Source organism: Schistocerca gregaria, chromosome 6 (assembly GCF_023897955.1).
Source record: "Schistocerca gregaria isolate iqSchGreg1 chromosome 6, iqSchGreg1.2, whole genome shotgun sequence".
Classification (NCBI taxonomy): Eukaryota; Metazoa; Arthropoda; class Insecta; order Orthoptera; family Acrididae; genus Schistocerca; species Schistocerca gregaria.
Genome location: NC_064925.1, coordinates 193,818,058 through 194,971,490, shown reverse-complemented (window position 1 = coordinate 194,971,490; position 1,153,433 = coordinate 193,818,058). Strand labels below are relative to the sequence as shown.

The 1,153,433-nt window shown below is 43.6% G+C and overlaps 1 protein-coding gene and 2 pseudogenes across 2 annotated transcripts; 1 reads left to right on the top strand and 2 right to left on the bottom strand.

Annotated features, from left to right (window-relative positions):
- Positions 1-310,250: 310,250 nt before the first annotated feature.
- Positions 310,251-944,807, top strand: LOC126277948 (hemicentin-2). 2 transcript variants are annotated; one of them, XM_049977544.1, is made up of 14 exons: positions 310,251-311,161; positions 897,930-898,371; positions 899,688-899,884; positions 920,395-920,734; positions 923,766-923,952; positions 924,269-924,645; positions 925,873-926,165; positions 926,747-927,065; positions 927,545-927,803; positions 928,265-928,676; positions 930,915-931,089; positions 932,358-932,557; positions 937,445-937,804; positions 940,685-944,807. In XM_049977544.1, exons 1-14 carry the CDS (start codon positions 311,110-311,112, stop codon positions 940,852-940,854), a joined length of 3,783 nt encoding a protein of 1,260 aa, XP_049833501.1. In that variant the 5' UTR covers positions 310,251-311,109; the 3' UTR covers positions 940,855-944,807. The 2 variants fall into 2 exon arrangements, with proteins under 2 accessions (XP_049833501.1, XP_049833502.1); XM_049977545.1 differs by lacking the exon at positions 937,445-937,804 and having other exon boundaries at positions 310,317-311,161.
- On the bottom strand, positions 518,585-518,702 carry LOC126279184 (5S ribosomal RNA; annotated as a pseudogene).
- A 193,221-nt stretch (positions 944,808-1,138,028) lies between the features above and the next one.
- Positions 1,138,029-1,138,146, bottom strand: LOC126279194 (5S ribosomal RNA; annotated as a pseudogene).
- Positions 1,138,147-1,153,433: the final 15,287 nt, after the last annotated feature.

Below are 1,153,433 nucleotides of genomic sequence, written 5' to 3'. Positions count from 1 at the left end.
ATTCTGCAGGTAGCTGCTTGGATCTTTTTGATGCGGCAATAAATTGGTTTTTTATTAGATTTGTTAATGGAATTATGACCCAGTATTTTAAACTAAACAACAGTTCCCCAACGCCTTTGAACATTGTCGAACGCTTTTTCCAGGTTGACAAATCCAATGAACGTGTCTTGATTTTTCTTCATTCTTGCTTCCACTATCAATCGCAACGACATAAGTGCCTCTCTGGTGGCTTTACCTTTCCTAAAACCAAACAGATCGTCATTTGACAGGTCCTCAGATTTATTTTCCATTCTCCTTTGTATTATTCTTGTCAGTTACTTGGACGTAAGCTTATTGTCCGAAAATTCTTGCACTTCTGGGCTCTTGCAGTCTTGGGTATTGTGTGCGCTGTTCACTATCGCAGTAGCTACAGCCTCAGAGAAATTCAGGTGCATCTCTTCGTTCGTTGATACTTGCGTACATCACTTCTTTGTGCATTGGTTCTTCTTGACTAGTCTCTTGAACTTTAGCCTACTCTTCATCAGTACCAAATTGTAATCTGAGTCTATATCTGCTCCTCGGTAGGGCTTACAATTCAGTAGCCCGCATCTCGTGGTCGTGCGGTAGCGTTCTCGCTTCCCACGCCCGGGTTCGATTCCCGGCGGGGTCAGGGATTTTCTCTGCCTCGTGATGGCTGGGTGTTGTGTGATGTCCTTAGGTTAGTTAGATTTAAGTAATTCTAAGTTCTAGGGGACTGATGACCTAAGATGTTAAGTCCCATAGTGCTCAGAGCCATTTGAACTATTTTTTACAATTCAGTATCTGATTTCCGAATCTCTATCTGACCGTGCTGTAATCTTCCTCGATATCTCGGCCTTTTCCAACCGAAATTTATTGCAGGACTCAATCGCCTTTCTCCTCTCTCAATACTGCTACCAAGCCCACATCTTCCGTAATCCTTCCTTTTACTCCTACCCCTACAACTGCATTCCAGTACCCAATGAATATTTGATGTACATCTCTCTTTACGTACTGAATTACGCGTTCAGTATACTCCATCATCTTCAGCTTGGTCTGTATATATACCTGAATTATCGTTTTTGGTGTTGGTTTGCTGTCGATTCTGGTGTCGTCATATCAATCCTTAAACCAGGCTAAACCCAAACATCCACCGACAGCTACCAATTAACCTCATCTACGTGCTATATATCTAAGAAGGTGTGTAGCCCAGCGGTAATATTGGGTTCTCGAATCAGATGGCGTTTCTTCTGCCTATCATTGTGGTTTTCGTGTACGACCATCGTGAATTGAACATCCGGCTAGGTTGGACAAATAGGCTTTTCTAAACGTCAACAGCTCATAACAACTATTGTTACCTACTTATCATACACGTCACCACTTGGCGTCATCTCGTTTTGCTTATTTCCATGACTCAGGTTTCGAGGCTCTTAACCGATTTTCTTTCGTTAGTTTTTTATTTGACCTATTGTTTCAAGTTAGAATTGGTACGCTATTTAGCTCCCCGTAGGAGTACGCGTTCGTCAGATTTCCGTGCTGGGTTTGCACCCTTCATTACCGTCAATGGGTTATTGATGTTGTAACACATCTTTTACGGGCCACGACCATCGGCAAGTGCTGACCGCTACCGCAGTGACAGCGTCCGTTTGCCATTGTCCGTGGGACTGTGGCTGTTCTGCAGTCTGAAGGCTACAGGCTGAGTTCCATAAATCCAGCTAAATGGTGGGTGCCGCCCCGACTGGGTGGTCTTCAAAGGAGAAAATTCTTAGCAAAGAATGGCTGGCGTTTCCTGGTACCGTTCTGGAAACAAACTTCTGAAAGCGTTGGCAAGCAGCAGCACTTTACAGATTTTTGGAATCTGGTTTCCTAGGACAGAGCAGATCAGCTTGTGGAAAGGGGTACAAATCAGTTGCTGCTAGTTGCACAAACATACAAACTTTATTTTGTAAAAACCCCTTATCACATGCCCTTAAAAGAATTCAGAAAGAATACGGCTGAAGGCCAGAACAGATGTTATTAAAATTGCGTTAAGGAATACACACGTCTGAAGGCCTCAGGTACAAAATAGAACAACTGAGGGCTTAAGGCCTGGATAACAAGAACTCCAGTAACGAAATTTTAAAGGGTTCTAGACAAAGAACTTCCAGTTAAAACATCTGGGCTGAGAGGCAGTGGTCGATGTATAAAATTTCCACCCAACGTTTCGTCACCATCTGCGGGAGACATATGCTGAGGTCGTCTGGGTACTGCCAAGGAGGCTCTAGGCACTCTCGCATTTATAGAGTGCATAGAGGGCACCACCGTTCGTCACGTGATGCCGACGGTATGCCTATCTTTGGAAAGCATCATCATTCTCGATTAAGAGTAATCGATTGTCATTCTGCTGGCGCAACGTCGACATCCATATTTACTCCAACTTTAAAACTTCCCCTTTTCTATTAAAATTATTATGGTGTTTGTAAATCTCTATTGCTTCTCTATATATGTCCGTATCATAATGATATGTTCGTGATAGAACGGTTGTCCCATTAAATTTAAGCGTACATCGTATGAAAGATCTTTCAAAATTTTTATTTAAGTAGGCTGAAGGCCTAATCTTACAATATTTCACATAAGCTTCTGCCGAAGTTTACATACTGAACATTAAAACAAACTAAATTAATTCACTCCTGGAAATTGAAATAAGAACACCGTGAATTCATTGTCCCAGGAAGGGGAAACTTTATTGACACATTCCTGGGGTCAGATACATCACATGATCGCACTGACAGAACCAGAGGCACATAGACACAGGCAACAGAGCATGCACAATGTCGGCACTAGTACAGTTTATATCCACCTTTCGCAGCAATGCAGGCTGCAATTCTCCCATGGAGACGATCGTAGAGATGCTGGATGCTGTGGAACGGCTTGCCATGCCATTTCCACCTGGCGCCTCAGTTGGACCAGCGTTCGTGCTGGACGTGCAGACCGCGTGAGACGACGCTTCATCCAGTCCCAAACATGCTCAATGGGGGACAGATCCGGAGATCTTGCTGGCCATGGTAGTTGACTTACACCTTCTAGAGCACGTTGGGTGGCACGGGATACATGCGGACGTGCAATGCCCTGTTGGAACAGCAAGTTCCCTTGCCGGTCTAGGATTGGTAGAACGATGGGTTCGATGACGGTTTGGATGTACCGTGCACTATTCAGTGTCCCCTCGACGATCACCAGAGGTGTACGGCCAGTGTAGGAGATCGCTCCCCACACCATGATGCCGGGTGTTGGCCATGTGTGCCTCGGTCGTATGCAGTCCTGATTGTGGCGCTCACCTGCACGGCGCCAAACACGCATACGACCATCATTGGCACCAAGGCAGAAGCGACTCTCATCGCTGAAGACGACACGTCTCCATTCGTCCCTCCATTCACGCCTGTCGCGACACCATTGAAGGCTGGCTGCACGATATTGGGGCGTGAGCGGAAGACGGCCTAACGGTGTGCGGGACCGTAGCCCAGCTTCATGGAGACGGTTGCGAATGGTCCTCGCCGATACCCCAGGAGCAACAGTGTCCCTAATTTGCTGGGAAGTGGCGGTGTGGTCCCCTACGGCACTGCGTAGGATCCTACGGTCTTGGCGTGCATCCGTGCGTCGCTGCGGTCCGGTCCCAGGTCGACGGGCACGTGCACCTTCCGCCGACCACTGGCGACAACATCGATGTACTGTGGAGACCTCACGCCCCACGTGTTGAGCAGTTCGGCGGTACGTCCACCCGGCCTCCCGCATGCCCACTATACGCCCTCGCTCAAAGTCCGTCAACTGCACATACGGTTCACGTCCACGCTGTCGCGGCATGCTACCAGTGTTAATGACTGCGATGGAGCTCCGTATGCCACGGCAAACTGGCTGACACTGACGGCGGCGGTGCACAAATGCTGCACAGCTAGCGCCATTCCACGGCCAACACCGCGGTTCCTGGTGTGTCTGCTGTGCCGTGCGTGTGATCATTACTTGTACAGCCCTCTCGCAGTGTCCGGAGCAAGTATGGTGGGTCTGACACACCGGTGTCAATGTGTTCTTTTTTCCATTTCCAGGAGTGTACATGACTGAAGGCTTCGCACAGTACTCGATACAAAAGAAAATCACAATCCCAAACAATAGAACAGTGGTGCTCAGAAGTGTTCCAAGGGTTGGCCAGGGGAGGAAACTTTAACAACAGGTTAGGTAAGACAGGCAACCTAGCATAACACTAAATAATCGGGTGGCAGCACGACCTAGGGATAGCTGAAGAACCAACCAACAACCTAATCAATTCCCTTCCACCCAACCAATGGCATGACAACCTGTAATGACACATTCCGACGCAGAGACATACAATACCTTAAAAGGTGCGCCAAAGATTAAATTGAAAGGTATGTAGACTATAATCTTTGTAATGTTCACATTGGATTCTCTTTTGTTTCATACTCCAAGAAGGAGCTAAGGGACATTTTCGATTGTTGCCTCGTGGAGGATGGACATAATTTTTGGTATGTGCGGAAAGGTAGCCATATTGTTAGTAATTATGGTTTATGCGACGAGCAAAGCAAGTCTTATTGTCTTATGAATAAAAAAATTGTGAGAAGTATCGAAGTGCTACGAAAATTATTTAAAGTGACGTAGCATTGTATTTCCTTGGTTTCCACCGTCTTCGTGAAGTGAACTGATGCCGACTTAGGAAGATACACACGGTCAATAAAGAGAAGAACACCGATGGCGACTAATGAATTAAAGCTGTGGCAGAAAGACGAATTTTACGTCTAAGGTGGAACTCTGAATAAATCAACAATGACGTAGAATTTAAAAATGTAATTTATCGGAATGGTAAATTATATTACAGGCATATTTCACGCAGCACTGAATTTGTCCGCATTCACCTGGTCAATGCAGTCCGTAAAAAAGCCCTTCAAGAATTCTAAAGTTACAGTTCCATCTCCGTAATTTTTCCTCTTTTCGAAAAACCAATAATTTTTTTTTTATTTATTTCACCACACTGGCGACCGTGACAGGACAGTGCTGGTGGAACAAAGAGTAAGTACTTGATTTTTGTACTACAAACGTACTAATTACTGTTTCTCTGTAACATGACGCACATGGAAAATGACGAATAAGGTGAAACAATATTAACTGTATAAACGGATGCCACAATAACCTGAAGGAACAAGGACAAGGATTTACAAAACTAACGTAATCGTGAGTGACGCAGCTCAGCCGGAATTAAGGTAGGAAAGCGCAAACGCAGGCAGCGGCTGCACCTTGGCTTAACTCCGCTTAAAGCAGAACCTTTTCCTTTCCATATTAAATTCCTGGTAGTGTTTCTGGCAACACACAATAACACTTTGATAATTACTTGTTTATGTTCAACAATCGCATAATTAGAAGACGTAGTGCGCCATCTTGTAAATTTGCGACGCGCAACAAATAACAATCGCGAGATATTTTTATTAATTCAACTGCAAGATATTTTAAAGATTTAGATTAACAGTAAAGTACAGATAAAAATAATATCTTCACTATGGAATCGGAGAATTTTAATTTGACAACATAATGTAGAACATAACACATAATGTAGAAGTAAATACAATTCAATTGCACTCCACAGGGATTAACAACAACGAACCACTTGCAAATGAAACCTTGTACACAGTAGATGAAGCATCGATTACCAGATCAGATGAAAATATTTCGCGTGAAATCAGTGAACCTAGCCCAGTTTCGATTCAATCAGACTGTGGTAGAGAAACAATGGTTACAAATAAGGGCATAAATACAAACACACAAGCTTCGTCAGTTACGCTTGAGGCATTATACAGTCTGATGTCAAACGTGAGCGAGCAATTATCTGATTCAAAGATCAATCACAACACAAAGAACACAAAACTGTCGAATCTAGAAATCGGCCACAACACAACGAACACAAAACTGTCGAATCTAGAAATCAGCCACAACATGACAAACACAAAATTGTGAAACACGGAAATTGGGTTCCAACAGCAGTTTTCAAGTGTAAACACGCAATTTGAAGATATGCCCAAACATTTTGATCAACGCTTAAATAAACTCACCAATGAAATCGATCAAAAGATCGAAGACAAAGTCATCAAAACAGTCAAAATGTATACAATGTATTGGCAAATGATTTAGAAGAGAAATTATCAGATCTTACAAACAAACAGGAACAGGAACTGTCAGAAATCGTAGAAACACACAATCAAACAAAAACGGTACAAAAAGAAATACATGAAAACGTACAGGCTATTCAATTAAATTTAACCAGAGTACAGTCCGCGTGTGAAGAAATACCTGACCAAGTTAATAAAGTTAACGAAGAAGTCTGTCTTCTGAAGCAAGAGACTCGACGTATCAACGCGGACATTCTCAAAATAAATGAAACTTTAGATACCGGTAATATAAATGAATTAATAACTGACCGGGAAGCAAAACTTCTTGAAAAATTAGGTAATGAAATCAAAGTAGCCGAAGACAGAATACGCAAGGAAATTGCTGGTAGACTGAATGTTTCAAATGACTTACCTGCGTCAAGCAACAGGCAGCCTGACACTTATTCGCCCGTGCCAGATTACGATGTCAATAACGCAGAACATGACGCGCCCAGTCCGGCGTATGTGCACGCACCGGCGCAGGCAAACAATGGCTATTCGCCAAACGCGGTGCTGCAACAAGCAGTAGGCGTGTCGCCTTGCATCTCGACGATTCTAGTCGATGAGAGCCTGTTGAAACATAGACAGTTTCCAGTTTTCTCCACACAAGCCAGAAAAACCCATCCAGTCGTATTCGTAAGAGCATTTAAAAATGTCTTACCAAGCAACTGGACTGAGGCACAGAAGATTAGATATGTAGTAGGCTTCACTCAAGGCGACGCACTTTTGTGGGCCACAGACATGGCTGAACAGTACGTCACCTACGAACAATTTGAACGGGCTTTCTTGGAGAAATATTGGTCTGTTGGGGTCCAAGAAACACTGCGACGTAAGGCATTCAACCCACAACCGTTCAACCTCAAAAACGGCGGGTTGAGAAAGTATTTCGAAAGTGTTTGAATAAGACGCGCTATTGGAACAATCCAATACCGCACGTAGATGTTCTCAAAATTCTGAAAAACAGACTACCCGCGAACTCAAGCGAAAAATTAGTAACCATACCGGAGAACGACCTTGAATACTTTCTTTCCGTGCTTGACTCAATTGATCTAATATATGAAGCAGAGCCGAGCACAAGTAATAGGAATGAACACTACGTAAACAATAAAAACAACGATAACGGGAAAGATTTTAATGGCAATGGACTAAACCAACACAGTTGGCTTCCGTGTGCGACAAGGCCAAATAATGGTAACTGGAATTACGGAAATCGGAGGAATTCGGCGCCACAGACGTTCAAAAATGGTTCAAATGGCTCTGAGCACTATGGGACTTAACATTTGTGGTCATCAGTCCCCTAGGACTTAGAACTACCTAAACCTAACTAACCGAAGGACATCACACACATCCATGCCCGAGGCAGGATTCGAACCTGCGACCGTAGCAGTCGCACGGTTCCGGACTCTGAACCGCTAGACCACCGCGGCCTCGGCGCCACAGAGACGTGGAGACCGAAGATATAGAACAGATTACGGTCCACGCCGGTACGGAAATGATAGAAATCACGTGAATGATTGGTCGGGTCCGCATTATGAAAGGCGGCACACAAATGAAAATTACAATAGTTACGGTAATAGGAATGACCGACTAAGGAGAAACAGCGACGACCGGCCGCAAGAAAATGTTGCACGCAGCAGTCCGGAAACTACTCGTAATTGGCGACAGAATAACCACTCAGTACACTTCGTAGAGGTAACGGACAGTAATGAAGCAACGCCGTTGTCTCCCCCGGTAAACAACAATCGGTCGCAATGAGCCCCCGCCGGCCGACCGATTTGACAACAGGGGGCACAAACAAGCACACATTACATCTTAAACAATTATTTTTAAGATATGATCGGGATGCTGCCGTAGAAGAAGATCTATGTGAAGAAGAGATGAAAGCACTGAACAAGGTAAGTGACCTCGTGCAGGCTGTAATAACAGCAAAGATAGGAACTATAATTACCAACGTAATTTTAGATACAGGCGTATCTACGAATATTATTTCTAACAGTTTATTAAAAAAGTTTCGAAAGCATTTAAAGTACCAGTGTTGCCAACGGAAAACTGTAAAATCGTGACAGCTGTAGGTAACAAATCAAAAAGTATTAAGTGGCAGTTGTTGTATGATGACCCTTTCATTATAATAGACAAACCTCACCCAGGATGTAATCTGTTAGGTAACACACGAACGGGCAAGGTGAAAGGGTTATACCCCCACAAGAATATCAAGGAATTTTTTCATTAAAGGTTATATGTTATTTTAGCAAAATTGAAATTATACAACCTTGGATCACATGGTAAAATTGCTGTCATTAACCTAAGAAACTTGCGAACACGAAAACAAAAGACAGTCAGTTAGTGAAAAACATGCATTAAACTAGAAAACATAACTGAAATTTCAGTTAAACATCGAAACTATTAATCAACTGGGGGCATATGCCAGCTAAAAAACGCATAGTTAACCACACCTAATGAAACATGTGTTACTGTGAGTCTTAACACTATAAAATAAACCATACGATACTTCTGTAGCCTAACTCAGTTATTTAAGAGAGAGGAAAAAAGACAAATTAGCGCGAAGGTCAGAGTTTGTTCGTTTGAGACGAGCAACAAACCACGCGTCTAAGTTGCAATACAACGCTGAGCTGGCGAGCACACGATAGTGGCATGGCAAGACGAGGGCATTGGCCGCGCTGTAGGCAGCGAGCCGGGGAGCAAACTTCCCCCTTCCCTGAACGATCAGCTGAGTGTATATGAAGCGCGAAGGCGCATGCGCGGTCGAGTCCAGACGACACGTGACTCATATTACACGATGGCGGCTATCACGAATAATGTTCACCAACAATGCAGAGTTTTCTCCGCGCCTGCAATCCAGTCATGGTACATAAGTGCGCATGCGCGGAACGTTTAAAAGTTTTGAGACCACGCTTACTATGCGACACAGTGACGAGAGCCATTCAAAAACAAGAAAGAAAAGGGTACACAAGTCTTGTAAATAGTAGCTTAGAAAATTTAATTATAAGCTGGTATTACGTAATAAAAGTGAACATACAGGTACATACTGGTCATGGACGGTATTGTCATATTATATTATATTGAGTAAAATCTTAGCTTGTAGGGAAGGAGAAAGAAAACAGCACAATAGAAAATAAATAAATAATGCAGATATATAACCGGAAGAAAGGTTATGTACACGAGAACAACACACAGTTACATATAGGGAAAAAGCAGCAAAGAGGAAAGCAAAGAGATAACGCATACATTTACGTTACACAGTAGCTAGCGATTTCAGAATGAACAACAAGGTAAACGCGTAAATTTTTGTGACTAAGGAAAAGGATGACACAAGCTTTAAAACAGGAAAATAATAAACAGATCTATGCAGCGTGAGTAATGAACTGAATCGCTCTCAAAACAAATACCTAGGATTTATAGAGAGAGAAACACATTAACGTTAGGAAACACCTAAAGCACTCAGCAAATAACTTTGTAGAATATATAAGCTATACACGAGTTTACATGTACGAAAGCTAAAGTGTAAAGGAGGAAAATATGGAATGATTGCGCATTAATGGACCGTAAGACAATTGTGTATGTAAGAAGAAATATTTAGTTGTAAGTATTATTAGTATGATGGGACGATGCTCAGCACACCCTGAATTATTTTGGAATATTGAGGGAATGGTGCAGGATACCGAAAAAGGGCCCCACCAGCAAAGTGTATATTATAGTGGTAGATAATTTTGTGCGTATAAACGTATGTATGAATGTGTGAAAGGCGAAAGAAGCTCTGTACATGTACGGAGCCTAAACAACATAGAAGTGTTTAAGGAAAATTAAACTCTAAGACAACCTCGTATAAAAATGTACACCGAACGTCAAGAAATAACTTAATTAAAACCGTAAGACTCTACGAGTTTACGAGAAAATACGAAAAACCTGATACACAGGGCAGCATTAGCGATGCTTCATTCATGTATGCAGAAGGAAGGTATGAATTACTTTACACACTTGAAATATGAAATGATAAATCATGTCAAAATTATATCTTTCATACATATAACGATTTACAGTCACAAACGATGAAAATTATATCGCCGCTATACGAGAAACAGGTAAGTAGCTTGATCGACGACCTGTAAGCAAAGGAATCGTCTATAAAAAAAACTATAAAAAAAAGTCATACAGAATTTTATGCTGCGCTGAAGCTATGAAAGTCGGATTATTCGTGTACATAGATTTTCATGACAACCTATGCATTAAAATGTCTGTATTTTTTCTCCCATGATAACACGAGACGCCTACAAGCGCACTTTAATTGAAGATGATACACGCACACAAGGGCGTGCCGCTATTATGAAACACTGTACATAATAATAGTAGTTACACACTGAACTTCAAAATTTTATGTTTATATGTCCATGTTAATGTAGGAAGTTTTATTAGGGTTAACGATTTGCAAGCACACCAGAATGTGCTTACGCCCAAAACACTGTACATATTAGGGTTAGGCTGCATATAAATGATTATTTCGTGCATTTTCAGGTTTTATACGAAAAAACCGTAGCATACACGTAGTCGTTGCAACTACCCTAAGTAGAAGGTAGAAAATTCCCTTCCCAAGCTTCAGTGGAGCGGCTACAGGTGTGTTCTCTGCATGCTGATGCATGTCCTTGCGTATGAAGAATACGTGACGGAGGTAAACCTTAACTTATACTCGAGTTCAAGAAGGAAAACAAAGGACTTGTTCCTTCTAAAAGATTAATGGAAACAGGTGTGTGTGTCAGTAAAATCCAAGACGAAGAAGCCACTATGAGTGGTCAAAAATTTTTCAATTTTAGTCGATAGTTTTTTCCTGTAATTAATGTAAACAATGTATTGTATGTGTTCAGTGTTATTCCATTGTATGTGATGTATTTTGTATTTCATGCCAAGTCCCGTGACTTACAAATTTGTGAATACTTATGTACATTGACCAGAAGTATTGAGGGGAATGAATCTCGGTACAATAGGTAAAAGGGGTTAATGCGAAGAAAAAAGTGTAGTGGAAAAGAAAGTTTCGATCGCAACACTCCCGGTTAAAGTGGTGTGTGTAGAAATTAAAATTGTGCAAAGCAGTGCTATGTTGCAAGTGTCAGCGAGCCTAAAGAAGTGACATCAAAAACTGAAGCTTGTATCGTCAAACGACCCATGGCGTCAGAATAGGAAAGGACAGTGCCAAACAAGTTTGACATGGTACGCTTCTTACCTGGAGCTGCATCGTCCCCCGCCTCGCACATAGTGTGGTGTGTTCTTCGAGGCACATATTCCAATGTACCTCGTCGTATCCAGTCTAAGTACTGGAAGGAACTACAAACAGCACACGCATACTGAGGTTCGGAAGTCTCGACGGTACCCGCACGTCGGTGTATATTCAGTGCACAGGCGCGAGCATTCAACAGACGTCGCCCGTTAACGGACGACGAAACAATCTGGCGCGCGTATCACCCGCCCATATTCAACACTGGGGCTAGCGAACAAAGCACGTCGCCCCATAATAAATACGGAAAGCAATACAAGGACTTAATTTTCACCCCTGATGAGGAAGGAAGCATTTGTAAATAACGTTGTATACATTGTACACTCCTGGAAATGGAAAAAAGAACACATTGACACACAGACCCACCATACTTGCTCCGGACACTGCGAGAGGGCTGTACAAGCAATGATCACACGCACGGCACAGCGGACACACCAGGAACCGCGGTATTGGCCGTCGAATGGCGCTAGCTGCGCAGCATTTGTGCACCGCCGCCGTCAGTGTCAGCCAGTTTGCCGTGGCATACGGAGCTCCGTCGCTGTCTTTAACACTGGTAGCATGCCGCGACAGCGTGGACGTGAACCGTATGTGCAGTTGACGGACTTTGAGCGAGGGCGTATAGTGGGCATGCGGGAGGCCGGGTGGACGTACCGCCGAATTGCTCAACACGTGGGGCGTGAGGTCTCCACAGTACATCGATGTTGTCGCCAGTGGTCGGCGGAAGGTGCACGTGCCCGTCGACCTGGGACCGGACCGCAGCGACGCACGGTTGCACGCCAAGACCGTAGGATCCTACGCAGTGCCGTAGGGGACCGCACCGCCACTTCCCAGCAAATTAGGGACACTGTTGCTCCTGGGGTATCGGCGAGGACCATTCGCAACCGTCTCCATGAAGCTGGGCTACGGTCCCGCACACCGTTAGGCCGTCTTCCGCTCACGCCCCAACATCGTGCAGCCCGCCTCCAGTGGTGTCGCGACAGGCGTGAATGGAGGGACGAATGGAGACGTGTCGTCTTCAGCGATGAGAGTCGCTTCTGCCTTGGTGCCAATGATGGTCGTATGCGTGTTTGGCGCCGTGCAGGTGAGCGCCACAATCAGGACTGCATACGACCGAGGCACACAGGGCCAACACCCGGCATCATGGTGTGGGGAGCGATCTCCTACACTGGCCGTACACCTCTGGTGATCGTCGAGGGGCCACTGAATAGTGCACGGTACATCCAAACCGTCATCGAACCCATCGTTCTACCATTCCTAGACCGGCAAAGGAACTTGCTGTTCCAACAGGACAATGCACGTCCGCATGTATCCCGTGCCACCCAACGTGCTCTAGAAGGTGTAAGTCAACTACCCTGGCCAGCAAGATCTCCGGATCTGTCCCCCATTGAGCATGTTTGGGACTGGATGAAGCGTCGTCTCACGCGGTCTGCACGTCCAGCACGAACTCTGGTCCACCTGAGGCGCCAGGTGGAAATGGCATGGCAAGCCGTTCCACAGGACTACATCCATCATCTCTACGATCGTCTCCATGGGAGAATAGCAGCCTGCATTGCTGCGAAAGGTGGATATACACTGTACTAGTGCCGACATTGTGCATGCTCTGTTGCCTGTGTCTATGTGCCTGTGGTTCTGTCAGTGTGATCATGTGATGTATCTGACCCCAGGAATGTGTCAATAAAGTTTCCCCTTCCTGGGACAATGAATTCACGGTGTTCTTATTTCAATTTCCAGGAGTGTATATTCTATTGTACAAACTTTACCACATGATGTCGTTTTCTCAGTATTAACCAAAACTTTGTATATTAGGATTAAGGTTTGTAAATATTAGCATAAGTACACCAAAAAAACTGACACACACTCAGTAATACCAAAGAATTCACAGTGCCATGAAAATGAGACAATAAAAATGAAGCTTGTAAATAAAAGAACCCCAAACTTATCAATTGCAAGATCGACTAGTATATCCTGTCAACCAAATAAAATTTTCTAGTGACAGTATACAGTAGGGGGCAGTTGTAATGACACATTCCGACGCAGAGACATACAATACCTTAAAAGCTGCGCCAAAGATTACATTGAGAGGTATGTAGATTATAATCTTTGTAATGTTCACGTTGGATTCTCTTTTGTTTCATACTCCAAGAAGGAGCTAAGGGACATTTTCGATTGTTGCCTCGTGGAGGATGGACGTAATTTTTGTGTTCTGCGGAAAGGTAGCCATATTGTTAGTAATTATGGTTTGTGCGACGAGCAGAGCAAGTCTTATTGTCTTATGAATAAAAAAATTGTGAGAAGTATCGAAGTGCTACGGAAATTATTTAAAGTGACGTAGCATTGTATTTCCTTGGTTTCCACCGTCTTCGTGAAGTGAACCGATGGCGACTTAGGAAGATACACACGGTCAACAAAGAGAAGAACACCGATGGCGACTAATGAATTAAAGCTGTGGCAGAAAGGCGAATTTTACGTCTAAGGTGAGAACTCTGAATAAATCAACAATGACGTAGAATTCAAGAATGTAATTAATCGGAATGGTAAATTATATTACAGGCATATTTCACGCAGCAGTGAATTTGTCCGCATTCAAGCCGGTCAATGCAGTCCGTAAAAAAGCCCTTCAAGAATCGTAAAGTTACAGTTCCATGTCCGTAATTTTTCCTCTTTTCAAAAGAACCAATAAATTTAATTTTTTTTATTTATTTCGCCACAAACCGAAAATATCAAACAGGACGAAGATCGCAGCAGCACTACGTCTTGATAATAGGCATCTAAACAGAGTCAAGGCACAACAACCACTCAAAGAAAGAAAAGGAGAACAACATCAAGCTGTCGAACTAAATGCCGTGCTGGACAGCATCAACATGGCGAGGAAAACACACTGCCGGAAAACTATGCTAACGTCCAGGGCAGGTAACCAGAACGTTAACGGCCACAAGGCAGAAGATACCGCTGGTGCACTTCACTAATAAGTTACGATCATTTTAATAGTTAAACACCAAACAGGAAGATGGCTGCAAATTTGCCGACCAGCACACGACACCCAGGAAGCAGCAACCAGCGATGAACGAAGAGACGTCACAGCAGTTGAAGTTTCGCAACAGGCTCACTGATTGCTCAACTCCAGTATCCAGGTTCGCTGGGCGACGAACATGGCAGCTCTCGCAGCTAGTGCCTCACAGCTCCGACCCCGCATGCACACCGCCAGCTGCCCCTGCCTGACCACCCGTGGCGGAGACTGCCTCGCTGCTCTCTCGCAACTGACCGACCCCTCACACACACCACCACACGGAAAAACTACGGTCATACCAAAGATGGTACAGCAGTGCTAGTATCGATAAACCTTGCTGCTGTCACTGGCAGAGGCAAGCGACCAACACGTTCAGGTAGTAACTGAAGCAGCAATAAGGCGCCACTCGATGGTGAGAAAATGCCAAAAAGAAAAAACGACATCAGCGCGAAACGGAAACGGTCAATTTTCTTCGAGCGTTAGAAGGAAGTAGCCAACAGTAGTGACTACTTAATTTTTTTTTTTTTTTTTGGAGACTGATTGGCCGAAATGTTAGCTTGCGAGCTTTGGGCAGCTCAGTCGGTGGCAGTGGTTGGGTCCATGAGGCGAGTTGAGCCCTCTGGGGTGGATGTGGTGTGGAGTTGTATTTTGGAAATTCCTAATCTAAGAACAGTAAGATTGTTCTCTAGATGAGGAAAGCTAAGCAGCCTTTGGAAGGGCATTCCTTTCCCCTCAAATGGCAAATGTATTAATCTAGTGCTGGTTTTCGAGGTAGGTGTTGATGTTAGCTAGCGAATACGGACTGTTAAGTAACAGGCCACCTAACAGAGTACGGAGAAACTGGCTCGTTGGAGGCGTTGTCCAACGAACGAAGCAGGTTGGCGTGGGTTGATAGAAGAAGAGTGAATTAAGTTTGGTCCAACAGAAATTCTACATCTGCATCTACATCCATACTCCGCAAGCCACCTGACGGTGTGTGGCGGAGGGTACCTTGAGTACCTCCATCGGACCTCCCTTCTATTCCAGTCTCGTATTGTTCGTGGAAAGAAGGATTGTCCGTATGCTTATGTGTGGGCTCTAATCTCTCTGATTCTCCTTATGGTCTCTTCGCGAGGTATACGTAGGAAGGAGCAATATACTGCTTGACTCTTCGGTGAAGCTATGTCCTCGAAAGTTCAACAAAAGCCCGTACCGAGCTACTGAGCGTCTCTCCTACAGAGTCTTCCACTGGGGTTTATCTATCATCTCCGTAATGCTTTCGCGATTACTAAATGATCCTGTAACGAAGCGTGCTGCTCTCCGTTGCATCTTCTCTATCTCTTCTATCAACACTATCTGGTACGGATCCCACACTGCAGAGCAGTATGGAGTACTCATGTATGTCCTTACCCTCTTGGAATTTACACCGTTTTCCCGTGTTGTTTACAGAAGGGATAGGAGAAATCGGTTAGTAAAGGAGTGGTGACTCATTGCGATATTACACTACTGGCCATTAAAATTGCTACACCACAGACGTGCTCCAGATGCGAAATTTAACCGACAGGAAGAGGATGCTTTGATATGCAAATGATTAGCTGTTCAGAGCATTCACACAAGGTTGGCAGCGATGCTGACACCTACAACGTGCTGACATGAAGAAAGTTTCCAACCGATTTCTCATACACAAACAGCATCTGACCGACCCTGCCTGCTGAAACGTTGTTGTGATGCCTGGTCTAAGGAGGAGAAATGAGTACCATCACGTTTCCGACTTTGATAAAGGTTGGATTGTAACCTATCGGGATTGCGGTTTATCGTATCGTGACATTACTGCTCGCGTTAGTCGAGATCCAATGACTGTTAGCAGAATGTGAAATCGGTGGGTTCAGGAGGGTAATACGGAACGCCGTGCTGGATCCCAACGGCCTCGTATCACGAGCAGTCGAGATGACAGGCATCTTATCCGCATGGCTGTAACAGATCGCGCAGCCTCGTCTCAATCCTTGAGTCAACAGATGTGGACGTATGCAAGACAACAACCATCTGCACGAACAGTTCGACGAGATTTGCAGCAGCATGACTATCAGCTCGGAGACCATGGCTGCTGTTACGCTTGACGCTGCATCACAGACAGGAGTGCCTGCGATGGTGTACTCAACGACGAGCCTGGATACACGAATGGCAAAACGTCATTTTTTCGGATGAATCCAGGTTCTGTTTACAGCATCATGATGGTCGCGTCCGTGTTTGGCGACATCGCGGTGAATGCACACTGGAATCGTGTATTCGTCATCGCCATACTGGCGCATCACCCAGCGTGCTGGTATGGGGTGCCATTGGTTACACGTCTCGTCACCTCTTGTTCGCTTTTACGGAACTTTGAACAGTGGACGTTACATTTCAGATTTGTTATGGCCCGTGGCTCTACCCTTCATTCGATCCCTGCGAAACCCTACATTTCAGCAGGATAATGCACGACCTCATGTTGAGGTCCTGTACGGGCCTTTTTGGATACAGATAATGTTCGACTGCTGCCCTGCCCAGCACATTCTCCAGATCTCTCACCAATTGAAAACGTCTCGTCAATGGTGGCCGAGCAACTGGCTCGTCACAATACGCCAGTCACTACTCTTGATGAACTGTGGTATCGTGTTGAAGCTGCATGGGCAGCTGTACCTGTACACGTCATCTAAGCTCTGTTTGACTGAATGCCCAGGCGTATCAAGGCCGTTATTACGGCCAGAGGTGGTTGCTCTGGGTACTGATTTCTCAGGATCTATGCACCCAAATTGCGGAAAATGTAATCATATGACAGTTCTAATATAATATATTTGTCCAATGAATACCCGTTTATCATCTGCATTCTTATTGGTGTAGCAATTTTAATTGCCAGTAGTGTATCTGTCGAGTTAGATATCGGATTTGGAAGCTTTTGAACGTGGTCAGTTGGTTTCGGGGCACTGAATAGTGGTAGAAGGTACTGTCCCGGGTGTCTAAGGGGGGCTAGCGATCCTTATTTTGCTTTATGGTGTAGACCTATAAATTACCCTTGTCCACCAACAAATGCTTAGGAGGAAGTCTACGGAGCGATATGTTGCGAGGTTTCTCTCTCGGCCGCGACAGTATTTCACCAGACGACGCAGAAGCTCCGAGACGAAGGACGAGGAAGAACGTTTCAGTCTCCGCTTGAAAAAGAGGTTATCCCTATACCGTATGTCCACGGATTATCCATTTGTTGTAGTTCCCAATCTGGCAGTTCCAAGGAGCCATCTGGAGAGCACCAGCATAAACCCTTTCCCATTGCTTGCAATTTCCTCCCATGAAAACTGAGTCATGCGTTTCTGCCGTCGTGCGACAGTTCATCCTGATCCAGAACTCTACTTGGGTACCTAGCCAAAATACCGCTTGGATTTTCTGCAGAGTCCCGATTTTTGAGACCCTCGCCGATAAAAAGCTAGCATTACTGTCCCGCACTCGTCAGCTAAAGACTAGTAGCATTCGAGAGCTTTAAGCTCTCTGCTTCATTCCCCGAACCTCTAGGATTGCGGGTCGCGCTGCTGTACTTCAGATTTGCTGCACCTTAGTCTCATCCGAACGGCAATATGGTAGCGACGACAGTTCAACAGAGCCTTCCCCTTAAAAATTATTGAACACAATGCATAATCGCGGAGTAAGACTGACCAATGACGCACATAGAAGTAAGCATCTTACTTCTTGAGTTCCGACAGCACCATGTCTTCTTCACTCACGAAATCACCATGCAAAACTTCCTAATTAACTGTCTTTTTTCCTGCTAGATCGACTCCCTGACACAGGCTTTCGAGTGAAATGACCAGATGGAATGCACTTCGAGTCCCTCTGCCGGAACCTCCACATATCGCCCCTGGAATGTGCTCCCTGTGTGTCTCCGCACATTCTCTCTTGGTTAGAGCCCCCATCACGAATTAAAAGCGAGCTATTGCCTTAGCTCCAGCCTAAAGGATTGTTTGCAGACTAAATTCTGAAAACGATCCCTCACGATAGGGTGGTGATGGTGGTTAGTGTTTTTAACGTCCTATAGACAACGAGGTCATTAGAGACGGATCGCAAGCTCGGGTTAGGGAAGGATTGGGAAGGAAATCGGCCGTGCCCTTACAAAGGAACCATCCCGGCATTTGCTTGAAACGATTTAGGGAAATCACGGAAAACCTAAATCAGGATGGCTGGAGACGGGATTCAACCGTCGTCCTCCCGAATGCGAGTCCAGTGTGCTAACCAATGCGCCACCCTCACGATAGGGAAAAAGAATTTTTCCAGAATATCTTTTCTACTTGGAGTGTTTGTCCCGCAAAGTTCGCAGTGAAGTGCGGAAGGGAGGAGACGAGGCACTAGCGGATCATGAGACGTGCTTCGGTGGTTCAGTGGGTGGAGCTCTTACCCAAGAAAGCCAAAGGAGCCAGATTCGAACGTAGATCCGGAATACGGTTTTGGTCTCCCAGAAACTTTGAAAATAGTGTCCACTCCACTGCAGAGTCAAAATATTGGATACTACAGGTAGTTTTATGAACCGTGACCACTACATGAACATTTCTCTATTGTTGTGACAGTACACCGTAGAATATTTATTTGAAATAACGCAAATATTGTACATTTAAGTTCTTGATCATTGCACCACGCTCTGTTTCTTGAAGTATTCCTTTAGCTTATATACTGAGTGGGAAACGGGTAATACGCATTGTTTGAGATTTAAAGAGACTATTGACCAGAATGAGAAATATTTGACTTCCAGTATGATATTTGTTAAGAAGCTGCTGCCTCACCATAGCTAAGGCACATTAGTAAAAAAGGTCTACTATTTGCTAAACAAACCATAATATCAAGTGTGTGGCTTAGCCAAGAAACAGTTATATACAGGGTGTTACAAAAAGGTACGGTCAAACTTTCAGGAAACATTCCTCACACACAAAGAAAGACAATATGTTATGTGGACATGTGTCCGGAAACGCTTACTTTCCATGTTAGAGCTCATTGTATTACTTCTCTTCAAATCACATTAATGGAATGGAAACATTAATGGAATGGAAACACTCAGCAACAGAACGTACCAGCGTGACTTCAAACACTTTGTTACAGGAAATGTTCAAAATGTCCTCCGTTAGCGAGGATACATGCATCCACCCTCCGTCGCATGGAATCCCTGATGCGCTGATGCAGCCCTGGAGAATGGCGTATTGTATCACAGCCGCCCACAATACGATCACGAAAAGTCTCTACATTTGGTACCGGGGTTGCGTAGACAAGAGCTTTCAAATGTCCCCATAAATGAAAGTCAAGAGGGTTGAGGTCAGGAGAGCGTGGAGGCCATGGAATTGGTCCGCCTCTACCAATCCATCGGTCACCGAATTGTTGTTGAGAAGCGTACGAACACTTCGACTGAAATGAGCAGGAGCTCCATCGTGCATGAACCGCATGTTTTGTCGTTATTGTAAAGGCACATATTCTAGTAGCACAGGTAGAGTATCCCATATGAAATCATGACAACGTGCTCCATTGAGCATAGGTGGACGAAACTAAAATGAGGTCTAACATGGAAATTAAGCGTTTCCGGACACATGTCCACATAACATCTTTTCTTTATTTTTGTGTGAGGAATGTTGCCTGAAAGTTTGGCCGTGCCTTTTTGTAGCACCCAGTATATGTCCATACACGTTCTACACAATTCAAGCTCAAATCTTAGTGGATCAGATGACCAATCTTTGTAGTGTTTCCAACAGACGTAAGAGTCTCCCTTCTGACTGCAAAGAAAAGCCGCCTAGATCAAATTAGTTCAACAGCCTACTTCATTAAATATAGACTCGTTGTTATTTGACATTGTCAAATGGTGGGACAGGCAATCTTTCATGTTACTATATGTGAATAGAATCATTAGTCAAGATCACAAAATTTCCTTTACTAATAACTAGCTACATTTCACTGAAGAACCCTCTTCAGATCAACAAGATTAATGAGTTGTTCTGTGGAAAATTATGAACTCTTTCAATATTATTGGAGTTGTTTTACGAGGATACTTCTTGGGAATTGCTCAAACGAAAGCCTTAGAATGACTTCTCCATTATTCTATTACTTTCGTTATTATCTCTCTCCTTCTAATTGCCCATAGCTTCATGGCAATTCCTGTGGAGCATTTCAGCAACGTATCCATGCACTTACGATGTTAGTGTCACATATTACTACGTTATTCTGATTCATTTTTACTACCGTTTCGTGATTAATTTTATGTAGAGTCTACTGGGCGTGTTTGCCAGAAGAAAAGTGTTGTGTTTTGTCAGTGGGAAGATGTCCTTCCGGTGTCGTCTCAGGGCCCCCTTTGACGACAGGAGGCAGTCAGTGAACTCATTAAGAAGGACGAAGGCCGCCCGGAAGCTGGGCAGTTTTCACAGAGGAAAGAAAGTGGCTTGCTTTGAGAGTTTCCAGCACAGCCGATTCCTCTGCTAGCCTGAGCGCGAGGCGCCGTGCCACCAGTGCGATCCCCAGAGAATAACTGAATACGACATTTTTGCCTATTCTGTTTGGAAATCTAAGGACGAGACACCGAGGCGACGCCCGACCAACATAGGAGAGTTCACTGCTTTCGCTCCAAAATTTCGTGAGTTGTCTCGCCACTGTTCTCTGCGTGATTATCGGGACAATACTCCATCACAGGACCAATCCCTTACCTGTTTAAGTGCATTTTGCAGTGTTCCCCCCATTTTTTCATGAAGTAAGTGATATTCTGATCTGTCACATAGGGTACAGCATTGAGTTGTCTCCTACATCAAGAATTTTTTCGAAATATAGAGTTCTGGAGGGCTATCTAAGTTTTGTGGTCATTTGATCACCACACGCCATTCCTTTCCCAGCCACCATTCAGCACCAATAAACAGTCCACCGATTTGGGGAAAATGTATCACAGTTGTGGTATAGTGGTAGTGCGATGCATTTTCTGAGCAGCTCGCTGCTTGCTTTCTTTGTCACACAGGTTGTGATATCATGATTCATCATTAACTTTCATTTCGCGAGCTGCTCAGATGAGCAGCTTCTCCTTACTGTCCTGCACCCTTTTTGACCTCTCCCCACAGCGTTAGCGTCATGTTTCAAACGTAGTTAGAGTTTTAGTGAAATTTGTTCTCTGTTAATTTTTACTGTATTTTTTTCAGTCATTAGAGTAGTGATGAAGAGTAGGCTGAAGTTCAAGACATTAGTCAGGAAGAATCAATACGCAAAGAAGTGGGATATGGAAGTATTAAGGAATGACGAGATACATTTGAAGTTCTCTAACGCTATAGATACAGCAATAAGCAATGGCGCAGTAGGCATTACAGTTGAAGAGAAATGGACATCTCTAAAAGAAGTTGGGAAGGAAAACATAGGTACAAAGAAGGTAGCTGCGAAGAAACCATGGGTAACAGAAGAAATACTTCAGTTGATTGATGAAAGGAGGAAGTACAAACACGTTCCGGGAAAATCAGGAATTCAGAAATACAAGTCGCTGAGGAATGAAATAAATAGGAAGTGCAGGGAAGCTAAGACGAAATGGCTGCAGGAAAAATGTGAAGACATCGAAAAAGATATGATTGTCGGAAGGACAGACTCAGCATACAGGAAAGTCAAAACAACCTTTGGTGACATTAAAAGCAACGGTGGTAACATTAAGAGTGCAACGGGGATTCCACTGTTAAATGCAGAGGAGAGAGCAGATAGGTGGAAAGAATACATTGAAAGCCTCGATGAGGCTGAAGATTTGTCTGATGTGATAGAAGAAGAAACAGGAGTCGATTTAGAACAGATAGGGGATCCAGTATTAGAATCGGAATTTAAAAGAGCTTTGGAGGACTTACGGTCAAATAAGGCAGAAGGGATACATAACATTCCATCAGAATTTCTAAAATCATTAGGGGAAGTGGCAACAAACGACTATTCACGTTGGTGTGTAGAATATATGAGTCTGGCGACATACCATCTGACTTTCGGAAAAGCATCATCTACACAATTCCGAAGACGGCAAGAGCTCACAAGTGCGAAAATTATCGCACAATCAGCTTAACAGTTCATGCATCGAAGCTGCTTACAAGAATAATATACAGAAGAATGGAAAAGAAAATTGAGAATGCGCTTAGTGACGATCAGTTTGGCTTTAGAAAAAGTAAAGGCACGAGAGAGGCAATTCTGACGTTACGGCTAATAATGGAAGCAAGGCTAAAGAAAAATCAAGACACGTTCATAGGATTTGTCGACCTGGAAAAAGCGTTCGACAATATAAAATGGTGCAAGCTGTTCAAGATACTGAAAAAAGTAGGGGTAAGCTATAGGGAGAGACGGGTCATGCACAATATGTACAACAACCAAGAGGGAATAATAAGAGTGGACGATCAAGAACGAAGTGCTAGTGTTAAGAAGGGAGTAAGACAAGGCTGTAGCCTTTCGCCCCTACTCTTCAATCTGTACATCGAGGAAGCAATGATGGAAATAAAAGAAAAGTTCAGGAGAGGAATTAAAATACAAGGTTAAAGGATATCAATGATGCGATTCGCTGGTGACATTGCTATCCTGAGTGAAAGTGAAGAAGAATTAAATGATCTGCTGAACGGAATGAACAGTCTAATGAGTACACAGCCTGATTTGAGAGTAAATCGGAGAAAGACGAAGGTAATGAGAAGTAGTAGAAATGAGAACAGCGAGAAACTTAACATCAGGATTGATGGTCACGAAGTCAATTTGAGGAAGAAATTTCTGAGGATGTACGTCTGGAGTACAGCATTGTATGGTAGTGAAACATGGACTGTGGGAAAACCGGAACAGAAGAGAATCGAAGCATTTGAGATGTGGTGCTATAGACGAATGTTGAAAATTAGGTGGACTGATAAGGTAAGGAATGAGGAGGTTCTACGCAGAATCGGAGAGGAAAGGAATATGTCGAAAACACTGATAAGGAGAAGGGACAGGATGATAGGACATCTGCTAAGACATGAGGGAATGACTTCCATGGTACTAGAGGGAGCTGTAGAGGGCAAAAACTGTAGAGGAAGACAGAGATTGGAATATGTCCAGCAAATAATTGAGGACGTAGGTTGCAAGTGCTACTGTGAGATGAAGAGGTTAGCACAGGAAAGGTTTTCGTGGCGGGCTGCATCAAACCAGTCAGTAGACTGATGACACAAAAAAAAGAAAAAAAAAGAAAAAGTGTCAGTAAATATGTGCAAATCTTATTCTTGGGTTCGATTTCAAGATCCTATTATAGTTGTGCACAATGGCCAACTGAGCTATCAGTTGTATTAAGAATTCAGAGAAACGAACGGGCATTGTCCACGCTCATCTTGTACGATCAAAGATTTGTTTATAATGAGCATTGCACTTCCGTTCCCCGAGTCTGATTCATAACATGGCCGCAAGTTTAACACTTTATGCCAAAACATATTCCAAACCACGTACATTGCAAATTAACCTTACCGATTTCAACATACACAGTTCTAGAAACAACCAAGTGAACCTTCACACTGAACTTGCATTGGAGAGGAGTGAGGTCCAAATCTCTGCCCATCCGGCCTAACTGAGATTTTCCTTGATTCCTCTAAAATGGTTCAAGTAAGTGCAGGAACAGATCGTCTGGAAACGACACTGCAAATTTCTTTCCTTTCGCTTAATCTAGCAGTACTTTCTTCCTTCGGTAATTATCTCGTCGACAGTAATCTCTCCTTAGGAAAATTCTAGAAGTGAGAATTATTTAAGTGTTACCTCATCCGTGCTGGACTGACTCTGTTTTGCCAACGAAGCTCAGATCAGCTTGTACTCTGATAATCGCAGACAACCTGTTTTCAGACAACCTGGCAAAATTGAACGGCTCTAACATTGTATCCAACAAGTGCAACAAGGTGATGAAGAAGTGATGTTCTGGGATCCCATTACATGCGTCCACTGTACACCTGCCATGGTTGTTGAGGATAATCTCTCCACTCTACGATACAAGTACGGGGGTCACCCAAAAGAAATGCACACTATTTTTGAAAAAAATACAGTTTTCATTATGCATGTGTGAAAGTTTTACAGTGTGTAGATACGTCCTTCCCGGATGTTTCCAAACTTAGTTCAACCAGTTCCCGTGAGTGGCGCCGTTACAGCATGTCTTCAAGATGACTGCTACAATTGACGTTCGTCAGAAGCAACGTGCTGTCATAGAATTCCTGTGCTGTGAAAACGAGACAGTGGGAAACATTCACAAGAAGTTGAGAAAGGTGTATGGAGATGTCGCTGTCGATCGCAGTCGGTGGGCAAGCAGGTTACGCGATGAAAGCGGGCATGGCAACATTGAGGATTGTCCTCGTAGCGGCAGGCCTCGTACTGCACACACTCCAGACAATGTGCAGAGAGTTAACGAATTAGTGACTGCTGACAGACGCATCACAGTGAACGAATTGTCACGCTACGTTTGGATAAGGGAAGGAAGTGTTTGCAGAACACTGAAAGTGTTGGCGTTAAAAAGGTTTGCGCCAGGTGGGTTCCCAGGATGTTGAAAGCAGCTCACAAAGAAACAAGAAAAACGGTATGCAGCGAACTTTTGGAACAGTACGAGAATGTTGGAGATGTATTTCTTGGAAGAATTGTGACAGGTGATGAAACATGGCTCCACCATTTTTCACCAGAGACAAAGAGGCACTCAATGGAATGGCATCATGCAACATCACATAAGAAAAAAAATCAAAACCACACCTTCTGCTGGAAAAGTTATGGCTACGGTGTTTTTCGATTCCGAAGGACTCTTGCTTGTGGACATCATGCCAAGAGGAACCACCATAAACTCTGATGCATATGTGGCGACACTGAAGAAACTTCAAGCTGGACTGAGTCGTGTTCGACCACATCCGCAAAAGAAGGATGTTTTGCTGTTGCACGACAATGCATGGCCACACGTCAGTCAAAAAACCATGGAAGCGACCACAAAACTAGGACGGACAACACTCAAAAATCCACCTTACAGTCCTGACCTGGCTCCATGTGACGATCATCTCTTTGGGAAACTGAAAGACTCTCTTTGTGGAACAAGGTTTGAAGATAATGACTCCCTTGTGCACGCTGCCAAACAGTGGCTCCAACAGGTTGGTCCAGAGTTTTACTGTGCAGCTGTACAGGCACTGGTTCCAAGATGGCGTAAGGCAGTTGAGAGGGATGAAAATTATGTGGAGAAATGAAAGTATTGTTCCTAAAGGATGAATCTACACACTGTAAAGCTTTCAAACATATAGAATACAAGATGGATTACAAAAAAATAGTGTGCATTTCTTTTGGAGTGACCTTCGTACGAAATTTTACGGACCCATAGTGGGGCCGTATCGTTAACATTTTGGTGCTCATCTTGTTGTTCTCTGGAACGCGTTCCTTCAGCATGCTTGAATCACCAGAGCGGAGTAAGTTGGCTGTTTCCTGGACTTGAACCCAATCGAACACTCGTTGAATCGACTGAAACGAGTTAGTGTTGGGCGTCGACAACGACGACGATTACGCACTCTGTGTGACTTGTGCAGAATCGACATTGAAGACGGGGGCAATTCGGACCAACTCATCGACGGTATGCCACGACGGATTGAAGCCTGCATTCGAGCAAGGGGACGTTCCTCCGCGTATTTACGTTGCTCGGGAGTCTGTGATAATTCAAGCCATCTTCACCCCCGTGCGATTTTGTTGTTATTGAAATGTTCTTTATTATTGACTTATCAATTTTCTGGTGTCCAGAACACATTGCTGTGTATAAGCATGTCTCTTTTTTCTGTCCCATGAATTTTGAAATAAATTGGTGCTGAAAAACGTTAAATGATGTGTCTATGTAGGTGCATATAACTCGTAAACTTTAGATCTTATCAAATGCAGGCACATTTGCAGATTTTTTAGGTCCACGGAACATATAAAATGCCCTATGTATTTATTCTTATACAGGTATAGTGCAGGTGCAGAAGTGGGTAACATGCTACCGGCGAATACAGTACGGCAGTGGCAAAAGTTCGCAATCTGAAGATGGGCATGATACTCTGAAACCGGAAATAGCAATAGAGTAAAGCTTTTTAAAAGTATTTTGCATTCTTCAGCAACAATAATTCTGTTGGAATTAAATAAATCGAAATAAAATTCATTCTAATGACAATGTTGTTGGAATGCAACATCGCCGTGAGAGGAAAGAAGGTGGTGGTACATATTACGTCGAAACAGTGCCTAAAGCTAAACACGACATCAGAGAGAAATACTATCTTTGCGGCAGCTATTTTTACTGTATTTTGACTTTATACATTACGTTCGGTAAAAATTTTCCTTCGCTCTCTCCAACTACCCAGAAATTAATATCAGTAATCAGCGCTTCATTAACAGTGACGGTACAAGGGAGGATTTGTGAAAACAGCATGCATCACGTCAAACGTGCTTCAGCAGAGGCGTAACGGTGTTGGATACTTGCTGAGTTTACTGCCAATAAAATGATAAATCACCTGTGTATCGTTTTAACTAAATTGAAACAATTATCGCTGACAACCCAGATTGCCAGCAGGTTTTCCAACACTGGGTATCCAGCTAAAACATCGCAATTTGCTAAATGAACTCCAGCGAAAGCAAGTTTTGGCAATGCCAAAGCCTCACAGTCACGCAGTGAAACGGCTGATCAACAAAGAGCAATATACAAGCTTTAAGTTCCCCATATATCCGCAACGTTGAGAGCATCAGACGATATACAGCCTCGCTAGTTCAACGTGGTATACAATTGGGCAACACATCAGTCAGAAACTCTCTTAATTAATAGATAGAAGCGGAATTTAGTCTCGTGGAACAAAAACGATCGCTATGGATTGGAGATACGAGCCATAAAGCAGCATTACGTTAGACATATAAAGTAGGGCACTGCACGTCCTTATAACTAGTTTTCATACTTTTTGATGTGATGATTCTTTGAAACGCATTCACGCCACAAACGTTAGTATCGGTGTAGAATGCAGAATTTCTGAGATTCATGCTACTGTTGTACCGACAAAAAAATTGGGATATTAGTAAAATGCAATAATTACAATTAAAAATAAAAGGTCAGAAAATCTGCGATTTTCTGAAGTAAAGACATTTGTTTAATCTTGTGAGTCAAACCTCGTCGTTCCGGATTAAAAATAGGCAACGAAACGTTTTTTAATTTGTAAAACATTATATTTATATATAATCTCTACAATGAAACAATATATGAAAGAACAGAAATGGTAGTTTATTTATTTCCTGACTATGGTAACAATAGATTGCCATGAAATAAAGTTCCCCTGACGGATAGAATACCTTCGTCCGAAGCTATATTTCAGAAAACGTTCTTTGTGTTATATTTAGGGCCCGAATTGTAACGACGAGCAATATCTCTCTCCTGAATTTCAGAGTAAATTTTACAACAATTTACCCTGATTTTCAGGGTAAATTTTCCAACAATCCAGCTAAAGTCCTATTTACATCGTATTTGAGCAGTCAGTTTCATCTTCAACCTGGTAATCATTCTTCAAGCACTTGTGTGAGATGGTGTTTTGCAACATCCCACTGGAAAAGCTGAAGAATTCACGTTGCTAACAATCATGAAGAAGTACACAGCACATCCAGTTCCAGATGAATCTATATCGAGAAAAAATATTTCTCTATGTACTGTCTGTCCACCTCATTCTTGCACCTTTATCTTCTTCACCCATTCATTCCCTATATATTTATCACCTCCTGTCCTCTCTTTCTCCATTTCCACCGACCGCTGTGGCGGAGCGGTTCTGGGTGCTTCAGTCCGGAACCGTACTGTTGCTATGGTCGCAGGTTCGAATCCTGCCTCAGGCATGGATGTGTGTGATGTGCTTAGGTTAGTTAGGTTTAAATAGTTCTGTCTAGGGGGCTGATGACCTCAGATGTCCCATAGTGCTTAGAGCCAATTGAACCATTCTTTTTCTGCATTTCCTCCTCCCCTCGCTGCATTCAACCTCTCCTCTATCCATCTCAACTTGTCCCCAGGCATACTTATTGGCATGTGTAGCGCCCTGCAGTACAGAGCAGGCAAGCTGATACTATTACCACATCATTCCTGTAATGCAGGGCAGGCTACACACCAGGGTCTTGACAATTGTTTATTTGCCTATGGCGTGCAGGTTGTCAAATAAAGCAGGTCGATGAACCTGACCGATACTACTCCAGTACAATATGCATGTGTTACATGGCAGCCTACATTTTTTTGCCATTGACTTGTAGACTGCCCTGCAGAGCAGGTTTTCTTGGCAGATTGATACTGTTGCCTCACAACATACCTGTTGTGCAGGGCAACCTATAAGCAGGGGCTAGAAAACCCACATTTTCGCTGAGGCCCCATTTCTATTGGAGCTAAGTGGTTATAAACACTGCAGTGCTAATATTTGTGAGGCATGCTGTCTCTGTACCAAATTTGAAATGTGTGTGTCAGAATTTTGAAACTTGTCAGCCTGGTGGCTGCTGTAGTGGCTGAAGGTAGGAAAACCCCTACACAAGAGGTATCGAAGAGACTGCCTAAACTTTTGGCGCTTGAGCAGCTGCTAGGTTGATTTGGTATCGAATTTTCAGAAGGTACACTGCTAACATGTTCAAGGTGTATGGGTAGCACCAAGCGAGCTGCTGAATGGGATGGGAGAGAGAGGGAGGGACTGAGAGGTACCATTTTCCATTTCACTCAAGCAATTGTTAACGTTGCACTCCCGCGTGATTACGCCACAGGAGGGTGGAAAATAGGAGAATTGAAAAAGAGTAAATATCTTATGCTGATTCTGATCACGTTAAAATTTCGTCAAATGGGCCGAAGATGTTCATAAGAGCAAAAATTGTGGTTCCACTGCGATTACGTTCACATTGGAGATTAAGCCCCAGAATGTCCTTAGAGAAGGATTGAAATGTCTAAGAGTATGAGCAGTGAAATGAAATGATCAAGTGGCATTGATGACCAAGTGGCCCCATTGGGGAAGTTCGGCTGTGAAATTGCAAGTCTTATTTCAGGAGACGTCACATTCGACTTGAGGGTCGGCGATGATGAGATAATGATGAAGGCAATATAACACCCAGCCCAAGAGCGGAGAAAATCTCCCATCCGGCCCGGAATCTAACCTGGGATCCCTGCATGGTAGGCAAATACGTTCACTCAGCTAAGCAGGCGGACAGTGTGAACAGCGCCAAAGACTGTCAAGAACATCTTCCCATTGCTCATCACTCTGGGAATTGTCGCTTTCGTGCGTGGGAATGAAAGAAACAGGGACATGGGTGGTTTCATTTATGCCACCTCCTGAAGCCTTTTCATGTCGGTTCTGAGTGGTAGAGTGTGTGAAATGTTTTCGTCGACCACCGATAAAAAAAACCGCTTGATTTCAACGCTGGGTATCGCGGTTCTGTATTCCATCAGAGAGACGTTAAAAGAAGGGGTAGAATGTGGGGAAAACTGTCTGTTACGACCTTCTTATCGTGTGACACGTGGACGGTGGTGTTGGGTGGAACTGTGGTGAAATTTGATGCCAAACTAACCTTACATGAACTTCCAGGCTGTGTCTTTTGTTTTTTGGACAACATGGTTGTGGAGAGAAGCAGCGATTAGCATGATTAATCAATAATTCAATAACAGTCTTAATCGCAGTTATTATTGTTATAATACCGCCAACCGGTTTCAACCCGACGTAGGGGTCATCTTCTGGGCGTTTACACCATGGCAGTTATGTAAACAGTAGTGACACCACTAGCAGTCGACCAATGGTGTAAACGCCAAGAAGATGACCCCTACGGCCGGTTGAAACCGGTTGGCGGTATTATAACAATAATAAATGCGATTAAGACTGTTCTTGAATTATTGATGTGTCTTTTGTTTTCTCTCTTTTGGAGACACCTTGCACCTTGCTCTCGACACCTTCAACGAGCCCGAGGGTGACTCGCATGGCGTCATGGTTTTGCATCATTACAAAGGATAATTGTGGTCACCTTTCAGCCAAATTTCAAACTTAATCGTCGCAATGAGAGGCAATTACGAGGTTTCAAAAAAGTGATCCTTTACTCCTATTGTGCAGCATTTCTATAACAGATTAGCGTGAAGCGTTGCCCAGTTTCGTTGCCAAATGGAACAGTTCCTATCATAGGAGTGGTGCAAATCAGTCAGGATTTATGTGGAACGTTCCCCAGAAGTAATCATGAAGTTTTCCCTGCCTCAGAGAGTTCATATTACCTTGTGCAAACACTCGGCCAGTTTCCATATACGGCAGGCGTATGGGCCGACGACAAGTAAGGCAGGTTACCCTTCCCAGAGCAGGAGTGCGCGTCGTATCAGAGGCGTCCGCATCCATCATGAGAGCGTGGGAAGGTGGCGGCTGCCCCGGTCATTAAGGTGGCCGTCGGGGCATCGGCGCCCGGTGCGCCGCTTTTTGCCACAACAGCGGCAAGGCTGCGACACAGCGGCGTGGCGCCTTGTTCCATCCCAGGCACCAGCTACCAGCTCTAAGCCGCAAACCGGTCCAGCACCGCACGTCGCCACGACCTCGCCAGGAAGATGTCGTTGTTAACTGAGATATCCCATTATGCTGTGATTAGAAAGTTGGCTTACAGCACTACTAACTCTTAATAACCTGGCAGCTAATCACTGAAGTTGCATATAGAGTGAATCAAAATTGGCATACACGGACGTCACCAGGCCATTCTTTCCATACTAATCTCTACATAGAGGGTGTTTCAAAACTACACTTGTACACTTCTAGGGGATGTAGACCGTGGTTGCCAACCTTTCTTAGACCATTACCGCTCAGTGCAATTAGACAATAGTTAGTGCCCCCGTCCTTCTGCCTCCAGCCCCCTCCCCCCTCCACCGTCTGTTGCTGGCCCCCTCCGCCATATTATCATCAACTTTAACAACTAACTTTTCTAGTAACACTTTTATTCTTAAAATTATAGAAGGTTAATAATACACCACTGGCCATTGAAATTGCCACACCACGAAGATGACGTACTACACATGCGAAATTTAAACAGCAGGAAGAAGATGCTGTTATATGCAAATGATTAGCTTTTCAGAGCATTTACACAAGGTTGGTGCGGGTGGAGACACCTACAAAGTGCTGACATGAGGAAAGTTTCCAACCGATTTCTCATACACAAACAGCAGTTGACCGGCGTTGCCTGGTGAAACGTTGTTGTGATGCCTCGTGTAAGGAGGAGAAATGAGTACCATCACGTTTCGGACTCGGATTATAGCCTATCGCGATTGCGGTTTATCGTATCGCGACATTGGTGTACGCAATGGTCTAGATCCAATGACTGTCAGCAGAATATGGAATCGGTGGGTTCAGGAGGGTAATACGGAACGCCGCGCTGCATCCCAACGGCCTCGTATCACTAGCAGTCGACATAACACGTATCTTATCCGCATGGCTGCAACGGATCGTGCAGCCACGTCTCGATCCCTGAGTCAACAGATGGGGACGTTTGCAAGACAAAAACCATCTGCACTAACTGTTCGACGACGTTTGCAGCACCATGGACTATCAGCTCGGAGACCATGGCTGCGGTTACCCTTGAAGCATCATCACAGACAGGAGCGCCTGCGGTGGTGTACTCAACAACGAATCTGGGTGCACGAATGGCAAAACGTTATTTTTTTCGATGAATCCAGGTACTGTTTACAGCATCATGATGGTCGTATTCGTTTTTGGCGACATCGCGCTGAACGCACATTGGAAGCGTGTATTCGTAATCGCCATACTGGCGTGATGGCATGGGGGTGCTTTTGGTTACACGTCTCGGTCACCTCTTGTTCGCATTGACGGCACTTTGGACAGTGGGCGTTACATTTCAGATGTATTACGACCCGTGGCTCTACCCTTCATTCGATCCCGGCGAAACATTACATTTCAGCAGGATAATGCACGACCGAATGTTGAAGGTCCTGTACGGGCCTTTCTGAATACTGAAAATGTTCGACTGCTGCTGTGGCCAGCACATTCTCCAGATCTCTCATCAATTGAAAACGTCTCGTCAATGCTCGCCGAGCAGCTGGCTCGCTACAATACGCCAGTCACTAGTCTTGATGAACTGTGGTATCGTGTTGAAGCTGCATGGGCAGCTGTACCTGTACACGCCATCCAAGCTCTGTTTGACTCGATGCTCAGGCGTATCAAGGCCGTTATTACGGCCAGAGGTGATTGTTCTGGATACTGATTTCTCACGATCTATGCAAGCAAATTGCGTGAAAATGTAATCACATGTCAGGTCTAGTAAAATATATTTATCTAATGAATACCCGTTTATTATCTGTATTTCTTCTTGGTGTAGCAATTTTAATGGCCAGTAGTGTACTTAATGTGTGTGTGTGTGTGTGTGTGTGTGTGTGTGTGTGTGTGTGTGTGTGTGTGTGTGTGTTTTAGAATGAATGACGAAGGAATTCGTGGTGTAGCGCAAATGCTACTCACAACTCCTTCTCAGCTAAGAAAGCTAACTCTCCACGGTGAGGGTAGGCCCTTGTTACAAAACATCTTCCCCTGCAGTACTCCTCTCCACTGCAGCACTAGCTTGACCTGCACACTGCAGCCCCACTTAACATCAACCACCTTAAAATGGGTGCAGTGTACTTACTGTTCGTAAATCACTTGACTGCAGCACTCCTTATTTCTGAACTAGCGCAAACTGCAAGACTTCAGGCTGCCAATGCTTTGTTGCTGGACATAGCCACTAATAATAATAATAATAATAACAATAATAATAACAATGATAATACTGGGTGCAGCACTATAGTGCGTGTATGTGGTCGCTGCAATGTTGTGGTGTCAATTAATTCATTTATTTTTTTTATAAGCGAGTAAAGAAGCAATTTCCGAATTATTGCAGGTACTGTCTACAACTTGGAGAAGACATTTTCTTGAGATAGCTAGAATTTGTTACGTACCCGTCTCACTTTCATCATCAGCGATGTACGGGATGAAGCACAACATACGAGTGTAGTGGGTAGACTACGTGAGGTGAAGAACCTATAACCTACATTGCATGTTACTGATCGAGAAAAAGTAATTATGACAACTTGCATAATCAATATTAGGATCATTACAAAATTATGATAATAGTAATGATCTTTCGAAAATGATTAATTTTGTGATTGGAACAGAAGCGAATCGTTTAGTTTTCACCCCTTAGTAATTTGATTTCACCTCTCAGGGGGTAATTATGTCAAAGTTGGGAACCACTGATGTAGACGGTTTACTGAGGAACAAAAGGAGGGCACAAACCCGTGCCCAAAAAAGTCATCCAACGACGCTGCAGAGCGTCAAAGTTGTAGGCTCCAGCGCCTATATATGTATGTATATGTAAGGTGATTCTCTGATGATGTTACAAGCTTTCAGGGATGAGGAAGAATGAATGTACTAACATCGGGAAAGGGACCATCGTTTGGAAACGAATATCGTTCTGATACCGGTGCTGTTGTTGCTCAGGCTGTCGGGTAGGCAAATTTCATAGGCTTTAGTATAGACCAAAACAACGAAATATGTCCATTTAACATGGGCTCTGAAATGCGTTACTGAGGAGCTACGAGCACTTGCTCATCTTCGTTACTGCAAAACACATCTCCTCCATTCAACTAGAGTTCATAGCTCTTAAGGCAAGCATTTTAAAGTTCATGTTCGATATTTCTTTTCTCGTTTCGTTCAAGTAGAAAGTTGCCAGCCCAAGTTTTAGCAACAGCAGTACCGATAAGTGTATTCTACAGTCATATGTAACAGAGCGGTTTTCGCTCATAACTTTCGATTCGTTCGCTTCCGGAGCAGGGTCCCATGTCTCACACTGATACATTGTTCCCTCATCGTTGTTGGGCGGACCGGCCCTTAAAACTTCGATGCTCTGAACGGATGGTGGATGACGTTTCCGGACACGGGTTCCTATCCTCATTATGCTTCTCCAGACACGTTCTGCAGCCCTTCAACATCTGTCGGTGTAATTTTGAAGCGCCGTGTATAGAAGGCTGTGTCCCGACTGAGTGATCGACTGACTCATCATAGCCCAGCCCAAACCACCAAGGATAGAAAACTGAAATTTGCATTAGGTGTTGATATTACACTGCAGGCGGCGTTTAAGAAGGAATTTTTAGAAATTCCACCCCTAAGGGGTGACATAGAGAATGAAATGAAACAGGGGATGACTCTTTTTTCTTTTAAATATGTCACTATTAAGACAGTTTTGGTGCTAGACCTGCGAAAATGGATATTTGGTTTCTCGGTCAGATAAAGAGATCCTTCTTTTTAACATTTTTGTAAATTTAACCCTTACGTAAGCGAAATAGTGGATGAAAGTTTTCACGTAAATAAAGAACATTAAATAGCTACGAAACATTTTGAACCCACATCTGTGAAAACCGATGTTTGACTTCTCGATTACAAATTAAAAAATACTGTTTTCAGTGTTTTTGGAAATTCAACAACTTTAGGGGTGAGATAGGGATGAAGTGTTTTATGAAAACATATGTATGGCAACACCTTGCTCCAAACATGTTTTTGCTTTTTTAAATCCAATGCATTTTTCTCCAGATAATGCCGTTTTGGAACTCAGTTGTGTTGTTTGTCTATTTCAGCGCCATCCATCGCGCAACGACAAAGGTGTTACACACAACAGTTACGTATTTTTATCCAGTACAATTCGATTCTATAACAAAAATGGTATATTTCTATTTAAGGTATGAAAGTTGTCTCCTCCACGCAGGCAGATTCATTGATATCGAAGGATAGCATTTAAAAAAAATACTGAACGTATACGTATTTCTGCATTTTTTAATCTGATGTATAGATTTTGAGATACGTCGTTGTCTGAAGATAAAAAATCTCTCCCATCGTCAGTGAATTCATTTGTTTGCTTAGTGTAATATATCAATATCGGCACTATAGCTGATATTTTGCTCTAGTTTGTCATGTTCTCTTGCGTCCTCTTCTTCATCCTTCTCTTGGTTCAAATGGCTCTGAGCACTATGGGGCGTAACTTCTGAGGTCAACAGTCCCCTAGAACTTAGAAGTACTTAAACCTAACTAACCTAAGAACATCACACACATCCATGCCCGAGGTAGGATTCGAACCTGCGACCGTAGCGGTCGCACTGTTCCAGACTGAAGCGCATAGAACCGCTCAGCCACAACGGCCGGCATCCTTCTTTTAAATTGTGTACTTCAATACGTACTGTGTCACCATTCCGCCATCTTATATTAAATAAGAAGAATTTGTGTTTGCTTATTGTAGAACCGTATCTACACTGAAGGAAAAAAACTCGCAACCCCAGTAAGCAGTTGGGTGACATAAATGAAAGTTGTTAAGGTAGCTTCTACATCTGAAAGATGATGTCTATTCAAACTTCGTACTAGCTGCATAAGAGCGCCGCTAGTAGAGCCCCTATGACGATGCAAATCAGCTTTGCTTTAAACACACACTGTAACGTCGTGAGCGTTAGTTACTTCTGAAACTGGACGAGGTGAGTTGATCTAAGAGCAGAATACCTTTAAGGCGACAAAGCCTCTACAGAGACAGACCATCCTGTTCGGCGTGTGGCTCTGGATGGATCTGCAGCAGCAGTCGGAGCAGCAGATGGCACCACAGTGACACAGCGAACTGTTACAAATCGATTACTTCACGGACAGATCCGAGACACACGCTCTGTAGCGTCCACTCCACTGACCCCAAACCACCGCCTTTTGCAGCTTCAGTCATGTCAAGTAATAATTCATTGGAGGCCATGGTGGAGGTTTTTTGTTTTTTTCTGATAAAATCTGTTTCTGCCTCGGTGCCAGTAATGGCTGTGTGTCGGCTAGAATGAGAGGGCCTGCAACCAACATTGCAGTGTGCTATATTCACTGGACCTATACCTGGAGATATGGTTTGGGGTACGATGTAGTGTGATTCCAGGAACACTCTCGTGGTTATCACAAACACCCTGGCTGCTAATCTGTATGTCAGTCTGAAGATTCGACCTATTGTGTTGCCTTTCATGGAGAGTTTGCAGGGGTATTTTCCAGCCGGATATCACTCGCTCACGTATCGCTTTTACTACGTGGCATGCTGTAGAGGGTCGACACGTGGCCTTGGCTTGTTCGAACACCACATCTTCTCCAGTCGAGCACGAACAGGACATCATCTGAGGACAACTCTACGTCATCCACAACCAGCGTTAACTGTCCCTGTATTAACAAATAGCTCTGAGCACTATGGGACTTAACTTCTGAGGTCAGCAGTCCCCTAGAACTTAGAACTACGTAAACTTAACTAACCTAAGGATACCACACACATCCATGCCAGAGGCAGGAATCGAACCTACGACCGTAGCGGTCGCGTGGTTCCAGACGGTAGCGCCTAGAACCGCTCGGCCACTCCGGCCGGCTGTATTAACAGAGTGCAACAGGTACTTGAATCTGTTCTACAAACTGACATTGACACGTGTACAGGCAGTGGATGCGTGTCTGCTGCTTGCATTCAATATTCTGGCAGTGACTACAGCTATTACTGTACCAGCATTTCACATTAGTAATGGCATATCTCACGCTTGCATTAACCTGTGCTCTTGCAGCGTTAATCATTAAAGTATGTTGCTTGCACTAATATATTCTCGAAATGTCATTTCACTAAATTAACTATTTTTTGGTACTGTTATTTTTCCCCCGTCAGTGTATTTAATGAGGATAGTGATCTGTCATTCTTGATGCAATTATTTACCAACAGCCGTATGTATTGTAGCAATTTATTTTATTTTATGAACTTCTACAGCGTGTTTCAAAAATGACCGGTATATTTGAAACGGCAATACAAACTAAACGAGCAGCGATAGAAATATACCGTTTGTTGCAATATGCTTGGGACACCAGTACATTTTCAGGCAGACAAACTTTCGAAATTACAGTAGTTACAATTGTCAACAACAGATGGCGCTGCGGTCTGGGAAACTCTATAGTACGATATTTTCCACATATCCGCCATGCTTAGCAATAATATGGCGTAGTCTCTGAATGAAATTACCCGAAACCTTTGACAACGTGTCTGGCAGAATGGCTTCACATGCAGATGAGATGTACTGCTTCAGCTGTTCAATTGTTTCTGGATTCTGGCGGTACACCAGGCCTTTCAAGTGTCCCCACAGAAAGAAGTCACAGGGCTTCATGTCTGGCGAATAGGGAGGCCAATCCACGCCGCGTCCTGTAGGTTTCGGATAGCCCAAAGCAATCACACGATCATCGAAATATGCATTCAGGAAATTAAAGACGTCGGCCGTGCGATGTGGCCGGGCACCATCTTGCATAAACCACGAGGTGTTCGCAGTGTCGTCTAAGGCAGTCTGTACCGCCACAAATTCACGAAGAATGTCCAGATAGCGTGATGCAGTAATCGTTTCGGATCTGAAAAATGGGCCAATGATTCCTTTGGAAGAAATGGCGGCCCAGACCAGTACTTTTTGAGGATGCAGGGACAATGGGACTACTACATGGGGCTTTACGGTTCCCCATGTGCGCCAGTTCTGTTTATTGACGAAGCCGTCCAGGTAAAAATAAGCTTCGTCAGTACACCAAATACTGCCCACATGCATATCGCCGTCATCAATCCTGTGCACTATATCGTTAGCGAATGTCTCTCGTGCAGCAATGGTAGCGGCGCTGAGGGGTTGCCGCCTTTGAATTTTGTATGGATAGAGGTGTAAACTCTGGCTCATGAGACGGTACGTGGACGTGGGCGTCATTTGGACCGCAGCTGCAAAACGGCGAACGGAAACCCGAGGCCGCTGTTGGATCACCTGCTGCACTAGCTGCGCATTGCCCTCTGTGGTTGCTGTATGTAGTCGCCCTACCTTTCCAGCACGTTCATCCGTCACGTTCCCAGTCCGTTGAAATTTTTCAAACAGATCCTTTATTGTATCGCTTTTCGGTCCTTTGGTTAGATTAAACCTCCGTTGAAAACTTCGTCTTGTTGCAACAACACTGTGTTCTAGGCGGTGGAATTCCAACACCAGAAAAATCCTCTGTTCTAAGGAATAAACCATGTTGTCCACAGCACACTTGCACGTTGTGAACAGCACACGCTTACAGCAGAAAGACGACGTACAGAATAGCGCACCCACAGACTGCGTTGTCTTCTATATCTTTCACATCACTTGCAGCGCCATCTGTTGTTGAAAATTGTAACTACGGTAATTTCGAAAGTTTGTCCGCCTGAAAATGTACTGTTGTCCCAAGCATATTGCAACAAACGGTGTATTTCTATCGCTGCTCGTTTAGTTTTTATTGCCGTTTCAAATATACCGGTCATTTTTGAAACACCCTGTATGTGCTACCAGTCTCGGCATTACATTGATGCCATCTTCAGGCCTCACTCGTCATAGTCGTAAAATCGCAATACACGGGAGGAGCCATATAACTGGATCCGTGAATCAAATCGTCCTGCAACAGCTCTTGGTGGCCAGGCGACATGTGTCATGTGATTACAGTTTTTACAAACTGGTTATCTTTGACGTACAGTTTCCATTGAAAGTATTTGTAGGATGACATTTTGATATATGGATTTTTGTACTATTAATATACAAGGAATCTCAGTTTGGCGTCCGAGTGCGCAATTCTGGTTTGCTATGTATGCTGGGATGCTTGGGCGGAAATCAGCGCTTCGTCTTAAGAAGATTCTTGTCAGCAAAAAGCACCAGTGCCAGGTTTCAGCTGCGTAGCGCTAATAGCTGCAGGCCAGAAATATATTCTATAACTGCGTTAATACTGAGGTTCTGCCATACAGATGTTTACAAAATCACGTGACGTGATTGGTCGAGATGGACGAAGGTAACTGTCACACTGAGTCTACTGCTGTACTCAAGGAACTTCTCATGCCGACGTCGCCATAACAGCCGCATAAATTTTCATTGATTGAATCTACGAACACGACTACGCACCGAGCGTAGTCGTAATTATTTGTCACCTAGAAAAAATCTAGCTGCGGCCATGAATCTTGGTAATGTGTTAGTCAGGCTCCAAATACACTCAGATGACAGAAGCCTTTGGATAGCGACGTGCACATACGCAGATGGCGGTAGTACCGCGTACACAAGGTATACACTACTGGCCATTAAAACTGCTAAACCACGACGATGGCATGCTACAGACGCGAAATTTAACCGACAGCAAGAAGATACTGTGATGCTGACATGAGGAAAGTTTCCAACCGGCCGGCCGAAGTGGCCGAGCGGCTCTAGGCGCTGCAGTCTGGAACCGGAGAACGCTACGGTCGCAGGTTCGAATCCTGCCTCGGGCATGAATGTATGTGATGTTCTTAGCGTAGTTAAGTTTAACTAGTTCTAAGTTCTAGGGGACTACTGACCTCAGAAGTTGAGTACCATAGTGCTCAGAGACATTTGAACCATTTTTTGAAAGTTTCCAACCGATTTCTCATACACAAACAGCAGTTGACCGGCGTTGCCTGGTGAACAGTTATTGAGATGCCTCGGGTAAGGAGGAGAAATGCATACCATCACGTTTTCGACTTTGAAAAAGTTCAAATTGAAGCCTGTCGCGATTGCGGTTTATCGTATCGCGACATTGCTGCTCGCGTTGGTCGAAATCCAATGACTGTTAGCAGAATATGGAATCGTGGATTCAGGAAGGTACCCTTGACGCTGCATCACAGACAGGAGCCCCTGCGATGGTGTACTCAACGACGAACCTGGGTGCACGAATGGCAAAACGTCATAGTATTGAGTGCCATTGGTTACGCGTCTCGGTCACCTCTTGTTCGCATTGACGGCACTTTGAACAGTGGACGTTACATTTCAGGTGTGTTACGACCTGTGGCTCTACACTTCATTCGATCCCTGCGAATCCCTACATTTCAGCAAGATAATGCACGACCTGTGCGGATACAGAAATGTGCCGAATACAGAAAATGTTCGACTGCTGCCCTGGCCAGCACATTCTCCAGATCTCTCACCGATTGAAAACATCTGGTCAATGGTGGCTTTCCAACTGGCCTGTCACAATACGCCAGTCACTACTCTTGATGAGCTGTGGTATCGTGTTGAAGCTGCATGGGCAGCTGTATTTGTACACGCCATCCAAGCTCTGTTTGACTCAATGCCCAGGCGTATGAAGGCCGTTATTACGGCCAGAGGTGGTTGTTCTGGGTACTGATTTCTCAGGATCTATGCACCCAAATTGCGTAAAAATATAATCACATGTCACTTCTAGTATAATACACTCCTGGAAATGGAAAAAAGAACACATTGACACCGGTGTGTCAGACCCACCATACTTGCTCCGGACACTGCGAGAGGGCTGTACAAGCAATGATCACACGCACGGCACAGCGGACACACCAGGACCCGCGGTGTTGGCCGTCGAATGGCGCTAGCTGCGCAGCATTTGTGCACAGCCGCCATCAGTGGCAGCCAGTTTGTCGTGGCATACGGAGCTCCATCGCAGTCTTTAACACTGGTAGCATGCCGCGACAGCGTGGACGTGAACCGTATGTGCAGTTGACGGACTTTGAGCGAGGGCGTATAGTGGGCATGCGGGAGGCCGGGTGGACGTACCGCCGAATTGCTCAACACGTGGGGCGTGAGGTCTCCACAGTACATCGATGTTGTCGCCAGTGGTCGGCGGAAGGTGCACGTGCCCGTCGACCTGGGACCGGACCGCAGCGACGCACGGATGCACGCCAAGACCGTAGGATCCTACGCAGTGCCGTAGGGGACTGCACCGCCACTTCCCAGCAAATTAGGGACACTGTTGCTCCTGGGGTATCGGCGAGGACCATTCGCAACCGTCTCCATGAAGCTGGACTACGGTCCCGCACACCGTTAGGCCGTCTTCCGCTCACGCCCCAACATCGTGCAGCCCGCTTTCTGCCTTGGTGCCAATGATGGTCGTATGCGTGTTTGGCGCCATGCAGGTGAGCGCCACAATCAGGACTGCATACGACCGAGGCACACAGGGCCAACACCCGGCATCATGGTGTGGGGAGCGATCTCCTACACTGGCCGTACACCTCTGGTGATCGTCGAGGGGACACTGAATAGTGCACGGTACATCCAAACCGTCATCGAACCCATCGTTCTACCATTCCTAGACCGGCAAGGGAACTTGCTGTTCCAACAGGACAATGAACGTCCGCATGTATCCCGTGCCACCCAACGTGCTCTAGAAGGTGTATGTCAACTACCCTGGCCAGCAAGATCTCCTGATCTGTCCTCAATTGAGCATGTTTGGGACTGGATGAAGCGTCGTCTCACGCGGTCTGGACGTCCAGCACGAACGCTGGTCCAACTGAGGCGCCAGGTGGAAATGGCATGGCAAGCCGTTCCACAGGACTACATCCAGCATCTCTACGATCGTCTCCATGGGAGAATAGCAGCCTGCATTGCTGCGAAAGGTGGATATACACTGTACTAGTGCCGACATTGTGCATGCTCTGTTGCCTTTGTCTATGTGCCTGTGGTTCTGTCAGTGTGATCATGTGATGTATGTGACCTCAGGAATGTGTCAATAAAGTTTCCCCTTCCTGGGACAATGAATTCACGGTGTTCTTATTTCAATTTCCAGGAGTGTATTTGTCCAATAAATACCCGTTGTCATTTGCATTTCTTCTTGGTACAGCAATTTTAATGGGCAGTAGTGTAAAAGAACAGTTCATTGGCTGAGCTGACATTTGTACTCACGTGATTCATGCGAAAAAGTTTCCGGCGTACTATGGCCACAGGATGGTAATTAACTTTGAACGCAGAATGGTAGTTGGAGTTAGACGTGTGGGGCATTCCATTTCGGAAATCGTTAAGGAATTCAGCACTCCGAAATCCACGATGTCAAGAGTATGCCGAGAATACCAAATTTCAACCATTACGTCTCACCAAGGAAAATGCAGTGGCCGACGGCGTTCACTTAACGACCGAGTTCAGCTTTTGGGTAGAATTGTCAGTGCCAACAGACAAGCAATACTGCGTGGAGAAAAACGCAAAAATCAATGTGGGACGTATGACGAATGTATCCGTTCGGACTGTGCGACGAAATTAATCGTTAAGGAGCCATGGCAGCAGACGTCCGACGCGAGTACCTTTGCTAATAGCACGACAGCGCCTGCAGCGTTCCTCGTAGGCTGTTGACCCTGTCGGTTGGACCCTAGACGTCTGTAAAACTGTGGTCTGAGCAGGTCATACTTCATTTGGTAAGAGTTGGTAGTAGGATTCTAGTGTGGCGCAGATCCCACGATGCCACGAAGTCACGTTGCCAACAAGGCACTACGCAGGCTTATGGTGGTTCCATAACGGTGTGGGCTGTGTTTACATGTAATGAACGCGTTTCACTGTTTCAACTGAACTGATTATTGACTCCAAGTTGTTGTGTTCGGCTACTTGGAGATCATTTGCAACGATTCATCGACTCCATGTTCCCAAACAAATATGGAATTATTACGAGTGACAATGTGCTATGTAACCAGACCACAATTGTTGGCGACTTGATTGAACAACATTCTGGACAGTTCGAGGGAATTATTTGGCTACCCAGCTCATGCGCCATGAAGAAAAATGGTTCAAATGGCTCTGAACACTATGGGACTTAACATCTGAAGTCATCAGTCCCCTATAACTTAGAACTACTTAAACCTAACTAACCTAAGGACATAACACACATCAATGCCCGAGGCAGGATTCTAACCTGCGAACGTAGCCGTCGCGGTGTTCCAGACTGAAGCGTATAGAACCGCTCGGCCACCACGGTCGGCACGAGCCATGAATCCCATCGAACATTTATAGGACATAATTGAGAGGTCAGTTCGTGCACAAAATCCTGCACAGGCAACACTTTCACAATTATAGACGGCTGTAGATGAAGCACGGCTCAATGTTTCTGCACGGGACTTTCAACGACTGGTGCAGCCCATGACGCGTCGAGCTGTTGCGCTCCGTTGGGCTAAAGGAGGTCCGACATGATATTAAGAAGTATCCCATGACTTTTGTCACCTCAGTGTCCTTGAAGATTTGAAAGTCATGCGCTCTAGAAAATTTCTCCGCCACTGTACACGTAATGAGCAAATTGAGTCCGCAGCTCGTGGTCGTGCGGTAGCGTTCTCGCTTCCGACGCCCGGGTTCCCGGGTTCGATTCCCGGCGGGTTCAGGGGTTTTCTCTGCCTCGTGATGACTGGGTGTTGTGTGCTGTCCTTAGGTTAGTTAGGTTTTACTAGTTCTAAGTTTTAGGGGACTGATGACCATAGATGTTAAGTTCCATAGACATCATAATACAGTGGCGAATTTTGATTGCCTCAACAGAATTAACTAGCACATTTATTTGAATACATTAATTTCCCCTTTCCTCTTCCCCTTCCCGGAAGCTCCCCCCCCCCTTTCTCATGCCCTTCTTTCTTTATTATCTTTTTTAGCTTTTCTTGGCCGTCACATACCGCCGCGTACTATCCCCCAGTGCGCCTGAGTGTCTTACTGGTGGGCTTGTCCCCTCTCTTCTTTAACGATTTTTAAAGTACTTTCACTCTTTGTCGTTAGTACACACTTACAATACTGTCAATAAATTCGTTCTCTATTCTTGTATTAATAATTGTCGAATTTGACCCGGCCAATTTCGGACCGCTTTGTGTTCACGTGCCTTACCGTGGCCGCGCACGCTCACTTGTCCATAGTACATGAGTTTGACTTCTTAGCCAAGTGATTACTTTTACTTAGTATCAGTCGTTAGAAGTTGTGTCCGTTGGAGCTTGTTGAATCGAGTGCCTCAATAATGGTGAATTTCCTCAACGGGGTTCGTCGTTTTTGTTGTTCCTTCCTACCGTCACCACTGTTATTTTATTTCCAGGTGCTGGTTTTTCCACTGTTGAAATCCAGCATTGGATCTGCCTCTGGTTTCCATTGTTTGTCTTCAGAACTAGTTGACAGTTATACAGTCAAATCATAATTGTGTGTGAGTCGTTTCTGTCTGATCCTAAATTATCTTGCTATTTAACAACATAATTTTGACGTCTTTTCGTCGATAGTTACACTGCATTTCATTGTGTTTATTAGCTCTTACCAATCGATGCGGGTCTTACCAATTAATACGAGATCGAATTGCTACGTGCGGCATTTGTTTTTGGCATACCACCTCTCTATTGCTTTAGTATTTACTCTAAACTGACGAAAGACGGTGGGTCTTGCATATAACCTCACAGTTGCTCATGTTATGACCTGAGGTATACGAGTACCCGCTATTACAGATACATTCTAAGACTGAGGACTTATACCATAGGGTAAACATTATAGTTATGTTTTTATATCTATATGATCACCTGAAGATGTCGCTGTAAGGTCGTGAGACAATAAAAATTACTTTGATACGGCTGAAGCGGTTTTCTATTTTGCAAGATACAGATTCGCAGTTGTTGTTGCCCTAACTATACAGTATTTTGTATTACCAAGTTGATAATTTCTTGATGCACCAGAATGTGGCCTATCATACGACCCCTTTTTTGGGTGTGTTCTGCAGTAATTTTTTTCTTTACCTTCAGTATCACCTCACTTCTTATTCCATCAACCCATCCAGTCTTCAGCATTCTTCTCCAGTGTCAAATTGTCTGAACCGTTTATCGTCCACGTTTCACTTCCGTACAAGGCTACACTCCGGACAAATACCTTCAGAAAACATTCTTACTTCCTAACGCTTCAATTACGCTCTGTTAAAAAAGCCCCGTTGTTCACCAATTCTTTCCTTCCTCTCTTCTTCGGCCATCGGCATTTACTCTGGTACCAAAATAACGTAACTCATCTACTACTTCTAGTATATCATTTCCCAGTACATCCCTCAACATCACCTAATTTAATTCGATATATTCTATTACTTTTGTTCATGTTCGTAGTATAATCTCTTTTCTAACACCGTTCAATAGCTGTTCCAAGTCTTTTGCCGTCTTTTACAGAATTACAAACTTAAACCTTTTATTTCTTCCCTCTGAACTTTGATTCCCTTGTCAAATGTCTCTTTTATTTTCTTTACATTTTGCTCAGTGACTAAAAAATTTCGAGGGTAGATCAAAATCGCGTCGCATTACCTTCTCAACTACAGTTCCCCTTTCGTGTCCTTAGACCCTTACAACCGCAGTGTAGTTTCTGTACAAGTTGTAAGCAATTATTGGCGGCATGTATTTAATACCCGCTATCTTCAAATTTCAATGAATTTATTCTAGTCAGTGTTGCCAAAAGTTTTCTCTAAATCTACAAATGCTGCAAACGTAGATAGTATGTCTTTCTTCAGCCTATCTTCGAAGATAGGTCGCAGCGTCAGTATTGTCTCGCGTATTCATACTTTTATCCACAGCCTAAACTGGTCTACTCTGAGGTTGGCTACTACCAGCTTCTCTGTTCTTTTGTAAACAACGCATGTCAGTGTTTTGTAACAACAAAGAAATAGTTCGAATGGCTCGGAGCACTATAGGACTTAACATCTGTGGTCATCAGTCCCCTATAACTTAGAACTACTTAATCCTAACTAATCTAAGGACATCACACACATCCATGCCCGAGGCAGGATTCGAACCTGCGACCGTAGCAGTCGCGCGGTTCCCGACTGAGCGCCTAGAACCGCTAGACCACCGCGGCCGGCTTGTAACAGCAATTTACGCAACGGACGGTTCATTATTATTCATAACTACCCACCTTGTTTGGAATTAGAATTATTATATTGTTCCTGAAGCCTGAAGGTGTTTCACCTTTTCTTACACATCTCGCACAACCGTGGGATGCTTCTGCCATAGCTGGCACTCCCAAGAACTTCAACAATTCTGGGAGAATATCGTCACTCCAGGGACCTTGTTTCCACTTAGGTCTTTCAGTGCTCTGTCAGATCCTTCTCAACGTATCGCAGGTTCCATCTCGTTTTTACCTACTTCCTTTCCCCTCTTTACAATATTGTCCTCAAGATCGTTTTACTTATGCGGACCCTCAGTATGCATTCCTTTCACCTTCAGCTTTGCGTTCTATCCTTAGCTGGCCATCAGGGCTCTAGATATTCATAGAGCTACTTCTCTTTTCTTCAAAGGTCTCTTAAATGGGAACATCGTATTAATAAATGAAAAGCACCAGTTTGCTTTTGTTCTACAACATTACTTTTATTGTTAACCGGTTTTCGGCTTACAAGGCCACGTTCAGACATTTACTGAGTATTATCACCAAAGAAATTAAATGTTAGCAGACAACATCGGAAGAGAATTAACACATCTAGACTGAAGTAGAAACATATAGTAAGTAACATATTTGCAATGAAAAAGTAAAAATTGTACTGGACATAAATAACAATGGAGCAGACAGGAAAACCTATAGCACAAAATAGGAATAGCATGCCTACATTACAGTTTCTATTAATAAACTAAACTAATAAAATAAAATAAAATTAGTACTAGACAAGGCATCAGGAGGTATGAAACATGGAAAGTGATACACAACCAGTTAAAAGAAGAGACAGTTATCAATGTAAATACAGAATACATAACGAACTTAAGCAATATCAATAAGATAAACAGAAATAAATAAATGCAGGAAAATGGAGGTGTTTAAGGAAACCTACAGTTTGTGAGAGTGGTGGTACTGCATTTTAACATTAACATTATAAACAAAGCAGTGGCTGTGAAACAGTTTCCATTAAATAAATGAGCAAAGTAAAATATGAATGTACGGTGATGAGACAACTACAAGGCGTGTTGTAATGGACAGTAATACAAGTACCATTTAAAAGAAAGCCTTAACTATTGAAACTACAGTCTATGTGGAATAAAAAACAAAACAACTTAATGAATACAGGAAAATGGGAATATGTAGGAAGAGAAAGTGTGGGAAGTAATGAACAAGTTTAGGAGAGGGGAAGTGTTGAGCTGTCTAGTCATTTAGGATGAGATCTGGACTGTGAGCAAGATGTTTGTCAATTTCCAGGGCTTCCACCAGGTTGAGTTTATGGGCTTTGTTTGCTAAGTGAAGTACACGGGACACTGGCTGGTAGTTGTGACCCTCACTCAGTACATGCTCAGCAAATGGAGAGTCTGAATTCTGCAACCTCCAGCTGTGTATTAAATTTTCATGTAGGCCGCATTTATGTGTCCTCTAGTTTCGCAGCTTCTACGGTCTTACATTTGTCCTGTGGCCATTCCCACTCATCCATTTTGAAAATGCTGTCACTCTTTTTTTTTTTGCCTACCTTAACAGCTTCCTATAATTACTTTCGGTAGTAAAGTCCTGTGATAGTCTGATCCTTATGGCCGAAATCGACACTGTCTAGTCACATTAATGTGACCATCTGTCAGAAGCCTGAACATGGTGCCCAAGGATAGATGGATGCTTTTGTTGACTCACTGTGCACTAGAGAATGAAGAGATCTCCCGGAGAATGCCTCGAAAACATTCCCCAGACCATAATGCTTCGTCCTCGTATCTGGACCCTTCTGACAATTGTTCTACGGTATTTGCTTTCAGACGTTTCACGGCATACGCGCCAGCAGTCATCTGTCTGATGAAGTATAGAACGTGATTCATCTGAGAAGAACAAGTATCGCCACTCAGTGGACGTCCAGATATAGCACTGGCGTGCAAATTCCAGCCTAAAGCCTAGTTTACACGACGACAATAGGTTGCAGGCAACTGCTCTACCAGCCACTGCGCATGCGCGCCGCGCGTTTGCGCTACTCGTTGGTGAAACTAAACACTTTCGGCGTGTTCCAACTTTGGCGACACTAGTTGCATGAGTTTTGAGGTTATGTGTGTTCGTAGAGCGTAGACAAACTGAAATATGAAGTGGGGAACGGAGAATAACGTTCACTTTTTGGATGTCTGTGCTTTGCATAGGTGTTTGTGGGATTACAAAAATAAGCAACATATTGCTGCCGCTGAGACCGTCATGTGCGATCGTAACATAGATGGTTTGACAATATCTGAGCTGCAGGACAAAATTTATTGAGTTAGGAGCACATGCACAAATGAATTAAGAAAAATACAAGCAAGTATAATTCTAGCTGTGGCAATTCTTTCGTCTACAAGACTAAAATGCCACAATTAGAGTTGGCCAACTCTTTGTTAAGGAATATTGTTGACAGGACGGAAGGCTGTACAGGTTCAAGAAGCTCCATTCTTTATTCAATATTCATCTATTTAAAACGTCGCTGCAGTGCTCCCCACTCATATATGTTAGAATTTTGAAATATTGCCACTGTAAAGATCTCTGTTCAAGAGAGTAGTTTTCTCCTTTTAATGCGGCCTGCTTCGAGTAATTATTGTTGCTATGTTAATAATTATTACTGTTAATGTTAATAATTAATGGTGTTAATGAAATAGCGTCATCACCAACTAAAACCATAGCTTATAGCATGCCGAGTGTTCTCAATTGTAATTATGGTGTGCGTACTGTAAGACCTCCGGTACACACACCATCAGATTATTTGACTTGTCGCTCTAACGAAGTAGGCGAGTGTCAGCAATATGTCTCGTGGTCTTATCGTGGCGTGTTTGTCTTCTGTCGTTAGGTCAGACGATAGAAATGCCACTTGCACGCTTAGAGTAGCAGATTGACAGATTGACGGTTAACAACTTTAAACAGAACTTGATTAATTTTCACACACATTTATTAAAATAATAAAAAGGAGAGACATTACGGAACTTGATTCTGGATGCTGTTTACAATTGACAATCGGAAGTTCCTTTGGTCTTGGTACGTTAATCTTATTCTCACATATCTCTGATACTTGACAAAGTGTCTATTCATTTATCTTCATGGCTATATACAGAAGTATGGTAATCTTATTAAGCGCAGACTGAAACTTGACTATAGACTGGTACAGACTAATGTAAACTGGTACAGACTGGTGCAGACAAATGCAGACTGACTAAACGGAGGTCTGTACATTCATTATAATACCACACACATTCAGGTATCACTGCACGAGTGTGATCTGCTACGTTAGTAGAAATCTCATAGGCTGCGTTACATATTAATAAGCGAATCGGTTGAAGCGAAATTTGGTCTGTCTCTAAGGCAGCGCCATCTCGTAGTGCGGAGACGTACGAGCGCTGCGCCTGCGCTGTTGTGCTTAGTGGGGCGCGCTCTAGTGGGAAAGTTGTGTACGTGCTGACTACGCGGAACTATGTACACAACAGTAATGCACGCAGTATAACAAGTAATTTTAGTTCTGGCGGCAGTGCTTCATGCATTACCGTACCTTTATTCCTTATCGCCTAATTAACTCTATTTAGAAGAAACGTGAACAGATCTGGCGACATTCTAAGATAATTAAAAGAACTTCTTGGATATTCCGTTATAAATTTTTTCAGCAAGCATGCTAAGCAACCAAGCTGACGTCTTTTCTTCATCCAGTCACGAATCTAAACACATTTCTTTTTTTTCCCTATGCAACGATTCCACGCAACAAGATTTAATTCCATCACAACACGTGCGATGTGCAGCTGCCAAAACTTTCATTTCAGACACGACTCAGTCACACAAAACGACGAAGCTGTAGTGTATACTGGTGTCGCTGCGTCTACAGTCATATATGAAACCACTTGTGTGCAAACTCATTCCACGCAAAGAGTGGCGAAACCCAACGTCTTTGTGTAAACTAGGCTTTAGTTGACGATGAATAGCAGGCAGCATGATCCAGGCGCCTGATGCAGAGATCCGTATGAAGCCACGTTCGCTGAACGGTTATTTGGGAGATACTGTGTATTCTGTAATACTGAAACCGTGTTTCGCAATATATGGCTCATCAAATAAAAGGTGAGAAATTTTTGTATTGGTAGACTAGTTCTTGGCGCCCTGATTAATGAAATTTATGTGAAATTCAGAAAGGTTCACTAAATACGTAGGCTGGAACTTAAATACTGGCAACACTGCTGTGGAGGCACTATGCAATGGAATCTACTATTGTTGCCGATAGCGCACGTTGTTGACATTCCTACCTTACCTCCGAGCAAATGGATTCGCCCGTCCCACGACACCGACGTGCACACAATCGAGGGAAACGTAGTTCGTTGTGGCGAATGGTCTAACGTAACGGTGTCACTATATTTTCGAAACACGAGCAACGGAGTTGGATCAAGTCTGAATGTGCCAGAGGTCGTACAGCACGACAGTGTCATCAAGGTCCTCAAGAGGCGTGCAGAGAATCGGCATTGCCGTACAGAACAGTGGCTCGTTAGGTAAAAGCCTTCAACGAAGGTAGGCAAACTGCCAGACATGCATCGGGACGGTCGTCCTGTTGTTGTTGTCTTCAGTCCTGAGACTGGTTTGATGCAGCTCTCCATGCTACTCTATCCTGTGCAAACTGCTTCATCTCCCAGTACCTACTGCAACCTACATCCTTTTGAATCTGCTTAGTGTACTCATCTCTCGGTCTCCCTCTACGATTTTTACCCTCCAACGCTAAATTTGTGATCCCTTTATGCCTCAAAACATGTCCTACCAACTGATCCCTTCTTCTAGTCAAGTTACGGTCGTCCTAGCGTCTCTGAATAGGAAGTGCATGCTGTTGGCGCGTTAGTGGACAGTGATCGACGCCGTACGATTCGTGAGCTCGCCAACGAAACCGAATTAGCGCATACGACTGTGCTTCGCATCCTGAAGGAACACCTTGGATTGTGAAAAACTGCATCACGATGGGTTCAGTATGACATGACGGAAATGCAGAAATGGATGCGTTACGACGCTGCTCAGACGCACTTGGAGCGCTATGAGCGCGAAGGAGAGGCTTTCTTACGCCCTATCTTAACACTGCATCAGACATGGGCCACATCGTACGAGCCAAAACTGAAACTCAATCCAATAAATGGTGTCACTATGGGTCGCCTCGAAAGTCGAAAGTGCGTCAGAGCCCCAGTATAGTGAAAGTTATTGTGATTCTTGTGTACGACTGTGATGAAAAAAAATGGTTCAAATGGTTGTGAGCACTATGGGACTTAACATCTGTGGTCTTCAGTCCCCTAGAACTTAGAACTACGTAAACCTAACTAACCTAAGGACATCACAAACATCCATGCCCGAGGCAGGATTCGAACCTACCAACCGATCCCTTCTTCTAGTCAAGTAACGGTCTTCCTAGCGTCTCTGAATAGGAAGTGCATGCTGTTGGCGCGTTAGTTGACAGTGATCGACGCCGTACGATTCGTGAGCTCGCCAACGAAACCGAATTAGCGCATACGACTGTGCTTCGCATCCTGAAGGAACGCCTTGGATTGTGAAAAACTGCATCACGATGGGTTCAGTGTGACATGACGGAAATGCAGAAATGGATGCGTTACGACGCTGCTCAGACGCACTTGGAGCGCTATGAGCGCGAAGGAGAGGCTTTCTTACGCCCTATCTAAACACTGCATGAGACATGGGCCACATCGTACGAGCCAAAACTGAAACATCAATCCAATAAATGGTGTCACTATGGGTCGCCTCGAAAGTCGAAAGTGCGTCAGAGCCCCAGTATAGTGAAAGTTATTGTGATTCTTGTGTACGACTGTGATGAAAAAAATGGTTCAAATGGTTGTGAGCACTATGGGACTTAACATCTGTGGTCTTCAGTCCCCTAGAACTTAGAACTACGTAAACCTAACTAACCTAAGGACATCACAAACATCCATGCCCGAGGCAGGATTAGAACCTGCGACAGTAGCAGTCGCGCGGTGACTGTGATGATATTATACTAATGCATTACGTTCCTCCACGGTAGACCGTCAATGCACATTATTACTGTTCGATTTTGGAGTATCACCTGCGACCAGCTTCGCGAAAGAAGCAGCGACAATTTCTGCGCAACCTACCCATTTTGCACGAAAATGCGCGGGAGCATACAGCGCAAGCTGTGGCTGCTCTGTTCCGTTGATGGGACTGGGAAGTACCGTACGATCAACCATACTCCCCGGACTTAAGTCCTTGTGACTTTTATTTGATTCCAAAGATGAAGGGACCACTTCGTGCCATTCGCTTCAGAACTGTCCCAGAGATTCGACGGGCAGAAGACCGCTCCATTCGCACCATCAACAGAACAGGCTATGCTAACAGTATACTACGCCTTCCACATCGCTGACAACTGGTTCTACACAACGCTGGTGACTACTTTGAAGGGCAGTAACAGGTGCAAACATGTAACTCTTTTGTATCGGTTGTGAATAAATAGTTGCCACTATTTAAGTCCCAACTCTCTTACTTAAGTAACTTGTAGTGTTCCAGGTAGTGCTTAACCTTGCAGTGACCTGGCTGCCGCTGTCGTTATTTGTTGTTCTAGTATTGACAGATCTTTTGTAAATACAGGAGTATGACTAACTAAAGATACCTTTGTAAACTTGTATCCCTCGTGTGTTTTGTATATTTTTAGCTGCTTGTACTAATTGCTTAATGTTACAGCAACTTGTTGCATATTTGTTCCGCTCTGTTCAAAATATTGCAGATTTCGTCTGAACTATAGGAAGTGGGAGACTCCCATGACGGTGGCCACTTTGATATAGGGCCAACTCTCGTCGTGTAAATGGGGGAATACGGTACCATCCGTATAATTTGAGTAATCTGTCGTTAACGTCATGTACTCTCTTACGAATTTCGTAATTCTGATCATTAACCGTTTCCTGCTTGCAGCAAGCTTGGCTCTTGATATTATCTCTAAGCATTAAGATTAGGCTTTGAGAAGCAGACGCTTCTTACGTTTGTGGGCTATTTCAGAACATCTTACTGGGTACTAAACAAATGTGGAAATTTAAATTTGTTGAACAGCACCTTCTTTTGTTATTTCTAGTTCAGGCTTTTATCCAAAAACTGCAAAGTCTAGAAATTTTACGTAACTACAGTTGCAGGCAACTAAGATTGCATTTATAGAAACATTTAAGTCTCAAGTGAATGACAGATTGTACTGAGGGTTCATTAATTTTCCACACTTTGGCCTTAAATTCCACCAAGTGGTTCGCCACATTAAACTGTTTCCCTTTTTTTTATTCGCTTTATAAAACAGAACTTCTTTCAGAATAGAGTGGTAAAGTTTTAGTTCGTAAAGAAACTAGCTGGAATGTTCAAGTCAATGATTGGTCATTTTATGCAAAATTTTTAAAACTATCATCTGATCAGTGTTCACTGTGCTTTGAAACTGAGTCTAAAAAAAACTTGGTCAAAATAACCATTTAATTTCGACCCTGCACTTTACCAGTCCCTGCCCTACTGCTACAGAATAACTTACCTTTATTTTTTCGAATGATAATTTTATGAGTTTATGAGTAACTTTCACACTAACGTCCCACAGGATGCACAGCAATAAAATATTTACAGTATAAAAATTCAAAATCTCGGTACAGACAGCTAAAATTCATGGAAAGTACTCGATCGATTCCCGTTCTGAATGCGAAATATGCTGCAAACATTCAGCGTTCAGGACAGACCACAGCTGAGTGCCACTCACGATAAATTATTCAGTACACTACGGTATCGTCAGGTATCTACGAGCAGGATTTCCCATAACGTGTACTCCGTAAATAGGATTATGTTGCAACACGAGCAAACGGAATACGACCCACTAGGCCGGTACTACCGGCTACCGGGGGAATATTCCTGCTGCTGCAGCGATACAGCGCAGGCGAGAGGGACTTAGGGGTCCGTTATTCAGCTCGTAAAAGTGAATGCAGTAGCGTGGTATCAAATAGCTAGATGTAGTGCGAGTTCGTAAATCTGCCAACAAGAAGCTTACGGCTTGGAAAAAAAAGTTTGTACGGTATCAAAATAGTTTTAACGAGTAAAGTGCTGAACTATTAAAAAATCATTGTTACAATAAAACTGTTTCCAAGATAACTACATAGCCCTCTCAGTAAATATTAACGATACCTCTCACGTTTTGACCGTATACTATTATTTTGTGTATCTTCTATTTCCATATGACTCACAGTTGGATTTTTAGGAGAAACGTAAGCTTCAAAATAATTTATTACAGAATACTTTTCGATAACTCTGAATTCAAGTTGATACATACATATTGTAAACGCTAATGCCTTGTCCATGCAACCACTCTCTTGTCACCAGTTGATCGTTTCAGTTCCTTATAACAATACATCCTATCTTGTTATCGATGTCTTCCAAATACGAGGACTATCCAGAAATTAGATTACGTTTTGGTGCTTAAAAAATGAAAAAAAGATATTTTATTGATATTAAAGCAGCGTTTAAATATTACTTTTCGACACTGCCTCCACACATTCTACCACCCGAGACTTTCCCGCAGTTTGTGATAGCCTACCTTCTGTGAAACGATTTCATGCAACAAACTTCGTGAAATTTATGGAAAAGTAAACGGGAGCTCCGTTATTGCGAATCGCCCGCTTTCTTGAATAACCTGATCGACTTCTGTTAACAGTTCATCAGTCACAACGCTAGGTCGTCCACTACGCTCTTCATTGTGTACACCATTCAGGACACTTTTAAACCTAACGCACATTTCGCGTATTCCGCCTTCAGTGATTACGTTGTTCCAATACACTTCACATAGTTGCCGGTTAAGTTCAGTCGGTTTATGGCTTTGGTCAACAAAAAGCTTATTACTGATCGCACGTCACAACTCGAGAAATTTTTAATTGGGGCACACATTTTTTAAACTTTTATTGTGGACTAACAGGTAACGACACGAACCTCACCCTGTTACGGCTGGATGCCGACTGAACGGAAAGACGCTGCAGGCGGAAACGCAGTCTACTTTCTGGGTAGCCCTTGATTTCTTTCTAGGCTGCACTCTTCCTTTCTTCCCCAACATTTTCCCTTCAAGAATGTAAGTGATGAAAATGTTTTGTATCATGACTTTTCAATAAATATTATTTTCCTCTTTTCCATTTTCTTTAATAATCTACTCTCTTCGGAGACTTCAGATTTCCAGGTCGGTCTTTCTTTCCAGCCAGATTGTTCTTGTCATTTTACGCCACATCTACATTTCAGCAGCTTCGATTCCATTCCAATTTACTCAGAGATCAACATTACCTTCCTAAGAGCAAAGTACGCTATCCAAATGATTTTCAAAGAGTTGCACTTTCTGACTGTACTGCCGAGACGACAAAATTGTTTCAGTTGATTACTATTTATATAAATTTTAAATTATTCCAGGTTTCTCGTAACACCGTTACCTTCGTCTCCCATTTGTCAGCTTTTAATTTCTACAGTGCCTAATAGGACCAAATATGCACTTGAGTCACAGGCATTCTTGTCTTGCGGTTGATAATGGAAGGAAGAGTAGGGAAAAATAGAGACACGTTCATAAGATTTGTCCACCTGGAAAAAGCGTTCGACAATATCAGAGCCGACCGGTGTGGCCGTGCGGTTCTAGGCGCTTTTTTGACAATCTCAGATGGTTCAAGATAACGGAAATTCTGAGGAAAACAGGGATAAACTATGGGGACAGACGGGTAATGTACAACATGCGGAAGATCCAAGAGGGAACAGTAAGAATGGAAGACCATGAAGGAAGTGCTCGCATTAAAAAGGGTGTAAGACAAGGATGTAGCGATTTTCCCCTTCTGTTCAATCTGTAAATCGAACAACCAATGATGGAAATAAAAGAAAAGTTCAAGAGTGGAATGAAAATTCAGGGTCAGAGAATATTTGCTGATGGCATTGCTACCCTCAATGAACGTGAAGAAGTATTACAGGCTCTGACCAATGGAGCGATTTGTTTAATGAGTACAAAATATGGGCTGAGAGTAACCCGAAGAAAGACGAAAGTAATGAGAAACAGGAGAAATGAAAGCAGAAATTCATAGTCTCGAAGTAGACGACCTAGGCAGAAAAATAATCCATGACGGACGGAATAAGGACATCAAAAGCAGACTAACAGTGGACAGAAGGGTATTTCTAGCCATGAGGAGAAGGCTGCTAGAATCAAATTATTAATTAGAGGAAGAAATATCTAAGCAATTATGTTTGGAGCACAGCATTGTATAGTAGTGAACTGTGGGAGAAACAGAACAGAATTGAATAGAAAGATTCGAGATGCGGTGCAACAGTAGATAGTTGAAAATTAGTTACACTGATAAAGTAAGCAATGAGGAGGTTCTGAGCAGAATCAGAGAGAAAAGTAATGTATGCAAAAAGCTGAGAATAAGAGGTGACGGGATGTTAGTTCACTAAGACATCAGGGAATAACTTGTATGGTATGAGATGGAGGGTAAAAACTGTAGAAGAAGACAGAGGTTGTAATACATTCACCAAATAGATGAAGACGTAGGTTGCAGGTGCTAATCTGAGATGAAAAGGTGGGCACAGGAGCGGAATTCGTGGCGTTCTATTCACTTCTCATTCGGAGTCTACGACAATCGTCATCAGCATATCTAATACGATGTATCCTTTCAGCACTGGCGTTTATTCCCTGTTTTCGTTTCCTTCAGCACCTAAATTTACTGAAGAGCCAAAAAACTGGTACACCTGCCTAATATAGTGCAGGGCCCCCGCGAGCACGGAGAAGTGCCGCAACACGACGTAGCATGGACTGGACTAATGTCTGAAGTCACGCTGGAGGGAACTGACACCATTAATCCTGCAGGGTTGTCAATAAATCCATAAAGGTACGAGGGGGTGGAGATGTTTCTTGAACAGCACGTTGCAAAGCATCCCAGATACGCTCAATAATGTTCATGTCTGGGGAGGTTTGTGGCCAGCGCAAGTGTTTAAACTCAAAAAAGTGTTCCTGGAGCCACTATGTAGCAATAATGGACGTGTGTGGTGTCGTATTGTCCTGCAGGATTTGCCCAAGTCCTTCGAAATGCACAATGGACATGAATGGATGCAGGTGAGCAGACAGGATGCTTACGTACGTGTCACCTGTCAGAGTCGTTTCTAGACGTATCAGGTGTCCCATATCACTCCACGCCATTACAGAGCCTCCAACAGCTTGAACAGTCCCCTGCTGACATGCAGGGTCCATGGATTCATGAGGTCGTCTCAATACCCGTACGCGTCCATCCGCTCGATACAATTTGAAACTAGATTCGTCCGACCACGCAATATGTTTCCAGTCAAAAAAATTCCATTGTCGGTGTTGACGGGCCCAGGCGAGGCGTAAAGTTTTGTGTCGTTCACTCGTCAAGGGTACATGAGTGGGCATTCGTCTCCAAAACCAGATAACGATGACGTGTCATTGAATGATTCGCACGCTGACCCTTGTTGATGGCTCAGCAGTGAAATATGCAGCAATTTTCTGAAGGATTGCGCTTCTGGCACGGTGAACGATTCTCTTCGGGTGTCATTCGTCCAGTTTCTGCAGGATCTTTTTCCGGCCACAGTGATGGAAATTTGATGTTTTACCGGATTCACGATACACCAGTGAAATGGTCGCAGAGGAAAATCCCCACTTCATCGCTGTCTCGTAGAGGCTGTGTCCCATAGCTCGTGCGCCGACTGTAACACCACGTTCAAACTCATTTAAATCTTGATAACCTGCCATTGTAGCAGCAGTAACCGATCTAACAGCTGCGCAAGACACTCATTATCTTATGCAGCTCTGTATTCTTCCTGTTTACATATCTGTAATCGAATGCCGAGCGGTCTAAGGCGCTGCAGTCATGAACTGTGCGGCTGATCCTGGCGGAGGTTCGAGTCCTCCCTCGGGCATGGGAGTTTGTGTTTGTCCTTAGGATAATTTAGGTTAAGTAGTGTGTAAGCTTAGGGACTGATGAGCAGTTAAGTCCCATAAGATTTCACATACATTTTTAACATCTGTTATGTTAATGCTAGAAAGTTCTGGTTACAGCACGTGATGAAACCTATTAAATAATAGGGTTGGTTCAAATGGCTCTGAGCACTTTGGGACTCAACTGCAGAGATCATCAATTCCCTAGAACTTAGAGCTACTTAAATCTAACTAACCTAAAGACATCACACACATCCACGCCCGAGGCAGAATTCGAACCTGCGACCGTAGCCGTCGCGCGGTTCCAGACTGTAGCGCCTAGAACCGCTCGGCCACTTATGCCGGCAAATAATAGGGCTGTACCAAGTTTCAAAGCCTGGGTGTATATAACAACAAATACAAGGTCTCCCACAGTCGTAGCCCAGAGGTCATGTTCTACTGTCAGTACTGTTCTAAAAATTCTAGACGGAAAAGTTTATATGTAAGCCAGCTAAAACTTTTTCTGCGATTTTAACAAACTTAACAGCATGCGTATATAAATTACGAAGATTCTAAATTTATTCATTGTTATAAAATATTATGTGTCCAAGAAAGCTGCCGTCTAGAGGCTGCTACCGTGTGCATAGAGCGGATGACAACAGGTGTTCCCTTGGCCGTCCGCTGCCCCAGTATATAAATACAGCCTAAGAGGCAAGACTTGTCTTCACTTCGCACCCAGCTATCATATGATACTCGTCCGTCAAACTCCGGAGTACGAGATGCTGATGACCTTAGCAGTTAAGTCCCATAAGATTTCACACACATTTGAACATTTTTGTATTTGAATACGCATGCCTATACCAATTTGTTTGACTTGGCATTGTAGATTCTTCATTGACCACATTAAAGAGACACAGAGATAGAAGATATCGTTGTCTAACTCTTTTTTGCCAATCCTGGTCTCTTTCCGTACGTTATTGATGTTGATAAACTACTCAAAGTTTTCATCTGCCCTCACGAGTCGCATGACTTGCTCGACTTGTTTTCTTTTCTCATCTCAGCGACTGTTTGCCGACAGGGGATCGCTCCATACAGTAAATCTGTATTCTTAGTGCAGTTAAGTAAAACACTGTAGTCACGAGTCGTGAACGGGGCAGAGTGGCCCCTGTACGCTGTTCAGTCTGTCAACGCGTTATCACTTTGTTGCAAGAAGGGTTACGAGCACGAAGCTCTTTCGGAACAGCGGAATCGTCTCCTTCGACCAGGAAGCTGACAAACAACGGAACAGGCAGATACAGCCACAACTCCCTCCACGGGGCCCAAGAAATTGGCAGGGCGTGTCTACAGACCGGGGAGTGATGGTGTCCACTATCTGTCATAGCTAGATTTGGCAGTATGTGTAGTTTTTATTCACAGTAGTAATAGTTTTTTCGTGGCGCATTTACGCAGAGCATTTTTCTCGGGAGCCATTCTTGCTAGAGCGCTACCGATAGTGGAAGATTAGTACCGCCATCTACTGAAGGCTCTCACAAATCTCACGGCACCAGCTGAGAGAATGTGTTAGCACAAAGAATGCATTTCCGTTTTTGCACAAGACGAGTAAATTTTGTTACCCAAATATCGAAGCTTCTTGGGCGCCTACCTTTTAGAACTGAGAATAGATAAATACATGTTCGATTATAAGAGATTATGCTACTTTACAAGGTGCAGTTGTACAATCGGAAAACATGAAAGATATTACGTAGTTCCGAAAGTAATTCAAATAGGAACGTCTACGTTGTTTCTTGGGGCGCGTTTACGTAGTCGAGGAAACTAAGACAGCAGCAGTTGGAAACGCAGCCTACAAAAAAAGTAAATAAATAAATAAAAAAGTTGAAGACACAGCAGAACATAAGGGAGAAAATTTATAAAGAAGACAATGGAAACTGACGGATCTGAAGAAGAAGGAATTAATTTTACCAAGGCAAAGAGAGTTAAGGGCAAAAAATTGCTAAAAACAAAATCAAGGAAAATATATATATAGGTGTACTTCTGAAGTCATTAATAATGATCTGCCTTAAAACAGGTTTTCACTTGGCAACTTTCAATTCTCTCCTGTCTTCTGCCATCCTTTTCAGGTCCGGGTATAGTTGTCTTTGATCTTTTATATCCTCCTTCCTCTCAGCCTGTTCTCACAAACTAGTCTGTTCCACAACCTTTGTTAGCAAGCACTCTTGTATCATCGAATGTACCATCTCGTTCTCCTTCCTTTCTGATGAAGAAGATAAACATAGGTTTTTTTTATTTACTGCTCGAAACTACACAACCCATCACGAAGAAATCATGAACATGTCCAGTACCTTAGATGTACAAGGTGGGCTCATGACGACTGCGTCACGGCAAGCACATTACTTTTTGCGTGCTTGGATTGTAACTCGGACAATGATGAAGAGTCGGCCTTTGATTAACATTCAAAGTTCTGTATAGGCTGTTTTATTCTATAGGTGGAAGTTCGCCCAAAAATTTGCCGATGAAAGACGTTTTCAAAAGTTAAATTGTGTGGCTTGCTTGCTCATTATTGTGTTGTATGATATGCGTAAACGTGCCTCATAGGTGTGTAAATCAGCCCCGTATTCGGGACACGTTTACGCACTCAACTTGAGCCAACAGGAAATTGTTTTTCACTTTTAAATTTAATACTGAGGTAGAAGCAGGTACTTCTAGTTATGCTTTTAATTCCAACGTTATAAACTAAATAGTTTTGAAATTGATAAATGTAACAAAATGTTTAAGAAATTCCGAACAGTAATCCATGTACATGCGGGCAGATCTTCCCTCTTATTATTATTAATGTGACGGAATAGGGAGTGTTAGGGCTAGGTTGGTGATCGTCATTACTATAACTATCATTTAGTAACGTATCAGGAAACTAAATTTACTATCAGTGTCACAGTTTAAAAGAGCACTGTGCTGCAAAACAAAACAAAAAATAAACTTTGTTTCAAAAGTATAGCCTTTCAGTCAGTCCAAAATTCAAAAACAGATAAAATACAACGAGAATAATAAAATTACAGAGGACTGCCAATCAAAATAATTGCAATAAACAAATAACAAAGAACTTAACAGATTAGGTCAGAACGCTTACATGAAAGCTTGCTCTAAACAAAGATGCACGCATTTTGGCAGATAACACAGTTACAATTGACTGGCAATATTCCCAAGCATTTGAAATATCATGATGATTTAAAATCAAAATAAAATGAGCAAACGTTTCCAGAAAACTTCGAAAAATAGTTTAAGCGCTGTATCACAATTGAATTAATGGCAGCCACATTGACAAGAAAAAGCAAGGCTCCTACACATTTTTTGCAAAGGAAACTAAGACTGTAATGCAAAAACGCTAGAAGATAATATGTCATGGGTTAGTTTCATTTAGCCGTCGCCATGTGATCTGACAGCAAGTACAATAACACATTCGGTTCACCGAGTAATAAGCGCGATTGCACTGAATAACCAGGATGCCGTACTTAGAAACAGGAGTAACTCTGTGACAGACCTGATCAAACATGCAATAGCCATTAATCGCTCTACCACTGACTAGTTCAGTATGCACACAAGTGATATACGTATCATTTACTGTGTGGAAAGAACCAATGTGAGGCTAATACTCACATCCCTCTCAAAGGGATGGGGATACAGTGAAACGGAACTTGTTGTCTCGATCCATATTTTTTCCAATAAATTCCGGCACAGGAGAATTATAGCCAGAGTGTTTGGACTTTGCAGAAGTGAATTCCGTGTATAACAGAAGAGAATGGACCAAGTGGCGTTTATTTATTTATTCACTTTATGTCATGTGTGCCAGGCTTCCTTGTATCCTTTCCCATATGCGACCTTGGACTGTATGAATGTGACAGTATGTGAAGTAGCAGAAAGCTCTGGTCAGAGGTCGTAGCACTGCATGTGTAGAGTCCTTCTGTGGTAGGATACTACCAACCCCTAAACGTGAACAAGTTTGGCAAAGATGGTGGGCAAATCAGGTCAGAGAGGTCGCGAAGGCACGAGTATTGGCTCTGTTAGGATGGCGAACCATCCCCTCTCCCACCTTTAAACGTAGAAAGGTTACGCGAGGTGTCCGGATGTCTACTTGTTAATGGGTAGCGGCACTGAACAGACGTGGAGACGCAGCTCTCTATTTTGGTAATGTTAACAAAGGTATCAGATAGTCTGAAATCTGCTTGGTAATGAAGTCCAGATGTTGAAATCAGGTGTGAGATTACCACTAAACCCCCATAATGGGCGGTTCTAGGTGCTACAGTCTGTAACCCCGAGACCACTACGGTCGCATGTTTGAATCATGCCTCGGGCATGGATGTGTGTGATGTCCTTAGGTTGGTTAGCTTTAAGTAGTTCTAAGTTCTAAGGGACTGGTGGCCTCAGAAGTTAAGTCCCATAGTGCTCAGAGCCATTTGAACCCCATAAGGGAATTTATTTTCATAATTTATTCAAATTTTAGTAGAACTTTGCGTTTGTGACTTGGTCAGGCCACGCACCGTGGGCCTTAAGCTCATGGTCATATTATTGCTCTGTGCTTAACAGAAATTCACTCAACCAATGTATTTTTATCTCCTCGTTCACTTACAGTAATATTTTGGAGAATTTTTATTTATTTCCCACATGTTTCCTTTGTGAACTTGCTTTCACGCCATGTGATCCGTTGGAGCAAACGCCACATTGATAAATTGTAGTTTCGGTCTGAAAATGTATTTACACGATGAATAGTCATACTATAGTGGGCGAGTGTAAAATAGGGAAGGAATAATCTTGTGTGTCGGTATTTTTCTGCAGTTCTGTTGGCTACCGAAACTTGACCACGCGTGTTGAATAGCACTGAAGCGATAATGTTTCTTGTGCTCCCCCATAACTATCTGATTTGTTGGCAATGCTGTGCGTTAAGGAAAATACACGGTTTAAACTCGTGCCACTAGGAAAAGTATCAGATTTTAATGCCCATTGATTCGATAAGGACTTGCGAAACACTCTTCCACCCTGACCTAGTTTGCTTGTAATGTCTTTGCTCAACTTGTTCTGAGTCACCCATAGCAACTGAATGTAATAAGCATGGGTTTTGGCATAACTCTATGCTTGTATAAAGTTACACTGAAGCCAGGTCTGCGCTCCCCTATCCCATTCCATATTTACGTGGCGAAGCTGAACCATGTTAACACGAGAGACAAGTTGTGATGATGCAAATTGCAACAGAAACATAACTAGTTGTTGAAATGCCATCGGTATTGAATAAATATCAATTAATCTCTACTCTCGACTGATTATTTGCTCCCTGCATCATAAATAATAGGTGAAAGTCAGTACCACAGTCGAATCCTGCGTCATGAAAGCAAATCAAAGCTAGATACTAACAATTAAGCCCTGTATAGGTGCCGACTGTAGTGGTTCAAAAAAATATTGCGTTATCCGTTGCCTTCAAATTTTTACCTGTTGGTTAAAAGCTTCCCCTATAAATTGTTAATACCCGACAATAACTCGCAGGGGCCAATAATTTCGTGGACCACCCGAATTTAAGGAACCATTTACTACAGAAGGAAGCTTTCAGGAGTTGTAAGACATGCCAAAGCGGCGGTAATCTTCCTACTTAGGTAGAGTTTTACCACCAGCAGTACTGCAAGGTTACGTTGCAACGGATGGGGATGAATAACCATTGTAGCTCACGATGCGCGCCTAGCCAACATACATTCCTGTATTTGAGAAAGAGTGCACTTAGCGACTCCCAACTAATTTCAAAGATGGTTTAAAATCTTTAAGAGACTTTTTCTCGCTGACACTCCCCGTAAAATGACAGAAGGAAAAAAGTACATCGGTTCCTACATTTTTCCTGCTGGTGCAGTAAAATTACCGCATCAGGCATGAGGTTTTAATTTATTACGTTTCAGTACTTAATCTATTCGCAACACATTTTGCAAGCAATATTCACGTACAGCTCTGAAGGAACCTCCAAAAATATAAAAACTGATATGCGACAAAGAAGGAGGTATGGCGTCATAAATTTTGAATAAAAATAATCAGTAATGGCGGCTGAAGACGTCCTGCGAAATAAGTCAACCTCTTTCAGCCAACGGCCTTTTCAAAGAAGGAGGAAGAGGACAGATGTTCAGGGCGTTTCTTGTCTCTGGAGTGGAAAACTACTCCTAAAGGCTGAAGAATCACCAATGATGGCATGAGGGTACAGAAGACTATGGAAACCACTGCACTGAAGACACATAATGCTGTCCACATAACATGTGGCCTGCAATTTTAAAAATGTAATGCAATCTCTCTCTTGGAAAAAGACGTCGAACTGGAACCCCATTGGGATCTCTTGTATGGCACTGCGAGGAAGGGGGTGACCATGAGAAAAAGATTGGATAAACAACTAAAAGATGACGATATTCTAAAAGTCTGGGCGTGGAAAGTCAGAAGTTTTAACGTCCTAGAGAAGATACAAAATCTGAAAAAGAAAATGCTAAGGCTCAGTCTGAAACGGGAGGGTAGATGAGTGCAGGGTAATATCAGCAGAAGCAGAAAATGTTATAAAGGAACTAGGATTCATTATGAGTAGAAAGGTAGGGCAAAGAGTGAGTTACTGTGAACAGTTCAGTGATGCGGTTGTTCTCATCAGTACCGATAGCAAACCAACACCGACAACATCAGTTTAGGTGTATGTGCTGACATAGCAAACCAAAGATGAAGACGTAGGGAAAGTATGTGAGGATACTGAATGAGTAGTTCAGTACACATAGCGAGATGAAATTCTGATAGTTATGGGGGACTGGAATACGAATGTAGAGGAAAGAGGAGAAGAAAGGGTTTGCAGGATAATTTGGGCTTGATACTAGGAGTGAGAGAGGAGAAAGGTTAACTGACTTCTGCAATAAATTTCAGCTAGTAATAGCGAATAATCTGTTCAAGAATCACAAGATAAGGTATACTTGGATGTAGACTCAGGATGTAGACTCGGATCACACACACAAAAATAAAAATGGTCGTGTGGCATTGATGGTCGGGAGGCACAATTTAGTAGTTATTAAGAGTAGGCTGAAGTTTAAGAGACTGCTCACGAAGAATCAATGCGCAGAGAAGTGGAATACGGAAGTATTAAGGAATTAAGAGTTGTGATGACGGTTCTCTAAGGCTCTAGATACTGAAATAATGGTTAGCTCAGCAGACAGTTCAGTTCAAGAGGAATGGACAACTCTGAAAGGGCAATCAGAGAAGTTGGAAAGAAAAACATAGTTGTAAAGAAGGTACCAGGAAAGAAACCCTGGGTAATGGAAGAAACGCTACAGCTGATCGGTGAAAGAAGGACGTACAAAAATGTTAAGTGAAATTCAGTAATACAGAAATACATGTCACTTAGGATTAAAATAAATAGGAAGGGCAGGGAATCTAAGGCGAAGTGGCTGAATGAAAAATGTGAACAAATCTGAAACTAAATGACTGTCGGAAGGACTGACTCAGCATTCAGAAAGGTCAGAACAACCTGTGCGGAAATTAAAAGCAAGGGTTGTAACATTAAAGGTGGAAAGAGTACAATGAATGCATCTACGAGGGGAAAGACTTGTCTGATGACGTGACAAAAGAAGAAACAGGAGTCGATATAGAAGTGATAGGGGATCCAGTAATAGAATCAGAATTTAAAAGAGCTCTGGAAGACTTAAAATCAAATAAGGCAGAAGGGATAGTTAACATCCCTTCAGAATTTCTAAAATCATTGGGGGATGTGGCAATAGAACGACTGTTCATGTCAGAGTTTTAGAATATATTAATCTGGCGATATAACATGTGCCTTTCGGGAAAACATGATCCACAGAATGTCGAAGACCGCAAGAGCTGACAAGTACAAAAATTGATAATGCATCCAAGATGCTGACAAGAATAATATACAGAAGAATGGCAAAGAAAACAGGATATGTTAGAAGGCTAAGGCGTTCAATATGCTTTAAAGAAATATAAAGGCTACAGAGACACTGTTCCAAAGTAGTGGTTGATAATGGAAGCAAAACAAAAAAACAAAACTAAATTAAGACACTTTCATAGAATTTGTCGACCTGGAAAAAGCGTTTGAGAATGTAAAATGATACAACATGTTTGAATTCTGAGAAAAATAAGGGGTAAGTTCTAGGAACAGTCTAATGAGTATACAGAATATGGATCGAAGAAACACAAAGGAAACGAAAAGTAGGAAAAATGAGAACAGCGAAAAACTTAACACAACGATTGGTGATCACGAAGAAAATGAAGTTAAGCACTCTACTACTTAGGCAGCAAAACAACTCATGACGGATGGAGCTAGGAGAACATCAGAAGCAGACTAGCACTACCAAAAAGGTCATTCCTAGCCGAGAGAAGTCTACTAGTATCAAACATAGGCCTTAGTCTGAGGAAGAAATTTCTGACAATGTACGTTTGCAGCACAGCATCGTATGGTAGTGAAACGTGGGCTATGGGAAAACCGGAACAGAAGAAACTCGAAGCATTTGAGATGGGTTCCTACAGAAGAATATTGGAAACTGGGTGGACTGATAAAGTATGCAGGAGGCACTCTGCATAATCAACGAGGAAAGGAATATATGGAAAACACTGACAAGAAGCGACAGGATGGTAGGACATCTGTTAAGACGTCACGGAATAACTTCCATGGTATTAGAGGGAGCAGTAGAGGGTTAAGACTGCAGAGAAAAACTAGAATACATCTAGAAAATAACTGACGACGCAGGTTACAAGTGCTACTCAAATACGAAGAGACTGGCACAGGAAAGGAATTCGTGGCAGCCCACATCAGACCGGTTGGAAGATGAATTGAGAGGCATGAAACGAAGCTACTGCGCGAAATTTCCTATAGATAGAATTACAAAATGTGCATAAATATAAGATAAATATATTAAATGTGTGTGAAGTATATGTGGCACATGTGTATGTGAGCAGTGAGGCACGTGTAATGCTCTTACTGAACCTGTGGATAGATTTGAACGAAACCTAATACACATATTACTTATTAGGGTATCTGGAAATAAATATTGTGCGGATAACAACCATCAATCTCATATTTGTGTGGGGATGATCAAGTGAAGAGAGAAAGGGGTGGAGGAGTTGGACAGATGGAGATGGGGGGGGGGAGGAGGACATAAATATGGCGGAGGAGGAGATGGACAGAGAGAGGGTTATAAGTTACCAGAGAAAGGGAATTGGAGGAGATGGAAAGGGATACAGAGAAGGAAGAGATGGGCAGAGGGATGGGGTTGAAGGAGACGGATAGAGGGTAGGGCAGCAGGAGATGGACACAGGAAGATCTCGACAGAAATGAGGGGAGGTGAGAACTGATGGGAAAAGCGGGAGGAGAAGATGGGCAGAGAGGGAGGACAATAAAGAAAGGACGACAGGGGATGGGGAAGTGGGCAGAGACTGGTGTCTGTAGTAGGACAGAGAGAAGGGAGAGGGGAGGAAGAGACGGGAGGAAGCGGTGGACAGAAATGGGCGGAGGAGGGAACTGACAGGGAATGGGGGAGGAAAAGAAGGATAGAGGGGAGGACAATAAAGGAGGGAAGAGGATGCATGACGAGATGAGCACAGACTGGTGTCTTTAGTAGGACAGAGAGAAGGGAGAGGGAGATGGAAGGAAGATAGGGGAAGATGAGATGGACAGAAATGAGGGGAGGAGGGAACTGAAAGGGAAAGTGGGAGGAGATGATGGCCAGAGGGGGAGGACAATAAAGGAAGGAAGAGGGGGTTGAGGAGATGGGCAGAGTCTGGCGTCTGTATTAGGACAGAGCAAAGGGAGAGATAGATGGAAGGAAAAGTGAGGAGAAAGAGAAGGACAGAAATGAAGGAAGAAGGGAATCGAAAGGGAAAGGGGGAGGAGAAGATGGGCAGAGGGGGAGGACAATAAATGAAGGATGAGTGGGGATGAGAAGGTGGGCAGAGACTGGTGTCTGTAGTAGGACAGAGAGAAGAGAGAGGGAGATGAAAGGAAGATGGAGGAGGAAGAGATGGACAGAAATGAGGGGTGGACAGAACTGACAGGGAAAGAGGTAGGAGCAGATGGACAGAGGGGGAGGACATAAAGGATGGAACAGGGGGATGAGGAAATGGGCAGTGACTGATGGTAGAAGTAGGACAGAGAGAATGGAGAGGGAGATGGAAAGAAGAGAGGGTAGGAAGAGATGGACTTAGAGGAGGAGGAAATTGACCAGAAGAGGGGGGGCGGAGAAGATGGACAGAGTGGGAGGACAATAAAGGAAGGAAGAAAGGGATGAGGATATGGACAGGACTGGTGTCTGTAGGAGGACAGAGAGAAGGGAGAGTGAGATTTAAGGAAGAGAGGTGAGGAAGAGATGGAATGAAATGAGAGGAGGAGGGAATTGACAGGGAAAGTGGGAGGAGACGATGGACAGAGGGGGAAGACAATAAAGGAGGGAAGAGTTGGGTTGAGGAGATGGGCAGATTCTGGTGTCTGTAGTAGGACAGAAAGAAGGGAGAGGGAAATGGAAGGAAGAGAGGGGAGGAAGAGATGGACAGAAATGGTGGGAGGAGAGAACTGTGGGGGGAACAGGGGAGAAGATGGACAGAGGGGGAGAACAATAAAGGAAGGAAGATTGGGGATGATGAGATGGGCAGAGAGTGGTGTCTGTAGTAGGACAGAGAGAAGGGATAAAGAGATGTAAGGAAGAGATGGAAGGAAAAGATGGATAGAAACGAGGGGAGGACGGAATTGACCACAAAAGGGGGAGGAGAAGATGGAGAGGGAAGACCATAAAAGAAGGACGGGAGGGATGAGGAGATGGGCAGGGACTGGTGTCTGTAGTGGGACAGAGTAAAGGTATATGGAAGGAAGAGAGTGGAGGTGGGAACTGACGGGAAAAGACAGAGGAGAAAATGGACCGATGGGGCGGACAATGCAGGAGTGAATAGGGGGGGTTGAGGAGATGGCCATAGACTGTTGTCTGTAGTAGGACAGAGAGAAGTGTGAGAGAGGTGGAAGGAAGAGGGGAGAGGAAGAGATGGATTTAAATGAAGGGGGGAGGGAACTGACAGTTAAAGGGGGAACAGAAGATTGACAGAGGGGGAGGACAATAAAGGAAGGAAGAGGTGAGATGAAGAGATGTTCACAGACTGGTGTCTGTAGTAGGACAGAGACATGAGAGAGGGAGATGGAAGGAAGAGAGGGGAGGAAGAGATGGATAGAAATCAGGGGAGGATGTAACTGATGGGGAGAGGGGGAGGAGAAAATGGACATAGGTGGAGAGGAATAAAGGAATGAAGAGGGGGGATGAGGAGATGGGCAGAGACCGGTGTCTGTAGTAGGACAGAGAGAAGTGAGAGGGAGATGGAATGAAGAGAGGGGAGGAATAGAGTGACAGAAATGAGGAGAGGTGGGAACTGACAGCGAAAGGGGGAGAACGAAATGGACAGAGGGGGAAGACAATAAAGGAAGGAAGAGATGGGATGAAGAGATAGGCAGAGACTGGTGTCTGTAGTAGGACAGAGAATGGGGGAGGGAGATGGAAGGAAGAGAGGGTAGGAAGAGATGGAGAGAAATGAGGGGAGGAGGTAACTGACAGGAAGAGTGGGAGGAGAAGATGGGCAGTGGTGGAGGAGAATAAGGGAAGGAAGAGGGGGATGAGAAGTTCGGCAGAGTCTGGTGTCTGTAGTAGGACAGAGAGGGAGACGGAAGGAAGAGAGGGGAGGAAGAGATGGGCGGAAATGAGGGGAGGAGGGAATTGACAGGGAAAGGGGGAGTAGTAGATGGGCAGAGGAGGAAGACAATAAAGGAAGGAAGAGTAGGGATGAGATGTGAAGGGACTGGTATCTGTAGTTGGACAGAGAGAAGGAAGAGAGATATGGAAGGAAGAGGGGGGAGGAAGAGATCGACAAAGGTGGGTGAGGAGGAGATGGACTTAAAGGGCGTGAGGAGAAGGCAGAGGGGAGGAAGAGTTGGACTTAGATGACATGAGATGGGCAGAAGGGGAAGGTTCTGGTGGACAGTGGGTAGGAGAAAATGGGATTACAGAGGTGGGAGAAGCAGATGATGAGAGAGTGGGGAGGAGCAGATGTGTGGAGAAAGGGGACAGGAAGAGATGCAAACATAGTTGGGGTGGATTACGTGGATAGAGAGAGGAGGAGGAGGCGACGGACAGAGAGTGAAGGATGAGGAGATGACAGAGAGGGAGAGGGAGAAGATGGACTAATAGATGATTGGAATACGTACATACTGGGGAAACGTCGTGTACATAGCTAGTTAATGAATAAGTAAGTCCACAGCACGTGTTCTAGTGGTTAGCATCAATGCCTCTAAATGCTGGGTTTCGGGTTCAATTCCCGGCCGGGTTGGAGATATGGGACTGGGTTTATGCGTTGTCCTAGTCATTTCATCCCATCTTCATCAAATAGACATGCAAGTCGCCCAAGCATTGTCAATTAGACAGCCTTGCACCAGTCAACCGAAAACATGGATGGACTCTTGTAGCCAATAACGCCATACCGTCATTTCACGTCTCACTGATACGTTCGTAGTTACTCCGAGCAAAATGCTAACAAGTGTAAGGTCTCCATTATCACACAAGTGGAAGGACTGTGTCGAACCAGTTGCTATGCAACCTTTTCCATACACTGAATTTAGCCCCCAGGCGTCCATTACAATCCCTCCACACGATAGTACGCAAAAAAGTTGGGCGAAGGAGAAACCTGGAATGAAACTATAGCCGACAAGGGCGCCGAGTTTTCTTTCACGACGAGTACAGGCTTTTCCTGACACCCAATGACCGTCTTAGCAGTTTGTGGAGGCCAGCAGTTGTCAACATACGTCTCAGGCATGCAGAGCCAGTTTCAGCAGCGAGTAAGGTTACTCAAGCTTTGGACAGGTATCCTGTATGGATGTCGAACACGTATCATCTTAATCAGTGGTAATTTGAGGGCTTTGGAATATCGGGACAGGATACAGTAACCTATTGTGCAGCTGTACAGTTAACATTGTGGCCATGGATTCGTCTTTTAACACAGTAATGGAGGGCCACACCGTGGCCACCTCGCGAATATCTTTCTCCAAAAGGCAGCAACGAAAAAAGTGGTACAGCCTGCTCTACCTGCAGACATTAAATCTATTGAAAATATATATGGATTATTTCAGGCTTGTGAAGCACAGTTGCAGTCGCCCTCGTCACAGACTGAATGACCTCAAGAGTGAGAGAAGTTTGAGCAACAATGTTTCGACCACCTTCTGATGGCATACCAACGAGAATACGAGCATGTTAAATTTCACAGGTTGAAGGAATACAGCAGTGGATTTTACCCAATAGCGGATTTGGTGGAGATAGTGGACTTTCAAACAGACTACCTTGATTCTCAAATCATCCACATGATACAGGTACACATACAGCACTTCATAACTGATCAGTGGGAGACAATGGCAGGCCGTCTCCACTGCGACCTTCCACACATGGCCTACAGTGCACCTCTTCTGAATCAGGGACTGATGGGAGCTTAGTTTCTCCAGTATGACAGACCGTAAACTCTAGGAAAATTTCTTGTTATGACATAACTGCACGTAATCAATCTCATGTTTGGGCTTCTCTCACGTATGTATAAGAAACTACGAAGATTTTATTTATTAATGCGTCATAAAATTATCAAGAAATTTTCAACTGAAGCATTTGGCCCAAGAGAGTATATTGGTATGCCACACTGTTCCCACACATTCGAATATTTATGATCAGTACTACAACAAAGCCCATGAGACCAATTATCAATTTCAAGAGTGTTTCCACAAACTACATTTCAAGGTTTGCGTGCCAATACTCAACTGAATATTACAAGCCAGAGAACAACAGTAACATTAAAACAAAAGATACACAAATCACACTTACTACAAAACCGATATCTTATTATGTGAAATAAATGTAAACTTCAGTCCTTTTTGGTGATGCAGCTAACATCATAAAAGAAAAACTAAAAACTGACAAGCCGGCCGAGGTGACCGAACGGTTCTACGCGCTACAGTCTGGAACCGCGCGACCGCTACGGTCGCAGGTTCGAATCCTGCCTCGGCCATGGATGTGTGTGATGTCCTTAGGTTAGTTAGGTTTAAGTATTTTTAAGTTCTAGAAGACTGATGACCTCAGAAGTTAAGTCCCACAGTGCTCAGGGCCATTTGAACCATTTAAAGCTGACAATTCTAGAACCCCAAAACACCAATATAGAAGAACTGTTACAAATCATAAAAGTAATCACCGAGCATAACTACTTGCAACTTAACAATTATGTTTATGAATCAGACGTCTCCTATTGGGAAGCCCCGTTTCACACAAATTAACAAATACACTAGTGAATCATACAGGAAACAGAAGTTTTGGAGAAATAATAGAAAAACTGTATTGTCTCACACAGGCACAGATATATACACGATATGATATGCAGCACAGATGAACCACAGAAGCACATAAAGGATCGCTAAATAACATATTCCACAATAATCAGTTAGCTATGGAAATGGAAAACCTCAACATCACAAAATCCAACAACAGACACAACTTCACCATTTTCAAAAAACAAACAGCAGCAGACATAATAATACACAAGAAATCAAACCACACTCTCTCTCAAAAGATGTCCATTAGATATATGGAATGGAGACTATGTAGAACTCTTCTAAGCAAAAATGACTATCAAGAGCAGCGAAACGTTATCATCAAAATATTTTGCTACAGCTACAAGATAGCAAATAACATCATTAAAAAGCGAATACAAACAGAAGACAGTAAAAAAGAACAATCCTGATATATTGACACATAACAGTAACGCCCAACACATATTCACATTGGAAAATTCATCCCACAACACAAACACAAAAGGCGCATCATAAAGTACCACAACTAGCTCACACGCCAAATTCGTGTTAATATGTCCTCGAAGAAAAGCAGCATACAATAGAAATTAGAAATTATAAGAAGAATAAAGATAAATAGAATATTTTAGAAATATGTGAATTGAAATACAGTAGTTGCATCTCTACATACTTTGAGTTAACTGCAAGAAATTTTAATATCAAAAACAAATAACATGTAAGTGCTTTGAAGGACGAATATTCCCACTGAACATATGCAGAACTTCTAATAACATAATATCACCAACTGTTTGGGATAAAGAGAGAAACAGCAGTCTTATGCCATAATAACAAAGGAAAGGGAAAGCTCACTCTCGAGGAAGAGTATCTGATACAGATGGCGATAAACAAAAATTAAATATGTTCAATGACCGAAAAACCAATAACAGAAAGAGAAACATATCCTAAGTAAGTTCAGCTTACCAACAGTCTCTCTCTCCCTCTCTCTCTCTCTCTCTCTCTCTCTCTCTCACTCACTCACTCACTCTCTCTCTTTCACACACACACACCGTACCCCCCCACCATCCACCCTCCCTCTGTCACCATCCTCACCCTGAGTGGCTCTCATGATCCATCAGTCAATCCTTCAGAAAGTGAACAAGTGAAAAAGGTAATGTGCAGTGTGGAACAGGAGCTTTATGTGATCTACTGTCAAGTAGAAACGTTACTGTGTAATCTAGTTGTTGTTGTGGTCACGAACAGACACATGAAAAAAAACAGAGAAATGAAATCAGTAGTGAATCACACCCCTATACATCATTTAAATATGCTTCCAGTAATCACTAATGATCTCCTAATAAAATATGTAAAATGAATTTCTCCACATTACAGACCACTGATGATGTCTAGTATGAATGAGCGAATCATGTATGGCAATTTTTTTTTTTTTTTTTTTGATGACGTTCAGTTGTAAATGACGCGTTGTTGTTATCTACATGAGAGTTGTAATTGAAGGAAGAATGGCTGCAATCATTAACAACATTAACGAAATATATAGTTTTGTTGTCACTGAAGCATGTCTTTTTCGGCTAAAGATACACTAAAACACATTGCACTGTATGCAGTTAAGAAGAGAGAGTCAGAATTTGTAATATTTGCGTCTCATTACAATGTTGCAGTACTTACCGTATCCTGAAGAGCGACACTGAAAGTTTGCAAGCTGTTTCGCGCGTTTATAGTGAAAACCTTGCAAAACATCTATAACATTTCTCGTAACGAGAAATTTAACTGACACTGTAATTGGTGAAAACGAAAACAGAGTATCAGAAACGGAATAATATCACGTAAAACACGCTCTGCAGGGTAACACTGTTTGAACTGAAGTCAGGGAGTGGCAGTGTGTACAGAAAGCGGTTATTTACATTCAGATTCACAAATAGCAAACAACCTGACAATAGCCACTAAACTCAGATTTGAGCGAGGAGGACTATTTGGCTTACAGAGCAGTAATGTATCATCCGTCGTAAAAACAATGTAAATAGAACGTGAACGGGCAGTTTGTTTTTTACGCCCACATTCAGAAACAAAATAGAGATCTGCAGGGAATTTATGATGGTACGACGTGGAGATTCCAGAACGAGAGAAATAAAATGTATGGTGAAAGACATTCTGAAATAACAGTGTCTTTTTTATGTTTAACTTTATTACTTGATGGATATTCTTTTTATGTGGCAGTCTTATAGCTGGTCACAAAAAAGAATGATTTCAGAGCAGCCTTGTGCAAGTATTTCACGCGGTTCTCTCTTGAGGCAATGTAGCTGTCTTCCATACAACTTCATTTACATACCGGTGAGCATTTGCCAAGGAAACGCTCTAAGACGCTGACATAAAGAGGATACTGCTACTGATGAATACTGTGTCGGAAATCCTAGCGAAGATGGGGTACAATATGAACATTTTTATTAGATGTTTTCTTAGCTAGAAGCTTAGAGCATTCCTTAAAAGCAGACGACCTAAGCGCCTGCAATACCCCTTATTTCCCATAAATGCTATCGCAGTTCATCAAAAATTATTTAACTAGCATCTCCCTTAGCCTATTTTATACTTTTAGTCATCAATTCACGTAGCTATCACAAAGGCAGTTACAGGTATATTCAGGGCACTGTACATCTTAGTCACAATAAAAGAATGACAAAGTACAAGTCTAACAAAACTCATTAGAGACAGTTCAGTAACTTACCTGGAGAAGGATGGAAAAAGAAGCGATCGTATCTCTTCTGAGAAACGATCTCACCTACCATCAATCAGCCTGTGATGAATTTGAACGCCATTACTGCCAAAGTTCATAAGCTCAACTACCGAATCAACTCGGTAGAGTATAAAACTAAGTCTAAACAGGCCTCGGCAGGCCCAATGGCACCGACCGACCGCCGTGTCAACCTCAGTTGTTTGACATCACTGGGTGCGGATATGGAGGAGCATGTGAACAGCACATCACTTTCGCGAACGTTGTCAGTTTTTATGGTCGGAGCCGCTACTTCTCAATGAAGCAGCTCCTGAAATGGCCTAACAAGGGCTGATTGCACCTTGCTTACCAAGAGCGCTCGTCAGATCCGGACGGCGACCCATCCAGGCGCAAGCCAAGCCTGACACCGCTTAGCTTCGGTGATCTGACGGGAACCAGTGTTACTAATGCAACAAGGCCATTAGTCTCGGTGGTACATAACATATCCAATGTAGGTCTTCCTATACTTCTACGAGATCGGATGTACCATTGGAGAACGGAATTATCAAAAAAATCGAGGTCTAAAGTTGTGCGCGGGATCCATTTCATACGTCGTGCAATCGACGGAACACTGAGTATAAACGAATTGTACTCCTACATGTCAAGTCTACACGTAATAGAGTCCGAGAATTTCAGCAATGAGTCTTCAAAACAGGCGATCCGTTTCATCTGTTGGGAAGATTTCGCCGTGTATTTCGTAGGCGCAAAAGCGCTTTTCTTGTGATCAGGGAAGGGGTGGAGTCGTCAGTATTATGACTGGTTTTCTGAAACTAGCCTCAACTTCCTCTCAACTGCGGCAACTTCTTCACCTAAGAGTATTTTTGTGTCAACTCTAATATCTTTCTTCTACGGTTTTCGCGCTCTACCTGCCCCTCTACAACAGAGGAAGCTATTCTCCAATGTCTTAAAGCATGTCGTACTCTTCTATCCGTTCTTGAGCACATATTCCTTTCTTCACCAGTTCTGCGGAGAACGCCCTTATTCCTTATCATTGCAATTAATTTTCAGTATCTTCCTTGTAAGCGTACCGCGTACGTTCTCATAGACACTTAAGGGAGTATCCATCTGCAGCTTTGCTGCTACGGGGACAGTTTCGGTCAGGGCTACGCCAGACACAGTCCAAGCTACCAACGGCGCTGGGACTAATTTGGCCTTAAAAAGGAAACTCACTGAAGGAATACCACCGTCTCACAATAGCGGTGGCTACCATCGATCACATCCGACTCCACTTATTAATAGCTAAGTTACATACAGCAGGCAGTTCAAAATGGTTAAAATGGCTCTGAGCACTATTGGACTTAACTTCTGAGGTCATCAGTCCCCTAGAACTTACAACTACTTACACCTAAGTAACCTAAGGACATCACAGACATCCATGCCCGAGGCAGGATTCGAACCTGCGACCGTGGCGGTAGCGCGGTTCCAGACGGAAGCGCCTAGAACCGCTCGGCCATCCGGACGGCTAGCGGGCAGTAACAACACATAGGAATGCGGTGTGATACATACGTATGCGGTGAAGGGGCTTTAGCGAAACAAGCGCTATATCATTTGAGAGGTACAGAGGCGATCGAGTGTGCCGTGACTTACCCGAGTTCACTGATAGTAACGCCACGTCACCACAACGAGTCTGTACGTAGCACACAAGTACTGCCCATAATTTAATAATGGAAATAAATGTTGAATTTACTTTTCCTAACTTTATCAGCATGTGCTTTAGTATATAAATGTTTAAACTGTCGAATCTCAGACTGATGAAATGAATATTTTCTCTAAATTCATAGTTTTAAAGAAAATATAAGTGGCGCCAAATCTTAAAACAAGGAACCCAAAAATTGGTCAGAGTGTGCAGATGTATGTCAAAATTAACTGATACAAGTCTCAACGTGATTAAAGCAGTATTTGGTCAGATCCACGTTTTTAACAAAAATTGAAGGCACTAAATATTAGACTTAGAAATATGAAAATTTGTATGAAGCTTCTGTTTAGTATAAAAACATTAATTATGTAACCTCATTGAACTACCTCTAATGGTTTTCGAGTAATTTGATGAAAAATAAATTTGGAACAAAAACGTCCTTATTTGTAGTAGCTTAAGTGTCTGTTATAGCCGCGTGGGATTGGCCGAGCGGACTAGGGTGCTGCAGTCATGGACTGTGCGGCTGATCCCGCCGAAGGTTCGAGTCCTCCCTTGAGCATGGGCGTGTGTGTTTGGCCGTAGGATAATTTAGGTTAAGTAGTGTGTAAGCTTAGGGACTGATGACCTTAGCAGTTAAGTCCCATAAGATTTCACATACATTTTGAACACCTGTTATGTTAATGCTAGAAAGTTCTGGTTACAGCACGTGATGAAACCTATTAAATAATAGGGTTGGTTCAAATGGCTCTGAGCACTTTGGGACTCAACTGCTGAGGTTATCAATTCCCTAGAACTTAGAGCTACTTAAACCTAACTAACCTAAAGACATCACACACATCCACGCCCGAGGCAGGATTCGAACCTGCGACCGTAGCGGTCGCGCGGTTCCAGACTGTAGCGCCTAGAACCGCTCGGCCACTTCGGCCGGCAAGTAATAGGGCTGTACCAAATTTCAAAGCCTGGGTGTATATAAAAACAAATACATGATCTCCTACAGTCGTAGCCCAGAGGTCATGTTCTACAGTCAGTACTGTTCTAAAAATTCTAGACGGAAAAGTTTATATGTAAGCCAGCTAAAACTTTTTCTGCGAATTTAACCAACTTAACTGCATGCATATAAAAATTACGAAGATTCTAAATTGATTCATGACATTGTTATAAAATATTATGTGTCCAAGAAAGCGGCCGTTTAGAGGCTGCTACCGTGGGCATAGAGCGGATGACAGCAGGTGTTCCCTTGGCCGTCCGCTGCCCCAGTATATAAATACAGCCTAAGAGGCAAGACTTGTCTTCACTTCGCACCCAGCTATCATATGATACTCGCCCGTCAAACTCCGGAGTACGAGATGCCTCGGATGATGTGACAGCCAGACCGCAAGTAAACTCTTGTTTTCGGAATAGGAAGTGAAATCACAACGACTGTACACCGTCATGGATCGCTTAGATTTCGCAGTAGTAACCTTAGTGTTTCGCCCGTAAGGTTAACAAATCTGCGTGGGGAATGGTGACAGTTATTTTCCACTTCTGTGGCGAGCAATTATTTTCGTTAATAGAAGTCAGACCAAAAGACAATTTAATAGTAACTTACCGCAGAGGTCGCCTCTGAACTCCTCGTAGTGCTGTTTAGGATAGAGAGATTTATTATTAGTATTAACATAATGAATATTACAAGGTTATGTGTGTGAAACTTTACCAAATATAGAACTCAAAATCTTCATTTATAATTATAGTCCTGATCCTGCTGAGCAAATAGAGGATAGAAACATTTCTTTCAGTGGGCTGGACAAGAATGTGGACATGCAGACTGAGAACTATGGTCAGTACGTTCTCCATCGCTTTCTGGCTGACCTCAAAAATACACTCCTGGAAATTGAAATAAGAACACCGTTAATTCATTGTCCCGGGAAGAGGAAACTTTACTGACACATTCCTGAGGTCAGATACATCACATGATCACACTGACAGAACCACAGGCACATAGACACAGGCAACAGAGCATGCACAATGTCGGCACTAGTACAGTATATATCCACCTTTCGCAGCAATGCAGGCTGCTATTCTCCCATGGAGACGATCGTAGAGATGCTGGATGTAGTCCTGTGGAACGGCTTGCCATGCCATTTCCACCTGGCGCCTCAGTTGGACCAGCGTTCGTGCTGGAAGTGCAGACCGCGTGAGACGACGCTTCATCCAGTCAGAAACATGCTCAATGGGGGACAGATCCGGAGATCTTGCTGGCCAGGGTAGTTGACTTACACCTTCTAGAGCACGTTGGGTGGCACAGGATACATGCGGACGTGCATTGTCCTGTTGGAACAGCAAGTTCCCTTGCCGGACTATGAATGGTAGAACGATGGGTTCGATGACGGTTTGGATGTACCGTGCACTATTCAGTGTCCCCTCGAAGATCACCCGAGATGTACGGCCAGTGTAGGAGATCGCTCCCCACACCATGATGCCGGGTGTTAGCCCTGTGTGCCTCGGTCGTATGCAGTCCTGATTGTGGCGCTCACCTGCAAGGCGCCAAACACGCATACGACCATCATTGGCACCAAGGCAGAAGCGACTCTCATCGCTGAAGACGACACGTCTCCATTCGTCCCTCCATTCACGGCTGTCGCGACACCACTGGAGGCGGGCTGCACGATGTTGGGGCGTGAGAGGAAGACGGCCTAACGGTGTGCGGGACCGTAGCCCAGCTTCATGGAGACGGTTGCGAATGGTCCTCGCCGTTACCCCAGGAGCAACAGTGTCCCTAATTTGCTGGGAAGTGGCGGTGCGGTCCCCTACGGCACTGCGTAGGATCCTACGGTCTTGGCGTGCATCCGTGCGTCGCTGCGGTCCGGTCCCAGGTCGACGGGCACGTGCACCTTCCGCCGACCACTGGCGACAACATCGATGTACTGTGGAGACCTCACGCCCCACGTGTTGAGCAATTCAGCGGTACGTCCACCCGGCCTCCCGCATGCCCACTATACGCCCTCGCTCAAAGTCCGTCAACTGCACATATGGTTCACGTCCACGCTGTCGCGGCATGCTACCAGTGTTAAAGACTGCGATGGAGCTCCGTATGCCACGGCAAACTGGCTGACACTGACGGCGGCGGTGCACAAATGCTGCGCAGGTAGCGCCATTCGACGGCCAACACCGCGGTTCCTGGTGTGTCCGCTGTGCCGTGCGTGTGATCATTGCTTGTACAGCCCTCTCGCAGTGTCCGGAGCAAGTATGGTGGGTCTGACACACCGGTGTCAATGTGTTCTTTTTTCCATTTCCAGGAGTGTAGTTTCCAGGTTCTCGTAAAAGACGGCGAACGATATTCTAATTTTTTTTTCCTATTACTTATGATGATTATTAATTACCGTTGTTATTAACCCGCCTCCCCACAATACATCGAAAGCAGCAGAAGGACTGTGGTAATACCAGAGGAGCAGGTTTTGGTATGCCCCTCCATGGCAAACTATTCCTCGCGGGTGGGGGAAGTGGAGGAACAGACGTTTGCGGATTCCCAGGAGATGTCCTAGCAACCTACCCATATTTTCAGAAAATAGTGTCTCGTTGTACTCAGTGTACAACTCAGTCGTAGCTATCACCACCTGCGTCGAGCACTGCCATTCAGATGGAACAGAACAACCGGAATTATTAAACAGTCAGATATTGCTAAATAATTCAGTGTCTTACCTTGGGACAGAATATTTGCCTACCAGCAACTATAACATAACTTCAACTTGAAATCTAACGTATCATCTGCTGTATCAAACCAATAATCGTTTTGGAATCCTACCAGCGAGAAACCTAACTTTCCTCAATCTATCAATGATCCGGCCATATTTAGTTTCCTCGTAGCGAGTTAGCAACACAGGATGGACGCATTTGCGCAAAAAAGTTGCTTCAGGACATTGAGGAATAGCACAGTGTACCACGACTGAGCCATGGTAATAGGAATTTAAAAATGGTCGTCGCTTTTGAAGCCTACGGCCAGCGGCGGAGATCCATCCATCCAACCGATCTCGCAGTCCATTAGCTACCGATCCACTGGATCGACTACAGATTTCAACCGAAGTGATGAAACATTGTGTGTACCAATCGCCTTATTCTGTGTGAAGGAGAATGCAGAGAAGAACAGGCAACGCATAGTGAATAGTGGTGTGGAAAAGGGTGAACTGCAGGGACAGGGGGAAAACTGCATACACAGTAGCAGCATGTTGCTTTAGTACTTTACGAGTTTAGCAGCAGCCTGGAATTCCAAGGACCGAGTCCTCCAGCCTAGGCATCAGGCACACGCCCACAACCAGTCAAGCGATATGCGAACGGGCTACCGACGTAATTCTGCAGATGATCGCTGCAACTACACTGCTACAACACCAGTCAGTGGTTGACTTTTTGAGACACGGTTTAGGATAACGAGGCGTTTCCACAACCGAGTACACGACGGGAGTCCATCACTTTTCATAATGTACCCGGCTGGAGGGAATAAAAATGTTTATAGCTCAACCGGTAGCATCATCATTTTGTAGTCGAGCATTTGACGAGTGCAGTGTTCATGAAACGGTAGGGAGCTTGTTGGGGCCTGGTATTTTGTTGGAGCCATCAAGTAAGGTATTTCTAGGCAACGAACTTCCAGCATGGCGGAGTAGCTTGGGTCAACAACTTCTGTTAATCGGTAGAACGAAAAGCCAAGCCAAGCTGCAGATTTTTACTTTTTATTCATTCGATGACTAGTTTCGGGTCGATATCCGTTTTCAAATCATCATAACATTGCCGAAAATGGCATTTACAAAGATGTGAGAAATGTGCAATGAACATATACAGTGCATACAGGGTTGTCTGCATGCAGCATCCTCTCGTTGCCCAATAACGGCCACAACCAAAGCTAGCGTGACTGGAATCGATACCAGCAAAGATATCACACGCGTATAGCACACTTCACACCAATCGTAGGTCGAGTATTAGGCTAAGATAATCCAGCCTCATCGAGCAGTGCCGCCAACTAGCTCCATGGGCTAGCAATTTACACCGATTGTTGTGGACTTGGAACTGCATCTGCTAATGCAAGGCCGCTCATGGGTGCCAATGTCAGACACTCCATCGAGTCGTTGAGGATCCTGGGTTCAACGTGTGGCATACATACTTCCTGCCAACATCGCCCACAGATGTGGATATTGGACCGCTGCCTGGCTTCCCTTTCGTCTCCAAGGTGATGAGTTACATCAGCAAGGTCACTACATACCACCAGTCGCCGGTCCATCTGCTTAATTAGCAAAAGCTAACGTCATATTAAAATACCTAGTTACACTGCTCAGCAAAATAGAATACGAGGCAGGTAAAGTAATGCAACATATTAATTACATAAAGTAAATGAGTGAAAGTGGGGGAGTATGTTACCAGAGGTCTTCCTGTTAGGCACAGAAAGCTGGACGTCACATTTCATGAGATCGAGACTATGGACCCAAATTGGGCTAGCGCTGCAACAAGAGGCAGCTGAAGGCACGAGAAAATACAGTGTCTGTCAATCAGCGAGTGGTTGTGTTCTTCATTACAACATGTCCTGGATAGACCATCTGGATGTCTTCACACGGTAAAAACTGCAAGAAGGACGAAGTATGACGGATGTTGCTAGGAGTTTGGTATTGGCTCTGAACACTATGGGACTTAACATCTGAGGTCATCAGTCCCCTATAACTTAGAACTACTTAAACCTAACTAACCTAAGGACATCACACACATCCATGCCCGAGGCAGGATTCGAACCTGCGACCGTAGAGTTTGGTATTGCTCCCTGCGTTATTTCACGTTCATGGGGAGCATTCAGAACGACAAAGGCGCTGCTGCCTGAAGGGCAGCAGGTGGCCGGCGACGGTCAATTACAGCAGCTGATGAGCGCTCCATTTTACAACAGCCAAAAAGGGACCCACGTCAAACAGCAGGTGAATTTGTAACCACAACTGCAAGGCACGCATCTCACTGTGCACAGTGGCATGGTGAGTGCATGAGGATGGTCTCTTTGGCCAAAGACAAGTACGACTCGTTCCGTGCACACCTGCACTTTGGTGGCACCCATTTGAGACGGTGGCAAAGGCATAGGAACTGAACCAATGAGGTGTGGTTTCGCGTTCTCTTCTCGGATGAGAGCCCATTCAGTCTATCATGAAATGATGATCTTGACAGATATATCAATGATGGAGCAGTTTACCCCTTTTCTGAAGAGGAGGTGGCTGCGCATATTAAATCTCTGAAGGGAGGAAAAGCCCCCGAGCCACATGGCATCGTGACGGAGGTGGTGTAATTTTTAGCCCCTTAGCTGGTAACATCACTCAACCAATTATTCAATGAATACCTTAGACAACAAAAATTTCCCGAAGATCTGGAAAGTTGCAAACGTTGTAATCATCAAGAAAGGACCTGACAAAGACCCAGCTGAAATTAAATCGTACAGAACGATCTTTTTGTTGAACTTGTTTCGAAAATTACTAGGGAAACTGTTGGCTTGCAGACTGGCTGCACATCGTGTTGGGTTGAGTTGTTTTGTGGGAAGAGACCAAACTGCGAGGTCATCAGTCTCGTCGGATCAAGGAAGGACGGGGATGGAAGTCGGCCGTGCCCTTTCAAAGGAGCCGTCCCGGAATATGCCTGGAGCGATTTAGGGAAATCACGGGAAACCTAAATCAGGATGGCCGGACGCGGGATTGAACCGTAGTCCTCTCGAATGCGAGTCCTGTGTGCTAACCACTGCGCCACCTCGTTCGGTGCACATCGTGTGCTGTGCGGGATGAGTTACAGGCAGTTCGGCTTTAGACCTGTGCGGTCAGCATCTGATGGGATTGCCCTGGCGTCTGGGGTCTGTGACTCAGCATCATGCTTGAAAACCTATGGTGGCCTTCGCTCTTCTCCTGTCTACTAGAGAAATAGTGTCCAGGGCCGCTATACGGTTGCCTGAGAAGCTATTGCGAGCATCGGGAGATCTGGCTATCATCCCCCAGAAAGTTGGAAAAACAATAACAAAGGGATACCCCGAGGGTTCCGTGTTAGGCCCCCTGTTCTGGGACATCCGTATGGAACTCCTACTGGATAATCTACAGCAGAGCGAAGAGGTGCTAGAGGTGATAGCCTAAGCAGATGGCCTCCTCCTGTTGGTTGGCAGCCGTAGCCGCGAAGATATACAACCAAAGATAGAAAGGGCAATGGAAAAAATACAACTATGGTGCCGGAATACAAAAATAACAATTTCACCGAATGAGTCTACATATGTTTTGCTAAAAGGACATTTCATCTTCCCCCTGATTGATCAAACAATATCACAACAGTATATTAATGTCAATAGTGGGTTACAGCTCTGGAGTCAGAGAGCACAGGCTCACGAGGGTGGTGCCTGCCATGTCAGTGAGAAGAGTGCAGAGGAATATGATATTAAGGACAGTGGGGGCCTACAGGACGTCTCCGGGTGAGGTCCTGTTAGTGATAATGGGGCTCTGCCCTCTGGACATCAAGATTAGAGAGCAGGCAGCATGGTTCTGGACCAAGAAAGGGAACACTGAGAAAACAGAGGACATTCTAGCTGTCCAGGTTGGGGACAAGGGCGCGATTAGGTGAAGAGGCGAGGAGCTGTGGCAGGAATCGTGGGAGACTGATGATACTGGCTGTAGAACGTTTCAGCTTCTGCCGGACGTGAAAGAAAGGTTAGGAATGAAATACTTTGAGCCAACTCGGGGACTGTTCCACTTTCTCAATGGTCATGGATCCTATCGGAGACTGGGAGGAGGGCTAAGCCTGCGTGTGACTGTGGCGAACTGGAGGGTACTCCCGACCATGTGGTTTACGAGTACCCCCTTTTCAATTATGAAGCAGCTGCGTCACGACTTCAACTACCAAACAATGACACGTACTTCCTACTGAGACGTGAGGAGAGATTTCGAACTCTGAACAACCTAGCAAACGAGGTATCACGTAAAGTTCTATCAGAATATCTGAAGGACAATCGTGAATAGCAGTAAATAACGAAATGTGTCCCAGTAGCCTCATCCAGTACCGCCTGTGTGTGGATAGGTCGACTTACAATGCAGCTGGAATCCGTCGCGTGCAGGACTAGGAGGATGGGGTACAACAAAACGAACTGAGACATGCACTGCAGGGGCACGCCCGGTGGGCAAGGGCGTGCAGTAGGTTTATACATATCACTGTGACACTGCAGGCAGTAGAGGTTTAGTCATAAGTAGCCATTAGAACTAAGTAGGGTACTAATAGATTATAAATTGCTCATTGTAACACTGGACTGTAGCTCACCTGTAATTATTGTACTTAGCTGCTATCAATAATGACATTGTAATACTATGGGGCCCCACTGATGATATTAGGTAGTGGGTTGCATATGTATAATAAAAAAATGAAATAGTGATTAAGCTTAGGGACCGATAACCTAAGCAGTTTGATCCCATAAGACCTTACCACAAAATATTTCAAAATGTTGACTGTGGCTTTTTGTTAATCTGCTGTAAGTAAGATAAGAATTACATGTGGTAAAATGAAATGAAATGATCGTGAGACATTGTTGGCCGGACAGCCCCATCCGGGGAAGTTCAGTAGCCAGTTGCAAGTCTTATTTGAGTCGACACCACATTGGGAGACTTGCTTGTCGGTGATGATGCTGAAAGGATGATTAGGATAATGCTATACCCAGTCCACGAGCGAAGAAAATCTCCAATCCAGCCGTGAATCGAACCTGGGCCCTCTGCATGTAAGAAAACACGTTACCACTCATCCAAGAAGGTGGTGTGGTATAAACGATTCAAATAGGGTCGAGAAGTAGTCGAAGATGACAGCGTCCCTGTATACCCTAGCACATCAGTTACTGACGACAATGTGCAAGAAGTAAAAAAATTGTTCTGGAAAATCCCCAAAATTACTATCAGACATCGGCTCGTGCCAAGCAATTTTTTCGGATGTTTAGAGCATGAAACGCGTTGCAGCTAAGTTTGTTCCAAAAACGACGTCTCATGAACATAGCTCAGGAACTGCTGAGTGACGTCGACAACGATCCAGAACTTCTGAAGAAGGTTACAACGTGAGTTTACGGGTATGACGTCGAAGCCAAGGCTTAATTTTCCCAATGGAAAGTACCTTGAAAAGCCAAGACAAAAAAAAGAAATCGGTAAGTTAATAATATGTGAAGGTTTTTCTCATTGTTTTCTTCGATTCCTGCCTTACTTTCATACGGTTAATAAGGAATACTACCTGAAAGTTATGCGTCGTTCGTGTGAAGCATTCCGAAGAAAACGACCAGAATAATGGCAAAATCACTCGTAGAAATTACGATATTGCTCCCACTCGCACCTCAATGCTTGTTCGTGACTTCTAATTGGTTAAATACAGTCTTGGTTGCAATTTTAGTTTTTTATTTTTCAACGACTCGTTTCGGCTTGTTTAGGCATCATCAAGTTATCTTTTCTAGATGAACGGGAGAGGCACCAAGATCTGCATAACGCGATCCCCTTCACAGGAGCGAGTAACAGAGTATTAACAGAGTATTACTCGCTCCTGTGAACGGGAACGCGTTATGCAGATCTTGGTGCATCTCCCGTTCATCTAGAAAAGATAACCTGAAGATGCCTAAATAAGTCGAAACGCATAATTGAAAAATAAAAAACTAAAATTGCAACCAAGGCTGTATTTAACCACTACTGTTAAGCACTGGTTTTGCTGTATGCCACAAATGGATTACAAGAATTTCTCGTGATTTTTACCAAAAACCAAAACCGTTAAGTGGCCTCACCCAACCTAATCGCGGGACATAGCCCCCGCGACATCTGTCTATTCCTGATGCGGAAGAGAATCATGAAAGAACGTCGTTTTCCCTCCATTGATAAAAACAGAATAGCTGAAGGAACTACGAAAAGTGAGTTCCAGAAGCTCTTCCAAGTGGAGAAAACGGGGGCAAAAATGTATTGTATCTGAGGGGGACTGGGGGGTCACTTCCATGGGGACAAAGTTGATGAATAAATAAAGATTCACTAAGAAAAACTAAAATTCACGTTATTTATAATCACACCTTGTATACTGATGCTAATGGCTTAAAGTTCCGATACTGCACAATTGCCGTGTGCACTTGGTGAACATTATCTGCGTCTATCGTACTTTACCTGACCTTGTGTATTCTAATCGATGCGGAGCCACTGCAGGTAATTTGTGTTAAGTGTGAGTTTCTCATTAATGAAATGCGTCAGAGTTTATTGTATGTGCTTTCAGACAGTGGGTTTAATCTCTGTACGTCCTTGTTTCACGCTATCTTGTTTGTGTTAGGGGGTGCTATTGCTGTGACGGTTGAGGCCCCGTTGCCAGCCTGTAACGTATGTTCACACTCGCGTTTGGGTGCAGATAAACTCTCACCAAACCTGTATCGTTATTTGTAGTGAAGCTGAGTGAGTTCACCTGACTTTTATTGGTTCTATTTATTGGTTCTTTTGCCAAACTGTTTGTTACTGTGCTGCAAGAGGCTGTTGAAAACTACCTTTTTGTTCATCCGAATCATCAGCCTTCTGACTGGTTTGTGGGCTCGCCATAAATTCCTCTCCTGTGAAAGACTTTTCATCTCATAGTATCACTTGCAACCTCCGTCCTCAATTATCGGCTGGATGTATTCCAATATCTGTCTTGCTTGACAGCTTTTACGGTCGCCCAGTGTGGCCGAGCGGTTCTAAGCGCTTCAGTCTGGAACCGCACGACCGCTACGGTCGCTGGTTCGAATCCTGCCTCGGGCATGAATGCATGAATGTGTGTGATGTCTTTAGGTTAGTTAGGTTTAAGTATTTCTAAGTTCTAGAGGACTGATGACCTCCGATGTTAAGTCCCATAGTGCCCAGAGCCATTTGAACCATTTGACAGCTTTTACCCTCTACAGATCCTTGTAGTACCAAGGAAGTTAACCCCCGCTGTCTCAACAGATGTCGTATCATATGGTCCCTTCTACTTGTCAGTATATTCCGTATGGTATTTTCCTCGCCGATTCTGCGGAGAACCTCCTAACACATTACCTTACCATTCAACATTCTTCTGTAGCACCACATCTCAAATGCTTCAATTGTCTTAGTTCCAATTTCCCACAGTGCATGTTTCACTGCCACACAACCTCCCACGGAGCTCACGGCAATTTCGTGAGATCGTGCTTGGGCCTACGGGATCCATAGTTACTGCAGTCCATTCTTCCTTCCTTGGCAGCATTTTATTTCCCGTTCCCTCCCTCTCCGTTCCTCCCCTTCTGCCCCCTCCTTACCCTTTCTCGGTGTTCTTACTTATGTCCACCTGCCTTATCACCTTGTCTTCCGTTTTCCTTGTGGTTCTGTTCCCCTTGCCTTTTCTTGTTCTTCCTTCCTTCTTGGAGTTTTGGCCCCCTTTGGGGTTTGAGCTCCACTTCTAAATTTTCTCTTCGTCAAATGAGCCATTTTAGAGAGAAATCCCTCCCTAGCACCTATCACGCTGATACCTCTCGCCATCCATCCCCAACGCAGCCGTCTTCCGCCCCACCTGTGTATGTAACCAGTCCGTGTGGTTGGACTGCTATGTACCTATCTGGCTGAGCCCCCTGATAACACAGGGATCCCAGTTCTGATACCTCAGCTGTCGTCTCCCCATGCATGCCTCGGAATGGTTGCTGGTTGGAGTATCAGAACTCCCATCAATGGTCGCGTGCCGGACAGCCCTTACTGTGGCTGTGTGGCGCCCATGGGGAGAGCCACTGATCAGAGTGGGTTGTATCAGAGCTAAAGCTTCGCTTATTAGACGTATCAAGCTCCAAAAAAATCGGCCATTTTTTACGACCTTCTCTTCGGTTGGTAATGCATCATTTAAAGTTCCTTTTTATGACTCTGCAGCCTTCCCTTCCTTGGCTACACCCTCGGAGTAGGGTTAGCGTCTCCAGCTTGTGGTGAAACACCATTACCTGGTCTCCACTAGCACAGACGGATACACGTTTACCGCCACAAAGCAATTATGTTTTATGAAAAATATCAAAGACAAGTTCGGCGAAGTGGAGTCTCAATCAGACGTGTTCGGATTCATTGTTTATCAAAACTTCTTCTGCCGACCAATCTGCAGCTCTTCGTGCCTGTAACCATCTTGGCGACGTCCTAGTGTCCACCACTCCTCACCAGCCTTTGAATATGGTTCAAGGACTCAATTTTCATACGGATCTCATCCTTCAAACTGATTAGGAACTTCGGGCTAATCTGCAACAGAAGTGCGTTCATTTTATTCGGCATGTTCAGGAAGGAATGATAGTCGCACAAACACTGGTGCCTCTTCTCTGGCATTTGAGGGAGGTAACCTCCCAGAGAATGTCAATATTATGTGGTATCGGTGTGATGTGAAACCATATGTCCCACCATCCATGAGGTGCTTTCAGTGCTTGCATTTTGGGCACATCTACTCGCTGTATGACACACCCTCTATGCAGTGACTATGAACACCTACTCCATAAGAGGAGCTCCTGTGGCTGTGTTCCACTGCCGTGTGTGTTACTTGATCGGCATTCTCCACGCTCTCCACTCCTCGCCTGTAGAAGAGGAAAGAAGAAGCTGGAATATAAGTCACTTGATCTTTTGTATTGCACTGAGGCTCGTCAGAAATATGACCAACTTCACCCAGTATCTGTTACTTCTATCTTTGCCTCTGTTACACACTTTCCCTCTCTGCCCTCTTTCTTACCGCATTGCTGCCCCTCCTCTCCTCTCCCCTTCCCCTGCGGTTCCCATCCCATGCCCTCCCCTCCGAGTGCTGCTCCCGCTCCTCGACCGGAGAAGTGACCACCTTCTTTGGCGACCGCCGGTTATGCGACTCCCTGCTGGGACCCCTACCTCTGGCAACTCTCCGGCCAGAGGCCTGCTATCACAACTTGGCCGTGGGACACACTGTCTATGCGGCTCAAGGTCGCCTCTTTTGGTTCCGTATCATGCAGAAGCCTGCTCTCCCTCTATGCTCTGCCCTCCTCAAGCTATGAAAGAGAAGAAGAAGAAGAAACGGAAGTCTAGGGACAAGCCCCCCCCCCCCCCCCCCACTGCCCCCACAGGCGCCGACTGCCCCCTCATAACCTGAGTCTGGCCACTTATTTATCGATCTCATCCCATCCTGGTTGTGACCTGGCAGTGTGATTGGCTCCACACATTCAACTCCCACTTGGATACCCACTCCATGCTTATTCAGAGGAACTGTAATGGATACTGCTGTCACATCCCATGGTTGCAATTCCTATTGCCTTTTACCCAGTAGCTTCTGTGGTTCTTAGGTTACTGATACTCACTCGCCCGCATCTCGTGGTCGTGCGGTAGCGTTCTCGCTTCCCACGCCCGGGTTCCTGGGTTCGATTCCCGGCGGGGTCAGGGATTTTCTCTGCCTCGTGATGGCTGGGTGTTGTGTGTTGTCCTTAGGTTAGTTAGGTTTAAGTAGTTCTAAGTTCTAGGGGACTGATGACCATAGATGTTAAGTCCCATAGTGCTCAGAGCCATTTGAACCATTTGATACTCACTCACTGATGCTTCGTGCATTCCATGCTTGCTGTCGGAATGAGGGCTTGTGGTGGCGTTTGCACGTATGGGCATTGTTAGTACATGGATCCCCCTTGGTAACGCTTTGGAAGAAGTTTCCATGTAGGTTCACTTGGACTCTGAGATCACGCCTTGCAATCTCTCTCCTGACAGGTCATCTGCCCCTGCTGACCTAACTTCTCTCCTTCAGCAACGTACCCCCTCCCCCCCAACTCCTCCTCCTTGGGGATTTTAATGCCCATACCCATTGTGGGGCAGTGTTTTTCATCTAGTCAGAGTCCACTCACTGACCTAGTTGTGGACCACGACCTGTGCTTACTTAATGATGGTTCCCGTACTCATTTTATGCTGCATATAGCACTTTCTCCGTTACTGAACCTTCACTCACTCTCCCTCCCCTTCTTCTTTCCTTACACTGTTCACCACATTATGACTCTGTGACAGAGACCCCTTTCCATCGAGTCTGTCTTTCCCTTCCCTTCTCCCAATGACCAATTTACCCCACTGGGTTCAGCAAACCTCCAAGGTCGTTTTCACACCTTCTTCGTCAGGCTGTATCGATGAATTCATACTTGATCTGCCGAAAAGATAATCCATGGTGCCAGCATTGTCGTTCCTTGTTCGACAGGACTCATTTACTTTGGGACAGTTCCAGAAATAGTACATCTGACTTAAAATCAGAAAGCTTGATATAAATCAAGGAAAAGCAATCCTAGTGTTGGAGCACAGCCACTGCCACCGCCATTAGTGATCAGTATGCTGCCTTGCCACATCTTAAGTGGCACCCATTTTCTGCCAGTCTCATTAACTTTAAACTTCTCTGCGCCAAAGCCTGTTGTTTAATCAAACACGGCAAGTGTATATATTGGGAATGCTTTGTCTCCTGTCTAGGTTCTTCTGTCCCTTCATCAAGGTTGTGGGGTACACACTGCAACGTCATCACCAGCAGTTTTCCATTCCAGGCCTTCCAGATACCCTTTGCACAGATCCATCAGTTCTAGTGGAACACATAGCGACGTATTTTGCGATGATACCTGTACCAGCCTCCTTTCCAGAAGCCTTCTGAACCGTGATTTATTTTCAAGGAATTTTCTTGTGGATTTATTCTACTTACTAGCGATTCATCAAGAACACTAACACATTTAATCACACTATGTGAGCGTGGAAGTAGTTGCCAGGGAGTAACTGATGAAATCATAAGTAAATTCCTTTTTAACAAATGGTAATTTATTCACTTTAATAGTGCCTAAAGCCATTTTTAAAAGAAACAGATTTAAAATTATAATCAGAAAGCACCTTCTAAATATCAAGTTACAATTTATTCAGAGGCAGAAAGAAACAAACTTTTGACTGTATGAGTTTTCGGGCTGAGAACCTTGCAGCTCCCTTTTGACACGGACCCAACCATGCAGAGGAAACACGCCCACTGGCAAAACGACATCCCTGCACCAGAAAAGGACCGAACCAAGCTCCACAAGATGGTAACTGAAGGGCCCCAGAAGCGCCCGGAGAACCAGTTGCACCACAGCGTCGCAGCTCGCACCGGCCAGACTGATGTCGTGGGTTGACTCCTGTTGCTCTCGTGTCGACCGCGACGTCACTACCCCTCGCTATACGCCGCGGCCCACTGGACTCACGTGGCGACCTCACATGCGCCGACGCTCAAGACGGACAAGTCGTCTTGTGTCTCAGTGTGCGACCGACCAACCGATCGATCCAACCACCAATGACCATTGCCTGAGCAAACTCGAGCAGACTGGCGGCCTAACGTGCAGACTCAGATGCACGAACTAAGCCCCGACCTGACGACCACTCGCTGAGTTGTCGTACTGGCGGAGTGGAAAAACTCTCATTTTTCCGGCTTTAAATGTTGATCCGACCGACAGACACAAACTGCCTAACAAATGCAGACGAGAGACAAACTAGTAAGCTTAGTATGAAGCAGCCGCCCTCCGTTTCTGGCGGTGGCGCCGCTGTGGCAATCGCAGCTTTGGTCTCTCCTGGAGGCAAAGGGAAACGATTGCCTGTTCACGTGCATTTAAGGGGCGCTATGAGTTCGTCTGTCGGTCAGTCGCGATCAGTCTGGGTCAGTCTCTCGTCTCCAGCTTACTAGTTTGTCTCTCGTCTGCATTTGTTAGGCAGTTTGTGTCTGTCGGTCGGAACATCATTTAAAGCCGGAAAAATGAGAGTCTTTCCACTCCGCCAGTAAGACAACTCAGCGAGTGGTCGCCCGGTCGGGGCTTAGTTCGTGCATCTGAGTCTGCACGTTAGGCCGCCAGTCTGCTCGAGTTTGCTGAGGCAATGGTCATTGGCGGTTGGATCGATCGGTTGGTCGGTCGCACACTGAGACACAAGACGACTTGTCCGTCTTGAGCGTCGGCGCATGTGAGGTCGCCACGTGAGTCCAGTGGGCCGCGGCGTATAGCGAGGGGTAGTGACTTCGCGGTCGACACGAGAGCAACAGGAGTCAACCCACGACATCAGTCTGGCCGGTGCGAGCTGCGACGTTGTGGTGCAACTGGTTCTCCGGGCGCTTCTGGGGCCCTTCAGTTACCATCTTGTGGAGCTTGGTTCGGTCCTTTTCTGGTGCAGGGATGTCGTTTTGCCAGTAGGCGTGTTTCCTCTGTATGCTTGGGTCCGTGTCAAAAGGGAGCGGCAAGGTTCTCAGCCCGAAAGCTCATACAGTCAAAAGTTTGTTTCTTTCTGCCTCTGAATAAATTGTAACTTGATATTTAGAGGGTGCTTTCTGATTATAATTTTAAATCTGTTTCTTTTAAAAATGGCTTTAGGCACCATTAAAGTGAATAAATTACCATTTGTTAAAATCTTCAGAAGAATCCGAAGGAAAAATACAGTGAAATGTCGATGAGTGTAATGATCTGATATCACCGCTGACCAACATGTAATGATGACGAATGACGAACTATAGCTGATAACATGTCTGGCCCTTTATTTGAGAGTCAGAGAGCACTCTTTTGTTCATTTTAGCGATCTCGTCCAACGAGAGCTAGTATTCGGATCAGGGTTCTAATTCTCAATCGGCTATCTTTTTGTACACATTCGATTGTTCCCGTCAGTCAGTGAAGACGAATGCGAGAATGTTTCCTTTAAAGTGGCAAAATGTTATTCCTTCTCTTTCACTTCTTTAGCTGTACTATTGCTGCTTTCTCCGTGACACCTATGTCGAAGTCTAATTGTTTTCTTTTTCTTGATCAATAATGAGTTGAGCTTCATACGCTCTTCAAAACAGCAATTTTAGCACGGCTCACCTTCCTCCTCCAGAAACAGCGGGCTAAAGCTTCTTGCTTATGTTTTACCCAAGGTCAAAACAAATTTAATTTAAAATCGGCTGAAGGCCACTAACGTAAGACTAAAAAAAAAAGGAATTTGAATTTAAACGGCAGAAGGCTTTATCTCAACACATTTCTCAAAATTGGGCTGAAGGCCCAAGCAATCTCGCGCCCTGAAGGCCAATAATTTAAGGCTGAAAACAGGAATTTGAATTTTAAAAGGCAGAATGCCTTATGCTAAAATTTCTTTAAATCAGGCTGAAGGCCCAAACAATCTCACGCCTTAAGAGAAAAACTTCAAACATTAACGCTCGCTTAGGTGAGACAGGCAGTTGGCCCAACAATTCTCAATCCGACAGCAACCCAACCAACAGACAGTCAACGGACCAAGCGACAGGATAACTTCCGCTCCAGCTGACCAGCACACAACAGGGAGCTCAATGGAACAACGGGGAAGGTATCGGCGCCCACAACGAATTACACATTCTGCTGTCAAACTACACGCCGTGGTGGACAGCCACAACACGTCGAGGAAAATACACTCCCTGAATTTATATCAACGGCCAGGACAAGTAACCGGAGCTTTAACGGCCACAAGGCTGAAGATTCCGCTGGTGCGCTTCAATTCCAAAATAATCAAGCTAAGTTAAACTCCACAGGAGGGTGGCTAGAATTTCGACAACTTGAAAAAAAATGGCTCTGATCACCTGGGACTTAACATCTGTGGTCATCAGTCCCCTAGAACTTAGAACTACTTAAACCTAACTAACCTAAGGACATCACAAACATCCATGCCCGAGGCTGGATTCAAACCTGCGACCGCAGCAGTAGCGCGGTTCCGGACTGAGCGCCTAGAACCGCTACACCACCGCGGCCGGCTCGACAACTTGGGACGCCGCCAGCGGCACCCAGCTAGACACGCGCCACGGAGACTTCCTCGCTGCTCCACGACAACCGACCAACTGCCCAGGCCCAGAAACGGTGAAAGGACCAAATATACTTCGGCCGCTGAGGCGACCAACCGAACGAGCAACCAGCGATCGTCATGCTCGGACCTCCTTCCGTCGGACAGTTCATGTGTGTCGCGAGCGGTCGGCGAGCACTTGCTATCCGCGCCTCACCGGCGCTTCGTCCCCGACTTCACTGCTACTGCGTCCCGACTGCACTGCTGGTCTGTCTCCAACTGACTGGCAGACACACCACGACCCTGAAATACTATCGGTCGCTCCAGAGATGGTACGACAGTGCACTTATCGATACGCGCTGCTGCTGCCGCACACAGGAAAGTAAGGCAGGAAGTGAGTGACGCCAGTAAATGGAATAAGAAAACGAGGCGGCATTACAGTAGTTGAAGATGACTAACAATAAATGGCCTACACACGAACCGTGCACGGCTCAGCCAGCAAGGTTGCCGAATCTGTCCCTGACTGAGAATGTTGGTAACGTTATTGGCATGGCCATCCAACCAGCTAGGGATTTTGAGGATCTTATGCGACATTCGGACAGTATTGGCCACATACAACAAATCTATCAAGCAGTACCAAGCCAAATTACTGTTTCTTACACTGTATATAAGCCACTGTTGACTTAAAGCCACTCGCATAAAACAGATCAAAGGCACTGAACTCAAATCAATGGTGACAGGTTAATTCCCAGTATAGCTCTCCTAATAAAGGTTTCTGTGGTCTTGCTAGTTTAAGAACGTCTAATACAGAAAGTATTTATCGCTCATATTGATTGTGCTGGCTTTCCCTTGTTATCCGTTGTTGAGGGAAAATAGAAAAAAGGGCCATAAGCTACTTCCTTAAGCACCAGAATATGGAAGTGGATTAAAGTGATAATAGCAGACAGTAAGACAACTCCATCTCTCATTTGAGAAAGCGTAGCGTAACCACCAATGATTGACGGACCGTTAAGCAGGCAGCAAGGGGCCGTCGTTTCCATTTCACATAATGCTAAATGTCTTTATGACTTAGCTTTATGCTTCACGTCTGTTCTTGCTCCTGGATATGAAATTGTGCCTGAGCACTCTACTCGCCACTTGCATTGCTTGTCTAGAAACTTAATGCGTGACATAAAAGTTTACGGCCTCTTAACGTTAATGGAAGCACAAATATAAGTACTGTCACGAATGAGAGTTATGGTTTCTCGGATAGTTATATATATCTAACGTATTTCGGTTTCATTTTTCTAACTGCTCTATTCGCGTAATGAATCATGTTGTCGCCGTGTCAATGACTAGAACTTAAGAAAAAAAATCGTATGAATCTCAACTCATTATTGATCAAGAAAAAGAAAACAATTAGACTTCGACATAGGTGTCACGGAGAACGCAGCAATAGTACAGCTAAAGAAGTGAAAGAGAAGGAATAACATTTTGCCACTTTAAAGGAAACATTCTCGCATTCGTCTTCACTGACTGACGGGAACAATCGAATGTGTACAAAAAGATAGCCGATTGAGAATTAGAACCCTGATCCGAATACTAGCTCTCGTTGGACGAGATCGCTGAAATGAACAAAAGCCTGCTCTCTGACTCTCAAATAAAGGGCCAGACATGTTATCAGCTATAGTTCGTCATTCGTCATCATTACATGTTGGTCAGCGGTGATATCAGATCATTACACTCATCGACATTTCACTGTATTTTTCATTCGGATTCTTCTGAAGATTTCCACTTCACTTCCTCGGGCGTTTCCCGCCCACCACTACATTAACCCATCGTTCCAATACATTTAGTGCCTCCAAAGGTTTTTTTTTTTTTGTATATCTGTCATAGCGTCAGTAAACCTCCGTCCACCCTCTCCCCGCAGAAAACGACCGTTTAAAGAAACTCACACGCAGCTCACAGCTCGGTCGAATTCTCTTCAACTCTCTCTGCTATTCCTTACGTTGTTATCCGCAGGTGAAATGTTAAAATAAGAATATTTTATACATATAAAATCTAATAACTAATACTTTCTCCTGTCGCAACCTGTTTTGACGTAGCATCATCATCTGTCTCAACGTGATATAAATAACATGAACGTGAATACAATGCATTTCAAACATACAGGGAGCGGAAAAAAGTATTAAAACACTAAAAAAACCATTACCATGTCTAATACGGAGAAGGAAATTTGTTAGCATTTGAAATAACTCCCATTCGTCTCGGAACGGACGTACAGAGGGCCTATTTGGTTTCCAAGGGAATCTTTTACCGTTCTTCCTGCAAAATAGTGGCAAGTTCTAGAAACGATGATGAAGCCTCAGTAATACCGGTATCAGGTGACTTTGGTGGCCAGGGAAGGTAGAAATCTGGGGCACGGTATCTTTTGAAGCGCCAAATACTTCGGGTCCTTTCGTTACGGAAGCGTCCACCAGTACGATAACCAACAATAATCAAGATTTCGAATTCACTTAGCTCCAAACCTAATGCACTCACAGATACACGAAACACTGGTCTGATCACGAATGACACCTGAAACGTATGGAGGACATAGCGCAGACGCCGTTCGTAGTCAAATACAACAGCACAACCTACCGGCTCGGTTAGCATCTTCGTTTACGTTCAATCATGCCACTCCCTCGGTGTTTCCACACTTTTGTCCGGCCCCTTCATATTTAACACAAAAGCAGTATGTGTGGCTGGAGTATGGCACAATCTTGTCCAGTGTGCACCCAAAACTGTTTTCCTACAAGCTATCGAGACCATAATTGAATGTTTAAAACAGATTGTAATCATGTTGCTGGGAAACATTCATTGCATCTCTTTTTGTCATCAGTCTACTGACTGGTTTGATGCGGCCCGCCACGAATTCCTTTCCTGTGCTAACCTCTTCATCTCAGAGTAGCACTTGCAACCTACGTCCTCAATTATTTGCTTGACTTATTCCAATCTCTGTCTTCCTCTACAGTTTTTGCCCTCTACAGCTCCCTCTAGTACCATGGAAGTCATTCCCTCATGTCTTAGCAGATGTCCTATCATCCTGTCCCTTCTCCTTATCAGTGTTTTCCACATATTCCTTTCCTCTCCGATTCTGCGTAGAACCTCCTCATTCCTTACCTAATCAGTCCACTTAATTTTCAACATTTTCTATAGCACCACATCACAAATGCTTCGATTCTCTTCTGTTCTGGTATTCCCACAGTCCATGTTTCACTACCATACAATGCTGTTCTCTAGACGTACATACTCAGAATTTCTTCCTCAAATTAAGTCCGGTATTTGATATTAGTAGACTTCTCTTGGCCAGAAATGCCTTTTTTGCCATAGCGAGTCTGCTTTTGATGTCCTCCTTGCTCCGTCCGTCATTTGTTATTTTACTGCCTAGGTAGCAGAATTCCTTAACTTCATTAACTTCGTGACCATCAATCCTGATGTTAAGTTTCTCGCTGTTCTCATTTCTACTACTTCTCATTACCTTCGTCTTTCTCCGATTTACTCTCAAACCATACTGTGTACTCATTAGACTGTTCATTCCGTTCAGCAGACCATTTAATTCTTCTTCACTGTCACTCAGGATAGCAATGTCATTAGCGAATCGTATCATTGATATCCTTTCATCTTGTATTTTAATTCCACTCCTGAACCTTTCTTTTATTTCCATCATTGATTCCTCGATGTACAGATTGAAGAGTAGGGCGAAAGGCTACAGCCTTGTCTTACTCCCTTCTTAACGCGAGCACTTCGTTCTTGATTGTCCAGTCTTATTATTCCCTCTTGGTTGTTGTACATATTGTATATGACCCCGTCTCTCCCTGTAGCTTAGCCCTACTTTTTTCAGAATCTTGAAGAGCTTGCACCATTTTATATTGTCGAACGCTTTTTCCAGGTCGACAGATCCTATGAACGTGTCTTGATTTTCCTTTAGCCTTGCTTCCATTATTAGCCGTAACGTCAGAATTGCCTCTCACTTGCCTTTACTTTTTCTAAAGCCAAACTGATCGTCACCTAGCGCATTCTCAATTTTCTTTTCCATTCTTCTGTATATCATTCTTGTAAGCAGCTTCGATGCATGAGCTGTTAAGCTGATTGTGCGATAATTCTCGCACTTGTCAGCTCTTGCCGTCTTCGGAATTGTGTGGATGATGCTTTTCCGAAAGTCAGATGGTATGTCGCCAGACTCATATATTCTACACACCAACGTGAATAGTCGTTTTGTTGCCACTTCCCCCAATGATTTTACAAATTCTGATGGAATGTTATCTATCCCTTCTGCCTTATTTGACCGTAAGTCCTCCAAACCTCTTTTAAATTCCGATTCTAATACTGGATCCCCTATCTCTTCTAAATCGACTCCTGTTTCTTCTTCTATCACATCAGACAAATCTTCACCCTCATAGAGGCTTTCAATGTATTCTTTCCACCTATCTGCTCTCTCCTCTGCATTTAACAGTGGAATTCACGTTGCACTCTTAATGTTACCACCGTTGCTTTTAATGTCACCAAAGGTTGTTTTGACTTTCCTGTATGCTGAGTCTGTCCTTCCGACAATCATATCTTTTTCGATATCTTCACATTTTTATTGCAGCCATTTCGTCTTAGCTTCCCTGCACTTCCTATTTATTTCATTCCTCTGCGACTTGTATTTCTGTATTCCTGATTTTCCCGCAACATGTTTGCACTTCCTCCTTTCATCAATCAACTGAAGTATTTCTTCTGTTACCCATGGTTTCTTCGCAACTACCTTCTTTGTACCTATGTTTTCCTTCCCAACTTCTGTGATGGCCCTTTTTAGAGACGTCCATTCCTGTTCAACTCTGTTGCCTACTGCGCTATTCCTTATTGCTGTATCTATAGCGTTAGAGAACTTCAAACGTATCTCGTCATTCCTTAGAACTTCCGTATCCCACTTGTTAGCGTATTGATTCTTCCTGACTAATGTCTTGAACTTCAGCCTACTCTTAATCACTACTATAGTGTGATCTGAGTCTATATCTGCTCCTGGGTACGCATTACAATCCAGTATCTGATTTCGGAATCTCTGTCTGACCATGATGTAATCTAATTGCCATCTTCCCGTATCTCCCGGCCTTTTCCAAGTATACCTCCTCCTCTTGTGATTCTTGAACAGGGTATTCGCTATTACTAGCTGAAACTTGTTACGGAACTCAATTAGTCTTTCTCCTCTTTCATTCCTTGTCACAAGCCCATATTCTCTGGTAGCCTTTTCTTCTACTCCTTCCCCTACAACTGCATTCCAGTCGCCCATGACTATTAGATTTTCGTCTGCTTTTACATATTGCATTACCCTTTCAATATCCTCATATACTTTCTCTATCTGTTCATCTTCAGCTTGCGACGTCGGCATGTATACCTGAACTATCGTTGTCGGTGTTGGTCTGCTGTCGATTCTGATTAGAACAACCCAGTCACTGAACTGTTCACAGTAACACACCCTCTGCCCTACCTTCCTATTCATAACGAATCCTACACCTGTGACTACGAAGGCTTTCCCGGCGTAATAATTGATAATATTCTTCTCGGGTATGCAGCCGGATCGTAACGTCTTCAAGACACAATATTTCCGCGGTCCAACTGGCCGCTATCTTCAGGTGATAGTGCTGGTGCACGATCTCGCCAGAACTGACTTCCCAGCGCAAGCGGCGGCCTCTATATAGGCCGCAGAAGACCCACAACGCGTGCGCGAGAAGGTGCCGTAACCGCCCTCTAGCGCAGTAGACATACCCCGCCGCCAGTGATGGAAAGAGGCGAAATCGAGATATCGCTGTCAGAAATTAAAAAAAAATATAATAAAAATAAATTAAAATGTTATTCCGACGATAGAACCACAGACCGCTGTTTTTTAATGTCAGACAACACTGGGTCCCAAGTCTTACTTAAAAGAAAACCCTTGTCTCTATTAATAAGATTGTCAGATAACCGAATCTCTATGGGTTCTTTTAAAATACAGTCCCAATAGCGAGATGCAGGGGCAACCATTTGTGACTCGTCATATAGTATTCTGTGTCCCTCGGTGAGACAGTGTTCCGCCACTGCAGACTTCTCAGGTTGAAGCAGCCTTGTGTGCCGCTGATGCTCAACACATCGCTCCTGAATGGTCCGGATTGTCTGACCAATATAAGTCTTTCCACAGTGGCAAGGGATCTTGTACACACCGGGCTTCCTCAAACCCAAGTCATCCTTAACAGAGCCAAGGAGCGCTCTAATCTTGGCTGGTGGACGAAAAATGCTTTTGATGTGATATCTTTTCAGAATCCTTCCTATCTTCGAGGAAATGCTCCCAGCAAAAGGCAGAAAAGCTACCGATTTGCAGGTATCTTCTGGTGGTTCAGGCGAAGGTCCAAACAGGAAAGCACGACGGATCTGTTTATCTGTATAGCCATTCTGCTTGAACACAATCTTAAGATGGTCCAATTCTTGTGTCAAGCTTTCTCCATCTGAAATGGCATAAGCTCTACTCGCCAACGTCCGCAGGACCCCCGTACGCTGGAACGTTGGATGACAGCTAGAAGCATGTAAGTAACGGTCCGTGTGCGTAGGCTTTCGATAAACGCTGTGTCCCAGTGTCCCATCATCCTTTCTGTACACCAGAACATCCAGAAACGGAAGCTTTCCATCATTTTCCACCTCCATGGTAAATTTGATGCTAGGATGCAGGGAATTGAAATGATCTAGGAGGCGGTCCAGAGCTTCTCTCCCATGAGGCCACACCATAAGACGCTTTCACTGTTGAAGAAGAGTTCTTTACCTGACGACGTTCTCAAAAACTTCGTCCTGGTGCTGCCGTGCCACCGAGATTATACGGTCTACCCAAGATTCATAAGAAAGGGGTCCCGCTTCGTCCGATCGTGAGTAATTTGGGTGCTCCTACCTACAATCTAGCCAAGTATTTAGCATCTGTTCTTGGCCCTCACGTCGGTAAATGCGAACATCACATTTCAAATTCTATGGTGTTTATTCAGAGATTGAAGTCCTTGTCTCTTAGTCCCTGGGATTTGCTGGTGAGCTTTGATGTCGTGTCGCTTTTTACCCGGGTTCCTCTGGAAGAATCCTTGCAATTAATTGGTGAGAAACTGGATGAGGAAACAACCAGGCTTTGTCACCACGTGTTAACGTCGACGTACTTTTTATTCAATGACAAATATTTTGAACAGACTGACGGAGTGGCTATGGGGAGCCCTTTGTCCCCAATAGTCGCCAATCTTTTTATGGAAGATTTTGAGGACATGGCGCTGAAGACGGCGTCCTTAAAACCAACCTGTTTCTGGAGGTACGTTGACGATATGTTTATGGTGTGGCCTCATGGGAGAGAAGCTCTGGACCGCCTCCTAGATCATTTCAATTCCCTGCATCCTAGCATCAAATTTACCATGGAGGTGGAAAATGATGGAAAGCTTCCGTTTCTGGATTTTCTGGTGTACAGAAAGGATGATGGGACACTGGGACACAGCGTTTATCGAAAGCCTACGCACACGGACCGTTACTTACATGCTTCTAGCTGTCATCCATCGTTCCAGCGTACGGGGGTTCTGCGAACGTTGGCGAGAAGAGCTTATGCCATTTCAGATGGAGAAAGCTTGACACAAGAATTGGACCATCTTAAGATTGTGTTCAAGCAGAATGGCTTTACAGATAAACAGATCCGTCGTGCTTTCCAGTTTGGACCTTCGCCTGAACCACCAGAAGATACCTGCAAATCGGTAGCTTTTCTGCCTTTTGCTGGGAGCATTTCCTCGAAGATAGGAAGGATTCTGAAAAGATATCACATCAAAAGCATTTTTCGTCCACCAGCCAAGATTAGAGCGCTCCTTGGCTCTGTTAAGGATGACTTGGGTTTGAGGAAGCCCGGTGTGTACAAGATCCCTTGCCACTGTGGAAAGACTTATATTGGTCAGACAATCCGGACCATTCAGGAGCGATGTGTTGAGCATCAGCGGCACACAAGGCTGCTTCAACCTGAGAAGTCTGCAGTGGCAGAACACTGTCTCACCGAGGGACACAGAATACTATATGACGAGACACAGATGGTTGCCCCTGCATCTCGCTATTGGGACTGTATTTTAAAAGAATCCATAGAGATTCGGTTATCTGACAATCTTATTAATAGAGACAAGGGTTTTCTTTTAAGTAAGACTTGGGACCCAGTGTTGTCTGACATTAAAAAACAGCGGTCTGTGGTTCTATCGTCGGAATAACATTTTAATTTATTTTTATTATATTTTTTTAATTTCTTACAGCGATATCTCGATTTCGCCTCTTTCCATCACTGGCGGCGGGGTATGTCTACTGCGCTAGAGGGCGGTTACGGCACCTTCTCGCGCACGCGTTGTGGGTCTTCTGCGGCCTATATAGAGGCCGCCGCTTGCGCTAGGAAGTCAGTTCTGGCGAGATCGTGCACCAGCACTATCACCTGAAGATGGCGGCCAGTTGGACCGCGGAAATATTGTGTCTTGAAGACGTTACTATCCGGCTGCATACCCGAGAAGAATATTATCGAATCCTACACCTGTTATACCATTTTCTGCTGCTGTTGATATTACCCGATACTCATCAGACCAGAAATCCTTGTCTTTCTTCCACTTCACTTCACTGACCCCTACTATATCTAGATTGAGCCTTTGCATTTCCCTTTTCAGATTTTCTAGTTTCCCTACCACGTTCAAGCTTCTGACATTCCACGCCCCGACTCGTAGAACATTATCCTTTCGTTGATTCTTGAATCTTTTTCTCATGGTAACCTCCCACTTGGCAGTCCCCTCCCGGAGATCCGAATGGGGGACTATTCCGGAATCTTTTGCCAATGGAGAGATCATCATGACACGTCTTCAACTACAGGGCACATGTCCTGTGGATACACGTTACGTGTCTTTAAATGCAGTGGTTTCCATTGCCTTCTGCATCCTCATGTCGTTGATCATTGCTGATTCTTCCGCCTTTAGGGGCAATTTCCCACCCCTAGGGCAAGAGAGTGCCCTGAACCTCTATCCGCTCTTGCGCCCTCTTTGACAAGGCCGTTGGCAGAATGAGGCTGACTTCTTATGCCGGAAGTCTTCGGCCGCCAATGCTGGTTATTTATCAAAATTTAGACAGTGGCGAGGATCGAATCGATTTGATTATGAATCAAAGACGCTACCCCTAGACCACGGGTCTAGCCTTGCTATCAGCTTGTTATTGTCGCTAATCACTTATTAAGTTCAGCTTTACAAAGATATACGTCTTACACCGCAGTCCTTCCTGGAGGTTGTTCTCTAATAGCCGTGCCGATCTTATGCGGTGCTAGCAGGTGGAAAGTTCTCTGATTCCGTGTGGTCTTGCCATCGCTTAATTATCACAGCGTTTGTGGTGTGATCTGCAGCGCGTAGTTTTTCATCATCTTACTGGATTTGTCATTTGGTACCCTGGTAATTAAGGATGTGTCGACAGTGATTACCTTTCTTGCCAAATACTATGGAGGATTCAGACCAGTCCTGTTATCATATCCAGTAGCTCTCCGCAGTTTCAGGAGTCGAAGTGTTACAAGGATCTCGAGAATTGCTTCGTCATTTGACCTCCTGCCACGTCGTCTACGGCTACGTTGGCATCAATGTGACCACCAAAAATAAAAGCGGGAGTCATCATCGCACACGCTAGAATGTCAATCAATCAGTGTCCCATTTGTCTCTGGCTGTACGCCATGTACGTCTGTGTTGTCTATAGAATGGTGTCAGAGATAGGCGACACTTGAAAAGTCGGGATCCCAACTTACACTCCAGTAATACGGTAACCTCTGCCCGGATTTCATGCGTAGTCATCAGTTTGTTCGTCAGAGCGATCGAAAGTTCTACGATCTCATCTGGCTGTAGTCCTGTAACAACCCGTGCCTGTCCTTCTTAGCACAGTGTTAATTCTATCTCGTCACCAGTCGTTTTCTGAACTAATCGTACTCATGTAGCTGCCAGTGTGATCTGTCGGTATGATTCCCCCATGACCCTCGCGTCAGGGTTTCATCTTTCTCAAAGGATCTTTCTCACTTGCATCTCTGAACCATGCTCTCTTGTTATCTATACCTGAAATGTTCCAGTAACGTTAGATACAATTAACAGCCCTCATGTTCTCACTGTTCTTCATCGTTAGACAAGGCCTCTTTCTGTACTGAAAATATGCTCCCATAAAGCTGAACTTTTAATCAACTTGTTCCACATAGACGGAAATACTGGAGTATCAGTTTCGCAGCGTTTGTCAAGATGTTCAGGGTGTAACATTCTCCATTCTCAACAGAGTAGCTACGGTGACGACAGGCGACCAATAATGAGATTTTCGCTGCTTTATTTTTCATATTCCTTAGATGTCACTACTTGGATAACGTGTTAAACAACCTGTCGTAACAGTTAAAAGTTTATCAACGACTTTTAACGCTCACAGTGACATTCCCAGGAATAGAGAGTCAACAACTGGTATGATCACCAGGGTAAGAGTTATACTATAACACGTAATTATCGAGGACTGACTGGCTGCACTTATCTAGATCTAAATCGAAATGATTATTTTGCAATTCACAATTAAGATCCTGACAGGGGGTTCATCTAGCTATTTCTCTACCGTTCCACTCTCGAACAGCGCGCAGAAAATAGACCATTTAAAACATACCTTGAGAACTACGATTTCTCTTATTTATTATGAAGATCATTTCTCCCTACGTAGGTGCGCGAAAACAAACTATTTTCTCCTCCGAAGAGGATATTTCACAGAAGTTTTGTGAGAAGATGCTGCCGCAATGAAAAACATCTTTGTTATGGTTACCACCTCAATTCGCGTATCATATCCGTGGCATTCGTCTATTTCGCGATATTGCAAAACGCGCGAATCTTATTTGAACTTATTCGATGTCCTGAGTCAACCTTTCCTCGTAAATATCCCACATTGCGTAACAATAATCCAGAAGAGGATGGACAAGCGTAGTGTTGGCAGTCTCTTTTGTAGACATGTTGCTTTTCCTAAGTATCCTGCCAGTAAATCGCTGTCTTTGGTTTGCTTTCAGCACAGCATTATATATGTGATTGTTCCAATTAAAGTTATTCGTAACTGTAATCCCTAAGCATTTAGTTGAATTCACAGCCTTTAGACTTGTGTGATTTGTTGTGTAACCGAAATATAGCGTATTCCTTTTGCAACTCGTGGTTGACTCAGACAACTCATTGTTTGGAGTCAATTCCACTTTTCGCGTATCGAGTCTAAATAATTTTTCAATTGGTTTTGGTCATCCGACGACTTTACAAGACGGTAAAGGGCAGCATTATGTGTAAACAATCTAAGAGGGCTACTTAGATTGTCTCCCACATCATTCATATAGGTCAGGAATAGCAAGGGGCCTATAACACTTTCTTGTGCAACGCCAGAAATTACTTCTGTTTTACTCGATGACTTTCCGTCAGTTACTATCAACTGTGACCTTTCTGTCTGTAAGTCACGAATCCAGTGTCATAACTGAGACGACATTCCATAAGCACGCAATTTTAACAGAAGGAGGAATTGTGTAAAAAGTCTTCTATCTACGCTGTTGCTACTGCAAAGATATCTGGAGAGGAGCGTCTGATTAGATAGAACCATATGCTTAGGACCACCTCTTGTCGGCTTTTGTTTGGGATAGGAGGTAAATGAGGAAGACGGAGGCGAGTGTGGAGGAAAACCATTCACACCTGGACGAGGTCTGTTTCAGATTCCCTACATTTATTCGGAGACATATTACAAAGAAGACTGACAGTAAGATCTACCGCGAAGTAACAGTGTGATTAATCCACAAGGAGAACGCCGAAGTCCACAACAAACAGAGGTATTTAGCCGCAACAGTGTATGTAATTCGCAGAAAATTAGTGAAAGGGACAAGTAAACAGTTATTCCCATGGTATACACACGTAGGCTTCAGTTCCGCGAAGAAATATAAATGTCCAGTAACGATTTTATAGCACTTTGAGATAATACTAGACAGAAAGTTGCTGAAATAATTAAATGACTTGCTTCCTACTGAAAGAGACTACGCACACCGTATAGAATAACAGATAATGAAAGACTGAGTGAATATTGTAAGGGAGCCATTAACGATACACTTACTACAGGTCGATATTAGTGGCTCATTTCCGTTGTCTGCGATATAGTTGATGTTGAAAGAGGTTGTGCAAGTTACAGTTACATTGACATTGGTCAGAGAATCGCAAGGAGATCACACGCAGGTTGGAGTAAGTCAGTGTATAGTGTCCCTTTCCACATATTTGACATGAACAATATAAATAACGACAAAAGAACTATACATGCGTAATGTTGTGTGAACTTTAATGCCTTATTGTGATACGGACAAAGTGACAAAATAACTTTAAAGACAATTTATCGATTCTGATAATAGAAAAAAAGACATTATTCTCCGTGATATAAGATCATATGTGTAAACTAAAGACCTGAACACTATAATCTTCGTTATATTATAAAAAGACTGGAAGACAATGAACTTAGTCGTCTTCTGATGTTTCCTTGTGTGTTAGCTATTGTTTGAGTGCAGAAGGTACGATTGTATTGCGATAGCTTTTGTCTTGCTCTCGTTTAATTACTAGAACATAATTGATGTGGAAAAGAGTTACAAAAATATAATATTCTACCCTGGAGTGCAGAGTAATCATTTAAGGAATCAACGCCACATTTGTTATGACACAAGAGTTTGTGTAACATTTTTTGCGGCTGCTGCGGAGCTAGCTGCGATCATCTTTGACTGAGAAAGTTGGCCGCCATTACGCGGCGCATTTAAACTTATTATTCCCACAGGAAATACGACGAAGCCGGAGCAGAAGAATTTATTTAAAATACTATCAAAATTAATTAGCATCAAATCACGAGATTTATTTTATTATAAAGTTACTATTTTCAGTGATACAATTTATTATGGGTCAGTTGCCTCTTTGCATAAATTTTATTACGCTAAGGCATCTGATATTATTTGTAGGGAGTCTGGCGCTCGTTTTCAATCAGAATTTAAAGTTTAGTTTGCCAACGTGCAAATATAATATTGCTTATTTGTAATTGTTTCTTACGAGGTTTTAAGAAAGATAGCTTTACAAAATTTAACTTCACGAACTTAATAGAACCCTCATATAACGTATAGCAGAAAGAGACATTTCAAGTGGTTAGTGGTGACGGGCAATGGCCGGACTGCAGTACGGAAGGGCGTACAAAACTGTAACACTGAGGTGTGATGAGGCTCAAAGTGACAAGGAGAAGTGAGTCACAATCGTAATTGCAAATTAGTGGAAAGTTTACCTGAGATTACCTGACTACTGGCTTGTAGCTATAACTTCCGGAATCTTCTAGAACATCTCCGATGTCACAGCAGATGGAGATGAGCCATTAACATCGATCTTCATTGTAAAAAAACTTGGAACAGGACGGTGTCTTAAACAATTTCGGGTGAAGCAGCAAATAACTGAAATATTCATATTGTGGAATAGTTGAAAGAAACTTACTTATGCGGTTAAGCAGTGTGAGCGGTGTCTGACTGAGAGAGACTCGTGAGGACCCATAAACTTCCTACAAGTGAACAAATGACGTCTTGTTAATTCGACTTTTTATGGTTTCAAAACAATCATAGAAACTTGTTTCCCGTACCCATGGGATGCAGTGCGTCGTTGGTCCAGGCACACATTCCAGTTTAAGAGGCGTCTGCATATCTCACGTAACGACCCCCTTTCACTCGTCCGATTGCCGTAAAACTTGACTAAATTGATAGTTCCAAGAAGTCGGTAAGAGAGAATTTTACACTATCCTTACTCACATGGTGTCATCCTCAAATTCATCTGCAAATCACCGAATTCTGGTTCACGTGAGCTGCCAATAAATCAACGCATGAAAGAAACATTAGAAGAATAATGACTTGTTGTAAGTTAATGTAAAGAACTACTATAGCAATGTGTTCCATGCACACAAGAGTGTCGTATGACATCACCAAATACAGCTGCAGTTCGTCCGCGCTTCAAGAAACTACGCAAGACATTATTGCTATCCTGCCATGTGTCAGTGCAAAGATAGTCACATAAAACTTACTATTGATTAGCCACATGATAATAACTGAAACCAACAGCTGTATTGTAATCCAAAGTCGTTTATTCAAAACACACTACCAGTTCTGACGCCAGAAAGCGTCATCTTCAGGTCCCAAGTTTGATCTGCCATCTATGTGGGAACCATAATCACAAAGACCAACGGAGTCTTCAAATGGAAACAGTACAACATATTAAGCTTGCTGTGCCAGCATGTGCAAGCAACGAAGTCGAGTACAGCGGGGACAGAATCAACAGCATTCCGTATCAGTAACAAGCCCATCAATGATCACAATTTTATTTTTTAAAATTACTATATTACTAAGCGCTTATGGCTGATTTTACTCATCCGTCCATCCAGTCTCAGACTTCAAAAACTCTAAATACAGCAACTCATCGACTGGTTCTACCATTTCATTATTAATTTGTCAACTTTTTTGTCGATTTGTTGCTTATAAATCACCTTAGTATTATTGACACCGATTTTCAGACCTATTTTCGAACTTTCCATGTAAAGTTCTTCCATTAGTAATTTATTTGAACTAGACTCTGGTAATTCGTGTATGTTCCATTAATTTGAATTCATTAAAACTCCTTGAGAACAGTTTTTGAAATGCAGGGCCTTTTGCTTCACTCCTCTTTCAACTTGGATGGTTTTTCTTCCTAAGATGTCAAACAGAAGCATCAGCATACTTGTTTACGTACTTCAGTGCATTAAATTAAACAGAATACCTTTTTTTAAGGAATGTCAGTTCAGATTTTCTTGAGTCAAAAGTTCGCACGAAATCGATGAGTTCAACACGGAGCGGTAACCACAGATGACTGCTACAGCTGTTGATGGCGAAAGGACACCTGATGCCTAAATGAGATGAACTGTAGAACTGTAGAACAAAACATGTCTCTCGATTTAAAAATGAAAGAGCATATTGTTCACTTGAGATAGGAATAATTCCTGGGTTTACTGTAAATCGGTCCAGATCCACTCTTAAGCCTGGCTGTGGACGTAGACTAATAATAGTAGAAGGTCAAGAACGAAGCGCTAGGATTACAAAGGGTAAAAGTCAGACATGTAGCCGTTGTGCCCTATTTCTCAGTCTATCCAGCGAAGAAGCAAAGACGAAAATTAAAGAAAGGTTCTGGAGTAGGACTGAAACTCAAAGTGAAAGGATATTAATGATCAGATCCGCTTACGGCATTGCTATAATCAATGAAAGTGAGGAGGAACTGTAGAATCTTTGTAGTGGAGGGATCTAGTTGAGAGTTAATCAAAGAAAGACGAAAATAAGGAAAAGTAACCGAATAGAGACTATCGTTAAACATATCAAAAATTGGGGACGACGAAGCAGGCGAAGCGAGGGAGTTCTGCAATCATGAAACACACGACGGACAAAGCAAGGACAATGTAAAGAACAAACTAGCACCGACAAAGAAGGCATTCCTGGCCAAAAGAAGTCTGCTAGTGTCTAATATTGGCCTTAGAATGTATGTTTGAAGTACACTGTTCCATGGAAGTCATTCATGGAATGGGGGAAACCGGAAAAGAACGGAATGGAAGATGGTTCAAATGGCTCTGAGCACTATCGGACTTAACTTCTAAGGTCATCAGACCCCTAGAACTTAGAACTACTTAAACCTAACTAACCTAAGGACAACACACACATCCATTCCCGAGGCAGGATTCGAACCTGCGACCGTAGCGGTCGTTCGGTTCCAGACTGTAGCGCCTAGAACCGCTCGGCCACTGCGGCCGGCCGGAATGGAAGAGTCTGGGGTGTGATGCTGTAGAAGAATGTGTAAAAATGGGTTGACTGAGCAGATATGACGTTAGGAGTTTCTGCTTAGGATAGGTGACGAAAAGAACATATGGAAACACTGACCAGAAGAAGGGTCAGAACGATGGGACATGAGTTCAGATACCAAGCAGTACTTGATGATCTGTAGAGGGTTTGTAAGTAGGCTGTTTAGGTTTTTTTATTGGTAACGCCGCCGCCACGTAGCGCTCTGTATAAAAATCACTGGCTGTGCCATGTGCAGTCTGTGGCTGGTTTGCATTGTTGTCTGCCATTGTAGTGTTGGGCAGCGGTAGCTGGATGTGAACAGCGCGTAGCGTTTCGCAGTTGGAGGTGAGCCGCCAGCAGTGGTGGACGTGGGGAGAGAGATGGCGGAGTTTTAAAATTTGTAAGAATTGGTATCACGAACTGATATATATATTATGACTATTAAGGTAAATACATTGTTTATTCTGCATTAAAATCTTTCATTCGCTAACTATGCCTGTCAGTAGTTAGTGCCTTCCGTAGTTTGAATCTTTTATTTAGCTGGCAGTAGTGGCGCTCGCTGTATTGCAGTAGTTCGAGTAACGAAGATTTTTGGTGAGGTAAGTGATTTGTGAAAGGTATAGGTTAATGTTAGTCAGGGCCATTCTTTTGTAGGGATTATTGAAAGTCAGATTGCGTTGAGCCAAAAATATTGTGTGTCAGTTTAAGCACAGTCTTGTAGAATTTTTCTAAGGGGACGTTTCAGGTTGACAGAGAACATATCCAACAAATAATAGAGGACGTACTGTATAAGTGCTATTCTTAGAGGGAGACTGGCACAGGAGAGAAATCCGTAGCGTATCGCATCAAACCACTCAGAAGACTGATGATGCAGTCAATAAGTAATTTAGCACTGGTTAATACCGTTCTGGTAATACGGAATTCACTCTGCTAATTCTGTTGGAAAAAGAAGACCAAATTCGCGACGTATCTGTTGAACACGTACACTGTAGAGCAAATGTTATAAAATAGTTGCCCCCTCACAATATGGACAAATAATTTAAAAAATTCTGCCATCTGCAACGGTTAGATTTCTTCATTACTCCTTCCAAACACACTCAGAAATTTTCATTTTTGTTTATCATCGCTAGCATTTGTGGTTACGTGCTATATGTAGGCTACAAATGTATCCTCACTCTGCTTCAGGCACAACAAAGATACGCATTGCCGCTATTGACAGGGCAAAAAAAAATTACCTCTAGGGTATTGACAATCAGTGTTGTAACGAGCACGTGTGGTCTGATTTCACGCTATAGAAATAATGTTATCCACGCAGTCCTCTTCGGTTACAATTGAATAAATTTTAATTATTCCGCTATATTCCAATTTTAAAAATCGTTACGGCTGAATATCAGTGAATTCTCTTAATGAAAGCAAACCCTATTAAATACGAGTTGAGTTGCGGTGTTCCAGCCAGTCTCGACGGAACATTAAACAGCATCAGCCAGTTTTTAACGATTACAAAACGTTCTAATCGGCTGAAATTAAATAGAGTCCGAATTTCCGTAGTCCTCAGCATGTGGCCTGCTTATGAAACACAGCGGTCACATCAGTGAAGGATCATCTCCTCAGGTCTCACAGTTCCCCTTTGTAAAATGTTTTATTACTATGGAAAAGTTCGCGGTCTCGCGGTAGCGTCTCGCTTCCCGAGCCCGGGGTCCAGGGTTCGATTGCCGGCGGGGTCAGGGATTTTCACTTGCCCCGAGATGACTGGGTGTTGTTGTGTCATCATCATCATCATTCATTCCCCATTACGGTCGGAGGAAGGCAACGGCAAACCACCTCCATTAGGATCTTGCCTGGCACGGCGGTGCGGGCCTCCCGCATCATTCCCCTACACTCTGTCAACAAGCATTGGCCTTCATTTCCTCCCACACTGGAAAACTGGAATTACCATTCCTTACATGTTAGGAAATAGTCCAGTAAATTACCCTTTAAAGCCTTCACATTAAACATTTGCATTTCTAGAGGTCTCCGTTATGGGAGTTCCCTCCTAAACAAGCTACGTCTCACCGCAACGCCTGCTGAAAATATGTTCTGTTATATATCCTAATAAAAATAACCACGCACCACGAAGGAATTAGCCGAATGAGGCGGAAATCGGTAGATGTGACGCACATGTACAGACGAATAAATTATTATAGTTTTAGAAACATTGGATGATTTATACATGAGAAAGACCTTCATTAACTGTGGAAGTCAATAACGCACCGGTGCACCTCTGGCCTTATGCAAGCAGATTTCCGTCTTGGCATTGATTGACAGAATGAGCCTCGGGGTCGTCAGTGATCCCACTTCGAACTGAACCCTGATGACCACCTCCCTCACCTCAATGCATGTTCTTACGTTTCATCTTGATATTGTACTGTCAGTAAAGCAAAGTTATTATAAATGACTGCAGCGGTATCAAGGATTTGCTGCGGCTATATTATTTGGCGTATTGTCGTAGGTCTTTGCACACACATAGAAAAACTCAAAACGTTTTTTTTCACACATTACAAGTGTTCCATATGTGCCTCCTGTTGACGCTGCCGATATCAACTCGATAATCAAGTTCTTCCCACTTTCGACCCAGCATGTCCATATCAATTTGTCAAAAGCACTGATGATTCGAGCTCTGAGATCTAGGAGGTCTGTTGGTAGAAGCGGCGTAAACACTGAATCTTGTACATAACACCACACAGAAAAATATTGCATGGGGTTTGATAGGGAAGTGTGATGGAGCACCAACCTGTCGGTAGATGAAGTCCACGATGTAGATCTCCAATTGTGTCATGAGCCAGTTATTCATTATGTACAGAAACACTTGTCCTGCAACGGTCTTTTTGCAGAAGAAAAAGGCTCATAAACTTTAAAAATTGATTTTTTGAGTGATGCTGCCACTATTTGCCTGTAATAATCTTTATTATATTGTTTTACGATCCAGATTTCGACCTTATGTCTTCTTCAAGCACAAAAATTTATTTATACCTCAAACGACGGCCACATTCTGCTTAGAACACATTAACTTTTGATGAAATTCGAATGCTCTGCACAATCGGACATTGTGCCTATTCACTCCACCATTCACAAAAATTAATTATTGCTTCATCACTGAAGACGAGTTTCTCACCGAATTCATCCTCTTATATAAACATTTGCAACTGTGCCGAAAATTCAAAGCGTCTTGTTTCGTCATAGGGAATCAGGGCTTGTAGCGATTTGAAGTTGCCTGCCGCTGGTGGCCGAACGGTTCTAGGCGCTTCAGTCTGGAACCGCGTGACCGCTACGGTCGCAGGTTCGAATCCCGCCTCGGGCATGGATGTGTGTCGTGTCCTTAGGTTAGTTATGTTTGAGTAGTTCTAAGTTCTAGGGGACTGATGACCTGAGATGTTTCGTTCCATAGTGCTCAGAGCCATTTGAACCATTTGATTTGAAGTAGTAAGGCTTCAGCTTCCGTCGTTTTCTCAAAACCTTCCAAACCGTCGGTTGTGGCGTGTCTAGCATTCTTCTTGCTATGTTCATCCGCTACTGTGGGCTACATGCGAAACCCAGCCGCTTGGGGTCAGGTGTTCTTCACTCATTCCAGGCCGACCGGTATACTTCCCCTCACTGAGACCTGCTGAAGGTTTAAACTGTACATACCATCACCGGATGGAGTTGGGAGTTGATGGATCTAGAAACTTCTACGTTTCTACTTAAATTGCTGAATGCTTACTCAATGTTCTTAAACTGCTGAGTGAAACCTTATCATCTCAACACTGACCCACGATATCCTTGTGCAACGCAATCTGACTGCTCGAAAATGATAACCTGACTTCAAATAATTAATACAGAAGAAAGGCCCTGACTTAGAGGAAATCCTAACAATAACCTACACATTTCATGAGTCACTTACCTCACAAAAATCTTCATTACCCGACCTACAGCAATGCCGCAAGCACCAACTGAGCCGTACTGCTAGGTTGGCATCGTTTAGTTTGTATAGCTACGGTTGTCGTCTTGGCGTCATGCATGCACTGTCGGATGGACGGGCTGTTGTCGCGAAGGGCACAACCTTGTTGTCAACCAGACCCAGGAAGTTTAAGCTGAGTGGACCTTAATTCAAGCAGTGAAACCTCCACCATTGTGAGATCTCACCATTTGCTTGCGTATTGCTGCTCGTAGTGTCGCCGGGACGAAGAGCAGCGAGTGGAGCGTTTGGGGAAGGCGAACCAAATTAGCCTTCTTGCACTTCTTATTATTAATTGTTGCATTCTATATGTTATTATTTGCAAAGTTCAACCAGTGGTATTTTTCCTGCCTAGTGACCGCTAACGCCCCAGTCACCTGCCCTGGAGCTTAGTGTATGTTACGGCAGTGTACATTTCATTGCCTTACCGCTGCTGTCCAGTAGCTTCCTTGATTTGTGGGCCGTGTGGTGTTTTTCCATAATTTGGTAGTAGTGGTTCCTTTCTGTTTCCGGATGCTCTAAACAAAGGAGTCCGAAGACTTAGTGCTGACTGCCGGTTCCGGCTTGGGTGTGTTATTCCATCGTTGCTTAGGTCATCGGACGTTAGGTAGATTTGGCAAATTATTATTGGTCATGCATTTAAGCTGCCATCTCGTGAAGTGAATGCAACACTTGGCTTCCTGTCTAATCGCTTGCAAAGTTTTGAGGGACTTTCCCAGGTCGATCCTTGGAACAACGTCTGCAGCCTCTCTCCCCCCTCCCCCTCCTCCCCCCCCCCCCCCACTTTTCCTTAGTTTGGTCAGATTTGATGATTTTTTAATTAATAACTGTAATTTCAAGTTTGACGATGTTTCACTGGTTCTTAAAGGATTGCTAGTCAGGCCTTCAGCTGTGAAACAATTTTAAAATTATTACTATTGGAGCCTTCGGCCGAGGAGTAATTTGAATTTGTTGTCATTAAGGCCTTCAGCCGTGAGTGTCATTTGTCTTAAAATTTTAATTAGACAATTGTATTCTTGCAGTGAGATTCTGATGATTGTTCTTTTAAAAATATTTTAATAACTGTAATTGCAGGTTAAAGTCGTTTAACTGGTTCTTAAGATTGCTATTCAGGCCTTTAACCGTCAAACAGTTTTTAGATTATCACTATTGGGGCCTTCAGCCGAGAAATAGTTTCGAATTTGTTGTCATAAAGGTCTTCAGCCTTGGAACACTTCTTAATTTATTGTCACCATTTATTTGTTGTTTTTTTCAAAGAAAGTGTACGTGATTGGAAAAATAAACTAACCATCAGTAATTGATTACTACCCCCTCCAGAATCGAAACCCAATCCTGCTTTCCTTGGTACCAGGTCCCACCTATACTGCCAGCTAAATAAAAGATTCCAACTACTGAAGGTTCTAACTACTAATAGGCATGTGATTATCAAAGGAAAGATTTTGTTGCAGAGCAAACAATGTATTTTTTACTTAATAACGTGACATCCAGTTCAAAAAATATAATCGTCCGTGACATCCAGTTCCAAAAATTATATAATCACGAATATTATTCTATTTGCAAGTCGGACACGTCCCGATGGCCAGTTTTCACTAACACTTCAAACTCCTATCCTCCATCAATGCTAACCACTCGCTTCCAGCCTCCATCACTGCTGGCTGTTCAGCTCCAACTGCCAGTCCGACCAGCCACAGAGTCTCTAACAGAGGGCGCACAGCGCTGTCAGAGTTATTAATGCAGTCTATCGCGCTGCCAACATATAAAAACACACACAGGATACTTAAATCTTTGTTGAATTGCCTTCTGAAGTATTGCACTGACTGATGGGAATACATTTCGAGCACAGCGTACACTTTCTCAGTGCATGTTGCCTGACTGCTCACTATTTCGCTCTCGTGGCAGAAACCCGAAGTGCGGCTGCAACAATGCAAAACTGTTTGAGGTTTTCCGTACGAGTGTTGAGTTTTGTGAAAATGAGTCAATTAATGCAGATACAGTGATTTTATGAAATCGCTTCAGTCATTTATAACAAACTTGTGTTTTGCCTTTTATACCTTTTTAGCAGTTGAACATTGAGGGTGTATTCTGTAGTGATTGGGGGTGTTCCAGCTACTGCGGAAATTGCTAATTAGACCAGAGAGGGCTGAGGTGAGGGTAGCTTCAGACCAACACACCTCTCCTACATCATTGCAGTTCATTACCTTCCTTCTTTAACCTGTCCCTCTGCCTCAGATGCCGCCGCAAAAATGAGACTGGCAATCAAGCCTCTTCTTCTCCTGGAAACCTCTAGGCTTCGATTACTGAGTGAAGAAAGGAACTGATGACCTCGATCTTTAGCCCTTTCACACTCGTCAAGCCTTCATTCATTGATAATTGGCTGATAGGAGTGGGATGGCCATATCACCTCATAAATATTAACTAGTGGCGTTTACTCGCAAACGTGCACAGAACGTTGTTCCCAGATGAACCTGGGATACCACACGATACCTTGATTGTGGGAGTCATTGAACTAATCTATAACTCTTGACCGACTTTCTACGCCCAGATATGTTTTATTGCAAAGATTAGAGCAAGCGATAGTGAGCCACGTTTAGGTCCACACTTACTGTGGACGCACAACCTACCATAATACTCAAGCTAGATCGCTAATGTGGTCTCAGTTCCAATACTATGTGACCGTTTACGAGAGTGGCATCGCGTGACCATTCATCAGATTACGGAAAATAAGTTAGCGCATGTTAGAATCTATAACAGGGCCATGCTTCTGTACACCAGGTGCTAGATCCTGTTAGATAAATTGATGGTGCAAAGAATCCAAAGCGCGGAGTCTTTAACTATTCGAAAATTAACTGACCCAGGGGAGCTTCCTGTGACCAACCATAACATGTATACTGAAGCAAAATGTGTATTGCTTAGTACTAAGCGCTACTGAAAAGGAACCCTTTCTCAACTACTCCTGTAACGTCCACGAAACCTGGAAGTGAAGGGAAGGCAGGATTCGGTTACGATTGTGGACGGGGCAGTAATCAGTTACTATTAGTTGCCTTTTACAGTTAAACACAATTTATTTTAAACCAGTAATTCCAGACTCAACAATAAATAAAAATGCCACACGTTATTAATGAAGGAGTAAACAACAGTATAAATAATAGTGTTTTCAGTGAGTTTACAATTTAGCAAATCACCATTTATATTGATACAGCAGAAAAGTTTTAAAAGCAAGCCATTATGATCTGGGCAAAGGGCCTTACGCGCCAATAACGGCAATTAACTAAGAATTGTTTAAGAACTCACTGCAATTTACAATTTACAGGTACTGAAATATTAAAGGCAAGTTGCCAAAACACAGCAGAAGGCACCAGACGCCAGAGATGGCAGTAAATAAGGTTTTAAGGCTCAAAAACGGTTCAAATGGCTCTGAGCACTATGGGACTTAACACCTATGGTCATCAGTCCCCTAGAACTTAGAACTACTTAAACCTAACTCACCTAAGGACAGCACACAACACCCATTCATCACGAGGCAGAAAAAATCCCTGACCCCGCTAGGAATCGAACCCGGGAACCCGGGCGTGGGAAGCGAGAACGCTACCGCACGACCACGAGCTGCGGAAGAAGTTTTAAGGCTTACTGCAAAAATACAAATAGCAAATTAGAATATTAAGGCAAATGACCACAATCATGGCTGTAGTCCTTACATGCCAGGTACGGCAATAATATAAAAAATTTAAAAACCTGCTGTGAAACGGCAAATACGACGGCAAAGGTTAATTAATAAACAAGCAAATGTACCTGCAGAAGGCGTGGACTGAAGGAGTGTTACACTGAACTACTGTCCATCACACCTCCTTTTAGAACACACAGCCGGCCGGTGTGACCGAGCGGTTCTAGGCGCTTCAGTCTGGAACCGCGTGACTGCTACGGTCGCAGGCTCGAATCCTGCCTTGGGCATGGATGTATGTGATGTCCTTAGGTTAGTTATGTTTAAGTAGTTCTAAGTTCTAGGGGACTGATTACCTAAGATGTTGAGTCCCATTGTGCTCAGAGCCATTTGAACCATTTTTCAGAACACACATGTTTTACAAGAACCAAGGGGCCACAGACGGTGCTGCAGGAATCGACCTCTGAGAAGGTCCGGCAACAAACACTCTCACGAGCAACGAGATAGGCAGCCAAGAGTTGCAATCACTTCACAAGATGGTAAATCAGACTAGTGGCACTCTAACGAATGACTAATGATAATCTTGCTGAAGCTACCTTTCGTCCGGTAAACCAAATGCAACGATGGAACAATACGCCAAAGCCAGAACCAGCGGTCTTCACTCCGTCCCCAGAATACTGTGTTTAGAGCGCCTCGAACGAGCAGCAACACGAACCCAAATCACTGGAGAATCGCGAGATATCACAATGATGGAGATTCCTCTACTTAGATTGAAAGGGACTCATCTTAAAGCTTGCTGGATCCGATTTACGACGATGTCGTGCACCCCTGTGACCACAGCCCTTCCATTCGACAGTCCATGCGTGCCGCTAGCGGTCCCAAAATGTTTACATACTGCGCGGACCCGGTTCCTCCTCAGTCCCCAACCAAACTGGCCCACTACACGACCCGGAAAAACAACGACGTTGCCCGAAAGATAGGGCAACAGTTACTACATATCGGTAACCGCCGCTGCTGCCACTAGCGGACAGGCAACGCTTGCGAAACCGAGTGGCGCCAGCCAACACCAGAAGAAGACAAACAACCGCCACCATGCCAACTAAATGATACAATCTGATCTCCAACAGAGGGCGGAAACCTACAAACAGCACCAACGGCAGCCGCAGCACGGCTCAGTCCACTACTGCCCCAGATGTAAAACGCCAGACGTTGACAGTATGGGAGGTCAAGCTACGTAGATGCCATCACTGCCTATGTTCGACGTCAAAGAGCAGTAACCACTTACAGACGGCTGATGGCAGCACTAGCAGTGCAGGGAGTACAACGCTAGAGAGGAGGTGCGAGAAACAGTTGTCGAATGCTGAAACGGGGCGATTTGCCTGACGTCCAAAAGGGTATGATCGTTGGCTTTCAGGCCAAGGGTGGAAACACCCTCGAAAACGACTAATAATTTAAACTCTCTAAACGTTGTGTGTATGAGGCTCCGCAAGTTGTACCTGATTCATGCATCCATGCTGACTGTTGTTCATCGGTGATGAAGACATGAACATGCATGCCAGTATGGACGTCTACTGAATGCCCATAGGTGGCCTTTTCAGATGAATCACGTTTTATGCTCTGTCGGACAGATGTCCGATAGCCGGCAACAGTCGTCGGAAGGGTCCAGGCTGGAGAAGGGAACACCATCGTCTGGGCATGGCATTCCCTTGGTGATCACGTAGTGTACTGGCGTGGTTCGAAGAGCTCTAGAATGACTCTACCGTACTCCCCTGATCACCATACTTCCCAGATTTAAAGCCAAACAAGAATTTCTGGCGCCATTTCTATCAGACTGTTCGCACTATCGATCCTCAACACAGAAACCTAGCGAAGCGGACCACGGTCCTGGAGTCTGCGTGGCTCCACATATTTGTTGGTACCTTCCAGAACGTCATTGACTCTTCCTGCACATATGGCAATGGTCCGTGCTACAAAAGTTGGTTACTCAGGATTTTGAGAGGTGGTCAAATCAATGTGACAGGACAGTGGATATTCACGATAACAGTGCAAATGCAGTGACCGTTCTGACTTAACTTTTCATTACAGGTCTAAAACACGTCAAGAAGGTCATATACAGAGTGTTACAAAAAGTGTAACGTTGTTGCATTAATTTGTTATGAAGGCGGTGCTGATAGACAATAAAATCTGGTTAAAAGCTGTGAGCTATGTGGGGAAGTTAACCTGGCAGTACTGCGCAACTGTTTCACCAGGTATCCAGTCTTGCCTACCAAATTCCCAACCAGACTAACATTAATTATAATCTTTTAATCGTCATACGATAACCGGTGATATATATATATATAAAGAGAATTTAAATAAAAAGAAAGAAATCAGTTTATATTTGAAAATTTGTTTTAACATTGATCATTGAAATTTCACCATACTAAACTTGATTCATAACACAGAACTGGTGCCTATTCAGGATTGTGAAAATGTGAGTTTGTAATCTTGCAGAACACATCAAATATGGAGCCAAGATTGGGAGACTGCATACAACACTGCATTCATAAAACAACACACGAAGAACATTGAAACATATGCAAGAGGAAGTTAACCACAACCAAGCGATTCAATTTTCACCCAAAGAAGTTACGTTTGTAGCGCAATCCTGCCCGTCATGTAATTACCACATACTCGTATACTAAATCCATACTAACTCTCTGTGAAATCTTCCGAAAAAGAATAGATGAAGGCTACTTTGATGATTACACCACATGCTTCACGTGGTTAACTTGGTTTACACAAAGAGTGTAACTCCACGATAAATTTGATAATTAAAATAAATTAGATCGAAAATCAATTTACAAAAGAAGAACCTCGAACTGGTTACTATCGTCTTACTATTAACCTGCTGGGTCAAACAATTGTATAAGCACGTGGTACTGGTCTCACAAAGTACACCCCACGTGGGTTGAACATGGAGAAAAGTTGCTATATTGAAAAATATTGTCAAGACGAGACGTTATAATCTCACGCACAAAGTAGTGACAAAGCAACTACTGGAAGACATTCTGAACTTCACACTCGAAATACACCGCGTTGCAATTTAAGATAAGATTAGATATTTTAGAGCTAAACCTGAAATAAAGGTGATTAAATTTTCAGTTAGGCTGAACTTAAGAAATCTATTGTCGTACGGACTTAGCAGACACGTGCTTAGCCGGAGATATTACCACTTCAGACACTCGCCGCAGACAGACTGAATTGGATCCCCTACCTAGGGTGCTTCCTGATACAAAACGGAAGTGACCAGAGAGGCAGCTTCCTATAACAACATGACAAGGGACGGACGGGACTATACTCAGAATAGAAACCTCTTTGCTTCTAGAAAGCATAGCTACCTGTTCCGACGTTGGTCCTACGGTTCTCTAGCAGACAGGCTACCATCAAGCATGCAACTAGAAATACATTTGCTCATTCATCCTCTCACACAGAAGGGAAGGGAGATGACAGTATCTTATCATCTACAGTATATAAAAGAAAGCGGATGTAGGTTCCGTATGAGACTGTGTGACATGAATTACATATAAACTGTGTTTTAAAGTGTGGTAGTGTGACAGACCGTTCTTGTTTATGTGTAAAAGTAACACTTTCCACTACTCAGTCTCCTCCCAGATAGTCAGAAACACAACAGTAAATTTAGAAGAGGAATTTATGCCGTAAATGACAACAGATTTAAGAAATTAACATGAAAGGAATCCAACAGAGACCTTTCAAAAGGTACGGCCAAACTATCAGGAAATATTCCCCACACACAAATAAAGAAAAGATGTTACGTGGACATGTGTCCGGAAACGCTTAATTCACATGTTAGAGCTCATTTTAGTTTCGTCATTATGTACTGTACTTCGCTCAATGGAGCACGTTATCATGATTTCATACAGGATACTCTATCTGTGCTGCTAGAGCATGTGCCTTTACAAGTACGACACAACATGTGGTTCATGCACGATGGAGCTCCTGCACATTTCAGTCGAATTGTTCGTACGCTTCTCAACAACAGATTCGGTGACCGATGGATTGGTAGAGGCGGACCAATACCATGGCTTCCAAGCTCTCCTGACCTCAACCCTCGTGACTTTCATTTATGGGGGCATTTGAAAGCTCTTGTCTACGCAACCCCGGTACCAAATGTAGAGACTCTTCGCGCTTTTATTGTGGACGGCTGTGATACAATACGCCATTCTCCAGGGCTGCACCAACGCATCACGGATTCCATGCGACGGAGGGTGGATGCATGTATCCTCGCTAACGGAGGACATTTTGAACACTTCCTGTAACAAAGTGTTTGAAGTCACGCTGGTACGTTGTGTTGCTGTGTGTTTCCATTCGATGATTAATGTGATTTGAAGAGAAGTAATAAAATGAGCTCTAACATGGAAAGTAAGCGTTTCCGGACACATGTCCACATAACATATTTTCTTGATTTGTGTGTGAGGAATGTTTCCTGAAAGTTTGGCCGCACCTTTTTGTAACGGCCTGTATAACAAAGGCCCCGAGCTGCTGAGGACATAAATCTTTATCTGTTTCCTAGACCCACACTGAACTGTGCGTTTCTCACAGTTCGATTCCTCTCCCTCTTAATGCCGCTTGCAGAGTTAATTTCAATTCCCGCCACGCGCAATCTTTTGTTTGCTAGTGATTCCAAGGAGGCGCTGTGTACTCTGCGCGGAGCCGTTCCTAATTGCACGCGCACCGGGTGGTGACCGGAAGGCCAGCAGTGGGGAGTAGTCGCGAGTAATGCGAGCGTTGTCGACAGTCTGTGCTTAGTGTGGATGTGGCCTCGATAAGGCTACTGGCTTCAGGACATAATAGAGGTGTCTGATTCAAGAAGTTATGGAATTTATATAAGTTCTGTTTTCTCTATGTTGCCGGTGTGGAAGCAAGACTGTGTCTCGGTACCGGTAGCTATTCGTCAGAGTGTGCATCAATCACAGTAAGACCTACTGAGGAACGAGTGTCTTTCACACCAGTAATCAAAGAGGGACTCTCAGTAAGTAAAGCAACACACTCTCTTATGAAAGCAGTTTGGTTTTATTCAGGACTCAAATACACCATATTATTCCCCGCTCTTTTGGCTACAAAACCGTATTTTCAAATATAATCTGTGGTGTCACCGCCAGACACCACACTTGCTAGGTGGTAGCCTTTAAATCGGCCGCGGTCCGGTAGTATACGTCGGACCCGCGTGTCGCCACTATCAATGATTTCAGGCCGAGCGCCGCCACACGGCAGGTCTACAGAGACTTCCAAGCACTCGCCCCAGTTGTACAGCCGACTTTGCTAGCAATGGCTCACTGACTAAATACGCTCTCATTTGCCGAGACGATAGTTAGCATAGCCTCCAGCTACGTTATTTGCTACGACCTAGCAAGGCGCCATTATCAGTTACTATTGATATTGTAAATCATTTACCGTCAAGAGCGATGTTCGTCATTAATGGATTAAAGTTAAGTATTCCACCCGCTACGTCCGTTGTTTCTAAATTCTAATTTCCTTATCCTGTTCCAGGCCTCACACCAGCCTGCGTGAGCTAAAACGCTTGCCTTTCGGCCTCCTCTAGTAACACGGTGTTGGCTCTCCTGCCAACCACAACATAATCTCCATTCAATGGGACGGCCTTAGGCCAATGAGCCATGCTACGGCTCACGTTGGTGCTGTTTGTAGGTTTCCGTTCTCTGTTGGAGGCCAGGCCGTATCGTTTAGTTGACATGGTTGCTGTTGTTTGTCTTCTTCTCATGTTGACGGACGTCACTTGGTTTCACAGGCGTTTCCTGTCCGCTGGTGGCAGCAGCAGCTGTTATCGATATGTAGTAACAGTGGCCCTATCTTTGGGGCGACGCAGTGATTCTTCCGGGTCTAGTCAGTGTGCAGTTCGGTTGGGGACTCAGGAGGCAAACACACCGGGACTGCTGGCGACGTGCATGGAGTGCCGGATCGGAGGCCTGTGGTCACGACGGTGCACGACCTCATCATAAACTGAATCCTGCAAGCTTAAAGTTGAGTGTATTTGGTTTATAGTAGAGAAACCTCCACCATTGTGAGATCTTGCGATTCTCCAGTGACTTGGGTTCGTATTGCTATTCGTAGTGTTGCCGAGGCGAAGAGCAGCAAGTGGAGTGCTTGGGGAACGTGGGTCTGATTAGCTTTCCTGGACTTATAAAGACTATTTATTGCGTTCAGTTTGTTACTATTTGTTAATTTCAGCCAGCGGTATTTTTCCTGCCCCGTGGCCGCTAACGCCTCAGTTACCTGCACTGGGAGTTAGTGTACGTTTCCTCGCCTTGCCGTTGCTGTCAGTGAGGCGTGTAGTTTTGACAGCTTTCTCGATTGTAGGTTGGTTGGCCATTCTTCTACTCTGGTGGTAGGAATTCCTTTCATGTTCTGGGCGCTCTAAGCACAGTATTCTGTGGACGGAGTCCAGATTGCCGGTTTCCGCTTTGGCGTATTTTTACATCTTTGCATTTGGTTTATTAGACGTCAGGTAGCCTCAGCAAGATTATCATTAGTCGTTCGTTACACTGCCACTAGTCTGAGTTACCATTTTGTGAAGTGAATGCAACTCTTGGCTGCCTATCTCATCGTTCGCGTAAGTGTTTTTTGCCAGACCTACTCTGAGGTCGATTTCTGGTGCACCGTCTGTGGCTGGTCCTTGTGTTTTGTTATTGAATTTGCTGTTTTTTTTGTGTGTTTCTAATTCTTTTAATATAATTTACGTTCTTCACGTTACAGCAGGTTTAAATGATTGTGCTACCAAGTTTACCATCATTTTGTCTCACCTTTTTGCAGATCAGTTGCTTGTCCTTTTAAATTAGCCTTTGCTGTTGTATTTGCTGTTTTACTGTTTTTTTTAATTTGTTTATAATTGCCATTCTTGGCATCGAAGGCCTTCAGCTGTGACTGTGGTTACTTGCTTTAAAATTCTAATTGGGATCACACTGGCTTGCTATTAAGACATTATTTACTGTGTCTCTATTTTATGCTCATTTGCTAAATAGTAACGCACTGAAACCACTATTAATTACACAGTTGTTTATTCTTTCATAAATAGCATGTGATATCTTTTTTTACTGCTGAGTCTGGAATTACTATTTTAAAATAAGTGTGTGTAATTGCAAAAGGGAACCAATAGTGACTGATTACGGCCACGTCCACAATCGTAACCGAACCCTGCCTTCCTTGATTACCGGGTTTGAGCCAACTTACTGAGGGGGCCTGCATGTCTACACAGTACCACTCTACTGATCAACATTGGAGCCAGCTGCATCAACAACCTCATCATCATCCACGTATTGCCTGCGAAGTGCATCCTTCATTGGGCCAAACAGATGGAAGTCGAAAGGCACGAGATACGGGTTGTAGTATGGATGTTAAAAAAAGTCCAATGAAATTTTTTGAGATCCTCTCAGGTGCGCAGACATCTGAACCTTTGCGGAGACATTCGTTTCCATTTTTGTGGCGATGAACATGCTGAAGTCGTTCCTCTAATTCCATGGCTAGTAACCACAGCGAAAGTGAGAAAGAACTGGAGTCATCACTTAGCACTTCCATGCTGACGTGCTGTGGTCCATATGTAAGACTCTCCCCTGATATTTCACCTTCGACTCCGGAAGGCATCCTCCGAGAACAATCGGCGATTGTCCTTGGAGGATGCATTCCGCAGTCCAAGGCGAATCATCAGCGGAGAGTCTTACGTATGGACCACGGCATCTCGGCCCGGAAGTGTTAAGTGATGACAACACCTACCGTGAAAGCCTTCATTCTATGAAGGACTGCAGTATTTTCTGAATTGAATGAACAGCCTGCGAAAACGGATTAATACTGGACCTATGAAAGACGAAAGTAATGAAGACCAGCAGAAATGAGATTACCGTTAAAATTACCAAAATTGGGTAGTAGCCGACCGAGACAGACGCGACAACAGGGAAGTAACCGCTTTTGTGACATTAAGCGTTCCTAACCAAGAGTGAATTTTATTATATCATCTGTGTGCTTCAGAAGTTTAGTTTCTTGAGTTTCTGCATGTAAATTTAATATCTAATAGCTGTAGTTCTCGCGTTTTCGTTTGCGTCGGAAGGTAAACCGATTTTGTGACATATTACAAGTTCCTAATCAGGGGCTAATTATTTAGTATCAACTGAGTGCTTCAATAGTTCCTACGTTTTCGTCAGGGTCTACAGAGGAGTTGGGCAGCATGTGCTGATATCCCATTTATCTGCACAGTTTAGTTTTCCATTGTCTGTAGTTTGGACAGGGAATGCGATTGTTGTGTGCGGATGCGGGATGAGTCGGTGACATTTCGCTCTCAGCTTCAGGCTGTGATGGCTTCGGTTACACAGCTTGAGGCTGCAGTGAATGGGCACCAGTGTTGTGGGTCGGGCGTGGGGATCTAACAAAACTCCAGCACGTCTGAGATCTCCGATTGGTCATCACCGGTGACCAAGCCAGTTGCTGCTCGCATGAGGCTGACCCCTCACCTGAAGTCGAGTGGGAGGTCGCCCAGGGGCGAAGCAGGCGGCGAAAGACTTCCCAGGCGGCCGCACATAAGGCCGCCCCGATTTGTCTGACAAACAGGTTCCAGGTGCTGTCTCTGGCTGACACTGTCGCTGAGCCAGATGCTGTCATCTACCCTGTTTCATAGGAAACCACTCAGTCTGCAAGATCCGGGCAATCGCAGAGGGTGGGACAATTGGTAGTTGGGAGTTCCAACTTTAGGCACGTTATGGGACCCCTTAGGAACTTGCCTGACAAGAAGGGTAAGAAAACCAATGCGCATACCCCATGGACTCATTCCAGATGTGGAAAGGGTCCTCCCGGATGCCATGAGGAGCACAGGGTGCAGCCAACTGCAGGTGGTGACTCACGCCGGTACCAATGATGTGTGTCACTTTGGATCAGAGGAGATTCTCTCTGGCATCGAGGGGCTAACTGAAGTGGTAAAGGCTGCCAGTCTTTCTTGCAAGATGAAGGCAGAGCTGACCAGTTGTAGCATAGTCGACAGGACCAATTGCGGACCTCTGGTACAGAGCCGAGTGGATGGTCTGAATCAGAGGCTCAGACGGTTCTGCGACCGTGTAGGCTGCAGATTCCTCGACTTCCGCCAAAGGATGGTTGGGTTTTGGGTTCCACTGAATAGCTCAGGTGTCCACTATCGCAGGAGGCGGTTACACAGGTAGCAGGGGCTTTGTGGCGTGGACTGGATGTTTTTTAGGTTACAGGGTCTCAGGAAAGACAAGAAGGGCTTCAGTCACAAAGCATCCAGGCTGAACACAGGAAGAACGTAGGTACAGGAAACATTGGTATAAAAGTTGTAAATTGTCGTAGCTGTGCTGGAAAAGTACCAGAGCTCCAAGCGCTAATAGAAAGCACTGATGCTCAAATCGTTATAGGTAATGAAAGATAGCTAAAGCCAGATATAAGCTCAGACGAAATTTAAGCGAAGGACCTAGCGGTTTTCCGAAAGGATAGGCTAAATACATTTAGCGGTGGCATGTTCGTTGCTGTTAGAAGTACGGTAGTTTAACGTGTTGCGAAATTGAAGTAGATACTTCCTGTGAGTTAGTATGGACAGAGGTCATTGTTGGCAACCTGAGTAAAATAATAATTGGATCCTTTTACCGACCTCCCAATTCAGATGATACAGTTGCTAAGGTTCAAAGAAACCTTGAGTTTGATTTCAAACACGTACCCGACTCATACGATAGTAGTTGGTGGTGACTTCAATTTACCCTCCATATGTTGGCGAAAATACATGTTTAATTCTGGAGTTACGCTTAAACTATCATTCAAAATTGTACTAAATGCTGTAATGTGGCGTTGTCTTCTGACCTTCATTTCTTACATATTCCATCCTCACAATTGTATTCTGCACATCACGACGCTTCATTCGAATCCAAACTCGATAAGGTAGAGTCAATATTGTATGAATTCATGTAAGCAATATGAAAATATAATAAGTACACCACTGACAATTAAAATTGCTACACCAAGAAGAAACGCAGACGATAAACGAGTGTTCATTGGACAAATATATTATACTAGAACTGACACGTGATTTCATTTTCACCCAATTTGGTTGCATAGATCCTGAGAAATCAGTACCCAGAACAACCACCTCTGGCCGTAATAACGACCTTGAGACGCCTGGGCATTGACTCAAACAGAGCTTGGATGGCACGTATAGGTACAGCTGCCCATTCAGCTTCAACATGATACCACACCTGGGCATGGACTCAAACAGAGCTTGAATGGCATGTAAAGGCACAGCTGCCCATTTAGCTTCAACATGGTACCACAGTTCATCAAGAGTAGTCACTGGCATATAGTGACGAGCCAGTTGCTCGGCCACCATTGACCAGACGTTTTCAATTGGTGAGAGATCTGGAGAATGTTCTGGCTAGAGCAAGCTGTAGAACATTTTCTGTATCCAGAAAGGCCCGTACAGGACCTGCAAAATGCGGTCGTGCATATTCTCCTGAAATGTAGGGTTTCGCAGGAATCGAAGGAAGGGTAGAGCCACGGGTCGTAACGCATCTGAAATGTAACGTCCACTGTTCAAAGTGCCGTCAATGCGAACAAGACGTCACCGAGACATGTAACCAATGGCACCCCATACCATCACGCCAGGTGATGCGCCAGTGTGGCTATGATGAATATATGCTTCCAATGTGCATCCACTGCGATGTCGCCAAACATGGATCGACCATTATGATGCTGTAAACAGAACCTGGATTCATTCGAAAAAATGACGTTCATAATTGAGTGCACCATCGCAGGCACTCCTGTCTGTGATGCAGCGTCAAGGGTAACCGCAGCCATGGTCTCCGAGCTGATAGTCCATGCTGCTGCAAACTTCGTCGAACTGTTCGTGGAGATGGTTGTTGTCTTTGCAAACGTCCCTGTCTTTTGACTCGGAAATCGAGACGTGGCTGCACCATGCGTTACAGCCATGCGGATAAGATGCCTGTCATCTCGACTGTTAGTGCTACGAGGCCGTTGGGATCCAGCACGGCGTTCCGTATTACCCTCCTGAACCCAAGGATTCCATATTATGCTAACTGTAATTGGATCTCGACCAACGCAAGCAGCAATGTCGCGATACAATGAACCTCAATCGCGATAGGCTACAATCCGACCTTTATCAAAGTCGGAAACGTGATGGTATGTATTTCTCCTTCTTACACGAGGCATCACAACAACGTTTCACAAGGCAAAGCCGGACAACTGCTGTTTGTATATGAGAAATCGGTTGGAAACATTCCTCATGACAGCACGTTGTAGGTGTCGCCACTGGCGCCAGCCTTGTCTGAATGCTCTGAAAAGCTAATCATTTGCATATCACGGCATCTTATTCCTGTCAGTTAAATTTCGCATCTGTAGCAAGTCATCTTCGTGGTGTAGCAATTTTAATGGCCTGTAGTGTAAAACGCAAGTGAGCACCAAGGTTGAAAAAGTCGAGGCTGGCATACACAACAAGATGGCCACAGGAATTTTCGTTCTATAGAGGCAACCATCCCGCTGGAAAGCCCGTTCCTTCACAGGGGTGGGTCAACACACGTATTTCGGCCGTAGACCGCTCAGAGAGAGGACAGCTTTTGCCAGAGTGAAGGGATAATGACCTCCATGTTTGACTTAAAAGCAAATTCTGCTACATCGTGTGGGAGCGCCCAGAAGACGCATTTTTTCATGGTCCGACTGCGTAGTTATTGAGTTTTCAAAGGAGGACAGTACACGCCTAATGGAGATGCTACATATTTCGGCATTGGTCGACTGAAACGAAACGTCACTCTCCCGTTTAAAAGAGCAACGCTTATTGGCAGAATATTTATGACGCAACTTTTCCAGAAAAAGGGGCCGTTCCGTTGTCGCTCTTAGAGCGGTAACATGTAACGAGAGCGAGTGCGCTCGTACGTGTACGCAAAGAGCGAGGAACAAAGTCTCTCCTCAGTACTTCACTGGGAGAGCATCTCTGTCGTTAGCGAATCAGAGTGATTATATTAAGTCGCTCGCAATTAATCGTTGTTCACTGTGTTGGTTACCACACTTATTGTGCAGTATGAACACGGACAGAGTTATAGTTAAACGCCTACAAGCGAATATTGAGTGGCATCGCAGTGGACTGTTTATGTGACCAGTGTACCACGCCAATAGTTAGACTAGGGGCGGCTAGGAGTCCTTGACTTCATCAAGGCGTAGGGAGAATTTGATTGGCGAAGGTCAAATCAGATAGAAAGAGATAGTTGCGTTACTTGTCAGCAGCAAGCGACGCAGGCAGCAGTCGTCGCAGCTCACGGTATTGTGTGCTACAGCGTATGCGATCCCCATCTGTCCCCCATAACACTGCACTCCATTACATGTCTCACACGACAGCCTTGACCATACCTACAACAGTTATTGAAGTTGTGTAGGTGCGGCTCACAGCCATTCTGCCGAGTAAATAACATTCTTAAAGAAAAAGGAGAAAAAAATCTTAACATACTTTGTAAAATAATAGCATTCATATCCATAAGAGGCAATCTACTGTTCCAAAGAGAACCTGGAAATTTATTAATTTATAAAAAAATGTTTCACTTGATTTCTCAGAATTTTTTGCAATAAATATTATTTTTCATTTGTTTAATATTTTTCTTACAGTAATTAGCAAAACTCCAGTACCCATGTATTCCACTAGATACGTAATAATATAGAATACTTTGTCTTTTCCTTACAGCGGACGACTCCAGAAGATATTTGTTGCTGAATGTTTTTCAAGCAGTTCTTGCTGCTACATTAGGAGCGTCTGTCTGACTTCTATAGTAGTGTGAGGTGGAGATTGTTTCTTGCAAGTCAAAGGGTACTTGTTGGTTCAATCCATTGCGCAACTTGACAAAATAAAACCCACACACTCACAACGCTTTCTCTGAAAATTATTTCGAACACTTAGTTCATGAGCCCAAGCGAATAGTAAACGGTTGTAAAAACGCACTTGACCTCTTAGCAACAAGTGTTCCTTAGTTAATAACGAGCATCAAAACCGATTCAGGTATTAGTGAACACAGGGTTGTCGTAGCGATATTGCATAAAAAGAAGTAAAAATTCACTTGGCGCCTTCCTGAGAGATAATCTCCACTCATTACAAATTAATAATATAAGTGTAGATCAGATGTGGCTTGAATTCAAAGAAATAGTCTCGGCAGACATTGAGAGATTTATACCAAATAAATGAACAAACGACGGAGCTGATCCTCCTTGGTACACAAAATGGGTTAGAACACTGTTGCAGAAGCAACGAAACAAACATGCCAAATTTAAACAGACTCTAAATCGCCAAGATTGGCCATGTTTTACAGAAGCTCGAAATTTAGCGCAGACTTCAATGCGAGATGCTTATAACAGTTTCCACAATGAAACGTTGTCTCGAAACCTGGCAGAAAATGCAAAGAGATTCTGGGCGTATGTGAAGTATGTTAGCGGCAAGAATCAATCAGTGCCTTCTCTGCGCGATAGCAATGGAGAAACTATCGAAGACAGTGCTGCCAAAACAAAGTTACTAAACACAGCCTTCCGTAATGCTTTCACAAAAGAAGACGAAGTAAATATTCTAGAACTCGAATCGAGAATAGCTGCCAACATGAGTAACGTAGAAGTAAATATCGTCGGAGTAGTGAAGCAACTTAAATCACTTAAAAAAGCAAGTTTTCTGGTCCAGACTGTACATCAATTAGGTTGCTTACAGAGTATGTTGATGCATTAGCTCAAGACTTAACAATCATATACAACCTTTCGCTCGACGAAAAATCCGTACCCAAAGACAGGAAAGTAGCACAGGTTACACCGATATTCAAGAAAGGTAGTAGGATTAATCCACTAAATTACAAGCCCATATCGTTAACGTCGATATGCAGCAGGATTTTGGAACAAAGATTGTGCCAGAACATAATGAATTACCTCGAAGAAAACGGTTTATTGACACACAGTCTGCATGGGTTTATAAAACATCGCTCCTGTGAAACGCAACTAGCTCTTAATTCACATGAAGTGTTGAGTGCTATTGACAAGGGATTTCAGATCGATTCCGTGTCTCTGGATTTCCGGAAGACTTCTGACACTGTACCACACAAGCGGCTCGTAGTAAAATTGCGTGATTTCTGAATATCGTCTCAGTTATGTGACAGGATTTGTGATTTCCTGTCAGAGAGGTCACAGTTCGTAGCAATTGACGAAAAGTCATCGCGTAAAACAGAAGTGATTTCTGTCGTTCCCCAAGGTACTGTCATAGGCCCTTTGCTGGTCCTTAACTATACGAACGATTTGGGAGACAATCTGAGCAGCTGTGTTCGGTTGTTTGCAGATGACGCTGTCGTTTATCGACTAATAAAGTCACCAGAAGACCAAAACAAACTGTAAAACGATTTATAAAAAATATCTGAATGGTGCGAAAAGTGGTAGTTGACCCTAAATAACGAAAAGTGTGAGGTCATCCACATGAGTGCTAAAAGGGATCCGTTAAACTTCGGTTACGCGATAAATCAGTCTAATCTAAATACCGTAAATTCAACTAAATACCGAGGTATTACAATTACGAACAACTTAAATTGGAAGGAACACATAGAAAATGTTGTGGAGATGGCTAACCAAAGACTGCGTTTTATTGGCAGGACACTTAGAAAAAGTAACAGACTTACTAAGGAGACTGCCTACACTACGCTTGTCCGTCCTCTTTTAGAATACTGCTGCGCGGTGTGGGATACTTACCAGATAGGACTGACGGAGTACATCGAAAAAGTTCAAAGAAAGGCAGCACCTTCTCTATTACCGCGAAATGTAGGAGAGAGTGTCACAGAAATGATACAGGATTTGGGCTGGACATCATTAAAAGAAAGGCGTTCTTCGTTGCTACGGAATCTTCTCACGAAATTCCATTCACCAACTTACTCCTCCGAATTCGGAAATATTTTTCTGACACCGACCTACATATGGAGTAACGATCACGACGATAAAATAAGGGAAATCAGAGCTCGTATGGAAAACTATATGAGATTGGTATAATAGAGAAATGTAATTGTGGTACGAGGAACCCTCTGCCAGGCATTTGAATGCGATTTGATGAGTGTCCATGTAGATGTAGATGAGAGGACCACGACGTAGACGAAGAGAAGGATTATCTTCTATGTTGGAAGAAATATATGCTGGAAGAAACGAGAGGGACATAAAAAACAGTCTAGCACAGACCAAAAAAGTGTACTAGTATCAAATGTTGGCCTTAATCTGTGGAAAAAGTTCCTTAGAATGTGCATTTGGAGCTTAATATTGTGTTCCAACGAATCGTGGACTACGGGAAAATAAAAAGAAGAAAGTCGACGCGTTTTAGTTTTTGAGCTACAAAAAGATGTTAAAAATTAAGTGGACTGATCAGGTAAGGAATGAGGAGGTTTCCTGCGGAAACGGCGAATAAAAGAACATGTAGAAAACAGTGATCAGTAGAAGAAACAAGATGACAGGACACGTGTTAAAATGTCAAGGAATAACTGCCATGGTACTAGAGGGAGCTGGTGGGAAGACAGAGACAGGAATGCATACAACAAATAATTGAGGACGTAGATTGGAAGTAATATCCTGAGATGAAGAGGTTAGCTGTGCAGGCACGCGTGTAGCGTCCTGAGAAGTACGAGCTCCAGTAAACGATAATGATTATATTGTTCTAGAGTGGAAAATAATTCTACTTTGTTTCCAACGGAAAGCCAACTGCAAACGCCAGTGTTGTCTTTTCTTTATTTTTCTCTTTAGCCCTTTCAGACCTGAATTTTTTCTGGTGGAAGGAAAATTTTTCTTTGTACTCTAATGCTCTTAGGCAATTCTTTAACGGTTTTAGTTGCTAGGTTTATACACATATATGCACAATTTCAAAATATGCTTTGTACACTTCCCTTCATTTTACAGATTAAAATAATTAATCTTGAAATATGCACTGTTCTAATAAATAAACTGATCATTCAAGAATTACTACGCAAAATTAAGATATAACATTCAATTATACACTGGAATATAACTTTACGGACCACTTCCGTGTTGTCTGGCGGCTACAAGCTGCTGCGTACTGCTACATTCACTTATTGATAATTTTATGGTTATGTCCAACAGGCGACAGCACTTGTGCATGATGAAAAGATTGAACATTCAAAAATGTGTACATGAGGTTTCCATTGAGGAAAAATATTTCTGTTGCAGATAATATACAGCAAACATTAATGTACGCAGTTGTAACCAGAGGGTCTGAAAGGGTTCAATGTGAATTATTGATATCCTAATTTGCAGTGGCACAGTGTAGATTTGAACTATTGACTGAAAAATGGAAGTTCATATTCTTTAGGCAACAGCTGACCTTATTAACAATTGTACGTTTGAGACTTCCCAAACAGGGAGAAAATGATCGAATACTGACTAGCTTTTAGCAATGTAACAAACTTCAGTTATATTTGCTAAAGAAAGAGAAGATGACGAGGTAAATAAGTATTTTCTTTCAGATACGTTGTAATGTCAAAAGTAGTTACATAATAGAAACTTGGGTCATTTTTTAGATTTTGCAGTGAACAACGAATTAAAAAAGCAAACCGACTCCTTAGCGTATTTTATGAAGATATCATTATATGATCAAATACACATAAGCTAAAGAAATCATTATTAACGAACCAAACAAACAGTTTCCGAGCTCAGGAAGAGGTTTTTAATCCATAATTACTTTTTTTTTATTTGAGTATCCAAGTGTAAATTTCGCGTCCACTGCTCAACGACATGCGGGTGACAAAACATACAGCAGCTTTTAATTTACGCTCGCTGAATCCGCTCCGCTGTACACTCTCCACTGCACACACACAGCTTTTGAGTAACGGCAACCCGTCCCCCTATAATGTCTGTTATCCATCAGAAACATTTACTTTTAATAAAGCATGAAAGTAGTAAACCATATTGAATGACCTTCCTTTCATTGCATAAGAAATGTAGCGACCATTTACATCAAGACCGACATACGTTCTTCACAGCCCACTGTACAGTCTGTGTGGTAGAGGGAACAGCGTACATGCATTATTCCTTTTCTCTCTTGTTTCATTCACATATAAACTAAAGATCCAAAGACACTGGTACACTTGCTCAATATCATGTAGGTCCTCCGCGCGAACCCAGAAGTGTCGCAACACGACGTGGCATGGACTGAACTAATGTTTGAAGTAGTGCTGGCGGAAACAGGAGCCATGAATCCCTCAGAGTTGTCCATAAATCCGTAAGAGTACACGGGGGTGGAGATCTCTTCTGAACAGCACGTTCAGGGCATCCCAGAAGTGTTCATGTCTGGGGAGTTTGGTGGCTAGCAGAAGTATTTTAACTCACAAGAATGTCCCTGGAGCCACTCTGTAGGAATTCTGGACGTTTGGGGTGTCCCATTATCCTGCTGGAATTGCCCAAGTCCGTCGAAATGCTCAATGGTCATGAATGGATACACGAGATCAGATAGGACGCTTACGTACGTGTCATCAGTCAGAGTAGTATCTAGACGTTTCAGGGGTCCCATATGACTCCAGATGCACACCACATCATTAGAGACACTCAACCAGCTTGAACAAACCACTGCAGTCACGCAGGGTCCATGGATTCATGAGGCTGTCTCCATACCCGTACACGTCCATCCTCTCGATACAGTATGAAACGAGACTCGTCCGATCAGGCAACACGTTTCCAGCCATCAACAGTCCAATTTCGGTGTTGACGGGCCCAGGCAAGGCGTAAAGCTTTGTGCCTTGCAGTCATAAAAAAGGTTCAAATGGCTCTGAGCACTATGGGACTTAACTTCTGAGGTCATCAGTCCCCTAGGACTTAGAACTACTTAAACCTAACTAACCTAAGGACATCACACACATCCATGCCCGAGGGACGATTCGAACCTGCGACCGTAGTGGTCGCGCGGTTCCAGACTGTGCCGCCTAGAACCGCTCGGCCACCCTGGCCGTCGTACAGTCATCAAAGGTACCCGAGTGGCCTTCGGTTCCGAAACCCAGTATCGAAGGTATTTTGTTGAATGCTTCGCACGTTGACACCAGTTAATGGCTGAGCATTGAAATCTGCAGCAATTTGCGGAAGAGTTGCACTTCTGCTTCATTGAACGATTCTCTTCTATCGTTGTTCACCCGTTCTTGTATTATTTTCCGGCCGCAGCGATGTCGAGGATCTGATGTTTTATCGGATTCCTGATATGAAATTGTCGTATGGGAAAATCCTGACTTCGTCGCTCCCATCGCTCGTGCGCCGTCTATAACATCGCGGTCAAACTCACTTGAATGTTGATAAGCTGGCATTGGAGCAGCAGTAACTGATCTAACAATAGCGCCAGACACTTGTTTTCTTATATAGGCGTTGCTGACCGTACCGCCTGTTTACATATCTCTGTATTTGAATAGACATGCCTATACCAGTTTCTTTGGCGCTTAGGTATAGAACAACGGGGAAATTGTTTGTTTATATGGCTCCTTAAGCACCTTCACGGTACGTACGCGAGATGTTCCATTGTGGCGACAGTAAGTTTCCGATAGACTCTCTGGGATACCGGTTCTATAAATTTACCCAACACAGATTCACGGGAACAATGTTGTACACTGCACAAAGTAAAGGATCGTTTTTTTCCAAACCCCGTAATTGTTTTCCATTGCGACGTAGAAGTTTGAAATTTGTTTCAAAGGTGCCGAAAAGCTTTCTCTGCTGTGGTGCAAGAGCGTGGCGCCCTGTGACCTCGTCCTCAGGCGCGAAACAAGAAGTTAATGTGAGGTGTAACGTGGGTTAATGATATCACACTGACACCAAATTCTACCACAATTCTACTCGACACCAAAGTGTACGTGTCACACAAAATTGTCACAAGACGTCTTACACACATTTCACCCCTTATTTTGACACCTCTGGGATGAAGGTCAGATCTGCGGCTCCTAACTTTGGAATCACTCGGTTTCCTTCTGCATAGACGAGGAAAACATTTCAGAGGCACCGCCGTGCGGAATCTACGCGAAAAGACATCAGGACTGGCATAAAGGGCGTCAATGAAACCATCCCTTTCCCTGGAGCGTTTATTTCCATGCATTTAGTGGTGAGATACGACAGTTCACAGTGCGATCGAAGTACGACGTTCTTGAAAACATTTGACACCTCGAAACAATTCCAGTCTTCTCTAAGGACTCTGTGGGCCTGCAGCCTCAATGAACGTGATCGCATCCTTTCGGAGGGCAGTGCGATCGCAATTTCTGCACTCATGTACAAGATGGAACACGAGGAATCGTTCAAAACTATTCGACGAAATATCTGGTTTCGCAGGACAGAGCGGATGAGGTTATAGTTGTGGACAGGGGCCAAAATCAGTTGGTGTCAGTTGCACAAAACACACAAACTATTTTCCTAAAAACACTGTATCACACATGCTCTTAAAAGGATTCAAAAACAATATGGTTGAAGGCTCGACCACAAGTTATTAAAATTGCATTAACGAATACACACGGCTGAAGGCCTTAATTACCAAAACTTTTACATAAATACTCGGCTGAAGGCCACATACTGAACATAGAACAACTCAAGGCTTAGGCCTGGATAATAAGGATAGGAAAAAATTTAGTTTAAGCAAGAATCTTCAAAGTTTAAGACTGATGAAGGCCTTATCTTAACATTAAAACAAACTAAATTAATAGATGGCTGTATACCTGGCACAGTACTTGAGTCTAAAAGAGAATCACAATCTAAAAACAACAGAACAGTAATACTCAGAAGTGCTCCAAGGGTCGACCGGAGGAGATAACTCTAACTTAACGTTAGGTGAGACAGGCAGCCAAGTACAAGATTAAGTAATGAGCTGGCAGCCCGACTAAGGGACGGCTGAAGAACCGACCAACGACGTAATCAGTTCCCTTCCGCCAACCAACGGCAAGACAATGGAAAATATCAGCCGAGAACGAAGATATCAGCGGCACTACGTCTTCAAAATTGGCGTCTAAAAAGAGCCAAGGCATAGTAACCACTCAGAAATATTAACAACCCCAAAGGCTGTCGAACTACACGCGGTACGCACAGCATCAACATGGCTAGTAAGAACACACTGCGGAACACTACGCTAATGACCTTACTGCGGAGACTCCCTCGCTGATATGCCCCAACCGACCGACTGCCTGCTCTGGCATCAGCATAACTGCTCAGTCGAAATTACACAAGCTAGACACAGTTCCATGAAAACACTTCCACAAGAACTCGAACAATCGTAAATGCAATTACTGTGGAACAACAAGGACATATGACTAATCGACATACATGTCGTCCGATGAGAAGACCGACCTAACGACGAACCAAGGTCGTCTCCACTCAAGTCATGAGTGTGAGCATCGGTCAGGTGAGTCTTGACTGTCTGAACGTCTCTGCAGCTCCATCCCGACTCAACTCCATGCCCGTTCGTAATTCGGAGACACACTGGCTCGGACCCAACCATGCCATTGGCCACCTGACATCTCTGCACAAGGAAGGAATCGACCCACGTCCGGTAAGATAACCAGCTGACGAGGCCCAGAAACGGTCACGTCTCCCGATGAGACGACCGACCGAGCGACCAACCAGCGGTCGTCCCCGCTCAAGTCTCCTTCTGTCGGACACTGCATGTGTGCCCCAGCGGTCAGGCGAGTGCTGGCTGTACAGATCTCACTGGAGCTCCATCCCCACTGAACTCACCGGACACCACGACCCGGAAATACTAGCAGTCGCATCAAAAATAAGACGACAGCACTGTTATCGATAGTGCTGCTGCTGCTGCCACTCACGGGCAGGCAGGCCAACAACTTAGTGACGCCAGTATACTCGAATAAGAAATGAGACGAAGGTACCGCAAAGACAACATGTCAAATAATAAACGGTACAAACAGGAGTCGCGCACGGCTCAGTGATTCGAAGCAGTGAACGGTTCATATGCTTTTTCAGCCCTCCTGTATCTCACTAAGGAGCAAATTGACACACTGACACACGCTCCAATACTACGGCAAAGGGTCTCGCTATGACCGCCGAGTTCAGAAACACCCTTGATGCCACCCCCCCCCCCCCCCCCCTTTGTTGAGCACCTTAAAAACCTAACTTACAGAACCGATTCGTGAGGGAGTCCTAGGCTCCTGACACACTTCCAGTTCCGCATGCCCTCTGTCAGGGGCTAGTGCAGCAGCGTAGCCTGCCTGCAGGCGCTTAGGACTCCATCGCGGCACATCACATGAACTTCTGAGCTCTGGCCTTTTTTTCTCATGTCTCGACACCATCCTGTTTGAAGCGTCACCGAGGGTGTCTTTGCAGGGCGCCACCATTTTGCACCATTAGAGAGCCAACTTGCGGACACCTTTGAGCAAATTTCAAACTTCTACATCGCAATGGAAGATATTTACGGGGTTTCGAGAAAGTGCTTCTTTAATCTATAAAATGCATGTTTGATCAAGTATTAACTAGTTTCAGTCGTGGACGATCTTGATAGATAAGGGTCAAAATGGTTTAAGCCACAACATTACATTTTTCATTGCTCAAATAATGTGTAGAGCATGTCAGGACTAGTCCTTATCTTCTCTGTAGTACTGCTCTGTGTACACTTAGCATCAGTATGTCTGCTTCTAAAATTCTTATATTGAAATTCATGACATGCTCTACAATTATTTATGTAATGACAAATGTAATGTGGTGGCTAAACCATTTTGACCCTCGTCCGTGAAGATGCTCCGAGACTGAAATTTTAAAAAAAGAGGTTGGGCCCCTCCACGCCCACACCGGCATGATGGCCAACTGAAAAGGTCTACTGCCATCTCTGCATAAGAGTTAGTTTTCGCTAAAGTGAGGTGTCGCAGGTTGTCGGTACTGCGATGTTTCCGTACGTCTGGTTAGGGTTAACCATCTGGAGATACACTGGGTCGAAGTCGAACGAAGGGTAGCGGTTTGAAGGTAAAAGGAAAAAAAGAAGTGCCAAAGAAAAAAACATCTGCGAGGAGAAAAACCTCTGCGACGAAACTGGTTGATATTTGGGTTTAAAATAAAAACAGCTGATAGTCAAACATGCATTTTCTACGTTACTTGACGACTGTTGACAGTCACCTTTCAAAAATGCTCCTTTAATTGTTGAATGGTATTGTGCAGTGTCATTCATTCGAACATTCGCACTAAAATCCCACGAATACCTCTGTTACATCTGCATCTTAATATTTTGGCGTCGCCCTGATTGTTCCATAAAAATTCGAGCGTGCAGCCGCATAAATTTCACTTCTTCTGGTTCTGATATTTTGACTGTATGCCATGATGCCGGGTGCCCTATGATCCAGCACTTGATCTGTTCTTTTAAACCTGTGGATCGCGACACTACGCAAGTCGCCACATACACACAAGGCGCCAGAGACGTTGATTCGCGGCAAAGAGATACAACATATGCATGAAATTATATGTATGGTAGGTGATACATCGATATCACTGTGAGCTGCATTGTTACGACGTCTTTGTTTTTTTACTAGAGAAAATGCCGAATTCCATGATTTGTCCAAGCTGAAGTCGATATCCCTGTAAATTAAATTCGTCGTCAACCGAATTTCATTTGCTTCTTTCATTACAGACTCACAGAAAGATGAAGTCGAGGCTAAAACTTCGACTTTGTCGTAAACTATGGAGTGCCCAGTGTAAATAAAGCGCACTGCCTCCACCAATTTATTAGTTTGTAAGACCCGGGTGTATCTGCGTTGCTCTGTGCATCTCTAATGGTCGACTTGTAAAAGTCAGGCTTCCCAAGCACTAAATTATCTTTAGAGTGCTGATTTCTTTGGAGGGGTGTGAAAAATCAGTTTCACTTTGTGTCTGCTGAGAATCCGACCTATTTTTTAAGATAGGCTTCCCACACAAGGCAGAAAAGCCATGGATTTAAAACTTTCCGTGCCTTCTTCTGCATTCCTTATGCCCACTGTTGGTTTCATTTGTAGTGCTTTAGACATCTACTATGGAGAATACCCGTTGGACTCAAAAGCTCTTCTCATGTGCAGTAGACGCTCGTCCTCCACACTGCTCTCGTTAGCAATTATGTGTGCTCTGTGTACCATAGTACTGAGAACATTCATCGTCTGCGAATGACGGTGGCAGCTATTTGCATTTAAATATAAATCCGTAAGCGTCGATTTGCGAAATGTGCAGGTCCCTAAATGTCACCATCTTTGTGTCGTACCAAAATATCCAGAAATGAAAGGCATCCATTTTTTTTAGATTTCAATTCAAAACCGAATTTGGTTATGGATGGATTTCGGGATTAGCTGAGCGGTCTGGGGCGCTGCAGTCATGGACTGTGAGGCTGGTCCAAGTGGAGGTTCGAGTCCTCCCTCGGGCATGGGTGTGTGTGTTTGTCCTTAGGATAATTTACGTTAAGTAGTGTTTAAGCTTAGGGATTGATGATCTTAACAGTTAAGTCCAATAAGGTTTCACACATATTAGAACTTTTTTTTAAATTCAGATGATTTAAAAATTATTTTAATTTTGTTTTCACTATTGGGGCCATAAGACAAACGTGTCATCAACATACCTCCAAAATACTGTGGGCTTCGAGCTAGCAGATTCCAGGGCCTAGTCCTCGAAGTCCTTCGTAACGAAGTTGGCCACCAAGGGTGGCAAAGGACTACCCATGGCGCTGCCGTCAGCCTGTTCATAAAATTCTTATTGAATGAAAAATATGTCTAGGTCCAGACACGTTTACACAAATGTGAAATCTCTTTATGAAAGGGTTTGCCAAAGAGAAATAATGACTCTGAAAAAGGAACGTCTGTGAGCAATGACACTACACCGAAACTGACTAATATATCAGAACTGTTCAGTTTAAATAAATGCAGTTTGCCAATGAAATCCGCAGAGTTAGGTAAATGATCAGAACATTTTCGCACAAGAGGACTTAATAGCGACGCTGTTTGGCACAGTCATAGGTTGGAGAGCCAATGTCACTCGCTATCGGACGCAGAGGAAAATCTTTCTCATGGGTCTCTCAAAGGCCGTACAGCCTCGGAGGAGCGGCATTGTTTGCTTTCAATCTTCGCAAAACTTCTGGTGGAAATGGGCAGGCGTTCAGTAGCGAAGAAGTTTTCCTTACTACCTTGCTGGTGGGGTCCTGCCTGACCTTTCAGCATGTACTATGTACTGTCACTCACGACTTGGCATCCCAGCGAAGATTTGAGTAGTGGAGTACCCTCTGCGACAGAAATGTTGCTTCTCCGTGGACGAGCCTTCATATCTGTACGACAAGTTTCGCGTCTTATTTATTCCGCTGAATCAATGGAAAGAGATGGAACAACGTTCGCAACCACAGATTTTAGGGATTCGTCGCATTTCAAATCACTTCTTAATCTTCCCCATCTTTTTCCTGTGTTTATACGGTGTCGGCGTCGGCGTCGGCATGTTAACCCTAGTGGAATAATTGCACCACAGTCGACAGCTTTTAATGGTCACTTCCCTGGAGTTTGCAATCGATCACGAGGCTCCAAACGCATGCAGGGCACAACACCAACAGGGAGTGCCCACTGCAGCGGCCTGTGTGCATTTTCTGCCGCAGGACCGACTGAAAACTTCAAAGGAGGGACTGTTAAGATAAATGTACCCAACAATATTGAGGACGCTGGGTGCAAGTGGTAATCTGAGATGAAGAGGTTGGCACAGGAGAGAAATACGCGGCGAACCCCGTCAAACCAGACAGACTAATGACAAAAAAGAAAACGCATTATCCTGTGTAGTTTAGCATCAAAAGAGTCCACACCTACAGCTGCTGGACATTACACATTGTAAATGGCGTGGTAGGCCTTTGTTAGGCCAGCGGTCTGTAGGATCTTCGTTTGGAGGTGACTGCAAGGATCCGAATCCGAAATCGAACCAGGAAGAAGCAATAGGAACTGTCGGAAGAATGAATCCTACGTCAGAATCATCTACGTTATCTCCCCCTTCCCACTTCTGTCCTCCCACACCACTGTCCAGCTAACACACCGACGAGACAGTTCGTCTGCTCGCAGATGCCACGAGTTGAAAGGACATCAGCTGAAGGACAGAAGTGAGCGATGTCGGCAAATACTGGTTCGTGAAACACAGTAACAAGAGCTACACAATGTCAAACGGCTTTCCATAAAAGGAAACAGCTGTTATCATGCAAACAAATAAACCTTAAGTCTATAACAAGTACAATGCTATGTTCAGAGCGCAGCTGAGTACGGTTGCAAAACTCGGACAGTGTAACACCCCAAATATGGAACCCATAATGATCATCCTTCTGTTGCAAAATAAATAGCAAAATTAGTCATTCTGACAGTGACGGCAGCTACTGACAATAGAATTTAGACTTCTCAGTTTGATTAACATGAATGTTATACTGTATAAATACTAATGTTTATCATAAAGAAAGGACTGAATGAAAGAATACCATATGATGCAAAACAGAAAGTTTAAAGAAAGAAATGAAAAATTATTATTTACGAAGGTTAAATTACAGGCCATAAATCGACCAAAGATTTGTCTCAAATGGCTCTGAGCACTATGCGACTTAACATCTGTGGTCATCAGTCGCCTAGAACTTAGAGCTAAATAAACCTAACTAACGACACATCCATACCAGAGGCAGGATTCGAACCTGCGACCGTAGCAGCAGCGCGGTTCCGGACTGAGCGCCTAGAACCGCGAGACCACCGCGGCCGGCGACCAAAGGTAACATTTATCCTGGAAGAGAGTTGTAGCCGCATCGAGCTGTAAGTTCACTATGACTACAATGTAACTCGGTAATGGAGATGTTAGCTTCACTTCTCTCTTGTACTCGGGCAACAGTACTAACCATGTTAAGCGCTGCTAGATTCTTTCAAAACTGATTTGAAGTTAAAAGTCTTACGATATACACTGTAAATATTAGTCAGAAGTCGAACTAAAGTAGGATCATTTTTAACGTTAGACAAATAACGGGATTTCGATGTATGTGACAGAAAAGTGAATCGTGTGATTACTGATCTGTGATGGAACTTCGCCTTCGTGATACTTAATAGTCAAGAACATCAAAGCACACATAAAGAGACTGATCCCCGACATGAAGGCTTGAGTAGGGTACAACTAAAAGCAAACACGAAGAAATTACGGTTTCGCCGTGTTGTCAGAAGTTAACATCAAGGTCAGGATTACTGATATTAACGGACATAATTCCCTGAATGACATATCGGTGTGCGTGCTCAGCGTAGGAACAAACAATGATTACGAAAGACAATAAACCTTAAGTCAACATTGATTCTTCGTGTCGCCTAAATCATTTAAAGGACATTTGAAGAGTATTTGTGGAACTGACTGAGTCTTCTGATAACATAAAAGTGCCAAGTGAATTAGTGATAATTTAAATGTGAACAGCAATAACTTTATACCAAAATTACGACGCATTCTGAACATTGCTCGAAGGTATGTTATCTCGGGAGCTACGTCGTGCAGTTGTTGAATACGCACGTAGCGACGCCTTGACTACGGAATAATAATTAACAACTTAATATCCTCGCAAAATTCATAATGTGGTTTCGGCTTGGGTGATGGAATGATGATTCAAGACATTATTTTTCAACGTTTGAATAACCATTCTCAAATCTGGCACAAGAACTATAGCCAGCAAGTTCGCGTAAACTGAAGGGTCTGCCGCTAACACGCAAGGGACTTATAGTTGTTTAAGGTCAATGAAGGCATTGCGTTATCGAGTGGTGCAGTCGCTACATTTATAAGTGAAGAAGATCGACAGAGAACGAACACAGTTGCTTTCATTACAAGTAAGGGCGGCGCACACACTGCGGCGTGCTGCTCCATCGAGACAGTGATATCATTTTCGAGATACAGTATCTGAAAATAACCAAATTACGCGAGGGGTTTTCTTTTTCTAATAGTTACAGATTGGCGTTGTGATCGACGGACGTCGTTCCACGTCATATCGACTGGGACAACCATCCCATCTAGCCGAGAAGAACAGCAATAAAGCGATGGGAAGCGTTAGAAATGTGGAGTTACGACATGTCATCTACTGGCCACTCACGTCTGCTCGTACTGTGGCTTTTGTGCACGCTAGCGCTGGTTCCCGGCATCCTCGAGAAGAAGGCTTTCTCCACCCTGAAGTGAAGATCCGTTCTTACCCCACCACGCCAAATGAGTTGTACAGCGGTCGGACAACTGAGTCGCCGTGACAGCAATCAGGTAGCAACATGGTTTTCATTCTTATCGGGAATGTGAAGTTTAATCCCATCTCACGGGTCAAAGCGAGGCTGCCGTCCCTTATTAACGCTGATTTTAATAGCGTACCACTGCGGAAAATTAATCTCGGTCCGCCAATAAACATTTCCGAGTAAATTTACGTAGCAGTACGCTGCGTTATTTGCCCCGCGCTCCGCACATTTATTGTGTGACTGCAGGCCGCGGTAGCTACTGAGATTTCACACGACGCAGCGTAAGCTTCGAGGCCTGAGAAATCAGCGCTTCACACTGTTGGAGATCATTTGGATGGTTTCAGTAAGGTCTGAAGGCGTCTCGCAACAATTAAAAGAACATAAATTACTTATCAAGGACATCATTTATTTCAGAAAGAAATCACATGGGGCTAAGTCCAGTGAATAAGGTGGATGCGGAACAGCTTCAAAGCCGAATTCATGCACTTTCGCTAGTGTTAACGCTGATGTGAGGGATGGTGCATCATCCTGGTGACAGAGCACTATTTTGCTTGCCAGCCTTGGTCTTCTTTGAACCGCCGCAAGTTTCGATGAATCAAACTAGAGTACATTTCTGATTCTGCCTTTTTCCAAGTAAGCAATGGAGATGATTCCCTGAGAACCTTAAAAAACAAAATGGTATTCTTCTATGCACTTACACCAGCCTTTTAACCAGTGTTTTCTCTGTCGTTTGGATGCTCGTGTGTAATGATGGATCCTATATTCATCAACAGCCACAAATAGGCGCAAGAAGTCTGGTAGACTGCGATTAGACGTCGCCAGATAGTGTGTTGAAATGTTGTGCCACATGAGCGTTTGGTCGACTGTGAGAAATTGCGGTAGCCACCTCGCACATGGTTTCTTCATAGCCAGTCCTCTGTGCAGAATATTATGCAGTCGCTTAGCTTAGATGCCTACAGTCTCGGGAACCACACGAAATTTTATTCGGCGGCCTTTCACTATCGTATCACGGATTTTGTCAGTAGTTTCCTTTGCAATGACCTCAGTTAGACGGTTGGGGCACACATCGCTTGTCCGATGACATGTAAACAGGTTAATCCAAAATGAAGAAAATGTTGGCGCAGAGTCCGTGTAAATTCAAACAACTCTGTTGTGATTTGTGTGGCAGTCCAAAACTTCAGATGAAACTGTTTAGTAATAGCAGGAAACTCGGCTTTTTTACATTTTCAATCGCGGTCGGCACACTGACCAATTCAGATGGCTGTCAACAATGAGCTGTACGCTGTACATTGTTGAAATTCTTCAGGAGACCCGTGGAATAATCAAGCTTATCAATCATGAAAGCACAGCAAAAATGTTCCATTCTTTCTACATCTACATCTACATTTATATTCCGCAAGCCAACCACCAGTGTGTGGCGGAGGGCACTTTACATGCCACTGTCATTACCTCCCTTTCCTGTTCCAGTCGCGTATGGTTCGCGGGAAGAACGACTGCCGGAAAGCCTCCGTGCGCGCTCGAATCTCACTAAATTTACATTCGTAATCTCCTCGGGAGGTATAAGTAGGGGGAAGCAATATATTCGATATCTCGTCCAGAAATGCACCCTCTCGAAACCTGGACAGCAAGCTTGAAAGGTCTCTGTTGAATTCCATTCATATTCGTTTCTTAAATCTATTGTCATTTACAGCATAAATTTACTGTGGTGTTTCTATCTGGCAGGAGACTGAGCAGTGAAACGTGTTACTTTTACACATGAACAAGAACTATCTGTCACACTACTACATTTTAAAGCACAGTTTATACACTCCTGGAAATTGAAATAAGAACACCGTGAATTCATTGTCCCAGGAAGGGGAAACTTTATTGACACATTCCTGGGGTCAGATACATCACATGATCACACTGACAGAACCACAGGCACATAGACACAGGCAACAGAGCATGCACAATGTCGGCACTAGTACAGTGTATATCCACCTTTCGCAGCAATGCAGGCTGCTATTCTCCCATGGAGACGATCGTAGAGATAATGGATGTAGTCCTGTGGAACGGCTTGCCATGCCATTTCCACCTGGCGCCTCAGTTGGATCAGCGTTCGTGTTGGACGTGCAGACCGCGTGAGACGACGCTTCATCCAGTCCCAAACATGCTCAATGGGGGACAGATCCGGAGATCTTGCTGGCCAGGGTAGTTGACTTACACCTTCTAGAGCACGTTGGGTGGCACGGGATACATGCGGACGTGCATTGTCCTGTTAGAACAGCAAGTTCCCTTGCCGGTCTAGGAATGGTAGAACGATGGGTTCGATGACGGTTTGGATGTACCGTGCACTATTCAGTGCCCCCTCGACGATCACCAGAGGTGTACGGCCAGTGTAGGAGATCGCTCCCCACACCATGATGCCGGGTGTTGGCCCTGTGTGCCTCGTTCGTATGCAGTCCTGATAGTGGCGCTCACCTGCACGGCGCCAAACACGCATACGACCATCATTGGCACCAAGGCAGAAGCGACTCTCATCGCTGAAGACGACACGTCTCCATTCGTCCCTCCGTTCACGCCTGTCGCGACACCACTGGAGGCGGGCAGCACGATGTTGGGGCGTGAGCGGAAGACGGCCTAACGGTGTGCGGGACCGTAGCCCAGCTTCGTGGAGACGGTTGCGAATGGTCCTCGCCGATACCCCAGGAGCAACAGTGTCCCTAATTTGCTGGGAAGTGGTGGTGCGGTCCCCTACGGCACTGCGTAGGATCCTACGGTCTTGGCGTGCATCCGTGCGTCGCTGCGGTCCGGTCCCAGGTCGACAGGCACGTGCACCTTCCGCCGACCACTGGCGACAACATCGATGTACTGTGGAGACCTCACGCCCCACGTGTTGAGTAATTCGGCGGTACGTCCACCCGGCCTCCCGCATGCCCACTATACACCCTCGCTCAAAGTCCGTCAACTGCACATACGGTTCACGTCCACGCTGTCGCGGCATGCTACCAGTGTTAAAGACTGCGATGGAGCTCCGTATGCCACGGCAAACTGGCTGACACTGACGGCGGCGGTGCACAAATGCTGCGCAGCTAGCGCCATTCGACGGCCAACACCGCGGTTCCTGGTGTGTCCGCTGTGCCGTGCGTGTGATCATTGCTTGTACAGCCCTCTCGCAGTGTCCGGAGCAAGTATGGTGGGTCTGACACACCGGTGTCAATGTGTTCTTTTTTCCCCTGTGGCACGCCAGAGGTTACTTTAACGTCTGTAGACGTCTCTCCATTGAGAACAACATGCTGTGTTCTGTTTGCTAAAAACTCTTCAATCCAGCCACACAGCTGGTCTGATATTCGGTAGGCTCTTACTTTGTTTATCAGGAGACAGTGCGGAACTGTATCGAACGCCTTCCGGAAGTCAAGGAACATGGCTTCTGCCTGGGAGCCTGTATCTAATATTTTCTGGATCTCATGAACAAATAAAGCGAGTTGGGTCTCACACGATCGCTGTTTCTGGAATCCATGTTGATTCCTACAGAGTAGATTCTGGGTTTCCAGAAATGACATGATACACGAGCAAAAAACATGTACTAAAATTCTACAACAGATCGTAGTCAGAGATATAGGCCTATAGTTTTACGCATCTGCAGGACGACCCTTCTTGAAAACAGGATCTACCCGTGCTCTTTTCCAATCATTTGGAACCTTCCGTTACTCTAGTGACTTGCGGTACACGGCTGTTAGCAGGAGGGCAAGTTCTTTCGCGTACTCTGTGTAGAATCGAATTGGTGTCCCGTCATGTCCAGTGGACTTTCCCCTGTTGAGTGATTTCAGTGGCATTTCTATTCCTGGGACACTTATTTTGATGTCAGCCATTTTTTCGTTCGTGCGAGGATTTAGAGAAGGGACTGCAGTGCGGTCTTCCTTTGGAAAAAGATGTTTAGTATTTCAGCTTTATGCGTGTCATCCTCTGTTTCATTGCATTATCATCCCAGAGTCTCTGGATATGCTGTTTTGATCCTCTTACCGATTTAACGTAAGACCAGTACTTCCTAGGATTTTCTGTCAAGTCGGTAGATAGAATTTTAGTTACGAATTCACTGAACGCTTCACGGTAGTTTAACAGATTATCAGACTGCCTTCGTAACCATATTTTTCAGTAATTAGTTTCGTGTACCTAGACTCTACACTACACACAAGCAGAGCGCCAAAGAAGATAAGCTACGAATGGTGTCACTTTTTGCCAACCAAGACTCAAGTAATTACAACTGCTTATCAAAAAATATTGGGGAGGGAGTGTCACAGCTCCCCCCCCCCCCCAGTCGTGTTCCCTAACCCTCCCCCTCCCCTGCTAACATTCTGCATGGTGTCTGTTTGTTCTAAGTCGTGTCTCCCTACCACTTTCGCGCAACGGCGCTCTGAGCGTGTTTTTTAGGGGACTAGTTTGAACCTGGGACCTGTTGCTGGTTCAATGGTTCAAATGGCTCTGAGCACTATGGGACTTAACATCTATGGTCATCAGCCCCTAGAACTTAAAACTGCTTAAACCTAACTAACCTAAGGACATGACACAACACCCAGCCATCACGAGGCAGAGAAAATCCCTGACCCCGCCGGGAATCGAACCCGAGAACCCGGGCGTGGGAAGCGAGACTGTTGCTGGTAAGTAGACGCAAGACCACACATGACTTGTAGAGTTCAGAAGAGTTCAGTGAGACTAGCGATGATATAATCAAATACTTAAAGGCGTTCAACAAAAATATGAACGAATATTCCCGAAATGGGTTTCCAAGTTCTATAATGGATCAAAGGATGACCTACGCCATATCACATCTATAATCTAGGTTTAAGTTAAGTTTCATAAAAGAGAAAACTGTCAAAATAGTCTACAGTGACCCTCAATAATCTTTAATTACTTATTTAACTTGTCATAAATTACTGTGGCTGATGTGGCTTCTCAATAACTATATAACAGAAAAATCATCGTGTTTCAGATTTTAACTTCTAATAGCAAATGTGAATACATGAAGTTTAATTGACGATCGACGATCGACGTGACGATTACGTGAAAAGGGGCTGTAACAGTTGAGACTTCTGCAGTTCTGAGTGAAAGCTTATGACTATGCGACACCACATGCGTTCATTACCTTGTCGTTGGTTAGGCAGCGTCAGGGGGCGGCGGGTGGCACAGCTCCACACACCTCGCCGTCTCGGAAGCAACTCTCTCTAACTTCTCCTTACTACAATTTACTGAAGTTGGTTTAAGGAAAAGGTATCTGGCTGTGTTTGCAACTGACCAATCAGTGTCTCAGTGTTAACCTTAAGCTCCACCTACAAAAATTCTGTCTATCCAATGAGAAAACTTATACTTTTTGTGGTGGGGCAATGTTTTTAACATTTGCAACATAACAGAGACGCGTATAGTCTCACGCTAAAACTTGCAGCTGGTGTGGCCCTTTTAGTGTTATCGTAAGATCTATACTGTTCTTCTGGAGGGCTCTATCTTTTAACATGGGCTGGGGGTGGTCTTGGCGGTCGGCTGGCGACGTGGGTATCCGTCCCTTATCGTAGGGCCTCCTAGCCTACACGACTGTGCTTTCGGCTTCTGTTCTCGTTTCTCCCCTCGGAACTGCGCCTGTTTCACGGTGGGAAGGTAAGACATGCATTTAGGCGTTCTTGTGTTCATCTGTGGTATTTCATTTGCTCACTCGTTGATAGTATTATTTTGGTTAGTTTAATGTCAGGATTTATTCGGAGCTATGTGACATACTGTCGGATTTGCTATCATATCAGGGTTTTCATGGAAGGTGTTGGATTTGCCTGACACCTTACACGCTTCCCCCCACTCGCCGACTCTTTGACGCCTATGTCTGTGAATTCAAGGTGGTAGCACCAAGCATTGCCTGCAGGCGACTTGTCAGTTTGTCTTCGTGGCTGAGGAGCCCGGTGCTGTGGGATTTAGGTGAGGGCGGTGTTAAAGCTTACAAAGAGGAGCGGGAAGTGGCGCGCTGGAGGCGGGCAGCGCTTGTTAGCCCTCTGCCGTCCTCTCCGCGGTCGGCCGTCTCGCGCAGGGCGGAAGGAACCCTCGGGCCCCCAGTCCGCCTCCTGCCTGGATAATGGCTGGTGTTTCCGCAGAGGCGCCCTCCTCCTTTCCCCTTCCCCCCGCGGCCGCTCTGCATACCAAACGACCCAAGCTCGCTCACTTTTGACGTCACTCTCCAGCAGGAAATACTGCCCGGACAGTGGGCGACTCCCTGAGATACTGTGTGTGTTCAGAGACAGTTACCACCGCTAACAAAAAGACCCACCCAGTGACAGCCGCATTTCTGTCTGGAACATTCACTAAAAGAGTGAGAAGGTTCAGCTCAGCAGCCACCGATTCTTGCTGTACCTGACCCAAACAGTGTAAAATGAAAGTAATGTCAGTTGGAACAATACATCGTCATCCTCTGCTCTACATCTACATCTACAGACATACTCCGCAAACCACCATACGGTGCGTGGCGGAGGGTACCTCGTACCACAACTAGCATATTCTCTCCCTGTTACACTCCCAAACAGAACGAGGGAAAAATGACTGCCTATATGCCTCTGTACGAGCCCTAATGTCTCTTATCTTTGTGGTCTTTCCGCGAAATGTAAGTTGGCAGCAGTAAAATTGTACTGCAGTCAGCCTCAAACGTTGGTTCTCTAAATTTCCTCAGCAACAACTGATGGGCTTCATGTACAAATACTTGATTCAGATGGTTCAAATGTCTCTGAGCACTATGGGACTTAACTTCTGAGGTCATTAGTCCCCTAGAACTTAAAACTAGTTAAACCTAACTAACCTAAGGACATCATCCCTATGGAGATACATCAGCACATGGGCTGATGTATGTATCCCTGCTAACAGATGGCATTTTGAATATTTCATTTAGGAAAGAGCTTCATGCTGTGCTGATACGTTCTTGTCTACATCTACATCTACAGCCATATTCCGCAATCCACCATACGCTGCGTGGTGGAGGGTACCTCGTACCACAATTAGCTTCTTCTCTCCTTGTTCCACTCCCAAACAGAACCAGGGAAAAATGACTGCCTATATGCCTCTGTATGAGCCCTTATCTCTCTTATCTTATCTTTGTGGTCTTTCCTCGAAATGTAAGTTGGCGGCAGTAAAATTGTACTGCAGTCAGCCTCAAATGCAGATTCTCTAAGTTTCCTCGAGAGCGATTCACGAAAAGAACGCCTCCTTTCCTCTAGATACTCCCACCCGAGTTCCTGAAGCATTTCCGTAACACTCTCGTGATGATCAAACCTACGAGTAACAAATCTAGCAGCCCCCCTCTGAATTGCTTCTATGTCCTCGCACAATCCGACCTGATAGGCATCCCAAACGCTCGAGCAGTACTCAAGAATAAGTCGTATTAGTGTTTTATAAGCGGTCTCCTTCACAGATGAACCACATCTTTCCAAAATTCTACCAATGAACCGAAGACGACTATCCGCCTTTCCCACAACTGCCATTACATGCTTGTCCCACTTCATATCGCTCTGCAATGTTACGCCCAAATATTTAATCGACGTGACTCTGTCAAGCGCTACACTACTAATGGCGTATTCAAACATTACGAGATTCTTTTTCCTATTCATCTGCATTAATTTACATTTATCTATATTTAGTGTTAGCTGCCATTCTTTACATCAATCACAAATCCTGTCCAAGTCATCTTGTATCCTCCTACAGTCACTCAAAGACGACACCTTCCTGTACACCACGCATCATCAGCAAACAGCCCCACATTGCTATCCACCCTATCCAAAAGATCATTTATGTAGATAGAAAACAATAGTGGACCTACCACACTTCCCTGGGGCACTCCAGATGATACCCCCACCCCCGATGAACACTCACCATCGAGGACAACGTACTGGGTTCTATTACTTAAGAAGTCTTCGAGCCACTCACGTATTTGGGAACCAATGCCATATGCTCGTACCTTAGTTAGGAGTCTGCAGTGGGGCACTGAGTCAAACGCTTTCCGGAAGTCAAGGATTATGGCATCCGTCTGATACCCTTCATCCAGGGTTCACAAGATATCGTGTGAAAAAAGGGCGAGTTGCGTTTTGCATGAACGATGCTTTCTAAAGCCGTGCTGATGCATGGACATCAACTTCTGTGTCTCAAGGAAATTCATTATATTCGAACTGAGAAAATGTTCGAGAATCCTGCAACAAACCGATGTTACGGATATTGGTCTGTAATTTTGAGGATCCGTCTTTCTGCCGTTCTTATATACAGGCGTCACCTGCGCCTCGGGACTTTACGTTGGGCAAGAGATTCGCGATAAGTGCTCTCAGAGAATTGTCAGGAGATGCAAAGTTGTATAGTACATAAAGACCTGAAACACCCCCTGTCTTCCGCGCTTCCCCTCTCTATCTCCCTCTCTCTCTCTCTCTCTCTCTCTCTCTCTTTCTCTCTTTCTCTCTTTCTCTCTTTCTCTCCCTCTCTCTACAGGCTACTTCAAAGGCTTTACATCAAATGGCCAGGGGTGGAAGACCGCTGGCGCTTCCTGGAGACGTTGAGAAGAACACGGCAAGTGACATAACCCGTTTACCAAGAAACTTCGCTCAGTGGAGGGTGGGTCAAAATACGCGTACACGTGTTCCGTAGATGTTCGACTTACTGAGAAAAGGACAGTCAGAGTTTTCCAAGTACTCCTTGTGTTTATTAACACAAAGCAAGTTCAGCCAACACATTGGCACCGCGACAAGTATTGCACTTTCACGCTTTTGCGCCCCGTGGTTGGAAAACAGATTATTATTCTTATTTTTTTTTATTTATGTACACATGTCCAAAGAATATTAGTACACGAATGTTTGTCACCAAGTTAGTTTATCGAATAGTGTTATATACAATTTGATTTCATAATAAATGTCACATATGTGTGTATAGAATTCTTAGTGGCTACAACCTTTTTAAATTCTCATATTCTTGTAATTCATTCTTTTATCAGTTCTTATATGAATGCTTAAATTTTATTCTTATGGTTATTCTTCAGGAGGATTTGATGAATTCTTTTATCGTTCTACATATTCCTGTAGTAATATTCTGCCGACATGGACAGATAAACGGAGACAAATTAAAAACAGTAACGGGGTTGAAGCAGCGATGTTAGACACTGTACCACCGCGTCAGTCAAATTTCCTATGCGCTATGAGGCATATAAAGTACCTCGAACACATTGACTGTCTCACAATTTGCGACATTGTCGCAAATAAAACAGTGACCCGTATATATAATAAGTTCCCTTAAATATACGTCTATGGTCACAAAGGTTTTGTTAACAGATTACCGGTTTCTGTCTGTAATGACTATCATCAGATCGGTTTATAAAAACAAAGTCCTAATGAGTCACTTTTTGTCAACTAAGACTCAAGAGATTGCAACAGTCACTATGGCTGCAGTACATTAGGACTTTGTTTTTGTAAAACAGATCTGATGATGGTCATTATAGACCGAAACCGGTAATCTGTTAACAAAACGTTTGTAACCATAGACGCAAATTAAAGGAAACATTGACTGTCGTTTTCTCAGGAAAAGTCGACTACTTACAGATAAACCGAGTCATGTGTTCGCTTACTTTGACTCCTCTTCCACTGAGCGAAGTTTCTGGGAAACTCGGTTGTGCCACTTGCCACGTTCTGCTCTTAAATATCCTTTTCTGTAGGTTATATCCCTACGTGACGAAAGCACGTAGGCACTCTGCGGTTTATGTACGCCTTGTGTGTTACCCGTAATCCAGTCATCTGCTCCGTATAAAAGGGGTAGGCCCAGCAGAGTTGTAGTCCCTTATCTGCTTATGAAACACTTTCCGCCATTTAGGGACATTCTTAAGTTTTTCCTGTTGGAAATCACTATGTCAGTTTGCCTAGGTAGGTAGTACCCTGCAGTAGACCCCGCTGGTTCGCCAAAATTACGTCTTTGCTGGGCCAGCGAATACTAAAGGCTGCCTAGCGCCATGGGGAAGCATCAGCGAACATTTTGTCTCTAGCAAACGTTGTTCCCTATGACGTGATCTATCACACACCTGACATTGATGCAATGGTTTCGAAACATACACACATGTTCCACAATAATGTTCACGTTGTCTACAATGCCATCAGGATTGCTGTCAGAATATGTAGCAATCCAAGTACCATTAATATTACTACGGACTATCTGTATCATTCATGATTTATATCTTCCTTGACAACGTTGGTATTTTCCAGCAGGATAGTTGTACATGTGACAAGTCTAGAATCATACTACAGTGACTGCGCTGAGGAGAGTGATAATGAAGTAACAGTCATGTCTCGGCCGCAAAATTCACTCATGAACCTTATGGAACACATTTCGGACCCCACAGGACGTCGAAATTTGCCCCCACTAACCATCAGTATCTAATTTATGGGAACTTCGAGACCTGTGCTTAGACATGTTCTGCCACATGCCACCAGAAATCTACCAATAACTTTTTGGATCTATCCAGACTTTGAAATGGTTCAAATGGCTCTGAGCACTATGGGACTTAACATCTATGGTCATCAGTCCCCTAGAACTTAGAACTACTTAAACCTAACTAACCTAAGGACAACACACAACACCCAGCCATCACAAGGCAGAGAAAATCCCTGACCCCGCCGGGAATCGAACCCGGGCGCGGGAAGCGAGAACGCTACCGCACGACCACGAGATGCGGGCCAGACTTAAACGCAAGGACCTCATGTGTCAGGAAATACACCGTCACAGTTGATGACACTAACAAATGAAAGTTCCTCCTACCATGTGCCGTGTGTTTCCTATATGTTGCAGGCAGTGTGACTAACGCGATGTACTGTCAACAGCAGAATGGTCCGGTATTCATGTCGGGAACAAGACTAAATCGTGTACGTGCACCGCCAAGCAGGTGGAAAATGTCAAGAGGTAGTACGGCTGTACCAAAACAAGTACCTTCACAGACACCAACCACTTCATACAAGATTTCAAGATCTTTTTGAGCGTTTGTGTGACCATGAGTCTTTTCAGACAGATGAAGGTGGAGGGTCGCGGCGGACTGTGCATACACCAGATTCGGACAGAGTTCCGCAGGATACTGAGACTATCCGAGGCAAGTTGCAGGGATGTGACCCACCAACATGGTGTAAGCGAAAGTACGATTGTATGGATCCTTCATGACAACCACTACTATCCCTATCACGTGCAACGAGTGCAAGGATTACCAGCTACGGATTTCCCTCTACGGGAAGGAATTTGACAATTTTTTTTCCCACCAGACCATCACAATTTATGGGAGTTCTGTCAACAGTAATCTTTACCGACGAAGCAATCTTTAGCTTAACTGGCGTCATTAATCTGGATAGTCATCATCTGTGACCTACAGATATGGTACGTCGTCAGAGAAACTTCATTCGTTAGAGCGATCTACCGTGGCAATGATGGCTCTCTGGACACGTGTTCGTTGGAGCATTTGTCCATCGTTCCCAGTCAAAAATTGGGCCCTGCAGTTGGTCTATTTTATTTACGTTCAGCCTGCATTTAGGAGGTGTAGCTGAAAGGAATGTAGAAATTGAGAGTGCTGGTAGATAGCCCATGTCGTCATCATTTAGCTCAGGGCATCGCGTGGCGCCAAGTAGGCACACAACATCCTGTCCGAGACATCGTGGTAGCAGGTGTGCAGAGTAATATTTTCAATGTATTTCTGTCGTCAAGGTAAATGAGAAGTCGGGGAGAAGTTTTATAAGCTTTATTTGAAAAAAGTTACATAAAGTGCTCGGACTTACACCCTCGTGCTTGAACACACACGACGCTGGAGTGACCGTCGCACTCTTTTAAACCCTCCTGGCAAAGTAGAAACTGCATCGGAGGCTGCCATAATGTGTGCTATCAGCTCTTCATCAGTATCGATGGGTGTTTCATAGACAACAGGTTTCAGGTGTCCCCAGAAGAAGAAAATCAATGGACATCAAGTCGGGGGAACGTGCAGACCATCCCAGCAGCTCACCTCGCCCCATCCAGTTCTCACCAAAGGTTTCATCCAAATGGTTTCGCACTGTATGTGGGAAGTGTGCAGGTACACACCATAATGTACGTACCACATTCGCTTTCGCACGCTGAGTGGAACACGTTCCAAGAACTCTGGTGGAGATTCTCGTAAAAAAGATTAACTATCTGATTGTATTCAGTCGACGAGGGAACACGTATGGACTGATCAGATTGTCGTCTACCAGGCGAGCCCAAATGTTGACAGCGAAGCGATCTTGGTGACTACGAACAAAGGTGCGTGCGGATTTTCCCGTGCCCATACATGTTTATTGTGGCTATTGAACGTATCCTCTCGTGTAAAGGATACCTCATTAGTATAAAGTACACCATTCGGAAAGTCCAATTGAGTGGGAAGAAACTTCCTGGCATATTAAAACTTCATGCCGGACCGAGACTCGAACTCGAGACCTTTGCCTTTCGCGGGCAAGTGCTCCGCCAACTCAGCTACCAAAGCACGACTCACGCGCCTTCCTCACAGTTTTATATCAGCGCTCACTCCACTGCAGAGTGAAAATCTCATTCTGGAAACATCACCGAGGCTGTGACTAAGTCATGTCACCGCAATATTCTTTCTTTCATGAGTGCTAGTTCTGCAAAGTTCGCAGGAGAGCTTCTGTAAAGTTTGGAAGGCAGGAAACGAGGTACTGGCACAAGTAAATTTGTGAGGACGGGTCGTGAGTCGTGCTTCGGTAGCTCAGTTGACAGAGTACTTGCCCGCGAAAGGCAAAGGTCCCGAGTTCGAGTCTCGGTCCGGCACACTGTTTTAATCTGCGAGTAAGTTTCATATCAGCGCACACTCCGCTGCAGAGTGAAAGTCTCATTCTGAGTGGAAGGAGTTTGCAAAACCCGCTGGCATGGTTCAATTTGACGTGGAAAATGGGCTGGGTTAAGGGCGCTTGCCACACCCGCAAATTGTGGAATGGCTACCACCCTTTTTCCGAGGAACACGCTGCGAGCTTGTTGCGGTCGTGTCTTCCAGTAGTGCTAACGCCTCCTCTTCAAACCTTGGTGTATGCACTGTGCGTAGACGACCGTGTTCGTCAGACCTTCGCACCTGTAACACCAAATGAATACGCCGGGTTTCGGAGCAGACCTTAAATGCAACATGTGCCATTACGAGAAAGTGATAGTGGAAAACTTCTCAAATGATCTGACTCTCGTAGGGACCTGTGAATGGCAGTAAATGCGAGTGGACCTGGCACCCGAAGATTTAGTCCAGTAGAATTAGCAGTCAAATCGGAAATAATTGCTACAAAAGGTTTTATTGTTTTCATGGCTTTGTTTATGTCCCAGTATGACTATCCTAGGTTTTCTCATTTCAAAGGCTCTGTGACAGTTGATTCATCTCCTGGTAACTGCGCACTAACATTATGCACAATATTCTAGTAAAGCAAAAGCTGCTCTACGAAATTCTGCATTTTAAATTAAAATCAGAGATGACCTACATAAATATATTTGTCTCCAAATTTGGTCAAAAGTAGGGTTATGATATTTTGAAGGTAACTTTATGGACGATTACCTTAGGAATTATAAAAGATAAACTTTTGTCATTATTATACTGGCTTGCCAGGCAGAATAGCAAGACAGAATAACAAGGTGCAAAAAGGCTTTGCCGTTTAATAAGGAACTGACAAAATTGCCCTTAAATTTCTTGTCACGCAATTTACCCCTGAGTTTGAATAGTTTTTAAATTTTTTTTCATTCTTTACTCATGATAATGTTACTTTTGAGTTATCTGCATAAAACTGATCTAATGACCTAGATTTTTAAATGTGAAGTACCTTATATGCATAGCAATGAAAGTACAAACTGAGCCATACAGAAACGGGTGGTCCATTTCACTTTTGGTCTCATCAAACGCAGAATTCATTACTCTATATCGTTTGTATGAACTAATTTATTGATTGGTGGGTTAGTTTCAACGATATTGCCGGCCGCGGTGGTCTAGCGGTTCTAGGCGCTCAGTCCGGAACCGCGCGACTGCTACGGTCGCAGGTTCGAATGCTGCCTCGGGCATGGATGTGTGTGATGTCCTTAGGTTAGTTAGGTTTAAGTAGTTCTAAGTTCTAGGGGACTGATGACCACAGATGTTAAGTCCCATAGTGCTCAGAGCCATTTGAACCAGCCATTCAACGATATTACCAAAACACAGAAGTTAAAAGGAAAATTTTTCATGAACATGTAAAACTGGTTCAATTTTGTAGAGCACTAGCATGGAAACTGGTGGTCCAAAAAATATTCGGATGGTCTCATCAATGCAGAATCTCATGCCCTAAAATTTTTTAATTCTACTATGTTTTCGATATTGTGAGTCATTTACGAGATATAATCACTTAATCGAAAAAATACCCCTTTTCCGGTACATTTTTGCTCCCCCACCACTTTTCCACAACTCTGCTGAGGGGGAAAACCTAGGATAGTCGTATTGGGCCACAAATGGAGCCATTAAAATAATAAAACCATTTGTAGCAATTATTTCCGATTTGTCTAATTTTTAGGTTTAACTAATTAGGAAACCGCCGAACGTACAAACGTTGGGCAACGTGAGTATTTTCATCCACTCCGTAAGCGTAGTACATGTCCTCCAGAATACTGTTCCATCTCCTGTCCTCTCCACTCATTAACAAACACAAGAGTGACGCAGGGTGAACCATACTACATAATATGCACAGGCGCCGCTCTCCATGCAACACCTACCAAATGGGCATTTGCACAGACAAAAGCAACGCGTTCGCCTCCCAGTAAAAGGTGGAAAACCCCTAGTGCTGTCCCGCCTGGAATATCTGCAACTACGTCAGTTACAGCGTTTGCAGATAAAGGTCATAAAACTTCAACCTGACGTCTCTTTTACAACTACGCTGAAAGCCTTGCCTTGCAGACCTGCTACCATGACTCCACGATGGCCTAGCGTGTGCCAATCCTCTCGGAGGTGCGCGACGCTGCTCAACGGCGCCTAGAGTCGTACGCTATGGGATGCGGTCTTGATGTGCTATGTGAAGTATGGTTGTTATGGCCCACTCTGTCACCCCTCTCATTTCCTCCATCCATTTTATATACGTCCTGAATACATCCAAACACGGATGTCTCGATTATGTGACGTCCGGCACAATTTTCTCTGGTGTATCCGCCGATATCTGCATTCAGTTTCTGCAAATGTTTAGCTGGAGTCCGCCCAAACAAATACTGCTCATCAAATGTTTCATGCGAAGCCCAGTGCCGACAGAAAGTCCCCGTTTGTTTCCAGGTATTGGTGGAATTTAGCGTGCCCATTCGATAGAGCGGTCCCAAATTAGTCTAGTGTGATGTTCGATTAATGTACGTGTATTCACAGGGACAGTAAAACACGAAGAATAATCAATAGGGACAGCAAGGCCCAGGTCTGCGCTGACTGCTGTCGTCACGCCGCTGCTGCAGTACTGGTTTTTTCTTCCTGTTTCACTGTCCCTGTGAATACACGTACATTAAACTAACATCACACTAGACTAATCTGGGAGCGCTCTATCGAATGGGCACGTTAAATTCCACTTTAAAAATCTGTTGCTACTAATAGGAAACGAACCGGCACTTTCTGTAGTCGTGGAGTTGTGCAAGAAAACACCTGATAAGCACTATTTCTTTGGCTGATTCCAGCTACACAATGGACATTGCAAATATCTGCCGAAACAGTAGAGAATGTTATGTTTTTCATATTATAAACCTAACAGGATTATATATATACTCGCCAGGTAGATGGAATATCTAACATGGTTCTGAAAAAAGTTGTGAGGGCATGGGAAAAGGAAATGAAAGGAATTCAGCTTGGAATTAAAAAAAGAGCAGAGAATTAGGATGAAGTATCTGGCTTTTGTGGACGATCTTGCCATTCTAACGAACAATAGAGAGGAAGCCAAACTTGCATTGGAAAACTATACGAAATCTCACAGAAAACTGGGCTACAAATCTCCTACGAGAAAAGACAGTATATCGAAAACAAACCTGTAGATAATCTCCCCATTACTACTCAATACGGGAAAGTGGCACAAGTTGCCCACTTCAGATAACTGGGAGAGATAATCCAACTATCAGGACTGAACTCAATAGCCAATAAATATAGAATCTCCAGATTACCAAAAGCATAAAAGCTCACTGTGAATCACTATAATAAGAAATCTATTTCTGTCAATGCGAAACTAAGGCATTACAACACAGTAGTCCTACCAGAAGCACTTTATGCTGCAGAAACTACAGTGATTTATGGTCATAATAAGATCAGAGAGATTGAAAAGCAGGAAAGAAAAATTCTGAGGAAAATATATCGACCAGTGTTTCGGGAAGGAATTTGGATGAAGATTCCAACTACAGAGATTTACAAAGACACAGAAACAATAACAGACACCATTAGAAAGAGAAGAATGAAATTTTATGGACATACCAGGAGGATGAATAAAAGCAGGTTCACAAGACAAATCTTTGAGATAGTAAACAAGATCAAAAACAAGACAGAGTAGATCACTGAAGCAGAAGAAGACATTAAAGAACTGGGGATCACACAAGACAACATAAACAATAGAGAACATTTTAGAAACACCATACAGAAACACACACTTAAACAAGAACATACGGAGAACAGAACGGGAAAAAGATGGTCGGAAGAGCGCAAGAGAGAATACAGTAAACATATGAAGAGAATTTGGGAAGAACGAAGAAAGAAGAGATCATGACTACTCAGGTTCAGTCGCTCTCTCAAAAGGGAATAATCGAAAATAATAATAGTGTTGTTTCACATTTCAAACAGAATACAGCACGGTTATGTGCGGCATGGATTTATGACGTCCGGTGGTATATGGCATAACATAAATGTGGACGCAAACCTGACACCATTTGGCTACCCTTATGTGTTCTATAGCGTTCAGCAGAAATGAAGAGGTAGGCGATCAGGATAGTGAACTGGTAACTCAGTAAGTAAAGGGAGATGAAAATCTAATAGTCATCGGAAGGTGGGAGACTGATCGTGGAGTGGTTGTAGAGGAAGTAGTAGAAGAAAGGGACACGGGAGAGCATGAGCATGAAGAAAGTATACTTGCAAAAATGCCAGGAGCTACAGGAAGATTTCAGTTAGATTACAGCACGGACAGGCAGAGATTAAATCTGATATTAGACTGTAAGGCGTACCGAAGAGCAGATACAGACTCGGATAACAATTTAGTAGAGATCAAAATTGGACCGAAGTTGACAGGACTAGTCAGGAAGTCAACGCTCAAAGAAGTGGGATACGCAAGTTCAAGGGAATGAACAGAAATGTGTGAAGTTCTCTGAGGCCATAGATACTGCGATAACGAAGCACAGTTGAAGAGGAACGGAGAGCTCTAAAACAGCAATGGCAGAATTTGGAAAGAAAAACATATGGACGTGGAAGGTTATTGCGATAAAACCATCGGTAACACAAGAAATACTTCACTTGATCGACGAAAAAAGGAAACACGACAATGATAATGAAAATCCAGGAATATAGAAACGGAAGTCCCTTAGAAATGAAATAGATAGGAATTGCAGGGGAGTTAAGGCGAAGTGGCTGCGAGGAAAATGTGAAGAAATCGATAAAGAAGTGATTGTCGGAAAGACGAACCCAGTATATCGAAAGGTAGAAACAACGTTTGGAGAAATTAAAAGCAAGGGCCGTAACATTAAGAGTGCAATGGGAACCCCACTGTTAAATGCAAAGCAAAGAGCGGATAGTTAGAAAGAGAACACTGAAGGCCTCTACGAGGGGGAGGACTTGTCCGATGACGTGATAGACAGAGAAAACAGGAGTCGTTATGGGAGAAAGAGGGGATCCAGTATTAGAATCAGGATTTAAAAGAGCTTTGGAAGACTTAAGATCAAATAAGGCAGAAAAGATGAATAACATTCCATTAGAGTTTCAAAAATCATTGGGGAAACTGGCAACAAAACGGCTATTCACTCTGGCGCGTAGAGTGAATGTGAAAGGCGATATACCATCAGACTTTCTGCAAAATATCATTCACACAATTTCGAAGATAGCAAAAACCTAGAACTGAGAGAATTATCGACAATCAGAGTAACTGTTCGTGACAAGTTGCTGACAGGACTCGAGAAAGATCTAGACACATCCGCAGAATTTGTCGATCTGAAGAAAAGCGTCCGCCGGCCAGGGTAACCGAGCGGTTCTAGGCACTACAGTCTAAAACCACGCGACGGCATGGATGTGTGTGATGTCCTTAGGTTAGTTAGGTTTAAGTAGTTCTAAGTTCTAGGGGACTGATGACCTCAGAAGGTAAGTCCCATAGTGCTCAGAGCCATTTGAAATTGAAAAAAGCGTTCAACAACGCAAAATAGTGCAAGATGTAAGAAACTCTGTGGAAACTAGTAGTAAGTTATAGGAAAAACGAGTAATATGCAATATACCGAAGAACCAAGAGGGAACAATAGGAGTAGGTGACGAATAACGAAGACTTCAGTTTAGAAAGGGTGTAAGACAGGGATGTAGTCTTTCGCCCCTAGTGTTCAATCTCTTAAGTCGAAGAAGAATGACGGAAATAAAAGAAAAGTTCAAGAGTGGGTTTCACTTTGAAGAGTGGAAGGAAATAAAAGAAAGGTTGAAGAGTGGGTTTCACATTGAAGAGTGAAAGGATATCAACGACAAAGTGTAAATGTCGTGTGACTAGGGCCTCCCGTCGGGTAGACCGTTCGCCGGGTGCAAGTCTTCCGATATGACGCCACTTCGGCAACTTGCGAGTCGATGGGGATGAAATGGTGATGATTAGGACAACACAACACCCAGTCCCTGAGAGGAGAAAATCTCCGACCCAGCCGGGAATCGAACACTGCCCTTAGGATTGACATTCTGTCTCGATGACCAATTTTTTTTCTATATTGTTGGTTGAATTTGTTCGGGGCGGACGTCCAATGACACCTGTTTAGGTTCTTAGTTGATCCATTCACTCAGTTTTTTATTACAGACGGTAGCTAACCCTCTGACCAAAAACGCTGACCTACCGTGCCGGCGTGGTTTTACCAACCACACATTTCAAAAATTAATTTGTACATTTCAAGTATGTAATCGTTGATGACATTGCTGTTCAATGCAAAAATGAAAAAATAACTGCAGGACATTCTCAAATGGATGAACAACCGACAGAAGGCATGCTGTGTGTTAAGAGAGAACTAAAAAAAGATGAAGGGGAATAGCAGAAATGAAATTATCGTTAAACTTACCTCTATTGGGTACCATGAAATAGAAGAGGAGCAGGAGTACTTCTACCTTGGAAGAGAAATAACATGGACAGAAGAAATCGGGTGGACATAAACAGCAAACTAGCGCTAGCACCAAGGACATTGCTGGCTAAATATAATCTACTACACGGAAAAGTCACATTAATACACGGCCACGGCGTGTCAGACTTCACGTGTGTAGCGTGTACTGGCCGTGGTCATGTCAAGGCCCACTCTGCCACTCGGGTTTGCACGGCCTTCTCGGAAGTACCCAGAGCATTGCGACATTTCATGTAGCATTACCGTGTCGATCCAACTCACTGAGTTCGGCACAATCGTGGAGTCAGCTATTTGTTCTTGGTATGAAGGACGTTCACAGGTTCAATAGCTGTTTGCACAGAAAGAAGCAGTGTAGCGATCTACCGTCACAATTCTTTAAAATGAGTGGGAATGGCAGAAGAGTCTGGTGCGAATTCTCAATTCGCATAACTGACAGCTGCTTCTTATTTGCTATGAAACGACATTACAGTAGCACTGTAACTTATAATCCGTCTTGATTGCACAAATATTTATTCACATGACCGGTTTCGGTTCCTCTAGAACCATCTTCAGATCTGCAATTTCGGGTACAGGAGTAACCCGTCCACACTCAGCAAACTTCACATACTGCGTGAAGTTTGCTGAGTATGGGAGGGTTACTCCTGTACCCGAAATTGCAGATACTGCGTGAAGTTTGCTGAGTATGGACGGGTTACTCCTGTACCCGAAATTGCAGATCTGAAAATGGTTCTAGAGGAACCGAAACCGGTCATGTGAATAAACATTTTTGCAATCAATACGGATTATAAGTAACATTGTATAAAAAGTGATTGCGGTATCAGTGCAGACATTGTCTGTTTTTGCAAAATTACAGTATCATGCGAAGAGAATTTAAACATTTAGATGATAACGAAAGAGCAAAAATTACAAACATTAACAGACAGGATTCATTTTTCTGTTCATCAAGAAGTACTTTGCGCTAAATTTGCACTTGAAGAAACTGGTTGTACGAATTCCTCCCGTTATGCCATTGTCAGTTGTAACAGTTTCCAACGGAACTGAACGAAGAGTATTGAGACGTCATATATTAGTGCAAAGTACATTTTATAGGTGAAGGGGCTTGGCTGGAACTCGCTATTGTTGAATTTATGGAGGAAGGAGGTGTGTAGGAGCGAAAATTAGAACATACAGAATGGACTGCAGACTTCGCATTTTAAGTGAACTTGACCTCACAACGCCCACAGTAAAACATTGTAAATGTAACTACTTTCTGATACAATGGGGATGCATTTAAAAAGAAAATCGCATTATAGAAGGGACACACACACTGACAAAGACAGTCCAGTTCCCTAGACTCGCTGGCGTTAACGAAAGCGCGAGATCTGAAGAATTCATTGTGGCCTTGCAAGAATTAAAAGGATTTTTTTTAAGGTTTTGAGGACATTGTTCGTCAGACATCTCTTTTCGAGCTATTTTCAACACAGCTCTCAAATTTAACTTGAAAGCGTGCTGTGCATGTGCAAATGTAACTGACTGATATGTAAGGTAATTCCTGTTTTAGTGACAAATCTTTTTACGTTAAAACTGATCAGGACGTTTCCATTGCTTCCCCGAGGTAGATTTTCCAAGTCTCCATAATGAGGTTCCGCCACTGCTACAATATTTCGATCGACGTATTTGTGTATGAGAACTTTTTTTCGATCATGAAACTAAACAAGTCACAATTGCGTAGTAGCTTGACTGCGGAACTCTGTGACATTGTCTGCGTTTGTCTAAATCTCGACAGTTCGTACTAGGCAACGATTATATTATGTTTGCAGCGTACCTAAAATGATTAATACTGTAAACTTGTTTTGTTAGTGATCTATTTTGCTGAGAAATGTGAAATATAAAACCAAGTCGCATGCGGTGCTACTAGGTTGCCATTTAAATGCGGCGCGTTCGCTGTTTTGCCCTCTTACCCTTCCACGAGGAAGACAGCATGGCTGGCGGTGGGGGAAATGTGAAGTGAGGCTGAGTGCTTTGGCACTCGGGTCTGAGCATGGACTGCGAGCTGAAATCTTGGCCATCCCTACGTTAATATGACTACTGCCTATGACGTCAGCATGCAATAACCATAAATGGCAGTTTTCAGCACTAGCTATTTATAGAAGGTATATAAAACATGTGCAGGGGATGCGCAAACAGTGCAGTCGTTGTCATGAGGTGAACACAGAGCGATTTATCTGAAGTCCAAAAGGACATGATCATTGGCTTTCAGGCCAGAGATTGACGCATTTCCGAAACGTGTATGTTTGTCAGTTGTTCACGTGCTGCCATGGTTAAAGTATACTGTGCACGACAAAATGGCAGTCAAAAACTGGCGCCGAAGCAACTGTAATGCACCACAGGCCACAGATGACAATGCTGAACGACGGCTGTGGAGATGGGTGTGGACGAATAGACATGCGACTGTTGAGCAGCTGATGTCCCAGATGAACCAAGCAGCTAGCAACAGTGTCTCGCCAACGATCGTTGACAAAGGCGCCTGGTTTCATGCACTGCTGCAATTTGTACGCCACTGGAAGTTCATTGCATGGCGGAAAGGAAACGTTTCACTTGAATCTCGTCATAAATCTGAGAACTTCCTTGTCAGGGCTTGTTTTGGCCTATAACCTGTTCATTTCCAGTGTTAAGAAATGATTCTGGAGATGTTTTGTGTCCAGTCACTCTGAACCTTAGCGATTGTGCACAGTAGCAATGTGGTACTTTGGCTAGTCATAATTGAATCCTGCCGGCCGGTGTGGCTTCAGTCTGGAACGGCGTGACCATTACGGTCGCAGGTAAGAAACCTGCGTCGGGCATGGATGTGTGTGATGTCCTTAGGTTAGTTAGGTTTAAGTAGTTCTACGTTCTAGGGGACTAATGACCACAGATGTTGAGTCCCATAGTGCTCAGAGCCATTTTGAACCATAATTGAATCCTGATATCCATTACCGCTATAGCTTATTTTTGTACTGAACATGTAAATGTGTTACAGGTTACGGGATTTATATTTCGATCAGATGAAACATTTCAGCATTCATCGTATGGGAAAAAACATGAAGAAGTTTGAATTTGTCACACTATAAACTTATCATGTTGTACTACTAACTTACGAAAATATTACATGATATCGCCAAATTTTTTTGAACATTGTTTTCATAAGTCGTTGACAAAGGAAAGAACGTAAAACTATTTATCGCATTACAGTTAATCTAGTTGCAGGTTTTCTGTCGTGCAGTTGTTACACAGGGACATTCAAATTTTGCAGCAGTGTATCGGTGCGTCGTTTTCTCCAAAATTCGCGAGTGTGAACTAATTCTATCTCTAATCGTATTATAAATAGGTGCAAACACACGTGCTAAAAGAATTCACAACTGTCAAAGTAACGAAGCTTGCAGTTGCTGCTGACTACAGTGCACAGGAATTTGAAACCGAAGTGCTTTATACTCCTGATAAATCAGCGGGTCTTTGTAAATGTTCAAATAGCAGAAATTCATGGGCGCGAGAAGACAGTATTTCGACACATGTGCAGTCTGAAAAAACGTGAGGGCAACAAAATGAAGTACACCCGTTTGCCAACAAAGCGCAGTTTCAAATTAGAAGCGGCTTTGAATCTGCGAAAATGAAGAAAAGCAATTTTGGATGTCTGGCTGAAAAAATTGCAGAAATATTTTTGAAGGCCAAAATTCCATTCCACACACGGCAAAATTTTCGACAGTAGATGAACGAATTCATTGAAGATGAACAGCGTCTTGTTGACAGTATAATACAGTTTGATCTTCATGTTATTAAAAGTTAAAATATTTAACAAAGTAATATATTTTGGTCTAGCACAGAATCAGTTTATTTTACAATAGATAATTAATAGAATCATTGTTCCCTTTTATGTGCAGGTAAAACCCACCAGTAAAAACAATGTGCCTAGCAGAGGGCTCATCGAAGTACTTTCACAGTATTTATCTATCTTTCCACTCGAACAGCGCACGGGGAAAACGAAAACTTAAATATTTTTGCCCGAGCTCTGATTTGTCTTATTTTATTATATGATCGCTGCTCCCTAAACAGGTAGGCGTCAACAAAATGTTTTCACATTCGGCGGAGGACGTTCCTGATTGAAATTTCATCAAAAGATCTCTCAGCAAAGAAGAACGCTGACTGGCACGCCAAGAAGAGTATCGTACGTGAGACACTCTCTCATATATTTCGAGATGGTACAAAACAAGCTGCCCATCTCTGAACTTTTTCGGTGTCAGTCCTATTTGGTAAGAATCCCATTCCGCCTAGAAGTACTGTAGCAGAGTACCGACAAGCCTACTCTAGCGAATTTGTTGTGTCTTCTAAGTGATCTGTCAGTGGGACACAGTCTTTGGTTCATCTTCACCACAACATTATTTCTCTGATCGTTGCAATTTAAATTGTTCGTAATTGTTATTCCCAGGAATTTAACTAAAATGACAGCCTTTAGAGTTGTGTGGCTTATCGCGTAACCGAAATTTAACGATTTTTTCTAACTGCTCATGTAGATTACCTCACATTTTTCATTATTTAAATCATTTTGTAATTGGTTTTCACCTTCCGATGACATAACTAGATGGTAAATGACATCATCACTTGCAAGCAATTTTAGATGGTTGTTCAGAACGTCCCCTAACTCTTTTATACTGTATAAACTAGGAACAGCAGAAGGTCTACAGCACTTCCTTAGGGAACGCCAGATATCGCTTTCGATTTTCTAGATGGTCTCTATGAGTTATTACGAATTGCGATCATTCTGATTGAAAATCACAAATCCAGTTATACAGCTGTGACGATACTAGATACGCACACAATTTAGTTGGAGAAAAGGTATCCAAAGCCTTACGTAAATTTAGAAATACGGAATCAATTTGAGATATCATCTCAATACTACTCATTACAAAAAGGGAATAAAGACCTAGTTGCGATGCACGAGAACTACACTCCTGGAAATTGAAATAAGAACACCGTGAATTCATTGTCCCAGGAAGGGGAAACTTTATTGACACATTCCTGGGGTCAGATACATCACATGATCACACTGACAGAACCACAGGCACATAGACACAGGCAACAGAGCATGCACAATGTCGGCACTAGTACAGTGTATATCCACCTTTCGCAGCAATGCAGGCTGCTATTCTCCCATGGAGACGATCGTAGAGATGCTGGATGTAGTCCTGCGGAACGGCTTGCCATGCCATTTCCACCCGGCGCCTCAGTTGGACCAGCGTTCGTGCTGGACGTGCAGACCGCGTGAGACGACGCTTCATCCAGTCCCAAACATGCTCAATGGGGGACAGATCCGGAGATCTTGCTGGCCAGGGTAGTTGACTTACACCTTCTAGAGCACGTTGGGTGGCACGGGATACATGCGGACGTGCATTGTCCTGTTGGAACAGCAAGTTCCCTTGCCGGTCTAGGAATGGTAGAACAATGGGTTCGATGACGGTTTGGATGTATCGTGCACTATTCAGTGTCCCCTCGACGATCACCAGAGGTGTACGGCCAGTGTAGGAGATCGGTCCCCACACCATGATGCCGGGTGTTGGCCCTGTGTGCCTCGGTCGTATGCAGTCCTGATTGTGGCGCTCACCTGCACGGCGCCAAACACGCATACGACCGTCATTGGCACCAAGGCAGAAGCGACTCTCATCGCTGAAGACGACACGTCTCCATTCGTCCCTCCATTCACGCCTGTCGCGACACCACTGGAGGCGTGCTGCACGATGTTGGGGCGTGAGCGGAAGACGGTCTAACGGTGTGCGGGACCGTAGCCCAGCTTCATGGAGACGGTTGCGAATGGTCCTCGCCGATACCCCAGGAGCAACAGTGTCCCTAATTTGCTGGGAAGTGGCGGTGCGGTCCCCTACGGCACTGCGTAAGATCCTAAGGTCTTGGCGTGCATCCGTGCGTCGCTGCAGTCCGGTCCCAGGTCGACGGGCACGTGCACCTTCCGCCGACCACTGGCGACAACATAGATGTACTGTGGAGACCTCACGCCCCACGTGTTGAGCAATTCGGCGGTACGTCCACCCGGACTCCCGCATGCCCACTATATGCCCTCGCTCAAAGTCCGTCAACTGCACATACGGTTCACGTCCACGCTGTCGCGGCATGCTACCAGTGTTCAAGACTGCGATGGAGCTCCGTATGCCACGGCAAACTGGCTGACACTGACGGCGACGGTGCACAAATGCTGCGCAGCTAGCGCCATTCGACGGCCAACACCGCGGTTCCTGGTGTGTCCGCTGTGCCGTGCGTGTGATCATTGCTTGTACAGCCCTCTCGCAGAGTCCGGAACAAGTATGGTGGGTCTGACACACCGGTGTCAATGTGTTCTGTTTTCCATTTCCGGGAGTGTATATTTGCTGAATCTGTACTGTGTGTCAGTGGATCGTATTCTTCGAAGTAATTCATATTGTTTGCACTCAGTACACGCTCCAAAATACAACTGTAAATCGACGTCAGTGATATGGATCTGTAATTCAACAGGTAACTCATATTTCTTTCTTGAGTATAGGTGTGAACTATGCAACTTTTCAGTGCTTAGGCACGGATCTTTTGTGGAGCTAGCGGTTGTATGTGATTGCTAAATATGGAGCTACTGATCAGCATACTCTGAAAAGAACCTATCTGGTATGCAGTCCAGATTAGAAAACTTGCATTCATTAAGTGATGTGAGTTGTTTCGCTACACTGAGGATATCTACTTTTAAGTTACTTATGTTTGATGCAGTTTTGGATTTGCATTTTGAATGAGTACTTTGTCTTATTTGGTGAAGTAATTTCGGAAAACCGTATTTAGTAATTCGGCTTTAGTGACATTGTCATCACCAACATTACCATAGCCATTACGCAGTGTAGCTATTGATTGTGTCTTGCTGTTGGTGGGCTTTACATGCGACCAGTATCTATCTGGATGCTCTGCCAGATCTCGAGACAGGCTTTCGTTGTGGAAACTGTTAAAAGCATCAAAACGACGGATAAAATATTAATGGGACAGATAGCAGGAAAAGACGTGTTTATGTTATGTTTCAGATGTATTGTTGACAACCGTGTAAGTGTGAGACGAGCAGAAACTTCTTGTTGCACATGTACAGATTCACGGGACGTCAAACTCAGTGTCTTGTGCTCGTGCATTTTTCCGGGCTTTTCAGAAATTCCGTACACAAAACGACAATGTGACTGACAGTGCTAGACAGAGGAATAAATGTGTTGACTGCTTTGAAAACATCATAGGTGAACAGCTAAACAAGAGACGCACAGACCGCAGACCGCCATGGATCTAATGTTGACCTGCCCCTCACAGTTCGTTGTTATCATTTTTCATTCCCGCTCGGAAAAGAGAAGGTGGGCCCAATTGGAAACTACTAAATGGTCCATCCACCAGGATAACGTATAAGAAATAAATGATGTAAGCTTTTTTGGGGAGCTTATGTGGTCACCAGTGAGGCGTTTACGACACGCGTTTCTATGTGCGTGTACATCCCTGATTTGGACTATGTTCCGTGCTAGGCACATAAACTGAATTTTTCTGTGAACGTTTTTCCATAGCAACTTAGTAACTTGAACATTACGGTAGGCAATTAAAGAGTGCATCCTTATAACCAGGAAGAGGAATAATGTGTATCTGCTAATTCCTGAAGGGAAAGCGCAGATACGCAAAGGTTTTTTCTGTATCAGTTTTGACACACAAGATGTCTTGCTCTCCAGTCAGAATATTTTGGAGAAATGATTGAATTCTTCCACGGTGATGACGTGTTGGACCTGTCTCTTACACGTGTTAAGTGTATCGATTTAGTGTTGGGTAACGATGTGAACTGGTTCCTTGTGGAGGCCACGTTCGTATAAAAGTCACTGACTCAATTAACACGATTGTCTTCTTAGAGACTTAGAAATAACCCATTTATCATGGAATTTGTTCAAAATTAAAACATCTTGAAGAATGTTTCAATTTTGTGGGGAAAGGAATTTTTAGTGATGGAGCAAATAAGAGCTTTTAAAAAAAGATGAAGTGTCAGGTATTTCATGCAGAAGTTAAGGAGGAATTGAAGGGCACAGGGTTGCATATTCCGTCGAAGTTGTCAGCTGTCAACGCCATATATCCAAACAGATCACGGTGAACGTATTGGACATAGCAGCGTTCACAATAAACAGTAAGAAAATATTAGACAGAACGGTCTTGATCGCATAAAAACACTTCTGTTCGAAAGTAGTGACCGGTTACGTCTTGATGTGGTTAATCTTCCGACCATACTCTGTAACTTAGAGTACACTGTACAACAAAATGAAGGGAAACGTTATATAATACACATTAAGTTAAATTTAATCATACGATGGCGTACTCAGTGAGTTTGCGTGGAGATGATGACACATAGCAGGTGCTTTGGATACTACCCACTGACGTCGGCGGCTGACTATGTGACGGTGTCGTGCACTTAAATAGCAGATGCCCCGCCCCTTGCCTATCGTCCGATCATCTTCTACGAACAAGACACAACGTATGTGATAAATGTCAGAAAGCATAACTATAAAATTTAATACTATTCTGGATATGAAACTTCCTGTCAAATTAAAACTGTGTGCCGGACCGAGACTCGAACTCGGAACCTTTGCCTTTCGCGGGCAAGTGCTCTACCAACAGAGCTACCCAAGCACGACTCACGTCCCGACCTCAAAGCTTTATTTTCGCCAGTACCTCGTCTCCTACCTTCCAAGAGCACTTACCCACAAAAGGCAAAGGTCCCGACTCGAGGCTCGGTCCGGCACACAGTTTTCATCTGCCAGGAAGTTTCATATCAGCACACACTCCGCTGCAGAGTGAAAATCTCATTATATTCTGGATATGTTTGTAAGTTATGATTAAATAACAACATACGTTGCACAGTTAAAACTGTATACAATGTAACGTGAAAAAGTGTAATTGATCAGTCAATGGCGTCAGTTAACAAGATAGTGGACTTCCCTCTGTGGGACTTCGTGAAGACCAACGACGGGCTGCAGTACATCGCTACATAGCTTTTAAAGCTGCTATGCCACTGACGTGCTGCATTCGATCCGGCCTCGCATGTGGCGTTGGTTGCAAACGTGCTTTAGCGCCGAGCATTAATATTGTAAGTCTCGTCATGCCCTGTAGAAAACTTGTGTAACAATTGCCCGGCATCACCAATAATCTAGACATTTTAATACTAAGTGCAGAATGATGTGCAGTCCCTGACTTGAATTTAATTATAAGTAGCTCTTTGAAAAATATTTCTGCTCTAATGGCTCTGAGCACTGTGGGACTTAACATCTATGGTCATCAGTCAAAAAAATATTTCTGCACTAGGGCTAAAATTGAAGGGAGGCTACTGGGACACACTTATAAGAGGCACGCGAATATGATAATAATACTAATGTAAACTGCAACTAAACCATTATATTATAAACGATATACAGTATGTCGCTGATAGGTTTCATAAAGCTGATCTCTGACTGTGCACGACCGCAGAGCCAAAGATACTGCTTGTGGTCTGATAATGTAGCGTCGGAGTAAGAGCGCGCTTGGCGCAAATTTGTGGGTAGCTGTCGGTGAGCGAAAACGATGCAGCAGGCAGCTTTTTTGGTGTGCTCTGGGATGCCACCAGGTGTTAGATTAATGTAGGAATTACCAGAACAGTAAGCAGAAGTCTTCCCTCAAGTAAGGTAAAGATGTTAAATATTTACCCTGCCGAAGTGGCCGAGCGGTTCTAGGCGCTACAGTCTGGAACCGCGCGACCGCTACGGTCGCAGGTTCGAATCCAGCCTCGGGCATGGATGTGTGTGTGATGTCCTTAGGTTAGTTAGGATTAAGTAGTTCTAAGTTCTAGGGGACTGATGACTTCAGAAGTTAAGTCCCATAGTACTCAGAGCCACTTGAACCATTTGTTAAATATTTATGACTCTCGTCTTGCCAGGGCGTTAGTGTAGATACATTTTGGAGTAACACCAGTATGTAAGTAAACTGATTTGATGAAAAGGCTGGTTAGATATTTCAATGTTGCAATCTTTCTAAGACTTGTTAACACAGTACATCTAATTTGGTGATTTGTATTTACGCTTTTTAGTGCCGTAAAAGTTTCATTGTTTGTCAATCAAATAGTAAAAAATACGTAAGTTTCTTGCAATGTAATTTCAATTTTCAGATGTTTTGAAAAGCAAAACTTAACGTGGAGTATAATTTCACCAAAAAATCAGTGTTAGTAATTCACCACAATCAACACCGCCTCCCAGTACATGTCATGTTTTTCAAAGACTTTGTATTTTCCTTAAATGCTTTCATTTATCAGCCAAAAAATTTCATATGCCTTTCAAAGTATTACGCCCAGCATTGCACACCGCTGACCCAAGAGCCAGTAGCCAGTAGCTGACTGACCAGAATATATCGCGTTCCACCGTTGCTGCTTTAGAGGTAAGGAAATATATATATTTATATGCACACGCAATCATCCAGTGTATTAAAAAATAAGAAGAAGAATTTTTTAAAGAACGTAGCTAAGCCATGCCAGGCGTTCTATATAATATATATATGGCGCAATGCAATTTACTAACTAGTACAACATTTTTTCACAGTTCATCGACATTCTTATGCTCCTCATTCCTTTTTCATTGATTTGATTGTTGAATTTTTGTCTTTGGATTTGTACTCTGTATTTAATTTAAGGTGCAGCGCAAAAGTGTCAAGGTTCGGGCGCGTAATCTGACAACGATACCGCAATGGACGATTTTCCGATGATTCACAACAATGTTGAGAGTAATAGTAATCACCCTGCGGTGCAGGAGTAGCAAAGCATCACAGGAAACGTGAGTTCTGTTTAATAAAATGATATACAGTTTTCTGATAAGAGAACCTCCGCATCGCACCCCCCCCCCCCCCCCCCCCCCCAGATTTAGTTATAAGTTGGCACAGTGGCTAGGCCTTGTAAAACTGAACACAGATCAATTGGGAAAACAGGAAGAAGTTGTGTGGAACTATGAAAAAATAAGCAAAACATACAAACTGAGTAGTCCATGCGCAACATAGGCAACATCAAGGACAGTGTAAGCGCAGAAGCGCCGTGGACCCGTGGTTAGCGTGAGCAACTGCGGAATGAGAGGGTCTTGGTTCAAGTCTTCCATCGAGTGAAAAGTTTAATTTTTGATTTTCAGACAATTCTTATCTGTCCGTCCAATGTAGCGAACAATTAACTGCCAGCCAGGGAGCTTCGTTGGCAGGAATACTCTCTCTTCTGTGCGCTGTAGTCGACTGACGTGTGTTTCGATATTTGTTTAGGTATAGCGTCCCCATACTACGGCGCAGTTACCTCGCATCGGACGGACGATCTGACAGATAATAATTGTCTGAAAATAAAAAATTAAACTTTTCAGTCGAGTGAAGACTTGGACCAAAGACCTCTCGGTCCGTAGCTGCTCACGCTAACCACGGGTCCACGGCGCTCCTGAGCTTAAGCTGTCCTTGATGTTGCATATCTTGCACATTGACTACTCAGTTTGTGTATTTTGCTTATTTTTTTCATAGTTCCACACGACTTCTTCCTGTTTTCTCGATTGATCTGTGTTCAGTTTTTCAAGGCCTATCCACTGTGCCAACTTATAACTAAATCTGACGGGGGTGCGATGGAGAGGTTCCCTTGTGAGAGTACGTTTTCACCTAATGTACCATCTGCTCAGACTGTCGATTCCGTTATAGTAGACGACGCTGAGGTAGATATTGCTAACACGAACGTGTCAGAACACAATTCTTTACCGAATCAGGTCAATGAACTTCCCAATTGTAGTACAGTCAATCAGATCGCCAATAGTGTGCCGGAGGAAACAGTAGCGCATAGTAGTCAGTCTGTTCTTAAAAATCCGTCTTATTTCATTAACCGGAATTATGCAGATAATGCAACAAATGAGACGTCCATTGTGGTAGATGGTGTCTCCACGCCACAAAACACAGCGCAGATTACACCTGACGCATCAGCTGAACAGAATACGGAAGCGATGCCTCAAAATATCGTGCAAATGATGGTTAAACAGCTTACTCAGTTTAATGAACGATGTAATAAAAATGATGAACCATTTTCCATCACACGAGAAATGCGAGAAAAACAAAATGACACCCCTGCTCAGTTCAGTGAATCAGTTAATAAAAACGATGACCAATTTTCCAGCATTCGTGACGAGCTTAAATCATACCAGGAACGAATGATAACCCTTTTAAACAGGTAGATTCAGACATTAAGGCCAGTGAAAAACGTCTTTCCGATAAAACTGAAGCCATAGCCGGGCAATGCGCGGACAGTACCTAACCTTTGAGAGATGACATTAGTGCTATAAGACATCAATGTAGTGAGACCTATAAAAAGCTTGCAGATTAAAACCAGTCAGTTAATGAAAGAATAGATCTACAAGACATTCTGTTAGATGTACATCTTGAAGTTTATACAGTGACCTCCGAAAAGAGATACAAAGACTTTGTCCTTAAACACACAGAAAAAAACAAAAGTTTTTACACTCAATTGCAGGACAAAGACAGGAAGTCGAACGGCAGTTGCCCAGTAGTCTTGCAACCCATGTGGACGATAATATAAATTCCGTTACAGACGAGGTTAATACAATAAAACACTCACAGGTTCAAACACAAATAGATGTAACTGATTTCAAAACCTCCATTGACACACGAATCCAGAAAGTCGAAGAAAAATGCACAGATGACATTGAGTCGTTAAGCTACAGCCTCGAAGAAATAGAGCTGGCGCACGACCCTAACACAATTAAAGTATTTTGTAAAATATGAACAAAGCTACACGCAAACTACAGAATCAAGTCGAAGCTTCAGATTCAACTAATTCCACACACATTCTTACGCTCATGGAAAGTTGTGGTGTGCTATTAGCAAGATTAGATACACTTGGATACCAAACCGAAAATAAATCGGACGGCAAAACTCCCATTCCATTTACTAAATCTCGGCAAAATCAGTCCATGCAGCAAATATTGAACCAACTTGGTTTAACAGTTTCAGTCTAACATGCAATAGCAACTGCACCTACTTTTCAACCCCACAATAATATGAGCAGACTACAAAAAGAGCGTGACATTGATGAAAACCAGTCATGTCACAATCAATTTTTCACGTCGCCGAATCTACACAAAATCTACAACCCGAAGAACTCGATTATAAACATTTCGTGTCTGTAAATAAATGGTTCAAATGGGTCTGAGCACTATGGGACTTAACTTCTGAGGTCATCAGTCCCCTAGAACTTAGAACTACTTAAACCTAACCAACCTAAGGACATCACATACATCCATGCCCGAGGGAGGATTCGAACCTGCGACCGTAGCACACAGCTGCATCCGCTTGATTGGGTGCAGCAGTTTTCACTTTCGCTGTCACTAATCTGGCCAGTGACACATAAACTCGAATTTATCGGCAGGTTCGTAGAGGGAGATCCTTCGATGCATATGAGACCCATAGCAAGGCAATGTCACTCCGTCGAAGAGTTCCAAAATGCTTTTCTATCTGCCTATTGATCGGAAACAACTCTTCGAGGCATTAAAGACCAGCTAAGTGGTTTAGCCAGTTTTGAACACACCAGTTTTCCCACTGTCGCCCAGTTTTTTGAGTATCTGGTCCAATAAAACCAGTACCTGATCGAACCGTACAGTGATTCATACAATTATGCATCTCAAAACTTCTGCGTCATTAAGAGTTTCCCTTCTCCCTGGACAGCAAAAGAAAATAATTAGAGCATTCAGGGAGTTATTACAATTATTAGAAATTCAGCAATCGGACTAGTCATTTGTCGATAAGAGCTTTAATAACAGCAATGAGTTGTCATTCGGTTATAACAAGCAATCCCGCCCATTTCATAAAAAGAGAGATAAAAGATTTGGTTCCGATAACGATTTCCATGGACATTTTAATAAGAGACAACATTTTAACACAATTATATTCAGCAGCAGAGACAACATAAAGACATCGACGCCAACCGTCACAGTTCCCGGCAGCAATTCTTGTCCTAGCCGGAGCAGCCCGGAGATATTCAACAACAATACGGTCTACAAGCTCAACAGAAAGGCAATGTGCCACCGCCCAGCTTTGCCAGTACAGCCCAGTCTAATAATTTTTTGCGACCGCAAGGGAATAATTTCTCCCAGAAAAACCACAGTCACATCGAAAAGATCACCAGCAAAGTAATTTTTACCACAAACATAAAGGGAGTAATCACCAATTTAAGCGTAATTTTAGTAACAGCAACGTTCATCAGAATCAGCTTCAGCAGTCACAGTTCGTTCTTAATGAACCTAATGTTCGTTTCCATCTACCGCAGCATTCTGCAGACCACACCAACCGAACAGGACAAATAATTGAACTACCACAGCAATCTCCTGCCACCAATCAGCTCAGTAGTGTTGCATGACTAGAAACTAACGACGCTGCTCAATCGGAAAACGCACAATGTCATTCTGCTACTCATGATACAGTTCAGCAAAACGTCATAACTTTCGACGACATTAGGGCCACACTGTTACAAGAAAGGCACCACACTCAAAAGAATATGTCTCATCCAATAGCTGAAATTTAAATTGGCTTTTATTTATTTCCTGCAGCGATCGACTCTGGTTCACCAGAAAACAGTGGTAGATTAAACAGCATTCAAAAATGTGACGCCGACAAAACCTGTCCTACATTTCCAATTGGTAAAACAAAAGTTAGAGGCACAATCTCCAACAAGGGAATAGATGTGAAACTGCAAACCCACCTATCTTTTATACTTGCTGATCACACATTTCATGCTATTTTATAGATTCCCTTGTAGAGCATTATGCTGTTATCAACTTTAAGAAGCCATTGCTTGTATTGAAATCTGATACGCAACAACTAGCTGTCACTGTCCAGAATACTTTGTCAGCTGAGGAGCAAGAAATTAACAGAGTAGAGGTCATTTCAGCATCTAAGAATACTAGTTGGCTTACAACAGTTTTTACACACAATATCCCTTATAAATTTGACAACGCCGTTGTGCAGACGATCAACAGTAAAGTAAAAGAACATAAAGCTTCCTTTTACAGCACTCTGAACTATTTAACAATATATACCAGGAACCGTGTCCAGTTTTGTTTACGTATTCCAAGTAAATCCGCATGATGCATTTAAGGTAAAACATTATTCCAGTCCGTTCATCTTTAGATATCAAGTTAAGCAAGAACTTCTGGCTATGTATGACCAATGTATCATAGAACCAGCCGTTACTCACTTTATCTTTTTTTGGATTCACGTCAGATCAACAATTATTACTGAAACCGATCATCCGCAAAGTCTGGAAGAGCACTTGCAAAAATTTCACGGAACGTTAGTGTATTCTGCTTTCGACCTAAAACCTGGATTCTGGAAAATCCAACTACTTCCTGATTTCCGAAAATACGCTGCTTTCCACATTTCGTTAACTGCTACCAATTTTGTAAATTACATTATGGTTTAACGATTAGCTCTGTTGCACTCATCAGTGTGATGAATTCTATTCTTTCAAATGAATTAAAAGACAGAATCACCACACACATTGGCGACATTCTAATTGCAGAACCTTCTTGATCGGAACTTAATTCTGTTCTTCACATGATATTGCAAACTTTTCTTACAGAGGTCCTACCGTGAACCTCAGTAAATCTCATTTTGGCAAAACTTCCATTAAAATTTCTAGGTCACGTAATTTTGGCAGACGGCATTACGGCCGATCCCGACAAACTACAAGCCATCGTGAAATTACTATTCCGTCTACCAAAAAACAACTTCGCAGCTTCCGCGGTTTGATCTATTTTTCGCCGTTTCCTACACCGCTCAGCACTAGATACCTCTAGAGTGTGTCATCTTAGTGGTAACAACACTATCTGGTTGTGGATAACGAAGCACGGTCAGAGTTTCTCAATCTAAAGAATGCTTTACCTAACGCTCCACTTCTGTCACATCCCCCATTTTCGATTGATACAGACACCTCCAAGACTGCTCTTGATGTCCATGTATTTCAGGAAATAGAGGAAAATGGTACAACTGCTAAGAAAATCATCGACTTTGCTGGTCGCATCCTCACATTGGCTGAAGTAGATTATTCTATCACCAAACTTGAAACATTACGTGGTGTTTGGTATTTCACTGAGTTTCGTCACTTTCTCTACGACAGACACACAACAGTTTACACAAATCTCAGAGCTATTCAGTTTCTTTTATCAGATAAATTCACACATGACAGACTTAGTCGTTGGAAACTTTATTTGCAGTAATTTTATTTTGCGATTGCCCACATCCCAGGAACCCAGAATACTACAGGGTGTTACAAAACGGTACGGCCAAACTTTCAGGAAACATTCCTCACACACAAAGAAAGAAAATACGTTATGTGGACATGTGTCCGGAAACGCTTACTTTCCATGTCAGATCTCATTTTATTACTTCTCTTCAAATCACATTAATCATGGAATGGAAACACACAGCAACATAACGTACCAGCGTGACTTCAAACACTTCGTTACAGGAAATGTTCAAAATGTCCTCCGTTAGCGACGATACATGCATCCACCCTCCGTCGCATGGAATCTCTGATGCGCTGATGCAGCCCTGGAGAATGGCGAATTGTATCACTGCCGTCCACAATACGAGCACGAAGAGTCTCTACGTTTGGTATCGGGGTTGCGTAGACAAGAGCTTTCAAATGCCCCCATACATGAAAGTCAAGAGGGTTGAGGTCACGAGAGCGTGGAGGCCATGGTATTGGTCCGCCTCTACCAATCCATCGGTCACCGAATCTGTTGTTGAGAAGCGTACGAATACTTCGACTGAAATGTGCAGGAGCTCCATCGTGGATGAACCACATGTTGTGTCGTACTTGTAAAGGCACATGTTCTAGTAGTACAGGTAGAGTATCCCGTATGAAATCATGATAACGTGCTCCATTGAGCGTAGGTGGAAGAACATGGGGCCCAATCAAGACATCACCAACAATGCCTGCCCAAACGCTCACAGAAAATCTGTGTTGATGACGTGATTGCACAATTGCGTGCGGATTCTCGTCGGCCCACACATGTTGATTGTGAAAATTTACAATCTGATCACGTTGGAATGAAGCCTCATCCGTAAAGAGAACATTTGCACTGAAATGAGGATTGTCACATTGTTGGATGAACCATTCGCAGAAGTGTACCCGTGGAGGCCATTCAGCTGCTGATAGTGCCTGCACACGCTGTACATGGTACGGAAACAACTGGTTCTCCCGTAGCACTCTCCATACAGTGACGTTGTCAACGTTACGTTGTACAGCAGCAACTTCTCTGACGCTGACACTTGGGTTATCGTCAACTGCACGAAGAATTGCCTCGTCCATTGCAGGTGTCCTCGTCGTTCTAGGTCTTCCCCAGTCGCGAGTCATAGGCTGGAATGTTCCGTGCTCCCTAAGACGCCCGTCAATTGCTTCGAACGTCTTCCTGTCGCGACACCTTCGTTCTGGAAATCTGTCTCGATACAAACGTACCTCGCCACGGTTATTGCTCCTTGCTAATCCATACATCAAAAGAGCATCTGCCAACTCCGCATTTGTAAACATTGCTCTGACTGCAAAACCACATTCGTGACGAACAATAACCTGTTGATGCTACGTACTGATGTGCTTGATGCTAGCACTGTAGAGCAATGAGTCGCATGTCAACACAAGCATCGAAGTCAACGTTACCTTCCTTCAATTGGGCCAACTGGCGGTGAATGGATGAAATACAGTACATACTGACGAAACTAAAATTAGCTCTAACATGGAAATTAAGCGTTTCCGGACACATGTCCACATAACATCTTTTTTCTATTTGTGTGTGAGGAATGTTTTCTGAAAGTTTGGTCGTACCTTTTTGTAACACCCAGTATAGCAGATGCACTTTCACGCTCACTGTGCGGTAACCAGCATGAAATCGCCGCTGATTTCTGTCAAACCAGTTTCAGACTTCTGTAAGTTTCAGAATCATTAAAAGACGTCGCCAGAGACCTGAGCAAAGACACGTCTGGGAAGAGACCAATCTTCTGTGTCTTCTGTGACGTGACTCGAGCCAGGCAACAATCAGAACTTACCACGCCGTGCACAATAATATTCTGTTTCGTCATTCTCGCCCTGACAGCGATGATTGGACGGTGTAGACTTGAAGAACTTGTTAACAAATTAATCTGGTATACACACTTCAGTTAACGCCCATTATGGTGCTCGCAAATGCTTTTTGATACTACGACAGAACTGTTATTTCACAAAAATGGAAAAATGTATTTGATGTGTCATGGCGACTTGCAAAATTTTGCCAAAAAGCTAAATCTTCTAGAACCTCACACTGCCCCTCCGTACCCCACTGTACCCATAAAATTAAGACATATGGCAGCTGTCGATCTATTTGGACCCATTCCAATAACTACTAAACGTCTCTGTTACATATTCGTAGCTGTAGAACTAACTTTGAAATTTGTATCTTTCATTCCTTTACGAAAAGTCACAGTTAGAACTGTTTCTAATGCTTTCACTAAACATTTTTTGCCTCATGTTGGACATGTTCAAAAGGTGGTCTCCGACAATGTACCGCAATTTCGATCAGTAATATGGCAAAGCACAATGCAAGCTAGAAATATTACACCCATTTTTATCTCCAGGTAGCATGCTTCTTTCAACCCATCATGGAAGAGACTGGAAAATTTTGTCGGATCTACTGTCACAAAAAAAAACACTGATTGGGACAAGTTTATAGGAAGTCATCCATACCATATCAAACATTTCCATCATGCTTTCGCCGTATCTTGTGTGAAAAATATAGAGCCACCTAACAAAATTCGTGAAATTTTTTACTTTCATACTAAAAGAAGATTACGTCACCATCAAATCATAGACATCGCACTTAACAATATAAAGCGTTTATCACAGCGCCGCGAACGTCAACAAAAGCAAGGAATTTCGCATAGGACAAAAGGAGTTGATATGCACTCACTACCTATCCAACAGAGGAAAACGTCGTTGCAGTAAATTTGAACTTTTATACTGTGGACCTTTTAGGATACGTAATATTCGTAATATTTCCCATTCCAATGTTGTTCAAATTGAAACTTTAAGGACGAGAAAATCGCGATGCAGTTATCACATCAGCAACGTCAAGCACTTTATAGGATAACTTTTGCTTTAGTTCGTTTCAGGTAGCTAGATAACGTTTTGATGATCACATACCACAACTATTTATTTTACCACCTTTCAGCCTGTTATATAAATATATAAATATTTGGCATTTGCCTTGCAGAAGTCGTTATTTGCATTACCAATAAATCTCAATTTATGTTTATTTCTGTTCTACAAGCGAGTCCACATACCTACATAACGCACCAGATCTTTTACTTGACTTATTTCCCATGTCTATACAAAACCTATTGGTACCTTGTTTTCACATTCCTTGATTTTCAGCATTTTACAAGGTGGCGAAGTGCCCAGATGGAGAATCTTTCAAGTCAGTTCTCTTACCGTAAGTTTAGGCATTGCACATATTTCTGTTTTCAGACACATGGTCTGACCGCTGCAAACTGTAACTAAAACATTTTTTTTCATAATAAGAATTTGTATCTTTTAGATATATCGCCTGTATATATATTACGTTCATTTATTTCTGATGCTATTTTGTCTTTACTTATACCAAGCAATGTGCTATTTTTTATGATGCTACACTTCTCCAGTTTGCCATGGTTGCAATCCCTAAGCAAGATACTATTACTACTGACATTTATGCTAGTGTCCGATGAATTATTATTACAATTTTAGTCAGGTTAGTCACTCTTCGTACTTTATAATGTTTCATTTATGCCCATATTTGTGCTCTATTTTGCTATATGTCTCTTTCACTTGCTGATTCACTAGCTTACTTGCTATCACCTATGTAAATTTAGCAAATCAGTGTACCCTGTAACTCATTTCCATTTCATATACTCATACATTTCGTATATTTTGCACAACCAAGTCTTTTTGTATCCGAATGAGCTATTATGCTCATAAATGGAAGCATATGAAAATGTGAAATGTGCCACCCTTAAAGGTGTGCAGGAAATGCATTACATAGAAAGCATGACATTAGCAACTTATATGGAATACTAAACATCATTGACGCTTCTTACACTGTTTCCTGGCAGTCTTTGATAACCATTTCCTGTTAGTGTACTAGGCAAATTAGGCAGATTTCCTATAAAGATTTAGGATCAAGGATATTTTTTCTCTGCATTTTTTGTTAGGTAAAAGAGAATTGTTAGAATATTTAATGAGTGTTCATTCTCTGAGCTGCAGCAATTTTATGGAATAATGATGGAATGTTGATGTTAATGAGTGTTCATGCCCTCAGCTGCACTCCAATAATAATGATTATATTGATTTTTATGATTCTTCTGTAATGATACCGTATGACGTTAATACGTGCTTTCTGTATGTTGTGTCCTTTCGAGAAAAATCTGTCTTACCTTGTACCACATGACTGGAAGTGTTCGTAGGAGACTGTCAGAGAAGCGTTGCACCTATGAGGACGCATATGATACTGCCTTCTTCTGTTAGCGTGCATGACTGCCTTTTTTTTCCAAGTTATAATCACATTTTCAGATTCCACTATTTCTGCAGTTCACTCTCATCTTTGCATAGTTATCTCATGATTTACTGTGATATGTTACATATACCAGTCAGTAATCTATATTGCACTTAGTACTCCAGTCTTTAAGCTTACATATACTATAGTCACCTTTTTTGTTTTTGTTTGGCCATAGTAGTTCTTGCCTCAAGACGAATGACTGTTTATCATTTTCTTTACAGATGAAGAGCACTGTACTTATCAATCACTCCCATATCTTTCCCTGTAAATATGTGCAGTGTTAGAGATGTAGGTCATTTAAAAGATTGAAATTTTTGAAGCCTCGAGGGTGCTGCACAATCTATAATCGTTGTGCCTTCACTCATATACTGCCATACTTTGATTTTATGATGCTATTTGTCTAAATGTACTCTTACAGTCCATACAGAGCCATACTTTCATGCAAATACTGCTATTTATGCACTTTGTTCTTGTAAAAGCCACATCGAGTTACATCTTCTCAGTATGAATTATGATTAGGCATCTGAATGCTACATAAAGCCATAGGTAAATGATATTTTATGATACTTTCTAAGCTTTGATGTTTATTCTGAGTAAGGCTAGACCACTTTGAGCCACAAAGATGACTTCTGTCACATTTTTAGCTTCTAAGGTCAGCATTTATTTCATGTAAAACTTGGCTACTTTGAGCCACAAACATGATTTCTGCATTTATGTGTGTAGAAAGGCCACTTTAAGCCTCTGATTAATATTTGCCATTCAGTTGTTTTAGAGATTGAGACTTGCATGTATTCCAAGTACAAGGCCTCCCAGAGCCATTCAGTTCTTGATTTTACTGTTAATTTTTCTTCATTAATTATGTCACAATGTTACATATACAAGGCCACTGAAAGCCAGAGTATAATGTTATGAACCAGTGATGTTCTCTGTCAGTTTATTCTATGCCCAATTGGCAGCCTGATACCACAATTATTTATCTTGTCTTATTCAGAGTTCACTTTAAATTTTGCCTATTCACTCTGATGTAAAATACTGTTGCTTCGTCCATTCTCTAATTTCATTTGGATACTGAATTTTTTTCTGATCAGATAGTTTATTCGATGTTGAAGTAGGCAGAACTGGTCTTGTTCCACTACGCTACCTTTGCTACCTTTTCATACCTTCCATTATCCAGTCTCCCATCTCTGTTCATGGTATTGAAGCAATTTATTGCTGGTATTCATACTTCAATATGTGTTTGGATCTGAGAAGAAACTCTACTATGAATAGCAACAATGATTCTCGTCATCACATTAACAACTATGGTTGTTGGTAAATTGTTGCTCAGTACCTATTGTATCTCTGGACAAGGCTGAGGAACATAATAATGAATTCAGATATCTTGGTACACTGAATGCAGTCTACATTGGTCACAACTAAGTTGTTGAACATACAAAAAAAAAAAAAAAAAAAAAAAAAAAAAATGCAGTCACTTCAACATGCTCATAGGTTTCAGACATAATTCTTCCTGTCCCTTGACCAATCCTATACCATTATCTTGACGATTAGGTTTGTATACTGATTGTGCCTTATATGATTTAAAACTATAAATAATGTAGCAACGAGTCGTGGAAACATAATTTATTTATCTTGTTGCAAATCGATTTCGACTAGTATCAGTCATCATCGGTGCATTTTTCTAATCTATACATGCCATAAGTAAAAGTACTGCCCTTGGCAGACTTCTATCAGGAATAACGAATTCAGATATCAGTTAGAAAAATGCACCGATGATGACGTTCTTTATAATTTTATATGCCAAGGTCGCTGCACAGAAAGGGAACATTATGGAGCCCAACATTCAATTATATGATTTACTTGTCAGCAACCTTGCTTAAGAGATAATTTACTCATAACATAACCACATTATGATTCATACCAGTGCACTTGATCACTATCAATTATTCGAGTTTAATGATGTTATACAGTTAAATTTCTTTGTGTGTAATGTCATGATATGTTACTTTATAATGGCTCTTAGGACTGCACGGTAATGGTTCTGTACTACTCCATATTTCTGAATATCAGTAATAAATCTTATTCACTAAACATTTATTGTACAAGGTACTTCCAAATATATGAAAAACTTGTTAAACCTCGCTGGAGGATTGTGAGAGACGTCACCTGGGGCACACTTATATGAGGCACCCGAATATGTTAATAATACTAATGTCAACTATAATGAAACTATTATAAACGAAGTATTTCCCTGATAGGCTTTATAAAGTAGATCACTGACTGTGCGTGACCTCAGAGACAAAGATACCGCTTCTGGTCCGAGATAGTAGGCTGAGAGCAAGAGAGTGCTTAGCGCACATTAGTGGGTAGCTGACGGTGAGCGGAAGAGGATGGAGTAGGCAGCTTTCGTGGTGTGCTCTTGGTGAGCTGGGGGAATCCACCAAGTGTTAGATTAATGTAGAAATTACGAGAACATGTAAGCAGAAGTCTTCTCACAAGTAAGGTAAAGATGTTAATTATTTATGACTCGCCGGCCGCGGTTGCTGAGCGGTTCTAGGCGCTCTAGTCCGGAACCGTGCTGCTGCCACGGTCGCAGGTTCGAATCCTGCCTCGGGCATGGATGTATGTCATGTCCTTAGGTTTAAGTAGTTCTAAGTCTAGGGGACTGATGACCTCAGATGTTGAGTCCCATAGTGCTCAGAACCATTTGAACCATTTATGGCTCTCGTTTTGCCAGCGCGTTAGTGTAGATAATTCGTAATTTTTTATGAAAAAGCTAGTTAGATATTTCCCTATTGTAATGTTTCTAAGCTTTGTTAACATAGGTATATGTAATTTGATGATTTGTATTTATGAGGAACTGTGGATGGTGACGTCGTTGTTCGGGAAAATGAAGTCCATGAATGCAGATTGTCTCCAACTACCCGAACATATATTTCCAGCCAATTATCGGTTCATTTCAACCAGAGAACCCAGCCATTCCACGTAAACGCAGCTGACACTATTAAGCAGCCCGCACCAGCTTGCTCAGTATGTTGTTGAAAACTTGAGTCCATGGCGTCGTGGAATCTACACCACACTAGAACCCTTTGGCTCTTTACAACTGAAATCGGGACTCTTCTAACAAGGCCACACTTTTCCAGTCATCTAGGATCTAATCGATATGGTCACGAGCCCAGGCGATGTCGTGCTGTTGTAGCCCTCTAATGCAAATTTTGCCGGACTGTCCTAACGTATACATTCGTCGTACGTCCCACATTGATTTCTGCAGTTATTTCACGCAGTATTGTTTCTCTGCCAACACTGACAACAACGCAAAAACGCCTCTCGGTTGTTAAATGAATGCCGTCGGCCACTGCGTTGTCCGTACTGAGAGATAATGCCTGAAATTTGGTATTCTCGGCATACTCTTCACGCTGTGGATCTCGAGATACTGAAGCCCTAACGATTTCCGAAACGGAATGTTCCAAGCGCCTAGCTCCAACGACCATTCCGTGTTCAAAGTCTGTTAATTCCCGTCCTGCCACCATAATCGCGTCTAGAACTTTTTTTTATGAATCATCTGAGTTTAAATGATAGCTCCGCCAATGCACTGCCCTTTAATACCTTGTGTACGCGATATTACCGCCATTTCTATAAGTGCATTTCGCTCTCCCATGACTTTTGTCCCCTCATTGTATTTTAATTTTACAATAGTTGATTTTCGGCCTTCTTTCAAACTTGTTGCTTTAATTTCTTCTTTTACTCTTTGAACATATAGTGCACCTGAGCCTAATATTGTCACCTCTCCGTAGCTGAGCGGTCGGGCGTGTATAACTGCCATTTGGAGGGTCTAAGTTCAATTCTTGCTGCTGCCTGGAATTTATTTTTAGTGGGAGGTCTTGATTGAGGTGCACTCAGTCTCAAGCAGCCAAACGAGGAAATATGGGAATGAGAAGTAGCACTGAAACATGGGACTTAGGGAAAGCAGGATTTGTTGTGCATGGGGCCTTCCTCACTTACTGTTGGTTGCTGCGTTTCTTTTTAAATCATGTAATTTATTTGAAACCAATTGCAAATAAGGTTGACAACAAGGAACAATTGTCGACACAGCCAGACACAGCAGCCGGCCACTGTTAAGTGATTTTCAAGGCCTAATAAATCGTCCCATGAATATGTATTCCTGCTTCGTTTCTGCAGTCGAAGATCTCAAGACTTTCTGTAGAACTGCTGAGAACATTTATGGTGACATGGAATCTCGTTTTCTGCCCCCTGCAGGTTTGATTTTATGACTATCCTGAAGCACTGACTTACAGGAGGTGGGCAAACATATGTCAACACCTTGCCTAATACTGTATAGGAAACCGTTGGTCTTCAAAACTGGCTTCCGATTGTTTCGGAATGGATGACACAGTTGCTGTATGGTTTTCAAGAGAATGTTACACAATTCTTCCTGTGAATTAGTTGCACGTTCAGGTCGCGGGGTGGGGGGGAGAACGTTCTTGCCGCAGTGGGTACACCGGATCCCGCGAGATTAGCGCAGTTAAGCGCTGTCGGATGTGGCCGGCACTTGTCTGGGTGACCATCCAGGCTGCCATGCGCTACTGCCATTTTTCGGGGTGCACTCAGCCTCGTGATGCCAATTGAGCAGCTACTCGACCGAATAATAGCGGCTCCGGTCAAAAAAGCCATCGTAATGACCGGGAGAGTGGTGTGCTGACCACACGCCCCTCCTATCTGCATCGTCAACTGAGGATGACACGGCTGTCGGATGGTCCCGATGGGCCACTTGTGGCCTGAAGACGGAGTGCATTCTGGTTACGTAATGGAGGTGGGTAGCGATCATGCACCGTTTTCTCCACAGCAGCCTGCAAACGATCAATAATATTGAGATCTGGTGACCATGGGTGCGATGGATATGCGACAGTTCTCACAAAACCAGTCCTGGAGTGAACTGTGTGAACAAGGGCCCTGTCGTCTTGGAATGCAACATCGTCATTAGAGAACAGCATTTGTATTAGGATGGATTGGATCAGGCAAATCGACCACTTAGTCCTTGGTTGTAGCACGACCTTGCAGAGTATTCTTTGGCCCATGGAATGCCACGATTTCGCTGCCCACATCATCACCGAAATCCCGCCAAGTCTCACTCATGGGAAGTGAACTCGGTCAATCAAACACTTTCTTTCATTGCTCCACAGACCAGTTTTGTGGCTTCGACACCACGTTTGCATATTACGGCCGTTTGCATCACTGGTTTTGGAATTGCAGCTTGCCATGTTATTCCCAGCTTATAGAACTCCCTTTCGTGTTCTTTTGGAACATAGTACTCGAGTGCGACATTAAGTTCTTCAGTGACTTTTGACTTTTCGTCAAATTCCTCTCCAGTAACCGTCTGTCGATCACTCAGTACACACTTTCGTTTGCGTTGTGACTTAGCGGATGATGTTTTCTCGCTTTCCTTGTATAATTCGATACGGTGCCTCTTCAAACACTTAGACTACCTTGGTTTCTCACGACGAGTGACACTTGAACTTACTAAGGACATTCCATAGGTGTCGTTCGTGAGCAAATACAATCTGCAGGCTTGGCTATCATTTGCAGTTATCCCTATGTTCCAGCATGCATTCCTTGCGGTGTTTCCATTGTCCATCCCCTGCATCTCTCATTGTTCGGCGCACTAATATATGTTAAAACAGTTTCCTGTTTTTCAATTGTTGTTAGTACACATTTCGTTGAAATCAAGTGAAGCACTCTCTCAAATTTTCTGCATCCGAGACACAGCGTAAATCGTAATAATTGCTGCGTCCCACAATTTCATTCACGAACTGAAAATACAGTAGTACATTATCCTGTACCCGTTTCAAAAGCAATGTTGTAACCTGGTCAACTCTGACCCATTCGTCATGTATGCTTTGTACAGATATACTTACGTTTTTAAGGTTTTTGTTTAGTCTAAGATGTTTATGATATTGCCCATTACTTATTTAGTGGTGGAACTGTACGTTACCTATAGGGTTCTCCGGTTTTCTTACCTTCTGCGACGTGATAAAGGAATAGACGAACTCATATCGTGTATGCAAATTAGCTGACCGTTCGTAGACATTAATGGTAATGAACATAAAAATAATTTACATCCACCGATGAGCAAAACCATCATTAGTTACTGTCCAGCGGAATCCGTATAACGTCTTTTGGCGTTCCAGTCATGTGAAGTGGTAAGGCTGTATGGAAATATCAGGAAAAGCTTGGAACAGTGTTACAGGGTAGGCTGTGCTGTGAAATAATTGCTAATCAAAATATTTGGTACGTTGGGCCATTTCCGAGTTTATTAACATTTAAGTCAGCCAATCAGTGTGCTCGCGCAAATTCAATCGGTCCTCCATAACCGGTGCCACCAAACGTGTTCATCGTTTGGTATCCTAAAACCGAACAAGAGAATGATAAAAAAAATTGAACATGGGGCGGTAGTAAGGATCGAACCCGAACCAAAGATTGAGCAAACTCGTTCGTTTTCATCTACGCAGTGAGAACAGTTGACACTTTCCGATTAAATTTGGATGATCAACGGCTTGAATGTCTGACTTCAACGTTAATTAACTCATGAATAGAGCAACGTATCGATTTTTTTCTTAATAATCATTTCTCAGCACAACCTACGTTGCCATATCTTACAAGTTTTTCACACTGTTTCAGCGTGTAGCGGAGCAGCATTCTAGCACCGATACGGGCAACAAACGGTAAAATCCAGTGACACAAGTCACTTTGGCAGAGGTCGAATTATTATTACCCGGCGCCTCGAGAAAGGCAGCAAGGATACGGTTCGCGTGCTACTGTGGTGAATGACTACGGAAAATGGCTGAAGAACGGTGAAACCACAAGAAGTCAACAAGGTGTTGAAAGTCCACAGCTCATCATAGAACATGGTGGTTGTTGACTTGACCGCCCTGTAAAGCAGGATAGGCAGCATTTTGTGACAGATCTGTAGACAGAGTACATTGCACGAGTGTTTCAGAACACGCAGTAAGTGCAACTCCACAGCGGACAACCTGTACATGTTCCCACGCTGACCGAACAACATAGTATAATCATAGTAGTCGCGAGATCAATGAGAATGGACCGTAGATCAGTGCAGGAATCCATAATTTGTTTTGGTGCGTGGGAGTTGATGCTTGACGATAATGGCTTCAGTGCTAGCAGAGGTTGCTTCCTCCAGAGCACCGATGTTAGTACATCGATCTTGTCATTTCATCCTTAGGATCCTTCGGAGGTAGCGCTGATGGTACTTTTCCAGACATCGTAAGTGCCTTCGGTAAGTAGTCCAAGCTTCGCACTCATGTATAAGAGATGTTATAACACTCTAACTTTGCACAGGATGGAATAGCATAGAGAGCTGAATCAAACTAGTCTTCGGAAGAAAGAGCACAACATCTAGAGGTAAATGAAGATGGAAGAGGCAAAGAAGACATAACAGAAAAAATTAGAGAAGCAGATGCAATGTCCATGAATGAAAGAAAAATGCTTTGCTCATTATAAATAATGACATTCGGAAAAAGATGGTTAATAGCAGCATTTGGAGCGTAGCACCTTATGGCCGTGGAATGTGGATAATGGGCAACCTCTCGCTCCCTGTATTCTATCCCATCTACCTTCAGAAAGACAAAATTGGATTCAAGTCAATGTTGTCAAAAGCTTTCTGTAAATCTACAGATCCTATAAATGCAGATTTGCTTTTCTTTAAGCTTTCTTCTAAGTTCAAATGGTTCAAATGGCTCTGAGCACAATGGGACTTAACGTCTGAGGTCATCAGTCCCCTAGAACTTAGAACTACTTAAACCTAGCTAACCTAAGGAAATCACACCCATCCATGCCTGCGGCAGGACTCGAACCTGAGACCGTAGCGGTCGCGCGGTTCCAGACTGTAGCGTCTAGAACCGCTCGGCCGCCCCGGCCAGCTTTCTTCTAAGTCGTGGGGCCAGCACTGCGTCGCATATTTGTACATTTCTCAAGAAATGAAACTGATTTTCTCCAAGTGCGGCTTTTCCAGTCTTCTGTAAATTATGCGTGTCAGGATTTTACAAATCATAACTTATTAAATTGATGCTTGGATGATACTTACACCTGTCAGATCATGTCTTCATTAGAATCTAAATTATTACTTTCTTTCTGAAGTCTGGGGTATTTCGTCTCTCTCAAATATCTCGTATGCAAGGTGGAAAAACATGTCTGTGACTTTAAAAGATCTTGTGTACAAGGTGGAATAGCCATAGCTGTGGCTCTCCCAAGGTTCTCAGTACTTCTGAGACAATATCATATGCTCTAGAGGCTCTGTTTTGACTTAGCTACGTCCTCTACTGTGCAGAATATGCTGGAAAAACAGCTTTGATCATCAGGTACTACGTTGAAACTATAGGCCCCTAACACTAGGTAACTAACGGGACGTTAAGGCTCCTCCACAACAGCGACGGGGTGGGTGCGAGTCTGGCAGCACGCTGAATCTTCGCCTGGCGGCCTGCAGTGGACAGGCATTGTCTCTTCCATGCAGCCGTCCCACCTGCAGCGTAAAGGACGACAAGGTACTACGACGGGCGTTGAGGAGAACGGGGCAGGAGGCGGATCTCAATTGTACAGTCTCGCTGAGTGCCACAGCCTCTCCCTCCCGTTATTTTTCGTACACCTTACTGGCCAGTGTGCACATATCAGTTTAAAGACCTCTCACACATTCCCGCCAGAATTTCAGTTTCAACCAGCAATTACAAACAACGCTTGTATTTATCGTCTCAAAATTACTCTAAGGCGCCTCAGCAATTAAGTACTCTTCATTTTATTATGCCATTATCGATTTCGATGCTCCCACCGTCGTCGTCAGATGTACCAGTTCACAATAAACAAAACGCTTCACCGTCTCAACAGATAGTACAGAACATTACTGTGTATACTGTGCATGTGTCAAATAATTTATTGACCTCTTCCAGTCGTGAGATCAGCAGCCCTTCCATCGGTTTTATCCTTCTTTCTTTTTTTTTACTCTCAAAATCAGTGGTGATCACAACTTATTTATTACGGTGTCCGGTTTCGACCACTACTGTGGTCATCTTCAGACCAATGAGTAAGAACCTCCTTCTGTGGTAAATCCCTACTAGCTGTGGTGTCACCGCCAGACACCACACTTGCTAGGTGGTAGCCTTTAAATCGGCCGCGGTCCGGTAGTATACGTCGGACCCGCGTGTCGCCACTTTCAGTGATTGCAGACCGAGCGCCGCCACACTGCAGGTCTAGAGAGACTTCCTAGCACTCAACCCAGTTGTACAGCCGACTTTGCTAGCGATGGTTCACTGACAAAATACGCTCTCATTTGCCGAGATGATAGTTAGCATAGCCTTCAGCTACGTTATTTGCAAGGCGCCATTATCAGTTTCTATTGATATTGTGAATCATGTACCGTCCAGACCGACGTTCGTCACTAATGGATTAAAGTTAAGTATTCCACCAGCTACGTCCGTTGTTTCTAATTTCTAATTTCCTTGTCCTGTTCTAGATTTCATGCCAGCCTGCGTGAGCTAAATAGCGTGCCTTTCGGCCTCCTCTAGTAACACGGTGTTGGCCCTCCTGCCAACCACAACATTGGCGACGAGGCAAAACCGCGTTCTTATCGATATTGCCCTGATTTACTTGTGTAACGGCTTCACCACAATCTCCAGATGTACTGTCCGAATTTTATCGCTTACAGAATCAGCAGGCGCAGGCCTTACTGGATGCCCTTGGACAGCTCGTCTAGGGTCAACGTCCGATGCAAAACAATGCGGCAGCCGCCGCTCCACCACTAACGAAGCCACAACACGCTGTTGCACCAACTTTTCGACCTTTTGATGCGGCACTGGAAAGCTGGACGGAGTGGTCACGCAGGTTTGGATTCCATCTCGCGGCCTACAGAATTCAAGGTAACGAGCAGCAGCCTTTTCTCCTTTCATCCGTCGGCGTACAAACGTACCGTGTGATAGTCAAATTATTTGCCCGACGCGACGTAGCCACTGTGTCCTACGAAGAAATTTTGTCTGCATTAGATGCATATTTCAAAGAATCAGTCAATGTAGTTGCCAAACGGTATACCTTTTTTCGTACAAAACGTACGGCAGGTTAGACTAATCGGGAGTGGGTTGCAACCTTGCAAGGCCTTACTAGGGATTGTGCTTTTGAGTGGACTCCCTTATTCAGATACTATGGTACGTGATGCAATTGCACAGAACGTTTCTGATGTTCGTATAAGGGAACAGATTTTGAAACTAGTAAATCCCTCCCTTCAACAAGTGATGGACATATTGGATCGGCAGGACACACTTGACTTTGCTCAGGAATCACCTGAAATTTCACCAGCCGTGTGTCAGGTTACCCGGCCCGCCGGGCGTGCTGCACGGAGCAGTAAACAGCCCTCGCGCCCGGCCGCGCTGCTGCCGCCAGGCTCTCAGCCACGTGTACCGCGACGGCAAGCTAATGCAGTGATCAAATCATGCCCGCAGTGAGCTACTAAACATTCGCGTGAAAATTGCCCACCACGCCAAGCTATTTGCTTTTATTGTAATACAAAAGGACATGTTCAGAGTTTTTGCCAGAAGAAGCTCAGATCGGAAGCTCAAAGCCGTTCCAGGCCCTTTGCTTCGCGCCGGAATCGCAACCGAACCAAGGATACTCAGCCTCGCGAAACTTCGCCCATGGACATTCATGTAGTTCATTCCACTCCGCCCAGTGCCACTCTCTCTAACAGTGACTGTGTTCGTCCCAAAAATAGTGTGCGTCGACATCGCCGGAACTCCCGTCAAGTCGCAAGTGATTCTGTACCAGTGTCAGTTCACGTTGCACGAGACAGTCGCTCTTGTCGTCAGCAGGACAATAAACTTTTTGTAGACTTGGACATTAACGGCAAAGTGATACCATTGCAGCTCGATACCGGAGCTGCAGTTTCACTGATCAATCAAGACGCTTACAAACTGCTGGGCACACCTCCGTTGCGTGCCGCAAATGTTAAGTTAACTAGCTATTCAGGTCAAGAGATCCCTGTGTTGGGACAGTGCAACCTGCTTGCAACATACAAACGACAAACAAAACTTGTGTCATTTTACGTCCTTCGTTCTCCTTCTGCAGTGAACTTGTTTGGTTTAGATTTATTTCAGTTGTTTAACTTGTCTATAGTAAATCAGGTCCTATCAGTGAACCAGACGGTGCCTTCAGACAGTGTTTCTCGTCTGTGTGAAGAATTTGCAGACATTTTTGCACTGCTTCTCGGCTGCGCTAAGAACTATAAAACACATTTGGAACTGAAAGTAAACGCGCAACCGAAATTTTTCAGACCGCGCCATGTTCCCCACGCATTGCGTGATGAGGTTCCAAAAATATTACACGATTTGGAATCGCAAGGTGTAATTGAACGTGTACAGGCTTCTCTCTGGGCATCACCCTTAGTAATTTTGCCAAAACCTTCCGGAAAGTTGAGACTTTGTGTGGACTTCAAGGCAACAGTGAATCCACAACTAGTGATTGCAACTTCTCCTTTACCCCGCCCGGAAGATCTTTTTGACAAACTGTGCCCGGGTAAATATTTTTCGAAGTTGGACCTCGCAGATGCGTACTTGCAAATACCGATGGACAAAGAATCCCAGCGCGTTTTGGTGGTTAACACGCATCTTGGTTTGTATCGATTCAAACGACTGCCATTCGGGTGTGCATCCGCCCCTGCATTGTTTCAGCAATATCTGCAAACTGTTTCTGCGTCGGTCCCTACTGCAGCAAATTATCTGGACGATATTGCGACCTCCGGAAAGACGGAAGAAGAACATTTGGCCAATTTCCGAACATTATTTCAGGTCTTGCGACAAAATGGTCCGCTTGCGGAAGGACAAATGTGTGTTTTTTGCTCGTGACTTGCCCTACTTGGGACATGTACTCAATGCCCAAGGCATACATCCCAGTCCAACGCACCTCAGTGCCACACAAGACTTGCCGTCGCCGCAGAATTTGAAGCAGCTACAGAGTGTGCTGGGAAAAATCAACTATTATCATAAATATGTGCAGCATGCCTCTTCATTTCAGCTCCGCTTCATCGCTTACGCCGTAAGGGTGTTCCGTTCGTCTGGACGACGGAATGCGAACGCGCCTTTCGCCGGTTGAAATCGGCGTTGCTTTCCAATACTTGCCTTACGCCATTCGATCCCCAGAAGGCCCTTTTGTTGATGGTGGATGCATCGGATTTCGGGATCGGTGCTGTGCTTGCGCACAAAGATGGATCGCACGATCGCCCTATTGCCTTTGCGTCCAAATTGCTCTCGTCTGCTCAAAGAAATTATTCACAGATCGAGAAAGAAGCATTGGCTCTCGTCTTTGGCGTTACAAAGTTTCATGATTTCTTGTATGGTCGTCACTTTACCATATTCACAGACCACAAACCTTTGACATCGCTTTTTCATACGACCAAGCCTGTACCTCCACGTACAGCGCAGAAATTCATTCGCTGGTCTATTTTCCTCTCGCAGTACCGCTACCATATCTTGTATCGGTCCACTGCTAAGCACGGAAACGCCGATGCGTTGTCCCGCTTGCCTGTTGCTGAGGATAGGGCATTCGATTCCTCCGAACTTGCTTGCATGTTCATTGATGCGGAAATCGATGACGTGGTCGAATCGTTTCCGATTGATTTTCGTCGTGTAGCTACAGCCACAGCTGCTGACCCTGTCCTTGCTCCCGTTCTGCGTTTTGTTGCTACGCAATGGCCCTTGTCAAATTCACGGATCGGGAACCCGTTGTTTCGCCGACTTTGTGCTCACAAGGAGTGACTTTTTGTACGATGTATTGTTTTTCTGTTGCGTTCTGATAATGTTCAGTCCAGGGTCGTGGTACCACGTTCGTTACAGTCCTATGTCTTACAGCTTCTCCACCAAGGACATTGGGGTATAGTGAGGACGAAACAACTTGCTCGTCAGCACTGTACTTGGTTCGGAATCGATGCCGCGATTACGAATATGTGCTCTTCTTGCATGGTGTGTGCCGAACAACAATCAGCACCACCGCGGAAATTCTTTGCATGGCCAAACGCCACTTCCCCTTGGCAACGCTTACACATCGATTTTGCTGGTCCATTCTGGAACGCTCGATGGTTGGTTGTGGTTGATTCATTCAGTAATTTTGCTTTTGTTGTCTCGATGTCTTCCACGACGTCATCTGCCACCATCCAAGCATTATCCGCTATCTTTTGCATTGAAGGTCTTCCACAGACTATTGTTTCCGACAATGGACCACAATTCATGTCCGCACAATTTTAGTCATTCTGCAAGGCCAATGGTATTCAACATCTGACGTCCGGGCCGTTTTCGCCACAGTCAAACGGTGCCGCTGAACGATTGGTCAGGACTTTCAAGTCACAGATGTTGGAGTTGAAAGAGTCGCATTCTCGGGAGGACGCGTTATTGCTCTTTTTGTCCTCGTATCGCTCTCAGCCCCGAGATGGTCGCTCACCGGCTGAGTTGCTCCACGGTCGTCATCATCGAACGTTGATGTCTTTGCTACATCCGCCGCATCAGGTTCCTGTGCAGCGGCAGGCACCTGCTTTTGCTCCAGGCCATGTTGTCTAGTATCGCCACTATCGAGGTTCACGGCGTTGGCTCGAAGGGCGCATTCTTCGCTGCCTCGGCAGCGCTATGTATCTGGTTTTGGGGGCCTCTGGTGAGGTGCGCCGGCATCTCAATCAGCTGCGCCTCTGTCGCCGCACGGGATCTGCCGCTCGCCGTCTGCTTTCAGCGACGGTGCCGTCCGGTCAGCGCCCTGGGGACGCATCTACTGGCTCGCCTCAACCCCAGGTGTTACCGACGCTGCCTTCCATTTTGCTCCATGGCGACGCGCCGCCGCCGCCGCCGCCGCCGCCTGTTACCCCGCCGGTGACGCCTGCAGTGGACGCGTCGCTGCAACCGCCGGGCGCCTCCCTGGGTCACGCGCCGCCGATCGCTTCCCGTGACCAGTTGTCCTCCGCCATGGAACTCTTGACCGCTCCGGACCATATGTCGTCTTCGCCCGTCGGGTGCCCCGGCCCGATGGAGGTCGACCCTTCGGCCCCTCCTGTCTCTCTACGGGCGCATACACCGCATGTTGGCGTGCACCCTGGAGCAGGTTTTCAGGCGTTTCCTAGCTCCCCGCGCTCCGAATGGCAGGGTGCGGGTGGCACAGCCTCGCCTGTTGTTAGGCTCCCCACCTCGTCGCATACGTCAACATGGGGCCCTCCCCACGGCGACCGGAAGCCTTATGCCACAACCGTCAGCCGATTTGCGGGGGAGGAATGTGGTGTCACCGCCAGACAGCACACTTGATAGGTGGTAGCCTTTAAATCGGCCTCGGTCCGGTAGTATACGCGGACCTGCGTGTCGCCACTATCAGTGATTGCAGACCGAGCGCCGCCACACGGCAGGTCTAGAGAGACTTCCTAGCACTCGCCCGAGTTGTACAGCCGACTTTGCTAGCGATGGTTCACTGACAAAATACGCTCTCATTTGCCGAGATGATAGTTAGCATAGCCTTCAGCTACGTTATTTGCAAGGCGCCATTATCAGTTTCTATTGATATTGTGAATCATGTACCGTCCAGACCGACGTTCGTCATTAATGGATTAAAGTTAAGTATTCCACCAGCTACGTCCGTTGTTTCTAAATTCTAATTTCTTTGTCCTGTTCCAGACCTCGCGCCAGCCTGCGTGAGCTAAATCGCGTGCATTTCGGCTTCCTCTAGTAACACGGTGTTACACAACACTAGCTACTAGTTACTAGTGATTTACCACCAGAAGGAGATTCTTACTCATTGGTCTGAAGATGACAACAGTAGTGGTCCAAACCGGTGACCGTAATAAATAAATTCTGATCAAGACTGTTTTTGATAGTAAATATTTCTAACACATTGATCCCTGTTCACTCCCACAATGTATTCCTTCCATTAGTGTTATGAGTGTACATAAAGTACAAACGTGAATAGTAGATGTTAAATCGGATAAAGACAGAAATGTTGTCTAACTTGGGTGTTTGTGAATCACAATGTACTGGCGCTTTGTTTGTACCTGAGCTTAATTGGAAATTATGGTGCATGTCACACTCCTGTGTCGCCACGGGTTTATGTCAACATCTACATCTACATGGTTACTCTGCAATTCACACTTAAGTGCCTGGCAGAGGGTTCATCGAACCATTTTCATACTACTTCTCTACCAATCCACTCTCGAATGGCGCATGGGAAAAAAGAACACCTAAATCTTTCCGTTCGAGTCCTGATTTCTTTTATTTCATTATGATGATCATTTCTTCCTACGTAGGTGGGTGTCAACAAAATATTTACGTATTCGGAAGATGGTGACTGAAATTTATGTAAACAGATTTCGCCGCAAAGAAAACCGCCTTTGTTTGAGTGACTGCCACCCCAGCTCGCTTATCATGTCACTGACACTCTCCCCCTATTGCGCGATAATACGAATCAAGCTGCCCTTCTTTGCACTTTTTCGGTTTCCTCCGTCAATCCTACCTGATAAGGATCCCATACTGCGCAGCAATATTCCAGCAGAGGACGGACAAGTGTAATGTAGGCTGTCTCTTTAGTGGGTTTGTCGCATCTTCTAAGTGTTTTGCCAACAAAGCGCAGTCTTTGTTTCGTCTTCCCCACGAAATTATCTATGTGGTCTTTCAAATTTAAGTTGCTCATAATTGTAGTTCCTAGGTATTTAGTCGAATTGGCAGCCCTTAGCTTTGTGCGATTTTTCGTATACCCCAAATGTATCGGATTTCTTTTAGTACCCATGTGGAAGATCTCGCACTTTTCTTTGTTTAGTGCCAATTGCCACTTTTCGCAACACATAGAAATTCTCTGTAGATCATTTTGCAAATGGGAGTGATCGTCTGATGATTTTACTAGACGGTAAATTACAGCGTCCTCTGCAAACAATCTAAGAGGGCTGCTCAGATTATCACCTAGATCACTGACGAGTCGGATGTCGAAGAACGGCCTAAATACCGTGGAAAGTGGGCGTAGTCTGGATTTCACGTGATAGCACAGATGAACCTGGTCCAGGATAAAATATAACTGTCGATCATAGTACGTCAAAGATAAAGAGTCGGGAAGATTCCGCACAACCAGGAGCACCTCCTAAGATGTCCAACGCAGCTTTGGACGAAACGTGAGGGATAGAAGAGTTCCATGGACCACCGCCATACAACCCGGAAGAATGACCGTCAGCTCGTCACGGAATCGTTTAGTCGGCACGAGAACGTTTCATGGCACTTCGTCATTTATTATCCAATGGCAGATGCTACAATGGAGGCGTTGTGCATGACGGAAAAATTAGTCTTTGGAATTTCGGAAGTGTACGTTTCAAGAAGAGCCGCAAAATTACTTTCTCCCACATATGAACTGCTTACTGCAGAAATGCAACATGTCGGCTTATCCTACTTTTGCTTCTGAATAATATTTGACGTTTTGGGTAGTGACATTACTGAGGTACCTTCATTTGCATCACGAGATGCCGTTTTTGTCCGTCCTGATGTAACTGAATCTCAAAACTGCTTCTTGCCTTGAGGGATGTAGATCACAGATTTCTTGATGTCATCTATTTTGTCGTCATTTGCTGGCAGTACAGATATGTAGACTTCCTTTGAAGGGAATTCCGAAGGTTGTATAACTTTTCTCAATTTATTTATTATTATTTACACGTCAAGTTCCGTAGGACCAAATTGAGAAGCAAATCTCCAAGGTCAAGGAAAGTGTCAGTACATAAAATTACAACATAAAAGAAATAACAGATAAAAGTATATGTTTATGAACCCAAAAAGTCAGTCCATAAGTTTAAGTAAGCGCAATCAACAATACAACAAGAATCAGCTTAACTTTTCAAGGAACTCCTCGACAGAATAGAAGAAGTGACCCATGAGGAAACTCTTCAGTTTCGATTTGAAAGCGTGTGGATTACTGCTAAGATTTTTGAATTCGTGTGGTAGCTTACTAAAAATGGTTGCAGCAGTATACCGCACACCTATCTGTACAAGAGTTAAGGAAGTCCTATCGAAATGCAGATCTGAGTTCTGCCGAGTATTAACTGAGTAAAAGCTGCTTATTCTTGGGAATAAGCTAATGTTGTTAACAAGAAGTGATAGTAGGGAATATTTATATTGAGAGGTCAGTGTTAAATACCCAGACTCGTGAATAGGGGTCGACAAGAGGTTCGTGAACTTAGACGACTTATTGCCCGAATCGGCGGTTTCTGAGCCAAAAATATCCTTTTAGAATGGGAAGAGTTACCTCAAAATATAATACGAAATAAGCGAATGTAAATAAGCAAAGTAGACTAATTTTCGTATCGAACGATCATTCACTTCAGATACCGTTCGAATAGTAAAAATGGCAGCATTAAGTCTTCGAACAAGTTCCTGAACGTGGGCTTTCCACGACAGCTTACTATCTACTTGAACACATAGAAATTTGAACTGTTCGGTTCCACTAATGATATGCCCATTCTGTGGAACGTCGGGTTTTGTTGAATTGTGTTTTAGAAACTGTAAAAACTGGGTCTTACTGTGATTTGCGTTAGTTTATTTTCTACAAGCCATGAACTTAGGTCACGAACTGCACTGTTTGAAACCGAGCCAATGTTGCAGAGAACATTCGTTACTACCAAGCTAGTGTCATCAGCAAACAGAAATATTTTAGAGTTACCAGTAATACTAGAGGGCATATCATTTATATAAATAAAGAACAGGAGTGGCCCCAACACTGATCCCTGGGGCAACCCCCACTTGTCCCCACTCAGACTCCCCATTACAGCCATTCTCAACAATCTGAGTAATGATGTTTTGCTGTCTTGCTAAAGTAAGAGGTTGAAACGTCCCCTTAGAACAATTATTACAAGACTGTGCTTAAACTGACTCACAATATTTTTAGCGCAACGCAATCTGACTTCCAAAAGTCCCTACAAAAGAATGGCCCTGACTAGCATTAAGCTATACGTTTCACAAATCACTTACCTCACAAAAATCTTCGTTACTCAAGCTACTGCAATACAGCGAGCACCACTACTGCCATCTAAATAAAATATTCAAACTACTGAAGGCACTAACTACTGACAGGCATAGTTAGCAAATAAAAGATTTTAATACAGAACAAACAATGTATTTACCTCACTAGTCATAATATATATATCAGTTCGTGACACCAATTCTTACAAATTTCAAAACTCCGCCATCTCTCTCCCCACGTCTACCACTGCTGGCGGCTCACCTCCAACTGCGCAACGATACGCGCTGTTAGCATCCAGCTGCCGCTGCCCAACACTACAATGGCAGACAACAATGCAAACCAGCCACAGACTGCACATGGCACAGCCAGTGATTTTTATACAAAGCGCTACGTGGAGGCGGCGTTACCAATAAAAAAAACTAAACAGCCTACTTACATAGCCCCCATGCTCCCCACAAAAAAATTTGCAAGTTGTTTTGGGCAGTGGCCAATACAGATTTGAAATTTTTTTTTCATAATTACAATAACAAAGAAATGAAATGCACACACTTATCGATACAATGTTGGTCAAAAGCTAAAATTTTCTCACAGTCTATAAAGACAGTCCTGATCGTTCATCACAGTAAAATTACAGTGTTTTTTTTCTCAAAGTCTGAGTATTAAAAGAGAATGCACACGGAAGTAGTGGATTTCCTTGCCATCTTGAAGAAGTAGTGTTGTCCTTCCAACTGAAAGACAGTGATAACTCTTGACATGCTGACAGGTAATGGGCGACAAAAGAGCAAACCCACAGCAGAGTCAGTCGAAGTTTTGAAGAATATTGGTAGGTTGGTCATCACAGAGCAGACCCACTGTATTCCTGGTAGAGATTAGGGTATTGGTGGACCACCAGAGGTACAGACCCACTGCAGTCCATGTAGAAATAATGGTATTGGTGGGTCATCAAAGGTGTAGACCCACTGTAGTCCTTGTAGAAATAATGGTATTGGTGGGTCATCAAAGGTGTAGACCCACTGTCCGCTGCCCAACACTACAATGGCAGACAACAATGCAAACCAGCCACAGACTGTACGCGGCACAGCCAGTGATTTTTATACAGAGCGCTACGTGGAGGCGGCGTTACCAATAAAAGGTGAACCAATTGTGAGCTACTCCTCATACTCCGTAATGGTCCAGCTACTGGGGCAATATTTTGTAAGCAACACAATCAAATGTCTTAGTTAAATCAAAAAATATGCCTAGCGAAACATTTTTTTAACCCATTCAGTACCTCATAGAGAAAAGAGAATATAGCATCTTCAGTTGTTAAACGACTTCTAAAGTGAAAATGTACATTTGATAGCAAATCGTGTCATATGAAACGACAAATTATCCTTACATAAACAGCCTTTTGAATAACTTTTGTAAACACTGATGGTATAGAAATAGGTCTAAAATTATATACATTATCCCCTTCTCCCTTCTTAAAAAGCAGCTTTACTACTGAGAACTTTAACTGTTCAGGAAACTGACCATTCCTGAAGGAAAAATTGCAAATATGGCTAAATATAGGGCTAACAAGTGTAGCACGGTACTTCAGTACTCTGCTAGGCACTCCATCATAACCATGAGATTTCTTAGTCTCCAGTGATTTAATTATTGACTCAATCTCCCTCTTTTCTGTATCGCAGAGGTGTATACCAGACATCAATCTCGGAAAGGCATTTGCCAAGAAGGTTCCCTGTAGAAAGTAAATTTTTATTTAATCAGATAGTGTCCACCAGTATGCCAGCAATATTCGTGCTGCATGTAACATGACGCGGTTTTCAGCTACAAAGAGCATCTCATGGTAATTAAAGTAGTTATTTCCGGTACGAATGCCCGCACAGTGGTGAAACGACTAGAATGTTTTGCAACAATTCAGAGTATTTAGGAAGTTCAAGCTGTATCCTGCTACGTAGCTACAAGGCCTTAGACTTGTCTTGCAGCGCCATGCAGGTGATTTTCGTATCACTTATGGTAGCCAACACACAGTACGCGAGTGAAGAGAAACTCCGACCCGGGCGGGAATCAAACCCAGGCACTTCGGTTAGCAGTCTGCTGCGCTGACCTTGCAGCTACCTTTCCGGACGACAAATTAAAGTTCGAAGGGAGCTTTACTAACAGTCAGGGGTGGTGACAAGAAGCACATCCGACTACTCTCTGCCACTAACATTGCCAAATCCAGATTAACACGCCGGCCCGATGAAGACGCGGAATAGGGCCAGCAAAAATAAAAAAGAAGGGAGGTAAACAGTACTGCGACAACAGAGCGTGGGTATCTGTCTTCACCATATACAGTCTCTTAAAATTTTTAATTTAGTATTCCTTCAGGTAATAGTAAGTAATTGACATCCTTGAGCTTGACAACATTTCAGCGACATTCTTTATCAAAAAAATGGCTCTGAGCACTATGGGACTTAACTTCTGAGATCATCAATCACCTAGAACTTAGAACTACTTAAACCTAACTAATCTAAGGACACCTTACACATCCATGTCCGAGGCAGGATTCGAACCTGCGACCGTAGCGGTCTCGCGGTTCCAGACTGTAGCGCCTAGAACCGATCGGCCACCCCGACCTCCCATTCTTTATCAACTGAAAATATTTATGACGGCAGTTCCATCTCTTCTGTCAATTCAATATATTCAGCATTCAGAAGTAGGAAAGATGACTGGTCGACTTCAGTTAATTGGGAGAATTTTAGGAAACTGTGCATCATCTGTAAAGAAGACCGGATATGCAGGGTAAGTCAGGAGGTACATGTTTTGACTAGTGATATCATTAGTGATTCTGAACAAAAACATTCCGAATGGTTTCCGAGATAGAACACTTTTAATGTACATTTCTATTTATTTTATGTATTACTTATTGTCGTTGTTTACAATGTACCACAGCAGTGTGGAGGAAGTTGAGACGAAAATTTTGATACAGGACGCTTGTGGTCTGTAAAGTCGGAAAACTACCTCAAACTGGCCTACAAAAAATACCTAAGCCAAAGTGCACACGCATCGCGCGAGGTTTCCAATATTCCCGCAATCTCTTTGCGTGATCTGTTACTCCTATACAAACAATAAATAGGACCTTTTCTTGTTGCAGATTTAATTTACTTCAATTGTGTACTGAGACACGTTTTCATTGCAGTGTGCGGGTTTCGAATTATTAAAGAAAAACGTAGAAAAGTGATATCAAACGTGTTCTATCTCGGAAACCATTCGAAATAGGGCATATGTCCATATCAAATTTGTTCAGAATCATTAATACTACCGCGTCTCAGAGTGTGTACCTTTCCCGCTGACTCACCATCTATATGACGCTAGTGCAACCCGTTCTTGAGTATTTAGGACCCGCACCAGGTCGGATTAAAGGAAGATTTGTTACCGGTAGGTTCGAACAACACTTAAGTGAGAAAATTTGGAGAACCGGCATTTGAGGCTGACTGCAGAACTATTTTACTGCCACCAACATGCATTTCGCATAAGGACCACGGCGATAAGATACGACAAATCAGGGCTCACACGCAGGCATATAGACAGTCGTTTTTCCCTCGGTCTGTTTGAGAGTGGAACAGGAAAGGAAATGACGTACTGGTACGGAGTACCTTCCGCCAACGACCACACGGTGACTTGTGGAGAACATATGTACATGCAGATGCAGATATAGACACAAATCACAGTAATACAATAAAACGCTAATTTTGTTTGCGGCAATAAATATGCCACACCGCAGAAAACACAGGATCAGTAACGTCGAGACAGTCTCATGAATAACCCTCAAGAAGAAGCTCCTCTCCTTCTCAAATGAATAACATCTTTTCAGAATTCTTCAAATTTTTACTTCTTTTTTAGTTTCATATAGTCAAGAATGAGAAGAAATAAAAACTTTGAGGTTCGCAGATGAGATTGTAATTCTGTCAGGGACAGCAAAGGACTTGGAAGAGCAGTTGAATGGAATGGACAATGCCTTGAGAGGAGTATATAAGATGAACATCAACAAAAGCAAAACGAGGATAATGGAATGTAGTCGAATTAAGTCGGGTGATGTTGAGGGAATTAGATCAGGAAATGAGACACTTAAAGTAGTAAATGAGTTTTGCTATTTGGGGAGCAAAATAACTGATGATGGTCGAAGTAGAGAGGATATAAAATGTTGATTGACAATGGCAAGGAAAGCGTTTCTGAAGAAGTGAAATTTGTTAACATCGAGTATAGATTTAAGTGTCAGGAAGTCATTTCTGAAAGTATTTGTATGGAGTGTAGCCATGTATGGAAGTGAAACATGGACGATAAATAGTTTGGTCAAGAAGAGAATAGAAGCTTTCGAAATGTGGTGCTACAGAAGAATGCTGAAGATTAGATGGGTAGATCACATAACTAATGAGGAAGTATTGAATACGATTGGGGAGAAGAGAAGTTTGTGGCACAACTTGACCAGAAGAAGGGATCGGTTGGTCGGACATGTTCTGAGGCATCAAGGGATCACCAATTTGGTATTGGAGGGCAGCGTGGAGGGTAAAAATAGTAGAGGGAGACCAAGAGATGAATACACTAAGCAGATTCAGAAGGATGTAGGTTGCAGTAGGTACTGGGAGATGAAGAAGCTTGCACAGGATAGAGTAGCATGGAGAGCTGCATCAAACCAGTCTCAGGACTGAAGACCACAACAACAACTACATAGTCAAATATCATATCATTGTGACAGACTAGCTGATACCCAGTCATAAGTAAATGTGTACTATCCAAGAATGAATTTTTCACTCTGCAGCGGAGTATACGCTGATATGAAACTTTGTCTGTTTAAAACTCTGTGCCAGTCTAAGTAGGACCGGGGTTCGAGTCCCTGTCTGGCATACAGCGTGCACACCGCTACAGAGTGAAAAATTTATTCTGATAACAATCTCACAGGCTGTGGTTAAACCATCTCCCGGCATATCCTTTCTGCAGTAATAGTGTATGCTACGCTGAAATTCGGAAGGCAGTAGATGAGGCACTGGCGAAGTAAAGCTATGGGGACCAGCTGTGGCTCGTACAACCCCGGTAACTCAGTTTGTTCATCAGTGGGCTGATCATCTTGTGCAATAAGAATGAGTGAAGTTTTAACGATTAAGTTTAAGAGGTGTCATGCGACATCCGCACAGACGAAATAGTGGAAACAGTGCAGAAACATATGGTAGTTCTAATCCAAACGCCACAGATTCGAGTCGAGGCCTGGCATACAGTTTCAAATTCATTTTTTTCTTGTATTAATGATCAACAGCATCTCAGGAAGCGTTACATCCTTTTAGCGACAACAAAGGGCTGCTTCTGTAGGTAGTATCATACTTTTGTAATTATTCCTGTGTGGAACAACCGCTGACGTGGGATAACTATAAACAAAATCGTTGTCAATTAAAATCCTCACTCGGTGTGTGGGGCACATAGCAACGTTCCTTTCATACTTCCTCTAAGTACAGGTGATTTTTTGCAATGATAAACCAATAGCGGCTCGAAGTTAGTAGCATCGCTCTAAAGTATCACAACAGAGCAACAGGCGATTGCTTCAGGCAGAGAGGGAAAATATAGTTTGCTTGGTAGGTTAACACTGCAGTTCGCTCTTCCACATCTGAATGTTTTCAGGTAATCTGCCGGCACATATGTGACTGGCACAGCACACGTATGCAAACATTCGGCGAAGAGTCATCGCCGGCCGGTGTGACCGAGTGATTCTAGGCGCTTCAGTCTTGAACCGCGCGACCCCTACGGTCGCAAGTTCGAATCCTGCCTCGGGCATGGATGTGTGTAATGTTCTTAGGTTAGTTAGGTTTAAGTAGTTTTAAGTTCTAGGGGACTAATGACCTCAGATGTTAACTCCCATACTGCTCAGAGCCATTTCTGAGCAGTCATCATAAGCAGACAAAATAAGACGAGTAGTTTGAGGCGAGCTTTCGTAGCAAGCACTTCCTCGTTCACTCAGAGTAGAGCAGTCGTTCGATCGATTCGCTCAACTAGTGTCTCGATATTTTTTTATGTGTTGAATTGTCGTTAGGCTGCTCGGGAGCAGCTTGTTACTGTTCCAAAACTGACATCTGTGATACATCAAGAGCAGCAGCTGATACGGAGAAGGAAGTGATCACCAGTATCCCTATTTATGTGCACTGATCGGGGGCCTCTTCTTGTGTTAATTGCCACTTAGCTTTCCATTGTAAATAGTCCTTTTGAGGATATAATCAGTATGAAAGTTCGGCTTGTAACCGAAAGTAGGACACAGGCCAGTGAGGTTGACAATCGGCCCATTAATGAGTAAAGGTCGCTAGAGACAATAGTCTCGTAAGTATAGCAACTAAAGCTGTTCCCTCTTCAGATAATTATATACGATCTGATGCACAAATGACTGAAAACTGTTGTTAGTAGGCCAGCCACTGTGGCCAAGCGGTTCTAGGCGCTTCAGTCCGGAACCGCGCTGCTGCTACGGTCGCAGGTTCGAATCCTGCTTTGGGCCTGGATGTATGTGATATCCTTACTTTGGTTAGGTTTAAGTAGTTCTTAGTCTAGGGGACTGATGACCTCAGACGTTAAGTCATATAGTGCATGTAGTCATTTTTTGCTGTTATTATAACCACCAACGAATTGTAAAATCCAATTACAAACAACTGGTGTAAACATAACTACTGTAACCCTTCTTAAATTTAGGTTGAAAACCAGCCTTTTTGCAACAACTTCACCTGCATGTACGTTCGACACGTAATTGAACACACCTCCTAATCGCCCTCTCAATGACTGGCTCTTTCTCTGTCAATCCACCACATCCTCCCACCTCAGTCTATCTCTTTCTGCCCATTTGTCTCTTCATCTCCTTCACCCCTTCTCTCTGACCAAATCTTCCTCCCCCATCCCTCTGATCATACCCTCCTTCTTCCATCTTCCCACTATCCCTCTTGCACCTTCCACATGTATCTCATGTATCTCACACTACTCCCTCTCTCTCTGTCCCTTTCCTCCTCCCTCTCACTCTGTCCATCCACATCAACCCATCCCCGTGCAATATAGCTTTCAATGGAGCAGGCTTGCCGAGCAGGGCTACACATTAGGAGCTTAAAAATCACATATTTGTACCTGATGTACAGGCCACCATGCAAAGCAGATCGATAATTCATGCAAATATTACTGCAACTGAACATGCTTGTCCTGAAGAGCAGCCACATGTTTGGATCCAGAAAACCATTTCTAACCTCTGACATGTAGGCTGCCCTCCAAATCAGGGTGATCTGGTAAGCTGACACTGTTCCCCCACAATATGCTTGTCATGCAGAGCAGCCTACATGCCAGGGGCTAGAAAAACCATGTTTTTGCCATTATCTCTGCTCCTGTTGAAGACAGGAGGTTATAAACACCACACTACTGACACAAGAACTGCTGTTTCTGTGCCAAGTTAGGTTGAAACCAATATAGGGCACTCTTTTGATCATATACAGGAGTCTTATCTGCTATGTTATAGATTATGAATGCTACATCTATATCACAATGCTTTGAAAAATTTGTCACAGTAAAATTTCGATGTTTGTGAATGTGCCTTGGGACAAGAAAATTGACTCTGATGAATGTCTTACAAGTAACAGAAGCTGAACCTCTGTGAAATGTTCAGGATCAGAATCTGGAAGCAAAATTAATTTTCCACTAATCAGTCATATAGTGGGGTAGCCATCCTCCAATCTTCCACTCACTGTACAGTCATTTTTAATTCTAGTATTAACATAGCCAAATGGAGCTGTAAGTGACATTAATGCCAGAAGTTGGAACGTATATTTACTCTGTATTACGTGACCTAAGATTATTGGCACTCACACCAATGGAAATATCCTACCTGTAAAGAATGAAGTCACATGAAACAATATGCAATCAGTACATGTGCACCTGAATACAGCAACCTGTAGCTGAAGCGCTTAGGGCTGAAGTAAATATTGATTTTAAATGTGACTCAAGCAGGAATTTGTGTTGTTTATAAAATTCATCACTCAGATCCATACACAATACAGATAAATTTAGGTTACAAAGGATGAAAGGTTCAAAACAATTTTCCCAGGTGGGCTATGTGACAGTACCATCACGATATGATTCTTATTTACTGGTTATTGTAGGAAGTGGACCTTTTAAGGCTGACATTAGTAATGCAACATCCTCATGATAGTTACTTGCAGTAGTGAGCGAAATGTGGGCCCCTGTCACAATATAATGACATGAACATATCCCTGGAAAATTTTTACTATTGCTTCCAGCGTACACGAAAGCGTATGCTTTCACAAGAAAAGTTCGAAAAATAACGTACCTAGATGGTACACGCTGGACTAACTCTCAATTGCACGACTAACAGCAAGTGAAAAGTTAGCAAACAACACAATGATTCTCACTCTTTAGTGGATGAAGAGGATTCCAAGAATCTTTTCACCTTAGATGGCGACACAGCAGCTCTTTACACAGGTTTCTCAACGCTTAAAAGTCGGTGCGTATAGTCAAATAATAGTTTTTTACATGTTACAAACTAGATAGTGTTCTTTGCAAACTCCCATCAGGCATCAAAATGGCTCTGAGCACTATGGGACTCAACATCTGATGTCATCAGTCCCCTAGAACTTAGGACTACTTAAACCTAACTAACCTAAGGACATCACACACATTCATACCCGAGGCAGAATTCGAACCTGCGTAAGTAGCGGTCGCGCGGTTCCAGACTGAAGCGCCTAGAACCGCTCGGCCACTCCGGCCGGCCATCAGGCATCTGTGGAAATTTTAATTCCTGCAAAAACATTATATCATTCCCTTTACCCTCGTTCCCCCTACCCTCCTCCCTTCCTGTTCACTAAATAACCAATAATGATGACGCTAGGATGGCTTTTCTATCAAATTCAGCTTGCTACAGCAAAAGTGTACAGAGTCATTGATCACCGATTCTCCTATTGTAAGTAACGACCTGACTTGGCATGTGTTGGATACCATTTCTTGTCGTTTCCTCAAGCAAGCACTCGTATGTAGCTCGATTGTCTGCCTCTCTGCTTGCAAAACTGGTTTACTTCCTTTCACACATGTCCCAGCAGAGTTTATTCCTTGATATAGACATAGCTTGCGATATTAGGAAATTACTTGATGTGTTTTACAGATATCTTAAAAACCTTACATATATCTTAAAAATTCATTGGTCTTATTGACTACGAAAGAAACCTACGGTTAGAACCGTAATTCCGACTGTGAATTCAAAACAAAACCTGTAATCAGAGATTTGCAGTTACCCCTAAATCCCTCCGCTCTTTCTCTGTTTCGTTATTTATGATCCCAGTCGCCTTTCTGGTGATGATTACCACTAAAAAGCATGCTCATATTTTACCACGAATGGCGTTATACAGATAATTAATCTGAGTACGCCACTGAACTAATCATCAGAGCTGCGCTACAAGGAGCTCTAAAAGCGATGAAGACAAATTATGGATAAGAACATCAAACCTGTGCCGACTTAAAATGTACATACACATCACCGCCAAATGATAAAATAGACTAACATGAAATGGCTATGTTGCCCTGAGTATTGGCAACGCCACACTATCATCTATTCGTGTTGTGGGCTCCTACAAGTAAAGTAAGTTTGATGTAATTGGCGATACACTTACTCCTCACATATGCCTTGTAAATAAATTTAAAATAGCCGTTTTTTAACCATTTTCGCTGAAGACTCTTGTACTTAGTGTGACGTTGACAATACTCAGGGCAAAATAAGTGATTTCATTTTAAATTTATCGGTTGATTATGATATATGTAGCTTAAGAAGACATGGTTGCAAGGGAAGTAGCCCCATAATTGTTTTAGACGTTCTTGTATAACACTTCTGATGCTGAAAGCTTAACCTTTGAAACGCATAAGATTTTAGTGCTTTTATGTGGCAAGTAGCTAGCTGAGCCAACATTTTAACATTGATTGTAACAACCATGAAGGATAAAATCAAATAATCTCAGTGCCGTATGCTTGCCAGGCTAAAACAATATCTTATAGCGAATAGGTGTCAGATTTTAACTACTGCCTCACCCGAATATTTATTGTATTGTATGAAGAACAGTGGTCTTCTAAGGGCATTAGTAACGCATTTTTATTGAGTATAAATGTAACTAATCACATTAAAGGTCAAATTTTCTGTGTTGTTAGGTTTTGTCAGGCTCCTCTTCAGTTTCCTGTTGCATGGTAGACAACATCGTCGCAGTGAAACCAATGCGTGAAAAACGCTCGAAAGTTAGGTTGGAGAAGCATGTTGCATTGATTGTCCTCGAGGGAGCATATGATAATGTACCCAACAACAAACTGCGGGAAAAGTTGAGAGTTAGATCAAAGATTACTACTTAAATGCTTTTATGACATTATATGAAAATAACACAGCGAGATTAAGGATTGGGAATAGTTGAACAGAAGAATTCGAGGTGAACAAGGACCTGTGAGAGGGATACGAGCTGTCATCGATTATCTTTAAGCCTCACCAACGAGCAACCCGACAGTCTTGGCATAGAAAATGTCTGTTAATGGGAGTGACAGTAGAGAACAACAATATATTTATTCTGTATGTTGTAGGTGCTGAGACTGTACTAGCAGAAGATGAAGATCTGAGGTCTATGATACGAGAGCTTAAAGAGGAATACATTATGGTTCAAATGGCTCTGAAAACTATGGGACTTAACACCTGAGGTCATCAGTCCCCTAGACTTAGAACTACTTAAACCTAACTAACCTAAGGACACCACACACATCCATGCCCGAGGCAGGATTCGAACCTGCGACCGTTGCGTCGCGCGGTTCCACAACAGACTAGAACCGCTCGGTCACACCTGCCGGTGAATACATTAAGGCTGGGTTGAAGATGAACATTAAGAAATGTGAATACGTGTCTCTTGGAACGGAAAAAATAAATAATTTGGAGATGGATGGAGAAAAAATTGTAGTTTTGGAAAGGCAAAATATCGCTGAGTATTATTTGATAAACAATGCACAAGCAATGATGAAATCACTAGTAGTACTAATAAAGGACGAGCTGCAACAATGGCAATGAACTCTGTTCTCTGGAACAAAAGGGTAAGAATAATGAAGAAGAGAATGTGTACGACTGTAATCCAGAGTGTAGTTTTGTAGTCAGCAGAAGTCTGGGATGTTAACAAAAGAAATAACAATAAACCACTTCCCTATGAGATGAATTACTTAAGAGGAAGCTCAAGCTGTACTAGGACAGATAAGGTAAGAAATGACGTATTCCGCCAAAGAGTGAAAATGGATAGGGATATCCAGTAGGATATGCAGTAAAAACAGCTGATGTGATTTGGCCATGTGAATAGGGTAAATGTGAACAGGATTCCAAATCGGATACTGCGATGGATACCTTCCCAGCGGAAGAAAAGAGGTCAACGCAATTGGTAAAATGATGTGTAAGACGCAACGAATATGAACGTTGAGGAAAGTAAAGACAGAAGAAGATGGTGCCTGGGGCAGAGAATCGGTGCCAGCCGTAGATGATCCGCAAGAAGAAGAAGAAGACTCACGTAGTGACTTCACTGCTGTGACCTTCAGAATCTTGTGGTGTTCTCGGCTAGCTGAACGCTGTCAGAGGCCACTGTCGCGTTCACTTATGAAAGCTTTCCCGCGCATGTCCTGAAGAAGTGGTCTTATTGGGTTAGATTTTTACACTTTTTCCGGCTACTATGTGTAGGCTATGTCATTGGATAGATGACGAAACAGGTAGGGCAAAGGAGGTGGAAGGGGGAGGAGGAATGGTTTATTAAAATATTACTGCCCTGCCGCAGAGGTGACCTCCTGATGGTTGTTTGTATTCCTCGAGCACCGTGTATTTGTCTCCTTGATGGCGGTGGGCGGAGGGGAGGTGGGGGAGGGTGAAAGGGGCTGAACATCGACTGATATTACAGATATTTGCATACGCACGCGTCCACCATAATTTACTACCAGAATAGACGACGTTTTATAAGATCTGAAATAGGTCTAAAGATCGGCAACTTCCTTCTATAAATATAGCTTTCCTAGGCTATCACTCCTTGTTGTTGAAACCTTTAGCTTGGCCGCAGATCTCCAGACGTTCAACCACCACAGGTTTCGCACTAACTTTTAACCACGTGTAGTGTTCATGTTCTTTAAGTCGTTCTTGCACTGTCCTTCCCGTTTCTCGTATATAACCTTTGTTACGCCCACATGTCACTCCAATGACTCCGCAGTGTCGAGCTACTCACGTTCGTCCATTTTGTGTTAGGAAAAGTCTTATTTTTGTACTCACTGGAAAAAATGACGTCTTTATAGCTTTTTTCTAAGAATTATGCTTCTACCTTCACTGACCAAGGGCACGAAAGCCTGCAGACTTAAGTGATTAATTACACGCTTTTATTCGCGTGGTCACACTCCTGGTGACTCTGTCACAATACATGATTATTAATGTTACTGCCACGTTCGTAGCCAACTCCCTCTTCTCAAGTGTCAGTGGCTGTGTACTGAGAACAACATAGATATTTGCATACGCACGCGTCCAGCATAATTTACTACCAGAATAGACGACATTTTATAAGATCTGAAATAGGTCCAAAGATCGGCAACTTGCTCCAAAACAGAAGTGTATTAGCGGTGATCAAAAAGTTTCCGATGCGGGTGTATAACCACCGACATGCATGCAAAGGATTAGTGCGGCATTCTTGTCGTTCCGACATGCGTGCAGTAAATGCGTAAATGTGACCTATGGCGACGTTATTACGAAATGCCGTAATTCTTTTCTTGGCTGCCGAATGACGATCTCCCGTAGATGTGAATAATGTGTATGTGGCAGCATTTCTGTCGAAAACCACAGTTGTGGAATGGTGTGCAAAAAAAATACTCCAACCCAAGTGGGAGACATTCGAGCATCCGTCCTACAATCGTCGTATCTCCCCATGCAATTATCATGCCTTCGGTCCCATAAAGTGTCGCCAATTGCATGTGCAGTAGGCAGTTACGGTCTTCTCCTCGCCACAGGACACGACCTTCTATCAAACAGATGTCTTCAACCTGGTGCTCGATTTTGCCTGATTGGCATACCAATTCTGAACTGTACGGCCTGCGAACTGAAATACACTGAAGAGCCAAAAAAACTTGTACAACTGCCTGATACCGTGTAGGGCCACGCGAGCACGGAGAAGTGCTACAAGACGAAGTGGCTTGGACTCGACTAATGTCTGAAGTATTGCTGGAGGGAACTGACACCATGAATCCTGTCCATAGATCCGTAAGAGTACGAGGGGGTGGAGATCTCTTTTGAACAGCACGTTGCAAGGCATCCGAGATACGCTCAATAATGTTAATGTCTGGCCAGCGGAAGCGTTTAAACTCAGAAGAGTGTTCCTGAAGCCACTCCGTGGCAAATTCTGGACGTATGGAGCGTCGTATTGTCCTCCTGGAATTGCCCATCGGAATGCACAACAGACATGAATGGATGCAGGTGACCAGGCAGGATGCTTACGTGCGTGTCACCTGGCAGAGTCGTATCTAGTAGCATCAGGGGTCCCATATCACTCAAACGGCTTACGCCCTATCAACTTGAACTGTCTCCTGCTGACACGCAGGGCCCATGGATTCATGAGGTTGTCTCCATCCCCGTAAACGTCCATCCTCTCGATACAATTTGAAACCGGACTAGTCCAACATGTTTCCAGTCCTTAACAGTGCGATGTCGGCGTAGACGGCCCCAGGCGAGGCGTAAAGCTTTGTGTCGTGCAGTCATCAAGGATACACGAATGGGCCTTCGGCTCCAAAAAAACCACCCATATCGATCATGTTTCGTTGAATGGTTCGCACGCTGATACTTGTTGATGACCGAGTATTGAAATGTGCAGCAATTTGCGTGAAGGGATTCACTTCTGTCACGTTGAACGATTGTCTTCAGTCGCGTTGGTCCCATTCTTGCAGGATCTTTTTCTGGCCTCAGCGGTGTCGGAGGTTTGATGTTTTATCCAATTCCTGATATTCACAGGACACGGTCGTACGGGAAAATCCCCACTTCATCGCTACCTCGGAGATGCTGTGTCCCATCGCTCGTGCGCCGACTGTAACACTACGTGCAAACTCGCTTAAATCTTACCTGCCATTGTAGCAGCAGTAACCGATCTAACAATTGTGCCAGACACTTTTTGTCTTCACAATCTGCGTCATTGCCGCGAACAAAACCGTGACCCGTATATACAATAACTTCCCTTTAATTTAGGTCTATGGTCACAAACTTTTTGTTAACAGATTACCGGTTTCGGCCTATAATGACCATCATCAGATCTGTTTTATAGGACTTTGTTTTTATAAAACTGATCTGATGATGGTCATTATAGACAGAAACCAGCAATCTGTCAACAAAAAGTTTGTGACCATTGACTTAAATTAAAGGAAACTTTTTGTCTTATCCAGGCGCTGCGGACCGCAGCACTGTATTCTGCCTGTTTACATATCTCTGTATTTGAATACGCATGCCTGTACCAGTTTCTTTAGCGCTTCAGTGTATGTTAATCGCCCCGTATAAAATAATGTGTTCCACAAAAAAAACGTAGTACCCAGATACTACAACAACGAATTCCGAATCAGTGAACTCATGGAATTACTTGCATGTAAAAATTCGTATGAATATGAAATGGAACGATTACATAAGCTTAGATGTAGGCAAATAAAGGAGCAGACTTAGGTTCATTGGTAGGATGCTAAGCAAATACAATCAGTCTGCAAAGGGGTTTGCTTCCAAAATATTCGTCCGATAGATCGTAGAATACTACTCGTGGAACGTATACCAAAAGGATTAACAGGGAATTTTTAAGGTATATAAAGAAAGGCGGCAAGAATGATGACAGGGTTGTTTGAGCTACTGAAGGGCATCAAGGAGATGCCAAAGAATCGGAACTAGCTGGCTCCTGAAGATAGACGCAAGCTATTCTGTGAAAACTACTTAGTAAGTTTGAAGACGTAGCTTTAAATGAGCAACCTAGAAATGTACTGTATCCGGTGCGCATCGTATTCATATCGCGAAGTACAGATTAAACTAGAGCGGAAAGAGGGGCCTAAATAATCATTGTTATAATAAAAATGACTCCAATAATGCTTGTTGGTTGCTGATTTTTTTTTTTGTTTGTTTGTTTGTTTCACAGTCACAACATGTTTCGAGCCCAGGCCATCCTCTTGTGACCATACGCAAATATACAAGCTCAAGCTCAAGACCAGTTGTAACAGTATGTGAGGAAATCCAAATGCCTGCATCTCGAAAGGAATCTTGTATCGTAATTCAGAGCAACACAGGCATTACAGTATGGTGTTTTATATAACTATCTGTGCCAAGAGGCGTTTCCTGTTTTGGTCACCTTCAATTGAAGTAATACATATGCATTACAATCAAATTTATGTCGATTGCGTTTTCAAAGCTGCATGCTTTTTGTTTAGTATTTTTTCGCTGACAAAATCTTCTCAGGCTTCCATCCGTGTGGCTACCTCGAAATTCCGCGACGCAGTGCTATGATGAGATTGATACTCATCGACACGTCCCGAAATTTCAAAACAGCGCCCGGATGGAATCACGAGAAAATTTCGTCAGAAGTATACAACAGTAAAAATCTACATTGCTTATTTCGCGTTTGTAGAAATACAAAGTGGTTATAAATTAGTTACTCAAAAGTAAGCTTTAATAGTGAAAAATCTAATTAATTTACACAAATGTTTCATACAAAATCTTCGAGTCTTTTTTTCTTTTTTTTTCACGCCTAACACTGTTAGTTTTCGACGTTCCCGCTAGGTGGCGTGTGCGAATGCGTTCTTCCAATAGTCATCACGGAGCCTATAACGATGTAGAGTGTGCGCATTGTTGTTTATGGTTTCATGAATCCAACTCCGATGCTACAGTTCAGAGATAATACAGGGCTAAATATTGCAGGACACTACCTCAAAGACAAGCTATTATTAATTGGTACAACTGTTATACCAAACCTGGCAGTGTATCGCGTAGGGCGCCGGGTCAGGATTCCCCAGCAGCCTCTGATGCAGCAGTTGAACAATTTCGGCAGTCGAACAGTCATAGTCCGGGCAAATCAACGAGGCGATCCAGCTTAGAACTGACATGCCTGATCTTACAGTGTGGAAGATATTACGGAAACGGCCGTCATTCAAACCCTACAAATTGAAACTGTTGCAAACTTTAAGAGAAAGTAACAAGGAAAACGGGCAGAGTTTTGAGTAAAATTGGTTAACGAAATCCAAACTGAAGATGTATTTCTTAATAAAACAATGTTCAGTGATGAAGTCACCTTCCCTTCCTGCGGTAAAGTGAATCGGCACAAAGTTCCGATTTGGGGTAAATAGAAACCACATGGTTGCGAAAGCATATTTGACCTCTTAGCAACAAATAATCCTAGACAAATAGTGAGTATCGTGGCGAATACAGAGATTAGCGACTACAAGGCAGTTGCTGCTAGGCTGAATGCCGTAACGCCTACAATCATCAAAAAGAAACGCAAAGTATATCTATTTAAAAAGCTGATAAAAATGCTCTTAATGCCGTTTTAAGAGACATTCTTCACTCCTTCCGATCTGATCACGCAAGCGTAGAAAAGTTGTGTAATGATTTCAAAGATATAGAATCGACAGCAGTTGAGCCATATATACCACATAAATTAATAAGTGATGATACTGATACCCCATGGTGGACAAAACGTGTCAGATCGCTGTTGCAGGAGCAGCGCAAAAAGTATGCAAAATTTAAAAGAAGACAAAATCCCCAAGACTGGCGAAGTTTTACAAAAGTTCGAAATATAGCGCGTACTTCAATGCGAGATGCTTTTAATAATTGCCATAACGAAACTTTGTCACGAAATCTGGCAGAAAATCCAAAGGGATTCTGGTCATACATAAAGCACACTATGGCAAGGCGCAATCAGTATTTTCACTGCGCGGTAACAATGGTGAAGTCACTGATGACAGTGCCACTAAAGCAGAGTTATTAAACACGATTTCCGAAACTCCTTCACCAAAGAAGACGAAGTAAATATTCCTGTTTTCCAATCAAGAAGAACTGTCAAAATGAGAAACACAGAAGTAGACATCCTTGGTGTTGCAAGGCAGCTTCAATTACTTAATACAGCAAGGCTTCTGGTCCAGATTTTATACTAGTCACATCCCTCTCAGAGTATGCTGATACAATAGCTCCATATTCAGCAGTTACATACAATCGCTCGCTCACAGTAAGACCCGTACCTAAAGACTGGTAAATTGCTCAAGTCGCACCAATACCCAAAAAGGGGAGGAGGAGTAATCCGTTGAATTACAGTTCCATATTACTAACGTCGATTTGAAGTAGGGTTCTGGTACATATACTGTACTCGAACATTATGAAGTACCTCGAGGAAAATGATTTATTGACACATAGTGAGCACGGATTCAGAAAATTTCATTCTTGCGAAAAACAACAAGCTCTTTATACTCATGAAGTAATGAGTGCTGTCGACAGGGAATGTCAAATTGATTCCATATTTTTAGAGTTCCATAAGGCTTTCTAAACCGTTCCTCACAAGTGTCTTCTAACCAAACTGCGTGCTTATGGAATATCCCCTCAGTTGTGCGACTGGATTGTGATTTCCTGTCAGAAAGGTTACAGTTCGTAGTAATAGACGGAAAGTCATCGAGTGAAACAGAAGTAGTATCGGGCGTTCCCCAAGGAAGTGATATGGGCCCTCTAATGTTCCTGATCTGTATTAACGGTATAGGAGACAATCTTAGTAGCAGCCTTACATTGTTTGCAAATACTGCTGTCATTTACCATCTTGAAAAGTCATCAGATGACCAGAAAGAATTGAAAAAAGATCTAGATAAGATATCCGTATGGTGCGAAAATCGGCAACTGACCCTGAATAAAGGAAAGTGTGAAGTCATTCACATGAGTACTAAAAGAAATCCGCTAAATTTCGATTACGCGATGAGTCACACAAATCTGAAGGCTTCTAAATTCAACTGAATACTTAGGGATTACAATCACAAATAACCTAAATTGGAACAATCACATAGATAATATTGTGGGTAGAGCAAATGAAAGACTGCGATTCATTGGCGAAACACTTAAAGGGTTGCAACAGGGCTACTAATGAGACTGCTTACACTACGCTTCTCCGCCCTATTCTGGACTACTGCTGTGCGGTGTGGGGTCCGCATCAGGTGGGACTGACGGTTGACGTGGAAAAAGTACAAAGAAGGGTGACTCGTTCTGTGTCATCGTGGAATAGGGGCGACAGTGCCACAGACATGACACGTGAATTTGGGTGCCAAGCATTTAAACTAGGGCGTTTTTCGTTGCGACTGGATCTTTTCATGAAATTTCAATCACCAGTTTTCTCCTCCGATTGCGAAAAATTTCTGTTGGCACCCACCTACATAGGGATAATTGATCATCACGATAAAATAAGAGAAATCAGGTCTCGCACTGAAAAAAGTATGTGCTCATTTTTCCCCTGCGGTTCGGTAGAGAGACAGCTTGAAGCTGGTTCAAAAATGTTCAAATGTGTGTCAAATCTTATGAGACTTAACTGCTAAGGTCATCAGTCCCTAAGTTTACACACTACTTAACCTAAATTATCCTAAGGACAAACACACACACCCATGCCCGAGGGAGGACTCGAACCTCCGCCGGGACCAGCTGCACAGTCCATGACTGCAGCGCCTGAGACCGCTCGGCTAATCTCGCGTGGCGAAGGTGGTTCACTGAACCCTCTGCCAGGCACTTTATTACGAATACCAGAGCTATCACGTAGATGTAGATGTAGACATCACGTGATCGAACATGTACTGGACTCCCCTAAGGTAAATGTTTTAATTTTTTTTTCCTTCCTGAAACTGTAACAGTATTTGCTGTCCTTTTTCTTGCCGAGTCACTCCCCTCGTCTTCCTCTACAGTTTTTGCCCTCTGCAACTCCCAGCAGTACACATACTTTAAGATTCACTTTTAGATTCACTGATGTAGCCCCACATACGCTGATTTTCTGTAGACCACAATAACGACTTCTGGGTATCCTCCTCTCTCCCCATGTCCCCGTTTCACGATTATGCTTAATTTATGTATTCTAGCGTAGGGTAGAACCCTTTCTCAACGATCAAATTTTCATCATTTAAATATGAAATTCTTATATTTTCGATACGGTAATAGCATCAGGCGAAGAGCCGTTCTCGAGACGAAAAGAAGAACGTGAACACTGGTTTTACGTCCCGTTGACGGAGATGTAATTATGGACGGGGCACAAGTGCGGATTAAGCAATGTGGGAGCACGGAAACGGCCCCTTACATTTCCAAACTAATCGACCTGTAAGTATAGATGACGTAAATGTGGCTCTTTTGACGGGAATACGAATCAAGTGCCAGCCATATGTAACTCCCCTTCGTAGACCTACGTGCCAGTCGCTCTATGCTCTCAATCAAATCAAGTGATATTTTATTCCCCACAGCACTCTGTGGCCGACGTGGTACAGAAATTTAGTTTTCAATAAAGAAATATATTGTGCAATACATGAACTATTAAGTCGACTGCTATGTATATTCTCCCGTAAATCGTATAATAATTTCATTGTCACAATGAAAAAGTAATATAGGGCAATTCAAAATGAATACTGTTTAATGCGTAGCGATACATCGATAATCGAGTTTCGGAGAATACCGAGATCGTTGCGCAAGCGCAGAGAATTGCAATACGGCGCACGCGCGGTGATGCATGAATGAAAAGTCCCTTCCAATAAGTAAAAATGCCAGATGCCGTACTGAAGGCAATCTGCGTGTTAGTTTAATAGTTGCCGTCTATTCATCACAGTTCAGAGAAAATTTTAGCAGCGACACAATCAAGCACTTTTAAAATACCATAGGGTCGCACATTTTTAAACCATGATCACCCGAACCGGACGTACTGGACAAAGCGACGATATTTTGTGCTCTTGATCTCAGATCTGACACGAACGTATTTCTTGAAAGGCATTGTGCGTGTACCTCCTTCGCTGAAAACATTTTCAAAACTCAAAACGCACGTTTACAGTCGTGTCTGTATCTCTACATACGAGATGTGGCTATAAAGTAACGGAGCTGAGCAATTACGGAGCAAGTACGCATGAGAAAAGATGGACTAATATCTGTGAAGCACGAAGCCTTCTCGGTAGAATGCGGTATTTCTGGTGTCTATAGACAAATAAGTGCGGCCATGGCCTTCGTTTGTGTAAGAGCTTTTATTTGGTTTTGCCGGAAAAATGATACGCGTAATAACAGAACTTCAAATTGTCTTGAAGTTTCACATGAAACTTGGAAAAACAGCTGCTGAAACCTGTCTCTTTAAATGAAGTGTATGGCGAAGACTGTTCATCATGGACGCGAGTTTTCCGAAATGAACGAGAAGACGTTCCAGATGACTGACGCCCGGAACGCCCTTCAACATCAAAAAACGAATGAAAATATGCAGAAAGTAGGCAATCTGATTCACTCAGACCATCGGTTGAGTAATCAGTTGACTGATGCAACTATAGGAATTAATAAAGTATGTATAAGGCAAATTTTACCTAACAAATTTAACATCAGAAAAGTATGTGTGAAATTTGTGCTTAACATTCTAATGGTCGAACAAAAAGAGGCTCGTGAAAATGTTTGTACAGGCACTTTGAATCCACGGAAAATGACCCTAATTTCTTGGAAAGAGTTGTATCATGTGAAGAATACTTGTTTTTCACTTACAACCGAGAAAATAAGCACCAGTCCAGGTACTAGAATGGCCCAACTTTTACTGAGAACGAAACAAGTACGAATAAGCAAATAAACGTTCAAAGTGAAGATGACTTTTTTTCATACTCGCGGAATTGTGCATCTTCACTGGTTTCATGGAGGACAAACTATATTAATCGACATTACTACCTTCAGGTTCCTGCTCAACCTCCTGAGAAAATAAGAACTAAAACGACACGAATTAAGAAAGAATATCATGGGTCTGCATCAATGCGTACCGCATTGTCCTTTAACAGGTTTCTAGCGAAGTACAGTAGCCCCGTGTTAGATCACCTACCTTACTCGACTAACCCATGCTGTATGACTTTTATCTGTTCCCAAAGGTACAACTACATTAAAAAGAACAGGATTTCAATGCAAATGAAGCAGTGGAGCTGACGGAGAAAGCCTAGCAGCACAGTTTCCATTAATGGAAATTCACATGGAGCGTTGAAGGGACAGAGGAGGGGAGTATATTAAGGATAACAATAACTACATTACTGGCCATTAAAATTGCTACACCAAGAAGGTGACGTGCTACAGAAGCGAAATTTAACCGACAGGAGGAAGATGCTGTGATATGCAAATTATTAGTTTTTCAGAGCATTCACACAAGGTTAGCGCCGGTGGCGACACCGACAACGTGCTGACATGAGGAAAGTTTCCAACTGATTTCTCATACACAAACTGCAGTTGACCGGCGTTGCCTGGTGAAACGTTGTGATGCCTCGCGTAAGGAGGAGAAATGCGTACCTTAACAGTTCCGACTTTGATAAAGGTCGGATTGTAGCATAACGCGATTGCGGTTTATCGTATCGCGACATTGCTCCTCGCGTTGGTCGAGATCCAATGACTGCTTGCAGAATATGGAATCGGTGGGTTAAGGAGGGTAATACGGAACGCCGTGCTGGATCCCAACGGCCTCGTATCACTGGCAGTAGAGATGGCAGGCATCTTATCCGCATGGCTGTAACGGATCGTGCAGCCACGTCTCGATCCCTGAGTCAACAGATGGGGACATTTGCAAGGTAACAACCATCTGCACGAACAGTTCGACGACGTTTGTAGCAGCATGGACTATCAGCTCGGAGACCATGGCTGCGGTTACACTTGACGCTGCATCAGAGACAGGAGCGCCTGCGATGGTGTACTCAACGATGAACCTGGGTGCACTAATGGCAAAACGTCATTTTTCCGGATTAATCAAGGCTCTGTTTACAGCATCATGATGGTCGCATCCGTGTTTGGCGACATCGCGGTGAACGCACATTGGAAGCATGTATTCGTCATCGCCATACTGGCGTATCACCCGGCGTGGTGGTGTGGGGTGTCATTTGTTACACGTCTCGGTCACCTCTTGTTCGCATTGACAGCACTGTGAACAGTGGACGTTGCATTTCAGATGTATTACGACCCGTGGCTCTACCCTTTATTCGATCCCTGCGAAACCCTACATTTCAGCAGGTTAATGCTCGAGCGCATGTTGCAGGTCCTCTACGGGCCTTTCTGGATACAGAAAATGTTCGACTGCTGCCGGGGCCAGCACATTCCCCAGATCTCTCACCAATTGAAAATGTCTGGTCAATGGTGGCTGAGCAACTGGCTCGTCACAACTCGCCAGTCACTACTCTTGATGAACTGTGGTATCGTGTTGAAGCTGCATGGGCAGCTGTACCTGTACACGCCATCCAAGCTCTGTTTGGCCCAATGCCCAGGCGTATAAAAGCCGTTATTACGGCCATAGGTGGTTGTTCTGGGTACTGATTTCTCAGGATCTATTCATCCAAATTGCGTGAAAATGTAATCACATGTCAGTTCTATTATAATATATTTGCCCAATGAATACTCGTTTATCATCTGCATTTCTTCTTGGTGTAGCAATTTTAATGGCCAGTAGTGTAAATATGTATGTTTTTGAAATTAAATGTTTTACAGCAATGGTCCCGTTATTTTATAGCCACACCCCGTATGCCTCAGACTGTATGGTATGAAATTCCCATGTGGTCTGGAGAAGTCATATATTAAGGCGCCCAAAAAACTATTAGCTTTCTTTTAGTTTCTCTTTAATTCTTATTGATTCATGAAGTAGTTATAACCGTTTGAAATCTCGATATTCATTTTGTATTCCTCTCTTATAATAACTCACAGAAGAAATGTAATATTGCGTAAATTCTCCTTCGGAGTGAAAAAGCCGCTACACCGTCCATGACATTTAGCTTCGTCATAAATTTCCATACTGTCGCGGTCCCCGCAGCGAGCGACAGTATTCTGCACTACAGTGTCGTTTTCTCTTTGTAACACAGCAAATTCCAACAGGTAGAACGCTCAGTGCCGGGAACACCCAGCCGTCTAGCTAACGACGACAACTCAGGGAAACCTAACAGTGTTGGCCTGTGCAGGCTCGCACGACCTGTTTTACCTCTTCGCCAGTGACGGTACAAGAAGCACTCGACGGGATCCTTTCGCTATCCCGGCGGCCTTTCCCTGTTCTCCGTCCGAAGGTCTCGCTTTCACATTCTGCACAACTCTTCGAAAGCGCTGCCGCGTTACTTGTCGCCGAATGCAAGAAATGCTGTGCCTTCTTGCCGTCCTTTGACTAAATTGCATCTCGTCTTCCGTATTCCAGCGACTGGGAAGTCGAGCATCACGAAATGAGTGCAATGCTCCAGCTTACGCTTCCTACTGCCAGGGGTAGACGCGCTTTGTTAAATTAAGACCTGTGGTGTGGTTTTAGCTACAGCTGTCGGGTATAACGTTGAAGTTTTAATCATTATGATCTGGAAACATTGTTTCTATGATCATTAACGTTTCAGTTGAAGCGATCTCTTGCTTTTGACTCTGAAGCACGGGTACTGGAAGAAATGGGTGATAGATTAGCAGCGGATGTAGCGTGTCACTTCGAGCTTGTAAACGATAATTTCTTCAGTCAGTTTTTCCTTCAAGAACTGGCTGCCTCCATTATGTGATAAACATGAGGCTGCCTTAGCTGAGAAAGATTTTCTTACCAGACAATCAATATTTGCAGCCATCTCATATTCTCTCCGTATTCATTAGCAAAGCGGTGGACCATCCCTAATGACAGAGTACTTTTCAAATGGCTCTGAGTACTCTGGGACTCAACTGCTGTGGTCATCAGTCCCCTAGAACTTAGAACTACTTAAACCTAACTAACCTAAGGACATCACACACATCCATGCCCGAGGCAGGATTCGAACCTGCGACCGTAGCAGTCGCACGGTTCCGGACTTCGCGCCTAGAACCGCGAGACCACCGCGGCCGGCCAGAGTACTTTTCCGCTGATCTAAATGCAGATACCCACATCGTCATATACAGTCTCACAGACTACTGCAATAATAGAGTTGCAAAACTGTCAACGTCCAAACTTCTAATGATAAACAGGAAATGTATTTATTATGTTATACAAATAAACGTCACTGGTTTAAATCTTCTACTATAGTTATTATTCTTTTCTTGTTGGAGTTACTTATTGCAGCCAAGTTTTATACATCTCCTGCACTTGAGAACTACAATATTTTCCACATTTATCTATTAATATGGTTATACCGAGCCACAGGCAAATCAAACAAAAAAAAATACGAATTTGCCACCGCCACTTTCCGGCCAATCAAAAACAAAATATTTAAGCCACTTCTGGCATTGAGAACTAGTTAACTTTGTATCTCTGAGTAGCTTGGTAAATGTGAGTGGAATCTCAAACCAGTTCTCTTTTGACAACCCAACACCACGCTTGAAAGTAAATTAATAGTATTTCTAGAGAAATCCAATGAAATCACACACACTGAGTTAGACGGCATTACTGTCTTAACCTAACTGAACTGTACGCGTACTTCCGTAACACGTCCACTACCAACAACTCCTGCTCAGTAAACCTGACGATTTCACAGAAACCTTCCTCAACAGACTGATAGAAGAGCGAATGAACACCGTTATTTCTTACTGTGTATGGTTAGTTTCGACATTTCATCTTTAGCCGGTCAGCTTTCCGGATCCGAGACCATCGGTGCATTTAAATTAGAGTGCGTTCTCGTATTTTGTGCATTTGCTGTCGCGGCACTTCCTCCGCCTCCTCATACTTCTATAATATAACAGCATAATGTTATAATAATACATAATACACATAAATAATTATATATTTAAAAATCAAAATTATTTCTGTTTGGACAAAAGGCTGCATGTACGGTAGTCTTCTAGGTGATGTCTTTGTGGACCATTACAGCAAAGAAGAATTGTAGCCCCTGTGCTAATACTTAATCCACACTGCACGGTAAGAAAAGCTTCCAGAATTGGAAGAGACGATGAAATAAGAGACGATGTTTTGAGAGGATATATGATGTTATTTCAGTCATCAGAAAATGAAATTTATAAAGAACTGGGAAGTACGAGACAACTTACCAGTATCATTTTGCACCCCCACCGGCCTGTACGCATGCACTAATTGGATGGAGGGGGGATTTTACCCTCTCTACAGGCAAGCTGGGCCACAACTGTCATAGCTAGTCCTTGATATTCTACGTACTGGCACAGAGATGGAGTTGACGTGCAATGTGGTCTCACACACGTTCTATCGGGTACAGATGTTTGGCTCTTGCTGGCCACCGAAATCCATTAACATCACACGGACAGTCCACGGAGACACATGCCATCTGTGGACGAGCACTTTTGGAAAATAGCACCACAGTACTTTCGTATGAGAGATAACACATGTCGGTTAAGCGAGTATCGTGACGTACCATTGCCCCATCAAAGTTCCCTCACCCACTGCTGGCTGTGTCCTACAGTCATACCTGATGGCTGCCACATCATGACGCCAGAAATAACACTGTTGTGACCCTGCAATGTATTGGAAGAGTGGGACCTCTCCCCAGATCGCCTCCAAACTCGCTCATGGTCACCCGGGATAGTACAGAACCGCGAAAAATCGCTGAACGCAGTGTGACGCCATTCATTAGCCGTCCGTACTTCAAGGTCACGTCATCAGTCTAAACACAGTGATCTGCGTTGTAAAGCTAACGGGATGATAATTAATCCTCTTACTGCTAGTCTCTGATGAACGCTGCGGGATGACCAGAATGTTGCAGGGACTCCATTACTAGTCAGCAACGCCAGGTCTAAATTCGAAGGAGATACGATGGGCTTGTTGCGCAATGTGGCGGTCCTCCGTTCTGATGGTCAGAGATGGTCGGTCCGAACCTTGACGAATGTGACTGCCCCCATTGTGCGAATGCAGTCTAACATCAGGTCACTGTCACATCCCAATGGCCCACAAATCTGGATACGATTCAACCAGCCAGCCAAAGGGAGACCCACAATGAGGCCCCTGTCAAACTCTGTCAGGTGCTGAAAACGGTGTATACACGAATGCATAGTTTCGCTGCGATGTATATTTATAGAATTTTCTCAGTCTTCCACTCGCGTCCAGTGGTTTAAAATCCACGAGCTTTCGACCCAATTTGCCTCGGCCATTGTCAGGTGGCGACTGTCGAATGATTGTTGCTGCCGTCCTTATATAGCCACGCTGTCTTCAGTGACGTCACTGGTGCTCACTCCAACGCCCTATATGGTAATGTTTTCATTGTGCGCCTGCCGCGCCCGCTTTAACTGTGCTTAGCTGCTGGCCGCCGTCCTTATTGAGGGTGTTGTCAGAAATTTTTAATTCTATCACTTCTTTTATAACACTGTCCCAAAAACTAGTAGTCCGCTTGGTCACAGATGTCTTGACAACTGAAATACGATGTCCGTTTTCTAAAGCATGTTCCGCCACCACTGATTTCTCAAGATACCGTAGAAGAAAACATCTCTCGCGTTCCACACGGCGCTGTTCGACAATACGCACAGTCCGATATAGAACTGTCCACACCCACATCGTATTTTATATACTCCTGGCGTTTTTAGTCCAACACCGTCTTTCACAGACCTCATTAGCTGTCGAATTTTAGCGCTGCCCTAAAAACCGTATCGATTTTATGCTTCTTTAGAAGCCGGCTAATCTTTCCCGTTATTCAGCCACAGAACGGCAAGAACGCAAACTTCTTCGTGCCTCCTCAGAGGTCTTCTGCTTATGTTTCTTCGACAAGATGGCTTGCGAAATCTCACGGTTGTTGTAGCCGTTTTCTTTGAAGACTTTCCTTCGGAAGTCTTTCAGCGTCTGAAACGGCTTCCGCTTGATGCACCAATGTAGTCAGAACAGAACTTTTCTGCGAAGGGTACTGATAGCTGGTAACATGCAGATATCGGTCTGTGGGCGTAGTGTAGTAACAAATATACTGTTGAAGATGTAGTGAAAATTTGTGTGTAACTTGGCAACAGAATCAGAGATTGATTGTTTTGTCTTATCGTAACAAGTCACTGTAACGATTATTTCACCTGATAAATATTTTTTTAAATACCTGACAATTTTTGGACATAGAGTAGCAGACTAATGTATTTGAGATTGGTAGGAAGCAACATTACCATTTCCGCACTTTTCCATGACCGGGGTGCAGTCATACCCGGGTCGACATAAGGGACCAAAAGAAGAACAACACTACACAATTAAAAAAGATTCATTCAGAAATGTTAGGAAACCGATAGCGTTCCTCCTGCCTCAGTGCTGCATTCGGTCCATCAGCGTGATCGTAAGTCCTGGAGATAAACTGATACAAAATGATTAACATTCCAGTAATCAGGAGATGGAGATACTTACGGATAATTTGTCTAAATAAGCCCACTTCATATATAACTCACGTTTTTTTAATGCTATGTACCTTTTTATATTACAGTTACAATAGTGGGGCGTATTAAGAAAAGCCTTGCACATAACAGGCAATACTTGAGATTATGTCCTCTTGATGGAGCCTGCTCATAATTAACTACGTAAACATATATGTTCCCTGATTGAGAAGACAATTAGCACATTTATATAATATTTTCCACAAATTATAAAACACAGATTACGGAACGCAAGAAGTCCGCATCCGCCTTTCATGGAATAGAAAGAGTAAAAGTTGAAGAGCTCAAGGCCTCATTTATCTTGAAACAACAGAACTTTTTTCATATCATTAATAGATAAGCATACATAGAGATTTACAGCGGCCGCGCAGGAGCGGGAAAGATAAAGAACAATAGATTTTGTCCCTGCTATGTGACAGTTAATTTCTTTTACATTACAATTGGTTGATAACTTCAGGCCATCAGGCGTTTATTATTGAGCATTTGCTAATGTTTCTGAGGTGAAAATTACCAATATTACATGGGGTGGGTTTCAGATAAACACTGTGGCAGACACCCCATTTTCTTTCCGGCGGACGAGGAAGTCTAGAAGAGGCAGGCATCTGTCTCTACGTCTATCGTGAATCTGACGTTTTCATGGATGCTGCTGATGTGGTTGAAAAATTCTCCCAGCTTTGCACTCTCATGAGGCCAGACAACGAATGTGTCGTCGATGTAACGAGAAAAGCAACTAGGCTTTGTAGAAGCCATATCCAGGGCGACGTTTTAAAAGTCGTCCGTCCAAGGTAGCAGAGTGGTAGCCGGCACGGTAGTTCAGCGTGTTCGGCCAGAGGGCTGCTCGCCCTCTATAATAAAAAAACTTAATAAGAAGCAACGATCAACTTTAACGGATGTCTTGTGACGTCCGCCCAGACCAAATGAAACGAACAATACCGAACAAAATGGAAAAAAAGTGGTCAGCGCGACAGAACGTAAATCCTAAGAGCCCGCGTTCGACTCCCGGCCCGGTCGGAGGTTTTTTACGCTCAGGGACTGGGTGTTGGGTTGTCCCAATCATCATCATTTCACCCCCATCGACGCATAAGTCGCCGAAGTGGCGTCAAATCGAAAGACTTGCACGCGGCGAACGGTCTACCTGTCGCGAGGCCCTAGTCACACGACATTTATTTAATTTTCTCAAAGTACTCCATGAAGAGGTTGGCTATAACTGGAGCTAATGGGCTTCCCATCGCGACGCCGTCCGTCTGATTAAAATAATCTCCATCATACAAAAAATTCGATGATGTCAGTGTGTGCTTAAATAAATCCACAACAGTATCGTCAAATAACTTCTAACGTTCTGTGTGGTGCCTCTTTGTTCTATGTCGTGTCTCCCTATCACTTTCGCGCAACGACGCTCTGAGCGTGTTTTTTAGGGATTTGACTAGTTTGAACCTGGGACCTGTTGCTGGTGAGACGCCAGACCACACATGACATGTAGAATTCAGAACAGTTCAGTGAGACAAGCGATTATATAAGCAAATACTTGATGATTTCAGCGTCAGCTCCACTGCACTCCCTGTAAAAGAATCTTAATACTAACTAAATTTAATGTAAGGGGTTCAAGGCTTTCATATTTTTAGTTAGCTGGTAAAATAACGTGGAAAAAGCAGTTAAGTTTACTCACAAAACATTGTTTATAAATTTGCACTATTGATGAAAGGAAATGTTTTAATACAGGATGGTAAAAACCAACTGTGTTCAATAAAAATGTGAACGAATATTCCCTGAATGGGTTTCCAAGTTCTACATTGGATCGAAGGATGACCTATGCCATATCACATCTAAATCTAGGTTTAAATTAAGTTTCACAAAAGAGAAAACTATCAAAATGGTCCACAGTGACTCTCAATTATTTTAATTACTTATCTAACTTGTCGTAAATCACAGTGGCTGATGTGGCTTCTCAATAACTATATAACAGAAAAATCAACGTGTTTCACATTTTTACTTCAAGTGGCAAATGTGAACACTATGAGCTTTACTTGACGATCGACACTAGTATTACGCAAAAAGGGGGTGTAACAGATGAGACTTCTGCAGTTTTGAGTGAAGCTTTATGCGTTGTTATGCGGCATCACGTCCGTTTATTACCTTGTCGGTGTTCGTCAGGGGGCGGCGGGCAGCACAGCTCCACTCACCTCGCCGTCTCGGAAGCAACTCTCTCCTAACTTCTCCTTACTACAATTTACTGTATTTGGTTTAAAAAAACTATCTGGCTGTGTTTTCGTCTGACCAATCAGGGTCTCATTGTTAACCTTAAGCTCCGCCTACAAAAATTCTGTCTGTTCAATGGGAAACAATATACTTTTCGTGGTGGGGCAATGTTTTTAAAGTTTGCAACATAACAGAGACGCGAATAAGTCTCACGCTAAAACTTGTGGCTGGGGTGTGGTCCTAGCGTTTAGCTGGTGACGTGGGGGTCAGTCCCTTATTGTAGGGCCTTCTAGCTTAACACGGTTCTGCTCTTTGCTTCTGTTCTCGTTTCTCCCCTCGGAGCTGCGTCTGTCTCACGGTGGGAAGGTATGACATGCATTTAGGCATTCTTGTGTTAGTCTGTGGTATTCCATTTGCTCCCTCGTTACTCGTATTACTTTGGTTAATTTAATGTCACGATTTATTTGGAGCTATGTGACATAGTATTGGATTTGCTTATCATATCAGGGTTATCATGGAAGGTGTTGGATCACCCTTCGAACTTAATTTTTGCACTGAAGTTAGGCAATGATTGAATCGTTGTCTAAGCCAGTCAAAAATTATTCCGTTATCCAAAGGTTGTTGCCTACTGTTCAGCCACGTTATTCTGATCAATGATAGTTTGTATTACTACTTTATATTTTTATATTCATCCATATTATTATCAAAAATATGTTTATATTGACAAGGGAAGAATATTTTTATTCTCGTATAATTATTATTTTTTAATTATTTGCTTTCTTTATTTAATTGTGTAGTTTGTTTTTTAAGAAGTTTGTTATCAAAAGTGAGTAGTCTTTCACATCGATTTTCTTAGAAATATTGTTTTTATAAATGTAGTAATTAAGTAAAATCTATTCCTAACACATTTTCTAAATATCATGTACAAGTAAAATGCTTTTGTTTCTAGACACTCATTTCAGCATTGTTACACTAACAAATAAGAACTATTTCCAAGAATTGCTTTGACAAAGAAATATTCATACACAAGTATTGAGATATTATCCTAACAAATGGTACAAATGTTAAAAAAAGGGAAAACATCCAACAAGATAATTTTTTGTTCTTTGTTTTTATAAGGAGAAAATAAGTAAAATATAGTTATTCTTTTATTTTTATGAGGAGAAAATAAGTGGCATATAGTTTTAGTGATTATTATGCCTTACTTTTGTTCTTTATATACTGTCCATTTCAGAACTAATGACTTATTTTTATCGATAGTCTATTTTTTACTTAAGTCCATAGTCAATGACTGTTATTTTGTAGTTTATTAGCTGTCTGGTGGGCTTAACTTATTTAGTTTTTTCACACATTCTTTTGCACAATTCCTACATCACATAATTTGATTTCACACATTCAGACAATCCTATGAGCATGAGGTTGGCGAATGTTTTTTTGCACGAAGGTGATGGACTTGAGCGAGATGGATGTGGGCAAGTATTTGATGTACAGCTTCGTTTGTCGTTCCTTGTTGGCTTACCCAGTGTGTGTTGCTGTTGTGGAGGTCCCATAATGGAATGGAGCTGTGAGTGCAGAATCTCGTGGTTTACTGGCTTTGTATGCGTGAAAGTCATCGTTATGTGTCGCTGAAAGCGGTCATTTGTCGTTGTAATACTTCACAAACGACTAGTTTACAATAGGATAGGGATTTGGGAAGGTATGTCATCTATTCTTCACCCATCTTCTTTCTTGGTCTCAATCTTGCGAATCTTCAACTTCTTCCTGCTTTTTCTCTGCTTCTTACTTGATTCTTGGTTCTTCTCCATGTAGGATATGGAAATATTTATTGATAACTAGTCGCTCTGAAGTTCTCCTCTTAGTAACAGTTTGATAAATTGTTTGTGCGTCTCATTTTTACTTTGTGAAAGTTTTCTTCAGTTTCTACATCAGTGTGCTGTTTAATAGCGGTAGAGTGACTTTTACACATATTTTTTGCCAGTGGTGGCTTGCCCAAGACGTCATCTCGTCGGGCCTTTTTTTGCTCGCTCCTTTGAGTGGGGGCATTCCGAGACCCTTCTGGCGTCCGGTGTCCTATCGTTTCTCTGCAGGGTTCCGCAACCGTGTGGTTCAGTGTTCTGTCCCTGCAAGGTTCCGCTTAGAGGCCAGATTTATTGCCCACTTCTGATACAAGAGCCCTCTGTTGGTCTCTCTGTCCTATCCCTTTTCTCGACGCTTCTGCCTTGTAGGAATTGTATCGTGCTAATTATCTCCTTTTCTTTCTTGATACTTCTCACGTTGCAACTTGTGGGTCGTTACATCTGGTCTTTGCTGGATTTTTTACAATGGTTCTTACAAAAAGTTTTACTTATGTTCCTCTAACATATGTCCAGTATCTACATTGTTTTACGCATTTTTAAAAAGCTTTACAAGATATTTTGAGTCTTAACTTCTACAAAAATCCTCAAATTCGTTTTTTTATTTTTTGTGTAGTGTCGTCGTGTTAAGCATTATAGTATTTCATGCTGTTAGACTATCTACGCTTTAATCCTTCACCTTAATCTATGGTACTATTGGTGTTATTTTTGTTTTTGTTTTTATTGAAACTACTTTCTTTTTCCCACCTTCCTCTCCCTTCATTCTTCTTTCTCCTGACGATCTTATCTGCAACATAATCTTGAAATATTGTGCTGATTATTTACCAGTAATAAAATTAATCTTCAAACTTGTACTGAAAGTGTTTAATACTGCCAGTCTTAGGTAAAAATACCTCTGCTTTATCTCGTAAAATACCCTCTAACCCTCTTTTACTGTGTTCCAAAATACCTTGAACTTCTTACAATTTTTCGTCGATGATAGTTTTTATGGACTTCTAACATGAGTTGAGGCGATTCCTTCTTTTGTGCATACCATTCTAATTCTTCAACCTCTTTATCTCGCGTCATTCTTAATTGTTTGTTTATAACTGGTATTTCTTCTAATTTTAGCTTTTGCTCAAAGAGAAGTGTGACATTCCCGAACTTTACACTACCTTTTCTCATATCTATTATCGCTCGTCTCTCATTAAAAAATCTGCACCTATAATCAAATCTACATTTAGGTTAGGTATAATCACGAAGTTGGCTTCGATCTTTTGACCTTAACACGAAAGAGTGAACCTTGTTTGTCTCGTAACTTCCGCAGCATTTTTTCTAATAGGATCTCTTACTTTAATCTTATGTGTTTTCAGGACTGGCATTTCCTCATTGGCATTACACTGCATGAATAAATTTTCTGAGATCGCAGTCAGTTCACTTCCGCTATCAGTTACAATATTGACTGGGATATGCAATACATGGCCTTCACAACTGGTTGAATTTGAAAGGGTTGGTTCTGTCTTCTTCTTCTTGCATCAACGAATCCTCCACTGAATCATACATGATCCCTTTCAGGAATTTCCTTTGTGAGTTTGAACTTTCTGTAGGATAAGGTTCGACTGCTACTTCTCTCTCTTTTATTTCCTCTTCTCTATATCTTCCTTCATTTACGCTTTCTTCAACATCCTCTACTTTTTCCTCATCCTCGTCTATCTTCTCCTTCTTCGTCGCTACTTCCACATAATCGCATCTAAATGCTCTAATTATCGGTTCATAACTTCCTTCATTATATACGTTGGGTTGTGTGCCCACTAGTAACTTATTTGCAACTTGTCGACTGCGCATTATCCTCATTGAATTCGCTTTCCCTGGTTTCCATCTCAAATAGCTCTGCAATACTCATTACTTCGTCCTTTACACCTACATTCGTTGCCCATGCCTCTGGTAATTCATCTTCCTCGTCAGTATTCTCCCAATTAATTTCGTCCCAACACGATATTGTTATTTTCTTGTCTTCGTTTTCATCTGGTCCCTGCGGATTTGTTTCTTCCTTCTCCTCTTCTCGTGATAAGATTTTTACTTCACTGTTCATGGTGCTGCAATTGTCCTGGGTTGGTGCGTCATTCTCCTTGGCATGGGCGCTCAGGTGTCAATTCGAACGTTTATCGGGGTTTGGTCGTCTTACCTCCACCTCTTCTGTCTGTATTCTCTTTTCTTCTTCAGCTTGTTGATGGTGGTTTCTTTGTTGATAATTTGTCGGTCTATTGGTTCTCCAGTACCCGTTCCGGTTGTCGTTATTTCCTCTGTAATAGTTGCCGTTCCTGGGTGTATTATAGTTATTGCCATATTCTCTTCTAAATCCATAACCGGTTCTTTATTGAAATCTATTGTCGTTTCTTGGTGCGAAGTTATCACGTGGTTCGTAATTATTGTTTCTTCGTACTGTGTCTTGTGGATTCCACTGCTTTTTGCTTTCGTTTTCACGTGCGCTTCCTCTTTTTCTTGGGTCATCTTCCGAAAATATGAACTCTAGTTCCCTTTGAATACCTTCAAATGCTTCGACGTCATTGCCTCCGCGACCTACTAATGATTGCTGGTATTTCAATGGTAGCTTTATGGTGCATAATTTAATCAACTCTCCGTCACTGTATGCTACATCTAAGCACTGATTTTTCTTTGCCATTAATTCGAAAAATTGCACGGGACTCTTCTGTCCTCAATTTTCAAAATATGGCTCTGTAATAATTCGTACTTCACTCTGTTCTGTGCTTCGCTGGACCAATATCGTGAGAGAAACTTCTCTCTGAAATCTTCGTACGATCGGCATGTCACTGCAACATTCTATATGGTTTCTGCGACTGTTCCTGACATGTGTGCATATATAAAGTCTAATTTGCGTGCTACCGTCCAGTTTTCTGGTAATCCTACTCGGAATTGATTAATGAAAGTTCGTGGATGTAATGAGTTTCCTTCTCGAAAGCGTTGAAATTTTCTGACTGTGAGGAAATGATCGTTGTCGCACTTCGTCATAGTTCCATATGAGATTCGCGATTCTTCGCAACTTTTCTTTCTGATCATTTCTCCCGTCGTTCTTTCCGGTTGTGGTAGATCCATTGGATATTGTGCACTGTAACTTTCGCCTACCCTTGCGTAGTATCGTTGGAGTGGTACGCAATAATTTTCTTCCATCGGTTGTGAACGTGTAGCTGAATGCATTGCACTGTACTCTTCGCGACCTGGCTTTCCATTGTCACGTATTGGTTCGGAATCTTGTCTGGCTAACCTTGCCACTTCATTGCACGATCCAGACTGTCTTGAAACATACATTTGTGGTTCCACATGTGTTTGTGATGACGTTTGTTCATCAAGAATTTCGAAACGTGTTTGTTGCTGTGCAGGCTGTCAGATTTCACGTATGTTACTTTCCGCCTGTGACTGGAATCGCAAATGCTTAATATCTTCGTTAATTGCTTGTTTTTCCGGTGCTGTTACAGATACGGATGTGGTTGCATACTCTGTGCTTGTTCGATCCTGTTCACTACGCTCTTCATGGTTTGCAACAACTCTGTTCGCAATTTCTGAAATTGTCGCTTCGTTTGCGCTTCTATTTTGACTATGCGGTTATCATATCTTTTTAGCGCTGCTTTGTGATACGTTTGTGTAACACGCTGTTTTCAACAAATTTACGCGCTGTACCTGCTACTTGTCCAGTAATTACATTTATCTGTTTCTCTAGTTTCCTGACTTCTCCCTGGCTGTTGTTACGCAATGTTTTGATCTTGTCACGAGTGTCATTACGCAATGTTTGTACGTCCGCTTGTACCTTGTCAATGTCTGTTCTGAATTGATTGTGACATGTTATTAAGTTTCCTATCACTTCTCGAGATCCTTTTGTCTCGTCTTCAATACGACTTAGGTGTAACTGGTTTTTGTTATGTTTTGTTCTTTAATCTAACGCATTTGTCTCGTAGTTTCTGCATTCTGAATTTGAATTTGGTTCACTGTGTCTTTATTTTGCCTTGTCATGGTTTCCGTAATTTGATGTAATAATTCTGCCAGATTGGTGGGTCCAATTGCGTTTTCTTCCGACGTCCTACGCTCAAGAGTTTTCGCCCAAGTGTTGGTTAGCAACCGATTGCATTGAACTGTGCTGTGACACGTTTCCGCTCGAATTCCTTGTACTCTGTGGTGAGGGAGCTCTGATTACTTGTACTATGGGTTCTACGTATTCAAGATGCAAGTTAGAATCCTCATCGCCCTCTCTACTTTCCTGCTCCTCTGTAGTATGCGGACTTACGTTTTCTATGCCTTGACGTACATTATCCTCGTTGTGGTGCGTTATATGTTCTATTTCTCGCGATACTGCATCGTCTATTGTACTGTCCTCTATTCTCTGTCCATTTTCATGCTGGATCTCTACCTCAATTCGGTCAAGGTCTCGATCTGCCATTGCTAATCTTACCGAATCCCTTATTTTCTGTTTTAAAAGCACTTCACGCGCCCTACTTCGCGTCAACATGCGCTCATAAGATCTCAGGCGTTTCATAAACTTTTTGCACACACAACTTGACAATCAATTCACTTACTTGTTGGGTCAGAACCAACTTGTCAACGATGTATCCGCTACCTGTGCGCTTGTATTGGAGACAAAACTTAATTCTAACAATTTTTAAAATTCATAACTTAATTATGCTCTTGTCTCTGCTAGAATGTGGCCCTTTTTATTGAATACATTATTATTATCTATCGCTGCAGCTACTGTTTTCGACTTTTTATACTTTTCAAAATTATTTTTTTTAATTACGAAAATTTTTTAACAGGATATTTTTCTGACCTAGTTAGGCATGTGGTCGACCTTCAATCATGGTATTTTACCATCCTGGCAGGGTCGCCATTTTCTAACATTCTGCGTGGTGTCTGTCTGTTCTATATCGTGTCTCCCTACCACTTTCGCACAACGACGCTCTGAGCGTGTTTTTTAGGAAATTGACTAGTTTGAACCTGGGACCTGTTGCTCGTAAGGAGATGCCAGACCACACATTACATGTAGAATTCAGAAGAGTTCAGTGAGACTAGCGATGATATAACCAAATACTTAATGATTTCAGCGTCAGCTCCACTGCACTCCCTGTAAAAGAATCTTAATACTAACTAAATTTAATGGAAGGGGTTCAAGGCTTTCATATTTTTAGTTAGCTGGTAAAATAACGTCGAAAAAGCAGTTAAGTTTACTCACAAAACTCTTCAGTGTGCACTATCCGGCGTATCGGTGAAATACAGCTGCTGTCACCAGTGGCCTGTAGTACATTCCCACAACCGTAGACCATCTTCTGGACGTCCACGCAGTACAGATGCACGTCAAGACAAACTCATTGTGCGAACATTGGTAGCCGACCGAACATCACCCAGGGACGCGTTACACCTGCTGTGTCAGCAAAGACCATTGAGAATCGTGTGCATGCAGCAGGACTAAGACCACAAGTGCTTCTGGCCAAGCCACCACTGACACCACGTCGCTGCCAAACGCGGTTACTCTGGTGTCTGATTCCATCCGTACGCAAGTGATCGGCACACACGTTTACGGCGTACACTTGGACTTGGTGAGCGGCCTATTGCGGAGTCATATTCGCCTACGACACGCAGGTCCCAGCTCAGGTTTCGTGTTGAGGGGGGTCCGTCCGTTACAACTCGCGGTCACATTTGGTGTTCATGCAGGGTGAGGTAGTCAGTACCCGCTACATTGCACAGATTATCCTCGTGCTACTGCCATTTCTTCTAATGGAAGGCGATGAACATTTTCAGGAGGACAGTACACCTCCACATACGAGTTACTGCGACGTGACGTGCCCTTCGTGGTGTACAATAACTGCTTGTCCAGCAAGGTCTCCATATCTCTCCCCAGTTGAACACATATATGGCATGGTGAAGGGGAAAGCACTCGTTATCCAGAGCGTGCAAGAACCATTGCCGAACTGCTGCAAGGTGCTTGGGACAAACTACCACCGAATGTCATTACACACATTTATAATATTCGACTTCGAGAATACACGAGTTCGCTGACGCCAATGGAGAGTACACTGGGTATCGATGCACCTGATTGAGTACTCTTTACTGCGACATGTTTCTTTCATTTCGCTGAATGTGTTATCATATACTCCTAAAATGATGAACTACCTGTCAACAAAATTACCTTTGTGGAAGACATAATTACGACAGCAAAGGAAATGAAATGGGCATGAGTGAGACGTGTAGCCAGGCGAATGGACTGCAGATGGACGGAGGGAGTTCTATCTTGGATTCGAAGGGAGAAGAAAAGACCGACGTGATGACCTTATGAAAGATTGCTGGATGACTAGTAAATATCAGGTGGCAACGTGGATAAGTATAGCTGAAGACTGAAAATCATAGGGATGATAAGAGAAGACTTTCGTCCAACAGTTTATGTGAGACACCTGACTGCGATGACGTGGGCCAGAATATAAGTGGCCGTGTGTTGTGAACCACAGTCCAAAGACAGATTCTATGCAACTTTCAACACTAGTCTAACCTGTGCAAGCCTCTTCGTCTCCTCTCATTATGATACTGATGACTTAATAATGCCTCAGGATACGTTTGTAAGTAGGCTGTTTAGGTTTTTATATTGGTAACGCCACGTAGCGCTGTGTATGAAAATCACTGGCTGTGCTGAGTGCAGTCTGTGGCTGGTTGGCATTGTTGGAATATTTGCTATTGTATTGTTTGGCAGTTGGATGTGAACAGCGCGTAGCGTTGCGCAGTTGGAGGTGGATGTGGGGAGTGAGATGGCGGAGTTTTGAGAGCGGATGATCTATACGTGTGTCCATCAGAGAGAGTAAATCTGTAAGACTGGAGGTCATGAACTGATTTTTGAACATTATTAAGGTAAATACATTGTTTGTTCTCTATCAAAAACTTTCATTTGCTAACTTTGACTATCAGTAGTTAGTGCCTTCAGTAGTTTGAATCTTTTATTTAGCTGACAGTACTGGCGCTCGCTGTATTGCAGTAGTTCGAGTAACGAAGATTTTTGTGAGGTAAGTGACTCATGAAAGGTATAGGTTATTGTTAGTCAGAGCCATGCTTTTGAAAGGATTACTGAAAGTCAGATTGCGTTGCGCTAAAAATATTGTGTCAGTTTAGTGATTATCAGTATAAGTAGCGAGAAATGTCTGAGTACGTTCAGTTCTGGTCAGCTGTTTGAAAATCAAATAATGTAAGAGGTTTATCAGCACAGTAATTTATTAATTTTTCTAAGGGGACGTTTAACGTTTTGCCAACTGGTCCCTTGTTTTTATGCTTGTTTGACAGCAAATGTCTCTACTCTCATTTCGATTCAGTACCTTCTCATTAATTATTCGGTCCACCCATTTAATTTTCTGCGTTCTTCTGTAAGTGTACATAGTAACAATGCCCACAAAAAAATTGTGGAATTACATAGAAGCGTACAAAGCTGGATTTGGTTTCCTTCATTATATTTCAATCTACTGTTGCGGCTGTAGAATCCCAACAGATTCTAAAAAAATCGGTGCTTATGGATAAAAAACGAATGCTCTTTGACTTTATTGCATCACAATTACATTAAAAAACTGCGGTATTCTGAACTGGATTCATAGTATGTCACTTCATTTTCGCCTCATTTTTCCCAGATATCTTCGACATAAATTTTGCTTCCTTTAAGCGGTCAAACGAATTGATGGGAACATCAAATCAGTGTAACTATGATTAAGAATAACATTACAGACACTAAAAATTAGTAAGTTTGCTAAATTTTCTTATGTTAAGCGAAGGTAATTATTTGTAACACAGAAAATCAGCAACAACAAGAAAAGAGTCACTTTATGGGGTGTAAAACTTCAGTCAGTAGCTCACGGGAATGTTCTTCCTTATCTCTTCTTCTTCTTCTTCTTCTCCCTTTCTTCCTAGGCTAAAGGTTGTGTCCTTCAGTACCCCTCAATCTAAGCTGAGGTTGTCGTACCATCTTTTTCTCGAATAGCCAATATTTGTTTTATGAGTTGGTCATTTATTTCTTACGATTTTCACAGTTTTCCGCTCAGCCATCTTGTCTATGTATTCGCTCTATTCACGCTTTCTCTTACGTATCCACCAATTAACAGAGTCTACTTCCCATCCTTATCCAATGCTTTCACTTTTCTCTCTATCTCGCAGTGTCTTCACTGCAATCTTTCACAGAAATTTTATTTCCGTTGTTTCCGAAAGTGTTTTTGGTTTTCATGTTTCCCTGACTCCAAATTATAAATATAAAGGTCCTCCATATTCACAAGACAAATTGACTCTTTTTCAAGGACTATTGACGGATTTAAATCGCATACTGCATGGAAATTAGAGGTAAATTATAGGCTCTTATAGAACACGCTTGAGAAAGCAGCGGTTCGTTGTCTTTTTGTAGAAGCATTCTCAGGTTTCGCTAGAAACGCCTTAGGAAAATCATGAAAGATGTAGGATAACCTTGGCTCTTTGCTTTATGATATTGTCACGTAGAAGAAGGTGCAATTAGATGAATGACGAACACTAACTTCACTTCACGAAGGTTTATTCAGCACTTGCTTATACAAGAGCGCGGAGCGAACTGCCTCCTGCCAGATCACATACGGTATTTATACAGTTACGGAACATTCCAGTACAATTATTCTTGATATTTGTGGATACTTCTAGAATGAACTCGAATCCAATATAGAAATTAAAATTTTACAGTTCAGGTGAGTTTTGAAGTCACAACCCTCCATGCAGTAGTTGACTAGCACAACCACTACACCACGGTGACTGTAACACTGGTCTTTCGCTGCAGTATTGCTCCCACCTTAAGAGAACAGCGTCTCGGTGTTACATCCTCCTAGTCCGAGAACGAGTCATCAGTCCTGCATACCCCGACTCCCGATGACTGATATTCGACCTGGCGGTGATCTTCTTAGCACTTTCTTTGCCGCTACGCTCTTCGTCACCTTTCCGCTTGTTGCCTGTCGCTGGAGTTCGAATTTATCCTGGATTGCAGGATCCTTACAGGGCTTCATTCGAAGGACATGAACCGTATCTCTGACCTTTCGTCGTCTTGTGTCAGGGTCGAAATCTTCAACTTCATAAGTAACATCAGACAAGTGTTTTACAATCTTATAAGGTCCAAAGTAGCCCCTGAGGAGCTTCTCAGAGAGACCAACCTTCCGAACGGGAGTTAAGATCCAAACGAGGTCACCAGGCTAGTAGACAACAGGTCTGTGGCTCGCGTCACACTTTCGTCGATCGTTTTCTTGAGCCTGCAGCGTGCGGAGTCGACCTACCTGCTGAGCTTCTTCAGCTCTGGTTAACACCTGGCCGATGTGGTCGTCGTCCACGTCATCAGGATGTAACGGAAACACAGTGTTCATCGTCGTAGTAGCCTCACGCCCATGCACCAGGAAAAATGGCGTAAATCCTGTGGTGTCTTGTTTGACAGTGTTGTAGACAAACATCACAAAAGGTAGCGCATCATCCCAGTTGCTCTGCTAAACATTGACGAACATTGATAGCATGTCAGCTAAGGTTTTATTAAGGCGTTCAGTAAGCCCGTTAGTTTGCGGATGGTAGGCAGTCGTCACGTGATAAGTAATGTTGCACCGATGGTTTATCTCTGTTACAAAATTCGATTGAAAAACTTTCCCTCGACCTGCAATAAACAACCTTGGGGCACCGTGTTTTAATACAATGTCTTCTACGATGAATTTGACTACCTCGAATGCTTTGGCTGTTTCCACGGCTCTTGTAATGGCATAGCGTGTCAGATAATCAGTGCAATTACTAATCCATCTATTGCCATTATCAGACGTTCGATTAGGTCAATCCCAACACGCTGGAAAGACGTTTCAGCTGGTGTAATAGGTGTAAGTCGGCTGTTTCTAAGGAACTGCCTCCCCCTCTGGCACTCCCAACAGTGCGGCACATAGTGACAGACACTCCTAAATAAACCTGCCTAGAAAACTCTCTTGCGTATCCTATTGTATGTCTTAATAAATCCGACATATCCGGCCTCAGGTGTGTCATGGAATTTCTGTAGAACATCTGAGCGCATGTCTTTAGAAATCACTGGTAGCCACCTCTTTCCAAACGGATCAAAGACTTTCTTGCAAAGTAATCCATTAACAACCTTAAATTGTTCTTTCACATCCTCTGAACGATTTAAGTCAAGCATCATTTGAGATATCTTGGCGTCCTTCTTCTGCTCGTCAGAGAGATCCTGGAGTGCAGCGAAAAAGTCACAATCTTCATCAAAGTCTTGATGGTCTTTCACAGGGTTTCTTGAGAGACAGTCGGCATCTTGGTGTTTTCTTCCACTTCTGTACACTATGGTAATGTCATACTCTTGAAGCCGTAGTGCCCACCTGGCGAGTCGTCGTGTTGGATCCTTAAGACCTGTCAACCAACAAAGTGAATGACGGTCTGTAACAACTGTGAATGTCCTTCTATAGAGATACTGTCGAAATTTGGACATGGTCCAGTCCACAACAATACATTCTTTTCTGTAGTTGAGTAGTTTCTCTCGGCTTTTCTAAGAGTCCTAGAAGCATAGGCTATAAGCTTCTCTTTTCCACCCGAAATTTGCGCCAGAACAGCACCGATCCCATACCCACTGGCATCTGTATGTAGTTCTGTAGGTGCTCTCTCATCATACAGACAGAGTACAGGGTTGGTCGTCAGAGCTTTTCGCAGCACATCGAAAGAATCTTGTTAAGCACCACTCCGAACAAATTTAGCATCGGCTTTCAACAACTCTTGGAGTGGCCTGACTTTGATACAAAAGTCTTTGATAAAACGACGGTAATAAGAATATAACCCCAGGAAGCTTCTCACATCTCTAATACTTTTAGCAATAGCAAATTCCGTTATGGATGTCACGTTTTCCGGGTCTGGCCTCACGCCTTAGTTTGACACAAGGTGCCCAAGTATTTTGACTTCTTTTGTTCCAAAGAGACACATTCTTGGTTTAAGTTTCAGTCAGCCTTGTTGGAAACACTTAAGAACGGCGCTTAGTCTTTTTACATGTTCATCAAATGTCTCTGAGAACACTATAATGTCATCTAAATAACAAAGAAACATCGCCCACTTCAGGTGCCTTAGAAGATTATCCACCATCTGTTCAAAAGTTGCTGGTGCATTACACAAAAAACGGCATTACCTTAAATTCATACAGGCCCTCAGGGGTGATGAAAGGAGTTTTCTCGCGATCAGCCTCATCTACTTCGATTTTCCAGTATACTTGTACATGACCATGACGAGAAAAACTTAGCCCCCTTAAGACAATCTAGTGTATCGTCAATTCGTGGAAGGGGGTAAACGTCCTTTTTAGTTATCTTATTAAGCTTCCTGTATCAACGCAAAAGCGCCAACTGCCCTCCTTCTTCCTGACGAGAACCACTGGTGACAACCATGGGCTCTGCGAAGGCTGAATGATGTCAATCTTCATCATTTTTTCTGCCTCGTCGTGAATTATTCGACGTTCCGTTGCTGAAACACGGTATGCTCTCTGGCTTATTGGCTGATGGTCTCCAGTGCTAATCCAGTGCTTCACCGTCGATTTGTCCTATTTGCTCTTCACCTGTGAATTGAAACATTCAGAGAACTCTTGAAGAATGGCAAGTAGCTTCTAGCTCCTTCTGTTGAAACTTCCTGGCAGATTAAAACTATGTGCCGGACCGAGACTCGAACTCGGGACCTTTCTTCCAGGAGTGCTAGCTCTGCAAGGTATGCAGGAGAGCTTCTGCGAAGTTTGGAAGGTAGGAGACGAGTTACTGGCGGAATTAAAGTTGTGAGGACGGGCCGTGAGTCGTGCTTGGGTAGCTCAGTTGGTAGAGCACTTGCCTCGAAAGGCAAAGGTACCGAGATCGAGTCTCGGTCCATAACACAGTTTTAATCTGCCAGGAAGTTTCATATCACTGCATACTCCGCTCCAGAGTTAAAATTTCATTCCAGCTTCTTCTGTTGATCCGTAGTGAGATCTGGTGATAGTCGAGCTAGAAGATCTTGTCTCGTAGTGGCAGCGCTAATTTCGCCCACAGACTCTGCATGGGAGGTTTCTATGACGCCTAGCTGTTCGGCAATTAACGGCTCAGCGTTTGCTACGCACATGCGTCTTGGAAGGATCTGCGGTTCTCGGCAACATTTAACTTTCCACAATTAACCGAATCCGTTGTTAAATGAGACGACAGAGGCTGGGATGACCAAGTTATACTTCAGTGGTATGCTTCTCTTACATTCCACTACAAGATCCATGTGCTGATGCATGGCATTACACATGACAATTACCTTTCTAGCGCTGACTGCAGGAATGGTCACTTCATCCAGCATACATAGTCTCCACACACTTGGATGCGCATCTTCCTGTCCACAGTATCTCATTTCGTCTAGCATAATCTTCGAGCAAGCATAGTCTATAATTGCCTGAGGAGCTTTCAAAAAGTCCCATCAGAGAATCAATTCATGACTACACTCTTGTAAGACAATGAATTCTAAGGGCTGTGTATGGCCACTTATACCCACACGAATGACACATCTTCCTGTACGTCTTACATATTTCCTTTAGCCACCTTCAGCACTGATGTCTTGCTGCCAACGAGTACGATTTTCTGCTACTGGCGACGGTACTTCTCCGAAATGACTGAATATGATGCTGCAGAGTCCACAAGAGCTTGGGCTGGTTGGGATATCGACGCAGGTTCCTATCATTTTTGTAGTGAACAACAGCGGAGGATTTTTCTCTTCGGCGGCGTCACCTCCAAGGAGGGTCGCACCCTTTAGTTTTCCAGAGTGTGGCGGATAGATGATCGGCTGGAGCTTCTAAACGCCGATAGAGACCTTGATAGTGGGGAGCGTTCTCTCCAGCGGCTAGCTTGCGGCGATGGTGACCTATGTCGTCATGCACCCACACCTTCTAGTTCATCTTCATCGTTCCGGAGTTGGCGTCGGCTAAGATTGGTCTGCTGTCTTCTGGCGCGGGCGTCAGCACATATCCGCCGCCTTTCTCGACAATAGCGCACCACATGTCCCGGTCGTCCACAGTGGAAACTGGTTGGTTATCCTGAGTCCTGCAGACGTCAGTCTTCCTTGGTGGCCAGACAGGTTCCTCATGCGGCAATGTAGGTACGTAACTTCGCCTGGGTCTCGACTTTTTCGCAGTTTTAAAGGGGAATGAAGGACGAGAGATTGGGATCAATGTCTGTTCCACTTCCTCCCTTATGACCTCATGAAGCGTCTCGTTTTTTTTTTTTTTTTTTTTTCCCTATCTGTCGAAGAATAGAAATCAGTTCCTTCCTCCATCACAGACATCGATATTCGGAAGCCATTCAAACTTCTTGCGTGTTTTTTTTTATGCAGTGTTTCGATATACTGGCACCATGTTATGAAGTCGTCTGCTGTCGAAACCTCCTTCAGGAGTAGGGCTTGATACATGTCCTCAGCAACACCCTTCATGAGATGTGAAACCTTATCTTTCTCCTTTATTCTAGGATTTACTATTTTACACAGCTCCAAGACCTATTGAATGTAGGATGCTGTCGTTGCTCCTGGACGCTGTGCCCTGCACTTTAATTTATCTTCAGCCTTGCACTTCTGTCCTTGTGTGTCGCTGAAATACTTGCGCAGTTTCGTCTGGAATACTTCACAGCTTGTGAATTCTCCTAGTTGTTCTCATACCAATGCTTGGCAGTGCCCTCTAAGTAGAAAAATACGTTAGCCAAACACACGGTGTCACACCATTTGTTAAATTTGGCTATACGCTCATATATCTTCAGCCACTTGTTTTGATCTTGGCCATCGTCACCAGAAAACTCGGAAGGATGTCTCATGTGGTGGCACACAGTTGCTGTCATCGTAACGTCTTCTTCTTCTGTTCCTGATAGATGGTGATCTGTTGAATTTGGCTCTAACTCGGGTTTTTCGCCACTTCAACAGCGGCTCTGTCGTGGTCTGATGGGAGCCACTGTGTCGTCGATAATGTGCGCTATCACAAGTTCCAATACCCAACGTCTCCACCAGAATAACGTCACGTAGAAGAAGGTGCAATTAGATGAATGACGAACACTAACTTCACTTAACGAAGGTTTATTCAGCACTTGCACATACAGGAGCGCGGGGCGAATTGCCTGCCTCCAGTACAATGATTCTTGACATTTATGGATATTTCTAGAATGTACTCGAACCGAATATAGGAATTAAAATTTTACAGCTCAGGTGAGTTTCAAACTCACGACCATCCATGCAACAGTCTAGTATCATAACCACTACACCACAGTGACTGTGCTGCTCATCTTTTTCTCGACAATATATCATGCGATATGTTAAATTGTATCCATCATACCATACTCCATAGTACATTTTATTATTTTTAATGGTTTTGTACAAAATAGATTATTGTACATCTAAACCATTTTGTTTAGATCTGTGATTGTATCATTCAGTATGAAAATAGTGTACACCTGGACCGCCTGTCAACTACAGTTGTGTTTTGAATAAGACATGCAGCAACACTGAAAATACAGCATTAGTTACAGCATGTGTTCTTACACAGAACCTTTCAAATGTAGTATACACTTGGCATAAAATTGCTTCTCTCACAGATTTTGATTATGGCACAGACCAAACAGCGTAAAGTTATATTACACAAATAAAAACTCACAAAGACGGAGCCTTGTGTTAATTAGTGCCATAACTATAGCGAACTGATGGTCGGATTTCATATACTTTATATCGAACAGTGTAAAAATCGACAATACTTTTTTACGAGTACTCAGCTAGCACGACGTAGTAAAATGAGAGAGACAGTTTATAATCTCAAACTTATTTCTCCATTTCAGTTATATTTCACTTGAAACGACAAGCATTTAAAAAAGTGTCCGATATTAGTGCAGGGCATAGTGCTTGTTGGATCTTGCCCACTCATCGCTTTTAGTGTGCCTAAAGGATACTGCGTTCTCAGAATTCTATACAACAATTCAAACAAATAACATTAGTAGTTTTATTTCTACAAGCAGAACTTAACTAGCAGAGCTTAACTTTAATTACAGCAAATGTCGCTGGCGAGAGGCGACATGCAGACAGCATTAGTCTTCGCTATAGACAGAGTCCAGACTAGTAACTGATAACAGACAAGTAACTCCGCAAATACGTTCCACTACTGTCAGTACACTGAGCCGATTTCATCGTCCGAGGCTGGCAGTAAGGGTGCTTATGTTCATTTCTTGCAGGGAGCGCTCCTGGGGCGGCGCTGTCCTTGTCAGCTGTCTAATGGCTGCCGTTTCCTCACTGCCTTCTATAGTTTTCCGTTCTCCGTCTTCGTTCCGGCGCTTGTGGTTACGCCAGAACAGTGCCCGTCAAGACTTCAAAGATACCATAAAAAGTTCGGTTCCATGAAGGTAGCAGGCAACAGATATTATGTGTGCTGCATGTTTGGGTATCCAGATAATTAGGATTTCTATGCAACTGCACAAACCACGTGGCAGTAACACTGTTTTTTTCTACTTTTTCTATGAGCCTTTCGACTGGTTTGATGCGGGTCGCCACGAATTTCTCTCATGAACACTATGTATGCTTCCATATATAAAGAAAGATTGCATAGCTGTTTTCTCATTCAGAAATGGTATTTGAATTTTGATTGCCTGTAAGAAGACAGTGTTACGTCTCATGTAAAGAAGAGAAAACGTGCACCAGCGAGTGTTGTAATCCGACGAATATAGGTTGGTGGCCTATGAAAACTACACCTGCAAGCTGCCTGTTCTGTGTTTAATCTGTGTTGACATAGCAACAATTCCCAAAGACATTAAGGCCTGATTAAAATGCCCTTTTCAAATCTATGATATTGACCAATGAAAGACTGAATATAACGCAATCTCATCTCAATTATAGAATAAGTGAACAAAGGCTTGCTTATAAAATGCAGTGGTTAAACAGACCATAGGGGGTACTTCATTCTCTTTAATGATCAAGTTTCGTAAAAAAAGAATTACTGTTTGAAGCAGCTTAATGTGTTCCACCTTATCGGCAAAAGACGTGCAGTGGGCATGCTTGGTTCATAAGTGTGATTCTAAACATCTTTCGAGAAGAACTTCAAAATATCGAACATTCCAAGAATATCACCTGGGAGAGTGTAATTTTACGCTGGCCGGATGAATTCTCCACATCAAAAATAATTCTTGGTGAGCAAATAACCATGATGAAGGCAAATGACCTCAAAAGATACCTATTACTCAATCATTTATAAGACCATAGCTTTATCGGTTCTTGAAAATGTAAAAATGAACATCAAATAATGTGAGTAGTACAACAATCTGATCGCTGTACAAATTCAGTGCTCTAAAACGGTGGGTGCAAATGAGAATTGACCGCTGTAAGAATTCTTTGCGATCATTGTAAATAAGAGCTGTAAAATTATTTTTTCTATTTGTTTGTGTAATGCTACAGCAGCCTAGGAATTATTATATGCACCTGTGACAAGCCCATTTATTGCCTTTTAAATGGAAGTATGTTTCAGATTTCTTTAACTTACTCGTATTCCACATCTATGACCATTTCGCTTGGGATCTCAGAAACGTGGGTCAGCATTTTCATGTCGTTTTTAAATACGAGTATTTACACATACTGGCTTTCATATATACTGGAGAATCTTGTCACTGTGGATCAATTAGAACGAAAATAACATTTAATTGTTACTTGGGCATTGTTCTCAAAATTTTCCCCTAACTAACACAAAATCACAGTTAAAAATTATAATCATGTTAAAACAATTAATCCCCACAAACTAATGAGATGTAAATGAGAACTTTGTATAAACTCTAGTTACATGCATTCTGAATACTGAAAATGGTGCAACATATATCAATAAAATATTCATCATGGCGTTACATTGCCTATTGCCAAGTGACGCGATGATAAAACCAGTTCCATTTGCTGACACGTGACGTGGCTGTACGATCTAGCATTGTATGACGTCACCGTTGCTGCATATTAATCGATAGGAGAACATATGGAACCTCTGTGATGGGTCACAACGCACGGCTAAGTATGTCTACTTGTTTTTGAGCTCAGTGGTTAATACAGAGTCTTCAAACGTTGTCGGGCATGAGCACTCGGTCGGAAGAAGTATTCGAAAGAAAGCCAAGTAGCGCACAGAATTTTACGGTCTCGAGTCTGAAGAATGTCGAACAGAACTTCGCAAGTAGGGAATGTCACCCAACATTCATAAACGTTGAATTTTTTATTCGAATCCGGAATATGATTTTGTTAGTATGATTCAGTAATATCTTTCCCCAAAGAATAGACAATAATGAACTAATAGTGACTTCATAGTAACAATCATCATCGACAAAGGAGACAGTAATTAAAAGGAAGTGAGCAACCAGGAGGAACCTCAAAACTACTATCCGAACAATTCCGAACAGTATATTTCTCGTCTCGGACGCTAGTTGCGCGTGTCTCTAGATATCTTACAAGGCATTATGATCCTCCTGAAGCATTTTTGGGTCATCGGCCCAAATTCCTCTCTCCTGCCAACCTCAACCGGGCGACTGCTACGGTCGCAGGTTCGAATCCTGCCTCGGGCATGGATGTGTGTGATGTCCTTAGGTTAGTTAGGTTTAAGTAGTACTAAGTTCTAGGGGACTTATGACCACAGCAGTTGAGTCCCATAATGCTCAGAGCCATTTTGAACCTGCCAAACTCGTTATCTCGGAGTATCACGTGCACTTAACGTACCCAGTTAAATGCTTCATATACTGCATTTTCTCTCTCCCCCTACAGCTTTTGCCACTACAGCTACCTCAGGTATCTATTGGTTCAAAATGGCTCTGACCACTATGGTACTTAACTTCTGAGGTCATCAGTCCCCTAGAACTTGGAATTACTTAAACCTAACTAACCTAAGGACATCACACACATCCAAGGCAGGATTCGAACTTGCGACCGTAGCGGTCGCGCGGTTCCAGACTGTAGCGCCTAGAACCGCTCGGCCACTCCGGCCGGCATCTATTGGTTCCCCATTCGTATTTTCATTGTGAGACCCCAAACAACGCAAAGACCGATAGACTGTGAAAGTTGCCTGTTAGAATTGTCAGCTTCCACTTGCTCATGTTGTACACATCTGTGAGCACGACACTGCTCCCGGTCGTTAGTGAAGGCTGTCGGCCACTGTGTTGTCCGTGATGAGGGGTAATGCCTGAAATTTTGGTGTTCTCGGCACATTCTTGAAATTAGAATGTTCATTTCCCTTACGGCTTCGGAAACGGAATGTCTCATGTATCTAGCTTCAACTACCTTTCCGCGTTCAAAGTCTGTTAATTCCTTTCGTGCGGACACAATCACGTAGAAAATCCTTTCATACGAATCACCTGAGTACAGCTGTCAGCTTCGTCAATGTGCTGCTCTTGTATACCTTGTGTAAACGATGCTACTGTCATCTGCATACGTGCACATTGCTATCCCGTGACTTGTCGTCTCACAAGGGAACCTCCCCAGCGCACCCCTCTCAGATCCTCAGATTTAGTTATAAGTTGGCTCAGTGGTTAGGCCTCGAAAAACTGAGCACAGATCAATCGAGAAAACAGAAACAAGTTGCGTAGAACTATGAAACTTTTTTCATAGTTCCACGCAACTTCTTTCTGTTTTCTCGATTGATCTGTGCTCAGTTTTTCAAGGCCTAACCACTGAGCCAACTTATAACTAAATCTGAGGATCTGAGAGGGGTGCGATGGGGAAGTTCCCTTGTCAGTGTAGGTTTTTGTATACTTTTGATCAGGTAGTGTACGGTAAACGTCGGGGATGTACAGAGTAGCCCGGCGCGTAGAAGAGCGAACCCATTGGCTCTGCTGCCTTTGCCCGTCCGCTTCGACGCGGCAGCGCTGCAACCGTGGCTGAGTAGGCTGCCTCCATAGTGGGCGGCTGCGTCGCCGACGGCCGCAACTAGGCATTTCGTACTCTATTTCGGGAGTACGAGTGACACAGGTCACGCGTCACGCCAGACGTCGCTATGAGGCATGCACGGTCCATCGTCATCTGACACTGGACACTGCCGAGTTGGAGTGCACCATCTACACACATCAATAAAAGTTTTACATCACCTCCGTTCCGTGAGTTCCGGAACCTGTACAGAAAATTGGAATAGAGATCAACATAAACATCATTTCCGCCCTTTGTATTGCTCATAAAAACCACACATTGCATGTTGTACCACCATACAGCGAGACCTTCAAAGGTGGAGGTCCAGATTGCTGAACAAATGGATCTGGGCACTACGGGAATTAACATCTGTGGTCATCAGTCCCCTAGAACTTAGAACTACTTAAACCTAACTGACCTAAGGACATCACACACATCGATGCCCGAGGCAGAATTCGAACCTGTGACCGTAGCAGTCCCGCGGTCCCGAACTGAAGCGCCTAGAACCGTTCGGCCACCACGGCCGGCGATTGCTGTACACACCGGTACCTCTAATACCCAGTAGCACGTCCTCTTGCATTGATGCATGCCTGTATTCGTAGTGGCATACTATCCGTAAGTTCATCAAGGGACTGTTCGTCCAGATTGTCCCACTTCTCAATAGCGATTTGGCGTAGATCCCTCAGAGTCGCGAACTGTCGTCCATGACGACGAATGGCTCGCCAGTATGCTGCCGATATTTGCACTATCGGTCGGCGCCTTCCATGACCATCAGCGGTGTACGTGGGCCCCACATAATGCCACCCCAAAACAGCACGGAACCTCCACATTGCTTCACTCGCTGGACCGTGGGTCTAAGGCGTTCAGCCTTAACGGGTTGCCCCCAAACACGTCTCCGATTAGTGTCTGGTTGAAGGCATATGTGACACTCATCGGTGGAGAGACTGTGATGCCAATCCTGAGCGGGCCATTCAGCATGTTGTTGGGCCCATCTGCACCGCGCAGCATGGTGTGGCTGCGAAAATGGGCCTCGCCATTGAAGTCGGGAGTTAAGTTGCGTATCATGCAGCCTATTGCGCACAGTTTGAGTTGTAACACGACGTCCTGTGGCTGCACGAAAAGCATTATTCAACTGTCAGGTTTCCTCCGAGCCATAATCCGTAGGTAGCGGTCATCCACTGCAGTAGTAGACCTCGGGCGGCCTGAGCGAGGCATGTCGTCTACAGTTCCTGTCTCTCTGTATCCTCAATATCCGAACAACATCGCTTTGGTTCAGTCTGAGACACCTGGATACTTCCCTTGTTGATACCCCTTCCTGTCACAAAGTAACAATGAGGATGGATTCGAACCGCGGTATTGACCGTCTAGGCACGGTTGAACTACAGACAACACGAACCGTGTATCTCCTTCCTGGTGGAATGACTAGAACTGATTGGCTGTCGGACCCGCTCCGCTCATGCACGGTTGTTTACATCATTGGGGGATGGATTCGAACCGCGGTATTGACCGTCTAGGCATGGTTGAACTACAGACAACACGAACCGTGTATCTCCTTCCTGGTGGAATGACTAGAACTGATTGGCTGTCGGACCCGCTCCGCTCATGCACTGTTGTTTACATCTTTGGGCGGAACAGTGACATCTCTGAACAGTCAAAGGAACTACAGGATGTCTGTGATACAATATCCACAGTGAACGCCTATCTTCAGGAGTTCTGGGGACCGACGTGATGCAAAACGTTTTTTAATGTGTGTATTTGAAACACTCTTTTATTTACAAATATCTCCATCGAAATTGTTAGACATTTTTAAGTGACCATAGTGCGTGCTTGACTACTTCTCCATGTGGGACTTTCGTAACTTGTTACTGGATTTTAACTCTGATTATGATTCATAATGGTCGAAACCTGTTACCACTAAAATGTATCCAGGGTGAATCACTAAAAACTTGCACCGCAAATATTACGGAAATCGAAAGCGCTGTTGATGTTCGGTTTTCACAGTATGGATTGGTAGTCATGCACTCGTACTGTTAGATAATAAAAAGATTGTAATAATACATAGAATGTGTATTTTTTGTGCAAGCGAACAAGGCCTATTGACATTAACAAACTAAAAGCCGTGTAAATTAGAATGGGGTTTGTTGCAGGAATATAGTGAGACTCGTTTAGAAATGATCCCAAACCGACACTTATTTGTGCCATTCAGCCTGTGTGGTTGCTAGGTTGGATGTTGTAGTGTTTGTTTACAGTGTGCTTTCGTGTTCCTTGAGTGCTCTGTGACTTGCTAGTCACTTACTGTGTGAACAGTCCAAGCAGTATGTTGCGTGTGGACGATGGGATTTACCAACACAGAAAAAGCTGACATTTTCATGGTGTATGGTGAGTGTAGGAAGAATGAACTTCGTTCTTGTATGGTGTACGCGGCGAGGTATTCCAATAGACGCAAAAATCTCGGAAATTATTTATCAACCTCTTCAATCAGTTACGTGGAAGTGAGAGTGTAATGGCAAAGTAACAGAAGGAAACAAGTGACGATAAAGAGGGGGAAATTAAAGTTCTTGGTGCTGTTGCAGTGACCCAGATCAACACCCAGGCAACGGCACGAGGAAATGGCATGAGTAAGGCAAATGTCCTACGAATTCTCCGTCGACATAGTTTCCACTCCTATCACAACCCTCTCGATCAAGAACTGCATGGAAACGAATATGAGAATCGTGTTAACTTCTGTACATGGGCACTAAGACAGGATTGTCCAGATGTGTCATGTATTTTGGTTAGTATAGAAGCCACATTTACTAACCATAACCAATGACAGAACATTTGGCAAGACTACACACTGAAAACACACGTATGTTGATCACAAATATGGAAAGTGCAAGTGATATGTGATGTGTCAAATGTGGGCGAAAGAACGTCAGAAATCAGCCAACTGGAGCGTCGAAACTAAGGAATACATATCCAGGACCACACGCATGAGTAACAGAGCTGGAAATCGCCACTGACGATGCTTCCCAAATAAAAGAAGCGAAACACATATGGCAATAAACAAACTGCCTTCAATTAGTTGCAATGATCAGAATAATGCATTACTCTACAGAAATTTAATGGCTCAAGAAATAGAAGCAATACGAAATTTTGTCGGAACCTCATTGCAAACTGAATTTAAAAACATAAATAAAACAGTAGGTTGAATATAAATATCTCGTACGGATTACAGAAAATAATTTAAAAGAAATGTTACTGAACACACCAAGAAAAAAAATTGGTAATTATCTGACAAGTGACAGTAACCGTGGCACTGAATGTTTTGAAGTCTGATTATACATCAATAGCAAACCACCGAGAAAAATTATCTCGTTACTACGATATTGAGTTATTGCTTTCCAGAGTTCTAGTGCATCACAGCGACTTGGAATTAGGAATTTGTAGACTCCGACGAATGAGTGCCATTCAAATTCAGTCTCTCTTTCATTCACTTTACAGAGTGGAACCAAAAATGTGAAATTGCTCTCTGCGCTAAATACTGGCTTACCTATTCATATCACAGTGTAAAGTGGAGGCATTATGTTACCTCTCTGGCTCTTTGTTCGAGCGCGAGTAAACTTTTACTTTTAATATAAAATATAGAGTAATCCAACCGGATATATCTTTCATATCAGGTCGCACAAAGAACCTTTTCTTTTCATTTAATGAAAGGCACTGCGACTGGCAGACTTGGCTTGTGCCTTATATAACAAAACCCCAGCATGTGAATATTTTCAGTCAACCTACGAAATGGGCAGCGGTCGGGAATAAGGTGTTTTTTTTTTCTTTTTTTGACTTACACGTTTCCATTCAGATGCTGTCAAACCGTTCGTTTATCTACGTTGCCCACTTCACTTTAGTTCATCTCTTGAGTCTATTTGTTGTTGACCACTGTGAGCGAAAAATGAAAGCATAGTTTATGATTATGCAAAAGCTTTTTAAAAACAAGGAAACAAAAGGGTAAGAATATATAAACGAAGTACTTTTGTGCTGGTTGATAAAACCTGAAATATTCCTGTAATCTATTATCAGATAATACCTAAGATTTATTTCAAGAACTGCATTTAACTACTCTTTCGTAACAGCTTCATTATGCGTTGTGAATTAAACTCGGTACTCGGGCTGTGTGTGACACATGTTATCGTGTTCTTGTTTAGCAGCCATTGTGACCTGTTGTATACGGTGGCAAATATTTTGCCTTTTAGAAAATGTTTCTCTGTTTAACAAGGAAACAAAACTGTATATACAGACAGGGTGGTCCACTGGTAGTGACCGGACCAAATATCTCACGAAATAAGCATCAAACGAAAAAACTACAAAGAACGAAACTCGTCTAGCTCGAAGGGGGAAACCAGATGGCGCTATGGTTGACCCGCTAGATGGCGCTGCCATAGGTCAAACGGATATCAACTGCGTTTTTTAAAATAGGAACCCCCATTTTTTATTACATATTCGTGTAGTACGTAAAGAAATATTAATGTTTTAGTTGGACCACTTTTTTCGCTTTGTGAGAGATGGCGCTGTAATAGGCACAAACGTATTAAATACGTGGTATCACGTAACATTCCACCAGAGCGAACGGTATTTGCTTCGTGATGCTTTACGCGTGTAAAATTGGACCGTTTACCAATTGCGGGAAAGGTCGATATCGTGTTGGTGTATGGCTATTGTGATCAAAATGCCCAACGGGCGTGTGCTATGTATGCTGCTCGGTATCCTGGGCGACATCATTCAAGTGTCGGACCGTTCACCGACTACTACGTTATTTAAAGAAACAGGAAGTGTTCAGCCACATGCGAAACGTCAACCACGACCTACAACAAATGATGATGCCCAAGTAGGTGTTTTAGCTGCTGTCGCGGCTAATCCGCAACGTCGTGTACAGTTCTGCCACTGGGCACAAGAGAAATTACGGGACGATGACAGATTTTTTGCATGCGTTCTATTTAGCGACGAAGCGTTCATCAACAGTGGTGGCGTAAACCGGCATAATATGCACTATTGGGCAACGGAACATCCACGAACATCAGAAACCATGGCGGGTTAATGTATGGTTCGGCATTATGGGACGAAGGATAACTGGCCCCCATTTTATCGATGGCAATCTAAATGGTGCAATGTATGCTGATTTCCTACGTAATGTTCTACCGATGTTACTACAAGACAGAATGGCGATGTACTTCCAACATGATGGACGTACGGCACATAGCTCGCTTGCGGTTGAAGCGGTATTGAATTGCATTTTTCGTGACAGGTGGATTGGTCGTCGAACCACATACCATGGCCCGCAAGTTCGCGGGATCTGTCGTCCCCGGATTTTTTTCTGTGGGGAAAGTTGAAGGATATTTGCCATCGTGATCCACCAACAACGCCTGACAACATGCGTCAGTGCATTGTCAATGTATGTGCAAACATTAGTCCGCAGCTCGTGGTCGTGCGGTAGCGTTCTCGCTTCCCGCGCCCGGGTTCCCGAGTTCGATTCCCGGCGGGTTCAGGGAATTTCTCTGCCTCGTGATGACTGGGTGTTGTGTGATGTCCTTAGGTTAGTTAGGTTTAAGTAGTTCTAAGTTCTAGGGGACTGATGGCCTCAGAAGTTAAGTCCCATAGCGCTCAGAGTTTTTTTTTTTTTTTTTTTTGGGGGGGGGGGGGGGGGGGGAACATTACGGAAGGCGAACTACTCGCTGTTGAAAGGAATGTCGTTACACGTATTGCCAAATGCATTGAGGTTGACGGACATCATTTTGAGCATTTATTGCATTAATGTGGTATTTACAGTTACTCACGCTGTAATAGAATACGTTCTCGGAAATGATAAGTTCACAAAGGTACATGTATCACATTGGGACAACCGAAATAAAATGTTCAATCGTACCTACGTTCTGTATTTTAATTTAAAAAACATACCTGTTGCCAACTGTTCGTCTAAAATTGTGAGCCATTTGTTTGTAACTATTACAGCGCCATCTATCGCAAAGCGAAAAAAGTGGTCCAACTAAAACATTCATATTTATTTACGTACTACACGAATATGTAATAAAAATGCGGGGTTCCTATTTAAAAAAAACGCAGTTGATATCCGTTTGAGCTATGGCAGCGCTATGTAGCGGGCCAACCATTGCGCCATCTGGTTTCCCCCTTCAAGCTAAACAAGTTTCGTTCTTTGTAGTTTAGTCTGACCTATGGCAGCGCCATCTAGCGGGTCAACCATAGTGCCATCTGGTTTCCCCCTTGGAGCTAGACGAGTTTCGTTCTGTGTAGTTTTTTTCGTTTGATGCTTATTTCGTGAGATATTTGGCCCGGTCATTATCAATGGACTACCATATACGGGAATTTAGACACTTTCGGCGAATCTCGATGAGGAAATCGTCTTGGATTATGAGCCCAGTCAAGGCGTCGTTCTGCGGCAACGTTTCAGCTAGCATTCTACTGTCATTTTCAGGCGAAGTGTGCATATGCACCAAACCAAAGACTAACACGGCGCAAATATCGATACACATCACTGCTGCCACACGTAGAAGCAAGAAACATTATGAATAACCTTGAAGCGAACGATCTATTGATACGTAATCAGCATGGTTTCAGAAAACATCGTTCTTGTGCAACGGAGCTAGCTCTTTATTCGCACGAAGTAATGGCCGCTATCGACAGAGAATCTCAAGTAGATTCCGTATTTCTAGATTTCCGGAAAGCTTTGGACACCGTTCCTCACAAGTGACTTCTAATCAAGCTGCGGGCCTATGGGGTATCGTCTCAGTTGTGCGACTGGATTCGTGATTTCCTGTCAGGAAGATCGCAGTTCGTACTAATAGACGGCAAATCATCGAGTAAAACTGAAGTGATATCAGGTGTTCCCCAGGGACGTGTCCTCGGACCTCTGCTGTTCCTCATCTATATAAATGACCTGGGTGACAATCTGAGCAGCTCTCTTAGGTTGTTGGCAGATGATGCTGTAATTTACCGTCTAGTAAGAACATCCGAAGACCAGTATCAGTTGCAAAGCGATTTAGAAAAGATTGCTGTATGGTGTGGCAGGTGGCAGTTGACGCTAAATAATGAAAAGTGTGAGATGATCCACATGAGTTCCAAAAGAAATCCGTTGGAATTCGATTACTCGATTAATAGTACAATTCTCAAGGCTGTCAATTCAACTAAGTACCTGGGTGTTAAAATTATGAACAACTTCAGTTGGAAAGACCACATAGAGAATATTGTGGGAAAGGCGAGCCAAAGATTGCGTTTCATTGGCAGGACACTTATAAGATGCAACAAGTCCACTAAAGAGACAGCTTACATTACAGTCGTTCGTCCTCTGTTAGAATACTGCTGCGCGGTGTGGGATCCTTACCAGGTGGGCTTGACGTAGGACATTGAAAGGGTGCAAAAAAGGGTAGCTCGTTTTGTACTATCACGTAATGGGGGAGAGAGTGTGTCAGATATAATACGCGAGTTGGGATAGCAGTCATTAAAGCAAAGACGTTTTTCGTCGCGGCGAGATCTATTTACGAAATTTCAGTCGCCAACTTTCTCTTCCGAATGCGAAAATATTTTGTTGAGCCGAACCTACATAGGTAGGAATAATCAACAAAATAAAATAAGAGAAATCAGAGCTCGAACAGAAAGGTTTAGGTGTTCGTTTTTCAAGCGCGCTGTTCAGGAGTAGAATGGTAGAGAGATGGTATGATTGTGGTTCGATGAACCCTCTGCCACGCACTTAAATGTGAATTGCAGAGTAATCATGTAGATGTATATGTAGATGTAACCGCGACAAGGGCGGGAAACGAAACACAGATAGATAGCGAAGTTCAAGAAAACGCATAGTTGAAAGACAGCACGGCTCAGTTATAATATAAGGACGCGATCACGAGTGCTTGCCGCTGTTCCCACCGAGAATCCCTTGGAGTCCAGGCAGCCGCCGCTGTTTCTCTTTTTACAGGAAGAAGACATCTCATCCCGGCTACCACCTGTGTGTGTAGACAGTGCAGGGAGATTACGGACCCCGAATGGTTTGATCGACGTGAGCGCGTCATTCCCTTTCACAAAAGAGTAGAAGTGTCAGGCTTTCAATGAAAGAAAAGTGTCGTGATCAAGGACGACAAAAACCCATGGCGGGGTAGCCAGAAGGGGAAAGTCGCGTTTGTGTCACTAGCGGTGTGGAAGATCGGCGCTTAACGGAAACTATCCTGCCAGCGCCGCCTTCCCGCTCCCAACCTTCGAATCCCACCAAGTTGTCGAGGATCGCTCTGAGCAATCAGGAGGGGGCGGGGGGGGGGGGGGGGGCGGGGGCTGGCTGCCAGTGCCAAATGCTGTGACGGTAGGTAACCTGAACCGCTTCACAGGGGATGAGGTTCTCATCACGGCGAAGGACAGGTACACAGCGAGCAGTGAGTGACACCTGCACATTGACCACCGCAAATTGCTGTCTGTGAAGTGAGTGGCAAAGAGCCAGTCGCACAGGTTGAGACCTCTGTCGGTGCGACAGCAGCAGCTACTACGGCCGCAGCCGCGCCCAATGTGGGTGCGACAGACGCACCAGCCGCGATCGCCAACGACGCACCGGCACCGGTGCACACTGGCAGAGCCGTTGAGCTCCAGCAAGTGTGACGTGCTGGTGTGGAGACTGCGAAACGGTATGGCGGCATGCCGGAAGACGACGAAGCCACAGCTGAAGGAACTGCCTCGTCCACTGTGAGACGCCCTGCAAAACCCGCAGGACAGGACAAGTAGTAGCAATTGTGGAAGGGGGGCAGAATGAGCGGCTGTCAGTTACACTCCAAACATAACACTTTATTTAGTTGTCCAAACATCACAGCGCAACTTCTAAGCTTGACTGTCGACATAAAACGTCTTTAATTCTAAAACGGCAGAAGGCCCAGGAATTAAATATAAAGCTCTAGGCTTTATTGTATTTAAGGTCAAGCGATGTAAGACTTGACTAGTCAGATAGAGTAAGTTTTAAAAGTAGCTGAAGGCCCATGAATTTAAAACAACATAACTACAACAACCTTTCAATAGGCAGAAAGGTCAAGCTTTATGAGCAATAAGAAATCTTACTTCAAACGACTGAAAGCATTTTTTTTTAAAAAAAAAAAACTGAAACCAATTTTCAAAGGCAGAAGGAAATGGTTCAAATGGCTCTGAGCACTATGGGACTTAACTTCTGAGGTCATCAGTCCCCTAGAACTTAGAACCGCTTAGACCTAATTAACCTAAGGACATCACACACATCCATGCCCAAGGCAGGATTCGAACCTGCGACCGTAGCGGTCGCGCGGTTCCAGACTGTAGCGCCTAGAACCGCTCGGCCACTCCGGCCGGCAGGCAGAAGGCCCAAACCTTTTGACTGAAAGTATCTAACCTAGATTTTATCCTTTTTTAATGAAAGTATCATTGATAAGATTGTTCTAAATTAATTATTCAGCAAACCTGCATCTGACTGCGTCTGTGAACTTGTTTCTTGCACTCCGCCATTTTGCCAGAAATGCAACATGTATTTGACTCAGCAATAAAATTTAAGAGATTCGGCTGAAGGACGATGCTTTTAAAAATAATACAATAAATTTTCAACAGGCAGAAAGCCCAAGTTTTATCTTGAGACAATGTATGACTTGACCAATTTAGAAAAACTTACTTTTAAAACGGCTGAAGGCTTTCGACTTTAAAAACACGATTACAAGTATACAAATTCCAACCATCGACTATGAGCCATTAAAAATACACAATTAAACGACAACAAAAAAGGCAGTATAGGCAACGGCAGTCAGAAGTTTCCAGGGGGTTCGGTCTGCCCTTGAAATCTTAACGTTCGCTTAGGTGAGACAAGAAGTCGACCGAGCTATACTCGATCCGCAGGCAACACAACCAAGAGACAGTCACGGACCCACCGACAAGACGACTTGCTAACCACCGGCCAGTATACGAGAACTCCAAAGCCGAAACGTTACAGACATAGCCGCCCACAACCAAAAATACATTAAACTGTCAAAATTACACACCATCTTGGACAGCGACAACAGGTGAAGAAAAGACACTGCCTGAATTTTCATGGCAGGTAACCGGTACACTAACAACCACAAGGCAGAAAATTCCGGTGGTACACTTGAATTTCAAACCATACAAATTAGTTAATTACACCACATGGCGGCTAAATCTTCACCAACTCGAACACTCGCTGTCGCTCCCAGGAATACCGCCAACAGCGAACCACCAACCACGGGGACAACTTGAACAGACTTGGCTTCGGTAATCAAATCACCACTCAAACTTTCATGTGCTAGGTCAGTGAGCTACCAGCTACACACACAGTTTGACAAACACCTGCACGAAGACTTGAACGACACTCAGCAGTGGTTCTGCAATCACGAAGACAAATCGTACACACACACACACACAGCCAACCCATAAGCGATCGGCGAGGCAATTCACGTCGTCCAATAGGACGACCGACCGACGAGCCACGAAGACCATCCCCGGGTCAAGTGATGTGTGGTGGCAACGGTCGGGAGAGACATGGACATCTAGGCCTCACTGCTGCTCCAGCCCGACTGAACTTGTGCAGCGTTCCAACTTCACGACTGGCAGATCAGAACTGAGAACTGCCCCCCCCCCCCCCCCCCCCCTGGCGAGTTCCAACTGACTCCACCACAGACGACAACCGGGAAGTGACAGCAGTGCAGCAAAGATAACACATGAGGGCTATATCGATAGGCGCTGCTGCTGCCACTGACGGGCAGACAAAGCAGATACTCACTGACAACAGAAACTGAAACTAACACAACGAGGTGGCAACACGAAAGTAAAACAGGATGTAAAATAAGCCACACAAGCGCGAGCCATTCACGGCTCACACAGCAATCACCATCCGGTGTTCAGGAAGCCATGCGCCCTTGCACGAGAAGATACAGTCTGTCGCCAAACCCCGCGGTGTTCGCTAGAGAGGTTCCGACCTGTACAAGGTCCAACAGGTGAGTATTGGTGACTACCCCAAACTCGTAAAGCCTGTGCAAGAAGAAAAATGGAATTGTTTCACCTAAAATGCCGAGCCGCAGAAGCAGCTGAAGGTGGTCTTCCGTCACCTTCCAAGGAAGATGGAACCGGAGTTCCTGAAGCAGGAGCTCGTAGTTTAAGTCTTCCCAGTCTGCTCCGCAGGTCTGATGAAGTCGCCTAGCACACACAGGAACATGTTCCTGCTCCTGGTTGTCCTGGCCGATAACATCGAAACTCGAAAAATATTCGAGGTATGAAAGGTCGCGGACTTTTCGGTGAAGACTGAGCCCTTTCGCGCAAAAAGGTACTGCCAAGGCATGGCACATTACAGCCACATGCCAGCCCGCTTCGCGAAGTGCGCCGGACCGCACCAGACCAGGGATTGCAGCAAGAAGAAGGAAGACGCAGCGACTTGCTGCAACTATGGCGAGCCACATGTTCCAAGTTACTGCAATGCCATCCGCCGCAAGACAGCCACCTTTGAGCCATCCACGTCACCTGCGCCGCAGGCCGCAGGAAGAGGACGCTGACGTTAGACGGAGCAAACGCGCCACCTCGCAGCGAACAGAGCACATGCAGCAAACAGCAGGCACCACCCCAACGACGAAGAACATCGCAGCCACCAGAACGAAGGCCACAGAACTCAGTACGTTTGCCGGCCGCTGTGGCTCAGCGGTTCTAGGAGCTTCAGTCCGGAACCGCGCTGCTGCTACGGTCGCAGGTTCGTATCTTGCCTCGTGCATGGATGTGTGTGATGTCCTTAGGTTAGTCAGGTTTAAGTAGTTCTAAGTCTAGGGGACTGATGACCTCAAAATCTCAGATGTTAAGTCCCATAGTGCTCAGAGCCATTTGAACCATTCATTCAGTACGCTCCTGCGACCACTGAGCCAGCTCATGCGACAAATTAGAGCACTTGTCGAAGCAGCAATGGCGGCCCTCCAGGCCAACGCAGTCAAAATCCAGGGACATATTGGATAATGTCCAAATCCATGGTTTGATCACATGAGCGTGCTATGCTGACGGACTGTGTCCTCAGCAAGCCAAATTTGGCCAATTCCTACGAGGATTTTTACATCTGTCTGGTGCCGGAAACATTTCTTAAACGTGGCGTGAACGTGGGAGCAGCGAACTACTGCTGCTAACGAGTTGACCGAGATACCCACAACGGCGCACTGCCATCTACGTCAAGAGGTCGCTGCGACATCATCGAGTCTACCTGCCTGAGCTCGCCATGTTGGAGGCCACGAGTGTGGCCGTCAACATCACCCACGAAAGATTCTCTTCATGTCGGTATGTCGTCAGCCCGACAGACCGATACACGAGGAAGATTTCAACTCTCTGCTGTCACTGGAGGGTCGACTTTTAACTGTGGAGGATTTCAGGCTAAAAAGTCCTGAATGCAACTCTCACCTCACCAACACCATTGGGGTCGGCTCTCCCACATTGTTCATCAAAACGGCGCAGTGTGCCTGGGGCATTTTGGTCCCACGCACTTCCACGCCAGAGGCCGACCGGATGTCATCGACTTCGTACTACTAAAGGACGTCGAGCAATGCACATACGCCGAAACGCGGAACGTTCGATAGTCTGACCATGTCCCAGTCATCTATGAGATGACGTGATTGGAGCCTCCCTTCCAGATCAGCGCCCAAGTTACAGAAATTTGGACTGCGATCCTTTCCGAGGGGAAATACTAGACTCTTTAGAGGGCACTGCAAACCCCTAAGGAATAACAATTAAATCAATACCAACCCAGCTCACAGTCGTTGATATACACCAACGCGGGAGTTGAAAATGTGTGCCGCGACCTGGACTCGAACTCGGGATCTCCTGCTTACATGACAGACGCTCTATCCATCTGAGCCACCGAGGGCACAGAGGATAGTGTGACTGCAGGGATTATCTCTGGCACGCTCCCCGTGAGACTCACATTCTCAACTTATAGTCCACACACTACACTCGTGGTGGCCCTGCCACTATACGCAGTCAGCAGCTCGTGGTCGTGCGGTAGCGTTCTCCCATCCCGCGCCCGGGTTCGGTTCCCGGCGGGGTCAGGGATTTTCTCTGCCTCGTGATGACTGGGTGTTGTGTGATGTCCTTAGGTTAGTTAGGTTTGAGCAGGTCTAAGTTCTAGGGGACGGATGACCATAGATGTTAAGTCCCATAGTGCTCAGAGCCCATTATACCCATTACTCGCGGCAGACAATCCACCGAGTCTCTTAAGAGTTCAGGCAATTCGTGTGCATCCGCACTGAAGAAGGTTATCAGCCGGTTAACCTTAACGATATGAAAAGGGATCCGTTCTTTCAAACGTGTCCGAAAGAACAGATGCCATCATCATAAATCCTAAGGAGTCGGGGGCGACACAGCCCTAATTTTCCTCAACCAAAGGATACTACAAACAGCACACGAAGCAATCCCGAGACGACCTCTCAGACCACGAGACTTCTAGAGGCAGTTACCGCCACGCATCCTGGCAGCTGTCACCAGAAGAACCGACTGTTCCGTGAATAGCAATTCACTTGCCAACGCCACTCCAGACGCCGTGTGAACCGCATGTGACAGGATATAGAGGCAGCGTCGAAGAACATGGGAACAGGGAGTCGGTAGATTTAGTGTCTACGCTCAACACAGGCGACGGCAGCGCCTCGGAAACCGTGAAGCACCTCCTGCGCCGCCGGCAGCGCACTCCACCGCTACAAGTCGGCAACGATTGCTTCAGTTGAAAAACCAGCGTGCCGGCCGGCGTATTCGTCGCAAACGTCGTGCCACCGGCCGACGTTGCGGACGAGGCGCACAGCTTGAAATGAAAAAGGCGTAATCGAACCGATTACAGAGGAAGAAGTCGCGGCGCAACTTCATTCCCTGAACACCAGGAAAGTAGGAGGTAGCGGCGGAATAAACAAATAACTACTGAAGAACCTCCCACCTGCAGCACACCAGCATTTAGCTGACGTGATCAACGAAAAGCTTCGCACAGCAGCTACCCGGCAACGTGGAAACACGCTGAAGTGGCGGCCATATATGCACGTCAGGTCCTCAGCTGCTGACCCATCTGCCTGCTCCTGTCCCCCCCGAAAGTTGTACGAGAAAAGGCTGATGGTACACGTCACCCTGGAGAGTGTTATTCCAGACGAGCAGTTTGGTTTTCGTAGCAGTCATTCTACGTCTCACCAGCTTCTGGGACTGGTAGAGCCGGCGATGAGAACACTGGAAACAAGATAATACCTTTGGGCAGTGTTCCTCAGTATCTCCAGAGCCTTCAATTGCGTCTAGTGTACAAATTTCTTGTACTTGAGATACCGTCGTCGCACGCTGTCCTCCTCAGATCCTACTTAGCAGAACGAACGTTCCACGTCAGGGCAGACGATGGTACATCCACATATCGACAGATACGTGCTGGGGTGCCACAGAGTTCGCTGCTCGGCCCCTTGTTGTACTCACTGCACACTGCTGAAATAACGCGGGTGGCGCGCGTGGAATCGTCACTTTACGCCTACGACACAGCGCTGTACACCCGCGGCATGAACGTGCACACGATGCAACGCCGTCTTCACCTCGGGGTGCGGCGCTATGGGTTCAAGGTCAACGAAATGGCGGCTGAAATTCAACGCAGCAAAGAGCAAGGCAGTGATCTTCAGCCGAAGAACGCTGCCGCCAGGTCTCCCGTCGTCGAAATCCTGGGAGCACCTATCCTATGGAGCAAGACGGCGAAGTACCTAGACATCATCCTAAACCAAAGACTCCTGCGCGCCTCATGTCCGAGACGTCAGAAACAGAGCCGTCAGTCCGAAGAAATTATGGTCGTATGTAAAATACACAAGCTGCAAGACGCAGTCAATACCTTCGCTGGGCAGTGCCGATGGTACTGTTAGCAACGACTGTGCCGCTAAAGCGGAGTTATTGAACGCAGTTTTCCGAAATTCCATCACCAGGGAAGACGAATGGAATATTCAAGAATTTGAAACACGAACAGCTGCTAGCATGAGTTTCTTAGAAGTAGATACCTTAGGGGTTGCGAAGCAACTCAAATCGCCTGATACCGGCAAGTCTTCAGGTCCAGATTGTATACCGCTTAGGTTCCTTTCAGATTACGCTGATACAATAGCTCCCTACTTAGCAATCATATACAACCGCTCGCTCACCGATAGATCTGTACCTACAGATTGGAAAATTGCGCAGGTCGCACCAGTGTTTAAGAAGGGTAGTAGGAGTAATTCATCGAACTACAGACCTACACTCCTGGAAATTGAAATAAGAACACCGTGAATTCACTGTCCCAGGAAGGGGAAACTTTATTGACACATTCCTGGGGTCAGATACATCACATGATCACACTGACAGAACCACAGGCACATAGACACAGGCAACAGAGCATGCACAATGTCGGCACTAGTACAGTGTATATCCACCTTTCGCAGCAATGCAGGCTGCTATTCTCCCATGGAGACGATCGTAGAGATGCTGGATGTAGTCCTGTGGAACGGCTTGCCATGTCATTTCCACCTGGAGCCTCAGTTGGACCAGCGTTCGTGCTGGACGTGCAGACCGCGTGAGACGACGCTTCATCCAGTCCCAAACATGCTCAATGGGGGACAGATCCGGAGATCTTGCTGGCTAGGGTAGTTGACTTACACGTTCTAGAGCACGTTGGGTGGCACGGGATACATGCGGACGTGCATTGTTCTGCTGGAACAGCAAGTTCCCTTGCCGGTCTAGGAATGGTAGAACGATGGGTTCGATGACGGTTTGGATATACCGTGCACTATTCAGTGTCCCCTCGACGATCACCAGAGGTGTATGGACAGTGTAGGAGATCGCTCCCCACACCATGATGCCGGGTGTTGGCCCTGTGTGCCTCGGTCGTATGCAGTCCTGATTGTGGCGCTCACCTGCACGCCGCCAAACACGCATAAGACCATCATTGGCACCAAGGCAGAAGTGACTCTCATCGCTGAAGACGACACATCTCCATTCGTCCCTCCATTCACGCCTGTTGCGACACCACTGGAGGCGGGCTGCACGATGTTGGGGCGTGGGCGGAAGACGGCCTAACGGTGTGCGGGACCGTAGCCCAGCTTCATGGAGACGGTTGCGAATGGTCCTCGCCGATACCCCAGGAGCAACAGTGTCCCTAATTTGCTGGGAAGTGGCGGTGCGGTCCCCTACGCCACTGCGTAGGATCCTATGGTCTTGGCGTGCATCCGTGCGTCGCTGCGGTCCGGTCCCAGGTCGACGGGCACGTGCACCTTCCGCCGACCACTGACGACAACATCGATGTACTGCGGAGACCTTACGCCCCACGTGTTGAGCAATTCGGCGGTACGTCCACCTGGCCTCCCGCATGCCCACTATACGCCCTCGCTCAAAGTCCGTCAACTGCACATACGGTTCACGTCCACGCTGTCGCGGCATGCTACCAGTGTTAAAGTCTGCGATGGAGCTCCGTATGCCACGGCAAACTGGCTGACACTGACGGCGGCGGTGCACAAATGCTGCGCAGCCAGCGCCATTCGACGGCCAACACCTCGGTTCCTGGTGTGTCCGCTGTGCCGTGCGTGTGATCATTGCTTGTACAGCCCTCTCGCAGTGTCCGGAGAAAGTATGGTGGGTCTGACACACCGGTGCCAATGTGTTCTTTTTTCCATTTCCAGGAGTGTATATCATTGACGTCGGTTTGCAGTAGGGTTTTGGAGCATATACTGTATTCAAACATTATGAATCACCTGGAAGGGAACGATCTATTGATATGTAATCAGCATGGTTTCAGAAAACATCGTTCTTGTGCAACGCAGCTACCTCTTTATTCGCACGAAGTAATGGCCGCTATCGACAGGGGATCTCAAGTTGATTCCGTATTTCTAGATTTCCGTAAAGCTTTTGACACCGCTCCTCGCAAGCGACTTCTAATCAGGCCGCGGGCCTATGGAGTATCGTCTCAGTTGTGGGACTGGATTAGCGATTTCCTGTCAGGAAGGTCGCAGTTCGTAGTAATAGACGGCAAATCATCGAGTAAAACTGAAGTGATATCAGGTGTTCCCCAGGGAAGCGTCCTGGGACCTCTGCTGTTCCTCATCTACATAAGTGACCTGGGTGACAATCTGAGCAACTCTCTTAGGTTGTTGGCAGATGATGCTGTAATTTACCGTCTAGTAAGAACATCCGAAGACCAGTATCAGTTGCAAAGCGATTTAGAAAAGATTGGGGTATGGTGTGGCAGGTGGCAGTTGACGCTAAATAACGAAATGTCTGAGGTAATCCACATGAGTTCCAAAATAAATCCGTTGGAATTCGATTACTCGATAAATAGTACAATTCTCAAGGTTGTCAATTCAACTAATAACCTGGGTGTTAAAATTACGAAAAACTTCAGTTGGAAAGACCACATAGATAATATTGCGGGGAAGGCGAGCCAAAGGCTGCGTTTCATTGGCAGGACACTTAGAAGATGCAACAAGTCCACTAAAGAGACAGTTTACACTACACTAGTTCGTCCTCTGTTAGAATATTGCTGCGCGGTGTGGGATCCTTACCAGGTGGGATTGACGGAGGACATCGAAAGGGTGCAAAAAAAGGGCAGCTCGTTTTGTATTATCACGTAATAGGGGAGAGAGTGTGGCAGATATGATACGCGAATTGGGATGGAAGTCATTAAAGCAAAGACGTTTTAACGTTGCGGCGAGATCTATTTACGAAATTTCAGTCATCAACTTTCTCTTCCGAATGCGAAAATATTTTGTTGAGCCCAACCTACATAGGTAGGAATGATCATCAAAATAATATAAGAGAAATCAAAGCCCGAACAGAAAGGTTTAGGTGTTCGTTTTTCCCCCGCGCTTTTCGGGAGTGGAATGGTAGAGGAATAGAATGATTGTGGTTCGATAAACCCTCTGCCAAGCACTTAAATGTGAATTGCAGAGTAATCATGTAGATGTAGATATAGATGTAGGGCGCCTCCGCGCTCTCTACCACCTGTTAAACCCGCAGTCGACACTGCAGCCGCAATATGGCGTTACACTGTACCTAAAACTTGTCCGACCAGTGTTGGAGTGCGCAGCTGTAGTGTGGGGAAAGGCCGCAGATTTGTTCATCGCAACGCCGCAAAAGATCCAGAATCGAGCTCTGAAGACCACTCTGCGCCCTCCGAGGGATTACTCCACTCGCCTGCTGCACGAGGTCAGGCATCCCGCTCCTGCAGGACACATTCAGGATCATCGAGAGATGCTTCTACGAGAAGGCGGTGCAATCTCGCAACCGGCTCGTCCGTGACCTGAGCTACCAACCACACCATAATCCAAGAACACGTTGGCCTCACCTTCTGCGACAATAATTTTCTCGCAGCGGACACAGGATAACATCACCACATCACCCAAGGACAATTCGCATAGGTAAGGTTCCTTCCTTTTGTTTCACAGGACCAGCATCTTTATGCTTACACTGCTCAGCATCCAGAGCAAGGAAAGCTCGCCAGCGGAGCGACAGCGACAGAGAACCGGACACTTCGTCTGAAGGTGACAAGTAAGAAACTTGTTGAAACATTGCTGCAGAACGACACCTTGACTCGTCTGATAACCTGCAAAGAGTTCATCATCAAAAGTGTATATACCTACACAGCGTCAGTCGCTCTAACCACTTGCAGCGAACATGTGACAAAGCTTAGTTTGCTGACAGGTCACCAGACGAGGGAGGGGTCGAGTCCGAAGTCATGTTGTGAATCTGGAATTTAAAAAATCTCCAAAAGCAGCTACGATAGTTTTTCTTTAACCAACAAGCATTTGTAGAGTATATTTTATTGTGTCATGGTTGCCTACTTCCGACAGGAATGTCAATGCGAAATAAATTTTATCAAACCTTGCTGGGAGAGGAAGGAAGTCAATGCACTTTATAAAATGAAGAGGTGCATTATGTCCAGTCAGTTAATAATTAAGTTCAACCAGTCTTGCTTGTATCAAGATGTGGTTCCTGCATGTGCTTAGATATGTGTACATAAGTTCTTTCTTTACACAACTGGTAAAATAGATAAGTGAGATTTTTTTTATTTCTTGGGGCCTTTGTCCAGCGTCAAGTGGTATCGGCGGGGTTATTATTGATTTGGCAGTGTTAGTTAGATGCAGAGGATGGCCGGATGCCCTCCTGCTGCCACCCCGAACCCCCAGGGACGGAACTACTGTACCCCAGCTGTCTGCATCTAGTGTAAGCCATTGAATTGTGCGAACGAGTTCAAATGTCTGTGAGTCGTGTAACTGAGGCGGAATGTGGGGACCAGCCCATTATTCACCTAGAGGGATGTGAAAAACTGCCCAAAAACCACATCCAGGCTGGTCGGCATACCGGCCCTCGACGGTAATCCGCCGGGCGGATTCGACCTGGCTCTGGCGCAACTACCCGAGTCCAGGAAGCAGCATATTAGCGCTCTCTGATACCCTGACGGGTCAAAAAAAGAAAAGTGAGTTATTATGGGTAAAATGCGAGGTGAGACAGTATGTTGCTTTCGAAGGTAACGATATTCGAGTCCGACAAAAACCCAAGATTCATCAGCATCAGTCTAATGGGCGCCTGACTTAATAACAACTATGTAAGAATGTCATCTCACCACGTGTGTTCAACCTCTCTCGTTTGACGCTATCAGATGGTGAACTGAAACTCTTAGAAAAAGGTCAAACTTCGTGTCATGGCCCTCATCACACCGTCTTTGGCTAAACCAGTCTTTGCAGAGGTGGAAGAAAGCTGTGAAATTTTGAAACTGTCCAAGAAGTTTAGGATTAACTTTCAGTTGTTACCTACGATGCTTTGTCACTAGCAAGAAGCTCTAGTTGTTCATAGACACTAGTTAACCAAATAGCTAAATGGTAGGTTGAAAGAAAAAAAAGGTGCCGGCTAGGGTGGCCTAGTGTTTCTAGGCGCTACATTCTGGAACCGCGTGACCGTTACGGTCGCAGGCTCGAATCCTGCCTCGGGCATGGGTGTGTGTGCTGTCCTTAGTTTAGTTAGGTTTAAGTAGTTCTAAGTTCTTGGGGACTGATGACCTCAGCAGTTGAGTCCCATAGTGCTCAGAGCCAAATCTGCACTTGATTTCGCACAGACAAAGCTGCTGTGCAGGGCGAACGGGTTTTGGAATTCGGTCTTTAAAGAGGCGCGTGTGATGTCCTTAGGTTAGTTAGGTTTAAATAGTTCTAAGTTATTGGGGACTGATGACCTCAGAAGTTAAGTCACATAGTGCTCAGAGCCATTTGAATCATTTTGAAAATAAGGTGATTGTCACGAAGGCAGTCAAGAACACCTCCCTACTATTAATAAACGGTAGCGTTATATTAGTAAGACTTTGAATTTCTTTAATGATTGTGGTACTATGGATGTCGTTAAAAATCCGCTGCCTAGGTTCATTAGAGTGCTGAAATCGGTAGTCAGTAACTCCGAGGTTGTATGTAAAACCACAAGAGAGGAGTAGTGTGCTCATGATATACCCTAAAACGTCTATTTCAACGTCAGAAGTAAGATAATTCCATCGCCGGAGGTTAGCTCCTGTCGTTTTCAGCAACCAACAAAGATTTTTAGAGTCCTTTTTATTATAAAGTATCTCCAGTTATTTGCTGGCAAGCTAGTGAGGCTCTTCTTTGGAGACGGTCCACATTAACATATATTCTGCTGGTACACAATCTATTTTATGCAGCCCTGCAAACAAAAGCGCCTTTGTGTGTGGGCTGGTAAGTTGGGTGACAACTCCACCAAACCCCGCTGATGAATTTGGTGTCCGGGGAACTTTAGTCGGCGATGCTACCTCGTCTTGTTGGAAAAATGCAGAGAAATCGCCTCGACTGACAGGACAATGTGTTTTTCAACATCTCAAGGTAAGTAGTAGTGTGTCTACTGTTCTTGGCAAGACTTTTTCTGGCATCAGCATCAGCACTTCCTTATCAACATCAACACTTCCTTATCTTTGAAGTCACGAAATCGTCGTGTTACTGCCTTGTAAAGGTCATCCCCAACCACCGCCCCCTTACATCCCTCAATACTCAGCCGCACCCTGTAATCGTCTCCCACACACCTCCCAGTGCCCTCCCCAAGATCCCCTGCTCGTTACGCTGTCAGCCAACTGAAGGCAAGTTCAGCTCCACACCCTTCAAGAAGTAATAATTTGCATGCCAGTTTGCGGTAGAGAAAGTGTGAGCTGCGAAGCATGTGACTGTGACATCGCATGAATAACTTAATATATATGATATTTGTAACAAACATAATGCTAACATGAGTGCCGTCATTTCTTCATTTACATATATTTAGGTCTCAAGTGTTCGCTGAGCAGATACTTGCATCGAGCAAAGAAGAATTTAACAAGTCTCTCTGTTGTAAATATCTATCAGAGCAGCAAGAAAGGAAAAGTATGATAATAGAGTAGTGTATAACTGTAGACAGGAGGAATATTGTTCAACAAAAAATGTCAATGTGACCGAATGGATCCGTCAACACACCTTGGTGAACGTGGTAGAACTGTGTGTTGTTGTCGTTGTGGTCTTTAGTCCAGAGACTGGTGTGATGCAGCTCTCCATGCTACTCTATCCTGTGCAACCTTCTTCATCTCCAAGTAAATACTGCAACCTATATGCTTATGAACCTGCTTGGTGTATTCATCTCTTGGTCTCCCTCTACGATTTTTACCCTCCACGCTTCCTTCCAGTACTAAATTGATGATCCCTTGATGCCTCAGAACGGGTCCTGTCGAACGATCTCTTCTTCTACTCAAGTTGTGCCACAACTTCCTCTTGTCCCCAATTCTGTTCACTACTTCCTCGTTCATTTCGTGATCTAACCATCTAATCTTCATCATTCTTCTACAGCACCATATTTTGAAAGCTTCTATTCCCTTCTTTTCTAAACTGTTTACTGCCCGTACTTCACTTCCATACAAATACTTTCAGAAAAGAATTCGTGACAGACCTACACTCGAGGTTAACAAATTTTTCTTCTTCAGAAACGCTGTCCTTGCCATAGCCATTCTACATTTTATATCCTCCCTACTTCGACCATCATCAGTAATTTTGCTCCCCAAATAGCAAAACTCATCTACTACTTTATGTGTATTATTTTTTAATCTAATTCCCACAGCATCACCTGATTTCATTCGACTACATTCCATTATCCTCGTTTTACTTTTGTTGATGTTCATCTTACACCCTCCTTTCAAGACACTGTCCAATCTGTTCAACTGCTCTTCCAGGTCCTTTGTTGTCTCTGACAGAATTACAATGTCATCGTCAAACCTCAAAGTTTTTAATTTCTTCTCTATGGAGTTTAATTCCTTCTGCATATTTTTCTTTTGTTTCGTTTACTGCTTACTCAATATACAGATTGAATAACATCGGGGATAGGCTACAACCCTGCCTCACTCCCTTCCCAACCACTGCTTCCCTTTCATCCCCCTCGACTCTTATAACTGCCATCTGGTTTCTGTACAAATTGTAAATAGCCTTTCGCTCCCTGTATTTTATCCCTGCCACCTCCAGAATTTGAAACAGAGTATTCCAGTCAACGCTGTCATAAGCTTTCTCTAAGTCTGCAAATGCTAGAAGCGTAGGTTTTCCTTTCTTTAATCTGTCTTCTAAGCTAAGTCGTAGGGGTCAAAATGGTTCAAATGGCTCTGAGCACTATCGGATTCAACTTATGACGGCATCAGTACCCTAGAACTTAGACCTACTTAAACCTAACTAACCTAAGAACATCACACACTTCCGCGGTCGCGGGGTTCCATATTGTGGCGCCTAGAACCGCTCGGCCACCCCGGCCGGCTCGTAGGGGTCAATATTGCCCCACGTGTTCCAATGTTTCTACGGAATCCAAACTGATCTTCCCCGAGGTCGGCTACTACCAGTTTTTTCCATTCGTCTGTAAAGAATTCGTATTAGTATTTTGCAGTCGTGACTTATTAAACTGATAATTCGGTGATTTTCGCATCTGCTTCTTTTTGTTTTGAATTACTATATTCTTCGTGAAGTCTGAGGGTATTTCGCCTGTCTCATACATCTTGCTCACCAGATGGTAGAGCTTTGTCAGGGCAGGCTCTCCCGAGGCTATCAGTAGTTCTAAAGGGATATTGCCTACTCTCAGGGCCTTGTTTCGACTTAGGCCTTTCAGTGCTCTGTGAAACTCTCCACACAGTATCATATCTCCCATTTCGTCTTCATGCATGTCGTCTTTCATTTCCATAATATTGCCTTCACGTACATCGCCCTTGTATAGGTTCTTCTATATACTCCTTCCATCTTTCCGCCTTCCCTTCTTTGCTTAGAACGGTTTTTTCATCTGAAATCCTGATATTTATAAAAGTGGTTCTCTTTTCTCCAAAGGTCTCTTTACTTTCCCTGTGGGCTGTATCTATCTTACCCCTGGTGATATATGGCTCTATATCCTTACATTTGTCCTTTAGCCATCCCTGCTTAGAGATTTTGCTCTTCCTATCGATCTCATTTTTGAGACGTTTGTACTCCTTTTTGCTTGTTTCATTTACTGCATTTTTATATTTTCTCCTTTCATCAATTAAATTCAATATCTCTTCTGTTACCCAAGGATTTTTATTAGCCCTCGTCTTTTTACCTACTAGATCCTCTGCTGCCTTCCCTGTTTCATTTCTCAAAGCTACCCATTCTTCTTCTATTATATTTCTTTTCCCCGTTCCTGTCCATCGTTCCCTAATGCTCTCTATGAAACTCTCTACAATCTCTAGTTATTTCCGTTCATCCAGGTGCCATCTTCTTAAGTTCCCGTCTTTTTGCAATTTTGTATACTCTGTTAAAAACTGTGCTACAACGATGTCAAACCTGATTTTCATGATTTAAAGAAGTATTCATGATATTAAAAATGTAATTATAATTTTATTATTTTCATTATTGTGCTCAGTGTATCAAAGACTTTCTAGTGCACGGAAGAAATTAGCTTTGTTTGTGCTACGAAACTATATATGATTGTTAAGGGTTAAGAATGTAATAATTCGATGTAAGACATTTTGTTCAGTCTGAATTTTGTTCTCGTACTGGTCGGTAGAGAAGGAAAAGTTCCTTAATCGATGTGAAGGGCTAAAGGCTGTAAAAAGGAGAGAGAAAGAAGGTAAATACAAGTTATTCAAAACAAATATCTCCCAAGTGTACGTCTTGTCATTTTCTATAACTAAAAATTGCAAGGGCTAATCTGGACCAATCCTGAATAACAGCGAAGAACATTTATGTTGTCATATATTTTCTTCCTTTGATCACGGTTGTGATTCGCATGTTTCTTTTTGTTACGCCATGCGTTATGAATATTTTCATTTTACGCGCAAAAGCGCACAGAGCTTTAATCAAACCTGCTTCTTTCGGAAACGATGACTTTTAATCATAGCATCCGTGATCGCAAAAGAGTTTCCTCGACCAAATAATTCTCGTACTTTCCAAAGCACTGCATCGTCTTCTTAGGAAGCTATAACAGTCAATTATATTTAAATAACTGCGAGAAGGATCATTAAAATACAGCATCAAGTGTTTTCAGTAGAGGTTAACTGAACGAGATTGGAACTGAATTTTAGTCAAATGAAAGTGGACATTTATAGTACTGATTCCAATCTGGTGCAGTGTAATAATTACTTTATGTTTTGTGTGACGGAATAATTGATGTGTTGCGTGTGACGTTTTCCCGATTAGACCTGCACCCAAACATTTGCGAAAATGGTGAAAACAGTGCGACGTGTAAGAAAAGCTACACAGCAGGAAGTAACTGTAGAACATTCAGAGGAGGAAGCAATAACTAGTGATGTAGAAACTGATAATATTTTTTCAGATCAGACAGAGGATGTAGAACAGCACACTATTATTAAAGTCAGTGGTCCATCTGCTGTAGAACACTCAGGCAGAATACAGACGGTAGTTGAAGTGCACACTGAAGCAGAACCACATGAAACACCAGCTACAGTCAACTTACCACCGGTAGAGCCAACACAAGCAGTAATGGATCCATTTTCTCTCTTAATGATGAAAATGGAACAAATGTTTAAAATATAGGAACAATCACAGATAGAGCGTGAAACTGAGATTAATATTAATTTAGATAAACGTATTAGCAGAGTAGATGAACGGATTAGGACCTTGGATGAACGCATCAGTCAATTAGACGAGCGTATGCAGTTAAGCTTTTCACAGTTCTCAAAAGAGATAGATCAAAAGCTTGAAAACCGGTTAAAAGAACACGATCGCCAGCTGCGACAGCAAATAGATGCCCAGTTGTCTGCTATGCAGAACAACATTTCATGTATGCAACAAACATACCATGACTTACCACAGAATGTAAAGCATGTAACCCAGGGTGTGGACAAATTACAACAAACACACACTTCTTTGGAAGCAGAAATACGCAACATAAGTACACGTATAGAAAACCTTACGGTTGACAATCAAAACGTAGTAGTACAAAAATGCAAAGAACAAGAAGAACGCGTTGTGACCATATTCAACACATGGCTAAATGACAAAGACAAACAAATTAGTACTGTTATACAGAAGGAACTACCTGTGATGTTACAACGAGCAGGAACACAACTGATACATGAAAACAACACAAAGATTCATGAACTCCAGACTGAATTACAAAACGTGCAGAAAGTGCTTAATGAAACACGTATGCAAACATCTCATAACATTTCACCGGAGTGTGTTAGTATTGCAGAATCACATCCTGATCATTATGAAACGCCTTTAACTGAAAGTATGGGGCAGACGGGCAATAATTTCAATCCAACACATGGAGTAACATCCGTTTATCAGGACCATACGAAATCATTGGTGACTCAGGATGCTTTAATGAAGAATTAACAGTTTTAGAAGTTTACCAATGATAAGAACGGACCCCATCCAATTGTGTTTATCAAAGGGATCTGCGGAATAAGGCCAAAAAGTTGGAACGAAAGGGAGAAAATTGTCTTTACTATTACCCATATTCAAGGTGAGCCAGCGCTGTTCGCGACACAGAAAGCTGAACAATGCAGCTCCTTCGATGAATTTGAACAAGCTTTTCTAAACAAGTATTGGTAACGTGGGGTACAAGAGCGATTAAGAAAAGAAGTTTATAGTCCTGAGCCATTTAATAGAGAAGGCGGTACTTTGCGGAAATATTTCGAAAAGTATCTGGACAAAGTGAAATATTTATCCACACCAATTCCTGAGTGAGATGTTTTAAAGATATTAAAGGAGAAGTTACCGCGTGATCTAAAGGAGAAATTGTTTCACATTCCTGAAGACAACGTGGAACATTTTCTATCTGTTTCGGTGACACGAGAGTCAGGTTAGACTTGGTAAAGACCAAAGAATTGCATGGCAAATATTGTCAAATTTTAAAGACAGAACCGATTCGCGCACATTTACGGCGGCTTCAAGATAGTTTCAATTGCAGTACATTACCGCTCATGGAAGATGTGAAGGACGAGGAGAATATCCATCTCTCTGAAATAGTAGAAAAAGTACAACAATCCTCTGGTCTTGACAGTCTGCAACAAAAGCAATTATTATACACACTTACTATTTATCGTAAAGTATTTTTGAAAAAAAACCTGGACTAATTAAAGGTTACGTGTACGACATGCAAGTGTTTCCCCATGAAATTTACTGTCATCAGACGTACTGAATACCCAGCGCGAAAAGGGAAGCAGTAACAGGATACCAATCAGTTGTAAGAAAATTTCAGCTCCAGCTCGACGGAGAAAAGGACACCGAGCTGCAGCAAGGAGAAGAAGAATTGCTTCAAGATGATTCCACCCTAAGACACTTAATCAAACATAATACAGACTTACTGAGATTTAGTAAACTTTCAGGAACTTATGCGTGTGAAACTACGAACAGTGAACAGAACTCCATATTTCACACAACTGTAGGATATAGTGACTTTAGAAAATAAATATGTCATTTAGTTGATTGTTAACTATTTGGAACTCACGTGGGTGAGCAGGTTATGTTCTTTTTTTTCAGACTGTGTACAGGATACACTTACAACATGTAAAGTTTACGCGAGTTAGTATAGGTTTAACAAATTTTCCACCGTAAGCTAGTGCTCGGACTTGCATGAGCTATAAATCAAGTCGAACAAGATGTTGTCCATGACTGAACACATCATTACACAGACAAACATATACAGATTTGTGTTTATCACTGCACAATGCTTTGTAAGTCCAGGAGCACCTTTTCGATAAAATATATGACTTATGATTTGCTTTTATATTGTAAATGACTACAACTATGTACTTCATTTGATATGTACACTCATTCAGTTATTTATCATTATATAACTAGGCTGTGTAAAGACATTCGTATAGGTAGCACAAGGACTTTACCTTGTCAGACTTGATAACTGTGATCAAGTGACTACGTGGTAGAGTGAACATGTCACAGATGATCTATGAACAAAGACTTCCTGTGAACATTATCCTCTGTGCGTACGAACTTTATTTCACTGGCGAAGGAGTGGAATTTAACACAAAAGTGGACGCTCAATGAGAGCGTTGTGTTACCATGATTTCGTTTTCTAATTTTGTGCTACGAGTGTTTAGTAATGGCAAATATTCAGAGTGTTATTGGAACCACATGCGTGGACGTAACATTCCAGGCAAACTAAAACTCAAGGGCAAGTGTTTTTATTGATCAGTCAGCAACAGTGGTGTGTCGTAACAGTGTTGGGAACTGCTACTAACTATATCATTAAACCCGTTGCAGAACTGTATCAATGTTGGAACGTAATTACATGAACCTTTAATTGCAGATAGTCAGTTACGTCGGAAGGACGAATGGACTTGCATCATGATAAGGAAACTCACAAATAGTAGAACACCTCACAAAAAAAATCACATTCTTCTTGTTGAGTGAAAGAGTGCGTAAAATATGATGTAATTTAGATGTTAATTTAAGGAATTGATACTGCAGTTTGAATTTCATGTGACTGTATGCTGGGATGCTGAGGGCAGCATACTGCAGCGACATCATACGTCATCCCTTGCCGCACCCTGCCACGTCATCGCAGTCCATCGCAGTCTTACCTGATGGGACGAGACATCGGTGTTGCAGTACACCAAGTCGCCAGCCGTCGTCACCAGCAGCACTATCACAAAATTGTACCATTATTAAATGTCATACGAAGTGAATATTCAAATGTTGAAAATTAAAAAAGAGGGTATGGAAGATGTACTCCTCCCGCCGTTTTCTTTCCGGGGTTTTTCCCATTGGCCTTTGCCCGAATGGGGGAGCGGAACTCAAAATCTCTGAGGCTTAAAAGTAAACAAAGCACATGCTTCCAAGTGAAAGAACGCAGTGAACTTTAAACAGAACAGACAAGGAAAATAAGCCTGCTTGGATGTCCAGTCTAAAAAGTGAGACTGTACATCCAAAGGGGGCAATGTAGTGCTACAACGATGAAAATTAATATTACGACAATGTCAAACCTTATTTTCATGATTTAAATAAGTATTCATGATATTAAAAATGTAATTATAATTTTATTATTTTCATTTTTGTGCTCAGTGTATCAAAGACTTTCTAGTGCACAGAAGAAATTAGCTTTGTTTGTGCTACGAAACTATATATGATTGTTAAGGGTTAAGCACGTAATAATTCGATGTAAGACATTTTGTTGAGTATGAATTTTGTTCTCGTACTGGTCGGTAGAGAAGGAAAAGTTAATTAATCGATGTGAAGGTATAAAGGCTGTAAAAAGGAGAGAGAGAGAAGGTAAATACAAGTTATTCAAAACAAATATCTCCCAAGTGTAACGTCTTGTCATTTTCTATAACTAAAAATTGCAAGGGCTAATCTGAACCTGTCCTGAATAACAGCGAAGAACATTTATGTTATCATGTATTTTCTTCGTTTGATCACGGTTGTGAGTCGCATGTTTCTTTTTGTTACGTGACGTGTTATGAATATTTTCATTATACGAGTAAAAATGCACACAGCTTTAATCGAACCTGCGTCTTTCGGAAACGATAACTTTTAATCAGTACGATTAAGCGAATACCGTCTAAATCGCAACCGTGATCGCAAAAGTGTTTCCTGGACCAAATAATTCTTATAAAATTTTTATTCTCCAAAGTGAGCACCATTGCACTATCACTGACTCGCAATAATCGAAAGAGTAAAATCGGTGGCAGAAGGAACAAGACGTCTGGTCAGGTGAATACAGGGTTATAAATAGAAAATCAAATAGGGCTAATGCAGGAGTATGTTTAATAACGAATAAAAAAATAGGAGTGCGGGTAAGCTACTACGAACAGCATAGTGAACGCATTACTGTCGCCAAGATAGATACGAAGCCCACGTCTAACACAGTAGTACAAGTTTATATGCCAACTAGCTCCTCTGATGATGAAGAGATTGAAGAAATCTATGATGCGATTTAAGAAATTATTCAGATAGTTGAGGGAAATGAAAATTTAATAGTCATGGGGGACTGGAATTCAATAGCACGGAAAGGAAGAGAAGGAAAAGTAGTAGGAGAATATGGACTGGGGTAAGGGATGAAAGAGGAAGACGCCTGGTAGAATTCTGCGCACAACGTAACTTAATTATAGCAAACACTTGGTTTAAGACTCATGAAAGAAGGTTGTTACATGGAAGAGGCTTGTGATACTATAAGATTTCAGATAGATCATATATTGGTGTGACACAGATTTAGGAACCAGGTTTTAAATTGTAAAACATTTCCAGGGACAGATGTGGACTCTGATCACTATTTATTGGTTATGAACTGTTGATTAAAACTCAAGAAACTGCAAACAGTAGGAATTTAAAGAGACGGCACCTGGATAAACTTATAAAGAACTACAGGTTGTAGAGAGTTTGAGAGAGAGCGTTAGGGAACGATTGACAAATACAGGGGAAAAAATAGAATAGAAGAAGAATGGGTAGCTCTGACAGATAAAATAGTGAAGGCAACAGAGGATCAAGTAGGTAAAAAGACGAGGGCTAGTGGAAATCCTTGGGTAACAGAAGAGATATTGAATTTAATAGACGAAAGGAGAAAATAGAAAAATGCAGTAAATGAATCAGGCGAAAAGGAATACAAACGTCTTAAAAATGAGACTGACAGGAAGCTCAAAATAGCTAAGCAAGGATGGCTGGAGGAGAAATATAAGGATTTACAAACATGTATCACTAGGGGTAAGACAGATACTGCCTACAGGAAAATTAAAGAGACCTTTGGCAAAAAGAGAACCACTTTTATGAATATCAAGAGCTCGGATGGAAAACCAGTCCTATGCAAATACAGGAAAGCAGAAAGATGGAAGGAGTATTTAGACGGTCTGTACAAGGGTGCTGTACTTGTTATGGAAATGCAAGAGGACGTAGATGAAGATGTAATGGGAGATATGATACTGCGTGAAGAATTTGACAAAGCACTGAAAGATCTAAGTCAAAAAAAGGCTCCAGGAATTGAGACATTCCATTAGAGCTACCGACAGCCTTGAGAGAGCTAGCCCTAACAAGACGCTACTATCTGGTGAGCAAGATATATGAGACAGGCGAAATACCCTCAGACTTCAAGGAGAATATAACAATTCCAATTCCAAAGAAAGCAGGTGTCGACAGGTGTGACAATTACCGAACTACCAGTTTAATAAGTCATGGTTGCAAAATAATAATCTTCACAGACGAATGGAAAAACTGGTAGAAGCTGAACTCGGGGAAAAACGAGTTTGGATTCCGTAGAAATGTTGGAATACGCGACCCAATACTGACCCTACGACTCATATTAGAAGATAGATTAAGGAAAGGCAAACCTACGTTTATAGCATTTGTAGACTTGGGGAGAGCTTTTGACAATGTTGACTGGAATACCCTCTTTGAAATTCTGTAGGTGGTAGGGGTAAAATTCAGGGAGCGAAAGGCTATTTACAGTTTATACGGAAAACAGTATGCAGTTATAAGAGTAGAGGGGGATGAAAGGGAAGCAGTGGTTGAGAAGAGAGTGAGGCAGGGTTGTAGCCCATCCTCGTTGTTATTCAATCTTTATACTGAGCAAGCAGTAAAATAAACAAAAGAAAAATTTGGAGCAGGAATTAAACTCGATGGAGAAGAAATAAAAAAAATTGAGGTTGGCAGGTGATATTGTAATTCTGTCAGAGACAGCAAAGGACCTGGAAGAGCAGTTGAACGGAAAGGACAGTGTCTTGAAAGGAGGATATAAGGTGAACATCAACAAAAGCAAAACGAAGATAATGGAATGTAGTCGACTGAAGTCAGGTGATGCTGAGGAGATTAGATTAGAAAATGAGACACTTAAAGTAGTAAAGGAGTTTTGCTATTTGTAGAGCAAAATAACTGATGATGGTCGAAGTAGAGAGGATATAAAATGTAGACTGGACAAGAAAAGCGCATCTGATGGAGAGAAATTCGTTAACATCGAGTATAGATTTAAGTGGCACGAAGTTTTTTTTTTTTTTTTTTATGGAGGGTACCCATGTTTGGAAGTGAAACATGAACGACAAATAGTTTAGACAAGAAGAAAATAGGAGCTTTCGAAATGTGGTACTATATAATAATGCTGAAGATATGTTGGATAGGTCAGGTAAGTAAAGGAGATGTACTGAATAGAATTGGGGAGAAGAGGAAATGGTGGCACAACCTGACTAAAAGAAGAGACCGGTTGGTAGGACATGTTCTGAGGCACCAAGGGATCACCAGTTTAGTATTGGAGGGTATCGTGGAGGGTAAAAATAGTAGACGTAGACCAAGAGATGAATACACTAAGCAGATTCAGGAGGATGAAGGTTGCAGAAGTTACTCAGGTATGAAGAAGCTTGTACAGGATAGAGCAGCATGGAGAGCTGCATCAAACCAATCTCTGGACTGAAGACCACAACAACAACAACAATAGGCATAAAAGACAGCGTTCTGCCAATAGCGGGCAGTAATTCAGAGTGTGACTTTGTTTGTGTGGTTGCCTGTTTAGTGTACCACTTTAGGCATCGTTTTTTCGTGTAGTTACAGTCTTCTTCAGGTTCGGTTTGGTATATCACACTCTGTCTGGAGGATATAGGAGTGTAGAGGAGAGGTTCGCGGGGAGTCATATTATGTCATTGAAAGGAGACATCTCATGTCACATGATGCCATGTCACAAGATGATGAAGATAGTGATGATGATGTTGACATTATTGATAAGGAGGACATGGTTTGTGACGTCATCGGTAGTATAGCTAGAGAGTTTATGGATCAAATGCATTTTTCAAGGTCATGTAGTTACAAAGTGTATCAGTTTGCCCACAGATATATTATTTATTAGCAGGCCAAATAGTTCAACAGTTGCACGGTTCTTTAAAAGGGTCCACTGACATGAAATATGTCCTCACAGTACTTCTTTGCATCACCATCAGTGTCGTGTGTCCTCCAACTCTGAAACTGCCTCCACTACCCCAATAGGACCATAAGGTGCAACAATGGCGATGGTCCTGTCTTTTTTATATACTTTGGTCAGTACGCAGTAATAGGAGGGGGCAACATACCTGGTGTCCACAGAAGTTGGAACTCCTGGCACTCCCCAACACTTTTGAAATCGCCACATGCAGCTCAACATACATCTATACTACGGTCGTCTTACATTTTTTTATATAGTTAATTTTTTAGTGATTCCATGTTTCTCTACTCTTTTCTGTGAAGATACATCTCCATCTCTTTCCGAGATAAGTTTTCTGCTATTTTGTTTAAGCCGTGCCAGTTTCATTCATGCCAAGTACCAAGGGGTACTGTTGCATTCACTGTTTCAACTCCTTTGTTATCTATTATGCCTGTGAAATGAACACCATCTTATATAATATGGTACTGCAAAAAAAAGAATACGTAAAACTTATATTGATAGTCCCTCACAGATGAATGTTGCAGGAAAGTACCGTCCGATTATGTGCGTGTTTTGTTGAAGCACCCTGGTGTCAATAAATATACACTCCTGGAAATTGAAATAAGAACATCGTGAATTCACTGTCCCATGAAGGGGAAACTTTATTGACACATTCCTGGGGTCAGATACATCACATGATCACACTAACAGAACCACAGACACATAGACACAGGCAACAGAGCATGCACAATGTCGGCACTAGTACAGTGTATATCCACCTTTCGCAGCAATGCAGGCTGCTATTCTCCCATGGAGACGATCGTAGAGATGCTGGATGTAGTCCTGTGGAACGGCTTGTCATGCCATTTCCACCTGGCGCCTCACTTGGACCAGCGTTCGTGCTGGACGTGCAGACCGCGTGAGACGACGCTTCATCCAGTCCCAAACACGCTCAATGAGGGACAGATCCGGAGATCTTGCTGGCCAGGGTAGTTGACTTACACCTTCTAGAGCACGTTGGGTGGCACGGGATACATGCGGACGTGCATTGTCCTGTTGGAACAGCAAGTTCCCTTGCCGGTCTAGGAATGGTAGAACGATGGGTTCGATGACGGTTTGGATGTACCGTGCACTATTCAGTGTCCCCTCGACGATCACCAGAGGTGTACGGCCAGTGTAGAAGATCGCTCCCCACACCATGATGCCGGGTGTTGGCCCTGTGTGCCTCGGTCGTATGCAGTCCTGATTGTGGCGCTCACCTGCACGGAGCCAAACACGCATACGATCATCATTGGCACCAAGGCAGAAGCGACTCTCATCGCTGAAGACGACACGTCTCCATTCGTCCCTCCATTCACGCCTGTCGCGACACCACTAGAGGCGGGCTGCACGATGTTGGGGCGTGAGCGGAAAACGGCCTAACGGTGTGCGGGACCGTAGCCCAGCTTCATGGAGACGGTTGCGAATGGTCCTCGCCGATACCCCAGGAGCAACAGTGTCCCTAATTTGCTGGGAAGTGGTGGTGCGGTTCCCTACGGCACTGCGTAGGATCCTACGGTCTTGGCGTGCATCCGTGCGTCGCTGCGGTCCGGTCCCAGGTCGACGGGCACGTGCACCTTCCGTCGACCACTGGCGACAACATCGATGTACTGTGGAGACCTCACGCCCCACGTGTTGAGCAATTCGGCGGTACGTCCACCCGGCCTCCCGCATGCCCACTATACGCCCTCGCTCAAAGTCCGTCAACTGCACATACGGTTCACGTCCACGCTGTCGCGGCATGCTACCAGTGTTAAAGACTGCGATGGAGCTCCGTATGCCACGGCAAACTGGCTGACACTGACGGCGGCGGTGCACAAATGCTGCGCAGCTAGTGCACAAATGCTGCGCAGCTAGCGCCATTCGACGGCCAACACCGCGGTTCCTGGTGTGTCCGCTGTGCCGTGCTTGTGATCATTGCTTGTACAGCCCTCTCGCAGTGTCCGGAGCAAGTATGGTGGGTCTGACTCACCGGTGTCAATGTGTTCTTTTTTCCATTTCCGGGAGTGTATGTAGCGAGAGGATGGTCCCATCACTCCAAATCTTTTTCCGTACAGTTGAAGGAACCCTCCACAGAAATGAGATGATCCTCGTGTAGCTAGAGCTCAGTTCTACTGCTGAGGCTTTGAACCACCTTCGACTGATCTCCCTGATTTCCGAGCGACGACTGAGCAGTCGTGGATCATGATGACTTCCCAACGCCTTGTCTCCTTGACCCCATGTCATTACACGTAGCCCACGTAACATGCCTAATGTATGGTGCAACATACTACTATGTGGTCCCTCTAATTAAAATGCACATGAGTTATATGTACAATTTCTAGATGTCATCTTCGATATGGTGATTCCTATCCACTAAGACTTTAGTGTGGATCTACAATGCCCACAATCATTTGCATCTACAATGTGTTCTTTTTCACATAAAACACTTACAATGCTCTAAATCTTTCAACTAGCACATGATACAGTTTTGGTAAATGTTTTATACCGCTTAATTTCTCTCACTGGTCCACTTTATGGCTTTTAAGAATGTAATACATTTTCAGTTCGAATTAAACTAACTCAAAAGTTAAATTGTTTAAGTGGCAATGTTTTCCTTACGGAAGCATTATTGCAATTTCAGCTGTGTTAAGCGTAATTAATAACAGATTCTGCAATTAATGTAAATATTTCATCATTAATAGAGCTCTACTAAACGTTTAACATGCAAAATTTTACCGATTGCACTTCAAATACGTAACATACCATTATTGCCCTTTCGAAATCAGTTACAGATTACACGTCAAGAAAATCATATTCATTATCTGCCTGTGCAGGGATCCCCATGATAATGTCACTTATTTGCTACGTTGTAATATGAAAGTATTATGTAGGCAGGCGATAATGGCTCACAAAGATAAAAGATAATTCTACAATGACATCGTAAGTACATCATTGTTAGTTAGGTCTTCAATAGCGTTGCTAGTAACGTGATATGATACCTCTCAACTTTACTAATCACCAGACATGTACCAACTGAAAACGGGATCTTGACCTTTTTTTATTAAATGGCGGCAATTACAAATGCATCCTACATAAGTAAGACGAAGATCCTAAGGTGTATGTCATAGGATTATCACTTGTAAACCCGTATAGCTGTATTCTAAGACCAACACATTCTTACTACAGGTTATAACATTTTGTCAGTGCATCCTCTAATGGGATAACTCAGGAAGGTGGGACGGGACAGGGGAAGAAACCAAAACAGGAAGGACACTAAATATGTCAGACGTTAAGGCTGATCGAAAATTATACAGAAAGCTTTTATTCCACAGTTCAGACTGGTTGTTTGACAGTTCATCCGAAATGATATACAAGCAGTTTCCGTACGTTTACCAGCTTGTTCTGAGGAAATACAAGTAAGATGTTCAAAATTTCCATGAGTAACCCCTTATCCGTTGGCACTTCAATGCTTTCCAAATTTAGAACTATCACCTCTGGTCTGACGTATTCTTCAAATCTTTGCTTCCAGTTTATGCAACATACTTCATAGGGCATGAATCACGTTTTACCTCACATACATCTGTTCTACTCATCGGACCGATCTTCTCGATTTTGCCTCCGAAGACTTCATAAGTTATTACGTGTGTGGAACATGTGAAAGTTACAGAAAAGACAGAGAGAAATAATTACTGAGATGTCTATGTTGCCATTGACAGTACAAAATTTATTTTTAAAATTTATGATGTGAGCCAAGTACACCATACCTATTGTAATGTCACATGAACAGTCTCCGAAACGTGTAATACAGACGATCCTGTGTGTATGAGTAGCGCTGTGAGCTTCATATTGTTAAACACAGGGGTGGCCAATTACACCAACGCTCAGACAACTGAGGCTAGACAGATGTTTTAACCACAATGATTACAAAAAAAAGGAGTACAACTCTTAATAACTCTCCAAGATTCCAAGCAGCATCTTCCTCTTCCAATCTCACTATATTTAATAATAATAGCTGTAATTATTAGAAATTAAAATTACGAATTTTAAGGAAGAAAAAAAAGAGAGAGAAAGAGAGAAAATCTTAGAAGCCTTCCATCGTTCAAACTCGTATTGACTTTAACTGATCAGATTACCAGTCTTCTAACTCATTCGATGAAATTGTGCCTCTGTTGGCGGTTTTAAAGGTCGTAGAAGTTCGTTCCGCCTAAGGCTACTGCCGTTAAGTGCGAGGCATAAAAATTCATATTTTTCTGCAGTTAAACGAAACGAATACTCCGGAAAGTTACTGATAACGAACACTGCTGTCTGAAATATAATTTAACTATCTTTCTACGTATACTACGTATTATGTTCCATATTTTATTGTCAAATTTTCAAACGAAAACTCATCCTCAAATTACAGTGAACAATTTCAGAACACCACATCTTCTGCATGTTTATACCACATCAGCACACCACATTTTACATTCAGACCATTTGCAGATTTGGTATATCTCTGCTTCAAAAATAGATTGACCATAATTAAACTATGTATGCATCAACGTCGATCCCTTACCTGTAGGAGATACTGGGCAATGTTTGTCTCCAAAAGAATTTTCTATATTTGAGACCGACCCTTGATTTGTATTTCTACATTATTTTATGCTTATCACCCCCAATTAATAGTTAAAACTAATTTTGGTAGCAGCATTCTTCCTCTTATGTTTTAACTGGTCAGGTAAATTTAATTATTATTAACTCTCATTTATTTTACCCAGTTTGTTCTACATTATTACTTTTAATTAAGGTGTATACTCAGGGCCATAGTGGCTGCAAGTAACGCTGTTCAGATTGTGCATAAAGAGAGAAAGATACTCTTTCACGTCAGTACATCAGTTACGTTAAAGTGAAATGGCAGAGACCGTGGAATTAATAGAATCACTGTGACATCATATTGTGTATTTACGTTTAAAAGAATGTGACGAAATGGTCCAAATGGCTCTGAGTACTATGCGACTTAACTTCTGAGGCCATCAGTCGCCTAGAACGTAGAAATAATTAAACCTAACTAACCTAAGGACATCACACACATCGATGCCCGAGGTCGCTCGGTTCCAGACTGTAGCGCCCAGAACCGCACGGCCACTCCGGCCGGCGAAGAATGTGACGATCTGTGTTATTAAGCGCTATGTGAAAACCTACCCTTTGATAAGGAAAGTTAAGTACACGGAAGACATGATCACTTTCCAATGTATTTTGTACATGTACACACCATTGGTAGGCTTTTAATGGTCAGAGCTGCAGTTCTCTGAGACGTGTGGAACAGCTGCCAAAATGCATTAGTGTTGTTTGCTTTTAATTTAGTTACCCGATGTGGTGTATAAGTGGTCACTCCACATCTGACACTGTTTAGTGTCAGATCTTGAGTGACTGCTGTGGAGTACATGGAGATCATCGTACTCCTCGAGACAGCATTATCAACACTTAACAGAGTTTGGAATTAACTCACTGTGGGCTTTCGTTTGTCGAATTATTCATTGCCCAGATTTGCAGATAATAGCATAGCAATGTATTATCCAGTTATTTTTGCACTTAAATACAGTACTGAGTTATGTGATACCACTGATGTCACAATCAAAGGTAATGACCACTTGGTCTTGGAAAGTGCTAGTGTAGATTATTTACACGCAATCTCATCATTAATATCATCCATATCAATGACATTATCAAGACATGTCCCCCTTCTTTCTCCAGCCAGTCATGGCCTGGTATTAAAATAAAACAGCTAGTCAAAATCTAAGATATCTGAATTAGCATAGTCGCGTTTTGTAGCCCATACTGTCCCTTTTCCTCCATGCCAGCCAATCGGATTGTAGTGTGAAACGATAGATACAAATCGTGCCCAGATCGAAAATACGCGGTATAAAATCACATAACCTTCAATCAAGGGTGTGCATTATGTCTGTGGAGGTCGAAGATAATTGTTTGCACATGTAAAGCTCGGTATTTCATCAGCATTGTATTAAAATGTATTCGTGAGGGCAATGATGGTCATTTTACAGTGTGGCTTCCATTCCCCATAGGTAGATATTATCCGCATTGACACCAAAGATGGTCGTTTTGTACGATGGCCACTATTCCCCCTTGTGTGAACACTATTCTTCTTGAGTAATCACCACTCACCTCCTGGCTCACCACCACACCCCATGGGTGCCACAAAGTTTGGTGGTCAGAGTTCAAAAAAGATGGAATGGGTCATCAAAATTGCTCTCCAAGTCACAGAAAGACTGCAACAACTTGCCCCAGAAAATATATTAGTTGGTCCCCAAACTGAATAAACTTGCCTATCCCCCCACCCACCCTCCCCAAGAACGGAAAATGTTACAGACTACCTCAGACCGATCAGCTTGCCCAAAAACTGTATCAACTTTACACTAAACTGTCTCACACAACTGTAATAAACTGTCCTGCAATTGCAACAAATTGCCCCAGAGCTGTACCAATTTGCCTCGCAATCTGCATCAACTTGCCCCAAAATTGTATCAGTTTGCCCAAAAAACTATTAAACTTGCCTTCAAACTGTATTAACTTGTCCCTCAAACTGTATCTACTTGCCAACAGTCTGTGCAAATTTACCGCCAAACAGTGTCAAATTGCCCCCTCGACTGTGTGAACTTGTCCCCAAACTTTATCAAATTGCACTGTGTCAGTTTTCCTCCAAAACCGTAAATTGCCCTCGAAAACTGTGTGAACTTCCCGCCAAACTATATCACCTTTCCCATAAACCGTGTCAGCTCCTCCCTCCCTCATCCCCTAATTCTTTGCTGGTTCACCTTGACCAAGTCAGGCGAAGAAAAAAAAAATGAATCCCAGCACAAAGAATATGAGGTTAATGCTATCTGTAATTAGTGATGGTTGTGGTGGTTGATATCCAACTATTCTCAATGAGACGCTGTTAAGGAAACTTGAAACTTTTCAAGAGAGAGAGATTCAAATGGACCTTGAAGAAAATAATTCAGGTACACATTAGCATACGTGAACATTAGGGTTTAATGCAGGGGTATACAAAAACTTCCCAATGCAGTAGTAAATGGACATGCAATATTAAATGTTCATTCAGATGACAATGCCTGTATCCAGTGGCCAATTCTGCCAGGTTTATGTCCCATATAGAATCACACAGTGTGTGTCTAAATATTTTCGATTTGTAGACAAATTAAACGTTGCCAACGTATCGTTTCATGCATAGCTGAAACATGTTCACATTTTTGAAATGCAGAATAAAGAAGTTTCTACAACTGCCTATGGCATCCAGTATTCTGCTCACATACGATTTCAAGTTGTACTGGTGTGTATCATAAAACACTGCTGTAGGGGACAGGTAAATCTATTGATACTGCAGATTGGTAACACAGGTAAGTACCATTTCCATTGCATAGGAAATTTGAAAAGTATGTGAATGTTGTCTGTGCTACTTTCATTCCCAGAAGAAATTGATGCACAGTTATTTGACAAGAAAAATATATGACAAAAGGTAAATTGTAGCTCCACATTCCCAAAGTGTAAGATATTGTTAGCTGTGCTAATTCTCATTGCACAGTTAAGTCCTCAGTAGAATCACGTACGTGTTTTGTAATTTTTATCTATTTCATGTGTGGTACAGGAATCAATTTATAGTCATCTGCTAACCTAGAAGTTATTTAAATACTCTCTTTTTTTAAGATAAAACAGCTTCATCTGTATATACTTTGTTTGTAATGACGACTGGCTTCACAGAGTTTTAGCTACATCATCATATGCTTACTATATGAAGTAATAGACCAAAACTCAGGTAAGGCAATAAAATGTAACTGAAATGATAAGATATATTGGGTGAAAACACTCACAAAATAATTTCATGTCCTAATGAGAAAATACAATGGGATGATCCAGCTTTCATAGTCAGCTATCTTTTACTAAACAGTGGACGTCAATTATAAACATTATAAACTAACATAAAACAATATAGAATACTCCTGTGCTGCCTTACATGAATTTTTGTCTATTACTTCGTAAAGATTGCACTTGATGATGCACTTAAAGTACTGAGAAACTGATCATGATTATAAATACTTACAGCTGAAGCAATTTTATCTACAAAATGATATATCCCACCTGTGCCAATAAGTAAGCTCCGTGAATTTTCGTGTGTTATACAGACGGTTTACAAGTTGAAACATTTAAAATTTAAGCAATAACAGCCCTTGGTCGCAAAAATGAAGTATTTTTGACCCAGTTATCGGCCACTACTAAGAGAGCCATCATCAGAAATAAACATTTAAGCTGGCCTGTAACATAAGTACAAAGTTTTAGGAAAAAATCTTAAGTGTATTGAGTAGCAGCATAAAAAGAAAATGTATAGTACTTATAGGTCACGTATGGAACAAATATCAAGCGGTAACGCTTTAGTCAGATAATTTTAAAATAGAAAACAGAAGGCAAGGCACTATGGGCTGCTCACACATGTCGAACTGCGGTAGCATTAGACTAAGGCTCCCGCCTTAGCAATTGAGGGCAGGTGAATATTACACCAGAAGTGCCGTCAAGTAGCCGCAATTATAAACAGGCTACTTAACATTCAAAATTTAGACAGACGAATATTATATGAACATTATTTAATCTATGAAGTGAGAGGCAATATTTTATCTGATAGTAGCAAACTTGGTAACAATTTGTCTACATAAGATCTTAGAAGAACAGTTTAACCGCTGAAAACGCCATTACAGAATTGGAAAAGGAGCTTAATGACTCATCGAGTAGAAAAACTGTATAACATGAAATGTAATTAATATAAATCATGTAATGGACAAAAAATTATGAATCGACTTAAATAGAAAAAATATTTCGGTAACTGCACGAGGGAACACGAAATCAAATATCAAGTAACGGCTTTATACTGTTGAAGAAGCTTTCATTACGTAATTGTACTTGCTCATTAGGAACGAGGCCGTATTTCGAGAAAGACATTTAAAAATTTCTAATTCTTCGAAAACATCTAATCTACACCCTTCTTTCTCAGTGTGCAAAATGTTTATAATGTGAAGAGCTTTAGGCGCGTGACATGTAATCAGAAGGTGGTCGACAAAAGACGAATTTAGGGTGCTAGTACCAATTTTGGTACCAGATGGTACCAGATCGAGTTGACGCAGGAGATAGAGAAGATCCAAAGAAGAGCCGCCCGTTTCGTCACAGGGTTATTTGGTAACCGTGATAGCGTTACGGAGATGTTTAGCAAACTCTAGTGGCAGACTCTGCAAGAGAGGTGCTCTGCAATGCGGTGTAGCTTGCTGTCCAGGTTTCGAGAGGGTGCCTTTCTGGATGCTTGCCCCTACTTATACCTCCCGAGGAGATCACGAATGCAAAATAGATTCGAGCGCGCACGGAGGCTTTCAGATAGTCGTTCTTCCGGCGAACCATACGCGACTGGAACAGAAAAGGGAGGTAATGACAGTGGCACGTAAAGAGCCCTCCGCCACACACCGTTGGGTAACTTGCGGAGTATAAATGTAGATGGAATAAATGTAAATGTACTGTTTGTCCTACGTAGTAAGAAGAACAGGTGTCGCAAAGAATCTTATAGACACCAGAGTTTTTCAAAGGGAAAGGGGTCGACTTTAAATTAAGAATAAAAATTTTTTTCAAACTATTTCTGGTTGAAAAGGTGACATTACAGCTCTATTTCTTACGAAGAAGGCGTAGAATCTGATACATGCCTGTCAAGAAATGGCCTCATTCTTAATGAGCAGCTATAATTACGTAATAAAAGTTTCTTCAACAGTATAAAGACGTTACTTGATATTTGATTTCGTGTTCCTTCGTGCAGTTACCGTAAATTTTTTTCTATCTAAGTCGATTCATAATTTTTTGTTCATTACATGATTTACATTAACTATATTTCATGTAATACCGTTTTTCTACTCATTGAGTCGTTAAGCTCCATTTGTAATTCTGTAACGGCGTTTTCAGCCTTCAAACTGTACTTCTAAGATCTTCTTGTTGTTGTTGTGGTCTTCAGTCCTGAGACTGGTTTGATGCAGCTCTCCATGCTACTCTATCCTGTGCAAGCTTCTTCACCTCCCAATACCTACTGCAACCTACATCTTTCTGAATATGCTTAGTGCATTCATCTCTTGATCTCCCTCTACGATTTTTACCCTCCACGCTGCCCTCCAATGATAAATTTGTGATCCCTTGATGCCTCAAAACATGTCCTACCAACCGATCCCATCTTCTAGTCAAGTTGTGCCACAAACTTCTCTTCTCCCCAATCCTATTCAATACCTCCTCATTAGTTACGTGATCTTTCCACCTTTTCTTCAGCATTCTTCTATACCACCACATTTCTGATTTAATTTGACTACATTCCATTATCCTCGTTTTGCTTTTGTTGATGTTCATCTTATATCCTCCTTTCAAGACACTGTCCATCCCGTTCAACTGCTCTTCCAAGTCCTTTGCTGTCTCTGACAGAATTAGAATGTCATCGGCGAACCTCAAAGTTTTTACTTCTTCTCCATGAGTTTTAATACCTACTCCGAAAATTTCTTTTGTTTGCTTTACTGCTTGCTCAATATACAGATTGAATAACATCGGGGAGAGGCTACAACCCTGTCTCATTCCTTTCCCAACCACTGCTTCCCTTTCATGCCCCTCGACTTTTATAACTTCCATCTGGTTTCTATAGAAATTGTAAATAGCCTTTCGCTCCCTGTATTTTACCCCTGCTACCTTCAGACTTTGAAAGATAGTATTCCAGTCAACATTGTCAAAAGCTTTCTCTAAGTCTACAAATGCTAGAAACGCAGGTTTGCCTTTTTTAATCTTTCGTCTAAGGTAAGTCGTAAGCTTAGTATTGCCTCACGTCTTTCAACATTTCTACGGAATCCAAACTGATCTTCCCCGAGGTCGGCTTCTACCAGTTTTTTCCATTCGTCTGTAAAGAATTCGTATTAGTATTTTGCAGCCGGCCGCGGTGGTCTCGCGGTTCTAGGCGCGCAGTCCGGAACCGTGCGACTGCTACGGTCGCAGGTTCGAATCCTGCCTCGGGCATGGATGTGTGTGATGTCCTTAGGTTAGTTAGGTTTAAGTAGTTCTAAGTTCTAGGGGACTAATGACCACAGCAGTTGAGTCCCATAGTGCTCAGAGCCATTTTTTTTAGTATTTTGCAGCTGTGACTTATTAAACTGATAGGTCGGTAATTTTCACATCTTTCAACACCTGCTTTCTTTGGGATCGGAATTATTATATTCTTCTTGAAGTCTGAGGGTATTTCGCCTGTATCATACATCTTGTTCTGCATATGGTAGAGTTTTGTCATGACTGGCTCTCCCAAGACCGTCAGTAGTTCTAATGGAATGTTGTCTACTCCCGGGGCCTTGTTTCTACTCAGGTCTTTCAGAGCTCTGTCAAACTCTTCATGCAGTATCTTATCTCCCATTTCGTCTTCATCTACATCCTCTTCCATTTCCATAATATTGTCCTCAAGTACATCGCCCTTGTATGAACCCTCTATATACTCCTTCCACCTTTCTGCCTTCCCTTCTTTGTTTAGAACTGGGTTGCAATCTGAGCTCTTGATATTCATACAAGTGGTTCTCTTCTTTCCAAAGCTCTCTTTAATTTTTCTGTAGGCAGTGCCTACCTTACCCCTAGCGAGGTAAGCCTCTACATCCTTACATTTGTCCTCTAGCCATTCCTGCTTAGCCATTTTGCACTTCCTGTCGATCTCATTTTTGAGAAGTTTATATTCCATTTTGCCTGCTTCATATACTGCATTTTTATATTTTCTCGTTTCATCAATTAAATTCAATATTTCTTCTGTTACTTAAGGATTTCTATTAGCCCTCGTCTTGTTACCTACTTGATCGTCTGCTGCCTTCACTATTCATCCCTCAGAGCTACCCATTCTTCTTCTACTGTATTTCTTTCCTCCATTCCTGTCAAATGTTCCCTTATTCTCTCCCTGAAACTCTGTACAACCTCTGCTTTAGTCAGTTTATACAGGTCCCATCTCCTTAAATTCCCACCTTTTTGCAGTTTCTTCAGTTTTAATCTACAGTTCATAACCAATAGATTGTGGTCAGAGTCCACATCTGCCCCTGGAAATGTCTTACAATTTAAAACCTGATTCCTAAATCTCTGCCTTACCATTATATAATCTATCTGATACCTTCGAGTATCTCCAGGATTCTTCCATGTATACAACCTTCTTTTATGATTCTAGAACCAAGTGTTAGCTATGATTAAGTTATGCTCTGTGCAAAATTCTACCAGATGGCTTCCTCTTTCATTTCTTCCCCCCAATCCTTATTCACCTACTATGTTTCTTTCTCTCCCATTTCCTACTGACGAATTCCAGTCACCCATGACTATTAAATTTTCGTCTCCCTTCACTACCTGAATAATTTCTTCTATCTCATCATACATTTCACCAATTTCTTCATCATCTGCAGAGCTAGTTGGCATATAAACTTGTACTACTATAGTAGGCGTTGGCTTTGTCCCTATCTTGGCCACAATAATGCGTTCACTATGCTGTTTGTAGTAGGTAACCCTCACTCCTATTTTTATTCATTATTAAACCTACTCCTGCATTACCCCTATTCCATTTTGTATTTATAACCCTGTATTCACCTGGTCAAAGGTCTTGTTCCTCCTGCCACCGAACTTCACTAATTCCCACTATATCTAACTTTAACCTATCCATTTCCCTTTTTAAATTTTCTAACCTACCTGCCCAATTAAGGGATCTGACATTCCACACTCCGATCCGTAGAACGTCAGTTTTCTTTCTCCTGATAACGACGACCTCTTGAGTAGTCCCCGCCTGGAGATCCGGATGGGAGACTATTTTACCTCCGGAATATTTTACCCAAGAGGACGCCATCATCATTTAATCATACAGGAAAGCTGCATGTCCTCGCGAAAAATTACGGCTTTAGTTTCCCTTTGCTTTCAGCCGTTCGCAGTACCAGCACAGCAAGACCGTTTTGGTTAATGTTACAAGGCCAGATCATTCAATCATCCAGACAGTTGCCCCTGCAACTACTGAAAAGGCTGAAGCCTTTCTTCAGTAACCACATGTTTGTCTGGCCTCTCAACAGATACCAATCCGTTGTGGTTGCACCTACGGTACGGCCATCTGTATCGCTGAGGTACGCAAGCCTCTCCACCAACGGCAAGGTCCATGGTTCATGGTGGGGTCTAAGATCTTATGTAGACAAATTACCATGTCTACTACTATCAGAAACAATGTTGCCTCTTACTTCATGTATTAAAAGTTCATCACAATATTCGTCTGTCTATATTTTGAATGATAAGTAGTCTGCTTGTATTTGCAGCTACTAGATGGCACTTTTGGTGCTGTGAGCACCTGCCTGCAATGCTATGACTGGCGCCTTAGTCTGATACTACCGCAGTTCGACATGTGCGAGGAGCACATAGTGGCTTGCCTCCTTCTATTTTAAAATTTTGTGACTAAAGAGTTATCGCATGATATTTATTTTATACCTGACATGTAAGTACTATGCCTTTTCTTTTTATACCGCTAGTCAGGACTTACATTTAAAAAAAAATTCCTAAAACTTTGTTCTTACGTTATAGGGCAGTTTAAATGTTTCATTTCTAATGAAGCCACTCTTAGTATTGGGCGAAGCTTAGATCAAAAAGACTTCATTTTTTTACGACAGAGGGCTGTTATTGCTTTAATTTTACTTTATAACGGTCGCTGACAACGTGGCCAGGTTTAAAAATTTGAAACATTTAATTTTAAAGTCCAATGTGCTTGCAAAGTGTGGTACAGCAAGTAAACTATCGTTGCTAACAGGTGTTGCTTAACCCAACAGTTTTGCTCAGTAATGACGTTATGCAAATTGTGTATATTTTAGTTGGCTCGGAGCACTATGGGACTTAATTTTTGAGGTCAACAGTCCCCTGTATATTTTAGTAAGTTATACTGACAAGTTAGATGAGTAAGTATATAATTTGAAGGCTAATAGTGTTTGAAAAGCGTATCTTGTGCCATTTAGTTTGGCGACGGGTTGAATTTTAATGGAGTTCTGTAATTATACTTGTGCACAGCCCATATGTCTTTTTTTGTACTCACGAAATGATAAACAATTGTACGTTAGCGATATCACCACTGCTCTCTTCCTTCGAGTTGATACATATCCGTCACTCTCTTTGGTCATAAAGCAGGCGATCACCAGTTTAAGTGATACAGCATGAGAAAAACATGTTGCAAAAATCGTGTTCGGCGATGTTGTGTGTGTGTGTGTGTGTGTGTGTGTGTATGTGTGTGTGTGTGTGTGTGTGTGTGTGTGTGTGTGTGTGTGTATTTGTGGCGAAACTACATCACGTATTTTTATTACATGTTGGTGCTGATTATGGGAAATACAGTCTGTAAACATTTTAGGCTGCCATAGTTCCAACTGCATCAGTTCATTTTGCATCTCGACAAGTCCCAACCAGAAATAAAAAAGTCGATAACTGCCATCGATAATATTTTTTTCTAGTGATACATACCTTTACTCCTCCTAAATTGGTTTGGAGAAACGTTAGATGGTGACAGCGCACAGCATCACTTTAAAATGGCAACACTCATTAAGTGTTCAGGTAGTGATATAACACTTACAGATGCGGAAATATTTAAGTAGAGAGTCTTACACCAAGACTAGATCAAAATAATTACATTCAGAATATCTATTTGTTTGTGTATTTGCCTAATGTTTTAGCCAACATGTGGATCAGTACCGATCTTTTTTGGCCTAACTTCAAAGTCAACTACCTGTTATTTTTTGGCCTGAAAATAGCGATGAGGCACTTAACATGAAACTCCATAGTGATGTTTTTGACGGCAGTGCGAATGATGAATAACATTTCACTTTTTCGGACATTGACAAGTGCAGCCATCTGTTGACGATGGCAAGCAACAGAGGCATAAAGCAGCAGTCGAATTTATTTCACATTTTTCAAGTTTTGCAGAGTAGTATTTAAAATAAGATTCATCTTATAACCAGTGTCCTTCAGTACAACGATACCAATACAAGTGAAGTGATAGAGTGAATGTTTCTATTCAGGTTGCTGGTCTCGACGCTTCTGTAGAAATGGGCAGCCACCATTCGGCGCCGCGCATATGTCCTCTTCATGGACAGGGCGCTACCGTCGCGTTTTCGTCCTGGAGAGGGGTTGGTCAGCATGCAATTGGCTGACATCTTCTTCTCAGCCCTTTCTGCTCTGACGGTTCCGGCTGCCATTCCGCCATTTGACTTTAGTATGTAACATACTGAATAATGGCGTACCACAGGAGTCCGTCTTTGCTTCTCTCTTGTTTAATCTGTATATATCTAATATAGTGATATCCGTCCAACACAGTCTAGGAAGTTTGGCTATGCAGATGACTCGGCAATGGCTACCCAACACAAAACTTTTGAAGGAACTATAGAAATCCTACCTTCTGATCTATATATGTTAGGCACTATTTTTGCAAATGGAGGTTACGACCAAATACAAATGAAACAGAAGTTTCATATTTTCGTCTGTCCAACAGACAGGCACACAGAGCACTCGATGTTTATTTTGAAGGAGACAAACCTCATCACAATATGCACTCAAAATACCTTGGGAGCACTTGTCACGAATATCTGCAAAAGCTCAAAACCAGAAACAACATTCTCCATAAACTCTACAGCTTTCACTGGGGATCGTCATCAGACACTCCCCAGTCATCAGCGCTCGGTTTGGTATACTTAGCAGCAGAGTACTGTGCACCTGTCTAGCTTAATAGCCCCCATGTAAAAAAGGTAGACGTACAACTTATAGAGGCTATCCGCATTGTTAGTGGTCAATATGATCCACTCCCACATAACTGCCTGCCTACCTTGAGCCACATTCTACCTCCTGATATCACACGGAAGAGCGCGCTACTGCAGGATCAGATGATTGCTAATAATATCGATAGAGGTCTGCGCGGATGCGGATATCCCCGGTATTTGTTACTTGGCGGATAAAATCGTGACCGTCGCAGATATCCGCGGGTCATCTGCGGTTAATGAGCAAGGCATCTGCCCAGTACGTATGTTTCAATGTTAGTTCAAAACTTGAAGTCTTGACATTCTTGGAATCTTGCAGGGCCCGGGTAGAGCGGATGTCTGTTGTCCTCAGCCCCTGGCTATGACCGACGTAGCTGTACCCAAGAGACCTGCGCCTAATCCGTTTCCGCGACCGTGTCTCTCATGTGGCCTGTGAAGTGCTCTCTGGGTGGCAAACCTGCCCACTGTCTACCAGACAGGTGCCCGTTGCAATTTTCCGCTGACTTCAGTTAGCGCTTTGTAGCGACCGAGTGACAACGTGCATCGTAGCAAATACCAGTGAGAGATCTTTCTTCAAATGAACACCATACCGATGGATACAATTTCGTGTAAGGTAAAAAAATGTGATTTTACATTAGTGAAGGAAAACAAATTGAAATCGTCAATTTGGAAAAAAATTCGCATACGTATTTGATAACAACGAAAATATAAAAGATATAGTGCCTTGTTTTGCATGTAACAGAGTATATTCCTACACTGGACACAAAAGTGGAACTTCAAATTTGCTAAACCATTCGTGTGAGGCTTGACAAAGTAGCATAATTACTTATTTAAATACCAAGAAAGACGTGAAAGTTCCTGAAGTTCCGCCAAATCTGAAGACAGCCGCGACAGAAAAACTTATCAATCTTGTCAGCAAAGACATTTTACCATTCGAAGTTGCGTGTGGATCTGGGTTTCTCGAGACGGCACAGTTTCGTATTGATGTGTGGGCCAAGTACGGTGCAGTGAGTGCTAAGGAACTGCTACCTCATCCAACCACTCCTAATTTCTACAACCACTGATTTTGATGTCATTCTTCGGAAGACATTTCTTCCAGACAACGCCAATTATTGCTGGCAGTTTAACTTTTTCACAGGTGCGGCAGCGTTTTGCAGCGTAGGCCTAATGCTATAAATATTTTCCCTTGGAAATGACAAGGACTGAACGCGTAAACTACACTCCAGGAAATGGAAAAAAGAACACATTGACACCGGTGAGTCAGACCCACCATACTTGCTCCGGACACTGCGAGAGGGCTGTACAAGCAATGATCACATGCACGGCACAGCGGACACACCAGGAACCGCGGTGTTGGCTGTCGAATGGCGCTAGCTGCGCAGCATTTGTGCACCGCCGCCGTCAGTGTCAGCCAGTTTGCCGTGGCATACGGAGCTCCATCGCAGTCTTTAACACTGGTAGCATGCCGCGACAGCGTGGACGTGAACCGTATGTGCAGGTGACGGACTTTGAGCGAGGGCGTATAGTGGGCATGCGGGAGGCCGGGTGGACGTACCGCCGAATTGCTCAACACGTGGGGCGTGAGGTCTCCACAGTACATCGATGTTGTCACCAGTGGTCGGCGGAAGGTGCACGTGCCCGTCGACCTGGGACCGGACCGCAGCGACGCACGAATGCACGCCAAGACCGTAGGATCCTACGCAGTGCCGTAGGGGACCGAACCGCCACTTCCCAGCAAATTAGGGCACTGTTGCTCCTGGAGTATCGACGAGGACCATTCGGAATCGTCTCCATGAAGCTGGGCTACGGTCCCACACACCGTTAGGCCGTCTTCCGCTCACGCCCCAACATCGTGCAGCCCGCCTCCAGTGGTGTCGCGACAGGCGTGAATGGAGGGACGAATAGAGACGTGTCGTCTTCAGCTATGAGAGTCGCTTCACGGTGTTCTTATTTCAATTTCCAGGAGTGTATAATATAATCATCAGCTGACGTGAATGGCTTCAAAATTTGACACATCCAAGCAGTGAATACAAAAAAACTGTCGGTAAATGATGGAGTGCGCTAGTAACAGTTTAAAACCATCGTTATTTTCAGCTGCCCTGGCACAAGAGCAGCGAAATATAATTATTTCTATACACGTATTTTCATAATTTAATACTATTACATTGAATTTTATTTTTTTATATAGCGTTTCCAATCTCACGAGATCCGAGGCGCTACTGTGTGTTCTCCGGAGCGCCAATGCTTTTCTGTTTGGAATGGTCTGCTTTAGAGTAGGTATAGAGCATTTCCTGTGATTTAAGAAGTCAAAAGTAGGTAAGCTGTCGCAGAAATGGCACCCAAACAATAACTATGCCCCTACATACCATAATTCTAATTACTACTGTCTGTTACTGTTAATTACGCATTAAAAACTGAAATATATGCGGATGCGGCTAAAGAACTTGCGGATGCGGATTGCACTTTTCTTATCCGCGCAGACCTCTAAACATCGACCTTCCAATAATGGACGAAGTATTCCCGGCGGAGCGAAAAAGACTGGATCAATGCATCCCACACTCATCAGCCAGGATTCTCATGGAAAACTCCATCCTATCGATGAATGGAAACGCTGCTGTAGACAAAACTGTTCCCCACAATGCCTGTAGCTGCCTTGCATCCAGAAGAAACTCCTTGGATTCGACCAGTCTCGGGCAATTTGGACTACCTTGAACCGCAACCAAATGGGCAGTGTACGATGTGCAGACAATCTCTACAAGTGGGGCAAATCTTCACCATCATTCTGTGACTGTTGTGTGGAACGACAGACAGTTGCTCATATATTATCGACATGTCCTGCATTTTCGTACAAGGGTCCTTCCCTCACAGTGACAAGTGATCTTATAAAATAAAAAAAAATCTTGATATTCATCTATAGCTGCCGTGTTTTGTGTTATTTTACGGTGGAGAGCTGTACTCAAATTTTGACATGTAACATTTTTGTAATTTTTGTATATGTATTGTCATACGATGTATAAATAAACTTAACTGCTGACTTCACTTCATGTAGTGCATAACACTCGGTCTTTTTCTCTTTGTCGTGTGACCTAGATTTCGGTTTCAAACCTCAAGACGATAGAGATAGTTCCGTGCACGCTCTATATGTGTCTATGGCCCAAGCTGCCTAAATAATTAATGTAACTTCCCCCTCTTTGATAAACAAAAAAAAGGTTGCGCATTAATGAACCCCACTGCTCTCAAAATCAGAGCACAACCAACCTAATTTCCCAATTAGACCCACTGCCAACTGCGAGAATACACTATGATACGAAATACCAATCATTAAACACTATCCTTAGGGAAATTAACACTTCTGAATCCACACATTCAGCAAAAAATGCACATCAAAGATATAAAAATCCCCAGAAAAGCAATATTTGCCTCATTTGACATTACTGATTTGTTTGAAAACATACATTTCAATGACGACAGTTGAAATTATTAGCAAAAGCCACGCTAACCACGGAGAATTAATCTTGTCTGATATTTCGGAGTTGGTCAGCTTACTTGATCTGATACTATCACATGAGTATTTCTCATTTAATTACAAGATTTAAAAAAAGAAAGAAGGCTTCGCTGTGGGTAACAATACGTCAAGCCACTTGGCTGACGTATTCATCAATCATTGAGAAAATCTTCTTTCAAAGGAAAAATAAACTTTCTGAATGGTTCAAATGGCTCTGAGCATTATGCGACTTAACTTCTGAGCTCATCAGTCGCCTAAAGCTTAGAACTAATTAAACCTAACTAACCTAAGGGCATCACACACATTCATGTCCGAGGCAGGATTCGAACCTGCGACCGTAGCGGTCGCTCGGCTCCAGATGAAACGTCCCCTTAGTAAAAGTAATGAATTACTGTGCTTATAAACCTCTTACATTATCTGATTTTCAAACAGCTGAGCAGAACTGAACGTACTCAGACATTTCGCTCTTTAGCAACACTAAACTGCCAGCCAATATTTTTAGTGCAACGCAATCTGACTTTCAATAATCCCTACAAGGGAATGGCCCTGACTAACATTAACCTATACGTTTCACAAATCACTTACCTCACAAAAATCTTCGTTACTCGAACTACTGCAATACAGCGAGGGCCACTACTGCCTGTTAAATAAAAGGTACAAAATACTGAAGGCACTAACTACTGATATGCATATTTAGCAAATGAAAGATTTTGATAGAGAACAAAGAATGTATTTACCTTCATAGTGTTCAAAAGTCATAATATATATGTATATCAGTCCATGATATCCAATATTACAAATTTACTCTTTCTGATGGACACACGTCCAGATCGTCCGCTCTCAAAATTCCGCCATCTCTCTCCCTATATCCACACCACTGGTGGCGGCTCACCTCCAACTGCGCAACGCTAGTCGCTGTTCACATCCAGCTGCCCAACACTACAATAGCAAACAACAATGCAAACCAGCCACAGACTGCACACAGCACAGCCAGTGATTTTCATACAAAGCGCTACGTGGCGTTACGAATAAAAAAAACCTAAACAGCCTACTTACACAGACTGTAGCGTCTAGAACCGCACGGCCACTCCGGCCGGCAATCTTGCTGAAAAAGTAGTTTATTCCGAGATATATTCTGGTAATACTCTACTACTGTTAGATGGTACAGAAGATAAACTTGTTGAATTTCGTACATTATTCAACTCAATCCGTAATAACATAAAGTTTACAGTATTAATACAATGGTTACTATTTTTCCATTTGACCAAGTGACAGTTTAACAGTTCGAATCGTTCTATAGACAGCGTTTTCTTTTTAAAATTTATGGAAATTTCTTAGAGCTCATAGTTGTTAATGAACAACAGGTGCGGAATGTTTACTCCTACAGGAAAGCAAACCTACACTGATACCACAACACACAAATCATGACACCATCCCAACACACACATTATGCTGCGTTGATGTGCATGTTGAATGGGGCACATACATTCCATTTAAAACCAAAAGCAATAACACAAGAAATGGATACCATCAAAGAAACTGCAGTGAATGAGTACGTAGTAAAATCAATTTACGAACTATCTTACAAAATGCAGCCCAACATCAGTGATAGAAACATTACATGAAAAACAATGACGCACCATAAATCTTTAAAAATCATTCCTACTTAGGCACACCATCACAAAAATATTGTTAAGTTGTTTATAAATACCAATATAAAAATACCTATCTCCACAAACAACAAACTTGGTCATTACTTTCCTCACAGTAAACACAAACATCCCCATAAGAAAACACAGCAGAATATATAAATTACAGCGCAAGAAAAGCCATACATTCTACACAGACAAAACAAGAAGAACTTCCCATACGAGTACACGGTGCAAAGACCACACTGAGGCTTTCAAGCTCAGCCGCTTTGATAAATCCTCAGTAGCTAACCATATCTACCTGAACAGACACATTAAATGACATCCCCAACAGTCTAACTGAACAGCACACCAAAAATAATGGTAAAAATTTGATCTACTACAACAATTAGAAGAATTTTATGAAAATGTGTTAAAGAATAAACACTGTATGACAGACACAGTTTTTTCATCAACCTCAAAAGTTTAATTTTTTCCCAAAGAAGCAATAACTTCATAGTTGCAATCTTGCTAACACATTTCTACTAGGTCACTTTCTGTCTGTTCGGTACAAATTTTGCAGTTAATTTTAAACCAACTCCATGATGAGTTAGAGACGAAACTTTCGACATAGCTCAGAACAGGATGAGAATTAACCCTCGTTGTTGTCTGGTGTGTGGAGGAGTGTACTTCGCTTACCACTATCATTTCCCATTGAGTTAGAGACTTGAAACTTCCAGTGTAGCTCAGAACTCGATGACAACGCAATATTAACCCACTTTTATGTCTGGTGTGTGAAGGAGGGTACTTGGTGCACCATTGTAATTTCCCTCTTTTCCTGTTTCACTTTGGAATGATTTGTGGGATGAACAGTGCCTGATGAGTCCCTGTATAAGCTCGATTCTCTCTAATCTTTACCTTGAAGGTCTTTTCATGATATAATTGTAGGAGGAAGCAATGTATTAGTTGACTCCCGAAATCTACCACATGTATCTGTTGTAACATAATCAGAACGTTTGAAATAGACTGAAAAATTTGACATGTACAAGACTAAAAAGCAGAAACAATTATTTCAATTAAACATTTTTAATATACTTAAACTTAAAAGTATAAATCCGGTCCTCTTAACGCCATACAGATTCCTAACCCCATACAGACAATCCTGAAAACTTGTTATGGTGAACTTTTAAGACCATGAAAATATTTGTAGAATTTCAAGCAAAAGACGTACAGTGCGTGCAATACATAACTGACGCATGAATGGGTCACTTCCTTTCCATTATCTAGAGGTTATTTTATAGCTTTTAGTCAGCTGTTATATTGATAAGTTTTTCATTTCAATAGTTTTTACAACATAAGGTCACATCTGCAGAAATGGGCCTACTGTTTTGCAAAAATATCTATCTGTAAACAATAATGAAACGTCTTTGTTTCTTCTTAGAAATAGCAACAACTGTGTATATATGGAAATGTAACGTCTTTACATTTGGACATTTTTTGACTTGTTTGAACGTTATTCACAAATGTGTTGAAAGACAAAAAGTGTGTAATACATGTAAACATGCCTACTCATGGTGTGCTTAAAAAGTATAGAACCACTGCTGGAAATAGTATGTGATTTTTCGTTTTTGTCTTAGTTACATAAAAATTGAGGAAGCAACTAGTCTTTTGTAGTACAGCTATGTAGGCCTACTCTTAATGGCCAGTATTAAACGGAAGTCCAAAAACGATGTAGAAGTACCTCAAGGTGAGTTCCCAGGGCTCGAAATACATCGTCTGTCGAAATAAAAATGACAATTTGTGCGTCAAGGAGCAATGACAGCGGTGCACTAAACTAACAAGAGAACATTCGCAAGAGTAAATAAACTGTCTTGATGGAACTTGGCGGGTATGAAGAGGGTTCAAAATAATGCAACAGTTATTTTGTTGTTTGTGCCAACTTCACTTTTAAAGGGTAGACGACACCAAGAAAGATAATTTGGCGTTTTAGACTTATGGAAAATACCTTCATAACGGGTATATATAAGAAATATTCATCATATACAATTTGATATGTAATTAAATGTCTTTAAAACTATAGAACCAACGTCTCTAATAATTTGCAGTCTCGAAAAATACCCCACCATCATTATTAACTTTGGAAAATTAAAATTTCTAATACAAACTGAAGACGTTTTCAAGCCACATACATCCACATGCAATAAAGCTGGTTTCTGAAATACCATGTGAGGAAAATAAGCTGTACACCACGTGCTGTCAGAGTATTCTCAACATACCTAATTAAAATTCCTAAACATACATTACTGTTCCAAATATTTATTTTACTTATATTTGTTTAAGTTTTTAATAGTTTTTTTATGTTTTGCACTCATGGTTTTTTGTTTTTAGTTTACTGTTTCATGTATGAATCTCATTATTATGATACAAAATCATTACAATAATGCTATTCTGTAAAGAAATGCTTATAACATTACGTTTTTTGTACCATGCACATATTTTGCTGAAAGGGTATTTCGGAAATACATGGAAGTATGAGGCTTGAAAGCTTCTTTAATATATTTCGAAAGAGAAGTTTTCATTTTTAAAAGTAAATTAATGGCGATAGGGTATTTTGCAAAATTTCAAATTATTTCAAAAGTTGATTACACAGTTTTCAAGAACGTTAATTACATTTCAACTTTTATGTGATAGACACTTTTATGTACATCATAGAAAAAGACATTCCCTCTAAATCTACTACGTCAAAATACCATTCGAGGTGTGTTCCATTCCTTAAAAGTATAATTTGGCAGAAACAAAAAGTACTTATTCCATTGTTTAGCCAATCTACACACACGTCAAGTTCCATCGAGATCCCATATTTACATTTGGGAATGTTCCTTTGTAAGCAGTAAAAAGAGCTGAAAAATAAAATCAACGATCGTTCAAGAAACATTATGACGAGAAATGTGCCGACTTCGTAATAGCGTTCTACGATTCAATGTTTCATGGTCTGATGCTGGCCTGAGAGACATTGTTCGGGTGGCACCGCGCCACCCCGTCCTACCGGCGACGCCGAATCTCAGACAGGCTAGTCAACCGTTGTTCCTCGCAGATGTCCGCGGCGCACACCTACACGCTGAGGTCCTCGTCCGCTAACCGAGACTCGCGTCCGAGCAGACAGCTACAGCTACAGCTACAGCTCCTCGCCGGCAGCTGGCGTGCGAGCCCCCCTCCACTGCGTTGGAGGGGGGAAGGGGAGGCAAGGCGCGCAGCCCAAACCGAGAGCAGCGCACGGTCGCCAGTCGGCCCGCGACGGCGAAACGGAGCGGTGGTGTGACGCAAGCAGGTGGGCGGAGCCGATCCTCGCACACGACACGACACGACGCTACGCAGGGTCAACCGCCGCGCGACTCGTCGCGAGGTGCGACGACAAGTGCTTACGCCTGTGTTTCTGTGCACGTGTGACAATCGTGAACCCGTACATCTATGTACTAGCGAATAGGAGAACCTGGTCACTTTTTTCGATCGTGAGTGAGTGTGTGTGTGCGAGCACGAGTGTGTATAACAATTGTGCGGCGAGGGACACAGTGTTCCCGCGACACCATGTGATGTGAGAGGTACCTCACCGTACGAAAACGCTCAAGCTCTGTCTCAGTCCCCTCGCCGCTAGCGCGTGGGAGGAGAACATTTCCTCGGCGCCCATCAAGGACACGGATCGCCTCCATGTCCCACCAGCGCGCTGGCGTCTCACCTGCAGCTCTGACACGAGCGGTCCCGATCTGCTGAATCAAAACCTCATATAAAAATCAAAAGCCACTTCCTGAATTGTCCCGAGCAATTTGGAGAGTGCCAACTATATTGTCACCAGCTGGATATGTGGACACGAGGTGGGAAGTCATTAAAATTTAAGCTCCCGCTGCAGCGGTGAGATTGTTGTCCAGTACACGGCCTGTTGGTCCGCTTCCACACCTCTGGATTGTCGCAACGTGCGTTACGAACATCTGAACAGCCCCGTGCGTCACTGACGTACAGTGTCCACGGTCCCAAGGGAGGATTGTCTACGAAGCGGTTCGAGTTCACCAGCACAGCCGACATGGATTTTTGCAGGAGTTCCTTCATTTTCGTACTCATCGCCCTTATATCAGGTGAGTACGAAACAAAACAGAAAAATCTTCCAGGCCAAGATTGCACACACTTTCCTATAGTTTCGACAAGCGATTTGGACACTTTACCTCCATTTTCTGCATTTCAAAAAATTTTGGTACCAAACGTCTTCACGTGTTTTGGAACCCCGTGCCAAGTTGTCATACCAGAGGATAAAATGTAGCACATTATACAAAATGTACTGAGTTTTATTGTAATTTTGTGAGACAGGCGTCAAGTGTGTGTAGCAATGATGCCGGTGGTCGACATTTGTTTTCCGAAGCTCGAAAGTATTGGCATGCGGATGCCACGGCCAGAGGGCCCAGAAATATAATTCGTCGCCACCTTTGACCACAGAATATTACAGGCCTCCAGTTACAACGCACATTTTTATTTTGATGCTCGGAAGCACCAGAATACGGAACTAACCCTCAGAAGGCACATTATATATATTTTTTAAAACATTCGCCGCTACCTTTGTGTGCGGCTTGTAACAAGCCCGCAGTCAGAAGGTAAATTTTTCTTTTCTTCGTAAATTAGAGGTAACAGTGCTGAACTCTTACCATTCTGGGTTTCTTTCTTCCTGATTCCATGTAGGAAGGGAGAAGAATGTAACTGTACAGGCGTTGCTCCCTGATTTAGAAGAATGCAACTGTACAGGTGTTGCTACTTGATTTAGTTACATATCATTTGCGCTGTAGGGTGAAAGATTTCATAACGTGTAATATAATGCCTGAAAAATTTCTAGTTAATAATGTGGCCATTCCACTGACGGTAGACTTGTCTGTACCTATTCCAAACATCTCATGGTCAGTCGAAAGCGGAGTAGTAAGAAATGAGCCCCTCTTTTCTTAATTCCCAAGTGACATGCAATGACAGAGGCAGGGAATGGGCTTTTGATGTGTACATGTCCACCAGAAGTCTGCCGAAGGCATGGTATAGGAGATAACGTATTCGATCACATGACAAGTCGGTCTTCGCATAAAACTTGCTTTTCCTCCCATTCGGCGCCACATTTGTGCGTTTTCGTGAGGCAAGCTTTCTGCGAGAATGAGTGAGGGGCGCATTTTCATAATCCCGAACTGCAGGAGAGGGATCATACTAAAAGGCTGCTTGTACCATTTTTATCTCTTCCGGCAAATTATTATCGAGTGCGTGTGGGGTGATTCATCCTACTCGGTGGCTGAATTCATCTTTCCTTGTCGCTTCGTGGAGACAGGGAACCCAATGTGTCATGCTGAAAAAACAAACTACTTCCTCGTTGGTCTTCCCTGTCATTAGGTTGACTATGCTCCGGTGTTAAGACGCTGGCCTCACATTCAGGACGAAAAGGGTTCCAAACCCCGTTCGTTGTTTTTTGTGGTCTTTGTAAGTCTGTAACCAAGAACTGCATGACGGTTCCACTGTTGATTTTCTCCGGCATCCGTATCCAACCTACCTGATGATATCGATATTGTCGTTAAAAGTACGTTGCCGAGTGGATCCACGATGGAATAGCGGCCCTTTTCTCATTGCCTTTTCAGCATACTGGGCAACAGTTAATGAGCGACAAGCACGTCGTCAGCTCAACTGCGAGATGAGCTTTTTAACTGACGTGGGTACAAGTACGAGAAACGTTACTGGCAGGATTCCCGCCCGATGGTCCTGGTAGCCCGTTCGAGCGGACGCCACAGGACTCGGTCGGATTTAACCCACCGCGGTGGCAACAGTTCGCGCCAGAAGCCGTACGCCGCTAAAACAATGCGCTTACTGCATTACATAAACCGAACGTTGCCCAGCTCGCGCAGCCCGTGTCAGTTGATGCATCGCTGCCCGTGGCCTTGCGGTTCCGGCCTGACGCATGGATTGTGTTTTGCAGCAACGTGCTTCTGGTCATTTGCTACCGCCATAAAAATTACCGCAATTTCAGGGACAAACAATCTGTGAGGCCTGTTATTCAACAAGTCGTGCCTGTTTCACAAGCTCCCACTAACTTTACGTATAACGTTATTTTGTCTACAAGGGGTGGAGTACAGCGTGAGACGCCACTCCTCTCGGCCGCTAATGGACGCTTACATGGACAAGGTTGGGAAGCTTACAACAGTTGAAACGATGTTTTGTGTACGGTGGCGTAACTGTTCACCAAAACAAAAACAAAAAAAAACAAAATGTGTGTGAAATCTTATGGGACTTAACTGCTAAGGCCAGCACTCCCGAAGCTTATACAGTACTTAACCTAAATTATCCTAAGGACAAACACACACACCCATGCCCGAGGGAGGACTCAGCCTCCTCCGGGACCAGCAGCACAGTCCTTGACTGTAGCGCCTTTAGACCGCTCGGCTAATCCCGCGCAGCCGGCCGGGGTGGCCGAACGGTTCTAGGCGCTACAGTCTGGAACCGCGGGATATCTACGGTCGCAGGTTCGAATCCTGCCTCGGGCATGGATGTGTGTGATGTCCTTAGGTTAGTTACGCTTAAGTAGTTCTAAGTTCTAGGGGACTGATGACCTCAGAAGTCCCATAGTGCTCAGAACCATTTTAATCCCGCGCGGCTCACCAAAACATATGCACCAACAAACAGTAATGAAATTAACACCCGGGCAATATATTTTCAATTCTGGATCTCTGGGGCTCGAAGTAATGAAAGAAGACGCCAACGATGGCACAGTGCTGCGGAGACTTATCTGATTCAAAGTAAATAATAAGATATTTGTTAAGGAAGAACACGACTCTTCTGGCGGCGCATCAGTGCAACAGAATCTTTTCGCGCTTCTTGCAGCCTCGATCTTCATTGTGCCCGCGACATTTCGGAATACATCTTCTCCTCTTTAAATCTTCGCCGGAAAATGTCTTCCAGAACAATCGGGACGCATTGCTGATTGACGAGGCAACAGGCCGAGAAGATTTTATTGTAAGGAAATAAGCTCCCTAAATGTCTCCGATCATCAATAATTTTTCTAATTGAAGCCGTATATATTTCTTAATTTATTACGACGTTTCAGCGACTTCCGACGCAGGAGCCAAATTTAAAACTCGTTAAGCGAAGTTCAGTGTCGGTTTTGCGTTGGTGCATAGTTTTTGTTGCAACTGTCACTAAACTTTTTTTTGCGAGTTCTAAGTTTTAGTCTGCATGACAGAAGCCGAAAACTAAAATGAGAGTTTCTTGGGTGATCTAGAAAGGCTTTATTGCCAAAATAAATAGCAATAATCTTACGTTGGCTCTATGGACGTTTACATAGCATTTTATTCGCAGTGAGCCTACAATTACAAGTAAAGATAAACTGTGCTATATTTGTAAGGTATCGTTTGAAACATCTGCAATTAAATAAGGACAGTAATTAGCAACATTTCTAGTTGGGATTCGACAAACTGCAATGATATTTATGAGCTGCAGTTGTAGGGAACAGTCATACGCATCTCGTGTCTGTATGTTTGATACGAAAACATGAAGCTGTTTTTGTTACCTGACACTGTAAACTTTTGCGTCTTTCTATCAAGATATGCGGAGATTGTTTGTTGTCATCTCTCGTGTGGAATCTTATTGTCTTCTGAATCGACGCTAGTCAGCCACTTTGTATATGCGCTGCACAATGCATTAGCACGGCCAACGTTCAGAATGCTTGGTGTCAGCGTATGACGGGTTGATACTCGTATTACATCATTCCACGGCGTGTACCAGAATGATACTTCCAGAGTGCTTCCCTCGATCGCGACAGATGAACCACTATTATCAGGCGAGTTTCCTTATTGGTCAAAGGCACTGTACTCGCATTCGGGAGGAATAGGGTTTAAATCCCTGCCCGGTCACCTGATATACGCTTCCTGTGATATCCGTACATCGTTTAAGGTCAAATGCTGGAATGTTTCTTTAAACAAGTCATGGTGGCGTATTTCCCCCTTTTCTTGTCCTGGTGTGCAGGTCTTCCATCTTTGTCTACCTTCGGCCAGACATCTTCCTTTTCAGCTGTAATTAAGTACCTTTCCAACATCACCGTTAAAATCCTATCATCGCAGTATACACGGACAGCGTCAGTTCATTACATGAATTACGTAAATTTGGTATCTTCCATATTGTTCAGTGACGTCAATATGGAGGACTATCTATCATGGCTTTTGATGTCAGAGTGCAAGTAATTATCCATTGTGGGGGAAAAATGCACGTCGAGATCAACAGAGTCTCTATTACGCAGCAATGCAGAGTGATTCAATCCGTAATTCAGTAAATACCTGTACGAAAGCGGTCACGAAGCGACGAACATAAATCTTTACATTCAGTACAAAATATCGTACACTTTTTAAAGCTAAATGCTTGTGTTCTGGCCCCAATTATTTACTGCACCGTCAGCTAGAGAGAAGTGGCTAGTAAATTTGTGTATATTGCCGAATATGAGGTGGATTGATCGGTTTAGTAATGAGAAGGTAGTCAATCTAATTGCAGAGAAAAGAAATATAGGGTACAGCTTGACTTCAAGAAGGGATCAATTAAGAGGACATATTCAAAGGCGTCGAGGTAGACTAATTTAGTAATGAGGGGAAGTGTGGGCGGAAAAAAATTGTAAACGCTTTACTGTAGTGAACAGGTTCAGACGGACGTAGTTACGTAGAGACGAAGAGATTTTCGCAGGATAAACAAATGTGGAGAACTTCATCACACCAGTCTTCGAAGGATAGTGTGTAAGCTGAAGAATAAGGACGTAGAATGCTAGAACACTAGAATCTGGTCCGTATTTTCAGTAGTTAAGAAATATCTCAGAAAAATCCCTACTGCATTAGAGAACATAACAGGTCTCTACAGAAGTTTGCGAAATCTTGATCACTTATTTATCATTGTAATTTATCATTGCATATGTTATTAATATACGCAACTGCTCAGTGGCTTATATCGTTAGAGCGAAAGAAATATTTTTCCTACCTCAATCGATTTTTGACTTTGGGTCAAGTGTCCCATTTACAGTAGTCACTTCAGAAGCAAATATTTTGAAGCAGCGTACAAGCAACAAATTTTACATGAAGCTGACCTCTGAAATTCGTATAACACACAATTGAAGGGCGGATATATCGCTCCCCTTATATGTACTTAACTACCCCATATTTAACACTAATCTGCAACTTCCGTGGACACCGTCAATTAAATCTTTAAAGCCATGTTTTCAACTTACGCAGGATACTTTTCTTTCATATATATACCCAACATTTCGCTTGGAGCTATTTCGAACAAATTCTAAAAATGAAACTGCGATGCCCACACGGACATTCTAAACACCACTCCGTCACCTCGTTATCCGGTTCTGTAGAGCCAAACCATCTTGCACTTCTATAGATGCGTCAGTGCCCAGAACAACCACCAGAAATCAGAAACAAAGTACTTTTGCAGCGAAGTGTCAGCAGAACTTCTTCCGAATTTCTGCAAAAATTTGTGCTATCCTGTAACTTGAAGCTGCTTAACAACGTCAGTTCGTATGCGATATTTACTCGAGAGCGGTATTAAACGTCTGTGGCGATACATCATGGCACTAAAACTAGTTTACGCGAACCATATAGTTCCTTGCTGTCCTAGCAACTCATCTCCGGTCTAGTTATATTGCTGTGACTATAATTCTTGTCTCCAAGCGCCACCGCTACTTTTGTTGGCATGTAAGAACACAGACAATTTAATCCGTAAAGCTTGCAACGTAGGGACATTTTGTATCAAGCTCGGGATACTTTATCTGCAGCGACGAGATTGTACGAAGCCGTAAATGCAGCCGATGGTAGGTGTTTGAAACAGTCTTATACTGCTGCCGAAACAAAACAAAAAAAATGCTGTTTTCCCTTTCCTTCATTTTATTATTCACATTATTCTGCTGCGCTTTTCGCACTACTGTACGCTGCTCCCTTTGAAAAATGACCAAACGAAATAGTAATCATAATCAAGTGCCTCAGTACAACTACGCTAAAAAAAAAGCATCACACATATATCAGAAACGCACAGCGTAGATAGTTATATGCATGCCCTTTTCTCGTCATAATGATCTAATAAATACACGAGGACAATGAGAAAAAATGTATGTAACTTAAAGAGTAACAATCGAATTTACGCTATGCTTGTGTGAGATCTTATAAACAATGCTATCAGATGCAACGTAGTTCCCTGCTTGCGGAACAATATTAAAACGTTACATGCTTTAACTGCCATATCAGTTGGTTCAACAACCCTGTAAGTGAAACTGGAGGTGTACTCTCCTACGATTAGGATTCAACTACTTGCGCGAAATCCTATTGTGATATGCTTTCTGAGATGCGCGGCGTAACCTACTAAACTTCCACTTAAACCAATTAATCCTTAAATTAACCTTCTGCTCGTCTCTAATTCAAAGTATACTGTTCCTCTATAATAGCGATACATGGCTAGAGGTACGTTATTGATAATCATAAGGGGTACACGGATCACACGCTAACCAAGAAATTTAGTAAGAGAGTAGTTCTTTACGCATAAGTGCTTTATTTATCTAAAATTAAGTTCCTCAAAAGGTGGTAATTATTGCGTCTCTACCACTTTTTGCTGGCGGAAAAGGATATAGGAGGTTGAAACTCTGTTGGGAGGTCAATCGTTTTTAACGAAATAAATCTGAAAGTTTTCATCATTTCTGTGACATTGTTTTATCACAGCATCGATTCGGTATTCGACTGAGAACGCTTCGAACACTAGGAGAAGTGGAGATGAGGTTTAATTTCTCGTCAACAACTATATTACTAGAGATAAAGCGTTAGAGTATTAACCCAGTAGATCGCTGATGGATACTGCCGTTCCTCCTGCCCTTATTTAAGCGACTTTCATCTCTGGCAGTATTCAACCAGTTAGCAAAACGACACACCGCAGCGCGTGTGATGTTCTGTGGTTACACTGAGCACTCTGTGACTGTCAGGGAGATACAGCTCTCATGGTGGAGAAAGCAGAGAGGGACCATGCCCAGAGCAGTAATATGGAGCAAGATGACGAAATAATTACGCCGCAAAAATCGTAACAGCGACGTTGTTCAAATCTCCGTTCGGCCACCTTCATTTAGGTCGTCCGACCACGATTACGTAAAGCAGATTCTGGGATGATTCCTGTCACATGTACTCGGAACAGTGTAATTCCTCATTCTATCCTTTTCCAGCTCAGTTCCTACGACGCCGACGTGAGAGGTTAAACTCATTTTCGATTAGGATGCACGTTGTAATGAAGCTCGATGAGTTTCGTTCGTAACTTATTACTCTTACATGCATCGTTACGCTAATAGTCTAGAGAACAGGGATACATGTGTTGGTCGGAGAGAGAAACATTTTCTGATAAAATTTCAGTGCTTCTCCGTGTCGTAGCTGTACTGAACTCGATGTGTAAGCGTTCTAGATATTGCCAAAACAATACAAAATCTTATCTCTCTTGTGCAACTGTTCTGAGGTTAAAGGGTGGATGCTCTGAATAGGTTAAAATCTAAACCATAGTGTTTTGTGATTTATGATAAAGAGTGAACATATCTATTTTTTTTGTCTGTTTAGTTTGTACGATATGTCTATACACTGAAATAAAGTATATACACTGAAGATCCAAAGAAACTGGTACACCTGCCTAATATCGATATGGCCCCCGCGAGCACTCACAAGTACCGCAGCACGACGTGGCATTGACTCGACTAAAGTCTTAAGTAGTGTTGGCGGGATCTGACGCCATGAATCCTGCTGGGAGGTCCATAAATCGGTAATACTACGAGGGGATGGAGACCTCTTCTGAACAGCTTGTTGCAAGGCGTCCCAGATGTGCTCAATAACGTTCAAGTCTGGGGAGTCTGGTGGACAGCGGAAGTGTTTAAACTCAGAAGAGTGTTCATGGAGCCACTCTGTAGCAATTCTGGACGTGTGGGGTATCGCATTGTCCTGTTGGAATTGCCCAAGTCCGTCGGAATGCACAGTGGACAATAATGGATGCATGTGATCATGCAGGATGCTTACGTGCGTGTCACCTATCAGAGTGGTATCTAGATATATCAGGGCTCCCATATCACTCCAGCTGCACACGACCCACATCGTTACAGAGCCTCCACCAACTTGAACAGTTCTCTATTGACACGAATGGTCCATGCATGAGGTTGTCTCCCACTCGTACACGTCCATCCGGTCGATACAATTTGAAACGAGACTCGTCCGATCAGGCAACATGTTTTCAATAATCAATAATGTCGCTGTTGATCGATCCAGGCGAGGCGTGAAGTTTTGCCACGTGCAGTCATCAAGGGTACACAAGTGGGCCATCGGTTCCAAAAGCCCATTTCGATGACGTTTCGTTGAATGGTTCGCACGCTGACACTTGCTGATGACCCAGCATTGAAACCTGCGGCAATTCGCGGAAGGGTTGCACTTCTGTCACTTTCAAAATGGCTCTGAGCACTATGGGGCTTAACATCTGAGGTCATCAGTCCCCTAGAACTTATAACTACTTAAACCTAACTAACCTAAGGACACCACACACATCCATGCCCGAGGCGGGATTCGAACCTGCGACCGTAGCAGTCGCGCGGTTCCGGACTGATGCGCCTAGAACCGCTCGGCCACGGCGGCCGGCTGTCATTTTCAATGATCTTTACAGTCGTCGTTCGTCCCGTTCTTGCATGATCTTTTTCGGCCGGAGCAATGTCGGAGATTTGATGTTTTACCGGATTCCTGATATCCACGGTACACTCGTGAAATGGTCGTAAGAGAAAATCCCCATTTGATCGCTACTTCGGAGATGCTGTGACACGTTCAAACTCACTTACATCTTGATAACCTGCCTTTTTAGCACCAGGACTGCTCAGTCACTTGTTATCTTATATAGGCGTTGTTCATCGCAGCGCCGTATTCTGCCTGTTAACATATGTCTTGCATATACCAGTTTTTTTGGGGCTTCAGTGTGGCTCTTATCATGTGTCATCGAAAACTTTTGGCCGGTAGTGTACACACAAAAAGTAAAATTTCAGTATTTGCCATCCTTCCATTTGCAGCTGTTTTAACAACGAGCAGCAGCGTAGTTACACGATGTGGTAGAGCGACAAACAGACCTTTGGAACGACTGAATGAAAATATTTCAGCGCCTGGCCGCCTTTGAGTGTGAGTCGACGTATTACTGTGTCTGTTGCGCAGTAGGAAGCGAGCTACGTTCCTGCAGTGATCCGCTTCAGAATGCAGCCCACACGGCAGAAGCCTGGCTGGAGCGGCAAAGGCGAGCTGCGCGCAGCTATTTTACCGCGGCGGGAGCGGGAGGGACGCTGGTTGCCGGCGAAAACTTTCCACCTGCGCTGCGTAGCGACCGCGAACAACGTCTGAGCGCCGCGCGCTGCATTATTAAGCGCCCGACCAGACTCCGACGGACTCCGCCGGGCTGCGTAGCTCAATTACAATGAGTGCACTTCGCCGATCGCAGGAACGCCGACCGTTCGCCGCCGAACGCATTGCGCGGCCCTCTGATGCGTCTCGCAGGTATCGCCAAAGGCGCGCCGCACGCTACAGGCGTCCGGAAGACCGCGGGGCCACTAATAATTAATTAACAGGGCGCGCTCTGTATTTTTCTGTTATTAAGCCTCCTGCCTTACCCTTTCTACGCGCCGCATAACTCTCGAGGAATGCTCAAAACCCCGTACTGTGAACCACAAACTACAGGGTCTCCAGAGTGTTCTTGTTGTTGCCCTCAGTCCGAAGAATGGTTTGATGCAGCTCTCCACGCTAATCCTGTGCAGATCTTTTCGCCTGTGCATAACTGATGCAACAGTAATTTGAACCAGCTTACTGTCAAGCACCGGTCTTCCTCTAAAAATTTTGCTGGCCGAGGTGGCCGAGCGGCTCTAGGCGCTACAGTCTGGAACCGCGCGACCGCTACGGTCGCAGGTTCGAATCCTGCCTCGGGCATGGATGTGTGTGAATTATGTTGTAATGCATACTTTGAGACTGGCGGTAGTTACTCTGAACAGTTGCTTTGGGTCTAATCTTTTGCTGTAAGATGATGATGTCAGTAAAATCTCTTCGTTTCCATAGTATGTTGCCTCAGTATGGTTCGTATTGATGTGACTCTTACTCAGCAAGTAGTCGTTAAAGTGTCTTGAACACATACATCCCGCATTATATCCTCCTTCACATTTGGCGAATACCGAATATTGGGCTAAATAAGTTGTAACAACTTTCTAATTGTTAGATTTTCGAAAGGTTGTTCCAGTTCTTGGATTGGATGTGCACGCTTTTAAATAAAAGTTTTCACAAATTAAGGAAGCTTACTCAGCTTGTAGCACCTGAGGTTCCCTGTCTTCCGGGACGCCGAGTCCTGTTGCCTCTGCACGGCATGGTGCACAGACAAAGAAATTTCCCTGCAATTTCGCCTTTAGTGACATTGAAGTTTTATGTTGCACTGGCTGGAAGCCGCAATGCCGTGTTCCAAATCAAAGTACCGCGCAGAGTGCGGTGATTTATACCGGGTCATTACATAAATTTGCAGTGACACATTTGAATACTATGAGATAGCGGATCGAATATTCAACATCTGGCCAGCACCGACGTTGTTATGCGGAGAGCATTTCTGCAACGGTCCGATAATCGAGAAACGACACTCGCTGCGGCCGAAACATTAATGTGGATTTATCCAGAAGGGGGAAAAAAGAAAAGGGAATAGGAAAATCAGATGCAATGAGACGCAAGTACGATGTGCTGCGTGCTTTGTCCGTACAGAACGAATATGTTCACGCTATGACTAGAGCGTATGTATATGTAACGGTTTTATTTTATTTGTTTTGTATGAGGTTATGCTTTTCTTAACTTTGATGTGTGTTATGTACTGTAAGGTGAACGTTCTCAATGCAAGTCGTTTATTTACGTAAACGCTGTCTCATCAAAGGAGTCGCCAAATGGAAATGAAATTACATAACTGTACTGCAGTTATCTTTTACTAAAAATAATTAAATAGCCTAAAACCGTATACTAAAGGAGCTGCCTCGTGAAACTCTGTATTGTGCAGTGCAGTGAACAGTGCTGTAAAGTGTGACGTCACAATATGTATATTGCAATTCTAACACAGAATACTAAAATCCTGCATAAAATTGCAAACTGGACTTTCAAAAAAATAAATATTCAAAATGCTTCTGCTAAAATGCCCTGAAAATTAAGTACTAAACTGACTAACGTAAGTTAAATTCCGAACACTGAATGACACACACGTGAACATGTACCTCAGCATTGTTAAGTGTAAGAATGTCTGACAAAAGAAATGAGATCGGAACCAAACTTTAATTGAACTGACCCTGATGATAATTGTAATGCAATGAGTAACTGTAAATAATCTTATTGTACCCTAATAGTGACAGTGATGTTAAACTGGCCCTAACAAACTTTCGTGACTGACCTTGTGGCAACGGAAACTCGGAACTGCTCGAAAGTGATGAATTTTAGAACAGCGAACCAGCTAACGAAAAACTTGACCAAGTGCAATGCAAGGAAAAGTAATTACGCTAAGCAGATCGTACTTTAACCTGTTTTCCGCTAAGTGCAATGTGGTGACACTCGATTACAAAATAAGTCTTAAGTAAAAGGACGGTGAAAGAAACTAAACCTACTGAATGATATAGAACAGATTAGCATCTAAAAAAAGAAAACTGTGTTATGAAACTAACTATTAACGATTTCAAGAATCTTTACAAAATTAACTTCATATAAAAAAATATAACTCTGCCACGTAGCTCGTTAGTGAAATGGTAATATTTACTCTTGTTATCAGTAAGCTACGTAAGACTACTAATGAGTTCAGTAGTCATATTTCATCTGAATGTGCAAATGAACCGAGTGAAACGAAGTAAAATACATTAGTCAGTTAGTATGAAGTAGTTCTTCAGCTAGCCCACGCAGAATTTCTACACGTATCGTTGTTCCACGTATAAGAATATGGCGGACATTACGTATTCATTCCCTGCTATCCTTATCACTTACATCAGATTTAATAGCTTCGAGAAGGAGATGAAGGTAGAATGAAATTTTGTCGTTGACTAGTTGCAACTCGCCGAATAATCCCTTGGGAACTGTTTACTGAAGCCTCTTTCACTCGCAAGGTATCTATAACATTCATGACTCACATCAGTGGTTCTACGAAAACCCATGTGCCTTTGTGGAGATACTGTTTTCTGGAACGCTCCTCTGTAAACGTGTGTCGTGCTATGATAGTCAACCAGTTGGTTGGGCCTGTTGTGTTACTGCTTTGTCTTACAGATTTTCTTTAAAATGAGCTTCTAGCATTTCTGGAGTAGGTTCATTAGGCCGCAAGGGAGAGTACGCTCTTCCGGCAAGACGGGGATGTTGTACATTCAAGTTGCCATGAAGCATATTAATTGATGTATCATTTCCCAGAAGGCGGAGCCGCAGAAATGGTCACTTTTTGACCGTCAAGATCCCCAAACCATTCCCATAAGTCGAAGGCTACAACTAAGATGCAAACGAAAGAAACGAACTGATCGTTCAGACTATGAATCCTCGAAGAACGTCAAGACGTAAGTTCCGAGAGTGCATTGAAGTCGGTGATGCAATTCATGGAAATCAGTTTAATAACTTAATTGGTTACTTTCTGATGTCTGTATCTCTGTAAACAATTAAAATTCGTAGAGAGAAAGAGAGTGACGAGACTGACAGAAATTAAAAGAGAAAGACACGTAAATTGGGTATGATGACAGATGGGAGTAATTGCTTTACTGTTTTGCTGAGGGGAATGACTGCCATATACGTTAATTTTGGAGGAAACTTTACGAGGATGTCGAAAAGAAGTGCTTCAGTTCTTCATAAAAGCAACTGGGTATTTAACTGCGCACAGAGTGCGTGGTAGCTGGTGCAGAGGCGGACGGCAGTAATAGAAAAAGAATTTGCGATGTTCTTTTGTACTGTGGATGGGTGCAGCTAAGATACTAATAAAGGACAGATTTTTTATACTGACAGTGCATTTTATGAACTGTCCGGCCTGTGTTTCACTAAAAACTACGGCAGAGAAAAGATCGATGCACTTTATATCTTCATCTCTTCTGTACGTAAGCGACGTCCTCAAGAATGTGTTCGAAGTTTCAAAGAAAACATTCGTCGAGGTCTTGATTGTGGTAGCATCGCTACGTTTCGTGAAGAAACAGGACTTTAATATATTCGCGAGTAACGGTCTTAAATTCTAAAACATTTTTGTAGCTCGCCGCAGTAACTTCACCATGTCAGACACCGAGGTAGGCATTCTACCGTAATAATTTTACGAGACGTCTAGACAAGTGAGTTCGCTAGATTCATTTTAGCACTCGGGAAAAGCACATTTCCGGAGGTGTTAGCAAATTTTTCTCGACTCGAGCTTCTCCTGTAAAAAAATTAAAAAATGTTGCAGCAGAAATGCTCTGCAATGTAGACGTCCTCGGTCGTGTTAGGCGTTAATTCATAGCGACAACCTGCCCGTCGGGAGAAATTTAAAAGTGAAAAAGCACGTGACCTACGCCTACAGCACAGTGTAAGCTCCGGGGCGTCATCTCACCTTGGCCTCCGCGACTGGCAAGCGTGACGCCGGTGTGCTACAAATTAGGACGCCCCTGGCACACGGGCAACCCGCCGAGCATAGTCGACGTCCGGGCCCTCCCTCGCCGTCTCCTCTCGTTTCGTCTGTTCCGCGACTCTCTTTGAAGTTTGTCAGAGCTGTGTGCGTATGAAATACTGCCTTCTCCCACTGTGCGGAGGTGTCCGTGACGCGGCGGGAACACGAGACCTGCTCGCGTAAGCAAGCGGCACGCGCGGAAAAGAGGGAAATGAAACAAGGTGTCGGCGCCGCCTCGAGCGCGACTGGAGAAACGCGAGCGAGATGTGTCCCCGTACGCCGGGTTGCAATATACCGACAGCAGCTCCGCGCACACACACTGTGGCATACGGCTTTTATTTTTTAGAACAAGCCTATAGTGGTGACAGCATATCGTGAGTCAGGCGCGAGCTTCAAGCTGTTACATTTGTATTATACGTACGCTTAATTATTTTGTGTAGGCAGATCGTTGTAACTAACCGATATCAGCTACGTACCTGCCCATGCAGAAACTCACAATTTTCCACTTTTCTCCCACCCCTCTATTATTTCATTGTTTCTTCCGATTTTTAGCTACACTACTGGACATTAAAAATGCTACACCATGAAGAAATGCAGATGATAAACGGGTATTCATTGGAAAAATATATTGTACTAGAACTGACATGTGATTACATTTTCACGCAATTTGGGTGCACAGATCCTGAGAAATCAGGACCCAGAACAACCACGTCTGGCCGTAATAACGGCCTTGATACGCCTGGACATTGAGTCAAACAGAGCTTGGTTGGCGTGTACAGGTAAAGCTGCCAATGGAGCTTCAACACGATACCACAGTTCAATCTGGAGAATGTTCTGGCCAGGGCAGCAGTCAAACATTTTCTGTATCCGGAAAGGCCGGTACAGGAACTGCAACATGCGGTTGTGCATTATCCTGCTGAAATGTAGGGTTTCGCAGGGATCGAATGAAGGGTAGAGCCACGGGTCGTAACACAACTGAAATGTAACGTCCTCTGTTCAAAGCGCCGTCAGTGCGAAAAAGAGGTGACGAAACGTGTAATCAATGGTATCCCATACCACCACCCAGGGTGATATGCCAGTATGAAGATGACGAAAACACGCTTCCAATGTGCGTTCACCGCGATGTCGCCAAACGCGGATGCGACCATCATGATGATGTAAACAGAACTTAGATTCATCCGAAATAATGACGTGTTGCCATTCGTGCATCCAGGTTCGTCGTTGAGTACACCATCGCAGACACTCCTGTCTGTGATGCAGCGTCAAGGGTAACCGCAGCCATGGTCTCCGAGCTGATAGTCCATGCTGCTGCAAACGTCGTCGAACTGTTCGTGCAGATGGTTGTTGTCTTGCAAACGTCCTCATTTTTTGCCTCAGGGATCGAGACATGGCTGCACGATCCGTTACAGCCATGCGGATAAGATGCTAGTGACACGAGACCGTTGGGATCCAGCACGACGTTCCGCATTACCCTCCTGAACCCACCGATTCCATATTTTGCTAACAGTCTGGACCTCGATCAACGCGAGCAGCAATGTCGCGATACAATAAACCGCAATCGTGATAGGCTACAATCCGACCTTCATCAAACTCGGAAAGGTGATAGTACACATTTCTCCTCCTTACAGGAGGCATCACAACAACGTTTCACCAGGCAACTGCTGCATGAGAAATCGGTTGGAAACTTCCCTCATGTCAGCACATTGTAAGTGTCGCCACCGGCTCCAACCTCGTGTGAATGCTCTGAAGAGCTGATCATTTGCATATCAGAGCATCTTTCTTCCTGTCGGTTAAATTTCGCGTCTGTAGCAAGTCATCTTCGTGGTGTAGCAATTTTAATGGCCAGTAGTGTAATTGTCGTCTAACGTAATACACTCGCTTTGAAAAACAATCGTTTTCATTTTTGTTATGGCCAATGGTCGAAAGTTTCTCGCTCATAAGTCTTTTTTATTGGTATACGTATTGAAGTTTGTAGAAATGTGTTGCACATGAACAGTACATCGATTACTATTTTTCATTCCGTTTATTTTGTAGAATGAATACCCGTAAAGCTCAGTGTTGTGATCTGCTTCGACTTGTATGAGTGTATTGTCCTTGTACTTAACTAAAAGTCGCTTGTTAGTCAGCGTTTTATAATCGTTATACATCTATAGAGTGGATGATTAAGAATGTTATTTTGTTACCTGAATTGCTGGAAGGCGTGAGCGTATATTCATAGTGCTAAAAAAGTTGCAAATAACAAGATGGAAACTTTCTAAGTGTTATAACGGACATAAATGGTACGCTAACTGTTTTCTGTAACGTGTTTCCGTGCATCACACACCAGTCTGCTATAGGTAAGTGGTTGCCTTTCCCTTACCAATTAACGTTTTGGGTAGCTCTAGTGTTTTAGCCGTTATAAAGCCTTGTGACGTCATGAGGCACGACTCACATCATATGTCTCTAGATAACACTGAAAATGATCCACTATATTTGATCCGTGGTACCGCTCGATGTTTAAAACTGAATAACGCCATTTTTTGTTTTCGAAAGCTCGCATCTGTGAAGCAACTAAGAGTTTATATTTTTATGGTTGTGCAAATCTTTTCACCCTTGAAGACATTGTTTGTCAGAATCTGAATACAATAACAAGAGCACACTTTTTTACTAAGAGAAAAGACGTAATGGATTACAATAATCAGATAACGCTACGAAGCATGTTGTAAATATGTGTATGGCTTGGCTGAATGTAGCTGAGATTGATAACGCTTTACTTTCATTACACAATTACATTTTCTCTGTATCAGTAGCTAGGTGACAACGCAAATCCAAATTATTTCTGCGTATATCATGAAGTACTGGGCTCTGGAACTAAACGCATTTTGCACTGAGAGTTTTTATCATTTGGAATGAAATCAGCAATCAACCAAAATAGTTTTTTTTTAATATCTATTGTAACATTCTTAGTTACGAATTGTCACAAATTATTACTAGTTTCATTGAATGAATCATCATCTCCAAATCTACAAAAAGCTGTATAAGCTTAACAAGTTTCAGTTTGAGTGGGTAACATACAAAAGTTTACAAGTCTGGTATACAACTGAAACTTCGTGGTAGATTAAAACTTTCGCGAGAGGCAAAAGTTCTGGGTTTGACTCCTTTCGCAGCACACAGGTCAAATCTGCCCGGAAGTACAAACTGCTGCAGAGTGAAAATTAATTCCGGAATGCAACTGTTCCTCTTATTTTACAGCTTTCGACAGTTCATTTGGTAAAAAAATTTGACTTTTAGCGTGATTAACCATCACAATTTTAAAAAAAGAAGTTTTAATATTTTCAATATATGTTTACTACTCAAACAAGCACAAATTTACATTTATTTATATTAATGAATCTTGTGATTGTCGTTATTGGTCGAAACGATTCTAAGTGAACTGCCCTGTCTTCGCACAGATAAAACTATCTACTGTCAGACGACTTGTCTGTAATAGTGGTAATAAATTTTATGCACAAACTTTCCTCGTGAATCAGTCTGTTTATTAATGAAAACCGGATTCTAATACGTAACTAGTTTCTGAGATTAGCCTTCACACGCAGCCAGAAAAACGAGTTGGCGGACTTTACAATATGTATAGATACAGTTACAACGTTTCTCATGACACTTCGTCATCTATTATCAGTCAACATAGTGGTGTTTCGAGATGGAATAAATTCTATTACGAACACCATTTACCAGCTGCATAACATCGTATTTAGAAAAACAAAGAAGTAAAAATCGCTAGTAGAATCTTTCACCTGCCACTTTGTTCAGATCACGGCGCGCTGGGCACGGCAGATAGGCCTACTGAACGCAGCTATTACTTCGCGGCTGCAGCTTGCCAGAGACTTAACTAAACGCCCTGCGCTCCAGTCCCTGGCAGCGAGCCACCGAATCATTTAATCCGACCAACGGCCGATCGCCGGGGGTGGAGCAGTCGCCGGCATTACGTGGCAACAAAAACATTTTCACCTGTCACCGTGCGGTAATATACGAGCTATCAGAGTAATTCAGGAGCTGGGACGGGAGCCGACGCGGAGGCGTACACGAGGGAATAGAAATGGGGGGGGGGGGGGGGGGTATTGCAAACGTGGAGGCGCCCCCTCGCCGCGAATAGTTCTGACTGTCAGGGCGGATTCTGCAGACAGCACTGCCGTTACCACCTCTGCTGCGGATTTAGGGCAACTTTAGATTCCCCCCCTCTTCTCTCCTCCCTTTTTCTCTCTCTCTCTCTCTCTCCCTCTCTCTCTCTCTCTCTCTCTCTCTCTCTCTCTCTCTCTCTCTCTCCCTCTCCTATGTCAGCCTAGTCTTGGGTAATAGGGTTTCCTCTGGTCTCGGTGGAGGAGGGAGGGGGAGCTGCAGACAAGTCAAGACGTGGTTTGAATCGCGTTAAGAGGACATGGAGGTTATTCTGATGAGAAGACAGCTATGGCGTTAGATTCCAAAGTCCCTGATTTACACTTACGTTGCAATTCGGCCGGAATTCCCTTCGCTCTTATCAGATACCCACTAACAGACACTTCATCTCCTAGTGCTAAGGCATCCTATCCTGACGTCTATCTCTGTGTCTGCGTACTCACAAGTGAACCTACCCAGGTGATACACTTCGATTTTGATCGGCTTTGAATATGTTGAAGTGTAGAGCAAAATAAGACACATATATTTCTTTATACGTACCCAGCCATCCGTTAAAAAGGCAAAACACCCCTTGAAAATGAATTAAATATTTCTGAGTGAATACTGTTAAAACGTTAATAGAGGTGAAAAGAACATCAAATAAAAGTTCTATGTTCTTAATGTACGGTACAACGGTGAACCCAAATTTGTCGAAAAAGTCGTTTTGAGGGTGGAGGGGGAAATTCCCGCCCCAACTTTTTTTTTTCATTTAGACATTCGACTTACAGCAAAGCGTATAGCATCGCCAATACCAAATTCGGTAGTATATGATGAAGTGATATTCCAAAGAAGCATTTGTCAGAAGCAAGCTAGAAATATCTCTGTACATGCACCAGGTATATGTCCTCTTCAGTAGCAGTTACCATGTTGGGTTGTTTAATAAATCTTTCCCAGACCAATTCTTCCTAAATATATATTCTACATTTACTGCTCCACGTACATTGTTTCTTTTAATTTCAGGAAATATAAAACATGTTGTGTTGTATTTGCGTTTTCTGCGGGTGCGCGTACAATGTTACAGATATATTTCTAGCTTATTCCTGATACATCCGTCTTTGGAATACCGCTTCATCATATATGACTGAACTTGATATTAATAATGCTATGTGTTTTACTAACAGTCAAATTGCCTGTTGGATTATGGCTCGGGTTGTTCGGCCACATTTTATTCGACGATTTTTCTGACCTTATCCTACTCCCGGCTGCAGATTATACATACATGGCACGCCGGTGCCCAAGGCTTTTTCCGTGGCCGTTTCTGGTTCGGATCTCCTCCGGCTACCTGCAAACTGTAGTTCGCTGACCACGATGTTGAGCGCCCCACAAACCAACATCATCATCCTTCGCACTACACACGCTTGGGTTTAGGTATATCGTCTTTCCTTTCCTTTTTTTAGTGCCTATGTAATTCACATTGTACAAGACTGACAGGGTGGGGAAGATTATCAGACAACAGGAGGCTACTAACTGTTTAGATGTTCAAAGTACACATACTGACATTTTGAATAACGTGAGAAGTTAAAGTATAGAGGGCAAATACATCTTGCATGTCGATGAAACTTACAGGGTGGCTATAATTAAACTTCCGCTACTATAATTAAACTTCCGCTACTTGAGATGGCCCTCATAATAAGCGAGTGATTGTAGGATAAAGAAACTTAGTGGAAATATTTGTAAGGAAATGCGGAAGAAACACACAAACTGTTGAATGTGAGGGTAATATATGTTATTTTATTTTTGGGGGAGGGGGGTGGGGGGGTCCACAGCATCAGTGTCTCTTGTGAATAAAAACATTGTGCAGGTACGCCGTATATATTTTTTATTTTTGATCTCTGCGATTGGCCAATTTCGATCTTTGGTCATTTTCAAGCACGTATCTTAAGCCTCCAGCTTCATTTTACATTATCATATTGGAAGCTGGAAGCTGAAGGTACGTGATTGAACGTGACTAAAGGTTGAAACTGCCAGTCGCATAGATTATTAAAAAAGAAAAATACAGCTTTGCTGGACCATGTTTTCATTCGCATAACTTTTGTTAACTATGTATCATGTTTACGTACCAGGTTACAAATGTTGCTCACTATGACGACCACCTGCATCCACGATAGCTTGGAACCGCACTGGAGATTATTCTACTGCTGTCCGAAGCAACGGTGGATCAGATTTCTTTCTTTTTTTTCGTCACGTTGACGTATGCAGCCCATATTTCATCCTCCATTCACAGTGTGATCTAGGAATTCACATCCTCCTGCGTCTACCGCATCAGAAACTTTAATTTGGCTCCCATCCTTTTTACTTTATGGACTTTATAAGCTTTGGGATCGAACGGGAAGAGAATCTGTGATAACGAAACTTATCAGTCAAAAGTTCGTACAGCGTTGCCCGTGATATTACAGGGAATCTGACCGATAATTCTGCAATCACGAACCAACTGTTATCTTTAATCTGGAATGTGACAGTTGGGTTGTCGGTTGGCAGAGCCAACGAATGTGACAGAAAAAGGCTACCCAAAGTGTCCTGCGCTCCGCAGAAATGTCAAACCGTTCCATCTCCGCACAGGTGTCACAAACTCTTTCGAAACAGCCCTCTTATATGCGAACACTGACATAGCAAAGGACTGGCGTAAGGTGCTGAGGTGGGCGATGTGGGTGGCTGGGCGCCGCTTTCTCGGTAAGACTGCGCTGCCGGCCGCGAAAGTCGGTTGCGGGGCAGCTGGCGGCGGCCGTTACAGGGAAGAGGGGCCCGGTCTGCGCCGCGAGGGGCGCCACCGTCTTTCCTGCTGCACGTTTCTCCTCAGTTTCACCCGTAAGAAACAGCCCCATGCTCTGGTGCTCCGACGCAGTTATAATTGTGCCGCTGACTGTCCTCGGAGCCCTCAAGTTCTTATGGACTACTGTCGAGGTGCTCACTAGGGGATCTGCTTTTTTAAAACAAAATAAGGGAGATACTCATATCCTTGACAGAAGTAAGGGAGATTAAAAGCACAGAGGAATTTCACCAAAAACGAAGCAGTAGTTGTAAAAGATAACTATTTAATTACACATCGGAAATACTTGAAACTGGTATAGGAGTGCGTATTCAAAGACAGAGATATGTAATTAGGAAGGACACGGCGCTGCAGTCGGCAGCGTCTATATAAGACAAGTATCTGGCGCAGTTGTTAGATCGGTTACTGCTGCTACAATGGCAGGTTATCCAGATTTAAGTGAGTTTGAATGTGGCGTTATAGTCGGCGCTCGAGCGATGGGGATACAGCATCTCCGAGGTATATGATTTTTTCCGTACGACCACTTCACTATTGTACCGTAAATACCAGGAATCCGGTAAAAGAACAAATTTCCGCTATTGCTGCGACAGGAAAAAGATCCTGCTGGAACCGGACCAGTGATGACTGAAGAAAATCGTTCAATGTGACAGACGTGTAATCCTTTCGAAAACTGCTGCAGATTTTAGTGCAGGGCCATCAACAAGTGTCAGCGTCTGAACCATCCCACAAAACATCATTGATATGGGCTTTCTGAGCGGGAGACCCACTCTCGTACCCTTGATGACTGCACGACACTAACTCCTACACCTTGCCTGCACCCGTCAACATCGAAATAGGACTGTTGATGGCCGGAAACATGTTGCCTGGTCGGACGAGTTTCATTTCAAATTGTATCGAGCGGATGGACGAGTACGGGTATGGAGACAGCCTCACGACTCCATGCACCCTTCATGTCAGCAGGGAACTGTTCAAGATGGTGGAGGCTCTGTAATGGTGTGGAGCGTGTGCAGTTGAAGTGATACGGGATCATCGATACAGTACGTCTAGGCACGACTCTGACTGCTGACACGTACGTAAGAATCCTGCCTGATCACCTGCATCCATTCATCCCCTTTGTGCATTCCAACGGACTTGGGCAATTCCAGTAGGACAATGCGACAGCCCAGACGTCCAGAATTGCAAGAGAGTGGTTCCAGGAATACTCTTCTCAGTTTAAACATTTTCGCTGGCCACCAAACTCCCCAGACATGAACATTAGAGAGCATATCTGGGATGCCTTGCAAAGTGCTGTTCAAAAAAGATCTCCACCTATCGCATCCCACAGTCCTGCAGGATTCTTGTCCCTCCAGCACTACTTCAGACGTTAGTCGAGTCCATACCACTTCGTGTTGCGGCACTTCTGCGTGCTGTGGGAGAGGAGGTGGCGCCTACACGATATTACGCAGGTGTACCAGTTTCTTCGGCTCTTCAGTCTACCATTTTTAGCAAACTCAAAGAATTCAGTGCATGAATTAAAAAACTTCATGGCAACTTTCATTTCTGATTTGATTATGTTTTTACTACTTCTATTCCTTACAACTGTCCACTTATTATTCATAGAGAATAATATTCTCTCGGTGTGAGCATTATTTCCTGGTATACTCATAACATAACCTAGCATCTTATCCACGTGTGAACATTTTTTCTTCTCCGTGGACTTTAATTCCCAATCCAATTTTTTCTGTTGTTTCCTTTACTGCTTGCTCTGTATACAGATTAAATAACATCAGAAATAAGTTACAATCCCATCTCACTCCCTTCTCAACCACTGCTTCCTTTTCGTGCCCCTCGACTCTTATAACTGACGTCTACAAATGCTATAAACGTAGGTTTGCCTTTGCTGAACCTATCTTCTATGAAAAGGCAGGGTCAGTACTGCCTCGTGCGTTCCTACATTTCTCATCTATCCAAACTTATATTCCCATAGGTCAGCTTCTACCAGTTTTTCTATTTTTCTGCCGTGCGATCTAAGGCGCCTTGCGACGGTTTGCGCGGCTGCCCTGGTCGGAGGTTCGAGTCCTCCCTCGGACAAGGGTGTGCGTGTTATCCCTAGCGTAAGTGAGTTTAAGTTAGATTAAGTAGTGTGTAAGCCTAGGGGCTGATGATCTCAACAGTTGGGCCCCATAGGAACTTGTAATGTCTTTTGCAGCGGTCTCTCCGCGATATTTTCAGAAATTTTATAAATTATATAACTCAGTACATACCTCGAAATATCTCTTCTTATATTACCGATTCTTAAACTTTAATATATGATGATTATCAATGCAAAGTAGTTTCAAGCCCTATTATTCCTTGGAGCGCGCATATACTCCATGAAATATCTTCTCTGCTATCTATGTTTTCTCTTATGGAAAGAATGATTCAGATCTTGCCGATTTTCCGTGAAAGAACGAAGATGTATATGTATGTATTGTTGAGCTAGTCGTCACCTTGATGCGATTCTGTATGTGAAAGGAATTTAATACATGAACTAGACTAAAGTAAGTGTGTTCGCGTATTATTTAACTGATTATTATTGACAGTGTCTGCTTACTACGCTGTGTTGCACGGGATCAGTGGGGAATGTCTGATTTACACTGGACGAACCTGCCGTTTTGTATGCTCAAGATATCCAGTTACTTCAAATAAATAGGCTAACACGGTCTTACCAGCAGATCTCCGGTCTTCCCCATGTGATCACCGAAAGTTAATAATTATTACAAATGTTTTCAGGAGATCGGCTGACAATTTTCGTCGCACCGAGACTTCGAAATTGATTCACTGCCTTATGGAATTTAAGTTAAGCTCAATTTAATCAGGATAGAACAGTATTGAACTGTGTGAATGTGATAAGCCTGATCTGAGAATGAAAATTCCCTTAATACACGCATGTTTTTTATTATCTTGATCACTGAAGCTAAATCAGGCCGGTGTGAGAAAGGTTCAAAATGGTTCAAATGGCTCTGAGCACTATGGGACTTAACATCTGAGGTCATCAGCCCCCTAGAACTACTTAAGCCTAACTAACCTAAGGACATTACACACATCCATGCCCGAGGCAGGATTCGAACCTGCGACCGTAGCGGTCGCGCGGTTCCAGACTCTAGCGCCTAGAACCGCTCGGCCACAACGGCCGGTCGTGAGAAAGGTTTTTAAATTTCAGATCCCACACAAAAATATTAAAAACTTACCACAAATTTCCAATTTTTTTTTTTCATTTCCCTGCAAGGGATTCGTATTAGTATTCTGCAGCCGTGACCTGTTAAACTGACAGTTCGGTAATTTTCACATCTGTCAGCACCTGCTTTCTTTGGAATTTTGATTATTATCTTCAAGTCTGAGGGTATTTCGTCGGTCTCATAAGTTTTGTCATGGCTGGCTCTCCGAAGACTATCAGTAGCTCTGAGGGAATGTTGTGTACGGAAAGCAAAAGTAGGTTTGCGTGTGCCCCGAGCGCTCCAGCGTGGGAGGCGTACAGAGCCGTGCATTGTGTGGCTTTACGCGCGCACCTGCAACTCTCGGCGCCGCACTGCTAAGCCTCCACCTCCAACCCGGTATTAACCTTTTAAAAACCGTGCAGGGCGCAGGTGGGCTTCCGTGCTGCGGCACGCACAGGGCAGCCAGACGTGAAGCGTGCCTCCTCAACCGTAGCCTGCTCCCTCTCTCTCGTCTGCGCACCCAACAAAAGCGAAACCGCCCGCACTTTGTGTCACTTTCGGCACATCTGAAACGAACCCCGCGGTCACTCTCCTTCTGTCCGTGCTTCTCCCTACATTTCTGTCCTTGCTGCGGCATTTTATTCTTCCGGCAACGTGTCCCCTATTACCGTCCTCTTCCTCTCCAGTTCTTGTAACAGAACTGTAGATTGCGCACAAAGTAATGCCCGTATTTGAGCAGACGGAATGATGGGGAAGACGACAACGGGAGGATTGGGGGTTTTCACTGTGTGCGGCCACCCCGCGGCATTTCATCATCGAAAGCCAATTTACGACCAGAACTATGTGTCTGAAAACGATGGTACGACTAATAAGTCGAGAACTCAGTAGTCTCTAACTGGATTGCCGAATAAGGAATCCAGCGCATAAACAACTGCGAGGGCCGCATCCACGGCTGCATGTCAGAGATACCGACAACGCCGTTGCCAGGGATCGCCCAATGACATCGGCCGATATCTTGGTCCTAGTGCATCCGATCTCCTGCGTCATGTTTAGTGAGGCCAAGAAGTTTAGGTTAAATTAGTTTAGAATCTGTTCTACGTATGAAGTAAGATTTTAACCTTCTAGGTTGGGATGGTTACTAACATGCCTCTGTGTTTAAAGATGAGCGCATAAACAACTGAAAAGACCGCAACTAAGGCTGCATTCACAGAGACACCGACAACGGTCGTCAGACGCTGTTGCCAGGAATCGCCCGATTACATCGGCCGATATCTTGGTCCTAGTGCATCCGATCTCCTGCGTCATCTTTACTGAGGTCAAGAATTTTAGGTTAAATTAGTTTAGAATCTGTGCTACGTATGAAGTAAGATTTTAACCTTCTAGGTTGGGATGGTTACTAACATGCCTCTGTGTTTAAAGATGAGCGCATAAACAACTGAAAAGACCGCAACTAAGGCTGCATTCACAGAGACACCGACAACGGTCGTCAGACGCTGTTGCCAGGAATCGCCCGATTACATCGGCCGATATCTTGGTCCTAGTGCATCCGATCTCCTGCGTCATCTTTAGTGAGGCCAAGAAGTTTATGTTAAATTAGTTTAGAATCTGTGCTACGTATGAAGTAAGATTTTAACCTTCTAGGTTGGGATGGTTACTAACATGCCTCTGTGTTTAAAGATGAGCGCATAAACAACTGAAAAGACCGCAACTAAGGCTGCATTCACAGAGACACCGACAACGGTCGTCAGACGCTGTTGCCAGGAATCGCCCGATTACATCGGCCGATATCTTGGTCCTAGTGCATCCGATCTCCTGCGTCATCTTTAGTGAGGCCAAGAAGTTTATGTTAAATTAGTTTAGAATCTGTGCTACGTATGAAGTAAGATTTTAACCTTCTAGGTTGGGATGGTTACTAACATGCCTCTGTGTTTAAAGATGAGCGCATAAACAACTGAAAAGACCGCAACTAAGGCTGCATTCACAGAGACACCGACAACGGTCGTCAGACGCTGTTGCCAGGAATCGCCCGATTACATCGGCCGATATCTTGGTCCTAGTGCATCCGATCTCCTGCGTCATCTTTAGTGAGGCCAAGAAGTTTATGTTAAATTAGTTTAGAATCTGTGCTACGTATGAAGTAAGATTTTAACCTTCTAGGTTGGGATGGTTACTAACATGCCTCTGTGTTTAAAGATGAGCGCATAAACAACTGAAAAGACCGCAACTAAGGCTGCATTCACAGAGACACCGACAACGGTCGTCAGACGCTGTTGCCAGGAATCGCCCGATTACATCGGCCGATATCTTGGTCCTAGTGCATCCGATCTCCTGCGTCATCTTTAGTGAGGCCAAGAAGTTTATGTTAAATTAGTTTAGAATCTGTGCTACGTATGAAGTAAGATTTTAACCTTCTAGGTTGGGATGGTTACTAACATGCCTCTGTGTTTAAAGATGAGCGCATAAACAACTGAAAAGACCGCAACTAAGGCTGCATTCACAGAGACACCGACAACGGTCGTCAGACGCTGTTGCCAGGAATCGCCCGATTACATCGGCCGATATCTTGGTCCTAGTGCATCCGATCTCCTGCGTCATCTTTACTGAGGTCAAGAATTTTAGGTTAAATTAGTTTAGAATCTGTGCTACGTATGAAGTAAGATTTTAACCTTCTAGGTTGGGATGGTTACTAAGATGCCTCTGTGTTTAAAGATGAGCGCATAAACAACTGAAAAGACCGCAACTAAGGCTGCATTCACAGAGACACCGACAACGGTCGTCAGACGCTGTTGCCAGGAATCGCCCGATTACATCGGCCGATATCTTGGTCCTAGTGCATCCGATCTCCTGCGTCATCTTTAGTGAGGCCAAGAAGTTTATGTTAAATTAGTTTAGAATCTGTGCTACGTATGAAGTAAGATTTTAACCTTCTAGGTTGGGATGGTTACTAACATGCCTCTGTGTTTAAAGATGAGCGCATAAACAACTGAAAAGACCGCAACTAAGGCTGCATTCACAGAGACACCGACAACGGTCGTCAGACGCTGTTGCCAGGAATCGCCCGATTACATCGGCCGATATCTTGGTCCTAGTGCATCCGATCTCCTGCGTCATCTTTACTGAGGTCAAGAATTTTAGGTTAAATTAGTTTAGAATCTGTGCTACGTATGAAGTAAGATTTTAACCTTCTAGGTTGGGATGGTTACTAACATGCCTCTGTGTTTAAAGATGAGCGCATAAACAACTGAAAAGACCGCAACTAAGGCTGCATTCACAGAGACACCGACAACGGTCGTCAGACGCTGTTGCCAGGAATCGCCCGATTACATCGGCCGATATCTTGGTCCTAGTGCATCCGATCTCCTGCGTCATCTTTAGTGAGGCCAAGAAGTTTATGTTAAATTAGTTTAGAATCTGTGCTACGTATGAAGTAAGATTTTAACCTTCTAGGTTGGGATGGTTACTAACATGCCTCTGTGTTTAAAGATGAGCGCATAAACAACTGAAAAGACCGCAACTAAGGCTGCATTCACAGAGACACCGACAACGGTCGTCAGACGCTGTTGCCAGGAATCGCCCGATTACATCGGCCGATATCTTGGTCCTAGTGCATCCGATCTCCTGCGTCATCTTTACTGAGGTCAAGAATTTTAGGTTAAATTAGTTTAGAATCTGTGCTACGTATGAAGTAAGATTTTAACCTTCTAGGTTGGGATGACTACTAAGATGCCTCTATGTTTGGAGACGAGTGCTGTACTGAGGCTTTTGCTATTAAATAGATGCCGAATGCATGTCAATGAGCTGTACCTACCAGAAAAAGAACGTGGTGTGTACTACATTCCGTTCTCATTTATCGGAATAACCAGAAAAGTTGTACGAATATATGAGATGAAAGCAGATACGTTATTTTACATACTCTAGATGATTCATGGTGACCTTTTCTGTGTTTATGTGACGTTACAGAGACAGATATCAGTTAACTACAATGACTGTCATTCAGCGTATTTGAGAAAGGCACGTATAAAGTTTAGCACAGAACTAAAAATGGAAAAACAAGCATCACATTTGCAAACCATTTCATATAACAATGACCCTACTAGCATAAAAACGTCACGAAGCAATAATAATAATAATTTGTACACTGCTAATGTCCACCCGCGACAAATCAAAACATATCCACTACAGTAACAATAGGCGTAAGATACGCCACCCTTCTCATTTGAACAAATTATTTTTTTAGCTTATTATTTACGCAAGTTTCGACAAATATTTTGGCTCTCTTTGGTTTGCAACAAACATGTGATTTCAGTCCATTGATTCCGAACCATATTCCTACAATGATATCTTTCATCCTCAGGATTATACAAACGAAGTCTTTTTTGGACTAAAGGTATCAGCTTCCGAGCGGTCTAAGGCGCTGCAGTCATGGACTGTGTGGCGGCTCCCGGCGAAGGTTCCAGTCCTCCCTCGGGCATGGGTGTGTGTCTTTGTCCTTAGGATAATTTAGGTTAAGTAGTGTGTAAGCTTAGGGACTGATGACCTTAGCAGTTGAGTCCCATAAGATTTCAGACACATTTGAACATTTTTGAACTGTTCGTGCAGATGGTTGTTGTCTTGTCATTATCTGTTGACTCAGGTGTCGAGACGTGGATGCACGATCCGTTACAGCCATGCGTATAAGATGCCTGTCATCTCGACTGCTAGTGATACGAGGCCGTTGGGATCCAGCACGGCGTTCCGTATTACCCTCCTGAACCCACTGATTCCATTTTCTGCTAACAGGCATTGGATCTCGACCAACGCGAGCAGCAATGTCGCAATACGATAATTCGCAATGGCGATAGGCTACAATCCGACCTTTATCTAAGTCGGAAACGTGATGGCACGCATTTCTCCTCCTTGCACGAGGCACCACAACAACGTTTCACCAGGCAACGCCGGTCAACTACCGTTTGTGTATTGGTAACTTTCCTCATGTCAGCACGTTGTAGGTGTCGTCACCGGCGCCAACCTTGTGTGAATGCTCTGAAAAGCTAATCATTTGCATATCACAGCATCTTCTTCCTGTCGGTTAAATTTCGTGTCTGTAGTACGTCATCTTCGTGGTGTAGCAATATTAATGGCCAGCAGTATATATAATAACATCGACTGTTGGTAGTCGCAGAGCGGGAACTCGCTGAGATGTACGACCCGTGGCGGGTTCTTCGAGCGTCGCCGCCGGGTTTTTTTAGCGACCACATGTGCGCCGTCAGGCAGACGACAACAGCCCGAGGACGACTTCGCGCGATGTGCAGCTACTTCTGACAGCACGCAAACAAGCCTAGCGGTGTGGCGTGATGGAGGCAGCGGCGGTCAAACCCCGCTGTATCGGCCAGCTGTGTGTCGCTCGGCGACTCCCCTTACAGCCGGGAGAGCGGCCGTCGACTCGTCCTGCGGCCACGGCTGTGGCACGGCGAGTGTTTGGCTAATTGCCGGGAACCCGTCAGACCCGTTCTGCCGCAGCGGTCGTAGCCTTCCAGCTTCCAGCTCCAGGCGGGCGCTCGCCGCCGCCTGCTGCTGTGCCTCCAGCTCCGCCGTGCCGACCCACACGTCACCACGGTCCGCCAGAAGTCACTCTTTAACGCTAGCCACGTCGGAAAATATCGAAATTCCAGTATTAAACCTACCTAAACCGGTCTGTACTGGTAGTCGCCAAAACATCTGTCCCCCGCCAGGACGTGACGGTTTATTTACATTCTTCTGATCTCTACTACAGAAGATACACACGTTACCTGTGGAGATCTACCCGCGGTGGCAGCACCTTCACATTCACACCCAAGAAACAGCAAGGAGAAGCAATAATAGCGAACACTCTTGTATTATAAATAACAAATGAAGCACTACGTACACTCTTGTGTTATAACAAGTGGAGCACTACTAGGTACGCGGCATCGAACGAAAAATATCTATATTTTCCTCGTAATAGTATCGTAAGAAGGGTAAAGAAGGGTATCGTACACATAAATAAACAGGAAGTTATCGATAACCTGATAGATACTATGGTTGAAAAATTACTGTTGATGCAATATGGCCGGCAGCTCGTGATCGTGCGGTAGCGTTCTCGCTTCCCACGCCCGGCTTCCCGGGTTCGATTCCCGGCGGGGTTAGGGATTCTCTCTGCCTCGTGATGACTAGGTGTTGTGTGCTGTCCTTAGGTTAGTTAGGTTTAAGTAGTTCTAAGTTCTGGGGGACTGATGACCATAGATGTTAAGTCCCATAGTGCTCAGAGCCATTTGGACCATTTGATACAATATATCGGCTCCAATCTCTCAATCCCTGTTTTTAAAATCTAGATAGTCGATTTCCACTGCTATACCCTAATATAAGCGTGAAACCAGGCGACGTTTTTTCTATTTTTCACTACATTTAAAAAAAATTGGAACAGAAAGTATACTTTAAGACGACAAAAAAACGACGCACCTAGAAGGGATTACTCGAGTGGGACACAAACAGTTACATGTGATGTACATTTACAGACAAACAATTGGTTACAATTCAGAAACATTGGATGATTCGTTCAAGAAAAAGAACCTCACAAAATTGAACAAGTCAACAACGCGTTGGTCCACCTCTGGCCCTTATGGAACCAGTTATTCGGATAGCATTAATTGACAGAGCTGTTGAATGTTCTCGTGCGGGATATCTTGGCAAATTCTGTCCAAATAGCATGTTAGATCTTCAAAACACCAATCTGGATGTAGGGACCTGCCCATAGTGTTCCAAACGTTCTCCGTTGGGGCGAGGTCCTGCGACCTTGCTGTCCCGCACGAAGGAAAGCAGCAGAATCTCGCATGTGCCGGCGAACATTACCTTGCTGAAGTGTAAGTCCAGGATTGCTTACAGTGAAGGGCAGCAAAACGGGGCGTAGAATATCGAACTGGGTATGACAACCAAGGGATCCTGCAGTGAGATGAAAAAGCACTCCAGACACGTCCTCGTTGGAGGAGGTTCGAAGCGTGACTCATCACTGAAGACACTTGTACTCCAGTCAACGAGATTCTACGCGCAATTGTGTAACTCCACTTGAACTCAGTAAGTTCAAATGAATGTTGTCTGCAGCAGTTGCGAAGACGAGAGAGACTTTCATGACATAGGCTACCATGAGCTATAAAAATAGGTTTCTGAAACAATGAAATACGGCTACAGGTAAATTACAACCCTAATGGGCAAGCCGACTGCCTAGAATTGGCAAAGCGCCTTAGTTTAGTTAAGTTTGCAGTACGCATGATACCGATATACGGATTTAAAAATGTGCATATTTCTATTCACCAATGAATTATGCAATCATTTTCCCGAGGAAACACACTTTACAGGAACGATATTTTAAGAATACACAGGCGTGGTACAAGTATTATGTCATGGATTCAATCTTGAATATCCTGTACATCACAATATATTTATTTTTTTAATATCCTTTGTCTTTACCAATACTGCTCTTTTATCAAAAAACAGTGAAAGCTTGAATACAACATTAAGACCAATAACTACCTCTACAAGACTTCAAGAGGTTAACATAGTACAGAGAGGGTCAGATACATGGGAACACGTACGTCTAAGAACCTACAGAACACGTTGTCATGTTGGCAACTTTGTGAGGTTTTTAGCAAATCCTTCTCTTCCACTAAATAGTATCTTCATTTCGGAGTGAAAGGCAAAAGAAACTCATCAGTACGAGTACATATAAGTGTAGTTTTAATCTAGACCTTAGTCATAATTATTCTTCTAAAACGCGTGCAACGATCATATCTTTTGCCTCTGCGATGGGAGGTCTGTAAACCCGCATCTCCAACGGCGATTCAGTGATAGTGTCGGTAAGAAACGATATTAACAGAGCGGTTTAATGGATAAATGCTCGTGTCCCTATCTGCTGATGTTTTATTTCTCATGCAAAAGTGAATTCACGGCAACGAAAGGTAGATGAATCAGCGAGTGAAGAATGCAGTGTTAAACATCAGCAGGTGGTGCGTGAGCTTAGCGTGTAGCTGTCGTATCGCCTAACCGCGACTAAGGGCTCAGATTTTGCTATCGCGGTCCCGTTTCCTTACCGCCATTCAGTGCCTACGTCACGCCGCGCCTGTAAAGGCACTGACCGCCTCACGAAGTGTTCGCCTGCCAACCGATGCTGACGTCAATGCTCGCTTTCGTTCCTATTGTTTATTTACCAGGGATATCATTCTGATTTTCATTTCCACTAATTTATTCAAGACATTGCCACCGGCTCTTCTGATAGCATCACTGCATAATTGAGAAGCAGCGACGAGACGGAGTTGCGTCACGCAGGGGAAAAAACGTAATTGAGTATCGAGTATTAACAGGGAGTGTCATTAGTAATAACTCGTCGATACGGACGTTTTGTTGCTTCCACAGGAATGCAGAGTTTGGGAAGTGTCACAGGTGCTTCTGAATCGTGAGGAAAGCAAATAATCTGGTAATGAAACGAGGAGAAAAATGATTACGTGATATTTACATATAAGAAACCTCTGACGCGAGTGAAGTCTGAAGTTTATAGTCTGAAGTTTAGGCATTCACCAGTTCCTAAATGTGGGCTGTCTAAATTACTCTGAATTTTTCTGAATACATTTTACTTCCTGTTGTGTACATAGTTCCGCGTAGTCAGAGCGTACACAACTTTCCCACTAGAGCGCGCCCCGCTAACCACAACAGCGCAGGCGCAGCGCTCGTCCATCTCCGCACTAGAGGTGGCGCTGTCGTAGAGACGGACCAAATTCTGCTTCCGCCGATGCGCGTATTAATATGTAACGCAGCCAATGAGATTGCTGCTAATGTAGAACCTTTTCTCCTCGCGGATCACACTCGCGCAGTGATATCTGAACGCTCGAGGTATTATAACGAGTGTACAGACCTCCAGTTAGTCAGTCAGCATTAGTCTGTACCAGTCTGCATTAGTCTGTACAAGTCTATAGTCAAGTTTCAGTCTGCGCCTAGTAAGATTATCATATTCCTGTACATAGCCACGAAGAGAAATGTATAGACACTTTGTCAAGTATCAGAGATATGTGAGAATAAGATTAATGTACCAATAGCAAAGGTACAACTTGACTAGAAGAAGGAATCGGCTGGTAGGACATGTTCTGAGGCATCAAGGGATCACAAATTTAGCACTGGAGGGCAGCATGGAGGGTAAAAATCGTAGAGGGAGACCAAGAGATGAATACAATAAGCAGATTCAGAAGGATGTAGGTTGCAGTAGGTACTGGGACATGAAGGAGCTTGCACACGATAGATTAGCATGGAGAGCTGCATCAAACCAGTCTCAGGACTGAAGACCACAACAACAACAACAACCAAAGGAACTTCAGAATGTCAATTGTAAACAGCATCCAGAATCAAGTTAAGTAATTTTTATGCTTGTTATTATTTTAAAAAATGTGTGTGAAAGTTAATCAAGTTCTGTTTAAAGTTGGTCACCGTCAATCTGCTACTCTAAGCGTGCAAATGGCATTTCTATCGTCTGACCTAATGGCAGAAGATAAACACGCCACGATAAGACCACGAGACATATTGCTGACACTCGCCTACTTCGCTAGAGCGACAAGTCAAATAATCTGATGGTGTGTGTACCAAAGATCTTCCTGTACGCACACCACACTTCCCTTTCTCTTCACACGCCAAAACTACTGTTAGTGCTATCAGCACTGTAACGAGCCAAGTTTTCTTCTCGTGTGTATTTTTTTCTTCACACACTACAAGGGATGCTGAGTCAAAGTTTTATCAGTTTCGCCTGACACATAATCGAAATTTAAAGTTTTAACTTTAATTCCCTCCTCCAGACTGACATATCTTAAAACAAGCGGAACAACTTGTAGTTCACTTCCGTTTCACCTCTCCATCGTTGTTGTTACATAACTGGTCGTCTTGTAGTAGGTCTAGAAAAAGCTGGATGTTCCTTTTGCAATACTGCTGAAAGACTTGGCAGGAATGTAGTCATTGTACATGACTGCTGGCAGTGGTGGTCACGAAAATGTACGGTCGCAAAAGATCGGGCTCTGGATGGCTACGTGGCACTGTGGAGAGGGAAGAACATCGTATTCGGTGTATGGCTCTGGCGCATCTTACTGCGTTCACAGGGCCAATCTTAGCATCGGTTGGCACATCAGTCACACGACCAACTGTTACAAGACATTTGCTTGAAGAACGGTTCCCAGCCAGACGTTCTGTAGCGTGCATTCCGCCTGACACTAAACCACCGCCATTTGCTGCTTCAGTGGTGTCACGCGAGAGCTCTTTGGAGGCACGGTGGAGGAGTGTTTTGTTTTCTGATGAACGCTCGTTCCTCCATGCTGGTTAGAAGGAGGGCCTTCAAGCAACCTGCATGCACGTTAGACACACTTGGCCTACACTTGGTGTTATGACAGCAGGAGCACTCTCTTGATTAGCCCACACACGCTGACTGCAAATTTGTTCGTCAATCTGGTGATTCAACCCGTTGTTCTGCCACTCATGAACAGCATTCCAGGGAGTGTCTTCCAACAGGATAATACTCGCCCACCTACCGCTGTTGTAAGCCAACATGCTCTGCAGGGTGTCGACAAGTTGCCTTGGCCTGCTCCAGCACCAGATGTATATCCAATCGAGCACATGCGGGACGTCATCAGACGACAATTGCAGCGTCATCCACGAACCGTCCTTGTTTTGACTGCCGGCCGGAGTGACCGAGCGGTTCTGGCCGCTTCAGTCTGGAACCGCGCGACCGCTACGGTCGCAGGTTCGAATCCTGCCTCGGGCATGGATGTGTGTGACGTCCTTAGGTTAGTTAGGTTTAAGTAGTTCTAAGTTCAAGGGGACTGATGACCTCGGATATTATGTCCCATAGTTATCAGAGCCATTTGAACCATTTTGAACCTGTTTTGACTGACCAATGCAACAAGCATGGAACTCCATCCACCCCACAAACTGACATGCGGCACGTGTACATCACAATACATGCACGTTTGCATTCTTTCATTCAACATTCTGTCGGTTACACTGGCTATTAATGTACCTGTTGTGACTCTTCAGGCTTTCTCGGCGGATATGTTGTAAATAGTCTTCACGGGTTGCCGCCGGATGAGGTCGCGCAAACCCCACAATATTTCCTCGGAGCAACTGTCCGACATCATCAGGTGGTTGAACCTCGCTGGTGGCTATGTACGACTGATGATGTCGGACAGTTGCTGCGAGGAAATATTGTGGGATTCGCACAGCGTCATCCGGCGACACACCCGTGAAGACTATTTACAATGTACCAGCTTTTCACGTTCAAATGCTTCAAATGGCTCTGAGCACTATGGGGATTTAACTTCTGAGGTCATCAGTCCCCTAGAACTTGGAACCACTTAAACCTATAGGCGCTCAGTCCGGAACTGCGCGAATGGTACGGTCGCAGGTTCGAATCCTGCCTCGGGCATGGATGTGTGTGATGTCCTTGGGTTAGTTAGGTTTAAGTAGTTCTAAGTTCCAGGGGACTGGTGACCACAGATGTTAAGTCCCATAGTGCTCAGAGCCACTTAAACCTAACTAACCTAAGGACATCACACACACCCGTGACCGAGGCAGGGTTCAAACGTGCGACTGTAGCGGTCGCGCGGTTCCAGACTGTAGCGCCTAGAACCGCTCGGCCACTCCGGCCGGTGCTTTTCAGGTTTGCAATGGCTTATCTCGAGCTTACATTAACCTGTGGATTTGAAATATTAATCTCTTAAATATGTTAGCTAACCAAACGCATTCCCGAAATTTCACTATTCTACATTAATTATTTTTTTTGTTGCAATTTTTTCTGTCTGTGTATGATCAGAAACGTGTAGACGAGTTGCTTCACACACGAAAGCAACACAAACACATTTTCCTTGTTGTATTGCCAAATGGCGACGGTTCCCCATCGTCGTCGATATGAGCTGAGAAAGGCACTGTCATAAGAATGTTTCAAAACGCGTTGTCGAACATAGAGTCTAAGGTTTAAACAATTCTCTCATAAAATTCACAAACCCTGGACATTTTTACGAGCACGGACATTACCCCGGACAGCACTAAAAAACCCAAGACCGTCCGGGCAAATCCCGGACATTTGGTGAGCCTCCACTTGATGCAACTTAGCTCTGTGTGCTCTTGGTTACTTTAACGTTATGCGTCACATTCGCATTATACTTTAGTGATACACCGAAGAAATTGATGAGGAGTAGGCTCCTCATAGAAACATCACTACCCCGTGAAAGAAGTGTGCAGTGGTCCTCAGAGTTGCGGGCGGCAGTCGGCCGGTAAGGTGGTGCGCTGCCTTGCCGGCAGACGCACACCGCCTGGCCAAACCGCAACCGTTGCGTGCGGAGCTGCGCATATGGCGGCCAGACGTGGCAGATCCGGGTGCACGCGTCTCCCACAGAAAGCCGAGACGGCCGCTACACACAAGTGTGTCTTTCCTTTCACACAAACTCCTGGACCTGCTGCGGAAGAACACTTCACAGTAGCCGGTCACTTCACTTCCACTTGTCTTGCATCCGACCTGTCACCACGTCGATATCCACTCTTCCTTTTTCAGCAGTGCCACGTGTAGGGCTCCTGCCGTTAGTTTCATTTCTGTTACATTCAGCGAGTGTTTGAAATTTCTCCTCACCGCTTCCTCCGCTCGTTTTCTTAATCAAACAAGGTCTAACTTGCGGTGCTTTCCATTGAGGCCTCATGGCCCTTTCTTATCTCGGGGAAGCAATTACTTTCTCGGTTCTTCAGCGCCAGAAGAAATATTTTGGCAATGAAATAAATAGCGATCAGGCACTAATATCAAATTGCGAACATATACTACAGCGAGCTCTTTACAGTTGTGAAATTTCGCTGCCTGAAAAAGAATCCACGTCATTTAGTGGTCTATCTGAAGTCCACTGCAAGTTATTTATTGACGGCAAATCCATTAAGCTGGTCAGCTACCTTATTTTTCTTGCTTGTGTAACGTAACTTAACAGCTTTGGCCTGGCGGTATCATTTCACTTGGTTGACGTCACATGGGGTGCTAGCGCATGAGAAATATCTCGCGTACCAGTTCCCCATTCTTTTGTTGTTCGTGATGATGAGAGAGAAGGGTATGAAAATCGGTGTTAGTACGCCGACAGCTTTCCTCTAATCTTACCAAATATAGTTCCTTATTAAATCACAAGTTAAAATTGACACAGAATTGTTTCTTTTTTATGTGTGATACAAAGACGTAAAAACTTGGAATACCAAATATCTTTTTCAACTGAGAAGTTCGAGAGACTACAAATACGTTATCTTGTTTTCTGAAAATGCCTCTTATTTGTCACTCATCTTTCTCTGGCGGATTGTTGCAGAGGCAACATGGAAGTTCGCTTATCACATAATAACCTTTGAATTAATTACACAACTGTGTTTCGTTTCTTAAGATTAGATTACGTACCTGATTTGTAATAATAATTTCCGAATTAAATTTGTTATTTCTGTTCACTGAGGCCTGATTGTTCACTGAGCAAACGCTTTGTGCAATGTTTGTGCTCTTTCGTCAATCATTCTCTTAATAGAGGAAGAAACTATTTACGTAAACATCGAAGTCCAGTTAACAGTATTTGTCTATTACTTCTGCAGAAGAATTTTACGAAACTTCCACGGCCAAGCGCCTCTGAACAGTGACAACAGACAATCAAAATATGTAGACCTGAAACGAAGAACTTTTTCTTATTCACTGCGATGGTAACTCTTTAATTAATGCCATTTTTTTCAGATTCAGACCGGTGCATATGAAGGGCATTACTGCGGTGTTCGAACTACAGTTGAATTCTCATCGCTTTTGGAATGTGCCTTCTTGACGCGGCGAAACTTTACATTATTGTACATTTCTTAATGTCGTTCAACTGCTCACTGCAGACACTTCGCAGTCTTCCTGCAGTGAGGCTTGGTATGCAACGTGGATATTAAATGTAACACGTCGGAGAGAACACACTAACGAGAGTCTTTTTTTTTCTTTTTTTTTCCTCAAGTCGAGGGCTGTCTCACAAGCCTGACTTATCGACCTTTGCTACGGAAACGAGTTCAGCGTTCTGTGCAATATCATCACTTTCAGAGAATTTCACTCTGTGAACAATATGTGGCTGTGTAGCAGCAACAGTAGCTAGCCACGTAAGCTTGCAGCATTCGATGCAGAGTGAATTCGTTGCGAGCGGAGTTGTACACCCCTGCAGCGGCCGCGCCTTCTCGGAAGGTCTGCACGCGGACGCCGTGTAGCGTAGCCTCGCCGCCAGATGTCCTGCCAGTCGCCGCCGCGCCGTGGGTGCTCCTAGACATCAGCGCGCCACAAGAAACGTCGTTAACCGGGAAAAAAGAAGAGAGACTGCGGTACACTGTTTGCTTTCTGTTCACTCTGTCGGCAAGTTACGCCTGAACGGTGACTGTATAGAACGCAGTTTCTTGGCACGGGTATCTTTGGAGAAGATCACGCTCCACTTGCGGTGAGCTGAAAGCAAGTGACGCCAACGCAGCGGCGAGCAGAAAACGGTCACGTCTGCTTTAATGTCAACTCGATCTACGCCGTGCCTCCTCCAGTCTCGTGCAGCTCTGACTCAGTTCCGAAACTACTCTCTGTGAAGGCTACGGAGGAGCATTCCTGACGCACACAAAGAAACATGCGCTGCACTGAAAAGGCACCACCCGATTCCGGTTAGAACGTTGTTCCACAATAAGTTATGCTGCCTTTCCTCACGCGCCTTAGAATCTTCCAAACATAAACTGTGAATGCTAGTACAGGTCATTGGGTAAGTGCCAGACTGCGGTGTTTGATGCCCTCAGTATTAGGATTTTCATCTGCCTCCTCTTACAACTTTTCTTCTTCTTTCCTTCTCGTTCCTAGACTCGTCAGGTTCTCCATTTTTCCTCATTTTGCAAGTCTCTTCATTCCGAGTATATTGCAAATTTCAGATCTTGTTTCAAGTGCCTGATGTACCGGGTGACCTAAAAGTCAGTATAAATTTGAAAACGTAATAAACCACGGAATACTGTAGATAAAAGCACTCCGTCATCAGGTCACATGTGGCCCATCGGGACCATCCGACCGCCGTGTCATCCTCAGCTGAGGATGCGGATAGGAGGGGCGTGGGGTCAGCACATCGCTTTCCCTGTCGTTACGATGGTTTTCTTTGACTGGAGCCGCTACTATTCGGTCGAGTAGCTCCTCAGTTTGCATTACGAAAAATTGGCAACAGCACATGGCAGCCTGGATGGTCACCCATCCAAGTGCCGGCCACGCCCGACAGTGCTTAACTTCGGTGATCTGACGGGAACCAGTGTACCTTTTTTTTTTAGTCGATCTCATTTTGTTCGTTATAGTTCGTTCATTTAAGGTCTTCGTCGATCCATTCACTCAGTTTTTTTTTTATTGCAGATGGCAGCTAACCCTCTGGCCGAGCACGCTGAACTACCGCGCCGGCATGTATCCACTACGACAAGGCCGTTGCCTCGAATAATGTAGATAGAGAGGTAAAAATTGACACACATGCTTGGAATGACATGGGATTTTATTAGAACAAAAAAAAACACCCCATATTGCTAGACGCGTGAAAGATCTCTTGGGTGCGTCGTTTGGTGATGATCGTGTACTCAGCCGCCACTTTCGTCATGCTTCGCGTCCCAGGTCCCCAGATCTCAGTCCGTGCGATTATTGGCTTTGGGGTTACCGGAAGTCGCAAGTGTATCGTGATCGACCGACATCTCTAGGGATGCTGAAAGACAACATCCGACGCCAATGCCTCACCATAACTCCGGACATGCTTTACAGTGCTGTTCACAACGTTATTCCTCGACTACAGCTATTGTTGAGCAATGACGGTGGATATATTGAGCATTTCTTGTAAAGAACATCATCTTTGCTTTTTCTTACTTTGTTATGCTATTTATTGCTATTCTGATCAAATGAAGCGCCATCTGTGGGACATTTTTTGAACGTTTGTATATTTTGGTTCTAATAAAACCCCATGTCATTCCAAGCATGTGTGTCAATTTGTACCTCTCTACCTACATTATTCCGTGATTTATTCAGTTTTCAAATTTATACTGACTTTTTGATCACCCGGTACTTGTTCTTCCTCGTGCGTTCTGCTCAGGCATTTTCCTTCTGTTAATTTCACACTCGAGGGACAATATATGTATAGGTGTCCAATCATAAGTCCTTCCATTCCCTGATATTCTTGAACGCCTGTTATTATCTCTATCCGTGAAATCTGTAGCACTCTTCTCAAACACCGTGCCTTAAAAGCCTGTAGACCTCCCCGTTCTGCCTGCTTTACTATCAATGTCTCTAAGCCAACGCTCCAAACGGAAGTTTACACATACGGGGTATTAGGGGTACAGGTTCAGACATTTCAGTTGATGACTGGGGACAATATCTTGAACAACATTACATCAGTATTTATTTCATGTGCAGACTAACAATTATAGCTATAACGAGTAGTATGTTTTTAGGTTGTTTAGTACCAGGTGGTTACTGTGAAAGTGCAGTACTCATGGAGGGGCAGTATCGCCTACAATTATTGTGTAGCTCCGACGCTTGGTAGACATGCTAACGCGTTAAAGCGGAACCGATTTATGCTGGAAAATATTTGTTCTAACTATGGCCACCAGGAGCAAGTCTGGCGCTCGACACCGTATGGCGGTTAATAATAAAATCAACAACATGCCTTTCTCACTTGTTTGATCTTTTCTGACCATGTCCCTTTCGTAATCTATTACATATCAAAATATTTCTACAAGTCTTTCGTGCGTTCACAGCGCAAAATTATGCACTTTCGTTTTCTTCTCTTCTCTATCGCGTACTTTCATATTTTTTTCAAAAATTTTACGCCAAATCATCAGGAAAACATTTAAACTCAAACCAGAAAAGAAAATTGTATGAGCCAAGAGAGCTGCAGTTTCCCTTCACCCATACAGGGAATAGTTTTGCTGATGAGGTTTGAATGTTTTGCAGATCAACAATGCTCCCAAAATTTCAGTGTTACTGTCGTACACGTTACATAATGAAAATTGTAGATTTTTAAAAAATATCTCTTCGTTGCGCTAAAATTCCTTTTTGAAAAAATTATGCTATGCTGGTTGCTCTTCGTGTGGAAAGAAAGCGAAAAACGATATGGCGGGCATCAAAACAGCTTGGCGCTTCTTTTTCCGGGTGCAATAACATCCCCTACACATATAAAATGGCCGGGAGTTTTATTTGATAATTTCACGCAGCACGCACAGTCCGTGCTAACGAAAATATTTAGGAAAAAACGGGACGTTGAATTGTGGATGCAGTATATTAATGTCCGCTAGCGGAAGCAGAGTGTCGCTGCCGTAGAAAACGCCTGCATCTCTTTCAGTGTTGACGCAGCAAGCAAGCGTCGTATTTTGTTCACCGTAGACGTGTCGGCTCACCCCCATCCCCTCTCTACCCTCTCAGCGCCGCCCATCCAGCCTGTCTCCCGCCATCCAAACAAGGGCTTTTGAGTGCGAAATTGGGGTACGTAGTTAGTATCCACACGCTCAGCGTTCGGACAAAAAGAGAGAAAACAAATCACCGGCTGTCAAAAGTATGTCGGAGTAGAAACAGAACAGACGCCGCGTTGCTGAATAAAAAATAATAAACGTTCTATATACACAAATCTGGTTGCTCTGCGTAGTCTTTGTTGCCTTCATCTCTACTGCGTTACGTAGAATATTGCCTTTCTGCAAAAACCTTGTACGGTTTCCGCGAAAAGCGCTAACTCGAGATTGAAAATGAATTATTTCAGGAAGAGCAACGTAAAATAATAAAAGACAGTACTTGACAAAACAATTTTCCACTGATACTCGAGTAGCACTCCAGCGAGTGCTCTATTTCATTGACGGCTCTGCCGAGTTCTTGATCAAATATTGTCAACTGACGATTCTCTGAACCAATATCGCATTCCTACAGAATCTACAGAAAATCTGTCTAACAATGGTTGCAGTTAATTTTGAAATGCTTTGTATCGACTAAGAAAAAAATGGCCCTGAGCACTATGGGACTTAACATCTGAGGTCATCAGTCCCCTAGAACTTGGAACTACTTAAACCTAACTAACCTAAGGACACCACACACATCCATGCCTGTGGCAGGATTCGAACCTGCGACTGTAATGGTCGGGGGCTTCCAGACTGAAGCGCCTAGAACCGCTCGGTCACCAACGGCCGGCATCGATTAAGATTTCCGTGTTATGGGCCGTTAGTTTTTGTGGCAATACAGAGAAACCTGTCCATCAAATGAGATGGGGCATTGGTTAAATCACTCAGGATCCATTGTCAGTAGAACTCGTGTTCCGTAGACTTGTGGGTTACCACAAATACTGGGTGGTTATAATCAAAGTGCATCTACTCGAGAGGTTCATTGTGGTCTGTAAATATCGTATAGCAGCGAACTGTGGTTGATACGCTGATGCGTTAAAGCGGAACCGATGTAAGATGGAAAAAGAATTAGTTCCAGTTTACACCACCAGGTGCAAATCTGGCGCTGTACAGCATCTTGCCGGCGTCTTCGGTGCTCATATTGAACAAACTGTGTAAGCGGCAGTTTATAGTGAAATGAATGTCTTTCTCTCTTGTTTGGCCAATTCTGGTCACACCTCGTTTCCAATCCGTCACATATGGAAACACTTCCACGCGTCTTTCTTGCACTTACAGCGCCAGATTTGCATATGGTGCCTAAACCTGGAACCATTTTTATTTATTTATTTATTTCAGTGAGAACCGGTTCTGCACTAACGCATTAGAAAATCTTGCGAGTTTCACTGCCACACAATTATTATAGCCGACATTGGACCTCTGTGAGTAGGTACACTTTAATTGTAGGTACCTTGAAATGAACGATGAGATAGAGCAGTAGAACATGCAAGGTGGTCCGAAACAGTCTGAAAAGCTTGTAAGGTTGTTGCAGAGCAGGTTGTGCTGTGAAACATTTAAGAAAAAATTTCGCGACGTTGGGCTATTTCCGAGTTAATTAGCATTGAACTTAGCCAATCAGGCCGTTGCACACGCAAAATTCAAGCGGCCCTCCGAATAGACTTACCGTCAGTTTATTTTCATAGCGTAGACGTCAGCGCACGAGACCGTTCAGCCTTTGGCTCGTGTTCGATCCTTACTAACCCCACATGTCCAATTTTTGCATCGCTCTCTCTTATTAGGTTCTAGGAAACGAAACGAAGATCACGTTTGCTGACGCCGACTCTGACGGGCTGCTTAAATTTGCGCGAGCAGCGGTCTGATAGGCTAACTTCACTGCTAAGTAACTTGGAAACGTATCGATTTTTGTTCTTAACAATTATATCTCAGCACAACCTACTTTGGAGCATCCTTACAAGCTTTTCAGACTATTACTTTCCACACCGTACATTTCTCGTGTTTTTCATTTTTCTGAATTTCCGTAGAATACTTTCCAGTCTTCCGTTATGTAGTTCCCTGTAGATACGTCGGGTTGCTTACACAGCTACATACAGTACTTCTGAAGATGACCAACTTTGATCGAAATTAAAAATAAGTTTGGAACGGAGACAGCAAAATAAATGATAAATAAAAATGTCGTGTAACTAAGGGCTCCTGTTGGGTAGACCGTTTGCCGGATGCATGTCTTTCGATTTGAAGCCACTTCGGCGACTTGAGAGTCGATGGGGATGAAGTGATGACGATTAGGGCAACACAACACCCAGTCCCTGAGCGGAGAAAATCTCCTACCCATCCGGGAATCGAACGCGGGCCCTTAGGATTGACATTCTGTCGCGCTGACCACTTATTTATTTATTTATTTATTTATTTATTTTTCAATGTCAAACTTACAATGTTTCCTGACAAACATTTTGTTGTACTACCGCATAAATAGTGTCTACAATGTCCAGATGTTGACAAATAGTGGCTAATTAGAAAATTAATTAAGTAAGGAAATGAATAAAACTGAAAATGTCCAAATGAAAGGTATGAAGACATCGCGGATAGTACAAATACAAAAGAAACATGCTCCTGTAGCAATGAAATGAAATTCATGTCGGAGACGACACCTGCTCACGACCCGACGTGCGATAGAGCAAGAGAGCCATCTATCGACTCGTTCTCCAGACGTTGATGTAAGACTGGGTCGTCTTCTCGAAATTAACTAAGGGTCCGTAAGTGTGATCGATGTCTATCTCGGCTTCTTCGTCTATCTCATCTCTCACCCGTCACATCCCATCTGGCCGGCGGGTGGGTAAATGTAAGTCGCAAGTAATTAGCGAAAGTCTTGCCTTTATTTCTTATGCTGTTGCAGCTTCGTGTGTCCATCCAGGAGAAAATGCCAAAAATCCATTTTGTCCTTTTCCGATTCGTTATAGACGTAGCCCACAACCATTCCCCGTACCCATCTCACTCCATTGGTTTATTGGACCGGAAAATAAGTGTCTTGGGCGAAAAAAAGTGTGTCTGATGAGACTGTGTGAGGGGCGGAGCGTAACAGGAACGCCAATATCTGTCGTGCCAAGTGCCACAACGGAGCCGTCCCACTACATGCTACCCGATGTTCAACAGTGTCCCCTGTTGCGCAGCCTAAACGTAGTGGAGTGTCTGCCAAATGAATCGCGCGCCGCCGTTGATTCGTTGCGAACTATTTACCACCACATACCATGTTGAGCGTATCGACGGGGGGTAGTCGTGTTGTTGGGAAGGATTCTCTGAAAAAAAAAACTTGAAATGTGACATCTTCGGTGAAATATGGCCTACACTGACTGGGGGGCAGCATTGAAGTGGGCGCTAGTACTTCGGCCGACGCACCCGAGATATTGCGAAATTGACCGCGCCACTGTCGGAAAATCGTACTGACGAATAACGCCCGTGCCTCTTCATATACGTTCACTAGACCAAGTCCGCCCTTTCCAGGTGGTAGCGTAAGCGTTGTGTATTGGATCTTAAACAGGTGTCCCGCGCTCACGTAGGTTCCGAAAGTTGCTTGTATCCGTGATGCCACTGTGGGCGTTAAAGGCAGGACATGCGCTACGTGAGTGAGTCTCGGTGCTAGGTATACGTTAACATAGGTCACCCTCTGAATCATATACAAACCACTCAGCTACCGAGGGCGGACAAAATAAATGATAAATTTTACATATCAACACAGTTGCGGAATCTCTCGCAACGAATATGCTGGCAATAGTGAACTATACTGTGGAAGAGTACGTAATTGTGTCACGATGGTAGTGGCTGAATAGAGACAACGACAACAGGACAAAGTGAGAGGTGAGAGGACGGTTGCAGGAAAAGAACTGCTACATTTGAATGTTTCTTACACTGCGACACACGTGCAGTGAAGTTCCTCGTGCAGCGCACACCAGGCGCCATTTACGAGTGTCGCCTGTGAGAGCCGACGCCGTATTTCTCTTAGGCGAATCCTCGAGTGCAGCCTGAAGGAGTCTCGGACGTGAAAAACGATCCGCTCGGAGTCGCTGTCTGGCTGCTTTCCTCGTCTTCCGGGCAGGTGCACCAGGGGGAGTCGCCGAACTTACCTGTCCGCGGCTTGCAGGGCAAACAAGCACGAGATACGTACTCTTTCCTGAGCAAAGTAGGGAAGTAGCACCAACACACTGTTTTGATGTGACACTTTGTTTACCAGAAGAGTGGATACCTTGCGAACACTCTGTGAATTGACGGATTGCACAGGTACACCGCGAAAATTATCACATTTACTTCGTGATTTGCGTTTTCCGTTGCTCCCTGGCCACTAAAATTGCTACACCACGAAGATGACGAGCTACAGACGCGAAATTTAACCGCTTGGAAGAAGACGCTGTGATATCCAAATGATTAGCTTTTCACATCATTCACACAAGGTTGGCGCCGGTGGCGACACCTACAACGTGCTGACATGAGGAAAGTTTCCAACCGATTTCTCATACAAAAACAGCAGTTGACAGGCGTTGCCTGGTGAAACGTTGTTGTGATGCTTCGTTCAAGAAGGAGAAATGCGTACAATCACGTTTCCGACTTTGATAAAGGTCGGATTGTAGCCTATCGCGATTGCGGTTTATCGTATCGCGACATTGCTGCTCGCGCTGGTCGAGATCCAGTGACTGTTGGCAGAATATGGAATCGGTGGGTTCGGGAAGGTAATACGGAACACCGTGCTGGATCCCAACGGCCTCGTATTACTAGCAGTCGAGATGACAGGCATCTTATCCGCATGGTTGTAACAGATCGTGCAGCCACGTCTCGATCCCTGAGTCAACAGATGGTGTACTGAACGACGAACTTGGGTGCACGAATTGCAAAACGTCATTTTTTCGGATGAACCCAGGTTCTGTTTACAGCATCATGATGGTCGCATCCGTGTCTGGCGACATCGCGGTGAATGCACATTGGAAGTGTGTATGCGTCATCGCCATACTGGCGTATCACCCGGCGCGACGGTATGGGGTGCCATTGGTTACACGTCTCGGTTACCTCTTGTTCGCATTGACGGCACTTTGAACACTGGACGTTACATTTCAGATGTGTTACGACCCGTGGCTCTACCCTTCAGTCTATCCCTGCGAAACTCTACATTTCTGCAATATAATGAGCAACCGCATGTTACAGGTCCTGTACCGGCCTTTCTGGAGAGAGGAAATGTTCGACTGCTGCCCTGGCCAGCACATTCTCCAGATCTCTCACCAACTAAAAACGTCTAGTCAATGGTGTCCGAGCAACTGGCTCGTCACAATACGCCAGTCACTATTCTTGATGAACTGTGGTATCGTGTTGAAGCTGCATGGGCAGCTGTACCTGTACACGCCATCCAAGCTCTGTTTGACTCAATGCCCAGGCGTATCTAGGCCGTTATTACGGCCAGAGGTGGTTGTTCTGGGTACTGATTTCTCAGGATCCATGCACCCAAATTGCGTGAAAATGTAATCACACATCAGTTCTAGTATAATATATTTGTCCAATGAATACCCGTTTATCATCTGCATTTCTTCTGGCTGTAGCAATTTTAATGGCCAGTAGTGTATATTTTCAAGCGCAAAGTCGGAACTACTCGCCTGTTGCTTTTACCATTACTACATCCAAACTCATCGTCATCCGAGTGAGCCTCATGTAAAGACGTAATAATGTTGGCAGGGGAGTGGAGAAAAGAGAAGCTTTGCCGAGCAGATAGCTAAAGCAAGTTCAGTCGATATGAAGTTCCACTTCGAAGGAATGCAATGATAGTGCGCGGAAGACCGGGGGTGCAATAAAGCTTGCGCGAGTCGAACAGATGGCAACAAGTGGACAGAAGTCAGCGAGGAGGCGGCAGACGCCGGAGACAGTCAATAAGGCTGGCGGGTGTCGGCGAGCGCGTTGCTTAGCATCGACCAGCGGCGCCTTTGTCCCTGTCCGGGCTGTCTTGCCAGCAAACGACCGTCCCGGCTCTTCCAGAGGCCTACAGCCGTCTGATATACGGCCCTCCGAGACGTCTCACAAAGTTTACTCACTCCAGTTCTCTCCCTCGCTGGCTCGGCCCTCCGCAACTTTCGCACTTCAGCCGTCTTTGGCAGCGTGATAATGAGGAAACAAGTCATTTCGCAACATTTATGAAACGCAGACAAGATACCCGATGAAAAAAAGTAAGCAACCTGCTTATTATGTCAAAAGTAATCATCATAACTGTTAATACACTCTAAGATAAAAAAAAAAATGGAGCACCACGGAGGAATGGGACTGATCCGTGGGATGGAGCATTACGATGCTGAAAGAGCACATTTTGCATGCCAACCTAGGTCTTTTTTTAGCGAACAAGGTTTCATATGAACTAACAACGATGCATAATAAGGTCAAATCATGGTTCTGGCCTTCTCCAAGTAATACATTAGGATTATTCCTTGGTAATCCCGGAGAACAGTGTCCATCACTTTACCAGCTGTCAAAACTGTCTTTGCCGTTTACGATGCACTTTCACCAGCCTTCGTCCATTGTTTTGACTGCTTTTATGACCCTGGTGTATAATGATGCATCCAGTTTTCATTAACAGTTCAACAGTCACAAACCAGCGCCTAGGCGCTTCAGTCCGGGACCGCGCTGCTGCTACGGTCGCAGGTTCGAATCTTGCCTCGGGCATGGATGTGTGTGGTGTCCGTAAGTTAGTTAGGTTTAAGTAGTTCTAAGTCTAGGGGACTGATGACCTCAGATCTTAAGTCCCATAGTGCTCAGAGACATTTGAACACAAACTGGCGCATATGCTTCAAATGGCTCTGAGCACTATGCGACTTAACTTCTGAGATCATCAGTCGCCTAGAACTAATTAAACCTAACTAACTTAAGGACATCACACACATCCATGCCCGAGGCAGGATTCGAACCTGCGGCTGTAGCGGTCGCTCGGCTCCAGACTGTAGCGCCTAGAACCGCACGGCCACTCCGGCCGGCAAACTGGCGCGTAAGTCTTGCGGATTGCGGTTAAACATCCGCAGACATTATGCTGAAATATTTTGCCGGCCATCCTGATTCAGGTTTTCCGTGATTTCTCTTTGTCGCTTGCGGCTATTGCCGGGATGGTTCCTTCGAAAGGGCGCGGCCGATTTCTTTCTCCGTCCTTCCCTAACCAGAGCCTGTGTTCCGTCTCTACTGATCTCGTGGTCGACGCGATGTTAAACACTAATCTCATCCTCCTCCATATTTTGGCGGATGCCCTTTTGGTCGATTATGAGCAATCGCAGCACCCATCGCGCACACAGCTTCTTCATAGCCAGTTCTCTGTGTGGGATGTTATTGTAGTAACTCAAATGAGATGCCTACAGTCGCAGCAATCTCACAAATTTTTATTCGGCCGTCTTGCATTATCATCTGACGGATTTCGTCAATGGTTTCCTTTATAGTCACCTCAGCTGGGCAGCCGGTGCGTGCTTTTCCCACAACGTTAGAAGTCAGTAATCCGTATATGGATGGTCCTCACTGATGACGCAGAGACCGCGTGAACTTCATCCAATTCTATTTTGATCTGGGCTGCAGTCAAACTCTTCAGCAGAAAATGTTTAATAACAGCACGAAACTCTGTTTTCTCCATTTTCAATCGCAGTCGATACACCGACCGATTCAGACGGCTGTCAACAATGAACTGTATGCTGCACTTTGCTGTAATTCCTAATACGATCCTTGAAACAATCAAACTTACTGTTGTGGTTGGCGGGAGAGCCAACCCGTATAACTAAAGGAGGCCGAAATGCACGCGTTTTAGCTCACGCGGACTGACGTGAGGTCTGGAACATGACAACGGAATTAGAATTGAGAAAAACGGACGTAGCTGGTGGAATACTTAACTTTAATCCATTAATGAAAAACGTCGCTCTTTATGGTACATGATTCACAATATCAATAGTACGGATACTGGCGCCTTGCTAGGTCGTAGCAAATAACGTAGCTGAAGGCTATGCTAACTATCGTCTCGGCAAATGAGAGCGTAGAAGTCAGTGAACCATCGCTAGCAAAGTCGGCTGTACAACTGGGGCGAATGCTAGGAAGTCTCTGTAGACCTGCCGTGTGGTGGCGCCCGGTCTGCAATCACTGATAGTGGCGACACGCGGGTTCGACGTATACTACCGGACCGCGGCCGATTTAAAGGCAGTGACACCACAGCTTACCAACCATGATGGTTCAACAAAAATGTTCCACTGTTTTATGGAAATTTAGCATATTTATCAAAAAGCTCTAGTACATCATGGTCCCAGTGCATACAAAACAATATTACACAGAAATTGTATTTGAATGCAATGACTTGGAACTTCCTGTACTACAGAAACGAAATAGTTCGTCTAGATCTTGTTTAGGGCAAACACCTAGTACGCAAAATACTGCTAAAATTAAACCTGATAGTGGACGAGCAGAGAGAAAATATGTAATACATTTTGATATTCTACGCACGTTGGTTTTAGCAGAACGACTTTATATGGGCATAGCGTGAGTTATATGGGATAATTTCCCTTAATCTATTACGAAACGGTCGCTTGGAACGCGCGTTTGAAAACCTGCGAACGTGCACGCTATGGGTTTCATGAAAGCAAAATACTGCTGTCATCACTTTTTATTACCCGATGTAACGCAGACGCGTTATGAGGAGTTATTCCCATTTTCGCATACATTTGGCTATTATATCATCCCGATGACACATTACCCATTACTATAATGTAGCAACGAAGTGCACTTGAAAATGGAATAACTTCTCCAAACTCTTTGCACGCACTGTAATCTAGCAAAATATGGCCATCAACTGTAGTATAGTTTCCGTTGATTATTGTGAGAGGATAATCCAATAAACGTTAAAAGGTGGAAAAGAATTATATGTAAGACTAGTTAATTCGTAATTCTCGTCGTCTATGTACGTTGCCAAGAGCGTACCGACGACTACTAACCCACTGGGCGAAGAAGTAGCAGCGGAGGGAGGGGAATAGCGTTTGGCAGTTTTCGTGTTTTACGACTCTGGGGGTATTTCCTACTAGCCAATATCCATTACGTGTGCCTCTCTTCAAATTGATAGGACAGCTTGGCACCGGAGGATAAATTCGAAGGCAGGGGATCAAAACAAATCTCCGACGTGCGATTGCACTAAATATGTGCTAAGATTTTTAATTAATTTGTTTATCTTGTCATATGAACGATATTTCCTGTGGTAATCTTACCTTAGCAGAGGGATAAATTACGCTGCAACACGGGTGATCACAAACCACTGTGAAAATTTTTTGCATACAGAAGTGTTGCAGGAGTAGACAATCATGTTAGACGTTACAAAAGACTGTTAAGTTTTATGGTTCGGGAAGATCGGAATTCGAATATCAGTTGCCCAAAGTAGTTCGACGAAATTCTCGAAAATTCTCGAGAAAATCGCCTTAATAGATTTTCGAGGTGCTTCAGTACCCTAAAACTAGTCGAGTTTTGTCGATGACACGTGTGTATGGTAGAACGCTCGCATGCATTGCGTGAGGGGGAGGGGGGGGGGGGGAACGTAATGTTTTAAACAAAGGAACATGTTCTGCGAGCATTTGCGTGAAGCCTCCTACAGATGGAAAAAAATCCGTAACTCGAGATTGGTACCCGCTGGTAGCCTCTGATTCGAGTATCTTTTCAGACATCATTTATTTTTTTCTTTTCCTTTAAGATTGAATACCTATGTCATTTAATCACACAACTCTTCAAATATATACTGACTAACACACATCTAAGTATCCTTTCTAATCAAAACCCATGTCTTCTTATTTCTAATTACACATCATACACAAAAATCCAGCTTTCATCGCAGATATAAATTCTTAATTAATGATCTTTTATAAAAGATTGTTGACAAAGAACGTTTAAATTTCAAAAATTACAGATTAGTTCTTTTCATCTTTATATATTCTACGATTCACGGATTGGTCGTCGAAGCACCATACCATGACCCGCACGTTCACCGGATCTGACGTCCACGGATTTCTTTCTGTGGGGAAAGTTGAAGGATATTTGCTATCGTGACCCACCGACAACGCCTGACAACATGCGTCAGTGCAGTGTCAATGCATGTGTGAACATTACGGAAGGCGAACAGCTCGCTGTTGAGAGGAATGTCGTTACACGTATTGCCAAATACATTGAGGTTGATGGACATCATTTTGAGCATTTATCGCATTAATGTCGTATTTACAGGTAATCACGCTGTAACAGCATACGTTCTCAGAAATGATAAGTTCACAAAGGTAAATGTATCACATTGGAACAACCGAACTAAAATGTTCAAACGTACCTGCGTTCTGTATTTTAATTTAAAAAGCCTACCTGTTACCAGCTGTTCGTCTAAACTTGTGAGCCATATGTTTGGGACTGTTACAGCGCCATGTATCACAAAGCGAAAAAAGTGGTCAACTAAAACATTCATATTTCTTTACGTACTAGACGAATGTGTAATAAAAAGGGGGATTCCTATTTTTAAAAAAAACGCAGTTGATATCCGTTTGACCTATGGCAGCGATATCTAGCGGGCCAACCACAGCGCCATCTGGCTTCCCCCATCAAGCTAGACAAATTTCGTTCTTTGTAGTTTTTGTCGTTGTACGCTTATTTGGCCCGGTCCCGATCAATGGACCACCCTGTATGTGAGTATCACCTTTGTCATATCAGTGTGCATCAGATTGTACAGATGTAATACGGGCCCTAGCAGTGTATCTTGAGATATTCAGCAGACCTGCAGTAAAGTAGTCAGCACACAGTATGTCGAACCGCAGGTAACCTGGCTTCTCGGCGGCGCACAGGGAACTGGTTTTGTGTTCGCGGGCGCGGAGATTGCGGCGTCTCTCGTAGGCAGCAGAGCAGGGGGCCCGCGATTCGCAGAGACGCCAAGGCGCGCGTGCAGGCAGCGTCAGGTGGGGAACACAGCAGTAATTCCCGGAAACCAGAGCCCCGAGCCTGCAGCCGTGGCAACGCGATACCGCGCCGCCGCCCGGCACCTAATCCCACCTATCTACCAGAAATTAGCCGCCTCCTGCTTCCTTTGTCCCGATGCCTCCGGCGCTGTCGCCGTGGAAGCCGACGCCAGCTCCGTAGCTCCGGGGCGCCTTGTCTTCTCGCGCCCAATAGGGGAGACGACGTCAGCCGTTTACGAGAGTACGTGCTCTCGGGCGCCACTTTCGCTCGAACGCTGGGAGCGAATTACTCGTATTAGCGAGTCAGTTCAAGGTCTTCCATCCGCTATTCTTAAAAGGGAAATGCGTGAGCTGGAACGCTCAGAACCGCACGGAAATGGGTTAAGAATGTTAACGGCTCATCACAAAAACCGTGCTATGAGTTATTCGCATGCAAATGCCAGGCGGTTGTATATCGTTGCTATACGATTGTGTCTGCGTACTCTGACAGGAACCTGACTGGAATACCGTCTGGAGCTGAAGACTTGCCTTTCTTAAGTGATTAGAGTTGTTTCGCAACACCTAAGATAGCCGGCCGGCGTGGCCGAGTGGTTCTAGGCGCTACAGTCTGGAACCGCGCGACCGCTACGGTCGCAGGTTCGAATCCTGCCTCGGGCATGGATGTGTGTGTTGTCCTTAGGTTATTTAGGTTTAAATATTTCTAAGTTCTAGGGGACTGATGACCTCAGAAGTTTAGTCCCATACAGCTCAGAGTCAACACCTAAGATATTTACTTTTATGCTAGTTTCGAATTCTGGAATATTTACTTCGTCTTCTTTTGTGAAGGAATTACGGCAAAACTGTATTCAGTAACTTGGCTTTAGTGGCACCATCATCGGTAACATGTCCATCGCTATCGCGCGGTGACGGTATTGATTGGTTTTTGCCACTGTGTACCTTACATAAGACCAGAGTCTCTTTGGGTTTCCTACCATATTTTGAGACAATGTTTCATTGTGGAAACTCTTAAAAGTATCTCGCATTGACGTCCGCACTAAATTTGGAGCTTCCGTGAAACAGCCAGTCTTGGGAATTTTGCGTCCTTCTGAATTTGGCATGCTTTTTTCGTTGCTTCTGCAACAGTGTTCCGACGTGTTTTGTGTACCATGGTGGATCAGTCCCGTCTCTTATTGACTTGACAAAAGTGATATCTGGCGTTCCCAACATAGTGTCATAGGCCCACTGTTGTTCCTGATTTACATAACTGAACTAGGTGATAATCTGAGCAGCCCCCTTAGATTGTTTGCAGATAACGCTGTAATTTACTGTCTAGTAAAATCGTCAGTCAATCAATTCCAATTACAAAATGATCTAGAGAGTGGCAATTGTTACTAAACAGCAGGCCGCGGTGACGGAGCGCTTCTAGGCGCTTCAGTCTGGACCCCCGCGACTGTTACGGTTGCAGGTTCGAATCCTGCCTCGGGCATGGATGTGTGTGATGTCCTTAGGTTAGTTAGGTTTAAGTTTAAGTAGTTCTCTTCTAGGCGACTGATGACCTCAGATGTTAAGTCCCATAGTGCTCAGAGCCATTTGAACCAATCTGAACTGTTCTTCCTCATGAACCCCACAGCCTGGGTCTCGCACCTTCGGACTTCCATCTGTTTGGCACAATGAGGGATGCACTCCTCCTGAAAGTTATTGATTGAGCAGAAGTTCGGCTACAACGTCGACAGTAGATTGGTTCAAAAGTGGTTCAAATGGCTATGAGCACTATGGGACTTAACTTCTGAGTTAAAACTTAGAACTACTTAAACCTAACTAACTGTAACAGTCCTGGGGTTCCAGACTGTATCGCCTAGAACCGCTCAGCCACTATGGCCGACAGTAGATTGGTACCTTGCAGGCTCACAGACCCCCCCTCCCCCCCCCCCCCTCCAGTAAGGTGGCGCATTGACGGAGGATATGTTGAAAAATATGTTTTTGTAGCCAAACGACCTCGGAATAAAATGGTGTCTTGACATCCTGAATAAAACAGACCCGCTTTCAGAAAAAAGTATATTACATTACTTATTGAACGTCCGTCGTATTTACCGAGAGTTCTAAAATCATACCTCCTGCGCTACTTGATGTTAAAAATAATCTCGTAAGCTCTGATTTCTTCCCTAGATAACAATATTTCTGCAAATACTGTCCACCACTGCTACATTAAACAGCAACAGGGGAAGGTTTAAAGCTAAAATCTCGTTCGACATTCGTTGCTTTACACTAAAGGCGCTAGAAGTCCTGTCCTCGCCACATAATGCCTTAGAAATAACACTGAAAATCAATCACCTCAGAATTTAATTAACCCACCAAGAAACTTGCCAAACTGTACAGTTCCTGGGAACAACACACTCCTCCAAAATTTCCATGAAATTTATCGGAGAACTAAACGTAAAGAGAGATTTGAAATTTCTTTGACAAGATCTGAATTTAAGACCTCTTCTGCTTCTCTGCGAATCACACTTAAATGCCTGCCAGAGGCTTCATCAAATCACTTCCACAATAATTCTCTGTTATTCCACTGTCGAACAGCGCGCGTAAGAAACGATCACCTATGTCTTTCCATGCGAGCTCTGATTTCCCTTATTTTGAGATGACCGTTTCTCCTTATGTAAGTGGGCTTAAAATATTTTCGCATTCAGGGGTGGTGACTGAAAGTTTGTGGGAAGATCCCACCGCAACGAGAAACGCCTTTCTTTTAGTGATCTCCACACCACGTCGTGTGTCTTATCAGTGACACTCTCACCCATATTTCGTGATAATACAAAACGTGCTGCCCTGCTCTGAACTTCCTCGATGTACCTCGTTAATTCTATCTGGTAAGGATCCCACACCGCGTGGCAGTACTCAAAGAGAGGACGGGCAAGTGTAGTGTAGGCACAGTCATTTTAGTAGATCTGTTGCACCTTCTAAGTGTTCTGCCAATAAAAAGCAGTCGTTGGTTCGCCTTCATCACAAAATTTTATATTTATTCTCTCCAATTTAAGATGTTCGCAATTGTAATTCCTAGGAATTTAGTTTAATTTACGGCTTTCATGTTTATCGTGATTTTTCGTGTAACTGAAGTTTACCGGATTCCTTTTAGCACTCATCTGAATGCCCTCATGCTTCGCATTATTTGGGGTCTGTTTCCAATTTTCGCACCAGACAGACATCGTTTCACAATTTGTAAGCAGCCGCACATGTTCGGGACGTCTCGTAACAGGCAGAATTAATCTTGCTGGAATCAAAATGTCTCTGAAGTTATGAGTGATAGCATACTAGAGAACTGTCCTAGCTATATTCTCTACAGTACACGTCGTTTAATCTCGCTTGCGTGGCTCAGGCTGTAATAATCTTTTCTAACGTTTTGTTATGGCAATGCCAGCTCGCGTGACGCGGTCTCAGCACTCGTTCTTTTATTACAGGAAAGAACGATGTTTTAGGGAGCTGTCCTAGGTTGGGGTGGTTATTCACTTGAAACGGCAGCCTGTTTACCTGTCACGAGCTTCCGTGCGACTCTTAATGTGTTTGCGCGCGTCTCCTCGTTTCGTAACTACGTGCCTGGTGCTGGCTAGTAGAGGCAAACGCTTTCGTCCTTATCTGTGCATAGGACAATCGCACGGGGGCGGTGCTAAGAACAAACTACTGTTTGAACTTCGTATTCGATATTTTTATTCTCTCTACGTGGTTATTGCATCTAATCGGCGTTCGACTAAGAGATGCAACTGCCCTGCGCGCCTGTGTGAATTTTCTAGAAATTATGTAACGATGTTGTGCTAACAGTTGGTTAACAATCAGCCTAAATTAGTACCCTGTCAGTGCATTCGATCTCTTCGAATTGACATGTAACTGTATTTCGTACTGAATGAAGGTCATTTCTTCTATGACTTGAATGAAGTGATTCTTAAACCAGACTTATCATTCGTTTAAGAGTTGTCAGTAAAAGTGATGAGCAATCGTGTCCATTAAACCGAGGCTTCGGTAGTGGTACGAATATTCCTAAACTTAAACCAAAGAGATTTGTGAATCTCATAAGCAGACTTACGAATGGACAATATGGTTGTGGAGATGAGGAAGCGATTAGTATGATTAATCAGTTGTTCAAAAACAGTCTTAATCGCTTTTATTATTATTATTATTATTATTATTATTATTATTATTATTATTATACCGCGAACCGGTTTCCGCCCGACGTAAGGGTAATCTTATGGGCGTTTACACCATTGGACGACTGCTGGAAATTATCGCTTACGAATGATTTACCAGCAGGAAGTTGACGAGGAAGAGTAGGCAGACATATTACGCCATCACACCAACGAATTCCACAGACTAATCAAACATGCATGAAAAATAAACACAGAGGATTCCACGTAACAAGTCATTGGTAACAAAAAAAAAATGGAGGTGAGAAACAGGCAATTAAGAAGGAAGAATTAATCGTGTGCAACGTGTCTATGACGTCGGAGGTTGTCACAACCTTTGACTGGACAAGGATGGGAACTAGAAACCCAAGGCACTGTGGCCGAGAATTTGTGTCTTGACGCTTTGTCTTCTTTATTGCTGTTTATGGGTGTGCTTGGCTGCTATCATACCCTAAAATGAAATTTTCATTCTGCAGTAGAGTGTACGGACTACAACTGTGTGCCAGACCGAAACTCGAAATCGGATCCTCTGCCTTTTGCAGACAACTCCTCTACCCAAGCACGACCCGCGATCCATCCCGTCAGTACCTCATCTCCTACCTTCCTAACTTCACAGAAGTTCTCCTGCAAAACTTTCGGGGCTGGCGCTCCTGGAAGACAGGATAATGTGGAGACATGGCTTAACCATAGCCTCGGTAATGATTTCAGAACGAAACTTTCTGTCTGCAGTAAGTGATGAATTTCAGTCAGTAGTTTGGACTTATTGAAGAAGTTAAGCATAGATTTAGATTTCTTAAGTAAGGTTCCTTTTTCTTGGGATTCAAACACTTTCTGCCTTAGTGCCAAAAGAGGCTAAGAAAAATGGTGTCATGAAATATGGCCGGAAGAGTAATGAAGCAAATGTAAGATTTCAGTGGGCTATTAACAGTTGATGAAGAACAAAAAGAACTAATTTTGCAATGTGTTCGAGATCACCAGAGACAGAGTCGTAATTGTAAGAAAAAAGACACTGAAAAAAATTGTGCTAAACCTACTATTTATTTGTGCTGCATTCAACCATTTCCTATGTTGTATTACAAAGTAGTATGTAAATTTCTCCCTTTTAAATATGTTTAAGTATATTTGCAAAACATACGTGTATAGGTTGATTTCAGTTATTTATTATAATAGGAAGTATACACACTTCCTTCAGTATATAAGTCGCATTTCAATACTCAAGTCCGTTGTAGTATGGGTTAATTGCGGGGGGAGGGGGCGGGGAAGATCAGATCACTTGACATTTTTATGTAACCCTCATATAAGGACCACCCTAAAGGCAGCAGAGATACCCAGATATAAGCAGTAATAAAAAACACGTTGTCACACGACGCCACTTCACGGCAACTGCGGGATGGATTCCTCATCTTCAATTTCAACAAAAGAGACCCAAAAATGGTTCTTAAAAGAAAGGACCACCCTACATAGCGCGTACAAAATACATCTGACAACACAGGAGCAATTAATTGTTATTTGGGTAACATGAATAAATCGGCATTAGCAGTTCATCCAATAGGATCAATGCTCTGATTTTATCAGTGTCTAATGGCAACTACGTTAATATGTACGGAGAGTCAACAGAAATTCAAAAGCCGAAAAACAAAAGAAGAACTGAAATTACGTTGTGGCCCTTAGTGTCAAATAAAGCAGACGACAATTCTTCACCACTGCGAGCTCCAAAAATATACGTCAGCGAGATTCCGCAACCCTAGGCAATGGTCTGAAGACGTCACGGACAGACAGCTTACTGGACTTTTTCAAGTCTATCGTCTCAATCTTGGTAGACACTGATGACGTCTCCAGCGGCGTTAGGATACGAAGCGTTAGGCATAGAAACACGTATCGGAACCCAGCGCTCATAAAACAAAAGGAATCAAGCACCTAAATGTCGGCCGTCAAAGCGTGCGTTGTATGATGTCGGCAGATTTTTTCATCCAGGTATTTGCAGTCTTTATCGCTACATGATTCAAACTAAAGTTGTCGTAAATCATGAATCTCGGTTGCCTAGTCAGCGCATGTGTCTTCTGTCGAAGAGTGTCGTAGCTGTGCGTGCTGTGAGCGACAGCAGGCAGTAGGCTGGGAAGTTGCGGCAGTTTGGGCTCACGGAAGTTCCGGAAAAGTGTTCACATCGCTTTCTCGTTAGTGAGTCAGGCTGCGCCGTTAGGTGCCGACCACGTGAGCGAGCGCCGGCCGCGTGAATCAGACACGGCTGCGCAACGTGAAAGAGCAGCCACAAGACTGCGTTACCGACTGGAGCTGCAGCCTCTCCTGCCAGTCTGGATGTGCACCCTACGACAAACTATGCACCACGAAGGAATTACCGAATGGGACGAAAATAGGCAGATGTGACGCACAAATACAGACAAACACACGATCACAAATTCAGGAAAAAAATGGATTATTAATTCAAAAGAAAACGCTTCACAAATTGAGCAAGTGAGTAACGGTTTGGTCCACCTCTGGCCCCTTATGTAGGCAAGTATTCGCCTAGGCACTAAATGATAGTGTTGCTGGATGTCCTTCCGAGGCATATCGTGGCGAATGTCCTATTGGCGCGTTAGATTGTCAAAATCCCAGGATGATTGGAGGGCTGTGTACATAATGCTCCAAACGTTCCCAGTTATGGAGAGTTCCGGCGGCTGTGCTGGTCAAGGCAGCGTGTGGCAAGCGCGAAGACAAGCAGTAGATACTCGCACCGGGTGCGGCCGGATGTTATCTGAGTGAAATGTAAACCCAGGGTGGCTTAGAAAATCGTCGACGTACCTCAGTGCTGTAAGGGAGCCATTAATGACAACCCAAGAGATCCTGCTGTGAAATAAAAAGGCAACCCACTCCCGATTGTCGGGCCGCAGCTCGCGGTCTCGTTCTCGCTTCCCGAGCACGGGGTGCCGGGTTCGATTGCCGGAGGGGTCAAGGATTTTCACCTGTCTGGGGATGACTGGGTGTTTGTGTTGTCCTCATCATTTCATTATCTTTCCTGCAAGTGGCGAGATTGGACTGAGCAAAGGTTGGGAATTTGTACGGGCGCTGATAACCGCACAGTTGAGCGCCCACAAACCAAACATCATCATCATCATCATCATCATCGGGCCGCATAGAGGGTGACAGTCGAGTTGGCATCCCATCAATCTCCGGCGCAGTTCTCGACGAGACTTCGGCCTGGTATCTCACTGACTGGTGTAGAACTGTCGTAAGTGATGAGCCCAGCTTCGAATCGGGCCACTATAACCAGCGAAGAGGTATCACCCGTCCACTGAAGAATTCAACCGAATATGCCCCATACAAAATAATACTGTCTATCTCATTTACGTTTATAAAAGGACTCGCATTATATACTACAATATAAAGCCAAGTAATTGTTTAACCCTTCGGTTAGTATCACAGATAGCTTTACAGTTGCGTCCACGTCCAGATACGTGTTTGTTGTTCTCAACGGATGTCATCACTTACTACATTTCAGCGGTTTGATCGCTATTGTTTGAAACGTGAGTGTTGCGTTTGCTGTGTGTTTGCCGCTACGCGCCTTGTGATGTAAGTATTTTCTATACTTGTGTTTTTCTTGCGCCTCAAGGCAATCTTTCTTTTATATTAGTTTATAATGAATATTCTAATCGAATCAAAGTTACCATATGCAACTTTCATTACTTTTTACAGTCTTGGATATTGATTTACGACAGTATATTACTTTTACAAAGACATGTGTTTCTTTAGGTCTCATCAGAGCTTGGAAATGGGGAAAATGAAGGCATTTGACAGGCACCGTCTAACTGTACGTCCTGAGGACTATGAGAAAGGACTGCGAGAACTGTCAGCAGAAGAATTACAAGAATTGTCAGATTCAAGTGAATCTGAGTCGGAAAAAGAAATTGAAGAAGCAGTGACTCCGAACAATCAACAGAGGAAACAGATGACCACCTGGTTGTAGAGGGGAGGCAACAAGCAGACGATTACCGACTTTACGTAGGAAAAGATATAGAAACTCTTTGGATAAGTGAACCGCTTCCTTCTCCTAAAACCAGAGACAATAACATCCTTAAAGTTTTGCCAGGTCCAAAAGCAAGTGCCGAAATTACGGAAAAAGAAATTGATGCATTTTACCTATGTATTGCTGATGGGATGGTTATTTTTCCTTAGGTTAAAAATGTAAAACTAACTGCGGTGCAAAAGCTGCAACGCGCCCACTCATAGATGAAAGGCGCGCCCACCGAAGGGTTAAAGCTCTTATTAAAAATCTCTGAAAGTTCTTGACAGTTTTACTTCAAATGTTTACTCGATACTCTAATGATATAAATATATATGCAATGTATAAAGGGAAACATTGTTACCAAAAATCTCAGAAAGTTAGTGACCGGTTTACTTCAAATTTTAAAAAATGTAATGAACATTCTGACGGACGTAGGCCATACATTTGTGCTTTGTGCTTTAATACAGAAAAGGGAGACGTCATTACTAAGAGCACTCAAAATATTTACTTCAAATTCTTACACGATACTGAAAGCGCATTCGGTTGCGATAGGCTATATATTTTTAATATGTCTAATATATAAATATGTACTTAATATATGAAGGGGAAATGTCGCGAAGGGGGAGTAGGAGGAGGAGGACAAAGGGCGGAAATGAGGGGGGGGGGGGTGATTAGGGCGCATATCCAATTCCCATATACTTTTAAGAATTTCCTGGTTCGCTAGTATTAAAACAAAGACACACCTGCAGCGTAGATAGCCTGCACGTGAATGCATCCCTGGTTACCAGCACTCTCTACTGTCACGTAGCTACGTGCTACACAGCAACGAATTGACGGCACTCATTGCTCCGTGGATAAAGAACGTGTGCCTGAAGGGAGAAAGCTCGCTAGCCAGACGACCGCGAGACGTTTTCTGCGAAACGACCACGGCGGATACAGCGATGAAATCAGGCGCCGAGTTCCAAGAACGATCAGGCTGCGCTGCCGGCCACTTCGCGAGAACCGGGACGGCCCGCCCAGGAAATGTCTGTCGTCGCTGAAGATGCCGTGGCGACGCCGTTGAAACCTCTCGCTACACCCCATAAATAGTGATTGCACCGTACGACGGCCATCCCCTCACGACTTGTATCTTTCTTCTCCTCCCCCCCCCCCCCTCCCCCATCCTCCCTCCGCCTTGTTTCTCGTTCGACCACGCTATCGTAAAAATGAATTTTAGGACCAGCTACTAAGTTGACCATTGTTCCTGATGGAATTGTCCAGAAAACAACGCCGCCGTTTGTCTTAAATTTTTTCTTAACACATCAGTATTGACATCTTAGTTGATTGCGCCCCTACTGAACGACAGGACAAACTCGGGTCTCTAGCTGTCGTGGCACCGTTTAACTCTCCAGCATCACACGTATCAGTGTAGAGCGCTCGTTCTTATAGCAGCTACCCCACCTGTCGCACCAGTTGTGAATGATGACATTCACAGTACACTATTGGACGAGCAATTTGTTACAGAGGTGTGAGTGAAGGCAAAAACCCGCGCAACCTCACAAAAACGACAAGCAGAAACCGTTTAATGCTGAGGAAGAAATCCATGTACACGTGTATAGATTCAAATGGGTCACAATTTGAGAAATTTTAGTCTGGCATCTGCCTTCAAATGGTTCAAATGGCTCTGAGCACTATGGGACTTAACAACTGAGGTCATCAGTCCTCTAGAAATTAGAACTACTTAAACCTAACTTAAGGACATCACACACAACCATGCCCGAGGCAGGATTCTTCGAACCTGCAACCGTAGCGGTCTCGCGGTTCCAGACTGTAGCGCCTAGGACCGCTCGGCCACAGCGGTCGGTCATCTGCCTTCCTCGCGTCTAATTTCATGTGGTCGTGGCACTTCAGATCGCTCCTAATCATAGTCAATTGTACGGAAGCAGCAGTTTCCAGTGATCGTTATGCAATTTTCTAGTCATACAATGGAGGGTCTTTCTATATGTTCGCCATACGTTACATTTGTTTATGCTGAGGGTCAATTGTGACTTCCTGCACCAAGCGTCGACTTTCTGCAGATCTTCCTACGATTCGCTCCAATTTTGTAGCATCATGCTCGGAAAGCCTCGTGGAAATTACGACGTTACCTGCTATGTCATTTATGTATATTTTGAAAAGTAATGGTCCTGTAAGACTCCCGTGGGGCATAACCGAAGTTGCAGATTTCTCTTCGTTCAGAATGGCATGCTGCGTCTGTTTCTAAAAACTCTTCAGTCCAATCACAGTATGTCTGAAATTCCATACACTCGTATTTTGTTCATTAGGCGGGCGTGCGGAACTGTAACGAAGGTCTTTTGGAACTCGAGGAACATGAAATCTACCTGCTTCCTGTATCTCCTGGCCGAACAGAGCGAACTGGATTTCACACGATAGTTGTTTGCGGAACCTATCTTGGTTCCTATAGTGGAGATTTTCGGTCTCCAGAATTGTTATAATACGCAGGCATAAAACACGTACCAAAATTCTACAACAGATATAGGCCTACATTTTTATGCGTCTGTTAGACTATCCTTTTTGAAATCGGGAATGACCTGTGCTTTTTTTTTCTAATCATTAGGAACGCTTCCCTCGTCGAGAGATCTACGGCTCACTGATGCTTCAATAGGACACGTTCTTCCGCATACGCAGTGTAGAACCGAACTGATATCCCGGCAGGTCCAATGACCATTCCTCTGTTGAGCGTTCTTTGCTATCCCTTATTCACTCATTTCGAGACATGTCATTCTGCCGTTCGTGCCACGGTTTAAAGGAGGGACTACAGCCTGATCTTCCTCTGCGAAACTGTTTTGGAACAAGTCTTTTGGTATTTCGGACTTTTCTGAGTCATTCTCTGTTTCATTGCCATTATGGTTACAAAGTGTCTGGACAGACGGCTGCGATTCGTTTACTGTTTTGACATAAGACCTGAAGTCCTTAAGATTTTCTGGCCATTGACAGCTAGAGTGACATCGGCGGCGGTACTCGAGTACCTGCGAGTAGTAATTAAATATTGAACTCCTTTTTAAGCAAGGCAGCTTGGACTTCGATGAAAATCCGAAGGCTGTCAATTTCGCACACTGATCAGCATCCAGTACCAAACAACCGAGCGAGTAGCACACTGGAGTCGGATTCAGGAGGACGACGGTTCAAATCCTCGTCCGGCTATCCAGATTCAGGTTTGGCGTCATTTCCCCAAGTCGCTTAAGTCACTTGGGAACTCGGTTCGAAAAATCAATTTCATGTCATCCATATTAAATTAATGTTCTTCGCCAAAATAGAAGTAAAATAACTGAACTAGACATCAGAAAGTTGTTTAAAAAACAACTTAAAGCTCCTCGATCTGCGTTTCCCGTTTAATTTTATTTTTTTGCAAATTTCATTTTCGAGTGTTGTTTTCCTTATAAACTTTTCTTTAGGTTGCGTTGTCACTATTTTGTTAGTCTCTAAAGACATTACGCCTCTATTTGTTTTAATGATGGGACAGACAGCAGATATGCACTTCTAGAATTACTGGGTTTAACATCAGACAGTCACTGTTTACAATTGATTCCATGTTAGGGACGGGAGCTGAAAAGTTGGTTCTTGAGGCCACTAAAGAGGCAAGAATAACAAGGATAAACAAGAAAAGTAAGACAGAAGATGAAGAACATGTAAACCAGTCAGACTACCCAACTGGTATGTATTACGAACAAAAGAAGTGAATCATAAAACAGATATAACTTTGAATTTTGCGACATGTTTATTTCATGCACAGAAAAATCTGTTTGAGCTAGAGGAAAGTGGATTACAGATACTTTTTTCTAGTTATTGCAGCGTAATCTTTATGAAAATTGTCAGTATTTTTCCAGTTTTTCAGAAGCAAATTACCTTATGGCAGACGCCTGGGTAGGTCCACTGAAAAAGGGCACGGTCGATTTCCTTCCCCATTCTTCCTAATCCGAGCTTGTGTTCCGTCTCTGATAACTTCGTTATCGACGGGACGTTAAGCTCTAATCTTCCTTCTTCCAAAAACAAATGTGATAGTATCGCGCACGTAGACGAAAACTAGCGTGGGGTTTCATCGGGTATGTCTGTAAACGGACAAGCAAGCAATCGTGCTGCATTTGGGCAGTGCCAGGGGAGTAACAAATGATGAGGTATCTCTAGAAAGAAACGCCGTTTGTTTCTCAGTCACGTAGCGCCCATGCGCGGCTCCTTGGAAGTATCCCTATCTTCCCATTGTTTCGCTGTGGACACTCTTCTTTGTTCAGAACCACCGCGTCTCTGGTGCTGTGTGGTGACACTTATTGCTCTTTGTCTAGGTGTGACCAAATCATGTGCTTTTCTTCGCTCTATGATACTTACTGAAACACTATTTCGCAGCGGGAGAATCAGCTGCAGATTACTGACTCTTCACTTGCCTAGAACCTTCGTTTCAGATTTTTGTGTAGTTTTCCCTGTGTACCTGCACCATACATTCCATGAATTCAAATGTGAAATTTTAGTATACGATTATAGTATTAGAATTAGTTACACGTTACGAAAGTCGCTGTGGAACGTTGATACCAGCCATCTTACGATTCCTTCCATCTTCTTACCCTTGTTTAAATGATTGTATTGCGTTTATTTTATGTGATATTACGGCTCTGTCAGCTATATGCGAATCCATTCAACCACTGGCGTATATTGCGTACTACACTCTGCATTATCCGCACTATTTGCTGGATGTATTCCAGTCTCTGTCTTCCTTTACATTTTTGCCTCTACAGCTCCCTCTAGTGCCATGGAAGTTATTCCCGGAAGTCTTAACAAATGTCCTACGATCATGTCCATTTTTCTCATACTTTTCCCCATATATTCCTTGTTTTCCATAAATTCATTTCTTCGCCAGTTCTGCGGAGAACCTTCTTGTTCCTTACCCAACTAATTTTCAACAGTCTTCTGTAGCACATCTCAAATGCTTCGATTCTCTTCTGCTCCGCTTTTCCCACAGTCCATGTTTCACCACCATACAATGCTGAGCTCAAACTCACGTTCTCAGAAACTTCTTCCTCAATGTAAGGCCTATATTTTGTACTAGTAGACTTCTCTCGGCCAGGAATGCAATTTTTGCTAGTGCTAGTCTGCTTCTGACATCCTTCTTGCTTCGACCGTCGTGGGTTATTTTGATGCCCAGGTGGCAGAGTTCCGTAACTTCCTCTACTTCGTGATCGCCGATCTTTATGTTAAATTTCTCGCTGTTTTCATTTCCGCTACTTCTCATTACTTTCGCCTTTCTTCGATTTACTCTCAATTCATGTTCTGTAGTCATTAGATAGTATATTCCATTCAGCAGATCCTGTAATTCTTCTTCACCTCCACTGAGGATAGCAATGTCATCAGCGAATCTTATTATCCTTCCACCTTGAATTTTAACTCCATTCCTTAACCTTTCTTTTATTTCCTTTATTATTTCTTAAGTGTACAAATTGAACAGTAGGGGCCATAGATCACATCCCTGACTTACACTTTTCTTAAACAAAGCAGTTCTTTCTTAGTCTTCCGCTCTTGTTGTTCCCTCTCGCTTTTATGCAAAATTGCATATTACCCGTCTTTCCTTACAGCTTACCCCTATTTCTCTGAGAATTTCGAACATCTTGCTCCAATATACATTGTCAAACACTTTTTCCAGGTCGACAAATGTTATTAACGCTTCCTAATTTTTATTTAGTCTTGCTTCCATTATCAACCGCAACGTCGGAATTGCCTCTCTGGCACCTTTAGCTTTCCTAAAGCCAAACTGATTGTTGTCTAACACATTAGGGTTCTATATTATCGTGTCCAGCTCCGAGAGTATGATTATTTTAGTTACCGCCGTGCAGTTGCTGTCAAATAATAGCTTCGGCGATTACTACAGAGGGTTCTGTACGTCAGTAATCAATTGAGTACTCTCTTTACTACTCAACCATCGAATGCTTTATCTTGGCCTTGTAAAAAGGTGAATAGGTGAGCAAACCAGTGCGTCTTGTACATCACAAGTGGCAGCTACAGCTATTAGTCATTGCCTTAGGCAAGGTTAAAGAATTCTTGAAAAATTGTTAAAAATTATACTCTGTAGAAGAAATTAAAAGTCATTTGCCTAAAGTACTGTAACAATTGTTCATTTCTCTGACATGTCCAATATGAATGTGCTTCCAGCGATATTTTTCGTCAACATTCACACTGTAAGTATTGTAGCGAATAAATAGTGAGACAAAGTTAAAGTGCATTGCTATCACAGTTCATTTTCGAACACGTTCCCCAGCGAAAAATTTGTAAAATGAGATTCTTTTTTTTTTATTTGCTCAAAATAAGCATCACTCACAACTTGAATGCAAATCAGGATATTGTGATCGTGTCTTCAGGGTGTTAGTTGTTTTTTCTCTGCGTAAATACATCATATAACTTACAACCTGATACCTTTTGCACGGTAGTAACTGCACTACTAAGTGGACTACGCCTATCAGTGTAGAGCAACTGTTTTGCATCCATATCTTCACTCTTCAACATCGGATTTACTACCCTGGAAAAAATAAACGTTAATGGCTTGCTCCTGCCACATGTACTTGGAGGTACTAACCAAGCTAAAATCATAGTACTCTTAATAGGCACAAGTGTTAGTCTACAAATGAAGTAAATACAGATGTAACGTTGTTTAGCACACTGCCCTCAGACACCATATCTGTACTTTTACGTGTGACAACTGTATCTAAAGCGTGATTTTCGATTAATGACCCATTTGAGTGTCAGGGACTTTTCGGTCTAATAGCAGGCGGGCTGATAGTGGGCCAGAGGAAGTCTCAAAAGGGGACACTTGGGAAGGGATTTCCAGTTTTCGCATTTTCCTTATAACCAGACTAAACTTCCTGAAAACATTGGTCAGAACAGTAGGATAGGGACTGTTTTTAATGTAATTCTGGGACGATATATTGCTGACAGGAAAATATGTAACCTAGTGTATGTGTAATGTATTTGTTGGTGTATGACTACGACAAAGGTGACGGCTTGCTAGACATCTGTCGAATACCTATGTCATCGACGATCACAAGTGACAGCAGTGGTAAAGTAAGGAGATTAGTCGCGTGTCAGGTATAATTTTTCAGTTGCAATCTCTCGACTTCCGGTGCCTGTGAGATGTGAGTGAGAAAGCGATGACCTCATACTTTTTGTTCTGTCATGTTGGGAACATATAATGAGCAATTTCGTTTAACTCTTTCTTTCCTGTTTGCTGGCTCTCATAGTTTTAACAGTACACGCAGAGGCCCGTTTCGCCCCTGACGTAAAATTGTTTAACATTCAGAACGGGGAAGATGCACTTGTGGTGCCCACCTTGGGTTGCTGACTGCGGCTCTCGGTGCAGAGGGCGTGACTAATGTTTCACATCCTGCCATTCCACGGCCATTGTTTTCCCGAGGTGTCGGCAATTACTGCCACCCTGTCTGCTGGTGTGGCTCCGTGCGTTGTTATAACTACGGGGAAAGAAAGGAAACTACGCTTCCTGGAACGAATGTGCTTTGAGAACAAATCTGGAAAAGAACTGTTGTTATTATTGCCTGTTGCATCAGTAACACACGGCGTCAATTCATTAGCCGGGAATATAGGTTTCGAACACAGTGAATTTGTCCAAATGATGCACTATTTATTCTTCGTCTCATATCAGCAAAGCACTCACAGGCTCTGAGACTTCTCCGGTAAGTCAACAGCAGCTATAATAGGAACCAGCTTTGGGTTTATGAATCTAACATTCCCTCTCGCTGACAATTGTAGAAAAGCCGTAAGATGCAAGGAGGTCCGACCAAATTTTACGCAGTCGTGAGAGGTGCTTCTACGCTATCCAAGTGTCCGGACAGCTATTAGTGGACATTAATAGGGGGTAAGTCAACCTCTTCACTTACGAAAGGCTTAACTCTGCTGGTGACACTTTCATGTCTGTTGAGGAATGACAGCCCATTCTTCCCAAAGAGCCAGAACCAGAGAAGATTGTATGGTTGGGCCATAGGGTCTATAGCGAAGTTGACCTTCTGTCTCATCCCAAAAGTGTTAGCTTCAGATCGGGACTCCGGACAAGCCAGTCCATTTCAGGAATGTTGTTGCTCACAAACTATTGTCACTTATGCTTCTTTAAACAGTTTGTACTGTCCTGCTGATACAGTCATCTCCCTTCTGCATTTAGCGTTTTCTTAGTCACCATTAGGGAATCGTACCCTAATCACGAGAAACATCCCCATACCGTAACTCCACGACCTCCCTACTTCACTGTTGGCATTAAATGTGATGACAGGTGACTTTCCCCAGACATTCGCGAAACCCAAACCCTTCCATCGGATTGGCACAGGGTATAGCGTCATTTATCACTCAAAATAATTCGTTCCCAGTTAGCTACTGTCCCTTGGCGTCTGTCTTTACAAGACCACGAGCGTTGCTCAGTATTGCCTACAGAAGTGTGTTTCTTACGAGGAGCTGCTGGACCATTGTACTCTATTCTTTTTTACCCCCATATGCACAGTCCAGCCTAGTTGGACTGCAGGTGGCACTTTGGAACTCGTGAGTGATTCCTTCTGCTGATTTCTTGCGATTTTAGCAACCGTACTCCGCAATGCCCGATGGTGACTGTCGGTCAGTACAGGAGATCTGCCTGGTGTTGATTTAGTTGTGGTTCTTGCTTCGCATTTCTACTTCACAATCACATCATCAACAATCGACTTGACCATCGATAGAAGGGTCGAAATGTCCCTGGTGGGTCTGTAGTTCAGGTGCCATCCAAAAACTGGTTGGTTAGCACGCTGGACCGGCAATCTGGAGGACGACGATTCAAACCAGCGTCCGGCCATCCTGGTGTAGGTTGTCCGTGATTTCCTTAAATCGCTTCAGGCAAATGTCGGGATGGTTCCTTTGAAAGGGCATGGCCGACTTCCTTCCCCATCCTTCCCTAATCCGATGGGACCGATGAGTTCGCTGTTTGGTCCCCTCCCCCAAATCAACCAACCAACCAAGTACTGGACCACGTTCGAAGCGAATAGGATCTCCTGACCGACTCGTACTGCTGTTACTCCTTCTCTATTGACAATATAGTATTCCCCATCTTTTTATACTAGCGGCTCCACCTCCTGGGACATCTGGTGGCCAATTCCGCATTATATTAAGGCTTCCGGATACCTTTATCGGATTAGATCTTGTGAAGCTCTACGTCACGAACTCGAATTGGAAACCATTAAAAAAAAAAAAAATGGCTCCAACGTCGTCTGATGATTTTATGTGCTCTGTTCTTTTTCTGTAACGTTTGGGAGAAAATATGCATTGTTCGGTACCTGTACCACCATGGAAAAGGTAACGGTCGCCAAAAATGTCTGTATGTGTGTTTCCTTTTTTTATGCAGCGTAAAATCTATGCGTTGTTCGGAATACGCAGTGACTCTTGGCAGCATAAGATCAGTCACACAACAAACGCAGTTTTCCTTATAATGTTCTCGTTTCTCGTATCGCGGCTTGGCACTACCCAAAGGCAAAGTGGCGTCGGTAGTATATTGCTTATTATCCTAGCGGACGGTATGCCTAACCCTCTCTAGTCAAGTTATACTTTCTCAGTAAGATTCACGGTTGAAACCCATGTTCAGAAGATCTTTCGACTACTTCTTATGCAAGAATCCTTTGTTACAATACCTACAGCGTCCATGCGCTTAACGTCGTTGTGTTTGTTCTTTGCTTTTTAATTGTAATGAAAATTTAGAGTAAGGTTAAAGTCACTGCCAAACTCTCTTTTCGCTAGAACTAATCCTTCTTACTAGTTTTTTGCAACAGACCGAACAGAAGAGTACATAATAACGTCTTCCTTTGAGAACGAGTTAATAGATTATTCATTGTCTCCCACATGTGAGCAAACTTTGTATAGGCGGTGATTCAGAGCCAGGTGTTTATACTCTGCGGTCGAATGTCTTGTAACTTCGCTGCAGATTAAATGTATGTGCCCGATCGTATCTCAAATCCGGAGCCTTGTTTTTGCATAACTATCCACATACGACTAACGCACCCCACCTCGCACCCCCACCCCCTTAGTTAATTTCCCTGTGTCAGTATCTCTATCGTTCAAACATCACAGGAGCTCTCATCCTCCCAGATACGTAGATCACGTTCAGGGGATTCCACAGCAAAGAGATTCGTTTTATTTATCACTCGCATTCTCAGGACTCATCCATTAACAACAGATGCACTGCGGTACGTTTTGATTTTTCTTGTTTATTAGTATCTTTCCGCCACACAGTTCCATATCAAGTACCTCTATCCCATTTCAGAATCGTCAAGACAGACAGACAAGTGAGAGTAAAAGGATTTATTCATTCGCGATGCGTATGCGTCGATCGAATAAACAGAAGAACCAGTGTGAATTAAACGCCTGGCAGGTGTTGTGTTGTAGCATTTGTAACCGTCTTCTGCCAGGGACTGCCATGAGGCGGTGTCCGTGACCTCAGAGCTTGCACTGGTCAGATAGCTAACACGCAGTCAGATGAGATTACCAACGGTAATGGCTCCATTAAGTGTTCAGTCTCCGACAGCTGTGCCACAGAGCTACCAGATATTAGTCGCTTGAAAGCCTATGCCGTGATGCAGAGAAATAATCGTTAGATTTTCTACCAATCTGGGAGTAATGGTAGGAATACGTGACCAGAAGGAATGTTCCCAAAGTGACAACACCTTACATACTTCCAGAGTGACGACACGTTAAATATACGAGAACTTTCCTTACCAAAACTTCTGACTTAGCGAAAAGTGTTTCTGTCCAATTCACATGTTCCAAAATATTAATAATTATACAGTTTTAATCCACTACCTTATATGATAAGTGGGTCCAGATGTTTATACAATGATTACAATTGCAGCTAAATCCTAAGTTAAATTTAAGTAACTAATTATTAAAGTAAGCTGTAGGATAATTGCAATGGGCAAAACTAGTTGATTTTATAGGGATTACTTAATGAAACCTATCTATTAACTAGTTACTACTGCCTGCTGCGTTACAGGTGTGTCAGTCAACTGAAATGAAATGTCGTGTGGCTAAGGCCTCCCGTCGGGTAGACCGTTCACCTGGTGCAGGTCTTTCGATTTGACGCCACTTCGGCGACCTGCGCGTCGATGGGGATGAAAGGATGATGATTAGGACAACACAACACCCAGTCCCTGAGCGGAGAAAATCTCCGACCCAGCCGGGAATCGAACCCGGGACCGTAGGATTGACATTCCGTCACGCTGACCACTCAGCTACCGGGGCCGCGCGTCAGTCAATTATAAACCTACTTTTAGAGCCTTGCTCATTGAGCTAAACCCAAAGAGCTTGCCCCTCACACTGGGCAGGCCAAGATGTTAGTCACTGCAGGTTTCTAAAAAATAAGTCCTAGAAATAATTCTATCCTAAAGTCAAGTTCGGTGCTTGCCCTTGATCGGTAGTGTTGCACCCGATTCCCCCTGGTCCCGAAACGCGGTGGATTCCAGGCTGTGGAAGTCGGCCTATCCACGCTCAGGCGATGTGGAAATAGGATACCGGACTCAGTAGCTGTTAAGTATCTCTCAGGTTCTTGTTAGTTTAAGTCTCTCAGATATTCCCTTAAAACTTTTCGTGATACCAGGTTTGCCAGTTTGTTGATAGTCTGAAGTCTTGTTGTCTGAGTAACTTGGTCAAAGAAGAGGCGATCGACCTCACACTGTGCGTATCTAAAGGACGGAGAAATTAATTTGTTTTCACAAGCTGTGACATAGTCGCAAATAGAACAGTGATCCTTAAAGTGTAGAGTAAATTTCTTTATTTCCGTCCGTGATCGCAAACTTTTTAGGTTCTCAGACTGCCGGTTTCGGTCAGCGATGACCAACTTCCGATACGCATCAAAACATGGGAAAAAAGCGGACACAACTAGTGGATTGTCTACAGCTTAAAACAACATATTAAGACACATTTTCAAAACAGGTACACCTCGTCATATTTAAAGCGCATAATTTTCACATGTATGTCTGTAATACTTTTCATTGTGGCCTGTTTTATTATTTTGAGCTGTAGACGATTCACTAGCATTTGTGATTTTCCCATGTTTTGATGAAGATCTTAAGACGGTCATTTCTGACCGAAGAGTGAGGACCTGACAAGTTTGTGATCGTAGACGTAAATAAATATATTCATTTGTTTCTTTGATGTTGTTGATCTGTCAGCACTGAGTTGCCATCTATTTGTAATTGAGTAAAGACAGTATTTGTTGTGCCAGGTACGTTTCGCCTGAATTCATTAAGGCATTATAGATATACATTTTCGTTTGTGTAAGCACTTTTAACTTACATATTGTGCTAGGCTATAAGCAATTCAGACAGAGGCAGATTTTCATCAGTATCCGAATACAAGAAAATTATCTCATTCGAAAGCCCATTGCAGTGAGCGATCAACTGACTAAAATAATTTTGGGTATGAAATACGTCTTTGAGGCAGTCTTCTTAAGGGGCGACTGAGAACCGCACAAGTATAAACAACTCACTATTGAACCTGGTCCAACACCTGACACATATACACACAAACACATAAATAGATATAACTCTGACCGAAGACTTCACAAAATACATCTCACAGCCGGCAAAATATAACTCTGACCGAAGACTTCACAAAATACATCTCACAGCCGGCAACATTACACAACTGTAAACAGGTCAATATCGTGGAAGAGTGCGTTTGCAGTTTGTGTCCTATGCTGAAAACTGTTTTTAGTGCTACAGCTAGCAACAGCTACACCACTGATACAGAAAGAGCACGTGTTGATCCGTATCAACACATACAAATAACGAAAGATACATTGAGCAAAAGGTGCCTAGGTCAGAAGTGTTTATAATTTACAAATAAAATGGCTGAACATGTAAGCTGAAACAGGTATAGGCAAATGAAAATATATATCTGATGATGCTTCCTGAACTGAGACGAAACGTGCCTGGCAAAACGAAAGTTGCCTTTACTCTGTTGCATACGGATGGTCCTATACTAAGAACCAGGACGTGCATTTCCGAATTCGAGACTATGAAATGTTCATTGCTATGCACAAAATGTTTGAATTCGCGAGGTTACGGATTTGCACTATTTTTTTCTTATAGGCGTTTTAACGAGACGTTCACCTAATCAGTCAATCTTTACTTACAATTGGTGTTGTTGTGAGAGATCAGCAGCTTGCAGGCTCAATTGCAATGGACCATATGATGCGATGGAATTAGATGTCAATGACAGTTCTCGTCTGATTTATTGCGGGGTAGAGCGCTTTCGTTCGTGTGTGTGTGTGTGTGTGTGTGTGTGTTTTAGAGAGGGGCAAGGGCTCGAAGAGAGAGAGAGAGAAACAAAAAGAAAGAGAAACAAAGAGAGAGAGAGAGAGAGAGAGAGAGAGAGAGAGAGAGGGAGGGAGGGAGGGAGGGAGGGAGAGAGAGAAGACCTGGAGGGAGGTCGGGTGAAGGAGGGAGGACTGGGAGGAAAGAGAGTGAGAGTGAGAGAGAGAGAATGGACGACGGAGGGTAGTTGAACCATTCCTCACGTCAAACGCAACTGTACACAACACACTATAAGGTCGCTAACGACGAATGATTTTGAATCTGTGCTATGAGTCAAAGATGGAGGAATGTAAGAACTGTCGATGTGCACGGAGTGAACTTAGATACACTCTTAGTAGCTGAGGTATTCAGCTCTCCCGAAAGTGTAAAATGACCTCGAAAAACACGATGCGAGTACGACTTTTAAAGCTGTATTATGCTGATATCGCGTGGACCATCTGCATTTCGTCATTGGCGAGTGGGCTGTTTACATACAGTACTTCATATTTGTTTTTGTTTTTTAATCTTCGTATTGACTACCGGTATCACGCAACAGCTTCAGCTCTTGCCACTGATTGTTGTCAATTTCCAGCACTCCATTTTCTTCCAATGTTGTCTTCTCCTTACGTCAATGTTGTTCGTACTCCGTATTTTTATGCCTTGAAAGCCTTCCAATTTAGTATTTTAGTGTCTTATGTTTCCAGCACTCCATCTTCTTCCAATATTCTTTTCTCATTTATGTAATCCATGCTAATATAAACTTCTTTTTCTAGAAATACAGGAATATTTCTATTGTTACCCAATTCCGATTCATTTGGTGGAGGTGACCAAAGAAGCATAACATACACTTTTCCTTTGTTTCTGATACCTTGCGTATAATTAAGTAGTCTTCTTATAACTTCACATTTTCCAACCCTCTATTGCTTTTATTTCACCCAGTATGTTTTTAATAATCCATCTTTCAAGTATCTCTGTTCTATGCAGCTTATAGTTCACTGTTACGCACCAACATGCGTATAAACACTTAGGCCGTATCACTGTGGCATAGTCTTCTTTTTTTTTTTTTTTTTTATGTTTGTAGAGTTGCATTTCTCGTTGTCGATATTTTGAGGTAAGCTATGGTTTTTCCATTTTACTGATTCGTACATCTACAGTAAATCTTTCTAGTATAATCTACTGTATGGTTTCTACGTACAACAGAATGAACTAGAAAAGTTTGTAATAAATGTAGGAATCAGTGAGATGTAAAGAGCCAGTTTTTCTCCCAGTTTCAATCGTCTTACAAAACAACGAGGAGAAAAAAAAGCACATATCCCTTCCACATTTCGCTGCTGCTTATTTGCTTAGTGCATTACCGTATTTTGCTTTGGTTAGTTCTACAAATAGTGTAATGTGTTGTATGATGCTGACAACGTGGCGCGCTGAATTTTTGAACGTTACTCGTCCAATAGCCTCATTCATATGCTAAACTAAAAAATATTACAATAAGCCCACCTGTAAAGCCAAGAATCGCGCAGTCTTCTGAATCGCGTCAGAATAATACAGACCAAAATAAATATATTGTCTCTAGTCGAGCGTTATTTCTATCTGTAATTCTCGCTACAAAATGCGTACAATTAAACGTGCTGCAATTACGTAGCTCCATCCACAGCTCTCTATTTAAGCGCTGGTTATAATGTAAACCCTTAATTCGCTCCCTCGTCCGACCGTCATCGACAATGGCAGTGAATTGCTGTCCTCGGAGTTGTTGATGAACTCTGGATCGACTGGCAAACTGCGAGTGCAAAACCTCTGGAACTTGCACAGCGGCCTCAAAACATTAGTTTTTCATTTACACGTTTGTTTGTTATTTATTCATTTCGTTATCAGCTAAATGCATCGACAACACCCATTTGATCAGTTAAACAGTGGTCAAGTTCAGTGTCAACATAGTGCGCCGGCGTTTATGACAAAGAAAACAGTTGTTGCAGATGAGCTATTTCCGCCGAAAAAGCGCTACCCTTTTGATGCTGGAATTACAAACATGCAGATGCTCGTTCACTGTGCTCGCATTACGAGAGGGTGGGACAGGGAGAGGAAAAAAAAAACACGTATACCGCTCGGTGTTTTAATTGAAGAAGTTTGCGTAAACGGCAGTTCGTTACCAACGAATCGTGTTTTCATTTTTGCCTTGTTGATGCTAATTGCACTATGATGATATTACCGTGAGCGCTTAATGAAGCTTTTCCAGTAATTACTGTTTCGCATCGTCCAATACGCCACCCCTTCGCCCAGTCTCCAGGCTACCCCTTGGATCACATTTTCCACGCGTATTGCGGTGCTCTATATGACCCTGTGTAGAAATTCGGCGCTGTAATAATTGTAACTGATTCACCATCCAAATGTTTGCCTCCAGTATTTGGAGCTAACAAGATGCTGAAGTAGCCGAGGAGCCTTCGTGTTTGCAGCGAATACGTGCAGTCAAGGCTTTCGGTTTTATCAACCATCGATGTCTATCAATTCAGACGAAGTTTCTTAACAAATCTTCTGGACATCGGATCTGTCTGACAGGAATGGACAGGATGGTCAGTTGCAAAGCGATTTAGAAAAGATTTCTGTATGGTGTGTCAGGTGGCAGTTGACGCTAAATAACGAAAAGTGTGAGATCATCCACATGAGTTCCAAAAGAAATCCGTTGGAATTCGATTACTCGATAAATAGTACAATTCTCAAGGCTGTCAATTCAACTAAGTACCTGGGTGTTAAAATTACGAACAACTTCAGTTGGAAGGACCACATAGATAATATTGTCGGGAAGGCGAGCCAAAGGTTGCGTTTCATTGGCAGGACACTTAGAAGATGCAACAAGTCCACTAAAGAGACAGCTTACACTACACTCGTTCGTCCTCTGTTAGAATATTGCTGCGCGGTGTGGGATCCTTACCAGGTGGGATTGACGGAGGACATCGAAAGGGTGCAAAAAAGGGCAGCTCGTTTTGTATTATCACGTTATAGGGGAGAGAGTGTGGCAGATATGATACACGAGTTGGGATGGAAGTCATTACAGCGTAGACGTTTGCGTCGCGGCGAGACCTTTTTACGAAATTTCAGTCACCAACTTTCTCTTCCGAATGCGAAAATATTTTGTTGAGCCCAACCTACATAGGTAGGAATGATCATCAAAATAAAATAAGAGAAATCAGAGCTCGAACAGAAAGGTTTAGGTGTTCGTTTTTCCCGCTCGCTGTTCGGGAGTGGAATAGTAGAGAGATAGTATGATTGTGGTTCGATGAACCCTCTGCCAAGCACTTAAATGTGAATTGCAGAGTAGTCATGTAGATGTAGATGTAAATGAAGCGTCCAGTATCCAACCTTCTACAGTTACACCTTAACTACACACATCAAAAACGTTTTGCACCACCCCGCCTCCCAGAATTCCTGAAGATAGACGTTGACTATGGATATTGTATCACAGACACATTCCATTTGACTTTTCAGAGCTGTCACTAAACCCGCCCACAGATGTAAACAACCATGCATGAGTAGCGCATTTCAGACGGTGGGGGTGTGACAGCCGATCAGTTTCAGTCATTTCACCAGGAAGGAGGTACAAGGCTCATATTGTCTGTAGTTCAACCATGCCTAGACTGTCAATACCGCGGTTCGATCGCGTCCGCATTGTTACTTTGTGCCAGGAAGAGCTCTCAACAAGGGAAGTATCCAGGCATCTGCGAGTGAACCAAAGCGATGGGTCCAAAAACACGCCGAATGGACCACTCAGGACTGGCATCACGTTCTCTTCAGCGATGAGTGTCCCATATGCCATCAACCAAACAATTGTCGGTCAGACTGAGCGCCTTAGACAGTGCAGCGAGTGAAGCAAAGTGGAGATTCCCTGGTTTTGGGACGGCGTTATGTGTCGCCGACGTACACCATAACGGCTGTACGATATTTGAACGCCATCCTCCGACCGATAGTGCAACCATATCGGCAGCTTATTGGCGAGGCATTCGTCTTCATGGACGACACCATCGTGCTCATTTTGTGAATGACTTCCTTCAGGATAGCGTCATCGCTCAACTACAGTGACCAGCGTGCTCTCCAGGCATGTACCCTAACGAACATGCCTAGGGTAGACTGGAAAGGGCTATTTATGGACGACGTGACCCCCTACAACTCTGAGGGATTTACGCCCAATCGCCGTTGAGGAGTGGGACAATCTGGACCAACAGTGCCTTGATGAACTTGTGGATAGTATGCCACGACGAATACAGGCATGCATCAGTGCAAGAGGACGTGCTACTGGGTATTAGAGTACCGTTGTGTACAGCAATCTGGACCACCACCTCTGAAGGTCTCGCTGTATGGTGGTACAACGTATGGTTTTCATGAACAATAAAAATGGCGGAAATGATGTTTATGATGATCTCTATTTCAATTTTCTGTACAGGTTCCGGAACCGAGGTGACGCAAAACTTTTTTTGATGTGTGTATATGTAATACGTGCATCAGACGGGGTCATGACTGTAACCTTTCGCGCCTACATAGGATTAAAGCAGTGGGCGCAGTGAATTTGTCAACGTTGTGCATCCAGTAGGTTGCTAAACCGGAAAATTACTCCCTGAGGGGTAAAAAGAAACTTTATGAAGGGTAAAAACGAAATTGCTTCGACGAAGCTTTAGTGACCACTGTTAAGTTATTTAATTAAAATTAATCATAAAAACTATTGCATTCTACTGTGGCACACTAGAACAGCAACCATGTTATAAGTTGATTCTGCTTTTGTCGTCGTCTCTAGAATTATCTAATGTAGCCCTATCCGATCGAAACGCGTAATAAATTACAAATCTGGAACCTACGACTGTTTTAACAATTAAAACTAATAAGTATTAGACTTTATTATATAACCTGTGTCATTTGACATCCACTGATGGATAAACGCCTACTCTAGATATTTCTGTGCACTGCGATCTTCAGCGATACGAATCCCCGTTGCTCTTCCATATTTTCTACTACCGCCCTGAAAAGAACTTCCTTTGGCCATTTGTCGACCATCTTCCTGGCTACTGTCTAGCCCAGCTTCACTCTTTTTTTTTTTCATTATCAAAGATGCAGCTGCCCTTGTAGTTTCCCCACAATTCCGTTTATGTCTTTTCCTGTTTCTGCCTGTTACCTGCGGCGCTCATCCCTCGAGTAGTCGCTTATCTATATTCAGACCTTGAATGCTCTTCCTGTTACAAGACCGCATCTTACTGTTATGAGAAAAAAATTGAAGTAAAAACGATTTGTATAAATTCCATTTCAAACACGTCACTTATTTATTTGATCAAGAGCATCCTATGCCGCTTTTACTCTTCCGTTTCTTTTGCTGTTCGTCCAGTGGTAGTATGGCTCAAATGGCTCTGAGCACTATGGGACTTAACATCTGTGGTCATTAGTCCCCTAGAACTACTTAACTAACCTAAGGACATCACACACATCCATGCCCGAGGCAGGATTCGAACCTGCGACCATAGCAGTCGCGCGGTTCCTGACTCAGCGCCTAGAACCGTGAGACCACCGCGGCCGGCAGTGTTAGTAGTTATCATTCCTAATCGGTAATAAATTCTAATACAAACTCTTTTTCTGATTTAGAAAATAAATGCCAGTTTGTGAGAAAGAGGGAATGTTTTCAGAAAGCGCAATTCAAGTGGTAGTACACTGCCTTGGACTTCGAGAAGGGACTACATTATAAGCAGATTTTTATGAACCAGAACGGCACTATTTTAACGAATGGTCTGTAGTTAGTTGCGATTATTATTGGAAGAACCCTTAAGGATACAGATTCTATTCGTCACAACTTACAGGCGTGAAAGTAGATTAACTATAATATCAATGAAAGTGAAAGTGAAGAATTAGTAAATTTCTGGCGTAACATGGAATTTCTCTCCTGCGCCAACCTTTTCATCTCAGAGTAGCTCTTGCAAACTACATCCTCAATTATTTGCTGGATGTATTCCAATCTCTGTCCTCCTCTACAGGGCCGCGCTGTCTAAGGCAGCTTGTCACGGTCCGTGCGGCTGCTCCCCTCGGAAGTTCGAGCCCTCCCTTGGAAATGGGTGTGTGTGTTGACCATAGCGTAAGTTAGATTAAGTAGTGTGTGGGCTTAGCGACCGATGACCTAAGCAATTCGGTTCCGTAAAACCTTATCACAAATTTCCAATTTTTTCCTCCTCTCCATTTTTTACCCTCTGCAGAACATCTCAGTTGCTTCTATTCCCTTGTGTTTCGGTTTTCCCACACTCAGTGTTTCCCTTCCATCAATTCTGCGATCCAGGCATACATTCTCAGAAATTTCTTCCTCAGAATTAAGGTCCATGTTTGATACTAGTTTACTTCTCTTGGCAGGGAATGCCCTTTCTGCCAGTGCTAGTCTGCTTTTGATGTCCTCCACGCTCCTAATCTGTTACCTGGGTAGCAGAATTTCTTAACTTCATATAACACTTGATCACCAAACTGTTTACATTTCTGCTACTTCTCATTACCTTCGTCTTTCTTTGATTTACTCTCAATCCATATTTTGTATCGTGTAGACTCTTCATTCCATTTCGCATATCCTGTAATTCTTCTTCACTTTCACTGAGGATAGCAATGTCATCAGCGAATCTTATCAATTTTATCCTTTCACATTGAATTTTAATTCCGCTCTTGAACCTTTCTTTTATTTCCGTCATTGCTTCTTCGATGTGCAGATTGAACAGTAGGGGCGAAAGACTACATCCCTGTCTTACACCCTTTTTAATCCGAATACTTAGCACTTGGTCTTCCACTCTTACTATTTCCTCTTGGCTCTTGTACATGTTATGTATTACCCGTCTTTCCGTACAGTTCATTCCTATTTTTCACAGAATTTCGAGCACCTTGCACCATTTTACATTCTCGAACGCTTTTTCGAGGTCGATAAACTTACCGTTTACAAAATTGTACTCCAAACATAAAAAATTATGTTTAGAAATAAGCAGAACCAGACACCCCATTGACCCACTATTTCTTGATTTAGTGAAAAACGTGAAATAGATAAGTTTCAGTTGTTTGAACGTTACTCAGCATTATAGTGCTGTGTCACTTCAAAAATAGGAATTTTTTGAGCCTAGTATTTCAGTGGGTCTCATACTTTGTACAGGATACTGGATGAGTACTGATCTCGTTCATGGGTAATGGTCTCGTAAAGTTGTCTATCACAGATAAAGTTTTTAACAGACATACTGGAAGAAAAAAAATTAGGGAAAAAAACAAGTGCAGGCACAGAAAGAAAACAGTTGAAAATTTATTAAAAGTAATGGAGTGTCAAAATTATCAATAAATAAACAGAACAGCACAAAACAGAGAATACTGACTGCAGCTGCAAGGCACACATAGCCTTGAGAAGAAGATGATGACGGTGTGTTCAGATGCATGAGTGACCAACATTTTTGTCCTTCACTGGAATCTGTCGATAAATAGTGTCCTTTCTACATTACAGTAGTACCATACGACAAATTCCTCCGAGTGCACCACAGAAAACACTTCAGCTGGTAATTTAACTTCTTCTTTGTTTATCTGCAATTCACTGATTTTACATTTATTTTTGAGGCATTGTAGACATCGTTGAATCACAATAACGGAAAAAAGTAGCACCAAAGGAAACTGTTGGAGACTACAAGTAACTGGACTTCATGTTCAAAAATGGTTCAAATGGCTCTGAGCACTATGGGACTCAACTGCCGTGGTCATTAGTCCCCTAGAACTTAGAACTACTTAAACCTAACTAACCTAAGGACATCACACACATATCCATGCCCGAGGCAGGATTCGAACCTGCGACCGTAGCAGTCGCACGGTTCCGGACTGCGCGTCTAGAACCGCGAGACCACCGCGGCCGGCGGACTTCATGTGTGTGTGTGTGTGTGTGTGTGTGTGTGTGTGTGTGTGTGTCTCATGTACGGCTGGTAGTGAAGCTGTTAGTTTCCAAAACGTTCGTGGCATAATAAAATGACGATCACTTAATTTCAGTCTGAGACAGTTTTTATCTTTTCCTAATTAACCGTATGACTGCGTCCCCTATAGCCCCGTCAGCGGTGGAAGACTAAATATGAAATAGTTTCTCCCACCTCATGACATCGTGCTTTTGTACAGGAGCCTCCTTTTTCTTTAGTTATGATTGTATGCCTCTCCCGGTATGTCAACTTTATTCAATATCGCGCCTCCCATCTCTCTGCGAATCGTGTAAACTCTTTTGAGCTAACCAGGCTCTCGTTATTCTGTATTAGCAGATCACATTTAATAGTTGGTGTGTCCCGTATCGAGCTGTTGTGTAATCTAAAGATTTGTAGCAGTTATACTGTGGGAGCAAAGATTTCTTTTAAAGTTTGTCTCTGGTTGCCTGCAATAAGCTGCTGGAGTCTTTAAAGAATGCTGCAGCTTAACAGCGCGGCTTAAAAAATCGCACCACTTTTGCTCTATTGTTCTGTTCCGAGAACGAGGCGTAATCTGTTGGCGCAAAGAAGGGCTGAGCTGCGGGTTCCCTTAATGTGCTTCCAGAAAGTGCGATCGTTATACGCGCCTCTTAACAGCCGTCGGAAATACCTTCGCAGCCATCAGATTCAAGGACTGGAACTGTAACTAACGACGCGTACCAACGAGGTCTCTTACACAGTTCGTTAGCAGCTGTGAATTTTTTGTGTTTCTTAGTATCGCCAGGAACTCATTTGTCGATAGTTTTTACATCCCGCTGTTTTCCCTCACTAGTGTAACAGCCATATTTAAGACATAAGCTGTTAAGATTCTATTATTGACCACCTACGCCGTTTCCCAGCATACTAGCAAACCATGCGCTCTCCATACGACAGCCTAAAGTATGTTTGCTTAAAATCGATATTTAACTTTCCATTTGCAGAACTGAGTAAAGCGTAGTAAACAGAATGGTTTTGGCTGACAATCAGGCAGAATAACTGATGTTCTGTGAAAGCCTAGAAACATACCGCAACTCGGCACTTTTCACTATATCACACACTACCAGAGGTGAAAGAAGTGATAAAAGACGAAAATAACAATCGTATGGCAGGCCGGGAAACGAAACAGAGACCATTATCCCTGAGCCTCCAAAAAACGGTAAAGGTGGGGATCTGGGTTCAAGCCCGCATGGAACAAATATCATTTGTCACGACATATTCATTCCGTCTACTGTAGGTTAGGTGTATTTATAGTTGATGAATTGAAATGTTTTACTTTTAATATGAACTAATTTTTTCTTTAGTTTTTGTGGGGATAAACGTTCTTGGACGAACTTGCATTGATTAGTGGATTTTCTTTTAGGTGGAGGCTTGTATTCAGAAGACGGTTGAAAGCATGCCACCACACCCTGTATCTGTTTTGATGACTGTGCTGCAGGTGTAAATTATCAAACACGATCAGCTTTTCTGAATCTTGCTTGGATGCGTTTCGCAGGTGTAAATTACCAGATACGATTATCTCTTCCGAATCTTGCTTGGATGCGTTTTGCAATATAAACCACTTTGCTTGCGATGGAGTTTGAGAGATGAAACTGCCAGGACAGTATGTCGTCTATTAATAGGTAGATGTATCTAGTCGTTTTTAGGTTTTACACCCGATTGACATACATTGTTAGTGTGATGGTTTTCAGTCAGAAGAATGGTTTGATACAACTCCCCAGGCTGGTCTACTCCGGACCTCTTCATCAACGAACTAATGCCACCTACATCCATTTCAACCTGCTTGCTGTCCTACATCCATTTCATGCTGTTTCCATCCATTGATTTCCCTTTCCAATTTTAAACCTCCCCCCCCCCCCTTCACACACACACACACACACACACACACACACACACACACACACACACGCGCGCGCGCGCGAGCGCGCGTTCGCGCTACTTCTGCAATCAAACCCACGATTCTTTGTTCCCTCAAAATGTCCCCTGTTAGCTTTCTCTTAGTCAAGTTGTGCCACAAATCTCTATTTCCCCCCACTTGGATTCAATACCTCCTCTTTAGTCATTCGACCTAGCCATCCAATCTTCACCATTTTTCAGAAGAATCACATTTCAAAAAGTTTCTGTTGTCTCTTGTCTGAACTGCTTATCGTCCGCATTTCACTTCCATACGAGCCTACACTCAGGAAAAACAGCTTCAGAAACATTTAAATAGATATCATCAGAAATGCTTTTCTTGCTGTAGGCAATCTTCATTTAATATCTTTTCGCCCCATCTTTTATCTCCAGTGTCTCATTTCCTAACCTAATTCCCTCAGCATCGCCTGATTTAATTCTACTACATTCCATTACTCATAATTTACTTTCGTTGATATTCTTCTTATAACTTTTTCAAAAGTATCAGTTCCGTTGAGTTGCGCTTCAGAGTCCTTTGTCATGTCTGACAGAATTACAACGCCATCAGTAAACATCAAAGTTTTTCTTTGCCCTGAAATTCAGTTCCATCCCCAAAATCCCTATTTGTTACCTTTACAGCTTGTTTAAGTTACATATTGAACAACATAATCTCTTCTCGACTATGACTGTCCTTTTATGTCCTTCGACTGCAGTTCAGTTACTGATCTGCGAATCGGGGCTTTGAAGATTGAAAGTGGTAGGGAAACTGCAAAATCTGAAAAGTGAAATGTTAAGGTTTGATCTTGAAATATTGGGGCCAGTGTATGAAATTAAAAGAGGAACAAATTGATGAGAATGTACGCTAGGAATACAGTGTTGTAAAGAAGTGAAACATGGACTGTAGCAAAACCAGAAAAGAAGAGACTCGAAGTATTTGAGATGTAGTGTAACGGAAGAATGTTGAAAATTATGTGGACTGATAAGGTAAGGAATGAGGGTGTTCTCCGCAGAATCAGCGAGGAAAGGAATATATGGAAAACACTAACGAGAAGAAGGGACAGGATGGTAGGACCTGTTGAGACATAAGGGAACAACTTCCGTGGTAGTGTAGGGAGATGTAGAAGTTAGAAACTATAGAGGTAAATAGAGATTGGGATGTACCCAGAAAAAAATAGAGGATGTAGGTTGCAATTACTACCCTGAGATGAAGAGGTTGGCATAGGAGAGGAATTCTCCACGGTCGGCCTCAAACCAGTCAGATGTGTTACACTGAACATTGTCAAAAGTTTTCTCTAAAATCATAAATCTTAAAACCGTAAGTCAGCCTTTCTTTAAACTATCTTCTGAGATAAGTCGTTGGGTAAGTATGTCCGCGTATTCCTACCTGTTCACGGAGGTCAGCTTCTACCAGTTTCTCTATTCTCCTGTAAATACATTCTAAGATAAAAAAAAGACACAACATGAAGGAATTATCGGAATGGGACGGAAATCCTCTTGTGCATGCAACCACTACGGTCGCAGGTTCGAATCCTGCCTCGGGCATGGATGTGTGTGATGTCGTTAGGTTAGTTAGGTTTAAGTTCTAGAGGACTGATGACATTAGATGTTAAGTTCCATAGTACTCAGAGCCATTTGAACCTCTTGTGCATGCAGTTATTCGGTTTGGCATTTATTGAGGCTTGTTGAATGTCCTCCTGAGTTAATTCTTGTGAAATTATGTCCAATTGGCGTTTTAGTTCGTCAAAATTCCGAGCTGGTAGGATGGACACCCCTCTTTCCCAATAACGCTCCAAATTTTCTCAATTGCGGAGAGCTTCGGCGACCTTTCTGGCTAAGGTAGGGTTTGGCAAGCGCGAAGGCAAGCGGTAGAAGCTCTCGCATTGTGTGGCGGACATTGACTTGCTGAAATGTAAGCTCAAGATGGCTTGTCAATAAGTGCGACAAAACAGTGCGTAGAATAACCCCGCTGTAAGGCGTCGCGGATGACAAACGCGTCCTGCTATGGAAATAAATAGCTCCCTACACTATCACTCCTGCTTGTTCGGCAGTATGGCGGGCGGCAGTCAGGATCCCGCCGCTGTCCAGGGTGTGTACAGACACGTCTTCGACTTGGAAACTCATTGACTGGAATAGGTCTTCACTGATGAGTCTCGCTTCAGAGAGAGCCCCAATGACCAGTGAAAACATGGTTGGGAGATCCTGGACAGCGGTGGGATTTTTTTTTTTCTTTACAGTGTCATTGGTGGCAGTATTTTGAGACAATGTATTATTAAACTGATACCCTCAGACTTCAAGAAGAATATAATAATCCCAATCCCAAACAAAGCAGGTGTTGATAGATGTGAAAATTACCGAACTATCAGTTTAATACGTCACAGCTGCAAAATACTAACGCGAATTCTTTACAGATAAAAAACTGAGGGAACTAGATTAGGAAATGAGACACTTAAAGTAATAAAGGAGTTTTGCTATTTGGGGAGCAAAATAGCTGATAATGGTTGAAGTAGAGAGGATATAAAATGTAGACTGGCAATGGCAAGGAAAGCGTTTCTGGAGAAGAAAAATTTGTTAACATCGAGTATAGATTTAAATGTCGGGAAGTCGTTTCTGAAAGTATTTGTGTGGAGTGTAGCCATGATGGAAGTGAAACGTGGACGATAAATAGCTTAGACAAGAAGAGAATAGAAGCTTTCGAAATGTGGTGCTACAGAAGAATGCTGAAGATTAGATGGGTACATCACATAACTGATGAGGAGGTACTGCATAGAATTGGGGAGAAGAGGAGCTTGTGGCACGACTTGACTAGAAGAAGGGACGGGTTGGTAGGACATGTTCTGAGACATCGAGGGATCACCGATTTAGTATTGGAGGGCAGCGTGGAGGGTTAAATCGCACAAGGAGACCAAGAGATGGATATACTAAGCAGATTCAGAAGTATGTAGGCTGCAGTAGATACTGGGAGATGAAGCAGCTTGCACAGGATAGAGTAGCATGGAGAGCTGCATCAAACCAGTCTCAGGACTGAAGACCACAACAACAACATAATTCCCATAGAGCTTAGTGCGGTGTGCTTTTGTTTGAAGGACGCTTCCGATCAGTTGTCACTGTAAAGTGATCTGAAGGGCCTCTCTTTTTGATTGCACCCAACATCCATCCCGGAGAGCGACGCTCCACGAACGATGGGCCGGCGCTGAATGGGACTTGTTGCAGCTTGAGAGTATCCGCGTTGATAGGATTCACTGTGCAGGCGAGATAAGGCGCAGACTTTTCTGCTAGTGGCTCTGGCGCAGTCCATTAGGGGGCTAGATAAGGCGCCCGGCCCACGGCCGCACTCCAATTAGGCTAATGCGGTCTCGCAGGGCGGCGAGGCGCCGCAATCCTTCTGTCCAGTTTAACGACAGCCGCGGGATCCCCGCATAACCACTGTGCCCACGCCACGCAATCGTCCTAAATGCCCGCTACCCTACTCTGCTTAACGCAAAAGCTGTCGGCCAAACACGTGGCTATAATGACACCGCGGCCGAAATACTCCCAGGAATAAAAAATTGCGCGAGAATCTAGCTAATAGCTCTGCTGTGAAATTTATCCTGCTCTCGGGACGAGCTTTTCGATTCATTCATTCGATACCAAGACTAAATGGCTGCAGGACATGGCCGTCAGAAGGATCGGTTCAGCACATCGAAAATTGAAAACAGACTTCGGCACAATTAAGAGTTAAGGAGACAACATTAACAGCGCAAGAGAAATTTCACTGTTCAACGCACAGGAGAGAATGAATAGGCCGAGAGAATACACTGCGAAGGGGAGTGACTCATAAAATTTATGAAATCATTGGGCAAGTTGATTTACAGACTATATGAGACTGGAGGCATACCATCACTTTCGGGGATATATTATAGACATAATCCCGAAGAGAGCACAAAGCGATATGCGGGAGAATTACCGCACAATCAGAATATATCTCATGTATCCAAGTAGCTGACAGGAGTCAGATACAGAAAAAAGGAAAACAAAATAGATGATATTTCAGATGAAAATCAGTTGGGCTTAACGAAAGGCAGAGGCGTCAGAAGCGCCCTTCTCAAGTGGCGCTTGACAATGCAAGCGAGACAAATAACTATTTAAGTAAAAATATATTTTAAGATAAAACAATTTTAAATCGGACTAAAAATTTCTCCTAGACGCAGACTCCTAAACCCATACAGATAATCCTGAAAATTTGTGACTGTGATACATTAAGACCCATGAAAATGATTGTAATATATAACTGATCCATGAATAGTTCATCTCCGTACTAGTATATATTGCATGTAACTGGCACTTATCGTTTTAAATCTTACAAGTAATTTCGTAGCTGTTAAAAATTCACGATCACGAAATTTCAAAACTATCTGTATGGCATCAAAAATCTGCATGGGGCTGGAGAAATTATTTTAGTTCGATGTAAAACATTTACAAAATGTTCAAATTTATGTGAATTCCTAAGGGACCAAACTGCCGAGGTCATCGGTCCCTAGACTTTCACAATACTTAAACTAACTTATGCCAAGAATAACACCCACACCCACACCCATGCCCGAGGGAGGACTCGAACCTCCGGCGGTAAGGGCCGCGCAGTCCGCGACATGGCGCCTCAAACCGAGCGGCCACACCGCGCGGCAAACAAGAAGAATGGACGCAGTAATAGGACTCGTCTTGAAACGGCAAGGAGGGAGTCGTATTATACGCGCAAAGAAGGGTGACACTCGGCACGGTGGCTGATGGGAGCGACCGTAAAGGCATTTCCCAATTACAGTCACTCCATCAGCCACCGTGCCGAGTGTCAACTCTGTTTGCTCGAATATTGGACGGTAAGAAGTGTAGAGGGAGTCAGAGACTTGAATTTATGCAACAAATACATGTCCAATCTGGCCGAGCGGTTCTAGGCGCTACAGTCTGGAGTCCCGCGACTGCTACGGACGCAGGTTCGAATCCTGCATCGCGCATGGGTGTGTGTGATGTCCTTAGGTTAGTTAGGTTTAAGTAGTTCTAAGTTCTAGCGGACTGATGACCTCAGAAGTTAAGTCCCATAGTGCTCAGAGCCATTTGAACCCAACACTTCCAATCACATTAATGTGCCCATCGCCTACGTTCGGCGTAAAGGTAAAATAACTACTCACTGACGGTAGATGGCATCACTGGCAGTGAGGGTATACAGAGCGCGTCGGTGGGAAGCGGGAAACACTGCAGTTGCTGTCGTCATTCGAAAACGGAGCGAATTATTTTACGTCCGAAAGGTTACGACCATCGGCTTTCGGGCTGAGGGTGGAATCACTGCCGAAACGGATAAGTTTATAAATGATGTCATTCTTCAGTTTCTCCCGGCGTATTTCCTGCTCGAACAGTCCGCGGGTGTACTGCCGGTCCACAGTGCCAACGGGCACAATATTTAGGCGATCAGACACGTCGCCATCGTCAGGTGCGCTGACGAGCTGAGCTCCTGGGGGCGGGCGAGATTGCGACTACAACCTCAGCAGGGCATGGGAACCAGCATTGAGTCTAATTAAAAAACGGTCAGCAAAGGAAACGAACGGGCGACGGGGCAATCACACCGACGCCACCGCAGACGCTGACGCCAGCGTCTCAGCGACCGCGGAGACAAAGCCTATCGAGGGCAGGGGATTTAATACGCGCTTCCAATGTGCGTTCACCGCGATGTCGCCAAACACGAATGCGACCATCGTGATCCTGTAAACACAACCTGGATTCTCCGAAAAAATTACGTTTTGCAATTCGTGCACCCAAGTTCGTCGTTCAGTACACCATCGCAGGCGCTCCTGTGTGTGATGCAGCGTCAAGAGTAACCGCAGCCACGGTCTGCTAGGTGATAGTCCATGCTGCTGGAAACGTCGTCGAACTGTTCGTGCAGATGGTTGTTGTCTTGCAAACGTCCCCAACTGTTGACTCAGGGATCGAGACGTGGCTGCACAATCCGTTACAGCCATGCGGATGAGATGCCTGTCATCTCGACTGCTAGTGATACGAGGCCGTTGGGATCCAGCACGGCGTTGCGTATTACCCTTCAGAACCCACCGATTCCCTATGCTGCTAACAGTCATTGGCTCTGGATCAACGCGAGGAGCAATGTCGCGATACGGTAAACCGCACTCGCGATAGGCTACAAAGTGATGATACGCATTTCTCCTCCTTACACGAGGCATCACAACAACGTTTGACCTGGCAACGCGGGTCAACTGCTCTTTGTGTTTAAGAAATCGGTTGGAGACTTTCCTCATGCCAGCACGTTGTAGGTGTAGCCACCGGCGCCATCCTTGTGTGAATGCTCTGAAAAACTAATCATTTGCATACCACAGCATCTTCTTCCTGCAGGTTAAATTTTCCGTCTGTAGCACGTCATCTTCGTGGTGTAGCAATTTTAATGGCCAGTAATGTAAATAAATAAACTGTCGGCATTAAAAGTAGTTCTTCCCATGCCCCACCCTTGAAAGGGTTGGGAGGCATGACAAGAACAAAAGCAGCCCCCCTGCCGCTCATTTTACCGAGGCTGCTTGCAACCGCTCAGGATCGAGGCGAAGAAAATAGAATGGACGTACCAGAAATGGCACTGACATGTAGACGCGGATGACGTAGCAGAGAAGGAAGAAAGAAGAGGGAAGGACAGTATTAGGGGAGAGGAAAGCTGCTATGAAGTCGTTGCGCGGCCAGCTTGTTACCGGCAGGCGGGTGTGGACGCAGCCGTCTTCTTCCACAGGGGGAGGGGCGGTAGCAGGCAGGGCGCGCGCAAACACGCCTGAAAGCCCTCGGCGCATCCCAGCGCGGCCGCAATTTGCATTTCTGTCCGGAAAGACGCGACCCGGCCCCGGCCATGCTGACGCGACCGCCGACCGCCGCCCGCTAACTGGATTACGGCTGCTCCTCGTGGGCTTCCCTGCTCAAGGAGCGCCACCTGCCCACCCCCGCTGCCTATTATCGACGGACCGTCGCCCCGAACCGCGAGTCGTGCCGTGGGTCGCAAAATGAGGTCGCGACGATGAATGTGACACGGCGCGCGCTCTCTACGTGGCCAGCATTGCCACACAGTTCGCACCTACCGCCGGCGAGGTGATGGTAGCGTGGACCAATTTTCGGCTCTGCGCTGCGAGCTCCTCACACTATAGCACAAGTGTCCTCGGGAGCCTTTCGCGGAGGAGGCCAGGTATTCCTTTCTGTGGTGTCACATGCCGATACCACCCAAGAGGCGTCGTTACGTTGGCGACGGAATGCAAGTTTACGTTCGACGCCAACAGCGGTTGCGCGGTACCGGGCGGACCCAATTGGTGCGCGCCTTCTGCGCCACACCTCTAGCGGCGTGAGTCTTCAAATTATGTAAATCTTCTGTTTGTTGTGTTACCTAGTTTCCTAATCGTTCCCGCTCCTGTCCAACTTTCTTTCGACGATTGTATTGTTATATTAACCGGGGGCCTAGAAACGACGGAGAGGCTCCGCCCCGCCGCAGGAGTCCACAACCCCACGACGGCTACCGCAGTCCACTTCACTCCTCCGTCGCTCCACACCGAACCCAGGGTTATTGTGCGGTTCGGCCTCCGGTGGACAGCCGGCCATTGTGGTTCAAATGGCTCTGAACACTATGGGACTCAACTGCTGTGGTTATCAGTCCCCTAGAACGTAGAACTACATAAACCTAACTAACCTAAGGACATCACACACATCCATGCCCGAGGCAGGATTCGAACCTGTGACCGTAGCAGTCACACGATTCCGGACTGCGCGCCTAGAACCGCGAGACCACCGCAGCCGGCGGCCATTGTTGCCGAGCGGTTCTAGGCGCTTCAGTCTGGAACCGCAGGACCGTTATGGTCGCAGGTTCGAATACTGCCTCGAGCATGGATGTGTGTGATGTCCTTAGGTTAGATAGGTTTAAGTAGTTCTAAGTTCTAGGCGACTGATGACCTCAGAAGTTAAGTCCCATAGAGCTCAGAGCTATTTCAACCGGTGGACCACCCCCCCCCCCCCTCAAGGTACGTCTCACACCAAGAATCTATGTTTACGTGATAGAGTAATGGTGGTGTACGCGTACATGGAGAACTTGTTTGCGCAGCAATCGCCGACATATTGTAGCTGAGGCGGAATAAGGGAAACCAGCCCGGATTCGCCGAGGCAGATGGAAAAACCGCCTAAAAACCATTCACAGACTGGCCGACTCACCGGACCTCGACACAAGCCAGCCGGGAGGATCCGTGCCGGGGACCAGGCGCTCCTTCCCACTCCGGAAAGCCGTCCGTTTGATCGCTCGGCTAACTGGGCGAGCTTTCTTACGACGATAGTTGCCACACTACTCTCTAGCCCACTTCTCTTTACCATTTTCTGAAGTTGTACACAACACTTCCATATTGCGGAGGAACTACTAGCAAGACAGGATACGTGCTCAAGAGACATGGACTGAAACCAGCGTTGAAGCCCACCTCCAATATAAGAGCTATCTTACGCCCCATTATAGACAACATAGGCCTTTGAGTTCCTGTCTTGTATGGTGGCCCCTGCGAATGAGGTAGCATTTACATTGGTCAAACAATTCGCACTGCTGCTCAACGTTGTACACAGAACCCGGCATACTGAGCACACTTGAGACGTCAGCTGTGGCTGAATACTCCATCCATATGTGGCAGTTGTTTCCGTAACATCGAGTTGAATCATAATGGTCCCCAGGAATTAAGAATCCTCTAAAACAGTCAGTGTGCATTCAACAGCGCTGTAGGTCAGTAAACAATTGGATGAATACTGTTTGTGGCGTGGAAGATACAAAATATATTATACAGCACCAAGACAGTTTTGTAACGAAAGAAGAAAGGAAGGTTTAAATTTAATTATACGTCAAACGCCTTTGTCATCAGACCTCAGTTGAGAAAGTCTGGGGAAAGAAAATTTATTTTTAGTACAATCATCGCGGCACTTGCTTTAATGATGCAGAAAAAAACACCTGATACCTAAATTAAGCGAAAGGACGGGAATTCGAATACGACTTCATCCGAAAATGAGTCACATAACCTAACAGCAGAGACACCTCTTCTGGTTGTAGTCTAGAATGTAATCAGTTTCCTCATTTCATGTTTTATAATCGCGTAAGTTTCTGTAGTTTACGCGAAAGAAAGACCAAAGTGACCTGTTTTTTCCGCGTGTTTTCGTCCCGTGTTTCATGTTTCAGAACTACTAAAATTTCAGAAAAGTGCTCTCTGCGTCTTCCGGCAGCACTACGTGCTTTAAAAGCGCCAGCCACGGCGACGAATGGGGAACACGGCTACTATTCACGGAGAAGTCGTCGGCGCAGACGACGCCATAAAGTAGCAGAAGCTGTGGCGCCATAGCTGCACCGCTGCACTCTGGCGGCCGACGCCGCAGCCACGGTTGTACGTTGCGGACTGTCTTCTTTTTTTTGTCGCCTCCCTTTACGTGTCGCCCGGTCTGCCGCGTACATTCCCGGTTACGGCTGCCGATTTAAGTGCGTCCGTTAGGACGGGGGTCCCGCTCACACCTGGCCGATAGCCGAGAGTGCGCGAGGCACTGAACAGGCGTGTGTGTGTGTGTGTGTGTGTGTGTGTATGTGTGTGTATGTGTGTGTGTGTGTGTGTATACGTGCCAACGGTTGGCTGGCTGCGAGCACAATAGCGCGAGCGCCGTTAAACCCCTCTGCTTCGGACCCCCTCCCCACCTCCACCTCCCACATCCCTCCCCTCCCTTGCCACGCATACCCTCCCCCTCACATATACGACCTCTGGCGATAAGAGCAGTACTACACAAGCGTACCTTTTAACACGGCTCACAGAGCCTAACAGCACGCTTCAGTCACACAGGCGTTGAATGCCGGCGCGACAAGGTTCAGAACGGGAGAACCATAGTCCCATTTAATCTTCGTTGTGAGAGTGCCAGAGGTATGTTTTGCATCTGATGACCCCTCCAATAGGCGAATTCGAGTGGGGGCTACGCGCACACAGCCCAGCGCTATCTGTTTGCTATCTTCCTCATTTGTGACTGCGAACTGATGCGCAGTCTGGATGAGTTCTCTCTCTCATTGGTCGTCTTTAGTTCTCATTCGTATGGAGCCAATCAGTGGCGCTTCACTCGTAATCGACCGGTGACACTAAAATGCCGTTTGGATAAACCGAAAATTGTCTTTTTGTTTCGCGCCAGGTAACAGTACGATTCTTGGTATGTAATCAGAAGTTGTCGTACAGGTCATTCTGATTTAGATTTCCCTCGATTTTCTTAATGGAATGATGTACTCAGCTTTTCAGCCTACCAATTGCTGTCACCATAACTGCTTAGTAAGTGACATAACGTTCATGAGCATCGGGAACGAAAGTGTTTATGGTTTCGCCAGCTCTCAAACTTTATCTCCCAATGTCAACCCCCTTGTAGTTCACGCGTGTTTTGGTTTTCTAGCACCTCTCATTTCGGTGCTTTTTACATTATCTTTATATACATTATTATGTCGCACACTGTTCGCATTCTTTAGTTCTAGTCCTCTTCATTACTCTTTCTATTTAAAAATACGCACCCAACACTTGTTTGAGGGCGTCATCTCTTCAGTCTGTTCAGGATGACGCATTGATGACATTTTATAATGTATAGCATGGCTGCAATATCTATAACACGATTATGAGGAGAATCCTTTGTTACCCGTATGTGGCCGTTGGTCATTATTATTTGTATTCAGAACGTGCACATTTTTGTCACTGTAGACATTTGTGAGTACTGCAAAAATGATGTTTTTGTTGTCTTCAGTCCTGAGACTGGTTTAATGCAGCTCTCCATGCTACCGTGTCCCGTGCAAGCTTCTTTATCTCCCAGTACCTACTGCAACCTACATCCTTCTAAATCTGCTTAGTGTATTCACCTCTTGGTCTCCCTCTACGATTTTTACCCTCCATCCTCCCCTCCAAAGCTAAATTGGTGATCCCTTGATGCCTCAGAAATGTCCTACCAACCGATCCCTTCTACTAGTCAAGTTGTGCCACAAACTCCTCTTCTCCCCAATTCTATTCAATACCTCCTCATTAGTTATGTGATCTACCCATCTAATCTTCAGCATTCTTCTGTACCACCACATTTCGAAAGCTTCTATTCTCTTCTCTCTATGTTTCACTTCCATACAAGGCTACACTCCATACAAATACTTTCAGAAACGACTTCCTGACACTTAAATCTATACTCGATATTAACAAATTTCTCTTCGTCAGAAACGCATTCCTTGCCATTGCTAGTCTACATTTTATATCCTCTCTACTTCGACCATCATCTGTTAATGATAAACCGACACAAATCAACGAGAACAATAAGAATTATAAAGTAAGTAAAGAAATCGCCGAGGACAGTCGCTGAACAGTTCATTCGGAAATTAGAAACAAAGTGAGAGAGACAGAGTAATAAACAGAGTTGCTAATAAGTTTCGTTTCAGAAATAATTATCTTAAATAAACAGGTTTCTCGGTTCTATGTTTTTATATATGCGTGACTAAATGAAGATGCGAAAGAGAGGCACTGTAACAGGCAAAAGAGGATACAACCAAGAGTACGAAGTCCAGAGTTGTGCCTCTTTAGTTTCTCCCAGCCTCAACGAAGAGAGAATAATTTTTAGGCGTACAGCCAAATCTCGGTGGCCATCGAGCACAATATTTCGGCAAACGAGTACGTTTGCCCATCATCACGTGCGAAACCTAGCGCTTGCAACGCGATCGCTTGTCGAAATATTGGGTCGGTCGCACATGCGAGATCCGGCAGTAAGCCCGTGAATTGTTCTCTCAAATTCAGACCTGTCAAATTTAGATTGACAAGTTGGCCACAATATTTTTTCTGTTTCCGACACTCGAGTTTATATCTGACTTTTAGCCTACGATTTGTTTCCGAGAATACACACGTGACAGAAAAAAAGTTCTTTTAAGCTGACGAGATTTATAATACCGGAGAGTAATGCCACTGCCTTTCACAACTCATCAGCTTTACTAGGTACGTGTCCTGCATTGTGACAGAAACGAAGACGATGAATAATTCTAAAGTTCTTGTTTTAACTGTTTTCATTTTCATTTTGTCATTCACTAATTATTATTTTTCTTCAACAGGTGAGTTCCTCCAACTGGAGACACCAGAACACAACAAAGGGTGGTAAGTGGCGGCGGCATGCTATTGACCGTTCCTTGCTTAAAGAGTATTCATTTTGAATTTTGTAATGATTGGTGACGGGAGAAATATTCGTACTGATTAAGTGCTAAAGACGGACTTCGTAAGCAGGCGTAAGCAGGCGTAAGCACCTCCTCGCATTCGTTTATTTTTTATAGATTTTTTCCTTTCTTCTCTTCTTCTCTTCTTCTCTAACGTACGGCAAAATGCGGTGCACTGAGTGTGAGCTTCGTCTGTTCGATAACGAGTGGTCTCTTTATTAGCGTCTGGCGTTCGATTATAATCTGTGTAATTTATCCGACGAAAGACGCTGTAAAACAAGATTCTTGATTAAGGGGTTTTAGCGCAAATGTACGAGGGTGAGTCAAATGAAAACCTTAAATATTTTTTAAAATATTATTTATTGTGCAGAAGTGGTACAAAGCTGTATCACTTTTCATCATAATCTCCCCCACGCTCAATGCAAGTTCTCCAGCGCTTACAAAGTGTATAAATTCCTTTAGAACAAATTCTTTTGGTAGTCCGCGCAACCACTCGTGCACCGCGTGGCTTACATCTTGACGCTTGGGGCATTCATAGTGTCAACAGGTTGCCGAAATACCACATTTCAGGCATCGAAGAAATTCAGAGGCGTCCTGCTACGGTTGTTACCAGTAGGTTCGATCGACAAGCGAGTATTAGGAGAAGCTTCGTCAGCTTAAATGGGATCCCCGCAGGGAGGACTATTGAAAAAATTCAGAGAGTCGGCCTTTGCGACTGACAGAACGATTCTATTGCCGCTAACGTACGTTTCATGTAAGAACCACGACAGTAGGATAAGAGAAATTAGAGCTCGTGCAGAGGCTTATGGATTGTCGTTTTTCCCTTACTCCATTCGTTAGTGAAAGAGTAAACAGTATGACTAGTAATGGTACGAGGTAACCTTCTTGCACCGTATGGTGGCTTGAGGAGTGTGCATGTAGATGGAGATCAGCAACCGAAATACTTTCGTTTCATGCTACATCGAATCCGATGCTGCATAATTTCGCAAGGCTTCCATTTCCTTCTTCCTGGACAAGATTGTCTGTATTTACTAAACGGTTATCCGGTGAGTTCCGTTGGAGAAAAAGTGCTGCTTCATCAATTACGAAGTCATAATAATGCAGTAAAAGTTCTTTTCGTTTAGTGAGTTGTAGGTAATTAATTATGATCCTTGAAAATGGAGGAGGCCAAATTTATCGTCCTCTCAGACAAACAAGAAGTCAAAACAGAAGGTAACGAAATATTTACTGTAAATGATAGCAGTTTTAATTAGCAATGTTTTCATTAATTATTTGAGTAGCGGCACTCCGCATTGGTCATAAGGCCATACTGTAATCTGTTAGAACTGTACCACGATTCCTTTTTAGCAATTTGTACACGATTTCTTTCACATGCCGGCGATGCGAAGACTGTCGAATCTTTCAGACTGTTTATTTGCTGCAAGCAATACGTGGGCTACTCAGAATGCTCAAATTCTGCATGTTTCTGCAAAAACTGCAGACAACCATCATTTACTTGCTGTACGTCCATAAACTGCTTCGCTGTCCTGGCTTGATCAATCTTCCGTGGGTTGTCATTTACGTTACAATCTCAGCTGGAATGTTATGAGATGTTATGGTCTTGAGCTTTCACTCGATTGAAATATATAATTCTAAGAAACTGCAGGAATCTTATATCTAAACACTGAGGTGACAAAATTCGTGGTATACCTCCTAATATCGAGTTGGACCTCCTTTTGCCCGTTGTGGCATGGACTCAACAACTCGTGGTAGTCCTTTGCAGAAATATTGAGCCGTGGTGCCTGTACAGCCGTATGTAGCTGCGAGGGTGTTTCCGGTGCAGGATGTGGTGCACAAACTTCAAAAATGGCTCTGATTACTATGGGACTTAACATCTATGGTCATCAGTCCCCTAGAACTGCGTTCACCCGTCTGTTGGAAGACGGACACACGAAGTGTGTGTCCTTAAATTTCGTTTCCTGTTGATATGATTTATATTGTTAACAGTCTCATCTCTACTACAGGAGCTCCTTGTATTAAAATTATACCTCCAATTTTGGAGTTGGGAGAAAAAAAACGTTTAACGCAAGAAAGTGGTTCGCCCGTGCTGGGCGCTCGGCTCGAGGATAAACCGGTTCGAATTCTGATAGTGGTAGAAATTTTAACTGCCCATATTTTGCTGGTAAGAGGAGAGGAGATAGTGCTGTAAAATTCCAGATCACCAGTCTTTGCTCCAACGTCCTGGTTTATATTCCAGACCTCTCTGTAGTGTCTGTGTGATAGTTTTCATGAAAATCCGTCCGTCTGTCGGATGGGGGTGTTGATTAAACTTTGTGCTTTTCGAGAGGAGTACACTATGTGGCGGCACCGGGTTTCGCTGTCTCCTTATCTCATCACTTCACACCATAAACGTAACACTAAGCTACAAGCATACATTACAGTCACCTGCACTCTACAAATACACACAGGACACAACTCTCTCACATCCGACACGAAGGAGGGCAATGTGCACAGAGGAAGGACACTATGTTCTCCAGGTGGCTGTACCCACCCTGTTGCATATCCCAGCTAACAAAGCTACGGGACATTAAATTTCTATTTTGCTATACTGGCAGCGGAATTCAGACACTGTTCCGCTAACACCGGCTCTCTAAATTTACCCATCTGCGTTCCGCAAAAACGACACCGCCTTTATTTCAATGATTCCCGTTTACGTTCCCCGACTATTCCTCTTACTAACATTTGCTATGAGGGGCAACCGCAGCTCTGATGATACATTCCAAACGATGAAAGTCGCGCATCTGAAGTTTTAGACATGGTGTAGACTGTTATTGAACGTATTTATTTGGGATCGGCGTTTTGACCTTTTACGCTAAATATGGAGTGACAGCTCACTATAAAGTGAATAAATAAAGGAAAGTATTACTCGCTGAAACTGATTACAGTTACATTAAATATTGCATAACCTTCTTTTTTAATTATCTGTTTGTCAGTAAACACGACAAAATTTCCCTGCTGGCTTGTCGAGGAGAGTAATTAATTACACGCAACTCTCTAAATGAAAAAAACTCCTATTGTACTATTACGAGTTCGTATTCTATGAATAAGCACTTCTTTTCATAACAAAACTGTCGGGGTCACCGCCTGCTGGGCACAGACAATCATCCCCAAAACCTTGCAGCTAGGAAGTGATAATGAGTTACCTGAGTGGAAACACATAGCATATTGCGAAGTTATTTTGAAGTGCAAATCAGTCTTTATGCTGGGAATAGAGGCAGTTATTCCAAGACGCAGAGGGTTCAAAGGTTTTGGAAGACTTTGCTTGACAACACAACACAAATCAATACGTCGTTCAATTTGTTCTTCATATATTATTTATCACAGTCGCGGTTCAGAAACAAAGACAAATGAAAACACAAATTGCTATTTTCTCAAAAACTGTTTCATCGTAAGTAATCGAAACATCTTCATTTTAATGATATGTTTACATCGCTTAAAATCATTGTGAGGCACAATTACAGTTAAAAAGGCTTTGTCTCACATCTTGTTTTGGTTGTAGGGCACCAGTACCCCAAGGAAATTTATCAGTTGGGAAAACAAAAGGCGAAAGCTAATGTAAAATGTATCTTAACGTGAACTAGCCGTCTGAAGGAAGATGAAACTGTCGGCTCGAAACTGGTAACAGTACTATTTAAATAAATAAACAGCATTGTAAAAAGTGGCTGGTTGCTGTCATTTTCCATGTAAGAGTCAACCTATATGAAAATAATCATCCCAAATGAATTGTTCATCATGCATGGATTATGTTTTATTTCTGCGATTGTTCGTTGTCTGAACATGTTGCAGTTCGGAAAAAAAGGTTTAAGCATATAAATTAGCAAATAAAATGTGCTTTATTTGTACAAGAAATGAAACCTTCGAAGATTGCTAAGGACATATACAATACCAATATGGAAGAATGATAACTTATTATATCCCATTGTAACGTCTATCTCTGTGGTACCCACAAACTAACAACTAAATAAACAAATATATAATTCCGCTACTGTGAAACACATTTCTTCTGCTGAACAAGTTCTCATAACTCTTAAAGTATGCATTTTACAGCCCTTGTTATTAGACCTTCGAATGATCGTTCCTCTCACATCCCTGTATGTTGACCATTCCTCCTGGAACATCCTGCATAATACTAAGAGCTAGAACGTATAAATGAGACACTCCATTTTCTAACATAACGCTCAACTAGTTACAGAGAGGCATGGTGTCATAGTCTTTCTTAAGATTAATGTTATGGGTGGAAAAATGAAGCAATTAAAAACGTAGATACTCCGGCCAATGAAGGTGCATGCACTGCTCCAGCGAAGTAAGACGAAGTGCCAGAGGACGATATTCTTCATAGCGTAAAAACTGTAATCAGGGCCCGCTGGAATGAAAATCTCCAACAGTATTACAAAATTCAAAGAAGAAACTATGCCAGAGGGATGCCTAGTCTGTCATCAGACCCTTGGTACCAAATTTGCAGGCACAGTAGAAAATTTATAGTGACAATGGCATGATTTCGTTTCAACCGAGGGAGAGTCCGTTAACATCTCAAGGTGGTCACATTGTTCTTCATGTGAATATGGCAGCGAGGAAGATGTTAATCACATTGTTTTTGGTTGTGACAAAATGTTTCGAGAAACTACGAAACTATTACAGTATCTGAAGACCTCTGGAAATGCCTTGCCACAGACGTTAAAACCCCATAACAGTACAAGACATGAAAACTTATAAGCTCCTGTACGATTTTATAACAGAGGGTGAACGGAGTCTACTGGGGTACGCTTGTACGTGGCACCCGAATATGTTAATAATAATTTAACGTTAACTAATATGAAACTATTATACTATAAACAATGTATATCTCTGATAGGCTTTATAAAGCTGATCGCTGACTGTGCACGACCGCAGAACCAAAGATACTGCTTGTGGTTTCAGATTGTAGTGTTCGAGTAAGAGAGCACTTGGCGCAGTAGTAGGTAGCTGACGGTAAACGAAAGAGGATGGATTAGACAGTTTTTGTGGTGTGCTCTGTGAAGCCACCGAGTGATAGATTAATATAGGAATCACGAGAACATGGAAGCAAAAGTCTTCACGCAAGCAAGGTAAAGATAAATAATTATGACTTTCGTTTTGCCGAGAGGTTAGTATAGATGAGTCGGCTGATAATTTGTAATTATTGATTAACTCCAGAATGTACGTAAAATGACTTGATGAAAAGGATAGTTAGATATTTCCCTTTCGTACTGTTTTGAAGATTTGTTAACACACGTATATGTAGTTTGACGATTTGTATTTATGCTTGTTTAGTGATATTAGGTAATACTTTCTGTATAACTCTCATTGTTTGTGGGTCAGTTGGTAAATATGATGTAATTTTCTGGCCTATGTAATTTCATTTGTCAGATGTTCTGAAAGCCCAACTTAACTAGGAATAAAATTTTACTAAAAGAACAGTATTAGTAATTCACCACAATTAGTACCACCTCCCTCTCCAGGTCATATGTTTTTCAAAAACTGTGGAGTTGCTTTAATGTTTTCATTTATCATCCAAAAGAATTTCATGTACATTTTACAGTATTACAGCCAGCATTGCACACCGCTGAGCCTGTAGCTTTTTTTTTGTGAGAGACTAGAATGTATCGCGTTCCACCATCGCTGCTTCACGGATAACACATTTATTTGTTAAGTGCACAGGGACCAAAGTTAACAGTTTTCAACAGGACCACAGGATTCAGTGCCTGAGGGGCTGAATGTATTTTGCAGTGACTGTATTTCTCTACTGGTATTGGGAGTTGCATTGCCCAATTAATTCGTATAAAGTTTTGCTAACAATAACACAGAGTAAGCACACCACTTGGCAGTTACAACACTCTCCAGCTCTGTATGCATTCTCAATTCACGCATTCATTCAATATGTTACAAAGCAGGTTTATACAGAACGTTACCAGGAGTGAAGGAGGAAGGTAGAATTTTTTGTATTATAATATAGTAAATATGTTAATTTACTTCGATCGTTTACTTAAATTCAGTTTAAAAGGATGTAACAGATAACTGCTGTTTTTTATTGTTTGAGGCTCGCTGTATGGGTGATGTCCAAAAGCCAACAATAATTTTTTTTAAAAAAGTCAATGAAAACCAAATGTATCTCTAAATTCTGCAAGGAACCCATCCTGTTATTCTCTGCCCACAATTTGTAATTCGATTCTCATCTTTATAAATTTAATCTAGAAACTTAATATGTTACATTTATTCCACTTTTATGTATGTTGGATATGGAAGTGGTAAATTCCTATGGGACCTAACTGCTGAGATAATCGGTCCCTAGTCTTACACACTACTTAATCTAACTTAAACTAACTTACGCTAAGGGCTACACACGTACTCGAAACTCTGACAGTGGGAGCCCCGCGAACCGTGTAAAGGCGCCCTAGACCGCGTGGCTACCCAGCGCGGCTATTGGGTATGTATGATGTTATCCATGCTACGGGACGAAAATTTATTGTTCCTCTCTCCATTATGATGCAACTGAAAAAAACAATGGTTCAAATTGCTCTGAGCACTGTACGACTTAACTTCTGAGGCCATCAGTCGCCTAGAACTTAGAACTAATTAAACCTAACTAAGGACATCACACACATCCACGCCCGAGGCACGATTCGAACCTGCGACCGTAGCGGTCGCTCGGTTCCAGACTATAGTGCCTAGAACCGCACGGCCACTCCGGCCGGAGCAACAAAAAAAAAAAAAAAAAAAAAAACCAGGCGAATTAACTGCCGAAGTTTTTGAATAACTTCATGGGCAATCCATTTACGTCTGAAGCTCGTCCATTCTTCATAGTCATAAGCACCAAAAAATGTGTGTGATTCGTATGGGACTCAACTGCTAAGGTCATCAGTCCCTGAGCTTACACACTCCTTAACCTAAATTATCCTAAGGACAAACACGAACGCCCATGCCCGAGGGAGGACTCGAACCTCCGCCGGGACCAGCCACACAATCCATAACTGCAGTACCTTAGACCGCTTTTTTTATCTCATTTTGTTCGATTTCGTTCGTTGTATCTGCTCGGGGCGGACGTCGGAAGACACCCGTTTCAGTTCGTCGTTGCTCCATTAACTCACTTTTTTATTACAGAGGGCAGCTAACCCTCTGACTGAACACGCTGAGTTGATACCGGCAGACCGCTCGACTAATCCCGTGCGACTCATAAGCACCTTTTTGACTTCTTTTCCTACGAGGTCATTAATATACAACACCAACTATTGTGGTGGCATGATTCGCTTTGAAAACTGAGCGAATACAGCGTAGGCCTCCTCGTTCCGTGTTTCCAGTGGTCGTGTAGAACGTAATGCATGAATAAGTAACCAGAGTGTGAGCAATCGCCCCGAGAACTCTACTTGCCTCCTGAGAAATTACACCCGTTACCCGCGCATACATTTGCTCGCGCCGAGGTTTACGCGGCCAGGATGCCAGTGGGAATGGAGTGCTGTGTGACACGCGCCGCGGCTGATGGGCTGCGTGCGTGACGGACGTCGTCGGGGCGCCCCCTTCCACTTGATCAACAGCCTTCGTTATACGGACACGCGCCCTCTGGAGTGGAGAGACAAGTGCCGGGCACGACGGCTCACGAAAACCAATGCTAACAAGCCTGCGGACCCACTCTAGCGCTCCTGTCTTCGTCCCACACCGGTGCCTTCCATTGCTTTGTTTCTCAGAAATGTCCGAATGGAGCCACAGCTGTTGGTACCCGCCCTACCCAATAATAACGTGTACACATCCATTACGCGATACAAAGCGATTGCCTGTGTAAGAGTTTCGCTGCGGAAGGGACCTCACAAAGCGCCGCAATTGGCCAGGAAGTACGCACAAAAACTGGCAGACACATACCGACACGCAAATGGGGCTAATTTCAAGCAAGGCACTTGGACTCGAGGCACTGAAAAACAGGAGAGCCCTTAATGGAATCTCGCCCCAAAGCTGCGAACGCAGTAAAAACTGCCGGAGTTGAGGGCGGCTGTAAGAGCAGAATAATACATTTCAACTGTGATTGTAGAGCCTTCTCTAAGCAGGGAGAAAAATTTAGGTAGAGGATCGCTCGTTGAATCAAAGATACTTCAAAATTAGATGCATCCTTGCAGGACTACATTAAGGTTGCAAAACAAACAGACTGACTTTTTGTTCCTCTAATTTGTTTATTTCAAACCAGTTTTCGGCTTATTGGGCCATCGCCAGTAAACGGCGAACTCTTGTGTGTAGGAACCTAAACAACAGCAACAAAGAGACTGTTAACACACACAGAACCTTTAGTTGTGACGGTAGATGAGAAATGTTAAAATTTGCAGAAAAATCAAATGTTAGGTATATCAGTTCAAGACATAAAGTCTGTAAACGAGTAAGCACTTACAGTGTAACCATGTGTATAAGTATTCATCTTTATAAAGTCAGAATATTTCTTATGGTATACATGACTGCTATGCTTGGCTCTTAACTATGTTATTATTTTTTACTTGTTATTTCTTACGTATTTGTATGCCTTTTGTAGGTTAGCTTCAGCTTATTGAACTTTGGTTCTCACACTACTGTTTTTGTATTTATAACAGAACTGAAGATAGCAACGGCTTAAACGGTACGACTTAGGTGATCAAGAATGGTCTTTAGAAATAAAATGTCAAATGTTACATATGTACGACGTACACTTCCCTATCACCGAGCGAGGTGGCGCAGTGGTTAGCACACTGGACTCGTATTCGGGAGGACGACGGTTCAATCCCGTCTCCGGCCATCCTGATTTAGGTTTTCCGTGATTTCCCTACATCGCTTCAGGCAAATGCCGGGATGGTTCCTTTGAAAGGGCACGGCCGATTTCCTTCCCTAACCCGAGCTTGCGCTCCGTCTCTAATGACCTCGTTGTCGACGGGACGTTAAACACTAACCACCACCACCACCACCACTTCCCTATCCCCGCCCCCCTCTTTCCCTATTCCAGTCGCGATCGGTTCGCGGAAGGAACGATTGCTAGTATCCCTCGGTGTGAACTCCCATCTCTTCCTCTTTAACTGCATGGTCTTTTCGTGAGATATACGCAGGAGGAAGCAATATATTGGGTGAATGGTCTATGAACTAAAGCTCTCGGATTTTTATAACAGCAATTAAGTGAGGGGCCAACGGCCTTGCAGCAGTGCTAACACCAGTTCCCGTCAGATCACCGAAGTTAAGCGCTGTCGGGCTGGGCTGGTACTAGGACGGGTGACCATTCAATCTGCCGAGCGCTGTTGGCATGCGGGGTGCACTCAGCCCTTGTGAGGCAAACTGAGGAGCTACTTCATTGAGAAGTAGCGGCTCCGGTGTCGGAAACTAACATGGGTCCGGGAGAGCGGTGTGCTGATCACGTGACCCTCCATATCCGCATCCAGTGACCCCTGTGGGCTGAGAATGACACGGCGGCCGGTCGGTAGCTTTGGGCCTTCATGGCCTGTGCGGTTGGAGAAGTAAGTGAGGAAGGAAGACTGGGTTTAACGTCCCGTCAACATCGAAGTCATTGGTGACGGAGCACAAGCTCGGATGGCGTCAAGGATGGGGAAAGAAATCATAGCGGAATTTGCCTGGAGCGATTTTGGCAGATCACGGAAAACCTAAATCTGGGTGGCCGGATGGGGCCGAATGAGAGTCCAATGTGCTAACCACTGCGCCACCTCACTCGGTGTAACAGTAAGCCACACGGCGATTCATAACGCATCTCTTGCAGCGTCTGCCACCGAAATTGACTGACCATCTCCGTGATGCTTTCGTGGTTAATAAATCAGCCAGTACGAAACGTGCTGCTCTACTTTGGATCTTCCCTGTTACCTCTATCTACGCTGTCTGGTATTGGTTTGTGTGGGGGTTAAAGGGACCAGATTGCTACGGTCATCGGTCCCTGCTGTCTGATATATTTGCAACAGAACGTAAAAATAAGGATTGAACTGAGATCGAAAGGGAGCAGCAATAGAAGGGACGTCAGACAAGGTTGTTGGTTCAAATGGCTCTGAGCACTATGGGACTTAACTACTGTGCTCATCAGTCCCCTAGAACTTAGAACTACTTAAACCTAACTAACCTAAGGACATCACACACATCCATGCCCGAGGCAGGATTCGAACCTGCGACCGTAGCAGTCGCGCGGTTCCGGACTGCGCGCCTAGAACCGCTAGACCACCGCGGCCGGCGACAAGGTTGTTGCCTCTCCGCTTTATTGTTTAGCTGATATCTGGAAGAGATCATTGCGAAAGGCTTAGAGGGAGTAAAAGGAGTGTTCATTGGTGAAATGAAATGAAATATCGTGCGACGAGGGCCTCCGGCAGGTAGACCGCTCACCTGGTGCAGGTCTTTCGATCTGACGCCACTTCAGCGACCTGCGCGTCGATGGGGATGAAATGATGATGATCAGGACAACAAAACACCCAGTCCCTGAGCGGAGAAAATCTCCGACCCAGCCGGGAATCGAACCCGCGCCCTTAGGATTGACAGTCTGTCGCGCTGACCACTCCGCTCCTGGGGGCGGACGTATTGATGAAAAGAAACTAGCGTGTGTACGATTTGTTGAAGACATGGTATTAGTGGCGGTATCAATGGCATGTATACGATTTGCTGATGACCTGACGAACTGTATGTAAAACGTTGAAAGGTCTGAATGAAGTCTATGGAATGTGAGACGCTAACGAATGCTAACCAATACAGCCAAAACAAAGAGTAAGGCGATCGGCAAAGGAAGGAGAGTGACAGGTATTAAGATTGGGCAAGTTATTATTAGCCAAGTAGGAGCATTTAAATATCTTTAAAGTACGATCACTGAAGACCTGAGATGCCACAGGGATGTGGAAACAGTCATCGCTCAAGCGAAGAACGCCTTCAGTAGAAATAGGAGATTATTTTTTAGTAAACCAGGTTCAGGTCTGAGGAAAAAAGATTTGGCAAGTGTTTTGTTTTGCTTGTGGCACTCTGTGGGACAGGAACATCGACACTGAGACGAGAGGAGGAGAAAAGAATAGAAGCATTCGAGATGTGGATTTGGAGGAGAATGGAGAGGACAAGTTGAATGGTCTAGTGAGTACTGAAAGAGTCGTGGCAAGTGTTGGTGAGAGAAGACTGTTGCAGGTTACAAGAGAAAGGAAGAAGAAACGGATGGGACATTCATTGAGACTGGAGTGCTCGCTAACGGACGCTTTGGAATTGGGGAGAAGGTTGAGAGGAAGGACGAGATACGTGACAGACAACATAAAAGTGGAAACAACGCGTACGTGAAAAGGATGGCAGAAGACAGGAGGGCATGGAGAGCTACCACGTGAAAACCCGCCTTTGTCAAAACACTGATAATGATGATTTGTTAGCTGACAGACTGTATTTTAATACCAACAGAATAAAAACGTGTGTGAGAAACGCTCGGGAGAGAAACACTGTGCAAGAAGATATTCGGCGAATGCGCGCGCTGCCAGATACCCATCTGACTCCGCCCTCCTTTGGATTTTGTATCGGCAGGCGTCCTGCTGCCCTGCCCCTTTTGACGCGTGTCAAAAGAAGCGCTCAGACAACACGGGCGGCAGCTCCACGCTGGCGGGCTGCAGACGCGCCCCTGTGACGCGCAGCGAATTGAAATCGTGACAGCGGCCACCGGATCATCTGCCGCCGCCGCCGCGGACTCAGTACCACCTGCTCCGGCAGCGCTCTCTGATTAATCTTTAATTTAATTAAAGATTAATGCCGGGGCTGCGACACGCCCGTTCTGAAGTTGTTGTTTGGTAATTAGTTTGCACCGGGAAGCCTCGCAGAGCGCTACCGCACTATCGACCGGATGCCGAGATCTGGAGTTCATTCCGGACAGCCCTCTCTGAAAGCACGCCATCACGTGTCTGTATCGCCGCCTGTTTCGTCATCGTTTGTATTAACGGAAGCCACCTCTCGCTTTAGGGCAGATTTGCCGCCTTCCCGTCGGGCATCTTCCCTGTCCCATTCGTGGGGACTTGGCGTCTGTCTTCTTTATCTCTGCAATCGTCATTCTTTGGCAGCGTGTAGCAGCGTCTGTTAACCACATATTTTCTTTTAGCGCCAGTTCCCCTACGTACGGACGTATTCCACTTTTGTCGCTCTTCTCTTCAACAGATTGGTGCACAATATATATTACTACATGAAATACATTCGCAGTTACGAATACAACCAACCACCAGTAACGGAATGACGACAATGAAAATTTGTGCTGGACCGGGACTCCAACCCGGAGTTTTCGCTTTACGCTAGCGGTCGCCTTAATCATTTTGGCAATGCTTGCACGACTCACGACCAGACCCGAACTTCCGTATGCCGTCGATCCTGCTTCACAAGCTTACTCGTACACACATTCTGTAAAGATGGACATTTTAATTTGAAAGTCGCTGCTTGGTTATCGGCGGATAAATACGATATTGCAGTGCCTTTGTTGTTAAGAAGAACGACGTGCGATGTTTCTTCGGTAGCGATAACAGGGTTTAGTTCAAACCGCGTAAGGAATAGCATTAAATTGCAGTATTCATTTTTATTCAGGTTGTGCGATAAAGGTCTTTTCTTTTCGATTCTATTCAGTAAGTTTTCATTAGTTGCCTCATATGTTCATTTGAACTTCTGCTCTGCTAGTTGTTAATGATGAAACTGTCTGTGCTGGTTAAGGGGAGTGTACCTGCATGATATTGTATTCATCACTGCCATAAGATGATGATGAAGTCCCATACTCCTTGACAGAGCATAGGGGACGATGCTATACTAGGCAAGGTCCTAGCGGAGGTGATTTGCCATTGCCTTCCTCCGACCGTAGTGAGGATGAATGATGATGATGAAGACGACACAACAACACCCAGCCATCTCGAGGCAGGGGAAAATCCCTGACCCCGCAGGGAATCGAACCCGGGACCCCGTGCTCCGGAAGCGAGAACGCTACCCCGAGACCACGAGCTGCTGACTGTCCTAAGAGAAATCCAAATTAAAACAAGACACACGTAAAAAAGTAAGTAATCTGTGCCCGCCCGACTAGCCACGATGTCTAACGCGCTGCTTCCCGAACGAGAAGGCGTGCCGATCTCCGGCACGAATCCTCCCGGCGGATTAGTGTCAAGGACTGGTGTGCCGGCCAGCCAGTGGATGGTTTATAAGACTGTCTTCCACACACCTCAGCGAATGCGGGCTGGTTGCCCATATTCCGCCTCATTTACACTGTGTCGGCGATTGCTGCGCAAACACTGTCTCCTCGTATTCGCACACCAACATTACCGCACAATAAGCACAACAACAACCCTGGGTTCGGCGTGGGGCGGCGATGTGGTGGGTGGACTGCTGTAGCCTGTTGTGGGGTTCTGAACCACTGAGAGCTTCGGCGCGACGAAGACTCTCCGTCGTTTGTAGGTCCCCAGTTTAACACACACGTAAACTGTTAATTGTTTTAAAAGTAATCCCGTAATTGTTAATACATTTATCCCATTGTGAGACAAAATGGCCAATGTCTTCATGGGAAAATGTTTACATGTTTACGGCTGCCTCCGGAAACTTGGTCGTACCCTTGGGGGCATATGTTGCCAAGATTATTTCGACCACGTTGTGGAAGTTTCGGTGGGAGGCCCTTACGTCCTCCATAGAGTTCCGAATTCTTCCCATGCGATGAAGGAAGACATTCGTGGCTGTCGATTTGCTTCCGGCAAAGAGATGCACGCCTGGGTACAACTGCAATTAATTCTGCAAGAAGGCATCGACTGTCTTGTCTCACAGTTACGGCGATTACTTTTTAAATAATCAACATGCTTTTTTCCATCTGTCTTGTTTTCATTTGACTGCCCCTCATACATGCTTTGTGGCTGAAGCGGTTGTCTACATGGAAGACTAGGGAAAGGATAAGCTATTCGCACGCTCATTGTCACCTATCCAGGGGAGGAAACATGAGTTTCGAAGAGAAACAACACTGTTAGCTTCGATGCATTTTAGCGGGGAAGAAAGCCCAAATGCCACCGACCATCGCGACACGAAGAGACATTGCCGCTTCCACTTTTCGTGCAAAATGCGTACAATCGCCGTAGCGTGAGCGTTGAAAAATGCACCTACGTCAACAATAGGAGCGCGCCATGCTCTCGGGCGAACGTTACGTTATCTACACTAGGAACGTTATTTACAGAGGTATCGTAGCAACAAGAGGTAAACACGTTGCCGGCAGCTGGCCGGTGTGCGGCGTAATTGCGACCACAGTGCAGAGTCAACAGTGACGATTGCCAACCGCGCCAAGTCAATCGACCACGCGGACCCACACCGCGGTTCGCGAGCCCTTATTATTAATTCAGAGGAGTCGCATGCGAAACCGAAAGCAGCTTATAACGGCCCACTCGCACTCACACGCTCAGCGGTCATCGGAATTCATTTCGCTGCGTTCCGTAGCGGTAGTCGATTCAGTCGGTTCACGTTCGATATTTGATTTAAGTAGAATGTGTTAGTCGATTCAGTCGGTTCGGGTTCGGTATTTCATTTAGGTACAAATGCGCAAAAGTGTCTACTACACTGAACACTACACTAACGGCTATGGTAGTGCGTATATGTGGCGATTGATTTCAGGCTCGCGTTAAAGAGGCAAAAATTGGTACCCGATGGATGAGAGAGATGGTGTAACATATCGTGGCGGTCTAACATACACAGTGGCGATAGTCACTGCTTTCATGTGAATGAATAATGTCCGTTCTTTCGGATATGTCAGAAAGAACAGACACGATGCATTTATATAACTGATTCGCCTGGGTGGGCCATGAAACCGCCACGTTCAGTGTGAATGCGCTGTTATTGTACGTTCGACCTCTTGCGCGAATGAAACAGGCAGATAGAGGGAGAAAAAGAAAATCTCATTTACTGAATAGCATGACAAGGTGGTAGAATATACTTAGATGTCACATATTCACTAAACTGTGGCAGTAAAGTATAGGTGTGTAATTACAGAACATATACCTTTCTTAAGAGTCATATCGCCAGAACTTCGATGCAGAGCCAACACTCCGGCTGTGTCTAGAAGTGAAACAGTACCGTAAGACAATAAACGAGGGAATAGTGTCTAGAACCTTAAGGAGCCGTAACACCGAACACGAATCCTAATAAAACCTTTCGTACTTCCCTAGCGGACGGTGAAATAAATCCACCGTTCCAGAACACCTTAAAAGACAATTTCGGCTGGCCCAGAGGAAATTAACGTCGTAAAGGAACCCGTTAAGACCCTCTCGCTGTCTTTTTATTGTTAGTAATTTTTTTTTGTTCCCACTGCCAGCTCGAAGGGCGAGATTGCTCTGACAGTATAAAAAAAATTCGGCAGTAGAGGAGGAGGGCAATTCTGTGGAATCGAAGGGGTATAGTGCGTTGGGGATGAGGACAGTAGGCCCGTAGATTTCCGTTTCTCTGTGGAGTCAGCGGATATCGGATATCGCCGGAGTTTTCCGGCGGAAATATCTCGCTACCGCCGAGCAAAAGGGAAAGGGTAGCGTTATTATTTGTACCGCTGGCCGGTCGTGCGACAGCGCTTGCAGAAACCAGGTCACCAACTGCATCGTATCTCAGACAATCGCAGAGCAACCGTTTAAGACATCGCTGGAGCAGAAAGTAAGTTTGGAGTTTGAACATTTGTTGCTGACAACGTTTAAAACAACTGTAATACTTATTACTCTAGGAACAACACACTGGGTGTATTTTTCTCTTTAGCTTGCACTTTTAAATATTTTATAGCTATTTATATTTAGCAGTAATTTTGCCTTTAGGACTTCTCTAGATTTTTCTTTCTGGTGAATCCAGTTATCTGTAGTGCAGGGCTACCATAAATGATTCAATCGTTTTCAAAGTTCTATATATTCCAAAGTATTACGCATACAGATATGATTTATGCATAGGTAGAACTCACCGAGTTTCCATTGTGCCCACGAATGCAGTTCCTTGACAAAATTGTTTCAAACCAGGAAACAAGTTTTTTGTATTGAAATATGCTAGATTTTTATCCGTTACAACAATTAAGCGTGCATTCAGAAGGATTTGTGAAAAAGAACCGTCATGTAAACAGAGCGCTTTGCGTTGGTATCGTTAATTTAGGGGCACTGGCTGCCTTTTGACAAAGTGCGCCAGATGCAGCTGTGGAGAAGGTGAGCGAAAGTTTCGTTTGAAGTCCTAAAAAATAAACGGTCCGCGCAAACCACTAACTTGGAATACCGCAGCAAAATGTGGGGAAATTTTGCGTCGGTGGTTGGATTGCAGACCGTACCCTCTGCAAGTGGTGCAGGCAGATTATGGCAGATGTCCCCAATTTTCCACCACAATACAGAAAGCACTTGAGAATGAACATTTCACCTCCAATTTTATATTCAACGATGGAGCAATTTGCATCTCCCTGGAAAGCTTCATAGCCAAAATGTGACAATGTGGGGCGCTGAACATCCTCATGAAATTGTGGCTCATTAACGAGATTCGAGAGAAAAATTTTTCTGTGCAGCGCCACAGACGAGCTTATAAGGGGCGTTTTTGGCTTCAAATGGCTCTAAGCACTATGCGACTTAACTTCTGTCATCAGTCGCCTAGAACTTAGAACTAATAAAACCTAACTAACCATCACACACATCCATGCCCGAGGCAGGTTTCGAGCCTGCGACCGTAGCGGTCGCTCGGCTCCAGACTGTAGCGCCTAGAACCGCAAGGTCACTCCGGCCGGCAGGGGCGTTTTTCTTCTGTGAAAAAACTGTGACGGATACCTCTTATCGTGATATGTTGCGGTTGAGGTTGTTTCCACAACTGAGTGCCGATTCTGAGAATTCCAAGACGGGGCACCAGCTCATTCATTGGTTTATGAATATACAGGTCGTTCCCTAAATGTCGAACTTCCCCCATCTTTTGACTGAGCGTAGGAGTGCTAATGGTGTGGCTCTGTTCCCTTAGCCGACCAGGTCGGCTGATCTAACGCCTTGTGAGTTTTTCCTTTGACGGACCATGTTTCCGTATCCGACACTGCCAATAATGGTCCAGTAGTGCTGTTGTGGTGACAATTGGTAGGATGTAGCTACTTGAGGTACGGAACGAACTGGAGTACCACGTGGTCGTATGTCGTTTGAACAGAGGGGCATTCATAGAACTTCTGTACAGAGCAAAATGCAGACTTGATGAGCTTACGAGTCTGTTCATGCATCAGTCATATTTGTACCTGTAATACTTTGGCAACTATAGAGCTTCGCAAACAAATGAATCATTTGTAGAGCCACATATATATCTGTCAAATGCTATCAAGATATTGATGAATGAAAGAGTGTATTATACAGGGTGATTCAAAAAGAATGCTACAACTTTAGGAATTTATAACTCTGCAACGACAAAAGGCAGAGCTAAGCACTATCTGTCGGCGAATTAAGGGAGCTATAAAGTTTCATTTAGTTGTACATTTGTTCGCTTGAGGTGCTGTTGACTAGGCGTCAGCGTCAGTTGATGCTAAGATGGCGACCGCTCAACAGAAAGCTTTTTGTGTTATTGAGTACGGCAGAAGTGAATCGACGACAGTTGTTCAGCGTGCATTTCGAACGAAGTATGATGTATTAAACGTTGGTATAAACAGTTTACAGAGAATGGGTGTTTGTGCAAAGGGAAAAGTTCTGGACGGCCGAGAACGACTGATGAAAATGTAGCACGCATCCAGTATCTGGAGATGTTAGAGAATTGACTGTTCCCTCAGCTCGAACGAGAAGCACAACGATTCATATTTCAGCAGAATGGAGCGCTACCACGTTGGCACTTATCTGTCCGTAACTACCTGAACGTCAACTACCCGAGGCGATGGATCGGCCGCCAGGCAGCCCGTGACAGAGCACTTCATCACTAGCCTCCAAGAAGCCCTGATCTTACCCCCTGCGATTTTTTCTTATGGGGGTATGTTAACGATATGGTGTTTCGGCCACCTCTCCCAGCCACCATTGATGATTTGAAACGAGAAATAACAGCAGCTATCCAAACTGTTACGCCTGATATGCTACAGAGAGTGTGGAACGAGTTGGAGTATCGGGTTGATATTGCTCGAGTGTCTGGAGGGGGCCATATTGAACATCTCTGAACTTGTTTTTGAGTGAAATAAACCTTTTTAAATACTCTTTGTAATGACGTATAACAGAAGGTTATATTATGTTTCTTTCATTAAATACACATTTTTAAAGTTGTGGTATTCTTTTTGAATCACCCTGTATTGTTTAGTCGATAACCGTGAGAGAGACAGGGTGAAACCCGGTCCCCCCCATATGGCCTACTCATCTCGAACACAACCAAAAGCGCTGCCGAGTATTATGGCGTCATCATATGGACGGATGTTAGATGTGTCACACTGGCTCATTCTATAGGACACTCCGTCTTCAAGGCACGAGTGGCCTACCGGGACCATCCGACCTCCGTGTCATCCTCAGTGGAGGAAGCGGATAAGAGGCGTGTGGGGTCAGCACACCACTCTCCCGGTCGTTATAATGGTATACTTGACCGAAGCCGCTACTATTCGGTCGAGTAGCTCCTCAGTTGGCATCACGAGGCTGAGTGCACCCCGAAAAAGGGTCACAGCACATGGCGGCGTGGATGGTCACCCATCCAAGTGCCGACCACGCCCGACAGCGCTTAACTTCGCTGATCTCACGAGAACCGGTGTATCCACTGTGGCAAGGCCGTTGCCCATTCTATGGGACACACGTCGAAATTTAGAATTGAACCAGAACATTGGTGTAACATCTCGAGCTGTGCCTCAACATTTCTCCCCCTCCCCCCCCCCCCCCCCCCCCCATTTCCGGCCAAGTACTGGCGATTAAAATTGTTTCTACCAGCAAGATTCGAACCAACTACTATTGCGTCGAATACCACAGCACGAAATGTTAGCAGGGCGGGGTGTATGGCGAGCGTGAAAACCGTAAATGGTACGTTGGTTGTAATAACGCAGCCCGCATCTCGTGGTCGTGCGGTAGCGTTCTCGCTTCCCGCGCCCGGGTTCCCGGGTTCGATTCCCGGTGGGGTCAGGGATTTTCTCTGCCTTGTGATGGCTGGGTATTCTGTGTTGCCCTTAGGTTAGTTAGGTTTAAGTAGTTCTAAGTTCTAGGGAACTGATGACCATAGATGCTGAGTCCCATAGTGCTCAGAGCCGTTTTTTTTTATAACGCAGTGACAGATCAGCTGCAAAGCAAAGACATAAAGGGAGTTAAACAGCAGAGAGACATCCCAGATTCGAAAGGTGGAAGTGGGGCGTGGGAAGTTACTGAGAAGGCGATATACTTTAGGTTGCCTATATTAAGGTGCATTAAATATTTTCCGGACAGTTTTCTTTGGCCACACTGTACAATACTTGGCTTGGACCAGACAAGTGTCTTTGCTTTAGGTGTAATTTCGCTGTTTCCGTGAGCGATTTCTGTAACATGTAATTCGGTGGACAGAAACTCGACCTGTAGCTGCTAGATTCCCCTCATGATTATGTCGTTTTAAGAGAGTTCACAGAAAAGTAATACCTCCGAATTTTACCGCGTGACCGCTACGGTCGCAAGTTCGAATCCTGCCTCGTGCATGGATGTGTGTGTTGTCCTTAGGTTAGTTAGGTTTAATTAGTTCTAAGTTCTAGGGGACTGATGACCTTAGAAGTTAAGTTCCATAGTGCTCAGAGCCATTTTGAACCTCCGAATTTTCGGTATGGAAACTCTTAAAGCTTTTTAAATAAAACAAGCTTTATTATTCATCCTGGCGACGAACACGTTTGCGCCAACGATATGCCAGTTTGTTGATACCGCCACTGAAGAATGTCTGCTTTTGTTGAAGGACCCGCAACACCTCTGCTTGCAACGCTTCGTCACTGTCAAAGTGAAGTACTCGAAGTTCTTTACGTTTTGGAAACAGATGAAAATTGGATGGGGCCAACTCGGTATTGGATGGAGGATGATTGACGACTGTGAATCCAAGGCTTCGGACTGCTGCACACGTCGCTTTGTGTGTGTGTGTGTGTGTGTGTGTGTGTGTGTGTGTGTGTGTGTGCGCGGTCACGCATTGTCATGCTGAAAGAGAGGGTGTCGGCGAACTCTTCGAATCCGGAACTCGATTACATCACGCTATTTCTCACGCACCGATATAGCCGCATTACATAGCATCGTCTTACACGCTGCAATTCGCCGCGCGGGATTAGCCGAGCAATCTAAGGCGCTGCAGTCATGGACTGGTCCCGACGGAGGTTCGAGTCCTCCGTCGGGCATGGGTGTGTGTGTGTGTTTGTCCTTAAGACAATTTAGGTTAAGTAGTGTGTAAGCTTAGGGACTAATGACCTTAGCAGTTAAGTCCCATAACATTTGACACACATTTGAACGTTTGATTTGAATACGCTGCAATTCCGGGCCCTCTAGTGGCAGAGTGCTGCACATATGTAGACGTGAATAACAGACATGTGGAATGTTAACGTATGTTTTATTTAGGAGTTTTCACATAAAAAAGTTCGGAGGCGTTACTTCTTTGCACGCCCTCGTAAACTGCATCACCTCCCTGGTGGCGCCTGTTACGGTAAGCGCGAAGCGAATTCTCCGCTTCAGACCGCTCAACAGGTGTGTAATGTTCTTGTAATGACTGGCCAGTTGCAAAACGCTACTGCCTATGCGTACACCACCGGTGCCTGTTCTGCCGATTGTGCACTTGAATGGGAGCATTCGGAATAGCGTTGCTGAAGAGCTGCGTTCTATTAGGCTTCGACGAAAAGAAGAAAAACCTCGGCCGTTCACTCGAGATATTCTACGCGGAAGTAACTCTTGCAATTGATCAGTTTGCTGTATGTATGCCTTTCGTGACACCAAAACTCAGAATGCAACTTGATAGGGGCGTAACTGGGAGAAGGGTAGAAGAAATAAATCCACAGGCACATTTCCCACGAGCGTCTAAATGCGACAGATTTATACCAAATGAATGACAAAAAAGTTGAAATGTGAAAATGACGAAAAAGATTTCTTCTTTTCTGTAATTCCTATAACTGGTTTTCATACGCCCTGCCTATTTGTTCATCTCATCATGTTACAGCCTTTACCACCCTCTCTCAGCTTTGTCAATCCATCATTCACTATGCGTTCCTTCGAAGTAACCAGGCAAGTCTAAAGCTCCTTCTAAGATTTTTTCCCTGTTGTTTTTGTCCCGTCAAGATTAACACGTTTAATTTTGAAACTTCTCGATTACATCTCATTCTGGAAACGTTTAATTTTGTACCGTATGTGTCAATTCAGTTGTTACAGCCATCTCTAAAAATACATTTCAAAATTTTCAAAACTCTTCTCTGGCCTTATTCCCTCCTTTCGTTCCGCTTCCCTACTGTCGTTGAAACCGTAAAGTTGCCCACACATCTACATTTATAGCCCATTTCTGCTTCAGTAGACTTTGTTTCTACATCTACATCGAGAAAAGCTTTCCCATGCTGTTCCAGGCCGATCTTTATATTAGTTTCTCTTTCCGTCCTTGAAACCCATTGTTGCTTCTGAAGTTCCTGTATTATTTCAACCCTTCTATGACTTTCCTAATTTCTCTATTTCTTCGGTTCAACTTTATCGTATCAATAATTTTCCTGAGTCTTCCTTAATTTCAAAACATGGCCTCAGTACTAAGAGGTCGTTATCAGTGCACATTCTATCAAAAGATGAGTGCAATAAACAATCGCAGTTAGTGATTAGGTTGTGATCATCACCAGTTAATAAACAGTGTGTAATGAATTCAGAGTCCAGGTATTGGAGCAATATTTGCTACAGTTGTACTACTAGATCCGTCGTATACCTTGCGTAGCGGCCATCAGAGCAAGATAACCTAAATTGGAACGATCACATAGATAATATTGTGGATAGAGCAAACCAAAGACTGCGATTCATTGGCTGAACACTTGAAAGGTGCATCAGGTCTACTAAAGAGACTGCTTACACCACGCTTGTCCGCCCTATGCTGGAGTATTGCTGTGCGGTGTGGGATCCGCGCCAGGTTGGACTAACGGATAACAACGTAAAAGTACAAAGAAGGGCAGCTCGTTTTGTATTATCGTCAAATAGGGGAGATAGTGAACTGGAGTGGCAATCATTAAAACAAAAGCGATTTTCGTTGCGACGGGATCCTCTCATAAAATTTCATTCACCAGTTCTCTCTTCCGATTGCGAAAACATTCTGTTGGCACCCACCTACATAGGGAGAAATGATCATCACGATAAAATAAGAGAAATCAGGGCTCGCACAGAAAAAAATTGCTCGTTTTTCCCGCGTGCCATTAGAGAGTGTAACGGTAGAGAGACAGCTTAAAGGTGGTTCATTGAACCATCTGCCAGGCACTTTATTGCGAATAGCAGAGTAATCAAGTAGATGTAGATGTAGATAACTGAGATTAACCCATACCGGAGAGTAAGACAGTCATCTTTAAATGAGCGAATGTAATAGGATACATGGTGGCTTCTCCTTGATGCACTGGACATTGCCTTGTGGAAGCATATTTGTAGATATCGTCTACTGTTACGCTGCGTTCAAAGCAAATGTCTGTGAGGACTATGGGACATAACTTCTGAGGTCATCAGTCCCCTAGAACTTAGAACTATTTAAACCTAACTATCCTAGGGACATCACACAAATCCATGCCCGAGGCAAGGTTCGAACCTGCGACCGTAGCGGTCGCGTGGGTCCAGACTGTAGCGCCTAGAACCGTTCTGTCACCCCGGCCGGCGTTACGCTGCGTCAGAAAATTTTTATGCGTCTTATTCCAGTATTTGTTATGTTTCAAAAGAACGACGTCCTTGCGCTGCATAGTGTCTGCTGAGATTATTAAAAAGACAGGCTACGCACAGTAAATAGGATGCACAGTGCCGCTCCCTCTATTGTCTGCTGGCACTCCTGATGATGGACACGTGAATAGTTAGCGAAAGCTCGAGATTTTACAGTGATTGGACGTGGATTGATAATCGACAGAACTGCATCCGTGCGCTTTTTTTGGAAAAGTAAAATGAATGCTGCTGTATTGCAAAAAGTGTCACTACAGTCTGTATTTGTTGTACTAGGTCGCGCCATTACTGTTGTGAAAACGAAAAAAAAAAAAATCCAGCTGCTATTCTCGGTGGCGGTACGGGCGCATTAGTGCGCAGACGATGCAAAAGTGGTGCGCGCTACAGCTTAAGAGGATTTGGGTCGCGGCAGCGGTCGATCCGCGCCGCGCCGCGCAACGCAGCGTAGCGTTGCGAGACGCGCCAATTTGTGGCCGACCACGCTAATGAAAACCCCGCCGCCGAGTTGCGAGCACGGCGGCTCTCCGCCCGCCACTCCGCCAGGAAAGTAGCCGGCGCTGACTCCGTCATCCACTGTGCGAGACGCCGCGCACCAGTTGCCTGCGACTACAGCACTTGTTACCGCGTCACCAAACAACTGCCAGTCTTTTCTTGCTTTTTTATCTTAAACTTCCAGATAGTTATTACACGACGAGCCTTCTCTCCTGGCTTCGCTCGCGTATGCTTTCGAAACGTATATGTGACACACCTTCTCCTCCCCCTCCTCCCTCTGTTTGTCCACTTCATCCTCCCACCTCCATCTGTCCTTCTCCTCCTGCCCATCTTTGTCCACTTACTCCATCCCTTTGTATCTTCCTACCCATCCCTCTGACCGTAACCCCCTTCCTCTCTCTTTTTCCATCTCTGCCTCCTCCATTTTCCTTTTCCACACTGATGGCTATCGCCGGCCGGAGGCGCTTCACCCTGGAACCGCGCGACCGCTACGGTCCATAATCGAGTCCATCCATATGAGCAAATATGAGGTAGCCAAAGAGGTGGAAACGTCGGTTCTACTATGTCAAGACTGCTTGGTAGCTACAACAAAAAAACACAATTAATTAGCAGCAGTACAAAATAAGAAAGTACACTACTGGCCATTAAAATTGCTACACAACAAAGATGGCGTGCTACAGACGCGAAATTTAACCGACAGGAAGAAGATGCTGTGATATGCAAATGATTAGCTTTTCAGAGAATTCACACAAGGTCGCGCCGGTGGCGGCACATACAGCGTGCTGACATGAGGAAAGTTTCCAACCGATTTCTCATACGCAATCAGCAGTTGACCGGCAATGCCTGGTGTAACGTTGTTGTGATGCCTCGTGTAAGGACGAGAAATGCGTACCATCACGTTTCCGACTTTGACAAAGGTTGGATTGTTGCCTATCGCGATTGCGGTTTATACTATCGCGACATTGCTGTTCGCGTTGGGCGAGATCCAATGACTGTCAGCAGAATATGGAATCTGGGGGATTCAGGAGGGTAATACGGAACGCCGTGCTGGATCCTAACGGCCTCGTATCACTAGCAGTCGAGATGACAGGCGCCTTATCCGCACGGCTGTAACGGATCGTGCAGCCAGGTCTCGATCCGTGAGTCAACAGATGGGGACGTTTGCAAGACAGCAAACATACTGGCGTATCACCCGGCGTGGAGGTATTGGCTGCCATTGGCTACACCTCTCTGTCACCTCTTGTTCGCATTGACGGCACTTTGAACAGTGGACGTTACATTTCAGATGTGTTACGACCCGTGGCTCTACCCTTCATTCGATCCCTGCGAAACCCTACATTTCAGCAGGATAATGCACGATCGCAGGTCCTGTACGGGCCTTTCTGGGTACAGAAAATGTTCGACTGCTGCCCTGGCCAGAACATTCTCCAGATCTCTCACCAATTGAAAACGTCTGGTCAATGGTGGCCTAGCAATTGGCTCGCCACAGTACGCCAGTCACTACTCTTGATGAACTGTGGTATCCTGTAGAAGCTGCATGGGTAGCTGTAGCTGTACACTCCATCCAAGCTCTGTTTGACTCAGTGCACAGGCGTATCAAGGCCGTTATTACGGCCAGAAGTGGTTGTTCTGGGTACTTTTTTCTCAGGATCTATGCACCCAAATTGCGTGAAAATGTAATCACAAGTCAGTTCTAGTATAATATATTTGTCCAACGAATACCCGTTTATTATTTTCATTTCTTCTTGGTGTAGCAGTTTTAATGGCCAGTTGTGTATATTCTTCCAGTCTCTTCTGTTACGGTTTTCCCACATTCTACGTTTCACTACCACACAACGCTGTGCTCCAAATGTAATTCTCAGAAATTTCTTCCTCACATTAAAGCCTATGTGTGAAACTAGTAAACTTCTCTTGGCCGGGAATGTTCTGCTTTTCTGTGCTTATTTTGGCCCATCAAAACAAATTCTTAACAGTAAAGGTCCTGTAACATTACATTCCGGTACGGTCGAAGTCAATTTGGCGTTCCGAAGATCGTTGTGAGCGACATGTACTCGTTAACCATGGCAGATACACGTGTTCAGTATTTTGTTGTAGGACTGAAGGGAGTGTTGGGAGCTCCTTTGTGCTGGTAGTGCAGCCGGCGCCACGCTGCGCATGAGGCAGTTGGCGCCTTTCCCAGAGCAGTGACTGTGAAGTGCACTCTCCAGGGTCACCTTACCTGCAACTCTCAGCCGGCTGCGACAGCACACAAGCTGCCGCCCGCACACTCAGACGAAACTCCTCGCTTGTCTTCTGAAGTGAGCATTCACCTTTCTCCGCGACTTGTTTCACGGGACAGATATGCCCAGGAAAGAGCACACGTAATCCATTATGTCCATAAATCATCTTACAACTTCAGCCTTTAGTAACGTCAATATTGGCGATATATTAAATGACAATCAGTATGGCTCTAAGAAAGGTAAAGGCGTCGGAGGCAGTCCTGAAGGAAGAAAAATCAAGACACGTTCATAGGGTTTGTCGACCTGGAACAATCGTCCGACCGAGCGAGGTGGCGAAATGGTGAGCACACTGGACTCGCATTCGGGAGCACGACGGTTCAAACCCGTCTCCGGCCACCCTGGTTTAGGTTTTCCATGATTTCCCTACATCGTTTCAGGCAAATGCTGGGATGGTTCCTTTGAAAGGTGACGGCCGGTTTCCTTCCCCATTCTTCCCTAATCCGAGCTTGTGCTCCGTCCCTAACAACTTCGTTGTCAAAAAAATGGTTCAAATGGTTCTGAGCACTATGGGACTTAAAGTCTGAGGTCATCAGTCCCCTAGAACTTAGAACTACTTAAACCCAACCAACCTAAGGGTATCACAGATATCCATTCCCGAGGCATGATTCGAAATTGCGACCGACTCGAAAGTATAGAAAGCAAAAAGCTTGCATTAGAAGAGATTTGTCTCACAGTATCGCAACTGAAGAAATGCTCATAGCTCTTAGGGCATGAGTTTTAAAGGCCATGTTTGCTACACTTTTTTTACTTCGAATGATCGTTCTTGTTGTATCCATGAACACTGACCATTCCTGTTGGGGTACAGTGTATAAATGACCTAGCCTATAACTTCGAAAGTTACATGAGGCTTTTCGTGGAGAATGCTGTATAGACAGAGAAATCTCAGTGCTAGAAAAGTGTAACGAACAGCAGGAGAGCCAGCATGGCATGGACTACCAGTTGCCCCAACATAACAGATTTAAAGTGTGGTCCATAAATAAATAAAACGTTAAATAAATTAAGTGGGCAAATAATGTAGGAAATGAACAGTGGAAGAATGGCTAACTCAGTTCTGGTAAGGGGAATAGTGGTAAACAGTGTTGTAGGGAAAAGAGTGTAAAAATACATTGTAGATTGTTGAGAATGCTGGTGTGTTATGTATGCAGAGAAGAAAAAACGAACGAGAACTTAAAGAATTAAGAAACTGGTAATCATCCGAGTTTCTATACGGCACCTGTTCATAACAGTCAGAATGATTTTATCCAGCATTTCCCGCCGCTCTGCTTAACTTAAAACATTCAGTCGGAACTTTCGGAGTTCGGAAAAAGGACGTAGCTACAGTCTGTAGAGACCTGTAATCATATCAAAATCAAGAAAATTAGGCGAAACTGAATTACAGCTCACTTGTAACTCTTAGGGACAACAAAATACCGTAATAATTAGTTATACCACGGACGGGTCCTGTTAAAGGAAGCACAGTCTACATCTACGTGATTACTTTGCAATTCACAATTAAGAGCTTGGCAGAGGATTCATCGAACCATCTTCAAGCTATTTTCTACCGTTCCACTCTTGAATAGCCCGCGGTAAAAACGAACAATTAAATCTTTCCGTGCGAGCACTGATTTTCCCTTTATGTAGATGGGCGCCGACAATAATTCAGGGGTGGCAGTTTGAAATTTTCGTTTCATGAGAAGATCCTGCCGCAACAAAAAACGCCTTTGTTGTAATGAACGCCACCCTGATTCGTGTATCGCAACCGTGGCACTCTGTTCCCTATTTCGCGATAATAGGAAACGAGCTGCCCTTATTGAACTTTTGGGATGACCTCCTTCAACCCTACCTCGCACGCATCCCATACTCTACTGCAGTAGTCTAGCAGAGGACGGACAAGCACTGTGTAGGCAGTCTCTTTAATAGAATTGTTGCACCTTCTAAGTGCCCTGCCAATAAAACACAGTCTTTGGTTCGTCTTCCTCACAACATTATCTATGTGATGGTTCCAATTTAAGTTATTCGTAATTGCAATCTCCAAGGCTGAAATGGTTCAAATGGCTCTGAGCACTATGGGACTTAACATCTGAGGCCATGAGTCCTCTAGAATTTACCACTACTTCAACTTAACTAACCTAAGGATATCACACACATCCCTGCCCGAGGCAGGATTCGAACCTGCGACCGTAGCGGTCGCTCTGTTCCAGACTGAAGTGCCTATAACAGCTCGGCAATCTCCAAGGATGTAGTTGAATTTACTACCTTTAGATTTGCGTGGTTTACAGTTTAACCGAAATTTAGAGTATTTCTTTTAGTACTCATGTGGATGGCCTCACACTTTTCACTATTTGGAGTCAGTTGCCACGGAATACGAATACCTTGTCTAAATCATTACGCAATCGGTTTTGATCCTCTGGTGACTTTACCAATGTCAGTATCATTTGCAAACAGTGCTAAGAGGGCTGCTCATATTGTCTCCTAAATCAATAATGTAGCTCAGGAACAGCTGAGGGCCCGTAACACTTCCCTGGGGAACACCAGATACTACTTCTGTTTTACTCGGTGACTTTTCGCCAGTTAGTGCGAGCTGTTATCTTTCTGGCAGGAAATCATGTACCCAGTCGCACAACCGATACGGTACTCCATAGGCACGCAGTATGGTTAGAAGTCGGTTGTGAGGAATGGTGTCAAAGACCTTCTGTAAATCTAAAAATATGGAGTCAATTTGACATTCGCTGTTTACAAGCTCCTTGTCAAGTTATGAGTGTTTGTGAAGGTGTTCAGAAGAGGGAAATGCCGCTGCCCGTTTATGTCAGAGGTAAACTAGGACGAAATTAAAATCCTATTTACCTGAAAGTGGTCGTTTGTCTTAAACGCGCCGTGAATGATTCATAGAGCCGTAACGCCGGTAGTCACGTTGCTTCGCCGTCTATTAGTACGAGCGAGGCAAACAAACTATGACAACAGAAAACAGGTTTACCATTATAATTTGCGGGCCCTTTTTGACTCACAGAGCCCTTTTGATCGGCGGCCAGAACGCGATTAAATACTTAATGAATTTCGGGCGGAAGGTATAAAAGGAGCGCGGAGCGGGGCTGTTTCCAGCTTTGACATCATTTGTAGCAGCAACACTCGCTGCCCCGCAGGCGATGGCGTGACAGCTGAGTGGCAGCACAAAGTTTGGACCGCTTCAGTGTCAGCGCTCACGGCCCCTGCCGACAGGGAAGCAAGCGTACGCCGCTTCCAGCAGTTACTGGCACCCGCCAGAGACTGCCGCTGTTGGGCTATATAGTCAGACATCACTCCCCACTGAGCACTGACGAGTGTATTAACGCTGTCTTCTGACTCACAAGACACGTTTTTAATTCATCTCTTAGTTTCTAGATCACTCCTACAGCTGATTCTTCTCTACATCTACATCTACATGATTACTCTGCAATTCACATTTAGGTGCATGGCAGAAGGTTCATCGAACCACAATCTTACTGTCTCTCTAGCATTCCACTCCCGGACAGCACGCGGGAAAAACGAACACCTAAACCTTACTGTTCGAGCTCTGATTTCTTTTATTTTATTTTGATGATCATTCCTACCTATGTAGGTTGGGTTCAACAAAATATTTTCGCATTAGGAAGAAAAAGTTGGTGACTGAAATTTCGTAAATAGATCTCGCCGCGACGAAAAACGTCTTTGCTTTAATGACTGCCATCCCAACTCGCGTATTATATCTGACACACTCTCTCCCCCATTACGTGCGAGCTACCCTTTTTTGCACCCTTTCAATGTCCTACGTCAAGCCCACTTGGTAAGGATCCCACACCGCGCAGCAATATTCTAACAGAGGACGAACGACTGTAGTGTAAGCTGTCTCTTTAGTGGACTTGTTGCATCTTCTAAGTGCCCTGCCAATGAAACGCAACCTTTGGCTCGCCTTCCCCACAATATTGTCTATGTGGTCTTTCCAACTGAAGTTGTTCGTAATTTTTACACCCAGGTACTTAGTTGAATTGACAACCTTGAGAATTGTACTATTTATCGAGTAATCGAATTCCAACGGATTTCTTTTGGAACTCGTGTGGATCACCTCACACTTTTCGTTATTTATCGTCAACTGCCACCTGCCACACCATACAGCAACCTTTTCTAAATCGCTTTGCAACTGATACTGGCCTTCAGATGACCTTACTAGACGGTAAATTACAGCATTATCTGCGAACAACCAAAGAGAACTGCTCAGATTGTCACCCAGGTCATTTATATAGATCAGGAACAGCAGAGGTCCCAGGACGCTTCCCGGGGGAATACCTGATATCACTTCAGTTTTACTCGATGATTTGCCGTCTATTACTACGAACTGCGACCTTCCTGACAGGAAATCACGAATCCAGTCGCACAACTTGAGACGATACCATATAGGCTCGCAGCTTGATTAGAAGTCGCTTGTGAGGAACGGTGTCAAAAGCTTTCCGGAAATCTAGACATACGGAATCAACTTGAGATCCCCTGTCGATAGCGGCCATTACTTCGGGCGAATAAAGAGCTAGCTGCGTTGCACAAGAACGATGTTTTCTGAAACCATGCTGATTACGTATCAACAGATCGTTCCCTTCGAGGTGATTCATAATGTTTGAATACAGTATATGCTCCAAAACCCTACTGCAAACCGACGTCAATGATATAGGTCTGTAGTTCGATGGATTACTCCTAAGACTCTTCTTAAACACTGGTGCGACCTGCGCAATTTTCCAATCTGTAGTTACAGATCTATCGGTGAGCGAGCGGTTGTATATGATTGCTAAGTAGGGAGCTATTGTATCAGTGTAATCTGAAAGGAACCTAATCGGTATACAATCTGGACCTGAAGACTTGCCCGTCGCAAAATGTAATTAAGACAACATTTTATTTTACAACTAGATTTTTCCCCACAGCTTAACGGCATTTGCGTTCAACACATATACTGTAGACGCCTCCTCCTCCTACTCTGTATTTCCTCGTCTCTCCCATATCTCTGCCCACCTCGTCCTAACTCCTTCCTGCTCCTCCTACCCACTTCGTCTCTCCATCTCCTCCTCTCCTCTCTTTGTTTGTCTTCTCTGCCCCCTCTCCTCTGCCCAGCTCTCCTCATATTTCACTATCCATCCCCCCCCCCCCCCCCCATTTCTGCATAGGGGCGCCCATCCGCAGGTGAGCACACAACACACCTCATCACACTTCCTGTCCACCTCATTCTCCTTCTCTCTCTCTTCCTCTCTCTCTCTCTCTATGTCCATCTCCTCCACCCCCTCTGTGTACGTCTCTTCCACTCCTCTTTTTAAATTTCATCCTCCCCTCTCTCATTATCCATCTGCTACACTCATTCTATCTGTAGCTTGAGCCTTGTCCTGCAGTTATGCAGGGTCAGCCGTAGTTAATTGGATTTGGCATGTTAATGTGTAAGGGGTGACCGGATGCCCTTCCTGTAGCCACCCCTTACCCCCATCCCCCCACCCCCAGTACGGAAATAGTGTACCCCAACTGCCTGCGTCGATTGGAATTCATGGAATAGTGCGAATGCCGTCAGATGTCTGCGAGCCGTGTAACTGAGGCGGAACATGGGGACCAGCGCGGTATTCACCTAGCGGTATGTGGAAAACCGCATCCAGCCTGGCCAGCACATCGGCCCTCGTCGTTAACCCGCCAGGCGGATTCGATCCGGAGCTGGCGCTACTACCTGAGTCCAGGAAGTAGCGCGTTAGCGCTCTCTGCTACCCCTCTAGGTCATCTGCTACACCCGTCTCTCTCGTCTCTTTGCTCATCTGTGCCCATCAGCACATGAACCTCCTGCAGAGAAGCCCCACAAAGCATTTCTGACATGCAGGGCAGCCTGAATGCCTATACGCCAGGGGCTGAAAAAAAAGTTTTTGCCCATATCTGCTTTCCTATTGCAGCTTGGAAGTTATAAATCTCACAGTGCTCGTACTCAAAGTGGCCTGCTGGTTTTCTGCCAAATTTATCCAGGGGTTTGTGAGGAGATCCTGAACGTAGCCCCACGCAATAAGTCGCTTATATGAAGAGATTACTCAACGTGGTTTTTCTCTGCAGTAATCTTGTAGCAGACGTAGCAAATGTCATCCATGCTGTTATATTCCTATCCTCAAATCCTTCAAGACGTCCACGGTCTGCTTGATTCGCTGCCTCAAAAATAACCGTCATCCTATACTCGCTCCAAATACAGCAACTACTAGTACAGAAAACTCAAAATGAAATTCTCTAAAAACGGCTTCTCCCATGTTCTGGAGTTAGGTGCGCCAGCAACCTGCGCTGCAACACCCTTCAACCTCCCGTACACAAGGAAATAATGGAAACGACGTGCATCATGTCTCCTTAGCACTGTAGTGGCGTTTTAACTAACGAAAACTACAACATGAGAGGAGACTAACATTCTGTATTGTATCAACTGATAAGCTATAGTATTCAGCGACCGTAAAATATGCAACAGACATTCCAGTAGGAATTCATTTTATGAATTTTATCCACAGTGGGTGCTGTTGAACTCCGTCACTGTTCCTTTATAGGGTATAGAAAAATTTAGGCTACCAGTCACAAGAAAAGGTTATTTATTTGTCACACGACCAGTTTCGGGCTTGCGCCCACCCTCAGGTGTTTATACATTCATGTACATGTTTATACTGCTGGAGATCACTGTATAAAAACAACAAAAATTATTTGCTGGTGACTAAACAGAAACAAGTGGGACAACTGTATCATTTTCACGTCCGTATTTCAGTTTTATAAAGTTTGGCTGCATATTACACTATTACGACGTGCTCTCGTGATATTCGTATTTCACGAGTGCACATCGTAATAATGAAATATGCAGCTAAAGTTTATAAAACTGAAATATGGAAGTGAAAATGATAATAAGTGTGTAACTAAGTGGAAAACTGTCATCACAGCGTAACTATAATAATGATGCTTCATTTTTATGTAAGTACAGATGTATTTCCGTCTTGCTACTTACAACTGTCTCACTTGTTTCTGTTTAGTCACCAGCAAAAAAAAATTTTTTTGGTATTTACACAGTGATCTCCAGCAATATAAACATGTACATGAATGTATAAACACCTGAGGATGGACGCAAGCCCGAAACCGGACGTTTGACAAATAAATTACCTTTTATTGTGACTGGCTGGGCGGCTCTTCCAGGCACTTAAGTGTGATTTGCAGAGCATTTATGCAAATGTTTATAACCATAGCGAAGTTTAAGTGATTTTTTTTTAAATTACAGTTCTTGTGATCGAAATGGATCGGTTTACAATAATTAACATTTCGGTTACTATGAGGGATCATCAAAGCTAAAAAATCAGAAAAGACAAAATGCAAAACAGCTATTAATATAAAAACTTCTCAAGTGCAAGATAAACAGGAAGATATCAATAAAACTATAACTAGAACTTGTTACGTAGCATTTTTGTTCTTAATTTTCTCCCTATCTTGCGCTTATTAATTTTTATATTAACTGTAATAATTTTGTTTATTTGCGCTATGAGCCATAGGAGTCGTAACCAGCTAAGTATTCTCAATCGCTCCAGTCGATCAAGACAATCTAGATAAGTACAAATCAGTTGCCGCATGTATGAAAGGTTATCATCTGACAGCAACTTGGCCGATTTCGTTCATTTTGTGTGTGTGTATGTTCGTTATTGTCAGGACAAGGTTTGTGTGAAGGAAATTTTTTGCAAAAGCCACTGGAAAAGTCGTACATTTAATTCAGTTGTGAGCGGTCATCACTTGAGAACACCCCGATCGATTCGGTTGAGTTTTTTTGTTGTGTTCGTAATCGTGGATAGTAATGGAATTTTTGGAATGAAAAAGAAAACAGAAAAAGAATTGCACTCAATTTGACAGTTCTGTTGTCACATGTTTTCAAAAGAAAAAATCAGACTGACAGTTACTTAAAAAAAAGGGAAATGTTGTTACAGGACATGTCGAAATGTTCTTGACCAATTTATTACAGACTTTTACGCGATACTCCACTGAACGTTCGGCCGGGCATAGGTCATATATTTTTGTAATACATGCTATGTATACCTATATATGTGATAAATAAAGGGGAAGCGTAGTTATCACAAACCTCAAAAAAATCTTGACCGATTTACTTCAAACTTTTATCTATACTCTGCTGAACTTTCAAAGGCATATTGTCATAGAGATGGGGGAGCGAAAGTGGACAAAGGGAGGGGGGAGAAGATTATGCGCAGAGATATGGGGAAAGCAGGAACAGGAAATGTACGGAGAGAGATGAGGGATGGGAAGATGGGGATAGAGAGAGAGAGAGAGAGAGAGAGAGAGAGAGAGAGAGAGAGGGAGAGAGAGAAGTGATAGTGGGGGGGGGGGGGGGGGGGAGTGCAAGGAACTTAGGATGCGTATGCAATTCCCGTATATATTCAGCGTATTGCAAGCATTGCCAGGTTCGATGCTCCTATTGGACAGTGTAAATTTCATTATGTTCTTGAAATCACAGTCAAATGCCCCGTCTGCTTATTTGTTGTTTGCCTGGAGCCCACGAATCGCTATTTGGTTTCCGTAACATCCGATGTCGCCAAGCAGAAGGAGAAGATTGTGCAGCTGCGCCTTCAGCGAGCCAAGTGGTCATTAATTTCAGGAGCACCTTATTCCGCGCGTGAGAAACTTTCGTGCCTGCACAGTGTTAACCCGCCGTTACTCCTCTTTAGCCGGAGAAATATTCCCGGCGCTAATTCGCGCGCAGCGTTTCAGAAACGAGTATCTAATTAGGCGGACTTTCGAAATATCGCCGGCGTTGCAGAGGCGTGTCTTGGCTTTCGCCAAGTTCGCTAATTCCGCTAAGCTCGCCGCCCGGACTCGTTGTTCTCGACACGATAGCACGGGCGGGCATGGGAACACAACATTGGCTGTGGCGGGCTTAGGAGGGCATTACTCTAGCCACTTTCAGCTGTACTGCCTCGCGGTATTCTTTCAGAAACTATAACTATGTTGCATCTACACTGTCGGGTCACATCACTGCGACATGGTCTTCACAGCGCTTAGCTTCTACCGTATGTTCCGTGATTTGCCTTACCAGCAATACACGACAGGAGGAAGGAGTAAGTATCTACTGGTCGGCTGCTCTGTACTTTGACAATTTATTGTGTAGCCTATTACAATACCTGTAGATTTGTATCGAAGTTATCTCGATTTTATAATTTATTTTCCTGTTATTTTACCATCAAATGGTGCAAATGGCTCTGAGCACTATGGGACTTAACTTCTTAGGTCATCAGTACCTTAGAACTTAGAACTACGTAAACCTAACTAACCTAAGAACATCACACACATCCATGCCCGAGGCAGGATTCTAACCTGCGACCGTTACGGTCGCGCGGTTTCAGACTGTAGCGCCTAGAACCGCTCGGCCACTCAGGCCGGCCTATTTTACCATCCCTTTTTTACTTAATTTTGAAATGTGTCATCTGACAATAACTTGCTAAGAAATCGAAACTGTTTGTGGTCTCATTTCTGTGGCCTGATGATGAGAAATACAATTAAAAAACGTAAAGGTACGTTTAAACGCGGCATGAAAATTGTGTATTGCTGAAAAGATAGCTCTGTAGTGTTGACTGACAACATTGCCGACCACATGAATTGCAGTCACATGTTTGGGAATAGTGCCCGCCGCTGTTGCCCAGCAATATCTGTGGCAGTACGTCTCCGGGCCAGAAGCGTTTACACGGAGCGCACTACGGCCGCGAAGTGGACTAAAGCGATCTGGCGAGAGTGAGTACAGCTCTTGTGCCTTTTCATTCCACAAGGACAAAAGAAAAAAAGAGGGTCCGAACACCAACAGGTGAAAACGAAACCCTTGTAAGTTTGCTGTCGGTCTGTCCGAATATTAGGAACCCTTCTTCTCAGAAACGGGTAGACGTATTAAATTGAAAATTATGTCACATACTAACGTAAATAGTCTGTTGGCAGTCTAAAATATTTAGGCTTGTAAGTCAATGCACTCAAAATATTATGTCACATATTGATGCAAACTTAGTGATCGATGTCGATAGAATATATCCTGTACACCAAGAATCATGAGTTTTGACAAGAAGCAAGTTTTCACAGTACAAGTAAATAAAAAATCCGAAAATTGTTGATTGGTAATTATATCACACGAAAAAAATTTTTTTATCATGTATGATGTTGCAATTTATGTTACATTCTAAGATCTACGGTCCCTTTGCTGTGTCAAAACTTTAAGGTTCCAAGTCCACGCAGTCAACATACCGGGTCACCAAAAAGTCAGTATAAATTTGAAAACGTAATAAACCACGCAATAATGTAGATAGAGAGGTAAAAATAGACACCCATGCTTGGAATGGCATGGGGTACTATTAGAACAAAAAAAAGTTCAGTAAATGTCTGACAGACGCGTGAAAGTTCTCTTGCGCGCATCGTTTGGTGATGATCGTGTGCTCAGCCGCCACTTTCGTCATGCTTGGACTCCCAGGTCCCCAGACTTAAGTCCGTGCGATTATTGGCTTTGGGGTTACCTGAAGTTTTCAGTTTTCATTTCAAATTTATACTGACTGTTTTATCACCCGGTATATGGCCATTTACGTCACATATTTTGACATCTTGCCGGAATCGGTATAGGTAACAGGCAAAAATGGTCGATATTCTCGATTCGTGGGATGGGTGAATTAAGTTTGTACGGAACCCTACTAGAACTTATCCGGACTTTTTAAAGTAAGCGGAACCTGCATGTTAACAGCGGACTGTTCAAGCTCGTGGAGGCGTGTGCGTGTGGGCCGTGTGCAGTTGGAGTGATATGGGGCCCCTGATACGTCTAGATACGACTCTGACAGGTGACACGTTCGTAAGCGTCCATTCATGTCCATTGTCCATTCCGACGTACTTGGGCAATACCAGTAGGACAGTGCGACACCCCACACGTCCAGAATTGTTGCAGAGTAGCTCCAAGAACACCCTTCTGAGTTTAAAAACTTCCGCTGGCCCCCAAACTCCCCAGACATGAACACTGTTGAGCATATCTGGGCTCAGAAGAGATCTCCATGCTCTCGAACTCTTACGGATTTATGGACAGCGCTGCAGGATTCACGGTGTCAGTTCCCTCCAGCCCTCCTGTCGATCCCATCCCACGTCGTGTTGCGGAACTTCCGCGTGTTCGTGGGGGCCCTACACGATATTAGGCAGGTGTACCAGTCTCTTGGCTTCTCATTGTATATTCCTTGTAAACGCGCGTTAATATTTACAGTAACTTGAAAACGCTCTCTCAGAGACCACGAACTGAGGCTGCGCGTTGCAGAACGCTTTACAACAGCTGTACACGGCAGAGCAAAGGTGTGGCGAGGTCGCGGAAGCCCCGTGGCGGTAACGGGTTTGCTGCACCGCACCTCACAATCCCATCTGACATTTCCCCGTGACACAGCCAGCCCTATCTCTCTCTGCCGTTAATAAACTGCTAATCCCCTTTCCAGTATTTCGTACCCGTCAGTAGCTGCCAATAGCATTTCCTAATCACGCTGTCGCTCCTGTTCGTGTGATGTGTCCGTCCTGCAGTATCATTATGGCGTGCGTGACGCAGATCATAAAGACTGTCAGTTTCGACATCCATATGTATGCGAATCCCTCTAAAATGCGTAGCAGAGGGTGCTCTTCATTGTATCAAGCTATATGACTCCGTCCTGTTTCATTCACGGAAGCCGGACGGTGCTGCCGAGCGGTTCTAGGCGCTTCAGTCCGGAACCGCGCTGCTGCTACGGTCGCAGTTTCGAATCCTGCCTCGGGCATTGATGTGTGTGATGTCCTTATTTCAATAATAATAATTATACATCATAACCCACTTCCTTATAAGATTACTAGGTCCTAAATTGTTCAAACATCAATTGCAGCTAATTATAAGTATAATTAATTTGTGACCTACAGCTATAACTAATGACAATGGGCAGCTAAATTTCTACTACTATTGTTATTAATATTTAATGTATATTATCTTAACTAAAACTCTACTGCCTGCAGTGTCACAGTTGTGTCAGAGATATATAAACCTTCTTTAGTGCCTTGTCCATCGAGCTAATCCCGATGGGCGTGCCCCTGATACTGGGCAGGCCAGGATGATATTTGCTGCAGGTTCCTAATAACTAACTTCCTAATCTAAGTCCTACTAGCTAGTTCTGACCTAAGTCAAGTCCGGTGTTTTGTCTATTATTGGTCATGTTGTTCCCCGCTCCCCCTAGTACTGTACGTGGCGGCCGAGCGGTTCTAGGCGCTACAGTCTCGAACCGCGCGACCGCTACGGTCGAAGGTTCGAATCCTGCCTAGGGCATGGATGTGTGTGATGTCCTTAGGCTAGTTGGGTTTAAGTAGTTCTAAGTTCTAGGGGACTGATGACCTCAGAAGTTAAGTCCCATAGTGGTCAGAGCCATTTGAACTATTTGAACCTGTACGTGGCAGATTCCAGACTACGAGGAAAGTCGGCCTATCCACCGCAGGCGGTATAGGAGTAGGGCGCGCAATCAGTATTTGGTATGTCTCCATCTTTACGTTAATTTATGTCCCTCAGGTATTCCTTTAACACTTTTCGTGATATCTTGTCTGCTAGTTTGTTGAGAGTTTGAAAAGTGTCTTCTTGTCTTAGTAACTGGTATGTGTCGCGGTCAGGTAATTGGTCACGTAATGTGAAAGCAACATCATTGAAGAGGGGGCACTCGTAGATCACATGATCGGGGGTACCCTCTGATTCACCACATTCACACGCGGGTGTGGCCCTCTTCACGAACCGACATAAATATGTCGGGTATGGCCCATGTCCAGTGAGTAAATGGATCAGTCCTCGAGTGGGTTCAAAGTATCTCATTTCCAGCCGTTCCCTAACGCTCGGAAGGAATTCAAAAGTGCTACGCTCTGTTTCATCCACCTCCCATAGTTCTTGCCAAAATTGCTCGCCCCTTTGCCGTATCCCACCCTTATCCTCAACCCCAGTGCCTAATATCTCTTCTGTCTTCATGCTGTCCTTACTTTAGTTAGGTTTAAGTAGTTCTAATTCCAGGGGACTGATAACCTAAGATGTTATGTCCCAGCCGGCCGCGGTGGTCACGCGGTTCTAGGCGCGCAGTCCGGAACCGTGCTACTGCTACGGTCGCAGGTTCGAATCCTGCCTCGGGCATGGATGTGTGTGATGTCCTTAGGTTAGTTAGGTTTAAGTTGTTCTAAGTTCTAGGGGACTGATGACCACAGCAGTTGAGTCCCATAGTGCTCAGAGCCATTTGAACCATTTTGTTATGTCCCATACTGCTTAGAGCCATTTTGAACTATTCGCGGACGAAGCGAAAACAAAACTTTTGAAATCGACGTCGAGTACAATTATTATTCAAGTTTTACGTTTACTCGCCTTAACTACATGATCAAAACGTTAATACTGGATGTACATCCTTCGCTTTTCCGACGACTTGAATGCTGGGAAGAATTTCACTGAGGTGTCGGTATGTCTGTAGACGCACAGCAGCCCATCCTTTCTCAAGAGCAATCTGTGATTGATTGCTGATGATGCGGTGGTGTACGGCAAGGTGTCGAAGTTTCGAGTGACCGCAGGAGTTTACAAGATGGCTTAGACAAAATTTCTAGTTGGTTTTATGAATGGCAGGTAGCTCTAAATGAAAAAAAACCGTTAATGTGGATGATTAGGAAAAACAAACACTCTTGCTTGGCACAGTCACGCTCTGGGCGAAACGTTGCAAAAGCGATATGAAATGGAACTAGCATTTGAGGATTGTGATAGGGAATGCGGACAATCGACTTCAGTTCATTGCGAAATTTCTAGGAAAGATTGGTTCATCTGCAAAGGATACCGCGTATAGGACACTAGTGCGCCCATTTCTTGAGTACTGCTCGAGTGTTTGGGATTTGTACGAGGCCTGATTAAAGGAAGACGTAGAACCAATTCAAAGGCGCTGTTCTAGATTTGTTACCGGTAAGTTTGAACAACACGCTTCGGAAGCCCAAATGTAAATCCCTGGGCGGAAGGCGTTGTTCTTTTCGAGGAACACTGTTGAGAAAATTTGGAGAACAGACATTTGAAGCTGACTGCAGAAAGATACTACTGCGGCCAACATACATTTCGCATAAGGAGCACGAAGATAAGGTACGAGGAATTAGGGCTCCCACGGCTCATACTGAGGTGCATAGACAGTCGTTTTAGACTCATTATGTTTGCGAGTGGAACAGGAAGGAAAATGGCTCGTAGTGGTACAGCTACTCCCCGACGTTCTGACTCAACCCAGAGATGTTCCATTCGGTTCTGGTTGGGACTGTGGGTAGGCCGGTCTATTTCAGCAATGTTATTGTCCACAAACCACCGCCAGATGCTGCTTTATGACAGGGTGCATACAACCATCGTCTGCAAACTGTTCCTCTATACCGATACGGTCGCAGGTTCGAATCCTGCCTCGGGCATGGATGTGTGTGACGTCCTTAGGTTAGTTAGGTTTAATTAGTTCTAAGTTCTAGGGGACTGATGACCTCAGAAGTTAAGACCCATAGTGCTCAGAACCATTTGAACCATTTGTTCCTCTATTTCACACTGAACACAGTGCTGCATATCCTTCCGCATTCAGCGCTTTCTTAAGCCTAATGAAAGAACCACCCCTCAACCAAGGAAAACACCCTATACCGCAACACCACCACCACCTCCTTGCTTTAAGCGCTACACGTAATGGCAGGTAACGTTCTCCATGTATTCTCAAACCCAAACCCCATCAGACTGCCAGAGGGTACACGGAGCTTCACCTGTCCAAATCAGTCGTTTCCAGTCATTCACTGCCGCTGCTCTTCACAAGACCTCAACCGTTGCTCGGCATTGACTACAGAAATATGCTGAAGAGCCAAAGAAACTGCTGCGTGTAAAGATTAGGAATATATACTGTAGCTGATAACCAAACATCATCACAGGAATTCTGTGCAACTTTAGTGCGTGCCGTAAAAAAAAGTAATCGAGGACGAAAGATGGCTTACACTATTTAATAATTTATTTGTCGATGATTGGCAGAACGGTAAAGAACTCAAGAATCTCCACTTTATTTGCAAACTGCAACAGATTTTACACTGAAACGCCAAAGAAATTGGTATATGTAAACAAGTAGAATACGGCGCTGCGGTCGACAGTGCCCATGTAGGACCACTAATATCTTGGGCATTTGTTGGATCGGTTACTGCTGCTACAATGGCAGGTTTTCAAATTGAAGTGAGTTTGAACATGATACTATAGTCAGGACACGAGAGATGGGACGTAGCATCTCCGAGGTAGCGATGAAGTGGAGATTTTCCTGTACTACCATTTTACGAGTGTACAGTATATATATAAGCAATCCGGCAAAACATCAAATCTCCGACTTCGCTGCGGCCGGAAAAACATCCTGCAAGAACTGGACCAACGATGAGTGAACAGAATGGTTCGACGCGACAGACGGGCAACCCTTCCGCAAATTGCTGCAGATTTCAGTGCTGGACCATCAACAAGTGTCAGCGTGCGAACCATTCATCGAAATGGGGTTTCGGAGCCGAAGACCCACTCATTTATGAATGAATACATGTTCAGCGTGGGATGAACGTATGTCTGTTCGCACACAGCGAAGTCAACACTTATGTCAAAAGGGTGGGAAACTACTTGTATGTAATGTGCTATGCGTCCTCCACAAGGTCACCCGTTGCTAACAATAACATTCTCGCCGGTAGGAAATTCAATTTCTCAACACACTACACTGAGATGACAAAAGTTATGCAACAGCGGTATGCATATATACAGATAGCGGTAGTATCGTGTACATAAGGTATAAAAGCGCAGTGTCATTTGTACTCAGGTGATTCAAAGTGAAAAGGTTTCCGACATGATTATGGCCACACGACGGGAATTAACCGACTTTCAACGTGGAATGGTAGCTGGAGCTAAAAGCACGAGATATTCCATTTCGGAAACCGTAAGGGAATTCAATATTCCGAGATTCACAGTGTCAAGTGCGTGCTGAGAATACCGTATTTCAGGAATTACTCCTCTCCACAGACAACGCAGTGGCCGACAACTTTCACTTAACGACCGACCACATCGGCGTTTGCGTAGAGTTGTCAGTGCTAACGGACAAGCAACACTGCAACCCCGCAGAAATGAATATGGGAAGTACGGCGATATCTGCCGTAAATGAGTTATAACAGCAGACGACCGACGCGAGTGCATTTGCTAACACAACGGCATCACCTCCAGCGCCTCTCCTGAGATCTTGACCATAACGGTTGAACCCTACACGACTGGAAAACCGTGGCCTAGTCAGATAACTCCCGATTTCAGTTGGTAAGAGCTGATGGTAGGTTGGCTCAAATGGCTCTGAGCACTATAGGACTCAACTTCTGAGGTCATCAGTCCCCTAGAACTTAGAACTACTTAAACCTAACTAACCTAAGGACATCACACACATCCATGCTCGAGGCAGGATTCGAACCTGTGGCCGTAGCGGTCGCGCGGTTCCAGACTGTAGCACCTAGAACCGCTCGGCCACTCTGGTCGGCAGCTGATGGTAGGGTTCGTGTGTGACGCACACCCCACGAAGCTATGGACCAAGTTGTCAACAAGGCACTATAAGCTGCTGCTGGCACCATTATGGTGTGGGTTGTGCTTACACGGAATGGGCTGAATCCTCTATCCAACTAAACCGATCATTGACTAGAAATGGTTATGTTCGGTTAGTTAGAGACCAAATGGCTCTGAGCACTATGCGACTTAACTTCTGAGGTCATCAGTCGCCTAGAACTTAGAACTAATTAAACCTAACTAACCTAAGGACATCACACACATCCATGCCAGAGGCAGGATTCGAATCTACGACCGTAGAGGTCGCTCGGTTCCAGACTGTAGCGCCTAGAACAGCACGGCACACCGGCCGGCTTAGAGAACATGTGCAGCCATATATGGATGGAATTTTTATTTCAACGGGCCATAATTGTTCGCGACTGGTTTAAAGAATATTCTGGACATTTCGAGCGAATAATTTTGCCTTGCAGATCGCCCGATCCTGTAGAATACTTGTGGGACCTAATCGAGAGGTCAGTCCGTGCACAAAATACTCAACAGGCAACACTTTCGCTTTTATGAACAGCTATAAGGACAGGAAGGCTCAATATTTCTGCATGTGACTTCCGACAGCTTGCTGAGTCCATGCGACGAGTTGCTGCATTTCGGCAGGAAAATGGTGGTCCGACACGGTATTAGGAGACATCTCATGAATTTTGTCACCTCAATACATTGTTTTGATGTTACGGTCACGTAACTTCTGACTTGCCCTGTATTACGCGCAGGCAGAATCGCGCTAAAGCCGGCTCAGGTCCGCTGTCGGGAATGAATGGACTCGGGCAGACGCTGACAGGACAGGATGCCCGGCTCTGCCGGTCTACGCGCTTGTTATGGTGGGCATAACTGAAATCGGCGATGGACGGCACTGACATGCGAGGCCGGGCCGACGGCTTCCAATTAGCGATATAAGTGCCAGCAGCGCCGTAATTTTCACCCCGAAACGCTTTATTAGCAGCTCAGAACGAGCTCGCTCAAATCGGGTATAAAGCCGACTGCCGAATCCAGGGCGCTATCTCGATTCCGCTACAGTAGCGACTCTCTCTGCAAATGGACGCCGGTCGTCGAACAGCTGAAAAACAATGGAAAAGGGCGGAGAGCGGGAGGAGGGGGAGAAATGGTACAAAAAGAAGAATCGTTATCATTGCTCACTGAACTGTCAAGTTTTTCGGTATTGCGTTGCGCCATTCGGAGCCAAAACATCGAGTAGGCAGGATAAAATTTGGACAGTGGTCCTGGTAGATTAGAGCCCGTATCTTAACCCTTCAAGAGCAGGACCAGGATCGCTACAATTAATTTCTATATTGAAACTTTATGGGTGATGCGATGTAACACTTAGACTCGCGTTCAAGGCACTTCGGACGTCAAAGGCGTGGTGCATTTCCTTGGGTACGAAGCGAATGATGAAAATGATCCCAGCCTAAAGTGAATAGCAGTGTTCGCGGCTCTTCCATTCCGTGCTGCTTTAGGTATTTCATTATGGCTAATTAGGGGTAGCTAGTAACCAACGAGAATCGATGAGTCTAACGATTTTTTTCTGGAGAAGATACTAGTGGAGATCTGGCTATTATTTTAAAGTTGGCTACTCTCCACCCTCCTTCACACGCACCCTTCCCTACCGCCTAGATCTTCGTTGTAATACTAATCTGTAGCATAGCCCGATATCTAGGTCAGGCTGAAAAGGTATAAACTGGTTTTAAGTGGGTGAAGCCAACGAATGTGAACACCGAACGATAATTGCGCTAACTGATCTTTGGCGTAGACCGTGGTCTACGCTAGGTTCGAATAAGGTAAATTAGTCGTCGTCTGGGGACGGCGGCGAACGGTTGTCCTAACAATTCGATCTGTAGCGTATTCCCAGAATTATGTTGGGCTGGAATGTGATACATTGGTTATGAGTTGGCGTAGCCAATAAATGTGAACACCAAATTGTGACTGATGTGTATCGTATACAACTTCTACGTTCGTAGTCGCAATAACCTATTTCGGCGCCTTGCGGAAGAATTTGCCGTAGTTTCCGAGAATGAGGTTAACTTCAGACATAATGGTACAAAATACCAGTTAGCTTCATTTACGAACCATCGAAAATTACGAAAGATTTTGTGATGGGTTAGTCGCATCCGATTTGCCGTGTTCGCTTTCTGTCATTCATCACGCTGAACAGCAACACGTAATGGAAGAACAGCGGACACTGAAAGTGAATTTTCACCAAAGTCCTTCCCAATTGTTCTCATCTGGGAAGCCCCTGCACCACACTCCCAGCTCGCTGGTATTTGGCTGAAAAAAGCAATTCAGCTACAGCCTGCACTGTCGTCTTGGGTAGAGGGGACTGTAGGAAAAGAAGCCTTACACTCTCCACCACGAACGTGCTAGCTTTGATCCTTCTCTTCTATTTCCCTCATTTAGTTTTATTACATTTGTCGTCTCTCTTCTTTATCATTAATTTTCTCAACTGCAAATCGTACAATTCAGCACGTGCTCTCACTGCGATTGGACACGATCCATCGAAAACGACTAACCTTTCCCCAGATCGATATTGTAGGGCAGGTTTGGTAAAGAGTGGCTCGTGAGCGATTCTCTCCAGTGAGTGGTTCGTTTTGTAACGCTACTTGCACGCACGGATCGCGCTGCCTCAGTTTGTTTGTTTATCAGCAATCGCGTGCGGCTGCATCTCATCGACTGTTTCCTCAAAGCATAGGCTCTAGCACTTTCAATCGGTCTCCGATTTCGTCGAGGCATCGCTGTTTCGCTAGTCTGTTTCCTTCAGATTCACTCTCCTTAATATTCCACTATCGGTCAGGTTCTCATTTTGGTTATTACTGTGGTTCTTATTCTGATTTTGATTCTAGTTATTACTACGGATATTTTTTCTTGTACGATTCTTCAGAATACTGGAAATTTGTTTTCAATGAAGAGTGTGAGATTAAATACTCTTTTATACACAATTCTGATGAGAAACCCCATGCTTAATATGTAAAATATTTATAAAGCAAAACAAAGATAGTAATCTTGCACAACATTTATCTTCAATCTATGAAGCAACCCCCGAGAATTATGCTCATGATGAATCATGCGATTTAGTGGTAAGTTAAGAAAAGGAGATGCAAGACTTGTGTGAATGGTATGTTGTGTGCTTAAAATTAGCAAAATCTCGAAAATGCTTCAGCGAAGACGTACTTGTGGAAGAATACTAAACAGAAATGACAAGAGCATTTGATACTAATGATGTCAAAGAAATGGTTCAAATGGCTCTGAGCACTATGAGACTTAACTTCTGACGCCATCAGTCCCCTAGAACTTAGAACTACTTACACCTAACTAACCTAAGGCCATCACACACACCCATGCCAGAGGCAGGATTCGAACCTGCGACCGTAGCGGTCGCGCGGTTCCAGACTGTAGCGCCTAGAAGCGCTCGGCCACCCCGGCCGACGCACGTCGCTGTCCCATGGCTTGTAGCATCTCAGTATAAGTAAACGTCATAAAACTCAAACTACATAAACTTAAAATTTTATTTATCTCAGTCTCAGACTACTTTAGTGAGATATTTAAACATTTAGGTTAGTTTTATTTAACTTATCTTTGACAAGTTCTGCAATATCCATTTGAGTTTGCATTGCAGGCAAACGAAGCTGATTTTCCAACAACTCCTTAGATCCTTGATGTTACCTATCTTGCGCATGGACTACTCAGTTTGTATATTTTGCTAATTTTTTTCATAGTTCTCCACAACTTTTTCCTTTTTTCTTGATTGATCTGTGTTCAGTTTTTCAAGGCCTATCCACTGAGCCAACTTATAACTAAATCTGAGGGGGGTGCGATGGGGAGGTTCCCTTGTCAGTATTTCGTCAGAGGACTTCCAGCCATTTAAAACAGTCCATGCCACATCGAATTGCTGCACTACAGCGGGAAAAAGGAGATGAGTCACGATATTGGGAAGTATCCCATGTCCTTTGTCACCTGAGTCTATAATGAGTAGCTAGTAGTTACGATCCACAGTCGCCCCCGCAATTGGCCGGCGTTGCTCTGGCGGGACCGTGACGTCAACGCACGAGTGGAGTGGAGGGGGGAGTACTCGCCGGAAGGAGCCACGCTTTGCCAGGCCTGTTCTGGGGTCTCCTTTAGTTGCTGGAAACCCCGGGCGGTGCTGGCTGTTGTCTAGTGCGTTGTGTTGTGTCTGTGCCTGCGAGTCGCGTAACTCAGCGGCCGACGGCAGCGCCAAATCCAGCCGCCTGAGTCACGCCCCGCTCTCGGGTTATAAAAGAGTGCCCGCAGTGGTCACGCAGCCACAACAGCCTCGCGTCTCACCCCAGCCAGTTCTGCGTTCTTCAGCACCATTCGTGACACAGCGTTGCGAAATTCTCAGCACGCGCTTTCTTGTGCCCCGCAAGACGTCTCTACAATTTGCATCTGCATCTATACTCTGCTAATCACTTTGAAATCCATGGCAGAGGGTACTTCCCATTGTACCACTTAGCAGATGATAGCTGAAACACTATTGTGCTTGCTATTCATAAGAGAGCTATATGTATGGGATCGAAGTATTACTCCTGGACAAAGCATTTTTTGCGGTTATCTTAAAACCTGTACCAGTTCATATTTTCCAGCACCTCCGAGACATGCTCCCACGGCTTGAACAACCCCTGACCGTGTGTGCTGACCCTCCTTTGTATACGTTTGACATCCCCAGTGAGTCTTTGGTGTAGTTCCCACACTTTGAGCAGCATTCCAGGACGGGTCATTCAACTATTTCGCGAGTACTTTCTGGACTACAATTACCTAGTATTTTACCAAATCTGCCAATACCACGTGGTCGTACCCGTTCGATACCGGCTGAAACACTACATGGCGACCGGTTAAGGTGTCCACACAAGTCATTCAGTTTGGGCATCTTCCAATCGGATAATGGCCTTCTTTATTTTGTGTTTTTACTCCGTTTTTCTTTGGTTTGTGAACTGTCCCATCATTAGATGTGATTTATATGCACACTTTTTTTCATTTCTTCGCAGTTCTAGCTCCCTCAAGAATTTTTCTCCTTCTCTGTTTTCTTTGCTAGTCTTTCCCTTTTGTTTTTCCTTTTCAATACTTCAATGTTCCATAGTTTTCTTTTCGTTCCTTTCCTTAATTTTGACTATCTTTGCTTTTATTTATCCAGCGTTTGAAAAAAGTCATATTGCCGCCTCGAGCTGATGGTAAAATGCTTTATTTATGCCATCATCAGGTTCTTAAAAGTGTTCACAGATTCATGTTATGCGAAATGTAAAATCGTTATCGTCAGGCGATAAAATCATGAATAATTCATCGTTATCATAACGTAATATAAATTAGGTGATCTGCTCTGGACAAACTGTGCTAGGGAGCGTACTCACTCATGTTAAAACTACAATCGGAGTTAACGCTGTGAATGGATCTATACCACACATAGGCGACTAAACAGCTGATCGCCGTTTACGCAGAGGCAAAAAAGATCGTGTCATCTAACATGATGCTGTGAATACTTTTATGAACCTGATGATGGTCGAATGACTGACATTGATTGTATAAATAAACTATTTTACCAGCATCTCAAGGCGGTAATATGACATTATTGAAATACATAACAAATGTGAGGCACCACCTCCTAAGTAGCGTTACCCTTTTTTTCATTTTTGCACTCCTATTCTCGTTTGTAGTCATGGTGGCTATTCTGACCAAAACCGAGGTAATGAAGTAATGTAATAAAATTCGTCCGCTGTGTTTTCAGTGGTGTCTTTCACTTCGCCAGTAAACTTTTGAAAGGACAGTTTTATCATTAGGACTTCAACTGTTAACCAAGGACATTCACTGCGATATCAACACACTATAAACGGGAATTTACGAATTTTGCGGATTTATATTGTAAGTGCCAAACTGTATTTGTTCATATAAAAGTGTAAATAGCATATGCTAGGTTTTATATTCATACTATTTACACTGTTATGTGAATATAATAGTGTGTACAGAGTATAAGTTACTTTATGGATGGCATCTATATTTAAAAATGGCTAAATCATCAACCGGTTCCAGTTGCCCTATCTAAAAGGTTGCAGGACAAACAAAAATTTTATTTTGAGCATTTCATATAATTAGTTAACAAATTTAAAAATTTAAAAGGCTGTGCAGTCTACTCATTTAAAGGTATAATCTTACATTGAGGGTTTAACACAATAAGTCAGATATTAAAGTTAGAAACCGCGTGTGTCTTAGGGTAACTCACGGCGCAAAAGTTAACCAGACTGTATTGACGCCGTATTTTACAACGAAAGCAGTTAGCGACTTCGAACGAACTTTACACACTAATTCAAGTCTTTTTGGTACTTTTTCTCACCGACACCATCCAGAAAATAGTGAAAGGAAAACGTTTATTGCTTACTATATTTTTGCTGCTTACGTAGTAAAATTTCACCGTGAGGCATGACCTTTTAATTTATTAAATCTTTGCAGTGATGCATCTGGGGAATAGGGTGGCTGCAGGCCTTCGGACCCCACACCCCCACCGCCGAGGGGTATTTGTCGGCAACCCAAAAAAAAAAAAAAAAAAGTATTGTGCTGCCATAGCTTTCTGATTTCACAAGGTCTTACGATTACTGATTATCTGTATTCCGCCTCTAATATAGGGGCCCGTGGCTTGTCCTGTCGAGTTGTCGCTATGCCCCAGAGTTCACATCGATACATACCGTTAAAAGTCGATAGCGATTACGGCTGCTGTCAACCGCAGCAATCTAACTTTTATTGTATTACAATTGGCTTAATTTAATCCCATATATTACTGTTTTTCCTAACCACAGTGCTAAATGCTTTAACCACGTATTTTTTTAAAATTCAAATGTCGCTGTACATTTTCGTTTGAAAGTCAGCACACTTCGGAGCAGCTACCGCTACTGACAATATCAACAATCAGATGAGCTATCATCAGTGTCACAACAGGCTTAACGTAACTTCATTGCTGGAAACAAACACCGTATTTGAACGTGAAAGTCTTTATATTGGGCTTAATTCCTATCATAGCAGCTATTCGATACGTGATGACTGAGCCGTCAGTAATGCATGAGTGAACAAATTAACCCCCCCTACCCGACGAGACGCCCATGTCCGAGCGTGTAAATTGTGCGCTTATTCCTCCGTTCACTGCCCCATGCGACGGCTCGGCGTACAGTATATGGTTATTAATGTGTGGTTTTGCTGAAGTACCGAACGTGCTTCGGTACCTCTGATCCAATATTATTACATCTACGGTTCAATATTTCTATGGCTTCAGCGCCCACCACAAGACCAAAATACTGGTTTCTCGCCTGCTTCTTTGTTACTAACTATTCGGAGCACATTTTGCAGACAGTACCACAACTACCATTGAATGTTTTGTTTTAAACTTCTATAGGCGAATAATCCGAAACTAATAAAGCCAAAAAAATTCGGGTTCTTCGTCACGGACTGCGCTGACCCTCCCTCCGGAGGTTCGAGTCCTCCCTCGAGCATGGGTGTATGTGTGTTGTTAACACTACTGGCCATTAAAATTGCTACATCAAGACGAAATGCAGATGATAAACGGATATTCATTGGATAAATATATTATACTAGAACTGACATATGATTACATTTTTACGCAATTTGGGTGCATAGATCTGAAAAATATGTACCCAGAACAACTACCTCAGGCCGTAATAACGGCCTTGATACGCCTGGGCATTGAGTCAAAAAGAGCTTGGATGGCTTGTACAGGTACAGCTGTCCATGCAGCTTCAACACGATACCACAGTTCATCAACAGTAGTGACTGGCGTATTGTGACGAGCCAGTTGCTCTGCCACCATTGACCAACGTTTTCAGTTGGTGAGAGATCTGGAGAATGTGCTGGCCAGGGCAGCAGTGGAACATTTTCTGTATTCAGAAAGGCCCGTACAGGACCTGCAATATACGGTCGTGCATTATCCTGCTGAAATGTAGGGTTTCGCAGGGATCGATTGAAGGGTAGATCCACGGGTCGTAACACATCTGAAATGTAACATCCACTGTTCAAAGTGCCGTCAATGCGAACAAGAGGCGGCAGATACGTGTAACCAATGGCAGCCAATACCTTCACGCCGGGTGATACGCCAGTATGGCGATGACGAATACACGCTTCCAATGCGCGTTCACCGCGATGTCGCCAAACACGGATCATGATGCTGTAAACAGAACCTGTATTCATCCGAAAAATTGACGTTTTGCCATTCGTGCACCCAGATTCTTCGTTGATTACACCATCGCAGGCGCTCCTGTCTGTGATGCAGCGTCCAGGGTAATCGCAGCCATGGTCTCCGAGCTGATAGTCCATGCTCCTGCAAACGTCGTCGAACTGTTCGTGCAGATGGTTGTTGTCTTGCAAATGTCGCCATCTGTGACTCGGGGATCGAGACGTGGCTGCACGATCCGTAATAGCCATGCGGATAAGATGCCTGTCTTCTCGACTGCTAGTGATACGAGGCCGTAGGGATCCAGCACGACGTTCCGTATTACCCACTTGAACCCACCGATTCCATAATTTGCAAACAGTCTTTGGATCTCGACCAACGCGAGCAGCAATGGCGCGATACGATAAACCACAATCGCTATAGGCTACAATCCGACCTTTATCAAAGTCGCAAAAGTGATGGTACACATTTCTCCTGTCTTACACGAGGCATCACAACAACCAAATAAACAAAATACTAAGAGAAGTCGTCAACTCCCAGTTTCTCTCTTACTCACTCATTTATGTTCCTTTCCTACCAATGCTACCAATACTACCCGTATTCCTACGATTTACTATATCCCATACGTCTTTTGCTTCTTTCTGCAAGTTTTCTGCACTATGCGGCGTCTCTCACATCCAAGTTTCCATCTCTTTCTATCCTGCCAGTCCTCTTCTTGCATTGTCCTATCCTGGATGGCACACATCACTCCATCGTTCCAGTATAGCTAGGATCTTCATCTTTTTTTATGTCTTGGTGGTCTCCGGTGTCATATTTTAGAGGGCCATCTTTCCTCTTGCATTCTTCCAAGACGTCTATACCATCTTACCGTCTCTTCCTGTTACTTCACAATTTCGTCTCAAAATCTCCATTTCCAATGCCACCAATTTCTGCTCATTGATCCTGGAGACTTGCCGCAGTTCAGCATCATACAGCGCTAAGCTCTCAACTATTATTGCGTACATCCTCCTCCTCAAATTTTTTGATGGTGTTTTATTCCAAATAATGGAGTTTAACTGCTTAATTGCCGTCTTTTCCGTTTCCTATTCTGTGCTTTATTTCCTTGCTGCTTCCGACTTTATCCAAAATCGTCGTCACTAAATATTAATTCGAATGGCTACTCTTAGCTATAGATCCATCACATAGCACGATCGCTTCCTATACCTCCGACCCCAAGTATTCAGTCATTGTAAAGTTAATTTTCATGCCCTCTGCGTTTTGGTGATTCATGCCGTGTTTCAAAAGTAGCAAACCGCAGTTTCTGTAGACTGCAGTTCTAAGCAGACGGATATTAAGTTTTCAGCCGGCCACGGTGGCCGATCGGTTCTAGGCACTTCATTCCGGAACCGCGCGAAAGCTACGGTCGCACGTTAGTTAGGTTTAGGTAGTTCTAAGCCTAGGGGACTGATGACCTCAGATGTTAAGTTCCATAGTGCTCACAGCCATTTGAACCCTTTTTTATTTATCTTCCGTTCAAAAATGTGTGTGAAATTTTATGGGACTTAACTGCCAAGCTCATCAGTCCCTAAGCTTACACACTACTTAACATAAATTATCCTAAGGACAAACACACACACCCATGCCCGAGGGAGGACTCTAACCTCCGCCGGGACCAGCCGCACAGTCCATGACTGAGCGTCCGAGACCGCTCGGATAATCCCGCGCGGCCTATCCTCCGTGCTTCGTTTTCTGTAACTTACTTTCATTCCTTTTTTCCATCCATTTAATTCTCTTGCTTCCTTTTGTGACTTTTTGTTATTCTCTTTTCCTTATTTGAGTACTCCTTCTATTCTTTTACTGTAATCACTTTTCTTCTTTTCTTTTCCTTGCGCTTTGTTTTGTCTCCGTCTCTTTCTGCTTTTTCTTCCCGTAAAAGCTTAGAAGATACAGACCTGTGAAAGCAGGGTGCGACGAACACGCGCGACTTGCGCTATAAATGCACGCGTAATTAACGCCGAGCAATTACAGCTGCAGTTAATGGCGGTCGGGAACTGTGTAGCGACGCCGTCCAGTCAGTCGTACCTCAGCGATAGCTATCGAGAGGTCGACAGGGGCTGAGGGGATGGGGGGAGGGGGGGGAGGGTCAGAAGGTAAACAGGAATACGTAACGCGGCACGTCATATTCAGATTAACGGCGGCGCCGATGGGCAGGAAACGCGCGGTGCGAAGCGAGCGGTGACCCCGCGGGGGTAGGCAGGCACCTGCGATAAGCGCGACCCGGGCCGGACATGGAAAGCGGCCATTACGCTCCAGCTCGCATGGGTTAACCAATTAGGGGCCAGGAAATTAGGACTGCACCGTCTTGCGGCATTACCCGCGTCACGGCCGCCTATCGGAAGCCGGCGCGCCGCCCTCTGTAATCTTCCCACTCGCACAACAATGCGAGACCCTCGAGAATTCCGGGTGCACTGGTTTCTTGATCCGTGCCGGAGTTTCCTGCCTCCTCTCTGGCGGACGGAGTCTGTCACGAGAGCTCGCCCGGTTCGTGGGCGTATATTTTTTTCCCCCGCCCGTGTGAGTCTGTATGGAGAGGGAATTCGCGTGCTTGGGGCGTTAATGGTACGACGGCAGCGCCTATGACTGTAATTTGTCAGATCGTATTTTATAAGAGCCGAGAGAGCCACGCGAACTGTTTTCGTTCGAGGAAAAATGTAAGACACTTCCAGCTTCATTATTTACGTCACCGCCTTTACCTTTTGTCTTTATTGTGCGTACGAGCTGCAGCCATAAAGATGTAACTATCACCTTGAAGAAGTAAATTTACGTGTATTTATTACTTGCTCGTGAATCTTCCAGATTGTGCGGTCGCCGTCCAAGATTCTTTCTTGTTAAAATAATTATTTTGTATACGTTATGGTGAACTGTTATCCACGGCCATATAGAGAAGCTATCGAAATACATAGTATTTTGAAAAATTATGGTTTGCACACAGCTATATTGTCACTTTATTAAAGAATCAGATTCAGGCACCTACATACCACAAAAAAAAACAGCCTCAGTTAGTAATTACAAAAACCAGCAGAAAATCCTAATCAGCATTCTTGATCCATTGTAACCTATATTGAGATTTGCGTAACATGGCTTTTAGTTTGTCCTGTAGCAGTGCGGGCACCCGCTCGGACCTTTATAAAAAAAAACATGACCCTCGCAATTTTAAGATCTGCGTTGACTTGTCTTTTAATTTGTCCTGTAGCTGGGATGATGGCCGATGACAGCCTAAAGCGGTAAATTCGCTTAGAGATTAGAACAGTTGGCGTCAAACTGTGGCACGCGGGCAGCATGCGGAGCAAATCAAGTACTCTTGCATCCCTCGGTTCTCAGCCGTATTTTATAATAATATGCACCCAGCAACTAACAGTCTAACCCGAAAACGGCAACTATGTTTAGGAGCTTTTTTAAGACTGTAGTTTTCCTGCTCGGTAACAAACAAAACTACATACTGAGATGTGCCTATTTTTAATTGATGTTGGTGAATTATGTTGGTGAATTCAGCCATGAGCTAAATAAAGTCAGTTAAATAGTAACGGGGCCGTTGCAGGGTTAGAGGATGTGAGAGGGTGAATGGTTTACTGTCTTCCAGCTCCGACAAGTCCCGGGGGTATGCGACTTATACCGATCAGGTGCAATATTATAAATTTTGACAAGGAATGTATTCGTGAATGTGCATTACAAAGACGATCATCTGCCAAGTGTGGTATTTCATTTGCAGCAAGGAACTTTAATTATGACTGTTGTAATACAAAGCAATAAGTAGAAGTGACATTTAGTACACATTTGTGATCGTGTTCCACATTGCATAATGTAAAAAATGGTTCAAATGGCTCTGAGCACTATGGGACTTAACATCTGAGGTCGTCAGTCCCCTAGAACGCAGAACTACTTAAACCTAACTAAACTTAACTAACCTAACGACAGCACAGACAACCACGCCCGAGGCAGAATTCGAACCTGCGACCGTAGCAGCAGCGCGGTTCCGGACTGAAGCGCCTAGAACCGCTAGACCACAATGGCCGGCTGCATAATGAATTTAAATGTAGTCAGCTCAGTGGTTGCCGTCACGGTAGCTTAGCCTCTACGGTCAGGCGACTGGCCACACTCTGTGATAAAGGACCTGAGTGAAATTCTCATCGAGAGAATTTGAAAGGTGTACGACGTTCGCACAGAACCACTGACGTCATAGTGACGAAGGAACAGATCGAAAGAAAGATGGGAAGAAAGTGTTCAGCGTGCCTGGCAGCTGTGCAGAGGACTCGGCTTCGATTTCCGGCATGGCCAGGGATTTTCCATTGGTGGGAGTGCACTGAGTCTCGTGATGCCAGCTAAGGAGTTACTAGAATGAGAAGTAGCGACTCTAAAGTCCAGAAAGCCCACAACCGCCGGGAAGGCGGGTTGCTGACCCCTGGCTCCTGCATATTGCATCTAATAGCGCTCTTGTCAGAGGATAGCGCGGGGTGTGGCTGGTCAGAAGGTAGAGCTTTACCTATTTAAATATACGTACAGTTGCTCTTATTAACGAATCACCCATCCACTCACACACATACCACACTACTGGCCATTAAAACTGGTACACCACGAAGAAGACGTGCTACAGACGCGAAATTTAACCGACAAGAAGAAGATGCTGTGATACGCAAATGGTTAGCTTTTCAGATCAATAACACAAGGTTGACGAAGGTGGCGACACCTACAACGTGCTGACACGAGGAAAGTTTCCAACCGATTTCTCATACACAAACAGCAGTTGACTGGCGTTGTCTGGTGAAACGATGCTGTGATGCCTCGTGTAAGGAGGAGAAATGTGTACCGTCACGTTTCCGACTCTGAATGCGATTTATCGTATCGCGACATTGCTACTCGCGTTGGTCGAGATCCAATGACTGTTAGCAGAACATGGAATCGGTGGGTTCAGGAGGGTACTACGGAACGCCGTGCTGGATCCCAACGGCCTCGTATCACTTGCAGTCGAGATGACAGGCATCTTATCCACATGGCTGTAACGGATCGTGCAGCCACGTCTCGATCCCTGAGTCAACAGATGGGGACGTTTGCAAGACAACAGCCATCTGCACGAACAGTTCGACGACGTTTGCAGCAGCATGGACTATCAGCTCGGAGACCACGGCTGTGGTTACCCTTGACGCTGCATCACAGACAGGAGCGCCTGTGATGATGTACTCAACGAAGAACCTGGGTGCACGAATGGCAAAACGTCAATTTTTCGGATGAATCCAGGTTCTGCTTATAGCATCATGGTGGTCCCATCCGTGTTTGGCGACATCGCGGTGATCGCACATTGGAAGCGTGTATTCGTCATCGCCATACTGGCGTATCACCCGGCGTGATGATATTGGGTGCCATTGGTTACACGTATCGGTCACCTCTTGTTCGCATTGACGGCACTTTGAAAAGTGGACGTTACATTTCAGATGTGTTACGACCCGTGGCTCTAACCTTCATTCGATCCCTGCGAAACCCTACATTTCGGCAGGATAACACACGACCGCATGTTGCAGGTCCTGTACGGGCCTTTCTGGATACAGAAAATGTTGGACTGCTGCCCTGGCCAGCACATTCTCCAGATCTCTCACCAATTCAAAATGTCTGGTCAATGGTGGCCGAGCAACTGGCTCGTCACAATACGCCAGTCACTACAGTTGATTAACTGTGTTGAAGCTGCATCGGCAGCTGTACCTGTACACGCCATCCAAGCTCTGTTTGACCCAATGCCCAGGCGTATCAAAGCCATTATTACGGCCAGAGGTGGTTGTTCTGGGCACTGATTTCTCAGGATCTATGGACCAAAATTGCGTGAAAATGTAATCACATGTCTGATCTAGTATAATATATTTGTCCAATGAATACCCGTTTAACATCTGCATTTCTTCTTGGTGTAGCAATTTTAATGGTCAGCAGTGTACAATATATCGTCGGGTAATTACAGTGTCACAACTTTGGGATCGCTGAGGGTGGCAGCGATATGACACAGAGCTCAACAAGAAGTGTTCCGAATGGTGTCGACGTTTAACGTCTAGTATTTGCGGTTGGCGGCAACGTATCGTGACCTTACTGTAGTTAATCTACTGAAGGTTCATAACTGACTTATGTATGCAGGTTTCCAGTTAGTAACAAGTTCGGTACCTAAGCGGCCTGAGAATGTCAGTATTGTCTCTTGAGCAAAAAGGTCTGACGGCTAATGGGCTAGTGTGATTGTGCCCGACAAGAAGTCACGTTTAGATTCGGCAAGGTTTATGGCTGCTGCCATGGAGATGGAGCATGGAGTGGTCGTACGGGAAAGGAAGGCGGTTGGGCGGGAAGGGTGGACGCTGGTTTTCTGACCTCGGCCAGACGTTACTCGCCGAGGTCGGATAGAGACGGTCCAGCCAGTGTCTGGCGGCTTACGGAGTCGCTCTTGCGGTCTCCGCCACCCGACCGCGCGTTCTCTAGACGGAGTTCCGCTACCGGCAGACAGCTCTCCCTCAAATTAGACGCTCTGCCCTCCACGGTCCTCCACCATACGGTCCGCAGGCGGAGTGGATTAGCTCGCATGTAGATGCACGTCGGATTCCGACAGCCCGCGGAATGAGTTCCCGCTAAGCTCCTCTGCAACCGGACGGCAATGACGTACTCCGCGCGGGGAACAAAAGCCGACCGCTTCATTGTTACAACGCGGCACTCGCAGTTACCTCCCCCATACGCTCCATATTTATTGCGCAATCAGTTACCGTCCCACACGCTGCATATTTATTGCGCAATAACGTTGACCGTCTTAGAGCAATATTGTCGGTTTGCGCAATATATTGAAGGAAACTGCTGAATTTTAAAACGTGAACCCTCGCACAGTACATTGTGCAACATATTTTATCGTCTAAGGGTGCTATCTGAAATGCGAGTAGCCGGTTGGGGTGGCCGAGCGGTTCTAGGCGCTTCAGTCCGTAACCGCGCGACCGCTATGGTCGCAAGTTCGAATCCTGCCTCGGGCATGGATGTGTGTGATGTCCTTAGGTTAGTTAGGTTTAAGTGGTTCTAACTTCTAGGGGACTGATGACCTCAGAAGTTAAGTCCCATAGTGCTCAGAGCTATTTGAACCATGTGAAATACGAGTACACAACTGTTACTGCCGAGACTTTGTGATATTCGGACAAGCAAACATCTGTTACAGCGACGCCATACGAATGTGAATACAGCATCAAAGCCAGATGAAAGGAATTATCTGTTGAAGAGCATTCTAGGGAATGGTTTGATTTCATATTTAATACCTACTAAGGAATTAACTGTTGAGACATTCAATGAAAGTGTTTTAAATGCAGGGAAATAACACTGCAACTGCTTATTTGTTCGTTTCAGAAGCTTGAATCATCTACCGCAGACATATGTAACAGCACTAGCTATCGATTGTTTGCAATAACGTATCTTACACTTTTCAGGTTTTCTTACATCGCTTCCATCACTGCGGAAACTGAAATCCGACCATTACATGAACAATACACTTTCTGTGCACGTAAGTGTAAGGAAATTAACCACATCGTTGAAAGTATTCTCGTTCATCTTGACTCTGCTGCACCTTTTAGTGTGATGGCGTGGCTGTGTATAAAACGCGTTCCAAACCACCCTTTCGCCCATCACCGCTTCCTCTTTTATTTCTGCCACACGTAGTGAATGCAATCGGAGTATATTCCAGTTTCGCTTCATGGAGCGCCGACATGTTCCCCACGAACGCAGTGTTTTAACTGACACATCCCGCAGATAAATATTGCGCAGTAATATGTGTCGTCCTTTGTCTCGCACTTCCAGACAGTATACTGACACAAGATCATTGGGCAATAGACAGTGGAAATGTGATGGGTCCTTTGTTAAATAAGAATGAATATTTCACTCTGCAAAGAGATGTGTGCTGGAAGATTAAAACCGTATGTCGGATTGTGTCTCGAAACCAGAACCTTGTTCTCCGTGCTCAACTCTCTTACCATACGAGCTGTCCAGGAGTACGACGCACACCACTCCCCACATCCTTCCCTCAACCCCCCCCCCCCTCTCTCCCTCTCTCTCTCTCTCTCTCTCTCTCTCTCTCTCTCTCTCTCTCTCTCTCTCTCTCTCCAGGCCCGCTCATTCATTTCTTTTAGTATCTTTCTGCAATATCTCCACGTATCATTGCTGCTCGAAACGTGATGATGTGGACTGTTTGTAACAGCCAGACATTGCACGCGAGCATTCTAGTTGGAGATGTACCATTCAGGCACACGTCTTGCTACTAATCTTGCGTCTCATTAATGGAGGAAATGCCTATCCCTTATGAACGGGCGATCATTGAAATTATTTTGTGAATAAATTCGTCTGGATCGCTTAATGAAATTTCTTTATTTATTACAGCGGTTCAAGAGACATCAACAATTAAGAGGAAAGGAACGTACGCAGCGACAGGTGTTTTTTTTTTATAATTCAAGCATTAACAGATGAAAAAGCGAAAAGTTTAAAATATTTAAAACGTGCACTTACCAGAAAGCTTAATTCGTACCCCCAACTTGAAAACTAGGTCCAGTGTCAGTACTAAAACTCGGGGCATTGACTAATTGCTTGGCTCAAAAAAATTATACAAAGATGTGAGTTCTAGCCGAGAAGCGTCGCTTGTGTGGGGTACGTTGCCTTGAATTTCTTTTTTATTTAGTGATTTATCCCCCCCCCCTTTCAAACTTATAAAAAGACAGATAGTCTTTAAATTACAAATATTCGAAGTCATTTTTTTAAAAAAGCATTTAAGCGAGTATTGTTGTCTACTCAGCAGATTAACTTTTCTGATGGCCCCAGTTATTACACGTGAAGTTCACCTAAACTTGAGACCAAGTGTTCATTGGAACTGCTACACAACGATATCTACACACAAGCAGCGTGAAGCTTCATCAGTTTATATTCCATTAGGTTGGTTGGTTGGTTGATATGGGGGACGGGACCAAACAACGAGGTCATCGGTCCCATCGGATTAGGAAAGACTGGGGAAGGAAGTCGGCCAAGCCCTTTCTAAGGAACCATCCCGGCATTTGCCTGGAGCGGTTTAGGGAATCACGGAAAACCTAAATCAGGCTGACCGGACGCGGATTTCATCCGTCGTCCTCCCGAATGCGAGTCCAGTGTGCTAACCACTGCGCCACCTAGCTCAGTCCTTCCATTTCTGGCCGATGTGGCCGTCCGGTTCTACGCGCTTCAGTCTGGAACACGTGACCGCTACAGTCGCAGGTTCGAATCCTGCCTCGGGCATGGATGTGTATGATGTCCTTAGGTTAGTTAGGTTTAAGTAGTTCTAAGTTCTAGGGGACTGATGACCACAATTGTTAAGTCCCATAGTGCTCAGGGCCATTTGAACCATTCCTTCCATTAGGAACGTGGGTGCACTCAACGAATGTGTGATGATTTTCAAATGATAGAGTACGGCAACCAGACGTCCTTTTCTTTCAGGTTTTATTAGGCAATTCTAGATTTCGGCCAGAGTCTGGTCATTATCAGTGCACTATTTCATGGTATCAATGCATGTCCTAGTACGTCAGTCCCCTGTTGTCCAGACTTCTGTCACAGTTCGTTCAAGACTTCCTGTGCGAGCTATGACGGAAGCCCGAACAACAGGGAACTGACTACTAGGACATGCGTTGATACCGTGAAACAGTGCACTAGCCCAAATCTAGATTTGCCTAATAAAACCTGAATGAAAAGGACGACTGGGTGCGGTGCTCTATCAATCGAAAGTATGAAGTTTATTTAATACTAGTATCGATACTGTATGTACCGGCAAACTATTAATTACCATCACCCGATTCCCACTTTCACCGTTTAGGTGGGTAGCATCCTTTCTTCTGTGCCACTAAAAATGTAAAGATGACATAAATGGTCAATGTATTCAGGACAGATTCATCGCCGACGCCAGCGCCCCTAGCGGTAGCTCACGGGCTGGCTTGGCCGCTTGCGCGTACGCCATTTTTTTCAGCTCAGTGCTACCTGTGTCATCAAGCCACTAATTACTGTCAGTGCGTTTCCAGTTTCGCGGTTTAGATAGGCAGCATTGTTTCTTCAGCTGCAGTGACAATGTAAAGATAAGGTTAACAACTTGTGTGATACGACGCGCGAGAGCTTCGCCGTCGACGCCAGCGCCCCTGGCGGTAGCTCACCGGCTGCTTGCGGCCGGTCCTAATTCGCGGTATCGGCCGCTGCTGCCGGCTAATGACGGCCATTAGGGGGACCCCGCGTTATTTAAGCGGCGGCTTTGTGTGTAAACAGCACTCGCCGGCGCTGACCGCGCGCTATCACGGTCGCCTCAACTATTCACAGGCGCGCGTCCGTCCTCCCGCGCCCACTATTTATAACCGCTCCCAAAATTTAATAAGCCGTCCGCAGCAGTGCCGTCCACTACACGGGCGAGCTGGTTAATCACAGTGACGTGAAGTGACGCCGGCGCTCGGTGATGGAGATGGGAGAAGTTTTGGGCAACACAACTTGACAAATTGTTGTGGCTGGGGGGAAGTGCGACAACGAATGTGTCAGTAGTTGCTAGTGGTCATTGATTTAAATGAATGAGTAAAGTTGGAAATTTGTGCTGGACTGGGATTCGAAACTGGGTCTCTTGCTTTATATCCAGATACGGTGGCCACTGCGCTATCTGGACACAGATGGACACTGTAGAACTTAGAACTACTTAAACCTAACTAACCTAAGGACATTACACACATCCATGCCCGAGGCAGGATTCGAACATGCGACCGTAGCGGTCGCGCGGTTCCAGACTGTAGCGCCTAGAAACGCTCGGCCACTTCGGCCGGCCAGAATGAAGTGGTTCCTCATGAATACACAATGGATTTGCGGTACTCCACATACGAGAATTTTGCGAGTTCATGTACCCGGATAAATGAAACCAGGCCTCATCAGTGAAAAACGTATAATTAAGAATACCCCTTCCATTTTGTTGAACGAAATTTTTTGAACCGTTGACAATAATGCTGTGTCTTGCCATGACCAGTACTTTTCAGTTATTGCACAACTGACGCTTTGTATGGGAATAGTTCTAACTTTTTTTCCTTACAGCTGTGTGGGCGGTTCCGACACTAACATCGTTTTCCTGGGCGAGTTTTCGTACTGACTTGTTCCGACTCATGGACATTTTATCGGAAATATCGAGTAGTTTTCAGATAAAACGCTAGGACGATCACTTCTCGGTGCATCCGTCACTGAACCCGTACTTCGAAATTTGTTATTAAATCTCGCAAAGTATAGCGATGTGGGAGTTTTGTCTCCGGGAAAACTGAATTAAATGTTTGGCGAAATGAAACTGTGTATTTACCGCCAGCTTTGAACACTTGTTTAACTAAAAACACACGTCCTTCAGTGGTTAGTATTTTAATAGTGACAAAAACGAAACAAACGAACAAAGCAACTAAACTTCACGTAAACACGTGACGACACTCACCAACGATACTACTGACCCTGGCTGAGATAAACGAAACAGTGGAATGTTGGGAGAGTCCACTTGAAGGGAAGTAACTCAGGCAGGCAAACAATCATACGACCCGCGCGGCTAACAATCGTACGGCACTGCGGTGAGACTTTTTGAACACCCCGTATTTCATTACGACAAAGACACTGCCCCGTCCGGCTCAAATCTTCATTGTCTTCATTTCATTACACACCAGATGGTTGTCTATATTGGCAACTATGAGTACATTTCTTGTCTGCCTATGGTAATTATCTTTTGTCGGAGTCGATAAACCCTGCTTGAATGCCTGTACTCAGTTCCCATGCCTACCGGACTGCAAGGTTGCAGATTAACACTAATGGAATCTAGCAAACACATGTAAAAAGAGGTATATCCTTTCACAGCTGTTTTCAGCGCCTCCAGCAGTTCCATCAGGAGCATCCGATTGTTCACCTACCCCCGCCCTCCCCATCTGCCATGCGACGTGTAGCTTCATTAAGACAATGCACCTTCCAATTACTCCCGAACTTCATAAAAATGATTAGATTATCTAACCCTTAAAGTTACTACGTACTTCTAATGATGATGATGATGTGAATGACATCAGAATATATTCCTTCCTTTATACACTGAATATTTCTATGTACTGTCCAACAAAACAAAGCCTTCATTTGTACCCTATATTTAATGATGCTCATTCTATCAGTTTTGCGGGATCGTTGCTCTCTGCTATAACTTTTTTGGGGAGAATGACTAACCGTACTCGATTAGGATTCACAGTTGTCCACCACTGTCTCGCTTTTCTGCAGGGTTAAACCTGTCGCCCCCTCCCATAGTCCTCTCGTCTAGCCGGACAACCGTCACATTCGAATGACCACCGGGAGTAGTTTTTACTGCGATAGCATGCCTCAGTTGCTTGTCGCGATTAGGGACGCCGTCTTCCGAGAACTTCTGCGATATAAAAAAGACGTTCGCTCCTCTAATTATGGCCGTCTGCAGGTGTCTCGATCCTGATTCCAGATCAATGAAGCGACTCTTAAATATTGAGTACAAAAAAAAAAATCTGGCTACGGTGGACTGATCTAAACAGTCCAGTGAACTTCAGATAGCAAAGGCAAAAAAAAAAAAATTGTGGGAGTGAGCCAGTTTGCGCTGTGATTAAAACGCTTATTCGGTGAGTAGGATCATCGAAAACATCATCCAGTCCTTCTGCTGTAGCACGTCCTTGGTACCCCTAAATCATGTGAGCTAAATTTGCTCATCACTGCCACTACTGGTTTCTTTCATCTTTCGTCGAAAACTGAACTTTTTTTTCTGCGGCAACCTCCGATAGAACGTCGTGTGTTAGTTGGAACGCAGTGGGTCATCTGACGATTGCAGGACTACTTACCACAACCTTAAGAAGAAAAAATATAAACAGATCACCTACTGAAAGAGCAAATACCTTAATATGGTATTTCTTAAGAATCCTTTAGTCAGTGTAGCTAAAGGGCATCGTCGAATATATCAGGCCAACATTCGACGATGCCCTTGGCTACACTGACTAAAGGATTCTTAAGAAATACCAAATTAAGGTATTTGCTCTTCCAGTAGGTGATCTGTTTATATTTTCAATAGGTGATTTGGTTATACATGTTTATAGGTTATCCAGGTCTGCACAACGCGATTGCGATTCTTAAATGTACGTATTTGTTCTCTATTTTCTATGTAGATAACCTGAAGATGCCTAAATAAGGCGAAACGCGTCGTTGAGAAAATAAAAAAATAAAATTGCAACCAAGACTGTTTTTAACCAATAAAATAATATCTTAAGTTACATGGCTGATGATGAATATAATTGACACTGAGTACCAGTCTGTCGTCCTAGTGTGAAACAAATAAGTAGCTTCAACTACGTTCCTACACGCTCCATCAACGGGGACGAGCGAGGTGGCGAGTGGTTAGCACAGTGGACTCGCATTAGGGAGGACAACGGTTCAAACCCGCGTTCGGCCATCCATATTTAGGTTTTCTGTGGTTTCCCTAAATGCAGGGATGGTACCTTTGGAAGAGCACGGCCGACTTCCTTTCCTATCCTTCCCTAATCCGATGGGACCGATGACCTCTCTGTTTGGTCCCCTTCCCCAAATCAACCAACCACCAGCACTTGTTGCTCTTTCGTCGAGTCGTGAGCCACATCGCGTACGGTATCGCATATCCCACCCCCTTAGTGAGTACCTTTGGAAGAGCACGGCCGACTTCCTTTCCTATCCTTCCCTAATCCGATGGGACCGATGACCTCTCTGTTTGGTCCCCTTCCCCAAATCAACCAACCACCAGCACTTGTTGCTCTTTCGTCGAGTCGTGAGCCACATCGCGTACGGTATCGCATATCCCACCCCCTTAGTGAGTACCTTTGGAAGAGCACGGCCGACTTCCTTTCCTATCCTTCCCTAATCCGATGGGACCGATGACCTCTCTGTTTGGTCCCCTTCCCCAAATCAACCAACCACCAGCACTTGTTGCTCTTTCGTCGAGTCGTGAGCCACATCGCGTACGGTATCGCATATCCCACCCCCTTAGTGAGTACCTTTGGAAGAGCACGGCCGACTTCCTTTCCTATCCTTCCCTAATCCGATGGGACCGATGACCTCTCTGTTTGGTCCCCTTCCCCAAATCAACCAACCACCAGCACTTGTTGCTCTTTCGTCGAGTCGTGAGCCACATCGCGTACGGTATCGCATATCCCACCGCCTTAGTGAGTACCTTTGGAAGAGCACGGCCGACTTCCTTTCCTATCCTTCCCTAATCCGATGGGACCGATGACCTCTCTGTTTGGTCCCCTTCCCCAAATCAACCAACCACCAGCACTTGTTGCTCTTTCGTCGAGTCGTGAGCCACATCGCGTACGGTATCGCATATCCCACCCCCTTAGTGAGTACCTTTGGAAGAGCACGGCCGACTTCCTTTCCTATCCTTCCCTAATCCGATGGGACCGATGACCTCTCTGTTTGGTCCCCTTCCCCAAATCAACCAACCACCAGCACTTGTTGCTCTTTCGTCGAGTCGTGAGCCACATCGCGTACGGTATCGCATATCCCACCCCCTTAGTGAGTACCTTTGGAAGAGCACGGCCGACTTCCTTTCCTATCCTTCCCTAATCCGATGGGACCGATGACCTCTCTGTTTGGTCCCCTTCCCCAAATCAACCAACCACCAGCACTTGTTGCTCTTTCGTCGAGTCGTGAACCACATCGCGTACGGTATCGCATATCCCACCCCCTTAGTGAGTACCTTTGGAAGAGCACGGCCGACTTCCTTTCCTATCCTTCCCTAATCCGATGGGACCGATGACCTCTCTGTTTGGTCCCCTTCCCCAAATCAACCAACCACCAGCACTTGTTGCTCTTTCGTCGAGTCGTGAGCCACATCGCGTACGGTATCGCATATCCCACCCCCTTAGTGAGTACCTTTGGAAGAGCACGGCCGACTTCCTTTCCTATCCTTCCCTAATCCGATGGGACCGATGACCTCTCTGTTTGGTCCCCTTCCCCAAATCAACCAACCACCAGCACTTGTTGCTCTTTCGTCGAGTCGTGAGCCACATCGCGTACGGTATCGCATATCCCACCCCCTTAGTGAGTACCTTTGGAAGAGCACGGCCGACTTCCTTTCCTATCCTTCCCTAATCCGATGGGACCGATGACCTCTCTGTTTGGTCCCCTTCCCCAAATCAACCAACCACCAGCACTTGTTGCTCTTTCGTCGAGTCGTGAACCACATCGCGTACGGTATCGCATATCCCACCCCCTTAGTGAGTACCTTTGGAAGAGCACGGCCGACTTCCTTTCCTATCCTTCCCTAATCCGATGGGACCGATGACCTCTCTGTTTGGTCCCCTTCCCCAAATCAACCAACCACCAGCACTTGTTGCTCTTTCGTCGAGTCGTGAGCCACATCGCGTACGGTATCGCATATCCCACCCCCTTAGTGAGTACCTTTGGAAGAGCACGGCCGACTTCCTTTCCTATCCTTCCCTAATCCGATGGGACCGATGACCTCTCTGTTTGGTCCCCTTCCCCAAATCAACCAACCACCAGCACTTGTTGCTCTTTCGTCGAGTCGTGAGCCACATCGCGTACGGTATCGCATATCCCACCCCCTTAGTGAGTACCTTTGGAAGAGCACGGCCGACTTCCTTTCCTATCCTTCCCTAATCCGATGGGACCGATGACCTCTCTGTTTGGTCCCCTTCCCCAAATCAACCAACCACCAGCACTTGTTGCTCTTTCGTCGAGTCGTGAGCCACATCGCGTACGGTATCGCATATCCCACCGCCTTAGTGAGTACCTTTGGAAGAGCACGGCCGACTTCCTTTCCTATCCTTCCCTAATCCGATGGGACCGATGACCTCTCTGTTTGGTCCCCTTCCCCAAATCAACCAACCACCAGCACTTGTTGCTCTTTCGTCGAGTCGTGAGCCACATCGCGTACGGTATCGCATATCCCACCCCCTTAGTGAGTACCTTTGGAAGAGCACGGCCGACTTCCTTTCCTATCCTTCCCTAATCCGATGGGACCGATGACCTCTCTGTTTGGTCCCCTTCCCCAAATCAACCAACCACCAGCACTTGTTGCTCTTTCGTCGAGTCGTGAGCCACATCGCGTACGGTATCGCATATCCCACCCCCTTAGTGAGTACCTTTGGAAGAGCACGGCCGACTTCCTTTCCTATCCTTCCCTAATCCGATGGGACCGATGACCTCTCTGTTTGGTCCCCTTCCCCAAATCAACCAACCACCAGCACTTGTTGCTCTTTCGTCGAGTCGTGAACCACATCGCGTACGGTATCGCATATCCCACCCCCTTAGTGAGTACCTTTGGAAGAGCACGGCCGACTTCCTTTCCTATCCTTCCCTAATCCGATGGGACCGATGACCTCTCTGTTTGGTCCCCTTCCCCAAATCAACCAACCACCAGCACTTGTTGCTCTTTCGTCGAGTCGTGAGCCACATCGCGTACGGTATCGCATATCCCACCCCCTTAGTGAGTACCTTTGGAAGAGCACGGCCGACTTCCTTTCCTATCCTTCCCTAATCCGATGGGACCGATGACCTCTCTGTTTGGTCCCCTTCCCCAAATCAACCAACCACCAGCACTTGTTGCTCTTTCGTCGAGTCGTGAGCCACATCGCGTACGGTATCGCATATCCCACCGCCTTAGTGAGTACCTTTGGAAGAGCACGGCCGACTTCCTTTCCTATCCTTCCCTAATCCGATGGGACCGATGACCTCTCTGTTTGGTCCCCTTCCCCAAATCAACCAACCACCAGCACTTGTTGCTCTTTCGTCGAGTCGTGAGCCACATCGCGTACGGTATCGCATATCCCACCGCCTTAGTGAGTACCTTTGGAAGAGCACGGCCGACTTCCTTTCCTATCCTTCCCTAATCCGATGGGACCGATGACCTCTCTGTTTGGTCCCCTTCCCCAAATCAACCAACCACCAGCACTTGTTGCTCTTTCGTCGAGTCGTGAGCCACATCGCGTACGGTATCGCATATCCCACCCCCTTAGTGAGTACCTTTGGAAGAGCACGGCCGACTTCCTTTCCTATCCTTCCCTAATCCGATGGGACCGATGACCTCTCTGTTTGGTCCCCTTCCCCAAATCAACCAACCACCAGCACTTGTTGCTCTTTCGTCGAGTCGTGAGCCACATCGCGTACGGTATCGCATATCCCACCGCCTTAGTGAGTACCTTTGGAAGAGCACGGCCGACTTCCTTTCCTATCCTTCCCTAATCCGATGGGACCGATGACCTCTCTGTTTGGTCCCCTTCCCCAAATCAACCAACCACCAGCACTTGTTGCTCTTTCGTCGAGTCGTGAGCCACATCGCGTACGGTATCGCATATCCCACCCCCTTAGTGAGTACCTTTGGAAGAGCACGGCCGACTTCCTTTCCTATCCTTCCCTAATCCGATGGGACCGATGACCTCTCTGTTTGGTCCCCTTCCCCAAATCAACCAACCACCAGCACTTGTTGCTCTTTCGTCGAGTCGTGAACCACATCGCGTACGGTATCGCATATCCCACCCCCTTAGTGAGTACCTTTGGAAGAGCACGGCCGACTTCCTTTCCTATCCTTCCCTAATCCGATGGGACCGATGACCTCTCTGTTTGGTCCCCTTCCCCAAATCAACCAACCACCAGCACTTGTTGCTCTTTCGTCGAGTCGTGAGCCACATCGCGTACGGTATCGCATATCCCACCCCCTTAGTGAGTACCTTTGGAAGAGCACGGCCGACTTCCTTTCCTATCCTTCCCTAATCCGATGGGACCGATGACCTCTCTGTTTGGTCCCCTTCCCCAAATCAACCAACCACCAGCACTTGTTGCTCTTTCGTCGAGTCGTGAGCCACATCGCGTACGGTATCGCATATCCCACCGCCTTAGTGAGTACCTTTGGAAGAGCACGGCCGACTTCCTTTCCTATCCTTCCCTAATCCGATGGGACCGATGACCTCTCTGTTTGGTCCCCTTCCCCAAATCAACCAACCACCAGCACTTGTTGCTCTTTCGTCGAGTCGTGAGCCACATCGCGTACGGTATCGCATATCCCACCGCCTTAGTGAGTACCTTTGGAAGAGCACGGCCGACTTCCTTTCCTATCCTTCCCTAATCCGATGGGACCGATGACCTCTCTGTTTGGTCCCCTTCCCCAAATCAACCAACCACCAGCACTTGTTGCTCTTTCGTCGAGTCGTGAGCCACATCGCGTACGGTATCGCATATCCCACCCCCTTAGTGAGTACCTTTGGAAGAGCACGGCCGACTTCCTTTCCTATCCTTCCCTAATCCGATGGGACCGATGACCTCTCTGTTTGGTCCCCTTCCCCAAATCAACCAACCACCAGCACTTGTTGCTCTTTCGTCGAGTCGTGAGCCACATCGCGTACGGTATCGCATATCCCACCGCCTTAGTGAGTACCTTTGGAAGAGCACGGCCGACTTCCTTTCCTATCCTTCCCTAATCCGATGGGACCGATGACCTCTCTGTTTGGTCCCCTTCCCCAAATCAACCAACCACCAGCACTTGTTGCTCTTTCGTCGAGTCGTGAGCCACATCGCGTACGGTATCGCATATCCCACCGCCTTAGTGAGTACCTTTGGAAGAGCACGGCCGACTTCCTTTCCTATCCTTCCCTAATCCGATGGGACCGATGACCTCCCTGTTTGGTCCCCTTCCCCAAATCAACCAACCACCAGCACTTGTTGCTCTTTCGTCGAGTCGTGAGCCACATCGCGTACGGTATCGCATATCCCACCGCCTTAGTGAGAACCGCGCGTGGTGTGACGTCCATGATAGGAGGTCGGGCGGTATCTCCACGAAGCAGAGTGCTGGGCGCGCGTCATTTGTCGCACAGTGGCGAGCGCCTGGCTCAGGCAGAAATTAGCGGTGCTGCAGCAGCGGCAGGGGGCGACGTATCGCTCCCTCAGGTCCGGCCGGCGCCCACGTTCACCGTCCTAAATCAGCACGTGGGGTCGGGGGGGGGGGGGGGGGGAGCGCTGCCAGAAGGGGGCAGCCAGCGGCCAAATAAATGAAACGCGCCGGCGTCCGTCCCCGCCTATCGAGCGACGCCGGTGCACGAATGGCGCGCCATTGTCGGAACGAATGTCGGACATTATCCGCGAAACTTTCCGCCTCCCTGGTGCCCAAATTCGCCACTAAATCCTGACGGCGCTGCACCGGGAGAGCCCGAGGGAAAAGGCGCAGATGCACTGCGGGGCGGCTATTGTGCAACACGCGGTAATTGCGCCAACATAATGGCCGTGCATAGTAATACAGGTCGATAGTAGACGGCGAGTAGCCTAGTCCCTCCTTCGTGTTATTAACTAGGGCACGGAAAAAGTAGCTGCGATTCGCCAAGGGGTATTCGCGATATTCCTCATGTTGCAACTTTGAAAGGTTTTCGTATATTCTCCGACATTGCAAATGATTCTCCTTTACTGTACTGGGACAAAGATGAATGAGCACGCTGCAAGAGTAATGTATAAGATTCTTGACTCTGGCTTTGCCTCTGGTTCGATTTCTCGCCAGTCACTTGTGTAGCGCAGTGGCGTTCTTATTTGAGGCATAGTAGCGAGAAGTTGAGATTCTAGAGAAGGAGATTTGATACTTCTGAATCTGAGAGAAATTATGTGGAATGCTTTATTATGGAGATGAAAACTCGTTTGAAAACATACTTTATTGATGCTATTCATGATTTTGTGGAGGAATTTTTCAAGGCAACCAAAACATGGGCAATAGTGAAAGGTTTGTTTATCACAACTATTAATTCAAGGAAATGTTAGTCCCTCAGTAACTGATAACGTTCACAATTAGTGTTAAATGGACCTCTTTCTTTTCATTGTGCTACAAATGGCGCAACTGGATGGAATGTCTATAATTTTTTTATCTACAGAATTTCGTAATTGTTGGGGTCTTCTTATATTGTACAGTGATTTTTTTTTATAATCAGAGTTTAACTTTTCAAGAACGACAGTAGAATCCTGTTCCGTCATTGTTAGTAAAGTTTTGAATATTTTTTCTTGTGTGCATTGCACCTTACGCCACACGGAGCCAGAGATTGTTTCTGACAAGCGAAAACCAATTGTTGTAGCGAGTAGTTTATTTTTTTTAGCGGCTGCATCTACTGCTTTCTGTTTGCTTTCAGCAACGTCTGTACACCTGACACAAAGTAGCATGCCGAGCAGGGTGTAAGTTACTTTATTTCAACGCAGATCTCACTTTGCATTCTCGTGTGCAAACAGTACACAGTAAGAATTTTCAGGCGTTGTGTTTATTAAGCAGATTAATTTATAGTGAAGAGTGTAGGTAATATTAAGGCTACTTTCTACCAAGCTGAGAACTATTTTATTTCGTGGATGTGATTCCTAGTGCCTTTTTCTTTTCGCGAAATTAAAAAACTGTTATTTTGGGGCTCTGGAGAACATTCAAAAGAATGTGCCCGTCGTGCTTAAGGCCCTACCACTCGAAGCCTTCCAGCGCTGCTTGCAAGACTGGAAACAACGACTCTGCCGGTGTATATCTCCAGAAAAGAACTACTTTGGAGGGGACAATAATGTTGTTTGAAAAAAGTAAAAACTTTGGTAGATAAAAAAACAGTCTCATTGCTTTTCCCATGAACCTCGGATTTGCATATATATGTATCGAGGTTTTTCGATTATTTTCATTATCTCTCGAAAAATATGGTTCTAAGGCAGTTTGTCCCACACAGAAGATCGGTCCGAGAACCTGTCCGCTGTAGCAGGTGCGGCGGCCGGACTGATGGTGGACAATCAAATCAGGACTGCAGGGGATTACGCGCCGGCCAAATATTAGGGAAATAAATATTTTAATGGCAATACTGGAAAACAGTTTATACAAGTACTAATCCCTGTTTGTGTGTGTTGCATATTTGATGCTTTAATACATAATCTGGCCGTTGTAATCTGCGCAGGACGAGGGCGGGCATTCAGAAGCAGGCTCGCTTGTCATTATCCGATCACGGCTCGTCAAAAATTGTGAACTAATTATAAATTAATGTAAAACGTAAATGGTTTACGCATTATTTTTTTTTTACTGTTTCGTTTTGTTTTTCACGTTTAACTGCGACCACTCGTGCTGCCAGACAGCGCCACCGCGGTCCGTTGAACTGCTGTTTCCGCCATTTTATGTGGCCGCCTACCTTTGTGACGCGAGATACGAGTATAATTGAATCGGGACCGCCCACAACGCCAGTCACGGTTTCAAACATACGCGCGTCGGAGACCAGCGTAATGTGCGACGCAGGTTGCTGCAAAGGTAACAAAATACCGGATATGCATTACGAAGCAGTCATCCTGAGCTGCGTTATTTGTTTTGTCCAAAAAACAATTTTGGGGACTGTCAAAATAAGATAAGAATGGGGATGGCGGAAGAAAGTCCGGCAGACCGCAAAGTGTTTGAATTTATACGTTGGGCGTCCCCCAGCAGCTTGCTCGTTGGCATATTTCGTAGCCAGAATAAATGTGATTACCGTGAACATCGACGCACAAACCTATATGATCTCCCGCAATCTGGCCGGCCACCCACAGCTATGACTCCTGCAAAGCTGGAACGTGCGGACACTCTCATTCGAAGTGATCTCCTTCCCCATGACCACGCATCTGATAGCAACTCATAAAACTTCATTGAAGTGATATCAGGTGTTCCCCAGGGAAGCGTCCTGGGACCTCTGCTGTTCCTGATCTATATAAATGACCAGGGTGACAATCTGAGCAGCTCTCTTACGTTGTTCGCAGATGATGCTGTAATTTACCGTCTAGTAAGGTCATCCGAAGACCAGTATCGGATCCAAACCGATTTAGAAAAGATTGCTGTATGGTGTGGCAGGTGGCAGTTGACGCTAAATAACGAAAAGTGTGAGATGATCCACATGAGTTCCAAAAGAACTCCGTTGGAATTCGATTACTCGATAAATAGTACAATTCTCAAGGTTGTCAATTCAACTAAGTACCTGGGTGTTAAAATTACGAACAACTTCAGTTGGAAGGGCCACATAGATAATATTGTCGGGAAGGCGAGCCAAAGGTTGCGTTTCGTTGGCAGGACACTTAGAAGATGCAACAAGTCCACTAAAGAGACAGCTTACACTACACTCGTTCGTCCTCTGTTAGAATATTGCTGCGCGGTGTGGGATCCTTACCAGGTGGGATTGATGAAGGACATCGAAAGGGTGCAAAAAAGGGCAGCTCGTTTTGTATTATTACGTAACAGGGGAGAGAGTGTTGCAGGTATGATACGCGAATTGGGATGGAAGCCATTAAAGCAAATACGTTTTTCGTGTCGGTGAGATCTATTTACAAAATTTCAGTCACCAACTTTCTCTTCCGAATGCGAAAATATTTTGTTGAGCCCAACCTACATAGGTAGGAATGATCATCAAAATGAAATAAGAGAAATCAGAGCTCGAACAGAAAGGTTTAGTTGTTCGTTTTTCCCGCACGCTGTTCGGGAGTGGAATGGTAGGGAGATAGTATGATTGTGGTTCGATGAACCCTCTGCCAAGCACTTAAATCTGAATTGCAGAGTAATCATGTAGATGTAGATGTCTTCCTCCTCCTTCTACAGCCCAGATCTCGCACCCTCCAGTTTCCATCTTTTGACCCAATGAAGGATACACTCCAAGGGAAGCGGTAGGAGATGATGGGTTCAAATGGTTCAAATGGCTCTTAGCGGTACAGGACTTAACATCTGAGGTCATCAGTCCCCTAGAACTTAGAACTATTTAAACCTAACTAACCCAAGGACATCACACACATCCATGCCCGAGGCAGGATTCGACATTGCCACCGTAGCGGTTTCACGGTTCCAGACATAAGCGCCTGGAACCGCTCGGCCACACCGGCCAGATAGATTGTGGGAAGTTTATTGATGCAGCAAGGCATTGGCTCCGACGTCAAGCACCAGAGTGATACCTTGGGGGCATACAAGCCTTTCCAGAAAGCTGGCATAAGACCGTCCTTTACTGCACCACCTGGCCACTAAACCCACTAAACTCACTCCAGAATCTGTGACGAATCACTCACCACCATCGGAGTGTTCGCGCCGAGGATCGTCAACTGAGAAGCCTAGGGCGGCTAGCCACACCATAGGAGTCGGCGTGGCGCCGCCAATCCTTGTCGGTAACTTCCAGCCAGAATGTCAGTGACACTCTTCCTGCACGTCTCGCACCGTTCCTGGGTGCAAAAGTTCTTTATTGCGTCTTTTGACAGGTGATGACATTACTGTGACTGAATAGTGTATCACTCGTGAAAGAGTGGAATGGAGGTGGAAGGCACTGGAGCAAGTGAAACTGTTAGGGCGGCTCGAGGGGTCTCAGCGATAGAGCACTTGCCCATGAAAGCCATCACACTCTGCTGCATAGGGACAATTCATTCCCGAATTCATTGAGCATCTGCGAGTTTTATTTATAGCGCTAGAGGCCAAGGTCGCCTCTTAACTAGGAAGTACGCCTCAGTGATCGTGAAGGGTGGCGTGTGGCGCAGCCGGACAATTCGAGTTGCTGGGGCAGGTACACATCTAGCGCCGAGATGCCCACGCGGCGCGTTTGACATGCACGGTCTTTGCGGCGCTTTCCGCTGGCCGTGATGGCGGACAGCGCCTACACGAAAATGAGCCCCGCCAGTGTGGCGAGACCTGGCCGTCGCTCATCAGCGCTCAACGCCACGCCGCGTGGGTCGATATTAAATTTCGGAATGATACCCGAACCGCCGCCCGCACTGGCGGGACTCTGTTTTAATTCCGATCCGAGTCGCCGCGTCCGCCCATCCGATTCTCATTTGGAGCCGGGCCACCTGCAGCCGGTAATAACTCCTGCCTCCGTCGGCGGCGCCACGGGGCATCCTCACCACGATTCCCCCCCCCCCCCTCCCCTCCCCCCTCTCCCACTTTCCACCCTTCCACTTGCGGCTCTAAAACTTTTCTCGGAATTTTCGCATATACTGTAAAATTCGGAGAGTCGCGTACGAATTTGCAGTGCTGGCAACCAACTTCAATTGCAGGAGGGCTAGATTCTATTATCCTGAATATTCTGAAATTGCTGGAGCGGCTTTCAAAATCGTCGTTATTATCACAGTGTTATATCTCTCTCTTACGGAACGTCTCATCACTACTGACGGCATTGTCTCGGTGAGTGACTTCAAAGCAAATTCGTCTCCCTCTCTCTCCCACGACAAATAAATTTTGGAAATAAAAGTTAAATATCAGATTTCTTGTCAAATAATCCCAGGTTATCGATGGCCACCAGGTAAAAGCACCACTGAGAAAATTGAGAAAAACACAAATAGCTTAACACAGTCAGCTCTGTCCGCCCCTGTTAGCTGAGTGGTCAGCGCGGTGGAATGTCACGCCACGGGGCCCGGGTTCGATTCCCGGCTGTGGCAGGTGTTCTCCGCTCAGGGAATGGGTGTTGTGTTGTCCTCGTCATCATTTCATCCTCATCTCCGGCGTGCAAGTCGCCCAATGTGGCGTCGAATGCAATAAGTACTTGCCCTCGGCGGCCGAACTTCCCCGAATAGGGGACTCCGGGTCCACAATGCCGTACGCTCATTTGACAGTCAGCTCTGCTTCCTTGCCACAACTACACTCCTGGAAATTGAAATAAGAACACCGTGAATTCATTGTCCCAGGAAGGGGAAACTTTATTGACACATTCCTGGGGTCAGATACATCACATGATCACACTGACAGAACCACAGGCACATAGACACAGGCAACAGAGCATGCACAATGTCGGCACTAGTACAGTGTATATCCACCTTTCGCAGCAATGCAGGCTGCTATTCTCCCATGGAGACGACCGTAGAGATGCTGGATGTAGTCCTGTGGAACGGCTTGCCATGCCATTTCCACCTGGCGCCTCAGTTGGACCAGCGTTCGTGCTGGACGTGCAGACCGCTTGAGACGACGCTTCATCCAGTCCCAAACATGCCCAACGGGGGACAGATCCGGAGATCTTGCTGGCCAGGGTAGTTGACTTACACCTTCTAGAGCACGTTGGTTGGCACGGGATACATGCGGACGTGCATTGTCCTGTTGGAACAGCAAGTTCCCTTGCCGGTCTAGGAATGGTAGAACGATGGGATCGATGACGGTTTGGATGTACCGTGACTATTCAGTGTCTCCTCGACGATCACCAGATGTGTACGGCCAGTGTAGGAGATCGCTTCCCACACCATGATGCCGGATGTTTGCCGTGTGTGCCTCGGTCGTATGCAGTCCTGATTGTAGCGCTCACCTGCACGGCGCCAAACACGCATACGACCATCATTGGCACCAAGGCAGAAGCGACTCTCATCGCTGAAGACGGCACGTCTCCATTCGTCCATTCACGCCTGTCGCGACACCACTGGAGGCGGGCTGCACGATGTTGGGGCGTGTGCGGAAGACGGCCTAACGGTGTGCGGGACCGTAGCCCAGCTTCATGGAGACGGTTGCGAATGGTCCTCGCCGATACCCCAGGAGCAAAGTGTCCCTAATTTGCTGGGAAGTGGCGGTGCGGTCCCCTACGGCACTGCGTAGGATCCTACGGACTTGGCGTGCATCCGTGCGTCGCTGCGGTCCGGTCCCTGGTCGACGGGCACGTGCACCTTCCGCTGACCACTGGCGACAACATCGATGTACTGTGGAGACCTCACGCCCCACGTGTTGAGCAATTCGGCGGTACGTCCACCCGGCCTCCCGCATGCCCACTATACGCCCTCGCTCAAAGTCCGTCAACTGCACATACGATTCACGTCCACGCTGTCGCGGCATGCTACCAGTGTTAAAGACAGCGATGGAGCTCCGTATGCCACGGCAAACTGGCTGACACTGACGGCGGCGGTGCACAAATGCTGAGCAGCTAGCGCCATTCGACAGCCAACACCGCGGTTCCTGGTGTGTCCGCTGCGCCGTGCGTGTTATCATTGCTTGTACAGCCCTCTCGCAGTGTCCGGAGCAAGTGTGGTGGGTCTGACACACCGGTGTCAATGTGTTCTTTTTTCCATTTCCAGGAGTGTATATCTCTCTCACTCGCTCGCCTTGTCTCACACACATATACACCCTCCCACACAGAGACACACACACCCACACACATAGGTGTGTGCGAGCGTCTCACAACGCTTGCTAGTTCAGTATAAGAGTCATCGCTCCTTTTCTTTTATTTCTTCCTCTCTCTTTTTTACATTTTCTTGCGGCGTGTCACGATTTCCTACCCTACACTAACACTCAGTTGTTGTTGGATATATTTCTGTCTCTGCCTTCTTCTATGATATTGCCCACAATGCCCCTCGGTTTTCTTAACACGTGCTATCATCTAATCCCTTAGTCTGCTTTTTGTTTCCTACATATTACTTTCATCGTTGATTATCAGTTCACATTATGTTTTGATTCTCTCATCTTTCGGGGTATCACCACAGCCCTTGAATTACACCCATTACAGATTGTATGATGACGGCAATGACTCGAAACTGTTTTTGTTAAGATTTACGTGACTTTAGGTCGTCGCCAGTATTAAAAATTATATTGCAATGTACTTGATGTTTCTAACACTTTGCATCAAACGTCTAGGGGTGATAGGTCACTTCCTTGGGTACAACTTTCGTTAGAATGTTCGCTGAGGCTTCCCAGGTGTCGTTTTGTTAAATTCGAAGGCCTGGGCGATTAGATTTCACTAACTATGAGTGTCTGCTAACCAGGTGTGCTGCATATCATCTGCCACATTATCTAATAGTGATTCTGAACAAGAAAACCTTGAGAATGAGTGTCTAAACGGAGGAAGGTATTTTAGAAACGAAAGAGGTACTGGCGTACTCTTTTTCATGTGGAGCAAATGACTGGATATAGGCAGCAAACACTGCTTATGCATACTGCAGAGTGTATGTCGCCTCTCACGGTCATAACTAAAATTATAAGACGCCTAGCGTCGTCAGGAAACGTCAGCAAACATACGTCTCTAACAAAAATTGTTTCCCATGACATAGTCTTTCACCCTTAGACGTTTGAAGCAAAGAGTTTGAAACACCCTGTTAACAAAGGAATAAAAAGTATGAGTATCTGCGGTAACTATGGCAGTAATTTTCTTCGTTAATTCAGCTAGTTACCAGAACAAAATCTGAATTAATTGCAGGATAGGAAACACGGGTTCTGGAAGTATGTGTACGTGAGCCCATCTAGTTATTAAAGTTGTTTATTGAAACGCTGATGGAGGCGACCGCTTGATGGGGCTCCATGCCGTCTAGACCGCCGTAGCGCGGCTGTCCTTTAAGCAGCGACCTAAGGCGCTGACCTGCACTTTCCTCAACAAAGGCAGGCCTACGCATAATCAGGCCGGTCCCCTGGAGAGTAGCGGAGAACGCCTGCGGTGCTAGTGGCGGAGGTGGGGGGGGGGGGGGGGGGTGGAGGAGGGCAAAGGCTTGTTGCTTGAGACACGCCCATCACACAGCGTCGCTGCGCTGCCCTCAACTCACACGCACGCACACACACGCACACCGAACGTTCTGGAGCAGCAAGTGCTGCAGTGCAACAGAATACAGATCACCATCCAGACGCTTTGGGTTATGTTTTCTGTGCTTTCTCCATAAACAGTTCCAGCTAAATCCTAGATTGCCCCTTCAGCGCCGTGCTGGCCCATTCCGTACACCACCATTATTCAGGTAGGCGAGAGCTCTGCCTTTCATTGCTTCAACGTTGATATATTATTAATTCGCAATCTCCTCATTGCTAATATCTCTCTCTCTCGTGCATCTGAACTTTATACTGATTTAATTTTGTAATTTTTATCTTTAACTCGTGTTACTTAAGACGCCAGTAAAAAGTGCGCTAGCATTAAGTGCCTAATATTTGTTTTCCTGTTTGTTTGTACATCTTAAATGCAGAATGTATTTAAATTAATGAGTCAGATTTGGGTACCTTCCATTGTCATAACTGTTACGTGGCCTTTCTTGTTGACCTTCAACCCTAAGATAGAGCCTGGATTACTCGATTGACCTCTCGATTCACGCCTGTAAGGAGGATCCAGTCAGAGTCTTCTAAGGTCACAGGGTACGGCATCACTTTCTTTCGGTTCAATTTATTATTGGAAGTGATACGCAGATGAGGTGTACCAAAACAATTTAGAATTCCTATACTGACAATATACAGGATCTTCCACCTAACTTTGCCGCCAGGGTTCCCGGGTTCGATTCCCGGCGGGCCAGGGATTTTCTCTGCCTCGTGATGACTGGGTGTTGTGTGATGTCGTTAGAATAGTTATATTTAAGTAGTTCTAAGTTCTAGGGGACTGATGAACGCAGATATTAAATCCCATAGTGCTCAAAGCCATTTGAACCCTACAAGTAAACAAACATCGTTTTCAACACAAAGTTACGTTTTTTTATGGCATGTGTGTACGTTTTTTCTACCGAAGTGAAAACTAGAGGTACACTTAATGAGGAAAAAGAAGTATTGCATTACTTATTGAACGCCCTTCTTTAAGTTCAAAATGGTAGAAATGGTTCTGTGCATTATGGGACTTAACATCTTAGGTCATCAGTGCCCTAGAACTTAGAAGTACTTAAACCTAACTAACCTAAGGACATCACACACATCCATGCCCGAGTCAGGTTTCGAACCTGCAACCGTAGCGGTCGCGTGGTTCCAGACCGAAGCGCCTAGAACCGCTCGGTTACTGAAGCCGGCCCCCTCTTAAGTGCACCAGCCTAATGTGTGGGGCGCACTAATGGGATGTGTATGTAACAGCGACAAAGTATAAAGAAGAACCAAATGTAGTGTAACTCAAAAATACGTAATGAACAACAAACCACTGAGAACGCACCTCATTTCATGCATCAACGACAAACTTATTATCGTGGTATGCCCATTTAGAGTTTGTTTTTACTTTCAGCGTTAGTTGTTTTGACTTTTCTACCTGCTGAATCAGCCTTCCGACGACCGTGCCTTTACGGGCGTGTAATGGTGATTGCGCGGAACGTGGCTGCGGACCGAGCAGTGATCCGTGAAAGCCCCGCCCGGAGCAGTGTCAGGGAAAGGCAGACAACCTCAGCGCTGCCCTCTGGCGACAGCCATCCACTGTCCGTTCACCGCCGTCCCTTCACCCGGCCCGCAGACTGCACATTTCCCTCGACTTCGGCGCGCTCTCACTACATCACTGTTACCGCTGCAAATGACCCACATGCTTCCTCAAAGCGCCGCCTCTCTGGCGAAGTTTACGAGCCAAAGACAACTCATACGTGGCAGAATTACTGTCCACTTGAAGGGAAGCCGTTTCGCGAATCTTCTCTGCATTTCCCCGCGTGTGGCTAATAGGAGGGGCCATGCGACTCCAGGTGTACAAACGCAGAAGAAGAGGCGCAGCTGTTGTGTTTTGTACATTCTCATATTGAGATAAGTAAGACAGAAATGCAAGTACAATCGCTTAATAGCTGAAAGACATAGGAACCGGATGAAATACCCGTGAGATTCTACTCAGATTTTGCGAAAGAAGTTGTTCCCATCTGGCAATACGTTATCGTAGGTCGTAGAAGCAAAGCAGGGCAACTCTATAACGTTGAAAGCTCCTTGCGGGTGTTTCCATATCATGTGGTTGTGTACAGGGTGTAACAAAAAGGTACGGCCAAACTTTCAGGAAACATTCCTCACACACAAAGGAAGAAAATATGTTATGTGGACATGTGTCCGCAAACGTTTACTTTCCATGTTAGAGCTCATTTTATTACTTCTCTTCAAATCACGTTAATCATCGAATGGAAACACGCAGCAACAGAACGTACCAGCGTGACTTCAAACACTTTGATACAGGAAATGTTCAAAATGTCCTCCGTTAGCGAGGATACATGCATCCACCCTCCGTCGCATGAAATCCCTGATGCGCTGACGCAGCCCTGGAGAATGGCGTATTGTAGCACAGCCGTCCACAATACGAGCATGAAGAGTCTCTACATTTGGTACTGGGGTTGCGTAGACAAGAGCTTTCAAATGCCTCCATAAATGAAAGTTGAGGGTTGAGGTGAGGAGAGCGTGGAGGCCATGGAATTGGTCCGCCTCTACCAATCCGTCGGTCACCGAATCTGTTGTTGAGAAGCGTACGAACACTTCGACTGAAATGTGCAGGAGCTCCATCGTGCATGAACCACATGTTGTGTCGCACTTGTAAAGGCACAAGTTCTAGCAGCACAGGTAGAGCATTCCGTATGAAATAATGATAACGAGTTCTATGAACCCTCTGCCAGGCACTTAAATGTGATTTGCAGAGTACCCATGTAGATGTAGATGTACACATGTACCAACCATGTATTAGAATGTGAAATGTAGCTGGAAGCTTAAGATACTTGACTGAAAATGATCCACGTTGAAACTGACCAATTTCAGGGATAACAAAAACAATACGGCCTACTTGGACCTTGTATTGATTCTGGGAGCTCGCTGGGGCTGAGTATCCCTACTAAAATAAAATTTTAAAATGTTTACCGTTAATTGTTCTTTCGCTAGTTAGTGATAGCCGGCCGGTGTGGCCGTGCGGTTCTAGGCGCTTCAGTCCGGAACCGCGTGATTGCTACGATCGCAGATTCGAATCCTGCCTCGGGCATGGATGTGTGTGATGTCCTTAGGTTAGTTAGGTTTAAGTAGTTCTAAGTCCTAGGGGATTGATGACCTAAGATGTTACGTCTCATAGTGCTCAGAGCCATTTGAGCCATTTGTTAGTGATAATTATGAAAAATGTATGTGAAATGTTACGGGACTTAACTGCTAAGGCCATCAGGCCCTGAGTTTACACACTGCTTAACGCAAATTAACCTAAGGAGAAACACACACACCCATGCCTGACGGAGGTCTCGAACCTCCGCCGGGACCAACCGCACAGTCCATGACTGCAGCGCCTTAGACCGCTCGGCTAATCCCTTGCGGCTTGATAACTATCCAAATATTGTAGTAATACATACTCGAAGAAAAATGTTTCATGACGCACTATGTACAGCTGTTCTCCTTTGGTACAAATGGCCCAAGGTTGGTCAGATTGTCACCACAATCGACTGTCAATATAAAAATAAAGTACAGCTGCTTACTATATAATTCAGTTTTATTCAGTACCTACCCTTTTAAAAACAGTGTACTGTTAGTGCAATTATTAATACATATAGGCTAGATGATGCTGCAGCTGGTCGCCCTCGTGCGACGTAACGAAATTACGAAAAAGAAAATTCTTAGTCGTCGCAATAGTGCTTCAGTGGCGGCTCTTTTAAAAATGTTTCATAAACGATATTGTGAGGCGGCCGCCCCTACGTGGGTTGTTATGACAGGCCGGCGGCGTGGCCAGTGTACGCGACGAGGGCGCAGCGCGGCGCTGTTTACCAGCGGGTCTGCCACTCGCTGTTGACGGAGCGGTAGGCGGCTAAAGCACGCGTTTGCAGCAATAACAGCCGACCCGCTGCGCAAACACCGCCTGCTACTCGCACCGGCTTTCCGGAAACCGAGAATCGCGCCGCGCTAACCGACACTCGACCGCTCTGCCAACTTTTGCCGCTGCCGCTGTGCCAACACTAGGTGCGTGCAAGACTGCTCATATGTGCCCGCAATGTCTTGCCAGTGTAACACAAAGCCGTGTTTGCTAGGTGCGGCTTACCGCATTGACTGATCGCCTACGCGGTCGCTGGGTACTAACGCGATTTCATGGGGAGTCAAGCTCTGGATCAGGGTCCGCTCAAAGTCGTGATGCTAGATGGGAAGCTGCTTGAAACGACACCCAACAGAATTTTAAATGCGATAAGATAATGATGATGATGTTTGGTTTGTTGGGCGCTCAACTGCGCTCGTACCAATTCCCAACCTTTGCTCTGTCCAATTCGCCACTTTCACGAATGATGATGAAATGATGAGGACAACACAAACACCCACTCATCTCGATGCAGGTGAAAATCCCTGATCCCGCCGGGAATCGAACCCGGGATCCCGTGCTCGGGAAGCGAGAACACGACTGCGAGACCACGCGCTGCGAACAAATGCGATAAGAGACTAATGGTTGGGACTGTGCAAGTTCGGTACAGGCCGAGATGGTTAAAATGGCTCTAAGCACTATGAGACTTCTGAGGTCACAAGTCCCCTAGACTTAGAACTATTTAAACCTAACTAACCTAAGGATATCACATACATCCATGCCCGAGGCAGGATTCGATCCAGCGACCGCAGCAGCAGCGCGGTTCCGGAGTGAAACGACAGGCCGTGAGTTCGACGCAAACCTACTTCTCAGTGGCTGAGATTACACAAAGAATGTACACTGTGACACGGTACAAATCCCAGAGTAAACTCCAAGTCTGTCGTATTACTACGAGAAATACAGTCAGGGTCAAGCAGCCAGTCCAGACTCGCAGCCCAGGTAGTCGACAGACGACATTAGGCGTGTATGTTTGTAAACATGCACACCCAGGGTGATATCGGGCCGTGCTCACTGTGCGTGTCTCATCCCTTCCTGACGCCTACGGATCTCCCCATATAACGTGTTAGAGAAAGACATAAGAGCACTTTTAATATATGACTCCTGAATAGGTCGCTTGAGAACAGCATATCACTTTCTGTACAAAAAATTATGTTTGTTGCGTTTCGGCGTAGCCCATCTTCAGAATGCCATGTCTGCAGCTCGTGGTTTAGGGGCTAGCGTTGCTGCCTCTGGATCACAGGGTCCTGGATTCGACTCCCAGCCGGGTTGGAGATTTTCTCTGCCCGGGGGCTGAGTGTTTGTGTTGTCCTCATCATTTCATGATCATCATTCATGACAGTGGCTAGATTGGACTCTGAACAAAATTGGACTGTGTGAAAATTGTAACTTTGTATGGGCGCTGATGACCGTGCAGCTGAGAGTGTCACAAACCAAACATCATCATCAGAATGTTCAAATATGGCTCTGAGCACTATGAGACTTAACATCAGTCCCCTAGAGCGTAGAACTAATTAAATCTAACTAACCTAAGGACGCCAATACGACGTAATTCATATGCGGCACCGCCGTTGTGCGCTCATCACAGTGTCCAGAAGCGATGATTTTCAACCAGTATAGGAGGGCGGGTAATACCCGTGTCCCAGCCTCATGCGGATGAGAGAGGTCAAGTCTACGGAGCTCCACCGATGTGAACCATGGCAGAGAAAAGTTAGGTTGCGTAACCGCAAGATGGCCGCCTTGTAGTGCTGGGATACGTATCATTCACAATTCCAGTCGTGGGAGCGTCTAAATACTCTCGCTAACTGAGTCGATGGCTACAGCAGGTTGCAGCGAAATTAAACACCATGGCTCCCTTTTAATACAGTTGTGAAAACGACATCTTTCTCTTATCATTCTCCCGGTTGTTTTGATGAGGGCCACCTCGATTTCCTGTATCGACTTCTGCAGTTATTTAGTGTTTATATTCCAATTTCTGTCTTGGGCTTTTGTTACTCTCGACTTTTCTCGTCTTTCGTGACAACTGCAAAGGATGGGGCAGCAATACTGCAGGTTCCACCGCAGAAATAGAGACGTGCAGGGAAAAGGGCGGCTGCTGCGTTACGCGATCTGTCTAGAGAGAAACAGCGAGGGAACTTTGCAGTGGATAGTTTGTTCTACATCTACATCTACATCCGTACTCCGCAAGCCACCTGACGGTGTGTGGCGGAGGGTACCCTGAGTACCTCTATCGGTTCTCCCTTCTATTCCAGTCTCGTATTGTACGTGGAAAGAAGGACTGTCGGTATGCTTCTGTGTGGGCTCTAATCTCTCTGATTTTATCCTCATGGTCTCTTCGCGAGATATACGTAGGAGGGAGCAATATACTGCTTGACTCTTCGGTGAAGGTATGTTCTCGAAACTTCAACAAAAGCCCGTACCGAGCTACTGAGCGTCTCTCCTGCAGAGTCTTCCACTGGAGTTTATCTATCATCTCCGTAACGCTTTCGCAATTACTAAATGATCCTGTAACGAAGCGCGCTGCTCTCCGTTGGATCTTCTCTATCTCTTCTATCAACCCTACCTGGTGCGGATCCCACACTGCTGAGCAGTATTCAAGCATTGGGCGAACAAGCGTACTGTAACCTACTTCCTTTGTTGTCGGATTGCATTTCCTTAGGATTCTTCCAATGAATCTCAGTCTGGCATCTGCTTTACCGACGATCAACTTTATATGATCATTCCATTTTAAATCACTCCTAATGCGTACTCCCAGATAATTTATGGAATTAACTGCTTCCAGTTGCTGACCTGCTATTTTGTAGCTAAATGATAAGGGACCTATCTTTCTATGTATTCGCATCACATTACACTTCGCTACATTGAGATTCAATTGCCATTCCGTGCACCATGCGTCAATTCGCAATTCGCAATTCTCAGGCTTTGTCCAATGTCACAAGCCCCTGCCGTTACCTGCCCTAGTAAATGGCAGCGATGAGGTAAGCGCCACTTTGGTCCACTGCTTCTGCTTCTGTCGCTCCAAGAAAGATTTATACTCCGAGGAAACTACCGCTGCAGCTTCTTCATGTAATGCTTCTTGCTAAGTAGGCCCTATACGCGCCGTATATCCTCTGAGAGTCGCGGTGGCAAGCCTGAATGAAATCTTCGATACAGTTAGTGTCAGTTGTTCTCATAGTGTAGATGATAGCGCACGGAACTGTTCAGTCTTTGACTCAGGTTCGAGTCTTGCTAACGTCCCTCGTCCAATTTTTTGTCACTCTCTTGTTGGGTTTTAGGGAACCAAACGAAAAACACAATGACGAACACGTCTCTGGCGGGTCGCTTGAATCTGCGCGCGCAGAGGCCTGATCGGCTGACTTCAATGCTAATGGACTCGAGACGAGCTAAAGGTATCGAATGTTTTTTAATAACAGTCACTTGTCTGCACACCCAGCTCTGCAATACTTTTACAAGTTTTTAAGGTCCGTAACAGAGGCCTAAGAAAGCCTGCTTAGGCTCGCACGCAGCTCGCCGGCGTGGTCGCTTACCGTACTCGCCACCAGTCTACGCTACGTTTGTCTCCCGTGGTCCTACTTCGCCTCACGGCCCCATTGCTTTGAGATTAGCGACCGGCTCTGGCGTCGCTCTGCTATTAGTTTCGCTTCAGGTCGTGGGCTCAACTTCTCCCCGGAGTCCGGTCTCTCCCTTCAGATGGAGAAGTAACTGGGGAGCGGCCTGGCCCGACTCGACACCCGGCGCCAATCACGTCACAGTACTCCCAGAGCGCTCACTATTAACACGCACTCATTACTGATTTTCGTTTCTTAGCGCACCGTGTGGAGAACTGAAGTCTTGCACATCGTTTGACGAATTCCAAGAAATCAGTGCATTTTATCACTCATGAGAAGATTTTGTTGCGTTCAACGCAGTCAGCCTCTCCGATTTCATGTTCTTCACATTTAACCTTTGAATACATTACTCGATTCGTCACCAGCGCAGTTCAGCATCCACCCTTTTTAACGTCTCTATGTGCATAAGCAACGACGGAAGTAAAACATAATTTCAAAAGTGGGGTCAAAATTCAAGGTGAAAGGCTATCGGTGGTAAGATTCGCTGATGACATTGTTGTTCTCAGTGAAAGTGAAGAAGAATTACAGGATCTGCTGAATAGAATGAACAGTCTAATGAGTACAGAATATGGACTGAGAGTAGACCGAAGAAAGACGAAACTAATGAGAATCAGCAGAATTGAGAACAGCGATCAACTTAACATGAGAATTGGGGATCACGAAGTAGATCGAAGTTAAGGAATTCTGAAACATAGGCAGCAAAATAATCCATGATGGACGGAACAAGGAGGAAATAAAAAGCAGAATAACACTTCCAAAAAATCCAATCCTGGCCAAGAGAAGTGTACTGGTATCAAACGGGGATCTTAGTTTGAGGAAGAAATTGTTGAGAACGTACATTTGAAGCACAGTAAGACATGGACTATGGGAAAACCGGGACAGAAGAGAATGGAATCGTTTGAGATGTGGTGCTACAGATGGATGTTGAAAATTAAGTGAACTGATAGGATAAAGGAATGAGGAGATTCTCCGTAGAATCAGCGAGTGAAGGAATATACGGAAAACACTGTCAAGAAGAAGTGACAGGATAGTAGGACAGCTGTTGAGACATCACGGAAGAACTTCCTTGCTACTAGAGGGAGCTGTTGAGGGTAAAAACTGTAGAGGAAGATTCGACGGTGTGGCCGAGCGGTTCTAGGCGGTTCAGTCTGGAACCGCGCGAGTGCTACGGTTGCAGGTTCGAATCCTGCCTCGGGCATGGATGTGTGTGATGTCCTTAGGTTAGTTAGGTTAAAGTCGTTCTAAGTTCTAGGGGACTGATGACGTCAGATGTTAAGTCCCATAGTGCTCAGAGCCATTTGAACCATTTGAAGATTCGACGTGTTGCAAGTGTTACTGTGAGTTGAAGAGGTTGGCATAGGAGAGAAGGGGAATTCCTGGCGGGCCGCATCAAACACGTCACAAGACTGATGACAAAAGAAAGGTCCTTCAACAAAACAAACTGAACGCCCTCTTCGCGCTCGATCTAAATGCCGTCGCCATACAGTCCCAAATGCCCCTGTTTCTTTATGTCCCGCGTACATACCAGTCGGCACTGTGCAACTTGAAGCTTCTTCTGCCCCGCTGCTGATAATCCCCAACGCCATGCGGAAGAAAGTGCTGTCTCATTATCCAAACAAAAATTTTCGCTAACAGGCACTCTCCTCTAGCTCACACCCATCAAATCAACCCTCTGTTGATATCCCACTCCAATTTTCGTCCACATCACACCATTTCAACTAAACCTTTCAGCTAGAGATAATCGTTAGTCGCCAGATTATACCTTCTCATTCGCTCATATCACTACAAACATCAGCATCAGCTGAAACATAACATTATGCCGCGTGGGGTAGCCGCTCGCTCTCGGGCGCCTTGCCACGGTACGCGCGGCTCCCCCCGTCGGAGGTTCGAGTTCTCCCTCGGGTATGGGTGCATGTGTTGTCATTAGCCTAAGTTAGATTAAGTAGTGTGTAAGCCTAGGGACCGATGACCTCAGCAGTTTGGTCCCATAGGAACTTTCCACCACCACCATAACATTATGACGACTACAGCTGAAGTCTCATCACTACACAAGGACCATGTGTTTTTACTTACGAATATATCATCCAGATCTCTTGTCATGCGTCAATATTTTCGGTTCTTGTCCGTTTTGTATATGCAAAAGTTCTATGCGGTTTTTCTCAACCGTCATGGGGGAATTAAACACAACAAGTCGAGTAGGATTTTTCTAATAATTCCTTAAACTGTTTTCTACTACTACCATTACTATTACTAACATATATATATATATATATATATATATATATATATATATATATATATATATATATATATATATATATATGTGTGTGTGTGTGTGTGTGTGTGTGATATAACAGATTAATATATATATATAATATTATAACAGATTGCGAAGAATCGAAGTAGCAGATCGGGTCGAAATAAAACCATCTTTGACCAGGATGATATACACAAACGTGTTCTGGAAAATGTATGGGCGTTTTCACAGTAAATGTCGTATGACCTACACTGCAGACGGATATTTCTTTTAATGATTAACATGGAAATTTAGTGAGCGGGCTTCAGCTTCAACTTACACACAAACGATGAACACACATGTATAATGGAAAATTAAAATAATGAAAGCACACATCTGCGTCATTGGTTTTAAACATCAGTAATAAGTAACTCGTTCTCAGGAAGATAGGTTTACAAAAGAAATTGAATAATTAGTCTATATTAAGCAGGCGAAAACTGTTGGTATTTCACTATTTCCACATGAACGGGGGGCGTAAGAGGTTCTGAGCTGGGTGCCTATATTTATCACGAGTGCATAATGTCATGTTCCTCGCAGCAGAGTTAATGAAATATACATGTTCTGATACGTCTACTAGTTTACTGGATTCATTTTCATGTTTTAATCTCGGCTCGGAATCCAGTACGTATGCGTAATTCACACACGAGTGTGTGCGAAAGCATGTATACTAGTGATCGGCCTAGTGGAAAGCGAATTCCAGTCCATAAAGTAATCCTTCGGAATGGGCAGTATTGGCTAATGGAGCACAGGCCTCCTAGTGTAACAGGAAATAATTACGAAGTGTTAACAGAGGTCGGGTTCGTCGCCGAACTGCAGTGATACGCGGAACTCTACGCCTGTGGTACTAATTTGTATGCAAACATTGAACAGCCCTGTCAGAAATGTTCTGACAAATCTCGTTCTGCGATAGGCAGATAATCTGGTGTTATTGTGCTCTTTTGAAATTGAAATGCGCGGAAGTGTTTCACCAGCGTCGATCACTGCCTTTTACTGCTTTTACCCGCGCACGCAACAGATAACTGTGTGAATGTGGGAGAAAGATAGAAATAATGAAATTTTGTTTGTAAAATGCGTGCCACCTGTCGTGTTATGCAGAATCAGTAGAATAGTAAAAAGTTTCATAACTGGTACAGAGCCCGCTTAGTTGATTACACAAAAGGTTCGCAACTTAGAAGTGCTGGAAGACGTCTGTTAAACTGCTTTTTTGTCCGTATTTAATTTGCCGAATAGCTACGCCACTGCACTTCAGGCACAGGAGAAGGCGTGGCGAGACGCATCAAACCCGTCAGAAGATTGAGGACCCAAAAATTATGGTTGCCGTATTCATCCTGAAAGCTATAGATAACTCTTCGGCCATAAGCAAAATAAAAAATGTATCAAGCAAATGTCGTTGAGTTACAAGGTGGACATAAACCAGCATGACTGCCTTTCTTGTAACTTAATTCGTTACGAAGATATGTACAGCAGTACATTCTTTTAAACAGCATATTATATTTTCTATTCAGTAATCCATTTCTTCTCCTCAAAACTTGGTCAGATACGTATCACAAGGTTTGCAGACACGTGCCTTGGTGCTGGACTGTTGCATCGTGCATCCCCATAAATGTTTGTCAGCTAACTCAGAGTGTTATCAACTAACAAGAACCTTTAAACATCAGTACAGACATTCACATACACAACATATACAATAATGGGTTGATCCCTTGTTAGGCCAAACGGGGATAGAAGAAGAATGCGATTGTTTATCCACGGACGTGGACACTGCTAGCGGTAATGAAAAGTTACATGTCTTAGCAATACAATGCAGTTGTAAATCATATTCTGATATGTTGGACACAAAGTAGTCCAAACAAGTGTGAATGTTGGCATAAGGATTCCTAGTGGGAAATGGCGCATTTGTGAGATTTGTGCCACATGACAAAAGTGTTTATCTCCTCTAATAACTCTGCAAAGCTGTGTACTTAATCTTTTTACACCCTGTACTTACCTCACAAAGGGAGAAGGCTTGAGGAATTCCTGGCGGTGGTGGAATTGGGCAGGCCAGTGATTCACTTTGGGAAGGAATGGTGGTTTCCAAATAGGTACCCATAAATCATTTAAGAGTAAAGGATGGCTGTCTTGAATTCAGGCGTGGCTCTTAAAGCAATGTCATGAACTGTTTTCCTCCTACTTGTTTCAAGTGCCGTTAGTGCTCTAATGACCTCGATTTCAACGTAACTAACCGTCTTCCATACAGTAATTATGACGCTTTTACGAAAGAAAAATCACTAAACAGCTGTACGCTTTCAGAAGTTGTTATTTTATTTACACGACCAGTTTCGATATCTCATTAATGCCATCTTCAGGCTCCTATGCCCTCCATGTCTAGAGAGGACAGCATTAATGAAATGCCGAAACTGGACATGTAATTAAAATAATAACTTCTGAAAACATACGGCTATCTGGTGATTTAATCTTCGTAAGTATCTGACCTGCCGCTGTCCTTCATCCACGATGGGATCAACGGAGATAAAACCCATTTGTCCACCAGTGTCGCAGTTTGGTTACTTCCAGTATCAAATAAGCGACTGAAAATGCGACAGTGACTGTTGAACATTTTCTCATAGATGTAGAGTCGTTTTCGAACTAGTCCTGCTCATCTCTATAGAACTCTTTAACCTATTGCTGGAATCCGCGTTTCAGTATACCGTATGCTTCTTGGTCGGTGTTCCCATTACGAAAATTAGAAGTTCAATCTTGAACTGTGCTGTAGAAATCTTTACTACAATTATATCAGTTGCATTCGTGTCTCGGAGTGAAAGTGTTGTTTAACAGTGGCAATCTGAAGATGCTAAATTGCAGTTAATTATTTTTAGATACACTTTCTAATCATTGTAAAAGAAGGTACTCTGGCTCTACTAAATCTTCCAAATAGGAAAAATGGCCACATACACACATGTTATGGCACCAATAAGGGAGTGTATTTGTTCACAGTGTATCAAGTAATCAAAGAAAGTAGGTGACAGAGAGGTTACGATAAGACGAACTAATTATGAAAAAGTCGTAGATTAAAGCGACATCACTCTGTCAACTATGTTCTTTGATTTATTTATAAACTGCGAACATATACGCCACATTCTTGATAACAGGACCTATGCCTCTGACCACAGTTCAGTGTGTTAAGATAAAACAGTGCCAGTGAGAATTTTTTAGAGCGATTGTAAAGTGTATTTAAAAATAAGTAAGTTAGGCTTAGACGGACCACCGCTCCAGCACAACATAATCAGACTCAGATGTAGTCACACAATTTCCAGTATCACTGTTCGAAACTACGTTTTATTTCAGACAAAGTGGTTTTGGCATTTAGAGGAGAAAGTTGGCGGTTGAAGTTTCGTAGAAAGATTCAGCCGCAACGAAAAACGCCTTTGTTTTAATGATTGCCATCCCAAGTCGCCCCTAATTTCTCGTTAATACAAAACGAGCTGTTCTTCTTCGAACTTTTTCGACGTCCTCCGCCAGTCGTATAGGTAAGAACCCCATACCATGAAGCAGTGCTCCAGAAGACTATGGAGAAGCGTAACGTGGGCAGCCTCTTTAGTGGACTTTTTACATCATCTAAGTGATCTGCCAATAAAAGGCAGTCGTTCGTTCGCCTTCCTCACAACATTTTCTACATGATGGCTCCACTTTAAGTTGCTCGTAACTGTAGTCTCTTATTATTTAGCTGTACTACAAGTTTAAAATTTGTATTATTTATCGAGTGAAACTAAAATTAACGAATTTTTTTAGTACTCACGTGGACGTCCTCACACCTCTCATTGTTGAAAAGTCTATTGCCACCTTTCGGACCATACAGACGTCTGTATGACTGCAGTTCTTTTGATCTTGGGATGACTTTACTGGGTGGTTAACATGCTCAATGAATGTACGAGTGCTGCTTAGACAGTCTCTACGTGATGGTTCCACTTTTAAGTTGGTCGTAACTGTAGTCTCAAAGTGTTTAGCTGTACTACAGCTTTTAAATTTGTATTACTTATCGAGTAAAACTAAACTTAACAAATTTTTTTTAGTACTCGCGTGGATGTCCCCACACCTCTCACTGCTGAAAAGTCTATTGCCACCTTTCGCACCATACAGACGTCTATATGACTTCGCAGTTCTTTTGATCTTGGCATGACTTTACTGGATGGTTAACAAGCGCAATGAATGTACGAGTACTGCTTAGACTGTCTTCTAAACCGTTCAAAATTAAGAACGGCTGAGGCTCTATGGTACCCCAGGAACACCGAATGCTGAAACCACAGTAGACAAACGAGCAAACGAGTATTTCTTACCTGGGACGTCAGGAAATGCGTGCCATGTCTGTAGTCGTACTTAAGCCATGTGGCATGGGCAAGCGTCGTCTCCAGGCTGGAGCGGCCTGCCGCTGCTCGACGCACCATGGACTCGCCTGTCCACCTCAGTATTCCTGTCGCTTCCAAGGACGGCGAGGCGCGTCCGCAGCACGGGAAGGAATGCGTCGCGCAGGTAGTGCACCACAGCTCCTGGGAACAACAGGAAAAGAAGTTAGGGTTATGTACCTGAATGCTTGAGGAGGTCAGAGACGGAAGAGGCAGTCGACAGAAAAATAATGTTACAGCGGATAGACACAGAAAGGCGTCGAACAGGACAAAGGATACAGCAATTTGTATGTAAGTCTACAGACAAACTCCCCAAACGATTATGAAGTGCACAGCAAGGCACATGCATTGCGTCACATGCTATGCACTGCCTTATCCAAAGTACGAAGGCTATCCAGAAAGTAAGTTCCGATCAGTCGCGAAATGGAAACCACTGTAAAAATCCAATGAAGCTTTGCACAGATGTGTTGGACAGTGTTTGTAGAACACCTGTCGATCGTGTCGCATCGCTCTTTTCAGTTCTGAGAGCGCAATGAGCACGTAAATGTACCAAGAAAACAGTGTCTCCCGCCAAGTACGAGGGCCTGATGAGAAATTTCGCCTGAAGCTATGCAGTCCACGTGACACAACTGTCACGCCGTTCCTTCTTCGTGACAATTCTCAGCTGCACTCTGCAGGAGCAATGATCCTCCTACAGCGTTTTCAGTGGAAAGTGTTTGATCACCCACAATACAGACCGCAGACAGTGCTGCACTGAATAGAGGTATCGATGTCGGTCAGTGAGGCCTGACAAGAAGTCGGCGTTCCAAAACATCCCAAAAGTGTTTTATAGGATTCAGGTCAGGACTCTGTGCAGCCCAGTCCATCACAGGGATGTTATTCTCGTGTAACCACAGGCCGTGCATTATGGTGCATGATCGTGTTGAAAGATGCAATCGCCATCACCGAATTGCTCTTCAACAGTGGGAAGCAAGAAGATCCTTACAGTAACAATATAGGCCCCCTTCATGAAAAACGCGACCACACCATAACACCACTGCCTCCGAATTTTACTGTTGGCAATGCACACTCAGGCAGATGACGTTCACTGGACATTCGCCATACCCACACACTGCCATCGGATCGCCACATTGTGTACTGTGATTCGTAACTACACACAACGTTTTTCCACTGTTCAATCGTCCAATGTTTACGTTCCTTACGCCAAGCGAGGCGTCGTTTGGCATTTACCGGCGTGATGCGTGGCTTATGAGCAGCCGCTCGATTATGAACCACGTTTTCTCTCCTACCGCTTAACTGTCATGGTACTTGCAGTGGATTCTGATGCAGTTTGAAATTCCTGTGTGGTGGTGTGCGTAGATGTCTGCCTATTATACATACGACCCTCCTCAACCGTCGGCGGTCAGTCAACAAAATAGGCCTGTACGTTTTTGTGCTGTACGTGTCCCTTCACGTTTCCATTTCACTATCACATCTGAAAGAGTGGACCTAGAGATGTTTAGGAGTGTGTAAATATCGCGTACAGACATATGAAACAAGTGACACCCAATCAACTGACAACATTCGAAGTCCGTGAGATCCGCGGTACGCCCCATTCTGCTCTCTCACGATGTGTAATGATTACTGAGGTCGCTGATGTGGAATACCTGGCAGAAAGTGGCAAGAATGCACATAGAATGAAAAAGGTATGTTTTTAGGTGCGTCCGCATACTTTTGATCACCTAGTGTCTCCTGTTAGTCCTATATGATATCGGCACACACACATGAGCACTTTTCTCCAGAATTGTGCCTATGAATCGACTTGTGCATTTCCCTTACTTGTGACGGAGCCTATAGGATCCTTCCATTTCATATGTCTACAGATTTTCAAATCATGGTATTGTTTACCAAATACTTTCAGCGTCTCACTTCTTAATTGAATTCCCTCACTAAGATCCGACTTGATGCGACTACATTACCATTACTTTACTTTTATTTAGAATTAATCATTTTCCCGTGTCTTTCCCTGCATATGCATTGGCCGCATATGTAGAACATACCTCCTTCTCGCCCTTTCTGTGTCCAACTCTTCCTCTGTCAGTTTGTCCAGCTCATATTCCTGCATCAATGTGTCTATCTCCTCCTCCCCACTCTCTCTATGTCCGCCTCCTTCTACTCTCTTTGCCCATTTCTTCCACCCCATCTCTCTAACCATATCTTTCTTCCCCTCACCTATGACCATATCCTCCTCTCCTCTTTCTTTCCATCTCCACTTCCTTTCTCACTTGCTCATTACTCATCTACACCTTCCAAATGATTCATACGCCTCCCCCTTCTCAACTCTCTCTGCCCATTTGCTCTTCCCTCTCTCACTGTGCAGCCCCTATTCTATCCATTTCAACCTGTCCCCAGCCATGCCCATCAGCACATGGACACCCTGCAGTACAGTTCAATAAAACATTCTGATACTACTCCCATAGCATATCATGCCAGGCAATCTACATGTAGGGCCCCAGAAAACTGTTTCTTGCCCCTGATATGTAGGGTGTACAGCAAAGCAGGTTAATTTGACAGCTGATAATGTTCCCACACAACATGCCTGTTGTGCAGGGCAGCCTCTATGCCAGGGGATGGAGTAAACACATTATAGCCTGTATCTCTGCTTCTACAGTAGGTAAGAGGTTATAAAACCCACAGTGCTGATACTCATTAGGCGTGCTGTTTCTACGCCAAATTTCGTTCAAATTGATCCAAGTGTTTGGAAGTAGTCCCCTGATATCTGTGCGTACAATGTAACGGATCATCAGTACGAAAATCGTGGCGTGAGACTGAGTGGGAGGTTGACTACGGTTCTCTGGCGTCCCCAAGTATAAAGAGGACCCAATGCTGGCTCCATTAATGGCCAATTTCGCGACTGGGATGCGCGTTTCCATTTGTTTCGCCGGTGCTGAAAGGCTGACGTCAGTTGCTCGAAATTCGGACTGATGAAAGCCACAGAGGGACGTAACTTCGTTTCATATCGAGAGGTGCGCGACGGAGGTGAGCCAAATTAAATATCGCGGCCGCTACTGCGATCGATGGAGATTTAATTCGAGGCCCAGGCCCTCGGCTGACGGCTGCGACTGAGAGATTGCGCCTCTTTGTCGCGACTCGTTTGCGACACCGGCCCTGGCGAACCCACCCCCTCCCCTCCCGCCGCCCACAGCTTTATTAATCGTGCAGGCGTCCCGGCGCGTCGCTGGGGACACCCTCACTCTTATTTGAAAGCCGCCGACCGCAGAATCAGGGCGAGCGAACCGAGTAAGGCAGCGTGAGCGCCGTGTGGTGTTCCAGCCATTAACTGCGTTATCACCATTGAACTTGTTGGCCGCACAGCAGCAAATGATGGTAAGCTTCCTGGCATCTCTGCCCGAATAAAACTCGAGGTTGCTTGATTATATACTTCACATGCGGCTGTTGTCTACCTTGTTAGAATACCCGATGACGGAGGTTAAGTCTCTAAAATTCTAAGTTGTATGCACCCAAGGAGGCGGCTTCGAGATGCATTGAGTGTAGAGAGAAACATTTGAGGTGTCGCCACTGTGCTGTCTCTCTCTCTGTCGCACATCCAGCTGTTAGGTACCCTAGTAATTAACGAAGTGCCAAGTTAGAGCATTGATTCTCCCTGACAAAATTTTATGTTCAGACTAGCTCCAACCCGCTGTGTTATCCGCGGGGTAACAGTTATTTATATATAAAAAAAATGTTCCCACGATGTATTTATTCCAATCTTCTATTGGTTCACCTCCTTCCTCATCTCCGTCCATCTCCTCCGCCCCTCCCCCCCCCCCCCACTCTCTGTCGATGTCCTACTGCCCTCTCTCTCTCTCTGTTCATCTCTTCCTCCTCGTCTCCCCCCTCTCTGTCTGTAGATTTCTTCCTCCTCCCTCCTCTCTCCACGTCACCACTCCTACCCCTCAGTAATGTCTTCCCAGATAGTAAATAATGTGTGTACCAAATTTGGTTGAAATTATTCCAGGGGTTTAGGATGAACTTTTTGCTCATGACTTTGCCGTCTATTCATATATCAAATATATTTCACAAGTATTTAATATACTGCACACGTATGTGTATACATGTTGCACCTGTTCTCCTAGCGAACTTCGCCCTGCAGTTTGATTTTCACGCTGCCCAGTGTGTATGAGGTATCTCCTGAATTGTTATACAATGATATAACTTTACAGGTACATCGAGTGGTAGATGTGGCTACTGAGACATGTATTTTGAACAGAGTTAGTTGTAATGAAGTAACAAATTAAAACGACATGCATGATGTAGCAATTTTTCAAGCATCTCAGTACTAGACGTCATATCTCCTCATCTTTGAGTCGTGCAGTGATACATTTTTGTAGGTACACTTAGCAACAATATGAGTGCTGTCTGAGAAATGTGTAGCTAATAGAGTTAGGAGTAATAAATTAAACGGTCATGTCTGATGCAGCATTTCTACTTCAAGGAATGCGAAAATGTAGTGACTGACGAACTTTTTTTCCTTTCATCGTTTTTGGAGGTTATCAGCAAGCTAACGTTTCATAAAGGTTTGATATTATGTCTTAAGTTTTTTGCAAATCACAAACTGCTCTCATTCTCAAATACGTGATGAATAAGGTATGAGTATCGTGGGCTACACTTCTAGTGTAAGTGTAACACTGGCATCGTCTGCAAAAAGTATCAGTTCTGCTTGTTGAAAGTTCACGTGTATAAGGAATAACAGTGGACCCAAAACTGAACCCCGGGGACTCCGTTTGTGATTTCTCCCCAGTCAATAAAGTTTCTACCCTTCTCACATTGTTTGAATTATTCAGAACGCCCTAAAATAAAGAGTATAGGTAAAGATATCGAGCGAGGCGTTTGAAAATAAACATCCTGGCAATTTCCCGATGCGGTTTGGGGAAACTATGAAAATTATTAATCTGGATCGCTATACCTTTAATTATACCACTATCCTCCACTGCTGATGGAAATATTCATTCCTGAGTAATACTGTTCCTTGTCAACGCATGTTCAGAGCACTGCTCTGTAAATGGATGCTTACTGAAAGGCTGTACTACTTTTAAAGTACTGGAGTCGCCTCGAGAAGGAGTGGGGATCATATTCCTGTACATATATCGAGGTTTTTCTTTCTCTTTTTAGGTACATTATATTCGCCGCTGACTGTAGAAATTACTTTTTCAGAATTGTTATATCAGCCTTTGGGCCATTTTCATGTGATACTGCATAAGATATTGCTTCAGCACATGTCAGATTTTAAAATCCTCCGACATGTACATATCTCATCGTTAAAAATTTTAAAGTTTTACACGTGCTGGGCAAAATCTTTTGCAGTGCCACATGAAAATGGCTCAAAGGTCGGAACTGTAATTGTGAAATAAGTAATTTCTACACTCAACCGCGAATACAACACCCTTTAAAAAATTCTATATGATTGTGAAGCCTCACCATGCGAAATAAATTAACTACCGAGTTTTAAGTATTTTTCGATTTCCTAAGTCGCTTTCTCGTCCAGGATTCCGCTTTGACCTTAATGAAATAGCCGTCGATGAGACTTGACTTTCAAAGATAAACTCCCATCCTTCTGTGCAAGTGTTGCCTTCTCATATTTTATTGGCTCTGTGACTTTATGGGCACACTTAACGAACGCTCGACACCTTTACTGACGACGCTCCTAAGTATTTCAGATTAACAGTCTGCATACCATGTAAGCCACATGCTCCGGGTCGCTTTGTGCTCTCTTATCTTCCACAAGCCTCGCGGCGCAAAAACTGCGCCGACGAGAGGAATAATCGCGAGACCGTAAACTGAGTCACATCGTACGCCCGTGCATCCGGCAAGAGCAGAAAATAGCGCCGTGACCTCAGTTTCGAGGATTACAGTTTTTAGTCAAGATACTGGTTCTTGGAAGTGTTTCCATGTCAGCTGAGAAGAAGTCGTCCAGTTAACAGATATACGGCCTTACTGGGCTTCAGAAATAAAGGCTGCACGATTTATTAGTTGGACGTGGAACGAAATCTTAAGCCTCAGATATCGTTTTCTTAGCGAGATTTCGCACGCGAAATGCTCTCGGAGCTCCGGACTCGTGTTCGGCTATTCCGTAAATGAAGTTAGCATTAACAAAACTGGAATAACGGGGACACACGCTACCTGAATGTCAGAATGGCGGACGGCATTCATTGTGTAGCAGTGACACGTCAAGACTTAATTTGTGACCAGGTATAGCTTACCAATAAAATCTCAAAGAGCTGCACCACGAAATAAGAAATCTGGAAAATTTGCAGACAACATGCAAACCGTGAATTCGACGACTACACAAGTCAGGAATAAATGATACTGCCGTAAAAATAATGCTCTGAAGTAGAGCTACGCTTCGAAGCATATAGTGCTCCGCATACAATGTCCATTTATAGTGTTACGTCCACCTGACAGATAAGGAACCCACTGCGCATGGACCTTAATTGGATCTAATTTGCGTTGATGTGTTAGATGTGACGTATCAGAAGGCTGTCAAGATATGATGTGCATTTCTCGCACCGATGAAATGGCTTTAAGAAATGAATTATCCGAGTTGGCGAAAGCGATTTACCTAGGAGTAGACTCATTCAGGTTACGGTTACAGTGAACATGAACCAGGGTGTTTATTTTAACATCGTTGCCTTTCATCTTAATCCCCATCTTCCAAGATGGCGACAGCAGTATTTACAGGACAGTACGCATACGTTTGTGGTTTGACGAACACTCACTATTGCACCGCGACAGGTCCGCCAAATCATCCTGCCTTATTTCCATAGGATAAATTATTGTAGGTTGTCTCCCATAGCTTTGGTGAACTTTATAAATAGTTCGATGTTGTTATGTGTTCTTTAGTAAGCGACTGGTTTTGGTGAAATACTATATTCCAACACAATAGGGGTTAACAGCAGTATTTACGCTGGAATACGATGACGTCAAAAAAACGGAACGCCAGACAGCCGACGGGGAACTGTCCAGGGAGTAAACATGCCTATGTGGCATAGTATGTAAATAACGGCATAACCGAAAAACAGACGTACTTTGAAACTTTTTAGAAACATAGTCGTGCAGATTCGTGCCGGTAAGACAGATTAGGCGAGGCTGCATATGGTATTTGCTTATGTTCTCAGTCCGGTATGGTATGATGTGTGTAGCGCCAATCTGCACGTATTTTCTAAAACTTTTAAATTTATTTCTGCAGTTCTATTGTATGGTATAAATTTTTAATGCCACATAAGCATGCTTAGTCGCCATACACTTGTCAGGACTACGTTTTGCCATTGAGTTTTTTTTTTTTTTTTTGTGACTTGCATTCCCCTGTGATTCTCACTGTTGACCCAACCCTTGGTGGAAAGTAGCGTTTCACAGTAGCTTGCGATAGCACGTGTCATTTCAGGAACCCATAGAAATGCAGATGAAATGGAGCAGATTCCATATTCCTGGGTTTCCGAAAAGCGTTTGACCCTGTGCCCCACTGGAGACTGTTAACGAAGACACGAGCGTACCAGATATGTGAGTGGCTCGAAGACTTCATAACAGAACCCAGACATTGCCCTGAAAGAGTATCGTCGGGACTGCCTCAGTATGCGTGATAGGATCGCTCTTATTCCCTGTATACATAAGTAATCTGACGGACAGGCTGAGTGGAAATCTGCGGCCGTTTGCCTATGATGCTGTGATGTATGGGAAGGTATCCTCGTTGAGTTGTTTACTTATTTAGCGTTTAGCTTACGTAATAATGTTTTGACAGTACATAAAATTAACAGGAAACAAGAAAAAGTGATAGAATCAGTACAAGCAGACACATCTGATAACGAAAACTGGGGAACCACCAGCGGATAAAAGTAGTTAAGATATCAATTTTCCGCCATAGTTGGATGTTCACTCAGCTTTACTCCACTTCAGCCACATACTTGCTGCAGGTGTTGCTTCTACGAAGTCTTTCGAGGGACGCATTAATTTTCTTTTTATTCAGTCGTGCAAAATGTGCTCTAGATGTTTGTTCCGTCGTTTCACAGTCGGAATAGTCATCTTGATGATTTCTCACTAGTGTAGCCTTGCTTCGGTCACGGCTTGGCTACTTCTGATACGGTTGAGGGAGCTCCATATTTTTCTTGGGTGATTCGCTCCCAGGAATTGGACGGTCGGATCTATTTTACCTTACTTCTTATCCTGCGAAGGACGACCACTGATTTCTCCTTTCATCCTAAGATTATAGCTCTTTGGAGCGAACTGGCCGTTGTTTACCCTCATTGGTTCTCTAGATTTTAGACGGGTTCGTTGTAATTTGTTCAGTGTTTTCGTGTATTGGTGCTCCTCTAGGCCTTTTGAGTTTCATCAATTCCCGTGTTGCTGGCCGCCGTGGCCGAGCGGTTCTAGGCGCTTCAGTCCGAAACCGCGCTGCTGCTACGGTCGCAGGTTCGAATCCTGCCTCGGGCACGGATGTGTGTGATGTCCTTAGGTTAGTTAGGTTTAAGTAGTTCTAAGTCTAGTGCACTGATGACCTCAGATATCAAGTCCCATAGTGCTTTGAGCCATTTGAACCAATTCACGTGTTACTGATCGTTGTCGTCGGAGGTTTGGAGGGAGGGTATTGGTGTGGATTCAAGGGTTCCTGTCACGATCCCAATCGCCTCATTTAGCTGAATACCTACTTCAAACTGCAAATAGGAGAACAGTATGAGGCGACAGGATACTCAAGGGCTTATGTTGTAGTTCGTACGGTGTTTGCATTAGATCCTCAACTAGCGTCAGGCAGTTTCCTTACTATGTTATTTCTTCATTTTAGCTTCTGTCCTGTTAATTATAGGTGTCTTTAAATGTGAGGGATCTGTCGAGAGCCAAACCGAAATATTTGGCGTGTCAATATTTGTGGGTTAGGTGGAATGAGTTGACATCTGTATTATTAGGTTTCGGATAACGTCTGTACTTTGCTGGGATGGCGGTCGAGCTTTTCTAGATCATTAATGTTCTTTCATCTTCTTAGGATGTGTTGCTTTGAATTGCTTTCTCTAGGTAGTCGGCGCAGTTAAACATTACATGATCAGTGGTGACTATACAGGTGACTGTGAACAACGTGAAACGTATCGGTCAACATCACATACTTTGTTAGCTCTACTGTGGGCAATCATCAATGAGTGGCTCCAGCTGGATGTGGAGCACCTGAAAAAAACGTGTGGTCTCTTATGCTCGTCGATGTCTTTACGAGGGGATATCAGTTTCGACACTAGCACTGTAACACGCCTGTAAGTGGCGGCGCAAGGATGCAAGCACAATTACAGGGAGTTCTTCCCTTCACAAGTCACTATGACGGGATGTACATTGGGAATTGTGGAGCTGGGTGCTACTGTAACCAGGTTTTTTACCACGTCTGCAATTTCAGCGTGAACAACAGGTCAGACCAATGAGCTAAAGGGAAATTATTTGTGAAACTGACCAGGTCCGCCATAGAGTGGTTTTACATGATTCGGCATGCTGTAATAAATAAGTCGTGCGGGGTATTTTGAGTGGCGCGCGCATTTGAAGAGCGAAAAGTCACTAGAAGTCAAGGAGAGATCAGGACGACCTTCCACGAGAAAAACACCCGAAAACGATGAAGTATTCGCCGACTTATGCTTGAGAATTGTCAGAGACCGACCCACAACGTTGCTGCCACTATCGGTATGTCGCACGGATCAGTACAGGCAGTCCTCACGCTTTATTTGAACAGGCGGCGTGTTGCTGCCAAGTTCTGCCCCAGGAGCAGACGGAACACTGCGTCGAAGTCTGCCACGAAATCTCTCAGCGCGCCGTGGATGATCCGTCCTTCATGTCGAGGATCATTACGGGTTTTGTAGCGTGGTTGCATCGTTACGACCCTGAGGTAAAGCTGCGCAGCGGAAGAGCTCATCAGCTCCACGGCCGAAAAAGGCGAAGCATGTCCGCGCGACAAAGTGCACGCTCATCGTCTTTTTTCGACATTCGCGGTCTTGTGCAACCCAAATTCTTCCCCAGGGACCAGGGCGCCGAGTTTTACCTACAGGTCCGAAGTGCCTGAGGGAAGATATTCGGCGGAAACGACCGGATCTCTGGCGCACATCCCCTTCGCATGTGAGTTTCTCACCAAGAACAAGATTATCGCACTTCCACATCCAACCTATTGGAATTTGCCTCCTGATAACTTCGCCATTTGCGTCAAGCTGAACATCCAACTCGAACTCTACTGTCTCCTCCATAGTCGTGTGCAAGTAAGAGGTCAGTTGCGTGATGTGTTCTGTGCAGTAAGAGAGAGGGGAGAGGGGCGAGAAGACGAATACTTCGCGGCGTCGCTAGTTTTTTCGAAGCCTTTGTTTCAAGTCAACAGGCGCCAGCCGCTATCAGCCAGTGCCACATTGGACCACTTCCGAAACTACTACAAAATGATGTTTACACACTATTTGATCAAAATTATCCGGACACCGCCCTCTTGACGGCTTGAACTCTGCAGAGGACGCTTTAAATGAGATATCTGGATGTTTTGTGAACGAATGCTTGCTCATTCTTCCTCAAGAGTCGAAAGCAGAGAAGATAGCGCAGGGACCTGGAGCGAAGTCGACATTCTAACTCATCCCTAAGGTGTTCCCGTGGGTTCAGTTGGGAACTCGAGGTTGGTCAGTCCATTTCTGGAATGTTATCGTCCACAAACCACTGCCTCACTATGATACCTTATGACAGAATGCATCGTCTTACTGATACACTCATCGTCTCCGAACTGTTCCTTTGTCGTATGCAGCACATAGTGATGTTAAATGTATCCATATCCATCCACATTTAGCATAAGGGAACGACTCCCTAACCACGAAAAACACTTCTATTCCGTAAAACTACCCTCTTCTGTTGACACAACACGTAATGGCAGGTAACGTTCTTCTGGCATTCGCCAACCCATACACTTCCATCACACTGCCACGGGGTATAGCGTGATTCATCGCTCCAAATTAATCGTTTCCAGCAACTTTGCTCTTCAAACCGGCTACGTAAATCTGTGGGTTACGGGGAGCTCGTCTGTACTCCACTCTTTTCAACTGCCAAAGCACCGTCATGGTGCTAGCTGGAATGATGGTAGCACTTTGCAACTCAAGAGTGGCCTCTTCTGCTGACTTTATAAACTTTTTTTACAACCACCCATCGCAATATTCGACCTTCCTTGTCCGTCATTACTCGAATGCCTCTTCTTGCTATAGCTATGGTTGTTCCTTTGCGTTCCATTGATCTATCATATAACCAACAGTCGACTTGGGCAGCTTTATTGTGATTGACATGTTCTGATGGATTTGTTACTCAAGTGACATCCACTGAGCCCTCGTGATCGACCCACTTTGCTGTTACTGACAGCAAGATTTTTCTTTCTACATCTACATGTATACTCCGCAAGCCACCAAACAGTGTGTGGCGGAGGGCACTTTACGTGCCACTGTCATTACCTCCCTTTCCTGTTCCAGTCGCGTACGGTTCGCAGGAAGAACGACTGCCGGAAAGCCTCCGTGCGCGCTCGAATCTCCCTAATTTTACATTCGTGATCTCCTCGGGAGGTATAAGTAGGGGGAAGCAATATATTCGATACCTCATCCAGAAACGCACCCTCTCGAAACCTGGAGAGCAAGCTACACTGCGATGCAGAGCGTCTCTCTTGCAGAGTCGGCCGCTTGAGTTTGCTAAACATCTCCGTAACGCTATCACGGTTACCAAATAACCCTGTGACGAAACGCGCCGCTCTTCTTTGGATCTTCTCTATCTCCTCCGTCAACCCGATCTGGTACGGATCCCACACTGATGGGCAATACTCAAGTATAGGTCGAACGAGTGTTTTGTAAGCCACCTCCTTTGTTGATGGACTCTCAACCTGGCACCCGCCTTACCAACAATTAATTTTATATAATCATTCCACTTCAAATCGTTCCGCACGCATACTCCCAGATATTTTACAGAAGTAACTGTTACCAGTGTTTGTTCCACTATCATATAATCATACAATAAAGGATCCTTCTTTCTATGTATTCGCAATACATTACATTTGTCTATGTTAAGGGTCAGTTGCCACTCCCTGCACCAAGTGCCTATCCGCTGCAGATCTTCCTGCATTTCGCTACAATTTTCTAATGCTGCAACTTCTCTGTATACTACAGCATCATCCGCGAAAAGCCGAATGGAACTTCCGACACTATCTACTAGGCCATTTATATATATTGTGAAAAGCAATGGTCCCATAACACTCCCGTGTGGCACGCCAGAGGTTACTTTAATGTCTGTAGACGTCTCTTCATTGATAACAACGTGCTGTGTTAGGTTTGCTAAAAACTCTGCAATCCAGCCACACAGCTGGTCTGATATTCCGTAGGCTCTTACTTTGTTTATTAGGCGACAGTGCGGAACTGTATCGAACGCCTTCCAGAAGTCAAGAAAAATAGCATCTACCTGGGAGCCTGTATCTAATATTTTCTGGGTCTGATGAACAAATAAAGCGAGTTGGGTCTCACACGATCGCTGTTTCCGGAATCCATGTTGATTCCTACAGAGTAGATTCTGGGTTTCCAAAAACGACATGATACTCGAGCAAGAAACATGTTCTAAAATTCTACAACAGATCGACGTCAGAGATATAGGTCTATAGTTTTGCGCATATGCTCGACGACCCTTTTTGAAGACTGGGATTACCTGTGCTCTTTTCCAATCATTTGGAACATTGCGTTCCTCTAGAGAATTGCGGTACACGGCTGTTAGAAGGGGGGGCAAGTTCTTTCGCATACTCTGTGTAGAATCGAACTGGTATTCCGTCAGGTCCAGTGGACTTTCCTCTGTTGAGTGATTTCAGTTGCTTTTCTATTCCTTGGACACTTATTTCGATGTCAGCCAATTTTTCATTTGTGCGAGGATTTTGAGAAGGAACTGCAGTGCGGTCTTCCTGTGTGAAACAGCTTTCGAAAAAGGTGTTTAGTAGTTCAGCTTTACGCGTGTCATCCTCTGTTTCAAAGCCATCATCATCCCGGAGTGTCTGGATATGCTGTTTCGAGCCACATACTGATTTAACGTGAGACCAGTACTTCCTAGGATTTTCTGTCTAGTCGATACATAGAATTTTACTTTCGAATTCACTGAATGCTTCACGCATAGCCCTCCTTACACTAACTTTGACATCGTTTAGGTTCTGTTTGTATGAGCGGTTTTGGCTGCGTTTCAACTTTGGTGGTTGTTTCCTGAAGTGTTACCACCTTGGTGGCTGTATGATTTATTTAAGCGTAAGAGAGTCTGTGGGCTCGAAGAGGTCCCTGAGCCCTTCTGGGGTGAGGTTGAGGCTACGTGATGTGTTGGTCGATTTCATTTTTTATTTAATATTTCATTGAGGGGCCTCGAGGGTGACTCGTGGTACACGGTTGAGGTGCCAATGTGCAGGGACGACTATCTCCGTGCAACCCAGGTGTTGTGTCGAAGGCCTCAGTGCGTCCACTTTGTCCAAAAGTTTGCGTCTGTGGGAGAACATGGAGAGCCGGCATGGCGAGTGCCTGGTGCAACTCACCACAGACCACAGCACACCTGGATGCCCCAAGGATACACCGAAGGCATCGATTTTGTAAAACCTGCAGTAGTTTGACGTTGGATGTACACGCCGTCCCCCAGTGGAGCACCCAAAAACCATAGCTAGAAGGAATGTGGCTTTATTGAGTTTTGTACAGACTTTCATATGCGTGCTGACTAAAACTGGTGGATCAATCCAAGGATTTACATTCTCTTCTCAGTCAGGCGGAGTCTGAACAGGCGCTTGCTGCTGCGATGCACATCGAGCTACCTGACGCGGTTTGTCCAGGTGATTTCTGTTCCACTCATCACTAGCCTGTTCTGAAGGTCGCGTCTGCCACGTGTAAATATTATGGCTTTAGTTTTTTCAGCGTTGATTGAATGAGGTGGTTCAAATGGCTCTGAGCACTATGGGACTTAACATCTGAGGTCATCAGTCTCCTGGAACTTAGAACTACTTAAATCCAACTAACCTAAGGACATCACACACATCCATGCCCGAGACAGGACTCGAACCTGCGACCGTAGCAGTCGCACGGTTCCGGACTGAAGAGCCTAGAAACGCTCGGCCACCGCAGCCGGCGAATGAGGTGGTCGGCGCTCAGTTGACCACGAGGTTGAGTTGGCGCTGCATTCTATTGATGACTGCAGTAACTCAAAAATGTTCAAATGTGTGTGAAGTCTTATGGGACTGAACTGCTAAGGCCATCAGTCCCTAAGCTTACACACTACTTAACCTAAATTATCCTAAGGACAAAGATACACACCCATGCCCGAGGGATGAGTCGAACCTCCGCCGGGACAAGCCCCCGCACAGTCCATGACTGCAGCGCCTTAGAACGCTCGGCTAATCCCGCGCGGCGGCAGTAACTCGTCGACTACTGGTGATCAAGGCTGTATCGCCGGCGAACGGTGCAAGCACCACCTGGGGAACTACCGACACATCGTTTACATGGATCATAAATAGTGTGGGCAACAGAACTCAGCCCTGCGAAATTTCTTGTCTAGATGGTGGATTGCTGTCCGCCAATCTTGACAAAAAATCGACGTCCCATAAGGCTGTTCAGCCAACAGTCCTGTAATCTCACCAATACTCCAAGTCTTCCAGGCCAGAATGTTAGCATCTGGAAATGTTTCAAGGCCACCATAGCCTGAATGATTGCCCCAAACAACAGCCAAGGTAAGCCTCCAAACACTGCTTGTACATCACAAGTGAATTGCAGACGCATTCCAAGAAACACAATGGGACCTCCAATCAATTGCTGTTTATTAAATTGTCCAGCCAAGTCAATATCTATTGCTTTCAAGCTCCGATACACAGGTACACTGCGCCGCCAGCGACGACGGTAACCTAGACGTCGCCGAGGCATTGCTGAGGCACGTTGACACAAGGTAGTCTGCGAAAATGGGAAGGTTCACTAATTAAAGGGGAAGTTTTTCCTTTCAGACTCTTTCGTACGCCTTCTCCACATCCAAGAACACTGCTGCTTTATAACTGACACGGGTGAGATTGTAGGCAATGATTTCTCAGGAACACACTCGTGTGACATTTAATGGTCGATTCCTTACTTCATAGGGATGTCCGTACATTTTTGATCACATATGGTATGCTCGGAAAACTATCGCTGTTGCCTCTTAACGTACTACTTGCTGACTCTGCAGGAAGCTCTTGATTTATTATTAATTTGTCAGCCCACATAGCTTTGAACATCCTTCTGTAACGCAACATCTCAAAGGCTCGATTTTTCCTTCTTTTTCGGCTTTCCCTAACTCGGACACTGTTGCCAATACACGCTCGTGCCGCTGCTGAAAAATGCTGGTTCGTCACGTATCAGGTCACGCGCGTAATACAATGACCGCAGAGGTCCCGCACCCCGGACTTTTTTTCGTTCCACTGGAAGCTTTTCGCGGTGGCCTTTAACGCGAAAGCGCGACGCAAAAAATAGCAAATTAAATTAGCGCGGCAGTGGAGGTGTGGAGATTTGTGTCGGAGTGGGCTGGCGGCGGCGTGGCGGCGGCGCGATGCTGATAGCCGGCGAGGTTGGCAGCACGCGACTTGCGGTCCCGGCTGTAGTCTGGCTACCGGCCACTGGCTAACCCAGAACACGCGCCGGCCGCACGAGGCGCGACACTTTGCCGCCCAGACGGGCCTGCAGATGTGGCGATACTGCCGCTCCACTGCCGTCTCCCTGCGCTACGTAAAGAGGCGCGTGAACTCGTTCTAAAACGGCGGCGGTGGGTGATACACTGCCTTACAGCACGTTACCTGGCTTCCAATAATCGCGCTCAGAATGTCTTCCGACCACGCACCCACTGAAATGTAAACTCACCGGCCAAAAATTAACCTCCACTGCCCCATGTCACAAATTTTCCATACTTGCTCTATTTACATCTACATACATACTCCGCAATCCCCCATACTGTGCGTGGCGGAGGGTACCTAGTACCACAACTACCATCTTCTCTCTCTGTACCACTCCCGAACACAACGAGGGAAGAGTGACTGCCTATATGCCTCTGTACGAGCCCTAATCTCTCTTATCTTATCTTTGTGGTCTTTCCGCGAAATGTAAGTTGGCGGCAGTAAAATTGTACTGCACTCAGCTTCAAATGCTGGTTCTCTCAATTTCCTCAGTAGCGATTCACGAAAAGAACGCCACCTTTCCTCCAGAGACTCCCGCCCGAGTTCCTGAGCATTTCCGTAACACTCGCGTAATGATCAAACCTACCAATAACAAATCTAGCAGCCCGTCTCTGAATTGCTTCTATGACCTCTCTCAATCCGACCTGATAGAGAACCCAAACGCTCGAGCAGTACTCAAGAATAGGTCGCACCAGCGTTCTATAAGCGGTCTCCTTTACAGATGAACCACATCTTCCCAAAATTCTACCAATGAACCGAAGACGACCATCCGCCTTTCCCACAACTGCCATTACATGCTTGTCCCACTTCATATCGCTCTGCAATGTTACGCCCAAATATTTAATCGACGTGACTGTGTCAACTTGTATCCTCCGATAGTCACTCAACGACGACACCTTCCCGTACACCACAGCATCATTAGCAACCAGCCGCACATTGCTACCTACCCTATCGAAATGATCGTTTATGTAGATACAAAACAACAGCGGACCTACCACACTTCCCTGGGGCACTCCAGATGATACCCTCACCTCCGATGAACACTCACCAACGAGGACAACGTACTGGGTTCTATTACTTAAGAAGCCTTCGAGCCACTCACATACTTGGGAACCAATCCCATTGCTCGTACCTTAGTTAGGAGTCTGCAGTGGGGCACCGAGTCAAACGCTGAAGTCAAGGAATACGGCATCCGTCTGATACCCTTCATCCATGGTTCGCCAAGATATCACGTGAAAAAAGGGCGAGTTCCGTTCCGCAGGAGCGATGCTTTCTAAAGTCGTGTTGATGCATGGACAGCGACTTCCCTGTCTCAAGGAAATTCATTATATTCGAACTGAGAATATGTTCGAGAATCCTGCAACAAACCGATGTTAAGGATTTACATGTAACTGCCTTATTTATGTGTCTACATCCACACATTATCTGATTCAAAATACAAAGAGATGACGAAAGTCATTCGATAGCGATGTGAACATCACAGATGACGGTAGTATCGCGTTCACAAGGTATAAAAGAGCAGTGCATAGGCGAAACCGTCATTTCTAATCAGGTTATTCATGCGAAAAGGCTTCCGACGTGATTATTGCCGCACGAGGGGAATTAACGGACTTTGAATACGGATTGGTAGTTGGAGTTAGAGCCATGGCACATTCCATTTCGGAAATCGTAAGGAAAGTTAATATTCCGAGATCCTCCGTGTCAATAGTGTGCCGAGGATGCCAGATTTCTGGCATTATCTCTCACCACTGACAACACAGTGGCCGGCGGCCTTCACTTAACGACCGAGAGCAGTTCTCAGTGGCAACAGACAAGCAACGATACGTGGCAGAAATCAATGTAGGACTTACAACGAACGTATCCGCTAGGACAATCGAAATTTGGCGGTAATGGGCTATGGCAGCAGACGACCGACGCGAGTGCCTTTGCTAACAGTACGACAACGCCTGAAGCGCCTCTCCTGGTCTCCTGACCATGTCGATCACGCCTGGAAAACCGTTGCCTGCTCAGATGAGTCCCCATATCAGTTGGTAAGAGCTGGTGGTAGTGTTCGAGTGTGGCACAGACGCCACGAAGTCATAGACCCAAGTTTTCTGTAAGGCAGTGTGCAAGCTGGTGGTGACTCCATAATGGCTCAAATGGTTCAAATAGCTCTGAGCACTATGGGACTTTTCTGAGGTCATCAGTTCCCTAGAGCTTAGTACTACTTAAACCTAAGAGCATCACACACACCCATGCCAGAGGTAGGATTCGAACCTACGACCATAGCGGTCGCGCGGTTCCAAACTGTAGCTCCTAGAACCGCTCAGTCACTGGGACCGGCTGATTGCATAATGGCGTAGGACGTGTTTACGTGCTATGCTCTGGATCCTGCGGCCCAACTGAACCGATAATTGACTGGATATGGCTATTTCCAGCTTCTTGGGGACCACTTGCAGGCGTTAATGGATTTCACGTTCCCGAACAATGGTGGAATTTTTATGGCTCACAATCCGCAACGTCGGCGGGGCACAGTTGTTCGCGATTGCTGTGAAGGACATTCCGGATAGTACGAGCGAATGATTTGGTCACCCAGATCTCTCGACATGAGTCACATTGAATAACACAATGGAAAGTCCAGTTCGTGCCCAAAATTCTGCACCATCAACATTTTGGCCGTTATAGAGGCATTAGGCTTAATATTTCTACTGGGTACTTCCAGCCACATGGAGCTGCTGCACTGAAACTGGCGAAAGGTGGTCCGACACGATCTTAGGAGATATCCCATGACCTCTGTCACCATGCGCAGCAACAAAGCACTCCTAGCGTTTCCGACACACCTGACATGTGCCCTGGAAGTATTTCCGAAATGTCCTTTGGTAATGTAGTTTAACCTTTGAAATTGCATTACCACCACACTGTCAGATATAACATTTACTGTGTGTTTGTGCCTTAGTGTAACTGAGTAACATCTTTTCCAGTATTATTTACTACCATTGTAGCTCGTTTTTCCTCAATAGCGAGTCAAAGTCTGATGATGGACTTGTAAACGGAAAAACGGCTAACTCAATAGAATATCCTGCACAACATAAGCAAAATAGTGTTCTTCATGTATTAATATGGTTTTATAATTTGTGTATGTACTCGTCTTTGAACGAAATATCATGAACCTAGCCAGTGTGCTTAACGTAGTACGGGAAATTCGTCATTCCAATTTGCGAATGGAATGATGCACAGAAAATATGTGATTGTGTACAAGAGTATTTGCAATATATTGGAGCAGGCTGAATGACTGTAGATGGCAAACCCAATAACATAATTTGTAAAATACTATATTAAGGACGGTCTGTAGAATTAATTAACATTTCATTTATCTCACTGAAACAGATGTCCTAGAAAAGCCACTGTGGTTGCCGTAACATTTGCGCATGTTGTGCGTTAAAAGGAAAGAGTAAAACTTGCATGCTTTTAAATGAAATGCGTGGCCGCTACCGTATGTGGGTAACATTGTTACTCCCCATTTCTGCTTGCGGCTCCCGGTTTACCGTGTGTTACACAGTAATAATACGTTTTTTCTGCTCTTGTTCCAGGTGGGTGGAGCGCAAGATTGAGTGTCGCGACTGGCTTTGCAATTGTTGGTGAGTCCAGCCCGTTGTTGTTTCTGCACAGTGCTCTACCCTCAGAGGGACTTGGCAGTCTCAAGCTTCAAAGAAAAGTCTACAGTGGGCAAAAAATTTGCGGAAATTCTGTGACGTGTGAGTAGCCATCTGGTACCATTACCAAAGATTTGTCGAACCCTTCGCACGCAGAAGGCGGATAAACAGTATATTAAGTAGGTGGTTATAATGTACTAAAAAGAAACTAAACTCCTCCCGAACAGGCCATGAAGGCCCCCCACAGGCCGCCGTGTCATCCTCAGCCAATAGGCGTTACTGGGTGGGCTATGGAGGAGCATATGGTCAGCACACCGCCCTCTCGGCCGTATGTCAGTTTAACGAGACCGGAGCCACTACTTCTCAATCAAGCAGCTCCTCAGTTTGCCTCACAAGGGCTGAGGGCACCCCGCTTGCCAACAGCGCTCGGCAGACCGGATGGTCACCCATCCAAGTGCTAGCCCAGCCCGACAGCGCTTAAATTCGGTGATCTAACGGGAACCGGTGTTACCACCGCGGCAAGGCCGTTAGCGGTTATAAAGTACACCGACGGAAAAAAAATCGTAACATCAAAAAAATACTGATGAAGAATGATGATAGGTAACATGCTTAAGTGATTAACATTGCAAAATCGCAGGTTAATGTAAGCACGAGCCAGGTCATCGCTAATGTGAAATGCTGATACATTAATGACCGGTGTAGCAGCCAGACTACTGCAAGAGGCATGCAAGCGTGTTTGAGTTGTGTTACACTGGCGCCGGACGTCAGATTGTGAGATGTACTTCGGCGCCTACTGCACTTGGTCGGCCAATACAGGGACGGTTAATTGTGTTTGTGGATGACGATGGAGTTGTCGTCCGATGATGTCCCATTTTTAATTGACTGGGGACAGATCTGGTGATCGAGCAGGCCAAGGCAACATGTGGGGCACATTGGATTACAACAGCGGTATGCGGGCGAGCGTTATCGTGTTGGAAAACACACCCAGAAGTACTGTTCGTGACTAACACCACAACAGGTCGAATCATCAGATTGACGTAGTAAATTGCAGTCAGGGCGCGTGGGACAACTACGAGAGTGCTCCCGCTGTCATACAATTCAAGTTGTAAGCCCAGCGTTTCTAGCACGCAAGCAGGTTGCTTGCATGACCTCAGTTGGTGATCGAGCAGGCCAGGGCAACATGTGGAGCACGTTAGATTACAACAGCAGTATATGGACAAACGTTATCTTGTTGGAAAACACCTCGAGGAATACTGTTCGTGAACGGCAGGACAACAGGTCGAATCCCCGAGGCAGAACCAGGTTTCATCATAAAACAGACCTTCACTCTGCCCTACAGTAAGCTCTCGCCACTGAAGTCGGATCGGTGGAATGTCTGCTACAGGGCGCCTGGCTCGGAGCTGTCCTTGAAGTAACCGATTTGTAACAGTTTGTTGTGCGACTGTAGTGCCAACAGCTGCTCACATTGCTGCTGCAGGTGCAGTACGATGGGTGAGAGTCACGCGCGGAACACGATTGCCCCCACTCTACGGAGTGCCACGTTGCCGTCCGGAGTCTGGTCTAATTGGATCGTTCTTTCTTGTGACTGCCGCTGCCAGCAGTAGTGTGCGGTGGCTACATTCCTTCCACGTCTTTCTGCACTGTCACTGGAGGGAGGTACTGAAACGTCCCCTTAGAAAAATTATTTAATTACTGTGCTCCTAAACTCCTTACGTATTTAATTTTCAAACAGCTGACCAAAACTGAACGTACTCAGACATTTCTCTCTTTACTTATTCTGATCATCACTAAACTGACACACAATATTTTTAGCGCAACGCAATAATCCCTACAAAAGAATGGCCCTGACTAACAATAACCTATACCTCTCATGAATCACTTAACTCACAAAAATCTTCGTTACTCCAACTACTGCAATACAGCGAGCACCAATACTGCCAGCTAAATAAACTAACTACTGATAGGAATAGTTAGCAAATGAAAGATTTTGATGGAGAACAAACAATGTATTTACATTAATAGTGTTCAAAAGTTCATGACATCCAGTCTTACAAATTTACTCTCTCTGATGGACACACGTCCAGATCATCCGCTCTCAAAACTCCGCCATCTCTCTCCCCACATCCACCACTGCTGGCGGCTCACCTCCAACTGCGCAACGCCACGCGCTGTTAACAGCCAACTGCCCAATACTACAATAGCAAATTCCAACAGTGCCAACCAGCCACAGACTTTACACAGCACAGCCAGTGATTTTCATATAGAGCGCTACGTGGCGTTACCAACATAAAAACCTAAACAGCCTATTTTCAGTACGTCCAGCTTCCCGTAGCCCTAATACACTACCTCATTCAAAGTCAGTGAGGCGCTGGTAATGGCGTCTTCGTCGCCTTAAAGCCATTCTCCACCAACATCAACTCACCACGTCCAATCTCAGAGTTAACTAAAACGAACGACCGTTACGGCGTGTATTTAAAGCAAACCTGATTTGCATCTTCGCAGTGGTGCTAGGTGCGAAATTTAAATAATTATCGTTTTCCAGATGTAGAAACACGACTACCAATTTTCGTTTATGTCGCACAACTCCTCCTTGGTCTTGCGATTTTTTTTCCGTCGTGTATATTGTGGATTTGGCAGGTGGCTGTGAAACGATAGGAGGATGGTTGCTTTTTCTGCATCAACAGTTGACTCGCAGAGTGGCCGCGGTGGAGACAAGACGTCTGTACTTCAACAGGCTGCAGAGGCAGTCACTCCCCGGCTAGGCAGAGAGTGGTCTGTCCGAGTAGCCGTGGCTGCAATATTCTGCACGAAGCCCTGGGAACTCACCGGGCCGCATCACGCAGAGCCGTATATTTTTTGAGTGCAGCCCTCGCGCCGCTCGGGCTATCTCGTGCCACCATCTTGCCCGTCAGTCATGCGACGGCCAACCGGTGGCGCCCTGCCAGAGCCAAAACTCTCCGTCTTCTTCTTTACGCGTCGGCTCAGAGATATTATTTTTATTGTGCCTCATTTTTCGTGCCCGATATTTCCACTGACTAGATCTCCTGGTGACATGTCGAAGCAGCTTATCATCCGTTGATCTGTTGTTGTTTTCAGTCCGAAGAATGGTTTCATGCAGCTCTGGTCTATCCCGAGGAAGCATTTTTGTTCTGCGTAACTACTGCAGCCTACAGCCATGTGAACAACCTCTCTGTATTCAAGTCTTGGTCTCCCACTGCAAAATTTAGCCCACCTCCCCCCCCCCCCCCCCCCATACACACACAAACTGGCTCTTCCTTTATGTCGTAGGATCGTTTTATCAACCAATCCCTTCATTTAGCCAAGTTGTAACGTTTTTTACCCAGTTCGTTTCGGTACCTCTTTTTTTTGGTTATTCGATCTACCAATCCAATATTCAGCACTGTTTTTAGGGTTCCATATCTCAATCGGTAAGAACGAATGCCTTACAGGATCATAGTGTTCTCTGTTCGACTGTTAACCATTGTTTTCAGGATCGGATCGACGTATCAAGCTGTTATTTCTCAAACACTAAGGTCTTTTATCCCTTGGTCACGTCACAGATATAAGCTTTTATGTCAATGAAATCAGAAGATACAGCCATTTATGTCACATATTTTGATACTCACAAACTCACTCTCCAAAACTTGTAGTGTAATTCTCGTTGACCTAGAATCATGACATTTGGCGAGGAGCAAGGCTTCACCGTGCAAGTTCAAATGTTCAAATGTGTGTGAAATGTTATGGGACTTAACTACTAAGGTCATTAGTCCCTAAGTTTACACACTACTTAACCTAAATTATCCTAAGGACAAACACAAACAACCATGCCCGAGGGAGGATTCGAACCTCCGCCGGGATTACTGTGCAATTAAAGGGAAAAAATCCGAAGAATGTTAATTTTTAATTATATCATACGAAAAAAATACTTTCTTTGTCATTTGTTACCTCCGACTGTCCGTCTATCTGTTAAGACCCCTTTTCCTCAGTAACGGGCAAACGAGTGACCTCTAAATTTATGTCACATACTAGGATCTACGGTCTGTTGAAGTAAAATACTTGTGCTTCTGTCAGTGCAGTCGGAAGATACGGCTATTTACGTCATATTTGATAATGGGAGCTGGCCGGTGTGGACAAGCGGTTCCGGGCGTTTCAGTTTGGAACCGCACGACCGCTACGGTCGCAGGTTCGAAACCTGCCTCGGGCATGGTTGTGTGTGATGTCCTTAGGTTAGTTATGTTTAAGTAGTTCTAAGTTCTAGAGGACTGATGACCTCAGATGTTAAGTCCTATAGTGCTTAGAGCGATTTGAACCTTTTTTTTTTTTTTTTTTTTTTTTTTGATAATGAGAAACTCATTTATCAAAACCTTTCCTTTCCTTTGACCTAGATTAATGAAATTTAGCAGTATCTTCGAAAGGAATTACAAAATATTTTTTTGTGTGATATAAGTAGAAATCAAACATTTTCGATTTTTTCCCTTGAATTTATTTATTTATTTAAAAAATGAGGGCAATAAATGAGAGAAAGATGGCGGGTACCATCATAACAAGTTGAATAATTTAATTTAAAAGCTAGGACCATTCCCAGAAAAGTACTATGGTCTTCAAAGAAACCACTTATCGATGACAGGTTTATCTTTATATCAATCTGCCACTGAAACTGAATTATTTCCGTACAGTGAAATGAATATTACACTTAAACTGTTACGAAATTAAAATGCCGCCTCAGACGTTAGGACTGATATTTGAATGGTTTAAATAGAGAAGAAGGATAAGATAGAAATAAAGCCGTTTTTAGTTTAACATTTCGACCCGAGCAAAAACCTAAGTCATTATAAGCAGGACGGAATGACAACTATGGAAATATTCACCGTTAAGCAGCCAAATGACGTCGTGTTCTTTTATACAGGGTGTAAGTACTGATATCAACTACTGGTGTCTTAGAACGCTATACTGAACGATATTACATCAGACGAATGATTTTAGCTATTACACGCCATATGTTTTTAGTGGCAAGAACAAGCCTTTAGTGCTTACTTTCACCTGGGCAGCAAGTCAGGTGTTGAAGTATGGATCTGCGGACGCAAAACGACCAGTCTATACTGACAGATGGTTTCAACTTTGTTGTAAAGCTACGAGGCTGCAGAAGACATCGGGTAGTAAGTTATGTGATATGCTTGTGGGAAGGCTTGTCGAACGAGAGAAAAAAACAAGCGACACACTCATGTGTGTAAATATTAAGATACCACATATAAAAATACCGGCACTTCTGCCAGTTACATTCCGCAAGTTACTAACTTATTAGAATAATTGGACGTCTATGCCCATCGCCGCAATATGTTTTTAATTATTCTTTGCCTAACTTCACTTTACGCCTGGTACTTGGGACAAAATACGTACTCGAGAATCAGTTTCATTCTGCTGCCACCTGGGGCGCCCGTATCGTACGGAAGCAGTGAGGCAGGTTTTGCGGCGCAGAGATACTATGATAAACATCCGGGCGAACGCTAATTGGGGGGGGGGGGGGGCGGAACAAAGGAGTCGTAAAGCCACTTCCGTGCATTGCACATAAATCAAGAAGCAATTAACAACACATTCAAAATCAGCTGCTTTACTAAGCTAAGAGAGATGTGCTTCCCAAGACAGAAGTTGCCGCAAAAATGTGCACAGCCATCTTTCCGTTCTAATAGTGTAACTAATGTGTGCTTGCTGTGTACTGCGTACAGCCTTTTACCCTTTTTATTTTTGTGTGCGTGGGGGAGGGGGGGGGGGGTGTCATCAGTCTTCTGACTAGTTTGATACGGCCCGCCACAAATTCATCTCCTGTGTCACCCTTTTCATCTCAGAATAGCACTTTCAACCTACGTCCTCAGTTATTTGTTGGATGTATCCCAATCATTGTCTTCCTCTACAGTTCTTACAATCAGTTCCCTCCAGTGCGATGGAAGATATTCCCTAACGTCTTAACAAATGTCCTATAACCCTACCCTTCTTCTTGTCAGTGTTTTCCATATATTCCTTCTCTCACTTAGTTTACAGGGAACTTCTTCATTCCTCACCTTATCAGACCAGCTCATTTTCACCTTTCGTCTGTAGCACTACATCTCAGACGCTACAGTTCTCTTCTGTTTCGGTTTCCCAGTACCCACGTTTCACCATCATGCAGTACTGTGCTCCAAATGTACATTCCCAGAAATTTCTTCTTCAGACTGAGACCAATGTTTGATACTAGTACATTTCTGTTGGGCATGATCGTCGCCTTTGCCTGTGCTAGTCTATCAAGGGTTATTTTGCTTCCAAGGAAGCAGAGTTCCGTAACTTTATCTAGTTTATGGACACTAATTTTGACGTTAACTTTATCGCTATATTCACCTCTGCCACTCTTCTTTTCTTTCATATCTCTTCTTTTTACTCACATTCTGTATTCTGCAATCTTTAGACAGTTCATTCCATTCAACATATATCGTATTTCTTCACTTCGGCGGTGGATAGCATTGCCATCAGCGAATCTTTATCACTAATATATATTACCCCGCATTTTAATCCCAGTCGTGAACATCTCCATTTTGTTCGATGTAACAGCTGGAGTAAAAGACTACATACGTAATTAGAGCACTTCATTCCTAAAGTTCTATCTTGGTACTCGTACATATTGTATTCTATCCGCCTATCTCTTTCGCTCACTCCTGTTTTTCTCTGGATTTCGAACATCTTGCACCATTACCTCCCTTTCCTGTTCCACTCGCGTATGGTTCGCGGGAAGAACGACTGCCGGAAAGCCTCCGTGCGCTCGAATCTCTCTAATTTTACATTTGTGATCTCCTCGGGAGGTATAAGTAGGGGGACGCAATACATTTACATGATCATTTACATTTATATGAACATCATTTGCCATTATTTTGTCATCCATTTTTAAAGGGTGCCTGAGACGAAATGGCCAGATAGTCGGAGCGCGCACAGCTCTAGAATTCCATCCCAGTTCGTTACTCTGGGTAATACGATTCGTTGGCTGCAGCAGGACCTGTGTTTCGTCACGGCTTGTTCTTCTCTATTTGCGCCGGCCTGGGCTGGTTGCTTATCTGTTTAACGTTTCGCAGCGCACGGGCGACAGCCCCCTCTCCCACACCGCACTACTCCTCACCCCTGCGGGGGCGACAGCATCTGCCACCCCCAACATTTCAGTTCTCCCTGCCCTCACCAGTCTCCCACGCACAGTGGCAGGGGACGCGTCCTCGCGACGAAAATACCCGCGAGGGATTTTTGCGAAAGCATTCAACCTCTGACTCCGGTATTAAAATTTTTGTATTTTCGGGGAAATCAGACGTGAGCTGACAGGGAAGAGGTCGTGACAGGGCGGAAGGGAGACATTTAGACGAAATACGGTCAGACGTGAGCTCGCTTAAACACCTGGCGGAGCACTACGCATGTTATAGCTACTGGCGCATTTGTCCGTCATAAAACGAAACCGATATTTTTTGTTCTGACAGGTTTGATGCGGCCTGTCACGAATCCCTCTGCTGTGCTAACCCGTCCATTTCACAGATGCAGTTGCACCTAGGGAGCCGTTATGTTTAGCCGGACATTTTGACCTAAAAGCCGAAGTACCCGTACTAAATAGAAATAGAGTCAATTATTTTCACGGTAAATGATAACGGCCAAACAGTTGCAGGATAAAGATTTATTGAAATTCTTTACCACGGTTTCGGTATATTTAAATATATCTTCATCAGAAGCAAAAAACACACTAAAATCACATCCTGCAGTGGAGATACATAAATCAATCGTGCCAAAGGCGTCGTCAATATTTAAAACATCATCTCCATTTATACAACATAATTATGAAGCGAAGGTCGATACGAACATGGCACAACAACAGTACTTCGCCTGTGACACCAGCTCTCTGTCATTTGCAACATTCCGACGCCTTTGGTTGACTGTCATCGATCAGCTTCCATACAGCCCCGACTTGGCAACATCCGATTTTCGTTTCTTTCCAGAATATCTTCGAGGACTCTATTCTGATACTGATGAAGCGATGCAAGCAGAGGCGAGGTTCTGGCTACGCCGACAAACATTCTACAGTGACAGTATGAAATGGTTAAAATGGCTCTGAGCACTATGTGACTTAACTTCTGAGGTCATCAGTCGCTTAGAACTTAGAACTACTTAAACCTAACTAACCTAAGGACATCACACACATCCATGCCCGAGGCAGGATTTGAACCTGCGACCGTAGCGGTCGCTCGGCTCCAGACTGTAGCGCCTAGAACCGTACGGCCACACCGGCCGGCGACAGTATCAACAAACTGGTGTCTATTCGGGAGAACTGTATTCGTCGCCTGGATGACTATGTTGAGAATTAAATAAGTAGACACGTGGAATAAATACGTAAATTATTAATAACGGTTGTTTTGTTTAAAAAGCTTGAAGAGTTTCACACCAAAAACTTTAGAGGCATTACTTTCCAACAAGCCCTCACATACGCTTCCTCTTGTCAGATCTCTAAAAACATCTTATCCAAAATTAATCAGAATTCTGGACGTGCGCTTCAGTACCACAAATGACGTTCTCTCTCAGCAGAACCAGTGTGAATCAGAGTCCTTCGCAGCCCGCGACGCCGCACATTGTGTTAGCTCCTCGTAACTGGTTTCACCCTCCAGAGCCCAGGGTTTCCTTGTCTGTGGGGTCCCGGAGGCAGCTCCGTTCGGCAGCCACGCCTTTGCCCGGGGAGACGTCGCTATTTATACCTCCGCCGGCGCGCCTCGGCTGTTCATTGTGCCGGGTGACGATGACAGATGACGACGTATCCGGCCGGCTTCTGTGAGCGGGCCGCGGCTCCCGGGGCTGGGGCGGTTATGCCGCGCAGCCAGAATATTCAATTTCTTGTCTCGCGCCGCACCCCAGCGGCTGTGACAGCCCCTGTGATACAAATGTCGGCTTTAGTATGGTCGTCTGCCGATGCGCCCGTTCCCGGATACCGCCAAGTTTGCTTTCTGCTAGTGGTTTGCACCTTCCGAAGCTGCGCGCACTTTGCAAACGTGTTAACCCTGGAGACCTTTTGCACTGTTAGTACCGCAAATTTTTACTTCCATGGTTCCTCAGTCGGTAAAATCAGAACCCTTATAGGATGTTTGTTGTCCGTCTGTCCGACTGTTAAGATCCTTTTTTGTCATGAGCCATCAATCATCTGACTGGCTCTTGTGGCCCTCTCCTGCTCCCCTCTTCATCTCAGAGTAGAACCTGCACACTACGTCCTCGATTATTTGCTGGATGTATTCAGATCTCTGCCTTCCCCTACAGTTTTGCCCCTCTACTGTTCCCACCAGTACGACTGACGTCATTTCATACTGCCTTGACACATGTCGTGTCATGTTGTCAGTGTTTTCCATTTGTTCCTTACCACTGATTCTGTGGAGAACCTCTTCATGTCTTTATCAATCCATCTCATTTTGAACATTCTTCTATTGGACAATATCTCAAACGCTTCCATTCCCTTCTGTTTCGGTTTATCCTCTGTGGAGGTATTAATACTACGGACTGCGACCCCTCGGTGGTGTGAAAAATGTAAGCGTGTAAGTCAAAGCAATCAAAAGATAAGGTCATGTATGTTATATTGCGATACTCGTAAACTCATTCATGAAACGTATAGATGACAGGTTTATAAGTGTCGAGCCTGGTGGGTAAATGCTAAAGTGCGTGCTTGGAAACTGAGAGATCACAAAATCGAATTTAAGTTCGACCATGGATTTTTGAGTCTTCACCTTTCTTCGATGTGAGAAGACATCAGAAATTGCAGTGGTTGGGATTCCACATTAAACTGTAGGTCCCCTTTCCCCAGTCGGACTAAAGGGTTAGGGACACGTAAATCGCCGAAGGCCTCCGAATAGAAAGACTTGCAGCCGATCACTGAGTCACACGGAATTATTATTATTATCAATACATATAATAATGTACGGAATCCTCAGTCCTATTCGCACTTGTCCCAATTATATATATATACACTGAAGCCGATCACCTTGTTTTTCTATCCTCCTTCTGCTGCTGAACAGATAATGCCATTGCTTTTAAGAACCAGGGGCATGTATCCTATACTCCTTCTGCTGATGAGAAGTTAGGCCTAATTTCATTGCTTTAAACAAGCAGGGGAATGTATCCTCTTGTTGTCCTATCCTCCTTCTTTTCCTGAGTAAGGCTGATTTTAATAGGCAAAGGGTTTTGTCGGCCTCGGTCATAATTATGTTTTCAATTTAATAGTGGCTATCTTTGCCAAAATGAGACAGAAAAATTACTGGAAAAATCGAGAGAAAAATTCATTTACTGTGTCATCAATCGTTTTTACTTCGCAAAAAAAAAACAAAAAAAAACAGTATTATTCAAATGATAGTAGAGGAAGATATTCCAGCAGAGTGGAACTAAGTGTACCTAAGCCCCTAACATAAAAAAGGAACGAAGAAAGTGTATGGCAAATACCGTGGCACAAGTTCAGTTAGCACGCTGTACGGGAGAATTTTAAAATCAAGAATGGAGAAGTTTGTAAGCGAAGTGGAAGTGGCTTTCGAAAGGCTAGGTCGTGTCTGGATGACATCATTAAGACTGGTCTTGGAGAAGATATTGGAAACGAATCATTTGGTCTTCATAGATTTTCAGACAGCATAGGATCAGTGCCATTAAAGCTATAGTGCAGTTCTCAGGGAAATGGCAAAAAAATTATGTAAGGAGTATCGTAAACCTCTACAAGTCGGCACAATGTGCCATTCGTGGGGAAAGAATTTTCTAGATAGGCGTCCAGAATAACTAAATGACTTTGACAAGGATGTTATCTGTCTCTCACATTCTTTACTATGTATATGCAGTAGGCATTGGATCTATTGTGTAGAAAGTGCATGGGCAAGGTGATTGAAGCAGGGAACCAGTGTATGTACATACGTTACTATACTGGTCATTAGATCGTTGCAGAAAGCGATGAAGAGAATGTACCTTGTGCGTAAGAGTATAAGAAGTGGAGTTTAAATTAATTTCGAGAATACAGAATATCGAAGGTAGGCAATGAAAATCTCGTGACTCCATCTGTGGGTGAAAAGCTCATAGTTCCAGCAACCAGTAATTCCTTTCCAGAATGAGATTTTCACTCTGCAGCGGAGTGTGCGCTGATATGAAACTTCCTGGCAGATTAAAACTGTGTGCCGGACTGAGTTCCGAACCTGCAACTTTTACCTCTCGTGGGCAAGTGCTCTACCACTGACCTATCCAAACAGAATGAATGCATCTGCTCTCACGTTAGTACCTAATCTCCTACCTGAATTTTGAAAAACAAAACTGGACCGAGAAAAATGTATCATGCACCTTAAAATACGCGTCACCTTTCTCCACTATGGAAAATAACGCTTGCCCAGAGAGTAGTTCAAGCACCTTAAGATAGGCAACCAGTTTACATTAATTGACCCAGGTTCCGAACATGTAAGTTGTATTGCCTATGATAAGGTACGAAACTTTTTTCCGTGCCAGTTTGATTTTGCCCACCCTGTATAAATAAATAAAATAAAAACAAAGTTTGGAACTTCTGTTTAGAAAACGTTTAAATACGAAGAAAATCAGTTAAAACATACAGAAGTAGAATGCGCGTTGGAGCTCCTAAAATGACATACACCTGTTGCTGAGTGTTGCAGTAGAATATACGAGAGTCACACTATCATTGTGTGCGGTTGTTTTAAATAAAACTTCGCTTATTTTCTCAACCTGTACTTATGCCGTGCAGCCGTTGATGATCTACATCAGCTGAAGAAAGAGTACTGTTCCCCGAAGACATTACTTTACTAAGTGCCTTATTTGAGTGGTACAATTGGCACCACTGTTCGATCAATCAATTATTAATAAAAAATCACGAATTTATATTTTTGGTAAATATCAGTTATGTGTGACGTTGCGAGCTCTGACTGATAAATCCATTTGTATGATGCTATATTTTTTTAAGCGTCGTCAATTTATTATTGATCCAATATGACATACGTCATACAAATAATACATACGCGTATCGTTTACGGCCCCTCAATTCCTAAAACTTTCGGGTGGCTTGGGGATGAAAACTGCAGATGCTATTATTGCGTTTGAGATAGAATACGCTCGCATGCACTCCACCATCTGAGTATTCTTCCGGCGCTCGCTTCCAGTTACGGAATGGAAACGCCAGGGGTGTTGTTTGTTGTCAGACTGCGTGGCGCCAACATCAACATGGCAGGGGCGTCATGTGATGTTGGCACGTCCTGCGGCCGGTGCTTCGGTCGATCGCCGTTACGGCATACGGGCCTCCATTAATAGTTGAGCAGCACACATCGACCTCCTCCGTTAAACACACATTGTCTGTCCGTCCCGTGTTGCACAGCCTCGCTCGGCGCAGCATCGTGACAACCCAGTGGTCACTAATGCGGGTTTTTACGAGTTAAATTTTCAGCTACTGCACGTACATGATGCATGAACGAATCGGTACAATGGCAGAGACACTGGTTTCGAAATTGGGACGAGCAGCATTCAGATTCCCGTTCGGCCATTTATCTGACGCAATGTAGGGCGCCGCAAGTTGACAATTCGGCACTGTTCAAATGGTTCAAATGGCTCTGAGAACTATGGGACTTAACTTCTGAGGTTATCAGTCCCCTAGAACTTAGAACTACTTAAACCTAACTAACCTAAGGACAACACACACATCCAGGCCCGAGGCAGGATTCGAACCTGCGACCGTTGCGGTCTCGCGGTTCCAGACTGTAGCGCCCAGAACCGCTCGGCCACTCCGGCCGGCTATGCGGTAGGATCCTATCTCTAACTGGGTGTAGATTTCCCAGTCTTCGCAGGCGTTGTAGCAATCTTCAAACGTTAGGACGAGGTCGTTGAATAAAAGCCTGAACAAATATTAAAAAATGAGTTGAAATAGAACATAAAGAAGTAGTGAAACCTTCCCGTCTAATATTGGATGAACGTTTGCTTGCTGACTGAACGCTGCGTCTCTTAAAATCTTTTAACTGCTGCTCTGTCAAGACTACCTGCTGATTATTACGACGAAACATAAAATGTGTTGTCGCCGTGGCCCTCAGTCGTTACCTGAAATTATTAAGACTGATTCTTACCTTTAATTATTTATACTGGATCGCTATCTGACTGCTACAGCAAACTGTGGAATGAATATACTTACTTCTCTTTAACATAATTATAAGCTGCTGGTGGAGTTTCATAATACTTTGTGACTGGAATTCTTTAAGTTGAAGTTAATTTAGATTTGATAAAAGCTGAAGCTCAGATAACAATAAATTCCGTAAAGCATTTACGTGAATGATTTTGGGATAGAAAATTCTTAATGCATTTAATCTGGTAGAAGTTAACTATATTCTGAGAACGATCTTGACAAACAATTACAAGGGGTATAGTTCTTTACAAAAATTCTTAAAAAGTAGCGTTGCGCTACATACCTAATTTTCCATCAAAATTACATAACTATATTCTGAGAACGATCTTGACAAACAATTACAAGGGGCATAGTTCTTTACAAAAATTCTTAAAAACTAGCATTGCGCTACATATAGCGAGTGGCTGGCGAGCACACCGCTTCTTTCAAAGTGTTAATTCATACCTCGCTTACAGCGACCTCCTCTCATGTCTCGCTAGCTACGACTGCCTCGTCTCACATCTTAACTCGCAACTGCTCGCTTCCAACGCTCAATGCTACAAAAGTGCGGTCTCGCCGCCAACAATGGTTTTTGGTGCAGACAATCCCTGCTACCATTACAGATGTATTACTGCGCGCTGTTTCCCGCTCTTTCTCAAAATGTATCTATGCGCGGTTTCCCGCTCTTTCTCAATAATACACAATGCAATTTAATTAACAAAACAATTTAAATAAGAAACAGTTCAGATAATTACATGCTAAAACAGTTTAAATACGCCTATTACATAATTACAGTATGAAACTAAAATTTAAAATGGCCCAACCAAAGTAACCACATCCAGGGCGAAATTACTCCCAGATATTTAAGCGATGCCACAGCGTCATGCAGGGCACTACTAATGCTGTATCCGTACGTGACGCATTTGTTTTTGCCACTCATCCGCATTAACTTATATTTTTTTACGTTTAGAGCTGGCGGTCACTCACCACAACAAATATAAATTTTGTCGAAGTCATCTTGTATCCTCCTACAGTCAACCTACTTCAACATCTTTCCGTAAATAGCCTCATCGTCAAACACCCGCGGATTGGTGCCCACGTCTATGTGTAGACAAAATAATAGCGGTCCTATCAACTTCCCTGGGGCTCTTCTGACGATACCTTGTCTCCGAGGAACAGTCACCATCGGGGACAACATACGAGGTTCTATTACTGAAGAAGTCTTATATATATATATATATATATATATATATATATATATATATATATAATGTGTTGCCTAGTTCATCCCTAGGTTTATTAGAGCCATTTGAACCATTTTTTTATATAAATCTAATTCCGTACCTGAGCTCAAGAAAATGCCTCTAAGCACTATAATACTTAACATCTGAGGTCATCAGTCCCCTAGACTTAGAACTGCTTAAACCTAACTAACCTAAGGACATCACACACATCCATGCCCGAGGCAGGATTCGAACCTGCGACCGTAGCACCAGCATGGTTCAGAACTGAAGCGCCTATAACAACTCGACCACAACGGCCGGCACCTAAGCTCACAACCTCACCCTTCCCTCTCTTCAAATTATTCTTTATTTATTCGTTTCCTTCATTGGTTGTACCTCTTCTTATCAATGAAATTCGTTATTATAAATAAGGAATTCCTCTGAACGGCAGTGAGCAGTATCATCAAAACACGAAATCCTGCACCATAAGTTAACTGATCAAACACCTTCACGTGACATGGCGTGTCTATATTCTGCCCTTCCCTCTGTATCGCTCAGTGCATTCCGCTACTGGCTCTCTTAAGCACGAATTAAAAAAAATCCCCACTGACATGGCGCTATATCGTGTCCGGCAAAAAATCCAAGCGTCGCCCGGTGAGACTCGCTAAGTGATCTCTGATGTTGTTTACTTGATAAATCTCATGAGGTGTTGTCACCTGTTTCTACCATATTGTAATGAATGACTCTCCTAGCACATACAGTCCACAGAAGCCATAGAAAAATTCATGATTCACAAATATCCTACACAGTACAAAAGCACAGCCGTTACTAAGACAACATTGCAGTTTAAACGGAATTGTATGCAAAAGAGTAACGCTTGGGGTAATAAATTACCCCACACATGTACTTAAAGATCAAAGAAGCGATCAATTTATAGGACACGTTCTGAGATATCATTAAATCGTCAGCTTGCTAAGCAGGACGGCGGGGAGAGGGGGGGGGGGGGGGTAAAAGTTGTAGAGGGAGATCAAGGGTTGAACATACCAAACATGTGAAAATGGATGTAGGCTGCAGAAGTTTTGTAGGGATGAAGAGGCTTGCTCGGGGCAGCTAGCGTGGGGAGCTGCTTCAAACCAGTCTTAAGGCTGAAGACCACGACAGACATAAATGAGAATGTAAACAGAGAGAGACGGGGCAAAATTTGCAACTGTTCTTTGATGTGCCATTACCCCAGAGACACTACTCCGGAGTCAACGTTCTTGACGAACACGCAGCGGCCAGTCATCGAGTCCAGGCTGTACACACGTGTTGCGTATACCTAGACGTGAGCGGAGTGCGTGTAAGCCCGGGACTGGAGCACACGTCGGCGTGCCCGTGTTGTCGCCGCCGCCGACGAGGGGACATCGGTCAAGCCGTCAGCGCCCCGCTAGTACAGCGGTCTGCCCTTAAGCACCGGCTGGACACGCAACGTGCTCGTAATATTGTTCATCGTCGCCCGCACTCCATTACCGTGCCCCATTACTCTTTTCTTCTGTGCCGCGTACCTCTGTGAAACCTGTGAAAGAGCCGCGGCGTTTCCATAAGAAGAAGAAATGCCTAGTAAAGGCGTTGCAGGTCCGCATGCTGGATAGGCATTTGGCGTTGTAGGGGTCAGTGCTTACACGTTGGTGTGACGAGTACCAGCTTGCTCTAAATGTGTAAAAATGTAAATTAAAGCTGATAATGTGATTTGATGCATTACAAAAGGTTGGAGAAAAGTTGTTACTACAAACGTAATATGTTTTTCTTTTTATTTATATTTTGCCCTAAGCGTTTCCGGAAAAGATTTCCTTTTTCAAGCCGCGCGGGCTAACCTCGCGGTCTTAGGCGGCTTCACACATTTCGCACGGCTCCCACCGTTGGAGGTTCGAGTCTTCCCTAGGGCATGGGTGTGTGTCTTGTCCTCAGCGTAAGTTAGTTTAGGTTAGATTAAGCAGTGTGTAAGCCTAGGGACCGATGACCTCAGTAGGATGGTCCCACAGAAACTTACCACAAATTTCAAAAATTTTCCTTTTCCAAGTGGGTTTCCTGTAGCTGTTCCCTTTATTCGCGATGTTTTCCATGTGTCAGGTATTGCGTTTCTCTTTCGCCTTTACTGTAGTGAATAAAAAAGCGCAGTTTTAGTTAACGATCTATCTTTATATTGAATTAGTGGCGAACTTATACATACATCTTTCTTGTGGTCCATTTGTGCAGAAACTCTCACTTATGAAACATAATGCTCAGCATACACTGAAATTAGCAAACATGCACAAACACAGTTACAAAGGTATTTTATGGATATTGGATCTTGTGAACTTCCCGGTTGTTATTGATAGTTGGTGAATGACGCAACCAACTACAAATATTTTCTAGAAGTTATGAAGTAGCTCTAAATATTCATGTATTCTTGTGCAGTGTAGGTTCAAATGGTTCAAATGGCTCTGAGCACTATGGGACTTAACTTCTAAGGTCATCAGTCCCCTAGAACTTAGAATTACTTAGACCTAACTAACCTAAGGACATCACACACATCCATGCCCGAGACAGGATTCGAACCTGTGACCGTAGCGGTCGCGCGGTTCCGGACTGAAGCGCCTAGAACCGCTCGGCCACTCCGGCCGGCTGCAGTGTAGGAGCAGACGACGTGCTGTTGATCAAAACATTAATGTAACTGAAAATATTAGCTATCTGAAGATAGGCGTGGTAGCTCGAAACCGGTTATGGCACTAAAATATCACAAATAAAAAGTATTTGTAGTTGCTTGCGTCATTCACCAACTAGTTATAAAGATGATATATGTGTTATCTATGTTGCCTACATTTAGAAACAGCTTTGTAACAGTACAAGGCTACAAAGATGCTTATGTATACGTTATCTCTGTCAAATGAGAATACCAAGAGAGAAGAAGATGATGTTTTCGCGAAACTCCAGTAAGAACGTTTAGAGAACCAGGGTTTGCGACAGGCGGCAGAACTATCCTAGCACCACGAATATATATCTCGCGAAAGGACTGCGGAGACAAAAATGAAGTCTCGTGCGGAATCATATAGACTGTCGTTTTTCCCTTGCTTCATTTTAGAGTGGGAAAGGAAAGCGAATGGGTAGCAGTGATACAAATTACCGCCCCCCCCCCCTTTCCCCCACGCTGCACCATATGGTAGAGATGCAGATGTGTTATGTCGCTACCACGATTTTGTCTGTTCAAAAACCATTCTCGTTTATGGTTATTCCTATGAGTATGCTTGGTTTCTCAAAATGACTGTGTATGTTCTATGCATGAGCATAGCTTCTATGCATGAGCTGTTAAGCTGACTGTACGGTAGTTTTCGCACGTACCTGCACATCCTATCTTCAGAACTGTGTGCTTGATATTTTACCAGAAATTTGATGGTATATTTGATTCTACATGCCAAGTTGAATAATTGTTTTGTTGCCACTTCCCCCAACAATTTTAGAAATTTCGTTGGAATGTTATCTGCCCCTTGTGCTTTATTTATTCTCAAGTCTTTCATACCTCTTTTACATTCTGACTCTAATACTGGATGCCCTAGGTCGTCCCTATCGACTCCAACTTCGGCGTCAAGTCAGTACTCGCCCTCATGGAGCCCTTCAGTGTACTCTTCCCACCTCTCTGAAAATGTGACAAATACTGATTTGCTATTGAACAAGACTGTACAGCGACAGAAATCAGAAGGCTGGTGAGGGAGAGTACCTATATCTCCGTGATATGCTGACAGAGAAACTGAACAATAATAACATGAAAAGCCCTCGTCACCTCAATGCAGTTTGGTTTTGCAGCAGGCACAAGCTACAAAGAAGTTTGTACTATAAGTGTGTGGCTGTCAGTAAGTAGACGCATAGGTACAGCTAAGATGGTGAATGTTTTACATCTTGTTATGGGGTAGCGACAGGTATTTGATTCGCGCCTGTAGTATCACACACATTTCAGGGCTCCTGGATAGGCCAGCTGCGTGTCGGAGGCCGCTTCACCGTCTTCACGCTCGAGCGTTCCGCCTGCACAGTGGCTCGTTAGGCAACCCGCGAGACGCGCCTCGGCGCGAGGTCAGCGTCCCGTTAGGTTAGGAGCTCGGCGGCGGGTGTCGGGTGCCGCCAGGTTCCCGGCTCGCCACGTTCACACGACGCGGCAGGCTCGGGGCAGTTCCTGTATTCCTCTCCTCCGTCCCAGCTAGAGCTGCAATCAAGCCCACAGGCATGCGAAAAAAGGGCCGTGAGAGCTGTCTCGGGAAACGCTGCTCCGCGCCACCTATGGCTGGACCTCTACGCGTCAACGGCATTTCACCACTTGAGAACTTCACTCTTACACTTCTTATGGCCATACGACGCGTAGATTTCTTTGTTACTGTACTACGTTCCTCCAAGCGACCGAAGTTCTGTTCTGGATCGTCATTAGCGTGTCCGACCATAATCTATCAGGTGCTACAAACGTTTAAAACATCGCCTCCAAAGAATTACGTAATTAATTTTTCTTTTATTTCCAGGTAGATATCTCCAGTCCCGGTACAAATTAAAGTCTTCGCGTCTCAGTTCTGCAGCATACCGCCATGAGATCCAAAAGAAAATGGCCTAACATATTGACGAAGCGTATTATCGCGCGATAATTCGTTGTCAGGAGCAACGCAAAGGTCGTAGGTGTGTCAGGCCAATCTTGAAGTCATATCGACTGGCCTGACATATTTGCAGCGCTACACCAGTTGTTCAACGGGCTCTGTGCCATTTATTTGTGGCTCTTCCAGTGGCATGCTATGGTATTGTGGTTCAGGGACTTAAGTGTGAACCTGCATACAAAGCAATAACTACCTTACTTAACTTATTCGAGTGATAATTTAACTTCTATGACTATCCTTCGTAAAGAAGAGCAAAAAAAGTTGAAGCTGATACCGTACAAGAAGTAAGGTACAATTGCTATATGAAGGCTGCAGAAGTTGTGTACAGGTGGGTCATGGCAGATCGGACTGGGTCAGGACAGAGAGAGTCAAAGAGGAATGATGAGCTCAGTGCTTTACTCTTCTGTTGATGTAACTATTTGGCAGAAACAGAAGTACAGGGAAAATTAGATCTAGAACTTAGAACTACTTAAACCTAACTAACCTAAGGACATCACACACATCCATGCCCGAGGCAGGATTCGAACCTGCTACCGTAGCGGTCGCTCGGCTCCAGACTGTAGCGCCTAGAACCGCACGGCCACTCCGGCCGGCCAGCTTGCAGTAAGCAAGAGCAAAACTGTAGCAATGATGATGAGTAGGGCACCTGCCCAGGGCAATCAGATGCTAGATGGAGAGAAAGTTGAATGTGTGGAAGCTCTCAATTACCTGGGAAGTACAATAACAAGAAATGGAACTGCAGATCTAGAAGTACTGAACTGAGTAAGAAAGGGTTCTGATTTTTTTCATCTAGTGCTGAACGTTATGGTTATGAGAGACAAATGGGGTTCCTATGAGAGCCAAACAGACTACGTTTAAAACGTACCTCTAGCCGATTACGACATACAGCTCGGAGTGCTCTGTAATTAACAAGGCAGACTTGAGCAAGCTACAAGAATGCTAATTTTTCTCGATTAGTCTTGCAGAAGAGTAGAAGAGATAAAGTTAGGAATGAAGCCATCAGAGGAGAGATGCAAATGGATCTGTCAATGACAGAGAGAGGTGGTGACCATACAATAGCTCAAATAAAAACACAAAGGACGGAAAGAAAAATCGTCCAAGAGTGGGACGGATAGATCGCTCTATCCACACGAAATCCCGCATTCCTCTACACCAGCTGCACGAAAGTAGCTTAAATCGCGCCCTAAGAAAGAGTAACAATACCAGTTTGCTCTATGATTTGTTTGGTTGGGGGTTGTTTTGACGGAGGAGACCAAACAGCGAGGTCATCGGTCTCATCAGATTAGAGAAGGACGGGAAAGGAAGTAGGCCGTGCCCTTTCAAAGGAACCATCCCGGCATTTGCCTGGAACGATTTAGGGAAATCACGGACAACCTAAATCAGAATGGCCGGACGCGGGATTGACCCATAGTCCTGCTGAACGCGAGTTCAGTGTGCCAATCACTGCGCCACCTCGCCCGGTAATTTATTAGGGTTAGCAGCAATACAGTACGCATACTCTCAGAAATTTAAGGGATGTGACTGTTTCTAGTACTGTTTTGCAATCGAGTAATCATATAATAACGCGAATTTCCGTCTATTTATGCACAGTTCGTTACATGTATGTTGAGGATCAACTTCTAATTACTACACATAGTGTTGAGATTCTGCTGGTCTTATTTCATTTCGCTACAGTTTTCTAGCATTGTCACTTCTCCGTATCGAGCAGTACCATTCGCGAACAGCCTAAAGGTGCTTCCGACGTTATACGCTTGGTCATATACGGTGGCTGTTCGTTTAATAATGTTCGATCGGTCGCGAAATGGAAATCGAAAAAGTTTGTGGGTCTTTTTTTTTGCGACAGTTAGCTATACCATGCATATACTTCTCTACACCTTTCATGTCTTTCGTCACACCGTCGTCACTCCGACTTAAAAACTCCTGACGAAGGGTTGTATCAACTTTCCAATATTCTCGTCGTAAGAGGCAGACGCATGTGCTTTATGCCAGTTCTCTACGTTGGTCTGCAGGTCCTGTCTGGGTCAAAATATTGTCCTCATAGCCTGTGGTATATGTGAGCAGAGATGAAACTCAGTCGGAGCCAAGTCCGAGCTATACGCTGGGTGATAAAACAGTTCTCAGAACCGTGTTCGTTGCCCCTGCAGTGTACGGTCAAGAATTATCATGAAGAAAGACAAACACGACAGTTACGTTATGTGGACTGCATGGACTCAGACAAAACCCGACAGCAGGCATTTCATATTTGTGGTGGTTAAATCCTATGGGACCAAACTGCTGAGGTCATCGGTCCCTAGGCTTACATACTACTTACGCTAACTTACGCTAAGCATACACACCCATGCCCGAGGGAGGACTCGAACCTCCGACGATAGGAGCCGCGCGAACCGTGGCAAGGCGCCCTAGACCGCGCAGCCATTTCACATTTGGCGAGAGACACTATTTTCTAGGTATCCCTAGGTGCTCGCTGCGTGCACAGAACTGAAAAGAGCGATGTGACACTATCGACGGTCGCGTCAGACACACTGCCCAACACATCAGTGCAAAGTTTCCCATTTCGCGACCGATCTGACCTTAATAAATGAATAGCCCTCGTATACTGTATAATAATCTGAACAGTGGCGGTCCTCTGACACTTCGCTAGCGGACACCCCATATTACTTTTCAATCTGAATATTTCTCTCCATCAAGGATGACTTGCTATGTTTACTAGGAATTTCTCAATTCAAAGATGTTCCGATAATCCGTAAAGTGAGCCTTGTATTTCAGTTTGCAGTACAGCTCAGCACTTTCACTAAGTAAATGCTGCTGTCATCTGATTTGTGCCATGTTCGCTGCTGCGCAGTACCTAGCACCCGCGCGGGCTGCCCTAAGCAGCAAACTGAAATGAGAACCTAGTAGCGCGGTGCTAGCGCTATCTGGCGCAGTTAGCAGGGCCAAGGTAACGACGTCACTTCCCGCGCCGCGTCATTAGGGGCGGGCTGGAGATGGAACACTGGGGCTCCCACAGCACGGCTTGGCCACAGGTGGCCCCATTAAACGCTGCCTCCTGTCTCCTACCTGCCGTCCAAATTGCTGTAAACGTCCACATCCACCGCCTGTGTGCCGTCCAAAATGCTGTAAACGTCCACATCCGTTGCATCTGGGCCGGCAGGACTATTCGAAATTCGTGTTTTTTCCTACGATATCGTTCCGGGTCTATGCTTTCTGGGATATGTTAAGTATGCCTGAAGACCACTATACTTAGTGACGTCCTCGAAGGGAAACGGATGAAAATCGTACGGGGCCAAGGTGGGCCTGTATGGTGGATCATCGATGACAGTGAACCGAAGGTGCACTGTCAAGTTGGAGGAGAGTGCACCCTATACGTGGACGGACCCTTCGAATTGCAACTCGATTACAGCACGCTGTTTCTCACGCAACGACATATTTACGTTACGCACCTACATGTTACGCGATCCAACAGGTTTCCCTCCAGCGGCAGAGAGGTGCAAGTATACCGAAATGAAGAGCAAAGGTGAGGAAAGTTATCAGTAAAAAATGTCGTCACTTGCCAGTTTACGTTTGGAGTGTTTTATGTCATACAATGCTGCTGCTTACCAAACTTATCTAACATACCAAAACTGGTTTTAAGCTAAAGAAAAGCCGTACCTGTATGTAGGCTCGAGTAAATACGTGAGGTATTTGGAAGTTGTTCGAGATGAGGACGCTATCAAACACACCATACGTGTGGCTATTACCGCATATTGTGTCTTGCTGCTTGTCACATCGCTCTTAAGGGAACACGAGTGTTGCAAGGATAATCATCCTATCGCCCCACTGACGTTTTCCATTAGTTGTCGGGTATATAACAGTTTCTGTCGTTCTCTACAATTTTTAAGATCTACAGCTCTTTCTAGTACAATAGCAGTTATTCCCTGATGTTTTTAAGACATGTCAGTGTTTCCCACACATTCCTTTGCTCGGCGATTCAGCGGAAACTTCCGCGTTTATTATACCAGACTACTCAGTTTTCAGCATTCTGTAACACCACATCAAAACCCCTCAATTCTCTTCTTTTCCGTCTTTGTCAAGTCAATGATTCACTTCCATATCATACAGCGCTCCAGACTTGTATTTTTATAAATTTCTTCCTCGAATTATGGCTTCGATTAGTTTGTTCCGTAATGCCAAGTTTTGAAGTCAAGTTTATCACTAATACGATTTCTGTCACTTTTTTTTCCATCGAGCTTCCTGCTGGTGTGATGCAGCGTGCGACGAATTCCTCACCATGCCAAACTTTTCACCTTAGACTAGCAACTCCTTTTTCACCTTAGAGTAGCGGCATCCTTATACAGCACTTCGTTTTTGGTCTTGCAGTCTTGTGGTTCATTAGTTTCGCCTTAATTTGCTCATTATACTGTTCGTTCCATGCAGCAGGCTTCCTCACATTAACGGCCAGGGTGGCCGAGCGGTTCTAGGCGCTACTGTCTGGAACCACGCGACTGCTACGGTCGCAGGTTCGAATCCTGCCTCGGGCATGGATGTGTGTGATGTCCTTAGGTTAGTTAGGTTTAAGTAGTTCTAAGTTCTAGGGGACTGATGACCTCAGATGTTAAGTCCCATAGTACTCAGAGCCATTTGAACCATTTGAGCTTCCTCACATTAATTGAGGATGGTAATGACATAAGTGAATTCCATTCTGGATTTTTTTTTTCTTTCCATCAGCGCTTCGGCAGTGTAAATTTTGGTCTGCGTGGCCGAGTAATTCCTTTCCCTTGGATTTATTTTGTTACTATTCCCTCTTGGTTCTTGTATTGTAGAGATAAGTATCTGCAGTTTATGGTCGAATTCCTTCTCGAAGTAGTTGCGTCGAATGACCTGGACACTGTGCCGTAACCCACTCTGCGGCTCGAGTGGGTTTTGCAATAACCGCACCGATATCACGCGAGTAGCATAAAAATTGGCGCCGTCGTATTTCGCCCTCGGCTGGAAATTAAAAGAAAACGGGTCGCTCTGGCTGGAGCTGGCGGTGCCATACGTCAGCGCTGCCGCCTCCTGCGCCTGGAATGCACGCCCGCCTATCGGCGGTGCAGCACTTCGGCAAAAATGCAAACACGGGTCGCGCGCGCGGGTTTCCAGTTTCTTACTGCCTCCACACACGTAACCGACCGGCGCCGTGCCTTTTGCCGCCGACTGCCGGACCACTGAGCGAGCAGTGACGTGCTGACGGCGTAGCTAAGAGTCGCGCTTTATCGGATGGAGCTTTTGTAATAGCTGGGCGTGCGTGCCTGTATTCAATTCCGGGCTCGGTACAGCCACGGCGACCGACATAGCCGCCGATACCGCTTAAATGGCGCCGTAATGAAGCGCCGTTTTGCCGCTGTTCCTTAACTCGCTTACCTCCCTCTATCCCTCCACTACAACGCCAAAGCCAGTATGAGATTTTCACTCTGCAGTGGAGTGCGCGCTGATATGATACTTCCTGGCAGATTAGCAACTGTGTGCCGGATCGAGACTCGAACTCAAGACCTTTGCCTTTCGCGGGCAAGTGCTCTACCATCTGAGCTACCCAAGCACGACTCACGTCCCGTCCTCACAGTCTTACTTCTGCCAGTACCTCGTCTCCTACCTTCCAAACTTTATAGAAGCTCTCCTGCGTACCTTGCAGAACCAGCACTCTTGAAGGAAAGGATATTGCGGAGACATGGCGTAGCCACAGCCTGGGGGATGTTTGCAGTATGAGATTTTCACTCTGCAGCGGAGCATGCGCTGATATAAAACTTCCTGACAGATTAAAACTGTGTGGTGGACCGAGACCAAAGTCGGGTCCTTTGCCTTTTGCGGGCAAGTGCTCTACCATCTGCGCTACCCAAGCACGACTCACGTCCCGTCCTCACAGCCTTGGTGGTGGTGACGGAGCACTTGCCCGCGAATGGCAAAGGTCTCGAGTTCGAATCTCGGTCCGGCTCATAGTTTTAATCTGCCACGAAGTGTAAAAGCCAGTGTTTGGTCCGATATGGAGTTATTACGGAGGGATTGAAACGTCCCCTTAGAAAAATTATACATGACTGTGCTTAAACTGACACACAATATTTTTAGCGCAAGGCAATCTGACTTTCAATAATCCCTACAAAAGAATGACCCTGACTAACATTAACCTATACCTTTCACAAATCACTTACCTCACCAAAAATCTTCGTTACTCGAACTACTGCAATACAGCGAGCGCCACTACTGCCAGCTAAATTAAAGATTCAAACTACGGAAGTCACTAACTCCTGATAGGCACAGTTAGCAAATGAAAGATTTTAATAGAGAACAAACAATTTACGTTACCGCTGTTGGTGAATGACGCTTCGTCGCTAAATAGAACGCGGGCAAAATATCTGTCATCGTTCCGTAATTTCTCTTGTGGCCAGTGACAGAACTGTACACTACGTTCAAAGTCGTCGCCATACAATTCCTGGTGCATAGAAATATGGTACGGGTGCAGTCGATGTTGATGCAGCATACTCAACACCGACGTTTTTGAGATTCCCGATTCTCACGCCATTTGTGCGGATTAGCAGCGACAGCAGTTAAAACACCTACTTGGGCATCATCATTTGTTGCATGCCGTGGATGGCGTTTCACATGTGGCTGAAAACTTCCTGTTACCTTGAATAACGTAACTGTCCAGCGAACGGTCCGCACACTTGGATGATGTCGTCCAAGATACCGAGCAGCATACATAGCACACGCTCGTTGGGCATTTTGATCACAATAGCCATACATCAACACGATATCGACTTTTTCCGCAATTGGTACACGATCCATTTTAAGATGGGTAATGTATCGCGAAGCAAATACCGTCATCTCTGGCGGAATGTTACGTGATACCATGTACTTACACGTTTGTGAGTATTACAGCGTCATCTGTCACAATGCGAAAAAAGTGGTTCATCCAAAATATTCATATTTGTTTACGTACTACACGAATATGTAATAAAAATGAGGGTTCCTATTTAAAAAAAAAAAACGCAGTTGATATCTGTTTGACCTATGGCAGCGCCATCTAGAGGGCCAACGATAGCGCCATCTGGTTTCCCCCTTCAAGCTAGACGAGTTTCGTTCTTTGCAGTTTTTTCGTTTGATGGTTATTTCGTGAGATATTTCTCCCGGTCAATAGACCACCCTGTATAACGCCTCTCTTCTAGCGTACGCCACTGGAGTTACTGTAGTTAACTGCTTCTCTATTGACAGCATAATGCGTCCCACCTTCTTTTGTACTGGCGTCTTAGTGGTCAATTCCGTGTTACGTAGTTTACAATTCCGTTGTCAGGGCAACCCGCGCCTAACGAGTATTGAACACGGATCTTGACTGCCGTCGTCTAGAAAGGGTGTCAGGCGTTACACGGCTATCGTCACGTCGTTGTGGTAGGCCGATTACGTATTTCCGCAGGACGCAGTACCGTGTGCGGGCGGGGATGGTGATGCTGCGTGGCCGGCGCGTGCATGCCGGCGGCGCATAACGTTTAGCCGTCGCAGCGTGCACCCGTAATCGCGGCGTGGCTTTATCGCGACGCAGATTACAGGGCTCGCTCGGAAGCCACTTGCAGAACCCGCGATTACGCAGCGCCGCTCGTTACTGCTCTGTTTTTACGCAGTGTGCCCTGGCTCTGCAGTTCTGTGGCCAGGTCTAGTTAACACACCTAACATATCCACGATATGCATGTCCGTCGTACACTACTCTTTGGAAAAGGTGAAACCTCAAGACTGAGGGACGTGATAAATTTATTCCAGCGATTTGGGAGATGACACTACACAAATGGTCAGACCTGTGCATGCACTGTGATTGTGGAAATTCAATATCGATTAGCGCTACCGAGTGCTGCAGAGTCGCTAGACGTCGTGACATGGAATCAACGAGCCCCTGAATATGTTGCTGGGAAATGCTTTGACATTCGGTTCGTAGGCGTGTCCACAGAGCATCAACTGTGCCTGCAGGAGAACCTGAACGAATTACCGACCGACCATGTCCCGGAAATGTTCGACGAGCGATATGTCAGGCATACGGGCAGGCCAGGGAAGCACTGGCACCCCTCATTCTTCGAAGAAGACTCTCACATTCCTCGCCACATGCGGCCGGGCGTTGTTCTGCTGAAATATCGCATATGGAACGGCCTCTCTGATGGTTCAAATGGCTCTGAGCAGAAACTTCCTGGCACGTTAAAACTGTGTGCCCGACCGAGACTCGAACTCGTGACCTTTGCCTTTCGCGGGCAAGTGCTCTACCATCTGAGCTACCGAAGCACGATTCACGACCGGTCCTCACAGCTTTACTTCTGCCAGTATCTCGTCTCCTACCTTCCAAACTTTACAGGAAGTTTCATATCAGCGCACACTCCGCTGCAGAGTGAAAATCTCATTCTGGCTCTGAGCACCTTGGAACTTCTAAGTAGTTCTAAGTTCTTGGGAACTGATGATCTCAGAAGTTAAGTCCCATAGTGCTCAGAGTCATTTGATCATTTTTTCTTAATAATGTCGCCTTGTTCACTTTTCCGCATTTACCGCACGCACGTCAGAAAGACATGGGTGGCACACTAATCCTTGCCTACATGTCGGTGCTTACACACACACACATACACACACACACACACACACACACACACACAACCGTGTCGGAGATGCTCGTGGACCACTACTAGAACCTGTTGTGAGACAAGAAAAGTGTTCGCCGAAACATAAGGGAAAATCGTACAGGAGGAGCAGCAATCTGCGGGTATCTGCGGATAATACTGTGTTGTAGGTCGTTGAGTGGCAGCATGCGGATACAAGATGATGACTCAGAATTCCTAGTTGGTGTGATGAGTGGTAGCTTGCTCTAAATGCAGAAAAATGTAAGCTAATTGAGATGAGTAAGAAAACCAATGCCATAATGCCCGAATACAACACTTGTACTGTGCTGCTTGCGACAGTCCCGTCAATTAAATACCTAGGCGTAACGATACAAAGTGATTTGAAATAGAACAAGCAAGTAAGGGCGGTAGCTGGGGTGGAGAACGGCCAACTTCGGTTTATTGGGAGAATAAATATAGACAAATGTAATGTATTGCGAATATATAGAAAGAAGGATACTTTATTGTATGATTATATGATAGCGGAACAAACACTGGTAGTAGTTACTTCTGTAAAATATCTGGGAGTATGCGTGCGGAACGTTTTGAAGTGGAATGATCATATAAAATTAATTGTTGGTAAGGCGGGTACCAGGTTGAGATTCATTGGGAGAGTCCTTAGAAAATGTAGTCCATCAACAAAGGAGGTAGCTTACAAAACAATCGTTCGACCTATACTTGAGTATTGATCAATAGTGTGGGATCCATACCAGGTCGGATTGACAGAGGAGATAGAGAAGATCCAAAGAAGAGCGGCGCGTTTCGTCACAGGGTTATTTGGTAAGCGTGATAGCGTTACGGATATGTTTAACAGACTCAAGTGGCAGACTCTGCAAGAGAGGCGCTCTGCATCGCGGTGCAGCGTGCTGTCCAGGTTTCGAGAGGGTGCGTTTCTGGATGAGGTATCGAATATATTGCTTCCCCCTACTTATAGCTCCCGAGGAGATCACGAATGTAAAATTAGAGAGATTCGAGCGCGCACGGAGGCTTTCCGGCAGTCGATCTTCCCGCGAACCATACGCGACTGGAACAGGAAAGGGAGGTAATGACTGTGGTACGTAAAGTGCCCTCCGCCACACACCGCTGGGTGACTTGCGGAGTATAAATGTAGATGTAGCTGTAGATATAGAATTTTAGAAACTTGTAGCTCATCTGCAAAGGAATACATAACACTAGTGCGACCCATTCTTGAGTACTGCTCGAGTGTTTGGGTTGTGCACTGGGAATACTTCGAAGCAGTTCAGCGGAGAGCCGCTTTGTCTGTTACCTTTACGGTCGATCGACACCCAAATATTAAGGTGATGGTTCGCGAACTGAAATAGGAATCTCTGGATGGAAGACGACATTCTTTTCGCAAAAGAAAAAAATTTAGAGAATGGTCAGCTGAGGCTGACTGCAGAACGATTCTACTACCGTCAACATATGTTTCGCAAAGGACCATCAAGATAAGACGAGAGAAATTACTGCTCGCATGGACGCTTATAGATAGAGTGAATGGACAAATGTCTATTAGGAACACTACGAATGTAGGTTGTGGACGGTTGGGAATGTGGGTCTCATGGGAATCGTGCAAGGGATAAGTCCCTGTAGTCGCACTGTTCTCTGTGCACTCGGTGTCTCAAATGGAAAGAGCGTCTGCCCTGTAACCAGGAGATGCTGGGTTCGAGTCCCGGTCCGGGCACACATTTTCACCTGTCCCCATCGATGTATATCAACGCCACGTGTCGGCATCAAAGGGTCCCGATTTAATAATCTTTATAGATGTTTCCCCCTTCTATGTTTGTGAGTAGAGCAGGAAGAGAAGAGTGGACTTCTGTGTTCAATAATATGAAAATAAAAACACTTCAATGTGTTCTGTCTCCAAACTTTTCGGGATAGGTCACACGTCAATTTGAAGCTTTTTGATTCAAATGATGGTTTCTTCCATATCTCTGAATACTGACAGCTCCTCCTGGAGCATACTGTATAGGTCTTTAACAAATGCACTCAATAGTTTGGTGGTCAACACCACGAAATCAGTTGGCGATGTGGTGTAGTACAATGGGTATTGCACTCCGCCATGCACTTCACAGTCGTATAGATACAGACCAAGATATAATGTCATGATGTCAAGCCGCAACCGTACTAACATTTCAAGCTTAAGAAAATGAAAACACTATTTGACGTAAATGTTTTCTGAGTTTTGTACGCGTCATAAAGTGAGAATCCTATGTTGGAGAGATGAACATTTACGCTACAGTTACAGTGCCTACCAGTACTTTTTTTTTACGTAGAGATGCGGTACCATACTCAGAAACTTGTACGTCAGTTGACTCCGGACGCGAAGCCTACGCAGTTATATTAGAAGACAGTGATACCAGTGTGACATTCCCAACTACACCATATGTATGAAATGGCGAGGAAGAAAGGATACGGGAAGCCTAGTCGCACCGAACCTCACGGCCCGAGCCGGATCGCTGCCCTACAGCCGCGGAAGTAGGACCAGGAACCGGTATTACGCAACTTCGGCTGCACTCGGAAGACTTCGGCAGCACTCGCTAATAACATACGCTGTTGCTGTGTAGGCAGGTAGGCAGCCCCGCAGCCCAGCAACTTTCTGCCTCTAGAAATAACGCCTACCGCGCGTGGTAAAAAGGACGAAGAAGCGTCCTTGCACACGTACGCTCGTGCATCGTCTCACGCGGCACAGCCTCGACTTTACTTTAATGAAATTCTTCTTGGGCGGAATCTGCAGAGCCCGCTTCTCGAGCAGCTGTCGCGCATGAGAGTGGGAATGCGACGAAACGCGGCGTGTGTGTGGGCCAGCCGGCTCGCTGTGAAAGCATCAAGTGTTTAACACGCCCGCAGGTAGTTCTCCGAGATAAGCACCAACACGTGTTTACCCGCTGTTTAAGATAAGGGGCTGAATTGTCGCCGCCGGCGCTTTATGACGGCAGGACTAGCAAACAAACCGCGCGGGCGCTCGGGCGAGCACAGATTTCGCGGGCCGCGGCTGGCTTTGGGCTTGTTTTGGCGACGGCGATGGCGCAACTTGCGTGTTTCCCTAGCAATGCGGCGCAGAACGTGCTCCCGGCCGCTAACGAGGCCAGCTGACGCTGTGACGCGCTGCACAAGTTGCCGGAGTTGGGAAATTGCTCCGGCGGTAACCGCCGTTGTACACGACCCAGTCGGCTTTGCAGCGGCAAGAGACTGCAGTAGCACGGCACTCTCATTGCGGTCATTTCACAGTAATCATTAACCAAAATGTTACAGTTCCCTGTTTCCACTATTCAGGGTGATCAAAAAGTCAGTATAAATTTGAAAACTCAATAAATCACGGAATAATGTACATAGAGAGGTACAAATTGACACACAAGCTTGGAATGTCATGGGGTTTTATTAGAACCGAAAAGTTCAAAAAATGTCCGACAAATGGCGCTTCATTTGATCAGAATAGCAATAAATAGCATAACAAAGTTAGACGAAGCAAAGATTCTTTACAGGAAATGCTCAATATGTCCACCATCATTCCTCAACAATAGCTGTAGTCGAGTAATAATGCTGTGAACAGCACTGTAAAGCATGCCCGGAGTTATGGTGAGGCATTGGCGTCGGATGTTGACTTTCAGCATCCCTAGAGATGTCGGTCGATCACGATACACTTGCGACTTCAGGTAAACCCAAAGCCAATTATCTCACGGACTGAGGTCTGGGGACGTGGGAGGCCAAGCATGACGAAAGTGGCGGCTGAGCACACGATCATCACCAAACGACGCGCGCAAGAGATCTTTCACGCGTCTAGCAATATGGGGTGGTTCTAATACAACCCCATGTCATTCCAAGCGTGTGTGTCAGTTTGTACCTCTCTATCTACATTATTCCGTGGTTTACTAAGTTTTCAAATTTATACTGACATTTTGATCACCCGGTACTATACTCCCTACACGCCATAAAATGTACTAAGTGTGACGTCAAGCTGCGCAAACAACGGTGCTAGACTGTAGAGGGTTCTATCGGGTGCGTTACGGTTTTCTCTGTTAGTGCCAGCTGCTAGCGACATTAAACTTAACCTTCACTCTCAGGGGCCTATCAAGTCCACAAATGATTGTCAACAACTGTAGCGAACGAACGTTGCAGCTCAGATACGAAAATCAAGTTCGATGACTTTATAGGGGAGAGGATTCTGTTTTCGAGCCCTGTTACTGACCAGGAGTCTCCTGTGACGAAGCACTATCAGTACAGAAACAATACAGTTCGATTTCCATCTTCGCAGCGTTTCAGTCTTTCGAATTTCCAATAACGTTATGAAACTCGCTTTTGTTCATTTTTCATGTTGTATACGTCACGCTGATCAGTCCAAATTGGTGCCAACAAAAGACAGTACGTTGCCTCCGCTTGGAAGGTGTAAAAAGACTGTTTCAAAAATCAAGCTTGGAAACACGTGGTATTTCCCATACTTTATGGACGTTTACCTGTCTTTTACCTGCTCTTGGTGTGTGATCTGTTTCAGCACGCAACATTATGCGGGCAATGAAAATGAGGATCGATGTTATTAGCAACAGACTCCACGGATAATCAAACATTCACCACATAATGCAATCCGACAACAAAGGAAGTGGGTTACAGTACGCTTGTTCGCCCACTGCTTGAATACTGCTCAGCAGTGTGGGATCCGCACCAGAGAGGGTTGATAGAAGAGATAGAGAAGATCCAACGGAGAGCAGCGCGCTTCGTTACAGGATCATTTATTAATCGCGAAAGCGTTACGGAGATGATAGATAAACTCCAGTGGAAGACTCTGCAGGAGAGACTCTCAGTAGCTCGGTACGGGCTTTTGTTAAAGTTTCGAGAACATACCTTCACCGAAGAGTCAAGCAGTATCTTGCTCCCTCCTACGTATATCTCGCGAAGAGACCATGAGGAAAAAATCAGAGAGATTAGAGCCCACACAGAAGCATACCGACAATCCTTCTTTCCACGTACAATACGAGACTGGACTAGAAGGGAGAACCGATAGAGGTACTCAGGGTACCCTCCGCCACACACCGTTAGGTGGCTTGCGGAGTATGGATGTAGATGTAGATAAATTGCCGCGCGAGATTAGCCGAGCGGTCTACGACGCTGCAGCCATAGACTGTGCGGCTGGTCCCGGCGGAGGTTCGAGTCCTCCCTTGGGCATGGGTGTTTGTGTTTGTCCTTAGGATATTTTAGGTTAAGTACTGTGTAAGCTACGGGACCGATGACCTTAGCAGTTAAGTTCCATAAGATTTCACACACATTTGAACAAAAAATTCGTTCAAATGGCTCTGAGCACTATGGGACTTAACTGCAGTGGTCATGAGTCCCCCAGAACTTGGAACTAAATAAACCTAACTAAACCTACGGACTTCACACAAATCGATGTACGAGGCAGGATTTGAACTTGCGACCGTGGCAGCAGTGCGGTTCCCTACTGAAACGCCTAGAACCGCTCGGCCACAGCGACCGGCCTAATAACCTAAAACGACGGTTCATTTTCCGCGTAATGAACTATGATGTGATGTCAAAAACAGCACCGAAATTGGACAAAAATTGACGCCGAAAATGGCAAAAAATAAAACCGAAATTGGTAAAAAAAAACCACTGCAACTGGCAAAAACACCGAATCCAACAATAAACACGCCGAAACTGTCGAAATAACAGCATAACTGACAAAAACCCGAATTTGGTAATAAAAGTTGCCAAATGAAACACTGAATCTGGCAAAAAAGATAAGACTGAATCTGGCGAAAAAATGACATCATATCCGGGGATAAATAACGTCGAATCTGGCAAAGTAGCAACTCCGAATCTGGCAAAAAACAAACAATTTTGGAAAAAATAGCACCAAAATTGTAAAAAATAAAGCCGAAATTGTAAAAAAGAACACCGAAATTGGCAGCAAAATAGCGCTGAATTTGGAAAAATGTAGAACTGAGATTGACAAAAAAAAATAGAACAGAAATCGGCAAAAAATTACAGTGAACTAGTTCTTCTTGTCCCTATTTATAGGTTACTTGATAATGACTAAAACTTTGAAATTGTGCGATGAGAATTGTACAACCCAAGAGGGACAAGTTTTTCATATGAATAATAAATTCGATGTGTTGGAATTTAAAGAGCTCTTACTAGTTTTCTGACCCGCTCTTGCACTGTTTGATGAAGAACGCTCGGTAAAATGAGTGACTGTGGAAGGGGAAAGAGGCCACTAAAGAAGGGGAGAGAGAGAGAAAAAGAGAGGGAGCTATTCTGCAACTCTGGAAGAAACAGGACGCGAAAGAAAGTAGTTTAGTTTCCCGGAATGTAACGAAAGCAGTGCGGCGGCGCGGCGGTCGGCTGGTGGTCAGAAGAGAACAGGTACGGCCGCAGAGACGGTTTTTTAATCCGTGGGAGTGGCAAGTGGCGCAGAGTTTGCCGCGGAAGACACACTGTTTCTCATTCCGGGGCGCAGCTGAGCGGCACGCACCGACACACAAAGGCGTTTTGCCGGCTCCACGCGCAGTCTCCTGCCAGGGGGCTGCGTCTTTCCTCCTCTCGCCGTGCCTTACATCACGAGGGCGTGGGTGGGCGCGAGCAAAGACGGGCGAGGGGGGGGGGGGGGCGGCAAATGGCGGCGAGCGCGGAGGAGGAGATAAAAAAATACGGGCAGCCGCATTTACGACGGGCGTGATTTATGCGAAGCTTTAGCTGAGCTCCAGTTCCGCCTTGTCCCGCTCATTACACAGCTGCGCCGCCTTCTGGCCGGCTGGTGGCGTCTCTTTTCCGCGCAGGGAAGTAGGGAAGACTTCCTCTATAATCCTAGAAAACCTCAACGCTGGTCCTTAGACTGTGAGTGCTCTCGCCAACTGTCTGCTTTACCAGGCTTTTTAACCTCCCCGGGGGAAACGTTTCGGAGAGAGTAAAAGCCTTAAGAGACCCAATCGGCTCTGCTATTGTGTATGACATCTGCAGTCTCTGCAGGGTGTTTCACAAGTGGTGGTCAGTATTCAGGGATACGTCAGAAATGACCATTCAGAACAAAAACGTCAAGCGAACATGGGCTCTAAAACGCCATGAGCAATTCTTGATCTTCGATACTGTGAAACAAATCTCTTCTACTGCAAGCTCTTTGCTTTACATATTTTAGGACGTAGTAGAATGCATCAAGCCGGGTGGGATGGCCGAGCGGCTCTAGGCGCTACAGTCTGGAACCGCGCGACCGCTACGGTCGCAGGTTCGAATCCTGCCTCGGGCATGGATGTGTGTGATGTCCTTAGGTTAGTTAGGTTTACGTAGTTTTAAGTTCTAGGGGAACGTATTTTCAGTCATGTTTTGAACATTGTCCCGCTACCCTTTATTAACTAACGTTTCGCCGCAAGGGATATCGGATTTTAGAGAGTAAATTAATATGGAATACGTCGTTCTTCTCTTCAAACATTCACATTCCCATCTCTTCTTTCCTTATTGTCTTTTGGGCATGCAGTTGTAATAATGAAAGTAGGCACAAATGCAGTGATCAAAATAAAAGATCAGCTTATGTTGGGTTGGCAGAAGAGCCAACACCGTGTTACTAGAGGAGGCCGAAATGCACGCGTTTTAGCTCACGCAGGCTAGCGTGAGGAAGGAAGAACTATACTGACGTGAGGTCTGGAACATGACAAGGAATTAGAATTTAGAAAGCGGACGTAGCTAGTTTGATACTTAAATTTAATCCATTAATGATGAACGTCGCTCTTGACGGTACATGATTCACGATATTCTCTCTTCAGAATTCATTCTAATTACTGAATACAGCGCCTTGCTAGGTCGTAGCAAATGACGTAGCTGAAGGCTGTGCTAAACTGTCGTCTCTGCAAATGAGAGCGTATGTAGGCAGTGAACCATCGCTAGCAAAGTCGGCTGTACAACTGGGGCGAGTGCCAGGGAGTCTAAACTAGACCTGCCATGTGGCGGCGCTCGGTCTGCAATCACTGATATTGGCGACACGCGGGTCCGACGTATACTAACGGACCGCGGCCGATGTAAAGGCTACCACCTAGCAAGTGTGGTGTCTGGCGGTGACACCACAGCTTACATTCACATTCTCTTTACATCGTTCCTTTCTTGTTGCTCCAATGCCGATGACTCTTTTTATCGTAATCATTAAGCGCGAAGGGAAGGTACTCTACAGACAGAGGGACCTATATTTATACTTGGCAGAACTAATTAAATACTGACATAATCGTCGGTATTGCTTTCGTGTCCGAAAAGCTATAAATATTTCGATTTCGGAAAAGAAGCTCCATATTTCACCAAGATGTCGAAGAAGAAGGTCCCTTACGTACTGGTTGTATCGAGTAGGATGTGGAGCCGGTGGCTTGAAAGCGGACAGAAGTTGTACGAGGAAGGACGTCCCTTACCTGAGGACCGCTACTCAAGCTACCTGGCGAAGGGGCAAGTGTGGCAAATGTCCGGCGTGGCAAAAGTCCGGTGTGGCGAGTGTCCGGCATTTGGCACATAAAGTATCCTCCACCACGCACCGAAAGGTGGCTTATGGAGTAGAGATGTATATGTAGATGTAAAATGTAAAGTCGGAACAGGCATTCCGCCTAAATCTTGAAGTGAAAGTGAAATTCAAAAAAGAGCTAAATGCCGGAGTAAGGATCTGAAGTCCTAGGGTTCGGTCCTAGGTCACTCTTAGGGCTTTTATCTGTCACTTATCACTACTTTATCCCCTGCCAACATTTCTGATTGAGGAAAATGTCGAGTAGCACCGGGGTTCCAAGTCCGCGTTATCCTTGACAGAGAAATTGTTCAAATGGCTCTGAGCACTATGGGACTTAACATCTCAGATCATCAGTCCCCTAGAACATAGAACTACTTAAACCTAACTAACTTAAGGACATCACACTCATCAATGCTCGAGGCAGGATTCGAACCTGCGACCGTAGCGCTCGCGCGGTTCCAGTCTGAAGCGCCTAGAACCCCTCTGCCACACCGGCCGGCTCCTTGAGAGAGAGTAAGTAACAATACTATAGACACTTAAGATCCACTTCTGAAAACGACATGTCATTCTGTACAAAAATGTTCATCTCATTGTCTGATAATACCTGCTATATTAAACAAGCACAGTACATTCGTGACCCGGACGCACTGCTTAGACAGAGAAGGCGGTAAATCTCTTTGTCCGAAAAAAAGAATTGCAGCAATGGGGACACGGTGCTAAGATTGCTTCTGTACGTTGAAAAAGTTGGTCTGAAGTTTGGAGAACTGCTTTGTGCTGAAAATGCGACAATCTATTTCGTCCGCTACGACATTTTACAGCATCGCTTCACGAAACTTCACCCGAAGGCGGAATACGATGAAACAGTTTCGATAGAGTTGAGGCTCGTTTGGTGGATACGGCTAGGGGAAACCAATACTTGGAGCTGAGGTGCTCAAGTTGCAGGATCGCAGAGCCAGCACGGTGGACTCCTGCCCCAGTTGCAATATCTGCTGGGGAACGGCTTCCGAGATCCCGATCTCCAGAGACCGGCACCTGTTCTCGCGGAACAAACGCCGCCCACATCCTAAGCCGTTCGCTCTAGAGCACCGTTCAACATCCTGCCACTGCATCCCTAACCATCCTCATAACTAATCCCACAGCAACTTCAGTGGGACGAGGCAAACGTGATGTGAATACTTTCCGTGATTGTGATACTTGTATGACACTCTGTACTGCTCTCCACGTACTGTATATAACATTACAATTGTGTTGCACGACAGGTGACGATGTTTATCACTGCGACATTCCGTAACGTGACTGACCAATATAACGAATTTATTTAATTTACTCCTCTAACGAAGCAAAAAGGAACGAATAGGGTTTAATGTTTCATTAACTACGAGGTCATTGATTACAGAGTAACAGTGCAGACTGCGAAAGAGAGGGCAAGGAAATCGACTTCGTCCTTCCAAAGGAACTATCCCAGTAATTCGTCTTAAGCGATTTGGGAAAATCTTACAAACTTATCAGATGAGTCAGTTGTTGTGTGATCTTGAGCATTTGTATTCGGCGCACTATCCTGATATTTGTACATCGTGTTTATTTTAAATATTACATGCCAACATCCAGTGACTTTAACGATCTTTACATGCACATTCGTCGTTTGACACGATACATACCACAGGTATAGGACATTAATTGATTTTGTAGAGCATAAGATCCGGAGATGGTATCGTAGTCCTACTGAAACCGGTTATCGAAATAAATTCTTTGCTAGCGATCTTGGTTTTTTTAAGTTTTTCTTCTAAGTGCATTACAAATGCAGAAACAATAATATCGATAAAACGGCTGTACTGATTTAACTGAAAGTTTTTGTGTCCTGATTTTATATCTAAACTCTTCATGAGATAAATATTTTTGTACATTTTTAAGGGCAAAGATTATCAGAATAATTAATGAATCGTTAAATGTTGATAATCTGTACAATCACAATAAATTTATTGTTAGCAGTAAGTAAGGAGAAAAAGAAGTACGTGCAGTGAAATTCGATCCAGAGACCTGCTCCTTACGAATGTAAGCGCTTTTGATGCGTAGGATCCAGGAAAGTATGATCCAGTAAGTAGAAAAGTGATTACATATGCAAAGCCGTGGCTTTGAACATCTCTAAAATGAACATTGCTCGTAGATTTGTGCACCGGCTCTGTGGAGATAAGCCTGGATGTTAAACGTACAAAATGGAATTACTGAGCTTGGCATAATGTGCAATCTATTGTAGCCTGCCTATAGTGTTTTTTGTACCTCGGTGGATACAGATGATGTTACTGTATCCACTATTATTTCCTGTTGGCTTTATGTCGTGGTTGAAACAAAGCTGGCCGTGTGTTTATTTTAGAAGGAGGTCAGTTGGGGGCCTGCAACTAAGCTGTCTGCGTGCTAGACACACTGGACGTACACCGGAAGTTATTTTCTGGGTGCTATTTTGTACGACAGTGGTACTCCACGCACCGTGACTACAATTTTGTACGTCAGTTTAGTGATTCCACCTGTTGTGCTGCCAGCCAGCCGAAATGATGGAGCGGTTCTAGGCGCTTCAGTCTGGAACCGCGAGATCGCTACGGTCGGAGGTTCGAATCCTGCCACGGGGCATGCGTGTGTGTGATGTCCTTAGGTTAGTTAGGTTTAAGTAGTCCTACGTTATAGGGGACTGATGACCTCAGATGTTAAGTCCAAAAGTGCTCAGAGCCATTTGAACCATTTTGTTGCGCTGCCAGTGCGTGTTCTCCAACACGATAACGCTCGTCCACATAACGCTGTTGTAAACCATCGTGCTCAACACAGTGTCGACATCTTGCCTTCTCCAATCGAGCACTTGTGGAACATCATCGGACGACCACTCCATCGTCATCGGCAACCAGCATTAACCTTCCCTGCACCGACCGACCAAGTGCGCCAGGCATGGAAGTCCATCCCAGAAACTGACATCTGCCACCTGTACAAGACAGTACATAAGCGTTTGCACGTTTACATTCAACGTCCTGGCGGTTACAGCGATTAGTAATGTACCAGCATTTCACATTTGCAATGGCTTATCTCACTCTTTCATTAACCAAACATCTAGCAATATTAATCACTTACATATGTTACCTAGACAATAGTATTCCCGAAATTTCATTATTCTACATTAATTATTTTTTTGGTGTTGCGATTTCCTTCCGTCAGTGTATGCTGAAGCCCTAGTCGTCGGCTGGACATCCTGTTCCTATGAATCAAGTCGGTAAGAGAAATTACACTACTGGCAATTAAAATTGGTACACCAAGAAGAAATGTAGATCATAAACGGATATTGGACAAATATACTAGAACTGATATGTAATTACATTTTTAACGCAATTTGGGTGCATAGATCCTGAGACATCAGTACCCAGGACAGCTATCTCTGGCCCTAATAACGGCCTTGATACGCCTGGGCATCGAGTCAAACAGAGCTTGGATGGCGTGTACAGGTACAGCTGCCCATGCAGCTTCAACAAGATACCAAAGATCTTCAAGAGTAGTGACTACCGTATTGTGACGAGCCAGATGCTCGGCCACCATTGTCCATACATTTTCAGTTGGTGAGAGATCTGGAGAATGTGCTGGCCAGGGCAGCAGTCGAACATTTTCCGTATCCAGAAAGGCCCGTACAGAACCTGCAACATGCAGTCGTGCACTATCTTGTTGAAATGTAGGGATTTTCAGTGATCGAATGAAGGGTGGAGCCAAGGGTCGTAACAAATCTGAAATGTTACGTCCACTGTTCAAAGTGCCTTCAATGCGAACAAGAGATGACCGACAACGTGTAACCAGTGGCACCCCATACCATCACTCCGGGTGACACGCCAGTATGGCGATGACGAACACACGCTTCCAATGTGCGTTCACCGCGATGTCGCCAAACACGAGTGCGACCATCGTGATGCTGTAAACAGAACCTGGATTCATCCTAAAAAATGACGTTTCGTCATTCGTGCACCCAGGTTCGTCGTTGAGTACACCATCGCAGGCGCTCCTGTTTGTGATGCAGCTTGAAGGGTAACCGCAGCCATGGACTCCGAGCTGATAGTCCATGCTGCTGCAAACGTTGTCGAACTGTTCGTGCAGATGGTTATTGTCTTGCAAACGTCCCCATCTGTTGACTCAGGGATTCAGACGCGGCTGCACGATCCGTTACAGCCATGCGGATAAGATGCCTGTCACCTCGACTGCTAGTGATACGAGGCCGTTGGAGTCCAGCATGGCGTTCCGTATTACCCTCCTGAACCCACCGATTCCATATTCTGCTCACAGTCATTGGATCTCGACCAACGCGAGCAGCTATGTCGCGATACGATAAACCGCAATCGCGATAGGCTACAATCCGACCTTTATCAAAGTCGGAAACGTGATGGTACGCATTTCTCCTCCTTACACGAGGCATCACAACAACGTTTCACCGGGCAACGCCGGTCAGCTGCTGTTTGATTATGAGAATTCGGTTGGAAACTTTCCTCATGTCAGTAAAAAATGTTCAAATGTGTGTGAAATCTTATAGCACTTAACTGGGAAGGTTATCTGTCCCTAAGCTTACTCACAACTTTACCTAAATTATCCTAAGGTCAAACACACACGCCCAAGTCCGAGGGAGGACTCGAACGGCCGCCGGGACCAGCCGCACAGTCCATGACTGCAGTGCCTAAGACCGCTCGGCTAATCCCGCGCGGCCCTAATGTCAGCACGTTGTAGGTGTCGCCACCGGCGCCAACGTTGTGTGAATGCTCTGAAAGCTAATCATTTGCATATCACAACATCTTCTTCCTGTCGGTTAAATTTCGAGTCTGTAGCACGTCATCTTCGAGGTGTAGCAATTTTAATGGCCAGTAGTGTAGTACGGTCCTCTTGTAAGTTTAAGTGAATAAAGTACTGTCCATGCCTGCTGGTAGGTGACAGGGCAGTGTTGAGAGTTCCGATGTGATCGAGCGCTTGGTAAGGCAACGGCGCCGATATGCCCGGGTCAGTAGCGGCGCGTTTTGCCGGGCCAGGTCGCGTTTTGTTCTGCACGGGCTGTCAGAACGGCGCCGTGTTTTACGCCGGACCGGCGGCCGCTGGCTGAGTGGTGGGCGTCGCAGCTGCGGCGGTCGTGTCGTGTTTACGGCGCCTCCACCTGCTGCCCACTACGTCACACTGGACAGCGGACACGGCAGGCCGCGCGGGGCGGAGTCGCGTCTCACGGCTGACACCTACCTGACGCCAGTCGCCGACACTGCGGCTGCGGCAGAAACACCGTGTGCGCGCAGTGCTCTTTGGTGCCCTAAAGTAGACCGCGCATTCGCATCTCGTTGGGACTCTGAACTGTGGAGAGGTTCTTCGAGGTGGTTCTTCGCCCCTTTCTTCGTAAAAACAGACATTACAGTTGCAACTCATTGGGACTGTGAAGTGTGGACCGGTTATTCAATATTAGTCCACGGTTCGCTCGTGAGCAGGTGGCGCAGTTGCATCGCTTCGGGAGTCTGAGCAGTAGATGTAAGAGCTGGTGAACCTTACCCTCATGTTTTCATTATCCGCGGTCGTTTTCGAGCCAGTAGTGCTGTTAGCGAACGTGGGTGGTTGATCTGCTATTCTGTTATTCTGCGCAACGGATTAATCTGAGATGTACCCTTTACCCTGTGGCTCCTGCAAGATGCAATTTCCACCCTCACACTACTACAGAAGTCAGACAGACGCTCCTAATGTCCTAAGGGGAAATGCCTGAAAAACTTTCAGCAATAAATATCTTACAGAGTCGTCCGCTGTAGGGAAATGACACAAAAATTCACGAAATTTCTTACATAACTAGTGGGATACCTGGGTACTGGAGTAGTGCTAGATAGTGTAAGAAAAAAATGAAACTAACGAGAATTGTTATTTATTTTGCAAAAATTCTGAGAAATGAATTGAACAAGTTATATACTGGTTCTTTTTGGAATGTGAAGTTACCTCTCAAGGATAGGATTCGCTAATGAAATTTCTGTACAAAGTTTAAGATTGTTATTGACTTGGCAGAATGGCTGAGAGTAATTATCCTTTAGAATGTTGCTAGGTACGGTCGAGGCTGTCGCGAGTGAAATGCAGTGAAGTGTACTGTTGTGGAGGAAATATGGGGCTCGCGATAGCTGTAGCGCACAGTACTGTAAGCTGCGAGGACTGCTGTCTGCGCCGCTCGCTGCTGACAAATAAGATAACTATCGTTCTATCTGGATTGACCTCCGCCAATCAAACTCTCCCTAAGCCTTGATGAAGTCAAGGATTCATACTCGTCCCTAGTGTAACTATTTGCGTGGTACACCAGTCAGATAACCAGTCCACCGCGATGCCACTCAAAAATTCGCTCGCAGGCGTTTAGCTATAACTCTGTCTGTTCACACCGCACAGTAAGTGTGTCGGCCAACACAGTGAACAACGCTTAATCGCAAGGACTCAATATAGAGTGGCACTTCGCTCTCGACAGAGGTACTCTCCCAGTGAAGTACTGAGGAGAGACTTGTTCCTCGCTCCAAAGACGACAACGGAACGGCGCCTCTCCACGCCAGACGTCAAGGGGTACATCTTTCGGTATCTTCCATTACTCCTTCAGCTCAAGGCGTCAGCAATATCGTCTGCCAATCAGCATTGCTCTTCTAAAATGGGAGAATGACGTTTCGTTTAAAGCGACCAATCCGGAAATCTGTAGTATCGGCGTTTGGCGTTTGCTGTCTCCGTGTGAAAAGCTCTGAAACTGCGTGCACTGTGTGAAGAATGCGTAGGTCAGACGCTCCCACACAATGTAACAGAATTTGCTTTTAGGCCAAACACGGGGTCGTTCCCCCTTTCACGCTGTCTGCTCCACGGGCGGCCGAGGTTGATTCGTCCTCTGAAGGGACCAGCCTCCCAGTGTGTGGTCTGCCTCTCTCGAACTAAAAGCTCCTGTGACCATCGTATCTGGAATGTATGTGTGTAAGCCAGCCTCGAGTATTTCAACCCCGGTGCGCACTTGTTATTTGCATATCGTTTACATGAATTCATACAACATTGACTTATCTTATCGAGTTCGGGTTCCAACGAAGTGTCTTGATGTGTGGAATATGATTGTGAGGGCCGAATATGTAAGGAATGAAGGTCGGGAGACCACGACATCTTACAATGCTGTCAAAAAAAAAATTTTTCAAATGGCTCTGAGCACTATGGGACTTAACTTCTGAGGTCATCAGTCCCCTAGAACTTAGAACTACTTAAACCTAACTAACCTAAGGACATCACACACATCCATGCCCGAGACAGGATTCGAACCTGCGGCCGTAGTGGTCGCGCGGTTCCAGACTGTAGCGCCTAGAACCGCTCGGCCACCCCGGACGGCATTAATGCTATCATTAGCGGTCACGAGGAATTAGTAGTGGCTTTGGAACGGCTGAGTTAGCGTCTGGAGAAAGAATCACCTAGTGGGAAGTACCGGGTGGTTATAAGTAAAGTGCGATTCCTCATGGAGTACAAGTGTGGGCCCTAATTATCATATGGCAGCGAGGCGTGGTAGATATTCTATTGCGTTAATACGGAACCGGTTTCCTCTGGAAAAAAATTAGTTACATTTTAGGATACCAGGTGCAATTCTGGCGCTGTACATCATGTCGTCGACGCCTTCGCTGCTCATTTTCAATGCACAAACTTTGTAAGCAGCGATTAATAATAAAATCAACGTTATGTATTCCTCACTTGTTTGACATTTCTGCCCATGTTTCGCTCCTAATTCATTACATACGGAAACACTTCTATATGTCTTTCTTGCATTCACAGCGCCTGATTTGCGCCTGGTGGGTGGAACTGGAACCAATTTTTTTTCCAAGCGTAAACTGATTTCGCATTAAAGCAAGTTTCGCTGCCATACGGTAACTACAGCCCACACTGTACCTCGGTGAACAGTTGCATTTAGCTACAGCCACCCGATAGTTCAGCAGTTATATTACGTGGTACATTGTTCGATATGCACGGGTTGGACAAAAGTATGGGAACACTGCGAGGAATGCATGCTCGAACATAAATGCAGATGCTAACCAAGCGTGCAGGTTGCGCTGTTATATTTGACCACAAACGGCTCCTGTGAAATGCGATCAAAACGTTCCAAATGTAAGCCGCGGTGAACACAGTTTTCTGTGTAGTCATAGTGCTTTAGTTCGGTGCTAAATGTAGAACGTGGGCTCGCATGGTGTTCACATCTGTAACCAAGATAGCCAAAGTGTTTCGTGCACCATATCGAATACTTACACGGTAAGCGGGGACTGCGGAAATCATCATCCTGTAAGCCACAACACGCACGGAAGTGTATGTACTGAGTGATCGTAATGAACTATCATTCAAGAAGACTGTGACGAGAAACAAGTTGACGACAGCTCCTAATGTCACTGCAGAACTGAAGGTCCCACTTGCGAATCTTGTCGGCGCCAAACCAACACGAAGGGATATCCATAAGCCGCCGGCCGTTGTGGCTGAGCGGTTCTAGGCGCTTCAGTCTGGAACCGCGCTGCTGCTGCTACGGTCCCAGGTTCGAATCCTGCCTCGTGCATGGATGTGTGTGATGTCCTTAGGTTAGTTAGGTTCAAGTAGTTCTAACTCTAGCGGACTGATGACCTCAGATGTTAACTTCCATAGTGCCTAGAGCCTTTGGAACCTATCCACAATCCGGGAACTGCAAGGCGATCTGGAATTCCAGAAATATCCATCAGTGATCCAAGTGTCCAAAAGGGAATATCTGGTGCTGAGGCCAAAAATCTGAACTGGAGCAATGGAAAAAGCCATTTGTTTGGATGTTTCTTGCTTCACACTAAGTTCTGGCATAGTTTATGTCCCTAGAGTTAAACATGGTGGAGCTTTGGTGATGATTTAGCCAGCCATATCGTGGCATTTCGTGGGTCCCATTGTTATTGCCGAGGATTGTGGCCATTTTGGCTAATCAGGTTCGTCCTATGCTACAATATTAGCTCCCCAATGGCAATGCCGTTTTTCAAGACGATAAGGCTCGTGTTCACACAGCTCGCATCGTCCGAAACTAGTTCTGTGAGCACGTCGATGAACTGTTGCATTTTCCCGCACAATCAGATTCACCAGATCTTAATGTTATTGAGACTTTGTAATCTGACTTGGAGCGAAGGGTGCATGATCGTTATCCGCCTCCAGCGTCGTTAACTGAACTTGCAATTACATTGCATCATACAGGACCTGAATTTATCTATTCCTAGGTGACTGGAACTTCTTTGAATCCCAACTGTTTCCTATCTAGTATTATGCGTGGTAATGCTTTATGTTTGTGGTGTTACCTTATTATTGTGCACCTCTGGTACCTGACTCTTTTCTATGCCAAAGCTGCTTGAAGTTTTTATGGAGGCTGTTGTAGGTCAGTCGTCAAAGTCTGCGCTGCAGAATCTCTGAATAGCTACGGATATAATTCTTGTAATATACCTCTCTGTTCTGTGAGTAGCCGATAATTTTTGTTCCATAACTCATAATCGATAGAACTGCAACCAAAGATTGTTAAGTCACAGAACAGATTGGGTCCATTCTTGTTGAAGCTATGATTCTGAGACGGCCAGAGTGGCCGAGCGGTTCTAGGCGCTACAGTCTGGAACCGCGCGACCGCTAGTTTTAAGTTCTAGGGGACTGATGACCTCAGATGTTAAGTCCCATAGTGCTCAGAGCCATTTGAACCATTTTGAACGACTGTACTGATATTCCGAACTAAGCATTGTACATCCCTTCCTATGAACACGTGTTTTTATTGTTTCAATGGGTCCAAACACCTCTCAAAGTATTGGACACGTTTTTTGAACTCCCTGTATATGAACCGTCTTTCCATACAGTTTAACCCTACTTTTATCAGATCTTCAAACGCTTTGCGCCACTTTACATTGTCGAACGCTTTTTCCAGATCGACAAATCCTAGGAACGTCTCTTGATTTTTCTTCGGCCTTGCTTCCTTTATCAACAGCAACGTCAGAACTGCTCCTCTGCCGTCTTTCCCTTTTCTAAGGCCAAACTGATCGTCATCTAACACATCAATTTTCTTTTCCATTTTCTTGCATATTCACACATATCAATGTGTTATGGAAAACACTGAAAGTTCATTATCCTCTAAGAACGAAGTCTCTTACTCGACGGGAGTACTTCATGCAACCTCTCGCGATACACCGTTCTTGGAAAATGGAGGGCGTGAAGGATGGGTCACGGTTGACACCCGCTACTCTCGCGAGAGTGGCGTGCCGGCAGCGGAGCAGAGAGTCGCTATTTCGAATCCCGGCGGGGGCGTTCCCAGCGGGCCTCGCTCTGACGGCTTCCTGTCGTGCCTGCAATGCCCTCCAGCCTGAAAGCCACGGCAGCCGACTTCACACCTCGGCTCGTGTGCCAAAACAACACCTTATCGTTACTCTGGCCGCAGCTGTGCTGACCTAAATGTGTGGCGTGTCCGCAAAGGTTTTAACTTTTCCCTTACATCCTTCTGATAACTGGCGGATGAGACCTTATGGTGACTTATTATTTTTTAAGTTGTTTTGGCCGACTGACCCCTCTATTAGCAGAAAGATGTTCAAAAACCGTAACCACTCACATCCGATGAAAACAGATATATAATCATAGTCATTCATTGTTGCTAAATGCTTCAGGTTGTGTTGTCACGTTCTGTGAATCATTTTGGTTCGTGATGTTTGGTCCTGAGCTGTGTTTCAGTTATTCAGATCAGATGTATCCCTGGTACCACTGACTGATGGGTCAAATGTTGGAGAGCGACATACAGGGTTTTAGGGGTAGACGTGTAGACACTTATTTTGACCTTACTGTTACACATTTGGATTCGTCTCGATAGACGCTGTCAGAAAATAAGTGCCAAACTATAGCATCCCATTTAAGAAAACAAAGTTGACCATCATATCTCTGAAGGGATCCCACCTAGCAACAAAAAACCAACGTCATATTATGGCCCCCATTGTCCCATGCAACTTTTGTCCCACAAACATTTCAGCTCCTATCATACTTTCGGAGTTATTCTTGGTGGCAGTAGTTAGTGACTCAGCCTGTACATATGCGTTTAACAAGTTGAAGAGTCTCGGCCGGGCAGGAAAGGTGTCCAGATCGCCGGCATGGCAGCTTAGCGTCTTCAGTGAAAGGCAGGCTGCATTCTGTAATAAAATTTAGTGAAGTATTGCCACCAGTGAGCAAGTGGCGTCAAAAATTACAACCGAGTTGAATTTTCCGTGGCATTACAAACGTTGCGGCACTTGAGCTGTATGCTGTTAACTATTAGTTTCGTGTGAGAACCGGGGTAGGCGTCAAAGAGATAATTGTTTCTAGTTGCAGCTCCTGTCAAATATAATAATTGCAAGTACATGTGACAGATACTGCAACAACAAAGAAATGTTTATTTGACGATAAGGAACTTCCCTTTAATTTGAACTGTTATTCCGTGATTCTTCTACTTGAAACTGGTTTAATTTGGTAGCATATAGCTGGGAGTGTGTGTCTCATCCCATAGAAATATTGGGCATTCTTCAGAAATTTTGATCTAGTGCACGTACAAAATATATTTTTTTCCACCGGTTTGCTTACTACTTTTCTCTCCAAAAAAGTAAAAATTCCCGAGAAAATGAGTGCCAGAGTTGAAACTCTAGACAATTTGTAGGAAAGAAAAATAAAAAATAGAAAAAGAGAAAGTGCAGCTATTACAGGTATATTATCCTTTTTTCCATTTAACGCGTGATTTGAAATAACGGAGAAGACAAGGCAAGAAACGAGAACAAGGGAGAGAGAAAAAGAAATTCGCGTTTGCGCGAGCAGAATCATTTCTTAACGACCTTCGTAAGTCTCAGCAGGTGCGACGCCGCCTTGCACAGAAAACAGCCACCCTTCCCCGGCGTTTGCTTCGCCGAAATTGCCGGCGTCACCGGCCAAATGAGGGAGATTTATGTTCGCCCCAGCAGGCGGGGGTGGGCCGGCTACTGGGGGGAACCACCCCCGCCCACGCGCCTCACCCCTCCCCCACTGATTCTGGCTGCGGTCGCAGCTCGCTTTCCGCAATCACGCAGCCGGCGCCCCTGCGGGGAACGAATGGTGCTCCATCAGGGCCAGAAGATGTCTTTCGACAATCTGAGCCGGGAATTGTGCGACACGTCTTCCACAGCCGATCGCGTTTGTCGAAAGCTTTCCCGCCGTTTCAGCGGCGACAGAAGAAGGCCTGTGGCTGCTGCGAACAGGCGAGAGAGAGCCGCGTCACCGCCTTTCACTTGTTTCTGTTGTAACTTAGACTCGACAGGTTTCCAATGACGTCTTCCTTGTACTGTTTTGCCGATAAGAAAACGAATACACTTCTTTACACTCACAGTTCACGCACGGACAGCAATTTTAAGATGTTCGATTGTTGTCATTCGTCTCTGCATATTGATCTCGTCCATTGTCTAATTGCCTTCAACTTATTTTCGCTTCGATAGTTTCATAGGTCCACAACCTCTATAAAAATATTTTGGTAAATATCGCCTGTGGGTATTCCGTGACATAGTTCGTTCTGTGATAAGAGGCACATTCTTTGTCATTAAGTAAAGTAGGCCTTCTGCACACAGTTACAACCGTACTCAACAACTGGCCGAAATGTCTTCACGCGGAAAAGATATTCTGGGCGGGAATAAACACTGGATGTGGAACAGGTAGTAATTTTTTTTTTTTTTGAGTGAAATATGTCATTTGCTGCGCTGATGTTTTAAGTTCATTAGCGACAGATGTTCAAATAATTAGTCAGACACTCATATACAGCTGTATACTGATCGAACATACTTATAATCTTACTCTTCATAGTTGCATTTAAATGTCTTATTACTGCTGGGTAGATCACATAACTAATGAGGAGGTACTGAATAGGATTGTGGAGGAGTTTGTGGCACAACTTGACTAGAAGAAGGGATCGGTTGGTAGGACACGTTCTGAGGCATTAAGGGATCACCAATTTAGTATTGAATGGAAGCATGGAGGGTAAAAATCGTAGAGGGAGAGCAAGAGATGAATACACTAAGCAGATTCAGAAGGATGTAGGTTGCAGTAGGTACTGGGAGATGAAGAAGCTTGCACAGGATAGAATAGCATGGAGAGCTGCATCAAAGCAGTCTCAGGACTGAAGACCACAACAACAAACAACGTTACTGAATTACTCGTTAGGAAACCGACGACAACTCTTCAGTTTTGTGTCCATTTCATAAACAATGGCACCACCCCTAAGCAAATGTGAGAAGAAGGACAAGACGTAAATGGGTTACGTGAGCAAGAGGAGACCATCCTATTTAACTGATGATTTTCGTGGTTCGCTTCAGAAGGCTTCGGAAGAAATGTAGACGATATACAAAGCCACTAGCAATTCTCCTTTCCATGGAGTGTCCTAAAAGACTATATAGACCGCCGTGATTGCGACAAAGTCAATGTGACTATTGGCAAGCTGGGAGTACCGTTTTCCCTTACGAGTGAACTGGAAGTTAATTTCATAACCAAATGCAGGAAACAGGGTTCGGCCCGAGCTTTACCTGGATAATCCACTAACCATATAGCACAGTTAAATCAGTGTCAAAAACAGAAGTCAAAGAGCAAAAGAAATTATGACATCTGCACCATTTGTAAAAAGGGCTACAACTACGGAAAGAATAAAAGTGCTTGGTTACAGTGTCGTTTATGTTATCGATCGTTCAATTAAAGTTGTCAGTCCATAGATTAATCTGATGCTACGGTAATTGTCTGCAATATTTCTGCAAATGCTAGTGACAGTAATACCGATGCTGAAAATTAATGAAAAGTGATGTAAGTGAACTTCAAAAATGTAAAAGAAAATTATCACGGAATTAAGCACATTACCACGAAGTCGATGTATATAGTGCCACAGATTTAGGTATGCTATAACGAAATTAGGTAGCATGCCCACTTTGTTTAGTACATTTTATAACTTAAAGTAGTTTTTAATTTCTTAAATGTTCTCGATTATCGGTTAGTAGAGCAATGTATTGGTCGAAACAAGTGATATATATATATATATATATATATATATATATATATATATATATATATATATATATATATATAAAATTTCTTGTTTGAATATTTGGTCTGATTTTTCATTTACTAGTCTCAATATGACGAAGTCAGGTAAGTTTACCATATTTATTAGTTCATCATCGTCATGTAAGTTCCGGCGTAACGACGAGCGCTGGCACGAAGATCAAGAATGATACAGCAGAGAGGGCTGTGAGGCGACGTCAGCCAATAGCACGCTGACTAGCACGTCACCACCACATGAGCGGTATCTACCATACACGAAGAGAATAAAAGCGACGCGCTGCGTAGCCGCGGACGGACAGTAGAAGACGCGCACTAGAAAAGACGCGCTAGAAGGCGGACTAGAAGAGAGGGCTAGAAGAGTCGCTCTAGAAGAGCCGTGACTTGTCATACATATCCATTACTTGCATGGACATTATACAGGGTGTTACAAAAAGGTACGGCCAATCTTTCAGGAAACATTCCTCACACACAAATAAACGCTTAATCTCCATGTTAGAGCTCATTTTAGTTTCTTCAGTATGTACTGTACTTCCTCGATTCACCGCCATGATTTCATATGGGATACTCTACATGTGCTGCTAGAACATGTGCCTTTACAAGTACGACACAACATGTGGTTCATGCAAGATGGAGCTCCTGCACATTTCAGTCGAAGTGTTCGTACGCTTCTCAACAACAGATTCGGTGACCGATGGATTGGTAGAGGTGGACCAATTCCATGGCCTCCACACCCTCCTGACCTCAACCCTCTTGATTTTCATTTATGGGGGCATTTGAAAGCTCTTGTCTACGCAACCCCGGTACCAAATGTAGAGACTTCGTGCTCGTATAGCGGACGGCTGTGATACAGGGCGCATCAGGGATTCCATGCTACGGAGGGTCGATGCATGTATCCTCGCTAACGGAGGACATTTTGAACATCTCCTGTAATAAAGTGTTTGACGTCACGCTGGTACGTTCTGTTGCTGTGTGTTTCCATTCCATGATTAAAGTGATTTGAAGAGAAGTAATAAAATGAGCTCTAACATGGAAAGTAAGCGTTTCCGGACACATGTCCACATAACATATTTTCTTTCTTTGTGTGTGAGGAATGTTTCCTGAAAGTTTGGCCCTACCTTTCTGTAACACCCTGTATATAGAGATGGTCAGTGATTATTGCTTACGATCCAAAGTATTGTCAATCTACTTTATTGTAATAAAAACCGTAGTGTTTTGGGTCATCAGTGTATCAGCCTACCTAGGTAGGGGACGCTAGCCTCAGTTGTATTACGAAGAACCTTACTACGAACAAAGAAAAATGTACTGTACTTCCCTAATCTGTTGATGGATAGAGCTAAAGTTTTAATCATGGTTGCAGTCATTATAGAAGTTTTTTATTGTGTTGTAGAGTTGGATTCCCAAAATTTTTGAAACGAAGTCATGTGCTTATAACGAAAAAAGCACCGCAGAAGACTCCAAACCAGCCCCAACACAGCAGCAATAGTTGTGCAGGTTTCGGCGGCACGTGGAAACGCAGCATTTCGCCAAAGTTTTGTGCGATAAGAAAGTTTCTGAAGATCGGCACGGAATCCACGAACTTCTCTCGGCTTTTCGCATATTCCGTGATGCAAGCCGCAAGTGAAGCGAGCGTGTCCGAGTGTGGCACGGAAGGGGGCGGACGGCCGAGCTGGCATTATTTATGCCTCGCATACCCAGAAATAGTGGGCAGTAGTCGAAGGCTACCATTTCTGCGAATCTGCACGACTTTCTCGTCTGACTTCGTCCCTTCTGCAAAACCAAGTTGTACGTTCCTCGAGTGGTATCCTGCAACTGCGTACGACGTTGAGAAGTCTTGTGATGCCGGCACTATGCAGTGTTGTACTGTGGCGACTTTTCGCTGGACTTTATCTCCCTGTCTCTTTTTCCATTCTACAAAATATCGGTGTGATTTAGCCTCTGCCTCCTGTATCTTCGTGCAAACACATTACTATTACATCTTGCTGTCTGTTATAACGTGTTTTCATTAGGTCGCTTTCTTGTCTGTTTGTTGTTCGGTACAAATAATGAAATTGATTTTAAATTAACTTCCAGATGAGCTAGAGACTTGCGACTTTCAAGACAACTCAGAAGTCAATTACAATGTAATATTAACTGGTTTTTGTGTCTGGTGTGTCGCGAACGGTTTTTTCTTCTTCCGTATGATTGTTCGTGTTGATTTCAAACCAACTTTCCGATGAACCATAGGCTTGAAACATTCAACGTAGACCAGAAGAAAAGCAATCTCTGTAAAAAGAAATCATGCAGCAGTTCATATCGATTGCATTGCTATAAAACTGTTAGTAGCCTATGTGAACAATTCATTGCACGCGCCCCACGATCTTCGTTTTAAAGCTTACAGGTATTGTCATAGCTATTAAAAATTCGCATGCCCAAATTTCAGTATTATCTATATGGGGCTAGGAGAAATTATTTTATACTCTTTAGTCCGTTTTAAAAATATGTTATTTTACTTTTAGAGGTACTTCAATTACTTCTGAAATATTATAAGTAACCAACATGAACTCGACATTGACAACAAGCTGCAGAAGTATCAAATGATACGCAATCAATAGAACTGATTAACTTCTTAAATTCACAGTCCTGTAGAAATTATTTATTTCTCAATTGAAGTTTGGGCCTTATGGCCATTTTCGAGCGGCACTAAAAAAAGAAATTGCTTCAGAATAGGTAAGACAAAAATTCTCCGACATGGGTACATGACATCGCCAGAAATAAGCCTTTCCCCTGTAAAAATACAGATGGCATGTATACGTGTTGGAGAATTTCAACGTTTGACACGTGCTGAAGCAGAACCTACTGCAGTACAACTTGTAAATGGCCCAGTGGCCGAAATTGCAGATCTGAAAAAAATAATTACTACAGTCAATGGTGAATATGATGTCATTTAAAAGACCAATAGAAGACCGAGAAATTAAGCGAGAAAAGAAACAAAAATGAAGTTTTATGAGGTAATGGCCGCCCTCACGTTGCTACGTGGAAGCGAGACTTGGACAACTGCTGAAAAGCAAGAAAGCAGAATCCAAGCGGCAAAAATGAAATTCCTGGGAGGAGTGAAGGGCTGTACAAAATTAGACAGACTAAGACACGAAGACATAAGAGCAGAACATAGGATATATGCTATAAATGAGAAGATTAAGTGTAATGAATAAGGCTGGCTAGAACATGTACAAAGAATGTCAGATACCAAAATAAGCCTAAAATTACAGACCTGTAGGTATGAAATCCGTAGGAAGACCAAGAAAGACAGCTTGATACTTAGAAGAACAGGTGCATGGTCTAGACCATGACGAAAGAACAAGATTTTCCTTTTACTGACCGTTAGCTTATACCACACAGCCAGATTGATCTTACAAGAGATATACAGGTATGGACAGGTCATTACTGTTGTAATATTTGGTTCAGCATTTGCGCACCAATGCTAACACACACACACATACACACACACACACACACACACACACACACACATACACGTTGTAGCCAGAACAAACATAGTTACAGATAGATCAATACAGTATAATCATTGAAAAGTAAAAAGTTATAGAACAGATTTGTACAGTCAATTGTCTGTGAAATGTTAGTCTTAATTGCGAATACCTGCGGCAACAGTGAATATGCCCATCTGAATTTTTTTGTGATCTTGTATTGCTGTCATAGCCGTCATGCAGACTGGCAACAGACAACCACGCTTCACAAGTTCTTGTAGAAAGGTTGTAGTGCTTACTTGTAATCTGGGGCACTTAAAAGCTATCTGCGTTTTGTTCTCTACAAGAACACGAAGATGTCTCTACGATATGCAGCCTGTGAAAAGTTTGCGAAAACACCCGTAGTTAATTCTGAATCTGGCTATCACAGACGCGAATTGTCTAGAGATCGATTGCGTATGGGTTTTCGTGGAATAGTGGTCGACGGATGATTCATGTTACTTTTTGCGATTTTTTAAAAATATTATCAGGCATATCGATTTATCACTTACAGCTACGCTAATATTCGACAAGCGTCCCGGAGGGGTTAATATCTTCGATCTTTTTATTCCGTACAGTATCAAGGAAAGTAACAAAAAAATTCGAACGATGCATGATTAACCACTGGTTTTTGTATGAGGAAAGGGATAAAAGAAATTTTTTTTTTACTTATGGCGTTGCGCTGAAGTTAGCAGAGGCCCGATACCGATCTACCATCATACAGTTAAGATAAAATCCTACACAGCAGATGTCGACATCAAAATTGAAGTTTCCCTGTTTCGTGCTAGCTGCAGTGCACCGAGAATGCAAAAAATGTTAGAATACACGAGACGCTACACTGTGTTTCCTTGGTTCTGAAAATGTGTGTCGATCACTGCTAATAATTAGGACGTCAAAGGCGGAAGATGAATCATCAGGTAATTAATCTTTCACAAGTTATCTTACTTGAGATTGAAATTCGGTGTCGTGCGCGCAGGGCCACAGTTCTTGGCCTATCGTTAAATTCTAGTTTCTGTTTCCAGTGAAGTGCTCCACTGGGCCTACTGAAGCTGAATTCTTCCTATCCCCTCTTACCTCCTCCCTCCCCCCCCCCCCCCCCCCCGCCCCTTTCACGACGATTTTTTCATGTCTCGTATTCCGTTGTTCCTTTATAGTTTTCTGGAGAAATAAGTCTGACGACCTTATTGGAAACTTTTATTTTACGTCCTTCTTTTACAGACGCGTAAAATCAAAGTGGCTGCGTCTCTGAATGACGGGATTTCGTTTTAGAGCTACCTACTACGAAATTCATTCGGGCGTAGTCCTGAAAATGCAATTTAGCTGTTGAATCTACTTACCTCTAATGGCTCACCGTAATTTCCGAAGTGTAGGAAAGTGTGCTCCACCATCACATCAATCCCTGAGTGATCGTGCTGGAATCAGGTTAGAAAACAGATATACAAATGGTAACGTACATACATTACATTCAGTTACAATTCGTGTATTCTTAAGAATAAAGCTAATGTAATCAACACTTTATGGAATACCTTTAATGTACTCCATTCCTCTTAGTAAATCAGATTTTTTACCGCAGTTTCAAGTCCCGTAGATCTTTGTTTTAGTATAGTAATGGGTAATCTGACTTGGATTCCTTGTCTCCGACGTTCTCAGAACACCTTCATTGCGAGCTCTTTTTCCCCTATTATTGGTATAACGCCTAGTAGTTTCCTTGTTATGTCATTCCTGGTTTTACAGCTCTCCTGTAATCTCTTATTGACGTGAGATACTTCATTCCTGGTGTCCCTTAGATCTCGTTTCCTCAATGCGCAGTACTCTGATTTATGCAATACTTTGGCAACTGCCATCACCTCGTAAAGATTTTTTGGTCTCTTTTTCCTGATTTTCCTGTGAGGTGTCTTGCAGTAGTGATGTGTATGCTCTGGTAGCTGATAGTTTTGTTAACCGTATTTTTCTCTTCATCACAAGGTACATCGTACACAAGATACTGGAATGTGAGAATGGTCGTAACGAGTCATTGCATGTGAACCTTATTCTTTAGTTTTGTGTGTCATAGTTTTAAACTTGTGTCTGATTGTAGGTCGATGTAGTTTCAGTATTGACAATTGTTGCTTATTTCTATTTTCCTAAATTATTATTCAAAATGTTCAAATGTGTGTAAATTCCTAAGGGACCAAACTGCTGAGTTCGTCGGTCCCTAGATTTACACACTACTTAATCTAACTTAACGCTAAGGACAACGCTAACACCCATGCCCGAGCGAGGACTCGAACCTCCGGCGGGAGGGGCCAATTATTACTCGATCGTTATCAAAAACACTAGTTTATAATAATAGGATAGGTCTAATCTTACGAAGAAGGGCAGTTAGTGCACGAAACCGGTAAAGAAATTAAATTTCTTTTATGCAACTGGTTGCTTATTTTTTTAGTATGTACGACTATTGTTGCTGAGGATAGGTAAAATACTAAATGTCTCCTCACTTTCATTTCCTTGCTAAAAAGTAGACAAATAGCGTTGTCTGAAGCTCTAGTTTGCACGTACGTTGGGTGACAGCTTTCTTTCACTGTGTAGATACTTAAACATTTTTTTCCGGTGGGCTCTTTTCCTCGTTATATTCTATGGCTTGCTAGGGAATCGTCAGACCCGTTAATCACGGATTTTGAGGAGTCTTAGTCATGTTGAAGAGAGAGGGTAAGGGTGTGGTAGGCAAGACCGAACTTTAAGAAGGTCCATTTTTTCCTCGATGTTGCTCGTTTTAATTAACGAGTGAAATTAATTTCGCTGTGTCCCATCCATCTGGCATTTCAAACCTTTTAGAGAGCTTAAGGGACGTGCCTCGGTACTTAATCAATTTCTCCGTACTTAATCAATTACTTGTTGGCGCCGTCTCCTATAGGAGCGTACCCGATTCTTTGACTTTGCAAGAGCTTCATCTGCCTACCTATAGGATGCGACACGACATTACATCTCCGGATTGCTACAGCGTCGTACCTCGCGAGGTAGCGGCAACGCAAGCGGATTTAACCGCCCAGCTCAGCCGTGGCATTGCTGCGTAGGGTGCTGCCGTTGCGAAGTTATATGTCGTAACCGCCGGTCCCGTGAAACACGCAGCGTTGCAGCTCCGCCACGTTACACGTCGTTACCCGCCACTCAAACCTCAAACCACCCATTTTAGTGAGTTTGCTGCACACATCAGATAGCAATACGCACATACAGACAGCGGTAGTATCGCGTACACAGGATATAAAAGAACAGTGCAATGTTGGGGCTGTATTTGTACTTAGGTCATTCACGTGAAAGGATTCCGGCGTAATTACGGCCGCACGGCGGGAATTGAGACTGATGGCGTGAATGGTAGGTAGTCGGAGCTAGAAGCATGGGACGTTCCACTTCGTAGATCATTAGGAAATTCAATCCACAATGTCAAAAGCGTGCCAAAAATACCAAATCTCAGGCATCACCTCTCACCACAGACAACACAGAGACCAACGGCCTACATTTAACTCCTGAGAGCAGCGGCGTTTGCGTAGAGTTGTCAAAGCTAAAAGATAAGCAACACTGTGTGAAATAACCGCAGAAATCGATGTGGGTCATACGACGAACGTATCCGTTAGGACAGTGTAGTGAAACAAGGCGTTAATGGGCTACGGCAGCAGCGAAAGCCGTTGCTATCAGCATTTCATCTCCTGCAGCGCCTCTCCTGGGCCTGTGACTATGTTAGGGGGTCCTAGAATGAAAAAAATGGCTCTGAGCACTATGGGACTCAACTTCTGAGGTCATGAGTCCGCTAGAACTAAGAACTACTTAAACCTAACTAACCTAGGGACATCACACACATCCATGCCCGAGGCAGGATTCGAACTTGCGACCGCAGCGGTCTCGCGGTTCCTGACTGTAGCGCCTAGAACCGCTCGGCCACTCCGGCCGACAAGACTGGAAAACCGTGGCCTAATTAGATGAGTGACGATTTCAATGGGTAAGAGTTGATGGTAGGCTTCGAGTGTGGATTTGAGGCCCCGCGGGATTGGCCGAGCGGTCAAATGCGCTGCAGTCATGGACTCTGCGGCTGGTCCCGGCGGAGGTTCGAGTCCTCCCTCCGGCATGGGTGTGTGTGTTCGTCCTTATGATAATTTAGGTTAAGTAGTGTGTAAGCTTAGGGACTGCTGACCTTAGCAGTTAAGTCCCATAAGATTTCACACACATTTGAACATTTTTAGACCCCGCGATCCATGGATGCAATTTGTCAACAAGATGCTGTGCAACCTGGCGTTGGCTCCCTAATGGTGTATGCTGTTTTTGTATGGAATAGACTGGGTCTTCTGGGCAACCTGAACCGATCGTTGACTGGAAACGGGTATCTTCGACTACTCGGAGAGCACTGTAGCCATTCATCGACCTCATTTTCCCAAACAACGATGGAATTTTTTGTGGAAGACAGTGAGCCATGTCACCGGGCCGCAATTATTTGCGATTGGTTTGAAGAACATTCTGGAGATGTTGAGTGAATGACTGGCCACCCAGATAGACCGACAGGAATCCCGTCGAACATTTATGGGACATAATCGAGAGGTCATTTCGCAATTATAGACAGCTGCAGTGGCAGCATGGCTCAATATTTCTCGATTTTTTGAGTCCATGTCACGTCGAGTTGCTGTACTAAACCGGGCAAAAAGGATGTTTGATACCATATTAGGAGGTTTCCCATGATGTTTGTCACTTGTACAGTGAAACTGTGTCCTAACAGTGGCTCTGTATCCTACATCCAGTTGAACCTGCTTACTATATTCAAGGCTTTGTCTCCCTGTACAGTTTTTACCCTCTACACTTCCGTTGTTCCATAAAAACACGGGAGAACTGCTGGATGTCAGTAACGTCCTAGCACAGGCCGTTACCGACATCCGGCAGTTCTCCCGTGTTTTTATGGGACAATCAGTACGTCGGGAAAGCTTTAAACATACACTTCCCTTCTTTACCAAATTAACGATCCCTCTATGCCTTAGGGTATGTCCTGCCAACCTGCACTGCCTGACATAAAAAGTGAAGTAAGCAGATGGGAAAGATGGTTCAGAGGGTGTGTGGCTTTATTTCAGTGGCTACAATGTCGAGTCAAACTACGTATAAGTTGGGAATATGAGCTCAGTAATCAGCATGACGCTGCATCCGCTTGAAAAGTGTCTGTTGATTCAGCCACCATTTTGGTTGCGTATTTTTGCAAATTGATTACGGGACAGTTCTTTGGTATATTTTCAGACTCGTGGTCGATTTCGATATTACTGTGCTACATGGAAAGTAGTTAAGTTTCCCTGCCGACCTTTGGAGTGAGTATCAGTCTAGGGTGTGCTAGTACCACATAAACGAGTTGCATTTTGACAGTGCTAAAGAGTCAGTTGTATGGAAGTAGTCGTACTCAGGCAGTCAGCCTGTTGCAGACTTCACAGAGTAGAAGCAATTTTAACTGTAGTAAATCGCCGAAACTGGGAGCAAAATAAAATAACAGTTTGGAAGCTAGACGGCTGAAAGGTGTTTGATTTGACATTCTGTACAGAACAGCCGAATCCGGCAACCATCTCTGAAAAGATGGACATACAGAGATAGGAATTTTAGACCCATCTATTTCGTAAACTGTTTGATTTGGGAGCCAGGTACTGCGAACTTCCTATGGCGCGTACCACATGGCAAACGTACCGATGAACAAGTCACATCGTTTTCGAGCGTTTAGCAGCACGTTGAACTCGGCACGTTCAAGGTTGACGTTCGGAAGCGCGGCCCGTGTGCCGGCCGACGGTTTTACCTGCGAGCGCATCCAATTCTGCTGGGAAGCCCCCTTGTTTCCGGGTGTCCGCGCGGCGTATACGGCAGCGTTTCCGTGTGTACGCCCATGTTCAGGAAACGAGGCTCAAATCCTGAATTACGGCGTGGCGGTTAGGATAGCTCGGCCTCTTGTGCTGCTCTTCGCCTCGAGCCAAACTTCTTCCTCCCCTCGGTAGCTCTCCCCCCATCGCGTCGTTTCCAAACGACAGCACTTATTCTCCCTGCGCCTCCTTTCTCCGCCTCTCCTTGCCTCCCCTTCGCCTCCCGTGTAACCTACTTCTCCACACGAAGTATCCCGCTGTGCCCGACGCCGGAAGTTTGTACGCATCTGGAAGTTTTGGTGGACGGATTTAAGCACTAGTGCAAACGGAGAGTGGTAACTTGCTTAGATAAATTTTCTTCGCTCAACTTGCCGCGCCTGTTTTCGCTCCTCATCGGCCTGCGCGCCACTGCATCGACGCGGCTGTCTTTTTCCTCCTCCTCGCTCTCTCTCCCTCCCTCCCTCCCTCTCTCTCGCTCTCTCTCTCTCTCTCTCTCTCTCTCTCTCTCTCTCTGTCCGTCTGTCGCTCTCTCCTTTTCTACGTCTGGAGACCAGCGCAAGATGCTGGCTGCGCTGCGTCAACTAATTGCGACGACTTTCGCTATTTCACTTCCCGGTATTGGTAGAAATTTTGCACAAAAAGCTTTGTACAGCGGGCTTAAGAAAGCCTTCGCCGCGTCATCCCTGATGGAACGGTCGTCTAGTGTGGGTTCTTACCGACAGAACGCTTCCATGACAATGACAAATCTGACAGGCAGAGACAATAAAAGGTCTTATACAAATGCACCCACTCAATGAGTCGGCGCTCCTCAATTTTATATCGTAAAATTAGAATCAGAGGACGATTTCGGCGGACATCGCTTAAGTATCAGACGAATACAACGTGAATATTGCTACGTTAAAGATTGCCATTGTGGTATTATAATGAAGTGGACAGCTACGTGCTGCGATACTAATGACCAATCTGTAGAACGGATCAACAGATTTTTATACACGGTCCCGTCACATTAATATGACCATCGCGTACGTTGGACGGCAGATGGCAGGACTGGCGGTGAAGGGTATATAAAGTTTGTCGGAGAGACGAGGAAAACGGTGCAGTTGTCGTAAAGTGCGAATAGAACGATTTACCTGACGTCCCGAAGTCCACAATCATCGGCTTTCGGGCCAAGGGTAGAAACATCGCATCTTAGGCACTGTATAACACTGCAAATAAACAACAGTCTGATGGCGGTACTGACTTTAGAGAAATATGTTATGACTGGCCCCGCATTATGAAAAAAAATTATTACTTGAACATGGCTATGATCCGCACCAGAAACGGAGAGATGTCCAAACAACAGCAATGAGTTTCTTTACAATGCGTTCATTTAGTAAGCGTCATGGAGATTCTGAGCCAGCTCTAGCGGCAGACGCTGCAAGAGAGGCGTTCTGCGTCACAACACTGTTAAAGTTACGAGAGCGTACGCTCCTAGAACAGACAACTCATACGAGTAAAGCCCAATCGCTCGCAAAATAAAAACTACAGTAAAAATATTAAAAAAATTATTCGCAAGAGTTAGCCGCACCTTCCAGTTACCTCTCTAAATAGCTGCCGTTCCGTCTTACCCTCGTCATGGAAAGCAGTCGCCTGTGCTTTCCGCCAATTCTCTACCCTGGTCTGCCTTTCGTCGTCTGTGCCAAAATGTTGTCTTCGTGGCCAGCAGTTCATGTGAGCAGAGATGAACAACGGAGGGAGCCAATTAAGGGCTGTATTGTGGGTGATCAAACACTTCCCGTCGAAAACGCTGCAGGAGCGTCTTCATTGCCATTCCAGAATGCGGCTGAAAATCCTCTTAAGCAAAGAAACGCATGACATTTATGTTATGTGGGCTGCATAGCTTCAGGCGCAATCTCCAAATCCACATACCTGGCTGGAGACAATGTCGTTTTATGCATTTCTGCGTGATCACTTTGCGCTCTGAACTGAAAAGAGCAACTTGAAGCGATTGAGAGGCACACAAAGACACTGCCCAACACTTCTGGCAAACTTCCATCGGATTTTCACAGTGGTTTCCATTTCGCACCAAATCGGACCTAATCGGACGCCCTGTATATTGCTTCCTTCTATGTATATTTCGCGATAGATAGGGCCCACACCATCAATCGTTCTTACCGCAAACCTTTTGCGACTGGAACAGGAAAGGGGGAAGTGATACTGCTAGACAAGATAGCCACGGCCAGACATCGTAAGGTGACTTCCGGAGAGTAGATGTAAATGTAGATGCAGATTTTTTCCGCCGCACCGTTCGCCCCACCCCCTCCCCTCCATCAGCGCCCGCCCGCTTCTCTCCATGTCTAAACTGATAATTCCGTGATGCGCCATGAAACTGTGGCAACCCCTTTCTTACAATGAGGCTTGTCTTTATTTAAATGTTGTTCTAGATTTGCCTCCAATCCCGAGTGCTGCTGTTCCGCCTAAGCTTATGTTCGTTTTACAATTTTGTTCCGTTGAATGACGGCAGTAAGGGGCGTAAATATTAAATTCCCTGGAAAATTTGAAATCATAACTGGGTTTAGCGTCTGACTGCATTAAAAAAATATTCCTCTGCTCCGGGCGCCGCTAACAAAACGATTGAACACGAAACGTTAATTCCTAGGGGCAAATGATTGTCGTGGGCTTCTCGCAGCGATTTAAAAACTGCACGCTACGTAGAATAACTGAAAATAAATTGAGAACATTTTCATATCGGTTGACTCTGTTAAATAAACCAAATCATTATCGCTGAACTAAAAACACAGTATATTGCCTGTTATAGTTAATTTAGCATATCAGTGTTATGATTGTAAACCTCAGAAAAGTGTGCTTTTTAAGTGAATGTTTAACAAGAATTAACGTAGTCAGCCATATTGTGGGAGCTTGACTACTCGAACGCGTTGCTGAGGATTACATTCCAAACATGTGGCTATAAGCTGAGTTAATAACAACTATAACGATCTTCACAACCTGTACCTTCCCGCCTTTTGTAGTGTTCAGGGAACCATCATTGATCTCGGTGACTTCTGTGTAATTACTGCCTGTCAACAAAAGTGTCATTTATGTTCGTCTCATGGCGTTTCAGTTCCGTACTACACTGTAGCAGTTCTTTCTAATTACGGTTCGCGTTATACAGATCTACGTTACTTGGCACTTTCGTTATGCACTCCATTGTATTAACGATAGCTGCAGTAGCCTCGGCGCAATTATCAACTACTCAGGCCAGAATGAATACAGTTCAATGAGTGACTCATGCATTGGCATACCTGTCTTGCCTTTTCGGAAAACACTGTTTCATACCTCCATCGCATCCAACATCAGTTTTGTTGGGTACTGCATTCCCAGAAACCGCAAGCTGGTTTTTGCAGTTTTTTGCAGTATACGTCTTACAAACATTATTTTCAAAAATTATTAATTAAAAAGCATTTTTTCCTATTTGTCGCTGTTCTTCCCACAGTTAGCAACAGTTTGAGATCGACTATCCTGTTTCTTCCACTTGAAGTTAATATTTTAGCGGGGAATAACGGAAAGTGTGTAGCTGCATCGTTACAAAGTATCCCATCAAACGATCCTTTCTAGTCAGATTGTATCATAAATTTCTTTTCCTCCAGATTTCTATTATTCATGCAGACTTTCGCATACGCGAATCGCGCCTTCACTGTAATTGGAAGGAATTTTTCCGAATCGCCGAGCAGTACCAGTCGATTAGTTCCACAATTGTTCAGCCCGATACAAAGTTCAACACGATTCCATCGCTTTTAGTAGGCGTGTTTCGGGGCGGCGATTAGCAGTATTTGTCAGCACAAACGCCCCGTAACGCTATTTACGTGAAACACTTTACAGAAAGTTGTTGTACTAAATTTGAGCTCGTTTCTAGTCTCCACAGTCCAGGGAGATGGTTATACAAACGGTAGCATCACATTAGCCGATCCTCTACTGACCCCGAATGACGGCGCAAATAACTGCCTGTAATGAATAAGCTGTACATGGCCCGTTCTGTAGCGTAGAATTTGTCATATTTGTTCCAATTGTCGATGACATCTGACACCGCTGTGACGCATTTGTGTGCGACGCAAGCTCCTATCCATACTAATATTGTAAATGCGAAAGTAATTGTGTCTTTTACGCTTTCACGAATAAACCGCTGAATCGATTTTGATGGTATATGGTTTGGAGACAGATTGAACGCTGAGGAAGACCATAATCTGCTTTGGAAAGCGTGTAGTACGAGAATATAACGCGAGCATGGAACAATAATTACTTTCTGAAAAAAAAAACTGTTTGCTCTTTGACTTTTGCCGCGCGGAGTGGCAGCAGTTTGAGGCGCCATGTCACAGACTGCGCGGCCCCTCCCGCACGGAGGTTCGAGTGCTCCCTCGGGCATGGATGTGCGTGTTGTTCTTAGCATAAGTTAGTTTAAGTAGTGTGTAACTTCAAAATGGTTCAAATGGCTCTGAGCGCTACGGGACCAAACTTCTGAGGTTATCAGTCCCCTAGAACGTAGAGCTACTTAAATGTAACTAACCTAAAGACATCACACACATCCATGCCCGAGGCAGGATTCGAACCTGTGACCATAGCGGTCGGGCGGTTCCAGACTGTAGCGCCTAGAACCGCTCGGCCACCCAGGCAGGCTAGTGTGTAAGTATCGGGACCGATGACCTCAGCAGTTTGGTCCCATAGGAATTCACACACATTTGAACATTTCTTTGACTTTTGAATTTTATCTTTATTATTAATATGCTTTTACTGTCTGATATGCTCTATATAATACGATTCAACGTACTTGTGTCGTCTACCATACTTCCGTACTAAATAAGCCCGTCGCATTTTAGCCGCAGAGCGTCACGCGCCTCTTACTGCTTCTGAGGCGGATGAAGACTAACAACAAAGACGTCCTTTAAATGGTGTATGGTAAACAGGCAACTGCGTTTACACGTAGAACGTGGGAGTCTTTTAAGGAAGTTGTATTTGATTATGATACGCAGCCGCGGATTACAGACAGAAGCGTGACTGCAGCTGACGTTATGGCACGTGCAAATGTTGTAAAATTCGCGCTGCTCCGAAACACAAATTATTTATTTTCTTTCTTCGTCAGTTTCGCGGGTTCGATTTCCAGCCGGATCGGATTTCCTCCGCTCGAGATTGGATGTGGGTGTCGTCCTAATCATTTTAACATCATCGACGGTCAAGTCGCCGAATTGGCGTCAAATAAAAAGACTTTTTTAGCAAGTGACCCATCATTCCGAGATCGGTCTCCTGGCCAGTAAAGCACATATTTCATTTCACTGATATGAGAGCGGAGCTGCCGGTAGCAGCTAGTTGATAAAAGACTTTTAAATTTGTTCTGTCAGTTATATTTAATCCTGCGTGGTGGTCTAGTGGCAAAGCGTCTGCCTGGAAACCCAAAGGTCGCGTCATAGTAAGCAGAGGATCCCGGGTTCAAGTCCCGGTCGGGGCACACAATTTCATCTGTCCCCCTTGATATATATATCAACGCCCGTCAGCAGCAGGAGGTATTAATATAATTGTAATTTCATTCTCGGCGGCTGCAAAGACAGACACCATATCCATGTAAGTATATAGTTCTGGCAATATCGGCCATGACCTACTTCTGTGCAGATGCACACATATTCCCCGAACTCTTACGGGACTTGGTAAGAATGTCTTCCACGAGTCATGAGTGTGCTGGGATGGGACACTACGAATGTAGTGTGTAGATATACAAGGTACGAACGTGGGTCTTGCCGGAGGCGTGCACGAAATAGTCCCTGCAGTCGTTCTATGCTCTGTGCCCTCGGTGGCTCCGATGGATAGAGCATTTGCCATGTAAGCAGGAGATCCCGGGTTCGAGTCCCGGTCGGGGCACACATTTTGACCTGTCCCCGTTCATATATATCAACGCCCGTCAGCAGCTGAAGGTATTAATGTAATTCTAATTTCATTCTAGGCGGCTGCAGGTCATCTTTCGGACATGTCCGAAGGAACAGACACCATATCCATATAAACATATGGTTAAGTGAAGGTTTCCTTTTCCCAGCAGCTTTACAGTGGTAGTTTTAGGGTCTTACATTGCACCTGAGTAGTGCCCGCTTCAACGAAGCAGATGGCCATCCGCCTTGAGGGACTCTCAGCCACTTTCAACCACTTACGCGATGCGTCTGTTTATTTATGTAATCCTTAGATCACACCAATATTTGACTAGCTCTGCGAACGAACTCACACAGTTTAAAGGGTTACTCTCTATGGCGGCCAACGGCCTTGCCGCAGTTGTAATACCGGTTCCCATCCGATCCTCGAAGTTAAGCGCTGTTGGGCTTGACTAACACTTAGATGGGTCACGCCTGGTGTTGGCAAGCGGGCTGCTCTCAGCCATCATGAGGCCAATTGCGAAGCTACTTGACTGAGAAGTAGCGGCACCGGTCACGAAAACTGAGAATGGCCGGGAGAGCGGGGTGCTGACCACACACCCCTCCATATCCGCATCCGATGACGCCTGAGGGTAAGGATGACATGGTTGTCTGTCGTTGCCGTTGGGCCTTCTCTTATGGAATTGTTCAGGAGCGTACCCGGTAGACCTGGATGGTGACCCATCGAAGCCCAACAGCTCTTAACTTCGATGATCTGACGGGAACCGATGCTACCAGTGCAGCGAGGCTGTTAGCCTCCATAGGACCAACCCTTTAAAATGTGTGATTTTTTCAGCTAGACAAAGACAGGGGGGAGGGTATTATTCGTTTCGTGGAAGGGGAAAAGAGTGGAGGTAATGGTTGAAAAGCTGTGGTTATTTATTAACGCTGCCACCTTACCACAGGTATCTACTACCTACAATGCACTAAGCAAACAGGCGTTATAATATGTATCATACTTCATCACATAATTTTTCTACCATGCAGGTAACATTCCGATAAATTCTAATATTTTTTGTATTATTTTTAGTAGCTTTTGCCATTAGCTGGTAATATGGGAAACATCGCGAGCTAATGTCCAACGATATTGGAAGCTTCCAGAACCAAGATCCAATTGGAATTTGCAGTTGCAAGCAATGCTGATTTAACGACAAATGGTGATGGGTCACTCGCTACTAGTCATACATGTTCTGGTTCAAAATGACCGTCAGTCGACACGTCTATGTGGTGCAGCGGGATGCAAGCTCGAAGGCGTTTAGCCGTAGTGGAAATGCCCTTTGACTCCAGTTGTGGAACTTCTGTCTGTGCGGAAAAATTGGTGTGGTCCAGAATATGCTTTAAACTCGAGATATTCCGCAGGAGGATTTATTCTCATTTCCTGTCTACATCTATACTCAGCAAGTCACTGTATGGTGCGTGGTGGAGGGTACCCTGTACCACTACTAGCCCCCACTATGCCGATAAGATCGCCACCTCCAATATAAGGAAGGAAATTGTTTCTGACTCATTTATTTATGATAAAAGAAAGCAATGGGAATACAAATAAAACAAATAATTTGCTCGCTCCGTGCCTCTACCTCACAGACACGAGACACAAATAGTTAAAATAGGTATATAAATCAATCATACACGAGTGACAGATATGTGGTTCACTCGATTCTGTGTTCAGGCACATTCTGTCAAATGCGTAATCGCAGCTGAAGAAAAACAAGAAAGACGACAAATGGATACAATATACTTATATGGATATGGTGTCTGTTCTTTCGGCATGTCCGGAAGAATAGGCATCATATCCACACAAGTATATAGTTCTGGCAATACCGTCCATGATGTTCTTCTTCTGTGTAGATGCACACATATCACCCGAACTCTCACGGAACTTGGTAAGAATGTCTTCCACGAGCAATGAGTGTGTTGGGTAGGGACCCTATTAATGTAGTGTGTGGAGATATAAGGTGACAAAGTGGGCCTCGCGGGAGGCGTGCGTGAATAGTCCCTGCAGTCGCACTATCTTCTGTGCCCCCGGTGGCTCAGGTGGGTGCCGGCACGGTAACTCAGCGTGTTCGGCCAGAGAGCTGGTTGGCCTTTGTAATGAACTTAAACGGATGTCATGTGACGTCCGCCACGACCAAACAGCGTATATGCGGATTATTTGATGATCGTCATACGAGGAGCTGACGATATGGCCGCGGCGTTGGACTGGATTGCAACCTACGGTACAGCTTCTGGTAGCCAAATCAACGTTCACAATTCTGTCGCCTTGAGCATCGGGATTGGTCTACCGCAGGAACACATTGCTCCCTTACGCTTCAGTGATACTGTCCGCTGCTTGGGCTTAGAGTTCATGAACGACATGCGAGGCGCGACGACGCTCAATTATCGACGCCTTCTTCACCAAATTAGGGCCGGAATTGCAAATCAGCGCTTGCGATCCCTGAACATCGTTCAGCGGGCGTATTATGCCAATGTATACCTTGCGTCCCGCATACCACATGTCGCCCAAACGCTACCCATTCCGAAACCCTTGGGTCGTAGCATTATGGCAGCGCTGGGATACTTCGTCACCGCTGGTATGTTACTGAAGATGAGATACGTATCTCTTACCCTCCCCAATGGAAAAGGTGGTCTCGGCCTAGTCAACGTCCATGATAGGGCCATTGCCCTCTATGTTAGTTCACATTTATGTCTGCTGCGCCGTTGTCCTACGAGCCTCACGAGTCTGCTTCTGACGGCGCTACGACCTGCTTCACTAAGAGCGCCGGTGCCACTACAGGACATCCCAGAAACCCTCTTTTATATAGGACGTTTCTATTTAGAACAAAGTTATTGCAGTGTAACGCTCACGACACCACAAATGGCCACGACTCGACGCCTATATCACGACATGCTGCAACGCCGCCCCCTAAATGTGGTCGAACTAAAATATCCGGACGTACGGTGGTGCGTGGTGTGGAAGACTGTACACGATGCCATGCTTGATTCCTACGTTGTTTCCCAATGGTACGTAGTAATTAATGGGAAGCTGGTGACGCAAGAACGTCTCTACAATATCCACATGGCAGAATCTCCCAATTGCGTGGGTTGTAACACAGTAGATTCTGACGAGCACCGCATCAGCTGTGGAGAGGCGGAACCGGTTTGGCACCTAGTGCGGCAGATGCTGGCTTATCTCTTGCGAGTTAGGCCGGAGCATATATCTGCACGCACGTTATTGTTTCCGGATGAGACATTTTCCCCCAATACTCGAACCAACTCCGTCACCTGGATACGTGGACATGCGGTCCATTACCTCTGTCGTGACGGACACAAGAATTTCCTTGACTTCTGGCTCTATTTGCAAGAAAGACATCATGCTATTTCCGGGCATACCAGATATCGACAATGCTTTGCAAACTACCTATGGAGTGCCTTTCACAGCCCGCCGCGCAGCTGGAATGTTCCAGGCAGCGGCAGATGAGGTCAGAACGAACTGCAAACGAGCATATATTGAACAATCTTTATCAGTGGGCACAGTCGCTGGGAAGCCTAACTACGACGTGGTAGCTTTCTTTTCATGTTATTTACGTTTAATATCTTCGATGGTGTCTTCATTCTGGTTTAGGTTTTCCAGGCTTGATTAACTATGACTGTTCGCACATTGATATCTATATAAATAAAAAAAAAAAGATAAAAAAGTGGGCAGGAGACCTGCGTTTAGAATCCAAATAAATACACAAGAAAAAACTAAGAACAAAATGAACAACAAATAAAATATAATAAAGTATTATACCCTTTTCCTTTCTCCTTTTATTATTATTTTTTTATAAAAAGTTCAGAGGCATATTTAATTTTTGTTGCGTTGGCGAAACCCGAAGTGGTGGCGAACGGCCGTCCTAGTTAGCTTTAGGACGAAAGTGGCGGTGGCACTAGCTTTGTTTTTGTTTTTAGGCTAGATAGGTTTGTGGGGGTAGAATGGGTGATAGGGGGCAACGCCTGAAGTGGAAGAGGTAATGTTCTTTCTTTATTTATAAAAAAAAAGAAAAAAAAGAGAAAAGAAAAAAAGGCGCTCAAAAAAGAGGGTAGCGTCTAAAAAAAGAAAAGACTGATGGCCACAGATGAAAAAAAAGAAAAAAGAAAAAAATACAGCGATCAACGACGAAAAAAATGGAAAAAAGATGGTTAGAGCATCTGCCCTGTAAGCAGGAGATGCCAGGATCGATTCCCAGTCGAGGCACACATTTTCACCTCTCCTGGTTGATATATATCAACCACTGTCAGTAGCTGAATGTACACTCCTGGAAATGGAAAAAAGAACACATTGACACCGGTGTGTCAGACCCACCATACTTGCTCCGGACACTGCGAGAGGGCTGTACAAGCAATGATCACACGCACGGCACAGCGGACACACCAGGAACCGCGGTGTTGGCCGTCGAATGGCGCTAGCTGCGCAGCATTTGTGCACCGCCGCCGCCAGTGTCAGCCAGTTTGCCGTGGCATACGGAGCTCCATCGCAGTCTTTAACACTGGTAGCATGCCGCGACAGCGTGGACGTGAACCGTATGTGCAGTTGACGGACTTTGAGCGAGGGCGTATAGTGGGCATGCGGGAGGCCGGGTGGACGTACCGCCGAATTGCTCAACACGTGGGGCGTGAGGTCTCCACAGTACATCGATGTTGTCGCCAGTGGTCGGCGGAAGGTGCACGTGCCCGTCTACCTGGGACCGGATCGCAGCGACGCACTGATGCACGCCAAGACCGTAGGATCCTACGCAGTGCCGTAGGGGACCGCACCGCCTCTTCCCAGCAAATTAGGGACACTGTTGCTCCTGGGGTATCGGCGAGGACCATTCGCAACCGTCTCCATGAAGCTGGGCTACGGTCCCGCACACCGTTAGCCCGTCTTCCGCTCACGCCCCAACATCGTGCAGCCCGCCTCCAGTGGTGTCGCGACAGGCGTGAATGGAGGGACGAATGGAGACGTGTCGTCTTCAGCGATGAGAGTCGCTTCTGCCTTGGTGCCAATGATGGTCGTATGCGTGTTTGGCGCCGTGCAGGTGAGCGCCACAATCAGGACTGCATACGACCGAGGCACACAGGGCCAACACCCGGCATCATGGTGTTGGGAGCGATCTCCTACACCGGCCGTACACCTCTGGTGATCGTCGAGGGGACACTGAATAGTGCACGGTACATCCAAACCGTCGTCGAACCCATCGTTCTACCATTCCTAGACCGGCAAGGGAACTTGCTATTCCAACAGGACAATGCACGTCCGCATGTATCCCGTGCCACCCAACGTGCTCTAGAAGGTGTAAGTCAACTACCCTGGCCAGCAAGATCTCCGGATCTGTCCCCCATTGAGCATGTTTGGGACTGGATGAAGCGTCGTCTAACGCGGTCTGGACGTCCAGCATGAACGCTGGTCCAACTGAGGCGCCAGGTGGAAATGGCATGGCAAGCCGTTCCACAGGACTACATCCAGCATCTCTACGATCGTCTCCATGGGAGAATAGCAGCCTGCATTGCTGCGAAAGGTGGATATACACTGTAGTAGTGCCGACATTGTGCATGCTCTGTTGCCTGTGTCTATGTGCCTGTGGTTCTGTCAGTGTGATCATGTGATGTATCTGACCCCAGGAATGTGTCAATAAAGTTTCCCCTTCCTGGGACAATGAATTCACGGTGTTCTTATTTCAATTTCCAGGAGTGTATTAACATATAATTATAATAGGTGAAATAGGCTAAAATACTTTTGTGCAGTTCTAATTCATTTTACTCTGAACCGCTGTGAACGTTTGCGTCAGGTGGGAAGCCTGTGGTTAACCATCACAATGATCACAAAGGGCAAATGGCGTTTTAAAGTGGACCCCCCACAACGGTCTTTCTCCGGTCCAACGTTTTCGTCAGTCCGTTAAAAGTGTAAAGCAATCTGGCGACAAGCCGCGTTTCCTTACTTATGGGCTCTCACTCTGTTTTACAATTTAGAACAAATGGAAACGATGTATTACGTTATTAATTGAAATGGACATCAAGCTCGCTGCAGAAATAACTCGTAGTCTTCAATAGTCACTCGTCTCGTCTGGCCGAACATTTGATGGTGCCAGATGACGATTATTTTGTTGTAGTTCGTTTCCGGCACTCTGAAGCATTGGTAATGGCAGTAGGCACGCACTAATCGCAGTAACTTGAGTACAGGAAGAATCGTTGGCGGTTGCTTAGTGTGCAGGCCACTTAGAGGCACTCCATCGGCGATCTGGCATGCCACGTCAGCGTGCTGACGTCGAGTGGATCCATTACAGTCGGCATTATTTGCATAAGGTCGAAGGACCGCTCTCCGGGTCAATTATCCACAGATGAGCTAACACCGTACTGGCGGCTAGGACAGCCACGCCACCTCCTAGCTCCGACATCAGTCTCAACCTGACAAGAAGCATCTGCCAAACGCGTGGAGGCAAAAATATAAAGATACACAAGTCAGAAAGAAGTGAAATAAAAAAGAAATGTGCAAGTACCACGCGAATTACTGTTTCGTGCGCGTCTATTTTTATTGGTAACTACTAACCATGGCAGTTTGAAAATTTGCATTAGCGTTCGTTAAGTTATTACAAAAGTGTAAAGGCTTTTTGTCGAAGATAAAGTCTTCTGGTCAGGCCTTGTCATGTCCTTCTTCTCCGAGATCTTTTGATACCTCTGCTGGATTCTTTCGCAGGGCTCTAGTGGCATGTGCCTTGCTGACTTAACACAGTCTGCAACCAATGTCGCGTTCCTTGTCGCTTTTTTTCCGAAACAAGCAGAATTATTAAACTTCCTGGCAGATTAGAACTGTGTGCTGGACCGACACTTGAAGTCGGGACATTTGCCTTTTGCGGGCAAGTGCTCTACCATGAGCTACCCAAGCACGACCCCGTCCTCACAGTTTCAATTCTGCCAGTACTTCGTCTCCTACCTTCCAAACTTCACAGGAGATATTCTGTGAAGCTTGGAAGGTAGGAGACAAGGTACTGACAGAACTGAAGCTGTGAGGACAGGTCGTGAGTCGTGCTTGGGTAGCTCAGATGGTAGAGCACTTGCCCGCAAAAGGCAAATGTCCCGACTTCAAGTGTCGGTGCAGCACACAGTTCTAATCTGCCAGGAAGTTTCATGTCAGCGCATACTCCGCTCCAGAGTGAAAGTCTCGTTCTGGAAGCAGAATTATTGTCTAAAATTTCTCAGGCTCTCATTGGTTGTCCCTCTTCATTGGGTAGATATTGGTATCTGGTAGTGTGAGAGAGGTGAAACGTTAAAAAAGTTAATGAACTATGAGGAAGCCGCCTCGGCAGCACGTCGAGAAAATAAAAGCTGTAATGTGGGACTATGTGTCTGCATTGACACAAACACTTCTTTTTTTTAATTTCGAGGTCTACGCAAAATACCTCCATCTTCAATTGGTTTCTTTATCCTAAAACCTTCAATCAGCATTGTTATATTACGTTACGAAAAACGTTATTATTATTAAGCTATTTTGTCAGCATCTGACGTTGTGAGGGCTCCTTGGTTGTGTTATACGTTATAAAAACTGCTACCAACGACTAATTTATAGACTTGAAACTTCCTGGCAGATTAAAACTGCTTGCCGGACCGATGCTTGAAATCGGGACCTTTACCTTTCGCGGTCAAAGGTCCTAAGTTCGGTTCTCGGTCCGGCACACAGTTTTAATCTGCCAGGAATTTTCATATCAGCGCACACTCCGCTGCAGAGTGAAAATTTCATTCTGGAATTTATAGACTTTCTTTGTTCAACACATTTTATTGTTCCTTGCCGTTACCGGTTTTGAACTTCGTTCGTCATCATATGGTGGCATTACAGGATGAACTGCTAATAACACGTTGCCTGTTTTGAGTCCCATATGTGTCTAGCCGTGTAAATATATTAACTGATAAATATTCGCAAAGGAAGTGAAGGTAATTGAAATTTGAAAAATGTTCAGCTCCAGTAGCTACTTAACGTAAACGTGTCTTGATAGGTTTGAAGACTAGAGTTCTGTTATTTTCTGTGTACCAAGCAGTAGTGTGATGATAAACGCGTCCCAGTGTCATAAATATACCCACGAAATCACGGAGTAAAGGTAGTTACCATTAGCACTTTACAACGAACGGACGGCCAGTGTGGCCAAGCGGCTCTAGGTGCTTCAGTCTGCAACCGCGCAACCGCTACGGTCGCAGGTTCGAATCCTGCCTCGGGCTTGGGTGTGTGTGATTTCCTTAGGTTAGTTAGGTTTACGTAGTTGTAAGTTCTAGGGGACTGATGACCTCAGATGTTAAATCCCACTGTGCTCAGAGCCATTTGAACCATTTACAACGAACAGTCTGATTTCACATTCACATCAAATGTTTTACGTGTACTGATAGCTTAAAAACGAGTATAAAGCAAAGCTATACATTGTTTACATTAGGTATTGGTGCGAAACAGTCATTACGTAACTTCAAAATTTCATCTGCCTGCTTTCATTTCCTTTATAAATATTTATGAGTTAGTATTATTCCACGATAGGGCACAATGGCAAGCAAAACAATCAACTTGTGATTCGCAGTTCGTACTCTAATATAACCATCTAATGACAACACGTAATGACGTGGAACAGTAAAATCTGATGAAGAACAATTTCTTTAAATTAGTGGTTGATAGCTGTTACTATTTTTGTACTCTTGAAGATATTAAGATACAATGAATATAAAATGAGGGTGAGGTTCGGAGTCTGATGTTTTAAAAAAGAAGAAGTCGTGGTCGACTTTGGATGAAAAAACTATTCATTCGTGAAATCCACTACTGTAATTCCGACCGTGTTGCCATTATCAGGTGCAGTATCGCGGCATTTGTGCTTCACCACAGCCGCACTTTGTGTTTAAGCTACGGACTTTGCAACCGACTATTGGACGTCTACTTCGATTCACTTTGTGAATACATCTGAATGTCAGTAACGGGTGCCTTTTACGTTAGTTGTAGCTCTCGAAGTGCCAAAGTTGTCTTCTTATTGTCCTTACATCTACATCTACACGGATACTCTGCAAATTTAAGTGCCTGGCAGAGGGTTCATTGAACCACCTTCAGAACTCTCTATTATTCCAATCTCATATAGCGCGCGAAAAAGAATGAACACCTATATCTTAACGTACGAGCTCTGATGGCCCTTATTTTATCGTGGAGATCGTTCCGCCCAATGTAGGTCGGTGTCAGCAAAATATTTTCACATTCGGAGGAGAAAGTTGGTGACTGGAATTTCGTGAGAAGATTCCGTCGCAACGAAAAACGCCTTTCCTTTAATGATTTCCCGCCCAAATCCTGTATCATTTCTGTGACACTCTCTCCCATATTTCGCGATAGTACAAAATGTGCTGCCTTAGCGCACCGCCGGGGCCTCCGACGGTACCATACAAAGGTACACATCGAACACCCTTTGCGCGTCCCGCGTACGTGCGCGTCCTGAAGACCTACACTGCAAGACTAATTGTATTTCTCAAGACACAATGGAATTAATCACATTAGCTGCCGCTGGCATTGATTTAAATCAAGGGTAACCGTAGGCTTCCGCGGCCGTTGTCAATGTCAATAAAATTCTTCTGGGTTAGAGACCGCATTGTCATTTATAAAATTCCAACGTTTCGGCGTCTGTTGCAAGACGCCTTCCTCAGGGTGTGTTGCTAACACTCTGAGGAAGGCGTCTTGCAACAGACGCCGAAACGTTGGAATTTTATAAATGACAATGCGGTCTCTAACCCAGAAGAATTTTATTTACACCTTAAATCAAGGGGTTTCGTTGAAAATTTGTGCCTGACAGGTATTCGAACCGGGGCCTCCTGCTTACCAGGCAGACGCTCTGACGACTGCGCCATTCGGACATGGTGGCCATCACAACTGCCTTCCAACAGACCCTAATTCTCAACTTATCGACACACTGCTGATGTTGTGCCCCTTGCCTGTTATCGTCATTACTCGCGATATGTTCGAGAGCGGTGTACGTCCACAATAAATTATACATGTGGTGTCTGTTCTTTCGGACATGTCCGATAGAACAGGCACCACATATACAGGGTGTTACAAAAAGGTACCGCCAAACTTCCAGGAAACATTCCTCACACACAAAGAAAGAAAATATGTTACGTGGACATGTGTCCGGAAACGTTTACTTTCCATGTTAGAGCTCATTTTATTACTTCTCGTCAAATTACATTAATCATGGAATGGAAGAACACAGCAACAGAACGTACCAGCGTGACTTCAAACACTTTGTTACAGGAAATGTTCTAAATGTCCTCCGTTAGCGAGGACACATGCATCCACCCTCCGTTGCATGGAATACCTGATGCGCTGATGCAGCCCTGGAGAATGGCGTATTGTATTACAGCCGTCCACAATACGAGCACGAAGAGTCTCGTCATTTGGTACCGGTGTTGCGTAGACAAGAGCTTTCAAATGCCCCTATAAATGAAAGTCAAGAGGATTGAGGTCAGGAGAGCGTGGAGGCCATGGAATTGGTCCGCCTCTACCAATCCATCGGTCACTGAATCTGTTGTTGAGAAGCGTACGAACACGTCGACTGAAATGTGCAGGAGCTCCATCGTGCATGGACCACATGTTGTGTCGTACTAGTAAAGGCACATGTCCTAGCAGCACAGGTAGAGTATCCCGTATGCAATCATGATAACGTGCTCCATTGAGCGTAGGTGGATGAAACTGGGAAATCAAGCGTTTCCGGACACATGTCCACATAACATATTTTCTTCCTTTGTGTGTGAGGAATGTTTCCTGAAAGTTTGGCCGCACCTTTTTGTAACACCCTGTAGAATTGTGTTTCTACCACCTCGTCCGATTCGATATCGCCGTCGTAGGATATCGAAAGTAACAACTACCGATACGATACATGGTTGTTTCTTTCTTTCCTGGGTTGGTCTGCGACAGTTGAACCTGTTTAAAAATGTAATTTATGGTTGAGTACGACGTCATCAACTGAAAATATATCCTAGATATCTATTGAAGAAATGTGCTCACGGAACAGGAGAGGAGAGTGGTCATTTTGATGTCTGCGCTGGTCACCCGCAGAAGGAGCCAATGGAGCACAAAGAACTGCCTGTCCATTACCTGACACGAGTACTAGAGAGCGTCCAAAGAGATGAGCACACTGGTACGTGGCGTAGCCTGGTGTGCGGTTGGCGGTCACTGTTTGAGAGGGGGAGGGGGGGAGGGGTGCGGTGCGCTGCCCGTCTGCTTTGTACGGGGCCTGCCCGACTCGCTGTCACACATCTGCCCGCACTACCCTCCACTCATCTGTTTAATTAGAGCCGTCATCGAGGGCGAGTGATATCCGTTTTACTCTCAACTGTCTGCCTTTGGTACGTGACCACTGTACATGCGTTCCGTCGCAGCTGCAACCACGCAACAGCGATCCAGATCAAAATTCGCATGACTGTGCTCTGTGGATGGCGAAGTAAGCGTACGAAATGGATTATATAAAATTTTGGGAATGCGCTCTCTAGGTAACATACCTAAGTGATTAACACTGCAAGATCACATGAGAATGTAGATACATTATTAACCGCCAGCATAGTTGTTGACTGCAACACGCGAACGTGCAGCAATTGTGTTGTACAGGCGGCGGATGCCAGTTTTATGGGATGGAGTTCCATGCTGTTGCACTTGGTCGGTCTATACGGGACAGTTAATGTTGTTTGTTGACGACGCTGCGGTTGTCCTCCCATTTTGCTCCGAATGTTCTCGACAGAAGGTATATCTGGTGGTCGAGCAGGCCAAGGCGTCGACACACTGTAGAGCATGTTGGGTTACAACAGCGGGTACGTGGGCGAGCGTTATCCTGTTGGATAGTAAAATATCTTGTCCAATCAATAAGGACGGGCTTGTGAAAGATCCGTTACGAATACTGCGATGCAGATTTACGATAGTGCTCCACAAGAGAGAAAATTATCTCATCATTCTCACTTGTTCGTAAAACCCCAAGTTATTCTTACTTTTTAACTTTTCCTATTGAATAACACGTCATTTACATCCTGTGGAATACAAAAATTGAAACAAAATACATAATGCCTTACTGCAAGTAGTGCAAGGTGTCTCGTAGATAAAGTCAATCGAACAAACACACTCTTCAGAAAGAGCGCGTTATATTTAAATAACAATGAATATTTTAGAATAAATTTTTATTAAGCAAATAAGGAAGTATCAGAACCTATTTGCAAACGCGAAAGTTACTTTTTTTTTTATTCAGTGTAATGCAAAGCAGTAACACATCACCTATTATTATCTCACAGTTCTGGGTCTCCTCTCATTATGCTACGTCTACAATTAATGACATACGATGATATGTTGGATCTTTCCATATGTTATTAACGGACGCTTAATTGTACCAAAAACAATGCGTCTTGGATATTTATTTATTTATTTATTGTTCCGTGGGACCAAATTAATGAGAAGTCTCCATGGTCATGGAACGAGTCAATACATGAAATTATAACACGATATTAGAAACAGATAAAACGAAATATAAAAAAACATATTCAGGTGACAAGTCGTAAGTTTAAATAAAGAAAATCAACAATGTAACACTGGAATTTGATTAATTTTTTAGCTCTTCCAGGAGCTCCTCGACAGAATAGAAGAAGTGAACCATGAGGAAACTCTTCAGTTTAGACTTAAAAGAGTTTGGGCTACTGCTAAGATTTTTGAGTTCTTGTGGCAGCTTATTGAAAATGGACGCACCCGAATACTGCACTCCTTTCTGCACAAGAGTCAAGGAAGTGCATTCCACATGCAGATTGGATTTCTGCCTGGTATTAACTGAGTGAAAGCTGCTAACTCTTGGGAATAGGCTAATATTGCTAACAACAAACGACATTAAAGAAAATGTATACTGTGAGGGCAATGTCAGAATTCCCAGACTATTGAATAGGGGTCGGCAAGAGGTTCTCGAACTTACACCACATATAGCTCGAACAGCCCGTTTTTGAGCCAAAAATGCCCTCTTTGAATCAGAGGGAATTACCCCAAAAAATAATACCATACGACATAAGCGTATGAAAATATGCGAAGTAGACTACTTTTCGTGTTGAAGTGTCACTTATTTCAGATACTGTTCTAATGGTAAATAAAGCAGCATTTAGTTTCTGAACAAGATCCTGGACATGGGCTTTCCACAACAGCTTACTATCTATCCGAACGCCTAGGAACTTGAACTTTTCCGTCTCGCTTATAATACGCCCATTCTGTCCGATCAAAATATCGGTTCTTGTTGAATTGTGAGCTAGAAACTGTAAAAACTGAGTCTTACTGTGATTTAGCATCAAATTATTTTCCACAAGCGGTACGGTTCGAGAAGCCTTTCCTTAGCGGCACTGCTCAACCAGCGAGCTATCTGAACGCCCCTAAGAGCCTGGATCGAAGTTTCTCTCTCTCTCTCTCTCTCTCTCTCTCTCTCTCTCTCACACACACACACACACACACACACACACACACACACACACACTATTTACCCGTCTCTCCTTGTCGTTCAGCATTGCTAGAGACGCACTGCCTCATAAAAATGACCAAAGTGGAGTCATTGAAGGACAACGGGGCGGTGGCGCGCTTTCAACACAGCTCACGACCTCTCGCAGCTACCCGCTGCGTGCCCAGTGTTCGCACTGAGGACGGCACCAGAGGTTGTAGAGAGTCGGGAAGCCGATGGGCTGCACTCCCTCAGGGGCTCGACCGTATTCTATCTGCAGACCGCCCTCTGCCGTCACTGTATCCCACCCTGTTGCAAGAACACTGTATGCAACCACGGTCACCAAATAACATCAACTTTCTATGGGTGCAGTGCACATCTATTATACAGGCGTTGTTGTTGTTGTGGTCTTCAGTCCTGAGACTGGGTTGATGCAGCTCTCCATGCTACTCTATCCTGTGCAAGCTTCTTCATCTCCCAGTACCTACTGCAACCTACATCCTTATGAATCTTGCTTAGTGTATTCACCTCTTGGTCTCCCTCTACGATTTTTACCCTCCACGCTGCCCTCCAATACTAAATTGGTGATCCCTTGATGCCTCAGAACATGTCCTACCAATCTATCCTTTCTTGCAGTCAAGTTGTGCCACAAACTTCTCTTCTTCCCAATCATATTCAATACCTCCTCATTAGCTACGTCATCTTCCCATCTAATCTTCAGCATTCTTCCCGTAACACCACATTTCGAAAGCTTCTATTCTCTTCTTGTCCAAACTATTTATCATCCACGTTTAACTTCCATACATGGCTACACTCGATACAAATACTTTCAGAAACGACTTCCTGACAGTTAAATCAATTCTCGATGTTAACAAATTTCTCTTCTTCAGAAACGCTTTCCTTGCCATTGCCAGTCTACATTTTATATCCTCTCTACTTCGACCATTATCAGTAATTTTGCTCCCCAGATAGCAAAACTCCTTTGCTACTTTAAGTGCCTCATTTCCTAATCTAATTCCCTATGCATCACCCGACTTAATTCGACTACATTCCATTATCGTCGTTTTGCTTTTGTTGATGTTCATCTTATACCCTCCTTTCAAGACACTGTCCATTCCGCTCAACTGCTCTTCCAAGTCCTTTGCTGTCTCTGACAGAATTACAATGTCATCGGCGAACCTCAAAGTTTTTATTTCTTCTCCCTGGATTTGAATACCTACTCCGAACTTTTCTTTTGTTTCCTTTACTGCTTGCTCAATATAGAGATTGAATAACATCGGGGAGAGGCTACAACCCTGTCTCACTCCCTTCCCAACCACTGCTTCCCTTTCATGTCCCTCGACTCTTATAACTGCCATCTGGTTTTTGTACAAATTATAAATAGCCTTTCGCTCCCCTGCCACCTTCAGAATTTGAAAGAGATTATTCCAGTCAACATGCTACATACAGGAGTAAGAGTTTCTGTGTTTCTATTAGAATATATATCCTCGTAGGTAGATCAGGTAACTAATGAAGAGGTACTGAATAGAATTGGGGAGAAGAGGAGTTTGTGGCACAATTTGACTAGAAGAAGGGATCGGTTGGTAGGACACGTTATGAGGTATCAAGGGATCACCAATTTATGTTGTGTTACGTCCGCACTATGACACAACAAATATTCCGTGATAACCAAATTTATTTGACCTTCTGTCACTCAAAACAAAACTTAAGTTCGACTACACAACACTTCGCTGGCTGTAGCGTCAAGGAGAAATCAGAGTCACTAGTAGAGATTACAAGTCCAAACCACTGCCAACCAGTCGATACCGACGCGTCCCAAGTTTCCAGCCAGGGAGGCCACAGTACGGTTCGGTCGTCGTGAATCCAGCAGCCGGGTAGTAACACAGTCATCGGCGAAGATTGAACTGGTTAAACGGGCTCAGGGAGCTCGCGTAAGTCCGCAGGTGCGGCCAATCAGAGTGTTGTTAGATGGCGCCCTTATACGCTTGCTTACTGTGGTGGCAAGGGCATCGCCGCCAGGGTGATCCGTATCGATAGTGGTGTGTACGCTGCTGCTAACCCCGCGACGACGCGTTCACTTGCGCCAGTTGTTGACACCGTGTGCGGCGCCAGCGGCACTCGCTGTGTGTTGTAGCACGCCGCGCCGAGTTAACGGCTGCTGTGCGGCGGCCGATACGAGAATTTAGTTCTGGAGGGAAGCATGGAGGGTAAAAATCGTAATGGAGACCAGGAGATGAAGACCCTAAGGAGATTCAGAAGGATGTAGGTTGCAGTATTTACTCGGAGATGAAGAGGCTTGCACAGGATAGAATAGCATGGAGAGCTGCATCAAACCAGTCTCTGGATTGAAGACCACAACATGCTGAACCCTGTTTGCTGATGTGGTGGATGCCTTGTGCAGTTAGTGTTCAAACATTAAAAGGCTGCACCGTCTCTCCGGAGAAGTACGCACAATGTTTGCCGCGAAGGCGAGGCCGGAATGTCCTTGAAAGGCGCGCAGCGGCAACAGCGGCTGGCAGGTATCCAGCGACAATGAGAGCCAGTGGATGGCGAGAGCTGTGACGGTCGGCGGCTCGGCGTCACACACCAGCGGGCGTTCCAGCGCGTCTGCGGCACGTTGGCGGCTGCTGCACGCCAAACGGCTGTCCACTTATCACCTGCTTGTCGATTCCGCTGGCGGCCGTGCCTAGCTTCCGAGAATTCTGACCGCCTAGCTTTGCGGAATTCTGACAATACCCGCCTGTACCGCACGTCACAACTTTGAAACTGAGGCTTGAGGAGCTTTTAGTGGTCTCGGTAGTTCTCTGAATTCTCCCTTTGATGGCGAAATGGTTGTTTCTGGGAAGATTTCTCAGGCCACCCAGCGATAATCTGTCCAATTTTACCGCCCAGGGTGCAGTTGGGTGTTACGCGATATTCCACAACAGCAGAGGGGTATGCGTCCCTCCTGCAGTAAGTCTGGTATGCACAAAATAGTTCTCGCGCACGGCAGGACTGTGTGCTATATCGACTACCACAAGCTTCAGCCACCAACATTTATGGGCATTTAGGATAATGAGACGTTTCCGCACTGCTGCTTGCACATTCTGAAGTGACATGATTTTTCCTTAAATTTCGTTGTACACTTCGTTCGGAAAATAAGGTCTGAACTGTGGTGAAATGGAAACCACAGTGAAAGTCAAAAATGTGTTATTTGCAACAGTTAGCTACATCTTCTAGCTACTTCTCTACATAGTCGCTATTCCGACATTTTTCACAGCGTTGTACTAACTTTCCAATACCCTCCCATAGAAGGGAGCCGCTTGTCCTTTCCGCCAATTCTCTACGCTGGTCTGCAGTTCGATGTCTGTGCCAACATGTTGTCTTCATAGCCGGCAGTTCACGTGAGCACAGATGAAACTCAGTGGGTGCTGATAAAGGGTTGCGTTGTGGGTGATCAAATAATTTTCCATGGAAAACGCTGCAGGAGCATCTCCATTGACCTGTAGAGTGCGGTCGAGAATTGTCACAAAGAAGGAAACGGATGACAGTTACGTTATATGGGCTGCATGACATCTGATAATATCTCTCACTAGGCCCTCACACTTGGGGGGAGACTTGTGTGTTCAGAACAGAAAAGAGCAACGTGACGCGATCGACGGGTTTGCTAGAGAGACACTGCCCAACACGCCTATGGAAAGCTTCATCGAATTTTCACTGGGCTTTCCATTTCGACCCCGATCGGACCTTACTTCCGAAACGCGCTTTTACATTATACCTTCACGGTTACATAACTCGACTTCTGACTAAATTAGAGAAAAATTGTAAGATTTGTCCAGTGCGCTAACTAAAAGTTCTCATAAAAAAACTTGTTTCCATTATCAAGCGCAAGGACAGAAGTGCCGCGCAGGACAGAAAGAAGCTTGGGTTTAACGTCCCGTCGAGGTCATTAGAGGCGGATCACAAGTTCTGATTGTGTCGAGGATGGGGGAGGAAATCGGCGGTACCCTTTCAAAGGAACCATGCCGCCATTTGTCTGGAGCGACGTAGGGAAATCACGGAAAACCTAAGCCTGGATGACCGGAGTCCAACTCACTCGTTAGAACTGCCCCGCTTGTGCCTTTGCTTTTTCTAAAGCCATAGTGATCGTCATCTAACAGATTCTCAGTTTCCTTTTCTATTCCTCTGTATATTATTTTTGTCACCAGCTTCGATGCATTAGATGTTAAGCTGACTGTGCGATGTCTCCGCACCTATCGGCTCATGCTATAGTCGGAATTGTGTGAGTGGTGTTCACGTCGAATCTGAAGAGTTTAACTCCCTTTTCTGATGTCATATAACCGTTTTGTATCCTATCGCTTCGTAGTGTAACTGCGACGTATTTAAGCGTCGTTGTGTGCTTCAGACGTTTAGCACTGCTCTGGGGCTACATGGTAAAGGGTGTCCCAAACAAAGGTACCAATATCTACAGAGGACGTAGAATGTAACAAGGGGAGAAAAAACGTTCCTGTAAACATTGGTCGTAAACCTCACAACTACCACTACTGTCAATGATCGCCATACTCTTCACAACATGTGCTCGTTGTGATCGACATCCGTTGCATTCCTTTCTTCCACCCCACGTCTTATGAAACCACGCGTTCGTACCCTCACAGACACCAACAACATCGCACAATGTCAGTCTGAAGGGCAGCATGATTACACAAACACTCAAAAAGGGCTTGAAATGTTGTGCTATGTGGTTGGTGTCTGTGAGGTTACTTGTTTCGGTACAGCCACGATGCCACTCCACCGTTTCCGACGGCTTCCGCGTACACAAACACCATCTCGACTTGTTCCTAACAGGAATACCAGACCATTCTGCTGTTTAAAGTAGACTGCGCCAATCACTAAGCCTGCAACACGCAAGGAAGACACGGCACAAGCCTGCAACACGCAAGGAAGACACGGCACGTGGTAAGAGGAACTTTCATCCTTCAGCATCATCTACCATGGCAACGATGCATTTCCGGACACATGTTTATAGAACCTTTTTACCTCCCTTTCATGAAACCGTCCCTGCAGTTTTTTTTGTTTTATTAATGGTCATCCTATATATACGTTAGAATATATCAAGCACCATATCTGTAGCCGCGCGGGATTAGCCGAGCGGTCTGAGGAGCTGCAGTCATGGACTGTGCGTCTGGTCCCGGCGGAGGTTCAAGCACACCCTCCGGCATGGGTGTGTGTGTTTGTCCTTAGCATAATTTAGGTTAAGTAGTGTGTAAGCTTAGGGACTGATGACCTTAGCAATTTAGTCCCATAAGATTTCACACACATTTTTGAACCCTATCCGCTTTTTTTCCCCAAAAGCTTGTCATTGTTTACGTGCAAGCATCCAGTCAAAAGCTGGCTTCATTGGAAATCTGAAATAAGAGATAAAGCTCCCACTCATCGATTTATCGTAGAGCTAATATAAGTACGGTGTATCACGTGCCATGTTTTACATGAAACAACTCGCTCAGCGGCTGTCGCTTACCATTGTTTACAGACGAGGTCCATATTAACAAGGAATCCACAACAAAACAACTTCTTATGTGGATGTATATCATTCTGTAGAACATGGTTAAGTGCTAGCAGCGCCTAAAAAATTAAAATCTTTGACTTTATTATACGAAACAAATTCCGCTTACTGTCAGAAACTTAGAAAAACAGGGGTACATTCCGCGTGCATCAACGAACTGAAAATCACGGTCCCGCATTGCATGTGGAGCTTGTTTTTTTTTTTCTCCTTCTTGCAAGGGACAGAGAAATTGGATCAACTAAAAAAGTCGCATGCACAAAATCGCCCGGGAGGAAAAACGTGCTTGATTAAATTGAAACTGTTAAGCCGAAACAAATGAAGTACCACTGCGTGCCGCTGTGGGAATGAAAAAAAAAAATGAGAAAGAGAAGGGGAGAGAGGGAAAGAGAGAGAGAGAGAGAGAGAAAAAATAAAGTTAAAAGTGGGGAAACTCGGAGTAATCTAAAGGGTGGCGCGGAGTCTGCACCACCCTTTTAATTCATCAACAGCACCGACTGCTGCAGCCGGGGTACGGAATTAGTCGCGCGTGTGAGTTCTGCGGGGGGCAAGGAGGGGGGTAGGGGTTGAGGGAGGGGGGGCCAACATGTTTCGATGATGGGACGCTTGGCTAGTTTTGCCGTGTGACGTTTACATCCGACATATGAGCGGCGGCGAGCCGGTTTACCGCATACGGACATGCTAATTAACTCCGTCTGTCCACTGACTCACTCTCGACCGAATTAGACAGGTTCTACAGCAGTCGCTGACGACACTATTTTCTGCGGGACGGTAACGTACCTGGATGATTCGTATGGAAATGCGCAATGACGTACACTATATTTCAACCTGACGAATTGAATCGCAAATCTCCTTATCACCGACAAATGAAAGGTAACGTCCACAATAGGAGGAACAACTCTACTGGGAGTCCGAAGAAAAGGTTCCAGTATTTACAGAGGATATAGTATGTATCACGGGAAGAAAAGAAGTTTGCTATCAACACTGATCGTAAACCCCGTAGCAGAGTTATGGCCTGTGTGTATAAGCGGAGGATATTTTGCACATCCCGAACACTTTTGCACGAGACAACTCTACTAAGTTTATGCATGTTTGCACTGCTGTCAAGCACGATTCCAACACTACAACACGTACAAAATTCTATTTTCATCTAGTGTGCCCGAAGTGTTCATATGGAGCATTCATCATAGGAAATGACATATGGTCTTCTGCTGAGGGCAAGCAGTCTACAGGCAAGAAACCTCCATGTTAGCAAATATCCACCACGCCGCACACCATCTGTAAAAATGTTTAGTACCGTGTTCCAGCGACTTTTGGAAAAGGGAACCTTTGCGCCACGAGCACCGGTTCTTGGCAGATGTCGAGCAACTCGCATGCCAGTATGGAGAAATGAGTATTAGGACATGTGGAGGACAGCTTGGAACAAGTGTCTGAAGAATGGCTGAAGAGGAAGTTGTTGGTAAGTCTGTTGTCTGGATAGTCCTCTATGAACAGTTGCTCTAACTCCACCAAGTGCGGCGAGTCCAAGCTCTGCTGCCACACGATCGGATTGTAATTCTACCAGTGGTTTATCCTATTGTGTGCTCGTGATCTGCAGTTCACGGCGAAGGTGTTGTATTCTGATGAGGCCGGGTTCATGAGAGATGTTATTTTAAATAACCATAATGTGTACGTATGGGATGATGTCAACCCGCAAGCACTTGAAGTGGGATAACACCAACACATAATAAACATCAACGTTATGACTGGCGTCTGTGGCAGAGTGCTAAGTCCCTACATTCTGCACAAGACACTGAATGGTGCAAGATACCATCACTTTCTTAGGAACCAAGTACCGGTGTTGCAGGAAAATGTGCCATTACAAATGGCAAATGTGGTACATGTATGCTGGGACACTAACCCATTTATATCTCCGGACGAAGCAACAGCTCACATAAGTCTTCCAGGAGTGATGCATTGGTCGGAGGGTCAATATCTTGGCCTGCACCTTCTCTTGACCGTAACCATGTTGCCTTTTGTCTTTGGGGACATTTAATGACCATGGTGTATGTGGTCCGCAAAATGATGTAAGTACGTTGCGAGAATGCCTGTTCAGTGCCTGCGACGTTGTCCGACAACAACCAAGGTTTTTCCAGGGAAAGCGCGATTTCTGACACGTAGTATGCTATGTTCCAACGTGCAGAGATCATCCAGAGTGATCCGCCGATCTTCACGCATGCTTTGCTCAACCTTCAACACTGTCTCCTCAGAAATTGACGGTCTCCCGCTCCTTTGTCCATCGTGAATTTCGATCCGACCATCTGCAAACTCTCTACACCACTTACGAACATTTTTACATCCATGCACGACTCACCATACATTTCCGTCAATTGGCGATGGATTTCAATCGGCGCAGTGCCCTTTGCATTCAAAAACCAATTCGCACTTGGCGGTAACATCCAACGGGTGTTCCATTCTCAACGGCTGCCAAGCCAAGACTGAGCGCCTCAGGGCATGTTTATGGTACACACAGCGCATGAAGCACTCTTCACAACAGTGTAACCAACTGCCACAGAAACAGAATTCTGTACGTATAAAAAAATAGGAGGCCTTGCTTTTGGGATTACCCTCGTATATTTGTCACGACGAGTACATGTTGTGAAGAGTATCGCAGGGACATTGTGAACGTTGGCAGTAGTGGTAGTAGACCGTAACTCCGGAAATTTGAGATTCACGACCAATGTTTGTAGGAACTCTTTTTGTATAGTCTCAGATGTCACGAACTGTGCTGAGCTTTTGAAGCACACCGCGCTGCTTAAATACCTTGCAGCTACACCACGAAGCGACAGGATATAAGACGGTTACATGAAATCAGATTATGGGAGTAAAAGTCTGATTCTCTGTAAACATTAACCACACAGTTCTGGGAATAGCAAGGGTAGAGAGGTGCCAAAATTATCGTCACGATTATCTTAACATCTAATGCATCAAAGATGGTGTCAAAAATAATATACAGATGAATGAGAAAGAAAACTGAGGATCTGTTAGATGACGATTAGTTTGGCGTTAGGAAAAGTAAAGGCACAACCGAAGCAGTTCTGACTTTGCGTTGATAATGGAAGCAAAACTGAACAAAAATCTTACACAAGAAAAAAAACTTTGAATTGGTGCACCGAAAAATATGTATTTTTTTCTAGTTTAGTTATAAGTCGAGTTATATGACAGTGAAGTTGTAATGTACGAGGGCTTATAGGAAAGTAAGGTCTGAGCAGGCACGAAATGGAGCGCGCAGTGAAAATCCGATAAAGCTTTGCGCAGATGTGTTGGGCAGGCAGCTTCTCCAGTATGCCCATGATCGCGTCACGTCACTCTTTTCTGTTCTGAGCAGTCACAGTCACTTTTTTATAATACAGTCATAACCGGTTTAGGCCTTCAGAGGCGATCTATAGATGCTGTGTTCATGCATTATCAGCTAACGCATCAAATGCAGACCATATCTGAAGATGTCCTTTGAAGGCCGAAACAGATTATGATTGTATCATAAAAAAAGTGATTGTGCCATAAAAAGTACTTTGCAGTGATAAGTAAAAGTAGTAGTAGCGGGTCCAGTGTTTGTGCCAGGAAATTGGTTTTCAGGGCGTTTGGTACTATCCGAGGATGATGTGGGTAACTACGACTCAGATAAAGATCTTGGATATGTTCCTGAAAGCAAATGCGCTACAGAAGCTGATGCAAATCAAGTACGTGCGAATAATTATTAAAGCAAGTAAACAACGTTAAGTTATGCCATTTACCATAATTTTGGTGAATTTCCGTGCCAAAGTAGTGACAGAATGTTAAGCGCCATACTTAACACTCTTACGTTTCGTAGTAAGGTGACAATTAAATTAAGTTTATGTGCTGAATCACATACTACAATATGTTTTTAGGCTCTTATACTTTGTTAATGCAAAAACTACTAATGTAAATCTTAATGTTGCGAACTAAAGCGATTCGAACCTCTTAAATTTTTGTATTTGAGAGGTTTCAGAAAAATGTTTCGTTATATCATCCAGCAAGCTAACAGTGGGAAATCAACGGTAGCACATGTCAAGTAAACAATGTTAAGTACCCGTTGACCTATATTTAAGAGTAAATTTGTTTAAATAATGTCGTCACTCTAGAAACATTTAAAACTGTGACTTACCTACCTAAAAAATCACAATGACTGTACATGCAATATGTTATTTACGAGACTTTATGAAAAGTTTACTGCGCAATTTCTCAAAAAAACCAACTTGACCCTTACCGCTGCTTCATATTTTATGTTACTAACCTATACTACAAGTTTTTAGGAAACAATTGTACTGCATTCCATAGGTAGAAATGAGTTCGTATCGGAAAAATCGTTCACGGATACAAATCCACTGAACAGCCTTTGTGCTGGATGCTTATGGCTACATGGAATCTCAGAGAATGACCGAAATTCAGTGGTTGGTCCATTCAGCTCTACACAAACTTCCGATGGAGATGTAATCCTCTGAAACGTGTAGAGGAAACAAAACTAAAGTGACTACTTACATCTGTTCTATTTCAATTGGAAATGTGTGTTATTGTTGCACAGCCAAGAGGAATATAATCTAACTGAAATGAGACATTGTCTTACACACCGTACTGACAGAATTCCTTTTCTTCTTTTGTTTCAGGTTAGTAACCACCCATCGCAGATTGACACTTCGCAGACCGAACATGAAAGCGTGAGTAAACATTACAGTCTTCAAAGTGTACAAAATCATAATTCATAGCAACGGTTATCGTTACAAATTCCATCCCAGTAACAAGCCTTTCGCTGCGAGGAATTTGTAATAGCGAGAGGGTGCTTTTCTGACTATCTCACCATCCTCCTATTGTATCGCCCCCTTCCACTTTGCCTCCTATTCTTCTCACTGGCTTTGCTCGCAAGAAGTCTCACACCTGTGACGAATTTGCGGTTTTTATGAGCGGTGCCATCGGCTGGGGATGTTCTTGTCTTCCACGCTGGAGGTCCCATATAAACGTGACGTCGCTGGACCTTTACGAGCAGCGGCCGCTCACGACATTCTTATTTTCCCGCTGCAGCGCTGGTGGTCGCTCCGGAGGGTCTCCGTAATGAAGACGAGGCGCAGTTTACGTCATCGCCCCTAACTCTCGGCATCATAATCGCAGCCATTAAGCAGAGAAGAAAAATTCTTTTCTTTTCGTAAGGACACGAAACGGAACTGGTTAAGTTTGTTAATAACGTTGGTGGTCCTAGAAGAAACTCTGGAAGCATTTGCGACTCTCTCCCTCTTTAATGACCTTCTGAAGGGTACAATTATGACAAACGTTTATATGTGCTGATGTCATATGCATTTTCTGTTTGCGGCCTTTCTGCAGAGAACTGTTTAAAACAAGGCTCCGCAGAATGAACACATTTTGTGCACTGATATAGGGAAAAAGGAGACACCAACGAAAAAATTTCGGAGGTTGTTCAGCGATTATTTTGGTGTAAGAGACCCGTGTTCTCCAGTGGTTCGTTATATACTAACTGTATTTCGCTTGACTGTGTACCGATATTTGTCTTGCACTAAAATATCCATACTGCAGTGCAAACTTTGCCGGTACGTGCTGTACAGCTTGTTTGGAAGGCAGGAAATGAGGAACTGGTCGAACTACCGGAGAGCATTGGTCTGTTATATCGAAATATTTACTGTATATCCCTGATAACCACCAAAACGTCATAGTTAGTTCGTCAGCAATACAATTTTCCTAGAATGTGAGGGACAATTCTACGAGAAATAGCAACCGTAACTGAATTATGAATCATTTTCGTTGTCACAATTTTTTACACAGTGTTCTCATCTCTCCAACACGTAATCAGAAATTGCTGTCATCCGATTTTATTCAATAAGTAACAGCTGTAATTACATTAATATATTTCTAATCAAGAACGCTTGCGATCACTAGACCATTCCTAAATGTTTCTGTAAGTATTCTGCGATATAGCCGCTACATTTCTGGATACAGTTCTAGTTCTCTGTCCTTCACTAATGCTAGGCTGATATTCATATATTAATTTTTGAAACTGTATTTTAATGACCACGTTAAGGTCATTTATCTCGTCATTTACGGAGCAAACAGTTATACTGAGGCCAGATGGCTTTTATTGCTATAAATCTGCCGTACTATAAAATATTGCACCGATTTGTGCTCATCTACCAGTTCCTATGATAGTTTCCAAAAACTAACACATATTCTGTCTCTGGAGAAAATGAGCTATCACTTATTTTCTATTACCGCGAAGCAAGGGACAAGGTGTCACGGATGTGATAAACGAGTTAGAGAAAACCGGAATTATTTTTTAAAAGATACATATTTTCAAATTGTTTAGAAAATAACCTTATCCCCTTCAAAATACTATCCGTTACAACTAATACATTTGTCCTACCGGTGTTTCGACTGTTAGAAACATTTTTGTAATCATCTTTAGAAATGGCTGACAGCTCCTTCCTCGTTTTTTTCTTGATTTCTTCAATATTGTCAAATCGGTGACCTTTCATCCCTTTTTTAACCAAAGACTGTCTAACAAAGATGGCTGCGTGTGCAGGTGTGTTTTCGTGGTGAAAGAACAACTCTCTTGTGTGCCACAAGACGAACACTGTTGCGCAATCTTTTTAAACCTTCCAAATAAAAGGTTTGATTGAATGTCCGACCTGGGGGAACAAACTCTGAATGAACTACACCCTTGGTGTCAAAAAAACAAATCACGATTGTTTTGATGTTTGATTTGATTTGACGACAGTTTTTGTAGACTGGAGACGAGGACGTCTTCCATTTGCTTGGCTATTGCTTCGTTACTGGATCGTACCCACAGCGCCATGTTGTTTCAAAAGCATGACATGTTTCAACTCGATGTTCCTTTTAATTGTCAGTCAGGATCCGAGGAACAAACTTGCTAGCAGTCTTTTCCATTCCCAAATCTTCCGTTAAAATTCGCTGAACGGAGCTCCAAGATAACCCAATAATCTCCGACATTTGCTCAACACAAGCTCTCGAATTTTTTCGGGCAGTTGATGAACGTGCAGGACGAGGTTTTATCATCGGTCGACAAGTCGCCATTTTTAAATCGAGCAAACCGCTCGTACACTTTTGAGTTTTTCCCATAGCTGTTTTCAGCATTAAAACAGTTTCATCAGCATTTTTACCGAGTAGAAAACAAAATTTCACGGCTGATGCAGGCCATCATAAAAAACGAAACAAGAACAAAACAACGCTAACAAAAACATCACTGCAGGTGAACAGAACAAGCCCGGCCGACAACACAGGCGGCATTGGACTGGCAATGAGCTGCGCTATACACGCCTAGCGGTGGAAATGCGTACTACATAAGCTCCGACTAGGCAATGTTATCTCAGTTCCGGTTTTTTTTGTTTCTTTTTTTACCCCCTGGTGCATTTTCGCTTGTGTTTAGTGTTTCTGCTAGAGTACATACGTAGCGGGCATTTCTCGATATTTCAGGCTCAACAGAATTACCTGTTTTTCTTTTTCGGCCGGACTGAGTGGTTTCAAATGAGGCCTATTGAACAAAGACGCTTACGGAATGGATGCGCTTAAACTACTACGCCCTTATCCTCCAAAGCTGCCTCCTAGAAGCACCGCTTTTTTCTCTTAAAAATGCCAAAACTGTCGAAATTTAAAGAACATCCAAATGTTCGCAACGACGGCGGAATTACCGCCAGCGATATCTCGGCGCTCGTTTTTTAATCTTCTCGCGGCATCCGTTGTTTTTCTAGTGGTACCGCCCGGGCGCGGCTACGGTGAAATTCGCTCGTTAAGACGGAGCGAGGCACCAGAAAAAAAAAGAACTGCAACGCCCCCGCGCACGGTCTGGGGGTGGGGGAGGGCGGGGGGTAAAAAGCCTCATTAAAGAGACATTTCCATTAGTGCGAATTACCTACGGTAATAATTTCGGCTCATTGACCGCGCTTGTGCGCTAATTTAAATACTCGGCACCGCACACAGTGGACTGATTTCGTCGACGGGAGCGGTGGAGTGTTCGCGGGGTGGCGTGTGTGACATTCTTTTGTCATGCGACGAACTTGAGTGCGCCGGTACTCGGCTAATTAGGACCAGTGTTGGATTCCTCTCTGTATCCTGCGGGCGAGAGGGACCCTGGCGCGAAACGCCCTTATCGTACCGCTGTCACACGCGATATATAGCTCCCGCGATACCAGCATAAATCATCACAAGTGCCGATGGGCCAACAAGTTACTACCACCAAATTACATACATTGTAATTATGATAACTGCAATTTTGGCGTTCGGGTCGGAAACATGACGTCATACGTATCACGCCAAGCAAACATCCAATATACAGGGTGTATCGTAATTAATAGGAAAAGTGACACGGGTGAAAAGTCCATTAATAGAAGCTAAAACATTACAGTAAACATAGATCCACAAAAGAGCAATTTGCGAGATAAATGCCCTTGTTTGGTTACGAGCGCCACTGACTGAAATATTATCCTAACTAGTAGAAATGTTTTTGAAGTATAAGCCCTTCCATTAAATCCCCACTTCGTTGAATTTTCTCATTATGAGAGTATTGAAGGGAAATCTGTTGTAATTGTTAAAAACCGTTCAAAAGCGAATATAACATAAACAAAACCGGTTTCAACAGTCTTAACCTGTCATCTTCACGTCGTAGACTTTTTTTAAAAAGTAAAACATGTTTTTTACGGCGAATCTCATGCACAAGATGTTAAATGGATAAGACTCAGCACATTATAAACGTTTATCATCGCTAAAATACTTAAAAACACACAGCACCTTGCCCAAAAGGCCATGCCATATACATATTACTAACAGATGCTTCTTTACTTATCCTGGACACGTATTAAACAGTGCAAATCCACTTGCAATGGCGTACAAGGTACAACTCCACTTGACATCTTGTGCATGAGGTTCAGCGTAAAATGAACAAGCTTTACTACAAAAAAATGTTTAAGGCCAGAAGATGATAGCTAAGACTGTTGAAGCCGGTTGTCTTGAATAAAGAATACCCCATTTCATTCTGCTCAAATCTCATCCATGAATAAATACACACTGCCGCGAAAAAGTGCAACATTCTCAAGGAGAAGTTCCCACAAGCAAATGACCACAATGACATCATACGATAGATAAATCCTAGAATATTACGCCTTTTGTTACAATGTAGTAATGGTTCGCGCAGGCTCTAGAGAACGAGTAAGTTCCCGCTTCACCATGTCTCATACGTGTTCAGTTAGCGAGAGATATGACGATCTTGCCCAAGGCAGTTGTTGTACGGGGTGTTCAAAAAGTCTTTCGGCAGTGCCGTATGTCTGTTAACCGTGCGTGTCGTATGTAGCACTGAACATACCGAAATGAAACTCAGTGAAATACAATTTATTAATTTATTGAATATTCATTTTTACTTACAATTTTACAAATTAAATGTTGAAACTGTCCCCCCCCCCCCCCCCCTGTTGTTGAATACACAATTCAATTCGTCTAATCATGTTTCCAAACACAAGCTGTAACATTTCTTCTGTAACTGAAGCAGTGGAAGTGAATATTGCAGTTTTCAATTCATCGATGGATTTTGGACGTTTTTTTTTTTTTAGACAGTTGCCCTCGCTGCACCCCAGACGAAAAAGGTGGTGTTAATACGTGGAGGCCAAAGTCACTGTGAAATTATGCGATCACCAAACACATCAGCAAGCAGTGACAGTGAAACGCGAGCTGTATGCGCGGTTGCACCATCTTGTTGAAAATAACCGTTCAGTATTTCACTTAACAAGTTCTGCTATGAATGGCTACAGAATGTCACTGCAGTATCGTTGTGCGTTTATTGTTTCGTTGAAAAGTGAGGGACGGCACGCGCGGCCAACAATCGTAAGGCACTGGAGAGAGACTTTTTGAACGGCCCGTATAACGCGAGAAGCACGTTGCGTTGTAGCCTATTTTTTGGAGGTGCGTTGTCCTGTTCAAAAATCGTGTCACCTTCCGGTCGAAGAAATGGCAGCACCCACGGATAAAACCTGTGCAATATAGCGGACGAGCATCACATGTGACCGTGAATTGTGATGCCCCCCACCTCCAACCAACAGGAAACCTGGAATGGGACCTGCATGTTGTGGACGAATGCACTCCGCTATAACCTCACCAGGACTGCGCAGTACGCCAATACGTCCATCACTCGCATACAGACGGAGCCTTCTCTCATCACTGACTACAGAGCGCCGTTCCACTCTTCAGTCGGTCCTTTGACGACACCAAGGTGGCCATACGCAACTCGTCGGTAGGGCATGGTTCTACGCTAGAATGAATGTTCCAAAGCCTGTTCACACAGCACACTTACAACACTTTCGCAGTTATCTCACAAATAGCTTGTTTGTGGACCAGTTTTACTTCAATAATTTTGTTTCTGTTATATATTCATCAGTTTCATTTTTCGCTATAAATTATGATACACTGTATATGTTACCGAAAGAAAATAATACAGACATTCCAAGATTTATGACAGAGGAACAGATATCGCACTGTTCACTAATTCATTGGCATGTTATTACGTGTGCAAGGAAACGTAAATGTCACAAGATTCCATCACAGGCATCTTTTTTGTAGGAAATTATCGCAAAGACGGGTGACTTGACAACTCTGAAATGTTTCCCGTATAGGGTGTTCTACTAGTCCCCGTAGCCGCTAAGAAACGAAACGGAAGACGTGTGACGAGCCGTTAAGTCATGTGAGCAGTCTCAGCAGTATCCATTCGCAAAGCACCAAGTGAACTTCAACTCGTATGGTCAACAGTGCTTGACCACAGTACAAAAATGTCTGATAATGCTGTAGACTGGTGATTTCGACAAACTACCTGACAACGATGTGGAGTAGCGAGCTGCACCTGCCGCACTTTGGGGTTGGGTTGCTTGGGGAAGGAGACAGCGAGGTCATCGGTCTCATTGGATTAGGCAATGAAGGAGAAGGAAGTCGGCCGTGCCCTTTCAAAGGAACCCTCCCGGTGTTTGCCTGGAGTGATTTAGGGATATCACGGAAAACCTGAATCAGGATGGCCGGAAGCGGGATTGAACTGTCGTCCTCCCCAATGCGAGTCCAGAGTGTCGCACTTCGTTGGAACAGTTTCTAAATGGTGTCCCTCGTTTTCTTATGAAAGTGCCGTGTATACCATTTCACACATAACAACACTGTTTATTGGTGTAACGAGTGCCCGCATCGTGTGCAGGACTTACAAAGGAACCTGTCTCATATTATAATATGGGGTGGGATGTCAGCACAATACTTATCCGTCCCTTATGCAACGAAAAATTTGTTAAGGGTAATAAACAAGTTCACCTGGCTCAGTGTCGGAACAAGACTAATGAAAAATTAAGCAAAAGTGTCAAGTAAGCCTGCTCGGGAATAATTCCGGAGATAATACATAAGGTGTCATGTAGGACCTGGATATCAAGAGATCTTTGTGTAAAACACAATGGTGCACTTATAGATTTGCTGGAGACTTTTTTTCACGCTACTATTGAAATGTACACGATACTGTTTTGAAAGGGGTACACCCATGCTACAGTATATTTCTTATGTCTATTGAGAGAGTGGAGTGTTTGCATTTTAAATCAAATATATGATGGTTCTACCCACCGTTAGACGATCGGTATTTATTGTGTCGTAGAAAATTATGCTAAAAATTACCCAAAGCTACTCTAGTTCTGATTCCCTGTTAAAAGCATCGCCCGTAAATACTAAACATGCTGTTTGTGATAGAGAGTAAGCGACGAGGCTTCAGAATATACAGCAAGCTTGCTGGTTTTGTACCACAGTAATCCTCACAGCAGTATGGATGTGACCAGTAAATTACATCTCCGACGTAAAACAGAAATCAGTGTTACTGTTGGCTGGACCCCGATTCCTTGCCCATTCTCACATTATCTCTCCCTCTTTCTCTCTCTCTCTCAATCTCCCCCCCACCCCACCCCCCCTGCGTCACAGACTCGGCATCACTGGAAACAGTTCGCTCTAAACTTTCGCTTATAATAAAGCTGCAGCATTCCCGAGAAAATTCCGATAACAGAAAAACGCTTGGCGCATTCCGAGCGCCGATACTGGAAAGCCTGTAGTCTCGGGCGCCCTGCCCAGTACTGTTGCTAGCGCTCCCTCCTGCACCGTACCAACACTCTTTAACTATTTCTGTTACTAGCTAAGTAATTTATATCTGGAGACGCTTTTTTTTGTCCATATTAGGTTAATTGTTGCATAACCACATCACTAAGGACTGAGCATTTTGGTAACGAGATAATTGAATAAAATCGATATAGCCCTAAATGATGTTGCGAGCTAAAACTTCATGAAAATTCGAGCTGCCGTTATACAAAACAGGGTCATAATTCACATTTTGACGAGAAAATCTGAGATACAGTGCTTCCTCAACGAAGACTGAACACGCAATAGTGTTATCGTTTCATTTTTTCTGTATCAGAGCACCATCAGCTATACAATAATAAGAAATTATCCGCTACTATACAAGAGAACAAAACATACAAGATCACAGTTGCTGCATGGTTCGCAGTCCGGAACCGTACGACTGCTACGGTCGCAGGTTCGAATCCTGCCTCGGGCATGGATGTGTGTGATGTCCTTAGGTTAGTTAGCTTTAAGTAGTTCTAAGTTCTAGGGGACTGATGACCACAGCAGTTGAGTCCCATAGTGCTCAGAACCATTTGAACCATTTTTTGCTGCATGGCTCTTGAATTCACCGACATGTTTCTTCTGAACCAGACCTAATCACAATGGTAAGAAAAGGGAAGACATATTTTCCACACTATAAGTTGAAACAAACAATTGATGAACAGTATAAGAGCAAATTTTATCTATGCGCTACAGCGTAAGAATTGAAAAATTCTAACTGCTAAAAACAGTTGATCTTATCCCTTCTGTTCTCAGTTTCCTGTTGGTTTGTTGTAGTCTTTTATCTTTTTCTAGTTCGTACCAGTCTGTATATCTGCGTCCAGTTACTAACAGGTTCAATAACCCATTTCACATATTTTAAAATGAGGTTGCGTATCCTTCCAGCACTGCTTCTTCCAATGACTACTGTTCCTGTGTACCAACCGTAGTACACATGATTTCTTCCCTCGTCTAGCGTTTACATTCTAATACCCCTTTAACCCATGCTTTTCCTGTCTCCTTTAATTTTAGGTTCCCTTCTGTAGTATCACATTTTTTTTTATTAAAATAAGGTTCCCTTCTGTAGTATCACATTTTTTTTATTAAAATAAGTTTCTAATTTCTTCTTCTCAATTGTTCTCAGGCTTCCTAGTAGAGTTCCATACATGCCATTTTCCCTTATCTCTGTTTGTTCCTACAGTCTTTTTAATATTAAATGGGTACTTATACGCTAGTCTACATGTAGTTGTCCTATGTCATCTTTTTGTGCTCTCTGTCGGATGTTCCTCTACAGTGCAAGAAAAGGAGCCGTAGTTTTTCTTTATTTCTATCTACTCTGAGTACTTTCACTGCTACTCCAATAACAAACAACACTACTAATGCAAGTAAAAAAGACCCTGTTGCTACTAGCATCACCACTTCTTTTCTTTCTCCTACAGCAACGGCCATCTTCTCGAGCATGAGGATATCCTTGCACTCAGTAACATCAGACATCGCTCTCGTCATCCATCTCTACAAGATCCAAAATTTTTGGTGGACAAGCTGATAGGCAGAACAATGCTACACCGGAACCGCATAAAATGTTCTGCATTTCATCCAGGCGACCAGATTTAGAAGAGAACATCTGATCTGCGATCAAAAGAATAAGGACAAACAGTGGTAGATGTGCTGACTCATTGTACAGAAGGGAACAACAATATCGCCCATCTGTGATTGCGGTGCAGAACGACGAAATGTTCATCATAAGTTAGTGCCCAAAACGATCACCTCTTCGCGATCCGGACGAGTTGTTGTGGCAACAAAGACATCAATTGAACATACTCAGCAGATGTCTGTGATGTTCTGTGCTTTACTGTTAATGTTATCTCTATACATAAAGGCCAAGAAATGCTCCCCAAGAAATGCCACGAATCGTGGGGAGCCAATATTTTTCTTAATTTATGACCGATTTTGAGCTTGATGTACTGCAATACATGTTAATGACATAAACTCAGTCACTTGAAAATGCCATAAAAGGCCGAAACCTAGCTCGTTATTAAACAAACAACAATACAGTCAAATGGCGGTGTGTTTATTTACAAATTACTGTATAACTGTTGCTCAGCAACATCAAAAACGGAATGTCTCTAGTTCCTCTGTACGTTCCATACTATATCTACCATGCTGACAGGACCAGAAATACCTTGCCTCAAGGCCGCAAGGCGATGAACCAGAGCGCAACGAACTAAATCTCACTTAAAGTAAGTTGGTAGCGGGAAGAGAAGTCTCATACATATAAATTCTTGTTAGGAATAGTTTGCGAATGTGTCAGGAGGAACGTACGTGGTTCGATGCACAAAAAAAAAAAAAAAAATCACAGTTGCTCTCCGTACGTCGGGCGGCGTAATTCCACTTGCGCTTTCAGCGGAGGCGCTGGGAAGAGGAAGCGTGTAAACTTTAATTAATGGAGCTCCCCTGCAGCCCCCGCAACGAGTAATCTGGCGGCTAGCTGGACAGCCGACGAATTCGGTATAAAACAACGCCTCTTCTCCCTCCCTGCCTCGCTCGCTCGCTCCCGTCTGCCAGGATGGGCAGAAATTCGCTTTCATTTTGCTGTATGTGCATTGCGCCAATCGACCGGCTATACAGAACGCGGTGAGTGCTCTTCAAGAGTCGGAAAGAGAATTCCAGGGGGGAAAAAAAGTTCGCAGCTGAGTCATCCTGGCATCTCGAACAAGTTGCGTCGCAGGTGGCCGCAATTTCATTTTACTGGTCCGTACTTCTGTTTAATGACCGACGTTCCTATAGAATTCATACCGCGCCGACGTACGTCCGCACGAAATAGCGCTTTCCTCTGTACCGCACGCGCTGTAATAATTGCTTTTTGAAGAGTGTGCCGCTCTTTTTCGGTCGAACACAATAGACGTATATTTTCTTTTTAATATTCATGTCGCCTACTGTTCCGTTAACAGGTTTCCGCCAGCTGCTCTGTAGTTGCGAAACGGTTGATGGATCAACTTTGTCCTCAGCTTCCAATTTCCTCGTTGCTCAAACTCTCTAAATTTACAGCTTCCTAGATCATCTCCGTGTTTCGTGTTCTCCCGTCGTCATAAATAGTACTTTTTTAATTTCTGTCCTATATTATTCCCGTATCGCTCTCTTTCCGTCTGTCTTGCAAGTTGCGTGTAAACTGATTTCCGTTTCTGAGCTATTTGCTCATAAATCAAGCCAAGCCTTTCTCTCTCTCTCTCTCTCTCTCACACACACACACACCCACAGACACATCTCTGTATGTTTCCAGACTGTTGTCTGTGCTCATACGTGAATACCGGTCACTTTATCGTCATTCCTAACTAAACCACATCTGTTACATATCAGTTACATTCCAATATGTAGTCTCTGATAAAACAGTCACAAACGTGCCAACTTGGATTCAGTATTATCCGTTTCCTTCGTCAGACGCAAGAATCAGTTAATCATTTCCCTTGTTCTGGGTCGGCCGCGGTGGCCGAGCGGTTCTAGGAACCGCGCGACCGCTACGCTCGCAGGTTCGAATCCTGCCTAGGGCATGGATGTGTGTGATGTTCTTAGGTTAGCTACGTTTAAGTAGTTCTAAGTTCCATAGTGCTCAGAGCCATTTGAACCAAGTTCTGGCGTCAGTACTTAGGGCTTTAAAGAACCGTTTGGCATCACAGTCGAACGTGATGGTTGGAAAGCAAACAATCTGGATTTTTGTTCTGCTATTTCGTTTATTACGAACCGGTTGTTTACTTATTGGGCCGTCCGTAATGAACAAGAACTAACGTCACTAGACATCGTCAGAAATAAAGATAGCATCAACGAACAAATATGATGAGAAATGTCGAATCGAGCGCTCACTTGTGTTACATACCAAAAAAGATAAATTAGAATTTACATGATGGACACATAGTGTGTTCTGGCACATTTATTCACATTAAAGCAGAAGAACATCTCGTCGCTAGAACTGACGGCCCCGTTGGTGCTGTTGCGGACACGCCAAGAATCTTCGAACGGACGCGAGCGTACATGGTCCGACAACATACTGTGTGCGTATTATAGCCCAATGGTCGCTCACTTCAGCAATTCCGGTGAATGAAAGTAATGTAATTAGTATGCTAAACCATCTTCTGTGTACCCCGTCCGTATCAAATTGCCATCAGGGACCATGTGTACTATAACTAAATATATTTTTTATGTTCTCAACCTCCTCTGTTAATTTGAATGAATAGTTGAGTAGCACCCTGTATATAAGTTACAGTGAAACGTCCCCTTAGAAAAATTGTACACGGCTGGTCTATGTGAAACGTCCTCTTTGAACAATTATACACGAATGTGCTTAAACTGACACACAATATTTTTAGCGCAACGCAATCTGACTTTCAAAATTCCCTACAAAAGGATGGCCCTGACTAACATTAACCTATACGTTTCACATATCACTTACCTCACAAAAATCTTGGTTACTCGAACTACTGCAATACAGCGAGCACCACTACTAAATAAAAGATTCAAACTACTGAAGGCACTAACTACTGATAGGCATAGTTAGCGAATGAAAGATTTTAATAGAGTACAAACAATGTATTTACCTTAATAATATATATATATATATATATATATATATATATATATATATATATATATATATATATATATCAGCTCATGACACCAATTCTTACAAATTTCAAAACTCCGCCATCTCTCTCCCCACGTCCACCACTGTTGGCGGCTCACCTCCAACTGCGCAACGCTACGCGCTGTTAGCATCCAGCTGCCGCTGCCCAACACTACAATGGCGAGTATTACAACAATGCCAACCAGCCACAGACTGCACACGGCACAGCCAGTGATTTTCATACAGAGCGCTACGTGGCGGCGGCGTTACCAATAAAAAAACCTAAACATCCTACTTACAACAGTTGTCCACTCCTAACTTCTCGTAACAAAATATTCCAGCCTTCGCTGATTCTTTCACAGGCATATTTCTTTTTCCGCAGTGCAGTTTAATAACTAAAATGACATCGAATCTACAGGTGTGTAGCCCACGTACCGTTCTACCCTCTTGTTACAGAAATAGTTAATTTCGCCTCATTTAGGGAGTAGCTTCATTTTTATCGCAAATACTGTGCTGTGGCATCTACAATTTGGGGTGAGTACAAAATACTGCTTCTTCCTTTTTCGTCTATAATTAGGAAGATCACCATACTGATCATGCAAGCAGATGCGCATGTCAAACTAACCTGTTTTCTACAGCGTAGAGCCTGGTTGTGTGGAAGTCAAAGTAAAGTAAATTTTATAAGGACGGTCTGAACATCAAAACGCCAGTGCGGAACAAAATACAGTCCTCGAATGCGAAAGATAGGAAACAAACATCAAATTAACTGATGATAAACTGGAGATGCTATGCAAAACATTAATCTACACGACAGAAATTTCTCGGAACTGGAGTATAAACGAAAAAGAAGAAAAAATCAAAGTGAGCTACTCAAATGGCTTTAAGCACTATGGGAATTAACATCTGAGGTCATGAGTCCCCTAGACTTAGAACTACTTAAAACTAACTAACCTAAGGACATCACACACATCCATGCCCGAGGCAGGATTCGAAACTGCGACCGTAGCAGCAGCGCGGTTCCGGACTGAAGCGCCTAGAACCGCTGGGCCACAGCGGCCGGCAAAGTGAGTTAAGCTTTATGCATTTTCCTATCAAAAATTAAAGTGAGGAAGAATTGCAGGACTTGTTACGTGGAATGAACAGTCTAATGAGTACACAAGATGAGTCGAGAGTAAATCAGAGAAAGATGAAAGTAATAAGAAGTGGCAGAAATGAGAACAGCGAGAAACTTGACATCTGGATTGAGATCACGAAGTTAGGGAATTCTGCTATTTTGGTAGCAAAATAACCCGTGATGGACGGAGCAAGAATGACATAAAAATAACACTAACACTGTCAAAGAGGATACTACTAGCCAAGGGAAGTTTACCATTATCAAATACATGCCTCAATTTGAGGAAAAAATTTCTGAGAATACACGTTCGGTGCTCAGTTATGGTAGAAAAACATGGACTGCGGGAAAACCGGAACAGAAGAGAATCGAAGCATCTGAAATGTGGTGCTATCAAAAGAATGTTGAAAATTACGTAGACTGATAAGGCAAGGAATGCAGAGGTTCTCTGCGGAATCAGCGAGGAAAGGAATGTATAGAAAACGCTGTCAGTAAGAAGGGACAGGGCGATAGGACACGTATTAAGACATCAGGAAATAACTTCCGTCGTACTAGAGAAAGCAACACAAGATAAAAACTGTAGGCGAAAGCAGAGCTTGAAACATATCCAACAAATAACTCACGACGTTAGGGGGAAGTGCACTACGAGATGAAGAGGTAAAGGCAACAGAGAAAGTCGTCTCGGACCGCTTGAAGTCAAAAGACTGATGAAAAAAGGAAAAACCTTCTCAGAGAGAAATGTTGCAACTGCTGTACATTTCATATTATGTTAAGCTACTTTTTTCAGATATTATGGTAAATTTCTCTCTCTCTTTCTCTCTCTCTCTGTCTCACAGGTGTACACACAGACGGATATGTGGTCAAAGGTTTTTATGGCTGAATATTGCACTCTTTTTTGTGCTACACTAATGTTGACTGAAGGATGTTGTAAGTAATTTCTCGTTTTAGTATCAAATTTATCAATTGTAGAGTGTCTAAGCTTTTTATAGGGAAACATGTATCACTAGGAAGAAATACGAAAGGGTTTAGCGTTCAGGAGTACATTCTACGTTTCGTTGTCCAAGTCTGCAGTATAGGTTCGACATCAGCAAAAAATACACATCAAGAGAAACATTCTACGTAGGGTTCTGACACCTGTTTTTGGTTTAACGAATATTCTCGTATTGCAAAACATTCGAACTTTGCATTCACGTATGAACGAAAACGTAACATTTGCAATTGCAGTGACCGGGAAACCATTTTGTTCTTACAACAGATTACACACTCTTGGGAAAAAAAATCAGTCAGCGAACAAGGCGACCACCTATTTTTTCCGGTCGCCCCTTTCGGCTATAATTTCGTTTGGTATTTTCATTCCATTATACATATTTACCGGTAGGCTTATTTTACATGGCGTAAACATATTAGGGCGCCATATGGTCGCGCTGAATATGCGTACTTTTGTTTGTCCGTTCCGCCTGCAGAGGCAATGAAGGGAAATAAAATAATGATTTGTCGTCAGCCACGCTAACTAATTGGAAAGCAACGCAAGTAATATATATAGACTTTGAGGTGAGTGGGGAAAACTGGGAAGGCGCGCGGTTACCATCAAGAATTCAGCTGCCTTCTGACTCTCTTATAAACAGGGACGCGTGTAATCTCGCAAAATTGGCCCGCTGCAGTTCGTTACGCGAGGTAGAAAGCAAGAGAAATCCTACTTGTGTACTCGTTAAGAGTAACCTAAAAACTAAGCGTTGGAAAATTTTTGCTGGTTCCCAACCGATCATTTTACAGAAGTGGTTCCTAAGACAATAGAAATTAAAATTTAATATGTTAACGTCTGTAATCGATAGCTGTGTCAAAAGACTGTTTTTATTTTTTTACTATGTTTCACTTCTTTTTTACTGTGTTGAAATAGCGTACGAACTGAATAATTTACGTGATAAACATGTAAATATCATTCACGAACTTTGTCTGAGTCGTAACAACCGTGATTATTATCTGTGACAACCTTGCTTTCTTTACTAAGCATGTAGAGAAAGCAAAATTACTTTCAGCCGGAACTTTGCTCACAAAATTTTTCTACGCTTAGCTTTAACTTATTGTGCATGGTCTCCTTCAGAATATTCTCCTCCACAATTGGTACACCTGTCCCAACGCCGTCTCCACTTCAGGAAGCTATCTTGGTACGCCTTCTACATCTGTATATACATCTACATACATACTGTGCAAACCACCATTCGGTGCGTGACGGAGGGTACCTCGTACCACAACTAGCATTTTCTCTCCCTGTCCCACTCCCAAATAGAACGAGGGAAAAATGACCCACTATATGCCTCTGCTGGATAGCGCGAAACGACGTATGCGAATTTCCCTTTTATGTCATCTATGGTTCGAAGTATTCGTCCTTTCAACTGAGTTTTCAACTCTGAAAATAAAAAAACAAAGTCCGCAGTGACCAGGTAAAGAATGTACGGAGGATGAGGCAGCGCAGTGACTTCGTTCTTTGTGCAACAGTTATGCACCCACACGGATGAATCTGCGGGTGCGTTATCCTGATGCAAGACTCATGAATTGTCTCGCCACATGTCAGGCCGTTGCCTTCACACAGGATTTCATGAGATGATCCAATTGAAATGCTACATTCTTAGCCGGCCGCTGTAGCCGAGAGGTTCTAGGCGCTTCAGCCCGGAACCGCGCTGCTGCTGCAGTCGCAGGTTCGAATCCTGCTCCGCACATGGATGTGTGTGTTGTCCTTAGGTTAGTTAGGCATAAGTAGTTCTACGTGTAGAAGACTGATGACCTCAGATGTTAAGTGCCATAGTGGTGGTGGTGGTTAGTGTTTAACGTCCCGTCGACAACGAGGTCATTAGAGACGGAGCGCAAGCTCGGGTTAGGGAAGGAAATCGGCCGTGCCCTTTCAAAGGAACCAGCCCGGCATTTGCCTGAAGCGATTTAGGGAAATCACGGAAAACCTAAATCAGGATGGCTGGAGACGGGATTGAACCGTCGTCCTCCCGAATGCGAGTCCAGTGTGCTAACCACTGCGCCACCTCGCTCGGTTGCCATAGTGCTTAGGGCCATTAGAAACCTTTTTTTTTTTCTACATTCTTCTGCAACCTCTCAGACAATCAGAGTTCGATTAGCACGCAAAATCTCGTTGAGGTTCCTGACATGAGCTTCGTCGGTAGTAGAATTTCAAGCGAAATTTAATGTAGACGCGTCACTCCTCTAACTCCACCATCTCGAAATCCGCAAACGCTGAGAAACAACTTTCTGCTTAATACAGCACTGAATAATAACTGACAGGTATACAAGAAATGAAACTTCCGACAATTACACATTTAGCACAGGAATGTGCAGAGATGTCAACCTCATTTCTCTCCAACAAAGCAATGGCGTGGAATTACGAATGTCCCGGAATTTTTTGAACAGACCTCGTATTTTGAGAAGCAGTGATTTTGCCTGCTAGAGTGGTACGTCGAGCTATATTGGTCGAAAATTCTTACACGCTGCATTTCCTTTCCCCGTTAGCCAATTTTGCCCATATACAACAGTAGGTGATCAAACAACCATGCCATTCTTTTGTGGTATATGTTATGAAGTGAGCTTGTAGCACTTTGTATATCAGCTGGAGTCACACTTTGTTACGTTAGCAGCACACTACGTTTTGCCAGTCTCTTCTTTATCTACAAAACTATTATACCCAATATGCTACTGTTCCTTCAAGCATCATCATTCCTGGATGCAGCAGAAGCTGCCTCACTAACCTGTCCCTTTTCTTGATTAGTCTCCCATGGCCTTATTTCGACATCTACTCTTTCTAGTAATGCTTCACTTCGGATTTTATGTGTCTACTTACCGTAGCACACAAAGACATCGTGCAACCACTATCGCAGTCATTCATTGGACACAGGTCCAGACATCTTGTAACACGTTCTAGTAAGTAAGAACCCCAGTCATTTGAATCGCAGTTTTTTTTATGCTGACATAGTCTTCAGTGCACTCTGTCTGACCAGTTTTCTTTCTATTTCGTGACTAACAGCTGACGCATACTAAGGAATGTTGGCGTATTCGTTCGCTTTCGGAACGTATTCCATACAGTTCCATACTGTCATCTACTGAACAAAATACGAGCTTAATGAATATAGGGGATTGGATTCGTGACTCCTTCGCAGCAAGAAATCACAAGAAGAGGCCACGACGTTGTGATCACAGATTTATTTCAGACTTCGAGCGCCTTTAGTAAGTGCAAGTAATAAGCAGCACTGCTCTGGCGTAGGGGATACCGTGATGATGTAGGCTTCGGTCTAACTCAATATAACTCGGGCGCGTAATTTTTGGTAGTTGGGACTGCGTTAGCGCTGTCCCGTTGCTTATTTCAAGTATGTATCTCAGGGTAGAGGAACGTGTATGAGGCGGCAGTTCGACTACTGCTCAAGTTTAGTTTTTGATTTATGTTTTTTTTTTTATCACTGGTCATATTATTTAATTTATATGACGTTTGAGAGGTAAAATAATTTTAAAAACCACGCATATTTGTATGAAGTTTTAGTGTCTGTCATGTTATTAGACTACTCACTACTTTTAATTTAATTATTAGAAGAAACATATTTATAATAATCTTCAAGCAAACGAAAAAACACATATAGTTTCTCTGAAAATGTATGCCTACCGTGATTCGCGCAATCGGGGAAGATATTACTTTGCACATCGGCGCGTCGAACTGCAGGCAGAGAGGTAGGACCAAATTTTTTGAATATCACAGAATTTTCACTTGTACTACAAAAAAAAAAAAAAAGAAGTTTGGGCGGGAGTCGAACGGTCGGCTCATACACCGTGTGACAAAACCCGAATACTAACCACTTGCCCACCGTGAACGGCCGGCGTCTACGCACAGATACTCTTGCGATTTTCTCGGAACTGACGGACCAATGCATCTTACTTCTTGCACATAATGTTGTTTTAATGGCCTCCTAAAGGTGTACACAATATGAAGTAAATGGGTGATCCTAACGCCATGGCCCCCCTTGTCACGATATAATTTTTACCGGAACGAAATCTACGGATGTAAAGTTAGTAGTATCTGGCGTTATCAGGAAATGGAAAGAGCGACCCTAAGTACACTACTGACCACTAAAACTGCTACACCAAGAAGAAATACAGATGATAAACGGATATTCATTGGACAAATATATTATACTAGAACTGACATGTGATTACATTTTCACGCAATTTGGGTGCATAGATCTTGAGAAATCAGTACCCAGAACAACCTCCTCTGGGAGTAATTGTGACGAGTCAGTTGCTCGCCCACCATTGACCAGACGTTTTCAATTGCTGAGAGATCTGGAGAATGTGCTGGCCAGGGCAGCAGTCAAACATTTTCTGTATCCAGAAAGGCCCGTACAGGACCTACAACATGCGGTCGTGCATTATCCTGCCGAAATGTAGGGTTTCGGAGGGACCAAATGAAGGACAGAGCCACGGCTCGTAACACGTCTGAAATGTAACGTCCACTGTTCAAATTGTCGTCAATGCGAACGAGAGGTGATCGAGACGTGTAACCAATGGCACCCCATACCACATGGCGGGTGATGCGCCAGTATGACGAAGACGAATACACGCTTCCAATGTGCGTTCACCGCGATGTCGCCAAACATGGATGCGACCATCACGATGCTGTAATCAGAACCTGGATTCTCCCGAAAAAATGACATTTTCCATTCGTGCACCTAGGTTCGTCGTTGAGTACACCATCGTACGCGCTCCTGTCTGTGATGCAGCGTCAAGGGTAACCGCAGCCATGGTCTCCGAGCTGATAGTCCATGTTGCTGCAAACGTCGTCGAACTGTTCGTGTAGATGGTTGTTGTCTTGCAAACGTCCCAATCTATTGACTCAGGGGTCAAGAAGTGGCTGCACGATCCGTTACAGCCATGCGGGTAAGTTGCCTGTCATCTCGACTGCTAGTGATACGAGGCCGTTGTGATCCAGCACGGCGTTCCGTATTACCCTCCTGAACCCACCGATTCCATAATCTGCTAACAGTCATTGGATGTCGACCAACGCGAGCAGCAATGTCGCGATACGATAAACCGCAATCGCGATAGGCTACAATCCGACCCTTATCAAAGTTGGAAACGTGATGGTACGCATTTCTCCTCCTTACACGAGGCATCACAAAACGTTGCGCCAGACAACGCCGGTCAACTGCTGTTTGTGTATAAGAAATCGGTTGGAAACTTTCCTCACGTCAGCACGTTGTAGGTGTCCCAGCGCCAACCTTGTGTGAATGCTCTGAAAAGGTAATCATTTGCATATCACAGCATGTTTTTCTTGTCGGTTCAATTTCACGTCTGTAGCACGTCATCTTGGTGGTGTAGTGTATTTACAGGGCATGTTCCCTATAACTTTATCTTGCTTTCCTCAGAATCCAAAACTTCTTTTTTTCCGTTTATTAACTCATGCTTCACTTAAGGCGTTATTTGTGTGTGCGTTCATAATTCATAATTTTAAGGATTTTTTCATTGTCGATTTTGTGTGTGTGTGTGTGTGTGTGTAAATCGACTAATTCTATGACTTCGTTTGATTTTTCTGAAGTCTTGCTTCATTATCGAGGGCAATGTCAGGTCTCTCTGGTGAGAATTGTCGCCTCCAAATCTTCAGCTTCCTTCTCTTTACCTGACATACAGTTTCTTTCTTTACCATCGGTAGGGTGGTCCCTTCCTCACAGCGACACGATGTGACGAAACCGCTGGCCGTGCGTCGCCTTTGTAGCTGCGGCCGCCTACGCAAGACGTTTTATCCGAGGCGGCAGGTAGGAAGAGGTCCGGAGCAGAGGTCGTTACTCGAGGTTCCGCAGGCTGCGTTTAATTTCGCTGCTGCCGGCGCATTTCCCCGCAGGAAGACGCGCCTCTAATCCCGGCGATTCGTTACTGGGTCCGCACGCTGCCAATAAAAGGCAGGTTCCAGCCTCAAAGCGGCGCGCCGGCCGGCCAAGGCAGAGGGTAACCGCGGTAACAAGGCGGTACTAGCCACTGTGCGCTGCCGCCACCGCCGTCTGATCGCTTTGAACGCCCGTGCTCTGCGTCACGTCCACACAATCCTTGCTGCCCGGCTCCCAGTGACTTGAGTGAGCAATCTAGGCCGTTTCTTCACTTGAAGGAGTTGACGATGCAGGGGAAACGGCGTACGTTGTGGGTCTCTCTACTCCAATGCGTGAACAATTGCGAGTAAAAAGGAAATGTGGATGAAAACAATCAACTGCGATGTATAACTGCCCACATCGTGTTGTGCCGACTGCACTGTAGCTTGAATGGATTTTTAGGCTTGTTTTATATGCCCGACTTCTAATTTCACCACACAAGTCTCCAGGGTTGAACAGTTATTTCCCGATGACGACACGCAATACAGTTTGTTAAAGCGGAGTTCGCCGTTATTAATTATGTATATACATTTAATTTTCTTACACGTACGGAGACTCAACGTTCATTTGTTTAACAGAGCGTCGTCAAAAGTATGAAATGCTAATGTCTTTGCAATACATAATGTCGACTACTGAGTTAAAGTTCGTACCTATTTTGTCATTTTACAGAAGAGAAACCTTAAGCGCTACTGCTTCTATAGTCTCAGTATCAATTTACTTCCTATCTCAGTTCAGTATTTAACACAAATTATATATCAATGTCATTTCAGAGATATTACGTCGGTTCCACACTACCGGAATAACAAGTTATTGTGCCGGCCAGAGTGGCCGAGAGGTTCTAGGCGCTACAGCCTGGAACCGCGCGACCACTACGGTCGCAAGTTCGATTCCTGCCTCGGGCATGGATGTGTGTGATGTCCTTAGGTTAGTTAGGTTTGAGTAGTACTAAGTTCTAGGGGACTGATGACCACAGCAGTTAAGACCCATAGAACTCAATTTTAACACGTAATTGGTCATTTAACACCAGTTTTATTAATAATCCTTTTTCTTATGACGTAAATGTTAATGAATGATCACTATCTAGGAGGAAAGAGGGATTGATCCTAATCCTGAGATAATAGCTTTCAATGAGGCCGCAATCGTTAATTAAATAAAAAGTCGCGTTCAAGGATGATATGCGAACAACTTTCGTTACGCTCGTTTTCACGTATCTGTCAAAACTAATCCTGTCGCCCACAATTCAAATTAACACTGACGTTAACCCCTTTTGTCGGAACATCGAAACGTAACTATTATGTGAAAGTTTATTCTAGTCCCCGAATTAATTCCTTTCAGATACGCGTACGACCGAACAGCAGAACGGAACACAAACGACTTGTTTTAACAACCGAACAACGCAATGGCGTTACATTACGGCAATGTCTGCCCAATGAACATCTCTTTGACTTTACCTTCTCTACTCTGCTTAATTAAATTATTGCTAATTACAATTTATTCAGCTATTTAACGAAAAGATCTAACAAAAAATAAAATAAATTTATCGCAACGTAAAAGATCCGTTATAGATGGCACGGAATGATATTCAATGAAATGCATAGTTGACGGTTACCCCGCTCGGTAGCTTATCCAGGCGGCTAACTTTTTCTGCGCTTCACTGTTTAGAGAAAAGTCGTTGTCCTTCCATCCACTACATCGTTATGGTACATTTCACATTACACTGAAGAGCCAAAGGAACTGGTACGCCTGCCTAATATCGTGTGGGGCCCCCGCGAGCACGCAGAAATGTCGCAACATGACATAGCAAGGACTCGACTAATGTCTGAAGTAGTGCTCGACGGAACTGACAACATGAACCACGCAGGGCTGTCCATAAACAGTCCGCAGCTCGTGGCCATGCGGTAGCGTTCTCGCTTCCCGCGCACGGGTTCCCGGGTTCGATTCCCGGCGGGGTGAGGGATTTTCTCTGCCTCATGATGACTGGGTGTTGTGTGATGTCCTTAGGTTAGTTAGGTTTAAGAAGTTCTAAGTTCTAGGGGACTGACGACCACAGATGTTAAGTCCCATAGTGCTCAGAGCCATTTGTCCATAAATCCTTAAGAGTACGAGGGAGTGGAGACCTCTTCTGAACAGTACGTTGCCAAGCGTCCCAGATATGACCAATAATGCTTATATCTGGGGAGTATGGTGGCCAGCGGAAGCCACTCTGCCGGTCGCGGTGGTCTCGCGGTTAAGGCGCTCAGTCCGGAACCGCGTGACTGCTACGGTCGCAGGTTCGAATCCTGCCTCGGGCATGGATGTGTGTGATGTCCTTAGGTTAGTTAGGTTTAAGTAGTTCTAAGTTGTAGGGGACTTATGACCACAGCAGTTGAGTCCCATAATGCTCAGAGCCATTTGAACCATTTTTTAAGCCAGTCTATAGCAATTCTGGATGTGTTGACTGTGTAGGGTATATTCATTTCACACGATCTAGACTTCAGCCTTTGGCCGTTTTCAAGTGTCACAACGTCAAAAAACTTCCGACTTACGTGAAAGCAATTCATCGTCGAAAATTACATATCTGAAGTCGGTCTTCTTCGACGTTGCGACACTTGAAAATGGCCCAAGGCCAAAATATAGATCGTGAAATAATTTACTGCATACAGTCAAATGGCGGTAATGTCATCGAAATCATGTTGTTTCCGTTGCAATATGCGGAACGTTAGCGTCCAGAACAGCCCTACTTGAAAACTATTGCTGGCACAATGCTTTACACAGAGGAACTGGCAACGCAGTGGGAGCCGACAATGGCAGCACAGCCGCTATTGTTGAATCCCTGACGGGAACGGTCCATCCCGCTCGCTGTCAAATCCAACTAAATTAAATAGGACTATAGCCGATTGTTGTAGGAGTTTCGAAGGGAGAGCGATATTGATCTCCGCGGAAAGAGGGGCGGGATCCAGGAGACGCTTCACTGGACGACGAACACAATGGTGCAGTGTGCTGTCACTGTTGCTTCCGTGTGCGTCCCGACGCTAACAACATTGGAGGACGCGGTGCTTCAAGTAGGCTGTGACACGGAGGCGCAGAAGAAGCAGGAAGGTAAGCAGACGCGGAGAACAATGGGCCGGGCTAATGAAGTGGGCGCGGCCGTACAGACGGACTGCGCGTCGGCAGGAAGCGGGGCGCACAATGGGGGGATTCCCCCACCGCGAGCAGACAATGGCGGAGCCGCGGCGGGTAATGAAGCCGGCGGCGCAACGCGCCTCGGAATCGCTCTCTGGCAAGCCTCGCGTACGAGCTGGCCTGCGACCAAGACGCGGCGCACCGCACCACCTGTTGTGGCGGGCAACTAAACAGGCGCCATTCGCTGGCCGGCGTGAAGAAGACTGGCCGACCTTCAGTACTGCGTTTCACAGTGCACCTTTACAAACCTGTCATTAAGAAAATTCGAGGAAAAGAAGGGTACAGCTTTTCGTCACTGTTGCTGAAATGTGCCGAGTTTCTAACTCCTAGCGCGGAAAAAGCACGTTGGGGAATCCCTCCGAACGTGCAAAGCAATATCTAGCGTGTCAGATATTCTGAAGGTAACACTGTTGTGATGGAAGAAGAGCAGATACGTCACATGATGCAATCTCTCTTCAGCATGGAGTCATTAGACGCCATATTGGCTTTCATTTGAAGTCTATATGTACCATTTCTAGGCATCAGAAAATTGAAGGTCTCTCGAAAACTCGTCGTTAATTGTACAATTTGTCGTAATAAAACTTCGTATTGATGGGTTTGGTTGGTTTGGGGGAAAAGACCAAAGTGCGTGGTCATCGGTCTCATCGGATTAGGGAATGACGGGGAAGGAAGTCGTCCGTGCCCTTTGAAAGGAACCATCTCGTCATTTGCCTGGAGCGATTTAGGGAAATCACGGAAAACCAAAATCAGAAAGGCCGGACACGGGATTGAACCGTCGTCCTCCCGTATTGGTGGTTAAAAGCATTATTGTAACTTGTGGATTGTGTAAGTGTGCCGTTTAAATGGGGACGTCACATTAAGGATCCGCCAAAAACGCGTACAGTTTACTGTAATTTATTGTTAGTTAACGATTAAAGGGTTCAGGCGATGGTAACAAGCAAAGTAAGTCGCTGTGTCATTCAATGTCAGTGTAGCGTAATGAGTAGAGACGCAGACTGTAAGGCAAGAGGTAACATTTTGCTGGTTTAGGTCTGATTGGCTCCAAATATTTTTTTTTTCCGTCTTTCACGTTTTCTAATAGAGGGGGGATTGGGGAAGGAGACCAGACAGCGAGGTCATCGGTCTATTCGAATTAGGGAAGGACGGGGAAGAAACTCGGCCGTGTCCTTTGAAAGGAACCATCCCGGCATTTGCCTGGAGCGATTTAGGGAAATCACGGAAAACCTAAATCAGGATGGCGGACACGGGATTGAACCGTCGTCCTCCCGAATGCGAGTCCAGTGTCTAACCACTGCGCCACCTCGCTCGGTGTTTTCTAATAGATTCTGATACTTTTTTTGTTTAATATAAGTATATTTTATAGTTTTCGATGTTTTTTTTTAAATAGAAGTGCGCTCGCTGAGGAAAAAGCTTTCTGATTGGCTTTATCTATACGACAACTTGCTGTAAGATATTTTGCACAGTGTTTCAAGTTTTGAATTTCACATGTTTTATAGATTCTGCTACTGAATATCAACAGAGATCAAGTAACAACCTAAGGTTTTACTAAAAAGCGATAATGATGAAATAATTTTCGTTATATGGAGAACTACAGTAAATTTGTATCGCACTATTTGTAAAGGAACTTTTGTAAGCCGATGTTCTTATTGGCTGGAAATAGTGCTTTCCTTTGTTCCTCATATCGTGTTGCCGGACACTGATTTTTTTGTTTTTGTACTCTACAAACAGAACAACATAACTAGTATATGGACAAGAGAGAAAATTTGCATTGTAATAGAGCTAATCTAGGAAACCATGACGTTATTTGTCGTATGTATCTGAATCTATGTTTTCGTCTTCAGTATTTGACCCCTGCAGCCTCTTCTAATAATATGAGTTTAAGAAGTCTTACTGCCTGGTATTCTGTCTGATTTTGTAGTTAATATTTTCCATACATCCATTTTCTCGCCAATGCTAAGCGGAACTTTTTTCTTAATGTTTTCAGGCACTACTCAGTTTTCAACGTCCTACTGTAACTCACATCTCTAACGCTTCAATCTTGTTCTTTTAGTGTTTTCGCACTGTCAGTTCCTCTTTTTTTAACAAAAAAAGGGTAGTTAGAGTGTGCGAGTGTCATCCAACTGCAATTTCGTCGGTGGCTCAGTCGATCGTTCATCCTGCAATACGAGCATAAAATGTGTTTGGCTTTATAGCCAGAGAAAGGCTTGATAACGATCTTTAGAGTTTGAGTTTCGAAGTTTGTAGTGCAGGTAGCTGTGGTTGTCTTTTTTAGGTTACTTCTGGAGGAGGCCGAGTTGATGCTAAAACATACAGGTAATATTAGATCACTTTATTATAACTTGAACAAGATGAAATACTTACTTTTGCAACATTCCATGGCCACAGGAATGTCATGTGTATTTACTGCTGTCGCTGAACACTAATATATCACTTGATACAGTACAAGATAATACTCTTTTCTTTCAAAGTACAACTGACTATCGACTTTGCTACATAGTTCTGGTCTAATACAACTCTCGCAATACTGGCTGCTATAAGACGATGTTGTCGTCTTCGGCGCTGATAGCACTCCGAACGGCACTCTCGGGGCACACGAGAGAGTCAGGCTACGGCGCGTACGCCACAGCATGTGACACTGCGTGTCTTACGAGTGCCAGCGGCCGTCTCCAGCAGGGAGGGAGTAACTATTTCAGACAAGAATAATCATTCTTGACCGCGTGTTTAAATGCGTAAAAGTTCTCGATAGCACACGACAAAATTAAGACCTTTAGTTGGTAACTTTTCAACTAAATATTGATTTCCTGCGTGCCCTGCACACAGCCGAGTGATCGCAAAGTGCGGCGGACAAGCCGTCTAGTGTGACGTCACGATTTCGTTGCAGGGTTCGTATATCTCGTTGGCCCCGGGCACTCTGCTCTGACGTACGCCTGCTGCAGCGGTGCTGTATGGAACTCAGGAGGGTGCGTTTACGCCGACTTCGCTCATTCGTCTCTGCGGCAGGTAGCGAGTATGCCCGTTTGTGGTTACGTCGCGATGTGCCAAACGTACCTTGGGAATTCGTTCTTATGACCATATCTGCAATGACATATTACCTTCATTGTTCGTGCGTCTACTCTCTGTTCTCACACTCCACAAAACCTGCAACATGATGTCACGTTATTATGACCGTGTGATGCGAAGATCACGACGTATCTTACACGACATACGATGGTCACACCAAAAAAATGCACACTATTTTTGTAAAAATACAGTTTTCATTCCGCATGTGTGAAAGTTTTACAGTGTGTAGATACATCCTTCCCGCTTGTTTTCAAACTTAGTTGAACCTGTTAGCGTAAGTGGCGCCGTCATAGCATGTCTTCAAGATGGCTGCTACACTTGACGTTCGTCAGAAGCAAGGTGCTGTCATAGAACTCCTGTGCTGTGAAAACGAGACAGTGGGAAACATCCACAAGAGGTTGAAAAAGGTGTATGGAGATGCTGCTGTCGATCGTAGTACTGTTAGTCGGTGGGCAAGCAGGTTACGTGATGAAAACGGGCATTGCAATATTGAGGATTGTCCTCGCAGCTACAGGCCTCGAACTGCACACACTCCAGACAATGTGCAGAGAGTTAACGAATTGGTGACTGTTGACAGACGCATCACAATGAACGAATTGTAACGCTACGTTGGAATAGGGGAAGGAAGTATCTGCATTATACTGAAAGTGTTGGCGTTAAAAAAGGTTTGTGCCGCTTGGGTTCCCAGGATATTGACAGTGGCTCGCAAAGAAACATTAAAAACGGTATGCAGCGAACTTTTGGAACAGTACGAGAATGGTGGAGATGAATTTCTGGAAGAATTGTGACAGGTGATGAAACATGGCTCCATCATTTTTCACCAGAGACGAAGAGGCAATCAATGGAGTGGCATCATGCAAATTCACCCAAGAAAAAAAAAATTCAAAACCACACCTTCTGCTGGAAAAGTTATGGCCATGGTGTTTTTCGATTCCGAAGAACTCTTGCTTGTGGACATCATGCCAAGAGGAACCACTATAAATTCTGATACATATGTGACGACACTGAAGAAACTTCAAGCTCAACTGAATCGTGTTCGATCACATCGTCAAAAGCAGGATGTTTTGCTGTTGCACGACAATGCACGGCCACATGTCAGTCAAAAACAAGGTTTGTAGATAATGCCTCCCTTGTGCGCGCTGACAAACAGTGGCTCCAACAGGTTGGTCCAGAATTTTACCGTGTGGATATACAGGCGCTGGTTCCAAGATGGCATAAGGCAGTTGAGAGGGATGGAAATTATGAGGAGATAAGAAAATATTGTTACTAAAGGATGTATCTACACACTGTAAAACTTTCAAACGTGTAGAATAAAAGATGGATTTTAAAAAAAATGGTGTCCATTTATTTTGGAGTGCCCCTCGCAGTAATCGAAACCGATAGCTTGTTAGACTCAAAAAGTTCGGATTTCTGAGAGGCTATTCCGTATGCTCGAACCTTAGACTACAGTTCACAGTGCCGCACTGCAGTATTCTCAGCTGAGCGGAAAGCACCGGCGTCCGACGCGAAGGCATCAGTCAGTCCCCGAGGATCCGCACAAAGCAGTAGGCATCGGCACTTGCCCCGCACCGGCAGATATGCCCATTAAAACTGAGTAAAGCCGGCTGCTGAAGGCGGTCTAGACAAAAGGACGCAGCCGTTGGAATGAGCAATAGAGGGACGTTAGGCGTCGGCTCGGGAAGTCGCCCGGCGCCCAAGACAATGGGCCAACGCCGCTCCGCGCTCTGCCTTCTTGGGTCGCTCGGCGCGGCTTCGCCGGCGCGCTAAGCCTCGCGTAATGAAGCGGGCGCTTTGGTGAGCCCTGGCGGCACAATGTGCCTAATACCGGCGCGCCCGGATTCGCGCCTATATAGTCGCCTCTAGCCCTAATGAAGCCAAGCGCCGCCGGTTTGCAGCGCCCGCTCGCGTCTGGACCTAAACAGTTACAATTACTGTCGCCGCCGACTGCCAAGTGCCGCTGACCCTCTAGCCTATCGTGGCTCTTTCCTTGCACTCGTGCTTCATTGTCCTTCCTGGAATCCAATTTAGTGGCCACAGCTACAGCTGACAAGGGGACCATCAGACCTGTTAATCACGGATTCCGGTGTGTGAAGTGTATTGTAGAGGGACCTGTCCTGACAAGGGAAACTCACCGTAGGACTCACACTTCATGGTAAGATGGCCCAGAAGGTAGCCCGTTAAAAACTGAACACAGATCAAGCGTGAAAACAGAAAGAAGGTGTACTGAACTGTGAAAAAAGAAACGAAATCGAAGCAGTGGGCGGTCCAAGTATAAAATGTGCAAAATCGAGCGAATCTCAACAAATCAAATGGCTCTGAGCACTATGAGACTTAACATCAGTAGCCATCAGTCCCCTAGAACCTAACTAACCTAAGGACATCACACACATCCATGCCCGAGGCAGGATTCGAACCTGCGACCGTAGCGGTAGCGCGGTGCAAGGCTGAAGCGCCTAGAACCGTTCGGCCACACAAGCCGGCTCAGAAGATGCCGTCGCGACGAGAAACACCTATGTTTAAATGATTGCCACTCCAATTCACGTATCATGTCTGTGGCACGATCTTCCCTATTTCACGATAATACGAAACGAGCTGCCCTTCTTTGTACTTTTTCGATGTCATCCGTCAGTCCCATCTGATGCGGATCATACACCGCACTGCAATACTCCAGTATAGGGCGGACAAGTATAGTCCGTTTAGTAGACCTGTTACACCTTCTAAGTGTTGTGCCAATGAATCGCAGTCTTTGCTTTGCTCTACCCACAATATTATCTATGTGATCGTTCCAATTTTGGTTATTTGTAATTGTAATCGCTAAGAATTTAGTTGAATTGACAGCCTTCATATTTGTGCGACTTATCGCGTAATCGAAATTAAACTGATTTCTTTTAGTACTCATGTGAAGAACTTCACAGTTTTCCTTATTCAGGGTCAATTGCCACTTTTCACACCATACAGATATCTTATGTAAATCATTTTGCAATACTTTTGATCATCTGATGACTTTACAAGACGGTAAATGACAGCATCATGCGCAGACAATCTGAACGGCTACTCATATTGTCTCCTATGTCGTTAATATAGATCAGGAACAATAGAGGGTCTATAACACTTCCTTGGGAAACGCCGGATATTACTTCTGTTTTACTCGATGACTTTCCGTCTGTTACTACGACCTGTGACCTTTCTGACAGGAATTCACGAATCCAGTCGGACAACTGAGGCGACACTTCGTAGGCACGCAGTTTGGTTGGGAGACGCTTGTGAGGAACGGTTTCGAAAGCCTTCTGGAAATAAAATATGGAATCAATTTGACATGCCCTGACAATTGCACTTATTACTTCATGAGTACAAAGAGCTAGTTGTGTTTCACAAGAACGATATTTTCTGAAACCGTGCTGACTACGTTTCAATAAATAGTTTTCTTCGAGATACTTCATAATGTTCGAATACAGTATTATGTTTCAAAATCCTACAGCAAATGGACGTTAGTGATATAGGCCTGTAATTTAGCGGATTACTCCCACTTCCCTTTTTGGGTATTCGTGTGACTTGAGCAGTTTTCCATTCTTTAGGTACAAATCTTTCTTCGAGTGAGTGGTTGTATAAAATTGCTAAATATTGAGCTATTTTATCACCATACTCTGAGAGGAACCTGACTGGTACACAATCTGGACTGGAGGCCTTGTCTTTATTAAGTGATTTAAGCTGCTTCGTTACAGCAAGGGTATCTAATTCTATGTTTCTCATCTTGGAGTTGTTCTTGATTGGAATTTAGAAATATTTACTTCTTCTTAGGTGAAGGAGTTTCGGAAAACCGTGTTTAATAACTCTGTTAGAATGTGGCCAGGGTGATCCATGTCCAAACCTCCCTTGATAACCCATTTTTTTAACAAAATTATGAACTGTTCGTCCGAGTCTCTTCGCTGCGTTCAGATTTGTGTCTGTGTCGCGGTGTAACATCTGTTGGCAACAGCAAAGAAGGGACATTCAGACGTGCACACCTATTAGTTACACAAGTACCACGTGTTATGACTCTTGCGTTTCCTTTTGGATGTTTTGCGCCTTGAATTCCTTTGCTGTAACGTAGTTCACACCCGTTTATTTGTTGTTTTCATTTCTGTGAGAGGTCTATGCGGCATCTCGGCTGCTCTCGGTATTCATCACAGTTACTTTCGACGCTAATGCATTTCTACCACATCTACATGTCTACATGACTACTCTGCAATTCACATTTAAGTGCTTGGCAGAGGGTTCATCGAACCACAATCATACTATCTCTCTACTATTCCACTCCCGAACAGCGAGCGGGAAAAACGAACACCTAAACCTTTCTGTTCGAGCTCTGATTTCTCTTATTTTATTTTGATGATCATTCCTACCTATGTAGGTTGGGCTCAACAAAATATTTTCGCATTCGGAAGAGAAAGTTGGTGACTGAAATTTCGTAAAAAGGTCTCGCCGCGACGAAAAACGTCTATGCTGTAATGACTTTCATCCCAACTCGTGTATCATATCTGCCACACTCTCTCCCCTATAACGTGATAATACAAAACGAGCTGCCCTTTTTTGCACCCTTTCGGTGTCCTCCGTCAATCCCACCTGGTAAGGATCCCACACCGCGCAGCAATATTCTAACAGAGGACGAACGAGTGTAGTGTAAGCTGTCTCTTTAGTGGACTTGTTGCATCTTCTAAGTGTCCTGCCAATGAAACGCAACCTTTGGCTCGCCTTCCCGACAATCATATCTATGTGGTCCTTCCAACTGAAGTTGTTCGTAATTTTAACACCCAGGTACTTAGTTGAATTGACAGCCTTGAGAATTGTACTATTTATCGAGTAATCGAATTCCAACGGATTTCTTTTGGAACTCATGTGGATCATCTCACACTTTTCGTTATTTAGCGTCAACTGCCACCTGACACACCATACAGCAATCTTTTCTAAATCGCTTTGCAACTGATACTGGTCTTCGGATGACCTTACTAGACGGTAAATTACAGCATCATCTGCGAACAGTCTAAGAGAACTGCTCAGATTGTCACCCAGGTCATTTATATAGATCAGGAACAGTAGAGGTCCCAGGACGCTTCCCTGGGGAACACCTGATATCACTTCAGTTTTACTCGATGATTTGCCGTCTATTACTACGAACTGCGACCTTCCTGACAGGAAATCACGAATCCAGTCGCGCAACTGAGACGATACCCCATAGCTCCGCAGCTTGATTAGAAGTCGCTTATGAGGAACGGTGTCAAAAGCTTTCCGGAAATCTAGAAATACGGAATCAACTTGTATTATGTAACCAATGTATGACAATTGCCAAAACTACAGAAGGAGAACAGACACGTCAATGACCGGACGTAAAGTTCATAATTTTTTGGAAAAAAAAATGGAGCACGAGGGAGATTTGAACATGGATCTCCCGCTCTGCGGTCCAACAGCGTGACTACGTAACCAAGACGCCATGATTCTGGCGATTTGCTCGACGTTGCACATCTTTAGCTTGGCCAGTTCACTGTTTTTATTTCGCTTCTTTTTTTATTGTTCAGTACACCTTCTCTCCCTGTTTTCATGATTGATCTGTGTTCAGTGTTTGAGAGGCTGTCGCTTGGGTCTGAGTACGATTGGGAGTTTTCCTTGGTAGTATCTGGCTAGCGGCTTTTCATGTGGCGGGCCCTCGTTTGCGAGAAAATCGCTTTTGAAATCGTACACGTACCTCCTGAACTTGTAAAGTTAGTCGTGTTTCGATCACCCGGACGTCTGACAGCAGCTAAGATACACCATTAAATAATGCAAAGTTACTGAAAAATTAGATGCAATGCCGAGCATGTTTAATATCTGCCACGCAAAGTGAGTTATTCTTTGTGCTCTTGACAGTCAAAGCGAATGCAACCCGCACGTGAAACTGCAATCGCTTTAAATGGAATGGCATATTTACGTGAACGGCGTGCGAGGAATGAGTACGTCTTCACCTGTGGCATTCCCCGTGAGGTGGTGCCCTCTATTACGTTCGGCAATAGGTGCTTCAGTCTTGGCACGTTGCATATGTAACAACAGCAACTAATCAGTCTAGTGACGTCTGATGGTGCTATCTCCAAGACGGCTATTAGCGCTGTAATTTATTCTCGCCAGAGGAATTACGGTTTACCACAATATATTTCGTTTGTTTGACATTTAACATTTCATTAATTTTTTCATTGTTTCATCTCAGTGCAGAAATTTGAAATAAGTCGACTAAGAACTTTGAAGTAAATCTGGCAAGCACTTTTCGAGATGTTTGGTAACGTTTCTCCTTTCATATACTCGTAAATATTTATATATTGTGCGTATTAAAAACACATAGCTTATGTCTGGGCTATTATAGAAATTTGAAGTAAATCGGGCTTACACTTTTAGAGATTTTTTTGGTAACAACCTTTCACCTTTACATATTACATGCGTTTCAAGCCAGATTACGAAAATTATGAAGACAGTGATTTTCTTCTTGTCTTGAAGATGAAGTATGGAAAATTTCATCAGAATGAAACTGTGGATTTGCATAAATTACAAACATACAAAAATTTTGCCGCATTAATTCAATTAATAACTTAATCATTAAAGCAAATTTTCTTCAGATGTGTATTCTCTTTGTTACAAAATAGATAATCGTCTTAGTCGCTATCACACAATTCGGGATGGTATTTGTCGCAGAAGTAACCAAATCAAAATTCGTAGAGTATCATGCGCATTTAATCAAAGCTACTGCCCTGCAGGCGCGCGGATTTGTCACAAGCGATAGCGAAAATCATTTCGCTTGAATTCGAAAATATTGTTCTTTCTTCGATCAGCTTCCATGCGAGCCACGCATATTTGATTATTCCTCTGAGAGAAGGTCGCTAAACTCGAACAGAATTAAAGATATAGTTTTATGGAATCTTCACTCCAAACGGTTTGTCTACTAGTAAATAGCCACGTGGGAGCATTTTTGAATTTTTTCCATGAAGGTTTTAGCATGCCCGTAAAAATAAACACCATAGGTTTGTCAAAGAAAAACATCTTTCGGTGAGATACTTTTTACTGTCGAGGACCGTGCTCATCTTTCATGTACAAAGATCAGATCGTAAAATGCCTGGACAGTCTGCCCTCCCCACGAATCAAGCAAACGTTTACCAAGAATCTGGAATTTTAATTACGAACCGCAAACCGTATAAACATTTGAAGAAAGTTAGCTGTCATAATTGATTTATTAGTGAAATTACAATGGCGAAAATGGCTGTTTTGCTTAACATACTATTTAATAATATTCTGTACTATGAAACTAGAAGCAAAGGAAGAAAGTACACGGGCAGGATTTGAACCTGTATAGCCAGCGGGACAGCAAGGGGTTTATCTACTGCGCCACTTCTAGGTGCGTAACTTTAAAGGTATGGAAGGTACCCATAAAACCACAATACCGCTTTTTAAAACTAGGGACCGTTGCATTAAAAGCCGTTTGGCAGGTACTGAGAGCAAACCCTCTACAACATACGTAAAACGTAGCGAAATACGTGATTAACAGGTCTGATGGCCACCATGTGAAAAGCAATTCGGAACGTCGGATAGCTTTGAATACGAACATTTAAGCTGAAACCTAATTGTGGTTTATAATTATCAGGTCGAATTCACGAAAGCCTGTAAAAAATCAGTTACATGTCTACATCTATTACTCAGCGTGCTGAGATAAGTCGCAGCATCTCGTAGGCATGCCTGAAAAGGCCAAGCAGAGACGGTTAACAGTCGCAAAATTTTGTTGACTTGCTTAAATTATTTGATGAAGCAACATGTATCGAGATACATACGTCATATTCAGGCCACAATGGCAACATAAAAGAACAGTAAAGAAGGCACAGGCAGATATTAAAATTCTTCTTCACAATCTTGACGTGTGCTGTGCTTTTTCTTCGTGTGAAATTACTGTCTTCATTTGCTGTTTTCAGTTACATCCATTCCTATGGTCAATGTATCTTGTTAACATCAGTTCATAAACTTGCAACACGTCATCACTAGATCCCGGATTTTCATAGGCATATATGAATGTCACAAATGGCTCTGAGCACTAAGGTCATCAGTCCCCTAGAACTTAGAAGCACTTAAACCTAACTAACCTAAGGACATCACACACATCTATGCTCGTGGCAGGATTCGAACCTGCGACCGTAGCGGTCGCGCGGTTCCAGACTGTAGCGCCTAGAACCGCTCGGCCACTCCAGCTGTGTATGGATGTCACAATTTTTTGGGAGTGAAAAATGTCACTCTCTTGCAGTGTAAAAAGTAACCAGGAATCTGAAAATTCATGATTTCGTCTTTTTTAAGAACCAGCTTTCAGTTAACCTCGTTCATGTGGTAATCATTCCCATATTCTTCTTTGCTTGCAAGTAGGGCCTAATCATGCGGTTTGATGGTCGTGGGTGTGTAATTACAAAATCAAATGTCGTGGTTCGATCCTCGAAAAGATCTACGATGATTGCTTATTATCAAAGAGACAATACTACGAAACTTCTGGCAGATTAAAACTGTGTGCCCGACCGTGACTCAAACTCGGGACCTTTGTCTTTCGCGAGCAAGTGCTCTACCATCTGAACTACCGAAGCACGACTCACGCCCGGCCCTCACAGCTTCACTTCTGCCAGTATCTCGTCTCCTACCTTCCAAACTTTACAGAAGCTCTCCTGCGAACCTGCAGAACTAGCACTCCTGAAAGAACGGATATGCGGAGAAATGGCTTAGCCACAGCCTGGGGGATGTTTCCAGAATTAGATTTTCACTCTGCAGCGGAGTGTGCGCTGATATGAAATTTCCGAGGGAGGGAAAGGCATATCACTTTCAGCCTCACCCCCAAGAGGGTTGAAGCACCGGTTAAGACAACGAAGGGGAAAGATTTAAACCATTGTCCATCCAATCTTCAGTTTTCGATGTGTTCTCCGAATAATAGGAGACGAATGCGGGGACGATATAACACAGCCACAGTCGATTTATTCCCTATTTTAAAGTCTAGTTTTGGATCTGTTCCGCCTTTAGTGCCATCGTCCATCAAGGGATCTGTAATTGTAATAGTAGAGTGATGCCTAGATGAGTAATGTGGTGTTAAAATTCGTATAACCACTACGGCCAGTCCCCATTCTCAGTGCTGCTACAAACATATGGATTCGTCCCGCACGATTCGGAGCTTCTCCGCTCTTTCTCCCTGCCATCGACCTGAAGGCGGCGAAGAAAAACTACACGGAAAATACGTCTCCCAGTGTTTACATTAATTATTATAGCTAGTGAATGAAGCGCTTTGTATATTCAGTGAATCCGAGCAAAGAATAATAATATGCTCATCCTCGCCTCACTGTGTAGCGACACTGTAGTCGATCGGAGGACAAAAACACCTTCCACGAGAACACAATGCATTCCTTCGATCTGCCGTCTACAGCGTGACAACAGCACTGAAGGCGCCGGGTGTATTGTCATGTCCACCTCGCAATATCGTGTTTCGATATTCACTGCCACAAAACCTTCCATCTGAACAAATAATTCTTTTGTGGGCCCAAATAACTTTAACAGAACCCGCCATTGGCGGAGGAAGGTTTTACATTTATTTATTTTAGCTGCACGTGCTGCTCAAGGAAGACGTACTGCTCAGCATGTGTGGAGTGATAGGCTTAAAGGCAGAGGGTGGGCGATGACACAGAGGCTTACCGAATCCCCACACGGATTATCGGGCATACGTATTGCAGACCATCGGTGTCTTTGCTGTTTGCAGGCGGTTTCCCTCACGCATCTCGAGTGGCTCCTCAAATCCACCCTCCAAAAAAATTCGTGGTTCTTATACGATGCAGGGTAAGGCTGTATAGACAATGTGTCCAAATACCTTGGTTTGCGACCTATGGGTCTATGTTACACTTTCATACAGAGTAGTAGGTCTTTGACAGCATTCGATGTAATCTGTAGCTGGAGTAGTAGTCTAGATATGGTTACATTATCACAACCCTTCCGGCAAGTACGAGTCCTCCATTCGTCTTTTTTGTTACTGACTCATTGTGTTTATCCAATTTCGAATCTACTTTTTAATATTACTTCTAGATATTGTATTTAATTGCCACGACAGGGTGCAGTCTTATCACCTGATACTTAGGGGTATTTCTGCTCGTTGCGAGTATTACACTGAATACCAACTATTAAAAAGGGCTAGCATTCAACTCATCACGTGGATATAACTTCGAAATCGTTCAACCGCGACATAAGACTCCTGTTAGAGGAGCCCATAGCACATAATACAGCTTGGCCGTCCGAATTTTTCCGTATTTTCAGGAATCAGCTAAGAGAAATAGCAAGACGACTTCTTTAAAAAGACGACGACCGACTTCCTTCCTTCTCATTCCAAAATCCGTTCTTGCACTTTATCTCTAATGACCTTGTTGTCAACAGATCAAACTATAATCTTCTTGCCTTGCTTCCGTCGAATTATTTCTGCATTTCCTTATCTCTCTAGCGTTTCATCCATTGTGTGGCGTCTGCTGTTTTCTTGTCTTAGCTTGTTTTAATTTTTGTTATTATAAATATTGCCACAGTCGTCAGTTAACGTAGGGGGGTGAACTCGTTTGAGCCATTTATTTGTGGTGAAAACTGTTTTTCTTCATGTATAACGTATTTTCTGAGGCAGAGACTGGGGATCATTCCAGAACTTGCGTAAACGGAGAATCACAATGAGACTTACCTCAGATCCACAGCTTTTGATCCCCCGCGGGGTTTGATACATGTCTAGCTCGACTCTCAGCCTAGATACGTGTCTGGCTCACCTCCCAGTCTCGCTTGCTAGCACGCTCCACGTTACGCAACAGGAGCGGATCGTTTCCTGAAAATAATCTTCTGTAGGCAACAGTGTTGTCGCCAAAAAGTGTGACAGTGTCACTGTTCGTATATGACCGATCGTGTGTGTTCACTCTGAGCATCAACACTTCTACGTGATGAAATCTTCTCGGTTTACAGGACGCGTTACTTCATAACAAACAGGCGAGCTTTCCATAGGCGCCTGCGCCATCGTTATCAGGTGTTAAAATCGTGCCGGCACTTCAGTCTGGAACCGCGCTGCTGCTACGGTCGCAGGTTCGAATCCTGACTCGGGCATGGATTGTGTGGTGTCCTTAGGTTAGTTAGGTTTAAGTAGTTCTAAATTCTAGGGGACTGATGACCCCAGATGCTAAGTCCCATAGCGCTCAGAGCCATTTGAACAATTTTGTTAAAATCGCTCCTGATGACTATGGCGGAGGCAGCTGTCGTAAGCTCGAGTGTTTTATTCGGAGTGGCACGGCTTGTAAACCGAGAAGATTTTAATGTAGCATGCCTTCGCGAAAGACTCCGAAGGTAATCCTATTATGCTTCATTCGATTACAGCCTTAGTGACTGGTTCCCGTAGAGGACTCGCCGTCCATTGTAATGTTATAATGTATGCACTGGTACGGAACCGTCTGCTACTCTATTATTGCGGACTTCTCTGGTGTAGTTTTGGTTCTGTAAGACACAAACATGATCTTGGGACAGCGTCTTCGTCAAGTTATAAAATCGTCCTACTTTCGATCCCAGCTTCTTCTTCAATTCCGAATAAAAATCATTAGCAGTGGCGGCCGAAGACTTCAGGTGTAAGAAGTGGCCCAGGTTGTGCCAGCGACTTCGTTAAAGAGGGCGGAGGAGCGGACGGAAATTGAGAGACACGTCCTCGCCCGAGGGGCAGGAACATTGTCGTAAAAGGCGGAATTATCAGCAACGACCATGGACGTGAGGGCGCAAAGGCAATGGGAACTACTGTGCTGAAACCACACACCGTGTGTCCACAGCACATGGTGGCCTGTAATTAGAACTGTACAGGCAAAGAGGACGTTCCTGACCAAAGGCCTTACTGTGAGGTTGAAATTTCTTAGAGTGTGCGTGTGGAGGACAGCATTGTGTGGTAGTGACACATGGTCGGAGAACCAGAAAAGAACAGGGTCGAAGAGTTTGATATGTGGTGCTACAGGGATGTTGGAAATTCGGTAGACTCACAAGGTAAGAAAATATGTACATGTACTTGCAAAGTAGGTTAGAAATCAGATTAATAATGTTGCTCACGCAGCATATGTTCGCTTTATCGGGCAACAACAGAGTTATTGACTGTGGATGGTATCGTCGGAATTGAAATAATGAAGTCACTGTAAAAAAAAGCCATTAATTTTGGCACTTCTCTTGAATGGATTCCCATGTAGATTTCGTCGAAGTTGTCATGGCTCATCCTGTTGATTCTAGGGTGATTCCACTTTGACTGCTAGAAGGTCCAGATCTGTATTTTAGCAATATTTGAAGACCTAACAAATGCGTTTTTCAGGGAATTCTTAATGATCAAACAATCCCAGAGCAGGACAATGGTATGGTAGAAATAATTTTTGACTTGGTGTTCACCATCCACATTTTTATTAAACTTCTTGTAAATTCACATATACTTCTTCTTAATTGTCACATCATCAAGAAAACAGTTTTGTATCAATCTTCATTCATTTAATTTCCACTTTAACCAAACACGAGACTTGACTGTTCTTTTACAAAGCGAAATAACAACTTAACTTCTGCAAAGTGAAAGAAAGACTGCTCTGTGCGCATTCGCGCGAAAACGGTTACAAGTAAGTCAAAGATTACGACAGTCTCACAGAAATGAATACACACAAGAACCATATCACTGTAATATATCAATACATCGGAGTACCTATACATTAATGAAATCAAATGTGAATATGTCACAAAAATATGTCTGTTACTTCGCAGAAAAGTAGTACGATATTACCGGTATCGAGAACTGGGGTTGGAGTGCCGTAATGGTCACGTAAATAAAAAAACCATTACAGTGTACACACACACACACACACACACACACACACATACACACACACACACGAGTTCGTTACTTATTAAGACACATAGGAATAGCAGACATTCCAGACATTTCCACAGCCACTAAAACAAAACAAAAGACGGTCGCTTTCTGCGCGTTCAAAGCAAAGATGAATGAGAACGCAAATTTAAAAAATATTGTGTATCAGAGCAGAGTAGCGTGCTAAAAATCGAATGAGTCTATAGAAGAACACATGGGAATAACGTAACACCCCAAAAAAGTAAGCAACAAAAGTAATGTGAAACATGAGAACTGTTTGTAGTCTCGCTAATTGCTACAATGGCGGCTGAAGACGCTTTATAACAAAACGAAATGCGTTTGATCCAAATAAGAATTTTATTAGAGTCTCAAAAGACGGAAATGAAGTTCTCCGTAGACTCGGCAAAGAGAGAAATCAAGTGCAACTGAGACTGAACAATATATGATTGTTATTTGAAATATCAGTACAGTTGCTGTTTCTCTCGAGACGAATACGTCGGCTATAGTGAACTTCTGTGGTTCTCGAGGGAGCTATGAAGGGTAAAACTGAAGAGCAAGACGGAGATTGGAATTTATGGGACACGTAATTGAGGACATTGGGTTAATATGCTGCCGTGAGTAGAATAGATTAGCACAGTTGAATTCGTGGCGGGCCGCATCAGATTAGTCAGAAGACTGAGGATCCAAATATAAACCACATGTTTGCATATCTGCATTAAAGCCATAATAAAATATCTGCTACGTAATGAATCGCCGTTTTGAAAGGATGAGTGTATTCCCCGCTACAGCTGCAAAAGGTAGCTTCCGCGCTTTTGAAGAAAAAGAGAGACAAAAGGGGGGCCGATCGCGGAGCAGCCAGACAAGGTAATCACTGCTGCAGCGCGGCTGGAGCCGAGTCAAAATGAAATCCCTGGAGCGTGAAATTAGCGGCATTTCTCGCAAAAGGACCGGCCGCTCCTGTCCGGGCGGCCGTAGCGGGCAAGCGAGAGCCGCTTCTGCGCATGCGCGGCGCCGCCGCCGGCCCACTGCAGTGTCAACACGCGTCCGCCGACTTATTACTTCCGACGCCGACGCACGAACCCCGCGGATTTATGAAAGGCGTTTTCGCGGCCTGATCCGCCTTGCTCCCAAAGGGGTTTCTGGCCCAGGAAATTGCGGAGCGCATAATTGAAGAGTCCCGTGGGGTGTCGAAGGCGCTTCCGCGATGAATTTTCCCCCCGTTTTCCACACCAAGGCTGCCTAAATGGCTGTTATGGTGGTTCACAGGCTTTCCTGCCTACTACTTTCAGCACCGGCTGTTAGAAATTGCGACTGAGACTTAAAATTAAGTTTTACGATTTTTTGACAACATTGTTTAAACCAACAGGAGTCTATATTGAAATTTACAAGAAATAATCGTTCTTGACAGATTAAAACTGTGTGCCGGACCGAGACTCGAACTCGGGACATTTGCCTTTCGCGGGCAAGTGCTCCCCCAACTGAGCTACGCAAGCACGACTCACGCCCCCTCCTCACAGCTTCAATTCCGCCAGTACCTCGTCTCCTACCTCCCAAGCTTCGCAGAAGCTCTCCTGCGAACCTTGCAGAACTGGCACTCCTGGAAGAAAGTTCTGCTACCAGTGTAGCAGCAGTAATCGATCTAACAACTGCGCCAGACACTCGTTGTCTTACAGGGTGTTTCAAAAATGACCGGTATATTTGAAACGGCAATACAAACTAAACGAGCAGCGATAGAAATACACCGTTTGTTGCAATATGCTTGGCACAACAGTACATTTTCAGGCAGACAAACTTTCGAAATTACAGTAGTTACAATTGTCAACAACAGATGGCGCTGCGGTCTGGGAAACTCTATAGTACGATATTTTCCACATATCCACCATGCGTAGCAATAATATGGCGTAGTCTCTGAATGAAATTACCCGAAACCTTTGACAACGTGTCTGGTGGAATGGCTTCACATGCAGATGAGATGTACTGTTTCAGCTGTTCAATTGTTTCTGGATTCTGGCGGTACACCTGGTCTTTCAAGTGTCTCCACAGAAAGAAGTCACAGGGGTTCATGTCTGGCGAATAGGGAGGCCAATCCACGCCGCCTCCTGTATGTTTCGGATAACCCAAAGCAATCACACGATCATCGAAATATTCATTCAGGAAATTAAAGACGTCGGCCGTGCGATGTGGCCGGGCACCATCTTGCATAAACCACGAGGTCTAAGGCAGTTTGTACCGCCACAAATTCACGAAGAACGTCCAGATAGCGTGATGCAGTAATCGTTTCGGATCTGAAAAATGGGCCAATGATTCCTTTGGAAGAAATGGCGGCCCAGACCAGTACTTTTTGAGGATGCAGGGACGATGGGACTGCAACATGGGGCTTTTCGGTTCCCCATATGCGCCAGTTCTGTTTATTGACGAAGCCGTCCCGGTAAAAATAAGCTTCGCCAGTAAACCAAATGCTGCCCACATGCATATCGCCGTCATCAATCCTGTGCACTTTATCGTTAGCGAATGTCTCTCGTGCAGCAATGGTAGCGGCTCTGAGGGGTTGCCGCGTTTGAATTTTGTACGGATAGAGGTGTAAATTCTGGCGCATGAGACGATACGTGGACGTTGGCGTCATTTGGAGCGCAGCTGCAACACGGCGAACAGAAATCCGAGGCCGCTGTTGGATCACCCGCTGCACTAGCTGCGCTTTGCCCTCTGTGGTTGCCGTACGCGGTCGCCCTACCTTTCCAACACTTTCATCCGTCACGTTCCCAGTCCGTTGAAATTTTTCAAACAGATCCTTTATTGTATCGCTTTTCGGTCCTTTGGTTACATTAAACCTCCGTTGAAAACTTCGTCTTGTTGCAACGACACTGTGTTCTAGGCGGTGGAATTCCAACCCCAGAAAAATCCTCTGTTCTAAGGAATAAACCGTGTTGTCCACAGCGCACTTGCACGTTGTGAACAGCACACGCTTACAGCAGAAAGACGACGTACAGAATGGCGCACCCACAGACTGCGTTGTCTTCTGTATCTTTCACATCACTTGCAGCGCCATCTGTTGTTGAAAATTGTAACTACTGTAATTTCGAAAGTTTGTCCGCCTGAAAATGTACTGTTGTCCCAAGCATATTCCAACAAACGGTGTATTTCTATCGCTGCTCGTTTAGTTTTTATTGCCGTTTCAAGTATACCGGTCATTTTTGAAACACCCTGTATATAGGCGTTGCCGACGGCAGCGCCGTATTCTGTCTGTTTACGTACCTCTTTATTTGAATACGCATGGCTATACCAGTTTCTTTAGCGCTTCAGTCTATGTCAAGATTTGTTGTGTATACGTCGCTTGACGGTGTTCGTGCTCCCCTTGGTCTCTCTGTAGACCAGCGAATCAGACTAGGATGATCGTCAGTACTGAGACAGCTTACTATTAAAATAAGACATTTTAACCTTTTTTTGCGATAAAGACAGATTATTTCTCGTAAATTTCAAACGTAACACTTACGTCTGTTACAATATTTTTCAGACCACAGCAAAATTGCCAATAAACGCATTGATCCAAGACGAACAGAACGTTCTTCATTAATACAAGTCAAGATCACAAACAAATTGTTGTCACACTATAGATTTGGTTCATAAGGACCACCTTCAGATCTGTGAGCAAAAGGGAAATCAGATGCAACAAATGTAAATCCATACATAGTGTAAAAGTGTATGAATGCTTTTATGTCCCACATACCGTCTGGAAAGAACCGCTGTGTGGGCAAGAACTACCTACCTATCACACGGGTGGGGTGAAAAAGAAATTGCTGTGGCGTCTGAACAAGACACAGCCACGGAAAGTACCTCCGGTGCAAAGATGCGAGTTGGTGCCAGTTCCACAGATACTCGCCACGGGAGGCGCAGAGGATGAAGATACCCACTTTGCCTCGGCCAGTTGCCGGTCGAGCACTATCCGCCAGTAATCAGACGATAACGGACAGATGCCTACTCGGAAGATGGAAGAGCAGCTCTCGCCCATTTGGTTATAGACCATTGTCCGGGCCTGCCTTAGACAGGGAACGTTGTTTAATGAAGTGAACAGACAGTTGCTGTGTACTGTGAAGTTTACCCACGGTTATTTGCACTTAGCCATTGAGGGCCTTTTTATGTTACATTACACGCGGTGTTGCAGGCTTCATTATTCAGTAAGTCACAAAGATAAGTAAAACTTTTAACTCATTTGTGTACTTTGTTAGTAATTTGTTGGAATGTTGTAGAACCTTCGTTCTCCTATCCTGTTACCTTACCCTGGAGCAATGCTGTGTAACAGTGGCAGGGAGAAATTGTCTTAGCGGTGTACTGCACCAGAAGCCGTTTCACGAACTCACAAACTCGGCCAACGGTAACAGCAGTGGCAACTCGGCTTCCATAGTAGTAGGGACGAAGCCTTTACGAGACTGGCGACGAGGCTTTACAAAAGAAATGTAGGCCACGACGCGCGAACACGGTAACTTCGATCATCCAGTATTTGAGAATGAGAGCATTTAGTTAATTCCAACAAACTTCACACATAATTTCAAAACTTTACTAAACCTTTTCTCACTTACAGCATCCACAAAGTGACGAAAGAGCAATAGTTTATCGCTTACTACGTTTCCGGTGTTTAGGCAGTAAAACAGCCGCATTAGGCGTAAAATTTTAATTTATTACTTCTTTGTTACAAACTGTATTCGCAACGCATTTCGAAGACAGTGTCCATTGAATGTATTTACAAAATTGTGTCCTTGAACTACAAATTGCTCAGGAGATGCGACGTCAAGAACAGTGAGATTTGTGGAAGTCTGCCGCGTCATGCATGACGTGTAAATTTATTATTATTTTCCTACTAACTTTATCCCCAGCATATTTCTCAGACAATAACCACATGCGCCGCTTAATGTGTTTACGAAATTATACTACTATGCGACTCATAGTTCAGGAGATATGACGTCATGAGCTTCGAGGTGCGTGAAAACGAAATTGCAGGCCGAAATTCGCTATAATACAGGGGGACGGAAGTTCTAAGTAATGACGAGATACGTTTGAAGTTCTCTAACGCTATAGATACAGCAATAAGGAACAGCGCAGTAGGCAGCACAGTTGAAGAGGAATGGACATCTCTAAAAAGGGCCATCACAGAAGTTGGGAAGGAAAACATATGTACAAAGAAGGTAGCTCCGAAGAAACCGTGGGTAACAGAAGAAATACTTCAGTTGATTGATGAAAGGAGGAAGTACAAACATGTTCCTGGAAAATCAGGAATACAGAAATACAAGTCGCTGAGGAATGAAATAAATAGGAAGTGCAGGGAAGCTAAGACGAAATGGCTGCAGGAAAAGTGTGAAGACATCGAAAAAGATATGATTGTCGGAAGGACAGACTCAGCATACAGGAAAGTCAAAACAACCTTTGGTGACATTAAAAACAACATTAAGAGCGCAACGGGAATTCCACTGTTAAATGCAGAGGAGAGAGCAGATAGGTGGAAAGAATACATTGAAAGCCTCTATGAGGGTGAAGATTTGTCTGTTGTGATAGAAGAAGAAACAGGAGTCGATTTAGAAGAGATAGGGGATCCAGTATTAAAATCGGAATTTAAAAGAGCTTTGGAGGACTTACGGTCAAATAAGGCAGAAGGGATAGATAACATTCCATCAGAATTTCTAAAATCATTAGGGGAAGTGGCAACAAAACGACTATTCACATTGGTGTGTAGAATATATGAATCTGGCGACATACCATCTGGCTTTCGGAAAATCATCATCCACACAATTCCGAATACGGCAAGAGCAGACAAGTGCGAGAATTATCGCACAATCAGCCTAACAGCTCTTGCATCGAAGCTGCTTACAAGAATAATATACAGAAGAATGGAAAAGAAAATTGAGAATGCGCTAGGTGACGATCAGTTTGGCTTTAGGAAAAGTAAAGGCACGAGAGAGGCAATTCTGACGTTACGGCTAATAATGGAAGCAAGGCTAAAGAAAAATCAAGACACGTTCATAGGATCTGTCGACCTGAAAAAAGCGTTCGACAATATAAAATGGTGCATGCTGTTCAAGATTCTGAAAAAAGTTTGGGGTAAGCTATAGGGAGAGACGGGTCATATACAACATGTACAACAACCAGGAGGGAATAATAAGAGTGAACGATCAAGAACGAAGTGGTCGTATTAAGAAGGGAGTAAGACAAGTCTGTAGCCATTCACCCCTACTCTTCAATCTGTACATCGAGGAAGCAATGATGGAAATAAAAGAAAGGTTCAGAAGTGGAATTAAAATACAAGGTGAAAGGATGTCAATGATACGATTCGCTGATGACATTGCTATCTTGAATGAAAGTGAAGAAGAATTAAATGATCTGCTGAACGGAATGAACAGTCTAATGAGTACACAGTATGGTTTGAGAGTAAATCGGAGAAAGACGAAGGTAATGAGAAGTAGTAGAAATGAGAAGAGCGAGAAACTTAACATCAGGATTGATGGTCACGAAGTCAATGAAGTTAAGAAATTCTGCTACCTAGGCAGTAAAATAACCAATGACGGACGGAGCAAGGAGGACATCAAAAGCAGACTCCCTATGGCAAAAAAGGCATTTCTGCCCAAGAGAAGTCTACTAATATCAAATACCGGCCTTAATTTGAGGAAGAAATTTCTGAGGATGTACGTCTGGAGTACAGCATTGTATGGTAGTGAAACATGGACTGTGGGAAAACCGGAACAGAAGAGAATCGAAGCATTTGAGATGTGGTGCTATAGACGAATGTTGAAAATTAGGTGGACTGATAAGGTAAGGAATGAGGAGGTTCTACGCGGAATCGGAGAGGAAAGGAATATGTGGAAAACACTGATAAGGAGAAGGGACAGGATGATAGGACATGAGGGAATGACTTCCATGGTACTAGAGGGAACTGTAGAGGGCAAAAACTGTAGAGGAAGACAGAGATTGGTAGACTAATGAAGAAAAAAAAAGAAAAAAAAGGGACGATGTGTACAATGTGAGCGTGGATCATGCGAAATATGTGACATGTGCGTACGTGAGTAAAGTCACCAAGAAGCTCCTCCTAGCCCCAGATCCAATTCAGCCACTTGATACACATATTACTTACTATGTGGGAAGAAATACTGTGGGGATTAGAACAATCAACCTTGTATCCGGACAGAGGTGATAACGTGAAGGGAGAAGGGGAATAGGAGGAGACATAGTCTGAAGGAGGATGTGGATAGAGTGAAGGGAGAGGACAACATGGGGACAGTGAGGGGAGGGGGAAAAGGACAGAAAGGAAAGAGAGTGAGAGAAGCCGAGAGAGGGGAGAGGAGGAGCTATACAGAGGAGGAGGTAGAAAGGAAAGAGGAGGAGATGGACAGAGACCAGGGGAGGAGAAGACAGACACGGAGGAGGTGAAGATGGACAGTGAGGAAAGGAGAAGATGGACTACAGTATTAGAATAAATACATACCTGGGCAATAGTAGGTACTCAGCTATGTATAAAATAATGGGTATGTATTTACAGGGTGAGCACAAAGTCTTGCAATGATTATAACAATTTATTACAGAATAACCGTTTGACATAATAATTTAAATGCCGTTACATAGGTTAGTGTTACTGTTTTTTTTATTTTTTTATAATTTTTTTTATGGCCAGTTACGTTAGTAAACCTCAACGTGTGCTCCCTTGGTAGCTCGGAGAATGCCGAGGCGGTATTCCAGTTCCCGCCAGGTGTTTCGTAACATGCGTTCTGTCACAGTACCCACAGCAGCTTGTATCCTAGCCTTCAGTTCGTCGACGTCAGCAACTGGTGTGACGAAGACCTTGTCCTTGATATAGCCCCAGAAAAAAAAGTCAAGGGCCGTAATGTCTGGAGAGCGGAGTGGCCAGGTATTGGACCGTTCCTTCCAATCCACCGGTCTGGAAATGTTTGCTCCAGGAAATCACGCACTATCAAAGCCCATTGGGGGAGGGGGGTGATCCATCTTGCTGGAACGTTATCGATTATTGATATGGTTCCAATGGTGTGACAATGAACTGTTGCAAAACGTCTAAGCAAATGTTAGCGTATTGGACTTTTCCGCGAAGAAAAACGGTCCAAAAACCTTGTTATGCATGAGGCCGCACCAAACATTCACCTTTTCGCTGTCACTGTACAGTAGCATGTGGAGATTCTGAACCTCATATACTGACATTATGTCTGTTTACCATTCCACTGACATGAAAGGTGGATTCATCGGTAAAGGATATGCGATTTAAGTAATCGTTAACGCCATCAATCCTGTTGAGAATCTCAACCGCAAATTCAGCACGTGTCAGCAAATCAATCGGTTGCAAAGCCTACACGATTTGCACTTTGTAAGCGTGCAACATGACCCTTTCATGAAGAATCTTGCGGCGTTTGAAGTTCACGTGATGATTGACGAGTTGCCTGACTCACACGAGGCTTGCCACTTAGAGGACGATCTTCAACGATGCCTCATTCGTTAAACTTTGCATACCATCGCTTTTTTTTAATTTAACGTCAGGAGGGCTGCGTCCATGAGAAGCCCGAAATTTACGCTGAACACTGATGGGCGATTTCGTTTCGTGAAACCAAAGCACACATTGCGCTTCCTCTTGCTTCGACACCATTTCGCCAGCAACTAACGTGACATAACAGACCGCGTTGGTATTGTGGAGCACTAGCGCCATCTATTGGTCACAGCAACTAGTGACACTAACCTGTGTAACCGGGAACTTTTTGATCGCTCCTTATACTAAGGACAGTTTTATTACTTGAGCAAATAAAGCGTTTTAAGGACACGTATCCCCACAATAACTATGATCTACTTCTCTTTATGATGAGTGTCTGCGAAAAGACAGACTGAAGTTTTTGTTATTCCCTTTAAATTATTTACTGTGGATAGCGATCGTATTGGCCCTACTATGTTTGCGTAAGAGTGTAATAAACAATATATAGACTTGAGTAATCTGAATTTCTCAGAAATACATCTGCTTTGCCTATAATTGTAATGCAAAGGAGCCGCGCGGGGTAGCCTTGTGGTCTAAGGCGCCTTGACACGGTTCGGCCGGCTCCCCCCGTCGGAGGTTCGACTCCTCCCTTGGGCATGGGTGTGTGTGTTGTCCTTAGCTTAAGTTAGTTAAGTCAGATTAAGTAGTGTGTAAGCCTAGAGACCCCTTACCTCAGCAGTTTGGTCCCCTAGGACTTACCACAAATTTCCAAATTAATGCAAAGGGTCTTCCGCGAGACACCAGTAGAAGTGAGTAAGTGCTGCGCGAAAAATTGTTAATAACATGGCATTTTTGTCGACTTTTCGCCGCTCATATTTTTTTAAAAATTTTATTCTGATTTCTTTGCGGTAAGTAACCACTGAGTAAGATAAAAAGTTTTTCTCAACTTTTAAAATTTTATTAATGTTCAAAATAGAAAAAGGTTTTCCAACGAAGTTTCAGTACTCTGAAAGTGTTCTGTTAGAGGAACAGTATGGAACCCCCGACAGTTGTATGTCAGGAACTGGACAAATGCAGCAATATAATCGTTAGAATGACTTATTAGAATCGTCGGAAAACTCGGATAAAACTCGCTACAATAGGCGCCAAAAACGAATCCGAAGAAAAACGTGCAGCAAAGGCAAATAATTAACTTGTTTGGGCCATCAAAGGACGCAAAAAGGAGTGGATGGAAGACAGCTCGGAAGGGGCTGGTCCCCTCTCAGAAGTGCCCCGGCGTTTATTGCCGCAGACATTCCGACGATATTACTAATTCTGGGGAGTTAATTAAACTTCCGGGAGGATCTTGTCGCTTAGGAAATTATAATATATATATTTCAATTCCGGGGGCCGGGTCGCCTCGGCTCCTATTGATTCGTTTCCCGGGGCTATTTATTTCCGGAGATTATAGCCCGGTTGGCGATAGAGAGGCAGGCAGAGTTGTTGGCGGCGACGAGGGTCCCCATCTGCCGGCGGCGGCTCGCCTATTCGTCAGCGGGTCCGCCCCTTCAACTTTCTCCGCCCCCACGCGAAATAAAAGACAATGGAGGCGCGGCCAGATTTATAAAGCGCCGCCCGCGATATTCGGCGAGTTATGAGGCTGCCGCAGCTGCCGCCGAATGGAAAGTTGGGGGCGCCTTCTGAGGACGATAACAGCTCCGAGGGAGCGAGCGGTAGCAACGGCGAGCTCGTTTCCCAGGTCGCGCTACGTATGTGAACCTTTATAACGCCCCCGCTGGCGGCGCGCCTGCGGAGAAGCTCCGACGGTCGACACGCTCGCGCGTTGTCGCTGAAACACCCTGCGCGACGTCTACTGTTTCTTTTATCATTGACATTATTCCGAAAGGGCAAAAAACAAGACTGAGGTGCTACGTGCAGCATTCTAGACGAGGCTGGAACGTAGACACTCCAGCTTATACAAACACAAGCGCCGAATAAGGCGCAGAGCGAAAGGACGATCTTCCTTGCCGTATGCCTCCTGCCATTTCCAAATGGCCGTGCCCACTGGCAGAGACGTCTCGGAGACACCGCCATCCTATCCCTGAACTAGCTCTCGTTTGTTTTCGACGTTGCCGTGTTTATTTTTCGTTCCTCAATGGCCTCAGTGGTGAAGTCCCGTAGTATGGATCCTGAGGTCTCCAGCTCCGTCCACGGTCTGCCCTACAATTTTTAGGTCTCGCTTAACTTATTTCATTCCAGGTAATCATTTATTGATATGAAAAATGGAGAGCTGCTCTTGCTACGGTGCACGTTATTCAAATCTATTGCTCTGAAAACTGAAGAAGGATCGAATATTATTTTTGGAAATAATTGTTAACTAAAGAAGTTTTTTCATACGTAAAAGCGGCCATTATTCTAAACTAATGATTTGAAAATTTAAGAAATAAATACAAAATGTTATTTATGTGAATAGTTCTTAAATGAATAAGATTTGGTAAGTTGTAGAAGTAAATACTAAGCGACGGCCGGCCGGTGTGGCCGAGCGGTTCTAGGCGCTTCAGTGTGGAACCGCGCGACCGCTACGGTCGCAGGTTCGAATCCTGCATCGGGCATGAATGTGTGTGATGTCCTTGGCTAGTTAGGTTTAAGTGGTTCTAAGTTCTAGGGGGCTGATGACCTCAGATGTTAAGCCCCATAGCGCTCAGACTCCACACTACACTATTGACGAATTACATTTCGCCAGGTATCAGTACCGGCACTCGAGACTACAACTGCTGCACTCATTTCTGTTCACAGCGCTAAACATTAAACGATGTTCCTTGGCAACACACTAAACACTTCGCATATTTCCCCTCCACGTCAGCCGTTCGCTCGATGGATTTCGTCGTTCGATGTTTATTGATCGTAGCCTGCGCGTTCGATAGGCAATGCTTCTTGGAAATTACCCAAGTCAGGGCTTATTAACGATTATCAGAATCGGGATGATTACGGGGATTTCAGTTAAAGTTCCGTTTTTGTGTGGTTTCTCCCTAAGTTGGTGATTACATCTCGAACCTCTCAGGTTTTCCTCAGGACAGTCGGTTGATTAAACACCTGCTCTTAAAGAGCATAAAAGCCTGTAGGATAGAGGAAACGCAGCACGGTATCGTTCGGAGTTGACCTGCTATAACTGCGTCGGTTACGCGTTACAAAGATCGGAGGAAGGCGATGGCATGCCGCTTCTAATAGTACCTTGCCTTTTAAAGTAAATACGGAAGGCGCATCCTCTAATATTTTTGATTAGTAATTGTTGTGCCTCTACGTTATGCATGAAGTTAACACATGTTACTTTCTCAAATGTAAGAGTGAAATTTTCGAAGAAATTTAACAATATACAAGTGATTCTCAACTTTTTTCCGTTCACTGCCTTGTGAAACCTGTAGCCTGCAGAAGGTATCATATGCAGACCGATGTACACCTTCGTCATTATACAATCGGCGCACTCGTATTTATTGTTTTATGCGCTCGTTTGATATTCATTTCCTCCCGAAAGCAAACAGTTCGCTCACAGGTAATTACAACTGGGATAAAACGTGGATAGCAAGGCCTTTTTATACAGATTTTTTTTCACCACCTGCCTGCCCCTACCGAATTTCCTAAAAATGAGTGCAGTGCGGGCTTTTTCGCAGCCCGCTTTCGTTGCGTTATAAACGCCGGTTTGCGTCGTCTTCTGTTTTAAAATCACGCTCTGCCTGGATTGATAGTTTGTACTCGCATTATTCGCGGTAAACGCAACCGCGTCCCTCCGTGGTGGGAAGTTTGTTACGTATTGCGCAGGACGTGTTCTTCTGTTTTTCTGGGCAATTTCGTTTCTCCATAAACACAGAGAAGCACTTTACGTTTTCATTCTCCGCGCTAACGGGGATATTTTTCTTTTCTCCTCTTGTATTCCCTAATTTCTTATATTGCTTAATTTCAGTTTAATTATGAGCGTCCAGAAGAGTGAAAGAAAGGTCAGAGTTCAGTTTTCAGTCTAGAGAGCGGTCATCAGAGATGAGCTGGACAAGTAGTGAGGAAGGAATACACAGTCTGACAAGAATGGTCCGAGATATTACACTTTTTTCCTGGCGCATAATCGACGTCAGCGCTGTAACTACGGTGGCATCTGGAACTAACAACTATAAACAACAAATGTGCAATCGAGCAATCAGTTGTGAGCAGACAGTGTAAAATAGTGAGTGAGAGCAGCGTTGTTGTGTCATTAATCACAATGGATCAACATCTGTAAATCATTGGTTCAGGTCATTCTCCAGAATGTTTTAAATAAGATAAAAGTGTTGTGCGAAAAAAAAGGGGACGTGGCGCTTGCCGCGACTTGATTGAAATGCGAAACGCGCACAATTCTTTTCTAAAAGAAAACCATCAAGACTGATGAGACTTGGTGTTATCAATGAGAACTATGAAAATGAGGATCTGAGCGACTCAAGGGCTAATAGTTAGTGAGAAAGATGTATAAAGGCGGAATAAGTAACGTGTGATTCCAAGTGATTAACGTGGCACAAGCTTTGCAAACACAGACATAATGTCTGATGGAATAACCTCAATCAGTGGTTTTACAATGTTACTTATAATCCGTCTTGATTGCATAAAACGTTTATTCACATTACCAGTTTCGGTTCCTCTAGAACCATCATCAAATCTGCAATTTCGGTTACTCGAGTAACCCATCCACACACAGCGACCTTCATATGCTGCGTCACATAAAATGCAATCAGGACGGATTATAAGAAACAAAGTGATTAAAGCTGATATTCTGCAAACACAGATGAGCTGAAATGTCAATTTTACTGAATTAAGGCGAGAGAGTACTAAACTACGTTTTTGGCGGGACATAGCATTTCCAGTTGCTTTGTGTCTTTTCTTTTAGCAGAAGACCGCGCTCAAATATTAAATATCGAGCACTGCGATCAAATATGACCGAAAATCGGCGATGTGAGTAAAGTGAAAACATTTGCCCTATCTGGATTTTGCTTCATATATTGCTCTGCATTAATTCGTACTTTTCAGAAAAGTTGTTTGATTCATGCCAGGTTGTTAATAAAAGTTTCGAAATTTATTTCTGTGAATATTCACTTAAAAGTGAGAGACGCTACCAAAATCTGCGAAAACACGTCACAAGATAAGAAAGACTTGTATCCACCTATCTTTGGACCTCCAAAAACATTGGTAGTAACTACTTAAAGATTATTCTTTGTCGTGTTTACGTGAAATTTAATTTGTGCGTAATGAATACAGTTTTTCCACCGACTTAATGATAAGTGGTGGTGGTGGTTAGTGTTTAACGTCCCGTCGACAACGAGGTCATTAGAGACGGAGCGCAAGCTCGGGTTAGGGAAGGATTGGGAAGGAAATCGGCCGTGCCCTTTCAGAGGAACCATCTCGGCATTTGCCTGAAACGATTTAGGGAAATCACGGAAAACCTAAATCAGGATGGCTGGAGACGGGATTGAACCGTCGTCCTCCCGAATTTAAAGATAAGTAGCAGGAAGTAAAATAATAAAATGATATTCAGTTAAGTAGTGCTTAGGTCTGGCGCACAGTTTTAATCTGCCAGGAAGTTTCAGATAAAAATGTATTAAGGGCTTATCAAAGTGATATTTTTGGACGTAGTCAATTCAGGATGTAAGTAATTTAACTACACTGTACCAGGTGTGGGCTTTCAGAAAGGAAGAAGATATGGCGTGAGAGGGGAGTACTAAGTTAAAGGGGTATAGGTCCGTACATGACAAACGCAGACAGCATTCTTGTTGTAGCAGGTATGTCTTCCAGTATTTTAAAACGACAGGCTTTTGGAGACGATGTATTTCCTCAGATTTATCGAGACTGTGGACACACATCATCTGCATCTACATGATTACCCTGCAATTCACATTTAAGTGCTTGGCAGAGGGTTCATCGAACCACAATCATACTATCTCTCTACCATTCCACTCCCGAACAGCGCGCTGGAAAAACGAACAGCTAAACCTTTCTGTTCGAGCTCTGATTTCTCTTATTTTATTTAGATGATCATTCCTACCTATGTAGGTTGGGCTCAACAAAATATTTTCACATTCAGAAGAGAAAGTCGGTGACTGAAATTTCGAAAATAGATCTCGCCGCGACGAAAAACGCCTTTGCTTTAATTACTTCCATCCCAACTCGCATATCATATCTGCCACACTCTCTCCCCGATTATGTGATAATACAAAACGAGCTGCCCTTTTTTGCACCCTTTCGATGTCCTCCGTCAATCCCACCTAGTAAGGATCCCACACCGCGCAGCAATATTCTAGCAGAGGACGAACAAGTGTAGTGTAAGCTGTCTCTTTAGTGGACTTGTTGCGTCTTCTAAGTGAATGAAATGACGCCAATGAAACGCAACCTTTGGCTCGCCTTCCCCACAATATTATCTATGTGGTCTTTCCAACTGAAGTGGTTCGTAAGAAGAACTCAAAACAATCTAGAGTTTTCATACGCTGATAAAGCACTGGATTTTGTGTCAACTTCTGTTCCAGATTTGTAACTACTGGTTTCATCGGTTCCACTTCTGTGCATTTCTCCTTGTGTGAGCCGGAACTTTCGTTTTGCGCCAACTTGGACAGAGTGTACTGTGCTGGTTAGGGAGGGCCACGGCCAGCGTGTATAATCTGGGCTCGTGATTAGCGAGCAGCGCGACGCGTCTGATGGCTCGCTAAGCCCAGACAGGCGGGCGTGATCCCGCGCCAAACACGGGGCAGCGCTAGTCCCGGCAAAGCCGATACTCGGAGCGCGCGGACCCCGTAACTTCCAGCCGCGATTCACGGTATTCCGCCAGAACCTCGCCACGACCCGACACTGTCTTAAATTAAAATGAAAAGTGCCCCTGCGGCAATCAGAAAAGCTGGACCGTCTGCACTGGTACATCGGAAGTACAGCAGTACATCAGTATGAAATACCGGGTGATCAAAAAACCAGTATAAATGTGAAAATCGAATAAATCACGGAATAATGTAGATAGAGAGGTACAAATTGACACACATGCTTGGAATGACATAAGGTTTTATTAGAATAAAAAAAATAGTACAAAAGTTCAAAAAATGTGCGACAGATGGCGCTGCATCTGATCAGAATAGCCATAAGTAGCATAAAAAAGTAACACAAAGTAAAGGCTATGTTTTTTGCATGAAATGCTCACCATCATTCCTCAACAATAGCTCTAGTCGAGGAATAATGTTGTGAACAGCACTGTAAAGCATGCCCGGAGTTATGGTAAGGCAGTGTCATCGAATGTTGTCTTTCAGCATCCCTAGAGATGTCGGTCGATCACGATACACTTGCGACTTCAGGTCTGGGGACCTGGGAGGCCAAGCATGACGAAAGTGGCGGCTGAGCACGCGATCATCACCAAACGACGCGCGCAAGAGATTTTTCACGCGTGTAGCAATATAGGGTGGAGCGCCATCCTGCATAAACATTGTACGTTCCAGCAGGTGTTTATCAGCCAGGCTGGGGATGATGCAATTCTGTAACATATCGGCGTACCTCTCACCCGTCACGGTAGCAGTTACAGAACCAGAATCACGCATTTCATCGAACAAAAAAGGCCCGATAACGGTAGATGTGGTTCTAATAAAACCCCATGTCATTCCAAGCATGTGTGTCAATCTTTACCTCTCTATTTACATTATTCCGTGGTTTATTAAGTTTTCAAATTTATGCTGACTTTTTGATCACCTGGTACATTACATTATTTTGCCACATCGCATTCTCGAGAGTAGATCAATTTTATTGCTATTGTTATCGAACCACGTCGTTGGCTACGTTCATTTCTATGTACATTGCGGATGCAGATTTTTAATTTTTATACAAGCTGATTGCTATTATTGTGCTTGCCACGTATCTTGCGCTCACAAGGCGTACGGGACAACTGGTACACTTACACAACCATACGCACTTGTTCGTTATAATTAAGGTGCAGCTATCATAGAGTTCCGGTGTGGGTCAAACTATCGTAGATACTCTAATGCGTTAATGTGGAACCAACTACCACTGGAAAAAAAATTAGTTCCAATTTCGGCCACCAGTGCGAATTTGGCGCTCTGAATGCGAAAAAGACGAATAGAAATGTTTCCATACGTAATGGATTAGGAACGGAACGTGAACAGAAATGTCAAACAAGTGAGAAAGGCATAATGTTGATTTTATTATTAAATGCTGCTTACACACTTGTTTAATATGAGCGCCGGAGATGTCGACGAGGTGCTATACAATGCCAGTTTTGCACCTGGTGGCCTAAACTGGAACTATCTTTTTTTATTTTTTTTTCCAGCGCAAGTCGGTACGCACTAATGCATTAATATATCTATCCAGTTTTGATGCCAAACGATAATTACAGCCCTCACTGGACCTCTGTGAGTAGTTGCATTTAATAGTGGCCACCTGGTGCATGGATCAGGCTGCTAGGAACAATGTTACAGAATGTCGCAACTTACCGTTGAAGGCCAGCCTGTGTGGCCGAGCGGTTCTAGGCGCTTCAGTCTGGAACCGCGCGACCGCTACGGTCGCACGTTCGAATCCTGCCTCGAGCATGGATGCATCCTTAGGTTAGTTAGGTTTAAGTAGTTCCAAGTTCTAGTGGACTGATGACCTCAGACGTTATGTCTCATAGTGCTCAGAGCCATTTGAACCATTTTACCGTTGAAGAATGGGCTTTACCATCTCACTATGCCTGAAAATAACAAACTTTCGAAACTGCAAAAGCGATAAATATTTGTAGCAGTCGTACGCAGAATGGCTGCATTCAGTAATTACATTAAGGGTATTTATCCAACCCTCATCAAAACTCTATATTTGCATCATATTTGGGATACAATCGTAAGGTCGTATCTTTTTTCAGTTATGAACCTTTTTCTTTCATCCGTTTATTATTATTATTACGGTAAAGCTAGGCAACTTCGTGCACTTTTTGTAACATAACCTCATACAGTAATTACATTAAGGGTATTTATCCAACCCTCATCAAAACTTTATATTTGCATCATATTTGGGATACAATCGTAAGGTCGTATCTTTTTTCAGTTATGAACCTTTTTCTTTCATCCGTTTATTATTATTATTACGGTAAAGCTAGGCAACTTCGTGCACTTTTTGTAACATAACCTCATACGAATATGTACTGTAACATTTAACATCTACACATATGGAAATTTAAAAACTTATCCTTAATTTGTGTAGTATTTAAGTTTCTACGCCCAATGAGGTCTTCGGAATGTGGGATACTGACTGTCACAAAGTTACTCCGCTACTCAGGACAACGTAGTGGCATGACGTCTAAGAAAGGAAAAGTAAATTTATCTGTCAGAAGGATGGGTTGACCTCGTATTTCTTTATGACACGCACTTATAACTTCGTTACATATTTGATGAGTGTTATGAGCTTTGTTTCCATCCACACCCAGATGAAATTTTGTCACAAAGTTTGCCAATTTGGTAAGATTTATGCTTCTAATTTTCTTAAAATCCATGTAATTGTAGGCCTATCCTCGTTGAAACAAAAGAAGCATATTAAGCAAGTGGTCATAATGTTCGGCACAGGATCTCTACCATCTCCCCTCCACCTCCTGACCAAATGCTGGTCGTGAATAGTGTTCCCACGGGCAGGATTCCAAGCAGCTACTTTCAGGTCGGAAGCCATCGGCGTGGCATGCGTTACCGACCGTGGCTATGGAGTTGAAGGTAACATGTTAACTTAACCACAAGCGAAAGAGCAACATTAATCTTGCATATCTCTAATCTGAGTTAAAATTAAGCTGAAAAATCTTTCATCCGAAACGTTCATCGGTGCGTGCCAGTGGAGGAGATTGGACAGGGTCGATGTGGGAGGAGACGATCAATTGGTGTGCTGGAACCGGTGGCTCGGCGAAATTTATTTTTGAGCGCGACTAATAAGTTTCAGTGACAGGTGACGCCGGACATTATCTCTTCCCCGGACGCAATATTAGGTTAATTTGTCTTCTGTGATCTCGCTGTCGGTATGCCGTTAAGCTCTAAGGGAAAAAGAAAGAGAGAGAATTCCAGCCAGCATGCATATCTAGTTGTCTGACTGATCGATATGGGCTATGCGTCTTACTTATTACAAGCTATTGACTATTCTCCTTCGACAGGACCCTGCTCGTGTTCTGCAGCAAAGGATCGAAATGTTCCAGAATACCGGGAAAAAACATTATCGTGAATGTATGACGGTGTATTTGTTCTACTCCCCAATTAATCTACCATTTATCTATTTCATTACATTCGACATTTCAAGCTTTTTACCTCTGACATAATTTTTTCCCAGCCAATACAGAGAATAAAAATTTTAGTCGATGATTTCTAGTAAAACTGCATTTGCAAAAGTAATAAGACATAGGGTAATTCAGATACCCCCACCTATCGGTTTTATGCAACTCGCAACTCCTTCAAATGCCAGACGCAAGATTTCCATATTCTCTCGCTCGCTATGCAGAAACTATTAGTCCTACAAAAATAATTAAGAGAACCTTTTCATACTGGATAAGTTTTCGCCAGAGGCTGTAGTTTTCGTTATTCAAGATATACTACAAAAGTGACCTTTAAATGCTGTTTATTTTTAATAACTCGTAAACTGTACCCTCCAGCAAAACGTGTCCCAGTACAAAATTAAGGTACATTAAATAGTCTACAAAAAGGTGCTCATCATTTTTTCTATAGGACTAATAGTTTTCGCTAGCGAGCGAGAGAATGCGAAAATTTCGCATGTGGTTTTCGAAGGTATTGCGGGTTGCATAGAACCCATAAATAGGGGCAGCTGAATCACCTTCTATGTATACAGGGTGTTACAAAAAGATACGGCCAAACTTTCAGGAAACATTCCTCACACACAAAGAAAGAAAATATGTTATGTGGACATGTGTCCGGGAACGCTTACTTTCCATGTTAGAGCTCATTTTATTACTTCTCTTCAAATCACATTAATCATGGAATGGAAACACACAGCAATAGAACGTACCAGCGTACTTCAAACACTTTGATACAGGAAATGTTCAAAATGTCCTCCGTTAGCGAGGATACATGCATCCACCCTCCGTCGCATGAAATCCCTGATGCGCTGACGCAGCCCTGGAGAATGGCGTATTGTATCACAGCCGTCCACAATACGAGCACGAAGATTCTCTACATTTGGTACCGGGGTTGCGTAGACAAGAGCTTTCAAATGCCTCCATAAATGAAAGTCAAGAGGGTTGAGGTCAGGAGAGCGTGGAGGCCATGGAATTGGTCCGCCTCTGCCAATCCATCGGTCACCGAATCTGTTGTTGAGAACCGTACGAACATTTCCACTGAAATGTGCAGGAGCTCCATCGTACATGAACCACATGTTGTGTCGTACTTGTAAAGGCACATGTTCTAGCAGCACAGGTAGAGTATCCCGTATGAAATCATGATAACGTGCTCCATTGAGCATAGGTGGAAGAACATCTGACGAAACTAAAATGAGCTCTAACATGGAAATTAAGCGTTTCCGGACACATGTCCACATAACATCTTTTCTTTATCTGTGTGTGAGGAATGTTTCCTGAAAGTTTGGCCGTACCTTTTTGTAACACCCTGTATAGAGGTCGATGATAATGGTTTAGCTGGAGTCGAACTTCGTTTCGACAAAACATTGGACCAGGATTAACAAGCTGGTGGAAAATTATGAGTTACCATCTTAGTTTAAGTCCGACACAGAAGGTTCATATATGCACCTGGTTCCAGTTCCTGGCTATCTAAAGCGCTCGTAAGTGAGAGAGTGGTGTGTTAAGGAAGCGATTGTGATTTTGTCAGTTGCGTTTATTTTTCCCATCCACTGTAAAGCCGCAGCGTGCATATCGGTTTGCTATTCTCCCTCAGAGACGGGCGATGTCTGCGGGTCTAGCGCAATCCACCGAGATTGCAGGTGCGCTTATCGGCGTTGTTAATCACCAAGGGAAATAAAGCGAAGTGACAGGAAATAGTTAATTAACGACTAGCGTCAAGCGTGCGGCGCCATCAATAACGAATAAGGGAACCGAATCTAAAATTAATAAGCTGATTTATCAAATCCGTGGAAAAACGTCCACGCGTATTAGGCCCAATTAATATTTCATATTTCATTTAACAATTTTTTACGAGGCAGACGAATCGTTGCCACAAAAAAAACGTGGATATGGTTGTTGGCAATAGGTGGAGCCAGGTATGGTGTAACGTAAAAACGTAGCCATATTCTTGCAGGGACGTAGGGAGCTACGTCCCTTTTCTACAGTTCGGCGGCAGGTTTCGAAGCGCTCGACGGATGACCAGTACGGAAGTTTGTTGTTCTGGGATCGCGTCGACACCTCGATGCTGTTAGTAGACAGACTGCGTCAGGAATATTTGTAGCGAGTGGCGCAATGGGCACCGAACTAATCCCTTCGGTGTCCTTGTGATTTAACACCCGCACGGTGAATAACTGCTATTTGTTCGACAGCCGGACATAACTTCGATTTAGACCTGGAGCCAGTGCGGAAAAACGTGGTGACTACATTTGATGCCTTCTCTTGTTCTCCCACCTTTCCTCTCTCTCTTTCTCTCTCTCTCTGTCTCTCTTTCTCTCTCTCTTTGTTTGTTTGTTTGTGTGTGTGTGTGTGTGTGTGTGTGTGTGTGTGTGTGTGTGTGTCTGTCTCTACGCGTTCACTTCTCCCAAAAACACGCTTTGTGATGATGGGACATTTCATTGGATTCCATTCCATTGCGACGTTAAACTCTGATCATACGCAATGCCAAGGAGCTTCAGATTCTTGGTTGAGGCCAGCCACTGTTGCGACAACATATTATGTTTTCTATCCATTTTTGTTTACTATTCCTTATTGTTAATTACGCAGAACCAAAATAGTTTTCTCTCTACAATGATAATAATTATACACTACTGGACATTAAAATTGCTACACGAAGACGAAATGCAGATGATAAACGGGTATTCACTGGGCAAATATATTATACTAGAACTGACATGTGATTACATTTTCACGCAATTTGGGTACATAGGTCCTCAGAAATCAGGACCCAGAACAACCACCTCTGGCCGTAATAACGGCCTTGATACGCCTGGGCATTGAATCAAACAGAGCGTGGATGGCGTGTGCAGGTACAGCTGGCCATGCAGCTTCAACACGATACCACAGTTCATCAAGAGTAGTGACTGGCGTATTCTAACGAGCCAGTTGCTCGGCCACCACTGACAAGACGTTTTCAATTGGTGAGAGATCTGGAGAATGTGATGGCCAGGGCAGCAGTCGAACATTTTCTGTATCCAGAAAGGATCGCACAGGACCTGCACATGCGGTCGTCCATTATCCTGCTGAAACGTAGGGTTTCGCATGGATCTAATGAAGGGTAGAGCCACGGGTAGAGCCATCTGAAATGTAACGTCCACTGTTCAAAGTGCCGTCAGTGCGAACAAGAGGTGGCCGGGTGATACGCCACTATGGCGATGACGAATACACGCTTCCAATGTGCGTTCACCGCGATGTCGCCAAACACTGATGCGACCATCATTATGCTGTAAACAGAACGTTGATTCATCCGAAAAAATGACGTTTTGCCATTCGTGCATCTAGGTTCGAGTTGAGTACACTATTGCAGGTGCTCCTGTCTGTGATGCAGCGTCAAGGGTAACCGCAGCCGTGGTTTCCGAGCTGACAGTCCATGCTAGTGCAAACATCGTCGAACTTTTCGTGCAGATGGTTGTTGTCTTGCAAACGAGCAGCAGTGTCGCGATATTATAAACCACAATCGCGATAGGCTACAATCCGACCTTTATAAAAGTGAAGGTACGCATTTCTCCTCCTTACACGAGGCATCACAACAACGTTTCACCAGACAACGCTGGTCAACTGACTGTGATTGAGAAATCGGTTGGAAACTTTCCTCATGTCAGCACGTTGTAGGTGTCGCCACCAGCGCCAACCTTGTGTGAATGCTCTGAAAAGCTAATCATTTGTATATCACAGCATCTTCTTCCCGTCGGTTAAATTTCGCGTCTGTAGCACGTCATCTTCGTGGTGTAGCAATTTTAATGGCCAGTAGTGTATAATGGCTGTAATTCGTCAGTATAACTTTCCACTTTTATTTTGTGAAAATACGTTTTCGGATTTCATCCATTCTCAAGTAGCTTAAAAGAAAACATATAGTAGCCGTTCTGTTATCGACATATTCTGGATGCCATACATATCGTGTCCGAAATAAAAACTTATTTAGCAATCTTAAAAAGAAAAGGGAGATTGGATTTAACGCCCCGTTAAGCCATTAGAGACGGAGCACATGCTCTGATTGTGCTAAGGTTGGGGAAGCCGTGCAGTGCCCTCTCAGACGAACCGTCTCCGCGTTTGCCTGGACTGATTTAGGGAAATCACGGAAAACTTGAGTCTGGATGGCTGGACGCGGGTTTGAACCGTCACCCTCACGAATGGGAGTCCAGTGTGCTAACCACTGCACCACCTCGCTCGGCTTTAGCAGTCTTGTTGTTCAAGACATACATTGCCCAAAAAAATACAACACCCTCAAGGACAAGATCATTTAATTGACAAGTGGGGTGACAGGTTGTTCGTCACTGTGGGCGTATACGTTAACGAATTCAGACTGCATGAAACACACAAAGGGCGTCCAAACAGTCGCTTCAGTGCACGGTATTCTCCCCTTTGTTGCTGGTGTCCTCAAATGAAAACGGTCAAAAAGGTGTCGAATGGCATCCTACGACAGTTTATCCCAATCATTTTGCGCCTCCAGTTTAGCAACGGTCCTGGCAGGCGCTGGAGAACGAATAAGCTCCGGCTTAATCGTGTCCCATACATGTTTAATGGCGAGAGATCCCCTGATCTTGCTACACAGCCCAGTTGCTGTACACCACTAAGTGCGCGTGAGGTCGCAACTGCCGTTTTTGAACGTGCATTGTCCTGCTAAAAAAGCCGGTCGTCAGTTCGTTGTCTATGCCAAAATGTTGTCTCCATAGCCAACGGTTCACGTGAGCGGAGATGAAACTCAGAAGAAACCAGTTACTGGCTGTATTGTGGGTGATCAAACACTTCCCCTCGAAATCCGTGCAGGTGCATCTTCGTTGCCCCTGCAGAATGACGGATGACCATAGAAGTTAAGTCTCATAGTGCTCAGAGCCATTTGAACCATTTGAACCCTGCAGAGTGCGGCCGATGTTAAGTTCGTAGGGCGCTCAACTGCGCGGTCATCAGCTCCCATACAAAGTCCCAGTTTTTACACGTTCCAATTTTTTCACAATCGAATCTAGCCACTGTCACGAATAATGATGATGAAATGATGAGAACAATACAAACACCCAGCAGAGAAAATCGCCAACCCGGACAGGAATCGAAACCGGGACCCTGTGATCCAGAGGCAGCAACAAATGGTTCAAATGCCTCTAAGCACTATGGGACTTAATATCTGAGGTCATCAGTCCCCAAGACTTAGAGCTACTTAAAGCTAACTAACTTAAGGACATCACACACATGAATGCCCCAGGCAGGATTCGAACCTGTGACCGTAGCAACTGCGTGGTTCCGGACTGAAGCAGAGGCAGCAGCGCTAGCCGCTCGACCACGAGCTGCGGACAAAGAGGGCGGCCGAGCATTGTCCATGAAGAAGGAAACGCATGGCAGTTACGTTATGTAGGTTGCACGACATCAGGAGAAATACACTCCTGGAAATGGAAAAAAGAACACATTGACACCGGTGTGTCAGACCCACCATACTTGCTCCGGACACTGCGAGAGGGCTTTACAAGCAATGATCATACGCACGGAACAGCGGACACACCAGGAACCGCGGTGTTGGCCGTCGAATGGCGCTAGCTGCGCAGCATTTGTGCACCACCGCCGTCACTGTCAGCCAGTTTGCCGTGGCATACGGAGCTCCATCGCAGTCTTTAACACTGGTAGCATGCCGCGACAGTGTGGACGTGAACCGTATGTGCAGTTGACGGACTTTGAGCGAGGGCGTATAGTGGGCATGCGGGAGGCCGGGTGGACGTACCGCCGAATTGCTCAACACGTGGGGCGTGAGGTCTCCACAGTACATCGATGTTGTCGCCAGTGGTCGGCGGAAGGTGCACGTTCCCGTCGACCTGGGACCGAACCGCAGCGACGCACGGATGCACGCCAAGACCGTAGGATCCTACGCAGTGCCGTAGGGGACCGCACCGCCACTTCCCAGCAAATTAGGGACACTGTTGCTCCTGGGGTATCGGCGAGGGCCATTCGCAACCGTCTCCATGAAGCTGGGCTACGGTCCCGCACACCGTTAGGCCGTCTTCCGCTCACGCCCCAACATCGTGCAGCCCGCCTCCAGTGGTGTCGCGACAGGCGTGAATGGAGGGACGAATGGAGACGTGTCGTCTTCAGCGATGAGATTCGCTTCTGCCTTGGTACCAATGATGGTCGTATGCGTGTTTGGCGCCGTGCAGGTGAGCGCCACAATCAGGACTGCATACGACCGAGGCACACAGGGCCAACACCCGGCATCATGGTGTGGGGAGCGATCTCCTACACTGACCGTACACCTCTGGTGATCGTCGAGGAGACACTGAATAGTGCACGGTACATCCAAACCGTCATCGAACCCATCGTTCTACCATTCCTAGACCGGCAAGGGAACTTGCTGTTCCAACAGGACAATGCACGTCCGCATGTATCCCGTGCCGCCCAACGTGCTCTAGAAGGTGTAACTCAACTACCCTGGCCAGCAAGATCTCCGGATCTGTCCCCCATTGAGCATGTTTGGGACTGGATGAAGCGTCGTCTCACGCGGTCTGCACGTCCAGCACGAACGCTGGTCCAACTGAGGCGCCAGGTGGAAATGGCATGGCAAGCCGTTCCACAGGACTACATCCAGCATCTCTACGATCGTCTCCATGGGAGAATAGCAGCCTGCATTGCTGCGAAAGGTGGATATACACTGTACTAGTGCCGACATTGTGCATGCTCTGTTGCCGGTGTCTATGTGCCTGTGGTTCTGTCAGTGTGATCATGTGATGTATCTTACCCCTGGAATGTGTCAATAAAGTTTCTCCTTCCTGGGACAATGAATTCACGGTGTTCTTATTTCAATTTCCAGAAGTGTATCTCACTAGGAGATCATACTTGGCGCGAGGCTGTAAATTCTAGTCATATTTACGCGCTCTCTGGGCGCCCACAACTGAAAAGAGTGACGTGATGTGATCGACGAGCGTACGAGAGACACTGCCCAACAAAAAAATGTTCAAATGTGTGTGAAATTTTATGGGATTTAACTGCTAAGTTTATCAGTCCCTAACCTTACACGCTAGTTGACCTAAATTATCCTAAGGACAAACACACACACCTATGCCCGAGGGAGGACTCGAACCTCCGCTGGGACCAGCCGCACAGTCCATGACTCCAGCTATAACGGATCTTTTACGTTGGGATAAATTTATTTTATTTTTGTTAGATGTTTTCGTTAAATAGCTGAACAAATTGTAATTAGGAATAATTTATTTAAGCAGAGTAGAAAAGATAAAGTCAAAGAGATGTTCATTGGGCAGACATTGTCGTAAAGTAACGTCATTACGCTGTTCGGTTATTAAAACAAGTCGTTTGTGTTCCGCTCTGCTGTTCGGTCGTGTGCATATCTGAACGGAATTAATTCGGGGACTAGAATAAACTTTCACATAATAGTTACGATTCGATGTTCCGACAAAAGCGGTTAATGTCAGTGTTAATTTGAATTGTGGGCGACAGGATTAGTTTTGACAGATACGTGAAAACGGACGTAACGAAAGTTGTTCGCATATCATCTTTGAACGTGACTTTTTATTTAATTAACGATTGCGGGCTCATTAAAAGCTATTATCTCATGATTAGGATCAATCCCTCTTTCCTCCTTGATAGTGATAATTCATTAACATTTACGTCATAAGAAAAAGGATCATTAATAAAAGTGATGTTTAATTATAATTACGTGTTATTCCGTTAGTGTGGAAGCGACGTAATATCTCTGAAATGACATTGATATACAATTTGTGTTCAATACTGAGCTGAGATACGAAGTAAATTGAAATTAGTGAACATTTGATACTGAGACTATAGAAGCAGAGGCGCTTAAGTTTTCTATTCTCTAAAATGGCAAAATAGGTCCGAACTTTAACTCAATAGTCGACATTATGTATTGCAAAGACATTATCATTTCATACTTATTTTGACGACGCGATGTTAAACAAAGGAGCGTTGAGTTTCTGAACAAGTAATGAAATTAAATCGAAGAACATAATTAATTACGGTGATCTCCGCTTTAGTTCAGAGTAGTTTCAGGGGTAAGACAAGGCTGTAACCTGTCTCCACTGTTGTTCATATTATTTATGGATCATATGTTGAAAACAATAGACTGGCTGGGTGAGATCAAGATATGTGAACACAAAATAAGCAGTCTTGCATATGCGGATGACTTAGTTGTGATTGCAGATTCGATTGAAAGTTTGCAAAATAATATTTCAGAGCTAGATCAGAAATGTAAGGACTATGGTATGAAGATTAGCATCTCCAAAACGAAAGTAATGTCAGTGGGAAAGAAATATAAACTGACTGAGTGCCAAATAGGAGGAACAAAGTTAGAACAGGTGGACTGTTTCAAGTACTTAGGATGCATATTCTCACAGGATGGCGACATAGTGAAAGAACTGGAAGCGAGGTGTAGCAAAGCTAATGCAGTGAGCGCTCAGCTACGAACTACTCTCTTCTCCAAGAAGGAAGTCAGCACCAAGACTAAGTTATCTGTGCACCGTTCAATCTTTCGACCAACTTTGTTGTATGGGAGCGAAAGCTGGGTGGATTCAGGTTACCTTATCAACAAGGTTGAGGTTACGGATATGAAAGTAGCTAGGATGATTGCAGGAAATGGGAACAACGGCAAGAGGGTGTCCACAATGAGGAAATCAAAGAAAAACTGGGAATGAACTCTATAGATGTAGCAGTCAGGATGAACAGGTTTAGATGGTGGGGTCATGTTACACGCATGGGAGAAGCAAGGTTACCCAAGAGACTCATGGGTTCAGCAGTAGCGGGTAGGAGGAGTCGGGGCAGACCAAGGAGAAGGTACCTGGATTCGATTAAGAAAGGTTTTGAAGTAATAGGTTTAACATCAGAAGAGGCACCAATGTTAGCACTGAATAGGGGATCATGGAGGAATTTTATAAGGGGGCTATGCTCCAGACTGAACGCTGAAGGGCATAATCAGTCTTAAATGATGATGATGATGATGATCTCCGCTTTAACAAACTGTATTGCGTGTCGTCATCGGGCAATAACTGCTCAATCCTGGAGACATGCGTGGTGAAATTAGAAGTCGGGCATATAAAACAAACTTAAAAATCCATTCAAGCTACAGTGTAGTCGGCAAAACACGACGTGGGCAGTTATAGATGGCGCTCAACGTGGGGTGCCCAACACCTATGTGCAACTATTCATCGGATTGTCACTGTGGTTTCCATTTCGCAACTGACCGGACCTTACTTTCCGAACAGTCCTCGTACAAATGATTTCCTCTGCTTAACTCGCGTATAACGACCAACGATATAACGCCCAACGAGATCCGTTTTCTGCCTGAAACACGTGTACGCACCCAGTGTCTTGCATACCACGGAACGCGGCGAGTGTGCGTGAGATAGGGCGACCTCATTTGCTTCCACCCAAGCACCGCCGTAGTCGACACCAACACATTTTTTTTTTTTTCTGTCGACACTAAAAGCCGCGCGCGCTTCGTCGCGAAATTAGCCCGCAGGCTCGTTAATTAGATCGCGCTCCGCTGGGCGGACACAGTGGGCTTGGTAAGCCTCCCCTGAATGCCCGCTAACGAGCTGACATTCGACGCCAGGTGGCGGCCGACTCGCGCGTCCATGCGCCAGCACCGGCCAAAATGTGACTTCGCCGTCATCTGATGGCTCGCTGTGTCACCAAAGTCAACTGGCCGCGTATCTTATTCCGCTATACATCGTACCTAAGAAAAATCGATCTTTGCACTACCAACACAATTCTAACTTTGCTGAAAGAGTGTATCGGAAGGTATGTTACGATGCGTGGTAGTTGGTAAATGGATACCACGTGAACACCATGTGACAAAATGCGCTACGTAATATGTTCCAAAACACCGTACATAAAAACGTGTTTTTTCCTGGGCTCATACCTCAGCTTTTATTGGTGATACACAAGGCTCTTGGGCTAGGGACCATTTGCATACCCAATAGAATGCGTTACTGTAAATCATACGTTACAGTGTCAAAGTTTGAATACTAAACACATCCTCCAACTTAGGCAAATGGAGCAAAACGATATGTTCCTTTTGCATTGTATGCGGTCTTAGGCGCGCCTTAAGGGCCTATGGAGGCACCTTTTGGTTCATGGGCAGTTCCTGAGAAAACCCCAAAAAACGTTATTTTTTGGGGACCAAAACCGAGCTGCGGATTCCAGGACAGTGACTGTGAGACAGAAGACTGTGACACTTCGAGAGAAACAAAGAAGTAATGAAAATGAGTCAGGTTGAGTGAGTGACAATGAGCGAGTGAGAGTGGATGGGTATGAGCGACTTACAGCGATGGACTAGAGGGTGAGAGCGAGATATAGTTAGCGACGCTTGTAGGAGTGATATGTGAGTTGCACGTTAAAAAGCTTCAGGGTCTGTCAAACTCTTCACACAGTACCATATCTCCCATTTCATCTTCATCTACATCCTCTCCCATTTCCATAATATTGTTCTCAAGAACATCGCCCATGTACAGAACCTCTATATACTCCTTCCTCCTTTCTGCTTTCCCTTCTTTGCTTAGAACTGGGTTTCCATATGAGCTCTTGATATTCATGCAAGTGATTCTCTTTTCTCCAAAGGTCTCTTCTCTCCCCGATGTTATTCAATCTGTATTTTGAGCAAGCAGTAAAGGAAACAAAAGAAAAGTTCGGAGTAGATATTAAAATCCATGGAGAAGAATTAAAAACTTTGAGGTTCGCCGATGACATTGTAATTCTGTCAAAGACATCAAAGGACTTGCAAGAGCAGTTGAATGGAATGGACTGTGTCTTGAAAGGAGGGTATGAGATGAACATCAACAAAAGCAAAACGAGGATAATGGATTGTAGTCGAATAAAGTCGGGTGATGCTGAGGGAATTAGATTAGAAAATGAGACACTTAAAGTAGTAAAAGAGTTTTGATATTTGGGGAGCAAAATAACTGATGATGGTCGAAGTAGAGAGGATATAAAATATAGACTGGCAATAGCAAGGACAGCGTTTCTGAAGAAGAGATATTTGTTCACATCGAGTATTGATTTAAGTGTCAGGAAGTAGTTTCTGAAAGTATTTGAATGGACTGTAGCCATGTATGGAAGTGGAGGGTAAAAATCGTAGGGGGAGGCCAAGGGATGGATACACTAAGTACATTCAGAAGGATGTAGGCTGCAGTAGGTACTGGGAGATGAAGAAGCATGCACAGGATAGAACAGCGTGGAGAGCTGCATCAAACCAGTCTCAGGATTGAAGACCACAACAAAAACGTTAAAAAGAGCACGAATATGTTCGCATGCCAAAATATCTGGGTAATTTTTTAAAGGTGCTGAGGAAGGTAGAATGAGGCAACTGGTACATCACTTCTCAGTAAGAGTCTTTTAAGACAGGAGTGTATTAGCCTCTTTTGTACTTCGCTGGTCAACATGTGTTTGGAAATACTTCATTTGCGTGCTAGCGTCTCTGAAAGGTGGTGCTAGACGTAGGCAGTTTGGACCACACGTGCTACAGGAAGGGTACAGGAGACAGTGTGCATTGCTGTCAGTAAACAACAATTTAATTCACTTGCAGAAAGTTCTCTATATGACGATCACCAATTTCGATACAGTTTGGTGTATCGCCTGACGAAATCTTGCCGAATCCTGAAAAAGAGTCCCGTTGTATTAGGGATGACTCCAGCTACTGTTTGTATTGGTGTCACAAGATCTTCTGGTGAATCCACGGGCGCCTCATACGCCAGAGTTTTTATGTACCACAAAAATGATAACCGAATGGTGTTAGATCAGGTGAGCGAGAGGCCAAAGATTCGTTAAGACATCACTGAGGCGATACACAAAATGTATCGAAGATGGCGGTGGTCATATTGTGCACCTTCTGGAAGTGAATTAAATTTGTGTTTACTGACAATAATGTAAATTGTATCTTTTACTCCTTGCGTAGCTTATGTGGTCTAAACTCCCTACGTCCTTCCTCGCGTTTAAGAGACGATAGCAGGCAAACGAAACGTTTTCGAACTAAGTTTATTATCAAGATGTGGTCACAGCGTACTACTCTTATAACCATCACGCCTTTTACACAACTTTTGATACACCTTGTATATCCACTGCATATACAGGATGTTTCAAACTCTTTGCGTCAAAAGTCTAGGGATGATAATTCACGTCTTGAGAAACCACTTGTTTTAGAGAAAAGGAAAGGAAGGAGGGATAAGGTCATGAGCGTCACGGATGCTTCCCTCCCCCCCCCCCCCCCCCCTCCTCCAAAAGAAATCGTTTTAGTATAAAGTACTAATGCCCACGACTTGTCCAGTTCCAATACTAGTTTCTATTCTGTTTAACTTAGCTTTGTGCTTTTGAATTAACGCGACCTAACTGAACATCCTAGCATAGTAATAATCCGATCTTGATAAAACCACAATATCGGAGAAACGAATTTGGTGGTTCCGTAGACCCAGTACATGATCTGCTACTGCTGATTTATCGGTATTTCTCAGACAACGATTGCTCTTGTGTCCCTGTGCCAGGTGCCAAAGATCTCATGATTTCCTTGTTTATAGAACTTGTAATGGGATCGTGTTTCTCAAACAAGTTGTGCTTTTACCAGATCACACATATGGACAAATTGGTGCGTCAATATCTCCTCTCTGATCTAAATGTAGAGTAAGTGCTGGAATCTTCGTCTTGTGGTACAAGCTTAAAAGTATAAACGCCTTTGCTTTAGCTCGTGGCGGAATCTGCGCACGCCTTTCCTTTCTCACTTGGATAGCGATCGTTAACGTTCGCTCTCAGCCGATCCCACAGACTTCCGCGAACCCTCGTCTGACCTTGAGCGAAAGTGACGTCTTCTGAAACTTAAGATTTATCTCATATTTTCCTGTCCAGAATATTGCACGTTTATATACCTGTAATACGTTGCTTGGAAAACGAGTTATGGAGACGTGCAGATGTTATTCCAGCCTTAAAGCGCAAGTTCCGTTAGATGCACATTCGCGGAAGTGTATCTTTTTCCTTTTCAAACAATGACTGCATGTTGTTTCAGCAGCGGCAGTATTGTACAACAGTCGGAAAAAGCAGCGTTATAGCAGAATGCTGTCGCTTATTTACTTTTGCAAACAGCGTTTCAGAAAAAAGCTGAGCTTCGTGCTATTCACCGTTCTGGAAAGTGCGTAAGCGCTGGTCTCGTATCAACAGCTTCCAATTTGCTTTACGAGACCAGAGCATTAATGCAAAGCTGGCGGTAAAAGCGTCTAAATATCAAAAGGGCAACAGTGGCATGAAATGACCTGGGTCCTCTCGGTGTCCTTGAACTACTTTAGCCTTGCAGTAGAAACAGAGGCTCAAACCTACTGTGTATGAAAAACCTTGTACTTCACTGGTTGTAGTAGCTCACAAAGAGATGAATCTTTGTTCGTAAACGAGTAGGGAAAACTAATTATTGTGAAGTTAGGACGTTAAGTACCTTACCTATTAAGGTAGTTTTTGCTTACACATAACTGTACACCGTGGACAGGCGGGAAGAGGAATATACCTTATAAACTTTAAATTTTGCTGACAGTGAGAAATGAGTACAGATGAATTTGTTTGAAGAAACTCACAACAAACGACACTGCGTCTTAAATGAGCAATTTGAGCCAAGAAACCAAATATACCTGCAATATTCCATCCAACTTCTCTAATGTACTGACAGAGGGAACATGTGTAACACCCTGGGTAGTTCAATTTATCAAAAAGAAAAAAAGTCATTTACTGAAAAAAAGAACTCCTCATTGGAAGTTGCCACTATTTTTAAAAGTTAAATCACCATCTAGGTTAACAACAAGAAGTTTTGCAATAATAAACAACATAGCTGTGGAAGATTCCATTACTTTGATTTTATCCATGAAAGATACGAGGTTGTGGTTTTAAAATCAACGTTGAATGTGGGCTCAAACACGTGTCACAATTCAAAAGCACTGAAACTGACTCATTTCGAAGGAGCAAGCATTTAACATCTGAATTATTATACAAGAATCTGTAAAAGCGATAAAGATACAATTTTGTCGTCACACGGTTACAGGGTATGTGACTATGAAATTTTAATATTTTCATTGATTTTTTTATCTTCATCGCTTTTAACGATTCTTGTATAATAATTCTGATGACGAAGCCTTCCTCTTTCTAAAATTGTCAAAGCTTTTCCATTGTGTAAGATGGTCGAGCTTTTATTTTAACGTTCGTCCCATTAGTGTACCGTTTTGTTCTTTGGTGTAGCCAATCAAATCACTAAATGACGTGATGTCAGATGTAAACGGTTGTGCCCACCATCTTGTCTTTAGCTCTTGCTCACCATGACCCATAACAGTGATGCAGAGTCCTGTGCTGTAAAGTATAAAGCAAAACCTTTCCTCAAGTAAGTAAAATGAAGAGACTCGTATAATGTTAAAACTTTCGCAAACAAGAACATCACGAGCATTGTATTATAGAACAGTAACGCGAGATTTTGTTCGGCAAATTCTTGCTGTCGTCTGACAATTGGCCCACATTCGGAACCAGTTACGGTAAAGTAGATCAAGCATTCAACAGTGTGCCGGTTACAATTTTTATGTAGTAATATTCACAAAAACAACCAGGCTGTTCACAAATCATCGCGGATAAAATAATATTTTGACTTCTAGGTGTTCTGTTAGCTGTTTAAATTTTTTCCTTTGTTTGTACAGTCAACTGTCAAACAGGACTTCATTACACCGATTGGATCCACATATCCTGTTATGTGTTATTCTTCTTCGCAGGCGAAACTGGATATCTTCATCGTTTCTTTAATTGGTATTTACATCCAATTCAATCGTCTACTTATGGGTGATTTTCACTACTGTATGTATTTCGCCTTGTTCCTGGCTCCTTGTCTCTTGATGTTTGTTCTGTATACTTGGTAGTTGTGCCAAGGTAGTTGATTCATCATACCGACATTTTTCAGTTGCTCAACTACCTCGAGAACTGAATATGAAAACTTCATTGCAAGATCTTCTGTTTTTTGTGCTATATGCTTATCTCTATTGTCCATCTCAAGCACTCATTCTGTGGTGTTGGAATGTTCGTGTAATTAGATACGTCGTTTACCATAAGGTGGTTCCAAACACAACTATTAAGTTGAACTGTTGCTCTGTATATTTGCATTTTTGTTCTGACTTTCATTTCCTTGCCAGTGAAAAAGGGAATTAGCGGTCGAGTCATTATGTACATAACCTTTCCCTTTTCTTGAATGAATGCGACATTTTTTTCACTTAGATTATTATTTATTTGTTTTCATACCGGTTTCGGCATATGAAGCCATTGTCCAGTATATATCTGTACACTAAAACACACTTATGGTACCTACACGAAATAAGAACACAATGGTAGAAGGTAAATTAGCGCAAAACTAGTTACCGTTTAAATTAGCCTTACGTCTAAATTGGCCGCATTTTCGCAACCTGTCTCTATTCGTATTGTTTACAAACTGTTTTGACAGTTTTGATATTTATTTTACGCACAATATAATGTTGACCAAAGAATAAAATGTTGACTCTAATAAAAGTGTGGGGCGTCTAATGTTCTGGAGGTATAGTAAGGAAAGTTGTTATTATGTCTCAAACTTGAAGCCGACTTCCACCATGTTAATTGCTCCAGACATAAGCTTGTGGAGGAGGTGACAGCTTGCGTCATTTGCGGGTGTACTAATCATTTTCGTTTCAGTCTCAAGTGTAATGGAATCACTTTTCATTCGTATGTGGATTCGTTCAAACCATATTTTCTCTGATACGCATGAATTTTGGGTGCGCTATAATTGTACTGTAAGTAATGGTTTTATTTCTGCCCTTTACCTTTAGATTTCCCGTCATTCCAACTCGAAAATCTGCCTGGGTGAACGCTATGAGAAGGAAAGACTGGAAACCTACTAAACATAACACAATATGTTCAAAGCATTTTCAGGGTGAGGAATAGACCGAACGTCTGTTTCATCAGTCCGAGTTAAGGAAATTACTGGATTACGAAAGCAGCCTTTTCATATCACATAGATATCTTCTTGGTTACTCGAAACGTACAACAAAATGAAAGTTCCATAAACTAGGCAAAATGCGTCGTATTACTGGGTCAAATACGCACTTGAGGCCAGAAAAGCGTCTGAAAATGCGGTATTGACGGTGAGTTAACACGAAAGCGCTCTAATATTTTCTATTTGAAAAAATTATTGCATGCACACGACGGAAATTGAGAACACGAAGTAATCGCCTGCTCATGGTTTGGAGCATCTAACATGGCGGCGCCGGCTCCAAAACAACGCACATCGTACGTCTGTGCCGGCATTTCCCTTATTATACCTCCGTGGTGTAAACAGTGATCTGTATAATACCTGGATGTAGATCTCTGACATCAAAGCAGGTTCTTGTCATCCGCACAGCCTGCCATGTTGTAATTAGGCTAAAACAGTTTCACCGATCTGTACATGATAAAGAATTCCTTACTTAAATCTGGTTTCGAACATTGTGTCGATGTGCGATTAATAGACTGATGTAGGGAAGAAACAAAAAGTATTTTCATTTTGCGTTCTCGTGATATTTCGTGGCACCCATGTTGTAGTTAGGCGGGAAACTAAATACGAGAATCTTTGACTGACACTTTCAAAAAGCTTGATCTCGACGTCCAGGTGAGACGGCTGTGTGTAAATGTTACCGGGGTTATCAATAAAGCGCTCATAAATACCTAGCTTTGCTGGACCATGGTATCACTTCCAGTTAGCTGCGTTAAATGAGTTTGTCTTAAATTATGAAAAATACATTTAATGGTTTCGTTGCGTTATCCGTTTTTATTACTTTTCTTGGTCCCTCAGTCCCACAGCGCTTTCTTTCATTTTGCATATCTGTAGCTTAACAGCGGGAGAATTCTAAACAGTACGGCGATTGTCTTACATGCGCGATACAGTGCAGACAAGCAATCTTTACGTGCATATAATCCGCTGCATAGATAGAGCTAAGCTCTGACATTTATAAAGGGCAACTGGCAGCGCTTAACGTGACGAAATGCCTAAGTGCCATTTAGACGTAGCCGCGTTTAGGGAGTACCGTCAGACAGCAGCTGCGTTTCGGGATGTGCCGGCATTTACCCTCACAGCTGCGTGGAAAACCTCTCACAAGACAACAAATCTAAAGACTCGTCCTGGACCTGTCACTGTCGATCAAAGAGTCACAGAATTCCACGCATGACATTCAAATCTATATTTTACTGAAACTTGCTGACAGATTGAAACTATGATGGAATGGATGGTGCTCGAAAGCCTTAAAATAAAGGGCGTTCCACATAATTTGTCATTTACATTTCACTGTCTCGGATCGTCAAGGAAAGCCACTGCGTTGGATACAGGTATTCATGTGTGGCATCACCAAACAAGATTACTTCAAGAAGATGGTGTCGTTTCAGCTAATGGTACTCTCCCTGTCAGGTTCGGTACAGACTTTGTGACTGATTTTGCCCCTCTTTCACGTATAACGTACCGTAGTTACATCTAACAAAAAACTGTGCCCAGTAGCTGGAAGAAAGCGCAGATCACACCCATGTGCAAGAAGCGTAGTTGGTAGAAACGATTCACAAACTACGGTCCACAGTATCTTTGACCTACATCTGTTGTAGAAACCTAGAACATACCCTGAGCTCAAATGTAATTGAGGTATGTCGAAAATAATGTGAAACCCATTATTGACTTCCGAAATACACCAGCAACCATTAACGAAGAAACGGCCTTATCAGATATCAGCTGAAATTTGTGACTGGATTGAGAGGAAAGGCGCAGCATGTTACCTTGAGTAGAGAGTCATCGACAGATGTAGAAGCAACTTCAGGCATATCCCAGGGAAGTTTGTTCGGACTGTTGCCGTTCGTGTCGTGTATTATTGACCTTGCATACAAAATTGATGAGCGTTCAAAGTGGGGGAAATATTCAAAATGGTTCCAATGGGTCTGAGCACTATGGGACTTAATATCTGTGGTCATCAGTCCCCTAGAACTTAGAACTACTTAAACCTAACTAACCTATGGACATCACACACATCCATGCCCGAGGCAGGATTCGAACCTGCGACCGTAGCAGTCGCGCGGTTCCGGACTGAGCGCCTAGACCCGATAGACCACCGTGGCCGGCGGGGGAAATATTAGCAACTTCCTTTAAATGTACAGAAATGTAAAACTGCTTACTTCACAAAACGAAATAACGAAGTATCCTGCAATAACAGTGTCACAACGTCACCGTTGGAAACATCGAGTGGATTTAACAGTTTGTGGGGATATGAGGTGGAATAACCACGGAGGATCCGTTGAAAATCATTGCTGCTTCTTTACCGTGGTATCGGGTGACGAAGTAAAGTCTGATAGGGAGCTAAGACTTCCTATTATTCAATCTTTATCACCTTAGTATTTCTCGAAGTGCTCCTGGAAGTTAAAGAGCGTAAATTCAACATTCAGTTCTCAACATAAATACAATGATTCTGATAAACTACGTATCTCATACTCTTCTCTATTACCTGGAACATCACAATTATGTTAATAATGACTAAGTCCAAAAAAGCCCCGTCTAATTTTACAGATCCCAAGTGCGTGAACGTATATCAAGTTTTCTATTGTCCCCGTCCCGTTATATGCGTTGTCACGGTCTTTCGTACTCTGCGGTGCGCACCTTATCTTCGAGACAAGATCCGACGACACGAAATAAACCTTCAGATCAGCAGGTACCGCGAGTGTGTTATGGTGTTTATCGTCGATCCGGCTCACAGATACACTGCATCCATCTATTTCATGATGCGTGCGCATAAATAATACATACATCCAAACAGCAGATTATCTAAAACATTGGGAAAATAAACTTTTTATAATGGCCATCATCATTCGTCTGTTTTTTCAAACAGACGAATGATGATGGCCATTGCTTGTGCAACAGATCACTTCACTACAAGGTAAAGCAGCTGGCAGACTTCGGTTCATTGGTAGGAAAAACGCAAGTTACTAAACACTAGTTTGATCAGTCCTAGAAAATTGCTTGGTCTTCATATGACGAACAGGGGGTACTGAACCATTACAAAGAAAATGAGCACGAATTGTCACAACTTTGTTTGACCCACAGGTCACCGTCTCGTAGATGCTGAAATATCTGAACCATCAGACGCTTGAAGAAAAATACCGACTATCGTCGAGAGCCTATTTGCGAAACTTCAAGAACCAATGAGTCTATGAATTTACCGCTGCCGTCAACGGATAGCTTAAGTAGTGACAACGAAGACAAGATTAGACTAAATACAGTGCGAAAGGACCCATTTACGCAATCATTCTTCGGACGCCCCCACCCAAATGGAATGGGGAATAGCCCCAGTTAAGTGGTACAGAGCAAAGTACCCTCTGCTACGCACTTCACAGCGATTTGTAGAGGATAGATGTAGATGTAAGATTTTGTGATTTGTGTACATTAAAGCCAGTTCACAGCACTGCTACGTCAGCTGCCCGCCACGTCGCGACACGTCTGTTTATGTCACGTGATCTCAGCTCGCATGGCTATCCTCAACTGTTTTCAATCTATTACAAACAACAACAAAAAAGAATGAATAACAATCACATAAAATGATAACTATCGACCACGCATATCAACACCTAACAAAAGAACGACGAGGATGAAAGCATGGCTATGTGTAGGACGGAAATAAGCTCCGCGGTCACGTGATCATCAACGGACGATGAGTTCAGCCGTCGAAACGTTTTTCCCGAGGAACAATGGCGGCGGCCTAGCGTGACGTGACGTGACGGCCAGTGTTGATGGCGTTATTTGAAATGTATTGTGGAATGTTTTGACGTGCCGTGTCGTGAATCGGTCTTTACTCCATGCTGCAGCTTTCCAAGGAAGCGCCGTAGTAATATGTATTTACGGTTTTGTTTCAGGTGGGTGGACGTAAGCAAATGCAGCGCCCCGCATAGGCCGTTACCGGTGAGTTGCGGCGCATACTTAACCGCGCAGTACTCGGCGCAGTGCAGCTGTGTGCTCTTGCCCTCAGGCAGCCAGTGACGTCAGAGCTCTCCGTTCCGGCCGCTAGCGACGTTGCCGTCTACACAGATTAGCACTTCGCAACGGTCGCTGGCGGGTCGCACTCAAATGGGAATCGCAGGGGCGCGTCTCGCTGCCTCGGTGTCGGCCGCGCATTTTAAACGCGAGGGCGCTATTCCAGCCCGGAGAGCACGTCCGCTGGTCAACTTGGCTGTGGTGCCCAAATAGCGTTGCCACCTGTCCCGATTTTACAGGACTTGGCTCTATTTTTCTCTAAATCCCTACATCAGTATGACGGGACACCCCCAAATCAGCACTTCTTTTGTTTACTTTTAAAGTTTATTTATTTAACCTGACCGGCCTATGGCTATTATGACATCTCTTGCATTGGACCAGGGTTTTACACTTCCACACATTTACGTTCTTTTTACATCACAGTTACCTAAGAAATAACAGTTTTAATATGACAAGTAAGTGTCTATAGATGCAGCGTGACCAAGGACTAATGAAACTTCTACTACTGCTGCCACTATTAATGATGGAAATCTATCACAAAGCGAAAAAAGTGGTCCAACTAAAACATTCATATTTCTTTACGTACTACACGAATATGTAATAAAAAATGGGGGTTCCTACTTTTTAGCCTGCCGCGGTGGTCTAGCGGTTCTAGGCGCTCAGTCCGGAACCGCGCGACTGCTACGGTCGCAGGTTCGAATCCTGCCTCGGGCATGGATGTGTGTGATGTCCTTAGGTTAGTTAGGTTTAAGTAGTTCTAAGTTCTAGGGGACTGATGACCACAGATGTTAAGTCCCATAGTGCTCAGAGCCATTTGAACCATTTGAACCTACTTTTTAAAAAAACGCAGTTGATATCCGTTCGACCTATGGCAACGCCACCTACTGGGCCAACCATACCGCCATCTGGTTTCCCCCTTCAAGCTAGACGAGTTTCGTTCTTTGTAGTTTTTTTCGTTTGATACTTATTTCTTGAGATATTTGGTCCGCTCACTATCAATGGACCACCCTGTATAAGACCTATGCTTTACCATTTTGTCTCAATAACGTTAAAGAATTGTACGTTACTGTGATGTAATGCGCTAGTACTAATTTGTTGCAATTATCAGGGATCTATATAAAAATAATGGAACATTGTCCCAGGAAAGCGGCTATCTATTTAGTAAACAGAGTTGTGGTCAAATGTAAGTTGTTAATTTTTGTTTTTAGATGACCGGTTACGATCTTTTAAGGCTATCACTGCTCAGCAGTGTTACCCACTCCAGCACGGACGGGCGTGCTCCACGCCAGCTATTCCTACTGTCGACGGTGTTAGGACAGCAACCAGCCACAAACTTACTTTCGGTTCCGTTATTCAAAGGATACCGTTACCGGTTTCGAATCGATGCGATTCATCCTCAGACGGTTTACACGCTTTCTTTATGATATGTGGTGTGTTTTTTTTTTACAGATTAATTGTCCTAAAATATAAATAATACATAATTATAAACACGCTACACACAGATGGTTGCGTTACAGATTTTCGTTGCATGTGACTTACGTGAAACGTCGGTTTCGAGTGTTTGTTTTCATAACATTCGTCCAACAGATGTAAATGCATTCCCACTGCATCCTTGTTGTTGCACACGTAAATAGTTCTCACTGTGATAACTATTTATGAAAACAAACACTCGAAACCGACGTTTCACGTACGTCACATGCAACGAAAATCTGTAACGCAACCATCTGTGTGTAGCGTGTTTATAATTATGTATTATTTATATTTTAGGACAATTAATCTGTAAAAAACACACCACATATCATAAAGAAAGCGTGTAAACCGTCTGAGCATGAATCGCTCAAAAAATGGTTCAAATGGCTCTGAGCACTATGGGACTTAACATCTATGGTCATGAGTCTCCTAGAACATAGAAGTTCTTAAACCTAACTAACCTAAGGACATCACACAACACCCAGCCGTCACGAGGCAGAGAAAATCCCTGACCCCTCCGGGAATCGAAACTGGGAAACCGGGCGTGGGAAGCGAGAAAGCTACCGCAAGACTACGAGATGCGGGCGGATGAATCGCAACGATTCGAAACCGGTAGCGGTATCCTTTGAATAAAGGAACTGAAAGTAAATTTGTGGCTGGTTGTCGTCCTAACACCATCCACATTTGTCTTCAAACAACTGCCACGGTCTCCATCATGTCATCATATAACAAAATTGCATATCCCTACCGTCACCGAGAAATGTAGATCTCTTTAGAACATCGAAACCAGTCATCTAAACATAAAAAAATAATAACTTACATGCGACCACTACTGAATAACTTTATACCACTTGTATTATGAGGAGCTGGCTGCCAGTCATGCGCGCTATTCGCCAACTGGCAACTGGTATGCGGAAAAGGGCAGCAGTAGCGAAGTGGCAGAGGAGTGGACGCCGGACGGCAGCTGGGAGTAGGCTCGCCCCATCAGCGCACCACTCCCAGGAATTTCCAAACGAGCTGGCCGACGCATGCGCACTCCGAGGAACCGGTTTGAGCCTCGCTGCGTCGCGTACCCCAGGCGCCGCCGAGTCGCGTCGCCGCTCACCACCCGGGCAGATGCCACATGTGCCCTCTGCGCCTGTTTACGAGCGGACCGCACCAACTCCCTCCCACCGATTTGATTCATACCGAACGGATGTACAGGTCACGACTGGGATTTGATCAAATGTAAACAGCGACAAGTATCTCTCAATCGATTTAGAGAAAATCGTCTTTGTAAAATCTGAGGCGTCATTATACAGGGTGTTACAAAAAGGTAAGGCCAAACTTTCAGGAAACATTCCTCACACACAAATAAAGAAAACATGTTGTGTGGACATGTTTCCGGAAACGCTTAATTTCCATGGTAGAGCTCATTTTAGTTTGGTCAGTATTTACTGTACTTCCTCGATTCGCCGCCAGTTGGCCCAGTTGATGGAAGGTAATGTTGACTTCGGTGCTTGTGTTGACATGCGACTCATTGCTCTACTGTACTAACATCAAGCACATCAGTACGTAGCATCAACAGGTTAGTGTTCATCACGAACTTGGTTTTGCAGTCAGTGCAATGTTTACAAATGCGGAGTTGGCAGATACCCATTTGATGTATGGATTAGCACGGGGAAATAGCAGTGGCGCGGTACGTTTGTATCGAGACAGATTTCTAGAACGAAGGTGTCCCGACAGGAAGACGTTCGAAGCAATTGATCGGCGTCATAGGGAGCACGGAACATTCCAGCCTATTACTCGGAAGACCTAGAACGACGAGGACACCTGCAATGGACGAGGCAATTCTTCGTGCAGTTGACATTAACCCTAATGTCAGTGTCAGAGAAATTGCTGCTTTACAAGGTAACGTTGACCACGTCACTGTATGGAGAGTGCTACGGGAGAACCAGTTATTTCCGTACCATGTACAGCGTGTGCAGGCACTATCAGCAGCTGAATGGCCTCCACGGGTACACTTCTGCGAATGTTTCATTCAACAATGTGTCAATCCTCATTTCAGTGCAAATCTTCTCTTTGCGGATGAGGCTTCATTCCAACGTGATCAAATTGTAAATTTTCGCTATCAACATGTGTGGGCTGACGAGAATTCGCACGCAATTGTGCAATCACGTCATCAACAAAGATTTTCTGTGAACGTTTGAGCAGGCATTGTTGGTGATGTCTTGATTGGGCCCCATGTTCTTCCACCTAAGCTCAGTGGAACACGTTATCATGATTTCATACGGAATGCTCTACCTGTGCTGCTAGAACATGTGCCTTTACAAGTACGACACAACATGTGGTTCATGCACGATGGAGCTCCTGCACATTTCAGTCGAAGTGTTCGTACGCTTCTCAACAACAGATTCAGCGACCGATGGATTGGTGGAGACGGACCAATTCCATGGCCTCCACGCTCTCCTGACCTCAACCCTCTGTACTTTCATTTATGGGAGCATTTGAAAGCTGTTGTCTACGCAACCCCGGTACCAAATGTAGAGACTCTTCGTGCTCGTATTGTGGACGGCTGTGATACAATACGCCATTCTCCAGAGCTGCATCAGCGCATCAGGGATCCCATGAGACGGAGGGTGGATGCATGTATCCTTGCTAACGGAGGACATTTTGAACATTTCCTGTGACAAAGTGTTTGAAGTCACGCTGGTACGGTCTGTTGCTCTGTGTTTGCATTCCATGATTAAAATGATTTGAAGACAAGAAATAAAATGAGCTCTAACATGGAAACTAAGCGTTTCCGGACACATGTCCACAAAACACATTTTCTTACTTTGTGTGTGAGGAATGTTTTCTGAAAATTTGGCCGTACCTTTTTGTAACATCCTGTATACTTGGAATGGTAGATAGCAGCGAAATGCAGGAAGACCTGCAGCGGATAGGCACGTGGTGCAGGGAGTAGCAAATGACCCTTAACATAGACAAATGTAATGTATTACGAATACATGGAAAGAAGGATCCTTTATTGTATGATTATATGATAGCGGAACAAACACTGGTAGCAGTTACTTCTGTAAAATGTCTGGGAATATGCGTACGGAACGATTTGAAGTGGAATGGTCATATAAAATTAATTGTTGGTAAGGCGGGTGCCAGGTTCAGTTTCATTGGGAGAGTCCTTAGAAAATGTAGTCCATCAACAAAGAAGGTGGCTTACAAAACACTTGTTCGACTTATACTTGAGTATTGCTCATCAGTGTGGGATCCGTATCAGGTAGGGTTGACCGAGGAGATAGAGAAGATCTTCGTCACAGGGTTATTTGGTAAGCATGCTAGCGTTACGGAGATGTTTAGCAAACTCAAGTGGCGGACTCTGTAAGGCGCTCTGCATCGCGGTGTAGCTTGCTGTCTAGGTTTCGAGAGGGTGCGTTTCTGGATAAGGTATCGAATATATTGCTTGCCCGTACTTATACCTCCCGAGAATATCACGAATGTAAAATTAGAGATATTCGAGCGCGCACGGAGGCTTTCCGGCAGTCGTTCTTCCCGCGAACCATACGCAACAGGAAAGGGAGGTAATGACAGTGGCACGTAAAGTGCCCTCCGCCACACACCGTTGGGTGGCTTGCGGAGTATAAATGTAGATGTAGATGTAGATGAAGAGTTCGTACCCGGGAGAGTAAGCGCTTAGTTTCGTAAACTAGAGGTCTCTGCCAGTACTTACATTTTTTCATTCCCAGTAATTCTAACTTCAGGTTTATTATGACTCTGCAGATTATCAGTGTTTAATTATTCATTTATTATTTCCTTAATCTCTATTCCTAAAAAGGAGCAAAAATTTTGAAAACGGGGTTCAAATGGGTCAAATGGCTCTAAGCACTTCGGGACTTGTCATCTGAGGTCATCAGTCCTCTAGACTTAAACCCTAACTAACCTAAGAACATCACACACATCCATGCCCGAGGCAGGATTCGAATCTGCGACCGTAGTGGTCTCGCGGTTCCAGACTGTAGCGCCTAGAACCGCACGGCCGCTGCGGCCGGCTTTGACCACTCATCTACCGGGGCAGACACCACACGTAAATGACTGAATTGTAAAAAAAAAAAAAAAAAAAAAAAAAAAAAAAACCAGATATTGAAAGTTACAGTGTGACAGTCAACTTTTTTGGGCAAGCAGGCGAGGACACAAAAATGCAGGTTGATGAAAATGACTACGAGAATGTAAAGCAAGACCGCCGTAGTAGATTAGTTGAGAAAGAAAGTACACTAAAATCTGAGGAGGAAAAAGTGGTATGTTCGGTAGCTGCCGCTGTCGCAGCCTGTTGACCATAAACGCACTCGTAGGAACGATTTTCTGTGTTCCCCACTTAACACACCTGTTCCGCGTAATATTCCGTCTAATTTTCCTATGCGCGTAAACTCGCGCGATGTGGTCATAATTCACTCGCTAAACATACTATTGACGAAAGATTATACCCTGTTAAATACACCAAAAAATAGCCCATAATTCATTTCGTATCTCGCTAATTCACCCGAGTTGGTTCTCAATTCAGATTAACGTCGCAACATTGCCGAACTCTACGCGCGCTACTGAGGTGCAAGCGGGAGCACTTGCTTTAAAATTACATGACCTGAAACGAGTTAATTAACCAACGTACAGAATGTTTTATGTCCATTGCCGGGGTTCGTTTTCACACGTGCGTTTGAGAGCCGTAATCCGCATTACGCGGCTCCCTCGGCCCAGGCTGGCGCGGGGCGTGGCCCATCAGCGGTGGGCGTGAGGCGCTTTATTCAGCGATGTTTAAACCGCTGGCCGGGCTTGTTTACCACTCCTATGGCTGCACAAAGAGCGCGCATGCGCAGATGTGAGCGCACTTGTACTGCGTTTGTCGGACGGGAGACTGTGGTGTCTGTATTTGCGGGAAGATGAAGGAGAGAAGGCGGAGGGCGTGGGTGGGGAATGGGGCAGGAGAATTAGATAGCACTTTCAAGCGTGTGTGTTTCTTTTATGGCGCATTTTTGTCCAGCGATCGGTCTGCCGACTCTTTTGAAGTTGTCAGTTCCTTCAGTTTACGCATCTGTTCATCTCTGCACAGCGACCACACACACAGCGTCTTCCATCATCAGCGCTATGTGTTACAGTCCTATAATCCTATAATTTGCATTTCAGTATCGTCCTCTAATATTGTATCCTTCTCATGGGCACTTGGATACTGTAGCACGTCTTTTGCTGCGTTTCTCACAGCTATTCAGTGCTCCAGCTTCATTTCGTATTTTAATTCCTTAGTTAATTTCTCTCAATCTCCTGCAGCGTCCTATTTCAAATGCCACAGGGTGCTCTTTTCTATTTGGCCCACTGTCCAAGTCTGATTTACGGGGGCACTAGGATCAAGCAGCCCACTTTCAACAATTCATGTAACACATGTTTTAAAAAGTTATCACGGCCACCTTTAACAGAAAAATTGTTTATTTATAAAACCCGCTATTGAAATTTCGGCCATGTGGGCATCATCACGTGCATTACTGAAAACTGTACACACAGAGCTGCCGGTGGCAAGGGTGATGTGTGCTCTTGCTTCTGTGAATGTGTGTGTGTGTAATTGTGTGTGTGTGTGTGTGTTTTCTTTGCTGAAGGCTGTTGCCGAAAGTTATAATGCGCTGTTTGCAACTTAGCGAATTATGTTTACGGTCAGTAGCAGTCTATCCGTTACCTTATGTCAGCATTTTCAGTTTTTAAATTCGGTCAGTAATTGCGTGAAATATTGAAAACCAAAATTTTTGTTGTCCTTGCAAGCCTTAGATAAGCAACCTGCAACAGGCTCAGGTTCTGAGTAGTGCTGTTGATACAGTCTCGAAATTTCTTTCAAAACATATCGACATTGATATTTCTCCCACCGGTATATCAATATCAGAACGGCAATATCGAGTGCCGATATTTTTATTCTATATTTTTTTCACTATTTTCGAAAAGAAGTTGTTCTTTAGAAATTGTTTAAAATGGCTCTGAACACTATGGGACTTAACTACTGTGGTCATTAGTCCCCTAGAACTTAGAACTACTTAAACCTAAGGACATCACACACATCCATGCCCGAGGCAGGATTCGAACCTGCGACCGCAGCAGTCCCGCGGTTCCGGACTGCGAGCCTAGAACCGCTAGTCAACCGCGGCCGGCCTAGAAATTGTTGTAGGATATAATTTTACTTTCACTCTGTAAAAGTGTCTTACTATTTTTCGAGCTTTCATGGCCATTCTTTAATACCAGTTACTGAAAATGACGAACAAAAATCTAAATGACAAAATTGGTCTCTGCGGTAGGCGGAGACGAGTGAAAGGAAACGCTGCCGGCCGCTGTGGCCGAGCGATTCTAGGCACTTCAGTCCGGAACCGCGCTGCTGCTACGGTCGCAGGTTCGTATCTTGCCTCGTCCATGGATGTGTGTGATGTCCTAGGTTGGTTAGGTTTAAGTAGTTCTATGTCTAGGGGACTGATGACCTCAGATGTTAAGTCTTATAGTGCTTGGAACCATTTGAATTTTTTGAAGGGAAACGCTGACGTAATCGGTGCTCGGGGCTACCAACAGAAACTACAACTTCTATCTTCGCCTCGGAGTTTTGACCCAACTGGTAGGTCGCTGGCGTTTGCAGAAATGAAGAAAAAAAGAAAAGAAACAGCGAAACTCACATCACGTGTTCCGAACAGTTCCGATATGTGACGAAACCGAACGGTGGACCCATCAGACATCTTTTATTGTGCTACTTACATGCGGTTATCATTTTTAGCAAAGTGGTTATCGCGAAGCTTGAGGGTGAGTCGTTTTCCTTTCAATTCTTGCTCTAAGGTGGATAGGTAGGCTGCTAGCTTTGTAATATCTAATAATAATTTAATACTTAAATTTACAGCTCTAAAACCAGCAGTATATTCACAATGTACAGCCAATATATTTATAGCCAGGTGCGTAGACATTTTTCATCGAAGCATCGATACTCTTTCGATAGGATGAGAGCATGTAATGATATTTTTTGTAAATATCGATATATCGGGTTCCCGATATTCTTAAAATCATGAGCAGTCCTAGTTCTGAGACAGCTGGCGTAGTAATGACAGTGATGCTGTTTTACTAATAATAGTCATACTCATAACTTTCTCGCAGAGAGTGTTCAGGCTTTCGAAAAACAACACGTGAGGGCGCGCGCGGAGGTCGACGCCTGCATACAATGTGCAGATGCTGAGCCACAAAAGACTGGCGGTAACAGGTGGCAGGCAAGCAGGGCTGCGCTCTGAGTGGGGGTCTGGCGTTACGTTACGCCGCGGCCAAGGGTCCGGTTACAGCAGCTTACAGCCACGGGCCTGTTGGCTGGTCTCGCACCGCAGGAGAGGGCACTCGCAACCGCTGTCGAAAACTGTATCAGTGAAAGACTTGCGCTCTACCAAAACTACGGTTCGGTTGTTTTCGTACTGTACCGAAGTGATGCATTAAATGGTAGGATTACCAGTATTATTGGTAGCAAGGGTATACTCTGTTCATTGTAAGAATAAAAAAAAAAAAATGGTTCAGAAGGGTCTGAGCACTATGGGACTTAACTTCTGAGGTCACCAGTCCCGTAGAACTTAGAACTACTTAAACCTAACTAACCTAAGGACATAACACATATCCATGCCCGAGGCAGGATTCGAACGTGAGACTGTAGCGCCTAGAACCGCTCCGCCAACCAGGCTGGCTCGTAAGAATAAATCTGATGTAAACAAATACAAACGCGAATGATCGGTCAGAAGCCGTAGCACACGTACGCTGGCGTTGTTACGCTCCTGGAAGTAGATCCTATTTATTTATTAAATATATCGTTACTAAGTTGTGTTAAATGAAACTTTTAAGATATTCTGAGGTGTTGACAGCCATCAAAGCTTTTCTTCATCAGCTTAAGCTATGTAGTTTTTATTTAAAAAGTCGTGTACAGTCACAGTCTCTGTACCGTCATGCTCTGATTGTTGCTCTGTTAATTCGCAGCCGCGGGGGATTTGCCGAGCGGTCTCAGGCGCTGCAGTCATGGACAGTGCAGCTGGCCCCGGCGGAGGTTCGAGTCCTCCCTCGGGAATGGGCGTGTGTTTGTTCTTAGGATAATTTAGGTTAAGTAGTATGTAAGCTTAGGGACTGATGACCTTAGCAGTTAAGTCCCATAAGATTTCATACACATTTGAACGTTTTTTTGTTAAAACGCAGTAAGAAAGTGGCTGAGGCTGCTTACTGTACCGTAGTGAAACACGCGAGTGGAATCAGATTAAAAAGAAATAGGTTGTCCTTAATGTATTTCATAAATTTACAGAGAAAATTGGCTTTGCAGTTTTCCAAGGGACTATATTTGTTACAGTTGAGATAGCGTAGTAGACTTATTTCTGTGCTTATTTCACGCAGCCTTGATAGCCTGTCAGCACTGACAGGCCAGCAATACTGCATGAAATAAGCACAGAAATCAGTCTGGGACGTACGAAGAATGTATCTGTTAGGACAGTATTGTAAAATTTGGCGTTGATAGGGTATGGCAGCAGACGATCGACGTGAGTGTCCGGCTAACGGCACGACATCGCATATGTTGGGTTTTGTGGCGATATTGGTTGGATCCCAGACGACTGGCATACCGTGACCTGGTCCCGATTTCAGTTGGTAAGAGCTGTTGGTAGTATTCGAGCGTGGCGCAGACCCCACGATGCTATGGGCCCAAGTTGCCATCAAGCCACTGGGCTTACTGGTGGTGGCTCCACAATGGTGTGGGCTGTGAGTACAAGGAATGGTCTGGGTCCTCTGATCCAACTGAGCCGATCATTGACTGGAAATGGTCATGTTCGGCTTCTTGGAGACCACTTGCAGCCATTCTTGGCTTCCATTTCTCCAAATAAATCACCGGACCACACCTTGTTCGCGATTGGCTTGAAGAAAAAATGGTTCAAATGGCTCCAAGCCATCAGTCCCCTAGAACTTAGAACTACTTAAACCTAACTAACCTAAGGACATCACACACATCCATGCCCGAAGCAGGATTCGAACCTGAGACCGTAGCACCAGTGTGGTTCCTGACTGAAGTGCCTAGAACCGCTCGGCCACAAAGGCCTGCGGCTTGAAGAACATTCTGGACAATTCGAGCGAATGACTTCGCAGCCCAGATCGCCCGACATGAATCCCATCGTACATTTACGGGACATAATTGAGAGGTTAGTTCGTGTATAAATCATGTGCCGGCAACACTTTCGGAGTTATGGACGGATGGCTTAATATTTCTGCAGGGAGCATCCAACGTCTTATTGAAATCGTGTCATGTGGAGCTGCTGACAATTTCAAGTAAATTTGTTTCACATGCTAGTTACGTACGATCTGTAAAGAAACACCGGAGTAAGAACCACTAACCAGTTATTGAGGTGGGGCGTGGTAATGTAGAGAGAAGAAAGAGAGAGGAGCAAACAAAATGGACTGAGGTAAGGCAGAGGAGGAGATGGACAGAGAGGGGGAGGGACGTGGTCAGAGAGATGCGAGGGGAGTAGCTAGACACAGAGACGGAAGATGAGGAGGTAGACAGGGGAGGAAGAGAAGGGCATAGGGAGGGAGAGGAAGAGTTGGACAGGGAGAATGTGAGGAGGAGTTGGACAGAGAAAGGTAAGAGGAGAAAGCAGGAGATGCATTAATAGAGGATTGCAATAAAAACATACCTGGGCATCGCCGGGAACTCGGCTAGTAGTAAATAATTAGTACGTAGCTTAAAAGTATTATTCAAAAAAATTAAAAAGCCGTTTATCCGGAATACAGAATCTGCAGTGGGCGATCGATGCAAAATGCTATGTAGATGTTTCTTTGCGCTTCTGCGTGTCCTGTAGTTTTCATATTCATGCGTTAACGGCCAATGCGACTTTCGAGCGGCTGTACAAGTGCTCGGCGCACTTCGAGAATGGTGCGCGTAATTTACATTTGCTGCTTTACATAAATGGCGAGCTCGCGCTGGTGATTTTTTGATTACGCTCGCGATGTCTGCCGTTGGAAGGAGGCCACTACATCAGCGAGCGCGTCGGGGGATGATCGATACTTAAGCCTGCACCTCCCGCGCGAGGATTTGGGCGGAGCGTTTGCTGCAGGAGCAGGGTCTGCTGCCGCCCGCACATGGGAGAGAACGCAACGGGCGCGCCTGCGCCGGGGTGGGGGGGATTAAAAGCGATTAACAGTCGGCGAGGCGCAGCGGCACAGCCGTAGCCGCGCCTCTCGGATTTATTTATTTTTTTTGCGTCGTTGCTGTCCCCGATTCGTAACAAAAGCGTCCGGTTCAAAACGAGTACACGAGCGGGCCGAAAACTGAGCCGACCTGAGCCCGCCGCGCGCCGGAAATCGTCGCCGGATCAGTTTGCCTTCGAAAATCGGGTACACCGGCTAACTAGAGCTATTACGAAGGCTGTTTCCAAAAGATTCATCCGATTTCGCAGGACTGTACCTCCTACAAATATATATAAACTTGCATTAATTGACTTCAAGTATCTACACGGTGGTACATTGATCGTGCCCGGGCCAAATATCTCACGAAATAAGCGTCAAACGAAAAAACTACGAAACTTCTCTAGCTTGAAGGGGGAAACCAGATGGCGCTATGGTTGGCCCGCTAGGTGGCGCTGCCATAGGTCAGACGGATATCAACTGCGTTTTTTTAAAAAAATATGAAACCCCATTTTTTATTACATAGTCGTGTAGTACGTAACGAAATGTGACTGTTTTAGTTGGACCACTTTTCGCTTTTGATAGATGGCGCTGTAATAGTCACAAACGTATAAGTACGTGTTATCACTTAACATTCCGCCAGTGTGGACGGTATTTGCTTCGTGATACACTATCCGTGTTAAAATAGAGTGTTTACCAGTTGCGGAATAGGTCGATATCGTGCTGATGTATGGCTATTGTGATCAAAATGCCCACGGGCTTATGCTAAGTATGCTGCTCGGTATCCAGGACGACATCATCCAAGTGCCTGGACCGTTCGCCGGATAGTTACGTTATTTAAGGAAAGAGAAAGTGTTCAGCCACATGTGGAACGTCAACCGCGACCTGCAACAAATGACGATGCCCAAGTAGGTGTTTTAGCTGCTGTGGCGGCCACTTCGCACATCAGTAGCAGACAAATTGCGCGAGAATCGGGAATCACAAAAACGTCGGTGTTGAGAATGCTACATCAACATCGATTGCACCAGTACCATATTTCTATGCACCAGGAATTGCATGGCGACGACTTTGAACGTCGTGTACAGTTCTGCAACTGGGCACAAGACAAAATACGGGACGAAGCGTCATTCACCAACAGCGTTAACGTAAACCGGCATAATATGCACTATTGGCCAACGGAAAATCCACGATGGCTGTGACAAGTGGAACATCAGCGACCTTGGCGGGTTAAAGTATGGTCCGACATTATCGATGGCAATCTAAATGGTGCAATGTATGCTGATTTTCTACGTAATGTTCTACCCATGTTACTACAAGATGTTTCACTGCTTGACAGAATGGTTATGTACTTCCAACAAGATGGATGCCCGGCACATAGCTCGTGTGCGGTTGAAGCGGTATTGAATAGCAAATTTCATGACAGGTGGATTGGTCGTCGAAGCACAATACCCTGGCCCGCACGTTCACCGGATCTGACGTTCTCGGATTTCTTTGTGGGGAAAGTTGAAGGATATTTGCCATCGTGATCCACCGACAACGCCTGACAACATGCGTCAGCGCATTGTCAATGCATGTGCGAACATTACGGAAGGCGAACTACTCGCTGTTGAGAGGAATGTCGTTACACGTATTGCCAAATGCATTGGGATTGTCGGACATCATTTTGAGCATTTATTGCATTAATGTGGTATTTACAGGTAATCACGCTGTAACAGTATACGTTCTCAAAAATGAAAAGTTCACAAAGGTACATGTATCACATTGGAACGACCGAAATAAAATGTTCAAACGTACCTACGTTCTGTATTTTAATTTGAAAAACCTATCTCTTACCAACTGTTCGTCTAAAATTGTGAGCCATAAGTTTGTGAGTATTACAGCGCCATTTATCACAAAGCGAAAAAAGTGGACGAGCTAAAACATTCATATTTCTTTACGTACTACACGAATATGTATTAAAAATGGGGGTTTCTGTTTTAGAAAACGCAGTTGATATCCGTCTGACCTATAGCAGCGCCATCTAGCGGGCCAACCATAGCGCTATCTGGTTTCCACCTTCAACCTAGACAAGTTTCTTTCTTTGTAGTTTTTTCGTTTGACGCTTATTTCGTGAGATATTTGGCCCGGTCACTATCAATGGACCACCCTGCATATTACTAAATGGCTCGCTCGGTGCACTGTTCCAGTTGCAGGCTGCCTAAGGACGTCCCCTGACAATAAATAATTTTTAATATGTCCTACAGTTACTGACCTGATTTAAAATTTTTGAATGGTATCGTAATCTACTCATTAACAGCTATGATCTTAGGCTAAAGTCAAGTATTACATTTAGCTACTGTACATGCTGTGGCAAAACTTTTTATCAGCAATGTAGAAAATGTTGTTTATAATATAACTGCGTAGTTATTTATTTTTTTTTGAGTCATCACTCTTCTGACTGGTTTGATTCGGCCTACCGCGCATTCCTCTCCGGCGCCAACCTCGACACTTGCAACCCATGTCCTCTGTTATTTCCTCTACAATTTCTGCGATACAACGATCTTTCAAACACAAACCCACTGTCGTCAGACTTGCGGTTTAAGAGCTGCTAGAAACTTTCGGTACAACCCTGGTTTTGTATATCTTGCGGCAGCTTTATTCACAGCGCACATGTTATCCAGACTATTTTCGTCCAGTATTTGGGAATGAGTTCGCTTAGCGATTCCCAACACGTTATTTCAAACCTGTACGAAAGCTTTACAAGCTGATATTCTTCAAAAATTACAAAAGGAAAAAAAAATTATCGCTTTTCGCTGTAAAATTGGATCGGCATGATGACTTAGTACCTACTACTAATTTTATTGCCGGCCGCGGTGGCCGAGAGGTTCTAGGCGCTTCAGTCCGGAACCGCGCGACTGTTACGGTCGCATGTTCGAATCCTGCCTCGTGCATGGATGTGTGTAATGTCCTTAGTTTAGTTAGGTTTAGGTAGTTCTAAGTTCCATGGGACTGATGACCACAGATGTTAAGTCCCATAGTGCTCAGAGCCATTAGAACCATTTGAACTAATTTTATTTGTACAACATTTTGCAGACTATATTCACATATACCACAGGATGTATCTGCAAAATTGTACCATTATGCGACACATAGTTGGAGGGCCATGACGTTTTACACATGGGAGTTTGATTCTTAAAGGGGTGCACCGATCTAAAGCAGATGTTTACCTAGGCGCCAGTTGTACGTTACAGGTTCACTTTCTTGCCAGTAGCGATTTCCTCGCTACGACAGTTTCAAAGCACTGGTCATTAATGTAAGGGGTTGGTTGGTTGGTTGTTTGGGGAAGGAGACCAGACAGCGTGGTCATCGGTCTCATCGGATTAGGGAAGGATGGGGAAGGAAGTCGGCCGTGCCCTTTCAGAGGAACCATCCCGGCATTTGCCTGGGGTGATTTAGGGAAATCACGGAAAATCTAAATCAGGATGTCCGGACGCGGCATTGAACCGTCGTCGTCCCGATTGTAAGGGGAAATCCACAAGCGAGACAAATTAACTTTCTATCAGTCATTGCACATTTCAAGGACGATCAAGAATGAGCTCCTGAAAACTGTTTCAGGGAACTCGAACAAAACGACTTCTTGGAAGGAAGTTACTGGAAATAAATATTGAAGGAGTGGTTGAGGGGAAAAAAATACTAGTTTACGACTCCTGGCGATTAGTAACAGACGTTCATGAAAAAAGAAGGCATTAGAGCAGGTGAAGTACAGTAGAAACTTGTTTAAAAAATTTATGACCAGCATAGCGTGCGGTTACGACTGCCACGCACGCAGAGACCAAAGGCGAATACGACGCTTATTGCACAACGAGTTTCTATCGCAACGTCATAAAGCGGTACGTGGAAACATCTGACGTAACGCAACAGACTTAGAGAAATCGCGCTGCTGAGGCGAATCATGATGAAATCCTTTCCACTTTGTGACCACCACAGAAAATGTTTAAAAAAATCATAATTGTAACTGAAGTTGTACTACAATTTAATTGGTTCAGTAAGTCAGTTCAAAGGTCGGAAAAGGCAAGTGTGTTTCATATCCAATAGACCCATGCCCTGTGGCGTTGAAATCAAGTATTGCTTGATGACAGCTTTACTTTGTGCACTGAAATTATCCACATTTTGTACTTTTCTTTGCTTTGAGATATTTACGCTTTTCGCCCGAATGCACTTACTACGATTACAGTGTTATCTTTTATCAAAAACAAGTTTGAGCCTCTATGACATAGCGCGTGCGCCACTGCGAGTGTTATCTGTGAACATGGAAGGGACACATGAAAGTGGAAAACGAAAACTTTAAATATGGCACGTTGTACAGCCGCAACATTCAAAACGCAGTTAAAAGGAACGGTAGAATATCAGTCTATTACTGTATCTATACTCCGCAAGCCAGAAGTCTCTTATAACTGTATTGGATAAACTTAAGAATAACTGAAACTCAAACGGGAAGCAACCGTGTATGGAAGTAAAATGGTTCAAATGGCTCTGAGCACTATGAGACTTAACATCTGAGGTCATCGGTCCCCTAGAACTTAGAACTACTTAAACCTAACTAATCTAAAGACATCACACACATCCATGCCCGAGGCAGGAGTCGAACCTGCGACCGTAGCGGTCGCCCGGCTCCAGACTGTAACGCCCAGAACCGCGCGGCCACTCCAGCCGGCGAAGGTGAACAATTGCTCACAATCTTAATGAATGCCTTTTAGAGACAACGTTTACTACACATTATTTTTCTTCTTCTATCATGCTGTCTGTCTGTCCGTCACTTGAGACTCCTTCTTCTGAGGAATGGGTGGACGTATCAAGTTGAAATTTATATACCATAGTGAAGTCTATGGACCCTTGGCGATGTAAAAAGTGAAGGTTCCAAGTCATTTCAATCAAAATATACGGCCATTGATGTTACATATTTTGACACAATCTCACTCATTAAAATCTACAGGATAAAAATGGGAAATAGCGTATGGCATCGTTGGCCGGGGGCCAGAACCGGGGAAGTTCGGCCACCAGGTGCAAGTCTTATTTCAGTCGACGCCAGATTGAGCTGCTTGCGCGCCGGTGATGAGAATGAATTGACGACGAGGACAACACAACACCCAGTCCATGTGAGGAGAAAATCTTCTACTCGGCCGGGTATCGAACCCGGGCCCACTTGCGTGGGAATCAAGCACGTTATCACCCACCTAACCAGGCGGACACTTACAGGATAATTCCACTTGACACATAATCATCAAGAAAGGTTTCACGGTACAAGCAAACGGAAAAATCAGAAAACTGTTAATTTTTAATTATATCACACAAAGAAATTTCAGTTTTGTTATTTGTTATTCGTCTTCAAACTTAAATTAAAATACTGTCGAAAGTGTTGGAATCACTGGGACCGACATCTTGCCACTGCTGTTGTAGTCTTCAGTCCTGAGACTGGTTTGATGCAGCTTTCCATGCTACTCTATCCTGTGCAAGCTTCTTCATCTACCAGTACCTACTGCAGCCCACATCCTTCTGAATCTGCTTAGTGTATTCGTCCCTTGGTCTCTCTCTCTATGATTTTTACCCTCCACGCTGCCCTCCAGTACTAAATTGGTGACCCTTGTTGCCTCAGAACATGTCCTACCAACCGATCTCTTCTTCTAGTCAAGTTGTGCCACAAACTCCTCTTCTCCCAAGTCCTATTCAATACCCCCTCATTAGTTACGTGATCTACCCATCTAATCTTAAGTGTCCTTCTGTAGCATCACATCTCTTCTTGTCAAAAAGTATTTATCGTCCATGTTTCATTTTCATACATGGCTATACTCGATACAAATACTTTCAGAAACGACTGCGTGATACTTAAATCTATACTCGATGTTAACAAATTTCTCTTCTTCAGAAACGCTTTCCTTGCCATTGCCAATCTACATTTTATATCCTCTCTACTTCGACCATCATCAGTTATTTTACTTCCTAAATAGCAAAACTCCATTACTACTTTAAGTGTCTCATTTCCAAATCTAATTCCCTCAGCATCACCCGACTTAATTCGACTACATTCCATTATCCTCGTTTTGCTTTTGTCGATTTTCATCTTACATCCTCCTTTCGTTCAGCTACTACATTAAGTGTCTCATGTCCTAATCTAATTCCAATCACCTGATTTAATTCGACTACATTCCATTATCCTCGTTCGGCCTTTGTTGATGTCCATCTTATATCCTCCTTTCAAGACAATGTCCATTGCGTTCCGCTGCTCTTCCAAGTCCTTTGCTGTCTCTGACAGGATTACAATGTCATCGGCGAACCTTAAAGTTTTTATTTCTTCTCCATGGATACTCCGAATTTTTGTTTTGCTTCCTTTACTGCTTACTCAATATACAGATTGAATAACATCGGGGATAGACTACAACCCTGTCTCACTCCCTTCCCAACCACTGCTTCCCTTTCATGCCCCTCCACTCTTATAACTGCCATCTGGTTTCTGTACAAATTGGAAATAACCTTGCGCTCCCTGTATTTTATCTATGCCACCTTTAGAATTTGAAAGAGACAGTATCAATGTCAACAAGAAGACATAAGTCGTCGGGATTGTCGATTCCCAGAACGGATGAACTGTCTATAAGTTTGTACGGAACCCTCAATGCGCGATACAGTTTTTTCCTAAAGGAGTGTACCACACTTCTATCAAAATGTGCCTTGGTTTTGCTCCAGTGATTATATACGCCATTGTTAACTTTCATTTCGAACTTTACCACAATCGACCACTATATCTCAGGAAAGAACACTAGTCTCTTTTCCCGGCTGAAAGGTCACGCAAGCTACGAACAAGGCTGTACACAACTACTGGCAGCGCTCACTTCGCTTTCTAAGACGCGCGGCGCCTCGCTTTAAAGCCGGCTACTCGCTACTATTGAGCGCTGCCCGCACTTGGGCGGGAATTATTAAGGACGGGAGGCCGGAGACACGTGTGCGCCTCCACACGTGCTGAGTGCCTTTTTGCCGCTCGGCGCGCTGCTATGAATTCTTGAGCGCCTTCTTCTGCTTCCCGGCGTGTCGGCTGTCGCGCGGCCTCTATCATCAGCGGCGCTTCTGATGAAACACCTCGCACGCCACAGAACGGGTAACTAGGACGCGCGTTGCTGCGTCTGGCACAAGAAGGCACCGCAGGCGACCTTTCCCGACATTACGCAGGTCCGTCAGACCCTTCCGCGTTCATCTGTATCCACTCCGAGTCCCAGAGGGTAGACGACAAAAACATAGGACAAAAATAGTCACTCCTGGCAGTCATGACGCCAATATCGTGTAATATCGTCTCAGTTCCGTGCAGAAAAGAGTCCACAGCTTCCTCAGATACCTCATAAATCGCTACAGCCTCTCATTTCCCACATGTTTCATTCGCGTTTACGTTTTCGTTAATCTCAATTTGCACTTTCTGACCCTTCCGATGATTGGTGGCAAGGTCATGGCTTTCGAATGTTCCACACAGTACATGCCAACGGCCATTTGTTCAAATGGTTCAAATGGCTCTGAGCACTACGGGACTTAACATCTGGGGTCATCAGTCCCTTAGAACTCAAAACTACTTAAATCTAACTAACCTAAGGACATCACACCCAGCCATGCCCGAGGCAGGATACGAACCTGCGACCTAGAACCGCTCGGCCACACCGGGGCCATCTGTCCATAGGCGCATAAAACGTGAAACATCTCAAAAGGTCAGCTACCGCAACACAGTGGACGCCCATTTGCGTTTCCGGCGCGCAAATTCCAGCCTTGTTCACCGATAAACAGCCACCAGCAGGGGTAAGTGAACAGGCGCCAGCTTCAGAGGCCCATATGTAACAACGTTGGCCGAACTATCCTTGACCAGACACTGTGAGTTGCTCAACAGTTGCACGTCTATTCGCCCACAGACGAGACGCATCCGTCGATCACTCCTTTTATCTATGGTCCGTGGTGCACCAAACTTGCCTTGGGGCTGGCTTCGGACAGCGCATTTCGCCATGCACCTTCTCACGGCAATACGCCAACAGTTTACAAACTTAGCCGTTCCTTATTACGACAACGGCTGCACTGTTTTCAGCGTCCCCCGACACGCTCTGTATATGCTCCAATGCTGGCCGGAGTGGGTTCTGGGCGCTACAGTCTGGAACCGAGCGATCGCTACGTTCGCGTGTTCGAATCCTGCCTCCGGCATGGATGTTTGTGATGTCCTTAGGTTAGTTAGGTTTAATTAGTTCTAAGTTCTAGGCGAGTGATGACCTCAGAAGTTAAGTCGCATAGTGCTCAGAGCCATTTGAACCATTTTTTATGCTCCACTGCTAGTGCTACAACCTCCTCTCTGTGAGTGGCTACTGACGTCGAATATAGGCGGTGACCGCATTAATGTGACTGTACAGTGTATAAATCATTCTGGATCTCTCGAATCCAGTTTGTAGTTCATGAGTGGACGATAAAGTATTTCATAATGGTTGAAATGGCTCTGAGCACCATGGGACTTAACTTCTGAGGTCATCAGTCGCCTAGAACTTGGAACTAACTAAACCTAACTAAACTACGGACATCACACACATCCATGCCCGAGGCAGGATTCGAACATGTGATAGTAGCGGTCGCTCGGTTCCAGACTGTAGCGCCTAGAACCGCATGGCCACCTACGGCCGGCGATAAAGTAGTTCTTAGGATGCATGCACATGACGGCACGGCAGATTTTAGAGGATCATAAAATAAGTACGTGGGAACAAAAAATCAATCACTCCCAGCAAGAATTTGCCGATATTTCTGTCCTCGAGTATGGCCTCAGCGTCAACCACACTGTCCAAGCACGACATGTCCAGTTTAAACGATTCATCCATGATTAGAAGCAGCGGAGCCACCATGTTGCAGAAACGTTGATTGCCACGTTTCACCTGTTACTCAGTCCCAGACATTTCTGTGAATCACGATCGGCACCAGTCGATGTGGCATAGTGTAAGTAGGCTGTTTAGGTTCTTATATTGGTAACGCCACGTAGCGCTCTGTATGAAAATCACTGGCTGTGCTGTGTGCAGTCTGTGGCCAGTTTGCATTGTTGTCTGCCATTCTAGTGTTGGGCAGCTGCATGTGAACAGCGCATAGCGTTGCGCAGTTGGAGGTGAGCCGCCAGCAGTGGTGGATGTGGGAAGTGAGATGGGGGAGTTGTGAAAGCGGATGATCTGGGCAGAGACAGTAATTTGTAAGACTGGATGTCATGAACTGATATACATATTGTGACTTTTGAACACTATTAAGGTAAATACATTGTTTGTTCTCTATCAAAATCTTCCTTTTGCTAACTATGACTATCGGTAGTTAGTACCTTCAGTAATTTGAATCTCTTATTTAGCTGGCAGTAGTGGCGCTCGCTGTATTGCAGTAGCTTGAGTAACGAAGATTTCTGGGAGGTAAGTGATTTGTGAAAGGTATAGTTTAATGTTTGTTGGGGCCATTCTTTTGTAGGGATTACTGAAAGTCAGATTGCGATGCGCTAAAAATATTGTGTCATTTTAGTGTTGATCAGAATAGGTAAAGAGCGAAATGTCTGAGTACGTTCAGTTCTGCTCAGCCGTTTGAAAATCAAATAACATTAGATGTCTAAATTCAGAGCCATTTTCATTTTGTTCTCCTTCGCTACTGTGAAACACATCTCTTCTTCTGAACAAATGCTCATTCCTCTTAAGGTATGCGTTTTAGAGGTCATGTTTACTGGGATTTTCCCCCTCTTTTGTTCCATACTATCCCCTCCCAAAGAATAAGAAACAATGACCTTGCAATGGAAGATACTTGTTTAACAATATTAAAATGAACAAGTGGTCATATGCATTTTAGAATACGTTTACTAGAGTGAATGGCAGCAGTAAAAACTATTTGTAAACGAACCCTTTGATAAAATAATAAAAAACCGCTTGAGTTGTCAATAAAATTCTCAGTTTTTTCCACAACCGGTTTCTAAGCTTAAAGTTGTCGCGCTGTCCAGGCGGGCGGCGTGGTTGCTGGTCCTTCACTCCCTTGCGTTTGTTTGACGCGGGTGCAATTCCCCATGACCGACTGGCCCGACCGCCACACATTTACGTTCCCATAAGTATTTGGTGGCACCTGAAGATGAAGCTTTAAGCTCCGAAACCGGTCGTGGGACAAATGAAGAAAATTACTAGCAACTGAAATAGATTTTTATTCTATAAAAATGTTCCTCAGTTCACTCGATCAAACATTCCGAACACCTTTCTGTTACTTTCGGCAGTTTTTTAAGATCCACGTTAAACAGCATTTTATTGCTTCTCCCGCGTTTTATATGAGCGCGACAGGTGAGCGACAACGCGGCGAATAAGCCAGCTCCGCTGTGTGTTGGTTTTGGCAGGATGCTTTGCGCCAACACAGCAGCGGAGCCCGCGTTGATACGCCTGGAGGAAACGGGGCGCCTGCCTGCACGCAGAGCGCAGCCCAGACGCAATTATCCGCGCCCCCCCACCCCCGCGCCTTCCCGCCGCGGCGCACGATGAAAGAATGGCTCCCGTCTTCCCGGCCCGCTCGGTGCCTTCCTCCACGCTGCCCGCGCCCTGATTACTTTCGCTGCGCAAACAAACCGCCCTGCAAACCCCTTCCCAAATATTTGCTGATGTAAACGGGGAAGCACGTGGCGCCGAGATAATAAATATCAGATATCGACGTCGTAGGCCGGCCGGACGGCAAATAAACAGCCGTGTCGGAACGCGCAGCGTGGTTGCACGCATGGTGGGGGCAATAGGATCGCCTTGATAGGCGACGAACCTCGCTGCGACCGAAGGGGCGAAAGCTTACTGCACTGGACTATACATCAGGTGGGCGACAAGTGATGCCTATGACCAAGGGGCAAAAGCTTACTCCATTCGACTATTCGTCAGTTGGGGCGACATGTGTTGGCTACGAGCAAGCACTGCCGTCTTAACTCCACTCGACTATACGTTAGGTGGGCGACGAGTGTTGGCCACGACCAAGGATCGAAAGCTTATTCCACTGGACTATGTATCAGGTGGGTGACAAGTGTTGGTTACGAGCAAGAGGGGAAGCTTACTCTCACTGAACTGTGCGCCAGGTGGACGAAATGTGTAAGCTGCCTCACCATGATGTTTGTGCCTCAACACTTCTGTGCTCACATAATTCCTTTTCATCAACAGTGACGTCATCCAATATTGATTATCACATAACTAATCAAACTGACTTCGATATACAAATATAGGGCGAACAAGAACTTGGTATGTATCAAAAAGTCTAGTAAAAATGGATTCAAATATACTACTGCCCATTAAAATTGCTATACAAAGAAGAAATGCAGATGATAAACGGATATTCATTGGACAAATATGTTATACTGGAACTTACATGTGATTACATTTTCACACAATTTCGGTGCATAGTTCCTGAGAAATCAGTACTCAGAACAATCACCTCTGGCCGTAATAACGGCCTTGATACGCCTGGGCATTGAGTCAGAGCTTGTATGTCGTGTACAGGTACAGCTGTCCATGCAGCTTCGACACGATACCACAGTTCATCGAGAGTAGTGACTGGCGTATTGTGACGAGCCAGTTGTCCGGCCACCATTGACCAGATGTTTTCAGTTGGTGAGAGATCTGGAGAATGTGCTGGCCAGGGCAGCAGTCGAACATTTCCTGTATCCAGAAAGGACCGTACAGGACCTGCAACATGCGATCGTGCATTATCCTGCTGAAATGTAATGTTTCGCAGGGATCGAATGAAGCCACGGGTCGTAACACATCTGAAATGTAACGTCCACTGTTCAAAGTGCCGTCAGTGCGAACAAGAGGTGACCGGGTGATGCGCCAGTATGGCGATGACGAATACACGCTTCCAATGGGCGCGTTCACCGCGATGTCGCCAAACACGGATGCGACCATCATGATGCTGTAAACAGAACCTGCATTCATCCGAAAAAATGTTTTGCCATTCGTACACCGACGTTCGTCGTTGAGTACTCCATCGCAGACGCTCCTGTCTGTGTTGCAACGTCAAGGGTAGCCGCAGCCATGGTCTCCGAGCTGATAGTCCATGTTGCTGCTAACGTCGTCGAACTGTTCGTGCAGATGGTTGTTGTCTTGCAAACGACTCAGGGGTCGAGATGTGGCTGCATGATCCGTTACAACCATGAAAAAGGAACTGCATGACAGTTCCGTTATGTTGGGTTGCATGAAATCAGGCGAAATCTCTCCGCAGGCGCCTATACTTGGCCGGAGACACAATTTTGGCCATCTTTACGCTCTCACTGTGCACTCAGAACTGAGAAGAACGAGGTGGCATATTAGATACACTGTCCAACACGTCTGTGCAAGGCTTCATCGAATTTTCACTGTGGTATGCATTTAGATACTAATTGTTCCTTACTTTTCGAATAGCCCTCGTACAAAAAAGTACAAAACTACATTGCCGTGCAGTCTCCTTGTTAGTGAAACCCCACGCATAGTTCCCATCTACAGAGGTAGCCTAAATATGACAGTGTTATTCACAGCATGGCTCGGTACAGACACAGTGGCTGTGAATCGGACCTTCATACAATCCTCAATCTTTACTGAAGATAACTTGTGTAGATGGTACTTCTATATATTCATCAGATTACGGTAGAAAAGGCTGGAGCATTTTAATAACTGTGCCAATTCTGGATGACCGAACAAGGAGTTGAAGCGCGGTCCTCTCCCAATGCAGGTTTCTGGCAGCTGACTGCCGACCGTTGGCTGCAGGTGCAAGGCAGGAGTCGCAGGAAGACGGTGGGTGCGCCGGGTGCGGGCAGCAGTCGGCAGTCAAACGGCCGGTAGCGGCGGCGTGTGCAGCTGGTGAACACGTGTTGTCGCCAGACCGCGCGCTTTTTGTTCCTGTCGCTAGCGAGCGCTTGCGGCTGTCTCCGGGTCGCAGGAGGATGCTGGGACCTCCCGAGGATTCGGTGCGCTAGCTACCGGACCCAGATTCAGCGCGCGGCCAGCTGCCAACACCAGCTGCCGTCTCTATCCGTCACACAGTAGGCAAGCCTCTCCCAAGTGGTGTCGGAGGGTCTGCCTCACCCTGAGGTGCTAGAGCAGCCGCCATGGTGAACCATTGTCGACATATCTGATAGGCAAATTTGTAAGGTGCATAGGTAGCACCGAGCGTGTTCCCGAACTGGATGTATTAGTGGGTTCCTCTTGTCTTTATTCAAGCACATGTTACTGTTGCACTCCCGAGTTATCACGCGAGGGCAAAAAGCGTGAGGGCTGAAAAAGCATAAGTATTCGTTGCTGCTTCGGATCACGTTCAGGTTTATTTGAAGGATTTTGAACAATTCCTGGTGGTGCCAACCTGTACACAACAACCAAAATAGCCGTCGCGCTGCACTTTTAAGGGGTGCGATCACATTTAGCGGGAGGCAGCCCCGCAGTAGCCATAGAGAAAGGTTCAAACGTCCGAAGACATAAGCAGTGTCAAAGGTCGTCTAGAACATCTTCCTTTTGCTCATTGCGCTGCGACTTGTTTCCGACTGCGAAGTGTGTTGGAATCAACGCTCCAGACAAAGGGATGTTTTCATTGATGCCCTTTATGCCACCCTCTTAGGCCTTTTCGTATGAATTCTAAGCGGCGATGTGTTTGAAATGTTTTCCTCCGCCACCCATAACAAAACGAGGCGATTTCAACGCTGGGAGTCGCAGTTATGACCTCCATCGCAGAGACGTCAAAAGAAGCGGTGATATGTGGGTAAGGGCTGTGACGACCATCTCATCCCTCAACACTTCTATGGTGACGATGAGCAGAATTTTTGTGAAATCTGGTGTCAATGTGACATCATTAAGTCATCTTAAAACTCACGTGAACTTCCGAGTTGAGATCTTTTCTTTGCATGTATCAACACCTTCCTGCTTGAAGCGTCGCCGAGCCCGAGGGTGGCATCGCAGGGTGCCAAGCTTTGGCACCTTTGACCCAAACTTCATATTTACGCTTCGCAGTGGGAGACACTCACGGTGTTTCTGTAGCGCAGAGCAGAGCTACTGAAAATCTAGTGTACTGGTGGGTTATGAGGAGGTGTTCCACCCAATCGGCGAGGAAAAAAATACGTTGAAAAATCTGACTAGAAGAACGGACGGAATAGCAGGAAATAATTTCTGTGGTCTTAGGGGCGCTGTACAGGGTAAAATCTGATAGGTAAGGCAGGTTCGACAATATCCAACAAATATCAGAAGATGGTTTATGAGAGGAAGTCTTGGTGGACCGTGTCAAATGAATTAGAGGACTGATCCTCTCCTCCCCCTTCTCCATCGTCCGCCGCTCACCCTCACCTCCCCTCACTCTCACCCTCTAAAAAATTTTCGTCTTCCGTTCTTATCCAAATCGTATCCTAAGACTGCGCTTCAGAAATGGCTCTGAGCACTATGGGACTTAACTTCTAAGGTCATCAGTGGCCTAGAACTTAGAACTACTTAAACCTAACTAACCTAAGGACATCACACACATCCCTGCCCGAGGCAGGATTCGAACCTGCGACCGTGGCGGTGGCCCGGTTCCAGACTGTAGCGCCTAGAACCGCTCGGCCACCCCGGCCGGCTCTGCGCTTAACATATGTCATTTGTGAAGCAGGACAGTCTGAGGTGTCATTTAAAGATTCGTCGGCCGATCGTGGCTGGTGGCTGCCGGCACGGTCACTCAGCATGTTCGTTCGGAGACCTGCCGTGTCTCTGTAATAAAAAAAAAACTGAGTGAATAGATCAACAACGAACTTCAATGGATGTCATGTGACGTCCTCTTCGACCAAATACGACGAACAAAATGCAAAAAAAAAAGAAAAAAAATGTGGCTAGCGTTGCTGACTACAGTCACGGGGTCCCGGGTTCGATTCCCGGCGGGGTTGGGGATTTTTTTTTCTGCCCGGGGACTGGGTGTTTGCCTTGTCCTCATCATTTCATCATCATCATTATTCGTGACAGTGGCTAGGTTGGACTGTGTAAAAACCGCGCGGTTGAGGTACTAACAGTTTGTAGATACTTAAATATTTCTTTGATAACACAGGCTTTAGACATCGAAGGTATATAGCTGATAGCTGCTTCTGCTTTTCACTGGGAGCCCCCCCCCCTCCCCTCCCACATCATCACCACCAAAAAAAGGGTCCTCCAAGCCTCCCGGTTCACAACTGATGGCGTCTGTTGTGTAAAATTCTTCTTCAAACAGCCATGATTAAGCTTCAGCTGAGTAATCATTTCATATAATGTCCTTGAAACACTCATCTTGCTGAATCAGTGTTTTATAGGTAGTTTCACTTATTACCGGCTGTAATCTGTTGCCGGCCGGAGTGGCCGTGCGGTTCTAGGCGCTACAGTCTGGAACCGAGCGACCGCTACGGTCCCAGGTTCGAATCCTGCCTCGGGCATGGATGTGTGCGATGTCCTTAGGTTAGTTAGGTTTAACTAGTTCTAGTTCTAGACTACTGATGACCTCAGAAGTTAAGTCGCATAGTGCTCAGACGCATTTGAACCATTTTATAATCTCTTGTTGGAATTAACACGTTTACCACTCTTCACTGTATCTCATACACTATTGCGTTTCCAATAAAAAAATCCGGTCGTAATATCAGATCACATGAGGGTATCTGGCGCAATAGCCGCAGTTTTTCCTCACACACGCGTTTGTAATGGATTATTGCATGTCTTCTAAATGGACACACGTGTTAATATTCTGTATCGAGGACACTGCTGCAAAGTTGGGAAGTCAAGAAGACGCTACACGAAATTATTATTTTTTTTTTTTTTTTGGTAAGCCTAACAAAGCAAGTAATAGTGATCGCCTAATTCTAAAGCTTACCGTTCGGAGCAATACTGCCGGAAGGTTTCAACTTCTTTGATTCTTTTAAACCGTATGAGCTGCAGAGAAATAGTTATCAAGTGGCCTTATTCGACATTTCTCTTTCGCGGGGTTAGCTTTATACTGCCAGTAACGTTGCTTTTTATCCGGATAATGGCCAGTTCTTTGCCCCTATTTCCCTAAGTAGTAAATGAAATCTCTTGGAGAGCACCGGCAGAGGAAGTTGCGCAGGAAATGAGATCCCGCCTCTTAGCGATATAACATCGTTACGGTAATTATCTGAAACAGTGTTCTGGACTTGATATTCGAATATCCTGACCAGCGCCCTTTAAACTTGATATAAGCTGCCCATAGTGTAGGTTTTAAAAGATTTCGTATGCAACTGATGTTTTGTTGACACTCAGATCCTCCCCTATCGGTTCATCTTCTATCCTTATTTACCCTGTAAGAGGTGTCTACTAAGAGTGAGAGATGTTGCCACGTTCCATTAAGAACAATGGCGTCAAGTATAACTATGTAGTCTTGCATTAAGTTACCATTTTTTGTGAATTCTGGGTCGAAGTGTAATTTCTTTTGATGCCATAAACATAACGATAATTTTTTTAGTTGAAGTATTCCTCGTGTACAGTTACAACTGGAGTCCTGACATGTTTAGATTTTCCGTAAATACTGCTTAGTTATGAGTTGCAGCTGATCCTAACAGCTCTGTCCCAGTTGAAGTTCTACATAGATCAGGCGCGATAGAATACCTGCGCTAATTCCTCCTGGTTTTTGAAGAGGACAGCTTGTCCAACAACTGAAGAATGGGAGTTTAATGTTGCATGACAACAGGGAGACGAAGTACAAGGTCTTTTAGGACAAGTTTGGCTAAGGTAATCATTCAACTTATTTTAAAGCAACGTACCGACATTCACCTGCATCGATTTAGGGAATATCAGGAAACCAATATCGGTGTAATCGAATAATGAAACCAACAGCGTTACTGTGATTCAAACCTCGTTTAGTCAAAATATGTAACAAATTTTGGTACGAACCACAGTGGAAAGACCAAAGAAGTTTTCAACTGGAGACGGTACAACTTATTAAGCATGTGACGCCAGCACGTGCAACAAACAAAGTCGAGTGCAGCGCGGCCAAAATCAGCTGGATTTCATAACTTCCAGACTCAATCCCACCAATGGTCTGACCATTAGTTATTAACATAATTCTTGTCCGCCGTGGACGTATAGGAACGCTGCAGCTGTTGAAACTGAAGACAATGCATAATGAACTAACTGCGACTAGCTTCTTTTATAGACTTTTATTTTTCCACGACAATATTTCAGGATGCCTGGCATCTCACCCTGAGATGTTAACATTTGTTTACATGTCGTGAAGATCGTTTGTTTGCTACAGTCGTTGTAGAATTTTGCAATGGCAAATTTTAAGATAGCTATTGTAAAACGTCGAAAGTATACAAATAAATGTGATCACCTGACGATGGGTGAAAGGCAGAATGAATGTATTCTCAAAAAGACATGTTTCGATGCTCATCTTTTTGCCGTTACATTTCGAGAAAGGGGTGCCATTCGTATCGGTATGTTACCTCATAAACATTAACGTCACGGATGCTGCAGTTTTGACTTATGCATTAGGAGCGCTGTTGTGTCACGTGACTAAGCGGCCGGCCAGGTGAAGCAAAGGGGATAGGCAAAATAATGTGAACAGTGGTGGTAATGGGACGGTTGTATCTGACGATTAACAAAGCATGTAAGGCAGGTGCCGCGCGGGATTGTGCGTGTTCAGTACGGACCAGGTATTAGTGCAAGGTGTTTACGAGTAATGCACACCTCGTGTTTGCATTCAGAGGCCGAGATCGACGTGCAATGAAAGACCTAACAGTTCCAAAGAGGGCAGATTGTGGGGCTCCAGTTTACTGGAGCATCAGTAACCAAGGCAGCCAGCTTAATTGAATGTTTCAAGAGCAACTGTTTCAGCCTACATAAAACATGGAAAGACATCACCGTGTAAACGTAATAGTGGTCGAAAAACAAAACTACAGATGTCGTCGTATGCTAATACGAATAGTGTCAAAACAACACAAAACTACGGCGGCTAAAGTGACTGCAGAGCTCAATAGCCATCTTTGAAACCCCGTTTCTAACGACACTGTCCGCCGAGCTCTACATAAAGCGAATATTCGTGGACGAGTTGCTACACCGAAACCTTTAGTGATGACAACCAACTCAAAAAAAACTTAAAACATGGTGTCACAAGCATAAATCCTGGGTGGCTGATCAGTGGGAGCGCGTCATATGGACCGACGAGTCAACGTTTTCGTTATTTCCAACATCGAGCCGCGTTTACGTCTAGAAAACGCCGAAAGAAGCCAACAGTCCTGATTGCTTGATTCCAACGGTTAAGCATGACAGTGTGATGGTGTGGGTAGCCATGTCATGATATTCTGCTGGTCCCATCATCACTCTCAAAGGCCGTGTTACAACCAACGATTATGTGAACATTTTAGGTGATCAAGTGCAGCCCGATTCATATGTTGTTCCCCAGCAATGACGCCATATTTCAGGAGGATAATGCACCCATTCACACAGTCAGGATAGTACAATCGCGCTATGAGAAGCGTGGAAATGAACTGCAGTATCTTCCCTGGCCATCACAGTCTCTGGACTTGAATATTAACGAACCCTTGTGGACGGTCTTGGAGCGCAGACTCCGGAGCAGATTTCCGCCTCCCACGTCACTACTGCAGCTAGATTCCAATCGAGGAGTGGCTTAACATTCCAACGGGGACCATACAATCATTATTTGCCAGTATTCCAAGAAGAATCGCAGCTGTATTAAGAGCAAATGGGACCCAGCCCATTATTAATAAACCATTCCCAAGTAAGTACAGGTATCACATTTTCAAATAACTTCCGGGAATTCAGCCAGGTAACACTTTCAACGACCGCAGATATTTCGGCGGGAGAACACTCCGCCATTTTCGAGGCACACTGCAACGGACAGGCGACGTACATGCAAATTTAAAATCTCCATTCTCGCACTGAGGCAGGAAAGATAACAAACACAGACACACTGAACACTAGTGGCACCAAAGATGACCAAAGTCAGAGCTATCGATAGTGAGACTAAGAGTTCGCAAGTGAGGCAGCATTGACAAGGGAGAGAGCCGGATTCCGAACAGAGTTTAAATAGAAACCTCCATCCCTGTTAACGAGATTGCTCGCTAATTTAATCTCAACTGCCTCCCTAATAACTCTCTCCCAATAGCTGGACGTGCATGCCAATATCTCGGCGTTATTATATAACATGGGGTGACCAGTATCCAACAATTTTCGGCAATAGCAGATCTACCTACCTGCTGTAGTCGTGTGTGCCGTTTATGCTCAGTACATCGGTCCTCCACGGTCCTGATAGTTTGACCAATATATGCCATGCCGCAGCTACAAGGAATACGATACACACCAGCTTTACACAGACCAAGATCATCCTTAACAGAACTCAAAAGAGCTCTATTTTTAGATGGAGGGTGGAAAACACATTTCACATCGTATTTCCGTAAAATACGACCGATCTTGTTGGAAGTGTTTCCTACGTAAGGCAAAAAGGCAGAAGACTTAGATGTTGACTCAGAATTATCGCCCGGCCGCAGTGGCCGAGCGGTTCTAGATGCTACAGTCTGGAGCTGCGCGACCGCTACGGTCGCAGGTTCGAATCCTGCCTCGGGTATGGATGTGTTAAGTCCCATAGTGCTCAGAGCCATTTGAACCATTTTAACTTCAAGATGGTACAGCTCAGCTGGCAAAGTCTCAGCGTAAGAAACGACATGTGCCCTGTGTACCAAGGTACGAAGGACCCCTTCACGATGAGCCGGATGGTGACAACTATTAGCCTGTAAGTACAAGTCGGTGTGAGTACGTTTCCTGTAGAGTGCATGTCCCAATGATCCATCATCCTCCCTCCTAACCAACACGTCAAGAAAGGGAAGGCATCCATCGTGAAACGAATGTTCGGGTGGATCGAGGTCAGATGTTCTAAATAGACATTCAAGTTCTCCCTACCACGAGGCCAAACAACGAAGGTATCGTCAACGTATCTAAAGAAACAGGAGGGTTTCAAAGGCGCCGAATCCAATGCACGTACCTCGAAGTCTTCCGTAAACAAATTTGCGATCACAGGAGACAACGGACTACCCATCGCAACTCCATCTGTCTGCTCGTAATACTGGTCATTAAATAAAACGTAAGTGGATGTCAACACATGCCGAAAGAGATTAGTTAATTCAGCACCAAACCTGGCCTCAGACAGAGGAACACCAGTGAACAGCGTTGCACTGTTCATCGGGTGATTGATGATAATTCTGAGTCAACACCTAAGTCTACTGCCTTTTTGCCTTACGTAGGACACACGTCCAACAAGATCGGTCGTATTTTACGGAAATACAATGTTTTCCGACCTCCATCTAAAATTAGAGCACTTTTGAGTTCCGTTAAGGATGATCTTGGACTGCGTAAGGCGGGTGTATATCGTATTCCTTGTAGCTGCGGTATGGCATATATTGGTCAAACTATCAGGACCGTGGAGGGCCGATGTACTGATCATAAACGGCACACACAATTACAGCAGCCAAATAGATCTGCTATTGCCGAACATTGCTTGGATACTGGTCACCCCATGTTATATAATAACACCGAGATATTGGCATGCACGTCCAGCTATTGGGAGAGAGTTATTAGGGAGGCAGTTGAGATTAAATTAGCGAGCAATCTCGTTAACAGGGATGGAGGTTTCTATTTAAACTCTGTTTAGAATCCGGCTCTCTCCCTTGTCAAAAACACAGACACAGAGTCAATGCTACCTCACCTGCGAATTCATAGTTTCACTATCGATAGCTCTGACTTTGGTGGCACTAATGTTCAGTGTGTGTGTTATCTTTCCAGCTTCAGTCCGAGAACGGAGGTTTTAAATTATCATGTACGCCGCCTCTCCGTTGCAGTTTTACCTTGAAAATGGCGGGGTGTTCTCCAGCCGAAATATCGGCGGTCGCTGACAGTGTTACCTGGTTGAATTCCCGGAAGTTATTTGAAAGCTGTATATGCCAGGAGAAACTCAGGTCTCAGGTATTCACATTATTTTGCCTATCTCCTGTGTGTGAATCAAGCCGGCGGGTTACCAAAGGCTGCCCACGCCTGCTTGAAACACACACGTCCGCACGCGGGCACTGTGTGGTCGCCGATAGCGCAGCTGGCTTTTAGTGGAGCTGGCCGAGCAGCCTGAAATTCCTGGGCGGCGACAGTAGCAGCGGACACTTGGTCCTCTAGGTTTGGCCGGCTCGTGGCGGCCACGGAGCACCAAGTTGCAGAGCCGGCGCCGCGTCACGGCCGAGTTGGCCGCTGCGAGGCTGTTCTCCGGAAGTTGGCGCCAGCCAAGTGGCCATTGCTCCCGCTCACTGGCGCCAGCTCTCACTTGCCCGTCAGTTAATGCAGCACCGCTCCGCGTTTCCAGCGCCTATACGAGCTTTTAGCTCTTCATAGCCGTGTACAAGCGCTGCACGTAGGTCGTTAATAGAACGGCCCAACTCTGGAACAACAGGCCTCGCGGCAAAGCACAAAGGGAAGGACGTAGAGTTAATGGAGAGGAGAAAATCGACCTTACTGAAGCAATTATCTACATATTCAGGGTGATTCGCGAATATATGCAAATATATTAATATGTTATTCTACAAGTAAAACTGAATAAAAAAGTTTATACAAAGACATGTCCGCAAATATTTAGTTACGGAGTTATGGCTAGCAAAAGATTTTACCTAAAATTTAGCAAAAAATTGGTTCAAATGGCTCTGAGCACTATCGGACTTAACTTGTGAAGTCATCATACCCTAGAACTTAGAACTACTTAAACCTAACTAACCTAAGGACATCACACACATTCATGCCTGAAGCAGGATTCGAATCTGCGACCGTAATGGCAGCGCGGTTCCAGACTGTAGCGCCTAGAACCGCTCAGCCACCCCGGCCGGCTAAAATTTAGCAACTTCGCTAACATGAAGCCATCGCAAAACTGACAAGGCTAAATTAAAGCACGATTTCCATTTATTTTGTTGTTGTTCGTCTGACGAATATAACAAAACATGTCGCATTCGTGTATCTACAGTAGTTTTCCAGAATATCCAGAGAAGCAAAGATTATTACACAAGTAAAATTGTTTACTTCACAATAAGAACATAGAAACGTTTATGTCTTCGTTGGCAGCCGTTAGTGAGTTGTTTCAGTCGTTTCCTAACCTTGAAACGAAGTGTATTTAAGTGAAACCACACAGTAACGCTTGTATTTTGCAGATTTTTTCATGATACTGATGTCTTTCAAATTTTCGACAGACGAATACGCCGATATGATGTTTATTTATGGCAAATGTGATGGTGATGCCGGCCGCGGTGGTTTCGCGGTTCTAGGCGCGCAGTCCGGAACCGTGCGACTGCTACGGCCGCAGGTTCGAATCCTGCCTCGGGCATCGATGTGTGTGATGTCCTTAGGTTAGTTAGGTTTAAGTAGTTCTAAGTTCTAGGAGACTGATGACCACAGCAGTTGAGTCCCATAGTGCTCAGAGCCATTTGAACCATTTTTGATGGTGATGCTACGGCTGCAGTTAAGGAATATCGCGTCTGGAATTTAAAAAAAAAAAAAACCAAATTGGGCCAAGTACTTAATAAATGGGACCTTTAATCCCTCAAACCAACCAACTTAATAAATTAAAAGTTTTACGAAATTACTTCTTTGCTTCTCTGGATGTTCTGGGAAACTACTGCAGAGACGTGTATGGAACACGTTTTATTAGATTCACCACATCAATAACAACAAAATAAATGGAAATCGTGTTTTACTTTAACCTCGTATAGTTTTGCAATGACTTCATATTAAACAAGTTGCTAAATTTCAAGCAAAATCTTTTATCAGCCATAACTAAACATTTGTGGACCTATGTTTATATGAAATTTTTTCTTTAGTTTTACATGTAGAATAACATACTAAAATACCAGGTGATCAAAAAGTCAGTATAAATTTGAAAGCTTGATAAACCACGGAATAATGTAGATAAAGAGGTAAAAATTGACACACATACTTGGAATGACATGGGGTTTTATTAGAATTAAAAAAAAAACCATATTGCTAGACACGTGATAGATCTCTTGCGCGCGTCATCTGGTGATAATCGTGTGCTGCGCCGCCACTTTCATCATGCTTGGCCTCCAAGGTCCCCAGACTGAGTCCACGCGATTATTGGCTTTGGGGTTACCTGAAGTCGCAAGTGTATCGTGATCGACCGATATCTCTAGAGATGCCCGCATCTCGTGGTCGTGCGGTAGCGTTCTCGCTTCCCACGCCCGGATTCGATTTCCGGCGGGGTCAGGGATTTTCTCTGCATCGTGATGGCTGGGTGTTGTGTGATGTCCTTAGGTTAGTTAGGTTTAAGTATTTCTAAGTTCTAGGGGACTGATGACCTCAGATGTTAAGTCCCATAGTGCTCAGAGCCATTTGAACCATCCCTAGAGATGCTGAAAGACAACATCCGACGCCAATGCTTCACCACAACTCCGGACATGCTTTACAGTGCTGTTCACATTATTCCTCGACTAGAGCTATTGTTGAGAAATGATGGTGTACATATTTAGCATTTCCTGTAAAGAACATCATCTTTGCTTTGTCTTACTTTGTTATGCTGATTATTGCTATTCTGATCAGATGAAGCGCCATCTGTCGGACATTTTTTGAAATTTTGTATTTGTTTGGTTCTAACAAAACACCATGTCATTCCAAGCATGTGTGTCAGTTTGTACCACTCTATCTACATTATTCCGTGATTTATTCAGTTTTCAGATTTTTACTGAATTTTTGATCACCCGGTATTTTCAAATCTTAGCGGATTATCCTGTATATGTATCCTTACTCTGAAACGCACTGAAGTGGGTGTTGAGAAACAGTCGGCACGGATTCATATAATACCGCTCTCGCGAAAAGCAAAAAACCTCTCATCGAAGCACAAAAAGGGTTGATATGCTCTGTTTTGAAAGCTTCGGCCTGAAATGTGGAGTTCCAGCTGCTTCATTCTACATCCCCAAAAATGTTGGATTGCGAACATATTCGCGCTCTTTTTAACATGCAACTCACACATCACTCCTCCAAGCTCCGCTAACAACAACTCGCTTATACCCAGTAGTCCATTGCTATAAGTCGCTCTTACACATCCACTCACACTTGTTCATTCGCTCTTATTCAGCCCAACTCAGAGTCATTATCTCTTCGTGTCTCTCTGTCGCTGTTTCCTGTCTCACAACCACAGTCTCCTTCGTTTGGTCCTACTACTATAGTTGGTGACGAAGGATGGCGATCGAGGTTAGGCCTATTGTGCGTATCTACGTCACGCCTTCTCCGACAAGCAGTGAGCATGAAGCAGTGTTCTCAGTCCTCTGCTGTGGAGCGTCGTAACCTATGTGAGCATTAAACGTGATTGTAGCGAGTTATTTAGTGAATATTTATTCCATTTCTTGCGAGTTGTCACACGGGAAGGTGGTGGTAAGCGCAAATGCTGCACACGCAACAGAGAGACAAAATTTGCAGTATACACGCTTTCTTCAAGCGCAGACACGTGTACACGGTTATCGCAACCGTCGCTAGGATCCGGCAAAGGTCCCAAATTCGAGTCTCGGTCCGGCAAACAGCTTTAATCTGCCAGGAAGTTTCATATCAGCGCACACTTTGCTGCAGAGTGAAAATCTCATTCTGGAAAGACCAAATTTCTCTGAAGTACTGATAAACGTTTTGTTGAATATCGGCATCCCCTTGAAGAACCGCTTGCTAACTCCGTGAGGGTCAGTGCTATTCTCTGTTGTCAGTGCCCAAGGTCTCAATGTTGCGGTAATGTATTATTGCATTTTCCTAGGTGTTTGGTATAAAATGATCATGTAATTCACGATTTATAACATCCAGCAGAGTATTTGGGCTTGAAGAATGACGTAGTTTCAGCTTATTTCCAAAGTTCTGTAACATGGTCTTACTCTTTATTTTCCTTTTCTTTACCAACACTGTTGTAATTTTCAGGCATGTTGTCATATCAGTTGCTGATCCAGAACGACTAAGATGGGGAAGATCAACATTTCCATCTCTTTCCCTTAGTTGTTTTGTCCATATCTCGTACGCTTCAACCAGATATCCTTCTGGAAGCCTCGTTCGTTTTCTTGGAGGTGATGGCTGATAAGATGAACCAATGCTTCCCTGGAAATCCGCCGCTGGTGACATTGCTTCATCCCTCACTGCAATGGTACTAATCATTTTCTCTATCATTTGGCTTTTCATGTGATGCTTCATCATCTATTAAAAGTGTAGAGCAGCGCGGAGTGACCGCGCGGTTTGAGGCGCCATGTCACTGATTGTGCGGCCCCTCGCGCCGGAGGTTCGAGTCCTCGCTCGGGCATAGGTGTGTGTGTTGTTCTTATCATAAGTTCGTTTAAGTAGTGTGTGTGTCTAGTGACCGATGGCCTCAGCAGTTTGGTCCCTTAGAAAATCACACGCATTTGAAAATTTTTAAAAGTGTAGAACCTTCGTTCTCCTACCCTGTTACTTGACCCTGGGGCACAGCTGTGTAATAGTGGCAGGGAGAAGTAATCTTAGCGGTGTAATGCGCCTGAAGCCGTTTCACGAACTCAGAAACTCAGCCTAACGTAACAACAATGGCAACTCGACCTCTACACCAGTAGCGAAGAGGCCTTTACAAAACTCGCGACGAGGGCTTACAAAACTGACGACGAGGGTTTACAAAATCAAGAGAAGACTGTTGTGATATAGACTAGTTGGACGGGAGCTGTTGGTTCCCTTGAAAGACGCTCAGCAGAGCGCAGATCGCTAGGGTGCCGCTTGGCGGAGAGGTCCGTGGGCGGAGAGCGGCGGTTGCGCCGGCCACGCCCTGCTGAATGCAAATCGCAGGCACCGCCGCCGCAGCCGCCGCCTCGCCCGTCTCACGCTGGCCAACCTTCGAGACGGGCGCTGGCCTTGAGCAGTTAAAGAGAAGCCTTCACCTCCACATCAGATGCTCCTGCTGTCTGCCCACACTGTAGAACGCGACCAGGACCTCAACACAACAATAAGACTCAGCCCTCAACAAAAAATGGCTCTGAGCACTATGGGACTCAACATCTGAGGTCATCAGTCCCCTAGAACTTGGAACTACTTAAACCTAACTAACCTAAGGACATCACACACATCCATGCCCGAGGCAGGATTCGAACCTGCGACCGTAGCGGTCTCTCAGCCCTCAGCAGTTGCCGATAATTCAAATATAGCTATCACACCCAACAGACAAGAATTAACTGACGAAATAGTAAACGATGTTTCTCAGAAAATCATTAAGTGTGAAACGTCCCCTTAGAAAAATTATAAATACCTGTGCTTTAACTGACACTCAGTATTTTTCTTTCATAAATCCCTACAAAAGAATGGCCCTGACTAACAATAACCTATACTTTTCATGAATCACTTACCTCACAAAAATTTTCGTTACTCAAACTACTGCAATACAGCGTGCGCCAATACTGCCAGCTGAATAAAAGATTCTAGCTACTGAAGGCACTAACTACTGATAGGCATAGTTAGCAAATGAAAGATTTTGATAGAGAACAAACAATGTATTTACCTTAATAGTGTTCAATAGTCATTTTATATATATATATATATATATATATATATATATATATATATATATATATATATATATATATTGTTGTTGTTGTTGTCTTCAGTCCTGAGACTGGTTTGATGCAGCTCTCCATGCTACTCTATCCTGTGCAAGCTGCTTCATCTCCCAGTACCTACTGCAACCTACATCCTTCTGAATCTGCTTAGTGTACTCATCTCTCGGTCTCCCTCTACGATTTTTACCCTCCACGCTGCCCTCCAATGCTAAATTTGTGATCCCTTGATGCCTCAAAACATGTCCTACCAACCGATCCCTTCTTCTAGTCAAGTTGTGCCACAAACTTCTCTTCTCCCCAATCCTATTCAATACCTCCTCATTAGTTACGTGATCTACCCACCTTATCTTCATTATTCTTCTGTAGCACCACATTTCGAAAGCTTCTATTCTCTTCTTGTCCAAACTAGTTATCGTCCATGTTTCACTTCCATACATGGCTACACTCCAAACAAATACTTTCAGAAACGCCTTCCTAATACATAAATCTATATTCGATGTTAACAAATTTCTCTTCTTCAGAAACGCTTTCCTTGCCATTGCCAGTCTACATTTTATATCCTCTCTACTTCGACCATCATCAGTTATTTTACTTCCTAAATAGCAAAACTCCTTTACTACTTTAAGTGTCTCATTTCCTAATCTAATTCCCTCAGCATCACCCGATTTAATTTGACTACATTCCATTATCCTCGTTTTGCTTTTGTTAATGTTCATCTTATATCCTCCTTTCAAGACACTGTCCATTCCGTTCAACTGCTCTTCCAAGTCCTTTGCCGTCTCTGACAGAATTACAATGTCATCGGCGAACCTCAAAGTTTTTACTTCGTCTCCATGAATTTTAATACCTACTCCAAATTTTTCTTTTGTTTCCTTTACTGCTTGCTCAATATACAGATTGAATAACATCGGGGAGAGGCTACAACCCTGTCTCACTCCTTTCCCAACCACTGCTTCCCTTTCATGCCCCTCGACTCTTATGACTGCCATCTGGTTTCTGTACAAATTATAAATAGCCTTTCGCTCCCTGTATTTTACCCCTGCCACCTTTAGAATTTTAAAAAGAGTATTCCAGTCAACATTGTCAAAAGCTTTCTCTAAGTCTACAAATGCTAGAAACGTAGGTTTGCCTTTTCTTAATCTTTCTTCTAAGATAAGTCGTAAGGTCAGTATTGCCTCACGTGTTCCAACATTTCGACGGAATCCAAACTGATCCTCCCCAAGGTCTGCATCTACCAGTTTTTCCATTCGTCTGTAAAGAATTCGCGTTAGTATTTTGCAGCCGTGGCTTATTAAACTGATAGTTCGGTAATTTTCACATCTGTCAGCACCTGCTTTCTTTGGGATTGGAATTATTATATTCTTCTTGAAGTCTGAGGGTATTTCGCCTGTCTCATACATCTTGCTCACCAGTTGGTAGAGTTTTGTCAGGACTGGTTGTCCCAAGGCCGTCAGTAGTTCCAATGGAATGTTGTCTACTCCGGGGGACTTGTTTCGACTCAGGTCTTTCAGTGCTCTGTCAAACTCTTCACGCAGTATCGTATCTCCCATTTCGTCTTCATCTACATCCTCTTCCATTTCCATAATATTGTCCTCAAGTACATCGCCCTTGTATAAACCTTCTATATACTCCTTCCACCTTTCTGCCTTCCCTTCTTTGCTTAGAACTGGGCTGCCATCTGAGCTCTTGATATTCATACACGTGGTTCTCTTCTCTCCAAAGGTCTCTTTAATTTTCCTGTAGGCAGTATCTATCTTACCCCTAGTGAGATAAGCTTCTACATCCTTACATTTGTCCTCTAGCCATCCCTGTTTAGCCATTTTGCACTTCCTGTCGATCTCATTTTTGAGACGTTTGTATTCCTTTTTGCCTGCTTCATTTACTGCATTTTTATATTTTCTCCTTTCATCAATTAAATTCAATATTTCTTCTGTTACCCAAGGATTTGTAGCAGCCCTCGTCTTTGTACCTACTTTATCCTCTGCTGCCTTCGCTACTACATCCCTCAGAGCTACCCATTCTTCTTCTACTGTATTTCTTTCCCCTATTCCTGTCAATTGTTCCCTTATGCTCTCCCTGAAACTCTGTACAACCTCTGGTTCTTTCAGTTTATCCAGGTCCCATCTCCTTAATTTGCCACATTTTTGCAGTTTCTTCAGTTTTAATCTACAGGTCATAACCAATAGATTGTGGTCAGAGTCCACATCTGCCCCTGGAAATGTCTTACAACTTAAAACCTCGTTCCTAAATCTCTGTCTTACCATTATATAATCTATCTGATACCTTTTAGTATCTCCAGGGTTCTTCCACGTATACAACCTTCTTTCATGATTCTTAAACCAAGTGTTAGCTATGATTAAGTTGTGCTCTGTGCAAAATTCTACTAGGCGGCTTCCTCTTTCATTTCTTAGCCCCAATCCATATTCACCTACTATGTTTCCTTCTCTCCCTTTTCCTACACTCGAATTCCAGTCACCCATTACTATTAAATTTTCGTCTCCCTTCACTATCTGAATAATTTCTTTTATTTCATCGTACATTTCTTCAATTTCTTCATCATCTGCAGAGCTAGTTGGCATATAAACATGTACTACTGTAGTAGGTGTGGGCTTCGTATCTATCTTGGCCACAATAATGCGTTCACTATGCTGTTTGTAGTAGCTTACCCGCATTCCTATTTTCCTATTCATTATTAAACCTACTCCTGCATTACCCCTATTTGATTTTGTGTTTATAACCCTGTAGTCACCTGACCAGAAGTCTTGTTCCTCCTGCCACCGAACTTCACTAATTCCCACTATATCTAACTTTAACCTATCCATTTCCCTTTTTAAATTTTCTAACCTACCTGCCCGATTAAGGGATCTGACATTCCACGCTCCGATCCGTAGAATGCCATTTTTCTTTCTACTGATAACGACATCCTCCTGAGTAGTCCCCGCCCGGAGATCCGAATGGGGGACTATTAGCCAGTGATTTTCATACAGAGCGCTACGTGGCGTTACCAACATAAAAACCTAAACAGCCTACTTACAAGTGGTTCTCTGCAAATGGGAGCTCATTGAACTTTGACAAAACACAAAACATACAGTTCCACACAGTAAATGGAATGACACCATTAATAAATATAGACTTTGATCAGAAATCGGTAGCTGAGGTAGGATATTCAACATTTCTAGGTGTATGCATAGATGAGGGGTGGAACTGGAAAAAACACACTGAAGATCTGCTGAAACGTTTGAGGTCAGCTACTTATGCTATTAGGGTCACTGCAAATTTTGGCGATAAACGTCTCAGTAAATTGCCTTACCACGCCTATTTTCATTCTCTGCTTTCGTATGGCATCATATACCGAGGTAACTCATCATTGAGTAAAAGAGTGTTCATTGCAGAAAAGCGCGTAATCAGAATAATTGCTGGAGCTCATCCAAGATCATCCTGTAGACACTTATTTAAAGAGCTAGGGATCTTCAATATATATATATTCACTTACGAAATTTGTTATTAGCAATCCGAACGAATTCAGAAGTAATGGCAGTGTACATGGCTATAACACTAGGAGATATATTAACCTGACACGTTCCACATCATTACGAAGTGTCGTATTCATGGTCTATGGAACAAGTACTAATCTAGTCTAATCTAGAAAAGTCGTGTCCGCAAATTTTAGTCGTCCTTATATACACTCTAAAACATAAGAAACGGCGCACCACGAAGGAATTACCCGAATGAGATGGAAATCGATAGATGTGATGTACTTGTACAGTCAAACAAATGCTTACAGTTTCAGAAAAATTGGACGATTTATTCGAGAAAGAGTTTCACAAACAGAGCGGTTTGGCAGTGATGGACAGAGTTCGTGGATGTCCTGCTGATGCGATGGATAGTCAAAATCCTGAGCTGATTGGAGTGTTTGCCATAATTCCGGCGACCTTATTGGCCAACGTAGGATTTGACAAGCACGAAGAATAGCGGATGACAATAAAAAGGATTCAGCCGTGAAAAAGAAGTGGCACCCCAGACCAACACGCATGGTTCTCGGGTCGTATAGCGGGCGACAGTCAGGTCTGTATACCACAGCTGTCCAGGGCCGTCTCCAGTTATGTCTGCGGCATGTAATCTCATTGTCACGCTTCGAACTGAGCCCCGATGACAATCGAGGACGTGTCTGGAGACGTAAACATTGAATGAAGCACTAAATACTAACAATATGCACAGACATAATAAATCTGTTGTTATATTTACGTGGTAGTGAAGAAATTAAGGTACTGGGAGCGAGAATCGATCCAGAGACCTCGCTCTCACGAAACTAAGCGCTTACTCGCTAGGCTCATAACTTTTTTTTTTTCTTTGAGTACTGGCGAGCATGCAAAACATATAAGCACGCCTAATTTTTTCAATATCTGTTTCCTTGGAAACGGTTGGAGTTTCATCTTATTGTTCATATAAGTTGAAGTCCTGGTGATTCCTACACATCCTGTCAGTAGTCATCAGATTGGTGAGGGGAAGTTCGTGCGGTCACCTTGCGAGTCGATTACGTACCTGTAGGAGCACAACAACCTGTAAAAGTCATTTGTCGCAAATATACTCCTAGTATCTGGTTGAGGAAGTATCTTTCTCACTTACTTTTTTTTCGTTTGCGACCACAGTCACGCAGTAAGTATTTTTGAATGATAACAGCTTTCGGTTGTAGTGTTACTAAACATATTTATTCACCACGATCGCGGTTTCGATCCATTATGGCATTCTCAAGTGTTTATAAATAATCTTACCGTAGCTTGTGACAGGATAGTGTCCCCGTCTCAATCATGTTTACATATACTGCTGTATGTACAACTGTTACAATTTTGGCAGGGGCCTCATTCGTCCTGACTAATACACCATGTTCTTAAATGAAGAAATGGTAACTATAATACGGTTGCAATAGTGGTGCTACAACTCGTCTAGAAGATATGAGTGTGCAAGGCAAGCGTATATTTATAGCGTTACTAGATTTAGAAAAAGCTTTTGACAACGTTGACTGGATAACACGCTCTGAAGTTCTGAAGGTAGCAGAGATAAAATACCGGGAATGAAAGGCTGTAAGTTGTACAGAAACCAGACTGTACTTATAAGAATCGAAGGTCACAAAAAAGAAGGAGTGGTTGGGTAGTGGGGGTTGCAGCCCATCCCCCGTGTTATCCAATCTGTGCATTGATAGAGCGTTAAAGGAAACCAAAGAAATATTTGGAGAAATAATTGCCGGCCGCGGTAGTCTAGAGGTTCAGGCGCCCAGTCCGGAACCGCGCGACTGCTACGGTCGCAGGTTCGAATCCTGCCTCGGGCATGGTTGTGTGTGATGTCCTTAGGTTAGGTAGGTTTAAGTAGTTCTAAGTTCTAGGGGACTGATGACCACAGATGTTAAGTCCCATAGTGCTCAGAGCCATTTGAACCATTTTGGAGAAGGAATTAAAGCTCAGGGAGAAAAATAAGAACTTTGAGGTTTGCCATTAATATTATAATTCTGTCAGGTACAGCACAGAACGTGGAAGAGCTGTTGAAGATGGGCATCAACAATAGCAAAACAGCGGTAATGGAATGTAGTCGAATTAAATCAGGTGAAACTGAGGGAAATAGATTAGGAAATGAAGTACTTGAACATGTAGATGAGATTTACTGTTTGCTTAGAAGAATAACTGGTGATGAGGCGAGGTAGAGGGGATATAAAATACAGACCAGCTATACAACAGAAAGCATTTCTGAAAAAGAGAAATTTAGCATCTAATAGATATTTCCTTTCTGAAACTATTTGTCTGGAGTTTATCCCTGTACAGAAGTGCGACATGGACGGTAAGTAGTCAGACAATAAAATGGATGCTTCTGAAATGTGGTACTATAGAAGAATACTGGATGTTAGATGGGTAGATCATGTAACCAATGAGGAGGTACGGAATCGAATTGGGAAAAGTAACTGATGGCATAGCGTGACTATAACAAGGTATCAGTTGATTAGACACGTTCTGAGACGTCAAGGAACTGGCAAATGAATTGAACTGCATGTAAGTTCTGGGACGAGGGTGGGGTGTAAAAAACTACAGATGGAGACCAAGGGATGAATGTAATAAGCAAGTAAGTTGCAATAATTATTAGGAGATGGAGAGATCCACAGGAGAGACTAACGAGGGTGGCTTCGGGATGAAGATCACAAACAACAGTCCTGTAATAAATTTATTCCTTGTTTAATGTTGTTGTTTCAGTTGGCAACTTCTTCAGTAATATATCGTTTTGAAGCATTTAGCCCCGTATTTTTTCCGTATTATCCGAATTAGAAGACTAATATTCATTTGTTTTGTTTGCTTGTAACTAGATCTCTCTGTCCTAGCTGCTGTTTGATGCGTGTGGCACTACTAGCAAAGGCAATTGTGTAATGAAATTCTCCAAGTGTCGGTTCCGAAAATAGTCGATGTAGGACGCAACGGGAATCACCTGCTGTGACGTCCGTCCGGTGTTATCGGAACCAACGGTCGAGCAGAGTGTCCGTTACGACTCCGGAAGGTTGCGTTTGTGAAATTTCGTCTGACGTACGGGAAAGAACATTTCTCCAAGGCCGCTGGTCGTCTGTTGTAGAAACAGGAGAAAGCTAAATGGCATTCAAGCGCTCCACGGCCGTGAAATGGGGGGGGGAGGGCTGAAGGGGGGGGGGGGGGGGCAGGCCGCACACCACCTTGTAAACAGCGCGGCACTTCCCGCCGGCACTGCACAAAGGGAAGGAGGAAGGCCTGTTCCACATCTGCATCCATAGTTGTAACTCCACCATTCATTTACCGATGGAGGACGGACAGAACTTCGTACATAATCCACTTGCTGTCATGCAGACCGAAGCGACGAATGAAAATTTATACCAAGGGGAGGATTCGAACCCTGGTTTCCTGCTCACTAGGCAGATGCCTGCGACTTCGCCCTGGCGCAGTGGCTTTCCACAAGTGCACGGACTAACCTAGCATTCCACTCTTCTCAATCCGAATTCCCATTCACCCCTTAACCCACTTAGTATTCTGCCGAAACTCGAACAGCATTGCATAGGCCCTATAGCTGAATTGGAAGTACACCTCGCCTGCCTGAAACTCAGACATAAGTTCTTTAATCAACTGAGACTGTATGATTCCAGGGACCTTTTCGAGTCTTAAACATCTATGATGTATATTGACTGAGGAGGGAGGCATGTTATGTTGGTTAGTGCACTTGGACGAAGTCACTGAACCAGAGGGCCTAGTGAGCAGGAGACGTGGGTTCGAATCCTAGCTTTGGTACAAATTTGCGTTTGTCGCTTCAGTGTGCATGTATACATAACAGAAGTTTGAGACTCGAAAAAGTATTGGAACCCCATAGTTTCAGTTGATTAGTCCATTTGTTTTGATTTTACCGAAATTTGCATGAGTTTTATCTTAGAAATAAGACGGTCTCAATTCTCAGAAAGAAATTATTTCAGCGACACGCATTTCCGGCATTTCTTACTCGGCGGAATACGTATGTTAACCCTTCCTGCAGAAGACTTCCGACAGTCACCAAGAATTGCTTTTACATGCCCTGTTTGCAGACAAAATTACTGCCGTTTTGGTGTGACTGCTTCGCAAACCAATCACGTCTGAAACATGAACATTGTGTTTTGTGAAGTTATAACTTTTCCTTAAAAACCGGTATCGTGTTCCTGTGTGCATTTCGGCTACAGAGAGCATGCAAGTATGACAGGTACCGGAAAATGATTGTGGCACGCTAAATTTTAATGTAATGATTGAAAAACACCGTCTAGGTAATTATTTTCCTTATTAATGACGACCGGTTTAGATCTGACTAGCAGATCATTTTCAGATCTAAGAGGGGGAAGAAGGCAGAATGAAGCACAACAATATAAAAATTACTTAAATGTAACACCATAAAGTTAGTCTTGGAGGGAATATTCGGGGGTAAAAATTGTGCAGGGAGACCAAGAGATGAATACAACCAGCCGCGCTGGATTAGCCGAGCGGTCTTGGGCGCTGCAGTCATGGACTGCGCGGCTGATCCCGGCGGAGGGTCGAGTCCTCTCTCGGGCATAGGTGTGTGTGTTTGTCCTTAGGATAATTTAGGTTAAGTAGTGTGTAAACTTAGGGATTGATGATTTTAGCAGTTAAGTCCCATAAGATTTCACACACATTTGAACTTTTTTTTTTTTTTTTTTAATACATCAAGAAGGTTGAAAAGGATGTAGGTCACAGTAGTTAGACGGAAATGAAGGGGCCCGCACAGGTTCGAGTACCTTGAAGAGCTGCAAAAACTAATCGTCAGTTTATCAATGGCGATTTCTCATTTCTTATTGTGTTACCAGCAGGAATTTTATAGTATACTACCACTGTGTATCCTCTGTCCAGCTTTCAGCTAGTTTACTAGTTTTAGTATACCTTGATCGTAATCCGTTTTTAATTCGCATCAGTTCTACGAGCCTGTGTAACTCTGTACCAGAACACAGTTTAATATAGTGCTACCATGAACTGTTGAAACCAACTGTAATTTAACATTTCCTGTGTAGAGATGCTGCACGGGAACGTTCGGAAAGCCAATAACAACAACAGCAACAGTGGTACTACAAATAACAGTAAAAGATTATGAACGGATTCAGACCCAGTATTGGAAGCTACAGTCTGTCACGAGTGATAAGAATCATTAGTATTATTATTCTCACTATTATTATTGGTTCAAATGCCTCTGAGCACTGAGGGACTTAACATCTGAGGTCATCAGTCCCCTTGAACTTAGAACTACTTAAATCTAACTAACCTAAGGACATCACACACATCCATGCCCGAGGCAGGATTCGAACCTGCGACCATAGCGGTCGCGCTGTTCCAAACTGAAGCGCCTACAACCTCTCGGCCATAGCGGCCAGCATTATTGTTATTATTATTATTATTATTGGAAGCAGCAGAATTTCTGCCATTTTCATTATTAGGAGTCTCCCAACTGTTCGCTGCGGTCGCAGGTTCGAATCCTGCCTCGGGCATGGATGTGTGTGATGTCCTTAGGTTAGTTAGGTTTAATTAGTTCTAAGTTCTAGGCGACTGATGACCTCAGAAGTTAAGTCGCATAGTGCTCAGAGCCATTTGAACCATCTGAGCCTCCAACTGTTGGAATACAACTTTAAGAATTGCGTTCATATAGAAAATAAAAATAATCAGCCTCTTCATTTAAACTAAGATGCAGAAAGAACCTGGTTACAAAAACAGCCAGTTGTGCATCGGGAGAGATTTACTACTGAAATTCCGAGAGACTACGCACTGGAAAGAGTCGGCAATATATTACTTACTCCCACATGCGCGCTTCTCTCGAAATGACCACAACGAGAAAAGGCATTACTTCTTACACGGAGGTTTGCCGACAAGCGCTCTTCCCGTATGCCATTCGCGTATGGAAGAGGGGCGATAACGTACCTCCCCATGACTTTTGAATGAAACTGAGTGGAACTGTTTGCTAGAGCCTCTTCCTGCCCCCGCCCTTCTCTCTCTCTCTCTCGTACACACCACACACGGAGAGTGAGGTATCGTCTGCGTATTTCAGACATCGCCTGGAAGGCACGCGCGGCCCGCCGCAGCAGAGTGCAGTGTGCCGTTGCCCCGTGCCGTCGCGGCCGCACAAGTAATAATTGTCGTTCGCCTTCCTGAACGACAGCCGTTCTGCGTCTGGGTGGCTTCCGGCCACTATCGGCGTTCGCTTCCGGCGCTGAACGTATCGCGGCGCGCACCCGGCGTCCCGTCGTGCCTGCCCCCCCCCCCCCCCCCCCCCCCCCCGCCACTCCCTCCCCCTCCCCCTCCCAAAGATCACAGCCGCTGAGCCAGTACTCCTGCATAAAAACCCACCATCCTTTTCGCTTCATGACACTTTTCGGGCTTCCGTACCTTAATCGGTAAAAATGGATCCCTTAAGGGGGCATTTTGTTGCCCGTCTGTGAGACCCCTTTCTCTCAAGAATGGGAAGACGTGTCAAGTTGAAATTTATGTCAGATGTTAAGTGTGGCATCGCCCAGACATCGCGGTGCCACACAAAGTCGGCAACGTATGTCGGAATCACAGGTATTGGCGGTGTCTCGCAGCAGCCTGCAACGGCAAATAGGAGAGGCTGAAGAGGACACGCCCTGCCTCTCAGCACGGCAGCGCCCTCGCGCGGAGGTCAGTATACAAGGATGCGCCAAAGAACCTGGTGTAGACGTGCGTATTCAAATAGAGGTATGGAAACAGGCAGAATACGGCGCTGCGGTCGGAAACGTCTATATAGGACAACAAGTGTCTGGCGCAGATGTTAGTTCGGTTAGTGTTGCTACAACGGCACGTTATCAAGATTTAAGTGAGTTTGAACGTGGAAAGAGTCGGCAACATATTACTGCCAACCACATGCGCACTTCTCTCGAAATGAGCCCAAGAGCGATGGGACACAGCATTTTCGAGGTAGCGATGAAGTGGGGATTTTTCCCATGCAACCATTTCACCGAGTGTACCGTGAATATCAGGAATCCGGTAAAACATAATATCTCCGTCACCGCTGCGGCCGGAAAGAGATCTTGCAAGAACGGTACCAACGACGACTGAAGAGAATCGCTCGACGTGACAGAAGTGCACCCCTTCCGCAAATTGCTGCAGTTGTCAATGCTGGGCCATCGACAAGTGTCAGCGTGCGAACCATTCAACGAAACATCACCGACATGGCCCCAAAAATGTTCAAATCTGTGTGAAATCTTATGGGACTTAACTGCTAAGGTCATCAGTCCCTAAGCTTACACACTACTTAATCTAAATTATCCTAAGGACAATCACACACACCCATGCCCGAGGGAGGACTCGAACCTCCGCCGCGATATGGCCCCTCGTGTACCCTTGATGACTGCACGACACAAAGCTTTACGCCTCGCCTGGGCCCGTCAACAGCGACATCGGACTGTTGATGACATGTTGCCTGGTTGGACGAGTCTCGTTTCAGATTGTATCGAGAGTATGGATGCGTACGGGTATGGAGACAACCTTATGAGTCCGTGGATCCTGCATGTCAGCAGGGGACTGTTAAAGCTGGCGGAGGATCTGTAATGGTGTGAGGCGTGTGAAGTTGGAGTGATACGTTTAGGTACGACTCTTGACAGGTCCTGTGTACGTAACATTCTGTCTGATCACTTGTATGCATTCATGTCCATTGTGCATTTCGACGGACTTGGTCGATTCCAGCAGGACAATGCGACACCCCACAAGTCCAGAATTCCTACAGCGTGGCTCCAGGAACATTCTTCTGAGCTTAAACACTGCGGCTAGCCACCAGACTGTTCAGACATGAACATATCTGGGATGCCATGCAACGTGCTGTTCAGAAGAAATCTCCACCACTGGTACTCTTACGGTTTATGGGCCGCACTGTCGCAATCATGGTGTTAGTTCCCTCCGGCGCTACTTCGGACATAAGTCGAGTCCATGCCACGTAGTGCTGCGGCACTTCTGGGTGCTCGCGGGGGCCCTACTACATTAGGCAGGTATACCAGTTTCTTAGGCTCTTCAGTGTAGAATCGAGCACACAAGTGCTCTACGGCAGTTCGTGACTTCAGCTGAAGCAGTTAACTTCATTTGCAGAAGACATATGATGTGGTACTACAAAAACCATCTGTGGACAAATATGAAGAATGCTGGCGTGTCAACTGCTTACATCAAAGCAGTTAAACATGGACTGTTTGAATGCCCTCAAAGTAGGAAATTCAAAATCACCAGATACTCCTGTTATCGCAGGGATACCCCAGGAGTGTGTTACAAACTAACGTTATTTAAAATCAGCGTGGAGGAAACACTTAAGGTCCGGAGGAGCAAATGTGGAGCAGGCATGGTTTCAGTCCGGCCCACGGAAGAAATTCGTGGCAGAAAGAGATAGAGGCACTGCAGAATTTTGCAGCAGATGATTTTAACACAGTAGGAAAGTAAAGAATACTATCCATGGCACATAAATAAATATAAACACTTTAAGATACGTTCAGCGTAAGATGAATGTACTCTCAAATACGAGTGTTTTGAGGCGTTATTTGCTGGCTTAGCGTGTCATGAAAGTTGCGCCACTTTAATCGGTGTATTACCCCGTAAACATTAAAGTCATGGATGCTGTAGTTATGACTAAATGCACTAAGAGCGCTGCTTTCGCGTCGCGTGACGTGCCGAGGTAGCCCGTGAATCATGTCCGCGTATCAGCAAAGCTTGCCCGTGCCAGATTTAGTACTATGCAAGTATGTGGCAATGTCGTAAGGCTTGTCCCGCCAGATGTAGAACATGTTTCTGTAGCTCGTGTACATTTCTGCCCAATCATGCAATGTCATGAGGCTTTATTCTTTTGCCTGACCTTTACTCAGCATACCAATGCCAGACAACACAAGCGATGTGTGACATCTGCAACAATGCGACGTATTTGGTTCGCTGTCATTGATCATCCTGCATAGAGTCTCGACTCGCTCCATCCGACTTGCACCTGTTGCTGAAACTTAAGTAACATCTTCGAGGACTTCGCTCTGTTACAGTGATGAAGCGGTGCAAGCAGAGACGAGGTTTTTGCCCCGTCAACAGAGTCAAAAATTCTACAGTGGCGGTACTAACGAACAAGTCTGTTGTGGAGGGAGAACTGTGCTCATCGCCAAGGTTCCTGTGTTGAATTCCGTCCGAACAGACCTTTGAAGGACCAACGGTACCGACCGGCCGCCGTGTCATCCTCAACCCACAGGCGTCACTGGATGTTGATATGGAGGGGCATGTGGTCAGCACACCGCTCTCCCGGTCGTATGTCAATTTACGAAACCGGGCTCCGTAATTGCCGCTGCTTGTCAATCAAGTAGCTCCTCAGTTTGCCTCACAAGGGCTGGGTGCGACCGGCACATTGGATGATCACCCATCCAAGTACTTGCCCAGCCCGACAGCGCTTAACTTCGGTGGCCTGACGGGAACCGCTGTTACCACTGCGGCAAGGCGATGGCCTTACTCTATTGAGAGTGAGGAATAAAGACGTACAGGGTAGGCGAGAAATCGTTCCCTACTTAATTTTCTTTTACTAATGAAAAATTATGCACGGAACAAGTTGAAGTCGGTCCTCAGGGCCATGTGAATGTGTACTACACTACAGTCACACATATGCTCCTGCGTTTTCGACCAAACGACGTGAAGGTGTGGGAATGTCATCAACTGATTTCTGCAGGAAAGTCACAAGTACATTTTCAAGGACAGCTCTGATACTCTCCGCTAACTCGTCTAGTGTGCGTGTGTTTTAACGGTTCGCCTCTTCTTTGGCGGAGCCTCAGAAGAAAAAGTCATAAGGGGTGAAGTCGGGACTTCCCGAAGGCCATTCATGACGTCCTCACCGCCGCAGCCAACGTCCTAAGAAATGTTCGTCCAGTCAGGCACGAACGATGTTGGCAAAATGATTGTCCAAAACATTGTCCCATTGTGATGTCAGTGGCCACACAAACTCATTAGCATCTGGCGATTCCGGTCGCTGTGCATCGTTTTCTCACAATATGAACAGACCAATGAGACGACCCGCGGTCGAATCGCATCAGACTGTTAATTTTGGTCGACTTCGCGATTTTCCAGTTGTTCCTGGATTTTTTCCCGCTCAGTAATACCATTAGTGCCGAGTGACGAATTCCCGACATGAAACACCGCCTCATCGCTCCAAATAGTGTTATAGAATAAATCCGGCCAGTCGTTATTCCACGACATGATTTCCCGGTATTCCATCCGTTAGTCACAATGCCTCCATCGATAACTCCTGAACATAATGTGGTTTCCAGATCAGGTCCTTCTTTAACACAAAAAGTACCGTGTGCCTGCTGATTCCAGTCTCACTAGCTCTCTCGCGTGTTGGTTTACCAGGACTCCAGGTAGAGATGTCCCTCACTAGGACATTAGGGATCGCGCCACCGAAGGCCGTCCTCAACTCACCCAGCTGTCATTAGTTTGGTCTGATAATTCCTAATGTTTCTAGCATCAAGTATAGCATGAGGGCCAGGATCGTCTCGCTACCATCACTGAGCAAGGACTACAGATCGCCACACTTCAATCCGCGAAGCGACCTGGGCGCTCTCTTGTAAAGTCAACTTCCCTGCTATCTTGTCGTTCATTGTGAGAAGATGCTACGGTTGGTCAAGGTATTCTCAGAAACCCTGTAACAAAACACAAGAACGTTCATTAATAAATAATAATTACAAAAGTTATGGACATTAAAAACAAGTTAGAGACTTCTCACCCACCCTATAGAATGTTAATATTATTTAAAAAGTTTTAAGAGTTATCACACAAAAGATTCAGAAGCACTACTCTTTAGCACGCCCTAGCATGTAAGTAAAGGTCCAAGGACTAAGCCCTGAGGCACACCCAGTATTACTGTTTAACTTGCGGATTGAAAGGTTACAATTTTATTATCTACAGTAGTTCGTATAACGGTGTAGTGCACCGCTCACGACTCAACAGATATGGGGCTCGGAGATCTATGGATAGTTCCATGATAGTGAAATATCTTATGATTTACCGTGTCGAATGCTTCTGTTAGGTCTAAAAATACACCTGCATCCTCCAGTCCAGCAGACAGTACACTTCACGGAACGACTTGCAACTGCTATGGTCGTACTGAGCTTACACCTGAAACTTTATCCATTACCTGTTATCTCCGTGCTGCTAGTCTCAGAGAATTCCTTCATTGGTTTTTCTATATACAAATTAATAATGGAGGGAAGCCAGATCACACCCTTTCTCCGTTTACTGCCAATTATTCTGAACTGACCGTTTCAGGTCGGAAAGCGCTTATCAAGGGTAAAATGCCGGCCACCAAAGGCAGAGAAGCAGTAGCAGCAGCAGCAGCAGCAGCAGCAGAAGGGAAGCCGGCAAGATGTTTGTGAGAGCCCACTGCGTGCGTATTTTAGCTGTGTAGGTTGGCTGCCCTTTCGGCGGAGCGCCGGACGCCGCCGCCAGGGCCTGGGGAGTCGATAACAGTGGTCGACAAAGGCTGCCTTGTAGCGACCGCTCGGCCGCTGTTGTTACCGCCAACAATCCCTCGCCCGCTGCCACGGGCGACCGCTAGGGGCGCGCGTGTAGTCCACAGCTCGGCGCTCCCTGCGCCCAACCTTACGGGCCCTGCCCCCTCGCCGGCGTGTATTTTCTCCTAACATCGTGTTCTACGAGCGAGGCGAACCTCTGTCCTGCGAGTTTCTCCCGTCGGCGACCACATTTAGTGTCCAGCGCGCACATTGCCATTGTTCGCCGCTCATCCACCTCGTTGACCTTTCCCCAACTGCTACGACATGTCTGCCCTCTCCTAGTCGGCGAAGGGTCGCTCGGTTGCCTTGTGTTCAGCAGGAACAGTTAACACAGCAGTCCGTACTTTTCGTCTACGTACGGTAGTATTCTCTGTTCTCAGCAGATACACGCTGACATGTTAAAAGACGGCACTATTCTGCCGTGGTTGTATTTACATTCTAACTACCTGAATAACACCGTCCAACAAATATGTTGTCCGTGCTGAATTGCCTGTTAAGGGCTGCATCTGATTAGGTAGAAGCAGTTATTACTATACTGCTACAGTCTCCATTACTTTTATTTCAAATACCACTACGCATTTCGACGATCATACAATCATCTTTATCTAGATTACGATATATTTGGATGGATGTATTTGTCTGTGACGCACACATCAACGGGGGTTAGAGAAAAATGTGGAAACACCGCAGGCAGTGTGTGCTTGAACATAAATGCAGATTAGTAATACATGACAGTCTCGGGGAGAAGACGGCTGTCGTAATGTAGTTCATTAAATTAAAAAATTCTGAAGTAAAAAGCTTTTAATGCCTAGACCGAAGTTTTCCTGTTACAATTTGTGAGGTCCTGCCCACTCGTCTCTTATAGGGTGCCTAGGAAGCTGTTCTCGGATAGCTAGACAACATACAAACAATTCATATTAAGGGGACATTGTTATGTCTTATGCCGCCAATGTTAAATTATCGAATTTTGTGATCCATTATCTTAGAAACTTTTTAATACACCAACTTACAATTTTCCAGAATTATTGAATGCTCCTTTCTAGATATTATTACTAAAACTGTATTGTGGAGCAAGTTATCTTTTTTTTTTTCAAACACTCAATTTTTTGACAGAATTTTGAAAATAAATGAACATAAAAACAAAACAACTAAGGATATTTTGATCATTCTAGTTCCATATGTGTTGAATCTCACACTTGGTATGCTCCGAAAATTGCATGTCTACCATTAGCACTTTTTTTTAGAAAACAGGTCATTTATTGCAAAAAATTGCAATGTCTTTAATTTGTTGCAAGTGTAAGTTGTGGTCATAACAGTGTGGCTGGGAGCGCATTATGTCGGAAATTTGTGAATCGTATGATGAGGGCTACCGTGACCAAGGTAGGTGAAGTGTTATCTTATCGAAGATTTATGCCGAATACAGGGAAAGCGGGCAAAAATCATTCGCAAATTCACATCGTAGGCGAAAGTGTGTGCTGAGCGATCGTGACAGTCGATTCAAGAAAATAGTGATAAGAAATGAGGGACGACAGCTGCAGAAGTCACTGCACAAGTGAATGTCGCACCTGGTCAGGGACCACCTAAAGTAGCGAATTGCAAGGCGAGCTGCAATTCCAAAATTAATGAAATGCCCGTCACAGGAAAACGTGGCGCCGAAGCCGTAAAACGGATTATGGACCAATGGGAGGATATAATTTGTTTGAATGAGTCTTTTTGTACATTGTTTGAAACTTCTGACCTAGTGTACGTCCCAGGAGTGAAACAGGTGCGGGGGTTCGCTGATGACTTGGGTAGTCGTGTCGTGATATTAGATGGGGCCCCTGGTTATTTTTCACTGCTAAGGATTATGTGACCATTTTGGCTGATCAGATCCGTTGCCTGGTACAATGTTTGTTCCGCTATGGTGATGCTGTGTTCCGAGGGGACGAGGCCTCTCTTCACACAGCTCGTGTAGTCTAGGACTGGTCTTGTGGACTCTAGGATGAACAGTCGCATCTCCCCCGGGTCCACAATCACCGGATTCAGTCTTTACGATCTCTCTTTGGAGAGGACGGTTCGTGATCGCTATCCACCTCCATCTTTATCTGAATTTGCCACTGTTTTGCAGCAACGGCTAATGGATTCCTGGGGCACCAGAAATTTGAGTTTCAGTATTTCATATAATGAATGAGCCAATTTAAAAATTTAAAACGCTGTCATAATCTGTTCAGTAAGTGGCATGATCTTACTTTAAACGTTTATCACTATGCGTCAGGTATTAAAGTAATAACGCAGCGTAACTCACAGCGCGGAAGCTACCCAGACTGTATTCATCCAGCATTTGAGAATGAGAGCACTTTGTGACTTCCAATAAACTTTACACATAATATGAAACCTTTTCGAAACTTTTTCTCGCTGATATTCTCCTCCTCCCTCCACCACAAAATAATGAAAGCAGAAAAGTTTATCACTTAGTACATTTTCGCTCTTCGTGCAGTAAAGCTGCCGCATCAGGAATGGCGATTTAATTTATTACATCTTTACTACTAACTCTTGTTATTTACGTGTAATACAGAATGTATCTGTAAAATTATATCGTTATAAATAACGTGTGACTAGGGCCTCCCATCGGGTAGACCGTTCGCCAGGTGCAAATCTTTCGATTTGACGCCACTTCGGCGACTTTCACGTCGATGGGGATGAAACGATGATAATTACGACAGCACAACACCCACTCCCTGAGCGGAGAAAATCTCCGACCCAGCCGGGAATCGAACCCGGGCTCTTAGAATTGACATTCTGCCGCGCTAACCACTTTCTTTTTTATCTCATTTTGTTCGTTTTCGTTCGCTTCATCTGCTCGGTGCGGACGTCGCAAGACACCCGTATTGGTTTGTTGTTGATAGATTAACTCAGTTTTTTGTTACAGAGGGCAGCTAACTCTCTGACCGAAGACGCTGAGTTACCGTACCGGCACCACTCAGCTACCGGGGGCGGACATTATATCGTTGTATGATGCATAGATCTGGAGACATGACTTCATAAATATAGAGCTGCGTGAAAACGAAGTCACAGAGCGAAACTCACTGGAGATGCAGGTGAAACATACGTGCAAACGTGTGAAATATGGTACATATATGTGAAATATATGTGGCGTGTGCGGCAAAGCCGCGGGTAAATCCCTCCTTCTAAACGCGTGGACTGATTTCAGCCAAACCATACCTGTTGCACTCTGTGAAGATATACTATGGGGTTCGAACCAACGAACTACTCTTGCGGGGGGATACCTTGGAGAAGGACAGGCAGAGATGGATAAGGGGGAGGTGGACACATATATGGCGGAGGGGGAGATGGGACAGAGGGAGGATAGAGGGGATGGACAGAGAGAGATGAAGGAGAAGAAATGGTAAGAGGGACGGGGGCGGAGACGGATGAGGAGACAGGGAGGAGAAAGTAACAGACATAGGAGGAGGTGGGCAAAAAGGAAAAGCAGGGAAGAGAGACAGAAGGGGAAGGATCAGATGGACAGAGAGAGTAAGCGGGGAGTAGCAGATCAACAGGGAGAGGGCATGAGGAGATGGACAGAGAATGGAAGGTGCAGGAGAGCGGGGGGGGGGGGGGGGGGGGGAGAGGGAGACAGATAGAGCAATGGACTAATAGAATTGTCACAAACACAAATGCGGGAAACGCCATGTGGTCGTCTAGCTGGCAACACTGTAAGACGGTGAGATTAACTTGAGGTACTGATTTTCTTGGCGGCCGCTACAGTGCAATTAAAAGTATGACAGCTGCTGCCGATGAACGTGTCGTTTCTATTGGGATTACGGCGCTGTTTTAATCAATAAATAGCATTGTTTACAGTGGCTGGTTGATGCTGCTGCTTTTTCAGCACAGTTACAACTTCAGCGTATTAGTTTTCGAGAAAATTTCTAACAGTTCGACACACGAAAGAAGATTCCGAGGTCGATAGCTATTGTGGAATAATCCCCTTTTTATTTTCATTTCGTTGATACATACGTCGCCTTTAAGTAAGTGTGCTCTGTGTTTTATCGGTTTAACACATTTCTAGCCAGGACACCTATTATATGCAAAACGCGGTCTCCTCGAATCAAAATTCATTTGGCCAAAGGTGGAACTGCGTCAATAAAAAATACGCGCGCAACGTTGTGGAGTCAGCAGCTGAAACGGGTTTGTGGGTGCCGATATGAGAGTTGGCTTGAAAAGTCGTCGCTCTGATGCTGAAACGCACTCTGTAGGGATCCAAGTCAAGGAGAGGGCAGCTGCAGTAACGGGACAAAGGAAAAGGATTTCAGCGCCACGGCGCAAGGATTTTAAGGCGAACCGGCTGCGCGGTCCCGTTCCTTCTGAGAGTACCCATTAAATCAGTCAGCTCTATCCGAAGAAAGCCATTTCTCTTGTCTCATTTGCGACGCAGGCTGGGGAGGGCTTTCGAGAAGGGAAGCCTGATCGCATGTTGGGAAAGAAACGGAATCGCTTCCACGACGTAAATACATTCCCGCAAATCCTGGTTTTCTGCGGCCCCAGAGAATTCTCTGCACTTAGCCGTGTGGGCTTACTCTCCATTTGAAGTCGGGTGAAGGTAGACCGGAGTCCGCAACGGCCTAGCGAACTAGAGCACGTCTCGCCAGCGCTGATTTCTCCGCTGCAGCTACTGCTCTTATCCTCTCGGTCCATGGCAAGTAATCTGTGGACGTACTCCGACACACTGCACAGTGTCAGTATCAGGCTTGTGGTTGGCGACAGAAATGAGTAGAGGCAATAATCTTAGGTGTTTTTCTGATATGCCCATATAGGATGTTTGAAAACGACGTTTCATAAATTTGGGGACAGGTTTCTTACACCAAAACAAGAAAAAAAGTCCAGTAAATGACGTCTCTAAAATGCATGCCTTAAGAACTATGAACACGTCTTCATCTTCGATACTGTGAACCGCATCTCTTTCACAGCAAGTTCTTTGCTTTCCATGTATTCCGAGGAAATAGTATGAACCGAAACAAGAATAAAGTCCAGTAAACGTGGGCCCTAAATGCATACTTTGAGAGATACGAGTTATTTTTCAGTACTTTTTTAGCACAAGACATGTTTCACTGTAGCAAGATGGGCAAGCACTAGTAACTCTTATTAAAGTATGCACTTTAGAGCCCATGTCTACTTCACTTTTTTTCATGTTTTGGTGTAAAGAACCTGTACCACAAACACTTCGTCCTGAAACAACCTGTACACGCTAGTCTCTTCAATAAAAAAAGGAAGCAGATCAAGTATTTCTAGCAAATAACAAAATTACTAAAGTCAACCTCAACAATACAATAAATGTATATTTATAACTAAAATATCAAGTGCAGTAAGACTGTCACCTTACTTCCAAGGATCTCGCTCCGTCTACCATCACCAGCAGCAATAACGGAGGTCAAAAGCCTGAAGATGGTCTGAGGAAAGGTCCGAAACCGGTTGCTGACAAATAAAAAAAAATCTGAAAAAGTGACCGAGACGGTTTTTTTATTTGATTTTTACTATTTTATACCGATCACTGTGCTCCACAATGCTTACTAAAATTCTAAGTCAATGCAGTCAATGACACGACCATTTATGTCACACATTTTGATACTGACAGACTCACTCATCACAATCTATACATGAGCTATCAATGCTTTATACATAATTAAGTTCCAACGGTACCTCAGAGTGTGCGTCCCACTTGCACTTGTCCATTCTTTATTTATTTATTTATTTATTTATTTATTGCAAGTTACTTGGTCGGCAGTGTGCTCTGTTAAAGTATTTTCACTTTACACTCTAGGTTTCCTAACAATACAAGATTATACTGATTGTTCTTCGTTTCCGTTTCGTGTTGAAAGAAATGTGAAGAAATCTACGGTATGCTTATATCGATCTTTTATATGTGGTGCGTAGATCGCGTAACTAATGAGGAGGTACTGAATAGAATTGGAGAAAAAAAAGACATGGCGACGCAACCCGACTAGAAGAAGGGATCGATTGATAGGGCACATTTTGAGATATCAAGGCCTCACCAATTTAGTATTGGAGGGAAGTGTGGGAGGTAAAAATTGTACAGGGAGACAAATACTTTAAGCATATTCAGAAGGAAGGAAGTTGTAGTAGTTATTCGGAGATAAAGAGGGCTGCACAGGACAGACGAGCATCGAGAGCTGGAGCAAACCAGTCTTCGAACTGAAGGCCACAACAAGAAACAATGTCGATGCAGTCTTTTTTCAGTTGTGTAATGCACTGGTGACTACGGAATCAGCGACGACTTCGAATGCCGGAGACTTCGGGACAGTTTCGGAGGACGCCCCCAAAGTTGCCTCGGCTGTGTTAACGCCGCGGGCGGGCACCGAATCCCCTCCGCCCGCAGGTTTCAGGTGGCTCGCTTCCGTCCCAGCCGTTCCCACCCCTAAGGTTACCACCCGTTAAATGGGGCCCCAACCGCACACGTTCCTTGTGCACCGTCTTCCCCACACACGTGGCTGCGAGTCTAAAACAAAATTAAAAGAAGAGCACCAAAAATGTGACTTGTGCGCAGCCTCCGCAAGGTCCCGGGAAGCGCAGGTAAAAGACTTCACCCACCTGTTGTTCCTATGCAGAAAGGAAGGACGGGGAAGGAAGTCGGCCGTGCCCTTTCAAAGGAACCGTCCCGGCATTTGCCTCGAGCGGTTTAGGGAAATCACGGAAAACCTAAATCAGGATGGCCGGACGCGGGACTGAACCGTCAAGCACGTTCTATTTGAGCGTTTGGTATCAGAAGTACTCGCTGTGGTCGTTTCGTGAATATGACCAACCGTGTCTTTCTGATCAATGTATGCAAGTTTGTGCAGGTAAATGTTTCGTCTTTTACATTGCTTTGTTAACTTCGCTTACGCCTTCAGAAAGAAATATTGGTCATGTGCTTCATGCGGTAGCGTTCTCGCTTCCCGCGCACGGGTTCCCGGGTTCGATTCTCGGCGGGGTCATGGATTTTTTCCTGCCTCGAGATAACTGGATATTGGTAGGGAATGGCAATGGCAAACCACCTAAACTAGGACCTTGCCTAGCACAGTGGTGTGGGTCTCCCGTGTCGTTCCCTACGCTCCTTCGGAGTATCGGACATCATCATCATCATCATCATCCATTAAAAGGTGTTGTACAATCGTCGCCCCGACTTCCCTGGCTTGTGAAACATACCAGGAGCACGTTTTATCGGTGCTGTTTATTCAAACCGGCGTAGGTTTCGTACACCTATGCAGATGTGGACTCTGACCACAATCTATTGGTTATGACCTGTAGATTAAAACTGAAGAAACTGCAAAAATGTGGCAAATTAAGGAGATGGGACCTGGATAAACTGAAAGAACCAGAGGTTGTACAGAGTTTCAGGGAGAGCATAAGGGAACAATTGACAGGAATAGGGGAAAGAAATACAGTAGAAGAAGAATGGGTAGCTCTGAGGGATGTAGTAGTGAAGGAAGCAGAGGATAAAGTAGGTACAAAGACGAGGGCTGCTAGAAATCCTTGGGTAACAGAATAAATATTGAATTTAATTGATGAAAGGAGAAAATATAAAAATGCAGTAAATGAAGCAGGCAAAAAGGAATACAAACGTCTCAAAAATGAGATCGACAGGAAGTGCAAAATGGCTAAACAGGGATGGCTAGAGGACAAATGTAAGGATGTAGAAGCTCATCTCACTAAGGGTAAGATAGATACTGCCTACAGGAAAATTAAAGAGACCTTTGGAGAGAAGAGAACCAAGTGTATGAATATCAAGAGCTCAGATGGCAGCCCAGTTCTAAGCAAAGAAGGGAAGGCAGAAAGGTCGAAGGAGTATATAGAAGGTTTATACAAGGGCGATGTACTTGAGGACAATATTATGGAAATGGAAGAGGATGTAGATGAAGACGAAATGGGAGATACGATACTGCGTGAAGAGTTTGACAGAGCACTGATAGACCTGAGTCGAAACAAGGCCCCCGGAGTAGACAACATTCCATTAGAACTACTGACGGCCTTGGGACAACCAGTCCTGAGAAAACTCTACCAGCTGGTGAGCAAGATGTATGAGACAGGCGAAATACCCTCAGACTTCAAGAAGAATATAATAATTCCAATCCCAAAGAAAGCAGGTGCTGACAGATGTGAAAATTACCGAACTATCAGTTTAATAAGCCACGGCTGCAAAATACTAACGCGAATTCTTTACAGACGAATGGAAAAACTGGTAGATGCAGACCTCGGGGAGGATCAGTTTGGATTCCGTCGAAATGTTGGAACACGTGAGGCAATACTGACCTTACGACTTATCTTAGAAGAAAGATTAAGAAAAGGCAAACCTACGTTTCTAGCATTTGTAGACTTAGAGAAAGCTTTTGACAATGTTGACTGGAATACTCTTTTTCAAATTCTAAAGGTGGCAGGGGTAAAATACAGGGAGCGAAAGGCTATTTATAATTTGTACAGAAACCAGATGGCAGTCATAAGAGTCGAGGGGCATGAAAGGGAAGCAGTGGTTGGGAAAGGAGTGAGACAGGGTTGTAGCCTCTCCCCGATGTTATTCAATCTGTATATTGAGCAAGCAGTAAAGGAAACAAAAGAAAAATTTGGAGTAGGTATTAAAATTCATGGAGACGAAGTAAAAACTTTGAGGTTCGCCGATGACATTGTAATTCTGTCAGAGACGGCAAAGGACTTGGAAGAGCAGTTGAACGGAATGGACAGTGTCTTGAAAGGAGGATATAAGATGAACATTAACAAAAGCAAAACGAGGATAATGGAATGTAGTCAAATTAAATCGGGTGATGCTTAGGGAATTAGATTAGGAAATGAGACACTTAAAGTAGTAAAGGAGTTTTGCTATTTAGGAAGTAAAATAACTGATGATGGTCGAAGTAGAGAGGATATAAAATGTAGACTGGCAATGGCAAGGAAAGCGTTTCTGAAGAAGAGAAATTTGTTAACATCGAATATAGATTTATGTATCAGGAAGTCGTTTCTGAAAGTATTTGTTTGGAGTGTAGCCATGTATGGAAGTGAAACATGGACGATAACTAGTTTGGACAAGAAGAGAATAGAAGCTTTCGAAATGTGGTGCTACAGAAGAATACTGAAGATAAGGTGGATAGATCACGTAACTAATGAGGAGGTATTGAATAGGATTGGGGAGAAGAGAAGTTTGTGGCACAACTTGACTAGAAGAAGGGATCAGTTGGTAGACATGTTTTGAGGCATCAAGGGATCACAAATTTAGCATTGGAGGGCAGCGTGGAGGGTAAAAATCGTAGAGGGAGACCGAGAGATGAGTACACTAAGCAGATTCAGAAGGATGTAGGTTGCAGTAGGTACTGGGAGATGAAGCAGCTTGCACAGGATAGAGTGGCATGGAGAGCTGCATCAAACCAGTCTCAGGACTGAAGACAACAACAACAACAACATGCCCCGCTTCAGGTAACTTTATCGCCTGTTAAACATAACAAGGCATTATTATCACGTTCGTCTGTTGCTGTTGTGTGTGAGAAATATTCTTGTAGTTCGCGACTCTTTGAATGGGCAGCAGTGAATGAAATCAATTAGAAACCGAGATAACTGTGCAGGTGAGGTTAATATGTGGCAGGCGAGCTAACACACATGCTGAAATACACTCACTCTTATTTTGTCTTGGCGTTCCTCTTTTGTCAAATGCGTCACCGAGCCAGCAGTTACGAGAAAGGTATGACCTTACACAAGCGACTTTTCTTCAGCATATCCACCTGCAAAAGTAACACTGTGTATCTCAATGGCGATGCTAGTATACAGGAAGAACAGCTGTGGTATCAGTTGCAAATCAGTCGTAAGTTGGAGAACGGATGGGATGGAGAAGCAGGCTGCATTACGGCACAGTTACGTAGCGAAAAGGAAGGATGTGGTGAATAGTTGTCATAATTAATGTTCGCCGCAAGTATGCGCTATGCACGTTCCCTGCATTTCTCTGTGTGGAACAATTACTGTGCAACGTCGCATAAGAGAAAGCCGCGTTAAACTGTGACAAACACTGGCACCTCAAAGGCACCACCAGATCTGTGTGTTTTAATCTTATTAGGGGTTTCATGATTTCAGGAATTATCCGCCGCTCCAGAAATAAATAGAAGCTTCGTTGGCAACTTGTTATTAATCAAAATGCAGCTTACACTAGCCAACGTATTTCTGTTGTAGCCCATAATCTGACTGAATACATTTATTTGTCCAACGCCACACGTATGCAACATGCCCGTATCTAATAGAGAGTTCTTGAACGTCGCAGTACATCTGATTTTTTTGAACGTCCATGTACATCTAATTTTCTTTAGATGAGTTATCGATACGCTCTTCTTTAAGTGTAAAAGCTATTTGCTGAATGCAAGACAGAGACGATCTCTTAATGTGTGCTATAAAACAATGATAATTAACTCTGGACAGTATTTTCAAGACCAAGAGGAAAACTTTTATGGAGGCACATTACTTATCTTTAGGGGTACCTACTTAACGGAGATTCTTGTTACTTTAACTTGATGAAACTATCTGAATATAGATAATGTTGTGCATACAGTAAGAATTCTGTTACCACGTCCAGCCAACTTGATTTTGGTTTTCCGAAATAACCATTCATTTCAGGCGACTTCAATATCAGGCGCGAAGTCGAAAGATAGATAAACGCGTGAGGTATTGCTACACAGAGTGGTTGCAAGAAGACAAATTCTGGGGTCAAAAGGAGGATAAGTAATTGGGTAGAACTTTGGATGAGAACGCGTAATAAAGAATGCATCAGAGGGGATTGTGACTAAAAGGAAGACCAGAGAAATAACGTAACAGATAATTGACGACATCAAGATAAATGTGCCATTCGCAGCTACGAAAAGGATCGCGGAAGACCGCGAGGATTTCAGACCGTTCAACTTGTATGTGTGGACTTCCCTTACGGGCAGAAACATAATCATCAGTGTCTGTGTAATTGACGGAAAGTCATCGAGTAAAACTGAAGTGATTTCTGGCGTTCCCTAAGGTAGTGTTATAGGCCCTTTTCTGTTCCTTATCTGTATAAACGATTTGGGAGACAGTTTGAGCAGCCGTCTTCGGTTGTTTGCACATGACGCTGTCGTTTATCGACTAATAAAGACATCAGAAGTTCATAACAATTGCAAAACGATTTAGAAAAGATATCTGAATGATGCGAAAAGTGGCAGTTGACCCTGAATAACGAAAAATTTGAGGTCATCCACATGAGTGCTAAAAGGAACTTCGGTTACACGATAAATCAGTCTAATCTAAAAACCGTAAATTCAACTAAATACGTAGGTATTACAATTACGAACAACTTAAGTTGGAAGGAACACACAGAAAATGTTGTGCGGAAGGCTAACCAAAGACTGCGTTTTATTGGCAGGACACTTAGAACATGTGACAGACCTACTAAGGAGACTGCCTTCATTACGCTTGTTCATCTGCTTTTAGAATACTGCTGCGCGGTTTGGGATCCTTACCAGATAGGACTGACGGAGTACATCGAAAAAGTTCAAAGAAAGGCAGCACGTTTTGCATTATCGCGAAATATGGGAGAGAATGTCACAGAAAAGATACAGGATTAGGGCTGGACATCATTAAAAGAAAGACGTTTTTCGTTGCGACGGAATCTTCTCACAAAATTCCAATCACCAACTTTCTCCACCGACTTACATAGGGAGGAACGGTCACCACGAAAAAATAAGTGAAATCAGAGCTCGTACCGAAAGATATATGTGTTCATTCTTTCCGCGCGCTTGACGAGATTGGAACAATAGAGAGTTGTCCACATGGTTCGATGAACCCAATTAAATGTGATTTGCAGAGTATCCATGCAGATGTAAATGTAGATGTGTTAACTGAACGTCCTTTATCTTCTCGTGTTAGCTATTCCATTCACTCGTCCCATTCTCTGTTTGCTAAACACGTCACTTGGCGAGGAATATTATTTAACAAACAAATAATTCCCTTTTATCGCAGTGTGCAAAAAATGAAAGACACGGTGAAACAGTTGCGACTACAGTATGTACAGAAGAAAATACCGGCGTACCTGTACATAGCTAAAAGGCCCCCTAACGTAATAATTTTTTTCTACCCCTATTGTTTTATTCGTGCTGCCATGTCTACACTCGGCCTTCGTAGGTAAGTGGTCAGCGTAGATGGCTTACATGCGAAGGGCGCGGGTTGAATTCCCGTTGCTGACTAGGAGCGCCCGCCGCGGTGGCCGAGCGGTTCTAGGCGCTTCGGTCCGGAACCGCGTGACTGCTACGGTCGCAGGTTCGAATCCTGCCTCTGGCATGGATGTTTGTGATGTCCTTAAGTTAGCTAGTTTTAAGTAGTTCTAACAAGGGGACCTACCCATCGCACCCCCCTCAGATTTAGTTATAAGTTGGCGCAGTGGATAGGCCTTGAAAAACTGAACACAGATCAATGGAGAAAACAGGAAGAAGTTGTGTGGAACTATGAAAAAATAAGCACAATATGCAAACTGAGTAGTCCATGCGCAAGATAGGCAATATCAAGGATAGTGTGAGCTTAGGAGCGCCCGTGGTCCCATGGTTAGGGTGAGTAGCTGCGAAACGAAGAGGTCCTTGGTTGCAATCTTCCCTCGAGTGAGAAGTTTAGTTTCTTTATTTTCGCAAAGTTATGATCTGTCCGTTCGTTCATTGACGTCTCTGTTCACTGTAATATGTTTAGTGCCTGTGTTTTGCGACCGCACGGCAAAACCGTGCGATTTGTAGACGAAAGGACGTGCCTCTCCAATGGGAACCGAAAACATTTGATCGCAAGGTCATAGGTCAACCGATTCCTCCATAGGAAAACACGTCTGATATATTCTATACGACACTGGTGACAGCATGTGCGTCACATGACAGGAATATGTTGTCGACCCACCTAACTTGTACACTTGGCGAATGGGTATAAAGATTCTTCTACCTTGCCCGATTTAGGTTTTCTTGTGGATGTGGTAATCACTCCCAAAAGAGTGATGAAAACCTAAGAGTTTGTCATATAAACTGAAAGTAAAACATTAAACTTTTCACTCGAGGGAAGTCTTGAACCAAGGACCTCTCGTTCCGCAGCTGCTCACGTTAACAACAGGACGACGGCGCTCCTAAGCTCGCATTATCCTTGATGTTGAATATCTTACGCATGGACTACTCAGTTTGTATAATTTGCTAATTTTTTCATAGTTCCACGCAACTTCTTCCTGTTGTCTCGATTGATCTGTGTTCAGTTTTTCAAGGCCTATCCACTGTGCCAACTTATAACTAAATCTGAGGGGGTACGCTGACCTCAGATGTTCAGTCCCATAGTACTCAGAGCCATTTGAACCATTTGAACCTTCCCATTCGCATAATTACTAGTGGTTTGTCTTTTTTTTTTGTCTTAGAGTAGTACCTCTGCGGAGCTGTTCAAATGTGAGGAGGACGGAAACAGAGCGTCGTCTTGGAGACGGAAGTCTTTGTTTATTTTCGCCCTCATCACGATCAATAAAGTTTAATTCAGCGCAGGTTGTAATACTCCACTGCTGTAACCACCGGCTGGGGCTTTCCCCTAGCGGAAGACGACCTGCAGTATGCGATCAGCGACGATTTCCTCGTCGCGGGCGGTGACAAACCGGTGTGGAAAGGCAGGAGGAGGAGGAGGCGTGGGGAAGATAAACGCTCAGCGGAGACGGAGTTGTCGCGTAGGAGGGTTCGCGGTCGGGAACGGCAGGAGGAATAACGGGTGGAGTAAGGGGGTGGGGGAGAGGGTGGCATCGCGACGCCGGGCGTCGTCGTATCGATCATCAAATATCGCACGCGACTGCACCGACTTAACTAAACGAGCTAGCATTGTCCCGCGCCGCACGGGCGCGCGCATACACTTACGCAGCCAGAAGGGAGATTAGTTACGTTGCAGAGTTCCCACATAAACGGTCAATCATGGACCCTTAGCTGGAAACCCGATCCGCTGCCGCCCCATCTCCCTCCCTCACACATTGCGGGCTTGCCGACTCAATGTTTCTCCAGCCCATCTGCGGTTGGCGGGGTGTTGATTCCAATCCGCCGTTAATCCCGTTTAGAGCCGCTGCCGGCGTATAAATTACTCCCCCACGGCTCCGCCTTCGGCGGGTGCATTGTCGCGCTTACGGCAGTGCGTGAGTCACGCGCATCTGGCGACCCTCTGTTTCTGCGCGGCTGGCGACTTTCCCACACGCATTTTATTACTTTTTTTCCGGCGCTGCAACTGCTGTATTCTCAGAGGACATCGGCGTTGCTGCTATGTGTTGAGAGGACCTCGCTTCCCGTTCCATTAAAGCAAGGTGTGTGGTACGCACTGGGTGGAAACGCAGAGTCCATTAACGAGCATCTCCTAGTGCAGACAGCTACATGTCAGCAGTACATCTGATTAAGACTGGCTAAAATGCCGAACTACTGGCGCTTTCCAGAACGAGATTTTCACTCTGCAGCGGAGTGTGCGCTGATATGAAACTTCCTGGCAGATTAAAACTGTGTGCCGGACCGAGACTCTAACTCGGGACCTTTGCCTTTCGCGGGCAAGTGCTCTAAAGTTTGGAAGGTGGAGAAGAGGTAAAGCTGTGAGGACAGGGTGTGAGTCGTGCTTGGGTACCTCAGATAGGCTGTGGCTAAGCCATGTCTCCGCAATACCCTTTCTTGCAGTAGTGCTAGTTCTGCAAGGTTCGCAGGAGAGCTTCTGTAAAGTTTGGAAGGTAGGAGGCGAGGTACTGGCAGAAGTAAAGCTGTGAGGACGGGGCGTGAGTTGAGCTTGGGTAGCTCAGATGTTAGAGCACTTGCCCGCGAAAGGCAAAGGTCGCGAATTCGAGTTTGGTCATGCACACACTTTTAATCTGCCAGGAAGTGTCATACTAGCGCTTTAATGTGGCAGCTCACCCGTAATATAGCAGTGGCGTTTTGTCCTTTTACCCGTTAGGAATCATTAACATCATTTAACAATTGCTTCATGCGCTTGATGACGACAGCGTCTGCAGCCGAAACGGCGTGTAATTAGCGAGATGCCTCCCGCTTCCAAAGCAGGAGGAACTGTGCGAGGTGTCGGCGGTTCAAGTACCTGTCCGATCACCCACAGTCGGATTTCCAGTGGTTTCTCTAAACAGCTCAAAGCAAATGCAGAGACACGCAGGGCCCGTTAAGTCTCATTGGCTCAGCATGAATTGTTTGTGCAACCAACCTACACAGCCTATACCTCAACCTCCACTACACTAATAACTTCTGATCTGAAGCTTAAAGTTAGGCACCTCTTCAAGGGACCTACGCCTCCTGGTAAAAGGCGGCGCACGGCTTGGATGGAAGGATCTTAATTGTGATTCCTCCCTTTTGAAAAAATAGTGCAAATGGCTCTGAGCCATGGGACTCAACTCCTGAGGTCATCAGTCGCCTAGAACTTAGATCTACTTAAACGTAACTAACCTAAGGACATCACACACATCCATGCCCGACGCAGGATTCGAACCTGTGACCGTAGCGGTCGCGCGGTTCCAGACTGAAGCGCCAAGAACGGCTCGGCCACACCGGCCGGCCTCTCTTTTGAGCCCAACCCGACGAATATCTATGGTAGATCGGGGAAAACCACCGTTCAGGTCGTGTTGTCGGCCGGGCCGGGAGGCGCTTGCGCCTGATGTACTCTACTAGGAGCCTTGTAGGCTCAACACAAACCGTTAGCGTCATTACCTTTATTACTATTACCACAAGAGCCCTTTCATTAGCAACTTTGAGCCAAGCACAAAATCAGTTACCTCTCTGTTGTATATCGTAAATAGTTTAGCAGGCTGGACATGGAGGTCCTAGTCTCAGTTTCTAGCTTTTACGTACCCTAATCTCTTCTAGTTAAGTTAGTTTTTAGGACGGTAGATGTTAAAGGCATGGTGAACGATGGCCAGCGCCTTGAGGGTCATTCCAAGACCCGGGCCGCCGCCCACAACCAGGTGACGGGCAATATTATACCTATCTCTTTTCTGTTCAGTTCTCTTACTTCCTTCTTTCTAAATATTGATTTTGTGTTAGTTATAAGTTTTTATAATGCTGCACAAAAAAGATATCAAATGGATGTAAACAAATAGAGCCCGCCTTCACGTGGCGGGACACGGGCAACGTTGGGAGTGGGGACGGGAGCCGGTGTGGTGTTACTTTCAGTCGCTCCGGACCCCGGAACCAGTCACAGCGGCTAAGTGGCAACATACGGCCCACCATATGTAATTAGACGATGGCTCATTAAATGTAAGCAGCTAGTGGAAAAAAAGTGGTCCGTTAATGTACACCACCGAGCGAGGCTGCGCAGTGGTTAGCAAACTGGACTCACATTCGGGAGGACGACGGCTCAGACACGAGTCCGACCATCCTGATTTAGGTTTTCCTTGATTTCCCTAAATCGCTCCAAGGAAATGCCGGGATGGTTCCCTTGAAAGTGCACGGCCGACTTCCTTTCTCGTAATCCGATGGGATCGATGACCTCGCTCTTTTGTCCTCTCCCCCAAATCAACCAATCAACCGTACACCTCCTAACAATGGTGTCTACAGTCTCCGACACTGAAACTCAAAGCCTTGCAGGAACTTTCGCATTATCTGTCACTGCCAGGTAACATACCTCCATGAAACTTGAACGATACATACAAATAACTGCTTTAGTACTGTACTAAAGATAGCTGGAGGAGATACGCCATGAGATGAACAGAAATGACACTTTTATTCAGGGACAATAATGTCACCGGAATTTATGAAACTGCAAACGCCGTTGTATGGTTCTTAATAGGATGTGTGATCAACATGGACATGCCGTCCAACCTGGTCACATGCTGACCACTAGTTTGCTAAGCAGTTTTGTTGTAGGGCCTTCCATTCATCCAGCAGCGCGGTTGACAAATGCGTGATGGTAACTGGTGCGTGTTGACGTTTTGCAATACGTCTCCCCATTGCCTCCGACATGTACTCGATGGGATGCAATTCGGAAGAACGGCAGGCCAGTCCATTCGCCAATTATTCCGGGAGCGTCACCAGCGGAATTCGACGCGGCCCACACTTTCATCCGTAAAAATGAAGTGAGAGTCGAATGCACCTTTGAAATGGTGCACGTGAGGAAGGAACGAATACAATGGCACAACAGTGTTGAGTATACAGTGTTCAAAGATAAGGCTATCAGTACGCCCTTGCAACATTATTCTTAATCAGGCCGTAACACCAGGCCCGCCAAAACTGTCATGTTTCGACAACGTTCCTCTGCGCATTACATGTTCCCTCCTCCCGCCAAATAAGGGACATGACCGTATTGCTGCGCGCTTTGGGATCCTTACCAGGTAGGATTGACGGAGGACGCCGAAAAATTTCAAATAAGAGCAGCTCGCTTTGTATTATCACGGAGAAGGGGAGAGAGTATTATGGATATGATACGCGAGTAGGAGAGGCAACCATTAAAACAAAGGTATTTTTTAACCTCTGTTGGTCCATTACGGCCAGGGGACATCAGCTAGTACATACCTTTCAATTCAATGAACTTTACCAACAGCCGTACACCTTAAGATACTTTATTTTATTCAGAAAGCAACCAGTTTCGGCAATTCATTTTGCCATCTTAAGGCACCATACGCTTTCGTATAGAGTTGTCACGCTTTCATATGAATCAGCTGCACAATGATTGGAATTTACGATATCCAATTTTATGGCTCCGAACGATAAGTTCGTTGATTTAAAAAAAAAAAGCGCATGGGGCCTGAATATGGCAAAACGAATTGCCGAAACTGGTTGCTTCCAGAATAAAATAAAATAGCTAGAAGTGTACGACTGTTGGTAAAGTTTATTGAATTGAAAAGGCATTTTTAGTTGCGGCGAGATCTTTTCTTTTCACGAATTTTCAAGTCCTACCTAGAAGGATGGAATGAGCATCTTAATAAAATAAGAGACGTCAGAACTCACACTGAAAGATTTTGGTGTTTCTGTTTCCCTTGACTGATATGGTCAAGATTCAGACTGATGGTGGTTCTTTGAACCCTCTGTCAAGCGCTTAGTTGTGAACTGCTGAATAGTCATTTAAATGTAGATGTTGCCTACGTGTTTAAATGTTTCGCTTTACACTATCGTTGTCAGAAACTCAAATTTTACGCTATAGTTGTAAAACAATCCTTAAGGTTCCCAAAGAAAAAAATCTATTTCGACTTTATGTGCATCTTCATGTTTCCACGGCGTGAAGACTGTTCCATACAAATTTCGGGCGCGTAGACGCATAAATTCAGCTTCTTCTTCTAAAGCGTATGCAGTGGTTCGGTCCTCGAATTTGAAAGGAGGGATCAAGTGCTGGAGCGTCAGTCACCTCGGCTCACTATGAAGATGGCTAGAGGGTATTTAGCCGAAAAATTAGAAGAAGAATATGAATTTAAGCGGCTGCGCGCCAGAAATTTTATGGAACGATATTTCAACTTTACTTGTATTTCGCATTCTTTCGTTTTTCGTTAATTGGATCATTCTGATTTAGAGCTCCTCGGGTATCAAAACTGTATGCCGCCTACTGGTAGGAACCAAACGATAGCTGCGTCTGAATACTTGCAGAATGCGGGGGATACGGTACCCTGATAACGTAACCTGGAGTTCCAACAATTCCATCTCAGTCTCCAAGAATTTTAGCATTGACTGGTAAAATGACAGGAACTCTTTCATAGGACAAGCTAGAATATTTATCGTTTTATTTATCCTGATTTGCGGAAAAAGTTCTGATTGTCGATGTATTGTTAATCCACGGCTCCAAGTTCTGTTCGTGACGTAATCGTGATGCCGAGAGATCGACCGATACAGAAACGGGATGCTTTCTTCTACTGTTGATTTCTTTTTTAGCATTTGTAGGATTTAGCAAATATTTAGTCACTGACTATGCTGTTCTAGATGTTAAATTGGCAACAACAGACCGAAAATAAGTTGCTTTTGGGATCTGTTTGTGCTGATAACTAAGGTAGTCACTTCATTCTGAATATATAAAGCAGTTTTTCATCTCTAGTTTACTATTCTCAGAAAATTACAGACAGTAACATTTTTCGGTATTGAGAGGAATGCTTTCCGTTTCCTCTAGCGCTTCAAACGCAAAAAACTGAAGTGTGCGGTCTGGTTCTTAATATCACTACTTTTTCGAATTGCAGCAACAATACCTACCGCGGTTGCTTTGATGATCACAACTTTCTGTGGAAATGTAATTGGCGTTAAACATGTAGGCGGTCGACCAAGTCAGTGGAAACCGCATAGCCATGTTATGCAGTCTGCAACACGCTGCGGCAGCGTGTAATTAATGAATAAATTAATTGTTAATTACAGCAACGTTTGAAAGTGAAACAATTATTTCTGTGTAGATGGTTCCATCAATTTAAAGTGCATTTTGTAACCGCTGGCCGCAAGCAAAATTTAGATTTACATGTCACGCTACGAGCAAACACGTTAACACAAACAACGCAATATTGGAGAATGCGTTGTAAAATATAACGCTGCCATAAAACTTCGTGCAGGGCACAAGTGTTTCTCGGCAGTCGTCCCCGCTATTGTGTTGGTTTATCTTCTAGTACTAGTCGCTCAGGTAATAACAGCTCTGCAGGGAAAATAGCCATTAACAATCCCACTAGTCGGTGGCAGTATGCAGGTTTTCTGTCGAGGTACATCGTCTAGGAAGCTTTTAGGAGTTTTCGTGTCAGGCGTAGCTCGATGAATAAAAGGTTCTATTCTGAAATGTATCAACTGAGAAAAACTATTCCCATTTATACTTTATCAGGATCAGCCCGTAGTAATCCATTATTGTTTGGATGTCATTTCACTAGTAAAATTTGTGAACATTTTCGCCTTCAAACGTCTCTTACTTGCTGCATTTACATGTCCGGCGCGTTTCGCCTTTTATATTAAAGGCATCTTCTGTGGCTGCCAGAATTTCCATTTCCTCTCATTTGGTCATAAGTTACAAGTTGCAATGATACTTCATTTACCGAAAATCGAAGCATATGCACATCGAAAAAATTAGGTTATATAGTTTTCATGCTTCGTTTTTTGTTAGATAATTGCTATGGAAACATTTCAGTACTAATGTGGCAAGAACTGCAGTTTTATCTTACGAACATTGTGAACGACTTTTGTAGTAACAGTGTTCACCTGGTGTCTCGTGGTTACATCCATGGTGTACAGTGCTATTCACAATTCCTGGTTTTCTTCTGCCAGGTCAACTGTCCAGTCGTGAATTCTCTGCTTAAAAATTTTCTTGATTTTTTTTATCAACTTAAGTTGCTCGTGCTTCTTTCCCGGCAGCAAAATATTAATTATGCTTATAGGAATGACGAGGAGCGACCTTCTTACTCTCTTACTGTTTGTTCCTGGGGTAGTTGACTGCATAAGCGGAATTCTAAGGAAAAATGGTATTCAGAACACTTTCTTCAGTGAGTAAAGTGCCGCAGTGGTTAGCACACTGGACTCGCATTCGGGAGGACGACGGTTCAAACCTGCGTCCGGCCATCCTGATTTACGTTTTCCGTGATGGCCTCGCTGTTTGCTCCCCCCTCCCCCCTCCAAATAAACCAACCAACCACGTTTTTCAGTAGAAACAAGACAAAACAATTTTCCCTAGGGAAACGGTTGCACCTGATTGTCTCCACACTGCGGGCGTCTGGCTGCGGCAAAGCGTATATGGGCGAAACGGGGAGGACAGTTAAAAGAGCATATTAAGGAACACGAACGCCTTTTGACGAGGCTAAAACAAAGCATAAAATCGGCAGTAGTGGAACGTTATGATAGCTGTGCCGTTGACACCGATTTCAATAGCGTACGTGTGTCGACTAAGGAAACCAACATTTATAGAAGAAAAATCGGAGAATTTTAAATGTCTAAGAATGCGTATAGCTTCAATAGGCGAGGGGGTCTGTAGGCTTCCGATATCGTGGTCCCTGCCATCAAAGAAGTGAATACGCGGCCACGGCGTGCGAGCAAGAGCAATGCAGACGACGCCTTGGAAGCTACCTCTGCGGAGAATAATATTTTGAATAAACGTTTCTCTTCTTGTTCTGCCCATTTCGCTTCTAGCCAATGATGATCTCCCACCAATAGCAGTAGGAAGAATTTTAACCAATAACTCTTCTCCAGCATTAGCGCGGGGCAATGATGTTCAGCCACCATCGGTAACCACAAGAGATTTAGCCAACAGCACCCTTCTTCGGCACTGGCGCTGGAAACTACCCAAAGACGGTGGCCCACCAATGGTAGCCACAAGATTTTTACCCAATAATCCCACTTCTGCACCACAAGCGTGGGAAAACTCCCCTTTATTAGAGAACGCGGTACTGACAGTGTTCGATCTACAGGGGGCGCCAAAAGATCCTGAAGAAGATCCCAACTGAGAGATCGAAACGTCGATCGTTTAGAAGACATATGACGTGGCCTGACAACGCAGAAGATTTTACTCACACATACTCTGCGTGAATCAGGAAGGATGACAATTTCTGTGATGAAATCTGTGTTCTCTCGCTGAACGTGCTGCTCCGGCTTGCTCGTTTCGCGAGAACAGGTGTCTGACTCCGGACAGAAAAGAACCCGGGCAGTTTTTCACGGCGCCCGACGCGTTGCGCCGATTCGGCGACGGGCGACGTCTGATTGATAGCGTCCCGGCCTCCGGCAACGCCGCAGGATAAATACCCGGCAAGTAATACCCGGGTGCGCTACGACGCCGTATTTTTGGCGCCGCTGACAGCAGTCGACGCCCACCAGAGCGGCGCCACTGACGCGTCGTAACTCACGCGTCGCAATGCCCGCTGTCAACGCTTCATTCGGACCCCCCCCAACAGATCAGCGGGGGTCGGCGCGCGTGTTTCGTTATGGCTGTCGGCTGCGTACGTCATGCGGAACAGTCAGGTGCAGTTGCGCGCACGTCGCGTCGAACAACTCGTGTTAACGCCGTGCCAGTACTGGCCTGACGTGCGTTGCCGAGTCGAATTATAACAGACCGCCTCCTAGATGTGACGTCGAAAACGTGTCGCTCTTGACGAATGACACGCGATGCCAAGTAGCTATATACTGGGGCTGACAGGTTGCCTGTCTGCAATTCGCCCACTGACGTCAGAGGTAAAAGAGGCAGTTTATCTACACAGACGGAGAAAAAACACCAAGGAGGAGTGGTGCGGCATAAGCGAAAGTTGGTAGGCGTGTTTCTACATCTGAAAGATGACGTCTGTTCAGATTTTGCGCCAGTCGTGTAAGAGTGGCTCTAGTAACGCCACCATGAGGATGTGTATCAAGTTTGCTTTAAATTCACGCTGAAACGGTAGTGAGCGTTTGTTACCTTTGAGACTGGACTTTGAATTGATGTTAGTAAAGAATGCCATCATCAACAACTCACAGAGTTTGAACGAGGTCGTGTAACAGGGCTAGGAGAAGCTAGACGTTCTGTGGTGTGCGTACTGTAAGACCTTCAGTACACACACCATCAGATTATTTGACTTGTCGCTCTAACGAAGTAGGCGAGTGTCAGCAATATGTCTCGTGGTCTTAGCGTGGCGTGTTTATCTTCTGCCGTTAGGTCAGACGATAGAAATGCCACTTGCACGCTTAGAGTAGCAGATTGACGGTGACCAACTTTAAACAGAACGTGATTAAGTTTCACACACATTTATTAAAATAATAACAAGCATAAAAATTACTTAACTTGGTTCAGGATGCTATTTACAATTGACAATCTGAAGTTCCTTTGGTATCGGTACGTTAATCTTAAACTCACATATATCTCTGATACTTGACAAAAGTGTCTATACATTTATCTTCATGGCTATGTACAGGAATATGATAATCTTATTAGGCGCAGACTGAAACTTGACTGTAGACTGGTACAGACTAATGCAGACTGGTACAGACTGGTGCAGAAAAATGCAGACTGGTAGAGACAAAAGCAGAGTGACCTAATCGGAGATCTGTACACTCGTTATAATACCTGACCCGTTCACGTATCACTGCGCGAGTGTGATCCGCGAGGAGAAAAGGTTCTACGTTAGCAGCAATCTCATTGGCTGCGTTACATATTAATACGCGGATCGGCGGAAGCAGGTTTTGGTCCGTCTCTATGGCAGCGCCATCTCGCAGTGGGGAGACGGACGAGCGCTGCGCCTGCGATGTTGTGCTTAGCGGGGCGTTAGAAACAGCTTTTCATCGTTCGTGTAACTGGACGATGACCATAAAACAAATGCGTTATGCTCGTAAAATTTAGTAAAAGGTTTAAGTGCATAACGCCTTTGCTTTATGACTATCGTTCAAATAAATTCGCCACTAACGATGAAACGCTACTTTTTACCATGTCATGTAAGGATCTTGTCATTTTAAGAAAGATTTTAACAATATGTGATGCCATATTAGCACCAACACTAATCAGCAATGTCTTATGATCTGAAGATGGCTGGATTATAAGCCGAAACTACTAATCCACCAAAAGAATAAAGGTTTCATGGCGATCTTGATTTCATGGATTGTCAGTCCCTACCATTGGACGCGTTTTATAGAACACCATATCTGTGTGTGTGTGTGTGTGTGTGTGTGTGTGTGTGTGTGTGGTTTGTGGATGAGGGCGCTGACATTCGTGTCCGTGCGATTCGCCTCCACTGTGGACAGACTTGCTGTCATACCGGCACAAGAAATCTGCCCAGTCGAGGCAAAATGTTTATTGGCAGTCGTGATGCCTCCGGAAGCTGCAGAGTTCAACAGCTCAGCCGCAAGCGGTGGCAACGGCTGCGGTCGCATTTGCGCCACTCTGTCTCCGACAGAACCCTACCGACCCGGTCTCCTCGCGTTACGTACGCCGAGCGGGCGCGCTGTTAAAACGGGCGGCGCCCGCACTTTGGCATTCGCGAAAGCGATTACCTGACTCCGGCGCGCGGCAATAACCGCGGGTCAGCCACATTAAACAGATTACCCGGCGTCGCGGTGAAGCCGACGCCACTTCTGCCCTCTCCCGTCCGCCTCTCGCTGCCAGAATACGGGATCGCGGTTGCCGCTTTGACCCGCTGATTTATTTCCCAAGGGCAAGGTTAGGTCATCGCGGTAGCCGTAACGCTGAATATCTGTGCCTCTTCCGTCGTGCAGTAGAATGGTTCAAATGGCTCTGAGCACTATGGGACTTAACTTCTGAGGTCATCAGACCCCTAGAACTTAGGACTACTTAAACCTAACTAACCTAAGGACATCACACAACACCCAGTCATCACGAGGCAGAGAAAATCCTTGACCCCGCCGGGAATCAAACCCAGGACAGATACAACAGACAACTGCTTATGACACACTGGTTCGATGAACAACAACAATTTATTGGGTTTGTGCATAAGGTCGTACCGTTTTTCCGTAAGTTTAATAAACACTGCAGATACACTTAAGTCATCAGTAACATGCTCTCCTTTGCTATTTACAACAGTCTGCGAACGCTGCGGAACTTTCCGATTCCGAAACTGTAGAAATCACGTGGTTTTGAGGCGAATAACTCGTCGAGACATGTTCGGAGAGCATTTTCACCCGGAAAGGTGGTTCTTGAAAGTTGTTCGACAGAGAGGAGAAAAGGGCAACATCTGACGTGTAAATTCATTTGTAGAGTGTTGCCATTGTTCTCATTCTGTTTTAATGTGTTTCTATGCAACTCGATTGATAAGTTGATAGTGCTATCTTTAAATTTTTATGGATACGGGCTTAAAGATGACGCAATGAAGCGTTGAAACTGCTAGCGACAAGATAAAATCATAAGGACGGCTGTAGGTGTTTTTATTTTTTGTCACAAATGTAACTAGACCGTTTCAAGCTCTACAGTTCTATGAGCGGTGTAGTTGATTGTGCTTTCACAATACGTGTACTATTGATTGGTTTCACATTTTCGGGGACTTGGGGTTTTCTGCTCATGTTTTCCGCATTTTTAACCTCAAAACAAGGAATTTTCTGCTGATTTTTACAGATGTTTCACCTGAGAACATTACTCGTCTACACATAGCACCAAAAGTTTTGCATCAAGCTGATATACCGCCCAGCAGTGTTGCTGTTGTGATTGTTCCTGGACCGGTGTGAATGTCACGTCTGGCTCGAACATCTGCCATCAGCGCTGCCTACATGTAGAACGCTGCACACGAATGAATTACAGAATTTCAGCTGAAAGTAAGGCACCAGCAGGAACGCACTATAGACGTTTGCTTCACGGCAGGATGACCAGTCATCATGTCACGAAGGACATTCGCCACCAGTGATTGGATCTGAATCATCACACTGCGAGCAGAAGGACTGTGAAGCAGAATAGTGGCTCGACTTGTGGACCGGAGTCAAAGTAGTGTGGTGCGCAGAGGGAATCCGTTCTATCTGACAGGAAGTGTTGAGAACGTACACTACACAGGTCTCCCAAGGGCGACTGATGCATAGCATGGTTGATATCTAATCTTTAACACAATGCACCGCTTCAGCAACCGTGAATTCCTCAGACAATAAGAAATTCAGCCTTCCGCTGCTAGGTAAAAAACTGATATCTAAGACTTTTGAGTCAAAGGAACCGCAGGCTGAGTGCCCCAAAACTATTCGCCGTTCGAAGAAGCTGCAGGACGCCATGGGTCGCATCTAGCTGTTATGAGAGACGACTGCATGATGCGAATCTTCAATTCCGACGACTATGGCAATCACCACGCCTCACACCACACCACCCTGGATCCGTTACAGATGGGCGAGGAACCTTACAAACTGGCCCTTCCAAGATTTATTTGTAGCCTGATAATCGCAGGAAACGTGTTTGAAGACAACATGGCAATTTCGAAGGCCTCCAACACTGTGTCCCACATGTGCAGGAAAGTGGTGATGGAGTATTGTTTTGGGATGGCATTACATGAGACCATCGTACACCTCTCTTGGTAGTTGAGGGCAATCTTAGTGCTCTAAGCTACAGAGACGACAGTGGGGTCGTATCGTCAACATTGTGACGACAATTTCATCTTGATGGATGATAACTTGAGTCGTCATCGTGCTGTCGTCGTAACACCTTCCTTCTGTATGCAAGAGTCACCAGACTATAGTGGACTGCCAATTACCCGTACATGAACCCACTCAGATACATGTGGGATTTATTGAAACGAGCTTTTTATGAACACCATAACGACCACGTACTCTCAGCGACTTGGCGCAGAATCACCATTGAAGGATGGGACAGTTTGGAACAGGGCGGGCTTGACGATCTCATCGACGGTACGCCACGATGACGCATCCGACCAAGGGGCGTGTCGGCACGTATCTAAGTTGTTCAGGAATGCTATGAAGAAAACCCCATACGAAACTGAAGATTTTCCCGTCACAAACTATATATATGGTCATCAAAACACACTCTAAACGAATATACGAGGGGCGTTCAAAAAATTCGTCATTCCACGCCATTGGTGTGTTGGAACGAAATGCGGCTGGTATCTCTATACATTCCTATGTTTAACATGTAACTGCCGGAAGTTTCATTGTTCTATGTCTGTTAATCATTCTTCAGTGCTGTATTGAGTAGAACGATGTGTCGCACTGTTCTCAAGTTTCGGGATGGCAGAGTTAGAGGAGCAACACGTCTGCATTAAATTTCCAGTGAAACCCAAGAGCCGGCCGCTGTGGACGAGCGGTTCTATGCGCTTCAGTCCGGAACAGCGCTGCTGCTGCTGTCGCAGGTTCGAATCCTGCCTCGGGCATAGATGTGTGCGATGTCCTTAGGTTAGCTAGGTTTAAGTAGTTCTAAGTTCTAGGCGACTGATGACCTCAGATGTCAAGTCACATAGTGCTCAAAGCCATTTGAACCAGTATCTGACGAAACCGAACGACCGACCCATCGCAGCACAACTTTTACTGTGGCACTAACACGCAGTTACTATTGTTAGCGAAGTGGTTATTGCCAAGCATGAACATGCATCGCTTTCCTTTCAATTCTTGCTCTAAGAAGGGTAAGCTGTCCCTAGCTTGTTGATGTACAAAGTATAATAAACCAAAACTTAGATAAACCGCTCTAAAATTGGCCGTATATTTTCAATGATCAGTATGAAAAACTTTTTTGAAACCCAAAGAAACCTATACAGAGACACGCCAGCAGGAAGATTACGGTGATGAGTGCTTACGTGGTACTAGGTGTTACGAATGGTTCACATAGTTTAAAAATGCTCGGAAGCTGAAGACAACCCTCGTTCAAGACGGCCTTTGGCGTCTACCGACGACGCTCTTGTCAAGAAAGTCAATGAAATTGTGCGTACCAGTCGAAGACTGAATGTCCGAGAGATTGCAGAATGTAAAATTTCAGCTGGATTATGTTATTAAATCCTGACAGAGCATCTTGGAATCCATCGCGTTGCCGTCAACTTCGTCCCAGGGCGCATGAGTCAAGACCAGGAAGATCTCCACACCGCAGTCTGTGCAGAACATTAGGACCGCGCACGTGAGAACGAGATATTTCTTAAGAGAAGCAGAACTGGTGCTGAGACGTGGGTCTACGGTTATGATGTTGAGACCAAGATTCAATCTTCACAATGGGTCGGGAAAGGTTCTCCAAGACCAAAAAAAGCTCGCCAGGCCAGGTACAATGTCAAACCCATGTTCATGGTTTTCTTTGACTTCGAAGAATTAGTTCGGGAATTCGTGGGACAGGGACAAACTGTAAATCGATGGTTCAAAACCCTGTTGAAAGGACACAGATTAGCAGCGACAGAAGACGAGATAAAGAAAAATTTGCAGACCGAGCTGCGCATGATCCAGCAAGACGCGTTCGAAGACTGCTTCCGGAAGTGGAAACGGCGTTGGGGGCGGTTTATCAAATGTGGAGGAGAGTATTTCGAAGTAGACCGTGCACAATAAGTAAAAGATAACCATACAAAAATTTTATGGAGCTAGTTCCGGAATATTTTAACAGGTTTCGTGTATCCATGCTGCAGAGAGATTTTTGTATCCTGTGGCATGAATATCGAAATCAACAATCTCTTGTTTGTGCGTGTTTTTGCCGCGAGATGCCGAAACTGTTGAGCAAGTCCTCGTGGCAGTGTTTTGTGATATGCTGTACCCGGTACACGGAGTGCTTGGCGCAAAACAACAGAAAAGCACGCTGTGTTGCGGACACTGCGCGGCAGTAAGGGCGTGGTACTCGGAGCGTGTGACGTCACGGGAGCTCGCCTTTCTCCTCGGCGCAGCACGACCGCCATGGCGCCTTGCAGCCGCCTGCTCTATTGCGCATAGACTCCGCGCAGCCCCACACAACTGCGTGTTGCGCTGTTACGACAGCTAGCAGGAGGGAGTGACGTAGCACAGTGTCATTTGACCAGCGTGCGAAAGAAAATGGGTTCAGCTACCCACCCGTCCATCCTTCATTTTAGTTCCGGCTGGTTTCACTATATCACGTTATCGTGTGACACTTGGATGGTTCATTCAGCAGGCCACGGAAGATTACTTTCTCCACGTTTATCCGACTGAGAGTAGTCCACACCTGGAATGGTCTGTGTCGCCAATGAAGGATGCACTCCGCGGGAAGCGGTATGTAGATGATGGGGATGTTCATCTACATCTACATTTGTATCCCGCAAGCCACCCAACGGTGTGTGGCGGAGGGCACTTAACGTGCCACTGTCATTACCTCCCTTTCCTGTTCCAGTCGCGTATGGTCCGCGGGAAGAAATCACGGAAAACCTAACTCAGGATGGTCCGGACGCAGGATTGAACCGTCGTCCTCCTGAATGCGAGTCCAATGTCTAACCACTGCGCCACCTCGCTACCGGAAAGCCTCCGTGCGCGCTCGAATCTCTCTAATTTTACATTCGTGATCTCCTCGGGAGGTATAAGTAGGGGGAGGCAATATATTCGATACCTCATCCAGAAACGCACCCTCTCGAAACATGGCCAGCGAGCTACACCGCATTGCAGAGCGCCTCTCTTGCAGAATCTGCTAAATATCTAAGTAACGCTATCACGCTTACCAAATAACCCTGTAACGAAACGCGCCGCTCTTCTTTGGATCTTCTCTATCTCCTCTGTCAACCTGACCTGGTACGGATCCCACACTGACGAGCAATACTCAAGTATACTCAAGCATTTCGCTACAATTTTCGAATGCCGCAACTTCTCTCTATACTATAGCATCATCCGCGAAAAGCCGCATGGAACTTCCGACACTATCTACCAGGTCATTTATATATATCGTGAAAAGCATTGGTCCCATAACACTCCCCTGTGGCACGCCAGAGGTTACTTTAACGTCTGTAGATGTCTCTCCATTGATAACAACATGCTGTGTTCTGTTTGCTAAAAAACTCTTCAACCCAACCACACAGATCGTCTGATATTCCGTAGGCTCTTACTTTGTTTATAAGGCGGCAGTGAGGAACTGTATCAAACGCCTGCCGGAAGTCAAGGAAAATGGCATCTACCTGGGAGCCTGTATCTAATATTTTCTGCGTCTCATGAACAAATAAAGCGAGTTGGGCCTCACATGATCGCTATTTCCGGAATCCATTTTGATTAGTACAGAGTAGATTCTGGGTTTCCAGAAATGACATGATACGCGAGGAAAAAACATGTTGTAAAATTCTACAACAGATCGATGTCAGAGATATAGGCCTAAATTTTGCGCATCTGCTCGACGTCCCTTCTTGAAAACTGGAACTACCTGTGCTCTTTTCCAATCAACTGGAACCTTACGTTCCTCTAAAGACTTGCCGTACACGGCTGTTAGAAGGGGGCAAGTTCTTTCTTAATAACGCAGCTAATCATTGGCTCCGATGTCGACAAGTAGAATGGAAAAAAATGGATAATTTGTGGTAAGGTCTTCGGTCCCTAAGCGTACGCACTACTCAACCTAACTTAAACTAACTCACGCTAAGGACAACACACACACCCATGCCCGGGGGAGGACACGAACCTCCGACGGGGGAAGCCGCGCGGGCCGTGACAAGGCACCTCAGACCGCACGGCTACCAAGTAGAATGGTACCATTTTATGTTGAAAAATAGGGTCTTGTAGCCAAAATGGGGAACAGTATGGCATGTTGTAATCCCGAGTTAAACCAACCTGCTTTTAGAAACAAAGTGTTGCAGTGCTTATTGATGATCCTCGTATTAGTCGTGGTGACACAACAATGTCAAGCGCATCTGGTGTCAAGGATTCTAGGTTGTGAGTTGCCGCCGTAACGGCTGTAGCACAACCCCAGACCAACGTTCGTGCTTTGGGAACATTTTCTCTACGTTTAAAACTCGTGATTATGACGGTTGAGCACCCAGCTTTGGTTCAGTCATCATTAATTTCGATATAAATAAGTCGTAGCTAAAGTTTGTTCCATATTTAAAGCGCCTTTTTTAGAATAGATATTGCAAGGCAAATTTGGAAACTATATTTCTTTCTTTCATCCTGACTAAGAGTTGATAGTGAGCCATTCTAACCACATATCCTCTTAGTCGTAATGTACGTTCAACCCACGTAAGTAGTTTTGACTGCGTGCACTGATCACCCACACCCCGCTAATTAGGAGGCGGACCATTTGCGTTTTTTGTCTCGTGTGAGAGGCTTCTTTTGCAATGTCTAGATAACATTTACAGAGCGAGATGGCTCAGTAGTTAGCACTCTGCACTCGCTTTTCGGAAGGACGATGGATCAAATCCGCGTACGGCTATCCGGATCTATGTTTTCCGTGGTTTTCCTAATCTGTCCAGGCAAATTCCGAGATGGTTCCTCTGCATTCCTTGACGCAATTCGAGCTTGTCCTCCGTCTGTAATGACCTCGATGTGGACGGGACGTTAAACTCAAACTTACTTCGTTTTCCTTCCTATAACATGTAAGTTAGTAATAAAGGAGTCGACTCGAAAAAATATATTTTGAGTAGACTCTAGAAAGGGAGATACGGAGGATGAAGAAAAAAGTGCTTAGATTGGAAAGGGATGTGATCTTTCGTTCCTACAGTTGAACCTGTACGTCGAAGAAGCAACGACGGAATTACAGGAAAGGTTCACGAGTGGGATTAAAATTCAAAGCGATACGATAAGATGTCCTGATGACTTTGCTATCTCCAGAGAAAATGAGGAAGAATTGCAAGAACTGTCAAAAGGAATGAACAGTCGAATGAACACAAACTGTGGGTTGAGGGTAAACAGAAAAAATAATGAGAAGCAGCAGAACGAATATTAATGACAAATTCATCATGCAAATTGATAGTAGACGATGAGAAAGAATTCTTGTAGTTTGGACCGTGCGAGGTGGCGCAGTGGTTAGACACTGGACTCGCATTCAGGAGGACGACGGTTCAATCCCGCGTCGGAACCATCCTGATTTAGGTTTTCCGTGATTTCCCTAAATCGCTGCCGCCAGCGGTGGGCGTGCGGTTCTAGGTGCTTCCGTCCGGAACCGCGCGACTGCTACGGTCGCAGGTTCGAATCCTGCCTCGGGCATGGATGTGTGTGATGTTCTTAGGTTAGTTAGGTTGAAGTAGTTCTAAGTTCTATGGGACTGATGACGTTAGAAGTTAAGTCCCATAGTGCTCAGAGCCATTTGAACCATTTTTTTTTTTAAGGAAAAACAACCAACCGATTTTCTCCATTTGCCTAACATGAAGGAAGTGTGTAGTATTCGGACTTTGACTATACTGTAGCATAGTTACAGTAGCCGGCCGGTGTGGCCGTGCGGTTGTAGGCGCTTCAGTCTGGAACAGTGTGACCGCTCCGGTCGCAGGTTCGAATCCTGGCTCGGGCATGGATGTGTGTCATGTCCTCGGGTTAGTTAGGTTCAAGTAATTCTAAGTTCTAGGGGACTGATGACCACAGATGTTAAGTCCCATAGTGCTCAGAGCCATTTGAACCATCTGAACCATAGTAAGACGATCCCTCTGTTGGGTCTACAAATCGTCCGTAGCCCTAGCACTGTTCAAAACACATTCTGTCGCATGGGTACCGATAACTGAGGACTTCCGAGAGCAACTGCTACTCTCACAATAAGAGATTAGCACGGGAGACTGGTTTCACAAAACTAGTGCTTGCTTTGTACATTAAATGTGAAAAATATAAGGGTATGTTCGGAGAGGGGAGACTCTATGTAACGTTTCTCATGACTATATTCTGATTTTCATGGTATACACCACACTTTCCATTGCTCGGAATGTTCCGGTCTGTCGGCGATGCTGTGGGTCTTCCACGAAGCGCGAAGCACGCTATCCCCGCGGACGGGCCCATTTGTGTGAACACGACGGGAGCGGAGGTCGGGCGGCTCGCCTCGCTGGGACGTGACACGTGCTTTGTCTGCTGCGGCCGCACGCCCACGGGAGCGCCGCCGCTTTCGCCTCCAGTCCGCTCCGCCGTGACTCACGCCAGCTCGTTAAACACGCCCCGTGTGTTCACACCACGAATTCGCGCCGTCATCGAGCGGGCCGCCCGCAAAACCCGTTCTCCTGCCGGGCGGCGCGGACGGCGGCCCGCGCGCGTCACGCACTGTATTCGCAAAGGTTTTTCACGCGAAATGGTTCCCGAAACGATAAATTACCCGCGTGGAAAATTGGATTTCCGGCCCCATGAATTAAACATTTTGATCCCCGCGGGCGGTGCGTCGGCTGTCCCTGAAAGGTGCTACTGTTCGGGACGCGGAGAACCAACGCAAACAGGCTGCGGTATGGGACATACGCACCCACACACACACACACACACGTACTCACTCACTCACACGGAGGAAAGTAGTGCGTGGCGTTTGTGCGGACCGCCACACTCGCCTTGCAATATTGACCACACGACTGGCCGTTAATGAACATCGTCTTGTCGGGCCTCGATTACCTATGAATAAGCGCCCGTCCCACGGTCAAGTTGTGCTCGCGATCGATGCCAACTAATTGGTGTGTCCGATGATAAATTGATGGGAGGCGGTGAGCACGTTAACAAAGGCCCGCGTGCCGCCCACTGAAGAGTCGCTGTTAATTATTGTCGACGGTCGTCCCTCCGGTGGCAGAAGCAGCGCCCATTAGGGCCGCAAGCGTCCGTTCGCCTCTGCGCCGGAGCGAATTTCCACTGGCGACAGCGCCGGTACGTCACAGGAACCTCGGACGGCTACCCTAACTGAACACCGTGTGATCTCTCAATCGTAACCGCGTACCGCGTTCCGTGCGTTTCTGTCGGCGTCCTGTACAACCAACAAGCCAACGTGGCAGTGATGAAATGGGACCCGAAAAAGATCTTCTGTGTTACAACTGTTCCACACGTGTGCGGTTCCATTCGTTACGGTTTCTTGTTGGTTGCAACCAAATAGGGATGAAACCCTTTCACATATGCGCGCTTCTCACACGGTTCTTATTACGTTTTGTTTTCTTCCATACACAGGTTCAGTAGTTGAAAATTTAGTTCATGCCTATAGTGGGTTCACTGAATTGGCAATTTTCTAAAATCTTATTTACATTAATATGTATCACAGAAAATGCATATACACTGAAGCGTCAAATAAACTGGTACACCTGCCTAATATCGTGGAGAGTCCCCGCGTCCACTCAGAAGTGCCGCAACACGACGTGGCATTGACTCGACTAATGCCTGTAGTAGTGCTGGAGGAAACTGACATCAAGAATCCTGCAGGGCTATCCATAAATCCGTATGAGTACGAGAGGGTGCAGATCTCTTCTAAATAGCGCCTTGCAAAGCATTCCAGATGTGCTCAAATTCAAATGGCTCTGTGCACTATGGGACTTACCATCTCAGGTCATTAGTCGCCTATAACTTAGAACTACTTAAGCCTAACTAACCTAAGGACATCACACACATCCATGTCCGACGTAGGATTCGAGACTGCGACCATAGCGGTCTAAAACGCCTAGAACCGCTCGGCCACTTCGGCCGGCCGAGATATCCTTAATAACGTTCGTGCCTCGGGAGTTGGGTGGCCAGCGGGAGTGTTGCTGGCGCCACTCTTTAACAGTTCTGGACGTATGGGATGTCGCATTGTCCTGGAAATTTGTGGTAAGCTTCTATGGAACTTAGCTGCTGAGGTCACCGGTCCCTACACTCTACTTAACCTAACTTACGCTAAGGACGACCACATAAAACAAATAGTAGGAAAAGCAGGTGCCAGGCCATGTGGCCGAGCGCTTCTAGGCACGTCAGTCTGGAACCGCACGACCGCAACGGTCGCAGGTTCGAATCCTGCCTCGGGCATGCATGTGTGTGATGTCCTTAGGTTAGTTAGGTTTAAGTAGTTCTAAGTTATAGCTGACTGATGACCTCAGATGTTAAGTCCCATAGTGCTCAGACCCATTTGAACCATTTTTGAAAAGCAGGTGCCCCACTAAGATTCATAGCAAAAATCTAAAGGAAACGTAACTCATCCGCGAAGCAAGGTGCTTACAAGGCACTTCAGTCGATTCTTGATTATTGTTCGTCAGTCTGAGATCCTTGCCAGCTAGGACTGATACATGAGAGGTCCAACGAAGAGCTGGGCGTTTCGTTACTGGATCGTTTAGTCGACGTGACAGCGTTCCAGAGGTGCTCCACAAACTCCAGTGGCAGAAGCTACAAGGGAGGCGTCGTGCATCGTAGAGATTCTAGGAAGGGTCGGACAACATATTAACTCCTCCCACATACAGCCCACGAAATGACCAGTCGAGTCGACCACTGTGGCCGAGCAGCTGTATTCGCTTGAGTCCGGAATCACGCGGCTACTACGGTCGCATGTTCGAATCTTGCCTCGGACATGGATGTGTGTGATGTCCTTAGGTTAGTTAGGATTAAGTAGTTCTAAGTCTAGGGGACTGATGACCTCAGATGTTAAGTCCCATAGTGCTTAGAGCCATTTGAACCATTTTGACCAGACGAGAACATTCAAGAATGATTTTATGTACATAGACTGAAGGGGTGAGTGAAAATTTGTACGAAGGATGGGAATCTAACCAGGTTACTAGGCACTCGCATCAACCACTGATCCACCTTGGCCCGGACAGTATAAATGAAATCATATCATTATGGGGCCAGTAAAGTCTCTGATATTGTGTCATTTCATTTGTATGAAATTCAAGTAATTTTAGCCGATACAAACAAAACCGACAATAATTTTTCCTACGCGCCATTCGCGAATGCAACAGGGGAAGGGGATATCAGTTAGTGGTACTAGAAGTATCCCCCGCCACACACCGGTAGGTGGCTTGTGGAGTTTGCTCTAGAATCTAGATGTTGAAACCTCATAGACCTGAAGACAGCCGCAGTGCACCTTAGCTTTAAAACCGCTGCACAGGTGCACAACGTCAGCAGATGCAAAACGGAACGGGGGGGCGCCTAACCAGCAGACACCTGCGAGGTTGGCAGCAGTGCGGCAGGTGCAAACGAGAAAGCCACTCGGGCGCTCAGCGTCTCGCCGGAGTCTCGGAAGGAGGCCAACGGGGCACCGTTAGCGCAGCGGGACGCGGCAGGACCCAAGTTCACCGCTGCCTTCGGGGCAGCCTGCGACCTCCACGCACCTGCGTGTCCGCTGCGTTCTTCTGCAACCTTTCTACAAGAGCTCCACACCCGCTCAAGGCACGCCCGAAGCGACGCGTTAACGCACTGCAAATGTTCCGTGGGCTTCATCTTCTTCTTCCGAAGGCAGCTGCACCTGTTTGTCTGCCTTATTCCTTGGATGTGGACCAGCTGCAGTCCATTCTCTAGAGTGATCTTTTCCCTTGTGGTCGTCCACGTTGACAAATTTGAACAAGTGTTAGTGGGGGCATCCTTTCCAATTGATCCAGTTTCTTGCCCCTATCTTCAACCATTTCTTTATACGTTGTATTCCGCATCGTTCCCTTATCCAATTGATCCAATTTCTTGCCCCTGTCCATTTATTTACACCTTGTATTCCGCATCGTTCGCTTATCCATACATATGTTCTTTTTACTCACATGGTTACCCTTGGATCTGTCTTAGTACCTTCATTTCGACAGCCATAAATGTTTGCTTTAACCTTTTCATGTCTTTCCTAGTTTCTGTTGGATATCTCATAACAGGGCGCACCATTGTTTTATATATTTCTTATTTTACCCACGGTTGTCATAAATTTGTTTCTCCATACGGTATTTTGCAGCCATCCGGCTACCCCTTCTATCTTACTTGGTTTTTCAAAAATGGTTCAAATGGCTCTGAGCACTATGGGACTTAACATCTGAGGTCATCAGTCCCCTAGAACTTAGAACTACTTAAACCTAACTAACCTAAGGACATCACACACATCCATGCCCGAGGCAGGATTTGCACCTGCGACCCAGCGGTCGCGCGGTTCCAGACTGAAGTGCCTAGAACCATTCGGTCACAGCGGCCGGCTTGGTTTTCCACTTCCTTGTCTTTATAGCTGGTAAAAACAATCCCTAGATAAATAAAGCTTACCACTTGTTAAATTGAGTTATCGGTATCTGATTTGTGTTTTACACGTGCTTTTCATAGTCCCTGGCCCCTTTTTTAGGTGATATTTCCTTGTTATATTGCTTAGCCGTTTTATTAAATCGGTAAAGTAACCTTCGTAAATTAATTCGTTATTTTCTATCAGTACAGCATCATCAACATAAAATATTACATTTATCACTTTACGCTGATCGGCTAGAACTTTATGACCACCGACACAAACCCGTCCAGGCGATAGCTGAACCACTTGACGAGTCACGGTGTATGCAGTATGAGTGAGAGTGCTGTCCGTGTGCGGGATGGGAAAGGCGCGCCATCTATCTGAGTTTGACGGAGGATAGATTGTGGTGGCTCGGAGGCTCGGCACGAGTATTTCGGAAACTGTATGACTTGTCGGGTGTTCGGGGAATCGTGGGGTTGGGTGGCCACCCCTCATTACAGATGTCGGACTTCGTAGGCTGGACAGACTGTTAAAACAGGACAGGCGACGAACTGTGGCGGAACTAACATCTGATTTTAATGCTGTGCAAAGTACAAGTGTGTCTGAACACACAGTGCACCGAATACTCCTAACGAAGGGCCTCCACAGTCGAGAACCATGCATGTGCCAATGTTAACACCATGACATCGGCAACTACGACTGAACTGGGCACATGAAACTCGGCACTGGACGTTGGCCCAGTGGCATAGTATTGCGTGGTTTGATGAATCCCGATACCTTATTCATAATGCCGATGGGAGAGCAAGAATCCGTCGTCTTCCAGAAGAAGAGCTCTCCTTGACACCTCTATTGCCGGAAGGAGATAAGTTGGCGGCGGCTTCATTATGCTCTGGGTCACATTCATTGGGCGTCCATGAGGGAAATGGAGCCCGTTCAAGGCACCATGACGGCCAAGAAGTATCTTACACTGACTGCAGACCACGTACACCTCTTCATGGCGAAAATGTTTGTCGATGACAGTGGCATTTTTCGGAGGATAGTGGCCATATCACAAAGTCAGTAGTGAGATGAAGTGGATCGATTAACACGGTGGCGAGTTCCAATTGATGTGCTTCTCCGCCCCCCCCCCCCCCCCAATTCGCCAGATCTTAATTCGATCATGGGATGTGCTTGAACGTGGCGTCATTGCTCATAGCCCCGCTTCCCCGGAATTTATGGGAATTAGGCGCCACTGTTGTCCGTGACAAAGATGGACATACCGACCAGTAGGTAGATGGTCATAATGTTCTGGCTGATCAGCGTATTTCCCATTTTTTTACCTGGTTTCTTCCCTATGTCATCAATCATGGGTCCATTATTGAGTAGAACAGTAGTGGGCTTAACAAGTCTCCTTGTACAATCCTTTTATCTGTTATATAATTTCATCTGTAAATCCTCCAGGTGTTTTGGCTAATGGCTCTGAGCACTATGGGACTTAACATCCATGGTCATCAGTCCCCTAGAACTTAGAACTACTTAAACGTAACTAACCTAAGGACATTACACAACACTCAGCCATCAGGAGGCAGAGAAAATCCCTGACTCCGTCGGGAATCGAACCCGGGAACCCGGGCGTGGGAAGTGAGAACGCAACCGCACGACCACGAGCTGCGGACCCAGGTGTTTTAATTCTCCATCACTAAACCCGTGCTGTCTTGTCTTTTAAGGTTTGAATTATATCACTTTTTTTTCTAATCCTGTCATAGGCTTTTGACAAGTCAACGAAACATGGCTAGGTTGGATTTGTCGACTGTATTAGAGCGAAAATAACATGCATTGCGCTCTCGCTTATCTTTAATTATTGCTGTTCTTCTGCTCTTCTATGTCATTCTGACTTCTGTCTCTAATTAGTAATGTGCTTAGGTCATTATATCATACTAAATGTAAATGTCGTTTGACTAGGGTCTCCCGTAGGGTAGACCGTTCGCCGGGTGTAAGTCTTTCGATTTGACGCCACTTCAGCGACTTGCGCGTCGATGGGGACGAAATGATGAGGATCAGGGCAACACAACACCCAGTCTCTGAGGGCAGAAAATCTCCGACCCAGCTAGGAATCGGACCCGGGCCCTTAGGATTGGCATACTGTCGCGCTGACTACTCAGCTACCCTACTGGTCGACTGTAATTCTACAGTGTGCGGAATTTCGCCAAGGTATATTATTCTGCAATCGCTACACAGCTTGCTTTAGACCGACTCCATAATAACGCAAACATTGCAGCAACTCTCTAGAACAAATCGTAACTGCCTTTTACGCGGTTTCGATGATAGACGTGCTACATTTTTAAGAAATATATTCCCAAAAAATCTGCCTCTTCAGGTCCCAGTTATAATAACACTGAAACACTGACGTCTGGCGGGTGATAAAGTCTCTCTTACTGAGGAAGAAGTTCATAACACGTATCTCAATAGTATAGTTTCAGCTATTTCGTTACGTATATAGAACACCTGCATGCTAACCAGACAGTTCACATAAAATAAAGAGCACAACATTGTTTTGTAGCCATGCAGGAATTGCATTGCAGTCCACCCAACTATTCTGAGAGTCATGTGGTTAGCTGCGTGTCCACAAACTGGGCAAGACCTGCGCTGTCTACACACCGGATGAAGGCGTAAGTGGACGGACGTCGCTGGCTGCCGGTAGAGGCCTTATAAAGGGGGTCGTGACCCGACTTCCTCAGAACAGCGGCGGTGTCCTTTCCAGTGGACGCTATTCCGCAACTCCGCCCCACTGGCAAGGTTTGGGAAGAATAAGAAGGCACCGATGTTCGTGACACACTTCAAATGCCATTAACAGACGTGGTGGTGGTGATTTGCTGATGCTAGTAGATTCACCTGCGACGAGAAAATATTTTTCGAGGTGAGATTATTGGATAAATGTTTCTCGGTTTTCTTGCCGCGTCAGATTTGTTTATAGATCCAAGCCTTCAGCGATTTTCCCAGTCGCATTGTCTGGATAATAGACCGCGTGTTAGCTTAGGTGGCCGAATTATGTTCTGGACTATCGGCACTGCTCTCTGATACCAATTATATCCATGTTTGTGATAGCGATGGTTTTCCGTTAGACAGTACGGCGGCGTTCTGGAAAGTAGTGCCTCCAGTTTCGTTTGTGTGAAAACTCTTAAAGCTTTGTAAATAAGGTCTCCACAGTACATCGATGTAGTCGCCAGTGGTCGGCGGAAGGTGCACTTGCCCGTCGACCTGGGACCGGACCGCAGCGACGCACGGATGCACGCCAAGACCGTAGGATCCTACGCAGTGCCGTAGGGGACCGCACCGCCACTTCCCAGCAAATTAGGGACACTGTTGCTCCTGGGGTATCGGCGAGGACCATTCGCAACCGTCTCCATGAAGCTGGGCTACGGTCCCGCACACCGTTAGGCCGTCTTCCGCTCACGCCCCAACATCGTGCAGCCCGCCTCCAGTGGTGTCGCGACAGGCGTGAATGGAGGGACGAATGGAGACGTGTCGTCTTCAGCGATGAGAGTCGCTTCTGCCTTAGTGCCAATGATGGTCGTATGCGTGTTTGGCGCCTTGCAGGTGAGCGCCACAATCAGGACTGCATACGACCGAGGCACACAGGGCCAACACCCGGCATCATGGTGTTGGGAGCGATCTCCTACACTGGCCGTACACCTCTGGTGATCGTCGAGGGGACACTGAGTAGTGCACGGTACATCCAAACCGTCATCGAACCCATCGTTCTACCATTCCTAGACCAGCAAGGGAACTTGCTGTTCCAACAGGACAATGCACGTCCGCATGTATTCCGTGCCACCCAACGTGCTCTAGGAGGTGTAAGTCAACTACCCTGGCCAGCAAGATCTCCGGATCTGTCCCCCATTGAGCATGTTTGGGACTGAATGAAGCGTCGTCTCACGCGCTCTGCACGTCCAGCACGAACGCTGGTCCAACTGAGGCGCCAGGTGGAAATGGCATGGCAAGCCGTTCCACAGGACTACATCCAGCATCTCTACGATCGTCTCCATGGGAGAATAGCAGCCTGCATTGCTGCGAAAGCTGGATATACACTGTACTAGTGCCGACATTGTGCATGCTCTGTTGCCTGTGTTTATGTGCCTGTGGTGATCATGTGATGTATCTGACCCCAGGAATGTGTCAATAAAGTTTCCCCTTCCTGGGACAATGAATTCACGGTGTTCTTATTTCAATTTCCAGGAGTGTAGATTTGACTTTGTGGTCCCGTCAAGGAAAAACATTCTAAAGTAACTGCACAAACAACCAGGGGCTACTACGTTGAGAAACAATTATGTAGACATGAAGAATATAGATGTAGAATTATAATAACCTTTGTTTCATGTAAAAAGTTCTAAAATGTTTTCACGTCAAAAATACGGAGGTATTGCTGTATCGTACGCCGTCGTAGATAGCTTATTTCTCCGTGCCTTTGACTAATGCCTTTGGGTATCGAGCGCTCGTTTCTGTGTCTCACTTTCTGTCTGGTAATTCACATTTCGCGAGTAGCAAAAATAGATTATATAAAGAGAATATTTTAAATATTTGGATTGGAATCATCATCGCTACTGATATTTCTCCATCAGAGACATAATCTCTTCTAACATGTGAAAGTTACGCAACTTCGTGACGGCTTCGTCGCTTATTTGGAACAACTACGTACTAAAGTACCACACGGCTTTTTAGTAGGACATATATGACGATGACGACGGATAATCCGTTGAAAGTTTGACTAGACAAACGAATCTGAGGCGGCACGAAAATCGAGAAAGAGTTTATTCTTCATAGACGCTGTGATTGAAACTCCACTGGTACTTTGACCACTAAATTAAAAAAGTTATTGCATTTGCATTTTGTTGCTGTTCAAGAAATAATATCAATGAAGGGTAATACGCAGAGGCGCAGTGCAACGTACAAAAATATCAATTATCTGTATCAACATAAATTCAGAGTTATGAGACCGTTGTGCATAGCATGTCAGTTGAGGGAAATGATCATTTACTTGCTACGCTTCCCAAAACACATACACCTCAAAAAGTGTGCTTGAATACAATTTCGTCTTACCGCCGCAATGTGCTGCGAAGACTCGTGAATACAACTACAATACACAGTTGACTGTGGTCAGCATTTTCAAATCCGCGACCAAACGTACAGATTTTCCCATGTTTTCCTACATCATTTGAATGTGATTGACGTGGCGGTTCCTTCGAAAACATCGAGGCCGATATACTGTCTTGTCCAACCTGAGCTGTGAGACTGTGAACCCCAAGAGACTTTCTGTAGAGCACAGGTGGCACAGTTTGTGCCTGTCCTCTTGCTTCTGTAACAGGACGCACAACTTAGCAACATGACATCTGATTCCTTTTTTCGAATTATCGTCCTTCTATAGGTTGCAGGTATTTTTAGTGACTTACTTTTGGGGAAATGAATGTGGTGTAGTTTTCTTAACCCTCAGAGTCTCGATATTATGAAAATAACCATTTTTTTACAAATGTAGCTCTTACTATTATAGTGAGCAACTAATACAAGAAGAAACTGCACAAGCAAACCTTCAATACATTGTATATAGAAAGTAATTTCACTTTGGAATATAATTCTAAAATTTTTCACAAAATTAGTCATTATCATAGTAAGCAACGAATACGTGTAGAAATTGGCAATAATGAAACAATCAAATTTTTTAAGAAGGTGGTGTCAATTTGGAACTACTAGGACATACAGATTTCAACCATGCATCATTCAATGTGATATACTCGGAAGCAAATTCGTATTTTTCCTAGACACGATAATCACACACCTCGAAACTTCCATGAACTTACAATGCCTAAAACAAATTATAATCCTAAATCCTAAATAACAAGCAGAAATGGGTCTAAAAATCAATAAATTTTGTATCAAATTAGGCTACGGTTCCAGTGGTTTCATTTCTAAACTACTCATAAACGCAGTTGTAATACAACTCATATTTACCTTACAGTAACTTTAGGTGTATATACAATCACAGTCAGTGGTCTCCTCAACATAGGCGCTATAAAAAAAAGAAAAAGAAAAACGCATGTCAGAATCTCTTACAATTACGTAGCACAATCTATGCGCCGACTTTTGCTTTGTCCGTTTGATTGCTTCAACGCATTACATTCGTAGAAGTGCCTCAGTGTACTACTAGATGTCTCTGTCTTGCAACAGCATCGCATAGTTGGTTTCTTACTTAAGGCACAGGCCCTTAAAAGGAACTAGTAAAACAGTGATTTCGGGCAGAAACCACTGATACACAAACGGTTAACAATCCTGTGATTCGCTTGCAATGTTCGAATTAAGTTGCGCCTGACATTCGTGAGCAAAGGCAATCATGTATATTTTGTCGATCACAAGATTAAAACTTCTGAATATTATCTTCCACAGCCAATTCTCGTCCAGCGTTACCGTGAAGCTCCTGACAAAATCGTTTCCGAATCAGAATAAGTCCCATCAACTGATTCTCGGTATTTCTGCCAATTTCATACTGGCGTAAAAATATGATGGAGCCCTTATATCACGAAACTGCCAAGATTTCTTGAAAATTGAAAGTGCCACTTTTTTCTTTTTTAAGCCGATGTTAAGTAGTCACATGCAAGAGCATGGGTTCCATGGATTCGTATAAAGGCTTGTTTTCTTTTTTCACCTTTCTCGTATTTTCCGAGAAATTTTATACAAATATTGTGGTACCGGACATTGCTATCGACTTCGACTTTTCCGATTCGTTCTTAGAAGAGCAAGCAGTTTGTTTCTTACAAAGCTATACTACAGAAACGGGAAATCCGCTGCAATTTCCGAACGAGCATCATTCAAATCAATAACAGGCGGCCCTTTGTCAGAGGTAGCCATTCAGCAGCTGTTTGGGCCAATGGGCGCGGCTTTCACGAGCTTCCGGGCTTCCAGCTCGTGGGAGGTCATTCGCGGCACGGCGCTGGGCTTGACACGTCGTCGTAGAGTACGTTAGTTGTCGCAGTAACATACTGTATCGCCTGCGGTGCGAGTTCCGTGAATGGCGTATCGTGGAATTCCGTAGAGGCGAAGACTTCTCTGCCAATATTCATGTAGTGCTGGTTGATTTAAGTTCAGTCTCCACTGGTTTCGTGTACCGCTACCACTTTCGCAAGATGTCTCGTTGGTCGTAAATATGTTTTTCTTGAGGTTATGCTGTGTCAAATAATAAGTATGTACACGTCAAAAAGGAAATGTGACTGTATGCTACGTCTATTATTTCGTAATGTCTAGATTGACCGGTTTCTGTACTAAAGTAGCGTCTTAATGTTATCAGTAAATGGTCAGTGTGAAATAAGCCACGTTCTGTAACAATTTTGAACACTTATAATGATAAGAGATCGAAGCTTCAACTACATCTTTGTATAAAATACCAGGCACGCCTTGCTGTGGCTGTCTGCCTAAATGGCAAAGAAAGGAAAGAGAAAGCAGAAAGAGGAAATGTGACACTATACTACGTCTATTATTTCGCAATGCCCACATTGACCGGTTTCCGTACTAAAGTGGCGTCATAAGGTTATCAGTAAATGGTCAGTGTGAAATAAGCCACGTTCTGTAACAATTTTGAACACTTGTAATGATAAGAGATCGAAGCTTCAACTGCATCTTTGTATAAAATACTAGACGTGCCTTGCTGTAGCTCAGTCTGCCTAAACGGCAAAGAAAGGAAAGAGAAAATATCCGTTTGAAATATACGAGGGCTGTTCGGAAAGTAAGGTACGATCGGTCGCTAAATGGAAACCGCTGTGAAAATCAAAAATATTTTATTTGCAACAGTTAGCTACACCTTCCAGTTACTTCTCTACATAGTCGCCGCTCTGACTTAGACATCTGTCGTAGCGTTGTACCAACTTTCAAATACCCTTGTCATAGAAGACAGTCTCCAGTGCTTTCTGCTAATTCTCTACACTGGTCTATAGCTCGCTGTCTGTGCCGGTACGTTGTCTTCGCAGCCAGCGGTTCATGTGAGGACAGATGATACTCACAGGTAGCCAATTAGGGGCTGCATTGTGGGAGATCAAACATTCCCATCGGAAACGGCTAATTAGGGCTGTACTATGGGAGATCAAACATTCCTACTGAACACGCTCTAGGAGCTTCTTCAACGCCCTTGCAGATTGCGACTGAGAATTGTCATGAAGAGGGAAACGCATGGAATTTATGTTATGTGGGCTGCATACCATTAGGCGGAAACTCTCAGCCGCGCGGGATTAGCCGAACGGTCTGGGGCGCTGGAGTCATGGACTGTGTGGCTGATCCCGGCGGAGGTTCGAGTCCTCCCTCGGCCACGGATGTTTGTGTTTGTCCTTAGCATAATTTAGGTTAAATAATGTGTAACCTTAGGAACTGATGACCTTCGCAGTAAGTTCCATAAGATTTCACACAAATTTTTTGGAAACTCTCACCAGGCCCTCATAGCTGGCGGGTGACACTGTTTCCTAGACATCTTTACCTGCTCACTGTGTGCTCAGACCTGAGAAGAGCGACGTGTCGCGATCGACAGATACATTAGAGACACCGATCAGCAAGTGTGGGCAAAGCTTGATTGGATTTTAATGGTGGTTTCCATTTCGTGCCCGATCGGACGTTACTTTCCGAATAGCCCTCGTACTTGGGAATTAGATATACATGCTAGTCTCAATCTCGGCCCTTTCTTTGTCCATCTTCTCCTTCCCCTCCTTACCGTTTCCTCCTGCCCCTGTCCTCCTTCGGTCTCATTCGTTCTGCTCTCTGGGTCTATTTCCTCCCACCTTTCTCTCCATCTCATTTCCTCCCCCCTTTGATATTGATCATTGTTTATTACTATTTATCATAAGCCGACAAGTCAGAAATGCATCTTCCAAGTCTTCTGTGAAAACCTATGCGTAAGAAAACAAAACACCACATTCTTACGTATACAATACACTGAGCGAAAAAAATGTAACGCCAGGAAGGAGTTGTGCGACATGAACGAAAGTTGATAGGCTTGTTTCTATGTCTACTCAAATTTCGCACCAGTCGCGAAAGAGTGGCGCTAATAGCTCAAGTACGAGGATGCACATCAGGTTGCGTTAGATACCTTTGAGGTTGGAGCTTGGTGAGTTGATGTTAGTCAAGAATGCCTTTAAGGCTACAAAGATCCCATTATCAACACCTTGCTATGTTTGAATGGGGTCGTGCAATAGATCTCCGAGAATCTGGATGTTCCTCCTCCGATACTGCACAAAGGAATGTAGCCACTGTACGTGGCTGTTGGTTATGGCGGTCACGAGAACGTACGTCGCAAGAAGAAAGAAAATGGTTCAAATGGCTCTGAGCACTATGGGACTTAAATTCTCAGGTCATCAGTCCCCTAGAACTTCGAACTACCCAAACCTAACCAACCTACGGACATCACACACATCCATGCCCGAGGCAGGACTCGAACCTGCGACCGCAGCTGTCGCGCGATTGCAGACTGTAGCGCCTAGAACCGCTCGGCCACCTCGGCCGGCTCGCAAGAATACCAGGTTCCCGACGGCCACTTGGTACTACCGGGAGGAGAGATTATCGTGTTCGGCGTATGGCTACGGCGCATCGTACGGCATCTGCATCACCAATCTGAGCAACAGTTGGTGACGGAACGAACTGTTGTAAATCGATTATTTCAAGGACACCTCCGAGCCAGAAGCGTTTTAGCGTGCATTCCACTGACGCCAAATCACCGCCGTTGTTGCGACTTCAGTGGTGTCAAACGAGAGCTTACTGGACAGCAGGGTGGAGGTCTGTTATGTGTTCGAATGAGAGCTGGTTCTGCCTCTGTGCCACTGATGACCGTGCGTTGGTTAGAAGAAGCCCGGTTAAGTGCCTGAAGCTAATCTCTGGACCTCCACATGGAGTTATGATCTGAGACGCGAATTCGTATTACAGCAGGAACACTCAGGTTTCCCCACGCACCCTGGCTGCAAATTCATACTTTCATCTGGTGATTCGACCTGCTGTGCTGCCATTCATCAACAGCATTCCAGGAGGTGTTTTCTAACAGGATAGCGTTCACCCACATGTCGCTGTTGTACCTTAGTATGCTCTACAGTGAGCCGACATGTTGCCTTGGCGTGCTCCATCATCAGGTTTGTCTCCAGTGGGGCACATACAGGTCACCATCGGACGACAACTTCTGCGGCATCCACAAACAGCATAGACCGACCAAGTGCAACAGGCATGGAACTCCATTCACAAACTGCTTTTCTTGCTACAGCCAGTCCGCATTTTATATCCCCTCTACTTCGTCAGTTGTTTTACTGTCCAAAAAAACCTTCCTTCCTACATACTTTTACATTGGTAGAGTGGTAGAATAGAACGCTCTACATGCCTTGATGACAGAACTGCGAACTTTCTTGCAATCGCCTTGAAAACTGTCAACGAGAACTTCAGTAGTGTAGAACAGAATTTCGCGAGAGGACTATGCGTTCAGCGTTTATAGCTTCATCATATCGTCTCTGAACACACTCTGTTCGAAGTATTAAGGATTCCATAAAGCGCAACGACAAAAGTAATCGAAAATGGTTTTCAGGAAGACTCGTCGTGCAGCGTCGCTATCATAGACTTTATTTCACCAGAACTGTTTCCAATGAACGGTTGCTCATACGCTCGCAGTCATTTGCATTTTAATCACTCACTTTCATCGCTGTGCTTTCTGGCTAAAGTTTTCCGTCTTTTGAGGAAACAGTTTGACTAACGATCGAGAGCACGGTGTTACTGGAAATCACCCGTACTATAACAGCTGACTCATTGACAAAGATTTATCATGTTTTTATGTTTCTTTGCCATATATACGACTTTGAACGTCGGTTGAACAATGAAGTACTTCTTCTGCTATGCCTTCTTACCTTGTCGCTAGACAATTCACCAGTTCATATTTTCCTTGAAGCGTCAATGAATGTTGTATGTTATTTAAGATGTGATTGGCGTAATTTCAGTCCTTCAGATAATATAATGAGATGAAGAACTAGGATTTCAAAACAGTTTTTAACGACTTGCGGGAGTGAAAATTGTTCAAGACATTTCTGTCGAGCTACTTTTATCTACCGAATATGAGGTGCAGTGTTGCCTGCTTCCTCGTAATTCCTTAATTATAGTTACGAACCAAGGCAGTATGCTCTTATCTCATACACATTTATGGATTATCTAGAACAGGACTCTGGATTCTGAGCTGTGTCATATTTGTTACTGTTTTCCGTGCCTTGTTCTGAGCTAAATGTTTGCATTTCTTTTTTGCAGGTAAGACGTAAAAATGGCCCCTTCGCTGTGCGATGAAAACTACATCTGTGACGCGTAAGTAAGTAAGAACTTCGTATCACGATCTTCAGCGGTAATTACCTCTAATGAATAATCAATTCTGCACACTTTTCTCATCTAAAACTGTTAAATGTTAGATCTTAACGTGAGCAAAAGAGATATAAACTCGAATAACTGGTTCATAGGATAGTTATGTCTGTCGTTTGGATTGTCGTAAGTGCAATTTCCAAAACTCCTCAGTTTCTTCGATTGTCTTAAAGAATACGTTTCTGTCTTTTCTTGGCTTTAATTACCAGTGTGATTCTGTGGTTGGACTTGTGACATAAGCATGTGATAATTATACTTCATGAATAACGCTGTAGTCAATCTTTCGGATACTTCATTTACTATATAGCTTATGTCGTAGAGATAGTCAAGAATATCTGCTGGAAACAGTTTTAAAAAACCCTTCATATTGTGTTTATTCCTTGTGCTGTAGCTTCTATTCTGAGTGTAGCCCCCCGTGGCCTATAAATGTACTGTGGTCCGTACAGTGGATCCACTGCAGCACTTGTTTTCACTTAAACAAAAAACCTTTTTTCATGCACAGAAAACAAAATATGGACTGCAAATAAACGGTTAACCGCTGCGCTAAATCGGGTTTCATTTCGATTGGAGACCACAATTATGCTTTTGGAACCATTGCAATCGGGTGTTTGCAGCGAACAGAATATGCGCTTTAATCGGGTGCTGCGGCTGCATCCCCCCCCCCCCCCCCCCCCCCTTGTTGGCTCTGCGCGACGCGCCACAGACAGCAACCGCTGAATCCGTTCGCCCTCCGGTCTACACCATGCCACACACAGCGAGCTGCTCAGAGTACTTCGTTAGGGAACGCTTGCCAGTCTCAAATTGCAGAAGAAGTGTTCTTAGGGATAAAGTCGAACGGAAACGATCCTTCTCACTGCGGTCTCATATACTGATAAGGAGCCTGTAACACTGAAGTCCATAGCCACAGATTACCAAAAGCCGTATATGCAGTACAGCCATCCCTTAGTAATAGTTATTAAATTCACTTGGTGAAAGAGATTTAATCCGCTGAAACAAATAGTCGAAATAATAATGTGGCTACTGTAGCTCATAGTAGTTCCAATCGATATTCATAGTGAACATGCTAAAAGCACTCCGTCTTCAAGCCACAAGTGGCCCATCGGGACCATCCGACCGCCGTGTCATCCTCAGTGGAGGATGCGGATACGAGGGACGTGTGCTCAGCACACCGCTCTCCCAGTCGTTACGATGATTTTCGTTGACCGGAGCCGCTACCATTCGGTCGAGTAGCTCCTCAATTGGCATCACGAGGCTGAGTGCACCCGGAAAAATGGTAACCCATCGAAATGCCGGCCACGCCCGACAGCGCTTAACTTCGCTGATCTCACGGGAACCGGTGTATCCATTACGGCAAGGTCGTTGCCGAACATGTTAAAGCATAACCTAAATAGTTCACATTTAAAGTTCACTTCTTCTTTTGGAAACGTGATTTTTTTTGGTGCGGTTGTTTTCTCGCTTCTATATATTTATCCTCAGATATATTGATCTGCTTTAAATCTGTTCGTTAAACAACAATGTATTGTTTTGTCGATATTTTGGAATGGTTTAGCTTTTAGTAGGTCTGTCCGTTAACATTATTTCCATGCGTGCAAAAAAATAAATAAATAAATAAAATGAAAGTAGACGTGTTCCCGAATTCCGCATAAGAGTTCTAGAGTTTGTCAGCAGCGCTCGACATTTGTAGCCTAGCCCGACAGCGCTTAACTTCGGTGATCTGACGGGAACCGATGGTACCACTGCGGCAAGGCCGTTGGCGTCATATGTAAATCTACCTGATGTTGGAAGTTTAAACTTACGAAACGCGTAATGGATACGAATAAACAGTGACTGGTAAAAGTAATCTTGTTGTTTCATTCGATATCAACATCAGTCGCGCGCCGCGCGGGATTAGCGTGGTGGTCTGGGTCGCTACAGTCATGGATTGTGCGGCTGGTCCCGGCGGAGGTTCGAGTCCTCCCTCGGGCATGGGTCTGTGTGTTTGTCCTTAGGATAATTTAGGTTAAGTAGTGTGTAAGCTTAGGGACTGATGACCTTAGCAGTTAAGTCCCATAAGATTTCACACACATTTGAACATTTTTTTGAACAGTCGCGCTGAAACCTAACCTAAAATGTTCGCATTTAAAACTAAATTGGTATACCGTACAGAATGCGGATCTGATTTCATCGCAGACGTATTGAGTGTTTAGTTGCAGGCATAATTTTCCGAGTAATTTCAGCGCACGGCAGTAATGATTTTGTAGAGGAGTGCGGTGTCGCGGTTCCCACAGCCGCCGGAGTGTTCTCCTCGCTACTGGAATTTTTCCCGGCGCCCGCAGGTAGCAAAAGGCGACCCCGCCAGGACGAAAACAGCCGCCCCTGCCTCCCCCTGCCCCCACAGCACGGCAGGTGGTGGGTGCTCCGGGTACATAGCCGTGGGCTTCAATGCCTGGCGCCGACAATGGGGACAGGACCCGCGGCCGCTCGCCTGGAAACTCCGTGGCTTTCTGGGCCGTGCCGAATTTTTCCGAGGATCCGGACGCCCTATTGAGCAGCGGAGCTCACCTTAAATGGGAGCCATTCCTTAGCGCGCGCGCGCGGAGGGCTCTTTATACGACGCACCACGAGATCCACACAGTGACGTGCGGCGCTCGAACAAGGTATTTGTCATCCGAGCGTGAACTTGGAACGACTACGGCCTCGAGACGGCAAAGAAAGACGCTGAAATCACCTTCCCCACCACCCACTTCTCTCCACGTATTCGCTATTGTCGCGTCCTATACTGGGCCGCTTCGGATTTACGGAGGGAATCAGGTGTACATTTTACGTCAAAAATGTTGCCCGCTACTCGGTTTCCGCTGCCAATAGATGCCGAAAGTGACATATGATATTTTGAATGTAATTAATTATTATTCAGTAAAGTTTTTAAGAAAGCGTACTGTAATTATGTATAGCTTGGAACAGTCTGCAAACGCGATCATTTTGTGGGCCGCATTTTTGTCAGTACATAAGTACGTGACTATTTGCACTGTTGTTATATGGTATGTAACTGTGTGGTGCTTGTGGTTACACTTACGCGATACGCTGTCAGCTATCTTATATTTATCGTGATGCTCCTGTTTTATAATGTTTGTTGTTGTTGTGGTCTTCAGTCCTGAGACTCGTTTGATGCAGCTCTCCATGCTACTCTATCCTGTGCAAGCTTCTTCATCTCACAGTACCTACTGCAACCTACATCCTTCTGAATCTGTTTAGTGTATTCATCTCTTGGTCTCCCTCTACGATTTTTACCCTCCACGCTGCCCTCCAATACTAAATTGGTGATCCCTTGATGCCTCAGAACATGTCCTACCAACCGATCCCTTCTCCTAGTCAATTTATGCCACAAACTTCTCTTCTACCCAATCCTATTCAATACCTCCTCATTTGTTATATGATCTACCCATCTAATCTACCTAAGATGACTATGTAATAGCTGAAACCTAGATCTGCTGTAATAATACGACAGATTTCGCCAACGATTTCTGTTCTTTTTTCCACTGTCTATACTCAGTGGCCGCTGCGCACAACGGGGTCATGTGGATTCTAATCTGATTAGCATAATTAAATGTCTGAATAACGTAGTCTATTTCGATGAATTCTTTTTCCGTATGTGAGCGTGTAGTAGGAGGGCTACAGTGTATAATAAAACTATTAACATTTCGCCTGGCATTGCAAACACTGTCCATCAGGCACATTGATAATCTTACTATATATTGTGTTAAACACTCATATACCTACAAACATATAATTGAAAAAAAAAAAACGATTTTCGGCATGTTGCCTGTTAACTTTCTATGAGTAGGACGATACTCGTCGAAAGAAGTGTACTAGTATAAAACATTGGTTTTAACTTGAGGAAGAAGTATCTGAAAAGGTTTGAAGCACAGCATTTGTGGAGGTCAATCACGGACTTTGGAAAAACCGGAGAAGAAGAGAATCGAAGCGCGTGGGATGTGGTGCTATACAAGGATGTTGAAAATAAAGCGAACTAATGAAGTAAGAAATGAAGTTATCCGCAGAATCAGCGAGGTGTCAAGGAGAAAATATTGACAAGAAGAAGGGAGGGGATTATAGGGCAAACGTTAAGACATCAAGGAGTAGCATCCATGGTACATGAGGAAGCTGAGAAGATAAAAATTGTAAGGGAAGACAGAGATTAGAGGACACCCAAGAAGTAATTGATGTCGTTTGGGTGCAAGAGCCACTCTGTGGTGAAGAGTTTCACACAGGAGAGGAAGTCATGTCAGGTCAATCCGGTCGAAAAGGCTGAAGACTCAATAAAATAAAATAAGTAAAAAATCCCGACCTTCTACCTTTTGGTTCTCAGGAAGCACTTCGCATGCGTCCATCGGGTTCCAATCTGATTTCAACATGTGAGTTATTTCTGATACTTTATACCTCATATAAGTTAGTACATTTAAGAAAACTATTATTGAGTGAAGAATAATTAACTTAAAAAACAATAACTGATAGCACCTGCACAGCAACAGCAACTTTTTTTCTGTTTGTTGGAATAATCAGCAATCAGTTGGATAAAAGAAACATTATTCCTTTAGCGGTGTCAGGCATCTAGTGCCCTTCTTCAGAAGATTATAAGTATCGTATTATTAGCGAGCATAAAAAATAGGCAATTATATAACGTCATATTACTGTAGTCACGTGGATCATAGTATTAAAAAGAATGATGTAAGGAGAAAAAACAACTTGTTGTTCGCATACTGGACACGCATTCGGGAGGAAGACGGTTCAGATCCCCGTCCGAACATCCAAATTTAAGTTTTCCGTAAATCTCTTCAGACAAACAAAGAAAAAAAAATTCTCCCGAACAGGCCATGAAGGCCCAACGTCACCGACCGGCCGCCGTGTCATCCTCACTGGATGCGGATATGGAGAGGCATGTGGTCAGCACACGGCTCTCCCGGCCGTATGTCCGAGACCGAACTTCAGACAAATGGTTCCTTTGAAAAGGGGAAGACCGATTTCCATCCGTTTGTAATCGGAGATGCTCCTCCGTCTCTGATGACCATGCTATCGACGGGACGCTGAACTCTAATCTTTCTTTCCTTTCGAAGAAATATTGAAGGTGACGGCGTTAGTTTTCTTCGCAGACTGTAACGGACCTTCTACGTTGGGATAAATTTTTTTTGTTAGATGTTTTCGTTAAATAGTAGAGTAAATTGTAATTAGGAATAATTTAATTAAAGAGAATAGAGAAGATAAAGCCAAAGAGATGTTCATTGTAGTAATGTAACGTCATTGCGTTGTTCGGTTGTTAAAATAAGTCGTTTGTGTTCCGTTCTGCTGTTCGGTCGTGTAACTACTTTCACATAGTAGTTACGATTCGATGTTCCAACAAAAGGGGTTAACGTCAGTGTTAATTTTAATTGTGGGCGACAGGATTAGTTTTGACAGATACGTGACAATGGACGTAACGAAAGTTGTTCGCATATCATCCTTGAACGTGACTTTATTTAATTAACGATTGCGGGCTCATTAAAAGCTATTATCTCATGATTAGGATCAATCCCTCTTTCCTCCTAGTTAGTGATCATTGATTAACATTTACGTCATAAGAAAAAGGGTTATTAATAAAAGTGATGTTTAATGACAATTACGTGTTATTTCGTTAGTGTGGAACCGACGTAATATCTCTGAAACGACATTGATATACAATTTGTGTTCAATACTGAACTGAGATAGGAAGTAAATTGAAATTAGTGAACATTTGATACTGAGACTATAGAAGCAGAAGCGCTTAAGGTTTCTGTTCCCTAAAATGGCAAAATAGGTCCGAACTTTAACTCAATAGTCGACATTATGTATTGTAAAGACATTAGCATTTCATACTTATTTTGACGACGCGCTGTTAAACAAAGGAACGATGAGTCTCTGTACGAGTAATAAAATAAAATCTAAAAAAATAATTAATAACGGCGAACTCCGCTTTAACAAGCTGTATTGCGTGTCGTCATCGGGCAATAACTGCTCAACCCTGGAGACTTGTGTGGTGAAATTAGAAGTCGGGCATATAAAACAAACTTAGAAATCCATTCAAGCTACAGTGGAGTCTGCGCAACACGATGTGGGCAGTTATAAGACTCACTATGCGTATTCGGTGCTGGATGTTGGTACCTCGATCAGTAACATTCCCAAAGATTTTGTTTCGAAATCCGCTAAGGTTGCAGTGTTCCCATTAGCGTAGCCTCGACATGTTGGCACACGCAGTTCCCACAGCGAGGCGGGCGTGACATGTGGCCGTTACTGCCCCTGCGTGGCTCCCGATATTAACGCGACGCAACTGCACTGCCGCGGCACTTTTATTGGCACCCTCTACGACACGTCGCACTGTGCCCATCGACAGCGAATGTTCGGTTCATCGCCGTGAAATTTCGCTGTTGTCGTTTGCTCCTACTCGATTTCGACGTTTTTATGGATTTGGAAAACGCACGTAATTCGTTCCTGGAAGATGGCCCGTTTTAGGCGATCTCCGTCGGTCCCACGTCTCACCAACTCTCGCTTCACATCGAGAGCCGCAGCTGTGAAACGTCCGTGGCAATCCAGTGAATCGTAATTCACGTAAAACGTTTATTATCGTGGCCATTTCCTATGGCACTGTACTCAGTTCAGTGCACAGAGAAATACCGAACCTTTTCTTTTTATTATAGAAAGCATAATAGATTTTCATCTTTCCCTCCAACGCCACACGCATTGAGCTGACAAAAGTCGTGGAATAGCGACAAGCACATATACAGATAGTGACAGTATCGTGTACACAAGATATAAAAGGAAAGTGCATTGTCGGAGCTGCCATTTGTACATAGGTTATTCATGCGAAAAGATTTCCGAAGTGATTACTGCCGCACGACGGCAGTTAAGACTCATGCGGAATGTTTGTTGGAGCTAGACTCATGGGACAATCCGTTCCGGAAATCGATACCAAATTCAGTATTCCAAGATCAACAATGTCAAGAGCGTGCAAGGATACCAAATATGAGGCAATATCTCTCACCACGGACAGCGTATTTTCCTAAGGCCTTTACTTAAGGATTGAGAGTTCTCGGTGCTAACAGACAAGGAACACTGCGTGAAACGTATCCGTTAAGTCAGGCGGCGAGATCTGCCTTTAATGGGCTATGACAGCAGATGCCTACGCTGACAGCACTCTGGTCGACTGCAAAACCATTGTCTGATCAAATGAGTCCCGATTTCAGTTGGTAAGAGCTGTCAGAAACATTCATCATCACTAATGCGATCAGTTAGAAATAAATTATTTGTCATAGGACAGAAACAATCACAAGTTGAATGTGGAGATGTTAAATATACGTACAACATTTGGTAAGAGCGCCGTCAGTAACAGGATATCTTCCAAAAACTGGTTCAAATGGCTCTAAACACTATGGGAACATCTGAGGTCATCAGTCCCCTAGACGTGGAACACACATCCATGCCCGAGGTAGGATTTCAACCTGCGACCGTAGCAGCAACGCGGTTCCGGACTGAAGCGCCTAGAATCGCTCGGCCACAGCAGCCGGCAGGATATCTTCCACAAAATTTAGAGACTATTTAAAGGAGATACTCGAACAGATCTCGTTCCGTCTCCTAACATTTACCAGCTTTCCACATTGTCGGCGGCGAAGAATAAATGTCACAGAGTTTGAAAATTACTTTTGAAGTGGTTGCCTGACCTACTTGTATTATAACGCCCGCAGAAATTTAGTGTACATTAAAATACTAAGCATGATGCTTGAGAATAATCAAGACAACCAATGAGGGTATTATGGAGACGAACCTCGAATGTAGTTGAAGTAGCGCGAAGCCAAGACGTGGGTGGCTATGTGACCTGCATGGTTGCAGGATAACTGCCTAGGATAAAAGAAGCAGAAATAGACCAAGAAGGAGAGGCGTGCAGTCGGCACTTCTTTTTTACTTCTGGAGATGGGATATCGCTGAAGAGACGGGTAGCAATACTACCAGTGGTCCGTAAATCGTGGAGTGCTGTAATGCATGGAAGTGATTAGAGTCAACGTTTGAAGTCGAAGTACAGCCCTGAAATTAGAATAATGAAAAAACTGTGTTCCTCTCTCTATGTCGGCATTAAATCATTGCACGGGCTATTATAAGAACCTGCTGCAGCTGATGTATAACGAATAAGGAGCCAGGTACGATGTATCGCAGTCTAAGATTAGAAAATGAAAGAAAATTACACTTACACCCGAAATATAACTCGAGTACTTTAACGTAAATGTCTGCCCACCACCACAATCAGCAGCACAACGGAAGAGAATTGAATGAAATGACTTGTCGTAACCTACATGTGATTCCAGTGTTACCAAACTGCCTTTCCTTGACCTTTATGTTCTACCGAAAAATATGCAAGAGAATAAATTTTGTTACAGATATTTTTATACTGTTAGTATGCAAGAAATCGCGCTGTGGCTTATTGTGGTTCATCTTGTATATATATATGACGTGTGTGAGAAAAGTCATGAGGCTGACAACACAGCGCGTCATGTGGCAACACTGTGTTGTCCGAGTTTCAGCTCCGTAGAGCCGTCACGTGATTTTTAAGGGCGTCATCAGTGAATTTGAGTTTTGTGTTTAACTTGGGGAATCTAAGAGTGTGACCTCTGAGAGGTTGGAACAGGCCTATGGGGAACATTCCATATGAAGAGCGCAAGTGTTTAGCTGGGACAAATCATTTTTGGAAAGACGAGAATACGTTGATGACAGACCTCGCTCAATTAGACTCTCAGCTTCAAAAACCGACGAAAACGTCGAACGTATGCGTGCTGTTGCGAGATCAGATGGACGTTTAACAATAAGGATGATGGATGACCTGTTAAACACTTCCACTGTACATCTAATTTTAGATGGGAGTGTTGCACATGCGAAAGGTCTGCGTAGAAATTGTGCATAAAAACCTCGTAAGTGAGCAGAAGGACAATCGAAAAAACGTGTGCTACAGTCTTCTTGAAAGGACTGCCAATGACCACGAATGGTTCAGCTCTGTGATCACAGATCCTGAGACAAAGCGGCGAAGTGAGAAGCAGCGCACTTGACTGCCCGACAGTAAAACGCTCGAATGAACAAATCAAAACAACAATGATTTGCTTTTTTGGCTGTAGGGGTATCGTGCGTAAAGATTTTGATCATCCAGGAAAAACTGTCAACCAAGTGTTTAACTAAGATGTTCTCAAAAGGCTCAGGGTGAATCGAGTCTCCGTAAGTCCATCTTTGTACAGATGGCTGCAGAACCATGGCTGTTCACTATAAAATGTCGAATCAATACACATTCAGCCCTCTAAATTTCCAGTTGTTATTTTATCAATGCAAACAGTTTCAGCGCTTCATTAAGTCACGGCTGCAAAACACTAACGCGAATTCTTTCCAGATGAATGGAAAAACTGGTAGAAGCCGACCTCGGGGAAGATCAGTTTGGATTCCGTAGGAATATTGAAGCTCGTGAGGCAATACTGACCCTACGACTCATGTTAGAAGTTATATTTAGAAAAAGTAAACCTACGTTTCTAGTATTTGTAGATTTAGAGACAGCTTTTGACAATGCTGACTGGAATACTCTCTTTCAAATTCTGAAGGTGGCACGGGTGAAATACACGGGGTGAAAGGCTATTTACAATTTGTACAGAAACCATGTGGCAGTTATAAGAGTCGAGGGACATGAAAGGGAAGCAGTGGTTGGGAAGGGAGTGAGACAGATTTTTAGCCTCTTCCAGATGTTGTACAATCTGTATATTGAGCAAGCAGTAAAGCGAACAAAAGAAAAATTCGGAGGAGGTATTAAAAACCATGGAGAAGAAATAACAACTTAAGGTTCGCAGATGACATTGTAATTCTATCAGAGATAGCAAAGGACTTGGAACAGCAGCTGAACGAAAGGAGGATATAAGATGAACATCAACAAAAGCAAAACGAGGATAATGGAATGTAGTCGAATTAAGTCGGGTGATGCTGAGGGAATTAGATTTGGAAGTGAGACACTTAAAGTAGTAAAGGAGTTTTGCTATTTGGGGAGCAAAATAACTGATGATTGTCGAAATAGAGAGGATATAAAATGCAGATTGGCAATGGCAACGAAAGTGTTTCTGAAGAAGAGAAATTTGTTAACTTCGAGTATAGATTTGAGTGTCAGGAAGTCGTTGCTGAAAGAATTTGTATGGAATTTAAACATGGACGATAAATAGTTTGGACAAGAAGAGGTTAGAAGCTTTCGAAATGTGGTATTACAGAAGAATGCTGAAGATTAGATAGGTAGATAACATAACTAATGAGGAGGTGTTGAATAGAATTGGGGAGGAGTTTGTGGCACAACTTGACTACAAGAAGGGATCGGTTGGAAGGGATCGGTTGGTAGGACATGTTCTGAGGCATCAAGGGATCACCAATTTAGTATTGGAGGCCAGCGTGGAGGGTAAAAATCGTACAGGAAGACCAAGAGATGAATACACTAAGCAGATTCAGAAGGATGTAGGTTGCAGTAGGTACTGGGAGATGAAGAAGCTTGCACAGGATAGAGTAGCATGGAGAGCTTCATCAAACCAGTCTCAGGACTGAAGACCACAACAACAACAGGCGCCTTGACCGATCTAGTTAAATTAGGGAATAGAATTGAGTAACTGGTATTCGTAGATTGCAACACAGCGATCCATTCGGTCATATCTTGCGGACTATTCACACTCGCCAAGTGATGATCGGGAGGGATCGCTGAGCTAAGAAAAAACCTGTGGACGTCAGTCATTTAATACTGGCACCTATTTTGCTACAGGTGGGATCCTTCATAGACGTCGGACAGGGGGCCAGAATATTGCGTAACACAGCGCAGAAGTTGGTTACACAAATAAAATAACAAGTGGAAATATAGACAGCTGAAGGTGTTTTGATTCGACATTTTTTATAAGGAAAAGTGGATTCTGCATCATGACAACGTTCATGTCACACGGTCAATTCTATCACGGAATTTTTGACCTCAAATGGCATTTTTTGTAGTTCCAGGGCACCCCTATTCAATTGAGCTTGTGACTGTTTTCTTTCCCCGAAATTAAAAGGACTTCATTTTGAAACTCTGAAGAGCACTGAAAAGAATGTGACCCACACGTTAATGGCTCTACTAGTCGAAGCGTTTCAGCGCTGCTACCAAGATTGGAAAAAAGAACTTCGCCGAGATATAGCTGCCGTAGGGAACTACTTTGCGCGATCGCTACGGTCTCGGGTTCGTACCCTGCCTCGGGCATGGATGTGTGTGATGTCCTTAGGTTAGTTAGGTTTAAATGCTTCTAATTTCTAGGGGACTGATGACCTCAGATGTTGAGTCCCATAGTGCTCAGAGCCATTTGAACAATTGGAACTACTTTGATGGGAACAATATTCTTATTTAAAAAAATAACAGCTTTGGCAGATAAAAAAAATATTCTCGTTACTTTTCTCACACATCTCGTATATAGGCATTCGTAGTAAGTGAACAGTCGCGTAGTTCCGCGATTCGCAAAAGGTGGCTGCCAGGCGAATGTTTAAAATAAAGCCACCACCGATATTTCCTGCTCATCTTTGCGAACAGGGCCACAAGTCCTTTCTAATGATCTCAACGGCCAAGTTATATTCTCCTTTCCAGTACAATCTCTGAAAGCTAGTCGGCACAATTCATTCCTCGCCGCATTCGTAGCTCTGTCGGGAACGGCGCGTCTCTCACGGGTGCATACCTCTGTAACGCCCGCAGCCGCTCGACGCATCTTTGCTGCAGTGACAACGCGCGTGTTCGTACACTTCTGTTCGGTTGACAACGGTGCAGCAAGGGCGCGTGTAGGAGGATCAGCGCAGCCGGCGGGACAATCGAAGGGCTTCGCTGGTGCGCTACCTTCCCATTGCCCGTGGCGCAAAAGCGACGCCTGCGATCCCAATTTGTTGGCGGGCCGCGAACCGCGCACATTTCCGCGAGGCTGGCTTAATCCGTCCCGGCATGCACCGCGATTACACGCGTCGCTCCGGTAATACCCACCTCTTCGCGACCAGCCAACTGATCCACGATCCCTCTCTCTGGATACGAATGTTCGTGCTCGGGCGGACGGTTTCGACGCTGCGGTAAATCCGCGTACCTCAGCCCGAGGCATAATGATGACCGCCGCTGCAGAACGTTCACTAATTAACGTCGACTTTTCAGTCGAAAGAACTCCTGCGTGTTAGCTCCTGTTTTGGGAGGTTTTTGGCGAAAGGAGTCGCGTGTGGCTGTTTCGGTATTTGCACGTAGTAGCCCTCCAGGAACGGGATTATAGTTACCAGAACTGAACGGCACTTTTTTGCAGATTTACTGAACGAGACCTTCATTCATTTATTTGCTGGGATTTCAGACCAGTTCATATTGTAACCGTAATGCTTTATCTTACAGCCTCCTATACTACTCCCTAGAGACATCAACTATTACAAAGCGTCTGTCGCAGATAGATCGCTAGAGTGTATCAATAGACGAGGTGAAATTATACGTTAGAAGCAAAACCGTTCCAGTAAGCGAAGGGCTTTCCTGAAGCACTATCTTTCCACTGCAGAGACGCAAAAGCGTCTCCTGCTCGCGAGGCAGCTAGTTACGAGCCGCTGCTGACTGAATGAGGTGAAACGAAGGAATTCTGCTACCGAGGCAGCAAAATAATTCATCGTGGAAGGAGCAAGGAGAACACAAAAAGCAGATTAGCACAGGAAAAAAAAGAGCATTCCTGCGTTAGAGAAGTCCACTAGTATCAGACTTAGGCACGGCATTGTGTGGTAGTAAGATGTGCACTGTGGGAAAACCGAAACAGAAGATAGATGAAGCTTTTGAGATGTGGTGCTACAAAAGAATATTGAAAACTAGATGGAATGATAAGGTGAGGTATGAGATGGTTCTCTTTAGAATCGGCGCTGAAAGGAATATATAGGAAACACTGACAAGAAGAAGGGACAGTATGTCAGAGGATAACTTCTATGGTTCTAGAGGGAGCTGTAGAGGGTAAAAACTGTAGAGGAAGACAGAGATTGAATTCATCCAGCAAATAACTGAGGATATAGGTTCCAAGTGCTACTCTGAGAAGGTTGGCTCATCTAGCCAGTCAGCAGACTGGTGACGACAAAGAAAATGGAAGTGAAGTATCTAGAAGATTGGGGGGGAAACGAAACTTCGCAGTTCGAAAGTGCATGAGATGTTATTTTAGTGATTACAAAGAACTTGGTCCACTTATCACTACAACGTTGCATCCCCGCAGGCCTGGATTTGGTTACATAGGGTGCCATAAAGCCTTTCTATTCTCTCTGGTGCAAGCTGCCCCAAAACTGTTTTACGTGGTCCGTCATATCCTGGATACAGGCTCTGGGATGGAACTGACCTCCGAGCTGGTTCCAAACATATTCAATCCTGGACAGAGCTAGGGATCTTGCTGAACACGAGAGAACCTAAGGATCACGCAGACAGTTCGTATAGACATCTGTCATGTGCGGACGCATTGCCCTGTAGAAGAATAGCGCTACTGTACTGTTGGGATGAGAGGTAAAACTTGAGGACGTAGGATGTTCGACGTAGTGTGTTGCTGTCAGACTTCCCTGAACCACTGCCAGCCTTGACTCGAAATCGTATCCTATGAAGTCAGATGTTACACCGTTGTTCTGTCACCTCGTCCTCTCTTCAGTCACTCAAGTATGAGGTTGGAATACTTCTAAGGAGTGATATTTCTACGGAGTGATATCACCGCTATGAGACGTTTCCGTGAAATCCAAGGCCCTTGCTGTTATGAGTGGCGTTTTGCAGATGCCTGTGGTGACAGAGTGATCTATAAGAGCCCGAGTTCTAGACCTGAGTGAAACTGACCCTAAATAATGAAAACTGTGAAGTCATCCACAGGAGTGCTAAAGAGCATCCATTAAACTTCGGTTACACGATAAATCAGTCAAATCTAAAGATTACAAATTCAACTAAATACCTAGGAATTACAACTGCGAACAACTGAAATAGAAAATGATGTGGGTAAAACGGATCAAAGACTGCGTTTTTTTTTTTTTTTTTGGCAGATGCAACAGATCTATTAAAAAGACTGCCTACATTACGCTTGTCCGTCCTCTTTTGGAATACTGCTGCACTGTATGGGATCCTTACCTGGCAGGATTAAAGGAGTACGTCGAGAAGGTTCGAAGAAAGGCTGCGCGTTTTTATTACCGAGAAATAGGGGACAGTGTGTCACGCACGTGGTACAGGATTAGGGGTGGACATCATTAAAACAAAGGCTCTTCTCGTTGCAGCGGGATGTTCTCACGAAACTTCAATCACCAACTTTCTCCTCCAAATGCGAAAATATTTTGTTGACGCCCAGCCTACATAGGGGAGAAACTACCATCATAATGATGATCTGTAGCTTAGCACGATTATGCGCTAGGTCGGTATGTGACAGTTCGGTTGTGAATTGGTGAAGTGAGTAATGTAATTGGATAAAACTTGGCTGTGGTGACAAACCGAACAGTAGTTTAGCGCGAGGTCTGGGTTAGGCTGGAATATGAGTGGTTGGTCGTGAGTCAGCGAAATCAAAGAATTTTTAAACATCTGCCTCAGTGTCATGGGCTCCGCAGAAATGTCAACACATTCCGCACGAGTGTTGCTCCTCACAACTGTCACAGTCTCCTTAAACACGACTCTGCCAAGCTACCTGTAGATTACAGGTTAGCTACTGGATGTGTAACTATAGAGTGTTGCCAATTAACTTGGATATTTTAATTCAAAACTGTTTCTCGTTTATATCATGTCTATGTCCAGGGAAGGCAGGAAGATTGGAGTTTTAAAGTCGCGCTGCCGACGACGTGATTAGAGGCAGAGCACGAGCTGGGATTTGCGAACGAGGATGGAGGTAATCAGTGTTGTTTCAGAGGAATCAGTCCGGGATTTGCATTAAGCTGTTCAAGGAAACCGCTGTCGTTCCGAATACCACACCGCTCCATCTCGATCTGTCCACAGATCGTGGTCTCGCGGTCGCGTTCTCCCTTCCAGAGCACGGGGTCCCGGATTCGATTCCCGGCGGGGTCAGGGATATTCACCTGCCTCGAGTGTTTGCGTTGTCCTCATCATTTCATCAAGTGGCGGGACTGGACTGAGCGAAGGTTGGGAATTTGGACGGGCGCTGATAACCGCGCAGTTGAGTGCCCCACAAACCAAACATCATCATTATCATCCAGCTCGATCTCTCCCATAAAAGTAGATAATACCTCCTCCCAGTAATTTCCACACACTCACATACAGCTTCTCAAAACGTACCTGCTAGAGACCCTTCTTAATCAATTTTTCGAGGCCTCGGATACTGTATTATGCGGGGTTTACTAAATATAAGAAAAGTTGGTGTAGGTGGATCAGAGCTTTAGCACATGACTGGTAACTGAAAGAACAGGAGATCGAATCCTTATTCCGCACTATTTCAGTTTGTCACCTGTGTACGATGTGCAGATTCGCCACGAACGACAGATGAGCCGAAGTATTACCAGACTTCCCGTTTCTGCTTTCAGCACTGGAAATTTTCCGCGTATAAATTGTGACCATTGGTGTGGGAGCTGCAAAGCTGGATCCAAGACACTCATCTGGTGCCCCAAAAGTTCGCAACAGGACATAAAACGTTTACTGGCGTGACCGTCCCTCACAGCAGTAAACCTGTAGTTCACATAAAAACACTAACTATGCTTGTTACCCAGAAACGATTCGCTTTTCCCTGATGTACGATATAATTTTATTACGCTTGAGTTTAGAATGAAACGTTGACAGATAGTGAAATCTGGTGGCGCAATATAGTATTCTCTGTCCTAAGAGCAATAAGAGGGCCACCGAGCTCAACAACACCCTCCCTGCCTCTATCTGATGAGTTGACCCCTGTGAACGACGCACACGTCCTCACACTACGATAAACTACGGTTACTTTTGGGTATCAAATTTGATCATCGATGGACAACCTCGTGAGCGTAACTAGGGCGCTACCGAATATGGATTGAGAGTAAATAAAAAAACGAAAGTAATGAGAAGTAGAAGAAATGAGAACAGAGAGAATCTTATCAGGATCGTGATCACGATGTATATGAAGCTAAGGAATTCTGCTCCCTAGGCAACAAAATAACTCATGACAGGCGTAACAAGGAGGACAATAAAAAGCAGAATAGCACTGGCAAAATGGGCATTTCTCGCCAAGAGAAGTCCACCAGTATCTAACATAAGTCTTAATGTGATGAAGATATTTTTGAGAATGTACGTTTGGAGCACAGCGTAGTATGGTAGTGAAATACTGACTCTAGAAAAAAGCAGAACAGAAGAGAATAAAAGCATTTGAGGTATAGTGCTACAGAAGAAAGTTGGAAATTAGGTGGGTTGATAAGGTAAGGAGCGAGGAGAATCGTTGTGGAAAGGAATATATGGAAAACACTTGACAAGAACGAGGGACATGGTGGGAGGACAAATGCTTCAAATGGCTCTGAGCACTATGGGACTTAACTTCTTAGGTCATCAGTCCGCTAGAACTTAGAACTACTTAAACCTAACTAACCTAAGGACATCACACACATCCATGCCCGAGGCAGGATTAGAACCTGGGACCGTAACGGCCGCGCGGGTCCAGATTGTAGCGCCTAGAGCCGCTCGGCCACTCCGGCCGGTAGTGGGAGGACATCAAGGAATAACTTTTATGGTACTAGAGGGTGCTGTTGACGGTAAAAATTGTAGAGGAGGACACAGATTCGAATACATGTAGCAAGTAATAGAGGAAAGTTGTATGCATCCTCCTTGTTATACATTTAATGGGCATGAAAATTTACTTCTTCATCAGGAACTCTTGGTCTATCGTCGTGGTCACAGAGTTTAATTACCCCATCAGATCCACGGATCACTTTTCACAGTGTCGCATGTCCCATGAGAAACTTCGTGGCAGTCTGAGGGTCACAGACCACTGGCGAACAGTACGCCCTCCGACAGTTGGCCAGTTAATGGTCATTAAAATTGGTTCTTTGATAAGAACTCCAACTCTGTATCGATCGTTAGCAGCTATGGCGGAAGAAACAAGTGAACGTAGCAAGAAACAACCGCCAAAGGCTCTGCACTTTAGCAAGAACTGCAATCGAAACTGCGTTGAAGAAGATGCCAAGACAAAGTTTTTGCTAAGAAGGTAGGGTAGGTAAGAACAGTACAAGGGGGGGGGGGGGGGGGGGGGGGACTCGGCGACTCTGCTGCTGAATCATTGGATGGCAAGCAACCTCTTGCAGGTCCCCGCGAAGTATTTCGAAACAGCTGACTGTCGCGTTGGGATGAAGAGCGCGACATTTCAGCCAGACGCTATCGGCTCCCTGCGCGTCCCTCTGCAGGCAGAAGACGTTTGTGGCGCCCTTAGGCGCAGAGGTCCTCGTTATCACCACACAGTTGCGAGCGGGAGCGACGTCGGGCAACGACGCGCGCGTCGGCTGGGGGCCGTTATATTTTAGGGGAAATCAGTTTGATGGTATCGGCCGGCAGGCGTCGATACGGACAGAACGAGCCTTTTTAGGGGCAGTAGCGAGAGGGCGCTACCTGGAATTACGACATCAATAAAGATTCAGCGTCAGCGGCCAGGCCCCTGGGGTGTCGGCAGCTCTCTGTCGCACCCCTGAGTAAACGACATCAGCCGAGTATCTTAGAAGATAAACCTAAAATATGCAGCTTTAGCGTTTATCTATTAGAAATGACAGGAGAAAGCCTGCCACTGACAAACAACGGGTTTGTTTATAAAATAAACTTTGCTCCTGCCAATCACGATTTTTCTATTTTTTTCTTGCACGATACGTTTCGGGAAATGGGTCTCATTCATCTTCAAGTGCGTTTTTTCGTGTTTTACGGCATTTATGTCTTTTGTTTCGATGCGTGAGGTGCTGAATTGTTCTGTTGCCTTTAGATTTTTTGTAGCTCACTGACGCAGAAGCTAATATTAAACATCACTCACACAATTTACAGTATACAGCACACATCGAAAACAGTTAAAGTGCAACAACAAAAAGTCAAAATGACATTTCAAATACCTTTATTGTATTTTGCTATTCTCAACGTATGCTGTGCACTATAAGTTGTGTGGGTGACGTTTAACATGTATGAATTTCAGTATTAGTTACTTACAAGAAAAACCTAAGGACAAATAATAATGCAGCGCCTCACAGTTCGAAAACATCATGCATAAATGTCTTAACACACGAAAAAGCTAAACTGGATAATGAGAATCACTTCCCGAAACGTGTCAAGCCGGAAACAACAACAAAAAAAAACATTGAGAGCAAGCAGCTTAAATTATTTTATAAACAAACCTATTAAAATAAGCAAAGCTACTTTCATTTCTCGATTTAGGAAAAGGGGTAGTCTGGAAGGTTGCGGTGATAAAATACAGCGAGTGAAAAGTTACTTGCATGAAAGGGAAACAGTAGCTCAGAAGTAAATGTGCAGGGATGTTGCCTGATCCCCATATTGTCTAACTGTGCAAGACGAAAAGAAAAACAAATAAATGTTTGGAAAGGGAATTTAACTTCTGGAAGAGGTAATAAAAACTTCGAGGTTTGCCGACGACAATGTGGTTCTGTCACGAGACTTCTAAAGATCAGGAAGATCACTTGAACGTAACGAAAGAACTTGTAAGATGAACACCAATAAGATTAAACCAGGGGTGATGGAATCTAGTAAGATAGATGACGGCAGAAGTATAAAGGATGTAAAATGAGATTGGCAACAGCAACAAGAGCATCCCAGAAAGAAGTGAATAATGTAATATCTAATGTAAAGGGAGAAAGGTGTAGTGCCGCATGCGACGAGTCAGAAGCGAGACACCCTCCCCTCGAAAGAAATATGTTATAGTGGCAACATTGTCCCCTTTCACGGATGATTCAAATCACCTACGACATAATAAAGTTAGAAACGGAAAATTGTGGCGGAGACTACTGGCAACAAAAATTTTTACTCTGTCCTTAATAGGTCCTGCAACTGATCTGCAGCAGTAGGTTCATCGAGGTGGCATGTGAATGTGTGGAAATGGCTTCGCCTGGAGACACCCTCCCTTTCCGTGGACGACGGAACCGCGAGCTGAGGAATCTGGCCGTGGCCTCCTTTCGGCATGCGGAATGCTTCGGAGGCGCCTAAAGTTACGTGAGCGGCCGGGCGGCCGGGAAGGCGCCATTCACGTCGGAGTCGGGGCGGCAGGGGTGACTTTTGTGGAGGGTAGCCCTGCGTTCCAGCCGCGGCCAGAAAAAAACGCACCCCCTCCCCTTATCGGGCTACTGGCTGACGTAGTCTCCGTGAGAAGGCGTCCCGTGTCTGCGGGGACCGAGCCGTGGCGTATGCTGGATATTTATACTTCCTTGTTTCCGTCCCCTGCCTGCCTGCGAAGATTTACCCGCGTCCCAACGCCACAATGGGACGTCACGTCCAACTCTGTGAGTGAGCAGGAAATTATTTCTCTTCGCCAGCGCCGTGTCATTGGCGACAAAAGTAACTTACAACAACACCAACGTCTGTACAGAACAGAGAATAGAAGTGCCCTCAGAATTTCAGCTCAAAATAGAGCGAGTTAATAAATTTAAATATCGGAGAAACCAGTAGAATGGACTACAAAATTTGCTATATGTGTAAGAATTGATAAAAGAGAAAAAGCATACGGTTTAACAAAAAATACCGACAACAGGAAATCGATATCTAGAAGTACAAAACTAAAAAGTTAGACCACAGTAGTAACACTAGGATGTTTGTATGTGATGAAATATAAGCTGGGCAGATTAGAAACATGAATGATAAGGAAAATAATGGAAAATGAGAAGTACACAATGAGGAAGTCTACCAAAAAAAGCAGAAAAAATCTGGCAACAAGTTAAATCACTACAAGAAATAGCACAAGAAATAGGCCTCAGAATATCATTTGGAACAACAGAGGTAATGTGAACTGACCCACAATTTGCAAACAAAATTACAATAGTAGAACAAGAAACGAAAATTGTTGATAAATTTAAATACTTAGGTGACATCGTAACTTAGTATAATGAGAAACCTCATGCCAAAATAGAATTAAAAAACTGCACAAAGCAAATTACGTTACCTAAAATATGTACAACAAAAAAGCTTATCCATAGATGCAAAACTAGAACATTATGAACAGGTACGCACCGAGAAATAACTTACGCAGCTGAAACCATTTTCAGAATAACTAATGCAGCAGAAATTCACAAAATAGTGAAGATAAAAAGAATAATAATTAGGACATGCATAAATAAACAGCATCAATGAAATGGGCACTGGAGAATAGCCTCAGATGAAACAGTACAGAAGCAAATAGAACCAGTAATAAGCAGGATCTGGAAGAAACGTACCTCGATCTTTGCACTTATAACGAGAGCACCAGAAAACAGAATTAGTAGGGCAATAATACAAATAAAAATTGTGGAACGGTAAGAACAACATTAAATGGACCACAGAAACTAAGGAAGATATGAAAGAACTCTAAAATACAGTTGATGATCTACAAAACAAAACAGAGAAAGCCAAGAGTGCTGCAAGAAGCACAAACCAGACTGCGAACGAAGGTCAATACAAGGGCTACAGCAAGAGTGATCTCCGACGAAGACAGAAAACAGCTGAAACAACGAAGAAGTGCTGGGCAGACAGAAGAGCAAAACACCCTTCATATAATGATAAATTGTAATAATCCGTATATAATCACTGTACTATTGAATTGTCTTATTGATGCATTATTGAACTTTATTTTATTATTAAATAACAATAACTTGTATAAACTTTCTTGTAACTGACCAGAGTGGTGCAATGACGTCCAACAAAAGAAGTACAGAAAATGTCAGAAGTAATCGCAAAGTGAAAATTAATCTCGTTTTGGCACCTGAGCCTAATGAATGAGAACAGGCTAACAAACAAATATTTAAACATCTTTTGCAGGCATTACCAGCACGTATATTCTTTAAGAAATGCAAAATACAAATGCTGACTTGCATTTTATTCGCTAACCGCTTTCAGAGACCATGCTCGCGGTACTGAACGATATTAAAAAAAAAATTGCAGTCACAAACACGATCTGCAATGTTAAAAAGTAGAATGTAACATTCGTAAGAAGATACTTACGTCAAAATGCTATTACGAATCCAACGCTACATGTCATACATCTTACGAAAACGCAAGACACAGTTAATTTCGGACAGTACAGATCCAATACACAGTGATTGTATGAGAAGCATGCACTGATCACTTCAGATAAAAACAATAGACTGGCTCGGGAGAGCCAGGAACAGAAGATCGCGTGTGCACTAAGATCATGGTCAAAAATCATGGAACACAAACGTGTCGCAAACGTGGACAATACATGAAGAATCAAAGATTACGCAGTCCTCCGATTAATCACACGCATTTAAAGAATTTTACAAAATAATGCAATGTACCGTATATACAATAAATGACAGAATAATACTGAAAACGTGTTTTTTGTTATAAAATAACGGAAGTGTCTCCGCTGCTGCTACGGTCGCAGGTTCGAATCCTGCCTCGGGCATGGATGTGTTATGTCCTTAGGTTAGTTAGGTTTAAGTCGTTCTAAGTCTAGGGGACTGATGACCTCAGATGTTAAGTCCCATAGTGCTCAGAGCCATTTGAACCATTTATAAAGTATGGCAAACAAATACAACAGCAGAAGTTTTAAGTGCTGCAGGGACCGGCTATGTAATGAACATATTCCACTCAAGAGAATTTTTGTAGCCAGTAGACACGTAACGTGAAACCTACATGTTGAAGGAGACATACTGGAATCCGAATGGTCGGGCTAGTTGACACATCGACGCCTGATGAGCCCAAGGTAAATCTAATGAAAAAGCACTAAGAGAGAGGGAAGGACAACGATTAATATTATACCGAGAAGAAAAATGAAATTATTTGGACGAGAAATCGATATAACAGCTTTAGAAAAAATATCTAGAGAGAGAAGGACAGGGATTCAAATGATGCAGAGGAGAAAAACGAAATTATTTGGACACCAAATTCGATATAGCACCTACAGAAAAAATATCTTTATAGCAATCAAGAGGCAGGCCCAGAACCTCTGTATCAAAATATGTAATTAGTGGAATGAACTGCAGAAGTTACAACAAAATGGTACAGATGGCGACGGAGAGAGAAAGGTGGTTCCAGCAGCAAGGCAGTGTATTTTTGATGATGATGAGGATTATGATGATGTTCCAGCTAACAAAGTCATTAGGGACGAACACAATGCACGTCAATAAATGGCAAAGAAGTCTATATCAACTTTTCCTTTCTATTGTTTTATTGATAACAGAAAACTTGTTTATGCGCTAACGGACCAGCCATCTATTGTGTATAAGGAAAACTCACGGATGGAGTTTGGTTAACTGAATCACGTGTCGGGGCGGAATGCATAATTAATTCCGGTACCTCTGGAAGCTGCATGATTGATTTAAATTGTTTGCAATGACGGCGTATTCCGTAAATAACTTGGCAATGCTTTTAGACGCGATACAATATTTAAAGATAAAAAAATGCGGCCGGTCTGTTTGCATTATTAACACGGGGACGCCCATTCGGGGCGCGGTCCTCTGGCTGTGCTGAAACCTTAATGACGGCGGTGCAAGTCTCGCGGCAGCGACCACGTTTCCATTTGCAGAGACGCCTGCCTCGGTGAGCCTCAGGAGACCGGGCGACAGATACTGGATGAGGGTACTGGCCGTGTCCACTGTCGAAACTGCGTCGGCCTCTCGCGCATTTGCATCACCGAATCCATCACAGTGGAACTGTAAATAGTTAAACTAGTTTACGCTTTGTAGGGGTCGCCCATTGCCGGGCTGGGAAACCCTACTGTTGTGCCAGGATGCGTTTCGAGGACCTGCGTGGCTTCGTTAGACGCAATAAAACAGTATTAAAGACTATTCCACTTAGTACTCAGAACACAAATCGTTGTCGTGTCCTCTGCGACGGGTGGTGGCTACGTAATCCGGAGAGGAATCCACTGAATCCAACAGTGGATTCACGGCTGCAGAGGACACCCTTTGGCGACTGTTTGCTGCCTGCTGGCGAGGTAGGCGCACAGCGTCGATAGCCATGCTTGGAGATGGTGGTGACCGCAACGCTATTGTTTGATTCACACGTCGTTTCGGTGAGTACCACGTTCCCTCCCATGTTAGTGATCACACTGGGCCATCAGGTGGAGTGATATGTCGGATGCCGTGAAGTGCCTGAATGCTGAACCTGGCCCGCCGGTGCAGTGGGTTATCAGACGTGCGACGCTGGAGATTTAGGGCATGCTCCGCTCTGGACCGGAGCTGTGTTGGCAGACCCTTCGACTACCCGTCAGTGCTGGTTGCTGAGCTGACTTCAGTGCTGGATGCCGGACTTCATTACCCGTGGCTGCGTGGCAATGGTTGCTGATCTTGACGTAAGGCAGCAAGTATAAGATCAATCTTAGAACAGCCTCACACAAAACCTATTACAATACCATAAACAGAGAATTGAGTGCAGACGACACGAACGCCACAACCCTACTGATTGAGTGCTCTAGGCTAGTAGTCATGGAGTTAAGTACAGGGTGTATAAAAAAGAATCCTCCGATTTGGCACGTCTATATTTCTGAAAGTAATAAACATATACAATAAATTTAATTTTTTTATGAACGGGAAGCTAAAAAAGCTTTTTTCATACATTTTCATGTTGTTTCGGTCTTCAGTCCAGAGATGCAGCTCTCCATGCTACTCTATCCTGTGCAAGCTTCTACATCTCCCAGTACCTACTGCAGCCTACATCCTTCTGAATCTGCTTAGTGTATTCATCTCTTGGTCTCCCTCTACGATTTTTACCCTCCACCACCCCAACCCTCCACCTTCCAACACTAAACTGGTGATCCCTTGATGCCTCAGAACATGTCCTACCAACCGATCCCTTCTTCTAGTCAAGTTGTGCCACAAACTCCTCTTCTCCCCAGATCTGTTCAATACTTCCTCATTAGTTGTGTGATCTTCCCATCTAATCTTCAGCATTCTTCTTTAGCACCACATTTCGAAAGCTTCTATTCTCTTCTTGTCCAAACTATTTATCGTCAATGTTTCACTTCCATACATGGCTACACTCCATACAAATACTTTTAGAAACGACCTCCTGACACTTAATCCATATTCGATGTTAACAAATTTCTCTTCTTCAGAAACGCTTTCCTTGCCATTGCCAGTCTACATTTTATATCCTCTCTACTTCGACCATCATCAGCTGTTTTGCTCCCGAAATAACACAACTCCTTTTTGTCGCGTCGGGTATTTACCGGTGAGGTATGGTTGATGAACTGCGCGCCACACCGCCAGCGACTACAGAAATGGTTAATTTCAAGTATTTCCACTTCCCACTTAATTAAAAAAAATGCCTCTAAGCACTATGGCACTTAATATCTGAGGTCATCAGTCCCCCAGACTTAGAACTGATTAAACCTAACTAACCTAACAGCATCACACACATCCATGCCCGAGGGAGGATTCGGACCTGCGATCGTAGCAGCAGCGCGGTTCCGGACTGAAGCGCTTAGAACCGTTTGGGCACCTAATTTTAAGTTTCCGAGTATTTAAAGCTGTAACTTTGTTAAAACTTTCTTACAATATTGAGAAATGAAATTAGCTTTATGTGTGTGTAGGTACAATTCAATGTTGCGCAATTACAACCAGTCTTAATCACCAGGTCGTAGGTCATTAGTAAACGAGAGCCAATAAACTAAAATGAAATCATGAACTAAAATAATCTCTACATCTTTGCATCGTATATTCGGAAGAAAACAGCCACAAGCAGTTTAGTGCTGCAATCACACTTCTGAGTACGTAATGTGTTTACACCGCAACTGTTTCTAACGTAAATAAAAATCGAGTAATCTTTCTAATTAATTACTGCGGACTTTAGCTAAGTAAGCAAAATCGGGCAGTTAAGTGCACGGCCAGTGTAAAAAAATAAAGCTGTCTGAATCCGACAAAGCGACTCGCAGGCGGGCGCTTCAGCGCATGCGCGATGCGGCGCTTCCTGCAAGGCGGATTACGCCTCTGCCCTGTGCGGAGCGAGGCTTTCAAGCGCTCATCCGCTGTCCGCCGCGGGTTTATATTTAAAGCGAAGCAGACGCGGGCAGGCGAACGCTCGCTGCGTTCAGACGGCGACTTGCGAGAGTAAACAGTCTGCACTGGTCCCACACTGGCTGGCCTTCATCCGGCCACCGTGCCTGGTCTGTCCCGCGTCTCTCACGTTTCACAGATCTGACTCCTTACAGTTCTGACGGGTCGCTTTTCTACCGCCTTAATCTACGCTGTTGCCTTTACCGGCCGTTCTCTGTTACTAACGTGCAGTCTCCATTGCATCAACCTTATCTACACTCATGCTCATAAATTAAGGATAACTGCAGAATGTGGTGCCACACAACGTGGCACTACACAAAACTGGCGCTAGTAGCATAGGCACATAGGGAACACACACGACACAGATAAGTCCACGGTATTGGTGATAAGATGAGAAAAACCGTCCCGAAACACATGTGCTACAAAACGCCACTGCTTCCTGCGCATGCACCCCGGCATCAATATGGGATATGATCACCATGCACACGTACACAGGCCGCACGACGGGTTGGCATACTCTGGATCAGGTGGTCGAGCAGCTGCTGCGGTATAGTCTCCCATTCTTGCACCAGTGCCTGTCGGATCTCCTGAAGTGTCCTAGGGGTTTGAAGACGTGCAGCGATACGTCTACCGAGAGCATCCCAGATGTGCTCGATGGGGTTTAGGTCTGGAGAACAGGCAGGCCACTCCATTCGGCTGATATCTTCTGTTTCAAGGTACTCCTCCACAATGGCAGCTCGGTGGGGCCGTGCGTTATCGTCCATCAACAGGAAGATGGGACCCACTGCACCCCTGAAAAGGCGGACATACTGGTGCAAAATGAGGTCCCGATACACCCGTCCTCTGTCAAAGATATGCAGGGTTGTACGTGTACCAATCATGATACCACCCCACACCATCAAACCACGACCTCCATACAGATCCCTTTCAAGGACATTAAGGGGTTGGTATCAGGTTCCTGGTTCACGACACGTACACAGGCCGCACAACGGCCTGGCATACTCTGGATCAGGTGGTCGAGTAGCTACTTGGGTGTAGCCTCCCATTCTTGCACCAGTGCCTGTCGGAGCTCCTGAAGTGTCCTAGGGGTTCGAAGACGTGGAGCAATACGTCGACCGAGAGCATCCCTGATGTGCTCGATGGGGCTTAGGTCAGGAGAACAAGCAGGCCATTCGCTTCGCCTGACATCTTCTGTTTCAAGATACTCCTCCACGATGGCAGCTCGGTGGGGCCGTGCTTTATCATCCATCAGGAGGGAGGTGGGACCCAATGCACCCCTGGTGCAAAATGAGGTCCCGATACACCTGACCTGTTACAGTTCCTATGTCAAAGATGTGCAGGGGTGTAAGCCGGCCGCGGTGGTCTCGCGGTTCTAGGCGCGCAGTCCGGAACCGTGCGACTGCTACGGTCGCAGGTTCGAATCCTGCCTCGGGCAAGGATGTGTGTGATGTCCTTAGGTTAGTTAGGTTTAATTAGTTCTAAGGTCTAGGGGACTGATGACCTAAGCAGTTGAGTCCCATAGTGCTCAGAGCCATGCAGGGGTGTACGTGCACCAATCATGATCCCACCCCACACCATCAAACCACGACCTCCATACAGGTCCCTTTCATGGACATTAAGGGGTTGGTATCATGTTCTTGGTTCACGCCAGATGAAAACCCAGCGAGAATCACTGTTCAGACTATACCTGCACTCGTCCGTGAACATAAACTGGGACCACTGTTCCAATGACCACGTACTGTGTTCTTGACACCAGGCTTTACGGGCTCTCCTGTGACCAGGGGTCAGTGGACTGCACCGCACAGGTCTCCAGGCGAATAAACCATGTCTGTTCAGTCGTCTGTAGAATGTGTGTCTGGAGACAACTGCTCCAGTGGCCGCGGTAAGGTCCCTAGCAAGGCTGCCTACAGTACTCCGTGGCCGTCTGCGGGCACTGATGGTGAGATACCGGTCTTCTTGTGGTGTTGTACACTGTGGACGTCCCGTACTGTAGCGCCTGGACACGTTTCCTGTCTGCTGGAATCGTTGCCATAATCCTGATATCACACTTAATCCTGATATCAAACTTTGTGGCACACGGTGGGCGCATGCTACTACCTGTTGTGTTTAACCAGCCTCCCGTCGCCCTAGTATGCTACCCCTCATAACATCAATAGTGTTCTTTGAGCCATTTTTCACACAGTCACCATTAGCACGTCTGAAAGCGTCTGCACACTTACTCGCTGCACCGTACTCTGACATGCACCAACACATATCTGTGTATGTGGTCTGCTGCTAGAGCCACCATGCGACGACCGCAGTTCAAATACACCGCATGGTCATACCCTGAGATGATTTAAATCCGCAAAACGCCCACGAGAGCGTTGTTTCACCATGTATTAACATTATCCTAATTTATGAGCATGAGTGTGGTTAAACAGCACGCTAAAATATCTCGAACTGACACCTGATATTTAATTAATACGGAAACCCCACATTCAAAACATCCAACTGATGTAATCATCATCCTTCATACATACGAAGTCTCGACCCGATCTATTCTCTGCGCCACAAACGTCACCTGCCCATTCAAATTCTTGATCAGGGCGTACTTCGCATCACTCTCCCAATCTTCCCTAGAAGAACCCTTTACGAGTGCAATTGTTTTCTCCAACTCCTCTCCTACAATGAAAACCTCCATATATGTCCCAACCACAAATACTGTTGTGCTACTGCGCCTATATCAAGACATCCCACTCCACACTTTACACTTATTCACTGTCCATATTCTCTACACATCCTCTCCCAGCACACTCTCAGTCCCTGACAATGAAATCCGCCCTGTCATCTATCCGCTCCCTATCTTTAACCCTCTTCACCCTACCCATCACGATTTTAGGGCTCCCCATCCTCCTTTTTTTCATCCAGCTTCCATCATCTGGTATAATGGGGCTTCTTCAGCAGGAGGTTTGTTTTCAGGGCTTGCTGTGCTGGGTTAAAGGGGTAGCCCTCTTTTAACGTATGAAAAATACGGTGATCATTGTGATTTTTTAAGTAAAAGAAAGTGTAATGCTCCATCTGACGATATAGCTTTATTCCCTACACTTTTGTTTTTAAGAAGTGCAAATAAAGTAATTTAAAACACAACCTCGTAGAATCACATCACTTTTCTAATTCAAAAAAAATTTTGTGTCGACTTCGAACGCTCACTGTAACCGCTGCACCAGATGGGAGGACCACTCACAGCTGGAGACAGGTTCAAATGGCTCTGAGCACTACGGGACTTAGCAGCTGAGGTCATCAGTCCCCTAGAACTTACAACTACTTAAACCTAACTAACCTAAGGACATCACACACACCGATGCCCGAGGCACGATTCGAACCTGCGACCGTAGCGGTCGCGATTTTCCAGACTGTATGGCCTAGAACCGCTCGGTCACCACGGCCGGCGGAGACTTAGGTCATCCGCGGGAGTTGCCTCGTACTGGGCCAATAACAGAAAGGCTCCGAATAATAATTTTCATTTTATTTCTATCAACCTACATAGAATAATTGAAAAATAATAAATTATAACAAACTGGTGACATGTTGAAACGAAAGTCATATTCTTAGCCCACAAAGTTGAGACATAAGCTTACACCGAAAATCAACTTTAGAAGGTAACGCAAAACGGCTATGCATGCTGCTGGAGTATTCAATTTAAAATGCCACCATCAAATTCCGGTCAAAATCTTTTAAGTATAGTCAAAAGCTCTTTTAAAAGAATTTGTCACTTTTAGCTGCTAAATTTAATTTACTGTGACATCAAGGTACAATCGGTTTCGCGATAATCAATCGCATCTTCATGTTAATTTTGCTGTATTGCATTAAGCTATTAAACCAAATACAGTCTCCCAATAGCTTAATAGCTTAACGTAATCCAGCCAAATTAACCTGAACAGGCAATTCATTACGGCGAAACCAATTATACAAGGTACGTTGATTTCATAATAAATTATGTTTAGCGACTACAAGCGGACTCTACAATTTTTAGAAGATTCTTGCCGAAATTTTTTTTAAAAGACCTTTTAACTATGCGTGGATTAAATTGCAGTTCCCCACAAAAAAACTAATTAAATCCTATGTGTTGTTCTCTAGTTGTGTCCCGCCACTTTGAAAAGTACGGTTGATGCATTTAAAGTTTTGGGTTACGTTTCTTGTAGCTCTAGTCAGCGATCCCTGAACCATACGGCAATCCTTCCAGATCCAAAGGGAGGTCCTGCGGGCCTCTTTGGCGCCTTCTGTCATTCACTGCTCTGCTCGCTCGATATGCGATACGTCCGCTTTTGTGCCAAAGTTGTAACAGGCTGACGCGATCTCAAGTTCGAGCACGTTCATTATTTCCACAATGCCCGATAGTCCATTAAGATAAAATGTCGGCTACTTTTTCCCGCTGTGAATGGCTTTCGGAGACATTTTTGACAGAAATCGCCTTGTAACTCGATAACGGAGTTGCTGACGAACTTGGGATAAAGGCTACAGGGAAGCAGACATCCCAGAAAACATTTAAAGCCAAAGACGAAAAAAATCGATTCCCTGAAATTTTCAAATAGTGCTTCCCCCATACGTGTTAGTGACTTTCGCTTGAAGCCAGGTATTTTTCACCATATTTTGCAAATAAATTTCCGAAAAGTGCTAACAGGACCACTGATGAGTTCACATAACAGAAAACAATATTTAATAAATGTGAAACAAAAAAATGGCTCTGAGCACTATGGGACTTAACATCTATGGTCATCAGTCCCCTAGAACTTAGAACTACTTAAACCTAACTAACCTAAGGACAACACACAACACCTAGCCATGACGAGGCAGAGAAAATCCCTGACCCCGCCGGGAATCGAACCCGGGGACCCGGGCGCGGGAAAATGTGAAACACTATAGCACTAAATAAGTTACACGTTATCGGGTAAAAAAAAAAAAAGGTATAACTTAAAAAGGATCTTGTTTAAGCTTGCGTTCAAATTTGGCGTTGCTATCTATTGACAGATAATTATCATTTGGTAAGTCATAATTTTGGCAACAGCATTATTCACAATTTTTTGAGATAAAGTCAGTTTTTATGCAGAGTAATCAACGCCGGGGAATGCCGAGAAGATTCGAGCATCTGCCAGAGAGAAGAGTATAGAAAATATCCACAACAGTTAAAAACTCTCGGGCTATTTCTCCCCATCGCCGGTTTTGGTGGTGCAAATACCGTTGAACACCTGCAAATTTTGTACCGAGAATATCCCGATGTAAGTTGTGCACAATCTTACTCACAGCATTCCTTTGAGCCATGTTCGGACACTCTTCAAGAAAGCACTACCGTACACCCCAGTTAACGACCACGAAGCTAAAATTAGAGAATTCTACACTATCTCCTCCAGAGTACCATCGATAGGTACAACACGGAACGAAGATGGCGAGCGAGAAATGATACGCGACACTACGTAACCGTAGCAACACGATCTACGCTGTTTTCCGGAATATAGATTTAACACCCAAGCGAACGGCTTCCGTAGAACGATTACAATGTTCAATCTACCGAACTTTGACGCCTCTCATTCCATGTCCGCGCCGAATTTGTTTCTAGAAATGTAAATCTGTGAATGCAGCGAACTCATACTTGACGCAACACTAGTGTGTACTTTCCACGCGTGTCCTCTCGACGAACAAAGTGCGTTGCTTATCAAATGGAAGGCTGTCTCGTTGTAGCTGAACCGAAATATCTGCGAATACAATGCGAGATGATTCATGGGGCCTCTTTTATCCCCCGTCTCGTCTATGAAGGCTTTGGACTGAAAGAGGCGATCTGCGCCAACATGGGGAGCGGCAGACGAAAATAGGGCTGCTTCATTAAGGGAAAAGGGACGCCTTCCAGACAAAGTGGGGTAGTGTGGAGGAAATGGCGGAGTACACTTGGAAGCAGGCGGAGCATACGGCCAAATATAAAACAGTGAAAATAACTCGTAGCAGTCGAGGTACGCTCTTTATAATAATACCGTAGCAGTTACTGTGCGGTGCCGGGTAAATTTGCAGTATCGATAGTGCGCAAGTATGAGACAAAAATATCACGGGTTAGCACGATGTTTTAATTACTTTTACGTAACTGATTCATATTTGAAACTTCCTGGCAGATTAAAACTGTCTGCCCGACCGAGAGTCGAACTCGGGACCTTTGCCTTTCCCGGGAAAATGCTCTACCATCTGAGCTACCGAAGTCTCGGTCGGGCACACAGTTTTAATCTGCCAGGAAGTTTCATATCAGCGCACACTCCGCTGCAGAGTGAAAATCTCATTCTGGAAACATCCCCCAGGCTGTGGCTAAACCATGTCTCCGCAATATCCTTTCCTTCAGGAGTGCTAGTTCTGCATGGTTCGCAGGAGAGCTTCTGTAAAGTTTGGAAGGTAGGAGACGAGGTACTGGCAAAAGTAAAGCTGTGAGTAGCGGGCGTGAGTCGTCCTTCGGTGGCTCAGATGGTAGAGCAATTGCCCGCGAAAGGCAATGGTCCCGAATTCGAGTCTCGGTCGGGCACACGGTTTTAATCTGCCAGGAAGTTTCAGCGCACACTCCGCTGCAGAGTGAAAATCTCATTCTGGAAACATCCCCCAGGCTGTGGCTATGCCATGTCTCCGCAATATCCTTTCCTTCAGGAGTGCTAGCTCTGCATGGTTCGCAGGAGAGCTTCTGTAAAGTTTGGAAGGTAGGAGACGAGGTACTGGCAAAAGTAAAGCTGTGAGTACCGGGCGTGAGTCGTGCTTCGGTAGCTCAGATGGTAGAACACTTGCCCGCGAAAGGCAAAGGTCCCGAGTTCCAGTCTCGGTCGGGCACACAGTTTTAATCTGCCAGGAAGTTTCATATCAGCGCACACTCCGCTGCAGAGTGAAAATCTCATTCTGTGATTCATATTTGAACATTACAAATTTTAAAATAATGAAGATAGGGTAATTATTCTTCCAAAAAATGGCGAGGTGAGTTATTGAGCAATTTATTAGTCACGAGATTCCAAAATTCCTTCCTCACCCCAGAAACATAACATACCTGCAGCAAAATTACGAACTGTGAAACCTAACGAGTAGACGCGCGAAATTACGTCAGTGCGATCATATCGCCGTTCCAGAAGGACAATGAAATAGCTGTCAAAGCGAAAAGCTTACATGAGGCGCAGAAAACAAAACGACATTGTTTAAAAACTTCATCGAACAACAGTTAAATTATCAGTGGGACTGAAGTCAGCCTAATCGTGACACTTGTGGATACTTTTAAAAATATCAGGAATCCGATATATGAATGTTTAGAAAACTATAAACGGCCATCGATTTATCGAAGAACGTATCGTTATACCGACGGTGAAAATGTTGACCTACCGGCCTATAAAAGTTTAGAAAACTATAAACGGCCATCGATATATCGAAGAACGTATCGATATACCGACGGTGGAAATGTTGACCTACCGGCCTATAAAACTATCGGCTAAAGATTGTAAATATTTTGCCGGTTTTAGGGCGGTTTATGTAAGCATTCGTTTATCACTGGATATTCTGTACATCAACAAACTGGGAGCCAGCTTATCCCTCTTAGAGCAAGAATTGAAAGGAAAACGATGCACGTTCATGCTTAGCAGTAACCACTATGCTAACAAAAGTGACTGCGTGTTAGTAGCACAGTAAAAGTTGTACGATGGGTCGGTCGTTTGGATTCGTCACATACTGGATTCCTAGAAAACACTTCATGTCGGCTGACCTGTTTTTTCATTTCTTGTAAACGCCAGCAAACTAGTAATGTAGTGTCAAAATTGCGTGGTGAAGTTATACGTCGCAGTTTCCGTTGGTAGCGCCGGGTGCAAATTACGTCAGCGTTTCCCCTTACACATCTGCGCCCGTCGCAAAGACGAATTTTTTCATTTAGATTTTTGTTCACCTTTTTCAGCAACTGTTTCGAAGAATTCTGATGTGCAGAAATAGCACATTAGTAGCGTTAAAAATGACTTTTTCTTAATTTTTTTTATCGCAACTGGCGCGCCATTCATGTCGGAAATCGAGTTATTCCTTCACATCCCCCAATGCAAAAAAAAAGGCTACGCTGACGATGTTTCGGAAAACAATTGCAACAAAAAAATCTTTCAAATGGCTCTCAGCACTATGGGACTTAATATCTGAGGTCATCAGTCCCCTAGAACTACTTAAAACTAACTAACCTAAGGACATCACACACATCCATGCCCGAGGCAGGATTCGAACCTTCGACCGTAGCGGTCGCGTGGTTCCAGACTGAAGCGCCTAGAAACGCTCGGCCACATCGGCCGGCTATGTGATGGGATGTTTATTGCAATCGGACTTCTTAGTGCCACCTTTAGTTGCTTCATACGGTTGAAGAGCACGGACGCGATGAAAGCTCGAAAAGTGGTAAGACTCCATCACACAGTGAAAGTAAAACTATGTTCTACGACTATTTCAAAAGAACAATTTCAAATATTTAGCGAAAATTGCGAAAAAAATTACAATAAAAATATCGGTTCTCGATAGTAACAAATGCAATATCGATATATTGCAACAAGACATCGACCATCTATATCGATATTTTTCGTGAGAGATGCAGATATATCGTTTTTTTTTTTATCAATAGCCGTATGTTTTCAGCTGAATATTGTGGCACGAGCTACGCTCGGGCTTGGTCTGAATGGTAGATAAGGCAGCGACACAGTGGTAATGCCATTACAGCACCGATCGGTGCGCGACAGTGGGAGCAACCTATCCCACTCGCCGTGAAAAGGCAGCTGTTTTAAAAGGGACCGCGGCTAACTCTGCCGTGTCTCTCGGCAGCCTGACGTGCCTGTGTGTGCTACGCTGCGGCTGTGACGGCGCGCTCGGCCGCTCTGACCGCGATCCGGACCGGTTGGGGCCCTCTGGAATTATATACCGGCAGCCGGCCTGCGCGGCGCGGCGCGGCGCGGCGCGGGTCGCCCACCGAGGAGCAGGCCGGCCTGCTTTCTGTCGGATCGGCTGCCCGGGCCCCTTCCGGCCCGAGGCGTAGCCCCAGGCAGAGAAAAACCAAACCGACTCCTGCTGCTGCCGCGCGCTAACCTTCATTCCCAGACGCAGCGCGGCCTGCGCATGAAACAAACGATTTTGGCCTTCGCTTGTTTACGAAAATGGTTTCTCGCTAAACCTGATGCACTTAAAACCGCTGTAACAGAAAAGACCCTCCCACCGGAGGTTCGAGTCCTCCCTCGGGCATGGGTGTGTGTGTCGGTCGTGGCACAAGTTAGTTTAAGTAGTAAGACTAGCGACTGATGACTTCAGTAGTTTGGTCCCAAAGGAGTTCACACACTTTCGAACATTTTTGATGGAAAAGATTTTGGATGTGTGCAAAAGTGGCGAAGTTTACATTCAATAGCAAAATTTATTGCCAATTGCACTACTGGCCATTAAAATTGCTACACCAAGAAGAAATGCAGATGATAACGGGTATTCATTGGACAAATATATTATACTAGAACTGACATGTGATTACATTTTCACGCAATTTGGCTGCATAGATCTTGAGAAATCAGTACCCAGAACAACCATCTCTGGCCCTAAAAGCGGCCTTGATACGCCTGGGCATTGAGTCAAACAGAGCTTGGATGGCGCGTACCGGTACAGCTCCCCATGCAGCTTCAACACGATACCACAGTTCATCAAGAGTAGTGACTGGTGTATTGTGACGAGCCAGTTGCTCGGCCACCATTGACCAGACGTTTTCAATTGGTGAGACATCTGGAGAATGTGCTGGCCAGGCAGTAGTCGAACATTTTCTGTATCCAGAAAGGCCCGTACAGGACCTGCAACAAGTGCTCGTGCATTATCCTGCTGAAATGTAGGGTTTCGCAGGGATCGAATGAAGGGTAGAGCGACGGGTGGGAACATATCTGAAATGTAACGTCCACTGATCAAAGTGGCGTCAACACGACGAGGAATACACGCTTCCAATGTGCGTTCACCGCGATGTCGCCAAACATGGATGCGACGATCATGATGCTGCAAACAGTACCTGGATTCATCGAAAAAAATGACGTTTTGCCATTCGTGCACCCAGGTTCGTCGTTGAGTACAACATCGCAGGCGCTCCTGTCTGTGATGTAGCGTCAAGGGTAACCTTAGCCATGATCTCTGAGCTGATAGTCCGTGCTGCTGCAAACGTCGTCGAACTGTTCGTGCAGATGGTTGTTGTCTTGCAAACCTCCCCATCTGTTGACTCAGGGATCGAGACGTGAATGTTCGATCCGTTACAGCTATGCGGATAAGATGCCCGTCATCTCGACTGCTAGTGATACGAAGCCGTTGGGATCCAGCACAGCGTTTCGTATTACCCTCCTGAACCCAGCGATTCCATATTCTGCTAGCAGTCATTGGATCTCGACCAACGCGAGCAGCAATGTCGCGATACGATAAACCGCAATTGCGATAGGCTACAATCCGACCTTTATCAAAGTCGGAAACGTGATGGTACGCATTTCTCCTTCTTACACGAGGCATAACAACAGCTTTTCACCAGGTAACGCCGGTCAACTGCTGTTTGTGTATGAGAAATCGGTTGGAAACTTTCCTCATTTCAGCACGTTTTAGGTGTCGCCACCGGCGCCACCCTTGTGTGAATGCTCTGAAAAGCTAATAATTTGCATATCACAGCATCTTCTTCCTGTCGGTTAAATTTCGCGTCTGTAGCACGTCATCTTCGTGGTGTAGCAATTTTAATGGCCAGTAGTGTATTTTCCCAGCGTTCATTCCCGTTTATTTAATTACTCCTTAGCGCTACAGCCCATGCACAGCATCGGAGTTGGCTCAGTCTTATGATCTGCTCATTTGCTCCATCTTCTTACACTCATTTTTCTCGAGTCATTCTCCACATTATCTAGCCGTCGTTTTCGTCGCCTCCCTTTGCGCCTTTTGCCACTTAGGTTTCCTCTGTAGTGGCCCAACCACCTTGGATCTGTTGCACTTGGCCGGCAGATGGTGGCCGAGCGGTTCTAGGCGCTTCAGTCTGGAACCACGTGACCGCTACGGACGCAGGTTCGAATCCTGCCTCGGGCATTGATGTGTGTGATGTCCTTAGGTTAGTTAGGTTTAAGTAGTTCTAAGTTCTAGGGGACTGATGACCTCAGATATTAAGTCCCATAGTGCTCGGAGCCATTTGAAACATATTTTTGTTGCACTTGTTTTCCGAAACATCGTCAGCATAGCCCTGCAGTTCTTCTAGCTCCCTGTTTTCTTTTTTCTCTACTGCCCTGCCTCACTCATTACTGCAGATATCTTTTCTAACACATTCCTCTCCCTAAGGACTCCTCTTCTACCACTGTCCATATTTCTGAGCCATATATTACCACCGGCCTTCGTCAACCTCAGGCAATGTTGGCCTGATGTACTCGACGACGCCCTTTAGCTACACTGTCTAAAGGATCGTCCTAAGAAATACCAAATTAGGATCAGCCTGAAGATGCCTAAATAAGGTGAAACGCATAGTTTATAAATAAAAAAAACTAAAATTGCAACCAAGACTGTTTTCAACTAATACTATTAAATGCTGGTGTGCTGATTCATGCCACAGATCGATTATAAGATTTTTTTTGGGTAAGACAAGTTCGTAAGCTCCAAGGGGGACATCAAATGATACTACACGTGACCTCCTGCCTCCGCGTCCTCGGATGCGGCGGGGGCTACTTTTAAATCGTAAATGGAAACACACATTTTTTATTGCAGATTCAGATTCTCCATAAGAAAGTAATCAAGTTTTGTCTGAAACATTTTTTAACCTATTGACAGATGACTGAAATAGAGAAAAAAGTAAAATTGGGGAAGAACAGATTTATTTACAATTATTCGAAAAAGGCGCATCAAATCGATAAAAAATGTGCACCAATTCTTCCGTTACGCGAAATTAAGCTATTTTTGTACAAAATGTACTGTGTCCTACTTTCAGCGTTACCCAGGAACAACGACATGGACAGATGGCAAAATGATAATATGTAAACTCCAACACCAACAGTGAACTAGAAATAAAAAATGATAATCGATCAATAAACCCATAGTAACCGGAATACTGTACTAACATGCAAAACATAGGGGTGTCTGGATATTTCTGCTCAGATAGTGTAGGTGCACGTTGACTACGCTTCATGAAGCGGTAACTTGCGACTGGACCCAGTCTCGATGCTTAAGTTCAAAGTTAGCCATAATTTCTGTAGTCATTACTATGGAGAGTATAGTCAAATCGGTTCAGTCTTTTTGAAGTACCCTGTATACTAGCTGTAATAGTGACGTAATTATCCTTTACAGTGTTGCAAATAAACGATAGAGAAAAAAGTTAGCCTCTATGCAGAAATGTGGCACGATGAACACAGATCGACGTCGACTTGTTACAGCTACGCTGGTTAGCTTGTTGCCTAGCAGGCAGACATACACCGAGCATTTGTTGTTTAGGCATATGCAATTGCTGTGTGTGTTCTAGCGGGTTCCGTGCGTAGTAGCCCCCGGGTGCTCGCAAACAGTGGCATTTGAGCCCCTCCCCCCTCCCCCCCCCCCCCCGCCCCCCCCCCCCGCGGATTGATTGCGTGCGCTCGATTGCTGCGCTGTAACGTCAATTGGCCTCGCTGCAGACCACAACAGTAACGGGAGAATGGCAGTCCCATAGCCGGTGGCCGGCTGAACCCGATGCCAGAGACACCCTGCCAGAGAGCAGTAAAGCTTCGCGCCTCGGAGTTTCACACTGCTGCCGACGCCGTTTACAAACGATACATTTATTTCCACTGTCAGCCGTGCTAGGTCAACGGGCACGTGATGTTCACTAATCGATCTCGTCCCGTTAGGCACATTTCGCATACTTGTACAGGGAGAGAGACACTAGCAGTCCAATACACTGATGGAAAAAAAAAAATTGCAACGCCAAGACGGAGTTGCGAGTACGAGACATCAAAGAAAGTTGGTAGGCGTCCTCCTACATCTCAAAGATGACGTCTATTCTCATTTCAAACATAGCAGTTTGAGGACGCCTATCGGGATTGCTTTAAATGCATGTTGTAACGATCGAGAGCGTTACTTATACCTGATCCTATAAGGAGGGGCAGGACGTCAAACGGGCCGACTTGGAACAGGAGAGGCACCCCAGGACTTTTACAAACAATTTCATAAAACTTTGTCAGCAGGACCAGCAAGGATTCAGAATCCACGCTAATAGCAGGGGAAGTTCAAAAACATAACAAAATAAATCATCATCATCATCATTTAAGACTGATTATGCCTTTCGGCGTTTTGTCTGGAGCATAGTCCCCCTTATAAAATTCCTCCATGATCCCCTATTCAGTGCTAACATTGGTGCCTCTTCTGGTGTTAAGCCTATTACTTCAAAATCATTCTTAACCAAATCCAGGTACCTTCTGCTTGGTCTACCCCGACTCCTCCTACCCTCTACTGCTGAACCCATGAGTCTCTTGGGGTAACCTTTGCTTCTTCCATGCGTGTAACATGACCCCACCTTCTAAGCCTGTTCGCCCTGACTGCTACATCTATAGAGTTCATTCCAAGTTTTTCTTCGATTTTACTCATTGTAGACACCCTCCTGCCATTGTTCCCATCTACTAGTACCTGCAATCATCCTAGCTACTTTCATATCCGTAACCTCAACCTTATTGATAAAGTAACCTGAATCCACCCAGCTTTCACTTTCATACAACAAAGTTGGTCGAAAGATTGAAAGGTGCACAGATAACTTAGTCTTGGTACTGACTTCCTCCTTGCAGAAGAGAGTAGATCGTAGCTGAGCGCTCCCTGCATTAGCTTTGCTACACCTCGCTTCCAGTTCTTTCACTATGTTGCCATCCTGTGAGAATATGCATCCTAAGTACCTGAAACCGTCCAACTGTTCTAACTTTGTTCTTCCTATTTGGCACTCAATCCGTTTATATCTCTTTCCCACTGACATTACTTTCGTTTTGGAGATGCTAATCTTCATACCATAGTCCTTACATTTCTGATGTAGCTCTAAAATATTACTTCGCAAGCTTTCAATCGAATCTACCATCACAACTAAGTCATCCGCGTATGCGAGTCTGCTTATTTTGTGTTCTCACATCTTAATCTCACCCAGCCAGTCTGTTGTTTTCAACATATGGTCCATAAATAATATGAACAACAGTGGAGACATGTTGCAGCCTTGTCTTACCCCTGAACTACTCTGAACCATGAACTCAACTTACCGTCAACTCTAACTGCTGCCTGACTATCTATGTGAAGACCTTTAATTGCTTGCAAAAGTTTGCCTCCTATTCCATAATCTCGTAGAACAGACAATAACTTCCTAATTCATTATTTTTTCACTTACTAATGGCTGCATTTGTTGTTATAGGCACAGATTAGGTAGAGATTATTAGGTAGAGATTCTTCGATGAATTTTGCACGGCATACAAACCATACTTGCTCTAGAATTTTCCAAGTCTATTAAAAGCTCTGCTAAAAATTGTTGTAATTAACTACAAAATTGGAATTTTTTCTAAACATGAAGTTTAAAATGTAACAGCTCATTCATTTTTTCATAAATTAAACACATTCTAGAGTTTCAAGCACCTGTAAGTGTGATTTGTACGTTGTGCCACAGAGTATCTTATAGAGGGCGCACAACACTGTCAGTGATATTAATGCAGTCTAAAGCGCTGCCAACATATAAGCATATTAACAGGCTACTCACAAGTTGAAGCGCTGTACGGAGTCTACGTTAACTTTTGGTCGACCATAACTAACCGATTAACAAAAATAAGGACATGCCATGATCAAATTTTGAATTGAGGGAAGCCTTCCTTATGACGAAAGTAATTATGCGATCAAGATTTAACGAATTAGGGAGTAGAACGGTGGTCCTTTATGAAAACGTAAACGCCGCTTTGGTGTGCCCACCAGTACCGACCGATCGCCGTGCCTTCCTCTGGTAACGGTGTCATTAAGTACGGTATGGGGAGCCGTGGTGCCAGCACACGCTCTAACGACCGTTGTCGGTTTTCGTGCCCTGGAGTCGCCACTTCTCGGTCATGCAGCTCCTGGAATAGCATTACGAAGCTGAGTGCACCTAGTGTACCAGTCCTCTCACCGAGGAAAAATCCCTGGCAATACCGGGAATCGAACCCGGATCCTTCGCATGGCAGTCAGCCGTGCTGACAACGCAGCTGCGAATGCGATAGGTTTTTTTGATATGAACGACAATAATTTACCTTTCGTCCTACCTTTCAAAATGGGGCAAAGCTTCGTGGGTGACGGAACTTTCATGACTAAAAGTGAACAACAATATCGTACCTTCTCGCGTAAAAGCCCGAGCGGCAGCTTAGGAGACTAGAAGGTAATGCAGCCGCGAATCAAATCCTCGAGGAGGGTTATCGAGCATTGATTTCGAACAAACCTAGTGTGGTTTCCACGACACGGTTTTCCACGCTCGTTTAAGCAAAGTGCTGTTTCGCAATCTCCATGTCGGAAATACGACACAAATACTCTTAAAATACAATACCAAAAGGTGCAAAGTTTACATTATTCACAGACAGGTCGCACGCACGATTTACCTCCCTTGAGTTCAACAAAGAAGACGAAGGAAGTATTCCAAAATTCGAATCAAAAACTGCTTTTAACATGAGTAACCTAGAAGTAGACATCGTCGGCGTACCAAAGCAGATAAACCACGTGATAAAGGCAAGCCCTGTGATCCAGATTCGCTTAAGAGTAAGCTGATGTAATAGCTCCGAACTTAAACATCGTATACAACTGCTCACTCGACGAAAGATCCGAACAGGTCACACCAATTCTCAAGAAAGGAAGCACGAGTAATAGAACCACATCACTGACGTCGATTTGCAGCAGAATTTTGAAACATTTACAGTTTTCGGATCTTAAGAAGTACCTCGAAGAAAACTATCTAGTGACAAACAGTCAGAACGTATTCAGAAAATATCGTTTTAGAGAAACACAACTATATCTTTATTCTGATGTAATGAGTGCTATCGACAGGGGATCTCAGACGCATCCCATATTTCTAGATTTCTGAAAGACGTGTCATACGGCTCCTCACAAGTGGATTTCAATCAATTTCGTGCCTGTGGAGTATTTCCTAAGTTGTGAGAAAGATCGCATTTCTTAGTAACTGACGGAAAATCAAAGAATAAAACAGAGGTACTGTACGGCACTGTCATTTACCGTCGAATAAAGTCATCAGAACATCAAAAACCAATTGCAAAATGATGTAAACAAGATACCAGTATTGAGCAACTCGTCATAAATAATGGAAAGTGTGAGATCATCCACATGAGTACTAAAGGGTATCCGTTAAACTTCGGTTACGTAATAAATCACACAAATCTAATGGCTATCGTCTCAACTAAATACCAAAGAATTACAATAACGAACAGCTTGAACTAGGACGATCACGTAGATAACTTTGTGGGGAAGGCAAGGCAAAGACTGTTTTCTCGGCAGTACCTTACAACCTGTAACAGGTGTATTAAAGAGACTACGGACATTGCGCTTGCCCGTTCTCTGCTGGTGTACTGTTGTGCAGTTAGTGATCCTTATCCGATCAGGTTGACGGAGGACATCAAAAAAGTTCGAAGAAGGACAGTTCGTTTCGCATTATCGCGAATGTTCCGGCGTATCATGGCCGTTATTACGGACAAAGGTGGTTGTTCTGAAACTGATTTCTCAGGGTCTATGCACCCAAACTGCGTGAAAATGTAATCACATGGTAGTTCTAATCAAATATATTTGTCCAATGAATACCCGTTTATCATCTGCATTTCTTCTTGGTGTAGTAATTTAATGGCCAGTAGTGTAGTAAATGACTAGTGTGGAACAGGTAGGGCATTCGGCCACAAAATTAAAATTAATTTGCCGAACCGTGAAAACCGGAGTTAAAAGCTAGGAAAGAGAAAGAACAATATAATAAAAGATATCACATGTTTTCATTGTATGCGTAAAAAGAATTATGATGTGAGCCTAAGTACATACATTTCAAAAAGTGTGATGGAAAACACGATATCTGATATACCGCGAATTTTCAGGATACACCGTCATGTTATACTGTGAGTAATCGAACTGTTAAGTCTCAACTGTGGACGTCTATGTCGGACAATAGGACACACTATTTGCTTGTACAGTGGAAAGAAACATCCGCTGCTCGTAAATCAAGCAGGAGACTGCAAACGCTGACAAAACACGTCATTAAACTCCCCCGCAGCACAACGGACTGTTTCGACACAGTCTATACAAAACGCGCAGTTAGGGAAAGGAGGAAATTAGTCTGACTTCGTGAAAGTCGCAGCCCGATAGATTTCATTTGAATGAGGCAACTACAAGAGCTAAGCACTGAGATTCTCCGTAAAATCATTATTTTGTGGCTGTGCTTTGGAGCAACTAAATAAATGTGTCAGTTGTACTCTCTTCAGGGCCGTCTGATTTCTGCGTAACCAATTCTGTTTCTGAGTTTAGTTTCCGTAAACTTAAGGATTCCGCAGAAATTGTAGGTGGGTTCTGAATACTGGTCGCCGGCCGCGGTGGTCTCGCGGTTCTAGGCGCGCAGTCCGGAACCGTGCGACTGCTACGGTCGCAGGTTCGAATCCTGCCTCGGGCACGGATGTGTGTGATGTCCTTAGGTTAGTTAGGTTTAAGTAGTTCTAAGTTCTAGGGGACTGATGACCACAGTAGTTGAGTCCCATAGTGCTCAGAGCCATTTGAACCATTTTTGAATACTGGTCGGGTTGAACAATACACTGGGTGAAGATTTATTTCAATGCCTTTCTATAATTTTGCCAATACGCAGGCCGTCCGATCTTGTTTGTGGGAGACATGAAGTCCTCAATGAAATTCTGAACACTGCACTTAGAGCTCTGGTACACTTAAACAATAAAAATCGTAAAATGAAATTAACCTCTCTCGTTTAGAACATCACTTTCGTGACTGCCGAGCGAGGTGACACAGTAGTTAAGCAGTTAGGCCTTACATCGGGAGAGACGAGGTTCAGATCTTCGTTCGATCATCCAAATTAAGAATTTTTTTTCATAATGCTGAGCCACAGTCATAATATATTTCTTTAAAGTCAGTACCGCCATTAGACTGTTGTTTATTTGCAATGTTACATTTACACTTACACAATCATGATTTCGGCTTCAAAGTGCCATTATCAAGTGTTATACAGAAAGTCAAGATGGTGTACTCAGTAATGAAACAAAGCAGTAGGCTCTGCCAGAAATATCGACTCTTAGACAATGTGTCTAATAGTGTATTTTAAATACGACAGTATGCCATCTTAGGCACTGTATAACACTTAAAACACTTCATAATGGCACTTTAAAGCCGAAATCATGATTGTGTAAGTGTAAATGTAACACTGTAAATAAACAACAGTGTAATGGCGGTACTGACTTTAAAGAAATCCAAATCAAGATCTTCCTTAGCCACCGTAGCCACAGAATATAGATTAAGTGAAGTACCTGGGATAGTTCCTTCGTGAAGGACACTGTAATTTTTCCGCTTCATCCTTGTCGATAACGAGCTTATTGTGCTCGATGGAAGGTTCCGCCTTAACCTTCCTTATTTTGCTCCCAGTCTCGTTGCAGCGTAACATGCCGTTTATAACGAGTTTTCGGAAGCTAAATTCGAACCCAGTTTCTGCCACCACTTTTAAGAGAACCGTATGTGGCGCTACTGAATGAATCACAACTGTCGGGGGAGAGATCGGAAGGGGGTTGAACTGATTTTTCCGTATCATCAGTTCAGCGTTTTACAGGCGTACTTTCTTGCTGTAATTTAAAAAGACGGGAGATTAGAGTTTAACGTCTCGTCGATATCGAGGTCATTAGGGACGGAAATTGGAAACCCGCTCGTATCGACTACGAGTTTTAGCCAGCACAGCAGTTCAGTGGATACTGCTGTTGAGGGAAGCGCTGATGTTCTGAAAAGCAAAGTGCCATAGCTAAAACAACTGAAGCGGGATGAAAATTATTTTAAAATACGGATAAGTGTCTGTTCTACCATCCGTCAAGGTCATCTGTAGCACCTTGCATTTGTGTAAAACTGATGTTTGAAAATTAACACGCCGAAAGACTACGGAAGCACGAGTTCATGAAGAAACAATGCTGTGTAACCGACAGGATCATAGATTCGATAACAGTTATTGCATGAAGTGCTAAGTTCTTTTATATAAATAACGAAGCACATATGGAATATGCAAACATATATGACGCAAGGTCAGTGTCATTTAGAAGGGATCTATTGACACAATAGTGAACTATCACTTGAACATGGCGTAATGCGCCGAAATTGCGATCGTACTGAATAAATACTTTGAATAACAGGCCAGGCGGAAAATCGACTTTATGAGGTACGGGAAAAGTAGGGAATCCTCATTGTTTCGTCACTACAAAGGCAATTTTATTGCGACGGCAAACATATTTACAAGAATAGACACAATGAAGTGTAGAGATTATGTAAGAAAAAATAATATTAGGCAGTTGGAAAATATTTGTGCATCGACAGCGACGAGCTATTGAAACCGCACTGTCAGTAACTTTCTACAAAGTTGTGATCTCTCAGGTTTTCTCGGCGCGTTGATTAGTGTTTTCGGATGTGCTGCTGAATTGTTTCTGTGCGAATGTGGCATGCCTTACGTGGGACAGACTATCGGAAAAGCCAAGGAGAGATGCCAGGAACATCAGCGACATATCCGTCTAAAACAACCAAGCATGTCAGCAGTCGCTGAACTCTGTCTCGAATACAATTAGTGAAATGAAATACGACGAGACCAGTACCATAGTGCAAACGCCAAGTTTCTAGAATAAGATAATTAAGGAGTCTATCGAAATAAAGATGTCAGAAAACCTAATGCCGGCTGGTGTGGACGAGCGGTTCTAGGCGCTTCAGTTTGGAACCGCGCGACCGCTAGGGTGGCAGGTTCGAATCGTGCCTCGGGCATGGATGTGTGTGATGTCCTTAAGTTAGTTAGGTTTAAGTAGTTCTAGGGGACTGATGACCTCAGATGTTAAGTCCCATTGGGCTCAGAGCCATTTTGAAGCAAACCTGATAAACAGGGGTGGTATTTTAAATTTAAATAACCAGCTATCTGGAAAACTCTGAGAGAATTATCAATTTACGAAAAATCAGTTCGAGTTCTGAAAAATAGAAGGGTATCAAAGGGCTTAGTGCGCTATAAAATGCGGAGTGATTGATGAGATCCACTAGCTTACCTTCTGAGCAGTTGCGCCGGTGCGCATATGTAACTGCTTCCCTCCTACCTTTACATACTTCAGGAGGATTAAAACCTCTGGCCAGAAGAACCAAGCACGGTAAGATTTCGTGATTGTAGCCTTTTAAGATTTAAAAACGGCAGTATATGTGGTGGCGCTGGATATTATGCGCGTGGTAGTGTTCAGCTGGGTGCCTACAATGTTTGTGTGATGGTTGTTCATTCAGAGAAATGCCCAATAGTCTGCGCTGGAGTACACCAGCCCCAAGACTGAAGAACTCAGAATGGTCGGGATGGTAGCTGTTAGCCCCACATAACGCTTGGGAACTGAGCTAGTGTCAGAATTTGCTGCTTGAAGCTAGTGTCTTGTCCAAGATGAGGCTAGACATTATGGGTTCAGTTATGATGAAGAACTCTGTCTCTAACACCTACGTTTAGTTTCACGTTCGCCAGATGATTATTCAATCCTCTGTTTTGTTCAGACTGTACGAGACTGCTGGAAGCAGTAAAGTGATTAGGTGTATCTAACCGGGGCAGACAAGTGGAACGACCACATAAAACAAAATACTAGGAAAAGCAGATGCCAGACTGAGATTCATAGGGAGAATCTTAAGGAAATGTAACTCATCCACGAAGGAAGAGGCATACAAGGCGCTTGTTCGACCGATGCTCGAGTACTCTTCATCGATAGGGGATCTTTACCCGATAGAAGCTGTCCGCCATCCACTCCAGTGTGTCCTCCAAAGGGGATGGCGAATATTTTTCCGGTGAGCACATTTACCATTGTAAGTTCTTTCCATCCTTCGGTGTGCGTCCCGTTCGCAAAGGTTTGTCACCTTAAACAGTCGTAATGAGAGCTGCGCCCTTTCCTCCTCTTCATTTACCGCCCCAGCCGTTCCCTCGCTCCGCAGCTGGACCCGGCCGTTGCCTACGAAACACGATCGTCCGCTGTTGTGTGTCTCGCATCGCATCTGTGAGAAAGGCGAGAACTATGCGGGTCGTCCGACCCCGCGCTGCCGGATGCGGGTGCTTTGCCCGTCCCGAGGCGCCTCCCGAAACTACGCCGTCACCCTTATTAACGGCGCCAAACAACAGGTTGTCTGGCGCCATTGACTTCCATGAATCAGTCGTTTGTCCGCAAATTAATGTGCTGTACAGCATTCGCGCTGTTCTTAGGAAGCATTATTGGGAAAGCAATCATTTGGGACCAGAACTCCAGGAACTGTCAAGACGTTCGCTCAAGCTTTTTTTTTTTTTTTTAAAAAAAAAAAAAAAACACCACTTAGCTGAAATATTTTGATGACAGGGTTGTAATGGTTGGATAGTACTTTACCCGAGCGTTACATTCTTCCATTGTCTTGTTAATATTCTACACGGCTGTGCAGTGGCTCTGAACTGCCCCGCCGGCCGAAGTGGCCGAGCGGTTCTGGGCGCGACAGTCTGGAACCGCGCGACCGCTACGGTAGCAGGTTCGAATCCTGCCTCGGGCATGGATGTGTGTGGTGTCCTTAGGTTAGTTAGGTTTAAGTAGTTCTGAGTTCTAGGGGACTTATGGCCACAGCAGTTGAGTCCCATAGTGCTCAGAGCCATTTGAACAATTTGAACTGCCCCCCCTCCCTCCTCCTCCCTCTGTTCCCCCAAATAAATCACCTATAAATGGCACACCAGCCTACATTATTTCACAATTGCTTTGTTGTAACGTTACTTTCCAAAGCAGGGTAACAAAAGTATCAAATATTAGCCTTTTTGAAGTACCTTCCTGGCATCACACCGATTCCCAGAATTCCTGAAATAAGACGTTGACTGTGGATATTGTGTCAGAGACACAGTCCATTTGACTGTTCAGAGATGCCTCTGCACCCGTCCAAAGATGTAATCAACCATCCATGAGCAGCGCCTATTAGACGGAGGGGGTCCGACAGCCGATCCCTTCCGGTCATTCCAGAAGGAGGTACACGGCTCGTGTTGTCTGTAGTTCAACCATGCTTAGACGCTCAGTACCGCGATACGGTCGCGTCCACATTCTTACTTTGCGCCAGAAAAGGCCCTCAACAAGGGAAGTGTCTAGGCGTCTCGGAGTGAACCAAAACGATGTTGTTCGGACGTGGAGGACATACAGAGACAGGAAATGTCGCTGACATGCCTCGCTCAGGCCGCCCCAGTGGATGACCGCTACCTACGGATTATGGCACGGAGGAACTCTGCCTACAACGCTACCATGTTGAATACGGCTTTTCGTGCAGCCACAGGACGTCGTGTTACGACTCAAACTGTGCAGAATAGGCTGCATGGTGCGCAACTTCACTATCGACCTCCATGGTGAGATCCGTCTTTGCAATCAGGACACCGTGCAGCGCGATACAGATGGGCCCAACAACATGCCGAAGGGATCGCTCAGGATTGGTATCACGTTCTCTTCACCGATGAGTGTCGCATGTGCCTTCAACCAGACAACCGTCGGAGACGTGTTTGGAGGCAAACCGGTCAGGCTGAACGCCTTTGACACACTGTCCAGCGAGTGCAGCAAGGTGAAGGTTCCCTGCTGTTTTGGGGTCGCATTATGTGGGGCCGACGTACGCCACTGGTGGTCATCGAAGGCGCCGTAACGGCTGTACGATACGTAAATGCCATGTTCCGACCGATAGTGCAACCATATCGGCTGCATACTGGCTAGGCATTAGTCTTCGTGGGCGCCATTCGCGCCCCCATCGTGCACATCTTGTGAAGACTTCCTTCAGCATAACGACATCGCTCGACTAGAGTGGTCAACATGTTCTCCAGACATCAACCTTATCGAACATCCCTGGAATAGATTGAAAAGGGCTGTTTACGGACAACGTGACCCACTAACCACTCTGAGGCATCTAAGCTGAATCGCCGTTGGGGAGTGAACAATGTGGACCAACAGTGCCTTGATGAACTTGTGGACAGTACGCCAGGACGAATACAGGAATGCATCAATGAAAGAGGACGTGCTACTGGGTATTAAAGATACCGGTGTGTACAGCAATCTGGACCACCATCTCTAAAGGTCTCGCTGTATGGTGGTACTCATGCAATGTGTGATTTTCATGAGGAATGAAAAGGGTGGAAATTATGTTATTGTTGATCTCTATTCTAATTTTCTGTACAGGTTCCGGAACCCTCGGAACGGAGGTGATGCAAAACTTTTTTTGATCTGTGTATCCTAACAAAAATTTCAAAGTCTATGTAGAGTGTCCCTCCCAGGAGTCGTCACGCGCATTTTCTCTGTGTTTCGGCAGATATTTTCAATTTCGCTTTTGCAATGTGTAGCAGGAATTTGGTGAGTGCAGAATATGGATCGAGAGTAAACCGAAAAAGACAAAAATAATCAGAAAATAGGGAGAGCCTTGGATAAGGTTAGGCTGTGCATTTGTGTTAGTCACAGGTGATGTGGATGACATCCTTGCCTAGTAAGCAGCAGACCCAGGTTCAAGTCTCGGCCTTGGCATAAATTTTAATTCATTACCTCAGCTTCTGTCCTTACCGAAAACAAAGCTGAGACTCAGTATGTCTCCAGGAATTGCAGTTACATCAGATCAATAGAAATAAGACTGCCGAGAAACAAAACATCAAAACTGGTGAATATGAAGTACAAGAAGTTCAGGAATTCTGCTACCTTTTAAACAAAGCAACCCATGACGAACGAAGGAAGGAGCACATAGAAAGCAGACCAGCACAGGCAAAGAGAGAATTGCAATCCGAGAGAAGGCTAAGGTAACAAATATTGACCGTAATTTGAGGAAGAGATTTCTGAGAATATAACTTTGGAGCGAAGCAAGTATGTCAGTGGATCATGTACAGCGCAAAACTGGAACAGGGGAGAGTGGAAGCGTTTGAGATGTGGTGCTACAGAAGAATGTTGAAAAATTGGACGGACTGATAAGGAAGAGATTCTCAGCACAATGGACAAAGAAAGGAACACATGGAAAACATTGACAAGTAGAAGGGACAGGACGATAGGATATTTGTTAAGGCGTCGTCGAATAACCTCCACGTTACTACAGGGAGCTGTGGAGGGTAAAAACTGTAGGGGAAGACAGATACTGGACTACACCCGAGAAATAATTGAGGACTAGGGTGCAAGTGCTGCCCTCTGATGAAGAGGTTAGCGCAGAAGAAAAAATCATAGCCGGCCACACCAACCCAGTTAGAAAACTGCTGACTAAAACAACGGGAGAAGCCAGCCCGAAAATTACTGCTTAACACGTTTTCATGCGACGCGCAGTGCCAACGGAAAGTCTCTTTGTTTCCCTTTACAAACAAAATTATTTTAAAGCCGAATTTCCCGTGCCCATTCGATAGAACGGTTCCAAATTAGTCTAGTGCGATATTAGTTTTATCGGTGCGCATGGACAGGGAAAGTAAAGTACGGAGAATAACGATTACTCCAGCAGCGATAGTTCCGCCCAGGCTCTCGCTCACTGCTACCACAATGAAGCAGTGCTGCTCAATCGTTGTTGGAGTACCACTTATTCTTCGTGTTTTGCTGTCCCTCTTGATACGTATCGATAAACCAGACATCGCACTAATCTAATTTGGGAGCGGATGGGCGCAGGAAACCACTCTTTCAAAATAATTTTGTTTGTAACGGGAAACAAATCGACGCTTCCCGCCGATACGGGGCGTCGCATGAATGACGTGATGACCAGCATTTGTTCGGGCTGACCCCAGCAAGACGCTGCAAAAACGAAATAGTAAATATATGGCGAAACAGCAGAGAAAATGCACCTGACGACGCTTGGGAGGCACACCTGGTATAAGTCCTGGATTAATCAGAAATATACCCTACGGCAAGTATTTGTAGACGAAATCTTGTCAACTGTACGTTCTGTTAGAAAACTTAGCGACTATTGGATTGCAGATAATTGCCACACTTCTAACGAAAACAAGCGCACAAGTGTGGCATGTTTCAAAGATATGTAGAGAGAATCTATGGCAAGTTTCAAAGGATATACCATTAGAATCGATGGCAAGTCTTCCCTTTTTGTGCCCCAGGCGGTTGTCACTCTACACCTTTGTACGTCGTAAACATTCGTTCGTTCTGTGGCGTAAGGTGCATCGTGTATGATTCATTTTCTCCTTTCCTCATCCATTTAGGAATGGTGAACATGAAGAAAATTACCCAGTAACCGTTTATGTCCGAATACCCCTTTTTTTTTCTTGTGAACATTACGCAAGATATTAGTGAGTGCACTAGGACATGTGTTAAGACATCAGGGAACAAGTTCCGTGCTACTAGAAGGAGCTCAAGAGGGTAAAAACGGTAGAGTAAGACAGTGATTGGAGTATTTCCAATAAATATATAAGGGCATTGAGTGTAAATGCTATTTGGAAATGAAGAGCATGGCACAGGAGGAAAAGTCGTGGTGGGTCGCGTCAAACCATTCAGAAGACTGATGACTCAAAAAATATTAATTACATTATAGTTTTGTTTGATGCAAACATTTTTATCACGCAATCATAACCGGTTTCGACCCACAGTGACCATCTTCAGTCGCTATCAGTGGCATGTAGTGAACAAATATTCATGCGTTGTCAAAACTGTAGTTTTTCTTAAACGAAATGTAGGTTCTTTTTTTCAGAAATATTAGCCGGAGGGTGTAGTTTAGTGAAGCGAATGGTGATTGCCGTAATAGTGTCTTTGAAAAGGTCACTGTTTCCTTCCCTACATTCGCCCTACCCATTGCGCCGTTTCTGATGATATCCGTCATATTTCTTCCTTTTTGTGTAAGTCCTACCCCACCGCCCTCATCTCTAGATTACAAATGATGTAGTCTCATTACGAGCGTTATCCATGTGGTATTTTAAATTCAGTAAAATATCCAGCTACTTCACGTCATGATTTCCAAAGTTCTTCACTCCTTTCCGTTTACAGATGCTGCAAAACGAGTAGGAGACGCTATCCGTTGCCGTATTTGTATAACATTATTTGTATTTAACGAGAGCTCCACCTGAAGCAGTCCTCAAGGACCTGTTCTCCCCCCAGTTACTTTTGAAGTCCGTTGCGCCTACTTTAACCTGCGTACAAAGAGAAACACCTGGCGTAGCGGCCATTCTCAGCCGTGTCTTTGGAAGATACTGACAATGAGAGCTTAAATCACGAAGCCAGCGAGGCTTTAACAACGGGTGCCACAGCACAGCGGACAAAGACCACGTAGGAGGGACGGACCGCTACCACGCGACGGCGGGGTGTTCCGTCTTCACAAAAGTTTTCCCGCCCTGACGCTACAAAAGCCGGTCACGTGAGATGTGTCTTGGAAAATCCGAAACCCCTCCCCCTCCCCACCCCCGGACACCTACCGCATTCCCCCCCACCCCTTGCCCATCGCTCCTACTTCCACATCCACCACCCGTAACAAACATTTCAGATCCCAAAGTTTTCCTCCGTTGTCAAATGGTTCAAATGCCTCTGAGCACTAGGACAGCACACAACACCCAGTCATCACGAGGTAGAGAAAATCCCTGACCCCACCGGAAATCGAACCCGGGCGTGGGAAGCGAGAACGCTACCGCACGACTACGAGCTGCGGACGTAATTCCTACGTACTCAGTTGAATTCACACCCTTTAGATCTGTGTAATTATCGGACTCCTGTAAGCAAGGATGACTTCACACTTTTCGTTATTTAGACTCAGTTGCCACTTTTCACACTATGCTGAAATCTTTCCTTGTCCATCGAAGATATCATACTCGCAGCTCCTTAGATATTCATTTTAGAGCCCAAGGTTATTAAACATTTTTTGCTTGAATGACCGATGCTGCCATGTCTGTGAATATTGACCATTTCTCCTAAGACGTCCTGTATATTGTCTACTACGTTCTGAATTCCTTTAGCCTCACAACGTGGAGTCTGTAGTTCCTGTAATGAGAAAAAAATACCATGCCTTTCGTCAGAGGCTTTTTTCTGTATAGATTCTATCACGTCCTGACATTTCACAGCAACTGTCATTGCAACTGGAACAGTGTGTCTCTTTGGTTAAGTAGGCTAGACTATAGACAGCAAATGCAAAGCTCTTGGGTTCGATCCTCGACTTGTCCCGCAATTTTTTGGCACTTACCATTTCTTTCACCTCTCGCAATGATTTGTGTACATGGTTCGGATTCTAGAAAACCTTCTGTACGTGGATGGGTATGTCGGAGAAAGACGAGAGGAAGTCACTTGCAGTAGCAATATAATACTGTAGCGTACAACCAGATGTGGTGTAAACTGCTCCTCAGTGACATTTGCGTCCACAAAAGATGGAGGCAAGGTGCACTGTTCATTTCCCAGCTCCACGAGTCGCCTGGCAGATACATCTGATGGCTCCTGCGAGGTTTACTGATGAAGAGGCCTGGAGATGTCCGAACCAAGAACTGTAAAGCCGTAGTTTCACAATCAGAGGTGATATTTATTTGTTTTCTGTCGGCCGCAATCAAAAAATCTTTGGAAACTACAGTGGAAAATTATTACAACTCGGAATCTAAACATTGTTTCTCTTCTATTTGGGAAAGCATTACTTTTAAGTAATACGGCCCAGACCGAAGGATGAGCATATGGTTCATGTAATGTACATAATATGCGTTACAATATCCACCAATTTCGACCTTAGGTTATTTTGAAGTGGTTACAAGTGCTGAAAACACAGCTGTAGTCAATAAATGGAATAAAATTGACTTGAGACTATATGGCTCATGTCGAACTTTCTCACATACACAACCGGTATGTGAGGGATAAGATAAAACCTCATGAAAATAAACTCGTGTTCACTGTGCATGTCAATAACGAAGAAAGTACTGATTAAAAACACAAGGGTGAATAGTGAGTGTGATTATTTCAAACACCTACACAGAATGATGTGTGAGTTCCATACCAACAGAAAGCCATTTTTGAGTCAAAGTTAGTTGATCTTTGCTCTGGGGGTGAGGAATGCGAGTAACAACACACCTACTGAGAGCATCTCTGACATGCCGTTTGATACTAATTGAGAAGATCAAGCATAACGCTATCGTCTCTGATGGCGGCACAGCCACCATTACTCGTGGAAATGAGGGATGGGGGGGGGGGGGGTAAGGCAGAGGGTACGGAGGAAGGTAAAGGGGTGAGGAGAGGGGGAGAGAGAGACAGAGAGACGTCCGCCTCGGTAACTGCGGGGTTAGCGCGGCATATTGATAACCGGAAAGGGCCGGGTACCTTTTCCAGGCGGATCGGAGATTTTCTCCGCTCGGGGAATGGGTGTTGTATAGCCCTTGCGTTCGTAACGTCATTACTGACACGAGAGTCATCTCTGACACACTGTCGTACTGTCTTTCCACCATTTGGTTGGGTGCATGGACACGAAGCGAAAGCCAATTAAAAAGAAAAAAAGAGAAAGACCGTGCAAACACTGAGTATATGTACGTGTATATATCTTGTTCGGCTCGCGTAACTGAAAGTGCGATACTAAGTATGACGATTACTCTTCCGTGTTCACGGTGATACGTGTAGCTTACTCCGTGTCCAGCCTCGAGCATTGCACGACAGTCGTCAAACTTTGTTCTCCAGCTGATGGACTGTGCTGGCGCGGCAAGCTAAATGCTTCTGTCGATAGCACTTTACCCCTTTCGTTTCCACTATATTTCGCTCAGGCAGGTGTGGGTTTTGCTGTATTGTGTGACACCTAGTAATTTCTCGTCCCCACTGATGCGTACCGGACAGTTTGTATCGATTTCTCGCTCACGTTACCACTTAGGAAATGAAGTTAACGATCAAGATACGAGACAGCTGCTACTGGAAAACAGTACCTCTCCCTTAGAGATGTAGGATAACAACTATTTGTCAATAAAATTTACTTATCAGAGATGGGTGGACGAGTCGTTTCTTATCATTGTTTTTAATCTACATTAATTCTAAACAAACATGGAACAGAGGTCGCTCCGTGGCATAAACGTTGTGGTGGAAGCTAAAAGCGTTTCCCGTCTGGTACCTAATAGCAGGCAGTCTTGCTACAGAGCAAGCCCCGCCGAGTGTAAAATGTTCAAATGTGTGTGAAATATTATGGAACTTAACAGCTAAGGTCATCAGTCCCTAAGCTTACACACTACTTAACCTAAATTATCCTAAGCACAAATACACACACCCATGCCCGAGGGAGGACTGTAACCTCCGCCGGGACCAGCCGCACAGTCCATGACAGCAGCGCCCTAGACCGCTCGGCTAATCCAGCGCGGCCCGCCGAGTGTAGAAACAGTGTTTGCAATGCATTCTGCTAAATGTCTCGTATTCACACTTATGAGAAGAAACAGGACGACGCCAGTACTGAAGACAAACGTCAGGGCTCTGTTTGGTTGACGTAGAACAACTCTACACGTGCACCTTCCCCTGATGGGACGTAAAGGACAGTAAAATAAATTTGCGTGTTGACTGCCTACACAAGAAAAGGTGGAACCCGACTGTGATAGTAGACCTGTATTAACATTTGATCCAGGATGGCTTTTAATATATTTGTCGCCACAATAGGAGGGAAGAATTTCACTCTGAAGTTCCCACTGACGAACTGCTCCACCCCCGAATGTGATGATGCTTTGTCAAAAAACAATATAGCATTCGGCGGAAGACCGTCTCCTTCCAAATATATTCTAAGACTTGGAACAAAATCATCATGACACCAGTTTTTAAGAATGCCACTGTCCAACCATACATTATTTTATTATTTGCAGACAGCTGGCAAGCAAGGCCAATTAACACGTTCCACTGCACTCGAATGTTTTGATTTTCGAGTCTATTTGCGTCCTCCGTATGTTCTGCTACAAGCTACAACAATAACTCGATCTTTACATCTCTTAAAATCTAATTTCGAAGTTATTCATCAGCGTTATAAATCTGGTGTTAAGTTTTCGGAGAAAAGAACTTCTTAAAAATTCTTTTTTGTAGTTTTCTGCACCCATCGTATTCCAGAAAATGTTTCACCCGTCACTGAAATCTGGCGTATGCCATGATGTGCTCTTCACCTTTCCAATCAAGCTCGCCTGGGAGTGAAGTTAGGATCAGCATTGGTTAGCTTGATTTTAAGTTAAGCGCGTTTTCTTGCAGGATTGGACCGGATATCGAAACACCATGCTCTTTTTTTATCACTGGACCAAAATAGCAATGCTTCATTCATTTCCTGCTTTCTTTATTGTGCTGCGATTCTGCAGACTGTCATCAGTCGTTAATTTGAGCCAACACTCTCCAATTTCTTTTCGGTTCTCCTTCCAGTTTGACACAGCTAGTCCATACCCCGTATTCTGCAGCTTTTCTGGCCAACATTTCTGGCCCGCCTATTCTGTTTAGTTCGTTCCACTTTCTGACCATCGAAACAATCACTTTTTTTCGCTTCGAAGCCATTTCACTCAAGCACACTCAAAACACAGGAACAAAAGAATATTACAGGTACAGATTCCCAATTATCTAAGGAGCAGAACCACTGTCACCGTATTGAATTTCACGACACTGTCATGAATATATGTGGTGCAACACCACTCAACAGTACAAAACAAAAAGATCATGAAGCATAAAATCCGAAGATGGTAACAGAGCTTTGCCGAAAACGAGTATTTAAATGTAATAAACGCTTTACTAGCGATCATGGCGTTTGAAAGTTTGTTCAGGGTCCACGCTATTGCAGATCGCCCCCGTGCTGACACAATTCAGGAATGCAGGACAGAAAGAAGGTCGTCATTGGTCTTTTGTATTGCATTGCAGTTTCAACTGACAATACAGCTATCATGAGTACGTTATAAGTAGTCATGTACTTACGATTCTCTAATGATAGCTGAACTGTTAGTTGAAATCTAGATCTGAAATGCAATAAAAATGGGCGGTTGATGTTACGACCGGTGCTGACCTTCTTTCTGCCCTGAATTACATCACCGTCGTGGGGCATAATCATTCCCGTTGAAACGTCCCCTTAGAAAAATTTATGAATTACTGTGCTGATAAACCTCTTACGTTGTTTGATTTTCAAACAGCTGAGCAGAACTGAACGTACTCAGACATTTCGCTCTGTACTTATTCTGATCAACACTAAACTGACACACAATAGTTTTAGCGCAACGCAATCTGACTTTCAATAATCTCTACAAAAGAATGGCCCTGACTAACAACAACCTATACCTTTCATGAACTTACCTCACAAAAATCTTCGTTACTCGAACTACTGCAATACAGCGAGCGCCAATACGGCCAGCTAAATAAAAGATTCTAACTACTGAAGCCACTAACTACTGATAGGCATAGTTAGCAAACGAAAGATTTTGATAGAGAACAAACAATGTATTTACCTTAATCAATTCAAATGACATCCAGTCTTACAAATTTACTGTCTCTGATGGACACACGTCCAGATCATCCGCTCTCAAAACTCCGCCATTTCTCTCCCCACATCCACCACTGCTGGCGGCTCACCTCCAACTGCGCAATGCTGCGCGCTGTTCACAGCCAACTGCCCAACACTACAATAGCGAATGTTCCAACAATCAAACCCAGCCACAGACCGCACACAGCACAGCCAGTGATTTCCATACAGAGCGCTACGTAGCGTTACCAATAAAAAAAAAAACCCAAACAGCCTACTTACAAGGTGTTGATTCATGCAAAGAAAAGATCTCAACTCGGAAGTTCATGTGACTTTTAAGGTGACTTAATGATGACACACTGACACCAAATTTCACAAAAGTTCTGCTCATCGTCACGGTGTGTTGAGGGATGAGATGGTCCATAACCAACATAAAAACCTAAACAGCCTACTTACACCGTGGAATTGTACATTATATCGGGAGTATATTTCACTACCATGTTGTTTGGTAGGGGTCCTGATAACACCCATGTACCCCCCCTCCCCCCCCCCATCACTCCACCCTCTCCCACCTTGGATCGGTTTGCCTCTCATTCTGAGGGCACCAACTGTCAAGTGTGCTACGGACAGCACCGCAACTGTCTGCTATGGACAGCACCAACTGTCAAACGTGCAGTTGTCTGCTAACAAGGGAACCTCCCCATCGCACCCTCCTCAGATTTATTTATAAATTGGCACAGTAGTTAGGCCTTGAAAAACTGAACACAGATCAATCGAGAAAACAGGAAGAAGTTGTGTGAAACTATGAGAAAAATAATCAAAATATACGAACAGAATTATTCATGTGCAAGATAAGCACCATCAAGGAGGGTCTGAGCTCAGGAGTGCCGCGGTCTCGTGGTTGGCGTGAGCAGCTGCGGACCGAGAGGTCCTTGGTTCAAGTCGTCCCTCGAGTGAAAAGTTTAATTTTTTATTTTCAGACAAACATCAAAGTTCAGGCACTCACACAAAATCAACTTCGCTCTCCAAAATTCCAGGACATGTTCAGATTTGCTTGGACATATGCAGGATTTGACGGTCTACACACGGAAAAATTTGAAAACGTTAAAAACATGTGTTTTGACAGAGCACAGGGAAAACTGTGCGACTGTGAAACTGTTGCATTCATTTGTTGCAGTTTATGTGACAAACCCTTATGTTTTCATCATTTTTTTGGGAGTGATTATCACATCCACAAAAAACCTAAATCGGGCTAGGTAGAAGAATCTTTTTACCCATTCGCCAAGTGTACAAGTTAGGTGGGTCGACGACATATTCCTGTCATGTGACGCAAATGCCGTCACCAGTGTCGTATAGAATATATCAGACGTGTTTTCCTGTGGAGGAATCGGTTGACCTATGACCTTGCGATCAAATGTTTTCGGTTCCCATTGGAGAGGCACATCCTCTCGTCTATTAATCGCACGGTTTTGCGGCACGGTCGCAAAACACAGACACTAAACTTATTACAGTGAACAGAGACGTCAATGAACGAACGGACAGATCATAACTTCGAGAAAATTGTTCAGTCGAAGGAAGACTTGAACCGAAGACCTCTCGCCCCGTAGCTGCTCACGCTAACCACGGGACCACGGCGATACTGCGCTTATGGTCTCCTAGATGTTGCCTATGTTGCACATGGACTACTCAGTTTGTATATTTTGCTTATTTTTTTCATAGTACCCCACTACTTCGTGTTTTCGCGATTGATCTTCGTTCAGTTTTTCAAGGCCTATGCACTGTGCCAACTTATAACTAAATCTGAGGGGGGGGGGGGGGGGTGGGATGGGGAGGTTCCCTTGTAAGTACAGATGCCCCAAAGGGATTGCAGCGGCCATGTTTTAAACGCGGTAGTGTCGTGTGGACCATTACGGTTATGAGAACACCCTTTTTTTTGTCACCTCCGGTCTCTTACCCTCCCCTCTAACACCCCGCGATTTCTTCCTACCTTATTTATGGAAACCAGAGGGATGTGGATGCCGACAAGTAAATGGGCCCAGTTGGTTCCCCGCTGGTTGAGGATGCAGGGAGTCTGGTATAGAGCTGTCAGCAGCGGCTTATTGCTGCAGACACGACGCCGGAGCCAGCGGCAGCTGCGGGGCGGCCGGCCGTTCCTTGACCTTTCTGCTAGCCCCCCCCCCCCCTCTCTCTCTCTACCTGCCCACCCCCCCCCCCCCGCCCCCCACCCTCCGGCACCCATGCTACCTACAGCCGAGCCACGAGGGAGCCCACCTCTGCTGAGGTACCGGCCGAGCGCCGCCAGCGCCATCTCGGCGCGGCTCCGTGCGGGCCGATCGCTGCGCCCTGCACTCCACAGGTGCCCGCTCGGCCGGGCAGCTGTTCCCTATGTTAATGCCCCGCCTTTCTTTGTGCTCCCCTCTGGGTTTCTTCTCAGGACAGATGGGATTCGTTAACACCCACGGATCAGTTCAGGCTCAGACTGGGGCGGCGTTCCCGCCACGAGTCGCTCTCCACTTGTGTAGTGCTCCGGTTTATAAGTGAATCGACGCACTCTGTGACACCGTGGTGAAATATGTGGGATTATCCTTATCACTTTCATAGTAAGTTCCTATAGTGGTGTGTGTACAATCTCGCATTTCTTGGCATGGGAAATGAGACAGATCTAAAGCCGTCGGCACACGGACCGTGCATCGGAACGTTGAGCGTGCCGAGTTTCTGACGTCATAGCGTGGAATAGCACGTTCGGGAGTCTTTCCGAACGTGCAGAGCAATACCTGGCATATCAAATATTTTGAGCGTGCATCTGACCAATGAGATGGGACAACGCCACATACGTCACACGCACGCCGTCTCCCTTCCGTACAGTGTTGTGAGGCGCCATATTGGCATCCATTTCAAGCCTATATGTTTATATGCCGTTTCTGAGCACCACCAAACTGAGAATCTCTGGAAAACCCGTTGTTAGTTTTGTGATGCGTTCCAATAAAATAATGAGAAACATCACATTCGTGGAAAAAGAATTATTGTAACTTGCGTATTGTGGGAGTATGCTATTTGAAGGCAGCGACACACTGAAGATCCACCGAAAACCCATTGTTCTTGGTATAATTTGTTATAATTTAATTTGAATTAGTAACTTAATTATCTACGATTAACGTTTTTAGCAACGGGCAACAGAATATGGCTAAGTAAAGTGAACGAGTTGTTGGTTTAGCGTAATGAGTAGCGTCTGTTTTCACTATTGAGTTTAGATTGGGGAGGTGGTTCGCGTCGAAGCTCTTCCAAATTTTTTTCCTAACATTCGCGTTTTTATTAGGTTCTCATACTCTATTATTAGTTTAATATAAGTATATGTAATAATATTTGATGTTATGTAAATATAAGCTCACCTTTCTTTGAGGGGTGACTTTGTTCGATTGGCTTAATCTACAGGACAGCTTGCGCTACTTGTATAAAGATATTTTGCTCCTTTTTCTTTTACGCTTCGTAATTCACATGTTGCAAAGATTCTGCTACTGGGTAGGGACAGTGATCAAGTAAGACTGACCTTGGGGTTTTACTAAAACGTGATAATGATGAAATAACGTTTATCTTATGCGGAGAAGTATTCCAAATTTGTACCGCACTGTTTGTAACGGAACGATGAAGGAAATGTGCATTTTAATAGAGCTGACGTGGAAATTTTACGCGCGCCCGTTGAGCAAACTGTGATTTACGAACTAGAAACATCCCTCAACTGCCGCTGGAGTGCGGTCCGATCGCGTATACCACGTTGGTGCCCACGTACCGTATGCACAAGTCTCATCGTCCCTCAGCGTTTAGCAGCACGTTGAACTTGGCACACTCAATGTTGACGTTCGACAGCACGGTCCGTGTGGCGACGGCTTAAGGCACTCGACCAACAGTGACTCACTGTCAACCCACTCATATCATTGGCAGTCAGTACTGAGTTCACCATATCGTCTGCTTTTGAAACGGAAGGAGGCGCCACAAACGGAATTAGCCGCCCACGATGTCAAACTCGGCACAGCGAAAACACAGAGACTAGCGCGTTAATGTTCTCTGTATTATGTGCCGGTCTAAGGTTTGTGGAGACTCGCAACAAGTGGCTAGCGCTCCAGCCTCTCGCGACTTCTGTCGATTCTTTGCATGTCTATCCTACTGACTGGAAGTCTTTGTGGACCACTGTCGTTCACTATTGTAAGCAAATGGAACGCCTACAGCCCTCCTTACGATCCAACGCATTGTGTAGCTACCAGTTTCGGCGCTTCAGTGCACCATCTTCAGGCCTTAGTTGATGCTGAAGAGGCTATCACGACGCATGTATACGCTGCATCGGTGGCCACTGAGTTCGCAGTTGATGGCTGGAGTGCTGACATCGCAGTTACAGGTACTATGCGTAAATCAGTTATGTATGCAGCGTATTTACGGATCGCGATAACCGCTTCAGCATCAACTAACGCCTGAAGATGGAGCATTGATGTGCCGAAACTGGTAGCTAAACAATAAATAAGATCATAAGGACGGCTGTCGCCGTTTCCTTGTTTTACAATTCTGTCGATTCTGTTGCTTCCATTAACTACCGCGCCGAGTGTGATTGGTGTGTTCAGAGGCGGACGGAGGGAAATACGCAGTGACAGAAGTCTGTACCACGTGAGAATGCAGCCAATGGCGTCGTTTTTCCGATTATTTTTCGACTGCATTGGCTTACCTACGATAGTTTCGCTGTAGATCTCCTTACTCAACCACAAGGAAGTGCGAATTTTTATCGCTGTACGCCTTTTATTACCATTAAATATCAGCAGTAGTCCCTTCTAAAAGAAAAAAGTCGTAGCTGCAAAATAATGATTACTTAATTACCCGTTTCTCCCTTTTGGGGCATCATAAGATTATGTAGTATTCTCCAAATAAACATCCGTCAAAAAAGTGCGACATAGAACGTTAAACACACCAGCATCCACATATGCAGAAGCGCAGAAATAGAACTTCGCTGTTTTGAAATAACTACTGCTGTGTTTACAGATGATGTGCAGATTTGTAAGCGTGGTCTCATTTCTGCGTCTGCGGATGCTGGTGTGTTTAACGTCGACACCCTTTATCGCACGCTTTTTGACGAACGCTTATTTGCGGAATACTGCATAATCTGATGATGCTCAAAAAGGGTGTAACCAAGTCTGTTTTCTTTTTGAAATAATTCGTAACGGTTATAGTACCAGCCAGCCAACGGAGAGGAAAAGATTTTACATCAACATTAGTGGTATTCTGCGTCCAGTGTGTCGCTTACATCGGGAAGCGTCGTCTGCTTACACAGTTGTGAGGCACTTGCAATGATATATTTTCCCCAGTGCCCCATTCGTTTGTAGCACTCCATATTTCTTGATGTAAAAGACAACACAATATAGCACAACTGCTGTTCGTTCGCACAGAGACAAGTTTAGCCAGAATGTTGCAAACAAACAGAATTTGTGCTATATTGTATTTTACAAAAAGATATAAAGAAACGTGTAGTGCTGCAAACTGAAGAGAGACTGGGCAAAAATAGCAGAGCTAAACGAAGCCTTCCTGAAGTAAGCAAAAACTGGATGCAAAATACATATACTCCTAAGGTTTTATACGAATAAAACGAAACGCGTATGGTGATGGAAATATTCACTCTCTTGTAATTGCACAGACGGATTTTAAATATCTTTAACTCTTTATAACAGCGTACGTAGCAATATTAAAGCTGACGTCAAATAACATAGAAGCAGAAAGGCAGATTTTTAAGTAATTTGGCGCCACGGTTTTAATATTGCCGTGATATCTCTTCTAAATGACTCGTGAAACTGGTTGTGTAAACAGAATTTTTATCAGCATCTCTTGGCTGAGGGAAAATTACGTTTAAGTTAGGCCTAATTAACGTGATCTGCTAGTCACTTAGGAAAGTTACTACTTCTTCGTCAATAACTTAACTATAACTCCTCACACATCGTAATTTTTGTTTTTGTGCTATGATTTGTGAATAGTATCTGGCTAGAAGAAGTAGATGGCTGTGGAATTCCGATGCTCCAGCAACAAACAGGGATCAGCGCTTCTCCTCGTTACCCTGTTGGACATGGAATTGTGGCGACTTTGTCAGATGTTTAATCACCGTAAATCAATTAATGTCGCAATCAGCCATGTTTTCTCACCCTTAATTATTCAAATATGATGCATATCGAGAAGATCTGTACTCGCCTCCAGGTGGATAAATTCACATTTAGCTTTCCGATTTCTCGTTTCGGTTCTGTTATTTAATCTGAAACTAAGAACTACGTTACTGCCTGTGTTGTCTGATATAACAATGAGGTATATCGGCGAAATTTACTTTACAGTCAGGAAGTTCCGTAAATCCACTTCATCATTAAAATCTGTTTGCAATCACGTCAGAGTTATTATCGTCTGTGTTACATACACAGATTAATCATCTCCTATGACAGTATATGTACGTAAAGTTAGATAATAAATCTGAAAATCATTTTTCATATTTGAAGATTGGCTGTTCAGGTTTGAACAGTGGACATCTAAACACCGCACCGGATGATGGACGCAAGATGGGAAATCGTAGCAGAGACGTTAAATTATAGCCAGTATCAGGAAATGTCAGTTAATCATTTGTAATAAGCTTGAAGATTTTGATACGTGGCAACGTAGATTTTGGAAGACTATTTTTTAACTTCGGATCGGTACGGAGCCGTACTTATTGTGTGCTGTTCGCAAATGGAAATTATGGTTGGAAAGAGGGGGGGGAGGGCGATTTCAGTACGTTGTATATCCTCTGCTACAACTTATGCTGACCGTAAAACGCAAACACTCTGCAAGGACAAAACTCGACTATTGAGTGGTTGTATGTCGGATGATGGATTGGCAAAGGCAGAACATTTGTAATGAGTCAGGTCTGATACAGGCTTTGAGTTTGCAGCTCTTTTGATTTATTAGTTATTTGTGTGTGTGTGTGTGTGTGTGTGTGTGTGTGTGTGTGTGTGTGTGTGTGTGTGTGTGCAACAGCCACAGTTTAGAGGGTATCTTCCGGAATGTCTGTAGTAACAGTGTGTGGAGTGAATGCCATCCATTTACGAGTAGTACGTTAGACCACCTGTAATTGTTACACATTCGCGTGACGAGCTCTTACTTGCTGCCCGTGACCACGGCGTTTCGACCTTCTGTCCAGCTGCTGTGGCCCACAGGTGGCCCTTTGTGTCTTGTCGGTAAATTGACGCAGTTGCGTTTCTCATCTTCAGTTGAGCGAAGCTACCCAGCGCAACTGTTGATGTGCTGTATAATTACACCCATCATTCCACGTAATAGCTCTGCTGGTGCTTGCTTAAACATAAGTTTTCTGTTGCGAATATACAAGGTAATTGCATCATGATGTCAGTAAGGAGATTAAGACGCACTAACTTTCCAAATGTGTGATTTATTTAATTATAAACACTGAAGACAGAGTGTGCCTGTCTGAACAGATTTCTAAGAGAGTGTTAAGCACAACAGAAAATTAACAACAGCACGTTACCTGTAAAATGCAGAATCTAGTATGTTTATCAATGCATTTCTCCAGTATGCATGTTTCTGACTGTGCGTAATACTTTATTATATTGGACAACTGATGTGCCGTAGTCTCCAGGTATTATTTGTAATAGAAAGACTCACAACTTGCGCGATGCGAGTCTTATTTTGAGTATTTCACTGTAGATATTATACTCGTGGAGCACAAAAGGGGATATACATACCAGTCTGTAATACGATGGTGAGATGCCATATTTCGTATATATCGATGGCTTGCTACGAAAATAACGTACTGTAGCCCAGTGCAAGCAGTGCAAATTCAGTGTTGTATTTTCAAACATGGAAATGTCGTATCTTGTGCGAACTAGCCGTTCCCGTAAAATTCGTAGCAGTGCGTTGCTAGGATCTGCCAAAATACATGAATACATCTCAAAAGTGTCTAAAACTAGGGCTACACTACAAGATTTCCTGAAATTACATAGATCCAGAAAACAAAATAATATGTGTAAAAAAAATCGAAATTATACCGAATTAAACAGTGGCTATTGGTACTGCCTGGATCATGTTGATGACGGGACTTGTAAAAGTGATGTACAGTCTTGCCCTTTCATTTGACGATGCTACTTACCATGAAAAACTGATTTCTTCTTTGTGTCGATGGCACCGTTTGATTTTTCACTTTGACCCCCGACGTCTTATCAATTTCCTAATATGTAACTTACCTGTATGGAGGGGGGCGGGGAGAGTGGAGAGGGAGGATGGATGAGTGTAATTAGTGCTTGTGTTGTATATTGTTGTGTTGTTATCATGCCCATCATTTCTCGCGTAATTTGTCTGCTACTGATGTGCGGATTAGCCGCGACAGCAGCTAAAACAACTACTTGGGCATCATCATTTGTTGCAGGTCGTGGTTGATGTTTCACATGTAACTGAGCACTTCCTGTTTCCTTAAATAACGTAACTATCCGGCGAACGGTCCGGACACTTGAATGATGTCGTCCAGGATACCGAGCAGCATATTTAGCACACGCCCGTGGGCATTTTGATCACAATAGCCACACATCAGCACGATATCAACCTATTCCTCAACTGGTAAACACTCCATTTTAACACGGATAATGTATCACGAAGCAAATACTGTCCGCACTGGCGGAATGTTACGTGATACTACGTACTTATACGTTTGTGACTATTAAAGCGCCATCTGTGACAAAGCGAAAAAAGTGGTCCAGCGAAAACATTCATATTTCTTTACGTACTATACGAATATGTAATAAAAAAGGGGTTCCTATTTAAAAAAACGCGGTTGATATCAATTTGACCTATGGCAGCGCCATCTAGCGGGCCGACCATAGCGCCATCTGGTTTCCCCCTTCAAGCTAGACAAGTTTCGTTCTTTGTAGCTTTTTCGTTTGATGCTTATTTCGTGAGATATTTGGCTCGGTCGCTATCAATGAACCACCATATATATATATATATATATATATATATATATATATATATATATATATATATATATATAGTGTTACAGAAAGGTACCGCTAAACTTTCAGGAAACATTCCTCACACACAAATCAAGAGAAGATGTTATGTGGTCAAGTGTCCGGCACGCTTACTTTCCATGTTAGAGCTCATTTTATTACTCCTCTTCAAATCACATTAATCATGGGATGGAAACATACAGCAACAGAACGTACCAGCGTGACTTCAAGCACTTTGTTACAGGAAATGTTTAAAATGTCCTCCGTTAGCGTGGATACATGCATCCACCCTCCGTCGCATGAAATCCCTGATGCGCTGACGCAGCCCTGGAGAATGGCGTATTGTATCACAGCCGTCCACAAGACGAGCACGAAGAGTCTCTACGTTTGGTACCGGGGTTGCGTAGACAAGAGCTTTCAAATGCCTCCATAAATGAAAGTGAAGAGGATTGAGGTCAGGAGAGCGTGGAGGCCATGGAATTGGTCCGCCTCTACCAATCCATCGGTCACCGAATCTGTTGTTGAGAAGCGTACAAACACTTCGACTGAAATGTGCAGGAGCTCCATCGTGCATGAACCACATGTTGTGTCGTACTTGTAAAGGCACATGTTCTAGCAGCACAGGTAGAGTATCCCGAATGAAATCATGATAACGTGCTCCATTGAGCGTAGGTGGAAGAACAAACTGAAATGTCCACATAACATCTTTTCTTTCTTTGTGTGTAATGTTTCCTGAATATTTGGCCGTACCTTTTTGTAACACCCTGTATATATACACGATTAGACATGGTGTGGGCACTTGTAAGCTGCTTTTGAGGTTCACGTATTGGCGGTCTGTGGCTTATGTCTTCATTTCAATTTCTTAAGCCCACTGCCAAGTGCCCAACAGTAAATTCATCTCTGACAAACACTAATGTCCAGTAAGTGCACAGACGTAAGTGCCTCGTGCCTTTAGGGAGCAATGCGCCGTGGGGTGGTGACGGCGCCGGCGGTGAGGGTGTGTACTGCGGACAGCTGGTGATCGGTGCCAGAGGCGGCGGAGGCAGAGAGCCGGAGGCGGCCGGCTGACCTCGGCTGGCGCGGCTGCGGCCACGCGGCAACACCGCCTCTCCTCCTCCTGCTTCTCTTTCTCCTTCTCCTCCTCAGCCACAGCCACGCGGCCGCCGCCGGTTTTTTAAATCTGGCCGCTCCTCCGGCGCTGCCTGCGCCGTGTCGTGGCGCCCACACGTGGGCGCTGGCTGGCCTGCGCCGCGAGCAATCACACTACACACTCCACCTCGCCCCACCACTATCCATCGTACAAGGTGGCTGCGGCAGCGCCCAAGAGACCGGAACCCTGTAGTATAGAGCGAACGCTTAGAAGCGAACTGGACATTTATCTCTTTATGTATACCATCTCGTCAGAAGCATGCTGACACCAATTAAATAGCAACCGAGCTCCATCGTTCTGGCCGTGAGGACCAATCGAGATCGACCGGCAACCGTGTCATCCTCTTCCAGTGGCAAAAACAGTAATATCACAAATTGAGTCCGCCTTTGTGCAAAACACCTTATTATTCGTTTTTTTCTTTATTACTATTTACACTTTGTATAGAAACCAGATGACAGTTATAAAGAGTTGAGGGGCATGAAAGGGAAGCAGTGGTTGGGAAGGAAGTGAGAAAGGGTTGTAGCCTCTCCCCGATGTTATTCAATCTCTACATTGAGCAAGCAGTGAAGGAAACAAAAGAAAAATTCGGAGTAGGTATTAAAATCCATGGAGAAGAAATAAAAACTTTGAGGTTCGTCGATGACATTGTAATTCTGTCAGAGACAGCAAAGGACTTGGAAGAGCAGTTGAACGGAATGGACAATGTCTTGAAAGGAAGATATAAGATGAACATCAACAAAAGCAAAACGAGGATAATGGAATGTAGTCGAATTAAATGGGTGATGCAGAGGGAATTAGATTAGTAAATGAGACACTTAAAGTAGTAAAGGAGTTTTGCTATTTGGGGAGCAAAATAACTGATGATGGTCGAAGTAGAGAGGATATAAAATGTAGACTGGCAATGGCAGGAAAAGCGTTTCTGAAGAAGAAAAAATTGTTAACATCGAGTATAGATTTAAGTGTCAGGAAGTCCTTTCTGAAAATATTTGTGTGGAGTGTAGCCATGTATGGAAGTGAAACATGGACGATAAATAGTTTAGACAAGAAGAGAATAGAAGCTTTTGAAATGTGGTGCTACAGAAGAATGCTGAAGATTAGATAGGTAGATCACACAAATAATGAGGTGTTGAATAGGACTGGGGAAAAGAGAAGTCTGTGGCACAACTTGACTAGAAGAAGGGATCGGTTGGTAGGACATGTTCTGAGACATCGAGGAATCACCAGTTTAGTATTGAAGGGCAGCGTGGAGGGTAAAAATCGTAGAGAGAGACCAAGAGATGAATACACAAGCAGATTCAGAAGGATGTAGGTTGCAGTAGGTACTGGGAGATGAAGAAGCTTGCACAGGATAGAGTTGCATGGAGAGCTGCATCAAACCAGTCTCAGGACTGAAGACCACAACAACAACATCCCAAACTAGTTTCTGTGACAAATATCACAATCATCAGTGGTGTTTTTTAATCTAAAATATGACAGCTCTAACAAGTGACACAACACATTCAATTTCTGCAGAACATCTAATGAACAAAAACCATAACCCCACTAAAATCGAAAACGATCTACGCATTCTGAGAAACAGCAACAATCTATACCGACAACTAACAATAGAAGAAAATTACTACATACAAAAGGCTATAGTCGAAGGGAAAAATGTAATAAATGAAAACACAACACTCTGCAACAACACACTCTTTACCGCTCTGAGAGAACTGACCAAGGTCACAGAACAGAAGGCACACACACACGCAAAAGAACAACTTCCCCATCACACACAGATACATAAATAATGAACAGAAGTCGTCGTAATTCGCGCTATAGTTTGTCATAGCCTTTCTCGCCACATGCGAAAAGCCTCTCGCGACCCACGCGAACAGCAAGATGGCGTAATATTCTGGATCAGAAACAAAGTGCAAAAGTTTTGTTTTTCTGTGTATAAAAGCAGCCACATACCATCTAACGAACGTGAGTACACGAATAGCTAAGCAACAGCTCAGTACACACCAAATAACTGGTTGCCACAACACTACCACAACCCCAAGTATATACTGCTGCCATACGAAGTTCACCTTTTAGTATTTGTTTACTAACAGCCGCTCACATCGTTGCAGATGACATGATGTTCGCTAAGTAAAAAGACAGCAATAGAAAAAAAGAGCACAGAGAATATGTTGCAAACAGCGCCAATAATTGCTTAAAACTTGCTGTAACATACAATAAATAAGGTAGTATGAAAGTATCAATAGAGAACTATATTTCAAAAGAAGAATTGTAAAAATGTAATAATGTTTTACTGTGTTTTTTACAACCATGCCATTTTGTGCATGTTTTAGATTAAAAAACCCCACTCATGATGGTGATATTTGTCGCCGAAACTAGTTTGGGATAATAAAGAAATAAACGAATATCAAGGTGTTTTGCTCTTAGGTGGACTCAATTTATGATATTACTGTTTTCTATGCAAACACAGACCAAATTGAAGAGTTCCAAGACAATATTATCTGCCAGTGGCGTCATTAGATGCGGTACGGAGTGGCGTGGCGTCAGGACATCTCTATCCCCGGTCTCGTAGGCTTCTTTGACCACGGAGCCGCTATTACGCCGCCAAGTAGCTCCTAGAATGGCATCGCGAGGCTTAGTGCATCCCATTCCAAACCTCTCACCAAGGAAAAAATCCATTGCAGTACTGGGAATGGAAACCAGATCTTCCACATAGTAGTCAGTCACCCTTACAGCCAAGCTAGTGAAGCGCGCGACACCAGTTATTGGGTATTATAATAAGCCCACCTTCTGCTTGAACTCTGGTGTAGATACTTCCAGCGAGGTTGTCCGAATGTCTGTGGAGAAATGACAGCCCGTTCTTCCTCAAGAGACAAGGGTGGAGAAAGTAGTTATGTTGGACGATGAGGTCTGGAGCGAAGTAACTCATCACAAAGGTGTTCCGTTGAGTTCAGATCGGGATACTGGGCAGGCCAGTACATTTCAGGAATGTAAATGTCCACAAACCATTTCATCACAAATGCTGCTTCATGCCAGGATGCTTTGCCATGCTGACACAATCAAGGTCTCCGAAATATTCCTCTACTATACGCGGAACACAATCCTTTAATATGTGCTCATATCCTTCCGCATTTAGCGTGTTCTTAAGCGCATTAAGGAACCCCACCCTAACCACGAAAAACACCGCCATACCTAAACACCACCTCCCTCGTACTTCATTGTTTAACACTGCACATAATGGCAGGTAATCTTCTCCAGGCATACGCCAATCCCAAACACTTCCACCGGATTTACACAGGACGTAGCTTGATTCATCACTCCAAGTCACTCGTTCCCAGTCATCCATTGTCCAATCGCTCATTACGTGATCTCTCAATTTGTGGCTAATATGGAGCTGCCCGATCGTTGTACCCCATTCCTTTGATCTCCCTATGAGCAGTCGTAGAGCTACATGGACCCTTTTAGCACTTTGGAACTCACGAGTGATTCCTTCCGCTGATTTCATCCTATTTTTAAAAATCCCTCCAGAGTGATCGACTGTCTCTGTCTGTCAGTAAATTCGGTCTGCCTGCTCACGGTTCAGCTGTTGTTGTACCTTAGTGTTTCCACTTCAGAATCGCATCACAAGCAGTCGAGTTTGGTTGATGTAAAAGAGGCACAATGTCCCACGTGGATTTCTTACGTGACATCCAATGTCTAGTCCACTGCTCTCTGCTGGCCGACGCATTCCGCTCTTACTGCTTCTACAATGGCCTGTACTCCCCGTCTCCTTTTGTACGTATCACTTTCTTGAGGCAACAATCTGCACCGGTCAAGTACTTGATATAAGGAATTGCAAACCATCAGCTTGATTAGCACGGAGTACTGACTTTGAGAAATAACATTCCAAACAAAACAACGGCACATATTCCCTACCCAGAAGCACGTCTTCAATAGGAATGAATAAGGCTTGGTCAGCATGTTCAGAGGGCTTACGAATCTCCGACGGCCTCAAAGTACGCCTGCAACAAGAACGAATGAAGAGATCCCTCACAACTCCATCTGATAAATCCAAGTCAGGCTCGGCACCAGCTAAGGTACTGTACTAGCCAACTATGTTACTTCATAAAAATGGTTCAAATGGCTCTGAGAACTACGGGACTTAACATCTGAGGTCATCAGCCCCCAAGAGCTTAGAACTACTTAAACCTAAATAACCTAATGACATCACACACATCCATGCCCGAGGCAGGATTCGAGCCTGCGACCGTAGCGGTCGCGCGGTTCCAGACTGAAGAGCCTAGAACCGTTCGGCCACAACTAAATTCAAAAGAACGTCGTGAGACAGGAATCATTATTCTTCTGTTTTTGCCGTTATTTTGTCGAAAATTAACATGATGAGACTATGGATGGGTAAAAATACAGGGTAGTTTTTAACAAGGAAGCAGCCAGGCACTTTATTACGGCTCTTTATTACTCGTAAGAACAAATAGCTTCCTTAGCAGTATCAAACCGGAAAAGCAAAGTTACTTTTTAGGGAAGTTCTTTGGCGCTATGGCACCGTACAGCACAAAACGGGTTGTAAGACAACGGCTAAGTTTTATGTTCCTTAAAGGGAAAACGCTGCCTCACTTTTTGACTGCTTTTGAAGGGCCTCGCAGGAAAAAAAAAAAAAGTCCACGCTTTTCTGAAATTTGAAAATACTGGCTGTGCTGAGTACCACAGACAGACACGCACCTCAATGTTTCGACCATGCGGCTATTTGTTTAGAAATAACGATTTACAAAGACAAATCTGCGCGAAGGAATTTATCAGTCAGAGGAGTTACAAGTACTTCAATGTTACAACAAGAAGTTCGCAAAGTGTAAATGTAAGTAACACAAAATCAAGTCGTTTCTTGATTGTTTCGTAACGTAGCTGCAGATGCTAAGTTCCTAGGAGTGGAGGTCGAAGCCTTGGATGAGCTACCAAATGCTTCCGGACTGCAAGACGGGGAAGCGTCAGCGTTGTGAGAGGGAAGGTGATGGCGTACATGTGGCGGGAGGGTAGGTTGGTGTACGTTAGGCTGCAGGAGGGATGTGGTGCAAGTGATAGGTGACTGGCGCCTCTAGGCTACGTGTCCAGGTGCAGGTAAGCACTGCGCCAAGATGGCGGCACGATGCTCGGCTGTTTTCTGGCGACAAGTTGTAATGGGCGGCGCTGTGGTGGGGAGTAGGGGGGGGGGGGGGGGCAGAAGACACAGCGACAGCTTTGCCTGTATTGCAGCGGGATGAGTAGGGGCGAGGTCTTGGGGTAGGGGGGCGGGAGGGGCAGGCGGCAGTGACTAGCTTGCACCTGACACCTGCCTGCACCTGCCTTCTCTCTCCAAGCTGATGCTGGTCAGAGCAAAGCGCCGAGTACACCCACCGCTTAATCAACTGGTTCCTGTACATCCTATTCCCGTACCGGAGTAGCGACGTAGGAAAATGAGGACACGGACACACACACACACACACACACACACACACACACACACACACACACACACAACACACAGGTATTTAATTTTGTTAAAATCTGCCGAAACTCAGCTCAGTATTATATTTTTAATTTTCAGGTTACGACATTTCATGTGCAACTCAATAAAGAAAACACTTGTTTTTCCAGAAACGTTTCGCTTCAATTTCTCAAGCCCTCGTAACTGGCCTGAAACATATATTCATTTTCGTTTGTATGCAGCACTTTCAGTGTACGCATCTGCTGTTGTAAATGTAAGTTATAAAAAAGAGTTCTGACCTGCACACATTTTGCTCAATATACACTCCTGGAAATTGAAATAAGAACACCGTGAATTCATTGTCCCAGGAAGGGGAAACTTTATTGACACATTCCTGGGGTCAGATACATCACATGATCACGCTGACAGCACCACAGGCACATAGACCCAGGCATCAGAGCATGCACAATGTCGGCACTAGTACAGTGTATATCCACCTTTCGCAGCAATGCAGGCTGCTATTCTCCCATGGAGACGATCGTAGAGATGCTGGATGTAGTCCTGTGGAACGGCTTGCCATGCCATTTCCACCTGGCGCCTCAGATGGACCAGCGTTCGTGCTGGACGTGCAGACAACGCTTCATCCAGTCCCAAACATGCTCAATGGGGGACAGATCCGGAGATCTTGCTGGCCAGTGTAGTTGACTTACACCATCTAGAGCACGTTGGGTGGCACGGGATACATGCGGACGTGCATTGTCCTGTTGGAACAGCAAGTTCCCTTGCCGGTCTAGGAATGGTAGAACGATGGGTTCGATGACGGTTTCGATGTACCGTGCACTATTCAGTGTCACCTCGACGATCACCAGAGGTGTACGGCCAGTGTAGGAGATCGCTCCCCACACCATGATGCCGGGTCTTGGCCCTGTGTGCCTCGGTCGTATGCAGTCCTGATTGTGGCGCTCACCTCCACGGCGCCAAACACGCATACAACCATCATTGGCACCAAGGCAGAAGCGACTCTCATCGCTGAAGACGACGCGTCTCCATTCGTCCCTCCATTCACGCCTGTCGCGACACCGCTGGAGGCGGGCTGCACGATGTTGGGGCGTGAGCGGAAGACGGCCTAACGGTGCGCGGGACCGTAGCCCAGCTTTATGGAGACGGTTGCGAATGGTCCTCGCCGATACCCCAGGAGCAACAGTGTCCCTAATTTGCTGGGAAGTGGCGGTGCGGTCCCCTACGGCACTGCGTAGGATCCTACGGTCTTGGCGTGCATCCGTGCGTCGCTGCGGTCCGGTCCCAGGTCGACGGGCACGTGCACCTTCCGCCGACCACTGGCGACAACATCGATGTACTGTGGAGACCTCACGCCCCACGTGTTGAGCAATTCGGCGGTACGTCCACCCGGCCTCCCGCATGCCCACTATACGCCCTCGCTCAAAGTCCGTCAACTGCACATACGGTTCACGTCCACGCTGTCGCGGCATGCTACCAGTGTTAAAGACTGCGATGGAGCTCCGTATGCCACGACAAACTGGCTGACACTGACGGCGGCGGTGCACAAATGCTGCGCAGCTAGCGCCATTCGACGGCCAACAGCGCGGTTCCTGGTGTGTCCGCTGTGCCGTGCGTGTGATCATTGCTTGTACAGCCCTCTCGCAGTGTCCGGAGCAAGTGTGGTGGGTCTGACACACCGGTGTCAATGTGTTCTTTTTTTCATTTCCAGGAGTGTATGTTTTATTACTTCCTGTCTAATGTCTTTCAGTTCATCTGAGGTCGTCTATACTGCGTTATCGTCGCAGGTCAAGTGTTGATGGCTTCTTGTGTTATACATTGTCGCATTCTGAAGATTGTCGCCTTTTTACTTTTATTTCGGTGGATAAAACCGCTCTTCTGCGAAAGGTTTTGCATATTTGGCAGAAGTTTTAAAATACATGCTGTTTTAAAAATTTGCTTCGGTGGACAGTTATTATGATTTTTGAAACTGATGATCTGATATTGCAGTTAAAATATATACACAGATGACAGAAAGGTGGTGGGCCCTACAGCCTCAATAAATTTTTCCCACCCAGTCATGTACTTGTGATAGTTACGTGAAGAAGAGTATGTGGTGTGATTTGTGATAAACATGCCGCTGACGGCATTGCCGCGTAGAAATGTGAATGTCATCCGGAGGTGCTCCAAGAAAAGATGATTTGGGAAGTGTGTGAATTGGGATGCCAGTTAGGGAAGGTAGGTTCATGCAGAGCGTGAGGCAGAGTATATATCTTTTGCAGGATTTCAAGAGATTTGTAGGACTTAGGAAAAGCAGAGATCTAGGCGATATTGACATATAATAGGATGAAGTGGATGAGGGATTTACAGGCGAAGTTATGGTAGAAGTATGTAGACCCCGAATGTGGCCTATTTGTAGTTGTAGTCGATATCGGGGTTTGTGTTAGACTGACGGGCTCGTTATAGGTGGAGACGCGAAAGTGTGGACGACGTAAATGCTGAATTTTACGTCGAAACATGGTGGCTTGGCTTTTCTATGGATGTACTTATTCGACCAGGGGATTCAACTGGCGTTGGAGGGAAGCATTGGAATGTTGGAAGATGTGATGGGTAGCAAGGTAGGCGTTGCCGTCAGCATATTGCAGATTTAGACGGTAGGGCGGATGAGAAATGATTTGGGAATGTCTACTATCTACAGTATGTAAAGGAAGGGGGACGGAACACAACTTTGAGGTGCATTCGCAATGGGGTGAAATATGCGGGAGCAGGTGTGGTTGATTGTGACATACGTAGGTGGTGAAAGAAGGATGTTGTAAGGCGGATTTAATAAACTGAGAGGCTTAGGTTTGTAGCTTGAATAGCACTCCAGAGAGCCATACCCGATCAAAGGCTTTTTGGATATCGGGGGAGACAAATAATTCGAATTTCAGTGTATTTCGTTGAATGAGATATGGGGGGTAAGGTGTAGGTCGTCGATGGAGTATTTTGGACGACAGCCACCCTGGTTGCTGGGGATTGGCAGATGTGTTACCAGGAGTTGATGGATTCGTTGGGTAAGGATTGTTTCAAGGATTCTGCTGAAAACTGGCTTGAGGCTGATCATTCTGAAGGATACTGTCCCACTGAAATAGTTGTGTAACAACTGTAGCTGTAACAAAGTACTGAACGTTTGTTCTGAGAAGAAGAAGAAGAAAAAACGAATGAATTATAGCAGCGCCATAAAAATTATCGTTCTTTGTTGCTGTATCTGCCTGTGTGCGTAAAAAGAGAAGCAAGATGAGAAGAGTTGGTTTGTAATGAAAACCGATCCCGTGTTTATTTCCAACGGTCGTCTGCCGCGAGCCCCTGCAGCGGCACGGCTATGCCTCCCGCGTGGCACAGAAGCTTCCGTTACGTTCTACGAGTACCTTTTGAACGTCGCCCTACCTCGCATTTCGCAGCGCCAGGGGCGAAAGGCGTAACCGGTTTGCATTACAGAAAATGTCAGGCGCCGGAAACAGGCAGGCCAGTTTAGTCAAATATTCAAACAAACGGCATTTTTTCCAGGCTGACTCAGGTCGCTAAGCGTTGTTGTAGTTCATATTCCTCATAGCAGATCACAAGCTCCTGTATAGAAATAAGGGGCTATACATGCATCACTTTAGTCCAATCTTAACGCCTCCCTTTCCTGATTTACCAGTGTCAGCACGCGACTGGCACTTACCTGTCAACGGTTTCAGTCTCCTTCCTCATTTCAGAGGCTGCTTTTTTTAAAAAAAAGTTTATGCTGCGCGCTGCGAATTCCTGTTCTGTGCCAATTTCTTCGTCTCAGAGTTGCACTTGAACCCATCGTCTTCATTTGCTTGTTGGAAATATTCTAATCGGTGTTCCCCTACTGTTTTATCCTCTACCGCTCCTTCAAATATCATGGAACTTATTCCCTCATTTCTTAATATATGTTATCTAGGCTCTTCTTGTCATTGTTTTCCGTTCTCATCGATTCTGCAGAGAACCTCCTCGTTTCTTGTCTGGTCATTCTATATAATTTTCAACACCCGTCTATAACGCAACATCTCAGACGCTTCGATTCTCTTCTTTTCCAGTTTCCTGTGCTCCAAACGTACATTCTCAGGAATTTCTTCATCAAATTAATGCTATTGTTTGATACTAGCAGACTTATTTTGGCCAGTAATGCCCTCTTTGCAAGTGCTATGTCTTTCTTGCTTCGTCCCCCATGCATTATTTTGCTTCCAAGGTAGGAAAACTTAACTTCGTCTATTTCGTAGTCCTCAGTTTCGGTATTAAGCTTATCACCTATCTCATTTTTGCTACTCTTCATATCCTGCATCTTTCTTCGATTTACTCTGAAGTCATAGAATGTGTGTTTAGACAATCAGGCCGTTTCGTCTAAGGCTCTATAATCTGTGGATGTGGCTGGGAAATGAAACTGAAAACAGTATCTCTATACCAATTTCAATTGAAGATTTCCAAAAATGAAAAGAACTGCTTCTGTATTATGGTTGTATGAATCTAAGACTTCACTTTTTTTGTCTTAGACGAGATGAATTTAATGTTACTCGTTTGAAGTTCAAATTGTTTCCTTCAATATTGGGTGCAGGTGTTATTAAAGCACTACGTAAACATGATTCAGCTGTGTAAAATGCTCATTCTGAGCTTCACTGCATGTTTTCGAATATTGTATTGTCATTGATCTCCAGAATTAGTAGTATGGGTAAATGCATTTTGTTTCGATTTATGCGCACAGAGAGAACATTGTCGGGCTATTGTATGATCACGATTCATAATAAGTTCACTGCATCACAGTATTAGTTTAAGGTAATACTTCACATGAAGCTTAAAATCATTTTTTTTATTGAAACATTACTTACACCACCAATGTTTATTTGTATTAAAGATTTTTACATATCTATAACTACCAGAGCCTTCACTGCTCACGTTGGCACTGATGTCAGCTGTTGGCACATCTGTTGAGAAATGCAAGACAGTGTATTTTGTCAATGTTTTCGGGAAATTCATTGCTTATGAACATGGCTGTTGATTCTGATCAGATATTCTTCTGCAAATCATTCTGGGTCGTTGAATTAACTCATTAAATGTGAGGATTTATTGTTATCTAAACTCTGTTCAAAACGAATAGTATCTGGCACTTGACCAGTCGACCAGAATCAATATCTAATTAGCTAACATTTCAATCAGTAAAGCGGATACGGGGTGTGTTAAAAAGATAACGGTTTTTTGCTCTTTGGAAAGAGTTGTATTTATTCGTCTACATCAGTGGTATCTCTTTCAAAGTAGTCCTCATCACTTATTATACAAGCTCTTACTCCCAACCCCCAAAACACTATGGAACTTGACTTTCTCAAAGCTTCTAGCTGTTTCAGCGATGCGTTTTTAATCTCATCTGTGCTTGTAAAACTGTGGTCCTCTATTTTGGGAACAGAAAAAAAAATCGTATGAGGCCATGACTGGCGAATATGGAGGTTGGAGCATCATTACAGTATTGTTTTTGGACAAAATTTTATCATCAGACAATAAAATGTGAACAGGCGCCATGAACTGATTCGCCACGGGGCGTTTTCTCCGGATTATGTCATACAAATGGCGTCAAACTTACAAGTAGAGCTCTTTATTTATATTCGACCTTGTGGTAAGAACTGATGCTGCACAATGCCGTTAAAATCGACGTACCTTTACGTTTCACACCTCTTATCGAACTTTTTTCGGTCTTGGCGAATCTGAATGTTTTCACTGGAACGACTGAGCCTTAGTTTCGACGTCATATTCGTAGGCCCATGTTTCGCCTGTTATGAGACGTTTCAATAGTGCTGTATCGTAGGTAACTCCATCTGGCAATGCTGAGCAACTCCACGATTTCATGGGTTTACGGTCTTCTTCGAAACGCTTACACCACTCGCAAAGCATTTTTTTTTTTACTCGTGTCAGACTCAACAAAACGAATATTTCACATTTCTAAGACTTTGATACAATTTAAAGCGTTTTTAAAGCAAAATCCTCTGGTCCGTTTCTATACAAAATAAATAATCGTCGATACGACAAAAACACACGTGACGTCTTTGACAGCTAACAACAAAATTAAATATCCTATATGGTTAACACTGTTCAGATACAAATGGTTCATATGGCATTCAGCACTATGGGACTTAACAGTGGCGGTCATCAGTCCCCTAGAACTTAGAACTACTTAAACCTAAGTAACCTAAGGACATCACACACATCCGTGCCCGATGCAGGATTCGAACCTGCGACCGTAGCAGTCGAGCGATTCCGGACTGAAGCGCCTAAAACCGCTCGGCCACCGCGGCCGGCACTGTTCAGATACGTTTCAGACATTGTTATCAACAAAACAAAAAAATCGCGCGGATCGCACTAATGCAACGCGCGAAGTCACGAAAATCCCGTTATTTGTTGAACACATCAAGTTTTTGTTTTCCTGCTGGTGGAAGGATGGGCAAAATTTAAAAGCCCGTCGATATTTGGCTTAGCTGGGTAGAGCACTTGCTTTATTGGACACAGAGAAGTAAAGACCTGTTCAAGGGAACTATTCCCGTCACTCACCTTCTGTAATTAAAAAAAAAAATACAGTTGAAAACCTATATACAGATAATCGGAAGCGGTTTTGAACCCCATTCGTCTCGAATACTAAACTATGACAGCTCATGTGTGGCGACCTCTATAAATTACCAAAATTCTCGGCAAAACATAGTCAACACTGGTGACAAAGTTGTAGAAGCATGTCCGCATAAAACCCTCGATTGCATAGTGGTGTGCAACTTACATAGGATCTCAGAATGGCCTATACCTACGGACTGTGTTGGTGCGTTACTTATATTCATAGCGGCCGCCGCTGCGAACCACTCTAATTTCTCTTCCCTTTGTTAACAGTTGGAACTAATCAACGTGTCGGCGAAATAAATTCGGTGATGTCCACGGCTGTTACGTGCAAAACCTGTTTGTTCGCAGCGTAAGCGGAACATGATTTTGAATGAAAGCGACACACAAAAGAGATCCCCGTATTTCAAAGGTCCGGTGCCGCCCGCATTCGAAGTGAATGGCGAGCAGTAATCCTGGTTGAGTGCGACACGTGACGATAAGCTCTCGCGCACTGAAGACAATTACAAGCAGCGTACATAAACTGCGTTACGCTTCGATGCCGTTTGCGCTGCTCGGCAATTGATGCCGCTCTGGTAATTCGCTTAGAAAAATGCTGGGATTTGTATGTCTGCGAGAGCGGCATTACATACTTGATTGGCAGGTGTGGCCCAGTAACGATGCGAACGGCGCCCGCCAAACAGCCTCCGCTCATGCTGGGATATTACACACACTTCTGCGCCGGTGTCCCGCAGCAAATCATATTCCGCCGGTTACAGTGGATGGTCTCCATCCTAGACCTGCGTTTGACTGCCTTAGCTACATCTGTTGTACTCTGAAAGAGCTTTGATTGTACAAACTAAGACAAAAAACCGACACACCGCGAAGGAATTATCCGAATGGAACGGAAATCGGTGGATGTGTTTTATATGAACAGACAAATAAATGATTACAGTTTCAGAAAAGGTGGCAGAGTTATTCAAGCCGGCCGTTGTGACTGAGCGGTTCAAGGCGCTTCAGTCCGGAACCGCACTGCTGCTACGGTCGCAGGTTCGAATTCTGCCTCGTACATGGATGTGTGTGATGTCCTTAGGTTAGTTAGCTTTAAGTAGTTCTAAGTTCTAGGGGACTGATGACCTCAGATGTTAAGTTCCATAGTGGTCAGAGCCATTTGAACCATTATGAGTTTTCAAGAGAAAGGGATTCACAAATTGAGCAAGTCGATAACGTGTTGGTCCACCTCTGACCCTTATGCAGGCTGCTATTCGGCTTGGCATCTATTGTTGGATGTCCACTTGAGAGATATCGTGCCTAATTCTCTCCAATTGGTGCGATGGATAGTCAAAATCCGGAGCTGGTTGGAGGGCGCTGACCACAATTCTCCACATGCTCTCAACTGGAAAGTGATTCGATGATCTTGCTGCCAAGGCAGGGTTTGGTAAGCACGAAGACAACCACCAGAAATTATCGTCGTGTGCAAGCTGGCATTATATTGCTGGAATTGAATCGCAGGACGGCTTGCCATCAAGGCCAACAAAACGGGGCGTGTAATAATGTCGACGTACCTCTGTGCTGTGAGAGAGCCGCCTATGGCAGCCAAAGGGGTCCTGCTATGAAGTGACATGACACCATAGAGTCCAGACCATCACACCTGGTTGTGGGGCTGCACTGAGGGTCGCAGTCCGGTTGGTATCCCAGCTGTCTGGGGCGGCTCCAGACACGTCTGCTGTCTGGAATCTCACTGATTGGAGTAAAATTGCCTTCAGTGACGAGTCCCGCTTCGAAATGAGCCCCGATAACCAACGAATACATGGAGTTAGATATTTAGTAAATACAGTAAAAGTTTTAAGTGACGTTTGTCTTCTATCCATTCAACTATATTAATTTAAGTTCATATTCATTGTTGTCCGTAGCACTCTCCCCCCTATTTCGTGGTAATACAGAACGATCTTCCCTCCTTTGACCTTTTCGATGTCTTCCGTCAATCGTGTCCGATGCGGATCCCACACGGCGCAACAATACTCCAAAAGAAGACGGACAAGCGTAGTGTAGGCAGTGCCTTTACAGACCTGTTGCAGTTTCAAAGTGTTTCTGATAATAAATCCCAGTCTTTGGTTAGCTGTGCCGGAAACATGATCTATATGATCGTTCCAATTTAAGTTATTCGCAGTTCTGATCCCCAAGTATGTAGTTGAATTCTCAGCCTTTGAATTTGTGTGATTTATTGAATAACCGAAATTTAGTGTACTCCTATCGGTATTCATGTGGATGACTTCACACTTATCTTTATTTAAAGTCAACTGCCACTTTTCGCACCGTACAGATATCTCATCTAAATCATTTTGAAATTTGTTGCATCCCATGACTTTACAAGAGGGTAAATGACAGCATCACCTGCAAACAGAGAGCTGCACAAATTGTCTTCTAAGTCGTTTATATGGGGCAGGAACAACAGGGGGCCTGCAACACTTTCGCTCGATAACTTCTCGTCAGTGACTACTAACTGTGCCGTTTCTGACAGAAAATCACGAATCCAGTCGCGCAACTGACACGATACACCGTAGGGACGCAGTTTGATTAGGAATCGCTTGGATGAAAGAGTGTCTAAAATGTTTTAGAAGTCTAGAAATGTGAAATCAGACTGAGATCCCCTGTCGATAGCACTAACTTCTTCGTGAGAGTAAAGAGCTAGTTATGTTTCTCAAGAACGAAATTTTCTGAATCCGTGTTGGCTCGCTGCGCAGAGTGGTCGCGTGGTTCGAGGCGCCATGTCACGGATTGCGCGGCCCCTCCCACCGGAGGTTCGAGTCCTCCCTCGGGCATGGGTCTGTGTGTTGTTCTTAGCATAAGTTAGTTGAGTGTAAGTCTAGGGACCGATGACCTCAGCAGTTCGGTCCCTTAGGAGTTCACAGGCATCTGAACATTTTTGGTGCTGGCTGTTTGCCAATAAATCGTTTTCTGCGACGTAATTCATATTGTTTGAACACAGTGTACGTTCCAAATTCCTACCGTATATCGACGTTAGTGATGTGGGTCTTTAATTCAGCGCATTACCCCTGTTTCTTTTCTTGAGTATTGGTGTGACCTGGGCAAATTTCCAGTCTTCAGGTACGGATTTTGGGACAAGCGAGCGGTTGTAAACTATTGCGAAGTATGCAGCTATTGTATCAGCATACTCTAAAAGGAACATAAGTGGGCGGACGTGTGTGTGTTGTTGTTTTCGTGCGTTGATGAAGTACCTCTTAAAGAAAGGTACGAAAGGACAGGAAATTCACTCCTTTTTTCGGAGCACTCTGGGAGACTCTGCTACTTCGTATGCAAATAACACCTAGTGGACAAACGAGCTCAAATTTGGTTGAGCCAGCTTAAATGGCGATTTGCGCAGCTGTTCTCCAAGATGCGCCACGATCCCAGAAATGATTGCAAAAGTGCGTAAAATGTCCATCGATCAACGCCGACTGAAAGTGCACGAAATTGCTGAAGCTATAGAATCGGGACGGGGTTGTCACATTTGGACAGTCTAATTGAATACAAGAAAATTATCTGCTAGACAGGTGCCGCGACTGTTAACGGAGAATCCGAAGCGCACCAGAATGGAAGTGTCCGAAATGTTTTTGACCCTTGACTGAAGTTTCTCATAATGAGAAATGAGAAGCAACGATCTTTATGTACTTTAAATAAATCCCTCATAGCGTTCAGAGCATTTATGTAATTTCGCTTTTGACAAACCTGTATGGGTGCGAAATTTACTCTCCACTAAAATGTTAACACGTGTTGAGTAATGAAAACGCAGTGGAACATGACATACAACCAAAAAAGTTTTTAAAGATCTGCAGATGATGGTCTATCTGTCCAAACTGGTCAATAAAAAAGAGTTATGAACGCGTTCTTTTACCCATTCATGTGTAGTAATTTAAGTTCATATTCATTGCTGCAAATAAGCAACACATTTGAAGATGATTTAATACATGTGTCCCATTTTAAATCTCTGCTGCGATTTTTTCTAATGAGCCAAAAAAAAAAAAAAAAATGCATGGTGGATACCGGAAGCTGTATCGAAAATCTTTAGTCGAAATTAAACCGTTAACTATTGTTATTTTACCATTGTGGCCATTTTAAAGTGATTAAGTATTGTGGTTTGGAAATTAGTTACATTGCATGTCCTAGTCTATATCTAGAATGTCAGTTTCATTTGACCATGCAGGGCTGAATGCCTCTGAGCACTATGGACTTAACATCTGAGGCCATCAGTCCCCTAGAACTTAGAACTACTTAAACCTAACTAACCTAAGGACAGCACACACATCCATGCCCGAGGCAGAATTTGAACTTGCGACCGTAGCGGTCTCGCGGTTCCAGACTGAAGCGCCTAGAACCGCTCGGCCACTTCGGCCGGCTACCATGCAGGGGTCGTCATGTCAGTAACATATGGTAATGGAGATTGGGAGGTATCATGTAGCTTTACAACGATTTTACAGAAGCCGACGTTGCAATAGTGTATTCAGAATTGAAAAGCGAAGTAGCAAAACCATCGTCATTTAGGCTATTTAGGAAATCTTCACTTGATATACTGTGAATGTTTAGGACGTTGTGTAGCCAGTATGGAAACTGAAATACGAAAAGAAGCTAAAGAAGATGGTGAACGAGTGATTCCTGTACCCGTAGCCGAAACACGTCGCAATGGGAATTGACCGAACTTCGCAACAGAGGCACCGAAACGTGGTTGTCGTACACGGCGCCGCGAGGGTAGCGCAGAAAAAAATGCATGGTCGCTTCACAGACGGAAGGCAGATAGCACATACAGCCGTGCTGCTACAGCATTACCTCGTTCTCGCTGGAACCGAGACTGCGCCCCAAACGATGCTACGGCGTTGCCGTACGCGCCACGTCCTTACTATCGAAATTTTCCTCCGGCGAGATCGGAAATAATTTGGCACAGCGGCGTAGCAGTCCAGATATCGAGCCACACACGGCTCACACACAAAAAAAAATGCGATCCGCAGTGGCCGGCTGTGTAGGAGAGGTCGCGGCCTGAGAGTCGGAAAAAAAAAAGGAAAAAGAGGAGAAAGGAAAAGGGTAAAGAGGGTGGAGGATAGGGGGTGGACGCCCCACTACTTGTGCATGCCGTGTTGCCAGAGACAGGGGCCGCCGGCTATTGATGAGATATTGGGCGCAGTTTGGCGGCTTACCAGTGGCGCTGGCGAGCGGCCGTTCACTTTTATATTTCGGCGCGGAGCTCCGCCCACCCTGCCGGAAGCCAGCGATCCGCCTTCCGGTTCGCAGCGCCATCTCTGTGACAGTTAAAACAAAAACGCAACGCGGCCGTCGGCTGCCACAGGAAACGGCGCGTGCCGACGGACTGATTCCAAGGACGGCGATGCGGCGTCGTTCAGTGACGGCGGCAGGACGCGCGCGCGCCCGGCGGCAGTTTTATCTCTGGGATTACTGGGGAGAGCGATCCGGCGTCGCTTCCGTCGTCCACGACTGCGTGCTGCGGCCTGGAAAAACTCTTGTCCCTCGCGCTGTTTAATTCCACAGCAAGCGGCGCTTATAAGGCTCTCTCGGTCACGAACTCTAAATAAATAACCCTTACCTCAGGCAACCTTCGCAGTTGGTTGCGGTCGGAATTGCAGTAGCGATCGATAATTCGGGAAGTACTAATAAAGCGTCTCTGATTAAGAGTGATAATTTTGAAAATTTTAAAAAATTAACCACTCAGTCTATCAAACTAAATTGTGCTTTAGTATGAAGTTACGTGTTCTGAATAAAATATCGTTCAAATGTCCTCCACTATGCCTTTGAACACGCTGACGCTGACCGAGCGAGGTGGCGCAGTGATAGCACACTGGACTCGCATTCGGGAGGACGACGATTCAATCCCGCGTCCGGCCATCGTGATTTAGGTTTTACGTGATTTCCCTAAATCGCTCAAAGGCAAATGCCGGGATGGTTCCTTTGAAAGGGAACGGATGACTTCCTTCCCCATCCTTCCTTAATCCGATGGGACCGATGACCTCGCTGTCTGGTCTCCTCCCCCAAAAACAACCGAACAACAACCCAAAGAGGGCGCCAACTGTTAATCGCTCTGTTCACCATAAGTGTTGTTATGCCTGCGGTAGCCTAACGAATGTTCGGCTCCAAATGTTCAGACGTCAGTATAGACCTGAGCTTTCATGTAGACCCCTCCCCTCCCAAAAAAAGAAAAAAAAATCCGTATGTGTTAAATCACACGACATTGGGGGCCAATTCGCAGATCCACGTGTTGAGATGATCCGGTGATCAGCCTTCTCCCTCAGCAAATCGAGCGTAGCGTCAGTTGTGTGGCACGGAGCGCCTTTCTGCTAGAACCATTTGTTTTCAATATCTACGGTCTCGGGCTCTGGCCACAGTAATTCGCAGAACATGGATCTGCAGCCATTGCCGTTGATGGTAACAGTTCTTCTCTCATCAACTAGAAAGAAATGAGGTCCAATGACGTCGCCACGCTATAAACCGCACCGCACAGTGGTATTTTTTCGGAATGCAATGGCACCTCGTAGACTACTTGTGGGTCTTTCTCGTTCCAATAACGACAATTTTGCGTGTTGACGAAGCCACTAAGGCAAAGATGTGCCTCGTCTGAGAAGATGATTTTTCCACTGAAATCAGAATCAACATCCAACTGCTGTATGGCCCAGTCAGCGAACTCACGACGCAGTCTGTGGCCATTTGCCTTCAACTCTTTGAGTCAATACAGTTTTGTATGGAAGCAGGCCCAAATCCTTTCGCAAGATACCCGAATCGTTGAGATCTTGAAACTGACACATTTGGCTCCTCTTCAATACTGGCCGCTGCTGCTGCAATATTGTCCTCACTTCGCGCTTTCCGTTGTCTTTATGGTGGCTTCTTATCGTTACGAGTGAAATCCGCTCAAACGTGGCCACAATGCGACGTATAGCCTGGATAGAGAAAGACTGATGGCGACCTAATTCTCTGGCTAGGTGTGACATTGATAAATTTTTTAAATGATTTCTAAACGCTCAGTGAGCGTGATGAAACTGCAAATTCTATTGGATATTTCCAAATTAAAACTACAGCGGAGAGCCAAAGAAATCGGTACACCTACCTAACGTCGTGTAGGGCGCCTGCGAGCACGCAGAAGTGCCGCAACACGAAGTGGCATGGACTCGACTAACGTCAGAAGTAGTGTTGGAGTGAACTGATACCCTGAAACCTAAAGGGCAGTCCATAAATCTGTAAGACTAAGAGGGGGTGGAGACCTCTTCTGAACAGCACGTTGCAAGGCATCCCAGATATGCTCAATAATGTTCATGTCTGGGGAGTTTGGTGGCCAGCGGACGGTGTTCCTGGAGCCACTCTGTAGCAACTCCGTACGTGTGGGATGTCGCATTGTCCTGCTGTAATTGCCCAAGTCCGTCGAAATGCACAATAGGCATCAATGGATGCAGGTGATGGGACAGGATGCTTATGTACGTGTCACCTGTCAGAGTCGTATCTAGACGTATCAGGAGTCCCATATCACTCCTACTGAACACGCCTCACACCGTTACAGAGCCTCCACAACTTGAACAGTCCCCTGTTGACAAGCAGGGTCCATGGATTCATGAGGTTGTCTCCATACCCGTACACGTCCATCCGCTCGATACAATCTGAAACGAGACTTGTCCGAGCAGGCAACATGTTTCCAGTCATCAACAGTGCAATGTCGGTGTTGACGGGCGACGTGTAAAGCTTTGTGCCGTGCAGTCATCAAGGGTACACGATTGAGCCTTCGGCTCCGAAAGCCTTTATCGATGATGTTTCGTTGACTAGTTCTCACCGTGACACTTGCTGATGGCGCAGCACTGAAATCTGCAGCAATTCCGTGGTTTCCTAAACCATGCCAGGAAAATGTCAGTATGTTTTCAACTGATCCATAACGAGGTTCCTAGACATTCTAGTCATCAGGTGATACGTATCTAAACCTAACCTTTCCCGGGAAGATGGGTGAGCAGAAATAGTCACGTTTCGTAGCCATTAAGGGCCTCGGATCTTAAGATTTTGGAGTTTTTCCAGTGTGGAAGCTTGAAACGCGAAGCCTACAAAGTCTTATCCGTCACATTCCAGAATGCAAAACCATTGTGCTAACCAATTCGCCCCCTCGCTCGGTAAGAAATCCCACATAAGTGGGTAACACAAGAGGCCCAATCAAACATGGTCTGTCATTCATCATGGATACTCAGGTCATCAAATTGAGTAAGCGATGCAGGCAAAATTAAGAACATCTGTGAAAGAAGTTGAGATTGAGACGGAGGAAGCCAAAAATCGTGTAATGCTGGCCCAATATTCGGAAAGATAGCTAGACTCCTAAGGACACATAGCTCCAGTGTATTTCACTCTCTTCAGCTAAGATACAAATTATTCTTTGAAATGTTAAAGACGATTGATGTCTCTGAAAGCCGGGTATGTATCGCATTCGACGGGAATGTGGCATGTTTTTCCTGAGGTAGACTATCAGAACAGCCGAGGAGAGATGCAAGGAACATCAACGACATATCCAACTAAAACAGCCAAATAAATCAGCTGCCTCGAATATAATGAGTGAAACGAAATACGATGAGACGAGTATCGTGATACAAACGCCAGGGATAATTAAAGAGTCTGTCCAAATAAAGATGCCAAAAAAATCTAATAACAGGTGTGGCGGTTTCATTTTAAACAACGCTTGGCATCTGGCAGTCATTCATTAAAATCTCAAAGGCCATCACACTCACCAGTGCTGGTAAACGCTGAAAGAGTTAGCGTTTCATGGTATTAGTCGACCACAATGTTACTGTATTTGGGTGTGAGTGAGCTTCCGTCGGTTTACCGTGGCTTTTTATCGTGACGTGGCACGGACACACGATGAACCACTTGATAGTATATGCACAACTGTCTTGAAATCATTCACAGTGAGATGCACTTTCCTCAGTCGCCGTACTTGTGTACAGTGTCGTCACCGAGTGTTCCTCGAGGCCAAGTGCAGTAATATCGTGGTCAGGTAGTATACCAGTGCGGTCTCTGAGAAAACAGAAGAGCATCGAAGGGCGTAATGGGCGTCGGGAGTCGAACTCGACTATAAGTAGCAGCACGAGACCAACAATAACTCAGTATGGTTGGAGTTCAGGCACCGAGTGCACTTAACAGCCCCCGAAGAAGACTACTGCTTCGGTCATAGAAATACTATGTGTAAAATGTCAACAAAAATCTCGGCAGAACACCCGGAAGCGCACTATTCATACCACATCACACATATTCAGGGAAGCGTTCTGGGAAATATGTATTCTCAGAGGCAAGTGGGTTTTCGTCGGGTCTCCGATGTGAGATCTACGAGTGTTACTGGTAACGTCCCGGGCAAAAGCGGCTTAATCATTAAACAGAATTAATGGGATTATTTTGTGATAAGTAATTATCCAACGACCACATTCCAACCGTCTACTTATATCTGTTTCTCGAATGTGCGAACCCGCTGTAATTGTTCAGCTCGGAACAGGAACGTAGAATTCGTTACTCTGCAGTTATCTCAGTAAGTTCGATCGGTCGCCTGCTACAGCCAGTTGTATGTTTTCTTCATGAACGTTTAAAAACGGCCCGAGTCGGAATGCCTCTTTCCTTCTCGACATTCACTGTCTTTGAGAGAAGCACGACACAATATTTTCACCTGTCAGCAATGTGACCCAAGGTCGTTTATTCTTGCTCTACAGCTATAATGTTGTTCTTCAGCTTTTAAAGTAACCGAGGGCAGCATAACGGAAAACAGCAGAAGTACGCAGACGAACAAAGAAACCGTCTACTTGTTGTCGTACGTTTCAGAGGCGTTTCCGGTCGACTTTGCATCCGCACTCAGTAGCGATCTTATACGTCTTTCTTTAACGAACACGTTGCTCGCCCTCGTTTATTGTGCAAATATGCAAAAGAAAATGAAAATGGCATTGGAGAGTCATAATAACGCGTAGTTTCGGAAAGTACACTGTGGAAATGTTTGAGTCGTTGTTTTGAAACAAAACCACTCGGTACATTCAGAGAGAAAAACCTGCTACCCTCTCTTTAAGAAGCGTAGAGAGCGCCGGTTCTGTTCCACAAAGGAGCTGATACGTAAGACGTCCCCAGAGGAAATTCGATCGGATGTTACATAAGGCGAAAGAACTATACCGTGAAAGCTGATGAATTTTTAAGAGCAGCTCATTGCTTGGCATATGCGTCAGCTGTCCTGACCCCCTCATCTCCCTCCCCCCCCCCCTCCACTATATTTTTTTTTCCTTTGTCGTTCCGTAAAATCGTTGTATAACATGCATTGGTCGGTAAGAAATGCCTATATTCGCTGCCGCTGTCACAAGAAGCGTTAGTGAAAACCAAAGCACTGACGAAAGCTTGAGCCCCCTTGTTCTTAAATAACAACATAGGTATCACACGTTTACGTTAGTTAACTGTTAGCAAAAAACAAAATATTCATTTGCAATGTTTTTCTTACAGTCTTTTGTCGTCGTTAGCTCATGGTGCTGAAGAACAAAATATATTCGGAAATCAACCTTAGTGTAATTTTTTCGGTCCGGTCACAATGTATGTTCGTCCTTCTAATCGCTATGCAGCATTTCTACTTGTGTAAGAATTTGCACGTCACGTCGCTAGGATTGAAAAAATCAGCAGGCAAGATATTGGGGATTACTGATCCGGTTATCGTAGTTAACTGCTGTATGCTAATTGCCACATGTCCTTCACTTTCGTGCACTACTCAGTTACGGAGGTTGGCTTAAAGATGATGTTCTAGACCAAAATTAATTATGTGGAGCGTTCAGAAATGACTGGTACTACAGTTTTTTTTGTGTTCACAGGAATTTCTAAGCAAACGAATACAAATTAGATTACAGGTATTCCCCGCCAACGTCTGTGCACTTTTGCCACAGTTAGGACAACTTCCTTATCTGCGTAGCAAACCATTCTGCATGAAGTTCGTTATTGGTGGTGAACGTCTTACGTCGCATCACCTCTTTCGTTGCGTCGAGTATGGCATTGACGGTAGGGGCAAGATTCGGCCAATATGGAGGATGTGGCTCAAAGGAACAACGCTGGATTTGCATTGTGCTGTTGCACCAACGGTTGGCTCATCTCCACGCACTCGTGTTTCTGCGCAGTGCAAGGGAATGGGTCACCCACTGTGCCACACCTTCTTCATTCTCAAATCCTCATGGATGGTAGTGTGGATGGTTACCCATGGCAGACCTCTCGCTTTCCGTAGTTTATCAAACGTGATCCGCCTATGCCCCATTATCAAGTCATTTACACTCTGGAAATTGTTTGGTTTACGTTAAGTTGCTGGAACAACAGTGCTTTTACGTTTTTCAAATAGTCCTCTCCGAATCTGAACTCTGGTATCCATATTACCCAACGAAACACTTATGTAGAATTTGGTGCTGTTTCTCCACATACTTCTAACTTCTTGTGGATGTCTGAAGCAGTTACTCCTTCCCTTAGAGAAACCACACTGCCCACCGTTGCCCGTGCTTTTCCATCTTGTCTTACCGATGTCCGCCAGCGTACTAGCAAGCCAGAACAAGTGCTACTGCTATGCGATACTCTTGGGAAGCAGCAATGCCATCTGGCGGCGGTAGGGAACACTATAAAGGATGATTCTTATTAAAGCAAGTCTCGCAGCTGACGCCAGAGTGAACCCAACCAGCACTCAGTAGCTCGCAATGGCAATAACATATTGTAATTGTTGAGCGAAAACAGGGTTTTTTCGGTAGTGTGAATTTTTATTAGTGACTGGCGATTGAGTGCACAGTGACGCCGTAATTATCAGTGCATTCAGGGACTTTTTAGAGTGAGTTTTTAAGCAAAAATAATGGTTTGCTGCGAGATTACTAGTTGTATTGACCACAGCAGACGAGTAAGTTAGGAAATAAGTTTCATATATTTCCAAAAAGAAATGAGATGAAACGAAAATGAATAAATGCTCGTAAATGTGGAGATTGGTTTTCAGCTAAAAATGGTCTCGTCTGCTCAGTACAGTTTACTACTTGAGATTATGAAAGGGATTTGAAAAGTGAATTGTTGAAAAGTCCTTCTAAAGAAGACTGACGCTGGTCCACCTGTAGATCTATTGTCCTCCAGTGCTGATTTAGGGCGTAGTAATGAGGTTAATTATGAGAGAAATACTCGGGCACATGAATTAAGTTAGCGTAAATAAGATGTTTTGCAGGTGAATGTATTACCAACGAATGAAGACATTACGACTAGATAAAACATTAACCATGAAAACAAACACTGCTCTGAATGCGACAGTGCACGCTCATGTCAACAATTGGAAAATATGGAAACACAAATAAAAGACCTTACGTGAAAGAATGCAGAATTACAAGATCGTCTCACTCACTGTAGTGCTCATATAGTTCAAGGGTTGAAACTAACAGTATAGGGGATTTCTCTGTAATACAGGTCTATGCGGTTTAAGTCTGTGTTAGCCTCTTCCCCCAGAAAAGAAGCAGTGCCCTCCACGATGGTCAAAGAGGTTGACTTCCTTTGGACGTCTTACACCAGTATTTCACCGACCATAAAAAACAATAGTCTCATTAATATAAAGCTTAATAATAATAAAGATAATAATAATATACTGAAACACGGAAAATTTCGATTAAATTCATACCTGCGTAGAGTTAGACGTGAATGAGTGCCCTGTAGTTTATCTTCAGGCATACGCCGACACACATTTCTAACTGCTAGTTACCAGGAGTTATAGGGTTCAAATGGCTCTGAGCACTATGGGACTTAACATCTATGGTCATCAGTCCCCTAGACCTTAGAACTACTTAAACCTAACGAACCTAAGGACATCGCACAACACCCAGTCATCACGAGGCAGAGAAAATCCCTGACCCTGCCGGGAATCGAAGCCGGAAACCCGGGCGCGAGAAGCGAGAACGTTACCGCCCGACCACGAGCTGCGGACAGTAATAGGGGGAGTGTCAACAGATACCGAACGAACTAAATACTTGAGTTAAAAACCATGCAACAGCGAAGATCGTGTAAAATAATATTCTATTTGGGACATCCGGCTATCGTCTCCAGGTCTTAAACTGTTTTTTTGTAAAACATGTTCATTTTACGCTGACCTCACGCGCAATATGTCAAGTGGATAAAAATAGCACATTATAAAATGTGCTATTTTCATTCACTCCACATCTCGTGCGCGCGTCAGCGTAAAATTAACACGTTTTACAACCAAAGAGTTTAAGACCTGAAGATGACATCATAGTCCATTGAAACTGGTTGTCTTTAACAAAAAAGTATTTTATGCCCTTCAGTTCTGGCGAACTGAGAAAATCCAATTAAATACTTGTGGTATAAGATCATAGTCCGACCCGCAAGGTTTACGCTAACGCGCTGCTTCCTGGACTCGGGTGGGCGCGCCCGCCCCGGATCGAATCTGCCCGGCGGATTAACGACGAGGGCCGGTGTGCCGGCCAGCGTGGATGTGGTTTTTAGGCGGTTTTTCACATCCCCGTAGGTGAATACCGGGCTGGTCCCCACGTCTCGCCTCAGTTGCACGGCTCGCAGACACCTGAACACTTTCGCACTATTCCATGGGTTACACTAATCGTAGATGGGGTACACTAATTCCTTCCCGTGGGGTACAGGGTGACGGCAGAAAGGGCATCTGGCCACCTCTGCAACTAACATTGCCACATCCGATAAACCATGCCGACCCTGCGTATCCGCTGGAAAAACGGCACAAGCAAAAGAAAGAAAGTATAAGATCATGGTTCGTGACTGCAGGATGGTACAACGTGGATTGGAAACGCGGTGCTTCCTAATACGAGTTCAGCGACTTACCAAATCAGTATCGATCAGTTGTTTACTACCGTCGATAGACGAACTGCTGAACCAACTTACGGCGACGTTCTGACCAGAGCACGCAGTCTGGCCTAATGCGATGTTCAGCTAGAACCCCTTCGCCACCGACGATGTTCTTTCCCCATATGAACGCACTCCCGCAAAAAAGCCCCTGTTCGCGTATTCGCTTCCGGCGAGTATCCCTCTTCCGCCAGTGGCTCGTTCCGAATTATGCGCGCTGCGGCCGAAGTTGATTGATCAGTCGGCGCCGGCGCGGCAAAAAGTGTCGCCGTTCGCTCCACCCTTAATCCCGCAAAACTGTCACAAGCGCCGCGCGTCCCGCCGCGTCCCCAATAAATCTAACGAGGCCGTTTCAGACGCTAGTTGACAAAACACCCGGACACGAGTGATAAATTGGCGGTTTAAATTAATTTGCATCGCTAATCCGCCGCTTCGCAACATTGCCGAATTTGAACGGACGCGTATCGGCGTGCAGTAAATACTTGGCACCGGCCGGTGCGACCCCGCTGCGCCGGTCCGCGACGCTCCACCCCGCTTTAATTGAAATCCCGAAACGCGCTTTAAACGCGGAACGCAAAATCTGGGTCGCCGGTGGCTATTCTGCTCACCCTCACGGAAGTTTTAATTCAGACTTGACGGGTACCACAAGGTAATGAGTTCGTTCCCTTAAGCGACAAATCTTTCCGCTCTCCGCACAGAGAACTTCATATAATGCTAAGAGGTATCCTGAAATGTTCTCTTTCTTACGAGGCCAGTTTGAATAGTACGCGGAATCACCACCAGATGTCAGCGCGAGCGCGACGATGCCTCCAGGTAATGCAGAACATGCTTTATGAGTACACAGGCGTCGCATCAGTGCTCTGGGTAGAGACATGTTGTCTACATGATTATCTTGCAATTCAAATTACACAAAGGATTCATCGGACCGACTGCAACATGTTTATGTACCGTTCCACTTTCTAACAGCGCGCGAGATAAACGAACACTTAAATCTGTACGTGCGAATTCTAATTTCTTTTATTTTATACTAATGACCATTGCTTCCTATGTTGGTAGGCGCCAACAAAATATTTTCGCATTCTGAGGCGAAATTTGTTGATTGAAATTTCATGAGAAGATCCTGCAACTGCATATATTTCGACAGGTGCACACTCTGCCATTTTCAATGCAACACTGCAGCAAGTAAGCGCTGTGCAAGGGAATTTAAAAGTTCAGTTTGGAGAGCAGTTTGGGAAAAATAACACGCGAGCGCGCGCGCACACACACACACACACACACACACACACACACACACACATACATGCGCGGGCAAAAATTAAGCAAAAACTTCCATTACTATTTATAAGGCTACTCGCTAATTTAGTTTCAACTGCTTCCTTAGTAACACTATCCTATTGCATGCCAGGATCTCCGTATTTTTATATTCTATAGGGTGACCGGGGCCAAGACAGTGTTCTGTATCAGCAGATTTGGTTGGCTGTTGTAAGCATGTCAAGAATCCCAGAAGACTGGGAGATAGTTAGTATGACTCGCAGTCAACGTATACCTGTGGAAGGACATGTAGCATTCACCAGAAACCGCACTTGAATGTTTATTTATTGGGCTGGACACCTTTCAGGCATTACAGTGCCTCACATGGGACGCACCACTACAAGTGCGTATCACGGGATCTGAGCTACGGTCAACTCATAGTTTCTCAGGAAGTGTGGAACTCCGGCCGGTGTGGCCGAGCGGTTCTAGGCGCGTCAGTCTGGAACCGCGCGACCGCTATGGTCCCAGCTTCGAATCCTGCCTCGGGCATGGATGTGTGTGATGTCCTTAGGTTAGTTAGGTTTAAGTAGGTCTAAGTTCTAGAGGACTCGTGACCTCCAATGTTAAGCAGTTCTAGGAGACTGATGATCTCAGATGTTAAGTCCCATAGTGCTCAGAGCCGTTTTTATTTTTTTATTTTTTGAAGTGTGGAACAAACGAAGCACAATATCTTACAAAATGAGAATCCAAACTGTTGCGAACTGAATTAATCGCTGAACTTACTAACGCTACCGCTATATAACACGTACCAACTACACAGAATGTATTTAACTTGAAGAGTAAAGTTTGTGCCGCGCGGGATTAGCCGAGCGGTCTTAGGCGCTGCAGTCATGGACTATGGGGCTGATCCCGGCGGAGGTTCGAGTCCTCCCTCGGGCATAGGTGTGTGTGTTTGTCCTTAGGATAATTTAGGTTAAGTACTGTGTAAGCTTAGGGACTGATGACCTTAGCAGTTAAGTCCCATATTATTTCATACACATTTGAACATTTGAGGTAAGTTTGTGTGCGATTCGTACGTATTCCTGTTAAAAAGGTTATGTTTGGATACATGTGAATTCAAACGTTTTCGTTTTGGTAGATCATTGGCTGGTAACCGAGTAGAAAACGTCGCGACTTGTAGTAACAACTCTACTGGCAGCTTTTAGAAAGATGTAATTGCAAGAGGTGGATGTACTCCGTCGTGTCAGTGGTTAGGATCGTAGATGACAGTTGATCACCCTGGGGCAGATCAAACTCTCACTGCACATCTGAGCGCCGTAGGGGTAGCAAAAAGTACGATACAAACCGCGAAAAACACCACAACTCTACAGTTTTACGTTGCGTGTAAAAGCTGATCGCCTCAGTGCACTACAAGCATACGAATCAAGAACTCTGCTTTGCCAGCACTTTGTTCCGTTGCGTAACCGAAACTGTTTCGTCATCAGGTCGCTTGATGGTTCTTTTGAAGTGTATTTCCGTTGCTTTCCGAAGTAACTCGAGGTCTGTTCTTTAATAAAGCAGCGATTGTTGAAAACATAGACGCTGTCCGCAGCGAAAGGATAGTCCAGCTCCTCGCGTGACTCGACGCTCGTCTGAGGAACCGCGCATTAAGTCGCCGGCTGGGCCGCCTTGCGCTGCGTCTGCATTCTTGATGGCGGATGAATAATTAGTGTGTGAACTATCAAGTAAAGCGCCATTACGTAGGCCTCTAGATTCCATTCATAATCCGACCGTCGATACATCGGCTTCCCATTTTGTTACAAGGCACTTATCGGCGGACGAAGGGAAAAGCAGGGCATGGGATATCGACGGTGCCCGTCTATAGAATTCGCCATCCGATAAAAAATCTGTCAGGCCTCCGAAGGAAGCACTTGAGCTACGAATTCACGACATCCAGAACCAAATGGCGCCAGTATACTAATATCGACTATTTTTGAGAAGTGCTTAAAGGGCCTGAAGATAGCGTAACAAACTGCCGAAAGTGGTAGCGAAAATAGAATAGAATAACATCTACGTCTACGTGCTATTTTTATCAGCATACTCCGAGAGGAACCTGACTGGTATACAATCTGGAACGGAGGCCTTGCCTTTATTAAGTGATTTAAGCTACTCCGTTACACCGAGGATATCTACTTCTATGTTTCTCATCTTGGCAGCTGTTCTTGATTGGAATTCAGGAATATTTACTTCGTCTTCTTTGGTGAAGGAGTTTCGGCAAGCCGTGTTTAATAACTCTGCTTTAGTGACACTGTCATCAGTGACTTCACCGTTGTTATCGCGCAGTGACGGTATTGATTGCGTCTTGCCTCTGGTGTGCTTTATGTATGGCCAGAATCTCTTTGGGGTTTCTGCCAGATTTCGAGACAGAATTTCGTTGTGGAAATCATTAAAAGCATCTCGCATTGAAGTACGCGCCATATTTCAAACTTTTGTAAAACTTTGCCAATCTTGGGGATTTTGCGTTCTTTTAAATTTGGCCTGCTTTTTTCGTTGCTTTTGCAGCAACGATATGACCCGTTTTGTGTACCATGGCCGGCAAGAGTGGCCGAGCGGTTCTAGGCGCTACAGTCTGGCACCGCGCGACCGCTACGGTCGCAGGTTCGAATCCAGCCACGGACATGGATGTGTGTGATGTCCTTAGATTAGTTAGGTTTAAGTAGTTCTAAGTTCTAGGGGACTGATGACCTCAGAAGTTGAGTCCCATAGTGCTCAGAGCCATTCTTTTCCTATTTGGTACGAGTCCTACACAATTCAGCAGTATTCTAGAATAAGTCGCACTAGTGATTTGCAAGTAATGTTGTTTATGTTGTTATTCCCGAATTGTAGGGTTTAGGCATTATGTTAAATGGCTTCGTGATACGGAAAAGCTTGCGTCTGGAACCGGAGCTAATACTTGACTACTGTAATTATGATGTGAAACTTAACTTGATTGTCTGACTTATACAGGATTGTGTTTTATGTTAACCACGAAGCGATTTTTAAGTTTCTACGAAACATTATCTCTTGTGTGTGTCATGTTTCTATCGACCTTCCGGTGTCCTTCCTACGGTCGAAAACAAATAATATAAGAATAATTTTACTTATATCAGTTGGTATACTGTTGGTAGATGATAGACACAACGTTAAGAAAACTGTGTGTGTTGTCAGCACTGTGCAAGATGGTGCAAAGTATTCCATCCATACCGTTTCTCAACCCTGCAGCAGTTGTCGCCCAACCTTCTGGAAACTCCTCCCCCCGCCCCCCCCCCCACCCCCACCCCACTGGGCCTCCAACCACGTCTGTGAACAAGCCTTCGTGATACTCCCAGATTTACAAAAACGTCGCCGGCCGCGGTGGTGTAGCGGTTCTAGGCGCGCAGTTCGGAACCGCGCGACTGCTACTGTCGCAGGTTCGAATCCAGCCACGGACATGGATGTGTGTGATGTCCTTAGATTAGTTAGGTTTAAGTAATTCTAAGTTCTAGGGGACTGATGATCACAGTAGTTAAGTCCCATAGTGCTCAGAGCCATTTGAACCATTTTTTGAAAAAAACGTCGAATGGTAAGCAGTGACAAAAAGTCTGGGATCTTCCGCGTTAAGGATTACATTAGAGCAAATAAGCCCTCGGTCACAAATATTAACTCAAAATTGACCAGCTTTCGACGCTACTATGAGCGTCGTCTTCAGAATTATACTAACTGTTCTAAAACGTATTAGGTATATAATACATTAATAACATTAAAGTTTGTACTGACTGGGAAGAGATGCAGTACATACAAGTCACATTTAAAAAAAATCTAAGCCGGAAAGGCTGGAAAGTCTAGTTGGAGCCCTTGTTCACACAAGTACGAGCAGCCCTTAGCGGCTCGCCATCTTATTTACTACTATTCATGATGTCGCCTTTCCGGCTTAGATTTTTTAAAATGTGGCTTGTAAGTACTGCATCTTTTCCCAGTCAGTACAAACTTTAATACCTAATATGTTTTAGAACAGTTAGTTTAATTCTGAAGACGACACTCATAGTAGCGTCGAATATTTTGATTTAATATTTGTGACCGAGGGCTTATTTGTTCTAATATAATTCTGACACGGTCACTGAACCTTGGCAGCTATGTTCAAAGTTTTCCGGGTTAAGGCATGTCATTGCTGACTCAGTGCTTCCAACATTTGGAGCAGAAAAAAATGTCGTTAACTTACTGACTTGCCGTCGTAGTTATTACTTAGTACGCAAATGAGTTGTTTCTCGCCTTCCGCCAGAGGGCACGGTCTAGGGTTCGCAGCTTGTGAATGTGGGCGCAGATGGTCTCCTGCTCCGAGGCACGCAGAACCGCCGCAGCCGCCCAGCCAAGCCAGCTTCCGGGAATAATCGGCAGTCCCGTTCTTAATACGACAGCGGCGCTCCAGAAATAATGAGCGCCTGGAATGTCGATCGTCCTCTCGGAACTGGTCTGGCGGACGGCCGAGAAGACGACGCCGAGCCGGCCAGCTCTCCCCAGTAGTAGCCGCAGCAGCACAGCGGCACCCAAACTGCTACTGCACACTCGCTCTGCCTCCGTGTTTTCCCCAGCGAGCGTCGTGTGGCACTGGAATCCTAATCGGTAGGGAAGAGAGGGAGGTTTTTTTTTTAGCAAATGGAACACAGCATGTTGTTCTCAATGGAGAGACGTCTACAGACGTTAAAGTAACCTCAGGCGTACCACAGGGCAGTGTTATGGGACCGTTGCTTTTCACAATATATATAAATCACCTAGTAGATAGTGTCGGAAGTTCCATGCGTCTTTTCGCGGATGATGCTGTGGTATACAGAGAAGTTGCAGCATTAGAAAATTGCAGCGAAATGCAGGAAGATCTGCAGCGGATAGGCACTTGGTGCAGGGAGTGGCAACTGACCCTTAACATAGACAAATATAATGTATTGCGAATACATAGAAAGAAGGATCCTTTATTGTATGATTATATGATAGCGGAACAAACACTGCTAGCAGTTACTTCTGTAAAATATCTGGGAGAATGCGTACGGAACGTTTTGCAGTGAAATGATCACATAAAATTAAATGTTGGTAAGGCGGGTGCCAGGTTTAGAGTCCTTAGAAAATGTAGTCCATCAACAAAGGAGGTGGCTTACAAAACACTCGTTCGACCTATACTTGAGTATTGGTAATCAGTGAGGGATCCGTACCAGGTCGGGTTGACGGAGGAGATAGAGAAGATCCAAAGAAGAGAAGCGCGTTTCGTCACAGAGTTATTTGGTAAGCGTGTTAGCGTTACGGAGATGTTTAGCAAACTCAAGTGACAGACTCTGCAAGAGAGGCGCTCTGCAGAGCGATGTAGCTTGCTGTCCAGGTTTAGAGAGGGTGCGTTTCGGGATAAGGTGTCGAATATATTGCTTCCCCCTACTTATACCTCCCGAGGAGATCACGAATGTAAAATTAGAGAGATTCGAGCACGCACGAAGGCTTTCCGGCAGTCGTTCTTCCCGCGAACCATACGCGACTGAACAGGAAAGGGAGGTAATGACAGTGGCACGTAAAGTGCCCTCCGCCATACTCCGTTGGTTAGCTTGCGGAGTATAAATGTAGATGTGGGTGTAGAATTGTTCTGAACACCATTGATTTTAGGGATCCAGTTCCTCTGCTTTTCCCGCATATCAGTGTAGGCTAATGTGAAGAGGGTCTCTCCCGAAACGCCGTTACCGATTTTCATCCCAAACGCTCTCCTCTGTCTCTAATGATGCCGTCGATGGTATGTCAACCCCAAATTTTTCCTCTTCTTCCTTGTGAGCGGCACGCGCTGTGGTAGAATGTTTAAATGCTGTCCACAAATCCTTGTTTGTTTTTGCTTTTTGTGCATGAAGCCGTGGCCTGACATGTTTGTGTGCCTAACGATTCGTCTCCTTATGCTGAAGACACACCCAAAGGACTATAAAGGCTTAGTTAACTTTCAGAGTAAAACAACCTCAATACGCCGAAGTGTCTATACCTCGTGGTTATAATTGTACTAGCGCGGGCTGTATAGAGCGCAGGACGCTGAAACATAGTAGGCTGCGCTCGTAGAGCATGCTGAAAAATAATACTTTCACTTTCTGTTAACAAGTAAAAATTTGGTGCTGTAAGCAGTCAGAATGTGATGTGGGTGTAGGAAAAAGGGGAGGAACAATGGAATACACGATAGCGGTGGTTCTGGCACGTTTATTACGATATTGTCATAATTTTCAACATGTGTTCAATATGGTCTCCCCACTCAGCAACGTGCTGCATCTGTAACATGACATGGTCAACTGTTACTCACAGCACATCCTGTATAATCATAGCAGTATGTCGTCGTATGCTATCCCCCAGATCAGGAAGATTCCGGGTACATCCCGATAGACATGACCTTTCAATCGTCACAAACAGAAGTCGCATGGATTTAGGTCGGTGGAAGACCATACATCTTGAAATTGTTTAGGTGTGATACGCTCGGTACCGAAAGGGTGTCGAAGCTAATCTTTCACCTGCCAAGCGACATGTGGTATCGCCCTATCTTGGGTCAATATAGTGGTGTGGATACAGTTGCGTTCTTGCAAAGCTGGAAATACTTGTTGCTGAAGGAGGCCTTTATAACGTGGAGATGGCCAGTGTACACCAAACAGGCCCGCGAGATTTCATCTCCTCGGCGAAAAACGTACCGAGAATGAAGAAGCTTGTGAAACCACACCACACAATCAGATAATGTGAATGCACTGCATATTCGTGCACAACATGTGAGGAGTGGAACCGCATATGCGATAGTTCCATGGATTCACGGCACCGGCAGAGCAAAATGTGCCTCCTCCGTCCAAAGAATATTCCCTGGTCATATGTCATCCATTTGCAAGCATGCCAAAAGACTAAGGACGAAGTCACTATTTAGTAACTTACCTTGCAGTTCATTTGGTGCACATTCTGAATCTTGTAAGGATACCAGTGTAAAATGCACCGCGATACCTTTTGGACTGCTGACCGGAAGAGAGAATTCGCGTGACACAGATCGAGCACTGGCTGCAGAATTTGAGGCATGTGTAGCACAGTCAGCTATAGCTACAGCAACTCCATCAACAACTGCACCAGCTAATTCACCAGTTCCTTCGAATTTCTTATTCATATTTTCCAGCCCATTTATTGACATGGGGCCATTTTGCATCTATTCCTGTTGGCGGTATTTCCGCAATGCAGCGCAACTGTTGGTGCCGTTCTGACAAAACAATTTTAGCGTCAGTGCATCTTTCTTCTCAATAGCGATTACGTTTCGTATGGAAAACCTCAACCTTCTTAACCATTTACACCAACACTCACTTCGCGAAAGAAATCTACTCAAATCACCGAGTGATAAACAGCATATAAGACGTCAAACCAGGAAACATTTCATATTCTGACCCCTTACAGTGGAATATTTTCACCTCGTGGAAAGGAGAGCTATTATTATTTTAGGACTATTATAATTTCAGCATACTCCACGAGCACACCGATTAATGAACATACCTACCACGTTTCAGCGTCCTGAGATGTATACAGCCCGCACTGTAACACTCGGAACAGCGTCAGTTTCATTACAACAGCCGATACTTAACCGATCGGGTCGTGACGTCATATGACCCCTTCCATAGATCGCGGAGTCGTGCCGACGTGCGTTATGGAGGTTGGGACTAGTTGGTACTGTTTTGCTGAGCACTGAAGGCCACAACTTTTGTGCTCAAGTAATTTTCGTGTTTTTCGATATCTATGTCAGTTGCTTGGTTTCCTATAAAGAGTTTGGCTTGCTGAGAGTGTTTACTTCTGTAATTTAACTATAGTCTCTGATGATATCGAAAACATTGGGAGCCGAAACGTTAAGCGCAGACTGTCAAACAAAAATCGAAAAAAGATGTGCATACCGCAGATAAAGCCTGTGTTGTATAACTGTCCATGAATTTGGAGGTAGAGCATTGTACAGGCTGAACCCCATCCTTCAGAGTCACATTCATGCTTTGCAGACGGTCATAAACTAAGGAGGTCCGCACAGACAGCTTGCCCCTTATAGCAGCAACTCGTTGCAGCTGTTCAAAGTGCCAATCGTTAGTCTCGTTGCATCCCATTACAGCATAATCTGCTAACAGAACTGACGTCTAGCTTCATAAATATATGGACCCATTGCTAAACACATTGTTTATGACAACATTGTTGTAACTGCAGCTGCACCAGCATTCTCCATGTTTCATTCTTCGAAGTGTGCATTTGACGGACGAGTTTATGAATCTTTTCCCACACGATCTAACATCATCTCATATTGTGCGAGTAGTTACAAAAAAGTTAAATCGTAATGTGCTTTTTATGTTGTAAGTAAACAGAGTGCTTAAGTAAAAAAACTATGTAAATGAAAATATACTTTGCCTACTTACGACAAAATTTATAGTAAACATACATATTCTTAAAATATCAACGATTTTTTTTCTTTTTCCCTTTTCTTTAATTTGCTGGCTTTCGGGACGTGCCCATATAGCCACAAAATATAAAGCAATTTTCGGAAGCCCGCATCTCGTGGTCGTGCGGTAGCGTTCTCGCTTCCCACGCCCGGGTTCCCGGGTTCGATTCCCGGCGGGGTCAAGGATTTTCTGTGCCTCGTGATGGCTGGGTGTTGTGTGGTCTCCCATATAGCCACAAAATATAAAGCAATTTTCGGAAGCCCGCATCTCGTGGTCGTGCGGTAGCGTTCTCGCTTCCCACGCCCGGGTTCCCGGGTTCGATTCCCGGCGGGGTCAAGGATTTTCTGTGCCTCGTGATGGCTGGGTGTTGTGTGGTCTCCTTAGATTAGTTAGCTTTAAGTAGTTCTAAGTTCTAGGGGACTGATGACCTCAGATGTTAAGTCCCATAGTGCTCAGAGCCATTTGAACCAATTTTCGGAAAAAGATAAAAGTGGAAACGAAACTGCCAGCCGACGTGTCGCTGAATTTTTAACGTATAGAGTCCAAAAATATCTTCGGGTGACTCATAAGGAAGCACAATATGCTGACTTACTTTCTCAATATACCTAAGGATTTGTTCAAATTTTATCATATTTTTGCCGAAAATTTCTTGTCTTCAGGAAAGAATCATCGCCGAATGACGATAAGGAATTTTTGAACGGCTTCAACATTATTTTCATTTGTTGTAAGGAACGGTAAAATGAAATGTCGTGTGGCTAAGGCCTTTGAATAAAAAATGCAAGCCAGTGCGTAAATCGAAATGCAAGAACCCGATAGTTGTCTTCTGACGAGATCTGTGATAAGCATCTGGAGTCTATCGTATTCTTCAGATATCTATGATTTTTTATTTCTTTTATTACTGGCTTTGGGGACGTGCCCATATAGTAATCTCAACAGTATAATGTCATTTATGGCGATACAAATGTAAGGACAACACAAAAACCAGTTCCCGAGGGGAAAAGATGTTACTAATGGAAACGAAATAAGTCTCTCGTACGGAAGCCCTCATTTGGACGATTTTGGGAAAGTACAGAGCACTTTTAAAGGAGAACGCACAGCATTCAGAGACGCCGCTGCTGTGACAGTAAAAGTCAGTAAGCTGCTTATTTTCCAATACGGTAACTTAATTCCGCTATCCGCAGTTGCTTCCAGGATAATGCCATGTAAAGGTATAAGCATCTGTCGCTAACACGCACAATATTCTTATTTAAAACGTAGCGTAAGTTAACAACAATTAATGAAATCTCCCGCGATTCACAAAATACACTACTTTCACAAAATCTGTATGAAACTTGGAGTCAAATCTGATTAAATACCATTACCTACGTAACTTTCTCGCATGTGTTAAGCAGTAGATCAACCGTTAAGACTGCACTGTTACCCTGAAACTTTCATGGAATGAACAGACAAAATTCTCAGCGAAAGGCTATTTTTTCCCCTTATTTTTGGCTATACGTTTATTGTACTGTAGTGCCCACTATTTACGCTGTATGCTATCACAAGCTCACGTTTCGTCTGTTCGTGTGATCCATCGTAATAATGCAATACGTGATTCAAATCTCCAAGTTCTCTGAGGCATCTGCACCTACAATCGATAGACTCAATACTTTCGCGCTCGGCAGTAAATATAACCGATTCTGAATATTGTGTCTGCACCACTGAAGATCGCCCTGTCCGACTTTCGCCCTCTTCCCTGGCGTTTCCGTATGCCAGTGCCTTTCGTCCTGTAACAAGTACTTGCTATTGCTGCATTTTATAGGTATCTGGAAGCAGTTGCCGGAGTAATGTGGCGGGTCCCCTTTAACATGACAAGGCAGTGGCGTGTAGGCGGACAGCTGCCTGTCCTGTAGGGTTCTCCATTAAAGTAAGGGTGTTGGGGCGGCAACCTGTGATGTTATCGGGGTCCAACATCGTTTGTATTACACACCTCTCTCCCCCCCCCCCCCCCCCCCCCTCTTTTGCTCCGACCAACCAATTCCCGACAGCCGGCACAACTGCTATAGAAATAATTAGACAGGGAGAACAGCAATCAGTAGTCCTTTCTTTTCAGGCTTTACGAAAGCAAATCTAGATTTCGGCAAGTAACTAACCATTATCAGCGCAGTATTTCAGAGTTTTAATACAAGCCCTAGTACGCCACTCCCATGTTGACGGGCTGCTTTCACAGTTCATTGAGTTTTGAATGAACTGTGACAGGAGATCGAACAGCAGGGGAGCGACGTACTAGAACAGTTTCGAATCCTGCCTCGGGCATGGATGTGTGTGATGTCCTTAGATTAGTTAGGTTTAAGCAGTTCTAAGTTGTAGCGGACTGACGACCTCAGATGTTAAGTCCCATAGTGCTCAGAGCCATTTGAATCTTTTTTTAATTTTTACGCGCTACAGGAAATAAGACGCCGAAGGTCCAGTACTGCTCTTTCCCTCCACTAAAATTGATACCAGCTCTATGGAAATATTAAGGAGCTAAAGGCAGAAAATGGCTCACAATAGCGACAGAAGCGTATGAAAATGTCATCAGCAAAAAGCAGGGAAAGAAGCAAGTTAACCTAAAAAACCGACAACGAATGAAAGAATTTCAGCTGTATATTCCACATACCGTCTAAGATAATTATATGTACTCAATGCATCTTGTCATTTGAGAATCAAGTGTCGTTGTGTGAAGGTATCTGAAGGCTTCCGTTTGCCTGTCATTGTGTGAAGGTATCTGAAGGCTTCCGTTTGCCGACTGTCGTCAGATTATAGCCCAAGATGAAAATGATGTGTGCTTCTCATATTCGAAAAAAGGCGAGAATCTGAATCAGGTATTAATGCAAATAACATAGAACACTAGATGGAGACAGTGGGATAATATCCGTTCTAAGATTTGAAAATACCTAGGAATGTTAATAACACCTAAAGGAGTCAGTGAACCCGAAATAGTGGACTCGAATGCGACGATCACGTAAAATAGGTGTTATGAGTCAAAGACGTAAATTTGTTGGAAGGTTCCTAGTAAAATGGAATGCATAGCAGACGCTCCTGTAACCATTTCTATATTATTGCCCCACTATTTTGAGTCCGTATTAAGTATATGGCGTTAGCTGCATGTATTAATGGAGAATTAACACTACAAGTGCGCCGAGAATATTTAATACATTAACTACAAGTGTTTCCTGCTGTGACGTATCGTTTGAAGTCACACGATATTTGATAACACATTTTCTTTTTAGTTTTGAATACACTATCATGTTTGGGAAATATTCCATTTATTTATACGCTGCTAGCATGGGAAATCGTAGTTGCCAAAGTCTAAACTCTGAGATAAATTATTTGTGTAGATAAAGTCCCACGATTTATTTCTTGTTGCAAGCAATCAACGGGTAACATAATTTTAAATATTTTTTGGAAATACGTCCAGTAACATTTTCGTCCGTTGGTGTTTCTACTGTGCGGGTTTGAAGATGTCTCCTATGTGCTAGTACAAAGTTTCCTGCAAATCTATAATATGCGACGACGGTGGCCTTAGTTTCGAGTCGCTGTTTTCCATTACAAGAAGTTTCTTCTCGTACTCTGCTACTGTTTTATGCAGAAGCGATTCGTGCGGCCGCGCCAAGATGCAGTTGCAGTACTTTCTTTGCGAAACTCTTTGCTGTCGAATGCCATTCAAGAGTTTAATATTGCACTGAAGTTTTCCCTTCGTTACAGCTTACTGAAGGTGGAATTTGAGAGAAACTTTGACAAGAAGCAGAAACTGTTTCTTATACCGGACGCTGCTAGCTCGTTGTGTGACTAACGCACGCGATGACGACTAAATAATGAGATATTAATTGCGAGAAATTCCCACCAAGTAGACTTGGGAAAGGAAGTTGTGAGGACATTATGGTGGGTTAACCGCGGAAAACACCGGGAGTGACTAACAGAAGATGCTAGGAAGTCGTCTCCTGTCAGATTTCCTGTAGACCACCAGACAGCGAAATTCAGTCCTGACTCTGCAAAACACTTGCTTAGTAATCCATTTTTTTCTTTCTTGTTGGGATCATTGTCGAATACATGGTGTCGACATTCATGTAGGAGAAGTCGCCCTTTTGATACGATACCCTGTTCCATTTAAGAAAATTATTTATGAATCGTGAAAACAGTCGCAGGTTCGAATCCTGCCTCGGGCATGGATGTGTGTCAGGTCCTTAGGTTAGTTAGGTTTAACTAATTCAAAGTCTATACGACTGATTACCTCAGATGTTAAGTGCCATAGAGCTTAGAGCCATTTGAACCATTTGAAAACAGTCGGTCAGCTGCGGCTGTACTCATGGAACAGCAAAAGCCTGATACTTTTACAAGGAATACACGCCATTTGAGTTTAATTGTGGAGTGTGTAGGGGTAGTGCCAGATATTTGCAAAGGTTAACCTAATCGAAATGGCCTCCACGTAGCTTTTACAGATAATTATTTTACAATCGCGCAAACATTGATTCATCGTAAAATGTGAGAAATAATAATGCGAAGAGGCAATGAGGACGTCAATAATTCATTGATGATGGCTAATAATGTGCTGAAATCTTTGAGAACAAAGCTTCTGTCTACAAACTAGCACAGATTTAGTAACGACCGCTCGTGTGAAACTCTGCTTTCATTTCTCGTGCACGATGTACAGTGCAACAGGCAGAGTTCATATTGCTAAGATTTCTGGAAAGCGTTTGACCCAATGCCGCACTGCATACTATTAATGAAGGTGCGAGCACGCGGAATAAGTTCTCAGATGTACAAGTGGTCAGAGCACTTTTTAAGTAACAGAGTCTGGAACGTTGTCCTGCACAGCGAATGTTCATCGAAGACAAAAGTATCAAGAGTGACCCAGGAAAGTGTTGTAGGAGCGCCATTGTTCTCTATATACATAAACGATCTGACGGTAGGATAGTGTTAGCAGCAATATCTTACTATTTATGACGCCCATTTAAATGAATACGAGACAGATGGAAAAAAAAGTAAGTGAACCGTTTATTATTTCAATAGTAATAACCATAACTGCTAATTATTTGTCGTACCATGAGACATGACGGTTATTGCCGCCATGGCGGAACGTTTGCGATTGCCTCGGGACCATGGTTGCAACGAGGTGTGCACCTCTTAGCCCGAAGCAAATCACTTCGTGAGAGACGGGTTCTATATGGAGGATGCGTAAGGGCGAAACTTTGGCAACGTTGTCGAAACAAACTTGGCAGCATGTGAGCGGGCATCATTCTGTTGCAAAACAATGGCTGTCCATAAACACTTCGGGCGTTTGGACTTGGTGGCGCGAACAGTTGTGCATGGACACTTTGCAAAAATTGAAGCGCATCTTCAAGTCCATCGTCCGGTTTGCTGACAGATACCATCATCCTGTTGCAGGATAATGCACTCCTTCGTGTTGCGAAGGTTGTTTCGATTTCGCAGCAGAAGTTTTGCTGGGAGACCATTACACATCCTTCGTATAGTCCTGATATTTCCCCGCGCTATTTCCATATTTTTGGAGCCCTGAAGAAAGACATTCGCAGCCGTCGATTTGCTTCGGAGGAGGAGATGCATGCCTGAGTAGAATTATGTTTCCGTAGACAACACCAAACATCTTTCCATGACGGGATTTGCTGTCTTGTCTGACAGTGGGATAAATGTACTGTATTAACAGCTATGGCGATTACTTTTGAAACAACCAACATTTACTTACTGTTTTCATCTATCTCGTTTTCGTTTGACCTACAGACCTACATTTATGACGCTGAGATGTATGGGAAACTGCTGTCGCTAAGTGACTATAGAATAATACAGAATGACTTGGATGAAATGCTGTTTAATGTGATGAATGCCTGCGTGACCCAAATGTGGAATAAAGCAACTTAATGCAGATGAGTGGGAGAAACAGTCGTGCGATGTTCGAACACAGCATTAGTGTTGTGCTGTTTGACACAGTCATATCGATTAAATATCGAGGGGTAACGTAGCAAAGCGTCATGAAATTGATTTCAAATTTAAGGTCCGTTATAGGGACTGTGAATGGTCGATCTTGGTTTAATGGGACAATTCTAGATAAGTGGAGTTCGTCTATAAATGAGAGCACTTCTTCAACCTATTCTCTAGTGTTTAGGATCCCCATCAGGTCGGATTAAATGAAGAACATCGAAACAATTCGTGCTTTACCAGTAGGTTTGATCAACACGCTAGTATTACGGAAATTCTCGGTTAATTCAAATGTAAATCCCTGCAGGGAACAAGTATTTTCGCTGAACATTATTAGAGAACCTATATTTTTGACAGATTGTAGAACTGTTCTGCTTTTGGATCTCTGTTACCGTATGGTCTCTTTTTTAAGCCTTTTTTCCACGTGGCTGTTTTTAGCTGTCTTCTATTACGTCAGTTGGGACTGACGTATAGTCGTTTTTTAACTCCTCTCTCTCTTCGTGTTCTATAGTTTTGACTTGGACGCGTATGACTCCAGTTGTTTTTTGCGCCGAAAAGCAAAACAAAACCAAACCAAACTACGACTACGTATGTATTGTGCATAAGCACCGCGAAGACAAGAGAAATCAAGACGCGTACGGAAGTATATAGATAGTCGCTTTTCCCTCGTTCCATTTACTTGTGGAAATGGAAAGGGAATGACTTAGTGGCGCAAAGCATCCTCCACCCTGCGCCGTATGGTGGCTTGTGAAGTCTGTATTTATGTTTGCATGTATGTGGATGTAGGGTTGGCGCTTGTTGAACCATATGTGATCCTTTTTTATAAGCCTATTCACTTTTGTCAATTCAATTGCAGGGACATGAGATGCAAAGAAAATGGACACAAATGGTACTTGGGATTTAGGCATTTTATTTTTTTCGAATTTACATATGTAGCAGTACAGAAATATGTCGACAAATCTGTGTTTGCTATTGGACACTTGCAGCAAAATCAGTCGTGTGAAGAAAATATTTTGGAACTTTGCTTCATCCACTATTTTCATGAAAAAGGCAAGGATGGCCAGGGTTGATGAATAGGCATCTGCAAACCCTCTAGAGACATCGACGTCAAGTCAACGGACAGAACCCTGCAATGTGTAACCTGAACTGCTATTCTCTCTCTCTCTCTCTCTCTCTCTCTCTGAACTGCTATTCTCTGTCTCTCTCTCTCTCTGTCTCTCTCTCTCTCTCTCTCTCTCTCAGGCCTGGAAACTCGCTTCAGAATGTTTGGAACGCCAGCGAACAACTCGGCCGCGAGAGGCCGTTGTCCAGGGCTGTACCGGCCGGAAACTCCGTGGAATTCGCAGTCACGTTTCCGCTTGCCAATGAGTAGGTCCAACTCGCAACACCATTGCAACACTGCGTCGGTTCCACTAGGCATTCCGCAAGTAAATAGCTTTTCTCACTGCCGTACGATCTGAAACTAGCTCTCTTTTGAGTCCAGTCTTTTGAGCTGTTTCTCGCTGCTGCCTTTCCTAGAACTACATCTTCATTACCAGATTAAACTATGTTTTCTAACTCTGCTCCGACTCCCGCTTTTGCTGTTTGTTATTCCTTACTGGAACAAGTTATTTCGTAGTTAACATCGTAATTTAATAATTTACTACATAAATGACAAAACATTTCCTTACGTCTACATCTATGCTCCACGATTCACCTGACGGTCTGTGGCGGAGAGTACTTTTTGTACTGGTTTCCCTTCCTCATTTTCCTATTGCAATTGCGCATGGTTTGCTGGAAGAGCGATTGCTGGTAAGCCTCCGTATGGGCTCGACTCTCTCTGATTTAATCTTTATGGTCTTTTGTGAGACTTATATTCTCCGGAGAAATTTCACGCTCGGTGGTTGTCATTATTACAATACTAAGTATTGCCCTTTACACAGCTGTGTTGCTGTCATACGGCCATTTACTAGGTCAGCCAGGTTCATTGCAGCTAACACACAGAAAAATAAGACCGTCTTGAACTGACGCAAAGGAGTGAAGTAAGGCACTCTTGATATGACAGCGTGAAAATATCGTATTTTCTTTATTTTATTGAAGTAAATGGCAGTATGATGTCTGGAAGATTGACTGTATAAGCGATCTATGATTCTGTAGTGTTAAAAGAAGACAAATAACGGTTACTCATAACCCTACTGCTGTTGATATCAGAAATATACCATCAGAGAGAAACTAGTCATCATTCACTGGGCATGTATGCTTCATAATACAAAAGAAGATCCAGCGTTCTGGTCACACTGATACTGAATAACAATCAGCTTATTAGCAGTATCGGTTGCACAGGTCACTAAAAATGACACTCCTCAGTCCCCAACCATTTTCAAATCCTTTGAAATCGCGGCATGGTTTGTTGCATTAGGAACCTAGTCTGGTTAATCAAACATTGTCATGCTCGTACAGTTCCAGTCTACATGTACCAAGAGTCACAAAAATATTTCAGATTTTAGACTATTTGGATATGTTAGTGTGCGCTGATATGAAACTTCCTGGCAGATTAAAACTGTGCTCCGGACCGAGACTCGAACTCGGGACCTTTGTCTTTCGCGGGCAAGTATTCTACCGACTGAGCTCAGTGGGTAGAGCACTTGCCCGCGAAAGGCAAAGGTCCCGAGTTCGAGTCTCGGTGCGGCACACGGTTTTAATCTACCAGGAAGTTTCAAGCATAAACGTGATTGTTGTTTGTTGTTGTTGTCTTCAGTCCTGAGACTGGTTTGATGCAGCTCTCCATGCTACTCTATCCTGTGCAAGCTGCTTCATCCCCCAGTACCTACTGCAACCTACATCCTTCTGAATCTGCTTAGTGTACTCATCTCTCGGTCTCCCTCTACGATTTTCACCCTCCACGCTGCCGTCCAATGCTAAATTTGTGATCCCTTGATGCCTCAAAACATGTCCTACCAACCGATCCCTTTTTCTGGTCAAGTTGTGCCACAAACTTCTCTTCTCCCCAATCCTATTCAATACCTCCTCATCAGTTACGTGATCTACCCATCTAATCTTGAGCATTCTTCTGTAACACCACATTTCGAAAGCTTCTATTCTCTTCTTGTCCAAACTAGTTATCGTCCATGTTTTACTTCCAAACAAATAGTTTCAGAAACGACTTGCTGTATGTTTATTTTTGCTCGTGTTGAGTACTGGCCAGAGCGCTGACGGGTGTGCTTGGCGTGTGTGCTCGCAGGGCCGGCGTGGGCGGCGCAGGAGGAGTCGCGAGACACGCGCGAGGGCCAGAACGTGACGCTGGAGTGCCGGTACGGCGCGTCGACGGAGCGCTCCGAGCGCACATACTACTGGACGCGCACGAACCGGCGCGGCCAGGACAACGTGGCCGTGCAACGCACGCCGCTCGACACGCGCTACGCGCTGCACCAGCGGCCCGAGGAGGGCGTCTACGACCTGCTCATCACCAACTCCAGCTACGAGCTCGACCACGGCCGCTTCGAGTGCCACATCAAGGAGCCGGGCACGGGCAAGAGCCTGCACCTGCAGGCCTACGAGCTGACCGTGCTGTCGCCGCCGGCGCCGCCGCAGGTGGCTCCCGGTGCCGCCCCCACGCTCACCGAGGGCAAGCCCGCCGAGCTCGCCTGCTCCTCCGTCGGGGGGTCGCCCTCTCCCACCATCAGGTAAATGCTACCACTTTCGTCACTCGCCTAAGACTCCCATACACAGGCGGACGACTCGTGCTGCCAAGCGGGCTGGTACCGACCCGTTCGCCTGTGCGTGGCCGATGGGCTCGCGTTCTGGCCTCAGATCCCGGTCCGTCGGTTCGACTGGAGAACCTCTAACTCCTAGCCCCAACCATTACTCGCCATCCTACACTCCGTCAGGGCAGGCAGGTAGATTCAGCCGCCAGTGTCCACACACACACTTGGGTTCGTATGAGCAGTTGCCAAGCGGACTCGTGCGCATGTGCAGAGCTGAATTCGCGTATGAGCAGTGCCTTCCTCCCGCTTCTGGCCGCTTGAAGCGTGGCTGTTTGCTGTATGAGCAGTAGCAGCATGTAGCCTGATGCTACTCGGAAAAAATTTTCCGGCGCGCCCATGCTGCCAGATTCGCGCATGCGCAGAGCAATCTGAGCTATAGTTGGGGGCGGGGTCCTTCCCCACGTGACCCGTGTATATGTTTCGTGCCTTCGTAATATTGCTGGTCTCTTCGTTTACGGCTGCCACGTCAAATGAAATCAAAACAGATTTCTGTGGCCGCGAGCCATCAAGTGAATTAATATACATTCTCATAACCATGAAAGACCAAAATAAGTTAGTAGTTTCAATTTTTTATTGATTTTATATTATTTCCACGTTATTAGCAATGAACCATTAATGCCTTAATGAAGCTGTTTCTGTTTGTTATGTAGAGAAATTTGCTTCTATCAATTTTTTCCGCTGAGGCAGTTAGTTTATTTGAAACGAACTGTTTCATTCCGCACTGTTGCCTACTTTCAACCTCGTTCAATTTCAAGTACAAATTTTCATTTTCTGGGACCCCATAATAAAGAACCAAACGTGAGAATACAGTACTGGACCACCAAGAAAATTGGTAATACGAAAATCACATGAAAAGCTGAATATCAGGTACTTCAGAGTGCATCTGGACATAGATATGTGCAATTAGAGCGGAATGAGGCATTTTAGTGTAGTTTATGAAATTCTGATGCTGCTGGAGTACTCTCTGATGTTCTGTTCCTTTTATGACACTGTAAGATCTATTAATGCTATATACGTACAGCTATATACGGACAGCGATATTATCTCGGGGGATGAAGAATGACTTACCGAACCTCCTCTTGTAATTGATGAAACACACCTATGCACCCTGAATGATATCATGGCGCTGTTATACTAGTTTGGTTCTTCAACTGGGCTGACAATTGGAGGCACAGGCGGTAGTGAAACAGAGCATTTGTTTGTAGGGTCCTGCTAACTTTTTGTGTTGTGGGCAGATGGTACCGGGATGGCAACACGTATCCTCTGGAGGCGGAAATCCGACCGTCCAAGTGGAGGGACTCCCCGACCACGGCCGTTCTGTCGCTGACTCCTGCGCGAACTGATGACGGAGCCGTCTACCGCTGCGTCGTCTGGAATCGCGCCCTGCCAGATGGGGCGCGTCTCGACACCAACGTCACCCTTAGCGTTAACTGTAAGTATTCCCATCACTCCGCTCTTTTCACGCGGCAGACGATAAACGTCACTGGTCTGTAGGTCTTGTTGCGTCAGTTGGAATCTCCTCACTGGCCGACACTCATTAATATAAAAGTAGTAATTTCAATGTTTCCGCGCGACTGTATGTCAGTCTACGTTATTGTTTAATTCACGGACACTCGATTAAGACTACACTACTCAAACGTGGAACATTAATTTGGGCTTCTGCCATATTCCATCGGCCAATAATTGAGGACTGAGTATGTCACCAAATTATACAGTTATCTTTAAAACATTAAGTACATAACTAAACATCATTACTGACTAGAACTCTTGGTTGTTGTTGTGGTCTTCAGTCCTGAGACTCGTTTGATGCAGCTCTCCATGCTACTCTATCCTGTGCAAGGTTCTTCATCTCCCAGTACCTACTGCAGCCTACATCCTTCTGAATGTACTCAGTGTATTCATCTATTGGTCTCCCTCTACGATTTTTACCCTCCACGCTGCCCTCCAGTAATTGGTGAGCCCGTGATGCCTCAGAATATGACCTACCAACCGATCGCTTCTTCTAGCCAAGTTGTGCCACAAACTCTTCTTCTCCCCAATTCTATTCAATACCTCCTCATTAGTTATGTGATCTACCCATCCAATCTTCAGCTTTCTTCTGTAGCACCACATTTCGAAAGCTTCTATTCTCTGGTGTCGAAAACAAAGTGGGAACAATCATTCATACCGCCATCCTGGGTGATTTTCATTGGACTTCGAGAGCTTCAATAACGCGTATTCCCTCCGTGAACGTTTAGCACTACCTGTCACCTACGTGGCATGCTCCGTTTAAGTACGTCCTGTGGCATACCTTCTGTTCTTCAGCCCATAAGAGTTCTCGGAGAGTCTGTCGGTGATCAGGATGTCCACGAACACGTCTGTCATGCATGTCCCACAAATGCGCGATGGTTTGGATTGGCATTAATGTTGATATCAGTGTGGAGAACGGGTGGGGAGTGCTGTAACGGCCTTAGAAAGGTTGGGATCCACTGATGTAGCATCTTAGTGTACCACACGTACCTAAAAAATCGAGTGCCATAAGTGCCACAAGTGTTTGCCCAGCACAGGATGAGACATAAGTAAACTGTCCAAAGTATCGGGTTCAAACACACTCAGCTTGCCGACGTCTGCTACACACGCGTCTCATAAGACGTATAGTTCTCTCGTTGCGTTATCTTCTCTTGAGCACCACGAATCACACCATATTTACCGGACATGTCAACTGAACAAGATGCGTCGATCTTGTTATTTTAGAATTAGGTTTTATAGTTCGAAATTCATGCTAAAACCAATAATAACCTCTTATCATCCCCGATGGAAAATAAAGCATCCTCAGCTGTCGAAGTAGTTTGTTAGGCGTGATTTAAATGAAGAGAGTATGTCGTTACCTTCTGTTAACTAGCGTACAACTCACTTACCGGGCAATCTAGAATTTAATAAGATTCCTTTACATCTACATGATTACTCTGCAATTGACGCTTGATTGCTTGACAGGGAGTTCATGTAACTAGATCCAGACTATTTCTCTACCACTCTACTTCAGAATTTCTCTACCGCTCTACTCTTGAATAGCGCGACGGAAAAATGAACACCAAAATGTTTCCATGCAGGCTCTGGTTTATTTTACTTTTATACCAAGGCCATTTCTCCCTATGGGCGTCAACAAAATATCTTTGCACTGTTAGTGCGACTCGCACCTTTCACACACATTAAGTTTCATCAGAAGGAGATCTCATTAATTGCAAAACCCATTATGACTTGAAAGTGGGACACGCTAATTAGAGCCCTTGCACCATAACAGTTTTTAGTCTTTTGTCGTTTCATATTATTTCTAATGAAAATCTTCTTTTCACTTTCAGGATTTCCCTTCGTAAACCGACTTGTTAAGGGTAAAGATGTGTCAGGAAATGGACTTACTCTGTGCGACACAGTAAGCATATTGCTGGCGTCAGTGTTAACGGTTTTTTTTAATACCGTTCATGCAAACATGTTTTAGTTTCAGTGCACTACACAAGGCGACTCAGCTGCTCCTACCGCTATCGTTTCATGCAGCGTGCAATGTTGTATCTTGTCTTTAAAACCACGCTCGAGATTTTCATATTCTCTCGGCCGCTACGCGCAAACTGTTTGTCATACAGAAAAAAATGAAGAGGAGCTTTTTTTGTAGGATATTTAATGTAGTTAAATTTTGTACCGGTATACGTTTTTGCTGGAGGCCACTGTTTTCCAGTTATTCCATAAAAACGTACCCAAGTGACCTTCAAACGCACCTCCACCACCACACTCCCCCATGACAAGTCTGGGTTTTTAGTACCTTCATCGTGCCACACTCGCCTTGCACTAAACGAACTATTCCCTGCATTCGAACTTTTTTTGTTCTCTATTGACTGGGCTATTATGCCACCAGCACAATCGGCTAATAGGTTAACATCATTAATTTAAAGTGCCTGTGATGGTAATGAATGAAAAACGACTTTTGTAAACGTTACGCTAAAACTAATTACGTTGGCAATTAGATGTAAACTTGAGCTTTGCAAGTATTGCAGTTTCTAACTCAGAACGCCTGACGAATACAGCGATGTAATTATTTAACGCTGTTAAAATTTACGAAATGGTTTTGTAAAATTTACGTAAACCTTAATTTTACAAAAATGTTCAAATGTGTGTGAATTCCTAAGGGACTGAACTGCTGAGGTCATCAGTCACTAGATTCACACACTACTTAAACCAACTTAAACTAACTTATGCTAAGAACAACATACACACCCATGACCAAGGGAGGACTCGCACCTCTGGCGGGAGGGGGGGGGGGGGGCGTAGTCCGTGACATGACACCTCTGACCGAGCGGCCACTCCGCGCGGCTTTAATTTTACAATTTGTATGTGCTCGACTAAGCCGGTGGCCTAATAAGACGTGTCAGTGAAAACCAGAAAAGGTCATATGTGGGAAATAATTCGTGTGTCGCAATTTTTGTTCAGTGGTTGGAGGGAAGGAAAACATAGGTACAAAGAAGGTAGCTGCGAAGAAACCATGGGTAACAGAAGAAATACTTCAGTTGATTGATGAAAGGAGGAAGTACAAACATGTTCCGGGAAAATCAGGAATACAGAAATACAAGTCGCTGAGGAATGAAATAAATAGGAAGTGCAGGGAAGCTAAGACGAAATGGCTGCAGGTAAAATGTGAAGACATCGAAAAAGATATGATTGTCGGAAGGACAGACTCAGCATACAGGAAAGTCAAAACAACCTTTGGTGACATTAAAAGCAACGGTGGTAACATTAAGAGTGCAACGGGAATTCCACTGTTAAATGCAGAGGAGAGAGCAGATAGGTGGAAAGAATACATTGAAAGCCTCTATGAGGGTGAAGTTTTGTCTGAAGTGATACAAGAAGAAACAGCAGTCGATTTAGAAGCGATTGGGGATCCAGTATTAGAATCGGAATTTAAAAGCGCTTTGGAGGACTTACGGTCAAATAAGGCAGAAGGGATAGATAACATTCCATCAGAATTTCTAAAACCATTAGGGGAAGTGGCAACAAAACGACTATTCACGTTGGTGTGTAGAATATATGAGTCTGGCGACATACCATCTGACTTTCGGAAAAGCATCATCCACACAATTCCGAAGACGGCAAGAGCTGACAAGTGCGAGAATTATCGCACAATCAACTTAACAGCTACTGCATCGAAGCTGCTTACAAGAATAATATACAGAAGAATGGAAAAGAAAATTGATAATGCGCTAGGTGACGATTAGTTTGGCTTTAGGAAAAGTAAAGGCACGAGAGAGGCAATTCTGACGTTACGGCTAATAATGGAAGCAAGGCTAAAGAAAAATCAAGACACGTTCATAGGATTGTCGACCTAGAAAAAGCGTTCGACAATATAAAATGGTGCAAACTGTTCGAGATTCTGAAAAAAGTTGGGGTAAGCTATAGGGAGAGACGGGTCATATACAATATGTACAAGAGGGAATAATAAGAGTGGACGATCAAGAACGAAGTGCTCGTATTAAGAAGGGAGTAAGAAAAGGCTGTAGCCTTTCGCCCCTACTCTTCAAACAGTACATCGAGGAAGCAATGATGGAAATAAAATAAAGGTTCAGGAGTGGAATTAAAATACAAGGTGAAAGGATATCAATGATACGATTCGCTGATGACATTGCTATCCTGAGTGAAAGTGAAGAAGAATTAAATGATCTGCTGAACGGAATGAACAGTCTAATGAGTACACAGTATGGTTTGAGAGTAAATCGGAGAAAGACGAAGGTAATGAGAAGTAGTAGAAATGAGAACAGCGAGAAACTTAACATCAGGATTGATGGTCACGAAGTCAATGAAGTTAAGGAATTCTGCTACCTAGGCAGTAAAATAACCAATGACGGACGGAGCAAGGAGGACATCAAAAGCATACTCGCTATGGCAAAAAAGGCATTTCTGGGCAAGAGAAGTCTACTAATATCAAATACCGGCCTTAATTTGAGGAAGAAATTTCTGAGGATGTACGTCTGGAGTACAGCATTGTATGGTAGTGAAACATGGACTGTGGGAAAACCGGAACAGAAGAGAATCGAAGTATTTGAGATGTGGTGCTATAGGCGAATGTTGAAAATTAGGTGGAGTGATAAGGTAAGGAATGAGGAGGTTCTACGCAGAATCGGAGAGGAAAGGAATATGTGGAAAACACTGATAAGGAGAAGGGACAGGATGATAGGACATCTGCTAAGACCTGAGGGAATGACTTCCATGGTACTAGAGGGAGCTGTAGAGGGCAAAAACTGTAGAGGAAGACAGAGATTGGAATACGTCAAGCAAATAATTGAGGACGTAGGTTGCAAGTGCTCTGAGATGAAGAGGTTAGCTTAGGAAAGGAATTCGTGGCGGGCCGCATCAAACCAGTCAGTAGACTGATGACCAAAAAAAAAAAAAAAGGAGGGAGTTCCATGAACAACATACTAGAAATGCTGACGGGTGGGTACTGAGCGTGGCAGTAGAGGTGCGTTTGAAGGTAACTTTTGTACGTTTTTGTCGAATAACTCGAAAACTACGCGCTCTAGCGGAAACGAATCCCGGTACCAAATTCAACTAGATTAAATTTCCTGCAAAAACTATCCTCTTCAGTTTTTCTGTCGGACTGTCAGTTTGCGCAAACTGAGCAAGAGTATATGAAAACCTCGCGCGTGGATTTTGAAGGCCAGATATAACACTGCGAGCTGCACAAAACTACAGCGGTAGGGGCAGCTGAATTTTCAGTAATTTATAGTGGGGACCTTATGGCTCAGCCTATCCGAATTTTATCTTGAATATCGTAAAGTTTACTTCCGTAAGTCCGTTATACACGAGTGACTTTCTGGTCACAATCGATCATTCGTATGTGGGTGAACGTCATGTACTTGCGTGTAAACCAGTCTCCAGCCACCTCACGAGTGGGTCACTGACGACAGTGATTAATTGACTGCGATGAGTGTGGAGTTCTAAGACGATGAGTATGTTGTAAACTGCACATGGGTAGAACCAGGGATTGTGACGTCCTCTGCAGACAGCAGAACTTTCCCTACTCTCGCCGAGCTCGCTGATGCTATAGTAATGAATTTTGTTCTTTTGTGTCTTCTTAATCTTTATATTATTATTTGCCTTGTTTTCATGAGACACTGCAAAAGGTTGCACTGGAGCTTGGTATTTTTCTAACTAGTGTTCTCCCAAAAGAGAGATAAGATACCTGAAAGAAAGGTTTTGACGTTTTATGGCACCTGGACAAAAATAAGTCTGCATGAGGCATAAATAAGTGCTTAAATAATAAACGTTTTTAAAGAAAACTGTTTCAGCAATAATTTTCGGTGTTATTTGTCACTTATAAAACAAGATACAAAATAAAATAACTCTTGTTTGCTGCCTACTAAACACTGTTTGATGTGCTTATAAGTAAATGTTTTCTCGACCAAATAAAATGTTTTGACGTGGTTTTTTAATATTGTCTCAGGTATCAAGAATGTGAAGGTTGGTATAAGACCTTTGTCAAGAATACCGACTATGAATCTTGCTTTGGTCATTAACAGATTCCGTTACCATTACTTCTTTCTAGATTCTATCACTATATTTCTATTTTTTCGTAAAAAGAATAGTTCTTCATAGCCTCAGTTTTGCAGTTACGGTGCCAAACTGTACAACAGGCATCTCACGATACATGCTATTTGGGCTCTGGCGTGTAAACGAGAACACTCACGATAGACAAGACGCAGTACAGGAATAGAACGCCTGGAGCACTGTAGTAGACCCATTTGCCACGAGGAGCCTACGAAGATGATTTGATACGTTTGGTAAAAATGCAAGAAAAAAATGTTTGTTTCGTAAACAACTCATCTTACTTCTCGACATGGTTTCCTTCGAGGAATAGACAGTTGTTCTAGGGGGTCAAGCAACTTTTTCATTCCATCAAAAAAATAGGTTCTGTCAAATTCTGCAACTTCTTTTGATGAAAATTTCTTCTTAGCAAGCCAAAGTTTAAATTTAGGGAACTGGAAGAAGTCACCTGAGGCTAAGTCTAGTGAACAGGGTGGATGAGGAACGAATAAAAGCCCAATTCGGCACTGTTATCTGATGTGTTGTGTGGTGCATTATCCTGTTGAAGGAGCATAATTTTGCGTGCTAACGCAGTTCTCAGACGATCCAGCAACGTAGCATAAGAAGGTCCAGTTATGGTTCTGCTTTTTCTTCAAGTACTCTTTGAGGACTATTCCTTGGGAATCCCAAAAAACAGTGGCCATCGCCTTACCAACTGACAAAATGGTGAAACATTTTGGGCGACAAAATGGTCTTTGCCTTCTTCCGTGCACTTTCACCATCCTTCGTCCACTGTTTTGACTGCCGTGTTGACTCTGGTATGTAATGATATGTACAGCTTTATTCAACAGTCACAAATCGGCGCAAGAAACCTTGCGGCCTGCGATTAAGCAGCGCCAGACATTGTATTGAATTGCTGTGCGGGATGTGCTTTTGGTCGACTGTGAGCTATCCCGACACGCAGCTTGCTCATAACCAGTTCTTCTTGCAGGATACTACGCCCTCGTACAGTTGAGAAGCCTCCACTCATCAATGTCACGAATTTTTCTTCAGCGGTCTTTCATTATCGTGTCATAGATTTTGTGGTGATCTCAACTGGACGGCGTGCTTCGTCTTCGGAGCTTGTCCGACGACGTTTAGATTCATTAACCCAAAAATAAATGGTCTTCAGTGAAGGTGTAGAGTCCGTGTAAACTTCATCAGATTCTGTTTTGATTTGTTGCTCCAGTCCAATCCTTCAAATGGAAACGTTTAATGACAACACGAAACTAGGTTTTTCTCCATTTTCAATCGCAGACAAGGCACTGTACATTGCTGGAAATTTTTTATATGATCCCTGGAATAATCAGTATTATCCACCATGAAGGCGCATAAAAAGTTCCTTTCTTTCGTGGAAATGTACCAGACGCATCAAACCACCCTCGCATTGATACACGGAAGGCGCTCGTGGAAAAGGGGCCTTAGAATGATGTCTGCCGAAAACCAACCGCTCAGGGCTTCGATATTACCGCTCGACCGAGGAAAACTTAGGTGACAGGTGCTGGAGGTAAAGAAAAAAGTAGCTCTTCATTGGAGAAAGCTTTTTCGGAAACACCCATCGCAGTTGTTGGAGCGAGAGCAGACCACTTCGGCATTGATGGTCTCCACGAAGCGTTAGCCTTAGATGCGGTGCCACAGCTCCACAATATTCCTTGCTTCCGCCCGGCGCTCAGGAGGGGCGCAACAAAGAGATTAGCGTCCATCCTGGTAATGCCCTCTCTAGATAACACGCTCTCAACACCACTCACCGATGCTCTCTCGCTGTTGTTCGTGCCACATTTCCCATTCAAGCCTTAAACTTTCATCGGCAGGAGCCCTTCTGAAATGTTTCGCACATTACGCGGGATGCTGTATCAGGTGCCCGTTAATACATAGTCAGCTAAGAGCTTAGAACGCGTGGACCACCTCCTCGTTCAAATCCTCACTCACATCGATTTATCCATCAGGTTCGTATATTCCGTTACTGACAATATTTCACCCCGACGCTGGTGATAAAGTCAATATACCAATAAATCCAGATAAGTGCGAACAGGACTCGCGGACCGAGGGCTCTGTACCAACTCAATTATGCATGTAGCTAGTTCATCCATCACGGGAATTGAGTATATCGACGATTTTTGCTTGTTCTCGATATCGACACCCGCAAGATAACTGTCTCAGAAATTCAAAGATTTCCGAAATGACAGAAAAGCAGTTTTTTTTCGTGTGAAATAATTATAAATTAACAATTTTCGTTTTTTTTCCTTTGCTTGTGCTGTGAAACCTTACTTCATGACAAATTTAATGATTCTAGGGCAACGGAAGTACCCTAAATGCTTTATTGAGCGAGTCCTCGAGTATGAAAATATGCGACATCTTTTCATTGCATTGACTTAGAAGCTTACAGTTACTACACCTCCAAGGAACAATCGACCTTAGTATGTGACATAAATTTCAATTTGATAGTCTATCCATTCCAAGAAAAAGGGGTCGTAACAGACGGACAGACAAATATCAGTTGGATAACAAATGAACAAAAAAAATATTTTCCTGTCATATAATTACAAATAAACAATTTTTGGATTTTTTTCTTTAGTTGCACTACGCCACCTTGCTTCTTACCGCCTATTTCAGGATTGTAGGCCACGGGCAGTACTCTGTGGTTTTTGATGTGTGATTGTGCATCAAAATTTGTGAATGAAATTGCTGTAACTTTTGATTGTGTTGACGTAGAAGCTTCAGTTTTTAATACCACCAAGAGACAGTAATCCTTAATATATGACATAAAGTGCAACTCGATACGTAAACAATTTGCTGAGAAAATTGGTTTCTACAGTCAGGGAGACAGACGAACGGGTGGGCTAGTAAGTGATATCATAAAGGTTCCATTTCTAACAATTTACGTACATAACCACAAAAATTTGTCTCGGAAGGGCTGCCTGAAACAACAAATAGAATTCAGTTTCTCTTTCAACTTGCTACTGCCCTGCACACCATTATTCCATAATCCGTCAGCCCATGTTCAAAGTTTGTTAGTTCTCGCCGTGCGACCCTAATCGCATCGGAAACCTTTTCACATGAATCACCTCAGTAAATATGACAGCCTCACCGATGCAGTGCACTAGTTTACATCGTATGTACTCGATACTACCACCGTCGGTTTATATGGGCAAATCGCTGTCGCATGACTTCTGTCGCCACACTTTAAGTGCAATAAACAGTTCGGTACAGAATTAAGACCCGTCCGATATCCGCCTTTTTTTTATATATTTAGAAGAAACATTAATGTTCATTCTTATCTCTGGTTCTGCGAACGTGAGAACGCTATAAAGAATACTAAATGCTGATCGTATAAATGGCATAGAGTGTGCTTTCTAAATTATCGAGGGAATGTGAAACACGCAGCTATCCTCATTCCTTAAACGTTATGCGGAATACCAAAGGAAAGCTGAAAAGCGTTCCTTCATTTTGCTGTACTTGACTTCAGTTGTATTTTCTGTAACGACGTAGCTACCTGTACGGAATACGCAACAATAGCATTAGCAAAGCCTTTCCTCTCAGCTAGTTGGGAGCGAGAGCGCAAATCGCATTGTGCACCTGAGCCTCCAACAAAAGGCCTCTCTTTCGCTTCTCATTACCTGCGAAGGAACATCCCTTGTAAGGCATGAGTGTGCTCCCTAATTATATCCCACGTCCGTCGGCACGAGTATCAGAAGAGAACATGCCAATAGGAACAGCCCGCTCCCACTCGAAAGATTCCGACGAAACTGCGCGCTTTTCATTAAATTCGCTTCTCCTTTCTTAACGAGTCCTAAAAACGCTCATTTTCGTCTTACATCCCAGCGTCCTTGGCGGGAGCTCTTTCTACAAGGTAAACTAATGCCAGCAAATTTGCATTGAATATTTCCCGGAAAGAGGCGGAGCACCACGCATCGATTTTCTGGTACACAAAAAAGTGGAAAGGTAGGCGGGGAATGCCAATTTGCCGAGAGGTTTCTGCAGAAGAAGGCGCATTCACAAAATAATCACGGGAGCCATTGGCGTTAACGTCGAACAATTCTGAATCAGTCCTCGGCAGCACTAACGAATTTGTTTACACTCATACAAAATCAAGTCTCTCCCTGAAGATGCGAATCTCTACTTGTGTAACTCCTATAACACAATAATTGAAAAATCAGTGGTTCGAAAAGTATTGTCAGCAGTACAATGATAAGTTCATAAAAATAAAATTCATTCATATGGCAATTTACATCAGGCAACTCCCAATGGTACATAAGGAAGTCCTGATCGCAACTGTTAATCACTTTTCTGAAACACCGTGTTTTTTTTTACTGCCATCGACTCCACATTAATCGTTAAGAATAATTACGGGGAGTCCAGCAGCTCACAAGACATTTGAATACCGTCTGACAATGCAGCAAGCCGGCCTGCTGTGTATACCACTAGTTAGTTTCCTTTTTGTTTATATGTACAGCTTAATTATAAAATCTATTAAATATTTTAAAAGATCAGTATAGGCAAGTGGCCAAATATAACGTAACAAATGATACAGTACGAGGAACAGTAACTCTCGATTTCTTTATTGGGTGCTAGGAAGTTAGTTTGGAAAACTGCCGACAGGGGCGCCACCTACCGTAGCTGTTGCAAATGGCGGCGAAAGTATTTTGCAATCTAGGAGCTGCCGGCTGCCAGTCAATTGTGAATGAGCAAAGGGCTGTCCATAGCAAGTTGCAAAGAACATCGTCAGTTTACAACAGTATGGTCAAGTGATGCAAGAAATTCGAGGGGGATGGATGTTTGTGCAACCAAAACGAGCGTGTCAGAACAGACAATGTACTGTGTGAGGGAAGTTATGTTGCGAAGTCCACGAAGTTTACCTACCAGCCTCGTGCAGAATCGAACATCCTTCAGCCAACATTGTGGCAAATCCTTCGTAAGCGTTTAAGAGTGGAGCTGTACAAATTGCAGCCGTAAACCACGACGACGCACTCTGCACTTCTGCATTGATATTTATTGTTTGGTTATTTCACTTTAGCGTTTGTGTTTCACCTCTACCGCAAACACTAGAATATCTGCGAGACCGCATTGCGGCAGTTCATATCGTCAGTCCAGGTATGCTGGCTTGATATGGGCAGAATTGTCGTACCGATGAGGTGTGTACACCGTGTAACGAAAGGTGGACACACAGAACATTTAAAAACATCGTGTAAAGGACTTCGAGAGTTTGTCTTCACATACTGTATCATGTTTTACTTTATTCTTCTTCACTTATCTGTACCGATTTTTTCGAACGTTTTGTGGACTGTATATTATCTTTATAGTATAACCAAACGCTCACGTTCCATATCATTAAGCGTCTGACTCAACTTCTACTCACTTTTAACGACCAATGATATCTCATTAGTGAAGCATGCTGGTTTTCTGCCCGTGACACATCGGGACGGAAGGACTTCCCTCATCGCGTATTCAGTACACAAGTATCACTGACGCTTATGAACGAACCAGCATTCTGTCAAGTACTCATTACTCCAGCCTGTTTTGCATGGAGAGAACGGATTTTCCAATAGTTGATACGCCTATGGTTGATACGATAGAAAACGTTCCTCGTTTTCTCTAAATTTCCAATCTATTTTCAGACATAATGCTAAAAATGCTTTTCTAAACCCAATCCACTTTCAATTTTCCCTTTAAATTTTTGACGAAGTACGCTTGTGAGTACTTTTGAAAGGTGTGACACTAAATTGTGCTTTAATTCTTTCTTTTATAATCAATTTCCTTTCAAAATATAATGAAACTTCCTCAGTGACACAAATTTAGTTAAAGAATTTTTGTAGTGTTGTTCCAATATTTGGAATGATGCCCATAAGAGTTCTGATGGTCTTTTGTCTCCCTCAAGAGTTCATACAAACCTTTTGAGATGCACACGTAAGAACTGAACCTCTTCTCTCACCTTTTCGCACTGTATCCTCATTTTCATTTAGCATTTCCTCTCAGCAAGTATACATATTCTCCAAATATTATTTTCACTCTCATTTTATGCTTCAGCTATCCACTATCGTTTTCGTTTCTAATCTCTGTGTTTCTTGCTCTGCGCTCCGTAAAATGGTTATTTATAATTCATAACTGATGCTGAGGATCCTATACATATGGAGAGAGAGAGAGAGAGAGAGAGAGAGAGAGAGAGAGAGAGAGAGATGATCCTCAGCATGGGATCTCAAGGTCTGTCAGGGAGAACATTTCCTGAATTATACAGCTCTTTAGTCGAAGCAAGTAACTATATAAGGAACAGGCATAAAATATAAAATTGTGATTTTAATGTTCGTTCTTGTTGTAATCACATTTTCTGTCTTTTCTGCCGATTGTCAAGCTACTGTGATTATGTGTGTGTCTATAGCCTTAATTATTTCTTCCAGATGTATAATGTACCAGGCGGTTATAATTTGCAGCTCCTCTAGGAGGTCCAGTGTGGGACGTAATTATCATACGGCCATGAAACTTGATAGATATGCTAATGCTTTAATGTGGAACCGATTTACACTGAAAAAAAATTGGTTCCAGTTTCGGCCACTAGGTGCAAACCTAGCGCTGTACAGCATCTCGTCGACATCTCCGGTGCTCACATTGAACAAATTGTGTAAGCGTTGGTTAATAATAACACTATGTCTTTCTCACTTGTTCGATCTTTTTTGCCCACTTTCCGTTCCTAATCCATTACATTGGAAACATTTCTACACGTCTTTTTTTGTATTCATAGCGCCAGATTTGCACCTGATAGCCAAAATTGGAATAAGTTTTTTCCCAGTGTTAAATCGGTTCTGCATTAACGCTTCAGAGAATCTACCACGTTACGCTGCTGCACTTTAATTACAACCTGTACTGGACCCCTGTGATCAGTTGCACTTTGATTACAATCACACGGTATGTAGGTGGCTGATGAATGGTGTCAAGCGAAAGCCAATATAAAACAATAATAAAAAAAATTGGACCGTCGTTGAGAGGGTGTGTTTCGGTTCCCATACCCTGCAATCTAATAATTAACACGTCAAAATTTTCAACATTCACCATATTTCATTTCATGCTTCCTCCATAGTGTTACTATTTTCACAAAAAACAAGTAGCGCCAGTGGTCTCTTGGAGCTAGTTGATTATGACGCAACTGTCTCTCGGGGCGAGTATACTGCAGAGTCCGAGGTCACAGTATGTGTAATTGTGAATACAAGAATTGCAGCGGCGCTGTGATGCCCTGGAGACAAAAGAACGCCTAACTTTGTGCTGGGCGGCCCCACCGTACGGCACTACTGCACGCGGAGTGGGGGAGGAACTTAGACGATGTTGGAGTGTAGAACTTAGCAGCGCTCGCCGCCACACGGACGGCGAGAATCGCGCGTTCAGGCCAGAACGAATTTGCATATAATTACGGGCGAGGTTATACCTGCAGAGAGCGGCCGCTGGCCAGCCTCCCTGAGTGGGTGGTAACGTTACAGCCACAGGGACAACTTTCTTGTTCAGTGGCGGCTGGTGCTTAAAGGCCAAAGGCAGAACCGCCCGAAACGATACACACAGTACGAGGGTGGTTTGAAAAGTTCTCGGAATCACCGCGAGAGGTCAGCACTAGCGCAACGAGTTGTTCATATGATATTCATTGGACTGTTGCCCAGTAGCGGATCCATGATATTGTTTTGGGAGGGGCTTGACCCAGCTGAGCGTAGGCTTTCTGAAGGTACTAATATTCTAAAACGCACACATAATTTTATGTTGCTCTTTTAACTCATAGCGAGTCTCCTCGGATAACGCTTTGCTAATTCTTCAATTAATACTAACGCGAATTCTTTACAGACGAATGGAAAAACTGATAGAAGCCGACCTCGGGGAAGATCAGTTTGGATTCCGTAGAAGCGTTGGAACATGTGAGGCAATACTGACCCTATGACTTATCGCAGAAGAAAGATAAGGAAAGGCAAACCTACGTTTCTAGCATTTGTAGACATAGAGAAAGCTTTTGACAAAGTTGATTGGAATACTCTCTTTCAAATTCTGAAGGTGGCAGGGGTAAAATACAGGGAGCGAAAAGCTATTTACAATTTGTACAGAAACCCGATGGCAATTATAAGAGTCGAGGGGCATGAAAGGGAAGCAGTGGTTGGGAAGGGAGTGAGACAGGGTTGTAGTCTCTCCTCGATGTTATTCAATCTGTATATTGAGAAAGCAGTAAAGGAAACAAAAGAAAAGTTTGGAGTAGGTATTAAATTCCATGGAGAAGAAATAAAAACTTTGAGGTTCGCCGATGACATCGTAATTCTGTCAGAGACAGCAAGGGACTTGGAAGAGCAGTTGAATGGAATGGACAATGTATAGAAAGGAGGGTATAAGATGAACATCAACAAAAGCAAAACGAGGATAATGGAATGTAGTCGAATTAACTCGGGTGATGCTGAGGGAATTAGATTAGGAAATGAGACAAAGTAGTAAAGGAGTTTTGTTATTTGGGGAGCAAAATAACTGATGATGGTCGAAGTAGAGAGGATATAAAATGTAGACTGGCATTGGCAAGAAAAGCGTTTCTGAAGAAGAAAAATTTTTTAACATCGAGTATAGATTTAAATGTCAGGATGTAGTTTCTGAAAGTATTGGTATGGAGTGTAGCCATGTATGGAAGTGAAACGTGGACGATAAATAGTTTAGACGAGAAGAGAATAGAAGCTTTCGAAATGTGGTGCTACAGAAGAATTCTGAAGATTAGATGGGTAGATCACATAACTAATGAGGAGGTATTGGATAGAATTGGGGAGGAGCTTGTGGCACAACTTGATCGGAAGATGTGTTCGGTTGGTAGGTCATGTTCTGAGACGTCGAGGGATCACCAATTTAGTATTGGAGGGCAGCATGGAGGGTAAAAATCGCAGAGGGAGACCTAGAGATAAATACACTAAGCAGATTCAGAAGGATGTAGGCTACAGTAGGTACTGGGAGATGAAGAAGCTTGCACAGGATAGAGTAACATGGAGAGCTGCATCAAACCAGTCTCAGGACTGAAGACCACAACAACAACAACAACAATTCTTCAATGACATCGACAGGTTGTAGGCAATCTCGACCTAACTGCTAGATATCCACAAAATACCGCCTTATTACATGTTTTATATCTGCACTACATTTTGTTCTACGTATTTTAAGTTTTCTGCTAATATTACTGTCTGTAAATTAACTCATGCGCAGATCATTTGAGTGATGACATGACATGATCGGACAATGGTGGAAACAAATAATGCAATGGAACTCTCAGCCTGATTCACTTCTGAATGCTCTTTCACGGTTCTGAAAGGTAGTTTTGCTTATTGACAATGGTGCTGCCGCTGCGCTGTGTGTTATTTTACGTCACTCTGGCTTATTATTGCGCAGAAGACGCTAACAAAATATTACGTCAAAATTTACAGTACGCTCTTGTGCCATCGCCTTGAATGCTTTCTAGCCAGCGTGCAAAATAATTTTTTTTATGCACGAAATTTCTGGGTATACTGTCCCTTTACTTTACTTATGTTTAGCACTAAAACAACAGCAACTGATTAATGAAGCACCACATTACTATCGGCACTACAGAGATGCATTGTGCAAGCAATTGCACATTTATTAATACTAGAGCGCATAACAAAACGGGTGAATAACAATACGGCCACAAAACAACACGGAAACGAAAACAAAATAGCTGTTCTGTCGATTGACGTGATATGAGGGAAGTGCTTTTGCACCAGGCATCAAGCACTTTCTGTAAAAATTACAGCAGCACTTCTAATAGCAAATAATTGAGACCATTTTTTCTAGGAAGGCCCCTGTAGCAACCCATTTCACAGAAAAACACACACTATCATCAGAAAATGTTGCCTCTGCTGGTAGTATGTTTTACTTCAGCTTGAACTTTATTATTATTTACCATCTTTAATGCCGTTTGTGTCATAGATGCGATTCTATTTTTTGGAATAATTTGGCTCTGAGCACTATGGTACTTAACATCTATGGTCATCAGTCCCCTAGAACTTAGAACTATTTAAACCTAACTAACCTAAGGACATCACACAACACCCAGCCATCACAAGGCAGAGAAAATCTCTGACCCCGCCGGGAATCGAACCCGGGAACCCGGGCGTGGGAAGCGAGAACGCTACCGCACGACCACGAGATGCGGGCTGCAATAATTTCCTCCCACATTTCCGCGAATCAGTAATCGCACTCAGATTGCATCCAGACCGAAAACATTCGAACTCTGTTAACGACAATGACGAATAATGCAGACTTCGTGGGTGCCAAACTTGTTTCGTACAGCCGGTTGTATGTTTTCTGGCACTCCCTTCACTTCTGTCGGCTTCCTTGAGGCAGAAGAGAAGCTGTTGGTGTCAAACCCTCTTAAAAGTGCCCAGAGAGGACGCCTGGGCGAGAAACCCATTAACGCCACTCCCGGGATAGCCCTTGTGCCGCCGTCTGCTTTACAGGGCCGGTGAATTTTTAAAAAGCCTTTCCTTGAGAACGAGCCCAATATAGTCGGCTCTGGCTATACAGAAATGTGGTTCCCTGCAAATTACTAACAGCTTGCCACCTGTGGGGGAACACGACACTCCACGAGACAATTTAGCGCTACGACACCAAAGGACATCATAGCAACGGCCCATAAATAACTAATGTGCCAAGCATTAGCCTTAATGCGGAAGCGCTATGAAATGCCCCCTTCCCGCCAGAGCGGTAGACTCACGTCAGGCTACGGATATCGGTTCATCTGCTCTTCGCCAAGCGCTGGTGAACACGGGCGCATATCGAATGAGCTATGGTTGTGATGCGCTAGTGCACACATGCCTCAGGCTTCTGGTCTTTCAGGCCGAACCTTGCGTGTGCTTTCTGGCTTAACGCTGGGTGGTTTCTTTTACCTAGCAAGTGACATATTGGTCTGTGGACCATAATAACCTCTGAATTAATAACTGAAGGAATGCTGTTTTGTACTAAAGATTTTCATAACTGTGTGAGAAACGAGAGGGTACCATTTTCAGAAGGAATTTATGTCCGAAGCGTATCTTTTTAACGCTGCATGAACAAACTTAGAAAATAATGTATTCCATTCTTCTGCACCTGCTGTTTCTAGGTAACCAGTTAAAGTGATAACAATGCTCAATACCAAAGAAGGAATGGAACGTACGCTATTCATATACGGTATTTTTTTTCGTCTGATGCTCCGCATCCCATTCCACAAACGCAGATGTGTTTGGGCATTGTTACTGTATTAATTTTCAGTTACAAAGGTAATAATTACCAGTCGGAGGGAATTGCCGTATCTCTTTTTCCCGTTCAAAGCAGGAAAGTGAAAGATTTCTACAATATAAGCAGTGACTTAAATAACAACTAAAGCTAATTGCCAGCACTGCGCGCCATCTGTTTACGGAAGCGCGTACTACGTGCTCCCTGTGTCGAATTATACAGTATTCGTGCTTCCATGAAAATAACGTGCTCCTGTGAAAATAAGTGCAGTACTGTTTTTCGGTATAATGCCTCAGTGGGAATATCGTCTCTTGACATGGAGATAACAATACGAAATAAGAATTCGCCTCTAAACCCCAAATGGCAAAACATCATTTGGCAGTTGGTATGTAGCTGTATAGAAATAACCGAAGTTATTGACGACATGAAAAACGGTTGGGAGAGCCGGTAGTATTTCACGGTCTTCGATAATGATTTCTTCAAATATTATCTGTGCGAGAAAAAGTTGTCATTTAATTTTATAATCGTCGATGGTGTGGTACCCTTACGATTTTGTCCAAAATGTTACAACATAACGCCAGTCTCCTAGACCGCTTAACTACTCCCATAGTTGTGTTGCTATTTAGGATTGGTAAACTTCACATTATTTTCGCCGCAAATGTTATTAAACATGCCGAATTTTCTGTACAATATTCGATGCTAAAATCTAAATGATTTAGCTCCTCAATAAATTTGTTCCTAAGCTTAAATAAAATCTGTTTTTTCCCTATTTGGTAACAGTTTTGGTATCTCGAACGTTACGAAGAGGTGGCCGTTTGATTTATCTTTTTTTTTTTTTGTCGTACCTATCTCCTTCATTGCGAACGAATAATAACAGCATATTCCCAGATCTGGGACAATGCTGCTACGGAGTTCGGCATGTTATTTCGGTTTAACCAATGTTGGTAGCGAGCTGTCCTTCACGTATGAGAAAAAGAAAGGGAGAAGAAAAGGCAAAGAGACCGAGACCGTGACCTAATGGTAGGTAAAGAGATGTCGTCAGTTCTCTTCGAAAAACGGCCGTTAATATTTCATTTTGTAGATTAATTTAATGATCTTTTTTAAATTTCATTTCGGGACAGCTAAGTGCCACTCCAAGATAATTATTAATTTATCTATCTACATCTACATCCATACTCCGCAAGCCGCCTGACGGTGTGTGGCGTCTTTCTCCAAAATAATTTCATTTTCAGAATGAGCTCTTTTCCTCTCATCTTACCGTTGGAGCCCAGTTGCTTTTCTGTTTTATCTTTTTCAAAACGTTTGAATTTCTTGGCCTCTAGTCTGAATTTGATTGAGTAAGGTCATCTGTCCTAACTGTATTTTTTCTAAGCCCTTTTTTTGTCTTGGCTCCCCACTCATTTTCTTTGCCTGTTTTCCTAAGAATATATGGATCTTCTTTGCTAGTAGTCGTCCTTCATTCTCCCTTCGTGCCCATAGAGTGTACAATTCCATATCTAGTCCAGAAAAAGGTTCTTAATTGGACCTAAGATTTCTAAGATTTTTCTTTCCATCTTTCCCAAATCTTCTGACCCTTTTTGTGCATTGAGATAAAAGTAGTGTTTCCGAGCATAGAGGGTTTCTAGTTTTTCATCTGTATTTTAATTCCTTAATTTAACATCTTTAGAAAATTTTGTTATTTTTCAGATACTTCACGTCCATGTTTGATCTTCCCATTTCCTCAATCCTGTTTTCAATTTCTTCTGTTTGGCTTTTTAAGTTTATATTTTCGCCCAGATATTTCAGGATGTCTGTTTTTGACGTTGCCATACTTGCTTTCTGAAATACTTGGTGAGTTACTTTAACTGGTCATTTGTTCTGTTCTTTCAGATGCTGTTTGTAGACCTACCTTTTCGTCTGTCTCCTTTAGAATTTATAGTCGTTTCTTTGCGTTCTCTGAGATTTCATCTATTATTAAAAGCTGGTCTGCAAAAGCTAAACGATTTATTGTTTCTTTCCATCCACCCAGGTGATACTAGCTCCGCCCCGCAATGTTACCCGCTGTTAAGCAGTTATTTATATATATAAAAAAGACTGAGTATGTATGTATTCGAATCTTCTCATCTCCTCCTTCCGCCTCCCTCTGACCATCTCCTCTTTGCCCCTCTCTGTGTCCATCTGCTCCTCTTTCCTTTCTCTCTCCATTTCTGCCTTTCCCCTGTTCCTGTCCATCTCCCCCTCCTTTTTCTTTCTCTGTCCATTTCCTCCTTGCCTCTCTACCTCCTCCCCCTTCCTGTTTGTGTCCATCTCCTCTTCCCCTATATCACCGTTCATGTTCTTCAACCTGCTCTCTCTGACGATCTCCTCCTCTTTCCTTTTATCTGTCCATTTTTTCCTCTCCCTTCTCCCTATCCATCTCCATCTATTTTCTTTCTCTGTCCATTTCCTCTTTACTCTCACTGTCTCCTCCTCCCTCCCATTTATGTCCGCGAAAGGCAAAGGTCCCGAGTTCGAGTTCGGTCCGGCACATAGTTGTAATCTGCCAGGAAGTTTCGTATCAGCACTTACTCCGCTGCAGAGTGAAAATCTCATTCCGGAAGCAACTGTGTAAATCTGAAGAGGTTCAAAAATTAGCCAACCAATTGCAAAGATTTCTTAGCCCTTGACCCAGGTTTCGATATTTGTAAAAATATCTACTTCAGATCTTCAGAGCCACTACTCCTGAAGAAGATTTTTTACAAACGTCGAAACCTCGGTTCAAAAGTGGTTCAAATGGCTCTCAGCACTGTGGGACTTAACTTCTGAGTTCATCAGTCCGCTAGAACTTAGAACTACTTAAACCTAACTAACCTAAGAACAGCATACACATCCATGCCCGAGGCAGGATTCGAACCTGCGACCGTAGCGTGCCTAGGTGAAGGGCTAATAAATCTTTGTTTGGCTCTGGTTGGCTGATTTTTCAACATCTTCACACAGCTGAATAATACTGGAGGCAAACAGCTTCCTTGTCTGACTGCCGATACAGTTTGGAAGGGACCAGCGACTGTTTCAAGAAGTTTAACTTCAGGTATTGTGTTTTGCACGAGTTCGTTTAGTTATTTCCAGGATGACAGTGATTTGAACACCTGAGTGCAGGACTGAGCGAAGTTGGTTACCGGTGTGCAGACTTCCCGCGCGTGGAGGTGGGCCCGGAGAACCCGTACCGCGTGGAGCGCGACGGCACGGCCACGCTACGCTGCTCCGTGGACGCGCGACCGCGCGCCACCTCCATTGAGTGGTCGCGCGAGGGCCGCGTCATGGCCAGCACCGAGCAGCTGACGGTGTCGCGCGTCACGCTGCAGGACGCAGGCCGCTACACCTGCTCCGCCAGCAACGGGCTCGACCGCCCGGGCCAGGCCGACGTGCTGCTCGAGGTGCTGTACGCGCCCATGGTATCCATCGACAGCGGCGCCGGAGGTACCGTCAGCCACCGCGAGGTCGAGGAGGGCGAGACCGTCAAGATCAGGTGAGACACCGCCGCCCCCACCCAGATCCTGCACGCTACTCCGAGGGCTCGGTCATCGAGGGGCAAGGGAGGGCACCACCACATCTCGCCCGCCCTGTCCCCTCCCCTGCACCCACCGAGACAAATCATCATCCCAAACCGAGCTCTCAATACCCCCTGCAAACAGACCGACAGACTAATTCGGGACTCGCATTCGGAAGGACGACGGTTCGATCCCGCGTCCGGCCATCCTGATTTAGGTTTTCCGTGATTCCCCTAAACCGCTCCAGGCGAATGCCGGGACGGTTCCTCGGAAAGGGCACGGCCAACTTCCTTCCCTAATCCTATAACACCAATAACCTCGCTGTTTGGTCTCTTCCCCCAGACGACCAACCAAGCAACCAACTAATTTGGACAAAGTCGAACAGACCCCATCTGATCAAAAGAGTCCAGGCACCTATTAGTTGACATTAATAAGGTATGTGCCCATCCTTTGCCGGTACACTAGGTGACAAAAGTCGTGGAATACCTCATAATGTCATGACAGACCTACTCCTGCGTGGCACATTGCAGCAGTTGGACGTGGCACGGACTCGACGAGTCTTCAGAAGTCCCCGGCAGAAATACTGAATGTGACTTCCTCCGTAGTGGTCTGTAATTTAGGAAGTGTTGCCGGAGCACAATTCGGTGCACCTTCCAAATTCCCGGCGGGGTCAGGGATTTTCTCTGCCTCGTGATGACTGGGTGTTGTGTGATGTCCTTAGGTTAGTTAGGTTTAAGTAGTTCTAAGTTCTAGGGGACTGATGACCATAGATGTTAAGTCCCTTAGTGCTCAGGGCCATTTGATCCATTCTTGGGCGATCTGGGTGACCAAATCGTTCACTTCAGTTGTCCAAGATATTCTTCAAACCGATTGTGGCCCGGTGAGATGGCACATTATCATCCATAAAAATTCCACCATTGTTTGGCTGCAGTGGTCTCACAGTAACTGAGCATAACCACTTCCAATTAATAACCAGATCAAACTTCCTGGCAGATTAAAACTGTGTGCCAGACCGAGATCCGGTCCAGCACACTCCACTGCAGAGTGAAAATCTCGTTCTGAAAACATCCCCCAGGCTGTCGCTAAGCCATGTCTCTACAATATCCTTTCTTTCAGGAGTGCTAGCTCTGAAAGGTTCACAGGAGAGCTTCTGTAAAGTTTGGAAGGTGGGAGACAAGGTACTGGGGGAAGTAAAGCTGTGAGGTCAGAGCGTGAGCCGTGCTCGGGTAGCTCGATGGTAGAGCACTTGCCCGTGAAAGGCAAAGGTCCCGAGTTCGAGTCTCGGTCCGGCACACAGTTTTAATCTGCCAGGAAGTTTCATATTAGTGCACACTCCACTGCAGAGTGAAAATATTATTCTGGAATAATCAGTTCAGTTGGACCAGAGGACCAGTCTATTCCGTGTAAATGCAGCCACACCATTATGGAGCCACCACCAGCTTGCATTGTGCCTTGTAAACAATTTGAGTCCATGGCTTCTTGGGGTCTGCACCACACTCAGACCCTACCGCCCACTCTTACCATCTGAAATCACAAGCCCAGGAAAGGCACTGCAGATTATTTTGTGCTGTTATCGAAGGCACTTGCATCTGTCCTCTTCTACCATAGCTCAATAGTGCCATATTTTGCTGCACTGTCCTAATGAATATGTTCATCATTTGTCCCACATTCATTTTTGCGACTATTTCATGCTGTGTTGCTTTTGTTATTTTGAAACAGTATCTCCTACGCATCTAGCAGAAAGCTGTCTTCATCCACTTTAAATTGGTGGACGATTTCTTCACAACATAGCTCCCATTTCTGATCTGCACTCAAGTCTTTTGGGACCCACTGAGATGAAACTTCCTGCATTCCCAAAATATCCACAACAATGGCATGAGCATGCCCATGGGAGATTCCAAATGTGGTTTTAATGTACTGCAACCTTGTTTGACAATCCTGCAAAATAGTATTGTGAATTGCTGTCACTGTTTCATCCGTGCAACAGTGACATGCCTTCTGCTACTTGGCGCATTTTCCACACTTTTCTTCCACATCTGAAGTTGGCGATCTAGTTTTCCAGTGTTGCATAAGACGGAGTGCTGCCCTTAAATGTATTCTGCATGTCCTCTGCAATTTCCTTGGTCGTCATTCCCTTCAAATGAAGATATACAGATGCATCTTAATGTATGAGGTGTGGCTGTAAAATAACAGGACTACTGCTGTAAAGCATTTTGTGTCAAAAGCATACGTATTTTGTGATTGTCACCCTCAGTATACTCATCTCCCACTCCAATGCTCCATGTGAGTTTTCCATTGATGAAAACAGTGAGTTCCTTAATGGCACATGCTGCTTTTTCTCTCACTGCTTCAACAGACTGAAATCTTGTTCCTTTTGATGTAGATTTGAGCTCGAGGAATATATAAGTCATATGGTGGTAGATCAGGTGAATAATGTGGGTGGTCTAACACTGAGATGCTGTACTTTACTAGTAACCTCCTAACAGACAATGCATGAGCTAGTGCCTTGTCTTGGTACAGAACTCATGATTTGTTCTTCCACAATTAGGTCGCTTTTTCTTATTTTCTCATGGAGTTGAGCAAGAACCTCAGTTTAATGATGCTGATTAATAGTTTGATCTTCTGGAAACCATAGAAAATACACAATTCTACGAATATCAGAAAAACAATCATTTTTGTTGTTCTGAAGCATCTGCAGTAGAATAATGCAAAAATTGAGAACTTTACTTCTGTACATGTGTTAAAATGTTGAGCTGTACTTGCCAGTGGATAAATTGTAAGCCAGAATAACGTAAAACATATGTGCCAGCCATTTTGATTTTCCTTAGTTTGAAAAGTTGTGGAAAAAGTACTGTACTAATTCATTCTGTACTTGATAAAGATGATGATAAATTCAACTTGTTCATTTAATATAAGTGATTTGTGGACTGCATTTTGTATGTCTGCCACTGAATTTTTTAGTCTGATTCTGGAAATAAGTAACTAGAAATTTATATTTATACCTTTCAGATGCAACGTCTCAAGCAATCCAGCCCCTGTCACGGTTGAGTGGGTACGAGAGGGACACCCTGAATTTCGTCAGAATGGTCATACACTCTTGCTGAGCCGAATAACAGCTGAGGCTGCTGGTACATATACGTGCAGAGCTGTGAATTACCTCAATCCATCAGGACCCCGCAGAGGACGGCTTGAGAAGGTATGTTGGATTAATAATCTTCTTATATTGAATACACAACAGATGTGTCACTCTCAACCTGAGGTCTAAGTGACCTCCACCCAAACCTCCCTCCCTTTCTAAGAAGTCATTCTTTTCTCCTTGAAGGAAGGATGCATAGTTCCATTCTAAAAGCTACAATTAATATCGTTAGTTACAAGTGTTTCTGTTGCCAGTGCTAGGAAGTGTGGCTCCTGACAGCAAGTACTGACCAGTTTCTGCCTATTAATAATTTCCTATTGAAATGTATGAGAGTTAGTTAAAAGAAAAACATTCGATCTGATCTTTCAAATTGCAGGTGGGGAATGCGAGCATATCGCTCCTGGTGCGGCACCGACCTGGCCAAGCTTCCATCTCTCCAGATCGTCCTGTTGCACAGGAGGGATCAGGTGTGACCCTGACTTGCTCAACAAATCCTCCTGGCTGGCCAGTGCCTCAGTACAGGTGGTGGCGTGACGGTGGCGGTAGTGGCATAGGTGATAGCGGTGGAAATGCAGTTACAGTGCTGGCAACAGGCTCGAAGTACAGCATACCATCAGCACAACTGTTCTCTGAGGGTCGCTATATGTGCCAGGCCACCAACGAAATGGGACCTGGGGAACCAGCATCAGTTACACTTGAGGTTTACCAGCCACCAAGATTTCTTGCCAAACTGCAGCCACACATAACAAAAAGGTAAGTGTTCTTTCTTAGTTGCTCTTTTTGCAGAATTCTGGTGTGTGTGTGTGTGTGTGTGTGTGTGTGTGTGTGTGTGTGTTTAATTTTGTTCCACTTATATTTTGTGTTACTGAAGCAATGAAAAGTCACTGTATTAATTATTCTGTCTCCTTCATATAACTTCTGAAACTGTTGATAGGCTTAAATCTTCTGATCTCTGAATTTATTGTCAGATCAATGTAAAATAAAATAAAACAAAACAAAATAAAAATTAGCAAATGTGACAGATACACAGTCCTGAATTGCATACAAAGGAACAAATACAGATGACTGTAATTCAAATAATTTTGTTAAAACAGCTCAAAGAACACCCGCACAAAATTCTACAAGAAGAATCTCCCTTAAACACTTACATTTTATTTGATGTAAAGTCTGTCGACATTCTTCAAATAATGTGGTAGTACATTATTAAATTATAATTTTGGCATCCTCCCAGTTTATGCAAATAAGCTTCTTTCAAGTAAAGTTTTAAATAAGTCTTTTAACTAATACTTTTTGTTGTCATTTATATAACTGTTATTGCCGAATTTAGTCACTGCTGCATGTTGTGTATTTACTGCCATTTCTCAGCCCTTAATTTTCAGTTTATTTAGATTTTCTTTTGCTGCAGTCTCTTCATTTGTCTGAAAGTAGATCAGTTTCTTTGTGGGTCTGACTACTGTAACTTTAGTTAAGACTAGCTCAGACAGTGGAAACCCCAGGTTGGAATTTCAACAATAGATTGCTATTCACTGTAAAGATGACACACTGAGTTACAAACTGACATAGTGGAAAGACTGTCATATATAAGCTTTCGGACAAAGCCGCTTCAGAAAAGAAAAATGCACCCACATTCTCACAAGCAGGCACATTTCACACACACACATGATCATAGTCTTCATCCACTCCAGCCAGACTAGCTGTTCTTGGCAGTGTGGCTAGAGTGGACAGAGATAGCGGTCATGAGTCTGTGAGGTGTGTTTGCTTGTGTGAATGTGTGTGTGTGTTTTTTTTCTTCTCTGAATAAGGCTATGGCTGAAAGCTTATATGTAACAGTATTATAATTGTTCCTGCCTGCAACTCAACATGTGATCTTTATGGTGAGTAGCAATCTGTCTCTTTTTATAATATTTTTCTAGTTAAGACTACTTACATGTTTTTTGTCTGTACTGTACATTGCAGTATGTTGAAAATTTGTCTGTGCAGGGCTGGCGATGCAGAATTTAGTGCAGTCTGTAATGCACAAGGCAAGCCAAGACCTGTAGTTCGATGGCTGAAAGATGGGAGAGAGCTGACTCCTGACTCTAGCCTCCTAGAAGTCTCTACTGATGAAAATGTTGGTCCACGGGGTGTTGTAACTGTGCAAAGTTCATTAAGATTCGTTGGTAGCAAACGACCTGGCGGAAATACTTTGATCCCTTCTGATCGTGGTGTCTACTCCTGTGTGTTTGAAAATGAAGTAAAGCGTGCTGAATCCAGCATGCATCTTCTCATCGAACGTAAGTTAATAAACTGCATGAAGTAGTGGTATAATTGCTTATTAAGTTAAAATCTGTATTGGCTAAAATGTAAATTTTAAGGCAAGATTCAAAATTCGTAACTTACATGTGAATTATCACCATGATTTTTATATTGTTATTGAAAAAAGTAAGCTTTCATGCATACATTTTTCTAATTGTTGTCACAATGATGAGTATAGTTTTATCAACATAAGAGGTTACTTTTTGCCTCTGACTTCTTTTTTTTTAAAACTTTGATTCAATTTAGTGATTGCAGTATTGTCGTAACTATCTGGAAGAAAAACCATAGTAAACATGCATTTTCTGAATACTACTAACTAGTCTAAGATATGCCCTTGTTGCTAAAGCAATACATTTTTCATGACTCAGGAGCTGGCAGGGCAGTGTTTATCTACATGTGGTAATATATTCTAGGGTGTATATAAATGAACACAAGATCAACTGTATAAAAAAACACTAGATTAACATTTCTATTTGCATTCTACTTTTGATTTTACTGTATGTCATGACACTGAAGTACTTTCCACATCAGTGACTTCAATATTCATGTCATTCCATAGATGCACCAGTTGTGTTGCACCAGTATGATAAGGTTGCATATGATCCTCAAGAGACTGCAGAAGTGGTATGTCGTGTACAAGCATATCCAAGGCCAGAAATCCAGTGGAGCTATGGCACTAACACTGCAACTCTCCTACCAAGCAGTCACTATGAGATCAACAATACAGCTGAAGGCCGTGACACTTACACCAGTATACTTCGTGTGTCAAAAATACGTAGCTCTGACTACGGAGATTACTACTGCAGAGTAACGAACAGCCTTGGATCCATAAAACCTGCCATTAGATTACAGCCGAAAGGATTACCTGAACACCCAAGGTAAGTTAAACTGAGAGTAATTCTTTGGGTAGGAAGTATGTAAAATGAATTAAAATTTTGATTTGATTCTCCAAAATTCATTTTATCATTTTTGTTTATGGTTTCCATTTGCTCTCTTTACAAGAAAAAGTAGACTATCTCCAGCATAATTAAGAAAAATAATACTGAGAAGGTGTAAGTTCAGCTCTTATAAATGACTGAATAAAATGCGCATTACTGCCACATTTCATTAAAATATTGATCTCCTGTAAACTATTCAGGAGTTGGTGGACTTAAGATGCAATTACAATACAAGGGAAGGGCAGCATGATTTCTCTAAAGCTGCACATCTTTCTTGAGTTTCCTAGTGCAATCTGAGCTGCTGCTTGTAGTCACAATTTAATTTTTGTATTCTCTGTTTCTGTCTTCTGAGTTTTTTAATGTGTGCGCAACTTGAAATAGATACTGTGTCTAATGATGCATTTTGGTACATTTAATAGATCAGTGGAAGCCACAGAAATTGGACCAAATTATGTAGTAATAGGATGGGAGCCAGGCTTTGATGGAGGTCTTCAACACACAAAGTTCTACGTGTCATACCAAAGATTATCTGGCAATGATGCAGTTTCTAGCAATTGCCATACAACTGGTGTCCCTGTGAGAGCAAGTAACAGTGATGGATGGCAAGAGATGGACTGCCACAAAAATAATCCTTGCAATGTGACTGAACTAGAACAGCACCAGACATACGTTTTCAAAGTAAGTTTTACATTTAATCCTATTTAATCACTTTATTGTTGCCTCTGAACTCAGAAGAAACTAAACTTATAACTGAGGAAAAATTAAAATATGCTGTAATGCAACGTTTTCCTTAAGTGATGTAAGACACTGACATATAATATGGTATAACAGAAATAATGTACTGTGTATTATCACTTTGGGTCCAGTACTAACATTATGTGGTCCAAATCTGATTTGCCCATGTTTTGGAACATATGAATGTATAACTCCCCTAGTATTCTTCATAATGGCTTGCAGAATGAAGATATAAGTATTGTCATGTTGTTCATATCGTGTAATGCAGATTATTGTCTGTAACATTTAACCTGAACTTTTGCCTGGTATCTACTGTCACATGCTAGGAACACCAAGCATCACAGCATTTATAATTAATTCTTTTGTGTAACATGGAAGGAATTAACTTAAATTCTCTTTCAAAGGTGCGTGCTGTCAACAGTAAAGGCCACAGCAATTACTCATCAGAAGTGCGTGCAACTACGAAAGTGGATAAACTTGCTCCACCACAGCAAGTGGGATTTGACCCAGAAAGTAGAACTCTGTCAGTCCTGACAGCACCATCATGCTTACGACTGTTGGGCGTGGTAGAAGCCACGACAGGGGGTGTCGATTGGCGACCAGTAGAGCGACTGCCATTAGCTGGTGGTCAGCTGAGTGAAGTTCGACTTGCATCCCTCGTTTTACCACCTGCTGCAGCAATCACAACACCTGGAGAAGGCCGGCAGTACAACCGGGGAGGAGCGGAGACTTCTTCCACACCCCGGCCTCGACTGCGTGTCAAGCTCTGCCTTGCTGCAGAACAAGAACACTGTAGTGACTACACTGAAGCTGAGAGTAAGTGAAACCATTACAAAAGTGGAGGCCAATTGTGGCACAAAATTAATATTAACTAAGGATTAGTTAGTTGCACGATACTCCTCGTCTCTTTTGTCTTTGTCTCTCTCATTTTCCTATATTGACAGCCATATTAATAAGAATTTCTGTGAAGTACATATTATTACTACATTCTTTGGCTAATGAGGAAAAAAAACTACCTCCCTTTCCTTCATTCAGCATCTCACATGTCATTTTTTTTGTCATATTTTTATTTTCCACTATTTCTTTTGAAACCTGTTACTTGCATAATTGAAGAATTAGATCAGATGGCTTTTAAAATTATTGAAGCTGTGCTTGATTAATACTGTCCTATTTTTTTTTTTTAGTTTGTGGCTATTATTAGCTTTATTTTCTCCACAGACACTTAAATTATTGTGATTTTGTGAGAAGCAGCCTCGGAAATGGCTTGTTCTTTTTATAAACTGTACTGCTCAAGTTTTGAACCAAATGAGTGCAGCTTTCAGATAAGCTTCCATTTTGAATGTATAAAGTATGGAAGAGGTGCTATGATATGATTCGAGAAGCTGTGCTTGTCACATAGATGTGGAAGCAGGGAGGACGGCTTAGAGAACAAAGTTTATTGTAGTAATTTGTATACTGAGACACACAATCAAATGATATATCAAGTAGACATCTGTTTCAAGATATTGAAGAACAGTATAATACTGTTGCAGAAGCTGTATACACACGCACACACACACACACACACACACACACACACACACACACACACACACACAGATATATATATAGCAAGTGCTCATTCATTTAGCGGAGAGAACTTCACAGCTTGAACGTGTGACAGGCCCCTTCTTTTGAGACACAATAACATGAAGAATCCAGGCTCTAGTTTTTCTATAGTTCCTTGAGCAGGAAAGTTTCAGCCTTGCACCCTTAGCAAAGAAACATGACTGCTACCGTTTTGACAGTGGAGGAGTTCTGTATAATGAGTATTGGCAACAAAACAACTACTAATGCCAAATTTTAGTGGCAGATACTGAAGAATTCTAAGAAAGAATGAGATTTTCACTCATTGATGCGGAGTGTGTGCTGATATGAAACTTCCTGGCAGATTAAAACTGTGTGGTGGACCGAGACTCGAACTCAGGATCTTTGCCTTTTGCGGGCAAGTGCTCTATTTGCTTGGGTAGCTCAGTTGGTAGAGCACTTGCCTGCAAAAGGCAAAGATCCCAAGTTCGAGTCTCAGTCCGGCAGACAGATTTAATCTGCCAGGAAGAAGTTTCAATTTTAAGAAAGCTACAGAATCAAGATAAATTGGACATTAAAGCTTAAATTAAAACCAGTGCAACTACTACATACCACAGGCAACATACATTTATTGTACTGCTTTTGATTCCTTTGATAATGGGTTTAGAAGCATTTCACATGCAGCCTAGATCTTTTTTCTTTTGATTATTATTTGGTTAGGAAGCTTGAAGGTGCAAATGTGTAGACAATGCTGTGTTCAAGAAGGTGAATAACGAACTCTTCATCTAGTGATGTCACAATGAAGGGCATGATTTGGGAAATAAATGAAGTATTCAGACTTGCTCTTAATTTATTCTTGAATAAATTGAAAAATAGTTTGAACAACGGACAATCCAGGATGAAATAATGACGATATTATGAAAAGGATCGATTAGTGCTCACAATATAGTGGAGGTGCTGAGTCACAGACAGGCCCAACAAAAAGACTTCTAAACACGTAAGCTTTCAGCCAGAAGGCCTTCTTCTGAAATAGGCAACATACACACTCACACATTCATGCAAACACAGCTCACACAAACATGACCACTATCTCTGTCTGCTAAGGCCTGTCTGGCTGAGGCAGTCAGGGACAGTGGTGTGTGTGTGTGTGTGTGTGTGTGTGTGTGTGTGTGTGTGTGTGTGTTTTGCCTATTTCAGAAGAAGGCCTTCTGGCTGAAAGCTTATGTGTTTAATAGTCTTTTTGTTGTGCCTGTCTGTGACTCAACATATCCGTTATATGATGAGTAGCTATCCTTTCCATAATGTTGAAAAATAAGTTGGTATTTATGTCACATTTAGTGAATTTTCCTCCTGCTAATATTATTATTTAGTTCTATCTTTACGAATTTATGTGTTACTTTCCTTTTTCATGATTGTATTATAGCTGTGTCTTCTTTCAATGTCCATTATGGATTGCATAACTTATTTATTTTCATTCCTTCTTTGCAGTTGGGCCATCATACATAAACAAGGCAGGAGCAATTGCAACACCTACTCTTATTGCAATCATTGTGTCATGCATTGTATTTGTGCTTTTTGTTGGCCTTGTGTTCATCTTCTGCCGTTGCAAAAAGAATCAGAATAAGAAAACAAAATCAAAAGATTACGAGATGGAGTCATCAACGTAAGTATAATTAATCTATCAATTTAATAAAAGACAGCAATACTTATTCTTTTATGGATCTCAAAACTACATTTCAGTCATAATGTATGGTCTTTCAACTGATAATATATTTTCATGTCAACATAAAAAACTGAAAAAGGGAAATTCTAACTGCTTTAAAGAAGAGAACACTGACAGTAGCATTCATCAGTTCATACGTATTTGTGGTGACAAAGAATTCATGTAATGTGGTTTGATTAGATTATCATAAATCTATGCTGGGGCTGTTGCTGCCATCCACCATCCAGAGAAGTTTTTCTGGCTGGCTTGATTATTGACATCGTAATTTCATATCAGATGTTGAAGGATCAGAACAATTATAGACAGTGGTGTAAAGACCACTCTACAGAAGTAACTAGAGATTAAAAATTACTTTACACTGTACAGCAAAAGAAAATTCATCATTCATTATTTATTATGACATCTTGGCTACATACTTAAATACAAATACATTAAATCATGCAGTGGAGTGATTCCAAGAGCTCCAATTTTTTAAATGCAGGAAATCAGTGGCCGAGAATGATGATTCAGTGAATTGCTATTTTAGTTAGCAACAATATTTGCATTGAACAGTTTTAACTTTTCCGGTATTAAGATATCTGATAGTATTCTCTGAAGTCAGTTAAGTTACTGAGTATGAGTATGAAACTGCAGATGATAACAGAAGTTAGGTAGTATAAGGAAAGAAACTGTGGTGTCTACATAAATTAAAATTAATCAGTTTCTGTAGTGAACAATGTGAGTAAATTAGCATTAATTGTAACTGGTTGTTAGTGAACTTTACAGAAGTAGGCTTCCTTGGCTGGTGATGTGTGCCCCTTCCACCCCCCCCCCTTACACACACACACACACACACACACACACACACACACACACACGTACACACACACACATTTTAAAGGCAATATCATTGTTAGTTGCATGTATATAAAAATTATATCAGTTTTGTTTTTAGGAATCTGTATGTAATTTTGACACCCTGCCTATTCTTTTCTTCAGCTATATGAGATTGTCATTTTATTGCAGTTATCTTTTTGTGTAATTACATTATTTTCATTGGTCCAGTCAAAGATATCAGTAAAATACAATGTCAAGCAAGAATACAATTCAGTCACAAACAGTGTAATTCTGATTATCAACTGAATAGAAAATTAGAAACATTTAAATGTTTTTATGTACTTAGTAGTATTATAGAGACAGCATCTGAAACATAGAATAATTTTTTCCAGTGTTCGGCCTAGCCTTGTAGCCCAGCAGCCGCCTCCTCCATACTACCCTCCTTCTGGTATGGAGAATAAGGCTCTGGAACATTCTCTTGATCTGGCTCTGGATGACCCCACAAAGAATCCTGTTTATGCATCACAAAATGGCTATGGTTACCATGGAGGGCAGCCAACACAGCAGGCCCACAACATAAATGGTGCTGAATGTGAGTAAACTTGACAGTAAATCTTATGTAGTAACCATTATCAGAGCATTTCTGTAGGCCACCCAAACCATTAACTGCACATGCATGTTTGTGTTAGTAAATTATATTTGCTTTTTTCTTGTTGTGATAAAACACATTGCTGTCTGAAATAGTGGTTGCTGAAGTAGTTATCGTCTTGAATTGAAAAATGGACTACGAGCAGTATGGACGAGAAGCAAATGAAAGCTTTTGAGGGGTGCTGCTTTAGAGAATGCTGTAGAGTAAATAGGTAGATCAGTTCACTAACAGAGGCATTCTGAATTGAACTAGGGATAAAAAAAGCAGCGTGGCATAGCTCGACTTAAAGAAGGGGTTGGTTGATAGGACACATCCTGAGGCATCAAGAAATAGATAAGTTGGTTATGAAGGGGGTAGAAATTATGGAGACAGACCAAGAAAGAATAGGAATTCAGCAGTCAGTCACAATCCCACTGGTTTTTTTTTATAATTCTTGCATAGTCAGATTTCAGCGATATCCATTTTCAGTGCATTTGAGTGAGATATAATGCAACAAACTTCCAGAATACATATCACTATACGAGTTTACCAACAAAAGTTGTATGGTGACATGTACTGCTGGGAGTTTTCAAATGCACTGAAGATGGTCATTTATAGTAAAATCTGGATGTGTGAGAATAATGAAAAAAGCCAATGGGATTGTGACTGATTGCTGTGTTCCTTTCCTTTCTGATAATAATACTAGCTCAGTGCCTGCTACTTCACTCATATAGACTGTATGGTCCATAGACTTTTTTTTTCTTTTTCTTTAATTGAATTCTTGTGTTGTTCACAAATTTCAACACTTTCTAAACTTTTCATGTTAATTACGGCAGTCGAAGAAATGTTTTTCCAAATGTACATCTGATCAAAAAGTGATTCTGCTAGCTGAAGTCTGAGATTATGTTAATCATGCCTTTTCTGTTCTTGTGGAGATGTTTCTGTAGAAACTTCACTGCCTAATACATTTTTCTTTATATCTAACTGAGAAGAGAAACAGTTTTTATATATTTAGCTTTAAAAAGTTTTTAATATACTGGTAATGAAATATGATCATAAAAATGTTCATCCCCTATTTCATCCCCTTAGGGGTTGCATTTCCAAAAACAATGAAATACTTTTTTTCTTCTTCTAACTGAGAAGCCAAAAATCAAGTTCCAGAGATTTAACTTGAAAAATGCTTTCACAGTGATATACTTTCACAAAATATTTCACCCTCTTAGAGGTTGAATTTCCAAAAAACATTGAAATGCAAATGTTTGTATTTCTAACAGAGAAACCAGACACAAATTTTTATGCATTTAGGTTCAAAAATGCTTGTGTAAAGAAATATTTCCATAAAAACTTTCATCCCCTATTTCACTGTAATAGGGGCCGAATTTTCAAAGATTGAATCACATGTTTTTTGTTACTAACCCAGAAGCCAAATTCAAATTTTTGTAGATTTAGCTTTTAAAACTACTTTCATAAAGAAATATTTTCATAAAATATTTTATCCCCTATTTCACCCTCCTAGGGGTTGAATTTTTGAAAACACATACTTTTTTTTATTAATATCTGAGAAGTCGGATAACGATTTTCATAGATCTAGCTTTAAAAGTATTTTAGTAGTCCATTAATAATGATTTACTTTAAAAAAAACTTTCACCCCAGTTTTGAAAAAGTGCTCAAACACATATTTCTTTATTTCAGACTGAGAAACCAAATACCATTTTTCATACATCTAGCTTCAAAACTGCCGTTTTTCTAAAATCTTTTCAACTCCCACTGAATATCTTAGGGGTGGAATTTTGAAAAATTACTTCTTAAACAGTGCCTACAGTATAAGATCATCATCATCTCCAAAATTCAAGTTTCTGTCCTTAGTGGTTTGGGCTGGGTAATGATGAGCCTGTGAATGAGGTAGTCAGTCAGGACATTATCTTTTATATATATTGATGATGCAGTTACCTTGCACAGCGGTACCATGTGGAGTCAAAGTTTGTGCAGACTAATCATTTTCAAATGAATTTAGATTGCAATAGTTCTGCAGAGATGAAGAGGCTTTCACAGGATAGACTAGCTTGGAGACTGTGTCAATTAGTCCTGCAGAAACAATATAACAACAGGATTTCCCCTTCAATGCTGGGAGAAATAATATATCATCACTATAAAATTAACATTCATGGGAAACCTAAATTTGGACTCTTTTCTCAAGGGGAAAAAACAACAGGAGTGTATATGTTAACTTCTTTGTCTTCTTCTTCTTCACTTCATGGAATAAGCTTAGAGCCTGTTTCGTGTCACTGAAACCGTTTGTTCCTCAGTTATCCTCTTTCCTATTGGTATATAATTGATTACTTGTTTAACCAAGTTTCCCTCAGTCTGTTGATACACTGATTTCATTTTATGAATCTTTTTTTCATTTCTGCAATGTATATTAATGTTTTTGCTTATAATATTTTTTCTATTTGGTCTCTGAGGACGTGTCCTTAATTTAACTTTCTTACAATTTGTCTGAATGCAGCAGATTTTGAATGTGTCTTCAAAGGAAAAGGGGAAATGGTGAAACTCTCAATTGTCTTGTAATTAAGTGAAGTGCTGGCATGAAAGAATCCTTAGTGTTGCGGACAGTACTTATAGCAACATCAAAGCTTTCACTGATGATGCAGTTATCTATAATGATGTACTATTTGAAAGAAGCTGCACAAATATTCAGACAGATCTTGACAGGATTTCAAAGTGGTGCAGAGGTTGGCAACATGATTTAAATGTGGAGAAATGTACAAGTGGTATACTATGCAAACCTCTTGTGACTATAATATCAATGAAACAATGGAAAATCTGGGATGGAATAATGGCAGTGAGTAGGGTAGAGTGCTACTCACCAGACGGTGGAGATGTTGAGATGCAGACAGACACAGAAAAAAGACTGTTAAACAAGTAAACTTTTGGTCAAATGACCTTCTTCTGAAGTAGACAACACACGTTTTCACACGAGTACAACTCACACACAAGACACTGTCTCTGGTTGCCAAGGCCTGTTCGCCCTTAGCAGCCAGAGATAGTGGTCAGGGTGTGAGTTGTGTTTGTGAGAATATGTGTGTTGTCTGCTTCAGAAAAAGGCCATGTGGGCGGAAGTTTACGTGTTTAACAGTCCTTTTTCTGTGCCTGTCTGTGTCTCAACAGTTCACTGTTTGGTTGGGCACTGAAGCTGTAACAAATGAGAAATTTCTTTATTAAGTAGTACATGTAGGGCTGCTGTAGAGTGGGCATAATAAACAAAGATCATTGCTTATTTTTTGCTTCCATCCTCAGTCCCACCATCCCACCTTCATCATGTTACATAGGATTATGATTTATTTGTTCTACATTTAACAAAATTTGATAGTTATTGCAATAAAGGAAGATAGGACATCCAAATGCAGATTTCATTATGAATATATAGGAAACCCAAGGGAGAGATGGAAGGACTGAGGCATGCTGTTTTTTCTATTTAATTCATTACTTATCTGCAATAACATCTTTTTGATACAGGGTAGTAGACGGGATATGGTGTTTATTCAAATGATACAGGCATTTTAATGTTAAAAGAATTGCCTTTTTGAATTAATTTCATTTACAATTTGAAGTCTCAGTAACATAGATGGATGATTCAAACCACATATTTCTTTCACAGCAAAAAGACTTGCATTGCTAATGAAAAGTGTATTCAAGTTAACTGTGTTGAGGTCTTTACAGTTGGCATGAATAAATCATTTGTTTATCACTGTAAATAATTGTAATTTCATAAAGTTTTCCAACAATTTGAATTTCAATCTTGTCTTGCTACGATTAAGATTATGAAAAAATGGTACATATGTAATAAATGGACAGCCCATGGGATTTTGGAGCTTAGTGCACATATCTTTTCTTAAATCATTATATAGGCAACATATGTATTAACTTTCATAACTGTCCTAATAACAGCAAATATGTGTATGTTCTAAGTTTATTACTTGCATGAATAGTTAATTCATTTCATAATCCTGTAAGTTATGATGTCATGCTTTGCATGTATATCACTGACTGTGCATATGCATGTGAGTTTTATTTATTTGTGAATTTAGATTTTATTTTAGATTTAGTTTTCCCTTTATGTAACTTGGCTATCAACATCTTCATAATGCTAGAGAAGGTATTTTGTGTGAAAAGGAATTGTAATAAACCAAAAAATTAATCAAAAAGTGCCTGGTAAAAGAAAAGTAAATAAGTCAGATAGCAGGTGAAAGAAAGACAGTATCGACAGGAATTGTATTTATTTGTGATTATCAATACAAAATTTCTTTCCATCTGTGCAGATGTTCATTGCTTTTGTATGTACACTGAATCTGGGGCAATAAATTAGTCATCATTTTAGTTGGGGCAGCTCCTCTGTTTGGACATGAAGTGCTTTGTCTTCAGGATAAAATGAGGGAGAACAGTGGCAATAATATGACCTGAGACAATATATACAAGAACAAAGATCTTATGATCTAATTACCATCTGTCCTTGTGCTTCTCTTTTTAGAATTTTTCCCTTTTGATTGAGATAGTCATCTGAAGATATAATGTGTTATCAGCATAGAGTAATCTGCATCCTGTCATAATTTATCTTTTCATCAAAGACTTACTCCAAATTGCGTCAGAGTTTAGAGGCAAACTTCAGATGGAATGCACATTTAGAATGATTTCTTGTGGATAATGTTTCCTCTCTGTGGCATTTAGTTCTTTTAACTAAAACTGTGTGGGTAGACTGTATTTAATGTAGGACATATGAAATCTTCAGTTGTTCAAGAACTGCTATATGTTGTAAGCTGATAACGAGCTACTAGCTTTATTTTCTATACACAGGGGTTAATATGGGCTATATGGACAACAGCTACTCCAATTCTAACAATGGAGGTTCAGTCAACTCACAGGATTCTTTGTGGCAAATGAAGATGGCAGCCCAGGCAAATAACAACAGTGGAGCTGCTAATGGTGGCAATGCTGAACTGCATCAACGCATGGGAGACAGGGGGAATACTTATGGTTATGATCCCCTTACACATGGAGGTTATGGGGGTGTTGATGATTATGCACCTTACCCACACGCTTCAGCAACTGAACATGAATATCATGGACCAAGCAACCCTCCAAGGCCACAGGATTTCAACAATGATCCTTATGCAGCTGTCCACAAATCCAAGAAGAGGATGGATCAGCACCTCGGTGAGAATTCAATAATCTGGATAATCCTAAAGCAAATTATGTGCAGTTATCTAAACATGATGCAAATGTGTTAAAGTGATAAAAGAAATGACTGGTAACAACAGGTGGCTCCAGGATAAGCCAAGGAATTAGAAAGAGAACACATAAACAAATAAATGTCCATTGAAGAAACGTGAATATTCAAATCTTTCTAGAAAAGATTGAAACTTCTTCCTATTCTTTTTTCCAGCCCTTCTTTTCCCAAACTCTTCCCATTTCCCTTCCTTTGAAAAAATGTGGTTTCTCTTCTTGTACTGCAACATTTTCATTTACTCTCGTATGACAGCAATATGATACCCAACTTATTTTCTTTTAGTGTTGCAAAATGACATGATTAGATTACTAGTCAACTACTAGAATATTCACTTGCATGATTTTACAAAATCTGTTTGTTTAAGTAATATTTTTACATTACACTTGTGAAAATTAAGCATACTTCACTTAGTTGTAAAAATGCACTTGTTACCTATAATTCGTACTGCATGCTGCCTAACTTGTGCAAATTAATGTTCACATTTATGATCATTAGTATAACAACCAATGGAAAATCCAGGATGGAATTTAATAATATTATGAAAAGTAAAGTTGCTACTCTCGAAATAGCAGAGATGGTGACTTGCAGATAGGCACAGCAAAAAGAATCTCACAAATAAATAAAGCTTTTGGCCATTAAGGCCTTTGTCAACAATAGATGTAGACACACACACACACACACACACACACACACACACACACACACACGTGTGCATCTGCAACACATACACATGACTGTAGTCTCAGGCAACTGAAAGCACCATTTGTGACAGTTCTTTTGTTATGCCTAACTGCGAGTCAGCATCTCTGCTATATTGTCATTAGTACAAGATGCATTTAAAGCATACACATTCCAAATCCAAAAATGATAAGAGAAAATGGAATTTGTTCCTTCATGATACTGTTTTTAATATCATTCAGCACAGATATGAATTCCACATATTTGGTAAAAAACTGAAATAACCGGAAGATGTCTTGAAGAATAACTCATGGTTCTTCCATCACATTTCCTGGTTTACACCCTTGCAGCCTTTCAGTGAGATTTTAATCTACACAAAAATCAATAAATTGTTGTTGAATAGCAGAGTGTGCCACATTTTACATTACTATTTTTTTAAATTTGCTTTGCATAATTGCTTTGAATGTTTGCATGTTGTTAAGTCTTTGTATGGCATGGACCACATAAATGGCTTAATGGAGAGACATTACAAGTAGGCCTTTAGTAGATCTACTTAAGAATACTGATTCCCATATGTAGTAACAGTTCGTCATAGCTCATGACTGAATGAGTAACTTTCTGAATTTCCATTGCTGTTTGTTAAGCCTACAAATGTTGGTGATGAAAATATAATAGTTATTGGTCCAGAAGAACAAGTTATTTAAAAGCAATAAAGAGTCTCATATTCACAGACACTTTGAAAAACAATGTCAAATTTGACCAAATTAGATGCAAACAGTAGAGGTTCATGGATTACTCTCCAGGGAAGAGCTGGCAGTAGCTTTAAAATGCTTCTGGGAGTGGTGACGTCAATCATAATAATAGCTAAATTGGAGAAGTGCCATCCGAGCCCCAATCCAACAGTAACCGGGTAAAGAGCACAAGAAGGAAAGAAGGAAACAGTCTCATACTGACATTAAACCTGGAGATGACAGGTAAAAAAATGTAATTGTACTTATTTTGTGGTACAGGTGTGAAATACGTCTTTCTGTTTCCCATCTTTGGGAAGAATGAGTGTCTATCAGAATATTCTGTTCAAAATTTCAATGACATGTTAAAGAACCACTTCCAGGATTCATGGAGGCGAACCAACTTTGGATCAAATCTGCATTGTGGATTAACGATGAGGGCTGGTGATTTGACAAGCCTGGGTGAGGTTTTTGGATGGGTGACCACATCCAACTGGGCAAATACTGAGCTGGTGCCCAAATCCCATCTCAGTTACATGCTATGCAAACATTTAGAAAATGTTCTCATGTTTGAACATGAGATTTACTGTAGCTGCGGACAGATGGGGTACACAGATTTTGTCCTGTTGGGAGTTATGATGTCAAGAAGGGCATTCAGCTACCCGCTGTCAGTAATTTTGCCCCATCCCATATTATAAGGTTGACCTAGTAGAAAAAGGGTAAAAGTTGTGTGATTCTAAGGCCACTATTAAATTATCTTCCATGTTGATAATTACTCTAAACATACAGTGCATTGTTCACCATTTTGCATAATTTTTCGCTTTCAGTTCCTCATATCTGAACCTGTTTACACTGTACTTTGACTTTCATGTACTGTTTATAATTCATGAAAACGAACTCTGGTGAGACAATGACCTCTCTGTGTTCCATCACACACACACACACACACACACACACACACACACACACACACACACACTATTACTACATCTTCTTAGCACTGCAGCCCAACTTTATGAAATAAAATGGTACAACTTCATTAATATGTTGTGTAATTTTTCAACCAGTCAGTATGTTCACCAAGTGCACAAGGCTTGTGGTGCAAGCTGTGACTAATTTATGGTCAGCAAACAATATATCTCTTACACAAATGAGGCACAAAGTACAGTTGACACTGGGAGAATATGACTTTTTGGAAAGACCAGCTGTTCAGAAATTGAGAACAAGCAGTAAGCTTTGCTTGGAGAACATGCTGAAACAAGGAGAATGTGCTGAAACAATTTGTTATCTCATCACGAAACTTTTCACTATCACCTCTCAGTTAGAAATTTATGATTACTGTGTTAAATTTAAAATATGTAATGTTTCTTGCTACTCACATTGTATCGTCTCCTTTTACAGATTCTCCATACCATGATGTCAGTGGTCTGCCTGATCCATATATGGATCAAATGGATTGTGATGACAGCAAACCACAGCATATATCTCTGTCTTTTGATGAAAGCCTTGAGAGTGGCTATTCCACACCAAATTCCCGCAACAGGAGGGTAATACGTGAAATAATCGTGTGATATAATGTTCAAGAAGTCCATCCGTGGCCTTCAAACCGTACACTTACAAGAGTCATAGAAGAGCAAGAGACTTCAAGTCCATGATGGGACACAAATATGACCTTCCCTTTATAAGTGAGAGTGCAAAAATGCAGGCACCCGTAGAGTGCAAAGAGAGAACTAGAGAGAGTATGAATGGGAGAGTAAGTGAATATATGTATGTATGACAGAGACAGAGGTAGAGGACGGGGAGGGGGTGAGAGACATGCAACTGGTCAATATGAAGAATTACTGGAAGTGTGAGTCAGAAGAGATCAAGCATTACTAAAATATTTGCCAGAACAAATTATTAAATTCCACATGGGGTGCTATGTTACAAGCTAGCACACCCTGAAGTTCCATCATGTAACTGCATGTGGTACAAATTATCAAATAATCTTTGTTTCAAATGTTACCACCAAAGTTAACGAATTTTAGAATACTGTTACAATATTTCTTTCATTCCACTTTTATGTCATAGTGTGTATGAATGAAATGTGTGCTGTTGTGATGTCCTTTAATGTACATACCTGTATAAATTTTTGAAACAGGAAAATGAGCAAATACTTGTGCACGTATGACACAGCTATGATTGTTTTCCTTGAAATCTGAGCTCTTAGGCCCTGGTAGCTGGTTAAGTGTCAGACAAAACTTATAATCTGAGACTGAACTGAATTTTTAAGTCTGTGTGGGTGCTTATGAGCCTTTATTATGAAATTTCTCAGTCATAAATAGCCTCAATTTGTCTGAAAGACATATCATGTAACTCCAGGGAATGTGATGACCTCATTGATGAAATTAAACAATTGATGGCTCCATATCATTTCCTGGCATTCAGAATGCAACTAAATAAACTGTTACTGCCTTAGGATGTTACAGAAAAAAATGATGGTTTGATCAGGATCATCGAAGAAAATAACTGATTTGTCTTGTGTTTTAACAAGAAGTGCAGAAAGAAGATATCTATTGAATTGTTGAAGAAGCTTTTTCGTACCATGAACTGAAAAATCAGTAAAACAATTGTAATTTATGTGATGTATAAACAGCACAATATTGAAAGAAGTGTCATTTTTACTTCCAGTATTCAAAGTAATACAACATATGCACCTTCTGCGTATATCAATGTTGACACAAAATACTTAGAAAAGCCAGCTGCTTTAGCAAATTATTTAATATAAAAGTGCCATGTAAAATGTCCAGATGTAAATCCTTTTTCACATCTGTTACCATTAATAATTTGAAACACAATTTGTCTTGGGACCATTATAACAAGTAGATATTGCACTGTTGTTTTTCACTTAGGCTTATCACACATCTAATAATGTATGAAATTTGCCACTATTGTGTGAATGATGGATTGATCTGATGCTTACTGCAGTGTCCCTCTGATGACTAAAAACATATATTGCAATTTGTTGGTCATTGTTATTGGAAAAGTTTAGTCCAGTAACTACGTCTGTGTGGTGAGAGAATATATATTTACATCTGTTCATTTCATTTGAAACTGACCAATCTTCTACTCACTTGTCATTATAACAAATGAATTATAAGAATTTTTATTCATATGCAAACAGTTAAAAAAATTCAAATGAACTAGTTGCAAAAATGTCCATGAAAATCTCATTTTTGAAAGAAACAAGAGTGGATTTTTTTCTTGCATCAACAGTTCAAAAATGTATAATTGTTTCATAATATCAGAACTCACAGTTAGTTATGGAATCAACTTTTTTCATTTCCAAAAATATGAAGATGACACTTTTTATTAAAAATTTCAGTAAACTTTAGTATTCTGAGCAACACAAAAATATTTAGTTTCTCGAGAAATGCATGCATCGAATACTGATGGTGGCAAAAAGGAAATTAATTGTGATGCTTTTGTAATTGCACAGAATTTGTCTTGACTAAGCCTGTCTGCTAAAAGGTTAAGTTGTGGGAATATAATTTCAGTGGAGTTATAAGTCAATGAACTAGAATCTTAACCTTGCCCTTTATTGTATGTAAATAGATGTAAAAAAGGAATGTATTAGGTTGAAAATTCTAGAGGTATGGAGAGGGAACTGTTGTACTTAAGAAAATAATATCACACATAAAATATTTTGGGAACTTTATATCTTTTTAGTAATGGACAGTGACACATTGCAGTAACAAATGACTGAAGTTCTTTTCTGTTTCCACAATATCAAATTTTCCATTGTGAATAGGATTTGGAGAGCAGAAAGATTCTTCTCTGGATACAATTTGTCCTGTTCCCAAACAATTACTGACAATGAAAAATTTGATTCAAATGGAAATAAAAGATAACTTCATTTCATGTTTAATATTGAAACACTATTTTTGCAACTCATTGGGTTTAACAGAAGCTTATTTTGATGTGGCATAAAATTTGATACACAGATTTCTCTTGTGTACATTTTCGCACCTGTAAACAAAGAAATGATGAATGTGAAGAAAATTAAGTGTTCATTTCACTGATCACTTACTTCCAAAAATATGTTTTTTGTCATGTGAGTTTCCTCATGATGTTCATATGATCCAATATGGATATGAGAATGAATATATGAGGAAGATCTTGGACACTATTCTTTGCATATGCATCACAGTAAAAACTGTATGTAATCATTTGCATGAAGAAAAAGGAAAATGAAAACATCTGTTTCTTGAGTCACATGATATCTGGGAAGCATAAATGTGCCTAATGTCAATCACCTTCTTATCTTTTCTTCATTGTCAGTATTGTGAATCATAATTTAGAACATAGCAAGAGTTTATGGTCCTTTGCTAATACCAGAAGCACAAGAAGGAAAATACTGTAGTTTAACTGCAGACTTGGCTGACAACTTATGATGAATTACATAGTTCAAGCAAAGGGATTTGCATGGTATGTTGTGAATTGGTTTAGAAATACACACAATGCTAGTGGGTTTCAGATTACATGTATGGAAAATGGAGGATATGAAATATTCTTCAAAATATTTGCAGGTGTCTCTCCACCTTTTCATCTTGCAACAGTTTCATAATGCATGTAACATTTAATCAGATTTGGGTACAATGAAAGATCCATTGCTATTTTTATGAACTGCTTGCAATGGCTGCTATTCCTCATATGGGCAAGCAACTATTACTTTTATATGTATTGTGCGTTAAATAATAAATTACATTTTCATGGCCTGCAGGATGGTCACTTTTTTTTATCAGCCAGGCAAAACTGTTAACAGAATGAAATGATGAGCAAGAGTGGCTTACATAACAAGTTAATAAACAGTTGTTAATTATTTACTAAATCTTCTTTAGGAAACTGTCACATCTTCAAATGGAACCCAAGACAAAATCGCAATGCTAAAGTTTTTTTCTTATTTAAGCTTGCAGTTCTTATGTATGCAATCACTACTCTTACCTTTCATAAGTTGTGGATGTTAATGTATGTTTGAGAGAAACAGATTTATTCAGCTTTCAGCATAAGAAATAAATGTGCATTTTGATTGCTACATTCACTTGCATTTAAAAGTCTAGTATAACTGAAAATGAGGAATGGAAGCGGAAAAATACCCACCGTCCAACTTTGTTTGTATTATTTTGCCCCTTTCAGTCTGCTTTTTAGTTAATGCTCAATGAAATTAAATAATTTGTATGATCTCACCATTTTCAAATGGAATTGTAAGCCTATAAAATGTATATATTGGAAACGTGTTTTTGCTAACAGCTCAGAATATTTGTTAAATGAGTGTGCATTGCATTTATCTTTTGTGTATCCATACTGTACATTTTAATTGGAGGCTCCTTACTTATTTCATTTATCATAAAATAAATTTCAATGAACTAACATTTATATAATTCATCTGTTTGAGCTTGAATGTGTTCAATATTTGAACAAATGTGTAAATAAACATAAGATTTATTTTGTACAGAAATGTTGCAATAAATACATTATATGTGTAGTGTTGCATTTTCATTCCTCTATTTTATTGTACAAAAGATATTAACTTCATGGATGTGAACTATTTAATTGTTATGGTCATTTTTGGCATGGCAGCTTTTTTTTTCTTTTTACCAACAACAGATTGTGGCAGTTGGCCATTAGCCTATGTGACATTTTTAGCTAGTTCAGAGCAGGTTTGCTGCATTTAGAGTTCTAGCCATGCCTTTTATGGATTTCTGTTTCTACACTTGTTTTCTTGAAGATTTAAGACCACAGACTGATTTTGGTTCTTATCAGCAGTCAAACCATTAACACGATATACTAGGTTTATATGGTGGGTAGACATAGTAATGATAATTTACAAATGGAACTGTGATTGAAATTAAAATCCAACAAATCTGTAGTTTGCTTCTGGTGATTTTTGAAGCATATTTCAAACATTAAAGAAATTGTGGCAGAAGGTTACACGCTAGATACTTAACTTTTGATTCTGATATTGACAGTGGGGTGCTGATAATTACTTCACTACAGGTAGAAAAACTGTAAGCTCATGAATCTAGTATCTCTTCCATGCACTCTACTAAAGAAAAGACATTTTTTATGAATTTTGGTGGATGCATTGAATAAAATTATATTTCCAGAAGCACGAATTGTTACAGGTTGGACATCATCTTCAACAAGTGTGAGTAAATACACATCATCTTCAACTCAACTGTGACTAAATACAGACTTAAATACACTAAATTTGTGGGAGTTACTATATCGTATAAGTCGAATCACAACCAACACAGTTTTACATACTATTGTTGAAATGTGTACAGAATTACACTTAGAATAAAAATTGTAAATATAGAAAAGTTTTGAGTATAACACTGTTTTGCAAAAAGATGAAAAATATTTGACACAAGCAAAATTTGGAGAAAGTTAGTTTTCTATACAAATTTATGGCAAATACAGTGTTTAAACAAATACAGGTAGCTCCAACTAACATTAATTTTCACACTAATTGTAAAATTGTTTCAATTGCTATTATTTTCACAAGATATAATGTAGGGATTATGCATTTTAGTTTGGCTAGTTTCTTATCACTTTATGAAAATACTGTTGTTGTGGTCTTCAGTCTGAACACTGGTTTGATGTAGCTTCCCATGCTACTCTATCCTGTGCAAGCACCTTCATCTCTGAATAACTACTGCAGCTTCCATCCTTCTAAATCTGCTTACTGTATTCATCTCTTGACCTCCCTCTACGATTTTACCTGCCCCCCCTCCCCCCCCCCCCAATTCCCTCTAACACTAAACTGGTGAGCCCTCGATGTCTCAGGATGTCTCCTGTCAATCGACCCCTTCTTCTAGTTACTTCATGCCACAAATCTTTTTGCTCCCCAGTATTGTTTGGTACCTTCTCATTAGTTATGTGATTGACTCACCAGTCTTCAGCCTTCTTCTGTAGCACCACATTTCAAAGGCTTCTATTCTCTTCTTGTCTAAACTATTGATCGTCCATGTTTCACTTTCATTCACGGCTGCACTCCATACAAATACTTCACAAAATACTTCTTAATGCTTAAATCTGTATATGATGTTAACAAATCTTTTTTATTCAAAAACACTCCTTGCCATTAACAGTCTACATTTTACATCCCTTCTACACTATGACCATCATCAGTTCTTTTGTTGCCCAACTATGAAACTCCACTAATACTTTAAATGTCTCATTTCTTAATCTAATTCCCTCAGCATCATCTGATTTAATTTGACTGCATTCTATTATCCTTGTTTTGATTTTGTTGATGTTCATCTTACAGCCTCCTTTCAAGACATTGTGCATTTCATTCAGTTGCATTTCTAAGTACTTTGCTGTCTCTGACAGAATTACAGTATCATTGGCAAACGTCAGTGTTTTTATTTCTACTCTGTGAACTTTAATTTATACTCCAAAATTTACTTTGGTTTCCTTTACTGCTTGCTCAATATACAGATTGAATAACATTGGCGATAGGCTACAATTATACCTCCTTCCTTTCTCATCCCCTGCTTCCTTTTGATGACTGTCGATTCTTATAATTGCCATCTGATTTCTGTACAAGTTATAAATAGCCTTTCGATCCCTGTATTTTACCTCTGCTACCCTCAGAATGTTAGAGAAAGCATTGCTGTCAACATTGTCAAATACTTTCTCTAAGTCCCCAAATGCTATAAATGTAGGTTTGCCTTTCTTAACCTATCTTATGTTATCAATAATACAATTGTAGTGCACACAGTTGCCAGGGGGTTTAGACATCCTTCATCTTGCACACCAGGTGAAAGCTTTCTGTCATGGCTAGCTCTCCCAAGGCTGTCAGTAGTTCTGATGAACTGTTGTCTACTGCCAGGAGCTAGTTTCATCTTAGATCTTTTAGTGTCCTATCAAATTCTTCTCATAGTAACATGTCCCCCAACTCATCTTCATCTACATGTGGCTCCACTTCTATAATATCCTCTTCAAGTTCATCTCCCTTCTATAGACACCCTACATACTCCTTCCACCTTCTGGCTTTCCCTTCTTTGCTTAGGACTGGTTTTTATACAGCTGTTCTCTCTCCTTCAAAGACCTCTATGATTTTCCTGTAGGTGGTATCTGTCTTTCCCCTAGAGAAATATGCTTCTAAATCCTTAAAGCTGACCTCTAGCCACCTCTGCTCAGCCATTTTGCGCTTCCTGTCAATATTATGTAAAGTGGCAGCCAATGTGAAAGTTCGGCATGTTTCTCTGTGAAAAAGAGTTAATATTGCCATTAAAAAGAAGCAATGGCAAATTGTAAAGATGAAATCAAGAAGTTAAAGCAACGTGTGTCCTGCTTACAATTTATAAGCAGTGCTCTGAAACTGAATATCTCGAATTTTCAGCTTGGAGAAAGTGTGCCGAATACTCGACAAGTTCCGCAAAGCATAGCGCCTGCTAGCAAAAAGTGGACTAAAGTCACTTTCAAAAACAGTATGCAATAACTGCAAAATCGTGTAAATGGTAAAAGTATCACAACACAATCTCTATGCACAAAAACTCTTTTGAAGTGATTTCAACTGTAGACTGTGATATCTCAACAAACTGCAACGAACCACATGGAAAGAAAGACTTCAGAAACAAAGAGCAACAGAGTTGCTTTCGACGACAAGAAGAAGCAATTCAACCGTGAGTGTAGTCATCGACAGTGAATCAAATGGATTATTGACTAATATGGACAAAAAAGACAAAACAAAGTGTGTCACCGTGCAACATCCAAGTACTGGCAGGCCTAAAAACAGTTATCTTCAACCAGCAAAAATGTGTAAAATAAACCTGTCAGCAGATAGTCCATAATGGAACATAGCAGCTGAATTTCAGTGTAGAAGCAGTCACAAAATAACTAGCATAGTGAAATCAGGCGAAAAATGCCACGCAGTAATTTCCATGCACCATGACATCAAAACAGCAACAACAAATGACAACTTTTGTGTATTCTTAGCGGGAACAAATGATGCAGCAAAAAGCAAAATGAAAGACCTAGTGATCTCACTCAAAAGAAGGCTAAATGAGCTGAGAAGCTCGAATGTGATCGTCTTCTTCGTTCCACATTGACATGACTTGCCAGTCTGGTCATGTGTATATAAAGAATTGTGGAGAACAAATAAAGAGATCCTAAATATATGCACAAGGTTAAAAAATGTTACATTTGTGGGCATAATCTGCATAGGAAGAAGATTTAACATATCCCATGGCTTCCATCTCAACAGACTACAAAGAAGTAGTGAACAGCAAATTGAATGTGCAGTGTTGTGCTACAGAGGCCATCCCTCTCAAGAACAATAATAACGAACACTTGGGAGAATCAACCATGAAATGCCAGGTCAGTAAAACAATTCATCGGCAAGAAAAGAGTGATGTTTTTTTAAGACAATAAAATGTTCCACCACTGCAACACAAGATGCAAATGTATGTGTTTCATATGTGCCTCAAACAAACTTCAGTCCCCATGGGAATAATTTATCACTTTTGCATTGCAATGTACAGGGTTTAGGAAACAAAATAGGTGCTTCTGAATCATTAATCACAGGACTATCGCCATATGTAGTAATAGTTACAGAACACCAGAAAACAGTGGACAAGATTCAATATTGCAAATTAAAAGGCTACAACTTAGCTATGTTCTACTACAGAACACAGAATTAAGGTGGTGGTGTTGCCATCTACCCAAGAAAATTTAAGTTTGTAACCACCACACAAAAAGTGCTTTTGGGGGAACAATATCTGTGTTGACAAAGGTTTCGAAACTGCTATTCTTAAAATCAAATTTTGCACTGTTCCTTTCTATATCATAAGGGTATAGAGATGCCCATGTGAAAATTTTGATGCTTTTCTGAAATCATTTGATGGAGTTTTAAGTAAATTAATGTCAGGTTGTAGAAGTGTAAATCTTGTCTTACTGGGAGATCTGAACATCAACACTTTAAATGATGGTCAGGAAAGCAAATGTTTTACAGACTGTGTACTGTCAAATGGGCCTAAAGATCTTCTTGGACTGACCGAGCGAGGTGGTGCAGTGTTTAGATACTGGACTCACATTCATCAGGGCGATGGTTCAATCCCGCGTCCGGCCATCTTGATTTAAGTTTTCCATTATTACCCTAAATCGCTCCAGGCAAATGCTGGGATGGTTCCTTTGAAAGGGCACAGCCGATTTCCTTCTCCGTCCTTCCCTAATCTGATGAAACCGATGACCTCGTTGTCTGTTCTCCTTCCCCAAAGAACCCAACCCCATCTTTTTGGAATAGTACCTACCAGAATACCGAATACACATAGTAGATAAATTGATCATGTTATCACAAATGTAATACCAAATTCAAACCAAGAAAAATGTACAAACACAGGCAAATATTATGTGCAAACAACACTGCTACACTAAGACATAGTTTAAGCCAGTTATCATGGGAATCAGTTAGGATTATCATTGGGTTCAACAATAAATGGAACATGTTCACAGAAATTACAACTGAGCACTTACATAGGCCCATGCCATTAAAAAAAGTGATTATCCAGAAAAATCAGCTTTCAAAATCAAAACCTATGGCATTAGATTTTAAAACAGAAGATATGAAAGAAAAAATGGGAAACATGTATAGCTTACACAGACTGACTAACTCAGAGTTACATAAAGCACTCTACAAGCAGAACAAATATAAGTACTCCAAAGAAGTCAGGATATCAAAATCAGAAAGAATCAGCCAACATATACAAGTTTCAGATAATGTTTCAAAGACTTCTGGTCAATTGTAAATAAAATCAGAAACAGTGAAACAGAAATTAAAACTAATAGTGTACACTTAAGTATGAATAATGAAGATATATCTGATCCTCTTCTAGTCAGCAAAAGTTTTAATCATTAATTCACAAATACTGTCAAAAATGATGTCTCTTTGAAACACAATATACAGCACTCATTTGAGTCCAGTAACAAATAGAACTGGCCACTACCTGCAGTAAGCACATATTACATTCTGCAGCTTATTGATAACCTCAGAAACAAAAACTCAGCAGGATTAGATGAAACATCTCCATATCTATATATGAAGGTTGTATCTGTTTCCAAAAGAATAGATAACATTGATGACCATGCAGCTTCTCTATAATGAAATGATAATTAAACTGAGACCCTAGCTGCAAACAGGCATGGATATACATCATTGTGGGCATGTTGAAAATGTGTGCCCCAACTGGGACTTGCACCCGGGATCTCCTGCTTACATGGCAGACACTCTATCCATCTGATGAACCGAGGGCACAGAGGATAGTACACCTGCAGGGACTTATCCCTTGCATGCTCCCTGTGAGACCCACATTCCCAACATGTCCACTACTACATTCATAGTGTGTCTAATAGATGTTTGCCCATTGCACTCATTATTCGTGGCAGATTAATCTACCAGGTCTCGTAATTGAGGCATAGCGTGTGCATCTGCACAAGGAGGCCGGGTAGCCATATTTTAACTATGTATGAAGGTAGTATCTGTTCCTAAAAGAACAGATACCATTGATGACTATGCAGCTTCTCTAGAATTAAATGATAATTAAATTGATATCACAGCTGTAAACAGGCATGGATATAGGGTGTCAATTTAATTATCATTTCATTCTAGAGTAGCTGCACAGTCATCAATGGTATCTGTTCTTTCAGACTTGGTAGATTAATCAGCCACGAGTAATGAGTGCAAGGGCAAACACCTATTAGGCGCACTATGAATGTAGTACTGTGGGCATGTTGGGAATGTGGGTCTCACGGAGAGCATGCAAGGGATAAGTCTCTGCAAGTGTACTATCCTCTGTGCCCTCGGTGGCTCAGATCAGTCGGCCTTCAGCGGCCGTGGCGAGCGGACGCGCGGCGTGTTTACGTCCTCGCTGCTGTTGGCTGTGTGCTGTTTACTGGTGAGTGGACACTGTTCTAGTGGCCACAATAACATGTTATTGTGTGACAATGTTTAGAACCGGAACATGAACGACATAACACGCAGAGACACGTTGAAATTTGTATTCGATCACAACTATGCATGACCGAAGTCTTTTGAGATAGAATTATGGATTGAGGAAAGTCTGAAACAATCCTTTGACGATATTATCAGCGTACACCTGTCGATCGTTAGTAGTGTTGTCTACAGCGAGTTCAAAACCACTGATATTTGTGAAAAGATCTTGCAGTCATGTTGTGGTAAGCTTAAATTTAAGCACCCTGATGGGAACATCGGAGAGGTTAAGGTTTTGCATGCAGGATTTGGTCTTCGAACTCTTCGAATTTTTGAGTTACCATTTGAAGTACCTGTGGCTGAAATCGAAGCGGTGCTCAAAACTTATGGTAAAGTTGCTAGCAATGTTGCCGAAAAATGGGCGACGTTTAAGGTTCCTGTCCTGAACGGTGTTCGGCAGGTTAAAATGGAACTGCAGAGGCACATACCATCTTACTTTACTTTTTGTGGATACAGGGCGATCGTCATATATGACGGTCAACCGCATACCTGCTCTGGGTGTGGTGCCACAGATCACGTTTGTGCTCAATGTATCCAACAAAGGGTGATGCAGTTGCCACCAGGAGCCACCGTGCCAGCTAATATGATGACTTCACTACCGCTGACATATGTGACGGCAGCCCGAACGAACATGGCCAACGTAGAACATTTAGTTGTGGACACAATTTCCAACGCCTTGGACAACGACCAAGTGATGCCAATGGAAACGTCCACCACAGAGGACATCACTGATGTAACCCCTGAGGTTCCAACTGAAACTAACGAGCCAGTGGGTACGAATTTTGCCAGCCTTCACTGTGATGTACAATCCCAAGGAAACATCAACGATTCGGACACTGGCAACAAACAGATGGCTGTCTCAGTGCAAACGGCAGGATTAACTGGTGGGAAAGATAGCGTTTCATCTCCAGAGGCTGACGAAAATGGAAGGCGAGGCAGTTCGCCGAAGAAACATAAGAAAAGGAGGATAGCCCACAAGATGCTCTACATGGAAACCCTGATGAGAAGCAACAGAGTGGCACCAGCGATGTGGCAGACACCATGAAGCCCCATTCAGAGGTCGGAGACCACGCTCTTGCTGAAAGGGAAAAAACTACACGACGGGTCTTCAGGGATAGCTCCACACACCTCCGTCTGGCTCAGATGGCTTCACACACCAAGAGGGACTCAGTTAACATTGGCGACTGGGCAGATGTTGTAGAAGGCATGTCAGTGGACACTGAAACGAATAAGGTCGGCTCGGCGAAAGGTGCTTCCTCAGCTGTGAGGGATGAAGAACTCAAAAGGACAGGACCTGCTTCAACAACTCCGACAGGGGACGCTGATTACTTTTCTGATACTTATTAATGGTTCCCACCGATGTCTCCATTTCATACTTGGATTGAGACTTCACACCACTAGCTGGAAATGCCTCCTCCGTTTCAGGACTACAAGTTAGGCACATTAAATATCAATAAAATTACCTCGACTCAGAAGCTGTACAGTCTTCGCGACTACCTTTACAGCTGTGACGCGGATATTGTGATGCTGCAGGAGATGGACGACAACCTTCACCTAGACATTCCTGGCTACGAAGTGGTAAAAACACCACTCCGGATAGCTCCTCCGGTACGGCTTTCCTAATCAAAGAGGGAGTGGCCATCTCTGACGTCAAACTACTGGAAAACGGGAGAGGCATTTCATGTATAATTCACAGTATACGATTTATAAACATCTACGCCCCTTCTGGTAATCAAAATAGAGTGCACAGAGCCCAGTTCTTTGCTACTGACCTGTTATATCTGTTACAACGGAATACAGAAGACGTGGTACTTGGGGGTGACTTCAACTGCGTTTTAAAGCCTAAAGATCAAAGGCCGAATTTTAATGGTTGTCCAACTCCCGCAGAAACAGTGCGTCAGCTCGAACTGGAGGACACATGGGAAGTACTACATGGGGACCAAAGCTGCTTTACGTATTACACCGCACAAACTGCCAGCCACATCGATAGGATCTATGTGGGGAAAACTCTGAGGGGGCAAATATCAGCAAAGGAAACGTGGCCAATATGTTTCTCAGACCACTTAGCCTACCACTGTACCATTTGTATGACCAGACAGAAAACGTTCCATGGTAAAACAGGATGGAAATTAAATGTAGACATCCTCCGAGAGCAAGGGCTACGAGAACAGTTGCAGGAGGTCTGGGAATCGAGTCTACACAGACAGGCTACTTTTCCATCTGTCACCATCTCCGAATGCAAGATCTTCTAACAGCGAAACTGGCCGAGGCTGACAGGGAGTCACTGCGGATGAAATTAGGATGGCCTTGAGGAAGGCTCAGCCTAATAAATCCCCTGGCGCAGATGGACTTCCCGTTGAATTTTATAAGGAATACTGGCATCTACTGGAAAATTGTTTTGTGCATATATGTAACGAAATTAGAGCAGGTCTGCAACTACCAGAAGACTTCAATGGCAGTTTAATTGTACTTGTTCCGAAACAACACCCACACGAAGACATCAATCATTTTCGACCAATCACCCTCCTGAATTCCGACTATAAGTTTGTGGCCCGTGTGTTTGCAAATAGAATTAAAAACGTCCTAGGGACGATAATCCATCACAGCCAGTCAGCAGCAGTACCTGGATGCACTATCTTCAAAAGTCTTGCGGATTACAGAGAGATCATTTCATTCAGTGCAATTACACGGCCGACTGCAGCAATTCTTGCTTTAGACCAATGTAAGGCTTTTGACGGGGTTTCACGCCGCTATCTGTTCCAAATTATGAAACATCTTGGATTCGGTGAAGACTTCATTACAGTGATTCTAAATATGTACACCGCTGCCACTTCTAAGGTCATTGTTAATGGTCAGTTCACCCGACCGATTTGTATGGAAAGATCAGTAAGTCAAGGATGCCCCATGTCTATACCTCTCTACATAATAGCAATTGAGCCACTTCTCCAGATGCTCCATTGCAAACTTCAGGGCTTAACTGTACTCATGCAACATAAAATGTATTGCCTAAGCAGATGACGTGAGTGCTGTCATACGGTCGGAACAGGAGCTACGGGAGATCACTGACAGTATCACTGAACACGAACGAGCATCAGGCTCCAAATTAAATTGTACAAAGACCAGATTATTGCCGATTGGGTGAGGCTTTCCGACAGATGTAACTTGTCCCTACAGGTTGTGCGAGACTGTCAAACTGATAGGTATAAAAATGAGCAGTTGCCCTATAAGAACAATGGCAATCAATTGGAAAGAACTCTTGGCCATCACGAAAGCCTGCCTTCAACAAAATAAAAGCAGAGAACAGAATCTGCTTCAATGAGTTCAATTTATCAATACCAAGATCCTTTCCAAAATCTGGTATGTTGGGCAGGTTCTCCCGGTGGTAGACACTATTGCCAGGGGCATCATGTCGGCAGTCGGATGGTATGTTTGGAGGGGTGAGATATCCAAGTGGGGATAAACGTCGTCACTCTCCCTCCGGCGGAAGGAGGCCTGGGTCTAATAGATGTCCCAACGAAATGCAAGGCTCTCCTCATACGTAATACACTGCAGCTGTGCCACAAATACCCCGACAGCGCACTTCGTATGGCCATAAGGACATATCAACCATACAACATGCTAATACCAATAAACCTGGGGGAAGTGCACTATAAGGCAAATCATATCAGGATGTTTCTCTTAGAAGCCAGCTACCTGAAGTTGAAATCGAGTGGTCCATTAAGTGATCTAACATCTGCTCAACTATATCGGTTGATGAACGAAACTGGAAGAGCCAACCGCATGGTGACAAAGTACCCCTCTACGGAATGGACTAGAATCTGGACAAACATCAATAACAGTGTTCTAGGCACTGATGTCCAATCCACTTGGTGCAAAATTGTCTATCAGACAATACCAACTAGAGAGCGACTCCATAAAATACATCTGTCGGTGTCAGACAAGTGTCGAGAATGTAATGTCATCAACACCTTACAACACCGTTGTGCCTGTGGTGAGAACGGCCATATATTGAACCGGTGTCGTAGGACCATGGCATCGATCTGCAGGACAACAACGCAGAACATCTCTGTAACATCGATTCTCCAATCAGATGGAACTTACTATCCTGTAACCAAAAAGAACATGTGGACGTGGTTGGCAGCGCACACTCTGCACTACATCTTTAATGCCCAGGGAGACCGGACGTACATGGGCTACAGAGTATACCTAGCCACACAGGCTAAGTTACTGATGAGGAACCCAAAATATAAGAGAAAGTTTGCCAATTATATCGCGGCATTACAACTAGTGAAGATATGACATACATACGATGAAGAGACTTATAAGAGGATGCTGGACGAACAGATGGATGAACAAACAGGTGTTCAGTTTTTATAACCCAAGTTCACAATTATTGAACTTTTTTTCCATTGCTTATATTAGGGCTTTGTTTTGTACTATCATTGATAGTCAAGAGAAAGTTTTCAGTTTGTGACTCACATTGTGAATCCGAAGGAACATTGCCTAACATCACACTCCAGCACACCACAGGACAGTCTGCGGACTTCAGTGACGTCTGCCCTCACAACTACGAGAAGGAAACCTGGGCGAAAAAGAAAGGATCACTTAACGAACGAGGCCAAGCTTTAATGCTTGGGGTATATAAAGTGAAGGCTTATTAATTTCAAGAAGACGAGTTTTGAGGATCGTGTGTCAACTGAGTCAGTGCCACCTTGTTGGAGGACGAGCAGGGGAATGTTTTCAAGGAAAATACTATTCTTTTATGTACAGAAGAAGTCTTTTTATTTTGTCATGAAGAAGAACATTACGCAGGGGAATGATTTAAAGGAAAACAAGTTTCTTTTCTTTACAGGAGAAGTATTTTATTTCCTCGTGAAGGAAAAAAAAAAAGAAGGAAAGAAAATGGATAGAGCATCTGCCATGTAAGCAGGAGATCCCAGCTTCGAGTCCCAGTTGGGGCACACATTTTCAACACGTCCCCAATGATGTGTGTCCAAGCCTGTTTGCAGTTAAGGTGTCAATTTAATTATCATTTCATCTCCATATTTATTGAAGAAGTGCAAACATGAACTAATGAAACCACTACTTCATCTAATAAACTGTGTTCTTGAAATAGTGTGATCCCTGACAAGTTGAAACTGTATGTAGTGAAACCAGTACACAAAAAGGGAGAAATAAAGCATGTGCAGAACTACAGACCCAGTGCCCTAACCTCCACTTTCAGCAGATTGATAGAGAAGGTAATATTTAAAAAAATCCTGAAATATTACAACAATGCGGACATACTAAGTGATTCCCAGCATGGTTTCAGAAGAGGTCGAAGTACCACATCAGCAGCAGTACAGTTTGTTCATAATGTACTTGAAAAAAATAAATGAAAAATCCCAAACAGCAGTAGTATTCCTGGACCTCTCAAGGGCTTTTGATAGAGTACATCATGATGTCCTCTTATCAAAAATTGCAAAGAGTGATGTCACCAGAAAACTCATGCAATTGCTAGAAAAATATTTAAAGGGTAGACAATAGAGCACAGAGGTTATGTAATATAATGGAGAAATACTGGAGAGTGGAAGGTTAAGTATCAGAAATACGCTATGTGATCAAAAGTATCCAGACACCTGGTTGAAAATGACTTACTAGTTCGTGGTGCCCTCCATCTGTAATGCTGGAATTCAATATGGTGTTGGCCCTCCTTTACCCACTCTCGCAAGCATACATTCAATCAGGTGAGGGAATGTTTTATATTTTTATATTTTCTCTAAGGACTTCTAACAGGCCTTGTCCTTTTACGTATTTTATCCTCAGCTGCCTTCACTATCTCTTGTCATGAAATTACCTATTTGCCTTCAATTGTATTCAAGTGATAATTAAATCAATACCCTAAGCTGTCGACAGGTGTTGATGTACATCAACAGGGACAGTTGAAAATGTGTGCCCTGACTGGGACTTGAACCCAGGATCTCCTGCTCACATGGCAGTCGCTCCACCCATCTGAGCCACCGAGGGCACAGAGGATAGTGTGGCTGCAGGGATTTATCCCTTGCATGCTTCCTGCGAGACCCACATTCCCAACTTAGTGTCCACACACTACATTCCATATCAATTGTTTTCATTTTCACAGTTCTAACCAATTGTTGCCTAATTCTTCCTATGAAACTCTCAACAATCTCTGGTTCTTGCAACCTATCCTGGTCCCATCTCCTTAATTTCCTTATTATAATTATTTAGTTTCATCTTCAGTTCATGGCCAATAAATTGTGGTCAGAGTTCATATCTGCCCCTGGAAATGTCTTACAGTTTAAAATCTGGTTCTGAATTCTCTGTCTTACCATCATATAATCAGTCAGAAACCTTCTGTTCCATATATACAACCTTCTTTCATGATTCTTAAACCAAGTGTTAGCAGTGATTTAAGTTATGCTGTGTACAAAATTTCACCAAGTGGCTTCCTCTTGCATTACTTTCCTCCAGTCCATACTCACCTACAGTTTTTCCTTCTCTTCCTTTTCCTAATATTGAATTCCAGTTCCACAACTCAATTCAGTTTTCATCTCCCTTAACTATCTAAATAATTTTTTTTTAAATATCATCACACATTTTTTTCAATCTCTTCATTACCTGTGGAGCTAGTTGCCACATGAAGTACTACTACTGTGGCAGGTCTTTGGTTAGTGTCTATCTTTGTTGAGATGATGCATTTACTACGCTCTTCATAGCAGCTTACTTGCGTTCCTATTTTCTTATTCATTATTAAACCTACTCCTGCATTATACTTATTTGATTTTGTGCTTATAACCCTGTACTCACCTGAGCAGAAGTCCTATTTCTCCTGCCACCTAACGTCACTAATTTTCATTGTATCTAGCTTCTTCCTATTCATTTCCACTTTTTAAATTTTCTAACATACCTGCACTATTGAGGGCTCTAACACTTGACCTTCCACTCTGTAGAATGACAATTTTGTTTCTCTTGATGATGACATCCTTCTGAGTAGTCCTTGCCCAGACATCCAAATGGGGGACTACTTTACCTCTGGAATATTGTACCCAAGAGGATGCCATTTAACTGTACAGAGAGCTGCATTCCTTCTGGAAAAATTACAGCTGTAGTTACACCTTGCTTTCAGCCATTTGCATTATGAGAACAGGAATGCCATTTTGGTTGATGCTGTGAAGACAGATCATTCATCCAGGCTGTTGCCACTGCAACTACTGAAAAGGCTGCTGCCCCTGTTCAGAAAGCACACACTCGTCTGTCTGACCTCTCAACAGAAACCTTTCCATTCTGGGTGCATTTGTGGTATGGCTATCTGTATTGCTGACCTGCATAAACCACCAATGGCAAGATCCATGGTTCATGTAGGGTGGGACACATACTATACACCATTTTCTTTCTTCACAAGCTCATCACTGTCTGGCAGTTTGTTCTGTTAACATGGAAATGAAGTAATAGTAATACTGTTTAATAGTATATCTTTTTATAGAAATATGCTATAAAATGGAATTGCAATTATGTCATTTTTGAAACATTAATTTTACATTACATTAGCGGTGAATAATACTCAAATATACTTACACATATATAACATCAAATAATGAATAAAAAATGTTAATTGCAGTTGTAAAACATCTTCATGCTTGTGATCTGGTATTGTGTTCCCATACCAAATTGAATAAAACATTTGTGATTTAAGAAATAAGTATTATTTTAAATCTAAAGTTCCTTTGACATTATTATTATGACTATTGGAATTAGGAGATACTAGAACAATTTGCTTCCTCCACAACACCATAATTATCCGGCAGGTTGTTCTGTGTACATGGAAATCTGAGGGTTTCAGTAGTGACTATTAAATCAAGCAGGGAAAGTTTTCTTCTCTTTGGTTTCATTATTTTTTTTCAAGAACTGAAAACTGTCGATTGTGAACATGCAGTCACGTACACCAGTTTTGTGTTCTAAATGCTATAGGAACCACAGTAATAAGTAATCATATGTTTCCACAACATGACAGCTGAGCTTATTAGAAGAAGCATAATCTGCTAAATCTCTAATAATATGCTTGCCTTCATGGGGAGAAAGACAATTGGTCAATAAAAAAAAAGTCATGTGACTAGGGTCTCTCATCAGGTAGACCGTTCTTTCGATTTGACGCCACTACGGCAACTTGCACGTCGATGGGGATGAAATGATGATGATTAGGACAACACAACACCCAGTCCCTGAGCGGAGAAGATCTCCAACCCAGCCGGGAATCGAACCCAGGCCCTTAGGATTGACATTCTGTCGCACTGACCACTCAGCTACTGGGAGTGTACAATTGGTTGATCATAGAGTAAGAGGAATGTACATCACTGTGTTGCTAAGAATTACAGAGGATAGTGTATTAAAATATATTGCAAAAAATTACTTTATCTTTAAAATAAACACAGGATATTATGGAGTGCCTCACTGTTGGAGAATATGAAGTGCTAAACTAAAGCAATCTTGGTCTAGTACATTACAACCTTCATTTAATAAGATGGAATATTTTCACCATCCTTAAACTGGTTCCTCAAATTACCAACAGTATTATTGAAATAGCTTGTTTAATTCTGTTCCTTGTTGGTGAAGAGTATTTTGTTAACTATCAGTTCAACAACTTTTAACAGGAATTATTTTTAATCCATATAAAACAACACATTTCTCTACAAATGAAAGCAAAGATCTAAGTCATCTCACCACAGTAATTATATTACTTACTTGTAACTGATTTAAAGAATCATATTTTTTGCAAAGATGAAAGAATCTTTCCTCTAATGCAAATAAAGGCTCCCTATTTACACATGTACTTGCTCTCGACAACACAAAAATGATGTTAACAAGAAGTCAGCTAAATAAACTGGTGTACAGAACTGAAGGATAAAAGTAACTTTCCCATGATATGTCACTGCCTAGTAACATAGCTCCATGAAACTTGGGAAACACATAGAAAGAATTGCTACAATATGTTACAGAAGGAAAATGAAAGACATACACAATGGAACAAATACTAATGACATTTTTATTTAAAGACAGTAATTATACTGAAGATGATTTGATTGTTGATGGTACCATTTATAAAAAATGGGACATGGTTCTTAATAGCAAGTGTGTTCACAACAGACAATAACGCACGCCTTGCAATATGTTCCCATGCTGACAGCAAGGTTGTTAATAAATTCTTGTGGTAGGGCATTCCATTCCTCTACCAACATGTTTGATAACTTCTGGTGCTCGTGGACATGCTACAGTACATCTCTACAACATATCCCACATGTGTCCAATGGGCTTTAAGTCAGGAGAATTGACAGGATACTCCATTTGCTGAATATCATCTTGTTTCAATAGCTCCTCTACCAGTTTGAATTGGGTGCACATAGCCATCTATAAAAATGAAGTAATGGCTTAATGCGTGCCTGAGAAGATGCACTTGGGAGAGGAGTACAGTGTCACAATTATGTTGACCAGAAGGTCAGTACACCCATGCAATAATACTGCTCCCCACCATATAACATGTCAACCACCAAAATGTTTGACAGTGTTCCTAGGTACATTATGTGTTCTCATCTCTCACTATATCAGGCTATGTCACAAACCCAGAAAAACTGTCAAAAATGATTGTTTTGTGGTCCAGATGTTATGGGATGGAGAAGCAAATGATGCCTATGTGTACCGATCTCCAAATCTTCGAATGCAATACGCTTGTCGGTCAACATTATTGTGACACTGTACTCCTTCCCCATGTGCATTTTTTCAAGGGTACATTCAGCCCTGACTTCATTTTCATGGATGACAGTGTTGTACCACATCAAACCATGCAGGTTGAGAAACTCTTGGAGTAACAGGATATTTGGGAATTTACTGGTCTGTCCATTCCCCTGACTTACATCCCATCAAGTACTTGTGTGACATTTTGGAGGCATGCATTACAGTATGTCCACTTGAACTAATCACCATGCAGCAGTTGTCAATTGTGATAGTGGAGGAATGGAATGCCCTACCACAAGGACCTTGGGGCCTATATGGGAGCAAGTTGTAAAGCGTGCGTTGCTGTCCATTGTGAGCATACGTACTACAAGGGTGATTCAAATTACAACCTTAGAAATGCTATAATATTTTTAATTGTAACAAAGAGTTTACATATCATTTTTCAACATTGTCTCCCCGATATTGAATACATGTATTCCACTGCTTCAGAAGTGTGTAGAAATCATGATGAAAGAATTATTTTGGTCTTGTGTGTAGCCAAACAGATAAAAGCCACTAGGAGTGAGTTCTAGTGAATAGGGAGGACATACCAGCCATTTAAATTTAATTTTCTCTATAGTCTCAGCTGTTTTATAGGCTGCATGCCGTGCTGTAGCAATACCCATGAAGTCAGAAGTCCTCGTCATTTACTCTTGATTGTGAAGTGAAGTTGATTTTTCAGCATCTTTGAATAATTAGTACTGATTAACAATGCTTTACTACTCATGTAATGCTCCAAAATTTATTCATTTGCAACCCAGATGAGAATGGGCATTACTTTTCAGCAGACAGTACAGTGCAGAATTTGTTTCGTGTGGCTCATTCCTTGCTTGACCTCTTGATTTCTGGTTGCTGATAGTGGACCTCATCACCTGTAACAGTCCCTGAAATGCGTCAACTTCAATGTGGAAATGATGCAAAAATTCTTCTCGGGCGTCAACAAGACTGTCTTTCAATTTGGCACTCAACTGATGTGACACCCATCTTGCAGACACATTACTGGAGTGCAATGCATTATGAACTATATTCTGCATTGAACCAATGCTAATTTTCAAACTTGTAGCTACTTCATTCAGAGTTATTTATCAGTTCTCCATTACAAGCTCCTCCCCTAATGCAGTGTTCTCATCTTTCACTAAGTGGTGAGCCTGCCCTGGTCTTGGGGCATCCTCCATGGAAGTAACATCACTTTTAAACTTCATACACCATTTGTATACATGTTTCAACCACAAATACAAATCATCATACTGTACTGTGATTCTGCGATGAATTTTGGTTGGTTTGGCACCTTGACTACATAAAAAACGCATCACAGATTGCTGGTCAATCACAATGCATGTTGACAACGGAGTAGCCATTTCATTGTGGACACTGCTGCCTTCTCCTGCATTGTAGCATCACTCTGCCACCTGTCAATGACTTTCTGAACCTCAAGGAATACTTCTACCACCTACCAACTCTATACATAACTTTCCAAAATTTTATGGAACCTTTAAGGTTTTTGTTGGAATCAGCCTCTTATTAAAAATCATGTCCCACCTTTAGTAATGTCCAAGGGACGATTATGAATTGCAGTTAGTTATTTAGTTTCATGTTCTGTGGATCATTTATATGACTAATTACAATTACGTGGAATGAGACATTTTACATTCACCTTACATATTCATATGTAAATACAGCTACATGTCTATCATCTCCTCTTTTGAGTACTGTTGTAAGTTAGTAATTCCTGCCCATCACTTTTTACACATTATAAATTTACAACTTTTTCTACAGAACTGGATGAGTTGTGAAGTAGAAAGTTTTTCAATTTGTTTTCAAATTTAACTTGGCTGAATCTCAGTCATTTTATATAATTGGGTGAGTGATCAAAAATTTTGGTAGCAACATTCTGCACCCCTTTATGTGTTAAAGACATCTTTTCTGTGACATAACGAATGTAATTTTTTTCTTCTGGTGTTGTATGTATATCATTGTTTCTCTTGAACAGTACTGGATTATTTGCAACTAACTTTATGAGGGAATAAATATACTGTGAAGCAGTAATAAAAATGCCTGACTCCTTAAACAGATGTCTACAAGACGATCATGGATGAGCACCACTTAATATTCTTAAAGCAAATTTCTGAGCGCTGGATACTTCCTTTCTTACAGTTGCATCATCCCACAACATTATTCCATATGGCATTGAATGAAAATATGCAAAGTATGTAAACTTACTGATTTGTCTCTCCCCAAGACTTATGATTTAGAGTGCAAATGTGGCTGAACTAAGTTGTTTTAAGAGTTTAAAAATGTGTGTTTCCCCATTTAAATTCTCATCAATATGGACAACTAAAAATCTGGACATTTTCATCCCAATTATTATCTTCTTGTCATGAGTTACACTTATCATTGTTGTAGCAACTCTAGATGTGTAGAACTAAATACCTTGTGTCTTTCTGAATTTCAGCCTGAGACCATTCAAAGAAAACCACTTAACCCTAGAATGGTTGGCCTGGGTCTGTGAGACTCACTATTTTTCTTTTCACTGAATTTTTATTCTTATAGTTGCTGATTTGACTCAAGCACTCTGCTAGCCTCCTGAAACATACAAGAGAAAGCATTCATGTTGTGAATGAGGTTTTGCAGTATTTAGTCATTGTTCAACAGTCTTCCAAAGTGTGTGCAAATGTGTCAGACCCAACTCAACCATTTATGTTACTAATTTTTAACAGTGAGATTCTATTTTTATTTTGATGTAGTCCTATCATTGAGTTACTTTGTGAACTACACTCCTGGAAATGGAAAAAAGAACACATTGACACCGGTGTGTCAGACCCACCATACTTGCTCCGGACACTGCGAGAGGGCTGTACAAGCAATGATCACACACACGGCACAGCGGACACACCAGGAACCGCGGTGTTGGCCGTCGAATGGCGCTAGCTGCGCAGCATTTGTACACCACCGCCGTCAGTGTCAGCCAGTTTGCCGTGGCATACGGAGCTCCATCGCAGTCTTTAACACTGGTAGCATGCCGCGACAGCGTGGACGTGAACCGTATGTGCAGTTGACGGACTTTGAGCGAGGGTGTATTGTGGGCATGCGGGAGGCCGGGTTGACGTACCGCCGAATTGCTCAACACGTGGGGCGTGAGGTCTCCACAGTACATCGATGTTGTCGCCAGTGGTCGGCGGAAGGTGCACGTGCCCGTCGACCTGGGACCGGACCGCAGCGACGCACGGATGCACGCCAAGACCGTAGGATCCTACACAGTGCCGTAGGGGACCGCACCGCCACTTCCCAGCAAATTAGGGACACTGTTGCTCCTGGGGTATCGGCGAGGACCATTTGCAACCGTCTCCATGAAGCTGGGCTACGGTCCCGCACACCGTTAGGCCGTCTTCCGCTCACGCCCCAACATCGTGCAGCCCGCCTCCAGTGGTGTCGCGACAGGTGTGAATGGAGGGACGAATGGAGACGTGTCGTCTTCAGCGATGAGAGTCGCTTCTGCCTTGGTGCCAATGATGGTCGTATGCGTGTTTGGCGCCGTGCAGGTGAGCGCCACAATCAGGACTGCATACGACCAAGGCACACAGGGTCAACACCCGGCATCATGGTGTGGGGAGCGATCTCCTACACTGGCCGTACACCTCTGGTGATCGTCGAGGGGACACTGAATAGTGCACGGTACATCCAAACCGTCATCGAACCCATCGTTCTACCATTCCTAGACCGGAAAGGGAACTTGCTGTTCCAACAGGACAATGCACGTCCGCATGTATCCCGTGCCACCCAACGTGCTCTAGAAGGTGTAAGTCAACTACCCTGGCCAGCAAGATCTCCGGATCTGTCCCCCATTGAGCATGTTTGGGACTGGATGAAGCGTCGTCTCACGCGGTCTGCACGTCCAGCACGAACGCTGGTCCAACTGAGGCGCCAGGTGGAAATGGCATGGCAAGCCGTTCCACAGGACTACATCCAGCATCTCTACTATCGTCTCCATGGGAGAATAGCAGCCTGCATTGCTGCGAAAGGTGGATATACACTGTACTAGTGCCGACATTGTGCATGCTCTGTTGCCTGTGTCTATGTGCCTGTGGTTCTGTCAGTGTGATCATGTGATGTATCTGACCCCAGGAATGTGTCAATAAAGTTTCCCCTTCCTGGGACAATGAATTCACGGTGTTCTTATTTCAATTTCCAGGAGTGTATTTGTGATGTCCTAAACCACATTAGTGTTGTCAATAGTTTACAGTATAAAATGGCAAGAGAAAATCTTTCATACAGTGAAATTTAGAGAATTTTATTTGATGATGGGAGTGAAGTAGACTATTCTGAAGCAGACCCAGACTTTGAAATAAAGAGTGATCTGGACAGTAATAATGAAATAAGTGATGGTGAAGAGGAAAATGTTGAGCCTTCTGCCAGAACTGATGCACCTACTGTTGTTGATTCAAGTACAGCTCCTGTAACTGAATCAGGTGTGTACATATGCACTTTTATAAAGGAAGAAATAGAGCAAATAATTGGAGAGACACTTGTTTTCCACAAAGCAAGTGAACAAGACATCACAACACAGTTACCAAGCATTTGCCTAGAAGTATTTGAGCTGCGATGGATGTACATTCACTTTTAGAATAGTGGCAGTTATTTTTTAGCAATTCATTGATTGCTTTAGTTCTTGAATCAACCAGTATATACACTGACTTAGATTGAAACAAATATACAATTGATCCAAATATGACTAAGCCTAAAAGTTTTGATGATCTGAAGGCCTTTTTTGGCCTACTTTTCTTAGCTGAAACATTGCATGATGGTAAAATATACTGAATATTTTTGTAATACAGATGGGGCCAGAATAGAAATCTTTTGAGCAAGTATGTCATTAAAAAGGTACAAATTTTTGGCTTGTGTTATCAGGTTTGACAACATCCATACAGCAGAAGAAAGAAAAGCACAAGATAATCTTGCTGCCATAAGATCCATTCTTGATATGTTTGTGTCCAACTGCAATGCATATTTTTTTCCATCAGAAAACGTTACTGTGGACAAAATGCTTGTTCCACACAGAGGCAGGTTCAGGATGTATATGCCAAATAAATCTACCAAGTATGGGATCAAACATCCTGCACAAAATTTACAGGCTTGCTTCTGACCTCTCTCTGGCACCAAGAAATAAAGAATAGCTGAATATTCACAATAAGGGAAAAGAGGAATATGGACAAGGTACAAGGACAGCAAAACTAAATGCTTTTGTGAAGTGTGCAAGGTGTAGCTATGCTTGGCACATCCTGAAATGGTTTGTGGTAATTGTTCTGAAAAATGATGATTTTAGAGGATGATATCTCACAAACTATTTATTACATTCACAATTTCTATTTATATAATGAAAATTCAACATTTTTGCTCTTATTTCTACAACTCATTCTTGTTTACATTCACGTTTACTTATGTTTAGCACAGCAAAGAAGTATGTTTCCATCATTATTTTTACAATTGTTGTATAAGTAAAAAAGTTGAAATAATGTCACTATAGCATTTAGTACTACCTGAACAAAACAAAAACTTGTCATTTAAATGTACTGTTGCCTGCCCAGTTAGCCATGTGGTCAAATGCATGGCTTTCCAGTTTGGGAAGGGGTATCTGGCCACCAGAACGAATCCGCCCGGCAGACTTGTGTCGAGGTCCGGTGAGCCTGCCAGTCTGTGGATGGTTTTTAGGTGGATTTCCATCTGCCTTGGCTGGTTCCTCTTATTCTGTCTCAGCTACACTATGTCAGCAGTTGCTGCACAAACAAGTTCACCACATACGCGTACACAACCATTACTTTACCATGCAAACATAGGGGTTACATCTGTCTGGAGTGAGACATTCCCTGGAGGGGGTCCACCAGTATTTCTGCTGGGGACTTCCAACATCTTATTGTGTCCATTCCAAATTGAGTAGCTGCACTATGCCAAGCAAAAGGAAGCCCAACAAAATATTAGGAAGTATCCCATTCCTTTTGTCACCACAGTGTACTTTTCTGTGAATTATTAAGCATTTTGTGGGGATCTTCTGTTACTTTTAACTTTTTACAATACAGTGTGCCCAATTCCTGACTCTAACCTATAACATGTACCTCTGTGTCAAAATTGACCACAAGGATCCTATAATTTTCAGCAAGAAGCTCAGCCAATATATCTCTCCACCTCCTATTCAGACGTAGGCCATACCTAGTATACCCCCATCTCCCAATTGCAGCAACAGAACTGCATTCATATCAGATTTCATTTCAGGCACCAGCAACCTGCTCAACTATGTGTTCCACAGCTCACAATTGTGTTAACCCAGGGTTTGTCATGACTTTGCTGTTCCTCCACAAAAGACACAATTGTTTGAGAAGCTTCTACTCCTATTCCATCCAGATCACTCATAATACTGCAATTAATGTCTTTCGTTAGGCTGTTTCCTACTGTACCTACTACCATCAATTGGTCCTCTTCATCAAAATCCTTACACAAACTCCCTATGTCCTCTGCCACCTGGCTAAGGCTGGCACTTGGCTTCACAATACTTGTGACCTGGTACCCTTTTCCTAATTTGTCCTGTGCCATCTGGCCTACACCTCTGCCATGGCTACTATCCTAACACAAGACTCTTTTCTTCCTAATCTCTTTTGTTACCAACCTACACTTAGTTTCTTTGTCAGACGTCTGCCTCATGCTACTGTGATTTACAGCTGAGTGAGGTCTCCCCTTCTGCTTCAGGTAACAAGTCAAACTTACTAGAAACTGTAAGCTCAAACACAGTCAAAGAAGTTGAAGAGCTATTTCCCTGTTGCCCATTGTTTGTTACCTTTACACAGTTCCCATGGTCTTTTTCCCCTTTCATCCTACCTAGTTGAAATTTTGTGTCATCTAATTCAGCCTGAATGGCGCAAATCTGTACTTTCTGCTCAGCAATTCTCATCGTTTTTACAGAGTGTACTTGTCCATGGAAGATGGTTGTAGTGGGGTATTGAATGAGGAACTCAGTGAGACACTCCCACGGAAGAGTCTCACTGAGTTCCTGATCCAGTACCCCGCTACAACCACCTGTAAAGGTACAGGTATATTTAATAAACTATGGAGGTATGGGGACAACAACTGTACCCTTGATACTAGTTATAATTGAGTAATCATGAGTAGTTTCAAATATAGCTTATTCAGATAGGTATGGGTATTATTAATTACAGTATTAGTATGAATCTGGATTTGTTCAGTTGTTATTTATGTTTGAGGTACCCCTGGAGCATTGTGTAGTCATGAAAGACCATTTGACATGCTCAAATCATTGCTGGTAATTCCTTAGACTCTGCAGTGCAATGCACCACACCATAGAACTCCTCCATGGTGAAGTTCCATGGCTTGGGCTTCACAACAATTCAAGAAGTTCTGTGTGAATGTATTAGACAGAAAGGAGACTGTTGATGTCAAACTGTCAGAACGTGCAGTTTATGTCAGGTATCTGAGTTGTTAAACATATATGTTGTAAACTGAATAAGAATTCCAAACTCTGTTCTGCATCATCACGTTTTACTTCAAACTGGAAACTGCATTACATGAAGAACACCTGGAAGTAGTCCGACCCAATGAATATCAGGAAGCTCAGGCTTTTAGGGGTCCATGGAAAAAAATTGATCTCTGTATGTATTTTTTTCCATTATTCAGTTGTGATTTACTTGAACACTGAAATTTTAGCCAATCTGTCTGTTCTGGTCAATCATACAAGCACTTATGGTCAGTGTTACTAATGATGCTTTTGTTAGTTTGTAAATTTAAAATAACAGAAAGTAAATTGATGTAACACAAATATTTTATAGCTCATGCAACTTTTCTTGTGGCAATGCCCCCTAATGTTGCACGACACCTGTGGACAGAATTTGTAAGTTTTCATGACAGTTGCCTTTCAGTAATAAAATAGTGCCAGTCGGTATGCTCTGTGACTTCTTTAAGGCATTTGACTGTGTGAATCACAGTATTCTCCTAGATAAATTAATGTTTTATGGGACTCATGGTATAGCCAAACAATGGATAATGTCATATCTAACCAATGGATAATGTTATAGCAAACAAAAAAGAATCCAGACATTTGTACTTAATAAATCAAGCAGGGTAGTACAAGGACATGATTCTGCCTGGGAAGAAATCACATATGGGATTCTCCAAGGTTCAATCTTAGGTCCACTACTGTTCCCCATATATGTAAATGATCTTCCATCTAGTATACAACAAGTAAAAGTAGTTCCTTTTACAGATGACAGCAGTATTGTAATGTATCCAAGCATATGTACAGAAACAGAAGAAATGATAAACAAGGTTCTTAAAACATTATTACCTGGTTTTCTGCAAATGGTCTCACTCTCAGTTTTAAAAAGACACAATATATTCAGTTCTACACTCCTGGAAATGGAAAAAAGAACACATTGACACCGGTGTGTCAGACCCACCATACTTGCTCTGGACACTGCGAGAGGGCTGTACAAGAAATGATCACACGCACGGCACAGCGGACACACCAGGAACCGCGGTGTTGGTCGTCGAAAGGCGCTAGCTGCGCAGCATTTGTGCACCGCCGCCGTCAGTGTCAGCCAGTTTGCCGTGGCATACGGAGCTCCATCGCAGTCTTTAACACTGGTAGCATGCCGCGAAAGCGTGGACGTGAACCGTATGTGCAGTTGACGGACTTTGAGCGAGGGCGTATAGTGGGCATGCGGGAGGCCGGGTGGACGTACCGCCAAATTGCTCAACACGTGGGCCGTGAGGTCTCCACAGTACATTGATGTTGTCGCTAGTGGTCGGCGGAAGGTGCACATGCCCGTCGACCTGGGACCGGACCGCAGCGAAGCACGGATGCACGCCAAGACCGTAGGATCCTACGCAGTGCCGTAGGGGACCGCACCGCCACTTCCCAGCAAATTAGCGACACTGTTGCTCCTGGGGTATCGGCGAGGACCATTCGCAACCGTCTCCATGAAGCTGGGCTATGGTCCCGCACACCGTTAGGTCATCTTCCGCTCACGCCCCAACATCGTGCAGCCAGCCTCCAGTGGTGTCGCGACAGGCGTGAATGGAGGGACGAATGGAGACGTGTCGTCTTCAGCGATGAGAGTCGCTTCTGCCTTGGTGCCAATGATGGTCGTATGCGTGTTTGGCGCCGTGCAGGTGAGCGCCACAATCAGGACTGCATACGACCGAGGCACACAGGGCCAACACCCGGCATCATGGTGTGGGGAGCGATCTCCTACACTGGCCGTACACCTCTGGTGATCATCGAGGGGACACTGAATAGTGCACGGTACATCCAAACCATCATCGAATCCATCGTTCTACCATTCCTAGACCAGCAAGGGAACTTGCTGTTCCAACAGGCCAATGCACGTCTGCATGTATCCCGTGCCACCCAACATGCTCTAGAAGGTGTAAGTCAACTACCCTGGCCAGCAAGATCTCCGGATCTGTCCCCCATTGAGCATGTTTGGGACTGGATGAAGCGTCGTGTCACGCGGTCTGCACGTCCAGCACAAACGCTGGTCCAACTGAGGCGCCAGGTGGAAATGGCATGGCAAGCCGTTCCACAGGACTACATCCAGCATCTCTACGATCGTCTCCATGGGAGAATAGCAGCCTGCATTGCTGCGAAAGGTGGATATACATTGTACTAGTGCCGACATTGTGCATGCTCTGTTGCCTGTGTCTATGTGCCTGTGGTTCTGTCAGTGTGATCATGTGATGTATCTGACCCCAGGAATGTGTCAATAAAGTTTCCCCTTCCTGGGACAATGAATTCACGGTGTTCTTCTTTCAATTTCCAGGAGTGTATATATGTGCAGGTCCTGCACCAACGATAAGTATAACACATGGTGAAGAAAGAATAAATAGGGTAGAAACTTCAAAATTATTATGGGTGGTCCACACTGATGAAGAGTTTAAACTGGAAAAAGCTCCTAAAACAACTTAGTTCAGCAACATTTCCACTTAGAATCATTGCAAATCTAGGGGAGAGACAAATCAATAAGTTGACATGTTTTGCATGTTTTCATTCAATAATGTCATATGGAATAATGTCCTGAGGTAACTCATCTTTAAGAAACAATATTATGAAATGATAGTTCCTACTTATCATATAGTGGAGATGCTGATTCATAAATAGGCACAACAAAAAGACTGTCAGAAAGTGGGCTTTAAGAATAATATGTGGTGCTCCCCCATGACAGTCTTGTAGATATCTGTTTAAGGAGTTGGGCATTCTGATTACTGCTCACAGTATATTTATTCCCTTATGAAGTTTGTTGTAAATAACCTATTACTGTTCAAAACGAGCAATTAGGTACATAATTAAAATACCAGAAGGAAAAATAACATCCATTACTCCACATTAAAGTTGTTTTTAGCTCAATAAGTGGGGCACAATGCTGCAATAATAATTTTTGAACACTTACACAGTGATATAAAATGTCTGACAAACAACAAAGTAAAATTTGATACCAAACTGAGAAAGTTTCTCCTTGAAAACTCCTTCTCTTCTGTAGAATATTTCTATTATTGTAATGTGTAAAAGGTATTGGGTAGGAATAACTAACTCACATCTGTATATCTTTTTTCTTTTTGTGGAAAAAAACTCTGAAGTGATGTTCTGAATGGTATAAATTAATTTGCACTTTGAAGGTAAAATGACTCAGTCCACATAATTAGGTTCTGTCATATAAAAGGATGCATGGAACATCTAACTAACTAACTCACTACACTACTGGCCATTAAAATTGCTACACCAATTAGAAATGCAGATGATAAACAGGTATTAATGGAACAAATATATTATACTAGAACTGACATTTTCACGCAGTTTGGGAGCATAGATCCTGAGAAATCAGTACCCAGAACAACCACCTCTGGTCGTAATAACGGCCTTTAAACACCTGGGCATTGAGTCGAACAGAGCTCGGATGGCGTGTACAGGTACAGTTGCCCATTCAGCTTCAACACGATACCACAGTTCCTCAAGAGTAGTGACTGGCATATTGTGACGAGCCAGTTGCTCGGCCACCATTGACCAGGCATTTTCAGTTGGTGAGAGATCTGGAGGATGTGCTGGCCAGGGCAGCGGTCGAACATTTTCTGTATCCAGGAAGGCCCGTACAGGACCTGCAACACACAGTCGTGCTTTATCCTGCTGAAATATAGGGTTTCGCCGAGATCGAATGAAGGGTAGAGCCACGGGCCGCAACACATCTGAAATGTACCGTCCACTGTTCAAAGTGCAGTCAATGCAAACAAGAGGTGACCGAGACATGTAAACAATGGAACCCCATACCATCATGCTGGGTGATAAGCCAGTATGGTGATGACGAATACACACTTCCAATGTGCGTTCAGCACGATGTCACCAAACTCGGATGCGACTATCATGATGCTGTAAACAGAACCTGGATTCATTCGAAAAAATGGCGTTTTGCCATTTGTACACCCAGGCTTGTCGTTGAGTACACCATCGCAGGCGCTCCTGTCTATGATGCTGCGTCAAAGGTAACCGCAGTCATGGTCTCCGAGTTGATAGTCCCTGCTGCTGCAAACGTTGTCGAACTGTTCATGCAGATGGTTGTTGTCATGCAAAAGTCCCCATCTGTTGACTCAGGGATTGAGATGTGGCTGCATGATCCGTTACAGCTATGTGGATAAGATGCCTGTCATCTCGACTGATAGTGATAGGAGGCCGTTGGGATCCATCACGGCATTCCATATTACCCTCCTGAACCCACCTATTTCATATTCTGCTAACAGTCATTGGATCTCCACCAATTGCGAGCAGTAATGTCACGATATGATAAACCACAATCGCGATAGGCCACAATCCGACCTTTATCTAAGTCGGAAATGTAATGGTACGCACTTCTCCTCCTTACACGAGGAATCACAATGACGTTTCACCAGGCACTGCTGGTCAACTGCTGTTTGTGTATGAGGAATCGATTGGAAACTTTCCTCATGTCAGCACATTATAGGTGTCGCCACCGGCGCCAATCTTGTGTGAATGCTCTGAAAAGCTAATTGTTTGCATATCACGGCATCTTCCTCCTGTCGGTTAAATTTCGCGTCTGTGGCACGTCACCTTCATGGTGTAGCAATTTTAATGGCCAGTAGTGTAAGTAAGTAATGAAGCAGTCTAAATTTACAACATGTGTAGGAAGGTACCTTAGGATATGTTCAACAGACAAGAAAATTCTGTCAGGAACAGTATTTATCAGCTCTCTTCAAATTTGACCATTCTTCTTCTACATTTACTATATATTTTAACAACTTGTTAAATCATTATGCAGTTTTAACTTGTTACTCATTCCTTTTATTAATTACTTCTGTATTATATTTCTAAGAAATATATTATGGCATTTTTTTCCATCAGCAGCAAAACATGAAAAACTGGCATGGACAGTTCAAGGTAGTAAGCAGTAGAATACATGAGATAAGAAATGACTAGAACACATACTAACAACCAATGAATGTAATTAACTCACTAAAAATCAGGCAGTCTCAAGGATCTGATAAAATTAAAATGTTACGAGAAAGTCCTGGATGGAATATAATATACATAACGGAAAGAGAAAAGTTGACATAGGCATATAGGTTTGGTGTGCTCACTCTGGCACAGGTAGAGGGAATGTACATGTTGCACACAGTGATGTGGTGGACTGAGGTGGGAGGGAGGAGATAGAACAGTGGAAAAGGAAGAATAAAGAAAGGGTGTTGCGAGTGTAATATGAGTCAAGTCAGGGGTACGGGGACAGAGGTGGACGTGGTTGTGGGACAGGAACTAGCAAAGATTGAAGCCAAGAGGATTTTGGGAATGAAGCACATGTTATAGGGACAATTTCCATATGCACAGTTCAGAAAAGCTGTTGGGTCCAGGTGGTGTGTGTTATGACCGTTGAAGTAGACCATGTTGCACTTGGCATTGTGTGTTGCCACTGGACACTCAACTCTATTTTTGGTCAAAATTTCATGAAGGCTGTTCATTCATGTGGACAGACTGGTAAAACAGGACACGTGGAAAACTGTGGTGGAAATAACATCAGACTTTAATGGTTGGCAGTGTATTATGTGTATGAACACACGGGACACTGAACACTCTAATGATAGATCTCTGCAGTCAACGACCCACAAATGTGCCAATGTTAACACCACGACATCAGCAACTATGACTGAAAAGGGCACATGACCATCGGCATTGGATATTGGCACAATGGCAGAGCATTGCAGACTGGTAAAACAGGACACGTGGAAAACTGTGGTGGAAATAACATCAGACTTTAATGGTTGGCAGTGTATTATGTGTATGAACACACGGGACACTGAACACTCTAATGATAGATCTCTGCAGTCAACGACCCACACATGTGCCAATGTTAACACCACGACATCAGCATCTATGACTGAAAAGGGCACATGACCATCGGCATTGGATATTGACACAATGGCAGAGCATTGCATGTTCTGATGAATTCTGATACCTTCTTCATCATGCTGATGGGAGAGTGCGAATCCATCGTCTTATAGGGGAATGACTCCTTGACACCAGTTCTGCGGGACACAGACCACCTGTTCACAGCTCCATTTTGCACTGGGAAACATTCATATGGGATCCATGGGTCCAGAGGAGCTCATGCAAGGCATCATATAGCCGAGGAGTATCATATACTGGTTCCAGATTATGTACACCAATTCTACATCTACATCCACATGTATACTCCGCAAGCCACCAGACAGTGTGTGGCAGAGGGTACTTTAAATGCCACTGTCATTACCTCCCTTTCCTGTTCCAGTTGCGTATGGTTCGCGGGAAGAACGACTGCCGGAAAACCTCTGTGCGTGCTCCAATCTCTTCAATTTTACATTCATGATCTCCTCAGGAGGTTTAAGTAGGGGGAAGCAATATATTCAATGCCTCATCCAGAAACGCACCCTCTTGAAACCTGGACAGCAAGCTACACCACCATGCAGAGCGCCTCTCTTGCAGAGTCTGACACTTGAGTTTGCTAAACATCTCTGTACTGCTATCATGCTTACCAAATAACCCTGTGATGAAACATGGTGCTCTTCTTTGGATCTTCTCTATCTACTCTGTCAACCCGACCTGGTATGGATCCCACACTGATGAGCAATACTCAAGAATAGGTCGAACGAGTGTTTTGTTAGCCACCTCCTTTGTTGATGGACTACATTTCCTAAATACTCTTACAATGAATCTCACCCTGGCACCCACCTTACCAACAATTAATTTTATATGATCCTTCCACTTCAAATCATTCTGCAAGCATACTCCAAGATATTTCACAGAAGTAAGTGCTACCAGTGTTTGTTCCGCTATCATATAATCATACAATAAAGGATCCTTCTTTCTATGTATTCGTAACACATTACATTTGTCTATGTTAAGGGTCAGTTGCCACTCCCTGCACCAACTGCCTATCTGCTGCAGACTTCCTGCATTTCGCTACAATTTTCTAATGCACCAACTTCTCTGTGTACTACAGCGTCATCTGCGAAAAGATGCATGGAACTTCCAACACTATTTGCTAGGTCATTTATATATATATATATATATATATATATATATATATATATATATATATATATATATATATATATATATATATTGTGTAAAGCAATGGTCCCATAACACTCCCCTGTGGCACGCCAGAGGTTAATTTAACGTCTGTAGATGTCTCTCCATTGATAACAACATACTGTGTTCTGTTTGCTAAAAACTCTGATATTCCGTAGGCTCTTACTTTGTTTATCAGGTGGCAGTGCGGAATTGTATCGAACGCCTTCCGGAACCAAGGAAAATGGCATCTACCTGGGAGCCTGTAGCTAATATTTTCTGGGTCTCATGAACAAATGAAGCGAGTTGGGTCTCACACAATCGTTGTTTCCGGAATCCATGTTGATTCCTACAGAGTAGATGCTTGGTTTCCAGAAATGACATGACACGCAAGCAAAAACTATGTTCTAAAATTCTACAACAGATCGATGTCAGAGAAGCCTATAGTATTGGGCATCTGCTCGACGACCCTTCTTGAAAACTGAAACTAACTGTGATCTTTTCCTATCATTTGGAACCTTCCATTCTTCTAGAGACTTGTGGTACATGGCTGTTAGAAGGGGGGCACGTTCTTTCACGTACGGTGTAGAATCGAATTGGTATCCCATCAGGTCCAGTGGGCTTTCTTCTGTTGAATGTTTTCAGTTGCGTTTCTATTCCTTGGACATTTATTTTGATGTCAGACATTTTTTCGTTTGTGCGAGGATTTAGAGAAGGAACTGCAGTGCGGTCTTCCTCTGTGAAACAGCTTTGGAAAAAGGTGTTTAGTATTTCAGCTTTACATGTGTCATCCTCTGTTTCAATGCCATTATCATCCCAGAGTGTCTGGATATGCCGTTTCTAAGACCAGAACTTCCTAGGATTTTCTGTCGAGTCGGTACATAGAATTTTACTTTTGAATTCACTGAACACTTCACGCATAGCCCTCCTTATGCTAACTTTGACATTGTTTAGTTTCTGTTTGTCTGAGGGTTTTTGGCTGCATTTAAATTTGCAGTGAAGCTCTCTTTGCTTTTACAGTAGTTTCCTAACTTTGTTGTTGAACCACGGTGGGTTTTTGCCATCCCTCACACTTTTACTCAGTACGTACCTGTCTAAAACACATTTTATGACTGCCTTGAACTTTTTCCATAAACACTCAATGTTGTCAGTCTCAAAACAGAAATTTTCGTTTTGATCTGTTAGGTAGTCTGAAATCTGCCTCATATTACTCTTGCTAAACAGATAAACATTCCTCCCTTTTTTTTATATTCCTATTTACTTCCATATTCAGGGATGCTGCAACAGCCTTATGATCACTGATTCCCTGTTCTGTGCTTTCAGAGTCAAAAAGTTTGGGTCTGTTTGTTATGAGTAGGTCCAAGAGTCTCCACGAGTCGGTTCTCTGTTTAATTGCTCAAGGTAATTTTCGGATAGCGCACTCAGTTTAATGTCACTCAATGCTCTGTCCCTACCACCCGTCCTAAACATCCGAGTGTCCCAGTATATATCTGGTAAATTGAAATCTCCACCTAAGGCTATAACATGCTGAGGAAATTTATGTGAAATGCATTCCAGATTTTCTCTCAATTGTTCTGCCACTAATGCTGCTGGGAGGTCAGTAAAAGGAGCCAATTATTAACTTAGCTCAGTTGTTGAGTATAACCTCCACCCATAATAATTCACAGGAACTATCCATTTCTATTTCACCACAGGATACACTACTACTAACAGTGACAAACATGACACCACCAGTTGCGTGCAACCTCTGATTCAGACCCTCTACGCGGCTCTGTACGAAAGGTCTGCAGTCAGTCCTGTTGACAATGCTGCCTTTGTAAAAATTTCAGAAGAATTTATTTCTGGCTTCAGCCAGCTTCCTGTACCTATTATGATTTCAGCTTCGGTGCTTTCTATCAGCGCTTGAAGTTCCAGTAATTTACCAATGCAGCTTCAACAATTTACAATTACAATACCGATTGCTGCTTGGTCCCCGCATGTCCTGACTTTGCCCCATACCCTTTGAGGCTGTTGTCCTTTCTGTACTTGCCTGAGGCCATCTAACCTAAAAAACCACCCAGTCCATGCCACACAAAACCTGCTACCCATGTAGCTGCCTGCTGTGTGTAGTGGACTCCTGACCTGTCCAGCGGAACCCGAAACCCCACCACCCTATGGCACAAGTTCAGGAATCTGCAGCCCACACAGTCACAGAACCGTCTCAACCTCTGATTCAGACCCTCCACGCGGCTCTGTACCAAAGGTCTGCAGTCAGTCCTGTTGACAATGCTGCATATGGTGAGCTATCCTTTCGCCCCCTTTAGCGAGACTGGAAGTCTTCACCAAATCAGATAGCCGCCGGAAGCCAGAGAGGATTTCCTCCAATCCATAGCAACACACATCACTGGTGCCGACATGAGTGACCACCTGCAGGGGGGTGCACCCTGTACCCTTAATGGCATCTGGAAGGGCCCTTTCCACATCTGGAATGACTCCACCAGGTACACACACAGAGTGCACATTGGTTTTCTTCCCCTCTCTTACAGCCAAATCCCTAAGAGGCCCCATTATGCACCTGACGTTGGAGCTCACAACTACCAGTAAGCCCACCCTCTGTGACCACCCAGATCTTGCAGACTGAGGGGCAACCTCTGGAACAGGACAAGCAGCCATGTCCGGCCAAAGATCAGTATCAGCCAGAGACATAGCCTGAAACTGGTTTGTCAGACAAACTTCAGAGACCTTCCGTTCAGCCCTCCGCAATGTCTTTCGCCCCCTGCCACACCTCAAAATGACCTCCCACTCTACCATGGGTGAGGGATCAGCCTCAATGTGGGCAGTATCCCTGGCAGCCACACCTGTAGTCTGATCGAGGGATGCGTGGGACGAGCTGGCCGTCCCCGACAAACCCCGTCCGGAACACCAGTGCTGCCCATTGGCAACAGCCTCAAGCTGTGTGACCGAAGCCAAACACTGCCTGAAGCTGAGAGCAAAGGGATGCCAACTCAGCCCGCATCTGAACACAGCAGTCACAGTCCCTATCCATGCTAGAACGTCTGAACTAATCTACAGAGAGCACAAACAATTCGACACAAAATTTAAATGGTTCTTAAAATACAAGACTGCCTAGTAAATGCAGTAATGCTCCTACTTGTGCAATGCTGACACACTGATCAGTGGCAGAAGACTAACTGTACTGTCAGTAATGTACAAAGACTACTTGAAGGAAATAAACAGATGACACATGACTATGAGACTTTGCTCATCACAGATATTAAAATGCAAATCTGCCACTGCTAATTACAAAACTGCACAATGATTTGATGGATTTAACTAAACAAGTGCACTAAGAACACTCAAACAAATTCTCAGCTTGACTACTAAACTTATATGAATGCTAAATAAGCCACTTGCTGCTACTTGCGCACTGCTGACACACTGTTCAGCGGCAGAAGGCTAACTGTTCATGTTATGTTCACTGATGGCAGTGACGTTTTTCAACAAAATAATACATTATCTTACAAGGCCAGGAGTGAGATGGAGTGGTTCAAGGAACACTGTGGTGAGTTACAATTGATGTGCTTGCCCACTAAGCTCAGCAGTTCTGAACCTGATTGAACACATCTGGGATCTGATAGAACGTGGCATGACAGGTCATCACACTCCTCGCCGGAATTTATAGGAATTAGTTGTCTAGTGTGTGCAGGTGTGGTACCAACTCCCTCCAACAACCTACCAAGGCATAAGTTCCAGGACACGATGCACTGCTGCTGTTATCCATACCAAAGCTGGGCATACTGGCTATTAGGTAGGGGGTCATAATGTTCTCATTTGGATTTATCTGATGTACTGCTGTTGTTGGGCAGAGTAACTGGTCATTCTCATACAAAGCATCTAGTGGTCTGGACTGCTTTGAACATGGGTTGTGACGAACAGACCTTATAGCCAGAGAACTATGGTGATAGTGTGATGCTGGGTGTAGGGGTCCAAGTTGCTGTTCATCTACTCAACCTGTCACGTTTCTACCTCAAAATTATGTCAGGTTTGCACTCTCCTTTGAAACTTGGCACTTCACAACTAATATTCAGCTCAGATTCAGGACAGAGGAAAAGGATGATGAATGATTTGGTCTATCTGATCAACAGCCTCCAGAGTATGCCATCCTTGAGGTTTGTCATTAATATAGTATTCCAATCCCTGAATTAAAAATACAAATAATGTCACTTTTTGAGTGAAAAGACAAACTTTCATTGAGGGTACTGTTGAGTAAACAAATGCAGGAATTTGGAATCACTCGAGATAATATGATGTTCACATGTGGGTATGATACATATGATGCCTTTTATTTTGTTACATTGAACTGCATCAGAATGTTTTACATTACAACTGCCGAAGCATTAAAACTGGGTTTCCCAGTTTATTATTGGATCTTTAGTCTCTGACAGCAGGATCGGGAAACCATCAAAGCAAATGGAAAAAAATAAAAATAAAACCAATCTATTGGCCCTTTTTAAGGTAAAGGTTGCCAAAGAACAGATCAGTGGAATAATCACAGAGAACATGAACAGAAGAAATGCAGAAAAAAATTATGCCTTGTACTCCAGTAAAGACATTATATGCACAGACTCTTCAGTGTGCCAGAATACAATTTATTAGTCTGAAAGACAAGAACATTCAAAACAAAATGATATGTCTGCTGAAAAGAAACTTACTAATGGCACACCACGGCTGAAGTGTTACAACACTGTGGAAGGTTTAATAAAGAAAGGCTTAAGAATTTAAAAGGATATAGTTGATCACAAATTTACTGTTTAGAAATAGCTATTTACCTACAGTAAAAACTGTATTAATATTGAAGTATTCTTATCATTAACTGTGTGTAGTTTAGCTGGAATAAAGTTATCATAAATTTATGAGATGCCTCCTGTACAAAATCAAAACTGAGCTGCAAAACAGAGCACTGAAATGAAACGGAATCGAGAAGATGCACTTTTTATTTTTTGGCATATTTATTAAAAAGGAACAAATGAAATGAAACTTCCTGGCTGATTAAAACTGTGTGCCGGACCAAGACTCGAACTCGAGAACTTTGCCTTTCGCGGGCAAGTGCTCTACCAACGGAGCTACCGGTACTCAAGCACGACTCAAGCCCCGTCCTCACAGCTTTAGTTCTGCCAGTACCTCATCTCCTACCTTCCAAACTTTACAGAAGCTCTCCTGCGAACCTTTCAGAACTAGCACTCCTGAAAGAAAGGATATTGTGGAGACATGGCTTAGCCACAGCCTTTCAGGAGTACTAGTTCTGAAACGTTCGCAGGAGAGCTTCTGTAAAGTTTGGAAGGTAGCAGACGAGATACTGGCAGAAGTAAAGCCGTGAGGACGGGGTGTGAGTTGTGCTTTGGTAGCTCAGTTTTTAGAGCACTTGCCCGTGAAAGGCAAAGGTCCCGAGTTCAAGTCTCAGTCCGGTACACAGTTTTAATCTGCCACAAAGTTTCATATCAGTGCACACACCACTGCAGAGTGAAAATCTCATTCTGGAAATATCCCCCAGGCTATGGCTAAGCCATATCTCCGCAATATCCTTTCTTTCAGGAGTGCTAGTTCTGCAAGGTTCACAAGAGAGCTTCTGTAAAGTTTGGAAGGTAGGAGATGAGGTACTAGCAGAAGTAAAGGCATGAGGACGGGGCGTGAGTAATGCTTGGGTAGCTCAGTTGGTAGAGCACTTGTCCACAAAAGGCAAAGTTCCCGAGCTCGAGTCACGGTCCGGCACAAAGTTTTAATCTGCCAGGAAGTTTCATATCAGTGCACACTCCGCTGCAGAGTGAAAATCTCATTCTGGAAATAAATGAAATATTTATAAAGTAATCACGCAGCTTGTTACATAACACTGTGAAAATATTAACATACAATAACATTAAAATATGTGTTTTGAACGAGTTTCAGTTAGTCATCTGTAGCACAAACAGAAGTATTATATTTGTCCTTAAAATGTACTATACCTGAGATTTGTATACAGTAATTCTTTGATTGCTCAATGGTGTGGGGTTCAGAATTTTGCACTCCCTTGAGTTGTAAACAGATAATTTGCTTCATGTTTTCTGTAGACTAATACTGCCACTTTGTCTGCCAATACTCTTCACAGTACAATAGAGGGTTCCCCTGATATTAGTCCTTATATAGTTCTTGCTTTTTTATGCACTCATAAATAATTGAAGAAAATTACTACACTGAAGAGCCAAATAAACTGGTATAGCTTCCTAATATAGTGTAGGGCCCCAATGAGCATGCAGAAGTGCCACAACACAACATGGCATAGACTCGACTAGTATCTGAAGTAGTGCTGGAGGGAACTGACATCATGAGTCCTGCAGAACTGTCCATACATCTGTAAGAGTATGAGGGGGTGGAGACTCTTCTGAACAGCGTGTTACAAGGCATCTCAGATATGCTCAATAATGTTCATGTCTGGGGAGTTTGGTGGGCACCGGAAGTGCCCACTCGGAAGAGTGTTGGTGGAGCCACTTTGCAGCTATTCTGGATGTGTGGGGTGCTGCATTGTCCTGCTGGAATTGCCCAGGGCTGTTGGAATGCACAATGGACATGAATGGATCCAGGTGATCAGAGAGGATGCTTGTGTGTGTGTCACCTGTCAGAGTCATATTTAGATGTATCAGGGGTCCCATATCACTCCAACTGCACATGTCCCACACCTTTACACAGCCTCCACCAGCTTGGAAAGTCCACTACTCGCATGCGGAGTCCATGGATTCATGAAGATGTCTCCATACCTGTACATGTCCATCCAATTGATACAATTTGAAGTGAGACTTGTCTGACTGGACAACATGTTTCCAGTCATCAACAGTCCAAATTTGGTGTTGACAGACACAGTCAAAGCATTTTGTGTTGTGCAGTCATCAGCGATACATGAGTGGGCCTTAGGCTCTGAAAGCCCATATCGATGCTGTTTTGTTGAATGATTTGTATGCTGACACTTGTTAATGTCACAACATTGAAACTGGCAGAAATTTGTGGAAAGACTGCACTTCGGTTAAGTTGAATGATTCTCGTCAGCTGCCATTGGCCCCAGGATCTTTTTCCAGCCACAGCGATGTCAGAGATTTGGCATTTTACTGGATTTCTGATATTCACGGTACACTCATGACATGGTCATATGGGAAGATCCCCACTTCATTGCTACCTTGGAGATATGGTGTTCCATTGCTCATGTTCTGACTGCAGCACCACATTCGAACTCATTTAAATCTTGATTACATACCATTTTAGTACAGCAACTGGTCTAAGAACTGTGCCAGACACTTGTTATCTTATATAGGCATTGCCGACCACAGCACTGTGTTCTGCCTGTTTACATATTTCTGTATTCGAATACACATGCCTAAACCAGTTTCTTTGGTGCTTCAGTGTAGATAAGTAACATAGTAATGGTGTATATTGTGATATTACCATTTATAAGTTGTAATTGTTTTAAGATTCTATTGTACTGACATGTATTTTAATTGTTTTCAAAATAACAGAACACTTTTCTCTTCCATCCTAGATACAACATGGTTATTTATATTTTGGTTATAACTTGAATAATAAATGCAATGAAGAAAAAAGTATTTGTTTATGTTATACTTCTGTTGTTCTGTTGGTGATGGATACTGGCACACAGCAAAGTTAAGTGCAGATTAATATTATTCACTTTGAAATAGAGAAGAATTTGCAAATAAGAAACAAGAAGAATTTCTCTATCAATAATCCTTACCATAGATCAACCAAATTTTCAATTTTCTGGCATCACAATACAGTTCATTGTCAATACTGCAACTGCAAGATGGAGAATTCTTAAAATGCAATCCAACCTCATCTTTTGAGGGGAATCAGTGGCTCATCATTGATTCTTTCCTGATGTTTAAGACATTTCTTATTCTTTTTTTACCCTTGGTTCCTGATTTTTACAGGTTGTCATTTTTTTAATCCTCTCAACAATGTACTTTCATATCTCCAGTCATTTTAGCATCATAAACATACAGTTAGTTTCAGTTAATTAAATCTAACAGCAACTAGCAGCACAGTCTCACAAGTTAGAGTAATCACAAAAAGACCATTACCTTTTTTCTCTAGTTCTTCTTTCTCCTCTTCTTCCCTACAAGCTGTGTTGATTTGATTGATCTGATTTATTTTGTGTTCCATAGGTCCAACTGTGTTTGATACACAAGGACATGGAACGAGTCAGTTTTTTACAAATACAATCTGATAATAATATAGCATATACAGAAATTTGAGAACATAATTATATAAAAATTTATACAGTAAATTCTTTGGGCAGCAATACAGAAAAAGAAAATACATATTTTCTTAGAATCATTAAAACATTACAGAAAACAGATACAGAGCACACACAGATACAGAGCTCAGGTTCAATAACATTCTTAGTAGCATTATGTCAACTTGTATTATATAATATTAAAATATTACAATTTATTTAGTTAAAAATTCATCTAGACTGTAAAAAGCTTTTTCTAGCTGAAATATTTTTAGTGGCTTCTTAAACTTACTCTTGTTATGAATCTCTGTTTTTATTTCGGAAGGAAGAGCATTGAAGAGTTTTGCTCCAGTGTAGTGGACACCCTTTTGTGCCAAGCTCAAATTTCGGAGCTCACTGTGTATGCCATTCTTCCTCCGCGTGTTATGCCCATGATAATTACTGTTTGGTTGAAATATCTCTATATTTTTACAAACAAAACACATGAGAGAAAAAATATATTGGCATGTAGTTGTGTATATTTTAAGTTCACGAAAACTATTTCTACACGAGTCTCTTGGGAGCAATCCACATATAATTCTTAAAGCTCGCTTCTGTGCAATGAACACTTTCCTTGCTAATGGCTGGTTGCCCCAAAAAATAATTCTGTACTCGATGAGAGAATGAAAATAGTAATAGAATGCCACTTTTTCAGTGTTAGGTTCAACACATGTAGTGACAACCCATAAAGCATAGATAGCAGAGCTAAGCCTCTTACAGAGATCAATAATATCTGAAGACCAGTTCACTTTCTTGTCAATGTGCAGTCCAAGAAATTTTGTAGTTTCCATTCTTACTATTGGTTGATTACCACATGTCACACTCTTTTTATGTTTTTCTGCAGAATTGAATAAAGCTGATCTTACTGGAATTTAATGAGAGACCATTCACCTTGAACCAATTAACCACATCTGAGAGTATGTGATTAATGAGTTCCTCGAGATTGTTGTCTGTTCTACTGCTCATAAAAATTGTGGTTTCATCAGCAAATAACGTAAATTTACATGGCAGGTTTGTACATTATAGTAGATCATTTATAAAAATCAGGAATAATAGTGGCCCAAGAATTGAGCCCTGAGGCACTTCACATGTAATGGAACTCCATTCAGAATCTGAGGATGTGTCACATACTCCACCCGAGCAATTCAAGACAACTTTTTGTTTTCTGTCTTGGAGGTACGACTGTAGCCAGTTGCCTACAACATCACTTATTCCTACTAATTTTGCTTTTTGCAAGAGAATCTGGTGATGAACACAGTCAAATGCCTTGGATAAATCACAGAAGACATCAGGTGCTAGCATTTTTTCATTAAGGGTTTCTAGGACTTCATTTGCAAATGCATAGACTGCATCTTCTGTTGAACGGGCTTTTTGAAAGGCAAATTGGCTCTTGCTGAGAACTCCAGTCTTCATGAAATTATCAGTAATTCTTACATGTATTAGCTTTTCTAGAATTTTGGAGAAAGCTGTCAGCAAAGAGATAGGTCTATAGTTAGTCAGCTCAGCTTTATCTCCCTTTTTGTACAGGGGCTTCACAATGGCATACTTAAGTCTACTGGGAACAACATCTTTCTGAAGGGAAGCATTGAAAATATGACAGAGAACGTCCCTTATCCACACACAAGAATATTTCAATAAATTACTAGCTATATTATCAACCCCTGCAGAGTTCGTACTTTTTAGACATGATGTTTTTTGAATTTCTTCTACAGTGACAGGATTAAGGTGCATTTCTGAAATTGTGTTTGAATATACTGCTTGACAAAGAGTTACAGCTTCATCAACACTGGGCTTGCAACCAATCTGTTGAGTTACTGATAGGAAGTGTTTATTAAAAATCTCAGCCACCGTTTTGGGGTTATCTACTAGGGTACCTTCATATCTGATTTTATTTACATCCTCTTTGCTTGTTGTATCTCTTCCTGTTTCTTTTTTCACAATGCTCCAAATTGTTTTTATTTTATTATTAGAATTATCTATTTTCTTCTGATAATAAAGGGCTTTTGATTTCTGTATTATTTTCTTCAAAATTTTAAAGTATAATCTATAGTGTTCCCATTTTTCTACATCTTTACAGAATCTTATTGCAGCATAAGTTTCCCCTTTGGTTTTACATGACTGTTTTATACTTTTGTAATCCAAGGCTACTTACAGAATTGGAAGCACTGTTTCTGACCCATTTCTTGGGAAATATTCCTTCAAAAAGAACACAGAATTCATTTATAAAACTGTTGAATTTAGTATCAACATCATCATGGCTATATACTGAAGACCAATCCACTTGCTGCAACCTGTGGTTGAAAGTTCCTTTTGCCTCTTCATTCACCACTCTTATGAATTTCCATTGAGGAAATTCTTTTGTGAACAGATTAACGTCATAAAGAGTGAGAATTTGTCCATCATGATCTGAAAGCCCACTTATAATCTTCCTGACAATATAATTCTGATGTCTACTTACATCTAAAAGAATGTTGTCTATCATAGTTTGGCACTCGGATGTAGTTCTTGTTGGGAAGTTTATTACTGATGTCAGATTATGTAAGGTCATCACAATCTCAAAGTCTATTTTATTCTTATTTTATGTCATAAAGTTTATATTGAAATCACCTAAAACTACAATATCCTTCGCTTTTGAAAGTAACTCTGACAGAAGGAGTTCCATTGAATGCAGAAAAGTTTTTATATCACCTGAAGGAGACCTGTAGACAGCCAACACTGTTACTGGATGGAATTTAGTTGTTATTTATGTGGCACATGCCACAAATTGTTGTTCCACACAATATTTCTTAATATCTATAGCTTTGTATGCTACATTGTCCTTAACATAAATTGCTACTCCACCTTTGTCTTTACTTTCCCTAAAGTAGTATGTTACTAAACTATAACTTACTGTAGATGGCAAGGCACATTTATCAGTAACATGGTGCTCAGTTAAGTACCAAATCTGAGCATTATTTATACTGCCCTTTTCACTAATATTAATAAGGAGTTGATCTGTTTTGTTTAAGAGGCCCCTTATATTTTGATGAAAGAAAGAGATGCCTTCCTCTTGCTTTTTCTTTCTATTAGTGCTGTTACCTGACTGAGAATCCATTGGAGTCTGTCTTGAGACAGGAGACACTTGACACTGTTGTCCTTCTTTTTCTTCAGGCCTACACATAAAAAATCGTTGAGATGAGAAGGAGGCTCAGCATTTCTTCTGCCCAACAACCTTCTATTTGTTGTTGTCGATGGTGATGCTGTTTCTGACGCTTCAAAAGTAGGTTCTGCCACTACTGCTGCGTTTTCTTGTGAACTTGGAGTCTTCTCGTTTTTCTTATTTTCATCTAAAATAATATTTGGATGATGAGGATCAGTAGTTCTTTTGCCGTTGAAATCGATGTCCACTGTTCTTTCTGTTAAAATTTCGTCTTTTTTTACATGTTTTGCTGGTGCTGATAATGTTTCTAATGAATTTTTTTGAAGTTTTTTCGCTTTGGAGTCAGGCGATGGCGATGCAATTATCGTTTTGGTTTTGAATTTATTTTGGTGTTTTTTTATTGCCTTAGTTATCAGGCTTGTCAGATATTCTTTCCCCAAGCTGTGCAGGTGAAGTCCGTGTTGCGTGTGGAATCTACGTCCAGTACTGCTTATATCAACGTATTTCACATTTTTAAAATGTCTGCAGATTTTTACAAACTTATTGTTGGCACTTTTTATTTCCCTGTTAACACATGAACATCTTACAAGATCATAGCGATGCGGAATATTGACAAGTATTACGTTAGTGTGAGTGAGGTTCCTCAGACACTGTTTATGATCGCGCGTTGCACTCGCTGTTTCATTTTTGTAGACGTCGTTAGCGCCTCCCGGAAGTACAACCAAGTCTTTACCGTGCAGTTTCTTTGCCTCTGTGGATACGGTCATTTTTTTAATTTCGCTAAGTGGGGCTCCCGGTTCCGGTATACCACACGAAAATGTTTTAGTTGTTTCTTTTAGTTTACTCGCAAGTCCACGACCATGTCTGTCTGAAAACACAAACAGCGTGCTGTTATTGAAGTTTACAATGTGCGAAACGTTTTGTATTGTTTTACTAAACACTTCGGCACCATTTTTGGTCGGCACATTAACATTGACCTCATTTACAGTTGTTTGCGTCAGTAAATTTTCTTCCCTTACCTTATTCCCCACAGTGCCTTTTTGGTTTTCCCATCGTTCATGCAAACTGTAAGTTGAATTTTCACTATCGGCGGTCGAAAGTACTTGAAATGTGTTTTCGTGCACAAAGCTTGCGTAACTTTCGCAGGTTTTCCGAATCATTTTAACATTTTTTAAATGTTCGGATAATAAGTTGCCGTTTCTTTATCTAGGAATAGATGATGAATGCAGCTAGCCGCTATCTCTGTGTAATGTCTTGTCTGTATAGACGTGTATCTGTTGCCTGTAAGATCCCTTCACCTTCACACATAAATGTATACAGTAAAGTAAGGGCCTCCCATGTCTTGGCTGATCCGTGATAAGACAGGCGAAAAATTAGACTAATGGAGGATTATTAGTATTATCTCTATTTTCATCCGCTCTCTCTCTCTTTCTCTTCTTTATCTATGTACAGTTTTTAATATAATATTTCATTACGTGAAATCAGCCAAATAGATTCTTTGGTGGAGTCCTTCGTCTTGGTAATCAACAGCTGGCTTGCTGTAAGAGATCTTTACATTTATTATTACTGTTAAACACTGCAGTCAGTCGGGAGAATCAATCGTGTGGACAATTTGTTCCTTTTACGAAAGATTGAGAATTCCAGATGTGTATGAAGCTTTTTTGGACGATTTAACACAGACTCAGTGATTGCAGGCTCTCTTCGACACAGCTGAAACTTCCTCACTAATTACAGGGCCAAAGTGATCATCAAATGATTCAGAAAAAACTCAATCGTTCATTTACTCCAGAACAAAAAAGGCACAAACCTTATTTATGGAGGAAATCGTGTATTAAATCCATCTCCATTACATGTCCAGATCTCCGATGATTCCACGCCCTAATTAATTTCCTTTTACATGCATACATGCATCTCTGTTATTTCAAAGAATAAACGCACTAGAAAATACTTTGGCGTCGCCGCATATATTACGAGAAAATCAAATCAGATAACTTTTCCAAAGTGAATGAATGTGGATGGTTTGACTGAAAATGATTAATTGGTCCGTGAGGACATTACAATGCCCTCGCAGCGAACGAAGTTTGTGAGCCTAATTTTGATTTACCGAACACACTTCGCGAGCTATCTATTAGTGTGGGTAACCCGGAAGTGATGAGTGTCAGTCCTCCGACTGAAAAAAATAATTATGTTTAAGACAGACGAAGAAAAGAAACATTGAAAACAGAGGAAATGAAGAGACAGGTACCGCGGCTGTATTGATTTTACGTGCATCAAGGCGTTATGCCTGCGGTGCGCAACCAAGGAAGATGATCTTCCATGAAACGGTTATCAGGGTCTACCCACTCGGGAACTTTCTTAAGCAGGGAAACCTTGGAAAAGCTCTTAATCCTAGACCCCCAGCCTACGGTACATAGAAGATAGGAAAGCTTACAGAAGAGAAAAAATAATTTTGAAATTGATCTCTAAAGGAAAGATAGGGATCGATTTATATAACTATTCAGAGAAGAGTGATGTGTGCCTCTAGCTAAAAAAAATTTTACAATCAATAACTCGAGTTTTTTTTAAATTTTTTTAATACAATCTTGTTCCGAGGACAATATCTTGCGATGCTGAAACTCCCCCGAATCTTGCATGTCCCCGACGCCACCATTGGGAAGAGTAGAAGGGACAGGGATACCAGATTTTACATGCAACATTCATTCCAAAAGAATTAGCAATGACCAAAACGGAAACTCTTCCTGTAAAAGATCTGGTTAGGTTGCACCGTCCAAGATTCTCCTTTTGAAAACAAAATCCCTATGGCTTTATGCATCCTTTTTCTTACGATGTACTGCAACGAATTTAGCCATTCACTTATAGTTTCCATTTATCCATTGACTAATGCTGTTGCCGAAAACATAACATTTACTGTAGTTTGAATTTTCTTTTGGACTTTGCATCACCACTTGTTCTTATAAGTCCAAAAATTCTGGCACATTTTCTGTCAATGATTTATTCTTCGTAATTTAAAGGATTCATGCAACTTTTGTAGATTTTAGTTTCAAATCATCAAATAATGGAAGGTGTGGTTCATTTTATACAAAGTCATAATCCATCATTTCCTTGAAAAGTCATATCAGTTATGTATACTCATAAAATTTTTATCCTAGATACATATATTTCTCCGCTTGATTGCTGTAATGTAAAAGTTATTTGTAGTGAGGAATGTGGATTCACTTCTTTCATTTATTCTCTGATTCATCTGGCATTCATATATGCACGTATATGGAAATGGATTTTCAAACAAAATTCCAAATGTGAACAAGACCCATTAAATAACTACTAATTCTATGAATATTACTTTCTTTTGGCATTCAACAATAAATCAAGAACTCTTAACCTCTAATTATGACACTTTTTTTAAGTTCGACATCAATCAGTTTCCCCTCGCGTTTGATGCGATTCCTTCGACCATAGATACTAAGTGCGAGTCTCTTACAAAGCATATCTGTGACGTCTATATCGATTCTAACTCTCGCGCCGACGTCAATTGTTTTGCGCGGGAAATTATCTTTCCGTCGTTAACCGTCACTCATGATTCACTGCTTAACCGCATAACTTCACTTCACACGTTTACACATCTAAGCGATCACTTGAAATTATATATGAACATTCACTGGGAACCTCTTTTGATTATGCAGCGTCATTTTCGGGAAATATTTCTTTCTTCTTGAAGGTCAGTCAGATCCTTTATAATTCTTGATGACATTAGCAATGCTAAAATTCTATGTTTACCCAAACACAGGTGAAGCCTATCTCCACTATCTTCTTTGCAGCACTCTATAGTAATAGTTAGTCACTATTTCTACAATCTGTGCCATTAATTAATTATTTCAGTTTGAAGTTTTTTAGCACTAAACACACCGTTTATTGTTATGTTTTTACGAGTGTTCATCTCTGTCACTCGCAACACCATTCCTCCCTATCTTCTAATCTTCATTACATTTTTTCAAGTCGTTATGGGAAAATAACTCTTTAATTTTGTTAGATCCTGGGTATGCTAACACATAAGCCCCAGGGTTCGGAATTTGTAGAATGACGTATGGGCCAGTATATAATAACTCCCATTACTTTATACTCTTATTTATTAAGGATGATTTGGTATGTCTTTTGACTAGTACCTTCTCTCCGGCGTGGTACGCCTGTACCCTCTTGATTAATTTGTCATATTGTTGTTTTCTCTGATCAGCCTTTTGCCTCATATTTATGATGGCTTGTCTTATTTTTTCTCCCAAGGCATCTCAGTTTCCTGAGTTTTGGGCATATGTTCAGTCCAGAAGTTTTCTTCTTTTGCCTTGAATGTCAATTCATGAGGTGTATATTCAGTGGAGGAGTGGTGCATGTTGTTGTATATCTGCTCAAATTCTTCCACATAATTTGCCCAAACAGGCTGCTTATTATCGCAATAGGTCCTCAAACTCCATTTCAACATGTGATCTATTTCCTTTTGAACTTGAGCCTTTAACCTCCAGGGAACAGGATAGAAAGTTCTACAATACATTTTGTGCGGCTTAACGATGAGATGGCATATGTATCCCTTAATAATTCCTGGTCTTTCATCAGAAACGTTTTCATACGTTAATGATAATTCATTGAGCTGCTCTATCTGATAATGCAGTCAGATTCATTTAACTTTTCAAATACTAATTGACCGAAATCGTCCTTGACTTGGAACTCAGTAGTCACATGCTCTTTAGAATTTTGGTCTGTCCTGATTACTTGCACACTGATCTTTTTTTTTCAACATCTCCAACTCAATTTCTTGTTTATTAACATTCAACCAAATTTTTCCTGTTTTAAAATCTATTCTGCATCCATATTGACGTAGTCTGTCGACTCCGATAATGCAATCTACCACCAAATTTTTCACAACAAGAAATGTACTTAATATTGCTACATCTCCGAATTCCACACCAAGTAGTGACTGCACCTTTATATTAGCCAATCGAGCCCCAACGGCGCCTATTATTCTGCAATTTTGAAATGGAAAAACTGGTACTCGTCTTATATTTCTGATCCTGTTGAATAGTGCCTCCAAAATAACATTTGTGGTTGCAGCTGTGTCTAAAACCGCCACTATAGGTACGGTCTCCAAAATGACTAGCACTTCGGCTACTGCTACCTCTTCCTTATCGTCATCTTGTGGTTCTAAGTCCTCGGTCAGTTCATCTTCCAGTAATCGTCCATCATTATACGTTAGCATGGGTACACATATCCTGTTGCCCCTCAACCAATTGTTGACAGCTCCTCCGGGGCACGAGTGGGTCCTTGCAAGTTTGTTGGATTTTGATTTGTCTGCTGGTTGACATCACCTGTCACTTCGGTAATTACCAGTTGATTCGTAGATGTCCATCCCCACTGATGTTGGCTATTTGAATTCATTCCTCCCAGTTGATTCCACTTTCTATTATTGTTATTATTATTCCAGGCTTGGGGTCTGAAATTTCTTTCGTTCCCTCACACGGGGTTGTATCTTTTCCCGTTCCTGTTGTTCCTTGAATAGCCCCTCGCAAGACCATTGCCGGGATTACTATTGAGATTTTGAGGGGTTCCTCCATTATTTAACGATCTCTGTTCATTCCTTCTAAGTGTCGATTGATCGCCATTGGTATAACCCATACTTCCACCTTGCCTACCGTTTGGCGGAGGTTCTATCGCCCTATATTGGAATCTGTTATCACAGGCTTTCTGGTTGTTCTCTTAGATAATATCTATATGGTCTAGGGTCGTGAGGAATGACTCCAAGTCTTTGTCGTTGCCGTAAATCAATTGATTCCAGAGGCTAGTTGGTAGTCTTGCCTTAAGTATGTTTATTATGTCTGGCAAGGGCATAGGTCTGTCCCAGTATCTCGTTTTATTTATATTTTTTTCGAAATACCTTCTAAGGCTTCCTTTCGAAAAGGAGAAAGGCTCTCGGTAGAGCACCTCCTGCCTTAGACGTTCCTGTACCCCTTCGGACCAGAACTTTGCTAAAAACACCTTCTCAAAACCGTCATATGTCGGGCAAACAGAAGTCATGTCCGAGGCCCAGATCGCCCCCGAACCTTGTATATATCCTATAACAAAACTGATCTTCTGTCACTCCGACCAATTTCTGGGTAGCACTGCCCTGAAACTTCGAATAAAAGCAATTGGATGGAGCCCCCTTTTGTCAGGGTTAAAAATCTGGAATTGCCGATATTTTATCATTTTTTCTTCGGCATGGCAAAGGCTTTCGTAATCTCCGTTAGATAAGAATTCACGCGAACAACCAGCTTGTGGCAATTTAATGTTTGAATTACTTGCACAAGGCGGTATTGTGTGCGAATGGGCAGTAACTGGCTCTGTAGTCCCTGCCAACTTCTGCTGCTGCCCTGTATTCATTTGTTCTGAGCTTTGTTGTGAAGCGCGCATCGACTCTTCTATCGTTTGTTTCCAATGTTCCAAATCAGCACCTAACTGCTGTCACACCTCCTCAAGTTCTTTCGCAAACAAATTCTCTTCCTGTTTGCCAGATAAATTCTGGAAAGCTGCCTTAACATTTTGCTCAGCGTTTTCACACATTAGCCTTTTGTTTTCTAATGTGATTTCGGATAATTTACCCGTTAATAGGTTAATTTGGTGGTCTCTAACGTCTTGACGCTCTGTTAGATGTTCAACGCTTTCCTTTAGGTTAGTCTGTGTACGTGCCAATTCAGGAAGTTGCGCAATTGCACGTGACATGGCGTCTTGCTTTTGTACTAATTGCGGAAACATTACCACTTGTTCCCGTACAGTATCTATCTTAATAGCCACATACTCCTTCATTTCGACACGTACGCAGTGAGTAGATTCCTCACATTGTGCTTTCACCAATTCTATTTGTGCAGTTAATTTTCGTTCTGTCTCTTCGGCCTGATTTTTGAGTTCCTTGGTCTTCGCCTCTATCCGCTGTCTTGTAACTGCTGCTTAATCTCAGTCTGGACTAGTTTCATCTCTTCTTGAGTTTGAGTGACTGTCACTAATTGTGCTTTAATATCGGTTTTCAGATTTTCCTGCCCTTCAGTAACTGAGGCCAATTTAGCGTTAATGTCGGTTTTCAGATTTTCCTGCCCTTCAGTAACTGAGGCTAATTTCGCGTTAATTTCGGTTTTCAAAGTATTCATACTCTCGGTTATCATCTGCATCTGTCTCATGATAATTACCAATAGATCTAATCCCTGCTGCGTACTTGCTGTTACACTTCCAGCCGTGTCTACAGGGCGTTCTGTTGCGCTATCTGTAGCAATCGGTCCTACAACACTTTTTACTGCATCATTATTATCAGAGCTAACAGCTGTAGGCTGATGCGTGCTGCTTTGCTCTGCTTGACTCATCCTAAACATTGCCCTGGTTAAAACCATATAAATGTTCTACTGTCACTATATATAACTCCCTTCTACTGTCACTATATGTAACTCCCTTCACACAAGAGTACTTCTCTGTCTACTTTCTTAATGTACATATACAGATAAATGCAACTGGGACAGGTCAATCAAAACACTTCCTATATCTAACATGAACACACTTAATCAATTCTCAAATTTCAAATAACACTAAACAGCAAAGCGTATACTTCAACTGTAGTGTTGTCGTTGTTGTTGTGGTCTTCAGTCCTGAGACTGGTTTCGTGCAGCTCTCCATGCTACTCTATCCTGTGCAAGCTTCTTCATCTCCCGGTACCTACTGCAACCTACATCCTTCTGAATCTGCTTAGTGTATTCATCTCTTGGTCTCCCTCTACGATTTTTACCCTCCACGCTGCCCTCCAATGCTAAATTTGTGATCCCTTGATGCCTCAGGACATGTCCTACCAACCGATCCCTTCTTCTAGTCAAGTTGTGCCACAAACTTCTCTTCTCCCCAATCCTATTCAATACCTCCTCATTAGTTATGTGATCGACCCACCTAATCTTCAACATTCTTCTGTAGCACCACATTTCGAAAGCTTCTATTCTCTTCTTGTCCAAACTATTTATTGTCCATGTTTCACTTCCATACATGGATATACTCCATAACAATACTTTCAAAAACGACTTCCGGACACTTAAATCTATACTCGATGTTAACAAATTTCTCTTCTTGAGAAACTCTTCCCTTTCCATTGCCAGTCTACATTTTATATCCTCTCTACTTCGACCATCATCAGTTATTTTGCTCCCCAAATAGCAAAACTCCTTTACTACTGTAAATGTCTCATTTCCTAATCTAATTACCTCAGCATCACCCGTCTTAATTCGACTACATTCCATTATCCTTGTTTTGCTTTTGTTGATGTTCATCTTATATCCTCCTTTCAAGACACTGTCCATTCTGTTCAAGTGCTCTTCTAAGTCCTTTGCTGTCTCTAACAGAATTACAATGTCATCGGCGAACCTCAAAGTTTTTATTTCTTCTCCCTGGATTTTAATACCTACTCCGAATTTTTCTTTTGTTTCCTTTGCTGCTTGCTCAATATACAGATTGAATAACATCGGGGAGAGGCTACAACCCTGTCTCACTCCTTTCCCAACCACTGCTTCCCTTTCATGCCCCTCGACTCTTATGACTGTCATCTGGTTTCTGTACAAATTGTAAATAGCCTTTCGCTCCCTGTATTTTACCCCTGCCACCTTTAGAATTTGGAAGAGAGTATTCCAGTCAATATTGTCAAAAGCTTTCTCTAAATCTACAAATGCTAGAAATGTAGGTTTGCCTTTCCTTAATCTTTCTTCTAAGATAAGTCGTAAGGTCAGTATTGCCTCACGTGTTCCAACATTTCTACGGAATCCAAACTGATCTTTCCCGAGGTTGGCTTCTACCAGTTTTTCCATTCGTCTGTAAATAATTCGTGTTATTATTTTGCAGCTGTGACTTATTAAACTGATAGTTCGGTAATTTTCACATCTGTCAACACCTGCTTTCTTTGGGATTGGAATTGTTATATTCTTCTTGAAGTCTGAGGGTATTTCGCCTGTCTCATACATCCAGCTCACCAGATGGTAGAGTTTTGTCAGGACTGGCTCTCCCAAGGCCGTCAGAAGTTCTAATGGAATGTTGTCTACTCCTGGGGCCTTGTTTCGACTCAGGTCTTTAAGTGCTCTGTCAAACTCTTCACGCAGTATCGTATCTCCCATTTCATCTTCATCTACATCCTCTTCCATTTCCATAATATTGTCCTCAAGTACATCACCCTTGTATAGACCCTCTATATACTCCTTCCACCTTTCTGCTTTCCCCTCTTTGCTTAGATCTGGGTTTCCATCTAAGCTCTTGATATTCATACAAGCGGCTCTCTTTCTCTAAAGGCCTCTTTAATTTTCCCATAGGCAGTATCTATCTTACCCCTAGTGAGATAAGCCTCCACATCCTTACATTTTTCCTCTAGCCATCCCTGCTTAGCCATTTTGCACTTCCTGTCGATCTCATTTTTGAGACGTTTGTATTCCTTTTAGCCTGCTTCATTTACTGCATTTTTATATTTTCTCCTTTCATCAATTGAATTCAATATTTCTTCTGTTTCCCCCAAGGATTTCTACTAGCCCTCGTCTTTTTACCTACTTGATCCTCTGCTGCCTTCACTACTTCATCCCTCGGAGCGACCCATTCGTCTTCTTCTGTATTTCTTTCCCCCATTCCTGTCAATTATTCCCTTATGCTCTCCCTGAAAATCTGTACAACCTCTGGCTTAGTCAGTTTATCAAGGTCCCATCTCCTTAAATTCCCATCTTTTTGCAGTTTCTTCAGTTTTAATCTACAGTTAATAACCAATAGTTTGTAGTCAGAATCCACATCTGCCCCTGGGAATGAGTTACAATTTAAAACCTGGTTCCTAAATCTCTGTCTTACCATTATATAATCTACCTGATACCTTCTTGTATCTCCAGGATTCTTCCATGTATAAAACCTTCTTTTATGATTCTTGAACCAAGTCTTAGCTATGATTAAGCTATGCTCTGTGCAAAATTCTAACAGACGGCTTCCTCTTTCATTTCTTAGCCCCAGCCCATATTCACCTACTATGATTCCTTCTCTCCCTTTTCCTACTGCCGAATTCCAGTCAGCCATGACTATTAAATTTTCGTCTCCCTTCACTACCTGAATAATTTCTTTTATTTCATCATACATTTCATCAATTTCTTCGTCATCTGCAGAGCTAGTTGGCATATAAACTTGTACTACTGTAGTTGGCATGGGGTTCGTGTCTATCTTGGCCACAATAATGCGTTCACTATGCTGTTGGTAGTAGCTTACCCGCACTCCTATTTTTTTATTCATTATTAAACCTACTCCTGCACTGCCCCTATTTGATTTTGTATTTATAACCCTGTATTCACCTGACCAGAAGTCTTGTTCCTCCTGCCACCGAACTTCACTAATTCCCACTATATCTAACTTTAACCTATGCATTTCCCTTTTTAAATTTTCTAATCTACTTGCCCGATTAAGGGATCTGACATTCCACACTCCGATCCGTAGAATGCCAGTTTTCTTTCTCCTGATAATGATGTCCTCTTGAGTAGTCCCCGCCCGAAGGTCCGAATGGGGGACTATTTTACCTCCGGCATATTTTACCCAAGAGGACGCCATTATCATTTAACCATACAGTAAAGCTGCATGCCCCCGGGAAAAATTACGGCTGTAGTTTCCCCTTGCTTTCAGCCGTTCGCAGTACCACAACAGCAAGGCCATTTTGCTTAATGTTACATGGCCAGATAAGTCAATCATTTAGACTGTTGCCCCTGCAACTACTGAAAAGCCTGCTGCCCCTCTTCAGGAACCACACGTTTGTCTGGCCTCTCAACAGATACCCCTCCATTGTGGTTGCACCTACGGTACGGCTATCTGTATCGGAGGCACGCAAGCCTCCCCACCAACGGCAGGGTCCATGGTTCATTTGGGGGGGGGGGGGGGGGGTCAGTTGTACTAGCAAACTTTAATAATAATATTAATAATAATAAAAATAAAAAAATCCGACCTTTTCTCACCGCCCAGCGTGCTGTCTTTCGCCTTTATTTGTAGATCCAATTATATCACCTGCGAGTCTTTCCTCTCTTTTCCAAGCGTCAGTTAGGTTAGCTCGTCGTAGTTGACATGAATCAGAGAACAAAATTATTTTAGCAACGTCCAAAAACGTGTCCTGTCACTGATTGGCCATTTTAACATTTTTTTAATGTTTGGATAATAAGTTGCCGTCTCTTTATCTAAGAATAGTTGATGAATGCAGCTAGCCGCTATCTCTGTGTAATGTCTTGTCTGTATAGACGTGTATCTGTTGCCTGTAAGATCCCTTCACCTTCACACATAAATCTATACAGTAAAGTAAGGGCCTCCCATTTCTTGGCTGATCCGTGATAAGACAGGCGAAAAATTAGACTAATGGAGGATTATTAGTATTATCTCTATTTTCATCCGCTCTCTCTCTTTCTCTCCTTTATCTATGTACAGTTTTTAATATAAAATTTCATTACGTGAAATCAGCCAAATAGAATCTTTGGTGGACTCCTTCTTCTTGGTAATCAGCGGCTGGCTTGCTGTAAGAGATCTTTACATTTATTATTACTGTTAAACACTGCAGTCAGTCGGGAGAATCAATCGTGTGGACAATTTGTTCCTTTTACGAAAGATTGAGAATTCCAGATGTGTATGAAGCCTTTTTGGACGATTTAACACAGACTCAGTGATTGCAGGCTCTCTTCGAGACAGCTGAAACTTCCCCACTAATTACAGGGCCAACGTGATCATCAAATGATTCAGAAGAAACTCATTCGTTGATTCAACCCAAGAACAAAAAAGTCACAAATTTTATTTATGGAGGAAATCGTGTATTAAATCCATCTCCATTACATGTCCAGATCTCCGGTGACTCCACGCCCTAATTATTTTCCTTTTACAGTCTCTTTCGCTTCATACAAACCGCTAGCGGCCCAAATGTTAATTGGCTCGCTTTAGCGAGAAGAAAAGCAGAATATGTATCTCTCAGAAACACGTCAATCCCACAACAGATACTCCAGAAGCTGCCCAGAAGCAACCATGGAGAATGCATATATGCATCTCTGTTATTTCAAAGAATAAGCGCACTAGAAAATACTTTGGCGTCGACGAGCTGTCGCCGCATATATTACGAGAAAATCAAATCAGATAACTTTTTCAAAGTGGATGAATGTGGATGGTTTGACTGAAAATGATTAATTGGTGCGTGAGGACATTACAAATTGTAAGTTGAATTTTCACTATCGGTGGTCGAAAGTACTTGAAATGTGTTTTCGTGCACAAAGCTTGTGTAACTTTCGCAGGTTTTCCGAATTTGCACTTTGGTCTTGTGTTTTTGCTCTTTACATTTGCCCACTTTTCCATAACGGACGAACTATCTCACGCAAGTTTTAGCGTGTTCAGTTCACTATTTTCTTGTTGTATTTTCGAAATGTCCGTTTTCAAACTGCTGATTATGAACTGTAAGTTCGTTATGCGTTCATTCAGTTTCTTGATTTCGTCCGTACAGTTTTCACACGATTTCTTTTTTACGGCAAAATTTATGTTTTTCTGGAAGGACACTTGCTTATCTTTTACTGTGGCCGCCATCTTGGCCATGACTTTCACCTGAATGGAAGAAGTCTTCTTTTGCCTTCAGCTGCCAACATCACCCAATGGAGATAAGCAACAGTGGCTCTTAATATAGAATTTGGTTGCACTTTTTCTACAGATTGTAGTTTTACAATTTGTACAGGACCAGCAAAGTGTAATGACACATTAAAACAACACAAATGTGTGTAAGTAGGTTTTACCCACACTATATTTTCTTTGCTGTTTATTATGACTGAACTTATCTCAAGTCAAGGTAAAATAAATGTCATTTTATACTTTCTTGGTGAAATATATGAATACAAAGCTTTTTTATTTGTTGTCATATTTCACTCAATCAAGAGGATGTTCCTTCAAAATCAATGTTAACAACTTTCAGGCGGGAGATGGATACAGCTGGTGTCCTCTTTTATTGCCTGTGATTAGAACTGCTTGAGGAATATTCACAGTCATAAGCAACTGAATACAGGTGCATTAAATTTACTTGTGCAGTCACTGCATGCATCACCAACAGACAACAGCTTCAAAAATATAACCTTCCAAGAAGATAAGAGAATTCATCTGGTTACTAAAACAGGTAGTTCTGCAGGCTATGATACAGTTTCTAGCAGAACGCTAAATTCTTGTCCTGATATAATAGAATAATTCTTAAGCTATCTTTGTAAACAATTAATGACATGTGGCTTGTTTCCTGACAGTATTAAATAAGTTGTTGTAACACTCATCTACAAAACTGAGGATAAGAAAACTACTTCTAATTACAAACTTAAATCACTCTTTGCTGGTGACACAAGCATACTAATCAATGGTCTAAACTGAATCCAAGCAGATACAGCTCAGATGATAGCTGAACAGGCCTACGAGTGGTTCACAGCTAAAGCTCTTAAGTTTTAATTTCAAAGAAACTGATATTATGCAGTTTAAAACAACTAGTAATAATTTTCTGGGACCAGAAGTAGTACACTGAATAAAGTACAGTGAGTAAAATTCCTTGAGGTCCACCTGCGTAACAAGTTAGAATAAGGTCAATACATGGATAAACTAATTAATAAAGTTCATTTCAGGGTGTTATGTCCTTAGAGACATTTCTGATTGCGTTCTCCTAAAGGCAGGAGTGTCAGCTATTTTACTTATGTTTATTTCCAACTGTTCTATAGAATTATCTTTGGGAGCAGTATGCATAATCTAAATAATGTTTTTGTTCAGCAGAAGCAAGAAGTAAAATTTACGTGAGCATTTTTTCAGTCTAATGACTTTTGGAATTGCCACTGAGAAATCTTCTTGTCTAGCATCATATGATCTTGTGGGTCATTCTTTTTTGATGTGTCTGATGTACTGTGGTTCTCTGCAACCACAAAGTGGAGATGGTTGCAACCAAAACAGTCTGTACTTTTAAACATGTGTTAAATTATTTCTAATCTCTTAGAAAGGAAAACTGTGTGCAAGATTTTCTGTAATGTCCTCTAAGAAAGAAAACAGAAAGCTTAGTGGAGCTGTAAATTTACTTTAGTATTTTTGAGGAAACCATTTTGCTTCCTTTGTCTCTAAAATACTGGTAATGGAAGTTTTGAAATGATCATAACTCACTTTAACAAAAAGTGAACTTGAGCACTACTTCTATACATTAAATATGGCAAAAATCTTTCGAACAAGGGAACCTCCCCATCGCACCCCCCTCAGATTTAGTTATAAATTGGCACAGTGGATAGGCCTTGAAAAACTGAACACAGATCAATCGAGAAAATAGGAAGAAGTTGTGTGGAGCTATGAAAAAATAAGCAAAATATACAAACTGACTAGTCCATGCGAAACATAGGCAACATCAAGGTTAACATGAGCTCAGAAGCGCCGTGGTCCTGTGGTTAGCGTGAGAAGCTGCGAAACGAGTGAAAGGTTTACTTTCTCTATTTTCGCAAAATAATGATCTGTAATAAGTTTGTCTGTGTTTTGCAACCGCACCGCAAAACCGTGCGATTATTAGGCGAAAGGACATGCCTCTCCAATGGAAACCAAAAACATTTGATCGCTAAGTCATAGGTCAACCAATCCCTCCAGAGGAAAACACGTCTGATAATTCTATACGACAATGGTGACGGCATGTGCGTCACATGACAGGAACATGTTGTCGACCCACCTAACTTATACACTTGGCTAATGGGTAAAAAGATTCTTCTACCTTGCCCGATGTAGGTTTTCTTGTGGGAGTGACAATCACTCCCAAAGAAGTGATGAAAACATAAGAGTTTGTCACATAAACTGAAAATAAAAAATTAAACTTTTCACTCGACGGAAGACTTGAACCATGGACGTCTCATTCCACAGCCGCTCACGCTAACCACCTGACCACGGCTCTCATTTTGTTCACTTGTGTTCGCTGTACCTGGTTGGGGCAGACGTCGTAAGACATCCGTTAAAGTTCGCTGTTGATCGATTAACTCAGTTTTTTTATTGCAGAGGGCATCTAACCCTCTGGCCGAACACGCTGAGCTACCGTGCCAGAACTCTCCTGAGCCCTCATTGTCTTTAATGTTGCCTATGATACGCGTGGACTACTCAGTTCATATATTTTGCTTATTTTTTCATAGTTCCACATAACTTCTTCCTGTTTTCTCGATTGATCTGTGTTCAGTTTTTCAAGGCCTATCCACTGTGCCAACTTATAACTAAATCTGAGGGAAGTGCGGTGGGGAGGTTCCCTTGTAAGAAAAACAGGGTTAAGGGTGGTTACTGTGTTTGCTATGAGAAGAACAGAAAAAAACAGTTATTAGCAAAATTTGTCAGTTTCAGCTAGACTTCAGCTGGCCAACTTTTGCTTGAACTTGCTCATGACCAGAACTATCCATCAAATGCTTGTCTCGAGTTATAAGAGCTTTGCTATGAGTGCGTCGTCTACCGACACCCTTGCTAATAAATAGAAGAGACGTATCATACTTTAATGCACTTATCCCTTGCAGAAAACAGAATTGCTTCTCAAAGGGAACTAGTTACACTGTAGTAACACAGTTAAACAGCAATACGCAAACATGACATGATAAATTCACAAAAACGAGGAATACAAGGAACACATAGAGTAAGCATAAAACACATAAAAACCAAGTGCTCCTGGTGAATGAGTGCGGAACTGCTTTGACAGCTGCTAGTCATTTGACTACATCACGTGACATTGCACCATCAACGCTAGGCGAACACTTAATTTTGCAATACTGTGTGACTAAACTTGTGTCAGTTGCTAAATCAGTCCCCTTGGTGGAAGTGGAACATTGGTTTCAAGGAAAAAAGCAGGGGAAATAAAATGTTATCCAGAATGAGTTGTCCATACTGGCAGCTGTTCTGCATTAGGCATTTGCATTGGCTGCTGTACTTGTGGTTGTGTCGCAAGCTCTGGATGTTTCTGAAGTGTTCATACGGTTGCGGATTGTGACGCCTCTTGGAATATAAAAATACAGGTTGGGCAGTGTTGATTGTGTTGCCATTCACCAAGATGTCCAAATCTATGTACCTCTTCATAACATGCTGTACGGACCACTGTATGGAGGTTGCACTGGTGTTTCATGCTGTCAGTATGGAGCATGACAATGGAGCAGATGTTTAGATCTTGATGCAGATGACAAGGTGATGTACCATGACAGGAAGCTTGTGAAGGCTGTATCTGAGTGATACAGTCCTGTAGATGACATAAGAATTTTGGTTGGTCTGATGTGGATATATGCAGGGCATTGGCATGAATGAATTTCCATGGAAGAGGCAGTGTCTTGTCTCTCTGTAGCCTAGCTCCTTGGCCTAAGAATCATTCCTGGGTTTATATGCCATTTGCAAGCCAAGGAGGACATTAGGAAGAGACGATGTCCAAGTTTTGTCATGGCACATGAAGACTGCCTTCAGGCAGCAATGCCCACACTCAATCACTTCATTGATAGTGGGATGGTAACTGCTGGTCTTGTGGTAGACACACTTGCAAAATTGGACAAGCTGCCTGAACAAGTATGACTCAAATTGGTGACCACGATCCATAGTGATATGCAGACAGCAGCAAATCTCACCAACCATGCTGACGCAAGTGTAGAGGCCAATGTTTCAGTGCTGATGTTGTTGATGGGTACCACCTCTGGTCAGCAGGTGAAACGATCTGCCATGGTCAATAAATAACATCGACCCTTTGATGAAGGAAGTGGTTCCACTAAATTGAAATGAACATATGTGAAGTGTATGTTTACTTGGGAAAATTACCAATTGACACGCATGTGACAAGACACCTTAGACTGTTGGCATTGTAGACATTTTCATGCTCATCCTCAACAGCCTTTTTCCATCCCTGTCCAAACAAAATGTTGACACATTAGACAAAAGGTGAGATGGAATTCTGCATTTCACATGTTATGATGCTGTTAAAAGCTTGTCTTCTGAATGCCGATGGAATAAACTGCCAAGGCCGTCTCAAGAGATGTCACAGTGCAACCTGGCATCTTATCCCAGAACATCAGTGGGCTGCAGTCTTAATGCTGATGTAGCATCGTCAATAAACATTCAGAGCTCTGAACCATCTTTTTGTACTTGGCCCTGGGCGGAAACGTCAATAGGGCTTGTCACCCTTCTGACATACAACAGACAGTCAGCCATCATGTTATCAATACCTGAAATGTGCTTGTTCTCAGTACTGCACTGCACTATAAATTCCAGATGGTTATATCACTGTAGAGAGCAGTTGATGCTGCTCTGCTTAAATGCATTGGTCAACAGTTTATCATCTGTGAAGATTGTGAATACTCACACTTCAATCTGCGATGGAAAGAATTTAATGGCTTCCTATACAGCCAGGATCTCATGGTCACAGGTGCTCCACTTCCTCTGGGATTTAAACAGTTCATGAGAGAAATATTCCAGTGGCTACTTTGGGCCCTCTGACCAATGTTGTAGCGCCACAGCAGTAGCTTGTGTTCGCTACTATCGCTAGGAGTGCATTGAGCTTGGGATGTGCAAAGACTGCTGCATTAGTCATGCACTCTTTCATGGTTTGAATATGGAGCATGTAGCCTCAGTCCACTTCACTGTGACACTTCCTTTCACTTTAGGCCCTGCCAGCACTATACGCAATGGTCCCTGCAATTCTGCTGTGTGACGTACGTGACAAAAATTTAGCATGCCTATGAGCCATCACAGTTCCTTGATTGTGGTTGGCCCAGCAAGCTGCAGAATTGCTTTGACCCACTCTGTTAAAGGTAGAGAGCTCACAGATGAAATTCTGTGTCCTAAGAAGATAATCTCAGGTTGCCTGAAAATTTGCTCAGAAATGTTTCCAAATGGTTCCAGATGCTTAAACAATTCCTGCAGGTGTTGTTAATGTTGTTCCCAGGTGGCTGAAAACCCAAGTGAATCATCCAGGTAAGCAAAACAGAATGGAAGTCCTTGAAGGGCAGAGTCAATAAACCTTTGACATATCTGTGCTGAGTTCCGGAATCCCAATGTCATATACATGCTTTCTAATAGCCTAAATAGTGTTGTAATTGCAACCTTTGGAAACCCTTCTTTTGCCACTGTGTATCAGCTTTCAAACAGTTTATTCCACCATGTAATTATAATTGTAGTGCCATAACAGTGCCACAGAATAATCGTGAGGCACTGTTCTCACATTAAACACACAATACTTTCTGCTGGAGTGCCAGGCTCCACCTTTCTTAGGCCTCAGGTGTAAGACCACAGATTCCTCGACTGTCTGATAATGCCTTCTCTTAGCATAGTGTCAAATTCAGCCTTGGCAAGAGTGAGGTGGTCCAGTGCCAAAGGCCTGCGTCTGCATGAAACTGGTGGTCCCTCCATCATTTCAATATGGTGTATCATACTGTGTGGTATTTCCTTAGGTGCTCCTGGTGGTCTGGTCAAATTCAGAAATTGACTTGATAGAGAGGTGTATTCATTCACTTTTGCTTGTAAGATCTTCACACTGTGGGTGCCCACAGTGAGATGAAAACCAGTGGCAGTTAACCTGGTAATGCTGTGAACCAATCAGGTGTTCATCATGTTTGATTAAGAGGTTGTAATGTGTCAAGAGACCTGTGCCAATTATAGCTCCTGTGACATGTGTGGCAGTGAAATCCCAGGTGAATGGACAGTGTAATCCTAGGTTCAAGTTGATCCTCTGGATGCTCTAGGTCACAACAGTCAAACTGTTGGCAGCTGTTATACAGAATAAACAGTCCATACCACAGTCTTTCAGAATCTTGGATACTTGTAACGTAGAAATTGAGTTTTAAGTCTATTATTGCAACACCGTACTATTGATTAATGTAGCATAAATAATTTGTCCTTGTAATGTAAACACTAACTAATGTAGTAACTTCTTATGTATATTGACATAATTGTAATGCCTACTTCACTGCATGTGGTTAACAGCAAATAAAGAATCAGAATCAGGCAGTTGGCAGCCTGCAGCAATGCTTCATAAACCATGGTAGGATACTCATGTGTGAACCAGTGTCCACCAGCAATTTCAGGCCAGAACTTCTGTCACTAATGAAAAGGTGATCAGCAGTCAGTTACACCTATGACTGACTGCCACCCGGCATTCAGGTGAAAGCAAGGTGCCATACATTTTGGTGCCTGCGTGCTGAGTCTCTGGTGACACCAACAAACAGGCTGCTCACCCTGAGAAGAAGCAGTATTGCTAGGAGAATGGCTCCACAAACTATTGCAGTTGCATGCTCCACTGTTTCCAGCATTGTCTTGTGATAACAACATGCTGACCTGTGTGCATAGCATTTCCACCTTCACCATGAGCGAGTCATAATCAGTGAATGCAACTGTTGCTGTGGCTGTCATACTGCTCCACTGTAATGAGAATGGGCTAATCTGGGCTGAGCTGACGGCTACTTCCTGTATTCAGTCTGCAAATTCCTTCGCTGCATCGAAAGACATGTTGATTTGAGATGTCACTATCACTAGCAGCAAACATGACATAATAAACTCACAAAAACAAGAAATAACAGGAATCGCGGAGTAAGCATAAAAAAGGAAAAAAAAAAAAATCCAGCAGCCCTGGTGTCTGGGTGTGGAACTGTTTTGGGAGTCATGGTTGGCTACAAAACATGAAGCTGTGCCATCAACATGAGGCAAACTCTTAATTCTGCACTATTGCATGACAGCACTTATCTCAGACATTAAAATTCTTGCATTTAATGAGAGAGTGATTACCAAGTAAGGTACAGCTTCTCTGTGTATGAGTCACATGAGATACCACTGTCAAATATCCTGGAAGCTGTCTTATAATGTAACTACAAATACGGAGAAAAAATTATTTTGATGATGTTGGAGTGTGCATATTATTTGGTACCCTGCTGTGCCTTCACATCATTTAATAGTGTGTAATAAATTGAGTGGGCCACTACTGAATATGTCACTCTATGCCGCAGATGATTACTAACATAATGAAAATACTTAATTGCAGCATTGCACAACATTTCATCTGTGACACAGCTATTATTCACAATTAAATACTGTAAGTAACTTACGTACCCACTCTGTATAATGTTTCTTCCCATTTGCCATACAGAGGTGTAATAAGGACCATCTGTGAGGAGAAAATGAAGTACACTAGATTCACAACACTGAAACAAATAATAAATGCTCGATTGTGTTCAAGTGACGTGACTGAGGGTTCCAAAGGAGTGATGAAGTTCACTATTTTGTTTGTTAAAGCAGACCTGAATGGAGTCATGAACACAAAAAAGGTATAGGGGTCCTTGAAAGTGGCTTCTTCTTTAGAAAGCATCTGTTTCAAAGACATCATTAGCAAGAAAAGTAACAATGTTTTTTTGCAGCTGGATCTCTATCTTATGGAATGTGGATAATTATTGTTCTGTTATGAATATCAATGTTACTGTGCTAACAGTAAGAGATAAGTAATAGCTATTTAGAACTGCTTCACATTTTTAGTAATATTTTGAATCATTGCATGTCACTGATGGTTATACTTCATAATGGAATCTAATTTGGAACACGTTGAATGAGTGAATATGAAAGTACAAATGCACAATTAACACTAAGACGAACAGTAGCTATGAAGGTAATCAAAGTAATATAACTTAACTTTTTATTTCCATTAACAAAAACCATTCTCTTTTCAAAACCGGTATTGTGCATGGCTACACTACATGGTCATAACAGAATTATTTATTAACTAGACAAACTTCACCTTTTGGAGCAAGACATAAATTACTTAAGGCATGAAAATCTAACACAGTTATTAAGTTTCATCTATGGACAGAAAAAAATATTGCTGTCAAAAACCCAAAATTCAATAGTAAATAAAAAGAATACAGGTGTCTTGGTGTACTGTATAGCTAATTCATTTTCATGTAATGATAGCTGAGGTGAAGCAAGAGTTTGAAGAGGAAATGCAGAAGCAGATGGGAAGGACGAATATGATAGTAATGGGGGATTTAAATGCATATGTTGGAAGAGAAAGATAAGGCTGTGAAAGTGTGCTTGCACCAGAGGGTTGGGGCTGCCAAAATAAGGAAGTTGGAGTTATAAGAGTACCAGAGAAGGAAAGTTGCTACTCACCATATAGCAGAGATGCTGAGTCGCGATAGGCACAACAAAAAGATTCAGGCAATTAAAGCTTTTGGCCATTAAGGCCTTTGTCAGCACGCACACACACACACACACACACACACACACACACACACACACACACACACACACACACACACACAGATAAACGCAACTTGCACATACGTCTGCAGTCTCAGAGAACTGAGACCACACTGCGAACAGCAGCACCAGTGCATGATGGGAGTGGTGACTGGATGGGGCTAAGGAGCAGGCTGGGGCAGGGAGGGGGAGATGTAGTATGGTGGGAGAGGTGGACAGTCAAGTGTTGCAGTTTAGAAGGAGAGCAGGAGAGAAGGTGTAGAGGGGGGAGGGGGGGAGTAGTGGAAAGGAGGGAAATAAAAGAAATGAAAAGAGTGGGTGTGGCAGTGAAATGACGGCTGTGTAGTGCTGGAATGGGAACAGGGAGGGGGCTGGATGGGGGAGGACAGTGACTAACAAAGGTTGAGGTCAGGAGGGTTATGGGAACATAGGATGTATTGCAGGGAAAGTTCTCACCTATGCAGTTCAGAAAAGCTGATGTTGGTGGGAAGGATCCATATGGCACAGGCTGTGAAGCAGTCATTAAGATGAGAGATATCATATTTATCAGCGCATTCAGCAACAGGGTGGTCCACTTGTTTCTTGTCCACAGTTTGTTGGTGGCCTTTCATGTGGACAGACAGCTTGTTGGTTGTCATGACTACATAGAATGCAGCACAGAAGTTGCTGCTTAGCTTGTAAATCACATGTCTGGTTTCACAGGTAGCCCTGCCTTTGATGGGATAGGTGATGTTACTGACCGGACAGGAGTAGGTGGTGGTAGGAGGCGTGTGTGTATAGTTGGTTGGTTGATTGGGGTTGAAGGGACCAAACAGCAAGGTCATCAGTCCCTTGTTACAAAGACGGTCAGTTCCGACAGAGGGACAGCTCAGAAGAGTCAAAAACGATAAAGGTAAAAGGTAAAAGGCTAAAAAAAAAGTGCAGTTGTGTCGTCAATGATAAAAACACAAGGAGGGAAGTCAGTAAATGGGCAAACTCAAGAGAGGAAATATCCCACCTGTGAAGCAGTACAAGCAAGACCACATGCTATTTAAAAGCGTTCAACCGCCAGAGTGTACAAGGGCGGATTGTAAAAGGGATTAAACAAACCTAAAAGGCGATAAAAACAGTAAAAGGGAAAAAAGAAGGAACATGGCCAGGGAGGGGAGACAGGAATCTCCAAGCACAGCCTACAGTGGGAGACATCCCAACCCTCACCGCCCTGCCCCTACTCCAGAGGGAGATGAAAATCCTTAAAACTGAGAATAAAAACCACTTTCACGGAGGAAACTGAGAACCAGTTCAACCATCCGGGAATCGTCTGCTAATATTAAGGGTAAAGTGCAGGGAAGTCTGTACTTAGTACGCAGAGCTAAAAGAAGGGGGCATTCCACCAAAATGTGGGCCACTGACTGGAAAGCTCCACAACCACAAAGTGGGGGTGGCTCACCACGCAAAAGAAAACCATGGGTCAGCCTGGTATGGCCGATGCGAAGACGACAGAGGGTGGTTGAGTCCTTTCGCGAGAGGCGTAAGGAAGAACGCCATGGGACAGGTGTCACCTTAATCGCACGAAGTTTATTAGACAAGGAGGTAGCCTCCCAGGATGTGGCCCATGATTGCGCAAAGTGGGATTTGAGATGAAGCCGTAAATCCGCCACAGGAGGGGTGACAGGGAATGGGGGGTAAGTGACTGCTCCCCCAGCCAAACGATCAGCAAGCTCATTTCCTCGGATGCCCACATGGCCAGGGACCCAAAGGAAGCTAACAGAACAAGCAGCACGGTGGAGATCAGCGAGATGGTCATGGATGGAGGAGACCAAGGGGTGACGGGAGAAACACTGGTCAAGTGCCTGAAGGCCACTCATTGAGTCTGTACATAACAAAACGCGATTGAGCTTGGACTGTGTAATAAAGGCCAGGGCCCGGGAGACCGCCATCAATTCCGCAGTGAACACCCCACATGCATTTGGCAGGAGATGATTTTCCATGCCTACAGAGGAGGTGAAGGCATAGCCCACACGATCAGCAGATTTAGAGCCATCAGTGTAAAAAACAACAGCATCCCGAAACTCAGATAAAATGCGGCGGAAAAAACAACGGAACACCATCGGGGGAACGGAATCTTTCGGACCTCGGCAGAGATCCATCCGAACTCGGGGCCGAGGAACTAACCAAGGAGGTGTGTTGGGGAGGGAACGTGGGATACAGGAAAAGGAAGGAAGCTGAAAATCACGGCGAAGAGACGCTAGGCGGAGCCCAACCGGTAAACCCGCCCGAGGGCGGGAGTCAGGTGGGCGACTTCCTTGGGCAGGGAACAGGATAGAATAGGAAGGATGAGTGGGAGAGGAACGGACAGCGATTGCATACGAAACCAGAAGCTGGGAGCGCCGAACGGAAAGGGGGGGGATCCCAGCCTCAACCAGGAGACTATCTACAGGGCTAGTCGGGAAGGCACCGATGGCCAAACGGATACCACGATGGTGGACCGGATCCAAGAGGCGCAATGTAGAAGGGGCAGCTGAACCGTAAACTTGGCAACCATAGTCCAAGCGAGACAACACTAAGGCCCGATAAAGGTGGAGGAGAGTGGAACGGTCAGCACCCCAAGAGGTGTGGGCAAGGAAGCGAAGGACGTTTAGTTTACGGAAACATCCTATCTTCAGGCGTCTGATATGAGGCAGCCAAGTGAGCTTGTTGTCGAAAAGAAGGCCAAGGAAACGAAACTGTGGGACCACAGGTAAACGTTGTGCATTGAGATAGAGCTCTGGATCGGGGTGGACTGTCACACGGCGACAAAAGTGGACCACTCGCGATTTTAAAGGAGAAAACTGAAATCCGTGTGAGATGGTCCATGCAGAGGCACGCCGTATAGCACCCTGGAGCTGACGCTCTGCAGCGGCCATCGAAGAGGAACTAACCCAAATGCAGAAATCATCCACATACAGAGCAGGAGTGACCAAAGGACCGACGGAGGCCACAAGTCCATCTATAGCAATGAGGAACAGAAGTACACTCAATACGGAACCCTGAGGGATGCCATTCTCCTGGGTTCGCGGAGAACTTAAAACTGTACCAACCCTAACCCTAAACGAACGATGAAACAAGAACTGGCGGATAAAAATCGGGAGAGGGCCCCGAAGACCCCACTCATGAAGTGTAAGTAGGATATGATGGCGCCAAGCCGTATCATAGGCCTTGCGAAGGTCGAAAAATACAGCAACCAAATGGCGGCGCTGGGAAAAGGCCTGCCGAACTGCGCATTCCAAGCGAAGTAAATGGTCGATCGGAGACCGTCCCTCTTGGAAGCCACACTGGTAAGGGGACAACAGACGCCGAGATTCGAGGACCCAAGTGAGCCGACGGGCTACCATCCGTTCAAGTAACTTACAAATAACGTTCGTCAGACTAATTGGCCGATAGCTGTCGACGAACAGGGGGTTCTTACCGGGCTTAATGACGGGAACCACGATGCTATCCCTCCATTGAGAAGGGAAGTCACCCTGGAGCCAAATACGGTTAAATACCCGGAGAAGATGTCGCTGTTGTGGAGCACTGAGATGTTGAAGCAGTTGGTTATGAATGGAGTCTGGGCCAGGGGCCGTATCATGAGAAGAGGAGAGTGCGGAAAGAAGTTCCCATTCAGTAAAAGCGTCGTTGTATGATTCTGACTGGCTGGGGGTAAAACATAAGGCGGAAGCTTCGGCCCGCTGTTTCTGGGGAAGGAAAGCAGCCGGATAGGAGGCTGATGCCGACGCTGTTGCAAAATGGGTCGCAAGGTGTTCCGCGAGAATCAACGGGTCCGTGCAAAGGCCATCCGGGAGGTGAAGACCCGGGAGGGTAGACTGCCGATGGCAACCTTGGAGAGAGCGAAGTGTAGCCCATACCCGCGACAGAGGGACAGCAGAACCGAGGGAAGAAACAAAGCGTTCCCAACACATCCGTTTGCTCCGTTTGATTAAGTAACGGGCTTTTGCGCGAAGGCGTTTAAAGGTAATAAGATTGGCAACGGATGGATGCCTCTTAAGGTGTTGCAAAGCTCGACGGCGATCACGGATGGCAACGGCAATGTCCGAACTCCACCAAGGGACCTGCCGGCGGCGAAATGGTCCAGATGAGCGCGGGATAGCAAGGCTAGCAGCGTGAACAATCGCGTCAGACATGTCACGTATGACATCATCAATACCATCCGACAATGAGGGAGAAAAAACGACCTGTGCAGTATACAGAGGCCAATTGGCACGTTGGAAGGACCAACGAGGTGATCTGTCCATGGGGGAGCGGGAAGGGAGCGAGAGAATCAACGGGAAGTGGTCACTATCGCAAAGGTCGTCGTGCGGTGACCATTTTAGGGAAGGGAGGAGGGAGGGTGAAGAGAGAGAAAGATCAATGGCAGAAAAGCTACCATGACCGGCACTGAAATGGGTAGGTGAGCCATCGTTAAGAAGGCACAAGTCGTGGTCGGTAATAAACTGGCCAATGAGATGACCCCGACTAGATGGAAATGCACTGCCCCACAAGGGATGATGTGCATTAAAATCGCCAAGTATAAGGAAGGGAGGAGGAAGTTGCTGAAGGAGGGCACTTAAGGAGGCAGGTGTAGGAGTTCTGTCAGGAGGGAGATACAGATTGCAAATTGTGACTCCAGAGTCCAGGTGGATCCTAACAGCAACTGCTTCCAATGTAGTTTGGAGAGGAATCCACGTGCTGGCAATGTCCGTTCGGACCAACGTGCAAACTCCGCCAGACGCCCGTAGGGGGCCGACCCGATTTCGACAGAAAGCACGGAAGCCACGGAGGGTTGGTGAGTGACCACCAGTAAAATGAGTTTCTTGTAGAACCACACAAGCCGCAGAGTAAAACGAAAGAAGGGATTGCAACTCCGGTAGGTGACGGTAATAGCCATTACAGTTCCATTGGATAGCCAAAGAACGATGAGTCAATTGGGGGGTGAACAGGCTAATGTCAGTCATGCCGGTGGGTCACCACCCGTCACCGACAAGGAGGGGGCGACATCCATGAATAACAGGTCAGAGTTAGGTTGTGAAGATGGGGACGAGACCTCTGGCGATACCAGAGACTCCTTGTCCCGGGACTTGTGCTTCTTCTTTCTTTCTGTTTGGGATCGTGGAGGGCTGTGCAACAAAATGGAGCCAGCCACAGCAAGATCGGGAACAGAAAGAGAGCGGGCGATCTGAGGGCCCGCAGACCGTGGTTCTCGTGGTGGCCGCGTGGCAGCAGACCTTTGGCCTGGAAGGTGCCGGGAAGGGGGATCCCGCGAGGGGCGCCCATGACCGGCAGACGCCGAAGGAGCAGGACACTTCTCCAGCCGGGGAGAGGAAGCGGTGCCCGGGGGGGATGGTGCCGGAACCGCAGGGGGAGGGGGGAGGAAAGGGGTTCGGGACTGGGGTAAGGAATGATGAGGAGGGGGTGAAGATACTGCTGAAGCATAACTAGTTGTCAGGGTCACTGGATGAAGGCGTGTATACTTTTTACGGGCCTCGGTATAGGTGAGACGATCAAGAGTCTTATACTCCTGTATCTTTTTCTCTTTCTGATACACTGGGCAATCCAGTGACCGTGAAGAATGATTTCCACGACAATTTACGCACACAGGAGGGGAAACACAGGAACTTCCCTCATGGAACGGATGTCCACAGTCACCACAGAGGGGGACCTGCGAACAGCGCGAAGACATGTGGCCAAAACGCAAACACTTGAAACATCGCATAGGTGGTGGGATGTATGGCTTCACGTCACACCGATAGACCATAATCTTGACCTTCTCAGGGAGGGTGTCCCCTTCAAAGGCCAAGATAAAGGCACCAGTGTCAACGCGGTTGTCCTTCGGACCCCTCTGAACCCGCCGAACAAAGTGAACCCCCCGCCGGCTTAGATTGTCCCGAAGTTCCTCATCAGATTGAAGGAGGAGGTCTCTATGGAAAATTACACCTTGCACCATGTTCAAGGACTGGTGTGGGGTAATTGACACAGGAATCGTACCAAGATGGGTAGAGGCACGGAGAGCTGCAGACTGGGTAGCTGAAGCGGTTTTAATCAACAGCGACCCAGACCGCATCTTGCTGATAGAGTCCACCTCGCCAAACTTGTCTTCGATGTGTTCAACAAAAAACATAGGTTTCGTATGAGTAAAAGTATCCCCATCAGTTCTGGCGCAAACCAGATAGCGAGGGAAAGGTTTCGCTCCCAGCCGACGAGCCTGGCCCTCCTCCCAGGGGGTAGCCACGGAAGGGGCAGAGGAAGCAGCACGTGAAGAATCTTTTCCAGTCAAAGAGACGGCCGGAGAACGGCCAGAGTTGTGGACTCTTATGCGTTTCATGAGCATAGTGTCCGCCCTGATACCACCCACTCCGATCAGGGGCTCTCCTCATGGGCGCCACCCAGCCACAGCAAGGGCCGTCTGGCACGGCGGCCATTGCTGGGAGTTCCGATGCTCCAGGACGACAAGCAACCACTCCTAGGCTTACATGAGGAGGTCACAGCTCAGGTATCAGACGTGTGATCCCTGTGTTTTCAGGGGGCTCAACCAAAAGGGTACATAGCGACCCCACCACACGGGCTGGCTACCGTGCTGGCTATGGACCCTAGCGTCAAACAACGACGTAAAGGAAACGATGGAATCAATGATGATGGCACACGCCGGAGACACTAGGTAAGGTGCTCTTCCCCAAATGGCTCACACTACGGAAGAAAATTTAGTGATGGAGGTCAAACCCCAGAGGGGACCAGAGAATACCAAAAGGATGAAGGAATTACAGAACAAGGCCGAATTGCAAGGTCAAGAGAACCAGGAGAATAGCAGGGCCAACATAAGGAAGGACACCAAGAGAGGGAGAGGAGAGGTCGGAGGGAAGGATGAAGGACAGGAAAGGAGGGGAAGGGAAAGGAAATGCAGCCCGGAAAAAGAAGGAAGGCTGCAATAGCTCGGGGCCCCGTGCTCGCCACGCACGTACTCACGAAAGGACCGCGAGCCCCCTGGGGGGGCGTGTGTGTATATATGTCTACTGCTGACAAAGGCCTTAATTGTTGAAAGCTTTAATTGTCTGAATCTTTTTGTTGTGCCTATCGTGACTCAGAATCTCCACTACATGGTGAGTAGCAACTTCTTTCTCTGGTATTGTTACATTCCAACCTGGATTTCCCATTGTTTGAAGTTGGAGTTCTGTCAAAGGAATGGCTTGCTGGTTGGGAACTCTTGGTTCAGGACAGGAGAGAGCCACAAGAATACCTGGTACAGTCATGAGTTAAAGAGAAAGTTGATTGTTGACTACCTCCTATATGATAGTGAAATGAATAGGAACATGATTGACATTAAGGTAATACCATCAAAGGCCTTGGATAGCGGTCACCGTTTGCTGGTAATGAACCTCAGAGTGACTAAGGATAATAAAGGGACAGAAAACCAGGAAAGGCGTATAAGGGTATGAAAGTTGAAGGAGGAAGGAAGTAGGCTACAGTACATACATATAGTAAAGGAAAGCATCCCAAAGGATGAACCAAAAATGGTAGAAGAGGAATGGGGTAGCTTCAAAGGAACATTAGTAAGTGCAGCAGAAGCAATATGTTGGAGGACAAGCAACAAAAAGAGGTGGAAAGAAACAGCCTGGTGGAATGATTCCAGAAGAGAACAATAGAGAAAAGAGAAGAGTATCAGGCAAGAAAGAAAGAAGCAAAAGGATTGGCTGTAGAGGAAAGAAGAAAGTGGACGGAACAGTGGACCTGATTGATGTAGGATTGTGAAGGTTCAAAAAAAAGGTGTTATATGGGGTGATTAAAAGTAAGAGGAAGAATGGTACAACAGATTGGTGAACAAAAGTGGACAAGATGCAGAGAATAAGGAGGAACTTGAGAATATGTGGAAGGAATATTTCGAAGAACGCCTGAAACCAAGTGGAGGCCTGGATGATGAGGAACAAGCCGAGGAGAAAAAAAGAGGAGGAACAGCAAATAGAGAAAGACCTTACATGGGGAGAAGTGGAAGAAGCATTGGGCAAGCTGAAGGGAGATAAGTCACCAGGTATGGATGAGCTAAGTGTAGAGATGGTGAAGCAGCAGGAGAGGTGGGGATACAATGACTATATCGAATAATGAAAGTTATGTGGAGATCCCAGAAGACTGGAAGAAGGGAATAATTGTCCCAATCTTTAAGAAGGGAAATAGAAAAGAGTGCAAGAACTATTGGGGGATAACATTGATGAGTCATTGTGCAAAGATTTTTGAGAAAATTTTGGAAGCACGAATTTGGGCAAAATTAGTACGAAGAATGAGAGAAGAGCAAAATGGCTTCAGAACAGGAAGGTCCACAGTGGATCTAATTTTTATTGTAATACAAATGCAGGAACAGCACTATGAATATGGAATAGATTTACTAATGACCTTCCTGGACACTGAAAAAGTGTACGATAGTGTACGTAGAAGCAAAGTGTGGAAAGCCCTGGAGAACAGAGGAGTAGCAAAACAAATTATTTGGAGGGACAAGTGTGAGCTGTGTGAAAGTGGGAGGAGAGAGATCAGCTTGGATTGAACAGAAGAATGGCTTGAGGCAGGGAAGTGCACTCTCACCATTACTCTTCACTGTAGTGATGGATGATATAATGAGTACAGTAGCACAAGTAATTGGTGAAAGGAAGATGAAAGCTATGGTGTTTGCAGATGATCTGATGATTTGGGGGAATAATGAAGAGGAATTACAAGAGCAGTTGGACATATGGGAATGACTAGTACAAGAATATGGCATGAAATTTAGAATAAGTAAGAGTGAGATGATTATCACAACAAGAAAGAAGGAAATGGGAACAACTAGAATAACAATTGGTGGGGTAGGAAGCCTGATACAGGAAGATAGAAAAAATGACAGAGAAATAAATGAGATAGGGAGAGAAGCAGAAGTATTTCGGGAGAGTGTCAGAAGCCTGATATGGAGCAAGGCTGTACTCCAAATCAGTAAAAACATTATACACCAGTCATACAACATCCCAATCCTGACATATGCACCAGAAACATGGATTATGAAAGGAAGAGAGAGAAAAGTGAAGCACAAGCTATTGAGATGAAATACTTGAGAAACAGTATTGGAGTGACAAAGGTAGGTTAAGAAATGAGAGGATCAGAGAGTTAATGAAGGTGGAACCATTACAGGAGGAGATAGATAAATCAAGGCTAAGATGGTATGGGCGTGATAAGAAAATGGAGGAGAAGAGGACACCCAAGAGGATACACGAGATGAAACTAGAAGGAAAGAGACCAAGAGGAAGAGACCTATGTTCCATACAGACCCGGCCAGAGGCTGAAAACTGCCGATGATGATGATATGAGTACTTTCTCCATTATTGTAAATTTTACAAAAAGTTGTGATTGTAAGTAATGTAAAAACACTGACTCACTCGATATCCTCACCACTTTAATATGAGACATGTCCAGAAAGTAAGTACTGTTTTGAAACAGAAAAACTCTTTAAAAAACTTTTTTTTTTCAAAACAAAATTTAGTGAAGACAGCCAGTACTCATCACTGTTTTATCTATTGTCATCATTGTTAAAGTGCCTTCTTCCAAATATCATGTTTCATGCCCAAAAATCAATGATAGTCAGAAGGTGCGAGATTGGGGCTGTATGGTGGGTGGTTGAACTACTGCCAGCAAAATTGTTGAGTGACACCAGCAGAATGGGGATGTGCATTGTCATGAAGCAATACAATGCTTTGACTGACTATTCCCTACTTCTTGTTGTGTATTGCATGCCAAAGTTTTCTCAGTTTTTTGCAGTATCATATTGCAGTGACAGTATCACCTCCGGGAAGGAACTAAGCAAGCAGAAAGTCCTATACATCCCAGAACATAGTTCACTTGATTTTTTTGTGCAGACAATGTTGTTTTGAATTTTTGTTTTTGCCATACCATTAGTGCCTCTCCTCTGCAGAGTGTTGTTTTGATTCTGTAGTGACATCACAAATCCAAGTTTCATCACTGGTCATAATTCTGTTTATGAATTCATCTCCATCATCAGTCTATCAGGTAAGAAATTCCAAAGCACTGCCTAGTTGCTTCATTTTGTGGACATCCGTAAGCATTTTTGGAACCCAATGGGAAAACAATTTGCTAAAATTTAAACAATTTGTGACAATTTCAGGCAAAAAAGGTTTTGAAATCTGTGGAAACTCATCACAAAGCATTCTTATTGTGAATTATCTGTTTTCACGAATTTTCTCATACACTTCCTCAACATTCATCTGTCCATTATTGAACTGTCTCACCCACTTTCCCACAAATCCATCAGTCATTAAATTTTCGCCATAAATCTCTACAGGTTGACAATGAATTTCATTTGTCTTACCATTCTTTGGATTCAAAGAAACATATTACAGAAAGCACTTCACAGTTCAAGGGCTCAGTGATATCTTAAATTTTTTTAAACTATTACTAACAAATACCAACAACACATTCCAGCTGTAATGGTATCAGCTGAAAGACAATGAACCAGAGATGTGTGTGAATGTGCAGAATTGTAACACTAGTGCTGTGGTGGTGGTAGAACAAAATGTAGTATTCACTTTCTGGACACACCTTGTACTATGGGCAAACAAAACTCATAAAAAATAAAAGCAATGTTGGCATCATTCTCTTCAGGTGCAATGAGGCTCAGATTTTAGCTTCAATCAGTATGGATTGCAATGGGAAAGACTGTGCAACTACCTCTTGTGGTAATAGTGAGAACTGTCTGGATCTTCATTCTAAATTCTATTGTAACTGTCAGTGTAGTGATGGTATAATGACCATGACCATGAACTGCAAATTTCTTGGTGATAAAGACACATGTAGAACTGGCATCTGGGCTTTGATAGCCTTTTTGTCTACAGTATTCTTAATATTGGGTAAGAACTGAAGTACAGTACATAACTGTAATTGATTAACATAAGAAAACATAACATTTAACCTTTGCAAGGAACATTCCATTAAAAAGTTCACTGTTCAAATGCTTAAAAAAACAAAGGATTCATGTTGATAGTTTTTTTGTGCCTCTACATCCTTCATCTCTCAGGTTTTTTCACTATGATTATTGCCTTCTCTATCAGTTAAAATATTTAGCTTTTTCTCTTTAGTATACTGCTAACAATTGCATACATTACTGGGAGAGTATTTATAGTACAGGGAGTGAATAACAGAGCCTTCCAGTTACAAATTTGACTAGTATCAACTGGGAATATTGTAGAGTTTTGGTGAAAGGTAACGAGTAAAGAATAACTGAAAAAGATTTAGGTAAGTGTATGCACAAGTACTGCTTTGTCTTTTTTCACTTGCAGCACAAAACATACAAAATGGGAGCTACTGAGTATAGAGCATTTTTTAATCTGCAATTTTGTAAGCGTGAATACCTGACCTTATATCTCTGCATGTTGAAGTGCCAATTCTGGGATGACATGGTGTGCCAGCCCAGGATCAGATCCACTCATGGACTTAGTGAAGAGCATTGGTCTGATGGCCAGCCTGGATGAGGTTTTCAGGTGGTTCCCCCACAGCCTGCTAGCTGAATACTGGGCTCAAACATTTACAAAATCTTTCACTCATTTCTACATGAATAACACTATGTATCTAAAAACAAAGTTGTAAATAAAATAGAAAGAAACTTCCACATGGGAAAAATATATTAAAAACAAAGATTCCAAGACTTACCAAGCGGGAAAGCGCCGGCAGACAGGCACATCAATGAACAAAACACACAAACACACACACAGAATTACTAGCTTTCGCAACCGATGGTTGCTTCTTCAGGAAGGAGAGGGAAAGACAAAAGGATGTGGGTTTTAAGGGAGAGGGTAAGGAGTCATTCCAATCCCGGGAGCGGAAAGACTTCCCTTAGGGGAAAAAAAGGACAGGTGTACACTCTCATGCACACACACACACACACACACACACACACACACACACACACACACACACACACACATCCATCCGCACATACACAGACACAAGCAGACAACAGACCCACAGAAACAGCAGACTTCCAATTCATGAAAATGGTCCTAAATGCCTTAGACAAGAAATAATTAAGCTGTGGGATATTCTTAGATTTACCTAAAGCATTTGAACTAACCAGCCATGACTTATGGCTTATAAAAATAGAATTTTATGTTGTCCAAGAACTTTCCTTCAAATGGTTCAAGTCTTATCTCTCTGATATACAACAGAAACTCCAAATATGTCATGAAGGCAAAGAGAATCTTTAAGATTTCAAAGAAAACTTGCTTTGGAGTGCCCCAGGGTACTGCATTAGGCTCTCTGTTGTTCTTGGTATGTATAAATGCTCCAAAAGTTGCATAAACAGTGATATTCACTGATGACACTAGCATTTTTATAAAAGAATACACCGAGGACAATCTACAGCAGAATGTCTCTAGGACAATAAATGAGACAGGAAAATGGTTTAGCGATAATGCCTTGATCACAAATAAGGATAAAATGGTATTGATGAATTTCAGTAATATTAAAAGTAAAGCTGGAAGAAGAGTAAAAGTTGAGTTAGGAAACTATGTTATTGCACAAGCTCCATACACAAAATTCCTAGGTATATGGGTGGATGAGCACTTGAGATGGGAGAAGCATCTAGAAGTTTTGAGTAAAAAAGCTTCCTAGCTTATACATTTATGAATGTGTCTGCTTTCTGAAAACTCAACACTTATTAATTAGGTTCTTGCATTCTACGATAAAGAAAATTAGAGAATTTCATAAATTCAAGGTAGATCTTAAGCAACTTTCACTAACACATAGTTTTATAACATTGAAGAATATCTGAATTCGGAAAAGTAATATTATTTATATATAATGACGTGAAATATTTATATTTGTTATTCAAATTTTTGTAACAAATTAAATATAAAAAATTATATTGTAATTGACTACATCCATACAATGTATATTGTTAACAGATGAATAAAGAGACTGAATTGAATTGTGTTCTCTTTACTGTAGCTGTTGTGGATGTGTATCTCAGGTCTCTTACTGAGAGAATCTAAATTATTCTTAAAATATTCATTTATCCCAGTTTTGTGAATAATAACCTGAAGTTATTGATGTAATAGTTCTTACTGCCTCCTTCTGCAGTAACAGTATTCCTTGCAACCTGATGAATGATATAGTCCATGGGTAAATGGCTGTGGAAGAGACCATGCTATACAGTTAGAAGTGCTGTTCTGTAATAATGCTTTTTAATCTCTTCTGGAGATATACTACATGCTAAGTGTGTCCATTCTATATGAGTTTGTGGTCTACTACAGAACCTAGCAGTTTCACATTTTCCAGTTGTGTTTCTGCTGAGGTTACATACCACGTGCTGAGATTTGTCTGCATTTATTTTCATCTTATTTGATATGAACCATTCCTTGGCCTTTCCAACTAGCACATTTGATTGTGTAAGACTGCTCAAGTTGGATTTTTCTTATTTGCAGTAAGAGTAGTATCATAGTCAATTTGTGGTGTGTTACCATCTTGGCTTAGATCATTTACAAAAATGAGGAAGAGGTGAGGAACTATGATAGAAACTTGTGGTATACCAAGTTCTAGTTTTGGTCTCGACTTGTTGCTCCTTGGAGGGTTACTTGAACAACACCTCCCACACCACAGCATTTTAATATTTTGTGTAAGATCTTGTTGGGAATGCAGACAGATGATTTGTTCAAACCATTTGTGAAAGACAGAGAATACTGATATTGTGAACCTTTAATGTGGTTTTAGCCTGCTAGAGGAGCCATTCCCATTGTAATCTACCCTCTCCTTCCAAGTTGCAGCTATTGTCCACAATGAGTAAAGTCTTTTCTGAAGATTTGAGAGGAACATGATTACAATCAACTTTTTAGTTTACTTAACCTTTCACAAAGAGTTGGCTCCTGTTCCTCTTGTCTAGGTGTCTGATTCTTGGAGTTGAAATTCTCACATTTTAGATAATCATTGTTGAATTGATCTAAACAATTTTGAAGATTGTTGTTGCAGAATTTTTGTTTTTATGTTAATTTATTTTCTCATATGTTACTATATCACAGAGTCTTTTGAATTTTCACGTAAACTAAGTCAAAATTATATTGTTCACCCAAAATCCAAAAATACGTCTGATCACATCAGAGGTGTGCTTACTACTCCTTCACTTTGTGGCAATAAAAATATTCCAAATGATTTACAATTTTTCTTGACAAATGAATTTTTATTATTTTTATTATTATTTCATAAAAGAATCCAGAAATAAACATAATAAACAGTGCTAGATTGCATAATTAATAATAGAAATTTTAAGTGTGCCAAATAATTCATAATTTTGAATGATTCTAAAAAAACTTAATTTTAACTGTACATTCTGTTATAACCTTTAATTATAATAATTGCGTGGATATTCACACTCTCTCTTAGAAACAATAGCTGATCACATGATTACAACTCAGTCTCTCGTATTCGACTGCCGTTCCGTGACATGCGGCCGGCACCGTTCGTAGCTAGGTGGCGCTCCCGCGCTAAGCCGATTAGCGGAGCGCCTCTATCGCCGTTTGTGTGTACTGTTGTGGCGGCACTGTTAAATGTCGTGGCACTATCACAACACTTTTCCCCAGTTGAAAAAATAAACACTCACTTCCTTGGAGACATGGACAGCGCAGAGACATCCATGGCCTCTTGTGAGGCCCTGAGGAGATCCCGCGCAGAGACACGAGAGTATGGTCGAAAATGTCCAGGACGGAAGCTCGTGCATGGAACGTGCCTCCTGGATGAGATGATGGGTGAAAACTCTGGAGCAGCATCCATAGGTGTCACTGACCTGGGAATGTGCTCCAGCGAGATGGGTCCTGGAGAAGGCGGCGTCACGACTGGGGCCGGTTCCGGAGTACTTGGAAGTGGCAGCGACGGCGGCTGCATCAACACAGATGGTAGATCGGCAGCAGCGACAGGACTGGCGTCTCAGGCTGGTGGAGGCGAAGGATGGGGCGGTGGCACCGGCGTGGCCACCACCCGTGGGCGCATCTGGTCGTAATGGCGAACAACCGTGCCGTCGCCCGTACGGATTTCACAAAGCCGGCGGCCGCGAAGAGCCTTGACCACCCCTGGAATCCATTTAGGGCGAGATCCATACCCTCGTGCCCACACGTCGGCGCCCACCGAGTATTTTCCCGCACTAGGGGACACAGTACAAGGCCTGACAGGGTGAAGCAGGTGCAGTAGAGTGCACGGTTGGCGGCCATGCAAGAGTTCAGCAGGGCTGCGATCACCCAGAGGCGTGAAGCGATAAGAACTCAGAAATTGCAGCAGGGCGTCATCTGTGGAAAAATCACTAAGGAATTTTTTCATCTGGCATTTGAAAGTGCGGACAAGGCGCTCGACCTCCCCATTCGATTGCGGATGGAAGGGAGGTGCGGTAACATGATGAATCCCTTGTCCAGTACAAAAATCACGGAAGGCCTGCGAAGAGAACTGAGGGCCATTGTCCGTGACGATCGTGGATGGAAGACCTTCTAGCGCAAAGATTTTGGACAAAGCCAGCGTCGTCGCCGCAGTTGTGGGCGACGGACATCGAACAACAAACGGAAACTTCGAGAAGGCAATAAGTACCGAGAAAGGGGCCAGCAAAGTCAGCGTGCACCCGTTCCCATGGCTGAGCTGGATCAGGCCACGGAGAGGGCATTGTACGAGGTGCCGCCAGTTGTTGAGCACACTGGCCACATGCAGCAACAATATGGGCAATGTCCGAATCAATACCGGGCCAATAAACGTGCCTGCGGGCCAGGGACTTAGTCCGAGAAATACCCCAATGGCCTCCGTGCAACAGTTTGAGAACATCTTTGCGAAGAGAGGCTGCCACCACGACCCGTGGAGATGCGCCATCCGTGGCCAGAAGAACAACACCATCACGAACAGACAGACGAAGGCACAAGGCATGGTAGTTGCGAAGGGGATCCGATGCCCGGCCCTTGGTCCTGTCCAGCCAACCTCGTTGAACAAAACCGATCACCCGACACAGGACCGGGTCCCGCGCAGTAGCTGACGCGACCTGCGAACCTGTAAGTGGAAAGCCCTCGACCGCACGACGTTCTTCCTCATCAATGTGGAAACAGAGGAGTTCATCACGATCGAAAACAGGTTCGGGGCCCATCGGCAATCGCGACAATGCATCAGCGTTGGCGTGCGGGCCGTGGGGCGATAGTGAATCTCATAATGAAAACGAGACAAGTATAAGGCCCAACGTTGCAGGCGGTGAGCTGCCTTATCCGGAAGTGACGCCGAGGGGCTGAACAGAGAGACCAGCGGTTTGTGGTCGGTGATGAGGTGAAACTTAGAACCATACAAAAAAACGCTGAACTTTTTTAGAGCATAAATGATAGCGAGCGCCTCCTTTTCGATTTGAGAGTAACGCCGTTGCGCCTCGTTGAGGGTCTAGGAAGCATAGGCGATGGGTCGTTCCGACCCATCCTCATACCGATGGGCGAGAACAGCCCCTAGGCCATACTGTGACGCGTCAGTCGCCAGAACCAAGTGCTGACCCGGACGGAATGTGGCAAGACAAGGTGCCTACTGCAAATGAGCCTTCAGGCGGACAAAAGCCTGCTAACACTCGTCGGACCAACAGAAGGGGACGTTTTTGCGTAACAGCTGATGCAGAGGATAAGCTACCGCCGCTGCGGATGGAATGAATTTGTGATAATAACCAATCTTGCCTAGAAACGCCTGAAGTTCTTTGACCGTAGACGGCCGGGGTAGAGCGTTAATGGCCGCAACGTGCTGACGGAGAGGGCGTATACCCTCACGGGACAAGTGGAAACCAAGATACTCAATGGAGGGTTGGAAGAACTGTGACTTGTCCAGATCGCACCTCAACCCAGCCGAATGCAAAACCCGAAACAGTGAACGTAAATTACGAAGGTGCTCCGCAGTGGAGGCCCCCGTGACAACAATGTCATCCAGATAGTTTATGCAGCCGGGAACGGAAGCCGTGAGCTGTTCCAAAAACCGCTGAAAAATGGCCGGTGCGCTAGCGACGCCAAATGGTAATCGCTGGTACTGATACAACCCACAAGGAGTGTTGATAACGAGAAATTCCTTGGAAGGCGCGTCCAACGGCAACTGATGGTATGCCTCCGATAAGTCAAGTTTGGAAAAGAACTGGCCCCCAGCGAGCTTGGTAAACAACTCCTCAGGACGATTAAGAGGATAAGTGTCAATGAGGCTCTGAGCGTTGACAGTGGCTTTAAAGTCACCACACAATCGCAGACTCCCGTTTGGTTTAGAAACCACCACGATCGGCGATGCCCATTCGCTGGAGGTAACCGGAAGGAGAATCCCTGAAGCTGTTAACCTGTCTAGCTCAGCCTTGACAGGTGCACGCAACGCCACCGGAATAGGGCGTGCCCGGAAAAACTTAGGGCGAGCCGTAGGTTTAAGAGTAATGTGGGCTGCAAAATCCTTGGCACAACCCAGACCAGCAAAGAACACGGACGAAAATTCACAACACAATCCATCCAGCTGTTGATACGGAATGTCCTCAGATATGAGGTGCACATCATCATCAATGGAGAACCCGAACAACTGGAAAGCATCATAACCGAACAGGTTTTCAGTGCCCGCATGATCCACCACATAAAACGTGAGGGGCCGAACAACAGACTTGTAGGCAGTGGAAGCATCAAACTGGCCCATGATAGGAATTTTCTGCTGATTATAAGTCCTCAGATTGCGCGTAACTGGAGACAAAGGAGGGGAGCCCAATGCCAAATACGTGCGAGAATTAATGAGAGTTACTGCAGAGCCAGTGTCCACTTGCATGCGGATGTCTTTATTCAGAACACGAACAGTAACAAACAACTTTTTTGTTTGAGAAAGCACACAGTTAACATCCATGTCCGACGCCTCGTCCTCGTTGACAGGAACTTTATGGGACTGACACACAGAAGCAATGTGGCCTTTTTTCCTACATGAATTACACGTGGCCCAACGTTTTGGACACGCTGCCCTGTCGTGCTGTACGAAACAACGGGGGCAAGAAGGAACCGCGGAACGAACCGACTTCTGTGGTTGCTGGTTTCGCTGCGAGCGTTGCGGCCCAACGCGACGTTGTTTACGCGAGTGAACCGCCGCCACATCTTCGTTCTCCTGTGCAAAAGGGAAATTGTCCTTGTCGAGAGTTGACTGTACAGCGCCTACGCCACACCACGCGTCTATTTGCGCGCCAGCAGCGTGAGACACTTCAAAGGATTGAGCGATGCTTAGAACTTCCGACAACGACGGGTTTGGCAGTTGTAGGGCACGTTGCCGAACTTCTTTATCAGGAGCAAGCCGTAGAATAGCATCCCTAACCATTGAATCCGCATAAGACTCGTGATGAGTGTCCGTGACAAACTGACATTTCCTACTCAGGCCGTGTAGTTCCGCCGCCCAAGCCCAGTAAGATTGATGGGGCTGTTTACGACACCGGTAGAACGCCACGCGGGCGGCAACGACGTGGGTGTTTTTTCGATAATAGGCAGACAATAAGTCACACATTTCTTGGAAGGACAGGGAGGCTGGTTCCCGCAGAGGGGCTAACTGAGATAGCAGCTGATAGACTCGAGGGGAAATCCAAGATAGAAATAACGACTTACACATAGGAGCGTCGACAACGCCAAAAGCCAAGAAGTGTTGCCGCAAACGCTTCTCATAACCTTCCCAGTCTTCAGCAGCCTCGTCGTAAGGAGGGAATGGAGGCGGAGAAGAGGAAGACAGACGATGAGTAAGCGACGTCGACAACGCCTGAATCGCTGCCGTCAGCTGTGTTTGTTGTTCAATGAGCGCTTGCATAAGCTGTTCCATGTCTGCCCCGTCACGAACACGCAAATCCACAACGCAGAGAAAATATCCCATCCTCGTCACCAAAAAGTGTTATAACCTTTAATCACAATAATTGCGTCGATATTCACACTCTCTCTTAGAAACAATAGCTGATCACATGATTACAACTCAGTCTCTCGTATTCGACTGCCGTTCCGTGACATGCGGCCAGCGCCGTTCGTAGCTAGGTGGCGCTCCCGCGCTCAGCCGATTTGCGGAGCGCTTCTATCGCCGTTTGTGCGTACTGTCGTGGCGGCACTGTTAAATGTCGTGGCACTATCACAACACATTCATAACTAGTATTTTTTGATTATTACATACAAAATAATATTTCCTATTCATAAATTTTATTTTGGAATATAACATATTGTGTATAAAATTATTTTTCAGAGAAAGAACTGAGATAATAATGACCTGTCCAAAATTCAAAAAATATTACTGGTATTGACTACTACTGTTGAGGAAAAGTAATGCTACAGGAGGATGTCCCACTATGATATATCCATCACACATAATATGGAAGCAATGTGTTTACAATATTTTGTGACTTACTATAAGGTTTGCTAAATGGTGTACAAAATGATGTCACAAGATAGAATACAGATGTATACAAGTATTTAATACATAACATATTATGGAAAACTTAAGAAAGGTATCTACTATCCAACTCATAATCTATACACAAATGAGGACATGGCATTCACATTTTCAGATCTGTGGAACATTCTGCCTCAAGAAAAGTGATACAATGTCAAAACTACAACATCACAAAACTAAACTATAGAAATAAGTGCAGAGGCAATGTAAATTACTAGAATTACAAATTGCAAGTTTACATCTGTAAAGTCACACCTTCAAAATCATTGAGAAAGAGGAGAAAATAAATTCAGAGCATAAGTGGGCGGCGAGTTAGCCGACAAAAAACTCACAATGGCGGGTATGGACCAGAAGAATACATTCAATCACAAGCAGGAGTGCAGCACAAAATCAATCAGCCACATGAACCAGAGTATGTAAGGATATTTTGACTCATGAAAGGAGAAAATAATTAAAAAATATTAGGTCCTATGCTTGCCATATGGAGACCAACCCATGAATCCAAACCACATCAGGTACACACCAGCAGAAATGTTTCACCAGAACAAAATGTATAAGGTTCATAATCATATATCATTAAGTTCAATCATATGTAAAGAATAATTATAGGAAGCATCTAGCCTCAATCAATAGTTGCACACTGTCCTAGAGTACACACAGATAGTCACAATGACCATTGGTACACAAAACAGAGTTAAGCATGAGTTTGCACACAACCCAACTTCCAATGAGATACAATAATGCAGGATAAATACAGTTAATCAGAATCACAAATAGCTTTGAATGATGACATAATCAAGTAGTTTGAGAACCAAATCAGTGTGTGAAATTGGAAATGTATACATCTTGTTATACAGCCTATACTGTATTTATGATCACAGTCATAAATGTCTTCCACACTATTTGCTAATTGTTCATACAAACTAACCTATGTACATAGAATTCTAGAAGATTCATTTCCAATTCATTAAAAATACATACTGAGTGTTGGGATAAGAAAAATTCTTTGAAATGTATGACTACTAACCTAAAAATGCCTAATTTTATCAGATTCTGATAATTATTTACAACATTTACTCTTAAACTTTTTAAGTATTCACATTTCTGTGTTGAAGATAACAAATCATGTCATAGAACATCAGCCTTGCACAGCATTATTTAAAGTTACATAAAATATTGGGAAGTTAATCCCCTTACTTGAAAAAACATACATTTATGTGGAATAACATTGTCCATAGTACCGATCGGGGCACACATTTTCACCTGTCCCTGTTGATATATATCAATGCCCGGAAATAGCTGAAGGTATTAATATAATTCTAATTTTGTTTAATTCTAACAACACTACTGTGTATCATAATACAAAAAGGAAGAGACAAATCTGCTGTGAACAATATCTGACTTTGACACAACAGTCCTTTGATCTCATTGAAAGCACCCTGAAATTTCTGATTCCGATCCCAAACAGTATTCTTCCTCAATAGTTCATACAGGCATGAAGCATTCAACATTTGTCTCCTGCAAAATTTTCTATGGAGTCCAGTTAACCCAAAAATGATTTAAGCTCTTTTTTGTTACATGGGACAGGAAAATTAGCAATAGCATTATTATTAGGTGTAATTCCATTCTTGCATATAACATGTCCTCAAAATTTTACTTCTTCCACACCAAATTATTATTTCATAAACAAAGCCAGAAATAAACATAGTAAACAGTAGAGGAGTGCATAATTAATAATAAAAATTTTAAGTGTGCAAATAATTTGTAATTTAAAATATTTCTAAGAAAAAATAATGTTAACTGTATATAGAGAACTACTATTTATCAATTACAGCATAGAAAGTAAAATATTTTATGGAGTAATTCCTTTTCATAAATTTTAGCTTAAAATATAACATTATATGATAGTTTTCAGAAAAGCAACTGAGATAACATTGACCTATCCCAAATTCAAAAAATAATACTAGTACTGACAACTACTGTTGAGGAAGAGTAATGCTACAGGAGGGTGTTCCATTGAAAGCACCACTTCCTTGTATGCAATTTTGGTCATACATCAACCATATAGTATCTCAAATGATGCAACAATAAAGCATAAAGAAGTCAGTGAAGGGAAGATTAATGCATATTAGTTTTGTAGATAAAAACTGCCGTTTCTTGCTGCATAGTATTTTGTTTCTTCCAGATGCATTTTGCCTTTTTACTTTAAGGCATCTGCATTTGGATATAGAATGATACTGTTTTGTTTTGATATGTGTTATCATATCGTATTTTTTATGTAAATAAGTGATTAATTACAGTTTTTCGCATTTTTTGTTGGTATCTGCGTTCCCTCTCATCAGGTCACATGCTGGTGGCCTCGCTATGACTTCATTTACGAAACATAAGCACGTTTTCATGTTCCAAACATTTTTCTTCACAATTTTCATATTGTTTGCTCTTATTGTTATGGTGCACTATTATTCTTCTGTCACTAGTTGTAGAGTAATAAGGTCAACCAACTTGCAACAATGCATAGAAAACAGGCATTAGCCCACCTCTCATAGCTCACAGTAGATCCACTGCAAAACGGAAAGTCTTACATTTAATATGTAAAAGATTTCGCACTTTCATAAACATTTTTGGGTTAGTATTTAAGCCTAAAATTTAGGTACTGAGGTCAAAGAACTGTTGTACTGCAGATGGGAAACTGTAATTAGTATGGATTCATAGATGAAATGGCTAGGAAGTTACAGAAAATACAAAATGTAACATAAGCTTCAACTCTAAGAAATATGAAAGAAATCATTATGATGCAGTTTATCCCAACAGATTACAGATTGATGCATATTCCACATCTCTGTTTCGAAAAGAAGTAAAGAAATATGCACTGAGTGTTCTATAACTGTGGTGAAACATATCTGAGGAAAACCAAATAACTGTATTCTTGCAACAAGGTAGACTCTAATGAATATTATTATCACACAGATTTTACCAGGCCTTTGGCCTATTAAATTTCACTATTATATCCTATAAACAGCTCCCCCCCCCCCCCCCCCGAAAAAAAGCACCAGTGGCCTTCAACTTTCCAGTGTAGAATGTCAGCTATTTGATGCATATCCATTTGGTTGTTTCCACTGCAATAACGTGATATTTATCACTGCTTTCTGTACAATAACTACTGTTGTCCAGCACTGAGCAAAATAATCATGGTTAGGGATGATGATGGTTTAAATCACTGTATGGACATCCAGAGATTTGCTGTTGTTTCCTATACATAGAAATGGTTTTTAAAAAGAATGTGCCCAGATTCCTTCATTGATTTGAGCTTATGGTCTGTCTCTGATGACCCTGTCATCAGCAGATGTTAAAACCTAACTGTCCTCGGTTCCTTTTTCCTTCAGCTACACAGCCAGCGTTTATTCCATCTTCTTTGGCCAGCATTTAAAAATATATTTGAATTCATCAATCCACAACCAAACAATCACACACAGTAGAGCATTGTTATATCCAGATCCATTTTAGGTGCACAGCTGTTGAATTCTTTAAATCAAAATGTTCAACAAGAGCACGTAACTCATTTTTCTACAGTTACGTGTTACATATTGTGATAGGCACTCTAGGCTGGTACCAAAACTCCTGCTTCTCATATGTATCTCAAGCTTTCAACCACAGTTCCAGCTGTTTCATGTCAAATTTTGTGATTCATTACTCTGCCACCATACTGGATGAAAATTGTTCCCCTAGGTGCAATTTTTGTTTCATTGGCTGGTTTTTTCCACCAGCCATAGCTGAATGGGGCAGGAAGGACTTTAAAATGTAATTCTGAGTGAGCCATGCATTTTAACATGACACATTTTCAGTCTGTACATAAAACAGTCAATGTGTAAACCTCTTTGGTACTAAAACAAATATTAATAAAAATAATTGAAATTTGTGTTGTCTTACAAGAAACCCATATTTTAATGGTATACCCTCGAAATTATCACCTTTATGGAGAAAAAATATTTCTGTAATGCTTTATGGGGTTACGTCAGTATTTAATCTGTGGAACTTTGTAAGGAAAATGAATAATATTGTGGGGGAAAATGAAGAAGAACTGTGCTTCTACTGTCTGGAGGTTGTGACCTTGCTCACTCTCTTGTCTGATGTTTTGTAAACAACACGTAAGTTTCACTCTGTATGTTAAATTACTTAAATAATTATTGCAATATCTTACATATTGTCATGTGTATTACTACAGTTCCATCAATGATCTGATCATTCCTCTTGTAAATAATATTAATCGCTTTCTCTCATTAGTTATTTCTTTGAATGAAACTAAGGCATCCCTGAGATATTTGGTACTGATTAAACTTTAATAGCTTACATGATATTTTTCATAACATTGTTGTAAGTTAGTCGATCATCCAATGTCTAACAAGCACATAACCACTGGTGTGGTGGGAAAGCAGAGGAATAAGGAGCCTTTGAGGTAAAAAATATTAAATGAATGATATCTACCTCATTTTCACTGAACTATAAGATCTGTTAATTTATGTATATTTCTGGCCCTCATCTTCAATGAGGTTGCCTTTTATTCATGTCAATTACCTAAAATTAAATGTAAGTGGCACCCTACATGGGGCCACCAAATAAAATTTCATTATCCACGTATTTTCTGCTTTGTGTTCAAATTACAACCTTGGAATGTAACAATAATAAACAGGAGCTGAAGGACAGAAGTGATGCTTACAAAAGAATATAGTAATATCATAAAAAGGGTATTTTTGAATGCCACAGAAAGCTGAGAATATCACAGCAGATGAGAGTTAATACCACGATTGATTTTCTGATAGAATGAAGGCTTTCATGACCAGATGACACTGCTTCTGGTAAACCTTTTAGAGCATAAGGTCATGGCCCATGAAACTCTTATGTTCATAATGTTTTGTCCAGAACTGCACTGGACATGTTCAAAGGCATTGCTCCTCTCCTTGCCAACTCGGCAAGACTCTGAAGATGTCCAGTCCAGTTCGGGATGAAACATGAGGAATGAAGTGTTTTGCGGACCATGACCTTATACCCTGAAAATTTTACCAGCAGCAGTGTTTTACTGCTTGCATATCACATATCACAATTACTCATGAAGCATGTTGAACAATGTATGGTTCCAATTCAGTTATTTCAAGTCTTTTTAATTACAAAGTTTAAGATCTTCAATCTTTATTGTTGTGAGAAGTCGTGATTGAAATCGCCTCTTATGTGCAACAAGAATGCAAGATGGAACATGCTCTCAGTCTATTGTTTTTATTTGGAGCATCTGTCTAAGGGGGGAGAGGGGACCTATCTGATGATGTGACAGAAGATGAAACAAAACTTGATACAGAAGAGATAGGAGAACCAGTGTTAGAAGTTAGAAGAGCTTTGGAAGACTTAAAATTAAATAAGGTGCAAGGGATTAATAATATTCCATCAGAATTTCTAAAATCACTGGAGGAAGTGGCAAAAAATGATTATTCCCATTGGTGTGTAGGATGTATGAGTCTAGCAACATACCATCTGACTTTTGGAAAAATATCATCCACACAATTCCGAAGACTGAAAGATCTAAGTGCGAGAAATATCGCTCAGTTAGCTTAACAGATCATGCATCCAAATTGCTGACAAGAGTAATATATAGAAGAATGGAAAAGAAAACTTAGGCTTAGTTAGATGGTGATCAGTTTGGAGTTAGGAGAGGTAAAGACACCAGGGAGACAGTTCTGACATTGTGGTTGATAATGGAAGAAAAATAAATAAATAAAAAAAATAAAAAAAACCAAGAAACATTCATAGGATTCATCAACATGGAAAAAGCACCAATGTGAAATGGTACAGAATCTCCCAAATTCAGAGAGAAATGGGAGTAAGCTATAGGTAAAAAGAAAAAAAATAGTATTAAAATTCAAGGTGAAAGGACATCAGTGTTAAGATTCACTGCTGACTTTACTACCTCAACAGGAAAGGGAAGGGTAAACTGGCAGGGTTGTTAGCAAAATCCATAAGGGGGAACACTAGTACTCATGGATGTACCCCTTTTTTAGACTAATATCAGTGTCCAATGAGAATTTCTGGCAGGCAGGTGCTAAAGAGGTCCAAAACTCACAAGATTCTCACAATAGGAAAGTGGGTAATAATGTTACCATATTTAACTACAATATTGGTGGATTAAAGAAAAAAGCAGATTCTCACAAAAGTAAAATAAAAAATAATGTTACCATTTTTCACCAAAATATTCCAGGATTGAAGAATAAATTAGATGAGCCCCTGGTTTGTTTAAATCACATTGAATCTTGTAATGTTATAGATATACTATGCCTGTCTGAGCATCACATTGTGCCTGATATGGAAAAGGTAAAATCAGTGGTTATAAATTAGCTGCACATATGAGTAGAGAGAATAAGGTGAGAGGAGGAGGTGCCATATATGTCAAAAGTTATCACTGTGTAAAAAGCCTAGATAAAAAAGTTTTGTCTAGAGCAACATATAGAAGCATGTGCCTGTCAAGTTAAACTGAAGGAGGGTTCTTTTATAATTGTAACAGTATATAGGTCCTCTTCAGGGAACTTTCATTTATTCCTGGAAAACTTGGATGCCTCGTTGTGCTATCTGTCAGCTAGGGGAAAGCAAATTAATATTTGTGGGGACTTCAATGTTGATTCACTGAAAGAGTGTAATAGGAAGAATGACCTGCAAGTCTTACTTGGTTCTTTCAATTTGACATCTGTCATTAATTTTCCTATTCAGGTAGTAATGGACAGCAGCACATTGATAGATAACACTTTTATAGACCAAGGTAAGTTTAAAAACATAAATTCTTGTCCTGTTGAGAATGGCCTTTCTGATCATGGTGCTCAGCTAGTTACAGTATATGACATAGCTCCATTCAGTAATTCAAAACTGTTGTGATAGTGCCACGACATTTAACAGTGCCGCCACGACAGTACGCACAAACGGCGATAGACGCGCTCCGCAAATCGGATGAGCGCGGGAGCGCCACCTAGCTACGAACGGCACCGGCCGCATGTCACGGCACAGCAGTCGAGACTGAGTTGTAATCATGTGATCAGCTATTGTTTCTAAGAGAGAGTCTGAAAATCCACGCAATTATTGTGATTAAAGGTTATAACACTTTTTGGCGACGAGGATGGGATATTTTCACCGCGTTGTGGATTTGCGTGTTCGTGACGGGGCAGACATGGAACAGCTTATGCAAGCGCTCATTGAACAACAAACACAGCTGACGGCAGCGATTCAGGCGTTGTCGACGTCGCTTACTCATCGTCTGTCTTCCTCTTCTCCGCCTCCATTCCCTCCTTACGACGAGGCCGCTGAAGACTGGGAGAATTATGAGAAGCGTTTGCGGCAACACTTCTTGGCTTTTGGCGTTGTCGACGCTCCTATGTGTAAGTCGTTATTTCTATCTTGGATTTCCCCTCGGATCTATCAGCTGCTATCTCAGTTAGCCCCTCTGCGGGAACCAGCCTCCCTGTCCTTCCAAGAAATGTGTGACTTATTGTCTGCCTATTATCGAAAAAACACCCACGTCGTTGCCGCCCGCGTGGCGTTCTACCGGTGTCGTAAACAGCCCCATCAATCTTACCGGGCTTGGGCGGCGGAACTACACGGCCTGAGTAGGAAATGTCAGTTTGTCACGGACACTCATCACGAGTCTTATGCTGATTCAATGGTTAGGGATGCTATTCTACGGCTTGCTCCTGATAAAGAAGTTCGGCAACGTGCCCTACAACTGCCAAACCCGTCGTTGTCGGAAGTTCTAAGCATCGCTCAATCCTTTGAAGTGTCTCACGCGGCTGGCGCGCAAATAGACGCGTGGTGTGACGTAGGCGCTGTACAGTCAACTCTCGACAAGGACAATTTGCCTGTTGCACAGGAGAACGAAGATGTGGCGGCGGTTCACCTTCGTAAACAACGTCGCGTTGGGCCGCAACGCTCGCAGCGAAACCAGCAACCACAGAAGCCGGTTCGTTCCGCGGTTCCTTCTTGCCCCCGTTGTTTCGTACAGCACGACAGGGCAGCGTGTCCAAAACGTTGGGCCACGTGTAATTCATGTAGGAAAAAAGGCCACATTGCTTCTGTGTGTCAGTCCCATAAAGTTCCTGTCGACGAGGACGAGGCGTCGGACATGGATGTTCACTGTGTGCTTTCTCAAACAAATAAGTTGTTTGTTACTGTTCGTGTTCTGAATAAAGACATCCGCATGCAAGTGGACACTGGCTCTGCAGTAACTCTCATTAATTCTCGCACGTATTTGGCGTTGGGCTCCCCTCCTTTGTCTCCAGTTACGCGCAATCTGAGGACTTATAATCAGCAGAAAATTCCTATCATGGGCCAGTTTGATGCTTCCACTGCCTACAAGTCTGTTGTTCGGCCCCTCACGTTTTATGTGGTGGATCATGCGGGCACTGAAAACCTGTTCGGTTATGATGCTTTCCAGTTGTTCGGGTTCTCCATTGATGATGATGTGCACCTCATATCTGAGGACATTCCGTATCAACAGCTGGATGGATTGTGTTGTGAATTTTCGTCCGTGTTCTCTGCTGGTCTGGGTTGTGCCAAGGATTTTGCAGCCCACATTACTCTTAAACCTACGGCTCGCCCTAAGTTTTTCCGGGCACGCCCTATTCCGGTGGCGTTGCGTGCACCTGTCAAGGCTGAGCTAGACAGGTTAACAGCTTCAGGGATTCTCCTTCCGGTTACCTCCAGCGAATGGGCATCGCCGATCGTGGTGGTTTCTAAACCAAACGGGAGTCTGCGATTGTGTGGTGACTTTAAAGCCACTGTCAACCCTCAGAGCCTCATTGACACTTATCCTCTTCCTCGTCCGGAGGAGTTGTTTACCAAGCTCGCTGGGGGCCAGTTCTTTTCCAAACTTGACTTATTGGAGGCGTACCATCAGTTGCCGTTGGACGCTCCTTCCAAGGAATTTCTCGTTATCAACACTCCTTGTGGGTTGTATCAGTACCAGCGATTACCATTTGGCGTCGCTAGCGCACCGGCCATTTTTCAGCGGTTTTTGGAAGAGCTCACGGCTTCCGTTCCCGGCTGCATAAACTATCTGGATGACATTGTTGTCACGGGAGCCTCCACTGCGGAGCACCTTCGTAATTTACGTTCACTGTTTCGGGTTTTGCATTCGGCTGGGTTGAGGTGCAGTCTGGACAAGTCACAGTTCTTCCAACCCTCCATTGAGTATCTTGGTTTCCACTTGTCCCGTGAGGGTATACGCCCTCTCCGTGAGCACGTTGCGGCCATTAACGCTCTACCCCGGCCGTCTACGGTCAAAGAACTTCAGGCGTTTCTAGGCAAGAATGCTTATTATCAGAAATTCATTCCATTCGCAGCAGCGGTAGCTTATCCTCTGCATCAGCTGTTACGCAAAAACGTCCCCTTCTGTTGGTCCGACGAGTGTGAGCAGGCTTTTGTCCGCCTGAAGGCTCATTTGCAGTCGGCGCCTTGTCTTGCCACATTCCGTCCGGGTCAGCACTTGGTTCTGGCGACTGACGCGTCACAGTATGGCCTAGGGGCTGTTCTCGCCCATCGGTATGAGGATGGGTCGGAACGACCCATTGCCTATGCTTCCAAGACCCTCAACGAGGCGCAACGGCGTTACTCTCAAATCGAAAAGGAGGCGCTCGCTATCATTTATGCTCTAAAAAAATTCAGCGTTTTTTTGTATGGTTCTAAGTTTCACCTCATCACCGACCACAAACCGCTGGTCTCTCTGTTCAGCCCCTCGGCGTCACTTCCGGATAAGGCAGCTCACCGCCTGCAACGTTGGGCCTTATACTTGTCTCGTTTTCATTATGAGATTCACTATCGCCCCACGGCCCAGCACGCCAACGCTGATGCATTGTCGCGATTGCCGATGGGCCCCGACCCTGTTTTCGATCGTGATGAACTCCTCTGTTTCCACATTGATGAGGAAGAACGTCGTGCAGTCGAGGGCTTTCCACTTACAGGTTCGCAGGTCGCGTCATCTACTGCGCGGGACCCGGTCCTGCGTCGGGTGATCGGTTTTGTTCAACGAGGTTGGCCGGACAGGACCGGGGGCCGGGCATCGGATCCCCTTCGCAACTACCATGCCTTGCGCCTTCGTCTGTCTGTTCGTGATGGTGTTGTTCTTCTGGCCACGGATGGCGCATCTCCACGGGTCGTGGTGGCAGCCTCTCTTCGCAAAGATGTTCTCAAACTGTTGCACGGAGGCCATTGGGGTATTTCTCGGACTAAGTCCCTGGCCCACAGGCACGTTTATTGGCCCGGCATTGATTCGGACATCGCCCATATGGTTGCTGCATGTGGCCAGTGTGCTCAACAACTGGCGGCACCTCGTACAATGCCCTCTCCGTGGCCTGATCCAGCTCAGCCATGGGAACGGGTGCACGCCGACTTTGCTGGCCCCTTCCTCGGTACTTATTGGCTGCTGTTGATTGACGCCTTCTCGAAGTTTCCATTTGTTGTTAGATGTCCGTCGCCCAATACTGCGGCGACGACGCTGGCTTTGTCCAAAATCTTTGCGCTAGAAGGTCTTCCATCCACGATCGTCACGGACAATGGCCCTCAGTTCTCTTCGCAGGCCTTCCGTGATTTTTGTACTGGACAAGGGATTCATCATGTTACCGCACCTCCCTTCCATCCGCAATCGAATGGGGAGGTCGAGCGCCTTGTCCGCACTTTCAAATGCCAGATGAAAAAATTCCTTAGTGATTTTTCCACAGATGACGCCCTGCTGCAATTTCTGAGTTCTTATCGCTTCACGCCTCTGGGTGATCGCAGCCCTGCTGAACTCTTGCACGGCTGCCAACCGCGCACTCTACTGCACCTGCTTCACCCTGTCAGGCCTTGTACTGTGTCCCCTAGTGCGGGAAAATGCTCGGTGGGCGCCGACGTGTGGGCACGAGGGTATGGATCTCGCCCTAAATGGATTCCAGGGGTGGTCAAGGCTCTTCGCGGCCGCCGGCTTTGTGAAATCCGTACGGGCGACGGCACGGTTGTTCGCCATTACGACCAGATGCGCCCACGAGTGGTGGCCACGCCTGTGCCACCGCCCCATCCTTCGCCTCCACCAGCCCGAGACGCCAGTCCTGTCGCTGCTGCCGATCTACCGTCCATGTTGATGCAGCCGCCGTCGCTGCCGCTTCCAAGTACTCCGGAACCGGCCCCAGTCGCGACGCCGCCTTCTCCGGGACCCATCTCGCTGGAGCACACTCCCAGGTCAATGACACCTATGGATGCTGCTCCAGAGTTTTCACCCATCATCTCATCCAGGAGGCACGTTCCATGCACGAGCTTCCGTCCTGGACATTTTCGACCATACTCTCGTGTCTCTGCGCGGGATCTCCTCGGGGCCTCACAAGAGGCCATGGATGTCTCTGCGCTGTCCATGTCTCCAAGGAAGTGAGTGCTTATTTTTTCAAGGGGGGAAAAGTGTTGTGATAGTGCCACGACATTTAACAGTGCCGCCACGACAGTACGCACAAACGGCGATAGAGGCGCTCCGCAAATCGGATGAGCGCGGGTGCGCCACCTAGCTACGAACGGCACCGGCCGCATGTCACGGCACAGCAGTCGAATACGAGAGACTGAGTTGTAATCATGTGATCAGCTATTGTTTCTAAGAAAAACTACCCTCCAAAGTTGTGCATTCAGTTAATGACTCAACAATTAGAAATTTCAGAGAAAATCTTCAGCAGTTAGACTGGGGTGAGGTGTACAAAGAACCCAATGCTAATTTAAAATATAACTTATTTCATGATACACTTGTAAGAGAATTTGAAAACTGTTTCCCCTCGAAACTAGTTAGATCTAATTATAAGAAACCCTGCAAAAAACCTTGGCTCACTAATGGAATAAAAATATCTTGTAACCACAAAAGGAACTGTATCTAACAACAAGAAAGAGTAATGATCCAGAAACAGCCAAATATTGTAAAAACTTCTGTGCTACATTAAGAAAGGTTATTAAAAAGTCCAGAAGCATGTGCATCATGTCTGAGATTAATACATCTGATAACAAAATCATAACAATTGGGAATATTATTACAAGGGAGATAGCATTACAGTCAAAGCGAATGGAAACTTGAGAAACAACAAGCCGGAAGTTGAAAACATTTTGAATAGTCATTTTTTAAATGTTGTAGAGAAAATAGGATCTAAATGTTCATTAGAAGAAGAAAGTGGGAGGGGGGGGGATGGAAGAGGCCATTTCATACAACTGAAATTCCACCCACCTTTCCTTCTGAAATTAGGAAGATTATAAACTCTCTCAAGAATACAAGCTCACATGAAATTGATGGCATTTCCAGCAGGATAATAAAAGCTTGTTCCCAAGAGATAAGTGGGATACTTAACCACATATGTAATAGCTCTCTGAAACAGGACGTTTTCCCAGATAGACTGAAGTATGCCGTTGTTAAATCACTGCATAAAAAAGGGGATACATCTGATGTCAACAATTACTGTCCAATCTCTCTTCTGACTACCTTATCCAAAATTTTTGAAAAAGCATTGTAGAGTAACTTCACACCTTTGTAAAAATAAAGTTTTAACAAAATGTCAGTTTGGTTTCCAGAAAGGTTTTTCAACAGAAAATGGTATATATACTTTCACTAACAAAATATTAAATGCTCTGAGTAACTGGAAGTCACCGGTTGGGATTTTTTGTGATCTCTCAAAGGCTTTTGAATGTGTGAATCATGGAATACTTCTAGATATGCTCAAATACTGTGGTATGAATGGGACAGCACTCAAATGGTTTAAATCGTACCTAACTGGAAGAGTGCAGAAAGTTGAAGTAAGCAGTTCACATCATACCTAACTGATGCAAAAAAACTGGTGATTTTGCAGACTGGTGAACAATCAAGAATGGGGTGCCGCAAGGTTTGGTCTTGGGTCCTCTGCTGTTCTTAATATATATTAATGACTTGGCATTCTATATTCACAAAGATGCAAAGCTGGTACTTTTTGTTGATGGTACAAGTATAGCTGTCACACCCAACAGACAAGAATTAACTGGTGAAATTGTAAACGATGTTTTTCAGAAAATCGTTAAGTGGCAAATGGGCTCTCATTAAACTTTGACAAAACACAGTACATACAGTTCCACACAGTAAATGGAATGACACCATTAATAAATATAGACTTCGTTCAGAAATCGGTAGCTAAGATAGAATAATTAAAATTTCTAGATGTATGCATTGATGAGGAACTGAAAAAAACACACTGAGGATCTGCTGATACGTTTGAGTTCAGCTACTTATGGTATTAGGGTCATTGCAAATTTTGGGGATGTACATCTCAGTAAATTAGCTTACCATGTCTATTTTCATTCTCTGCTTTCGTATGGTGTCATATTCTGGGGTAACACATCAATGAATAAAAGAGTGTTCATTGCACAAAAGCGTGTAATCATAATAATTGCTGGAGCTCATCCAAGATCATCCTGCAGACACTTATTTAAAGAGCTAGGGATCTTCACTGTAGCCTCAGAATATATATATTCACTTATGAAATTTGTTATTAACAATCTGAATGAATTCAAAAGTAATAGCAGTGTACATGGCTACAACACTAGGAGAGAGAATGAGCTTACCACTCACGATTAAATCTAACTTTGGCTCAGAAGGGGGTAAATTATGCTGCCACAAAAGTCTTTGCTCACTTACCTAATAGCATCAAATGTCTGACAGATAGCCATATAGCATTTAAAAGGAAATTAAAAGAATTTCTTAATGGCAACTCCTTCTAATCATTAGATGAATTTTTGGATGTAGTAAGTGGGTAATTTCCCGAAGACACCGCCCCCTCCCCAAAAAAAGTGTCATGTAATATTTTATGTGATGTAATATCTTTTATTAACCTGACTTGTTCCACATCATTACGAAGTGTTGTATTCATGATCTATGGAACAAGTACTAATCTAATCTAACCCTCAGTGAAAATGAAGAAGAATTACAGGTTCTGTTGAATGGAATGAACAGTCTAATTATTAAAAAATATGGATTTAGAGTAAATGAAAGAAATATGAAAGTAATGAGAAGTAACAGAAACGAGGACAGCAAGAGACTTAACATCAGAACTGGTGACATGAAGTAGATGAAGTTAAGGAAATCTGCTACCCAGACAGCAAAATAACTGATAACAGATGGAACAAGAAGGACATTAAAAGCAGACTAGCACTGGCAAAAAGGGGACTCCAGGCCAAGAGAAGTCTAGTAGTATCAAACATAGGTCTTACTTTGTGGAATAAATTTCTGAGAATGTCTATTTGGGAAAACTGGACCAGAAGAGAATAGAAACATTCAAGATGTGGTGCTACAAAAGAATGTTCAAAATTAGGTGTTCTGATGGAGTAAGGAATAAGGTGGTTCTCCATATAATCATCAAGGACAAGAAGAAGGGCTTGGATGATAGCACATCTTGTAATGTAACGGACTACTGAAGAGTGCGATACCACCCTTATAGTCGCATCTGCCCTTGCAGGGTCAGTGCTCCAATTTCATTTCTATGATTTTTTAAAAATTTAATATTATTGTATGTAGTATTTAATTTTGCCCAAATCTTTTTATTATATTATTCTATAATGTGAACTTTATTTCTGGAGAATATGTTGGCACCAGTGTGAGCCAAAGACATTCGTGTGTGAAAGGTAGTGAGTCGGACATTGTTGAGGTGACTGTCGGAGTGAGTTAGTTGGACGGTTGTGGGGAGAGCGTGTTTTTTGTGAGGTGGACTGTTGATGGGAGTACGGAAGGTAGTCTGTTGTCTTATAAAGAGAGTATCTATAAACAGTATGTGATATGAAGATGGAAATTATTGTGAAAAAGTTAAATTAATAAAAATGAAGAATCAATAGTAAAACAAAAAGCGAGTACCAGTTTTCATTAGCACACAAAGACCCGGACCTAACATTAACAATGTTAGATGGATGGAACGCACCATGGCGAGAATCAAGACAATGAGACCAAATTCAGCATCTAAAGGTAAGGTATTTTAATTAGTTTTAGTATTCTGTGATGTGTTATTCTTTTGTCTAAATATTAAGCTTAACATCGTCTGTTGTAGATACAGAGCACCCAAGCTGGCGGGGTGTCGTTAATTGATCATCATAATCTCAGGGTTTGAAATAGCATTTAAATGAATTGAAAGTTTGTCGCTTGATGTTTGATTTTCACCCCGGACGAAAGAGGGTACATTACAATTGGGGGCTCTTGTCCGGGATCCATTGCATTATTGAACTGATACTCGTTTTATGTTAACAGGTATCGACTAATAATGTATTAGAAAGAAGAGGAGAACGATCTAAATGAAAGGAAATATAATCTACTGACAAATGGAAGTAACAACCCAACAAGAATAAGAAAAGTAAATAATAACGGACGTGGGACCACGCGGAAAAACGAGATAAGTACACCTATTAATTTATTCGTTGACATTTTGGGCGTTTTGTCGGAGCAAGAGTTTCTTAATTCGATTAAAAATGACCGTGACAGACGAGTTGGAACAAAATCAGCAGGGGGATAAAAAGTCTATTGAAAGTGTTCAAGCAAGTGCTAGTACAGAAATGGCAGGTAAAAAATCGGAAGGAGAGGTTGAAGAATTGGATATGTCCGCTATGTTGCAGTTACTGTTAACACAGAATCCTGAACAATTCGATACTTTGAACAAACGGTTTAGTTGTTTGAAAAAGCAATGTTCTGAACAATTTAGTTTCTTTAATAATGTAATTACAGAAAACGCGAAAAGTATGGAAAAGAAAGTGTCTGATTTAGAAGAGAAGCTTTTAAAAGAAAACAGCCAATTGGCTAAGGAACTCTTTAATGAATGTTCAACTATCAGATCGGAAATGAAAGAGACGAAAACCAGTTTGGAGGAGCGAACAGACGAAATTGAAGATAGGGTAGACAACGTGGAAGATAAACTCAATAATGTCGAATTAACAATCAAACGGGAAGTGGAAGAAACCGCGAAGTATTTTGAATCATTTTCGAGTCAGAGAAAAATTAAAGGTAGGGAAATGATTACCAGAATTGACTTACATACGAAAAATGTCGATGACAAATTGTCATTGTTCGAAAACAAGGTAACAGAAAAAGTGAAAATTATTGAACATAATGTAGATTCTTGTAACAATGTAATTAAAGACAATGAGCATGAGGTAGTTCGACTACAGAAACAATTAAATTAAATTCGGGATGATTTAACTATGAAATCGGTAGCGACTTCATTTAACGGATTTTGGCCAGCTACAAACGTGCGTAATTTTCCGGGAGACGGAAAATTACACCCAGTTGATTTCATTATGAACTGCCGTGACAATTTTTCGTTCGGAATGAGTGACACTGTAAAGATCAAATTTGTTAAAAAATTCTTAGATGGAGAAGCATTGTCGTGGGCTAATCTAACCGCCAGTTCTGATTTAACCTATAGTCAATTCGAAAAAAGTTTTTTGAACAAATTTTTCTCAGCGTCTGATCAGGCCAAAATCAAAAGCGATTTTCTTAATGGGGCTAATTATAAAGAATGTGATGGTACAATGAGGGAATTTTGCCAGAAACAGCCAAGAAAGTTGGCGCATTTAGACAGACCTTTTGATGAACTAACGCAAATAGACGCTCTAAATAGGAGGTTACCAAATAGAGTTCAGTGGGACTTGGTATATGGGCCAGATGATTCAGTTGAACAATTTTTGAATTACGTGGAGAAATTGGATCGTGCATTAGAAAGAAGCAAAAGATTTAATGGGCATCATTATGAACAAAATCATGGAGGGTGGAACCAAAATTCTAATAATGGGAATAATGGTAGGCGAAATAATCATAATGAGAATAATCAGCAGGATCGTCAAGGTAATTTTCAGGGAGATTTCAATAGAGGAGAGAATAGCCACTGGCGTCAACATGAGAATAAGGGAGGTAATTATTATGGTGGGAACAGAAATAGACAAAGGGAAACTCCAGATAGAAGACAAGATGGGAATGGGCAAGGCCGGTTAAACTAAGAGCCGTCCCAATGAGGGCCTGTCAGTTTGGGACGAACAGATATAATGCTAGAAATCAGGCTAAGTGGAATCAGAATAGGTATGGGCAAAATGATTACAGAAAAAGGCATAGTAATAACATGACAAGAGCACCAGAAATTGATAAGAGCCCATTTGATAAACAGTTTTGGCAGCAAGTCAGTGAGAAGGCTATGAGCACAGATAATTCTAGACACATTAGTAATGAAGATTCAGAGATTAGTGGGGAGATAATGAATAATTTGTTTAGGCAGGAAGAAAGTGATGTGAGGGGGGATGTAGGTCTTTGTTCCTATGATAATAATAGTTATGATACCTTCGGCAAAAATGCATTAATGTATTCTGATGAAATTGCAGTAAATCGAGATCTGAGTGATGTAAAAACTTCTGTGGGTGAGAATGTCAATCAAGTACTGAATAAGTTTGTAGAATTAGAAGAAGTAGAGTGTGATGTTGATGTGAGAAGTCGTGCTGAAGTAGCTAAGGTTAGGGAAGTTGAGTCAAATGGTGAGATGTTAAATTATGCTGAGGAAGAGGCAGTTGATGATAGTGATGATATGGAATATAGAAGTGAGGTAAGAGTATTTGTTGTGATTAAGAATGATGCAGATGTAGTTATGAAGGAGGAGGGTAATAGTGTTAGAGAAAATAATCATTCAGTACAAGAGGATCAGGTTGCAGTCACGTGGGTTAATACATCACCAGTAATCGAGGGGATAGACAGGGATGACATTAATGTTGTGAATGAAGAGAAGGTAATTATTAACTTAGGAAACCAAGGACAAGAGTTCATTTGTAGATTGTGGGACAGTCTTAATGAGGCTAATAAACATAATATGTTTTGGATACAATTGTTATCCATCTGCGAGAAGGTATATCCTATTTGGTGGGAAAAAGCAAAAACAGGTATAAAATTGTAAAGAATTGCCTATGATTACTGATAATAATAATGTGTCTAATTATGTTTGTGTTGAGAATCCTAGTTGGCTTCTGCACAATGTGCAGACTGAGAATAGTTTAGCTTATGTCAAACAAAATGATGATCTGAATTTTAAAAGCGTAGAAGATGACTTGATGCATGAAGATGTTGGTGAGCAGGAGAGTGAAATTGTAGGAAGGCCATACATGCAAATTTGTATTAATGATTGGACAGGTTATTGTTTGATTGATACTGGAAGCCCGATATCAGGAATCAGTGAAAAATTGATGGATAGGATAAATAAAAACCATGAATTTGCAGAATTACCAGTAGTTGGGGTTAAAATTAGGGGAGCGACAGGAAGATTCAGGAAAACAGTAAAATGTCAAATTCTTTTGTCTTTCAAAGTTGGAGATGTGCTCTTTGATCAGGGTTGTCTTGTCATTCCGGACCTGAGTGAGGACATAATTCTAGGTATGGATTGGATAGTAAAAGTGGATATGGGATTTAATTGGAAAAACAAAACTGTCAAATTTAGGGAACCAACAGATAAAAATAAGCTGTATACAGAGAGCTTCATTGAGAAGAATAGTAATAGTCATAATCAGATTGGGGGGGGGGTGGATTATTTAGATGCTGGGAGATACAATGATCCTTTTGAAAAACAGACTTATATTGATGACAAAGATTATCAAAGCATTGTAGAAAATAAGATTGCTGAAGCAGAGAGTTTAACTAGGGAACCACAATCTGATCTCATGGAACATTTATGGGAATATTCTGATGTATTTAGTGAGACACCAGGCAGAGTGAAAGGGTATGAATGTAAACTTGTACTCAAACCGCATGATCCTTTTTTTTATTAAACCTTATGGGATTCCATTAAGCAGGAGGAAAGCTGTAGAGAGGGAGTTGATAAAGATGCAGACTTGGGGGGTTATTAAGAGGTGTAATAGCGAATATAATAATACTATCATAGCCATTGTCAAGAAGGATAATAGTGTAAGACTTGTCCTAGATTCTAGGTTCCTCAATAAATTATTATGTAGGGAAACTGATCACCCTGAAAACATTGATGAATTACTACACAAGTTTGAACATGTAAAGTTTATGTCTAGCCTCGATCTGACCTCTGGATTTCATCAAATACCATTAGCAATGGAATCTCAGAAATACACAGCATTCTTATATAATGGAAAATGTTATACCTTTAGTGTAGTACCATTTGGGCTGAATGTATCTGTTGCATAGTTTATCAGAGCTTTAGATTATGTGTTGGGAAAGGAATTGTTACATAAATTAACTATATATGTAGATGTAAAAGTTGGGAAGAACACATAGGGTTACTTAAGGAAATTTGTGAGGAGTTTAGAAAAGGAGGAATGTCACTGAAGTTATCGAAATGTGAATTTGCAGTGAAACAATTAAAAATTTTTTGGGGCACATTATATCTGACAATGGAATTATGCCAGATGATGAGAAAATTGAAGCAATTGCAAAGTTTCCACCACCTAGGAATAAGAAACAGCTAAAGTCATTTCTTGGACTGTGTGGATTCTGTAGGAAGTATTGTGCTACTCAGGCTCTTAATGCACCTTGTTTAGGGAATTTGCTTAAAAAGAATACTATATGGGATTGGAATAAAGATTGTCCGATTGCTTTTGAAGAGATTAAACACCAGTTGGTAAATAGTAAAATCTTATGTAGGCCAGATTTTGGGTTGCCTTTCTGTATTATGACTGACAGTAGTAACTATGGTTTAGGGGCACACCTTTTCCAAGTGAGAAGTCAGAATGGGGTGGAAGAACATAGATCTATTGCTTTTGCCAGCAGGACATTGCAGAAAGACGAGAGGCAGTACACCATTACAGAAAAGGAACTATTAGCCGTTCATTGGGCTTTCTCCAAATTTAAGAATTATTTATTGGGTCACGAGGTGATAGTCTTTTCAGATCATAAAGCACTATCCTACTTACAAGACTGTAAATTATACCATAGTAGAATCATGAGATGGGCACTTTTTCTTCGGCAGTTTAACTACACCATCAAATATATTAAAGGTGATGAAAATTGCATAGCAAATGCTCTTTCAAGGCATCCTTTGGGAGAATCTATTGGTGACAATGGTGATGAAGGAGGGAATGAATTTAAAATTATGTATTTAAAAGGGATAGATGAGGAGAAAGATGTCGTGAAAATCTGCAGTGACATTAGACGGTTTCAGAATCATGATGAAGAGTGGAAACTGGTGAAAAGTTATATTGGAAAGAAGGGAAAAGAAAGAGTAGGGCAGTATTACAAAGTTCATAGGGGAATATTATTTCGGAGGATGAAGGAAGATAGTGAGGTATGGAAGTTATGTTGGCCATATGAATTTGTCAAATTACTTGTAAAATATAACCATGAAAGTTATAGTCATTGTGGGGCAGCAAAATGTATACAAAAGATTCAAGAAAACATTTACTTTTACAATATGGCGAGGACTGTGAGGAAAATGTTGTCCACTTGTGACTTGTGTCAGAGAGTCAAGGTAACCAATCAAATGAGTAGAGGTCAGATGCAAAATATACTTCCGAAACAGCAGCTTTATGTTGTAGCAGTTGACTTGTATGGGTGACTGCCAACCACTAGAGGAGGGTTTATGTATGTTTTTGTAGTGGTGGATACATTACATTAGCAAACTTGAAGATGTGATGAATAGCTTACAGCACAGTTCAACAGGATTCTCTCCACATGAGATACTTTATGATAAAAAGCCACCAAATCTTATTAGTGAATTGATTGAGTTTCCAGCATGTAACAGCTTGTCAAAAGAAGAAAGAGAGGAGACTGTAAGGAACAACATGAAAAAGCAAGGGGAAATTAGGAAAAGTAGACATGATAAGAGGCGGAAAATGTGCGAGTTTAATGTGGAAGATTTTGTCCTAGTGAAAACAGTAGAAAAGTCAAAATCATTGTGTGGGGAACTTGAGAAATTCTTTGATATTTGTAAAGGACCATTTGTGATATCTGAGAACCCACATCCAAATGCCTATAGGTTGATCTATCCTGAATATAGAAAACTTTTTGGTCTACGTAACATCACGGAGTTGAAGCATTATAAAAGTCCAAGCTAAGTTTACAGTGTCACAATTTTGAAAACTTGGGACTCTGTCTTGATCTGTATCTTTGCTGTTTAATCTTGCATTTTGGTTTGTATATATTTATGGTTATTACAATGAATATCTTGTGCTCTTGCCTTGCACGATGAGTGCAAAACTTAAATGTTTCTTTATACTCATGTGATTTGAAAATGTAGATTTTTAATCTTAGTATCATTGTGTTAGTGTAAGTTGATGAGGCCGTACTTCATCTATTTGAATATGACTATGTTGTGCTCAAAAGAACTTATTCATTTAGACATTATGCTTAATATCTTTGTTATTGATATTTATTATACACAGTGTAAACTGTTTGTAACATTTTGTTACTGAAGATCCTTCATGAATGAGTAACTGACCAACAGACTCTTATGCTAAGTATTTGTGTTGGGGAGATAAGTTTTCATGTTTCTATTCTTGTTTATGCTTAATGGAGTTTTAACTTTTGTATTATCATTTTTATTACATAACTTTGTCTTGTCCAATAACTATGGACTTGTAATGCAGTATAGGGCCATGTTGCTTCAAGACAGATCACTAGTCTTATCTTGTTTGAAAACATATGCACTGTGCACATAAGTAGATACCTGGACAGGCATTTACTCTTGAACCAGTGAAACAATTATCATTTCTGTGAGAAACTTACCTGAACTATAGTAAACTTATATATGCTATACATTGTTTTTCTTGTTGAGGCATAACTCACAAAATATGAGTACTTAAGTATAATAATTTGTACCATTGCCTGTTGTGAGGCTTATCTACTATTACCTCAAGTATATATGGATTTAATAGGATACAATACCCTTTAGAAACGTACATTATTATTTACTGATACCTAGCATGAAAACACAATGAAAGAACTGGAGAGAAATAATAGTAGATGAGATTTTTCAGTAGTAAACTTTTATTCGTGAATCCTTTTTATGTAATATTTAAATTTCTTTAAGCCTTGCATTATCACTTAGTCAAAATTCCAGAGGTGTGACATTTGTTCAATACCACTGAGACATCTCATTCGAAACTTACCTTGCCACTGACAATGTTGTGTCTGTAATACACAAACACTTAGGTAATTCTGTCAAGATTTGATTCTGAGATCTATGAAATAACTGTGAAAGCAGTCTATATATGATAAAACTGTACACTCTAAATGACATTAGAAATCTGGAATTAATCACTTACTGAAGATATACATTGAAACTGCAGATATCAAAATGCTGACTATTTCACTTACTTATGCACAAAGCTATGAAACTTTGGTTTTGTTGTGTGGTCAGCTCAGTAGGGGTTAATGAAATGGGGAGTAGACGTCATGTCTTATGACATAGGCAACTCCACTAACCACGAATTTACACTTGTGAAGTGACTTATATGCTACGATATGGATATGTGACTGCGAGAAGTTATGACCAGAGTAACCTTTCTTTACTACAAACTATGAGAGTTGAAGTATGAGGATGAAAAACTGCAATTAATCTTGAGTGAACCAGCGTTCATACTCTAATAGTAATGGTGATCCTGTTTTGCCACAGTTGTGTATACTATGTGGTTCTCATGGAGACACATAGACATCGTGCGCCTTGATACTGGTTGGACTTCTGCATACTGTTTAGTCTTGCGCCCTGTGCATATGGCCAAGATTGATTGAAGGCTGAGTATTGGTGGCAGAAGGTGGATGATTCTGCAATATAATTAACTAATCTACATGTTTTATGTGACAAAGGAACTGGGTATGGAGAGAGGACTACACACTTTACATAGATGTACACTTTACATGATTACACATTGCCTATGCCATGAGCAGAGGGAATTTTCATATATATGTATTTATATTTTCTTTGAATTTTAGGATTAGAAGTGTGTTTGCTATTTTATTATCCTATATTGAAAAACTGACCTGACCAAGCAATTGCTAGCTTCTGTTCTGATTAGTTGAGAAAACAACAACACTTTTATGTGGATGGAGCTCTGTATCTCCGCAGATTTATGTTTTACTGACTAACTCTGAAAGAAATTGATCTTGTACAGACACAGAATATGAGATAAGGGTAGGTTGGATGAGTGTCAGCATGGAGTGGATTAGGATTAGAGGATAAAGTACATGTATTCACTTTATTACTATTTCATTTCTATTTGTGAGAAAAGTATTTTCCCACTATATTTGACGGGGTTTACAGATTCTCATTTCAATGCCACCTCTGAATTTGTACATTTGAATTATTTTATACATATGTACAAGTGAAGCATGATACCACTGATGATGGGTGGGTTAACATGATCCCATTGCACTGCCATTTCTAAACTCCCACTTTTTAGCTATTTCACATTACATTATGGAAAACTTATTGATATGAGGATGCTGAGACGCTTATTTAACTGAGATTGTCCAAATGATACTCTTTTCATCAAAAAAATATTAGCCACATATTTCTCAGTAGATGTCTGAACTAAATTGAAAATAACCTTTTTAGCTGATGTTAAAACCAAGTCCATATAAGACCACATTTATCTCTTTTATGTCTTACTTTTAGTGTCTAATATATTTGTACAATCATTAAATACACTCCTGGAAATTGAAATAAGAACACCGTGAATTCATTGTCCCAGGAAGGGGAAACTTTATTGACACATTCCTGTGGTCAGATACATCACATGATCACACTGACAGAACCACTGGCACATAGACACAGGCAACAGAGCATGCACAATGTCGGCACTAGTACAGTGTATATCCACCTTTCGCAGCAATGCAGGCTGCTATTCTCCCATGGAGACGATCGTAGAGATGCTGGATGTAGTCCTGTGGAACGGCTTGCCATGCCATTTCCACCTGGCGCCTCAGTTGGACCAGCGTTCCTGCTGGACATGCAGACCGCGTGAGACGACGCTTCATCCAGTCCCAAACATGCTCAATGGTGGACAGATCTGGAGATCTTGCTGGCCAGGGTAGTTGACTTACACCTTCTAGAGCACGTTGGGTGGCACGGGATACATGCGGACGTGCATTGTCCTGTTGGAACAGCAAGTTCCCTTGCCGGTCTAGGAATGGTAGAACGATGGGTTCGATGACGGTTTGGATGTACCGTGCACTATTCAGTGTCCTCTCGACGATCATCAGAGGTGTACGGCCAGTGTAGGAGATCGCTCCCCACACCATGATGCCGGGTGTTGGCCCTGTGTGCCTCAGTCGTATGCAGTCCTGATTGTGGCGCTCACCTGCACGGCGCCAAACACTCATACGACCATCATTGGCACCAAGGCAGAAGCGACTCTCATCGCTGAAGACGACACGTCTCCATTCGTCCCTCCATTCACGCCTGTCGCGACACCACTGGAGGCGGGCTGCACGATGTTGGGGCATGAGCGGAAGACGGCCTAACGGTGTGTGGGACCGTAGCCCAGCTTCATGGAGACGGTTGCGAATGGTCCTCGCCGATACCCCAGGAGCAACAGTGTCCCTAATTTGCTGGGAAGTTTAGTTTTAGTATTCTGTGATGTATCATACTTTTGTCTAAATATTAAGCTTAACATCGTCTGTTGTAGATACAGACCACCCAAGTTGGTGGGGTGTCGTCAACTGATCATCATAATCTCAGGGTTTGAAATAGCATTTAAATGAATTGAAAGTTTGTCGCTTGATATTTGGTTTTCACCCCGGATGAAAGAAGGTACATTACAATCTGTTATCGTCTTATTATCTTAATCTAGTAGTAAATTGTCCCCCAAGACGCAGTAAAAATACAGAAAAATTAACAGATCGTGCAATTACCAGTACACCACATTACTGATGAAAAGCACAATCTGTTTTTAGTCATTGCTGATCACTATGTGGTATTAAATGAAGTATTAGACAAATAGCAATGTCAGAAAAAAAACCTTTAAGGTGTTGTGACAAAGTCAGTAAACATATGCAGGCTACAAAGCTTACTGCAATCTGAAGACTGGAATGATATATACTAACATATAATGTAAATAAATAATCAGTATCATTTTGCACAACATTACCATTTTACGTGGAACTTGCATGTCACATTAAAGAAAGAGAGGGAAAATGTAGAGACAGAAAACAAAAGTATTAAGAAGAATGAGAAGAAATTCATGGATAATAAAGAAGTCAGCAATATTGTAAACTTACATTATGCTGAAATAGTACACACATTGATAAAGCAAAATTCTCCTGACACAAAATGCATACAAAGTACTCCTCATGAAACAACATATTTGTTCCTTTTCCAAACAAATGAATGTGAATTAGTAAACATAATACACAGATTAAAGACAAAAGATACTGGGTCTCTATGATATATCTACTACACTAATTAAATACAACCTGCAGTGGCTGATAAAGTCCTTGACTGTTCTTATAAATTTAGCTGTGGAAGAAGGATTACCTCCAACACTATTAAAAAAAAAAACAGTAAAGTCGTCCCTATTTACAAAGTAGGCAGCAAGGAAGAGCTTCAAATTTACAGACCTATAATTATTACATCTACCTTACCTAAAATAATAGAAATGTCATAAAAGACATATTAGTGAATTTTATTGGTTTAAGAAAGGTTGCTCATTCAAAATAGCAATAGCTGAATTTTTAGTATTTGTAGCTTTGGCACTAAGTGAACAAAAGAAAGTTTTTGATATGGTTCTTGACCTTCCAAAAGCCTTTGTGTGTGCCATGACATTATCAGAAAAGCTTCCAGTTTAAGGGAAAAGTAGCCAATATCATAAAATCATTCACAGAAAATAGAGAACACCATAAACAAAACAAAGTTAACAGTACTGTTACAAATGTCTATTTTGACATAGTGAAATATGGTGTGCCCAATGATCAGTGCTTGGTCCATGACTATTTTATATGCAAGTGATATGCCCAATATATTTTGTGGAAATGCTGTCATGTATACAGATGAGACTACATTTGTTACAAGTAGTGTTTCAACAAATGACTTACAAAAGAAAGCTTCTCAAATATGAAAAATCGAAACTATTATTTAAGTGAAAATAATCTTTTTATAAATGTTAACAAAACCACATATAAGCAAATACATGTACACAAAACACATAACTCAGAAAACATTACAGTCAATCCTGGAGGTTTAGATCTAAAAGAGACAAAGTTAAAAATTTCTGGGAGTGTTGGTAGGCAGATAATTGTTATGGGAGAAGCATACAAATAACATGTGCTGTAAAGCAACTTCAAGTATGTCTCTGATGAAAAAAATGTCGATGATAATAAACATTACTAACAGCATCTGTAGCTTAGTCCATTGACAACTATCATATGATATTTTTTCCATACTACAAAAGAAAGCTGTAAGATACACAGCAAAGAAGCTGCATAAATATTCAGTCAGATCTTGATAAGATTTCAACAGGTGCAGTGATAGGAAACTTAATCTAAATGTTCAGAAATGTGAAATTGTGCACTTCACTAAATGAAAAAACATAGTATCCTATGATTATAGCATCATAGAGTCACTTTTGGAATTGGTCAGCTCATACAAATACCTGTAAAACTTTGCACGGATATGAAATGGAAATGATCACATAGCCATGGCTAAAGCAAGTGGTAGACTTCAGTACAATCAGTTTACAAAAGAGATTGCTTACAAATTACTCATGCAACCATTCTAGGATATTGCTCAAGTGTGTGGCACCCACACCAGATAGGGATAACAGGGGATACTGAACATATACAGAGAAGGGCAGCATGAATGGTCGCAGGTTTGTTTAATCCATGGAGAGTGTCACAGAGATACTGTAGGAATTAAACTGGCAGACTCTTGAAGACAGACATAAACTATTGAAAGAAAATCTGTTAACAAAATTCCAAGAACTTGCTCTAGGGAATATACTACAACCTCCTGTATATCGATCTAACAGGGATTATGAAGATAAGATTAGAATAATTACTGCATGCACAGAAGCATTCAGACAGTCATTCTTCCTGTGCTCCACGTGTGAATGGAATAGGACAAAAACCTTAATGACTGGTACAATGGGACACATACTCTGCCATGTACCTCATGGTGGTTTGCAGAATATACTCGTAGATGTAGATGTAGAAGTTTTCTCCTAAAGATTCTTGCAAAAATGTATTCATAGAAATAAACATATTAACCATATTATCACCACACACATATAAATCAATTATTTTCATAAAAACTATCAGCACTGCCTTGTTAAACAGAGCTACACATAATTGTAACACAATAACTAAAACTCATTATCACATTTAAGGAAATAGCTCAAACTATCTGATAAAGACCTGTAGAAGCAGGGATTTGTGAGCGATGTGCAGATGCAGAATCAAGACACACATGGCATTTTAATAAACTCAAAGTGTACACAACACAAGGTTGCTAGGTCACAAGAAATATGCCAGAACAGAATACAAAGAGCTTACAAAAGGCAAAATATATCTCACTGCAAGCGTCAATTGTTACCTGTGATTTCCTGGTCAACCTAGTCACTACTCAAGCATCCCCCCTCCCCCCTTATTTTTTTAAAACCCAGAGACCCATGAATATTGACAAACTGCCATTTGATCTGTTGTCCCGCCCTCGTCACCATTGGGGGCCACCCTAGTGAACTTCATTGTGGCGGCCACTGCCCCTCTTGTCTGCTCATTGTCCATGATGGTTGACTTCATCATCTGGGGTGAAGTGATAGTGGGTGGATCTATATTGGCCCCCAGTTGACGCCATGTTAGTCTTTTCCTCTCTGAGATGAGCTGGCTGATGCAATAGCTCCATACTTAACAATCATATACAACACTCGCTCGATTAAGGATCTCTGGCCAAAGACTGTAATGTTGCCAATATTCAAGAAAAGTAGTAGGAGTTATGCACTAAATTATAGGCTCATACCATTAACATCAAATGCAGGAGGATTGTGGAGCATATATTGTGTTTGAAATTATGAATTACCTTGAAAAGAACTGTCTATTGACACATAGTGAACACACACTTAGAAAACATCGTTCTTGTGAAACACAACTAGCTCTCTATGTGCATGAAGTTTTGAGTGCTACTTACAATGGATTTCAAATTGATTCTATGTTTCTACATCTCCAAAAGTCTCTTGATCCATACCACACAAGTGGCTTGTAGTGAAGTTACATTCTTATAGAATATTGTCTCAGTTATGTGACTGGATTCATAATTTCCCATCAGAGAGGTCACAGTTTGTAGTAATATATGGAAAATCATGGAGTAAAACAGATGTGATTTCTGGTGTTCCCCAAGGTAGCCCTCTGCTGTTCCTTATGTATATAAATAATTTAGGATACAATCTGAGCAGCTGTCTTAGGTTCTTTGCAGATGATACTGTCATTTATCATCTAGTAAAGTCACCAGAAGGTCAAAACAAATTACAAAATGATTCAGAAAAGATCTGTATGGTTAAAAAATTGGCAGTTGAGCCTAAATAATGAAAAGTGTGAGGTCATGCACATGGGTGCTAAAATGAATTTGTTAAACTTCAGTTACATGATACAGTAGTTATCTCTAAAGGCCATAAATTCAACTAAATATCTAAGAATTACAATTAAGAACAATTTAAATTAGAAAGAACACATAGAAAATGTGTGGGAAAGGCAAGCCAAAGATTGTATTTTATTGCAGAACACTTAGAAAATGTAACAGATCTACTAAAGAGACTGCCTACATTACACTTGTCCGTCCTCTTTTGGAATACTGCTGCATGGTCTGGAATCATTACCAGATAGGGTTAATGGAGTACATTGAGAAAGTTGAAAGAAGAGCAGCATGTTTTGTACTATCACAAAATACAGGTTTTGGAGTGGATACCACTACAACAAAAGGCATTTTTTTGTCATGGTATAATCTTCTCAAGAAATTTCAGTCACCAAGTTTCTCCTCCAAATGCATAAATGTTTTTTGACGTCAGCCTACAGAGGGAGAAATGATCATGATAAAGAAAAATAAGGGATATCAGAACTCACATGAAAAGATATAGATGTTCATTTTTTCTGTGTGTTATTAATAGAGAATTATTGTGAAGGTGGTTTGATGAACCTTCTGCCAGGCACTTAAGTGTGCCTTACAAAGTATCCATGTAGATGTAGATTCTCAATTCAAACAGTCTCCTCACGACTGCCCCAAAATATTTTAAAAGTGTTTGGTCCTCTTTGTATTACCACATAAGGTCCAGTGTATGGTGGTGTTCAAGGTGGATGGATGGAATCAAGTTACAGCATCTCCTCCATACTCTCCAGCTGTGATCTCCACAAATGCCTGCAATATTTCACAGGTGAGGTCCATCACCAATTTGAGATGGTGTAACAAATCTGCCCCATACGGGGTCACTGACATTCACTAAATAGAAATTCCACTCAATTTGTTTGTTCAAACCAGTGGCCACCAATATTTTTCAATTTGTGAACCCCTTCTACAACGATCTGAGTTAGCTGAACCACTGAATTTTAAATATACATACAGTAGATATGCATAAAATTTAATTCCAAGCTGGAGGTTTTATAACTTTAAATTATTTTAACTTTAACAGTTACAACCACAAGTTATTATAGTTATGGCTTGTAACTTACACTATATGTAGGCCTAGTGGCAATTATAAATGTAAGTTCTTGTAATTACTCACCTCTTCTTTGGAATTCAGTGAGAAGGTTGCACCTGTTTTCCATGGCACAGATATTTGAAGCCAGGAACTGCAGAAGTTAAATAAAGTCTCAGATCACTTTTGGCAAAAAGTGTGTTTCTGTGTTTATTTTTTAAATAGGCTTATGAAGAAAAGTCTTTTTGCACAAATATGGGTATGAAAAAGGTAATAAAGCTGTTATGGCTTTGTTCACAAACACTGGGAACTCCTTTAAATTAAATCAAAAACCAATTAATGGCAAATGGTATAACTTTTTCTGTAACACAATCAGCTGAAACTTCAAGAGAGTGCTCTTTTTCATTTGCACTTAATATGGATTCTGAAACTGTCAACTCTTCAAAGAGATTGTGAATCCAGCTGTTATTATTGGACACAGCAGGGAAATATTTTCTGAAGTTTTTCCAAGTCCCTTCAGATATTCTTTACTCTCATTCGTGATATCTTCAGCCAAAGAAAGATGATTTTCCACAAGAAAGTCATGAACGGTATCAAATACCTCAGTTTGATTCCTATTGAAACACTTTTCCCAAAAATTAAGTTTTTTAATTAATGAGTCAATATGGTCTTGCTCAATATAAACATTTATATTTGGCCACTGGAAAGATAAGTTTAAACTGCTAATTTTTAAGAAAATGTCTGCCAAATAAGCTTAAGCCTGAAGCCAGATTTTGTCTTCCATGTACTTTGCTTTGTGAAAGGCATGGCTGGTGAGAAAAATGTGAACTTGATTCTTAAGCTCATACAGTCTGTCAATATTTCTACTTCAAGATAGCTGCTTGATTTCAATGTGAAACAATAAACACTTATAAATGCTTCCCATTTTTTCAGAAAGCATCACAAAGATGAGGGAATTCGTAAAGCAAGTGCTAATAAAATTAATTACGGTACTTCACTGCATTGTCCAGCACAGATTTCAATTGATTAGGCATGCATTTAGAAACAAGAGCCTATCTTTGAATGCAACAATGTGTCCAAGAAGTTTTCAGGACTACTGACTTCACTTTGGTAACAAATACAGCGTAATACCCTGTCATAGAATTTGCAACATCTGAACAAAGGCCTAGTCTACTGAATTTTTGTGGAAGTATTCATTGGTTAACTTAAATATATCTCCTCCATAGTTCTCTCTTTTACAAAATAACAAAATAGCTAACTTGGCAACATCAGTCAATTCTTCATGTTGAACAACAAAAGAAGGCCTGGCATGAGTTCTTTCCAAAAATTTCATTTTTGACATAATTTGACATGTCTTTAACAGTTGATTGTACTGTTTGACAATAGTACTACATTTGCTTTTTTATGAAAGATTCTACAAGCACACACTGCACTACATCATTATACACAATCACACTAAATTGTCAGCTGCTGAATGAGACTTTGCAGTTTTAGCAATTGTGTAGTTAGTGTAATAAGATACTTCAAGAGCATTCTCATTGTCACTGTTTGCTGTGGATACAAAAGCGATAAATTATTTTTCTATTCGTTACCATTTCATGTAAAAAGATCAATTGTTTATGTGAGTGCGATGTTTGTTTCTAAATGGCAGTTAAGTGGAGAATGTTTTAAATTACTGTTAGTGAGAACATCATCACAAACAACACACAGTAGTCTTGGACAGTTCTTGTCACCTATATATGAAAATCCAAACCTAATGTAATTATCGTCATACTTTGTTTTCTTTCCACATTGTTCACTTTTGTCAGATTGACATACATCACTAGAAGCTGACTGACTCGTTGACAACACTAACTGATGATTTTGTTAAACCTTGTTTCCATTACAAGCTTCAAATTTTCCATAAGTTACCTGCTTCAACATAAACAGAAACAATTCTGATACACAACTGACAACTCGCTATTGTTGAAAATCAAAGCCTTTCCCTGCTGGGGTCATGGTACTGTTGTTGGTACTGTTAGAACACAAAGAAGCTGGCAGACTGAATTTCCATAGTAGCGAAATCAAACGCATTCCTAACAATGTTATGTAACTGTAAATCAAGTGATCAGGGTAAATTTTAATTTATCATAGAAGTAACGTGAAATTCCCAATGTTACACATGTGTAACAAGGGGCATTATAACATTAATTTGATAGTAATAGCAGTAGCAGTAATAATAATAACAGCAACAATAACAAATATTATTATTACAATGCCGTAGAAATTAAGATAGATCTAACCTCAAAACCCATCATTATGGAAAAGTTTTGGCGAACTACTTAAATATTTTGTGTCTCAGGAAAAGGGGTGGGGGGTGTTGCAGCATTCTTTATGCACCATTGGTGCCCCATAGATTCTTGGCCCCACAGGAAATTTTTCCATGATCCCTTGACATTGTTAGCATCATTTTTTGGAAGCCTGAACTACAATCTTGTGTCATCCTTTCCACTTTCACTATGGTATCGCCCACCATTTCCTTACAGATGCTATCATTCAGCATCTCACCCACTTTGGTTTCACATTGTGCTATATCCATTACAACTATGGTATTTACTTTATCCACCTGAAGATAATAATGCCATTGTTTTGCTTGAGCCTGTGATGGTGGATCTTTCTTCAGGTGAAATATTGTCCTTTAGTGGCTTTGTATGCGGTGAGATTGTAGTTGTGTCTTGCTGAACCATCTCTGCTTCCAGTTGAGGCAATTCTTTTATTCTCATTTAAATTGTCAACGACATGTCCTCTAATGAAACACACTTGGAAATAACTGAGAATTTTAAACCCTTAGGGAGTGATTCTGTAACTGCTTTACTTATGGTCTGAGTTCATATATTCACAAACAGAATGCCTAGCTTTGGCTGAGTATTCTATTTCATCCGTATAAATTTTATGACATTCCACTAAAATTGTAGATTTACAAAAAGTAGCATATTTTCTGTCTTTTTCTTGTAACTAATCTTCAAAAAGTATTGAACAATGTTACAGCTGTTTGTAGTAGAATTCCACTTATCTTGGAACAAAGTAGATCAGTGATCTGGCTTCACTTCAGTGCAGTATTAATTGGATCCATCATGTATGTATGAACAAAAAGTAGAACTCTAATATTGCTGAAATGATGTATACAAGACTCTTAGATTCACTTTCACTGCATTAATAAATGACAGAGAAACACACTGATCTTGACATAATAAATCATACTGCGCATTTAAAAAACTTTTAGCACAGACTAATATTTACTTGCTTTCAGCTGCGCAACATACTGTTTTACTTGCTTACAACTGCACAACATACTGAACAACATGGTCCCCACCATGCTATGCTATATATTGTAATGGCAATTACATTTTGTTAACTTCATCACTGAAACTGTTACATCAGTTAATTTACAAGCTAAAAGTTGCATATTACAAGAGGTTTCTCACATTATGCAACTGCATATTACAAGAGGTTTCTCACATTATGCAACATCACAAATTGAAGCAGGTCATTTGCCATTAGTAAAATTCAAACTGTGTAAAGTTTTCACATGAAATCAACTGTTGTTCTCTAAACAATGACTACTTAAGGCTTTAACTACATCTTAATTACCTTATTGAAGCTATCACGAATGTATTTTCTGTATCTGTTTGTATTGTGGAGTCTGTTACACATAAATATCTTGAGATGAATAGATAATAATGTTGATTCCAGGGTCTGTTGACAAGATGATATTACTAGAATGTTCTAAGGAAAGTAAGCATTATAAATTGATTAGAGGTTGAAAGTTACATTAACATGACTAAAAAGTCAGTATAAAGTTTGAAGCCAAGTGGAAATACTTATGAACAGAAAAAAAACCAGCAGTCACTCAAAATGTATGAGAAAAATATGCGACTACAGGATCAAATCTCACTAGCCCTGGTATCAGTCATTTCAGTATGTAGCACTCGAGTCTGACACAGAACAGTTTCCATGAATTCCACTTTTGTCACTTCTTTTCTAATTCACCTAACATACCAACTTACCTGCACATTATTTTGTCAGTGTTAATGCAGTCAATAACTGATAGCCGTTGTGCTAGTCATATACAGGGTGTCTCTCTTAATAGTTGCCAGGTGCATTTTCTTTGGTGTTTCAGCAGATGTTTGCAATTTCATTTTTGCAACATGTAGCTGGAGACAGCTCAAACAAATACTGCTAATCATGTCTTTCATGTAACATCCAGTATCAGTGGCAAGTTCTAGTTTTTTTCTCATTAAATACAAAATGATTTTTAAAGTGGGATTTTATGTGTCTGTTCATCAGAGGAGTCCAAATGTAGCCTAGTGTGAAATCCATTTTATCAGTTCATATTAAAAGGGACAATAAAAGATGAAGAATAACCAGTACTTCAACATCAACAGCACTGCTCTGGACTGTCTGACTGCTATTGCCATGCAGAAATGCTGCTAAATCACTGCTGGAGTACTGATTATTTTTCATGTTTTACTGTTGCTGTTGACACATACCAATAAAACAAATAATGCACTACACTACTTTGAAGGTGTGCCTTTTAATGGATACACAAAATACTAATTTAAAAATATTTTGTATGTGATGGGAAGTAAACTGAATGTTTGCAGTGATGCTGTGTGTTGTACGAACAACACTGCTTTTGTCCATCAGTCAACCTTTCTTCTGGAAACATGGCCAGAGTACTGTGATTTCGCAGTAACTGTTGTCTCTAGGATGTCTTTGAGATGTGTAATTGATCTAATGACTTCTGCCCTCTCTTTGTCTTTCCCTGCAAATCCCAAAATACAATGGCATGTATTTTGGTACAATGGTGTGGTATCAGTGAATTTTCAGATACACATTTATTAATTTCTCCTTTGAATTCTTCAGCAGTTCCAGCTGAGCATGTGAACATAAAATGCCCTGGTAAAGGATATAAGTGTGAAGTCTTCCCCAACCACCTTAAAACGCAATAAGCACACACAGTTCTTCTGAGGTGTGCTAGATATAACACAGGACACTGGCAGAAGCTGGTACCACCTGGACTGTGCTTGTCTTCTCAGTTTCCAGGAGCTCTTTCCACTTACCAGGAGCTGTTGACATAGCAGAGAAAATTATGATAAGCTAGCCTGATAGTTAAGTACTCAAACAACAAGAACAGGAATGCTGACTTCAGGCTAAAAATATCCTGGCTGTCAGTGAACCCAGTCCAATGGGCTGTCTACATTCACCATGCAGCAGACCTTCAAGACAAGCTGCAACAGAATAAACGAATAGCTACAAGTTAACTGGCATGTTGTTTATGTCTTCCTGCAGAAAAATACTGCCTCCAGATACAAGCTGTTAATTCCCTGTTTCCTGCAAATCATCTGATAATCTAGCACAAGCAATGGCCTCTCTTACAGCTTGCGCAAGAGTAGAACATTTCCCAGTTCATTTTGTTTTTACCAAAACTTTTGCTTCACGTTAGTCAGCTTCAGCTGCAATACTCCAGTAACACAACCAAAGAAACTAAAATATTTCAGTTGAAGAAAGACAATGAAGAACCAATGCAAAAATTTTAGTGTCCACAATTTCTGCCACTATTTTTGATCATCACATACTATTAAGTGGAACTAATATTCAGCTTGACATTCTCTCCAATTTACAGCACTACATGCAATGTCAAAACTGCTATGAGACTGCCATAGGACAGCAATGACATCTCACATGTTTACGAGAGCATAAACACAAGTTCAACACACACTTCCATTTCAAATTTCTAATTATTATGGCCTTATGTAGTCACAGTGACTGCAGTAGTAATCATAACTGTTTTTAAACAACTCAACCAACTTAAGAAAATATTCAAAATAAAGTAGCCAAAATGATACAAAATACCTGCAGCAAGAGGGGTACAAATATGAAAATTCTAAAATTAAGTTACTGTAGCTTGCCCAAAAGGTATCTGATTCTAAACTGACCTGCAAAATTGGAACAAGGAGACTGTTTCAAGTTTTACCAAAAGCTTAGACTGCACAGATTAACACAGTTTGATACTCATTTCTTAGCTGTGACTGCCTGCAGCATTGCCCATGCATAGTTTTATCATATATGTCTATTGGAAATTATTGATCATCAGTATCAGATTTTTCATCAGTGTAAGTTTTTCATGCACTTACTTTGCTATCCACGGAGTACAGTCATATGACTGTCGATGTAGACCACTGCTGCATAGATATTATTGCTGAAGAGATAATAATACTGGCTATAAAAGCTGTAATTGAAAAATTTATTTAGAAAGACTCAGCTAGTTTTAAAATGTGCAGAGTTGAGTACAAATGCTGTACAGTGATATATTGAGGGAATGGCCGATGACATGGAAAGAACTTTGACCTCTGAGTTCCAACATTGTAAGTGTGCTATTCAACTTGTTCAATCAACTTATAGAATTTCAGGTCTTCTCACTGCTTGTGTTAGGTTTCATAGTCCATAACTGAATGACACTGTTGATGAATTTTTATTTGATATGAGGGTGGTATGAAAACATCTCAGAATCACCATGAGAGGCCAGCGCAAGCAGAACGAGTTGTTCAAGTGATAGCCATTGGACTGTTGGCTGTAAACACATGCCACATCAGTGATCTTGGAAGAGATGTTGTTGTTCCCACTTAGTGATGTGCAAAGATGGCAAAAATCAAGATTTGAGCAGTGATTAAGTACTTCATAAAGGAAGGCATGAAAGCAGAGGACATTAATGACGATTTCCACAATACACTGGGGGACTCTGCTCCTTTATATTCAACTGTTTCCAAATGTAAAAATGAATTTAAATTTGGTCAGGAGAGCTTACATGATGATCCACATGCAGTGGTTGACCAAGGTGTATCACTACTCCAGAAATCATTGCAAAAGTGCACAAAATGTTCATGGAAGATCGGCGATTGAAAGTGCACGAGATTGGTCATGCTTGCCAGATTGTCACCAAAAAGTGTATATCACATTCTAACTGAAGAATTAGAAATGAAAAAATTATCTGCAAGATAGGTGTCATGACTCTTGACGCTGGATCAAAAATGTGCAATTGCTATGGCAAAATTACATGAACTAAGGTATGAATTGATGCCAGACCCACATTATTCATCTGATATGGCTCCGTCAGACTTCTCTCTCTTCCCAAAACTGTAAATTTTTCTTGGTGGACAAAAATTCACTTAACGAAGAATGGTTAGCTGGAGTTGACAACTATTTTACAGGCCTGGAGGAAACTCATTTTTGAGATGGGATTAATGTACAAGTAAACTACACTCCTGGAAATTGAAATAAGAACACCGTGAATTCATTGTCCCAGGAAGGGGAAACTTTATTGACACATTCCTGGGGTCAGATACATCACATGATCACACTGACAGAACCACAGGCACATAGACACAGGCAACAGAGCATGCACAATGTCGGCACTAGTACAGTGTATATCCACCATTCGCAGCAATGCAGGCTGCTATTCTCCCATGGAGACAATCGTAGAGATGCTAGTTGTAGTCCTGTGGAACGGCTTGCCATGCCATTTCCACCTGGCGCCTCAGTTGGACCAGCGTTCGTGCTGGACGTGCAGACCGTGTGAGACGACGCTTCATCCAGTCCCAAACTTGCTCAATGGGGGACAGATCCGGAGATCTTGCTGGCCAGGGTAGTTGACTTACACCTTCTAGAACATGTTGGGTGGCACGGGATACATGCGGCCGTGCATTCTCCTGTTGGAACAGCAAGTTCCTTTGCCGGTCTAGGAATGGTAGAACGATGGGTTCGATGACGGTTTGGATGTACCGTGCACTATTCAGTGTCCCTTCGACGATCATCAGAGGTGTACGGCCAGTGTAGGAGATCGCTCCCCACACCATGATGCCGGGTGTAGGCCCTGTGTGCCTCGGTCGTATGCAGTCCTGATTGTGGCGCTCACCTGCACGGCGCCAAACACTCATACGTCCATCATTGGCACCAAGGCAGAAGTGACTCTCATCGCTGAAGACGACACGTCTCCATTCGTCCCTCCATTCACGCCTGTTGCGACACCACTGGAGGCGGGCTGCACGATGTTGGAGCGTGAGCGGAAGACGGCCTAATGGTGTGCGGGACCGTAGCCGAGCTTCATGGAGACGGTTGCGAATGGTCCTCGCCGATACCCCAGGAGCAACAGTGTCCCTAATTTGCTGGGAAGTGGCGGTGCGGTCCCCTACGGCACTGCGTAGGATCCTACGGTCTTGGCGTCGCTGTGGTCTGGTCCCAGGTCGATGGGCACGTGCACCTTCCGCCGACCACTGGCGACAACATCGATGTACTGTGGAGACCTCACGCCCCACGTGTTGAGCAATTCGGCGGTACGTCCACCCGGCCTCCCGCATGCCCACTATACGCCCTCGCTCAAAGTCCGTCAACTGCACATACGGTTCACGTCCAAGCTGTCGCGGCATGCTACCAGTGTTAAAGACTGCGATGGAGCTCCGTATGCCACGGCAAACTGGCTGACACTGACGGCGGCGGTGCACAAATGCTGCGCAGCTAGCGCCATTCGACGGCCAACACCGCGGTTCCTGGTGTGTCCGCTGTGCCGTGTGTGTGATCATTGCTTGTACAGCCCTCTCGCAGCGTTAGGAGCAAGTATGGTGGGTCTGACACACCGGTGTCAATGTGTTCTTTTTTCCATTTCCAGGAGTGTACATTGAAAAATAAAAAAGTTTCAGTGATATAAGTACTTATTTCCTATGATGTTCTGAGAACTTTTCAAGCCACCCTCGTAATATCTTAAAATTTCTTCAAAATATGAGACAATTCTTTATGTTTGCTAGATTATTTGAACGAGCACAATGTACAGATCAGTAATTACTGATCATGCAACTGCTATGGTATGCCACTGTAGAGGATTTTTCATCTTTCTGAAGTAAAAGAGTCCTAAATTACATACTGTTCACTGTGTCCCACACAAGAAGCCTCTTGCAATCAAAAAACGGAGTGGCAGACTTGATGATATTCCAAAAGTGTGCATCAGATCAACAAATATAATTAATGCTCATCCTCTAAATGTGTGAATGTTTGCAAAGTTATGCGAAGAAAATTATGAAACTTTCAACCGATTACTTTTGCACACTGGGGTAAGGTGGTTATCAAGAGCCTTGCTGACTTGAATGATGCAATCAAAGAGTTTCTTAGGAGTGTGGATCCATCACTATGTGATGAGTTAAAACTGTGGAAGAACCATTTGTTTTCTATTTGACAGACCTGTATTTGAAATTTAATGGAGTACATAAGTGTTTGAAAGGAAAAAAAATGTTCTAATTATTCAAGCCTGAACAATCATAATGGCCTTTCAAGTAAAAATGGAGCTGTTCAAATCTTCACTGGCACAATACAATTTTAAATGTTTCTCAAACATGAGTAGCAGTTGCAAAATGACAGTATGAGGTTTTTACGTATGATATAATTTATGTTTTATTTTCAAAGATAAATGTGTATTTTACATATTATGACACATATACAGTTTAAAAACTACAGTAAAGTCCCATTAATCCAAACTAATTGGGACCAGACCTTGTTCGGATTACCAATTTGTTCAGATTAGCTGGAATTGTGGTGAGGAGTTTCTAGAATGAAGTATACCAAGCAGATAAGTAGGTACACCATGGTAAGAAATGAGAACAAGCATGGGAACAATGGCTAACTCTCAGTCCCTGTCCCTGTTGTTGTGCATCGTTGAGACCTTCGTAGTGTCTGAGGTCAGTGCACTGCCAGCTGGCTCGCAAAGCACTTATTATGTTAGTTCAAATGGCGCTGAGCACTATGGGACTTAACATCTATGGTCATCAGTCCCCTAGAACTTAGAACTACTTAAACCTAACTAACCTAAGGACATCACACATCACCCAGTCACCACGAGGCAGAGAAAATCCCTAACCCCTCCGGGAATCGAACCCAGACGCGGGAAGCGAGAACGCTACCACACGACCACGAGCTGTGGACTGTTATGTTAGTTATTGATCGCTGGCACATGTAACAGTTTTACTGTATTCATTCAGCCTTAGTGGTGTATATATTTTCATAATGAGTAAACAGGAACATACAATGTTAACTTTCAAAGAAAAACTGAATGCTTTGAAACAGATAGAAAATCGTGAGAATCTATCAAACTGGCAATGGAACTGGGTCTTGTTAAAGCAACCGTTTATGACTGGAAGAAGAACCAAGTGAAGCTTGAGCAGTCCTGTGCAACGTCTTCAGGAAAAACACTCAACATTTGGCAGACTTTGAAACATTCCCAGTACAATAAAGTGGATGAAACTCTTTTCCATCGGTTTACGCAGGAAAGAGAAAGGGAAACTCCTCTGAGTGGAGTGCCGGTTAGGAGAAGGCTGTTTACCTGAAGAAGTTAATGAATGGTAATGAGTCTTTTAGTGTGTGTACGGGTTGGACAGATTAAAAAGAGTCATGGAATCCATCAGCTAACAATTACTGGAGAGAAGTTTCCTTCTGACCATGATGCAGCGAAGGAATACTTGGGTGAGTTTGAAAAAATGATAAGAGAGGGAAAGTATTCTCCCCAACAAATTTATAATGTTGACGAGAGAGGCCTAAATTTTAGGGAATTGCCAACAAAAATCCTGGCACAAAAAGCAGAAGACTATGCCCCTGGTTTCAAAATGAGCAAAGGTCGTGTGACTTTATTAGCATACAGCAATGCTGTTGGTAATCACAGACTGCCTTTAATGATGATTGGCAAATCTGCTAGGCCCAGAGCTTTTAAAAACTGCAACACGAAGTCCATGCCCATATATTATTGCAACCAGAAGAAAGCATGGATGGATGGTAAGCTGTTCAAAGAATGGTTTCACAGTCAGTTTATTCCCTCTGGTGATTTTCTAAGGAAAATAATTGATCTCCCCATGCAGTACTTTTTATTGATAACATGCCATCTCACCCCAGCACTGAGAAATTATGTGATGGAGAAATTGTGGTGAAGTTTTTGCCACCGAATGTTACACCACTTCTGCAGCCAATGGACCAGGACATACTGCAAACATTACAACTGATTTACAAAAATATTTTTTTAAGAATGCTGATCCAAGATGGTAGCATTCCTTTAGTGGGCAAAATAAATAAGACCAAAGTGAAGGATGTTGTTTATTGGGCATGGCAGAATATTTCAAAAAATACTCTGAGAATATTGTGGAGAAAACTGTGGACATCTCTTGAATTTCAGGACAACCTAGTTGACAATGAAGATAAAAATCTACTACAAATGATACAGACAATCCCTGGATGTTAAGAAGCTAGGAATGAGGCGTAGATTAGTGGATGGCAGTGGATGGGACATGTGTGGAGAACCTTACCGATGGTGATTTAGTTGCTGCTGTGACTCAAGACCAGGAAGAAGTGGACTGCTGTAACGGAAGTGAAAATGGGCCTGAAAGCAACAAAGGAGAGCTGGTGCCACACAGTGACACAGCAGAAGCCCTCGACCTTGCACCACATTATTTGGAGCTACAGCCCACTGCTACACCTGCTGATTTGATCTTTATGAGACAATGGAGCAACTATGTGTCATATAACAGACTGTTTTCATTACCGAAAAACAATGAGTTTCTGTCATCTAAAAAACAGGGATAAAATGTCCACTGTATTTTAATAAGTTTGACAGCTTTTCTTTCATTGTTATGCATTGCTTAAAACCTAATGTTTTCTTGCCAATTTTTCTAATATATGTTTACTGTACTGTGTAAATTAAAATAGTATGTGTGTACAGCAGTTTACCACGCAGTTTTCCATACTTAGATTAACATTTTTCATGTTCAGATTAAACGAATATTCGGATTACTGTGGTTTGGATTAGCGGGACTCTGCTGTATAGGCAAATTTCCATCTGTCAATAATTTTGCTACTATTTTCTACGATTTGAATAACAGTGGATAATTGTTTCATTTGGTTGTTATTCAGGTTTCTTTACTACTTATCAGAACTATAAAAATTATTTAATTTTTTTGTGAAATACTTAATCTGAGGGCCAATTAGAAGACAAATATTCTGTGAAGGTGTCAACGAGATAAAAAGTTTGGGGATCCCTGGTCTAGGACATGTTGAATTTCATGACTTGAATACATTAAATTCTTAAAAGTGTGCTCCAGTATATGAGTGCAATCTCTCCTGTTAAACAGTTCAATTGTTTGTGGGAACCATGTTAATGAAATGACCTAGCAACGCTGAGGATGAGAGAGTGTTTCCATGGAATAAAACTGAAATCTGCATTGAGACACTTTGGATAATGTCACCTCAACATTACTATGCCTTTGAGTCAAACAGTGCCACAGGATAAAAATCATGGTCTGGCACTCTACCCACACTGATGCATTTACAGGAACTTTTGTTTAAGCTGAAACTGACCGTAAGCAGCATTATTTGTGATGACATGTTTAGTCTTTGAAAGTTCTTATGTGACTGGGTTGGTGATTTGTCAGTAGCTATTAATATGTTTTTTTTTTTTTTTTTTTTTTTTTTTTTTTGGTAGGAAGTTATGGTTTTTGACCACCTTTTTATTATTAATGCAGAATAATTTTGTTCCTCCACACTGAGGTGAACTTATGTTTCCCTCATGCATGCAACGCATGTCAAGGTTGATATGTACCAGCTGACACTCAACACATGTGTTTACAGATTGTACCAGCATACATTTAATTATATCGGAGGTGTTTCAGTATAGGCAATCGGTGAGTGTTTGAACATATTCCATCCATGAGTGTTTCAAATGTGGTAATAGGCACTTTTTCAGAAAAAAAACGTCTTGATTATGTGAATATTGGGACCAGGGGGAGAGGTGAGCAGCTTATAATATACACTTAGAAGTGCTCCATTATGGAAATATAATTGCATTACTTCAACACTGTTCTACCTCAGGTAGTGATAATGTACCACACTCATAGAATTATGAATGGTTGGGCTAGGGTATGTCTAGTAAACCCTCCATCTAAGGAAGAGGTGATAGTAGTAACTGGCAGAATAGTACAATAAAACAAATACTTTACTGTATGGTTATCAGACATTGTACTAATGACATTCAAATCATTTTACATTTAGTGACATGGAGTCAAAACAACATCAATATCACTGCTCCTCCTTCCATAATAGGGCAGAAGATGATGATTTGGTATTACAATCTGTTGAAAGTTGTGATCTTCAAGCAGCGCCTGACATCAAACATTCTGTGGGTTCCAGGCAATGTAATTAAAATATGCAAAATTTTGATCATGACCACCATGTATTTACATATTTTTAGTGCTATACACCTCAATTGGGATTGAGGGGAAGAAATTTTTCTGGTTGATAATGTTTCGCTCTGTGTACAACGCGAAGCGCTTGCCAGATGCTGCTCATATGACATGGCGGACAATGGCGTTTGCTGGTGGTATCTCAAAGAGCTGCTACTGAGTGAGATGGTGCAGTGGTTAGCACACTGGACTTTTATTTGGGAGGGTGATGGTTCAAAACTGTGTAAGGCCATCCAGATTTAGGTTTATCGTGATTTCCCTATATCGCTCCAGGCAAATGCCGAGATGGTTACTTAGAAAGGACACAGTCAATTTCTTTCTCCATCCTTGACACAATCCAAGCTTGAGCTCCATCTCTAATGATCTCGATGTTGATGTCTCATTAAATTTAATCTTCCTACCTTCCTTCAAAGAGCTGCTGTATGATGTTAAGTTGCAGAAAAGTTGAAATGTGTGTGTACGCAAAGGACATGGAGATAATACGCACAGCACATTGTCTCCATGTTTTCGAAAAATTGGGCTATGCCATGGTTCCAGAGAAACTGCAACATGTGTGTATACCAAGGCCACGTCATAGCAAATCATGACTGATGTCAGCATTGTGATGGTGTAAACACTGTTGTCATGTTAGGTGTTGTGTTGGTGTGACATTGGCAATATGTGGTTGAGACTCTGGTGTTATGTAATTGGAATAATTTGTGACAGCAATAAAAAATTGATCAAAGGGGTCTTCTCACCACAGAGCACAGAACTAGCTAGAATGATTCCTACTGGAGAGCAAAAGGGGGGTGGGAGGGATGTCAGTTCGCAGTGACAATGGAATGCACGTGAAACGGAAGGGAAGGCAACAGCAGTGTCTAATGGTGGTGAGTTTAAAACACTGAACAATGGAAGATAAGTTATGAGATGATATACACGATACAAAGAGTTGGAAGATAGCATTCCATTAAGGAACAAGCAATTATAAATCGACATTTAATTGCTAAAGAAAATATATTTATAAACACACACCAAACAATATTTAGAAGACAATACATACAACCTTTTTACCTTACCTATAGAGCTTTGTTTTCTTTCTAAGTACCAAATAGTGTCAAAAAACTGCACTTAGTATTCAATAGAGCTGACTTTCACAGTTTTTAAAGAAAGTTTATTTAATGAAAATGGTTTCATCAGTTTGTTTTCTTATACACTGCAGAGCCGAAGAAACTAGTACAGCTGCCTAATATTATGTGCGGCCCTCGCAAGTATGCAAAAGTGCCACAGCACAACATGGTATGGAGTTGACTAATGTCTGAAGTAGTACTGTAGGGAACTGACACCATGAATACTGCAGGGTTGTCCACAAATCTGTAAGAATACAAGAGGGTGGAGATCCCTTTTGAACAGCACTTTTCAAGGCATCTCAGATATGCTCAATAATGTCCATGTCTGGGGAATTTGGTGGTCAGCGGAAGTGTAAACCTAGAAGAGTGTTCCTCTGTGGAAATTCTGGACATGTGGGTTGTCGCATTGGCCAACTGGAATGTGCACTGGATATGAATGGATGCAGGTGATCAGACCAGATGCTTACGTACATGTCACCTGTCAGAGGCATATCACTCCAACTACACATGCCCCACACCATTACAGAACATCCACCTGCTTGAACAGTCCCTTGTTGACTGCAGGGTCCATGGATTCATGAGGTTATCTCCATACCCATATACAATTTGAAATGAGACTCATCTGACCAGCAACATGTTTCCAGTCATAAACAGTCCAATGTCATTGCTGACGGGCCCAGCAAAGGCGTAAACTTTGTGTTGTGCAGTTATCAAGGGTACACAGGTGGGCCTTTGGCTCTGAAAGCCCATTTTGATGATGTTTCATTGAACGGTTTGCATGCTGACACATGTTGATGGCCCAATATAGAAATCTGCAACAATTTGCATAAGGGTTGCACTTCCGTCACATTCAACAATACTCTTCAGCCATCATTGGTCGTGTTCTTGCAGGATCTTTTTCCGGCCACAGCGATTTTGGAGATTTGATGTTTTGCCGGATTCCTGATATTAATGGCACACTTGTGAAATGTTGTCTGGGAAAATCTCCTCTTCAATGCTACCTCGGAAATGCTGTGTCCCATCGCTCGTGTGCCCACTATAACACCATGTACAAACTTAAATCTTAATAATCTGCCATTGTAGCAGCAGTGATTGCTCTAACAACTATGCCAGAGACTTGTGTCTTATATAGGCACTGCCGCCTGTATTCTGACTCTTTACTTATCTCTGTATTTGAATACACAGGCCTATACCAGTTTCTTTCGCACTTCAATGTATATTCTTCTTCCAGGTATTGTAAAAAATATACCATTTTTCACTTTCAGATATCTGCAGTCTGTTGTGGACAAAAATTGAATACATCAATAAAATGAACACTAAGACAAAACATATTTTCAACTATGTTTGGGAAAAGAAATTAAGTACAAGCTAGGTAAAAAAAATAAATAAATAAATAAAAATAAAAAAATTAAAAAATAGAAATACACAGCATAAAACCAGTATAAGCAACAGGAAAAGATGAGGATGCATGGCAGAGAGTATCCTATACCACTATTAGTCGTTTCCTTACCTGTTCCACTCACAGACAAAGCAAGCAAAAAAGATTATGCATAAGCCTCCATATGAGACCTAATTTCTCATATCTTATTTTTGTATGCCATACGCAAAATGTATGTTGGTGGAAGCAGAATCATTCTGCATTCAGCTTCAAACGCCTGTTCTCTAAATTTTCTCAATAGCGCTCCTGATAAGTACATCACCTTCCCTCCAGGGATTCCCATCTGAAATCTCAAACATCTTCCTAACACTTGCATGTTGTTCAAACAAATCTGTCTTTCTTTGATGCCTTCCTTTAATCTGACCTAATGTGGATCCCAATACTCTATGAGTACCCAAGAACAGGTCACACTAGCATCCTAATGGCAATCTACTTTACAGTTGAACCACACTTTCCTGAAGTCCTCTCAATAAACCAAAGTTGACCATTCACCTTCCCTACTACAATCCTGACCTGCTTGTACCATTTCATACCACTTTGCAATGTTACACTGAGATAGATCAATGGAAAAAAGAATTATGAAACCAAGAAAGTGTTGCGCGGCATAAATGAAAGCCGATAGGTCTGTTTCTACATCTGAAAGGTGATATCTATGAGGGTGAGTCAAATGAAAACCTTAAATATTTTTTTAAATATTATTTATTGTGCAGTAGTGGTACAAAGCTGTATCATCACTCCTCAAACGCTTACAAAGTGCTTAAATTAGTTTAGAAAAAAATTCTTTTGGTAGTCCACGCAACCACTCATGCACCGTGTGGTGTACCTCTTCATGAGAATGGAACTTATTTCCTTCCATTGCGTCTCTGAGTGGTCCAAAGATATGGAAATCACTTGCTGATGAGAAATGGCGCCATTCCTTGCTCGCTCTCTTTGTTACCGGTTGGTGGAAGTGAACCCATGTTTCGTCCCCAGTAACGATTGTTGCAAGGAAGTCATCACCTTCTCGTTCAAAACGCCGAAGAAGTTCTTCACAAGCACCAACACGTCGTTCTCTCATTTCAGGAGTCAGCTACCATGGCACCCATCTTGCACACACTTTGTGAAACTGGAGCACATCATGCACAATGTGGTGTGCTGACCCATGACAAATCTGTAAACGTGCTGCATTGTCATTCAGAGTCACTCGGCGGTTTTCCTTCACTATGGTTTCAACTGCTCCAATGTTCTGTGGAGTCCCAACTCGTTGTGCCTGTCCTGGATGAGGAGCATCTTCCAGTGACGTCACACCATTTGCGAACTTCCTACCCCATTCGTAGATTTGCTGCTGTGACAAACATGCATCACCGTACTGAACCTTCATTTGTCGCTGAATTTCAATCGGTTTCACACCTTCACTACGCAAAAACCGAGTATCAGGACGCTGTTCTTCTGTGGGGCAAGTCGCAATTGAGGTGGCCATCTTTATACTGACACTGCGACGGTATGTGTGCATCTGCACTATGCTGCCACCTACAGCCCATTTTACACGCTGTTTGTAGCACGCTAACCAACTTACAGGATAACGGCGCGAAATTTCGATTTGTTATTACAAATTTAAGGTTTTCATTTCAGTCACCCTCATATTTCAATTTCTCGCCAGTTGATAAACAGTGGTGCTAGTAACGCCACTATGAGGATGCAAACCAAGTTTGCTTTAAACGCATGCTGTAACGGTCATAAGAGTTAATTACCTTTGAGATTGGATGTCGCAAGTTGATGTTAGTCAAGAACGCCTTTAAAGCGAAAAAGCTTAATTATCAACATACCACTGAGTTTGAACGAGGTGATGTAATAGCGCTACAAGAAGCTGGATGCAGATATTGCAGAAAGGGTTGTTAGGAATGTGCCACTCTACAAGACTGTTGGCAGTGGTGGTCACAAGAATGTACAGCCGCAAGAAGACCGGCCCCCAGATGCTCACATGGCACTACAGAGGAGAAGACCATAGTATTTGGCATGTGGCTCTGGCGAATTGTACTGCATCTGCAGCAGTATTTTGAGCAACAGTTGGCATCACAGTGACACAACAAACTGTTACAAATCCGTTTCTTCAAGGACTGTTTGTACTATTGTCCTGCATGAACGGTTGGTTAAATGTCAAATTTAAAACCTCAGCTTTCGTTTTGCTATATCCAACTGCCTCACTGGGCTGGTCAATGAATGACTTTATGGAAACCTTAAACCTGCTTAGTGATTTTACACACGACCAGAATTTTCTCAGGTTCTCGGCCATATTTTTTTGCTGAGGTAGGACAGTGGTTGTTGGAAGGAATGTAGCCACTGTACATGATTGCTGACAGTGGTGGTTACAAGAATGTAAGGTCGCAAGAAGAGCGGGCTGCAGATACCCACATGTTGTATGCTTTGCACATAGATCTTTTCATAGATGCACAGATTTCTACTAACCTTTGCCTGTCGTCATTTGCACACTTTCGCAAGATAATCTGATTGTCCGACAACTAACTGTTCTGTGCTCAACATACGCCTTCAGTCTGTAGTCAATGTTTGTCACTGTGTCGTTATCACAACACAGGAACTCTATAACAGCACACTGCTTTGGATGAACATGAAGCGCAGCGACAGCACAGCGGAGCGACAGTGCGACTTGTGGAAACAGGTTGAATTAAATTTTAATGCAATGAGGTAGAATGTTTCTATAGCCTGTATGAATAGCAAAGATGTAGCACAAAGTTGGAAATTTGAAAAAATACGTTGTGCATTTCTTTTGGACTGATCCCTCATATTTTCAGAAGGAAAGCATTAAATTTGGAAGGATTCCAAGGCAGAAGGAGTACAAGAACAGGTGTGAAGTTGTCTCAAAAAAGAAAAAAAACACGATGAAAAAAAGAACGCTTGGAGGGAAGGAAATAGCAAATGAGAAGTAACCGAAATCATTAAGCGTTTCCTAGCTGGCCAAAGCAGAAGAGAAAAAAGGAACTAAAAGAAGATACAAGCACGAAATCTAGTAAGTGTTATAGAGTAGTATGAACAGAGATGAGCAGATGACATCTCCACCGACCTCTGGTCAACACTTTATTGGCCGGCCGGGGTGGCCGAGCGGTTCTAGGCGCTACAGTCTAGAACCACGCGACCGCTAGGGTCGCAGGTTCGAATCCTGCCTCGGGAATGGGTGTGTGTTGTCCTTAGGTTAGTTAGGTTTAAGTAGTTCTAACTTCTAGGGGACTGATGACCTCAGAAGTTAAGTCCCATAGTGCTCAGAGCCATTTGAACACTTTATTCCCACAAAACATCTACATAGATAACCCATTCTGTTGAGGGCCTCTGCAAAAGCCACTGTTTGCAATGCATTGTGGAATGTTTGACATTCTGTCAAGTGTAGATTGGCAGAACAGATGCAAAGGCAGTTCCGGCTTCTGTAGAGAAGTTAGAAGTCACATTGGAAAACGAAATAAGTTTTTGGTAACCAAAGTTCAGATATGAGAATCCTACTCTGTAGTTTTTGAATTGCCTTTGTAGATGAGGTTTCATTAGGAAGTGAAATACGTTCACTGTAACCAGAGTCCAATAGTTTGGAGTACCACCGCCCTACATGCTAGCGCCTCACTGTGGAGGTACGTGTAGATGAAAAGAAGAATGATTGAAAATGACGGGAAATAAGCTGTGCCCAGCCACACAGATGTGATGAGTGATGAGGTCCTTCTCACTTGTCTTCATTGGGCACAGTCCAAGGATACATGAATTCCTGTTCCCTTGTTCTCGCGAGGAGGTCCTCCAATGAGAGGTGCTTGTAGCATACTGATTATGATGTGCCATTTCTTATGATGTGTGTAAAAAAGTTTTTATTTCTTTTAAACATCAGTATTGTTGCCCAGTCTTGGTAGCAGCACTGAAAGGCTTCAACTTTGAGAGCCTATAACTTAGAACTACTTAAACCTAACTAACCTAAGGACATCACACACAACCATGCCCGAGGCAGGATTCGAACCTGCGACCGTAGCGGTCGCGCGGTTCCAGACTGTAGCGCCTAGAACTGCTCGGCCACTGCGGACGGCTGTGGTGGAAGTGTTTAGTTTAATAGGTCATCAATCATCCCTGGAGTTAAACGCTAACGATCTGACAAAACCACACACATGGTGGGCGTTTTGCTCGGTTTTTGAAGTTGAAGGTCTCCTGGGCGAGGTTCATCTTCAATTTGTTCTCGGTCTTCCAAAAACGATTTGTGCCGGTGAAAAGGTTGTGCTCTTTATAAGTATTGTTTCCCCAGGCCAGCTTCAACTTTTCAAAGTCATTCTCGCGGTTTCCCCAAGTTTAACATGAAATTTGATGGCAAAACGTTGCTCTAAATTCTGCTGTTCAATTTCTGTAACTCAAAATAACACAACTTCACTGAGAGTGTTCTCAAAAATCACGCGATAGCCATATGGAGCTGAACCTCGGACTGAGCATCTGTGAGGGGTGAACGAACAAGTTGTTCAAATGGCTCAGAGCACTATGGGACTTAACATCTGAGGTCATCAGTCCCCTAGAACTACTTAAACCTAACTAACCTAAGGACACCACACACATCCATGCCCGAGTCAGGATTCGAACCTTCGACCGTACCGGTCGCGCGGTTCCAGACTGAATCGCCGAGAACCGCTCGGTCACAGCGGCCGGCAACGAACAAGTCCGCACAAGTAGCACAACACAGCGTTTCCAGATCGGTTGCTGTGTTGTCAGTCTCATTACTTTTTTCACGCCCCTCAAGGTAGATGATGATGATGATGATTGGTTTGTGAAGCGCTCAACTGTGCGGTCATCAGCGCCCGTACAACGTCCTAGTTTTTACACAGCCCAATTTTTGTACAGTGTCCATTCTAACTACTGTCACGAATGACGATGACGAAAACTACCTTGAGCAGTTAAACAGAAAACCGACTCGTGGCGATAATATATTAGACCTTCTGGTGACAAACAGACCCGAACTATTTGAATCAGTTAATGCAGAACAGGGAATCAGCGATCATAAAGCAGTTACTGCGTCGATGATTTCAGCCGTAAATAGAAATATTAAAAAAGGTAGGAAGATTTTTCTGTTTAGCAAAAGTGACAAAAAGCAGATTACAGAGTACCTGACGGCTCAACACAAAAGTTTTGTCTCAAGTGCAGATAGTGTTGAGGATCAGTGGACAAAGTTCAAAACCATGGTACAATATGCGTTAGATGAGTATGTGCCAAGCAAGATCGTAAGAGATGGAAAAGAGCCACCGTGGTACAACAACCGAGTTAGAAAACTGCTGCGGAAGCAAAGGGAACTTCACAGCAAACATAAACATAGCCAAAGCCTTGCAGACAAACAAAAATTACGCGAAGCGAAATGTAGTGTGAGGAGGGCTATGCGAGAGGCTTTCAATGAATTCGAAAGTAACGTTCTATGTACTGACTTGGCAGAAAATCCTAAGAAATTTTGGTCCTATGTCAAAGCGGTAGGTGGATCAAAACAAAATGTCCAGACACTCTGTGACCAAAATGGTACTGAAACAGAGGATGACAGACTAAAGGCCGAATTACTAAATGTCTTCTTCCAAAGCTGTTTCACAGAGGAAGACTGCACTGTGCTTCCTTCTCTAGATTGTCGCACAGTTGACAAAATGGTAGATATCGAAATAGACGTCAGAGGGATAGAGAAACAATTAAAATCGCTCTAAAGAGGAAAGGCCGCTGGTCCTGATGGGATACCAGTTCGATTTTACACAGAGTACGCGAAGGGACTTGCCCCCCTTCTTGCAGCGGTGTACCGTAGGTCTCTAGATGAGCGAAGTGTTCCAAAGGATTGGAAAAGGGCACAGGTCATCCCCGTTCTCAAGAAGGGACGTCGAACAGATGTGCAGAACTATAGACCTATATCTCTAACGTCGATCAGTTGTAGAATTTTGGAACACGTATTATGTTCGAGTATAATGTCTTTTCTGGAGACTAGAAATCTACTCTGTAGGAATCAGCATGGGTTTCGAAAAAGACGATCGTGTGAAACCCAGCTCGCGCTATTCGTCCACGAGACTCAGAGGGCCTTAGACACGGGTTCACAGGTAGATGCCGTGTTTCTTGACTTCCGCAAGGCGTTTGACACAGTTCCCCATAGTCGTTTAATGAACAAAGTAAGAGCATACGGACTATCAGATCAATTGTGTGATTGGATTGAGGAGTTCCTAGATAACAGAACGCAGCACGTCATTCTCAATGGAGAGAAGTCTTCCGAAGTAAGAGTGATTTCAGGTGTGCCGCAGGGGAGTGTCATAGGACCGTTGCTATTCACAATATACATAAATGACCTGGTGGATGACATCGGAAGTTCACTGAGGCTTTTTGCAGATGATGCTGTGGTGTATCGAGAGGTTGCAACAATGGAAAATTGTACTGAAATGCAGGAGGATCTGCAGCGAATTGACGCATGGTGCACGGAATGGCAATTGAATCTCAATGTAGCGAAGTGTAATGTGATGCGAATACATAGAAAGATAGGTCCCTTATCATTTAGCTACAAAATAGCAGGTCAGCAACTGGAAGCAGTTAATTCCATAAATTATCTGGGAGTACGCATTAGGAGTGATTTAAAATGGAATGATCATATAAAGTTGATCGTCGGTAAAGCAGATGCCAGACTGAGATTCATTGGAAGAATCCTAAGGAAATGCAATCCGACAACAAAGGAAGTAGGTTACAGTACGCTTGTTCGCCCAATGCTTGAATACTGCTCAGCAGTGTGGGATCCGCACCAGGTAGGGTTGATAGAAGAGATAGAGAAGATCCAACGGAGAGCAGCGCGCTTCGTTACAGGATCATTTAGTAATTGCGAAAGCGTTACGGAGATGATAGATAAACTCCAGTGGAAGACTCTGCAGGAGAGACGCTCAGTAGCTCGGTACGGGCTTTTGTTGAAGTTTCGAGAACATACCTTCACCGAAGAGTCAAGCAGTATATTGCTCCCTCCTACGTATATCTCGCGAAGAGACCATGAGGATAAAATCAGAGAGATTAGAGCCCACACAGAAGCATACCGACAATCCTTCTTTCCACGTACAATACGAGACTGGAATAGAAGGGAGAACCGATAGAGGTACTCAGGGTACCCTCCGCCACACACCGTCAGGTGGCTTGCGGAGTACGGATGTAGATGTAGATGTAGATGATGAGGCGAACACAAACATCCAATCCCCAGGCAGAGAAAATCCCTAACTCTGCCGGGAATCGAACCTGGGACCCTGTGATCCAGCGACAGCAGTTCTAGCCACTAGGCCACGAGCTGCGGACTCAAGGTAGACGTTTTATACTCAGACAACAGAGAAGCAGCTGATTTATCGACTTTTTTCCTCCATTTGTGCTGACAACACGAATGTAGTATGACCTTTAAGGTTTTGTGTAATGTCCAAATTGTTCCCTAAAATTTTAGGGAGAATTTTTCTGATGTGTTATCTGGGTGTCTGGCTCATCCGTGTTCCTTCTAAATGATCAGCCAGACACATATTCCTGCGCAATTACTTTTGTTTTCCTGTTGTATTACTTGTATTTTAATGGACAGTTTTAGAACATCTGCTCATATTTGCACTATCTCAAAGTATTCGAGGTAGTGTGATTGTGTGGGTGACCCTGAGTTAGTTTGGGAGAGAGTGAGTGTAGTTGTATGACTTACTTCCACGTGTTCTGCAACATTTCAGACATTTTAGCTACAATTGTTTCTACTAATTTTCGTAAGGGCGCTGATAACCTCGCCGTTTAGCTCCCGTAAACCACGAACTCACATAACACACAGCGACGAGTGCTCAGACACTGGGTTTCATTGCTGTCCATGCTGATCGGGAAATGCCGTGCTGTAATTGTACTTCTGCACCTGCTAGGCCCAGCTGGCCATCTTTGTCACGGTGGCCGGAGTCACGAGCTGGCACCAGCGGACGTCCGCATTGCATCGCATCGCGGCGACTGGAAAGCCTCGTGCCCGTTTGCTACGGACCCTGCGGGGCGGCGGAAGCTCTGAGTCAGCGCCAGTCGCACGCTCGCCAGGTGCTTTCGTAATCGCCCCCGTCAAGGTCGGCTGGCAGCTATTACGCTCGCTTCTGGGCCTTTCCTCAGTATCGTCAGGTGGCCTTACCCACTAGCGTAGTGCCTACGGCCGCTTCTTCAGGTAAATTTTGGCGTCAAAAGACCTCCAAGCAGTCACCCTTCCAACTCTTTTACACGATCGACTTTCTTAGTAGGAGAGTGAGTATCTCTGGAGTGAGTATTCAGATTTGCAGAACAGATTTTGCCACTGTCTAACGTAATTATGGTGGTAAATATTGGAAATTTGTGGTAAGGAGTATAGGACCAAACTGCTGAGGTCATTGGTCCCTAGGCTTACGCACTACTTAATCTAACTTAAACTAACTTACGCTAAGGACAACACACACACCCATGCCAGAGGGAGGACTCCAACCTCTGACGAGGGGAGCCGCGCGACCGTGACGCCCTTAGACCACACGGCTACCCTGCGCGGCCAATTGTGGAGGTAAAAAGAGAAGGGAGGTGTCATTACGTTACAAATTTGAAGCCGCTGTCCGCCATCTTAACTTGCCCAAAACATTAGGTTCCGTGAACACTTACAGTTCACAACAGTGACGCTTCGCAGTGACGTCACCGTGACGTAACCGTGCCCAGTTTAGACCGCGTTAGGTGCCGTGATGGTGTGCAGGCGTAGTTGTTTCATATAAAAAATGCCATCTTGCGTTGTTTACGGATGTACTAATTCATCCAATCGTAATCTAAAGTCTAAAGGACTCACATTTCATTCCGTAAGTGTAGAAATTCAAGCAATTTTTTGTTTAGTATATATGAATTGTTTACTTTTATTGTAGCGGTTTTATTTCTGTCATTTGACTTTAGATTTGCCTTACCGTACTCAGTGTCCGTACTTTCTCTTCTTTCCTGTGTTTTTCATTGCCTTCCAAATCGCAAACGCTCCGACATCCGAGCCGCACTGTGTCAACGGTCTCGTCCCCGCACAAGACACAGTTACGTAACCGCGGTGATTGTTAGGGCAGCATTTGATACCCTAAATTCCTCTCGCCGATGATTATTATTCATTGTTCATATTTCCGCCCCCTTTAAAAAAAGATTATGGCTAGAACAGCCGGAGACAGCGGACATGCGTGCGTGAGTTTCGCGTGTATGATTGTGTGTGTGTGCTTGGCTTCCTTTCTGAAGAAGGTTTTGGCTAAAAATTTATGTGAACACTCCCTTCGTCGTGCCTGCCTTGTGCTCACCGTATGACTAGTGATATATCCGTTTCATATTATTGTTGTTAAAAATGGTTCTAATGGCTCTGAGCACTATGGGACTTAAAATCTGAAGTCATCAGTTCCCTAGAACTTTGAACTACTTAAACCTAGCTAACCTAAGGACATCGCACACATCCATGCCCGAACAAGGATTCGAACCTGCGACCGTAGCAGTCGCGCGGTGCCGGACTGAAACCCCTATAACCACTCGGACACAGCGGCCGGCAATTGTTGTTACCTAATGAAGTTTGTTGTAAATAATCCACCGCACTTCCAAAGGATCATAATCACAATATCAGAAGAAGAAAAAATGTCATTCATTATGCCACATTAAGGTTGTCTGTAGCACAAACAGGGGTTCACAATGCTGCAACCAAAAGTTTTGGTCTCTTACCTATCGATATAAAATGCACGATACACGGCAAAGTAAAAGCTGAAACTCAACTGAAAGCGTTTCTCTTTGATAAATCCTCTTCCGCGGAAGATTGTCTATTAGTGTAATGTGTGATGGGTACGAATTACTGATTGTCTGTAATCAAAAAACGTAAAAATCAATAAATGATCTACATGATGATAGATACAAAAAGTATTTATGTCAGTAGATTATAATTCGTTTCATATCATTAAGATTTTCATGCAAATGATACATGGAACATGAAGCTAAGTAACTATTGGTGTATCACAAACCATGGTATAGACTTACATATTTTGAAAACCTCAAAATGAAATTCAGAAGTAAAATCAAGCAGATGATCAAAGTAGATGTACGCATGGTTATTCCTGAAAAACTGAGAGTTACTGGCGAGAAATATTCCGCAAAAAGAAGCAAATAGGCTATTGTTGGAAAGGTAGGCCTACATCTTACACAGGTTAGGCTATCATTACTAAAAAGTTACTCACACACATGTTAAAGCAAAACACCCATTTTAAAGTGTCTCAAGCGTATGAGACCTATCCCTTAATCACATTTATAGCATTCCACAATGCTGGAAGATGTTTAAAAAATTATATCTTTTCTTACTACCCCGTAAGTTGCTATTATTGGCCACTCACCGAATGACGCATCATGGGTAAGATGTCAAAGTTATAAGATGGGTGAACTACAGTGAGACTAATGCAATAATAATCCAATAAAAGAAGAACCCTATTCTGTATAGAGGTATACCTCTACACAGTTCTGTTTCTTTGACATTTCAATAATGATTCACTTTGTTAACGTGCACAAGGTATGATAGCATGCCTTGCTTCTTTCTTCGTTGCACACGTTTATGGGCTAGCAAAGAACACGTGGGTTAGTTTTTTGCAAACGTGCACACTAAAAATTTTGTGCTTACGAGTTTAAAGCTGAAAATGTAACGAACAGGAAGCAGTACCGATACCAGGAAACAAACAAGCATTGGTTTCTGAGTTCCAGTACTATTTACTATCCAGTTTCATTTGCCATAGTAAAAGTGGAAGCTTTTCACATCACTTCCTTCTGATTCTGGTTATCCGAAATACAGCAGCAAAAAAAGAGGCCATTGTGTCATATTGTGTATTGTGTACTGAAACCGGGGACCTAGAAACGATGGAGAGGCTTCGTCCCGTCATAGCCCTCAGTGGTTCACAACAGCACAACAGGCCACAGCAGTCCACCCACCCCACCGCCGCCCCACACCGAACCCAGGGTTACTGTGCGGCTCGGCCTACAGTGGACCTCCCCCCCCCCCCCCCCCCGGGACGAGTGTAACCCCAGATGTTTGCGTGGTAGAGTAATCATGGTGTACACGTACGTGGAGACAGTGTTTGCGCAGCAATCGCCGACATAGTGTAACTGAGGTGGAATAGGGGGAACCACCCTGCATTCGCCGAGGCAGATGGAAATCCGCCTTAAAAGCCATCCACAGGCTGGCCGGCACACCGGACCTCGATACGCAGGGCGGATTCGTGATGGGGACCAGCACGCCTTCCCGCTCGGGAAGCAGCGCACTAGACCACGGGGCTAGCCGGTCGGTCCTATGTGTTGTAGTACTAGAACAAATACACATTCAAAAACAGAAATTCGCCTTCCCGGCCCTATATTATTCATGCAAGCTCTATAATTTTTAGTATTTAAAACAACTGTTGTATGCACATGACAGAAATAACGAACAAGAAGCAGTCGTAAACAGTGGTCTGGTAATGTTTTGGGCTGCTTAAAATGGCGGCAAGCCCCGCCCATTCTGACTTCAAAACAACGTACAGCGTAAGTGTGCAGTGCCAGCTCCCTTATTTACTTCCATGAGAATAAAGACCACGACACTCCATCTTGTTTTTGCTACCCCCTGCGATAGTAGCGCGCCAAGCGGCCAGCAAACTACGCTAATGAACACGATATCGGAAGAGTGCGAATAGTATGGTTTATATTTATCTGAAACACGGTTTTAATAACAGGGGGCGTATTTAGTGCCGTAAAATCGACAATAACTAAGAAATGAAATATATTTGTCTTTCCTTAGTTTCGTGTGGAACCTGGAAGGTCTGGAACGGTACACTGGAGGACTGTTTGTTTACAAGTCTCTTGTAATGTACAGTTATTTCGTTTTCTTTCAGAACACCAAATTGCTAGTAAACACCAGAAGACCTGATCTTTTGCAAAAAAGCATTTTAGGCCTATACCGATTCAACAATGCCAAGTTTTGTTCGCTACACTTCCAGCCAATCTAGTGAATGTGGAACGTTGAAAATTCAATGTGATGTGATACCTACAATACCACTTAACGGATCAAATAAGCCACCACACCTGCAGTGGAAGGGAAAACCACCTAGACGTGATAATAAAACCTCAAAACCAATAAAGACTGTTTCGCAACACAGGAGAAATCATTTCCGCAATTGTTGCCACATCTGCGCAACAAACAGCAAGAATCTTCAGCCTCTTCGCTGTTGAAGCAAAAGTAATTACAGCAGAGCCTGTCTATAACAACATTCAAAGGACATTGAAAATTATTTTGTTATAAACGAGTATCGTTGTAACTGTGATTTGTGTATTCAGTACATAGTGGTGGTAGATGGAAAAGAACGAATTTATCTCTCCTTGTTTTATTTTGCATCAGTATTCACTCGAATATTATATATACAGCAGTACATCGTGTACTCGCCAAGCTACTTCATTTAGGGGTAAAGTAATGTCATTTTACTCTGCTACCTATTTGCTCAATAACGCTTTCTAAATTACGTTCTAGGTTCATTATTTCATTTGCAATTTCACTTTTCCCTCCCAAGCTTCACTGAACATGTTCACAATTCCATTGGCTTCTAAAGCGTCACCCACAGTAGGGATAGGCACTTTATTTCTTTCTTCTTCATCTTCTCCAACTCTCTCACTCACTTATGGTCGCTGTGGCCCTGATTCTTCATTTCGTTTGCAATTTCGTCTTCAGTTTGCGCTTCAGTTGTAACAAGGTCATCTATTGGTACATAAATTTAGTAGTTGCACTGATTGTGAACATCACAGTTGATTTCTGGCAACAATGGAGATTATCAGTGTCACTGGACTTGTCTTCAGTTTCGGGGGTGTTAATTCCTTCAGTTGTGATTCCCGCATGACGGAAACATTCTTGTTAGTTTGTGACCCGACTCCCAACTTCGGCAATGCATCTGATCGCATCCAACAGTGTAATAGAACAATCATGCATTTTCTCAATACATTGTATCATTTTCAGTAATATGAGCTCACGAAAGTGGCATTTCAGACTCCTTATTACTCCTTGGCCCATGAGCTACAATAAGCTTGTCGCATTTGCAGGAAAAGAAAGACCAGAGAGTGCATGATGTGCTGGGCAGTTGTCAACAAAAATAAGTATCTTCCTTTTCTGTCTTCTAAACTCCCGATAGCAGCTTTAAAGAGGTTGGAGGTTAGTGCATTGGCAGTTTTTTTGCATGCTTTAAACATGTAGGATTTTCTGATTTACCTATCACGAGCAATCTTTCCTCCTCAGTTCCATCTGCAATAGCACAAACCAGAAGTGTTATTCGTTCTTTAGATAACTTGCCACTAACACATTTTTCGCCCTAGAATTTCAGAGTTTTGTCAGTCGTCAATTTAAAGAAAATGACAGTCTCGTCAGGGCAGTAAAGACGTGACAGTCTGCGTATCATTCACGAATTGTTGGCCACACGGTAGCAAGTCATTGTTGGATTGCTTCAGTGTTCACACTGTTGGCTTCACCGCTCACTTTTCCGAAAGTGATGCCGCGATGTTGCTTGAATCTGTCAGTCCAGCCACCGCTGAACAGAAATTCCTGATCTTTTAATTCCTTGGTAAATTTTTCTACTTTTACACTGATGCTTCTGTATTCCTTAAATCATTTAAGCAGGGCATCTTCCACGTCGCTCCGTTCAGCTTTCCGTAATCGCTTGGTTTTAGATCCATTTTGTTCAAACGCAGAAAAATTTTATTTTCCTTCTTCCAAATCCTTTCGACTGCGGAATCTTCGAGGCCAAATTGATAACAGACGTCAACCTTCTGAGCTCCATTCTCGATTTCATGAAACACTGTCACTTTTTCTTCCACCGTTTACTGGCCATGCTGTTCTGTAACGTGTGCACTTCGTAACAAATTGTTAAGGAAACTGACAACACGTGTACTGTTGACGAGTTCTGTGATTGTCACCACTAGTACGAATACGCTGGGGTAACAATGAAGTGAGGAGTCTATACTACACCTATTGTTGACGGAAGTGCAGAGAAGAACATGCCCGGTTGCCATGTTACAAAATGGTTCAAATGGCTCTGAGCACTATGGGACTTAACATCGGAGGTCATCAGTCCCCTAGAACTTAGAACTACTTAAACCTAACTAACCTAAGTACAGCACACACATCCATGCCCGAGGCAGGATTCGAAACTGCGACCGTAGCGGTCGCGCGGTTCCAGACTGAAGCGCTTCGAACCGCTCGACCACTCCAGCCAGCCGAAAGTGTTGAAGCTGTCTCTATGTTTACATGCGACATCTTCCGAAAGACGAAAACTGAATTTCGGTAACCCTTTTTCGCTATCGTGTCTACATGTTAAGGTCCGAAGCAGATTTGCTAACGCAGTTAAATATGGCGCCTGAAAAACAGCTGTTACAGTTTATGAATTAGTAAGCACAATTGCTGATTATCTTAAGTTAGACGAGATATAAACAGCTTCAGTCTGGTATTTCTAGTTATCCTTCGCTGTACTAAAGGCCACTGCGCCCGTATTAGCCAAAAATTAAAAAAAAAAAAAAAAACAAGACGAAACCTGGCAGCCCATGTACGTTTCAAAACCTGTTGCGTTTACGTGGGAGCGAATATCCATTGATGAATTTGAAAACCGTCAACCAGCTGCGGATCTCCAGAATCAATTTTGGAGTGCTTACACGTCCAGCCAGAAGCGGTATAGGGAAATCGGTTTAGGAATTTAGGTTTTGGGAGGCCCATGTAAACGGGGTGTGTTTGCGGTAGATTGTAATTTTGAGTCAACATACACCGTGGTAACGTGATCTCGGAACGATGTAGGTTTGTTCATCATGCGACCGGTAAATTTTGAATGTTATTACATCGCTAGTGCAGACAGATTCCCTTCGTAGGTCCTGTGAATTTGGTATAATTGTTCTGTAGACATAGTAATTTCCATTTGATACTTGAAATAAACTCGGCACTTAGCTTTGAAAAGCAAAATGATAGGGCATTTCGGTTTTTCCGACCTGTGGTTTTCAGGACAGCCACAACTTGTTTTTGGGCTTTATTTGCTACTTGATCGTATTGTCGCATCTGTTCGAATGTATTTTTCTCTGATGTGCCTTTGAAAGAGTCTCGAAAAACATCTAATTTGCCGCCAATTGGCGATGATACATCCTGTTTCATCGTTACCTTTTTTCGAATGTTTTTTTGTGTATTTTGTCTCTTTTGCAGGCTAGCATGTAATTTTCCCTACTGGTAAAACTCGGACTTATGTATTTAGCGCATTATATGAACAAAATACCACAACTTAACAGAATAAGTAACAACTGGGACAAATCAAACAGTATTACAAGTACCGTATTAAAAATAATTACGATACATGTCCCCGAGAGAGGGAGAGGGAGAGAGAGAGAGAGAGAGAGAGATGTTATTTTTCTTCTATATCGTGCAAAACATCCATTCCGACGAAAGCGAAACATTTCACACACATTTTGCTATTGCATGAAACACAAAACTTTCTTCATGTAACAGAATACCATTAGGTACATATATTCCAATTTCAATCAAATAGACTGGCCATAAATCACGCATACGTGAGTTATCAGGGAAGTAATGGTCCAACTCGTACACGGGACAATTTTTCGAGATGAGGGTTTCGAATTACCTTTATGTGTATGAACACCAAGATGGAATTCGCCATTACAAATAACTGCAGGAAATGACCAAAGACTTTGCTCAACAGTCCTGCGAATTTTGTACATATAAGAACAGATTTAAAACATTTATTCAAAATGCAGGCAAAATAGCACACTACGTCAAAGTACTCAAACAGCACATACCTTTTCTCCTTTCAAGTACGTAGCAATTATAATAGTTCAACATTGTTGCTACGAATAAACAAATTGTAAAAACGCAAAAATACGTGAAATATTATACGCTTTAAACCCTGAGATAAGTATAAATTTGTTGTCCCGAGACTACATGGCATGCCAGCTTAATGTTGACGCACATGACTTACAGTTGATGACAACTGAGCCCAAAACAAGAAAAACCAACGGAGCTGAGTGTATTTTCAAATTTCAGTCTCTAGTGCGGCGCTCATTAACGCTCGCGACGAGGCATTTGGCTAGCTTAAAATCGTCTTATCACCAACAAATCATTACAGCAAATTCCGGGTGTATGAATACGAAGATGGAATTCGCCATTATATTTTTGTGGGAAAGATTCGAAACTGCGACCTGCAGCGCGGGAGCCATTCATGCTTGTGTCGAGCCATTTGGCTACTAGATCGCCGATTATAACTGCCCGCAAGAAAAAAACTGACTGATGTGTTAGGAGAGTCATTTAATATTGATTATGTAGCTTGCAAGACAAAACTGAAATAGGTGGAACATATTGCTTTGTCATCAGATATTTGAATGTCAGCCAGTAAACAAAGTGTTTTCAATTTGATTGCCGATTTCATATAAGAAACAAAATTGCTGTCAGACTGGTTCGAAAATTTGGTTACCCTATCTTAAGAGAAATTAGAACACGAATAGACCTGAAAGTGGCAAAAGACGACGAAAGTTTTTAGTTTTTCCTGCCAAATCGGTGTGAACAAGCTTGGGATCAACTCGGTTTCTGAAACGGGCTATCTTGGGTTGAGATTATTACTAACTCGAGTTGAATGTGCTGAGTGTCTCACGAGCCTCTCTTCAAAATTTAAAAAAAAAGATATTGCAGCCTATAGCACGGATCCACCTATACTCGTGACGCTCCATTTAGCTATCTGAAGATCGTCCGGTGACTTAACAATCTATACAGCAAGTTTCGGATGGTTCACAAGTCCATTTTGAAAATTTCAAACCAATAGATCCAAAACTGCTGCCTGTTGCGCGGTATGTAGTCATGCACGTGAACAGCCATTTGACTACCTTACTATCGACCAATGGCTGTCAAAATTTATGCTGAAAATTTTGGATGTTTCACAAGTCTGTTTTCAAAGTTTCAAAACAAACGACCTAATATTGTGGATTGTAGTGCGGTATCTAATCATTATGGTTAACAGTCGTTTTTATACCTTACGATCGCCCGATAGTCCTCAAAATCTGTTGTTGACACATTCTGGCGTTTAGTGGATGTGAGACCTGCAGGTGGTGGTGTCACTAAACCGGGAAGCCGTTATCGTGCGCCTGTCCAGGGAGTATCGCGTTCGGCGCAATCTAATCTGGCTAGGGTGCACACGACAGAGCAGATAGGATAAGAATAATACATCGATTACGAATATTGTGTTAATCAATTGGATAGATGTTACAAGGGAACATCCCCAGGTGTAAATAAGTGATCTTGATGAAACTTGGTGGGTATGTAGAGGGGTTCGTTTTTGCCCAGTTTCAGTTTTACCAGCTGACACAACTCGAAAGGTAATTTTATACATTAAGTTTAGAGGAAGTATCTTCAAAACCGTGATATAAAAAAACTGTGCTTCATATAAAAGTTAATGTAATGAACGTTCTTGAAAACTGTATCGTCAACTTTTATAATAATCTGAAAACTTTCAAAATCTCCATCGCCATTAATTTATTTTGAAAAATGAAAATTTTCGATACAACGTAAATTAAAGGACCTTTCACGTCACATACATCCATGTGTAATAAAGCTGGTTTCTGAAATACCATATTTGAAAACCAACCTGTACACTACATGTTGTTGGAGTATTTTCAACATACATAATTAAAATATCTAAGTGTTCATTATTATTCTAATTATTTGTTCCATTTATTTTTGTTTTACGTTTTAAATTTTATTGTGCTATTTAAATTCATGTTCTTTTTCTAGTTTTCCTTTTCACATCTGTGTATTTTCTAAATTGAAAGCAATAAGTGACACATTGTCAGTATTGTCATACAAATCACTACAATGATGACTGTCTGTAAAGAAATACCTAAAATTTAACGATTGTTATAGTGTGCACATAAATGAACGTAATTTCTTCAGATAATACACGCGTCGGCCAACACAAATAAAACAGAATTTGGCAGGATTCTGTCTGTGGAAGCCGATTCTCCAAATATCCTGATTTGTCCCACACATATTTCAGTACACTGGAAAAGCTTGGCAAAAAGAATTTATTATGTATTAATGACTATAACTTGACTATATTGTTTCTCAAATGGAGACCTACATCATAATCATTCAGCACAGCTTGATATGAAAAACTTATCACAAAGTTTTGCCATTATCGAAAGCAGTATACATTCAATGGCTGTACCTGCCTCGTGGAGTCTTTTGGAATCACCAGAGTTTCTTAATACATAATAATAATTGTAACGATTTTGTATCAGAATTATGAGTTACCTGCTACTTTTCATCAATAAAATTCATATATGTGAAACAGTAAACTAAAAAAAAAATAATTTCAATCCTAAAATAACAATTTAAAACATAAAAAAGTAAGTAGAACAAGTACACTGACGGAAAAGAATTGCAACATCAAAAAATAATGAATATAGAGTTGCAACACAAAAACAATTTATGTAGAGTAATGAAATTCTGAGAATACATAGTGTAGAAAAAATATTTAAATGATTAACATTGCAAGAGCACAGGTTAATGAAAGCACAAGATAAGCCATTGAGAATATGAAATGCTGGTACGTTAATAACCAGGGCAGGGGAAGGTCGGATAGTTCCAGACTGTTAAGCTTTTTTTCAGATTTGGAATACATTAATGGCTTGATACAAAAACAATAACCTCCATAATGTACAGTCGTAAGTCACAAAACCAACCAACCTAGCATTTACTCTTAGGGAGGAGAATTACTATTATCTATTGGTTTCTAAAATTTATCTGAATTTTAACTAAGGAGAAAGGTTGGAGGGTTGTATCAGAGGGTTGTATTGTAAATTGCAGAAAACAAGCAAATATTTCTCAGAAAACACTTGTTTATTGGTATTAATACATGGAAAATGGTAAATGTTTATTGAATTAAGTGATTTTAATAATTTTAGGTTCACAACTAGTCACTAAATGATAAAAAGTAATGAGTCTGCCATTTTACACTCTTAACAATTAATTTTACTACATCTTGAACACGACTTTTCATTTTTATTTAAGAAACAGCCATCGCATTCATAGTGCAGAGCCCCGCTTTCAAGGTATGAGCAGTTTTCGTGGGCCCATCTGTTTCACAGTCGACACTGGATCCAGTCCTCTTCAAAAGATTCGTCACAAATAATACAGTAAGGCACGCCATCACTTCTAGTGTTTTCATCGTCAAATTTTAGTTTTTTCTTAGCATTTCCGCTAGATTTTTCCATTTCTGTTGTAGAACTCTCCTTCCTTTTATACAATCCAATTTTTCTATTGGTCAAAGGTTTGTTTCCTGCTAGGCCTACAGGCTTTTCTCAGGTTTGTTCTTTTTTCTTTTCGTCTTTAAATTTAGGTTTTTCTTCCCTAAATTTCCATTTAGCTCCAGCAGCTTTTTTTCTCTTTTCCTTTTCTTCTTTCTTTACTTCTAGTTGTTTTTTGTGTGACCTGAAGCCAAAATTTCACTCTTCTCTCCACGATTCTGCCTTGATACAAATATACTAGAATGACAGGGGAGAGAGGAAATTACCTTTAAATTTGTTGGCACTGAGGTGTCTTAGGGGGCGCAGTTGCTGGATCATGATTAGAGGACTGGTAATGCAGACGAGGAGCGAGGACTCAGATAATGGTGGGGAGGCGAGGGGGCTGGTGAAGATAGGCCTACGGCAGATGAGGGGCCTGGTAAAGACATGGCAGCAGATGAGGAACCTGGTAATGACATGGCAGAAGATGAGGAACCTGGTAATGACATGGCAGAAGATGAGGTGTCTGGTAATGACATGGCAGAAGATGAGGAGCCTGGTAAAGACATGGCAGAAGATGAGGAGCCTGGTAAAGACATGGCAGAAGATGAGGAGCCTGGTAAAGACATGGCAGAAGATGGGCATGGTAAAGACATGGCAGAAGATAGGCATGGTAAAGACATGGCAGAGGAGGAGCCAGGTCCAGAACTGGTGGATGTGGTACCAGTTGATTCACTGTTCTTGTTTAGTGAAGGAGCTTAATCCAAGTCACTGAAAATATTTTGCTTCAGGGGAGAAATGCCTGTGCGTTCAAAGCCAGACTTTGCCAACTCCGACGGTCGGGGTGGCCGAGCGGTTCTAGGCGCTTCAGTCCGGAGCCGCGCGACTGCTACGGTCGCAGGTTCGAATCCTGCCTCAGGAATGGATGTGTGTGATGTCCTCAGGTTAGTTAGGTGCTCAGAGCCATTTGAACCTTCTTTTTCTTTTCTTTTCTTTCTTTCTTTCTTTCTTTTTTTTCTTTTTTTTTTTTTTTTTTTTTTTTTTTTTTTTTTTTTTTTTTTTTTTTTTTTGCCAACTTCATCCTGCAAATCCTTGAGAAAGCTAAGCTCACTAAACGTGCTATGCCCTTCAAGGTTATCTTAATGTTAGTCGCATCCAGTATGAACATGCCTCATGGTACGTATTTTTGAAAGGCTTCATAACAATTCTGTCCAGTGGCTATAGTTTGTGGGAAATGTGTGGAAGTAGGCTTAACATGTGAATGTGGTGTTTCTTTGCAAACGTGGCGTCCAAGTCCTTGTGGCTTGAGTAGCCATCCACGATTAGTAATGCAGGGGTTTTCTCGGTTGGATTCACTCGTTCTACAAACAAGCCGCTCGAGGAAACCATTCTTAGTGATCCACCCATTTGTTTGGTCATCAAACACACTTTCTACTGGGGCATCTTTCTTCAGATCATTGCCCATTCGAATACGGAGGAAGACAAACAGCGCTGGGACAAACACATTCCTGCATCCTGAACATTAACTGAGAGAAGAATCGTGACATTCATGCGTCTCTCACCTGAGGTCAATTTTCGAACTTGCTTTCTACCTTTAACTGACATTACTTTCAGTCTGTTGGTATAAACAGACTCTACGCCAGTTTCGTCGGAGTTAAAAATTTTGGAGGGGCTGAACTTACACTTGCCCATCAACTCAGTAATTTGTCCGAAAAATCGGTCTACTTGTTCTTCAGTAAAACCTGCTGCTCTTTCTCTGTAAACTTGTTGATTCCGATGTCCTCAGCCGCAGATCTGGATGTCTTTCCATAAAGTCATAGTAGAAATCTTTTCCTGTTTATTGAAACTATTTTTTATTTCCATTTTCTCAGCAAATTGATAAGCAACCTTCAAAAACTCTTCCTTGCTTAGTGGCATTAGCTGACTGTCTAGAGTTTTAATGTGATCGTAGAGTACTTGCTCCTGATCATCATTGAAATTTGTAGCAAAATATTTTGAGTTTCCCAGTTTCGGTTTCAGTTCTACCTCCTCCCCCTCCGAAAAATTCTTAAGCTGGTCGCCAAGCGTACTTTTTGGGACTAAAAAACGCTCGAATTGTCATTTCCTTTAAACGAACTTTTTCTACAGCCGTCTTCATATTTTCTTCTCTCCAACTTTGCATCACTTTCCCCACTTCGGCTGTAAAATGGAAAAAATCCTTCAAAACTTAATTTTAGGTGGCTATGATTGTTGTCCGATACAACTGTCAATGTTTATGTCCAATACAACCCGACCCTCATGACATGACAATTAGACTGTCACGTGCTTACTAATAATTCTAAATAGATTTACTGCCTCAAACGTATAGTACAATACCCCTTATCGCTACCAATGACCTTATAATAGAATGATAATTAATTGAAGCCCTCAACTGCCGAGAGGTGTTGTTAAGATACCTCGATGGCGACAGCTGAAAATGTGTGCCCCGACAGGGACTCGAACCCGGGTGCTCCTGCTTACATGGCAGACGGTCTATCCATGTGAGGCACCGTGGACACAGATGAAAAGCGCGACTGCAGCGACTTAGCCTGTGCACGCTTCCCGCGAGATCCACATTCCCAACTGTCCACAATTTACATATGTAATGTACCCAACAGATATTTGCCCATCCACTCATTACTCGCGCACACTAAGGTGACGATTCCCATAGAGTTCGGGCAACCTGTGCGCATTCGCACAGACGAAGGTTGATGGCTGGGTAGCCTTTAACTATGTACATGAAGATAGTAGCTGTTCTCGAAAGAACACACACCACTGATGACCGTGCAGCTTCTCTAGAATAAATTATGATTTCAAGCCGAGTACAGCACTCTAAAGTTATTTTCGTACACAAAAAAAGACTCACAAAACAGAAAATGCGCCGTCACTTCCATACACAAAATCGGCGCGGTTTCAAGATGGCGCAAACTCCCATCTGTCTTCACAGCCAAGACTGCAGTGACCTTGTATGAAGCGACATTGTAAAAAAATGTGCAGTGAAGAGCACATGTAAAAAGTCGCAATATGCACCAGTTTTCGCTACTACTTTCAGTAAAAAGATGCAGCATAATCTGCGTTGCACATCATCTGCTACTGTGAAAAGGTATCTCTGCTCTTCACTAACACCAATAACGTAACTACGCAATTCTCCACCTGAAGATGATGGTGTGAGCTGGTGGTGTGAGCCTTCGAAACGTATAGTGGAAAAATCAATACGTGACTGACACAATAAACTGTTTTATTTATTTTTAAAAACGTGTTGAGCCCAATAATACATTGTTGAATAATATGTTTTATTTCAGTTCATACATAGCACAAGTACAGACCTGTACTCTTCACACACAATGATCTCGTCCTGAGAGGAGCATGTTTTGCTTGAGTCAGGGGTGGCCGAGAATTTGGCTCCTGAGCTGTGCCCCAGCGGGAGTGCCATAGCGCTCAGCGTCACTGCACACTTCCCTCACCACCACAGCAGAGTCACAGCTTGAGGAAGGGAAGAGGGGGGAAAACTGGAAATATGCAGCGTTTAAATGGCTATGCAGTCATACTGTATACGATTGGTTTTATGGTTCTCATTCCTTAACAACACAGAGCACACACAACACACATTTTCAGTTTTATGTAAGTGTTTTTGGTCCTCTGAAGACACATAAATAACACATATTTTCAGTTTTATTTAATTGTTGTTGGTACACTGAAGACACGTGTATAATTTTAATCTGGTACAGACTGTCAGCATACATATGAAACAAACAATTTCACAGATTTCCGCACTCATGTTGACACTGTGGCGTGGGTGTGTATGTGTGGGTGTGTCGGCTTGATGGAAAAGGATATTCAAGTCTGATTGACACAGGTCGGCGGCGTCCGTCGATCACCAGAACTCCGATCTGTAACTTTTAATACAAACTCCTCGCTTTGTTTGGTTAGTTTCAGATACTATCTCCCTTTAACAGATATCCGCGTGTCGGTGGAGCAGCACGCCGAAATGTATAAGTGGCTCTCGTTTATAAATGAAGCAATGGTTACTGCTACACACCTACACACGGCGACTGCACCACTCGGTACCGCAACAACTCCCTTTATCTGAAACAATAAACCAAATATCCTTCACGTCTTCGCGACGGGCTTATAAGCTTATGCGAAACTTGGTAACAGTAGTTTTTAAGCACTGTTTGCAAATGAATATTCAGACATAGATAATATGCTATCTCGAATTATAAGTTTACCATTCAAGCCAATGTCAGATTATAATATTGCGAGGATGTTGATTTCTGAAGTACCATAGCGTCTTAATGCGTCGCTACGGTGCTAATTCAACAACTCCTGCGTCGTAAATCCAGAGATAATGTATTCTCTAAATTAAGTACAGAAAGCGTCGTAATAAAATGTTCAATTACTGTTCACGGTTAACAGTGTCACTCAACCACCTTCAACTTCGGCCTTCTATCAAGAAAATAATTATTTCACAGTTACACAATAAGGTTCAATTAAATGATGTCGACTACACGAAGTATTACAGTCATAACTGAGTTTATTGAACTCCTGAATTATTTAACCACTGCACTAGAAAGCACACCGATCTGTCATACAAGGAATTGAAGCTACGATTTACATCAGCAATTCTGAGATTGACTATAGCTTCCGACAACACGGCGTGCCTTGAATTCTTCATGATTGTGTGTATATGTTTCCTACTCAAGTCTATTTGTAGAGTTTATGTCGGCGTCTGGTACATTGCTGTGTCCTTCAATGTTCAGACCACGACGACTGTCCCAGAATTGATTGAGGATCACGCGAGTTTCTTTTCCTTCGCTTATAATATCTGGCTAAACGGTAAATCTTCAGAACTTGGACTAATACGTCGAGACGATACTCGGAAAACTTGGAAATTCCAGATCGGTCTGAAACAACCTAGTATCGGTCAATAAGCGTGCTTCTATAGCGACGTCTACAAGAGAGCGAATCAACATCTCCACTGAAGGTTTTCATTGTAGTCGCATCAAACTTACAGCTCGATGCGGCTACATCTCTTTTCTTGGCTTTAATCTTCATAAAGCATATTTTTTGAATTCTTTATTTAGAGTTTCACGCTTCGTAGATTAAGTGACCATCTGATAGTCTTTCATTTAGTTCTTTCCGTGGAATATATGTTGTTAGTTTCCAAGTATTTCTGTTGCTCAGACTTCCAGTTGTGTCAATATTTTGTTGCTAGTAGCTACCGTCAAGATCAGGATAACTACTGTTTATATCTTTTGCTGTCAAAAGGGATGTCATTAGGGCCTCTATATCTGGGGTGTTATACCACGTAATCTTGATTTATTTAGTTTCATAATAGGACAAAGAACTTTCATATGTCGATCGAAATATTGTAACACATTTGTAACATAATTACAAAGACTTGGAAACTCTACCTGAGGAAAACAATGTAGACTCCCTGAACAGTTTTAACGTAAAATGATTTGTTTTTAAAACTGAAATTACAGTGCAGATAAGTCAGGCTGCTTTCAATTGAAACGGAAAATGGGCTCGAAAGTGTTCGGAAATAGATGTAAGTAGTGTCTTCAAAACATTTGGAAAACTATCGTGGTATTTCTTTCAAGACCACAATGAATTCTTAAAATCTCATGTTTCCTTTAATGCCGGTGAGCTTAGGTAACAGGACCATGTGTGTCACAATTTGTCCCTTCTACATCTACTGTAGTTGTATAACGAAACGAAGAGTTCATGATGCTGTTATTACATTCAGTTGTGGTAATATTGGAAAGTGTTGGGTACTGAAAAAGCTGGGGATTAATCCTGGTGAAAATATGAACATTGGGCTGCAACATTGCGATAAAATGAGGATAGCCGATGCAGACAGGTCTGCATCTAACATGGCCAAGAAAGCAAGACAAAAATCCAGGAAGGTGAAAAAGAAGCTCGAAGACCTGATAGAGGCCAAAGAAGGGCCATCATATGCAGCAAGACAGTTTTAATTAACTCTAAGTAACAAATTTCAAAAGTTTTTTCTTTAAAGTCAATTTCCTGGAAACTAAAATTTTCAATACATATGCTCCATTATATCAGAAACTATCATAGATAAATGAATGAAATTTTCAGAGACTGCATAACGTAAAAATCCACCTCTAGTACTACATTCATTTATATTCCCCCATTAGGAAGTCCACGAAAATATTTTCTGCAGAAAAAACTTAATATTTTTTGTTAATAAATTTAAAAAAGTTTTTCTTAAAAACTATAAAATGGATAAAGTAGATTTTTAGTACAGTTGACACTATTAGATTATGTAACAACAAGTAAAAATATTAAGGTTCTGCATTAAATAGTTTTTCCAGAAATGGGTTAAACATCTGCTAAATTAACATGGGTTAGATGGGCAGGGTGTGGTCCCCTTAATATGCGAGTTCTGAACTCCCTTCTGGATCTTCTTATTTTCTTTCTTGCACTCCTTTTTCTTTCAGGAATTCAACATACCGGATTTTAGTCGAAAATTCGCTCCAGACTTTCCCCTTGACTTTACCAACGTATTTCAGAATTATTTATAAAGTCTCGATACTGTTCGTTCAGTTCTATTGAAAACTGTTGCAACTGACAATGGGATAACACGTGCAACTTCAACAGTTCTGCTATTCGTACAGCGAATTTCTTCATGTGCTCCATGTCCGCAAATTTCGCACAAAAAGTTTGTTCCCACACAGAACAGTAATTTCCATCTGTCAAACACTGTAATTTTTTGCCCTTTTATTCTAAGCTAAATCTTTAAATTCATTCTGCATGGTATTGTAATAACGTTTCATAGCAAATTTTTAGTAGCCGTCTTTTGTACGACTGCATACTAAAGGCTTGTAATTCTCAACCTTTTCTTGCCATTCCCACCTTTTTAAGGTTTGTGACGATACGTCGCTAGTTTCTTTTTTGTGTGAACATCCACTGGACCTGTGGAAGCCCTTCATACCTTCTGTCGAAAAGAGGAGAGTTGTGCCGGCAGGAAAATGCCACACTACAATATCAAATGAAATGTTACTCTGGACCGGGTGTTTCAGAGACGGACTCAGCAAAGCCAAGAAAGGCCAAGCCCCGGTCTACACGTGGTCCACACGTGCAGTCTGGCACGCTGTGATGGGCCCTGGCTTGAGTGGTAGGCTAACAGAGATTTCACTGAGTGCGGATTTACCTGTTGCACACGTCTTTTGTATCTAAACAGCTGGCCTTCTAACATGCAACACCAGGAAGAACAGCAAATAACGAAATCTTAGCTATTGTGTGTATATTGTATAGCAGAAAGAATGTATGTCTAAATTTGTATGTGGGTATAAAGAAACCGAAATTCATACAGTCAGATGTCACCTCTGGCAGAAGAACAGGCTCAGTCAGACTGGGCCTTGAGTCGAACTAAGTCTGGATGATACATGCAGGTACGGCACTTTGCGTCTACCAACAGACATCATTTGTCGTAGTGTCTGGCAAGTGGTGGCGTGACAGTCGCTTGGCAAACCATCGTCAGATGTTCTCAGTCGGCAAGGAACTGGGAGAATGCAACAGTCCAACACCAACTGTAGAGGTACGAGGGTGAGTCAAATGAAAACCTTAAATTTGTAATAACAAATCGAAATTTCGCGCCGTTATTCTGTAAGTTGGTAAGTGTGCTACAAACTGCGTGCAGAATGGCCTGTAGGTGGCAGCATAGTGCAGATGCACACATACCGTCGCAGTATCAGTATAAAGATGGCCGCCCCACTTGCGGTTTTCACCAGGGAAGAACAGCGTTCTATTATTCGGTTTTTGCGTAGTGAAGGTGTGTTACACCCATTGAAATTCATCGACGAATGAAGGTTCAGTACGGTGATGCATGTTTGTCATAGCAGCAAGTCTACGAATGGAGTAGGAAGTTCGGAAATGATGTGACTTCAGTGTAAGATGCTCCTCGTCCAGGTCAGGCACAACGAGTTGTGACTCCACAGAACATCGCGGCAACTGAAGCCATAGTGAAGGAAAACCGCCGAGGGACACTGAATGACATTGCAGCATGTTTACAGATTAGTCATGGGTCAGCACCCCACTTTGTGCATGATGTGATCCAGTTTCACAAAGTGTCTCCAAGATCGGTACCATGGCAGCTGACTCCTGAAATGAGAGAACGACGTCTTGATGCTTGTGAAGAACCTCTTTGAAAAAATCGTTACTGAGGACGAAACCTGGGTTCACTCCCACCAACCGAAAACGACGAGAGCGAGCAAAGAGTGGCGCCATTCCTCATCACCAAGTGATTTCCATATGTTTGGACCACTCAAAGACGCAATGGGAGGAAAGAAGTTCCGTTCTGATGAAGAGGTACGCCACGCGGTGCATGAGCGGTTGCGCGGATTACCAATTATTTTTTTCTTTCTAATGGAATCTATGCACTTTGTAAGCGCTGGAGGAGTTGCATTGAGCCTGGGGGAGATTAGTTTGAAAAGTGATACAGCTTTGTACCACTTCTGCACAATAAATAATATTTAAAAAATATTTAAGGTTTTCATTTGACTCACCCTCGTACATCAGGTTAACATGGCCAACATCTAGTCTTGCATTATCTCGTTTAAAGATGGCGTCATGGACTCCTCGAAAATGGGGCACAGTCACCGGCCTGAACTCGTCTCAAGTGAAACGGCTGCTGTCCAAATTACCAACTAAGCAAACCAGAGGTGATCATGTGCACCGCATAATCACCAGTGGTATTGAGATCGTGTGACGAATGAATTCTGACAAAGTTCTGTGTACTCTGTTAAAAGGATGCATGTATATTGATGATCAGCATCTGACTAAACCCAGACGCCAATACATGTACTGGACAATAGTACAACCTATCTTACTTTGGAGGTGTTGTGCTGTGGTTCAACTAATAAGCAACCTCTGTTGGCTACTAACAGCGAATACATATACTTATTATGCACTGAAGTGACAGAAGTCGTGGGATACCACCAAATATCATGTCGGACCTCGTTTTGCCCGCTGCAGTGCAGCAACTCGACATGGCAGGGACTCAACAAGTCTTTGGAGGGCCCTGCAGAAATATTGAACCATACTGCTGTATAGCCGTCCATAATTGTGAAAATTATGCACAAACTGACCCCCTGATTATGTCCCATGAATGTTCTGTGGGATTCCTGTCAGGCGAACTGGGTGGCCAATGCATTCTCTATAACTGTCCAAAATGTTCTTCAAACCAATTGCGAACAATTGTGGCCCAGTGACATGACATATTGGCAACCATAAAAAAATCTATCGGTGTTTTGAAACATGAAGTCCATGTATGGCTGCAAAACGTCTCTATGTGGCTGAACGTAACCATTTCCAGTCAATGATCGCTGCAGTTGGACCAGAGCGTGCAGTGCATTCCACATAAACACTGCCCACACCATTCTGGAACCACCCCTTGCTTGCACAGTGCGTTTCTAACAGTTTGGGTCCATGGCTTTCTGGGGCCTGAGCCACACTCGGACCCTACCATCAGCTCTTACCAACTGAAGTAGGGACTCATCTGACCAGCCCACTGTTTTCCAGTCGTCTTGGGTCCAACAGCAGGTGTGCTGCAGGCCATGTCGTTCTGATAGTAAAGGCACTCGGGTGTGTCATCCGCACCCATAGCCCCTAACGACAGATTTTGCCCCATTGTCCTAATGGAAACGTCAGTCCCCTAGAACTTAGAACAACGTGAACCTAACTAACCTAAGGACATCACACACATCCATGCCCGAATCAGGATTCGAACCTGCGACCATAGCAGCAGCGCAGTTCCGGACTGAAGCGCCTAGAACCGCTCGGCCACAGCGGCCGGCTGGTCCGTTTCTGAACCGGAAGAAATAACTTCCACCACAAATAGCCATCGCTAAGAAAAATCTTGAATTTACTTACGTAATGTAAACGTAAACAGGACTGAGTCTAAGGGCCTTTTATACAAGGAGGTAAACAATCGATCAGTGAGCTGTATCTGTTTACACTACTGAAGAGGGACAGTACAGAATTTCAATTTTGGGAGGCACTGACTAAACTGTGATCATAACACTGGTTAGCTCAAGCAGAAACATATCAGAGGCAATAATCAGTCACGTAACCGCCCCTTACTCGCGGTAACGGCAAACTAACAGTTTTAAGTTTGAGAAAGTAAGTGGCCAATACTGTAAGTAACAAGGGAATCGGTTACAGCCATAAAGTAATAGTTTACTGCTAATGACATGGTCAGTAAAATTTTAGCAGATACCGACGGCAATACAGGATCAAGAAATTTGAGACGCTATTTACAGTCCATAACCTCTGAAGTAAAAGAGGCACAGTAGTATGTGAACAAGTCAAGTGGGGAAAAACGTGCTTCAATGTAAGTAAGTAAATGCGTCGAGAGCAAACACATTTAGCAACAGTATGGTGCCTGGGTATGAAAACACAGGTCCTGAGGGTCACACAGTTGAGAACCAGTTGTAACTTACTTTAGAATCTACCTGAGGATATCCTAAGCAGACAATATTAATTAATAGTAAATGGTACAAAACAGTCACCTTTTAAGATAGCGGCAGCCGCATCAAATAAACAGCCTCAAATGTACAGTCAACAAGGTCACTCGTGTAAGAACTCCACAGTAAATGGCAAAGTCAGTGGTCTGACTATAAATTGTTCCAATCAAGGTTTTGGTGGTTCAGGAACTTAATGCAGTGGCTATCTGGACGAATTAAGCAGAAGAAAGTAACAATAAAACTACTGAAAACTGAGCCAACCCAGCTAGCCACGCGGTCTAACTCGCTGCTTCCCCAGCACGAATCCGCCCGGCGGATTAGTGTCGAGGTCCGGTGTGCCGGCCACCCTGTGGATGGTTTTTAAGGCGGTTTTCCATCTACCTCGGCGAATGCTGGCCGCTTCCCCTTATTCTGCCTCAGTTTCACTATGTCGGCGATTGCTGTGCAAGCACTGTCTCCACGTACTTGTACAGCATGATTACTCTACCACACAAACCTTGGGGCTAGACTCGTCTGGTATGAGAAGTTCCCAGGGAGGAGACCACTGGAGGCCGAACCGCACAATAACCCTGGGTTCAATGTGGGGCGGCGGTGGGGTGGGTGGACTGCTGTAGCCTGTTGTGGAGTCGTGAACCACTGAGGGCTATGGCGGGACGAAGCCTCTCCGTCGTTTCTAGGTCCCCAGTTTAAATACACGTAATGCACAATACACTGGAAATTGACTGAACGAGACAGTATAATCACCACACACATATGCACACAGTATAACATCTCGCTACGATTACGAGCATATTATGACAGCAAAACCACTTAATAAATCTTGAAACGCCACTAAGGGCTACGTATCTTCTATGTTCAATGCACACAGTAATAAGACCTGGTGAACAGAATGCTGAGTCATTCGACACCGAGTAAATCCACAGGTCCGTCATTCACCCGAAAGTGCAGTCGTGAGGGAATTCACGTTGCGTCTGGTCAAAGAACCTTAATTCAATCTTGACAGCTTTGACCGTAGATACTAGTAGACTGGCCTTGTTGAGCAGAAGCTATAGGGCTGGTGTGGCTCCAACATAAACCACGTGACTGTTGGCAAAACGTGGCGGGATTTCAAATCAGGGGTCTGCCATCCTGTGTTTGAATCGTAGTTTCCCCACATTTCTCAATTGACTGCCAAACGCTTCCAACAAAAATTACTTTTTTATTTGCGAAAAATTATGCCAGAACTACATTTGACCTGGATTTGTTCACAGTATCATTTATAAAATCTAACAAATACATCGAATGCCACTCTGGTGGGCAGCGGGATGAAATTACTATAAACTATCAATTAAAGTAAAATGTCTTTAAATTCTTTTAAACAGTATGAGTGGGCTCGTGTCAAAACTTTAAACATTGGATTCGCCGCGTTTTGAGCTCTAGTCACATATAAAAGAAAATGGGATATGGGAATTATGTCAACTATAGGTGCCAAAATTGTCGACTTTAGGAGCAGGTCCATGTAAGAGTATCAAATTTAGGTGCACTTCAAATGTTCAGTTCCCACTATTTTTTACAAAAGTTTAAACTATCAGTTAAAAAAAACGTAACGTGCTATAGTTCTACTGTAATACAATATTTTACTAACTCGCAGTTATCACACACATTCTAACAACATTCAGACTTATAGGCATTGGAAGCACAGATTTCAGAAGACGAGGCATGACCTAACGAACGCCTTCTAGTGTGTGATTTACGGAGCTTAGGCCTCTTCGATTTCATATGCTCCGGAAAATCAAAAAGTGTCGGGATAGCATCACTACTGAGTCAATTCCCTCCAGTCTTAGCCCTATAAAAACATCAGGATTAAAATTGACAGACACTGTAAATATAAATTATAACTATACCCTGTAAATAATAACTAACCTATCAAAACACTTCTCCTCGAAGTGCTTCGAGCAAAGGCGCGTATGTGTAGGTGGCTTAAAGTTGTTCCGTTTCAGGGCCTGCATCCAAAGCTGCCTTCGGTTTTCATCCTTAGGGAAACTATGAGTAGGAACGAGAAACAGTTATACTTACTTCTGTAACCGAATTATCACAGATACTTTCCAAAATGTAATATGAGTCTGACTTTACTGGCATCACTTTGAACACTTTAATTTACGTGATACTCTATTTCATGTGTAAAAAACATGTAAAAGTCACTTGATCAGATTTCAAATAACGCATCTGCACTATCATAGAAACACTTACACGTGAAATGTAATGCTATTTCTCCCGACAAAACGCTGAATACAGCCATAAGCGCAACACGAAACAACCATATTTTGCCAACATTCACGTGACTACAGCCCAGAGATGTTGGAGCCACGAAAATGACGTCAGGTTTTCACCTATTACATTTATGGTCGAAGCTTAGCAGCCGTAACAGGCCGCGCAACTCCCAGCCTAGGCTGCCGCAGTCGCAGTCGGCACCGCACAGCTGAAAGGATAAACATCCACTGCACTGTCTTGCATTCGCGATCAAGCGCCGCCTCAGCTGTTTACATTCACAGCATACCTCCGATCCAACTCCATCTACCCTCTGTCGTCCCGTGCACCCAAACTAAAAATCTTTTTCCGATAACTGTACTGACCTCTCGCGAACGGCCATCCGCCATAGATATTCTAGACTATCGCTATATTGATACTAACCTCCAAAGACGTCGATGTAGCTGGCATACGGCACACTTCTTACAAACAACCAATATTCTAACGCGATTTCTAAATGAGAAATCTGCAATCTTCTCTCTCCACACAAAATCTAGATGGCACTAATTTTACCTAATTTGTGGTGCTGTATTGAAGAGGTACTAGCATGCAGTACAGTTCATACCATTTCGACATTTCTTGCATGCCATCTTCATGTTGTTGTGATTTTATGGACAGTTGAATATGATGGATATCGCATCATCGATCCACAACGAGGCTGCACCATACCATACAGATAAATAAGAAATGTTTGAAGACAGATGTTAGTATACTGGAAACTGGTCGTGATGCACCTTCATATACAGATCTAAACCAGATTAATACTTTTAACTTAAATATGTTCATATTATGTAACCTGTTTATGTGCAATAGTGCGAAATGCAACGTACATCTATTAGTAACATTTTCCGTAGATTCAACACACTGCACTTAACGTAAACAGCATGATTCCCTATATTTGTATAAAAAACAAAAATATTTCCCGATATCTGTATAAAAAATAGAAACAATACAAGAAATGTTTAAATAAGCGAGGAGGAGATGATTAAGGCAGACAGGAGAGAACATAAATCGCAATGATAGATTAAGTAGCCCAGTTAGTGAGGCGATCATGAATATTGTGGGTATTCGATCTCCTTCACTTGCAAGAGTTATAAGCGTATCTGTTTTTCTAGGGTCTGTTGAATGGAACCAAAGGTCTAATGAGCACAGATTATGGGTTGAGAGTTAAAAAAAAAAAAAAAGAAGAAGCGGCAGAAATGAGACTAGCGAGAAGAGAAACATCAGAACTGGTGATCACGAAGTAGACGAATTTAAGGAATTCTGCTACCTGGGAAGCAAAATAATATAGGTCTCAATTTGAGAAAGAAATTTCTCAAAATGTACGTTTGGAGCACAGCACTGTCAATCATGGACTGTGGGAAAACCGGAACAGAAGAGAATCGAAGCGTTTGAGATGTGGTGCCACAGATGAATGTTGAAAGGGGTGGACTGATAAGGTAAGGAGTATAGAGATTCTCGGCAAAGTCGGTGAAGAAAGGAAATTCTGGGAAACACCGACGAGTAGAAGGGGCAGGAAAATAGGGCATGTGTTAAGGCATCAAGGGATAACATCTATGGCACTAGAAGGAGCTGTAGAGGGTAAAAATTATAAGGGAACACAGAGATCGAAATGCATCCAACAAATAATAATTTAGGGCATAGAGTGCAACTCACACTGAATTTTGTGAGACGAAGAGATTGCCACAAGGAAGGAATTCGTGACGGACCGCATAAAAGCAGTCAGATCACTGATGACTTAAAAGCAAGCAAGAAAGGAAAGAAAAGCTATACAGTAGAACCCCTCTAATCCTACTTGTCACTGACTGGACGCCTGTCGGGCCATTGTTGCGGTGTCTCTCGCTGTGCATATTGTTATACTGTACGTTACTGTGCAGTTTTATCCTTTGTTGGGATTAAACTTCGTTGTTTGCTTTATTCCGTGTTCTCTACCGTACTTATTACTGTACATTCACTGTGTGTACAGATGTCTGTTTTTGAACATGTCTGGATTCGAACGTAAACACGTACCTCTTTCACTACATGAATAATAAGCAGTGCTATAAAGATTGGTAGAAGGAGATTCGCTCCAAAAAACTGCAAAATAACTGAATGAAGGTGTAACTACAATTAAGGATTGGAGGAAGAATCGGAAAGACATTGAATCCTATACAGTTACGATTGATGGTGAAAACACTCTGAAGAATCCGAAAACATTAAAAAAGCCTAAAATTGGACTGCTTGATAACGCATTGTGGATATGGTTTTGTCAAGAAAGAAAGAAAGAAACTCCAATATCCGAGCCAATTCTCAAAGAAAAAGCGATATTTTTGCACAAAAAAACTGGAAGCCGCAAGTAAATTTGCTGCCAGTGAAGGCTGGATTGATCCTTAGAAAACTCGTCAAAAGTGTATCCCTGACTTTTTTCCCAAGTAATTTGTTTTCGCTTTTACTGTAAAAACAATGTGTACAGTATAATCATTTTTTAGTTTATAGAAGAAGCTTGCACAGGCTAGAGTAGCATGGAGAGCTGCATCAAACCAGTCTCAGGACTGAAGACCACAACAACAACAACATACAGTAGTTTATTTCTTTGTAAAAAATTACTTTTTGTGTATACAGTGCTATAAACATTTTTTGCTGTAATTTGTTTGTCGTTTTCCTTTTAAAGCCAATACATATTATAGTGTGTGTAGACGTTTTTTAGTTAATATACTGTTTAACACTGTGTAAAAAACATCTTTTTTATATTACTGTAGACATCTTTTAGTTCATAAATCGTTAAATTTTTGTACTAAATGTCTTTTTATATTTTCTGCGATAAATATTAGATTTTTCGGATAATCCGACCTTTTTCTCGTTCCGACCATAGTCCCGGTCCCGAAGGTGACGGATTAGAGGGGTTCTACTGTACTAGGAGCAAATGACTTCTACGCCGAGGCACTCATAGGTATGCCCCGAAACGAACACATCTCGCAGCCTAGTACGATAGGTCACATCCGTCAAATGAAACGGAAGTCAGCCTGTGACGACCCTGAGATCACAAGACTTTTAGGTTTCCGTTATGTGTGAAAGAAGGGGAAAGAGAGATGAAGACCGAGAGAGAGAGAGAGAGAGAGAGAGAGAGAGAGAGAGAGAGAGAGAGGGAGGGAGGGAGGGAAGAAGAGAGAGGGGGGTTGGGGGTAGAGGTGAGCAGCTTTGTACACGTGTCAGTGCTTTCTACTATACAACACTTGTGACGTTGTATATCGTCATATTCGCTTCCACGAAATACAAGTCAGCGGGATGACTCATTCATTTCTCGCAACTAAGAGGCACCTTAGACCTCGCTTTCAGGGACGTTGTGCTTTTCTTTGACTCAGAAGCTGCCACACAGCACAGGTGCTTCTTAGAAGTTCTTGTGCACAAACGCACTTCCATCATTCACAAAATCTGGTTTTGTGACGGAAGAGACTCACTGAGCTGTTCACACACGTTAAGCTTCAGGAGTAAGTCCGTTTTCCGTTATCTCTCTGTGCTCTACGCAAGAGACGACAGAAGTGAGAAACATGACGCCGTAGCGAAGAATTTTACTGCGCCGAGACGAAACGAACTATGACTCAGTTTTATTGCGACGTTTATATGGCGTATCGTTAATCCATTTAGAACCCCTGCCATACACGGTATACGATCTATTTCACCTTCTGTATACTCCGATTGGACGCGTCAGTGCAGGTAAGAAATATCCTTGTACGTAATCACACTTTATGCAACGTGGCATTCAGCACCGAAACGAGGGTACAATACTGCCTTTCCCTTCTTTGTTTTTTTCCTTTCTTTAGTTCTTGAAACCATCGTTTAGCGAGAGAAAATATAAACTACATTTTCATGCCTCGTTCAGCCTTTCTTCTTGTCATGATCTTTAGTCTGACGACTTGTTTTATGCATCTCTCCACACTAGTTTGTCCTCTGGAAGCCACTTCCTCTTTCCAGAAAAGTAAAATTCGGCGGCTAAAAAACTAGAGCTTCCAGTAATCTACAAGACGTGGAAACTTCTGAAGGGATATATGTTTTGTGCGTCTCTGAACACCTTTTAACGAAACGGATGGAGAAGTTATATATCAGGAATTATATACTAGTACCGTTTTCATGTAGAATTAACTTTGAAAAAAAAAAGAGTTGCAAATACACTACTGACCATTAAAATGAGGTAGAATGTTTCTATAGCCTGCATGAATATCAAAGATGTATAACAAAAGTTGGATATTTCAAAAAATACGTTGTGCATTTCTTTTGGACTGATCCCTCATATTTTCAGAAGGAAAGCATTAAATTTGGAAGGATTCCAAGGCAGAAGGAGTGTGAAGTTGTCTCAAAAAAAAAATTGGAGGGAAGGAAATAGCAAATGAGAAATAACCGAACTCGTTAAGTGTTTCCTTGCTGGACACAGCAGAAGGGAAAAAAACGAGACTAAGAAACCACAAGCATGAATCCAGTAAGTATTACAATATACACTCCTGGAAATTGAAATAAGAACACCGTGAATTCATTGTCCCAGGAAGGGGAAACTTTATTGACACATTCCTGGGGTCAGATACATCACATGATCACACTGACAGAACCACAGGCACATAGACACAGGCAACAGAGCATGCACAATGTCGGCACTAGTACAGTGTATATCCACCTTTCGCAGCAATGCAGGCTGCTATTCTCCCATGGATACGATCGTAGAGATGCTGGATGTAGTCCTGTGGAACGGCTTGCCATGCCATTTCCACCTGGCGCCTCAGTTGGACCAGCGTTCGTACTGGACGTGCAGACCGCGTGAGACGACGCTTCATCCAGTCCCAAACATGCTCAATGGGGGACAGATCCGGAGATCTTGCTGGTCAGGGTAGTTGACTTACACCTTCTAGAGCACGTTGGGTGGCACGGGATACATGCGGACGTGCATTGTCCTGTTGTAACAGCAAGTTCCCTTGCCAGTCTAGGAATGGTAGAACGATGGGTTCGATGACGGTTTGGATGTACCGTGCACTATTCAGTGTCCCCTCGACGATCACCAGAGGTGTACGGCCAGTGTAGGAGATCGCTCCCCACACCATGATGCCGGGTGTTGGCCCTGTGTGCCTCGGTCGTATGCAGTCCTGATTGTGGCGCTCACCTGCACGGCGCCAAACATGCATACGATCATCATTGGCACCAAGGCAGAAGCGACTCTCATCGCTGAAGACGACACGTCTCCATTCGTCCCTCCATTCACGCCTGTCGCGACACCACTGGAGGCGGGCTGCACGATGTTGGGGCGTGAGCGGAAGACGGCCTAACGGTGTGCAGGACCGTAGCCCAACTTCATGGAGACGGTTGCGAATGGTCCTCGCCGATATCCCAGGAGCAACAGTGTCCCTAATTTGCTGGGAAGTGGCGGTGCGGTCCTCTACGGCACTGCGTAGGATCCTACGGTCTTGGCGTGCATCCGTGCGTCGCTGCGGTCCGGTCCCAGGTCGACGGGCACGTGCACCTTCCGCCGACCACTGGTGACAACATCGATGTACTGTGGAGACCTCACGCCCCACGTGTTGAGCAATTCGGCGGTACGTCCACCCGGCCTCCCGCATGCCCACTATACTCCCTCGCTCAAAGTCCGTCAACTGCACATACGGTTCACGTCCACGTTGTCGCGGCATGCTACCAGTGTTAAAGACTGCGATGGAGCTCCGTATGCCACGGCAAACTGGCTTACACTGACGGCGGCGGCGCACAAATGCTGCGTAGCTAGCGCCATTCGACGGCCAACACCGCGGTTCCTGGTGTGTCCGCTGTGCCGTGCGTGTGATCATTGCTTGTACAGCCCTCTCGCAGTATCCGGAGCAAATATGGTGGGTCTGACACACCGGTGTCAATGTGTTCTTTTTTCCATTTCCAGGAGTGTATATGTATATAAGTATATACAGTATATAAGTATAGCATGAACAGAGATGAACAGATGACATCTCCACCGCCCCCTAGTCAACACTTTATTCCCACAAAACATCTTCATAGATATATCATTCTGTTCAGGGCCTCTGCAAAAGCCACTGCTTGCAATGCATTGTGGAAGCTTTGACATTCTGTCAAGGAGACATTGGCAGTACAGATGCAAATGTACACTACTGGTGATTAAAATTGCTACACCACGAAGATGACGTGCTACTGACGCGAAATTTAACCGACAGGAAGAAGATGCTGTGATATGCAAATGATTAGCTTTCCAGAGCATTCACACAAGGGTGGCCCCGATGGGGACACCTACAACATGATGACATGAGGAAAGCAGCAGATGACCGGCGTTGCCTGGTGAAAAGTTGTTGTGGTGCCTCGGATAAGAAGGAGAAATGCGTACCATCACGTTTCCGACTTTGATATAGGTCGGATTGTAGCCTATCGCGATTGCGGTTTATCGCATCGCCACATTGCTGCTCGCGTTGGTTGCAATCCAATGACTGTTAGCAGAATGAATATGGAATCGGTGGGTTCAGGAAGGTAATACGGAACGGCGTGCTGGATCCCAATGGCCTCGTATCACTAGCAGTCGAGATGACAGGCATCTTATCCGCATGGCTGTAACGGATCGTGCAGCCCCGTCTCGATCCCTGCGGCAACAAATGGGGACGTTTGCAAGACAACAACCATCTGCACGAACAGTTCGACGACGTTTGCAGCAGCATGGACTATCAGCTCGGAGATCATGGTTGCGGTTACCCTTGACTCTGCATCACAGACAGGAACGCCTGCGATGGTGTACTCAACGACGAAGCTGGGTGCACGGATGGCAAATCGTCATTTTTTCGGATGAATGCAGGTTCTGTTTACAGCATTATTTTGGTCTCACCGTGTTTGGCGACATCGTGGGTGAACGCATATTGGAAGCGTGTATTCGTCATCGCCATACTGGCGTATCTCACGGCGTGATGGTATGGGGTGCCATTGGTTACACATCTCGGTCACCTCTTGTTCGCATTGACAGCACTTTGAACAGTGGACGTTACATTTCAAATGTGTTACGACCCGTGCCTCTACCCTTCATTCGATCTACATCTACATCCATACTCCGCAAGGCACCTGACGGTGTGTGGCGGAACCCTATATTTCAGTAGCATGTTTCAGGTTTTGTACGGGCCTTCCTGGATACAGAAAATGTTCGACTGCTGCCCTGGCGAGCACATTGTCCAGATCTCTCACCAATGAAAACGTCTGGTCAATGGTGGCCGAGCAACTGACTCGTCACAATACGCTAGTCACTACTCTTGATGAACTGTGGTATCGTGTTGAAGCTGCATGGGCAGCTGTACCTGTACACGCCATCCAAGCTGTGTTGGACTCAATGCCCAGGCGTATCAAGGCCGTTATTATGACCAGAGGTGGTGGTTCTGGGTACTGATTTCTCAGGATCTATGCACCCAAATTGAGTGAAAATGTAATCACATGTCAGTTCTAGTATAATCTATTTGTTCAATGACGACCCGTTTATCATCTGTATTTCTTCTTGGTGTAGCAATTTTAATGGCCAGTAGTGTATGTAAGAGTAGGATACAAAGTCAGAAATATTGAAACAAACAGTTTTTTTGCAGTGATCAGAACCTAGAGGCATGTGCTTGTGAGTGTTACTGCATAATACTTCTCTGGTAATTATAAAAGTTTACAGATCTGCGCTAGAAAACTTTCAGCACTTATGAGAAATCTAGATGCATTAGTGAGATTCCTGTCAGAAGGAACAGTTAATAGTTTGTTGAGACATCAGTGCAGATTTCTCAAAACGACACACTCGTCATATGGCCACATGGAAGAGATAAGACGAACGGTTTCTTTACACATTTCATCTCAAGTCCATGGTATGTTCCCCTTTCTGGATGTTTTGATAAATAGACGAACGTGCAGCACATTGGGTCACAGCGTGAGTTCGTACAGTATGGAATGCCGTTTCTGCTGCTGAGTGTCACTGATGACATCATTGGATTTTCCCATCCCCACCCCTCACCCCTCCCCATTCCCCTTCCATTCCCCCTCACTTTCTCCTCTCTAACAAAGGCTAATTGCCCTGCGTATTGCAGGGATTTGAATTTTTGGCCGGAAATTCAGAAAATAGACCAACTACACTATTGTGGTTCATGTGGGAGTAGGGCTGTTGTCCTATGTGAGAAGTGGTGAAAAATTCAAAATGGTGCATTGCCATACTGGTTCACTTGGAAGACAAGCACTAGCCTAAATATGATGTCAGAATTCGTGGTGGATGACCTCGAACATAAGATGGCAACTAGGACATACTGGCACAGCGCTATGACATCACAAACCAGCTCAGACTCGTCGAGCTATTTATAACAGTGTGGCCTTGGTTTCATGATGTCACAATCCTGCTCAGACCTGTTGTGTTGTGGAATTCTGGCATACTTGCCCAGACATGAGGTACTGGGATGTGTTCTATGAATTTGTGCAGATCCAGCCCTGTGACATATATTCTCTGGCTATCATCCACCCAGAGATAAGTGCATACTGCTTCTCCTAGCTCTAAGTTTGGAACTCTCCACTCAGGGAGGAATTCAAACAAAAAATTTAAAGGGGAGCATAGAGAACGAGAGAGGCATGCTGGGATTGAGAATCACCAGAGAGTTGCTCCAGCCAAGCCAATTCAGTACGGAATGAGAGTGGAATTCTGGGACAGCTAGTGAGAAGCACCAACATTCTATAACCCACACAGACAAACATACATACAAACGTTCTGGCTGGAAATTCAGAATCAGGAGATGCACATTCTTCGTCCGGACAGTGGACACTTGTGTGCAGATTCGGGTACTATTCTTATAAATTTCATTACAAAATTGTGTGTAGAGCAGATGATGGTAGTAACATAACCAACCATCATAGAGCTGTAACAGTTGTATATAAAAAATGCAAGCGGGTCAGAGGCGACGAGTTGCCAGAGATGATGCTGATCTGGTGTCTGCTTGGTGCCGCACCAGGTAAGGGTAGATGGAAGCAATTGCAGTAGCATGGCAGAGAGTGAAATAAAAGATGAGGACAGAGAGCTGGCATTGACGTTGTGGAGAAGGAGAAAAGGTTGTTGGTGTGATTGTGAGAGAGGTGGTTACAGAAGGGATCTATGGTGCTCTGGGGTTGAAGCAGCTGCTCAAGGTTGCATGGGAATGTATTAGACAAGGGAATCTACTTGGGAAAAGAAGAAGTGGGAGTGGTTTTTGGGTTTATGTGTCAGTGGCATTTAAATGAAATACAGGGGAGGCTGCCAGGGTGACCTGATAGAGGATATGTTAAAGCTCGAATAAGTGGATATTTTGAAGGACAGTGGTGATGAAGAGAGTTGTCTGCATAGGTGTATCATTAGGGCAGATTGAGATGGTCAGTGCAGGTTTGGTGGGAAGGGGTTTGGCTGTACAGTTATGAGTAATTGAGATGGGATTGGCAGCAACTTGCAAGTGTTGCAGATGGGTGGTGACTGGAAACTGGGATTGCTACAGGTCGTTGGCATTGCAGTGAGCGCAGAAGTTAAATGATAATTGTAGATGAGACTTTTGTGACAATGGTAGACTTGGGCTTGGCATCAGGAAGCCTCAACTTTGTGTTTAAGGCAATAGATGATGGCTCCATTCTGAAGCAGCTGATCAGTGTTTGTGCGATCTTCAGTAAAGATGTGGATGAGGAATGTAGGACCAGAATGGAGGTGAATTCGAAGGGCTTTTCAAATTTGGTAGTCAGGATTGGAATTTAGGTCCCTCTCAACTGGCCCCACTGTGATCTCAGGGTCCTCCCCATTGATTGCAGCATTGAGAGTCAGAGGGCAGGGGGGGAGGTTGTGGTTGTCTGGGTTGTGGTGGACTGGGTAGGAGAAGCGAGACATTTGGATTAAATGTGATGGAAGGTATTCATTGCAGAAGGTGGGTTTGGAAATTAGGATCAGAAGGTTTTGGTGAGTATGGAGACTTTGTGGGTACGAGATGTGAGACGCCAAGGTTTGGAAGGCACATTTTTATTGTGAGGGAAAATGTATTAGGACTGAGATTTCTGGCATCAGAATGTGACAGGATGAAGGAATGTGTTGGAGGAGTTGTGTGGTCTGGGATGGAAGTGGAGTGCATAGGTTCTAGGTGTGGGTTAACTGTGCTAGGTGGATTGCAGGCATCATCAGAGGAGATTGACAGTGAGGTGGGACAGTATTTGCACGATTATCTCATTTTTGTTACCTTGATCTGCTGGTGTTGAAGCTGATGCAGATGTGGCTGACACAGTCATAGCTGCAGCATATGCTGGTGTTGCTTGTCTGGGTGTTGCTGGATTAGGTCTGGCTGGTGCTTCTACTTCTGGATCCAGACGTAATGATGATGGCAGTGGCAATGGAGCAGCAATAGGGACTGATGGCGCTGATGGCTGGTGAATTTCTGAGAATGGTGACAGGGATCATTGGTGGCAATGAAGCTGTAGTGCATTCTGGAATGATAACATCTACAAATGAGAAGTTAAGTCTAAGAACACAGTGTGTTAGAGTAGGAAGACAGATGGAGTCACCCAAGTAGTGTGGGAGGAGGGAAAGGAAGGAAGAGCAGGAGGGGACAGTGAGTAGGAGCAAAGGGGTACATGGAGGTTGGAGTGGAGTACACATGTAAGTAGATGATTGTGGATGTTGTAGTTGTTGGCCGATGCATCATTGAATGCAAGTAGTGATAGTGGTTACAATCTGGCGATGAAAAGAGGGTGACTGGCTGATGAAGGCAAAGGGTGGCAGTGAACACATGGGCTGCTGATCACTGGCAGTATCCAGCATTGAGAGCGAGGACTCTTGGTGGATGTGAGGACTGCCAGCGAGGACTGGCACCAAAGGCAATAAGTGGCAGCAATGGCGATGGTGAGCAGTGAGAACTGATAGCAATGGCAGTGGAGGTGATGGCGATGACAGGCAGAGAACCTTGTCGGTAATAGTGTTGATGCAGACAGCGACAGTGGAAGCTTCCCCTTATGGAAATTCCAACCCCGAGAGCAGTCCATGTCGTTGTTATTCCTGTGGGGAAGAGGGGTTCCCATCCTCGGATGTGACAGAGCTGTCAAAAAGCGAACTTACATGCAGAAGCAATGTAGAATCAACAATTGAGAATAAAACACATCTATATTTACTTACAAGTTGAACTGTAACAGTCAAAACACGACAAATACATTCGACAGGAAAATATAAACACTGAGAGAGAGGAATGGTTTAATACTTACAGTCAAATGGATGAGCCAGTTTCTTCTGCCTGGAGGTGGTAGATCTCCCATGACACTTCATGATGATGTTTTTTCCTTTCACAATGGAGTAGCCTACATAGCTTGGGTGGTGGGCTCACTCGATGGCTAGTAAGCTTGCAATGAGGATGACTGGATGATCGCAGTGTCATGGGAATTGGAACAACTATTTTGGACTGCATTCATATCCCAGGTCAGACGCCTTGAATTTTAATGTTATCAAAGACGTCACGGATTCTAAACTTTGAACCATGCATATTAGTATCTGCAGGGTGGCATCATAGAAATACTACTATTCTGCTCCGTGGTTTACTGCGTTGGAGAGTCAGACGTAAATAACATGCAAAAAATTCACAGCAGAGATATCATTCTTGATGGATAGTTAGTGTGAATGCTACGGGGAATTAGTAATCAGAAGTTTGCTGGAAATATTAGGTGTCCTATGTACAGCATCAAATATTTTTAACTATGTGAGAAATCACTTAAAATGTTGTGCCAGCCCCGACATTAGATCACATATTGTTTATAGCAAGGAGGGTTGGAGTTTAACGTTTTGTGTACACCGATATCAAATTTCCATCACACCAAGGCGTGTCTACAGTGAAAATCGGTTCTTAGTTAAAAATGTATACTGCCACCCATCAAAAGAGTGTGTGGGTCGCTATGAAACAGCTGGCTGAAAATACTACAGTTAGTGGGGAACGTATTGCAATATGAATTCACTATGGGCCCCACTGTTTGAATCTCTTGAACCTACTATCACAAATGATAGTATGGTTCTATAACAACTGATACAAAGCAATCCCCACGTCTGTATGAACTATTATAGCTCATTTTTCTGTACAAACACCTTTACAGTTCATCAGAAATGAGAGATGTGCGTTGTGTGAAGTGCTACGTACTTTGATGCCGCTTCTGATAAACATCAAAAGGCGACTATGTGTGCTCTGCAAGCCTATATACAACAGATTGTGGAGAATATCTTGTGTAACTGCTAGTTGATCCCTTTTGCTATTCCATCTGCATATGTCGTAATGCGAGAACGAATATGTACCTCTGTCATGTAACTTTAAGCGTTCGAGTGTGGTGAACCTATGTGACTTGTACCTTGCAGTATGGATCGTTATTGAGAGACTACCTGAGGTGGACATATCTTAATCGCTCTTCTGCTGTGCTGTCAGGTATTTGTTGGAACACAAAGTTACCTTTCCTGACTTCAGGTCGGTGTTAAATATGGGGAGTGCTGTGGTCTAGCATCGGGTACTGGTGACTGTTTTTTGTGTTGAAAGTTTATTCATAAGAAAGAAACGATCCACCATCAGGAAGATGAAGATGCATCTCTTGATTTTCTTGACATGTACATAAAAATAGAGAGGAATGGTTTGGCCCCTTCTGCTATTCTGTCTGCATATGCAGCACTGGGAGAACGAATATGTGTCTCTGTCAAGTAAGTTTAAGCGTTCAAATGTGGGGAGCCATTGCACCTTGTACTCTGCAATATGGTTAACTGTGGAGAGACTCAATATATGGTGGTCAGATCTTACAACTACTTTTCGATTATCACGTCAGGTATATGTTGGAATCCTGCTCAGTGTTGGAATGTCATATATGAATAACTCGCCAGAAATCCATAGCAGCGTCTTCTTCTAGTGTTCTGATCAATCTGAAATATTTCAGATAAAGTTTGAACTTCGAGGAAGCAGGAAATTTATCAGTGCAGACTACGTAGCACTTCAATTCTCTTACATGTAATAGCAAAGAGAAACGATGAATCAAACTGTCGCCAAACTGTACTAAAATGTTCACCGCAATACACGCCAGATGTAGCAAAATGGATCCTAATCTGCAGTTTCCGTCATTATCACCGCCACTCTCGCACTCTCACCACCACACGAGTGTTCCACACTTTACGGTGCTGGTTGCCACTCTATGAGTTCCACCACTGCAAGTGCGTCTTATATCAAGGTGGTCAAGTTGAGGGTTGTCCATTATTTCTGTGGTGTCACCGCCAGACACCACACTTGCTAGGTGGTTGCCTTTAAATCGGCTGCGGTCCGGTAGTATACGTCGGACCCGCGTGTCGCCACTATCAGTGATTGCAGATCGAGCGCCGCCACACGGCAGGTCTGGAGAGACTTCCTAGCACTCGCCCCAGTTGTTCAGCCGACTTTGCCAGCGATGGTTCGCTGACTTCTACGCTCTCATTTGCCGAGACGATAGTTAGCATAGCCTTCAGCTACGTTATTTGCCACAACCTAGCAAGGCGCCATTATCAGTACTAGTGATATTGTAAATATGTACCGTCCAGACCTACGTTCGTCATTAATGGATTAAAGTTAAGTATTCCACCAGCTACGTCCGTTGTTTCTAAATTCTAATTTCCTGGTCCTGTTCCAGACCTCACGCCAGCCTGCGTGAGCTAAAACGCGTGCCTTTCGGCCTCCTCTAGGAACACGGTGTTGGCTCTCCTGCCAACCACAACAATTTGCCTTAAGATACACTCCTGGAAATTGAAATAAGAACACCGTGAATTCATTGTCCCAGGAAGGGGAAAATTTATTGACACATTCCTGGGGTCAGATACATCACATGATCACACTGACAGAACCACAGACACATAGACACAGGCAACAGAGCATGCACAATGTCGGCACTAGTACAGTGTATATCCATCTTCCGCAGCAATGCAGGCAGCTATTCTCCCATGGATACGATCGTAGAGATGCTGGATGTAGTCCTGTGGAACGGCTTGCCATGCCATTTCCACCTGGCGCCTCAGTTGGATCAGCGTTCGTGCTGGACGTGCAGACCGCGTGAGACGACGCTTCATCCAGTCCCAAACATGCTCAATGGGGGACAGATCCGGAGATCTTGCTGGCCAGGGTAGTTGACTTACACCTTCTAGAGCACGTTGGGTGGCACGGGATACATGCGGACGTGCATTGTCCTGTTGGAACAGCAAGTTCCCTTGCCGGTCTAGGAATGGTAGAACGATGGGTTCGATGACGGTTTGGATGTACCATGCACTATTCAGTGTCCCCTCGACGATCACCAGAGGTGTACGGCCAGTGTAGGAGATCGCTCCCCACACCATGATGCCGGGTGTTGGCCCTGTGTGCCTCGGTCGTATGCAGTCCTGATTGTGGCGCTCACCTGCACGGCGCCAAACACGCATACGACCATCATTGGCACCAAGGCTGAAGCGACTCTCATCGCTGAAGACGACACGTCTCCATTCGTCCCTCCATTCACGCCTGTCGCGACACCACTAGAGGCGGGCTGCACCACTAGAGGCGGAAGACGGCCTAACTGTGTGCGGGACCGTAGCACAGCTTCATGCAGACGGTTGCGAATGGTCCTCGCCGATACCCCAGGAGCAACAGTGTCCCTAATTTGCTGGGAAGTGGCGGTGCGGTCCCCTATGGCACTGCGTAGGATTCTACGGTCTTGGCGTGCATCCGTGCGTCGCTGCGGTCCGGTCCCAGGTCGACGGTCACGTGCACCTTCCGCCGACCACTGGCGACAACATCGATGTACTGTGGAGACCTCACGCCCCACGTGTTGAGCAATTCAGCGGTACGTCCACCCGGCCTCCCGCATGCCCACTATACGCCCTCGCTCAAAGTCCGTCAACTGCACATACGGTTCACGTCCACGCTGTCGCGGCATGCTACCAGTGTTAAAGACTGCGATGGAGCTCCGTATGCCACGGCAAACTGGCTGACACTGACGGCGGCGGTGCACAAATGCTGCGCAGCTAGCGCCATTCGACGGCCAACACCGCGGTTCCTGGTGTGTCCGCTGTGCCGTGCGTGTGATCATTGCTTGTACAGCTCTCTCGCAGTGTCCGGAGCAAGTATGGTGGGTCTGACACACCGGTGTCAATGTGTTCTTTTTTCTATTTCCAGGAGTGTATATGCAGATGGGTCTGAGCCTAATATATGCAAGCTGCAGTCGCTTACTGCTATGTATTTTCACTGTAGTTAACATTTCATGTGACAGTGTTAGGATTCATAGTTCCGTTTAGTAGTTAGATTTCCTTACGTCCAAGTCTTTCTCAAGTTCGCTACCGGCTTCTTGTGGTGAACTTCATCACCTAAAAAATCCTACATCTCAACAAGTACCTTTTTGTGTATTGAGATCTGCTGGAAATATTATATGTTCTATGTACAACTCGAAACATTTGTAATTTATATAATGAGCCACTTAAAAATTCGCTGCTAACCATGACGTTAGATCGCGGTTCTGTTTATAGGAAGGATGGCTGCAGTTTCGCATAAATCAATATCAAACTGCAGTTACACCAAGGGATAGCTACAGTGGAATATCTCTGTCAGTTAAAAAATTATACAGTCACCCACCAAGAGTGTTTGTGAGACGCTGTGGTGTAGCTGGTTGAGAATTCTTGGTTATGAATCTACTACTACAGCTAGTTGTGAACCTATTGCAATCTACAGTATGAATATACCTTATCGAAGTTGCTATGAGCCCTACTGTTTGAATCTATTGAAGCTATTACAACTGTTAGTGTGGTTCTAAACCAACTGAGGCAAGGTGACCCCAAGTCTTTATAAACTATTATAGCACAGTTTATTGTTCAAGCACCATTAGAATTCATCAGAAATTATTTACAAATATCCTGGAAATGTTTGATTTTTATGTCCATCATTTATTTATACTGAGATGGAGGCAATTGCAGTCCTTTGTAACGAGGTATGTTCAGTACATTGCATGCAAGTCGGAAAAAGGCATATGAACTCCTACATGTATGCGGGCCGTTGTTTAATGTATCCTGCAGACCAATATTCGTCAAAAAAGTGTGAGTGTATCTCCCACTTTCCTAATTATTTCGTTTTTGAATCTGTAGGAGGTATTACTCCTATAAAATGTGTCACTGTTTCGATAAAAACATCCTGACGATCATTTTATAGGAATGATATGAACCTACCATACTTTTCAAACCATAATCGGATGTGAATGTCCTAACAGTTAACGTTGTATATCTCTGGAAACATGTAAACCAGTTGTGTCAGACAGTGTCAATGTTGTATTTTGTGTCCAAGGTAGTAATTTCATCCTTTTGAAGTTTCTGCTCCAATATCAATGTACCACAGAGCTTGTCTGTTGTCAGTTCTCCGACCTGCTCCAATGTATATGGTGATGCATTAGTTATGCTGGTTTCAGATTTGTAAACTACTGGCCATTAAAATTGCTAAACCACGAAGATGACGTGCTACAGACGCGAAATTTAACCGACAGGAAGAAGATGCTGTGACATGCAAATGATTAGCTTTTCAGAGCATTCACACAAGGTTGGCGCCGGTGGCGACACCTACAACGTGCTGACATGAGGAAAGTTTCCAACCGATTTCTCATACACAAAAAGCAGTTGACCGGCGTTGCCTGGTGAGACGTCGTTGTGATGCCTCGTGTAAGGAGGAGAAATGCGTACCATCACGTTTCCGACTTTGATGAAGGTCGGGTTGTAGCCTATCGCGATTGCGGTTTATCGTATCGCGACATTGCTGCTCGCGTTGCTCGAGATCCAATGACTGTTAGCAGAATATGGAATCGGTGGGTTCAGGAGGGTAATATGGAACGCCGTGCTGGATCCCAACGGCTTCGTATCACTAGGAGTCGAGATGACAGGCATTTTAGCCGCATGGCTGTAACGGATCGTGCAGCCACGTCTCGATCCCTGAGTCAACAGATGGGGACACTTGCAAGACAACAACCATTTGCACGAACAGTTAGACAACGTTTGCAGCAGCATGGACTATCAGCTCGGAGACGCTGGCTGCGGTTACCCTTGACGCTGCCTCACAGACAGGAGCGCGTGCGATGGTGTACTCAACGACGAAGCTGGGTGCACGAATGGCAAAACGTCATTTTTTCGGATGAATACAGGTTCTGTTTACAGCATCATGATGGTCGCATCCGTGTTTGGCAACATCGTGGTGAACGCATATTGGAAGCGTGTATTCGTCATGCCATACTGGCGTATCACCCGGAGTGATGCTATGCGGTGCCATTGGTTACCCGTCTCGGTCACCTCTTGCTCGAATCACGGCACTTTGAACAGTGGACGTTACCTTTCAGATGTGTTACGACCCGTGGCTCTACTCTTCATTCGATCCCTGCAAATCCCTTCATTTCAGCAGGATAATGCACTACAGCATGTTGCAGGTCCTGTACGGGCCTTTCTGGATACAGAAAATGTCAACTGCTGCCGCGGCCAGAACATTCTCCAGATCTCTCACCAATTGAAAACGTCTGGTGAATGGTGGCCGAGCAACTGGCTCGTCACAATACGCCAGTCACTACTCTTGATGAACTATGGTATCTTGTTGAATTTGTGTGGGCAGCTGTACCTGTACACGCCATCCAACTCTGTTTGACTCAGTGCTCAGGCGTTATTGCGGCCAGAGGTGGTTGTTCTGGGTACTGATTTCTGAGGATCTATGCACCCAAACTGCGTGAAAATGTAATTACATGTAATTTCTAGTATAATATATTCTTCCGTTTATCATCTGCATTTCTTCTTGGTGTAGCAATTTTAATGGCAAATAGTGTAATTATTTTCCCTGTATTACGAGCACTAGGAAGTATGTAAGTTGCTGTACCAATTCTTATTTTTCAAGAAATGATAGTAAATCGCATGTTTCCGACTTCTGTAGAAATGATACCACTTCGCTCGCAATGTTTCCACGTCTGACGTAGAGGTTGAGGAGGAAGCGGAGGAGAAGGATGAGGGGATTAGTGTTTAACGCCCCGTCGACAACGAGCGTTTTGGAGACGGAGCACAAGCTCGGATTAGGGAAGGATGGAGAAGGAAAGCGGGTGTGGCCTATCGAAGGAACCATCCCGGCATTTGTCTTAAGCGATTTAGGAAAAGCAGCTAAAACTCAAAACTTTTTCATAGTTCTTGATCCTGCTGAGTGAATAGCACGCAGGGAAATTTTCAGTGAGCACAAAGAGTAATGTGGAACTGAAGAGTGGAAATTATGGTCAATACGTTCTCCATCGCTTTCGGGCTGACCGCAAAAACAGTGTCAGGCTCTTGTAGATGGCGGAGGTGGGTGGAAAGGACGCATAGACAGTTGAAGTCTTTTCATAACTACATAACAAAGTAGCGACCAACTATTGTTACCCGACACCTTACAAACCGAGAAAGAGGAATGAAAACTATAATTACTTGTATGTGCCTCAACAGACTACACCTGAATGGCGATTACATTAACGTTTTTTAGTTTCGAGCTTTTGGGAAACGCCGGCCGCGGTGGTCTCGCGGTTCTAGGCGCGCAGTCCGGAACCGTGCGACTGCTACGGTGGCAGGTTCGAATCCTGCCTCGGGCATGGATGTGTATGATGTCCTTAGGTTGGTTAGGTTTAAGTAGTTGTAAGTACTAGGGGACTGATGACCACAGCAGTTGAGTCCCATAGTGCTCAGAGCCATTTAAACCATTTTTTTGTTGTTGTGAAACATGCACTCCTGGAACTTGATCTTAATGTCAAGAAAACATCACGTGACGTAGGAAAACAAACATTCGAAACGAGAGAAATGTATTTGGTAAATTTAAGTGACTTAGCAAACATCTGTTATTATTGTTACAATGATCTTAACAGTAAGATCTTTGAGCTTATCTGCATGACATGTGATGGAAGGATAAAGGCCAATACATCGTTATCAGAAAAGAGAGAAGTCAGTATATATGCTCGGCTTTTGGTAGACTTCTTTGTTTTCCGAGATTCCCTCTAAACGCCCACCTCTGTAAATGTTATATGGCAAAATATGTATTTCATATAAAACGACATTCATAATTTTCTCATGTGGATGTAACCGGTTACATTTCTTTCTTAAATATGCGACCTGGCCCGCTTTTAACCCGGCTTCACTTTTCATGTCACCTGAAAACTTTCTCGAATAGTACAGCTGGGGTAATAATAATATGCACAAATTCCTAATGTTGTTGTAAGCACCAGGAAGTGAAAAAAAAACTGATGAAGTTCATTGGATGATCTCTGGGGAGTATCGTAGTCGATTATGTAAACTATTTTCAGGTTGCTCCTTCACAAACTGTAGCTTTCTCTTAAAACTTAAAGTGATCAAAGCCACTAATACACTAGTCCATTGCAGAGCAAATATCGTTCAATTTGACTTTAATAACCACACAGTCACCATTCTGAAAGCTACTCATATGGCATAATAAGTTCTGAAATGTAAAGTACCTGGTGCAAAGTAGAAAGTATCCACCTATAGTTCCTGGAAGGCAGCTTAAAGCTCAGATATATTTCGAATTTGTCACACCAAACATAGGATCCATCCTTTAATAAGTATTATTTTATAATAAGAGTTGTACTTTGCAAAAATCAAAGAAGTTCGCCACTGCATCTGCAAAAGATTTGCGTGATGATAACTGGGGGTGGGACCAGGCGTTTCCACTGGATTTCTGAGTCAGACATCAAGCGGGGTAGTGCAGTGGTTAGCACACGAGAGGACGATCATTCAAACCAGCGCCCGGCCACGTTGATTAAAATATAAACACTATATACCTCATGTTCTGCTTCACTGCAACAAGTGATAACGGTGTAAAAACAACATTACTCAAAATTGTCATACATATTTCAACTGCTTTTGTATAGGATGCAAAGCTTTCCTAGAGGTCGTTGATGCATGCATAACTTACGGATAATTACACAAAGCGGTTAAAAAGAGATTCATTTAAAACTTATGTTTGTGTGATCCAGACACATTATCTTCGTTCACCTTTTTCACAACTCATTTATCTCTATATGATTGGGGGGTTACTCAAGATGCAAGTACTGGTAAGTATTTCACGCATCAACAAGTTAGTAAAATTCTGTCAAAATAGGACTTATGGTGTTTCTTATGCCTTTAAGTTACAGAACTGCACTCCGATGTAGCTGCGTATCAGGACAGTCCAAGAGTACATAATAGAAAACCAAGGTAATTAATGGGATACGGGTGGTGACTGGTAATTATATTATTGATATCTGTATGAATCGGTGGGGTTGGATTTGCCTTTTTTTCCGGCGAATTTTTCGGAGGGGCGAAAGACCTCTGTACAATTAACAATGATTTATAAGACATGGTCCATCAATGACATGTGGTGCAGAGTACGTTGCAGGTACTTATTTACCCGATGACAGCATCTAGAATATTATTCTCTTTTTGTGATAAACATCTGCTTTTTTCATGTGAGCATCTGAAAAGCTAGATTCTTACATAACGTCCCCTTATGTAATACCATTTGCATTTCATTAGGGATATCGAATAGAAGGTTGCAGAAAATAAATCCAACTTCAGTAAGAGGAAGAGAAAAGTACTTGCATCCGTTGGTGTCATCCAAGTGAAAATTTAAATAAGGTTGGTAAGGCTCGAAATTTCTAGCTGCGGAATACGTCGAAATATGTGACCAGATGCCATGCCAAAAAAGAAGAAACATCATACCTGTACTAGACCTGGTCTGTTTCGTAATGAATACATACCTCTTTTATGTAACACTACAGAACTGACACAAGTGCGAAGCGCCAGGCACTGCAGTAGAAACGAAGATGATTTTGTTTTTCTTTAATCGAATTTTTAATGTTGTTCACAAATCTTCTCAACTTTTCACACTAATCAAGGCCGTAAAAGTTTTCCGAACGCATGTCCGACCAAAAAGCGTTTGTGGTATTTGGAGTCCAAAGTTTGTGTTAATCATCTTGTTTGAATTATTGTGGTGATATTTCCACAGAAAGTATTATCCCAAAACACATATATAACCGGTAAGTGAAATACGGCCTACCCCATTAGATGCTGTATTTCCAAAAAACACTGAAACATATTTGTTCATTTGTAAACGAGAAACCAAATACAAATTTTTACAGATTAGCTTCAAAAATGCTTGTATAGTGAAATGTTTGCAGCTTTAAAATTGCCTCAATATAGATTCAATTTCAAAAAATCTTTCAGTTTCTATTTCACCCTCTTAGATATGGAATTACGAAAATCCCTTCTTAAACGATGCCTGCAGTTTAAGTTCAACACCCTCTCCAAATGTCAGGTTTCTACTAGCAATTTGCACTGTGTAAGTGATGAGTCACTCAGGAGACTGATATATATATATATATATATATATATATATATATATATATATATATATATATATATATATATGCTGTTTAATAACGTCAGATATAAGAGCTGATCGTTCGATAATTTTCACATTCATCCACTTGTGGCTTAACAGAAAGTGTGAGGATATTTCATGTAAATCTTTGACACCAAATGAAGTAATTTGCTAGTTTCCATACCTCTCAGAGATTTTAGTAGTTCTGAAGATGTATCATCTGCTACTGTTAGCTTGTTTGATCTCAAATTTCTTTGTCACATCAGTCTCTGATTGGCTCACCCATTTTCCCCCAGATTAACCTCCATTTTCTGGTCTAGCACTCGTCAGGATAACTCCAGTCCCTAGGTCAGCCCTTTGCGCCCTTTCTTCTACACAGAAATCAGGTTCTTTGTCGTCTCTTGGGTTCACAGCTTTTCTTTCTTTCTTACTCTACGATATGACTGAGCTTGTGTCAAACATTGTAAGTTTTTTCCTTAGTCATTTGTCTCGGCTTTTTTACAAATCTTTCATCAATCTAGATTAAACCGCTTTGCACTTCCTGCTACTTTCATTTAAAGCAACCTGTGATGTTGTACTCCAGTCTCATCACTTCCTCTTGCTACACCTCTTCTTTCAACGATAAACTAGCGCATATTAAGATGACATCACTTTGTAAATGGTCCATGGATGAATAAACAGCTAACTAACCAGTAACTAACTTCCCTAAGCACAGCGATGAAACTGTATTTCCCCACTGTAATTCCCAAACCAGCAACGGTGCTTAGCATGTTCGAGCTTCATTTAGAAATATCTGTATAGAACATTTTCATTTTTAAGTACATTTTGCAGTGGTTTGTTGATTGCTGGTATTTTCTATTTCATTTTATTGAATGATGTGCTTCTGGCTCCCAGAGAAATAAAAGCCTGATATTTTATGTCGATACCATCACATATATGAATTGCCTTTTCAGTTATTTCAAATAAACAGCTGTTTGATCAAGTGATCCTAAATATGTTGAAAACACAAGTAGATATTTCCTAAGAAATTTTACGTATCTTCACAAGAAAAAGGTTCAAATGGCTCTGAGCGCTATGGGACTTAACATCTGTGGTCATCAGTCCCCTAGAACTTAGAACTACTTAAACCTAACTAACCTAAGGACAACACACACATCCAGGCCCGAGGCAGGATTCGAACCTGCGACCGTAGCAGTCACACGGTTCCGGACTGAAGTGCCTAGAACCGCACGGCCACCACGGCCGGTCCTGCCTGTCACTCAATCGAATCATTACTCGGTCTGTAAGTGGGTTGCTTCTGTGTTGGCAGCGCTGTGTAGCGCTTTATATTGGATCTCTGACTGCGCTTTCTTTGTAAGAGACTCTGTGGCTGGTTGGATTCGTTGTTGGAAGTTAATCGCCAGTAGTGTTGGGCAGTTGGAAGTTAGTCGCCAGCAGTGATGGAAGTGATGTTGGAGTTGAGCAGCCGGCAGTGGTGGATGTTAGATATGAGAATTTAGCATTGATAGAGGGTAGAGGTCTGAAGTGTTACCAATAGGCTAACGATCTGTACATGTTCGACTTGGAGGTTGAAGATTATTCATGATTATATACCTTTGTACTAGATGTCAATGACGATTTATATTCGTGTTTGAACTGGATGTCACATTATTAAGGTAAAAAATACATTACTTGGTTTGTAACAGAATCTTTCTTTTGCTAACCACATGCCTATTAGCAGTTAGTGGCTTTAGTAGTTAGAATGTTTTATTTAGCTGGCAGCATTGACACTCGCTTTATTGCCGTAGTTCGCGCAATGGAGATTTTTGTGAGGTAGGTGCTTAATGAAATGTATAGGTTATTGTTTGGGTTGCTTCTTATTCAGGGACATTCTTTTGTATTAATTATGTGAAGTCAAGTTATCCTTTTTTTGTGTAGTCAGATTGCGTTGCGCTAGGATATTGTGGGTCTCAGTCATTCAGCAATTTAAGTACAGACTCACTCATTCAAGTAAAGATGTTTCAAGTCTTCCGTCCCTCACTCGCCAGTTAAAAATAAACAAGTTTATAACTAGGAAGAAAAGCACTAATACAGCAAGTGTTACTGACGGCGGAGAACCTAGACTTACTGGTAGTGTTACTGGTGCCGTGTGTGAAAACGATAACAAATGTATTGACGAAAGTGTGGTGGTAACAAGAAAACAATGTTCCAGGAAAAAGCATCGCAGTTATCAGTCCTCTTGGAGCCATAAATTAGCATGGGTCGATTATAATATAGTAAACTGTATTTTTTGTCGAATTTGCAAACAAACATTTCAAGAAAATCTTCTCAGTTTTCTCACAAACTGGAAAACTTTCATGGAAAATGCTTTTCCGATCTGGGAGAGAGACGTAGAAAAATTGAAAGTGCATGAAATATCATGCTCCCTCAGGGATGTTGTGCTGGAATTCTAATATTTAAAACCTGAAGTCAATGTATTTTGGTAGGTTTCAAAGAAAAATTGACACAAAAAAAAAAGGCTGAGGTTGTTCGCTAAAAATCACATCTTCCCTCTGTTACTTAGCAGTGAAGTGGCTTGCAATACCAGGACATGTTGATCAAAAAGTGAACATAATTATCAACTTTTAATGTGGCTACTGCGAGAAACTTAGAAGTGGAAGTCCCATGATTGGCTATTTTTAGTCATAAACGTCTTAGAAAATTATAGGACAATGACAAAAGTCCAAAAATCTAGAATATTTTGAAGTCATAGCAGACGAAGCAACATTCGTAGCCACCAAAGGGAAATTTAGTGTGTGAATAAGATTTGTTGGTGCCTTATTAGACATAGAAGAATGTTTCTTAGGGCCATACTCTTTACAAAGTACCGCAGCTGAGGCTCTGTTTGATATTATTATCGATTTTTTAACGATTTGATTTTCCTTCGTCTATTTGTAGAGGGCAAAGTTTTGATGACTCATCTAACATGTCCGGATTTTCAATTTATGAAAATTGAAAGGAGAGCTAGTTTGAAAGCTAACCCAGAATGTCGAAATGCACTGAATGTTATGAAGAATTTAATATATTATGTTAAAGATTCACCTACAAAATAAAATATCGTTGTTCACTCTACAAATTTGAAACCACTCTGTCCTACGAGGTGGGCCATAAAGTGCTTGGCAATGTCTTCAGTTTTGTCCAACTACAGAGAACTTCAACATTTTTTTCTAAATGTTTAAAAACTGGCAGTTCAGACACTAGGAGCAGTTCAGACACTGGGACCACAACAAACCGCTTTTTAGTTAATATATAGACTTGTGATTTCTTTTTCATGCCATCAGTATTTGTAAAAATGGTCATATTGATACAGTAAACATAGTATTATAGAAGAAATCCTTACACTTAGAGGACACCAATAAGATGATTTCCACCTTTGTAACATCGGTTAATTTTGTGACAAACAATTGTTGAACACCTAAGAAATACGCTGACTCCAACAGTTCATCTGTGGATACATTCACTGAAGTGTGTGATGGATATAGAAGATTTTATTATGAAACAATGGATTCGTCCATCATCTTCTTGGAATGACGCTTCAACACTCCTTCATGTTTGTAAACCAAACTGAACAATGTCTTCTTGGTGATGACAAACATTGAGATTATATTTAATTTTCTTACGAGTGAGATATAGACACGGAACGCTTGCTTCTCCACCAAAGAGTGTTTCATGAAATTACCCAAAGTAGTGACTTTGCTGACATTAGTTAACTGGATGAAATAATGAAATAACCAAACAATAAAAAATACCTACATGACCCACTACCGGAATCAGTGAACTGGTCTATTACTGACGAATCCAGTAACGCGCTGTACTGCAGAGCGATCGCTTTCTTGTCTGCGAAGGGTGAAACTGTATCTTCGGTCTGTAGCCTGGCAGCATCATCAGCATGCCATTGCCTTTCTCAGCGCCCATAGAGATGAATCGAAGCAACTTCACTTTGATGCTATATGTAACGAGTTCATATGTAGGTAAGGAGGAAGAATGCATTTGCACCCAAAAATTAACGTGTGCTCCTTCAGATTTATTTATTTATGTCATACAACTGTTTACCTATTTCATGGAGCATAAATAAATTTGCGCAACATTTCATGGCGTTGCAATAGTGTTTATACGCAGCTGGCTGGTTGGGAGCATTTAGAACAGCTATAAAACGCGCTGGCTGCACGTGAGCAAACGCAAAGTCAGTTGTTACATGTAGTACCTTATATGGTGATTCTTGTAAAAAAATGGTTCAAATGGCTCTGAGCACTATGGGACTTAACATCTGAGCTCATCAGTCCCCTAGAACTTAGAACTACTTAAACCTAACTACTTAAACCTAACTAAGAGGGGTAACCTTGTCAAGAGAGCTCGTCACGAAAAGAGCAGTAGCAGAGGTGAACTCGCAACAGCTTATCAAATTGGCATTTTTTCGTACCTAATCATTAGATACGCTTTTGCAATGATGTACTTGCGAATTTAACAGAGTTTCCGAAATGGGGTGGTAGTGATGAGAAATGCGTGTTTGAACGTTGGCCGACGCCCCTACTTCTAAATAATCAGGGAACGCTGTTGTGCCATACAAAAATACACTCCTGGAAATGGAAAAAAGAACACATTGACACCGGTGTGTCAGACCCACCATACTTGCTCCGGACACTGCGAGAGGGCTGTACAAGCAATGATCACACGCACGGCACAGCGGACACACCAGGAACCGCGGTGTTGGCCGTCGAATGGCGCTAGCTGCGCAGCATTTGTGCACCGCCGCCGTCAGTGTCAGCCAGTTTGCCGTGGCATACGGAGCTCCATCGCAGTCTTTAACACTGGTAGCATGCCGCGACAGCGTGGACGTGAACCGAATGTGCAGTTGACGGACTTTGAGCGAGGGCGTATAGTGGGCATGCGGGAGGCTGGGTGGACGTACCGCCGAATTGCTCAACACGTGGGGCGTGAGGTCTCCACAGTACATCGATGTTGTCGCCAGTGGTCGGCGGAAGGTGTACGTGCCCGTCGACCTGGGACCGGACCGCAGCGACGCACGGATGCACGCCAAGACCGTAGGATCCTACGCAGTGCCGTAGGGGACCGCACCGCCACTTCCCAGCAAATTAGGGACACTGTTGCTCCTGGGGTATCGGCGAGGACCATTCGCAACCGTCTCCATGAAGCTGGGCTACGGTCCCGCACACCGTTAGGCCGTCTTCCGCTCACGCCCCAACATCGTGCAGCCCGCCTCCAGTGGTGTCGCGACAGCCGTGAATGGAGGGACGAATGGAGACGTGTCGTCTTCAGCGATGAGAGTCGCTTCTGCCTTGGTGCCAATGATGGTCATATGCGTGTTTGGCGCCGCGCAGGTGAGCGCCACAATCAGGACTGCATACGACCGAGGCACACAGGGCCAACACCCGGCATCATGGTGTGGGGAGCGATCTCCTACACTGGCCGTACACCTCTGGTGATCGTCGAGGGCACACTGAATAGTGCACGGTACATCCAAACCATCATCGAACCCATCGTTCTACCATTCCTAGACCGGCAAGGGAACTTGCTGTTCCAACAGGACAATGCACGTCCGCATGTATCCCGTGCCACCCAACGTGCTCTAGAAGGTGTAAGTCAACTACCCTGGCCAGCAAGATCTCCGGATCTGTCCCCCATTGAGCATGTTTGGGACTGGATGAAGCGTCGTCTCACGCGGTCTGCACGTCCAGCACGAACGCTGGTCCAGCTGAGGCGCCAGGTGGAAATGGCATGGCAAGCCGTTCCACAGGACTACATCCAGCATCTCTACGATCGTCTCCATGGGAGAATAGCAGCCTGCATTGCTGCGAAAGGTGGATATACACTGTATTAGTGCCGACATTGTGCATGCTCTGTTGCCTGTGTCTATGTGCCTGTGGTTCTGTCAGTGTGATCATGTGATGTATCTGACCCCAGGAATGTGTCAATAAAGTTTCCCCTTCCTGGGACAATGAATTTACGGTGTTCTTATTTCAATTTCCAGGAGTGTATATTCGCCGACACAACGGCTGGATTTCTTGGTTTGCTCCGGGGAGAGATTGAGTGGAACTGTAACACATAAAATATTAGTTCACTTTATTACAATACATATATGGGGATTTAATTTGTTGTTGTTCTGGTATTCAGTCCTGAGACTAGTTTGATGCAGCTTTCCATGCTACTCTATCCTGTGCAAGCTTCTTCATCTTCCAGTACCTATTGCAAGCTACATCCTTCTGAATCTGATTAGTGTGTTCATCTCTTGGTCTCCCTTAATGATTTTTACCCTCCACATGGCCCTCCAGTTCTAAATTCGTGATCCCTTGATGCCTCAGAACATATCCTACCAACCAATCTCTTCTTCTAGTCAAGTTGTGCCACAAACTTCTTTTCTCCCCAATCCTATTCAGTACCTCCTCATTAGTTATGTGATCTACCCATCTAATCTTCAGCATTCTTCTGTAGCACCACATTTCGAAAGCTTCTATTCTCTTCTTAAACTATTTATCGTCCATGTTTCGCTTCCATACATGGCTACAATCCATACAAATACTTTCAGAAATGTCTTCCTGACACTTAAATCTATACTCGATGTTAACAAATTTCTCTTCTTCAGAAACGCTTTCCTTGCCATTGCCAGTCTACATTTTATATCCTCTCTACTTCAACCATCATCAGTTATTTTGCTCCCCAAATAGCAAAACTCCTTTACTACTTTTCCTAATCTAATTTCCTCAGCATCACCCAACTGATTCGACTACATTCCATTATCCTCGTTTTGCTTTTGTTGATGTTCATCTTATATCCTCCTTTCAAGACACTATCCATTCCGTTCAACTGCTCTTCCAAGTCCTTTGCTGTCTCTGACAGAATTACGATGTCATCGGCGAACCTCAACATTTTTATTTCTTCTCGATGGATTTCAATACCTACTCCGAATTTTTCTTTTGTTTCCTTCACCTCTTGCTCAATATACAGATTGATACAGATTGAATAACATCGGGGAGAGACTACAACTATGTCTCACTCCTTTCCCAACCACTGCTTCCCTTTCATGCCCCTCGACTCTTATGACTGCCGTCTGGTTTCTGTACAAATTGTAAATAGCCTTTCGCTCCCTGTATTTTACCCCTGCCACCTTCAGAATTTACTTAACATTGTACAATCCGTTTCCACAGGAATGTTCTGATTGCGTACAACTATCTCTCAATATTAAAGAATCACTTGATACAGCCAAATTTACAACACTCTTCCGTTGAAGAATAATTGACATCATGTTCACATTTATGTCCTGCTTAAGACATTTACTACACTGGTGGCTAATCTAAGATGATACTGTTGTCTTGATCATTGACTACGAGTTGGTGTTCTGTGCTCAGCCCTAAGTAGACCATCGATTGCAGCGGCGTAGCGAAGCTCTGACAAGCGTGGCTACGCTAGCGTTTTTATTCATTGTGCCGCGTGAATCTTCTATACTCCTCTGTAGTCCAGTTGAGAAGTGCCAACTTTGCTTTGGCACCCTGCTCTTTGGACAACAGCAAGGGCGCAAAACACCTTCACCTTGCCCCCCCCCGTGCCTCTGTCTGTCTTGTCTCCTACATGTTGGTCGGGTTTGCCAGCGCTACATTGATAGCGACTACACCACTCGCCTTTAAGAAGCCTGCATGCAACGAAGGTCTAATAGAAATATTGCTTATTATACACTTCCATGAAGGGGCAGGGAACAGAAGTCAAATTGGCGTGATGTGTACTATCAGCTTACTAACGCAAGTGGTTAGGCTTTTCACTGCAGCCACGCACAGTATGTAGGGGCAACGCAATGTGTTGGTTTGGTGCATAAGCTCGTAGCGTTTTTCCATAATTTTGATAAACACAACCGGTGCACATAACAGACGTTAGTTTTTAATAATACGAGGTATGACAATAAAGTAATGAGACTGATGTGAAAAAAAATGTTGCTTCCCGTCTTAGTCAAGTTTAGTAGAGTCTCCTTCAAAGTAGTTCCCTTCTGATTGCACACACTCTTTCCAGCGCTTCTGCCATTGATGGTAACATTTTTGGAACTCATCTTCTGTAATATCCTTCAAGACCCTCGTCACAGCTTTTTGGAAATCTTGTGTTGTTTGAGAATGGTGTCCCTTGACCACCGTTTTGACTCTTGGCAACAGAAAAAAGTCGCACGGAGCGATATCTGGTGAATAAGGTGGCTGTGGTAGTACTGAAACTTGCTTTGAGGCTAAAAATTGCTGTACTGACAGAGCAGTATGGAATGGCGCATTATCGTGATGCAGAATCTTTGTCCAGGAGGCACCAACTTCTTATGAACAATTCCCTTGGAATCAAAGAAAGCACACAAGCATGCATTTCACTTTTGACTTTGACATGTGAGCTTTTTTTTTTTGTCTGGGTGATCCCTTTGAGCACCACTGGGAACTTTGGCGTTTTGTCTCTGGATCGTACTGAAGAAACCAACTTTCATCACCTGTGATAACACGGCTCAGCAATTCTGGATTGACTTCCGATTTTTGGGGACGATTTTTGCACAAAACTTTCTCATACCAAGATATTCAGTTATTATTAGACGAACCGTTTCTCGAGTGATGTTCAGTTCTTCTGCAATCATTTTCATGGATAATCTTCGATCAGATCGTACGGGTTCATGCAACCTGACCAAGTTGACATCCGTCCATGAGGTTGATGATTGTCAACTGTGGTCTTCATCTTCAATACACGTTCTGCCTTCACTAAACATTTTAAGCCAACGAAAAATTTGAGCTCTTCGCATAACTTCCTCTCCAAAAGCCTTCTGAAGCTTACCGTAAGTTGTCGTCGCGTTTTCACCCAATTTAATGCAAAAGAAATGGCATACCATTTCTTCTACTGTGTTCGCAAGACGGTCTAGTTGTTGATAATAATAAGTGTTAGCTGTGATGGTTACATCTCAGGGAAGCAATTAGAAGTACACCATACCGTCACTGCTCCACCTGGTGCATAACATTACCTGTTCTGTATGCAAGCAGGTTTTTATACAGGGAGTTCCAGCTCTGTTTGTTAGCATAACGACACCATTTCTCCCCCCCCCCCCCCCCCCCCCCCCCTTAACGATAAAGGGTAGGAATGATTGGGACTGTCCACGAGCCAATTGGTGCCGAGCAAGCAGAGATGAACATATGACCACCCGCTGCTTTTTGTGATTTTGGCTTAGAGTACACAGTACTCATATACCAGATTGTGAACCTTCCCTTTGTTTGCAAATGTTGCACGATGGTGGAAAGATTACAATTCACCACATCTGCTAGTTCTCGAGTACACTGACGTGGATTTTTGCTTTCAAACGATCTTCATCAAACGACAAAGGTCTTCCCGAACGTGGAAAGCTACAGATGTCAAAACGATCCTCGTTAAAACGAGCAAACCATTTTCTTGCCTTGCTCTCTCTCCAATGGCAAACGACGCAAATGTTTCTGGCTGCCTTTGCCCTCTCACCCCTCTGCTGAACCCAGGCAGAAGAATATGTGGCAAATGTTTCGATTTCTCTACTTGGTACTCCATTTTCTAGCGTCCACAGCTCTACTGACTATCTCCAGAGGAGAAAATCATAACATGTAAATTGAAATAGAAACAGTGAACTAGAAATAAAAATGACAATCTATAAATAAACCCATTGCAACCGGGTTACCAACATACAAAACAAAAACGCTACGAACTTATATAACAACCAAATAGTGAAACGTCTTTATTTAAATGAGTGTGTCTGAACTTAAACTGCTGAATGAACTGAGAAGCTGAAACTTCTACGTTATTTTATTCTGAAGCTTCTGATTGAAACTGAACGTACTGTCCGTACTTTCTCTTTACTTTTTCTTATCATGTCAACACTGACCTACAATATCCTAGCGCAACGCAATCCGACTGCTCAAGAAAAAGGTAACCTGACTTCAAATAATTCAAATTTTTAATCACTTACTCCACAAAAATCTTCATTACGCGAACTACTGCAATACAACGAGCGCCAATACTGCCAGCTAAATGAAAGATTCTAACTACTAATAGGCATATCGTTAGCAAAGGAAAGATTTTGTTGCGAACCAAGTAATGTATTTTTTTACCTTCATAATGTGACATCTAGTTCAAACACGAATATAAATCGCCATTGACATCCAGTACAAAGGTATATAATCATGAATAATATTCAATCTCCAAGTCAGATACTTCCAGATCGTTAGCTTACGCTAACACTTCAGACCTCTACCCTTCACCAATGCAACTTCTCACATCTGACATCCATCACTTCCGGCTGTTCACCTCCAACTGCCCAACAGTACTTCCATCAGAGCTAGCGACTAACTTCCAACTGCCCAACAGTACAGGTGGTTAACTTCCAACAAGTCCGACCACCCACAGAGTTCTCTTACAAAAAAAGTGCAGTCAGAGAGCCAATGCAAAGCGCTACACAGCGCTGCCAACACACAAGCAACCAACTTACAATTATTATGTGTATAAGGAAAAACTAGGCAGTGGATGTCTCATTCAGAAATCACATGTAAATGTTTATTGTTTGTTACAAAATCATGTTATGCCTCGTGTAAGAAGGAGAAACATCGAGCAGCATCTGTCGGGAATTTGGCAGTGGCAGGGCCGTGGTCCATCAAGACTACCTTTTAGCATTCCGTGTCATTAATACTCGTGTTGGTCGGGATTACACAACTATCGTGCGAATATGAAATCTATGAGTTCAGGAGAACGATGCGCAACGCCATACAGGACCTCAGCAGCCCCGTGTGATTAGTTCCCGAAAGGACAGACAGATTGTACTGCTACCTTGCGTAACTTGACTCAGAAAATAGGATTCTTTGCAACAAACAAAGTGGGATAACGTCTGGAACACCGCAAACTGTCTGAATGACGACAACTTTTGGGGCTTTCAACGACCACATAACAGAGAGAGGTACACCGATAGTGGTGCACACACACGAGATGCACCACGGATTTCTTCAGCCGGCTTTCCAGCTCTGCTTGCAGCATCGAGATGCACATAATCATGTGTAGAGGCTCATAAGAGAACGAATGTTACGAGATTGCCATAACGCCCCTGTATCCGGTGCGCCCATTGAAAGTGTTCCCAATATACAGCCCTCCGTCTTCAGGCCACAAGTGGCTCATCGGGACCATCCGACAGCCGTGTCATCCTCAGATGAGGACGCAGGAAGGAGGGGCGTGTGGTCAGCACACCGCTCTCCCGGTCGTTATGATGGTTTTCTATGACTGGAGTCACTACTATTCGTTCGAGTAGCTCCTCAATTGGCATCACGAGGCTGAGTGCATCCCGAAAAATGGCAACAGCGCATGGCAGCCCGGATGGTCACCCATCCAAGTGCCGGCCACGCCCGACAGCGCTTAACTTCGGTGATCTGAAGGGAACCGGTGAATCCACTACGGCAGGGCCGTTTCCTCCCAACATACAGAGGGTACATAAATTATGTTTAGCACTTAAGAATTTAACAACTTTAAAACTATACTATATATTAATAAATGGTTTTCAACATGTGACAAGGTACCTCATGAATTTTTTTGCCTTCCAGGTGGCGCAGTTTTGACGTAAAATCGAACTTTGAAATCTGATAAAATGTGGAAGCCACAGGAGAAACCTCAGTGTGTGGCTTGGTTCATATAGACGACGTCCGATACGCAAGTGCAACGAAACTTTCGAACACGATCAACTGTTCGGGCTTTTCATACGTCATTTCCTGAAACAGCTAGTATTCTCCATAAATAAGGGGCTGGTCGCTCATCTATTTGAAACACCGAATTGGACAAGGTGCGGCAGGTGTTTGCAAGAAGATCGACAAAATCGGTGCATACAGCGAGCAGAGAGTCGGAAATGAAAGATCAAGAGCGCACATGTTTGCATAAGAGGTTACGACTTTACCCCTACAAAGTGCAGCTGCTTCAAGCATTAAAGACTAAGGACAAACCTCAGTGCGTATACTTTGCCGTGGATATCCTAGGTAAGACTGACGCAAACAATGAGTTTTTGGGAAAGATTTGTTTCTCTGATGAGGCAATGTTTATGTATCTGGAAAATTGAATCGTAATAGCGTTCAAATATGGGTTCTACAGCACCCCTATGTTACAGAGTGGTGGAAATATTTATTGCATGGCCGTGAATTACTTCGTATTTTTGTCTTTTGCAGCAGTTTGCTTCAGGTTATATCAGACCCATTGTTGCTAAACTTTGTTGACATACTCTTGCCTTAATAATCTGACTTCTTCACACATGTTTTCCAACAATACACAACTCTTTGTTGTTGTCGTTTGGTTTTACAATTGCCATTTTAAGTTGAGACTTTGCAGTGTGAAGATGGGCAGGTCAGTTGAATAAACGCCAGAAAAGAAAGCTGTTATACTTGCTTATTCGTCTGTTGGTCTCAGCACCAGAGAGATAGCCTCTAAGACAGGAATTAATCAGTCTGCGGTTTCGAGGTTTTACTGAAATAATACAGGTGCGACGGCGCGGTTCTTTCGTATCACTGCCAAGCCCGTGCTAGTCTTAACACAGTCACTCATAATCCCTTTCATTCACGTTAGCAAGTTTATGGTGTTGCATTTCTCGAAAACGTAATAGCTACAAAAATACCGACTGTTTTTTATTGATAATGTTCGCCAAATATTAAGTCTGTCGGTACCAAATGCAGTCACAGTTTTTAGCCACCGACCTGCTCAATACGCCAACGCGGAATATATATGTGTTATTTCGTCACAAAATTCACTTAAAAATTCCGAAATTTCTACACACACATCGGAATAATTATGCCGCCACTTTCCAACACTTTTGATGTATGAAACACTGCTAGATCCGGCAACTTATCATTTCCATCGGATCTACTACTGCACACGTGCGATCTCTTTCACGGCTAGGCTTCGACTCCTCTCTAGAACACTACCAGCAGAGAAAGCGCGCGAAGTGTATTGCTTTACCATTGGTCAGTTTACTCAACAGCCAATAGCAAAACAACATTCTCCCGCGTCAGTCCGCGCTTTTCATCAATAACCAATCGCAAAATAGTAAATCTCACGACTGCACTTTTTACCGACGTAATTATCTAATATGTTGAAGTTTTGCTTATGCATAAAGTTATTTACTATTGTTATTTATACCTGAATTAACTTTCTCTTTAGCATGAACTTACTTTACAAATCTGTTCCACACAAATCCCCTTTGTCCATATCCATACTTCTTTGAAATGTTCCCACACTAAGTCCTACTACATAACTCGTTAAAGAATTATCTTCACATTAACCTTAAACCACACTCACCCATCATTCATACTGCTAAAACACATTTTTAACATTTTACATACACAAAAAGAAATAATAACACTTTATGAAAATACTATAACAGCTTATGAAAAACATTCTATTACTTTAGTGCAATCTACTGGGCACAATCGAAACTAAATCAGTCCCCTAACCAATACTGTCCTATATCGGCTGATACATAAACTACGTGAGCATCCAGTCTCTCGTCACCATCTGTCACTCTCCAACTCTGAGACACATCTCCCACTTAATCGCCTCCAAGGAAGGATCGTTATATGGCACTACGCCTCACAGTGAAAAAGCAAATGTTGATCGTGAGAAAGGAAGAGGTCGTAAAAGGGCGTCTACTGCCAAACAGGACAGGGTAATGAAAAGGATTTTGATCAACGATCGTCGACTGTCATCAATTGAAGTAAAGCGAGCCTGGGAAGAAATGTGCAAGATCTCAGTAACCAGTACAAATGTAAGAAATAGACTACTGGAGGCTGGACTCTCAGCCCGTCGTCCTACAAGGAAGCCTTTATTGACCAAGATAATGCGACAACAGCGACTACAACGGGCAAGGGCACATGCGACATGGACACCAGAGATGTGGAACAAAGTAATCTTTTCAGACGAGTCCAAATTTAATCTGCAGATGGAAAATTGTTCGTGCGTCAAAGAAAGGTGAAGAATTTTTGCCATCATGCATAACACACACAGTCAAACACCACCAAGGACAGAGGGTATGGGGGTGTATTGCCAGTCACGGAGTAGGTCGTTTGGACTTCATCAATGGCATTGTCAACGCAGATGCCTACATAAGAATCCTTGAAAGGAAGCTTATGCCAACCATTAGAGATCAGTTTGGAGATGTTTCCAATTGCATCTTTCAGGATGACTCCGCTCCTTGCCATAGAGCTTTGAAGGTGAGTCCTATAACTAATATTTGTTAGGTTAGGTTAGTGTTGTTTTAACGTCCCGTCGACAGCGAGGTCATTAGAGACGGAGCGCATGCTCGGGTTAGGGAAGGATTGGGAAGGAAATCGGCCGTGCCCTTTCAAAGGAACCATCCCGGCATTTGCCTGAAACGATTTAGGGAAATCACGGAAAACCTAAATCAGGATGGCTGGAGACGGGACTGAACCATCGTCCTCCCGAATGCGAGTCCAGTGTGTTACCCACTGCGCCACCTCGCTCGGTGACTAATATTTGTACCAGACAGGAAGCAGATCACTTTCTTGGTTAATTATCACGTACTTCTACATTTCAGGTAAAATCTTTCCTTCGACAAAATGGGGTTTGAGTATTAGAGTGGCCTGGAAACAGTCCTGATCTCAATCCTATGGAGAACTGTTGGAAGGTCATGGAAAATGCTATCACCAAAAAGAAGCCACGGAATAAACGGGAGCTGTTGGAGACCCTTGTGCGTGTGTGGTTTCAAGAATTGAGTGACGAGTACATTAAAAAGTTAATTCAAAAAGTTAATTCTTTCAATGCCTTCACGACGCCAAACGGTGATTAAGACGCTTGGTGGAGCAACAAAGTATTAAACGCAGCAGTGACTTCATATGAGACAATACAAACACTAAAATCAATCAGTGTTATGTTACAACATTAATATGTAGTGTTTCTTTCAACATTAGTATTCATATTTCGGAATAGCAAACAGAATAGCTGACATATCCACTTACACCCATTTTTCAAGAAAGTGTTAAATTATAAAAAACAAACATTTTTGTAGAAACAAAAATTAAGAATAAACACAAATTGGCAAAAATTACTGTGTATATTCATTTCTGATAGACATCAAGAGAAATCAAGCAAATTTAGCTCAGTTATTCAATGATTGTAAGAGGTGATGCAATAAATATTTCCACCGCTGTACATAAAATGAAAAGAGACAGTCTCGAAGTCGATGTTTGATGCGGACTGATGCAGAGTTGTATCTTTGGTCCGTTGTTTTCCGTCGAGTCTGCCATCAACGGTGGTGTTTATCTGGACTTGTTGCAAGAGTTTGCTGTGCCACGATTGTAACAGCTGCAACCTGATGTCATATCACAGCAGGATGGGGCACCACCCCACTGGTTACTAAACGTTCGTCAGTTTCTACATGGAAAATTCCCCGATATGTGGATTGGACGAGATGGTCCAATTCGATGGCCGTCACGATTCCCTGACTTCTCACCACTAGACTACTTCCTGTGGCGTTTAGAAAAAAGGATCTGGTGCACCAAACCAATATTAGGGACCTACAGGACTTGAAAGCACAAACTCACAGTGCATTCGAACACGTCACCGTGGAGACACTCAACGGCACTGTGGAGAGAAGTGGAACTCCATGCCACTAAAGGTGCACACATTGATGTGTATGAGTCAAAAACAGAAGTTTGTGACTTGTGTTACTACATGTGGGAAACCATTTGCTGGTGCATAGTAAAATTTTAAAGTTATTAAAGATCTTAATAAATTGTAGCATTATCTTTACAACTTAAGGAGTCTTAAAGGACATGTTTAGTAATTTTCTCCTTCAGGGCACCGGACTCTTAGTACAGGACATGAGGGCATGTGCTGCCGCACACTTCGGCAAGAAATTTAACAATTAAGTGACAGTATTGAAATAAAGGACGTACTACATCCCTTTGAGAGGCATCTGAAATTGTCGGTCTGTCAGCTGAAAGATTATGTCCCGAGTGAGCCTGCATTCCTGTTAAATAGATTCCTAGGCTCTTCCAGCCCTGGTTGAAAATCCGATACAGAAGTAGGGGGCCTAATGTATTTGTTACAATTAAGTTGTCCTGTTGAATTAGTTCAGAATATATATGAATAACTTTTCTCCACGCCCTCGAAGACGTTGAAAAAAAAAGCGATCGCTAACTAGATTTAAATGTTCACCACTATTTCCACAACTAAAGAAGTACGTCATGCTGAAAGCAGGGCATCGTACTTGAACTCGCTGTTTGCTCCAGTAAAAGATAGATCACAACGGAAATTATCACGTTTGCTGTCACATTCGAATTCTGTATTCCATAAAATGGTGACTTTGGCTATAGAACGTAAGATGCATAACTGTGGATGGATTTGTGACCTGCTTGCTCTTTATAGTTGATACAGAAACATAAAAATTCACACCCATTCCCACAAACGAACATAAAAGCAATCAGATGCCTTTTTTATCAATATACGATTTCGTCTTTATATGTTTATGAGGATTCTTGTTCATTGTAGGTCTGAAGATAATCTTATAATAAGATCGAAACCGGTCACTACGTTAAAAAAATATGCGATCAAGACTGCTTCCAGTTTATGATCGCTGTTTCTTATAATAAGCCTATGTTCTTTAAAATATTGTACGACGAGTGCCAAAATAATAATAATACGAGCCTTGAGCCAGCTTATGAGTAAATCGCTGACTGGTAAAAATCTTGTTTTGCAGCCGTAAATATTATTCAAATCGTAGTTAACAATATAAAAGGCCAGGGTTTAACAACTTATTTACGTTAATATTGAGAATAATAATGCAGCTACGTAGGTGATTACATCGTGTATCTATTTTCAACAGTATTTATTTATCGGGCATTAACTACTACAATTTCAAAGAAATAGCACCTGTTTTTGAGTTAACCGTGAGTGTTGACAACATAAGTAAATTGTTACAACCCACCCTAGTACCTTTAGTCATATTGTTTGCCTATGTGCATAATTGTTAGCGTATATTTCAGCCGCTACTACGAGTGTGCGAAATATATTCAACGTCACGACTCATAAACCACGATTCGAAACGTAACAAACCATTACATTTAACAAAAAAAAAAAAAAAACCAAGATAGCGAGACGATGCAGAACTTGCTCGGACCTTCGTTAAAAGTTTGCAGTTTGGCACTATGGCAAAAGCTTTCTGCTTCATAAAACAAAATTCTGTGATCAGGCTCTGAAGACCACGCGACTTGTCGACTGAGCACCGTGTCATATTCTACCTTGTGGCGTGAAGGTACGGAAGGGCACGCCTTTCCGAGCACGGAACTGCTACTTCTCGTTCAACAGAAGGCTGAATGCACCCAGTTCCATAGCTCCCAGGTAGGAAGAAATCCTTGCCACTACTGGGAATTGTACAACCAACCTCAGCATGTTAGGCAGCAGGACTGACTACTCAGGTATGGATGCAGACCTGGCGTTCCATCGACTGAAACTAATCACCAGGTTGACTATGATTCAAATAAATATGAAAAACTTTTACTGAATGGTTCAAATGGCTCTGAGCACTATGGGACTTAACGGGTGAGGTCATCAGTCTAACTAACCTACGCACATCATACACATCCATGCCGGAGTCAGGATTCGAACCTGCGACCGTAGCAGTCACGCGTTTCCGGACTGAAGCGCCTAGAACCGCTCGGCCACCACAACCGCCTTTACTGAACCATTGTGAATTCTTTGTGACTTTGTGGCAACATCAGAAGTATGAAATCTATATGTTGCTTTCGGCGAAAATAAAAAAAAAATAAATCAGAAAGTGATTTACTTGGTAACTTTGGCTTGTCGCGGAAGGATTCTGATAAAAGTGAAGTCAGCTACCATGCGATGAATGCTGTGCAAGACAGGACAAACAGCGATACGTTTCTTAGAGGTAAGGCGGAATGGTTTCCTGTTGTGAGACAGTGTGACTGGGAAAGGGAATTTACTGCAACGTTACCTCGGCAAAGACCATGATGTCGTTTTCCTGTTCGACGTTATGGGCGTATCCCGCGAGGGGAGAGGCCCCCCACCATATAAAAGAAACATCGACAACTCGCATCGTGCCCTCCTAACTTACAGACGTTTAAATTCAATACCAGAATGAATACTGCAAGAACAACTAACGAATAATCACTAGTAGTGAGTAACCATATGTCGAGATATCACAAAAGCCGTATTTTTTATCCATTATGGTTAAATCTGCTTAGGGATCACCATGGATCGAAAACGATAATCAGACCTCTCTCTTATACAACGGCGTGCTGAAACGGAAGGCCTCCGAATTTTTTAATGAGAAAATTATTTAAGCTTTCAAAATGGGACAACACTTAGTAATAACGAGAGAGAAATTCCCATATCAACTGCAATCTGGCGTTCAATAATAAGTGTAAATTAGCGCCAGATCGCGAATCGAACCCGGGTTTCCCGTTAATCGCGAGCAGTCGGCTTAACCACTTCGGCTATCCGAGCACACTTCCCTGTCTAACAACCCTACCACAACAAAGGTCGAAATTTAATAATGATTGTGGTGTTGCTCACGCTGCTAAGTGTTGCATTTTCGGGCAACAACAAAGTTAATATGTGACAGGTGTCATTAGAGCACAGTTAATAGAATCATTTCATGTATTAATGAATAAACTAGGCACTCATCGTTTCGTGTTTCCCAAGGTGGTCTCGTAAAATCATGGCTCAATCGTCGAAAATCTAGGTGGTGATGATTCCAAGCGCGGATGCAAAGAGGCCTAGGTTTTATTCTGCTATATTCAAAAGTGTTGTAGATGCCGTTTACAAACCAATCTTGAAGATTAAACCTTTCAAAGTTAGCACAATGGTGATGTAAAAAAATAATCAGCACTCCGTATTTAAGTTTCACTTCCTTTTAATTGATTTTGTTGCAATATCACGTAACACACAAAACATCACTTCACAATACAAAACATACTTGAAAACATCTTCCTCACTGTCAAAGTTCACATTTTATAAGCTGACTACAATACGCGTGGAACACCCTGCTATAAACGAGTTTCAATTTCGAAGAGTTCGTCGACGCATGGTGCACCCTCCTTTAGTATGACAACGCGAGACCACGCACGAGCGCAGCAACATCTGCTACAATTCAACCTCCATACCGTCCCGACATGGCCCCATCCCATTTTCATTTGTTTCCAAAACTTAAAGAAAACCTTCGAGGACTTCACTTTGATAGTGATGAAGAGTTGCAAGCTCAAGTGTGGTTGTGGCTTCATCAACAAAGTCAAACATTCTACAGTGATGGTATCAATAAAATGGTCACTATTTGGAAGGGAAGTGTTCGCCGTCAGGCTGGCTATATTGAGAAATAAATATGAAGACGCGAAGAATAAAGGTGTAGAATGTTTGGTTTATTTAACACGCTTTAAGAGTTTTTTTATAAAAAATTCGGAGGCATTACTAATAAATGTGAAAGAGAGCTTTTCATGAAGACACAAATGTAAAACTTGCTAAGAAATCAACGCTAATGTCTGAGGATGGTCTCAGGCTCGAAACTAGTAAAGGTGTTTTATAATATGATTTCCAAAAGAGGTTGTCGACAGTAGCATAGCAAACGTGTAACTTGTGTAAGTAAAACACCCTAGATGCTGTATCTTCAAAGTAACAATGGAACACGTAATAAATATTTCTTCTAATTCCACGAAATTTACTGCACGTAAAACAACGTTACCAACATTAGTAATATCCACCGTCAATATGTTCCCACAAGGTTAAAAGTAACACACACGTCGAGAAACTTTTGCCGAAGAACAGCTCGCGTAGTAAATCCACTATTTATGTGTAATAATAGGATATAAAGCTAACTAGTGGGAGTCAATCAGTAAAAGCAGTACCCGCATACCTGTAAGATACTCATGCAGGATCATGAACTTAAATACGTCCAAATGGAAATCCAGCAGAATAATACGAAGAACACGTACATATTAACATAGAAGAGCAAGGCAATTTTTCTCCTGCTTGTTAAGATCCATAGTACACCAAGGGTACTTTAAACTTTTAGAAAATGTAAAAAATAAAAATGATAACAATGTACTTTAGAATGTAGCTATGTGTAACAATGAACTATTTTTCCTACTTATTTTATCATCTCGATTCAAGAGGTTAAGTTATAGCTGGAAGGTGTAAATGTTTTGTCAGTAAAAGGAAACTAAGCATACCTGATCATTTGAAGGGCTTATTTCAATAGTGGTACAAGTCCATTTTTGTTCATCTTGAGATACAGAGTCCTAAAGTTAAAATTCTGCAGTTGAGATACCAGAAATATTCAGGCATATGGCTTCTTGCTAGAGATGAACCTTTCTTTCTGTTAATTTGGATCATTAATTTCAGAAGCATTATAGGCAGAAAAGTGGAGGTAATAGACTTGTACCACTATTGAAATAAGCCCTTCATTTGTTCTTTATGATTGAAATAAGCCCTTCATTTGTTCTTTATGTCAAATCTCTCAGTTTAGGATCCTGTGTAATTTTTATGGCACAGTATCTAAACACCTTCGGGTTCGACGCTGAAAAACTGTCCGCGACAAGCAAACAAACTACAGCAGTATCGCTTTTCTTTTGTTTTCATGTTGATATATTGCATTGTAATACAGTAGTCTCTCCATGGCATTACGACTCTGTTGCTCACGTAATCGGGCCGAGCGGTCCGCTCCCATAGGCATGCATTCAGAGCAACTGGCCCACACGGCGGAAGTCACGGCCTACATTTCCGTGGACTCCGGATGCGGTCGAGCAGATACTGCCAGATATCGGCCGGTACAATTAAAAAAAGGGGCGCTACGCCCGAACAACTCTCCCGTTGCAAGCCGCGATATGAATTGCTTCTTGACGCGTGTGTAATTATCTTGTTCTCAGGTTAGTGTAGATAACTGTAATACTCAAAGCATGGGACAAAATTAATTAATGTCGTGTGACTCGCAGACGAATGCATCCCTTTCGACTTCACACCATTTCGATGGCTTGTTTATCATAATTAACATTCGTTTTCTAAAACTGCTTTTCACTTTTACATCTACATGGTTACTCTGCAATTCACACCCAAGTGGCTGGCAGGGGATTCATCGAACCATTTTCATACTACTTCTCTGCCATTCCACTCTCGAATGACGCGTGGGAAAAAGAAACACCTAAATCTTTGCGTTCGGGCTCTGATTTCTCTTATTTTATTATGATGATCATTTCTCCCTACGTAGGTGGGTGTCAAGAAAATATTTTCGTATTCGGAAGAGAAAGTTGGTGATTGAAATTTCGTAAATAGATCTCGCCGCTTTGAAAACCGCCTTTGTTGCAGTGACTGCTACCCCAATTCGCGTATCATATCAGTGACATTGTCAGCCCCATTGCGCGATAACACGAAACGAGCTGACTTTCTTTGCACTTTTTCGATGTTCTCCGTCAATGCTATCTGGTGAGGGTCCCACACCGCGTAGCAATATTCCAGCAGAGGACGGACAAGTGAAATGCAGGCTGTCTCTTTAGTGGGCTTGTCGCTTCTTCCAAGTGTCCTGCAACAATGCGTAGTCTTTGTTTTACCTTACCCACAATATTACCTATGTGGTCTTTCCAATTTAAGTTGCTCGTAATTGTAATTCCTAGGTATTTAGTCGAATTGACAGCCCTTAGATTTGTACGATTTATCGTATACCCAAAATTTATCGGATTTCTTTTAGTACCCATTGGATGACCTCGCACTTTCCTTGGTTTAGTGCCAATTGCCAGTTTCGCAGCATACAGAAATTCTCTTTAGATCATTTTGTAATTGGAATTGATCGTCTGATGATTTTACGAGACGGTAAATTACAGCGTCATCTGCAAACAATCCAAGGGGGCTGCTCAGATTATCACCTAGATCATTCATATAAATCAGGAACAGCAGAGGGCCTATGACACTACCTTGCGGAACGCCAGACATCACCTTTGTTCTACTCGATGATTTACCGTCTATCACTACGAACTGTGATTCTCTGAGAGGAAATCACGAATGCAGTCACACAACTGAGATGATACTTCATATGCACGCAATTTGATTAATAGTCGCTTGTGATGATGTCTTCATGGTGATAACCAGAGACCATCCAAGCCTTCTGGTAACATACTGGACTCGCATTCAGGAGAACGGCAGTTCGACTCCCTGTTCGGTCATTCAGATGTAAGTTTTCCTTGTTTTCTCTAAATCGCTTCCTGTCCTTTGAAACGACACGGCTGTCTCCCATCCTTAGTAGTTCGAGCTTGGGCGTCGTCTTTGATGACTCATCGTAGACGGGACGTTCAATCCTGAACTCCTTCCATTCATCTCAACCTTTCTGCTCCATCCGTCTCAGACTCCAACAGAGACGCGGAAGACATATTTTACAGCTCTCTGGGGAAATCGATTACAAGTCGAATCACACACCACGTTCAGCACCTCGATCTACATATTCTCCTCGCGAGCGGCGCTGCAACCGAGTGACACGTCGTGATCAGACCTCATGTCTCGTGGCGTAATCTGATCCCACGCGATGGTGATAAAAGGAGTAGCACTTACCCGGAAAATTCAGTCTACAGTAATTTCAAGTAAACGACACAACATATCTACATCTATCTATTTAGGATAAATTGCAGCATCGGTCGTAACGATTCAAGGCCTTTATTCTACAGATCGATTTCGGTCACTGTGTGATCATCTTCAGTGCAACATACAGTGTTGCTAAGGTCACAAGGTAGGCTCTTCTGTAATTTCAAAATTATTGTATGCTGTAAAAGTGAAGATATCTGTTGGAAGTAATCACCACAATATATGTTACACCTCATAGAAAATTATGTGTTATCTGAAGAAGGTCACACAGTGACCGAAATCGATCTGTAAAATAAAGGATTTCAATCTTTACCACCGATGCTGCCATTTATCCAAAATGTACTGACAATAATACAGTCGTTGTGTACACGGTTTCCAATGGAATTAGGCATTAAAATATCTAAGTCTACATTTACGTACACTTGACAGCAAAAAAAGTGCGTCACTGCCGAATACAACCAACATAACGTAGCTGTGTTGCAGCTCCTCTAAACACCAAAACCCCGTGGAGTACGGTCGTTTGACTACACACAGTGGGTACCGCAAGAGTCTACTAGAGACCAAAGGTCTTTATGGCAGCAGTCTAAGGGTCAACTAATGTCGTCATACAAAACATATTAGAAAACACGTTCTTAGCGATGAGACACCCCATAACACTCATAAACTAACCTTAATTACAACAAGTGACATACCAAAAGTTATGAGAAAACGGATTATTTTACATATATCGTACAGTAATCCTTAGTCAAAATTAAATACTTGAGACAATATATGGAATTACAAAGCTGTACGGCAATTGGAAAAAAAGTTTTTCTCTCTCAAAAAGGATTTCCATTCACGTGCTGAACGTCGCTCAATGGCGAGTGGCTTTGGAAACTGGATATTGGACGAACCAGTAAAAAAAAAAAAAAACACGATTAACGGCAACATCTACGGAAATTTCAACATCAACAGCGAATCACCAGTATTATCATTGTTCTCGTAACACATCAACAGCTACGTGTACACAAGTTTGTACTTTAAATGACATGACCAACGTCGTCGTTCTGGACCTGGATTCAAACCCAGCACCTATAGCCATTGCTAACTAAGCTAAGCTTTGTTTGTGCCTTATTGAGATCCGATCACTAGGCATAAAGAGAAGTGTAGTATAGACGTTTGCACCAGTATCAGTTATCAATTCAGATCCTGAAAATAAATGACGAAAATGTTTGTACTGAACTGGGAATCCTGTCATAACAGTTAACTTCCTGGGAACTACCCCCAACGACGTTTAATACGGTGTCATTCACAAGGAACAAGGTATGTTCATGTTTAAAATTGAAATGCCATCATGTAAAGCTTGTGACAGGGATGCGAAGCCAGCACCGAATCAGATCGTTAACGAAATATGTAAAATCAGAAATTAAATATCAAATGTTTTCACCAACAGAGAGATGTGGGAACGTTAAATGACGATATAATTGTTTTTGCCTGATTGGGATAGGAACCCAGCATCTAGCGCCGTCGTTTTATAGCCAGGAACAGACGATAAATAGCTATTGTTGGTTTACCAGTAGCGAGATGTGCGAATGTTTAGCTAGACATCAGGCGACGATAAGTTATGTGCTGAATGGAATTAAAACCCCGCACATGTGGTCATGAAGACACTTTAACTATCAAATTCTTTTTCAATAATAGCTAGGAGTGGCATGTTTGTACTTTCAATGATGTGACGGAAAATAGTCTGCTGGCTAGAAGTTGAATCCACAACATATCTTCGTTGGTGATCACAACGAACACAACGTCAAACCCAAATCCGTTTTCGCCTTTAGGATGGAGAGGAGTGTTTGAACTTGAAAAGATGTAAGGAAACGTATGATCTTGTAATGTTGTAATAAAATGCTCATCATGTGGCTGTGAGTTGAAACAAACACGTTAAAGCTGACAACACAAGAAGAGACGCTGAAAATGGAACTATTTTTTACTAGTAGTTGGGAGTACACATGCTAGGGAATGAATATTTTGTGCTGATCAGGATTCGAAACCAGATAGGTGCCTTTCGAGGAAGCCTAGAAGAGACTGCAATCTTTGGGAACACAGTGAAATCGGATTCGAATCCCAGTCCAGCACCCCAATTTTCAACGTCTCAGTTTCAAATAAAGTAAGTGCCTTGTGAACTTAGATGGCCATTGGTTCATTAAATGAAATACGTTTTCTAGTTTACGACGGCTTGCTGGTGACTGAGTCTCTGCCTTCCGGGGTCTCTCCATCTGCCACAGCTCAAACGAATGCCGCGCAGCCCCAGTCGGCAGCGAAGGGCTGTTATCTTTACTGCGGAGCTTACTGGCGTTCTGCACTTGGCGTTACTAGGGGTGAAGGAGAGTTACTTGTGTGTGTTGAAAATCTACGCCTGACGTGAGATGTGAACTTACACTTTTTACACATCAGTGCAAGATTAATCCACCAGACCACAGAACCCCCTGCCAAGCACATAATTATGAATTGCAGAGTATTCATTTAGATGTAGATGCAGATGTCAAGGAACTGGTAATAAGAAGGAGGACGGGATCTGGGAATGGACAGAAGTGCAGAAGTGCAAAATATAAGCGTGAAATTCTTGCAAAGTATTGCTTACTTAGATGTGTGCCACAGTTCGTTTTATCATAGGACCGCGAGATAAGGAAGGACTGTTTTCAGAACGAAGAATGGGTTGTAGGGAACGGGAGATCAAAGAATACGGTTTCATAGGTGTTGTGAGCAATAATGCAGAGTAAAGACAGTAGCAATTAAAAGAGAAAATGTAGCGTCATTGGAAACCGCTATTTATAAGTTTTCGGGGAATGGAATAGAAGGGCACTTGCGGCAATAGTGTCAGAGAGAGAGAGAGAGAGAGAGTGTGAGAGAGAACAGATATTAACAACGAGTAAACATAATATAAAATTGTTTGCGTATTGTGTGGACGGAGGGTGTATTCATGGATGGAGGGGGAAGAGAGAGATGTATTTGAAATAACAAAACCTAGTGTGACAGAGTCCATCTACACTGATTAGTTTGTAAGTATCTAGACAGGACATAAATGAAATCAAAATAGAATATTAAACAAACTGTATATTCAAAAGAAACCTACTTGAATTAAAAAGGCCACTCGAAGGAAAACTAACCCCTATTGTATCTTTTCTCTTGCCACGCGATCTTCCACTAGCTCCCAATGAGGAAAAATGACGAAAAAGAAGACATAACAAAACATTTTAAGGACTCTAATATTTTATCCAGAATCCTTCATTATTTTGTACTTCTATCATGGGTCTTGGCATAGAATGTGTAAGCCGTCGGACGTAACAGCCTGAAGAAGACTTCCAGGAAGCAGTCCCAAAGAGCGTCAGCAGTAGTTGGTTTGTTTCGTGGCCAGTTCTCTGTTAATGTTCTGGCGGCCTCATCCCACATTTTTTCCATGGGGTTCATATCAGCCGCCCGTGGCGGCCATTCCATGACGTTGACGCCAATCGTGGAGAGCCGCTGCTGAACAAATGAACGCTTGTGAATGGGAGAGTGGTCCTCTTGCGATGTGACGTCCCCTTCTGCGTAGAGCATTCGCTCACATTTTCCAATATATGGGCATACTGCACGCTGTCTATAGATCCTTCTATCCTGTGAAGAATTCCCGCCCCTCTCGCAGAAATCAAACCCCAGCAGGTAACAAATAGCCGGCCACTTCTTCTCGTCATGGTTACATATTCACGTCGATGGCGAGTCCCTTGAGGCCTGTAAACGATTTGTGTACCGTCCTTATTGGTGAAAAACACCTTCTCATAAGTGAAAACGACGTTGTCCCACGACGCCCTCAGATGGAGCTCCGCAAGTGCTAGCTGATATAAAACGTTGTCTTCGTTGAGCTCTTGTTTCACGGCGGATCGTCGTGCATGTAGTCCAGCGTCCCTCAGCCTCGGTGAATCGTGTGACTGGAGCCGGGGAAGTTGGTATCTCGCCGCAACTGCTTCGCGTTAAGAAAGGGACTAGGTCCCTGTCTTCCTGCTCTGAGCTCATGTATGGTGTCAGGCAAATCCAACACCTTCCATGAAAACCCTGACATAATAAGCAAATTACTAGTATGTCACATAGCTCCGAATAAATCGTGACATT

Bases quoted from the DNA above. Each gene is read 5' to 3' on its own strand.
- LOC126277948 (XM_049977544.1), top strand. From the start codon at position 311,110: ATGGATTTTTGCAGGAGTTCCTTCATTTTCGTACTCATCGCCCTTATA. The intron at 927,804-928,264 runs GTAAGTTTTACA...TCTCTTTCAAAG, and splicing joins ACCAGACATACGTTTTCAAA to GTGCGTGCTGTCAACAGTAA. The intron at 937,805-940,684 runs GTGAGAATTCAA...CTCCTTTTACAG, and splicing joins GAGGATGGATCAGCACCTCG to ATTCTCCATACCATGATGTC.